Consider the following 1,153,433-nt stretch of genomic DNA (forward strand, 5'->3'; position numbering starts at 1 on the left):
GAACAGGTTAGGACTTTATTCCTTGGAGAGTAGCAGAATGCAGGGAGATTTGGTAGAGGTATATAAAATTATAGATAGTGTAGATGCAAGCAGACCTTCTCCACTGAGCTTGGGTGAGACTAGAAATTGAGGTCATGGGTTAGGGGTGAACACTTCAAGGGGAACATGAGGGGAAATTTGGTAGAGGTATACAAAATTATGAGGGGTATAGAAGTTGGGTGAGACTAGAACGGGAGGTCATAGGTTAAGGGTGAGAGGTGAAATATCTAAAGAGAACGTAAGGGGGAGCTTCTTCACTCTGAGGGTAGTGAAACAAGCTGCCAGTAAAAGAGCGGTTTGGATAAATAACTGGATGGGAAAGGTGTGGGTCAATGGAACAAGGCAGTATTACAGATCAGCATGGGCTGGGTGGGTTGAATAGCCTGCTTCTGTGTCTAGTGCTCCATGAGTCGAGGGGCTATTTACTGATGTCTTTGGGATGCAGAAAGAATCTGGAGCACGGAAAACAAAAACCCAAATGGTCACAGGAAGAATATGAAAGTCAGGACTGAGCCCAGTTCACAGGAGGTCTGACAAAGTTGCACTGTTACCAATTTGATATATCACAAACGCAATTAGCAAAACTTCTAAAATGAATAATTTCTGTAGTGAGAAGAACAGAATTAATTATATACAGTAAACACAGGAGATTCTTGAGTCTAGATGGTGAAAATCCAGAGCAATGCACAAAATGCTGGAGCAACACAGCAGTTCAGGCAGCATCTATGAAGAGGAAGTTGATGATTCAAGCTGAAAACTTTCATCAGGACTGGAACGGAAGGGGGCAGAAGCCAGAATTAGAAGGTGGGGGAAGAGAAGAGTTGAAGACCAGCAGATACCACAGAGGGGAGAGTCCTGAGTGAGGGGTCATTAAACTCCCATGATAGGTGAGCCCGGTTGAGTGGGGGAGGTGAGGTGAAATAAAAAGCTGGAAAAGGTAAAGGGCTGAAGAAGATGAAAGAATCTGATAGGAAAGGAAAAGAGGAAGGGCACCAGAAGATGGTAGTTAAGCAGAAGAGAAGGGGTAAGAGGGTAGCCAGAATAAGGAATGTTCATGCCATCAGGTTGGAGATGGCATGAACATCGACTTCTCTAACTTCCGCTAATGCCCCACCTCCCCCTCGTACCCCATCCGTTATTTATTTTTATACACACATTCTTTCTCTCACTCTCCTTTTTCTCCCTCTGTCCCTCTGAATATACCACTTGCCCATCCTCTGGGTCCCCCCCCCCTTGTCTTTCTTCCCGGACCTCCTGTCCCATGATCCTCTTGTATCCCCTTTTGCCTATCACCTGTCCAGCTCTTGGCTCCATCCCTCTCCCTCCTGTCTTCTCCTATCATTTTGGATCTCCCCCTCCCCCTCCAACTTTCTAATCCCTTACTCACTCTTCCTTCAGTTAGTCCTGACGAAGGTTCTCGGCCTGAAACGTCGACTGCACCTCTTCCTAGAGATGCTGCCTGGCCTGCTGCGCTCACCAGCAACTTTTATGTGTGTTGCTTGAATTTCCAGCATCTGCGGAATTCCTGTTGTCTGCCATCTTCATCAGGGATGATGCCTGGGTATTTCTATTCTGTTAGTATTTATACTCCTGTAGTCTATCCCAGGGGTCCCAAACTTTTTTCGCACTTCGGACCGGTTTCATATTGACAATATTCTAGCGGACCGGCCAACTGGGGGGGGGGGGTTGCCAACGGACAAGAGTAGCAGTCAAATACTCTGGGTTTACCCCAAGAAAGACTACAATGACCATGAAGCCTTGCGCAGGCACCAGTGCGCATGCATGTACGATTTTTTTCCACAAGTCATTTTTGGCGATTCTTTTCGGGGGCGGGGGTGTTAGTCACGACCAGAATACAGATGATAATTAGCTAATACACTGAATTTCGTTTCTAAAAGGGTTTATCTAATGAATTTAATATTAAACACACAGCGCATATTTTCCTCGCATGAATATAGTGATAAGTCAATTATCAGGGGAGGACAGGGGAGCTTGAAGTAAATGTTGAACGAACTTCCAGTAGAAGTGGTACAGGCAGGTTCGATATTATCATTTAATGAAAAATTGGATAGGTATATGGACAGGAAAGGAATGGAGAGTTATGGGCTGCGTGCAGGTCAGTGGGACTAGGTGAGAGTAGCGTTCAGCACGAACTAGAAGGGCAGAGATGGCCTGTTTCCGTGCTGTAATTGTTATATAGTTATATAAGTCAATAGCATCATAACATTTTAAGTATCGTTTGGATATTAAAGACACAGCACATATTTTCCCCATATGAACATATAAAATCATTGCAACACACCAATATCGCTGAAACAGTGGGAGCCCTGGGATTGTTTTCCTGCAACAAGACGGTCCTATCGAAAGGTGACGAGAGACAGCGATACTCGAACGGGGTTCCTTATGTCCAGTTTATTCTGCAATTTAGTTTTCGTTGCATTCATTGCAGAGATATGTTGGAAATGGAAGCAATGTTTTCAGTGCTTTCGTGGCTATCTCAGGATATTGAGCCTTGACTTTGATCCGGAATGCCAGCAGAGATGTTATGTCAAACATACTTTTCAGCCCACCGTCATTTGCAAGCTCGAGGAGTTGATCTTCTTCCCGCGCTGAAATGGATGATGCGCGGGTAATGACCTCACATGAGTAATGGTTCAACAGTGGGCGTGACAGGGAATGATGTGCAGCTGACTCCTATCACCAAATCATATTGTTTCCTCGTGGCCCGGTAGCACATGCTCTGCAGTCCGGTACCCGTTCGCGGCCCGGTGGTTGGGGACCATTGGTCTATCCCTCCTGATTGGTTAGTCCTCATCCAATCAGGTTTCTGCTCTCCCACCTTGTTTACAATTGAATTCCAGTTCTTACTTGGAGCAAGACCTTCATCTTTGTTAAAATTCTTTTCCTGTAGTTTTATTTCAACAGATTCCTTTACCAGGTGGTCCCAAAAGCCTTTGGCACAGCACAGTATTTTTATGCCTTTGAAGTTAATCTTATGGCCATTGCAAATGCAGTGTTCTGCTACCGCCGACTTCTCAGGGTAACCCAAATGGATACACCTCCTGTGCTCTGTGATGTGGTTTTCCACCATGCATCCCACCTCACTGATATATGCTGCTCTGCATTCCCAGGGAATCCCATAAACGCCAGCCAACTTGAGTCCCAGGTCATCTTTGACCCACATTATCTATGATTTGAGCTTCCTTACGGGTTTGTGGATGGTATTAATCCAGAATTTCTTCAGAATCCTGGTGAACCTTCCAGAAACCATGGAAATATAGGGAAAACAGGCAGTAGTGATGGGTTCCAAAATAGTTTTCGTACAGTTAATCAAAGTAGAAAGAACCACTCTATGTTGGGAGGCATGATGGCGGACATGCAAAAACTTTTTCGGATCTGGAGAGTCCCCCATGGAAATAAGATGATTAAACATGACGTTCCAACAGAATGGCTACATGGTGAAGGAAATCAATCGATCCCTTAAAAAGGTCAAAGGGAAAACCAGGAAACCTAACAATGAGGAGGAACTCACTGCTACTGTCTGTCGCTATGGATTAGAAATGCCCAGGCATTATCCCTGATGAGTATGCAGAGTTTATCATTGAAACAGCGGTTATAATCAATACCAGTACCCCGACTAGAAACCTGAGAATAATTTATTCGTCATATACGATGGGAAAGCATTAGATCCTTTTTCACAATTATGATTATCACATATACAGCATTGAACTATGTGATCTTTTCAGTTGTCCATCAAAATCCGATGACGACGTCCACTCCTTTAACGGTGAGATCGCTGATGACTATACAGTCCTATCCTGGACCCACAAGCTCTATTGCAGGTGGGACACGTACATGCTGTACTGGTGGCAACCATGGCTGCTTTTCTCCTGGCTCTCTTCTGCTGTCTTCTGGTTGTTCTTTCCATCTCCAGAATATGAACCCCGTCCCTACACAGCTGTCGCCAAGTGGTACGGTCAGCAGCAACCTCCTCCAGGTCCTCGGGTCTGATCTTGCACTTCCTTAAAGCATTCTTCATCTGATCCTTATAGCGCTTCTTCGGCCCTCCAGCTGAGCGTGGACCATGATGTAGCTGGCCGTATAACACTCTGCGGGGTAGCCGACATGGGGGCATCCTTATCATGTGCCCCAGCCACTGCAGCTGACGCTGGGTGATCATGGCCTCAATACTTCTGCAGTTGATCTTTACAAGTATTTCAGTGTGAGGCACCCGCTCACACCAGGTAATTCCCAGGATGAGCTGGAGGCAGCTTATGTGGAAGCGCTCCAAGGACTTGATGTGATGGCTGTAGCTTACCCAAGCTTCACAGCTATAAGGGAGGGTGGTGACACAGACCGCTTGGTATATGGCGACGTTTGTGGAGGGACGAAGGCTCCTGTTCTGAAAGACTCTACGCCGAAGTCTCCCAAAGGCAGCTGATGCCTGTTTAATACGGCTCTGGATGTCGTTGTCAATTCTGCTATCCTCAGAGAGATGCTCCCCAGATATTTGAAAGATGGCACTACTGACACCAACAGTGAAGGCAGGTAGAGTGGGTGGGACACTGGTACTCCACTGGCAAACCACTTCTGTCTTGGTGGTATTGACAATCAGCCCCATCCTGCTGTACGCTCTCATCACCACAGCAAGGACAGTCTGAAGATCTTCTGGAGTATGGGCCACAAGAGCACAGTCGTCTGCATACTGCAGCTCCAGGACCCGCTCTTACTATGTGATAGTAAGCAATAAAAACCATAAAAGAGATATAATAAATTAAATAACGAGAATTAAATGAGTTCTGCAGGTTCGTAATGTGAAATAAATTACCCTATAGCATTGACAAATTATTGTTTACACTGTAACTCCATAAGATAAATGGCATGAATCACCAAATGCATCAATCTGTGATCAAATTTAACAGAGTCTTCTCTCATCCCTTAGGGATATTTAAACATTTCTATTGAGAAGAAAAATCAATAAGGGGATGAATAATTAATATTATTCATTAACCCAGCAAGTGGAGAAGTCAAATGTAATACTTAGCTTTCATTCAGCAAAGGTGACTGCATAAAATGACTTGGGAGGAATGACAAGTCATTCTCATGGGAGTTTTGGCTGAAGTGAAGCAAATGACAATCCTCATTCCTTTTTGAAGCCACTGACCTAACGGTAAACTAAGGAAGTTAAATTATGGTCCAGATTAACAGTCAAAGCATGTATGATTCTGAATATCTTCTAATCAAAAATTATGGCCTGCCTACTAGGTTTTCCTTTTCTTTAATTCATTTTGCGATCTAGTTATTACGAGCAAGCCAGCAGTTACTGCATGCTGCAAATACGTGAAAGATCATAGAACATAGAAAATTACAGTACACCACAGGCCATTTGGTCCACATATTTGTGTCAGCCTTTTAACCCACTCAAAAATCAATCTAATCCTTACATCCTACATAACCCTCCATGGGTACCCCAGTAGCATAGCTGTTGGCACATAGCTATTACAATTTGGTGCATTCCGGTGTTTGGAGTTCAATTCCAGCACCGTTCTATAAGGAGTGTCCAAATGTCGCCCCCCATGGAATACATGAGTTTTCTCTAGGTCCTCCTGTCTCGCCCACAGCTCAAAGACATACTGGTTAGTTAATTGGTCCTTGTACAGTAAATTGTTCCATGGTTAGGTTAGCGTCAATCAGGTTTGTCAGGGGTTGCTTGGCAGCATGGATCGAAGGGCCAGAAAGGCCTATTCTGTGCTGTATCATTAAATAAATAAAAAGACTATTTTCTTCCATCCATGTGCCAATCTAAAAGGCTCTTAACTGCCCCTAATGTATCTGTCTCCACCACCACCCTGGGCAGGGAGTACCACACATCCACCACTCTGTGTAAAACAAACAACCCCTGACATCCCCTCTCTACCTTCCTCCAATCACTTTCAACTTATGCCCGCGTGTATTAGCATTTCTGCCCTGGGAAAAAAATCTCTGGATGTCCACTCATTCTATGCCTCATTATCTTGAACACCTCACTATCCTTCACTCCTGAGAATAGTCCCAGCTTGCTTAACCTGTCCTCATCCGACATGGTCTCTAATCCATACAGCATCAAACTAAATCTCCTCTCCACCCTCTCTAAAGCTTCCACATCCTTCCTATAATGAAGCAACCAGAACTGAACTCAATACACCAAGGGTGGTCTAATCAAAGTTTTATAGAGCTGAAACATCACCTCTCAGCTTTGGAATTCAATCAATCACCCGACTAATGAAGGCCAACACACCATACACCTTCTTAACCACCTTATCCACTTGTGCCGTCTTTACTCATAGTCCCCGTGATCTTTATGTTCCTCCACACTGCTAGAAATCCACCATTAACCCTGTATTCTGTCTGCAAGTTTGACCTTCTAAAGTGCATCACTTCACAATTTTCTGGATTGTACTCCATCTATCGCTTCTCAGCCCAGCCCTGCATCCTATCAATGTCATTTTCTAATCTATGAAAATTGTCTACACTACCTACAACACCAGCAGCTTTCATGTCATCTGCAAACTTACTAACCTACCCTTGTACTTCCTCATCCACATCACTTAATAAAAATCTCTGAGAGCAGGAGTCCCAGAACTGATCCCTTTGGAAGACCACAGGTCACCAACCTCCAAGCAGAATATTCTCCATCTACAACCACCTTCTGCTTTCTATAAGCAACCCAATTCTGAATCCACACAGCCTAGTTTCCCTGGATCCCATGCCGCCTGACGTTCTGAATGAGACAACCTTGTCAAACGTCTTATTAAAATCCGTATGCCCCACGTCCACTGCTCTGCTTTCATCGATTTGTTTTGTCACTTCCTGAGGGAGTACCATCAGGCCGATGAGCCCCGAGCTGCCATTCATAAAGCCATGCTGACTATCCCTCATCAAACAGTGCTTTTCCAAATCCTAAGAATCCTCCCCAATAGTTTGCCCACCAGTTACGTAAAACTCACTGGACAATTATACTCAGGATTATCCCTATTTACACTTGTTGAACAAAGGAATGACATTCACAACCCTCTAATCTTCTGCTGCTGCTCCTGTTGCCAGTGAAGATACCTTTATAGATGCATATATACTATTCAGTCAAAGAAAACAATCCAGATAGACTACTTTTGCACATACACTAGGTACACCTGTATACCTGGTTATTATATAAATATCCAATCAGCCAATCATATAGCAGCAACTCAATGCATAAGGGCAAGCCAACATGGTCAGGACACTCAGCTGTTTATCAGAACAAACATCAGAATGGCAGAAGAAATGTGATCTGAATAACTTTGCTCTTGAGATGATTGTTGGTGCCAGAAAAGGTGGTTAGAGTATCTCATAAACTGCTGATCTTCTGCAATTGTCATGAACAACAGTCTCTAAAGTTTACAGAAAATGGTGTGAAAAACAAATAAAAAACATCCAGTGAGTGGCAGTTCTGTGGGTGAAAATGTCTTCTTAATGAGAGAGATCAGAGGAGAATGGCCTGGCTGGTTCAAGCTGACAGAAAGGCAACAGTAACTCAAATAACCACACATTACAACCATGGTGTGCAGAAGAGCATCTCTGAACACACAACATGTCAAAACTTGAAGAGGATGAGCTACAGCAGTAGAAGACCACAAACATACACCCAGTAGCCACTTTATTAGGTACAGGGTGTGCCTAATTGTAATGTATGGATCTACTTCTTTCAGAGCAATGATTCCCCTTAGCACTACACGTGGACTGTTGTCTACACATGCGTATTGATCCGTTGTCTGCACATGCGCTTTGCTCTCTTTCTGTCCCGCTGCAATGTGAATACACCAATTAAAGCCATCTGCCGCATGCGTGCTTTTATACCATTGATATCTAGCTGCACATACACAATAAATTAGTGATGACTACAAGCATGAACATCAGAAAATCTCACGTACTGCACCGACAGTTACAGGATGAAGCAGCGAGAGGAAAGAGTTAAACAATACGGAGTGGGTCACCATGGACGTATGAGTACAACACAGTAAGCAGTGAAAGTGCTGAATTTAAAGTGAAAATAACATGGCAATGGCTTCAGTCGGGAAAGTAGATGAATTTGATAGCACTAATGAAGGCTGGGAGTCATATATTGAGAGGGTTGAACTGTATTGTAATGCGAACAATGTGGTTGAGCAAAAGGAAGTTCACACACTTCTTAGCTAAATGGGTGTAAGAACGTATAGTCTATTTACGTAATTTAGCAACCTCTGAAAAGCCAGCAAGCAAGATATTCAGTGAAATTGTAACTATTTTACAAAATCACTTGAGCCCTAAACTGCTGGTAATAGCTGAGGGATTTTGATTTTACAAAAGAAATCAGTTAAAGGATGAAAACATTTCCGAATACATTACAGAACTGCGCAAACTTTCCCAGTGCTGTGACATTAGAGCTGGACTTTCTGATGCATAGAAACATAGAAACATAGAAAACCTACAACACAATGCAGGTTCTTTGGACCACAAAGCTGTGCTGAACATGTCCTACCTAGGCTTACCCATAGCCCTCTATTTCTCGAAGCTCCATGTATCCATTCAGGAGTCTCTTAAAAGACCCTATCATTTGCGCCTCCACCTTTGCCGCCGGCAGCCCATTCCATGCACTCCACACTCTGTGCGTAAAAAACTTACCCCTGACATCTCCTCTGTACCTACTTCCAAGCACCTTAAAACTATGCCTTCTCGTGCTAGCCATTTCAGCCCTGGGAAAAAACCTCTGACTATCCTCACGATTAATGGCATCAGTCAATGCATTAAGGGATAGGCTTGTATGTGGCATGCATACTCAAAGCACTCAAACTAAGCTACTGGCAGAAAGAGGCCTAACCTTATAATGGGTATTTAACATTGAAATATCATTAGAGACTGCAGCAAAGGATGCAGCAGAACAACAGGAAAAGGGTTTCGAATGTGAAAGGCAGAAAATATCCCTGAATGGTACAAAAAGCCAAAAATGTTATCGATGTGGCAAATCCTCCCATGTTGCAAATGACTTTTGGATCAAAGGAAAAGTTTGCAGCAAGTGGCTCAGACAAGGTCACATAGAGACAATGTGCAAGGCAGCCAAAAAGCTCTAGCAAAGAGACAGACCACACTGAGTGAAAAGCCTCACACAAAGATAAGCAAATGCACAATGTAACCAAATGTGAATCAGACAACACAGAGTCTGACAAAGTTGAACTGACATGTCCAGAACTGTATAGTATCGCTGAAACAGATCAGAAAATCATATGGACCATAATAGATGAGTCTGGCGTAAAACTGAAAATGGAGCCTGATGCAGGCTCAGCTGCCTCCATAATTCCAGAGGGTGATTACAACAGACTGTTTTCTAAGATACCATTAGAGAAAACCTCACTGATACTAAAGACCTACGCAGGTGAAAAGTGTCTCCCAAAGGCAAACTGAAAGTGAATGTGATGTATGGAGGCCAAACACAGCAGTAGGCGCTTTAGCCGCTGAAAAGTGGAGGGCCAGCACTTTTGGGATGTGAGTGGTTGAGAAAAATCCAACTAGACTGGCACTCAATCAAAGCTCTCAGTGTGGCATCAACAAGCAACTGCAGCCCAAATGGTAGCACTAACAAGAGACTGTCACAGCTGTTTAATGCTACTGTTTGAGAAGGGTATTGGTAAACTCAAAGACATGAAGGTGAGAGTTGAACTGGATAAAGCAACAGCGCCAATATTCCATAAATCACGTCCAGTGCCTTACTCACTATGTCCTAAAGTTGATGCTGAACTTCTGAGTTTGTAGACATTTCATAGATTAGAAAAACTACAGCACAATACAGGCCCTTCGGCCCACGATGCTGTGCCCAACATGTACTTACTTTAGAAATTACCTAAGGTTACCCATAGCCCTCTATTTTTCTAAGGTCTAAGTACCTATCCAGAAGTCCCTAAAAGACTCTATCATATCCACTTCCACCACCATCACCGGCAGCCCATTCCACGCATTCGCCACTCTGTGCGTAAAAAACTTACCCCTGACATCATCTACTTCCAAGCACCTTAAAACTATGCCCTCTCTTGATAGCCATTTCAGCCCTGGGAAAAAGCCTCAGTCTATCCACACAATCAATGCATCTCATCATCTTTTTCACTGCTAACAGGTCACCTCTTATCCTTCGTCGCTCCAAGGAGAAAACGCCAAGTTCACTCAACCTATTCTCATAAGGCATGCTCCCCAATCCAGGCAACATCCTTGTAAATCTCCTCTGCACCCTTTCTATAGTTTCCACATCCTTCTTGTACTGAGGTCACCAGAACTGAGCACAGTACTCGAAGTGGGATCTGACCAGGGTCCTATATAGCTGTAACATTACCTCTTGACTCTTAAACTCAATCTCATGGTTGATGAAGGCTAATGCACCGTATGCCTTCTTAACCACAGAGTCAACCTACACAGCAGCTTTGAGTGACCTATGGACTCGGAGCCCAAGATCCCTCTGATCCTCCACACTTCCAAGTGTCTTACCATTAATACTATATTCTGCCATCATATTTGACCTACCAGAATGAACCACTTCACACTTATCTGGGTTGAACTCTATCTGCCACTTCTCAGCGCAGTTTTGCATTCTACCAATGTTCTTAGGGAAATGTATGGCAGAAATATGGCAAATGTTCAGGGGATATTTGCGTGGCATTCTGCATAGGTACATTCCAATGAGACAGGGAAAGGATGGTAGGCTACAGGAACCATGGTGTACAAAGGCTGTTGAAAATCTAGTCAAGAAGAAAAGAAAAGCTTATGATAGGTTCAAAAAACTAGGTAATGATAGAGATCTAGAAGATTATAAGGCTAGCATGAAGGAGCTTAAGAATGTAATTAGGAGAGCCAAAAGGGACCATAAGAAGGCCTTGGCGAGCAGGATTACTTATTGTTAAGGAGGACAGCCACAGGGTACTCTCTAGTATCTGACCCTTGTCCTTCCCTCTCCTGACTGTTACCCACTTATCTGGCTCTTGAGGCCCCAGTGTGACTACTTGCCTGTAGCTCCTCTCTGTCACCTCCTCACTTTTCCTGACCAGACGAAGGTCATCGAGATGCATCTCCAGTTCCCTAACATAGTCCCTAAGGAGCTGCAGCTCGACGCACCTGGTACAGATATCGCCATTCGGGAGGCCGGGAGGCTGGGAGTCTCCCACACTTCCCACGTCTCAGTACAGAACACCAACCTCACAGACGTACTTCCTGTTTCTATTCCTCACGGCTAACCTACCTCGCCTTGACCCGTTATTGCTGAAGCCCGAATGAGCCAAAACCCTACCACTCTGCCTCAGATCACCCCGTCGATGACTGCTCCTTTGATGACTGCTCTGCTCGGCAGTGTCTGCATTTTATGCCTGAACCTTCCCTGCTATCTAACTTACGATTGGTGCTCCGGTTATAGCTGCTGATAGGCCACGTACAATGGACAAACGCTCTTGGAGCTCCTTTTTTAAATAACCGCCACCGACCTGCAAGAAATCGTTCTTGGTAAAATTAGAATTCTCTCCAAGGTTGAGTGGAGAAATTGTGATATACCTGTTGTACCAGTGATCAAGAACGGGAAGGCCAGAGCCATTTGCATGTGTGGGGATTTCAAAGTGAGCTTCAACCAGGTGTTGACATTTTTGCATCTTTGGCAGACAGGGAGAGGTTTTCAAACATTAACTTGTGAGAAGCCTATCTGCAAATGGAGATTGAGGAGTCAAGCTGGAAATTCCTCACAATCAACACTCAGGAGGGACTGTTCCATTATAATTGTTTTGTCTTTGGTGTCGCATCAGCTCCAGCAATTTGGCAAAGAGCCAAAGACCAGGTGCTCCAAGATATCCCAGAAACACAATTTTACCTTGATGACATCATCGTGACTGGCAAAAATGATGAAGACCACCTCCAGAGCCTTGGCAAGTGCATGCCAGGCTGAGTCAGTATAGACTGTGCGAAAAGAGAGAGAAATGTCAGTTTTTCAAGAACGGAATCTCATATTGTGGACATGTCATCGACAAGCATGGCTCACATAAGTCACAGGAGAAGACTCAAGCTGTGCTGCGGGCACCCAGACTGGAAAATGTGTCACAACTCAGGTCAGTCTTGGGCCTTGTAAACTACCACCACTGATTTCTCCCTAACATTGCTACAGTGCTCAATCTATTGAATACACTATTGCAAACAGGGACCAAGTGGGAATAGTCAGAAGAAGGTAAAGAGCATTCAAGGAAACAGAGAGTAATAATATCAGATGAACTGCTCACCCATTGTGGCCCGTCGCCGCCCATCAGGCTATTGTATGATGCTTCCCCTTATAACATTGATGCTGTTTTGTCACATATTATGAAAGATGGACTCTGAACTTCCAATTGCATTTGCTTCAAGCTCACTGACGAGTGCAGAAGGCAACTGTGCACAGATCAGTCGAAAGGCCCTTACTCTAGTATGGGGAACAAGGAAGTTCCACCACTACCTCTGTAGACAAAAGTTTATGCCAGTGATAGATCACCAGCCCCATGTGTCCATTTTCAAGCCCAGGAAGGGAATTCCAATGCTGACTGCTATCCGGTTACAATATTGGGCACTGTTCCTAGGAGCCCACTCTTATGACATGGAGTTAAAGGGTACCAAACAATATAGCAATGCTGTCTTCATACTGTAACCCCAGCAGAGGTGTTCCCTAATGCATGGACCAGTTGCCTGTAACAAATTCTAAAATACAAAGAGAAACAAGGAATGACCCAACATTGTCAAAAGTCTATGAAGTCAACACGCAAGGATGGCCAGCTCATGGTAACCCGAAGTTTCCAGAGATCTCAGTGAGAAGAGATCAACTGTTGGTATTTCAAAGAAAACTGATGTGTGGATCTCGTATTGTGATTCCCTCTAAACTGCGCACCAGAGTGTCAGAGAATCTGCATGAAGGACACCTAGGTACAGTCAAGAAGAAGAGTCTTGCCCTGGCTGAGGATAGATAAACAGATGAAGACTTGGCCAAAAGCAGTTCGGGATGCCAAAATGTTCAATGTGCACTCCCACAGCCACCATTACACTCTTGAGAATTGCTGTCGTCACCATAGCATATTGACTTTGCTAGGCCATTCATGGACTTCATGTTTCTGATTGCATTGACTGCTCATTCAAAGTGGTTGAAGGTTATACCAATGAAGTCAGCCATAAATGTTATTTGTCATATACATTAATGATCTGGATGATGGGGTGGTAAATTGGATTAGTAAGTATGCAGATGATACTAAGATAGGTGGAGTTGTGGATAATGAAGTAGGTTTTCAAAGCTTGCAGAGAGATTTAGGCCAGTTAGAAGAGTGGGCTGAAAGATGGCAGATGGAGTTTAATGCTGATAAATGTGAGGTGCTACATTTTGGTAAGACTAACCAAAATAGGACATACATGGTAAATGGTAGGGCATTGAAGAATGCAGTAGAACAGAGGGTTCTAAGAATAATGGTGCATAGTTTCCTGAAGATGGAATCTCATGCGGATAGGGTGGTGAAGAAAGCTTTTGGTATGCTGGCCTTTATAGATCAGAGCACTGAGTATAGAAGTTGGGATGTAATGTTGAAATTGTACAAGGCATTGGTGAGGCCAAATTTGGAGTATTGTGTACAGTTTTGGTCACCAAATTATAGGAAAGATGGCAACAAAATAGAGAGAGTACAGAGAAGGTTTACTAGAATGTTACCTGGGTTTTATCACCCAAGTTACAGAGAACGGTTGAACAAGTTGGGTCTTTATTTTTTGGAACGTAGAAGGTTGAGGGGGAACTTGACAGAGGTATTTAAGATTATGAGAGGGATAGATAGAGTTGACGTGGATAGGCTTTTTCCATTGAGAGTGGGGGAGATTCAAACAAGAGGACACGAGTTGAGAGTTAAAGGGCAAAAGTTTAGGGTAACATGAGGGGGAACTTCTTTACTCAGAGAATGGTAGCCGTGTGGAACGAGCATCCAGCAGAAATGGTTAAGGCAGGTTCGATGTTGTCGTTTAAAATTAAACTGGACAGCTATATGGACAGGAAAGGAATGGAGGGTTATGGGCTGAGTGCAGGTTGGTGGGACTAGGTGAGAGTAAGAGTTCGGCACGGACTAGAAGGGTTGAGATGGCCTGTTTCCATGCTGTAATTGTTACGTGGTTATATAGTTCTATCAGCAAAGACTGTCTCCGTTTTGAGGACTATCTTCACAAAAAATGGCTTACCAGAACAAATGGTGAGCGACAGCAGACCAAAATATACACCAGAAGAATCCTGTTCATAAGGAAAAATGGCATCAGACATTTCAAGTCAGCTCCTCACCACCCAGCAACGAATGGGTTAGCTGAAACGTTTATCCAAACCTTCAGGAAGTCCATTAAACCTATGGACAAGAAAAACATTTCCCTACAGCACAAGGTGGAAAATTTTCTTTTTGTGTATCAGAAACCCTGTTCATGTGATGACAAATCAAACACCTGCAATGTTGTTCATGAGCAGGAATCTGAGATTTCACTCGGACCTCCTGAAATCAGATCTATGGAGGAAAATGCAGAATAGACAGTTCAGACAGTTCAGCCAGTTGCCAAGTGAATCAACAAGGAGATCTAAAGTTGGACAGGAAGTCCTAGTGCGTGATTACCAAGAAGGTAAGTGGACATCGGGTAGCATAGCTACATAAACTGCACCACTGATGTACACAGGAGATGTTGGAGATCATACATGGAGATGTCATGTGGACCAGATACTGGATTCTCAACTGAAGAACACACATGAGTCGATTTCATCCAGTAAGATGGACACATTACAGCCACTGGACTTAGCTCTCAGTGATGATCATGTCACGAACAGCAACGTGACATGGAAAATCGAAAACATTGTCTTAGACAAGACACCTACCGAACCTGATGCCATTCCACAGGCCCAGAGGTTCTATCCTGAAAGAAACAGAGTGCCACTAGAAAGGCTGAAACTTTCGTATAGTGAAGTTAGTTATGGACTATCATTATGAAAGCACGTTTATTTGGAATATGGGTTATGAAAGGGAAATTGAATATTTTGAACATTCCAATTTTATGTTGCATTAAGTGTAAGTGGGAGAAAGTGTAATGTATGGATCTATTACTTTTAGGGCATTGTCATTTCATGGGGAAAGGGAATGGTAACTGGTTATTCTTGAAAGATTCCTTTGAATTTATACTTTGGGCAAAAGTTGCTGATGGTAGCAGAGGGCAGTTTTTACATTCACAGGGCATATAATCATTTGTAACAGAGTTTTGATTTAAATAAATTGAATATCTTCACAGGTAAATTCTGACTATGATTTCAGTCTGCACAGAAACCCTGCATTTTCAGCTTTGGCAGGGTAAGGATTCTTTTTGTTCAGTTTTTAAAATAGTAAAGGTGTTTTTGAGTTGAATGTCACTTTGCTGACAAGGAGAAAGAGGATGTTTGGTTTCTTCAAGTTTCAAGCAACCTTACATCACCTTCAATGGAGCAACCTTGAAAACACAGATTTCTGCATCACAGATCCAAGTGCAGAATTCTACAGGAAAAATTTCAAAGAAAAGTTGTCGGACAAACATGGGAAATAATGGATTGCACTTTTTGTGGATTTTTCACTCATTTTCTTTATGTAATGCCTTGGTTCATATTTTTTTCTCTGTTATGCTGTTCTGCTCTGTGGAAGCTGCTTCTCTGGGTTACTGTTGAAGATAAGAGATAGGAGAATTGTGTGTCTTCCAATTAGGATGGCCGGATTAAGAGGCGGTTTCTCTGGTGAGGGTCACTAAGGGTGGGCTTGGGGCTTTTGCTGGGGAAGAAGAGAGAAGACACTGGAGAGGAGAGGTTGTAGGAGTCGACCTGGAGTGGGGCCATGATTTGACATAGACCAGGGTGAGATCGAAGGAGGATCAGCAAAGGGAAACCATGAGCTCCAACTTGTGAACATTAGACTGTCGGCTGAGTAAGTCTAGGGGAGACAATCTCCGGCCCGGCAAACGTGCGAAATTGAAGCACAAGCCCCCAAATCACCCCGTTTGTGTGGATGCTGCGTGATCTGTTACCCTGTTACAAATCAGTACCACAAAACAACAGACAGTACACCACAAACAAATAAAAGATTTAGCTTTATAATTCTTAATTTGACTAAAGGGTTAGTAAAGAAAAAGCAAGTAAGAAAAAGGCCATTTTAAAGAAATAGTCTAATGTTCACACTGCTTTGATGAATTCCCCCTCTGAGTATGGCTTCGACACAGCAGCTATTTTGCTGGCAATAATATAGCTGGCCTTGATGGCTCCATCATGAGTCTCTCGATTTTTGGTGAACACTGATCGCTGTTTTTTCAGAGCTGCTTCAAGCTCGATTACCTTTTGCGTTCTGAGTCATCCTGCGTACTTGTCATATTTTTCTCCGTGTGACGTCTCATAGTGTTGTTTGATATTGTACTCTTTTGCCACAGCCACTTGTTGTCAGCATATCAGACACACAGGTTTGCCGTTGACCTCACAGAAGTAAAAACCATCTTTCCAATTATCGTTGAATATCCGACCCTCAATATCAACTTTTCTTTTCTTGGAAAGCATATTGAACCACAGCAGTAAACAGTCTCAGCCTTGCTACAGGTGTTACTTACCTGAGAACTCTGTGTGTTTATACTGTGTCTGACGACGTAGGTGGGGCCCTAGTGGTCTTCAGTGCAGGGTGGTAGGTGCTTGAGCACAGCGGGTGGTTAACTGCCACCTATTGTTTTCTAAGTACACACAACAAGCTGCCGGCACAGTAGGCAGTACAGACAGCGGTGGGACAGAGCGCGGCTGCCGTACAGATACAGAATAAATGGTTGTGAATATACTTTTTTTTCTCCAAATCATCCCACGGGCTGGATTGGACCCCTTCCGGGGCCGGTAGTTTGACATCCCTGGACTAAACCATACACCTTTGCATCGTGGGAGAAAACAAAAACACCAGAGGAGGCCCAAACTGCTCACAGACTGTGGAGAAATTGAACACAGGTTGCTAGCATTGTAAGTGTTACCGAGCCAAATCATTTTTGTATCTCAAGTCTCATTTTAAGACCGTAAGACCATAAGACATGGGAGCAGAATTAGGCCATTTGGCCCATTGAGTTTGCACCGCCATTCAATCATGGCTTATCCTTTTATCCCCTCCTCAACCTCGCTCCACCAGCCTTCTCTCCGTAACTTTTGAAGCCATGTCCAACCAAGAATGCATCAAGCTCCGCCTTAAATACACACAACAACCTGGCCTCCACTGCTGCCTGTGGTAATAAATTCCACAAATTCACACCCTCTGGCTAAAGACATTTCTCCACATCTCTGTTTTAAATGGACGCCCCTCTATCCTGAGGCTGTGCCCTTTTGTCCTTGACTCCTTCACCATGGAAAATATCCTTTCCACATCTACTCTGTTTAGGTCTTTCAATAATCGAAAGGCTTCAATGAGATCTCCTCTCATCCTTCTAAATTCCAGCGAGCACAGACACAAAGCCATCAAACCCTTTCATTCCCAGAATCATCCTTGTGAACCTCCTCTGACCCCTCTCCAATGCCAGCACAGCTTTTCTTAGATGGGAAGCCCAAAACAGATCACAATACTCAAGGTGAGGCTGCAGCAGTTCTTTATAAAGCCTCTGAATTACATCCTTGCTCTTGTATTCTAGACCTCGTGAAATGAATGCCAACATTGCATTTGCCTTCCTCACTACTTGCGAGTTAACTTTTAGGATGTTCTGCACGAGGTCTTTCAAGTTCCTTTGCATCTCATATTTTTGGATTTTCTCACCGTCTATAAACTGATCTGCACATTTATTTACACCTCCAAAGTGCATGTCCATGCATTTTCCAACATTGTATTTCATTTGCCACTTTCTTGCCCACTTTCCTAATCTGTCTGAGTCCTTCTGCAGCCTACCTGTTTCTTCAACCCTACATGCCTCTCCACCAATCTTCATATCATCTACAAACTTGGCAACAAAACCATCTATTTCATCATTTAATTCATTGATATACAGCATAAAAAGAAGCAGACCCACACCAACCCCTGCAGAACACCACTAGTCACTGGCAGCCAACAAGAAAAGGATCCTTTTATTCCCACTCACTGCATCCTACCAATCCACTAATGTTCTAACCATGCCAGTAACTTTCCTGTAATACCATGAGCTCTTAACTTGTTAAGCAGTCTCATGTGTGGCACCTTCTGAATGCCCAAATACACAACATCCACTGCATTCCCTTTATTTATCCTATTTGTAATCTCCTCAAAGAATTCCAACAGGCTCATCAGGCAAGATTTTCACTTTAGGAAACTATGCTGACTTTGTCCTATCTTGTCCTTTGTCACCAAGTACTCCATAACCTTATCTTTAATAACTGACTCCAACATATTCCCAGCCACTGAGGTCAGACTAACTGGTCTATAATTTCCTTTCTGCTGCCTTCCTTCTTTCTTAAAGAGTGGAGTGACATTTCTACTTCTCAATCTATTTTGTCCATCATACATTTATCTGTTCGTGTTGTTCCGTGTCGTACGACATGGGCCATCATGGTCTTTACATGACCATGATTGTTCTTGGAAATTTTTTCTACAGAAGTAGTTTGGCATTGCCTTCTTCTGGGCAGTGTCTTTACAAGACAGGTGACCCCAGCCATTATCAATATCTTCCGAGGTTACCTGCCTGGCATCAGTGGTCGGCCAGGATTTGTGAAATGCACCAGCTGCTCATAAGACCATCCACCATGACTTCATGTGATTCTGACTGGGGGCTAAGCAGGCACTTCACCTTGCCCAAGGCTGGCCTTCAGGCTAGGGGAATGAAGAAATGCCTTATACCTCCTTTGGCAGAGAGGTATCACCACCATGCCACTCCGAAGCGGGATATATACATAGAACATAGAACATAAAATACTACCGCACAGTACAGGCCCTTCGGCCCACAATGTTGTGCTGACCCTCAAACCCTGCCTCCCATATAAGCCCACTCCTTAAATTCTTCCATATACCTGTCTAGTAGTCTCTTAAACTTCACTAGTGTATCTGTCTCCACCATTGACTCATTCCACGCACCAACCACTCTCTGAGTAAAAAGCCTTCCTCTAATATCCCCCTTGAGCTTCACACCCCTTACCTTAAAGCCATGTCCTCTTGTATTGAGCAGTGGTGCCCTGGGGAAGAGGCGCTGGCTATCCACTCTATCTGTTCCACTTATTATCTTGTACACCTCTATCATGTCTCCTCTCATCCTCCTTCTCTCCAAAGAGTAAAGCCCTAGCTCCCTTATACTGTATATATGTTTTAAATTCATAATGGTGAGAAGGGCAAAAGGTAACAAAAGAGAAGATTTGTTCTCCTTGAAGGGTGGCATGGCAGTTTAGTGGTTAACGTGACACTTTACAATGCTAGCAATTTGAAGCTGGGGGTTCAATTCCCATCACTGTCTATATGGAGTATGTAGTTCTCCCTATGACTAGGTGAGTTTCCTCCAGAAGCTCCCACATTCCAAAAGACATACAAGTTAGGGTTAGTAAGTTGTGGGTATGCTATGTTGCTGCCAGAAGTGAGGCAACATTTGCCAGCTGCCCCCAGCTGATCTCAGATTGTATTAGTCGTTGACATAAACAATTGATTTCACAGCCTGTTTCAATGTACATGTGACAAGTAAAGTTAATCCTTATAAAAAATTCTGGAGACACTGGAAGTTTTGTTTCAATGTTAATTTTTACATCAAGCAGTGCGCACCATTTAGAGATCCAGAAATATAATGCATCATGGGATCATAGCAAGAGGATTCGAGTACAGAAGCAGGGAGGTACTACTGCAGTTGTACAAGGCCTTGGTGAGACCAAACCTGGAGTATTGTGTGCAGTTTTGGTCCCCTAATCTGAGGAAAGACATCCTTGCCATAGAGGGAGTACAAAGAAGGTTCACCAGATTGATTTCTGGGATGGCAGGAATTTCATATGATGAAAGACTGGATCGACTAGGCTTATACTCGTTGGAATTTAGAAGATTGAGGGGGGATCTTATTGAAACATATAAAATCCTAAAGGGATTGAACAGGCTAGATGCAAGAAGATTGTTCCCGATGTTGGAGAAGTCCAGAACGAGGGGTCACAGTCTGAGGATAAAGGGGAAGCCTTTTAGGACCAAGATTAGGAAAAACTTCTTCACACAGCGAGTGGTGAATCTGTGGAATTCTCTGCCACAGGAAACAGTTGAGGCCAGTTCATTGGCTATATTTAAGAGGGAGTTAGATATGGCCCTTGTGGCTAAAGGGATCAGGGGGTATGGAGGGAAGGCTGGTACAGGGTTCTGAGTTGGATGATCAGCCATGATCATACTGAATGGCGGTGCAGGCTCGAAGGGCCAAATGGCCTACTCCTGCACCTATTTTCTATGTTTCTATATAATTTAATTTATTGTCACAGGTAATCTTTAATGTAGTTAGATGTGTCTATTTGCTGAGTCTAACACCTAGTTATCTCCCTTACTTAATACATGCAGCGAATTCTTCAAAAGATTAATTGCTCCCTGCAATATGGAAAATAAAAGGGATTATTGATGAATGACAAAAGGATTATGGGCTCTTTGAGTCAATTGTCCTATCATAATACAGTAATGCAGAAACATTTTTTATAAATGCTTAATAATTAAGTAAATTGTTTTACTTATGCTTCAATATACATCAAATTCAAGAAATGGACAGACATGTACTGTTCTTCAATTCAAAATTCCCTAAATTTTAGAGTCTGATTTATTTGGCCCAGCAAAGCTAGCACCTTGCTCTCTGCCACATCATTAAATTGCAGTCAGCAGTCTGAAATGAATGAATCTGGGAAGATAATTAAGTCCAAGCACATTTAAAATTATGTAAAGTGATCAATACAAAGAATTAGCCCCTCTGGTACAGTAGATTAACTATTCTGAGCATGGAGTCACTTTCTCAATGTTTCTTCTTGTTACAGATATTCAAAATATCTAGTATACATTGTAATATGATTTCGATCTCTTTGTATTCATCTTTTGATCCTGATTTTCTTTCTCTCTACTTGATTTAGCAATCTCCTTTATATTTTCTTCTTAATCATCGTTTTGTTTATTTCATAAACTTCAAAATGACTGGTTGAGGAGATAGACTCTAGCTTTAATTCTTCACCCAGTCACGATGCCTGACTTTCAATGAAACTGCAAAAAGTTTTGAAGGTTAAATCTGCCCAAGACAAGACAAGAGAAAGTGATGGAAACAGTCTAGACCATCAAAGGTAAAAGCCTCCCCACCATTGAACACATTTACAAGAAAGCAGCATCCATCATCAAGGACTCCAACCATCTAGGACATGATCTCTTCTCATTTCAATTGGGCAGGAGGTACCCAAACCACTTGGTTCAGAAATAGTTATTACCCTGCAACCATCAGGCTCCTGAACCAACATTGATAACCTCTCAGCTCACCTCCGAGCTGATTCCACAACCTACAGACTCACTTCCAAAGACTCTGCAACTCACGTTAATAGTATTATTTATTTTTTATTTGCACAATTTGTCTTCTTTTGCACATTGGTTGTTTGTCAGTCATTGTGTATTATTTTTCATAAATTCTATTGTATTGTTGTACTGTGAATGCCTGCAAGAAAATTAACCTCGGGGTGCTATGTGGCGACATACATGTACTTTGATATTTACTTTGGACCTTGAACATGTAACTTTGATTTAATCCAAAGGTCAAATTTGACCCTCAAGAGTTAAAGAAAACATAGACTCACAAGCAGACAGAAAAGGATGAGCAGAGAGATCGAAAAGAGTTCCTGGCATGAAAAAAGAGGCAGAGACAGTGAGGGGCAATGCATCTCATATTGATAATGGCATCACATAGCGACATTAATTCATCGTGACAAGCACACCAGCTGAAGAGGTTAAAGAGTGACCTCACAAAGCAGGCTTCACCTTCACGATGCAAATTCTAGTCGGATCTAACATCAGAATCAGATTTACTGTATTGTCACTGACGTAAGTCGTGAAATTGGTTGTTTTCTGGCAGCAGTACAGTGCAGGCGTAACAGATTACTATAAGTTGCAATATTTAAAAAAATATAAACAAACAGTTCAAGAAAGGGGTAATGAGTTAGTGTTCATGAGTTCATGGACCATTTAGAAATCTTAATCACAAGAAATACTGCAGATGGTGGAAATCTGCAGATCGGAGATAACTTAATTAAATGGAGCAGTAATCTCTGGGTTATCGCCTGTGCCACGCAGCAGTGAGAGTAAGAATAGGATGACTTGACAGGCGAATGCAACAAACACAGAATGCTGGAGGAACTCAGCAGGTCAGGCCGCATCTATGGAAATGAATAAATAGTTGACATTTCAGGTCAAGAACCTTCTTTAGAACTAACTCAGTCCTGCCATCAGATTTCTGAATCAGTCTGAACTGATTCAGAAATCTGACAACAGAAAGGAAGAACCTGTTCCTAAAACATTGAATGTGTGTCTTCGGGCTCCTGTAGCTCCTCTCTGATGGCAGGAATAAGGAGAGGGCATGTCCTGAATAGTGAGGGTCCTTCATGATGGATACCATCTTCTTGAGGCATCCCCTCTTTAAGATATCCACAATGACGGGGAGACTTTTCCCTGTGATGGAGCTGGCTGAAAGTGTAACCCCCTCCAACCTTCTTCAATACTGTGCATTGGAGCCTCCATACCAGACAGTAATGCAACCAGTCAGAATGCTCTCCATGGTCCGTCTGTAGAAATTTGTAAGTCTTTGGAGACCTTAAATCTTATATGCCTTCACAACAGGACTGAAAATCTGGGAAGTTAGGTGGAAGTTCGGTTATAATTTAAGTTTAAAAGAAGGAAGATTGAACTCTACAGACCATGAATAACTGGCTGATCTGATTGACAGTATAGTGGTTGAGTAGAAAATCTGACTAGATTTACTTTATGAAAAGTATATAAATAATAGAAGTATAGGCAAATGGATTATATGGAAGATTGGAGACGTTAAAAGCTTTGTTATATTTAATAGAAAAAGCCTAAAAAGCAAAATTAAATTTTTAGAGGCAGAGTAGTCTCAGTACAGAGCATTCTGACACATGAATCTGCCATTATCAGATGACTATAATGACATTGCTTTTCGGTCAAGGAGCTGATCTGCCCACTGATCTGCACTTCTTTACTGATTTCGCTCGGTATTTGCTGGTAATTCTTGAAGTGGTTGCTTTGTACCTTATGTCATGAATATACATATCTGCTTAACATTGTTGTTTGATCTCCCGTGGTATTGAATGGGGTAATTTTAAAGATGGATGACGGCTGCGTGTACATTGTCGCACTCTGAAATCTGAAGCTGACATTTAATCCCTGGTTGAATCACGTTTGATAGGAATGATTCATATTCCATGCCCCTCTCCGAAGTGCTTGAAGGAGAAACTTTGTCAGAGATGAGAAAATAGAGTTGATAATAGATCGGAGATAATTTAATTAAATGGAGCAGTAATCTCTGGGTTATCGCCTGTGCCACGCAGCAGTGAGAGGAAGAATAGGACGACTTGACAGGCGAATGTATGACTGAGGAGCTGATATAGGGGCAGAGTTTCAGATTTCTGTATCATTGGGATCTTTTCTGGAGAAGGTATGACATCTGTACTTGAGGGAGACCAATAATCTTACAGGCAGGTTTGCAGGAGCTATTCAGGAGGGTTTAAACTAATTTGGCAGGCGAACACGAGGGGAAACTTCTTCACTCAGAGGGCCATGAGAGCGTGGAATGAGCTGCCAGCACAAGTGGTGCATGTGAGCTTGATTTCAATGTTTAAGAGCAGTTTGGATAGGTACATGGATAGAAGCGGTATGGAGGGCTATGGTGCTGGTTCAGGGCAATGGGAGAAGGCAGTTTGAATAGTTATGGCATGGACTAGATGGGCAAAAGGGCTGTACTCTATGACTCTGTGACTGTCAATGGGAATCGGAGTGAAAGGGCTGAGGATGGGGCAGTTGGTATGCAGTGTGGAGATGGACTGTGAGCAAGGACGGGCAGATGATAGGGCAAAATTGCAGGCAGTGGGTTGACAAGGGGCCAAAATCAAAAAGGGTGATGAATACTGGACTGAAGGTGTTACATTTAAATGTAGATGACCTTGTAGTTAATTTAGAGATTGACAGGTATGATGCTGTGGGCATCTCTGAGTTGTGGGCTGAAAGAAGATAGTAGCTGGGAGCTTAACATCCAAGGATACGCATTGTATCAAAAGGATAGGCGGGTCAGCAGAGACAGTGGGGTGGTTCTTTAGGTAAAAAATGAAATTAAATACTTGGAAAGAGGTGACATAGGATCAGAAGATGTAGAATCATTGTGGGTAGAGTTAAGAAACTGCAAGGATAAAGAGACCCTGATGGGAGTTTTACAGACCCCTGAACAGTAGCCACTACGTGGACTACAAGGTACAACAACAGATAGAAAAGGCATGCCAGAATCGCCATGGGGGATTTCAATATACAGGTAAATTGGGAAAATCAGGTTGGCGTTGCATCCCACGAGAGGGAATCTTTTGAATGCCTTAACGATGGATTTTTAGAACAGCTTGTGGTTAAGCCCACTAATGTAAAGGTAATTCTGGATTGGATGTCATATAGTGACCTAGATTTCATCAGGGAGCTTAAGGAATGAACTGTTAGGAAACAGTGATCATATTATGACAGCTTTCAGACTGTAGTTTGAGAGGGAGATGACAAAGTCAGGTGTATTACAGCGGAGTGAAGGGAATTACAGAGGCAAGAGAGAGAAGTGGCACTTCACCCTCCTCATTCTCAACATCCTTTATTCCTGACAGATTTACAAACTCGCTCACCACTTCACATTGACAACTGCAGTACTGTGCAAAAGTCTTAGGCACCCTAGCTATGTATAGTGTCAACACTGTGTCAGCCACTTCTTTTTTCAGGTTTTTCTTTCATCCATCTAGAACGTGGAACATAGAGCACTACAACACAATAGAGGCCCTTTGGCTCACCAAGCACACTTAGAGCATTCGAACCTTCCCCCCGCCTGCAACAGAGCCCTCCAATTTTCTTTCATTCATTTGCCTTTATAAGAGCCTCTTAAATGTTCCTGATGTATCTGCCTCTACCACCACCCATGGCAGTGTGTTGCAATCTGTGTGTGGAAAACCTGCTTCTGAGGTGCTCCCTATATTTTCACCCAAATATCTTAAAGTTATTCCCCTTTGAGTTAGTCAGTTTCGACCGGGGAAAAAGTCTCTGGTTGTTCACTCTATCGATGCCACTTATCATCTTGTACACTTCTATCAAGTTATCCTCCTGTCTCCAAAGAGAAAAAGCCTAATCTCTCTCAACCTATCCTGAATGTGGATAGCCAAGAACCTTTTCAACTACCTGATATACCTTTAGACTGAGATTCCCAGTCAGGGGAACCCTTGCTTTAAGTGATTGAGCCAAACTGACATCATAAAACCAGCCTCATTTTGTTACTTTTCGTGTCATAATGAGATCAGGTGTCATAATCGTGTAATAAACTGATTAAATTTGCGGGAGGAGATCAGTTGAGCTAAAGCTGGAGACAGCACTGCACTGACTGGTTCACTGGTTACCCTGTCTAGGTACAGTATTGTGGTCAGGCAGTGAAAAATTGAACTGAATAACATTTTGGAAGAAGCTGAAATAATGGAAACATCAGCCTGTAGCTGAGGTGGAAGTCTGCAGATACTGGAAGGTTCCTCTCGGTATTTTGTCTCATATCATTATTTGTTAAGGTCTTAGAGAATAAGGAATACTGTAGCAGATCCACAGTATTGTTGCTAGGTTGGTCAAATAGCTGAATTTGTCATCACTAGTTCACCTTCCTTGACTATGGGTGTAGGCTAGAACGAGAGGCTGGACAAAACTTGGGTTTTCTCTGGAACATCGGAAGCTGAGGGGAGATCTGATACAGTAAAGGTTTATACAATTATGAGAGGTATAGACAGAGTAAACAGGTGGTATCTTTTTCTCAGGGTTGAAATGTCTAATATCAGAGGTATGCACTTAAGGTGAGAGGGAGGGGTAAGTTCAAAGGAGATGTGAGGGCAAGCTTTTACAGAGCAGTGGGCACCTAGAATGTGCTACCTAGCATGGTGGTAGAGGCAGATACATGTGGGACCTTTTGGAGGTATTTAGCTTGTCACCTGAATGTGAGAGAAATGGCAAGTTATGGACATTTTGTAGACAAAAGGGATTAGTTTAGTTGGCCATTTGATTGCTAATTTAATTGGTTTGGCACAACATTGCGGGTCGAAGGATTGTTCCTGTGCTGTACTGTTCTATCACCTTGCTTGGGAGCAGCGTGAGGCCTGAGGCCTGGTAACTGAGCCATACACCTGGGTGTCATATTGGGTCCCTCTTATGTCAGGCACTGCCAATAATATCCCTTCCTCAGGTCAGAGTGGTCTGGAATTGGAGTGGCAGAGGAGGTTGTGGGGATGTTTCATTTGTAGCTGTGATTACAGCTTGTTGCAAGTCGGAGAAAAATAAATATCAAATATTGTGCCCTTTTATAATCAATAACTAGAAATTAAAACCTGTTGATAAATTGTTCATAATCGTGTTTTAAACAGAACCCTATCACAGTCCAGGGGAAAGCTGAGCTTGAACATAGAAGTTAAATGAGAACAGCAAAGACTCGGGTAAAATGAAGACCAACAAGACAGACGCAGGTATCTGAGGTCCCAAAATCAACAGAATCTATTTTGCATTTTGTAACTTGCACAGAAAATGCAAACCGCAATGCCGCAGCCACAATGTTGCTCATTTTCAAAACTCATTCCTGCTGCTGTCTGTAAGGAGAACATAAGAAATAGGAGCAGGAGTAGACCACCTGGCCCATCGAGCCTGCTCTGCCATTCAATAAGATCATGGCTGATCTGGCCATGGACTCATCTCCACCTACCTGCCTTTTCCGCACAACCCTTAATTCCCCTACTATGCAAAAATCTATCCAACCTTGTCTTAAATATATTTACTGAGATAGCCTCCACTGCTGAGTTTGTACATTCTCCTCATGAAATTGTGGGTTTCCTCTGGGTGCTCTGGCTTCTGCCCACGTTCCAAGGACGTACTGTTTGGTCATTGTAAATTGGCTGGGATTATATTGGGTGTTGCTGTACTGGAAAGGCCTATTGCATGTTGTATCTCAATAGATAAATGTTTTTCATTTCCTTGGAGAACTGAATACAAGAGTTGATAAAGTCCTGAACTACCAAGGACAACATTCAGTGCAGACTCAGGAAAGCTAGAAACATCTTCAGATTAATGAGAAACACATGGAGATCGAACAAGTACAGTGTCCACACCAAGGTGAAACTGTACCAGAGCTGAGCTCTGTCCACACTCATGCACAGGTCAGAGTAGGCCACACACACCCTACTCCTTTAGTGTTGCCAAGAGGACATGGCCACAATCATCACGAGGAAACACTGGAGATGGACTGGGCACGTGATGAGAAGAGAGGCCAACTCCATCATCAAGTCAGCACTTCATTGGACCCCTGAAGAGTGGATGAAACACAGGAGACCAAAGACAACTTGGCACCATATCATAGAGGCAGAAATTAGGATCCTGAACCATACCTGGGGCACAATAGAGAAGATGGCCAAGGACAGACCATCATGGAGGCCAGTGGCACAATGGGCATTTGACTGAAAATCCCAAACCAGCAGTGAAGAAGTCTTGCAGAAAGAGCATTATCAGATTCAGAGCTGGAAATGTGTAACTGATAAAGAAAAAGAAAAGAATTGAAGATGAAAAGAAAATTGAGAGAGCTCAGCGAGTGAAATGAGGAAAAAAAGTCTTTGCAAGTTGAAGACTCTCATGGATTAGTTGTTCCAAAAAGGAACCATTCCATTTCATCGGCACAAAAGATTCTGCAAATACTGGAAATCCAGAGTTACACACATAAAATGCCGGAGGAACTCAGCAGATAAGATACATCTGTGGAGGAAATTAACTGTCAACATATTAAGCCAAGACCCTTCATCAGGATTGGAAAGGAAAGGAAAGGAAAGAAGGTGGGGGGAGGGGAAGGAGTTCGAACTAGCAGGTGATAGGTGAAGCCTAGTGAGGGGAGAAGTAGGTGAGTGGGAAAGAAGGGATGAAGAGAGAAGCTGGGAGGTGATAAGCCAAAGACGTAAAGGGCTGAAGAGGAAGGAATCTGATAAGAGAGGAGAGTGGACCATAGGAGAAAGAGAGGAAGTAGGTTGTCAGAAGAAGGTGATGGGCAGCCGAGGAGACGAGAAGAAATAAGAGGGGAGCCAGAATGGTGGACAGTGGCGGCGCCAGAGATATTTTCTTGCTGGTGCTACAGTAGGGCTGAATTATTCAGTGATGGTGCTGAGGGATGTATCTTATGGTAATATGTATTCGCAAGGCCAGACGTTCAAAAGTCAGTTTCAAGCATTATGTGCCTACTATAAATACCTCTGTTGATTCACAAGCAACAGTAATTGATAAATATAATATAGAAGTGAACTGTGAGTGTTAACAGCATCGGAGACAACCTGGGCTACACAGAGCATAAACGAACAAACCAACAGAGCATCCGACCCACAGCGCACAACACGAATCATGCACCAATCCCGCAATCAGCATCAAATGCGTGTTTTTCAACTGAAAAGCACAACACTAACCCACAATTTCCACTGCTATTTACATTACATAGACAGAAAATGCCAAAAGATACACCATTATTAAAGTCAAATAAGACAAACAACAGATGCAAGGCTTTACCAGGAGTTGGACAAATCGTACTCTGACCATGCAATACCTCAATTAATTCGGCTACTGAATTTAAAACAAAAATCAACAGAATCACCGCTTGGAAGTCTAAGCAAAACTAGTAGGCTTAATAGCAGTAAATGTAATAGTATAGGATTTGCAGGAAACATAAGGACTATGGGGTATCCACCACAAAATGATAATAATAATCAGCATTAGTCTTGGTCCAAATTTAAAAAAAAATCAACTGCACTCACCATTGATGTTTTCAGAGAAGCACAATCCGTCTCTTGTTGTGGTTGGTGGTGAAAGCATCAATGATTTTCTGGATGTCAAGTGCCTTGGTCCTCCGACTGTTTATGGCCAACAGGGCCAAGTTGCTGTTCCGAGCATCGCCGCTGCTATTCCTCAGGTAGTTTTTGAGGCGTCTGAGGCAAGAGAAACTCCGTTCGCATGAGGCAGATGTCACAGGTAGAGTCAGTGATATGCAGATTAGTTTGTATAAATCTATAAATGCATCGCGGTAGGGTCTCATTGGAGATGGAAATTCCACTGTGTCATTCACTGTTTGTCCTTGCCAGAGACTCAACCACAGCTCTCATATACTCACGATTTTCTTGGACAACCTTTGCATGTCCTTTGTCAAGCATGTTTCCCAATCTTGAACTGTCTTGTTTTCTCAATCTGAATTCGGCCCATGCCTCCATAGCAAACTTATGAGCTGCACTTACATGGTGGGTTTTGAAAGCTGTTGTAGCTTTCCGCCAGTTGCAGTAACCAGTGACAATGAATGTAGACTCAGAATGGAACCCATGTCCTCCACACAGGAAATGCCTGCATGCGAAGCAGAATGTAGTATCTTTCGTGATCGAATATTCCAGTCAGTCAAACCAGCCACGAATAAAACTCCTTTGCTGATTGCCAAACTTGTTGCTAGCAGCGAAGGGTACATTTTCAATGCTGGCCGACGAGGTCCTTCCTCAGGCTGCTGGCTAACATCGCTAACAGTATTCCCACTAGCACGAGGAGCAGCTTCATTCACGTTCTCTTCCGAATCCCGCTCCATTTCTTATTCCTCTACTTTACCCTCACACTCCTTCAATGAACTGCTGTCGTCCTCATCCCCACTTACTTCTTTCTGCAGTCACTTTTAAATAGAAAAATCTCAGGCTGAGACGCCACTGATTCCTATGGATGAGGTTGTTTTCTCACTAAAAATCATTTATGCCACCAAAATAATGCATGTGCCAGGCCCACACTAGCTTGTAAAAGCACAATGTGTGTGTGGCATCCGTTAGTCTTGCGAGACCATGGATCTGCGCCTGGATGTATACTATCAATCTCTCGCATGAGTGAGAGTGAGTGACATCACCACTTCAAGTAATCTTAGATCAGCTTAACTGATCAGAGGACAGAAACGGCAAGATATTGACAACGAACGAATAAGCAGAAGTGTAGAGTGGATCTGACAGAGTTTATAACTTTATTGCTGCATGGGTGCTATGGTAATTGGGGGTGCTGTTTCACTAGATCAACTGGAGAAACAAGCTGTATTCAAAACTATACAGAGAAAGCAAAGCAGCTGCAATTTGTATGTGAAATTTCAGTTAATTTCTTGGTGGTGCTGCGCTGGTACTATTGCAATTTCTGCTGGGGCTATAGCACCAGCTAGCACCACCTTAGCGCCGCCCCTGATGGTGGAATGAAAAAAGAGAGAAGCAGGAGGGGAGAGAAATTACCGGAAGTTAGAGAAATCAATGATCATGCTGTCAGGTTGGATACTACCCAGACAGAATATGAGGTGTTGCTCCTCCAATCCAAGAGAGGCTTTACTGTGGCCATGGACCAACATATCAGAATGTCAATAGAAAGTAAAATTAAAACGGGTGGTCACCAAGAACATCCAACTTGTGGCTGACAGAGCAAAGATGCTTGAGGAAGCAATCCCCCAATCTACGTCAGTTCTCACCAGTGAAGAGGAAGCCGCACTCAGAGCATTACATATGGTAGATAACCCCGATAGACTCGCAGGTGAAGTGGTGAAGTGTCGCCTCACCTGGCAGTTTGTGGCTCTGAATGGAGGTGGGAGAGGAGGTGTAGGGCCAGGTTTAGCACTAGGCCTACTTTCAGGGATAAATGCCAGGAGGGAGATCAGCGGGGAGGAAGCGGTAGACAATGGAGTCATGGAGGGAGCAATCTCTGTGGAAAATGGAGAGTTGGGGAGGGAGAAGATGCAACTTGCTGGCAATATTTGGAATATATACAGTACTGTGCAAAAGCCATAGGTACCTTTGATATTTTATATGGTTTCAGATGGTATGGCCTCCACTGAGCCCTGGTCTCAACATCATCGAGCTGCCTGGGGTTACCTGGAGAGACAGAAGCAAATGAGACAGCCAAAGTTTGCAGAAGACCTGTGGCAAGTTCTCCAAGATGCTTGGAACAACCTACCAGCTGATTTTAGTGTACCTAAGAAAATTGATACAGTTTTAAAGGTCACACCAAATATTGATTTGATTTAGTTTTTTTACTGTTTATTGCTCTCTACAGTAATTTTTCAGATACTTAGGAACTTTACATTTCAATATTTTTGAAAACATCTTCACTTTACAGAATTTTTTTACATGAGAGTGAAAGTGTGGAATGAACTGCCAATGAAAATGGTCAATGTGAGCTCAATTTGAATGTTTAAGGAAAGTTTGAATAGGTACATAGATGGTATGGAGGGCTATCACCCCGGATCAGTGCCAGTCAATGGGAGTAGGTAGTTTAAATGTCTCTGCACAGAGTACATGGGCCAAAAGGCCTGTTCCTGTGCTTTAATTTTCTATGAATCAGTCATTCTCTGTGCCTGAGACTTCTGCACAGTACTGTAGATAAAGTATTTTAGAAGTTACGAGGAGAGTGGTGCTTGAAGCAGTCTGTATTAGTGAACTTACAACAAATGAAACAAGTGCATGAATTTTGTACCCAGAAGTTTACCTGGCAGAGAGGAAGTTTCAAGACTGAACTCAAGGTTTCCTTAAAGGATGTCAGCACATCTACTGTCACTGGGAATGTCATGACTGCTCAAAGTGAAGAAGAAGTACTCAGGATAGTCTTGAAAACCTCTGCCATGGAAAGGGAGCACATTAAGGCCTTAATTCTTGACGAAGCAGTGGAAAGAGAGCATTACTTCATTATACCCTGGCACATCTTACCCCATCTGCAGAAGAATCTTCAAATGGCTTCCATCCCAACTGTTAAACCCACAAAAACAGAAGGCAAGCAAGTTGGCATTGAATTGAAGGACTGCTGATGAAGAGGAAGGAAGTTGCCATTGAACCAGAAGAGTAAAGTGCATGCATTTGTACATTAAACACAAATAGAACATAGAACAACGCTGCACATACAGAGGCCCTTTGGCCGACGATGGCTGTGGTAAACACAATGCCACCTTAAAATCAATCTCTCTGCTTGCGCATGATTCAAATCCCTCCAGACCCTACATTGTCATGTGTCTATCGAAAAGGCACTATCACATCTGTTCCGATCACCATCCCTGGCAGCTATTTAAGGCACTGACCACTCTCAGTGTAAAAAGGCTTGCCCCTCACACCACCTTTAAACTTTCTTCTCTTCACCTTAAGCATGTGTCCTCCAGCACCTGGGCATTTCTTACCTTTGAAGAAGAAGCTGACTGTCAACTTCATCGAATTGAATTGAATTGACTTCATTTCTTACATCTTTCACATACATGAGGAATAAAAATCTTTATGTTACGTCTCCGTCTAAATGTGCCATGTGCAATCATAGTAATTGATCATAATTTATAATAGAACAGTCAATGCGTGAGTTAATCAGTCTGACGGCCTGGTGGAAGAAGCTGTCCCAGAGCCTGTTGGACCTGGCTTTTATGCTGCGGTACCGTTTCCTAAGTGGTAGCAGCTGGAGTAGATTGTAGTGGGGATGGCTTGGGTCCCCAATGACCCTACAGGACCTTTTTACACACCCATCTTTGTAAATGTCCTGAATCATGGGAAGTTCACAACTACAGATGTGCTGGGCTGTCCGCACCACTCTCTGCAGAGCCCTACAATTAAGGGAGGTACAGTTCCCATACCAGGCAGTGATGCAGCCAGTCAGAATGCTCTCAATTGTGCCCCTGTAGAAAGTACTTAGGATTTGGGGGCCTATACCAAACTTCCTCAACCGTCTGAGGTGAAAGAGGCGCTGTTGTGCCTTTTTCACCACACAGCTGGTGTGTACAGATCATGTAAGGTCCTTGGTGATGCGGATGTCAAGGAACTTGAAGCTGTCTACCCTCTCAACCCCAGATCCATTAATGTCAATGGGGGTTAGCCCGTCTCCATTCCTCCTGTAATCCACAACTAGCTCCTTTGTTTTTGCAATATTGAGGGAAAGGATGTTTTCTTGACACCACTGAGTGAGAGAAATGACTTCTTCCCTGTAGGCCACCTCATTATTGTTTGAGATAAGGCCAATTAATGTAGTGTCGTCGGCAAATTTAATTAGCAGATTGGAGCTGTGGGTGGCGACACAGTCATGAGTATACAGGGAGTAAAGGAGGGCCCTGAGGGGCTTCTGTATTGAGAGTCAGACGGTTGGAGGTGAGGGAGCCCACTCTTACAAGTTGCTGGCAATCTGGCAGGTGGTACAGGATCCAGCTGCACAAGGCAGGGTCAAGGCCAAGGTCTCTGAGCTGCTTGTCGAGCCTGGATGAAACTATGGAAATACTTAGAAACTTCTATCAGCCTCTGCCCCTCCAATAACAACAACCCAAGTTTCTCCAACCTCTCCTTTTAGTTTATATGCTCTAATCCAGGTTGCATCCTGGCAAACTAATTCTATAGGAAATTGCCTTTTAAACTCACAAGCATAGGCCAACAACTTCTTGCTATTGATGTTTCTGTAGCAGGCAATTTCTTTTTTTACAAGGTTGAGTTGCTAACTCAATGCTCAACCCAGCATGGATGGAAAGCGTGCCTAGGGAGACGACTGGGTTCGAACTTGGGAGCCTTCGCTCTGAAGTCCAGCGCTGATGCCACTACACCACCAGCCGGCCAAACTAATTCTATATTCGTCCACATTCTTCCTGTAATGGGATGACCAGAAATGTACATTATACTCTAAAACAAGGGTTCCAAACCTTTTTTTATGCCATGGATCAATACCATTAAGCAAGGACTCTGTGGACCCCAGGTTGGGAACCGCTTGTAGAAAGTGCGGTGTAACCAAAGTTTTATATAGTGGCAATCTGACCTCGCCCTGACCAATGAAGGCAAGTATGACAAATGCCTTCTTTACTTCCTTAACTACTTGCATGGCAATATTGTGATGCTCTTCTGCACAATACTGGCAGGTTGAACCAGTCTGACCATTCTCCTCTGACCTCTCTCATTTACAAGGTGTTTTCACCCACTGAGCTGCTGCTCACTGGATGCTTTTTTTTTGCTTTTCGCACACATTCTCTGTAAACTCTAGAGACTACTGTGTGTGAAAATCCCAGGAGATCAGCAGTTTCCAAGATACTCAAACCACCCTGTCTGACACTAATTCCATGGTCAAAGTCACTTAGATCGCATTCCTTCACCACTCTGATGTCTGGTCTGAACAGCAACCAAACCTCTAGACCATGTCTGAATGCTTTACTCCACTGAGTAGCGGCCATGTGATTGGCTGATTAGATATTTGCATCAATGAGCAGTTGCACCTAATAAAACGGCCAATGAGTGTATATGTTAAGATGGCAGCACGCAGAGAGGCAGTGACTACTCTGGCTCCTAATGGTGTTAGCTTTAAATTCGTAGATAGTATTTCAAAGTTTCTAGTTAGGAATTTCAGTCAGCTAAAACTGAACTTTTAGACAAAATTACATTTAATTCGTCAGCTGCAGAGTTAATAGTGGTGCTCAGTGGACAAGGGTTTCCATGGATACCAAGCCTGGCGACTGTGACCAAGCCTAGGCAGTTCAGCTGAGGAAGCAACAGGTGCAGGAAGTGCAAACAGAAGCAGAAACAGGACAGAAAGCTGGAGCACTGGCGAGGCTGAGAGCTAACCCGATCAGACTGGCAAGTAGCATCAGTTTTCCTGACCAACACCCACTTGCTAGATATAAAACGTATTTACTGGGACTGAGAATGAACACAGAAAGAGATGAGAAACTGCTACATTCTGGTTTGCACTGAAACGTGGCTAAACAATAATATGCCTGACTCAATATTTCAACTTGACAGATGAATCTGTTCCACGCAAACAGGAACTCCCTGTCGGGGAAATCCAAACAAGGTGGAATCTATATGTACATTAACAAAGGCTGGTGCACAAACTGATTTTAGTTAGCAGTCACTGTCCTGGGGAAATTGATTAAATGCCGGCCGCATTACGTGTTCAGGGAGCTTAATGTTGTGTTCATCACTGTTGCCTTTTTTTCTGCATACCCCCCCCCCACTCCCCGAGCATGAACATCAAGGAGGCACTGGGAGAGCTTTATAAAATCATCATCTCCCTACAAAATCAGCATCCAGATTTTCCCTTCATATTTGCAGGTGATTTCCATCATGTTAACCTGCAGGACGTTTACCCAAATTCCACTAACACATCACCGTGGCCACCAGAGGAATAAGTAGACTCGACCATATTTATGCAAACAGACATGGTAGTTACAAAGCCTTCCCACGCCCTCATCTTGGCCTCTCTGCCCACATAATCTCAATGCCAGCATACCAACCACTGCTGAAAAGAGAAGCCAGTAAAGAGGACCATCACTGTATAGTGTAATGAGGCAATCTCTATGCTTTAGGTTTATGTTGAACGGATTAACAGGCAGATGTTCAATGAGAACGTCACAAACAGAGAAGACACAGACTTCAAGGAATATGTAGCCATCTATATCAGTACATGCGTAGACGATGTTGGTACCTCAAGAACAGTCCTATCATGGCCCAACCAGAAGCCCTGGCTGAATGCAGAAGTGCACTCCCTACTAAAAGCCTGGGACCCTGCCTTCAAGCCTGGTGACAGAACAGCTCTCAGAACAGCCAGGAGAAACCTCATCTCAGGCAACAAGAGGGCAAAGGCTGCCTACGCACAAGAACTTCAGGAACACCTGTCCGATATGAGCCCTGACATATGAGGTGGGGCATCAAAGGCATGACTGACTGCTCAAGGAAAAACAGCATCGACTATACCAGTGACGCCTCCCTCTCTGAGGCTCTGAACAACTTTTATGCATGTTTCAAGGCATGCAACACAATGCCAGGCATGAAAGTTTATCCTCTCTCAGGTGAGCAGCCACTCTCTGTCACAATAGTAGACCGGTAAGGCGGCTGGGCCAGACAACATCCTAGGCTGGGTACTCAGCGAGTGTGCACAGCAGCTCAATATGCTTCCCGACAGAATCACTCTTTAACAGATGTCTTAGCATCAGTCATGCACCTGGCCCTGACACACCTAGAAAACAAAGGTACTTAAGTCAAGTGCTGTTTCTAGATTTCAGTTCGGCATTCAACACTATTGCCACACAGAACCTGGTGAACAGACTGCTGTTCTAATTACACCACTGTGCAACTGGGTGTTGGACTTCTACTTTTGGGGTAGTGGAGGTATAATTTGTCCATCTGTGCTGATCACCCCATTCTTGACTAAGCTGTTCCACCGTGAACATGATCTGTTATGAGTCAACATGATGCTTTCAGATCAGATCATGCATAGCACATACCTCCACCACACTGCTCAGGTGTGTTTCTGGGGTACAGGGGCTGGCGACCCTTGTGCCTGTTCTATCGCTGAGCAGCAGTGAACCACCTGATCGGCCTATCAGAGTTCTCTTTGGGAACTAGTTGACTTGATCAGCATTTCTGATCTGGCTATTGTTCACAATTGCACTTAATAAAACAAGAAGAACAGACTTCAGATAGTCAGGATGTACAACCGCTTCTCTCTCCACATCATCCTCAACATGGTTGCCCCCCAGGGCTGTGTCCTGAGCCCATTGCTGTGCACTCTGCTCATACATGACTGCACAGCTAAACACCTGAGCAATCATATAAACGCAGACACGAGGAAATCTGCAGATGCTGGAAATTCAAGCAACACACACAAAATGCTGGTGAACGCAGCAGGCCAGGAAGCATCCAAAGGAAGAGGTACAGTCAATGTTTCGGGCCGAGACTCTTAGTCAGGACTAACTGAAAGAAGAGATAGTAAGAGATTTGAAAGTGGGAGGGGGAGGGGGAGATCTGAAATGATAGGAGAAGACAGGAGGGGGAGGGATGAAACTAAGAGCTGGAAAGTTGATTGGCAAAAGGGATACGAGGCTGAAGAAGGGAGAGGATCATGGGACGGGAGGACTAGGGAGAAAGAAAGGGGGAGGGGAGCCCAGATATGGGCAAGGAGTTATAGTGAGAGGGACAGAGGGAGAAAAAAGAGAGAGAAAGTAAGAGGAAAAAATAAAAATAAAAAAAATAAATAAGGGATGGGGTAAGAAGGGGAGGAGACCCCAAGCTGTTCCCCCACTGGGCCTCCACTACGTTTCCCAACACCTGTCTGATCAGCTGAACAGCTGAGGGAGGGGCTAATCCTCCTGGCACTGCAAGCAATTTAGCTCCCCCCCCCCAGCCAGAGAAGATACACTGAAAGCTTTTCCCCAATCTTCTGACACTTGTATGGAAAGCCCCCCAGGCACTGCATTTTACTTCCAGTTGAACCAGACACATTTTCCCCCGCTTTCAGATAACTGGCAGCTGTCACTATGGGGTAATTGACCATGACAGTTCTAACACCGTCACTAGCCCGCCTACTCAAACTTTCAAACAATCCCTGTCACTCTCCCTCAACCGAGCACTGCCACTCATCTAACAAAAGAGAGATCCATTTTGCCCACGTCTCATACACCTCCAGCCATTTAGGGGTGGACATATCCCAAAAACCAGGCGGAGCCTGCCATAGCTGAAACATTTATTCACAGACACTACCTCCAAATCAGACCACTCTTTCCCCTCTCTCCTAACAATATGGACAGTCCATGGTCCCGCCTCACCTGGGGCACCAATAGACACTGGCAGTCTCACCAGCACTTTGTCAGCTCTGGTCTGAACTCGAACAAAGACCTCCAGGGTACCAACAGCCAGCCCACCCAACACACATGTAGTAACAACCAGCAATTCCACAGAGGCACACCAGCTTTCTGTCCCCGCAGCATGCATAATTTAAAGAGGGCGATCACACAGCTTCCTACAAAAATCCATATCCCGGGTGAGCCCCCACAATGTAGCCCCCTGGGAAGCCTCAGGCTCGCTCAGCTCGCTTCTGTCTAGAGGGAGTAGCCTTCAGCCCCGCCAAACTGGGTAATCAAGTTTGTGTAGATGCTGTGTGATTTAACCCACCACGCCAAATAACAGACAATACACCATATGTGATTAAATGATTACACTTTATAGATCTTACTGGAACTATGTAATTAATAGAGATAAAATATAAAACAAAAGTAAAAGGCACCAAACTTATCAAAGTTCAACCACTTTGTGCACAACCGTTGGAGCTCAATTAACGGGGTTCTCTTTCCACCATTCGATCCCCTCTGACCTCCTCAACCCGCCACCTGGGACCAACTACGGTGGTCGACCAGACACTCCACACGAGTCTGCCCTCGTCTCCTCTCCTCGCCGAAGACCCTGGGCCTCGGATTCCCGCTCGGGGTCCATCTCGTTGGCCAGCTTACAGCATCGCGTCTCCTCTCTCTGTCCCCAACGCTCCTTCTGCCCCAAAGCCCACGAGAAACAATAGCTTACAGACACACAAGAAAGAATAACATCTACCCAATTGGTTAGCAAATGAATACAATTCTTGTTATCAGTAATTATAACCCAAAACAAGCTGCTATAGAGAACCACTGTCTCAGCAGTTAACAGTACAGAGAAGCCATTTTATTTATAACATAATAAAGAAGCTATTTTATTAGCCTTAGCAATAACATAAAAGAAGAAACCCCTTACACTTAATACTAACAGACAGACCAATATGGTTCTGGTCAGATGGTAGCAGGCTCAGATGCAGCAACCTTTCTGGGTCCAAAAGGTCCATTTGTTTGTCTTCTAAGTCTTTTTTACAATCGCAAGTCACTGCTGGATACTAAGAACATTAAGTACTGCAGGGCTATCCCATCATTGATAGCAATGGACCTGGACTTACTGTGTAGCATTGTTGTGTTGTCACCTGGACTTGGTGTGTATCTTTGTGCTGAGACAGTGCACAAACCAACAAACCGAGTGAATGATTGTCCAGGATATTTTTATTTGGATCTTTAGACCCTGTTGGTCATTAGTAACGTAGAATACAGCAAGTCCAGCTTATTGGTTTAATTGGTGAGATCGACAGCATTGCTTTGGTTGTGGCAAGAACTAAGCCTAGTCCACGGGGTCTCCTGAGACACAGCAGCCTATTGCAATTGTCCAGAGGAAGAGAGCCAAGCCAGTGCGGGAGAGAGCAGGGGCCTCTACTGAGTGCTCTCAAGTCTGTGCTGTGTTAGCGGCTGCCCCCTACCCCGTCAGTGCTGCTCTCCAGTGTTCACTCGGCATTGCCCTCCAGGGTTCCCTTTACTCTGACCCCAGTGTTCGCTTGGTACTGTTCCCCGGTGTTCACTCAATGTTCACTCGATACTGCTCTCCAGTGTTCACTCAGTGGAAAACAAACCGGACCAGAACAACCTACAGTCATGCCACTCAGGGACTTGGGCTATGCTATTATTTTTTCTTCGTGACTATATGTTTTTCTGAAATTGTAACCACGCGTTCTATTTCTGCTCTGTGTAGTGTGCTGTGTGCTGCTTTGCAGCTTGACTCCAGAGGAACGCTCTTTCGGCTATTTTCATTTATGGTTGAAAGAGAAGTTAAATTGAACTTGAACTTAGTTCTATTCCTAAAACTGTTGGATCCTGATACTTTTATGATCCAAAGATTTTTCAGAAGTCAAGAGAGAGGCATAAAGATTACTACTTACAATTATTTTATTTAGTGTTTCAAGAGCAGAAAATAAGAAGAAAGAGAAGCTGGGAGAACCAAGACAAAGGAAGAAAGCAGTCATGGTCTTCTTCTCTTACTCAGACTAGAGATTACACAATTCCAGTGATAACAACGGATAAAATAGTCAGGTTCAAGGGCCATAACACTGGTACTGAAAACTAAGACATTTCCAGTAAAATCCAGAAGCAACTAATGGAAATTTACTGAAAAAAATTACTTGTATAAAGGTGGTTATATAAAAATACAAGAAAATATTGGAAACTTAAATTACAAGAAAAATACAAGGAAAATAACTTTGATGGATTGTGGTTGCTATTCTAATAACAACTCCAATCTGTCAGAGCACTACAGCACAGAACTGTTATTCTGCCTTGTCCCATCAATCTACACCTGGACCATAGTTCTCCATACCTCTCCTGTCCATGTACTTAGCCAAACCGCTCTTAAGTATTGCAGTCAAGACTGCATCCACCGCTTCCACTGGTGACTCGTGAGTACAAAAGTTCTACCTAGCTTATTACCAGGAGTTCCAGGGGTAAATAGTTACAGTACCATAAAAATGTCTTAGGTACATATACTGGGTGTCTAACGCACATATAGGGTGTCTAACATTTTTGCCAATGTGGATCGGAGATCAAGTTTGTAAATCTGGCGGGAGCAAAGGATGTTGGTAATGGCGAGGGTGGAACAGCACAGGAGGGGTGTGGGACAGGTGGCAGAGAAGGAGTGATGGGGTGGGGTGAGTGCAGACTTACCCAGCCCTGAGACACCAGGCAAGGTCATTTGATTCTAAAAAGTTGGTTTATTGATCATTACAGAATGTCTCTCTGATGCTTTCCGCTCCCTCCCCTCTCAGTTCTCTTTTTCCCAACCATGATTCCCCTTTCCCTGTCCCCTTCCCACTCTCAATCCACAATAGAAATCCATATCAGAATCAGGTTTATCACCACTCCCGTGAAATATGTTTATGTCATGAAATGTGTTATGTTTTATTGTGGCAGCAGTACTTTGCAATATATAAAATTGCTACAGGTTTCCCCTGCCATCCAAAGGTAGAGCGTTCCTATGAAACGGTTCGTAAACTGAAGTGTCGTAAAGCGAAGAAGCAATTACCATTTATTTATATGGGAAAAATTTGTGAGCGTTCGCAGACCCAAAAATAACCTACCAAATCATGCCAAATAACTCATAAAACCTAAAATAAGAGTAACATATAGTAAAAGCAGGAATGATATGATAAATACACAGCCTATATAAAGTAGAAATACTTTTCCACAATCATTACTGCACTGTTCTCCGTAGCGAAAATCTCACGCAAACGCCGTCAGCAGAAAATCTCACGCAAGGGCTGTTGGCAAAAACACAGCGCAAGCGCTCTCCAGTATCCTTTAAGTGATGAAGCTGCCAAATCATACCAAATAACACATAAAAATACGCAGCCTATATAAAGTAGAAATAATGTATGTACAGTGTAGTATCACTTACCGGATTTGGTTCAGCGCCGAGCACACTGATGATAGTGTGTTAGACTGAGTCGTCGCAGGTTGGGGTGGTGCAGTGGCCCCCACCCTCCAGGCCGCCGACAGATACCGAACCGCGAAGCATGCAGGGGTGCAGTGGTAGCCGGGAGGCATCTAGCACATCTTTAAGAAAAAAGCCGAAATAAACATGCTAATTAATTACATGTCAGGCGGCACCTAATTAATTAGCATGTTTATTTCAGCTTTTTTCTTAAAGATGTGCTGTGTGCCTCCCGGCTACCGCTGCATTCTCCGCGAATTGCGGGGTTTTGGGACACTGGGGTGTCATCTCATCGTCTGTTTCCATTAGGGCAGGCAGCTCATCTTCTCCTATGACTGCCTGCCTCGATGTCGAAGGTCGAGGTTCATCGTCTGCTGTGGCTGATGCGGAAGGCTTGCTTGACTGCTGAGCATCGCACATTTTTCTATCATACAGTTCTTTGTGAGGACTCAAACCATCCTGCAAATATCCCCTAAACCTACGTACCCTTTCAAAATTCAAGTCGTACTTTATCATTGCAGCGAAAATCTCATGCAGTTGCCTCACGTTCAGTTCCTGGATGACTTTACTTTCAGTCCATTCGCTACTGTATTCAGTTTCAATTGTTATCTTTTCCTCTTCCAATTGCGTCAGCTCTTCATCTATCGGTTCTTGGTCATGGGATGCCAAAACCTCTTCAACATCATGTTCGTCAGTTTCCATGAGCCAAACTCACTTAGTCCTTACTTCGTTCACCACAATCGAAACGTTTAATTATGTCTAGTTTTATGCTATGTGTGACACCCTTATGAGTTCTTTTAGGCTTTTCCAATAACTTAGAACTCATCTTGCAAATGGCTGCTCACAGGAACGTGTTTAAGCAATGCCGGCGAGAATGCAGTTCTGAATCCAGGGGAGAGTGGCTGCTTGGGGCGCGCGCTGCCTTTTATCGCGCGCTGATTTTCCCCGCGCGCTGCTTTTTTTTCGTAACAGTGAAAACACCTTCTGAAAGCAAAAACAGGGTACTAATGTAGGTCTTTCGTAACAGTGAGGTTTCGTAAAGCAAACGTTCGAAAAGCGGGGGACACCTGTACTGTGCAAAAGTCTTAGGCTCCCTAGCTATATCTATGTGTCTAAGCCATTTGCATAGTACTGTATAATCAGTGAATACATATATTATTGGGAAGCCAGCAATATTTTCAAATCCCAACTGCTCCTCACTGAAACCCAACTAAACAAATCTATCATGAATGCAGAACTTGGCAAGTATGAACAGTAGAAAGGAGGTCTGGCAAAGGTCCAACAACAGCCACTTGGGACAATCCTGTGGTAAATCAAAATTGTGATCCAATTTTACCTTGACCTCCACAGAGGGCGTAGTACAGGCACAATACTGATGACTGCCTTGGAAAACCTTAGCCTGTGAAAGTTTCATCTACTTTACAGATCATATCCTGGTTTTAGTTCTTTGAGTAACAGAGCATCTAATGGCCCTTTTAAAGAACATGACCAGATGCCAAAACCACTTTCATCTCCTTTTCCTCCTTTGGACAACTGGTTTTCTGTGTACTTCTTTATCCATTAATGCCATGATGAGACCAAACACAAGTCGGAGGAGCAGCACCCCATATTCCTGCAAGATTGTGCTGGTGAACAATGGTGATGTTCTGTGCGCTATGGACAATACTTCCAAATATACCTCTTTCAGATTACTCCTTCTGGGTAGTCTCCAACCTGATGGCATAAGCATTGATTTTTCTAACTTCTGATAACCACTCCTCTTTGTTTTATTCGCCTCATTGTTTTCCCCCATTCTGATGGTCCTTTCACCTGTTCTCTTCCCTTCCCCTACCCTCACGACCCATCCATCTCCTCCCTTTGGCTCCCCACCACCTTCCTTTGATTCCATGGTCCACTTTCCTCTACTATCAGGTTCTTTCTTCAGCTCTTTACTTCTTCTACCTACCACCTCCCAGTTTTTCATGTCACTCCCTGTCACAACAACTCTACCACTTCCCCCCCTCACCCCCTCACCTGGTCTCACCTATCACCTGCCAGCTTGAATTCCTCCCTCTCTCCCCATCTTCTTATCCTGGTTTCTATCATCTTCCTCACCAGTCCTGATGAAGGGTCTTAGTCTGAAATACCCGACCTGCATTTTGTGTGTGTTTCTCAAGATTTCTAGCATCTCCAAAATCTCCTGTGTCCCTGTGAAGACTGTGCCTAGCACAAACGTCCATATAGGACGTGGTTCCTCGGAGATTTCTGGGATCACTGTCTTCACTGATGGGGACCCTAAGATCACTTGCTCATACTGACTGACCTGATACACATAGATGACGGCATGTTCAGTTGTAGAGGCCTCTGCGGGTCAAAACAAAGGTGTAATTGTTCATCCTTTGTGTCTATAGTGCAATTGCAAGACTGCTAGATATTGAGGAAATCAAAAGTTGCAGGTTTGTCCCTCTGGTGAGTCGCTCAGTGGTGGTGGAGCTGGACCTGTTGCGAACCATGTTGTCCAACTCATCTGCCACCCAAGATGGAAGGTGTTAGAGGCAGTTTATGGTTCAACAAATGCTGCAAATAATTGTCTTGGATGTCTTTTCTGGTGATTTCTGAACCCCGTTGGACATTGGTCATGTAGAATACTGCAAGTCCAGTTTGCTGCTTCATTGGCGAGGCAAACAGCAGGGGAACTGCATGGCCTCGGTTGTTGTGCGGATCTGGCACTCTTGCTGCAGCCGCCCAGGGTGGGAGGTGCCGGAGCCTGTATAGGAGAGACCTGCTGGCCTGGGGACCAGCCAGTCCTGTTGGTGCTGCCCTCCAGTGGTCGCTCAGTGGCAGATGAGTTGGATTGCATTCATTTGTGGCTGAACTATGCAGGCTATAACACTCAGGACATGGGATATATGTATTGTTTGTGACTGTATGATTCTCTACTATCATAACTGTATGTGCTATGTGCTGTTTGTGACTATTGGTAATGTATTTTTCACCTTGGCCCCAGAGGGATGCCATTTTGTTTGGCTGTATTGATGTGTATGTTTGAATGACAATTAAGCTTAAATTTGAACTTGGTCTTCTTCATACAGACTAAATTATTACACAGTGCATTTAGGTAGAACAACAACAATGCACAATAGAGTGTAAAAGTACAGTGCATGTAAACAATAAGATGCAAGATCATAACAAGGTAGATTGTGAGAACCATAAAGCAACAGCAGCTCCGATGGATAGGTCATGTCATCCAGATGCCCAATTCACATCTCCCCAAACAGATCCTTTACTCCCAGACGAAGAAAAGTCAGTGAACCCCTGGTAGGCAAAAGAAATGCTTCAAAGATAACATCAAAATCAGCCCAAAGAGAGCAAAGGAAATGCTTCAAAGACAACATCAAAATCAGCCTGAAGAGATTCAACATCATGTCTCAGTATCTGCTCTAGAGGGAGCTGTTCTCCATGAGCACAATCTTTGTTGTGCCACAGAGAGCAAGTGAGAGCTGTGAAAGGAGAGAGTGAACAGTCAAAGGACCCAAACACTAACCGCAGCCACCACTTACTTGAGCCTACTCTGCACCAGAATATATGGATCCTGGATTGGCCTCTACAGCCACCTGAGAACCCATCAATAGACAATCCTTCAGAAACCATCATACTTAACCCATGTCATCGCACCACTACTTGGTTGTGAGGTCAAGAGTCAATCTAATTGTACAAGAGCTCCATTCAGTCAAGTGTCTGATAGCAATGGGATAGATGTCCTTGAGCCTGTTGGTATATATTTTCAGACTTTTGTATCTTCTATCCAATGGGAGAGGGAAGAAGAGAGAATGCCGAGGCTGGGTGGGTTGTTTGATTATGCTCTCTGCTTTACTGAAATGGTGAAAAGTATAGACAGAGTCCATAGAGGGGGGGGCTGGTTTTGGTGATGTGCTGAGCTGTGCCCATAACCCTGTGAAGTTTCCAGCTGTCACGTGCAGAGCAATTGCCATACCAAGCCTTCGTGCATCCAGACAGAATGATTCCAGTGGCACATATGTAAAAATTGGCAAGGTTCAATGGGAAGATGCCAAATGTCTTTAGTCTCCTGAGAAAGTGAAGGCTTTCTTCACCATGGCATCAATGCGGTTTGACCAGGACAGGCTATTGGTGATGGTTACTCCTAGGAACTTGAAGCTCTCAATCTGCTAAACCTCAACACTGTTGATGTAGACAATTTCACGTGCACCACCCCACTTCCTGAGTTGTGTGCCTGGGGTTGGAGGAGCCTTGGGCCAACTAATGTGAACAGTGCCCAGTCCAAAAAATGAACTGTGAGCCAGTTGCTAAGTTATAATGTTCACCTTTTTGAACCAGTTTCTAAACTATAATGTTCATCTTTTTAAAGCCTCAAGTCATTTCAGAATCAGAATCCCCACGTTTTCTTTATTGAATTGTTAATTTAGGGTTTTATTTGAAGTGTGTTTTTTCACCTCTGCTATGTTCTCACATGGTTTAAGTTAGGATTAAGAATCTATATGTTATGATGGACAAGCAAGAATTGACCGGACCCCATCCCACTACACAGTGTCCCAATACACAATAACATGATCTTCATCAACCCACCGTACATAAGATAAAATTTATTTATTTATTTATTGAGATACTGTACGAAATAGGCCCTTCCAGTCCTTTGAGCTGCGCCGCCCAGCAACCCTCCAATTTTAATCCTAGCGTAATCACAGGACAATTTACAATGACCAATTCACCAACCAACTGGTACATCTTTAGACTGTGGGAGGAAACCGGAGCACCCGGAGGAAACCCTTGCGGTCACAAGGTGAACATGCAAACTCCTTAAAGGCAGCAGCAGGAACATCAAGATTGACTATGTTAGCTAATCTCAACAGAACACATTCACAACTATATTAGCTGCATTTTATGGCTTTTTTCCATTCCTTCTTATATTTGCTACATAAATCTCCCCTACTTTCCTAAAATCATGGTGGAAGATTGATTGATAATGGTGGACAGCAGGGGTTACAGGTAAAGGCAGGAGGATGGAGACAGAACATAGAACCACACATGAATGGCCCTTCAGCCCACAATACTGTGCTGAACCAAATACAATGTATATATCCTCCATTTACCTATCTAAATGGCTCTTAAAATCCCTAATGTATCTACCTCTACCACTACCCCAGGCAATGCATTCCAGGCACCCAATACTCTGTAAAAATCTTGCCTCTCACATCTCCTTTAACATTATCCCTTCTCAGCTCTGGTAACCCTGGGAAAAAGATACCATCTGTCTACCCTATCTAAGTGACTCATAATCTTATAAATCTCTATAAGATCTCCCCTCAGCCTCCCCTGCTCCAGAAATAAGAATCCAATTTTGTCCAATCTCTCTTTATAGCACATGCCTTATAATCCAGGCAGCATCCTGATAAACCTCATCCACATCCTCTTCAAAGCCTCAACATCTTTCCCGTAATGTGGTGACCAGAACTGTATGCAATACTCCTGGTGTGGCCTAACTAGAGTTTTATAAAGCTGCAACATAATTTCCTGACTTTTGAACTCATTGCCTCAACTAATAAAGACAAGCATGGCACATGCCTTCTTAACCAGCCTATCAACCTGTGTAGCTACTTTCAGCTATGAACTATGAGCTTGAACCCCAAGATCCCTCTGCTTATCAGCACTGTTAAGGGTCTTGCACTTAACAGTGTACTGTCTCTTTACATTTGACCTAACAAGGTGCAACCCTTCACATTTGGCCAGATAAACTACATCTGCCATTTCCCCACCCATATCTGCAAATGATCTACAAAGAACTGTATTCTCCGCCAGTTTTCTATGCTATTCACAACATTGCCAATCTTCATATTATTAAAAATCAGCCACAATTGAATGGCAGATGAGATTCAATGGGTAAGATGGCCAAATTTTGCTCCTGTATCTTATGGTCTTAAGGTCTAATAGAATTTTACTGATGATAGTTGCCCTCTGCTAAGTTGGCTTTTATGATCCGTTTAATTCTCTTTTGTTATTCAGCAGCAAAGAAGAATCAGCAATTTCAAATGAGATCTGAACTGGGGATGTTCACAAAATGCCACACCTGAGAGCTGAAAACCTGAAATATAACATATTCGTGAGGAGGGAAAAGGCAAATGAATGGCCTTGAAATAGTTCAGTGCAAAAATTAACAGAGGAGTATCATACACGTGGATAAACTTTAATTAAATTAAAATGGCAGTCAAGCATAAACTAATTTAAGAGAAGTAAATTTAATTAAACTACTGAGCTAAATCTGTTGACTTATTGACAAGGGAGATGAATTATTATTTATTTACATTTCCAATTACCAATCCACAAGCTTCATAATAAATAGAATGACACAGCGAAATAGGAGAGCATCTGATTCCATTTCTAATTTCAGCTGGAATTACTTTTTTTTGCTCTTAAAATAACCTTCAATAGGTCATAGTTGGATTTATTGTACAGTTCTGGATCACTGGTACAGACCTAGCCCTCAGCAGACGACAAATCTCTTGGTTCATCCATGGCTTTTGGCTTGGGTATGTCCACTATGTTCTTGAAGACACACAGTTATCCACACAGGTCAAAGATTAATCTCCGAATATTGTCCAGTCCACAGACTCAGAGTAGTCCTGGAAGCGCTCTACCACCTCCCCTGACCACTGGTGCTGTGGTCTTTAGTCTCTACCTGTAGGCCGGGAGTAAAAGTACAACCAGGTGATCGGACTTTCCAAAGGGAAGGCACAGGAAGCATTCTAGTTGGTGGTATAACAGTGGTCAAGTGTGTCGGTGCCTCTGGTTCCACAGGTGATATGTTGGTGGTAGTTATTCAGAGACTTCTTCAAACTGGCCTGGTTGAAATACCCACAATGATAAGGAAGGCATCAGGATGCGCTGTTTTGTGACTGCTGATCAGGGTGTTCAGTTTCCCTAGTCCCTGTCTGACATTGACCCAATGTGGAATATACACCACTACCAGAATGATAGCAGAAAGCTCCCTTAACAGATAAAACGATGATACTTTGCCACCAGATGTTCCAGGTCAGGTGAGCAGGATTGAGATAGAAACGCTACATCTGTACACTATGATAGGTTACTGGTAAAGCATACTCCACCTCCTCAATCTTTAAAAGATTCAGATGTCCTGTCTTTGTGGTGAATGGTGAAACCCTTGAGTTGCAATACTGTTTCCAAAATGGCAAGGTGAGCCACGTATCTCTGAAGCAAAGAACGCAGCAATCCCTTATGTCGTTCTGGTACTGCAATCTTGCTCTGAGATCTTCAATTTTATTTTCCAGGGATTGCAAATTCATTACCACAATTTGTTCGCGGCAATATTACTTTACATGCTGTGTGTGAGTTATATGTACTGCCTTGTGCACCTTAAGGCTGACTTATACTTGTGCGTCAAATGTACGCCATAGGTACGGCGTAGCTGCGAACCCTACGCTGTATCTACACTGAACCCTACACCGTAGCCTAACGCTCACCTCTCCAAAAGTGTAACTACGTGTCGCGGCGTTGAAGATTGCAACAACTGTGATTGGTCTGCTTGGTAGCATCACATTTCCTCCTACGCTGCAATAGCTTGCCATTGGGCAACTGAAGGGCAGGGAAGGAACTCTGGCTGCAATGCTTTCCATAAAGCTTTACAGACCTCCGAAATTATGGAGGACCCTGTGCTTGACGTCAGTTTGTAGCTAGCTGTTACAGCCTGTTGACTTCCACCTGAAGCTAAAACTCGAATGGTGATTGCCAGTCTCTGAGTATACTATGAGTACACTGATGTGAAATAAATGGTTGGAGACGATGAACCAAATCGTCAAATCTACCTGCTGACATCCGAAAATATTTGAAGTGCATTTCCTCGTCCATGTCTCTCAGTGGCCGGACAAGCACAGAAAATTCACCCTCCTTCAGTTTCAGTCGCCATTGTTTGAAGTTTGAGTTTCAACACAAAGAAACTCAACACAGTGGCATAGAAACCCTACCGCCAACTAGCGTTTTGGCAGTGAATTGCAGAGCGATGCAGACACACCAATGCACAAGTATAAATGCTCACAATGGCGTAGGCCTCTTGCGTAGGCTACGGCGTAAACTAATACGCACAAGTATAAATCAGCCTTAACTGTTCAGCATGGACTAGATGGGCCGAGTGGCCAGTCTGAAGGTGGTGCAGCTTGATCTGGAGAACGCTGTTTCATTTGATGGTATACATGTATACAGTTAAGTGACAATAAACTTCAACTTCAATTAGCGGACTCTTTGACATGCACGCCTAGAGAGTCACCAGCTCTTGTGCCCTCTGCTCGCATAGGCATATGATCCAAGAACCCACTGCCCTGGGGACACTCACTGACAAGATGGGCCACCAGCCCTTAACCTTGTTGATCGTCATCCACTGTGCTTGCTTTCACAACATGCATGGAATTCTTTGTCCTACATCTACATCACTGACACCAAGACAGGGGATGTAGTAGACAGCGAGAAAGCCTATGATGGCTTGCAGTAGGATCTGGACCAGCTGGAAAAGTAACATGACTAACTCTTGCCCTCGAAGGATAAAGTTCCTCAAAGTAGTTTTGTATCTTTGACACTCTTATTATTCATTATGTTTGTGCAGTAGAAAGTTTGCACTGTCTTAAGTTATTTCCTACTCCTAGATGAGTGATGCAGTATCCATGACAACTGGCTGGGCCCACAAGCTGCACCTTCAGTATAATCAGGATTCTGCCAGTGAATGAGCTGGCAAATGCACTGAGTATAATGTTTGCAGATCTCAGAATAGAGGAGCTGTGCTACAAGAAAATAAACTGACAAGAGAAGAAGTGATAAAACACTAGGCTCTTCTCTAATCTCTGCACTAAAATTGATGAGATCAAATCTGTTGATCTTGCTGAAACACTGCCCCATCACCCAGAAGCAGGCTGGCAATGCATGTTAATTTTCCAGTCAAGATGACGTCAAACTGTGGGTTCCATCGAGGTCATAGCTCAGATTTAGTTATTTCTGTAAATCGACAGGGATGAGTTTTTGACCGAGAAGAGGGTTAGCGGTCATGTTAGGATATAGGGACTGCGATATGGGGGAGTTAGAGATCAGAGCAGAGTTTAGGAACAGGGATGTGAAGGAGTTATAGGCATTTGCTCAGCAATCCATGTACCAAGGTTTATGATGTAGACATTGACGAAGGACATCTGAAGTCTAGGCCTCCACTCTGGGCTCGAAGGCTAGTGATGTGGACACAGAACAAAGGACATCTGGAGTCCATCAAGTCCACTCCGCCATTTCATCATGGCTGATTTTGGATCCCATTCAACCCCATACACCTACCCTCTCACCATATCCCTTGTTGCCCCGACCAATCAAAAATCTATTAACTTCCGCTTTAAATATGCCCATAGACTTGGCCTCTACCACAGTCTGTGCAGAGCATTCCACATATTCACCAGTGTTTGGCTAAAGCAATTCCTCCTTACCTCTGTTCTAAAACGTCACCCCTCAACTTTGAGCCTGAGCCCTCCAGTTCTGGATACCCCCACTAGAGGAAACATCCTCTCCATATGCACCTTATCAAGTCCTTCCAACATTCGATAGGTTTCAATGAGATCCCCAAGCATTCTTCTGTATTCCAAAGCTGCCAAACGCTCATCATATGTTAACCCCTTCATTCTTGGAATTATCCTCGTGAACCTCCTCTGGACTCTCTCCAATGACAATACATCCTTTCTGAAATAAGGGGCCCAAAACTGTTGATAATTCTCCAAGTGCAGCTTGACTAGTGTCTTACAAAGGCTCAGCTTCATCTCCTTGTTTTTATATTCTATTCCCCTCGAAATAAATGCCAAAATTGCATTTGCCTTCTTTACCACAGATTCACCCTGAAAATTAACCTCCTGGGAGTCATGTACAAGGACTCCTAAGTCCCTCTGCACCTCTGATGTTTGAATTTACTCCCCATTTAGATAATAGTCTGCACTATTGTTCCTTTACCAAAATGCGTTATCATACATATCCCAACACTGTATTCCATCTGCCACATTTTTGCCCAATCGTTCAATTTGTCTAAGTCCTGCTGTAATCACTTTGCTTCCTTAGCGCTACCTACCCCTCCACTTATCTTCATATCATCCACAAACTTTGCCACGAAGCCATCAATTCCACTATTTGAATCATTGACAAACAATGTGATAAGTAGCCGTCCATGTCTTATGGTCCAAGATGTCCAATCAAACATTATCTTCTGAGTTCAATAGAAAAGCCATTTCTGAAATCTAGATATGAATGGTGTGCCTTTGTGAGTGAAGATTCCGATGTCCTTCAGACTTCACCCACTAATTCATAGAAACATAGAAACATAGAAAATAGGTGCAGGAGTAGGCCATTCGGCCCTTCGAGCCTGCACCGCCATTTATTATGATCATGGCTGATCATCCGTGCTTTGAATTTGGCTGGCCTGTTGTAACTCAGTCCGCTCTGTCACACTTTGTAAACACTGACACTACTTCAGCAGCTTCCAGTCCTCCGGCACCACACCTCTAGCAGAGGAGGACGGAAGTATAATCAGCAGACTCTCTGCTATTCCAACCCCCTTGTGTCTGAACAGCTCAGGCTTGTTTGCAGATCTGTCGACTTATTGGTTTGCAAAGATGCTGATAAGTTACTCTCATCCACTCCACCTGTTCCTTCTGTTCCTATTCAGTTCCCACCTCTCCCCAACCCCCCGTTCCTGCTGCACCATTCCACAATGTGACAGATGGTCTCTCCCTGAGCACCACTTTCCTGCACTAGTCTCAGATGCATGAACACTAAAAGAGTAACCGGAGACAATTGATTTCATCCTTGTTCATATTCAGCCACTGAACTTCAGCAATGCCTGCTAAAAATAATAAATATCAAGATTAACCACATCATAATTAAAATTACACAATTTCCTTCTCATCTTGCTCCTAGATGCCCAAACCTCATCAGGACTGTGACTCTTGGTGATAGAATCCTCAATCGGGGGCAGGGCAGGGAGTGGGGAACATCCAGCATCCAGCCATTTTGTCATAACTCTTCTAATTTTGCATGTCTCCATTGCATCTTAACTTAGGTGTCCTCATAGGAGTTGTCCCCTTCCACAGCCAAGCTGCCATACCAATAACCAGTTCAGTCAGTGTGGAGAACTCACTCGGGTAGAGATATGCTTCCTGAAGTACTTTGACCGGACCTGAACACAATACTCAATGCTTGGTCAAGCCAGTGCCTGCTATAATCCCAGTGAGACCTTTCTGCCTCTGTACTCCAGCTATCCTATATCGCAGCACAAAATACTGTTTGCCCCTCTAATTGCTTGCGGTATCTGCATGTTAATTCGCAGTGATTTGTTTAAAAAGACACCCTGGTCCCTCTGAACATTTCAGTCTGCCCTCATGTAAAATGTGCTCTTCTTTTCTATTTTTCTTTTTAGGACATTTTCCCACATTCTCTGCCATCTGTCACATCCTCATTCATTCAATTACCCTGTCTACATCCTGTCTAAATGTTCTCTACCAACCTTCACACCACTGACACTGCCATCCAGCTCTGTAACACCAACAGGTTTAGAGTCACAGGGTAATGCAGCATGACTGCCTTCTGTGGTAAAGAAGGCAAATACAATGTTGACATTTGCTTCAAGGGGAATAGAATATAAGAACAAGGAAATAATGCTGAAACTTTATAAGATACTAGTCAGGCCGCATTGGAGTATTGACAACAGCTTTGGGCCCTTTATCTCAGAAAGGATGTATTGTCATTGGAGAGAGTCCAGAGGAGTTTGTGACGATGATTCCAGGAAAGAAGGGGTTAACATATGAGGAGCGTTTGGCAGCTTTGGGCCTGTACTCACTGGAATTTAGAAGAATGCTTGGGGATCTCATTGAAACCTACCGAATGTTGAAAGGGCTTGATAAGGTGGATGTTTCCTCTGATGGGGTATACAGAACCAGAGGGCACAGCCTCAAAATTGAGGGTGATCTTTTAGAACAGAAGTAAGGAGGAATTGATTTCGCCAACGAGTGGTGAATCTGTGGAATGCTTTGCCACAGACTGCGATGGAGGCCAAGTCCGTGAATATATGTAAAGTGGAAGTTGATAGATTTCTGATCGGTCGAGGCATCAAGGGATATGGTGAGAGGGCGGGTGTATGGGGTTGAATGGGATCCAGGATCAGCCACGAAGAAATGGCAAAGTAGACTCAATGAGCAGAATGGCCTAATTCTGCTCCTATGTCTTATGGTCCTATGGAATGTAGGCCGGCCAGGGATGTGGGCATATGATTAAGGACGTAAACACGAGGAATTCTGCAGATGCTGGAAATTCAAGCAACACACATCAAAGTTGCTGGTGAACGCAGCAGGTCAGGCAGCATCTCTAGGAAGAGGTACAGTCGACATTTCGGGCCGAGACCCTTCATCAGGACTAACTGAAAGAAGAGCTAGTAAGAGATTTGAAAGTGGGAGGGGGAGGGGGAGATCCGAAATGATAGGAGATGTCCCCCTTCGCCCACACCTCAGCGAGTTCCGCGTTCGCCATGATGCGGAAGTCTTCTTCCGCCGTCTCCGTCTCCGAGCCTACTTCTTCGGCAAGGACTCTTCCACCCCCACCGATGACCCCTTCTCCCGTCTTCATCCCTCCTCTTCTTCATGGACACCCCACTCTGGTCTTCTGCCTGCTCTGGATCTCTTTATTGCTAACTGCCGACGGGACATCATCCGTCTCAACTTCACCGCACCTTGTTCCCATTCCAACCTTATCCTTCTGAACACTGCTCTCCACTCCCTCCGCACTAATCCCCCCTCCTGTCTTCTCCTATCATTTCGGATCTCCCCCTCCCCCTCCCACTTTCAAATCTCTTAGTATCTCTTCTTTCAGTTAGTCCTGACAAAGGGTCTTGGCCCGAAACGTCAACTGTACCTCTTCCTAGAGATGCTGCCTGGCGTGCTGCATTCACCAGCAACTTTAATGTGTGTTATGTGATTAAGGACATATGGAGTCTGTGCTGGCATTCTGGGCAGGGAGCTTAGCAACGTGGACACAGGACGAAGGACATCTGGAGTCTGTGCCGGCTCTCTGGGCTCAAAGGCCAGTGATGCGGATATAGGACAAAGAATTCCATGCATGTCGGGAAGGTAAGCACAGTGGACAACGATCAGCAAGGATGAGGGCTGGTGGCTCATTGTGTCAGTGAGTCTCCCCAGGGCAGTGGGTCCTGGGATCATATGCCCATGCGAGCAGAGGGCACGAGAGCTGGTGATCCTCTAGGGGCGCATGTCAACAAGTCCACTAATTCTAGTTGAAGCTTATTGTCACTTAACCACTCACATGTATACCATCAAATGAAACAACATCCTCCAGACCAAGGTGCACTACCTCGGGACCAAGGTACACGACGCAGTACATATAACTCACACACAACACATAAAGTAATATTACCACAAATAAATTGTGACAATGAACTTACAGTCTCTGGAAAATAAAACTGAAGAGTTCAAATCAACATTGCAGTACCACAGGGATATAAGGGATTGCTGTGTACTTTGTTTCAGAGATATGTGGCTCACCCTGCCATTTCTTGGGTATGGTAGACAGAGAGAAAGCCGATGATTGCTTGCAGTGGGATCCGGACCAGCTGGAAAAGTGAGCTGAGAAATGACAGATGGAATTTAATGCAGACAAGTGCAGGGTTTTGCATTTTGGTAGTCCAAACCAGGGTAGGTCTTACATAGTCAACGGTAGGGCACTGAGGAGTGTGGTAGAACAAAGAGACCTGGGAGTAGAGGTCCTAATTTGTTGAAAGTGGCGTCACAGGTAGATAGAGTCTTAATGAAAGCATTGGCCTTCATAAATCAATGTATTTGGCACAGGAGATGAGATGTTATGTTGAAGTTGTATAAGACATTGGTGAAGCTTAATTTGGATATTGTGTGCAGTTTTGGTCTCCTACCTACAGGAAAACGTCAACTCAGACCATGAGAGGCCTGCATTGGGCATTTTCATGCCTTACAAGGCGCAGATTGGAAGTCTGTGGGGCGCCACTCCTCGCACAGACTAGAGCAATGTGTGATTAAGTGGCTTGCTCAAGGGCACAAACACGCTGCCACAGCTGAGGCTCGAACTAGTGACCTTGAGGTAACTAGACGAACGCCTTAACCACTTGGCCATGTGCCCAACACAGGAAAGATGTAAATAAAGTTGAAACAGTACAGAAAGAATTTACAAGGATGTTGCTGGAACTGGAGGAACTGAGTTATAAGGAAATATTGAATAGGTTAGGACTTCATTCCTTGGAACATAAAAGGTTGAGAAGAGATTTGATGGAGGTATGGAAAATTATGAGGGGTATAGATAGGGTAAATGCAAGCAGGCTTTTTCCACTGAGGTTGGGTGGGACGACAACCAGTGGTCATGGCTTAAGGATGAAAGGTGAAAAGTTTAAGAGGAACTTGGGGAGAAACTTCTTCACTCAGAAGGTCATGAGAGTATGGAACAATCTGCCAGCGCAAGTGGTGCATGCCAGCTCAATCTTAATGTTTAACAGAAGTTTGGATAGGTGCATGGATGGTAGGGGTTTGGAGGACTGTGGACCCAGTGCAAGTCGATGGGAGTAAGCTGTTTAAAAGGTTTTGGTATGGACAAGATAGGCCAAAGGTCCTACCTCTTTTAGTCCCCAGTTCTAAACTGCCCAGAACAAAGAAGGAATACGTAAGTAATTCCTTAACTTTTACCATGCCCTCATTCACTTGACCAGCTACTATTCTCCACATAGTAAATTCACAACGCACAATACAATGCAGGTAGAGAACAGATGCATGGCTCCTACACTAACAATTATCACTACATACAGTACATCGAGCATACAGTATCTCTGACAAAACAGTAAGTGTTTATATAAAATAGATTCCAAATAAAACTTTTATAATAGTTACAAGTTTCTTTACTGTCACACTCAAAAATATAAGTCTGGCATGCCTTGAGCTGGGGTATGTAATAACGCTAATGGAAATGTCAGAATTCGGACTTGTTCACAGCAGCCAGCTTAAACAAAAGGGTATGCTGAAGCTAAAAAGATGCAGCTAATGGACAGGGTAAATGCCAAGTTTTTGTACTTGATCACCTCAAAACTCATTGACAGAGCAATGTTCCTGGATCACCTTTCACCTTTCACTCTTAACCCATGATCTCTGTTGTACTCCCATCCCACTTCAGTGGAAAAAAACAGGCTTGCATTTACTCTATCTATACCCCTCATCTCACTGGCCTATAAGTGGACTTAATTATTTTTCAGAAATAAGCCACTGGCTAAGTGGGCAGCAAAAACTGAAGAGAACACACACATGCAAAAGTTGTTTTTATAATGATCCATATCTTATTTTTGAACAGTATTGGCTCCATAATGAGCAAAACTAATATTTTTCAGCATTTTGGCAGAGTCCAGAAAACGATAAAATTCAAACTGTCACGAAGGAATATCCAATTCCCAAGGCCTACTATGCTTTGCAACTGGATCATGGGCAATCTGTACCTCACTTTCATTAGCTTTGTTTTTTATAGTTCAAGTTTAATTGTCGTTCAACCATACATGAATACCCATGAATACAGCCAAACAAAACAGTGTTACTCTGGGGCCAAGGCGCAAAACACTGTGCCAACATTCACAAGCCGAACAAGCCACATATAGCACACATAAGGTAGCAAGCACTTATAAGATTTCAGTAAAATACATCACAAAAAAAATACTGAACAAGACCCTGAGTCCATGAATGTTGCAACAGTCTGCAATCGAACACAACATGGCTTGCCTACGACGAGCAAACATTGGGTCAACACCTACTCCAGAGATTGTGGGGAGGGTGGTAGGGATCCTCAACAATTCTTTGGGCCCTTCATCAGCAACGGTCCTGGTAAATGTCACAAATAGGAGGGAGCGAGAGTCCAATCATCCTCTGGACAGTTCTTACTCTAGGATCTTGAAGTCCGATGCCTTCCAACTTCTGTACCACACAATGATGCAACCTGACGGGACACTCTCGATGGCGCTCCTGTAGAAAATTGTTAGCATGGGGGTGGCAGTCCTTGCATGCCTCAGTCTCCTCAGAAGGGTTAGATGTTGCTGTGCCTTCCTGCCTGGTGAGGAGATGTTGTGTGTCCTGGTTAGATTGTGCACTATGTGCACACCGAGGAACCTTGTGCACTTCGCACTCTCTACGGCAGAACCATTGATGTTTAATAGAGAATGGTTAACCTGTGCCTTCTTGAAGTCCACAATCATCTTCTTTTGTCTTGACCACATTGAGATTTAGGTTGTTAAAAAACTACCTCTGAACATCCCCCTATCTTTTCTCCAAACACCTGGGTATATCTAATTGTAGCTCTTTACAAATTTTAACTCAAATATAATTCATTGGGTGAGACTGCACCTAGAGGTCATGGATTAAGGGTGAAAGATGAAATGCTTAAGGGGAATATGAGGGGGAACTTCTTCACTTGCAGCATGGAACAAGCAGCCAGCTACAAATGTGACGATTTTCATTTCTACGTTGAAGAGAAGTTTGGATAGGTACATGGATTGGAGGGATATGGAGGACTATGGTTAGGTGCAGGTCCACGGGATGAGGCAGATTAATGGTTCAGCATGGACTAGATGGACTGATTGGCCTGTTTCTGTGCTGGAGTGTTCTATGATTCAGTAACTTATTTCAGAGGTGTAGTTCTGGACTAGCCTCAGGGGGTGGTGGGGATATCAACATGCTGCTGGTTATCCACTACTGGTTAATTCCAACTCTGCTTGATCACTGACTTTGCACAATTGGGCAAAATCACCTGCCTGTGTAATACTGCAAAAGAGCAATAATTCATGTTTCACACTAAATAGGCTAACAGTTACTCAATGTTTCAGACCCCAGTTTGTACTAGCATCCACTTGAGGTGATTGGATGAAAATTTAGTGGCAATGTCAGCAGAAGGTTTTGTTTAACACAGAGAGTGGGTGGGTGCCTAGAACACACTGTCAATCTGATACAGTAGGGACTATTGTGTCTGGGCAGCTACATATCAATTAGATAAAAGCATATATGCCGGGGGGGGGGTGCAGGTGAGGTCTGGGCCTGATGTCCCGCTCACCCAGGGAAAGTGAGCACGCAATACATCGCCTCTCCTTTCCCGGTGTAGTGACCACCATGTGGTCACCGTCTGGCCTGCTAGGCAGGAGGCCACTGCAAATGGCCTCTCCTATATTACTGTGTCCGTAGCAACACCTTCTCGCCGGTGCCTCCCGTTTCCACCGAGCTTGCTACGTCATGGCACGACCGAGTGTCTGGCGGTATAACTGGATGGGTAGGCTGGGCTCGTTAGTCTTGGTTGGCAGCCAGCCTAAGAGAAGGGCAACTCTGAATCCAAACCCGGGCAAGTGGGGCTCGTTAGCCTTGTCAGGCCATCCACCTCGGAGAAGGACACTCCGACGTAAATCCTACGACCCGAGGACCTCGCTGTCACCGTCCCAGCTTGCTAGGCTCTGGCAGATGAACCCCGGGTGTAAAGGGTGGGGCCAGTACCGCGCACACTGCACTCCACCTAAAATACCATTACGCAGGCCAAAGGACGTGCCACGTCTACGACCATCCTCCCCGACCATTCATCAAGCCCTGCAGCGACGGGAAAGGGGCGAAAACGGCAGGTGGAAGGTGACACTGGAAGCCGCAGTTGCGATCCTGCATGCAGGCAGTTCGGGTGTATGGGTCGTCTGACGTTGACCCCAGAGACAACGATATCATTCGGCAGCACTCTGAACGACCAGGCAGCCTTCTCTACGGACAGCGCTGCTTGCTCCACATGGAGAGGGTCCTGGAAAAGGTGGCCTAACCAAAGCTCGTTTTCATTTCCCCCAGTTGGCTAGTTCCCCGCGGTCAACGGGCCTCTTCAAATGCGGTCGAACAACAACTAAAAAGAAAAGGTGCATACCTGTCTCACAAGGAGTGTAAGGACTAAAGCTCGCATGCTGGAACATCAGAACCATGCTCGATACAGCTGACAGTGGTCGCCCAGAACGACACTCCGCTCTAGTTGCGCATGAACTTTCAAGACTGAATGTCGACATCGCTGCTATCAGTGAAGTCTGCTTCCCAGAGGAAGGCAACCTTCAAGAACATGGCGCCGGCTACACCCTCTACTGGTCAGGCAAGCCAGAGACTGAGAGACGCTTTTCTGGCATTGGCTTTATGGTCAGGAACTCCATTGCCTCCAAACTTGAAAATTTGCCAACGGGTCACTCCGACCGCATCATCTCCATGCACCTCCCACTTCGAACCAAGCAGCATGCCACACTCTTCAGCGTGTACGCCCCCACTCTTCAAGCGGATCCTGCAGAAAAGGACAAGTTTTACACTGATCGGAAAAAAGTCAGTGGTTGACAACCCAAACTGGCATTTAGCAGGGTTAATAATCAACCCGTGCTGGCTTAAGTACTCAAAGCATGCAGAGATGAGATATGTGTTTGGATCTGGATGCACTAACGACAGGTATGTCATCCAGGTAAACAAAAAGAAAATCTAAGTCTTTTAGTACCGAGCCCGTCAGCTGTGGAAAGTCTGCGCTGCATTTTTCAGTTCATGCATGCAAACTCAATAAGCCAAACGGGGTTAACACAGCTGTTTCTAGAATATCCTCCGAGCACACAAGCAGCTGATAGTAGCCCCCAACTAGATAATTTTGGAAAAAAATTAACTTTGCAGCTAAACGTGCCAAGAAATCTTGGATCTGTGGGATTGGGTAACGATCAGGGATGGTGGCCTTGTTAAAGTGTCGGTAATCACCACATGGGCAGAAACCGCTATCGGACTTAGGGACCACATGGTGCGGTGAAGCCCAGGGGCTAGTCAAACGACGTACAGTGCAGAGTCTTTCCCTGTCGGCAAAACCAGCCTTCGCGGTTGCCAGCTTTTCTGGATCCAGTCTACGCACGCGGGCATGGACTGGTGGGCCAGTGGTGGGCATGTTGTGCCCGACCCCGTGTTTTGTGACTGTAGTGGAGAATGTGGGATTGGTGAGGTCTGGGAATTCACCCAGCAGTCGAGTAAACTGACACGTGGTGGTGCGTCTGCTTGACAGGTTCCCTGTGTGCCCAAGAACTGTCGATCTTGAGAACTGCCGGCTTGTGAATGTCAAGAATTTTGGCTCATTACCCTGCTCCCCCAGTAATTTCCTCCATGTCCGTGTGCGTAGACTGGATCCAGTAAAGCTGGCAACCGCGAAGGCTAAGTTTGCCGACAGGGAAGCACTCTGCACTGTACGTCATTCGAATAGCCCCTGTGTGGCGCACTCAGACTCCGATAGTCCAAAAGTCAGTAAAAGGTGAGTTTTCAGTGATCAGTATTTATCTTGTTCAGATGGGTGTTCAAACAGACTCACCACTCTTGCAGCTGCGGAACTGCTGAGCGACGCTACCACATCGTAGGATTTTGCGTTATCGGCGGTGATTTCTCGCAGAGTGAACTGGGCCTCAGCTTGTACAAGCCAAACAACGGCATTTTGCTCCCAAAACTCCACCAGTTTCAAAGTGATTCCATTGGCCGACATGTTCAATAGCTCTGGAATTATCCGAGAGCATCAGGGTCACCAGTGTAGGTTTTCACAAATAAAACAAAGTGAGGCATTTTATGTTTAGTGAAACCCATAACACATTATATTGAACTTCAAAACCTAAACACAAAAGCATGCTCAAAATCCTTACATAACAACATCATCACATCAGACCTATCTATTAAAGCAAAACCACAACTCAATGTCAGTGGTTATGAATTATGTACATTTCTCCTAATTACTTTACCCTACAAACCTACTAACCTAAATGTCTTTTGAATGTGAGAGGCAACGTGAGTCATCGAGAGGAAACTCATGTGCTTTACTACTCTGTGTTCTATGTGCTAATATATGAGAGCATATATTCCAATGCTGGATCCCCAATGTCAACTTCAGTCACCTCTTTATACTTATAGCAATGCAAAGGGAAGCCATCTCGGATCTTCTGTGGTTTACCGTTAGATTCAAAGGTTCAAAAGTACATTTATTATCAAAGTATGTATGCAGAATAGAACCCTTCCAACAGATAGTCACAAAACAAAGAAAACCATAGAACTGACCCATTCAAAGAAAAACATCGAACCTTCTCCCTCCATGTGCAAATAAAAAATTGCACACAATTGGAACCAAAAAAAAGGGCAAAAACATAGAATATAAAACAGAATTTCAAAAGGCTTATTTCAGTACAGTTCAGCTCAATATTCAGTATCTACTGGGCACGCCAATACAAAAATCACCCAAAAGTTGTAGCAAAAAAGGGTGACCAGAAATAGAAATAGAAAATAGAATACATCATAAACCTGAATTGGAGTCTAAATCTACAATCTGTGTTGATTAAATCTTGCCCCAAGACCATCTGCCAACAGCATTGAGGGAGAAAGAGATCACTCAAATCCGATGACCTTCCCTCAGGAGCAGTGAGTGAGAGATGACCATCGGCAGACGCCTTGTCCGGCAGCAGCGAGTGAGGGAGAGTGTGAGAGGTGATCATAGGCAGACACCTTGTCCAACAGCAGTGAGTGTGAGGCTGGGAGACGGCACTGAACACTCGTTTGCCTTTGCACCCGCTTCAATGATTTCAATCTACCTCGGCGCTTTAAACAGAGAGAGGTGAAGTCACTCATGGGCTCACGCCCCATCTCCTGCTTCCTGGCCTACATGCCACATACTTCAGTCACATTCTCGGAGATAGCTAAGTGCCAGATCACCCAATCGGCCCAAAATCACGCCGCCAGAATGTAGATTACAGGCTCTAACAGTAGCAGCCATATTGGAAATAAGAAGATGTAAAAAAAGTGAAAAGAATTGCTTTGTGGCCTGTCCTGAGGATATTGCCTTTGGTAGCGTTGTTCACTGCTGCCATCTTCTCCCAGTTTGCTCGACATCTTTTTGAAATTAAGAATAGTTTCGGTTTAAGTCTTTATGTTGAAGCTATGCCAAATGTTACGTGAATCTCCACAGTACCTCAGCTGCTCTTGGCAGCCATTTATTAATTTTATATCACACTTCATTCTGTGAAGAAACAGAAGCTGTGCCTCTCCTTGGCTTCCTACTTTGAAGGCCAAATATATATTCAGTTGATTTGCACTGCTCAACAAATGCTCATGTATTACAAGAGGGCCCACTTTATCCTCCCTGGGAAATTGTGTTACTATCAATGTCAGCTTTTATTACCATCTCTAATTGCCTCTGAGAAGGTAATAGTGAACCACTTTTACTTACATATTAATGGGATGAAGGTGTTGTTAAAATTGTGAATCTTGACAGTTTGGCTCTGTAGAGTGCTTTTCTGTTCAGATTCAGATGTCTTTCTCATATGTGCGTAGAAACAGGCAGTGAAATATGTCACTTGTGTCAACAGCCAATGCCGAGGGGACAGCCCACTAGTGTCGCCACACATTTCAGAGTCAACGTAGCACACCCACAAAGCTTGGCAGAACAACACAGAACGCAACAAGCAATGAAACAAAGACAGAAAGACAAACCACTTTTCTACTTCCCACACACACACAGGCAGTTCTCCAACTCCAGGACAGGCTTCTGGGCCTCCGGGATTCGGCCATTGGCCTTCAACTTCCAGATGTTTGATCAACCTTCAGGCCTCCATTTTCGGTACTGGCCACTGGACTAGCTGATAACGGGTCCGCAAATGCCAAGCTCAAACTCTCATGCATCCTGCTTGCAAGGACATCTGATTCCGGGACACTGAGCCACAGGCCTTCGAGCATGGAGCAGAGACCTGGGCTGCATATATCCTTTATCTCTTTGAATATGAAGCAGGGTCCTAGACTGCACATCCCTGTCCCTAAACTCTGTTTAGTGCTGTTGAAATTGGGAATCTCGGCAGTTTGGTTCTGCAGAGTACCTTACTAGGGGTTTTCTGAGGCAGATAAGTGCCTACCACAATTTTGTTAGGTCAGAACCACCAATCAGATGGACTAGAGAAACATCACATACCTTTACATACATTCAGTGGCCACTTAATTAGGTAATAAAGTTCCACTGCATATATGTTTGTCATCTTCTACTGCTGTAGTCCTTTCAATTCAAGGTGCAACATTTTGTGCATTCAGAGATGCTTATCTGCACACCACTGCTGTAACACACTGTTATGTGAGTTACCATCGCATTCCTGTCAGCTTGAACCAGTCTGACCATTCTCCTCTGACCTCTCTCATTAACATTTTTACCCACAGACCTGCTGCCCACCGGATTTTTTTTTGTTTCTCGCACCACTCTGCAAACTCCAGAGACTGTTGTGTGTGAAAATCCCAGGAGATTTAACTAGAGTTTAAACTAGAATTTTTGGGGGTGAGAACCGAACTGAAGAGTCTAGACAAGAGGCGGTTGGCTCACAAATGGAGCAGGCTTGGAGACAGTGTGTGAGGGAGGATAGGCAGGTGATAGAGAAGGGATGTGCTCAGACTGACGGTTTGAGATGTGTCTATTTTAATGCAAGGAGAATTGTGAACAAAGCAAATGAGCTTAGAGCATGGATCAGTACTTGGAGCTATGATGTGGTGACCATTACAGAGACTTGGATGGCTCTGGGACAGGAATGGTTACTTCAAGTGCCAGGTTTTAGATATTTCAGAAAGGACAGGGAGGGAGGAAAAGAGGTGGGGGTGTGGCACTGTTGATAAGAGGTAGTCATAGTCATAGTCATACTTTATTGATCCCGGGGGAAATTGGTTTTCGTTACAGTTGCACCATAAATAATAAATAGTAATAGAACCATAAATAGTTAAATAGTAATATGTAAATTATGCCAGTAAATTATGAAATAAGTCCAGGACCAGCCTATTGGCTCAGGGTGTCTGACCTTCCAAGGGAGGAGTTGTAAAGTTTGATGGCCACAGGCAGGAATGACTTCCTATGATGCTCTGTGCTGCATCTCGGTGGAATGAGTCTCTGGCTGAATGTACTCCTGTGCCCACCCATACATTATGTAGTGGGTGAGACATCAAAATGGCATGCAACTTAGACAGCATCCTCTTTTCAGACACCACCGTCAGAGAGTCCAGTTCCATCCCCACAATATCACTGGTCTTATGAATGAGTTTGTTGATTCTGTTGGTGTCTGCTACCCTCAGCCTGCTGCCCCAGCACACAACAGCAAACATGATCGCACTGGCCACCACAGACTCGTAGAACATCCTCAGCATCGTCTGGCAGATGTTAAAGGACCTCAGTCTCCTCAGGAAATAGAGACGGCTCTGACCCTTCTTGTAGACAGCCTCAGTGTTCTTTGATCAGTCCGGTTTATTGTCAATTCGTATCCCCAGGTATTTGTAATCGTCCATCATGTCCACACTGACCCCCTGGATGGAAACAGGGGTCACCGGTACCTTAGCTCTCCTCAGGTCTACCACTAACTCCTTAGTCTTTTTCACATTAAGCTGCAGATAATTCTGCTCACACCATGTGACCAAGTTTTCTACCGTAGCCCTGTACTCAGCCTCATCTCCCTTGCTGATGCAATAGTGTCACGGCTACAGAAAAGGTGGACATCATGGAGCAATTGTCTACTCTGTGGGTGGAGGTTAGGAACAGGAAGGGGTCAATAACTCGACTAGGTGTTTTTTATAGGCCACAAAATAGTAACAGGGATATTGAGGAGCAGATAGGGAAAGAGATCCTGGAAAGGTGTAATAATAAGAGTTCTCATGGTGGGAGATACTAATTTCCCAAATATTGATTGGCATCTCCCTAGAGTAAGAGGTTTAGATGAGGTGGAGTTTGTTATGTGTGTTCAGGAAGGTTTCTTGACACAATATGTAGATAAGCCTACAAGAGGAGAGACTGTACTTGATTTGGTATTGGGAAATGAACCTGATCAGGTGTCAGATCTCTCAGTGGGAGAGCATTTTTGAGATACTTATACTTTATTGTCGCCAAACAATTGGTACTAGAACGTACGATCATCACAGCGATATTTGATTCTGCGCTTCACACTCCCTGGATTACAAATATTAAATAATAAAAATATTTAAAATAGTTAAAATTAGTAAATATTAAAAATTTAAATTATAAATCATAAATAGAAAATGGAAAAATGGGAAGTAAGGTAGTGCAAAATTATGATAGTGATCATAATTCTATCTCCTTTACAATAGCATTGGAGAGAGGTAGGAACAGACAAATTAGAAAAGTGTTTAATTGGAGTAAGGGGAATTATGAGGCTATCAGGCAGGAAATTGGAAGCTTAAATTGGGAACAGATGTTCTCAGGGAAAAGTACGGAAGAAATGTAGCAAGTGTTCAGGGGATATTTGTGTGGAGTTCTGCATAAGTACATTCCAATGAGACAGGGAAGTTATGGTAGGGTACAGGAACCGTGGTGTACAAAGGCCGTATTAAATCTAGCCAAGAAGAAAAGAAAAGCTTACAAAAAGTTCAGAGAGCTCGGTAATTTTAGAGATCTAGAAGATTATAAGACTAACAGGTGGAGCTTATGAGTGAAATTAGGAGAGCCAGAAGTTATCACGAGTTACTGTTGTGCAACACATTGTAAAAGCAAACCAATCACCGTCGGTGGCGGGAATCGAAACAGGATCAATGATCGCTGATCGATTGCACAAACTATGCCAGTGTTACACTGCTAAGCCATTCCTATGTTACCTACAGGAGTGTGTTCCACTGAATCTCAGGACGTGTGTGGGGCAAGGGGCAGAGGAGTGCCGGGGCAGGGGTGGCCTGGGTGCAGACACACCCAGCTGGAGACACCAGGCAACTCCAAACAATTCGTCATTACAGAATGTCTCTTTGGTGTATCCCGCTCTCTCTCCCAACCATGATCCCCGTCTCCCTGCCCCCTTCCCACTTTCAATCCACAGTAGAGACCCATATCAGAAACAGGTTGATCATCACTCATGTGTCATGAAATTTATTTTATTTTGCGGCAGAGGTACTGTGCAATGTATAAAATGACTACAGTACTGTTCAGAGGTCTAAGGCACCCTGTATATATATTTACACAGTACTACACATAAGCTACAAGATACTGTATGTATTTGGGTTTGTAACAGCAGTAGGTGTATGATGGTGTGACAAAGCACACAAAAGCTAAATAGCAGTTTGTGGCTGATAGAGTTCACATATAAGGTGAATGTCAGGAATGTGTAGACCAGTGTGTTTGACTCCACTGATGGGTTGCTGAAGTGTGGGATTTCTTTGATGACCATGTTCCAAGAAGTGAAGTTGTCAGATTACTTCTGGAGCTGTAGTCATGTTTTTGATGCTTTGTTCCTTGTGTTCACCTCCCACTGTTGACACTTCTTCACTCCCCAGGAGGGATTGCTGGGCCCTCTGTGCTTATCAAACCACTCTCTTGATCAGTTTGCACCAACCAGCAAATCAGAAATTCAGGTTGAGTGCTAAATCTCTATCCTATTCTGTCATGGTGGGGTAGAACTAGTTTTTTTTTTATCAACAGGTCTCTGGTTCAAATCCAAGTGCCTTCTACCATGGATGGTTCTGTCTGTTTACGTGTTGGAGGCCAATGGTCCAGGTACAGTTCAATAGGAATGAGCAACTACTAGATGGCTGAAAGTCCTGTTTTGACACTGTAGTGCTTGATTTTATGCTTTATGCTTTGGCTCTTGGTAGGGTAACCCATGCCAAACAGTTCAGAGGGTAGAGTCCAGATGAGGAGTGGTCCACCAGTCCTCCAGGTTCAGAAGTTCAGCTCCGGACTGGCAACCCTGACGGGTAAAACAAACTTGTTACAGAAACAGCAATGAAGAATCCTTCTACACCTGAGTGCAATGGTATTCTCGAGTTTTCACCTGGGACTTGCATGACTGACAGTAGTGAAAAGAGAGAGGAAGCTACTGATACGATGAAGGAAGCCCTGAACACCACCAGCCATCGAGGACCTTCACTGTGGCCCTGAAACTCAATGGCGTAATGGCCAGTAACGCACACACTTGTTGAGATTTTTATAGGGGGGGCATGGCAGCATAGCGGTTAGCATAATGCTAGTACAACAGCAGCAACCGGGATTCAGAATCAAGTTTAATATCACCAGCATTTGCCGTGAAATTCATTGTTTTTGAGGTGGTAAGTAGATATAATAGTTGAATTTTAAGAAGTAGTGAGGTCGTGTTGATGGGATTAATTTCCATTCAGTAATCTGATGGCAGAGAGGAAGAAGCGGTTCCTGAATCATTGAGTGTGTGCCTTCAGGCTGCTGTACCTCCTTCCTGATGGTAGCAATGAGAAGAGGGCAAGTTCTGGGTGATGGGGCTTGTTAATGATGGATGCCACCTTTGTGATGCATTACTCCTTGCAGATGTCTTGGATACTATAGAGGCCAGTGCTCATGATGGAGCTGACTGAACTCAATTTTCTGCAGCTTCTCTCGATCCTGTGCTGTCACACCCACACCCTCACCCTCCCATCTCCATATCAGACAATGATACAGCCAGTCAGAATGCTCTCCACAGTACATCTGTGGAAATTCTGAATTCCCACCATGACTGTAAGGAGGCTATATATTCTCTCTGTGATCACGTGGATTTTCTCCGAGTGCTCCGGTTTCCTCCCACATTCCAAAGACGTACAGGTTTGTCCTTTAATTGGTCATATGGGTTTAACTGAACAGCATGAGCTCCCCAGGCCAGAAGGACCTGTACTTCCAAACAAAGCTTTCCAAACCTGTGGAATATTTCCCATTAGCATTCGGAAGCAACAAGCTCCCTTCTTTTAGGAAGAATAAGCATGGCAGTAATGAGCTAACATTCACATCGGCAAACAATAAACTGTGCAACTGAGGCTGCCTGGATGCTACAATCATGACGATCATGTGGGAGTACCTGCTTTATGAGAAATCTTTACCAGAACAAATTGGATTGTGTTTATCACTCATATTTCCAGCACTTCCCTGTTTCTCTTCTTTTTGTTGGTTATTTCACTCTTCATTCACATCATTTGACCTGGATTAGCAAATCCACAAATTTGCTAATCCAGTTACCAGTCTCCAATCTGAGAGGCAACCATCTACTACAACTCTCTGTCCTCTTACCCTCACACTACGAGTGGGTGTGGCAGGAATAATTTAGCTCTCTGCAATCCAATTATTATCAGAGAGTATCTGCCGAGTATATTTGACCATTTCTCCCTAAAAGTGAGAATTCACAGTCTGCTGGTGCATCAAATATTTTCCATATTTCTTTACAATGTAGGAGGAAGCCAAGAAAATCTAACTGCAGGAGGACCTAATGAGGGTGAACAGTATCTGTGAAGAAAAAGAGACCGTCAATATTTTGGGTCTAGATGCTGTATCAGGATGGATACTATACGTGGGCATTGGTAATGATAAATACAGTTCTGACCAATCTGGCAGACATCATGGCACTGAGGTGCTCAATACAGGGAATAGGAAACGTGTGAACTGGCCATGGAACAGCAGAGTCTGCAGGGGAAAATATATTCCCATGGGGGCACCTTAGTTCATATCTGTTTGCTGATTTGCTGCAAGATTTACTCTTTACCTTGTGCTTACTGAGGGCAGTTCATAGCTTGCTCCTGAGCACACCAACTTAGTTCGGTAACTATGGAGATCATTCCTGTATGTACAATGACATCTTTAGGTATGCAACTGACATAAGACAAATATCAGCTGTGCTAAAGGAAAGCATGCATGTCCATTTTTACTGTGCATGCAATGTGCTCTGGAAATGAATTGAAGGTCGTGGAATCAGGAATCAGGCACAACACGATTTCTACTGCTATGCTGTGAGGTATTTTATTTCAGCTGTTTTCTGTAAAAGCAGTGTCTTGCTGGTAAGAGTGTTTTGGCTTTGGCTAGAGATAAGGAGCCATGTTGTCCAACTTAGGAATGTTGTGTCAGCTGATCAAGATTTCTGGAAGAGCTTTCTGAAGGACAGTGGTCTGGTTTAGGATCTTTTGGTGGGAGCTGTGGAGCGGGGCACAAGGGAAGATGCCGCAAAATGCCGTTCGAAGCAGAGTCCCCATCGTAGGAAGTGCTTTGTGCAGATGAATAGATCCATGGAGGAAGCGCCAATACTCCTGAGAGAGCCAGTTCATCAAGATGATCTTTGAGGGAAGTTCAGGCTGAAGTTGGTGCTTTCACTCAGACCGTGGGTCCAGCGCGTGAGTAAAGCAATACACCTCCAACTTCTCCCAAAATGAGCTCCAATGTTTATGTGCACATTGGAGTGGTTTAACTGTAATGGACCCTTTTGCGTTTCTTTCTGTAACAGTAAATTTGGTAAATATATTTCTTTATAATTTTATGCTGGTGTACAATCAGTTAATTTTCTGGGGAATGATAACTTTGCATGGAGCAATATTTACATAGCATTCTGTACAATTAATGTTCCTTAATCAGAACATCCCAACATTCCTGTTTGGTTGAACCCCAAATCATACCATAAGACCATAAGATTTAGGAGCAGAAGGCGGCTATTTGGGCCATCGAGTCTGCTCCACCATTCAATCATGGGCTGATCCACTTCATCCAGTTATCCCCACTCTCCTGCTTTCACCCCATACCCTTTCACGCCCTGGCTAATCAAGAACCTATCTATCTCTGCCTTAAATACACCCAATGACTTGGCCTCCACAGCCACTCATGGCAACAAATTCCACAGATTTACCACCCTCTGACTAAAGTAATTTCTCCGCATCTCAGTTCTAAAAGGACGTCCTTCAATCCTGAAGTTGTGCCCTCTTGTTCTAGAATCCCCTACCATGGGAAATAACTTCGCCATATCTAATCTGTTCAGGCCTTTTAACATTTGGAATGTTTCTATGAGATCCCCCCTCATTCTCCTGAACTCCAGGGAATACAGCCCAAGAGCTGCCAGACGTTCCTCATATGGTAACCCTCTCATTCCTGGAATCATTCTCGTGAATCTTCTCTGAACCCTCTCCAATGTCAGTATATCCTTTCTAAAATAAGGAGCACAAAACAACAATTATTGTTTATGAAAGGTGGCCTTCCCACCGCTGAGTCACAGTGGTGTTCACAGAGTTAGCTAACCAGCCCAGTGAGACGTCACACACACAGTATTACTAAAGGATACAAGGAAGTCTCGATCACTGGGTAACACTTTGTTATAGAATGTCTCTGTTCCTTATGCTAGTATTATTGATGCTTTTTAATATAATGTTTATGATGATGAGATTCCACAAATCTAAAGTGAACACACTTCATGTACATGGTTCATCTCTGGAATCCCACTGAAAATTGTGACGTTTAACCCTTCTACATGAACCGAGTACAAATATGACCACAGTATCAGATTTGCTCTGGAAGTTGGTGCACACAAGCACACATGAGTCTTCCAACAAGTGTCTAAAATACAGTTAAATGGTATGCAAGCAGTAACATTTGCATCTCTGGGCAATCTAAATATTTCAGAGAAACTTGAATAGGTATGCTGGATTGGACTATATAATATTAACTTTCTTATTCTTATTTGTGTGTATATATATATTACTGTACAAATTTTTAGGCATATATATGGAGCTAGGGTGCCTAAAACTTTTGCACAGTACTGTAGTAATTTTGTGCATTGCACTGTACTGCTACCACAAAAAAAATACAAATTTCATGACATATATGAGTCATGATAAACCTCAATCTGATATGGGTCTCTATTGAGGACTGACAATGGGAAAGTGACAAGGAGAGAGGAATTCTGTTTGGGAAAAGGGGAAGGGAGAAATGAGGGACCAGGAAGCACCAGAGAGCCATTCTGTAATGGTCAATGAACCAATTGTTTGGAGTCAAATAACCTTGCCTGGTGTCTCAGAACTGGGTGTGACCGTAGCTACGCCGTGACACCGCCACCCCCCCCCCCCCCACTCCTGGCTCTCCTTCTCTGTTACCTGTGCCACACCTCTCTCATGGCACTCCACCCTCACTATTCCCAACGTCCTTTGCTCCTGCCAGATTTACTAACTCATTCTGTGCTCCACATGGATATATTCAGTACTGTGTAAAAGTCTTAGGCACCCTAGCTATATACAGTGTTTGTAAAAAGTATTCATGCCTCCTTGAAAATTCTCATGTTTTATTATTTTATGACGTTGAATCTCAGCGGATCTGATTCCGCTTTCTTGACACTAATCAACAGAAAAGACTTTTTCATGTCAAAGTGAAAACAAATTTCTACAAATTGGTCTAAATGTATTATAATTATTAAACTCAAAATAATTGATTGCATAATTACTCACCGCATTCGAGTCAGTATTTAGTAGATGCACCTTTGGCAGCAATTACAGCCTTGAGCCTGTGTGGATAGGTCTCTATCAGCTCTGCACATCTGGGCACTGCAATTTTTCCCCATTCTTCTTTAAAATACTGCACAATCTCTATCAGATTGCATGGGGATCATGAGCGAACAGCTCTTCTCAAGTCCAGCCACAAATTCTCAATTGGATTGAGGTCTGGACTCTGATTTGGCTACTCCAGGACATTAACTTTGTTGTTTTTAAGTCATTTCTGTGTAGTTTTGACTTTATGCTGGGGTCATTGTCTTGTTGGAAAATAAATCTTCTCCCAAGTAGCAGTTCTCTCCCGCAGGATGATGCTGCCACCACCACCATGCTTCATGGTAGGGATATTGTGTTTTTGATGATGTGCGGTGTTTGGCTTATGGCAAATATTATGTTTAGTCTGACGACCAAGAAGTTCAGTTTTGATTTCATCAGACCATAGAACCTTCTTTCAGCTGACTCCCACATGACTTCTGGCAAACTCTAGTTGAGATTTCATGTGAGGTTTTTTCAACAGTGGCTTTCTCTTTGCCACTCTCCCATAAAGCTGCAACTGGTGAAGCACCCGGGCAACAGTTGTTGTATACGCAGTCTCTCCCATCTCAGCCACTGAAGCTCACCCAGCTCACGTACATCTAGGGGAAAACAGCCTTTGGTCCTGCTAAACTGAGAAATCATGTTTGTGTGGATGCTGTGTAATGTACCGCCCGTTTACAAACCCACAACACAAAGTATCAGACAGTACACCATATGCAATTAAATGATTGAACTTTATGAATCTTAATCTGAATATAGTGTTAGTAATGAAACTAAAAGGAGCCCAATTCTAGGAAAAGTCAAAAGTGCATGTTGGAGCTCACTCATTCGCCATTCTTCCACCATCAATCTCCTCCGAGTGTCGCCGACCTTCGGGCCCTCAGATCCCAGTCCACTCCGTCTCGTAGTCTACCAGCTCTTTCCACACGCGTCTTCCCTCTTCATCTCTCCTCGACAAAGACCGCGAGAAAACTTCCTTCCAGATTCACAAGACAGAGCATCAATCTCTGATTGGCTAACATGCATACCACAGTCCTGTTATCTCCAGCCATAACCCAAACATTGCTGCTACAGAGAAACCGTTACCTCAACAGTGAACATTACAGAGAAGCCATTACATTAGTAGTGAATCCTTACAGCGTGTTACACTTGGCACTCCTCCAGAGTTGTCAAAGGTTTCTTGGTGGCCTCCCTCACTTGCACAGTCACTCAGTTTTTGAGGCCTGTTCTAGGCAAATTTATAGCTCTTTCCATATCTTGATAATTGACTTAACTGTACTCCAAAGGATGATCAGTGACTTGGAAATTTTCTTGTATCCATCTCCTGACTTGTGCTTTTCAATAACCTTTTCGTGGAGTTGCTTGGAGTGTTCTTTTTTGCTTCATGGTGTAGTTTTGTCAGGATACTGACTCACTAATAGTTGGAACTTCCAGATACAGGTGTATTTTTACCACAATCAATTGAAACACCTTGACTGCAGACAATAATTTCCATTTAACTAATTATGTGACTTCTAAAGCTACCTGGCTGCACCAGTGATGGTGTGTCATATTAAGGGGGTGAATGCTTATGCAATCTATTATTTTGTGCTTTATATCTGTAATTGACTTGTATCACTTCGTGGAGTTCTGTTTTCACTTTGACACGAAAGGGTCTTTTTCTGTTGATCAGTGTCAAAAAAGCCAATTTAAATTCACTGTGATTCAATGTTGCAAAACAAGAAAACATGAAAACTTCCAAGAGTGGTGAATACTTTTTATAGGCACTGAATGTGTGCTAAGATTATGCACAGCACTGTAATTACGTATGTAATTGTTCAGCAAGCTTTTTAGTGATCACAGTTGCTTTTGTACCTTCTTGGCTTCAGTGCAAGTATTGAATTACTTGAATGGGGGCTATTTTATAGATTAATTGAAGCAAATTGGTGTAAGGCCCAACCACGCCGGTTCGCTCTTTGTCTTTTTTCTCTTTCTGCTTTCCCCTTCTCCTCACTACTAGCCTCTGCTTTTGCTATTCCCTTTCCTCATTCCTCGGATCTTTTAGTACTTAATAAACACAGCCATGAGCAACAAATTTTATGCTCATCCTTGACTTCCGACGAACCTCGGATCAAAAACATCAGGATATAACAGGTACGTGGATGGGAGGGTTGCGGATGGCTACAGTCAGGGTGCAGTTAAATGGTACTAGGCAGATATAATAGATCAGCTTGAACTAGATGGGCTGAATGGCCTGTTTCTGTGCTGTCCTATGCTGTAACGCTAAAAATTGTACTGTATATGCACTTTGATCCCAAAAAGAGTCAGAATAGAAGAGATCACAGTGGCATCAGGAAAAAAAACATATATGCTGTGAAGTGTTGTGCTTTGAGTAAGCTGGTGACACAGCAATTTCTTTACTGCATTGATATTCCTGGGTTCAAATCCCACTGTGGCAGCTGTGGATTAGAAATTATGTTATTAATCCGGAGGCGGAGTTAAGATGGCGCTGAACGGCGGCTCCTTTGTTTGCACCTTCGGAAACAGCTCTATTTCCACCTTTAATATCTTTATTTTTCCCTTTCAGGGTTCTTTTGAAGACCCTGACCTGGAGTTACTCGTAGACTTTGGTTCTTTGCTGGAATGGGACCCGTTCTTGGGGTTTCATAAACAGCCGTTATTGTTCGGCATGCCAAGGGTTCGGCCTGAGAGCCCGGTTCAAATTTGAAAGCCTAAGACCTCGGGGCTCTGGAGGCGGGTGGGTTGTGTGTCAGTGTCACGGTAGGAGACTCGTGTGTCATCGGGGAGTCCAGAAAATCTTTCACTCTGGGCCAGAAGACCTGAGATCTTTGTGACCTTCAGGCGCAGAGGTCGTAAAAAGTGACAAAACGGACTTTTTAACATTGTAAACCAGGCAGTTGTTGTTATGTCTCCCACTCGCTGTGAAAATGGGGGCACCTCCCTCTCTATTAGGGAGAGAGAGAACCTGTGGTTTGTCGAATGCTGAATGAAATGAGATAGTCTTTGGGGTAACTGCAAGGTCTGTGTCTTTGCTATCGCCTAGCTCACACTTGTGCTCGGTAGCGAGTGTGTTTTTGGGGGATTGTTGCTTCCTGCCGCTTGTGCGCAGGAGGGGGGAGCTGGGGGGGGACTTTGGGGTTCTCATGTTTAACTGTTGTTCATTCTTTGGGGCACTTCTCTATTTCCGTGGATATTTGTGAAGAAAAAGCATTTCAGAATGTATATTGTATACATTTCTCTGACACTAAATTGGACCTTTGAGTAAATGAAAATATTGCCGTTATTAATGGTGAAGGGAGAGCTGTCAGACCGCGGCTAGAAACCCATCTGCTTCACTAATATTTTCAGGGTAAGCAGTCTGCTCTTCTTACCTGATCTGAATTATATGTAACCCCATACACCATTCTTAAGTGGCCAAGAAAACCATTCAATTTAAGGAGAATTGGGATAAGCAATAATGACAGGCCTTGCCAATGACGCCCAGGGCTCTGGAAAGCTTGCTTTTCCTTTTAATAATGGTAACTTTCTGAATCAATGCCATTCCTTAATTTAGAAGATATAGTTAATACAAACTTCTGAAGTTCATAGACTAGCTGAAAGTCAAAAGCTATTCTTGCTGAGTGCTGTTTCCAAAATCGATCTCTCGAGGAGTAGAAATCTGTCTTGGTTATTTACAGCAGAATGAATCCCACTGCGCAGCACAGAATTAGTGTATTCGGCTGTATTCAGCTTAATTGATCATTTTGAAAAGACTTGACTGATAACAAAATAGTTGATCAGCCTTTGCAAAATTGATCTGAGTATTTCCTTTCAATAAACTGCTTGGCAGGTTCGGAATTCTTCCACTGCAAGTGATGGTTTACGATCAATAGATTTCAATTAAATTTCTGTTGAAGCCAAGTTGTCTGCTTTGTGTATTTTAAGCATCAATTTTTCCTGTATGGTCTTCTATTGTTACACTTTGGATTAGACTTCCACTGCTTGCTGCATTTGATTGTGCCAAAAAAATTGCAACTTAGGCTATTTTCAATAAAGTTAAATGCAATGTAGCAGAAAGAGATTTTTTTAAGATGTATTGAGATGTAGCGCAGAGTAGGTCCTGTCAAACCCTCGAGCCATGCCACTCAGCAACTCCCAATTTAACCCTAACCTAATCACATGACCACTTCCACTGACCAATTAACCTACCCACCAGTACATCTTTGGACTGTGGGAGGAAACTGGAGCACCTAGAGGAAACTCATGCAGAAAGACAAACTCCTTACAGACAGCAGTGGGAATTGAACCCAGGCCAATGCAAATGTAAAGCATAGTTTAATGCGGCTCTGGATGTCGTTGTCAATGCCACTATCCTCAGAGAAAATGCTCCCCAGATATTTGAAAGATGGCACTACTGACAGCTTTTCATCACCAACAGTGAAGGCAGGTAGAGTGGGTGGGATACTGGTACTCCATTGGCAAACCACTTCTGTCTTGGTTGTATTGTCAGTCAGCCCCATCCTGCTGTACGCTCTCACCGCCACAGCAAGGACAGTCTGAAGATCCTCCGGAGTATGGGCCACAGAGCATACTGCAGCTCCAGGACCTACTCTCTATGGAGATTGGTAGTTGCGTGGAGCCTCCTGATGTCAAAGAGGTTGCCATCTAATCTGACGTCCAGTGCCACACTGCTGCTGTCTTCAATCTCGTTGTGGACAAGCTTGGTAACACACAAGAGGAAGACGTTAAGGAGCACTGGAACTAGCACACACACCTGCTTCACCCCTGAACAGGCATTAAACAGGCACCAGCTGTCTTTGGGAGACTTCGGCATAGAGTCTTTCAGAACAGGAGCCTTCATCCCTCCACAAAGGTCACCGTACACCAAGCAGTCTGTGTCATCACCCTCCTTTATAGCTGTGAAGCTTGGGTAACCTACAGCCGTCACATCAAGTCCTTGGAGCGCTTCCACATAAGCTGCCTCCAGTGCATCCTGGGAATTACCTGGTGTGAGTGGTTGCCTCACACTGAAATACTTGTAAAGACCAACTGCAGGAGTATTGAGGCCATGATCACCCAGCGTCAGCTGCAGTGGCTGGGGCATGTGATAAGGATACCCCCATGTCGGCTACCCCGCAGAGTGTTATACAGCCAGCTACATCATGGTCGATGCTCAGCTGGAGGGCCGAAGAAGTGCTATGAGGATCAGATGAAGAATGCTTTAAGGAAGTGCAGGATCAGACCCGAGGACCTGGAGGAGGTTGCTGCTGAGCGTACCACTTGGTTACAGCTGTATAGGGATGGGTTTTGTATTCTGGAGGTGGAAAGAACAACCAGAAGACGGCAGAAGAGAGCCAGGAGAAATGCAGCCATGGTTGCCACCACTACCACATATACATGTCCCACCTGCAATAGAGCTTGTGGGTCCAGGATAGGACTGTATAGTCATCAAAGATCTCACCGTTAAAGGAGTGGACGCTGTCATCTGATTTTGTTGGACAACAGAAGAGCGAGAGGGAGAAAGCATAGTGCTAACCACTACATTATCATTCTTCTCAATGGTGATTCTTAACTCACAATTTATTCTAAATTATTTACTTAATCCATTACTTTAAATTACTAATATTTTTATATTAATAGCATACACAGGCAAATGATGCAAAACCATTAACACAAGTGGTGTATTGAGGAAGCTAATCAATCTTCTGCCTGATTTATCACCTGATCATCAGCAAATGCCCTGAAGACCTTTAAAGTTATTAAACGAATGCAGCATGCACAAAATGCTGGAGGAACTCAGCAGGTCACAGGGGATCAAAAAGAGGAATAAAAAGTCAAGGATTCGGGCTAAGACCCTTCATGAGTGCAGTGATAGGTGTTGAGTGCCAGGTTAGGTTTCAGGGACAGGGATGTGGGGGAATTAGTGGAGAGGTTGTGTCTGTTCATCTGCTCCGTGTTTGAAGGCCAGCGGTGAGGGTGTGGTTGGATGTCGGCCGGCAACTGGTGAGTTCGTTCAGGGTCCCTTCATCAGCGAGAATTCAGTTTGAGGCGTGGAGTTTGAGGTTCTCCTTCATCATCGTCTGCGAGCCCTTGGTCAATACCAAAGATTGACGGCTGATTGGAGGTCCAAATCAAACCCCAAAAGTTGATCAGTGACCTGGATTGAAGTCCAAAATTTGATTGCAGGTCCAGATCGAAAGGTGAAGATTGATTAAAAGTCCAGAAGTCAAGGCCCCATTTCAGAGCCCAATTCTGTAAATTACCGCGCATCTGCTGTGGAAGTTGGGGCCCAGTGTCTGCAAATCCATGAATCCACTGGAGACTGAAGATGGCCTGTCCTAGCATTAGAGCACTGTGTACGCAAACAGTTTGGTAGGTGGGAGGGAGGGACGAAAGGGGTTGTTTTAGCTGGCGATGCTTTGTTGTTTGTTGTGTTCTGCGTTGTTCTGCAGAGCATTCTGAATATGCTATGGTGACACTGAAATGGGTGGAGACATTTGCAGGCTGACCCCAGCACAGCCTTGGTTGTGTTGGTTGTTAACACAAATGATGCATTTCACTGTATGTTTCAATGCGCAAATTCTAGACTTTTAAAAACTGTTAACATTTAGATGTTATTCAGAATGAGAATCAAGTTTAACATCGCTGACATATTTGTGAAATGTGTTGTTTTGCGACAGCAGTTTAGTGCAATACAAAAAATATTCTGATCATGTACAGTGGTCCCTCCATACAAGACAGTATTGTAACCAGGTAGAATGCTCTTCACTTAACTATTTAAATTTACAACTCTGACTTCCAGCTTAAAATTTTAACTTACGAATATTGCTGATTTTCTGAGTATGTATGGTATTCCTGGATTTTCCACACTGAGTTATTTACCCTTGAACTCCAGGCTTCCTTCTGCCTCCTCTCATTCCAAAAACTTTTCTCCACAATCTACTTATTTACATGTTTGCACAAAATGAAACTGCGCACAAATGAAGAACAATATTGTTACATGTTCTGTGATTCCTTCTGTCCTTTTGATTATTTTCTGTCAAACATTTCACCTATGGAGCCTATAAAAAGTATTCACCACCCTTGGAAGTTTTCATGTTTTATTGTTTTACAACATTGAATCGTTGTGGATTTAATTTGGATTTTTTGACATTGATCAACAGAAAAAGACTTTTGTGTCAAAGTGAAAATGGATCTCTACAAAGTGATCAAAATAATTACAAATATAAAACACAACTTGATTGAAAATGTATTCACCCCTTTAATATGACACACCAAATCATTACTTGTGCAGCCAATTGGTTTTGGAAGTCATATGATTAGTTAAATGGACATCACCTGCGTGCAGTCAAGGTGTTTCAATTGATTGTAGTAAAAATACAAATGTATCTGGAAGGTCCAACTGCTCGTGAATCAGTGTCCTGGCAAAAACTACACCATGAAGACAAACGAACACTCCAAGCAACTCTGGGGAAAGGATATTGAAAAGTACAAGTCAGGAGATGGAACAAAGAAGTTTTCCAAGTCACAGAGTATCCCTTGGAGTACAGTTAGGTCAATCATCAAGGAATGGAAGAATATGGCACAGCTGTAAATCTTTCTAGAGCAGGCCGTCCTTCTGCTCTAGAAAGATTTACAGCTGTGCCATATTCTTCCATTCCTTGATGATTGACCTAACTGTACTCCAAGGGATATTCTGTGACTTGGAAAATTCTGTACTCCAAGGGATATTCTGTGACTTGGACCATGCAAGAAGGGGACCTATGACACCTGTAGAGGAGTTATAAGCTTCAGTGGCTGAGATGGGAGAGACTTGTGCATACAACAAGTTTTGTCTGGATGCTTCACCAGTCACAGTTTATGGGAGAGTGGCAAAGAGAAAGCCACTGTTTTGAAAAAAAAAGAGTGAGCCAGAAGGCAAGTGGGAGACTCTTGAGTCACCTGGAAGAAGATTCTTTTGTCTGATGAAACCAAAATTGAGCTTTTTGGCCGTCAGACTAAACACTGTTTGGCTTAAGCCAAACACCGCACATCATCAGAAACATACCATCCCTACCATGAAACATGGTGGAGGCTGCATCATGCAGTGGGGATGTTTCACTGCAGCTTCACTGGAAGGCTTGTGAAGATGGAAGGTAAAATGAATGCAACAAAATGCAGGGAAATCCTGGAGGAAAGCCTGATGCAGTCTGCAAGAGAACTGTGACTTGGGAGAAGATTTGTTTTCCAGCAAGACAATGACCCCAAGCATAAAACCAAAGCTACACAGGAATGGCTTCTCAGCAACAAAGTTAATGTCCTGGAGTGGCCATGTCAGAGTCCAGACCTCAATCCAACTGAGAATTTGTGGCTGGACCTGAAAAGGGCTGTTCACTCACAATTCCCATGCAATCTGACAGAGCTTGAGCAGTTTTGTAAAGAAGAATGCAGAAAAATTGTGGTGTCCAGATGTGCAAAGCTGATAGAGACCGATCCACACAGACTCAACGCTGTTTGTAATGGCCACTGAGTGTATAATGCAGGAGATGATGAAAAATTTGATTAATTTACAATTAATGTCAATTAAGTTGTTAGCTATTTCTGTGCAATACTATAGAAACATCTTAAGCACATATACTCTATATATTAAAAGCTAGGGTGCATAAGAATTTGCATAGCACTATATTTGTCAATGTGAAGCAGAGAGCAAGTTTGTAAATCTGACAGGGGCAAAGGATTTTGGGAATGGCAAGGGTGGAGCACCACAGGAGTGGTGTGGGACAGGTAGCAAAGGAGTGTCAGGGGTGAGGGATGGTGCGGGTGCAGTCACACCCAGCCCTGAGACACCAGGCAAGGTCATTTGATTCCAAATAATTGTTTATTGATCATTACAGAATGTCTTTCTAGTGTTTCTACCCTTCCCCTCTCCCTGCCCCCTTCCCACTCTCAATCCTCAATCGAGACCCGTATCAGAATCAGGATTATTTTCACTCACATATGTCATGAAATTTGTTTTTTTTTGCAGTGGAAGTACAGTGCAATACATAAAATTTCTACAGTACTGAGTAAAAGTCTTGGGCTACGCGCGCACACACGCATGCACACACATCCTGGCTGTCTACATATATGCAATCTAGTGTGTAAGCTAGGGCATTACATTTATAGAGAGAAAGCTGTTGCCAATGTAGCAAGCTCCCCCTCTCCACACAATTCATGAATCTAAAGGAACAGCAGAGAACAATACAATTTGGCACCAGTGGTGTTGCAGGAGCTGGTGAGCTGTTAGTCAGCATTGATCTCAACGTAGGACTCCCTTAGGGACTCCAGCTCTGATTTTTTTCCTTATGGATTACTCCTGAAGGTTTCCCTATGAGTGTCTATAGCCATAAGGCAACGGTGGTTTGAGATTAGAGTTTTCCTTCTCTTAGATGAGATGCCAACCACAGCCAACGAGCCCCATCAAACCGAAGTGACTGATTTTAAAGTACCAGTAACCAGCTTTGCCCCTTCTCCTGTTAGTAAAGACAATTCAACTGAGCCTAGTAGCTAAGCCACATATGAAGGCCAGGAGCTGGACTTGGTTGTCAGAAGCTACTTGAGAAGCACGCCTTTGGGAGTGTTTAGTGGATAGTGGAGCTCATCCCCACTAAACCCACTCCCGGCTATATGACAACATTAAGGAAATAGATCCTCAGCAGAATTAAATATAACACCAAAAAAGCTTTCTTTCAAAGGGAAGTATCTTCCTCAACTCAAAACCTATAGATGTTACAAATAAAAAAAATATTGTTTGCCGGACCCTTCAACCTTGTTATCTCAATTTTACTTTCCGTAGGGACTGTTTGAAGTCCCAAATTTTTCCGACATTTTCTGTTTTAAATTGGTTTATTACTGCCACATGAACCGAGGTACAGTGAAAAATTTTGTTTTGCATGCCATCCCTATAGATCATTTCATTACAACCGTGCATTGTGGTAGCACAAGTTAAAACAATAACAGAGTGCAGAATGAAGTGCTACAGTACAGAGGAAGTGCAGTGCAGGTAGACACTAAGATGCAAGGTTGTAACGAGGTAGACTGAGAGATCAAGAATCCACCTTGTCACACGAGGGAAGCATTCGGTAGTCTGATAACAGTGCGGTAGAAGCTGCCCTTGCACCTGGTGGTACCGGCCCTCGGGAAGGTGAGTGGTTATTCAGCACCGCTCTCCCTCTCCCTGCTGCCAGAGGAATGTGCAGGAGACGTCGGTTCCACGCTGCAATATTTGATTGACACTGCTCGCGGCTGTGGACTCCACCAGCCATGTTACATGGTTTTTTGGTTTCTGGTTACACCTTTTTTTTTGCTATTCTGCGCAATTGGGATGCTTTGGTGTGGACTGCTTCTGTGGCCTGCAGTCAATGAACGACACAATGCTGGTCTGAAATAAACACTCTTAGAACATTGTGAGGACTCTGCCACTCGGTGTGTAATATTCTGTGTATTATACACTCACTTTTTGCCGTTTGCGTGACTTGTTCTTTTTCTTGCGCATGGGGAGTTCGGTGTTTTCTTTAAATGGGTTCTGTTGTGTTTTTCCTTGTCTTGTGACTGCCTGCAGGAGGACAAATTTCAGGGTTGTATGCTATATATGTACTTTGTACCTTTCTGTCTGATGGTAGTGGGAATAAGAGGGAACCGTCCAGGTGGATCTTTGATTACTTTGGCTGCTTTACCGAGGCAGGAAGAAGTGTAGACAGTCCATGAATGGAGGGTGGTTTCAGTGATGTGCTGAATTGTGTCCACAACTTTCTGCAGTTTCTTGCAGTCATAAGCACAGGGGTTGTTTTTCTTGACCTCAGCATTGTTACTATAAACAGGACACGTGCACAGCGTACCCTATACCTCCCCCCCCACCCTCCATTTACTGAAGATATTGACCACCTCTTTGTTTTTCTGACCTTGAGAGAAAGGTGGTTGCTGTGACACCATGCTACTAGGCTCCCTATCTCCTTGCTGTACTCTGACTCATCATTGTTTGAGATACAGCCCATTACGATGGTATTATCTGCAAACCCATAGATCAGGTGCACAGAATCTTTGCTTAATAGTATTGGTCCTTGGCGTAAGAAAGGTTGGGAACCCTGCTGGAGATGGAATTTGAGCAGAGACTGGCCATGCGATTATGAACATATGGGAAAGAGGAGGCTGATGTCCCAGCCTCTCAGTGTACCAGTGTTGAGGATAAATCGAGGCAAAGGCTTTTCTCCCTATCCTCATCCATTACAGTTTGGCCAGGAAGTGAGGGATCCACTTGCAAAGAGAGGTGTTGATTCCCAGGTCTGGGAATTTGGTGATAAGTTTTCTGAAGATTATAATATTGAAGGTGGAGCTGTAGTCAATAAACATAGGTGGCTTTCCTGTCCAGATGCTTCAGAGGTAAATGTGTGGCCAGGGAGATGGCGTCTGCCATGGAACTGTTACGGCAGTAGGTGAATGACAGTGAATCGGGGTTGTCTGGCAGGCTGGAGATGACATGAATGGCCCTTGTCAGAACCATCGGGTGATAGCTATGAAGATGTGTACAGTGCCTTTATTTTCTTAGGTACCAGAATGATAGCGGCGTAAAACCAGGGCAGAAACCACAGATTGAAGGAGGAGATTAAAAATGACTGCAAGTACTGACGCCAGCTGATCTGCTTGGGCACGTCTTCTAACTTACCCCTTGTAAAGGACTCCACTCCAGATCAGCAGACCACTGTCTCCTGCAACATCTCTAACTTCATCAAATCTGGAGAGCTCCCATCCAATGCCACCAAACTCATTGTCCCCTCTGCTTATGACTGCTTGCTTCTACCACCTACCCAAGATCCACAAACTGATTATCCACGTAGGCCCACTGTCTCTGCCTGCTCCTGCCCCACTGAAGTTGTGTCAGCATACCCCAACTCCATTCTGTACCTTCCCACCTTCACCCCTGGTTCAATCCCTTCCACCTACATCCTCAACACTTCACACTCTCTCAATCTCAACAAATTTCGATCACCTGGTCCTAATCATCTCATTTCCACCATGGATGCCCAGTCCCTATACACTTCTATACCCCATCAAGAAGGCCTTAAGGCTCTTTCTCGACAAAAGACCCAACCTGTTTCCCTTTCCACCCACCTCTACCTGGTAGAACTGGTCCTCACCCTCAACAATTTCTCTTTCACCTCCTCTCACTTTCTGCAAACTCAATGGGTAGACATGGGCACCCACGTGGGCCCCAGCTATGTCTGTCTTTTTGTTGACTACGTAGAACAGTCAATGCTCCAGGCCTTCCCTGGTAATGCTTTCCACTCTTTCTGTGCTACGTTGATGACTGGATTGGTGCTACGTCATGCACCCATACCGAGCACCTCAATTTCATCAATTTTGCTTCCAACTTCCTCTCTGCTATATTCACTTTGTGCATTTCTGACTCTTCTCTTTTATTTCTTGATCATCTCTGGAAACAAACTGTCCACTGAAATCTTTCATAAACCTATCAATTTCCACAGCTATCTTGACTATACCTCTTCTCATTCTATCTCCTGTAAAAATGCTATTCCCTTTTCTCAATTCTTTTGCTGTGCCAAATCTGTTCCCAAGTAAGGCTTTCCTTTCCAGGACATTAGAGATGCAATTTTTCTTCACCCAATGAGTGTCCATTCCTGCCCACATCAGCATCTCCTCCATTGCTCAGGCATCTGTGCTCACCCAATATTCCTGCCACCTTAACAGGGATAGAGTTCCCCTTGTCCTCACCTACCATCCCATGAGCCTCTGCATCCAGTACATCATTCTCATCAATTTCCACCATCTTCAACAGGACTCTACCACCAAACATATGTTTATCTCTCCCCCACTCTGTTTTCTGCAGAGATCACACCATCCGTGGTCCCCCTGTCCATCCGTCCATCCCTCCCCACTAATCCCTGTAAGCGACAGAATGCTACACCTGCCAATTTACCTCCTCCCTCACCTCCATTCAGTGCCCAAAACTGTCTTGTATGCGAGGCAACACTTCACCTGTGAATCTGCTGGGGTCATCTGTTGTATCCGGTGCTCCTGGTGTGGCTTTCTCTACATTGGTAAGTTGCGACAGAAACTGGGGTACTGCTTTGTTGAGCACCTTCAATCCGTCTACCAAAAGCAGAATTTTCCAGTGGCCAACCATTTAATTCCTATCCCCATTCTCATTCTTACTAGTCGGTCCATGGCCTCCTCTTCTGCCATGATGAGGCCACTTTCAGGGTGGAGGAGCAACACCTCATATTCGGTCTAGGTAGCCTCCAATCTGATGGCATGAACATTGATTCCCCTTTCCAGAAATGTTTTTCTCTTCTGCTTTCCCCTGCACCTTCCCTTTTCTTCTGATTCCTATTCAAGCCTCTTGCATATTCTCCTCACCACCTGCTCATGCCCTCCTCCTTTCTCCTGGGGCTGGTTCTCCTCTCCTATCAGATTCCTTCTTTCCAGTCTTTTATCTTTCCCACCCACCTGCCTTCACCTATCACCTTCTAGCTAGTCCTCCTTCCCCTCCCACAAAATCTTTTTATTCTGTTTTTTCTCCCCCTTTCTTTCCAGTCCTGATGAAGGTTCTTGGCCTGAACCATTTCCATAGATGCTGCCTGACCTGCAGAGTTTCTCCAGCAGTTTGTGTGTGTTGCTCTGCTTTGGATCTAGGGACACAGCTGGGCCAGAGGACTTTGCTTCAGATTTCCAGCATCTTTTTATTTAAAATTTTCATTCATTAGTAAAGTCACATCAGCATTTCTCCTCTTATTAAAAAGTCACACCTTTTCAAAGCAACTATGATGATCATCCTAAAGGGATAAATTAAGAGCTGGTGCCTTATTTATTAGGCCTTCCTGGCCCAATGAACCCACGCTACCCAATTACACACATTTTACGTACAAACCGGCGTATCTTTGGAATGTGTGAGGTTGATGTCTAGAGAATGTTGATATTAAGGGAGAGGAGGCATTAGAGTTGTTAAAATACATTACGGTGGATAACTGCCTGGGGCCTGGCAGAATATTCTACAGGCTGCTCCACGAGATGAGGGAAAAGATTGCTGAGCCTCTGGCAAGGATCTTTATGTCCCCGTTGTCCACGGGAATGGTACCGGTGGATTGGAGGGAGGCAAATGTTGTCCCCTTGTTCAAAAAAGGTAGTAGGGATAGTCCAGGTAATTATAGACCAGTGAGCCTTACATCTGTGGTGAGAAAGCTGTTGGAAAAGATTCTTAGAGATAGGATCTATAGGCATTTAGAGAATCATGGTCTGATCAGGGACAGTCAGCATGGCTTTGTGAAGGGCAGATCGTGTCTAACAAGCCTGATAGAGTTCTTAGAGGAGGTGACCAGGCATATAGATGAGGGTAGTGCAGTGGATGTGATCTATATGGATTTTAGTAAGGCATTTGACAAGGTTCCACATGGTAGGCTTATTCAGAAAGTCAGAAGGCATGCGATCCAGGGAAGTTTAGCCAGGTGGATTCAGAATTGGCTTGCTTGCAGGTCATGGTGGAGGGAGTACATTCAGATTGGAGGATTGTGACATGGTGTCCCACAAGGATCTGTTCTGGGACCTCTACTTTTCGTGATTTTTATTAACAACCTGGATGTGGGGGTAGAAGGATGGGTTGGCAAGTTTGCAGACGACGCAAGTTTGCAGACGACACAAAGATTGGTGGTGTTGTAGATAGTGTAGAGGATTGTGGAAGATTGCAGAGAGACATTGATAGGATGCAGAAGTGGGCTGAGAAGTGGAAGATGGAGTTCAACCCAGAGAAATATGAGGTGGTACACTTTGGAAGGACAAACTCCAAGGCAGAGTACAAAGTAAATGGCAGGATACTTGGTAGTTGTGGAGGAGCAAAGGGATCTGAGGGTACATGTGCACAGATCCCGGAAAGTTGCCTCACAGGTAGATAGGGTAGTTAAGAAAGCTTATGGATGTTAGCTTTCATAAGTCGAGGGATAGAGTTTGAGTGTCGTGATGTAATGATGCAGCTCTATAAAACTCTGGTTAGACCACATTTGGAGTACTGTGTCCAGTTCTGGTCACCTCACTATAGGAAGGATGTGGAAGCATTGGAAAGGATACGAGAAGATTTACCAGGATGCTGCCTGGTTTAGAGAGTATGCATTATTATCAGAGATTAAGGGAGCTAGGGGCTTTACTTTTTGGAGAGAAGGAGGATAAGAGGAGACATGATAGAGGTGCACAAGATAATAAGAGGAATAGATAGAGTGAATAGCTAGCGCCTCTTCCCCAGGGCACCACTGCTCAATACAAGAGGACATGGCTTTAAGGTAAGGGGTGGGAAGTTCAAGGGGGATATTAGAGGAAGGTTTTTTACTCAGAGAGTGGTTGGTGTGTGGAATGCACTACCTGAGTCAGTGGTGGAGGCAGATACACTCGTGAAGTTTAAGAGACTACTAGACAGGTACATGGAGAAATTTATGGTGGGGGCTTATATGGGAGGCAGGGTTTGAGGGTCGGCACAACATTGTGGCCGAAGGGCCTGTAATGTGCTGTACTATTCTATGTTCTATGAAACTGGAGCACCCAGAGGAATCCCAGCCTGTCATGTACACTACTGCACCACCCATACGTCATGATTCGATTACCATTCTCGATTCAAGTGCTCTGTGGCTTTAAACATGATAGTGGGTTTGACGTTTGCAATCCTTCAGATTAACATGCAAACAGTATTCATTTCAATAAGGAAAACACATCTTAAATAAATGCTTTGCTTCAGCACAAATTCATGTTATTATCAACATATTAGCTGAGCAATTGAGGTGTACAAGATAATAAGAAGCATAGATTGTGTGGACAGCCAGAGACATTGCCGCTGGGCAGAAGTGGCTATAATGAGGTTGTCATTTTAGGGAGTTTTTTTTATTACACAGAGCAGCAGGTGTGTGTAATGTGTTCTGAGGGGGCCATTGTAGAGGGAAATACATTAGGAATATGTACAAAACTTTTAGATATGCATATGGATGATAGAAAAATGGAGAATTATGTAGGAGGGAAGAGTTAGACTGATCTTAGAGTAAGTTAAAAGATCAGCATAACATTGTGGGATGAAGAGACTGTATTGTAGTGCTCTGTATTTCAATTCCTGTCAGATGAGCAATATGGCAATTATCATTCTACTGCTGACATAGAATTAATACTTGGATAATTGATGTGGTGATTAAATGCACAGAAAACAAACTCGCTGAATTGCAGTGGGGCTATACTGATTTCCCCCTTAAGGAGGAAGTAAATGTTAGAAAACTGAATTATTCATTTAAAAAGATTTTTGTTTAAACAATCTTTCCGAGAGTTTGGAGATTGATTCAATCTATTAGCTCTCCACTTGCCAAAAAAAGATCACAAGCAAGGTAAATTAAGTAATAATTTTTAACATCTCAATAGAGAAGCAGCTGCAAACATGAAGCTCCTTTGATGAAGTCAGAGGTACTCAGCACTGCAGAACCAAAACTGGCCACTCGGCCCATCTAGTCCATGTTGAACAGTTAAGGCTATTTACACTTGTGCATACTAGCTTATGCCGTTGTGAGCATTAATACCTGTGCGTTGGTGTGTCTGTGTCACTCTGCAATTCACCACCAAAATGCTAGTTGGCGCTGGGGTTTCTATGCCACTGGGTTGAGTTTCTTCGTGATGAAACTCAACATGAAGAAACTCAAACTTCAAACAATGGCGACTGAAACTGAAGGAGGGTGAATTTTCTGTGCTTGTCCGGCCACTGAGAGACATGGACGAGGAAATGCATTTCAAGTATTTTTGGATGTCGGCAGGTAGATTTGACAATTTGGTTCATCGTCTCCAACCACTTATTTTGCATCAGTGTAAGCACAGTATACTCAGAGACTGGCGATCACCAGTCGAGTTTTAGCTTCAGGTGGAAGTCAACAGGCTGTAGCAGCTAGCTACAGACTTTCGTCAAGCACGGGGTCCTCCATAATTTCGGAGGTCTGTAAAGCTTTATGGAAAGCATTGCAGCCAGAGTTCCTTCCCTGCCCTTCAGTCGCCCAATGGGAAGCTACTGCAGCGTAGGAGGAAATGCGATGCTACCAAGCAGACCAATCACAGTTGTTGATGTCTGCGACGCCGCAACGCGTAGTTAAATTTTGGGAGAGGTGCGCGTTAGGCTATGGCATTGGGTTCAACGTAGATACAGCGTAGGGTTTGCAGCTACGCCATGTCTACGGCATACATTTGACGCACAAGTATAAATCAGGCTTTATTCTACCTAGTCTCATTGATGCACACATGGACTATAGCCCTCTCATCCATGTACTTATCCAAATTTATCTTAAATATTGAAATGAAACACACATCCAACACTTCCCCCTGGGGGCTTATTGTGCGCTGGCTCCACCCTCTGTGACGTCGTCCCCCCTTAAATATTTCCCCTTTCACCCTTAACTCTAGTTCTCGTCTCACCTAATTGGAAAAGCCTGATTGCATTTACCCTACCTATAACCTTCAAAATTTTGTAAAAGTACTCTGCAGATGCTGGGGTCAAAGCAACTCATACAACACGCTGGAGGAACTCAGCAGGTCGGGCAGCATCCGTGGAATCGATCAGTCAACATTTCTTGCTGGAACCCTTCGTCAGGACTGTAGAGGGAAGAGGCAGAGGCCCTATAAGGAAGGTGGGGGGAGGCTGGGAAAGAGAAGGCTGGTAGGTTCCCGGTGAAAAACCAGTAAGGGGAAGAAAGATCAAGGGGTGGGGAGGGGAAGCAGGGAGGTGATAGGCAGGAAAGGTGAAGAAGGAATGGGGAAAACACACTGAGTAGTAGAAGGAGGCAGAACCATGAGGGAGGTGGTAGGCAGCTGGGGGAGGGGCAGAGTGAAATAGGGATAGGGGAAGGATGGGGGAGGGAATTACTGGAAGTTGAAGAATTCTATGTTCATACCAAGGGGCTGGAGACTACCTAGACGGTATATGAGGTGTTGCTCCTCCAACCTGAGTTTAGCCTCATCACGGCAGTAGAGGAGGCCATGTATGCACATATCTGAATGGGAATGTGAATAAGAGCTGAAGTGAGTGGCAACTGGGAGATTCTGTCTGTTGTGGTGGATGGAGTGGAGGTGCTCGACGAAGCGGTCCCCCAATCTGCGTCGGGTTTCACCGATGTAGAGGAGGCCGCATCGGGAGCACCAGATGCAATAGATGACCCCAACAGACTCACAAGTGAAGTGTTGCCTCACCTGGAAGGACTGTTTGGGGCCCTGAATGGTGGCAAGAGAGGAGGTGTAGGGACAGGTGTAGCACTTACACTTACAGGGATAAGTGCCGGATGGGAGATCCATGGGGAGGGACATGTGGATCAGGGAGTCGCGGAAGGACAGATCCCGGCGGAAAGCGGAGAGGGGTGGAGAGGGAAAGATGTGTTTAGTGGTGGGGTCCTGTTGAAGGTGGCGGGGTCCTGTTGAAGGTGGCAGAAGTTGCGGAGGATAATGTGCTGGATTCGGAGGCTGGTGGGGTGGTAGGTGAGGACAAGGAGAACTCTGTCCCTATTGTGGTGACGGGAGGATGGGATGAGGGCCGAAGTGCGGGAAATGGAGGAGATGCGGGTAAGGACATCATTGATGACGACAGAAGGGAAACTACGATCCTTAAAGAAAGAGGACATTTGAGATGTCCTGGATTGGAAAGCCTCATCTTGGGAGCAGATACGGCAGAGACGGAGGAACTGGGAATAGGTAATGGCATTTTTGCATGTGGCGGTGTGGGAAGAGGTATAGTCGAGGTAGTTATGAGAGTCAGTGGGCTTGTAGAAGATGTCAGTGGACAGTCTGTCTCCAGAGATGGAGACCGAGAGATCGAGAAAGGGGAGAGAAGTGTCCAAGATAGACCAAGTGAATTTGAGCGCTGGGTGGAAGTTTGAAGTAAGGTCGATGAAATTGACGAGCTCAGCATGGGTGCAGGAAGCTGCACCAATGTAGTTGTCAATGTAGCGAAGGAATATTTGGGGAGCAGTACCAGAATAGGGCACCAGCCCCCGGCAGGCCATGGACTCACTCACCTCCGACTCGGACCTCAGTTTTGGGGCCCTGAAGTCTACAGGCTCTGCCACCCCCAGCTCCAGATCCAGCTCGGACCGAATCCTGACCCTCTCCAAACTGGGACCCCTCTTACTGCCGCTGGGTCCTACCTCCTGTCTTATTCCCCCACTACCCTCTTTCCTCCCCACGACACCCAACCTTCCCCCTACCCCTCATCACCTCTCCATTCCTCTGATCCCTCATCCACCCCTAACCCCGCTCTCCCTGAATATCCCAACCCCCCCCCGAGACCTCCCACTCTTTACCCTCCTCTGACCCCAGCCCCAACCCTTGCCGTGTCTTCACCATCTCCTCTGACCTTCCCCTTTGAGGCAGAAAGTTCTGTCCTTAGCAAGGTCCTCACTGTTCTCCCCCTCCATCCACACCTCAGTGAGTTCCATTCCCGCCATGACGCTGAACTCTTCTTTCATCGCCTACATCTCCAAGCCTACTTCTTGGGCAAGGATTCCCCTCCCCCTACTGATGACCCCTTCTCCTGTCTTCAACTCTCCTCCTCCTGGACACCCCGCCCGGGCCTTCTACCTGCACTCCATCTTTTCATCTCCAATTGTTGCCGAGACATCAACCGTCTCAACTTCACCACTCCTCTCTCCTGTTCTAACCCCACTCCCTCTGAACGCACTGCCCTCCACTCTCTCTGCACTAATCCCAACCTGACCATCAAACCCGCTGACAAAGGTGGTGCCGTAGTAGTCTGGCGGACGGACCTCTACCTCACTGAGGCCAAACTGCAGCTCTCTGACACCTCCTCTTACTTACTCCTAGAACAGGACCCCACCAAAAAACATCAAACCGTTGTCTCCTGTACCATCACAGCCCTTAACAACTCTGGAGACCTTCCGTCCTCAGCTGCTAAACTCATTATTCCCACACCCCGTACCGCTCGGTTTTACCTCCTCTCCAAAATCCACAAGCCTGACTGTCCCAGTAGATCCATTGTTTCTGCCTGCCCCTGTCCCACCGAACTTGTATCTGCCTACCTGGACTCCATTTTGTCACCCATAATTCAGTCCCTCCCCACCTACATCCAGGATATATCCCATGACCTCCACCTCTTCAATAACTTCCAGATCCCTGGTCCTGACCGCTTCATTTTCACTATGGATGTCCAATCCTTATACACCTCCATTCCCCATCAAGGCCTCAAAGCCCTCCGCTACTTTCTGGATAATAGACCTCACCAGTTCCCCACCACCACTGCCCTCCTTCGGTTGGCGGAACAGATACTCACACTTAATAACCTCTTTTGGCTCTTCCCACTTTCTTCAGACCAAGGGTGTAGCTATGGGAACTCGCATGGGCCCCAGCTATGCCTGTCTCTTCTTTGGTTATGTGGAACAGTCTGTGCTCCAAACCTATTCTGGTACTGCTCCCCAACTTTTCCTTCACTACACTGATGACTACATTGGTGCTGCTTCCTGCACCCATGCTGAGCTCGTCAATTTCATCGACTTTACTTCAAAATTCCACCCAGCCCTCAAATTCACTTGGTCTATCTCGGACACTTCTCTCCCCTTTCTCGATCTCTCGGTCTCCATCTCTGGAGACAGACTGTCCACTGACATCTTCTACAAGCCCACTGACTTTCATAACTACCTCGACTACACCTCTTCCCACTCTGCCACATGCAAAAATGCCATTACCTATTCCCAGTTCCTCCGTCTCTGCCGCATCTGCTCCGAGGATGAGGCTTTCCATTCCAGGACATCTCAAATGTCCTCTTTCTTTAAGGATCGTGGTTTCCCTTCTACTGTCATCAATGATGCCCTCACCCGCATCTCCTCCATTTCCCGCACTTCGGCCCTCACCCCATCCTCCTGCCACCACAACAGGGACGGAGTTCCTCTTGTCCTCACCTACCACCCCACCAGCCTCCGGATCCAGCGCATTATCCTCCGTAACCTCCGCCACCTTCAACAGGACCCCACCACTAAACACATCTTTCCCTCTCCACCCCTCTCCGCTTTCCCCCAGGATCTGTCCCTCCGCGACTCCCTGATCCACACATCCCTCCCCACAGATCTCCCACCCGGCACTTATCCCTGTAAGCGCATGTGCTACACTTGTCCCTACACTTCCTCTCTTGCCACCATTCAGGGCCCCAGACAGTCCTTCCGGGTGAGGCATCGCCTCTGATCTGGGCCGACAATTACGTGTCAGCGGCACCTAGTTAATTAGCATGTTTATTTTGGCTTTTTTCTTAATGATGTGCTGTGTGCCTCCTGGCTACCGTTGCATTCTCCGCGAATCGGTATCTGTCCGCGGCCTGGGGGTTGAGGTGGTGGGACATTGGGGTGTCATCTCGTCGTCTGTTTCCATTAGAGCAGGCAGCTCATCTTCTTCTATGACTGCCCGCCTCGATGTCAAAGGTTGAGGTTCGTCGTCTGCTGTGGCTGATGTGGAAGGCTTGCTTGACTGCTGAGCCTCGTGCATTTTTCTATCATACAGTTCTTTGTAAGTACTCAAACCATCCTGCAAATATCTCCTAAACCAACGTACCCTTTCAAAATTAAAGTCGTACTTCATCATTACTCATTCGGTTTCGATTGTTATCCTTTTTTCTTCCAATTGCATCAGCTCTTCATCTGTCAGTTCTTGGTCATGGGATGCCAAAACTTCTTCAACATCATCTTCGTCAGCTTCCAAAAGCCAAACTCATGTTGTCCTTACTTCGTTCACCACGATCGAAACGCTTAGTTATGTCTAGTTTTACGCTAAGTGTAACACCCTTACGAGCTCTTTCAGGGTTTTCCGATACCTTAGAACTCATCTTGCTAACGGCTGCTCATAGGCTCATATTTAAGCAATGCCGGCGAGAATCCGGGGAAGAGCGGCTGCTCGGGGCACGCGCTGCCATTCATCACACACTGATTTTTTATGGTGCGCTGCTTTTTTTTTCGTAACAGTGAAAACACCTTCTGAAAGCGAAAACAGGGTACTAATGTAGGTCTTTTGTAACAGTGAGGTTTCGTAAAGCAAACTTTTGAAAAGCGGGGGACACCTGTATTACAATGGGATAAGCGTCCTTTATTTAAGATTAACCGAGATTGGGAAAAGGTACTCAATTTGACTTTTATGACGGACGATTGGACACAGATTCTGAAGCTGGTTAACTCTTCTTCGATCTGTGCTAATCATTCACTGATTCAACTTAAAATTGTACATCATTACCATTTGACGAAGGAGAGATTGTCTAAAATATCTCCTAATGTTGAAAGTTATTGTGATAGATGTAAAACTGAGACAGCTACACTGACATGTTTTGGTCTTGTTCTATACTGGAACAGTTCTGGAAGTCAGTTTTTTTTGACAATTTCTAAAGCACTTAAAATTAATTTACAACCTAACAAATTAACTGCTTTTTGGAATAATTCCTCAAAATATCTGTGGTATCTCTGTCTGACCAACATGTTACTGCATTTGTTACATTGATAGCTAGGAGGGCCATTTTGTTGAAGTGGAAGGATACGTCAGCTCCCAATTTGTCACAATGGTTCTCTCAAGTGATGCTATGTCTTAGTTTGGAGAAAATTAGAAGTCGAACCTTCAAACCTATATTTGATTTTGAGAATAGATAGGGTTCATTTGTTATCATCATTTCAGCTAATCGATGGATTCTCCACGATCTAATTGTAAATTTTTGATATTTTTTTTTCTTGCTGGCGGTTTGATGTTTATTTTTAGAAGCTTTTTGTATGACGCATGGCTCCGGGGTTGAACACCTAATGGGGTTTTTTCCGCCCTCACTTTTTCTTGCTTAGTAGGGTTTTTTCCCCCCATTATCACCAAAACTGTTTCAATCTTTTAAATAATTTTTTTTTTCTTGAGACATTGTAATGTTGCTTACTTCACTGTACTCGTTAATTTTGGATAATAATAATAATAAAAATATCGGAAAAGAAAGGAACTTGTCTAATTGGCTGGCACAGGAAACGTAGTAATTAGGCCCATAGAATTGGTGTTATGTTGTTGTTTGTCTAGCAACACAAATCGACAAATGTTTTAATTCAAGCAACGTAGTTTGCAGATTCAAATTCAATGAATAAATAAATATTGGAAAGCTATTAATTTAGCAAATGAAAGAATGAAGCCATCAGCCTTGTGAGAATCGTGCTGGCTTCCTTTGAAAATGAACACACAGTCTGACCTATGTATTCCTTTCAACCCATTGCATTTCATTAATTATATCTGCTGAAAATGCCTAGAATATAGATGTATAACAGTGCTACAAGTAAAAAGCATTAGGAATAAAACCAGAGCATCTCCTTAATTTTGATCTAGACATTCAATTTGGATACAAGTTCCTTTCACCCTGTAAAGTCATCGTCACTAACAAATGCAGATGTGTGTTAAGTTTCAGAGACTTGGCCAATAATAGCTGGATTCTTGGTGAAGGGGCCCATTATTGAAGCAGGTGAGAGGCATCATCACCATCATTATATGCCATATCGTATGATGTGGGCAATCATGGTCTCATGACTGATTGTTCTTGGAAAATGTTTTCTACGGAAGTGGTTTGCCATTGCATTCACCTTAACCTGATGGGTGACCCCAGCCGTTATTAATACTCTTCAAAGATTATATGCCTGGCATCAGTGATGGCACGGTAGTGTAGTAGTTAAAATAACACTTTACTATACAAACAACATGGGTTCAGTTCCCGTCACTCGCTATAGGAAGTTTGTACATTCTCCCTGTCACTGAATGGGTTTCCTCTGGGTGCTCTGATTTACCCTCTCATTCCAAAGATGTACCAGTTGGTAGGTTACTTGGTCATTGTAAATTGTCCCATGATTAGGCTACAATTAAATAAACCAGGGGATTGCTGAGAGGTGTGGCTCTAAGGCCAGAAGGACATATTCCATGCTCTATCTCAACAAATAATGAAGACTTATGATATGCATCAGCTGCTCATACGACCATCAAGCTCCTGCTCCCATGGCTTCACATGACCCTGATCTGGGGAGGGGGCTGAGCAGGTGCTACACCTTGCCTAGGGCGACCTGCAGGCTAGCGGAGGGAATGCTTTACAACTCTTCTAGTAGAGACGTATCTCCACCCTGCTACACACAGCTGACAAGCAAAGTGGTTACATGGCAGCATATCTGTAACATGGGAATGGAATAGCTCTGCCTTGAATCAGAATCAGGTTTATTATCGCTGAAAGACTGTATGATGTGACTTGCCTATCCAGGTAGGTCCACTGTTTCTACCTGCTTCTGTCCCATTGGACTCGTCTCTGTATAGCTCGACTCCGTTTGATCCCACTTCTGTTTGTCCCTTCCCACAAACATCCACAACACTTCACATGCTCTCAATCTCTTTAACAATTTTGTTCCCTGGGTCTGATTGCCTTACTTTCATCATGGACATCCAGTCCCTATACACTTCTATCCCCCTTCAACAAGACCTTAAAGATCTGTTTTTCTCTTGATAAAAGCCCTTCCTCCACCACCCTCTTCCATCTGGCAGAACTTGTCCCAACCCTCATCAATTTCTCCTTCGGCCCCTCCCACTTTCTCCAAACTCAAAGTGTAGCCATGGTTACCTGCATGGACTCCAGCTATGCTTGCCTTTTCATAGGCGACGCAGAACAGTCCAACTTTCAACTGTTCCCTGGTAACTCTTCCCAACTCTTTCTGCACTACATTGGTTCTGCTTCATGCACCCATGCTGAGCTCATCAAGTTTGCCTTGAGCTTCCACCCTGCCCTTAAATTCACTTGGTCCATTTCTGACACTCTTCTCTGGTAACAAACTGTCTACCAACATCTTTTATAAACCTACTGGCTCTCACAGCTACTTTGACTATACTTCTACTCATCCTGTCAGCTGTAAAAATGACATTCCCTTTTCTCAATTCATTTACCTCTGCTACATCTGTTCCCAGGATGCAGCTTTCCTTTCCAGGAAAACAGAGATATCCTCCGTCTTCAAAGAATGGGGTTTCCCTACTCCATTATTGATGCTACCCTCACCTGCATCTCCTCCATTTTCCAGACTTTTCCCTCAACCCATCTTCCCCCCACCTTAATAGGGATAGCAGCCCTCTTGTCCTTAGCTACCACTGCATGTGCCTCCACATCCAGCACATCATTCTCTACAACTTCCGCCATTTTCAACCTGATCCTACTCTCAAATATGTCCTCTCCACTTTCCACAGGGATCAATGTGTGATTCCCTTGTCAGTTCATACCTCCTCACTAATCTCCCCTCTGGCACTTACCCTGCAAGCTACACATCCCCTTTCACCTCCTCCCACACCTCCATTCAGGACTCCAAACAGTGCTTCCAGGTAGGGCAGCACTTCACCGGCAAATCTTTAGTATTTTGTATCTGGTGCTTCCACTATGGCCTCCTCCACATTGGTGAGACCCAATGAAGATTGGAGGATTGCTTTGTCAAGCACCTTCACCCATCTGCAGCAAGGAAGATTTTTAATTCCAATTCCCATTCCCGTTCCGACATGTAGCCCCCACCTAGATGTTCTTATTCAAGCTTCTTCACCCTTCCTTTCCAGTCCAAATGAAAGATCTAGGCCCAAATCATCAACATTTTATTCCTTTCCATATATGCTGCTGGTCCTGCTGAGTTCCTCCAGCATCTTATATATGTTATGAAATGTGTTATTTTGTGGCAGGAGTACAATAGACATTTTTAAAAATCACTACAATTTATACATAAATGGATAATGCAAAAGAGGAATTCTGAGGCAGTGATCATGGGTTCATGGACCGTTCAGAAATCTATTGGAAGAGAGGAAGAAGTTGTTCCAAAAATATTGAGTGTAGGTATTTAGGTTCCTGTAGCTCCTCCTTGATGGTAGTAATGAAAAGATGGCACGTCCCGGGTGGCAAAACCATATCAGAATCAGGTTTATCGTCACTCACATATGTCAAAGAAATTGATTTTTTTGTGGCAGCAGTACAGTGCAATAAATAAAATTACTACAGTACTGTGGAAAAGTCCTAGCCAGCTATATATATGCACCCAAGACCTTTGCACAGTATATTAAAACTGTACAACCCTGCCACATCCTGTCATTAAAGTTGGTGAGCAATCAATTACAAGTAAGAGGCAAGAACAATTGATGAATATGTCTGTCCTCTGTGATGATGGCACCCAGCACGCGAGAACTTGGCCGGTAGGAATGAATGCTTTCTGGTTCACTCCTTTCAAGGAAGTGATAACCATTACTACGTTACTAAATAAATCTGAACTGACGTGATGTGGCATGTGGATGACTTCCTTAACTTGAAGCACTGGCTTAAAATGAGTTGGGAATAAATATGTAGTCAAAAATAGCAGTAACAAGCAAGGCTGACTCTTAGCTGGATGCTCTCTGCAGTCAAATCCCCCAAGTTAAATATCAGGATTTTGTAAAAAGTATTTATTTCATCTACACATTATACATTTTCCAATACATGAAGGGAGTAGGAATGGCAATGAATGCAAATTTGTTTTGCATTTATTGCAATGGCTCAGATGTTGCTTACTTTTAAATTTAAGACATTTCTAATACTTTGCCTTAATGATGCCATTATTTTGTATTCGGTCACTAAATTCCAGATGTAAAATAGTCTTAGAGTAAATAAGTCTTTCCTTACACCACTTCTCTTACCTTACTTACTGCCCATTGTGCCTCTGGCATTTAGGGCAGCAATGAAGGTCCTCCATTTATGTTTGTCCTTGGCCATTTTCTCAGGTGTGGAGCGCAATAACTTCTCTCATCTTGTCATGGCCAGAATATTAAATTTTTGTCATGGGGTGGGGGAGGGGGGGGAAGAGAGAAGAGAAGTATTGGTGGTGGACCCAGATGCAAGATACAGACACTGAAGTACTAGGAACAGGACTTGATTAGAGAGCTGGGACAAGAACACAGACTTGGACTAGGACATTGGCTTGGCAAGTGGGACCAGGACAAGGAACTAGGAACTAGGAGCCTGGGCTTGGACTCCGAGCCAGAGACTGGACAAGGACCCAGAACCTGGGTCTTGACTCAGGCTCAGACCCCAGAACTAGGCAAGGATATGACATGGCTACAGGATAGAACGAGAGACTCCTGGGCAAGACGAGGCACATGGTCAAGGGAGAAAAGGAACACAGGAGCCTTGGCCAAGGGAGAACAGGAACGCAGGAGCCTTGGCCAAGGGAGAACAGGATTCATGGAACACCAAGCCAGGACGCCTCCTTGGGAACAGGATGTAGGGCCAGGACTCATACACAGAATGATGAACACAAAGAGACAGTTCCCAACACTAGGTAGCAGCAAACAGCTGGACCTATCTAGCAAAGGCATGGACACAGAGACAAGTTCCCAACACAAGGTAGCAGCAAACAGCCAGACCTACCTAGTGAAGGCATGGACACAAAGACAGTTCCAAACAATGAAAAACAGTTCCTTATCTAGACACAGCAAAGCTCCAGTCTTGCTCCAGCAGTAGAACTTGACAGCAATACAGGCATGGACACAGGCAAGTCTTCAGGCCAAGGCAGAAGGTGAAGGGAAGGGCACAGTCCAGCAACTGAAGCTGTCTGTCTGTATCTTGTTTTACGGCGGTTGGCATCCAGCTTAATGGTGCATTATCGCCACCCTCTGCTCCAGAATGTGCACGAGACATACATTCTAAATCCCTTCACCCAATCGCGCATGCACACACTATATATACACAAACCTACACTTCACCCTTCCATCTTTGACCATCCTAGTATCCTATTCCTGTTTATTCGTCATATTCTATAAACCCCTGTATCCTTTAAAAACGCTAAAAATACCTGGATTTGTACTCTCTCACCCATGCCCAGCAACCCTTTTAATGTGAATTCCTGCATCCCCAACTCCCTTAATTTATTTCTCATCATCTCTCTCTGTATGCCATACTTCCTGCAACTCAGAACTACATGTTCTACTGACTCCTCTTCCTGACATTCCTCACACAATCCTGTCTGGTGTTTCCCTATCATTTTCAATGTTTTGTTTAATGCACAATGCCCCAGCCTTAACCTAGTCCACACAATTTCCTCTCTTCTGTTTCCATTACCTACCCTAGTACCTGCAACACTCTTTTGTATTTGATATAAATGCCTCCCTTTCCCCTCCCTGTCCCATCTTTCTTGCCACATTCGGTTGACTTTTTCCCAGATTACACACTTAACCTCTGCTTTACTGATACTAATGTGCATTTCCACATTTTCTTTCTTTAACGCCCTCTTTGCCAACTCATCCACCCTCTCATTCCCCTTCACCCCTACATGTGCTGGAACCCATAGAAATTTTACCTGACCTCCCTGATTTGCAATTCTTGTAACTAACTGAAGGACTTCATAAAGTACATCTTGCCGACTGTTTGTGTGAAAAGACCTTAAACTTGCTAGAACTGAGGATGAATCTGAACATATCAATGCTTTGGCTTGTCTGGCTTTCTGCACCCATTGCAACGCAACCAACACCGCCAGCATCTCCACTGTAAACACCCCTAACTTATTAGATGTTCTTCTGCTGATTCCAATTTCTTTTGCTGGTATTACCACCCCAAACCCTGTCACTCCTGTTTCGGGTTCCTTCGCACCATCCGTATAAATGTGAGTATAATCACTATACTTTTCCATCACATAACAGTTAAATACATTTACCAAATCTGTTTTATATCTTTCTTTCCTTTTTACCTCTAACAAATGCCAGTCTATGTCAGGCCATACAAGCTTCCATGGAGCTACAACCGGATAAACTACTGAAGGACTTATCCTCAGATCAAATACTCCACATTCTTTCGCAATATCATTCCCTACCCGACTAAAGGTATCCCTCTGAAACCTCCCATTTTCCCAGCACTCCTGCAACACTCCTTTAGTAGGGTGAGAATCATTGTGCCCCTGCAAGTTAGCCCAGTAGTTTGCCATCAGTTGCATCCTTCTTAGTTCCAAAGGCATTATTCCCATTTCTACCTGTAGGGCTGACACTGGTGACGTTTTAAAAGCCCCACTGCACACTCTCAAGGCGTGAGCCTGAATCACATCCAGTTTCCTTATAAGAGACTTAGCTGCTGATCCATATACTATATTTCCATAATCCAATACAGATCTCACTAAAGCCACATACATTCTCTTCAAAGCTGAAGAACTTGCTCCCCATTCCCTACCAGTCAAACATCTCATCACATTTATTACTTTTTTACATTTCTCCTCAATTTTCCTGATATGGTCTGCCCATGTTAATAGTGAATCAAATGTAACTCCCAGAAATTTAAATGATGCAACCCTTTCTAATTCAACCCCATACATTCTTAACTTCTTCCCTACCTCAACCCTTTTCCTAGTGAAAAATACAGTTTGAGTTTTATCTACTGAAAATCTACATCCCCAATCAAAACCCCACTCCACCACTTCATCAATTGCTGCTTGTAGTTTCCTGATTATATGGTCCATGTTCCTCCCTCTTTTCCACAAGGCCCCATCATCCGCAAACCGTGACCTACCTATATCCACTGGTACCTTTGTGAAGACATCATTGATCATAATGATGAAAAGTAACAGGCTAATCACACTACTTTGAGGTGTGCCATTTTCCACTATGTACTGTTTTGATAATTCTGATCCAATCCGAACTTGAATTTTTCTACCAAACAAAAAATCTTTAATCCAATGAAAAACTCTCCCACCAACTCCCATCTTGTGCAGTTTAATTAATAATCCTTTCTTCCACTCATATCATAGGCTTTTTCAATGTCAAAGAACACTGCCACTACTGACTCTCTATTTGCCTGGGCCTTCCTTATTTCAGTCTCTTAACATAATCACTGAGTCCATGGAATTCCATCCCTTTCTAAAACCACTCTGACAACTTGCCAGCATTCCCCTTTTCTCAAGCTCATATGATAACCTTTCTGTTATCATCCTTTCCATTATCTTACATATACTTGATGTTAATGCAATTGGTCTGTAGCTAGTGGGTTTTGACAGATCCTTGCCAGGCTTCCTTATTGGAATTACTACTGCTTCTTTCCATGCACTTGGTAATCTTCCCTCCTCCCACACTCTGTTATAAAAATGCAGCAACTTCAAGAGCGCTCCTTCTCCTAGATTTTTTAGCATCACAGAGCATATCAGATCTTTCCCTGGGGAGGTTGGTCTCGATCTCTTTATTGCTCTCACCATTTCTGCTAATGTAAATGGATCATCAACTATATCATCTGTTCCTTCCCTCCTGCTTAACACACCTGGGTATTGGCTCAGTATTCTTTCCCTTCTTCAGACAAATTTTCTGAACTGTGTATCAGTACAAATGACTTGGCCATGACCTCAGCCTTATCTCTACTGGAGACTGCAGTTTCCTCCTCAGATATCATTACTAGATATTCCCATTCCCTTCTATCTCCTCCCATCCTCTTAACCATTCCCCATATCTCTCCCACAGGTGTTGTTCTTCCTACCTTGACGCAAAAACTCCTCCAACTTGCCCTTTTAGCTTGACATAAGCAACTGAAGCTGACCCCAGGAGCTGTTTATGTAGCCAGCCCAAAATCAGAATCATGTGCCTCAATTAAGGCACACAACAGGACAAAGGAAAACCGGAAAACCTGGAATACGGATCAATGGACCGGACCGTGAACTGGAATGTGGACTTCACGGACCGGACCATGACAAAATTTGTATTCCTCTGGTCATTGAATCTTTCATTGGAGGCAAATATTTTTCTCTGATTACCCTATCTAAACCAGGGATGATATTGTTTATCTCTACGGATCTGCTCATATTGATCTTTGCTTCACTGATAACAACCCCAGTTTCTCCAGCCCAACCTTACAGGAAAAAAGCTAAGCACTGACACTCCCCAAGTCTGTGTGTTCTGCCTGCTGCTGTTCACACTGTTGATGCATGACTGTGTCGCAGGATCCAGCTCAAACTGTGTCATCAAGTTTGCAGATGACACAAAAGTGGCTGCCCTCGGTGATGACGAGATGGAATACAGAGAGGAAGTGGAGCGGCTGGTGGATTGGCATAAGAAACCAACCTAAGCCTGAACGTGGAAAAGACTGAGGAAGTCATTGTGGACTTCAGGAAGTTGGACATGAACTGTCCCTCTCTGTGAATGTACGGCTCCTCTGTAGAGAGAGTTAAGTTCCTGGGAGTTCACATCATAAATGACCTTACCTGGTTCCTTAATATTACCTTCCTGAACAAGGAGACACAGCAGCATCTTCACTTCCTAAGAAGATTGAGGAAAGCAAGCCCCTTCCCCCTCCCCCATTTAATGACTGATGAAGTCCAGACGAAGGGTCCCAGCCCGAAACGTCGACTGTACCTCTTCCTAGAGATGCTACCTGGCCTACTGCGTTCACCAGCAACTTTGATGTGTGTTGCTTGAATTTCCAGCATCTGCAGAATTCCTCGTGTTTACTCTTCTTAGCATCTTCTTTTCCATCTCATTCTTTATTATTGTTTCCATTATCTTACGTACAATACTTACTGGTCTATAGTTACCAAGTTCAGTGCAGTCACCCTTCATACAGTATATACTAGGACAATGGTAGCCCATTTCCAGTCTGTAGGGATTTCCCCAGTCTTCACTGACTTTTGAAAACTACATGTAAGGGGTTTGTACATCTCATCACAGAGCTTGTTAAGTTCCCTTGGATATATGTTCTCTGGCCCTGGAGATTTGTTAACTTTCATTATCTGAAGCAGGACTTAATTTTCTAAGATTTATAAGTCACTTAAAACAACCTTATTTTTCTCTACACTTACTGGCATATTGCTAACAACTTCACAGGTGAATACTTTAGCAAAATATGAGTTAAGAGTATCCTTTGAGTCCTTCTCTGTATTATGTATAACCCCACTATTATTCCAAATATACTTAACTTCCTCCTTGAGTTTTTGTTTACTACTAAAGTATTGTTAAAAAAATCTCTTGGGGTCAAACCTAGCATAATTAGTAATATCCTTCTCAGCTTGCCTTTTGGCATTCTGAAATTCCCTATAGCTCTCATACTTTCATATGCCCTATGGTTAATGTCACTACTATTTTTTCTGAATTTCTTATATAGCTGTATAATGCATAATCGTCTTTATTCATTCAAATAGTTGATATATTGTTTTTATTGTTTCTCCCAGCCTTGAGTATGAACATTTCCTGCATTGCGTGTATTACCTCTTTAAATTGACCCCCATTGTTCCACAACTGACTCAACATCAAACAGTTCCTTCCAGATTAACTTCTGAAGTTTCTGCTGCATCTACACATACTTTGCCTTTCTGAAATTTACTTTAATGGCTTTGGTTTTTACTGATAAACTCCTCCAAAAAAACTTTGAGACTTTACATTCTAGAGCAGAGTCCTTCTCATCTTGCAGTTGTACAAGGCCTTGGTGAGACCACACCTGGAGTATTGTGTGCAGTTTTGGTCCCCTAATCTGAGGAAAGACATCCTTGCCATAGAGGGAGTACAAAGAAGGTTCACCAGATTGATTCCTGGGATGGCAGGACTTTCATATGAAGAAAGACTGGATGAACTGGGCTTGTACTCGTTGGAATTTAGAAGATTGAGGGGGGATCTGATTGAAACGTATAAGATCCTAAAGGGATTGGACAGGCTAGATGCAGGAAGATTGTTCCCGATGTTGGGGAAGTCCAGAACGAGGGGTCACAGTTTGAGGATAGAGGGGAAGCCTTTTAGGACCGAGATTAGGAAAAACTTCTTTACACAGAGAGTGGTGAATCTGTGGAATTCTCTGCCACAGGAAACTGTTGAGGCCAGTTCATTGGCTATGTTTAAGAGGGAGTTAGATATGGCCCTTGTGGCTACGGGGGGTCAGGGGGTATGGAGGGAAGGCTGGGGCGGGGTTCTGAGTTGGATGATCAGCCATGATCATAATAAATGGCGGTGCAGGCTCGAAGGGCCGAATGGCCTACTCCTGCACCTATTTTATACGTTTCTATGTTTCTATCTCCATAGATACTAGGGTTCAGCTCAAGTTTTGATATGACCCTGTAATTTCCTGGTCAAGAATTTTGCCACTATGCTGTGAGGTATTTCATTTTCGTAGTTTCTGTAAAAGCAGTGTGTCCTGCTGGGAACACACATAAAAGTTGCAGGTGAACGCAGCAGGCCAGGCAACATCTCTAGGAAGAGGTACAGTCGATATTTCGGGCCCTTCGTCAGGTCTCGGCCCAAAACGTCGACTGTACCTCTTCCTAGAGATACTGCCTGGCAACTTTTATGTGTGTTGCTTGAAATTCCAGCATCTGCAGATTTCCTTGTGTTTATGTCCTGCTGGGATAATGTTTTGGTTTCGGCTAGAGATAAGGGGCCACGTTGTTCAACTTTGGAATGTTGTGTCTGCCAATCAGGATGATGGGATCAGGAGAAGTTTCTAGTGAGAGCTGGGTGGAGAGAGATTTGTGACAGCCAGTGGTCAGGTTCGTGGTCTTTTGGCAGGAATTGTGGAGAAGAGAAGATCAGTTAGACGCCTATAAGATTCGACCCGACAGGAAGACACTATTACAAGGAGTGCTTTGCAAGATGAAGGAGTCCAAGATGGGAAGTTCTACCGATGATTGGTGTTGAGACTTTAGTGTCGTAACTGTTATATCCAGCGTTTGGAAAAGATGAGCTCCAACGTTCATGTGCACATTTAGACTGGTATAACTGTAATGGGTCCTATTATTTTTTTTACTTCCTTTAATTTCTATTAGTAACTGTTTGATAAAACTGAAATTGGTAAATATACTTGCTTTATAATTTTATGTTGGTGTATGATTTGTCATTTTTAGCGACCAGTACCTCTGTATTGGCAGTATTTACACAGCATTCACTCAAATCGAGCTTCTGTTAATGGGAACATCCCAAATTACCTGTTTGGTTGAACCCCAAATCATACCAGCCCTAGACATATATTGTTATAAAGGTAGCTTTCTCATCGCCAAGTCACGTGGCTGCTAGTCAAATTGGCTATCAAGCCAAGTTTGTATACGAGTCTGGTGAGGGGGTAACAATCTTTATTTGTGTTTCAAAAACACAGAGAACTTTGGCAGCAACAGGGGCAGAATCTCCACCAATAATGGAATTGACAGTTCTAATGAAGTACTTTGGAGATGGAGTCACAAAGCACCACAGCACAAAAACAAGACCTTTGGCCCATCTAGTCCATGCATCCATTGACACCCACCTGGACTGTAGCCCTCCACAGCCTTCCCATCTACAGTGCTGTGCAAGTCTTTGGCACATATATATACTGTGCCTAAGACTTCTGCACAGTACTGTATTTGACAATGTGGAACACTAAGCGATTTTGAAAATCTGGCAGGAGCAAAGCATGTTGGGAATGGTGAAGGTGGAGTGTGGGACAGGCGGCAGAGGACTGTCGAGTTGGGATGGCATGGGTGCAGACACACCCAGCCCTGAGACACCAGGAATGGTCATTTGATTCCAAACAACTGGTTTATTGATCATTACAGAACGTCTCTCTGGTGCTTTGCACTCCCGCCCCTCTGCGTTCTCTTTTCCACAACCATGATTCGCCTCTCCCTGCCCCCTTCCCACTCTCAGTCCACAACAGTGACTCATGTCAGAATCACGTTTATCATCACTCACTTATGTTTTTTTTTCATGAGAGCAGTACAGTGCAATACATAAAATTATTACAATACTGAGCAAAAGTCTTAGACACCTTAGCTATATATGTGCCTAAGACTTCTGTATAGTGATGTATGTATCTATCCAAACTACTCTTTAGTATTGCAGTTGAAGCCGTATTCATCATTTCTGCTGGCAGATGGTTCAACACTCTGAGTGAAGAAATTCCCTTTCAATTTTTCCTTAAATATTTCATCTTTCACCCTTAACCTGTGACCTCCAGCTCTTGTCTAACCCAACTTCAAATGACAGAGCCTGCTTGCATTTACCCTGATAACTTTGTGTACCTCTATCGTATCTCCTCTCATTCCGTTATGCTCCAGAGAGAAAATAAAACATGCTTACCTCTTCAAACTTACCGTTTAATTCAGGTCCTCATGTCCTGTCAACAGCCTTGTAAATTTTCTCTGTACTTCCATGTACGTGTGTATAATGTATTTATATATTTAGTGATATAGCGCAGAGTAACCCCTTTCAGCCCCTTTGAGCCACGCTGCTCCAGCAACCACCAATACCCCTAATTAACCCTAACCTAATCACAGGCATTTTACAATGACCAAATAATCTACCCAGTACAACTTCAGAGTGTGGGAGGATACTAGAACACCCAGAGAAAACCCATGCTTTCCACAGGGAGTACTTACAGAGACTCCTTACAGAACAGTGCCGGAATTGAACTCTGAACTCCATATCGCCCCGAGCTGTAATAGTATCCTGCTAACCACGATGCTACCATTGTGCTACTTTCAGTCTTTTTTGCTAGACCATAATAAATAATATTTATTTTGATATTCTGACCTCTGCAAAGGACTGGCAGCTGTTGGTGGACCTCGAAGGGCAGCTGAAGTTCCCCAACCATATCGCAGCCACCACCCTGCGACCAGACATTGTCCTAGTGTCTGAGTCTACTAAGCAAGTGGTGCTGCTGGAGCTGACAGTCCCATGGGAAGATAGCTTGGAGGAGGCCTTTGAAAGGAAGCTCTCCAAGGACGCAGGACTGGTCAGCAACTGTCAGCAGGCTGGATGGAGAGCGAGGTGTCTCCCAGTGGAGGTTGGTTGTAGGAGATTCATAGCTCGTTCTTTAGTTAGAGCCTTCAGCATTTTGGGCATCAAGGGAGAGAGGAAGAGGAGAGCCATCCGCAGTACCACCGATGCGGCAGAGAGGGCCTCAAGATGGCTGTGGCTCAAAAGAGGGGAGCCATGGAGTCATAAGTAGCTAGCCATCTGGACACAAGCTGGGGTCTGATCAGCCCCGGCTGGGTCACCTGTATGATGTTGAAAGCCCCGAAACACCCGATGATTCCAGGAACATCACTGAAGATGTGTCCAGAAGCATCAATAAATGTATGTACACAGCATAAGAAGCAAGGAAGTTTAAATGCAGTCCTTAAATGATACCTGGAGTTTCTGGCAGATTTTGTATAGCCCAGCACAATACAGAATATTGTAAATACTGTAAATCTCTTCTGTTTAATTACAGTTTGTGTAAGAACATAACTTAAAAGGGAGGGAATGGGATCCTCAATTCTACACTGCCATTCGAAAAGAACATGGCTGAACTTACCATTCAGTGGTTATTTTCCATCTCAACTTTGTTGATTACTTGAAAATTAAGGAAATAAACTTAGTTACTGAATTTCCTATGCCCTTTAGTGTAGAGAATTTGAAGAATTCATCACTTCTGAGCGGAGAGGTTTCAGACCCTTATTTCAATTCTAAATGGCTGTCTTATTCTGAGACTGACTTCCAGATCACCTTTCGTTCATATCTCAACATGTCCAATGCAGCTATTAACACAAGACTAAGAATAGGATGAGTTCAGCTCCCTAAATTCTGGTCGCTTCATTTTAGGAAGGATGTAGAAGCTTTACAGAGAGTACAGAGGAGATTTACCAGGATGCTGCCTGGATTACAAAGCATGTTTGATAGGAATAGTTCAAAGTTGAAAGTACATTTATTACTAAAATATGTATATTATATACAGCCTTGAGATTCATCTCCCTACAGACAGCCACAAAATAAAGAAACACGAAATAACCTGTTTAAAAAAGACTGATGAACACCCAATGTGCAGGGAAATAAACACGTACCATGCAAGCAATATGAGTAAGCGAAAAGCATTCTGAACTGAAGTTCACAAAAGTGAGTTCACAGCCATGAAGCCAGTCATCCCTACTGCTGAACCACGACACAGCCTCAGTGCAGTGCAGTGACGAGTAAACCTTGTGAGCAGTGAGCTGAAGATTGGCCCATCCCTCTCCTCCATCTCCAACACCCTGACCTTTTCAATCTGGTCCGGAGCTTAAATCGGTCAAACTTGGGGTTGTTCCTCGCTCTTGGATGCAGGCCCTGCCGCTTGGTTGGGTAAGCTAGGGCTTTTCTCTTTGAAGCGAAGAACGATGAGAGGTGAATTAATAGAGTAGTATAAGATAATAAGAGACATGGAGACAGTGAACAGAGACCTTTTCCCAGTGTGGAAATGAGGTACAATTTTATGGTGATTGGAGGAAAGTATAGGGGGGATGCCAGGGGTTGTTTTACAACAGTATGTGGCTAGTACATGTGGTGGGTGGAGGTGTAAGGTGCTCCTTCTCTCCACTGGCCTGCAGGTCATCCTTGGGCAAGGTGTAGCATCTGCTTAGCCACCCCTTCCCCACCCCCCCCACCCCTCGCCGATCAGGGTTATGCAAAGCAATGGGAGCAGGTGGTTGATGGTCAAGTGAGCAGTTGATGCCTTTCACAAGTCCTGGTGATGTGACCACTGATGCCAGGCAGACAATCTCTGAAGAGTATTGATATTGGCTGGGGTCACCCGTCTTGTAAAGGCACTGCCCAGAAGAGGGCAATGGCAAACCACTTTCGTAGAACAAATTGGCAAGAGCAATCATAGACATAAGACCATGATCGCCTACGACATATGACACGGCACATGATGATGATGATGATAGGGCTATGTGGAACACTCTGCCAGAGGTGGCAGTAAAGGCATTAGAGATATTTAAGAGGCTCCAAGTCAGGCACATTAATGAGATAAAATGATGGGCAATGTGGGGAGGGAAGCATAAAGTAGGTTCAAAGGTCGGCACCAATTCATGGACAATAGGGCCTGTGTTGTATTGTGCTGGTCTGTGTTCTAATTTCTGTTTTTTTTTCCATGGGTGCTGTCTGATCATCTGAAAACACAGTAATACTGGAAATCTTCAGCAGGTTGGGTAGTATCAGGTGAAATTGGCACAACATTGTGGGCTGAAGAGCCTGTACTGTACTATAATATTCTGTCAAATTATGAGATCTTTCATCTGAAACACTGATTTTGCTTCTCTCTACACTGATTTACAGTGTTGGATAGTGCTAAAAGTTTGCCCAGATCCTCTCATCTCTTGAAATGGATTTAAGTTTCCACTAAAAACACACACAAAATGCTGGAAGAACTGAGCAGGCCAGGCGGAATCTACGGAAAAGAGAACATTCGACATTTTGCGCCCTGATGTTTCAGATTTCCAGATTCTGCAGATTTTCTCTTGTTTAAATTCCATACCCCCGTGTCCAGAGGTGGGGTCCAATCTTGCTGTGCTTTCCAGAACCCCATTGATTTTAATAGAGATTCTGGTTCAGGTGACAAAGAGGAAATTTGTATCACTTTAAAAATAAATATAACTTTTCCTTCAGTTTAATGTGGTTAATACTTTTTTTAAGTATTGTTGCTTATTTTCCGATAATCCTTTTTAACTTTCTTCAGTTTTAATTGCTTTTGAATGCCTGGAAAGTCAGAGACATTGGAGAATCATTAGAGACAGTGAAAAAATTCCACCATCCTCTGTGAAGGACATTTTGGGGCAGGTTTCCAGTACTATGCCAGTTAAAACTCAGTCCTACACTAACCACACGTTCTGGCCTCTGGGCTGCAAAGACCAGTGATAAAAATTGCTCTACAACTAAGGTTTGAGAACAATGAGATTGGAGGCAGGAATTCAACGGGGGCTGTGGCCTCCTCTGGCTGCAGTGATGCCTGCCTTCCTGCCTTCTGTAAAACTTTAGTTCTGAATGCCATTTGCTTACTTTTATTGCTTGCACTTTTGTTTAGTTTTCTCTCTGTGGATTGGATGTTTGACAGTCTCCTTTTCCCCCTATTTTAATGGGTTCTTTTGTTTTTTTTTGTGTGTTGTGGCTGCCTGTAAGGAGACAAATCTCAAGGCTGTATAATGTATAGTTACTGCTTGTTACATAGCAGGCGTTTAGGGTGGGAATTAAGGTCCTCCACCTCTGTCTGTTCATGGCCATCTTCTCTGTTGTGTGCCAGGTATGGTTCATGGTCGAATCCTGGTGGCGTCTCAGAGATACTGTCGCAAATAGATAAAAGATTCTTCAAGCAACACGCATCAAAGTTGCTGGTGAATGCAGCAGGCCAGGCAGCATCTCTAGGAAGAGGTACAGTTGACGTTTCAGGCCGAGACCCTTCGTCAGGACTAACTGAAGGAAGAGTTAGTAAGAGATTTGAAAGATTCTTCATCTCTGTTTCCATAACAATTTTGTTTTCACCAGTCAGGCTGTTAGCACTGAGTTGAACTCGTGAATTGGGAGGATTAGTAGACCACTCTTAGTCTGGCCTCTCCCCTTGTGCTTTGGCTCTCGGCCCTGACCCTCATCAACATAACAGACATCCCACCCAGCAAAAACTCATTTCAGGGAGGTAGCATCATCAATTTGCAGGGGACTTCCAGGAGAGGTGGGATGTCTGCAATAGAGTAGCTCCTTAGCAGCTAACCAGCTAGTTTAAATAATGTTAGCTATGCTAATGAACGAATGACACCTGTTAAACTCACCTCAGCATGTCTTTTACAGTCTTAACCCACCATGGGCAATAGAAAAGTCACTGTTGCAAACAGTGCAGCGAGTAACACTGTCATTATTTTGACCCCTATTTGGCAAGAGTACACTTTAGTGTAGTCTGGGGTGACGTATGTTTTATATATTTTTTTGGAACATTCTGCCATGGCGCGCTCTCTCTCTCTCTCGTGGTCGCTCGCGCACTCTCGCTTGCTTTCTCTCTCGCTCGCTTGCTCTCACTCTCTCTCGCACTCGCTCTCTCTCATGGTCGCTCTCGCGCTCTTGCTTTCTCTCGCTCGCTCTCAAAAACATTGATTTCCGTGATATTGTATATAATTTGTGGGCATCAGGGAGCCACTACTCATATGCGGGAGACTCCCGGAACTTCCGGGAGAGGTGGGATGTCTGACATAATTCTCTGGGTCATTGAAGCATGCAAGCTTCCAAACCCAACCACAAAAGGTTGTGGTCCTCTTGTTGGATAATATATACATACTTTGATAATAAATGTACTTTGAACTTTGAAACTAGAAAGTATTGTTATTCAAACACGAGACAATCTACAGATGCTGGAAATCTAAAGCAACACACACAAAATGCCGGAGGAACTCAGCAGGCCAGGCAGCATCTATGGAAAAGAGTAAACAGTCGACGTTTCAGGCCGAGACCCTTCATCAGGACTCTTCATCAAGTATCTTATTTTGACTTTACTTCAGATCACACACACCTGCGGTATTATATTTACGTACATTTTGTGTATATTAAAGAATATGATGATTAAGTGAATAAAAGTACTGACAAATGCATTCAATTCACCATTTTGCCTTTATAAAATTGAAAACATTGACATTATCAAAATGAATGATTATTGCACAGCACATAAATGTTTGTTTAATGTAATCAATAAAAGTACATTATGCATTACTTGAAATTCATATGGTGTCAAGGATATGTTACAAACATAATGTAAATAATTTCTTCCACAAAATCCTGAATTGATTGCATGTACTTTGAATTCATGCTGATCCTCTTTTGGCAAAAGAACAAGTTATAAATCAAAGCAGTGCATTTACAATCCTATTTCATTTTAATTCATTTTTGCAAATGCCATTTTTAAAATTGCACATAAATGAATGTGTTTTGGTGTTAAAACAGTGTGCTTTCTCTGTGCCCACAAAATTGCTTCCATCACCAGTAGCAAGACTTGTGACCACTCTGTTATCCTGATGTGTTTATGCAAGTTAGTCTCCAGTCAGAACCTTACTCCAGAAAATAACTTCTGCATTACTCTTGAAGTTCCTTTTTTTCTCTCTCTCAAATTCAAGAGAGTTCAACTGGGTCACTATTCAGATAGTTCATAATGGATGGGAAAACATAATACAAGAGATCCTACTGATGCTGGAAATCCAGATGAACACACACAAAATGCTGGAGGAAGCCAGCAGGCCAGGCAGCATCAACAGAAGGGAATAAAGAGTTGACATTTCAGGTGGAGACCATTCTTCAGGACTCATCATCAAGAACCTCGGCTGGTAACGTGGACTCGTTATTCCTTTCTATAGATGCTGCCTGGTCTGCTAAGTGCCCCAAGCATTTTGTGTTACTCTGGATTTCTAGCATCTGCAAAATTTCTTGTGCTTTTGACTCTCCATTAGAAGCTTGATTTAGCAGAAAACTATCTGAATATGTTTGACACATAGGCCAATATGTTAATACTTGATAAAAAGTCAATTATCTTAAATATTACTTGATCCCCTGAAGGTTCCTACATTTTCTGTTGTTTTATTTCTGATTTCTAGCACTTTGCATTGCTTTTGTCCTTTACCTAAAATCCTGTTCACATCACTGTTCAGTACACACAAAATCTGCAGCGGGCGGCCTAACTTTAACACGCACAGTTTGAGTGTTGAACAGAAGACTTACGGAAATCCGTAAGGTGGTATTGTGGTAAGATCTGAAAGAGTAAATAATCTATAAAAGTCTATTTTTATTAATTGTTTTATTTAATAAGATTTTGCATTTATTTTCATCAGCAGACAAAATATACTAAGACTTATGTGCTGCCCAGCGACACATTCATAGGGAAGGTAAGGCAAGCTGTTTATTGGGGGAGCACCATCATTCAATAGCACCACGTTGCAATTAGATAACTAAAACCGTATACCCTGAAGACTAGAACTGTCAACTGCTAACAGTCAGTCACAACAGTAGCTATTAAAGAAATAATTTATCAAAATGAGGCATGCACCGTTGAACATAAAAGAGCAATGTAAAAGAGTTCAAGATTGCCCCTGAATATTTGTGCACCTTATTTATAAAGAATATTTTTATATGGAGTCATAGGAAAATACAGAACAGAAACAGGCCCTTCAGTCCATCTAGTTCATGCTGAACCATTTAAGCAAACTACTCCCATAAACCTGCACAGGGACCACAGCCCTCCATACCTCCTACCATCCATGTATGTATCCAAACTTCTCTTAAAAGTTGAAAGCAAGCTTGCATGCACACTTGTGCTGGCAGCTCATTCCACACACTCTCACCACCCTCTGAGTGCTGAATGCATGATTTATTTCTTCAACTTTTGCTGCAGTGCTTTCCCTGTAACATACGAGGGGTGATTGATGTCCGTGGCCTAAGGTAGAAGGAGCCAATTTTAGAAAACCTAGCACATTTATTTTTCCTACATTTACACACTTAGTCCAGCGGTCGTGGAGCATACGGATCCCTTCCTTGTAGAAGTTGGTGTCTCGGACCTCCAGAGGTGGTCCACAGCAGGGGTGATTGATAGGTTTGTGGACTAAGGTAGAAGGAGATGAGTTATTAACTGCATGTAACAAGAGCTGTATAACTCATCTCCTTCTACCCAAGGCCACAAACTTATCAATCACCCCTGCTGTGGACCACCTGGAGGTCCAAGATGCTCTTGTTACATGCACGTGCAGTTCAACTCTTTGAGTGATAATGCAGGAAGTTTGAAGTTAATAACTCGTCTCCTTCTATCTTAAGCCATGAACGTATCAATCAACCCTGCTGTGGACCACTTCTACAAAGAATGGATCCGTATGCTCCATGACGGCTGGACTAAGTGTGTAAGTGTAGGAGGGGACTGTGTTGAAAAATAAATGTGCTAGGTTTTCTAACTCTGACTCCTTCTGCCTTAGGCCACGAACTTATCAATCACCCCTCATATGTTACAGGAGAGATTTTCTGCTTTCAGTCACTCATTTGCAGAAACATCTTTCATTTTCAAGCAAGAATTAGACCAAGAGGGCTGGATGGTCTGTTCTTGCAGTGGGCAATTGCAGCATTCTTAATATGTGCTAATTTTAATTTCCTTGTTTCCCAACATAGAACACAGGCAAAACAAAGGAAGTAGGAGCAGCTATATAGAGCAGTACTGTGATCTTCAAGCAGTAAACATACGAACATAATTGTTTTTATATTAAAATGAGTAATTACATAATTTTCATTAACAATATAATGATGCTTCAAAGTTGGTTGACTTTTCAATTGAACACTACTGAAGGGATTCCTCAAACAGAGCTGTCATATTGATTTTGTACCATTAGTGTAAATAATTTTTAGTTATTTAATCTAATAGTTAATTAATGGGGTGTATGGGTTGTCCAGGGAAGGGTAGCACCTCTGGTGAAAGGGCTTGTCATGTCCAATCTGGAGCAGCTCACTCAACTTTGGGCCACCAGACACTCAGCTCTCAACTGTGGCTCCAAGTGGCCATTTGCATGCATCAGTGGCCACACCCCAGTACACCACTTTGATGTGCAGGCTAAACCGGGTGACCTCATACTCCAGAAAGTTACGGACATACGTGTACCAGCATGGGAAGTCGGCTCCAGTGGATGGGGTGGATGAAATTGACAGAGAGACCCAAAGGCCAGGAAGACGATTTTGCAACGCTTCGTGGCGTGGAGAGCGAAGAGCATGACAAGGCACAGAAGATGTCATGGTCATCCACTGCAACCAAGGAAGAACCCAGTTTGTGACAGTTGTTCGTACCACCGGACCTGGACTTCTAAGGTCGAGAGGATGGAACTGCCCCAGAAAAATGGCTTTTCCATTTTAAAAACTCTCCCGTACTGGTCTCCTGTCATTGTCAGCATGACAAACAACCACCATATTAATTAATATCATTCAGATGAGGGTCACTGCTCTGAAATATTAGCAAACAACAGGAATTCTGCAGATGCTGGAAATTCAAGCAACACACATCAAAGTTGCTGGTGAACGCAGCAGGCTAGGCAGCAACTGTAGGAAGAGGTGCAGTCGACGTTTCAGGCCGACACCCTTCGTCAGGACTAACTGAAGGAAGAGTGAGTAAGGGATTTGAAAGTTGGAGGGGGAGGGGGAGATCCAAAATGATAGGAGAAGACAGGAGGGGGAGGGATAGAGCCAAGAGCTGGACAGGTGATAGGTGAAATATTAGCACTTTGTTTCACTCTCCTCACGTATTTACTCATCTGCTGAGCAATTCCAGCACTTACCACTTCTATTTTGTAAGACATAGGAGCAGAATAAGGCCATTCAACCCATTGATTCTGTTCCGCATTCTATCATGGCTGATTTATTTTCCCTCTGACTTCATCCTGTATTTTATGTTTTATAATCTATATTCCATATTTTACCAGCTGTCCTGCCGGATTTCTAAGCATGGGATACAAGAGATTTTGCAGATGCTGGAAATCTTCAGCAACATACAAAAGGAAATGGGGGAACTCAGTGTGTCAGGCCGCTGCCCTCTATGGAGGGGAATAAACAGTTGATGTTTCAGGTCCAGACTCTTCATCAGGACTAGAATGGAAGAGGACAGACACCAGAAAAAGAAGGTGTGAAGAGGAAAAGGAGGACAAGCTGTTAGGTGGTAGGTGAGACTGGGTGAGAGGGAAGGTGGGTGGATAGGTAGGGGAGGGCGGATGGATTAAGCAGCTGGTAGGCGATAGGTGGAAAGGATAAAGGATTGAAGAAGGAGGAATCTGATAGAAGAGTGGGCCGTGGAGAAAGGGAAGGAGGAGGGGCTGCAGAGGAAGGTGATGGGAAGGTGAGGAGAAGAGAAAGGGTGAGCGAGGAGCCCAATGGGAAATGGAAAAAGAGGAAAGTGAAGGGAGAGAAATTACTGGAAGTATATCTTCCTCACTGAAGAAAATATGAGAAGCAGTATTTTGTTTTATAAAGAAGTTTTTTTTAAAATACACATTATCTTTCATGAGCTGTTCCACATCTTAGCATGAACCTATACTTCTTCCCAGATAACAGTGATTATCCTGAAATACTTTGTGTTGTATTTCAGGGAGATGATAATGTGTTATACAACATTAATCCTGCTAATTCAAAATAAGTCAAAAAATAGCTGAACAGGAAATATTCTGATTGAATTTCTAAGTATTTTGCCATTGTAAAATTACAGTTGGCTCATTGTGTTCAGGAATCCCAGGGTATAAGGAAAGTGGCAGCAGTCAGCCTTTCAGTACATGAATGATATTCTCCAGTTATCTTCTGTCACTTTAATATGCATATCTGTGTAATCATAACCTCAGTATCTATTCACAAATTCAATTGAAGAGATGTTTCTTTTTAAACAGTAATTATACTTCTGTACTTTAACTCATTTTGTACAACTGTAGCTTCTCACTATGTTTAAGTGATTTTTGCTGTTTGTATGGTTAATAATTGATTTCATTAATCAAACAAGCCAAATATTAATTATAACCCCTGTATCAGTAACAGCTCAGCACCCCAATTTAAAATGTACATTCACTGGCCACTTAATTAGGTACAGCTGTACACCTACTCATTAATGCAAATATCTAATCAGTCAATCAAGTGGTAGCAACTCAATGTATAAAAGCACTCTGACATCTTCAAGAGGTTCAGTTGTTGTTCAGCCCAAACATCAGTATGGGAAAGGAATGTGATCTAAGTGAGTTTGATCATTTGATGATTGGTGCCAGACGGGGTGGTTTGAGTATCTCAGAAATTGTTGATGTCTTTGGATTTTCATGCAAAAGAGTCTTTAGAGTTTGCAGAGAATGGTGCGAAAAACAAAAAAACATCAAGTGAGTGGCAGTTCTGTGGGTGGAAATTTTTGTTAATGAGGGAGATTAGAAGAGAACGGTCAGACTGGTTCAGGCAGACAGGAAGGTGACAGTAACTCGAATAACCGTGTGTTACAATAGTGCTGTGTAGAAGAGTATCTCTGAATGCACAACACATTGAACCTTGAAGTGGATGGGCACAGCAGCAGAAGACCACTCCTGGTTCCACTCGTGTACCAAATAAAGTGGTAACTGAGTGTACTTTGTGCAACCTTAACTTCTCACTGTGTTGAAGTGATCTTTGCTGTTCTAAAGATTAAAAATAGAATTCATTAATTACAACAGCAAACAAGCCAAATACTAGTCCTACCTTTTACTTCTAACCCCTGATCATACATACGTTTGCATTGGCAACACTTGAGCAGCCCAATTTAAAATGTATTTTAATCAAACACAACAGCTGAAGATGAAATTCCAGAGGAAAGGTTGGGACTCCCACATCTCTTGATATCAATGTAACTACTTTAGGGAGCTGAATCGTCGATATTGACTCAGAAAAAGGTTGAATTTATATCTTAATTTAGCAACAGCAAGACATTGCTGTATATAAATCCAAGAAAGGCTTATTAGGGAAAATGAAGGACAGCTGGGAATATATTTTTTTATTAAGTACAGTGGTATTGATACTTATTTTCCAGTGTCCTGGTTTTAAGGTTGAAAAGGTAAGCAAGTGAAACTAAAAAAATACCTTTTGCTCTTGTTGATAATTTTGTAATTAAGAGAGAGGAATCTGGTAAGCATGAGTGTAAGGAGTGGAGTTTTCGATGAAATTAACTAACTGAACTCTCAATGATTAACAGCTGACAAAGTAATGTGCAATCAGACTGCTTTTGAGCACCTGCGAAGCAAAATCGATATACTAATTTCTTTTTGTCAACCAAGCATTGAAAGATTTTAAAAGCATCCTGGCAATGCCAACAGAAGCATTCAAAAACCTCGTTTACAGAAGTCCGTTCCTTGTATTTGAAGTGTAAAAGCAAAACAGTCTTTCACGAGCCCGATGAGGCCCCTTGGCTAGGGCCCCGTGCGATTCCCTTTCTTCTAACTGTGGCATTCAATTTTAGGCAGGTTCGACAGCACTGGATTTTGATCGCCATCATGAAGCATCGGCCCAGTTTCTTCAAGGTGAGACAAAATTTTTCTGACATTCTGTCCTTCGTACAGATGTTGCCTGAAAGACAATGTTAACAGTGTTATTTAAACATCTGCAGCAACGACACCACCATCAAGTATCACCCCCTCCCTCCATCAGGTTTGGTTTGTACATCAGCAGAAGAATCACGTCCCAGCTTCTCACTTCACTTACCTTCCTCCTCCACCCACCATCTCTTCACCTGGTCTCACTTATCCCCTGCTAGCTGTACTCGTATCCCTCCCCATGCCATCTTATTCTGGCTTCTTCCCCCTTCCATTCCAGTCCTGGTGAAGGACCTCAGCCCAAAACATCAACTGTTTATTCTTCTCCATAGATGCTGCCTGACTTGCTGATTTCCTCCGGTATTTTGTGGGTGTTGCTCTGGATTTCCAGCATCTGCAGAGGCTCTTGTGCACCAGTCTTTGGCTTGTTGTGATATAAACATATGCATGACACATGGCTGTTTGACCCAGCCATGTGAAATGCATATTAATTGAGCCTGGTCTTCCAATTAATGTGATCATGGCTGACGGTCAACCACAGTTAATTTGCATTAGCTTCAGTCTACATTACAACTTGTCACACCGGTAATGCAATGTTGATGCAAATCTTTGATTCAGTTCAGCCACTGTGAGCACTGGGACTTTTGGATCACACTGATTAGAAGTTGTGACATATCCATCATCAAAGACCCCCATCATCCAGGCTCTCTTCTCGTTATTATCATTAGGAAGGAGGTACGAGGGCCTTAGGTCCACCAGGTTCAGGAACAGCTCAACCATCAGACTCCCAAACCAGCATGGAAAACTTCACTCACATCAACACTAAATTAACTCCACGACCTATGGACTCACTGTCAACTCGTGTCCTCAGTAATATTTAATTTTCATTTGTACGCTTTGTCTTCTTTTGCACTTGATTGTTTGTGAGTCTTTGTTCATGCATAATTTTTTATGAATTCTACTGTTTTTCTGTGTTTTCTTGTAAATGCCTGCAAGAAATGAATCCCAGGGTAGCATATGATGACGTACAGTACTTTGAACTTCTGACACTGAGGGTAAGCCTCCAGAAGTCCTGACTAAACAGAAGAACGCAAGGAAATGAAGCTGAAGGAGGATATTTGGCCTTCTGTGACTGCTCAACCATTCATTATCGCTGATTTACCTTAGACCACACGACATAGGAGCAGAATTAGTTCATTCAGACCATTGAGTCTGCTCTGCTATTCCATCGTGTTTGATTTCTTTTCCCTCTCAACACCATTCTCCTGCCTTCTCTCAGTAAACTTTGACACCCTTAAAAATTAAGTAATTATTAGCCTTCACTTTGAATGTACCCAATGACTTGACCTCTACAGCTGCCCATGGCAATGAATTCCACTGATTCACTACTCTCTGGCTAAAAAAAATTCCTCCTCATCTCTGTTCTAAAGGGACGTCCTTCTGGTCTGAGACTGAGTGCTCTGTTTCTGGACCCTTCTAACGATAGGAAACATCCTCTCCACGTCCACACTATCTAGTCCTTTCAATATTCAATAGGTTTCAATGAGATCCCCCCCCCCACCCACCCCCATTCTTCCAAACTCCAGTGAATCCAGTGAATACAAGCCCAGAGCCATCAAACACATACCGAGTTGTTAACCTTTTTGTTCCCGGGATCATTCTTAGCAACACTCTTCTGCATCAACCCCATTTCCTTTAATCTCTCAAGTAGAAAAAATAGATCAAACGCTGTCTTGAATAAGAGAAAGTAAATAGACATGAGGCGTGAGTTGGCTGTGCCAGATTGGAAAACCAAATTAACAGGTATAATGGTGAAGCAGCAATTGTTAACGTGGAAAAAAAGCAGATCCAATAGAACAGTGCATCTCGGTGGAATGAGTCTCTGGCTGAATGTACTCCTGTGCCCACCCAGTACATTATGTAGTGGATGGGAGACATTGGCCAAGATGGCATGCAACTTAGACAGCATCCTCTTTTCAGACAGAAAAGAGTCCAGTTCCATCCCCACAACATCACTGGCCTTACAAATGAGTTTGTTGATTCTGTTGGTGTCTGCTACCTTCAGCCTGCTGCCCCAGCACACAACAGCAAACATGATAGCACTGGCCACCACAGACTTGTAGAACATCCTCAGCATCGTCCGGCAGATGTTAAAGGACCTCAGTCTCCTCAGGAAATAGAGACGGCTCTGACCCTTCTTGTAGACAGCCTCAGTGTTCTTTGACCAGTCCAGTTTATTGTCAATTCATATCCCCAGGTATTTGTAATCCTCCACTAAATCAGCAGGATGACACTATTAATGGTTGGAAATTCTACCCGTCAGCTGTTTCACATAAAATTGGTTCAGATTACAGAGAGGCATAGGGAAGGTGACAACAGATAGAATGTCTGTGATAGGGTCCAGAATTTAAAATAATTGGTACCTTGGCAACCAATCCGTCTGCTGCCTCTTACAAAAGTGTTCCTCTGTATTTGCCACTCCAACCCTCTCTGTACCTAGAAACAGGCTTTTCTTGAAAGGCTACAGGACAGACAGGTTAATTATCTATCTCTTCATGCAAGCTGATGGACCTGGTGAATGTTGGTAGCATTTTCTGCTTGTTTCAGATTTCTAGCATTTCCACTCTTTATTCAGATGTTGCAGAAAATTTCAGATAGTTTTAATCATCTTAATTATGTTTCAGAATTTCCTTAGGCAATACAAGAGAAATGTAGTGAATAGCATAAAATTCAAGTAAGACCCACCCAGTTCCCCTCCACCACCACCCTCATCTGTCTGGCAGGACTGGTCCTCACCCTCAACAATTTCTCCTTCTACTCCTTCCACTTCAAGAGGTCGTCATGGTTCCCACATGGGCCCCAACTATGCCTGTGTTTTGGTTAACTGCATGGAACAGTCCGTATTCCAAGACTTCCCTCGTAATGGTCCTCAACTCCTTCCGTACTACATTGATGGCTGCAAAGGTGCTGTTTCATGCACCCATACTGAGCACCTCAATTTCCTCAACTTTGCCTCCAACTTCCTCCCTGCCCTTAAATACACTTGGTCCATTTTTGACACCTCTCTCCCCTTTCAAGTTCAAGTTTAATTGTCACTCAACCATACATGAATACAGCCAAACAAAACAGTGTTCCTTCAGGGCCAAGGTACAAAACATTCACACACAGTGGAAGGCACATATAAGATAGCAAGCACATATATCAGTAAAATACAGTCACACAAAAAATATAGTCCATGACCGTGAGTCCTTGAGTGTTGCAGCGGTTTGCAGTCAAACACAATACAGCCTGTCTTCTGCCAGGTGAACACTGGGGGGCAGCACCAACTCCAGCTTGCACCCCGTGCCGGTGGAGTGCATAACTCTCCCGGGCAGCTGTAAAAAGGTGACACTGTGGCTTGAGGCCTAGTCCTGAGGCCACACAGCTCCACCACCGTGCCCCTCTCTGTCTCCATCTCTGCAGACAAACTTCTATCAACATCATTTATCAACCTACCGATTCCCACCCTATCTTCTGTAAAAATAATATTCCCTTTTCCCGGTTCATAGTCTCCACTGCATCTACTCCCAGGATGAAGCTTTCTTTCCAGGACATCAGAGATGTCCTCCTCCTTCAAAGAACGGGGATTCCCTTCCTCCACCACTGATGCTGCCCTCACCCACACTCCTCCATTTCTTGGACATTTGTGCTCACCTTAAGAGGGATAGAGTTCCTCTTGTCCTCACCTACCACCCCATGAGGCTCCATATCCAACACAACGTTCACAACTTCCACCATCTTCAAAGAGATCTTACCACCAAACACATCTTTACCTCCCCCTGTCCACTCTCTGCTTTCTGCAGGGGGCATTGTCTCTGTGATTCCCTTGTCCATTCGTCCCTCCCAAGTAATCCCTGCAAACGAGAGAAATTCTACACCTGCCCATTCACCTCCTCCATCCCAGCAAGGCAACACTTCATCTGAGAATCTGTTGGGGTGTCCTATTTTATCCTGTGCTCCCGTGCAATGGTGAGACGCAACGTAAACTGGAGGACAACTTTGTTGAGAACCTCTGCTCCAACTGTCTGAAGTGGCATTTCCCAGTGGCCAATTATTTTAATTCCTATCCCCACTCTTGTTCTGACATGTTGGTTCATTGTCTCCTCATCTGCCGTGATGAGGGCACACTCAGTTTAGAGGAGCAACACCTCACATCCCATCTAGGTAGCCTCTAAGCTGATGGCATGAGCATCGATTGCTCCTTCCTGTACTTTTTTTCTCTTTTTTTCTGCTACACCTTTTCTCTTCTTCTATTCCAACTCTAGCCTCTTACCTCTTCTCCTCACCTGCTTATCACCTCCCCTGGTGACCCTTCTTCTTCCCGTTCTCCTTGGTCCACTCTCCTCTCCTATCAGATTCCTTTTTTTCCTAACTTTGCCTTTCCCACCCTACCTGGTTTCACCTGTCACCTTCTAGCTTGTCCTCCTTCTCCTTCTCCCCACCTTTTTATTTTGGCATCTTCCACCTTCCTTTCCAGTACTGATGAAGAGTCTCAGCCTGAAACATCAACTGTTTATTGATTTCCATAGTTGCTGCCTAACCTGCTGAGTTCCTTCAGCATTTTGTGCGTTGCTCTGGATTTCCATTGTCTGCAGAATCTCGTGTTTTTGAATAACATAAAAGTAGACTACTAAACCTTCCACAGAGATGTAAAATGGAAAAGTTAAGCAAAAGTGATCGTACTTTTAAAAATCTGAATTTCTCCCAAACTTGCTCCAATTGATCTTTAGACTCTCGGGCAACAAACTTGGATAAATCATGACATCTAATTTACAATTACAATGTAATAAAAAAATCAAAATATTCACTATTTTTCCCAGGTACTATGAGAAGTAGGTCAGCTGGCGGTGCTGGCTCGAAGGGCCAAATGGCCTACTCCTGCACCTATTGTCTATTGTTTATTGTCTATGAGAACTCACACAGCCCTCCTCAGAGCTCCTGAACTTGGAAATATACTCATAGGCCACTTCATTAGTTACACCTGTACACCTGCTCGTAAATGTAAATATCTAATCAGCCAATCATGTGGCAGCAACTCTAAGCACAAAAGCGTACAGATATGGTCAAGGGGGTCAGTTGTACAGACCAAACATCAGAATGGGGGAGAAATGTAATTGACATGGTGCCAGATGGGGTGGTTTGAGTATCTCAGAAAATGCTGAACTCTTGGAATATTCACACATAACAGTCTCTGTAGATTAAAGACAACTGTGTGAAAAATAAAATACATTCAGTGAGCAGCAGTTCTGTGGGTAAAAATGGTTGTTAAAGAGAGAGGTCAGATGAGAATAGCCAGACTGGTTCAAGCTGACAGAAAGGAGAATGATAGCCACATGTTACAATAGTGGTGTGCAGATGAGCTATACATTGAACCTTGAAGGAGACAGGCTACAGCAGCGGAAGACCATGAACATGCATGCAGTGGCCACGTTATTAGTTACAGCAGTTACTAGTAAATTGGGCACAGAGTGTACTAATAAATTTATTTTCTAAAGTAGGATCAATCAAGAAAATATATATCTGGAGCAGCTTTAATTTCCCAGTTATTTGAATATTACAGCAAAAAGATCTGCTGAAATAAATATTCATATAAATTGCTAATTTAAATAAAGATCCTGAGGGTTACGTTCTCTCGGATTTTCCATGTTATGCACAGTAAATTTAGCAGAAATTAACAAAACTTTAATTATTCTAATCTCTTTTAGATGAGCTGGAAAGAAAATTGCATAGCTCATGCTGTTTTGTGACACCAGCACTGTATGATTGAGGGCCTTGTTCTTTGTGTTATTAAACTGAACATATTTCCAAAACGTCACCAACTGTAAGTACAAAGAATAATATAACAAATATGTTCTCCAGGAAGCACTGAAATATTTACCTATTGTAAACGGTGTTGTAATGAATAATGAGTGCAATTAGTACAGTTCCATTAAAGTGTGCTCAGATAGCAGAGCTTGAATTCAATGTTGTGCTGTGGCTTGACTCTTAAATCATTTTGGTCTTTAGCAGGTAAGCAATTCTATGGAGTAATCCTATTAGTGGCAAGTAATTGCTCATGGACCCTCCATTGTAATATAGACACTTACCCATATAGTTCTTTTGAATATATTCACCAAGCGATTGAACAAAATATTGAGTACAGGTAAACAAGAGGAATTCTGCAGATGCTGGAAATTCAAGCAACACACATCAAAGTTGCTGGTGGACGCAGCAGGCCAGGCAGCATCTCTAGGAAGAGGTACAGGCAATGTTTCAGGCCGAGACCCTTCGTCAGGACTAACTGAAGGAAGAGTTAGTAAGAGATTTGAAAGTGGGAGTGGGAGATCCAAAATGATAGGAGAAGACAGGAAGGGGAGGGATGGAGCTAAGAGCTGGACAGGTGATTGGCAAAGGGGATATGAGAGGATCATGGGACAGGAGGCCCAGGGAGAAGGAAAAGGGGGGGAACCCAGAGGATGGGCAAGGGGTATAGTCAGAGGGACAGAGGGAGAAAAGGCAGAGAGAGAGAAAAAATGTGTGTATAAAAATAAATAATGGATGGGGTACAAGGGGGAGGTGGGGCATTAGCGGAAGTTGTACAGGTGTTGCGATGTTATGATGAAGTTGTATAAGATGTTGGTGAGGACTAGTTTGGGGTATTGTGTGCGGTTCTGGTCACGTATCTACAGGAAAGTATTCAGAAAGATTCAAAGAGTCCAGAGAAAATATACAAGGATATTGCCAGGACCTGAGAACTTGAGTTATAGGGAAGGGTTAAATAGGTTAGAACTTTATTAGGGAGTAGGAGAATGAGAGGTGATTTGATAGAGGTATACAAAAGTTATGGGTGGTACAGATAGGGTAAGTTTTTTTCCACGAAGATTGGGTGAGTTTAGAACTAGTCATCGTCATAGTCATACTTTATTGATCCGGGAGAAATTGGTTTTCCTTACAGTTGCACCATAAATAATAAATAGTAATAGAATCATAAATAGTTAAATAGTAATATGTAAATTATGCCAGTAAATTACGAAATAAGTCCAGGACCAGCCTATTGGCTCAGGGTGTCTGACCCTCCAAGGGAGGAGTTGTAAAGTTTGATGGCCACAGGCAGGAATGACTTCCTATGACGCTCTGTGCTGCATCTCGGAGGAATGAGTCTCTGGCTGAATGTACTCCTGTGCCCACCCAGTACATTATGTAGTGGATGGGAGACATTGACCAAGATGGCATGCAACTTAGACAGCATCCTCTTTTCAGACACCACCGTGAGAGAGTCCAGTTCCATCCCCACAACATCACTGGCCTTACGAATGAGTTTGTTGATTCTATTGGTGTCTGCTACCCTCAGCCTGCTGCCCCAGCACACAACAGCAAACATGGTCGCACTGGCCACCACAGACTCGTAGAACATCCTCAGCATCGTCCGGCAGATGTTAAAGGACCTCAGTCTCCTCAGAAAATAGAGACGGCTCTGACCCTTCTCATAGACAGCCTCAGTGTTCTTTGACCAGTCCAGTTTATTGTCAATTCGTATCCCAGAGGTCACGGGCGAAAAGTGAAATGTTTAAGGGATATATGAGGGGGAACTTCTTCACTCAGAGGGTGATGAGTGTGTGGAATGAACTGCCAGCCAGTGGTGGATACAGTTTTGATTTTAACATTTAAGAGATTTGCATAGGTGTATGAAGGGGAGGAGAATGCAGAACTGCAGACATTGGAAAACCAAAGCAACACACACAAACTGCTGGAGAAACTCAGCAGGTCAAGCAGCGTCTATGGAAATGAATATACAGTCAATGTTTCAGTACTTCCTGAAGAAGGGTCTCAGCCAAAATGTTGACTGTTTATTCATTTCCATTGATGCTGCCTGACCTGCTGCATTCCTCCAGCATTTTGTGTGTGTTGTAGAACCACGGTCCCGGTGCAGGTTGATGAGACGAGGCAGATCAATAGTTCAGCACAGAATAGCTGGTCTGAAGGGTTTGTTTCCATGCTGTAGTGTTCTATGACGCTAAATCTACCACTGATGTGGCTGTTGTGTTTCCTTTACAAGCTCTGTGGCGCCTCAGGCTGCAACCTTGCCATTTCTTTACCATTTTTGTCTGATTTTTACGAGGCTGAGTTGCTAGCTCGATGCTCAACCAATCACGGATGGAAAGTGTGTAAAGAGCCGGCCAGATTCAAACCCAGGACTTCTTGCCTGGAAGTCCGGTGAGGGTGCCACTACACCACCAGCCAGCTCATTGGTGCTGTTAGCGAGAGGTAAAGCAAGGGTCAAATTTTACCATTTGACCAGGTAGGGTGAATGCGGTAAAATTTAACACTCGACCTGCCATTTCTATGCGATCCACAGAGCAGTTTCGTCAGGCTGGAATTAAAGATCACAGAAATCAGAATCAGAAACAGGTTCATTATCACTGCCAAATGTTGTGAAATGCGCTGTTCAGAGACAACAGTACAGTGCAGTACATAAAAATTACAGTAAATGAGTAAACACCAGGAATTCTGCAGATGCTGGAAATTCAAGCAACACACATCAAAGTTGCTGGTGAACACAGCAGGCCAGGCAGCATCTCTAGGAAGAGGTACAGTCGATGTTTCGGGCCGAGACCCTTCGTCAGGACTAACAGAGAGAAGAGATAGTAAGAGATTTGAAAGTGGGAGGGGGAGGGGGAGATCCAAAATGATAGGAGAAGACAGGAGAGGGAGGGATGGATGGAGCCAAGAGCTGGACAGTTGATTGGCAAAAGGAATATGAGAGGATCATGGGACGGGAGGCCCAGGGAGAAGGAAAAGGGGGGGGGAGCCCAAAGGATGGGCAGGGGGTATAGTGAGAGGGACAGAGGGGGAAAAAGGAGAGAGAGAGAAAGAATGTGTGTATATAAATAAATAATGGATGGGGTACGAGGGGCAGGTGGGGCATTAGCGGAAGTTTGAGAAGTCAATGTTCATGCCATCAGGTTGGAGGCTACCCAGACGGAATATAAGGTGTTGTTCCTCCAACCTGAGTGTGGCTTCATCTTGACAGTAGAGGAAGCCGTGGATAGACATATCAAAATGGGAATGGGACGTGGAATTAACGTGTGGCCACTGAGTAAATGAGTAAGTAGGGCAGAAGAGGAATAGTGAGGTAATATTCATGAATTCCGGGACGGTACAGAAATCTGATGGCAGAGGGAAGAAATTGTTCCTGAAACATTAAGCGTGGGTCTTCAGGCTCCTGTACCTCCCCCCTCATGGTAATAATGAGAAGAGGCCATGTCACAGATGGTAAGGGTCTGGATGGGCACAGTAGTGTAGTGGATAGTGTAACACTGGCTTTAAGATCGGGGTTTCATTCCCATACTGCCTGTAAGGAGTTTGTACATTCTCCCCGTGAATGCATGGGTTCTGTCTGGGTGCTCTCACATTCTGAAAAAGATATACTGGCTAGGATTAGTGAGCTAGGGCGGCACAGGAGCACAGTGGTTAGCACAATGCTTTACAGTACCAGCGAGCCTGGGTTCAATTCCCGCTGCTGCCTATAAGGAATTTGCACGTTTTCCCTCTGTGGGTTTCCTCTGGGTGCTCTAGTTTCCTCCCACATTCCAAAGACATGGTAGGTTGGAAGGTTATTCGGTCATTGTAAATTGTCCCATGATTAGGCTAGGGTTAAATCGCGGGTTGCTGGGTGGCGTGGCTTTAAGGGCTGGAAGGGCCTATTCCATGATGTATCGTAATAAATAAATAAAACAATAAATAAAAGTTGTGGGCATGCTATGTTGGTGCTGGAAGCCTGGCAATACTTGTGGGCTGCTCCAAACACAATCCTCCAACTCTACTGGCCATTGATGCAAACATTTCACTAGAAGTTATAATGTACGTCTGGCCTCTCATCTTTAATGACGTCCTTGATGACAGGGAAGGCTGCAGCCCTTTTATAACCAATATCTACATGCCTTGATGCGATTCAAACCCTACTTTACCCAGAGCAGCTGCCGGTCATGAAACAACAAGTTCCTGCTGATATTGATTGCCGGAAGGTAAGTTTCAATGTTTTGCACCCAGATTGTTGTAGCTCAGGCATCCATGGACAAACAAATCCAGTGTTTACCTTAACCTGCAGTAGGTACAAGACCATTGTAGTTGTTGCTCCAAGTCTGTCTCTGTTGCCACAACAAAATTAAGGTTCGTCCATCGTCATCGATGAAGACCTCGATGCTCAACCCGGCATGGATGGAAGGCGTGCCCAGGAGCGGCCCAACTGGATTCGAACTCAGGAACCTTCGCTCCCGGAGTCCGGCGCTGATATCACTGCGCCACCAGCCGGGATATGATGGTGCCGAGACTAGCACTTGATTTGGATTTAAGTGAGGGAGAGTTGCGCAGTGTCAGCCTCACTCTCTCTTCCCAAATCCCATCTGGATCCAGTGGCAAGAAAAGAGTTGAGACGGCTGGAGGTGGGACTAGGTGTAGTGGATGACCAGGACATCTTCTGTGTCTTGTCCTGCTCTACGCGTTCCGTGACACTTGCACAGACTGCCTTCTTGACCGTTGGACCTTCCATTGGTCTCGTCCGCTCAATCCACTGGAGTCTGTCTTCACATGCTGGGATAGACAACTCCCTGTCTCACCGAGGGTTTGAGACCCGTCGGCTACCCTCACCTGGTTTAGCTGGCTTGTCAAAGCCGTTGCCCGGGGTGTGGCCACTGTCGCATGTAAACAACTACGGGGTGAGAGCTGAGTGCCAGGTGGGGTCCAAAGGTGGACAAACCGCCCTGAAAGGGACGCGACATGTTCCCCCACCAGAGGTGTTTATCCCTCCCTGACACCCCATACATTCCCACAACAAAATATTACATTAAGGACAACTATTATATATCTCTGTTATCTACCTTGCTCTTTTTCCTTTGCACTTTTAATTTCTTTTTGAAACGACAACAAATTTCACAACATATGTCAGACATGATAAACCCGATTCCGATCATAATTTCTTTACCGAAAGGAAAATAACAAGATAACACGAACCTCTGGCATCAGATTGCTGAACAGCGCAATAACACATGAACAATACCTTGCTATTCCTCATTTGCACACTCTATATATCTACTTATTGTTAATTATAATCATTTTTTTGACCAGCACTGTATTTGTGTCACAAAACCACAAATTTGATGACATATGTCAGTGATAATAAAACTGATTCTAGTTATGATTCTGCTTATCTTTCCAGATGTCCTGTTTTCAGCATAGAACTGCATAACCTAAGTTCAGATGGAAACTTCTGCTTACTTGGTGACCTCGAGTCCGACTCTGATGGTGTTTCTGATCCCCATTTTAAATCGTCACATCATAAGGGGACACCGGTAGGTTTGAGTTTTGAATTAACTCAAATGGTGGAATGGTATCATAGTGGTTGGCACAACACATTATAATACCAGTGACCCAGGCTCAATTCCCGATGTTGTCTGTAAAGAGTTTGCACATTCTCCCCGTGACCGAGTCGGTTTCCTCTGGGTGCTCTAGTTTCCTCCCACAGTCCAAAGATGTACCATTTGGTTGGTTAATTGGTCATTGTAAATTGTCCCATGACCTGACTACAGTTAAATCTAGGGTTGCTGGGCAGCACAACAAGATGGGCTGGAAGGGACTATTCTGCGCTGTAGCTTAATAAATAAATAAATTACACGTATTCATTTATGCTTTTTGCTTGCGCTTTCACACAAGATTATACATTCAGACTTTTGTTAGTGGGCCTACAAGAATCTTCAAACCATACTTCACTTCAGAGTTGGCACAGAACATCCATTTCCAAATTTTGTTAACGTTGATACTGGGTCATACATTCAAACCCTGAATCTAATGTAGTGGGGTCTGCTTGTGAAAAATCATCAGCAATGCGTCCAAGTGTACATCAAAGGCATGACTAAAATTTGGAATATTATCTCCATCTTACAGTCATAACAATAGAAATCAGTGCTTAAATGCGTAGAGCAGAATATTAAAGCAAAAAACAGATTACAGGAGCAATTCAGCAGGTCAAGTAGCTTCTCTAAAGGGAAATGGACAGTTGACATTTTGAGTCAAGACCATTTATTTGGACGGTCAGATAAGGGTCCTGACCTGAAAATCAGATTGTCCATTTCCCTCTGTAGATGACATATGTTCCTGATAAATGTTTTTTTTTTGCTTAAAATGTATGATCTCCCCTTTCTTTAAGTATATATAGAGTTATAGAGCACTATAACGCAGAAAGAATCCCTACAGCCCATATAGTCTGCTGAACTGTTATTCTACCTAGTCCCACCTACCCACACCTGCACCACCGCCCATCACACTCCTCCTGTCCATATACATGTCCAAACTGCTCTTAAAATGTTACAACTAAATCGGTACCCACCACTTCTGCTGGCAGCTCATTCTACGCCCCCAGCTGAAGTGATGGATGTGCGTTCAATTTCCACATTTGGATTAGGACATAGATGGGACGTGCGGCTCAATGGAGCTAGGCAGAATACTTGTTAGGTATCCTCTGAATGGGCTTCTGCAGTCTATGGGCAAGCGAGTCCATGGCTATGCTAAAGGTCAGGGAGTTATGGTTACTATCTCCAAACGTTCACCCATGGAATTATGTCTCCTGACCACAGGTCGGACAAATTTAGGTTGTTTTCTCTGGAGTGACAGAGAAGGAGGAAGAGGGAAAGAGAATGGGGTAGAGAGGGATAATAAATCAGCCATTATCAAATGGTGGAGCAGACTCGAAAGGCAGAATAGAAGAGGTTTTTTTCTCTTGTCTTCGTAACTTTCAGCACGTCGCACAAAGTAAGGTTTGTCTTTCTAGGATCCATCATAAACAAATTCATACTTCCTCATGTTCTAATTCCACTTCCTCCAGCTCTGCCTACTCAATGAATCTATCAATGTCCTGCAGTATCATTCTGCTTTCATCTGTATTCTGACATACCTCAACAATAGATTAGTGTTAAATAGGGGGTTGCTGGGCAGCACAGCTCGAAGGGCCAGAAGAGCCTATTCCATGCTGTACTTCTATAAATAATCAATAAATATGTATAAATAATTGAAACAGATCAGATATTGACAGTGTAAGTTGTAGAATAGAGTTTGTAATCACTAACTGTATTTGCATACCAACCAACCTGTCTGTTAATGAGTTCTGTATTGTAGTACCAATTACCTATTTTTTGTCAGTAGAGATAATTCAGATTGCTTCCACATCACAGAAATAAGAGCACAGACAATATAGCAATGTTTCCTGATTGCATTAGCATACACATAAACATGAATCCTATGATTTGGAGTTTATATTGCTGTAATAGCCTATATTTAAACGGATCCTTGTTAAGGCAGTTGTTCTTGTTTGTCCTGAAGATAGTGTATCATGGCAGCGTAAGGCAAGGTGATTGGAGGAACGTATGGGGTGGGATGTCAAAGGTAATAGGTGGCGGAGTGGAGGTATGTCTCTCCCAAAGGAAGAGTAAGGCTCTCGTTCCCACTGCTAGCCTGCAGGTCACCCTTGGGCAAGGTTTAGCACCTGATTAGCCCCCTGATTAGAGTCACGTGAAACCATGGTGACAGGTGGTGGTAAATGCAGGTTCTTTTTTAACATTTAAGAATAAATTGGACAGATACATGGATGGGAGGTGTATGGAGGGATATGGTCCGTGTGCAGGTCAGTGGGACGAGGCAGTAAATGGTTCGGCACAGCCAAGAAGGGCCAAAAGGCCTGTTTCTGTGCTGTAGTTTCTATGGTTTCTATGGTTCTATGGATGGTTGTATGAGATGCTGGTGCATATCACAAGTCCTGGATATGCGACCACTGACGCCAGGCAGACAATCTCTGAAGAGTATCGATAATGTCTGGGGTGGGTGTGTAGGATACGCTGCCAGAGGTGGCGGTAGAGGCAGATAAGCTAGGGACATTGGATAGGTATATGGATGGTAGAAAAAGTGAGAGCAATGTATGAGGGAAGAGTTAATCTTAGAGTAGATTAAAAGGTCAGTACAGCTTTGTTGGCCAAAAGGCCTGCACTGCGCTGTAGTTCTATGTTCTATTATATCTAGCATCAGCGGCTGCCCAACCCCTTTTCACACTCTTCAAATTATTGAGTACTGGTGGTTTATGAGTTTACCAGAGATAAATCTTGTCCTTACTTACAATCTCTCACACATTTGGACATTTGCTGAATAGCATTCAAAGCCCTCAAGCCCTACCTCAGTTCCCACTCTTCCTGACCCTAACAGCATGGAAGGTACTTGAGTCAGGGGAAATACCCTCCCCATCATCGAGGACAGCTTTCAAGGGCAGAGCCGTAAGAAGTTGGCATTCATAGTTAAGGACTCTCACCATCCAGGACATGCCCTCTCCTCGTTACTACCACCAGGGAGAAGGTACCGAAATCTGAAGATGATCATTCCAATATTTCCGGAACAACTTTTACCCTCTGCACTCAGAATTCTGAATGGTCCATGAACCCAGGAACATTATCTTACTATTCCTCATACACTTTTTATTTATTTATTATTTATAAGACAAAGGAGCAGATTTAGGCTATTCAACCCATCAAGTCTGCTTCTCCATTTGATCATGGCTGATTTATCTTCCCTAACAACTTCATTCTCCTGTCTCTTCCCTGAAACCTTTGATATCCTTACTAATCAAGAACCTATCAACCTCTGCTTTAAATATACCCAATGACTTGGCCTCCACATTGTAACTTATGGTAATTTTTATGTCGACGTTGCAGACTGAAACATTGAAACAGTGAGCTGTTGGTTTCCCCTTTGCTGTGGAAGGAGTGATAGCTCTGTCTTCCTCGTTAATGTGAGAGAGAGAGAGAGAAAGAGAGAGTGAGACTGAGGGATGTTGCACTGTTGGGAAGAACAGTGTTTGTTGATAGACTCTAGATCATGGTCTCTTTGGAGTCTTTGCTATTGGTTGCGAGTTGGGCGGTGGGGTGGGGGCTGATGCCTGTGCTGGAACAAGTGGGGGAGGGTTGATGCTTTGCTGCTGCTTGTGCGTGCAAGGGGGGTTTGGGGTTCAAACACTTTTCTGTCATTCGGTCTTTGAGGTTTTCTGTTTCGTGGATGTCTACGAGAGTAAGAGAGAGCATATCAGGTTGTATCCAAACCATTAGTGAAAAGGACAAAGAGCAGGGGTTCCAGAACAGATCCCTGTGGAACACCACAGGTCACTGACCTCCAAGCAAAATATGCTCCATCTACGACTACATTCTGCCATCTGTGGGCAAGCCAGTCCTTGGCTATGCTAAAGGTCAGGAGTTCTGGTTACTATCTCCACAATGCTCCACCATGGAATCCTGTCTCCTGACCACAGGGAGGACAAATTTAGGTTGTTTTCTCTGGAGCAGCAGAGACTGGGGAAGAGTGCAGGAGATTGAATCCTGAGAGTCATTTTCTTGTGGGCATACTCAATAAATCCATAATAGAATATTAACCATAATAGAATCAATGAAAGACTGCAACAACTTGGGCATTCAACCCGTGTGCAAAAGACACGAACTGTGCAAATGCATGAAGGAAAGAAATAATAATAATAAATAAACAATAAATAATTGACAGCATGCGATGAAAAATCCTTGAAAATGAGTCCATAGGCTGTGGGAACATTTCAAAGACGGGGCAAGTAAAGTTGAGTGAAGTTATCCTCTTTGGTTCAAGAGCCTAATCATTGAGGGGTTCCTGAACCTGATGGTGTGAGTCCTGAGACTCTTGTACATTCTTCCTGATGATAGCAGCGAGAAGAGAGCATGACCTGGGTGGTGCGGGTCCCTGAAGATGGAACCTGCTTTCCTGCAACAACTTTCTGTGTGGAGGAGTTGAATGGTGGGGAGGGCCTTATCTGTGACGAACTGGACCACATCCACTACTTTTCGTAGGATTTTCCAATCAAGGGCATCAGTGCTTTCATACCAGGGTGTGATAAAACCAGCCAATATACTTTCTACCACACATCTATAGGAGTTTGTCAAAGTTTTAGATGTCATGCTGAACCTTCACGAACTTTTGAGGAAGTTGAGGTGCTGTCGTGCTTCCTTCGTAATTACACGTAGGTGCTGGACCCAGGCTGAGATGTGGAAATCTAAACCCGGCATTTATAGCCCATCCCCACTGCCACACGGATTATACCCCATTACAGACTCCAGACCCCCACATCCTCGACTTTACACACTTCTCTTCTTTCCTGTTCAGTTGTGATGAAGTGCCTTCAACCTGAAACATTGCCTGACTCCATCCACACAGGTAGAACTTGATACAATGGGGTCACAGAGCACAACAGCACAGAGACAAGCCATTTCTGTGAAACAAGAGGATGCTAAATTATTATTATTATTCTGCTTAGCTCCAGTGACCTGCACCTTAACCATAGCTCTCCGTACCCCTCCCACCATGTACTCATCCAAATTTCTCTTAAGTGGTGCAATCGAACCAGCAACCACCACTTCCGTTGACAGCTCGTTCCACAATCTCACCGCCCTCTGAGGAAGAAGATCCCCCTCCTGCTTTCCCCTTTTCACCTTTTACCCTTAACACATGACCTCTAGTTCTAATCTCATCCAACCTCAGCGGGAAAAAACATGCTTGTATTTACCCTATCTAAACCCCTCATATGTTCTGTTGAATATTTCCAAAGTTTCTGTTTAGTTTTGTTTTAGATTTCCCGCGCCTGCAGTTGTTTCGATTTTATTTGTTTGTGTCTTAGGTTGAGATACAGTGTGGAACAGGCCCTTCTGGGTCAACGAGCCGCGCTGCCCAGGAAACCATCTGTTTAACCCTAGCCTAACCACGGGACAATTTACAATGATCAATTAACCTACTAACTGGTATGTCTTTGGACTGTGGGAGGAATGGGAGCATCTGAAGGAAACCCACACGTTCCTGGGGAGAATGTATAAACTCCTTACAGACGGTGTCAGAATTGAACACTGAACTCTGACGCCTCCAGATGTAATAACATCACATTAACCACTGTGCTGCCATGGCAACCAATTTTCATTTTATTTGACACCTTATCCTACCTGCTCCATACATGGTAACAAAAGTGAGTGAATGGTAGACTAGGATAAGCAATAGGAAATAATTTACAGCTTAACAGAAACATACAAAGCAGAAAGTTGTACTCAAAGGTGATAGCACATGCTTGGCAAGCTTGCAGCATTTGTGAGAGTTCAACAAATCAGTCTCTGAATTACTACACTCAAAGGTTTTTCAAGCTATTTCTCCCTTGACCGTTTACTGACAAAACAGTGAACTCTATTTTAACGAGCAGGTGGATATGATAATTACACAGCAATAATTTCAATGTAGGATAGGTGTAAGTCACTGCAGGGCAAACTAGTTAACATTTTGGAATCATAATACATTTAAGATAGATCATACTAGGTTGCAGAGGAGATTTCATGTGAGCTTCGTGAGAGCCGATGCTTAAAGAGCCATTTCCTCAAGCCCATGTAAATGACATGGAAACAAGAAGGAAATGATCAGCAGTTCAGTTTTGCTGATGGAAGAGAATGCCACAGAAGCAAACTATGGTATTTGATTTGGTACATGAATGAATAAACACATGCTGAGTAAGCATAATTTTTCCAAAATTAAAAATAATACACTTCGGAAGAACTTCCCGGCAGATGCCAGACTGAGATGCCAAACAAAATAGCAGAAACAAAACGTAACTAAATCTTAGAGCAAGAAGATTAAGGAGATATTTTCTTTGAGGTTTCCTTCATCTTCTACTTCAGAGAAATGCAGTGGAACTGCCAAGCAAGTGCTTTGAATATCCATTCTTAGCTATTCACAGTTACTCAAGGGATTCTGATGATCTAGGCCAACAAACAGTGCAAACATCAACCAGAGTGGAGAATGTCCTTTAGCGATGACCTCTTGTAGATATTTGCTCTTATGCGAGGCTTCATTGATGGTTAATTTATTGTCAAATTATATATATTATGTACAGCATATATAGTCTTCTAGGTTTGGAGGTTCAGCTCAGGGCTAACTACCCTGAGTGGTAAAAACAATTTTTTAACGGAAACAACAATGAAGAATCCTTCTACATCTGTGTGAGATGGTACTCCTGAGTCTCCACCCAGAACTTGCAGGACTGACAGTAATGAAAACCAAAAGGAAGCTGCTAACATGATGAAGTAAACCCTCTACACCACCAGAAACTGAGGACCTTTATTGCTGCCCTAAATGCCAGCGGTGTAACGGGCAGTAAGTACGTGTGTGTGTGTGTGTATATATATAAAATTTCTGGATTTATTGGCTTATAGAGAAAGATAAATTGACTCGTCGTCTCAGAAACAACCTTGTATTCAATGTCAGCAAGATCAAGAAACTGATTATGGACCTCAGGAATTCGAATTCAGGAGAATGCACAGCAGTCCTTAGTGAGGGGTTAACAGTGAAAAGAGTGAGCAGATTTAAATTCACGGGTGCCAACATCTCAAAAGATCTATCCTGTGCCTAATACATTGATGTAATCACACCAGGTGTCTACTTCAATAGTTGAAGGAGATTTGTTATGTTACCAAAGACTTGCAAATTTGTACATATGTACAGTGGAGAGGATTCTGACTGGTTGCAGAGCTGGGCTGAGAAGTGGCAGATGGTGTTCAACACAGAAAGGTGTGAGGCCATTCATTTTGGAAGGTCAAACTTGAAGGCAGAATACAAGGATAACGAAAGGATTCTTGGCAGTGTGTAGGAACAGAGAAATCTTGGGTTTCATGTCCAAAAGTCCCTCGAAATTGCCATGCAAGTTGATAAGGTCACTAAGGATGCATATGATATGTTGGCCTTCATTTGTCAGGGATTGAGTTCAAGAACTGCAAAGAAATGTTGCAACTCTATAAAGCCCAAGTTAGCCACACTTGGAATACTGTATTCAGTTCTGGTTGCCTCATTTTAGGGAGGATGCAGAAGCTTTAGAGAGGATGCAGAGGTGATTTATCAGCATGTTGTCAGGACTAGAGGACATGTTTATAAAAATAGTTTGAGCAAGCTAGGGTTTCTCTCTTCAGAGCATAGGAGAATGAGAGATTACTTGATAGAGGTGTACAAGATGATAAGAGGCATAGATAGAGTGTATAGCCAGAGACTTTTTCCCAGAGTGGAATTGGTTAATACCAGCGGGTCTAATTTTAAGGCTTTTGATATGTCCACTTGGAATTTGTTTCTGTCATTAAATTTCAATCAATTTAGCTATACATTATCAAACAATGGACCTGTTTATTAAAAATTGGATCCAACAAACACTTGGCCACAATTTAGATTCAAAAGCTTTTGACAAAATGCAATCAACAGTGGGATAGGAAGGGGAGGAGATTTCATGAACCAATTATCACCTGTTGGCAATGGTTTATACATGATAGAGATCAGAAAAATAGTTGAAATACAAATAACTAGCACGAGAAAGATGATAACGTGTGTATTTTTCTAATTGTTTGCTTCTTATTAATTGACTGAGGGTAGATGTGGAGAGGATGATTCCACTGGTGTGAGAATCTAGAACCAGAGGACAGAGCCTCAGAATAGAGAGATTTCCCTTTAGAACAGAGATGAAGAGAAATTTGTTTAGCCAGAGGGTGGCAAATTTGTGAAATTCATTGCAAGCAAAGTCATTGGGTATGTTTAACGCAGAGGTTGGTAGTTTCTTGATTGATAAGGGTATCATGGGGATAAGGCAGGAGAAGGGGGTGGAGAGGGAAATATAAATCAGAGATAATTAAATGATAGAGCAGACTCGATGGGCCAAATGGCCTAATTCTGCTCTTATATCTTTTGGTCTTATAGTCCTGTGAATTAATTACTTCTTCAGAATTAAGATGTTTGTTCAAATGTATGTTCGAATAATATGATATTTAATGACTGTTCTGCAATAAATGCAAATGTCATTTAGATTTGCAAATATTGGGTCCATGAACAAATATTCCAATATCTCTGATAAAATCTAAGTAAATACATGCTGAATCCAATTGAGATTTCTTTCTTTGAACTATTATAGTTGTGTGAGCTTCTTATTGACCCATACCCATCAGTAATTGTCAGGTTCAATTCTGATGTGTAACATTACAGCTAAAGCCATTAAAATAATGCATGCTCACTTACTAACACATCAAACATCAAGTAACACACATCAAAGTTGCTGGTGAACGCAGCAGGCCAGGCAGCATCTCTAGGAAGAGGTACAGTTGATGTTTCAGGCCGAGACCCTTCGTCAGGACTAACTGAAGGAAGAGTTATCTCTCACTGCTCCCCATCTGTAATTTCTTCGGCTCTTCAACTTTTCAACCACATTTTGACTCAGACTCGCTATCACAGCCATATATCCTTTCTTGGAACGTGAAATCTCTTACTAACTCTTCCTTCAGTTAGTCCTGACGAAGGGTCTCGGCCTGAAACGTCAACTGTACCTCCTCCTAGCGATGCTGCCTGGCCTGCTGCGTTCACCAGCAACTTTGATGTGTTGCTTGAATTTCCAGCATCTGCAGAATTCCTGTTGCTTACATCAAACATCAGTTCTCTGACACAGTGGTGTCAAGTAAACAACCTCTCCTTCAGTGTCGCAAAAACAAAGGGGCTGGTTGTAGATTGTTGGAGGAATGGAGAGGGACTAACCCCCATTGATGTTAATGGATCTGGGGTTGAGAGGGTAAACAGCTTCAAGTTCCTCGGTATCCACATGAACGCGGACCTCACGTGGTCTGTACACGGCAGATGTGTGGTGAAAAAGTCACAACAGCGCCTCTTTCACCTCAGACAGTTGAGGAAGTTTGGTGTGGGCCCACAAATCTTAAAAAACTTTCTACAGGAGCACAATTGAGAGAATCTTGACTGGCTGCATCACTTGCCTAGTATAGGAACTGTATCTCCCGTTATCACAGAACTCTAGAGAGTGGTACAGACAGCCCAGCACATCTGTAGATGTGAACTTCCCATGATTCAGGACATTTACAAGGACAGGTGTGTAAAAACGGCCCATAGGATTATTGGGGGCCCAAGTCATCCCAACCACAACCTATTCCAGCTGCTACCATCCGGGAAATGGTACCGCAGCATAAAAGCCAGGACCAACAGGATCCGGGACAGCTTCTTCCAGCAGGCCATCAGACTGTTGAATTTACACTAATTTGAGTGTACTCCATATTACATTGACTGTTCTATTTACTATAAATTACTCTGATTGCACATGGCACATTTAGATGGAGACGTAACATAAAGATTGTTACTCCTCATGTTTGTGGAGGCTGTAAGAGATAAAGTCAATTCAATTCAAAACAGGCAGCTGTTTGTGAGAAGTGAGGCAAATCTGCACATTGACGGAAAAGACTGGGAGGCAAAACAGATAAGGATTGGTTAGACTGAGTGGCTTTTTTTCCTTTTAAAACATTGTTGTGTATTTAATATTTCAGTAATATTTGAGTAATATTGTAAATCTATTTTTGAGTAAGATTTCATCATTTGTTTAAATAATTCATTATGGGAAATTAATTATGTGAATTGTATACCACATCACATCACATCAGATATGGGTGCCTCATTTAAAGTAAAAACAAACTGAAACACTATTCCCAGCTCCGGGTTTTTGCTTTCAATTAATTTTATGTTTTGGAGTTACAAAAAATAACAAATATAATCCTTGAATGTAAGGTTCTTGACTAGTCGGGACATCAAAGGTTATGGGGAAAGGGGAAAGGCGGGAGAATGGGGTTGAGATGGATGATAAATTAGCCATGACGAAATGGCGAAGCAAACTCAAAGTTCAAAATAAATGTTATTATCAAAGTACATATACGTCACCATATACTACATGAAGATTCATTTTCCTATGGACATACTCAGCAAATCTACAGAACAGTAACTATAACAGAACCAATGAAAGATCAATCAAAGTGCAGAAGACAACAAACTGTGCAAATGCAAATATAAATAAATAACGAGAACATGAGCTAGTGAGATAGAGTTCTTAAAGTGACACCATTGGTTGTAAGTACACCTAAATGATAGAGCAAACGAGTGTAGTTTTATTCAAGAGCCTGATGTTTGAGAGGTAGTAACTGTTTTTGAATCTGGTGGTGCAAGTCCTGAGTTTCTTGTACCTTCTAACTGATAGCAGCAACGGGAAGGCAGCATGGCCTGGGTGATGGGGATCACTGATGATACTCGGCCAAGATGCAGCTACTCAATACACTCTCCACTACACAACTACAGAAGTTTGTCACAGTTTTAGATGTCACGTTGAATCTTCATAGACTCCAAAGGAAGTAGAGGCATTCCCAGGCTTTCTTTGTAATTGAACTTACATGCTGGGCCCAGCACAGGTCCTCTGAAATGGTAATAACCAGGAATTTTTAAGTTGTTAACCCTCTCCACCTCTAATTCTCCAATGAGGGCAGGCTCGTGGACCTCTGGTTTCCTTTTCCTGAAGTCTATAATCAGTTGCTGACATTGAGTGAGTGGTTGTTGTTACGACACCACTCAGCCAGATTTTCAGTCTCCCTCCTGTGGGTTGATTCATCACCACTCTTGATTCCGCCACAACAGTGGTGCCATCAGCAAACTTGGATATGGTATTGGAGCTGTACATAGCCACACAGTCATGGGCGTAAAGCAAGCAGAGCAGGGGCAAAGCCCATGGACCTGTAGTGGAGCTGTTTTGATGAAGATCGTAGGGGAGATTCTGTTGGCAATCCGACCATGAACTCAGACCCAGAGGCCACTTTATTAGGTACAGGAGATCCCCAGTAAAGTGGTCACTGAGTGAATGATTGATTTAATCATAATAATTAATTAAAACATATGCACACACAAAATGCAGGAGGAAACAGGTTAGACAGCATTTATACAGGGAGATGCATTTAGTTCAGAATCAGGTTTATTATCACTGACATTAAAGGCATCTTGCGAGATCATGGATCTGCGCCTGGAAAGTCTTCACTCTCCAGGGCGCAGGCCTGGGCAAGGTTGAATGGAAGACCAGCAGTTGCCCATGCTGCAAGTCTCCCCTCTCCACGACACCAATGTTGTCCATGGGAAGGGCATTAGGACCCATACAGCTTGGCATCAGTGTCGTCGCAGAGCAATGTGTGATTAAGTGCCTTGCTCAAGGACACAACACGTTGCCTCAGCTGGGGCTCGAACTCATGACCTTCAGGTCGCAAGTCCAATGCCTTAACCAAATAGCCACGTGCCCACACATCACTGACATATGTCATGAATTTTAAACATGAGAAATTCTGAAAGTGCTGGAAATCCAAAGTAATACACACAAAATGCTGGTGAAACTCAGCAGGTCAGGCAGCATCTGTGGAAATGAATAAACAGTCAACATTTGGGCTGAGACCCTTCTCCAGGACTGGAAAGGAAGGGAGAAGACGGCAGAATAAAAAGGTGGGGGAGGGGAAAGAAGATTGCTGGAAGGTGATAGGTGAAGCCTGGTGGGTAGGAAAGATAAAGGGCTGGAGAGGAAGGAATCTGATAGGAGAGGGGAGTGGACTATAGGAGAAAGGGAAGGAGGAGGAGGGGAGGTGATTGACAGGTGAGAAGAATTAAGGGACCAGAGTTTGGAATACAAGAAGAGGGGAGAGGGAGGGAGTTTTTTTTTAACCAGAAGGATAAACCAATATTCATGCCATCAAGTTGGAGGCTACCTAGAATTGTGTTGCTTTGTCGTGTCTTGTGACAGTATATTCTTCTGATTGTATATAGTCTCTTCAGTTCAAAGTACATTTATTATCAAAGTATGTATACATTATACAACCTTGAGATTCGCCTCATTACATGCAGCCTAAAAATTAAGAAACCCATAAGACCCCATTAAAAAACGAAGACTGTCAAACACCCAATATGCAGAGAAAAAAAAGCAATTTTGCTTTCAAGTTGAAACATATACTTTTATATTTTATACCTCTTGTAGTATAAACCAACCATTAATTGGCCTTCCTAATGACTTGCTGAACCTTTTTGTGTTTCAAGATAAAGACTCCTAGGTACTTTAGTATCACATAATTCAATGTCTCACCTCCTTTAAATTATCACTTGCTTTTTCATTTGTCCTTTCAATGGAGATAATTACTTCTCAACATTATGCTCCATCTGATAATTTCTTCCCCACACAGTTAATCTATTTATATCCCTTTGTGTCTACATCACATCCTGTGAGCATCTTTGTACCATTTACACAGAAAGGCGGGATGACTGGAGGTGGGAGTTAGGGCCAAGGCAGCAGAAGGGCTTGCCACTAATCACAGAGCAATGAAAATCAGGCATGCCCAAGAGGTTCGAACTGCTGCCTCCAGGAATATCAGATCATTGCAGAACTGAAAGAGGTTTAAAGGGCAAGGTGGACCTGGTTGCCAATGAGCTCAGAATTATTTGTTAAATGCAGCATCCATCATCAGAGATGCTCACCACCCAGGCCATGCTCTTTTCTCGCTGCTGCCATCCCCAGGTAGAAAGTATAAGAGCCTCTGGACTTGCACCACCAGGTTTAAGAACAGTTACTACCCCTCAACCACCAGGCTCTTGAACAAAAGTGGATAACTTTACTCACTTGCCCATCCATTGAGATGTTTTCACAACCAATGGTCTCACTTTAAGACTCTTTATCTTATTTCATGTTCTTGCTATTTATTGCTATTATTTATATTTGCATTTGCACAGTTTGTTGTCTTCTGAACATCTCACTGATCCTGTTATAGTCACTATTCTATAGAATTGCTGTGTATGCCCACAGGAAAATAAATCTCAGGTTTTTACGTGGTGACACATATGTATTCTGATAATATTTTGAACTGCAACATGATGCAAACTAAAATATAGGTGGTTGAATTTTGGATGCACTTTTACAGAGTCATAGTCACAGAGCAATACAGCGCGGAGCAGACCACAGCGTTCACCCAGCTACTCTCAATTTCCTGAATTCATCCGGTATCCCTCTACAACCCTCCATGTACCCATCCTAGTGCTTCTTAAACGATACTATTGTACCTACCTCAAGCACGTCCTCTGGCAGCTCATTTCATATACTCACCACCCTCTCAAAGAATTGTCCCTCATCTTTCCCTTCTCACCCTAAATCTAGGCCCCCTAGTTTTCGGCTCCTCTGCCCTGGGGAAAAGACGGTTACCTTACCTGTGCTTCTCATAAATTTAAATATTTCCAAAAGGTCATCCCTCATTCTCCGACGTTCCAGGCAATAGAAACATAGCCTAGCCAATCTCTCTCTATAGCTCAGGCCCTCTATCCTCGGCAACATTTAAACATTTTCTGCATTCTATGCAGTTTACCCACATCTTTTCCACAACAAGGTGACCAAAACGGTAGACAATACTCAAAATGCAGCCTTACCAGTGATTTACACCCCTGCAACATAATATCTTAACCCCTGTACTCCATACTCTAACATTGGTTCAGTGTGGGCAAGAGCAAGTGATGTCTATGGTTAGTGGTCAGGTCATTTGATTGTCCAGTCTCTCCTTTCGCAGCTGCTGTTTGTTCTCTGTGGCAGAGTCGAGGTCGTTCTCATCTACCACAGTTCCTTCTTGAATAAATTTTCTGCAGATTTATTTATTGAGTGCAATGTCTTTCCAATTTTTAGATGTTATTTTGAATTTCTTCATCCTGATGTCGATGTTATCTTTGAAGCATTTCCTTTGCCCAACAGGGGTTCGCTCACCTTCCTTCAACTGGGAGTAAAGGATCCGTCTGGGGAGACGTGAGTTAGGCATCAGAATGACATGACCTATACATCGGAGCTGGTGTTGCTCAATCCTGGTGGAGATGCTGCTCATTTTGGCCTCCTCCAGTATGCTGGTGTTGGTATGTCTGTCCTTCCAGCTGATCCTCAAAGTCTTTTGTAAGGTTTTTTGGTGTTAATGTTCCAGGGACTTTAGTTGTCTCCTGTGGGTGGTCCATAATTCAGCTCCATACAGTAATGTAGGAAGAATGACTGCCCTACAGACCAAAGGTTTTGGTTGGACCTGCAAGACACAGTCTTCACGGGCTCTTTTCCTTAGTCTTGCATAGACTCCACATGCACTACTCTGGCGATGGTTGATCTCTGAGTCGATGTCTGCTTTTGAGGAGAGAATGCCGCCAAAGTAGGGAGAGTGGGCTACATTTTCAAGAGTGATATTATCATCTTTTACGGAAGGCTGGATAAATGGCTGGTTGGACAGTGGCTGATCAGTCACCTGGCATGTACCCCACCATGCTGCTATCTTTGAGCCTGGTGGTATGTACTGGGTGCAGAAGTTATGAGGCTAGTGAGCATTCAACTACTACGGCAAGATAGATTTATCACCCCACACTCTGCTTCCTGGTGACCGTGCACCTGGTTGCCCAACTGCACTGCAGTTTCTCTGTACCGGCAGCAACTTACCAGCAACTCTGATACTGTTTTCCTTTGCGTTACCTCAATGCACTGACGCGATGAAATGATCTGTATGGATGGCAGGCAAGGCAAAATGTTTCACTCCACCACAGTTTTCGTGACAATAATAAGTCAATTTATCAATCTACCAATATTCCTTGTTCTAAAATTCAATGCCTGGTTCTGGGTATACTAAATTCTAAAAAAATTGTTCAATTCTCGGTACTCGGGACTTTGAGACTTTTTTTTTACTGTGCCTATGGTCTGTTCTTTATCAAATTTTGGTATTGCTTTGCACTGCTGTAACTATATGTTATAATTATGTGGTTCTGTCAGTGTTAGTCTTTGGTCTGTCTTGTTTTCTGTGATATCACTCCAGAGAAACATTATATCATTTCTTAATGTATGTATGCATTTCTAAATGACAATAGAAGAGGATTGAGTGTTCTCATAATCTAAAAAAAATTGTAAACTGTGTTCCAAGAAGATTACACCACATTTATCTCACGGTAACTGATATAAAAGATATTAAAATTGACCATGAGAATGAGAGCATTTTAAGCTGGAAGGTAATTTCTGACATTTAGTTGAATTCCGAGAAAATGGAGATATTCAGGAGGGAAGGGAAACACATAGTGCAGAGCACCAGCAACACAGACAGGACGCTGAAAACTCAAGAGCAGAGAGCTTCTGAAATGTTGCTATATTTTCAAAGCGTTTAGAAGAGAAGTGAGCCTGAGGCAGTCAGAATGGATGTATAAAATATGACATTTATATAGGTAGATTGACATTAATAGCGACATCATGCCATACATCTTCCTGATACTATTTCTTCTTTTCCCTGTAAATACCCTCATGAAAATGAATCTCAATGCAACACACAGTGGTAAGCAAAAGTTTGGGCACCCCAGTCAAAATTTCTGTTACTGTGAATAGTTAAGTGAGTAGAAGATTGTAAGGGATAAAATTGGTCCTCTTGAAGATCAGAGTGGTCGGCTATGTGCGGAACCAAAGGAAATGGGGGAGATCTTAAATAGGTTTTTTGCATCTGTATTTACTAAGGAAACTGGCATGAAGTCTATGGAATTAAGGGAAACAAGTAGTGAGATCGTGGAAACTGTACAGATTGAAAAGGAGGAGGTGCTTGCTGTCTTGAGGAAAATTAAAGTGGATAAATCCCCGGGACCTGACAGAGTGTTCCCTCGGACCTTGAAGGAGACTAGTGTTGAAATTGCAGGGGCCCTGGCAGAAATATTTAAAATGTCACTGTCTACAGGTGAGGTGCCTGAGGACTGGAGAGTGGCTCATGTTGTTCCGTTGTTTAAAAAAGGATCGAAAGGTAATCCGGGAAATTATAGGCCAGTAAGTTTAACGTCGGTAGTAGGTAAGTTATTGGAGGGAGTACTAAGAGACAGAATCTACAAGCATTTGGATAGCCAGGGACTTATTAGGGAGAGTCAACATGGCTTTGTGCGTGGTAAGTCATGTTTGACCAATCTGTTGGAGTTTTTCGAGGAGGTTACCAGGAAAGTGGATGAAGGGAAGGCAGTGGATATTGTCTACATGGATGTCAGTAAGGCCTTTGACAAGGTCCCGCATGGGAGGTTAGTTAGGAAAATTCAGTCGTTAGGTGTACATGGAGAGGTGGTAAATTGGATTAGACATTGGCTCGATGGAAGAAGCCAAAGAGTGGTAGTAGAGAATTGCTTCTCTGAGTGGAGGCCTGTGACTAGTGGTGTGCCACAGGGATCAGTGCTAGGTCCATAGTTATTTGTCATCTATATCAATGATCTGGATGATAATGTGGTAAATTAGATCAGCAAATTTGCTGATGATACAAAGATTGGAGGTGTAGTAGACAGTGAGGAAGGTTTTCAGAGCCTGCAGAGGGACTTGGACCAGCTGGAAAAATGGGCTGAAAAATGGCAGATGGAGTTTAATACAGACAAGTGTGAGGTATTGCATGTTGGAAGGACAAACCAACGTAGAACATACAGGGTTAATGGTAAGGCACTGAGGAGTGCAGTGGAACAGAGGGATACAGATACAAAATTCCCTAAAAGTGGCGTCACAGGTAGATAGGGTCGTAAAGAGAGCTTTTGGTACATTGGCCTTTATTAATCAAAGTATTGAGTATAAGAGCTGGAATGTTATGATGAGGTTGTATAAGGCATTGGAGAGGCCGAATCTGGAGTATTGTGTTCAGTTTTGGTCACCAAATTACAGGAAGGATATAAATAAGGTTGAAAGAGTGCACAGAAGGTTTACAAGGATGTTGCCGGGACTTGCGAAACTCAGTTACAGAGAAAGGTTGAATAGGTTAGGACTTTATTCCCTGGAGCGTAGAAGAATGAGGGGAGATTTGATAGAGGTATATAAAATTATGATGGGGATAGAGTGAATGCAAGCAGGCTTTTTCCACTGAGGCAAGGAGAGAAAAAAACCAGAGGACATGGGTTAAGGGTGAGGGGGAAAAGTTTAAAGGGAACATTAGGGGGGGCTTCTTCACACAGAGAGTGGTGGGAGTGTGGAATGAGCTGCCAGACGAGGTGGTAAATGCGGGTTCTTTTTTAACATTTAACAATAAATTGGACAGATACATGGATGGGAGGTATATGTAGGGATATGGTCCGTGTGCAGGTCAGCGGGACTAGGCAGAAAATGGTTCGGCACAGCCAAGAAGGCCCAAAAGGCCTGTTTCTGTGCTGTAGTCTTTCTATTGTTTCTAAGATGAACTGATCTCCAAAAGTCATAAAGTTAAAGATGAAACGTTCTTTTCAACATTTTAAGCAAGATTAGTGTATTATTTTTGTTTTGTACAATTTTAGAGTGAAAAAAAGGAAAGGAGCACCATGCAAAAGTGTGGGCACCCCAAGATATTTCAGCTCTCAGATAACTTTTACCAAGGTCTCAGAGCTTAATTAGCTTGTTAGGGCTATGGCCTGTTCACAGTCATCGTTAGGAAAGGCCAGGTGATGCAAATTTCAAAGCTTTATAAATACCCTGACTCTTCAAACCTTGTCCCAACAATCAGCAGCCATGGGCTCCTCTAAGCAGCTGCCTAGCACTCTGAAAATTAAAATAAAAGATGCCCACAAAGCAGGAGAAGGCTATAAGAAGATAGCAAAGTGTTTTCAGGTAGCCGTTTCCTCAGTTTGTAATGTAATTAAGAAATGGCAGTTAACAGGAATGGTGGAGGTCAAGCTGAGGTCTGGAAGACCAAGAAAACTTTCCAAGAGAACTGCTCATAGGATTGCTAGAAAGGCAAATCAAATTTGACTGCAAAAGACCTTCAGGAAGATTTAGCAGACTCTGGAGTGGTGGTGCACTGTGCTACTGTGCAGCGACACCTGCACCAATATGACCTTCATGGAAGAGTCATCAGAAGAAAACCTTTCCTGCGTCCTCACCACAAAATTCAGCGTCAGAAGTTTGCAAAGGAACCAATGAAGTTAAAATAGAACTTTTTGGCCGCAATGAGCAAGGGTATGTTTGGAGAAAAAAAGGGTGCAGAATTTCAAGAAAAGAACACCTCTCCAACTGTTAAGCACAGGGGTGGATCGATCATACTTTGGGCCTGTGTTGCAGCCAGTGGCACGGGGAACATTTCACTGGTAGAGGGAAGAATGAATTCAATTAAATACCAGCAAATCCTGGAAGCAAACATCACACCGTCTGCAAAAAAGCTGAAGATGAAAAGAGGATGGCTTCTACAACAGAATAATGATCCTAAACACACCTCAAAATCCACAATGGACTACCTCAAGAGTCGTAAGCTGAAGGTTTTGCCATGGCCCTCACAGTCCCCCGACCTAAACATCATCGAAAATCTGTACATAGGCCTCAAAAGAGCAGTGCATACAAGATGGCCCAAGAATCTCACAGAACTAGAAGCCTTTTGCAAGGAAGAATGAACGAAAATCCCCCAAACAAGAATTGAAAGACTCTTAGCTGGCTACAGAAAGCGTTTACAAGCTGTGATACTTGCCAAAGGGGATGTTACTAAGTACTGACCATGCAGGGTGCCCAAACTTTTGCTTCAGGACCTTTTCCTGTCTTTTTATTTTGAAACTGTAAAAGATGGAAATAAGAAAGTAATCTTGCTTAAGATATTAAGGAAATGTGTCATCTTTAACTCCATGCTTTTTGGAAATCAGGTCATCTTTTACTCACTTAGCTACTCACAGTAACAGAAATTTTGACCAGGGGTGCTGAAACTTTTGCATGCCACTGTATATGTACTTTGATGATAAACTTAACTTGAGCTTCAGTATCATTTCTATTTATTGATAATGTTGATTTTAATTCATCATTAGCTTTGCTGCTGCACTGATACATGACTTTCTCAGGTAACAAATGAGTAAATAGAACGATAGGACAATTTGGTTCATGGCATAAAGCAGCTGATGTAAATAGCTTTGTTTTTGATAAAACTAATTATCAAAGTATTTTGGGTAAATTGCATAAGGTTATTTCTGTTATGCATATAGGTTTTCACAGGGATCAGCAAAAAGTGTTCATTTAGACCATAGGACAGAATAGGCCATTTGGCCCATTGAGTCTGCTTCACCATTCCGTTTAGTCATACAATAGAGTTACAGAACACTACTTTTCCCTTTTTCTATCATTATAATCCTTTCGACTTTTTAAACTATTCAGTTTTGTTATTCATTTGATTATGGTATATGGATACTGTATTGGAAATATAGGGTGGCTTCACATGCCATGGCATAACATTTTGTGCAGTATGTAATGGGAAACAGTCAGAAGACAAGGAATTTACAGCTCAGTTTGTTGCTGAGTTCGCTATGTTAGTTTCTGATGGAAATTTTAAGTCCCGAGCAGGTCCGCTATGCAGACAAGACCACCTATATTGGCATTGTACTCCAAGGCAAACACTGACTACAGAGGATATATAATCACACACAGGTTCTAAAGCATCAAAAGATCATGTCACCGTGTTGGGCTGATCTAACGCTGCAGGAGCCCCCAGGCGCAAGTTGTTAGTCATTGTCAAAATTTACCTCTCAGAGCTTTCAAAGGTATGAAGCAGCTTCCAGTAATTTGCCAGTAAAGATGGATTACAACAGGCATTACAATGTAATGGTTTGAACATTACTTTGTTCCAGAAGTGAGAGCTCATTGTGACTCTGTTGGTCCGGACAAAAATTGTAAGATAATACTGATTTTAGATAACTGCTCTGCGCATCTAAAAGCAGAACACTTGATAAAGAATAATCTTTACGGTATCTGCCTGACACCTAACTGTATGTCATTAATTTAACCCCTGGATAATCGCACATCACGCTCTTTGAAAGCTAAATATCACTCCTTGTTTATGAAGCGGCTACTGAGTGCAAATGAGTCTGGCAGACCAGTACAGGAATTTGTGAAAGAATTTGCCATTTCTTTTTCCTTTTTTGTGCAAGGGTGAGGTGAATCATCAAGCGGGTTAGAGGTGTTTATTTATTTAATCCTAACCTAAACACCTGTGATTCAGCAAAGTCACTAATCCGGCACTGCACAGGTCCCAATCATTCCGGTTTTGTGGTAGTCACCCTGCACTAGTATTTATTCTCCATTTTTCAGTTTTCCAGACATGCAACAAGACATGAAAGAGTCATACAATACCATGCAAATGTCTTAGGCACGCTAGGTTTTTAATTTGTATGGTCTGAGATGGTATGGTCTGCACAAAGCCCTCATCTCAAAAACATCAGGGTCGTCTGGGATTATCTGGTGAGACGGAAGCAAGTGAGATAGCCAAAGTCTGCAGAAAAAAATCAGGGTTGTATTATGGGGATCTGCAGCATGTGCACTTTGATAATAAACTTAATTTGAATTTTAGGCTCTTGTTCTGGTCTCACCCAACTTGAAGAGAAAAAGTGGGCAAGCATTCACCCTATCAATATGTCTGATATACTCAGCAGCCACTTTATTAGATATATCTGTACACCTACTCATTAATACAAATATCTAATCAGCCAATCATGTGGCAGCAACTCAATGTATAAAAGCTTGCAGACATGTGTAATGTACTGTAAGGTTTCACTACTAATGTAATGGCCTCTGTAATGCTTCACTGCCAATGTAATGGTTTCTCTGTAGCAGCAGTGTTTGGGTTGTGACTAGAGATAACGGGGCTTTTGGAATGTGCACTATTCAATGAGAGGCGTGTTGTTTCTTTCTTGTGTGTCTGAGAGAAGGTATTGGCGGTCTTTTGTCGGCGAGAGAGAGGAAGAGAGAAGCTGCGAGTGGAGAGAGAGTTGGTAGATCGCAGGACGGAGTGGACTTGGAGTGAGGGTCCAGGGGTCGACGACGTTCGGAGGAGGTCGATGGGGAATGAATGGATGGAAAATCATGAGCTCTAACATGCACTTTAGACCGTTTCATTAAAATGAGCCCTTTTCTTTTGTTTTCTTTACTAACCCTATAGTCAAATTAAGAATTATAAAGCTCTATCCTTTAATTGCATATGGTGTACTGTCTGATATTTTGTGGTACGGACTTGTAACCGGGCAACACATCACACAGCATCCACGCCAACAAGATTTCTCAAGTTTGGCTGGGTGGAGGCTGTCTTCCCCTAGACTAACGCGAGCTAGCCGAACTTGAGGGTTACACATGGTCAAGAGGTTTAGTTGTCGTTCAGACCAAACATCAGAATGGGAAAGAAATATGATATCAGTGACATTGACAGTGGAATGATTGTTGGTGCCTGACAGGGTGCTTTGAGTATCTCAGAAACTACTGATCCCAAGGATTTTCACACACCACAGGTTCTGGAGTTTACTTATAATGGTGTGATAAACATAAAACATCCTGAGAGCAGCTGTTCTGTGGGCAAAAATGCCTCGTTACTGAGAGATATCAGAGGACATTGGGCAGACTGATTCAAGCTGACAGTAACTCAAATAATCATGTTATGACAGTGGCAGAAGAGCATGTCACATCAACCTCTGAAGTGGATGGGCTATATAATGGCAGAAGGCCATGAACATTTACTCAGACGACACTTTATTAGGTACAAATGGTATCAAATGAAGTGGCCACTGAGTTAACTTCTAGCAACATAGAAACCTAGAAAACCTACAGCACAATACAGGCCCTTTGGCCCACAATGCTGTGCTGAACATGTACTTATTTTAGAAATTGCCTAGGGTTACCCATAGCCCTCTATTTTTCTAAACTCCATATACCTATCCAAGAGTCTCTTAAAAGACCCTATTGTATCCGCCTCCACTACCGTTGCCACTCTCTTAAACTTACCCCTGACATCTCCTCTGTACCTACTTCCAAGCGCCTTAAAACTGTGCCGTCTCATGCAAGCCATTTTAGCCCTGGGAAAAAGCCTCTGACTATCCACATCATCAATGCCTCTCATCATCTTTTAAACTTCTGTACACTTCTGTAACACCTGCCCTCTTTCTCCTGTGCTCCGGGGAGTAAAGCCCTAACCTATTCGACCTTTCCCTATAACTCAGGTCCCCGAGTCCCATAAGGTCCTTGTAAATTTTTCCTGTACTCTTTCAAGCTTATTGATTTCTTCTTGTAGGTGGGAGATCAGGACTGCACACAATGCAGCAAATCTGGTATCACCAGCATCTTAAACAACTTCAACATCACACTCCAAGCCCTGTGCTCAGTGCCCTGATTTCTGAAAATCCAAGCGCCAAAAGCTGTCTTTATGACCTTCTCTATCTATGATGTCACTTTCAACGAACTATGGATCTGTATTTCTTTTTATTCTGGCATTTTTCCCCCTTCCTTGCCAGTCCTGAAGAAGGGTCTCAGCCCGAAACATCGGCTGTCTATTCATTTCCATTGATGCTACCTGTCTAGCTGAGATCCTCCAGCATTTTGTGTGTGTTGTTCTGTGCCCCCAGGTCTGTTCGTTCTACTGCACGTCTCAGTGCGCTATCATTAACTGTGTAAGTCCTGCCCTGGTGTGTCTTCTCCAGGTGCAACACCTCACACTTGTCTACATTAAATTCCACCCACTATTTTTGAGACCATTTTCCCAGCTGGTCCCAATCCCACTGTAAACTTTCATATAATTCCTCACTGTCCACCACACCCCAAATCTTTGTGTCACCCACAAATTTGCTGATCCAGTTTACTACATTATCATCCTAATTTTTAACATAGATGACAAACAGAAATGAATCCAACACTGATCCCTAATCTGATCTAATATAATCTCATCTCCAAGGAATACAGACCAAGCTGTCTAGACTTAATTAATCAAACCAGGGATGGTTGTTTTTCCTCTCCGCATCTTGTAGCGCATCGGGCAGCAACCTTGCTGTTTCTTTGGCATTTTTTGTCTGATTTCTTTTACGAATCTGAGTTGCTAACTCAACACCCAACCCAGCATGAATGGAAAGTGTGCAAGGAGGCAGCCTAATTCGAACTCGAGATGACTTGCCTCGAAGTCCGGTGCTAATGATACTACAGCACCGGTCGGCATCCCAAGGATAGGCTTATTGAATCTACTTTTATTTATTCCTCATCATTCATATAATGGAAGCGTGGACGTACTTTATATGCTTCTTATTCACCTACTTGACCAGTGGACTGAATGATAAGGAGAGCCTGAGGGGACTGGTGACCCACTCATACTCCTGTTCCTTGTGCTCTTCTGTCGATGATCCTAAACCATAAGGCCATACAACGTAGGAGCAGAAATAAAACATTTAGTCCACTGTATCTGCTCCACCATTCCATCATGGCCGATTTATTATCCCTCTCAACCACATTCCCCTGCCTTCTCCTTTGACACCCTGACTAATCAAGAACCTATCAACTTCTATTTTAAATGTACCTAATGGCCTGGCCTCCACAGCCGTCTGTGGCAATGAATTCCACAGATTCACCAGCTGAAGAAATTCCTCCTCATCACTGTTATAAAGGGACATCCTTCTAATCTGTGTACTCTGGTTCTACACCCCCCCCACTTAAAGCAACATCCTCTTTACATCCACACTAACAAGGCCTTTCAATGTTCGATAGGTTTCAATGAGATCCCTCCCTCATCATTGTAAACTCCAGTGAATACAGTCCCAGAGCCATCGAACAGGTCCTCATACGTTAAACCTTTCATTACCAGAATCATTCTTGTGAACATCCTCTGGACTCTCACCAATGTCAATACATTCTTTCTTAAATGAGGAGCCCAAATCCGCTCACAATACTCCAAGTGCAGTCTGACCAACGTTTTATAAAGCCTCAGCATTACATCCCTGCTTTTATATTCTAGTCTTCTTGAGAAGAATGCTAATATTGCATTTCCCTTCCTTACCACCAAATCAATCTGCAAGTTAGCCTTCAGAGAATCCTGTACGAGGACTCCTAAGTCCCTTTGCACCTCAGTTTTGGATTTCCTTCCTGTTTAGAAAATTATCTATGCCTGTATTCCTTCTACCAAAATACATGACCATACACTTCCCTACACTATATTGCATCTGACATTTCTTTGCCCATTCTCCCAATCTGTCCAAGTCCTATTTCAGACTCCCTGCTTCCTCAACATTATTTGCTCTTCCACCTAAAACTTGGCTACAAAGCCGTCAATTCCATCATCAAAATCATTCACATATAATGTGAAAAGAAGAGGTCCCAGTACCAAGCACTGTGGAACAACATTAGTTACTGCCAGCCAACCAGAAAAGGTCCCCTTTATTTCCACTCTTTGCCTCCTGGCAGTCAGCCATTCTATCCAAACTAGTATATTTCCTGCAATATGTTGGGCTTTTTACTTGTTAAGCAGCCTCACATGTGGCACTTTGCCAAAGGTCTTCTGAAAATTCAAGTATACAGCATCCACTGATTCTCCTTTGTGTATCCTGCTTGTTATTTCCTCAAGCAGTTCAAATAGATTTGTCAGGTAAGATTGCCTTAAAGAAACAATTCTGACTTTGACCTGTTTTATCACGTGCCTCCAACTACCTGGAAACCTCATCCCTAATAATAGATTCCAACATCTTTCCAACCACTGAAGTCAGATTAACTGGCCTATAACTTACTTTCTTCTGCCTCCCTTCCTTCTTAGGGTGGAGTGACATTTGCAATTTTCCAGTCCCCCAGAACCAGGCCAGAATCTAGAGATTCTTGAAAAATAATTACAAATCCCTCCACAATCACTTCAGCCACCTCTTTCAGGACCCTGGGGTGTAGTCCACCTGGTCCAGGTGACTTATCTACTTCTAGACCTTTCAACTTCCAAGCACCTTCTCCTTAGTCACAGCAATGACACTCACTTCTGTCCCCTGACACTCTAAAAATTCTGGCATACTTCTTGTGTCTTCCACAGTGAAGACTGGCTGCAAAATACTTAAGAAGTTTGATCGCCACTTCTTTCTCCTTCGTTGCTACCACTCCAGTATCACTTTCCAGGGGTATGATGTCCACTCTGGTCTCCCTTCTACTTTTTAAATAGCCAAATAAAGCTGTATTTTAAAATCCTATATCTTAACTTGTGGAGAAATGTTACATTATCACCCCCATGCACATTGTCATGTTCAGAATTTCTATGCAATCAAATAGCTCAATGCTGTTGCACACTTCTTATCTGAATTCCTCACAATTTGATTAATTTAGCTCTATGAAAAACCGTGAGCATTAGTATGAAGTATTTAATCTTGCTGTAATAATTAACAAAAATTACCTGAAAAGCATCCCAAATGAACAGTTCATCAGAAGAAATAAAGTACTTGTAACAAATAGGAGTTAAAAATGTAAGAGATTTGACAAACATTGAACAAGAGAACTAAACAGCAGTATAATGATATGGATTTTATATGTCCTTATCACAAAACTGTTAATTAATTCGAATACAGCAGCATGTGTAATTATTCAACTTCACTCCTTTTTGTAAGAGATTTTGTTCTGAATTTTAATTTACTTATTTTCAGGAATGATGAGTCAAAACTGAAATCACTACTTTCACAAACTAGGTCAGCAACTGCATTCATTTAAATATAATTATTTATACATGCATATATTTTATATTTGACTCTTGTCAGCTTTTGGATTACTACTGGTAACTTGGCTCCCATTTCATTTTATTTTTGTCAATAATTAATATCATAGATTTTCTTTGTTTTATTTCCTTTCATTGTAGGAGAATGATATATGAAGATATGTCATGGATTCATGGAGACAGTCGTAGATTCTATCGATAAGACCACAGATATAGCAGTAGAATTAGGCCCTTCGGACCACAATTCTGCTCTGCCATTCCATCATGGCTGACTTATTATCCCTCTTCACCACATTTTCTTGCTTTCTCCTTGTCACCTTTGACACCTTTCCTAATCTGGAACCTATCAAACTGGACAAAGAGCACACCAATCTCCTGCTGCATACAAAAATCTGGTGGCTTAGGAGAGGAAGAGTTCTCAACAGGGTGCTTGAGTTGAAAGGTGAATTGCAGGAGTACTTCCAAGAAAATCGTAGGCCAGATTTTGCTGAGTACTTTGAAGATGAAGAATGAAGAAACTAGCCTACTTAGCAGACATTTTTTATCATATGAACCAGCTGAACAAGTTTCTGCAAGGCCCTGGGAAAAAAACTGTTTTGACTTCAAGTGACAAAATTCTTGGATTTAAAAGGAAACTGAATCTTTGGAAAAATCATGTTGCAAAAGGAAATCCTGAAACATTTCCACTGCTCCTTGGGCTTGAGATTGAGGAAGGATCAGAAAGTCTCCAGTCTTATTAGTGTAATGGCTTCTTTGTAATGTTTCACTGCTAATGCTAATGTAATGGCTTCTCTGTAATGTTCACTGCTAAGGTAATGGTTTCTCTGTAGCAGCAATGTTTGGGTTATGGCTAGGAGATAACAGGGTTTGGTATGCAGGGGTAACCAATGGGGAAATGTTGTTCTTTCTAGTGTGTCTAGGAGCTGGGTTTTCGCGGTCTTTTGTCGAGGAGAGATGAAGAGGGAAGACGCGTGTGGAGAAAGCTAGTAGAACACCGGATGGAGTGGACTGGGATCTGAGGGTCCGAAGGTCGGCGACGATCAGAGAAGATCGATGGTGCAAGGATGACTACTGAGTGAGCTCGAACTGGGACTTTGACTTTGACCTGGGCCCTTTTTTTTGTTTTGTTTATTTTCATTACTAACCCTATATTCAGATCCAGATTCATAAAGATTCATAAAGTTAATTGCATATGGTGTACTGTCTGATATTTCGCGTTGCGGGTTTGTAACTGGGTGGTACATTACACAGCATCTACACAAACGTGACTACCCAGTTTGGTGGGGCCGAAGGCTGATTCCCCTAGAGGCACGCGAGCTGGGCGAGCCTGAGGGTTGCATTGAAAATGACCAGGAAGAACTGCAGAATGAAATTGAACAGTATTTTGTCACCCTTTCAATGCAAGTGTATGATTGGGAGAGGGACCCTTTCTCTGAATCTTCTGCTCTGCCTGAGAACTTGACTTTGGAGAAGAGGAAGAACTTTGTAAGCTGTAGCTGATCATGCACTCAAGATGAAAATTATTGACTTGTCCTTGAGCAAGTTCTGGAAAGAAAAGTATCCTGCCATTCATAGGAAAGCAATGAACATTTTGTTGCAGTTTTCAACTTCTTACATGGGCGACCAAGCTTTTTCTTGTTAACAAGCATCAAAAACAAGGATAGAGATCATCTTACTTCAATTTGAAGGTGAAATCCGTGTGTGCTTATCTCACATTCTATCCAGAATTGAGTATTTGTGCAGCAAAAAACAAGCAGAGGATTCACATGCTAGGTCTATATTTGAGCCTGATCATGTCACATAGTAAGAAAATGTTTTTTCAAAGTCTTGTATAAAATTGTGTGTAACAGTCTTTGCCCCCCTGACTCCCATTGCCTAGGGTGAATAGCTGTCAACCCCGCTAAACAGTACAAATGCGTTGGTGTGGATAAGGTGTGAGTCGCCCAATGATCAGTCACGATACAAGTATGAAACAATATACAAAGTGTGAGTGAAGAATTATACTTTATAGCAAATTTTTGGTGATGGGTTAGTAGCAACAACTAAAAGAAAAGGCGCCACATAAGTAACTTATCAGTCTTGTGCACATAATATTTTAATATGTTGGAGCTCATGCCTCCGATTCCATCTTGTTATATTTTCATTGATGTTGCTTTGGCTTATAGTTTTTAGTAACTTTACTATTCAACATTGTCAATAAATTTTCATGATGTAAATTGCATTAATTAAAATCAATTTACAACATTTATTTAAATTAAATCTACTGAATCTATCTCGAGAAAAATTAAATCCCATTTTGGCTTAAGCCAGTTATTTAACAAAAATTTATCATGTTTGCCTTAGGAGTTTTTAAAATTTATGAAAGGAAAAGAAAGAGATTAATTTCAAGAAAGGTGAGCTAAGATTAACTAACTCTTTTTTTCAAGAAAGGTTGGCTAAAAATTCATTCTCTACTCAAAAGAGCAATGACAATTATTTTTGGATTATGATATCTACAACTTCTTGACCAGGCTAATGTACTGTGAGCTGTAGATATAATAATTTTTACACAGGAGTTCCCTGAGATTTGAAAACTATTTCAAGGGCTCCTCCAGGGTGATACGGTTGAGAAAAGCTGTTCTAGACCATGCGCTCTTCACACTACTACTATAGGGTGGACAGCACAGAAACCTTAGGTCCCACACCAACTGGTTTAGAAACTGTTACTATCCTACAAACATCAAGCCTCTGAACCTTTGTGGATAATGTCATTCACCATTACTCTGACCTGATTCTACGCTTTGCATACTCAATTCCAAGGACTCTTCTGGTAAGATGGTAAAAAAACTCCAGGTAAGATGGTGGCGCATTTGAACACAGCGACCTCTTGGGGGCCAACCAAAGGAGCACTTTTCTTTTTAAAATGTGTTTTTTATGATTGTAAGACTATACTAGACTCCAAGAACAATGAGGACCGCATCAGTAGTTGTTCTGAGCTGCCAGCCGGGGTGTTGATGGAGCTGGCGGACGAGTCGGAGAAGGAGAAGCTGGCGTTCAGCTCGGAGAAGGGGAAACTGGCAGATGGCCAGAAGAAGGGGAAGCCAGTGCTCGACCAGGTGAAGGAGAAATCTGCGCTCGGCTGGGAGAAGGAGAAGCTGGCGGATGGCTGGAAGAAGGGGAAGCCAGCGGAGGTTTGGAGGAGCTGATCTGGGTGTAGATCGTGCTGCTGCTACTTGAAGACATCAGAGTTGGTGCGCGGAAGAAGCATGCGCTTAACCATGAGTGACTGTCTTGGAGGTTTTGCTTGCAATCGCAAGACCCTGTTGGTCTCTGACAATCTGAGATGCTGCAGGCCTGTTTCCCTTGTTTGGTGACAATACAGGCAATGAGGCAGCAACGTGGTCTCGGTTGTAGTGAGAACTAGGTCTTAAGCGGGCTTGCCTGCCGCTGCAGTCCAGATGAGATATTACTGGAGGTGGTGTCACATGGAGTCTGTGCGTTGTTGGGAACTGGCCTCTCCCATCAGTGCTGCCCTCTAGTGTTTGACTGGTGGAAGGGCAGGCTGGACTGCCAGGAGCTGTACCATCAATTTGCATGTCGCTCAGCGACTTGGACTACACGTGTTTTCTTGCATAACAATGCGTGTGTTTTTTTTCTCTCTCTCTCGCTGGCTTGAATGTTTGTTATACACCTAGGCCCCAGAGGAATGATGTCTCATTTGTCTGCATCCATGTATGGTCTGAATGATAATTAAACTTGATTTGACATGATTTGATTTACAACTCAAGTTTTCAGTAATATTCTTATTTGCACTGCCTGTCTTCTATTTCACTTTGGTGTTTGTCAATCTTAGTCTGCTCACATATAGCTTTTTAAAAATTCATTTTTTTTCTTTTTTCCTGTAAATGCCTACTGGAAATGAATCTTGAAGTGGTATAATTAATAATTAATTATATTTAAGTTTCTGAGTAATCTGACTCTAATAATCTAGTATATTTTTCAGTACCTATCTCCTTACACCCCTAATCATAATCTTAGATCCACGAAACACACACAAAATGCTGGAGGAGCTCAACAGGCCAGGCAGCACCTACGGAAAAGAGTCCAGTCAATGGTTCAGGCCAAGACCCTTCAGCAGTACTGCAGAAAAAAAAATCTGTGAATACTGGTTTGCTTGGTGTTCCAAGAGCCAAGCACATAAGAACTGTAGGCAGCAGGCAGTTTAAATGGTTTGGCATGACTTGAAGGGCAAATGGGTCTATTTATGTGTTGTACTTTTCTATGACTCTATAACTCTAACTGCTGATGCAGCCTTTTGCTCTCAGGCAGCAAAAATCTGGAATACTCTACCAACTGAATTATGTCAGACTAGTAGTGTGGAATATTTAAAAACATTTCTAAAATCCTACTTCTTTAAATTGGCCTACTTATAGGACTACTTAATGCTTGTTAATGTTAATTATATTTATATAATTTGATATATTCAATTACATTTTATTCTACCTAATGTTTGTCTTTAATTATGATGTTTAATTTTGTCTCGTATTTTTAGGATGGTGTTGATTTAACATTGCAACCTATTTAAAGCACATTGAACCTGCATCTTAATGTTTGAAAGATGCTATTTAAATAAAGTTATTATTATAATTATATATGGTAACATGTAAGCATATATATGCTTTGACAATAAATTTACTTCAAACTTTTATAATGAGAAGAGCAGAGTATATGTCGAACATCAAAGGAAACCAGCACTTTGTAGGGTTACAATACGACCCCTCTTGTTTACTGTATGCATAAAATGTTCTGAGCTTAACTTGTGTAATGTGATCTTCCCTTAATAATTTTTATGTAACATGCAACTGTAAAGTATATTACAAATTTGCATTTATTAAGTTCATAATATTCAGCAAGATCTGTACCTCATGTTTGCAGTCTATTTTCTTGGAGCTAATAGATGCCATCTATTAACCCACCATAGTTGTGCCAAAGGCCTAATTTGAAATTCTGAAATCATTCTGAATTACATATGCATGCTAATTCAAGTACTAAATCTATAAATATGAGAGCTCATGCATACATTTACACAAATCATTTACAAAGACTCCCTAGAAAAAGTGATGTTAATCCTTTTACAAGATTATCTTATTTTGAGACTTAGTCTTTTGAAACTCTTCCTAGCCTACATAGAAACATAGAAAACCTACAGCACAATACAGGCCCTTCGGCCCACAATGCTGTGCTGAACATGTACTTACATAGAAATTACCTAAGGTTACCCATAGCCCTCTATTTTTCCAAGCTCCATGTACGTGACATGCTTTGACTGTTTCTGAAACATGGGCTCAATTTTATTGCAAAATTTCCCCACTATACCAAACTTTCAGTTTATTTCATAAACAATTATTTGTGGTCTTCTGCTGCTGTGGTCTATTCACTTCAAAGTTCAACATACAGAGATGCTCTTCTGCACACCACTGTTGTAACACATGGCTAATTGAGTTACTGTTGCCTTCCTGTTAACTTGAACCAGTTTGGTCATTCTTCTCTGAATTCTCTTAGTAACAAGGCATTTTCATCCATAGAACTGCCACTCACTGGATGTTATTTGATCCACCATCCCATCTGCCATCAACAATCAATCCAGTCAAAGCCACTTAGATCACATTTCTTCCCCATTTTGATGTTTGGTCTGAACAACAACTGAACCTCTTGACCATGTCGGCATGCTTTTATGCATTGAGCTGCTGCCACATGATTGCCTGATTAGATCATTGTATTCATGAGCAGGTCTGTCAAAACTTTGAGAAACATCAATATATGTTTGATGGACAGTATATTGACTGGTTGAATCATGGCCTGGTATGGAAACACCAATGCCCTTGAATGATAATGCCTACAAAAAGTATTGGATGCAGCCCAGTCTATCACTCATTGTGATCTTGGTGAGGAGGTAAAGCCCTCCCCACCATTAAGCACATCTACATGCAGTGTAGTCACAAGAAAGCAGCATCCATCATCAAAGGTCCCCACCATCCCGGCCATGCTCTCTTCTCCCTGCTGTCATCAGGAAGAAGGTGTAAGAGCCTGAGGACACACACCACCAGGTTTAGGAACAGTTACTACCCCTCAACCATCAGGATCCTGGACCGGATGGGATAACTTCATTCAATTTCACTCGCCCCATCACTGAGCTGTTCCCACAACCTATAGACACACTTTCAAGGACTCTTCATCTCATGTTCCCTATGTTTGTTGCTTAATTATAATAATAATTATTATTATTTCTTTGTTCCTTTCTGTTTGTATTGGTACAGTTCATTTTTTTTTTTGCACATTGGTTTTTGTCTGTCCTGTTATAGAACATAGAACAGTACAGCCCAGGAACTGGCCAATTGACCCACAGTGTTGTGGCGAACCAGCTAGAAAGCAAATCCAAAACACCTAAGCACTAATCCCTCCTACCTACACAATGTCCATACCTCTCCATCTTCCTTGCATCCATATGCCTATCCAAACATCTCTTAAAAGCCTCTGAGGTATTTACCTCTACCACAGTACTAGGCAGTGCATTCCAGACATTTACAGTAAAAACACTTACCCCTCACATCCGCTTTAAATCTACACCCCTCTCACCCATGCATGCCCTCTGGTATAAGACATTTCAACCCTGAGAAGCAGATACTCTCTATCTATGCCTCTCAAAATCTTGTAAACCTCTAGCAGATGTCTCCTCAGCCTCCAATGCTCCGAGAAAACAACCCAAGTTTATCCTGCCTTTTGTGATAGCACATGCCCTTTAAATCGGGTAGCATCCTGGTAGACCTCTTCTACACCCTCTCCAAAGGTTGGCATACTTTCTATAGACGGGTGACCAGAATTGTACACATTACTCCAGATCTGGCCTAACCAAAGTTTTATAAAGTCACAACACAACTTCTGGACTAACAAAAGCAAGCATTCTATAAGTCTTCTTAACCAACGTATCATAGAAACATAGAAAATAGGTGCAGGAGTAGGCCATTTGGCCCTTCGAGCCTGCTCCGCCATTCAGTATGATCATGGCTGATCATTCAACTCAGAACCCTGTACCAGCCTTCCCTCCATACCCCCTGATCCCTTTAGCCACAAGGGCCATATCTAACACCCTCTTAAATATAGCCAATGAACTGGCCTCAACTGTTTCCTGTGGCAGAAAATTCCACAGATTCACCACTCTCTGTGTTAAGGAGTTTTTCCTAATCTCGGTCCTAAAAGGCTTCCCCTTTATCCTCAAACTGTGACCCCTCGTTCTGGACTTCCCCAACATCGGGAACAATCTTCCTGCATCTAGCCTGTCTAATCCCTTTAGGATTTTACACGTTTCAATAAGATCCCCACTCAATCTTCTAAATTCCAACGAGTATAAGCCTAGTCGATCCAGTCTTTCATCATATGAAAGTCCTGCCATCCCAGGAATCAATCTGGTGAACATTCTTTGTACTCCCTCTATGGCAAGGATGTCTTTCCTCAGATTAGGGGACCAAAACTGCACACAATACTCCAGGTGTGGTCTCACCAAGGCCTTGTACAACTGCAGTAGTACCTCCCTGCTCCTGTACTCCACTCCTCTTGCTATGAATGCCAGCATACCATTCACCTTTTTCAACACCTGCTGTACCTGCATGCCCACTTTCAATGACTGGTGTATAATGACACCCAGGTCTCGTTGCACCTCTCCTTTTCCTAATCAGCCAGCATTCAGATAATAATCTGTTTTCCTGTTTTTGCCACCAAAGTGGATAACCTCACATTTATCCACATTAACTTGCATCTGCCATGAATTTGCCCACTCACCTAACCTATCCAAGTCACACTGCATCCTCTTAGCATCCTCCTTACAGCTAACACTGCCGTCCAGCTTCGTGTCATCCGCAAACTTGGAGATGCTGCATTTAATTCCCTCATCTAAGTCATTAATATATACTGTAAACAACTGGGGTCCCAGCACTGAGCCTTGCGGTACCCCACTAGTCACTGCCTGCCATTCTGTAAAGGTCCCGTTTATTCCCACTCTTTGCTTCCTGTCTGCTAACCAATTCTCTATCCACATCAATACCTTACCCCAAACACCGTGTGTTTTAAGTTTGCACACTAATCTCCTGTGTGGGACCTTGTCAAAAGCCTTTTGAAAATCCAAATATACCACATCCACTGGTTCTCCCCTATCCACTCTACTAGCTACATCCTCAAAAAATTCTATGAGATTCGTCAGACATGATTTTCCTTTCACAAATCCATGCTGACTTTGTCCGATGATTTCACCGCTTTCCAAATGTGCTGTTATCACATCTTTGATAACTGACTCTAGCATTTTCCCCACCGCCGATGTTAGGCTAACCGGTCTATAATTCCCCGGTTTCTCTCTCCCTCCTTCTTTAAAAAGTGGGGTTACATTAGCTACCCTCCAATCCTCAGGAACTAGTCCAGAATCTAAAGAGTTTTGAAAAATTATCACTAATGCATCCACTATTTCTTGGGCTACTTCCTTAAGCACTCTGGGATGCAGACCATCTGGCCCTGGGGATTTATCTGCCTTTAATCCCTTCAATTTACCTAACACCACTCCCTACTAACATGTATTTCTCTCAGTTCCTCCATCTCACTGGACCCTCTGTCCCCTACTATTTCCAGGAGATTATTTATGTCCTCCTTAGTGAAGACAGAACCAAAGTAGTTATTCAATTGGTCTGCCATGTCCTTGCTCCCCATAATCAATTCACCTGTTTCTGTCTGTAGGGGACCTACATTTGTCTTAACCAATCTTTTTCTTTTCACATATCTATAAAAGCTTTTACAGTCAGTTTTTATGTTCCCTGCCAGTTTTCTCTCATAATCTTTTTTCCCTTTCTGAATTAAGCCCTTTGTCCTCCTCTGCTGAACTCTGAATTTCTCCCAGTCCTCAGGTGAGCCACTTTCTCTGGCTAATTTGTATGCTTCTTCTTTGGAATTGATACTATCAACCTGTGCAGCCACTTGGTTGGATGTGTTTTTGCATTGTTTCTATTGTGTTCCCTGCATTTACTGCGATTGCATGTAAGAAAGTGAATATTTGATAATATATACTTATATATATGTATATACTTGTTTATACTTGACTTTGATATATATACTTCGACTCCCAGGTGCCAGGGTCCGGGTTGTTTCAGATCACGTCTAAGGTATCCTGCAGTGGGAGGGAGAACAGCCAGAGGTCGTGGTACATATTGGTACCAATGACATAGGTAGGAAAAGGGAAGAGGTCCTGAAAAAAGACTACAGGGAGTCAGGAAGGAAATTGAGAAGCAGGACCGCAAAGGTAGTAATCTCAGGATTACTGCCTGTGCCACACGACAGTGAGTATAGGAATAGAATGAGGTGGAGGAGAAATGCGTGGCTGAGGGATTGGAGCAGGGGGCAGGGATTCAGATTTCTGGATCATTGGGACCTCTTTTGGGGTAGGTGTGACCTGTACAAAGAGGACAGGTTGCACTTGTATTCCAGGGGGACCAATATCCTGGTAGGGAGGTTTGCTAAGTTTACTGGGAAGAGTTTAAACTCGAATTGTTGGGGGGTGGGAACCGAACTGAAGAGACTGGGGAAGAGGAGGTTAGCTCAGAAATAGAGAAAGATTGTAGACAGTGCGAGAGGGAGGATATGCAGGTGATAGAGAAGGGACGTGCTCAGACCTAAGGTTTAAGATGCGTCTATTTTAACGCAAGGAGCGTTGTGAACAAAGTGGATGAGCTTAGAGCATGGATCAGTACTTAGAGATATGATGTGGTGACCATTACAGAGACCTGGATGGCTCAGGGGCAGGAATGCTAACTTCAAGTTCCGGGTTTTAGATGTTTCAGAAAGGACAGGGAGGGAGGCAAATGAGGTGGGGGTGTGGCACTGTTGATCAGAGATAGTGTCACGGCTGCAGGAAAGGTGGATGTCATGGAGGGATTGTCTATGGAGTCTCTGTGGGTGGAGGTTAGGAACAGGAAGGGGTCAATAACTTTACTGGGTGATTTTAATAGGCTGCCGAACAGCAACAGGGATATCGAGGAACAGATAGGGGAACAGATCTTGGAAAGGTGTAATAATAAGAGTTGTCGTGATGGGAGATTTTAATTTCCCAAATATTAATTGGCATCTTCCGAGAGCAAGGGGTTCAGATGGGATGGAGTTTGTTAGGTGTGTTCAGGAAGGTTTCTTGACACAATATGTAGATAATCCTACAAGAGGAGAGACTGTACTTGATTTGGTATTGGGAAATTAACCTGGTCAGGTGTCAGATCTCTCAGTGGGAGAGCATTTTGGAGATAGTGATCATAATTCTATCTCCTTTATAATAGCATTGGAGAGAGATAGGAACAGACAAGTTAGAAAAGCGTTTAATTGGAGTAAAAGGAATTACGAGGTTATCAGGCAGGAAATTGGAAGCTTAAATTGGGAACAGCTGTTCTCAGGCAAAAGAAGGGAAAAGTAAATATGGCAAATGTTCAGGGGATATTTGTGTGGAGTTCTGCATAGGTACGTTCCAATGAGACAGCGCAGTTATGGTAGGGTACAGGAACTGCGGTATACAAAGGCTATAATAAAGCTAGTCAAGAAGAAAAGAAAAGCTTACAATGGTTTGGAAAGCTAAGTAATGTTAGAGATGTAGAAGATTATAAGGCTAATAGGAAGGAGCTTAAGAAGGAAATTAGGACAGCCAGAAGGGGCCATGAGAAGGCCTTGGCGGGCAGGATTAAGGAAAACCCCAAGGGATTCTATGTGAAGAGCAAGAGGATAAGACATGAAAGAACAGGACCTATCAAGTGTGACAGTGGGAAAGTATGTATGGAACCGAAGGAGATGGCAGAGGTACTTAATGAATACTTCACTTCAGCATTCGCTGTGGAAAAGGATCTTGGTGATTGTAGTGATGACTTGAAGCAGACTGAAAAGCTTGAACATGAAGATATTAAGAAAGAGGATGTGCTGGAGCTTTTGGAAAGCAACAAGTTGGATAAGTCACTGGGACTGGATGAGATGTACCCCAGGCGACTGTGGGAAGCGAGGGAGGAGATTGCTGAGCCTCTGGCGATAATCTTTGCATCATCAATAGGGACGGGAGAGGTTATGGAGGATTGGAGGGTTGCGGATGTTGTTCCTTTATTCAAGATAGGGAGTAGTGATAGCTCAGGAAATTATAGACCAGTGAGTCTTACCTCAGTGGTTGGTAAGTTGATGGAGAAGATCCTCAGAGACAGGACTTATGAACATTTGGAGAGGCATAATATGATTAGGAATTGTCAGCATGGCTTTGTCAAGGGCAGGTCGTGCCTTACGAGACTGATTGAACTTTTTGAGGATGTGACTAAACACATTGATGAAGGAAGAGCAGTAGATGTAGTGTATGTGGATCTCAGCAAGGCATTTGATAAGGTACCCCATGCAAGGCTTATTAAGAAAGTAGGAGGCATGGGATCCAAGAGGACATTGCTTTGTGGATCCAGAACTGGCTTGCCCACAGAAGGCAAAGAGTGGTTGTAGACGGGTCATATTCTGCATGGAGGTCGGTCACCAGTGGAGTGCCTCAGGGATCTGCTCTGGGACCCTTACTCTTTGTGATTTTTATAAATGATCTGGATGAGGAAGTGGAGGAATGGGTTAGTAAATTTGCTGATGACACAAAGGTTGGGGGTGTTGTGGATAGTGTGGAGGGCTGTCAGAGGTTACAGCAGGACATTGTTAGGAAGCAAAACTGGGCTGAGAAGTGGCAGATGGAGTTCAACCCGATAAATGTGAAGTGGTTCATTTTCGTAGGTCAAATATGATGGCAGAATATAGTATTAATGGTAAGACTCTTGGCAGTGTGGAGGATCAGAGGGATCTTGGGGTCCGAGTCCATAGGACACTCAAAGCTGCTGCACAGGTTGACTAGGTGGTTAAGAAGGCGTACGGTGTATTGGCCTTCATCAATCGTAGGATTGAGTTCAGGAGCCGAGAGGTAATGTTGCAGCTATGTAGGAGACTGGTCAGACCCCACTTGGAGTGCTGTGCTCAGTTCTGGTCATTTCACTACAGGAAGGACGTGGAAGCCGTAGAAAGGGTGCACAGGAGATTTACAAGGATGTTACCTGGATTGGGGAGCATGCCTTATGAGAATAGGTTGAGTGAACTCGGCCTTTTCTCCTTGGAGCAACGGAGGATGAGAGGTGACTTGATAGAGGTGTATAAGATGATGAGAGGCACTGATCGTGTGGATAGCAGAGGCTTTTTCCCAGCCTGAAATTGTTGCCACAAGAGGACACAGGTTTAAGGTGCTGGGGAGTAGGTACAGAGGAGATGTCAGGGGTAAGTTTTTTACTGGGAGAGTGGTGAGTGTGTGGAATGGGCTGCCGGCAACAGTGGTGGAGGTGGATACGAAAGGGGCTTTTAAGAGACTTTTGGATAGGTACATAGAGCTTAGAAAAATAGAGGGCTATAGGTAAGCCTTGTAATTTCTAAGGTAGGGACATGTTTGGCACAACTTTGTGGGCCGAAGGGCATGTATTGTGCTGTAGGTTATCTATGTTTCTATAAAATTACTTTGAAGTTTTGAACCTGGGTGTACAGGTGTAGTTAATAAATTGCCAACACGCGCTCAAGCCTCCCCACTGTCATACTTATTAATTCTTTGCCTACTTTCTCCATCCTTTGCACTTAAGTGTTCTTAGCCTCTTCCTAGTTACAATCTTGTTTTAAAGGTAAAATGCCTTGGAATTCTATTTAATCTTGCTTGTCACAGTAATTTCAGGGCTTTATTTTAAAGCTTCCTGATTCCCTGTTTTCTTATATATTCATCAAGGGCCCTTTCCAACATCAGCTTTCTAAACCTTACATTTACTTCTCCTTCTTTTTGACCAAAGTTGTAACACGTCTCATGATCCAAGGTTTCCAATCCCTGTTTTTCTCCCTCACAGGATTATGCTAATTCTGAATTCCAACCTGCTTGTCCTTGAATGGTCCCCCATGCCTGATTTGGACTTGTCCATTAACAGATGCTCTCTGCAGCTCCTACCAACTGCTGTTATAATTAGCTTTTTTCCAAATTAACGTTTTCCCCAAGGACCCTTATCCATTAACTATTTGAAAACTTATAAAAGTATTATCAATGTTACCAACTTGCTCCCACTGAAAGCTCTAGACATCTGGCGAGACTCAGTTCCCAACAGAAGGGAACATTCTACATATACTGCATCAATAACCCCTCCTGTGGCATCTATTTGGCGAAATTCTGCCCTATGTTAGCCTATGGCACCAAGGGAGTCCGAGTCAATATTGGGGAAATGGAAGTCATAAACTATATACAATATCTCATTGCTTTTGCATCTGTCTATGATGCAAGAACGTTGAGAAGGTTGTTAGATTGTAGAATGAGCTGCCAGCACAACTGGTGCATGTGAGCTTGCTTTTGACTAAGTTTACGAGAAGTTTGGACAGGTACGAGGATAGTAGGGGTATGGAGGGCCATGGTCCTGGTACAGGTCTATGGGAGTAGGCAGTTTAAATAGTGTTCTGCAGAGACTAGATAGACTGAAGGGCCTATTTCTGTGCTGAACTTTTTCCATAATCTTAATGGTTTAATAAATTCCAATAGTTTACATGCTTCTTCTCGTTAGAAGCATCCACAAGTATTTTACGATCTTAACAATTATTTTACCTTGTTTATTTAAAGGATTTAGTTCACTAACAAAGATTCTATTCAGTAATTTTGCAGATGGAGTTAATTTATTCCTTATTTCGAGATACAGCATGGTAACAGGGCCTTCCAGCCAATGCGTCCACACCATCCAATTACATTCATGTGACAAATTAACCTACTGACCCATACGCCTTTGGAATAAGAGAGGAAACCAGAGCATCCACAGTCACAAACGCCTTACAGACTGCAGCAGAACTGAACCTGGGTTGGTGGCACTGCAATAATGTTACACTGACCACTACGCTGATCTCCCACCCTGACGAAGTTTGTTTTTTCTCTTTTTCCTCCAGCCCTCTCCCCCTTAAAAGTCCTAACTTTAGAAATCATAATGCACCTTTTCAAATAATTTCTAACTTGTATCTTCTGGTGGTGAATTTCAGATTTATTATTCTCAATTATTTGTGAACAAATAGTTCCCAATCTTCAGCTTTATTTGATTAAAGTGCAATGAGGGGACAGAATATTAACTCTAACTGAAATGCAAAATTTATGCATCAACATAGCCTTGGGAATTTATTATTTCCTCGGGAAAGGTGTGAAGAAGTGATTGGTTAATGATACATCCTGCGTTTTGTAACTGTAAGAACCACTAGTGTTTTAACTCTGCTAATTATCTTCTCACATGCATTATGAACCATACACTATTCTACGTCTGAACATAAAGCAGAAGCAAAATTTGGATTTGAATAACATTACATCTATTATGCATGAATACACAGAAAATATTCACTTTATAGTAGTCTTCATCTTCATGAATAGAATATTCTGACCTACTTTGTACCACACCCATTAATGCTATAGCCATGTACATTAATTCATAGTCATTGTTTGATCTCCATAAACTTATTTAAATTTCCAATCTGTTAAAAGAATTCATGTTTTGACTACAAGGAGTTTTCAGTATTACATTTTGTAAAACAAATAAACTGGTTGGTATCCATTTTAGAGATGCATTTATATCTAAAATACGTCCCCAACATGTGACTGAAAGCCGTACTGGTGAGGTTATTAGGCCCACAGGAAGTATGGGTAGATCTTGGATTCACCAGGATGCTCCCTGGGTTAGAGATCATGTCTTAGGAAGAAAGGTTGAGTGAGCTGGGGCTTTTCTCTTTAGAGCGAAGGAGGATGAGAGGTGGAGGTGTACAAGAAGATAACAGCCATAAATTGTGTGGATAGCCAGCATCTTTTTTCTTGGGCAGCAATGACTTCCCCTTCAGATGATTGGAGGAAAGTACAGGGCGAGATGTCAGAGACAGGATATCTTACACAGAGAGTGGTGGGTGCATGGAATGCACTGCGTGGGCTGGAGGTAGACGACGATGCATACAATATATATACAAAATTACTCCAATATTATTGACATATCAAGTACACAAGGATTACATTTGGTAATAAATTTACGTTGAGCTTTGAACATTTACCTTGCAGTAGGTTAAAAGGTCAGCACAACATTGTGGGCCAAAGGACCTGCACTTGCTTGCTATGTTAGCATTCACTTTGTGGTGAAAAATCAACAACTATTCTTCAACTTCTATTTGAAGACTAGACTCTACTTGAATAGGGTTGGGGTTTGCGTTCATTCCATCATTTCCCACTATGGGTAGTTAAATCTGATATTCAGGTATCTCTAGTTCATTAGACCAGATCTCTGGTAATTAACTTGGAGTCATCCTTTAGACTTATCTATTTATTTTTTCCATACATTTACATCTCCTAATTGAACTCTCCAGCATGACTTTTACACTTTTTCCATATTAATGTGCCATGGTTCATTAAGCTGCTTTCTTGCTTTTGAAGATTTATGTATGTGAAGTTCTAAGTATTTCATTTATACAATACTGCCTGCGGGTTATTCCATGTTAATGGGCTTAAACTTCACTCCTTCACATGAGCTTTTATCTAGTTTTCATCAAGCTATAGTTCCCCTTTCATGTCGGCATCAGAAAATTAAAAATCCAGTCATGTCAGTATTTTCAGAAGGACTTGTGTCAGACAGAAAATGCGCTGCGATGAACCAAAGCTTGTTTGAATTTTTTTTGAAATCTGAGTTTTTACTATAAATAGTTCTTACAATGTGATGAGAGTTCAAAGTAACTTAATCATGCTTCGTGTATGGATTCAGATCTGACTACTGGACTAACTACTGTAGATAGACGTGGGAGGACTGTGACTCATGTATGGTTATGGAAATGAATCTGGTAGTGCAGCAACATTACTCAACGGGCAGTAGGCAGTAAGAGGTCCTTTAAGTCACAGTTCAGAGGTCTATTCTACTGGGAAAGTTTAGAAGAGGGATAACTGGAATGATAAGCTTCAAAGTGGCAGTGTTTATGTCAGCACTGAACATGGAACATACACTCAGTGGCCACTTTATTAGGTACACCTGCCTGTTAATGCAAATATTTAATACGCTAATCATGTGACAGCAATTCAATGCCTGCTGACATAGTCGAGGGATTCAGTTGTTGATCAGTCCAATGTCGGAATGGGGAAACAAATGTGATCTAAGTGACTTCGACTGTGGAATAATCATTGGTGTCAGAAGGGGTGGTTTGATTATCTCAGAAACTGCTGATCTCCTGGGATTTTCAGATACAACGGCCTCTAGTGTTTACAGAGAATGGTGCAGAAAACAAAAAAAAAAATTCAGTGAGTGACAGTTCTGTGGGCAAAAGTGCCTTGCTGATGAGAGAGGTCAGAGGAGAATGGCCAGGCTGGTTCAAGCTGACAGGAAGGCGACAGTATCTCACATGACCACATGTGTTACAACAGTGGTGTGCAGAACAGCAACTCTGAATGCACAACACGTTGAATCTCGAAGTTGATAGGCTGTACAGTTGCCCTTAGAATAGTACAGCAACTCAGACAGCAAGTCAAATGATAATGTTTAATTCATGCCTATCTCAGACAAATTATTTTTAGCAAGTAATTTAACTATCAGTGAGATCAATTCTTCAAATAGAATTTGAGGAATATTTGTTGACCTTTCACCAAGAAGTGAATGCAGTTCTCATTTGTAATCGGCTACAATAGAAAACATAAAATCGGAATGAGCTGCTTCTCCACATTTGATAGCTAAGCTTGTTTAACTCAAAAATCATGCTCCATCAATCTCTTTCTGAACCAGAGGGAATAACTTCACTCGCCCCATCACTGAACTGTTACCACTACCTATAGATTTGCTTTCACTTCATGGTATCTGTATTTATTGACAGCATGTTTATTATCAATGTTTGTATTTCTTTCTGTATTTGCACCATTTGTTGTCTTTGCACACTGGTTGCCCACCCTGTTGGCGCAGTCTTTCATTGATTCTACTATGGTTATTGGAATTATTGAGTATGCTCGCAAGAAAATGACTCTCAAGATGGTATATGGTGACATATAGTATATTCACATTGATAACGTATTTACTTTGATGTGTATAAAGTATAAATGATAAGCTGTTTTTGCAGTACAGAATGTAATTAAATCATGCATTCATATTCTACCGAAATGATAAACAATCATGGGTTTCTTCAATCTAGCTTTCAGGTTTAATCCAGGATATTCCACATTGATAAATAAGCATTTCCTTACAGAATATTTGACCGATTTTCCTCCTTTCTCACAGATTCCACTATGAATTACTTCAAAAATTTCATAATAACCCCTCCTTTCAAACATTCTTCCTAATCTGCATGCACCACCGTTGTCAGGAACGATTGTCATGGTGGGCTGTGACACAGTTACAGATCATGCAATTTGAAGAATTACGACTGCAAGCAGGTAACTTATCTGCCAGTTTTTTTCTTGACATATTCTCACAGGGTAGAAAAAAGTTATCTTTCCTACCTACCTGGCTTCACCTATCACCTTCTGGCTTGTCCTCCTTCCCCTCCCCACACCTTTTTATTCTGGAGTCTCCCCCCGCTTCCTTTCCAGTCCTGAAGAAGGACCTCATCTTGAAATGTTAACTCTTAATTCATTTCCATAGATGCTGTCCAACCTGCTGAGTTCCACCAGCATTTTGTGTGTGTTGCTTTGGATTTCCAGCATCTGCAGTCTTTCTTGTATTTAAAAGTTATATATTTCTAATAATGTTACATTAAAAAATTGTGTGCTATGGAACAGGCAGGTGTTAATTTTCATTAAGCAATTCTTGCCTGCCAGTTTATAGCTAAATTCATTGGTCTGGATCACTGATGCCATGATAATATTGGTGGGCAGTAATACGTAAAAACAATTCTCTGCAGATTGCATGCTGTTTATCTAAGTGAAACATTTTGAATGGAAGCATGTAAATTTCTCAGCCAGACATAGAATTAATTTAATCTATTTAATATAGTACTCTAAATGTTGCTATTCATTAAAATTCTTAATCAAGATTCAAGATTCAAGATTCAAAAAACTTCATTGTCATTTTAACCGTACATCAGCTCTGCAGGGCAGAATGAGGCAGCGTTTCCCAGGAGCAGTGCAATCATAACATAACAAACGCAACACTAAATAATAAACATAACAATAAATAGTAAAACACAACAGCCACATGTCAGTTAAAATCAGTTATAAGTGTCCAGTGCAAGTTAAAAGTGTCCAAAGCAGAGTCAGGTGGAGCAGCTATTTAGCAGTCTGACTGCCTGTGGGAGGAAGCTGTTTAGTAGCCTTGTGGTTTTAGTTTTGATGCTCCTGTAACGTTTGCCTGATGGCAGAAGAAACAAACTGTTCATGGAGAAGGTGTGAGGGGTCTTTAATGATGTACCGTGTCTTCTGGAGGCATCAACTCTGAAAGAAGTCTTGGACAGAAGGTAGGGAGACCCCAGTAACCTTCTCTGCTCCCCTAACATCCCTCTGCAAGGCTTTTTTGTCGACAGCACTGCAGCTGGAGTACCAGGTTGTGATGCGAAAGGTCAGCACACTCTCAACCACGCCTCTGTAGAATGTTGTTAAGATGTTAGTGGGGAGTGATGCTTGTTTAAGCTTCCTCAGAAAGTGCAATCTCTGCTGGGCCCATTTCACAATCCCAGTAGTGTTCCTGGACCAGGTGAGATTGTCTGAGATCTGCACCCCAAGGAACTTGATGTTTTCCACTCTCTCCACTGTGGAGCCGCTGATGCTGAGGGGTGTGTGCTCAGGCTGAGACCGTCTGAAATCGACGATCACCTCCTTGGTTTTGGTGACATTAAGCATCAAGTTGTTATTACTGCACCAGCTCTCAAGGTGTTTGACCTCCTCCCTGTACATTGTTTCATCATTTTTGCTGATGAGCCCCACCAATCTTTCCATCTTCAATATATTGTCATATGACTTATCTCTTCTCTGCTAAATAAGCTAAAATTCTGCATTTCTATTATATCACAAGACTTCTTACATTGGCATTAGGCCCTATGTTTGATTGCCAGTGCTAATATGGCTCCAGTATTTTACTACACAAAAGAAGAACACAAGAAGCTCAATGAACTGGCTGGCCTCAGTTTTTTGGTGCAGCTTTTTAAAATAATTATTCATAATTTGTAATACAGCTTTCATCTTCTCTAGGAAGCTGTCCAAAGGGAACAGAACTTGAGCAGAATGAGCTTCATGTCTTTTACTGGAGACTTTGATAAATCCTTTTGGAATCAACTTTCTTTACTGGGTAAGATAAATCTACACAGAAACTCCTGGGAGCTGCTTCACATCACAGTGGAATTCTCTGATGGTTAAGTGAGAAACTAAGTTTAATAAAGAAGTGATAAAGGGTATACTAAGTCAAATCAAGTCAAGTCACTTTTTATTGTCATTTCGACCATAATTGCTGGTACAGTACACAGTAAAAACGAAACAACGTTTTTCAGGACCATGGTGCTACATGAAACAATACAAAAACTACACTGAACTATGTAAAACGACACAAAAACTACACTAGACTACAGACCTACCCAGGACTGCATAAAGTGCACAAAACAGTGCAGGCATTACAATAAATAATAAACAAGACAATAGGCACAGTAGAGGGCAGTAGGTTGGTGTCAGTCCGGGCTCTGGGTATTGAGGAGTCTGATGGCTTGGGGAAAGAAACTGTTACATAGTCTGGTCGTGAGAGCCTGAATGCTTCAGTGCCTTTTGCCAGATGGCAGGAGGGAGAAGAGTTTGTATGAGGGGTGTGTGGGGTCCTTCATAATGCTATTTGCTTTATGGATGCAGCATGTAGTGTAAATGTCTGTAATGGTGGGAGGAGAGACCCCAATGATCTTTTCAGCTGACCTCACTGTCTGCTGTAGGGTCTTGCGATCCGAGATGGTGCAATTTCCGAACCAGGCAGTGATGCAGCTGCTCAGGATGCTCTCAATACAACCTCTGTAGAATGTGGTGAGGATGGGGGAGGGGGGCGGTGAAAGATGGACTTTTCTCAGCCTTCACAGAAAGTAGAGACGCTGCTGGGCTTTCTTTACTATGGAGCTGGTGTTGAGGGACCAGGAGAGATTCTCTGCCAGGAGAACACCAAGAAATTTGGTGTTCTTAACGATCTCAACGGAGGAGCTGTCAATATCAGTGGAGAATGGTCGCTCTGTGCTCTCCTTAAGTCAACAACCATCTCTTTTTGCTTTGTTCACATTCAGAGACAGGTTGTTGGCTCTGCACCAGTCTGTTACCCGCTGCACCTCCTCTCTGTATGCTGACTCGTCGTTCTTGCTGATGAGACCCACATCAGCAATTGGCGAACTTGATGATGTGATTTGAGCTGTGTATTGCAGTACAGTAGTGGGTCAGCGGAGTGAACAGCAGTGGACTGAGCACACAGCCCTCGGGGCCTCCGTGCTCAGTGTGATGGTGTTGGAGATGCTGCTTCTAATCCGGACTGACTGAGGTCTCCCAGTCAGGAAGTCTAGGATCCAGCTGCAGAGGGAGGTGTTCAGGCCCAGTAGGCTCAGCTATCCAACCAGTTTCTGAGGAATGATTATGTTGAATACTGAACTGATGTCTATAAACAATATTCGAACGTACGTGTCTTTTTTGTCCAGGTGGGTTAGGGGCAGGTGGAGGGTGATGGCAATGGCGTCGTCTGTTGAATGGTTGGGACGGTACGCGAACTGCAGGGGGTTCAGTGAGGGGGCAACAGGGTCCTGATGTGCCTCATGAAGAGCCTCTCGAAACTCTTCATGATGATGGATGTGAGTGCAATGGGATGGTAGTCGTTGAGGCAGGACAATGAACACTTCTTCGGCACGGGGACGATGGTGGTGGCCTTGAAGCACGTAGGAACGACGTCGCTGCTCAGGGAGATGTTGAAGATGTCAGTGAGAATCTCTGCTAGCTGGTCTGCACATCCTGTAAGCACTCTGCCAGGAATATTGTCTGGTCCAGCAGCCTTCCGTGGGTTGACCCTGCACAGGGTTCTCCTCACATCGGCCATGATAAGACACAGCACCTGATCATTTGGAGGAGGGTGGTCTTCCTCGCCGTCATGTCATTTTCTGCCTCAAAATGAGCGTAGAAATTGTTCAACACATCTGGGAGGGAGGCATCACCAGCACAGGCAGATGATGTTGTCTTGTAGTTGGTGATGTCTTGAATGCCCTTCCACATGCGCCGCGTGTCGCCGCTGTGGATTCACTGGGTGTGTGCACGCTTTGCCTCTCTGATGGCCCGGGACAGTTTGGCCCTCGCTGTTGTTAGGGATGCCTTGTCGCCTGCTCTGAAGGCAGAGTCCTGCGTCCTCAGCAGTGCACGCACCTCCGCGGTCATCCATGGCTTCTGATTAGCGCGTGTAGTGATGGTCCTGGCCACAGTGACGTCATCAATGCACTTGCTGGTGTAGCTAGTCACTGATGCCGTGTACTCCTCTAAGCTGGTAGAGTCGCCATCGGTTGCAGCCTCCCTGAACATGTGCCAGTCAGTGTGCTCAAAGCAGTCTTGAAGAGCAGAGATGGCTCCTGCTGGCCAGGTTTTCACCTGCTTCTGAACTGGTCTGGAGCGCCTGACGAGCGGACTGTATGCTAGGATTAGCATATCAGAGATGTGGTCTGAGTAACCGAGGTGGGGGTGGGGCTCCACCTGGTACGCATCAGGAATGTTTGTGTAAACAAGGTCCAATGCATTCTCCTCTCTCGTTGCAAAGTCCACGTTCTGATGGAATCTGGGGAGCACTGACTTAAGGTTCGCATGGTTAAAATCTCCGGCGACAATAAACAGTCCATCAGGGTGTGCGTTCTGCATTGTTATAGCTGGAGGTGATAATATGGATAAGCTCCCACTACCTATCAATTGATCCTAGTGGCATGCGCCTCAAATAGCCTCTGACAAGCAAGACCAGCTCCTGGCCTTCATGTGGCTTAGCTATTAAGCCAGGTGGAACCATCTCTACTGACAGGAGAAGGGCAAAGGCATGCTACTGGCACCTTAAAACCAGTCACTTTGGGCAGATGGGCCTCATCAGTGGTGGTTAGCAGCTCATCCAGGAGCAGGAAAACTGATCTCAAACCTCTGCTGACTTGCGCCTATACCCACTCATGGGGAAGGCTTTGAGAGTAAACCCCAAGGGAACAATCTGGAGCTGCAGTCCCACTTTTAGTTCAACGAGGACAAGCAACCCCTGGACACTGCTGGTGTCAAACTGTATCGGTCTCTGCCATCCCTTTGGGTTCAACAGTTGCATGGAGAAGGGGTGTTGGCTACACGGGCAACAGTTTGTTCTCCATGTTGTCCTGCCCTGACTTGCATATTTTGACAGCTAGGATGCCACCTCCATGGTCGACCCTGACCAACAGAGTCATTATCATTAAATACAATCTAGTGTAATGGAGAATAAACAACAATTTCTTCCCTATGGCTATCAGGATCACTTCTTTAACAGACTTGTCCCATTGGCGCTGATCTTATCTAATCCAATCTGATCTAATATAATCTGATCTGATCTGGTCTAAACTAATCCGATCTGATCTAATCTACTCAAATCTAATCTGATCTAGTCTGATCTAATCGAAAATTTAACCAAACCTAAAAGATACAGTTTAGCTTTATTTGTCACATGTACATCAAAACATACAGTGGAATGTGTCACTTGCTTCAATAACCGACACGATCCAAGGATGTGCTGGCGGGACAGTCTGCAACTGTCGTCATGATCTTAGTGCCAATTTACTAACCCTAACCTATAGCTTTTAGAACGGAGATGAGGAGGAATTTGTTTATCCAGAGAGTGGTGAATCTGTGGAACTCTTTGCCACAGGCAGCTGTGGAGATCCAGTCTCGATGTATATTTAAGGCAGAGGTTGATAAATTCTTGATTCTTGATTGGTCAGGGAATAAGGGAACATAAGGAGAAGGCAGGAGGTTGGGGCTGAGAGGAAAACTGGATCAGCTATGATAAAATGGTGGAGCAGACTCAATGGCCTAATTCTGCCCCTATACCTTATGGCCTTATGTTTTTGTGGTATGGGGGTAGTAAACTGGAGCACCCAGGGAAGCCCACGTGGTCACAAGGAGAACGTATAAACTCCTTACAGACAGCGGCTGAATGGAACCCAGGTTGCTGGCACTGTATGGTGTTCCACTAACTGCTACACCATCGTGCAGCCTCAACCTAACCTAATCAATACATTAAAACCTTAAACAAATTGATGAAAAATATCATCACGTGACAAGACATGGAGTTTTAACCTGTAGTTTGAATTTTCAAGGCACACATCATAGCACCATACCAGAGGGTTTAGTTGACAGAAAACGTTTTGTGCATGTCTTGCATTTCACCCTCCTCACTTCATTCCCATGAGCTGCTTGATGTTATTTTTAGTCCTCTTCACTGGTATGAAGCACACAGCTCTTGTTCCCTTAAGGTACAGTTCAAATGCTTATACTTGTCCTGATTTTTAACTTCCACATTCCTTGTTTACATACTTCCCACAAAGACTTGGATGATACCCGGAGAATGGATTCCTCCTTTTCCGATGTCAGTGGCAGTCAGGTATCACTATAAAGGAAATCCCTGGTGATGAACATCAACGATTTCATCAAACTACAGCCTCCAAATCAACTTATTCATTGCCGCTGGGAAAGGCAGCTCTGTGGCACACCATTCTCACTGTATCGGCATATGTCAGTGATAAAAAACCTGATTCTTATTCTGACAGATGTTACCTTCTTGATGCATTACCTCAATCACTCCGGTCTTTGCATTTTAAGGTTGGAAAAATACCGGCATTTCAATAAGAAGTTTAATAATACTTCTCATTAGCGAACCTGAAAGTGCCAAAGGTCCCTACTTGTGAGTTTATTACACGATGAACAGTTCCCAAGTACTAGAACTGCTGCAATGGATCAATTTAATATCAGAGAATGTACACAGTATACAACCTGAAATTTTACTATTTGCAGCCATCCACGAAACAGAAGACCCCCAAAGAATGATGACAGAAAATGTTAGAACCCCAACCCTCCCACCACAAGGAACAGCAGAAGCATCAACCCTCCCCCCACTTGCTCCAGCAAAAGCATCAACCCCCCCCTCCCTTCCACCCCCCCCCCCGGCCACTCACCATGCAAGCAACAGCAAATCCTTGATTTCTGATTTTTTTTGTTTTATGTGATATCTGAACCTCACTGGTAAGGCAAATATTTAGCTCCCATTCCTAACAGTCTCTGATCTGTGAGACTTGTTGCTTACTGTCAGAGAGCAGATAAGATCTTTACTTCTGTGGGTCTGGAGAAAAAGAGGCGCAAACAGTAAAATGTCCTTTCCCTGAAGGTGGTACCTGAGAGTATACCAATGACTAAAAACATTTAATTATGCTTATTTTTGAGTCTTCACATAGAGTTAAAGATACACTTGGATTTAACTGTCCTGTGCTATCACCATTGGGATCATCAATTGATCTGCCACCTGTCTTCAGGAATTTTGGCCCACTTTTGATCAAGACTCCCTCGAGGTGGTGGGCCAGCAGTGCTAAAGCACCACCTCCCACTGGTGAGCTTAAAAACTTGGCATCTGCCTCTATCAGAGTTGTTGGTCACTTCCATCCAACAGATAGTCTGCTCTTCAGGTGTCTATGCAACTGCTGAAGGGTTTGCAAGATATGTATACACTGTCTGACTATCTGCCCCTCTGGACATACTTGGTCCACACCCATGCTGATCCTTTCTCTGCTGCCTACAGCCCTGCAGGTTGATTTGATCTCTAGTGGCCATTCACAGTATACCAATGACTAAAAACATTTAATTACGCTTATTTTTGAGTTTTCACATATAAGCATCATAAATTAAAAGAATTGTTGTAAGATTAGTGAAAGTAGGTGGTTGGTGTTAGGTGGAAACTCAGAGAACTGCAGGGTCTATTTCTGTGAGATATCTCTCCATCATTTTTTGATTCTAACGTACAGAACCTACATGAACGGTTGCAAATGGTGACACCCGCGTTTAAGATTTCAACCAAAAACATGCACTGTAATGTTAGCTCAGATCTCTGTACTCAGATGTCAGATGATGACCTTGAACTTCCAACCATCCAACTCAGGAAGGAAGATTGTTACCAACTAGGCTGTAACTGGCACAAGATAAGGTCAGCTTCCAAACCAAAGTATCTTAAGTTTGTATTGAAGGCCACAAAAACTCAATTGCCACATTCATTCAGAAACAGAAAATCTAAATATAGAAACGTAAGATGCTGCCATTCTGAAATAATCATCATCATTACCTGCTGTACAGTTTGACATAGGCAATCACTGTCTTTCCATGACTATGATTGTTCTTGGCAAACATTTCTACAGAAGTGGTTTCCCGTTGCCTTCTTCTGGACAGTGTCTTTACAAGATGGGTGACCCCAGCCATTATCAATACACTTCAGAGATTGTCTGCCTGGCGTCAGTGGTCGCATAACCAGGACGTGTGATGTGCACCAGCTGCTCATACGACCATCCACCAACTGCTCCCATGGCTTTACGTGACCCTGATCGGGGGCTAAGCAAGTGCTATAACTTGCTCAACGGTGACCTGCAGGCTAGCAGAGGGAAGAAGCGCCTTACACCTTGTTTGGTAGAGATGTTTTTCCATCCTGCCACTTAAGTGAAATGAAAACAGAAAAATACTGGAGATACACATCAGAGCATCTTTTAATAAAAGGTCATCAACCCGAAACATTAATTGTTTCTCTCCCCAAAGCTGCTGCCTGACTTGTTGAGTATTTCTAATGTTTTTTTTGTCCTGTTGAAGATTTTTGACCTGAAACATTGATTGTTTATTCCTCTCCATTGATGCTGCCCAATTTGCTGAGAACCTCCAGTATTGTGGATGTGTTGCTCAAAGCTTCCAGGTTTACAGAATCTCTGTGTTATAATTATTTATGTTTTTACTTCAGATGCAATATTTTATTTTTCCATAAGGATATAAGCAGCACTGAATTCTGTAACAATTTTAGACAAGACAAATCAAATTACCTCTTAGACAAGAAGTGATCAAAACAGATTAACAACAAACAGCATTCTACACCATAATTGCCTCCAATCTTGACAGGAAGCTCAGAGATCTCGGCCTGCAACCCGCCTTGTGCAGCTGTATCCTGGACTTCCTATCGGATCACCGACAGGTCGTAAGGATGCATTCCCTCACCTTTGCCCCTCTGACCCTCAACACAGGTGCCCCCCAGGGTTGCATCCTGAATCCCTTTCTCTACTCCCTTTACACCCATGACTGCTGCCACACACAGCTCCAATCTGCTGATAAAATTTGCAGATGATATGACTTTATTCCTAAAGACGGCGAGACAGCCTATAGAGGAGAGGTTGACACCCTGACATAGTGGCGCCAAGATAACAACCTCTCCCTCAATGTCCAAAAAACAAAAGAGCTGATCATGGATTGCAGGAGGAATGGTGACAGGCTCACCCTGATCAACATCAATGGGTCTGCAGTTCTCTTCCACCTCAGGTGATTGAAGAAGTTCCTCAAGGTCCTATCCTCAAGACCTTCTACAGGGGCACTATTGAGAGCATCCTGACTGGCACTGTACCACCTTGATCGCTGGGCACTGCAGAGAGTGGTACGGACAGCCCAGCACATCTACGGGTGTGAACTTCCATTCACTGAGGATATTTACAGCAACAGGTGCATAAAAAAGGCCTGGAAGATCATCAGGGATAAACTGTGAACTGTTTCAGCTGTTTCCATCTGGCAAACGGTATGGCAGTATTAAAGGATAACATCTTTCTACAAGCCATTAGACTTATAAATTCACGTCTGTACATTTCGATGGAGTCATGATGTGAAATTTTTTACTCTCTCATGATGTGGGATGGATGTAAGATTTAAATAAATAAATCAACAGACAGGAACTCCTTGTTGGGAAACCCAAAGGAGGTGGACTCTCTGTGTACATTAACAAATGTCGGTGCACAAACTCATCTGCAGATAGCAGTCGCTGCTGTGGGCACTTACAACTAAACGTCAGCCACATTACCTGTTCAGGGAGTTAACTGTTGTGCTCATCACTGCTGTCTACATCCCCCACCCCAACCCCCAAGCTCAAATACCAAGGAGGGACAGGGAGAGCTTTACAGTCTCATCAGCTCTCTAGAAAACCAGTGTCCAGACGGTCCCAGGATGCTGCCTTCAAGTCTGGTGACAGGACAGACTTCAGGGCAGCCATGTGAAACCTCATCTTCTCATCTTAGGCATTGACTATGACTGCCTATGCTCAAAAAAAAATTCAGCAATGATGATCTTTGGTATATGAGGCTGGCCATCAATGGCATTACTAACTACACAAGGAAAAATAGTGATCAGGAAGTCGTTTTCTCAGAATGGACGGCCCAGTCCCCACTTTTCCCCCTTTTTTTCTTATAGTGTAGTGGGTTTTTTTCTTCTCATTTTAAAAATTTGAAGTTTTTTTTCTCTCTACGAATTGATAGCAGGAGAATTAGTTGTCCTTTTTTATTATATAATACATATTTGCTTAATGCTATGCATGATTTTGATAATGTCTACTTCACTTTCTGTTTGTATCGTTATTGATATATATACTTGAAATAATTCTCCTCTTATTTGTATATATGCTCTTTCTAAATCAATAAAAAGATTAATAAATAAAGGAAAAATAGCATCAACACCTCCCTCCTTGATGTGCTAAGCAACTTTTGTGCATGCAACACAATGCCCGTCATGAAAGCGACTGCCTCTCCCAGGTGCACAGCCATTGTCTGTAACAGTAGCAGGGATAAGAAGGACTCTGTAGAGGGTCAAACCCCCATAAGGCAGCCAAGCCAGACAATATCCCAGGCTAAGTACTTACGGAGTGAACATCTTTATGGACATCTTCGACACATCACTCATCTAAGATGCTGTCCCCAGATGCTTCCAAATCAGCCACCATCATCCCTGCACCACAGAACTCTACAAAGGTTGTTGCTGCAACACCACTCAACCAGCTGGTATATCTTGCTCCTGTATGCCCTCTCGTCACCATCTGATATTCTGTCAGCAAATGTATAGATGGTGTTTGAGCTGTGCCTTTAGTAGTGGGCTAAACACACATCCTTGAGATGCATCAGTCTGGACTGTCAGTAGCAACACAGATAAATTAGAAAATCTTACTATTGTATCATTTAGTGTTAGAGGATTAAACTCTCCCTACAAGTGTTCAAAGGTTTTAGATTTCTTACGCAGAAAGAAAATAGGTATCGCGCTGTTACAGGAAATGCATCTTAAACCTAATGACATTCCCAGGGTTCAAAACCACTTTTATAAACCCGCTGTGGCATCAGCTGATGGTACTCATACGAAAGGAGTTATGATATTAATGAGACATAGTATTAATGCATCAATTGAAAGGACTGTCTCCGACAATGAAGGACGTCTAACTTTTTGCTGTACATCTATTCAGGGTAAAAAAGTTGCATTCATTAGCCTATATGCCCCAACTATATTCGAGGTTGAATTTTTTCCCTCAATTACCTCACAATTACTGAAGTTAAGTGACTACCGACTATATGTTGGTTTGGACATGAATGCTTTGGCAAACATTAACCTCGATAAATCTTCCTCAACTATATCAAGCTCTCAAGAATCTACTTCCAAAGCACTTAACCTTTTTCTAACGGATTTAAATTTAACTGATGTGTGAAAGGTGGATAATCCATCTGCTAAAGACCATACCTTCTTCTCCACAAGACATAAAACTTTCTCTCGGATAGATTACATTCTTATATCCTCCGGTTTGCTGCCTTTGGTACACTCAATAGAATTTTTGCCCAGACATCTATCTGATCACAACCCAGTCATATCTATTTTTAATTATGGCAAAATTAAAAATAAGGCTACTAGGAAGAGGTTTAACTCCACCCTTCTAAAAAAAAATGACAAATTTCTAACACAACTGAGAACAAAACTGAGGGAATTTATAAATTTAAATAAAAATAGTGTCTCGGATGTGACAGTGATTTGGGCCTCCATCAAGGGTTTTTTACGAAATAACGCTATACGGTTCAGTTCTCACTTACATAAAAGCCGGCTTCAAAAGATTTCCACCCTAGAAGAAGAATGTAAGGTTTTGGAGAATGATCTCAAAAGGAGATACACCATAACAAAAGAAAACGAGCTCAAAACAAAACAAGCAGAATTAAAAGATTTATTAAGAAGCAGGGCAGAATATATGATCCATATAACCAAACATACGTATTATGCAGAAGGCAGAGACCGAGCCATCTTTTGGCACTAACACTCAAACAACAGAAAGCTGAAAGCTCTATACCAGCGATTAGATGTGCTAAATGTGGAGTAGCATCTTCAACAGAGGAAATAAAGGAGATATTCAATGATTACTTTAAAGAACTGTATACAAGTGGCTCAGTTCCTTCTGAGAATAACTTCACCGATTTTTTTTAGTGAATTAGACCTCACTACTTTGTCAGTAGAGGACACCAAAACTCTAGACTCTCCTATTACACTGGACGAGCTACTCAGAGCAGTCAAAGCTACAAATAAGGGCCGTTCGCCAGGTATAGATGGCAAACCTGTGGAACTTTACCTAGCATTTTGGGATATTCTTGGACCAGTATGGTTAGAAACATTAAATTATGCTATTGGAAATAGCGCTTTCCATAGAGATCTAAACACAGCCCTGATCACAGTTATACTTAAGCCTGGTAAGGACCCCTTGGAGTGTGCCAATTACTGTCCAATCTCCTTGATAAATGCCGACCTCAAGATATTTTCCAAAGTCTTAGCCAGTAGACTTGAGACAGTTGTTGGGAAAATAATTAGCCCAGATCAAACGGGCTTTATCAGGGGGCGTCTCGCATCTGATAATATTTGCCGGCTCTTACACATACTGAGTGCAACACATAAAATCCTGCCTGCCTGTGGCCTGCTATTTCTAGATGCTGAAAAAGTGTTCGATCGTCTTGAATGGCCATATCTCTGGAGCGTTCTAAAAGAATTTAAGTTCGGCGATAAATTTATCAGTATGATTCAAACACTGTATGCTAATCCTTCAGCCCGGGTATGTGTAGGAGGAGGTTTCTCAGAGTTATTTGAAATAGGAAGGGGCAGATGACAAAGGGACCCTTTGTCTCCTTTAATTTTTACTATATCTATTGAACCGCTTGCACATTTAATTAGAAACTCTCCTCAGATCTCACCTATCACAATGGTGCAACATCACATTCGATATCACTTTACGCGGACGACACATTAGTTTATATGGCTAATGTTCAACAAACTCTCCCCTACGTTTTAAAAACACTGGAGCAATTTGGATTTCTTTCAGGATACAAAGTTAATTTGTCAAAATCAGCACTGATGCTGATTAATACAGATAAAAGTAAGAAGTCTCTCCCTCCCCAGATTAATGTTACAAATGAGGTCCTCTACTTGGGTGTTAAACTTAATACTTCCCTATCGACTATGACTAAAACAAATTACTCCTTAATTTTGAAAAAAATATAAGAAGATATTAATAGATGGAGACACCTGCCAGCATCAGTCCCAGCCCGTATATCGGTCATTAAAATGAACATCTTACCCCGCATTAATTTTATCATCTCAATGATCCCACTTGCACCTCCAGCAGGATATTGGCAAAACTGGACTCCTTACTACGATGCTATGTTTGGAACGGTAAACAGCCCAATATAAAGTGGTCAGCTCCACAATTCAAAAAGTCAGATGGGGGATTAGCATGTCCAAATTTTAAATTGTGATCACTGGGCATTTGTATTAAAAAGTCCTAGCTATTGGCTGGAGAAGGATAAAGTTTCATCATGGAAAAATATAGAACAAGAGCTAATAGCACCAATAAGGTTGAAGGACTTTCTCCTTATAGGTATGTCTACCAAAAAATGTGATTTGTATTATGGTCCAATTTTAACCCATATGTTACAAGTGTTTAGAGCAGCAGAAAAATTCCTAAAATTTAAAAGCCAATGGTGCAAATCATCTCCATTATGGAACAATAATTGTTTTCTATCTGGGGGGAAATCATTCACTAACAGAACTTGGGAGGATAAAGGTATTACTACTCTTCAAGATATTAATGGGGTAAGTACTAACCTTAGCTTTCAAGAACTGATATCTCTTTATAATATTGATAAACACTCTCTTTTCTTCTACTTTAGAGTAAGATCAGCTTGTAAAGCCTACAGCGTTCCCTGGGGGTCAGGTTTAAAGGACCATCCCATTTTAAGTTGGATACAAAGTGCTTCAGGACAGGTAGTGTCATATATCTATGATAAATTAAACTCCCAGAAATATATGCCCACATCAGGAATGAAAGCCTGGGATAGGGACATATCTGAACTGGGACAAGACTTAGACTGGGATGCAATTTGGGATAATATTGTTGGTGCTTCGAAAAACCCAAATCATTGGTATATACAATTGAAATTTTGTCATAGAGCATATTTAACACCGAGAATTAGACATCAAATGGGACTGGTTCTTGACCCATATTGCTCATTTTGCCCCCACGGAACCCTTGGCTCTTTTATACATGTTGTATGGGAATGCCCAGGGTTTTTGGTTTGTCGGGGAAGGTTATCAGTACTCTTACAGAACTAACAGGGGTACAATTACCAATGGACCCCGCTGTACATCTTCTAATTGATAGACTCACACCTTTCCCTTATGGAAAAAACACGCAAATCTGGCTGACAGGCCTGACTGCAGCTAAGAAGATTGTAGTCCAGCGTTGGAAACTTCCCCATGATATTTCAAATACTCACTGACTTCAGAGCTTTTTGGACATTTCTTACCTGGAACTTTCATCAGCGAGAATAAATGATGCACGACCAAACACAATCTTAATGTGGACAAATTTGATATCTAACTTAAAAGATCTTTTGTAAAATAGGAATGCCTTGTCTGTGTCGTCAGTTGGTTGGTGGAGGGGAGAGGGATGGGGGGGGGAGAGAGGGGTGGAGGGGTGATGGTGATGAAGGTTGGGGAGTGGCTGGGTTAAACAGTCAAAATATAATTGGCAGTTGGTTGTATTGAATGTAATTTGTTGGTATTGCAGTAAAAAATTAGTAAAAATAAATAAAATAAAATTCTACTGTATATCCATCCAGTCCTGGAGCCTTAGCTGATTGGACAGAGGATATAGCCCTTGCTATTTCCTCTTGTTTAATAGGTGCATCTAATGTATTCATATCTTGAATAGAGATTTTAGGTATATTCAATTTTTGCAAAAAACTATTCATAAACGTAATATTATCTGAAAATTCAGACTCATAAAGATTAGAGTAGAAATCCATAAATATCTTACTAATTTCATAAGGATCTACCGTTTCAGTTCTATCAGGTCTTCATATTTTCAGGATCTGTCTTCTAGCCATATGTGCTTTTAACTGACCAGCTAATAATTTGCCTGACTTGTCTCCATGTATATAAAATTGGCTTTTGGATTTAAGAAGTTGCTGTTCAATGGGAAAAGCCAAAAGCAAATCATGTTGTGTTTGGAGTTCAACCCTTTCCTTAAAGAGACCTTCACTAGGCATTACTAAATAAATATCATCTATTTTTTTAATCCTATTAGTAATCAGTAAAATTTCCACCTTAGTTTTCCTTCTTGAACCCACCGAATAGGAAATTATCTGTCCTCTAAGAAAAGATTTCATTGCATCCCAAATAACCAAAGTTGACATTCCCTGAGTTGTATTTAATTCAAAAAAGAGAAATTTGCTCTTTAATAAAATTTACAAAAGTTGAATCTTGTAACAATGAAATATTAAATCTCCACTGAGGTATGTGAATACTCTCAGAGAGCTCCAAAGTTAGCTTCATAGGTGCATGATCTGACAACGCAGTCACATCATGTGCACATTCAACAACAGAGGGCACCAATCGCGTATCCAACAAAAAATAATCAATTCTTAAATATTTATGGTATACATGTGAAAAAAGAAAAATCTTTTTCTTTAGGATGTTTAAATCTCCAAATATCCACCAAACCGTATTCTTAAAAAAGAATTAATACAAGTCGCAGCTTTATTAGGAAGCAACGGATTGGTGGACGATCTGTCAATCGACGGATTGATACAGCAGTTAAAGTCACTGCCCATAATCAACTTATATTCATTTAAATTCGGCAATACAGAAAATAGTTTCTTAAAAAATTCAGGGCTATCTATATTAGGTGCACATACACACACCAAAGTCACCTTTTGACCACATAACAGACCAGTGACAATCAAATATCTTCCAATTAAATCAGTAACAGTATTAAAATGAACAAAGGGGATTTTAGAATTAATAAAAATAGATGCCCCTCTTATTTTATTTACTGATAAAGAATGAAATAAGGGTCCCTTCCAAAATTTGAAAAAGCGATTTTCATCCTGACTGCGGACATGAGTCTCCTGCACAAAAATAATATCTGCATGAAGTGTTTTTAATTTCTTAAAAATCTTTCTGTGCTTAATAGGTTGGTTCATACCATTTAAATTCTATGTTATATTAATTCTATTAAGATCCATATTTAAAGTTTAATTTAAAAATTTTATGAAGTAATCTAATGCGCAGGCGCAGCCTAAATTGGAAGAAAGGGCGAAGCATGACTCGATCAGAAAGAAAAGCAAAATGATTGACAGAGAAAAACCCCTCAGGATTGCCCAGTCGAAAATAAACTAACCTAATTGCCCTACTTAAAGAAAATGATTGACAACCAAAATTTCATTTTGAAATTGTTCTATCAGGGACCAGGCTCTGTGTTTTAGGGACAATCATCGAGGTAGCTAGAAAAAGCATTTTTGTTTTTTTGTGTGTGAAAAGTCTGAACTAGTCAATGCAGCCAGCAATCCTAGCCATTGGACTCTCCACCAATTACTATAAGCTTTGTGAATCCGTGAGGCCATATGACTGTTAGACATAGGGGCAGAATTTAGCCATACGGCTCATCGAGTCTGCTCTGCCACTCCATATAGCTGATTTATTATGCCTCTGAACTCCACTCTCCTGCCTTCTCCCTGTAACCTTTGACACTCAAGAACATACCAACTTCTGCATTAAATATACCTAATGATTTGGCCTCCATAGCCATTTCTGGCAATGAATTCCACAGATTCACCACCCTCTGGATAAAGAAATTCCTCCTCATTTCTATTCTAAAGAGAATAAAAATGATAGAATACGTCTTGTATTCTAAGGCAGAGCTCTCTGGTCCTAGATACTCTCAATTTATTTTCCTCATCCACACATATTTGGTCGATTTCAATGACATTTCCCCCCCCCACCATACTTCTAAACTCCACCAAGTGCAGGCCCAGAGCCATAAAATTTTCCTCATACGTTAACATTTTCATTCCCATGATCTTCCTCTGGACACTATCCAAAGCCAGCACATCCCTTCTTAGATAAGGGACCAAAATTGCTCACGATACTCCAGTGCGAATCAGTCACAGCTTCCTTTTACTTCCTCCCAACAGCATGCTTCAAAGCGGCGACTTTGCATCAGGAAACAAGTTATTAAGTCATGGGTAGCAATGCGCGAAACAGGCCTTTTGACCCATCTCATCCAAGCCTACCAAGATGCTATCAAGGCTAGTCCCATTTCCCTGTAAACCCGGACTCTCCAAGTTCTTATCTAAATGTCTCAAGTGTTATGGCATCGGCCTCAACCACTTCCTCTGGCAGCCTGGTCCTTATACGCACTACTCTCTGCATGAAGATGTTGTCCCTCAAGTATTGTTCAAACCTATTCCTCTCACCTTAAACTCATACCCTCATGAGAGGCATGAGTTTAAGGTGAGAGGGATAGGTTTGAACAGTACTTGAGGGGCAACATCTTCATTCAGAGGGTAATTTGATTCTCTTTTAATGGAAAAATGACCATGTTGTTACCTTGTACTTCACCTGTGAGTCTGTTGGGGTCATCTACTGCATCTGATGCTCCCGGTGTGGCCTCCTGTATATCAGTGAGACCCAATGTAGACCACTTCGCTGAGCACCTACGCTCCGTCTGCCAGAAAAAGTGGGATCTCCCAGTGGCCACCCATTTTAATTCCACTTTCCATTCTCATTCCTACATATCCATCCATTGCCTCCTCTACTGCCAAAATGAGGCCACAGTCAGGGTGGAGGAGCAATACATATTCCATCTGAGTAGCCTCCAAGCTGATGGCCTGACATCAATTTCTTGAACTTCTGGTATTGTACTCCCCCCACCACTTCTCTATTCCCCATCCCCTTTCCCTCTCTTACCTGATTTCCATGCCTGCCCATCGCCTCCCTCTGCTGCTCCTCCCCCCTTTTCCTTCTTCCACAGCCTTCTGTCCTCTCCTATTAGATTCCCCCTTCTCCAGCCCTGTATCCCTTTCACTAATCAACTTCCCGGCTCTTTACTTCACCACTCCCTCTTCCGAGTTTCACCTATCACCTTGTGTTTCTCCCTCCCCACCGCCCCCCCCACCTTCTAACTCTGACTCCTCATCCTTTTTTCTTCAGTCCTGCTGAAGGATCTCAGCCCAAAACGTTGACTGTACTCTTTTCCATAGATGCTGCCTGGCCTGCTGAGTTCCTCCAGCATTTTGTATGTGTTTCATGTTCTCATCTTATCTATGCCCCTCATGGTTTTATACATCTCTGTAGGGTGACTCAAGTCTCCTATGATTCAAGGAATAACAGAGTATTCCTTATTCACTGGATTTCAGAAGAATGAGGGGTGACCAAATTGAAACCTATCGAATGTGGAAAGGCCTCACAGACTGCATGTGGAGAAGATATTTCCTATCGTGGGAGAATCGAAGACCAGAGGGCACAGCCTCAGCATAGAGGGGTGTTCTTTTAGATCAGAGATGAGTCCTCCCTCTTTTACGGATCGCGCTTTTCAAACTTGGAAGACTAAGGGTATTTTACGGTTTTTGGATTTATTTTTAGATGGTTCCCTTATGTCTTTTGAACAATTATCTAATAAATATAACCTATCAAGAATACATTTTTTTAGATATTTACAAGTTAGAAATTTTCTAAGTACTATACTTCCTTCCTTTCCAATGCTTCCTCCTATATATATTTTAGATTCGATAATTAACCTTAATCCATGTCAGAAAGGTGCATCGGCTATGATTTATAATATTATTATGAAACTCAGGAAAGCTCCATTTGATAAGATTAGGGTAGATTGGGAACAGGAATTGGGGCTTACCATTTCTGTGGATGATTGGGGGCAGATTTTACAATTAGTTAATACTTCCTCTATTTGTGCTAAACATTCCCTAATTCAATTTAAAGTGGTGCATAGAGCACATATGTCCAAAGATAAGTTAGCGCGTTTTTACTCGCATATTAATCCTTTCTGTGATAGATGTTCGGGGCAGATAGCCTCTTTAACTCATATGTTTTGGTCTTGCCCTACTTTGGAAACTTTTTGGAGAGATATTTTCAATATTATTTCTAAGGTATTAAATATAGATATCTCTCCTCACCCTATTACTGCTATCTTTGGACTACCTAAAATTTCTAGTAATCTTTCCCCTTCAGCCCGTAGAATGATTGCATTTCTTACTTTAATGGCGAAAAGATGTATTTTACAACATTGGAAAGAGCTTAATGCTCCAACTACCTTTTTTTGGTTTTCTCAGACGATTTTATGTTTGAATCTGGAGAAAATTAGAAGTAACCTTTATGATTCTTCATTTAAATTTGAACAGATTTGGGGACCTTTTATTCGATATTTTCATTTAATGTAATATTTACCCTTCTTGTTTTTTTTTTCACTGTTTTAATGGAGGTCGGGATTGAGGACGTGATTTTAAGTTTAACTCTGTTTGGTTTCAAGTTAGCCCATTGCTTTGCTTTGCTTTTAGTTAGTTGCACGGTGGGTTTTTTTTGGGGTTTTTTTTTTTCTTTTTTTCCATTGATATATATAAAATCTAGTATACTATTATGTTATCTTGGTTTTTTATGCTTAAATTACATTGTTTGTAGTATTTTCTTTTTGGTATTGTTATCTTTTGGAATTTTATTATACTTTAACATTGTATTAATGTTTATATGGCTTACCTTTTTTGTATACTTACTCAATAAAAAGATTTAAAAAGAAAGAAAGAAAAGATCAGAGATGAGGAGGAATTTCTTTAGCCACAGAGTGGTAAATCTGTGGAATTTATTGCCACAAGCAGCTGTGGAGGTCGTCTTTATTTATATTTAAGACAGGGATTGATAGATTCTTGATTGTTCAGGGCATGAAGGATTGGGACTGAGGGAGAAAATGATCAGCCATGATGAAATGGCGGAGCAGACTTGATGTTCCAAATGGCCTAATTCTTTTCCTTTATCTTATGGTCTTATGGAATACAGGTCTGCCCAACCTCTCCCCATAACTTAGGTCTTTGAGTCCTTGCAATATTCTCGTAAATACATACACAAGAATTTCTGTAGATGCTGGGAATCCTGAGCAACATACACACACACAAATCTGGTGGAACTCAGCAGGGCAGGAAGCTGCTTCATGGAAAGAAATAAACAGTGAATCTTTCATCATTCCATTTGGTTACCTCTCAAACAAACTCCAGAAGATATGTTGTCATGATTTCCTACACTGAAACCCATACGGAATATCCTATCCAACCCTTGTCTATCTAAATACATGTAGATCCTGTCCCTCAGAATCCTCTCCAGTAAATTACCAACCACTGATATCAACGTAGCTTGCATTTGAATCTCTGGCTTGTCATTGAGAGTACTACATTAGTCACCCTCCAATGTTCTTCCTGGGTTTTCTGCAAGGTCTGATGAAGATCAGGCTCTGGTGATTTATCCACCTTAAAGTGCTTTAAAACCAATTGTACCTCATGGGTGATGGGCAGGAGATATGTCTCCACCAAAGGAAAAAAGTGTGTGCGACGCAAGGAGGCCTACAAACCTGACTCAGTTACACCAGTTCTGTCTGGAGGAATGGAACAAAGTTCCAGCAACTTATTGTGAGAAGCTTGTGGAAGGCTACTCAAAACATTTAACCCAAGTTAAACAATTTAAAGGCAATGCTACCAAATACTAAGAAAGTGTATGGAAACTTCAGACCCACTGGGAAAGTGATGAAAGAAATAAAAGCTGAAATAAATCATTCTCTCTACTATTATTCTGACATTTCACATTCTTAAAAAAAAGTAGTGTTCCTAACTGACCTAAGACAAGGAATGTTTTCTAGGATTAAGTGTCAGGAATTGTGAAAAACTGAGTTTAAATGTATTTGGCTAAGGTGTATGTAAACTTCTGACTTCAACTGTTGAAAAATACAGAATGGTACAGGCCTCTCAACCTATGATGGTGTGCCTTTGAACCTACTCAGAGATCAAGCTAACCTAGCCCCTCATTTTTCTTTCATTCATGTGTCTTTCTGAAAGTCTCTTAAACTTTCCTGATGAACAGTCTTGGCCTGAAATGTCTACTATTTATTCCCTTCCACAGATGCTGCCTGACCCGCTGAGTTCCTCCAGCATTCTGTGTGTGTTGCTCTGGATTCCAGCATCTGCAGAAGCTCAGCAGGCCAGGCTGCATATCTGGAGAGGTAAATAGGGTTAAGCTTTAACATCTGGAAATCTTTGTTTCCCCTATCAGTTAGTCAAGTGGTTGCAGTGGCTGCTGTTATTACAATCATGATAGATTTTTTATATCTTCACCCACCCACTGCAACACCGAGGCAAAATTCAGACGTAACCTATCTGCCTGCACCAGGTAGTCTGGGCTGCTGGACCTATCACTGTAATCATCAGCAACATGGGAGTTTCACACCAAAAGCCCTATTTACCACCAAACCTGCTGGAAAAGGTTTGCAGGACATACAGTAGCAGGTTTGCCAGAGAAAACCATGAAAAATATTTGTAGTATTTATCTGAGCTAATGTTGTGGAGTGAGAGGAGTAAACGTACTATGTCACCACATTAGGTGAGTACTTAGATACTATTTTCACAGCTTCCATCATCTACCTTTTTATTATCCTGTTCTCACCTCTGCCTTGTCTTCCCCACTTCCACCTCCCAAACAAAGCATCAAGCCAGAAATTGTCTCTGGAATGGAGCAACATTTGGCTCTCTCCATATCCTTGCCACCTTCCACAAGCAATGACAATATTCTCACCAACTTTGGTTGGGAGATGTTTCATGTCTGTTCATGAAGCACCATGGGCCTTATGCTGCATTTTATTATGGGGGTTTAACTCACGCCAGCAGATCACGTTGAACACATTCTAGTTACATTACATTAGATGCCTTTGTCTTCTTGGGCATTAGCTTGTAACTGGATCACAGAGAAGAAGAACAGTTGGAACACGAGTGTGTATGTGTCTGTGCACAATCATTACCCTGTTTCAGTGATAAATAAAATATGAAGACAAAGAGTCACAGCACATAAAAGGCCCTTCAGCCTACCATTCCATGCTATCGGTAGCCAAAAAGGAAAATTGCACAGATTTCACTCTTTTTCTGCAGGGCATTAATACATTAATACATCGAAGAGACCAGTGATTCACAGTGTGATCCAACAGTGCTACCTGCACAGACAGTAATTTTAGAATTCTTCTTCAGGCCTACATAACATCCGGATGCCATAGACAAGATTGTGCAGGTATAAATCTTGTGAAGTTTGTTTCAGAAGAAGTGACTTGCAGGTCACCCCATGGAAGTCCATTTTAGATAAGCTGCCTATCCATCTTTCACATGGGCTTCTCCTCTACACGTCTACTACCACAGCTTGCAAACCTCAGCAGATCCCAGACATGATTGCTTCTGAACACAGAACCCTTATCCTTCTAATGCCAGCCCAACCTGCACGCAACATGTCTCTTCAATCTTGGCCTAATCCGATCCTGACCAGACCCCTAACATTCCAATCATGGACTCATTTCTATAGTTCTGACCCCTGATTCTCTCCCAGTCTTCCCCTCATGCCCAAACTTCTCTTCCATTTGACCCCTCTCTGACCCATGTTTAGAATTCTCTGCCGGTGTGTAGAATTTCTGAAGAGAAGTCCAATCCCGAAGCAAAGCCCAACAACAGCTTCTCAAGTGGAGCAGTTATTGGTTTGATGCTTTGCTATTATTTAATGCACATAAAAGGGCACTAAATCAACTTCTGGGCAAATACATTTAATTGAACATTTGATAGATGTATGCTATTGCTAGAGCTAAAGATTATATTATGCATAATTGGGTGTCATTATACACCAGTCATTGAAAGTGGGCATGCAGGTACAGCAGGCGGTGAAAAAGGCGAATGGTATGCTGGCATTTATAGCGAGAGGATTCGAGTACAGGAGTAGGGAGGTACTACTGCAGTTGTACAAGGCCTTGGTGAGACCACACCTGGAGTATTGTGTGCAGTTTTGGTCCCCTAATCTGAGGAAAGACATCCTTGCCATAGAGGGAGTACAAAGAAGGTTCACCAGATTGATTCCTGGGATGGCAGGACTTTCATATGAAGAAAGACTGGATGAATTGGGCTTGTACTCGTTGGAATTTAGAAGATTGAGGGGGGATCTGATTGAAACGTATAAGATCCTAAAGGGATTGGACAGGCTAGATGCAGGAAGATTGTTCCCGATGTTGGGGAAGTCCAGAACGAGGGGTCACAGTTTGAGGATAGAGGGGAAGCCTTTTAGGACCGAGATTAGGAAAAACTTCTTCACACAGAGAGTGGTGAATCTGTGGAATTCTCTGCCACAGGAAACAGTTGAGGCCAGTTCATTGGCTATATTTAAGAGGGTGTTAGATATGGCCCTTGTGGCTACGGGGGTCAGGGGGTATGGTGGGAAGGCTGAGGTGGGGTTCTGAGTTGAATGATCAGCCATGATCATAATAAATAGCGGTGCAGGCTCGAAGGGCCGAATGGCCTACTCCTGCACCTATTTTCTATGTTTCTATAATGCATAACAAATGCACTGTATTAAATACCTGTTTGATATTCTTGTACCCTTGGCATTCTACAAAGCATAGAACATATGCCATATTTAAGTTTGCTAATGACACCATTGTTGTGGGCTGAATCAAAGGTGGTGATGAATCATATATAGAAGGGAGATTGAGAATCTGGCTGAACGGTGCCACAATGACAACCACTAATTCAATATCAGCAAGACCACAGAGCTGATTATTGACTACAGGAGGAGGTCCATGAGCCGGTCCTCATCAGGATATCAGAGGTGGAGAGGATATCCCTATAGCTTGAAAGAAAACCGGTGCTGCCCATGGATCACAGCACCATAACTTACGTGCTTGTACATTGCAAAGCAACACGCACTGAAGATGTATTCCCAGTAGGTCCAGCACCAGTCCCAGGATTTCTGAGCTGCGGTGTGAGACGCACTTTATATCTGGCCGTCAGAAGCTTCACCTTGCAAAGCTGGTCCAATGAGAAAGCAGCCTAGGTGCAGATTCGACCTGAAACATCAGCAATTCCTTTCACTCCACAAAAATCTGCTCCACCCGCTGAGTTCCTCCAGCAGATTGTTTCTTGCTCCATATTACAGAGTGACTGCTGACCACTCTGTCTCAAAATGAAATTCAAAGTAACTTCAAAATAAATATTTTATGAAGGTACATCGATTACACCATTTACTCTCTTGAGGTTCATTTTCTGGCAGGATTCACAGTAGAACAAAGAAATCAGAATCAGAATTATGTTTAACATCACCGGCATACGTCATAAAATTTGTTGTTCTCTGCAGCAGTACATATTAATAAAAACTATAAATTACAGTAAGAGTACACATTAAGAAATAAATAGGTAGTGCAAATACTGAGGAAGTGTTCATGGGTTCATTCTCCATTCAGTGATCTGATGGTGGAGGGAAAGAAGCTGTTCCTGATGCGTTGAGCGTGTGTCCTCAGGTTCCTGTACCTCCTTCCTGATGGTAGCATTGAGAACAGGGCATGTGCTGGGTGATGGGGGTCCTTAATGATGGATGTCGTCTTTTTGAGGCATCGCCTTCTGAAGGTGACCTAGATGAGGAGGAGGCTAGTCCATGATGGAGCCGGCTAAGTTTACGACTTTCTGCAGCTTTTTCTGCCCCTCCATACCAGAATACAATGCAGAATCAGAATCAGGATTAATATCACCCATATATGTCGTGAAATTTGTTAACTGAGTGGCAGCACGGCAATACGATACGTGATAATATAGATAATATACAGTATAGGTAGATATATGGATATTAAATAGTTAAATTAAAAACAGTGCAATAACAGAAATAATAATAAAAGTGAGGTAGTGTTCAATGTCCATTTAGGAATCAGATGGGAGATGGGAAGAAGCTGTTCCTGTATCGCTGAGTGTGTGCCTTCAGGCTTCTGTACCTCCTTCCTGATGGTAACAGTGAGAAGAGGGCATGTTCTGGGTGCTGCTGCCTTTCTAAGACACTGCTCCCTGAAGATGTCTTGGATACTACAGAGGCTAGTACCCATGAGGGAGCCGACTAATTTCAGAACTTTCTGTAGCTTCTTTCGATCCTGTGCAGTAGCCACCCCGCCCCCAACCCCCAATACCAGACTGGGAAGCAGCCTGTCAGATTGTTTTTGAGTGTTTTAGGTGACAATCCAAGTCTACTCAAGCTCCTAAAGAAATATAGCCACTGTCTTGCCTTCTTTATAGCTGTATGAAGGTATTGGGACCAGGTTAGATCCTCAGAGATCTTGACACCCAGGAACTTGAAACTGCTCACTTTCCCTTCTGATCCCTCTGTGAGGATTGGTATGTGTTCCGTCGTCTTACCCTTCCTGATGTCCACAATCAGCCTCTTTTGTCTTGCTGACGTTGAGTGTAAGGTTGTTGCTGCATGCACCACTCCACTAGTTGGCATATCTCACTCCTGCATGCCCTCTTGTCACCACCTGAGATTCTACCAACAATGGTTGTATTGTCAGCAAATTCGTAAATGGTATTTGAGCTATGCCTAGCTACACAGTCATGGGTATATAGAGAGTAAAGCAGTGGGATCTACTGGTGCACTAGAGATTCTGCAGATGCTGGAAATCCAGAGCAACACACACAAAATACTGGTGGAACTCAGTAGGTCAGGCAGCATCTATGGAGAGGAATAAACAGTTGATCTCTCAGGCTTGGATCCTTCATCAGGACTGGAATGGAAGGGAGAAGAAGCCAGAATTAGACGCTACGGGGAGGGCTAGCTGCATCGATATGTTGGAATCAGGTTAGGTCCTCATAGATCTTGACACCCAGGAACTTGAAATTGCTCACTCTCTCCACTTCTGATCCCTCTATGACGATTTGTTCGTGCTCCCTCATCTTATCCTTTCTGAAGTCCACAGTCAGCTCTTTGGTCGTACTGATTTTGAGTGCAAGGTTGTTGCTGTGAGACCACTCAACTAGCTGGTATATCTTGCTCCTGTACGCCCTCTCGTCTCTACCTGAAACTCTAACAGTAATTGTATGTTGGCAAACTTATGGATGGTATTTGAGCTGTGTCTAGCCACACAGTCGTGGGTGTGGGGAGAATGGGCTAAGTAAGGTGCCCCAACGAAGAGTATCAGACAGGAGGAGATGTTATTTCTGACCCGCCCAGACTGTGGTCTCCATTGAGGAAGTCAAGGATCGAGTTGCAGAGGGAGGTACAGAGGCCCAAGTTTTGGAGCTTGTTAATTAGACTGGCGGGTATAATTGCATTGAACATTGAGCTGTAGTCAATAAACAGCAACCTGATGTAAGAATTACTTTTGTCTAGTCATCCAAGGCCAAGAAGAGAGCCAGTGAGATTGCATCCACTGTAGACCAATTGCAGTGATTGGCAAATTGTACTGGGTCCACGTCCTCGCTTATGCAGGAGTTAAGTCTATCCATGACCCAACTAATCAAAGCACTTCATCACCATAGTCATTGTAAAACTATACGCACACAAAGACTGACAAACAGCCAATGTGTAAAAGAACACAACCTTTGCAAATAATAACAATAATAGATAGATAAATAAATTAATAAATTGACAGATAATAGTCTGATAAACAGACAATAGGTAAATAGACAGACAGATAATAACTACTGAGAATATGAATTGTAGAGTCCTTGAAAGTTAGTCCATAGGTCATGGAATCAGTTCAGAGTTGAGGTGTGTGAAATTATTCACACTGGTTCAGGAGTGATGGTTGAAGGGTTGAAGAATTGATTGTTAATGTGGGTGGAGCAGATTGCTAATTTATTTAATATCTTATATTTTAATCAATATTTATCAAATATCAAATATAATATATTGATATGCATCTGATATTTAACCGATATTTATGTTAGTATGTTAAAGTAACATCGAAAATTTCTTTATTCATTTACATCCTGAACATGCCTTTTATTTGATCATTATTTTTGTGTTAAATAATTATTAATTTCTGTGTATTCAACAGTTTTTGAACATCTCTAATTGAAAAGGCCTTTCCCATGACCTGCCCAAAGACCATCAAAGCAGCTCAGGTTGGCGGGCTCTCAGGATCACTTACCAGACTCAGATACCAACTGCCGATTATTATTTTGCATAGGTCAGCCACAGGTTCAAAGATCAAAGTTAAAGTTATTAGTAAAGTCTACTATACACTACCTCAAAATTCAATTTCATGCAGGCACTTGCGTGAAAAAGTAATACCACAGAGTTCATGAAAAATTATACATAAACAGACCAAGACTGACAAACAACCAATGTGCAAAAGAAGACGAACTGTCGACAGATGCAAAAAGGTAATATAACCTTAAGAATGTAAGATGTAAATCAGGTCAAACATGAACTGACCCAATCCATAAGCTTAGAATGTGTTAAAGTAAATATAGCTTTAGAATGGTTTTAACCAGGAACTTCAAAGACTTCATCAAAATCACAATAAAAATGAATAATTGTTGATGAGAGTGTGGAAATATTATACAGGTCTCCTGGGGAAAATATTTGTTGTCCTACTGTTGTCTTGTAAATACAGTCTGTGGGCACGTGGCCAAGTGGTTAAGGTATTGGACTAGTAACCTGAAGTTCTTGAGTTCAAGCCCCAGCCGAGGGAACGTGTTGTGTCCTTGAGCAAGGCACTTAATCACACATTGCTCTGCGACGACACTGGTGCCAAGCTGTATGGGTCCTAATGCCCTTCCCTTAGACAACATCGGTGTCGTAGAGAGGGGAGACTTGCAGCATGGGCAACTGCCGGTCTTCCATACAACCTTGCCCAGGCCTGCGCCCTGGAGAGTGAAGACTTTCCAGGTGCAGATCCATGGTCTCGCAAGACTAATGGATGCCTTAAAACAATCTTTTAACAGAGTTTCCCCTGTTTTGGGAATCCCCTAAGACAAGGGGTTCCAATCTGGGGTCCACGTACCCCTCGGTTAGTGGTAAGACATAAAAAAGATTGGTCTAAAAGGTTCAATTACAATCATTCACATACCATTGCACTTCAAAAGCACTTTGTTATAAAATATAACCTGAAAGATAATGTATAAATTATTTTGTTCTATTACTCTGCATTATTGTGCCTCACTATTTGATCTATTTGCATGTTCAGTCTCTAGGTACTCGAGTAGAATAGCTACAGCTAGTGATTTAGGGACATCTTCAAGCTGGTTAATGGCAGTTTTCTTAGCTGTTGGGAGTAACGGAGGGATTTTGAGATCCCTCAAAGTTGCTGTGCAAGTTGATAATGAGGTTAAAAGGCGTTTGGTGTGTTGGCTTTCATTAGTTGGGGGACTGATGAAGCATAACACACCATGTGCCCTCTTAACCATCCTATCTAGTTGCACAGGAATGTTGAGCTCTATAAAATCCTGGTTAGACTAAACTTGGAGTATTGTGTTTAGTGTTACGGCTAACATGAGAGGGCACAGTTTTAAGGTGCTTGGAAGTAGGTGCAGAGGAGATGTCAGGGGTACGTTTTTACACAGAGAGTGGTGAGGGTGTGGAGTGGACTGCCATCGACGGTGGTGGAGGCGGATATAGTCATAATTATAGTCATAGTCATACTTTATTGATCTCGAGGGAAATTGGTTTTCGTTACAGTTCCACCATAAATAATTAAATAGTAATAAATCCATAAGTAGTTAAATAGTAATATGTAAATTATGCCAGGAAATGTCCAGGACCAGCCTATTGGCTCAGGGTGTCTGACCCTCCAAGGGAGGAGTTGTAAAGTTTGATGGTCACAGGCAGGAATGACTTCCTATGACGCTCAGTGTTGCATCTCAGTGGAATGAGTCTCTGGCTGAACGTACTCCTGTGCCCAACCAGTACATTATGTAGTGGATGGGAGACATTGACCAAGATGGCATGCAAGTTAGACCGCATCCTCTTTTCAGACACCACCGTGAGAGAGTCCAGTTCCATCCCCACATCACTGGCCTTACGAATGAGTTTGTTGATTCTGTTGGTGTCTGCTACCCTCAGCCTGCTGCCCCAGCACACAACAGCAAACATGATAGCACTGGCCACCACAGACTCGTAGAACATCCTCAGCATCGTCCGACAGATGTTAAAGGACCTCAGTCTCCTCAGGAAATAGAGACGGCTCTGACCCTTCTTGTAGACAGCCTCAGTGTTCTTTGACCAGTCCAGTTTATTGTCAATTCGCATCCCCAGGTATTTGTAATCCTCCACTATGTCCACACTGACCCCCTGGATGGAAACAGGGGTCACCGGTACCTTAGCTCTCCTCAGGTCTACCACCAGCTCCTTAGTCTTTTTCACATTAAGCTGCAGATAATTCTGCTCACACCATGTGACAAAGTTTCCTACCGTAGCCCTGTACTCAGCCTCATCTCCCTTGCTGATGCATCCAACTATGGCAGAGTCATCAGAAAACTTCTGAAGATGACAAGACTCTGACTCCTGGATAGGTAAATGGAGCTTAGAAAAATAGAGAGCCATGGTAACCCTCAGTAATTTCTAAAGTAAGTACGTGTTCGGCACAGCAGTGTGGGCCGAAAGGCCTGTATTGTGCTGTAGGTTTTCTATGTTTCTAAGTCTCATTACCAGAAGGATGTGGAAACTTTAGAATGGGTGTCAAGGAGATTTACCAGGATGCTGCCTGGACTGAAGAACATATCTTATGTGGTAAAGTTGAGAGAGCTAGGGCTTTACTCTTTGGAGGGAAGGGGGATGAGAGGTGAATTGATATAGGCATACAAGGTCTTAAAAGGCATAGATCGTGTAGACAGCCAGAGACTTCTTCCCAGGGCAGAAATGACTAACACGAGGAGGCATAATTTTAAGGTGATTGGAAGGAAGTATAGAGGGATATCAGAGATAGTTTTTGTTTACACTGGTGGCTGCGTAGAACTCGCTGCCAGGGGGGTGGTAGAGACAGATACATTCGGGACATTTAAGAGTCTTTGGTAGGCACACAAATGGAAGTAAAATAGCGGGTTATGTAGGAGATAAGGGTTAGATTCTTCCTAGGTTGGTACATCGTACTGAGCTATAATGTTCTACGTTTTAAGGGATATGGTGTTAAGACAAGAAACTTTTTTAGAGGTTGGAGTTCTGGTCTGAAGAGCTGAATGTCTACTTTTCTCTTTCTATCCTTCGGTTTGTCTCAGATTTCACTCTCCTATTAAGGCGAGACTCGATTCAAATGTCAAACTAAGGGTGGTGAATCTGTGGAATTCATTGCCACAGATAGTTGTGGAAGCCAAGTCATTGGGTATATTTAAAGCTGAGGTTGACAGGTTCTGGATTAGTCAGGCTGCCAAAAGTTAGAGGGAGAAGGCAGGAGAATGGAGATCAGAGGGAAAATAAATCAGCCATGAACAAATGGCAGAGCAGACTTGATGGGCTGAATGGCCTATTAGTGCTCCAGTGTCTTAAGGTCTAAAATGTTAGGGACGTATGTGCTTGAGCTTGCACCAATCCCTGCACAGGTTTACTGTTTCGTTGTGAGGAGAGCTGACAGCATTTCCTGTAAGCTACAACACAAAACATTCAACTTCACTGACAGAAACGCTGCCTTACCCTTTTTATTGCCGCACTTTTGTTGGTTGCACACCTGTACTGCTGTGGGTGGTGGTTTCAGCTGACAGGTGCTGTTGTCTTCCTGTATCTCACTAGTTTCCATGTTCATACACCTCACCGTCCGGTGCTGTGACCCTCCTCCGCAGGATGCAGAGCACTGCAGTATTGAAACGAGTATCTATATAAGTAATACTGATACAACAAATCATAAACACAATGCTGGAAATTCAGAGTAACATAGACACAAAATGTTGGAGGAACTCAGCAGGTCAGGGGGCATCAATGGAAATGAATAAACAGTCGATGTAGCGGGTGAAGACCCTTCATCGGAATTGGAAAGTAAGGGGGAAGAAGGGTGAGGTAGGGAGGGGAAGGAGTACAAACTGGTAGGTGATAGTCAGATTAGGTGAGGGGGAAGATGAGTAGATGGGCCTCTTCTCCCTTCCCTTCCAGTCCTGATGAGGGGTCTCGGCCTGAAATGTCAACTGCTTATTCCCTCCATAGATGCTGCCTGATCTGCTGAGATGCTCCAGCATTTTGTGTGTGTGTCACACTGATACAATAAAGCCTCCTCTCTTCACTCACATGAATGAAGTATTCCATTTGTCCTGGTGATAGAAGCACATTCATAACAAGAAATAAAAATGGAGACACAGCCAACGGCAGATGTCGAAATCTGAAACAAAAACAAACTGCTGGAAGAGCTCGGTGAGGCAAGCTGCATCTGTGAAGAAGAAAAGGAAGGTTACTGTTTCAGCTCTAATTCAGGCAGAGTTAGGAAGAATGAGAGATGAAAAGGTTTTAAAATGAAGAAAAGTACAGAGAGGAAAATAGAATGATAAAATAAGCAGAAGGAGCATTGGAGAATGTTAGAGAGGTGTATAAAATCCTGAGGGGTATAGAGAGCGTGCATGAGCACAGTCATTTTCCCCAAGGTTGGGGAATCTGGAACCGACTGTGGAAATAATATTCACCATTTGTTCTAATTAGACCCACTAATTTTCTGTCTAATTTCTTTACAATGTAACAGATGGTTTCTCATTAGATAATGTTATCTAATTAGAACAAATGGTGAATATTATTTCCACAGTCTGGTCCTGATGAGTCTGTGTTTAGTAGCTGCATGATCTGCCAGGTTCAGCAATGTATTTCAGTGATGGAAAATCCGCTGTCCTTATCTGGCCCGTCTTGTACGTGATCTCAGTTGTTGGCCCTGAAATGTTGACTAGTTCCTCTTCCCACAATGATGCTGACGTTCTGGGTTCCACCAGTGTTTCTGTTTTGATTTTAGATTCCAGCATCTGTAGACTTCCAAGTAAATCATTATGTTTGAAGCGGGGATGAACAACCAATGTTGGGCATTTTGACCCCAGCAAGAATGAAGGTAAATACCTAACTGTTCAAATCTCTCTCACCTAGAGTCAGAATGTGTACAAAATGTTTGAGGACATACTGGAGACCTAAAGAGACCATGACGTTATTGTAGTAGTATGAGGAGGGCCTCCGTCGGTCAGGGATGACCATGGACATTTCATCCTATCTGTGCAGATACGCAAGCCTGGGCAGTATGATATGGAGAGCGAGCTGTTGCCCATGAAACAAGCTCCCCCTCACCCTGCATGTGATGAACCCAAAGGAAGAGCAGAGAACCAGAATCAGGTTTATTACCACCGGCATGTGATGTGAAATTTGTTAACTTAGTAGCAGCAGTTCAATGCAGTACGTTATAGAAAAAAAATAATAAATAAATAAATCAATCACTCAATCAATTACAGTATCTGTATATTGAATAGATTAAAAGAACGTGCAAAAAACAGAAATACCGTATATTAAAAAAAGTGAGGTAGTGTCCAAGGGTTCAATGCCCATTTAGGAATCAGATGGCAGAAGGGAAGAATCTGTTCCTGAATCACTGAGTGTGTGCCTTCAAGTTTCTGTACCTCCTGCCTGATGTTAACAGTGAGAAGAGGGCATGCCCTGAGTGTTGGAGGTCTTTAATAATGGACACTGCCTTCCTGAAGACGTCCTGGGAACTTTGTAGGCTAGTACCAAAGATGGAGCTGAGTAAATTTACGACCCTCTGCAGCTTTTTTCGGTCCTGTGCAGTAGCCCCCTCCCCCCCATACCAGACAATGATGCAGCCTGTCAGAATGCTCTCCACTGTACATCTATAGAAGTTTTTGAGTGTATTTGTTGACATGCCAAATCTCTTCAAACTCCTAATGAAGTATAGCCCCTGTCTTGCCTTCTTTATAACTACATCGATATGTTGGGACTAGGTTAGGTCCTCAGAGATCATGACACTCTCTCCACTTTTGATCCCTCTATATGGACTGGTATGTGTTCCTTCGTCTTACCCTTCCTAAAGTCCACAATCAGTCCTTTCGTCTTACTGATGTTGAGTGACAGGTTGTTGCTGTGGCACCACTCCACAAGTTGGCATATCTCACTCCTGTACACACTCTCGTCACCACCTGAGATTCTGCCAACAATGGTTGTATCATCAGTGAATTTATAGATGGTATTTGAGCCACATAGTCATCTGTATATAGAGCACAGAGCAGTGGACTAAGCAGTTTGGTACCTGCAGTGTCGTAGCATTGAACTCAATGTAAGACTGCCTTAAGGACTCTCTCCGATTTTTCCCTCGGAGTTTACTCCCAAAAGCCTTCCCCATGAGTGGGTATAGCCACAAGGCAGCGGAGCTTTGAGATCAGAGTAGTGGTAAATCATTAGACATTTTCCATTGATCAGGATGATGCCTGAGAAATTCAGAAGTAGCACAATTTGGTGGACTCTCTTGTATGTAACTGCATACTGTAAATTGGTAAAGACAAGAGATTCTGCAGATGTTGGAAAGTAATACATATAAAATGTTGGAGGAACTCAGCAAGTCAGGCCTCAAGGATTCTACACCTTCCAATTCAATGTTACCGCTTTCTAAGGGTTTAATTTTATTTTTTTACCAAGAGCCATGCCACCCCCCTCTGCCTACCTGCCTGTTCTTTCATTACAATTTGTATCCTTGGATGTTAAGCTCCCAACTATAATCTTCTTTCAGCCATGGCTGACAACTATAATCTTCTTTCATCCACAGCCACGATGATTAACACAACACACAAAATCCAGAAATTTTGTGTGTTATATGAGAAGTTCAAATATGAAGCAACGATGGGCCAAATAATAACCTTCACATCTTGAATTGCTTCAAGCATGTATTATCCCAATCACTGCCCTAAAGTCACAGAAAGTTAAGTGGCAAGCACTGAATGTTTCACCCACCTTGCTCCAGCTGCCAGCCACCCACTCAACACATGGCTGAATATTGCAGGCTGCGGTTGTCTCAGGTTGAGCTTTAAGATGGCATTGCTTGTGTTCCGCACAATAAACTGACCGTTGTTGGATCCCAGTGCCACATGTCTTCGAACACTGGAGCAAATGCATGTAAGAAAAAATTATATTTATTTTATCCATTTCAAAAATCGATTTCCATAGTATGATCAGAATAGAACAACTGATTCAGTCACCTCACTCCACGCAGAAACGTTCCATTCACTGCAGGCCTTTACATTACAGTTGAGACTTGTGATTGGTTTGGCTCCTAGCAACTGGCAGTGGAAAGGTCGCAGGAGTCTTTTGTCTCGAGTGTCCAGACACTGAAGATCACGGGTTTTGATTCCACCTCCACAGTTCTCTGAGCACTGCAATGTACCAGTCAAAGAACAACAAATAAAAAAGGTTGATTAATAAGCTTGAAAGAATGCAGAGGAAACTTACGTAGATGTAGCCAGGACTAGAGTTATGGAGAAGGTTGCAATGGAATAGGACTTTCTTCCCTGGAGCACGGGACAATGAGGGGAGATCTTATAGAGGTATACAAAATAAAGAGGGTTATAGATAGGGTAAATACAATGCAGTATTTTCCACTCAGATTGGGTGAGACTAAAACTAGAGGTCATGGGTTAAGGGTAAATGGATGTTAAGAGGAATCTGAGGGGGGTCCTCTTCACTCAGAGGGTAGTACAAGTGTGGAACAAGCTGCTCGTGGAAATAGTAGAGGTGAATTAATTTGTAATACTTAAGAAAAATTAGTATCAAAGTCAAATTGAAAGTGCATTCATTATTAAAATATGTGTACAGTATACGTCACCATCAATATTCCCTTTAATTTTTTTTACCTTGCTCTGAGCAGGAAACTTTACATGGCCTGAAAACCGCACAGCATTTCAAATGTTTTTTTTTTGTAATATGCATACTATGAAGACTTAAAATAAAAATTTAAATCACATGGTTTTGAAATTATTTATTAATTGAAGGGTGTAATGAAATACAGTACAACAAAGAACATCTTTCATGTTTTGTAAACTTCATTGTGTCTGTCTTTATAACAAGTCCATTGTCTATAAACACAATCCAGATTAGTTTTGCATCCAGATGAAAAATATGTCTTGACCCTTTTGAGATCATGCAAATGTTCCACTTCTAGTCTGCTTCTGGATTTACAGTTGATTGAATTTGTAAGACTGAATCCATGTTCGCAGTCAGCACTAGAAGCTTGAAGTGGTCCAACAATGTCACCAACAATGTCAACAAGAATTGACAGTTCTTCAAACTGTTCGTTTCTAAGGGCATTATAGCAGCCACTTAAAGAAACCAACACTGTTTAGAGACTACTGACGGGGGAGTGGTGGGGGGGTGGGGAATGGGAGTTAATCCTGTATGACACGCCTTCCATCCAATGCAATAACAACAAGGCTCCAAAGTTGAAGAATATATTCGAGTTTTTATTAAGCAACTAGCAAAACAATATTGACGTGCTAAAAATAATGGAACTAAAACTAGCGATGAACAAAACAAATATCTTAGTTTATTAAATGTGCTTAAGCTTTTGTCAATGTAATTAAGCTAACTAAACTAGTTTTAATGTAATTAAGTGATATTTAAGTGGTCAACAAAGAAGATATCGCCCCGACTTACTCCCTTAGCTCTCGACTAAACTTCCAAAGACAAACACATGAATATGTAACTAAAACTCTTCACTTTTTCCACACCCCCACCCACGTGACTAACTACCATAATAAACATGCAACACAAAATTCAATGCAGATAGAAAATAGATACATGGCTACTACAAACATAATTCAACATATCAATGAACATCGTAAATGAACCAGTTTTAACTTTCTCAGAAAGGACAAATTTCAAATCAGAATCAGAATCAGGTTTAATACACGTTGTGAAATTTGTTAACTTGACAGCATCAGTACAATGCAATACATGATACATATAGATAAAAAACTGAATTACAGTAAGTATATACATATGTACCGAGAGGAGGTCCTGAAGAAAGATTACTGGGAGCTAGGAAGAAAATTGAAAAGCCGGACCTCCAGAGTAATAATATCGGGATTGCTGCCTGAGCTGCATGCTAATGATGGTAAGAATAGCAGAATTAAGCAGATGAATGTGTGGCTAAGTAACTGGTGCAGGGGGCAGGGCTTCAAATTCTTGAATCATTGGGATCTATTTTGGGGAAGGTATGACTTATACAAAAAAGATGGATTACACCTGAACCCAAAAGGTACTAATATCCTGGCAGGATTGTTTAATATAGCTGTTAGGGAGGGTTTAAACTAAGTTGGCAAGGGGAAGGAAACCAAGGTGTTAGGGTCAAGGAAGAGGAAAATAGAAATAAGTCAAAAATACTGTGCAGCAAAGATGGCAAGAAGGACAGGCCGAAGAATATGCAGGATAATTTGCTGCAAAATAGAAATATAGCAAAATCAGCAACAGATACTGATCTAAATGTACTGTACTTAAATGCACGCAGCATTAGAAATAAAGTGGATGACCTTGCTGCACAGCTGCAGGTTAAAAGATATGACACTGTGGCCATCACCGAGTCATGGCTAAATGATAGATGTGATTGGGAGCTGAATATCCAAGGATACACAGTGTATAGGAAAGATAGGAAGGTAGGTAAAGGGGGTGGCGTGGCCCTGATGGTAAGTAACGATATCAAATCAATAGAAAGAAGGGACATAGGATCAGAAGAGGTAGAATCCTTATGGGTAGAATTAAGAAATGGCAAGGGTAAAAAGACACTAATAGCAGTTATATACAGGCCTCCAAACAGCAGCCGGGATGTAAACTACAAATTGCAGCTGGAAATAGAAAAAGAGTGTCAGAAGGAAAATGTCAAGATAATTATGGGGGATTTTAATATGAAAGTGGATTGGGAAAGTCAGGAAGGTACTGGATCTCAGGAGAGGGAGTTTGTAGAATGCCTACGGGATGGCTTTTTGGAGCAGCTTGTCCAGAAGCCCGCCAGGGGACCGGCTGTTTTGGATTGGGTGCTGTGTAACGAACCTGAGGCGATTAGGGAGCTGGAGGTAAAGGAATCTCTTGGAAGTAGTGATTATAATATGATTGAGTTCAGTTTCAAATTTGAAAAGGAGAAGCTGGTATCAGGTGTATCGATATTTCAGTGGAACAGGGGAAATTACAGTGGTATGAGAGAGGAACTGGCCCAAGTCGATTGGAAAAGTAAGCTAAATGGAGGGACGGCAGAGCAGAATTGGATGAAATTCCTGCAAGAAATAAGGAAAATGCGGGAAAAATATATTCCAAGAAAAAAGAAAATCATGAATGGAAAAATGGCACAAATGTGGCTAACGAGAGAGGTTAAGGCAAAAATAAAAGCAAAAGAAACGGCGTGCAAGGAAGCAAAAATTAGTGGGAAAAATGAGGACTAGAAGACTTTTAAAAACTTACAGAAGGAAACTAAGAAAGTCATTAGGAAAGAAAAGATGAATTATGAAAGGAAGTTGGCGATTAACATAAAAAAGGATACTAACGAGTTTTTTTAAATATATGAAGAGTAAAAGACTGACAAGGGTAGATACGGGACCGATTGAAAATGATGCTGGAGTAATTATAATAGATAACAAAGAGATGGTGGAGGAACTGAATGAGTATTTTGCATCAGTCTTCACAGTGGAAGACATGAGCAATATACCTGATAGCCAGAGGTATCAGGGAATAGAATTAGGTACAGTCAAGATTACTAGAGAGAAAGTGCTTGGGAAGCTAAGTGGACTAAGAATAGATAAGTCTCCCGGTCCGGATGAGGTGCACCCAAGGGTTCTGAAAGAGGTGGTTTTGGAGATTGTGGAAGCATTGGAAACGATCTTCCAGGAATCAATAGACTCTGGCATGGTTCTGGAGGACTGGAAGGTCGCAAATGTAGTTCCGTTTTTTAAGAAAGGAGGGAGGCAGCCAAAAGAAAATTACAGACCTATTAGTCCGACGTCGGTAGTTGGAAAGATATTGGAGTCAATCCTCAAGGACGAGGTTATGAAATACCTCGAGGTGCATGACAAGATAGACCGAAGCCAGCATGGTTTCATGAAGGGAAGATCCTGTCTCACCAACCTATTGGAATTTTTTGAGGTAATCTCGAATAAGATTGACAAGGGAGAGGCTGTGGATGTTGTGTATTTGGATTTTCAAAAGGCCTTCGATAAGGTGCCGCATATGAGGCTGCTTAATAAGATGAGAGCCCATGGAATTATAGGAAAGATATTGAAATGAGTGGAGCATTGGCTGATAGGCAGAAAGCAAAGGGTGGGAATAAAGGGATCTTATTCTGCTTGGTTGCCGGTTACTAGTGCTGTTCCGCAGGGGTTGGTGTTGGGGCCGCTTCTTTTTACGATGTATATCGATGACTTGGATTATAGATTAAATGGTTCTGTGGCTAAATTTGCGGATGGCACCAAGATAGGTGGAGGAACAGGAAATGTTGAAGAAATGGAAAGGCTGCAGAGAGACTTAGTCAGTTTAGGAGAGTGGGCAAAGAAATGGCAGATGAGATACAACGTTGACAAATGTACGGTTGTACATTTCGGAAGAAGAAATAATAGGGCAGATTATTATTTAGATGGGGAGAAAATTCAAAAATCGGAAGTGCAAAGGGACTTGGGGGTCCTCGTGCAGGATACCCTAAAGGTTAACCACCAAGTTGGATCGGCGGTAAGGAAAGCGAATGCTATGTTGGCATTCATTTCAAGAGGAATAGTGTATAAGAGTAAGGAGGTGTTGATGAGGCTCTATGGGGCATTAGTGAGACCTCATTTGGAATACTGTGTGCAGTTTTGGGCCCCCTATCTTAGAAAGGATGTACTGATGTTGGAGAGAGTTCAGAGAAGATTTACGAGGATGATTCCTGGAATGCAGGGGCTAACATATGAGGAGCGTTTGTCAGCTCTTGGATTGTATTCATTAGAGTACAGAAGAATGAGAGGGGATCGCATAGAAACATTTCGAATGTTGAAAGGGTTGGACAGAGTAGATGTGGAAAGGTTGTTTCCCTTGGTGGGTGAGTCCAGGACAGGAGGCCATAGTCTTAGAATTAGAGGGTACCCAGTTAAAACAGAGATGAGGAGAAATTTTTTTAGCCAGAGGGTCGTGGATTTGTGGAATTCGTTGCCACATACAGCTCTGGAGGCCCGATCATTGAGGGTGTTTAAGGAGGAGATTGACAGATATCTAATTAGTCAGGGTATCAAGGGATATGGGGAAAAAGCCGGAAATTGGAACTAGATGGGTGAATAGTTTAGCTCATGGGGGAGCTGCGGAGCAGACTTGATGGGCCAAATGGCCTACTTCTGCTCCTTTGTCTTGTGATCTTGTGATGTATATAAAATAGTTAAATTAACTATTTTATATACATATAAAACAGAAATTGAAAAAAGTGTGATGTGGTGTTCATGGGTTCACTGTCCATTCAGAAATTGGATGGCAGAGGGGAAAAAGCTATTCCTGAATCGTTGAGTGTGTGCTTTATGGCTTCTTGATAGTAACAATGAGAACAATGCATGTCCTGGATATTGGGGGTCCTTAATGATGGACTTTCTGATGCACTGTTCCTTGAAGATCTCTTGGACACAATGGAAGCTCGTATCCATGATGGAGCTGACTAGTTTTACAACTCTCAAATATCGACATAGAAAAGAAAATGCCATCTGTGCAGTGATGAAGGCTATGTGCTTGGGAGCATTTCAGTTACTGTGCAGCTGCACGTGGTCATGATCTACAACCTTGAGATTAATTTTCTTGCAGGCATTGATAGGAAAATAAAGAAATGCAATAGAATTTATGAAAACCTACTCAGAAACAAGGACTGACAAGCAACCAATGTGCAAAAGAAGACAAATTGTGCATTAAAAATAAATAGATAGATGGGAAGATAGATGTAAAATAATAATAAATAAATAGATAGATAAATATATAGATTATATACATAAATAAATAGACAAATATGTAAACACGAGAAAGTCTGCAGAGGCTGGAAATCCAAAGCAATGCACACAAAATGCTGGAGGAACTCAGTAGATCAGGCGTTATCTGTAGAAATGAACAGATAGCTGAAGTTCAGGCCAAGACCCTTCTTCAGGACTGGAAAGGAAGGGGGAGATGCTAGAATAAAAAGATGAGGGGAGGGGGATTGATTTTTTTTTAACCAGAAGGAGAAATTGATATTCATGCTTTCAAGTTGAAGCCTACCCAGATGAAATGTAAGGTGTTGCTCTTCCAGCCTGAAGGTGGCCTCACCTGGGCACAAGAGGAGGCCATGGACCAACATGGTGGAATGGGAATGGGAACTGAAATCTTCAACCACTGGGAAGTTTCACTTTTGGGGGATGGAGAGAAGGAGCTCGATGATAAATAGGTACATGAATGGCAGATATTTGGAGTTCAGGTAGATGGGACTTGGCAGAAGAACAGGTCAGCATAAACAAGATGGCATGAAGGGCCTGTTTTTGTGATGTAGTACTCCGTGACTCTATGATTGCTTAAATGGATTTCAATGTCCTCTGGATAATGGGACAAACTGGGTCAGGTTGTGGGTGATGGTGGTGGAGCAGATGTTAACAGAAAAGCCTTGTTCTCTTTGCAATTTCCCCTGGCTCACCTTGCTCCAGTTACCTATTTTCCACATAGCGCATGGACGCACGAAGCATCTCCGAGCAGGGACCGGCTTCTTTGTCTCTTCACAGTCGGATTCTTCATTAGTACTGCACTCCACCTGCCTCCACACAGCCCCAACTCCACACGTGGTAGAGCACTGCACACAAAGTAGTAGAGAAATGAAGCATGCAAAACCATGGCAACAGAAAATGGGCACAGCAGTTTGCTAAATGTTCAAGTACCATAAATATACTGTAAAAATTGGTCTTACATAATGAATCTGCAGTTGCAGCAGGAATGAATGTTCTACATCTGTGTATCAGGCACATTCTAAAGGTGTGTCTCACATAACCAAGCAATTCCACTACAAAACATCTGAGGATAGAAGCATACAGTTCCGTGGTATATGCACTTCAGCTTTGTCCTATGGTACAGAAATATTGTTCCATAATGCTACCTCCTGGGCAAACTGCTTCTTCCAAAAGCTCCCTTCTGGAAGAGCAAAAGTGCTATTAAAATAAAAACTGGAACCCGTCTTAAAAGTTTCTTCCTCCAGGCAGTCAACCTGATCAACTACTCTGTTTAGACCCCAATGCCACCCCGACCTGTTACACCAGTCACAGCACTGTAAACACTTTAAACCACTTTTCATAATGCATTGTAAATACATGCTGATATTTATGCATTTATACACATTTTATTCCCTATCCATACCTTATTTTTGTATAACTGTAATTTTATATTTTAGACAGTTTTTTATAATTATTGATTGTTGCTGTTTTTTGTTACATGTTGTGCCAACACAGCACAGCAAATTCCTAATACATGGAAATGGCAAATAAAGTTAATCCTTGATCCTTATGATCTCTGTATCTTTCAAATCAGGTTTTCTTTTGACAATCTGTATAGAATTTTTAAATGTTTGCTGCTCAGTGGTTGCAACAGTACCCCACTCAATTTTCCCTATGCTACTAGTAGACTCCAGACAATTTGTGTTGATCATCACGAAGGGTAAAATGATGTGTACTGTATATATCCCACTTGTATTTTCATCATCGTCGTTATGTGCCACATCATATCACCTGGGCAAACATGGTCTCATAACCATAATCGTTCTTGGCAATTTTTTCTACACAAGTAGTTTGCCATTGCCTTCTTCTGGGCAGTGTCTTTACATGACAGGTGACCCCAGCCATTATCAATACTCTTTAGAGATTGTCTGCCTGGAGTCAGTGGTCACATAACTATGACGTGATGTGCACCAGCTGCTCATACAACCACCCACCTCCTACTCCCATGGCTTCACATGACCCTGATTGGGTGGGGTGGGGGGCTACACATTGCCCACAGATGACCTGCAGACTAGTGGAGGAAAGGAGCACCTTACACCTCCTTTGGAAGAGATGTATCTCCATCCTGCCACCTGAAATTGTATTTTACTCCCTTCAAAACCTACAAAGGTGACACTGATTGCAAACATTATTTGAAGTAGAGTGTGACCCCCCCCCCAGAAGATTTAGTTGCAAGTACATTCAGTTGCCACTTTATTAGGTACATTAGGTATTTCTGTATGCTCATGCTCTTCTGCTGCCCATCCAATTCAAGATTCAAAAAGTTCTGCATTCAAAGATGCTCTTCTGCACACCGCTGTTGTAACACGTGGTTATTTGAGTTTCTATTGCCTTCCTGCCAGTTTGAACCAGCCTGGAAATTCTCTTCTGGCCTCTCTCATTAACAAGATATTTTTGTCCACAAAATCCTACACAGGGTTTTTTTTGTTTTTGTTTTTCGCACCATTCTCTGTAAACTCTGGAGACTGTTGTGTGTTAAAATACCAGGGGGTCAAAAGCCTCTGAGATACTCAAACCATCCCATCTGGCACCAACAAACATTCCACAGCCAAAGCCACTTAGATCACATTTCTTCCCCATTCTGATGTTTGGTCTGAACAACAACTGAACCTCTTGACCATGTCTGCATGCTTTTATGCATTGAGTTGCTGTCACGTAACTGGCTGATAAGGTAACTGCATTAACAAGCAGCTGTACAGATGTACTTAATAAAGTGGCCATTGAGTATATAAATAAAGCTAACGAATTATTTGTCCTTGGGATTGATTAGCTTTTGCTTTGGCTGTTGAGCACTTCAACCAAACTCGCCCCACCTCCCAATCGGCAATGTGTTCAATGTGTTTAATGGTGGCTTCCATAGGGAAGTTTCCAGAGCTGCCTTCAGCCACAGTCCTTTATTATAAAGGAGGAAGTGAAAGGTATTCTCACTCTCTGCTCATGGAAACTTCCTTGCCTTCTTATCTAATACAGGGAGAAAGTTATTGACCTAAATTTCTGGTTGCCTCACTACAGGAAGGATGTGGAAGCCATAGAAAGAGTGCAGAGGAGATTTACAAGAATGTTGCCTGGATTGGGGAGCATGCTTTATGAGATCAGGTTGAGTGAACTTGGCCTTTTCTCCTTGGAGTGACGGAGGATGAGAGGTGACCTGATAGAGGTGTATAAGATAATGAGAGGCATTGATCGTGTGGATAGCCAGAGGCTTTTTCCCAGGGCTGAAATGGTTGCCACAAGAGGACACAGGTTTAAGGTGCTGGGGAATAGATACAGAGGAGATGTCAGGGGTAAGTTTTTTTTTATCAGAGAGTGGTGAGTGCATGGAATGGGCTGTCGGCAACAGTGGTGGAGGTGGATACAATAGGGTCTTTTAAGAGACTTTTAGATAGGTACATGGAGCTTAGTAAAATAGAGGGCTATAGGTAAGCCTACTAATTTCTAAGGTAAGGACATGTTCGGCACAACTCTGTGGGCCGAAGGGCCTGTATTGTGCTGTAGGTTTTCTATGTTTCTATGTAAATTACAGATCAACAGTGAATAAAAAGATCATCCTCCCTATGATCTTCATTCCCAGAATTCACTAATCACATATATTTAATATTTTTATCTTTTATTTTTATTCTAAATATTCATATATTTAACATGGTATTATTAAAACCATTATATTTAGCTAGCATGAATTCAGCCTGATTAGGTTCATTTACACTTACAGTGCTCTTTGACAGAGTTATATTTATTTCACTTCCAAGATGGCTTAGTGTTAATTTGACTCGACAGCCACACATCCAGGGATTAATTTAATGTTAGAATTTAGTTTATCACTTGTATTACAAAAATATTCTGCCTAATACAGTTTACAGTAGATGTAATTCCTCAGATTGAAATGTTTCTTTGCTACAAGGAAAAGTCTATTACAGCTTTTGACTGCTAGTCTGTACTGCCCATTTAGAAGACGGTAATGGAAAGGCCGTTCATGATGCAAATTTCTTTTAATAATTACACTATAGAGAAATTTATCTGTCATAGTTGGAAGAACATCATGGGGAAATTCTGGATGTGAGGTTAAGAGTTGAGGATCAGTGATCCAGAAACTTCAGTTTTAATCTTATGACAAGAAATGCTTGAAATCTGGATCAATGCACGTGAAATGCTGGAGGAACTCAACAGGCCAGGCAGCATCAATGGAAGCGAGTGCAGTCGACATTTTGGGCCAAAACCTCTCAGCCCCAAACGTCGACTGTACTCTTTTCCATAGATGCTGCCTGGCCTGCTGAGTTCCTCTAGTATTTTGTGTGTGTTATTTGGATTTCCAGCATCTTGTTTGTCGTACATTAAACACATCATTTGCATCAAATCAAACTAGCCTGGATTGTGCTGAGCAGTGTGCAAGTGTTGCTACACCTCCAGTGCCAACACCGCGTGCCCACAAATCACTAATCCTAATTCGTATATCTTGGGAATGTGGGAGGAAACTGGATAGGAAATCTGGAGGTGGCAGCGGCAAGGATGAGAGTTTCAGGAAGCAGGAAGCCAGCAGTATTACAGAGGTAAGAGTAGCTTGCATCCCCATTGATCCAAATTATTACAGAAAGAATCCTGTTCCCCTTCACGCAGCCCAGGAGACAAATGAGATCTGCTTATGGTTGTGACAAAGTTTTCAGAATTTTCCTTCTCTCTTTGTTTAGCTGGTGTGAACGAGTTGAGAGAGCGAAAGTAAACTGGAAAGGCCCAGATAGGGTGGACATGGAGAGGATGTTTCCAGTAGTAGAAGAGTCCAGTACCAGAGGGCAGAACCTTGGAATACAAGGACAACCCTTTAGAACAGATGGGGAGGAACTTCTTTAGCCAGAGGGTGGTGAATCGGTGGAATTCATAGCCACAGGCAGCTGTGGAGGCCAAGTCACTGGGTATACTGAAAGTGGAGGTTGATAGGTTCTTAGTTCGTCAGGGTGTCAATGGCTACGGGAAAAAGGCAGGAGAACGGAGCTGAGAGGGATAATAAATCAGCTGTGAGGGAATGGTGAAGCAGATTTGATGGGTGGATGGCCTAAATCTGCCCCTATGCCTTATGGTCTTAAAAGTTCATTCAGATAGTTCAGGGAAGAAAATCTGGTGCCTTTGCCACAGCCTGTCTTGTTCTTGTTCTTATTCTGGACCCTTGACTGTCTTCTGACATCATCAGCGAATTCAAAGGGTAATAAATGATAGATGGTAAATGCTGGACTCTCCAGTCATGAGCTCATCCCAAAACCAAATAAATCAGAAGATATATAAGACTTTCAAAAGTATTAAAACTTGATGTATCCATAAACTATAATAGATTTATTTATATGAAGACCTACCTCACTCCAGTTCCCAACTTTCCAGAAAACAATGCCTGTCCTAGTTAGGTTCTCAAAATCATCGTTATCTATTGTAACATTAGTCGATATTGTTGCAGGCACAATATTCTTCAAGGGTGCTCTAGTGGTTGACTCCGCTGTGGAGAACAGAAATGTATTTCCAAATGGTTTTGAGAGATTTACCCAAGATGAAGGTGTGGTACCAGCTACATTAGAAGTTGTAAGCTCAAAGGTGACCTGCGGCCCATTGTCACCAGGAAGAGCTGGGTTATCAGTAGCACTGGAAAAGTGATTGGCATTCAGCATCTTCAGTAGTTTCAGTTTAAGTCGGTCAATAGTTGCTTTGACTTCTGGATCTACTTTAAATTTTGAAAGATTTATTTTTCTATGATTAAAACCTGGAGAAGCTACTGTTGCATTTGGCTTGACGGCGTGTGTCCTACTGGGTGTTACTGTAGTCATAAGTGTTTCCTGTGTAGCACTGAGCAATGTAGATTTATCACCATACATAGAGGCTGTTGGTGCTTTTGCAATTGTATCATCAGATCCATCTGTTACAAGAGAAAGCTCAGGACCTTCTGTAAATGAGGGCAGGTAAGCAATCTCTTCAGTGGTGAATTGATCATCTGTAGAGATACCAACGTTTTCATCTGCGGTGTTTTGTGTAGCATTCACAGTTTGAGTTGTATGTGTGATCTTTCCGGGTTCAGGAAATCTCTTTCCAATGTTAGTATTACCCTTCCTGGTTAGATTCTGATGGCTGGGATTAAAGTCATTGTCATAGTGTTCATTGTACAACACTGTGTTGCTTTCCCCATTGGGCTCGAGCTTGTTTTCCAAATTCATCTGATTTCTTGTTGCGGTAGATGTAGAAGTCGCAGGATCCGTGTCAATGGGTGGCTGCATAGTGATGTTGAAGAGAAGTGGTTGTTCGGTTGTGATAAGCATCTGTTCGTAGTTAGGTTGAACTTTACCATCTGAGTGATTTAGACCATATTTAGGCCACAGTTTATTAGGGAAGCCTTTGTTAAAAATCTTGCCGCCTTTGGGCTTCCATGGAGGAAGGAGATTTTTCTTATTGACAGGACAGCTCCTTAAACCACATAAGCCTTTAGTATTTGGCCTTTTGGATATATTACAGAGCTCCTTATTAATCAAGGTGCATATTACCGTCCGTGTGCGGAATCCACCTCCACATGTAGCTGAACACTGAAAAATAAATAGCAAAAATCAGAAGAGGCCTTCTAAATATATGGAAAACAGACTGAAATAAAAACACAGCCAAAAATTAGCCCTTTTTGAACATTATTGTCATATAGATTAAAATTATTAACGAAATAATACTCCTCTATGTCTGATTTCAATCACTTGTGTACCACTTAGCTTTGTGTAGGCCTCTCTTTATTATCTATCTCTCTAGGTATATATGTATATATCTATGTATTTATATTTTGAGATCATCAAGAACCTCTCAACCTCGACTTTGAGCCGCTTCACCCAGCAATTCCTGGGATTTAATCCAAGACTAATCACGGGACAAATTAAAATGACCAAATAACTTATCAAATGGGTCATCTTTGGTCTGTGGGAGGAAACCCATGCAATCACGGGGAGAACGTACAAACGCCTTAGAGGCAGCCGTCTATTAACATTTCTAAGAATTTCTGAAATTATTCCCAAATACTTCCTTGATTTGTAAGGACATCAAAAGTTATGGGGAGAAAGCAGGAAAATTAGGCTAGGATTACATTGGGGGATTGTTGGGCAGCATGACTTGAAGTATTTGATTTTATCTCAATAAAATAAAATGAAAAAATAATGGGTTTGACAGGGATAATAATAATTCAGCCATGATGGAATGGCTGATTCATTGGGCCAAGTGGCTGAATTTTGTTCCTTTGCCTTTGTGTTGGGCACGTGGCCAAGTGGTTAAGGCGTTCGTCTGGTTATCTCAAGGTCGCTAGTTCGAGCCTCAGCTGTGGCAGCATGTTTGTGCCCTTGAGCAAGGTGCTTAATCACACATTGTGCGAGGAGTGGCGCCCCACACAGATTTCCAATCTGCGACTTGTAAGGCATGAAAATGCCTGACACAGGCCTCTCATGGTCTGAGTCGACGTTCCCTCCCCTCCCTCCTTATGGTCTAATAACAGAATATTAAACAAGCATTTAATTCTGCATGAACTGTTGGCACATCTATAGTTTTGCTCAGTATGATTTACAGCAGTGCTTAGAATACACCTCACTGTCTCACTTAACAAGAAAGAAATCCCTATTTATTTCTGGTGCATTCGAGCAAAAAATGGATAAATGACTGTGGCGAACAAATGAAGGAGCAATGATCAGTACAGCTGACTCACATTAATATCATGAATTAACATTTCTAAATCAGTATTCAGTATCTCCAAGCCAATGAAATCCACAGACAACATGCAGCCAGAACGTTCACTTCGTTGAGCTTTTATAAGCCATGAGTCAACCTCACACAGAGTATTGTGAGCAGTTTTAGGCCCCTTATCTAAGAAAGGATGTACTGGCATTGGAGAGGAGCCAGAAGTGTTCACGAAAGGCCTGGACAGAATGGACATGGAGAGGATGTTTCCTATAGTGGGGGAATCTAGGACCAGAGGGCGCAGCCACAGAATAGAAGGATGTCCATTTGGAACAGAGATGAGGAAGAATTTCTTTAGCCAGAGTGCAGTGAATCTGAGGAACTTATTGCCACAGAGGGCTATGGAGGCTAAGTCGTTGGGTATACTTAAAGCAGAGATTGATAGATTCTTAATTAGCAAGGCTGTCAAAGGTTACAGGGAGAAGGCAGGAGAATGGGGTTGAGAGGGATAATAAATCAGCCACGATGGAATGGCGGAGTAGACTCAATGGGCCCAATGGCCTAATACTACTCCTGTATCTTATGGTTTTATAGTCTAATGTTAGAGATACACTATGTTCTTTTATATCATTTAATTAATAATATATACTTACAATTTATTTGAAATAACTTTGAATGATGATAAGCATGAATTTTGTCAAGCAGCTTTCAAATCAGTTGAATGGGATTGAAATGATGAAAAGATAAAAGTCATTAAAACAATCATTACCAAAGAATAGAGTTATTAGAACACATTTAGCTTGTATTTAACTGGGAGGAGGAAGGATGCAGCTCACAGAACTGCTGCCTAGCAGCACGGGAGATCCAGGTTCAGACCTTAGATGCTATTTGGGGGGATTTGATGCCCTCTATCTGACCACATGAGTTTCCTCTTACCACATCCCAAAAACATGCTTCTCAACTCTCTCCAATGTCAGCATATCCTTTCTAAAATAAGGAGCGCAAAACTGCACACAATACTCCAAGTGTGGTCTCATGAGTGCCTTATAGAGCCTCAACATCACATCCCTGCTCCTATATTCTATATTTCTAGAAATGAATGCCAACATTGCATTCCCTTTCTTCACAATTGACTCAACCTGGTGGGTATCTTGCACAAGGACTCCCAAATCCCTTTGCATCTCTGCATTTTGAATTCTCTCCCCATCTAAATAATAGTCTGCCCATTTATTTCTTCCACCGAAGTGCATGACCATACACTTTCCAACATCGTATTTCATTTGCCACTTCTTTGTCCATTCCCCTAACCCCTAAACTATCTAAGTCTCTCTGCAGGCTCTCTGTTCCCTCAACACTACCCACTCCTCCAGCTATCTTTGTATCATCAGCAAATTTAGCCACAAATCCATTAATACCATAAGTCCAAATCATTGACATACATCATAAAAAGCTGCTCTATAAAGCCATCTCGTAGACATTCAACAAATTCTCTCTCTTGTGATATGACACCATCCTGATTTTCCCAATCCCCTTGCATATTGAAGTTCCTCATGACAATTGTGGCATAACCGTACAGCTTGGCTACTATTTGGAGGCTTTTATATGATTTCCATAATGTGTCTTACCTTTGTACTTTCTTAACTCCACCCACAGAGACTCAACATTCCCTAACCCTATGTCATCTCTTTCTGATGTAATTGCATCCCTTACCAACAGAGCCACGCCACTGCCTATGCTTCCTACCTGTCCTTTCGATACAAAGTATATCCTTTGATGTTGAGCTCCCAACTATGACCTTCTTTCAGCCATGACTCAGTGATGCCCACAACGTCATACTGACCAATTTCTAATTGCGCTATGAGTTTGTCCACCTTATACCAAATGCTACATGCATTTAAATACAGCACTTTCAGTCCTGCATTCTTTGCCCTTTTGAATTTTGCCTCTGTGGTACAATTTAACTCTGCTCTATCTGCATTTGTTCCAAACATTAGCTTGTCCTTCCTTACATTCATGTAACACCCATCGTCTATTTGTAAACCTGCTGGCTCATACTCAGCTCTATCATACTGGTTCCCATCCCCTTGCCATATTAAATTAGACCACTCCCAAGGGCTCTATTAAAACCTGCCCACAAGAATATAGGTTGCCCCCGCTCAGATTCAAGTGCAACCGTCCCTTTTGTACAGGTCACACCTGCCCCAGAAGAGGTCCCAATTATCCAAGAAATCTGAATCCCTGCCCCCTGCTCCAATTCTTCAGCCACACATTTATCGTCTACCTCATTCTATTCCCACCCTCACTGTTGTGTGGCACAGGCAGCAATCCGGAGATTACTACCCTTCTGGTCCTGCTTCTCAGCTTCCTTCCTAACTCCCTGAATTCTGTTTTCAGGACCTCCTCCCTTTTTCTACCTATGTCATGGTACCAATATGTAGCACGACTCTGGCTGCTCACCCTCCATTTTCAGAATATGGTGGACACATTCAGACAAATCGCAGGCCTGGCACCTGGGAGGCAAACTACTGTCCAAGTTTCTTTTTTGCGTCCACAGAATCGTCTATCTGCCCCCTGACTATAGAGTCCCCTATTACTGCTGCCATCCTCTTCAGTTCCCTACCTTTTTGAGCCACAGGGCCAGACTCAGTGCCAGAGATTCCCCCAGGTATGTTGTCCTCCCCAACAGTACTCAAAATGGAGTACTTATTGTTGAGGGGGACGGTCACAGCATTGCTCTCCACTATCTGACATTCTCCCTTCCCTCTCTTGACAGCCACCATTTATCTGTCTCTGGTATCCTCCTGTAGCTCCAGTCTATCACCCCTTCACTTTCCCTGACAAGCCAAAGGTCATCAAGCTGCACCGAGCAATGCTAGCACTCATTCCGAGAGGATTAGAATATCAGATCAAGGATGTAGTGCGAGGTTTATAAGACGTTGGTCAGATAACACTTGGAGTATTGTGAGCAATTTTAGGCCCTTCATCTAAGAAAAGATGTGCTGGCAATGGAGTGGATCCAGAGGACATTCACCAGAATGGCCTGGAAATGAAAAGGTGAACATATGAGAAGTGTTGATGGCTCTGAGCCTGTACTTGCTGGAGCCAGAGGATGGTGAACCTGTTCAATTCATCGCTGCAGATAGCTGTAGAGGTCAAGTTGTTGGCTATATTTAAAGTTGAGGTCAAGTCATTGAGGCCAAGTCATTGAGGTTGAGTTACAGAGATCAAATCAATGAGGTCAAGTCATTGAGGCCAAATCATTGAGGCCAGGGTATGGTGAACCTGTGCAATTCATCAGTGCAGACAGCTGCAGAAGTCATTGAGTATATTTAAAATGGAGGCTGATAAGGAAGTGTGTTAAAGGTTACTAGGAGTAGGCAAGAGGATTGGGTTAAAAGGGAAAATAAATTATCCATGATCAAATGGCTGAGCAGACTCGGGCCAAATGGTCTAATTCTGCTGTGTTGTTTTATGTTCTTATGGGTTTACATGAATGCAAGGCACAATTCTGCCAATGGGGAGACCTGTAGAAGTGAAAAGTGCTAGCAAAGACCCAGATGGGGAACATAAAGAGAAAACAATGTGAGAGGCAATGAAACCAACACAATATTTTCTAAAGATACTAAGAGATCCCACCACACCACCAGGTTCAGGAACAGTTACCATCAGGGTCTTGAACCAAAGGGGTAACTTCACTTGCCCTATTATTGAAATATTCTCACAACCTGTGGACTTACTTTCAGGCACTCTTATCTCATTTTCCTGATATTTATTGCTTATTTATTTATTATTATTATCTCTTTCTTTTTTGTATTTGCACATTTCATTGTCTGGTTATATTAGCCCACTGGTTGAACACCAAAAATGGTGCGTTCTTTCATTGATTCTGTTATGGTTATTATTCTATAGATTTATTGAGTAAGCCTGTAAGAAAATGAATCTCAGAGTTGTACATGGTGACATATATGTACTTTGAGAATAAATTTATTTAGAACTTCAGAAGGAGTAAGAAGTGGGAAATTGGGCCCATTCTGGATATATTCATTCATGACCACCATGCAAGTACAAAGCAAATTTGATTATATTTGTACTTTATACCCATTTTCATGTTATGGAAGGTTAAATCAATTATTAACCTGTTGAAAATAATACATCATGAAGAATATCCAAGACCCAGTGGTTTCCATTCTGGAGTATGAAAAGAATTAAGAGAATGAGCTACAGGTGTGTAATGATGTCCTAATTATACAGAAAATGTTCTGAAATTTGCCAATGCTATTCCATTATTGAAGGTTGAGAGATAATGAATCAAATCAGTGTATCATTCCAGTGTGACATCACTTTTGTCACATTCAATGATGCTTCATTCAGTGGAGTATGACATTATACGAAGTGAACATCATTCCTACAGTGGTATTTATAGAAGCCGTATCCAGGAACAAACCTTACCTATTAAAGTTAAAGATTTCCCTTTGTTTAGCTATGAATCAATTATCCAAAATTGGGTTAAAAATGAAAAAACGGTAAATAACGAAGAATCAATTTCATTGTTAGGATGGTTTGAAGTTAAAGCTAATTCTAACAGGATATGACTGGATAATAAATTGTTAGAAAGTCTCATGCAATTTGATGCTGGAAGATCAGACCTTTAAAGCCAGAATCTAAAAAAGCATTTTCAGAAAATATTAAAAGGAAATACGGAAATTGAGTTATAATGGATATTTCTTATTTCTTGGGACTGTAATAATGCTCAATCCTAAACTTTTATGCGTATGCCTAGATTGACGGTGAAATCTCAGATGCCACAGGCATAAAACACACTGGCATCATATGAATGCTAGTGTAAAAATAAGTAAATCAGCCATGATTGAATGGCAGAGCAAGCTCGATGGACCAAATGGCCTATGTCTTATAGTCTTCTGGTCTACTACACTGGTTAAAGCTGACACAGCTGCTTTGAGAGGCAGTAGCAATTATACACCCAGTGGCCATTTTATGAGGTGCCTCATCAAAGTTGCTGGTGAACGCAGCAGGCCAGGCAGCATCTCTAGGAAGAGGTACAGTCGACGTTTCAGGCCGAGACCCTTCGAGTCCTTTCGGGTCTTGGCCTGAAACGTCGACTGTACCTCTTCCTAGAGATGCTGCCTGGCCTGCTGCGTTCACCAGCAACTTTGATGTGTGTTGCTTGAATTTCCAGCATCTGCAGATCTCCTGTTGTTTATGAGGTGCCTCCTGTCCCTAAAAAAGTGGCCGCTGAGTGCACGTTTGTGGTCCTCTGTAGCCCATCCACTTCAAGGATCAACACATTGTGCTTACAGAGATGCTCTTCTGCACACCAATGTTGTGATACGTGGTTATCTGAGCTACTGTCACCTCCCTGTCAGCTTGAACTAGCCTGGCCATTTTCCTCTGATCTCTCGTCCACAGACTTGCCACTCACTGCATGCTTTTTGTTTTTTGCACCATTCTCTGTAAAATCTAGAGACTGCTGTGTGTGAAAATCCCAGGAGATCTGCAGTTTCTGAGATACACAAACCTCCCCATCTGGCATCAACAATCATTCCAAAGTCAAAGTCACTTATATCACATTTCTTCCCCCATTGTGATAAGAGCTCAGCAGGTCAGGAAGCACATATGAATTGGAATAAACAGTCAACGTTTTGGGTTGGGACCCTCTTGGGCCGAGATGTTGACTGATTACCTCCCATCCATAGATGCTGCCTGACCTGCTGAGCTCCTCCAGCACTTTGTGTGCATTGCTCTAGACATCCAGCATCTACAGTAGCTGTTGTGTCTTCCCCTATTCTGATGTTTAATCTGAACAACCATTGAACCTCTTAACTATGTCTGCATGCTTTTATGCCTTGAGCTGTTGCCATATGATTGGCTGATCAGATATTTGCATTAATGAGCAGGTGTACAGGTTGTTACGTACCCCGTAACTGGGTTGCCAAACCAACAGAAATGGATCACTCAGTTGGAGTCTGGAGTACTAGAACTAAGAAAGTTTTATTAAAGAAACAAGCAACACAGTAATCGAAAGGATAATAAATGCAACAGTTCAGCGATGATAAACACACATGTGCACAGAATTAAGATAACAGCATCAATCAAGCTCTATCGTTGTCTAGGGCTAAATGACCAAATTTCAAAGTGACTCAAAGTTTAGTCCAGTTTAGTAGTTCAGTTCGCAGTAATTGTTGCCATGGCGATGGACAACGTGGGGGAAGAGAGAGATAGAACAGGAACAACTGATCATTCAGAACGGCTTCACTCACAGACCGGCAAGATGGCTCACAAGCAACTTTTGGGCGGGTCCTTGGTGATGTCACCTGAGGTCACCGACTGTGACCCCTCCTCCAGATGCGGTCGATCCTCTGCAGTGAACCTGGCACCCAGGCAAGGGCGGACACACACCGGGTTCCCGCTGATCGTACCTTTCCACCCTGGCCGTTGTCCGATACTTCTCACCCACTCGTGAGAGGCGCACCGCTTCTGGGATCTCGTTACCTCGGGTGGCGTGTGTGTGTCTTGCCTTAGCGAACCTGTCCCTTTTTATCCCCCTGCTGGGGTATCGCCTGTCCATCACTTCAAACAGTTCAGGGTTCAAAGGGGGAGCCGCTCCAGACAGCTCTCTCTCTCCCACGTCCCTTCATTACACATCTCCAGACGCTGCTCCATTGTTCCTTATCTCTCCTTCCCCTGAGGGCAGGTGGCAGACCACTTGCTGATGTCACTGATGCTAACCCAGGCCAGCAAACATCTTAATTTTATGTGTATTCTCGTCACAAGGTGTACCTAATAAAGTGGCCACTGGGTGTGCATCACTACCTCCATTAGTGTGGCTCTCCACAGGCAGATTTTAGATGTTGTAAATAAAATCAATGGGCATTCTTTTATTGTTCAATTAATATTTTTGTAAATAATCACTGGAGAATATACTGATCTAAAAAAGTTGTATTCAAATACATTTATTCATTACATTTTGAAGCCTCTGCTAACAATCCATATTTCAATACAAACATTTGGAATGTATATGGTTTTTTTTGGGACTCCTGAAGCATTTTGGTGGCTCTGACAAATCTAAGGAAAATAATAACATCCCTTTGATACATCATACACCACTGATGATGTTTTGAGTAGGAGGCCACAGATTCTTGCGGAATTAAAACTAAAATTAGATGCTATTCCGAAGGGCCACTTATGTTCTTTTTCCTGCTGAATAGGCTTTAAGACCGGTGGTTAAGCAGACTTGTAATTTGATGTGAAGCAATTTGACTGTAAATGCATTCTATTTGGAAGAATGACATAAGCCTTTCTTATTGATGAGAAAAACAAGTTATATATAATTACTGTTAGACCTGCTTCATAATTAGCTCACAAAAAGGATTCGGAAGTTCAAAATTCTGAATCCTGAAGTAGTTAGTCTCCTATAATTTGAATGAATGATGTACAGTGTAATCTCACCACAGCCTTGGCTGAATACTGCATATCAGCCCAATCAAGTTGTAGTTGATTTTTGTTCCTTACCAATGTATGGCAATTGCCAAATAAATGCAATTATTTAAAGCAGTTAAGATTTACAATATTAAATTAGGGTTATTTACTTTTTATCCTTTGACAGGTGATTATATGAAGCTTTTAATGGTAAGTGTAATTTACCCACACCCTTAATTTTGTGGATTAACTTTATTTGTTGAACTGATTAAAACAAGATATAATCTGCCAAATATACAATAAGGTTTGTACATGTGAAATAAATAATCCTTTTTATTTCTAGCTCCTTGCATTCCCTTCAAGCTCTTATGATTAAACAAGTTCTCCACTCAGTTCCCATCATATAATCTTTCCCTTGTGCATTTTTGATACAAGATAATATGGAGCTATTGGACTAGGCAGAGTAACAGGTCGATATGGAATAGATGGGCTGAATGGCCTGTTTCAGTGCTATAGTGCTCTATGACTATGACTGTATTAAGATAGCAATATAAAGGCACATGGTCATGCAATCTTGCACTGATTGATACTAAATTAGGGGATCTTGATGACCAGATAGAGCTGAAACTGGAGACGGTTTAAAGGAGGAACACGAAAATTATTCCAGGATTGAATGGCATCTGAACAGAGTTTGATGGCTCTAGACCTGTATTCATTGGAATTCAGAAGAATGAGGGGTGACCCTATTGAATGGTGGAAGGCCTTGATAGAGTGTATGTGGAGAGAATATTTCCTATGGTGGGAGAGTGTAAGACCAGAGGATACAGGGCATTCTTTTAGAATGGATATGAAGAGGTACTTCTTTAGCCAGAGAGTGATGAATCTGTGGAATTTGTTGCCATGAGCAGCTGTGGAGGCCAAATTTTTATGGATATTTAAGGCAGAGATTGATAAATTCTTGATTGACCAGGGCATGAAGAGATATGGGGAGAAGGCAGGAGATTGAGGCTAGCTGGAAAATTGGATCAGCCTTGGCTTAATTCTGCTCCTACAGTATACCTATGGTCTTATGAAGCAGGTTACAATGAATTACAAAGGGATCTCCATCAGTTATGGAGAAAGGCCGAGGAATGGCAAATGGATTTCAACTGGGTAAGTGTAGTGAAGCATGTTGAGCATTCAAACCAGAGTGGCGAGGTGGAGATACACCTCTACCAAAGGAGGTGTAAGGCACTCCATCCCTCCTTTAGCCTGCAGGTCACCCTTAGGCAAGGTATAACACCTGCTTAGCTCCCCAATCAGGGTCATGTGAAGCCATGGGAGCAGGTGGCGGATGGTCGGATGAGCAGCTGGTGCAGATCACAAGTCCTAGTTTTGCGACCACTGACGCCAGGCAGACAATCTCTGAAGAGTATGGATAATGGCTGGTGTTAGCCGTTTTGTAAAGACGCTGCCCAGAAGAAAGGAATGACAAACCACTTCTGTAGAAAAATTTGCCAAGAACAATCTTGGTCATGGAAAGACCATGATGCCCACGTCATACGATACCACACATCATGATGATGATGACATGTACAGTGAATGGGAGAGCACTGATAAGTATTATGGAACAGAGGGATCTGCGAGTACAAGTGCATAGTTCACTGCAAGTGGCTGCAAAATTAGACAGAGTGGTGAAGAAGGTGTTTAGCATGCTGGCCTTCATGAGTCAGGGCATCAAGTTTAGGAGCAGGGCCATTATGTTGCAGTTGTAGAAGTTATTGATGAGACGGCACTTGGAGTATTGTGTACAGTTTTAGTCACCCAGAACATTTGGTGCAATTCTACTCTGCCATTATAGAGAGCATTCTCACATTAACCATTACTGTCTAGTTTGGTGCAGCGTTCTCTCAGCATATACAAATACTGTCAGGTCAGCAGAGAAGGTTATTGGCTGCAGTCTACCATCACTGCAGGACTTGTATGGGTTCAGGTCAAAGAAGTGGGCAGGAAAAAATCATTGCAGACACTTCCCACCTTGTAAATTGCCTTTTCCAAAAGCTCCCCTCCAGAAAGCACTAAAACAAAACTTCACACCACCTTAAAAGTTTCTTCCCCCAGCAGTTAACTGAATCAGCTATTCCAGTAGCTCCCTACCCCTTATATCTATTACTTCAGTCATGGCACTGCACTGAAAACAGTTTAAACCACTTTTATAATGTTCTTTCTCCCTTCCATCCGCTGAGGACATTTATTAGGAGAGCTGCATTCTCTTTAACTTTCTACCATCATGCAGGAGACTGATGCAGAAAAACAAAAACGGTCAAGATGGGAAATAGTTTCTTCCCCAGGCTTTTGGGCTTCTGAACTCCCTGCTGCATCATATTTGGCATCATTGATTAATCCATTCTGTACCTTACAGTATTTAATTTATACACTTTAGTTCATTATTTATGCACGATGCATCTGCAGATTTTACGCTTACCATCATGTTATTGTATGTTATGTGTCTTATGTGTAATATTCTGCTTTACACTCTGGTTCAGAGAAATATTGTCTCCTTTCTATATACAGTCAATTATATGATTATATACATTAATAAACATATATATAGTTAAATGATGATAAGCTTGACTTGACTTATACTGTACATACGTATGATTCCTAAATGGACATGGAACCCGTGAACACCAACTCACTTTTTTTTTAATATACTGTATATTACTTCTGTGTTTGCACTATTTTTAATCTATTCAATATACATGACCCGGCTGGTGGCGTAGCGGCATCAGTGCCGGACTTCGGGACGAAAGGTCACAAGTTCGAATCCAGCCGGCTCCCCTGCACGCTTTCCATCCGTGCTGGGTTACGAACTGGTAATCTCTTTGGAAACTCACCCGGCAGAAGGCAATGGCAAACCACTGTGGTAACTTGCCTCGTACGCGATTCCCCACTGCGTCAGAGAGGCATGGAGGGAAATTGTCTGCTAACCGGAGAAACTCCAGATGCGATGTATCTTTCCTTTTAATATACATACATTTATACTTACTGTAATTGATCTATTTATTTATTTAATTTCTATATTATCATGTATTGCATTGAACTGCTGCTGCTAAGTTAACAAATTTCGCGACACATGCTGGTGATAATAAACCTGATTCTGATTCTGACTCTGACAGTATCCCAACCGTTGAAACATTGGTGAGACATTTTCCTATCATAAATACTCCGGAAAATACAATTACTTTATTACAATGAGTACACACAATATGCAATGCGTGTAGAGCTTGCACATTCACATGATCGCAAACTGATATACATGTAACTGCAATGCATGAAATGGTTTGTGTGTGATGCTTTTATAGCTGTTCTAAAACCTGGACAAACAAGATAGAAAACTTTTCAGCTTACGTTGCAGGCAACATTATTAATTGACTTGAATTATGAATTGAAATAATAAATATAAGTGATTATAAAATAATGGTGTGAGAGAAGGAAATTTCATGGTGATTTTCATGATCAACAGCCTAAAATCCATAAGATACACCCAAAAATATTCAGGAAGCAAAATTTTTATTGTTATTGAACCATACATGAATATCCATAAATACAGCCAAACGAGACAGTGTTACTGTAAGGTCAAGGTTCAAAGCACAGTACCAACCGTCACACACAACACAAAGCACACATAACACACACAAGATAGCAAATACATGTAAGATACCAGTAAAATAGAGCCACACAAAATAATATCCAGATCCTGAGCCCATGAATACTGCAGAAACCTGCAGTCGACCACATACAGCTTGTCTTCTGCCAAGCGAGCACTGGCGGGGGCGGGGGGGGGGGGGCAGCAGCACTGACTCCGACAACTCTTTCTTGGCAGCTGTAAGCAGGCAACACCACGGCTTGAGTCCTAGTCCTCACGACAACCAAGGCCATGTAGCTCCCCCACCATCCACCCTTGCTGTCCACCAGTGTCAGCAAATCAGATTTGCAGCATTCCACATTAACAATATCCAAAAGGATCTTGAGATCACAAGAAAAGCGACTCAGACTGTTGTTCGCTATTAGACCGCATGCCTCCTTCTCGCACTGACTCCTCTGAAGTCTCTCTGATGCAAGCAGCAACACGATCTGCACCGTCCAGCTCCTTTAGGTTCTCCTCCAATTAGCAACTTGCTGATGGGGTAGAACTCCAGCACTTCAAGTTCTTAATGTCTAGCTGGATCTTGCGGTCATAAAAATATGCTTAAAAAGGACAGCAACACCTTTTGTTGATCATGTAGGAGCTGCTGTGATCAAATGTGCTGCCATCTTATGAAAAGCCAGAAAACTAAGCTATGTGGCATTAGCCACTGATGTCGAACCTCCACTGCAGCGTAAACCGAAACCACCGCATATCCTGACTAAGGATTCAGAGGCTTGGAGATCTGCCCGTGCAAGCTGTGATTGGAGCCATCACATTCCTGATTTATTTCATTCCTTTCTGGCTTTTCTCGACACCATGGTACATTTGCTTGTCTATTTGCTCCGGACTGTGGGTGCTGTGGCAGCATAGTGACTGGTGTAATGCCTTACAGCACCAGAGACTGTGGTTCAATTCCCACCTCCGTCTGTGAGGGGTCTGTACATTCTCTCTGTGATCGCATGGGTTTCCTCCCGGTTTTCCGGATTCCTCCAGATTCTAAAGACGTATGGATTAGTGTGAGTTTGTAAACTGTGGCTATACTACATTGGCACAGGAAGCGTGCCCCAAGCCCCCCGGCACATCTTCGCAATGTGTTAGTCATTATTGCAAACAGCAAATTTACAGTATGTTTCAGAGTACTAATTAGAAAATAAAGCCAATCTTAATCCAATACTAATTAAAATTAATAGCCATAAGATCAAGATTTTTCTTTTCTCTCCCTTCACACTGTCTACCTGATTTACCATCTTCCGTTTTCTTAGTTTTATTTCAGATTTGCAGAACCAACCCATCTTGGATATCCTCACTTCTCCCCTCTTCCACTGGGCAGAAGATACAAAAGCCTGAAAGTACATACCGTTAGGCTCAAGGACAGTTTCTACCCCACAGTTCGAAGAATATTATAGGGTTCCCTGGTACAATAAAAACCCTCTTGACCTCTTGCGTGGCTAACCTTCCTATATTCTTGCACTAAATTTTCTCTGTAGCTGTTAGACTATTCTGCATTGTTGTAGTTTCACCATGTTCTACAACAATGCACAGCGGAATGCTTTGCTTTGGATGAACAGTGTGAAAGGAAAGCTTTCACTGTTATCTTAGTATACATGACAGGAATAAATCAGATCCAAATCCATTTCCCAAAATTCCACAATATTTGCATTTGTAAGTCTGCTCTCAGAATTACACTGAACCTGCTTCAGACTTGAGAGGAAGTTGGGATTGACATCTTTTGGTTACACAACCTGTGGCTTCCTAATCAAAACAGAGTCAGTGGTGTATATTACACCAAAAGGATGTTATTTTCCCTGGATATGTCAAAGGACCACTGAAATGCTTCGGGAGCCTCGAGTAATGAATATATAAGACCCGAAAAAAAGCAACAGAGTCAGGCCATTTGGCCCACCATTCTGCTCCACCATTTCATTATGGCTGGTCCATTTTTCCTCCCCAAACTCCTTCCTTTTCTACGTACCCCTTCATGTCCACAAGACCATAAGACATAGGAGCAGAATTAGGCAAGTCAGCGCATTGAATCTGTTCTGTTATTCCATCATGGCTGATCCTGGATCCCACTCAACCCCATACATCTGCCTTCCCGCCATATCTTTGATGCCCTGACCAATCAGGAAATTATCAACTTCTGCTTAAGTATTTCCACGGACTTGACCTCCATAGGATCATCGAGGAAGTCAAGAAGAATAACCTACCAGCCGTGCTTACTTACATCGATTTTTGCAAAGCTTTTGACTCCATTCACCGAGGTAAAATGCTGAAGATCCTGAAAGCTTATGGAGTGCCAGACCATCTACTGAGAGCAATAGAGTCCAGCTATACCAAAACCATAGCGAAAGTTGTATCACCAGACAGAGAAACAGCAGTGTTCGAGCTCCTAGCTGGTGTGCTGCAAGGAGACACTCTGGCATCCTACATCTTTATAATCGTCCTTGATTACGCTCTGCGTCAAGCTACCAAAGATCATGACAAGCTTGGTTTGACCATAAAACCAAGGCAAACCAAAAGGGTCAGACCAGTTACACTCACAGATCACGATTTTGCAGATGACATAGTCCTGCTCTCTGACCAGATGGAGGAAACACAGCAGCTACTGACAAAAGTGGAAATTGAATGCAATAAAGTTGGACTTCAGCTAAACGCTAAAAAGACAGAGTACATGGCGTTTAACTGCGACGAAGGTACTCTCAAGACTGTAGAGAATGATACCATTAAGAAAGTCTTTGACTACAAGTACCTTGGGTCAAGAATGATGAGTTCGGAGAAGGACATAAAGATATGGAAGGCGCTGGCGTGGAGGGCTATGAACGACATGAAGGAAATCTGGAAGTCGAACCTGATCAGAGGGCTTAAAAAGAGATTTTCATAGCAGTCATAGAGTCCATTCTCACGTACGGATGCGAGGCGTGGACACTCACCAAGATGATGCGAAAGTCTCTGGATGGTTACTATACACGAATGCTCCGGATGGCTCTTGATGTGAGTTGGCAACAGCACATGACGAACCTCGAGCTCGATAACCTACCGATACTCACCACTAAAATCGAGGCGAGAAGATGCAACTAGCGGGGCACTGTCTATGCCACCCTGAGCTACCTGCCAGCCTAGTCATCATATGGGAGCCAAGCATGGGAGGATGAACCCTGGACGCCCTCCCAAGACTATGGTCAACATGCTCCTAGAAGACAGCAGCACGGCTAATGTAGATGAACTGAACACACTGATGAGGGAGAGGGAGAAGTGGAGCCCGACACCGGCCCCCTAGGCCTGAGTCGACGTAGGAGTAGTAGTAGACCTCCAGCACAGTCTGTGGCAGAGCATTCCACAGATTCACTACACTGTGGATAAATAAACTTCCTCCTTACCTTAGTTCAAAGGTTGCCCCACGATTTTGAGGCTGTGCCCTTTAGTTCTGGATGACCCACCCACCCCGTCCATCACCACCATAGGAAACATCCTCTCCACATCCCCCTAATCTAGTTCTTTCAACATGCAATAGGTTTCTATGCGATTCCCCCTGCATTCTTATAAATTCCAGTGAGTATGAGCCCAAAGCTGCCAAACACGCCTCATATGTTAACCCCTTCATTCCCGGAATCATCCTCGTGAATCTCCTCTGGAGTTTCTCCAATGGCAACACTTCCTTCCTGAGATCTGGAGCTCAAAACAGTTACCAATCCTCCAAGCGCGGCCTGACTAGTGTCTTATAAAGACTCGGCAATATCTCCTTGGTTTTATATTCTATTCCCCTTGAAATAAAAGCCAACATCGCATTTGACTTCTTTACCACAGAGTCAACCTGTAAACTAACCTTCTGGGAGTCTTGCATGAGAAATCCTAAGTCCTTCTGCACCTCTAATGTTTGAATTTTCTCCCCTTTTAGATAATAGTCTGTCTATTGTTCCTTCCATCAAAATGCGTTATCCTGTATTTTCCTACACTGTATTCCATCTGCCACTATTTTACCCATTCTTCCAATTTGTCTAAGTCCTGCTGCAATCACATTGCTTCCTCAGCACTACCTACCCCTCCAGCCATCTTCATGTCATCCGCAAACTTTGCCGAGACCCCGAAACGTCGACTGTACCTCTTCCTAGAGATGCTGCCTGGCCTGCTGCTTTCACCAGCAACTTTTATGTGTGTTGCTTGAAATTCCAGCATCTAGATCATTGACAAACAATGTGAAAAGTAGCGGTCCTAATATTGATGCCTAAGGAACACCAACAGTGTTGTAAGTTTATTCAGCAGATCACTCTTGATCCAAAAATCTTTTTGAAACTGACTGAACCGACGATGTGCAGTTATATCACTCTGAAGATACCATAGAAACCATAGAAACTACAGCACAGAAACAGGCCTCTTGGCCCTTCTTGGCTGTGCCAAACCATTTTCTGCCTAGTCCCACTGACCTGCACACGGACCATATCCCTCCATACACCTCCCATCCATGTATCTGTCCAATTTATTCTTAAATGTTAAAAAAGAACCCGCATTTACCACCTCGTCTGGCAGCTCATTCCATACTCCCACCACTCTCTATGTGAAGAAGCCCCCACTAATGTTCCCTTTAAACTTTTCCCCCCTCACCCTTAACCCATGTCCTCTGGTTTTTTTCTCCCCTTGCCTCAGTGGAAAAAGCCTGCTTGTATTCACTCTGTCTATACCCATCATAATTTTATATACCTCTATCAAATCTCCCCTCATTCTTCTACGCTCCCGGGAATAAAGTCCTAACTTACTCAACCTTTCTCTGTAACTGAGTTTCTCAAGTCCCGGCAACATCCTTGTAAACCTTCTCTGCACTCTTTCAACCTTATTTATATCCTTCCTGTAATTTGGTGACCAAAACTGAACACAATACTCCAGATTCGGCCTCACCAATACCTTATACAACCCCATCATAACATTCCAGCTCTTATACTCAATACTTTGATTAATAAAGGCCAATGTACCAAAAGCTCTCTTTACAACCCTATCTACCTGTGACGACACTTTTAGGGAATTTTGTATCTGTATTCCCAGATCCCTCTGTTCTACTGCACTCCTCAGTGCCTTACCATTAACCCTGTATGTTGTACGTTGGTTTGTCCTTCCAACATGCAATACCTCACACTTGTCAGTATTAAACTCCACCTGCCATTTTTCAGCCCATTTTTCCAGATGGTCCAAGTCCCTCTGCAGGCTCTGAAAACCTTCCTCACTGTCTACTACACCTCCAATCTTTGTATCATCAGCAAACTTGCTGATCCAATTTACCACATTATCATCCAGATCATTGATATAGATGACAAATAACAATGGACCCAGCACTGATCCCTGCGGCACACCACTAGTCACAGGCCTCCACTCAGAGAAGCAATTCTCTACCACCACTCTCTGGCTTCTTCCATCGAGCCAATGTCTAATCCAATTTACCACCTCTCCATGTATACCTAGCGACTGAATTTTCCTAACTAACCTCCCATGCGGGTCCTTGTCAAAGGCCTTACTGAAGTCCATGTAGACAATATCCACTGCCTTCCCTTCATCCACTTTCCTGGTAACCTCCTCGAAAAACTCCAACACATTGGTCAAACATGACCTACCACGCACAAAGCCATGTTGACTCTCCCTAATAAGCTCCTGTCTATCCAAATGCTTGTAGATTCTGCCTCTTAGTACTCCCTCCAATAACTTACCTACTACTGACATTAAACTCACCGGCCTATAATTTCCTGGATTACTTTTCGACCCTTTTTTAAACAACGGAACAACATGAGCCACTCTCCAATCCTCCGGCACCTCACCCGTAGACAGCGACATTTTAAATATTTCTGCCAGGGCCCCCGCAATTTCAACACTAGTCTCCTTCAAGGTCCGAGGGAACACTCTGTCAGGTCCCGGGGATTTATCCACTTTAACTTTCCTCAAGACAGCAAACACCTCTTCCTTTTCAATCTGTACAGTTTCCATGGTCTCAATACTTGATTCCCTCAATTCCATAGATTTCATGCCAGCTTCCTTAGTAAATACAGATGCAAAACACCTATTTAAGATCTCCCCCAATTCCTTTGGTCCTGCACATAGCCGAACACTGTGATCTTCAAGAGGACCAATTTTATCCCTTACAATCCTTTTGCTCTTAATGTACTTGTAAAAGCTCTTTGGATTATCCTTCACTTTGACTGCCAAGGCAACCTCATGTCTTCTTTTAGCCCTCCTGATTTCTTTCTTAAGTATTTTCTTGCACTTCTTATACTCCTCAAGCACCTGATTTACCCCCTGTTTCCTATACATTTCATACAACTCCCTCTTCTTCTTTATCAGAGTTGCAATATCCCTTGAGAACCAAGGTTCCTTATTTCTATTCAATTTGCCTTTAATCCTGATAGGAACATACAAACTCTGCACTCTCAAAATTTCCCCTTTGAAGGCTTCCCACCTACCAATCACATCTTTGCCAGAGAACAACCTGTCCCAATCCACGCTTTTTAGATCCTTTCTCATTTCTTCAAATTTGGCCTTCTTCCAGTTCAGAACCTCAACCCTAGGACCAGATCTATCCTTGTCCATGATCAAATTGAAACTAATGGTGTTATGATCACTGGAACCAAAGTGCTCCCCTACACAGACTTCTGTCACTTGCCCTAATTCGTTTCCTAACAGGAGATCCAATATTGCATACCCTCTAGTTGGTCCCTCTATATATTGATTTAGAAAACTTTCCTGAACACATTTTACAAACTCTAAACCATCTAGACCCCTAACAGTATGGGAGTCCCAATCAATGTATGGAAAATGAAAACCCCCTACCACCACAACTTTATGTTTCCTGCAGTTGCCTGCTATCTCTCTGCAGATTTGCTCTTCCAAGTCTCGTTGACTATTGGGTGGTCTGTAATACAATCCCACTAATGTGGCCATACCTTTCCTGTTTCTCAGCTCCACCCGTAAGGACTCAGTAGACAAGCCCTCTAATCAATCAAACTCTCTTGAATTTCTGCCTCAACTTGGGTAGGTTGTACTTCAAATGGATTCAAATTCCAATCCCGGATACCGAGGTTTAACAGGTCATTAAATCTTTCTTGCATATCCTTGTGTACCTGCTTAAAATGTTTCACAAAAATGGTAAGGTCATCGTCCTTCAGTGCCTCTGCAATCATCTGCAGGTTTGGAAATTGTAAAAATTCCCGACGTCCCATACTGTGGCAATAGACTTCGAGTATCTTAAGGAAAGAAACAATGGCTTCCTTACAATCTACGAGGTTACAGTTTTTGCCCTGTAAAGTCTTGTTTAACAAATTAAGTTTCTGAAAGATATCTGCCAGATAAAATATGTCTGCCTCAGCATCAATGAGTCTTTCTCCATGCTCTTTATCAGACATGAAGGAAACTGTGGTGCCCAGAGTGTAACAGAACGTTGAAGACAGTTTCCCTTGGAAAGCCACCTCACCTTGGTATGCAGCAACAGCGTCCAGAAGTCTTCATCATTTTCTTCACACAGCTGCCGGAAAAGACGATCCTGAAGGGCATGGGATTTGATGAAGTTTACAGCCTTTATGACAACTGAAAGCGAAAGATAGAGATGTCCTCCTAAGTTTTTAGCTACTAGGTGATCCCTGTGAATGATGCAATGCATACTAAAGACAGAAGGTATAACTCCTTTTAGATGGGCGATGAATCCTCTGTATCGACCAACCATAGAAGTGGCACCATCAGTTGCACAAGCAATTATATTCTCCATTGGAATATTGTTCTCGCTTGAGTAACTTCTGACTTCTTCAAAAATAGACAGTCCCTTAGTATCCGTTTTAATCCTCTTGGCAAACATCAGTTTGTTTCCATTCCAGAACCTCACATAAGCCATGAGAAGAGCATCGTTATCTTGTAAAGTAGTTTCATCTAATTTTAAAGAGAATTTCTTGCCATCTCATCAATCCTTCTGGCAACAGTAGAATTACTCAAAAGAATTGCCTGAATTGTTTCTTTGGCACTCAAATTCATGACATCAGATATTATTATGGACACTGAGGACCAGATAAGTGACTCACCAACGTTCTGAGCATTTCCAGTTTTAGCAATCAGTTTACTGAATACAGCTGACACTTTTTTTTCACCAAGGAACTCATGGGTAGAATTATTTCTGAGAATAATAAGTGCGCGTTTAGCCCCCGCTGGCCACCCTCAGGGTCGCTTGGCTCGCTGTCGTCTAGGGAAACAGCCTCGGCCCCGGCAAACTGGATAATTCGTTTGTGTGGATGCTGTGTGAGGTACCCCACCCCGCCCAAATAACAGACAATACACCAGATACAATTAAATGATTTACAGTTTGTAGATATTACTGGAACTATATAATTAAGAGAGAATAAAATATAAAAAGAAAATAAAAGGCGCCACACTTAACAAAGTTCAATCTCTTCGTGCACAAAAACCATTGGAGCTCAAGGACCTTCTTCTTCACCCTGCGACCCCCTCGGACCACCTCGACCGGCCGCCTGGGATCAACAACGGTGGTCAACCAGGGACGCTCCACACGAGTCCGTCTCCGTTTCCTCTCCTCGCCGAACGTCCCGCTCAGGGCCCGACCCAGTTAGCGGACTCACAGCACCTGGTCCATCCTCTGTCTCGCTCTCCCGCCTTCTGCCCCAAAACCCCGCGCATACAGTATCTTCAAACACACCAAAACCATAACAACTATCCCAATTGGTTAAAAGCACTCTCTTATCACACTCTAAAGGAAAAACAAATTGCTAGCGCAAACTTTCTCAGCGTTTAACACAACATAGCCGCATTCCCCAGATTAACATAACAAAGACGCCATTTTAATTAGCCTCCGCAGTAACATAAAAGTCGAAACCCCCTTACACGCGAAATACAGATACATTACTGACAAAAAATGCTGTCACCCGGAGCCAGGGATTTTTTTTTCGGTGACTTCATATGCAGTAATAAACACTTTTCACAACTTACCTTAATGTATAATATATCCAAACACATATACTTTAAAGTTACTAGGCTAAAAAAGGCATAGCAAGACACACTGATCTTCGGAGAATGAAGTATGGCGATTATGGATGCGAGAACCCTTGATTGAATACGTTGACCTGGTGCAGTCTGATTGGCGACTGGCTCTGAAGTGAGGCTGTGTGGGAGAAGCTTAAGCAATGAATTTACCCAGTGCATCAAATTCAAACGGTGTGTTGGAAAGACATTATAAATAGGAGGGAAAGTATTGACTCCAATGAACGTTGCTGCTTGGGTATTTCATCGGTTCAGTTACCAGGGCCCCCATAAACCCTTGGGGCTCCCCTTCTCACAGTTTTCAGTCGATGGTCCCCTTCAAATGTGCCAGGGCCCCCAAGGGGGCCATATGGCCCCTATTGAGAATGGCTGCTGTACACGATCCACAACACCCCCAACCTTTGTGTCATCAGCAAACTTACTAACCCATTTCTCTACTTCCTCATCCAGGTCATTTATAAAAATCACGAAGAGTAAGAGTCCCAGAACAGATCTCTGAGGCAGACCACTGGTCACTGACCTCCATGCACTGACCTCCTGTCTACAACCACTCTTTGCCTTCTGTGGGCAAGCTAGTTCTGGATGCACAAAGTAATGTCCCCTTGGATCCCATGCCTCCTTACTTTCTCAATAAGCTTTGCATGGGGTTCCTTATCAAATGCCTTGCTGAAATCCATATAGACTACATCTACTGCTCCTGCTTCATGAATGTGTTTAGTCACATCCTCAAAAAATTCAATCAGGCTCGTAAGGCATGACCTGCCCTTGACAAAGCCATGCTGACTATTCCTAATCATATTATACCTCTCCAAATGTTCATAAATCCTGCCTCTCAGGATCTTCTCCATCAACTTACCAACCACTGAAATAAGACTCACTGGTCTATAATTTCCTGGGCCATCTCTACTCCCTTTCTTGAATAAGGGAACAACAACCACAACCCTCCAATCCTCTGGAACCTCTCCCGTCCTCATTGATAATGTAAAGATCATTGCCAGAGGCTCAGAAATCTCCTCCCTTGCCTCCGACAGTAGCCTGGGGTACGTCTCATCCGGTCCCGGCAACTTATCCAACTTGATGCTTTCCAAAAGCTCCAGCACATCCTCTTCCTTAATGTCTACATGCTCAAGCTTTTCAGTCTGCTGCAAGACATCACTACAATCACCAAGATCCTTTTCCATAGTGAATACTGAAGTAAAGTATTTATTAAATACCTCTGCTATTTCCTCCGGTTCCATACTGATGCACTATCAATTACTCCAGAAGACTGGAGGTACAGTAAATACTAAAAGGCTTTTACTAACAATGAAATGGATCCATGCCCATGCTGTATGTCTGTCCTGGACTGTGGGAGGAGCAGTAACACAATTGTCTTTATTCAGGGGTCTGTGGGAGGAGCCACAGGATCAGTCAGCAGAGGGGCGTGTCCAGGCATGTCCAGACAGGTAACCCAGTTACAACCTATATATATATGGTTTACCACACATACACACTTTCCCACTGTCACACTTGATAAGTCCTATTCTTTCACGTCTTATCCTCTTGCTCTTCAGATACTTGTAGAATGCCTTGGGGTTTTCCTTAATCCTGCCCATCAAGGCCTTCTCATGGCCCTTTCTGGCTCTCCTAATTTCCTTCTTAAGCTCCTTCCTGTTAGCCTTATAATCTTCTAGATCTCTAACATTACCTAGCTCTCTGAACCTTTCGTAAGCTTTTCTTTTCTTCTTGACTGGATTTACTACAGCCTTTGTACACCATGGTTCCTGTACCCTACCATAACTTCCCTATTTCATTGGAACGTACCTATGCAGAACTCCACACAAATATCCCCTTAACATTTGCCACATTTCTTCTGTACCTTTCCCTGAGAACATCTGTTCCCAATTTAAGCTTCCAAGTTCCTGCCTGATAGCCTCATAATTCCCCTTACTCCAACTAAACGCTTTTCTAACTTGTCTGTTCCCATCTCTCTCCAAAGCTATTGTAAAGGAGATAGAATTATGATCACTATCTCCAAAATGCTCTCCCACTGAGAGATCTGACACCTGTTCAGGTTCATTTCCGAATACCAATTCAAGTACAGTCTCTCCTCTTGTAGGCTTATCTACATATTGTGTCAAGAAACCTTCCTGAACACACCGAACAAACTTCACCCCATCTAAACCCCTTGCTCTAGGGAGATGCCAATTGGTATTAGGAAAATTAAAATCTCCCACCACGACAACTCTGTTACTATTACATCTTTCCAGGATCTGTTTCCCTCTCTGCTCCTCGATATCCCTGTTACTATTGGGCGGCCTATAAAAAACACCCAGTAGAGTTACTGACCCCTTCCTGTTTCTAACTTCCACACACAGAGACTCTGTAGATAACTGAAAAAAAAAATTTGGTATTCTACTTTATAATATTGGCTAGTCTGTCCTCATATTTCATCTTTTCCCTTCTTACACATTTCTACTTGCCTTTTCTTGAATTTTAAAAGCTTCCCTATCATCCATCTTCCCACTCCCTTTTGCTACCTTATATGCCCTTTCCTTGGCTTTTATGTAGTTCTTAACTTCTCTTCTCAGCCACGGTTGCCAACTCCTGCTATTTGAGAACAATTTCTTCTGTGGGACATATTTATCTTACACCTTGAGAATTATCCCCAGTAATTTCAGCCCCCTCTGTTCTACCGTCATCCCTGCCAGTATCCCCCACCAATCCACCGGTGCAAGCTCCTCTCTCATGCCTCTGTAATTCCCTTTATTCCATTGCGATACTGTACATTTGACTTATGCTTCTCCCTCTCAAATTGCAGTATGAATTTAATCATATTATGATCACTGCCTCCTAAGGGTTCCTTTACGTTCAACTCCTTAATAAGATCTGGGTTATCACACAACACCCAATCCAAGGTAGCCTTTCTTCTAGTCGGATCAAGCACAAGCTGCTCTTTAAAACCCACTTGGTAGGCATTCAGCAAATTCCCTCTCTTGCGATCCAACACCAAGCTGATTTAAATTCCCTCTCTTGCGATCCAACACCAAGCTGATTTAAATTCCCTCTCTTGCGATCCAACACCAAGCTGATTTTCCAAGTCCCCTTGCATATTGAAGTAATGTGGAATTACCTTTATTACATGCCTTTTCCAGCTCCCTTTACAATCTCAATGCTATATCTTGGCTACTATTTGGAGGTCAATTTATGATTCCCATAATGGTTTCTTTACCCTTGTTGTTTCTAACACCATTCACAAAGATTCAACATTTTCTGTCCCTATATCACCTCTTCTAAAGATGTAACTTGTCTCTGAGCAACAGAGCCACACCACTGCCTATGCCTTCCTACCTGTCATTTTATTAGAAAGTGTATTCTTTGATGTTAACCTCCCAATTCTGGCCTTCTTTCAGCCACAACTCAGTGATGCCCACAACATCATGAATGAATTGAATAAACGAATGGATTGATTTTATTACTTACATCCTTCACATATATGAGGAGTAAAAATCTTCTCGTTACGTCTCCGTCTAAATGTGAAATGTGCAATCATAGTAATTTATAATAATTTATAATAAATAGAACAATCAATATAACACATAATACACTCAAATCAGCATGAGTTAATCAGTCTGATGGCCTGGTGGAAGAAGCTGTCCCGGAGCCTGTTGGTCTTGGTTTTTATGCTGCGGTACCGTTTCCCGGATGGTAGCAGCTGGAATAGATTGTGGCTGGGGTGACTCAGGTTCCTAATGATCCTTCGGGGCCTTTTTACATACCTGTCTTTGTAAATGTCCTGAATCATGGGAAGTTCACAACTACAGGTGTGCTGGGCTGTCTGCACCACTCTCTGCAGAATCCCGCGTTTAAGGGAGGTACAGTTCCCATACCAGGCAGTGATGCAGCCAGTCAGGATGCTCTCAATTTTGCCCCTGTAGAAAGTTCTTAGGATTTGGGGGCCCATACCAAACTTCCTCAACCAAGGTGAAAGAGACCATTAGTTTGTCCACTATATTCCAAATGCTATGCATATTTAAATACAGCACCTTCAGTCCTGCATTCTTTGCCCTTTTGAACTTTGCCTCTGTGGTACAATTTAACTCTTTGCCCTGTTAGCAATTGTAGCCAATCATTGTCTTGTTCTTCCTTACTTTCATGTTACACCCATCATCTACTTGTAAACCTGCTGGCTCATTCTCAGCTCTGTCATAATGATTCCCATCCCACTGCCATATTAGTTTAAGCTACTCCCAACCGTTCTAGTAAACTTGCCCCTAAGAATATTGTTCTCCTTTGGATTCAAGTGCAACCTGTCTCTTTTGTACAGGTCCCACCTTCCCCAGAAGAGGTACCAATTATCCAGAAATCTGAATCCCTGCCCCCTGCTCCAAATCTTCAGCCACACATTTATCTGCCACCTTCTCTTTTCAGGATATTCTGGATGTGTTCAGAAACATCACGGACCCTAGCACCTGGGAGGCTAACTACCATTCGCGATTCTTTTTTGTATCCACAGAATAGCCTATCCGTCCCCCTGGCTATAGAGTCCCCTATTACTGCCACCAGCCTCTTCAGCTCCTGACCCTCCTGAGCCACAGGGCCAGACTCAGCACCAAAGGCATGACCTCGCTTGCTTTCCCCAGGTAGGTCGTCTCCCCCAACATAACTCAAAATGGCCACAGAAGTGCTCTCCTCTAGCTGACGTTCTCCCTTCCATCGGCTGGCAGTCACCCATTTTTCTGTCTCCTGTAGCCTTGGGGTGACTACCTCCCTGTAGCTCCAGTCTATCACATCTTCACTTTCTCTAACAAGCCGAAGGTCATTGGGCTGCATCTTCAGTTCCCTAACATGGTCTCTAAGGAGCCCCATCTCAATGCACCTGGTGTAGATGTGGCCATCAGGGAGACTGGTAGTCTCCCGGAAACCCTACATCTCAACAGAACACTGGCCCAGTAGAAAACCCTCTATTCTCTCAAGATAAGGAAAAAGAAATAAGAAATTAGGAATGAACTTACCTACTTTGCCTCCGCCTGTTCTGGCCGAAGTCTTGTCGAACCAAAGCCTTACCACTCTGAATCAGACCACTCCCACAATTACCACTCTGCTCATCGTGTCCTGACCAATCAAGAACCTATCAATCTCTGCCTTAAATATACATAAAGACTTAGCCTCCATAGCCGCCTGTGGCAAAGAATTCCACAGATTCACCACTCTCTGGCTAAAGAAATTCCTCTTCATCTCTGTTCTAAAAGGATGCCCCTCTATTGTGAGACTGTGTCCTCTGGTTTTAGACACTCATGTCATAGGAAATACCCTCTCCACATCCACTCTATCAAGGCCTTTCACCATTTGATAGGATTTAACAAAGTCACCCCTCATTCTTCTGAAATTTGGCGAATAGAGGCTCAGAGCTATCAAGCGCTCTTCATATGACAAGCCATTCAATCCCGGAATCATTTTCATGTTAATATCCATTCCAAATGTTTGTAACAAAATATATATTGCTAACGGATGCTTCAAAATGTAATGAATAAATGTAACTGAATATAGTTTTTTGCTTCAGTATATTCCCCAGTGATTATTTATACAAAAATGAATGATAAAGGAGTAATCGTTGATGTTATTTAGAACACCTAAATCCCACCAGTGAAGAGAAGCCACTGACATATAATTGCTACCACCTCCCAAAGCAGCAATATTAACCTTAGCCAGTGCAGTAGACCTCGAGAGTAATTGACATAGGAGAAAATTACGTCATATGGGCCCATTAAGTCTGTTTCGCCATTCAATCATGGCTGATTTATTTTCCCTCTTGATCTGTGTCAGATTCATCATAGGAATGGTGTAAATGTGCATGCAGCTGATTGACTGTGGGCCCTCCTACGTGCGGTGTGCTCTCTTTTTTGGCACTGGCTTTCAGGTACACGTTATTTTTATCTCAGCAGGCCTGGTTCGGCACTCCCACGCTGCAAGTTGCTCAGCTTGTACCGTTACTAATGTGGCTCAGTCATAATGTTTAATTTTACTACTCTGTTGTCATTCTTGCTCCGTGCCTACATAACACATCTCAACCCTGTTCTCCTGTCTTTTTCCTGTGACGATTGACGTCCTTACAACCAACTCACTGTTTACAGCAGTCAATCCCCACGGTAAATGCTCTCAGTACAACTGCTGAGAAAACTTCAGTGAATTCACAGCTTTGATGTTTTGTTGTTTTACTTATGAGAAATGCTTTCTCAAAAAGCAGCAACTCAAAAATCAAACTAAAAGTAACCTGTAGTATTCAAAGTGACCCTTCCTGATTCAAAGACGCAGTTTTATAAATCTCTAGTTAAGCTGCACCTGGAGTATTGCATATAGATCTGGTCACCCCACTGTAGGAAGATATTGAGGCTTTGGAGAGGGTGCAGAAGAGGTTTACCAGGATGTTGCTTGGATTAGAGGGCACGTGCTATAATGAGAGGTTGGAAAAACACGGGTTGTTTTCTCTGGAGCAGCAGGGGCTGAGCAGAGATCTGATAGAGGTTTAAAAGATTATGAGAGGCATCATGTCTTTTCCCAAGAGTTGAACTATCTAATACCAGAGGGCGTGCATTTAAGGTGAGAGGGAGGAATTTTAAAGGAGATGTGAGGGGCAAGTTTTTTTTTTACACAGAGAGTGTAGGGTGCCTAGAAAGTACTGCCTGGGGTGGTGGTAGAGGCAGGTACATTATGGACTTAAAAGAGACACTTAGAGAGACACATGAATGTCAGGAAAATGGAAGGATATGGACATTGTGTTGGCAGAGGGGATTAGTTTAGTTGGCCATTCGATTACTAATTTAATTGGTTCGGCACAACATTGTAGGCCGAAGGACCTGTTCCTGTGCTGTACTGTTCTATAATCCAACTGTATTGGAATTGGAAATACTGTAAGATAAAGTAACTCATTTCTATAATCCAACTGTATTGGTATTGGAAATACTGTAAGATAAAGTAACTCATTTCCTGATTGATCAGAGATCGTCCATCCAAAACCCACCTCATTAGAGTTGAGGTTAAAAGTTAAATCAAAAGTATGGCTAATTGATGCAACAATTAGTGCATCAAAACATCCCAACTTTCTGAATTCATTATGAGGAAATGGTTGAATCAAAGCTTCACTAACGTGTATAACTTACTCTGTGGATACTATCGACCGTGTTAAATTACGCATGAATTTACATTGTATTGCACATGAATTCACATTAAATTATGCATGAATTTACATTAAATTGCACATGAATTTCATCTCAATCTTTTGTGCTACATACCTAATGTAGACAGCTCAGTAATTAAAGCACTTAAAGCCATTTTTACTAATGCTTTTCGATAAATTTATCCAAAATTGTATAAAAATAGGTAATGTCCTTTAGAGATACAGTATGATATCCGGCCCAACAAGCTTCTGCTACGTAATTACATCTCTATGACAGGCAGCACGGTAATGTAATGGTTAGAACAACATTTTTACAGTTCCAGGGACCCAGGTTCAGTTCCTGCCATTGCCTGTAAGGAGCTTGTACATTCTCCCTGTGATTGCGAGGGCTTCCTCCAGGTGTTCTGGTTTCTCCCACAGTCCAAAGACCTACCAGTTGGTAGGTTAATTGATTATTGTAAATTGCCCTGTAATTAGGCTGGGATTAAAATAGGGGATTGCAGGTCGGTGAAGGGCAGGAAGGACCTATTTCTTGCTGTATCTCACTTAAAATTTTTTTTGAAAACTACTAACCTATTTGGAATCTGGGAGGTAACCCGGGTGTCTGGAGAAAACCCATATGGTCATGGGAAGGATGTATAAACTCCTTATACACAGTAGCATACAACTCCATATAGACTTACAGATAACCTGGGTCAGTGGCGCGGTACACTGTGACGCTAACTGTGACGTCCTATGTATTATAATACACTTCACTTTTAATTTAGAAAGGATACATAAATGAAAGCATGAACATATTGTACTTGAGAAAAATTGTGCCTTACTTCACTCCAGTTGCCCACGGTCCAGTTTGAAGGGCACGAGATGTCTCTGTTGCACGGCATTTGAGTCCTTGGCTTTAGAAGTTGCTTGCACTCTGAATTGGGGAGAGCTTGCTCCTCTGTCCCCACGGTGCGAGTACAGAGAACTGTGCGTTTCTTGATACCAGCGTTTCCACATGACGCTGAGCATTCCTGCCATTCACCAGTCCACCATCTGCACAGAATGAGGAGACAGATGCAAGAGATGTCACAGGTCCAAGATGGACTTCATCAGTTTAAAAGAAGGTTCAGTCTGAAATAATTTTGTGTATGACCTTCATTTTTTTTTTATAAAGTCAGGATTTTACTGTAACTTTTTTAAGATGTGGCATTGGAGTGGCTGTTTGCTTAAAACTCCAGCCCAAATACAATTGGAATTTATTTATCTACTTTTATTTAGAGATACTGCATGGAAGAGGCCTTTCCAGTCCAACAAACTGCACCGCCCAGCTTCCACTGGCGTTTAGGGCAGCAATGAAGGTCCTCCATCTCTGGTGATGTTCAGAGCTTCCCTCATCATGTCAGTAGCTTCCTCTCAGTTTTCACTGCTGTCAGTCATGTGTCCTAGGTGGAGACTCAGGAATACCGTCACACTCAGATATAGAAGGATTTTCCGTTGCCATTTCTGTAACTATTTTGTTTTACCAGTCAAAGTTGTTGGCCCTGAGCTGAACCCCTGAACCTAGAGGACTGGTGGACCACTCCTAGTCGGGACATTCTACCCTTCAACCTGTTTGACATGGGTGACCCTACCAAGCGCCAAAGCATAAAGCCATATTCCAGCTGACATAGCTCTCCAGGTCATTGAAATCATCTAAACCCAATGACAATTTGTGGTCCTCTTGTGGTCCCATCTATTTAACACTAGCCTAATCTCAGGACAACCCACAATGACCAATTAACCTACTATTTGGTACGACTTTGGAATGTGGGAGGAAACCGCAGTGGTCATGGGGAGAATGTAGAAGCTCCTTGTCGACAGCAATGGAATGGAGTCCAGACTCTAGACTGCCCTGAACTGTAATGGCAACGCACTAATTGCAACTCTACCGTGGCGCCCAAAAGTGGATGTTGTAATAGACCTGAGCAGCCAAGGGGAAATCAATGTGGTTGTAAACACAACATACAGACAACCTCCGAGTTCAGGTCTCTGCCACTGTGAAACAACGGCTCCATATTTTAACTAAATATCACTGGATTTTCTGAGAATCCATAGTCACGGACTGGGAGAATCAGGAATTGTTAATTTCTCCAGTATTTGGCTGCATTTTCTGCTTGTCTGTGAAAAAGCATCAATTTCATCATAACCTTGTTGATGCACTAAGAAATATAACCATGGTGGTGACTAGAGATGTATTTGACCATAAGGCTGTCATAGCCTGGGATGGTAATGGGGACAAGCTCCCACTACCTATTAAATGCTCCCAATGGTGTGCGTCCCAAATAGCCTCTGAGAACAAAGTCCAGCTCCTGGACTTCATGTGTGGCTTAGCTACTAAGCCCAGCAAGACCATTTCTAATCTCAGAAGGAACAAATGCAAGTTACTGGTGCCTTGAAACCAACTGCTTATGAGAGATGGGGCTCATCAGTCACAACTGGCAGCTCACCTAGAGGGAAAACTCTGATCTCAAACCTCCACTAACCTGCAGCTGTACCCACTCATGGGGAAGGCTTCAAGTGTAAGCTCCAATGAAAAATCCAGAGTTGGAGTCCCTATGTTGAGTACAACACTGACCGGCAGCTCCTGCAATGCCGCCGGTGCCAAACTGTATCAGCCTTTGCCTTTGGTTTAGATTCATCAGCTGCATGGAGACGTCAATGGCTGTATGGTCAACAGCTTGCTCTCCATGTTGCACTGCCCTGGCGTGCGTAGCACACAGACAGCTAGGACACAACATCCATGGTCGACCCCCATGAAGCACCTCAGTATTTGACCAGACAAGTTACAAGATCCGTGCCCATTTTTGAGGAGGCACTTCTGACATTCAGTGCCAGTGTTGCTGAAAGGTGGAAGTGGTGGATACAGCCTAGTCCATTACAGGCAAAGCCTTCTCCACCACTGAGCATATCTTCAAGAAACGCTGCCACAAGAAAGCAGCAACCATTATCCAGGCCATGCTCTCTTCACGCTACTACCGTCGGACAGGAGGTAGAGAAGCCTTAGGTCCCACATCAGCAGGTTCAAGAGCAGTTATTAGCAGTGTGGATAATTTCAGTCACCACAACTGTGAACTGATTCTACAACCCACAGACTCTTTCAAGGACTCTTTACAATTCATGTTCTCAGTATTTTTTTCTTATTTGTACAATCTTTCTTCTTTTACACATGGATCAGTCTTTTTTATGGATAGTTTTTCATAAATTCTATTGTATTTCTTTATTTTCCTGTAAATAACTGCTAGGAGAATACATTTCAAGGTAGTATATGTGACAGATGCATATGTACTTTGCTAATTAAACTTAGAACTCTAAAATCATCACAGAAAGAGCACTCATTTAGTGGAAACAGCCACAGGTGAATGTATATAAAAGTTGCTGGTGAACGCAGCAGGCCAGGCAGCATCTCTAGGAAGAGGTGCAGTCGACGTTTCAGGCCGAGACCTGACGAAGGGTCTCGGCCTGAAACGTCGACTGCACCTCTTCCTAGAGATGCTGCCTGGCCTGCTGCGTTCACCAGCAACTTGTATGTGTGTTGCTTGAATTTCCAGCATCTGCAGAATTCCTGTTGTTTACAGCTGAATGTACCCTTGTTTAATGGAACTAGCTCTACCTTCGAACATAGAATATAGAAATCTACAGCACATTACAGGCCCTTTGGCCCACAATGTTGTGCCAACCATGTTACCTGCCACCAATTCAGTGATTTATAGTGGAGAGTATATGCAATGCTGTTTTGAATACCTTATGGTGAGGTGGAGGTACATTTCTAGCGAATGAAGTGCAAGATAATCCTTCCCTCTTCTATCCCTCAGGTCGCCCTAGGGCAAGGTGTAGCACCCACTTAAGGCTGATTTATACTTGTGCATATTAGCCTACGCCGCAGCCTACGTAAGTGGGCTACGCCATTGTGAGCATTTATACTTGTGTGTTGGTGTGTCTGCGTCGCTCTGCAATTCACCGCCAAAACGCTCGTTGGCAGTGGGGTTTCTATGCCACTGTGTTGAATTTCTTTATGTTGAAACTCAACATGAAGAAACTCAAACTTCAAACAATGGTGACTGAAACTGAAGCAGGGTGAATTTTCTGTGCTCGTCCGGCCACTGAGAGACATGGACGAGGAAATGCATTTCAAATATTTTTGGATGTCGGCAGGTAGATTTGACGATTTGGTTCATCGTCTCCAACCATTTATTTCGCATCAGTGTACGCACGGTACACTCAGAGACTGGCAATCACCATTCGAGTTTTAGCTTCAGGTGGAAGTCAACAGGCTGTAGCAGCTAGCTACAAAACGTCGTCAAGCACAGGGTCCTCCATAATTTTGGAGGTCTCTAAAGCTTTATGGAAAGCATTGCAGCCAGAGTTCCTTCCCTGCCCTTCAGTCCCCCAATGGGAAGCTATTGCAGCGTAGGAGGAAATGCGATGCTACCAAGCAGACCAATCACAGTTGTTGCGGTCTGCGTCACCACAACGTGTAGTTACATTTTTGGGGAGGTACTCGTCAGGCTACGGTGTAGAGTATGGCATAGGGTACGCAGCTACGCCGTACCTACAACATCGATTTGACGCACAAGTATAAATTGGCCTTTATCCCCCGATCAGAATCACCGGCTTAGCCCCCTTATCAGGATCACGGGAGCAGCTGGTGGATATTTGTACCAGCAGCTGGTGGATAGTCGTATCAGCAGCTGGTGGATGTCCCGAGTCCTGGTTACGCGATCACTGACACCAAGGGGACAATCTCTGAAGAGTGTTTTACAATGGTCTGGGTCACCAACTTGTAAAGACACTGCCCAGGACAAGGCAATGGCAAACCACTTCTGTGGAACAATTTGTCAAGCACAATCATGATCATGGATAAGATCACGACAATACAACACAGCACATAATGTTGATGGTGATACTTTATAAATACAAGTGTAATTGCACACAGCTTAGGTTCCACATATTCAGGTAATAATGTAGACTCTAAGCTATGGGAGCACAATTAGGCCATTTAGCCCAGTAGGTCTACTTCACGCTATAGGCAATAATAATACATGTTAAACTATTATGTCATATATCTTATATCACATGATATCCTATCACATATAAATTAATAATACATAATGCAATAAATATACAATAAGGGGCTTGGGAGTCCTTATGCAGGATTCCCTAAAGGTTGACTTGCAGGTTGAGTCAGTGGTATGGAAGACAAATGCAATGTTAACACTCATGTTCAGCATGGGTGTAATGCTGAGGCTTTAAAGGGCATTTCTCATACTTTATTTGGAGTATTGTGAACAGTTTTGGGCAGCTTTTCAAAGAAAGGATATGCTAGCTTTGGAGAGGATCTAGAAGAGATTCACAAGAATGATTTTGGGAATGAAAGGTCAATGTATGAGAGCATTTGATGGCTCTGGGATTGTACTAGACAGTACTTAGAAGAATGTGGGGGGGGGATCTCATTAAAACTTATTAAATACTGAATGGTCTATATAGAGTGGAGGTGGAGAGATTGTTTCTTATAGTGGTGAAGTCTATGAGCACAGTCTAGGACTAGAGGACCACAGCCTCAGAACAAAAAGGATGTCCCTTTAGAACGGATATGAGGAAGATTTCTTCAGCCAGAAGGTGGTGAAATCTGTGAAATTCATTGCCACAGATGGCTGTGGAGGCCAAGTCATTCGGTATACTTAAGGCAGCAGTTGATAAGTTCTTGATTATTCAGGACATCAAAGGTTACAGGGAGAAGGCAGGTGAATGGGGTTGAGAGGAATAATAAATTAGCCAGGATGGAATGGTGCAGAAGACTCGATGGGCTGAATGGCTTAATTCTGCTCCTATGTCATATGGTCTTATAATGTACAATTTATTACCTGGCAGGGCAATCCATTTTGTTGCATTTTCGTTGTCTGTCATCAGGGCGAGTCCTTGGATTGCAGAACCTGTCTTCCACAACTCTGGGTGTCTTTTCCACACATCGAACAATTTGGCGCTGAACTCCTGATATAACAATAAGTATATTGCATTAATTTATATCTTTATAAATGTCAGAGTCGCGCCCAACTCCAAGGACTTACAGAACAAGCAACACTGACATTTTGCAGTTTTGCTGTCAACTAACCAATCTTACATGAAGTAATGTCATAAGAAAACTGGTTTCGCTGTAGCGTTTTGAAGTTTCCCAGTGTTCTAACTCTCCATCTTTATTTGCTATTGTTCACATTATGTGCTGGCAGTGGAGAGGCTGGTGACAGAAGAGTATTGATGTAGCATCTAGAGGAGCATAGAAATCAGAACGTTTTTGTTGTTTTTTTCTAGCAAGCTGAGACAGGAGCCTGTTAAAATTCTGAGCGCCCAGGCAGCAGGATAATCAGGCAAAATATATTGGAATAATTGGAATTGGAATTGGTTTATTCCTGTCACATTTACTGGGTGGTGAAGTGGCGATACATCTCTACCAAAGGAAGTGTAAGGCGCTCCTTCCCTCCTCTAGCCTGTAGTCACCCTTGGGCACCTGCTTAGTGACCCTCCCCCCATCAGAATCACGTGAAGCCATGGGAACAAGTGGTGGATGGTCGTACGAGCAGCTGGAGCATATCACAAGCCCCAGTTATGTGACCACTGAAGCCAGGCAGACAATCTCTGAAGTGTATTGATAACGGCTGGGGTCACCGGTCTTGTAAAGACACTGCCCAGAAAAAGGCAATGGTAAACTTCTTCTGTAGAAAAATTTGCCAAGAACAATCATGGTCATGAGACCATGACTGCCCAAGTCAAAAGGCACGGCACATAATGATGATGATGATGATATTGACTGAGGTAACAGTGAAAAGCTCGTCTTCCCTATTGTTCATACAGATCAAATCATTACACAGTGCACTGAAATAGTACAAAGTAAAACAATTAAAAAGGCATACAAGAACAAACATTTGTCCTGACAATGGATGTTAACCATTGTTGCTCGAAGCTTGTGCACAATAAACATGGGGTGCGTGCTTAGTCCGCTGCTCAGCTCTCTACACTCATAACTGTGTGACTAGGCACAACACAAATGACATCTAAACACAAAATATTCTGTGGATGCTAGGGTCAAAGCAACATGCACAAAATGCTGGAGGAACTCAGCAGGTCAGGCAGCATCCGTGGAAACGAACAGTCAACGTTTCGGGTCAAGATGTTGACTGTTCGTTTCTACAGATGCTGCCCGACCTGCTGAGTTCCTCCGGCGTTTTGTGTGTGTTACAAATGACATCTATAAATGTGCCAATACCTCTTCTGTTGTTGGCAGGATCTCACATGGTGAGCAGGAGGCATACAGGATTAAGTTAGATCATTGCAACAACAATCTTGCACCCAACATCAGTAAGACCAATGATTTGCTTGTAGACTTTGGGAAAGGGAAATGGAGGGAAGCCACACCAGTCCTCATCGAGGGATCAGCAGTGGAAAGGGTGAGTAGCTTTAATTTTGTGGAGCCAACATCTTCCAAGACCTATCCTGGACCCAATATATTGAAGCAATTACGAAGACAGCAGACAAGCGGCTATATTTCAATAAGTAGAGTTCATGAGTTCATTGTCCATTCAGAAATCCGATGGTGAAGGGAGAGAAGCTGTTCCCACAATGTTGAGTGTTCGTCTTCAGACTCCTGTACCACTTCTCTCTCCGCATGGACAGAGTGGATCTGGCAAAGTTGTTTCCCATGATGGGGGAGTCTAGTACGAGAGGGCATGACTTCAGGATTGCAGGGCGCCCTTTCAGAACAGAAATGCGAAGAAATTTTTTTAGTCAGAGGGTGGTGAATCTATGGAATTCGTTGCCACGGGCAGCAGTGGAGGCCAAGTCATTGGGTGTATTTAAGGCAGAGATTGATAGGTATCTGAGTAGCCAGGGCATCAAAGGTTATGGTGAGAAGGCGGGGCAGTGGGACTAAATAGGATAAAATGGATCAGCTCATGATAAAATGGCGGAGCAGACTCGATGGGCCGAATGGCCTACTTCTGCTCCTTTGTCTTATGGTCTTATGTACCACTTCTCTGATGGCAGTAATGAGAAGATGGCATGTCCTGTGTGGTGTTCCCTCGACCTCCCCTTCCTGAAGTTTACAAGCAATTTCTTGGTCCTACTGATGTTGAGTGCAAGATTGTTGTTGCAATGATCTAGCTTAATCCTGCATGCCTCCTGCTCATCAGGTGAGATTCTGCCAACAACAGCACTGTTATTGGCGATTTTATAGATGTCGTTTGCACTGCGCCTAGGAAAATTGGTATGGCATCAAAGACTCTTGTAAATTTCCTAAAGAGGTACCGTGGAGAGAATTCTGACTGTGTTGTATCACCATCTGGTATGCAGAGGTTCGGAAAATGCTGCAGAGGGTAGTAAACTCAGCCAGCTCCCATAATGGACAATAGCCTCCCCACCATTATGGACATCTTCAAAAGGTGATGTCTCAAAAAGGCAGCATTCATCATTAAGGATCCCAACTACCTAGGATATGCCCTCTTCTCATTACTGCCATCAGAGAGGAGGTACAGGAGCCTGAAGACAAACGTTCAACAGTTTTGGAACAGCTTCTTCCCCTCCATCATCAGATTCCTGAATGGACGATGAACCCATGAACACTACTTCACTATTATGCTTTTATAGGGTGGTGAATTTGTGGAATTTGTTGCCACATGCAGCTGTGGAGGCCAGGTCACTGGGTGTATTTAAGGCAGAGATTGTTAGGTCCTTGATTGGACATGGCATCAAAGGTTACGGGAAGAAGGTTGGGAACTGGGGTTGAGGAGGAGATAAAAAAAAGAATCAGCCACGATTGTATGGTGGAGCAGACTTGATGGGCCAGACGGCCTAATTCTGCTCCTATGTCTTATGGTCTCATTTCATACTGTAAGTTATGGAATACTTTATGTATTGCTGCCACAATACAACAAATTTTATGACATATATCAGTCTTAATAAACCTGATTCTGACTGTGAAATCATACAGGTTTGCTCGTTTATTGTCCAAGCTTTCTGATAAAGATAACTCCAAAGTGCAAGTTATTAATTTGCATTACCATTGAATAAAACTAAATTTTCTTTTCTGGAAATGCTAATTTCTGATTATTTTCTGATAAAACATTCTGACAAAATATTCAAAGGCTAACACAGCTAGAAAACAGGCTGTCTCCTAAACATTACCCATTCTGTCATCCGTGAGTCAGACAGTCTTGAATGAATTACATTGTGATAGATGTGGGTTTAGACCCAAAGGCTTCCTGAAGGAAGCATTCAGACTTTTCTTCTGTCAAGTTTTATAATGAATATTTGTATTATCGTAGTGTTCACAGCCAAAGCACATAAAGGAGTGCCAGTGTAGTCACAGCCAAGTTCTTCAAAGCCAGAAATCGCTGTCAATGGGTCTAGTACAAAAGGAACCTTTACAGAAATGAAGTGTGTAATATGATTTCTTGAACAACAGGAATTCTGCAGATGCTGGAAATTCAAGCAACACACATCAAAGTTGCTGGTGAACGATAAAAACGGCGATTGCATGTGTGTATCTCTTACTAACTCTTCCTTCAGTTAGTCCTGACGAAGGGTCTCGGCCTGAAACGTCGACTGCACCTCTTCCTAGAGATGCTGCTTGGCCTGCTGCGTTCACCAGCAACTTTAAAATATGATTTCTTGAACAGCTTTGCATCTCCTTGGCTAAGCTTCATAAAGAGGTCTCTTCTCTCTCTCCCCTCACCTTTTTCTCTCTCTCTCTATCCTTTTATTTCTCGACCTCTATCTCTCCTCTGTCGCTCTCTCCACCCTCACCTTTCTCTTTCTCTCTGCCCTTTCACTTTTCTTTTCCTCTCTCTCATTCTCCCTCACCTTTTTCTTTCCCTCTCTGCCTCTCACCTTTCTCTGTCTGTCTCTCTCTCTCTCTCTCTCTCTTTCTCCTCACTTTTGTCTCTCAACCCTCACCCTTTTCTTTCTCTCTCTCTCTCTCTCCATCTTATGAGGAACGTTTAACAGTGGATGACAAAATTTGCAGTCACTGCGCTCTACATCATACAGTACAAACTTTTAACAGTTTTTATTATAAATGCAATCAACTAAATCGTAAAACCTATTTAAAACTAGAGTGACACACTCTAAATTCTGGAGGAACTCAGTAGGATGGGCAGCATCTATGGAAATGATTAAATAGTTAATGTTTTGGGCCGAGACCATTCTTCAGGACTGGAGAGGAAGAGGAAAGATGCCAGAATAAGTAAGGGGGGGAGAGGGGTAGGAGGACAAGCTAGGAGGTGATTGATGAAGCCAGATGCATGGGAGAGGGTAGATGAAGTAAGAAGATGGGAGGTAATAAGTGGAAAAAGAAAGGGCTGGAGAAGAAGGAAACTAAAAGGGAAGGAGAGTGGACCATGGGAGAAAGGAAAGAGGAGGAGCACAGGAGGAGATGATAGGCAGATGAGGAGAAGAGGTAAGAGACCAGGGTGGGGAAATGAAAAAGGGGAATGGGGTAGGGAAAGAAAAAAATTACAGGTTGGAGAAACTGATGCTCATGCTATCAGGTTGGAGGCTACCCAGATAGAATATTAAGCGTTGCTCTTCCAACATGGGAGTGGCCTCACCATGGTAGAAGAGGGGACTATGGACTGACATGTCAGAAGTGGAATGGGGATAAGAATTCAAATGGGTGGCCACTGGGAAATTCAGCTTTTTGCAGATGGAGGTGAGGTGCTCAACTAAGCTGTCCCCCAATTTACGATGGGTCTCACCAATGTAAAGGAGGCTGCACTGGGAGAACTGGAGACAGTAGATGACCCTAACAGATTTGCAGGTGAAGTGTTGCCTCACCTGAAAGGACTGTTTGAGGCCTGAATAACAAAAGAGCAAAAATTCATTTAAAGAGAAGTGTGATGCAAGGGGGAATTAGTCGATGTCAATTAGTCAATGTTTCATAAAACAGAAAATATTGCGGTGTTACATCTGCCAGTTTAATTTTATCTAGCCTATACACTCATTCGAGCCAGCCGGTGGTGTAGTGGCCTCTGCTTTGGACTTCAAGAAGGAATGGTCCTGAGTTTGAATCTGGCTGACTCTTTCCACGCTTTCCATCTGTGCTGAGTTGCACGTCGAGCTAACAACTCGTCTTTGTAAAAAAAAGTCAGATGCTACAGAAATGGCAAAGATGCCACCTAATGCGCCACATGGCTTGAAAAGGGACAACAACAAAACACCCAGTGGCCATTTTATTAGGTACTCTTTTATGTCAATGTAAGTATCTAATCAGCCAATCATGTGATACCAACTCAATGCATGAAAGCATACAGTTGTTCAGACCAAACATCACAATGGGGAAGAAATGTGATCTAAGTGATTTTGACTGTGGAATAATTGTTGGTACCAGATGGGGTGGTTTGGATATCTGAGAAACTGCTGAACTCCTGGGATTCTCTCACACAACAGTCACTAAAGTTTACAGAGAACGGCATGAAAAATAAAAGACATCCACTGGGCAGCAGTTCTGTGGACAAAAGTGCCTTGTTAAATGAGAGAGGTCAGAGGAGAATGGCCAGACTTGTTCAAGCTGACAGGAAGGTGACAGTAACTCAGATAACCGGGCATTACAACAGTGGTGTGCAGAAGAGCATCTCCGAATGCACAAATGTTCAAACCTTGAAGTGGATGGGCTACAGCCGCAGAGGACCGTGAACATACACTCAGAAGCCACTTTATTAGATACCTCCTGTACATATCTCATATTTTTACTGAGAAGCAATGTGATATGTATGTGTTGGTCAATATGCTAGTTTAATAGATTAATATTGATAACTGCCAATTTCACCTCACACTGAAAACATACTGCTTTCATTATTAATCAAAAATCAATAGATTCATCATTTCAATCTTTTACATTTGAGTAAACAGAATTTGTTGCAAATGTTTTTCTTTCAAATATAACACACCAACAAAATGAACATCATTTAAAACAAAAATTATATTATATATTGACTCATATTTACTTCTAATATTTTGATAAGTAAATATATAATGCTCTATCATTTTATGTAAATGCTGCCTATACATATCTAAGTTTTGCTTCAAATACAAATCTATAAAAATGAAAATAAATCTTGACAACTAAGGGTCAATAAAATCCATTGAAATGATTAAAAATATAAAATTTGAATGATTCCAAACACAGTTATGTAACGAAAGTTACAGAGGGACTTTGACAAACTAAGCAGAGATAGCTATGGACATATTTCTTCGGGGGAAATTTGAAATTATTCACTTTGATTCTGAAAAAAGACATGATATATTTTTACTGCTTTGAGGACAGGAGGTGCAGAGGAGAAATGGATTACATATTCTTGTATGGAAATCACTAAAAGCACTTGCTCATCCATAAAGAATTACAAGGAAATCCAATAGAATGACTTTTCTTTCAAGAATCGAAATCAAATGTGTACAAATAACCTGTTATTCCTGAAAAATTTGTTCAGATCCCAGTGTAGCAGTGCTTGGAGGTGAGATTTTACAGAATTATTTGAAGCATATCATATTTAAAGGATTAAATCATGAGTTAGGTCATAGAAATTGATTTGACTTCCCTTCAATTCAAAAAGATTAAAGGGGTAAAACAAAATAAAGGTGTTAAAATGATTTGCTGAAGCAAGTTACGATGGATGCTGAAAATATAGGTAAGATATACAATGTTGAAAATACACAGCAGGTCAGGCAACACCAGTGAAGAAGGGGGAGTTAAAATTTCAGAGCAATCACCTGTCACCATGGATGCTGCTGAAGTGATTTGATTGAGTCATTGGAAATTATATCAAGCAGTGGGGGAATACAGAACAAGAGGGTATCGTGCTGATTGAGTCGGGGCAATGAAATAATCGGATATCATTAACACCAGAGATTCTGAAGATGCTGGAAATCCAGAGCAACACTCACAAAATACTGGAGGAACTCAGCAGGTCAGGCAGCATCTACAGAGAGGAGTAAACAGCTGACGTTTTGGGCTGAGACTCTTCATCAGAATTGGAAAGGAAGGAGGGAGAAGCCAGAATAAGAAGGTGGGGGAAGGGGAAGGAGTACAAGCTGCAAGTGATAGGTAAAACCAGCTGAAGGGAAGGTGGATGTGGATATCTTTCACTCACATGGATATCTAGAAAATGCCTCTCCGAATATAGGAGGATTTGCAAGACTGAGAACAATAGATTTTTCTTGGCATCAATAGTCACAGAACAAAGATTGATAAATGAAGCTACAGGTCACATTAGCCCCGAATGATGGAATGGCATTGTGGGTTTCTATAGTTATTTCCGCCCATAAGATCCTACGCTGTTTTGTCAACGTAGTCACACGATACTGATATGAAGTAATTTCCTGTATTTAGACCCAGTGAGAATTAATGATAATATCACATTTCAATCACTATTTTAACTGCACTCAAAACATGCTTACAGAACCATTTGATGGAATTATTCACTGATCTGTAATATATAAAATAATAATAAAAATTGATTCATAGTAATCCAAGGCTATGAAGGGGAAGAACTTCTTCTCTCAGAGGACTCTGGATAATAAAACAATACACTTAAGGTTGGGGTAGACTCCAGGGGCTTCAAACGTGGAGGGATTGGACAGGAAAATTGAGCTAATGTGAAAGATCAAATCATTATATTATTGTATACTGGAGCAGACATGGGTTGGGGCACATGGCCGGTTCCTTTCTTGTTTTGTCGGTTCTTAATAACAGGATGCTCCAAACTGACAAGTCTGGGATACAGATAAAGTTCAAAGTTCAGAGTGAATTTTATTATCAAGGTACATACACGTCACCAAGTTTGCTGATGACATCACCATCGTGGGCCGAATTAAAGTGATAAAAGTGAAAGTTTTGTTTTAGGTTCTCTGAGACACTGGATGTGTAATGGATGAAACTTTGTCTCAAAAATTTGTAGAGTGACAATTCCCAGCTCCGTACCCCCCCCCCCACACCTACTGGCACAGGATAAATCACCCAGGCACTGCATTGTTAGATATACACTCAGTGGCCGTTTCCCTCCCAGATAGTCCTCCATTTTTCTTTCATTAATGTGCCTATCTAAGAGTTTCTTGAATATCCCTAAAGTATCTGCCTTTACTGCCACCCCGGCAGGTGTTACACATACCCACTACTTTCTGTGAAAAAACCTACCTCTGATATCCCCCCTATACTTTCCACCAATCACCAAAATTATGCTCCTCGTACTTGTCAGTGTTTTACCTTGTCCACAAGGGGCGCTGCATGCTGTCCAAGCTCCATATTTCCAGAAGAACTCTGGCTGACTAATGGTGTTCTCTTCCTCTGTATGTTTCTTGATAGTGTACTCATATCGGACTCCAGGGTTCGTTTCTTGGAACAGTAGCTACAATTTACCATTTTAGTGTTAGTGATAAGTTGCAATGAAAAACCAAACATCCTCTTTGTAATGCAAACAACAGGAATTCTGCAGATGCTGAAAATTCAAGCAACATACATCAAAGTTGCTGGTGAACGCAGCAACTTTGATGTATGTTGCTTGATCCACTTTGTAATATCCTGCACACTTGGAACAGTACTTTGCAAAAGTTTTGGGCTCATATATATAGCCAGGGTGCCCAAGACTTCTGCTCAGTACTGTATTAGTCAATGTGGAGCGGACAGTGAGATTATAAATCTGGCTGGAGCAAAGTATGTTAGGAATGGTGAGTGTAGAGAACTGTGGGTGGTGTGTGTGTCAGGTGGCAGAGAAGGAGTGCCGGGGGGTGGGGGAAGGGGATGTCACAGGTGCAGACGCACCCAGCGCTGAGATACCAGGTAAGGTTATTTGATTCCAAACAATTGGCTTGTTGATCTTTACAGAATGTCTCTCTGGTGCTTCCTGCTTCCTCCTTTCCCAACCATGATTCCCCTCTTCCTGCCCCCTTCCCACTCTCAGTCCACAACAGAGACCCATATCAGAATCAAGTTTGTCATCACTCACGTATGTCATGAAATTCGTTTTGTTTTTTGCGACAGCAGCACATAAAGTGTAATACATAAATGTGTGGGGGGCAGGGAGAGAGAGAGAGAGAGAGAGAGAATGAACAGAAACAGGCCCATCAGCCCATAAAGTCCATTCCAAAACCATTTACATTCCTCCTCTCATTGACCAACACCATAGCCCTCATGCCCCTACCATCCAAACTTCTCTGAAATGCTGAAATCGAGCTCACATGCACCACTTGTGCTGGCAGCTCATTCCACACGCTCACAACTCTCTGAGTGAAGAAGTTTGCCTCATGTTCCCCTTAAACTTCATACCTTTCACCCTAAACCCATGACCTTTGGTTGCAGTATCACCCAAACTCAATGAAAAAAACGCAAACACGAGGAAATCTGCAGATGCTGGAAATTCAAGCAACACACACAAAGTGCTGGTGGAACGCAGCAGGCCAGGCAGCATCTATAGGAAGAGGTACAGTCTTGACAACTAAGGGTTGTACGAAGACCTGATGAAGGGTCTCAGACCGAAATGTCGACTGTGACGCCACTTGAAACAAATTGTGTACAGTACCTGTATACCCAGATCTCTTTGTCCTACCACATTCCTCAGTGCCCTACTGTTCATTGCATAAGACCTACCTTAGATGGTCCTACCGAAGTGTAAAACCTTGCACATGTCTGCACTAAATTCCATCTGCCATTTTCAGCCCATTTTTTCAGCTGATCTGCAAGCCATGGTAGCCTTCCTCACTGTCCACTCCACCGCCCCCGCCCCATTTTAATGTCACCCGCAAATTTGCTGATCCAGTTAATCACATTATCATCCAGATCACAGATATAGATAACAGACAACAATGGACCTAACATTGATCCCTGAAGCACACCACCAGTCACAGGTCTCCAATCGGAGAGGCAATCCTCTACTAATACTCTCTGGCTTCTCCCACAAAGCCAATGTCTAATCCAATTTACTATCTCATTTGGATTGCAGGCAACTAAACCTTCTTGACCAGCCTCCCATGCAGGACCCTGCCTTTCCTAAGACTTTTGCTCAGACCTGTATGTAAGAGTCTCTAAATGTCCCTAATGTATCTGCCTCTCCAACCATGCCTGGCAGCAGGTTCCATGCACTCATTACTCTTTATGTGAAGATCTTATCTCTGAGAACCATCCAATACTTTTCTCCAAGTCACCTTAAAAATTATGCCCCCTCTAAAGATAAGGAGCGCAAGTATTTGAGAGAAGCCTTGAAAGCTTGCGGCTACCCTGACTGGGCCTTCAACAAGACAGCAAACAATAACCAGCAGGGACATCAGCCCAACAGACAGAGGTAAGGAGCAAAGCAGACAGAAAAACACAGTCATCCCAGACGTAGCTGGAGTTTCCGAGAAGCTCAGAAGGATTTCCAACAAACACCAAATTCCTGTGATTTTCAAACCTATAAACACACTCAGACAGAAACTCATCCACCCCAAGGATCCTACACCCGAACATAAACAGAGCATAATTTATATGCTGTCCAATGCAATGAGAACCCACAGATCTGTATATCGGTGAGACAAAACAACCACTTCACAAACGGATGGCCCAACATAGGAGGGCTAACACCTCAGGTCAAGACTCGGCTGTATATCTACACCTAGAGGACAGGGGACACTCCTTTGATGATAACATTGTGCACATTTTGGACAGGGAAGACAAGTGGTTTGAAAGAGGGATTAAAGAAGCCAAATTCATCAAACTGGAAAACCCGTCCCTGAACAGAGTGGGTGAGGTACACCACCAGCTATCAGCTACTTACAATGCAGACCTAACATCTCTACCCTGGCGTCTCCACAACAGTTCACACCTTCATTCATGTAAAGGTAGGATTAATGATCCTCTCATTACCTCTATGACTCTTAACAACCCTCATGCGATCGCTATACAGTACCTTTAGACAACTCACTGAGTTTATAAGCCGGAAGACTACCCACCATGGATCAGAACTGAAGAAGCCAATGAGTGGCGAAACATCTTCTAGACAACACAACAAGCCCAGTTGCCTTGATTTACTACTGCTTGATAGACAATGACCTGGATGACTGAGAACCTTCATAGACATAGGCCCCCTTATATTAGCAATTTTACACCCTGAGAAAAGGTATTTGGTTGTCCACTCGAATTATGCCCCTTATCATCCTGTACACTTCTATCAAGTCACCTCTCATCCTCCTTCTCTCTAAAGAGAAAAGCCCTAGCTCACTCAACCTATCCTCTTTGGACATGATCTCTAATCCAGCCAGCATTTTGGTAAATCTCTGCACCCTCTCTAAAACTTACACATCCTTCCTATAATGAGGCAACCAGAACTGAATACAATATTCTCATTGTGGTCTAACCATGGCTTTTTAAAGCTGTAACATTACCTTGTGGCTCTTAAACTCAATCGCCCGACTAATAAAGGACAACACACCATATGCCTTCTAACAATTATATCAACGTGAAGTTGATGCTAAGTAAAGGAAAGACAAAGATGGAAGGGAACAGCTTGATCATTTTGTTGGTGATGGTATACACTTTTCTGCAAATGTCTATCTGATAAGCAGCTTTCTACTTTGTGTATCGGAGAGTTTCACTTTTTATATAATCAATTTTAGATGTTCAATAGTTGTTTTAATCTCACATCATAAGCCTTTTTCTTAAATATTTCAAACAGAAAATTGCTTCTGACAAAACAATGATGACTCATCTCATTCACCTCATCTCTTATACTTCAGGAGATCTGAAGGTTCTGAAAGTGACTTCAGAATCTCCTTTTTCAAACAATTAAATGCTAAATTGTTTGCAGCTATGGCTGTAATTTAAAAACCTGTCAGAATTTTGCACATAACTGGATATATACCGGAGCAACAAATGATCTATTGGAGGAACCCAGTGGATCATGCGACATCTGTGACAGGAAACATCAGGTTGGCTCAGTGGACCTCACCAAGCCAGGGGACAGTTGGAAAAGGAAAAGAGCTGAAGAAGAAAGAATGTAATTGGTGAGGACAGTGGATCATGGAAGAAAGGCAAGGAGGAGGAGAACCAGAGGGAGAAGATGGGCAGGTGAGGAATGAAAAAAGAGAGGAGGCAAATGGCTGTCCATCACTTCCTTCCGGCTCCCCACCAGCTTCCCATTATTTCATGGTTCACTCTCCTCTCCTATCAGATTGCTTCTTCTTCTCCAGTCCTTCTCCTCTTCCACCTATCCCCTCCAGCTTCATACTTCATTCCCCTCCTCCATCACCCATCCACCTTCTCTCTCATGTTCCCCTTCAACTGGTCTCACTACCAGCTCAAACTCCTCCCTCTCTCCCCCACCTTCCTATTCTGGCTTCCGACCCCTTCCTTTCCAGTCCTGATGAAGGGTCTCAGCACAAAACTTCCATTGTTTATTCCCCCCTGTAGATGTTGCCTTAACTACTGGATTCCTCCAGCATACTGTAAATACAGGATTCTGCAGATGCTGGAAATCCAGAGCAACACACACACAGCAGGTTAGGCAGCATCTATGGATGGGAATAAACAGTTGACGTTTTAGCCATGACCCTTCATCAGGACTTGTCTCTTGAACATCAGTACAATATACAGTAAATGCTGTAAAACTAAGATTATCTTGAATTAGCATTGGAAATTTACCAGTTTTGCCAGTTTGATTACTTTACAGCTTTTGCTCAAGCATGAATTACCTGTATCCAGACAGGTTCTTTTGTGGGTCCTGGTGCAGTTAGATTTTCAAGATTACCATTTCTTTCATATTTAAATATTGTCCCTGCTGCATTGTAGTCTCCATTCCACTGAATTATAAACCCTCCGTTGAGGAAATATTTCTCTGGATCTTCACTTCTCAAGGCTAAGAAATTGCCTGCTTCAGCTATCTCTTCCACCCGAATATCCCTCGCTCCCTCCGGAATCAGAGCCACGTCGACGTAACCTGTAATGAGAACAGAATGAGACTCCGGAGAATTTTGTTGAATCTTAAAAGCTGAATCTGCTTCTCCTTCTGCATAAATTATACTTACACTGTATTAAGCTTCTGTTATTAGGGAAAGATATCACCGTGATGCAGTTAATTACTATTCTTCCTCACGGTACCAGAGACCTGCGTTCAATCCTGACCTCTGACATTGTCTAGGAAGAGGTACAGTCAATGTTTCGGGCCGAGACCCTTCGTCAGGAAGGGTCTCGGCCCAAAACGTCGACTGTACCTCTTCCTAGAGATGCTGCCTGGCCTGCGGCGTTCACCAGCAACTTTGATGTGTGTTGCTTGAATTTCCAGCATCTGCAGAATTCCTCGTGTTTACCTCTGACATTGTCTGTGTATCTGGTTGAGGTGGCATGGTTGTGTAATGCTATTACAGCACCAGCAGCCCGTTCAATTCCTGCTGCTGTCTGTAAGGAGTTTGCATGTTCGCTCTGTGACTGCATGGGTTTCCTCCGGGTGCTCTGGTTTCCATCTACATTTGAAGGTAGGTTAACTGGTCACATGGGTGTAATTGGGCATCACTGGACTGAAAGTGCCTGTTACCGTGCTGTATCCGTAAATAAATATCTTTATTTTGTAAAAGATGTAATGTAGCTTCATTAAACTTGATTTTTTTTGTGCGTGGGGAGGGTTGATGTTTTCCTTAAATGGGTTCCATGGTTTTCTTGGTTTTGTGGTTGTCTGTGGAGAGGGTGATTCTCAAGGTTCTATACTGCATACATACTTCAATGATAAAAGTACTTTGAACTTTGAACACTAAAGGCAGCTGTTGAACCATGAAGGTCGGCTTACTCTTACTGGAAATTAAAATAATGTGAGGTAATGTTGCAGCTCTATAATCCCCGCTTGGACAACACTTGGAATATTGTGTTCAGTTCTGATCAATTCATTATAGGGAGGATGTGGAGGAGATTTACTAGGATGCTGCCTAGATTAGAGAGCATGACTTATGAGGATAGGCTGAGCGAGCTAGGACATTTCCCTTTGGTGTGAAGGAGGATGACAGGCAATTTGATATGTGTACAAGAAGATAAGGACATAGATTGAATGGACTTTCTGAGGACAGCAATGGCTAATACCAGAGGACATAACTCTGAAGTGATTGGAGGAAGGTATTTGGGGGGGGGAGGGGATGTCAGAGGTAGGTTTTACATTTTTTTTCGCCCTTAACTCCCAGTGGAGTCATCAGAACGCCGTCACGATGGCATAGAGAGTGGTAAATGCTCTCTACATTCAAACATCAGTGGGACTTAGGAGGCCTGGTTCAAGACTCTCAGAAGGTTAATTGACAGATTACATCTGTGGTAAAGAAGGCAAATGCAATGTTGGCATTTATTTCAAGGGGGAGAGAATATAAAAACAAGGAGATAATGTTGTGGCTTTATAAGACACTAGTCAGGCTGCACTTAGGGTATTGTCCACAGTTTTGGGCCCTATATCTCAGAAAGGATGTGTCGTCATTGGAGAAAGTCCAGAGGAGGTTCATGAGGATGGTTTTGGGAATGAAGGGGTTAACATTTGAGGAACATTTGGCAGCTTTGGGCCTGTACTCACTGGAACTTAAAAGAATGTGGTGGGATCTCATGGAAACCTACCGAAAGTTGAAAGGACTAGATCGGGTGGATGAGGAGAGGGTATTTCCTGTAGTGGGGGTATCCAGAACTAGAGGGCACAGCCTCAAAATAGAGGGGCAACTCTTTAGAACAGAGGCAAGGAGGTTATTTTTTAGCCTGAGAGTAGTAAATCTGTGGAATGCTCTGCCAGAGACTGTGGTGGAGGCCAAGTCCACGCGTATATTTAACATGGAATTTGGCCTTTTCCTGATCGGTCAGGGCATCAAAGGATGTGGCGAGAAGGCAGGTGTTGAGTGGGATCTGGAATCAGCCATGATGGAATGGTGGAGCAGACTCGATGGGCTGAATGGCCTGATTCTGCTCCTATGCCTTATTATTTTATGGTCTTATGCCTGGAACACACTATCAGGGTGGTGATAAGAGACAGATACAGTCGGGACATTTAACAGACTGTTAGATAAGCATATTGATGAAACAATAATGGAGGGCTATGTGGGAGGGATGGGTTAGACTGATCTTAGAGTAGTTTATAATGTTAGCACAACCTCACAAACCAAAAGGCCTCTTCTGTGCTTTAATGTTCTATGCTCTGTTCATTTCCTTTGCAAAAATTTCAGCTTTTTTGTTGTTTCTTGTTAGATATTTTACATTACTTGTAACATTTTACATGATGTCACAGCAAGTGTTACTTAGTTTCAATAAACATATAAAAAGAGTTCTGTTATATTAGTCATGAGTTGGGACAACTCAACAGTATTGTGGTTAGTGCAATTGCTTTACAGCACCAACAAGCACTGATAAGGGTTTGAATCCTACCACTGTCTGTTAAAGTTTATACGTTCTCCCTGTGTTTGTACGGGTTTCCAACAGATGCCCTGGTTTGCTCCCACATTCCACAGGCAAACTCCAGTGAGTACAGGCCCAGAGTCATCAAACCCTCCTCATTCCCAGACTTCACTCATCCTGGCAAACCTTTCCTACATCCTCTGAATGCCAGTACAACCTTTCTTAGCTAAGGGGTCCAAAATTGTTCTCAATACTCCAAGTGCAGTTTGACCAATTCCATAACTACCCTCAGCATTACATCTTCGCTGTTATATTCCAGTCCTCTCAAAATGAATGCCAGGATTTGCATATGCTTTCCTCACCACCAACTCAACCTTTAAGTCTAACTTTAGGGTATCCTGCTCAAGAACTCCCAATTCTGTTTGCACCTCTGATTTCTGAACTTGCTCCCCAATTTGAAAGTAGTCGACTCCTTTATTCATTCTCCCAAAATGTAAGACCAAACACGTCCCTACACTGCTATTTCTTCACCCATTCTCCTAATCTGCCTAAGTCCTTCTGCAACACTATCCCTGCTTCCTCAACATTACCTGTCCCTCTACCTATCTTTGAGTTGTCTTTAAACTTGGCTACACAGCCATCAGCCCCAAAATATTGGAGAAGATTTGAATTTTTAAAGGAAACATAAAATGTAAAAGCGAAAGAATGACATGTAAAAGGAAATGATTCACAGCTGCCAGAAAACAGCAGAAGCACGTAAAGCTTCAGGACAGAATGTCATATTTACAAGATTGATGAATAAATTGGCAGAGATTAAATAGGAAAGGGAAACAGGGAAGGGAAAGACTGACAAAGGCATTGCACAAGAGAGATGGAATAATAGAAACACTCATCAAAAGATGATTACTGATTAAATAGAGTGATTGCAATGGAGTGGCAGGCCTGTTAGGACGAGAATGCAGAGGATTTTATCATAATTGTTTGAACTGTACTGTTCATAATCCTGAGCCACAAATAAGGAGAGAAACTTCTAAGACTTATTTAAAGATCAGACGGACCATGACAGTATGTAGAAATAGAGTTAATTGGATAACTTCTTCAGGGGGAGTAAGCACTGTCACATCCCGGTGAATAAGTTTGCAAGATGAATTGAAGTTTTTCTACTATGCTAATGTTACGTACCCCGTAACTGGGTTGCCAAACCAGCAGAAATGGATCACTCAGTTGGAGTCTGGATTACTAGAACTAAGAAAGTTTTATTAAAGAAACAAGCAACACAGTACTCTAATCAAAAGGATAATAAATGCAACAGTTCAGCTATGATAAACACACATGTACACAGAATTAGGATAACAGGATCAATCAAGCTCTATCGTCATCTAGGGGTAAATGACCAGTTTCAAAGTGATGCAAAGTTCAGTTCAATTGAGTTCAGTTCAGTTCACCGGAATCACTGCCGTGGGAGATGGACAGTGGGGGGGAGGAGAGAGAGAGCAAAAATGAATGAATATTCAAACGGCTTCCACACAGACCTTTGACATTCTTCGCAGTCAGCTTTCGGGCGAGCCCTTTGTGATGTCTTCTGAGGTCACCGACCGTGACCCCTCCGTTTCCAGATACGATCGTTTCTCTGCGGTGAACCTGGCACCCAGGCAAGGGCGGACACACACCAGGTTCCCGCCGATCGTGCCTTTCCACCCTGTGCGTCTATGACTTGGTCCCGCGACCAGCCCTCCAAAATTTCCCACCGACTTGTGGGAGACGCACCGCTTCCAGGGTCTCGTTACCTCGGGGTGTCGTGTGTGTCTTGCCTTAGCGAACCTGTCCCTTCTTATCCCCCTGCTGGGGTATTGCCTGTCCATCACTTCAAACAGTTCAGGGTTCAAAGGGGGAGCCGATCTTGACAGCTCTCCTTCTGTTAAACTCTCCCATCCCTTCATTAACATCTCCAAATGCTGCTCCATTGTTTTCCTTATCTCTCTTTCTCCTGAAGACAGGTGGCAGACCAACTGCTGATCCCACTGGTGCCAGCACAAGACAGCTAACATCTTAATCTATGTGTATTCTCGTCACACCTCCCACCTTTAAGGATTTTTACCGGGGTAAAAATTACAAACATGAATACATTATTTGGTACACACAAATATACACCTTTATCAGCTAATTGGCTAATACAGTGAATTTGAAGTTGTCAACACCTGACAGACAGTCAGCCATCACATTTTCTGTTCCTTTTATATGTGTTATTAATAATCCCTTAGACCAGGCTCCAATTTAGCAAACTTCATAGTGGCCAAAAACACTGATGAATTGCGATCAATGTAACCTCTCACTGGGTTTCGTCCCGGACCACAATAACAAGGGTCGTCCCATTCCGACTTAGTTTTCTCTCGCAAGGGCTTAGTAGGAGGGGGAGGGGTAGTAACCGCAGAGTTATTGCAAAACCTCCTACAGTACCCCACCATCTCCAAGAGCCTTCTGAGGGCCCTCTTGTCTGTCGGGGTTGGGATGTCAGAGATAGCCTGCACTGTAGCTTGCATCGCTGCCAGCTGCCCCTGTGTCACCACAATTCCCAGATAAGTGACCTTCGTGTGGCCGAACTCATTTTTTTCAAGGTTCACTATCAAGCTGGCTTCAGACAGCCGTATTACATCGCCAATACGCACCTCTGTGGTCGTCAGCCCTTTCGTCACTGAATTACTCATTCTATAGGGATGTTGCTCACTAGGCTGGCCTAGTATAACAAACACCACCCAACGTCCCAGTTCTTTGCATCGCCTCAGGACAATCAAACACACGTGTGCGAGTCGTTTAATTACTTCTCCTAAAGAGTCGCTTTGTTCGGGGATTAAGGGAGAGACCTTATCAGCAGAGCTGGCCAAAACAATAGCCTTCTCCCATCTGGTCGGTACCATACTCATCTTTTCAAAATGGTTTCTTTCTCTTATCAGGGGGACCCTAGCTTCATTGATTTCCGCACTAACACCGACTAAGTTTGTTAGCATATCAAAAGCCTGTGACCGTCTCAGTTCGCGTCTGCCATAATCAATAACATCCTTCCTCCTGTGCAGCCGGTAAACCTCTTTCATGATTCCACCAACTGTTTCCTCCAGCACCGCAAAATGTCCACCGAGGGGTACCTTGTAGGCCAAGTTAAAATTCTCATCCCCATAACTCTTTTGCACCATCCCCCATTCCTCAAATGAGGGTACGGTACTTGGTCTCCCTTTCTTCCTTAGCACTTCCTCCTCCACACAATAGCCTACTAGTTCCCTTGTTAATTCTGTGTCAGCGAGAGCTGTCCCTGCCAAAACCATCAGCCCCTCGTCTCGCTCCTGCGTCTGCACAAATTCTTTCCTGGCTAATGCTAAGTCTGTCTCAGCTCCCTCACTACCTCTTGTTTCACTACACTCCTTCTTTTCACTTTCTACCCCCTTCTCGTACAAGGCTGGCAGAAACGTCTCAGCTAAATTTACTTCGGCAGTCCCGTGATGAACCTGTGAGTCCATGGGCGGGGCCTCAATGCTGGCAGGCTGACCTGTCAATCTCACGGCTGGGAACACGATTCCCCCGGCGAGGTCATTACCGAGCAAGACTTCCACGCCTTTCATCGGTAATTCGGACCTCACTCCGATCGTGACTAGTCCAGAGACCAAGTTGCTTTGTAGGTGTACCTGGTGCAAAGGGACTGCCTCTGTCCCTTCTCCAATACCTTTGACCTTGACCTCCCCAGTCTGGGTCTCTGAGCTAAACTCTAATACACTCTTCAATATCAATGACTGACACGCTCCCGTGTCTCTCCAGATCCGCACTGGAACTGGTTTTAATCCCTCCTTCACTGACACCAATCTGGCCAAGATAAACCTCTCGCGCCCTTCCTGAACTTTGGCAGACCTTTCCTCTCCTAGCGGTTTGTTTACCAGCTCGATACAGTCAGTCAAAATCGCCGTTTTTCCTTTTCCCATCTCCTTCTTTGGGGCAAAGCACCTGGATGCAAAGTGTCCGACTTTCCCACAATTATAACAGACAACCCTAGAAGACTTCCTACCAGACTGCTCCCGGTCTACCTTATCCTTCTCACTAGTCCCCGGCTTACTTTCTGACTTTTCTGGCGGACTCTCCCCGCCGTCCTGACTACCCTTCTGGTAGCCTTTACTCGGGACAAACTTCATTTTATGTGTCAACACATACTCATCCGCTAACTTAGCAGTTGCGGCTAACGTGGCTGCTTCTTTCTCATCTAGGTAGGGTCTCATACCCGCAGGTACACAACCTTTAAACTGCTCAATCAGGATCAGCTGTAGCAGTCTGTCATAATCCCCCTCTACCCCCTTCGAGGCACACCAACGCTCACAATATGTCTGCATCTCACGGGCAAACTCTAAATACGTGCGGTCCCACTGCTTCCTCGCATTCCGGAACCTCTGCCGGTATGTCTCCGGGACCAACTCATAAATCCTGAGGATTGCCTCTTTCACCACCTCATACCTCTGGGCATCTTCCACGGACAAAGCTGAGTAAGCTTGTTGGGCTTTCCCTTTCAGTACACTCTGAAGCAAAACATCCCACTTATCCCTCGGCCAGTCCTGACTTGTAGCAACTTTTTCAAAATGGAGAAAGTACCGATCCATGTCGGTATCATCAAATGGGAGAACCAGCCTAACCTGCTGGGGCGCCCGGAACCCTTCACCTTGGTTCGGCATGGGCCCCTGCTCTGCCCTTATCTTTAACTTCTCCAGCTCAAATTCCCTTTCCCTCTGCCTCTCTCTCTTTCTCGCTCCCATTGCCTCTCTTTCTCTTCTCTCTCCAACTGTTTGTCCCTCTCTTTCTCTTCTCACTCCATCTCTCTTTCTCTTCTCTCTCCAACTGTCTCTCTCTCTCCTGCCTTTCTAACTGTTTCTCTTTCTCCCGCCTTTCTAACTGCTTCTCTTCGTGTTCTAACTGCCGTACCTGGAACTCGTGCTCGAGTCTCAGTTTTTCAAGCTGCACCTGTACCACGTCTCCAGCAGGTTTTTCAATAGACACCACCTCCAGCTCCCCTTGGAGAAACACATCTTTAGATATATAGTGCTCTACGATAGCTCTGTGTATCTCCTCTCTCCTCATTGTCGACTTCTCCTTAACAAGATTCAATCATTTGGCCACAGCTGCCAATTCCGCTTTCCTGGCATCCTCTAATGCCTCCAAGGTCAGCGCCTTTATAAATTCCTCAACCTCCATTTCTGCTGTTTGTCTTTTCTTTCTTTCGGGAATTTTAACCCAATCAATTTACTCCGTCCCAAATTTAGCATTCAAAATCCCAGACGAGAACCCCACTTATGTTACGTACCCCGTAACTGGGTTGCCAAACCAGCAGAAATGGATCACTCAGTTGGAGTCTGGCTTACTAGAACTAAGAAAGTTTTATTAAAGAAACAAGCAACACAGTACTCTAATCAAAAGGATAATAAATGCAACAGTTCAACAATGATAAACACACATGTACACAGAATTAGGATAACAGGATCAATCAAGCTCTATCATCGTCTAGGGGTAAATGACCAGTTTCAAAGTGATGCAAAGTTCAGTTCAATTGAGTTCAGTTCAGTTCACCGGAATCACTGCCGTGGGAGATGGACAGTGGGGGGGAGGAGAGAGAGAGCAAAAACGAATGAATATTCAAACAGCTTCCACACAGACCTTTGATATTCTTCGCAGTCAGCTTTCGGGCGAGCCCTTTGTGATGTCTTCTGAGGTCACTGACCGTGACCCCTCTTTTTCCAGATACGATCGTTTCTCTGCGGTGAACCTGGCACCCAGGCAAGGGCGGACACACACCAGGTTCCCGCCGATCGTACCTTTCCACCCTGTGTGTCTATAGCTTGGTCCCGCGACCAGCCCTCCAAAATTTCCCACCGACTTGTGGGAGACGCACCGCTTCCAGGGTCTCGTTACCTCGGGGTGTCGTGTGTGTCTTGCCTTAGCGAACCTGTCCCTTTTTATCCCCCTGCTGGGGTATCGCCTGTCCATCACTTCAAACAGTTCAGGGTTCAAAGGGGGAGCCGATCTTGACAGCTCTCCTTCCGTTAAACTCTCCCGTCCCTTCATTAACATCTCCAAATACTGCTCCATTGTTTTCCTTATCTCTCTTTCTCCTGAAGACAGGTGGCAGACCAACTGCTGATCCCACTGGTGCCAGCACAAGACAGCTAACATCTTAATCTATGTGTATTCTCGTCACACTAATTACATAAAATTGGAGACATTTCCAGGATGAGGAGAGCCAAAATCTATCAAATCAGATCATTTAAGGCACTTTACTGGGAAAAGTAATGCAGGTACCATTGAGGATATTAAATAGTGAAGAAAAGTAGTAAAATATAATCCTCAAATTTAGGGATCATTGAACATACAAACAGAATGAGAGACTAAGGGATGGATTGGTTGAAGACCATGGCCTGCTCTAGCTGCTCCAGGCTTCGTGTCTACAAGCTCAGCAATGGTTTTCTCCAGTCTCCGTTGCATTGAGGCTGAGACTGTGGCTAGGGCCTGCTCAGACTGCTCTGGGCTTCATGTCTATGGACTCGCTCTTGTTCTGAATGCTGTTGCTTGCTTTTATTGTCTGGATGATTTGTGTTCTTCTTTCCCTCTCTGCACACTGGGTGTTTTTTTGTCTTTTTTAAATGGGTTGTTTCAGGCTTTTTCTTTTGTGGCATCCTGTAAGGAGGTGAGTCTCAAGGTTGTATAATGTATACATACTTGGATAATAAATGTTCTTTGAGCTCTGAACTTTGGAAGTACCTTGCATCCAATGGGATACTCAAGAGTTAACGGTTTGTATCTATCGTCCTTCCTACACATAGAAACAGCATTGGCTATTCTTCAGCCCGCTGTGAATAATGAGGATACAAAGATCTCGGATCTAAAGTGTTTTAAATGATTCCTGGATGTTTTGTTGCCTCCCGAGTGCGAGGGTCAGAGATATCTCAGATTTAGTCCACAGCATTCTTAACTGGGGCGGTGAGCATCCAGAGGTCATGGTCCTTGTCGGTACCGATGACGTGGGTAGGATGGGTGACAAGATCCAGCAAAGTGAGTTCAGGGAGTTAGGTGCCACGTTAAAGGACAGGACCTCCGGGGTTGTGCTCTCAGGATCGCTATTCACGCCACGTGCTAGTGAAGCCAGAACTAGGAAGATCATACAGTTTAACATGTGACTAAGGAGTTGGTGCAGGAAAGACAGCTTCAGATGTTTGGATCATTTGACTCTCTTCCAGGGAATGTAGGTTGTGTACAGAAGGGTCAGTTTGCACCTGAACTGGATGAGGACTAGTATCGTACAGGGAGGGCTTTCTAGTGCTGAATGGGGGGATTTAAACGGGAGCTGCAGAGGATGGAAATCAGAGCACCTGAACAGGCAGTGGAGTGGTTGTGTAGGTTATTAAGCCTACATACAAGTTCAGGAATCAAAATGTTGAACATGCTGGGACTGAGGTTCTCAGCTGCGTATATTTCAATGGAAGGAGTATTGTCGAAAAGGCGTATGAACTTAGGGCATGGATCAGCATGGAATTAAGACATTGTAGCCATTAATGGGAGACTTGGTTGCAGGAGGGGCAGGACTGGTAGCTCAATGTTCGGGGGTTCCATTGTTTTTGGTCTGACAGAGTCTTGCGAGACCATGGACCATGGGTCTGCGCCTGGAAAGTCTTCACTCTCCAGGGCGCAGGCCTGGGCAAGGTTGTATGGAAGACCAGCAGTTGCACATGCTGCAAGTCTCCCCTCTCCATGACACCAATGTTGTCCAAGGAAAGGGCATTAGGACCCATACAGCTTGGCACCAGTGTCGTCACAGAGCAATGTGTGATTAAGTGCCTTGCTCAAGGACACAACACATTCCCTCGGCTGGGGCTCAAACTCACGACCTTCAGGTCGCTAGTCCAATGCCTTAATCACTTGGCCACGTGTCGACGTCTGATAGAGTAGGAGTGATTAAAGGGGAGGGGTGGCATTACAAGTCAGGGAAAATGTCACGGCAGTGCTCAGTCAGGATCGACTGGAGAGCTCATCTCGTGAGGCTTTATAGGTACAACTGAGGAATAAGAAAGGTACAAACACGCAAATGGGATTTTAATCCCACTACATAAACTACCTACTATTCCTCAGGGTTTAGAGGAGCAAATTTGTAGGGAGCTCACAGACTGTTGCAAGAAACATAAGGCTGTGATAGTAGGTGATTTTAACTTTCTATATATTGAGTGGGACTTACATACTGTAAAAAGTCTGGATGGGAAAGAGTTTGTCAAATGTGTCCAGGATAGTTTCCTTAATCAGTACGTAGAAGTCCCAAAGAGAGAGATTATGACACTATCTCCTATTAGGGAATGAGACAGGACAGATTACAAAAGTTTGTGAGGGGGAACTCTGCATCTAGTGATCGTTATGCCATTAGCTTCAAGGTAGTTATGGAAAAGAACAGGTCTGGGCATTGGGTAGAGGTTCTATATTGGAGAAAGGCCAATTATGATGCTATCAGACAGGATCTGGGCAAGTGTGGATTGGGATAGGTTATTTTCTGGCAAAGGTATGCTTGGTAAGTGGGAGACCTTCAAAAGAGGTTTGCTGTCTTGGGGCAGGTTAGGGTGGGTAAATCCCCAGGAACTGACAAGGTGTTCCCTTGGACCCTGTGGTTCAAAGGTTCATTTATTTGGGCGTAGTGGACAGCGAGGAATACTATCAAGGCTTGCAGCGGGCTCTGGGCCTGCTGGAAAATGGCAGATGGAATTTAATGCAGACAAGTGTGAGGTGTTGCTCTTCAGGAGGACCAACCAGGGCATTGAGAGTGTGCTGGAACAGAGGGCTCTGAGAATAGTCCAGTCAGTTGATCAGTACAGGTCTTTAGTACTCAGCCCGCTACCCCGTCTGGACAGTGTGGTTTACGTGTGTTCACTCTCCTGAAGAATGCTCTCAGATCAGCCTCAGAAACTGAAATCATGGGGCCACAGGGGGCTGTGGGAGTTCATGAAAGTGCCTCCGTGTTTTGACAGTCAAAGCAAACTTAAAAGGCATTGAGCTTATCTGGGAGTGAAAGCTTATTGTCACCTGTGTTGCTTGGTTTCACTTTGCTGGAGGTGACAACATTCAAGCCCTGCTACAGCTGTTGAGCATCCTTCAGTGATTCACGTTTGGTCAAGGAATGTCACTTTGTAAGTGAGATGGCTTTCCAAAGATCAAACCCGTACCTCTTGCATTTTAATTGATCACCAGACCCGAATCCATTGATCCTCAGCAGATTGTGATATCATGGTTCATCCAGGACTTCTGGTTGGGGAAGACGCTGAATGATTTTGTGGGGACACACTCGTCTACAACTGGTTTATAAAATCCGTGGTGTATTTGTTTAGATCCTCTGATGAGTCCTTGAGCATGGCCTAGTCCACCTACTCGAAGCAATCCCATAGCGGCTCCCCTGTCTCCCATGACCACGTTTTTGTTACCCTTATCTCTGGAGCCTTGCTATTTAGCCTCTGCCTGTATAGAAGTAGGAGGAGGGCAGCCAAGTGTTCACATTTCCCAAAATGTGGTCTACGTTTCCAATGATAGGCAATCCTTTCGGTAGTATAGCAGTGGTTAAGTGTGTTGGGACCCTTGGTGCAGAAGGCGATATGTTGATCTTAATTGGCCAGATAGTTCTTCAAACAAGCTTGATTGACGTCTCCGACAATGACCTGAAAGGCTTTGCGGTAGACTCTTCGTTGTTTGCTGATGGCAGCACTCAGTACCTGCAGCGGCTGCTTAACATCAGTCTTTGAGTGGTAAACTGCAGTCAGGAACACGTGGCAGAACTCTCCTGATAAGCCGAATTGTCAGCACTTAATCATTAGATGTTCCAGGTCAGGGGAACCAGAGTGTGACAAGACTGCTGCATCTGAGCGTGACAGAGTTTGTCATGAAACACAGACCCCAACCTTTTGCCTTCTTTGAAGCAGCAGTCCAGTCTATTCTACGTATCTGAGTTCCAAATCCGGCGTGAACCATGTCTCCATGAAACACAGACCGCAGCAATTCCTCATTTCCCACTGATACAGAAATCTTGCCTTCCTGTTTTTAAAAAACTACCTCTAACATCTCCCCTCAACTTTCCTCCAGTCACCTTAAACAGATACCCTCCTCTGGTATATCCTCCATCTGGAAAAGGGTGCTGGCAATCCATAATATCTTATATACTTCTATCAGGTCACCTTTCATCCATTCCCTTGAACTTTCCAGATGAACCAAAGCTTGATAACATTCACAGAGCAGATCATCACTGGGGGGAGATCGTCGACTCAGACCATGAGAGGCCTGCGTTGGATATTTTCATGCCTTACAAGGCGCAGATTGGAAGTCCGTGTGGGGCGCCACTCCTCGCACAGACTAGAGCAATGTGTGATTAACTGCCTTGCTTAAGGGCACAAACATGCTGCCTCAGCTGAGGCTCAAACTAGAAACCTTGAGGTAACTAGACGAACGCCTTAACCACTTGGCCACGTGCCCAACACTCTCTCATCACAGAACTCTTTCTGTATCTTTATTGGAGCTATGTTATGTAATGTAAGATAAGACAAAGTGGGGCAGGATGGTAGTGTAATGGTTAGCACAATGATTTACGGCCCCAGCAACATGGATTCAGTTCCTGCCACTGCCTGTAAGGAGTTTGTACATTCTCCTCATGACCTACAGGTTTATTCCCGGTGCTCTGGTTCCCACCCACATTCCAAAAAAAACTGTACGGGTTAGTATGTTGTGAGCATGCTATGTTCGCACTGGAAGAAAAATAGAGAGTTACGGAGTAGTGTGGGTTTAGTACTTTTTTTTAGTAATATATGGATCGGCACTACATCGAGGGCCAAAGGGCCTGTACTGTGCTGTAGAATTCTAGTGTCTAGAAGAGTGGCGACACATGTGGGCTTCCCCAGCACAATCCTCAGACTGTGTTAGTCATTGACAACAATGGCATATTCCACTGTATATTTCAATGTGCATGTGACAAATAAAGCTCATCTTTAATAATATACAATTTAACAAATTACAAGAAAATATAACATATAATATGTATAGCTTTGTAATAGGTGTCTCAGATAGTTTGAATATTCCCAGGCCAGAAGGTCCTCAAAGTATTGATGATATTACAATTTTTCAAGGGGACTTTGAGAACATCTTTGAAGTAATTTCTTTTTCTATGATGGAGCTCAGGAAGGTGCCAGAAAAGGGCCAGCAACATCATGAAGGATCCCATCTATCATGTTCACGGACTGTTTGTCCCACTCCCATCAAGGAGGAGGCTATGTAGCGTTCACACCAGGACGACCAGACTCAACAACAGTTTCTTTCCTTAAGTAGTAAGACTGATCTACAGCTCCACCCACTAACCCACCCCACCACACCCCCACCACTACTTTACATTTCCTGTCGGAGTCACCTAATGTGCGTCACCCTATGGATATACAATCTATATATACAAACTATCATTTGTGTGTGTATATATATATATATATATATATATATATATACACACGTATATATGTAAGGGGTTTCTTCTTTTGTGTTACTGCTAAGGTGAATAAAATGGCTTCTTTGTTATGTTAAAATAAAATGGCTTCTCTGTGATGTTAACTGCTGAGACAGTGGTTCTCTCTCTAGCAGCTTGTTTGGGTTATATTACTGATAAGAAAATTGTATTCATTTGCTAACCAATTGGGATAGATGTTATTCTTTCTTGTGTGTCTGTAAGCTATTGTTTTCGGGGGCTTTGGGTCAGAAGGCGCGATGGGGACAGAGAGAGGAGACGCGATGCTGTAAGCTGGCTGATGGGACGGACTCCGAGCGGGAGTCCGAGGCCTAGGGTCTTCGGCGAGGAGAGGAGACGAGGACAGACTTGTGTGGAGCATCTGGTTGGTCCCAGGCGGCAGGTCGAGGTGGTCGGAGGGGATCGAATGGTGGAAAGAGAACCCCGTTAATTGAGCTCCAACTGTTGTGCACGAAGTGGTTGAACTTTGATAAGTTTGGCGCCTTTTACTTTCCTTGAATATTGTATCTCTATTAATTACAGAGTTCCAGTAAGATCTATAAAGTGTAATTAATTAATCGTATATGGTGTATTGTCTGTTACTTGGCGGGGTGGGGTACATCACACAGCATCTACACAAACTTATTCACCCAGTTTGGCGGGGCTGAAGGCTGCTCCTCCTAGACGGAAGCGAGTTGAGCGAGCCTGAGGCTTACCAGGGGGCTACATATATATACATATATATATATATATATATATGTAGCCCCCTGGTAAGCCTCAGGCTCGCTCAACTCGCTTCCGTCTAGGAGGAGCATATATTTATTTATTTATTTATTTATTGTGTTCTTTATCTTCTTGTTTTTTTGTGATACATCAGAATCAGAAGCAGGTTTAATATCACCGGCATATACTGTGAATTCTGTTAATATACTGGCAGAAGTACAATGCAATATGTGACAAATATAGAGAAAAACTAAATAAATGAATTACAGTAAGCATATTCAGATCAGATCCGGAGTAACAACTAATTTGCTCTTCTTTAGACTTAACGTACTGGAAATGGCAGTAATCAATCTCGAAATCTTGAATAGAAAGTGCCAGTTTCAGAAATTTTGTGCCAGGTAAGTGAACATTGTGGCCAACCAGTTAGAGATGGCTAAGAGCAATTTGAAGTTCAGTGGCTGGGATGCTGGACTTGAGAGAATGCAGGCAAATCTGCAGAGGATTTGGAGAATTTGAAAGTAAAGAACCCTGCTCAAAAGAAGAAAAATGAGTCCACATCAGGGGCTCTGAACCTGGGGTCCACAGCCTCCTCAGTTAATGATCGAGGTCCATAGCGTAAAAAAGGTTAGGAACCCCTGATCTAGATGCATTTTTTAAATTTATTCATTTACAGGATTTGGGTATTGTCAGCTAAGCCAGCATTTATTGCCCATCCCTAGTTGCCCTTGGGAAGGTGGTGATGAGCTGCCTTCTTGAACTGCTGCAGTCCCTGAGGTGTAGGTACACCCACAGTGCTGTCAGGGAGGGAATTCCATGATTTTGACCCAGCGACAATGAAGGAATGACAATAAGTGATCGGAGGGTGGAGCTTAGTCAAGATGGTGCTAAACAGCGACTCCTTTGTTTGCATATTCGGAAAGAGCTCTATTTCCACTTTTAATATCTCTGCTTTTCCATTTCAGGGTTCTTTTGAAGACCCTGACCTGGAGTTACACGCTGACTTCGGTTCTTTGCAGGAATGGGACCCCCTCTCAGGGTCTCACAACCGGCTGTTATCCGACACGCCAAGGGCACCCCCTAAGTTCAGCTCGCCTTTGGAGGCCTAGGATCTCTGGACTTGAGACGGGCAGATCGAAGGTCGGTGTCCGGGACCAGTGTGCTGTGGGAGCTGGAAGATCTTTGGCTGTGTGCCCAGAGACCTGAGATATTTGGGCACAGAGCTCGGAAAAAGCGACGCAACAGACTTTTAACATTGTAAACCAGCAAGTTGTTTGTTATGTCTCCCCTCTCGCAGTGAAATAGAGACATCCCTTTCTCCCATATTAGGGAGTGAGAGAACCCGTGGTATGCTGAGTACTGGGTGAACGCAAAGGCTTTGGAGTACTGCAAGTCTGTCTTTGCTGTTGCTTTTGCTTCACGCTTGAGTGCTCGGTGGCGGGTGCTGATGCTTCTTTTTGCCGGTGGGGGGGAAGAGGGGGTTGCTACTTGCTGCCGCTTATGCACGGGAGGGAGAGGAGCTGGGGTTCTAACGTTTAACAGTCATTCATTCTTTGGGGCACTCCTCTGTTTCATGGATGGTTGCGAAGGAAAAGCATTTGCAAAGTAAAAGCATTTCAGGATGTATATTGTATACACTTCTCTGACATTAAATGTGCCTTTGAAACCTTTGATGGAGGGATTGGATGCTTGTGGAAGGGGTACCAATCAAGTGGACTGCCTTGTACTGGATGGTGTTGAGCTTCTCGAGTGTTGATGGAGCTGCACTCATTCAGGTGAGTGGCGAGTATTCCTTTACACTCCTGAACTGAGCCTTGTAGGTGGTGTTCAGGCTTTGGGGAGGTGAGTTACTCGCTGCAGGATTCCTAGCCTTTGACCTGCTCTAGTAGCCAAGGGGCTTATATGGCTAGAAGTAATTAAATAGAGGGAACTCATTGCTTAGTAATGTGAATAGGAAAAGAAATAAAGAATTTAAGTATAAAAAGCTGCAATTTAATATTCTTTCAAATTCTGCATTTCAGTATGACTTGCTGACTCATAATATTTAACTTCTACTTTGTTATACTGTGTTTAATGAAGCTAACAGACATAACTTTACATGGGTTCATCCACTAGGTGGCAGTTAGGAGCAGTTCCTTTGATTACTTGATTCAGAACCAGATAACCAGATCAATGAGAACCAGGTTCCGATTTGTATGGCAAGTACCATGAAATTTATTGTTTTCTGGCACCAGTACAGGGCAAAGGCATAAAAATCTGTAAATTACAGAAATAAACAAAATAAATAAAGGAATAACGAGGTTGTGTTCATGGATTCATGGTCCATTCAGAAATCAATTGGTGTGAGGGTAGAAGCTGTTCCTAAAATGTTGAATGTGGGTCTTCAGGCTCTTGTACCTCCTCCTTGATGGAAGTAATGAGAAAAGGGCATGTCCTGGATGATTAATAATGGATGCTACCTTCTTGAGGCAATGACTTTTGAGATGTTTGAGTTAGTGCCTTTGATGGGGCTGGTCGAGTCAACAACTTCCTGTAACTGCTTTCAGTCCTGTGACTTGGCATCTCCACACCAGGCCATGACACAGCCCACCCGGCAGAATCCTCTCCAAAGCACATCTGTAGAAACTTGCTACAGTCTTGGATGATATGCCAAATCTCCTCAAATTCCTAGTTAAGTAGAACCTCCAACACATTTGTGACGCAGACTACGCATTTCACTGGCTGTTTTGAAACTTTGATATACATGTGACAAATAAAGCTGTATCTTTATCTTAATAATAGCGTCCTAGCTTCTGAATTCTCTGCCCTGATCAGTGAAGGAAAACGTGCCATATACCTTCTTCACCACCTTGCTTGTCCGGGCATCACGACTGGTTTGGGTTTGGGTCTTTGCGTACTTTGAACGGGACACAACCACGGACACAGCAGAGAAAGAAAGAGCAGTTCTGTATTTGCAGTTCAGTCATATTGGAAATATTTGGATCGGAATGGAGGTAGCGAGGCATTTAATATAATGCCCGTGACCCAGGTTCAATTCCACCACTCTCTGTAAGCATTTCTTATGTTCCCCCCCCCCCCGGTGATACTGTGGATTTCTTATGTCCCCACCCCGGTGACACTGTGGGTTTCTTATGTCCCCACCCCGGTGACACTGTGGGTTTCTTATGTCCCCCACCCCGGTGACACTGTGGGTTCTTATGGGCGCTCCGGTTTCTTCCCACAGCACGCTAGTTTGGCACAGCCCTAGCACAATCCTAGGAACTTGTTGTTCGTTGACACAAATAAAGCATTTCACTATATGCTTGACCTACATATGACAAAAGAAGTTAATCTTACACCTTGAAAATAACCCTTTTTTTTATTTAGAGATACAACACAGTAACAGGCCCTGCTGGCCCAAGTAGATTAGATTAGGTTCAACTTTATTGTCATTGTGCCGAGTACAGATACAAAGCCAGTTAGCATCTGACCAGAAATGCAAAGAATAGTGTTATTTACAAAATAACTGCAAATAAAAAGTAAGTGTTCACAACACGCTGGAGGAACTCAGCAGGTCGGGCAGCATCCGTGGAAAAGATCGGTCGACGTTTTGGGCCGACCACGGATTTCCACGGATGCTGCCCAACCTGCTGCGTTCCTCCAGCGTGTTGTGAGTGTTGCTTCACCCCCAGCATCTGCAGATTATTTTGAGTTTAAAAAGTAAGCGCTAGAGCACACAAATATAAAAGTACTGAGACAGTACAATGTGGGTGTAATACTGCGCTGCGCTGCCCAATTACACACATGTGACAAGTGAACCTACTAACCTATACACTTTGAAATGTGGAACAAAACCAGAGCAACTGGATGAAATCGACATATCACCAGGAGAACGTACAAGCTCCATACAGAATGCAGTGGAATTGAACATAAGTTGCTCATTTCTGTAACAGTGCTAAAGGAATTGTTATACTAACTGCGACACTACGTGCCACCCCTAAATCCGCCTGCGTGTATATACAGAACAACTTGTGTGTACACTTGGCGGTCAAGATGAGGGCAAGAGGTACAGTACTGTGCAAATGTCTTAGACACATTTGTACAGACAGGGTGACCAAGACTTTTGCACGGTACTTGTATTTGTCATCATGGAGTGGACAGCAAGTTTGTGAATCTGGCGGGAGCAAAGAATATTGGGAATGGTGAGGTGTGGGACAGGTGGCAGAGAGGGAGTGCCCGGACTGTGGTGGCATGGGTCCAAACACGCCCAGTCATGAGACACCGGGCAAAGTTATTCAATTCCAAGCAATTAGTTCATTGATCATTACAGAATGTCTCTCTGGTGCCTCCCACTCCCTCCCCTCTCCCTTCCCCCTTTTCCCAACCACAATCTCCCTGCTCCTTTCCCACTCTCAGTCCACAATAGAGACCCATATCAGAATCAGGTTTATCATCACTCACATACGTCATGAATCTTGTTTTTATTTGCGGCAGCAGTACAGTGCAATATATAAAATTACTACAGTACTGTGCAAAAGTCTTAGGCACCCTTGCAATATATATGTGACTTTTGCACAGCACTGTATGTCTTACGGTCTAATGAAAGGATCCAAGCCAAACAAATTGAAAGACAGAGATAAATGTGAATAAGTACAGTAATTCAACATTATTCTCTGTGTACGGTAGCACAAAATTTGAGCAATGAGATGAGATACTGATGAGCTGCTAGTTTCTGTAGACTAATATTCTATAAATATCATTAAGGAAAAAGTATTCACACTTATGCACTTCTTGACCCTAAATGTCTAACAATAATACAAAGCCAATTAAACACCTTTTGAGTTATAGGCAACAGTTAAATCGAAACTGGACTCCAAATTGCACCTAGCTAGATCTTACAAACAGTACAGTGCAATACATAAAATTACTACAGTAATATGCAACAGTATAGGCATCCTTGCTATATATATATGTGCAGGAAAATTTTACACAGTACTGTGCTTAATTTCTCATGACTACAGAGCTAAACTGCACATACAGTACTTCTAAAAGTGGTTGCTTTTCACATTGGATCTTTGTCAAATAAAAAGCATTGCAATCAAAGAAGGCTTTTAGACTGAAATGCAGATTATTATTTCAATGGCCATAACCTTCCACTGGGACTCTACATAATATGCTGGTGCTTCTTCTTCCCTTTGCTCCCATGCAAGCTCCAAGAATAAGATGAAGGACAATCTCACTAAATTCCTAATGGGCTCAATGTAGAAAACCGATCAGTTTCAAAAAAACTGGTTTTGAATAGCTTCGCCTTTCCTCGGAAAAAATGAAGGAAAGGAAATTGAAGATAAATGTCAAAGAAGGGCTTAAAAGAAAACATGACGGACACAGAGGAGCTTAGAAATTCACTAGCAAGCAAGGAGGATGAGAGGGGAAGCTGGAAACTGTACAGTGTGCGTACATGGAAATTCAGACTTAAAGGCAGAAAACCGCATGAAAGCCTTACCTACTGACAGAAGATCAAACAGAGTACACAAGGAATAACTTCAGAGGCTGATGGATAGAAACATGGCTAGTGATGCGCACTGTGTAAAGGGGAATTTTTCATGGGAGTCTCAGATCCGTTATGCATCCCAATCAATTAGATTACTGTTAAAATCCCACTGCTGCTGATTTATAATGTACAGTATATACAGAACTGTGCAAAAGACATAATCATATATGTCATTCTCTTGATGAACACCCAAGTTGAGCAGTTTTTAATTGATTCTATTATAGTTATTATTCTGCAAGACAATAAATCTTCGGGTTGTTTATGGCGTACTTTGTACTTTGCTAATAAATTTACTTTGATGTAGCGAAGGTGCCTTAGACATTTGCACAGTACTGTATTTGCCAGCATGGAGTGGACAGTGAGTTGGCAAATCTAGCAGGAGTAAAGGATGTTGGGAATGATGAGGGTGGAGCACCACTGGAGGGCTGTGAGACCGGAGGCAGACAAGGAGTGCCAGGGCGGGGTGATGGGCTTGTTGTTGGCATGGGTGCAGATTCACCCAGCCCTGACACACCCGGAAAGGTAACTTGATAACAAACAATTGTTTCATTGATTATTACCGAATATCTGTCTGGTGCTTCCCAATCCCACCCTTTTCCCTTCCCCTTTTCCCAACCATGATTCCTCTCCCCCTGCCGCCTTCCCACTCTCAGTCCACAATACAGACCCACATCAGAATCAGGTTTATCCTCACTCACATATGTCATGAAATTCATTTCTTTTTTGAGGCAGCAATGCAGTATAATACGTAAAATTACTATGGTATCATGCAGAAGTCTTAAGCACCTTAGCTATATATATGTGCTTAAGATTTTGATGGAATTATGATGTAGTGGCCATTACAGAGACTTGGCTGGCACCAGGGCAGGAATGGATTCTCATTATTCCTGGATTTCAGTGCTTTAAAAGGGATAGAGAGGGCTGAAAAAGGGGTGGAGGGGTGGCATTACTGGTCAGGGATACTATTACAGCTACAGAAAGGGTGGGTAATGTAGCAGGATCCTCTTTTGAGTCAATATGGGTGGAAGTCAGGAACAGGAAGGGAGCAGCTACTCTACTGGGGGTATTCTATAGGCCCCCTGGTAGCAGCAGAGATACAGAGGAGTAGATTGGGAGGCAGATTTTGGAAAGGTGCAAAAATAACAGGGTTGTTATCATGGGTGACTTTAACTTCCCTAATATTGATTGGCACCTGATTAGTTCCAAGGGTTTAGATGGGGCAGAATTTGTTAAGTGTGTCCAGGATGGATTCCTGTCACAGTATGTAGACAGGCCGACCAGGGGGAATGCCATACTAGATCTAGTACTAGGTAATGAACCGGGTCGGGTCACAGATCTCTCAGTGCGTGAGCATCTGGGGGACAGTGACCACCGCTCCCTAGCCTTTATAATTATCATGGAAAAGGATAGAATCAAAGAGGACAGGAAAATTTTTAATTGGGGAAAGGCAAATTATGAAGCTATAAGGCTAGAACTTGCGGGTGTGAATTGGGATGACGTTTTTGCAAGGAAATGTACTATGGAAATGTGGTCGATGTTTAGAGATCTCTTGCAGGATGTAAGGGATAAATTTGTCCCGGTGAAGAAGATAAAGAATGGTAGGGTGGAGGAACCATGGGTGACAAGTGAGGTGGAAAATCTAGTCAGGAGGAAGAAGGCAGCATACATGAGATTTAGGAAGCAAGGATCAGATGGGTCTATTGAGGAATATAGGGAAGCAAGAAAGGAGCTTAAGAAGGGGCTGAGAAGAGCAAGCAGGGGGCATGAGAAGGCCTTGGCGAGTAGGGTAAAGGAAAACCCCAAGGCATTCTTCAATTATGTGAAGAAAAAAAGGATGACAGGAGTGAAGGTAGGACCGATTAGAGATAAAGGTGGAAAGATGTGCCTGGAGGCTGTGGAAGTGAGCGAGACCTCAATGAATACTTCTCTTTGGTATTCACCAATGAGAGGGAACTTGATGATGGTGAGGACAATATGAGTGAGGTTGATGTTCTGGAGCATGCTGATATTAAGGGAGAGGAGGTGTTGGAGTTGTTAAAATACATTAGGACAGATAAGTCCCCGGGTCCTGACGGAATATTCCCCAGGCTGCTCCACGAGGCGAGAGAAGAGATTGCTGAGCCTCTGGCTAGGATCTTTATGTCCTCGTTGTCCATGGGAAAGGTACCGGAGGATTGGAGGGAGGCGAATGTTGTTCCCTTGTTCAAAAAAGGTAGTAGGGATAGTCCGGGTAATTATAGACCAGTGAGCCTTACGTCTGTGGTGGGAAAGCTGTTGGAAAAGATTCTTAGAGATAGGAGCTATAGGCATTTAGAGAATCATGGTCTGATCAGGGACAATCAGCATGGCTTTGTGAAGGGCAGATCGTGTCTAACAAGCCTGATAGAGTTCTTTGAGGAGGTGACCAGGCATATAGATGAGGGTAGTGCAGTGGATGTGATCTATATGGATTTTAGTAAGGCATTTGACAAGGTTCGACACTGTAGGCTTATTCAGAAAGTTAGAAGGCATGGGATCCAGGGAAGTTTAGCCAGGTGGATTCAGAATTGGCTTGCCTGCAGAAGGCAGAGGGTGGTGGTGGAGGGAGTACATTCAGATTGGTGGATTGTGACTAGTGGTGTCCCACAAGGATCTGTTCTGGGACCTCTACTTTTCATGATTTTTATTAACGACCTGGATGTGGGGGTAGGAGGGTGGGTTGGCAAGTTTGCAGACGACACAAAGGTTGGTGGTGTTGTAGATAGTGTAGAGGATTGTCAAAGATTGCAGAGAGACATTGATAGGATGCAGAAGTGGGCTGAGAAGTGGCAGATGGAGTTCAACCCAGAGAAGTGTGAGGTGGTACACTTTGGAAGGACAAACTCCAAGGCAGAGTATAAAGTAAATGGCAGGATACTTGGTAGTGTGGAGGAGCAGAGGGATCTCGGGGTACATGTCCACAGATCCCTGAAAGTTGCCTCATAGGTGGATAGGGTAGTTAAGAAAGCTTATGGGATGTTAGCTTTCATAAGTCGAGGGATAGAGTTTAAGAGTCGCGATGCAATGATGCAGCTCTATAAAACTCTGGTTAGGCCACACTTGGAGTATTGTGTCCAGTTCTGCTCACCTCACTATAGGAAGGATGTGGAAGCATTGGAAAGGGTACAGAGGAGGTTTACCAGGATGCTGCCTGGTTTAGAAAGTATGCCTTATGATCAGAGATTAAGTGAGCTCAGGCTTTATTCCTTGGAGAGAAGGAGGATGAGAGGAGACATGATAGAGGGATACAAGATAATAAGAGGAATAGATATAGATAACCAGCGCCTCTTCCCCAGGGCACCACTGCTCAATACAAGAAGACATGGCTTTAAGGTAAGGGGTGGGAAGTTTAAGGGGAATATTAGAGGAAGGTTTTTTACTCAGTGTTTGGTGCGTGGAATGTACTGCCTGAGTCAGTGGTGGAGGCAGATACACTAGTGAAGTTTAAGAGACTACTAGACAGGTATATGGAGGAATCTAAGGTGGGGTCTTATATGGGAGGCAGGGTTTGAGGGTCGGCACAACATTGTGGGCCGAAGGGCCTGTACTGTGCTGTACTATCCTATGTTCTATGTTCTATTTTTGCATGGTATTGTACTTGATATGACTAGAAATCTAAGTTCAGCATGATGGCTTCAGTAGGAAGCATGGTTTCCTCCTCCTGAAGTCAATAATCAGCCCCTTAGTCTTGCTGGCACAGAGTGAGTGGTTGTTACTGTGGCACCACTCAGCCTGATTTTCAGTCTCCCTCCTAGATGCTAATTAATCCCCACCTTTGACTCGGCCTATGACACAGTGGTGTCTTCAGCCAAGTGGAATATGGCACTGGAGCTGTGTAAGTAGAGCAGGGGGCTAAGCACTCAGCCTTGTGCTGCACCTGTGCTGATGCAGATTGTGGAGGAGATGTTGTCAATCTGTACTGACTGGGGTCTGCAAATGAGGAAATCAAGAATTTAATCGTACAAAGAGGTATTGAGGCCAAGGACTTGAAGCTTATTGGTTGGTTTTGAAGGGATGATAATATTGAATACCGAGCTGTAGTTGATGGAGATCATTCTGATGCATGCATCCTTACTGTCCAGTGTTCCAGGATTGAGTAAAGAACCAATGAGATGGCATCTGCTGTGGACCTGTTGAGCTGGCAGGCAAATCTGAGAGGATTCAAGTCATTTCTCAGGCAGAAGCTGATATGTTTCATCACTAACCTCTCAAAGCACTTAATCACTGTGGATGTAAGTTCTACTGGACAATCGCCCGAGCTGTAATAATGTCATCCTAACAGCTACGGTACCGTGGTTTATCCATGTGGTATAACGCCCTCCCTCCCCCGTCCTCCTGACGCTGATCAGACAAAGGTTGTTTCCTGCCTGGAACTAGGCAGAATAACTAGCAGATGAGCTTGTGACAGGATGCACTGTTTGATCCAATCAATTCATTAGAGAGAAAGTGTGGCAAACAATTGCATTGATTCTCAACAGCGCTGTAGGGCTATTAAAACAAAAATTTCACACCATCTTAAAAGTTTATTCCCCAGGCAGTTAATCTGGATCAACCATTCAGTTAGCTTTCTCCACTCCTCTGTATTACCTCAGTCACTGCACTGTAAACACTTTCAACTACTTTTTATAATGCTGTTTACATTCTAAGTACATACTGGTATTCATGCACATTTTATTCCATATCCACACTTCAAACTTATATAATTCCCGCCGCTGCCCATAAGGAGTTCTCCCCGTAAACATGTGGGTTTCCTCCGGGTGCTCCAGTTTCCTCCCATAGTCCAAAGACATACTGGTTGGTAGGTTAATTAATCATTGTAAATTGTCCCATTATTAAAGTAGAATTAAACGGGGGATCGCTGGGCAGCGTGGCTTCTAGTGCCTAAAGAGCCTGTTCCACGCGATATCTCAGTAAGTAAGTAAGTAAATAAATAAATAAATAAATAAATAGAGCTTTATTCTTTACAGTTGTTGACTGGTTTTTTTTGTTGCATTTCAGGCCAACACAGCATAGCAAATTCTTAATGAATGTAAATGTATACGGTGTATAAAGTTGATCCGTGATTCAATAACATCTCAGACACAGATACAGAAAATTATTCAGATATAAATAGGCTGAGATGCCATCTATTTAAAGTGTTAATTACTCGGGCCTTACTGATGACTTAAACTGATAAGAATGAAGGAGAATGCTAAGCGTTAAGGTGTTTGCCGCATTTCTGCCCTTAACAGTACCAAAGTTCAAAGTACATTTATTATCAAAGTATGCATATGTCAGCATGTACTATCCTGAGATACATTTTCTTCCAGAAATTCACAGTGGACTATAGAAATACAATAGAATAAATGAAAAACTACACAGGAAGACTAATGAGCAACAAATATGCAAAAGAAGTCAAACTGTGAAAATACAAAAAAAATGATAACAATCAATCAATCTAAGAGCACAACTTGTGGAGTCCTTGAAAGTGAGTTCCCAGGTTGTGTTCTGTAATCAGCTGAATGTTGAGGAGAGTGAAATTATCTGCACTGGTTCAGGAGCCTGATTGTTGATGGGCAATAACTGTTCCTGAACCTGGTGGTGTGGGGCCTAAGGCTCCTGTACAACCTTCCTAACTGTAGCAGCGACAGTGAGCTTGGCCTGGATAGAGGGATTCTTTGATAATGGATGCTGCTTTCATGTGGCAGAATTCTTTCTTGATGTGCTCTGTGGTGGAGAGGGCTTTTGCTGTGATGCACTGGGCTGTAACCACCACTTTTTTAATGTTTTTCATTAATAGGCACAGGTGTTTCTTTACCAGACCGTGATGTAATTAATAAGGATACTCTCCACTGTGCATCTATAGAAGTTTGTCAATATTTTAGATAACAATAGACAATAGACAATAGGTGCAGGAGTAGGCCATTCAGCCCTTCAAGCCAGCACCGCCATTCACTGTGATCATGGCTGATCATCCACAATTAGTACCCTGTTCCTATCTTCTCTCCATATCCCTTGATTCCGCTATCTTTAAGAGCTCTGTCTAACTCTTTCTTGAAAGAATCCAGAGAATTTGCCTCCACTGCCTTCTGAGGCAGAGCATTCCACAGAACCACAACCCTCTGGGTGAAAAAGTTTTTCCTCAACTCCGTTCTAAATGGTCTACCCGTTATTCTTAAACTGTGGCCTCGGGTTCTGGACTCCGCCAACGTCGGGAACATGTTTCCTGCCTCTAGCGTAACATAACATACCAAATCTGCACAAATTTCCCTGAAAGCAGAAGCACTGTTCTGCGTTCTTTGAAATAGCAGTTACGTGCTGGCCCCAGGGCTGCTCCTCTGATACGGTAACACCCAGGAATTTAAAGTTACTGACCATCACCAGCAAAAATTGTGTCCTTAACTGTGAGAATCTAGGTCAAATCCATTTACAATGAGGTGTAATTTTCATCAACATAGCGAGGAATGTTAGTTCAAGGACATTTACCTTGAAGTGTTGGTATCTCACACCACTACAGGAGTTTACCGGCACAACTTTTGACAACAGCTGAAAGTGTGAGCAGATTCAGGGACTAAAAAGTCTCAGCTGTGGGTAATAAGCTTATGAGCTAAAATGTCAGTCTTGCCTGTGTTTATGCAAAAAGCACATCTTATACAAGAAATTGCCTTTTATAAGGAACAGCCTGTCAGAAGCATTACTAGAATTGTCATGTAAGCTGCCTTCTGGGGCTTATAATGGAAGCAAGCTGCTGGATAAAACTTATGAGATTTCTAATTGTGACTAGCTGATTGGAAGCTTGCTGAGAATTCTCCATTTAACATAGTGTTAATTTCATTTGAAGCCAATGACACATTTTACTGTATGTTCCGAGGTACTTGTGACAAATAAAGCTAATCTTCAAATCGTTAAGCAAAATCTTCAATATCTCTCTGGGGATCTTCCCAAACAGACACTCAGTTGTCACATTAGTTAGTTTCTATGTTTAAGAATTACACTGCAGTTTTTAAGTGAACACATGGACGGGAAATACAGGGAATATTCCAGTGGTTAGATAGCACTACTGACGACAGGAACAGAATTATGGAACGTTCATCAGTAACAATGATAATTTTGACCAACGATTAATAATCAGAAGTTCTATCTTTTTTTAAATATCAATTGTATGTCTCTAAGAATCACTAATAATGTTCTTTTACCTGCACGACACTTCCTTTGTAGCAGTTGAACATTATTCTGCATTCTGCACTATTCAGCTCAATGCACCGTGTGATGATTTGATCTCTATGAAGAGGTTGCAAAGATAGGTATTTCACTGTACCTTGGTTTGTAGAACATAAAACATACAGTAAGTACAGGCTCTTCTGCCCATGATGTTACGTCGACCCTTTAACCTACTCCAAAATCAGTCTAACCCTTCCTGCAAACATAGTGCTCCAGTTTTCTTTCAGCCATGGGCGTATCTAACTGTCTTTTAAGTTCCCCAAATGCATCTGCTTCTACAACCATGCCTAGCAGGTCATTCCACACACCCACCAATCTGTGTAAAATACCCACCACCGGCATCACCTCTTTACTTTCCTTCAACTACCTTAAAATTCTGTCCTTTTGTGTTAGCTGTATCTACCCTGGGAGAAAGTCGCTGGCTGTCTATGCCTCTTGTCATCTGAGTGATCTCTATCAAGTCACCTACTTTGCTCCAAAGAGAAAAACCCAAGCTCCCTCAATCTATCCTCATAAAACAAGCTCTCTAATTCAGGCAGCATCCTGCTAAATCTCTTCTGCAGCCTAACACTTCCACATCTTTTCTATAATGAGGTGACCAGAAATGAGCACAATACTCCAAGTGTTGACTAACCAGGGTTTTATAGAGCTGCAACATTACCTAATGGCTCTTGAACTCAATCCTCCTACTAATGAAGACCAGCACAGCAAATACATTCTTAACCACTCTTATCAACTTGTGCAGCAATTTTGAGCGATCTATGGATGTGGACCCAAAGATACCTCTGTTCATCCACACTGCTAAGAAACCTTTCTGCCTTCAAGTTCAACCTTCCAAGTGCATCACTCCACACTTTCCTCACACTACGTTTTGATTATGTGACAAATAAAGCTAATCTTATTCTTCTCTTCTTTACTCGCCTTTACCCATCACCAACAAATTCCTCTCGCTGGTTCCCCTTCACACCCCTAACCTTTATTCCATGGTCTACTGTCCTCAACTATCAGATTAGATCTTCTTTAGCCCTTTGTCACCTTCACCTATCACTTCTCAGCTTCGTAACTCATTCCCAGTAACCTAGGCGCAGCCTGCAAGTGTCACCATGCTTCTGGCACCAACATAGCATGACTACAACTCACTAACCCTAACTCTATGTCTTTAGAATGTGGGAGGAAACTGAAGCACGTGGAGGAAACCCCCATAGTCATGAAGAGAATGTACAGCAGTGGCAGGAATTGAACGCTGATCAGTCATCAGGGGCACTGTAAAGCGATGCAATAATTGCTGCATTTATAGTGAACAGTTATTACCCTACAACCACCAGGCTCCTGAACCACTGTGAAGAACTTCATTCACCTCAACAATGACATGATTCCATGACCTACAGACTCACTTTCAATGACTCTGCAACTCAGTGTTATTTATTTACTGCTGTTTATTACTTGCATGGTTTGCCTTCTTCTGCTCAGTGTCAGTCTTTGCTATTTATAGATTTTCATAAATTCTAATGCATTGCTTTATTTTTCCTGTGAATGCATACTAGAAAATGAAATTGGGCTTTCAGAAGTTTGAGAGGTGGGGTTTCACTCAGGCCCACTGTCAGTATCAGATCATGGCAGTGTAATTGAACTCTGACCGGAGACCAATCTGCATTTGGGATTGATTAGCAAAAGCAAATTGAAGGAAGGCAAGAGCAAGCGCAGTGGCCATCATCAGAGTGGTGATCTTGAAGGTTTAGCTATTCAAGGCTTCAGTCAGAGAAAACAAAGAAAAGAGAAGCTCTAGGTTAAGTGTTTTTTCCTACTCTTGTTTATATCTGCTCAGCTAGGACAGTAGAGATGCCAGGCAGGATAGTTAAATGCTCCTCATTCAGGAAGTGGGAAGGCAGAGAGACCCACAGTGTCTGACGACTACAACTGTGAGAAGTGCATCCAGTTGCAGCTTCTAAAAATTCACGTTAATAAGTTGGAGCTGGAACTGGATGAATTCCAGATCAATCGGCAGGCTAAGGAGTGATAGATAGGACATCTAGAGAAGTAGTTACACCCAAGGTGCAGGAATCTGGGTGACAGTCAGGAAAGGAAAGGGGTTAAGGAGTCGGTGCAGAGTATCCCTCAACATCACCTTCAACAGCAGATATATCCCTTTGGATACTGTTGGGGGTTTAAACTAACAGAGGAAAGTCTCAGTGGTCAGGTCTCTGGCACTGAGTATGACTCTGTGACTAAGAAGGGAAAGGGGGAGAAGAGGCACATGGTGCTGATATGGGGTTCGTTAGTTAGGGGAAAGGACAAGACATTTTGCCACATCCAGCCATGAATGGTGGTGGACAATCAAACAACTCCCTTGAGGAGGAGGCTCCACAAATATCCCCATCCTCAATGACAGAGGAGCCTAGCACACCTGTGCAAAGATAAGGCTGGGACATTTGCAACAATCTTCAGTCAGAAGTGGCAAGTAGATGATCCAGCTTGGCCTCCACCAGAAGTCTCCAGCATCCTAGATGTTGGTCCGCTGCCAATCTGATTCACTCCACGTGACATCAAGAAATGGCTGAAAGCACTGGATACTGTGAAGACTATGGGCCCAGGCAAAATTCCGGCAAAAGTCCTGAAGACTCGTACTCCAGAACTTGCTGCTCCACTCGCCAAGCTGTTCCAGCACAGCTACAACACCAGCATCTACCCGGCAATGTGGAAAATTAGTCAGGTATGTCCTGCACAAAAGAAACAGGACAGGTCCAACCCAGCAAATTACCGCCCTATCAGCCTACTCTCAATCATCAGTGAAGTAATGGAAGGGGTCACCAACAGTGCTATCATGCAGCATCTGCTCGGCAATAACCTGCTTACGGATGCCCAGTTTGTGTTCCATCAAGGTCACTCAGCTCCTGAACTTCAACATCTCCTTCATCCAAACATGGACCAAAGAGCTAAATACCAAAGGTGAGGTGAGAGTGATAGCCCTCGACATCGAGACAGCATTTGACCAAGTATGGCAGCAAGGTGCCCTAGATAAAACGGAGTTGATGGGAATTAGTGGGGAAACTCTCCACTGTTTGGAATCATACCTGACAGAAAAGGAGATAGTTGTGCTGGTTGGAGGCCAGTCATCTCATCCTCAGGACATCACTGCAGGAGTTCCTCAGGGAAGTGTCCTAGGACCAACCATCTTCAGCTGCTTCATCAATGACCTTTCTTCCATCATAAGGTCAGAAGCGGGGATATTCACAGACCATCGCACAATGTTCTGCACCATTCGTGACTCCTCAGATAGTGAAGCAGTTCATACCCAAATGCAGCAGGACCTGGACAATATCCAGGCTTGGGCCGACAAGTGGCATTTAACATCCAAGCTACGCAAGTGTCAAGCAATGACCATCTCCATCATCCCTTGCCATTTAGTGGCATCACCATCATTGAATCCCCTACTATCAACATCTTGGAGGTTACCATTGACAGGAAACTGAACTGGTCTAGCCATATTTATATTGTGGCTACCAGAGCAGGTCAAAAGCTAGGAATCCTGCAGTGTGTAACTCACCTCCTGACTCCCCAAAGCCTATTCACTATCTACAAGGCTCAGTTCAGGAGTGTAATGGAATACTTGCCACTCACCTGAATGAGTGCAGCACCATCAACACTCAGGAAGCTTCACACTATCCAGTACAAGACAGCCCTCTAGATTGGTGACACTTCCACAAGTAATCCAATCCCTCCACCACTGACGAACAGTTGCAGCAGTGTGTACTATCTACAAGATGTACTGCAACAACACACCAATATTCCTAAGACAGCACCTTCCAGACCCATGACCACTGCCATCTAGAAGGACGAGAACAGCAGATACCTGGGAACACCACCATTTGGAAACCCCCCTCCAAATCACTCACCATCCTGACTCGGAAACATATCGCCATTCCTTCATTGTTGCTGGGTCAAAATCATGGGATTCCCTCCCTAACAGCACTGTGGGTGTACCTACACCTCAGGGACTGCAGCGGTTCAAGAGGGCAGCTGATCACTACCTTCTCAAGGGTAACTAAGGGATGGGCAATAAATGCTGGTTTAGCTGGCGATGCCCACATCCTGTAAATGAATAAATAAATAAAAACCTGTGTGCAAGAACGAGATTCTCAGATGGAAAGTTGCCTGGGTCAAGGGTCCAGGACATCTTGGATCGAATCCTCGACATTTTTAAGTGGCAGGGTGAACAGCCGGAGGTCGTGGTCCATGTAGGCATCAAAGACATGGGCAGGATGAGTGGTGAGGTTTTGCATAGAGAGTTCTGGGAGTTAGGTGCTAAGTTAATGGGTGGCCACTGGGAAGTTCCGGTGCATCTAGGACTTTCAATTTTCAATAAGTTCCTTTGAGATCTCCTCTTATTCTTCTGAATCTGGAGAGCACAAGACCAGAGCCATATCAGGTCTGACAAATGCCTTATAAAGCATTAGCAGTATGTCCATACTCACTACTGACTCAACCTGCAAGTTAACCTTTAGAGACTCCTGCACTAGGACTCCCAGGTCCATTTGCAATAACATATAAAACCATTTTTATTTTCCATGTTCATTGTAACCTCTCATTCTAAAACTTGGATTAGGGTCTGAAAGAAATCTCATTTAGTGGTAACCATGATGCATAAGTCTAGTTTGATTGCATATTTATTTATTTCCGTTAACAGAATTTTTTGTCATTGAATGCAACAAGCTCAATTATGGACTGAAAGGAACCGGAACTTTGTAGGAACGCAGAAGAAAACTGAATAAGGTTAAATCTTCTATATTATCAGCAAAGGGAATCTATGACTTTGTCCTATGCTTGACTCAAATTCACATCTGCTTTCTATTTGGAGAAAATGATGAATCTGCAAAAGTGACTCACACAAACTCCGATGTCACTTGGCACTTTAATGTGTCTTTTAGAGTGCAGTCCCTTTTGCAATTTAAGAAACACATTAGCGAAATTGCTCGCACCGTGTTCTCGCAGGAACCAATTTGATAATGACCGGGTAATCTGCTTTAGAATTCTCATTGAAGAATTAATATTGGCCAGGACACTGCAGAAAATTCCCTGCTCATTTTCAAGTGGATCCACGGGATCTTTGACATCTCCTTGAGAGAAGTGTTGGGCTACAGTTCAGAATCAGAATCAGAATCAGAATCAGGTTTAAAATCACCAGCATAAGTTGTGAAATTTGATAACTTAGCAGCAGCAGTACAATGCAATACATGACAATATAGAAAAAAAGGGAATTACATTAAGTATATGTACGTATGTTATAGAGTTAAATTTAAAGTAGTACAGAAACAGAAATAGTGATTTAAAAAAAAGTGAGGTAGCGTTCATGGGTTCAATGCCCATTTAGAAATCAGATGGCAGAGGGAAGAAACTGTTCCTGAATATGTAGCATGTATCTGGTAGAAAATGTGGTCGACAGAGCAACATTCACTACAGTGTAACTCTGACATCTTACTTCCTTAGAAAGTCATTGAGTCATAGAGCACAACAGCACAGAAACAATCCCCTTGGCCCATCTAGTTTTTGCTAAACCGTTATTCTGCCTAGTGTCATTGAACTGCACATGGACCATAACCATCCATGTCCCCCACCACCTCCGTAAGTTTGTACTTATCCAAACTTCTCTTTGAAGTTCCAATTGAACTTGAGTAAAATTGAATTAAATATTTCACCTCTCGCTCTTAACCAATGACCTCTAGTTGTAGTCTCACCCAACCTCAATGGAAAAAGCCTGTATGCATTTACCCCATTTACACTTCTCATAAGGGAATAAAGTCCAAACCGATTCAACCTTTTTCTGTAATTCAGGTTCTTAAGCCCTAGCAACATCCTTGTAAATTTTCTCTGTACTCTTTCAATATTATTGATCTCTGTTCTGCAGGTAGGTGACCAAAACTGCATAGGATACTCCAAATTAAGCCTCATCAACATCTTATATAACTTCAACTCCTATACTTAATATTTTGACACCTTTCAAGGAACTATGGATCTATATCCCTAGATCCCTCTTTTTTTTACCGCACTCCTTAGGGCTCTACCGTTCGCTGTGTAAGTACTACCCTGGTATGACCTCCCTAGGTACAACACCTCCCACTTGTCTGTATTAAATTCCATCAGTAACTTTTCAACTGACTTTTCCAGCTGGTAGATCCAGTTACAATCTTTGATAGTCTTCCTCGCTGTCCAAAGTCCTTCAGATAGCAGGTTGATTTTTACTCTGATTTTATTTGTTTGTGATTAATGTTGGCTACTTAACAGATAGAGCAGGAGGTACCTGCTGGAACAGGGGGTAGAATACCATGTAAAGATCACAGATAAATACTGCCTTTATTTGTCACGTGTGCATCGAAACATCAAAACACACAGTGAAATATGTCATTTACTTCAATCTGACTAAGTTCTGGGCCAGCCCACAAGCGTCACCAGGCTTCTGGTGCCAACACAGCAAGCCCACAACTTACTAACCCTAACGCGTATGTCTTTGGAATTTGGGAGGTAACAGGAGCGTGTGGAGGAACCGACACGGTCATGGGAGGAACATACATAAAATTGAACTTCAATTGCAGATGTCAGGTGGACTACTGCTGCATATGTAACGCCTCAATGTGCTAATGATACATAACCTTAAGGTCCTTGATTTCATCTGCATTGTCCTTCTCCACTCTGAGGGACAGGGATTTCCAGGAGTTGGTGGGGATGCTGTATCCCTGGAAGAAGGCTTTGAATACACTCTGTAATATTTTCCTCTCTCATCCTAGTAATCTCTTTCCATCACAGAGACGAGAAAGCAGTGTGACAGCTTCAAAAGTCTAGCACATTGAGCTTGCCAATGGTATGGGCTCAGTAGTATATTTCTTTTAAAGATTAGCTTTATTTGTCACATGTATATCACAACATCGAGTGAAAGGTGTTGCTTTTGCACCAATGACCAACAGAACTCAAATATGTGTTGGGGGCAGTCCGCAGAAGTCGCCATGCCTCTGGCACCAGCAGATTATGCCTATAACTTACTAACCCTAATTTCTACATCTTTGGAATGTGGGAGAAAAGTGGAGCACCTGGAAGAAACCCATGCAGTCACAGGAAAAACGTACAAACTCCTTACAGAACTGAACCTCAATCTTACAGCTGCCACTACCATGCCATCAAATATCAATAGAAAGGATGCTGTCTAAATAGCTTTCTTCTGTACTTAGTAATTTAATACTATGATTGGCATGGAAGAGGTCAGGGACCCTCTTTCCAAAGAACTTGGAAGGCTTCCAGGTGACAACATTGCTGGCAGTTTTCAGAGAGACCTTGAGATACCTTCTGAAGAAAGTCTACCTTTAAAAAAAAGTGTCGGAGTCACAGAGTGACCAAATGGGCCCTTTTGCCCACTACTAGTGTGCTGACCACAAAGTACCTATCCAGATTAAACTGTTTTTCCAAACCTCAATGAGTATTTTTCAATGGCATTTCAAGTGGTCATCAAAAGATTCCTAAACCTTGTATCTGCCTCCATGTTACATGGAGCTTAGAAAAATAGAGGGTTATGCATTAGGGAAATTCTAGGCAGTCTCTAGAGTAGCTTACATGGTCGGCACAACATTGGTGGGCCGAAGGGCCTGTAATGTGCTGTAAATTTCTATGTTCTATGTCTCCCTCAGGCAGTGCATTGGTTGCTCAGCAGAAGACAAGCCATATTGTATTCAACTACAGACTGCTGCAACATTTATGGACACGGTGACTGGGACTATTTTTTTTCTTGTGTGACTTTGTACTTATATGTGCCTTGTACTGTGTATGACTGTTGTTATTGTGTTTTATACCTTGGCCCCAGAGGAACACGGTTTCGGGTGTCTGTATTTAAATATGGTTGAATGACATACCTGAACTTGAACTTGAACTTCAGCCTGCAATCACTCTTTAGAGTTAATTTTTCTTTCTATTAACTTACATGGCCGTTCACCTGTCATTACAAACTAAAACTACATGTAGTTACTGGTTACTACTTATTAAGTTTTAGGCCAATGCTGACTCACTTTGAAATCCTTGTCCCTAGTCGGACCAGTCTCCTGTTTCTGGAAATAATTCTCCCTCATTTAATTAAACTGCTTGTGTTCATTGCTCTCCTAACTTGGAGAATTGGCAAGGCTACAGCAGTGTTAAATGAGTACAGATGTATTGCTAATCTATGTAATAGCTATTCACCTTCTAAAGTAATTAATTTGTAAACTGCTTTTATTTCAAGGTCAGGCGATGGCTTGTAAATTCAAGTTTAGTTATTCATAACTATAGAACATTTCTGCTTTCTGTCAAGCAAGAACAAATGTTCCTGTTGTTGAAATATTCATTCTGGTTCATTGGTAGAACATAGAAAATTACAGCACCACGCTTTGGCCCACAATATTGTGCTGCCTTGTAACCAACTCTGAGATCAATCTAATACTTCTCTCCTACACAGCGCTCCATTTTTCTTTCATCTGTATGTCTGAGAGTCTCTTAAATATCCCTAATGCATCTGCTTCCACCACTGCCCCTAATAATGCGTTCCAGGCATCTACCATTCTTTGGAAAGATCATACCTCTGACATTCCTCTATACTTCCCTCCAATCACCTTAATATTTTGACCCCTTGTATTAAACATTTCCATCTTGACAAAAAAAGTCTCTGCTGTCAATTCAATCTGTGTCTTTTATCATCTTGTACTCCTCTATCAAGTCTTTCAGTCATAGTGATAGAAAAATACAGCACAGAAACAGACCCTTCAGCCCATCTAGATCATGCCGAACCATTAATCTGCTTAATCCCATCAACCTGCGCCCAGACTGTAGCCCTCCATAACGCTCCCATCCATTTCTCTACCCAAATTTCTCTTAAATGTTGAAGTTGGCCCCGCATTCACCACTAACGCTGGCAGCTTGTTCCACACTCTCACCACCTTCTGAGTGAAGAAGCTTCCCCTCAAAGTTCCTTTAACATTTCACCTTTCATCCTTAACCCATCACCTTTAGTTTTAGTCTCAACCAACCTCAATGGAGAAAAAGCCTGCTTGCGTTTACGTATATATACTCCTAATAATTCTGTATACCTCTATCAAATCTCCCCACAATCTCCTACACTAGGGAATAAAGTCCCCCACCTATTTACCCTTTCCCTGTAACTCGGGTACTCAATTTCTGGGAAAATCCTTGAAATTTTCTCTGCACTTTTTTCAATCTTCATTACATAGTGGCAAAAACTGGACACAATACTCCAAATCATGCCTCACCAACACCTTAGACAATCTCCACAATCCATCCCAACACTTGTACTCATGAAACAACAGGAATTCTGCAGATGCTGGAAATTCAAGCAACATACATCAAAGTTGCTGGTGAACGCAGCAGGCCAAGCAGCATCTATAGGAAGAGGCGCAGTCGACGTTTCAGGCCGAAACCCTTCGTCAGGACTAACTGAAGGAAGAGTGAGTAAGGGATTTGAAAGCTGGAGGGGGAGGGGGAGATGCAAAATGATAGGAGAAGACAGGAGGGGGAGGGATAGAGCCGAGAGCTGGACAGGTGATTGGCAAAGGGGATACGAGAGGATCATGGGACAGGAGGCCTAGGGAGAAAGACGGGGGGGGGGTGACCCAGAGGATGGGCAAGAGGTATATTTAGAGGGACAGAGGGAGAAAAAGGAGAGTGAGAGAAAGAATGTGTGCATAAAAATGAGTAACAGCTGGGGTACGAGGGGGAGGTGGGGCCTAGCGGAAGTTAGAGAAGTCAATGTTCATGCCATCAGGTTGGAGGCTACCCAGACGGAATATAAGGTGTTGTTCCTCCAACCTGAGTGTGGCTTCATCTTTACAGTAGAGGAGGCCGTGGATAGACATGTCAGAATGGGAATAGGATGTGGAATTAAAATGTGTGGCCACTGGGAGATCCTGCTTTCTCTGGCGGACAGAGCGTAGATGTTCAGCAAAGCGGTCTCCCAGTCTGCGTCGGGTCTCACCAATATATAAAAGGCCACATCGGGAGCACCGGACGCAGTATATCACCCCAGTCGACTCACAGGTGAAGTGATGCCTCACCTGGAAGGACTGTTTGGGGCCCTGAATGGTGGTAAGGGAGGAAGTGTAAGGGCATGTGTAGCACTTGTTCCGCTTACACGGATAAGTGCCAGGAGGGAGATCAGTGGGGAGGGATGGGGGGGACGAATGGACAAGGGAGTTGTGTAGGGAGCGATCCCTGCGGAATGCAGAGTTGTACTCATGACATTGATTTATGAAGGCCAATGTGCCAAAGGAAGTCACCTCTCATCATCCTTCACTCCAAATTGAAATGCCCTAGTTCACTCACCCTATCCTCATAAGACATAAATCAGAATCAGAATCAGGATTAATATCACTGGCAGATGCTGTGAAATTTGTTGTTTTGCAGCAGCAGTACATAGTAATAATAATGAAAAAAAATTCTAAGTTACAATATGCAGCTCATATAAAAATATTATATTAAATAAGTAGTGCAAAAAGAAAGCAAAAAACCGTGAGGTGGTGTTCATGGGTTGGAGGGGAAGAAGCTGTTCCTGAAATGTTGAGTGTGTGTCTTCAGGCGCCTGTAACTCCTCCTTGATGGTAGCAAAGAGAAGATGGCATGTCCTGGGTGAGCGAGTCATTAATGATGGATGCTGCCCTTTTGAGGTATCATCTTTTTCTGATCCTGTGCAGTGGCCCCACCGTACCTCTCACAATGATGCAACCAATCAGAATGCTCTCCACGGTACATCCGTAGAAATTTAGCACAGTCTTCGGTGACTTAGCCGTACACCTCCGAGTAAACATCTGAAATTCTGCCAGCAACGGTTGTGTCATCAGCAAATTTATAGATGGTGTTTGCCTAGCCGCATGGTCGTGGGTGTAGAGCAGGGGTCCCCAACCTTTTATGGTTTATTATTGACAATACTCTTGCGGACCGGCCGACCTGCGGGGGGGGGGGGGTGGGGGGGGGGTTGCCAACAGACAAGAGTAACCGTCAAATACGTTGTGTTTACCCCAAGACTACCATGACTATGAAACCTTGCGTGGGCACCAGTGCGCATGCGTGTACGTGCCGATTTTTTTCCTACATATCGTCTTTGGCGATTCTGTTCGGGGGGTGGTGTGAATCACAACCGGAATACAGGCGATAAGTGGCTAATAGACTCAATTTCGTTTCTAAAAGGTTTTATCAAACAAATTTATTATTAAACACACAGCGCATATTTTCCCCGTATGAAGATATAAAATCATTGCAACACACCAATATTGCTGAATCAGTGGGAGCCCTGGGCTTGTTTCCCTGCAACAAGACGGTGCCATCGAAGGGTGACGGGAGACAGCGATACTCGAAGGTGATTCCTTATGTCCAGTCTATTCCGCAATTTAGTTTTCGTTGCATTCATTGCAGAGGTATGTTGGAAATGGAAGCAATGTTTTCAGTGCTTTCGTGGCTATCTCAGGATATTCAGCCTTGACTTTGATCCGGAATGCCGGCAGAGATGTTATGTCAAACATACTTTTCAGCCTGCCGTCATTTGCAAGCTCGAGGAGTTGATCTCCTTCCCGCGCTGACATAGATGATGCGCGGGTAATGACCTCGCGTGCGTTCAAGCTCAACAGTGTGTGACAGGGAATGAGGAAAGGTGCCACTGACTCATATCGCCAAATCATATCATTTCCTCACGGCCCGGTACCGGTCCATGGCCAGGTGGATAGCGCCCGCTGGTGTAGAGAGTGTAGAGCAGTGGGCAAAGCACACATCCTTGAGGTGCGCCAGTGTTGATTGTCAGCTAGGAGGGGATGTTATTACCAATCCAGACAGACTGTGGTCTCCCGGTGAGGAAGTCAAGGATCTAGTTGCAGAGGGCAGTACAGAGGTCCAAGTTTTGAAGCTTATTGTTTAGAATTGAGGGTATGATGATGTTGAATGCTGAGTTGTAATCAACAAACAGCATTCTGATGTAAGTGTTGCCTAGTCCAGGTGATCCAAGGCCAAGTAGAGAGCCATTGAGAATGCATCTGCTGTAGACCTTTTGTGGTGATCGGCAAAATGCAGCAAGTCTAGGTCCTACTGAGGCTGGAGTTGATTCTGGTCATGACTAGCCTGTGGAATGACAGTGATTTAGTGTGTTGGTTCCTCTGGTTCCACAGGTGATGCAAGTATGTGTTGGTGGTAGATGCTCAGATACTTCTTGAAGCTGGCCTGGTTGAAATCCCTGCAATGATATGGAAGGCATCAGGATGTGCTGTTTGTGACTGCTGATCGTGGTGCTCAGCTCCTCTAGTGCTTGCCTGATGTTGGTCAGAGGTAGAATGTACAGCACTACCAGGATATGGCAGAAAACGCCTCGACAGATAAGACGGACAACACTTGGCTGTTTTGTGTTCCAGGCTGCGTGAGTTGGATTGAGGAAGAACTGGCACATCTGTGCACCACGATGAGTTAATCATAAAGCACACTCCACTTCATCTACCTTTAAAAGAATGAGCTGTCCTGTCTGCAGAGAATGGTGAAGCCATCGGACTGAAGTGCAGCACCTGAAATGGTAGCAGTGAGCCATGTTTTCGTGAAGCAAAGTACACAACAGTCCTTAATGTCCCTCTAGTTCAGCAACCTTGCTCTTGGGTCTTCAGTTTTATTTTCCAGAGACTGTGCGTTCAGCAGCAGGATTGTCGGAAGTGTGGGTCTAAGCCTCTGCATTTCAGTTTACCTACGGACTGACTCGTCCTTTGCACTTCCATTTTCTTAAAGGGGTACTGCACTCGTGACCTGACTCTGTAGTCCAGGATTCACCACTTCTGAGTAGCAAAAGATTTTTTAAACATCTTAAAATGAAGTCCTGCCGAAGGCTTTCGGCTCGAAACATCGACTGTACTCTTTTCCATAGATGCTACCTGTCCTGCTGAGTTCCTCCAGCATTTTGTGTGTGTTGATCTTAAAATGATTACTGAAGTACCCAAGGCTATGATCGTGGATTTCAGCTGTAGTAGTACTAACTGGATTCTCTAATCCGGACCATCCTGATGAATCTCTGTTCCACCTCTTAAGCTTCCAAATCCTTTATAGTTAGTTCTGAACAATGTTAATTTTCAGCTTGGATGCATATAAGGTCATCCAGTTTACTCAGAGTACCAAGTTCTTACCAGTTCACATAAATTCAAAGTTCAAAGTTCAAAGTAAATTTATTATAAAAGTACAAATACGTCACCATGTACAACACTGTGATTAATTTTCTAGTGGGTATTCTCAATAAATCCATTATAGAATTATAACCATAATAGAGTCAGTGAAAGACCGCATCAACTTGTGTGTTTAACCAGTGTGCAAAAGACAACAAACTGTGCAAATAAAAAAGAAAAAAAAATGATAACAGATAAATAAGCAATAAATATTGGCAACATGAGATGAGGAGGCTTTATAAGTGAGTCGATAGGTTGTGACAACATTTCAATATTGGGGCAAGTGAAGGTGAGTGAAATTACCTCCTCTGATTCAAGAGTTACCCCCCTTTGGTTATAGCAACACACATCAAAGTTGCTGGTGAACGCAGCAGGCCAGGCAGCATCTCTAGGAAGAGGTACAGTCGACATTTCGGGCCGAGACCCTTCGTCAGGACCCGTCCTGATGAAGGATCTCGGCCTGAAACGTGTCCTGACGAAGGGTCTCGGCCTGAAACGTCGACTGTACCTCTTCCTAGAGGTGCTGCCTGGCCTGCTGCGTTCACCAGCAACTTTGTTGTGTGTTGCTTGAATTTCCAGCATCTGCAGAATTCCTGTTGTTTCCCCTCTGGTTATATTCTGCTTTTCTACTAAAGTGGATCTCTTTAAACCTGTCTGCATTATATTCCATCTGCCACATTTCTACACTCTTATCTGAAAATGGCCTAGAAGTACATCCGCAGCTGATGACACAAAATGCTTTCATATGTAATCACATTCATGCAGAATACTCTGCCCCCAAACCTCAAAGGTTTGACCTACATACAAATCCACCATCTCCCTGATTAACACTTTCCTCTCACTGATGCAGCTCTACTTCGGAGTCTCACAGCTATTCACAGAAACATAGAAAAATCTGCGGCATACTACAGGCCCTTCGGCCCACAAAGCTGTGCCAAACATGTCCTTACCCTAGAAATTACCTAGGGTTACCCGTAGCCCTCTATTTTTCTGAGCTCCATGTCCCTGTCCAGGAGTCTCTTAAAAGACCTTTTATTTTCAAACACCAAATTGACAACCAGAGATAAAATATTAGGCATTTAACTTCTTGCAGCCTCCTTTCCATTCACTGAATAGATTACTTTCCCAACTAGCCTTAATTCATCCAAAACATTGTATACAGTATGCTTTATCCACTCATCAAAATCATTGATATTTACAATAAAGAGCTGATGCCCAAGATGCATTCCCTTTGGAACACAATATTAAATAGGTCACAGCACATAAACTTGAAGTTACCAGTCTGAAAATTCTTTTGGTCATACAGTTAATTTCTGTATGCTGCAAGATTAATCAGAGTGCAGTTTAGAGAGTAATCCAGAGACTGCTTTTTGTGAGCCTCTACATACTATCATACCAGTACAACGAGATCTAGGTGTCCTTGTTCATCAGTCACTGAAAGTAAGCATGCAGGTACAGCAGGCAGTGAAGAAAGCAAATGGCATGTTGGCCTTCATTACAAGAGGAGTTGAGTATAGGAGCAAACAGGTCCTTCTGCAGTTGTACAGGGCCCTGGTGAGACCACACCTGGAATATCGTGTACAGTTTTGGTCTCCAAATTTGAGGAAAGACATTCTAGCTATTGAGGGAGTGCAGCGTAGGTTCATGAGGTTAATTCCCGGGATGGCGGGACTGTCATATGTTGAAAGATTAGAGCGACTGGGCTTGTATACACTGGAATTTAGAAGGATGAGAGGGGATTTGATTGAAACATATAAGATTATTAAGAGATTAGACACGCTAGAGGCAGGAAACATGTTCCCGATGTTGGGGGAGTCCAGAACCAGAGGCCATAGTTTAAGAATAAGGGGTAGACCATTTAGAATGGAGTTGAGGAAAAACTTTTTCACACAGAGGGTTGTGGTTCTGTGGAATGCTCTGCCTCAGAAGGCAGTGGAGGCCAATTCTCTGGATTCTTGCAAGAAAGAGTTAGATAGAGCTCTTAAAGATAGCGGAGTGAAGGGATATGGGGAGAAGGCAGGAAAAGGGTACTGACTGTGGATGATCAGCCATGATCATAGTGAATGGTGGTGCTGGCTCGAAGGGCTGAATGGCCTACTCCTGCACCTATTGTCTATTGTCTATTTTCAACTATAACCCAGCAGAACCTCCAAGAGGACCAGAACCTTGTTGTGGCTTGGAGGCTTGGGTGCCTCATTGATCCAGAGAGCAATGCTGGCTGGAGTTGGGGTTTTATGCTTTGGCTCTTGGTAGGATCACCCATGCCAAACCTGTCAAAGGGTAGAGGACAGATTAAGAGTGGTCCACTGGTCCTCCAGATTCAGGGGTTCAGCTCAGGACTAACAACCATGACTGGCAAAACAAAACATTTATGGAAACAGCAATGAAGAATCCTTCCACATCTGAGTGCAATCATATTCCTGAGTCTCCACCCAGGACCTGCATGACTAACATTCGTGAAAATCGAGAGAAGCTACTGACCATGATGAAGGAAGCCCTGAACACCGCCAGAGATGGAGGACCTTCATTGCTGCCCTAAACACCAATGGTGTAACAGGCAGTACGTGTAATTCAGCAGAACTGCAAGCTCATCAGAAGCCACTCCCGAGATGTACACCTGGATGAGCAATGTCAACCAGATGCTATGGATCTATACATGGACGATGATAATTGATGCTATGAAATGATCCTTATGGATGGCATGTAAGGCAAAGTTTTTTTATTCTATCTCAGTGCATGTTACAATAATGAATGAATTTACCAATTGATCCTCCCCAGGCCACCCCAATGTTTTCAATGGTGAGGGAACTTCCTCAACCTCAGCATTAGACAGGCAACATAACTGTTGGAAGTTACATTTGTGGCTACAGTGAAAAACACCTATAACCTTATTAAATTTTCCTTTACACTGACCATATTCATTTCCTCTCAGATTGTTTGAGTAGAATAGAATTTATCGTCATTGCTCAGGACAAGATTGCGGTGCTGCTCCAGTCCATGCAAAACACGTATTTACACTGCATGCGGTACGGTGTAATTAAGTACGATAGGATGAGAAGCTGGGCTGAGAAGAGGCAGATGAGGTTCAACCCAGAAAAGTTTGAAATAATTCACTTTGGAAGGTCAAACTTGAAGGCAGTATACAGGGTTAGTGGCAGGATTCCTAGCAGTGTGGAGGAACAGAGGGATCGTAAGGTCCAGATCCATATATCCCTCAAAGTTGCCATGCTAATTAATAGGAACATAAGAAGGCCGGTGGTCTGGTGGTTTTCTATAGACCAGGGGTCCCCAACCTTTTTTGCACCACGGACCAGTTTAACATTGACAATATTCTTGCGGACTGGCCGGCCAACCGCGGGGGGGGGGGGGCGGTGTGGGGGGGTGGGATAGAGTTGCCAACTTTTTCACTGTGTTTGCTCCCGAGAAAGACTACCATGACCATGAAGCCTTGCGCGGGCACCTGTGTGCGCATGCGTGACGTGCGCATACATGACATGCGCATCGGTGTACGTGCCGATTTTTTTTCTACAAATCGTTTTTGGCAATTCTGTTCAGTGAAACTACACTGTACATACATTATTTCTACTTTATATAAGCTGTGTATTTATCATATCATTCCTGCTTTTACTATATGTTAGTGTTATTTTAGGTTTCATGTGTTATTTGGTGTGATTTGGCAGGTTATTTTTTGGGTCTGGGAACGCTCAAAAATTTTTTCCATATAAATTAATGGTAGTTGCTTTTTTGCTTTATGCCATTTCAGCACGAAAGGTTTCATAGGAACGCTCTACCTTAGCGGGGGAAATACGGGACAAGGGCGGTCCCGTATGGGACAAACCAATTTAGCCTAATATATGGGATGACCCGTCTAATACGGGACAGTTGGCAGCCCTAGTGGGGAGGTGAGGGTTGTTAATCACGACCGGAATATAGGTGATAAATCAACTATAAGTCACTTAAAAGTGGCTAATACACTCAATTTCATTTCTAAAAGGGTTTATCTAACAAATTTAATATTAAACACACAGCACATATTTTCCTCACATGAATATAGTGATAAGTCAATTATAAGTCACTTATAAGTCAATAGCATCATAACATTTTAAGTAACATTTAGATATTAAACACACAGCGCATATTTTCCTCGTATGAACATATAAAATCATTGCAACACACCAATATGGCTGAATCAGTGGGAGCCCTGGGCTTGTTTCCTGCAACAAGACGGTCCCATCGAGGGGTGATGGGAGACAACGATACTCGAAGGGGGTTCCTTATGTCCAGTTTATTCCGCAATTTCGTTTTCATTGCACTCATTGCAGAAAACTCCGCTTCGCAGAGATATAATTGGAAATTGAAGCAACGTTTTCAGTGCTTTCGTGGCTATCTCAGGATATTTAGCCTTGATTTTGATCCAGAATGTCGGCGGAGATGTTATGTCAAACAAACTTTTCAGCCCGTCGTCATTTGCAAGCTCGAGGAGTTCATCTTCGTCCCGCGCTGACGTGGATGACTTTGCGTGCGTTATGACCTCGTGTGCTTTCAAGTTCAACAGTGGGCGTGACAGGGAATAAGGAAAGGTGCAGCTGACTCATATCGTTTCATATCACCAAATCATATCGTTTTCTCGCGGCCCGGTAGCACATGCTTTGTGGCCCGGTACCAGTCCACGGCCTGGTGGTTGGGGAACACTGCTATAGTCGATGGATTAAGTTCAAGAGCCAGGAAGTATTGTTGGAGCTGGTTAGATCATCCTTGAAGTATTGTGTTCAGTTCTGGTCACCACATAATAAGAAAGATGTGGAAGCTTTGGAGAGGGGTGCAGAGGAGGCTTACCAGGGTTCTGACTGGATTAGAGAGAATTTCTTAGGAAGAGAATTTGAGCGAGCTAGAGCTTTTTTCTTTGATTTGATAGAGGTGTATAAGATGCTGAGGGGTACAGGAAGAATAGATCGCCAGACATTTCCCCCCAAGATGGAAACAACTAATATGATGTGCATATTTTTAAGGTTATTGGAGGAAAGCATGGGGGGGGGTTGTATTTCAGAGGTAGTTTTTTGAACACCAGAAGTGCTGGGCATGTGGAACACACTGCCAAGAATGGCGTTGCAGGCAGATACATTAGGGACATTTAGGAGACTCCTAGATAGACACATGGATGAAGGAGCAATAGAGGGCTATGATGGAGGGAGGGGTAAGATTGATTCTGGAGTAGGACCTGAACTGTGCTACAGCTGTTCCATGATGTATGCTTCAGAGACTCCTAGACGACAGTGTTTGATGATTTTCCCATCTTCACACAGGATATCAGAACATCCCACCTGCTGGACATGGGCTAAGCCCGAAACTCCTCCAGAAATCCATCTGACTGACCCTCAGTACCCTGACTATAAATCCAGCAGGTGCCACTTCCTCTGGGAACAACGAATTCAGGTAAATCTTTCCTTCTGACATTACGACAGCTGGAGCTAAGTGGATGCAAGAGGCTGCAAATGGATAAATAGCTACCAGTTTCACATCTGGTTGTCAGGCTAATGATTGAAGGCGATTGTGAGTGTCATGGGAGAGTTAGATAGCGTGAAGATGTTCAACAACTCAAAGCTGGATTTTTCTGAAATATTGCAATTGCAATTGTCATTGTGGAATCACACTTCCCTCCATAAATTCTGCTCATCACCATCAATTCCTTCCTTGCTTGATAAGGAATGGCACGGCACAGTGAGGATGGAAGGCAGAGTAGCATAGCAGTTTACAGCACCAGCGACTGAGTGGTCAGGGTTCAATTCCCACTGCGGTCAGTATGTACGTTCTCCCCATAACAGTGCGGTTTCTTCCGGGTGCTCTGGTTTCACCTCACATTTCAATAAGAAAAAAGAAATACAGGTGAGGGTTAGTAAGCTGTGACCATGCTACATTGGCACAGGAAGAATGGCACCCAGCATATCCTCAGACTTGACACAAATGACGCAGTTGACTGTACGTTTTGATGTAAATGTGACAAATAAAACTAATCTTTTTAAAAATTTGTTTAACCATAGGATGCAAGTGATAATAATAAACTAATCCCAAATCCAATTCTAATGCTTTTAACTAATGTTCGTATATTTAATTGTGTAGGTTTTCACTTTTACTTTTCAAATCTATTTTCAATGATTACATGTCATTTAATACTGCTGCCTTCTTGTGACATTGCCATGTAGGCTTGTGTCAATAAGCTTAGTAGTTTTTGCAGGCTGACAGTTCTGAATACCTATTGTCTGTCAGAAGCTGCAGGAAGCTCATAACACCCAGGCTCAGGATTTGAATTGACTCCATCTAAATCTGTTGCAGAAATACTTATGATCCCCTGCTTGCTTCGTCAAGGTGATGACTACAGTATTGAGATATACATTATATACATGTATGTAGTTAAATGACAATAAACCACTTGACTTGACACTTGATCTTGTTAGTGCCAAGACCCAATTAAGTGCCAAGGTGACTGATCATACAAGGTTAAAATCAGATGAACCAAACAGAGACTAAGTTATTGGTTTGTGGATCACCTGAGTTCAGTCCATAGGAGTGACTTTATCCACTTACCTCCATCCTGCTCCCACATTGTTCGATCTGTCTGAAGCCTCCAGCATTATCACAACAAGTCCCAATGCAAACTGGAGAAACAAAACCTCATCTCCTACCTAGGTATGCCACAGCATTCCAGACTCGATATCAAATTCTCCAACTTTAGGTAACTCATCCTTGCTTTCTATATCGCAACTGGCCTTGCTGCAAGTCATCTAACCTGTTGTTTTGGCTCAGATTTCCTCTCTCCATTGGATAGTCTTTAGGGCACATCCCACATCCCTGCTATTGCACATAACACGAAGAAGTATAACTTGATTCAAAGTTCAAAGTAAAGTTAATATGGTATGTCACCTTATACTACCTTGAACCATAGACTCATAATAGAGCACAGAAACAAGTCCTTCGGTCCATTTAGTCCGTGCCAAACCACTTACCTGCTTAATCTCATTGACCTGCTCCAGGACCATACCCTGCCATCCATGTATCTATCCAAACTTCTCTGAAATGTTGAAATTAGGAGGAGAAGGAGGAGAAGATGGTGGCACGACACAGTTTGCGTGGCCACTCCAGTGAATGATATCTGTAATCTGTCAAGTAGGGTGCCGTGCACAATCCTGATTTGATGGAGACAGATGTGAGAGAATGGAGTAACATCTGGAGAAACTTCTGAAATGCCTTTTTCGCTGTTACTGTGTGATCCTGAATCTCCGGAGGGGAAGGCCCCAAATCCTCGGCTTTGCTTGTTGCTCGGCGGCCGGGGCGGGGTCGAAGCGCTCGGCAGAGATGGTGCTCGGTGCTCGGTGTCGGAGGGCTGGTTGGAGGCTCGAAGTTTTCAGACGGACTCAGAGTTGGCTGGGGTCGGGTGCTTCCAATGAATCGACAGTTGTTGGTGCCTGGAGGTTTATGGCAGAGAGAGTTTCTCCCTTCTGCTGCCTGCTATCGGGGACTATCGGGAGTTGATCGGAAGTTTGAGACTTTTTTTTACCGTTCCCATGGTCTGTTCTTTATCAAATTATGGTATTGCTTTGCACTGCTGTAACTATATGTTATAATTATGTGGTCTTGTCAGTGTTAGTCTTTGGTTTGTTCTGTTTTTTTTGTGACATAACTCTGGAGGAACATTGTATCATTTCTTAATGCATGCATGCATTTCTAAGTGACAATAAATGAGGACCGAGTGTCCTCATAATCTAATCTAATCGAGTTTGCACACACCACGTGCCTGCAGTTCATTTCACATAAGGCCCCTTTGCTTGCAGGCATTTATAGGAAAAAAATGGAATACAATAGAATTTACGAAAATCTATAGAAACAACTAGTGTGCATAATGAAGACAAATTGTACAAATAATCAAAAATAGAAATAAATAATACTGAGTTATGGAGTCCTTAAAGTGTGCCTATAGATTGTGGATTCAGTTCAGTGTTGAGGGGAGTGAAGGTATCCACACAGGTTCAAGAGCCTGATGGTTGTAGGGTAATAAGTACAACATTATCTTATTTTGTCCCACCCTAACAGAGATTTTCCCTTTGTTCTACCCATCCTTCACCTCCTTCTGTGCTAACCAATATCAAGCTGCAGTCTCTTTAGCCTAGTTGTAATGAAGTGTCTTGAAGCTGAAAAGTTAACACAGTTTCCCTCTCAATAGGTGTTTCCAACCCACCAAATCTCTTACTATCTCTTCTTTCATTTAGACCTGACAAAGAGTCTTGGCCCGAAATGTCGACTGTACCTCTTCTTATAGATGCTGCCTGGCCTGCTGCATTCACCAGCAACTGTTATGTGTGTTGCTTTCCAACCCGCCAGTTGCATCTCAACATTTTCTGTTCTCATTACTGATAAGGACACTATCTCTTCTGCTAAACTTCTCATGTGTATTTGAATGTGTTTCTGAAAATGACTGACCCAGGTCACCTCTCCCTGTCATCTTGTGGACCCTCGTTACCAGCAAAAAATATCGCTGGAACAACAATGTGAGAGAAACAAAACCATGCTGTGTTGAAGCAAATGAAGCTATCTACTCTCAGCCAGAGAAACAACAACAGAGTTTTTTTCAGTAGCTCAGTAACCTACAGTGCTGTGCAAAAAAGAGCAAAATTTTCAGCCCATTTTTACAGTTCATCCAAATCCCGCTGCAAGCTCTTTAGTCTTCCTCGCTGTCCACTAAACCCCCAATCTTGGAATTATCTGCAAAATTGCTGATGCAGTTAGCTACATTATCATCCAGATCATTGATACAGACGACAAACAACAATGGACCCAGCACACCACTAGTCACAGGCCCCCAGTCTGAGAGGCAACCGTCTACTACCACTCTCTGGCTTCTCCCACAAAGCCAACGTCTAATCTAATTTATTACCTCATCCTGAATATTGGTAAATCCGTCAGGATGACAGTTGGATCAACACAGTAGGACCTGGGGGGCATCACGTAATGACGTGGGATTGAGACGTGTAAATCCAGCTCTCCCGTAAAAAATTAGCAAAGTACCGTTTAAACAAAACAAAGTTAATACTTTCCGAAAACTATTTATAAACTTTGCAAGACTACTCTACGATATGCCTCCTAAACCGCAACAGAAGAAGTCTGTTGTTGCGAAGCCGCCGCGAGTTGGGAAGAAAAAAGGGCCTACTGCAGCGATGGAGCCTCAGACTCAGGTTGGATCTCCTTTGGAGGAGGTGCATTCTATCCCTGCCGTAGAACAGGGAGCAATGGCGGCGGTAGCGGTCTCTCGGAAGAAGATGCCGGAAATGCGCATGCACAAAGAAGAACACATGCGCAAAGTGACACAACTCAAACTACAAGAACCGACAGCCACTGAAAGTGACTCAGAGTCAGAATCAGATACCGCAGAGAATACAGATGAAGAAGAGGAGGAAGAACTGGAAGAGATTGGAACTAAAGGAGATGATGGAGACATAAGAGAGGCTTTATTGCAATTAACGGCTGAACTAAGAAAAGTAAGAGCAGAGCTTAGAGACATGAAGATGTGCTATAATAAAGCTATGAAAAGACAGGATAAAATGGATAAGAAGCTTCAGAAGATGGAAAGAAAAATGGAGCATATTAATGATAGAGTGGAAAAAACAGAAAATGATCTGCTTGTCTGGAACACGGAAAGAAATCGACTCTTGGAGAAAATGGATATGTTGGAAAATTTTAGTAGACGTAATAATATTAAAATTGTTGATCTTAAAGAAGGTATAGAGGGAGGAAATCCAATAAAATTTTTTCAAAGATGGATCCCGGAAGTTTTGCAAATGAAAGAGGAAGACCGATCAATTGAAATTGAGCGGGTACATAGAGCTCTAAGACCAAAACCACAAGATGACCAATATCCACGAGCAATTTTAATAAAATTCTTAAGATTTCAAGACAAGGAAAGGATTCTACAGGCAGCTGCCCAAGCTGCCAAGAATAGAAAAGGGCCATTGATGATTCAAGGGAACAAAATTTTTTTCTACCCTGACATAAGTTATGAACTTTTGAAGAGAAGGAAGAAATTTAATCCAGTGAAAAAAATCCTATGGGATCACGGTTATCAGTTTATATTGCGTTATCCTGCAACCTTGAAGATTTTTTTGGCTGGTGGAGAAAAAAGATTTTTTGATGATTACCGGAAAGAGGAGCAGTTTGTGCAAGACTCTCTGAATATTCACCAGATACAAGAACAAAACCAGGGGAGCGAGATAGATTGAAGAAGAAGACTGGGTCAAAGAATGGACTTGTTGGATTTTTGAAGGCAGATGAATATATAAATATATTACTAATTATATGAGGGAGGGGAAGTAAGGTTAAAATTTGAGGAATACTAGTTGGGAATAGTAACATTAATTTTTTTTATATATATATAATTTTTTTTGTTGCGGGCGACCCGCAAAATGGAGGGGGGTAGTGTTGTGTATCTTTTCATTCACAACATTAGTGGGGGGGTATTTTGTTTTTTTCTTTTTTTTATATCTCATCTATCTTTTTTTTTCTTTTTGCCTGGATGATTGGGAGGGAAACACATAGCAACATGGTGAAGTTCAAAGAGATTCCCCAAGGAACTATGAGTGTTGAGAAGCTAAGTAATGTTTTAGATTGGAGTAACTTTGTTAAAAATAATGACTAATTTATTGAATTTTTTGAGTTTTAATGTTAATGGGCTTAATGGACCAGTGAAAAGAAAAAGAATCTTAACACATATTAAGAAAATGAAGATAGATTTAGCCTTTTTACAGGAAACGCATTTAACAGAAACAGAACATCAGAAATTAAAGAGAGATTGGGTGGGTAGTGTTGTTGCAGCTTCATTTAATTCAAAAGCGAGGGGAGTAGCAATTGTTAAGTCAAAACAAAAATAGGAAACAGATCTGAATATTAATATTGATGAAACAAATTGATCAGGACTGTGCCTTGACAGTATGACAAATACAATAAATGTTCGACATAGATTAGTACAATATAACTTGTTACACCAATTATATATTACACCACAAAAAATAAATAGATTAAATTCAAACCTATCCGATAAATGCTTTCGGTGTAATCAAGAAATTGGTACTTTTTTACATTCTACTTGATCTTGTTTTAAAATTCAACCCTTTTGAATAAATTTAAGAGTCCTGTTGGAACAAATTACTGGAACTCAACTTCCACATAACCCTGTATTATTTCTACTAGGTGATATTGAAGGGATAAAGCCAAAACTTAAATTGAATAAGTATCAGAAAGAATTTATAAAAATTGCATTGGCAGTAGCTAAGAAGACTATAGCTGTTACTTGGAAATCTGATTCGTATTTAAGTATGAATCGTTGGAACAATGAAATGGCTAGTTCTATTCCACTCGAAAAAATTACTTAAAATTTAAGAGATAAATATGAAACATTTTTGAATATCTGGCGCCCTTATTTACAAAAGATAGGATGGCATATTTAATTGCTCCGATAAAGATCTTGGTCCCTTGGGGAAACTAACGAATAAGTATACTAAATTTATTTTGAATCCCATGGAGCATGTGGAAACTTTCCAATACCCAGGCGGTTCTTCTTCTTTTTTTTCTTTTTTTTCTTTTTAGGTAGGACTACATATGGGGGGGGGGGAGGGTAGATATTATCTTTCTATGTATTCATTTTGAAAATTTAATAAAAATTATATTAAAACACAGTAGGACCTGAATTACTTTGTAGAAGAAGTCAGTCATAAATATTCACCAAAAAGAATCAGTTGAATGAACAAAGTATTTGTACAGAGAACAAAAGATAACTCCAAGCTGATAAACCAAGCAGGAGTCACAACAGGATTGGGCTGAAAGTGGGCCTCCAACTTGGCCATAGACCAGGCAGTGAGCTCCCTGCAATTGAGAGATTTCTTCAGCAACCCATGCCTGGGATGACTAGGCCTCGGCTCTACACATTTCCAATGATGGGGGACAGCAAGTGCAAGGGACAGTCATGACATGGTCCAGGCAGGGGTATGCAACCACGAGAACGAAAGGTGGTTATCGAAGGTGGTGGAGTTGGAGGTCACAGTGCGCCTGGGTGAAATAGTATCTTGCCAAGCGCAAGATCACTTGGGCAGAGCTTGAGAGACTGGAGCCCTTCCATATTTCTTTCCTCCTGCACTCCATGTATGATGCTTAAAGAAGAGGAAGTACTGGCACTTTTAAGGAATATAAAAGTGGATAAGTCTCCGGGTCATGACAGGATATTCCCTAGGACCTTGAGGGAAGTTAGTGTAGAAATAGCAGGGGCTCTGACAGAAATATTTCAAATGTCATTAGATCGGGGATGGTGCTGGAGGATTGGCGAATTACTCATGTTGTTCCATTGTTTAAAAAGGGTTCTAAGAGTAAACCTAGCAATTATCGGCCTGTGAGTTTGACGTCAGTGGTGGGTAAATTGAAGGAAAGTATTCTTAGAGATGGTATATATAATTAGCTGGATAGACAGGATCTGATTAGGAACAGTCAACATGGATTTGTGCGTGGAAGGTCATGTTTGACAAATCTTACTGAATTTTTTGAAGAGGTTACTAGGAAAGTTGATGAGGGTAAAGCGGTGGATGTTGTCTATATGGACTTCAGTAAGGTCTTGAACAAGGTTCCACACGGAAGGTTAGTTAGGAAGGTTCAATCATTAGGTATTAATATTGAAGTAGTAAAATGGATTCAGCAGTGGCTGGATGGGAGACGCCAGAGAGTAGTGGTGGATAACTGTTTGTCAGATTGGAGGCCGGTGACTAGTGGTGTGCCTCAGGGATCTGTACTGAGTCCAATGTTGTTTGTCATATACATTAATGATCTGGATGATGGGGTGGTAAATTAGATTAGTAAGTATGCAGATGATACTAAGATCAGTAGAGTTGTGGATAATGAAGTAGGTTTTCGAAGCTTGCAGAGAGATTTAGGCCAGTTAGAAGAGTGGGCTGAAAGATGGCAGATGAAGTTTAATGCTGATAAATGTGAGGTGCTACATTTTGGTAGGACTAACCAAAATAGGACATACATGGTAAATGGTAGGGAATTGAAGAATGCTGTAGAACAGAGGGATCTAGGAATAATGGTGCATAGTTCCCTGAAGGTGAAATCTCATGTGGATAGGCTGGTGAAGAAATCTTTTGATATGTTGGTCTTTATAAATCAGAGCATTGAGTATAGGAGTTGGGATGTAATGTTGAAATTGTACAAGGCATTGGTAAGGCCAAATTTGGAGTATTGTGTACAGTTCTGGTCACCGAATTATAGGAAAGGTATCAACAAAATTGAGAGTACAGAGAAGATTTACTAGAATGTTACCTGGGTTTCATCTCCTAAGTTACAGAGAAAAGTTGAACAAGTTGGGTCTTTATTCTTTGGAGTGTAGAAGGTTGAGAGGGGACTTGATAGAGGTATTTAAAATTATGAGGGGGATAGATAGAGTTGACGTGGATAGGCATTTTCCATTGAGAGTGGGGGAGATTCAAACAAGAGGACATGAGTTGAGAGTTAAAGGGCAAAAGTTTAGGGGTAACATGAGGGGGAACTTCCTTACTCAGAGAGTGGTAGCTGTGTGGAACGAGCTTCCAGCAGAAGTGGTTGAGGCAGGTTTGATGTTGTCATTTAAAGTTAAATTGGATAGCTACATGGACAGGACAGGAATGGAGGATTATGGGCTGAGTGCAGGTCGGTGGGACTAAGTGAGAGTAAGAGTTCGGCACGGACTAGAAGGGCTGAGATGGCCTGTTTCCGTGCTGTAATTGTTATATGGTTATATAACTAGGACGTGATATGTACCATCTGCTCATATGACCATCCACCATCAGCTCCAATGGCTTCATGTGACCCTGATTGAGGGGTTAAGCAGGGGCTACACCCTGCCCAAGGGTAAACTGCAAGCCAGCGGAGGGAAGGAGCGCCTTATACCTCCTTTGGTAGAGACATATCTCCACCCCATCATCCAATTTACTACCTCATCTTGAATACCAAGCCACTGAACTTTCCAGATCAACCATCCATGCAGGACCATATCAAATGTCTTGCTAAAGTCCATGTACACAACATCCACTGCCTTGTCTTCATCAACTTTCCTGGAAATTTCCTTGAAAAATTCTGTAAGATTGGTTTGTCGTGATCTATCACACACAAAGCTCTGCTGACTGATTCCTAATCAATCCCTGTCTAAACAAATATTCATTGTCCGGACACATAGAATATCTTCCAATAACTTTCCCACAATCAATGTCAAACTCAGCAGCCTATGAGTTCCTGGTTTACTTTTAGAGCCTTTCTCAAGCAGCTGTAAAAATAAACCAGGAAACTATAGGTTTACAGGAATTGTAGCTGAGTTTTGGAAATCCTTTGTCCTTTCTGTTTTAGAAGTGGTTTAAGATAGAAATCCTTAGTGTGTTTTATGAAAGATGTGTGGATTTAAATGTGTATCCTTGAAAATAAACAAACTGTGTTTTTAACTACTTTGTTAGCTGTAAATCTTCTTGGTAAGGAGGAGGGACTCACTGTTCAAATAGTGGGTATTGGCAGCTAAATTCGTTGTGGAGAATAAACAGGGAAGTGAACTAGTGTTTGAAGATTGGGTAGTTACAGTATAATCTTCCTTTAGTGAGAGTACTCATGGCTATTTAATCTGATCGGGATTAAAGTATTTACTTGTGTTTATAATTTAGCGGTCAGCAAATCCAATACCATCACAAAGCACATTATTTTTCTGCAATGAAGCTACTTCTCAAAGATCACACAGTGATAAAAAGTAAGCACAAATATAAATTTATATATCATTTATTTAATCATTTAGAGACACAGCATGGTGTCAGGACCTTCTGCACAATTACACACATGTGACCAATTAACATACCAATCCATAAGACCATAAGATATAGAAGCAGAATTAGGCCATTTGGCTCTATAGAGTTTGCTCCACCATTTTATCATGGCTGATCCTTTTTCCCTCTCAGCCCCGATCTCCTGCCTTCTCCCCGTATCCCTTCATGCCCTGATGCATCAAGAATCAACCTCTGCCTTAAATATATCCAATGACTTGGCCTCCACAGCTGCCTGTGGCAATGAATTCCGCAGCTTCACTGCTCTCTGACTAAAGAAATTCCTCCTTATCTCCACTCTAAAAGGACGCCTCTCTATTCTGAGGTTGAGTCCTCTGCTATGTCTTTGGAATGTAGGAGGAAGCCAGAGAACCTGGTGGAGACCCATATGGTCACAGGGAGAACATACAAATTCATGGATCTCAGGCCCTGGGTACTGTAATAGCATTACACTAACCACTATGCTACCATGCTGCCTGCAGATCGTGGGGCTACATTAATCTTCTATCAGTACTACAACAAAAACTAGTAGAAATCCTGAACTTTTCTGTATCTTGTCTCAATTTTTCCAATCTAATCGACAAATAAGTCTGCAGCCAGATGTGATAATGCATTGAGATACAATTGTTTAATTTCCACCACTGCCTGTAAGGATTTTGTACATTCTCCCCATGACCACGGGGTTTCCTGGGTCGAAGGGCAGGTTCAAATCAAATCAAGTTTAATTGTCATTCAAACCATAAATGGATACAGCCAAACGAGACAGCATTTTTGAGGGGCCAAGGTACAAAGACATATATGCGCAATCAGAATAACGAGAAAGGGGCAAAAAAGAACACAGTTGTGTACATTTTTAGACCAAGGTACAGAGGAGATGTCAGGGGTAAGTTTTTTTACGCAGAGAGTGGTGACTGCGTGGAATGGGCTGCCAGCAACGGTGGGGGAATCGGATATGATAAGGTCTTTTAAGAGACTGCTGGATAGGTACACGGAGCTTAGAAAAATAGAGGGCTATGGGTAACCCTAGGTAATTTCTAAAGTAAGGACATGCTCAGCACAGCTTTGTGAGCCGAAGGGCCTGTATTGTGCTGCAGGCTTTCTATGTTCTATGTTCTAAGCTCCTGAGCAACATCCCGCAAATTGGCGGATGGATCCTGGCAGTCCAGCCTGTAATTCCATCCAGCCGCCACTGGAAGGCTCCATGCTCAGGAGAGGCCACCACCCCCTACCGAGCCTAGACGCCACCCTACAATGCAAGCCCGAGGACTGAGGCCTAGTCCTAGTTACAACTGCAGCGACACTACCTCCTTACTACTTGCGCACCTCCACAGCACCATTCCTATACTGTGCTATTCTACATCCTAATCACAAAGAAGGCAAGCCGGCAGCTCTGCTTCATTAGTAGTTTGAGAAGATTTGTTATGTCACCAAAGACTCTAGGAAATCTCTACAGATGTACAGTGGAAAACATTCTGACTGATATGGAAGCTCCAATGCACAGGTCCTACCCTGCTTTAACCTACTAAAGTCTAACCTCACATTTGTCCAACTAAGATTCCATGTGTTATTTTTTGGTCCATTTACTTAATGTAATCTCTTCGCTTTGCCCATGATGCCACCAATTTTGGTGTCACTGAAATGCGGCCCAGATGTGCTACGGACGAAGAATCCAAGACAGGTGTGAAAAAGCTGGTTGGGGTTCAGGACTGCGGGCCAGATGTGCAGCAGGATATGGGAGCTGGAAATGTGAGCCAGGCATGCGTTGGGATTGAAAGTTAGGAACGTGGGCCTGATCAGCAGCCAGAGTTGAGGGCTGGGAAAGGGGGCTGGAAAATCAGCCAGAACTGGGTTTTGGAATGTGGGCTGGAAGTGAAGCAAGAGTAGGGGTCACCAGCAGGTTATCACTGATGGAAGAGAGGCAGGAGCCTGAGGATCTGAACTCAGGGATTTAGGAACAGCTCATTCCTCTCTGCCATACATTTCCAAATGGTCCATGAACCCATGAGTTGTACCTCATGATTCTATCACTTTTGCACCATTAACTTTGTAATGTTATGCCTTTGCACTGCACTGCTGCTGCAAAACAAGAGATTTCACACTGGATACACTCAGTGGCCATTTTATTACCTTCCTGTACCTAGCTACTGAGTGCATTTTTATTATCTTCTGCTGTGGTAGGACATCCACTTTAAGGTTTGAAGTGCAGTGCATTCAGAGATGCTCTTCCGCACATGGTCATTTGAGATACTGTAAACAACAGGAATTCTGCAGATGCTGGAAATTCAAGCAACACACATCAAAGTTGCTGGTGAACGCAGCAGGCCAAGCAGCATCTGTAGGAAGAGGCGCAGTCGACGTTTCAGGCCGAGACCCTTCGTCAGGACTAACTGAAGGAAGAGTGAGTAAGGGATTTGAAAGTTGGAGGGGGAGGGGGAGATGCAAAATGATAGGAGAAGACAGGAGGGGGAGGGATGGAGCCGAGAGCTGGACAGGTGATAGGCAGAAGGGGATACGAGAGGATCATGGGACAGGAGGTCCGGGAAGAAAGATGGGGGGGGGTGACCCAGAGGATGGGCAAGAGGTATATTCAGAGGGACAGAGGGAGAAAAAGGAGAGTGAGAGAAAGAATGTGTGCATAAAAAAGAGTAACAGATGGGGTACGAGGGGGAGGTGGGGCCTAGCGGAAGTTAGAGAAGTCAATGTTCATGCCATCAGGTTGGAGGCTACCCATACGGAATATAAGGTGTTGTTCCTCCAACCTGAGTGTGGCTTCATCTTTACAGTAGAGGAAGCCGTGGATAGACATGTCAGAATGGGAATGGGATGTGGAATTAAAATGTGTGGCCACTGGGAGATCCTGCTTTCTCTGGCGGACAGAGCGTAGATGTTCAGCAAAGCGGTCTCCCAGTCTGCGTCGGGTCTCACCAATATATAAAAGGTCACATCGGGAGCACCGGACGCAGTATATCACCCCAGTCGACTCACAGGTGAAGTGATGCCTCACCTGGAAGGACTGTTTGGGGCCCTGAATGGTGGTAAGGGAGGAAGTGTAAGGGCATGTGTAGCACTTGTTCCGCTTACACGGATAAGTGCCAGGAGGGAGATCAGTGGGGAGGGATGGGGGGACGAATGGACGAATGGACAAGGGAGTTGTGTAGGGAGCGATCCCTTGTCCATTCGTCCCCCCCATCCCACCCCACTGATCTCCCTCCGGGCACTTATCCGTGTAAGCGGAACAAGTGCTACACATGCCCTTACACTTCCTCCCTTACCACCATTCAGGGCCCCAAACAGTCCTTCCAGGTGAGGCATCACTTCACCTGTGAGTCGACTGGGGTGATATACTGCGTCCGGTGCTCCCGATGTGGCCTTTTATATATTGGTGAGACCCGACGCAGACTGGGAGACCGCTTTGCTGAACATCTACGCTCTGTCCGCCAGAGAAAGCAGGATCTCCCAGTGGCCACACATTTTAATTCCACATCCCATTCCCATTCTGACATGTCTATCCACGGCCTCCTCTACTGTAAAGATGAAGCCACACTCAGGTTGGAGGAACAACACCTTATATTCCGTATGGGTAGCCTCCAACCTGATGGCATGAACATTGACTTCTCTAACTTCCGCTAGGCCCCACCTCCCCCTCGTACCCCATCTGTTACTCTTTTTTATGCACACATTCTTTCTCTCACTCTCCTTTTTCTCCCTCTGTCCCTCTGAATATACCTCTTGCCTATCCTCTGGGTCACCCCCCCCCCCGTCTTTCTTCCTGGACCTCCTGTCCCATGATCCTCTCGTATCCCCTTCTGCCTATCACCTGTCCAGCTCTCGGCTCCATCCCTCCCCCTCCTGTCTTCTCCTATCATTTTGCATCTCCCCCTCCCCCTCCAGCTTTCAAATCCCTTACTCACTCTTCCTTCAGTTAGTCCTGACGAAGGGTCTCGGCCTGAAACGTCGACTGCGCCTCTTCCTACAGATGCTGCTTGGCCTGCTGCGTTCACCAGCAACTTTGATTTGAGATACTGTCACTTTCCTGTCAGCTTGTACCTGTCCGACCATTCTCCACTTACCTTTCTCACTAACAAGCTATTTTCAACCACAGAACTACCACTCACTGGATTTCTTTTTGTGTTTTTCGCACCATTCTCTGTAAACTCTAGAGAATATTGTGTGTGAAAATACTAGGAGATCAAAAGTCTCTGAGATACTCAAACCACCCCGTCTGGCACCAACAATCATTCCACAGTCAAAGTCACTTAGATCACATTTCTTCCTTATTCTGATATTTGGTTTGACAACTGAATCTCTTGAATTTGTCTGCATGCTTTTATGAATTGAGTTGCTGCCACATGATAGGATGATTAGGTATTTGCATTAACAAGCAGGAGTACAGGTGTACCTAATAATGTGTCCACTGAGTGTACCAATTATAACACATCTGATTCTGATTCTGAACGTGGAGCAAATATGCATTTGGTTGGAAATGTGGACCAGGTGTGTAAATGGAACCTGGGGTCAAATATGTGACCTCCAACCTGAAGGCAGGAACATTGGTTTCTCCACCTCCCCCTTCTCTGTTTTTCCATTTCCCATTCTGGCTTCCTCATACCTTTCTTCTCACCTGCCCATCACCTCCCTCAGGTGCTCCTCCTCCTTCCCTTTCTCCCATGGTCCTCTCCTGTCAGATTCCTTCTTCTTCAGCTCCTTACCTTGTTAATCTACCTTCCCCCAGCTCCTTACTTCAAACCCCTTCCCCCAGTCACCTACCTTCACCCTTACCTGGTTTCATCTATCGCCTGCTAGTTTGTACTCCTCCCCCTCCTCGACCTTCATATTTTGGCTTCTTCCCACTTCCTTTCCGGTGCTGGTGAAGGGTCTCAGCCTGAAATATCACCTGTTTATTCCTCTCCATAGATTATTCCAGAACCACTGGGTTCCTCCAGCATCTCATGAGTGTTGCCAGGGTTGTGAACTAGTTTTGTGGTGGGTGACGAGGATGGGAACCAGGTGTGTGGTCTGAGTCAAGGTCGGGAACAGATGTGTGGCTGGGACCATGGATCAGCGCCTGGAAAGTCTTCACTCTCCAGGGCGCAGGCCTGGGCAAGGTTGTATGGAAGACCAGTAGTTGCCCATGCTGCAAGTCTCCGCTCTCCACAACACCAATGTTGTCCAAGGGAAGGGCATTAGGACCCATACAGCTTGGCATCAGTGTCGTCGCTGGGGCTCAAACTCACGACCTTCAGCTCACTAGTCCAATGCCTTAACCACTTGGTCACGTGCCCACACTAGGCGTTCGTCTAGTGATCTGAAGGTCGCTAGTTCGAGCCTCAGCTGTGGCAGTGTGTTTGTGCCCTTGAGCAAGGCACTTAACCACACATTGCTCTAGTCTGTGCGAGGAGTGGCGCCCCACACAGACTTCCAATCCGCGCCTTGTAAGGCGTAAAAATGCCCGACGCAGGCCTCTCATGGTCTGAGTCGACGTTCCCTCCCTCCCACTATTTATACCCCTCATAATTTTGTATAACTCTATCAAATCCCCTCTCATTCTCCTATGCTTTAAGGAATAAAGCCATAACCTATCTAAACTTTCCCTATAACTCAGGTCCTCTTGTCCTGGCAACACAGAGTCATAGAAAGGTACAGCACAAAAAAAGGCCCTTTGACCCATCTAGTGCTGAACCATTTATACATCCTTAAAAATATTCTCTGTACATTTACACCTGTAGGTAGGTGATCAGAACTGCACACAATACTCCAAATTAGGCCTCACCAATGTCTTACACAACCTTAACAGAGCATCCCGGCTCCTGGAATCAATAAGCCTGTTTATGTAGGCCAACATGCCGAAAGCTCTCTTTATGGCCCCATCTACCTGTGACTCCACATTCAAGGAGTTATGGATCTTTATTCTCAGGGAGACAAACACAGGCAGCTCGAACAGCCTCAGGTTTACAGAGAGGAGAATGGAAAAGGGTAACCATTGTGATGATTGTCTCCAGGGTGGCGCGATAGCACAGCAGTTGGCACAGCACTTTACAGCGCCAGCTGTAATCTTGGGGGTCAATTCATCTCACGGTCTTTAAGAAGTTTGTCCTTTCTCCTCATGACCAGCCGGAATTCCCCCGTTTGCTCCAGTTTCCTCCCATATTCCAAAGACGTACCAGCCAGGCCTGGCACATCCTCGCTGATTTGATATTCAGCCAGTATAAACCAGACTTACAGTAGGAGCTGGTGGTGCTGGAAACCTGGGCTACATATTCACCAGTAACAAGTACCAGCAGAAAAGAATCTCTCAAGCCAATGTGAGAGTCAAATGGAAATATTCACAGAGCACAAAGTGCACAGGAAACTGTCCACATTCTCTTAAATATTAGCAATTGAACAGTCAAGAGATAAAATTGTTGATCAAATTTTTACCTAATCCTTCACTCTCTTCAAAGGTCTTCTTTACTGTCTGACAAGAAGAGCCATTCCCATGGCACACCCCACATTGATCTTCAACTGCATTCGATTCTATTTCATAGTCACAGCCGACAGTCTGGAATAAACAGACATAAGTGATTTAATATATATTCAACATCACATCATAGATCTGTAAAGTCATTCAGCATTGAAGCAAGCCACTGGAGACACGCAGCTGGCAGTATAAAAGTCTTTATTCGGCACACACAAGCTGACAGCATTTGGAGTCCCTCTGGAAAGAGGCTCCCTAACCCAACGTTACCACATTTTTATCTGCTAAAGATCAAAGGTAAAAGCAGGACAATTCTATATTTACAATGCATTCCATTGCGCTTCCTTTGAGTTACATATAATTTTCAAACACCCAGATCTTCACACCAGCACATCTAAAATGTATGTTAATCACCGCTGTCTCTGAGCTGCATTCATGCATATTCAGATATCTCAGGTCCATGGGGTGTTTCCTGGTCTGCAATCAACCCCAGTCTTCAGCTTGAGATAGACCATTGTTTTAAGCTGCATTTTAAATTCATTGTACTATCCACATTCACATCTGCTATTTGCTATTTTCTATGACCCCAAAATACGTCCTAACACAGCCCATCGACATTGGCCATTACACGCATCATCATGCCCACTGGTTCTCTGGGTTAGATCAGTAACCATACTTCCCATTCAGATTCATTTACTTATCAGAACATACGGTGAAGTGCATTGTTCGTGTTACAACCAGTCAGCGTCTGCTGGGGGAAGCCCATGAATGTCGCCACACATTCCAGTGCCCACATACCATATCCACAATGCTTGGCAGAATGGCACAGAATACAACAAACAGCAAAACAACGCGCACACAAACTGCTGGAGGAACTCATTGGGCCAGGCAGCTTCTATGGAAAGGACTAAACACCTGACGTCTCAGGCCAACAAAACATGCCCACATGCTACTGTGTTGCTTTGGATTTCCAGCATCAGCAGATTTGCTTGTGTATGTGGAACAGTAAATCAAGCTCCCACCCACCCACACACGTGGACAGCCCTACAACTCAGCCTCCATCCAGGCTTCAGCCATTAACTGGTGACTGTCTTTGAAAAACTTAAGTTCACAGAATTTCAGGAATATTTTCTTTCCTTTAGTTTTGTTAGCCGGTTTCATACTTATAAATTGATTGAAGCTCTTTTTCTCCTTTAGCTGTGTCAAGGGTTCTGACATGAAAATTATTTTGAAGTGATCACATCCTTATGGAAGCAATCACAAAACTGCCGAAAATTCCAAACAATTGTGACTAAATTGCTCAAGGAACTGTAAGATCGAGTTTAGTGGAGGTTACATGCATCACTAAGCCTTTTAGAGTGTGCTCCTGAGGTTAAAATGTGCTGTTGGAGCTAAGTAATTGATTACTGCTCTATATTGGAAGCAGGCATTTCTCTTATTGTGACTGAACGAAGGAAATGAAATCTAGTTCATTCTTTAACACCTTATTGTGAAAAAGAATGACTATAAATTAATTAATATTTTTTTCAAAATCTGCCTCCATTGGTGATTTTCTGGGGTCTTGCTATAAAACAATGTGATGGCAGGAGTTAATACTCAATCTTTATAAAACGCTGCTTACGGCACACTTGGAATATTGTGTTCTGTTCTGGTCACTTCATTACAGGAAGGGTTTGACAGCTTTAGAGAGAGTGCAGAGGAGATTTACCAGGATGCTGCCTGGATTGGAGACGATGTCTTATGAGGATAATCTGAGTGAGCTAGGGCTTTTCTCTTTGGAGCAAAGGAGGATAAGAAATTTCTTCCGGTTTACGATGGCACTGGTGAGACACTGTGATGCCTTACTGGCAACAAACAAGTCTACTAACTACTCTATTAATCAAACGATTTCTGAACAATGATTACTGCAATCAATAGCCTGTAACTTCCATTTCAGAGTTGAGCTTTTGCAACTCCTTTATGACCTGACATTTTCATGGTGTGAACTGAAGTCTCAGAGGTACAGGAAGGTTGTAGCGGGGCATATAAATCAAAGCAGTGGAGCCCAGGCCCGAGAGCAAGAAACGAGCCAATGTGTGGCCACGGTTGGAGTGAGGCAAGGTGAGCTGAGGTGAGGCAGAGGTGAGGCGGCAGGGTTTGGGCCAAGAGAGAGGAACAAGCCGATATTTGACCAATTTAAGCACCAGGCCAGATTGGAATGGTCGGGTTTGGGACGAAGCGAGGGGGAAGGGTCCATACTAGAGAGCGAGTAATGAGTCAATGTTTGGCTGAATTAAGCTGTGAACTCACTTTCATGAAGTTTAGTTCTGAATGTTCGCAAAATTTGTTCTTTTTTGCATATTAGGTGTTTGACAGTGTTCGTTTTTAAAGGGTTCTATTGGATTGCTCTCTTTTGAGGCTGCCTGTAAGGAGATGAATATCAAGGTTGTTTATAGTATGTATACTTAAATTAATAAATGTACTTTGAAATTTGGAGGTGACTTGAATATGGTGTACAAGATGATAAGGGGTATAGATCGAACCAGAGACTCTTTTCCAGGGTAGAAATGGCCAATATGAGGTGGCATGATTTTAAAGTGATTAGAGGAAAGTATATGGGGGTTGTCAGAGGTACGGCTGTTTCTAACACAAAGAGTGGTGGGTGCATGCAACACCCGGCCACAGGCAGTGATAAAGGCAGGTATATTAGGGACAGTTAAGAAATTCTTAGATAGGCATATAAATGAAGGAAAATGGAGGGCTGTGTGGGAGGGAAGGAGGGGTTAGATTGAATTTGAACTAGGTTAAAAGGTTGACACAACATTACTGTCCAAAGCTTATGCTGTCTTCTTACTGCTGCCATCAGGAAGAAGGTACAGGAGCTTCAGGGCTCACACCATCAGGTATTACCCCAGAACCATCAGGATAATACCATAAAACCATGAGACATAGGAACAGAATTAGGCCATTCAGCCCATCGAGTCTGTTCTGCCATTCCATCATGGCTGATCCCAGATCCCACTCAACCCCATACACCTGCCTTCTCGCCACATCCTTTGATGCCCTGGCCGATCAGGAAACTATCAAGTTCCTCCTTAAATATACCCATGGCTTGGCCACAGATTCACTACTCTCTGGCTAAAAAAATTTCGCCTTACCTCTGTACTAAATGGTTGCCACTCAATTTTGTGGCTGTGCTCTCTACTTCTAGATACCCCCTACCAGAGGAAAAGTCCTCTCCACATCCACCCTATCTAGTCCTAACATGCAGTAGGTTTCAATGAGATCCCCCCACATTCTTCTAAATTCCAGAGAGTACAGGCCCTAAACTGCCAAAGGCTTCTCATATGTCAACCTCTTCATTCTCAGAATCATCCTCGTGAACCTCTTCTGGGCTCTCTCCAATGACAACACTTCCTTTCTGAGATAAGGGGCCCAAAGATCCTGAACCAGAGAGGATAACTTCATTCAACTTCATCTCCCCATCACTGAAATGTTTGCTCAACCCATCGACTCACTTTGAAGGACACTTCATCTCATGTTCTCAATATTTGCTGCTTATTTATTGTTACTCTTTCCTTGTTTCGATATTTGCAGTTTGTTGTCTTCTGCACTCTGGATGAATGCAAAGTTGGACAGTCTTTCATTGATTCTGTTATGGTTATCATTCTATAGATTTATTGAGCATTCCCACAAGAAAATGAATATCGGGATTGAATAGGGTGACATATATGTACTTTGATAATACATTGACTTTGAACTTTTGAACCATACTGTGCTGTGGTGTTCTATGTTCTACGAAGCAGGTCTGTTAAGGAAGCATTGAGTAGTCTCAGGTCGATAAATGGGAGATCTCCGTAGCAGACTGGATAGTACTGCTGTCACACTGTTCCACCAAACTAATTTTGACCTAATCCAGTGTGTTGTCCATACGCAATTTGTACTTTAACTACATGGGTTTCCCCCCACGTTACCAATCTCTTGTTCCTTGAAATGCTCATGGTTCTTCAGCCCACTCAGTCTCCACTAATCATGAACCAACCAGTCACCCAAACCACGTATTGATCACATCTTTATTTCACCACATTTTTATTGAATGCCACCCCCCCCCCCAGATTTTACCACTCTCCTGCAATAGAGTGATTTACTGCGGTCAGTTAACCTATCAGCCTGCAGGTCATTGGGATGTGGGAGGGAACTGGCACAGAATCAGAGTCAGGTTTATTCTCACCAGCATGTGCTGTGGAATTTGTTAACAGCAGCAGTACAATGCAATACATGATAATATAGAAAGAAAAGAATAAATAAGTAGATCAATTACACTAAGTATAAAGGCATCCGTTAGTCTTGCGAGACCATGGATCTGCACCTGGAAAGTCTTCACTCTCCAGGGCGCAGGCCTGGGCAAGGTTGTATGGAAGACCAGCAGTTGCCCATGCTACAAGTCTCCCCTCTCCACGACACCAATGTTGTCCAAGGGAAGGGCATTAAGACCCATACAGCTTGGCACCAGTGTCGTCGTAGAGCAATGTGTGATTAAGTGCCTTGCTCAAGGACACAACACGTTCCCTCAGCTGGGGCTCGAACTCATGACCTTCAGGTAGCTAGTCCAATGCCTTAACCACTTGGCCACGTGCCAAGTATATATATATGTGTTTATTAAATAGTTAGATTAAAAATAGTGCAAACAGAAATAATATATCAAAAATCAGGGAGAAATCCGCGTGCTCAGAGTGATAACATGCTAAAACCACACAAAGAGAACCCTCAATCAGGAACTGAATCTTGGTCTCTGTATCTGCAGGGTATAAAGCCGTATGAGCCTGGAAACAGCTGATCTCATCCAATCTCAGGGTGACGTAGGCTCAGGCATTGTGAGTGCTTGCATGGGAGCCCTCCTGGGGATGGGCTTTTCAGGTGACACAATTGCATCATGGCTCAATGATTTACAGCACCAGCGATCAGTGTTCAATTCCCACAGCAGCCTGTGACGAGCTTCTACATTCTCACTGTGACTACATGCGCTTCCCCGGGTGCCCTGGAGTTCTCCCACATTCCAAAGCCGTACAGTACCGTGCTAAAGTCTGAGGCACATATATACAGTATATAGCTGGGGTGCCTATTGACTCCAATGGATCTGGGGTTGAGAGGGTGAACAGCTTTAAGTTCCTTGGTATACACACTACCAAGGTCTCACTTGGTCTCTACATACTGGCTGAAATAAAAGTGCCTCTTTCACCTCAGATGGTTAAAGAGGTTCGGCATAAGTCCCCAAATCCTAAGGACTTTCTACAGGGGCTCAATTGAGAGTATCCTGACTGGCTGCATCACAGCCTGGTATGAGAACTGTACTTACCTCAGTCAGAGAGTGGTGTGGACACCCAGTGTATCTGTAGATGCGAACTTCCCACTATGCAGGACCTTTACAAAGAGAGGGGTGTAAAAAAGACCCAAAGGATCATTGGGGACCCAAGTCACCCCAACCACAAACTGTTCCAGCTGTTACCATTCGGGAAATGGTACCGCAGCATTAAAGCCAGGACCAACACGATCCAGAACAGCTTCTTCCACCAGGCTATCAGACTGATTAATTCACACCGATACAATTGCATTTCTATGTTATATTGACTGTCCTGTTGTACAAACTATTTATTAGAAATTACTAAAACTTGTACATTGCCCATTCAGACGGAGGCATAATGTAAAGATTTTTACTCCTCACGTATGTGAAGGATGTAAGAAATAAAGTCAATTCAATTCAATACTGTATTTGTCAATGTGGAGTGGAGAGCCAGTTTGTAAATCTGGCAGAAGCAAAGGATGTTGGGAATGGTGAGGGTGGAGTGCCGCAGCAGGGGTGTGGGACGGGTGCAGATACACCCAGTCCTGAGACAAAAGTACAAGTCATTTGATTCCAAACAGGTGGTTTATTGATCATTACAGAATGTCTCTCTGGTGCTTCCCACTCCCTTCCAAACCATGATTCCCCTCCCTCTGCTCCCCTCCCCTTCACAACAGAGACACATATCAGAGTCAGGTTTATCATCACTCACATGTCATGAAATTATCTTCTTTGCCACAGCAGTACAGTGCAATACAGAAAATTATTACAGGGCTATGCAGAAGTTTAAGTCACCCGAGCAATATACTGTGCCTAAGACTTTTGCACGGTTATTGTGTGCCTTGTGATCTTAGGTTCATTAATTAAAATAGATTGCAGGGAATTAATGACTATATAGTTCATGCTATCCCTTCCTTTTTAAGCAGTAACATTTGCAAAACTTGAAACACATCCAGCTCTCATTTCAACAATTGCTTCAATCTTGCCTGTTGCCAAAGATAATATCGTAATTCAATTATTGCCAACTGTGCAATAAAAAGTTGCGAGCATGTAACCAGTTATGGAGTATGTTGCTCATGTCCTCTGACTTTCTGTCACATCTGTAACTTGTTTAGCCTATGCATTTGGATCAAATCTAAACTCATAATTCATTTAATCAAATCTCTGCAGTTTTATCCTTTATCGGATTGAAAGGAGCCATTTCACAAGCCTGTCACTTCTCGCTCCAAGTTCAGTGAAAGCCATATTAAAACTTTTCCAGTGTCTTCTCAGCACACAGGACTTGATATGCTTAAATTGCCAAAATCTCAAAACGATTTCTGCAGGAGTTCACCAAAAAACAATCAACATGCTAAACCACTGACCTTATGACATCCACTACGACATGGATGGGAGCCAGCAGAAGAAGGGATTAGCTGATGCAAGATAGGGAAATATGCATAGCTGATAGGGTGGTTCTGGGAATCTGCACAGGCTCAATGCACTAAAATCCCTCCTTATTCAGTACTAAAAATGAGATCTTAAACTCAACATGAGAGAAAAGCTGAAATATGCTCCATTCACGAGTTTCCAATTGGGAAGTGCTTTCGAATGGGTGATTACAATCATCCTTTTTTCTGAGCTGCAGGCTCTCGTTAACCATAAATTGAAAATGGATCATGCACAATAAATCCCAATTGTTACTGCTGGACCACTGGTAATGGAAAGCTAAGTGTAAAGTTATTCCTTTAAATAAGCAATTGAGATATCAGTAATTCATTTCATTTCACTTCAAATTTTCATTCATTCGTTCAGTGAATCAATAAATTATTTCACAATTCAAGATTGTTTAATACCATTTCCAGTATACAGCTATAAAGGAGAACAAAATGATTATTGTTCGGGATCTGTTGCAGCACAAAAACACAGTAAGATAAAGAACACAACAAAAGAAATATAAATACTTGAAATAGCTTATATAGATTGATCGTATGTCCATAAAGAAATGCTCGGCACAGGAGTGTCTGTATATGAGGTGACCAACAAGAAATGATAAAGTAGTTGTGGTTGGGGGTGTGGTGGGGTGGTTTAGTGAGTGGAGGTGTTGATCAGCCTTACTGCTTGGGAAAGTAACTGTATTTCATTATTTACTTATTCATCCATTCAGTAGCCATGAACTAAATTAACTTAGCAATTGGTCCAACAGGTGAAAGAAAGGCAGATGATAAAATTAAACAGAGGTCATCTGCAATGTCTAGGTACTAAAAAATCTGCACATTACCGAGATTTGACTAGAAATAAAGGATCGCTATTGGGTTCTGACAGTGTTAGTAGAATCTGGTATTGGAACATCTAAGAATTGAAGAAATATATGGTAGACAATTGTTCTTGCAAAAGCAAAGTAAGTTTCAGAATTGCTGGGAAAGAAGTAGTGTTGAAACATTCTTCTTGGCAGAGTGGAATTTTAGATACTTATTTGAATCTCTCTTTATCCCAACAATTTATTCTTAGTTCCCATTATATTTTACCATGTGATAGTGTCATATTCTGATGCTTTTTCATCAAAAGGTCATTTGGAAATTAAGAATGAGGTGCAAAACACGTTGCTTTTGAAATTTTATTAAAAGTTACAAGATTAAAGAAGATGAAGAGAAAGGAATGTGGTAGGAGAATTAAGAAAGAGAAAGAATAAAGGGGAAAAGAGAGTGAATAGAACTGGTCCGGTCTTCTTACACCAGACCACAGATAACAGAAGATTCTTAAGGTTGTTATAGCTGCGAGGGGGTAGTGGAGATAGACTCCCACTGCCCATTAAATGCTCCCAATGGTCTGTGTCTCAAATAGTTTTGGACAACCAACTCCAGCTCCTGGCTTCCTTGTGTGGCTTTGCTTCTAAGCCTGACAGAATTGCTTCTACTGACAGGAGAAGGGACAAACGTGGATCGCTGAGGCCTTAAAACCAGTCGTCCCAGGCAGATGGTACTTGTCAGCTGTGTTTGGGAGCTCATTTAGCAGAACGAAAACTGATCTCAAACCTCCACTGCCTTATGCCTATACCCACTCACGGGAAAGGCTTTGGAAATAAATCCCAAGGAAAAATTTGGATCAGGGATCCCTGAGGCAGTCCTATATTGAGCACAATGCTGACTGGCAACTCTGCGACACCACTGGTGCATGTATCGGGCTCTGTACTTCATCAGCTGCTTGGAGAGGGGGAGCCTGCTACACGGGCAACAGCCCTTGTTCTTCATACTGTACTGCCCTGGCTTGCATATCAACTATGTAGTTTGCTAGGACACACATCCATGGTTGACCTCAACCAACAGGGGGCCTTCTTAAATAACAGTAAATTCCATTGAAATTCCCACAGATTAAATCACCAGATTCAAGTAATGTCATATTGGCCACTTAAAGCAAGAAGTTTCCAAAAAACTACAAGGGCAACTTATAATGGGCTGGATTAATCAGACCCTATATTTTGAGTGTCCAGGAGATGAGGTAATAAGCGTACAAGCATAGCAAAGTAACTTAAGCCTAATTTATTATCGTAAAATAGAAAGCATGAATAAGCCACACAAAATACTAAGTAGCAAGTCAAAAAGATTTCCACAGATATTTCAGACCTCGTGATTCGTAGTCACCACTTGCTTGTCGTTGCTGTCACGAAACTCTGAATTCTGATCCACTTGTGAAACCACCGCTGGGTCCTAGGCACTGACTGCGATTACTGGCCCTTGGTTGAAGTCCAACGAAAACCAGAAAGGCACCCCCATAAATATGAGTTTCACAAGCAGAAGGAGATCCAGAGACACACAAACTCTTTCATCTTTTGTTCACAACAGCCTGTCTTTTTTCAAACACATCCTGTGTCTATTAACACAGTGCTCATAAATGATCTGATGTTGTAATAATCACTCCTTGCATTATAATAGCAAACAACACTCCTTTGCTCTTACAGAAGTCCATGAATGTCTACACATATGCAATAAGCTCGAATGCAGACACTAAGAAAGAATCCTTCAACCTAGTTCTCAAAAGTGACAACAGACATTACCAGAGCTACAGTTTTTACCTTGTACGGTCACTTCATAAACATGACACACTAACAGACCCATGTGCTACAAGATCAGAAAGAGTTAAATTGTTATTTGACCTTCCAGACATTCAAAGTTTTACAAAATTTAATATAACTTTAAACGCTAGAAAACTCACTGAACAGTCCTATGCATATAGTTGATTATATAAGAGCATGTACAACACAGGGATGTTAAACTACAAGAAAAATAACAATTCTAAACAGCCTCCTACAAAAATAGTCTGTAACACTACCTAGTTGAGAGTGCCAAAGTAAATACAAATATTGTGTGGGACATCAGTATAATACCAGAGTCTAAAAGGAAATCTTAGTTCAGATTCAGCTAGGGAAAAGTTGCAAGAAAATTTTAACAATGGAGTTACACTTTATTGTCACCAAACAATTGATACTAGAATGTACAATCATCATAGCGATTTTTGATATATTCTACACGATAGCGAGAGAAAAGGATAATAAAGGATATTGCGAGTCTGCCAGGGAAGTCAAAGGCTCAATGTAAGCAAAGCCATTGTTATTGTCTTGATTTGCTCTGTGTTACTGTTTGTATTGTTCTGTGTCATGTATTATGTTACAATGCAGCTCTGCTAAGCATTCTGGGCATCCTGTGTTGGTGCCGAAATTTGTGCCATCACTCATAAGGCTGCCCCCAGCACATGACTGGGTATTGGGATTGTTAATGCAAATGATACATTTCACTGCATGTTTCCATGTACAGGTGATGAGTAAATCTAATTCTGAATCTAAATAAACAGTGAATATAATTCTTTGGAAGGCAGACTTCGTAAAACTGACTTCCAAGAAGGTTACAATGTTTGTGCGAGTATGAGGTCTGATTGCCAATGACATTACATAGAACATAGAATAGTACAGCACAGTACAGGCCCTACGGCCCACAATGTTGTGCCGACCATCAAACCCTGCCTCCCATATAACCCCCCACCTTAAATTCCTCCATATACCTGTCTAGTAGTCTCTTAAATTTCAGTAGTGTATCTGCCTCCACCACTGACTCAGGCAGTGCATTCCATGCACCAACCACTCTCTGAGTAAAAAACCTTCCTCTAATATCCCCCTTGAACTTCCCACCCCTTACCTGAAAGCCATGTTCTCTTGTACTGAGCAGTGGTGCCCTGGGGAAGAGGTGCTGGCTGTCCACTCTATCTATTCCTCTTATTATCTTGTATACCTCTAATATGTCTTCTCTCCAAAGAGTAAAGCCCTAGCTCCCTTAATCTCTGATCATAATGCATACTCTCTAAACCAGGCAGCATCCTGGTAAATCTCCTCTGTACCCTTTCCAATGCTTCCACATCCTTCCTATAGTGAGAGGACCAGAAATGGACACAGTACTCCAAATGTGGCCTAACCAGAGTTTTATAGAGCTGCATCATTACCTCGCGACTCTTAAACTCTATCCCTCGACTTATGAAAGCTAACACCCCATAAGATTTCTTAACTACCCTATCCACCTGTGAGGCAACTTTCAGGGATCTGTGGACATGTACCCCCAGATCCCTCTGCTCCTCCACACTACCAAGTATCCTGCCATTTACTTTGTACTCTGCCTTGGAGTTTCTCCTTCCAAAGTGTACCACCTCACACTTCTCCGGGTTGAACTCCATCTGCCACTTCTCAGCCCAGTTCTGCATCCTATCAATGTCTCTCTGCAATCTTCGATGATCCTCTACACTATCTACACCACCACCAACCTTTGTGTCGCTTACAAACTTGCCAACCCACCCTTCTATCCCCACATCCAGGTCCTTAATAAAAATCACAAAAAAACCTTGTGGGGCACCACGAGTCACAACCCTCCAATCCGAATGTACTTCCTCCACCACGACCTTCTGCCTTCTGCAGGCAAGCCAATTCTGAATCTACCTGGCCAAACTGCTCTGGATCCCATGCCTTCTGACTTTCTGAATAAGCCTACCGTGTGGATCCTTGTAAAATGCCTTACTAAAATGCATATAGATCACATCCACTGCACTACCCTCATCTATATGCCTGATCACCTCCTCAAAGAACTCTATCAGGCTTGTTAGACATGATCTGCCCTTCACAAAGCCATGCTGACTGTTCCTGATCAGACCATAATTCTCTAAATGCCCATAGATCCTATCTCTAAGAATCTTTTCCAACAGTTTTCCCACCACAGACATAAGGCTCACTGGCCTATAATTACACAAACTATCCCTACTAACTTTTTTGAACAAAGGAACAACATTCACCTCCCTCCAATCCTCCAGTACCATTCCCGTAGACAACGAGGACATAAAGATCCTAGCCAGAGGCTCAGCAATCTCTTCCCTCACCTCATGGAGCAGCCTGGGGAATATTCCGTCAGGCCCCGGGGACTTATCCGTCCTAATGTATTTTAACAACTCCAATACCTCCTCTCCCTTAATATCAGTTAATGCTCCAGAACATCAACCTCATTCATATTGTCCTCACCGTCATCGTTCCCTCTCATTGGTGAATACCAAAAAGAAGTATTTATTGAGGACCTCACTCACTTCCACAGCCTCCAGCACATCTTCCCATCTTTATCTCTAATCGGTCCTATCTTCACTCCTGTCATCTTTTTGTTCTTCACATAATTGAAGAATGCCTTGGGGTTTTCCTTTGCCCTACTCACCAAGGCCTTCTCATGCCCCCTTCTTGCTCTCCTCAGCCCCTTCTTAAGCTCCATTCCTGCTACCCTATATTCCTCAATAGACCCATCTGATCCTTACTTTCTAAACCTCATGTATGCTGCCTTCTTCCACCTCATTTGTCACCCATGGTTCCTTCACCCTACCATTCTTTATCTTCCTCACCAGGACAAATTTATCCCCAACATCCTGAAAGAGATCCCTAAACATTGACCACATGTCCGTTGTACATTTCCCTGTAAAAACATCATCCCAATTCACACCCGCAATTTCTAGCCTTATAGCCTCATAATCTGCCCTTCCTCAATTAAAAATTTTCCTGTCCTCTGTGATTCTATCCTTTTCCATGATAATGCTAAAGGCCAGGGAGCGGCAGTCATTGTCCCCCAGATGCTCACCCACTGAGAGATCTGTGACCTGACCCGGTTCATTACCTAGTACTAGATCTAGTATGTCATTCCCCCTGGTCGGCCTGTCCGCGTACTGTGACAGGAATCCGTCCTGGACACACTTAACAAATTCTGCCCCATCTAAACCCTTGGAACTAATCAGGTGCCAATCAATATTAGGGAAGTTAAAGTCACCCTTGATAACAACCCTGTTATTTTTGCACCTTTCCAAAATTTGCCTCCCAATCTGCTCCTCGGTATCTCTGCTGCTACCAGGGGGCCTATAGAATACCCCCAATAGAGTAACTGCTCCCTTCCTGTTCCTGACTTCCACCCATATTGACTCAAAAAAAGCATCCTGCTACATTACCTACCCTTTCTGTAGCTGTAATAGTATCCCTGACCAGTAATGCTACCCCTCCTCTCCTTTTTCCGCCCTCTCTATCTCTTTTAAAGCACTGAAATCCAGGAATATTGAGCATCCATTCCTGCCCTGGTGCCAGCCAAGTCTCTGTAATTCCATGTGTGTATCCAAGCTCTCAGTTCATCACCTTTGTTCCTGATGCTTCTTGCATTGAAGTACATGAACTTTAGCTCTTCTACCTTACTACCTTTATTCTGCTTCTCTTTCCTCAAAGCCTCTCTATATGTTAAATCTGGCTTTACTCCATGCACTTCTTCCACTGCTCTATTGCTCCGGTTCCCATCCCCCTTGCAAATTAGTTTAAACCCTCTCGAACCACGCTAGCAAACCTACCTGCAAGGATATTGCTCCCCCTCGAGTTCAGGTGCAACCCATCCAATCTGTACAGGTCCCACCTTCCCTAGAATAGATCCCAATGGTCCAAAAATCTAAAACCCTGCCCCCTGCACCAACTCCTCAGTCATGCATTCAACTGCCGTCTCCTCTAATTCTTATCACTATCACGTAGCATTCTGGATTTTCAAACAATTTTGTCAAGATTTGACAAGTGAGATGATAGATTTGTTCACATCTAGCAAGATTGGCAGGTGCAACTTTAGCTGAATTTGTAATAAGTTAGATTCTCACAGATAGGTGGCACAGTAGCGTACAGTGAGCACAACACTTGACAGTACAGGTAACTTGGATTCAATTCCCACCGCTACCTGTTTGTATCTTCTCTCAGTGAGCTTGAGGGTTTCCTCCGGGTGCTCCAGTTTCCTCCCACAGTCTAAAGACATATCAGTTGGTAGATTAATTGGTCATTGTGAATTGTCCTGTAATTAGACTGGGACTGAATTAGAAGGATGCTGGACGGCACAGCTCGTAGGGCCAGAAGGGCCTGTTCTGTGCTGTATCCCAATAAAGATCAATATAATACAAACAAATATAGATGGAGGAGGTCATAATATTAGTGGCTGAGCATAGTGATTGATTATTGTTGAAGTCCTGCAGGAATTGAGGCCATTGTGTTTTGAGGTCTTGGCACTTTAAGCATAACAAGTGCAGTCTGCAAAGAAGACCCTGGAAAAGATTTAATGGGTGTTCACTAAACTTGGAGCTCTGAGTGACAGGCTTAATGAGGTATCTCCTTTCAATCTGATAAATGATATAACTGCAGAGGTTTGATTAAAACAATTAGGAGATTAAATTCAATCCAAATGCATCGGCTAAACAAGTTACAGATGTGACAGGAAGTCAGAGGACATGCACAACATACTCCATAACTGGTTACATGCCAGCAACTTTTTTATTGCATAGTTGGCAATAATTGAATTACATTATCGTCTTTGGCAGCAGGCAAGATTGAAGCAATTGTTGAAATGGGAGCTGGATGTGTTTCAAGTTTTGCTAATGTAGTTGTTTAAAAAGGGAGGGGTAGCAATGGACCATACAGACATTAATTCTCCACAGCCTGTTTTATTCAATGACCATAAGACCACAAGATATACAGTACTTTGCAAAAGTCTTAAGCACGTGTATACAACTGGGATGCCTAAGACTTTTGTACAGTACTGTAGTAATTTTATGTATTGCACTGTACTGCTGCCACAAGAAAACAAATTGCATGACATATGTGAGTGAAGATAAACTTAATTTAGATTCTAATGTGGACTGAGAGTGGAAAGGGGGTAGGGAGGGGGGAATCACAGTTGGGAAAAGAGGAACAGAGAGGGGAGGGAGCAGGGAGCACCAGAGAGACATCTAATAAATCAGTTGTTTGGAATCAAATGACCTTGCCTGGAGTCTCAAGGCTGGATATGATGGTAACCGCCCCACCCCTGGGACTCCTCTGCCACCTGTCCCAAACCCTCCGGCAGCATTCCACTTTTACCATTCCCAAATCCTTTGATCCTGCCAGATTTATAAACTCGTTCTCCACTCCACATTGACAACTACAGCACAAACTTATACTATATTACGCACACAAAATATATATGTGCTGAAACCTTTGACCAATACTGGAGGAGCAGAATTAGGTGATTTAGCCTGTCGAGTCTGTTTCGGCGTTCCATCATGACTGATTTATTCTCCCTTTCAGCTCCATTCTCCTGCCTTCTCCCTGTAACTCTTTTTTGCCCTGACTAACCAAGAACCTATCAAACTCTGCTTTAAATATACCCAATGATGTGGCATTTACAGCCATCCATGCCAATGAATTCCAGAGAATCACCGACCACTGGCTAAAGACGTGCCTCTATTCTGTGGCTGTGCCCCGTGGTTCCAGACTCCTCCACAAAAGGAATCATCCTCTCCACATCCACTCTATCAAGGTCTTCCACCATTCGATGTCTTTCAATTAGCTCACCCCTCATTCTTCTGAATTCTTGTTAATACAGGCCCAGAGCCATCAAACACTCTTCATATGACAAGCCATTCAATCCTGGAAACATTTTTGTGAACCTCCTTTGAACCCTCTCCAGTTTCAGCACATCCTTTCTAAGATAAGGGGGCCAAACCTGCGCACAATACTCCAAGTCAGGCCTCATCAGTGTTTTATAAAGTCTCAACATTACATCCATGCTTTTATATTCTAGTCCTCTTGAAATGAATGCTAACATCACACTTACGTTCCTCACCACAGACTCAACTTGTGTTAAATTAACCTTTAGGGAATCCTGTGCAAGGACTCCTAAGTCTCTTTACGTCGCAGTATTTTTTATTTTCTCTCCATTTAGAAAACAGTCAACCATTTCACTTTTCTCAATGAAAGAGCATGATCATACATTTCCCGACACTGCATTCTGTCTGCCATTAGTTTGCCCATTCTCCTAATCTGTCTGTCCTTCTGTAGTCTCTCTACTTCCTCAAAACTACCTGTGTCTCCACATATCTTCATATCATCTGTAAACTTTGCGACAATGCCATTAATTCCATCATTCAAATCATTGACATATAACATAAAAAGAAGTGGTCCCAACACAGAGCCCTGTGAACACCACTAGTCACTGGCAGCCATCCAGAAAATGCTCCCTTTATTCCCACTCTTTACGCCCTACCAATCAGCAACTGTTTATTCATGCTATAATCTTCTCTGTAACACCACGGGCTCATAGCTTAAGCAGCCTCATGTGTGGCACCTTGTCAAAGGCCTTCTGAAAATCTAAGTACACAACATTAACCAATTCTCCTTTGCATATCCTGCTTGTGATTTATTAAAAAGAATTCCAACAGATATGTCAGGCAAGATTTTCCCTTGAAGAAACCATACTGAATAATGTTTAAATGGAAATTTATTATGAAAGTACATACACATCACTACATACAACCTTGAGATTCTTTCTCTGAGGGTATACTTAGCAAATCTCTAGAACAGTAACTGTAAACAGGATCGGTAAACCGTAAACAAACTGCAAATAGAGATAAATAAATAGAAATATAAACAAGATAATAAAGTGTAGTTATCCCCTTTTGTTCAGGAGCCTGACGGTTGCGGGGTATTAACTGTTCTTGAACCTGGTGGTGCAAGTCCTGAGGCTCTTGTACCTTCTAAATCAAGTCAAGTCACTATTTATTCTCATTTTGACCATAACTGCTGCTACAGTACACAGTAAAAATGAGACATTTTTCAGGACCATGGTGCTACATGAACAATACAAAAACTACACTGAACTACATAAAACAACACAAAACTACACTAGACTACAGACCTACCCAGGACGGCATAAAGTGTACAAAACAGTGCAGGGATAACAATAAATAATAGACAATAGACAATAGGTGCAGGAGCAGGCCATTCAGCCCTTCAAGCCTGCACCACCATTCACTGTGATCATGGCTGATCATCCACAATCAGTACCCTGTTCCTGCCTTATCCCCATACCCCTTCACTCTGCTATCTTTAAGAGCTCTATCTAACTCTTTCTTGAAAGAATCCAGAGAATTGGCCTCCACTGCCTTCTGAGGCAGAGCATTCCACAGATCCACAACCCTCTGTGTGAAAAAGTTTTTCCTCAACTCCGTTCTAAATGGTCTACCCCTTATTCTTAAACTGTGGCCTCTGGTTCTGGACTCCCCCAACATTGGGAACATGTTTCCTGCCTCTAGCGTGCCCAATCCCTTAATAATTTTATATGTTTCAATCAGATCCCCTCTCATCCTTCTAAATTACAGTGTATACAAGCCTAGTTGCTCCAGTCTTTCAACATTTGACATTCCCGCCATCCCTGGAATTAACCCAGTGAACCTACGCTGCACTCCCTCCATAGCAAGAATGTCCTTCCTCAAATTTGGAGACCAAAACTGCACACAATACTCCAGATGGGGTCTCACCAGGGCCCTGTACAACTGCAGAAGGACCTCTTTGCTCTTATACTCAACTCCCCTTGTTATGAAGGCCAACATGCCATTAGCTATCTTCACTGCCTGCTGTACCTGTATGCTTACTTTCAGTGACTGATGAACAAGGACACCCAGATCTCGTTGTACTTCCCCTTTTCCCAGCTTGACACAATTCAGATAGTAATCTGCCTTCCTGTTCTTGCCACCAAAGTGGATAACCTCACATTTATCCACACTAAACTGCATCTGCCCACTCACCCAACCTGTCCAAGTCACCCTGTATTCTCATAACATCCTCCTCACATTTCACACTACCCAGCTTTCTGTCATCTGCAAATTTGCTAATGTTACTTTTAATCCCTTCATCTAAATCATTAATGTATATTGTAAATAACTGCGGTCCCAGCACTGAGCTTTGCAGTACCCCTCTACTCACTGCCTGCCATTCTGAAAAGGACCCATTAATCCCTACTCTTTGTTTCCTGTCTGCCAACCAATTTTCTATCCATGTCAGTACCCTACCCCTAATAACATGTGCTCTAATTTTGCCCACGAACCTCCAATGTGGGACCTTATCAAAGGCTTTCTGAAAGTCCAGGTACACTATATCCACTGGCTTTCCCATGTCCAATTTCATAGTTACACCCTCAAAAAATTCCAGAAGATTAGTCAAGCATGATTTCCGCTTCGTAAATCCATGCTGACTCGGACCTATCCTGCTAATGCTATCCAAATATGCCGCTATTTCATCTTTTATAATTGACTCCAGCATCTTCCCCAGCACTGATGTCAGACTAACTGGTCCATAATTGCCTGCTTTCTCTCTCCCTCCTTTCTTAAAAAGTGGGATAACATTAGCTACACTCCAATCCGCAGGAACAGATCCTGAATCTATAGCACATTAGAAAATGATTACTAATGCATCCACGATTTCTAGAGCCACCCCCTTAAGTACCCTGGGATGCAGACCATCAGGCCCTGGGGATTTATCACCCTTCAGTCCCATCAGTTTACCCAACACCATTTTCTGCCTGATGTGAATCTCATTCAGTTCCTCCATTACCCTACGTCCTCGGGCCACTATTACATCTGGGAGATTGTTTGTGTCTTCCCTGGTGAAGACAGATCCAAAGTACCTGTTCAGCTCATCTGCTATTTCCTTGTTCCCCATAATAATTTCACCTGTTTCTGTCTTCAAGGGTCCAACTTTGGTCTTAACTAATTTTTTCCTCTTCACATACCTAAAGAAGCTTTTACTTTCCTCCTTTATATTCTTGGCTAGCTTATCTTCATACCTCATCTTTTCACCCCGTATTGCCTTTTTAGTTATCTTCTGTTGCTCTTTAAAAGTCTTCCAGTCCTCTGGCTTCCATCTCATCCTTGCTATGTTATACTTCCTCTCTTTTATTTTTATACTGTCCTTGATTTCCCTTGTCATCCATAGTCGCCCCTTAAAATCTTTCTTCCTCTTTTGAATGAACTGATCCTGCAGCTTCTGTATTATTCCCAGAAATACCTGCCATTCTCATAATAAACAAGACAATAGCACAGTAGAGGGCAGTAGGTTGGTGTCAGTCCAGGCTCTGGGTATTGAGGAGTCTGATGGCTTGGGGGAAGAAACTGTTACATAGTCTGGTCGTGAGAGCCCGAATACTTCGGTGCCTTTTGCCAGATGGCAGGAGGGAGAAGAGTTTGTATGAGGGGTGTGTGGGGTCCTTCATAATGCTGTTTGCTTTACGGATGCGGCGTGTGGTGTAAATGTCTGTAATGGCGGGAAGAGAGACTCCAATGATCTTCTCAGTTGACCTCACTATCCGCTGTAGGGTCTTGCGATCCGAGATGGTGCAATTTTCGAACCAGGCAGTGATGCAGCTGCTCAGGATGCTCTCAATGCAACCTCTGTAGAATGTGGTGAGGATGGGGGGTGGGAGATGGACTTTTCTCAGCCTTCGCAGAAAGTAGAGATGCTGCTGGGCTTTCTTTGCTATGGAGCTGGTGTTGAGGGACCACGGGAGATTCTCTGCCAGGAGAACACCAAGAAATTTGGTGCTCTTAACGATCTCAACGGAGGAGTCGTCAATGTTGAGTGGAGAGTGGTCGCTCTGTGCTCTCCTGAAGTCAACAACCATCTCTTTTTGTTTTGTTCACATTCAGAGACAGGTTGTTGGTTCTGCACCAGTCCGTTAGCCGCTGCACCTCCTCTCTGTATGCTGACTCGTCGTTCTTGCTGATGAGACCCACATCAGCAATTGGCGAACTTGATGATGTGATTTGAGCTGTGTATTGCAGTACAGTCGTGGGTCAGCAGAGTGAACAGCAGTGGACCGAGCACACAGCCCTGGGGGCCTCCGTGCTCAGTGTGATGGTGTTGGAGATGCTGCTTCTAATCCGGACTGACTGAGGTCTCCCAGTCAGGAAGTCTAGGATCCAGCTGCAGAGGGAGGTGTTCAGGCCCAGTAGGCTCAGCTTTCCAATCAGTTTCTGAGGAATGATACTGAACTGATGTCTATAAACAGTATTCGAACGTACGTGTCTTTTTTGTCCAGGTGGGTTAGGGGCAGGTGGAGGGTGATGGCAATGGCGTCGTCTGTTGAATGGTTGGGACGGTACGCGAACTGCAGGGGGTTCATTGAGGGGGCAACAGGGTCCTGATGTGCCTCATGACGAGCCTCTCGAAACTCTTCATGATGATGGATGTGAGTGCAATGGGATGGTAGTCGTTGAGGCAGGACAATGAACACTTCTTCGGCACAGGGACGATGGTGGCAGCCTTGAAGCATGTAAGAACGATGGCGGAGATGTTGAAGATGCCAGTGAGAATCTCAGCTAGCTGGTCTGCACATCCTGTAAGCACTCTGCCAGGAACATTTTCTGGTCCAGCAGCCTTCCGTCGGTTGACCCGGCACAGGGTTCTCCTCACATCGGCCATGGTAAGACACAGTACCTGATCATTTGGAGGATGAGTTGTCTTCCTCGCCGTGACGTCATTATCCACCTCAAAACGAGCATAGAAGTTACTCAATGCATCTGGGAGGGAGGCATCATCAGCACAGGCAGGTGATGTTGTCTCGTAGTTGGTGATGTCCTGAATGCCCTTCCACATGCGCCGCGTGTCGCTGCTGTCCTGGAAATGGCTGTGGATTCGCTGGGCATGTGCACGCTTTGCCTCTCTGATGGCCCGGGACAGTTTGGCCCTCGCTGTTGTTAGGGCTGCCTTGTCACCTGCTCTGAAGGCGGAGTCACGGGTCCTCAGCAGCGCACGCACCTCCGCGGTCATCCATGGCTTCTGGTTAGCGCGTGTAGTGATAGTCTTGGCCGCAGTGACGTCATCAATGCACTTGCTGATGTAGCTAGTCACTGATACTGTGTACTCCTCTAAGTTGGTAGAGTTGCCATCGGCTGCAGCCTCCCTGAACATGTGCCAGTCAGTGTGCTCAAAGCAGTCTCGAAGAGCAGAGATGGCTCCTGCTGGCCAGGTTTTCACCTGCTTCTGAACTGGTCTAGAGCGCTTGACGAGCGTCTGTATGCTGGGATTAGCAAATCAGAGATGTGGTCTGAGTAACCGAGGTGGGGGCGGGGCTCTGCCTGGTACGCATCGGGAATGCTTGTGTAAACAAGGCCCAACATGTTCTCCCCTCTCGCTGTAAAGTCTGTATACTGATGGAATTTGGGAAGCACTGACTTAAGGTTCGCTGGTTAAAATCTCCGGCGACAATAAACAATCCATCAGGGTGTGCGTTCTGCAGTTTGCTAATAGCCCCATACAGTTCAGTTCACAGAGCGTCTCCTTAGCATTAGTGCTGGGGGGAATGTAGACACCGACTATAAGGACAGTGGTGAATTCCCGTGGCAAATAAAATGGTCTGCATCTAGCAGTCACAAACTCCACTAGCGATGAGCGGTATCTTGTAACCAGCACATAGTTCTTGCACCATTCCGTATTGATGTAAACACACAAGCCACCACCACGCTGGCAACAGTGAGAAAAGAGCATGGCCTGGGTGGTGAGGATCTTTGATGATGGATGCTGCTTTTCTGCAGTAACATTCATGTAGATGTGCTCAACGGTTGGGAGGGTTTTACCTGTAATGTACTGGGCTCAGATCCACTACCTTCTGTCGGATTTTCCACGCAAAGGCATCGGTTGCCATACCAGGCCGTAATGCAGCCAGTCAGCCCACTTTCCACCACACATCTGTAGAAGTTTGCCACGGTTTTTGATGACATGCCAAATCTAAGGAAGTAAAGGCCCTGATGTGCTTTCTTCGCAATTTTATTTCTGATAGGTCCAGTTCAGCTCCTCTGAGATTGCGGCACCCAGGAATTTAAAGCTACTGACCCTCTCCACCTCTTATCCTCCGATGATTACTTCCTCATGGACCTCTGGTTTCCTCTCCTGAAGTCTACAATCAGTTCCTTGGTTTTATTGGCACTGAGTCAGAGGTTGCTGTTATTACACCAATCAGCCAAATTTTCAATCTCCCTCCTGTATGCTGATTCATCACCACCTTTCATATAGCTCTCAACAGATGTGTCATCAGCAAATCTGTATAATGTGTTGGAGCTGTATTTAGCCACACAATCATAGGCCTTATGTGACTGGAGCAGGGGGCAAGTACACAACCCTGCAGTACTTCTTGCTGATGGAGATTGTCGAGATGTTTTTGCAAATTCAAACAGACTGGGGACTGCAAATGAGGAAATCTAGGATTCAATTGCAAAAGGGGGTTTTGAGGCCCAGGTCTTGGAGTTTACTGATTAGTTTAGAAGGGATGAGAGCATTAAATGCCAAGTTGTAATCAATAAAGACCATCCTGATGTATGCATCCTTGCTGTCCAGATGTTCCAGGGCTGCATGAAGAGCCAATGAGACAGCATCTGCTGTAGACTTGTTGCTGTGGTAGGTGAATTGGAGCCAATCCAAGTCGCCACTCAGACAGGAGCTGATTTGCTTCAACACTAGCCTCTCAAGACACTTCATCACGGTGGATGTAAGTGGCACTGGACGGTAGTCATTTATCTAGCTTACCACACTCCTCTGGCACACCAGTACTACTATGTCCTATTTTATCACGTCTCCAGGTACCCCGAGACCTCATCCTTAGTAACTGACTCCAACATCTTCCCAACCACTAAGGTCAGACTAACTGGCCTAGTATCTTTTCTTCTGCCTTTCTTGCTTCCTGAAGAGCGGAGTGATATTTGCAATTTTCCAGTCTTCCGGAACCATTCCACAATCAAATGATTCTTGAAAGATCATTTCTAATGCCTCCGTAAACTCTTCAGCCCCCTCTTTCAGAACCCTGGGGTGTACACCATCTGGTCCAGGTGACTTATCTACCTTTTGACTTTTCAATTTCCTAAGAATTTTCTCTCTAGTTATGATAACTTCACACACTTCATGCCCCCTGACAACTGGAACTTCAACTATACTGCCAGTGTCTTCCACAGTGAAGGTGGATGCAAAATACTTATTCAGTTTGTCCGGCATTTCATTGTCCCCCACTACTCTCCAGCATCGTTTTCCAGCGGTCCAATATCTACCCTCGCCTCTCTTTTACACTTTACGTATCTGAAAAAACTTCTGGTATCCTCTTTAATATTATTGGCTAGCTTACTTTTGTATTCCATCTTTACTTTATTAATGACTTTTTTAGTTGCCTTCAGCTGGTTTTTAAAAACTTCCCAATCTTTTACTGTTGTTTGCTTTTAACTTCCCACTAGTTTTTGCTCAATTATATGCCCTCTCTCTCGCTTTTATGTTGGCTTTGACTTCTAATTAGCCACAGTTGTGTCATCTTGCCTTAAGAATACTTCCTTCTCTTTGGGATACATATTTTTCCCATGCCTTTCAAATTGCTTCGAGAAATTCCAGCTATTGCTACTCTGCCATCATACCTGCCAGTGTTCTTTTCCAATCAGTTCCGGCCAGCTCCTCTCTTATGCTTCTGTAATTCTCTTTACGTCACTGTAGTACTGATCCATCTGACATTAGCTTCACCTTCTCAAATTTAAGGGTGAATTTGATCATATTACGATCACTCGCCCCTAAGAGTTCTTTTACCTTAAGCTCTCTCATCAGTTCTGGTTCATTGCACAACACCAAATCCATAATAGCTGATTTCACCCCTCCCTGCCTTGTGGGTTCAACTACAAGCTGCTCTAAATAGCCATCTTGTAGGTATTCTAGAAAAGCCCCCTCTTGGAATCGTGTACCAACCTGATTTTCCCAATTTACCTGCATATTGAAATCCCCTGTGATTATTCTAACATTGCTCTTTTGGCATGCACCTTTCCATCGCTCATTGTAATTTGTAGCCTACATCTTTACTACTGTTTCGGAGTCAGTATACAACTCTATACTAGTCAGTATACAATACGAAACGAGGCATGACAACCTGCCTCAGAGTACTGAAATGTTACGTTTATCCAGATATGTTATATGGCTCAGAATGTTGGACAATATATAGAAACATGAGGAAACGAATTGTAGCAGCAGAGATGTGGTTTTTGAGGAGGATGTAAAGAATATCATGGACGAAAGGAATATCTAACAAGGATGTCATGAAATGTATGAGATCATGAAAAGGCAACGTAACTTCATTGGACATGTGATTAGGAAAGAGGAGTTAGAACGCACGGTAATTATGGGAAAGATTGAAGGGAAGAAAGCAAGAGGAAGGCAAAGACAAATGGTGATGGAGACAGCAGTCAGAGAACTAGAAATGAATACCAATCAATGAGTTGATCCACTCGACCCGGAACAGGAGTGTGTGGGCCATGGCAGTCAAAGCTCAAACTGGGCACGGCACCTGATGATGATGAGGATGATACAACTCCCCTCAGGGACTTTTTATCCTTGCAGTTTCTTAGCTTTATCCACAATAATTCAACACCTTCTGACCCTATGTCACCTCTTTCTCACGATTTGATTTCAATTTTTACCAACAGAGCAATGCCACCCCCTCTGCCTTCCTTCCTGTCCTTTCAATACAATGTATCCTCGGACATTTAGCTCCCAGCTATAATTTTCTTTCAGCCGTGATTCAGTAATGCCTACATCATACATGCCAATTCTGCAATTGTGTTACAAGTTCACCTACCTTATTTCATATGCTGCACGCATTCTAATGTAACACCTTCAGTCCTATATTCACTCTTTTCAATTCTGCCTACCTTTTATGTTGCAACTCATCCTGTTGACTGCAGTTTTGCCCTATCAACAGCCTCCCCTCACTACACGTTGCATCTGTTTGTAAACCAGCTACCTCATCTTCAGCACTATCATCCGCCTTTCCTATGATACTTTGTACATTGAAATATACACAGCTCAGAACATTAGTCGCACTGTGCTCAATCTTTTGATTCATAACTTTGTCCGAGGTCTTACCAACATCTGCCTCCACAATCTCTCCACTCATTGTTCTAGCACCCAGGTTCCCATCTCCCTGCAACTCTAGTTTAAACCCCATCATAACAACACGTATTTTTTTTTATAAGGGACCCAAATCTGCTCACAATATTCCAAGTGTGGTTTGACCAATGCTTTATAAAGCCTCGGTGTTACATCCTTCCTTTTTTTTATTCTCGAAATGAATGATAACATTCCATTTGCTTTCCGTAACAAGCACTCCATTTGCAAGTTAACCTTTTGGAAATCCAACACAAGGACTCCCAAGTACCTTTGCATCTCCAATTTTTGAATTTTCTCCTCATTTAGAGAATAGTCTTTATCGCTTCTTCACCATACACTTCCCTGCACTTTATTCCATCTGCCACTTCTTTGCCAATCTGTTTAAGTCCTTCTGCAGACATCCTGCTTCCTCAACACTAATTAGCCCTTCACCCACATATCTTCATATCGTCCACAAACCTCGCCACAATCCCTTCATCCAAATAGTTCAAAGTTCAAAGTAAACAAGAGGAATTCTGCAGATGCTGGAAATTCAAGCAACATGTTTTTCCATGTTCCTCCTGTCCCTAGCCCATGTCATGTCCATGCCTGGTTCTGGGGTCTGAGCCCGAGGCAAGACCCAGGTACTGGGTCCTTGCCCAGTCTCTGGCTTGGAGTCCATACCGTAGCCTCTTCATGTCGCCGCTAGCTCTGGGATCCAATTCCGAGTCCTAGCCCAGATCCCTAGTCCCAGCCTAGTCGTAGTCCTGAGTCCTCGTCCAGTTCGCTATTCCTGCTTCTGCTTTGTTCTCCTGGTATCAAAAAATAAACTCAATTTACTTAACCTCACAAGATGTGTCTGGCATTTGGGTCCACCCTTGCTCCTAGTGCCCCCCCCCCCACTGTGACAAAAACAACAAACTGTGAAAATGCAAATATAAATAAATGGTAATATATAATTACATGAAACAACAAGAAAAAGAGTCATTAAAGTGATATCATTAGTTATAGGAGCGTCTCAATGGATGGACAAATGAGTGTAGTTTTCGCCTTTGTTCAAGAGTCCAAAGGTTGTTGGGTAGTGACTGTTCTTGAACCTGGTGGTGCAAGTCCTGAGGCACTGGTGCCTTTTACCTGATGGCAACAGCAAGAGAAAGAGCACAGCCTGGGTGCTGAGGATCTCTGATGTAAGATACTGCTTTCCTACAACAGCGTTTCATGTCGATGTGCTCAATGGTTGGGAGGGCTTTACTCATGATGTAATGAGCCAAATCCACTACCTTTTGTAGGATTTCCTGTTCAATGGTTTTGGGGTTTCCAAACCAGGCCATGATGCCACCAGTCAATACATTCTCCAACACACATCTGTAGAAGTTTGTCATAATTTTTGATGCCATACCGAATCTATGCAGACTCCTAAGCAAGGAAAGTTGCTACTGTGCTTTCTTCACAATTACATTTACGTGCTGGGTTCTGGACAGGTCCTCTGGCATAGTAACACCCAGGAATTTAAAGTTGCTAACCCTCTCCTTCTCTGATCCTCTGATGAGGACTAGCTCATGGACCTCTGGTTTCTCTCTCTTGAAGTCTACAATCAGTTCCTTGGTCTTATTGACATTGAGGGAGAGGTTGTTATTATGACACCACTCAGCCTTATTTTCAACCCCCCTCCTGTATGAACCACATTTGATTGGGTCCACATCAGTCACCTCTCAGGCAGGAGCCGATATATTTCATCACCAGCCTCTCAAAACATTTCATCACTGTGGATGTAAGTGCAACTGGATGACAGTCACTGAGGCAGGTCATTACACTCTTCTTGAGCACCGGTATGATTGAAACATGCTTGAAGTAAGGTTCAAAGATTAAAAGATTCAAAGACACATTTATCATCAATGTATGCAGTATCCAACCCTGAGATTCATCTTCCTGCTGGTACTGACGGAAAAAAGAAGCACCATGGAACCTGTTCAAAAAAAAGGTCAAACACCCAACGAATAAACTGCACAAATGGCAAAAAGTAAGCAATATTACACATGAAACGGCAGAGTCCTTGAAATGATCTAGGATTCTTCAGTTTCGCGCTGTGTATTTCACTGATTCAGGCCACAGAGCCAGTCCACGCTGAAACACTATGATCAAATCATACAATATACCAAAAAAAGAGTAATCAGAAGTCAGATACGCATGTAACATGAATCGCAGAGTCCTCCAGAAATCAGTCCACAGCCGTGAACTGTGCAGATTAAGTTTTGCAGCCTGGCACCCAAAACTCCTGCATTAGCAAATGAGAGGGCAAGGAAGATCAGTCACCTGCAGGCAGACGGTGCTAAAAAACCGCTTGCCTTCCCCTCTAGTCCTTGTCGACTTCATTCCTGCTCGATGCCTTAATTAGTCAGGAGTAATGGAGCCTATCATGGGTTTGTGCTCCGCTTTTAGACTGCACACTCTGCTCTCAACCTTGCCAAATTCCCCCGGAGACAGCAGAAGTGTCAGATTGCTCAGTCAACCCAAAAACATATCATCAAAATGTAAATTACAGGCTCCAATTGTACACAGTTTAGTAGTAGAAGCATATTTAAAAGAAGAAGAAGAAGAAGTAGTTGTGTTGTGAACTGTCTGCAGTAGCTAACATTGGTTGCTGGCACCATCTTGTCTCATTGACTTATAACGTGAAAAAAGTGGTTCCAAAACTGACCCCTATGGAACAACACTAGTCACCTGAAGCCAACCAGAAAAGACCCCTCTTATTCACACTCTTTGCCTCCTGTCAGTCAACCAATCTTCTATCCATGCTAGCATCCTTGCTGTAATACCATGGGCCCTTAGCTTGTTAAGCAGGCTCCTGTGCAGCACCTTGTCAAATGCTTTCTGAAAATCCAAATAAACAACATCCACTCACTCATCTTTATCTATCCTGTTTGTTATTTCCTCAAAGAATTACAACAGATTTGTCAGACAAGATTTCTCCTGAAGGAAACCATGCTGACATTGGCTTATTTTATCATGTATCTCCAAGTACCCTGAAAGCTCATCATTGATGATAGACTCCAACATCTTTCAAAACACACAGCCAGGCTAACCGGCTTAAAATTTTGTTTCTTCTGCCTCCCTCCCTTCTTAAAAGAGTGGTGTGACCTTTGCAATTTCCAGTCCTCTGGAACCATTCCAGAATCTAGTGATTCTTAAAAGATCATTACTAATGCCTCCACAATCTGTTCAGCTACCTCTTTCAGATCCTTGGGGTGTAGACCATCTGCTCAAGGTAATTTAATTACCTTTTGACTCTTCAGCCTTGTAAGCACCTTCTCCTTAGTAATAGTAATGGCACTCATCTCTCCCCACCCCAACACTCTCTCATTTCTGACATTCTGCTGGTGCCTTCCTCAGCGAAGATATTAGAAAAGATTTTAGAAAGTCTCTTCTTCGTCAAATGATAACGATGTACAATTTTAAATTCAATCAATGAATGGCTAGCACAAATTGAAGAAGAGTTAACCAACTTCAAAATCCACATCCAATCCTCCGTCATAAAAGTCAAATTGAGTTCCTTTTCCCAATCCTGTTTAGATAAAGGACGCTTATTCCATTGTAATAACAAATTATAAATTAAAATTAATCTACAATCTAATAAATTAACTGTGCTTTTTGGAATAATTCCTCAAAATATTCAAGGTATTTCTGTATCTGACCAACATGTTATTGTACTTGTTACATTGATAGCTAGGAGGGCCATTTTGTTGAAGTGGAAGGATACATCAGCTCCCACTTTGTCACAATGGTTCTCTCAAGTGATGCTATGTCTTAGTTTGGAGAAAATTAGAAGTCGAACCTTTGAACCTTTATTTGATTTTGAGAAAAGATGCTCATTATTATCATTTGAGCTAATTGCTAGATTTTTTCCAGGATCTAATTGTAAATTTTTTGGTATATTTTCTTTTGTTGCTGGCGGTTTGATGTTTATTTTTAGAAGCTTTTTGTATGACGCACGGCTCCAGGGTTGTACACCTAATGGGTTCTTTTTTTCCCCCTCACTTTTCTGCTTAGTAGGTTTTTTTTGTTATCACAATTTATTTTTCAATCTTTAAGATAATGTCTTTTTCGAGACATTGTAAGCATTGTTACTTCAATGTACTCGTGTTATATCTTTTGTATAATATAACAATAAAAAGATTTGAAAAGAAGGAAAGAAATTCACATAGATCACATTTCTTCCCCATTCTGATGTTTTTTTTTAAACAACAGCTGAACCTCTTGACCATGCCTGCATGCTTTTATGCACTGAGTTACTGTCATATGATTGGCTGAGTAGATACTTGCATTAACAAGCAGAGGTACAGGTATACCTAATAAAATAGCCACTGAGTACTTGCGTGCCATCTGAGAAAATATATCGCCGTTGTTCAAGAAGGTGACTCACCTCCACATTTTTTAGAGAAATTAGTGAGACAGGGTGAGAGAGGGAAACAGGAATGGGGAATAGTGAAGGGGGACATTACTGGAAGTTTGAGAAATTGATGTTCATGCCATCAGCTTGGAGACTACCCAACTGCCCAGGTCTTTACTTCACCCCCTCCCCCTCCCAGTTATACCTATCAACTATCACCTTGCACTGTTTCCTCCCCCTCCCCACCTTCTAACTCTGATCTCTCATCCCTTTTTCTTCCCAGTCCCCATGAAGGGTTTTGGCCTGAAACATTGAGTGCTTACTCTTTTCCACTGATGCTGCCTGACCTGCTGAGTTCCTCCAGCATTTTGTACGTGTTGCTTTAGATGTCCAGCACCCCAGATTTTCTCGTATTTCTGATTAAGGGCCATTACCTTTCAGGACACGCCCTCTTTTTGTTACTGTCATTAAAAAGGAGGTACAGGAGCCTGAAGACCTACATTCAATGTTTCAGGAACAGCTTCTTCCCCTCTGCCATCAAATCTCTGAATGGTCCATGAATCTAAGATTAGTGCCTCGATATTCCTCTTTTACACTATTTATTTCTTTCAATTTAGAACAATTTTTATGTCATGAACAACAACAAACTTCACAACACACTTGAGTGCTAACAAACCTGATTCTGATTCATAACAGGGGTGAACTGAATTCTGTGATTGAGCACTGACATTGAACTGAATAACCTATATGTGGGCGTTCAGCCAGTGTTGAGATGCCTGAGTTGGGTACAGAGAGACAAATGATGGAAGAGGGTTTCTGCTACCTCAGAGATGATATAATCTGAATATTAGCTGATATAACCAGGCAGATAGGGCACAATAGCTGGTGGTTGGCAGCTCATCTAGGAAAGGGGAATCTCTGACCTCAAACCTCTGCAGCCTTGCAGGCATACCCACTCATGGGGAAGGCTTCAGGTGTAAACCCTGAGGAAAAATTCAGAGCGGGGGTCCCCAAGGCAGTCCTACATTGAGTTCGATGCTGAATGACAGCTCCTGCGATGACGCTGCTGCCAAAATGCAACGGTCTCTGCAGTTCGTTTGGATTCATCAGCTGTATGGAGGGGGGAGTCTGCTACACGGGCAACAGCTTGCTCTGCGTATCACACTGCCCTGATTTGTGTATCTTTGTGCCTTTCTTCAAATGATTGTTGCTCCAGACTCTTTTGTACAGCCTGCCGAATGCGTTGTTTGCCTTTGCCAGTCTGCTGTCAATCTCTTTGTCAATCTTGGCATCTGACGAGATGGTGCACTGGTGGACTGTCCTCAGCTCTACCTCACCAATGGTGATGCAGGGAGGGTGGTAATCCTCCTGGGGTGCGGGCTGATGGAGAACTTCTGTCTTCTTCAAGCTGGCTTCCAGTCCGAAGAGTTCGACAGCCTCTGCGAAGCAGGATGTTATACGCTGCAGGGCTGTCTCTGTGTGGACAAGGGCAGCATTGTCTGCACGCAGCAGCATGTACAGAGCCGTGGTACTGACCACCCTCCTGTACAGCTCCGAGTCGTGGGTCACCTACTGTCACTACCTATGACTCCTTGAGCGTTTCCACCAGCACTGCCTCCGCACCATCCTCAACATCCACTGGAGTGACTTCGTCACCAACATCGCAGTCCTCGAACGGGCGGAGGTCACCAGCATTGAGGTCATGCTGTTGAAGACACAGCTGCGCTGGGCAGGGCACGTCTCCAGGATGGAGGATCATCGCCTGCCCGGGATTGTGCTGTATGGCGAACTCTTCACTGGCCACCGTGACAGAGGGGCACTGAAGAAGAGGTATAAGGACTCTCTGAAGAAGTCCCTTGGCGCCTGTCACATTGACATTAATCTAGTCTCTGATCGCGAGGCCTGGTGACACACCATTCACCAGTCTGTCTCCTCCTTCGAGAACGCATGCAGGGCTGGCATTGAGGGCAAGAGGATTGCTGGGTCCCACAGCCAAAAGGGCCAGAAAGGCCTGCACTTCGCTGTCTCTCAGTAAATAATAGAGAAACAAACAAATAGTGCAAAAAGGAGAGCGAAAAAAACCCATAGTGTTCATGATTCATGGATGTTCAGAAATCCGACGACAGAGGGGAAGAAATTGTGAAAATGTGAGTGTGGGTCTTCATGCTCCTGTACCTCCTCCCAGACAATGGTAATGAGAAGAGGGCTTGAACTGGATGCCGAGGGCCCTTAATGATGAATGATAACTTGTTGAGGCACCACCTTCCGAGAGCTCCTCGCTCGTGCCCAAGATGGAGAGGCTAATCACTGTAGCCTCTTTCAATCCTCTACACCGGAGTCTCCACAGCGACAACCAGAATCAGGTTTAATATCACCGGCATTTGTCATGACATCTGTTGTGTGCAGCAACACATTGCAATACATAATAATAAAAAATCTGTGAGTGTGTGTGTGTGTGTGTGTGTGTGTAAGAATATATATTTTTAAAGTTAAATTAAATAAATGGTGCATTAAGCAGAAAAAAAGTAGTGAGGTAGTGTTCATGGGTTCAGTGTCCATTCAGAAAGTTGATGGCGGAGGGGAAGAAGCTGTTCCTGAATCACTGAGTGTTTGAATTCAGGCTCCTGTACCTCCTCCCTGATGATAGTGATGAGTAGAGGACATTTCCTGGATGCTGGGGAGGCCAGTGCCCATGATGGAGCTGACAAGAGTTCACAACTTTCTGTAGTTTATTTTGGCCTGTGCAGTGCCTCTCTCCCGCCCCAAATACTACACGGTGATGCAGCCAACTAGAATGCTCTCCACAGTACATCTGCAGAAATTTGAGAGTGTGTTTGGTGACGTACTTAATCACCTCAAACTCCAAATGAAATATAGCCGTTGACGTGCCTTTTTTGCAACTGTGTCAATATTCTGGGCCCAGGATAGATCCCCCAGAGATGTTGACACCAGGAGTCAGTCAGAATCCTCCCCATGATACTCCCCATCTGTGGAAATTAATGAGAGTCTTTGGTAACATGTGAAATCTTCTCAAAGTCCTAATGAAGTATAGCCACGAGTCTGCATCAATATGTTAGCCCCAGGACAAGACCTCTGAGGTATTAGAGAGATCCAGGTTTGAAGCTTATTGATCAGTGTGGTGGTGTTGATCCCTGGGCTGTAATCAATGAACAGCAGCCTGTCGTAGGTATTGTTGTTGTCCATGTTGTTCAAGGTCCAGGGGAGAGTCACTGAGGTTGCAATCATTGCAGACTGGCTGTGGTGGTTTTCAAATTGCAGTGGGTCTAGCTCTTTGTTCAGGCAGGAGTCAATTCTAATCGTGACTAAACTCTCAAAGCACTTCATCACAGTAGATATGAGTGCTACCTTCAAACCATTTATTTCCCTTTTATGCCTTCTCCTCCACCACCTAATTAGCTTATGTCCATCTGCTTAATACCATGAGGATGTTACAGCACTCATTAACATAATCCTCATTACTGTACATCCATCAGCTATCGCCTACAGTGCTCATACTGAATTGTGATGGTTCTCTCATTATGCTTAATGGAGCATGGACATTGTTAGTCTTAAATAAATGTATTCTCTCCATTAGCTGCCATTTGAAAAATCAGTTAAATAGATTTGAGAAATTAATTACTCGAGGCTCTATGTCAGAGTGCTACAGAAACACCACAGCTTACATTGCTAAGTGCCCTGAAGATCCCCACTTACTCAGAAAAGTGGAAGAGTCAAATAATAGGTGTTTCAATCTCTCCTGCCCTGGCTGTGGATCATGGGACATAAAATTCTATCCACCTGCCAAAAGCGGAAATTCTCGGTGGTCAAGTGTTTCTAGGCGGCCATTTTGATTTGCATTCCCATCCATGGCCTCCTCTTGTGTCACAATGAGGCCAACTTCACAGTGGAGAAACAACACTTTATATTCCGTCTTATCCTCCAACCTGATGGGCTGAGTATCGATTTCTCCCTCTGTTTTATCTATTCCTTTGTGACTAAACACATGGATGAAGGAACAGCAGTAGATGTAGTGTACATGGATTTCAGCAAGGCATTTGCTAAGATACCCCATGCATGGCTTATTGAGAAAGTAAGGAGGCACAGGATCCAAGGGCACAATACTTTGTGGATCCAGAATTGGCTTGCCCGCAGAAGGCAAAGAGTGGATGTAGTCGGGTCATATTCTGCATAGAGGCCGGTGACCAGTGGTGTGCCTCAGGGATCTGTTCTGGGACCCTTACTTTTTGTGATTTTTATAAATGACCTGGATAAGGAAGTGGAGGGATGGGTTAGTAAGTTTGCTGATGACACAAAGGTTGGAGGTGTGGATAATGTGAAGGGCTGTCAGAGCTTAGAGTGGGACATTGACAGGATGCAAAACTGGGCTGAGAAGTGGCAGATGGAGTTCAACCCAGATAAGTGTGAAGTGGTTCATTTTGGTAGGTCAAATATGATGGCAAAATATAGTATTAATGGTAAGACTCTTGGCAGTGTGGTGGATCAGAGGGATCTTGGGGGCTGAGTCCATTGGACACTCAAAGCAGCTGCGCTGGTTGACTGTGTGGTTAAGAAGGCATATGATGTATCGGCTTTCATTAATCGTGGAATTGAATTTGGGAGCCAAGAGGTAATGTTGCAGCTATATAGGATCCTGGTCAGACCACACTTGGAGTACTGTGCTTAGTTCTGGTCGCCTCACTACAGGAAGGATGTGGAAACTATAGAAATGATGCAGAGGAGATTTACAAGGATGTCGCCTGGATTGGGGAGCATGCCTTATGAAAACAGGTTGAGTGAACTCAGCCTTTTCTCCTTGGGGTGACAGAGGATGACAGGTGACCTGATAGAGGTGTATAAGATGATGAGAGGCATTGATCAGGTGGATAGTCAGAGGCTTTTTCCCAGGGCTGAAATGGTTGCCACAAGAGGACACAGATTTACGGTTCTGGGGAGTAGGTACAGAGGAGATGTCAGGGATAAGGTTTTTATGCAGAGAGTGGTGAGTGTGCGGAATGGGCTGCCGGCAACAGTGGTGGAGGCGGATACGATAGGGTCTTTTAAGAGACTTCTGGATAGGTACATGGAGCTTAGAAAAATAGAGGGCTATGGGTAAGCCTAGTAATTTCTAAGGTTGGGACATGTTCAGCACAACTTTGTGGGCTGAAGGGCCTGTGGTGTGCTGTAGATTTTCTATGTTTCTATGTTCTATTCCTCACTCTGACCTTTTATCTTTCTCACCTGCCTATCACTCTCCCCCTGGATACCTTTCTTCTTCCCTTTCTCCTATGGTCCATTTTGCTCTCCTATCAGATTCCTTCCTCTTCAGCTCTTCATGTTTCCTACCCAACTGGCTTCGGCTATCACTTCTAGCTTCCCTACTTCCCCACTCCCTCCCCCAGTCTCCCAGTCTTCCCCTGTCCCTTCCTGCCCAGTCCTGAAGAAATATCGTCTGTTTATTCTTTTCCATAGATACTGCCCGACATGTGGAGTCCCTCCAGCATTTTGCGTGTTATATTACTACACAGTAAAGGCCCTTCAGCCCACAATGCTGTGCCAACCTGTTAACCTACTCGAAGATTAATCTAATCCTTCCCTCCTACATAACCCTCCATTTTTCTATAAGCTATGTGTCTATCTAAGAGTCTTTTAAATGTCCCTAATGCAACTGCCCTCCCACTACTGCTAGCAGGGAATTCTACACACGCATTACCAACTGTGTAAAAAAACCTGTCTTTGATATCTCCTCTATACTTTCCTCTAATCACCTTAAAATTAAGCCCTCTAGTATTTCCATCTTGGGGAAAAAAATCTCTAGCTATCCGCTCGATCCATGTCTCTTATCTTTTTTAATTTAGTGATAGAGAGCGGTCTAGGCCGCACTGGCCCTTTGAGACACGCCACCCCAGCAAACCCACAACCAGATTAACCCTAACCAAATCATGAGACAATTTACCATGGCCAATTAACCAACCTGGTACATCTTTGGACTTTGGAAGGAAACCAGAGGACCAGGGTAAAACCCATCAGATTCCATGGGGAAGAGTTATGGAGACTCCTTACAGAATGGTGCTGGATTCGAACTCTGAAATGCCCTGAGCTGCAATAGCATCGCACTCACTGCTAAGTTACAGCTCCATCAAGTCACCTGCAACTTCCTTTGCTCCAAAGAGATCAGTCTTAGCTCGTTCAACTTATCTACACAAGACATGTCCTCTGGTCTAAGCATCATCCTGGTAGATCTCCGATGCACCCTCTCTAAAGCTTCCACATCACTTGAGAGGAGGACTTCGGGCGCAAGCAGACACAGGTTTACCCACTTTAACTTTTCTTTTTGTTATGACAGGAAGGGAGTTGCGTATTTCGATATAGATCATCTAAGCCTCAAGATTCATATCTACTCCATCTCCTGTCAGTTTCAGGGCCAGAAAGCTGAAATTTTTCTAGGTTTTTTTGGGTGATTTTGCCCCTTTGCATATTCAGCAGAATTCCAAGCAGCGAGAGTGTTTAAAAACTTCTGCCAAACTGCAACCACTTGTTGCAATGTAGGTCACTCTACTCTGTTAGACAAGCAGGCAATTCTTCATACATCCAGATTCCACAACAGTAATTGGTGGCTTCCCAAAGTTTTATGTTCATATTAAGGAAATAAATAAGAATCAGAAAACAAAGTTGTATTATCAGTATGAAATTAGCATTTGTACCATGTTGACTAAGTTGAAACATTAAAAATCAAGACAGCCATGAGCAAAGGTCATTAAAATATTTTTGAGAGCAATAATTAGCATTCCAACTGGTTACATTACCATCTGGTACGAAGGCATCAATGCACAGGATCGAAAAATGCTGCAGAGGGTTGAAAATTCAGCCAGCTCCAACATGGACACTAGCCTCTCCAGCATCAAGAACATCTTCATAAGGCAGCATCCATCATTAAGGACCCCCACAACCCAGAACATGCTGTCTTCTTATTACTACCATCAGGGAAGAGGTACAGGAGCTTGAAGACACATACTCAACGTTTTAAAAGCAGCTTTATCCCCTCCATCATCAGATATTTGAACAGACAATGAACCCATAAACATTACCTCATTATTTTTGCTCTTGTTTTGCACAATCTCATTAATTTTGCTACTTATTTGTTTTAATATATATTTAGTATTGCAATTTATAGTAATTTTTATGTACTGTACTGCTGCTGCAAAGCAGCAAATTTCACAATTGACAGTGATAAAAAACATGATTCTGATTCTAATTCTGACTCTCGGTATCATGTAGCATAAGGTGAAACATTAAGAATCAGGTAGGCTTTGAGGCCTGATTTCAAGCATCATTAAAATGGTGGATGAACTGAATAAGTATTTTGCATCAGTCTTCATTGTGGAAGACCCTAGTAGCATGCCAGAAGTTTGAGAGTGTTAGGTGGCAGAAGTGTATGAAATTGACATTACAAGGGTGAAGGTTCTTTGGAAACTGAAAGGTTTGAAGGTAAATAAATCACCTGGACCAGATGGACTACATGGCAGGGTTCTGAAAGAGGTGGGTGAAGATATTATGGCGACATTAGTAATAATCTTTCAAGAATCAATTGATTCAGGCATCGTTCCGGAAGACTGGATAATTGCAAATGTCACTCCATTCTTCAAGAAGGAAGAGATGCCAGTTAGTCAGGCCTCAGTGGTTGGGAAGTTGATTGTTTCAGGTGTCATTTTGGGGTACTTGGAGGCACATGATCAAATGGGCCTTAGTCAGCATAGTTTCCTCAAAAGAAAATCTTGCCTGACAGATCTGTTGGAATTCTTTGAAGAAATAACAAGCAGGTCAGACAAAGGAGAATTGGTGGATGTAGTGTGTTTGTATTTTCAAAAAGGCCTTTGACAAGGTGTCACACATGAGGCACCTCTTATAACAAGATAAGAGCTAGTGGTATTACAGGCGAGATTCTAGCATGGACAAAGCAGTGGTTGACTGGCAGGAGGCAAATAGTGGGAATAAAGGAAGCTTTTTCTAGTTGGCTGTCAATGACTGCCAGTGTTCCACTGGGGTCTGTGTTCGGACCACTTCATTTTACGTTGTGGCCAGGTTTGTAGACAATATGAAGATAGGTGGAGGGGCAGTTAGTTTTGAGGAAGTAGAGAGACTATAGAAGGACTTAAACAGATTAGGAGAATAGGAAAAAAATGTGGCGGATCGAATAAAGTGATGGGAAGCATATGGTCATGCACTGTGGTGAAAAATAAGAGTAGACTATTTTCTAAATGGAGAGAAAACTCAAAAATCTGAGGTGCAAACGGACTATGGAGTCCTCATGGAGGATTCCCAAACTGTTAATTTTCAGGTTGAGTCAGTGGCATGGGAGGCAAATGCAATGTTAGCATTCATTTCAAGAGGACTACAATATAAAAGTGAGGATGTAATTTTGAGGCTTTATAAAGCACTGGTGAGGCCTCACTTGAAGTATTGTCACCAGTTTTTGGCCTCCTATCTGATAATGGATGTGTTGACATTGGAGAGGGTTCAAAGGAAATTCACAAAAATCATTCTGGGATTGAAAGGCTTATTTTAAGAGGAGCATTTGATGACTTTGAGCCTGTGCTCACTGGAATTCAGAAGAATGAGGGGAGGATCTAATTGAAATATGTCAAATGGTGAAAGGCCTCAATAGAATGGATGCAGAGAGGGTGCTTCCTATAGTGGGACAGTCGAGGACCAGAGGCCACAGCCTCGGAACAGAAGGATGTCCCTTTAGAACACAGATAACAAATTTCTTTAGTCAGAGAGTGGTAAATCTGTGGAATTTGTTGCCACAAGCAGCTGTTAAGCCCAAGCCATTGGGTATATTTAAGGCAGAGGGAGATATATTCTTGATTAGTCAGGATATAGAGGGGTATGGGGAGAAGGCAAGAGATTGAGGTGGAGAGGGGAAATGGACCAGCCATGACGAAATGGCAGAGCAAGCCTAATTCTGCTCCCATATCTTATAGCCTTAATGTCTTATTAACCCTGTTTTCTGCCTTCAGTATTGACCTTCAAAAATGATTCACTTCCCACACTCTTGAAATCTGCACTTATCTTTGTATCATCACTGAACCTTTTGATTGTCTCCCACATCCATATCCAAGTTGTAAGACAATAACACCATAAGACATAGGGACATAATAAGGCCAAGAGGTCTGCTTCACCATGCACTTATGGCTGATTTATTTTCCCTCATAACCCCATTCTCCTGCCTTCACCCTATAACCTTTGATGCCCTTACCAATCAAGAACCTATCAACCTCCATTTTAAATTTACCCAATGACTTGGCTTTAGTAAGCCAAGCCATTGGCTGTCTGTGGCAATTAATTCCACCAATTCAGCACCCTCTGGCTAAAGAAATTCCTTTTCATCTCTGTTCTAAAGGGATGTTCATCTTTAGGAATCCTCATTATCTAGCTCATACACTCTTCCAATTACTACCATCAGGGAGTACATTACAAAATTATACAAACGTTTGTATATGTATGTAACATTAGTCCCAAGCCAATCCTTGTTGGTCACCACTAATTGCAAGCATCTAAGTGCAAAAACAGCCCTCTACCATCACCCTCCTTCCCCTAATTCCACCAATTTTGGACCCAGTTTACCAACTCATACAAGATTCCAAGGGCTCTAACCTTTTGAACCAGTCTTCCATGTGGGACCTTGCCTTACAAATGCCTCACCTCTCTCTTACGTGCTGCAACAATTGAACAACCTTGGTTAGAGCCCCAGCTAATCCTTCCTTTGCCTCCTCGAGCAGCCTGGGATAAATCTCATCCAGTTCTAGGAACTTATCAGCTCTAAGACTGTTAAGGCATTGAGTACCTGTTCTTTATTTATGGAAATCTGCATGGGACTTTCACCTACTCCTGTAATGAATTCTCGATCCAAAAGCATAGTAAAACAGTCGGGAAACAGGATCATCAGCCCATGATGTATGCACTGACCATGCCAACTTTAACCAATCTCACTTGCCTACACATGGTCCACATCTCTCTATTCCCTTCCTGTTTGTGTGCCTGTCTAACTGTCTTGTGAATGTTACCATCTTATCTGCTTCCATCACAACTGTGGCAGTACCCTCCAGACACCCACCATTCCCTCTGTAAGAGGAACTTGCTTCATAAATCCTCCTTAAACTTTCCTCCTCTCACCATACAGTTATGCCCTCTAGTATTTGAAATCTGCACCCTGGGAATAAGACCATCTACCCTATCCATGCCTGTCATCATTTTGATTCAGTTTGCTCCTTAGCCTCCGAAGCTCCAAAGGAAATCTAATGTTTGTCCCTCTGCCCCTTATAGCTGATGCTCTCCCATCCAGGCAACATACTGGTGAATGTTTCCTGCTCTAATTGAGGTAACATAGAGGTGAATCTTTCCTGCTCTGATCCAAGCAACAGACAGGTGAACTTTTCCTGCTGTAGTCCAGACAACATACTGGTGAATCTTTCCTGCACTGTTTCCAAAGCCTCTACTTCCTTCCTGTAATGCAGAAACCAGAAATGCACACAATGGTCTAACTGGGGCCTAACCACAGTTTTATACAGTTGGAACATGACTTCCTGACTTTTATACTCAATACCCGAATTATTGAAAGCAAGCAAGCCATACACATTCTTTACCACCCTTACTAATATCTGTTTCCTTTTCCAAATCTGATGAAATGTTTAATTAGAAGCTCCCTTATCATTTCTGGCTCCATGCACAGATCACCTGTGTAGCCTCTAATGGGTTCTACATTTCACCTGGTCATCCTTTTGCATTTAAAATCCTTATGGAATGTCTTCAGATTTACTTTAATCCCATCTGCCAGTGATATTTTATAACCCCTCTTGGTCTTCCTAATTTTCTTTTTAAATACTCCAGCACCCTGGAGATTTTTTACTCAGAGAGTGGTTGGTGTGTGGAATGCACTGCCTGAGTCAGTGGCGGAGGCAAATACACTCGTGAAGTTTAAGAGACTACCAGATAGGTATATGGAGAAATCTAAGGTGGGGGGGGGGGGTTATATGGAAGGCAGGGTTTGAGGGTCAGCACAACATTGTGGGCCGAAGGGCCTGTAATGTGCTATACTATTCTATGTTCTATGTTCATCCTGTCCCAACACTCTTCACCATCATTAGTTTTCCCTACCCGTTATAAGCTTTATTTTTTTCTCTTTGTCCAGTCCTTAATATCTCTCAAGATCCAGGTTTCACGATTCTTACTGGAATACTGTGTAAAAGTCTTAGTTCATAAGACCATATGATATAGGAGCAGAATTACGCCATTTGACCCATCAAGTCTGCTCCACCATTTCATCATGGCTGATGCATTTTGCTTCTCAGCCCCAATCCCCTGCCTTCTTCCCATAGCCCTTCATGACCTGACTCAATCAAGAACCTATCAACCTCTGTCTTAAATATACCCACTGACGGCCTCCATATATATATCTATATCTCTTAGGCATATATATATAGGCTGACAACAGGAATTCTGCAGATGCTGGAAATTCAAGCAACACACATAAAAGTTGCTGGTGAATGCAGCAGGCCAGGCAGCATCTATAGGAAGAGGCGCAGTCGACGTTTCAGGCCGAGACCCTTCGTCAGGACTAACTGAAGGAAGCCCTCAAGTTTACCTGGTCCATTTCCGACACCTCCCTCCCCTTCCTAGATCTTTCTGTCTCTGTCTCTGGAGACAGCTTATCCACTGATGTCTACTATAAGCCTATTGACTCTCACAGCTATCTGGACTATTCCTCTTCTCACCCTGTCTCTTGCAAAAACGCCATCCCCTTCTCGCAATTCCTCCGTCTCCGCTGCATCTGCTCTCAGGATGAGGCTTTTCATTCTAGGACGAGGGAGATGTCTTCATTTTTTAAAGAAAGGGGCTTCCCTTCCTCCACTATCAACTCTGCTCTTAAACGCATCTCCCCCATTTCACGTACATCTGCTCTCACTCCATCCTCCCACCACCCAACTGGGAATAGGGTTCCCCTGGTCCTCACCTACCACCCCACCAGCCTCCGGGTCCAACATATTATTCTCCGTAACTTCCGCCACCTCCAACGGGATCCCACCACTAAGCACATCTTTCCCTCCCCCCCTCTTTCTGCATTCCGCAGGGATCGCTCCCTACACAACTCCCTTGTCCATTCGTCCCCCCCATCCCTCCCCACTGATCTCCCTCCTGGCACTTATCCGTGTTAGCGGAACAAGTGCTACACATGCCCTTACACTTCCTCCCTTACCACCATTCAGGGCCCCAAACAATCCTTCCAGGTGAGGCATCACTTCACCTGTGAGTCAACTGGGGTGATATACTGCGTCCGGTGCTCCCGATGTGGCCTTTTATATATTGGTGAGACCCGACGCAGACTGGGAGACCGCTTTGCTGAACATCTACGCTCTGTCCGCCAGAGAAAGCAGGATCTCCCAGTGGCCACACATTTTAATTCCACATCCCATTCCCATTCTGACATGTCTATCCACGGCCTCCTCTACTGTAAAGATGAAGCCACACTCAGGTTGGAGGAACAACACCTTATATTCCGTATGGGTAGCCTCCAACTTGATGGCATGAACATTGACTTCTCTAACTTCCGCTAGGCCCCACCTCCCCCTCGTACCCCATCTGTTACTCATTTTTATGCACACATTCTTTCTCTCACTCTCCTTTTTCTCCCTCTGTCCCTCTGAATATACCTCTTGCCCATCCTCTGGGTCACCCCCCCGCCTTGTCTTTCTTCCCGGACCTCCTGTCCCATGATCCTCTCGTATCCCCTTTTGCCTATCACCTGTCCAGCTCTTGGCTCTATCCCTCCCCCTCCTGTCTTCTCCTATCATTTTGCATCTCCCCCTCCCCCTCCAGCTTTCAAATCCCTTACTCACTCTTCCTTCAGTTAGTCCTGACGAAGGGTCTCGGCCTGAAACGTCGACTGCGCCTCTTCCTATAGATGCTGCTTGGCCTGCTGCGTTCACCAGCAACTTTGATGTGTGTTGCTTGAATTTCCAGCATCTGCAGAATTCCTGTTGTTTAAGGGATTTGAAAGTTGGAGGGAGAGGGGGAGATCCAAAATGATAGGAGAAGACAGGAAGGGGAGGGATGGAGCCAAGAGCTGGACAGGTGATAGGCAAAAGGGATATGAGAGGATCATGGGACAGGAGGTCCGGGAAGAAAGACAAGGGGGGGGGGGACCCAGAGGATGGGCAACGGGTATATTCAGAGGGACAGAGGGAGAAAAAGGAGAGTGAGAGAAAGAATGTGTGTATAAAAATAACTAACAGATGGGGTACGAGGGGGAGGTGGGGTATTAGCGGAAGTTAGAGAAGTCGATGTTTTAGAGAAGCAGTGCCTCAAAAAGTTGGCATCCATCGTTAAGGACCCCCATCACCCAGGACATGCCCTCTTCTCATTGTTACCATCAGGGAGGAGGTACAGAGGCCTGAAGGTACACACTCAGTGACTCAGGGACAGCTTCTTCCCCTCTGCCATCTGATTTCTGAATGGACATTGAACTCATGGGCACTACTTCACTTCTTTTTTTAGTTTTCTATTTTTGGCACTGCTTACTTAATCTTAACTATTTAATGTATTTACTTATTTAGTTAGTTAGTTTAGCTATATATGTATATTTACTGTAGTTCACAGTTTTTTCTCTATTATCCCGTATTGAATTGCATTGTTGCTGCAAAGATAACAAATTTCATGACATACTGTACGTTGGTGGTAGTAAACCTGATTCTGAACTGCACTTTTTATGTAACTCAAACAGTTTATTCTACATTCTGCCATTAGTTTTCCTTTGTACTTCCTCCATACATGAATGTTGCAAAAAACAAAGGAGCTCATTGTTGATTATAGGAGGAATGGAGACAGGCTAACTCCTATTGACATCAATGGATCTGGGGTTGAGAGGGTGAACAGCTTTAAGTTCCTCGCCATACACATCACCAAGGATCTCACGCTGTCTGTACATACTGGCTGTGTGGTGAAAAAAATCATAACAGTGCCTCATTCACCTCAGATGGTTGAGGAAGTTTGGTATGGGCCCCCAAATCCAAACAGCTTTCTACAGGGGCACACTTGAGAGCATTCTGACTGGCTGGTATGGGAATTGTACTTCCCTCAGTCGCAGGACTCTGCAGAGAGTGGTGCGGACAGCCCAGCGTACCTGTAGTTGTGAATTTCCCATGATTCAGGACACTTACAGAGACAGGTGTGCAAAATGGGCCCAAAGGATCATTGGGGACCTGAGTCACTCCAACCATACACTGTTCCAGCCGCTACCATCCGGGAAACGGTACCTCAGCACAAAAGCCAGGACCAGGGAAGGCCATCAGACTGATTAATTCATGGTGATACAATTGTATTTCAATGCCATATTGACTGTCCTGTTTTACATACTATTTATTACAAATGACTATAAATTGCACATTGCACACTTAGACAGAGATGTAACATAAAGATTTTTACCCCTCATGTATGTGAAGGATGTAAGAAATAAAATCAACTCAATTCAATGTGCTAAAACCATCTGTATGGATGGCATGCAACATAAAGTTCATCACTGCAACTTGCTATAATAAACCATTTTACAATTTACAACTCTGGTTTAGTGAAGTTTGCCCTGAGATGGTATCAATTTCCTCCAGGTGCCACAGTTATAGAGTCATAGAGCACTACATCACTGAACCAGGCCTTCACCTCATTTGGTCCAAGACAAACTATTAATCTGTCTAGTTCCATCGACTTGCACCTGAAATATAGCCCGCCATTCCCCTCCCATCCACACACTTAGCCAAATGCTCTTAAATGTTGAAATTGAACCCACGTCCGCCACTTGCACTGGCACTTCATTCCACACTCTTACCACTCTCTGAGTGAAGATGTTTCCTCTTCATGTTCCCCTTAAAGATTTCACCTTTCATCCTTAATCTATGACCTTGAATTCTAGTCTCACCCAACCCCAGTGGAAAAAGCCCACTTCTATTTATCCTTGTATACCTGTCCTAAGTTTGTATATCTCTGTCAAATCTCCTCTCATTGTTCTAGGGAATAAAGTTCTAACCAATTCAATCTTTCCTTATAACACAGGTCCTCCAATCCTGGAAACATCCCTGTAAATTTTCTCTATACTCTTTCAATCTTATTTACATCTTTCTGCAGGTAGGTGACTGAACTGCACACAATTGTCTAAATTTGGCCTGACCAACATCTTATACAATTTTAGCATAACATTCCAATTCCTGTACTGAGTACTTTGATTTATGAAGGCCAAAATGCCAGCAGCTCTCTTTATGACCCTATTGATCTGTGATGTGAATTTCAAGGAATTATACACCTGTACCCCAGATCCTTCAGTTCTGCCACATTCCTTAGTGCCCTAAACTCACCATATAACACCTACACTAGTTTGCCTTTCCAAAGTGCAACACTTCACACTTGTCTGCATTAAACTTCGTCTGCTATTTTCAAACCATTTTTCCATCTGGTCCAGATCCTGCTGCAAGCTTCAATAGCTTTCCTCACTGTCCACTTCTCCCAATCTTGGTGTCATCCGCAAATTTGCTGATCCAGTTAACCACAGTATCATCCAGATCATTGATATAAATGACAAACAACGATGAACCCAGTACCAATCGCTGCAGCACACCACCAGTCATAAGCCTCCAGTGAAAGAGGCAACAATCAACTAACACTCTCTGGCTTCTCCCTCGAAGCCTACAGTACGTATAATCTAATTCACTATCTCATCAGATGGCAGATGGAGTTCAATCAGGATAAATGTTAGGTGATGCATTTTGGAAGGACAAACCAGAAGGCTGAGTACAGGGTTAATGGTCGGTTACTTAAGAGTGTGGATGAACAGAGGGCCCTTGGGTTTCAAATCCATACATCCCTCGAGGTCGCTGCACAGGTTGATAGGATAGTTAAGAAATGCCTATGGGATGCTCGGCTTCATCAATAGGGGGATTGAGTTCAAGAGTAGAGAGGTCATGTTGCAACTCTACAAATCTCTAGTGAGACCACACTTAGAGTATTGTCTTCAGTTCTGGTCACCTCACTATAGGATGGATGTGGAAGCTATGGAGAGGGTGCAGAGGAGATTTACCAGGATGTTGCCTGGATTGGAAAACAAGTCTTATGAGGCGAGCTTAGCAGAGCTGGGACTTTTCTCTTTGAAGCATAGAAGGATGAGAGGGGACTTGATAGAGATCTACAAGATTATGAGAGGCATAGATAGGGTGGATAGCCAGTACCTGTTTCCCAGGGCACGAATAGTAAACACCAGAGGGCATATGTACAAAGTTAAGGGAGGAAAGTTTATAGGGGAGACATCAGGGGTAAGTTTTTTACATAGAGGGTTGTGGGTGCCTGGAATGACTTGCCAGGGATGGTGGTGGAGGCTAAAACATGAGAGGTATTTAAGAGCCTCTTGGACAGGCACATGGATGAAAGAAAAATAAAGGGTAACAGGGTGGTGTGGGTTTAGTACGTTTTTTTTAAGGAATATATGGGTTGGCACGACATCGAGGGCCGAAGCCCCTGTACTGTGCTGTAGTATTCTAGTGTCTGGTGTCATCCTGAATACTAAGCAACCGAACATTCATGATCAACCTCCTCTGCAGGACCTTGTCAAAGGTCTTGCTAAAATCCAGATAAACAACATTCACTGGCTTGCATTCATCAACCTTCTTGGTAGCTTCCTTGAAAAACTCCAAAAGATTGGTTAGACATGACCTACTAAGAAGTTGAGTATCCCTAATCAGTCCATGTCTATCCAAATACTTACATAAATGGTCTCTAACAATAATTTCCAGTAATTTACCCACTACTAGTGTCAGGCTCACCGGCCTATCATTTCCTGGCTTATTCTTAGAGCCTTTCTTAAGCAATAGAGCTATTCTTCAATCCTCTGGCAGCTCACACATGGCTAAGGATGTTTTAAACATCTCTGCTAAGGCCCCTGCAATAGGTTTCGATCCACATCGCAAAGAAGTGTGGGTTGAGAGGATAATTAGCCATTGTAACATGCCCCTTTGTGTAAGTGAGTAGCAGAATCTGGGGGAGTTGACGGGCATGAGGGGAAAATCAGACGGGATTACTGTATGATGAGTGTTTGATGATCAGCGAGTCGCTGGGCTGAAATGCCTGTGTATGTGCCTGGCAAATCAGAATCTATCACAGCTATAGCTTGACCAGGGGCACCAGAAAAATAATCTCATCAAGCCAGCTGTGAAATTAAAATATATGCAATCAACACATCTGGATAAAACTCTCACATCAATGATTATTATTTCTTTCTTTTTGCATTTGCATAGTTCTGCACTCTGGTTGAATACCCCAGTTGGGCAGTCTTTCATTGATTCTGTTATGAAACCACAGAAAAACTACAGCACAGAAACAGGCCTTTTGGCCCTTCTTGGCTGTGCCGAACTATTTTCTGTCTAGTCCCACTGAGCTGCACACGGACCATATCCATCCTTACACCTCACATCCATGTATCTGTCCAATTTATTCTTCAATGTTAAAAAAGAACCCGCATTTATCACCTCGTCTGGCAACTCATTCCATACTCCCACCACTCTCTGTGTGAAGAAGCCTCCCTTAATGTTCCCTTTAAATTTTTCCCCCTTCACCCTTAACCCACATCCTCTGGTTTTTTTCTCCCCTTGCCTCAGTGGAAAAAGCCTGCTTGCATTCACTCGATCTATACCCATCATAATTTTATATACCTCTATCAAATCTCCCCTCATTCTTCTACGCTCCAGGGAATAAAGTCCTAACCTATTCAAACTTTCTCTGTAACTGAGTTTCTCAAGTCCCGGCAACATCCTTGTAAACCTTCTCTGCACTCTTTCAACCTTATTAATATCCTTCCTGTAATTTGGTGACCAAAACTGAACACAATATTCCAGATTTGGCCTCACCAATGCCTTATACAACCTCATCATAACATTCCAGCTCTTATACTCAATACTTTGATTAATAAAGGCCAATGTACCAAAAGCTCTCTTCACGACCCTATCTACCTGTGATGCTACTTTTAGGGAATTCTGTATCTGTATTCCCAGATCCCTCTGTTCTACTGCACTCCTTAGTGCCTTACCATTTACCCTGTATGTTCTAATTTGGTTTGTCCTTCCAAAGTGCAATACCTCACACTTGTCTGTATTAAACTCCATGTGCCAATTTTCAGCCCATTTTTCCAGCTGGTCCAAGTCTCTCTGCAGGCTCTGAAAACCTTCCTCACTATCCACTACACTTCCAATCTTTGTATCATCAGCAAATTTGCTGATCCAATTTACCACATTATCATCCAGATCATTGATATAGATGACAAATAACAATGGACCCAGCACTGATCCCTGTGGCAGACCACTAGTCACAGGGCTCCACTCTGAGAAGCAATTCTCTAACACCACTCTCTGGCTTCTTCCATTGAGCCAATGTCTAATCCAATTTACCACCTCTCCATGTATACCTAGTGTGACGCCAAACCAAGCTACCGGACGATTGATGCTAATGAGAGAGATAAGAGAGACACTGGAGAAACATTCAAAATGCTAATAAGAGAGGAGAGAGGGATTAACGGAAGAGAAACACAATTCAGAATATTGACAGATCGGTTGCTTTGAACCTGAACTGTTTGAAGTTTGATGGACAGGTGATACCCCAGCAGGGGGATAAAAAGAGCAGGTTCGCTAAGGCACGGGACACCACGAGACAACGAGACCCTGGAAAGAGCGGTGTGCCCCCACAAGTGGTGGGAATTTGGAGGTCCGGTTCGCGGGAACCGACCATAGGCTCACAAGGCGTAAATATATGATTGGTGGGAACCTGGTGTGTGTGTCCGCCCTTGCCTGGGAGCCGGGTTCACCGCAGAAGAACGATCGTATCCGGAACGGAGGGATCACAGTCGGTGACCACAGCGGGATAGAAGACATCAAAGGTCTGCCTGAACCAAATTGCATCCCCCCTCCAACAGTATAATAGCGATAACTGTGAACTGCACTAAGCTGAAATGAACTCTGTGTCACTGTAGGACTGATCATTTTACCCCTAGACTGCGATAGAGCTTGGTTGATTCCTATTACCCTAGTTCTGGGTATAGGTGTGTATTATCATTGCTAACCTGTTACATTTATATCCTTACGATTAGAGTACTGTATTATTTGTTTCTTTAATAAAACTTTATTAGTTCCTAGTAATCCAGTCTCCAACGAGTGTTCCATTTCTGCTGGTTTGGCAACCCAGTTACGGGGTACGTAACACTAGCGGCTGAATTTTCCTAACTAACCTCCCATGCGGGACCTTGTCAAAGGCCTTACTGAAGTCCATGTAGACAACATCCACTGCCTTCCCTTCATCCACTTCCCTGGTAACTTCCTTGAAAAACTCCAATAGATTGGTCAAACATGACCTACCACGCACAAAGCCATGTTGACTCTCCCTAACAAGTCCCTGTCTATCCAAATGCTTGTAGATTCTGTCTCTTAGTACTCCCTCCAATAACTTACCCACTACCGACGTCAAACTTACCGGCCTATAATTTCCCAGATTACTTTTCGATCCTTTTTTAAACAACAGAACAACATGAGCCACTCTCCAATCCTCCGGCACCTCAAGGGTAGACACTGACATTTTAATTATATCTGCCAGGGCCCTTGCAATTTCAACACTAGTCTCCTTCAAGGTCTGAGGGAATACCCTGTCAGGTCCTGGGGATTTATCTACTTTAATTTGCCTCAAGATAGCAAGCACCTCCTCCTTTTCAATCTGTACAGTTTCCATGATCTTACTACTTGTTTCCTTTAATTCCATAGACTTCATGCCAGTTTCCTTAGTAAATATAGACGCAAAAAGCCCATTTAAGATCTCCCCCATTTCTCTTGGTTCCGTACATAGCCGACCACTCTGATCTTCAAGAGGACCAATTTTATCCCTTACAATCCTTTTACTCCTAATATACCTGTAAAAGCTCTTTAGATTATCCTTCACTTTGACTTCCAAGGCAACCTCACATCTTCTTTTAGCCCTCCCGATTTCTTTCTTAAGTATTTTCTTGCACTTCTTATACTCCTCAAGCACCCCCTTTCCTATACATATCATATAACTCTCTCTTCTTCTTTATCAGAGTTGCAATATCCCTTGAGAACCAAGGTTCCTTATTCCTATTCACTTTGCCTTTAATCCTGACAGGAACATACAAGTTCTGCACTCTCAAAATTTCTCCTTTGAAGGCTTCCCACTTACCGATCACATCCTTGCCAGAGAACAACCTGTCCCAATCCACGCTTTTTAGATCCTTTCTCATTTCTTCAAATTTGGCCTTCTTCCAGTTCAGAACCTCAACCCTAGGACCAGATCTATCCTTCTCCATGATCAAGTTGAAACTAATGGTGTTTAGATCACTGGAACCAAAGTGCTCCCCTACACACATTTCCTTCACTTGTCCTAACTCGTTTTCTAACAGGAGATCCAATATTACATCCCCTCTAGTTGGTACCTCTATATATTGATTTAGAAAACTTTTCTGAATACATTTTACAAACTCTAAACCATCTAGACTATGAAAGGAAGTTAGCAAATAATATCAAAGAGGATACTAAAAGCTCTTTCAAGTATATAAAGAGTAAAAGACAGATGAGAGTAGATATACGACCAATAGAAAATGATGCTGGAGAAATTGTAATGGGAGATAAGGAGATGGCAGAGGAACTGAACGAGTATTTTGCATCAGTCTTCACTGAGGAAGACATCAGCAGTATACCGGACACTCAAGGGTGGCGGGGAAGAGAAGTGTGTGCAGTCACAATTACGACAGAGGAAGTACTCAGGAAGCTGAATAGTCTAAAGGTAAGATAAATCACCCAGACCAGATGGAATGCACCCGCGTGTTCTGAAGGAAGTGGAGATTGCGGAGGCATTAGCAGTGATCTTTCAAAAGTCGATAGATTCTGGTATGGTTCCGGAGGACTGGAAGATTGCAAATGTCACTCCGCTATTTAAGAAGGGGGCAAGGAAGCAAAAAGGAAATTATAGACCTGTTAGCTTGACACTGGTGGTTGGGAAGTTGTTGGAGTCAATTGTCAAGGATGAGGTTACGGAGTACCTGGACGCATCTGACAAGATAGGCAGAACTCAGCATGGTTTCCTTAAAGGAAAATCCTGCCTGGCAAACCTATTGCAATTTTTTGAGGAAATTACAAGTAGGCTAGACAAGGGAGATGCAGTGGATGTTGTATATTTGGATTTTCAGAAGGCCTTTGACAAGGTGCCACACATGAGGCTACTTAACAAGATAAGAGCCCATGGAACTACGGAGAAGTTACATACGTGGATAGAGCGTTGGCTGATTGGCAGGGAACAGAGAGTGGGAATAAAGGGATCCTATTCTGGTTGGCTGCCGGTTACCAGTGGTGTTCCACAGAGGTCCGTGTTGGGGCCGCTTCTTTTTACATTGTACATCAATGATTTGGATTATGGAATAGATGGCTTTGTGGCCAAGTTTGCTGATGATACGAAGATAGGTGGAGGAGCCGGTAGTGCTGAGGAAATGGAGAGTCTGCAGAGAGACTTGGATAGATTGGAAGAATGGGCAAAGAAGTGGCAAATGAAGTACAATGTTGGAAAGTGTATGGTTATGCACTTTGGCAGAAGTAATAAACGGGCAGACTATTATTTAAATGGGGAAAGAATTCAAAGTTCTGAGATGCAACGGGACTTGGGAGTCCTTGTACAGGATACCCTTAAGATTAACCTCCAGGTTGAGTTGGTAGTGAAGAAAGCGAATAGAGTATAGGAGCAGGGATGTGATGTTGATGCTCTATAAGGCGCTGGTGAGACCTCACTTGGAGTACTGTGGGCAGTTTTGGTCTCCTTATTTAAGAAAGGATGTGCTGATGTTGGAGAGGGTACAGAGAAGATTCACTAGAATGAGTCCAGGAATGAGAGGGTTAACATGAGGAACGTTTGTCCGCTCTTGGACTGTATTCCTTAGAGTTTCAAAGAATGAGGGGAGACTTTATAGAAACATTTCGAATGTTGAAAGGCATGAACCGAGTGGATGTGGCAAACTTGTTTCCCATGATGGGGGAGTCTAGTACAAGAGGGCATGAATTAAGGATTGAAGGGCACCCATTCAGAACAGAAATGCGAAGGAATTTTTTTAGTCAGAGGGTGGTGAATCTATGGACTTTGTTGCCACGGGCAGCAGTAGAGGCCAAATCATTGGGTGTATTTAAGGCAGAGATTGATAGGTATCTGAGTAGCCAGGGCATCAAAGGTTATGGTGAAAAGGTGGGGGAGTGGGACTAAATGGGAGAATGGATCAGACTCGATGGGCCGAATGGCCGACTTCTGCTCCTTTGTCTTATGGTCTTAGACCCCTAACAGTATGGGAGTCCCAATTAATATATGGAAAATTAAAATCCCCTACCACCACAACTTTATGTTTCCTGCAGTTGCCTGCTATCTCTCTGCAGATTTGCTCCTCCAATTCTTGCTGACTATTGGGTGGTCTATAATACAACCCTACTAATATGGCCATACCTTTCCTGTTTCTCAGCTCCACCCATAATGACTCAGTAGACAAGCCCTCTAATCTGTCCTGCCTGAGCACTGCTGTAACATTTTCCCTGACAAGCAATGCTACCACCCCCGCCCCCCCACCTTTCATTCCTCTGCCTCTATCACATCTGAAACATCGGAACCCTGGAATATTAAGCTGCCAGTCCTGCCCATCCTGTAACCAAGTTTCACTAATTGCTATAATGTCATAATTCCACGTGTCAATCACGCCCTCAACTCGTCTGCCTTCCCCGCAATACTCCTAGCATTGAAATATATACACCTCAGAAGATTTTTACCACCACTCACAACCTTTCTATTTGTGGCTTTGCTTGAACTTTTAACATCATTTATTTTCACCCCAGCCACACTGTCAGCTCTGGCACTCTGGTTCCCATCCCCCTGCAAATCTAGTTTAAAGCCTCCCCAACAGCACTAACAAACCTCCCTGAAAGGATATTGGTCCCCCTGTAGTTCTAGTGTAACCCGTCTCTCTTGTATAGGTCCCACCTGCCCCAGAAGAGGTCCCAATGATCCTGAAATCTAAAACCCTGCCCCCTACACCAGTTCCTCAGCCACTTGTTCATCCTCCAGAGCATCCTATTCCTACCCTCACTGGCACCTAGCACAGGTAGCAATCCTGAGATTACCACCCTCGAGGTCCTGCTTTTCAACTTCCTACCAAGCTCTCTATACTCACTCTCCAGGACCTCCTCACTCTTCCTTGCTATGTCATTGGTACCGATGTGCACCACGACATCTGGCTGATCACCCTCCCACTTCAGAATGTCATGCAAGTGATCAGAGACATCCTTGACCCTGGCACCTGGGAGGCAACAAACCATCTGGATTCTCTGTCACGACCACAGAACCTCCTATCTGCACCTCTAACTATCAAGTCCCCTATCACTACCGCTCTCCTCTTTTTCCACCCTCCCTTCTGCACTGCAGAGCCAGACTCAGTGCCAGAGATCTGGCTGCTGCAGCTTGTCCCAGGTAAGTCATCCCCCCCCCAACAGTTTCCAATGCGGTATACTCGTTGTTGAGGGGAATTGCCACAGGGGAACCCTGCTCTGCCTGCCCTTTCCTCTTCTCTCGCCTGACAGTGGCCCAATTTCCTGTGCTCTGCTCTTTTGGCGTAACTACCTCCCTGTAGCTACTATCTATAATGTCCTCATTCTCCCAAATGATCCAGAGGTCATCCTGCTCCTGTTCCAGTTCCCTAACGCAGTTTGTTAGGAGCTGCAGTTGGATTCACTTCTTGCAGGTGTCGTTGTCAGGGACACCGGAGGGCTCCCTGACTTCCCACATCCTGCAAGAGGAGCATTCCAACATCCTGCCTGGCATTCTCTCTACTCTAAACAATTGGGACAAAAAACTTACCGGAACCTACCCTGGCCTCTGCCTGTTCTCGCCGAAGCCTGTTGAGCCAAAGCTCTGACTCAGTCCACTCTGAGGATGGCTGCTACAACGATGGCCGCTGTATATGGTGGTCTGTTTTTACACCTTGGCGCGCTACGTCACGCGCCTGCGCAGTGCAGACCCTTCTCCCTGAGCAGAGTTTAAAAAAAACTTTTTCTACCTGATTTCTTCACACCCTTCTTCTCAGCTGCTTGCTTCGACTGGTTATTATTCTGTAGTTTTATTAAATATGCTCGCAGAAAATGAAATGGTTGTAAATGATGACATGTAAATACTTTGATAATAAACTTTACTTTGAACTTCGATCATGATTGTTATGAAATTCCATCCACTAAGTTAATGACCTTCAGGGAAGTAAATCTGCCACCCTTGTATGGTCAGGCCTATCAATGTCTCCACACCCGCCGATGTGATTAACTTAAAATAACCCAACAAACATTTCATTTTGGTGGTGGGGGGGAGATTATGAATGCATAATAACTGCCCTCCTTGTCAGTAATGGCAACATTCCTGGAAATGAGCATTAAAAACAAATCAAGGTTTAGGACATCATGTCAGGGCCCTGAGGCAACAGACAGCCATGGAATATTTCATCTGCAGTTCCCTGTGTTGCTGGAAGCAGCACTCGGGCTTGTCAGAGAGGGAACAATGCAGATAGGAGAAGAAAAACATAGAACAGCACAAGAACAAGCCATTCAGCCCACAATGTCTGCGCCAAATACAATGCCAAATTAAACTAAATCTCCTCTACCTGTTACATGAGAAATGACAGTGATCTTGAACCTAAATGGTCCAGGGATCTGCTGTGACACTCTACTGGCCTGTCAGTCATAAGATTCTTTCTGAAACAAAACCATAAGCCCATATGACATAGGAGGAGAATTAGGCTGTTCTGCTCCTTTCAACCGTGGCTGACTTTATTTGCTCTCTCAGGCCCTTTCTCCTGCCATTGCACTACTCCCTGTTACTATTGATGCTGAGGACGTGGATGTGGTGAGGACCCATAAGTACCTGAGGGTGCACCTGGACAACAGACTTGAGTGGAGCACAAACACAGAGGCTGTGTACAAGAAGGGCCAGAGTTATCTCTACTTCCTGAGGAGACTGAGGTCCTTGGAAGTATGCAGGCCTCTCCTTCACATGTTCCACCAGTCTGTTTTCACCAGTAGAACCTTCTACGTGGTGGTGTGCTGGGGCAATGGCATCAACGCGGATGATGCCAACAGGCTCAATAAACTGATTAGAAAGGCTGGCTCTGTATAGGAGTCAAACAGGACACACCGGAGGCTGGGGTAGAGCAAAAGACCCTATGGAAAGTCCTGGCAATTCTGGACAATGTTTCTCATCCTCTGCGTAGCTGTACAAAGGCGCACTTTTAATAATAGACTAAGACAACTGCGCTTCTTCTAGGATTGCTCTACGAGGTCGTTCTTACCCTCGGCCATTAGACTCTATAATGAGTCAACCTATAGCCAGGGAAGAGATGACCCCCTCCTGATAGACTATTTGAAGTAACTTTTCTTTTATTCTTTCTTGCTCCTCTTCTAATATTTGCATATTTGTATACCTGTGCACCAGTAATGCTACTGTGACACTGTAATTTCCTTTGGGATCTATCTCTCTATCTATCTAATCTTGACCTGACTAATCAAGATCTCATCAACTTCTGCTTTAAACGTACCCAATGATTTGACCTCCACAGCTGTCTGTGGCAATGAATTCCATAGAATCATCACCCTCTAGCTGAAGAAATTCCTCTTCATCTCTGTTCTAAAGGGATGCCCTTCCTTTCTGAGACTCCTCCATGATTGGAAACATCTTCTTCACGTCCACTTTATCCAGCCCTTTCAATATTTTGATCCTCCAGGACCTGGATTAACATTTTGACATCGGCTACAGGCTTGCATGCTTCAAGGACACAATCAAGCAATGTCAGCTCAGGGCAATCCAGGTTGTGGCTGTGGACAAGAGGCCAGACAAAGACTGATCCAACCCTGGCTCCCAAATGGACAAACTCGTGTCTGCCCCTCCCGGCCCAGACGTTATCATGCCATACCAAACAACAAATACTCTGTTCATATTTGAATGTGCATAGGCTATGGAATAAGATAGATGAACTTGTAGCACATTTGCAGATTGGCATGTATGACGTTGTAGGCACCAGTGAACTAAGGATGAAATAAAATTATAGTGCGGAGCTTAATGTTGAAGAATCACTAGATTCTGGAATGGTTCCAGAAGACTGGAAAATTGCAAATATCATCTACTCCATGACGGAAAAGAGGCAGAAGCAAGGAAATTGTAGGCCAGTTAGTCTGACTTCAGTGGTTGTGAAGATGTTGGACTCGATTGTTGAGGATGTGGTTTCAGGGTACTTGGAGGCACTTGATAAACTATGCAGTAGTCACCATGGTTTCCCCAAGGTAAAATCTGTTGTAATTCTTTGAAGAAAACAACAAGCAGGATAGACAAAGGAGGATCAGTTGATGCTGTTATTTAGATTTTCAGAAGCCTTTCACAAGATGCTACACATGAGGTTGGTTCACAAGCTACGAGCTCATGGTACGACAGGGAAGATTCTAGCGTAGATAAAGCAGTGGCTGGCTGGCAGGAAGCAAATAGTGGGAATCAAAGGAGCCAATGCTTGTTGGCTGCCAGTGACTAGTGGTGTTCCACAGGGGTCTGTGTTGGAACTGATTCTTTTTATGTTATATATTAATGATTTGGATGATGGAATTGATGTTTTTGTTGCCAAATTTGGAAATTATACAAAGATAGGTGGAGGAGCAGGTAGTTTTGAAGAAGTCGAGAGGCTACAAAAAGACTTAGACAGATTAGGAGAATGGGCAAAGAAGTAATTGATGGAATACAGTGTCGGGAAATATATGGTTATAGTCATAGTCATAGTCATACTTTATTGATCCCGAGGGAAACTGGTTTTCGTTACAGTTGCCCAACCAAGAATAGAGTATAAATATAGCAATATAAAACCATAAATAATTAAATACTAATATGTAAATTATGCCAGGAAATAAGTCCAGGACCAGCCTATTGGCTCAGGGTGTCTGACCCTCCAAGGGAGGAGTTGTAAAGTTTGATAGCCACAGGCAGGAATGACTTCCTATGACGCTTAATGTTGCATCTCGGTGGAATGAGTCTCTGGCTGAATGTACTCCTGTGCCCACCCAGTACATTATGTAGTGGATGGGAGACATTGTCCAAGGTGGCATGCAACTTGGACAGCATCCTCTTTTCAGACACCACCGTCAGAGAGTCCAGTTCCATCCCCACAACATCACTGGCCTTGCGAATGAGTTTGTTGATTCTGTTGGTGTCTGCTACCCTCAGCCTGCTGCCCCAGCACACAACAGCAAACATGATCGCACTGGCCACCACAGACTCACCACAGTTATGCACTTTGGTAAAAGAAATGAAATGGTTGACTATTTTCTAAATGGAGAGGAAATATAAAAAAAAAACTGAGACACAAAGGGACTGGGGAGTCCTTGTGCAGGATTCCCTTCATGTTAATTTGCAGGTTGAGTCTATGGTGAGGAAAGCAAATGTGATGTCAGCATTCATTTCAAGAGGATTAGATTATAGAAGCAAAGATGTAATGTTGAGACTTGATAAAGAACTGGTGTGGCCTCACAGAGTACTGTGATACCATTGGTGTGAAACTGTATTGGTCTCTGCTCTTCATTTGTCTTTATCAGCTGCATGGAGAGGGAGAGCCTGCTGCATAGGCTTGCTCTCCGTATTGTACTGTCCTAACCTGCATATCACATAGACAGCGGGGACACAACATCTATGGTCAACCCCAGCCAACGGAGGGTCTTTCTCAAAGGCTCACTGAGCAAATACTGATGCAGATAACTCTTATTAAGCACATATTTCAAATACCTGTGCTAGAAAAGCTCATGCAAATATGTCAGTAAAGAACAAAGCTGCAGCTAATGAAATAGTTTGGTTCTGATTCAATTTGGGTTGTGACAATACTTGCAGATGCAAGTCATCAAATAAAGTTTTCATGATCGTTTTGCTGTAGATGGTGAGGTCATCTTTTTAAGCTTTTAAGACTATAAGACACTGTAAATCAGGCCATTTGGCCCATCAAGTGTGCTCCGCCATTCGATCATGACTGATTTATTATCCCTCTCAAGCCAAATCTCCTGCCTTCTCCCTTATAATCTTTGATGCCCTTACTAATCAAGAACCTATCAAGTTCAAAAAGTTCAAAGTTTAAACTAAATTTATTATCGAAGTACATATATGTTACCATATACAACCTTGAGATTAATTTTCTTGTGGGCATACTCCATAAACCCAATAAGCAGAATGGAATCAATGAAAGACCACACCAACAGGGCAGACAACCAGTGTGCAAAAGATTAAACCTATTAAACTCTGCTTTAAATATACCTGACTTGGTCTCCATAAAGGAAATCCACGTAGTCACAAGGAGAATGTACAATCATTACAAACAGCGGCAGGAATCAAACCCCAATTAGTGACTGTTGTCGCTGTAATGCATAACTGCTATACTACCATGTACCAGAGAGTATAAGAGGTGAGAGGGGAGACTGCAAAGGGGATTTATGAAGCAAGTTCTTTTTATAGGAGGAGGTGGGTGCCTGGAATACACTGCCATGGAAGTAATGGAGGAAGATACAATTTTAACATTAGACAGGCAAAGGAACAGTCTACGGCGATGATTTCCACAGATTCACCAACCTATTGATTCTATGAACACCTCCATGAGTGAAAGAGATTGAAAAATTATTAAAGCATTCTCAGCTATTAGATTTCTCCTGCTTCTGGATGTTTTGATTTCATTCATCCTCTAAGAAGGCAAAGTTAATCAAGAGGCAAATTATACATGGCGTATGGTCCAAGCAGGTCTTACTGCTTGCCTTGGATTTAACAAAGTACTTGACAATGATATTTGCATTCATCTCAAATCAGAAAACATCTTTATCAAGCTGAGTGAGGTTTAACAAGTCATCATATGTGAAAGCAGACATTTAGTATTTAACCTTTTACATCACAGCCATCAAGTTTAATCAAATTTAAACTATTAATCTAATCTTTCAGTTATTGGAGTTTTGCTCTGTATTTTTATGAGGCTGATATAATTTATTCTTGGAGATTGTCTGTATCCCTTACGGCTGGTTATGTGACAATATATTTAATCTTAATATAGCAATTGAATAAGGCTGGATCACAGATTCACAGTGCCAGAACAACATCCATAGATCATTACTTCATATGAGATAAACTTTTCAGTGTTTTGTAGATGTGAATCACTTCGCAACCATTTGCTGAAGACAGCAGGAATGACATAATGATGGTGCAGATTCATTACAAAAGATCAATAAAAAGAACAATAATATAAAAATAATTAAGCCAGACTCATTCATTCGTTATTGTGTCATGTTGTGCGACATAGGCGATCACGGTCTTTCCATCACCATGACTGTTCTTGGCAAATTACAGAAGTGATTTACCATTGCCTTCTTCAGGGCAGTGTCCTTACAAGATAGGTGACCCAACCCCTTACCAATATTCTTCTGAGATTCTCTGCCTGGCATCAGTGGTCACATAACCAGGATTTGTGATATGCAGCAGCTGCTCATATGACCATCCACCACCTGCTCTCATGGCTTCATGTGACCTTGATCAGGGGCCTAAGCTAGTGCTATACCTAGCCCAAGGGTGACCTGCTGGCCAGGGAGAGAAGGAGCACCTTAACTTTCTTTGGTAGAGACGTATCTCCACCCTGCCACCCTTATCCCATTACTAACCCGGGTCACCCAACCACAATCTATTCCGGTTGCTACCATCTGGGAAATGGTACTGCAGCATAAAAGCCAGGACCAACAGGCTCCGGGACAGCTTCTTCCACCAGGCCATCAGACTGATTAACTCACGCTGATTTGAGTGTATTTCTATGTTACATTAGCTGTTCTATTTATTATAAATTATTATGAATTACTATGAATGCACAGTTCACATTTAGAGACGTAATGTAAAGATTTTTACTCCTTATGTATGTGAAGGATGTAAGAAATGAAGTCAATTCAATTCAAGTCAATATCTTTAAAGATGATAATGGGGAGAAGGCAGGAAAATGGGTTTGGAAGGGAAAATAAATCAGCCATGATGGAATGGCAGAGGAGAATCGATGGCTGAATATTCTAATCCTGTTCCTTGAACTTATGACATTCTGTCATAAAACAATCAATGCAAAAAAAATATACACACACACACACACACACACACACACATATATATACAGGGCTGATCGTACATTTTAATTGGTAAAAGTATCAAGAACAAGCAAATAAAAAAAACTGTAGTTAGTAATAATCACAGAAGTTGTTGAGACCTAATTTAGAGTAATGTGTGTGGTTCTGGTCACCTATCTACAGCAAAGATATCAATAAAATTGAAAAAGTACAGAGAAAATTTAGCTTTTATTTATTTAGTAATACAGCACGGAGGAGGCCCTTCCAACCCTTTGAGCAGCACCACCTGGGTAACCCAATTTAATCCTAAACTCTATCCTAATCACTGGACAATTTGCTATGACCAATTAACCTGCTAACTGGCACATCTTTGGACTGTGGGAGGAAACTGGAGCGCATGGGGAATGCCCTCGCATTCCATCAGGAGGATATAAAGAGACGTCTTTGTAAGGAGAGGATGCTGGGATTGAACTCTGAACTCCAATGCCTGAACTGTAGGAGCATTGAGCTAAACATGACGTTACCATGGTGCACAATTTACAAGAATGTTGGCGATAATTGAGGACCTGAGTTATGGGAAAAGGTTGAATGTATTAAGGTTAGGACTTTATTCCTTGGAGTGTAGGAGACTGAGGGGTGATTTGATAGAGGTATGCAAAATTATGCAGGAATATTGAAGAGAAATTTGGATCAGTACGTAGATGAAAGGGGTGTGGAGGACTATGGTCTGGGTGCCAGTAAATGGGACTAGGCGGATTAATAGTTCAGCATGGACGTTATGAGCTTTAGACCCTTTTTCTGTGACTCCATGACTCTTTGACTCTATGTACACACATATATATATGCAGTACTGTGCAAAAGTCTTAGGCACATATATATAGCTAGGGTTTCTAAGTCTTTTGCACTGTACTGTACTTGTCAATGTGGAGTGGATAGCAAGTTTGTAAACCTGGCGAGAGCAAATGATATTGGGAATGGTGAGGGTGGAGCGCTGTGGGAGGGGTGTGGAACAGGTGACAGAGAAGGAGTGCTGGGGTGGGGGGTGGTGCGGGTGCAGATACACCAAGCCCTGAGACACCAGGCAAGGTCATTGGGTTCCAAATAATTGGTTTATTGATCATTTTAGAATGTCTCTCTGGCGCTTTCCACTCCCTCCCCTCTCCCTTCCCCTTTTCCCAACCATGATTCCCCCCCTCCCCGCCCCCTTCCCACTCTCAGTCCACAACAGAGACCCATTTCAAATTCAGGTTTATCATCACTCACGTATGTCATGAAATTTGTTTCTTTTTGCAGTAGCAGTACAGTGTAATACATAAAATTACTACAGTACTGCAGTATTGTGCATAAGTCTCAGGCATCCTAGGTGTGTGTGTGTGTATATATATATATATATATATATATATATATATATATACACACACCTTTTACACTACACTACTTTTGCACACTACTGTACATACATGCAGGGGAAATAATACATTTTAAATAATAACATGCATCACGGACTTGCAAATAGAAGAAAAAACACCTGTAGGTAGTAGTAATCACAAATATAAACTGAAAATCAATTCTGGAAATACTCAGCAGGCAGGCTTCCAAGTATGGAAGGATAACCAGAGCTAATATTTCAGGTCAAAGACGCTTTGCCACACTGGGAAGAGACACAAGAAGGTGGGAGAGTGAAGTTGGGGATGGTACAAACAGTATAACCAAGGGTATAAGCTATAATATGTGTGACCATGGGCATCGGCTGTGAATAAGCTAAGAACAGGAGCAATCAGAGAGTGAGAACATACACAAATGAACACAGAACAAAAGAAATGCAAAGTGCAGAGGAGGAAGCCATGCTTGGCAGGTTAGACTGGGCATGTTCTCCACTCCCACAGGGAAAGGTAAGAGTAAAAAAAGACAAAGTAGCTGAGCCAATATCACAAGTAGATGACTGATACAGACAGTGAAATAACGAGGAGTCATGGCGAACTGCAGAGGCAACACACAGAACACTGGAGGAACTCAGCATCTGTGGAAGGAAATGGACAATCAGCGATTTGGGTCAGGACCCTTCATTTGGAGGGTGTAGAGTTCAATGGGGATGGATTGGATGGGGCATTGTAGTCGGCATAGACCCTTTGGGCTGATGGACATGTTTCCTTGGTGTGGAACTCTCTATGTCTCTGTAGCTCAGTGGATCAAGCTGCGTCTGAGGAATCACAGGAGTAGTCAATTTTTACAGGTCAAGACCTTGCAACAGGACTGAGAGACTAGACGGAAGATAGACAGTACATAGAATTGAGAGGGAGGGGTGACACCAAAGGCTGGTAGGTGACTGGTGGAACCAGACTGGAGGGTTAGATGATGGAGGGACGGGAGGAGGTGGGGATGGTGGAAGAAGTGAGCTGAGGCAGAAGCTGATGGTGGCAGAACAAGAAAAGAAGTTGAGCAATGGAGCTGTGGGGGAGAGAGGTGAACTGCAGGTATAGGTAACAGATTGATTAAAGAAGAATTGTGGCAATTCAAGTCAGTCTTTCACCAGTATCTTCCATTCTCTGTGCAAGACTTTTCCATTCTGCAAAACCTTTATACATGAAGAACATTTTATTCACGCTGGTGTCTGGAAGTATACACTCAGTAGTCACTTTATTAGGTACACCAGCTTGTCAATGCAAATATCTCATCAGCCAATCATGTGGCAAGAACTCAATACATAAATGCTCACAGACATGGTCTGGAGCTTCAGTTGTTGTTCAGACCAAACATCAGAATGGAGAAGAAATGTGATCTAAGTGGCCTTGACCGTGGAATGATTGTTGGTGCCAGACAGGGTGGTTTGAGTATCTCATGTGGGAGAATCTAGGACCAGAGGACATTGCTTCAGAATAATAGGGCGTTCTTTGAGAACAGAGATGAGGAGGAACTTCTTTGGCCAGATAGTGGTGAGTCTGTCGAATTCATTGCTGTGGAGGCCAAGTCTTAACGTATATTTAAGATAGAGGTTGATAGATTCTTGCTTCGTCAGTGCACAAAGGGATACGAGGAGAAGGCAAGAGATTAGCACTGAGAGGGAAAATAGGATCAGCCATGATGAAATGGCATAGCAGACAATGGACCAAATGGCCTAATTCTGCTCCTGTATCTTATAGTCTTACGGAAACTGCTGATCTCCTGGGATTTTCATGCACAACAGTCTCTACAGTTTACAGAGAATGTGCAATAAACAAAAAACGTCCAGTAGGCGTAAGCGATAAAACCTTGTTAATGAGAGAGCTCAGAAGAGAATGGCCAGGCTGGTTCAAGCTGACAGGAAGGTAACAGTAACTCAAATGACCATGGATTACATGAACCATGGTGTACAGGAGTGAGATATGCCAACTAGTGGAATGGTGCCACAGCAACAACCTGGCACTCAACGTCAGTAAGGTGAAAGAGCTGATTGTGGACTTCAGGAAGGGTAAGACGAAGGAGCACATACCAATCTTCATAGAGGGATTAGAAGTGGAGAGAGTGAGCGGCTTCAAGTTCCTCGGTGTCAAGATCTCTGAGGATCTAAACTGGTCCCAACATATCGATGTAGTTATAAAGAAGGCCAGATAGTTGCTATACTTTATTAGGAGTTTGAAGAGATTTGGTATGTCAACAAATACACTCAAAAACGTCTATTGTTGTACCGTGGAGAGCATTCTGACAGGCCATACCACTGTCTGGTATGGAGGGGCTACTGCACAGGACTGAAAGAAGCTGCAGAGGGTTGTGTATCTAGTCAGTTCCATCTTGGATATTAGCCTACAAAGTACCCAGGACATCTTTAGGGAGTGGTGTCTCAGAAAGGCAACATCCATCATTATAAACGGCTGCACCCAGGGCATGCCTTTTTCTCACTGTTACCATCAGTTAGGAGGTGCAGAAGCCTGAAGGCACACACTCAGCGATTCAGGAACGGTTTCTTCCCCTCTGCCATCCGATTCCTAAATGGACATTGAAGCTTTGGACACTACCTCACCTTTTTTTTAATATACAGTATTTCTGTTTTTCGCACATTTTTAAAAATCTATTCAATATACATCATTAATTGACTTGTTAATTATTATGCTTTTATTTTATTGATTATTATTTTTTTCTCTCTCTCTGCTAGATTATGTATTGTATTGAACGGCTGCTGCTAAGTTAACAAATTTCACGTCACATGCCGGTGATAATAAACCTGATTCTGATTCTGATTACAATAGTAGTGTGTGGAAGATTACCTCTGAATGTAGAACCTCATGGTCATTTGAATGTAGAACACGTAGAACCTTGAAATGGATGAAGTGGAAGAGGCAGAAGATGAAGAACATACATGCATAGGCCACTATATTAGGCATAGGAGGTACTTTATAACGTAGCTACTGAGTGTATATTTGCAATATGAACTTGAAATATTTGTGGAAATGGACAACATTACTGAATTAGTGTCAGTGTCAGAAGGCAGTGCAACAGTAGCACAGCGGTTACCGTGACACTATTACAGGTTTCTACATCCTGTCCCAATTTAGTGGCTTATTGTCCCATATACTGCAGGTGAAGGGAATCCCAGCTATTTTCTTGATTTGTTTTTGATCTTTGTGAGTTGTCCTACTGATTTAATCTTACTGATTTAATCAATGACATTTATGAGACTGGAATAATACCAGAAGAGATGAAAAAAATCAATATTTATCACTCTTCCTAAGAAACCTGGAGCAATAGAATGTGAATTACATAGGACCATAAGTTTAATGAGTCATATCACCAAGATACTTCTAAGAATTTTGATGACAAGAGCTAAAAGTAAGATACGAGCTGAAATAGGTAAAGAACAATGTGGTTTTGTGAAAGACAAAGGAACAAGAAAGGCAATATTGATGTTATCAGAACGAGCTATTCAAGTGCAAAAAGATTTGTTTGTTTGTTTTATCGACTACACAAAAGCATTTGATAAAGTGAAGCACAATAAGTTATTTGAAATATTACAGAAAACTCTAGATCTAGATTCAAAAGACCTCCGCCTAATCAGAAATCTGTACTGGGAACAAATTACCGCTGTAAGAACAGACGGAGAATTGAATTGAATTCAACTCAATTGAATGATCTTTATTGTCATTATACATAGGTACAATGAAACTCTGTTTGGTTTCCTCTCAGGCAATTAAATAAAGCGGTAGATAAAAACAAGACAGTAGTAGAAAAACAGTATTAAATAGATAAGTAGCGGAAAATAAGTTGCAGCAACACCAGAATATCACAGTAATGCACAAAGTGCCGTTAGTGCAAGTATTTGAGTCCTTGTGTATGCATGTGTGTGCTCACAGTTTCAGTCATTGTTCTGTGGGAGTGGTGTGATGGAGGCCACAGAAGTGTGTCAGTTTACGAAAACCAAGAGAGGTGTTAGACAAGGGTGTGTTTTCTCCCCTGATTTGTTTAATGTGTACTGTGAAACAATATTACAAAAAATAAGGGACATCTTGGGAATCAAAGTTGGCGGTGAAAACATCAGTAATTTCAGATATGCCGATGGCACTGTGTTAATTGCAAGTACGGAGGAAGAACTACAAAACTTAATTGATATAGTTGTTGAAGAAAGTGCAAAAATGGGTCTATCTATCAACTGCAAAAAGACAGAATGTATGGTGATATCCAAAAAGAGGAGAATCCTATCTGCAGGCTGAGAATAAACAGGGAAGACATAAAACAAGTACAGAACTTTTGCTACTTAGGAAGCTGGGTGACATCAGATGGCAGGTGCGACACAGACATCTAAAGAAGAATAGGGATGGCAAAAGACACCTTTATGAGAATGAATAGTATACTGACCAACACTAAACTAGGCATGACAACCCGCCTCAGAGTACTGAAATGTTACGTTTATCCAGTTATGTTATATGGCTTAGAATGTTGGACAATATCTAGAAACATGAGGAAAAGAACTGCAGCAGCAGAGACGTGGTTTTTGAGGAGGATGCAAAGAATATCATGGACGAAACGAATATCTAACAAGGATGTCATGAACAGAGCAAACACAAAAAGAGGAATAATGTAAGAGATCATGAAAAGGCAACGTAACTTCATTGGACATGTGATTAGGAAAGAGGAGTTAGACTGCACGGTAATTATGGGAAAAATTGAAGGGAAGAAAGCAAGAGGAAGAGAAAGACAAATGATGATGGAGACAGCAGCCAGAGAACTGGAAATGAATACCAATGAAGTGATCCACTTGACCCGAAACAGGAGTGTGTGGGCCATGGTGGTCAAAGCTCAAACCGGGCATGGCACCTGATGATGATGATAATGAGTTGTCCTAAATAAGTGGCTGCCCCGATTAACCAATAACCCAATTAACTGGAATCCACTGTATATTTCTTGGATAATATTGTCACAATGTTTTGGGGAATGCAACATATTGTTTTATCAAACTAGAACATCATACAAACTGACTCAAATTCAAACTAATCTAGCTTCTCATATAGTGAGAAAACAAGCCCAAACTTTATCTAATGAGATATTCAGGCCTGTTCAGGGCACCAGAGAGTGCTGAGCTCTGAGATCTTTAGAGCATCTGTATAGGTTAATTGTTGTTTAATAAGAGTCACAAATCGAGTTCCTTATGTTTTTTTCTCGAGCAACTCATTCCTTGTAATGAGGTCTCCCTGATGCTTTCTGGATAAGCTTGTTAAATTTATTTTGACACACTTGGAGATTCCATGTTAATTGTATTACTTAAGTGGACACCCAACTAGCGGGTCTTGGCCTGAAACGTCGACTGTACCTCTTCCTAGAGATGCTGCCTGGCCTGCTGCATTCACCAGCAACTTTGATGTGTGTTGCACTAATCACGGGGACCTAGTTTTGAGAATACTACTTCTCACAAAGTTGCTTGGCTGATCCACCAATGTTCTGTTGGAATTATTATGAATAAACTTCTCATCGCTGTCTCTCCTCTGCACTTGGGTTCTGATATTGGCAGTGCACATCATGACACATAGGCAAAGGATTCATACCGGGGGAAAGAACAAGTTTGACTCCCAGTGATGATTGCCCCTTAAAGCAGTCTTAAATTATTTAGTTTTTATTACATTAACACTTGGAGAGTATGGAGTTTGTACAAAAAATACTTACAATATTGATTAAAACCATAAACAGATTATACTATTTCTTATTTTTTATGAAGTATTTTTCAGAGACAGGCTCACTGATGTCAACAGGCCATCATTATTATTTCATAACAAACTAACGGATGGTCTTGGTGATTTCCGCTCAAACTTCTTCAGAAATAAAACATTTATTTCAGAGTTTGCCATGTGAAAATATTTAGCTGCACCTTCATTTTTACTTCAAAAGGCATACACAAATATCTCTTACAACAATTTTTTTTTAATAAAACACGTGGAATTCTAAAAAAAATGCTTGTGATATGGCTTGAAGGATAACTTTGCACACTTTGCACTTTTCAGAATCAGAATCAGGTTTATTATCACTGGCATATGAGATGATATTTGTTAACTTAGCAGCAGCAACTCAATACAATACATAATCTAGCAAAGGGAGAAAAAAAACAATAAATAATCAAGTAAATCAATTACCTATATAGAATAGATTATTTAAAAATGTGCAAAAACAGAAATACTCTTCATTTAGGAATCGGATGGCAGAGAGGAAGAAGCTGTTCCTGAATCGCTGAGTGTGTGCCTTCAGGCTTCTGTACCTCCTCCCTGATGGTAACAGTGAGAAAAGGGCATGCCGTGGGTTCTGGAGGTCTTTAATAATGGATGCTGCCTTCCTGAGACACCGCTCCCTAAAGATGTCCTGGGTACTTTGTAGTCTAGTGCCCAAGATGGAGCTGACTAGACTTTCAACCTTCTGTAGCTTCTTTCGGTCCTGTGCAGTAGCCCTGCTGAGTCAAAAAGACGACAAGCTAGAAAATGTTCATGCTACTCTTTTTTTTTGGTGTCAAAATGATGCTGTGAGTTACCCTTTTCTGTTCAGGAAAGTAGCATTAAAAGTGTAAGGTACAGCTGTGAGATTTATTGAACAATTCTTGAGTGGTGCTGTGCCAAAAATGGCACGGCATTAATTGTAATGCTAGATGTGTTACTAATAAGCACTGCTCTCAACATGTAGCACTGCTGGGGAAGTCTGTGCAGGCAGCTTTTGAAAGGGAGATGCCACAATGTTAGGAACAGCCTACAAGCTACAATAAAGCTCTGCTACTGAATGAGTGGATGAAGGAGAGTGGGAGAGTAGTCTGAGGGATCAGAAAAACCTGACAATTGCTTATAAACTGATAGGGAGAATGCTCTGTGTTCAAAGGGGCAGCGGAGACTCCAAGTTTCCAACCAGACACTCCTGGCAAGGAATTGCAAGGGAAGTTCCTAAAGTGGAGTGCTGTTTATGAAAGCTTGCACCTTGGGGAAGCCTGAAATGCAGGGAAATCCCCATGCTTGCAGGCTGAAGAGGATGCAGAGGAAATCTGGAAGCTGGGGGAGAGAGGGATAGAGAGAAAGAGGGAGAGAGAGATGGAGAGTCAGAGAAACAGAGGAATAGTGAGACAGAGGGTCAGATGTATAGAGGGTGCCAAATGCTTGACAATGATGGTAGGTCATAGGATGCAGAGGGAAAGCTGCAGGGAGAAGCAGTGAATGAATTGTGCACACAGGTGCTTCTGGCTGGAACCATAGACGGAGTTCTCTTGGGACAAAATAGCAACAGGCAGGAGTACCGAGGAAGTAAATGTGCAGTACTGAAGATCCCTTCTGAAAGAGCAAAACAGAATAAACAACAGAAGGAGATTAGTGAGAGAGGGACACACTGAACACCCAAAAAGAGGAGGGGCTGCCATCAAAAAGTGAGGAGGAGAACTTCTTCAAAGTCAGCTTGCCTTGAAAGGAATTGATAGCAGAGTCATAAAATGGAGACTCAAGAGATGATGGATGTTGGAATATGCGGCAAAGAGACATCTGCTGGGAGAACTCAGTGGGTCGGCGGTCAGTGTTACCAACCTTGGTTTTTGTATTTTCTGTTTTAAGCTTATTTGTCTCTGCTCCTCTTACCTCAAGACAGCTTCTTAAATGAATTCTCAGAGCCGGATTTGGGAGTCCTCATGCAGGATTCCCTAAAGGCTAATTTGCAGGTTGAATCGGTGGTGGGGAAGACAAATGCGATGGTCGCATCCAATTCGAGAGGACTAGAATATAAAAGCAAGGATGTAATGCTGAGGCTGTATAAGGCACTGGTGTCTTCACCTGGAGTATTGTGAGCAGCTTTGGGCCCCTTATTTCAGAAAGGATTTGCTGACATTGGAGATGGTTCAGGGGAGGTTCACGAGAATTATTCCAGGAATGAGAGGGTTATCACATGACCAGTGATTGCAGGCTTTGGGCCTGTACTCGCTGGAATTTAGAAGAATGTGGGGAGGTCTCATTGAAATCGAATGTTGAAAAGCCTAGGGAGAGTGGATATGAAGAGGATGTTTCGTTTGGTGGGAGAGTCCAGGGCCAGAGAGCACAGCCTTAAAATAGAGGGATGCTCATTTAAAGTAGAGATGAAGGGGAATTTCTTTTTTAACTGGAGGATGGTGAATCTGTAGAATTCGTTGTAACAGGCAGCTATGGAGGCCAGGTCACTGGGTGCTTTAAAAGTGGAGGTTGATAGGTTCTTAATTAATCAGAGCACCAAAGGTTATCGAGAGAAGACAGGGTTGAGAGGGAAATGGATCAGTCATGATGAAATGACGGAGCAGACTCAATCGTCCAAGTGGCGTAACTCTGCTCCTATCTCTGATGGTCAGCTCACTGTTCAGGCATTGTTATCAATTCAACTCCCTTTAAGCATGTCAAGCTAGAGCTTTTCTCTTGGGAGAGGAGGATGTGAGACGTCTTCATAGGTATTTATAAGATGATATGAAGCACAGACTTACAGCCAGCGACTTCTTCCCAGTGCAGAATTGATAAATGCGAGGGGGCACAATTTTAAGGTATACGGGGGGGGGGGAGGCGGGGGGAGGAATGTCAGAGGTAAGTTTTTTTTACACAGAGTGGAGGGTGTGTGAAACTCCCTGTCACAGATGGTGGTAAAGGCAGATATATTAGGTGCATACAAATAACTCTTAGATAAGCGCATGGATAATTGAAAAATAAAAGGCTGTGTGGGAGAAAATGGTTAGATTTATTTATTTATTGGGATACAGTGTGCGGTAAGCCCTTCCAGCCCTTTGAACTGTACCGCCCAGCAACCCCTGATTTAACCCTAGGCTAACCATAAGACAATTTTCAATGACCAATTAACCTACCAACCAGTACGTCTTTGGACTGTGGGAAGAAACCAGAGCACCCAGAGGAAACCCACGCGGTTGTGGGGAGAACATAGGATCTCCTTACAGGTAGTGGTGGGAATTGAACTCGGGTCACTGGTACTGTAAAGTATTGTGCTGACCACTACGCCACCGTGCTGCCCCAGTTGATTGGCCCCAATTTTGCCTATTTTGGGTGTGTTAGTGGGAAAATTGAACATCATAGGCCAAAGCTCATGTACTGTACTGTAGTGTTGTATGTTCTATATCCTTCTATATAATGGTCTATGGCAATTCCTTTATAAAACTGTCTTTGTATGTCTTGCTTGGCTTCAAAGCTGAGCATTGTTGAAAAGGTTTGCCACTGGAAAAGCAGCCAGTACACACCACTAAAAGTGATGCGACACAGACTGCTGCGTCTTCCTTTACTCACTCTGTTGTGCTGCATTCCAGCTTCTGAGCTTAACACTGGAGGACATTTTCTAACCTGTTTCTCTCAAGCATTTTCTTTTCATCTCTGCTACTTTGGCAAGACGTTGACTTATTTCACAACCACTGTTGCTTTCTGAGTGCATTTTCACTATCAGAATGTTGAATGCATATTATCCAGCATTTTGTGCTTGTTCCTCATCATTTTGCCTATGTGAGATGCTATTTGTGTTTGTGTAACATCCTTCTGCAACTCATTTAATGGGCTGTCATTGTTGATTTAATCATAGAATGGTATTGCACTATATAGGCTCTTTGGCTCATGATGTTGTATCAACCTACAGTACTGTCCAAAGGTCTTAGGCACATGGACAGTATGTGCTTTAGGGTACCTAAGACATTTGCACAGTACTGCAGTTGCTAATATGGAGAAGAGAGCAAGTTTGTAATTCTGGAGGGAGCTAAAGATGTTGGGAATCGTGAGGGTGCAGTGCCACAGGAGGGATGTGGGGCAAGTGGCAGAGAACGAGTGCCAAGGACAGGGGGTGACCCAGGTGCAGACACACCCAGCCCTGAGACACCAGCCAAGGCCATGTGATTCCAAACAATTGGTTTATTGATCATTACACAATGTGTCTCTGGTGCTTCCCACTCCTTCCTCTCTCCCTGCCCCTTTTCCCAACCATGATCCCCTTCTCTCTGCCCCCTTCCCACTCTCTCTCTACAAACGAGATCCACAGCAGAATCAGGTTTATCATCACTTAAGTGCAGTATGTCATGAAAATTGTCCCTTTCCTCCTATCGGGGTGTATTCTGGAGATATGCAATATAGCAAATATTAATTTCAACAGCAACCAGTCTTCAGATCCGAATATGGATTGTGGGTTGAATTTAAAATGCAGCCAGGAGCAATGGTCTTCTTGGAACTGCATTTTAGAGTAAATTGGAGAGCAGGAAATATCCAATTGTCCTGAGATGTCTGCATATGCATGAATGCAATCAAGACCCCATTGCACAAATACACCTCAGAGACCACAGTAATTTGGGTGTGTTAGTGGGAAGATTGAGGTATTTCAAAAACTATATGTAACTTAAAAGAAGCATTATGAGGGCATTGTAACTATAGAAATTGTCCTATGACCTTTGTTCTATAACATATAAAAATGTGCAAAAATGTTGGGTCAAGTAGCCTCTCTCTCTCTCAAATGACTCCAAAGACTGTTAACTTATGTGTAGCCTGAATAATGATTTTTTTATCTACCCGCTGCATCTCTGGTGGCTTCGTTCAGTCAAAACATCTCCCACACACCCCATAATCCTCCATTTTTCTGGCATCCAATTGTATATTTAAAAGTCCCTTAAATGTTCTTAATGCATCAGCAGTGAATTTCTGCCGACCTAAGAGTCTCCTGCACTCTGAGATTCTAAACGGCCAGAGGGCATAGCCTCAGAGCCCAGGTCCCATTAGAACAGAAATAAGGAGGAATCTCTTTAGTGAATGGATGAAAAACTGTGGAATTCATTCCCACAGATGGCTGAGGAGGCCAAGTCATTGGGTATATTTAAAGCAGAGATTGAGAGATTCTTGATTAGGACGGACATCAAAGAAGATCTGGGTGTTAGAGGTGGGATTTCCAGGAGACTTCCAGTCTCACCAATAGCCACAATAGCACCAGCTGCATCGAGATGCAGCTCCTACAAGACTGGGTTAGGGAACTGGAGCTGCAGCTCAATGATGTTCGGCTTGTTAGGAAAGCGAAGCAGCGATGGACAGGAGCTACAGAGGGGTAGTCACCCCAAGGCTACTGGAGACAGATAAATAGGTGACTGTGAGGAGAGGGAAGGGAGAGCATCAGATATTCACTTTTGCTTCAGTTTCCACTACGGAAAAAATTTGCTTCAGCATTTACCATGGAAAAGTTTTGCTTCAGTATTCACTACGGAAAAGCTTTGCTTCAGTATTCACTACAGAAAAGGATCTTGCCAATTGTAGGGATGACTTGCAGTGGACTGAAAAGCTTCAGAATGTAGACATTAAGAAAGAGGATGCGCTGGAGCTTTTGGAAAGCATCAAGTTGGATAAGTCACCAGAACCAGACAGGATGTACCCAGGCTACTGTGGGAAGCGAGGGAGGAAATTGCTGAGCCTCTGGCAATGAACTTGATTCATCAATGAGGACGGGAGAGGTTCCGGAGGATTGAAGGGTTGTGGATGTTGTTCCCTTATTCAAGAAAGGGATAGCCCAGGAAATTATAGACCAGTGAGTCTTACTTCAGTGGTTGGTAAGTTGATGGAGAAGATCCTGAGAGGCAGGATTTATGAACACTTGGAGAGGCATAATATGATTAGGAATAGTCAGCATGGCTTTGTCAAAAGCAAGTCGTGCCTTACGAGCCTGACTGAATTTTTTGAGGATGTGACTAAGCTCATTGATGAAGGCAGAGCCGAAGATGTAGTGTATATGGATTTTAGGAAGGCATTTGATAAGGTACCCCATGCAAGGCTTATTGAGAAAATAAAGAGGCATGGGATCCAAGGGGATATTGCTTTGTGGATCTAGAACTGACTTGCCCACAGAAGACAAAGAGCGGTTGTAGACTGGTCATATTCTGCATGGAGGCCAGTGACCAGTGATGTGCTTCAGAGATCTGTTCTGGAACCCCTACTCTTTGTGATTTTTATAAATGACCTGGATGAGGAAGTGGAGGGAGGGGTTAGTAAATTTGCTGATGACACAAAGGTTGGGGGTGTTGTGGATAGTGTGGAGGGCTGCCAGATGTTACAACGGGACATTGATAGGATGCAAAACTGGGCTGAGAAGTGGCAGATGGAGTTCAACCCAGATAAGTGTCAGCTAGTTCATTTTGGTAGGTCAAATATGATGGCAGAATATAGCATTAATGGTAAGACTCTTGGCAGTGTGGAGGATCAGAGGGCTCTTGGGGTCCAAGTCCATAGGACACTCAAGGCTGCTACACAGGTTGACTCTGTAGTTAAAAAGGCATACAGTGCATTGGCCTTCATCAATTGTGGGATTGAAATTAAGAGCCAAGAGGTAATGTTGCTTTTATATAGGACCCCGGTCAAACTCCACTTGGAGTACTGTGCTCAGTTCTGGTCAACTCACTGCAGGAAGGATGTGGAAAACATAGAAGGGGTGCGGAGGAGATTTACAAGGATGTTGCCTGGATTGGGGAACATGCCTAATGAAAATAGGTTCAGTGAACTCGGCCTTTTCTCCTTGGAGCGACGAAGGATGAGAGGTGACCTGATAGAGGTGTACAAGATAATGAAAGGCATTGATTGTGTGGATAGTCAGAGGCTTTTCCACAGGGCTGAAATGGCTAGCACGAGAGGGCATAGTTTTAAGTTGCTTGGAAGTAGGTACAGAGGAGATGTCAGGGGTAAGTTTTTTACGCAGAGAGTGGTGAGTGCGTGGAATGGGCTGCCGACAGTGGCGTTGGAGGCGGAATCGATAGGGTCTTTTAAGAGACTCCTGGATGGCTACATGCTTAGAAAAATAGAGAGCTATGGGTAAAGCCTAGGTAGTTCTAAGGTAGGGACATGTTCAGCACAGCTTTGTGGGCCGAAGGGCCTGTATTGTGCTCTATGTTTTCTATGTTTCTATAGTGGCTAGCACCCCTGTGGTCATTCCCCTCAGCAATAAGTACTCCATTTTCAGTACTGTTCGGGGGGGAGGGGGTGGGTGGAAACAACCTGTCTGTGGGAAGCAACAGTGGCTGTGCTTCTGGTACAGAGTCTATCAGAGTCTATCCCTGTGGCTCAGAAGGGTAGGGAACAGAAGAGGATGGCAGCAGTAATAGGGGACTCTGTAGTCAGGGGACAGATAGGTGATTCTGTGGATGCAAAAAGGTAACATGGATGGATGTTTGCAGCCCCGGTGCCAGGGTCCGCAGTATCCTGAAAAGGAAAAGTGAGCAGCCAGAAGTCGTGGTACATATTGGTACCGACATAGGCAGAAAAAGGAAGGAGTTCCTGAAAAAATATATGGAGTTAGGAAGGAAGCTGAGAAGTAGGACCTGAAGGTTAGAAATCTTGGGATTACTGCCTGTGCCACACAACAGTGAGGATAGGAATAGAACGAGGTAGCAAATAAATGTGTGGCTGAAGAATTGGGGCTGGGGGCAGGGATCCAGATTTCTGGATAATTGTGATCTTTTCCGGGCAGGTGGGACCTGTACAAAATGGATGGTTGCCCTTATCCGAGGGGGACCAATATCCTTGTGGGCAGGTTTTACGAGAGCTCTTGGGAATGGTCTAAATTAATATGGCAAGGGGATAGGAGCCAGTATGATAGAGCTGAGTATGAGCCAGCAGATTTACAAGTAGATGATAGGTGTTACATGAATGTCAGGAAGGACAACCCAATGATTGGGTACAAATGCAGACAGAGCAAAGAGTTAAATTGTACTACAGAGGCAAAATTCAAAAGGGCAAAGAATGCAGTATTTATTTCATGAAGGTGCTGTATTTATTTCATGTAGCATTCAGAATAATGTGGACGAACTCATGGCCCAAGTAGTGATTGGTCGGCAATCACTGTTACAGGTATCACTGAGTCACAGCTGAAAGCAGGTCATAGTTGGGAGTTCAACATCAAAGGTTATACTTTATATTGAAAGGACGGACAGGAAGGCATAGGCGGTGGTGTGGCTCTGTTGGTAAGGGATGGTATTATATCTTTAGAAAGAGGTGACATAGGGTCAGAGAATATTGAATCGATGTGGGTGTAGTTAGGAAACTACGAGGGTAGAAAAACATTATGGGAATCATATATAGGCTCCAAATAGTAGCCAAGATGTGGGGTTGAGTTTGCAAAGGGAGCTGGAAAAGGCTTGTAATAAGGCTAATGACACAATTGTAATGGGGGACTTCAATATACAAAGGGTGGCAAATCAGATTGCAAGAAAGGGAATTTATTGAATGCTCATAAGATGGCTTTTTAGAGCAGGTTGTGCTTGAGCCTACTCAGGGAAGAGCCATCTTAGATTGTTGCATAACAACATAGATCTTATCATGTAAAGGAACACTTACGAGTCAGTGATCATGATATGATTAAACTCATACTGCAGTTTGAGAGGGAGAAGCATAAGTCACAAGTATCAGTATCGGAATGGAATAGAATAAAGGGAATTACAGCGGAATGAGAGAGGAGCTGCCCAGGTGGTTTGGAGGAGGATACCGGCGGGGATGACAGCAGGACAGAGATGGCTGAAGTTTCTGGAAATAGTTCACAAGGCGCAGGATAGATATGTCGCACAGAAACAGTAGTTCTCAAAAGGCAGAAGGAGGCAACCATGGCTGAAAATGGAAGTTAAGTACTGCAGAAACGACAAGGAAAGGGCATATTAGGTAGTAAAAGTGATTGAGAAGTTGGATGATTGGGAAGCTTTTAAAATCCAACAAAAGGCAACTAAAATGGTATAAGAATGGAAAAGATGAAATATGAGGGCAGGCTAGTCAATAATATAAAGCATGATACCAGAAGTTTTTTCAGTTATATAAAGAGTAAATGGGAGATGAGAGTTGATATTGGACCACTGAGAAATGACGCTGGTGAAGTAGTAATGGGTGACGAAGATATGGCAGGTAAACTTACTTTGCATCAATCTTCACTGTGGAAGACACGAGCAGTATGCCAGAGGTCTGGGAGTGTCAGGGAGCGGGAGTGAGTGCCGTTGCTATTAAAGGAAGAAGTACTAGGCAAACTCAAAGTTCTTAAGGTGGATAAGTCACTTGGACCACATGGACTACATCCCAGAGTCCTGAGAGAGGTTGCTGAAGAGATAACAGATGCATTAGTCCATTAGTCAAGGACTGGAAAATTGCAAATGTCACTCTACTCTTTAAGAAGAAAAAAAAGAAAGTTATAGGCTAGTTAGCCTAACCTCAATGGTTAGGAAAGTGTTGGAGTCTATCATTAAGGATGAGGTTTCAGGGTATTTGGAGATTAATGATAAAATCAGTCAAAGTCAGCATGGATTCTGTAAAGGGTAATTTTCCCTGACAAATCTGTTAGAGTTCTTTGAGGAAGTAACAAGCAGGGTGGATAAAGGCGAGGCAGTGGATGTCATTTATTGGATTTTCAGAAGGCATTTGATAAAGTGCTACACATGAAGCTGCTTAACAAGATAAAATCCAATAGCGATACAGGAAAGATACTGGCATGAATAGAGGAATGGCTGGCAAGCAGGAGGCAGTGAGTGGGAATAAAAGGGGCCTTTCTGGTTGGTGCCCTGTGGCTAGTGGTGATCCTCAGGGACCACTACTTTTCAGATTGTTTGTCAATTATTTGGATAATGAAATTGATGGTTTTGTGGCAAAGTTTACAGATGACTTGAAGATAGGTAGAGAAGTAGGTAGTACGGTGGAAGCAATGCAATTGTAGCAGGACTTAGACAAATTGGAAGAATGGGCAAAGAAGTGGCAGATAGAATACAGTGTTGGGAAACGTATGATAATGCATTTTAGTAAAAAGAACAACAGTGCGGACTATTATCTAAATGGGGAGAAGGTTCAAATGACAGAGGTGCAAGACTCCCAGAAGACTAATTTACAAGTTGAATCTATGGTAAAGAAGGAAAATGCAATACTGGCATTTTTTTTCAAGGGGAATAGAATATGAAGGCAAGGAGATAATGATGAGCCTTTATAGGACACTAGTCAGGCTGCACTTGGAGTATTGTCAACAGTTTTGGGCCCCATATCGCAGAAAGGATGTGTTGTCATTGGTGAGAGTCCAGAAGAGGTTCACAAGGATGCTTCAAGGAATGAAGGGGTTAACATATGGGGAGCATTTGGCAGCTTTGGGCCTTGTATTCACAGTAATTTAGAAGAATGTGTGGGGATCTCATTGAACCGTACTGAATGTTGAAAGGACGAAATAGGGTGGATGTGGAGAGGATGTTTCCTGTGGTAGGAGTATCCAGAACTGGAGGGCACAGCCTCAAAATTGAGGGGCAACCTTTAAGAATGGAGGTAAGCAGGAATTTTTGTTAGCCAGAGAGTAGTAATTCTGTGGAATGCTCTGTCACAGACTGCGGTAGAGGCTAAGTCCATGGCGGAAGTTGATTGTTTCCTGATTGGTAAGGACATCAAAGGATGTAGCGAGAAGGCAGGTGTTTAGGGTTGAGTGGAATCTGGGAGCAGCCATGATGGAACAGCGCAGCAGACTCGATGAGCTGAATGGCCTAATTCTGCTCCTATGTCTTATGCTCTCATGTTCTAAGACAGGAGAATAGGGTTGAGGCGGATAATATATCAGCCATGCTCAAATTATGCAGCAGGCTTGATGGGCTGAATGGCGTAATTTTGGTCCTATATATTGTGGTCAATTGGTCTTGTCAGAAGTGTAGTGCAAGCAATCATCAACAGTACTCTCAAAGGTACTTTTGACAATAATCTGCTCATCAACCAGATCCCCCTCTGGACTCCTCTCGCTGCCTCTGTAGAGCAGCCAACGTAATCAAAGACCCCACCCAACCAGGACATTTTCTCTTCTCCCATCAGACAAAAGATACAAAAGCTTGAAAGCACATTACCAACAAGCTCAAGTATAGGTTCTACCCCACCATTATCAGACTCTTCCATCGACCTCTTGTAGGATCAGATTCCTTCTCATCTCTGTTCTAAATGGGTGTCCCTCTATTCTGAGGCTGTGCCCTCTGGTCCTAGACTCACCCACTACAGGAAACATCCTCCCCACCTCTACTCTACCTAGGTCACTCAATATTTGATAGGCTTCAATGGGATCTCCCCTCATTCTTCTAAACTCCAGTGAGTACAGCCCCAGAGCCATCAAATGCTCCTTACAACTTAACCCTTTCATTTCATAATCAATCTCGTGGACCTCTCTGGACCCTCTCCAATGCCAGCACATTTTTTCTTTTATGTAATAGGCCCAATACCTGCTCACAATACTCCCAGAGTCTGACCAATGCTCAGCATGACATCCTTGCTCTTATATTATAATCAACTCAAAATGAATGCTAGAACCCTGTACGAGGGCTCCTGAGTCCCTTAGCACTTCTGCTTTTGGAATGTTCTCCCCACTTAGAAAATAGTCTACACTTTATTCCTTCGTCAAAGGCGCTTGGCCATACACTTTCCTACACTAGATTCCTATCTGCCACTTCTTTACCCATTCCTACATGGGCACTAACCTCCCCACCATCAACAGGGAACTCTTCAAGAAGATGGCATGATCATTGAGATTCCTCACTCACCAGGACATGCCCTCTTCTTATTACTACCATAAGGGAGGAGGTTCAGGAGCCTTGGGACACACACTTTAGGAATAGCTTCTTCTCCTCCACTATCAGATTTTTGAACAGTCCATGAACCCATGAAAACTATCTCATTATTTTGCTGTTTTTGCGTGGTTAATTTATTTTTTACATCTCTTCCTGTAATTTAGAATTTTTAATGTATTACACTGTACTGCTGCTGCAAAACAGCAAATTTTACAAGATACGTCAATGATACGTCTGATTCCAAATCTGACAAACTATACCTCGTACCAGGGAAGCTTGATGTAGATTTTAATGAAAAACGTATGCATCATGTAGGTTTTAAAAGTCCACCAATCTTCTTCAGCAGAGAATTCATGCAGAGTTCAAAACCAAAAACTTTGCCAAGCTATTTTTTCAGACAAGTACTGTAATTGGTTTCCTGGGGAATATTAAACATTTCTTCTCATTGTGTCTTGCAGACTATATTAATATATTCTGTAAAGAAAATAAGTATGCTTTGAAATTCTTTGCCATAACACATCATTAATTATAAGTTTTCATAAGAGCAAGATGACTTCTTGGATTGAGATGGTACCATTTTCTATAAAGAAAATAGGGATGTCAAGGTGAAGATCAAAGTCTAAGCAAAGAGTGTTTCCTAAATTTGTAAAGAAGGAATGAGATATGATATACAAAGGAGTAGACATTGCAGCCAACCCTAAAGATACTGAAGACTGAAGAAAGTTAAAATGGAGGAAGAAAGCCATTCCACAAAAGAAATCAAAAAATAAGATGAAGATTATCTTTATGTGTCACTTGTACATCTAAACATACAGTGAACTAGATCATTTTCATCAGATCAACTCAGCAAGGATTGTGCTGGGAGTCTGCAAGTGTCATCACACTTCCTGTGCCAGCATAGCACGCCCACAACTTACCAACCACATCTGCATGTCTTTGGAATGTGGGAGAAAACTGCAGCAGGGAGGAAATGTATGCAGTCACAGGGTGTGCCTGGAGAGCACGGACAGTAGCGGGATTTGTACCCTGACCTTACAGCTGACACTGTAAAGCAATTGTGCTAACTGCTACACTGCTGTGCCAATGTATTTCCATCCAATGATCAGCCAGCCGGCAGGGAAGACTAGCAGTCTTGGCAAAGGTCCACAGTAGTGAGGATGGGAGAACCGAATTATTACTGATTGGTATATAGAGAGATCGGTTGCTGGTATCAGAGGAACTGAGGAGACTGACCTTGGAGAGGAAACAAAATTAGTGCACCAAATGAAAATTTAAAAACTGGGTTAAAAGAGTGCAAATATTAGCACATAAAGAGTTGACTATATTGTAAAGAACCTCTAGCAAGATTCCAATTAGTTTGGTGTCTTACTTTTCCTTCACTTCAGGTAGGTGGGACTAGGTGTGAGTAAGAGTTCGGCACAGACTAGAAGGGCCGAGATGGCCTGTTTCCGTGCTGTAATTGTTACATGGTTATACGGTTATGAGTGTAGCAAATAGCATAATGCTATTACAGCACCAGCAATGAGGGTTCAATTCCTGTCACTGTCTGTAGGGAGTTGGTACATTCACTTGGGCTTCCTCCCGGTGCTCCAGTTTCCTTTCACGTTCTAAGGACGTATGGGCTGTGGTTCGCAAGTTCTGGGCACAGGAAGCATGGCAACACTTGTGGGCTGCCCCCAGAACATCCCAAATGTGTCGGTCATTAACACAAATGATGCATTTCAGTGTACGTTTCGATGTTTCACTGTAGGTGTGACAAATAAAGCTCATCTTTGTCTTTGCTTTCCTATATAAACACTAGAACATAAGAAATAGGAGCAGGAGTAGGCCATCCGGCCCATCGAGCCTGCCCTGCCATTCAATAAGATCATGGCTGATCTGTCTGTAAACTCAGCTCCATCTACCTGCCTTTTCCCCATAACCCTTAATTTCCTTACTATGTAAAAACCTATCTGTTTCTTAAATATACTTAGTGAGGAAGCCTCAACTGCTTCCCTGGGCAGAGAATTCCACAGATTCACCACTCTCTGGGAAAAAGTTTCGCATCATCTCCGCCCTAAATCTTCTCCCCTGAATCTTGAGGCAATGTCCCCTAGTTCTAGTCTCACCTACCAATGGAAACAACTTTTCTACTTCTATCTTATCTATCCCTTTCAAAATTTTGTATGTTTCTATAAAAGTAAGTCCCTCTCATTCTTCTGAATTCCAGAGAGTATAGTCCCAGGCGACTCAATCTCCTCATAGGGTAAACCCTTCATCCCTGGAATCAACCTGGTGAACCTCCTCTGCACTGCCTCCAAAGCCAGTATATCCTTCTTCAAGTATGGAGACCAGAACTGCACACAGTACTCCAGGTGTGGCCTCTCCAGTACCCTGTATAGTTGCAGCATGACCTCCCTGCTCTTGCATTCAATCCCTCTGGCAATGAAGGCCAATATTCCGTTTGCCTTCTTAATAACCTGTTGCACCTGCAAGCCAGTTTTTTGCAATTCATGCACAAGCACTCCCAAGTCCCTCTGCACAACAGCATGCTGCAATCTTTCACCATTTAAATAATAATCTGCTCTTCTAGTATTCCTTCCAAAGTGGATGATCTCGCATTTACCAATGTTGTATTCCATCTGCCAGACCTTGGCCCACTCACTTAACCTCTCTATATCCCTCTGCAGACTCTCCACATCCTCCGTACAATTTGTTTTTTCACTCAGTTTAGTGTCATCAGCAAATTTTGCTACGCTACACTCAGTCCCCTCTTCCAAATCATCAATGTAAATGGTAAACAGCTGCGGGCCCAGCATCGACCCCTGCGGCACCCCACTCACCACTGACTGCCAACCGGAGAAACACCCATTTATACCAACTCTCTGTCTTCTATCAGTTAACCAATCCACTATCCATGCCAATACACTTCCTCCGACTCCACGCATCCGAATCTTATTTATAAGTCTCTTGTGCGGCACCTTATCGAAATCCAAGTATACAACATTCAGCTGTTCCTCTCTATCCTCTGCACTCATTATGTCCTCAAAGAACTCCAGTAGTTTGTCAAACAGGACCTGCCCTTTCTGAATCCATGCTGCGTCTGACTAATGGAACCACTCCTTTCTAAATGTTTCGCTATTTCTTCCTTAATGACAGCTTCAAGCATTTTCCCGACTACAGACGTTAAGCTAACTGGCCTATGGTTGCCTGTCTTTTGCCTCCATCCTTTTTTAAAACGTGGCGTGACATTTGCTGTCTTCTAATCCACCAGGACCTGCCCAGAGTCTAGAGTGTTCTGATAAGTAGTTACCAATGCGTCTACTATAACCTCCGCTAATTCCCTCAGCACCCTGGGATGGATCCCATCAGGACCATAGAACCATAGAACCATAGAAACTACAGCACAGAAACAGGCCCTTTGGCCCTTCTTGGCTGTGCCGAACCATTTTCTGCCTAGTCCCACTGACCTGCACACGGACCATATCCTTCCATACACCTCCCATCCATGTATCTGTCCAATTTATTCTTAAATGTTAAAAAAGAACCCGCATTTACCACCTCGTCTGGCAGCTCATTCCATACTCCCACCACTCTCTGTGTGAAGAAGCCCCCCCTAATGTTCCCTTTAAACTTTTCCCCCCTCACCCTTAACCCATGTCCTCTGGTTTTTTTTCTCCCCTTGCCTCAGTGGAAAAAGCCTGCTTGCATTCACTCTATCTATACCCATCATAATTTTATATACCTCTATCAAATCTCCCCTCATTCTTCTACGCTCCAGGGAATAAAGTCCTAACCCTATTCAACCTTTCTCTGTAACTGAGTTTCTCAAGTCCCGGCAACATCCTTGTAAACCTTCTCTGCACTCTTTCAACCTTATTTATATCCTTCCTGTAATTTGGTGACCAAAACTGAACACAATACTCCAGATTCGGCCTCACCAATGCCTTATACAACCTCATCATAACATACCAGCTCTTATACTCAATACTTCGATTAATAAAGGCCAATGTACCAAAAGCTCTCTTTACGACCCTATCTACCTGTGACGACACTTTTAGGGAATTTTGTATCTGTATTCCCAGATCCCTCTGTTCCACTGCACTCCTCAGTGCCTTACCATTAACCCTGTATGTTCTACCTTGGTTTGTCCTTCCAACGTGCAATACCTCACACTTGTCAGTATTAAACTCCATTTGCCATTTTTCAGCCCATTTTTCCAGATGGTCCAAGTCCCTCTGCAGGCTCTGAAAACCTTCCTCACTGTCTACTACACCTCCAATCTTTGTATCATCAGCAAACTTGCTGATCCAATTTACCACATTATCATCCAGATCATTGATACAGATGACAAATAACAATGGACCCAGCATTGATCCCTGTGGCACACCACTAGTCACAGGCCTCCACTCAGAGAAGCAATTCTCTACCACCACTCTCTGGCTTCTTCCGTCGAGCCAATGTCTAATCCTGGGGACTTATCTACCTTTGTTCATCACTATCTCTTTAGTGACAGTGATTTTATCGAGGTCCTCACCTCCCATTTCGTCCATAACATCCTTGTTCGGCACATTAGACATGTTGTCCACGGTGAATACCGACGCAAAATAGTCGTTCAATGTCTCAGACATTTCCTTATCACCCAATATCAATTTCCCCTTATCATCTTCCAAGGGACCTACATTGACTTTAGCCACCCTATTCCGCTTTATATATTTATAAAAACTTCTGCTGTCTGCTTTTATATTTTGTGCTAAACTACTTTCATACTCATCTTCCCTTTCCTAATTTCTTGTTTAGTTGTTCAATAAGCACAGAATTTTCATCTTTTTCACAAATGGATCCAATTCCTCATTGAGAATATAGATACTACTAGAAGAAAATAAATTGAAGTTATCCATTCATAATAAGATCCCATTAGATATGAAATAAACTGTATTCTCACAACTAACTATGTACCACTGTAAACGAGAAATGGTTTTGCATTGTATTACCATTTTTCCAGGACTGACAGCACTGTGCAAAAGTCTTAGGCACCATAGATTTTCTTTTATATGGTTTCAGATGGTATAGCCTCCACACAGCCTTGATCTCAATGTCATCGAGACTGTCTGGATTACCTGGAGAGACAGAAGTAAGCGAGACAGGCAAACTCTGCAGAAGAACTACAGCAAGATCACCATGATTCTTGGAACAAACTACCATCCGATTTGCTTATAAAACTGCACGACAGTGTAACTAACAGAATTGAATCAGTTTTAAAGGAAAAGGGTGGTCACACCAAATATTGATTAGATTTTGTTCTTTTTACTGTTTACTGCTCTTTGTAGTATATTTTTTGATATTTGAAAACTTTTTAATTGATTATTTCTGAAAGCATCTTTGCTTTACAGATATTTTTATATATGCCTAAGACATTTGCACAGTACCGTGTGTGTAAAAATGGATCATCTGTGAATTTCAGTGAGATGTTCTCTAATGACCAGTGACGAAGAAGATACGTGTAGACAGCAATGACCTGTTTAGGATCCTGATCATTCAGGCAGGCCTGACACAGATTCGATCAGATTGTACCCAGCAAATGAATGAGAGAGAAAAAACAATACAGTGAGCATGAAAACAATTGAAAGGAATGTTCTGGTAATTTAACTTCAATCTGTGATAACTCACAGATCATTTTAATTCCAATTCTCATTCCCATTCAAATGTGTCAATCTATAGCTCCTCTTATGCCAAGATGAGGTCATCCTCAGGGTGAAGTAACAACAGCTTATATTCCGTATGATTACCCTCCATCCTGATGGTATGAATGTCAACTTCTCCTTCTAGTGAACAAAATTTCCCCCCTCCTTACCTTTATTCTCCACTCTGACGTTTTATGTCTTTGCACCTCCCTATTACTTCCCCCTGGATCCCCTCCTCCTTCCCTTTCTCCTACTGTCCTCTCTCTTCTCCTCTCAGATTCTTTCTTCTCCAGCCCGATCTTTCCCACCCACCTGGCTTCACCAATCACCTTCCAACCAGCCTCCTTCCCCTCCCTCCATCATTTAATTCAAGCATCTTCCCCCTTCACTCTCAGTCCTGAAGAAGGGTCTCTGCCCAAAACGTCGACTGTTTACTCATTTCCATAGATGGTGCCTGTCTGGTTGAGTTTGTTCAGCGTTTTGTGTGTGTTGATTTGAATGTTAAGGATGACTAGGAGTTAAAATTTTACCACATTGTTTGTCACGTCACAGAGCTGAGGAAAAGTTTACATAAAGGAAACACACCCAACTATACCTTACATATGCCATTGATGCAGATATCCCTGCTGTTTATGGCTTCAGTGCATGATGTCCCATCAATCACTGTGTCAAGCATTTTCTCAGAGAACTGTTGATCAACGGGCCGACAATGCAGTTCACAGGGATTAGCTTAAAGAATGAGAAGATGTTGTTTATAAATCAGCTAGAAGAGTGGTTAGAGCTGTACGAGCAAAAACTGATGAAGTGATAAATAATTTATTGAGGTTGTTTGTTTCCCTCTCCTGTCATTCCTCTTTCAACAATATTTGTTTTTCTGTAATTTTGGCGCCTGATCAACAAAGCATATCATTCCCTGGGAAACCAAAAAGATAATGGAAAAATAAACACAAAGAGATTCTGCAGATGCTGGAAATCCAGAGTAACACAAACAAAATACTGGAGAAATTCAGCAGGACGGGCCCAAACTGTCAGCTCTTAATTCCTCTTCAGATAAACATGAAACACTTTAGTATTAGTTTGTATAAAGCCAATTAAAGTTAATATAGACAATTATTTAACAAACACGGCATCTGCAGAATTTATTGTGGTTATCAATTACTTATTGCATTCACTATAGTCAATGTCCAAATATAATATACAGTATCTCTTAACTGTGGTGTTACTACCATTGGGGAGGAGGTACAGGAGCTTAAAGACTCACACTCCACTATCAGATTTCTAAATGGACCATGAATTCATGAATACTTCCTCATTATTCCTTTTTATTTTACTAGATATTTTGTAATTTATTGTTACGTATAGTACTATGTATGTATATACATAGCTGAGCCGAACATGTCCTTACCTGAGAAATTACCTAGGGTAATTAACCATAGCTCTCTATTTTTCTAAACCCCATGTACCTATCCAAAAGTCCCTCAAAAGACCCTATCGTATCCGCCTCCACAACCATTGCGGGCAGCCCATTCCACGCACTCACCACACTCTGCGTAAAAAAACTTACCCCTGACATCTCCTCTGTACCTACTTCCAAGCACCTTAAAACTGTGCCCTCTCGTGCTAGCCATTTCAGCCCTGGGAAAAAGCCTCTGACTATCCACATGATCAATGCTTCTCATCATCTTATATACCTCTATCATGTCACCTGTCATCCTTCATCGCTCCAAGGAGAAAAGGCCAAGTTCACTCAACCTATTCTCATAAGGCATGCTCCCCAATCCAGGCAACATCCTTGTAAATCTCCTCTGCACCCTTTCTATGGTTTCCACATCCTTCCTGTAGTGAGATGACCAGAACTGAGCACAGTACTCCAACTGGGGTCTGACCAGGATCCTATATAGCTGCAACATTACCTCTCGGCTCTTAAACTCAATCCCACGGTTGATGAAGGCCAATGCACCGTATGCCTTCCTAACCACAGAGTTAACCTGCGCAGCTGCTTTGAGTGTCCTATGGACTCGGACCCCAAGATCCCTCTGATCCACCACACTGCTAAGAGTCTTACCATTAATACTATATTCTGCCATCATATTTGACCTACCATACCACTTCACACTTATCTGGGTTGAACTCCATCTGCCACTTCTCAGCCCAGTTTTGCACATCAATATCCCGCTGTAACCTCTGACAGCCCTCCACACTTTCCACAATACCCCCAACTTTTGTGTCGTCAGCAAATTTACTAACCCATCCCTCCACTTCCTCATCCAGGTCATTTATAAAAATCACGAAGAGTAGGGGTCCCAGAACAGATTCCTGAGGCACACCACTGGTCACCGACCTCTATTGTGGACAGACAGTGGGAAGCAGGTAGGAAGAGGGGAATCATGGTTGAGGAAAGGAAAAGGGAAAGGGTAGGGAGCAGGAAGTATCAGATGGATATTCTGTAATAATCAATAAACCAGTTGTTTAGAATCACATGATCTTGCCTGGTGTCTCAGGGCTGTGTGTGTGTGCACCCACACCACCCCCGAACCCTGGCACCCCTTCTCTGCCACCCTCTCGCTGTGCTCCACCCTCCCCATACTGAACATCCTTTGGTCCCGACTGATTTACAAACTCACTCTCCGCTCCACATTGAAAAATACAGTATTGTGCAAAAATCATAGGCAGTCTAACGATATATATATGCGCCCAAGATTTTTGCATAGTACTGTATGTCATTGCACTGTACTGCTGCTACAAAATGGCAAATTACACACCAGATAAGACAGTGATAAGAAACCTGATTCTGATTACATAGAACAATACAGCACAGCAACAGATACTCGGGCCCACAATGTTGTGCCAAACCAGATTAAATTAATAAATTAGTAATCGAATGTTCAACTAAACTTACCTCTTTTGCCTATACAATCGCCATTCTGACATTGTTCAGTATGTCTGAAATTATTAAGTGGCGTGTCATATGATTGTTTTTGGCAAATTTTTCTACAGAAGTGGTTTGCCACTACCTTCTGGGCAGTGTCTTTACAAGACGGGTGACCCCAGCCATTACCAATACTCTTCAGGGACTGTCAGCCTGCTGTCAGTGGTCGCATAACCGCGACTTGTGATATGCACCAGCGGTTCAACCAACCATCCACCACCTGCTTCCATGGCTTCACATGACCCTGATCAGGGGTATAAGCAGGTGCTACACCTTGCCCAAGGGTGAGCTGAAGGCTAGTGGTGGGCAGGAGTGACTTACACCTCCTTTGAGAGAGACCCTAATGTCTGGAATACAACATTGGAAAGAGTCCAACTTTAAATATCTTCCAATAAAAATATAGTTGAAGAATATAAATTAAGAAAGAAATAACAACTTCATAAATAATTACATTCATTGTGGATTTCACAAAGGGGAAGTTAGTCATACACACTCCAGTCCTCATTGAGAGGTTGGTGGAAAGTGTAAGCAGGTTCAAGTTCCTAGGTGTTAACATCTCAGAGGATCGATTCTGGGCACAACATATTGCTACAGTCACCAAGAATGCCACAAGCAGCTCTACTTCATTAGGAATTTGAGGACATTTGGTAGTTTAAGAAGGACGCTTACAAATTTCTACAGAGGTACTATGTAGGACATTCTGACTGGTCATTTCACAGCCTAACGTGGAGGCTCCAATGCACATGACTGGTCGTCTCGCAGCCTAACGTGGAGGCTCCAATGCACATGACTGCTCATCTCGCAGCCTAATGTGGAGGCTCCAACGCACATGACTGCTTGTCTCGCAGTCTAACATGGAGGCTCCAATGCACACGTCTGCAAGAGGCTGCACAGGGCTGTTGACTCAGCCATCTCCATCATGGGAACAAAGCTCTTCACCATCAAGGACATTTCTAGAGGAGATGCCCCAAGAAAGCATATCCAATACAAAGGACCCTTAACAACTGGGACATGCCCTCTTCTCATTACTACCATTTAGGAGGATATACAGGAGCCCGAAAACACACATTCAATGATTCAAAGAAACCTTCTTTCTCTCCACCATCAGATTTCTGAATGGCACATGAACCCTTAAAGCTATCTCATTATTCTTTTTTTGCACTACTTATTTTTGTTATTTATAGTAATTTTAAGACTTCATACTATACTGCTGCCACAAAATACAATAATCCTCTTCCTTCCCTTTCTTCCATTGTCTTCTCCTATCAGATTCCCCTTTCTCCAGCCCTTTATCTCTTTCACCAATCAGCTTCCTAGCGCTTTACTTCACCCCTCCCCTCCCGGTTTCACCAATCACCTGCTACATTGTACTTCATCCACCCCTCCCCAACCTTCTTACTCATCTTTTTTCTTCAGTCCCGATGAAGTGTCTCAGCCCAAAACATCAACTGCTTACGCTTTTCCATAGATGTTACCCGGCCTGCTAAGTTCTTCCAACAGTTTGTGTGTGTTGCTTTAGATTTCCAGCATCTGCAGATTTTCTTATGTTTACAATATATCAATCATAATTTGAGCAAACAATCATCAGAACTGTAAAGACCTGTCTTAGGGTCAGTCTTAAAATATATTCAGTGGCCACATTGTTAGGTACACCTTTACAACAGCTCATTAATGTAAATATCTAATCAGCCAATCATGTGGCAACAACTGGTTTAATGTGGCAGTTTAAATGGTTTAGCATGGACTAGATGGGCTGAAGGGACTGTTACTGTACTGTACTTTCCTATGGCTCTAACTCAGTGCATTAAAGCATGCAGATGTGGTTCAGATGTTCAGACCAAAGATCAGAATGTGGAGGAAGCATGATCTTAATGACTTTGACCATGAAATGATTGTTGGTGCCAGATGAGGTGGTTTGAGTATCTCAGAAACTGCTGATCTCCTGCAATTTTCACACACAACAGTCTCTAGAGTTTACAGAGCAAGGTGTGAAAGACAAAAAAAAAATCCAGTGAGTGGCAGTTCCATGGGCAAAAATGTCTTGTCAATGGGAGAGCTCAAAGTAAATTTATTGTCACTGTACATACAGTATCTGTCATAACATACAAACCTGAGATTTGTTTTCTTGCTGGCATACACAGCAAGTCCAAAATAATAGGCATCCGTTAGTCTCAAGAGACCATGGATTTGCGCCTTGGAAGGTTTCCAGGATGCAGGCCTGGGCAAGGTTGTATGGAAGACCGGCAGTTGCCCATGCTGCAAATCTCCCCTCTCCACGCCACTGACGTTGTCCAAGGGAAGGGCATTAGGACCCATACAGCTTGGCACCGGTGTCATCGCAGAGCAATGTGTGGTTAAGTGCCTTGCTCAAGGGCACACACGCTGCCTCAGCCAAGGCTCGAACTAGTGACCTCAAATCACTCAGCGAACGCCTTAACCACTTGGCCACGCGCCAACCGCAGTGGAATCAATGAAAGACCGCACCCAACACACGGACGATTACAGGTGACCAATGTGCAAAAGAAACAAACTGAACAAATACAAAATTAAAAAATAATAATAATAATAAATAAATAACCAATAAGATGCCAGAGGAGAATGGCCAGACTGGTTCAAGGTGACAGGAAGACAATAGTAACTCGAATAACCACATGCTACAAGAGTGATGTGCAGAAAAGCGTCTCTGAACATATCAAACCTTGAAGTGGATGGGCTACAGCAGCAGAAAACCACAAACATACACTCAGTGGCCAATTTATTAGTTACAGGGGGTACCTAATAAAGTGGCCACTGAATGCATGTACATCACACATGGCTTTAGCTGAACAACTAATGACAGTATAGATATAACAAGTTGAATGGCCTCATTTGTGCTATGGTTGCTTCTTTTCTAATTTCTATTATCACCCAATGGCATATCTTGGAGTAGGAGGCCTATGTGGGTGGGTGGGAAATAGGCCTGTTTGTCTGCCATTCTCTTGGTTTGTTGTTGGTGCTGCCTGTGCCATTCTGCTGAACATTACGGGCATGCTATGATTGCACTGGAATATCTGACAGAACTATGTTGTGACTGTCAATGAAAGTCAGAAGTCACTGGAGACACGCAGCTAGCAGTACAGAAGTCTTTACTCTGCACACACAAGCTGACAGCATTTGGAGTCACTCAGGAGAGAGGCTCCCTGACCCAACATTATATCACATTTTTATATGCTAAAGATCAAAGGTAACGGTAGGACAATTCTATATGTACATAGCATTCATAATGCTTCATTTGAGTAACATATAATTTTCAAACACCTAGATCTTCACACCAGTGCTCAAGACACCCTAAATTAATGTTAACACCGCTGTCTCTGAGCTGTATTCATTCAAGTGCAGACATCTCAGGTCAATGGAGTATTTCCTGGTCTGCAATGAACTCCAGTCTGCAGCTCCAGAAAGACTAATGCTTGAAACTGCATTTTAAATTCAATCTGCAATCAACATTCACATCTGAAGACTGGTTGCTGTTGAAATTAATGTTTGCTATCTTCCACAACTCCAGAATATGCCCTGGCAGCTGCCCCCAGCACATCCTTGGATCGTTAACGCAAAGTCACATTTTAAATTAGGTTTCCATGTCCACGTGAAAAATAAATCAAAGCTGAGCAACAGCAATGGATAACAGTAATGAGGTCAAAGTGCTTTAGTTGCCACACTAGTTTATCTGTGCTTCAGTACATATCGATATGTTATACACGCTCAGTAATGTTCAAAAATATTTTACAAATATCCACAGATGATATCCTTCAAAAGCTATGATAGTGGCTATACAGCCTTGATCTGTGTGAATAATTTAGACAGGAATGGAGATATAATTATTCAAATTACTCAAGGAAAGAACAACCAGAGCGCCCTTTGTAGCGTTTAAACACGCAAAGGGAAAGCTTTCTTGTAAATCTGATATTCCTCCCTCCACCTCCCAAAAGCAGAACTTCCCAGTGGCAAGCACTTTAATTATCTTTCCTATTCCCGTTCCGACATGTTGGTGCCATGATGAGGCCACCCTCAGGGTGGAGGGGCAACTCCTTATATTCCATCTGGGTAGCCTCCAACCTGATGGCATGAATATCGTTTTCACTTTTCACCTCCCCTCTCCCTTCTTCTACTCCCCCTCTGGCTTTTTACCGCTTCTCACCTGCCTAACACCTCCCCCTGGTTCTCCTCCTCCTTCCTTTTTCCCTCTCCTATCAGATTCCTTCCTCTCCAGCTCTTTACCTTTCTGACCATTCTGGCGTCACCTACCACCTTGTACCTATTCCTCCCCTTCCCACACCTTTTTATTCTGTTGCCTTCCCCCTTCCTTTCCAGTCCTGAAAAGAGGTCTCCGTAAGACACAGGAGCAGAATCGGGCCATTCAGCCCATCGAGTCTGCTCCGCCATTCCATCATGGTTGATCCCCGATCCCACTCAACCCCATACACTTACCTCCTCGCCATATCCTTTGATGCCCTTGCCAATCAGGAAAAGATCAACATCCACCTTAAATATACCCTGGGACAGTCTTCACTGCAGTCTGTAGAGGAGAATTCTACAGATTTACTACAGACTAAAAAAATTCCTCCTTACCTCTGTTCTAAAAGAACGCTCCTCAATTTTGAGGCTGTGCCCTCTAGTTCTGGATACCCCCCCACAGGAAACATCCTCTCTGCATCCACCCTATCTAGTCATTTCAACATTTGGTAAGTTTCAGTGAGATCCTCTAATTTCCAATGCCTATCGCTCCTCACGTGTTGACTCCTTCATTCCCAAAACCATCCTCATGAACCTCCTCTGGACTCTCTCCAATGACAACACATCCATTCTGAGATATGGGGCACAAAACTATTAACAAGACTCCAAGTGTGGCCTCACTAGTGTCTTATAAAGCCTCAGCATTATCTCCTTGTTTTTGTATTCTTTTTCCCTTGAAATAAATGCCAACATTGCATTTGCCTTCTTTACCACAGACTCAACCTGTAAATTAACCTTCTGAGAGTCTTGCACGAGGACGCCTAAGGTCCTCTGCACCTCTGATGTTTGGAACTTCTCCCCACTTAGATAACAGTCCATACTCTTGTTCCTTTTACCAAAATGCATCATCATACATTTCCCAACACTGTATTTCATCTGCCACTTTTTTACCCATTCTTCCAATCTGTCAAAGTCCTGCTGCAAGCACATTGCTTCCTCAGCACTACCTACCCCTCCACCTATCTTTGTATCATCCACAAACTTTGCCACAAAGCCATCAATTCCATTAAACAAACCATTGACAAACAATGTGAAAAGCAGCATTCCCAATACTGACCCCTGAGGAACATCACTAGTCATTGGCAGCCAACTGGAAAAGGGCCCTTTTATTCCCATTCACCTTTCCCTGCCAATATCTTTCATGTAAAGCCAAGGGAGTTTAATCTTGTTAAACAGCCTCACGTGTGGCACCTTATCAAATGCCTTCTGAAAAGCTAAGTAAATGACATCCACTGCCTCTTCTTTATCCACCCTTCTTGTTACTTCCTCGAAAAACTCTAACAGATTTGTCAGGCAAGATTTCCCTTCCCTTTATGTCTCGGCCTGAAACATCGAATGTTTATTCATTTCCATAGATGTTGCCTGACCTGCTGAGTTCCTCCAGTGGTTTGTGTGTGTTTTTTTTTATTTAAGTTATACTAATATTATTATGGAAGATCATGTTGCATCAGTCCCACTGGCAAGGACTGCGATCTGTGGTCCACACTTGCCCACACTTGGGTATGTCAGCACCTAACTCTTTGGTCCTCAAAATCCAAAATTCCACAGCAAGCTGCAAGTCCAGACAGCGACCAGGCAACAACCCTTTTTTCATGGAGAAATCCAGCCCACAGAACACTTTGAATAGAAGGCAAAGATTGGGATAGAGTTTTGTCTTCCAAGAAATTATATTAAGTGTTTTTAATGCTCTTAACATACTGAAGCATTTAATAAATAAAATTAAAGTTCTTTCTTAAAGATAAAGATTAGCTTTATTTGTCACATGTATATTAAAACATCAATTGAAATGTGCTGTTTGTGTTAAATCAAATCAGCAAGGATTGTACTGAGGGCAGCCGGCATGTGTACAAAATGGCTTTCAAGGATCTTCAAGGGTCAGCGGAGGTGAAATAATCAAAGCTTATTCTTCAGTCAAGTCTTTTCCTCTTTTTGATTTAAATTCCTACTGCTTCCAAGACGGATTTTTTTTAATCATTAGTAAATCGTGGACGTGGGAACGTAGCATGCCCACAATTTTCTAACCCTAACTGTACGTCTTTGGAAAGTGGGAAGAAACCATAGCACCTGGGGGAAACCCAGGCGGTCAGGGGCAGAATGTCCAAACTCCTCACAGACAGCAGCGGGAATCAAACCCCGAGGAGTGAAAATAACAATTGTAAGAAAATGTAATTCGGAGAATACGTTTATCATGTTGCAAAATGTGTTGCTTTGTGACGGCAGCACAGTGAAAAATACCAAACTTTATGTTCATGGGAATTTGACGACGGAGGGGACGAAGCTGTTCCTAAAATGTTGACTTCTGTACCTCCTCTCCAGTGACAGTATTGAGAAGGGGGCATGTCACAGATGGTGAGGGTCCTTAATGATGGATGCCTTCTCTTGAGGTACTGCCATTTGATAATGTCCTCAATGACAGAGAGGGTTGTGCTGACTAACTACAATCTCTTGCAGTTCTGTGCATTGAAGCCTCCATACTAAACTGTGATGCAAATAGACAGAAAGCTCTCCACGGTGCATCTGTAGAAATTTGCTAGAGTCTTTGCTGACATACCAAATTTCCTCAAACTCCTAATGAAATACAGCTGCTGGTATGCCTTTATATAATTATTAGTCCGTGCGTTCAGTAAGGAACTACAGGCAGATCTATCTGGCCCCTGTGGTTGAGCAAACACACACAGAGGTAGCGAATGCAGTATCACAACAGAACAAACAATTATTTTCAGAGATTTGATTGTTTTACTACATTGTAGCTATTGATTTTCTCCAAGTGGACCACAACCTTGTCATAGTTTGGAGGCTTGTGTGTCTCAGTGACCTGGAGAGCTACGCTGGCTGGAGTCAGGGCTTTATGCTTTAGTATGGTCATCTGGTCGATTGGTCCTCCTGGTTCTGGGGTTCAGCTCAGGGCTAACAACCCTGAAGGCTAAAACAAAACTGTTACGGAAACAGCAATGAAGAATCCTTCTACATCTGAGTGCGATGGTATTCCTGAGTCTCTAACTGGGACTTGCATGACTGACAATAGTGAATACCGAGAGGAAGTTACGATCATGATGAAGGAAGCCCGAAACACTGCCAGAGATGGAGGAACTTCATTGCTGCCCTAAACACCAGCGGTGTAGTGGACAGTAAAGTAGAGATAGAGAACTGTTGATTTCAAAACTTTTAGCTGTGGAACAACTTACTTTAGAATTTTAATTTGATATCAAATTTTATTTTCTAATATCTGCTAATCTTCTAGTAATACCAAATTAAAAGAACATCTTTACCTCTGCTGCTCTGGTTACATATTACTTTTGCTAATTAATCTTTAGGATACAGATCTTTAGATAGCTAACTGGAGCAGTTTTGATGGGTTGAATGGCCTAATTCTGCTCCTACAGTACTGTGCAGAAGTGTATAGCCTAAGACTTTTGCACAGTACTGTATTTGTCAACATGAAATAGAGAGTGAGTTTGTAAATCTTGTGGAAGCAAAGGATGTTGGAAATGGTGAGGGTGGAGCACCACGGAAGGGGTGTAGGACAGGTGGCAGAGAAGGTGTGTCGGGGCACAGGGGTGATGCAGTTGCAAACACACCCAGCCCTGAGACACCAGGTAAGGTCATTTAGTTCCAAACAATTGTTTTATGGATTATTAACAGAATGTTTCACTGGTGCTTTCCGCTCCCTCCCCCCTTCCCTTTTTTCCAACCATGATTCCCCTCTCCCGGCTCCTTTCCCACTGCCAGTCCACAATAGAGACCCATATCAGAATTCCGTTTATCATCACTCATGTATGTCATGAAATTTGTTTTTTTTTGCAGCACTACAATGCAATACATAAAATTGGTAGAGTACTGTTCAAAAGTCTAAGGCACCCCAGCTATATATATGTGACTAAGATTTTTGCACAGCACTGTATGTCTTATGGCCCAATGAAAGGATTCTAGCCAAACAAATTGAAAGAGAGAGATGAAGAAAAATAAGCACAATAATTCAACATTATTCTCTGTATACAATAACACAAAATGAGATACTGATGAAATGCTACCTTCTGTAGAATCATATTCTATAAATATCATTAAGGAAAAAGTATTTACATTTTTGTACTTCTTGACTCTGAATGTCTTACAATGATTCAAAGCCAATTAAACATCTTTTGAGTTATAGGCAATAGTTACATCGAAATTGGTCTCCAAATTGCACCTCGCAAGGTCTTACAGACAGTAATGAGATAAAAATTTCTCAGAGGTTAATAGCAAAGGCAGCACTACACATAATTAATGAATCTTAATGTGCAGTCAGCAAAACTGTATTTCAGAAGGGAAACAGAGTTCCCTCCTCCAGGAAAAAGACCATAAGACAGGGGCTCCCAAACCCCTTGCTTAATGGTATTGGTCTGTGGCATAAAACAAAGGTTGGGAACCCCTGCCATAAGACGTAGGGCAGAATTAGCCATTCAGCCCATCAAGCCTGCTCCACAATTCCATCATGGCTGATTAATTATTCCTCCCAACCCCATTCTCCTACCTTTTACCTGTAACTCTTGAGACCCTGACTAATCAAGAACCTATCAACAACCTCTTTATAAATACCCAATGACTTGGCTTCCACAGCCATCTGTGGCAATGAATTTCACAGATTCAACACCCTCTAACTAAAGAAATTCCTCCTCAAATCTGTTCTAAGGGGATGTCCTCCTATTCTGAGGCTGTGCCCTGTGGTCCTAGATCCTCCCCAATACAGGAAACATCCTCTCCATGTCCAATCTATCTGGGCTTTCCAATATTCACTGAATTTCAATGAGATGCCCCTCTTTCCTCTAAATTCCAGTAAGCACAGGCCTAGAACGATCAAACACTCCATCAAAAAGTCTCTAACTGTCTTGTCTATGCCCCTCAAATTTTATAAACCTGAATACAGTCACCCTATATTCAAGTGAGAATAAAATGCAATGGAAATTCCAGAAGAACAGTAAAGTGGAAAGAAAAAGGTGGAAAACAAAACTTAAGTTTCATCATAGAGGAAAACATTTTTGATTAGTTTTAAAGCTACACATCAGATACCCAAGGCACCTTTGTATATTATTCTCCAAATTCCAAAACTAATTTTGAATTGGATGCAGACTTTTAGCTGTTTTGTAATCTTTCATTCAGCGCTAGATAAAGATATGTACAGACCTTACAGTAGAATATTAAATTGGAGCAGGGAAGACTGCAGAGTTTTAGGCAGGAACTAGAGAGAGTTAACTACAACCTACTATTTTGGGTAAGTCCACACCTGACATGTGGAAGGTGATTAAAGAGCAACTACATTGGAGTACACAACAAGTATGTTCCGGTAAGAAGGATGGATGAGGTAAGGCAACCTTGAATATTGAGAGAGGCAGTGAGTTTAGTCAAGAAAGAAAAAGAAACATTTGTAAAGTTTAGGAAAAGAAAATCAAACAGATCTCTTGAGGATTATAAAGAATCTAGAGAAGAAGATATACTGTTATATATGAAAGATACATGTTTCATGAATGATACTAATGTTTTTGATAACATAAGACATGAAGAGCTTATGTCCTTCAGCAGTTGGACATTGATAGGAACGAGGGTGACACGGTAGTGTAGTTGTTAGCACAATGCTTTACAATACCAGTGACCCGAGTTCAATTCCCGCGGCTGCCTGTAAGGATTTTGTACGTTCTACTTGTGACCGTGTGGGTTTCCTCCCACAGTCGAAAGACCTACTGGTTGGTAAATTAATTGGTCATTTGTAAATTGTCCTGCGAATAGACTCCGGTTAGACTGGGTATTGCTGGGCGGCATGGCTCGAAATGCCGTTAGGGCCTTGGCTGCGTAGTATCTCAATGAAATAAATAAATGAATATTCAGAATCATCAGAAACATGTATTGGGAACAAAAAGCAGGGAAAGAGTTGAAATTGTGACTGAGTGATTTTGTCCAGATTAAGAGGGGAGTCAGTCATGATTGTGTTTTCTCGCCCGACCCATTCAAGAGAAAAGAGGAGATTCCAAGAGAAATTAACAGTATTGCAGGCATCATGATTGAGGGATACAATCTGAACCTATGATACACAGACAACACAGTGCTGATAGCTACTTCTAAGGAGAATTCCAAGAAATACTAGATAAAGTTGTTGAAGAAAAGTGTAAAGAGAGGATTGACCACCAACTGCAAGAACACCAAATGTAAGGTTGTCACAAAAAAGGAAGAAATACAGAAATGTGAAGTGAAAGTGGCCAACAAAACAATTAAACAAACATGGAAGTTCAATTACTTAGGGAGCACGATAACATCTGACCGTAGGGCTCATGTTGAAATTAGAAATATTGGCATTGCTAAATGTACATTCAAGCATTTGAGCAGATACAGGTCTCCCCCGCTTTTCGAACGTTCACTTTATGAAACCTTGCTGTTACGAAAGACCTACATTAGTTACCTGTTTTCGCTAACAGAAGGTGTTTTCACTGTTACAAAAAAAGCAGCGCGCAAGAAATGCAAAAGATGAAAAGTGCATGCCCCAAGCAGCCAAGCTCCTCCCCCAGAACTGCATTCTAGTCGGCATTGCTTAAACATGTGCCTGTGAGCAGCCGTTAGCAAGATGAGTTCTAAGGTATCGGAAAAGCCTAAAAGAGCTCGTAAGTGTGTTACACTTAGCGTAAAACTAGACATAACTAAGCTTTCGATCGTGGTGAACGAAGTAAGGACAAAGTGAGTTTGGCTTGTGGAAGTTGACGAAGATGATGTTGAAGAGGTTTTCGCATCCCATGACCAAGAATTGATAGATGAAGAGCTGATGCAATTGGAAGAGGAAAGGATAACAATCGAAACCGAATACAGTAGCGAATTGCCGATTGCATCGCCTCTGATCTGGGCCGATCTGGCACCTAATTAATTAGCTTGTTTATTTCGGCTTTTTTCTTAAAGATGTGCTGGGTGCGTCCCGGCTACCACTGCATCCCTGCATGCTTTGTGGCAATGTATCGGTCGGCGGCCTGGAGGGTGGGGACCACTGCACCACCCCACCACCCCAGCCTCCAACGACTCGGCCTAACACACCATCATCACTGTGCTCGGCACTGTCTTCCAGATTCTGGTAAGTGATACTACACTGTACATACATTATTTCTACCTCACATAGGCTGTGTATTTTTGTGTTATTTGGTATGATTTGGCAACTTCATAGCTTAAAGATTACTGGAGAGAGTGTTTCTGCCAAGAGCGCCTGCGTGAGATTTTCGCTACGGAGAACAGTGTGGCAATGATTGTAGAAAAGTGTTTCTACTTTATATAGGCTGTGTATTTATCATATCATTCCTGCTTTTACTATATGTTACTGTTATTTTAGGTTTATGTATTATTTGGCATGATTTGGTAGGTTATTTTTTGGGTCTGCGAACGCTCACAAATTTTTCCCATATAAAATAAATGGTAATTGCTTCTTCACTTTACGACATTCCGGCTTACGAACCATTTCCTAGAAATGCTCTACCTTCGGATGGCAGGTGAAACCTGTACTAAGGAATAACATAATCTCAATGGGTATGAAACTCAAGAGTGTTGCGGTGCTGCGTTCATTCCACACTAACATATGGAAGCAAATCTTGGGCAGTATCAAAGCAAAATGAGGGAAGAGCTAAAGTTGCAGAAATGTGGTTTTTGAGAAGAATGATGAAAATATTATAAAACGACAGAGTAACAAATGAGGTAGGGTTGCGAAAGGTCAGAATATGAAGGGAGCTGATATCATCAATCAGGAAACAGCAGCTGGAATTTCTGGGACACGTGCTGAGGAAAGAGAAACTCGAATATTTTGCAGTGACAGAAAAAATTAATGGAATACAAGTCACAGGCAACAGCGCATGACATTCATGAGTTGCATTATGGGATGGACAGGCAAAAATTTTGAATAACTTATTAGAACTTCTCAGATTAAAGACAGATGAAACACTATGATCACCCATATCATATGATGGGCACATAATAATGATGATGAGAGAAGAAAAGAAGAGAATTAAGCAAGCCAGGAACGTCCATGCAAAGGTCTTGGCAAGTAGGAATAAAGAGAATCCTAAGGCATCAAGGACATGAGAGTAACTAAGGAGAGAGGAGGACGATTCAAGGACATGCCATTGGAGGCACAATGTAGTTGAGGTATTAAATGAGTAAATTGCATCAGAACTTTCCAAGGGGAAGGATATAGAGGATGTTGAGTTCAGTAAAAAGCATGTTAATATGCTGTGCCTTTTGAGATAAAGAGATCATAAAACCATCAGTTACAAGAGCAGAATTTGGCCATTCAGCCCATCAAGGTGACTCCACCATTCCATCATGGCCGATTTATTATCCCTCTCAACTTGAATCTTCTGCCTTTTCCCTGTAACGTCTGACAACTTTACTAATCAAGAACCTATCAACCTCCACCTTAAATATACCCATTGACTTGGCATCCACAGTCATCTGTGGCAATGAATTCCACAGATTCACCACTCTCCGGTTAAAGAAATTCCTTCTCATTTCTGTTCTAAAGGATGCCCTTCTATTCTGAGATTGAGCCTTTGGTCCTAGACACCACCACGATAGGAAACATCCTTTCCACATCCACTCTAACTAGGATTTTCAATATTAGATAGGTTTCAATAAGATCCCACCTCATTCTTCTAAACTCCAGTGAATACAAACTCAGAATTATCAAACACTCCTCATATATTACAGTGAAAAGTTTTTGTTTGCAAGACATTCAGTCGTATTATGCCACATACAAGCACATAGAGGAAGTTAAAAGAAAAAAAAATAACAATGCAGAATATATTTCCAGTAAGATGGTGATACGCTCAGATGCAGTGACCATTCCAGGTGCAATCAATTTGTTCCTTTGTTCATTTTGCACATCTTACTTTCGATCACAAGTCACTGCTGGACACTAAGAACATTGAGTACGGCAGGACTATCCCATCAGCGAGTTGCTCTGAGTTGGGGCTGGATTTATTGTGTACAGTTGTTGAGTTGTCACTTGGATTTGTCGCGTAGCGTTGTGCCGAGATGGTGCGAAGTCCAACAAACAGAGCAGTGATTGTCTTGGACATTTTTATTGTTTTATGTTCTGTGTTCTGTAGCTAAATGCCCACATGGCTGTATGATCTACGATACATGCAGAAAACTTTGGATGTGAAGTTAAGCTGCAGTTGGCCAAGATTTCAATGTCACATGCTGGTGACACTCACTGTCAGAATCCTATCTGGGACGATGTCAGCTTAGACACAGTGGCCCCTCTGGGTCCAACCAAAGGTCCTTTACATCTTCTTCACAATCACAAGGCACTACTGGATATTAAGAACACCACGTACTGCAGATCTACCCCACTAGGGAGTTGCTGGATAGCAGTGGATCTGGACTTGTTGCATACCATGTTGCAGTTGCTTCAACTACCCAGGGAAATGTCACTCCACCTTTTAAGAAAGAAGGAAAGCAGCAGAAAGGCAAGTATAAACCAGTTTGCCTGATCTCAGTGGTTGGGAAGATGTTGGAGTTAATTGTTAAGGATGAAGTTATGGAGCACTTTGTGACACAGGAGATGATAGGACAAAGTCAGCATGGTTTCCTCAAGGGAAAAATCTTAACTGATGAACCTGTTGGAATTCTTTGAGGAGATTATAAGTAGGATGGATAAAGGGGATACAGTGGATGTTGTATACTTGGACTTTCAGAAGGCCTTTGACAAGGTGCCATGCATGAGGCTGCTTACCAACTTAAGAGCCCATGGTATTATAAGAAAGATACTAGCATGGTTAGAGCATGGGCTGATTGGTAGGGGGCAGCGAGTGGGAATAAAAGGATCCATTTCTGGTTGGCTGCCAGTGATGTTCCACAGGGGTCGATGTTGGGACTGGTTCTTTTTTAAGGGGTATATAAATGATTTAGACGATGGAATAGATGGCTTTGTCGCCAATTTTGCAGATGACATGAAGATTGTTGGAGCAGCAGGTAGTGTTGAGAAACAGGAAGGCTGCAAAAGGACTTAAACAGATTAGGAGAATGGGCAAGCAAGTGGCAAATGAAACACAATGCTGCAAAACGCATGGTCATGCACTTTGTTAGAAGAAATAAATGTGCAGACTATTTCCTAAATGGGGAGAAAATCTTAAAATCCGTGATGCAAAGGAACTTGGAAGTCCTTGTGCAGAACAACCTAAAGGTTAACTTGCAGGTAGAGTCGGTGGTGAGGAAGGCAAATGCAATATAGCATTCATTTCAAGAGGTCTAGAATACAAGAGCAGGGATGTGATGCTGAGGCTTCATAAGGCACTGGTGAACCTTCACCTTGAGTACGGTGAACAATTTTGGGCTCCTTATCTAAGAAAAGATATGTTGGCATTGGAGAGGGTTCAGAGGAGGTTCACAAGGATGATTCCAGCAATATAAGGTTTATCATATGAGGAACGTTTGATGGCTCTGGGCCTGTACTCGCTGGAATTCAGAAGGATTGGAGGGGCGGGCCTCACTGAAACCTTTCAAATGTTGAAAGCCTTCACAGATGTGGAAAGGAAGTTTCCCACGGTGGGGGAGTCTAGGACAAGAGGGCACAGCCTCAGCATAGAGGGGTTCCCTTTCAAAACAGAGATGCAGAGAAATTTCTTTAGCCAGAGGGTGGTGAATTTGTAGTATTTGTTACCATGGGCTGCTGTGGAGGCCAGGTCATTGGGTGTATTTAAGGCGGAGATTGATAACTTTTTGATTGGCCACTGCTTCAGAGGTCATGGGGAGAAGGCTGGGGAGTGGGGCTGAGGCAAGGGAAAACGGAAACAGCCATGATTGAATGGCAGAGCAGACTTGATGGGCCAAATGGCCTAATTCTGCTCCTATGTTTTGTGGTCTTATAGGAAGAAGGCGTCAGAGGTGGTGCACTATCCAATGGATTGTGTGGAACGTTTCTGATGTGATCGCAAGACCCTGCTGGCTACTGGTTAATCAAGAATACTAGGCCCTCACTCATGCCTCACGGTCACCTGTTGTGCCCGCGGAGGAAGAAGGCAGCAGAGCTGGCTGTGTACTGCTGGGTTGGTGGCTGGCCCCTCCCATCTGTGCTGCTCTCAAGCATTCACTCGGTGGGAGACAAGCTGGATTGTATTCACCTGCAGCTGCTCTGTGTGATATGAGGAACTGCTGTGTGTTTGTTCTTGCAGAAACATGGCTCCAGGACAACATCCATACACCATCAATCTACAAGCCATGAAACGCAGAGACTTGGGCTTCATTATTTTACCTTTTAAATATTTATTTTGTAACTCTATGTTTTATTGCTATCATAATTTTATTTGCCATATGTGCTGTGTGTGACAGTGTTCTGCGGTTTGCGCCTTGGTCCCAGATTAACGCCCTTTCATTCTTGTGTAAGGCTGAGTGACAGTTGAACTTGCACTTCAACTTTCCTCGGATGGTTGTTATGGCAAAAGATAATACAAAGGTCCAAGTCACCACCTTCAGTGATTTGTGTTCAACATGTTTGTCACTAAAACTGAAAAAGAGCTTCTTCTGAGACAGCTGACAACGTTAGCTCTTGAAGGATCGGAAAAGGCTGCAGAAAGTTGTAAACTCAGCCAGCTCCACCGTGGACACGAGCCCCGCCCCAGCATCTGGGACATCTTCAAAAGGTGGTGCATCAAAAAGGCAGCATCCATCATTAGGGACCACCATCACCCAGGACAGGCCCTCCTCTCACTGCTACCCTCAAGGAGCAGGTCCAGAAGCCTGAAGACACACACTCAATGTTTCAGGAACAGCTTCATCTCCTCCACCATCAGGTATCTAAATGGACAATGAACCAATGAACATTTCCTCTGATATTTTCCCCCTCTCTTTTTCCACTATTTATTTAAGTTACTTATTGTAACTTATTTTTTTTTTATTACTACGTATTGCAATCTACTGCTGCCGCAAAACTGTGCAGTATGCTGGGTGCCCACCTCCCAACGCCCCCCAATCAGCATTAGCTGGTGATATTAAACCCGATTCTGAAAGTACCATACATATTTCTAGACAAAGTGCTACAATTACATTGAGGGACTGCTTTCACATTCCTTGAATTACGACAGGCTCGAGATAAATTTTGAGTTCGCCCTATGGAGTAATGCTGAAGGGAAAATGAGTTTCAAAATCATCTGTCTATAGCAGCTCAAAACATTCATGAACACGATGCACAATTTCCTCAAATGAAAGTGGGTCCTTGAAGGCTAAAATAAAATATACCCACATAGCTAACAGCGTCTGTCTGCTGTGAAAGCAAACAGAATCCTTCGAACTCTCTCTGGAAGCAGGGCTCACTGCCCATTGTAATCAGGGGCAATGTTGAAATAGAACAGAGAACAGCATGGAAGAATCATTTTAATGTCAGGTATTAAAACTCTTATATTTAAAATACAGTGCATTTTTGTTCTCGAGAGTCCAATTTTAACAGATCAAGGCAAAGTGACCAACAGTTTTCAGACCATGCGATATAGGAGCAGTATTAGGCCATTTGACCTATCATGCATGCTCCATCATTCATCATGACTCATCCATTTCTTTCTCAGCCCCAATCTCCTGCCTTCTCTCCGTATTCCTTCATGCCCTGACTAATCAAGAATCTATCAATCTCTGCCTTAAATATACCCAATGGCCTGGCCTCCAGAGCTACCTGTGGCAACGAATTCCACAGATTCACCACTCTTTGGCTAAGGAAAGTCCTCCACATCTCCGTTCTAAAGGGATGCCCCAATATTCTAAGGCTGTGTTCTCTAGTCTTAGAGTCCTCCACCATAGGAATTATCCTCTCCACATCCTTTGATTCGAGGCCTTTGCTTCAGAGTTCAAAACTTCAAAGTAAATCTCTTATTGAGGTATGTATATGCCACCATATACAACCCTGAAATTCATTTCCTTGCAGACATTCACAGTAGAACAAAGGAATACAATAGAATCAATGAAAAACTACACACAAAGACAGACAATCAACCATTGCTCCAAAGATTCAGAATCAGGTTTAATATCACCGACATATGTTGTGAAATTTGCTAACTTTGCGGCAGCAGTACAAAGCTAAACATACACGCTAAATATAGTCAGAATGCCTTCCATAGTACATTTGTAGAAGCTTTTGAGTGTTTTAAGTCACAAACCCAATATCCTCAAACTTCTAATGCAATATAGCTGCTGCCTAGCCTTCTTTATAGCTGAATCAATACAAACACCAATCTCGATTTACAGCTGGACAATACAAACACCTATGTTAGGCTGCTGTTCATTGACTATAGCTCAGTGTTTAACACCCTCATTCCTATAGTCCTGAATGATAAGCTACAGAATCCAGGCCTCTGTACCTCCCCCTGCAATTGGATTCTCGACTCCTAATTGGAAAACCACAATCTGTGCGGATTGGTAAAAATATCTCCTCTTCGCTGACAATCAACACTGGTACACCTCAGCGTTCTGCACTTAGCCCACTGTTCTACTCTTTCTATGCTCGTGACTGTGTGGCTCAGCACAGGTCAAATGGCATCTCTAAATTTGCTGCTGATATTGTTGGCAGAATCTCGGATGGAGACAAGGGGGTGTACAGGAGTGAGATATACCAGCTGGTTGAGTCATGTTACAGCAACAACCTTGGACTCAACATCAGTAAGATCAAAGAGCTGATTGTGGACTTCATAAAGGGTAGGACAAGGGAACATGAACCAATCCTCATAGAGGGATCAGAAGTGCAGAGAGTGAGCAATTTCACATTCCTGGGTGTCAAGATCTCTGAGGATCTAACTTGGTCCCAATAATTTGATGCAGTTATAAAGAAGGTAAGACAGCAGCTATATTACATGTGAGTTATGCTTCTACCTCTCAAATTACAATATGAATTTAATCATATCATGATCACTGCCTCCTAAGTGTTCCTTTACATGAAGCTCCCAAATAACATCTGGGTTATTACACAACACCTGATCTAAGAGCCTTTCTCCAAGTAGACTCAAGCACAAGCTGCTCTAAAAAGGCCATCTATCAGGCACTCAACAAATTCCCTGTCTTGTGATCTGATACCAATCTGATTTTCCCAATCCCTCTGTGTATTGAAGTCCCCCATTACAATTGTGTCATTACCCTTATTGCATGCCTTTTCCAGCTCCCTTTAGAATCTCAACTTCACATCTTGGCTACTATTTGGATGCCTTTTTACAATTCCCATAATGTCTCTTTTTTGTCTGTCAAGGTACCATATCCGATGCGGACGTTGGTGACCATGGTTTTCCATATAGATCTATCCCTCGTTCTTTGGATGACTTCTATTTCCTCGATGTGTAGCCACTTGGCTAGACTTCTGATGTACATAACCCGAGGTCTTCCTCTAGGTTTGCTCCCCACGATCTTTCCAGAGAGTATGAGTTTTTCTAGTTCATCTTTCCGCATGATGTGTCCTAGGAATCTGAGTTGTCTTTCTCTCATTGTTGGTATGAGTGATCGAACTGCTTGGGCTCTTCTGAGAACTTCTTCATTTGATGTGTGTGTGGTCCATGATATTTTTAACATTCTCCTGTAGAACCATAATTCAGTTGCTTCTAGTCTCTTTTCCATTGCTGGGGAAATGGTCCAGTATTCACTTCCATAAGTCAGGATAGAATAAATGTAGCACTGCAGTATTCTGTTTTTAGTGTACGTGCTCATCTTTCTGTCTGTTAATATGGTCTTCATTTTTTGGAAAGCTTCTTTCGCCATTGCTATTCTGTATTTGATATCTGTGTCACACTTGTCATTACTTGTTATTAGGCTGCCAAGAAGTTTGAATTTGTTGACTTGTTTGATGTTTGCATTTCCGATCTTGATCACACATTGTGGGATGTTTGTCTTTCTGGAGATGACCATGCTTTCTGTCTTCTTGGTGTTGATTGGGAGGCCTCTGCAATTACTTTCTGCTGCCACTATAGTGAGTAATTCTTGAAGTTTTGTTTCTGAGTCAGCTATTAGTACGATGACTCCTGGGTATGAGGATAAACTACCCAACTTTCTATATGTATTTCAATCGGTTCCAATTTTTATCCCAAAATCTTTTTTCAATAATGTTGATTCAAAAATTTCCTTTTATATATGGCAGAACAAAAATCCTAGGTTAGGTAAAAGGTATTTACAGAAATCTAAAAAGGAGGGGGGGCTTGCCCTCCCGAATTTTAGATTCTATTATTGGGCAATTAATATCCGATATTTAAAATTTTGGCTACAACATTGGGTTAATCTTGAATGTAATTCATTACAAGGGTTTTCTTTGGGTTCGGTTTTAGGAACTTCGCTTCCTTTTACCTCTTCTAAATTGTATAAACAAATGAATAATCCAATAGTTAAGAATACTTTACGTATATGGTTTCAATTTCGAAGATTTTTTGGGTTTAATCAATTTATTTTAGCAAGTCCTATTATATCTAATTTCCTTTTTCAACCTTCCACTATGGATCAAGCTTACTTTGATTGGAAAACCAAAGGTATAGTACGTTTCCATGATTTATTTTTGGATAATTGTTTCATGTCTTTTGATCAACTTTCTAATAAATATAACTTACCCAGATCTCATTTTTTTTAGATATCTACAGATTAGAAACTTCTTAATTACTGTTTCTCCTAATTTTCCACACTCATATCCAATGGACACTTTGGAAAAAATTTTAGATCTAAATCTCTCTCAGAAAAGTATTGTAGCAATTATATATAATTATGAATTTATGTCCTGATGTTTCCAATAAAATTAAAGCTGATTGGGAAAGAGAACTTAAAAAAATGGGAAAAAATTCTTCAATTGGTTAATTTATCTTCTATATGTGCTAAACATGTGTTGAAACAAAAGAACATCTCTATCATCCAAGTATATGCACCCACAATGGAAAGCTCAGGGGAAGAAACTGATGCCTTCTACCACTTCCTAGACAAAGCACGAGAAGAATGCAAATCACAAGAAGCCATCATAGTCATGGGCGACTTCAATGCAAAAGTTGGTGAGGGAGGAAAAGACCATATTGTTGGAGACCAGGGACTGGGAGAAAGAAATGAAAGAGGAGAAAAGCTTATATCATGGTTTTTTTTTACCCTTGCAGTTTCTTAACTGCACACACAAAGATTCATCATTCTCTGACCCTATGTCAACTCTTTCTAAAGATGTAATTCCATCTATTACCAATAGAGCCACACCTCCACCTATGCCTTTCTGCCTGACCTTTCAATACAAAGTATGACCTTTGATGTTAAGCTCCCAACTACGGCCTTCTTTCAGCCACGACTCAGTGATGCCCACAACATCATACTGACCAATCTCTAATTATGCCATGAGTTTGTACACGTTATTCAGAATGCTACATGTATTTGAATATAGCACCTTCAGTCCTGAATTATTCACCCTTTTGATTTTGCTTCTGTGGTACAATTTAATACTTTGCTCTGTCTGCATTTGTACCCAATCATTGGCTTGTCCTTCCTGACATTCATATTACATACCACCTCATTCTATTCCTACCCTCTCTGTCACATTATGGCACAGGCAGCAATCACGAGATTACTACCCTAAAATATCTTTTAGATTACTGCCTAAGACATCTTCCAGGAGCAGTGCCTCAGAAAGGTAGGGTCCATTATTAAGGACTCCCATCACCCAGAACATGCCCTCTTTTCATTGTTAGCATCAGGAAGGAGGTACAGAATCCTGAAGGCACACACTCAGCAATTCAGGAATATCTTCTTCCCCTCTTACATCAGATTTCTGAATGAACAATGAACCCATGAACACTACCTTTTTTATGATTTCTGTTCTTGCATTATTTTAAATTTAACTATTTAATGTACAAATATATATACTAACAGTAATTATTTACTTATTTTTTCTATATTTATCATTGTACTACTGCGCTAAGTTAATAAGTTTCACAACATACGTCAGGCGTATTAAACTTGATTCTAATTCTGTTCAATATTGCGACCAGGTTAGGTCCTCGGAATCTGAGGTCCTTGAAAGTGAGTCCATAGGCTGTGGAATCAGCTCAGTGCTGAGCTGAGTGAAGCTACCCACAATGATTCAGGAGCCTGTTGGTTGAAGGGTAATAACTGTTCCTGAACATGGTGGTGTGGGACCCCAGGCTCCTGTACCTCCTTCCCAATGGCAGCAGTGAGAAAAGAGCATGGCCTGAATGGTGGGGGTCCTTGATAATGGAAACATCACCATCAAAGATCCTCACTACCCAAGCCACGTTCTTTTCTCATTCCTGCCAGGTTGAAGATACAAGAGCCTCAGAACTCGCACCACCAGGTTTGAGAACTGTTACTACCCCTCAACCATCAGGGTCTTTTACAAAAGAGGGTAATTGCACACACCTATTAAGTTGCTCCCACAACCACTGATCTTTATCTTGCTGCTTCATGCTTTCGTTATTTATTGCTGTTTATTTACAGTTACATTTGCACAGTTTGTTGACTTCTATGCTCTTGCTCTTTCGTTGATCCTCTTTACAGTTACTATTCTATAGATCTGCAGAGTATGCCTGCAGGAAGAAGAATCTCAGGGTTGTGTGTGGTGACATGTATGCACTCTGATAATAAATATTACTTTGACTTCGATGATGATGGAACTAGGGATGGCAATTAAACGCCGGCTCAGTCTGTGAAGCCAACAGCACTTTTCTATTTTCCCTTTTCTATTTTCTATTTATGATTTATAATTTAAATTTTTTAATATTTACTATTGATTTGTACTCCAGGCAGCGCGAAGCGCAGAATCAAATATCGCTGTGATGATTGTACGCTCTAGTATCAATTGTTTGGCAACAGTAAAGTATAAAGTAGAAGTATATGAAGTATAAAGTAAATGTGAACAGAAAGTAGAAATTCTGAAGTACGAAAGAATTTAACTTCTCAGATGGCAACAAATCTATTAGATATTGACTGAAAAGGTTGACACAGGAGGTTTTTCTCAACTTGTGAATATAATGGAAGTGCACTCTGTAGGAATTTTCATCTGCCAGTGTGAATGGGTACAGCACAGCACTGACTTTTTCATTATATGATCAGCCGTGACAAGAGGGGAGCTCTGTACGAGTCAGTGGTGGCTCCGCAGCTCTTCACTTTATACATTAGATATCTGCATGAAGGAGTTGAAGGCACTGTGACCAAGCTTGCAGATGACACTGACTGGGTGGAAGAACAGCTATTGTCCGACAGACAGGGTGTCCACAGCTTCAAACGGTGGTAGAGGGAGTATAGCATAGGGCAGTATGGGTTAGATACTTTGGAAGGAAGAATAAAGATGTAGGCTGTTTTTAAGTGGGGTGAAAATTAAAGATACATAGGTAAAAAGATTATTTTTATTTGTCGCATATATATCGAAATGTATAGTGAAACGTATCATTTGCAACAACGACCAACACAGATTGAGGATGTGTTTGGAGCAGCCACGGTTTCGGTACCAAAATAATCTTAACTTGTATATCTTCGGAACGTGTGAGGAAACTGGAGCATCCAAAGGAAACCCACACAGTCACGGGGAAAATGTACAATATCCTTACAGGTAACAGCAGGAATTGAGCCCCAATTGCTGATCGCAGGTGCTGTAAAATAGCGTGCTATCCTCCATGTTACCATACCACTCATAATTCTGTAAGATTCAAGATTTTGAGGTGCAAAGGGACTTGGGAGACTTGGTTCAGGATTCCCTCAGGTCGAGTCGGTAGTAAAGAAGGAAAACACAATGTTAGCATTCAATCTGAGAGGACTAGAAAATAAAAGCGAGGATGTAGGTCGCACCACATTTGGAATATAGTGAACAATTTTGGGCCCCATATCTAAGCAAGGATTTGCTGGCTTTGGAGAGGGTCCAGAAGCGGTTCACAGCAATAATCTTGGGATTGAAAGGTGTTACATATTACATGCATTTTGCAGTGTGTCTCTGGACCTGTACTCAGAGATCAAAAGAACGGGCAGAGGGGAGGGGGAAAAATCGCATTGAAACCTACCGGACACTGAAAGGCCTTGATAGAGTGGACGTGGACAGGATGCTTCCCATAGTGGGGAGTCTAGGATCAGAGGGCACAGCCTCAGAATAAAGAGGAATCCCTTTAAAACAGAGATGAAGAGGAGTTTCTTTAGCCAGAAGGTGGTAAATCTGAGGAATTCATTACCACAGACAGTTGTGGAGGTCAAGTCACTGGGTTTATTTAAGGCAGGGATTGATAGACTCTTGCAACATACATCAAAGTTGCTGGTGAACGCAGCAGGCCAAGCAGCATCTATAGGAAGAGGCGCAGTCGACGTTTCAGGCCGAGACCCTTCGTCAGGACTAACTGAAGGAAGAGTGAGTAAGGGATTTGAAAGCTGGAGGGGGAGGGGGAGATGCAAAATGATAGGAGAAGACAGGAGGGGGAGGGATAGAGCCGAGAGCTGGACAGGTGATAGGCAAAAGGGGATACGAGAGGATCATGGGACAGGAGGCCTAGGGAGAAAGACGGGGGGAGGGTGACCCAGAGGATGGGCAAGAGGTATATTCAGAGGGACAGAGGGAGAAAAAGGAGAGTGAGAGAAAGAATGTGTGCATAAAAATGAGTAACAGCTGGGGTACGAGGGGGAGGTGGGGCCTAGCGGAAGTTAGAGAAGTCAATGTTCATGCCATCAGGTTGGAGGCTACCCAGACGGAATATAAGGTGTTGTTCCTCCAACCTGAGTGTGGCTTCATCTTTACAGTAGAGGAGGCCGTGGATAGACATGTCAGAATGGGAATGGGATGTGGAATTAAAATGTGTGGCCACTGGGAGATCCTGCTTTCTCTGGCGGACAGAGCGTAGATGTTCAGCAAAGCGGTCTCCCAGTCTGCGTCGGGTCTCACCAATATATAAAAGGCCACATCGGGAGCACCGGACGCAGTATATCACCCCAGTCGACTCACAGGTGAAGTGATGCCTCACCTGGAAGGACTGTTTGGGGCCCTGAATGGTGGTAAGGGAGGAAGTGTAAGGGCATGTGTAGCACTTGTTCCGCTTACACGGATAAGTGCCAGGAGGGAGATCAGTGGGGAGGGATGGGGGGGACGAATGGACAAGGGAGTTGTGTAGGGAGCGATCCCTGCGGAATGCAGAGAGAGGGGGGGAGGGAAAGATGTGCTTAGTGGTGGGATCCCGTTGGAGGTGGTGTCTTGATTGGTCAGAGGATTAAGGGTTATGCGAAGAAGACAACAATAAGAGTGGTAGGGTAGCATAGTGATAAGTACAATCAATTTACAGCGCCAGCTGTAAGTTCGGGGTTCGATATCTAGCACTGTCTGCAGGGATTTTTCATGTATCCCCGTGATGACACGGGTTTCCTCCAGATGCTCCAGTTTCCTCTCACATTCCAGTGATGTACAGGTTAAGGTTAGGGTCGGTGAGTTGTGGCCATGTTACGTGAGCACCAGACACATATGATACTTGTGGGCTGTCCAGCACAATTCTTGCTGATTTGATATGACGTAAACAATGCATTTCACTGTATGTTTCGACGTACATGTGACAAATAAAGCTAATCTGTCAATATATCTTTCAAACAAGGTTTTTTAAAAAAATCAGCCCTGATTGAATGGTAATGCATGCACAATGGGTCAAATAGGATACATTTCAGTCCTTAAGATCGTAAGATATAGGAGTGCAAACAGGCCATTTGGCCCATCCAGTCTGCTCCACCACTTCATCATGGCTGATCCATTTCCTTCTCAGTCCCAATCTCCCACCTTCACCCCATATCCCTTCATGTCTTCATGCATGCACTTTGGATGAAATCCATATAAAATACATACCAGGATTAAGGACTGGGATCCATGTGTAGAGTTCATTTTTGTAAAGAACTGTGTCAAACTCGCTGCACTGCATCTGACGGAACGTGGGTGTTTCGTGCTGACACGGAGTGACGTTACAGATACGGTATCGTTTGCGCTTTCCAGTACAGTACTTCCCTCCAAACTTTGGACTGAATGAAATAAAAATAACTTAGAAAGACAATAATGGTGTAGAACAGAACAGTAATGCCCACAATGTTGTGCTGAACCAATTAAATTAGTAATTAAATGGTAACTAAACTAATCTGCCTACCCAAGGTTGATAACTTTCCATTTTCCTCACTTTCTTGCGTGTACCTAAACATCTCTTAAAAGTCCCTCAAGTTATCTGTTTCTACCATCACCCCAGGAATTGCAATCCAGACATTCACCACTCACTGTGCAAAAAGACCTGCCCTCACATCTTGTTTAAAATTACCCCCTCTCACCTTAACTACATCTACTTTGGTACGCAACATTTCAGCCCTGGGAAGAGATACTCCCTGTCTACTCTGCCTTGCCTCTCATAATCTTATAAACCTTTATCACATCTCCTCTCAGACTCCACCACACCAGAGAAAACAACCCAAGTTTGTCCAACCTCTCGTTATAGCACGTGCTCTCCAATCCAGCCAGCATCCAGGTAAACCTTTTCTGCACCCACTCCAAAATCTCATCCTTCCTATAGTGGGGTGACCAGAACTTTATGTGATACTCTAGAGTTAATTCTCTCAATTCTACACTTCGTTAACACTATCCTGGAGTACTTGTAGGAAGTTCTCCCCAACAAAAGCGTTTTCAAAGCTCAATGGTCAAAGCAAATATATTATCAAATTATGTATATGTCACCAGATACTATCCCTGGAATTCAGTTCTTGTGGGCATTCACAGTAGAACAAAGAAGTGCAACAGAATCAATGAAAAACTACACAGAAATACTGACAAACAACCAATCAAAGACAGACAAGCATCCTTTGCAATGAACAGTGAGAAATCTAAGCACACAATATTCGCATTAATGTGACACCCCCTCATTCTCACAACATTTAAGGTGCATCAGGGCTGATTGATCTCCAAGAGGACCACAAACCTGTCGTTGGGTTTCGAGGCTTGTGCGCCTCATAGACCCGGACGGCTATGCTGACTGGAGTCACGGTCTTGAGTTTTAGCTCTTGGTTTGGTCATCCATGTCAAACAAGTCAAGGGGTAGAGGCCAGACTAAGAAATGGTCCACCAGTCCTCCAGGTTTGGGGATATAGCTCATGGCTAACCACCCTGAATGGTCAATGAAGATTGTTACGGACCCAGTAATGAAGAATCCTTCTACATCTGAGTGCGAGGGTATGGAGAGGCAGAGATTGTGGCCCCAAACACCAGCAGCGTAACCGGTACTGAACAGGCTGATTACAGTTTCAGAGGAAGCAACAGAGTAATGAGATTCCACAAAATGCAATGACAAAAAATAATCAATGGCATGAATGACAGATTATCTACTTTGCTAATGCTGGATAAGAGATAAATACAGGCACTTGTGCTGGCCACTTTAGAGGAGCACATTAATCAGATATATTGTAAGCACCAATGCACACAGTCTTAATGTGGTTAAAGGGCCATTTCACTGCTAATCTCCACAGTTTATTCTCTGACCTGCACCTTCCCTGTGGTAATTTTCCATCAATTTTCCAGGAAGGTCCAAAATTACCACAGAACAGAATTGAGGAGGAATTTCGCGAGCCAGAGGGTGGTGAATCTGTGGAATTCATTACCGCAGACAGCCATAGGGGTTAAACCATTGAGTAGATTTAAAGCAGAGGTTGACAGGTTCTTGATTAATAAGGGCATCAAAGGTTATGGGGAGAAGGCAGAAGAATGGGGTTGAGAGAGAAAATAAATCAGCTTTGATCAAATGGTGGAGCAGACTTGATGAGAGGAAAGGCCTAATTCTGCTCCTTTGTCTTTTGGTCGTATGTCAGTACATCTGCCATAATAAACTAATATCAATACCCAATCCATCATTTCACAACCCCAGACTTTCTCATGACATTTTACAAGCCTTTCTGATGAAAAGGCATCAACTTGAATCTTTGAACACCTGTTCTCTCTCAGCACATGCTGCCTGACTTGGTGATTTAAGTTTTTGCTTTGCAGCCAAAATATTTTTCCAGTAGGCAGAGAAGACTGGAGAAAAAAAGAAAGGAAGCAATAAAGAGGGTCAGAAAGGAGGAAAGAAGAAAAAGAGGAAGAAATATGCATGAACTACTAATCCTGTCTTTCACTCCCTCCCACTGTGATCACCAAATCAGAAGATTCATGACTACGTCTTTGATCCTAATGAATGCTATTTGCATCCACAATCCAAGAAGATTTACTCATGACTTTACTATGCTTTCTTCCGAAAAGTTTATCCATCTAATTACTTTCTTCGTATCTACATTTAGAAAAGCACAATTACTGACTAAACCATAGTGACACTAGTTTATAAAGTAATGGATAAGCTTAAGCCACACAAATCCAGTCTTATGTCCTAAGCATTCATTTGTGAATCTTCATAAAACAATCTCATAAATTTTCATAATCCTTTCTCCTGTCTCATGGTCACTGAAGGTGTAATTCCACTAATCCGATGGAACAATGCATAATAATTGTAAATATAAGAATTTATAAAAATGTCTGAAATGCCACTTACAAAGCACAACCTGCTTTGCATCATAACGCATTCTGTTTTATCCTGAGTATTGTCCAAAGCACAATCAGCACCAGCAGATGACACCATTACAGTCAAATTGTATTGTGTTCACAGGGAACTACAGGTGGATTATATTTAACATTATATTTCAATCTAACGTTATATTTCATTTGACACTTTCTTGCCCATTCCAGTGCACAGGTTCAGAGGCATTGGTGGCAACGGAAGGCAGGTGGAGCACCACCAAACACAGTGAGTTCTTTCTCCAGTGTGGGGTATTTCTTATCTTTTATTTAAACCATAAAGGAGAGATAGGGTCTAGCGGAGCAGCCATCATCAGAGTGTAGGCTAGAGTCAGAGAAGGAACTTAGAGGCTTCGACGAGAAGAGGCTACCAAAGAAACAGGTAAGAAGGTTAGGTTTTCCCTTTCATTATTGCTGATTTGGTCTTGGTTGCCCATCGTACTTTGCAGGCAGGATGGCAGATATGGCAGTGGAATGCTCCTCCTGTAGGATGTGGGATTTCATGGAACCTGATGGTCTTCCTGACGACTACACCTGAAGGAAGTGCAGCCAGCTCCAGCCTCTGAAAGACCGCATTAAGGAGTTGGAGCTGGAGCTGGATGAACTTAGGATCATCCTGGAGGCAGAGCAATTGATAGATAAGACTTTTGAGCAGGTGGTTACGAGTGCAGAATTCAAGCAGTAGATGAGTAAAGGGAGAAAGTGCAGGGTCCTCCTGTAGCCAGTATCTTCAGCAACTGGTATACCCCTTTGAATACAGACAAGGGGGATGACCTATCTGGACAAGGCAGCAGCAGCCAGACCAATAGCATTATGGTCAGCTCTGAGCTTCAGAAGGGTATGGTGAAGTCTGGTGAAACAATACTCATAGGGGATGCATCAGTTAGAGAGACAGATAGGAGATTCTGTGGCAGCAAAAAGAGACGCTAGGGAAGTGTGTTGCCTCCTGGGTGCTAGGGTCCAGGACGTCTCTGAGTGGTTGCAGAATATTCTTGAAGAGGAGGGTGAGCAGCCAGGTGCCACGGTACATATTGGTACCAATGACATAGGTAGGAAGGGTAGAGGTCCTGCACAATAAGTTTAAGGAGTTATGAAGAGCAGGACCTCCAAGGAGGTCATCTCCAAATTACTCCAGCGCAACAAGTTAGGGAAGGTCAGCACAGAAAGATCGATGAATGAGTGGCTGAGAAGATGGAGCAGGGGGTGTGTTGCAGGGGAGGAGTGTGCTGGGCTTCAGATGTTTCAAAAAGGACAGGGAGGGAGGCAAAAGAGGTGGGGGGGTGTGGCATTGTTAATCAAGGATAGTATCACAGCAGCAGAAAAGGAGGAAGTCATAGAGGCATTGTCTAGAGTCAGTGTGGGTGGAAATCAGAAACAGGATGGAGTTAATAACTCTACTGAGTATTTTTTATAGGCCCCCCAATACTAACAGAGACACCAAGAAATAGACAGAGAGGCTGATTCTGGAACAGTGCAATAATAATAGGGTTGTTGTGATGGTGACTTTAACTTTTCTAATATTCACTGGTATCTCCTTAGAGGAAGGTGCTTGGATGGGGTGGAGTTTGTTAGGTGTGTTCAGGAAAGTTTCCTGAAGGTTTATGTAGCTAAGCCTACAAGAGGGGAGGCTGTACTTGATCTGATATAGGGAAATGAACGTGGTCAGGTGTCAGATCGCTTAGTGGGAGAGCATTTTGGAGGTAGTGATCGCAACTCTATCTCCTTTACAATAGCGCAGACAATTTGGAAAAACATTTAATTAGGGTGGGGGAAATATGATGCTATTAGACAGAAACTTGGGAGCATAAACTGGGAGCAGATTTTTAAAAATTTATTCATTTATGGGATGTGGATGTCGCAAGCTAACCCAGCATTTATTGCCTGTCCCTAGTTGCCCTTGAGATGTTCTCGGGGAAGTGCATGGCAGAAATGTGGCAAATGTTCAGGGAACATCTGCATGGTGTTCTGCAGAGGCATGTTCCATTGAGGAAGGAAAGAACAGTAGGATAAAAAATCCATGGTGTACAAAGGATGTAGGAATCTAGTTAAGAAGTAAAGAAAACGAGTCTACGAATTCTACGAGTCTGTGGTGGCCAGTGCTATCATGTTTGCTGTTGTGTGCTGGGGCAGCAGGCTGAGGGTAGCAGACACCAACAGAATCAACAAACTCATTCATAAGGCCAGTGATGTTGTGGGGATGGAACTGGACTCTCTCACGGTGGTGTCTGAAAAGAGGATGTTGTCTAAGTTGCATGCCATCTTGATGTCTCACCCACTACATAATGCACTGGGTGGGCACAGGAGTATATTCAGCCAGAGTCTCATTCCTCCGAGATGCAGCACTGAGCGTCATAGGAAGTCATTCCTGCCTGTGGCCATCAAACTTTACAACTCCTCCTTTGGAGGGTCAGACACCCTGAGCCAATAGGCTGGTCCTGGTCTTATTTCATAATTTACTGGCATAATTTACATATTACTATTTAACTATTTATGGTTCTATTACTATTTATTATTTATGGTGCAACTGTAACGAAAACCAATTTCCCCCGGGATCAATTAAGTATGACTATGACTATGACTAAAAGCTTATGAAATGTTCAAGAAACTCGGTACTGGTAGAGCTCAAGAAAACTACAAGGTTACCTCAAAACTGCTGCACAGGTTTACAGTGTTGTTAGGAAGGCGTATGGTGTGATGTAAGAATAGATGGAGAAGTGAGTCAGTTTAAGAAAATCAAGAGACGCATTAGACAAGGGTGTGTTTTCTCCTCTGATTTGTTTAATGTGTACAGTGAAACAATATTACAAAAAATAAGAGACATCTTGAGAATCAAAGTTGGCGGTGAAAACATCAATAATTTTAGATATGCAGATGACACTGTGTTAATTGCAAGTACGGAGGAAGAACTACAAAACTTAATTGATATAGTTGTTGAAGAAAGTGCAAAAATGGGTCTATCTATCAATTGCAAAAAGACAGAATGTATGGTGATATCCAAAAAGAAGGAGAATCCTATCTGCAGGCTGAGAATAAATGGGGAAGACATAAAACAAATACAGAACTCTTGCTACTTAGGAAGCTGGGTGATATCAGATGGTAGGTGTGATATGGACATCAAAAGAAGAATAGGGATGGCAAAAGACACCCTTACTAGAATGAAGAGTATACTGACCGACACTAAACTAGGCATGACAACCCACCTCAGAGCACTGAAATGTTACGTTTATCCAGTTATGTTATATGGCTCAGAATGTTGGACAATATCTAGTAACATGAGGAAACGAATTGAAGCAGCAGAGATGAGGAATTCTGCAGATGTTGGAAGTTCAAGCAACACACACAAAAATGCTGGTAAACGCAGCAGGCCAGGAAGCATCTATAGGAAGAAGTACAGTCGACGTTTCAGGCTGTGTGTGAAGCAGCAGAGATGTGGTTTTTGAGGAGGATGCAAAGAATATCATGGACGAAACGAATATCTAATGAGGATGTCATGAACAGAGCAAGCACAAAAAGAGGAATAATGTAAGAGATCATAAAAAGGCAACGTAACTTCATTGGACGTGACTAGGAAAGAGGAGTTAGAATGCACGGTAATTATGGGAAAAACTGAAGGGAAGAAAGCAAGAGGAAGACAAAGACAAATGATGATGGAGACAGCAGCCAGAGAACTGGAAATGAATACCACTGAATTGATCCACTTGACCCAAAACAGGAGTGTGTGGGCCATGGTGGTCAAAGCTCAAACCGGGCATGGCCCCTGATGATGATGGTGTGATGACCTTCATTAACCGTAGGATTGAGTTCAAGAGCCATGAAGTAATGTTACAGCTATATAAAAACTTACTTCAGAATCAGAATCATAATCAGGTTTATTATCATCAGCATGTGTTGTGAAATTTTAGCAGCAGCAGTTCAATGCAATACATAATAAAAAAGAAGAATAATAAATAAGTAAATCAATCACAGTATACGTATACTGAATACATTAAAATTGTGTAAAAACAGAAATAATATACATTAAAAAATTGAGGTACGGATCACGTTCAATGTCCATTTAGGAATCGGATGGCAGAGGGGAAGAAGCTGTTCCTGAATCACTGAGTGTGTGCCTTCAGGCTTCTGTACCTCCTACCTGATGGTATCAATGAGAAAAGGGCATGCCCTGGTTGTTGGGCGTCTTTAATAATGGACGCTGCCTTTCTGAGACACTACTCCTTGAAGATGTCCTGGGTACTTTGTAGCCTAGTACCCAAGACAGAGCTGACTAAATTTATGACCCTCTGCAGCTTCTTTTGGTCCTGTGCAGTAGCCCACCGCCCCCGCCCCAATACCAGACAGTGATGCAGCCTGTCAGAATACTCTCTGCGGTAAATCTATAGAAGTGTTTGAGTGTTTTTGTTGACATACCTAATCTCTTCAAACTCCTAATTAAGTATAATCATTGTCTTGCCTTCTTTATAGCTGCACCAATATGTTGGGACCGGGTTAGGTCCTCAGAGATCTTGACACCCAGGAACTTGAAACTGCTCACTCTCTCCACTTCTGATCCCTGGATGAGGATCAGACCCCACTTGGGAGTACTGTGCTCAGTACTGATCACCTAATTACAGGAAGGATGTGGAAACTATAGAAAGGTTATGAGCACAGGTTGAGTGAACTTGGCCTTTTCTCCTTGGAGTGACGGAGGATGAGAGGTGACCTGATAAAGGGGTATAAGATGATGAGAGGCATTGATCATATGGATAGCCAGAGTCCTTTTCCCAGGGCCGAAATGGCTAACATGATTGGACATAGTTTTCAGGTGCCCGGAAGTAGGTGCAGGGGGGTATGTCAGGGTAAGTTTTTCCACACAGAGAGTGGTGAGTGCATAGAATGCATTGCCAATGATGGAGGTGGAGGTGAACACAATAGAGTCTTTTAAGAGACTCTTAGATAGGTACATGTATGGAGCTGTGAAAAATAGGGAGCTATGTGGTAGGGAAATTCTAGGCAGCTTCTAGAGTAGGTTACATGGTCAGCACAACATGGTGGGCCAAAAGGCCTGAATATGCTGGAGATTTCTATGTTCGATGTTTTATATTCTTCTAATCTGTCCAAGACCTTCTGCAGTCTACCTGTTTCCTCAACACGACCTGCTCCTCCACCAATCTTCATATCATCTGCAAACTGGGCAACACAGCTATCAACTGCACTGATCATTGAGCTACAGCATAAAAAGAAGTGGTCCCAACCGTGACACCTGCGGAACATCACCAGACACTGGCAGCCAAGCAGAAAAGGATCCTTTTATTTCCACCCACTACCTCTTAACAATCAGCCAATGTCCTAATCATGCCAATAACTCTCCAGTAATACAATGGGCTCTTAACTAATTTCTGCTTTGTTGTACGACATGGCCTTTGGTTTTTCATTAGCTTTGACTTCCCTTGTCAGCTACAGTTGTAGTATTTGTGGGGAGCCTAGGTGCGACTCAACTAGCAGCAGTACTGTCAATGGATACGATTAAATATTCCCGTTTCAGCCTGTTACAGCTAAAAAGTACAACTGTTTCCAAGGTCAGTACAGTCAACAAAGATGTCTCAAAGAACTATTGCTGCTTAAAACCGACGGAAACAACACAGTTCATGGTCGGAAGGGCCCACGGAGTAAACCTCAGAGAAACCATGGGCGAAGATCAGGATTACAACTGCATTTAAGGAAATGGGGTTTTAAACTCCCTACACTGACGATCTTGCTGGCGAACGTGCAGTCTCTGATGAATAAAATAGATGATCTCAGAGCCAGAGTGCTGAATCAGAGGGACATTAGAACCGCGTGTATCCTTTGTTTCACAGAATCCTGGTTAACCCCTTCCATACCAGACGCAGCGATTTAGATCAACGGGTTTACTATACACCGTCAGGAAAGATCTACAGAGTCTCACAAAAGCAGAGGTGGAGGTGTATGCCTCATGGTCAACTCTTCTTGGTGCACAAATGTATCAGTACTGTCCCAATTCTGCTCACCAGACCTGGAATATCTAGCAGTAAAGTGTCGTCCTTTTTACTTACCACGAGAGTTCTCTGGGGTCATATTGGTAGCAGTTTACATTCCACCTCAGGCCAATGTCAATCAGGCTTTAGATAATCTGAGCAATGGGATCAACATGCACGAAACAGCGCACCCTAACGCCTTCACCATCGTTTTGAGAGATTTTAACAAGGCCAGTCTGAAAAAATCACGAACCAATTACCATCAACAGAGAACTTGCATTACCAGACGAAACAACACACTGGACCATTGCTACACCACCATCAAGAATGCCTACTGTGCTATTCCACGCCCTCACTTTGGGAAGTCTGATCACCTGGCTGTACTTCTACTCCCTGAGTATAGGCAGAGACTGAAGATCGCAGCACCAGTAGTGAGTACCAAGAAGGTATGGACAAGGGAAGCACAGGAGCGCCTACAGGACTGCTTTGAATCAGTGGACTGGACTGTATTCAGGGATTCATTTTTGAACCTGGATGAGTACGCTGCTGTTGTTACCGACTTCATTAAAACCTGTGTGGATAAGGGTGTGCCTACAAAGACTTACTGTACATTCCCAAACCAAAAGCCGTGGATGAAACCAGGAGGTACGTCGCCTGCTGAAGGCTAGATCTGTGGCATTCAAGTCTGGCAACCCAGGCCTGTACCAGAAAACCAGGTATCATCTGCGGAGGGCTATTTCCAGGGCGAAGGGACAATTTCAGACGAGGTTGGAGGCAATATCAGATGCACGGCAACTCTGGCAGGGACTGCAAGACATTACTTCCTACAAAGCAAAACCCAATAGTATGATTGGCAGCGATGCTTCACTACCAGATGAAATCATAGAACATAGAACATAGAATAGTACAGCACAGTACAGGCCCTTCGGCCCACAATGTTGTGCCGACCCTCAAACCCTGCCTCCCATATAAGCCCCCACCTTAGATTCTTCCATATACCTGTCTAGTAGTCTCTTAAACTTCACTAGTGTATCTGCCTCCACCACTGACTCAGCAGTGCATTCCACGCACCAACCACTCTCTGAGTAAAAAACCTTCCTCTAATATCCCCCTTGAACTTCCCACCCCTTACCTTAAAACCATGTCCTCTTGTATTGAGCAGTGGTGCCCTGGGGAAGAGGCGCAGGCTATCCACTCTATCTATTCCTCTTATTAACTTGTAAACCTCTATCGTGACTTCTCTCATCCTCCGTCTCTCCAAAGAGTAAAGCCCTAGCTCCCTTAATCTCTGATCATAATGCATACTTTCTAAACCAGGCAGCATCCTGATAAATTTCCTCTGTACCCTTTCCAATGCTTCCACATCCTCCCTATAGTGAGGTGAGCAGAACTGGACACAATACTCCAAGTGTGGCCTAACCAGAGTTTTATAGAGCTGCATCATTGCATCACGACTCTTAAACTCTATCCCTCGACTTATGAAAGCTAACACCCCATAAGCTTTCCTAACTACCCTATCCACCTGTGAGGCAACTTTCAGGGATCTGTGGACATGTACCCCCAGATCCCTCTGCTCCTCCACACTACCAAGTATCCTGCCATTTACTTTGTACTCTGCCTTGGAGTTTGTCCTTCCAAAGTGTACCACCCCCCACTTCTCTGGGTTGAACTCCATCTGCCACTTCTCAGCCCCCTTCTGCATCCTATCAATGTCTCTCTGCAATCTTTGACAATCCTCTACACTATCTACAACACCACGAACCTTTGTGTCGTCTGCAAACTTGCCAACCCACCCTTCTACCCCCACATCCAGGTCGTTACTAAAAATCACGAAAAGTAGAGGTCCCAGAACAGATCCTTGTGGGACACCACTAGTCACAATCCTCCAATCTGAATGTACTCCCTCCACCACCACCCTCTGCCTTCTGCAGGCAAGCCAATTCTGAATCCACCTGGCCAAACTTCCCTGGATCCCATGCCATCTAACTTTCTGAATAAGCCTACCGTGTGGAACCTTGTCAAATGCCTTACCAAAATCCATTAAGATCACATCCACTGCACTACCCTCATCTATATGCCTGGTCACCTCCTCAAAGAACTCTATCAGGCTTGTTTGACACGATCTGCCCTTCACAAAGCCATGCTGATTGTCCCTGATCAGACCATGATTCTCTAAATGCCTATAGATCCTATCTCTAAGAATCTTTTCCAACAGCTTTCCCACCACAGACGTAAGGCTCACTGGTCTATAATTACCCGGACTGTCCCTACTACCTTTTTTGAACAAGGAGACAACATTCACCTCCCTCCAATCCTCCGGTACCATTCCCGTGGACAACGAGGACATAAAGATCCTAGCCAGAGGCTCAGCAATCACTTCTCTCGCCTCGTGGAGCAGCCTGGGGAATATTCCGTCAGGCCCTGGGGACTTATCCGTCCTAATGTATTTTAACAATTCCAACACCTCCTCTCCCTTAATATCAGCATGCTCCAGAACATCAACCTCACTCATATTGTCCTCACCATCATCAAATTTCCTCTCATTGGTGAATACCGAAGAGAAGTATTCATTGAGGACTTCGCTCACTTCTACTGCCTCCAGGCACATCTTCCCACCTTTATCTCTAATCGGTCCTACCTTCACTCCTGTCATCCTTTTTTTCTTCACATAATTGAAGAATGCCTTGGGGTTTTCCTTTACCCTACTCGCCAAGGCCTTTTCATGCCCCCTTCTTGCTTTTCCCAGCCCCTTCTTAAGCTCCTTTCTTGCTTCCCTATATTCCTCAATAGACCCATCTGATCCTTGCTTCCTAAACCTCATGTATGCTGCCTTCTTCTTCCTGACTAGATTTTCCACCTCACGTCACCCATGGTTCCTTCACCCTACCATTCTTTATCTTCCTCACGGGGACAAATTTATCCCTTACATCCCGCAAGAGATCTCTAAACATCGACCGCATGTCCATAGTACATTTCCCTACAAAAACATCATCCCAATTCACACCTGCAAGTTCTAGCCTTATAGCCTCATAATTTGCCTTTCCCCAATTAAAAATTTTCCTGTCCTCTTTGATTCTATCCTTTTCCATGATAATTATAAAGGCCAGGGAGCGGTGGTCACTGTCCCCCAGATGCTCACCCACTGAGAGATCTGTGACCTGACCCGGTTTATTACCTAGTACTGGATCTAGTATGGCATTCCCCCTGGTCGGCCTGTCCACATACTGTGACAGGAATCCATCCTGGACACACTTAACAAATTCTGCCCCATCTAAACCGTTGGAACTAATCAGGCGCCAATCAATATCAGGGAAGTTAAAGCCACCCATGATAACAACCCTGTTATTTTTGCACCTTTCCAAAATCTCCCTCCCAATCTGCTCCTCTGTATCTCTGCTACTACCAGGGGGCCTATAGAATACCCCCAATGGAGTAGCTGCTCCCTTCCTGTTCCTGACTTCCACCCATATTGACTCAAAAGAGGATCCTGCTACATCACCCACCCTTTCTGTAGCTGTAATAGTATCCTTGACCAGTAATGCCACCCCTCCTCCCCTTTTTCCGCCCTCTCTATCCCTTTTAAAGCACTGAAATCCAGGAATATTGAGAATCCATTCCTGCCCTGGTGCCAGCCAAGTCTCTGTAATGGCCACTGCATCATAATTCCATGTATGTATCCAAGCTCTCAGTTCATCACCTTTGTTCCTGATGCTTCTTGCATTGAGGTACACACATTTCAGCCCTTCTACCTTACTGTCTTTACACCGTTTATTCTGCTTCTCTTTCCTCAAAGCCTCTCTTAGATCTGGCTTTACTCCATGCACTTCTTTCACTACTCTATCGCTCTGGGTCCCATTCCCCTCGCTAATTAGTTTAAACCCTCCCGAACCATGCTAGCAAACCTACCTGCAAGGATATTGCTCCCCCTCGAGTTCAGGTGCAACCCATCCAATCTGTACAGGTCCCACCTTCCCCAGAAGAGATCCCAATGATCTAAAAATCTAAAACCCTGCTGCCTGCACCAACTCCTCAGCCAGGCATTCAACTGCCATCTCCTCCAATTCTTACCATCACTGTCACGTAGCACTGGCAGCAATCCAGAGAACATCACCCTTGAAGTCCTGTTCTTCAGCCTTCTGCCTAATTCCCGAAACTCAACACCTTCTATGCACTCTTTGAAAGGGAGAACACAACTACAGCTGAGAAGATCCCTGCTACACCTGATGACACTGTGATCTCTGTCTCAGAGGCCGATGGTAGACTGTCTTTAAAAAGAGTGAACCTTCGCAAGGCAGGAGGTCCCAATGGAGTATCTGGTAAGGCTCAGAAAACCTGTGCCAACCGACTAGCAGGAGTATTCAAGGACATTTTCAACCTCTCACTGCTACGGCAGAAGTTCCCACTTGCTTCAAAAAGGCAACAATTATATCAGTGCCAAAGAAGAATAACGTGAGCTACCTTAATGACTATCACCCGGTAGCACTCACATCTACAGTGATGAAATGCTTTGAGAGGTTGGTTATGACTAGACTGAACTCCTGCCTCAGTGAGGACCTGAACCCATTGCAATTTGCCTATCGTCACAATAGGTCAACGGCAGACGCAATCTCCATGGCTCTTCATACAGCTTTAGATCACCTAGACAACACAAACGTCTACGTCAGGATACTTTTCATCAACTATCATTTTTTAGGCATCCGTTAGTCTCATGAGACCATGGATTTGCGCCTTGGAAGGTTTCTAGGGCGCAGGCCTGGGCAAGGTTGTATGGAAGACCAGCAGTTGCCCATGCTGCAAGTCTCCCCTCTCCACGCCACCGATGTTGTCCAAGGGAAGGGCACGAGAGCTGATACAGCTTGGCACTGGTGTCGTCGCAGAGCAATGTGTGGTTAGTGCCTTGCTCAAGGACACAACACGCTGCCTCAGATGAGGCTCGAACTAGGGACCTTCAGATCACTAGACCGACGCCTTAACCACTTGGCCACACGCCAACACTCATCGACTGTAGCTCAGCATTTAATACCATCATTCCCACAATCCTGATAGAGAAGTTGCAGAACCTGGGCTTCTGTACCTCCCTCTGTAATTGGATCCTCAACTTCTTAACCGGAAGACCACAGTCTGTGTGGATTGTTGATAACATATCCTCCTCGCTGACAATCAACACTGACGCATCTCAGGGATGTGTACTTAGCCCACTGCTCTACTCACTGTATACACATGACTGTGTGACTAGGCATAGCTCAAATACCATCTACAAATGTACTGACGATACAACCATTGTTGGTAGAATCTCAGGTGGTGATGAAATGGCGTACAGGAGTGAGATATGCCAACTAGCAGAATAGTGCCGCAGCAACAACCTGGCACTCAACATCAGTAAGGCGAAAGAGCTGATTGTGGATTTCAGAAAGGGTAAGACGAAGAACACATACCAAACCTCATAGAGGGGTCAGAAGTGGAGAGAGTGAGCAGTTTCAAGTTCCTGGGTGTCAAGATCTCTGAGGATCTAACCTGGTCCCAACACATTGATGTAGTCATAAAGAAGGCAAGACAGTGGCTATAGTTTATTCGGAGTTTGAAGCAATTTGACATGTCAACAAATACGCTCAAAAACTTCCATTGTTGTACCGCGGAGAGCATTCTGACAGGCTGCATCACTGTCTGGTATGGAGGGGCTACTGCACAAGAATGAAAGAAGCTGCAGAGGGTTGTAAATCTAGTCAGCTCCATCCTGGGCACTAGACTACAAAGTACCCAGCACATCTTTAGGGAGCGGTGTCTCAGAAAGGCAGTGTCCATTATTAAGGACCTCCAGCACCCAGGGCATGCCCTTTTCAGGTAGGAGATACAGAATCCTGAAGGCACACACTCAGCGACTCAGGAACAGCTTCTTCCCTTCTGCCATCTGATTCCTGAATAGACTTTGAAGCTTTGGACACTACCTCACTTTTTTTAATATACAGTATTTCTGTTTTTGCACATTTTTTAATAATCGATTCAATATACGTAATTGATTTACTTGTTTATTTATTTGAAGTATGTCGCTTCCAGAATTATTTCCAGTTAGCAGACGATTTCCTTCCACGCTTCTCTGACGTACTGGGAAATCGTGTATGAGGCAAGTTACAGCAATGGTTTGCGACTGCCTTCTGCCGGGTGAGTTTTTTTAAACAGATCACCATCTCTTACTGGAAGCCACTGGATTCGAACTCGGAACCTTTCAACCCGAAGTCCAGCACTGATGCCACTACACCATCAGCCGGCCTGTTTATTTATTATTATGTTTTATTTTATTTATCATTATTATTATTTTTTCTCTCTCTGCTAGATTATGTATTGTATTGAACTGCTGCTGCTAAGACAACAAATTTCACGTCACATGCCGGTGATAATAAACCTGATTCTGATTTTGACATTTGAGTATTTCATCACTTTTGGAATACATCTATCCTGCAATATCCTCACTTTTTCCAGTAACTCACACCATTGCTGCTCTGCTGTCATCCCTGCCTTCATATCCTTCCAATTTACTTTGGCCATCTCCTTTCTCATACCACTGTAATTTCCTTTACTCCACTGAAATAGTGCTATGTCAGACTTTACTTTCTCTCTATCAACTATCAAGTTAACTCAATCATATTGTGATCACTGGTTCCCAAGAGTTCTTTTGCCTTACGCTCCCTAATCAATTCCAGTTCATTACATAACACGCAATCCACTATAGCTGATACCCTCGCAGGCTCAACGACAAACTGCTCTAAAAAGCCATCTCTTAGGCGTTCAGCAAACTCACTCTCTTAAGATCCATTACCAATCTGATTTTCCCAATTGACCCATATGTTAAAATCTCCCATGACTACCATACCATTGCCCTTTTGACTCACCTTTTCTATTTCCTGTTGTAATCTGTGGTCCACATCCCAGTCACCGATGGAGGGCCTGTACATAACTGCCATTGAGGGTCCTTTTACCCCTGCAGTTTCTTAACTCAACCCACAAGGATTCAACATCTTCTGATCCTGTGTCACATCTTTCTACCTATTTGATGCCATTCTTTACCAGTAGAGCCACGCCACCCCCTCTGCCTACCTTCCTATCCCTCCAATACAACATGGACATTCAGCTCCCAACTACAACCATCCTTCAGCAACGATTCAGTGATGGCCACAACATCATACCTGACAATCTGTAATAGTGCAACAAGGTCATCCACCTTATTTCTTATACTCCACGCACTGAGATACAACACCTTAAGTACCGTATTTTCTACCCTTCTTGATTCTGTAACCTTGTTAGCTGCAACTATATCCCATCACCTGCCTGTCCTTCCTGACAGTCTGACTGCGCACTAACTTTGCTTTCTTACCATCTGTCCTATCCTGAGTCCCTTCACACCAGTTACCAATCCCCTGCCAAGTTAGTGTAAACCCTCCCCAACAGCTCTAACAATCCTGCCCACGAGATTATTGGTCTCCCTCGGGTTCAGGTGCAACCAGTCACTTTTGAACAGGTCATACCTCCCCCAGAAGAGATCCCAATGATCCAAGAACCTGAAGCCCTGCCTCCTGCTTCAGTTTCTCAGCCAAGCATTATTCTGCCAAATCATCCTGTTTCTACCCTCACTAGCACGTGGCACAAAGTAGCAATCCAGAGATTACTTACTCCCATGGAGTTCCTGCTTCTCAGCTTTCTAACTAGCTCGCTAAATTCTCTTTTCAGGACCTGTTTGCTCTTCCTTCCTGTGTCATTGGTACCAATATGTAACGAACAGAAGTTAATGAAAATCAGAAAAACCCTACATAAAGAGAAAAATGAAGATCTCAACATGTATTGTTAGAGTGGATTCATCAGCATTGGAGGAACATATGCCACTTAATATTATGCTGATCATGAAACAAGCAAAAATCTGTCATGATAAATTGAAAATTGAAGGTTATTGTGAATCTTTAGCAGGCTGGTTGCAGAAATTTAAGAAAAGGCACAGCATTCAATTTTTAAAGCATCTGCTGATCACAAAGCAGCAGAGAAGTTCATTGGTGAGTCTGCCGAGATCATCACTGTTGAAAACCTAACACCAGAACAAGCCTACAATGCTGATTGTTTTTCTCCCTTACATAAGTAAGATTCAGATACAGTGTACTGTAACCTTCTAATCTAAGACGGCATCGTAGGTGCAGACTGAAAGCCTGCCATTGTTTATTGTTGTTCAATAGCTGATTCAGGTATTCTCCAATGCTGTTGTGCTGTTTTGGTTAGCCTGTACACATTATATTTTCATTATATTAATGGAATGTAATGGTTTTTGCTGTTAAGTACATATGAGTGATGAACAAGTGTAAGTCCAAGACTGCTTACTGGTAGCACGTAAATTCAGAGTCGGAAAAGATGCCAATCCCAAGCTCTCTCATTATGTTTTCCAAAATCCAAAACTTTAAGCACTTCTGGCCCCTGGCTTTTCAGAAAAGGGGTATTCAACCTGTATTAGGCCCTCTGAATGTTCATGTAATTTGTCATTAGATTGAAAGCAGAGGGGCTTTGTTAGGAATGAACCGTCCTTTCAGCCGGACAGTATCATGATAATCCAAAAATCAATTTCATTCGTTTATCACAGAGTTTCTGGAGTTTTTAACTCCAGACAATCACCTGTCTCTCTATCTTCCACCATCGAGTTTATGGTGCATCAGAACTAGGAGCACAAGTAGGCCCTCTGGCCCATTGAGCTTGCTCTGCCAATCAAGAAGATTGTAAGTCTATAAGACATAGGAGCAGATTTGGCCATTCTGCCCATCAAGACTGGTCAACCGTTCCATCACAATCAGTCAGATCACAGCTGATCTGGCCGTGATGGGAAAGGTGGCCTAACTCCGTTCCTGTGTCTTTTGCTCTAATAGTCGTTTTCTTTTTGCACATTGGTTGTTTGTCAGTATTTGTTTGTGTGTAGTTGTTCATTGATTCTATTGTATTTCTTTGTTTTACTGTGAATTCCTGAAAGAAAATGAATCTCAAGGTAGTATAATGCTGACATACACATACTTTTCTTCTAAATTTACTTTGAACTTTGAACTAATTTTCATCTTCACATTCTTTATAATCTTGTGAAATTATTCAGGAAATAGAGTCATAGAAAACAACAGCATAGAAACAGACCCTTCGGTCCTTCTAGTCCATTAACATTTAAACTGCCTTCTCCATCCACCTTCCCCCGACCCCTCCATACCCCTTCCATCCATGTATCGATCTAAACTCCTGTTAAATGTTAAACACAAAATCGCACCGACCACTTCCACTGGCCACTCGTTCCACACTCTCACCACTCTCTGAGAGAAGAAGTTTCCCCTTAAACATTTCGGCTTTCACCCTTAACTCATGACCTCTGGTTGCAGTCTCACCCAACCTCAGTGGAAAAAGCCTGCTTGTATTTACCCAATCGATAACCCTCATGATGTTGTATGCTTCTATCAAATCTCCACTTAACCTTCCACATTCTAGGGAATAAAGTTCTAACCTATTCAATCTTTCCTTGTAACTCGGGTCCTCCCATCTCAGCAAAAGCCTTGTAAATTTGCTTGGAACGCACCACTGGGGGCGGTGGCTGAGAACAAATCAAGAGAGATATTTATAAGACTCTTAGATTGGCACATGGATATAAGAAAAATGGAGGATTGTTGGATGTGTAGGAGGGAAAGGTTAGATTGATCATGGTGTAGGTTAAAAGATTGACACAACATTGTGGCCCATCCTGTCCTGTACTGTTCTATGTTCTATGAAATCATATGTGAAGCTATTAATAACAAAAAGAGAAACTGGTGCAAAATTTGGTCATAGATACAAGAGATTCCACAGATCATAAACACGAGATAGTCTGCAGATGCCAGAAATCCAGAATAACATGCACCAGATGCTGGAGGAACTGTCCGACCTGCAGCATTTAGCAGGAGTAGGTCAATCGGCCTCTGTCCCACGTTTCTGTTTGTTTTCACCCTACTCTCTCACTCTGTTACTGTTCAAACGTCTGTCAATAACTTCCTTGAGAACATTCAATGACTCATCATTAAAAGTTGGAGAATTACCATAAAGCGTGACACAGAGAAGGAATTCCTCAAAGGACTGTAATAAATTTGTCAACCATTTCCGTCATAAAATCATGCTGAATATTTGTCGCATGATTGTTTTTAAATGCCCATTCATTATTAACTCCTTAATAATGGATGTCAGCTTTTCCCTCAAAGACATATATTGAGCTAATTGACATATAATTTCAAGCTTTCTGTTACATTAGACTGAGTACTTGTGTTGAATCAGCAGTTAATCTTTTGGGAGCTCTGCAACATCTGCCATCAGATTCCTAAATAGATATGAACCCGTGAACATTACCTCACTTTTTAAATATATATCATTTCTGTTTTTGCATGATTTTTAATCTATTCAATATACATATACTGTAATTTATTTATTTATTTATTTTTCTTCTAAATTATGAATTGCATTGAACTGCTGCTGCTAAGTTAACAAATTTCATGACACATACAGGTGATATTAAACCTGATACTGATTCTTTGGACAACAAGCAACACACATCAAAGTTGCTGGTGAACGCAGCAGACCAGGTAGCATCTCTAGGAAGAGGTACAGTCGACGTTTCAGGCCGAGACCCTTCGTCCGTCCCGACAAAGGGTCTCGGCCTGAAACGTCAACTGTACCTCTTCCTAGAGATGCTGCCTGGCCTGCTGCGTTCACCAGCAACTTTGATGTGAGTTGCTTGAATTTCCAGCATCTGTAGAATTCCTGTTGTTTGCGTTTCTGATTCTTTGGCCCTGATAAGCCGGCATACTCACACAGGATTGCTGCAATGTCTCTCTGCTGCTTGAACACCTGCTCCACAACTGCGTGTGCAATGTGACCAGGAGCCCCAGGACCCCCATCCTCCATCGACAGCCTCTGGCCGGTTTCCAACAGCCACACACTCACTGTTAAAGCACCACTGAAAGAGAAAACGATTGACCTTAAAATAAACTGAATTGCAAAGACCTTGTAATTCATGCCTTGAAAAGTAGGTTGCTCATTGTATTAATTGAACTAGAATTTTACATTCTGCAGTTTTTATCTTCACCTGTTTGTGCTTTGTGGCTAATTCCCCTCATTAATTTACCAGCTAGAAAACTTCATCAATAGTTTATTCCAGTAGAAATCCTGACTTTATCTTTTGATCTATCCATCCGTTCTCCATCAATTCTGCAATATACAATTAACTTTTTCCAGATCTTAAGACATAGGAGTAGGATTAGGCCATTCGGTCCATCGAATCTGCTTCACCATTCCTTCATGGCTGATTTATAATCCCTCTCAATCCCATTCTCCTGCCTTCTCCCTGTAACCTTTGACACCCTGACCAATCAAGAACCTACCAATCTCATCAGAATCAGGTTTAAGATCACTGGTGTACATTGTGAAATTTGTTGTTATGTGGCAGCAGTAGCATAATACATAATAAAGCAATATATAATAAAAACTGTAAGTTACAGTAAGTACATATACAGTATATATATTAAATAGTTAAATTAAATAAGTAGTGCAAAAAAAGTACTGAGCTAGTGTTCATGGTAGCGATATCCATTCCGAAATACACCCAATGACTGGGCGTCTTTAGGCGACGTTGGCAGTGAAATCCACAGATTCATCATCATCTGGCTAAGGAAATTCCCCTTCATCTTTGCCAAAAGCAGGGGTCCATGGCCCTCTTGCTTAATGGCATTGGTCAATGGCATAAAAAAGGTTGAGTATCCCTGTTCCAAAGGGATGTTCTTCATTAAGGACCCTCACCATAATAAATCAGCCGTTATAGAATGGCGGAGGATACTTGATAGGCTGGATGGGCTAATTCTGCTCCTGTCTTATTGTCTCACACTAGTGGGAAGCATTTTCCTTCTCCTCCTCAGTAGTCAACCAGCGCAGTCCGGTCAAGCCAACTGAGTTACCTGCGGTAAAGGAGCTACACAATTGCTTGGCAATCTTAATGGAGTACAACGGCAGCCTGAAGAAATTGTGTTCTGATGCTGGTGTATTATCTTTATGTAAGGGAGATGAAAATATATTTCAATATTGGTTTCTGAAAATTACCTTTAAGCTGATGCAGTCAGCCAGCAATGGTGCCCCTCCTCCTCCCCTTTTTCCCATAGTTCACAATCCTCTCCTATTAGATTCCTTCTTCTTCAGCCCCTTACCTCTTCCACATATCACCACTCAGGTTCTTAATTCACCCCCATCGCCCTTCTCCCTCACATGGTTTCACCTATCACCTGCTACCTTGCAGCCTTCCCCTCCCTCCACCTTCCTAATCTGGCTTCTGTCTCCTTCCTTTCCAGTCCTGAAGAAGGGTCTCAGCTCAAGACGTCAACTGTTTACTCCCCTCCACAGATGCTGCTTGACATGCTGAGTTTCTCCAGTACTTCTTTTGTGTGTTGCTGAACATAGAACATAGAATAGTACAGCACAGTACAGGCCCTTCGGCCCACAATGTTGTGCCGACCCTCAAACCCTGCCTCCCATATAACCCCCCACCTTATATTCCTCCATATACCTGTCTAGTAGTCTCTTAAACTTCACCAGTGTATCTGCCTCCACCACTGACTCAGGCAGTGCATTCCACGCACCAACCGCTCTCTGAGTAAAAAACCTTCCTCTAATATCCCCCTTGAACTTCCCACCCCTTACCTTAAAGCCATGTCCTCTTGTATTGAGCAGTGGTGCCCTGGGGAAGAGGCGCTGGCTATCCACTATATCTATTTCTCTTAATATCTTGTACACCTCTATCATGTCTCCTCTCATCCTCCTTCTCTCCAAAGAGTAAAGCCCTAGCTCGCTTAATCTCTGATCATAATGCATACTTTCTAAACCAGGCAGCATCCCGGTAAATCTCCTCTGAACCCTTTCCAGTGCTTCCACATCCTTCCTATAATGAGGCGACCAGAACTGGACACAGTACTCCAAGTGTGGCCTAACCAGAGTTTTATGGAGCTGCATCTTTACATCGCAACTCTTGAACTCTATCCCTCGACTTATGAAAGCTAACACCTCATAAGCTTTCTTAACTACCCTATCCACCTGTGAGGCAACTTTCAAGGATCTGTGGACATGTACCCCCAGATCCCTCTGCTCCTCCACACTGCCAAGTATCCTGCCATTTACTTTGTACTCTGCCTTGGAGTTTGTCCTTCCAAAGTGTACCACCTCACACTTCTCCGGGTTGAACTCCATCTGCCACTTCTCAGCCCACTTCTGCATCCTATCAATGTCTCTCTGCAACCTTTGACAGTCTTCTACACTGTCTACAACTCCACCAACCTTTGTGTCGTCTACAAACTTGCCAACCCACCCTTCTACCCCCACATCCAGGTCATTAATAAAAATCACGAAAAGTAGAGGTCCCAGAACAGATCCTTGTGGGACACCACTAGTCACAATCCTCCAATCTGCATGTACTCCCTCCACCACGACCCTCTGCCTTCTGCAGGCAAGCCAATTCTGAATCCATCTGGCCAAACTTCCCTGGATCCCATGTCTTCTAATTTTCTTACTTTTTGGAACCTTGTCAAATGCCTTACTAAAATCCATATAGATCACATCCACTGCACTACTGTCGTCTATATGCCTGGTCACCTCCTCAAAGAACTCTATCAGGCTTGTTAGACACGATCTGCCCTCCACAAAGCCATGCTGACTGTCCCTGATCAGACCACGATTCTCTAAATGCCCAGAGATCCTATCTCGAAGAATCTTTCCCAACAGCTTTCTCACCACAGACGTAAGGCTCACTGGTCTATAATTACCCAGACTATCCCTACTACCCTTTTTGAACAAGGAGACAACATTCGCCTCCCTCCAATCCTCCGGTACCATTCCCGTGGACAATGAGGACATAAAGGTCCTAGCCAGAGGCTCAGCAATCTCTTCCCTCACCTCATGGAGCAGCCTGGGGAATATTCTGCCAGGCCCCGGGGACTTATCCGTCCTAATGTATTTTAACAACTCTAACACCTCCTCTTCCTTAATATCAACATGCTCCAGAACATCAACCTCACTCATATTGTCCTCACCGTCATCAAGTTCCCTCTCATTGGTGAATACGGAAGAGAAGTATTCATTGAGGACCTCGCTCACTTCCACAGCCTCCAGGCACATCTTCCCACCTTTATCTCTAATCGGTCCTACTTCACTCCTGTCATCCTTTATTTCTGCACATAATTGAAGAATGCCTTGGGGTTTTCCTTTACCCTACTCGCCAAGGCCTTCTCATGCTGCCTTCTTGCTCTTCTCAGCCCCTTCTTAAGCTCCTTTCTTGCTTCCCTATATTCCTCAATAGACCCATCTGATCCTTGCTTCCTAAACCTCATGTATGCTGCCTTCTTCCACCTGACTAGATTTTCCACCTCACTTGTCACCCATGGTTCCTTCACCCTACCATTCTTTATCTTCCTCACCGGGACAAATTTATTCCTAACATCCTGCAAGAGATCCCTAAACATCGACCACATGTCCATAGTACATTTCCCTGCAAAAACATCATCCCAATTCACACCTGCAAGTTCTAGCCTTATAGCCTCATAATTTGCCCTTCCCCAATTAAAAATTTTCCTGTCCTCTCTGATTCTATCCTTTTCCATGATAATGCTAAAGGCCAGGGAGCGGTGGTCACTGTCCCCCAGATGCTCACCCACTGAGAGATCTGTGACCTGACCCGGTTCATTACCAAGTACTAGATTTCCATCATCTGCAGAAGCTCTTATAATTAGGTTTTGAGTGTTGGATGATCGGTCAATTTTGTTAATTCATTTGATTTTAATTTATTTAATTCATTTTATTGAAAATTTTAATTCATTTAATGGAGGTCACTGTCTGGGCTAGCATAGGGATTTGAAGCCAAAAGAAACAGAAATGGAATTATCTATTTGACATCTTGTACCTGCTTAATCATTCAATTAGATCATTTTAATCTTTTATTTCAGCACCATATTATTTTACTAACCCCATTTTCCTGATTTTATTAGTATCAACCGATTAGATTCTCTCGACAGAACTTCCACACCACTTTGGGAGGGAGACTTCCAAAGATTTACTCATATCACAGTGAGGAAATTTCTTTGCATTCTAGTCTTGAATAGATGGTCCTTTATTAAGAATCAATGGCCTCTGTTCTAGACATTTCATTCATTGTGTATATGTCAGTGATTATAAACCATGATAAAATACATAAAACAGATAATATTTGTCCTGTGCCCAGCCGGGGGAGGGTGGTCTGTGGCTTCACAATCCCCATTCTCCCCGACATTTTACAGACGAAGTTTATCTACTCTGGCGCCTGCTAATGAGATACAGCTGGAGCATGTACTACGGGTGATATCCATTCACGGCCGTGATACAGGAAGAGGTGAGAAACATCCTTGGTATAGAGTCAAAGCTGCATACACAGAGTCCAGTCCAAAAAGTTGCCTGCTGTGCGGGAATCCACCAGAGCCTAATGTGTGCGTAGAGCCATCAGAGTGTGAAGGAGGGCAAAGAGAGAGATTTGGGCTACGGTGCTGGAATGAGAGGGCAGGGCGAGCTTACCAGATAAAAGGCCCCTCCTCTCTACCTGGTGGTGCTGTTGTCCCAGACACAGTGGGCGTTTGGAGCTTCGCTGACTGGCGGCTCTGTAATAAGCGTATAAGTTGTTTCTCCACTGATGCTCACACTACTGGGGAGTTAAGGAAGCTCTACCTAACTGCCTGAGTTCCGGAGATGTCTGTGAGGAGGGTCCTGCAGGCTGAAATGGTCCTGGGAATGGAACTGGGGTTCTGGTTGATGATCTTGAGTAACACTGTTTCGTTTAGTTGTATTCATGGGTACTCATGTATGGTTGAATGACAATTGAACTTGACTGAGCTGAACTGAAATTTGCTGTTTGGCGGTTGCATTACAGTGCAATACTAAAAAGCCCTGCAAATTACAACAAGAAATTGGTATTAACATAGAACATAGAAATCTACAGCATATTACAGGCCCTTCAGCCCACAATATTGTGCTGACTACGTAACCGACTCTAGAAACTGCCTAAAATTTCCCAACTGCATAGTCCTCTATTTTGCTAAACTCCATGTAGGGTCTTAAACGACCCTACTGTATCTGCCTTTACCACTGTCACTGGCAGTGCATTCCACACACCCACCACTCTCGGTGTGAAAAACTTAACCCTGACATCCCATTATACCTTCTTCCAAGCACCTTAAAACTATGCCCCCTTGTGTTAGACATTTCAGCCCTGGGAAAAAAGCCTCTGGCTATCAACATGATCAATTCTTCTCATCATCTTATACACCCCCATCAGGTCACTTCTCACCCTTTGGCACTTCAAGGAGAAAAGGCCAAGTTCACTCAATCTATTCTCATAAAGCTTGCTCTTCAATCCGGCAAAACCCTTGTACATCTCCTTGAACTTGGCCTTTTTCCCTTGGAGCGACGGAGGATGAGGGGTGACCTGATAGAGGTGTACAAGACGATGAGAGGCATTGATCGTGTGGATAGTCAGAGGCTTTCTCCCAGGGCTGAAAAAGCTAAACACAAGAGGGCACAGTTTTAAGGTGCTTGAAAGTAGGTACAGAGGAGATGTCGGGGTAAGTTTTTTAAGCAGAGAGTGGTAAGTGCGTGGAATGGGCTGCCGGCAACGGTGGTGGAGGCAGATACGATAGGGTCTTTTAAGAGGCTCCTGGATAGGTACATGGAGCTTAGAAAAATAGAGGGCAATAGATAACCCTAAAGTAAGTAATTTCTCAAGTAAGTATATGCTTAGCACAGCATTGTGGGCCGAAGGGCCTGTTTTATGTTGTAGGTTTTCCACGTTTCAATGTCTCTATGTTATATGCTGTCGTCAACTTTGACCCGCCAAAATGAACCACTTCACACTTATTTGGGTGCAACTCTGTCTGCTACTTCTCAGCCAGATGGTTTGAGATATGTCTATTTTAATGCAAGGAGTATCAGTAAAAACACAGATGAACGTGGACCATGGAGCAATACATGGAACTATAATGTTGTGGCCATTACAAAGACTTGGGTGTCTCAGAGGCAGGAATGGCTGCTGAGTGTGCCGGGCTTCAGATGTTTCAAAAAAGACAGGGAGGGGGGCAACAGAGTTGGGGGAGTGACATTGCTAATCAAGAATAGTATCACGGCTGCAGAAAAAAGGAAGTCATGGAGGGATTGTCTACTGAGTGACTGTGGGTGAAAATCAGAAACAGGAAGGGGGCATTAACCCCAATGGGTGTTTTTTACAGACCCGCAATAGTAACAGAGACATCAAGGTACAGATAGGGAGGCAGATTCTGGAACAATGCAATAATAATATTTTTGTCGTGATAGGTGATTTTAACTTTCCTAATATTGACTGATATCTCCTTAGAGCAAGGGGTTCAGAAGGGTTTGTTAGGTGTGCTCAGGAAGGTTTCTTGACACAATATGTAGATAAGCTGGCTAGAGGAGAGGCTGTACTTGATCTGCTATTGGGAAATGAACCTGGTCACTGGTCAGAACTCTCGGTGTGAGAGCATTTTGGAGGTAGTGATCACAACTCTATCTCCTTCACCATAGCGCTGGAGAGGGATAGGAGCAGACAATTTAAATGGGGTAGGGGAAATATGATGCTATTTGGCAGGAACTTGGGAACATAAATTGGTATTTAAAAAAATAATTACTTAAGTAGTGAAAAAGAGAAGTCATGTTCCCAAGTGAATAGTGAGCTGGTGTTCATTGTCCATTCAGAAACCTGATGGCAGAGGGGTAGGAGCTGTTCCTGGAATGTAACTGATAAATCAAATAATGTACATTGAGATACTGATGAAAAGAAAATGTTTACAATCCATGTTTTGAATAGGACAGCCTTTAATCCATACAATTTATTTTTTATATTTATACTGTTTAGTTGCATCTAATTCTAATTTATTAGTCTGAGACGTTTAATGGACTCTGACATTACTGGGAATTGTTACAGAATTAAGCACTCTGAGCATCATTTTAGCACGATTTCCTGGCTTTGAACTTCAAAACTAACGAAGCTTGTTATAAACCTAATTTCCTGTATGCGTCTTTGGGCCATTGAGCTAAAAACTACTAAATGAACTGATGGTTAACCTGTGTTTACATCAGTAACTCTCAAATACTGTACACCATTGGGACGGTGGTACATTTAAAAGTGAATTGGTGAGATACCATGCAGTGTGAAGGATGGTAGTGGTGAGTAAAACCTTCTGAACAGAGATTGGGGAGAACATCAGTGACCGTTTTTGTTCCTCTGCAGGCACTGTGGTGTACACAGTTGCTAATGCTGCTACCTCACAGTTCAAGGGACCACCAGTTCAATCCCAACCTTGTGTGCTACGTCGTGGAGCACTCCTCTGTAACTATGATGACTGGAATAAACACTGTAAATCATAAACACAGGAGATTCTGCAGATGCTGGAAATCCACAGCACTACACACAAGATACTGGAGTAACTCAGCAGGTCAGGCAGCATCTATTGAGGGGAATAAGCAGTCGACATTTTGAGCAGAGACCTGACCTCCTACTGTCAGGCAGAAGGTACCGCAGCATAAGAACCAGAACCCTCAGGCTGGGTAACAGCTTCTTACCCCAGCCTGTAGGACTTCTTAACACCCTGTTTCCACCACCCCCAAACTCCACAACTCACAGACACACCCTCATCTTGCACTGGTCAGTTTTCATCCGTTATTGCTGCTGTTTCACATATTTTTATGACTGTTTGTTTTATTATAATAGTGTCAGTAACATTACACTGGCTTACAGAAACATGGACCTCACACTTTAGGTCAACCTGTCGATCTCTGGGCCGTGCCACTCAGGGACTTGTGCTAATATTATTTGTGACTGTGTGTAATGGATCGTAACTACGTGTGCTGTGTGTGACTACATGCACTGTGTTTGCACAATGGCCCCAGATGTTTTGTTTAGCTGTATTCCGTACATGTGTACAGGTGGATAACAATAAACTTGAACCAAACTTGATGAAGAGACCTGATGACCGGTCTTGGCCCAAAACATCGACTAGTTATTTCCCACCATTGATGCTACCTGGCTTGTTGGGTTTCATCAGCATTTGGTGAGGTGCCATACATTGCTACTTGGATAGGATAATGGCAAAAACTACGTGTAAGAAGAGTTGATGAACATGTGATGGAGAATACAACGTAGGGTTACAGGTAAATAAAGAGGGGTAAATGGACTAATGAGAGTGTTCTGTTAGCAGCTAGCATGCTACAATTAAGCTAAATAGTCTTCTTCAGTTTCACAATACGTATGTAGTTGTATTAAATCCTATCAAATCAGCTGTTAAGTTGTCTTAATATCTTACAATGAAAAATTTCTAATTATTTATCTGGCTCTTACAGAACTTCTTTAGTTCCTTAAGGTTATTTTAGTTGGGAATGCCTGTGGGGATAGGCTATTAAATCTTCTCAATGGCATGTGTCTCAAATAGCCTCTGACAATCAAGTCCACCTCCTGGCCTTCAAGTGTGGCTTAGCTACTAAGCTCAGCATTCTACTGATAGGAGAGAGAGGTGAAGCCGGGTTACTGACACGTTAAAACCAATTGCTTTTGGCAGATGGGCCTCATTAGCCATGGTCAGAAGCTCATCAAGGAGAGGGAAAATTCTGATCTCAAACCTCCAATGCCTGTGTCTATACCCACTCATGGGGAAGGCTTCGAGAGTAAATCCCATGGAAGAATCTGGAGCTGGAGTTCAACATTGACTGGAAACTCCTGCGACACTGCTGGTGCCAAATTGCATCGGTCTCTACCGTTCCTTTCGACTCATCAGCTGCGTGGAGACAGGAGCAGCTGCATAGACAACAGCTTGCTGTCCATATCCTACTGCCCTGGCTTGCATACTGACTTGTGTTTACAGCTGGGACGTAACTTCCATGGCGACCTTTTAGGGAACCGATTTTGACAGATGTGACGGATATTGATGTAAAAATTTTAAGTGTTGTAATTCAATTTGATGGCAGAGGAAAATGTAAATAACATGTATGATAGTCTGAGTGGTGAGTTGGTTATGGTAAATTGTGAAATTATATTAAAATGTACAGTATGCTCTAAGCAATGGGTAATGTTTAGAGAGTTAATACATAGTTAACAGAAATCATGTACAGAAGCCTCAGGACATGTACCAGATTCAGGAAGAATCACTACATCTCAGCCATCAGGCTCTTGAACCAAAGGGGTTCAACTCCACTTGCCTCATCACTGAAATGTTCCCAAAACCTACAGACTCACTTTCAAATTCTCTGTTTCACAGGTACTCGATATTTAACGCTGATTTTTTTTATTAGTATTTCTTTTTCCTTTCCTCATGTATTTGCACAGTTTGTTGTCTTTTGCACACTGGTTGTCTTTCACAGATTCTATTGGATTTACTGAGCAGGCCCACAATAACATGAATGTCAGTGTTGAATATGGTGACATACTGTATATGGACTTTGATAATAGATTTACTTTGAACTTCGATAGCCGACAAAACACAATGGGGAAGAAATGCAGTTATGATTAATGAGAAAAGCTGAAGACAGCATGAGATCAAACGAAAAGCCTTATGACATTGCATTGACTAATAAATGGAAAGATTGAAACAATAGAAGATCAAGAAATTGGTAAGGAAGGGAAATGAGAATACTAGTTTAATCTATCAAGAAGCACAAATAGAATATAAAAGCTTCTACAGATGTGTAAAAAGGAAAAAAAAGCAGTAAATGTCAATCAACACACACAAAATGCTGGTGGAACAGGCCAGGCAGTATCTATAGAAAGAAGTACAGTCGACTTTTCGGGCCGAGACCCTTGCAGACGCCACTGAAAAATAATTATTTTGGAAATGAAGAAATTCCACGGAAATTAAACATGTCTTGCTCTCTGTCATGGTGTAAACTTTCGGAAAGCAGTTGTGATCAGCTGAACCGGGGTGTAAGAAGAGGTGAAAGAAATTGGCATTGAAAATAAATTAGTGTTGGGGAAATTAATGAGGCTGAAAACTGATACGTTATTAAACCAAAGAAAAGTGCGTGGTTTGAGGGGTATATATAGGTGTAGATTATGTATCAGTTAACAGACAGAAACCAGAGAGTAGGAATAAATGGAATATATTTGGGTTGGCAGACCATGACTAGTGGGTGTTGCAGGATATGTAGAAAAACACATAGTCATCACTTTAGTTGAAAAGAACACAGAACATTACAGCATAGTACAGGCCCTTCAGCCCACAATATGTGCCAACCTTTTAAACTACTCCAAATCCTTCCCTCTTACATCATCCTCCATTTTTCTTTCATCCATGTGTGTATCTAAGAGTCTCTTAAACACCACTAATATATCTGCTTTTATCACCACCCCTTGCATGTCATTCCATGCATCCACTACTCCGTATGTCATTACATACCTCTGACTTATTTCTTAAAAACCCTTATACTTACCTCCAATCAACTTAAATTTATGCCCCTCATATTAGCTATTTTTGCCCTGGGGGGAAAGTCTCTGGTTATTTACTCTATCTATGCCTCTTATTATCCTGTACTCCTCCATCAAGTCACCTCTCTTCCTCCTTCATTCCAAAGATTAAAGCCCTAGCTCGCCCATCTTCGTGAGACATGCCCTCACTCCAGGCAGCATCCTGGTAAATCTCTATGTCCTCTCTAAAGCTTACACATCCTTCCTATGTTGAAGAACAGAACAAAATACTCCAAGTGCAATCTACCTCAATTTTACCTCATGGCCCTTGAACTCAGTCCCTCAACTAACGAAGAGTTACACACTATATGTTGTTATCAACTTGATCAAGTAGAAAGGCAAGAGTATTTTCTTTTAAATTATGAGAGAGTTGTCATTCAGGGGAACCTGGATGTCTTTGCACATGCATCACTGAAAACCAGTGTGTGGGAACAAAAATCAATGAGGAATGTAACCATGATGTTCACCTTTATTTGAGCACAGGAGACAGCTTGCACGAAGTAAACAGGGACATACTGAGTCCATATCTGGAGTAGTATTCATCGGCCTATTTCCCCTCCGATGGAAGAATATGTCTTTGAAGTTCCCTGGATTCTGAGATCAAAAATCACCCTACATGTAGTGATTCAGCAGATTGATGCACTGTATGTTCTTGAATTTTGAAACATGTGAGGTGGTGGGAATAAACAAAATTCCTAAGGGGATTGCCAAGTTAAATGCAGGGATGTTTCCCTTGCTGAAGGCATAAAGAACCAGCTATTTTAAGTATCAAATTAAGCCATCATTCATTTATAACTGAGACATGTAGAAATGTCTTCACACACAGGGTAATGAATGCTTGGAATTTTCTGTCCAATAGTTCTGTTGATGCTCAGTTACTGAGTATATTCAAGAAAGTGACAAAGGAATTATTGGACATTAAAGGAATCCAGAGATGTGGCATCATGAAGGAATATATATAACTGAAGTTAAAGACAAGCCACAATATTATTGCTAAATGATCTCTCTCCTGTTCCTAACATTCTTACCCTCTAGAACAAGGGTTCCCAACCTGGGGTCCATGGCCCCCTTGTTTAATGGCAAGGCCCAATGACATTAAAAAAAAGGTTGTGGATCCCTGCTCTAGAAAGTGAAATGCTTCATAGCTCTGGGCAAGCAAGAGTTTAGATCAGAGCATGAAACAAAAGATGAAAGATACAAGAGACTGCAAGTGCTGGAATCTGGTGCAGGAAATAAACAACTGGCAGAAAGTAGGTGGAACAGCAACTGTGGAGACAAAGTTTTGGTTAATGCTTTGAGTCAAGATGCTGTATCTGGATTAACAAAAAATGTAACTATATCAAAATAATCAGTTATCATACGAATATGAGCAGAAATCTCAGGTGGAATACAATGCATAGATTATTGAGTAAGGGTAATACTCCAGAAAAAATATCCCAACTAATTTGCAGTTCTCTATCGGACATGATGATGCACTGGGTTCTGGGACATATTCAGTTTCAAGAGGAGTCAGGTTAATTCAGATCACACAGAAACTTTGCTTTCTCTATCCCTTATTAATTTTAATGGATGGGAGACCACAGGGCATCTACCTACATTTGCACAGCTGAGAATATAAACACCAAAAGTAACTCACACTGCAGTGACTGTGATAATCTTAACAGAGATATATTCTGTAATGTGCCCATTGCAAGGTGTAAACTTGAAGTTCATGTCCGCTGGAAAGAAATGGGTAAACAACCAGAGCCGCTCATTTCTTTGTAATTATGAGTTAATTTCAATGCCCATTTTATCCTATGAGAATATTAAAGTTCAAACTATATTTACTATCAAAGTAAGTATACTAACTATAGTACTGTGCAAAAGTCTGAATAAACAACCTTGAAATTTGTCTTCTTACGGGAAAACACAAAAAAACAAGAAACCTAATAGAACCCATTAGAAAAATCTGTCAAATGCTGAATGTGTGGAAAAAAAAGAACTAATCATGCAAGCAATAACTCAGAACTAGTTTGTGAAAGTGAGTCCACAGCCACAAAGTCAGTTCATTGCCGAAGATGGTCCAGGAGCCCTTTAGTTGCAGGCCACAGCTTCAGTTCAGTGCAGAGACAAGAAAATGTTACTGCGCAGCAAATGAACACTGGCACGTCTCTCACCTCCAGACCCAACATCACGGCCTTTTCAATCTGGCCCTGTGCTTAAACTGGCCAAATATTGGCTCCTGGCTCGCTCTTGGGCCTGGGCCCTGCCGCTTCGATTCAGCCCCAAGTCCACTCCCGCAATAGTAAAACATCAGCTCGTTCTTCATTCTTGGCCCTGTTGCTTCAATTCGGTCTGTACCCGCTGCAGTGCCGAAACCGTTCTTTACCTTTGAGAGTCCAGTTCACCGAATCCCCCAGGACACCACAAAATGGAAAACCACTGGCTATTATTGCAGCGATCATTGTGCACAAAATGTGTGATTAATAGAGTAGTTAGTAGTTTTGTCTGCTGCCATTAAAGCGCTGATTTGTCTCACCAGCGCCATCTTAATATGCACTTGTATGAAATGAAATGTAGTGAACCTGACTTGTAGGAGAGATGGACTGGGTGACATCACAGAGAAATTTAGGCCAGGTCTTGAACTTCTGGCAATTAATCTACACTCCCATTTCTCCCATTTTGACTCCCTTCTTAGCCTTTCTCATCTCCTCATCATCAGCCTATCACCTCCCCCCCCGGTACCCTTCTTCCTTCCCCTTCTCCCATGGTCCACGTTCTATCCTTTCAAATTCCTTCTTCTTTAGTCCTTTACTTTTCCCACCTACCACCTCCCAACTTCTCACCTCGTTCTCCCTCCCTCACCCACCTACCTTTCAGATTGTACTCCTTCCCTTCACCCTTCCTTCCACCTTCCTGTCCAGACATAATGAAGGTCTCAGTACAAAATGTTGACCATACTGTATATTCATTTCCATAGATGCTGCCTGACCTGGTGAGTTCCTCCAGTATTTTGTGTGTCACTTTAACTATTCCATGGAAGTCTGCTCGACTGTGATATTAAACACCAGTCTGAACACATTCCAAGCATCCCTAAACACGAGAGATCCCGTAGACGCTGGAAATCTTGAGCGACACACAGAAAATGCAGCAGGACCTCAAGAAGTTAGGGCTTCACCTATGGAGGGAAAAAAAGCGTAGACATTCCTTCCTGCTGACGGGTCTCAGCCCAAAATGTCAACTATTCATTTACCTTAATAAATACAACCTGACCTGATGAGTCCTAACAGTCTGTGTTACAACTACATCACGTGGGTGACGAGGTCAATAAGGTACTCCTTCCCTCCGCTAGCCTGCAGGTCACCCTTGGGCAAGGCAGTGCCTGCTTAGTCCCCTGATCAGAGTCACGTGAAGCCATGGGAGTGAGTGGCGGATGGCCGTATGAGCAGCTGGTGCTTATCACGAGTCCTGGTTATGTGACCACTGATGCCAGGCAGGCAGTCTCTGAAGAGTAGCTATAATGGCTGGGGTCACCTGTCTTGTAAAGACACTGCCCAGAAGAAGGCAATGGCAAACCACTTCTGTAGAAAAATTGCCATGAACAATTATGGTCATGGAATGGCCAAGATTGCCCACATCAAACGACAAGGCACGCACTGAACAAGCATACTGTGAAGGCAAATCTGCAACAGAGATGGAAGATCAAGACAACCTGAAGGCACCTGTGTATCGCCACATCTGATATTTCATTTTGAGTGGAGTTTTGATACCAACATGCCATATGCAGCACTCATACACAGTGACCAATTTATTAGGAACCTTCTTCACCTAATAAAGTGGCCACTGAGTGCTCATCTGTGGTCTTCAGCTGCTGTAGCCCATCCACTTCAAAGTTCAACATGTTGTGCATTCAGAGATGCTTTACTGCACACCACTGTTGCAACATATGGTTATTTGAGTTACTGTCACGTTCCTGTCAGCTTGAAGTAATCTGCCCATTGTCCTCTGACCAAGGCATTAACAAGGCATTTTCACCTACAGAACTGCCACTCACTGGATTTTCTTTTGTTTATCACACCATTCTCTGTAAACTCTAGAGATTGCTGTGCGTGAAAATCCCAAAAGTTTCTGAAATACTCCAATCAGCCTGTCTGATGCCAACAAACAATCCACAGTAAAAGTCACTTTGATCATACTTCTTCCCCATTCTGATGTTTGGTTTGAACAACAACTGAACCTCTTGACCATGTCTGCATGTTTTAAGCATTGAGTTGCTGTCACATAATTAGCTGATTAGATATTTGCATTAATAAGCAGGTGTAGAGCTCTACCTAATAAAGTGGCCACCGAGTGTATCACAAACAAGCAACCGCAAACAGGAGAGATTTCCTTCCCCGTAAGATATCCGGAACAGATGGCTTTTGATTGGCACTCAGCAGGTCCAGTTTTATGAGGGTTGTGAATACACCCATATTGCATATTCAAACACACATTTCCAATGTCCTGCACCAACAATGGGAGTCTGTAACCTCCCTGCACATGCCCCCACCAAGCCCCGATGTTCACACTAACTTTTCATGTCAATCATTTGAATTTACATTCCACACCACGACAGTGCGATTTAAAATCATCTTCAGGTTGAATGCCTGGTCTTGTGGCTGCTAATTTCAAATGCAAACCACAACCCTAAAAGAGCCTGTGGATTTCCCTAAAGTGTTTTAAATTGTAAAAGTTGAAAAGGTGCCAGTGGCAGATACCAAAGGACTTTATTCTGAACCAAGGGAGCTGTACAAACCTGTTGTTACATGACAGCAATGTATAGTTGCCTCACTATTGCAGAATACAAAAACTAAGAGGACCAAAGACTCTCTCTCTTCAAGTCTTTACATCAGCTGCTGCTGAATGAGATTCCTATCTAATCCTTGGAGAAGGAAAAATGTGTTTTCATAATGAGTAACACCTTCAAACTACTGCCAGAACTCAGCAGGTCAGGCAGCACCCATGCTTCAATGTCCCACAACAGTTAACATTTCGGGCCGAGACCCTTCCTGATTCTGCATGGTCTTGGACCAAATGTCGACAGTTTACTCCTCTCCACAGATGATGCCTGTCCTGCTGAGTTCCTCCTGCATTTTGTGTATATTACTCTGGATTTCAAGCATCTACAGAATTTTATAAACACAAGAAACTCTGCAGATGCTGGAAATTGCGAGGAACACCCACACAATGCTGGAGGAACACAGCACGTCAGGCAAAGCAGGGCTGGGTGAGGACATGGTCAAAGAGTCCGAGAGCAGTGGAGATCACAGAGAGAGAGCAGTGAGATAGGATCCCGCTGAACTCCCATTGGAGGCAGACGTCACAGAGGGGGAGCAGTGAGAGAGGGTCCAATGACCTGCCAAAAGCAGAGATCACAAAGGGAGGGGGGAACCACACAGATCATATGGCCTGAACTGCTGAGTTTGTGTGTGTCAATCCACAGAATTTCTCATGTTTGTATTTTCATAAATTCAGGTTAACTGACATTTGCCAATACACTGGTATTCCACAACACCAGTTTTTGATCTTGAGCCTAAATACTGTTAAGAACTTAACCTTTCTTACACTTAAAAAAAAATAAGCTGGTTCCTGAATTTGTTAACATAGAAACATCCCCAGCGTGGGGAAGACTGCACAGGTTAGCAGGGAAACTATCTGGATGCATAACAACTTGGTACAGTAAGTGCTCTGCACGACTACAGGAACTGCAGAGTATGGACACAGCTTCGCACATCAGCTGAACCTGCCTCCCCTCTATGGACTATCTATATTTGTCACTGTGCCAGTAAAGCAGCCAGCATGAGCAAAGATCCCAGCCATCCTGGACATTCTTTCTCACACCTTTCCCATTAGCTGGGAGATACAAGAACATGAAAGCATGAACCACCAGGCTCAAGGACAGTTTCTATCACATTGTTATCAGGCATTTAAACAGAACTCCTGTACAATAAGATAGACTCTTGGCTTCATAATCTACCTTGTTATGATCTTGCACTTAATTATTTACCTGCACTACATTTTTCCAGTAGCTTTTACACTTTATTCTCTGTTATTATTGTTTTACCTTATTTTAGCTCAATGCACTGAGTAATGATTCGATTTATGTAAACAGTATGCAAGACAAGTTTTTCACTGTATCTTGGTACATGTAAGATGCACCTATGGGTGTACGCAAGCTTCTTGCAGTAAGAACCAGTAACAACACTAAATACCAATGACAGAGAGGGGAATACCATCTTTTATCACATCCAAAAGGAAACCTATGCTCATTTTCCCACCCACTAACATAGTCCTCAGCCCTGTACTTCAGTTTCAAGCAGACACCCTATGTGTGTACTGGATTTCTTGCAGTAAGGGTCATCATATATCCCCTTAATACTTTGCTGGATTTGCATATTATTTTTCAGTGATCCATGGGTAAAAACATACCTAGTCTCTGTCAACTGCAGCAATCTTTAATCTCTTACAATTTACAAAAAAAGTTGTGTCTCTCCATTCTTCCAAAGACCTCACATTTTTTAATACTCATTTTGCAATATTTTTAACCGTTCATTTTGTCTCCATTACTTGATCTCTCTCCATCCTCCAGGCAGCCTGCACTGCCATTTAGCTTTGTTTATGCCCAAAGCTTGGATCTATTAAACTTGATGTTGGCAGGTGGAGGAACTTTTCTACCAAAGGAGGTATAAGGTGCTCCTTCCCTCCGCTGGCCTGCAGGTCACCCTCAAGCAAGGTGTACCACCTGCTCAGCCACCGATCAGGGTCATGAGAAGCCATGGGAACAGGTGGTGGATGGTTGTATGAGCAGCTGGTGCAGATCACAAGTCCTAGTTATGCGATCACTGATGCCAGGCAAAGAATCTCTGAAGGATATTGGTCTTGGCTGGAATCACCCTGCTTTTAAAGGCACTGCCCAGAAAAAGGCAATTCTGAAGAAAAACTTGCCAAGAACAATCATGGTCATGGAAAGGCCATGATCGGCTATGTCATACAACACAGCACATAAAGAACAAATGAACAATTAAATACTTCATTCAGCCCTCTGCAACAGGCTTCACCCATGTCCTCACCGGACTGCAGGCATTATTGTCTCGTCCTCACTAGGCTGCTGGATGCGAGCTTGCCAGCGAGTGTTGATTGCAGGGTGATCTTTCTCTCCTAAGATTGTGTATCAGCTGTAAGACAGGCACATTCTATAAAGTGTACCATTTGTGTTTGCCAGTCCTTATAAATCAAATATTCTCACTACTTTTGTGCACTTTCTGTGGTCTATTCAACTTCGTTAATAAAGCATTTTCGTTATGTTTGTATAATGAATCAATGTCTTCTAGAATTGTAGACTGCAATAAAATGTGTATGCAGTTATTATATGGAACCCCAGAATACTCTATTGCAAATTAAAAACCCTTGAGATTATTTTTTTTATTGAGGAGCCATGGACTGGGCCAAAATAATAATTAAAAAATGAAAGTGACTCATTTTATGGAATAATTGATGGCAACTGGTCTTATGACATTATGTTCTTGAATGTTATGGTTTATCTGCACTGCACTTTCTCTCTTACTGCAACACTTTATTCTGGATTCTGTTATTGTTTGCCTTCCTCCACCTCAATGCATTATGTAAAGATTAGATCTGAAGGAACACTATGCAAGAAAAGTTTAGCACTGTATCTCAGTACATGTGACAGTAATGAACTAATTTGATTCCAAAATACACCAGTGGCCACTTTGTTAGGTATACCTGCTCATTAAGACCATAAGACTATAAGATACAGGAGCAGAATTGGGCCATTTGGCCCATCAAATTTGCTCCACCATTTCATCATGGCTGATCCATTTTTCCACTCAACCCCAATCTCCTTTCTTCTCCCTGTATCCCTTCATGACTGGAACAATCAAGAATCTATCAACCTCTGCCTTAAAAACACATACAATCTTGGCCACCACAGCTGCCTAGGGCATAGAATTCCACAGATTTGCTGTTCTCTGGCTGAAGATATTCCTGTGCATCTCCATTCCAGAAGGATACTCCTTCATTCTGCGGTTGTGCTCTCTGATCCTAGCCTTTCCCACCATAGGAAACATCCTCTCCACATCAAGGCTTTCACCATTCGATAGATTTCAATTCAGCCACCCCTCATTCTTCTCAGTTCTACAGAATTCAGACACAGAGTCATCAAATACTCTTAGTATGACAAGTCATTCAATTCTGCATCGTTTTCATGAACCTCCTTTGAACACTGTCCAGTTTCAGCTCATCCTTCCTAAGATAAGGGGCCCAAAACTGCTCACAATACACCAAGTGAGGCCTCACCAGTGCTTTATAAAGTCTCAACATTACCTTCTTGCTTTTATATTCTAGCCCTCTTGAAATGCAAATTAATCAGAATCAAAATCAGGTTTATTATCACCAGTAGGTGTCGTGAATTTGGTTAACTTAGTGGCAGCAATTCAATGCAATACATAATATAGAAGAAAAAAAATAAAATAATAATAAATCAATCAATCAATCAATTACAGTATACATATATTGAATAGATTAAAAATTGTGCAAAAAACAGAAATAATATTAAAAAGTGAGGTATTAATGCAAATCATGTGGTAGCAACTCAATGTATAAAAGCATGCAGACGTGGTTAAGAGTTTCAATTGTTGTTCAGACCAAATGTAAGAATGGAGAGGTAATGTGACTTTAACCATGGAATGATTGTTGGTTCCAGACAGGGTGGTTTGAGTATCTCAGAAACTGCTGATCTCCTGGATTTTCATGCACTACAGTATCGAGGGTTTACAGATAAACAGAAGAACATTCAGAGTGTGCCAGTTCTATGGGCAAAGTCGTAGGCAGCTGTCGATCACAGGGGATCATGGGTTTGCACCTCTGGTGGACTGTGCCCTCTCCAGGGCGCAAGCCTGGGTGGGAAGGGTTAAAGAACTGGCTGTTGCCCATGCAGCGGGTTTCCCCCCTCCACGTCACTGATGTAGTCCAAGCACCGATACAGCTTGGCACCAGTGTCAGAGGTTGCCAGAGTGAAGTTGTAAACAACATCAAACTGCCTTAGGGACCCCAGCTCCGGATTTCTTCCTTGGGGTTTATTCCCAAAGCCTTTCCTATGTGTGGGTATGGCCGCAGGACAGCGGAGGTCTAATAAGGAGTTTTCCTTATTAAGCGCCTTAGAAATGAGAGAGGTCAGTGGAGAATGGCCAAACTGGTTCAAGCTGACAGGAAGGCGACAGTAACTCAATTAACCACATGTTGCAATGGTGGTGTGCAGTGGAATAGCTCTGCATGCACAACACATCATACCTTGAAGCAGAAGACTTAAAAGTGGCCACTGAGTGTATACGACAGGTTTGTGTGATCCAGCAACCCATCAAGCAGACTGGCAAAAGAAACCTCTACCCTTTTGAGCTTTGAAGTTGATCATAAAGGAGTCATAGATTTATAAAGAGATTTTAAAAAGAAGGCTTGTATTTAATCCATGTCTTTCAGTATATCAAATAGCACATCTCAGTCCATGGAAATGTTTTTGATGTGAAGTCACAGCTGCAATGTAGGAAGGAATAATAAGGTGTCAAGAGATGCTTTGAATAAAGGGAGAAAAGTTTCTCAATTATAACCCCAATCAGTCACCCCACAGCACAGCGTCTTTCCACAGGATCACATCTAAATCACAGTCCAGAGCAGCATAATATTTAAGTTTTGATTTTTCTCAGCTGAGTTGGCAGAAAAGCTTCAGGTCTACCAGGAGAAAATTCGGTAAGGTTTGCTGCCACCTGCTAATTGTTATCTAATGATGCTTGTTGAACATGTTTGTATGCAAACTTTGAGAAAGCTTGGAGTTGGTTTGGTATGACTTGCAGGTTCAGGTACGGTTGATATCCTTCAAGCATCAGGCTCCTCAACCAGAGTGGAGAACTTCACTCACCTCAACAGTAAACTGATTCCACAACCTATGGACTCTAGAACTCATGTTCTGAGTATTATTTATCATTATTGTTGTATTTTTATTTGTTTTCAGCTTAAGCTGGTAAAACCTGAGGTATGGGCATAGCCAAACACACTCATTTCTCAATTGCTAGGAACTTTCAGACTATTCTAGAGTTGTTTAGTAACATAGCTTTCTGGAGATTTACATAAACATTGCTGTGTAGGCCAAATTGTTTAATGTGATTTGTGATGATACCAGTTTTAGATATTGCCATTGGGACAATATGTACCCTACTTATATCCCTTGGTCTTTTAATTTCCTCTTTTAATTCAGCATATCTCTGGCATTTTTTAGTTATTGATTTTTTAGTTACTGATTTGACATGTTTGGAATGGCTATATCTATTAAGCAAGTTGTCCTTGCTTATTTATCCTGTAGTATTCTATCTGGACAGTTATTATGGACTAATGGATCAGTTGTAATATAGTTTGTAGGACTCCAATTCTAAAACTGGATCAGGCTTGTATTTATAGTAAGGTATGGCATCTCTTATGAGTTTGTATTTTAAAATGAGATTTTGGTGAATACCTGTGTAAGAAATCAGACTGAATTAAACTGCTGCAGGATCCAGTAATGGGTTGAATTGTTTCTGGTTTCTCTTGGCATTTTCTGCATTGATCGTCTTGAACTTGTTGGCCTTTTATTATGTATTTTTGATTTTTTGTGTGTTAATGACAAGGAACCCTCTGTTTCTGGGAAGAGATCTCTAACTCTGAGCCAGGCATTCAATGCTCCCTTGTCTATATCTAATCTACTTTGATCGTTGGCATGTCTTCCATGGAAGGTTTATTCTATTGGTTAACTTTTTCTTCTGTAGTGATAATTTCTTTTTTCTGGCTTATGTTTCATTTGAGTTTAGAGGTGTACACTTCTTATCAGAATTGCATATGCTCATGTGGAGTGCTGAATCCTGTTTTCTTTGATGAAAATTTATTCTTAGAAGTTTTATCTGACTGTTACATTACTTCTTTATGCCTCTTCCTCCTTCTGTCCTAGATAGAGTTAATCTAAGTGAGTTCAAGTCAAAGGTTAAGGGTGAAAGGTGAAATATTTAAGGGTAACATGAGGGGAGAAGGTGCTGAGAGTCGGGAACATGCTGCCAGTGGACGTGGTGGTTGCAAGTTCGATTGCAAAATTTTAGAGAAATTTAGGTAAGTACACAGATGGAAGGGTTATGGAGGGTTGTGGTCTATGTGCAGGTCGAAGGGATTAGACAGAATGGTTTAGTTCAGCATGGACCAGATGGAACAAAAATCCTGTTTCTGGAATGTAAACTTCAGTGACTTTATTTTCCATTCATTGTCCTTTTAGCAATGTGACATTGGATCACTGATAACACCCTTGCCTCAGAATTAAAATAGACAATAGACAACAGGTGCAGGAGTAGGCCATTTGGCCCTTTGAGCCAGCACCGCCATTCACTGTGATCATGGTTGATCATCCACTATCAGTACCCCGTTCCCACCTTCTCCCCATATCCCTCGACTCCACTATCTTTAAGAGCTCTAACTCTTTCTTGAAAGTATTCAGAGGATTGGCCTCCACTGCGTTCTGAGACAGAGCATTCCACAGATCCACAACACTCTGGGTGAAAAAGTTTTTCCTCAACTCTGTTCTAAATGGCCTATCCCTTATTCCTAAACTGTGGCCTCTGGTTCTGCACACCCCCAACATCGGGAACATGTTTCCTGCCTCTAGTATGTCCAATCCCTTAATAATCTTATATGTTTCAATCAGATCCCCTCTCATCCTTCTAAGTTACAGTGTATACAAGCCCAGTCGCTCCAATCTTTCAAAATATGACAGTCCCGCCATCCCAGGAATTAACCTTGTGAACCTATGCTGCACTTCCTCAAATTTGGAGAACAAAACTGCACACAATACTCCAGGTGTGATCTCACCAGCGCCCTGTACAACTGCAGAAGGACCTCTTTGCTCCTATTCTCAACTCCCCTTGTTATGAAGGCCAACATGCCATCAGCTTTCTTCACTGCCTGCTGTACCTGCATGCTTACTTGCAGTGACTGATGAACAAGGACACCAAGATCTCGTTGTACTTCCCCTTTTCCTAACTTGACACCATTCAGATAGTAAACTGCCTTCCTGTACTTGCCACCAAAGTGGATAAACTGCATCTGTCATGCTTCTGCCCATCCACCCAACCTGTCCAAGTCACCCTGCATTCTCATAACATCCTCCTCACATTTCACACTGCCATCCAGCTTTGTGTCATCTGCAAATTTGCTAATGTTACTTTTAATCCCTTTATCTAAATCATGAATGTATATTGTAAATATACATTATATGTATTGTAAATATACAGTCAGTCAGCTAGCGCACTATAAAAGAAGTTTCGTCTAGCAAGGCGGCTATTGTCAGAACTGAGAAGGAGAGGAATCGTGGGCTTTTTCAGTTTTTTTTAAATGGCCAACTAATTGGGAGCGGAGGAGCTGAAGACAGTCGGTCAGCGAGCACACTATAAAAGAAGTTACGTCGAGCCAAGCAGCCATCGTCGGAGTGGACTGAGTCAGAGTGGGATGGCTTTGGCTCAAGAGGCTTCGGCGTAAACAGGCAGAGGCGAGGGTAGGTTCCAGATTTCAGTCCTGGGTATGACTCTAAACTGCAACCGGTGATGAGGCTCTGACTGGGGACTTTCAGAGCTTTGGGGAAAGTGGAGTTACACCTTAGTCATTCATTGCTCCCAGGGCTGCTCTGACCCGGAATGTTAGCACCTGCAAGGGTTCCTGGTCAGGATATGAGCGAAGGCCAAAGGCAGATCCGGCAGGTTCAGTAACTGAACTTAGGACAGAGAAGGCAGATGAGCTATGACCTCAAATGTCAATGGCTATAGTATAGGCGGATGAAAACTTGGGATGCTCCTTGTTAGATTCAGAGGAAAACCATTTGATTTAGCAATTATACAGGTATATGCACCAACAACAGATGGAACAAATGCAGATATAGGTAAATTCAATGAAGAGCTTGAACAAGCAAAGAATGGATGCAAATCTCAAGATATTCTTATTGTCACGGGAGACCTAAACGGTAAAGTAGCACAAGGTGCTGAGGGAAATACAATAGGAAAAATTGGACAAGTGGAAAGAAATAAAAGAGGTGAGAAATGGGTAGAATGGTGCAAGGTGAATAATCAGGTCGTTATGCATACCTACTTTAAAACCATCCATGACGCTTGAGGAACTGGAAAAGTCCAGTTGATAACACTAGAAATAAATTGACTTTATTACTATAACCCGAAGATTTCTGAAGAATGTGGTACCTGTACAGATTGGATGGGTTGCAGCTGAACTCGAGGGGGAGCAATATCCCAGCAGGTAGGTTTGCTAGCATGGTTCGGGAGGGTTTAAACTGATTTGCAAGGGGATGGGACCCAGAGTGATAGAGCAGTGAAAGAAGTGCATGGAGTAAAGCCAGATCTAACATATAGAGAGGCTTTGAGGAAAGAGAAACAGAATAAACGGTGTAAAGACAGTAAGGTAGAAGGGCTAAAGTGCGTGTACTTCAATGCAAGAATCATCAGGGTCAAAGGTGATGAACTGAGAGCTTGGATACATACATGGAATTATGATATAGTGGCCATTACAGAGACTTGGCTGGCACCAGGGCAGGAATGGATTCTCAATATTCCTGGATTTCAGTGCTTTAAAAGGGATAGAGAGGGGGAAAAAGGGGAGGAGGGGTGGCATTACTGGTCAGGGATACTATTACAGCTACAGAAAGGGTGGGTAATGTAGCAGGATCCTCTTTTGAGTCAGTATGGGTGGAAGTCAGGAACAGGAAGGGAGCAGTTACTCTACTGGGAGTATTCTATGGGCCCCCTGGTAGCAGCAGAGATACAGAGGAGCAGATTGGGAGGCAGATTTTGGAAAGGTGCAAAAATAACAGGGTTGTTATCATGGGTGACTTTAACTTCCCCAATATTGATTGGCACCCGATTAGTTCCAAGGTTTTGGACGGGGCAGAGTTTGTTAAGTGTGTCCAGGACGGATTCCTGTCACAGTATGTTGACAGACCGACTAGGGGAATGCCGTACTAGATCTAGTGTTACGCAACGAACCAGGTCAGGTCACAGATCTCTCAGTGGGTGAGCATCTGGGGGACAGTGACCACCGCTCCCTGGCCTTTAGCATTATCATGGAAAAGGATAGAATCAGAGAGGACAAGAAAATTTTTAATTGGGGAAGGGCAAATTCTGAGGCTATGAGGCTAGAACTTGTGGGTGTGAATTGGGATGATGTTTTTGCAGGGAAATGTACTATGAACATGTGGTCGATGTTCAGGGATCTCTTGCAGGATGTTAGGGATAAACATGTCCCGGTGAGGAAGATAAAGAATGGTAGGGTAAAGGAACCATGGGTGACATGTGAGGTAGAAAATCTAGTCAGGGGGAAGAAGGCAGCATACATGAGGTTTAGGAAGCAAGGATCAGATGGGTCTATTGAGGAATATAGGGTCGCAAGAAAGGAGCTAAAGAAGGGGCTGAGAAGAGCAATAAGGGGGCATGAGAAGGCCTTAGCAAGTACGGTAAAGGAAAACACCAAAGTATTCTTCAATTACGTGAAGAACAAAAGGATGACAGGAGTAAAAGTAGGACCGATTAGAGATAAAGGTGGGAAGATGTGCCTGGAGGCTGTGGAAGAGAGCGAGGTCCTCAATGAAAACTTCTCTTCGGTATTCACCAATGAGAGGGAACTTGATGACGGCGAGGACGATATGAGGGAGATTGATGTTCTGGAGCAGGCTGATATTAAGGGAGAGGAGGTGTTGGAGTTGTTAAAATACATTAGAACAGATAAGTCCCCAGGGCCTGATGGAATATTCCCCAGGCTGCTCCACGAGGCGAGAGAAGAGATTGCTGAGCCTCTGGCTAGGATCTTTATGTCCTCATTGTCTACGGGAATGGTACCAGAGGATTAGAGGGAGGCGAATGTCGTCCCCTTGTTAAAAAAAGGTAGTAGAGATAGTCCGGGTAATTATAGACCAGTGAGCCTTACGTCTATGGTGAGAAAGCTGTTGGAATAGATTCTTAGAGATAGGATCTATAGGCATTTAGAGAATCATGGTCTGATCAGGGACAGTCAGCATGGCTTTGTCAAGGGCAGATCGTGTCTGACAAGCCTGATAGAGCTCTTTGAGGAGGTGACCAGGCATATAGATGAGGGTAGTCCAGTGGATGTGATCTATATGGATTTTAGTAAGGCATTTGACAAGGTTCCACACGGTAGGCTTATTCAGGAAGTCAGAAGGCATGGGATTCAAGGAAGTTTGGCCAGGTGGATTCAGAATTGGCTTGCCTGCAGAAGGCAGATGGTCGTTATGGAGAGAGTACATTCAGATTGGAGGATTGTGACCAGTGGTGTCCCTCAAGGATAGGTTCTGGGACCTCTATTTTTCGTAATTTTTATTAACGACCTGGATGTGGGGGTAAAAGGGTGGGTTAGCAAGTTTGCAAATGGCACAAAGGTTAGTGGTGTTGTAGATAGTGTAGAGGATTGTCGAAGATTGCAGAGAGACATTGATAGGATGCAGAAGTGGGCTGAGAAGTGGCAGATGGAGTTCAACCTGGAAAAGTGTGAGGTGGTACACTTTGGAAGGACAAACTCCAAGTCAGAGTAGAAAGTAAATGGCAGGATACTTGGTAGTGTGGAGGAGAACAGGGATCTGGGGGTACATGTCCGCAGATCCCTGGAATTGCCTCACAGGTAGATAGGGTAGGTAAGAAAGCTTATGGAGTATTAGCTTACGTAAGTCAAGGGATAGAGTTTAAATGTCGCGAGGTAATGATGCAGCTCTATGAAACTCTGGTTAGGCCACACTTGGAGTACTGTGTCCAGTTCTGGTCGCCTCACTAGAGGAAGGATGTGGAAGCACTGGATAGGGTACAGAGGAGACTTAGAACATAGAACATAGAATAGTACAGCACAGTACAGGCCCTTCGGCCCACAATGTTGTGCCGACCCTCAAACCCTGCCTCCCATATAAGCCCCCACCTTAGGTTCCTCCATATACCTGTCTAGTAGTCTCCTAAACTTCACTAGTGTATCTGCCTCCACCACTGACTCAGGCAGTGCATTCAATGCACCAACCACTCTCTGAGTGAAAAACCTTCCTCTAATATCCCCCTTGAACTTCCCACCCCTTACCTTAAAGCCATGTCCTCTTGGATTGAGCAGTGGTGCCCTGGGGAAGAGGCGCTGGCTATCCACTCTATCTATTCCTCTTATTATCTTGTACATCTGTATCATGTCTCCTCTCATCCTCCTTCTCTCCAAAGAGTAAAGCCCTAGCTCCCTTAATCTCTGATCATAACGCATACTTTCTAAACCAGGCAGTATCCTGGTAAATCTCCACTGTACCCTTTCCAATGCTTCCACATCCTTCCTATAGTGAGGTGACCAGAACTGGACACAGTATTCTAAGTGTGGCCTAACCAGAGTTTTATGGAGCTGCATCTTTACATCGCGACTCTTAAACTCTATCCCTCGACTTATGAAAGCTAACACCCCATAAGATTTCTTAACTACCCTATCCACCTGTGAGGCAACTTTCAGGGATCTGTAGACATGTACCCCCAGATCCCTCTGCTCCTCCACACTACCAAGTATCCTGCCATTTACTTTGTACTCTGACTTGGAGTTTGTCCTTCCAAAGTGTACCACCTCACACTTCTCCGGGTTGAACTCCATCTGCCACTTCTCAGCCCACTTCTGCATCCTATCAATGTCTCTCTGCAATCTTTGACAATCCTCTACACTATCTACAACACCACCAACCCATGTGTCGTCTGCAAACTTGCCAACCCACCCTTCTACCCCCACATCCAGGTCGTTAATAAAAATTACGAAAAGTAGAGGTCCCAGAACAGATCCTTGTGGGACACCACTAGTCACAATCCTCCAATCTGAATGTACTCCCTCCACCACCACCCTCTGCCTTCTGCAGCCAAGCCAATTCTGAATCCACCTGGCCAAACTTACCTGGATCCCATGCCTTCTAACTTTCTGAATAAGCCTACTGTGCAGAACCTTGTCAAATGCCTTACTAAAATCCATATAGATCACATCCACTGCACTACCCTCATCTATATGCCTGGTCACCTCCTCAAAGAACTCTATCAGGCTTGTTAGACACGATCTGCCCTTCACAAAGCCATGCTGACTGTCCCTGATCAGACCATGATTCTCTAAATGCCTATAGATCCTATTTCTAAGAATCTTTTCCAACAGCTTTCCCACCACAGACATAAGGCTCACTGGTCTATAATTACCCAGACTATCCCTACTATCTTTTTTGAGTAAGGGAACAACATTCGCCTCCCTCCAATCCTCCAGTACCATTCCCGTGGACAACGAGGACATAAAAATCCTAGCCAGAGGCTCAGCAATCTCTTCTCTCGCCTCGTGGAGCAGCCTGGGGAATATTCCGTCAGGACCCGGGGACTTATCTGTCCTAATGTATTTTAACAACTCCAACACCTCTCTCCCTTAATATCAACATGCTCCAGAACATCAACCTCACTCATATTGTCCCCACCATCATCAAGTTCCCTCTCATTGGTGAATACCGAAGAGAAGTATTCATTGAGGACCTCGGTCACTTCCACAGCCTCCAGGCACATCTTCCCACCTTTATCTCTAATCGGTCCTTCCTTCACTCCTGTCATCCTTTTTTTCTTCACATAATTGAAGAATGCCTTGGGGTTTTCCTTTACCCTACTCGCCAAGGCCTTCTCATGCCCCCTTCTTGCTCTTCTCAACCCCTTCTTAAGCTCCTTTCTTGCTTCCCTATATTCCTCAATAGACCCATCTGATCCTTGCTTCCTAAATCTCATGTATGCTGCCTTCTTCCACCTGACTAGATTTTCCACCTCACTTGTCACCCGTGGTTCCTTCACCCTACCATTCTTTATCTTCCTCACCGGGACAAATTTATCCCTTACATCCCGCAAGAGATCTCTAAACATCGACCACATGTTCATAGTACATTTCCCTGCAAAAACATCATCCCAATTCACACCCGGACTTACCAGGATGCAGCCTGGTTTAGAGAGTATGCATTGTGAGAGTATGCATTATGATTAGAGATTAAGGGAGCTAGGGTTTTACTCTTCGGAGAGAAGGAGGATGAGAGGAGACATGATAGAGGTATATAAGATATTAAGAGGAATAGATAGAGTGGATAGCCTGCGCCTCTTCCCCAGGGCATCAGGGCACAGTGGTGGAGGCAGGTACACTAGTTAAATTTGAGAAACTACTAGACAGGTATATGGAAGGATTTAAGGTCGGGTGTTATATGGGATGCTGGGTTTGAGGGTTGGCACAACATTGTGGGTTGAAGGGCCTGTACTGTACTGTACTATTCTATGTTCTATCTTCTATGTTCCAGAAACTGAGTGACTCAATGCAAAACATATCCAGGTGTAGAGGTAATAGTGACCATAACCCAGTAAAATGTCATGTAAAAGTAAAACTTAAAAAACTAAAGAAGCAAAAACCTAAACAATCCCTTGACTACTTGCAATTAGTTAAAGAAGAAAACTTAAGACAAAAATTTACAATTGAAGTAAGGAAGAGATTTCAAAGTCTAGAAATAGAATCTGTTGAAGATGATAGTAATCATGTAGAAATTAAATTTAACTCTCTGAAGGATGCCTTGGTAAAATTAGCAAAGTCAGTGATTCCTAAAAAAGAAAAAAACACAAAGAATAAATGGATGACAGATGAAATCAAAAATCTAATGGAAGAAATGAGACAGAAGAAAGCAAATCCTATAGAGTATAAGTCCTTAGATAAAAAAGTTAAAAGCTTATGTCAAGAAGCCAAAGAAGAACGGTTAAACCAGGAATGTGAGCAATTAGAAAGAATCCCTATTACTGATCCAAAAAGGTTACATCAACAAATCAAGAATATCACTGGTAAAAAGCTCCTCTGTTCTTCAGGTGGATGTTTGAAAGCAAAGGACAGTACCATTATCATGGAAAAAGATGAGATTATGAACAGATGGACTGAGTATATTCAGGAATTGTTTGAAGACGATCAAGGCGGAAAACCAGAAATTAAGAAAAACATTGAAGGTCCAAATATTTTAAAATCTGAAGTTCGTAATGCAATAAGTAAGATGAAGAAAGGAAAGGCAGCAGGTCCTGATGAATTAGTAAGAGAACAAATTATTGCCCTTGAAGATTATGGAATTGAAAAACTTACTGATTTAATCAATGACATTTATGAGACTAGAATAATATCAGAAGAGATGAAAAAATCAATATTTATCACTCTTCCTAAGAAAGCTGTAGCAATAGAATGTGAATTACATAGGGCAAGCTTAATGAGTCATATCACCAAGACACTTCTAAGAATTTTGATGACAGGAGCTAAAAGTAAGATACAAGCTGAAATAGGCAAAGAACAATGTTGGTTTTGTGAAAGACAAAGGAACAAGAAACGCAATATTGATGTTATCAGAACGAGCTATTCAAGTGCAAAAAGATGTGTTCGTTTGTTTTATCGACTACACAAAAGCATTTGATAAAGTGAAGCACAATAAGTTATTTGAAATATTACAGAAAACTCTAGATCTAGATTCAAAAGACCTCCACCTAATCAGAAATCTGTACTGGGAACAAACTGCCGCTGTAAGATAGAGAAGTGAGTCAGTTTACGAAAATCAAGAGACGCGTTAGACAAGGATGTGTTTTCTCCTCTGATTTATTTAATGTGTACAGTGAAACAATATTACAAAAAAATAAAAGACATCTTGGGAATTAAAGTTGGCGGTGAAAACATCAATGATTTCAGATATGCAGATGACACTGTGTTAACTGCAAGTACAGAGGAAGAACTGCAAAACCTAATTGATATAATTGTTGAAGAAAGTGCAAAAATGGGACTATCAATCAATTGCAAAAAGACAGAATGTATGGTGATATTCAAAAAGAAGGAGAACCCTATCTGCATGCTGATAATAAATGGGGAAGACATAAAACTAGTAAAGAACTCTTGCTACTTAGGAAGCTGAGTGATATCAGGTGGCAGGTGCAACATGGACATCAAAAGAAGAATAGGGAAGGCAAAAGACACCTTTAGGAGAATGAAGAGTATACTGACCAATACTAAACCAGGCATGACAACCCACCTCAGAGTACTGAAATGTTACATTTATCTAGTTATGTTATATGGCTCAGAATGTTGGACAATATCTAGTGACATGAGGAAATGAATTGTAGCAGCAGAGATGTGGTTTTTGAGGAGGATGCAAAGATTATCATGGACGAAATGAATATCTAATGAGGATGTCATGAACAGCGCAAACACAAAAAGAGAAATAACGTATGAGATCATGAAAAGGCAACGTAACTTCATTGGACATGTGATTAGGAAGGAGGAGTTAGAATGCATGATAATTATGGGAAAGATTGAAGTATTAAAGATTGAATTATGGGAAAGCAAGAGGAAGACAAAGTCAAATGATAATGGAGACAGCATCCAGAGAACTGGAAATAAGTACCAATGAACTGATCCACTTGACCCAAAACAGGAGTGTGTGGGCCGTGGCAGTCAAAGCTCAAACTGGGCATGGCACCTGATGATGATGATATTGTAAATAGCTGCAGTCCCAGCACCGAGCTTTGCGGTACACCACTAGTCACTGCCTGCCATTCTGAAAGGGACCTGTTAATCCCTACTCTTTGTTTCCTGTCTGCCAACCAATTTTCTATCCATGTCAGTACCCTACCCCCCATACCATGTGCTCCAATTTTGCCCACTAATCTCCTATGTGAGACCTTATCAAAGGCTTTCTGAAAGTCCAGGTACACAACATCCACTGGCTTTCCCTTGTCCATTTTCATAGTTACATCCTCAAAAAATTCCAGAAGATTAGTCAAGCATGATTTCCCCTTCGTAAATCCATGCTGACTCGGACCGATCCTGTTACTGCTATCCAGATGTGCCGCTATTTCATCTTTTATAATTGACTCCAGCATCTTCCCCACCACTGATGTCAGGCTAACTGGTCTATAATTCCCTGTTTTCTCTCTCCCTCCTTTCGTAAAAAGTGGGATAACATTAGCTACCCTCCAATCCACAGGAACTGATCCTGAATCTATAGAACATTGGAAAATGATTACCGATGCGTCCACGATTTCCAGAGCCACCTCCTTAAGTACCCTGGAATGCAGACCATCAGGCCCTGGTGATTTATCAGTCTTCAGTCCCATCAGTCTACCCAACACCATTTTCTACCTAATGTGAATTTCTTTCAGTTGCTTCATTACCCTCAGTCCTCTGGCCACTATTACATCTGGGAGATTGTTTGTGTCTTCCCTAGTGAAGACAGATCCAAAGTACCCGTTCAACTCGTCTGCCATTTCTTTGCTCCCCATAATAAATTCACCCGTTTCTGTCTTTAAGGGTCCTACTTTAGTCTTAACTAATTTTTTCCTCTGCACATACCTAAAGAAGCTTTTACTATCCTCCTTTATATTCTTGGCTAGCTTACCTTCGTACCTCATCTTTTCTCCCTGTATTGCCTTTTTAGTTGTCTTCTGTTGCTCTTAAAATTTTCCCAGTCCTCTGGCTTCCCGCTCATTTTTACTATGTTATACTTCCTCTCTTTTATTTTTATACTGTCCTTGACTGCCCTTGTCAGCCACGGTCGCCCCTTACTCCCCTTAGAATATTTCTTCCTCTCTGGAAAGAACTGTTCCTGCACCTTCTGTATGATTCCCAGAAATACCTGCCATTGTTGTTCCACTGTCATCCCTGCTAGGGTATCTTTCCAGTCAACTTTGGCCAGCTCCTCCCTCATGGCCCCATAGTCCCCTTTGTTCAACTGTAATTCTGACACTTCTGATTTTCCCTTCTCCCTCTCAAATTGTAGATTAAAACTTATCATATTATAGTCACTACCTCCTAATGGCTCCTTTACCTCGAGTTCCCTTATCAAATCTGGTTCATTACACAATACTAGATCCAGAATTGCCTTCTCCCTGGCAGGCTCCAGTGTTAGCTGCTCTAAGAATCCATCTTGGAGGCACTCCACAAACTCCCTTTCTTGGGGTCCAGTACCAACCTGATTTTCCCAGTCTACCTGCATGTTGAAATCCCCCATAACAACCATAGCATTACCTTTGCTACATGCCAATTTTAACTCTTGATTCAACTTGCACCCTATATCCAGGCTATTGTTCAGTGGCCTGTAGATAACTCCCATTACGGTCTTTTTGCCCTTACAATTTCTCAGTTCTATCCATACTGACTCTACATCTCCTGATTCTATGTCACCCCTCGCAAGGGACTGAATTTCATTCCTCACCAACAAAGCCAATCCGCCCCCTCTGCCCACCTGCCTGTCCTTTCGATAGGATGTGTACCCTTGAATATTCATTTCCCAGCCCTGGTCCTCTTGCAGCCATGTCTCTGTTATTCCTACAACATCATACTTGCCAATTTCCAACTGAGCCTCAAGCTCATCCTTATTTATTTCTTATACTTCATGCATTCATATATAATACTCTTAATCCATTACTCCCCTCACCTTTCACATCAATTCCTATTGCACTTGGCCATACTCTCAGATCCCTTCCTGAGCTTTCTGCCCTATTAATTCTATTGTCTTTAACTTTTCTTATTCTCTCCTTCCCTTTAACTCCATCCTTATATTTCCAGTTTGTCTGCTCCCCCGCATTACTTAGTTTAAACACACCCGTGAAGCAGTGGCAAACCTGCCTGCCAGAATGCTGGTCCCCCGCCTGTTAAGATGCAACCCGTCCCTTTTGTACAATTCATCCTTATCCCAAAACAGATACCAGTGGTTTAAGAATCTAAACCTCTGCTCCCCGCACCAGCTCCTTAGCCACACATTCAGATCCCCTATCAAGCAACACACATCAAAGTTGCTGGTGAATGCAGCAGGCCAGGCAGCATCTCTAGGAAGAGGTACAGTCGACATTGAGTCCTGACGAAGGGTCTCGGCCTGAAACGTCGACTGTACCTCTTCCTAGAGATGCTGCCTGGCCTGCTGCATTCACCAGCAACTTTGATGTGTGTTGCTTGAATTTCCAGCATCTGTAGAATTCCTGTTGCTTGCAGATCCCCTATCTCCCTGTTCCTGCCCTCACCAGCATGACGAACTGGAAGCAAACTGGAGATAACCACCTTGGAGGTCCTGCCTTTCATCCTTCTTCCGAGTTCTCTGAAGTCACGCTGCAGAATTTCTTTCCTCTTCTTCCTGACGTCATTTGTGCCGAAATGCACTACCACTTCCGGCTGTTCACCTTCACCCTTGAGGATGCCCTGCAATCGGTCCATGACGTCCTGGATCCTGGCACCAGGGAGGCAACACACCATCCTTAAATCCCGCCTATTGCCACAGAAACCCCTTTCTGTACCTCTCACTATGGAGTCCCCTACTACTACGGCTCTGCCTGACGTCTGTCTCCTCGGCTTTGCTTCAGCGCCAATTTTTGACTTGCAGACCTGTCTGCCTCTCAGACTGGCATCATCTTCTGTCCCAACAGCTTCCAAGAGGGTGAACCTGTTGATGAGAGGCGCATCCCCCGGGGTCTCCTGTACTTCAAGCATCCTTCCCTTCCTCATCGTCGCCCCCCCTTCTCTCTTCCGGTATCTTCGGTGTAACGATCTCGCTGTAGGTCCTGTCCAGAAAACTCTCATTTTCCCAGATGAATCGGAGGTCATCCAGTTGCTTCTCCAGTGCCCCAACACGGTCCTTCAGGAGCTGAACCTGGACACACTTTCCACAGTTGTAGCACCATCAGCGTCCTTGACCTCCCACATCATGGAAGCATCACACTGAATCAGTTGACCTGTCATTTCTTCACCACTTCTCACCCCTCCAACTGTGGCGTGGTCTCCTTCCTCAGCCTCCTCACCAAAGACTCTCGAACCAAAGACTCTTGGTTCCCGCTAAATCCAGAATTAAGCATTGATTAATCTCATGACTCCACTACAGTGTTAAAGCCGTACACTGCTGAGGTTTTAAAAGCGGAAAAGAGCCTTTTCCCATGCCAGTAAATGAAGAAAAAAGTAAATTTCTCAGTTTCCAGGGCAGCAGTCATTCTTCAACCAAATACACCAAAACATAAGCAGCACACATAAACTGCTTGAGGAACTCAGTCATGCACAAACCTACAGCAACACTGAGGACAGTAGTACTCTGCAGACCTAAAGAACAAATTGAGCTACGCGACAAACCCAGAGTGATCGACAAAATACAACGCGAGGACTGCAGCAAACATTACGTCGGCCAAACTGGGAGAAAACTATCCACAAGGATCCAAAAACATCAACTGGTTGTCAAACGGCATGCCCAACTCTCCCTTGTCTCTACCTGTGAAGATCGAGAGGGGCACAAATTCGACTGGGCATCAGTGAAAGTTATTGCGCAAGTGAACACGCAGCATGGATGAAAATTCATAGAAGCATGGTTTTCCACAAACAATTTTATAAAGAGACATGTAGAAATCGATCCTATTTATAAGCCATTGTGGGCAAATTTCCAGAAATCGCACAGTGTTCACCACACAACCAATCAATGACAAGACCCCGCTCCCTAGGTCACAACTGAGTTTCTATAAGGATGACCAATCAACTGTAGATAAGTATATAAAGCCAAGCATTTGGAAGATACACCACAAACGAACAATGCATTGATGATGTCTCCTTATGTGGTGATGAAGTGTTTGCAAATGGATTGCCAAGACCGCAGAGCAACTGAACCCAACTATGGAATTTTCTGTTTTCAGTGGTCTGGCATGAGAAGACCACAGATACTTTTAGTCTTTGGCTCTTTACTTTGTCTCTCTCAAGGCCTCTTCTTCTTTTCTTCTTTGCTCTGATAATACTAAATCAAATAACCATAAGCAACAAGTTTTATGCATCGTTCTTGACTTCTGAAGAACCTTTAGATCGCAAAAGCATCAGGATTCAACAGTTGTAAGTTTAAAACCTAGTCCAGATCTACAATGCCATTGTTGATCACTGCTTTTACTATTTATCTCTCATGTACTTGTGTGGGTGGACATTAAACAGCCAGTAAGTATACTCGATGGAATGAAAAGCTCCAACATTCCTTCCACAATATGTACAAATAAAATTCACTAAGAATTCCATTCTCTGGAACATAAATTTATGTATTTAAATTTAGTCCAAAACTCAATTCAGTCAGCAAAGAGTACCTTCACTGCTCACACCAGCATTGGTTCTTCAACTTATACCATCCAATTATTCCCCAACTTGTACTTCAACTTGTTTATTTATTATTATTTTTGTATTTGCACATGTTGTCTTCTTTTGCACATCGGTTGTTTGTTAGTCTCTGTGTGTAATTTCTCACTGATCTGTTGCATTTCTTGAGGTAATCAGTTTCATGAACAATTATTACCCTTCATCCATCAAGCCCTTGAACAAAAGGGAATAACTTTACTCAACTTCACTTGTCCCATCATTGAACTGTTCCCACAAGCTTTGGACTGACATTAAAGGAATCTTCATCTCAGGTTCTCAATTATTGCTTATTTTGTGTTATTACTAATTCTTTCTTTCTGTCTTTGCACAGATTTTTGTCTTTTGCACGGTGGTTGAACGCCCAATTGGTGTGGTCTTTCATTGATTGGTTATTATTCTAATGTGGACTTGTTGAGTATGCCCGCTAGCAAGTGAATCTTAGGGTTGTTAATGGTGGCATATATGTACTTTGACAATAAATTTATTTTGAACTTTAAACTTTTGATTTCTTTGTTTTACTGCGAATGCCTTGCAAGAAAATAGATCTTAAGGTAGTATATGGTGACATAAATGTACTTTGATAATAAATCTACTTCAATTAAAAAATTAAGCCGACATTGTATTCTGTGTTGGAAACTGATGCTATTTCAACAATTTGCTGATGTATGTACAATAAAGGGGGCAGTATATTTCTCTGATCATAAATGCAAGATATAAATTACATGATCATTTCTTTTATTAAACATTAAATTCTAACATTATTTACACTGTTCAATCCAAATTCTAAGAAATTTAAATTTCTCAGTGAAAAATCTAGTTTGATTTATTGTGAGAAATCTGCATTTCTTTATTTTATTCCTTTTTCTTACATGTGTCTCTAACATAGCTCTACAATTCTCGTTTCATCTTGCTGTTCCAATGCTGGTGTCCCTGTTCACTATTCCATGCAATTCCTCCTTAAGTGAACAACAGATGGACAAGGACAAATGTGGCATCCCACAGGCAGATGCAAAGGTTTAAATGTGGGAGGGGAGGAATGTATGTGCTTAGAATGACCCTGAACAGTTCCTGGAATGAACAATACCCCAGTGATTACTCAAAGTCAGAGTTAAAGCTAAACATTGGTAAAAGGAAATTGAACAATTCCGGGCTGATGCAAAGTGATGAAGATTTTACAACAGGTTATTTCACACAAGTTTCTTACACTATTGAGTTGCACAGACTAGGATGGTCAAGGTCAATGTTGCACTTTTTTTAAAATACATTTTCTTATTATTTTCTCTTTTCTGGGTTCCTTAAGGTTGTCATAGCTTGGAATGGTAGTAGGGATAAGCTCGACACAGCAGTTATATTGTTATATTTCATTAGGATCTTGAGAATATTTGGTATGTCTCCAAAGTTTCTACAGATGTACTGTGGAGAGCATTCTAACTGGCTGCATTGCCTTCTGGCTGCAGCGGGGGGGGGGGGGGTGGCTACTGCACAGGATCGAAGTAAGCTGCAGAGAGCTATAAACTTAGTCAGTTCCATCACAGACACCAGCCTCCGTAGGTTCCAGGATATCTTCAAGGAGTGATGTCTCAAAAGGCAGTGTCCATCATTAAGGGCCCCCTCCAACCAGGATATGCCCCCTTCTCATTGCTCCAAACAGAAAGGAGGTATCGGAGCCTGAAGGAACACACTCAACAATTCAGGATCAGCTCGTTCTCCTCTGCCATCCTGTTTCTGAACGGACATTGAACCCATGAACATTACCTCACTACTTTTTTTATTTTTGTTTTTTGCACTACTTACTTAACTGTTTTATATATATATAGTGACGACCATTTGGTCCATAATGACAGACGAGGAAGCTCTTCAACTCAACAACCGTTTTATTGTGATAGACACAAAACAGACTGGGCTCCATTACCCGGAGAGTGAACCCCCACCAGTCTCACACACAGGCAGGGAAGGTGACCATCACACACCCTGGTTACAGATAGGGTGACCCACAAATTCACAAGAAATAACTGTATAACCCGAGCTAAAATGTAACAGTAAACAAACTGGAACTTCCCACCATAATCCCACAAAAGCATTTTAACACAACAATAAACAGTACTGGTCATTAGAAATGCAGGGGCGGGCTGTCAACCACACCCCACCTCAGAATGTCACAATATTACAGTTGGCCCTCTGTATCCACGGGGGTTTGGTTCCGGGACTCCCTGCGGATACCAAATTCCGCGGATGGTCAAGTCCCGTATATAAAATGGTGTAGTGTATGCATATAACCTACGCACATCCTCCCGTATACAGGTTTCCCCCGCCATCCGAAGGTAGAGCGTTCCTATGAAAGCCGAAATGTCGTAAAGCGAAGAAGCAATTACCATTCATTAATATGGGAAAATTTTGTGACCATTCGCAGTCCCAAAAATAACCTACCAAATCATGCCAAATAACACATAAAACCTAAAATAACAGTAACATATAGTAAAAGCAGGAATGATATGATAAATACACAGCCTATATAAAGTAGAAATACTTTTCCACAATCATTACTGAGCTGTTCTCCATAGTGAAAATCTCACGCAAGCGCCGTTGGCAGAAAATCTCACGTAAGCGCTGTTGGCAAAAACACTCTCTACAGTAACCTTTAAGCTATGAAGCTGCCAAATCATACCAAATAACACGTAAAAATACACAGCCGATATAAAGTAGAAATAATGTATGTACAGTGTAGTATCACTTACTGGAATCGGGACAGCGCCAAGCACACTGATGATGGTGTGTTAGACTGAGTCGTCGCAGGTTGGGTGGTGCAGTGGCCCCACCCTCCAGGCCGCCGACCAATACATTGCCGTGAAGCATGCAGGAATGCAGCGGTAGTCGGGAGGTACACAGCACATCTTTAAGAAAATAGCCGAAATAAACAGGCTAATTAATTAGGTGCCGCCTGACATGTAATTGTTGGCCCAGATCAGTTCCGATTTCCGACTGCGTCGTCTCTGATCTGGGCCAACATTTACGTCTCGGCGCCACCTAATTAATTAGCATGTTTATTTCGGCTTTTTCTTAAAGATGTGCTGTATGCCTCCCAGCTACCGTTGCATTCTCCGCGAATCGGTATCTGTCCGTGGCCTGGGGGTTGAGGTGGTGGGACACTGGGGTGTCATCTCGTCGTCTGTTTCCATTAGGGCAGGCAGCTCATCTTCTCCTATGACTGCCTGCCTCGATGTCGAAGGTTGAGGTTCGTCGTCTGCTGTGGCTGATGTGGAAGGCTTGCTTGACTGCTGAGCCTCGCGCATTTTTCTATCACACAGTTCTTTATAAGGACTCAAACCATCCTGCAAATATCCCCTAAACCGACATACCCTTTCAAAATTAAAGTCGTACTTTATCATTACTCATTCAGTTTCGATTGTTATCCTTTTTTCTTACAATTTCATCAGCTCTTCATCTGTCAATTCCCCTGGTCACGGGATGCCAAAACCTCTTCAACATCATGTTCGTCAGCTTCCACAAGCCAAACTCACTTTGTCCTTACTTCATTCACCGCGATCGAAACGCTTAATTATGTCTAGTTTTACGCTAAGTGTAACACCCTTACAAGCTCTTTCAGGCTTTTCCGATACCTTAGAACTCATCTTGCAAACGGCTGCTCACAGGCTCATGTTTAAGCAATGCCGGCGAGAATCCGGGGGAGAGCGGCTGCTCGGAGCGCTGCCTTTTATCGCGCACTGATTTTTTATCCCGCGCTGCTTTTTTTTCATAACAGTGAAAACACCTTCTGAAAGCGAAAACAGGATATTAATGTAGGTTTTCGTAACAGTGAGGTTTCATAAAGCGAACGTTCGAAAAGCGGGGGACACCTATACTTTAAATCATCTCTAGATTACTTGTAATACCTAATACAATGTAAATGCTATGTAAATAGTTATTATACTGTATTGTTTAGGGAATAATGACAAGAAAAAAAGCCTGTACATGTTCAGTACAGACACAACCATCGTTGCTCTTCCGTGAACCCCAACCAGCGAGAGTGGCGAAAAGCAAATAGCGTTCAGGGACGAGGGAGATGTCCTCCTTTTTTAAAGAAAGGGGCTTCCCTTCCTCCACCATCAACTCTGCTCTCAAATGCATCTCCCCCATTTCACACACATCTGCTCTCACTCCATCCTCCCGCCACCCCACTAGGAATAGGGTTCCCCTGGTCCTCACCTCCCACCCCACCAGCCTCCGGGTCCAACATATTATTCTCCGTAACTTCTGCCACCTCCAACGGGGTCCCACCACTAAGCACATCTTTCCCTCACCCACCCTTTCTGCTTTCCGCTGAGATCACTCCCTATGCAACTCCCTTGTCCATTCGCCCCCCCACCCCATCCCTCCCCACCGCTACACATGCCCTTACACTTCCTCCCTTACCACCATTCAGGGCCCCAGACAGTCCTTCCAGGTGAGGCGACACTTCACCTATGAATCGGCTGGGATGATATACTGTGTCCGGTGCTCCCGATGTGGCCTTCCATATATTGGCAAGACCCGTCGCAGACTGGGAGATCGTTTCGCTGAACACCTACGCTCTGTCTGCCAGAGGAAGCAGGATCTCCCAGTGGCCACACAATTTTAATTCCACATCCCATTCCCATTCTGACATGTCTATCCACAGCCTCCTCTACTGTAAAGATGAAGCCACACTCAGGTTGGAGGAACAACACCTTATAATCCGTCTGGGTGGCCTCCAACCTGATGGCATGAACATTGACTTCTCTAACTTGCGCTAATGCCCCACCTCCCCCTTGTACCCCATCCGTTATTTATTTATATACACACATCCTTTTTCTCTCTCTCTCCTTTTTCTCCCTCTGTCCCCCTCACTATACCCCTTGTCCATCCTCTGGGCTTCCCCCCCCCCTTTTATTTCTCCCTAGGCCTCCTGTCCCATGATCCTCTCATATTGCTTTTGCCAATCAACTGTCCAGCTCTTGGCTCCATCCCTCCCCCTCCTGTCTTCTCCTATCATTTTGGATCTCCCACTCCCCCTCCCACTTTCAAATCTCTTACCAGCTCTTCTTTCAGTGAGACCTGACGAAGGGTCTCGGCCCGAAACGTCGACTGTACCTCTTCCTAGAGATGCTGCCTGGCCTGCTGCGTTCACCAGCAACTTTTTTGTGTATTGCTTGAAATTCCATCATCTGCAGATTTCCTCGTGTTAAAGTTTTTATTCCCTTAGTTTTGCATGTTAAAAAAGGCCTTATCTAAAACTGATGGTTTAAAAAAGTAGTTAAAATGGATATTACTGGAAAGAACAAAGTTATTTAAGTCAAAAGATCTGCGAAACTGATGTAAGTCTAACAGTGGGACTAAGATCTTGTCTACCAATCTTAGAAAACAAAAAGGGAAGAGGAGCTCCCAGTAAAGAAGCCAAAGAGAACGCCTTTACCAAGTTCTCCTCCAAGTCCAACCATGGAGGAGAGCTCTACATATTTATACGGTGAATCCAAAACGTAATATAACGAATATTAATTGCCCAGTAATAGAGTCTAAAGTTTGGTAAGGCCAAGTCACCATCTTTTATAATTTTTGCAGTAAAGGTTTACTCACTCTAGAGCTTTTATTATTCCAGACATATGACAAGCTCATAGAATCTATTCTATCAAAAGACGTTTTCGGGACAAAGGATGGAACAGCTTGAAACGTGTATAAAAATATAGCATTTATTCGACCAATTATCAACATCATCATAGGCGACCATTTGAAAAGCATGTGTTGTGTATATTCAATTAAAGGAAAAAAATTATATTTATATAATCTTGAAAATTTTTAGTAATTTTAATACCAAGATAGGTAAAATAATTTGAGCAATATTAAAAGGTATTTGATCATATTGATCTGAATAATTATTAATGGGAAATAATGCATTTTATGTAAATTTAATTTATATCCAGAGAAAGTACTAAATTCAGTAAATATGGATAACATAGAAGGAATAGATTTCCTAGGGTCTGAAATGTAAACTAATAAATCATCTGCGTACAACGAAACCTTATGTACTTTATCCTCTCCTTAGTACCCTGAACAGAGTTGGAATCCCTAAGAGTGATAGCAAGTGGTTCTAAAGCCAAATTAAATAATAAAGGACTAAGAGGATAACCCTGATGGGCTCCTCAAAATAGCCTTAAATAAGGAGATTTTTGATTGTTAGTTATAACCGCAGCCATCAGGGCTTGATCAGTTTGATTCAGGAGATAAATCCCAGACCAAAATTAAATCTCTCCAAAACCTGAAATAAATAAGGCCATTCCACCCCATCAAAGGCTTTCTCTGCATCAAGAGAGACAATACATTCAGATTCTTTAACTGAGGGAGAATAAATATTATTTAACAATCTTTGAATATTAAAATGTGAATACTTATTTTTAATAAATCCAGTTTGATCATTTGAAATAACAGTATACAAAATATTCTCAAGCCTATTAGCCAGAATCTTAGAGAGAATTTTAAAGTCCACATTCAATAAGGAAATTGGTCTATAGGAGGCACATTCAGATAGATCTTTTCCTTTTTTAGGAATCAATGAGATTGATGCCCCATAAAAAGTTTTCGGAAGATTCCCAGAGGATATAGAATCAGTGAAAATTTGACATAGATGTGATGTAAGTATTTCCGTAGAAGTCTTATAAAATTCCACTGTATATCCATCTGGTCCCAGAGCTTTCCCTAGTTGCATAGAGGATATAGCCCTAGCTATTTCCTCTTGTTTAATAGGTGCATCTAATGTGTTAATAGCTTGAATAGAAATTTTAGGTATATTTAATTTTCGCAAAAATCTATTCATAAAGATAGTATTATCAGAAAATTCAGATTTATAAAGATTAGAATAGAAATCCATAAATATCTTATTAATTTCATGAGGATCAAATGTTTCAGTTCTATCCGATCTACATATTTTCAATATCTGTCTTCTGACCATATTTGCCTTCAACTGACCAGCCAGCAACTTACCTGATTTATCACCATGTATATAAAATTGACTTTTGGATTTAAAAAGTTGCTGCTCAGTGGGGAAGGTCAAAAGCAGATCATGCTGTGTTTGGAGTTCAACCCTTTCCTTATATAGATCTTCACAAGGTCTTACTGAATATGCTTTATCTATCTCTTTAATTTTATTAGTAATCACTAGAACTTCCGCTTTGGTTTTCCTTCTTAAACCTGCTGAATATGAAATTATCTGTCCCCTAAGGAAGGATTTCATCGCATCCCATATAACCAATTTTGACATACCTTCAGTTGTATTAAGTTCAGAAAATAAAGAAATTTATTCCTTGATAAAACTAACAAAAGTTGGATCTTGTAACAATATGGGATTCAGTCTCCACTGTGACATTTTCAAAACATTATCAGAAAGCCTCAAAGTTAATTTCATAGGTGCATGATCCGACAACACAATGACATCATACGCACAATTGGCAATAGAATACGGCAATCGTATATCGAAAAAAAGTAATCAATTCTTGAATATTTATAATGCACATGTGAAAAAAAAGAAAAATTTTATCATTAGGGTGCTTGTATCTCCAAATATCAACCAAACCATATTCTAATAGAAAAGAATTAATACAAGTCGCCACATTATTAGGAAGCAACGGATTGCTTGATGACCTGTCAATCGACGGGTTAAGACAGCAGTTAAAGTCACTGCCCATAATCAACTAATATTCATTTAGATTCGGAAGTGTGGAAAATAGTTTCTTTAAAAATTCAGGACTTTCTAGATTAGGTGCATAAACACACATCAAAGCTACCTTTTGACCACATAGCAAACCGGTGACAATTAAATATCTTCCAATCAAATCAGTAACAGTATTAAAATGTACAAAATGTATTTTAGAGTTAACAAAAATAGATACCCCTCTAATTTTATTTATTGATAAAGAATGATATAAAGGTCCCTTCCAGAATTTAAAAAAGCGATTTTCATCCTGTCTCCGTACGAGTTTCTTGCGCGAAAATAATATCCGCATGAAGTGTTTTTAATTTCTTAAAAATCTTTTTACGCTAAATAGGATGATTCATGCCATTCAAATTCCAAGAAATTATATTAATTTTATTAGCATCTATGTTTAAGATTTAATTTAAAATTTTATAAAGAAAGCTATTGCGCAAGCACAAACTAGATCCAAAGGAAAAAAACAGCACTGACTTGACCAGAAGTGACAACATGATTGATACAAGATATAACCTCTCAGAACTGCCTAACTGAGAAAAAAACTACTCTAATAGCCCCCCCTCCCCCAAAGACTAAGAAGCCATCGAATAGAAGGATGGCATGCTAACCTATGACCCTAACCCCAATCTCCATTTTGCAGCTATATTAACAAAGTTATATGTTTACACCACCAATTGTAGACATAATAAAAGAGATGAACAAATTTCAAATATTGTAATTGTTATGTCCAACAATAGCTAAAACGTAGTTGGCAACGGCCATCTTAAATTCATCTAATGTATATTAATCATCTATTCCGAAAAGGATAAATCCAAGCAAATAATATATTCCAACTGAAATTTTTTTAAAAACTTACAAATCATTAAAAAGTAAGTAAGTATATCAAACCTAGAGCTATATTAATATTAAGGCAAGCAAGAACAAAAAATTAAATCAGCCAGGTCCTGTGCGAAGATCCATAAAACGTAGAATAAACTTTCCTCAAGGCATCTATAAACATCTCCCAGCTCGGGACTGCCTATTCAAGTTGCATTCAACTTAGACTTAAACCCCTTAATAAATTCCCAACTTTCATCTGGAGAGTTAATCTTTTGTGGCTGAGAGTCAGGCGGGGAAATTATCAAACGTGCCGGATAACGGGAGCGACGGGCAACATTTTATTTTATATAATTCAACCATCAGTTCCCAGTATTTCCTTCTTTCGGCAAAAACCGCCAGAGCAAAGTGCTCCACTATACGAACTTCTGTTGCATTGTAGATTAGCTTACCCATTTTTCTTGCACCTCGAAGTATAGCTTCTTTGGTTGTAAAGTAGTGCAAGCAAAGTATCAGTGTCCGTGGACGTAGTTCGGGTGAGGGCTTAGATCGTGGGATTCGATGAGCTGTATCAAGTACAGGGTTTGCTTCAAGAATCTCGTTAAAAAGTGAATATAGCATATCTGAAAAGAACTTTAACAGGTCACTGGTTTCAGTATTTTCAGGCAAGCCCAATATACGTAAATTCCTCCTGCGCATTCTGCCATCTAATTCAATCGTCTTTTTCTTCGTTCTTGATAATTCCAAAGTAACTTCATTAATTTTCTTTTCCATAGATGACATCTTCAATTCTTGCTCGTTAGTAGTTTGCCTGAATAACTCCTGTTCCCTCTCAATTCGATGAGTAGTCTGTTTGAGCGTCTGAAATTGAAAATCCAAATTCTTCAAAGGTTCTTGAACAGTAGAGATGGATTTTTCAAGCTTTCCGTTAGCATCCATCAGTTTATCAGTCCTAGTGTTAAGCCAACCAAATTCAAGTTTCATATTTTGTATTGAAGAGAGTATTCTTTCTAAAGTAGAAAGTTCCTCCGATTTCTTTGTTTGTTCTGTTTTGGGAAGGGTCTTGTCGCCTCTCAATTCAATACCGGATCGACTTCCTGCCGTCGTAGTTCAGTAATAAATCCTTCAACAAAAGTAGTGAATCTTCAAACTTAAAACGGATCTATCAGTGGGATGTAAGATATAAAAATTAGAGCCGCGATGAAAACACGTCTCACTCCATTCGCTGCAAAATGGAGTCTGGATTCTATTTCTGATGCTCCCAATTGCATGCATCTCAAATAGCCTCTGACAACCAAGTCCGGCTCCTGGCCTTCACATGTGATTTAGCTACTGAGCCTGGCAGAACCGTTTCTACTGACAGGAGAAGGAGCAAAGGCTGGATACAGGCACGTTAAAACCAGTCGCTTCAGGCAGACGGGGCTCGTCAGCTGTGGTTGGCAGCTCATGTAGGAGAAAGAAAACTCTGATCTCGAACCTCTGCTGCCTTGCAGCTGTACCCACTCATGGGGAAGGCTTTGGGAGTAAACTTCAAGAAAAAATCTGGAGCTGGAGTCCTTAAGATGGACATATGTTGAGTTCAAAGCTGTGTGCCAGCTCCTGCAATGCCACTGGTGCCCAACTGTATCGGTCTCTACTGTTCCTTTGGATTCAGCAGCTGCGTGGAAAGGTGGAGCCTGCTGCCTGGGCAACAGCTTGTTCTGCGTAGCGCACTCCCTTGGGTTGCTAACTGGCTTGCGTATCACATAGCAGCTGGGACGCAACATCCATGGTCAATCCTGACAAATGGAGGGCCTCCTCTCTTACCCAGTCCCTAATGTCTGATTACTTACCAGGACACAGATTCATATTTGCTGATCCACTTGGCATACTTTGCCTAAATTGCAATTTTCCTCGAACAATCTGCACAGTACAGACTCTTTGGTCCATGATGTTGTGCCAAACTTCGAACCTACCCTAAGATCAATCTAGCCCTTCCATACCACATAGCCTTCCATTTTCTTTCATCCATGTGCTTCATTTTAGTTTAGATTAGATTAGATTATGAGGACACTCGGTCCTCATTTATTGTCATTTAGAAATGCATACACTAAAAAATGATACAACATTTCTCCAGAATGATATCACAAGAAAACACAGGACAAACCAAGACTAAAACTGACAAAACCACATAATTATAACATATAGTTACAACAGTGCAAAGCAATACCATAATTTGATAAAGAGCAGACCATGGGCACAGTAAAAAAAAAGTCTCAAAGTCCTGATAGACTCATCATCTCAGGCAGGCGGCAGAAGGGAGGAACTCTCCCTGCCATGAACCTCCAAGCACTGCCAACTTGCCGATGCAGCACCATTGGAAGCACCCAACCGCAGCGCACTCTGAGTCTGTCTGAAAACTTCCAGCCTCCGACCAGCCGCTTCTACACAGCCTCTCCAAGCACCATCCTCTGCCGAGCGCTTCTTTGAGAGTTTCTTAAATGCCCCTAACTTAACTAAATCTACCACTACCCCGTTAGCACATTCTACACAACCATGACTCTCAGTATAAAAAAAATTTACCTTTGACATCACCCTGATACTTTCCTCTAATCATTTTAAAACTATGCTCACTTGTATAAGCCACTTCAGTGCTGGGAAATGTGCTGGCTATCCAATCCATGCTCTTGTCATTGTTGACACCTCTATCAAGATACCTCTCATCTTCTTTGCTTAAAAATGAAAAGCCCTAGCTTGCTCAATCTGTCCTCACAAGACACGCTCTCTAATCCAAGCAGCATCCTGGTAAAACTCCTCTGGACCCTCTCTAAAGTTTCCACATTCGTCCTGTAATGGCGTGACCAGAACTGAACACAAGATTCCAAGTGTGGTCTAACCAAGGTTTTATATAGTTGTAATATCACAAGGTACAGCATCTGGCTCACCAGATAATGTTTCTTGACTACAGAAGGAGAAACCAAAGATCCATGAGCCAGCCCTCAATAGGGAATTGCAGGTGCAGAGGGTTAGTTACTTTAAATTCCGTGACATTATCATATCAGAGAATCTGTCCTGGGACCAACGCACAAGCCATCACAAAGAAGGCACAACAGTGCTGCCCCTTTTGTAGAAGTTTGTACAGCTTCGGCATGTCATCTAAAACTTTAACAAACTTCTATAGATGCACAGTGGAGACTGCCCTGACAGTTTGCATCATGGCCTGGTACACAACCACGAATAAATGGTGACACATTTGTACTTTGATAATAAATTTACTTTGAACACTTTTCATACCTTTTTCTCTCCACAGCTAGTCCCGTCTGCTGCAGCGTCCAGTTTAGAACGACAACTGCCATTCACCGAGCACCAGAGCGTCTGACAAATGTTCTGTCAATGCAAACAAAAGGAGTGTTATGATTGAAGTGTTAGTTTCTGAGATTTATCTGCTCCGAATCAAAGATGAACTTTATCCATGCCAGATGAATTATAAAACACGGAGAGTGCGCGCGCTGCTGGAGGAAGAAAGCCTCGATCTCGATCTTCCACTCCCTCATTCTCTCTCGATGGGGCGGGGGCGGTAGTGAGGCAACACGACAGATTGCAAGCTTTTGGTCCCTCTGTCGCTCATCTGTTGCAGGAGTGACCTCTCTCGTCCTTGCTAGTAAGAGAGAGCCTGTCTGAGATACCGAAGTGTTGGGGCATAGACTGTCATTTTCAGATGGACTCCAGCTCGAGGTCTCTTTGGGGGCTTTGCTATTGCCTGCATGGTGGGTGGTGGTGGTGGGGTGGGGGGTTGGTGCTTTTGCTGGAGCAAGGGGGGGGGAGGGTTGATTCTTTTGCTGCTGCTTGTGCATGGGAGGGGGAGGAAGGCTTTGGGATTCTGACGTTTCTGTCATTTGGCTTTTTTTCTGTTTCATGAATGTCTGCGAAGAGCAAGAATTTCAGGTTGTATACTGCATAGATTCACTGATATTAAGTTGAACCATTGAACACTGGTTAGATCATTGCTGGACTGTCATGCTCAATTCTGGTCATCACATTTTAGGAAACACATTCAAGAGTCCAAAAAAGTAAACTCCAGTCATATGTCAGGACTGTTAGCATTCATTTCCAGAGGACTAGAATATAGAAGACAGGATCTAGGGCTTTGTAATGTATTGGTCAGATGGCACGGAGTATTGCCAGCAGTTTGGGCACCTTATCTAGGAAAGGATGTGCTGGCATTGGAACTGGTCCAGAAGAAGTTCGTGAGAATGATCCCAGTATCGAGGTGGGGAAGGGTGAATGGCAGATGGAGATGGTGTGAATAGTACCGGAAGAAATTGGTGATAGTTGGAACTGACAAAAGGCTAAAGGTGACTGAATCTGACAAGATGACAGAGGAGGCAACTACTGTGAAAGGACATTAGTAAACAGTTTCCCTTCCATTCTCTTCAATCTAAGATGGAATTACCACAGAAATGATTCAACCAAGTACCAAATTTCAAGACTGAAGAAGATAGATATGTATTAAATGTTTGCTGTCTAAAAGAAAATATAAACATTGATCTTGCAATTGCAAATACTTAGGAATATTATTGCTGAGCACTAGTTCAACAATGGATTGTCAACACAGATGTCAATTATCTCTCCACTAAGTCTCACAAAAACATAATATCAACAGAGTGGAACTTCATCATGCACCTTTATTACTTGCAAGGGAGAAGTTGACCTCCACTCCCACTAGGGGTGGTAAGAGACCTCCAACACCATTTACAAAGTGTTCTTTTTACACGTAAGAATGAGATGAGGTTACTATTTCCAGCAAGCTCAATCCTTCCGATACAGTTGTTGTACTCTACCATCTGTGGTTTACTCATCTCTGCTGCTTATTTCTACAGTATATTGGGTGCTGCCAATGACGTATTCCTTTGGTAAGCAAACTTCTTGTGGCCAAGTACATGTGAAGCAACATATTAGTTTAGCATTCTGGGATTTGTACAATTCCGTTTTGCTATATCAAATGATTACAAAAAACACAAAATTCAATACTGGAGATATTTCATCACAGACCAGGTATTATTCTCAACCAAAATTGTTCCAGACAGCCAAAAAAAGATGGCAGAGAAGCTCTACTTGCAAATTCATGCTATATTTCTTCATATCCATACTAATTTACTCTGTCCCTTCACTTAATGCATGTCACCACAGGTCAATCTTATTATCAGTTGCCTCCACAACAAACTGCAGAGACACAAGAGAATGTAGAAGCTGAGACTGGCAGCAGTGCAGAAGCTGATAGAGGAGCTCAGCAGGGCAGGTAGCATCAATGGTGGGAAATGAAGAGTCGACGTTTCAGGCCAAGACCCTTTATCAGGTCTGGGAAGGAAGAGGGCAGGTTTTTTAAACCACAAGGTTCATGCCACATGATTGTGAGCTTGAGGACTGTTCAATCTACTCCATCAAAGAAGGAAAACAATGGAAATGAAGGAATGATGATCTGTTGGTTATGATTAATCAAAGCAATTACCACTACTCCCACTGCTTTTAATATTTCGTAATGCATCCAGCAGGATACCCCAGAAAAAAATGCTTTCTTTTATAACTGTATGCTTTGTCAAACTTGAAAGGAATCCTTTGTGTAGGTGTATATATTGTTCATTCTGAACAGTCAAAAGGAATCACAGATTCTGGGGCCTGGACAGCTCTGATAATGCTCAGAAATTTTCGGAAGTAAAAGCCACAGTGTTGTTTCATGCATCTGAACCTCAATTAATTTTGCTTACAGAAGCAAACCCAATTCCTTTTATAAATTACTTGTTCTCTCTGCTTCGAAGAACATTCCGAGTTACTTTATATATCATTTATGGATGCAAAGATTCTGCGTGGTTGGCCTTTTCCTTCCAAATATGCATCCCTGGATACTTCAGCTTTCAAGAGAAGAATTTTTTTTCATGGATTCTGACAAATCCTTTAAGAACCTGGAATAACTCAACTGCATAACATCAGATTATTATTTTACAAACCAAGACGGTCGCTTTCTTCAGTTCTATATATGAAAGATAAAATTCATAACAAAGCTTAGCTCCCATCAAGCACAAAGATTTACCTTGCATTTTCAAAACAGAATTGCTTCGGATTAATTTTGCTTCATTGCTAGCTAGTTACCCATCATGATCAAATCTACAGAATGATTTTGCATAACTTGATAATAAGAATCATTAGATTATATTGTAAACATGAGAAAGTCTGCAGATGCTGGAAATCCACAGCAACGCACACAAAATGAGGCATTTCACTGTATGTTTTGATGTACGTGGCAAATAAAATTAATCTAATATAATCTAACACACACTTCAATGCGTTTATACATTGTGTAGCTGATTGTATGAATGGCTGATGAGATATTTGCATTAAAGTGGCTATTGAGTGTATTTCCCATATCCAAAATCAGAGCATGAACAAGGAATAAAAACGTGGTTCTGGATCTCATCCTGTATTTGAGTTTAGCAAGCACATTAAAATGATATGAAGGGGGAACACGCCAACATTTACAGGAAGATGAGCATGATCGAGAAATAGAGTGGAGGTTGAAGCTGCAAATGGCAGGTAGGAAAGTAAGCTGGATATCCACACTGCCCGTAACTCAGAGATCCTGTAAAAAATTACTGGAAGGAAATCTGACGCATTTGTTTCTTCTCTCCACGGCAGGCGGTGGGGATAGCTTGCTGACAAGCTGTCAGGCAGCAGGGAGAAGAGACACGCAGGTTAAGGTATTTTTCTAAATCAAAAGCAGATTTTATTATCCCTGACAAACGTCATGAAATTTGTTGTTCTGTGGCAGCGGTAACATGCAAGATACAAAAATTACCGTATGTTACAACAAACAAATTGATTTACTACAAAGCCAGAGTCTTTTCCCAAGTACTGTAACTATATGTTATAATTACGTGGTCTTGTCAGTGTTAGTCTTTGGTTTGTCCTGTTTTTTTTGTGATATCACTCCGGAGGAACATTGTATCATTTCTTAATGCATGCATGCATTTCTAAATGACAACATACGAGGATTGAGTGTCCTCATAATCTAAAAAAAATCTAAAAGGTGGAGATGGCTAATGCGAGGGGTATAATTTTAAGCTGCATGGAGGTAATGGGGGGGGGGGATGTCAGAGGTAAGTTATTTTTTCAGAGTGTTGACTGCATAGAACATGCTGCCAGGGTTGGTAGTAAGAGGCAGATACATTAGGGACATTTAAGAGACACTTAGATAAGCACAGGGATGAAAGAAAAATGGAGGGCTAGGTGGGAAGGAAGGTTTTGATGAAAGATCTAAAGATACAAAGTACATTTATTATCAAAGTATGGATGCAGTATAGAAACCTGAGATTTGTCTTCCTGCAGACACCCACGAAACGAAGAAACACCACGGAACCCGTTCAAGGAAAACATCAAAGACCCTACATGCAAAAAAAGAACAAACCATGCAAACAGCAAAAGCTATATTGACTGTTCTGTTGTATATCTTACTGTACATACTATTTATTTCAAATTACTATAATTGCACATTGCACATTCAGACGGAGACGTAATGTAAAGATCTTTACTCCTCATGCGCGTGAAGGATGTAAGAAATGAAGTCAATTCAATGAGCGAATAACACACAGAATATTAAACATCAAAGCATAGAGTCCTGGAAACAGTTCAGGAATATTCAGCTTGGTTCAGTTCACTTCAGTTCAGCTCTGTGTTGTTCATTGACTGTGGACAGCAGAGCCAGTCTGCCCCGATCAAAATCGCACAAAATAGCAATGAAAAAAAAATATGGACAACCAGAAACCAGAAACCAGAAACACATATAATATGAACTGCAGAATCCTCTACAAACCATGCCGATCAAACGTTGCCCACAGCCCAAGACCCTTGTACCTTCCCCCAGCAGCAGCAAACAAGAGGGAGAGGGTACTCGGTCAAATGCAGGCAGACAGTGCAGAGCACCCGCTCGCCTTCCGCTCTTGTCCTCGTTGATTAATCAGCATGATCGGCAAGAAGTGGGGTCGATCATGAGCTCATGCTGTGTCTCCAGACTACATACTCCGTTCCAAACCTCACTGAGCTCTCTTAGAGACAGCAAAGCACCAGATGGCTGAATTGGCCCGAAAAATGTAAATCACAGATTCCAATTGTGTGCAGTTTAGTAGTAGAAACATATTTGAAAGAAAAAGTAATTTCATTAACTGTCTGAAGGGTGTCGCCATTGGTCGAATTGCTCGCTGGCGCCACCTCTTAGAGTAGATTCAAGGATCAACACAACATTATGGACCAAAGGGCCTGTACTGTGCTGTACTGTTCTATGTTTTATGGTCTAAATAGTGCAAAAAAGGAAGAGTGAGGTAGTGTTCATGGGTTCACAGTCTGTTTAGAAATCTGATGGCAGAGGGGAAGAAGCTGTTCCAAAATTATTGAGTGTGGATTATAAGGCTCTTGTATCTGCTCCCTGACGGTAGTAAAGAGAAAAGGGAATGTCCCAGGCGGTGAGCAACCTTAATGATGGATGTCACCTTCTTAAGACTGCCTCTTGATGATGCCTGCAAAGGCAGGGAGGCTTGTGTCCATGATAGAACTGGCAGAGTCTACAACCCTGTGCAGTCTCTTTGATCCTGCATATTGGAGACCCCATACCCAGGCAGTGATTAGATTAGATTAGGTTCAACTTTATTGTCATTGCGCCGAGTACAGATACAAAGCCAATGAAATGCATCTAGCATCCGACCAGAAATGCAAAGAATAGTGTTATTTACAAAATAACTGCGAATAAAAAAGTGCTACAGCACACAAATATACAAGTACTGAGACAGTACAATACAGATGTAATACTGCTTAGCGCTGTGATGTAACCAGTCAGAATGCTCTCCATATGGTACATCTATAGATGATGTACCAATTCTCCTCAAACTCCAAATGAAGTATAGTTGCTGGCACGCCTTCTTTCTGATGTATCAGTATGTTGGCCCCAGGATAGATCCTTTGAGATGGTGACAGGCAGAAACTCAAAGCTGCTCACACCTTGGTGAGGACTTGTAGGTGTTCTTCTGACTTCCCCTTCCTGAAGTCCACAATCGATGTCGTGTGCAAGGTTGCGGCTGTGACACCACTCAGCCAGCTGATCTATCTCATTGATGGGTTGTGGGAGGCTTCTGATCAGTCATGGGAGATCCAGATCATTGGATCAAGTGGGGTTTGAAACACAGAGGCAAAAAGACCTTCAGATTTTGGGAAGGTAAGCCAATTGCTTAAGAGGTGGCAGGAAATCATGTTTGATTCCTGCCTATAATCAGCTCTGGAAAGTCATTTATCAACAGGATATGCCCAAACCCGAAATATCATTTGGAAGTTGTTAAATCTCAAAGCTCATTACAAATTAAATAAGTAAGCATAAGTGGCCATCAGTGAGATATGTAAATAAGTCTGCAGATGATATGGTGGTGGTGGTGGGGCTGAGAAAGTTGCATTTGGGAGTCAGACTTTCGATTTTGAGACTTTAACTTATTGTCTTGTTGAGATCAACCTCCAGTCTGAGATGACAAGCTCCAACATGATCAATAAAGCAATTTATATGGAAAATTGAGGTATTAACTGCAAACAATTTCAGTGGCAGTAAGGATATCATTATCTTTGGATAGTAGTTAAGGCAGAGTTGGGAGCAGACATAACTGGAAAGTATTCTGACTGTGGAACACAGACAATAAGAGAGTTTTACGGCAGGAAAAATGATCGAAATAAACATAGCTAATGCAGATGTGTCATTTGGAAACTCAAAGGTTAGAAGTTGAGTTCAGTATGTTTCTACTACTCTGCTCAATACTACCTACCCATTTTATGCCTTGTCTCTAAGAAAAGAGCATCTGTGACATTTACCTACCTTCTTGTGTTCACAAAGCATTATAAATTTTTTGGGTTTTGCTACCTTGGTTGGTATTTAAGAAAGGGACACGGGAAAATCTTGGAAACTATAGACCAGTGAGTCTCATGTCAGTTGTAGGAAAATTGCTGGAGAAAATTCTAAGAGATAGGCTATATGAGCATTTGGAAACCCACAAGCTAATTAGGGAGAACCAGCATGGCTTTGTGCAGGGCAAGTCAACTGAGTTTTTGACAAGGTAATGAGGGAGATTGATGTAAGAAGAACAGTGGATGTCGTCTACATCGATTTTAGAAAAGCATTTGACGAAGTCCCTCATGGGAGGCAAATTCAGAAAACTAGGATGCACGAGGTCTGTGGCAAATTGGCTGTTCGGATTCAGAACTGGTTTGCAGAGAAGACAGATGGTAAAGGTTGAAGGGGCTTATTTGAGCTGGAAGTCTCTAATTAGTAGCATTCCACAGGGATCTGTGTGGGACCTCAGCTGTTTGTGATGTATATAAATAACTTGGATGAAAATGCAGATGGTTGGGTGAGTAAGTTTGCAAATGATACAAAGATTGGTGGAGTTGTGGACAACGCTCCCTCTAATTTGTAATGACCAGTGTGTGCAAAAATCTTGCGCTGTGCAATTTTTTGCCCAGTGACAACAGCATGTGCGCACTGAATAATTTCTTTAATAAAGATAGTATAAATAAGCCATTATAAAATCTATGGAAAAACCATCCCAAACTCCACGTTGTCAACACTACGCATATCTGAAATCGGAAAAGGAAATGCAATTGCGTACAATCGTGAAATATACTTAATGAGATAGGTGACAAATTTTTGTGCACAGTTTAAGCAACACACACACTAAATGCTTGAGGGACTCATCAGGCCAGGCGGCATTTATGAAAAAAAGTACTGTCGGCGTTTTGGGCCAAGACCCTTCGGCAGGACTGGAGAAAAAAAGCTGAGGAGTAGATTTAAAAGTGGGGGGGGGAGAAGAGGGAAGGGAGAACCACCAGGTGATAGGTGAACACTGGAGGAGGAGGGATGAAGTAAAGAGCTGGATAGTTGATTGATGAAAGTGACAGAAGGCCATGGAAGAAAGAAAAAGGGAGGAGGAGCACCAGAGAGAGGTGATGGGTGGGCAAGGAGATAAGGTGAGAGAGGGAAAATGGGATGGGAAATGGTGAGGTGGCAGGGGTGGGAATTAGTGGAAGTTTCACAAGTTAATATTCATGCTATCAGATTGGAGGCTACCCAAAAGTAATATAAAGTGTTGTTTCTCCAACCTAAGTGTGGCCTTATCATGACAATGGGGGAGGCCATGGATGGACATATCGGAATAGGAATGGGAACAGGAATTATAATGGGTGGCCACTGGGAGATCCCGCTTGTTCTGGCAGATGGAGCACAGATGCTCAGCGAAGCCATCTCCCAATCTACGTCATAGATGCTGCCTGGCCTGCTGAGTTCCTCCAGCATTTTGTGTGTGTTACTCAGATTTCCAGCATCCGCAGATTTTCTCTTGTTTGTGCGCAGTTTCAAGTTCCATTGCGCGTTAGTGACAAAAGATGTGTGTGTGTGAACACACACACACACACACACACACACACAACCTTAGGGGGAACATTGGTTGTGAATAGTGTGTAGAAGATGGCAAAGAATACAACACAATATGGATCAGTTGCAGATGTGGACAAAGAAATATCAAATGGAGTTTAACCCCAGATACCTGTAAATATCAGCCTCTATCTAGCTCAACCCAGTGAACGTGCAATGCTCTACCTTGCTATGACATGGTAACCACTGAGTGGATGAGCTTCCCAGCTTTACGACAGGCACTATTGCTCTGTTTCGATGCTGACTGAATGATCTCGTTCCCTGAATGACAGCAAGGAAGTATCCTCTGGTATGTCTCTCAGGTCTTACTGTATTTTTTTTCCTCAGTGCACTGACAAGGCTGTGAAAATCAGCTGCTGTAATACTTCAATTGCATTGCATGGAGCAACTAAATATTGCAATTTGTATGGCAATGCCAGGTTCAGCTCTTCAAACAACTAACCATTCCTTAGTCCTTCGATCCACTGTAAGTATATTCCAAAGTACACATTTAACAATAGAGATCAATTTCAAAACTTAATTTTACTGGAGTTAGAAAGACATAATCATAGAACACTAAAGCATAGAACCAGGCTTTTCTGCCCATCTACTCCATGTCGAACTACTCTGCAGCCTAGTCCCATTGACCTGGACCCAAACCATAGCCCTCCATATGCCTCCAATTCATGTACAGTACTGTGTAAAAGCCTTAAGCACATATGTAGAGATAACGTACCCATGTCTTTTCCACAGTACTGTAGTAATTTTATGTATTGCACTGTACTGATGCTGCAAAGGAAAAACAAATTTAATGACGTACGTGAGTGATGATAAACCTGATTCTGATATGGGTCTCTATTGTGGACTGAGAGTGGGAAGGGGGCAGGGAGAGGGGAATCATGTTTGGGAAAAGGGGAAGGGAAAGGGGAGGGAGCAGGAAGCACCAGAGAGACATTCTGTAATGATCAATAAACCAATTGTTTGGAATCTAATGACCTTGCCTTGTGTCTCAGGGCTGGGTGTGTCAGCCCACGTACCACTCTAGTCCGCTCCGGCACTCCTCTGCCACCTGTCCCACACACTTCTGCAGTGCTCCACCTTTGCCATTCACAATATCCTTTTCTCCCGCTGGATTTACAATCTCGCTTTCTGCTCTACGCTGAGAAGTATAGTACTGTGCAAAAGTCGTAATCACCCTAGCTATCGATATGTGCCTAAGATGTTTGCACAGTACTGTATCTATCCAAATTTCTCTTAAATATTGAAATTGATCCCACACCCACCACTTCCACTGGCGGCTCATTCTACACTCTCACTCCCCTCTGAGTGAAGAAGTTCTTCCTCATATTCACCTTAAACATTTCACCTTTGACACTTAGCCCATGACTTCTACTTTTAGTCTCACCCAAACTCAGTGGAAAAAGCCTGTTCTATTACTGCTAATAATCGTGTATGACTCTACATAGAACATTACAGCTCAGTACAGGCCTTTTAGCTCACGATGATATGCTGACCTTTTAACCTATTTTCAGTTCAATCTAACCATTCACTCCTACGTAGCCCTCCATTATTCTATCATTCATTATTACATCACCTAACTATAAATGTCTTAAATATCCCTAACATATCTGCTTATACAACCACACCTGGCAGGGCATCTGATGCACCCAGCATTCTCTGTGCAAAAAAACCCGTCTCTGACATCCTCCCTATACTTTCCTCCAATCACCTTAAAATTATGCCCTTTCATATACTCGCTGCAATTTGCCTAATACCACAATAGGTCTACAGCGGACGCGATCTCATTGGCTCCCCATGTGGCCTTGAATCACCTGGACGATACAAATACCCTATGTCAGGATGCTATTTATTGACTACAGCTCAGCGTTCAACAGCAGCATTCCTACAGCTCTTATCAAAAAGCTACAGAACCTGGGCCTCTGTACCTCCCTCTGCAACTGGATCCTCGACTTCCGAAGCGTAAGACCACAATCTGTGTGGATTGGAAATAACATTTCCACCTTGCTGACGATCAACACTGGCGCACCTCAGGGATATGTGTATAGCCTACGGCTCTACTCTCTCCACACACATTACCGTGTGGCTAGGCATAAATCAAACGCCATCCGTAATCTGCTGACGATACAGTCATTGTGGGCAGAATCTCAGATAGTGATGAGAGGGCATACAGGAGCAAGATATACCAGCTAGTTGAGTGGCGTCATAGCAACAAGCTTGCACTCAACATCATTAAGACCAAGGAACTGACTGTAGACTTCAGAAAGGGTAAGATGAAGGTACACAAACTAATCCTCACAGAAGATCAGAAGAGGAGACAGCGAGCAATTTCAAGTTCCTGGGTGTCAATATCTTTGAGAATCTAATCTGGACTCAACACAACCCCTTCAAGTCAGTATTTAGTAGCTGCTCCTTTGGCAGCAATTACAACCTTGAGTCCGTGTGGCTAGGTCTCTATCAGCTTTGCATATCTGGACAATTTCCCTCCACGCCTCTCTGACATAGTGGGGAACCGTGTACGAGGCAAGTTACAGCAGTGGTTTGCCATTGCCTTCTGCCGGGTGAGTTTCCAAAGAGATCACCAGCTCGTGACCCAGCACAGATTGAAAGCGCGCAGGGGAGCCGGCTGGACTTGAACTCGGGACCTTTCGTCCCGAGGTCCAACGCTGATGCCACTATGCCACCAGCCGGGTCTGTAAAACAATAAAACATAAAAATTTCCAAGGGAGGGTGAATAATTTTTATAGGCACTGTATGTTTATAGGCACTGTATGAATTACATATACATACTGTAATTCACAGCTTTTTTCCTCTGTATTATTATGAATTGCATTGTACTGCTGTCACAAAGTTAAAAAATTTCATGACATCTGCTGGTGATATTAAACCTAATTCTGATTCTGATTAGCCAACACCACCCTTGAGTTTCAATTTAACCACATTTCAACTTATCCTATAATAACAACAGCTTTATATTTTACCAACTACACTGAAACTGAAACATTGTTACTTATGAGTAAAATTATTTGTGTTAGGATCTTTTGGCCAACTCTATCATCACTTGAACAATTGTATCGTTCCCATTCTTCTAAATACACGCATTACACAGGTTACATAACTGGGAACTGTCTGTGATTTGATTCTTCGTAACCTCAGGAGTGAACAATTTCAAAGAAGGTTGATTAACATGAATATTTACTTATTGTTTTCCCGATGAGCTGTTCTGTTCTTGAACCAACCAGCAGTCATGACTATAGTTCAGAAACTTTATTACGACTCTGATAATGTTTCACTAAAATGGACTGTTCCTGTTCTAATTGCTTTTTCTGTGTAAAAATTGTTTATAATCGACATTTACTTTGTTTTGTGTGCATGATGTTATGACCTTGTAACACTGCTACAAATGAGCTTTTCAATGCACTAGTGCATATGTGTACTTGTGCATAAGATAATGAAAATAAACTTGAAATTGAATTGTGTAGTCACAATGGCATAGGATTAAAATGTCCGAAATCTAATGGGCTTGTTTTAATGGACTCAGGTTATCAATGGATGTTTTATTGATTGAAGTATTTTACAAGCAAAAATGAAAGACATTGCTTTGATAGTTTACAAAGCAATTCTCTTAACCAGCCCCACAATGTGACTGTCAACATATCTTTGAAAAGGCAATTTAAATTCTATGGAAAGGTTACATGTAAACACTTTTAAATCTATTAGCTGCTACCTCTTTTCCATTACTTCTGAAGGTGTTTGTATTTGCATAACTATTTTACAATCATTTTAAGTTTTGCATAAACTCAGATTTCCATAAGTCATGTTTTCTGTAACATGGGAAGCCTCTATATATTCTTGTCTGGTGTGTAACTTGTTTTGATAACTTACCCCTTCACCCATCACAATTTTTTCCAAGGAATCGATCACCTTTATTTTTAGAAATACCTTACACTTAGAAGTAACACTGGGCAATTTTTAAGAAAAGTGAAAGATCTCGGTGTCTGAACTGAGCTATAGTCTTATCCACTTCCATCTGCCACTCACATTCTTAGCAACACATAAAATAGGCTGTAACTTACATCCATTTCCTCACAGAAAGTAGAGTTGGGTCCGTACTGGAGTTGACATTGATGATGGACGTCATACAGCACTCCTGGAGCAATGGTGGGAACGACTAACGCCGGTTTAGTTGGTCGATCACTGAGACAGAAACCCCAGCCCCGACTGTGGGTATAAAAACAAAGAGAGGTCATGGTGGAATACTTAATGAGCAGGAGCGCCGACAGGCAAAGGCGGTAATGACTAATTTACATTCTCTGCCAACCAACCCCTATGAGTGAAAATTAGCAGAATTTTCCATATAATTGTTAGCGACTTCTCCTGAGGCACCTTCAGGATAAGAACTCCTATCTCTTCCAAGGATCACCTGCACTCTTGCAGAATCAGAATCAGGTTTAATATCACCGGCATATGTCGGAAAATTTATGAACTTTACAGCAGCAGTACAATGTAATACACGATAAATTAAGTATGTACACGTACATTAAGTATGCACAAGTAGTGCAAAAAAAGCAGAAAAAAATAGTGAAATAATGTACGAGTTCAATGTCCATTCAGAAATCAGATGGCAGAGGGGAAGAAGCTATTCCTGAATCATTGAGTGTGTGCCTTCAGGCTTCTGTACTTCATTCTAGACTGTATCAATGAGAAGAGGGTGTGTCCTGGGAGGTGGGGATCCTTATTGATAGATGCTGCCCTCCTAAGGCACCGCTGTTTGAAGATGCCGTGGACACCACAGAGTTTAGTACCCATGACGGAGCTGACTAATTTGCAAGCTTCAGCAACTTACTTCAATATTGTGCAGTAGCTCCCACCCCACCCCCATACTAGACAGTGATACATCCCGTCAGAACGTTCTCCACGGTACAGTTGTAGAAGTTTTCAGATGTTTTAGTTGACAATCCAAATCTTCTCAAGCATCCAATGAAATATAGCCTCTGTCTTGGCTTCTTTATAACTGCATCAATATGTTGCATCCAGGTTAAGTAGTTAGAGAAATTCATACTCAGGAACTTGAAATTGTGCCCTCTCTCCACTTCTGACCCCTCTATAAGCATTGGTTTGTGTTCCTTGTCTTATCCTTTCTGAAGTCTACAATCAGTACTTGGTCTTGCTGACATTGAGTGCAGGGTTGTTGCTGTGACACCACTCCACTAGCTGGTATATCTCGCTCCTGTACACTCCTTCGTCATCATCTGAAATTCTGCCAAAAGTGGTTGAATCATCAACATATTGATAGATGGCATTTGAGCCATGCCTTGCCACAGTCATGGGTGTAGAGCGGGTAGAGCAGTGAGCTAAGCAGTGCCAGTGTTGATTATCAGCAAGGAGGAGATGTTATTTCCAATCTGCACAGACTGTGGTCTTCCAGTTAGGAAGCTGAAGATCCAGTTGCAGAGAGAGTCTTAGCACTCACACTGAAGTGAAGCATGCAAAGTCAGTTCCCTCTGCATTAGTACACAGAGAACCTTCCAACATAGTTACAGGCCCTTCAGCCCACAATGTGGCCCTGACCTTTTAACCCACTCCAAGATCAATCTAACACTTCCCTCTAACATAGCCCTCCATTTTTCCATCATCCATGTTCCTCAGACTAGAAAAGCAGAGAAAATGGGAGAGCAAACAAGATTCCCGCAAGCTGTCTTGAGCTACCAACGAGGTTCCAAGGCTGGAGGAAACTTGCTGCGTTCATAGAAGCAACAATATTCCCAGGACTGACTGCCCCATCAGATGGACTCCAGTGAGGTTACGGGTGAAGTCCTCCATACCCTGAGCTCATTGCCTAGAAATAACATCTCCTCCTCGTTGACAATCAACACTGGTGCACCTCGGGGATGTGTGATTAATCCATTGCTTTACTCTCTCTACACCCATCACTGTGTGGCTAGGCACAGTTCAAATGCCATCTACAAGTTTGCTGATGATACAACCATCAGAATCTCAGATGGTGACAGGAGGGTGTACCAAGCTGTAACCTAAGGCATCAATGGTATGATCTCTGCTCTCTGCGGCAGACCTCAGAAATAAGCTTCTTCCTGGCCAACTGATCGCTCTTCACTCCCACCTAGTTGAACCTGCTCCACTCGAAAAAGATAATATCTGCATTGATTCAATCTAGACTGTGGCTGAACGCCATTTAGTTTTGCATCATCGTGGCCTTGCTGTCCCTTTCACTCACAGAGCCTAATTGTGTTCCCTTGTTCCAGACTTTCCCACTAGCAAAAAGCAACAGAAAATCTGCAGATGCTGGAAATCCAAGGGATAGCAGGACTTCCATATGATGAAAAACTGGATCGGCTAGGCTTATACTCTCTGGAATTTAGAAGATTGAGGGGGGATCTGATTGAAACGTATAAAATCCTAAAGGGATTGGGCAGGCCAGATGCAAGAAGATTGTCCCCGATATTGGGGAAGTCCAGAACGAGGGGTCACAGTTTGAGGATAAAGGGGAAGCCGTTTAGGACCGAGATCAGGAAAAACTTCTTCACACAGAGAGTGGTGAATCTGTGAAATTCTCTGCCACAGGAAACAGTTGAGGCCAGTTCATTGGCTATATTTAAGAGGGAGTTAGATATGGCCCTTGTGGCTACGGGGATCAGGGGGTATGGAGAGAAGGCAGGTACAGGGTTCTGAGTTGGATGATCAGCCATGATCATACTGAATGGCGGTGCAGGCTCGAAGGGCTGAATGGCCTACTCCTGCACCTATTTTCTATGTTTCTATGCAACGCACACAAAATTCTGGAGTAACTCAGCAGGCCAGGCAGCATCTCTGGAAAAAAGTACAGTCAACCTTTTGGGCCGAAACTCTTTGGCAGGACTCAAACATCTATCTTGGTAAGTATCTTCCTGATGAACCATCTCAGACCGAAACATTGACTGTTCATTCCCCCTCTGTAGAGGCGGTGGGGGGGAGGGGGGAGGGAGGGGGGAGAGAGAGACTCGGCTGAATAATAGCTCAGCTCAGACTATATTGGCCAAGCAGCCTGTTTCTGTGCTGAGCAACAGACAACAAAATGCTGGAGGAACTCAGCAGGCCAGGCAGCAACCATGGAAAAGGATACAGTCAACATTTCGTGCCAAAACTCTTTGAATTTCCAGCATCTGCAGATATTCTCATTTGTGTCTGTGTAGTAGTGCTTTATGACTTTATGGTTCTATGACCTTCAAGACTGAACCACTAAGCACAGCACAGCCACCACTTCCTCTTGCCCACACGGAATATGTCGATCCCGATCAGCCTGCACAGCCACCCGAGGACCCACCAGTAGACAACCCCTTCGGAGAACATCATACTCAACTAGAGTTGATCACGTTACTACTACGAACCGACAAGAAGCCTAGTGTGGCCTAACCAGAGTTTTGTACAGCTGCATTATTACCTGGCAGCTCTTGAACTCAATCTCCCAACTAATGCAGTGTCTGAAGGGGTACTCCAGAGCTGGCATGAAAAATTTGTGTAAGATGCACAAAAGTTCCTTAAAAACTGAGCTCCAGCTGCAATATCCTTCTGCATCGGAATACTTGTCTGCCTGTGTGCTTACTCCTTTATTTCAGCATACTCTCTGTAAAGAAGTGTGTGTACTTGTGAGAACCTCTGATGTTTTAAGGACATGCACAGCAAGGGTATGCAGTCTGTAGGCTGTGCGAAATAGTGAAGACAATATTGGATCTGTTATTCTTCCCTCTTGCAAAAAAAAAGTAATTGGAGTGATTTTCTTTCGATTTGCAAGAAGAATATCAGAGAATAGCTAGTCAACCAGTGACAGATAAAATACACCGAGGACTGAAAATTCTAAAAAGAGCTCATCTCTTTGATGAGAGTTGTAGAAGATAATAAGAGGCAAAGGCAAAGATTGAGTGAAGAGTCAGAGATTTTTTCCCCAGGGTGGAAATGACTAATATTAAGGGACATATTTTTAAGTTGATTGGAGGAGAGTATAGGGGAGGATGTCAGAGGTTTTCTTTTACCCACATGGAACATCCTGCCAGGGGAGGTGGCAGATGCTGATACATTCGGGACATTTAAGAGTATCTGAAATAGGCACCTAGGCAATAGAAAAAAACAAGCAGTGTTATTGTGGCAAAATCACACAAGACTATATGGCCTCTCAGAAATATTACCAGTCACACACTACCAGACATTGGACATCCCTATATCAACATGGACAATCACTAATTTCAGTAATTTGTAATTTAGTCTGCAGGGGGTATTTCTGGACACCAAAACAATAAATACAAAACAAAATATTTTTCAATGGATATATATCTAATGGTGTGGCATTTGGCTACAGGGAACATTCATGTTATGTCTCTATGATGTGTTGCCGCAGAATATTACAATATTGTGGGTCGTAGGGGCATTACCGAGCTGTAGCGTCCCATGTTCTACATAGGTTCCATGCTGGAATTAAACAGCATCTTTGCATCTTTGGTAAGAAGATGATCTTTCATCTGGACTGAAGAAGAATAGAGATTAAATGCATTTAAGGCAGTATCACAACCAGAGCAGAGTAAATTAAAATGCCTGCACGAAAATAGATCTCAAGGAAGTATATGGTGACATGGTGTATCAGCACTTCGATAATATATTTACTTTGAACTGCTATGAATCAATGCGTATTCTATGTGGTAAGAAAAGGCTGGAAGAAAATGGTGTCAGCAAACAACGTGACCGGGGACGACATTCTCCAGACGAGTCAAGAACCAACTACCTTCACATCCTTTTCATTCAAAAGTGATTCTACTACTGTAGAAGCTTGTGATCCACAGCTTGGTGGAGTGTTTTCGGGCCTATTGAGCGATTTGACACTTTGCTGTTTCCGAGGGTGGCGTGTGGCCTCAAGGCCAGGAGACCTGCAGACTCATGATCTCTCGCTGATGAAAGTGTTGAGGAAGAGTGAAATCATCAGCGTGGGTGCTGAAAGCAAGCATGTGTTCGGTGTCATCTACCAGCCTCTTGCTCCCTGCTGCCGGAGAAAGGTGTTTGCATGTGATGGTCTCTCTCTCCTTGCTCGACGCTGCAGGAGTCCTGGGTCTTAGACACGGTTTAATCGATGCGGTTCCAGATTGGACTCTGTAGTTCACGTTATGATGTGTTTTTTTTTGCCATTTGCATGATTTGTTTTTTTTATTTTTGCACATGGGGGTGGGCGGGAAGGTTTGATGCTTTTCATTGAACAGGTTCCATGGGTTTTCTTTGTTTTTCGAGGAGGTTACCAGGAAAGTGGATGAAGGGAAGGCAGTGGATATTGTCTACATGGACTTCAGTAAGGCCTTTGACAAGGACCCGCATGGGAGGTTAGTTAGGAAAATTCAGTCGCTAGGTATACATGGAGAGGTGGTAAATTGGATTAGACATTGGCTCGATGGAAGAAGCCAGAGAGTGGTGGTAGAGAATTGCTTCTCTGAGTGGAGGCCTGTGACTAGTGGTGTGCCACAGGGATCAGTGCTTGGTCCATTGTTATTTGTCATCTATATCAATGATCTGGATGATAATATGGTAAATTGGATCAGCAAGTTTGCTGATGATACAAAGATTGGAGGTGTAGTAGATAGTGAGGAAGGTTTTCAGAGCCTGCAGAGGGACTTGGACCAGCTGGAAAAATGGGCTGAAAAACGGCAGATGGAGTTTAATACTGACAAGTGTGAGGTATTGCACGTTGGAAGGACAAACCAACGTAGAACATACAGGGTTAATGGTAAGGCACTGAGGAGTGCAGTGGAACAGAGGGATCTGGGAATACAGATACAAAGTTCCCCAAAATTGTCGTCACAGGTAGATAGGGTCGTAAAGAGAGCTTTTGGTACACTGGCCTTTATTAATCGAAGTATTGAATATAAGAGCTGGAATGTTATGATGAGGTTGTATAAGGCATTGGTGAGGCCGAATCTGGAGTATTGTGTTCAGTTTTGGTCACCAAATTACAGGAAGGATATAAATAAGGTTGAAAGAGTGCAGAGAAGGTTTACAAGGATGTTGCCGGGACTTGAGAAACTCAGTTACAGAGAAAGGTTGAATAGGTTAGGACTTTATTCCCTGGAGCGTAGAAGAATGAGGGGAGATTTGATAGAGGTATATAAAATTATGATGGGTATAGATAGAGTGAATGCAAGCAGGCTTTTTCCACTGAGGCAAGGGGAGAAAAAAACCAGAGGACATGGGTTAAGGGTGAGGGGGGAAAAGTTTAAAGGGAACATTAGGGGGGGCTTCTTCACACAGAGAGTGGTGGGAGTATGGAATGAACTGCCAGACGAGGTGGTAAATGCGGGTTCTTTTTTAACACTTAAGAATAAATTGGACAGATACATGGATGGGAGGTGTATGGAGGGATATGGTCCGTGTGCAGGTCAGTGGGACTAGGCAGAAAATGGTTCGGCACAGCCAAGAAGGGCCAAAGGGCCTGTTTCTGTGCTGTAGTTTCTATGGTTCTATAGTTCTATAGTAGTCTGTAGGAAGACGAAACTCAGGGTTGTATACTGCATACATACTTTGATAATCAGTGTACCATGAGCTTTGAAATGATCGACGTGATCATTTCATCTTTATCCCACATACAATGAATATTGCTGGTTACAGCTGGAATGATAGCGAATAGCAGCATGTGTAGGACATCAGTATCACACACAGTCCAAACAGTGAAATCCAATCAACCAGCAGAAGGAGAAAGCTGTGTTAATTAAAATGACTCAGTGCAGAAAGATGAAGAATAAAAAGTCGTGTGTTCAGCTTCAAAGTGAAAAGCCAAGGAACATGCAGAACATGCAGAGCATTTAGAGCAATGTAAAATGGATGAGGCAAAGGAGAAATAACAGTAAATGAAAAACTGTCATTGCTACAGTTTGGAGTCTCAGTGGACACAAAGTCAAGTGAAGCTGGCTGTGACTTATAAATCTCAAAAGCATCAAGCTCTCATCAAATATGTACAGATATTAACTTTCATTTGCAGTTTTCCATTTACCAAATGCTATCATTGGATGTTTAAAAAGATTAGCTTTATTTGTCACATGTATACTGAAACACACAGTGAAATGCACTGTTGGTGTCAAATCAAATCACCAACAAGCAGGGTGGGGGCAACCCGCACATGTCGCCAAGTTTGCAGAGCGAATGTACCATGCCCACAACTTGCTAATCCTAACCGGTATGTCTTTGGAATGTGGGAGGAAACTGGAGCACCAGGAGGAAATCAATGAGTTCACGTGGAGACAGAGGTAGGAATTGAGCATGATCTTACATCTGCACTGTAATAGTTTTACTTTAACCTTGGATCACCTGGACAAAAGCAGTATCTACACGTCAGCCTACTGTTTATTGATTACATCTCAGTGTTCAACACAATCACACTCGCAGTTCGAATTAACGAGCTCCAAAGCCTGGGGCTCTGTTTCTTCCTCTGCAAATGGATCCTTGACCTCCTGACTGAGAGAACATAGTCAGTGCAGATTAGAAATAACATCTCCTCTTCACTGACGGTCAATACTGGCACACTTCACGGATGCATGCTTAGCTCACTGCTCTATTCTCTCTACACCCATGACTGTGTGGTTAAGCACAGCTCAATCACCGCTATAAATCTAACCATGATACATCTATTGTTGGCAGAATTTCAGATGGTGGCAAGGAGGCATACAGGAGTGAGACAGATCAGCTGGCTGAGTGCTGTGGTAACAATAACCTTGCAGTAAACGTTATTAACACCAAGAAATTGACTATGAACTTCAGGAAGGGGAAGTTGATGAGACAAACACTAGTCCTCATCAAGGGATCTGCAGTGGAAAGGGTGAGCAGTTTCAAGTTCCTGAGTGTCAAGATCTCTGAAAATCTGTCCTGAACCCAACATATTACAAAGATGGTACATCAGCTAAACTTCATTAGCAGTTTGAGGAGACTTGGTATGTCATGAAAGACTCTCGCAAATTTCTGTAGACGTACCATGGAGGTCATTCTAACTGGTTGCATCAGAGCCTGGAATGGAGGGAGCACTGCACAGAATCAGAAAAAACTACAGGAAGTTGTAAACTCAGCCAGTTCCGTCACAGACACTAGCCTCCCCAGCATTAAGGACACCTTCGAAAGGCAATGCCTTAAAAAAACAGCATCCATCATGAATGACCCCCATCACCCAGGACGTGCCCTCTTTTCATTGCTAAAATCAAGGAGGAGACACAGGAGCCTGAAGACACACACTCAATGTTTCAGAAACAGCTTCTCCCCTCTGCCATCAGATTTCTGGATGCACAATGAACCCATGAAAACTACCTCACCCTTTTCCTTTTTTTTCGCTCTCTTTTTTATTTCTTAATTTACAATGGTGCTAATAAGTTTATGAAACTTGTAGAATTTTCTGTTTCTGTATAAATATGACCTAAAATGTGATCAGATCTTCACATAAGTCTAAGAACTAAATAAAGAGAACCCAATTTAAAAAAAACACAAAAAACATTATACTTGTTTCATTATTTATTGAGATAAATGATCTAATATCACATGTATTTGTTGGAAAAAGTAAGTGAACCTTTGCTTTCGGTAATGTGTGTGATCCCCCTTGTACAACAATAACTTCGACCAAATGTTTCCAGTAACTGCTGATCAGTCCTGCACATTGGCTTGGAGGAATTTTAGGCCATTCCTCCTAACAAAACTGCTTTACCTCTGGGATGTTGGTGGGCTTCCTTGCATGAACTGCTTGCATGTTGTCCTTCCACAACATTCCTATAGGATAAAGGTTAGACTTGGCCGTTCCAAAACCCAAATTTTCTTCTCTTTAAACCATTCTGTTCTTGATTTACTCTCGTCTTTTGGATCATTGTCTTGTTGCATTACAAAACTTTTATTAAGCTTCAGGTGATGGACTGCTACACTGACATTCTCCTGTAAAGTATCTTGATATAATTTTGAATTAATTGTTCTCTCAAAGATTCCAAGCTGTCCGGGCCCTGAGGTAGCAAAGCAGCCCCAAACCACGATGCTCCTTCCACCCATGCTTCACAGTTGGGATAAGGTTTTGGTGTTGGTGTGCAGTGCACTTTTTCCTCCAAACACAGCAAAGTGCATTTCTGCAAAAAAGTTCCAATTTTTGACTCATCTATCCATAGAATATTGTCCCAGAAGCATTGTAGAATATCCAGATGGTCTTCTGCAAACTTGAAACATGCAGCAATGTTTTTTTTTTGGAGTGGTTTACTCCATGGCATCCTTTCATGAACACCATTCTTGTCCGTGTTTTTCTTACAGTGGACACGTGAAGAGAGACTTCAGTAAGTTCCAGAGATTTCTGCATGGCCTTTCACCGTTACCCTTGGGTTCTTTTTCACCTTCAGCATTGCATGTTGTACTCTTGGTGTGATCTTTGCAGGATGCTCACTCCTAGGAAGAGTAGCAACAGGACTGAATTTCCTTCATTTGCAGACCATTTCTCTTACAGTGGACTGATGAACACACAAATGTTAAGAAACGCTTTTGAAGCCTTTTCCAGCTTCATGTATCTCTACAATTCTTCTTTTAAGGTCCTCTGAAATTTGTTTTGTTCGAGGCATGGTGCACATAAACAGGTCTTTCTTCAGAAGAGCAGGCTCTGTCAGTAATCTAACTTTGTGTGTCTTTTTTTCCATAGGGCAGGGCATCTCTACAACCCACACCTCCAATCAATCTCATCTCCTTGAATGGAACACCTGACTCCAAATAGCTTTTGTAGAAGGCATTACCCCCAAGGTTCACATACTTTTTCCAACAAATACATGTAATATTGGATATTTTTTTCTCAATAAATAAATGAACAAGTGTAATTTTTTGTCTCTTTATCTAGTTTTACAATTTATGTGAAGATCTGATCAGATTTTAGGTGATATGCAGAAATAGAGAAGATTCTACAGGGTTCACAAACTTTCTAGAACCACTGTATTTTTATATATGTTTCTTATTATATATATTTTTCTATTATTGCAATGTACTACTGCTGCAAAACAACACATTTCATGACATATGCCAGTGATATTAAACCTGATTTGGAATCAGATTCTAACCGATATGTTACTGTGCTGCCCCATAAAGAACACAATCATATCAGATTCAACACACACACAAAATGCTGAAGGAACTTAGCAGGTCGGGCAGCATCTATGGAAATGAATAAACAGCTGACATTTCAGGCTGAGACACTTCTTCAGGACTGAAAGGGAAGGAGGAAGACGCCAGAATAAAAAGGTGGAAGGAGGGCTAGCTAGAAGGTGATAGGTGAAGCCAGATGGGTGGAGAAGGTAAGGGGCCGAGAAGAAGGGATCAGATAGGGCAGGAGCGTAGACCAGGTGAGAAGAAACTAGCAGGGGCACCTCAGGGAGGTGATAAGCCAGTAATGAGAAGAGGTAAGAGGTCCAACTGGGGAATAGAAGAAGAGGGAATGGGGACAAAGAAAATGACCAGAAGGAGAAATTGATGTACATGCCTTTAGGTTGGAGGCTACTTATATGGAATACAAGGTGTTGCTCTCCATCCTGAGATTGGCCTCACTGAGGCAAAAAGAGAGGCCATGGACTGTTATATAAGAATGGGAATGGTGAAAAGAATTAAAATGGTTGGCCACTGGGAATTTCCTCTTTTAACAGATAGAGCTCGACAAAGCGGTCCCTTATTTTACACCGGGTCTCACCAATGAGACCGCATTGGGGGCAACGGATACAATAATCGGCCACACAGATTTACAGGTAAAGAGTTGCCTCACCTGGAAGGACTGTAAAGGAGGAGGTAAATAGGCAGGTGGCGCATTTCTGTCACCCGCAGGGATATGTGACAGGGGGGAGATTAGTGTAAGGGGACAAATGGACAAGAGAATCACAGAGCAGGGACCCCTATGAAAAACAGAGGTGGGGGGGGGGGAGAGAAGAGGGAGGTACAGATATGTTTGGTGATATCAAGCACCTATCACATCAGGTTTCCATTCCTTCCCTGGCTGTAATTTTACTTTGTTTAAGGCTGTTTCACATTTTATGTCCTCTCTGCTTCACTCCCACTCATTACTTGTAAGGAAAAGTGTCAGCCTGACGAGAAAACCTATTATTATATTACTGCAAACAGAAGGGTTTCAGCACGAAATATCGACTGTACTTTTTTTTTTCCCCATAGATGCTGTTTTTCATAGAGTTCCTCCAGCACTTTGAATGTGTCACTTGCATTATATTACTGCACATGCTGTCACCCATACAATTTTATTACATGCAACTCAGAAGTGCAGTGTTTTGATACTCCAACCACCATTATGAAGGCATAGCTTTCTTCACTGCTCAATAGTTTCCGACTTCAAAGTTCAAAGTACATTTATTATCACTCTAGTTCATTTTTTGCAGGCATTCACAGAAACAAAGTATGATAGAACTAATGAAGAACTACAAAAACCGATAAACAACCAATGTAGGAATGCAGAACTGTGCAAACACAAATAAAAACAAAAAAGCTGATAGGGATGGATAGATAAATAACGTATCAAATCTCTACATGGGAAGGTTACCAGTGGTGATCAACCATGACTGCTGTTATATCAGATAGCGAAAGCCCTGCAGCCTCACAGAATGAAGTTGCAAATTAGTGCTGAATCTGGGACAACTCATGAGATAAAAAGATTTAAACCCACTGCACCATTCCATACTACATCTACCCTTTACTCATGTAAAATTTAAACAAGCTAACAAATATGCAAAGCAGTCCCTGCACTTCAATTCTCAAATGTTAAATTCAATCCGTCAGATCCAAAATCCTTTGTAAGAAATAAAAGGCGTTTGATTTGCAGAAAGCCATTAGGAATTACTTCAGTTATCTCTTCAAACATCCTAATTATTCAATATAAGCCAATCATTTTATGATCAGCTTGATTATTTTGAAGAGCAAATGCAGTGTTAGAAGTACCCGACCACTCGGACCGAGGAGTGATTGACAAATGGACTGACTGAGAGGTTCGTAGATAAAAGGAAAACAGAAGGCTATGTGGGAGGAAAGTTAGACTGAACTTTGAGCAGGTTAAAAGGTCTGGGCTGAAGGCTCTGGACTGTGCTGTAGTCTTCTGTGCCCTTAAAGGTCAGCATTAGCTGTCACATGTACAATGAAACCTCGGAACATGCAGTGAAATGAATCTTTTGTGCCGGTTTATGAGACCACAAGACATAGGAGCAACATTAGGCCATTTGGCCCATCTAGTGTGCACTGCCCTTCCAACATAGGTGATATATTATCACTCTCCTGCCTTCTCCTGGTAACTTTTGACACCCTGATGAATCAACAACCTATTAATCTCCACTTTAAATGTATCCACAGACTTGGCCTCCACAGCTGTCGTTGGCAGTGAATTCCACAGATTCACTACCTTTTGGTTAAAGAAATTCCACCCCCCCCCCCCCCGCCGCCATCTCTGTTCTAAAGGGACATCCTTCTATTATGAGATCAGGGAGATCTGAGATTTATGTTCTGAGATCAGCCCACAAATGTCGTCATGCTTCTGGCTCCAACATAGCATGCCCACAACTCACCAACTCTAACCATACGTCTTTGGAATGTAAAGCCATGTGGTGACGGGAGAATGGATAAACTTTTTACAGACTGCGGCAGGAATTGAAACCCCGATGGCAATCCCTCCCACTGTAAAGCGCCATTCCGCACACACTGTCTCTCTCAGCAATGTACGATGGTCTCTGTTCTGGACAGGAAACAGGAAGTATGAACTGAAGGGCCACCTTACTGCAGCAGCACAGAGACCCCAGCTTGAACTCCTTATCCGAGGAAGGAGGTTCTTGCCATGGAGGGAGTGCCCAAAGAATTACAAAGGGAACTGAATAGAGGAGATGTGACCTTCTCTGTCAGTCATTAATGAGGCTGTGCTTCGAGTATTGTGTACAATTTTGGTGACTATGTTTAGGAACAGCTTCTTCCCCTCCAGCATCAGATTTCCGAACGGTCCATGAACCCATGAACACTAAGTCACTATTTTACTCTCATTTTGCATTTTTTAAATATACATTTCTTATTCCAACTTCTTTTTTTAAAAAAGGCATCCGTTAGTCTTGCGAGACCATGGATCTGCACTCTCCACTCTCCGAGGTGAAAGTCTTCACTCTCCAAGGCGCAGGCCTGGGCAAGGTTATATGGAAGACCAGAAGTTGCCCGTGCTGCAAGTCTCCCCTCTCCACGACACCAATGTTGTCCAAGGGAAGGGCATTACGACCCATACAGCTTGGCACCAGTGTCGTCGCAGAGCAATGTGTGATTAAGTGCCTTGCTCAAAGACACAACACGTTCCCTCGGCTGGGGCTCGATCTCACAACCTTCAGGTAGCTAGTCCAATGCCTTAACCACTTGGCCACATTCTCACACAATATTCCAACTTAGAGTATAATTTTTCTACATTACACAGGACTGCTGCTGCGAGAACACAATTTTCATGACTTCTTTCAATGATGATAAACCTGATTCTTCTGATTCTGACCTTGTAATAGGAAAGGTGGTTAAATTAGAAAGTGTGCCGGAAAGATTGACGGGGACGTTGCCAGGACTAGAAGATCTGAGCTCAGGGTAGAGCTGTAGATATACCGTATATGGATTTCAGCAAGGCATTTGATAAGGTACCCCATACAAGGCTTATTGAGAAAGTAAGGAGGCATGGGATCCAAGGTGGTATTGCTTTGTGGATCCAAAATTGGCTTGCTCACAGAAGGCATAGAGTAGTTGTAGATGGGTCATATTCTGCATGGAGGTTGGTGACCAGTGGTGTGCCTCAAGGATCTGTTCTGGGACCCTTACTCTTCGTGATTTTTATAATGACCTGGATGAGGAAGTGGAGGGATAGGTTAGTAAATTTGCTGATGACACAAAGGTTGGGGGTGTTTGTGGATAGCGTGGAGGGCTGTCAGAGGTTACAGCGGGACATCCATAGGATGCAAAACTGGGCTGAGAAGAGGCAAATGGAGTTCAACCCAGATAAGTGTGAGGTGGTTCATTTTGGTAGGTCAAATATGATGGCAGAATATAGTCTGAATGGTAAGACTCTTGGCAGTGTGCAGGATCAGAGGGATCTTGGTTAGGACACTCAAAGCTGCTGCACAGGTTGACTGTGTGGATAAGAAGGCATACGGTGTATTGGCCTTCATCAACCATGGGTTTGAGTTCAAGAGCCGAGAGGTAATGTTGCAGCTATATAGGACCCTGGTCAGACCCCATTGGAATACTGTGCTCAGTTCTGATAACCTTACTACAGGAACGATGTGTAAACTATAGAAAGGGTGCAGAAGAGATTTACAAGGATGTTGCCTGGATTGGGGAGCATGCCTTATGAGAATAGGTTGAGTGAAGTTGGCATTTTCTCCTTGGAGTGACGGAGGATGAGAGGTGACCTGATAGAGGTGTATAAGATGATGTGAGGCATTGATCGTGTGGATAGTCAGAGGCTTTTTCCCAGGGCTGAAATGGCTAACACAAGAGGGCACAGTTTTAAGGTGCTTGGAAGTAGGTGCAGAGGAGATGTCAAGGGCAAGTTGTTGTTTTTTTTTAAACACAGAGAGATGGTGAGTGCATGGAATGGGCTGCCGGTGACGGTGGTGGAGGCGGATATGATAGGGTCTTTTAAGAGCCTCCTGGATAGATACATGGAGCTTAGAAAAATAGAGGGTTATGGGTAACCTTAGATTATTTCTAAAGTACATGCTCAGCACAGCATTGTGGGCTGAAGGGCCTGTATTGTGCTGTAGGTTTTCTATGTTTCTGTGTTTCTATACTTCTAACAGAATGCAGAAGATAACAAACTGTGCAAATACAAAGAGAAGAAACAATCAAAATAAATAAATAAGCGATAAATATCGAGCACCTTTTAAATCTACACCTCATCTTTTTTTTCTCCAGTCCTGCCAAAGGGTCTCAGCCCAAAACATCGACTGCACTTTTTTCCATAGTTGTTGCCTGGCCTTCTGAGTTTCTCCAGCATTTGGTGTGCACTGCTCGGATTTCCAGCATCTGCAAATCTTCTCTTGATTTGTTATGAATATCAAGAACATGAGATGAAGAGTCTTTAAAAGTGAATCCATTGGCTGTGAGAACATTTCAATGATGGAGCAAGTGAAGTTCGGTGAAGTTATCCTCATAGGTTCAAGAGCCTGATAACTAGTCATTAGGTCTAGTTATTAAGCTTAGTTTTGACCATCTGAAGAGTGGGTTTTAATTTTCGACCAAGTTCTTAGGTTTCATATCAAAGAAGACATGTCTTCCCTACTTTGTGTAGGTCAATACAGATAAAATGCTGGAGGAACTCAGCAGGTCAGGCAGCATTACCCTCAAAGAAATTGCTCATATCTGACAGACGAAAAAAGATCAATTTACAGACACTTCTCTGGAAAAGAATATTTACATAACCCAGGGAGTGCCCACATTTCTTCTTAAAATTGTACAGACCACAAGGTGAATTGGGGATGACATCGGATCTAGCTTCTAGGTCAAATCATTGGGAAGTTTGAGGTGATTATGACATAATTCCTAATAATTTTCTCAATTCAAATGTCTTCTTTCAGAAACAACAGTAAGAAATTTGTTTGAATTCTACAACTAATCCTTTGAAAAGTATGAAAGTGCTGGGACTGCAATGGGTATTTAATAGTAGGTCTGAATATTTCACTCATAAAAATGTAGAGTAGATGTGGAATGAAATGATGTCACAGGTAAAATTCCAAGAGGATGAGACAGGTCAGATCTTCCCAACCAGAACGGGCACTTACAGCCGCAAACACGAGGAAATCTGCAGATGCTGGAAATTCAAGCCACAAACATCAAAGTTGCTGGTGAACGCAGCAGGCCAGGCAGCATCTCTAGGAAGAGGTACAGTCGACGTTTTGGGCCGAGACCCTTCATCCTGACGGCCCCAAATGTCGACTGTACCTCTTCCTAGAGGTGCTGCTTAGCCTGCTGCGTTCACCAGCAACTTTTATGTGTGTTGCAGGCACTTATAGCCTTGGGATGCTGGGTATGTCAATTAAAATCAGGAGAAACTTCTTCAACCAGTGGTGGGGGAATTCTCTATTGCAGAAGGTGATAGGGAGTAGGTCATGAAACATATTTATATAGGAGGTAAATATATCTCTTAATGCCAAAGGTATCCTGTAACATGGGGAGAAGGTGAAAATGGGAAGGAGGAACTCATTAATTTGTTTATTGTCCCAAATTCCAGTATCTGCTGGCTAATAGAAGGGGGCATAAATTCAAGCCGATTGGAGGAAAGTATAGGAGGGATGTTAGAGAGATGTGGGTGTACGGACGCTCCACCAGGGGAAGTGGAAGAAGCAGATACATCAAGGGCATTTAAGAAGCTCTTAAGATAGGCACATGAATGACAGAAAAATGGAGGGCTCTGGGAATAGATTAAAAGATCAGCACAACATCGTAGGTCAAAGGGCCTGCACTGAGCTGTGATGTTCTTTGTTCAAACTTCAGCCTTGTGTGTCTCTGAAGCTGGGGAAAAGCTTACGGAATTGGAATAGGTTTATTAAGTAGATGATCAGAATCGGGTTTAATATCACCAGAGTATTTCGTGAAATTTGTTGTATTTGCGGCAACAGCACAATGCAATACATGATAATAAAAATGTGAATTACAGCAATTATATATACTTGATATATAAGTTAAATTAAATAAGTAGTGCAAAATAGTAGTGAGGTAGTGTTCATGGTTTCAGAAATCTGATGACAGAGGGGAAGGAGCTGTTCCTGAATCGTTGAGTGTGTGCCTTCGGTAATGTGCCGAATGGCGGTGCAGGCCAGAGAGGCTGAATGGTCCTCTGCCATGCCTATTTCTTATCCCTCTCATTTATACTTTCCTTTCTCTTGGTTTTGTGAACGTTGCCACTGCCACCACTATTGAATATACTGAATCTCACCAGGTTCTTCCTTCAATTTTTCCAGGATTTGATCTTACAACCCTGGCATTCTACAAATAATTCACTGCCTCCAATACATGTCCTGATCTTTCACGTATTATGAATAACCAACCATGTTTGGCAATTGGTGCAGCAGTCACCCACAACGGCAGCTGCAGAAATGTCATTTGACAGATCTGTTATTTCCTCATTTCACAATTTACTCTGATATTTCTGCCCCAGCTTATCTCTGAAAGTCTGAGTCAATCTCTAATGCAATGTACTTTAATACCCCTGCAGGCTCTCCAACGTTTCTCGCTTCTGACATTCTATAGATTATCCTTCAGAGTTTTGCTCAAATCCTCCCCTTTGCTGGTTTTAATCTGCAGCTATATGATTCAATGAAGAGTAATCTTCTCTAATAACCTTTCAAAAAAATATGGTCATTTAGTTTACTTTAAACATTTCCACTGCAATTTGAGAGTTCAGGACACAAGTATATAGAGGCTTAAACTTCACAGAACAAGGGTCAATGTGTTCATTAGGTTCTGGAACATTCATCTGAATGGAAAGGAAAAGCTAAACTTGTCAATACACTGGGACTTCACAAACCACTTTACAGCCTGTGAAATAGTTTGCTTCATAGGAAGTGAACCAAATAGATTGCAGACAGCCAGGTGATACTGGCAGCAATATGATCACGACCGAATAATATGCTTCAAGTAATTGAAGACAGGGATACCAAATCATCCTCAACAAAACAAAAGCTACTGGGCTGCAACAGCAATCAGGCTTGACTTCACAACTCAAGCCCATCAGTGAGAGAGATGCAACACACACAAAATGCAGCAGGAACTCAGCAGGTCAGACAGCAATGCCAGGTAGAGTCGCATTAGGGACAGGCTTGTATGTGGCGTGAATAGTCAAAGCACTCAAAACAGGCTACTGTCCGAAAGGGACCTAATCTTAAAACAGGCATTGACCATCGCTATATCGGTTGAGGCTGCAGCAAAGGAGGCAGCAGCACTACAGAAAAGGAGGTTAGACAGTGAGCAACACACACAAAATGCTGGAGGAACTCAGCAGGCCAGGCAGCATCTATGGAAAAAAAGTACAGTCAATGTTTCGGGCCAAAACCCTTCGGTACGAGATGCCATGCTTCCACTCAAGGTGTGACAGAGTAGGCATTTAGTGTTATGAGTCTTCAATTTCTCTACCCGTTCCAGTGCAGCGGAGCTCTGCAGTACTTAGAGATCAATGGTGCGCTGCCAAAACTCATCTTCTGTCAGGAACTGTACAGGAGGTTTGACCCAAAGGTAAAGCAGCAGAGATAATTTAGTAGTAAACGATATCTTACTAATAAACTGCAATACCTGCAGGGAGCTCAGGATAGAAATAGGCTGTAAAAATGTATAAACTCAGTCATCTCCATCACCCGAACCAGACTTCAAGGAGCGATGTTTCAAAAAAGGCAGCATCCCAGAACATGAGCTCTTCTCATTGTTACGATCAAGGAGGTGGTACAGGAGCTTGAAGGCACACACTCACTAATTCAGTTCTGCCCCTCTTCCCATCTGCTATCCTATTTCTGAATGGACATTGAACCCATGAACTCTCCCTCACTACTTTTATTTCTTTTTTTTTGCATCATTGATTTAATTTAACTTTCTAAATATTATACATACCCGCTAAGGCAACAGCTATGGCTCAAGTGGGTTCTTCAGAGCATAACCCCGTGCTAGTGAAGTTGGATGTTCCAGTTTACCGTACAAGAGGAAAGTTTGGTGTTATGACAAAGCCAACTTTTGGGATCTGCGTGATCATCCTTCATCAACTGACTGGTCTAGCATTCTGAAAGACAAGGACGCTGAGAAGGCTTGCACCAAGCTTACAGAAGTTATATGTGAAGCCACGGACATTCACATTCCCAGCAAAATTGCTACTAAGAAGACTGGCGATAAAGTATGGTTTGATGACAAGTGCAGACGAGCAGCAAAGAAGTAATGTTGTCTCTACCGCCATCTAAAGAAATGTAACACAACTGCTAATAAGGAGAAGTTTGCACAGGCTAGGCAGTCATACAATCGAGCAGAGAAACAGGCCAGAAGAAACCATAACATCAAACTCAAAAATGACTTAACCAGTGGTAAGCTTAACAGTAAGAAGTGGTGGAATGCTGTGAACTCCCTCTCTGGAAGAACAAGCCACTCTGACATCCTTGTCATTGAGCACAATGGGTCTGTACATGCAACAGCAAAGGATAAGGCCAATGTTTTCTGTCGGGCTTTTGTAGATAAATGTCGGCTCACAAATGCTAACGACCAGCCACCAGATGTCAAGCACCTTGCTACCACCTCGCTGAACAAAATCATCTTCAAACCTAAGGACATCAGCAAAATTATGTAACAGCTTCAGCCTGATAAAGCATCTGGCCCTGACCAGATTCCAACTAGAGTCTTAAAGGAATGCAGTGCAGAACTTGCAAGTCCTCTCTGCCGCCTCTTCCTGCTATGCTTCGCGAGTGGTGTGTTCCCAGAACAACGGAAAATAGCATCAGTAACACCAGTACACAAGCAGGATTCCAGAGCTGATCCTACAAATTACCACCCCATATCCTTACTCAGTGTCATCAGCAAGGTAATGGAAGCAGCAGTCCACAAACAAGTTCAGAACTACCTAATCGGTAACAACTTAATTTCAAGTAGGCAGTATGGATTTAGACCTGATCACAGTACAGCCGATCTCCCCACCACCTTATCTCAAACGTGGAACACCTTCTTAAACAAAGGTGGAGAAGTGTGTGTCATAGCCCTGGATATCAAAGGAGCATTTGACAAGGTCTGGCATAATGGACTCTGTGTTAAGCTGAGATCCAAAGGAATATCTGGAAAGCTGCTTAGATGGCTGCAGAGCTATCTTCACGAACGGACCATCAAAGTTGTTATCTCTGGTCAAGCCTCTGATTCTTCAACCATCAATGCACCTGTACCACAGGGTTCAATACTTGGTCCACCTGTTTTCTATCTTTATTGACGACTTGGTTGATGCATGCAGTAACGAGCTATACCTGTACGGTGACTCCACACTATTTGCTCCAATTAGTGCAGGAGAGAGTAATACAGTGGCAGCAAGCCTGAATAGGGATCTTGACAGGATGAAAGCCTGGGCAGACGACTGGAATGTCACCTTTGAGCCTACTAAGTGCAAGGTGATGGTGATGTCTAGGAAGAGGAATCCATCTAACCCCAACCTGTATTTTGGGAACTGCAAACTGGATTTAAAGAAGGAGCTGGTAATCCTTGGTGTTAATATTGACAGCAAGTTGGTGTGGGATAAACACCTTTCCACTATTTCAAATAAGGCTCAACAAAGGCTTGCAGCTCTGCAGAAAGTAGCATCCAAACTAGACAAAGAGGGCAGAGCCACAGTTTACAAAGCCCAGGTACGAAGCATCGTGGAGTATGCCTGCTTATCATGGATGAATGCCTCACAGAGTGTCCTCAGCCAGTTTGATTCCATTCGAAGAAAGGCTCTCAGGATTATAGGTGTAGATGAAGCCTCAGCTCTTGAGAAGCTAGCCATCAGTAGCTTACACCACAGACGACAGGTTGCTGCAGCTACTGTGCTATACAATATACAAAATGCACACCAGCCACAGCCCTGCAGACCTTCGTGACACGCTGCCTTCATCTTATGAGAGACGGCGCACCACACGATCAAGTTTATCTATGCCTGGTCATGCTGTTTCTATGCCTGATACGAGAACCTACACACTGGATAGAAGCTTCCTTCACTGTGCTGTCAGAATTTGGAACAGCCTTCCAGATGCTGTGGTTGGAAACATCTGCGACAATGGGGTCCAAGCCTTCAAGAGTCGAGTGCACAAACACCTATCATCTCTGGGAGGGAAGTCACATGTTTCTTCATAAGCTATCATGAAGGGGACCAGGATGGCAATGCTTGGTTGTTAGCAGGTAGGGTTAATACCGACTTTCAAGAGCACTTGTGAGTTATGTTCCGGCTAGACTTAGTCCTTAAACTGCTGGAGAACAGTGCAGAAAGAACAGGTGCTGTTTTCTCCCGGTAGGGATTAGTTTTTAGTTCCAAGTGCTCCTGCCACATTTCGTCACCCTGCAACCTTATCCTTCAATCTCTTTGAATTATGGAGGACAGTATGTGTATAAATGTCTCTGTCCAGCAGACTTCATCATGATCATGACTCTAGTATTTCTACTATTCTTTAATATTTCTTAATTGTACACATGATTTTTTTGTGTTCTATCGCTGAGCAGCAGTGAACCATCTGATTGGCCTATCAGAGTTCTCTTTGGGAACTAGTTGACTTGATCAGCATTTCTGATCTGGCTATTGTTCATGATTGCACTTAATTAAAAAAATACAGTGAAGGTCATTTGACAGATCTGTTATTTCCTCTTTTTTCAATTTACTCTGATATTTTTGCCCCAGTATATATAATAGATACACACACATCTCACTCTAATTATTTACAGTTTTTATTATACTGTAATAATAACAGTATAACAATGTATTGATGCCACATAACAACAAATTTCACGATGTATGCCATTGATATTTAATTTGCTCCTGAAATAACAAGCTGTAAGGGACCACAAGATAAGAGAGAACCAATACTGAACTCGACAGGGCAATAAGTAACTGAGGCTGGCAAGAATATTTAAGACCAAAACACATAGGAATAGAATTAGCCATCTGGTCTATCGAGTCTGTCCCGAGTCTTCTTCCCATAGCCTTTGATACCATGGCCAAATCAGGAACCTATCAAGCTCTGTCTTAAATATACCCAATGACCTGTCCTCCACAGCTGCCCATGGTAACAAATTCTACACACTCTGGCTAAAGAAATTGCTCCACTGTTTTAAATGGACGCTCCTCTATCCTGAGGCTATGGCTTCTTGTCCTAGACTCTCCCACCATGGGAAACATTCTTTCCACATCTACTCTGTCTAGGACTTTCAACATTTGAAAGGTTTCAATGAGATCCCCCTCATCCTTCTAAATTCCTCGTAAGTTCCTCGTATGATAACCCTCTCATTTCCAGAATCATCACTGTGAGCCTCCTCTGAGTCCTCTCCAATGCCTGCACATCTTTTCATCGATAAGAAACCCAAAACTGTTCACAATACTCAAGGTGAGGCCTCACCAGTGCCTTATAAAGACTCAGCATCACAGTCCTGCTCTTGTATTCGAGACCTCTTGAAATGAATGCTGACATTGCATTTGCCTTCCATACCACCAACTCTACCTGCAAGTTAACCTTTAGGGTGTTCTGCATAAGGGCTCCCAAGTCTCTCTGCATTTCAGATCTTTGGATTTTCTACCCATTTGGAAAATAGTCTGCATATTTATTTCTTCTACCAAAGTGCATGGCCATGCATTTTCCAACATTTTATTTCATTTGCCACTTTTTTGCCCCATTCTCCTGATCTGTCAAAGTCCTTCTGCGGCCTTCCTGTTTGCTCAACACTACCGGCCCCTCCACCAATCTTCGTATCATCTGCAAACTTGGCAACAAAGCCATCTATCCCATCACCTAAATCATTGACGTACAGCATAAAAAGAAGCGGTCCCAATCCGGACCCTTGCCAAATGGGCTGCCGGAATGACACCAAACACCCGCAAAGCTCGGCTTTTAAATGAGCGCCACCACCACCAACCTGCAAGAAATCTCGTCACTGTGCGCTGCTCCCACCGCTGACTGGGCTGCTGCCAGCATTGTAAAGCGTTGTGCTAACCACTACGCTACGGTGGCTGGCCAAACAGGAGGGAAAGCAAGAGGAAGAAAGGAGGGAGAAGGAAAAGACTGAGGAAGAGGAAGGAGGAAGACAACACAGTCTCAGGTCAGTCCATGTCTGAACAACATACAATATCAATGCCAACAGACACAACGTTAATTATTAGTTACTTTGTTTTCTTTATTTATGTCAGTGACCTTCACAGTTCACAAGGCCATTACGCCAAAATAAAATGCAGTACATACAGACATATGAAAACATGCCATATAATGCAGAAGTCTCCACTAGTCGATGCCTTTTCTTAATGTCAGTCTTCCAGCTGCCTTTTAAGGCTCTGTTCCAACATGGTGCTATTTCGGAGGTCTATGGAACACTGTGTATACTAATATCAAGAGGCAATGTTTGGTCTTAAAATCTTATGCAAGGTTCACAAAGATTCTTTGCTCCTGTATGCTCACTGACGTATCACTGACGTAGGTCATGGATTTGTTGTTCTGTGGCAGCAGTTCAGCGCAATACTTAAAGACTTGTGCAAAATAATGATGTAGAGTTCATGGATTGCAGAGAAATCCGATGGTGGAAGAAAGGAGCTGCTCCTAAAATGCTGAGTGTGCACCCACAGGCTCCTCTACCTCCTCCCTGATGGTAGTGATGAGAAGGGAGAGCATCTTCTGGATGGTGAGAGTCCTTCGTGATGGATGCAGCCTTCTGGAGGCATTGCCTTTTGTCAACACTCTCCATAAGACCATAAGACAAAGGAGCAGAAGTAGGCCATTCAGCCCATCAAGTCTGCTCCACCATTTTATTATGAGCTGATCCATTTTATCCTATTTAGTCCCACTGCCCCGCCTTCTCACCATAACCTTTGATGCCCTGGTTACTCAGATACCTATCAATCTCTGCCTTAAATACACCCAATGACTTGGCCTCCACTGCTGCCCGTGGCAACAAATTCCATAGATTCACCACCCTCTGACTAAAAAAATTTTTTCGCATTTCTGTTCTGATGGAGGAGAGCTTAGTGTTCATGATGGAGCTAGCTCAGTGTACAACCCTATACAGTTTTCTCCAGCCTTGTGCATTTGTACCTCCAACCAGTTTGAATGCGCTCCATGGTACATCTGTAGAAATCTGCTGTAGTCTTTGGTGACGCGCCATATCTCCTCAAACTCCTAACGACGTATAGCGTCTGGTGTGCCCTCTTCGAGACTGCATCAATCTTCTCTGAGGATGGGCACCTTATCCTGGCAGATGCTTGTGAGTCCGAGATCCTGACAGCGATACTATCTGAAGCTTAGCTCCTCGTAGTAAGAGTGATCCATGCAAGACCCCAACATTGGAGCTGGTGGAAGATGACGACACATCACAATGGCAGGGAAGGCTGCAGCCGTGAAGGGCCCCCAGTCGTCTTAGATACCATGCCACTGGACCCTGACCCCAATTTGCCAAGGATCGTGTGGTGGCTGCCCATGCATCAGCCTTCCCATGTTAAAGCCATGCACAGGCATTCTCCATGAAGGGAATAACCCCTTGGGAGAATGTCATACTTGACTCGAGTGTTTATGTTGGGTCCAGGATAGATTTTCAGAGACGCTGACACCAGGGAACTTGAAACAAAATGCTCAAATATATAATGCAATTCATGCTGCGTTCCCATCAAACTCGTTTTGTAAGCCATCGTACCAAACTCAAAATCCGAATCCTCCCCTGAAAAATGTGTGAGCTGGTACTCACCCCATCCTTTCCTTCTGCCCCAAGTGCAGGCTGGTCACAGCTTATCGTGAGTGGATACTACCAATAAACTAACTTCAAAATCATGCACAGCAACTGTTTCCACAAAGTAAAATATCTTTTAACATTTAATACTCTTTTTTAATGTATTGATCACAAAAATGCTGCTTATTGATTGAGCTTTGAAGTAGAATTTTAAAGCTACCTCTGATTTTCATTTTTGTTCTTTTTTGAGATACCAGACATTGCAGACTACATACTGTTCAGCAGCCCAACTGTCAAAATCCTAACAAAATTTCAGGAGGTATTACAGATAGTGGGTTCTGATCTTATCATTTTAGAATCCACCAAAGAAAATCTGAAAAGAATTTCAAGATACTCTGCAGCTTTGCAATTTTTCATTTGCAATCGTTCCTCCCAGTTACTTCTGCTCCATAAAATTGTCTCCCACCATGTCACAGCAGAACAATTTTCTCCATGAAAAATGAGGCAAGTTGTAGGCAAAACCAAAAAAAAATTGAGGACTATCAAACTATAAAAATGTCAGGTATAAATTAATGACTCACTCCAGGAACCGTGTGATGTAATCTTTGCTGCAAGGTGACCAAATAAGAGGAGACTGATCATACTGCAGTTGTCGTGACATAATGAAATGCTGAGAGTCCACGGGTTCACAGTCATTACCCTGACCATCATGCTGGATTCCAAAACTGCAAAGATAACAGCAGGAATTTCATAAGCTACATCAAGAAAGCTGTATACATTCTTTCAGGAAGTTTTCAAATTATATTCTGTTTTCTTATTGCAAATACTTTTTATTTATTTCTAAGGAAAATAAATGACAACATTAATTAGTTGGAGAAGCAACACTTCATATTCTATCTGGGTAGCTTTCAATCTGATGGCATGAGCATGAATTTCAAAGTTCAAAGTAAATTTATCATCAAAGTACCATATGTCACCATATATAAACCTGACATTCATTTTCTTGTGGGCATTCACAGTAAATACAATAAGCACAATAGAATCAATGAAAGACTGCACATAACAAGACAATCAATGTGCAAAAAACAATAAATTGTGAAAATACAAAAAGAAATAATAATAATAATAATAATAAATAAATATTGAGAACATGAGATGAAGTGTCCCTGAAAGTCAATCTATATATAGGTTGTGGGGAATGGTTCAGTGATGGGACGAGTGAAGTTGAGTGAAGCTATCTCCTCTGGTTCAGAGCCTGATGGTTGAGAGCCTGATGGTTGAGGAGTAATAACTGTCCCTGAACCTGGTGTTGTAGGTCCAGAGGCTTCTAATGGCAGCAGCAAGAAGAGAGCTTGGCCTAGATGATGGGGGGCTTTGATGATGGGTGCCACTTTCCTGCGACAGCACTCCATATAGACCTACTCAGTGATGGGGAGGGATTCACTAGTAATGGACTAGGCCATACACACTGCCTTTTGTAGGATGCTCTGACCAAGGGCATTGGCATTTCCATACCAGGCCACGATGCAACCAGTCAATATACTCTCCACCAGATATCTGTAGAAGTTCTCTAACTTCTGGTAAATTTTCCACCTCCTCCTTCCATTCCCCTCTCTGGTTCCCCCCCTTATTTCTTTCTTCCTCTCACCTGCCCATCACCCTCCCCTGATGTTTCTCCACCTTCCCTTTCTCCCATCGTCCACTCTTAACTCCTATTAGTTTCCCTTTTCTTCAGCTCTTTAACTTTTCCACCTATCACCTCCCAGCTTCTCACTTCATCTCCCCCCCACCTTCACCAACCATCCCCCTCACCTGGCTTCACCTATCGCCTTCTGGCTTGTACTCTTTCCCCTCCCCCACCTTCTTATCCTGGCTTCTTAGGCTTTTCCTTCCAACCCTGATGAATGGTCCTGGCCAAAAATGTCAACTATACATTCCCCTCTACAGATGCTGCTTAATATTCTGAGTTGCTCTAGCATTTTCTATGTGTTGCTCTGAATTTCCAGGATCTGCACAATCTCGTGTTTTTTGATATATTTTCAATTGCTTTCATTTCCCTCCTCATCGGATGTTCATTAGTCTTTTTTTAAACGGGTTCCTTTTCTTGTTTTCTGGCTACCTGTAAGGAAAATAATCTCACAGTTGTATAATTTATACATACTTTGATAATAAATATACTTTGAACTTTGAATTATCCTCATAATATTTTAGAACATACCATGACCGTACACTCCCATATCATAATGGCTTTGAGTTACAGAGTCATAGAGCACTACAGCAGAGAATTAATTACTTGTGGCCCATCTAGTCCAAGCCAAATTATTATTCTGTCTATTCTCATCAACTTGCACCTGGACCATAGCCTTCTACACCCCTTCAATCGATGTACTTAGCCAAATATCTTTTAAAATCTTGAATTCAAACCTGCGTCTACCACTTCTACTGGCAGCTCGTTCCACATTCTCACCAACATTTGAGTGAAGAAGCCTCCCCTCATGTTCCCCTTAAATATTTCACCATTTACCCATGACCTGTAGTTCTAGTCTCACGCAAGCTCTGCTAGCATTTACCCTATCTACATCCCTCACTATTTTGTATAACTATATCAAAGCTGCTCACTGCAAGACTTGTAGAGAATGTGGCCGAAACAAAAAATCAGGCAGAGAAAAAACATTGCCGACACTAACAACCCGACAAACTGCCTTTTCCAAAAGATCCTATCTGGGAAGCAGTACAGGGCTATTAAAATAAAAACTTCACACCATCTTAAAAGCTTCTTTACCCAGGTAGTAAATCTGATCAATCATTCCAACCACACACCCCTCTATCTACTACTGCCATCACTGCACTACTTCAAACCACTCTTTATAATGCTGTTTGCATTGTAAATACATGACGCACATGCATGCACAATTTCATCTCTACAGATTATTTTTAGATAATTTTTTATTCTTATAATTGTTGACTGTTGTTGTTTTAGTTGCATGTCACATCAACACGGCACAGCAAATTCATAGTACATTTAAATGTATTTGGTGAATAAAGTTGATTCTTGATCTTCTATTGCACCCTCTGATTCTTTTTCTTTATTTATTCATTGAGATACAGCGAGGAATAGACCCTTCCAGCCCTTCGAACCACTCTGGCCAGCAATCCCCCAATTTAACACAACCACCAATTTAACACAACCACCAATAAACCTGACAACTAGTACACCTTGCACCGTGGGAGGAAACTGGATCACCTGGAGAAAACCCACGTGGTCATAGGAAGAACGTACAAACCCCTTCCCCTTAGAGGCAGCTTTGTGATACAGTTAACTGCCAGCACACCAAGGTGTGACTACTTATGTTGGTTCAACTTTTTGCTCTCCTAATGTCACGGCACAGTGCTTGATACTGGCTAACAACCAGTGATGAAAATGCAAGGTAATTTTAATCTTCAGCAGCTGCAGTACAGTGGAGAGGCTCTCGATGGAGAGAAGCTTATTCAAATAATTCTAGCTAATTCTGTAGTGGCAAATCTACATAGCTGAAATGAAATCTGTACATAATTACACACACTGCTTTATAAGAGAAGAGATACCTGTGGCCAATCTCATGTGCGATGGTGAATGCGACTGGCAAGCCAGAATCCTCATTAATATTACAGCTTCGATGTGGTTGGCACATTCCTGAGACATGAGACAGCCCTAACGTTTCACAAGGACGATTCATCCCAGCACAGAGATCCTTCCTACAAACAAAAGGTAGTTAGCTCATTTAAAAATCAGCCAACTTGTCCTCAGATGCTATGACTTGAAACGCACAAGTACTTCTGTAGATTTTTATGCCACTATATGCTGCCAATTTTATCAACATTAACTGGAATGTAACCGTGTAAACAAAACACATACCATATTTCTTCTATTAACTTTACTTTTTTCAACAGAATAATTCAAAATCATCTTATGCATCAAGCAGAAATAGTTAGGAAAATATTTTTTTTCAATTTTTAATGTAACACATTGTTATATTAAAAGCGCTCAGAGACATAATACAAACATTTTACACTCAGTAGCCACTTTATTTGGTAAAACTGCACACCAGCTAGTTAACGCAAATTTCTAATCAGCCAATCATATGGCAGCAACTCAAGTCAGGCCATGTCAAGTTTGTCATTTAACTATATATATGTGTATACTATCAAGCAAGACATTTCCTCTGAACCAGGGTGTAAAACACATAACACACAACTACTTATACAAGTAAGGATAAAATCTACAGATGAAAAAACAAACTAAAGCACAGAGATTAAATATTGTAAGGCACAGATTAACCAGTGACACTTCGAATGTAATGCGGCAGGGAGTTCAGAAGCTCCAGGTAAGAAACTGTTTCCCATCCTGACCATTCTTGTTCTTGTGCATTGGAATTTCCCATCTGATGGTAGAAAAGTCTAAGAAACTGCTGAATGTCCAAACCTCTAGACCATGTCTGGATAAAAGCTTGCAGCCAGTGTCAAGAGGTTCAGTTGTTTTTCAGACCAAACACCAGAACAGGGAAGAAGGGCGATTAAGTGATTTTGACCTTAGAATGATTGTTGGTACCAGATGGGATCAAAATCAGGTTTAATATCACTGGAATATGTTGTGAATTTTTCTGTTATGTGGCAGCAGTACAGTGCAATACAAAGTAAAACTGTAAATTACTGCTGTATATACAGTGCCTATGAAAAATATTCATCTTCCTTGGAAGATTCCATATTTTATTGTTTTATAACATTGAATTACAGTGGATTTAATTTGGCTTTTTTGACACGGACCAACAGAAAACGACTCATGTCAAAGTGATAACAAACTTCTACTAATTGGTCTAAATTAATTACAATTCTTCAACACAAAATAATTGATTGCATAATTACTCACCCCTGTAAGTTAGTATTTAGTAGATGCACCTTTGGCAGCAATTACAGCCTTGAGTCTGTGTGATAGGTCTCTATCAGCTTTGCACAGCACATCTGGACAATGCAAATTTTCCCCATTCTTCTTTACAAAACTGCTCAAGTCCTGTCAGATTGCATGGGGATAATGAGAGAACAGCCCTTTTTATGTCCAGTCATAAATTCCAATCCGATTGAGGTCTAGACTTTGACTTGGCCACTCCAGGACATTAACTTTATTGTCATTAAGCCATTCCTGTGTAGTTATGGCTTTATGCCTAGGGTCATTGTCTTGATGTGAAAAAAATCCTCCTAAGTTATGGTTCTCTTGCAGACTGCATTAGGTTTTCCTGCAGGGTTTTCCTGTAGAATGCTGCATTCATTTTACCCTCTACCTTCATAAGCCTTCCAGGGCCTGCTGCAGTGAAGCATCCCCACAGCATGATGCAGCCACCACCATGCTTCACAATAGAGATGGTGTGTTTTTGACTGTGTGGTGCTTGGCTTATGCCAAACATAGCGTTTAGACTGATGGCCAAAAAGCAAAATTTTGGTGGTTTCATCAGAATCTTCTTCCAGCTGACTTCACAGTCTCCCACATGCCTTCCGGCAAACTCTGGCCAAGATTTCATGTCAGCTTTTTTTTTCAACAATTGCTTTCTCTTTGCCACTCTCCCATAAAGCTGTGACTGGTGAAGCACCCGGGCAACAGTCGTTGTATACGCAGTCTTTCCCATCTACTCCTCCAGCGTTATCATAGGTCTGTTGGGGGCTTCCCTCACTAGTTCCCTTCTTGCACGGTCACTCAGTTTTTGAGGATGGTCTGCTTTAGGCAGATTTAAAGCTGTGCCATATCCTTTCAATTTCTCGATGATTCACTTAACTGTACTCCAAGGGATATTCAGTGACTTGGAAATTTTCTTGTATCCACCTCCTGACTTGGGCTTTTCGATAACCTTTTCCGCAGGGGTGCTTGGAGAGCTCTTTTGTCTTTACCATGTAGTAGTCACCAGGGTACTGATTCACTGTGGTTGGACCTTCCAGATACAGGTGTATTTTTACTACAATCAGTTGAAACACCTTAACTGCACACAGGTGATCTCCATTTAACCAATAACGTGACCTCTAAATTGGTTGAACCAATTGGCGTGTCTGATTTGAAGGAGTGAATACATATGCAATCATGTATTTTTTTTTTGTTTTATATTAATAATTAATTTAGATCACTTTGTAGAAATTATTTCACTTTGACACGAAAGAGCCTTTTTCTGTTGATCAGTGTAAAGAAAAGCCAACTGTGATTCAGTGTTGTAAAACTCTGTGGTTAAGACGGTGTATTGGCCTTCATCAATCGTGGAATTGAATTTAGGAGCCGAGAGGTAATGTTGCAGCTATATAGGACCCTGGTCAGACCCCACTTGGAGTACTGTGGTGCAGAGGAGATTTACGAGGATGTTGCCTGGATTGGGGAACATGCCTTATGAAAACAGGTTGAGTGAACAAGGCCTTTTCTTCTTGGGGCGACGGAGGATGAGAGGTAACTTGATACAGGTTTATAAGATGATGAGAGGCATTGATCATGTGGATAGTCAGAGGCTTTATCCCAGGGCTGAAATGGCTGCCACAAGAGGGTACGGGTTTAAGGTGCTTGGAAGTAGGTACAGAGGAAATGTCGGGATAAGTTTTATACGTAGAGAGTGGGGAGTGCGTGGAATAGGCTGCCGGCGGCAGTGGTGGAGGCAGAAACGATAGGATCTTTTAAGAAACTCCTGGATAGCAACATGGGGCTTAGAAAAATATAGAGGGATATGGGTAAAGCCTAGGTAGTTCTAAGGTAAGGACATAGAAACATAGAGAACCTACAACACAATACAGGCCCTTTGGCCCACAAAGTTGTGCCAAACATGTCCCTACTTTAGAAGTTACTAGGCTTACCAATAGCCCATTTTTCTGAGCTCCATGTACCTATCCAAAAGTCTCTTAAAAGACACTAACATATCCGCCTATCGCATGCACTGGCTGCCTGCCTTTTGATCACTCAGCTGGGGAGAGAGGAAAGCGTGCCACGATGCCTGGAGAATATTACCCAGGTTTTCTGCATTTTGGATGTGGACTTGGATTACAGACTTTTTTTCAGTCTTATAGTTTTTAACATTCTGTGTTTTTTGCCCAATCTTTCTCAATTTTTTTGCACGGGAGGAGGGATCTGCGGGTCGGTGTTTGTTCCATTTTTGTTCTTCTTTTGTGTGGCAGGAGGGATTTGAGGGTTGACGTGCCTGTCCATTTTGGTCTTGTTTTTGTGTGGGAGGAGGGATTTGAGAATTGATGTGCTGGTTCCATTTTGTTCTTGTTTTTGTGTGGGAGGAGGGATTTGAGAATTGATGTGCTGGTTCCATTTTGTTCTTGTTTTTGTGCAGGGAGGTGGGATTTGAGGGTTGATCATCGTGCTGCCTTTCTTTTCATTTTTGGTTTCATGGCTACTCGGAGAAGAGGTATTTCAGAGTTGTATATTTTGATAATAAAAAAAAAATAAATAAAATGATCCTTAACTTCTTGCTTCTCCATCCCTGTTTAAAAATTATTTCACTCACTGGACAGTGATACATTGCTTGAAACAACAGAAATCCTTGTGATATTCAAGCAGTACGCACGTACCACATGGAGAAATGCACTCTGCACTGCCATGGACCTAACATGGGGAAACAGTTGAAATCTTAAGTCAATGTACCTATAGTATAAACTTAATGGGCATGATGGCCTCTTCCCACACCATTAATTTCCATGATTCTATCATTTGTTTGTTCACTACGTACCTTGTTGTATGACATAGGTAATCACGGTCTTTCCATGACCATGATAGTTCTTGGCAAATTTTTCTACAGAAGTGGTTTGCTTCTGGGCAGTGCCTTTACAAGATGGATGACCCCAGCCATTATCAATATCCTTCAGAGATTGTCTGCCCAGCGTCACTGGTTACGTAACCAGGACTTCTGATGTGCTCATACGACCATCCACCACCAGCTCCCATGGTTCACGTGACCCTGATCGGGAGGCTAAGCAGGTGCTACACCTTGTTCAAGGGTGGCCTGCAGGCTAACAGAGGGAAGGAGTGCCTTACACCTCCCTTGGTAGAGACGTATCTCCACCCCACCACCCACACAATTCTATACCTCATTCAGCTCTACCTAGCAGGAGTATTTAACTTGTACTGTCTTTGTAGTAATCTAAAAAGGTGACAAAACAAATTGATGAAGGTAAAGCAGTGGATGTGGTTACTTACGGCGTTTTGGCAAGGGCTGTTCTATTCTATGTTCTATAGTATGTAATGTACGCCACTTTTCAGCTACTTAAAATTCATCTGCAGAACATCAGCAAAACTAGGACTTCTGGGCACCACGGTTGGGAGCAAACCAAAGTCCTCCTCCCACTCTTTCAGTGGATAGTGTGTTGGTGCATGTGCATGCATGAAGGAGGTGGAGTACTGGAGGTAGTTTAGATCTGGACATGAATAAGCTTGCAGGAGAAGGATAATATATGAGCATCCTTTGTTTTTAGATACCGGAATCATGCAAGTTTACCTGCTGACAGTGAACCTGGAATTTGCATTGGTCCAGCAGGAAAATATGGAAGTGCCCCCCCCCCCCCCAAGCAACCTGCCTGTATGAAGGCAAGCTGTAGGGCCCCATCCTTTACACCAGAGGTTCTCAACCTTTTTTATGCCATGGACCGGTACTATTAACCCAGGGGTCTGTGAACCTCAGGTTGGGAACTCCTGCACTGCACTATTACCCTTGCTGGTTGTGATACCAATAATACACAAAGCAATTTTCTCTTTAAAAAATCCAGCCCTTTGTGCTATCCAATGCTTTCGTCTACTGAGTTTGATTTTCTATTATAATTTATTTGAAAAAAAACTAACCGAGTCAACAACACGGCCACATCATGATGATTTGGGCTGGAGTCACTTTTAGGATTGATGTTCTTTTGCCACTTGCAGAAACTGGAAAGCGTATGGTCAGCGTGATGAATGATTTTTAGCTCCTTCTGTAAAGGATTGCAACAAAGTTATTCAAACAAAACACGACTAGAAGCAGCAATTTAATGAATATAATTTATGTAAATGAACACAACAAGCTGTTTTGTAGAACTTCTCGAAAATATTTTATTTAGTATTTATTTAGAGATACAGTGCAGAACAAGTCCTCTGGCCCAATGAGCCAAGTCACCCTGCAATCCAACTATTTAACCCTAGCCTAATCACAGGACAAATTACAAAGACCAATAAACCTACTAACTGGTTCATTCTGGACTGTGGGAGGAAACTGGAGTACCTGCAAAATATCTACGCAGTCATGGGGAGAGCGTACAAACTCCTGTTGGAGTATTATCAACAGTTTTGGGCCCCATATCTCAGAAAGGAAGTGTTATCCTTGGAGAGAGTCTCGAGGAGGTTCACAAGGATGATTCCAGAATTGAAGGGGTTAACATACGAGGAGCATTTGGCAGCCTTTGGACCTGTACTCAGGGGAATTTAGAAGAACGCAGGGGATCTTTTTGAAACCTATCAAAGTTGAAAGAAATTGATAGGGTGGATGTGGAGAGAATGTTTCCCTTGGTGGCGGTATCCAGAATTAGAGGGCACAGCCTCAAAACTGATGGGTGTCTTTTTAGAACAGAGGTAAGGAGGAATTTTTTTAGCCAGAGAGAAGTGAATCTGTGGAATACTCCACCACAGACTGTGATGGAGGCTAAGTCCATGGGTATATTTAAGGCGGAAGTTGATTGTTTCCTGATTGGTCAGGGCATCAAGGGATATTGCGAGAAGACAGGAGTATGGGGTTGAGTGGGATCCAGGATCAGTCATAATGGAATGGCGGAGCAGGCTAAATGGGCTGAATGGCATAATTCTGCTCCTGTGACTTATGGTCTTATGGTCTAACCCAGGTCAGGCCTTTCAATGTTCGGCAGATTTGAATGAGACGCCCATCGCTCCTCATACATTAACCCTTTCATTCCCAGAATCAATCTCATATATCTTATCCGAAATGTCTCCACATCCTACCTTAGATAGAGGCCCAAAACTGCTCACAGTACTCCAAAGGTGGGCTGAGCAATGTCTTGTAAAACCTCAGCATTACATCTTTGCTCCTGTGTTCCAGTCCTCTCGAAATGAATGTTAACATTCCATTATTAATGGTTAACCTTTAGTGAATTCCACACGAGGGCTCTCATGTCCCTTTGCAGCTCTGATTTCTGAATTCTATCCACATTTAGAAAATAGTCTATGCCTTTATTCCTTCTACTAAAGTGCATGACCATACACTTCCCTATATCGTATTTCACCTGCCACTTCTTTGCCCAGTCTCCCAACCTATCCAAATCCTTCTGCAAACTCCCTGCTTCCTCAACACTACCTGCCCCTCCACCTATCCTTACATTATCTGTGAACTCAACACCACCCACTGCGGAACACCACTAGCCACCAGAAGCCAACTGGAAAAGACCTCCTTTATTCCTACTCTTTGCCTCCTGCCAGCCAATCTTATATCTATGCTAGTATCTTTCTTGTAATATCAACTTCACATGTGGCACCTTATCAAAAGCCTTCAGAACTTTGAAAAATGAAAACTTTAAGGGGAACGTGAGGGGAAACTTCTACACTCAGAGAGTGGTGTGAGTGTGAAATGAGCTGCCAGCACAAGTGGTGGATGCTATTGTGATTTCAACATTCAAGAGAAGTTTAGATAGGTACATGGATGGGAGGGTAAGGAGGGCTATGGTCCAGGTGTAGGTGGACGGGGCTGGGCAGTTTAAATGTGCAACACAGACTGGATGGGCCAAAGGGCCTACTGTAGTTTTCTGTGACCCTATGGCTCTAACCACCAACAAACAACATCCACTGACTTACTTTTATCAATCCTGTGTGTTACTTCCTCAAACAATGGCATCAGACTTGATAGGCAAATTCTCCCTTTAAGGAAGCCATGCTGACTTCGGCCTATTTTATTGTATGCCTCCAAGTGCCTCAAACTTTATCCTTAATAATGGACTTTAAAATCTTGCTGAACACTAGAGTAAGGCATCCTGGCCTATAATTTTCTCTCTTTTGCCTTCCTCTTAAAGAGTGGTGTGACATTTATAATTTTCCAGCCCTGAGCTGGAGTCCATCTGGTCAACGGGACTTATCCACTTTCGGACCTTTCAGCTTCCCAACCACTTCTTTTCGTTAGTAATCGCAACTACAATCACTTCTGCCCCAGACATGCTCAAATTTCTGGCATACTGCTGATATCTTCCATAGTGAAGACTAATGCAAATTATTAATTCAGTTCATTCACCATTTCTTTGTTTCCATTACTACCACACCAGTGTCATTTCCAGCTATCCAAAGTCAATTTTTGCCTCTATTTATATAACTGAAAAATCCCTTCAATATCCTCTTCTATATAATTGGCTAGTTGCATTTATATTTCATCTTTTCTCTCCTTAGTGGATTTTAACCGCCTTCTGTTAGTTTTTTATAAGCTTTCCAATCCTCCAGGTTCCCACTGTTTTTTTTTGCAGTATTGTATTCCCATCTTTTGCTTTTATGCTGTTTTTGACTTCCCTTGTCAGCCACAGTTGCCTCATCCTTCTTCATTGGGGTTAGATAATTCGGTGTCCCGTGAAGTACTCCCACAAACTCCAGCCACTGCTACTCTACCATCATCTCTGCTAGAGTCCCCTTCCAGTCAACCTTGGCCAGCTCCTCGCTCATTCCTCTGAAGGTACCTTTACACAATGACCTTTACTTCAATGTATTTTAGTTTTATTTGGATAAGCAATACAATTTTACAAAGAATAATTCCCACCACAACCATGGGAAAATGTCAATTGCTAATACTGAGGTAAAGTGTCAAAGTAAAGATGTTAGGTATGGTACGCTATCAAAGGACAAGTTTGCCTTCTGGTCAGGAATAGAGGATTTTTCTTGCAACAAATAAGTAAGTACACTCAAACATCAAAGGTTTCCACAGTCTACATTTATGCTCAAAGCATGATTTTCTTTAAATCTCTAACACCTCAAATATTTTCCATTATAGAAACATACCTCTTGCTTCATTTCTCTTGTATTATACCTTCACTACAATGAACCTTTGAATCCGAGTAGCTGATCTGGACTGAGTACACTTATTCTGTACTTGGAAAGGCGGTCTTACCTTCAGCCTGATTTAGTCCTTTCATAGTGAATATATATTTCAATAAATCGCTCTGATTCTGCATTACATTTTGTAAAGACATTTAATTTCCATTGGCGTGTCTAGGAATAGGGTTTCACTTCCCTTTGGCCTTCCAAACATGTGTTTCACATGGTCCACTTTGATCTCCAAAAAGAAATTACTGAAAAAAATTACTGAACTGAGCAAAATACATCACAGATAATTCTGTGGCATTTTGAACACTGCACTAAACCAGGACATCTTACAGCTGATGCCTGAACGCCTGCTTTTGAGGCAATCAGACCTTAAAAGTATCTCTCTCCATGGCACCCAATGACCAACTGCAGAAAAGTTTGCCTTGGAGTTAAGGGAAACCATAGGGAGAGATGGATGTAGCATTCTCCAGCATCTGCAATTACCTCATACATATTGTAATGCACCTTAGGAACCTTATTTCCTAAGTGACCTCACGCAGTGATAGCTACAAAGAGTTCAATCTGTCAGACATCAAAGCATCTGGTGCTGGCCTGCATAACATAAAGCTTTGTGATCTATTGAGAGAACACAGAGCGATGCTTATACAGAAGAATCAAGGCTTTAAAGAGGGTAGAAAAGTGAAATATCGTAGCCCAATGGGAACTGATTTAGTTGTGTCTCTGCTTAACTGTTGAGGGGTACTCCTTGTTTTCAGTGGCTAATAAATAAAAGTTGTAAAGTGCATCTAAAAGCACCAATTTATTTTGGTGATTGTGGAAATGGTCACTGCACAGGCAGTAACATCTTCAGCAAAAAAACTAACTGCATGAAGAGCACCACGCACAAAATGCTGGAGGAACTCAGAAGGTCAGGCAGCACCTATTGAGGGGAACAAACAGTCAATGATTCGGACCGAGATCCTTCACCAGGACTTAGCCCGAAACATTGACTCTTCATTCTTTCCCAACGATGTTGCTGGCATTTTTGTGTGCTTCTCTGGAATTTCAGTGTCTACAGGTCTTTTGTGTTTATGATTTGCTGGAAAAGCATAAACGATTGATTAGGATCTTTGGGGGACAGGAATTGCTAATGGCCTGCATCTCGAATATAGACCCATAATTCCTTGAAGTGCCCTCACAAGTAGATACAGTAGTAAAGTGAGCTTTTGGCATATTGGCCTTCATAAATCAGAATATTGAGTACAGGAGTTAGATGCTATGTTGAAGTTGTTTCAGCTGTTGACAGAGAAAACTTACAAGGATGTTGTCTGGACTCAAAGACCTGAGTTATAGGGGAAGGGTGAATAGGTTAAGACTTCAGTTCCTGGAGCGTAGGAGAAAAGGGGGAGTTTTGATAGAGGTAGAGAAAATCACGAGGAGTTAATACATTCAGGAATTTTCCACCGAGGTCAGGTGAAGCGAGAAGCAGAGATCATAGGTTAAAGGAGAAATACGCAAGGGGAACCTGAGGAGGAACTTCTTCACGCAGAGAGTGGGTGGATAGAGAGTGAAATAAGTTGTCAGAGGAAGTTCGAATGCAACATGAGTGTGAAGTATGGATGGGAGGGGTATGGAGATTTATCTTCTGGGTGCAGGTCAATGGGACTAGGCAGGATAACAGTTCACCACAGAATAGAGAGGCTGAAGGGCTTGTTTCTGTGCTGCAGTGCCGTATGACTCTTTCAGAACTGAGGGTAGAGGGGGAAGATAGACAGTCAAAAGAGGAGACGGAGAGACGCGGAGCAGTGGGACAGGTGCTAGTAGGTGAGTAGGGCTGAGGGTAGCGGACAGAGATAGCCAGGTGGATTTGTGGAGTGCTAGAGCTTGAGTACAGAAGCGGGTGGGTGATAGATGGAATAAACAAGTAGAAGGGCAGACAGAGCCACGGCCAGGGAGACAGGGGCATGAAGGTGGAGGTGGAGGTGGAAGGGTGGTAAGTGGGGACGCAAAGCCTACCAATATTGGAATCTGATAAGTAGAGGAGATGATCATGACAACTATTAGAGGAGAGGTGAAGGGCAGTTAGAACCACAGGGGAGAGGGGAAACAGTGGGTGAAGTGTATGGGTAGTAGTTCGATAGAACCACGAGGGAAAGGGGGATGAAAATGGGTGATGAAGACTACAGGGGAAGGGCGAGGCAATGGAAGATTGAGCAAAAACAGGAGCAGGAGGATCTGGAGGTTCTGTCTTTCAGGAGCACACCTAAAGTGCTGGAGAAACTCAGCAGGTCAGGCAGCAGTAAGGAGAGAAAGAAACAGTCAATGCTTGCAAAGGTAAGTGACTGGAGAGAGATCAGTAGGGAGGGATGAGAAAACAAAGGAATCATGTAAAGACCATTTATCCTTGCAAGTGGGTCAAACCTCCTCCCTCCCCTCCATCGCATAAAGACCATCTATCCCTGCAAGTGGGACAAGCCTCCTCCCTCACCTCGACTCAGAGGACCAAACAATCATTCCAGGTGAGCCAACACTTCACCTGTGAGACACCATGTAGAGTGGGGAACTATTTCATTGAGCACCTTCACTCTGTGCACACAAAAGGCAGGATTTCGCAGTAGGCATCCATTTCAATTTGACGTCCCATTCCGACACGTTGGTCCATAGCCTCCTCTACTGTCACAATGAGGCCAAACTCAGGTTAGAGGAGCAAAACCACATCTTCTGTCTGGATATCCTCCAACTCATGGCATGAACATCGATTTCTCTAACTAGTGGAAATTTCTCCCTCCTCTCACTCCTCTTTGTTTTCCATTTCCCATTCTGGTTGCCCTCTTACCCGTTCTCTTCTCCTCACCTGCCAATCACCCCCTTCTGGTGCACTACCACCCTTCCTTTTCTCCAGTGGTCCAACATCCTCTCATATCAGGTTCCTTCCTCCTGAGCCCTTTGCCTTTTCCACCTATCACCTCCACGCTTCTCACTTCATCCTCTCTAAACCACCATCCTCCTCACCTGGTTTCACCTATCACCTTCAGTTTGTTCTCTTCCCCTTCCCCTCACCATCTTACTCTGGCTTCAGCTCCTTCCTTTCCAGTCCTAATGAATGGTCTAGGCCAGGAATATTGACTCTTTATTCCTCTCCATAGATCAGGGGCTCCCAACTTTTTATATGCCATGAACCAATAACATTAAGCCCTGTGGAGCCCAGGTTGGGAACCCCTGGTATAGATGCTTCCAGACCTGCTGAGTTCATCCAGCATTTTGTGTATGTTGTTCAAGATCTCCAGCACCTGCAGAATTTCCTGCATTTAGGATCTCTCCTTCAGCTCTCCATGAAAGTTTTCTATGATCACCTTCTACATATCAGATTCCAGCACTTGTAGACATTGTATCCGTACTTATTGCCCTCCAACAGTTCACCCCAAATTCACACTCACCTCCCTCATCTCCATTTTCGTTTCTTGTCCTTGTCTGTTTCAAAGGATCCCCTGCATGCCTCCATCTTCCAGCTCCACCTCTCCACTGCCCCAGTTTGGCCTCACCCGCCATTCAATTCTCACTCCTCGGTGCACCGTGTCAGGCTACTCTTCCTCTTCTCTTTAAACCAGCTACCCTCCCTCTGAACTCCTAGTCTTGCTCAAGGTCTTCCTCTCCTCCACCGATGCTGCTGAATTCACTGAGCTCCCTCCAGCAGTTTGCTTCTTCCTCTACATTCTGGTACCTGCAGTGTCTTGGGCCTCCTGGTACATAATCACCAGTACAACTGACACTGGGCAAGCATTACCTGTGCAAAAGGGAATTGGGTTTAGAAATAGCTGAGTCTATTTTGCCAGCATGATCTAACCCACCAAGAACTGCATTCACGCTCAGTTTAATTATCACTGAATAGCAAGAGAGTGTAGAGGTTGGTACCGTGGTTTGCATAATGCTTTACAGCTCCAACTTTAAGATGAGAGTTCGATCCCCATCGCAATCTAAAAGGAGTCGTATGTTCTCCCCGTGACCATATGTTTTTCTTCCAGGTGCTCCGGTTTCCTCCCAGATTCCAAATATGTACAGATTAAGGTTAATAAATTCTGGTCATGCTACGTTATTGCCAGAATCTATAACGACACTTGTGGGCTGCCCTCAGCTCATCCTTGGATTGTGGTGATCGTCGAAGCAAAATTACACATTTCACTGTGTGTGTGTGTGTGTGTGTGTGTGTGTGTGTGTGTGTGTGTGTGTGTGTCGATGTGCCTAATGCGCCTGTGACAATTAAAGCCCACCTTTAATCTTTAACAAACCACAACTGGACTTCCGGTCAAGATGGCAATGGTTTAGCCACTAAAAGCTATCGCTCTGTTCTACTTCTAATCTCCGCACTCCTTCTCTCCCTACTTTTTTAACTCTGAACTGTTAAACTTTTTATTCTCCTCCTGCCTGTGAACATGCCTGTTTTACAATGGCTTCAAAGACTACCAAATCGGGGACAAAAGAAGTTCCAGTGGCCGGTTTCTCGGGCAAAATCATTATCTTGATACTAGAACAGCATCAACAGGATATAATTACTGAATTTAAGTCTTCTTTCAGTTCGTTGGAATTGAAATTGGATCAGATTAAATCCAAAGTGGAGGATCATGCCCAACGTTTATCACATCACAAGTTTGCCATGGATGATTTAGACCGCCATTTTAAAGGGTTGGAAAACGTTTGTTCCAGCTTGAGCGATCATAACAGCAAGCTTGTGTCCAAAGTTACCAACCTAGAAAGTCGGAGCAGATGTCAAAAGCTACGTATTCTCGGCTTGCCAGAGTCTATCGAAAGTGGATCCCCCGCTGAATTTTTCTCCACTTTGCTATGTGAGATTTTTGGGAACAATATACTTTCGACCCCGCCCGAGATAGACAGAGCTCATCGTACCTCAGCACCTAAGCCGGAGCCGGGGCACAGGCCAGCCCCTGTAGTTATTTGTTTTCATGGCTACCAGATTAAAGATCTCTTGGTTAAAGAAGCCCGTCGGAGAGGGAAGTTGGAATACAAGGGTCAATTAATTCGTGTTGTCGAGGACTATGCTCGCCAAGTCCTGAGTCTGTGAGCCGAGTATAAAGGAGTCGTGGAAGAACTATATAATCGTGGATTCAGGCCTTCCTTTCGATTTCCAGCTCGCCTCCAAATATCTCTTACTAGTGGAGGCAAAAAGTGGTTGAACTCGGTTACAGAAGCTCAGAAATTTATCGATAGCCTTCCTGTTACTTCAAGTCCCTCAGATTCAGTTTGATTACTTATACTGGTGGAGAAGTACTATTTTTTGCTGATCTTTCTTTCTGAAGTCAGTAAATCTTTTTTCATAGTTTCTCGCAGGTAGGTCACTAGGTAAAGTCTGGCTACTTGTTTTCATATTTTTTTCTTAAATACTAGTTCACATTTTTTTTGGTTTATTACCTTGAGTTAAGCTTAACAAATTATGGTTTTTCTTTTCACTATGTATAACTTTACTTTGTAGTGCTAAAAGTTTTCTGTTTTTTAATTGATAAAAGATGGAGCTGATGACAATGTTAAGAGACAAGAGGTTGGATTATGGGGTAACTTTTTTTTAAGAGCTTGCTGCTGCTTTTCAGTAGCTCTCTTGTTATGGGGTGTGAGGGGGGGAGGGAACTCTAATGCCAATATTATTCATAGAACCTTTAGATATTTGTATTATTCAGGACATATTTCTGTCCTGCTTTTCTTGTCTGATACTTTTGCCCCAGAGCTGTTACTCAAATTTCTGATAATGCTTTTGCCTAATATCCTCTACCATTTTTTTAAAGGACAATGGTTAGTCCGTTGAATTTTGTAAGCTGGAATGTTAAGAGATTGAACCATCCCGTTAAAAGAAGGAAGGTGTTCTCACATCTTAAACAGCTTAATACATCAATGCTTTTTTGCAAGAAACATACATCTGCAGTTCTGATAACTCTCGCCTCATGTCAAGATGGGTGGGGCAACACTTCCATTCTACTTTTCAGGATAAAGTCGGGTGGGGGGAGGTCTCAATTCTCATAAATCAAGATGTTCCCTTTGAGCTTTATAACAAAGTATCTGATACAAATGGTCATTTTATTATTGTCTCGGGGAAATTATACAACACATCAGCAGTCTTGGCTAACTTACACGCTCCCAATTCAGATGATGTGGAGTTTTTTGATCATTTTTTCTCTTTATTGCCTGAGCTGAGTTCATATTCTCTCATATTGGGCGGTGATTTTAATTGTTTTAATCCAGTTTTGGATCGATCGTCCTCTATTCCTAGACTACCAAAATAAATCTGCTTTATCAATTCAGTCTTTCCTTTCCAATTATGTCATCTCCGATGTATGGCATTTTCTCCATTCAAATGAGAGAGATTACTCTTTTTTTTCACATGTCCATCACACTCTTACTAGAATTGATTATTTTTTAATTGATAATCAGCTGATTCCATCTGTTCGCTCCTGTGACAATCAGAGTATATTGATGTCAGATCACGCCCCAGTCACCCTGCCAAAAATTCTTCCTGGTTTCCCCCAAATGAATAATCATTGGCGTTTTAATCCGACCCCGTTGTCGGATAATGATTTTGTAAAATTTATGGAGGACCAGATAACTTTTTTCTTTAAATACTAACACGTCATCTGGAACCTCAAGACAGGTTGTTTGGGACGCTATGAAAGCATATCTAAGAGGTCAAATAATTTCATATACTGTGAATTTGAAAAGAAAGATCCATAAAGAGCAATTAGATCTGGTCAATCAAATTAAAGCAACAGACCAACTATATGCCCAGACCAAAAATCAGGAGTTGTATAAGAAACGAGTGGAACTTCAAACTAAATTTAACCTTATTTCCATTCACCTAATTGAATGCCAACCTTTGGAAAGTAAGAGCCGGTTTTATATCCACGGTGATAAATCTGGTAAATTTTTAGTTAACCAAGTAAGACGCTCTAAAGTTAAACAACATATTACAAAAATTCGAATGGGAAATGGGAACATTACCTTGAATTATTCTGAAATTAATGACACGTTCAAGAATTACTATTCTCGACTCTATACTTCTGAAACTTTAAATGATAATATTTCTGTTGAGCATTTTTTAAATAGTTTAAACATTCCTATGCTTTCTCCTTATCTCAAAGCAAAACTGAATGAGCCATTATCCTTAGAGAAAATATCCTCAGCTATTTCTGTACTGCAGTCTGGTAAATCTCCTGGACCTAACTGCTTTCCTCACTGCTTTCGCCTCAACTAATTTTAGTTTTATCCAACTCATTTAAACAAGGTAAGTTGCCAGCATCATTTAATGAGGCATGTATCATTCCTTTAGCAAAATAAGGCAAAGATCCATCAGAGTGTTCTTCTTACAGGCCGATTTCTTTGCTAAATGTTGATGTTAAAATTTTGGCTAAAGTTTTGGCCCGTAGATTGGAGAACATTCTACCCTTAATTATTTCTGAAGACCAAACTGGTTTTATTAAAAATCATCTCCCTTTTTTTAATATACAGCGCCTATTTAATATGTTATACTCACCTTCAGCTGGGATTCCTGAATGTGTTATTTCTCTTGACGTGGAGAAAGCAGTTGATCGTGTGGAGTGGTATTATCTTTTTAGGGTTTTAGAAAAATTTGATTTTGGACAAAGTTTTATTACATGGATTAAATTGTTATATTCACACCCCACTGCTTCTGTCTTGACCAACTCTCAGCAATCCCAACCTTTCAACCTTAAACGTGGCACCCGGCAAGGGTGCCATTTAAGTGTCTTACTTTTTGATCTGGCCATAGAGCCAGTGGCGATTGCATTTCATAGCTGTGCTGAATTGACGGGGATTTGGAGGGGGGGGGGGGGGTGTTGAGCACAAAGTCTCTCTTTATGCTGATGATCTTTTACTTTTTATATCAAATCCGACTACCTCCTTATCCCCAATGTTTTCACTTCTTAACTAATTTAGCCAGCTTTCCAGATACAAGCTTAATTTACATAAGAGTGAACTCTTTCCAATAAACAGAGAAGCACAAATATTAGAATTTCATAACCTCCCTTTTAAAGTAGTAAATAATCAATTTACTTACCTTGGCATTACAGTAACAAGGAATTATAAGCAACATACATCAAAGTTGCTGGTGAACGCAGCAGGCCAGGCAGCATCTATAGGAAGAGGCGCAGTCGACGTTTCAGGCCGAGACCCTTCGTCAGGACTAACTGAAGGAAGAGTGAGTAAGGGATTTGAAAGCTGGAGGGGGAGGGGGAGATGCAAAATGATAGGAGAAGACAGGAGGGGGAGGGATGGAGCCGAGAGCTGGACAGGTGATAGGCAGAAGGGGATACGAGAGGATCATGGGACAGGAGGTCCGGGAAGAAAGACGGGGGGGGGTGACCCAGAGGATGGGCAAGAGGTATATTCAGAGGGACAGAGGGAGAAAAAGGAGAGTGAGAGAAAGAATGTGTGCATTAAAAAGAGTAACAGATGGGGTACGAGGGGGAGGTGGGGCCTAGCGGAAGTTAGAGAAGTCAATGTTCATGCCATCAGGTTGGAGGCTACCCAGACGGAATATAAGGTGTTGTTCCTCCAACCTGAGTGTGGCTTCATCTTTACAGTAGAGGAGGCCGTGGATAGACATGTCAGAATGGGAATGGGATGTGGAATTAAAATGTGTGGCCACTGGGAGATCCTGCTTTCACCAGCAACTTTGATGTATGTTGCTTGAATTTCCAGCATCTGCAGAATTCCTGTTGTTTAAGGAATTATAAGCGTCTTTTTGAAGAAAATTTCACTAATCTTTTAAACCATACAAAACAGAGTCCAGTACAGTGGTCACCCCTGTCTTATGTCTATGATAGGTCGAATTAATGTTGTTAAAATGTATATCCTTCCTAAATTTATATACTTATTTCAATCTTTACCGATTTTTATTTCTAAAGCTTTTTTTGACTCATTAGATTCTATTATTCTGTCCTATCTATGGAAGGGCAAACATCCCAGACTAAATAAAGCTCACCTTCAAAAACCTAAAAGGGTAGGTGGTATGGCTTTGCCCAATTTTCGTTTATACTACTGGGCAGCCAACATACGTTGTCTTATCTTTTGGTCTTACTTTTATAATCAGTCTAACTGCCCAATATGGGTGGCAATGGAGTTGAACTCTTATAAGAATCTCACCATTCCTGCACTTCTTGGAGCCGCACTTCCTTGCCATCTGCCTAAATCAGTTGTCAATCCTGTCATCAGACACACTCTGAGAATATGGGCTCAGTTCAGAAAATATAATGGTCTTCACGGTTTCTCTCTCTCTCTCTAGTCCTATTCTACATATCATCTTTTTCGGTCTTCTATGCAGGATTTCACATTTCGAGACTGGCACAGAAAGGGCATTGCGTGCTTTGAAGATCTTTTCACAGGCAATTGTTTTGCAACTTTTGAACAACTGTCTGCAAAGTTCAACCTATCCAACACTCATTTCTTCAGATATCCCCAAATTAGACATTTTATCAACCGTTTAATACCAAACTTTCCTGAGGTATCCGATAAAAATGTTGTGGACTTGTTTCTTCGTATAAACCCACTGGGTAAAGGTTTAATATCCACTATTCGAAATATGTTAGCGATTTTGAGGCGAGCCCCCTTTGACAAAATTAAAACTGCCTGGGAGCATGATTTAAATTTTCCTCTGTCCGACAAGGTTTGGGATTCAATTCTCAAGTCAGTTAATTCAACTTCTTTAAGTGCTCGCCGCTGCCTTTTACAGTTCAAGGCTGTACACAGGACTCATATGTCTAAATTATCGCGGTTCTATCCTGATATTCGTCCCTGTTGCGACGAGTGTAAAGGGGGCGAGGCTTCCCTTATTCATTTGTACTGGGCTTGTCCTAGCTTGGAGAAATTCTGGAGAGATGTCCTTTTAACTTTATCCCATATACTCAATTGCTGTTTGGAACCTAACCCTCTGATTACTCTTTTTGGCACCTCGGGAGAAGTTGACACGCACCTGAGTCCAGCTAAACGTCCTACATTGTCTTTTGCCTCTCTTTTGGCCAGAAGTGTAGTCCTTCTTAAATGGAGAGATGTTGCCCCACTCACTCATGCTCAATGGCTCAGAGACATTATGTCCTCCGTGAGAGTACGGAGGAACAGCTGGAGAAACTTCTCAAATGCCTGTTTCGCTGCTGCTGCTGCTACTGTGTGATCCAGAATCTCCAGAGGGGAATGCCCTGAGTCCTCGGCTTTGTTTGTTGCTCGGCGGCCAGGGCAGAGCGCTCGGCAGAGATGGTGCTCCATGCTCGGTGTCAGAGGGCTGGTCGGAGGCGCAAAGTTTTCGGACGGACTCGGAGTCGGCTGTGGTCGGGTGCTTCCAGGATGCTGCATCGGCAAGTTTGCGGCGCTGGAGGATCATGGCAGGGAGAGTTTCTCTCTTCTACCGTTTGGGTGAGATGTTGGGGCTATCAGGACTTTGAGACTTTTTGTTTACTGTGCCCATGGTCTGTTCTTTATCAAATTACGGTATTGCTTTGCACTGTTGTAACTATATGTTATAATTATGTGTTTTTTGCCAGTTTTAGTCTTGGTCTGTCCTGTGTTTCTGTGATATCATACTAAAGGAACATTGTATCATTTTTAATGCATGCATTTCTAAATGACAATAAACGAGGACTGAGTGTCCTCATAATCTAATCTAATCTAATCTTTTTAAGGTGAATGGAGGAAGGTTTAGGAGGAGTGTCAGAGGCAGGTTTTTACATAGAGGGTGGTTGGAGTATGAAACACACTGTCAGGTGTGGTGGTAGAGGCAAATGCTTTACTGACATGTAAAGGACTCTTAAATAGGCAAATGGATGAAAGTAAAATGGAAGATTATGTGCTTAGTAGGAGGAAAGTGTTGGATTAATTATGCAGTAGGTTTATATAGGTCAGTACAGCATCTCAGACTGCACTGTTCTATGTTCTAGTAAAACCACAGCGAGAAGAAACATTAATTCAACATTAGCTTAAGTGGTGACTAATTAGATATTATTTTATTATCACTGCCTTTATACCATTCCTGAAGTTCCAATTAAAGCTGGGATTCTTCCCATTCAGCTTCCACTCACTCCCAGAATTAATCCCATAAGGGATTGACATTTAAGCAGCTGGAAACTAACTTAATGATTTGTTTGATTACACTCCAGTTCTAACCATGGAAACACATTGAGGTATAAATGTAATGTACTGCCCATGATGACTAGAACGTGTGTTTTCAGATTTGGCTAAGGGTAGTTTGTTGCACAGACCATTTCGTGCATTGCACAAATGGAAATTTTATAGATAGATTTCTTCAGATTTCTCACTACTGTAAAATTATGAAATTGACCATTGCTTTTAGAAAGTGCATAAAACTTGCTGCATTGTAGACTGGTTGATTTGTTATAAATATATGCTTAATTTATTTCAAGTTAATGAAAATATTTATAACAATTTGTTTCATACACAGCCTCAGAATAGAAGGGCATCCACTTAGAACAGAGTGATAGTTGGAGAGTCTGGGGCACAGCCTCAAAATACAAGGGCATCCCTTTAGAACAGCGATTAGGAGGAATTTCTTTAGCCAGAGAACGGTGAATCTGTGAAATTCATTCACAGCTGACTGTGGATGCCAAGTCATTGGGTATACTTAAGGCAGACTTTGATAGATGCTTGATTAGTCAGGGCACAATGGAATATGGGGAGAGGCAGGAGATTGGGGCAGAGAGGGAAATAGATCAGCCATGATGAAGTGGTGGAACAGACTTGATGGGCCAAATGGCCTAATCCTGTTCCTATATCTTCTGGTCCTATGGTCATGTTCTTCAAATATTATTCTGATTTCCTGTTTTGCTTATCATATACCGTATGACAGCTGGCAAGCCTTCCATGTGTTTTTGACCATAGCATTCAGAAACAAGCAAAATATCAAGGTCATCCAATCACAAACAAAAGAAAATCTGCAAATGTTGGAAATCCAAGCAACGTACACAAAATACCAGAGGAACTCAGCAGGCCCAGCAGTATCTAGGAAAAAAGTACAGTCGACATTTCAGGCCCAAACCCTTCAGCAGGACATATCAGGGGCACATTAGATATAGATTCCTTGGAGTAGCATTATTGAGAAGAAAATGATTTTTAATTAACAATAGAGTGGCAGTACAATTAAGTAGTGGTGAGTGTAATGCTATTACAGCACTAAAGAACCAGCTTCAATTCCACCACCATATGTAAAAAGTTTTTGTACGTCCTCCCTGTGACCACGTGGGCTTTCTCCAGGTGCTCCACTCTCCTCCCACATTCCAAAGACATAGAACATAGAACAGTATAGCACATGAGCAGGCCATTCAGCCCATAATGTTGTGCTGAACCAGCTAAAAAGCAAATCAATAATACCCAAATACGAATCCCTCCTACCTACACCATGTCCATATCCCTCTATCTTTCTTATATCCAAGTGCCTATCCAAACATCTCTTTAGAGCTTCTAATAGATTTGCCTCTACCACCATACCAGGCAGCACACTCCAGGCATCTATGACTATCTGAGTAAAACTTGACCCTCACGTCCCCCTTGATGTACGGATGGGTGGGTTAATTGGTCACATGGATGTAACTGGGCAACACCAGCTCATTGGCCCCAAAAGGCTGTATCTTTAAATTTTAAAAAACCTGTATCTCTAAAATATAAAAAACATAATAATTCAGAACTGAGAAAAACATATTTAGAAATACAATCCTCAATAAAATGTCAAGGCCTACAGCATCCAAAAGAGATTACATTAAAAAAAAGACAGATAATTAATAATCATTCCTTTGAGTTTAACTCAAACATAAATAAATCATTGATTTAAAGTTATTTTTAAAAACTACACACATTTATTTAAAAACCTAATTTGATTAAATAAATAGTTGAAATGAACAAAAATTTAAGTAAGAATACAAGTACCTCTTCTTCTTCCAGTAAAATGAGTCTCACCAACACGATGTGGATTGCATTGCCAATACTGGGATCATGGAACAAGCTTGCAACCTGTGGCAATGTCATGAGAGAGAAATTAATTGGTTCTTCAGTGCAGAAGCCTAACACAGATTGAAGTACATTTCACTTTAGGGAATTGTTATTCAGTCACTGCTTCCTCACCTTAACCTTAATTAATGAATGACTGGCATTCTATTTCTTGCATGAGTTCCATGGCATTGTTTTGCCTTTCACATCTTATTACAAATACAATATAGTATAACAGTAGATTGAGCCCTTCACGAGCATCAACCTATAAGAATACAAATCAAGAACAGAAAGTATTAGTCCATATTTGACGGGCATGCATATGAGGAGACAAATGCCTCCTCTGCTGTTGGATTTTGTCATTTCAAACTTCTACCATCACCACCCCCTGATGACATCACCAATGTCAGCAAGACCAAGGAACTGTTTATAGACTTCAGCATAGGGAAACCAGAGATCCAGGAGACAGTCCTCATTGGAGGATCAGATGTGGAGAGGGTTAACAACCCTAAATTCCTGGGCGTTACAATTTCAGAGGGCCTGTTCTGGACCCAGTACATAAGTGCAATTGCAAAGAAGGTCACTACTTCCTTAGGAATCTGCAGAGATTTGGCATGACACCCAATACTTTGACAAACTTCTACATATGTGCAGTGGAGAGTATATTGGCTGGCTGCATCACAGCCGGGTAGGGAAACAGCAATGCTTTTGAATGGAAAATCCTTGAAAAGGTAGTGGATTCAAGCCAGTGCATCATGGGTAAAGCCCTTCCAATCTCTGAGCACATCTACATGAAACGCTAGTCACAGGAAAGCAGCATCCGTCGTCAGAGATCCCCACCACCCAAGTCATGCTCTGTTCTCACTGCTGCTATCAGGGAGAAGGTCCAAGAGCCTCAAGACTTGCTCCAGAGGTTTAAGAATAGTTACTACCCCTCAACCATCAGGTTCTTGAATAAAAGGGGATAACTACACTCACTTGCCCCTCATTGAAATATTGTCACAACCAATGATCTCACTTTAAGGACTCTTTATCTCATTATTTTGTTTTCTCATTTTTTGTTGTTATTTATTTATATTTGCATTTGCACCGTTTGTGGTCTTCTACACACTGGCTGATCTTTTATTGATCCTGCTATAGTTACTATTCTATAAATTAACCTAGTATGCTCACAGGAAAGTGAATTTCAGGATTGTATTTGGTGACAGAAATGTATTTAGATAATTAAATTTACTTTGAACTTTGAAAAGCTGATGCTTCAAAAAGGCAACATCCATCTTTCAGGACCTCCAGCAGCCAGGGCATGCCCTCTTCTCATTGCTGCCATCAGGAATGAGGCACAGGAGCCTTAGAAAACACAACATTTAAAGAACTACTTCCTCCTCTCTGCCGTCAGATTTCTGAACAGTTTATGAACCCACGAGCTCTACCCTCACTAGTTTGCTCTCTTTCTGCATAAGTTATTATATTTATATATTTCTTATTGTAACCTATACTCATTTTTTTATATACTGCATGTTATTGTTGGCACAAAACCACAAATTTCGCAGCATATGTCAGTGATAATAAACTTTACTTTGATTGTGAATCTTCCAGCAAAAACACACATTTGCACCTTCAAATATAGTAAAATAACATTCTAGTCACTTTTTAGGTGTTTAATCAAACAAAATCTGACACTTAACACATACAGAGATATCAAGAATGATGTTCAATAACTGTTGTAAGAACTTAATTATAAAGCAGCTCACAGTAAGAAAGAGAAATGCAGAGATGGAGGGTTTCCTGATCTTTCTTGTCCTTTAAGAATAGACATCAATAATGAAAGAATCAATATCTGTGATGCTTAACAGCCTATCTCTTGCAAAAAGAACATCAAGCATAAAATATCTAATAGACAGCATAAAACATCCATCAGGTGGCTCATTAGCACAATGCTTTACAACAGCGGTCCGCAAACACCGGGCCGCGGACCGGTATCGGGCCACAGAGCATGCGCTACTGGGCCGCGAGGAAGCGATATGATTTGGCGATATGAGTCAGCTGAACTTTCCTCATTCCGTGTCACGGCCACTGATCAGTCAAACCGCATGCGAGGTCGTGACCCGCACGTCATCCGTGTCAGAGTGGGAAGGAGATCAACTCCTCGAGCTTGCAGATGACGACGGGCTGAAAAGTATGTTTGACATAACATCTCTGCCGGCATTTTGGATCAAAGTCAAGGCTAAATATCCTGAGATAGCTACGAAAGCACTGAATACGTTGCTCCCATTTCCAACATTTTTCTGCGAAGTGGAGTTTTCTGCAATGACTGCAACGAAAACTAAACTGCGGAATAGACTGGACATAAGGAACCCCCTTTGAGTATCGCTGTCTCCCATCACCCCTCGATAGGACCGTGTTGTTGCAGGGAAACAAGCCCAGGGCTCCCACTGATTCAGCGATATGGGTGTGTTGCAATGATTTTATATGTTCATACGGGGGAAATATGTGTTGTGTGTTTAATATCCAAATATTACTTAAAATGTTATGATGCTATTGACTTATAAGTGACCCTATAACAATTACAGCACGGAAACAGGCCATCTAGTCCGTGCCGCACGCTACTCTCACCTAGTCCCGCCGACCTGCACACAGCCAATAACCTTCCATTCCTTTCCTGTCCATATACCTATCCCATTTTTTTAAAATGATAATATCGAACCTGCCTCTACCACTTCTACTGGAAGTTCGTTCAACACTTACTTCAAGCTCCCCTGTCCTCCCCTGATAATTGACTTATCACTGTATTCATGCGAGGAAAATATGTGCTGTGTGTTTAATATTAAATTCATTAGATAAACCCTTTTAGAAACAAAATTGAGTATATTACCCACTTAACGCCTATATTCCAGTAGTGATTAACACCCCCCACCCCGAACAGAATCGCCAAAAAGGATTTGCTGGGGGCGGGCGGGGCGGGAATCAGCAGGTCACGACACGCATGTACACTGGTGCCCGCGCAAGGCTTCATGGCCATTGTAGTCTTTCTGGGTAAATAACGCATTTGACTGCTACTCTTGTCCGCTGGCAACCCTACCGCGCCCCCCCCCCCCCGCCAGGGTCAGCCAGTCCGCAAGAATATTATCAATATTAAACCGGTCCGCAATGCAAAGAAGGTTGGGGACCCCTGCCTTACAATACCAGCGACCCAGGTTCAATTCTTGCTGCTGTCTATAAGAAGCTTGTACACTCTCCCCATGACCACGTGAGATTCCTCCGGGAGCTCTGGTTTCCTCCCACCATCAAAAACATAACCGTTCGGTAGGTTAATTGGTACATTGTCCCATGATTAAGCTAGGATTAAATTAGGGATTGCTGGGCAGCATGCCTTGAAGGGCCATAAGGGCCTATTCTACGCTGCATCTCTATAAAAAAAATAAACAACAGTACAGGCAGTACAAGCCCTTCAGCGCATGATGTTGTGCTTACTTTTTAACCTACTCTAAGATCAATCTAACCCCTCCTTCCCACACAACCCTCTACTTTTCTATCATCCATGTGCCAATCAAAAACTTTCTTAAATATCCCTAATGTACTTGCTTCTACCACAACTCCTCGTAGTGTGTTCCACATACTCTCAATGTCCATGTTAAAAAAAAACCACTGACACCTCCCCGATACTTTCCTCCAATCACCTTAAAGATATGGCCCCTGATGTTAGTCATTTCCACCCTAGGAAACGAGGAAAAAGTCTCTGGCTGTCCATTCAATCTACACCATTTATCATCTTGTACATCTCTGTCAACTCATGCCTCATCCACCTTCGCTCCAAAGAGAAATGCCAAACAGCCGAGCAGACACGTTTCCATTTTACCATGGAATGTGGATGTTACTGGCATACCAGGCTTAATTACAAATTGAGTAGCTTGCTGGGTCATTTTGGAAACCAGTTAGGATTTAACTACACTGTTTATAGACACACATAGGACAGAGCTGGTGCACATGCATCTGAGAAAATGGTTGATTAGGGATAGGCAGCATGGCTCAGTTCATGGGAGATCATGTATTGTGGGCCAGACTGAGTCTTTTGATGATGTGGCGAAGGAAGTCAGTAAGGAAAATGCAAGCAGGCTTTCTCCACCAAGATTGGGTGGGACAACAACCAGAGGTCATGGGTTAAGGGTGAAGGGTGAAAATTTTAAGGGGAACATGAGGGGAAACCTCTTCACTCAGAGGATTGTGAGAGTGGGTAACGAGCTGCCAGCATAAGTGGCACCTATAAGCATGATGTCAAAATTTATGAGGAGTTGGGATAGGTACATGGATGGTAGGGGTATGGAGGGCTATGGTCCCAGTGCAAGTCGATGACAGTAGGCAGTTTTGCATGGACTAGATGGTCTGAAACACCTATTTCTATGCTGTACTTTTCTATGACTATGACAGGACAGTAGTTGTGGTCTCTAGATTCCAGTGAGACCTTTGGTCAAGTTTCAATGTTTGCTGATCTGGAAGATTGGCTTGATGGTGAAAACGGAGACTAGAGGCTCGTGACTAGAGGTGTACTTCATGGGTAGGTGCAGGGGCCAGTGCTGTCTGTCATTCATATCAGCCACCTAAATAAGGATGTGGAAGGCATGATAAAAGATTTTCTATCTTGGATGAGGAACAGGAATGAGCAGACCCAAGAACAGCTTTTCCCCTGTGGCTATCAGACTTCTAAACCAATCACCTCCTTCACATCCCCTTCCTGGTGGTGTTGCCAAATTATACGACCCTCTTGGTTATTCTGAGATTGTCAAGTCAGTGTTTCTGTTTTGCAATACTTCAGACTGCACTGCCATCGTTAAACCATTCTGTTGTGTTGTGTTTATTGTTCAATTCATCATTGCCAGGTCAACTCTGTACTCTAAGTGTCTCACACGAGCAATGAATTTCATTGCTCCCTGGAGTATATGACGATGAACTAGGCTGAATTGGAATAAGCTACTATAATTAATGCATTTTATGACTTCTATTAAAACTGAGCTCTTTCCACTCCGGTGGATGTACATCACCACATTAGTTGACATCCCTAAGGCCTGAATTGGTGCGCTGCATATTAAACATGTAATATAGTAGCACATAAAAGATTATGAAGTAAGATCACAATGTTAATGAGGAATGCATCCAACATTATCTGCATCCCTCAGTAGTGTACATTCTCGTCACATGCAGTTCAACTCTCTGAGTGAGCTCAGAACTTGTAACAAGCAGTAGGATACGTGGATTCTTGTTCAAAGGTTCAATGGTTCATTTTTTATCGATATACAACTCTGAGATTCTTCTTCCCCAGATAGCCACAAAACAAAGAAAAATCACGGAAGTAAATTCAAAGAGAAACAGCAAACCCACCCCCCCCCATTTCCCTGCACAAAACACGAAAAGAACATCAGCAACCAAACCACCCCCCGCATGAAACTTAACAAGAACACCAGCCCCCAAATTCACCTCCCTCGCATAAAAAACGCAACAAGAACATCAATCCCCCCCCACCCCGCAATCACCCTACCCTGTACAAAAACACAATAAGAACATCAGTCCCTGTGTATGTGAATCATCATTCACATACACAGGTACATGCTGGCCAATTATGACACTACGACTATTAGGCCATTAATAATACGGATTTCCCTCATGAAGAAAAGCGGCTTCAGGAGGATGGCAACGTCCTTGTAGAGCAGCGTAATCAAAAATCTCACCCACCCTGGACTCTTTTCTCCCTCTTTCATTGGACAGGAGAAAGCACATAGCACTAGGCTCTAGGACAGCTTTTTGAGGGGGGCTCAGTAGTGTAACAGTTAGCATAACGCTTTAAGCACCAGCGAACTAGGTTCAATACTGCCACTGTCAGTAAGGAGTCACCCATGACTGTATGAGTTTCCTCCAAGTGCTCTGGTTTCCTCCACATCCCACAGACAAATGGGCTGGTAGGGAGGGAGAGAATGCCCAAAAGACCAGATCAAACGTCCAACCGGACCAATCAGCAGGCTGATGACCAGGGCTAGATTGAAATGATTATACCTCAAGAAGCAAAAAATACAATGTTATTGTCGATGCAATGAAGGGCAAGGAAGTAATGTCAGTTAATGAGGCAAAAACGGGATGTTATACCGTCATACAGCACAAAATCAGGCCCTTCTACCCACTCTGTATGTGTTGACCGCCAAACACACAGTCAAAGTTCAAAGTAAATTTATTATCAAAGTACATGTATCTCACTGCACACCCTGAGATTCACTTTCTTGCGGGCATTCTCAGTAAGTCCAAGAACATAACAGAATCAATGAAAAACCACCACCCAACAGGTTGGACAAACAACCAATGGGCAGTATACATTGTATTTATACATTTAAAACAAATTGTATTAAAATGAGCAAATATGAAAGAAAAAAAGAAAAAGTAGACAGATAGATAGATAGATAGATAGAAAGAAAATTTGAGAACATGAGATGAAGAGCCCCAGAAGAGCTGTGTTCTGAATGGAAAATCCTTCGAAAGGTAGTTTGTCCATGCCATATGTTGTGGGAACAGTTCAGTGATGGGGCAATTGAAATTATCCCCTCTAGTTCACAAGCCTGATGAGTGAGAGGTAATAACTGTTCCTGAACCTAGTGATGTAAGTCCTGAGGCTCCTGTACCTATTTCCTGATGGCAGCACTGAGAAGAGAGCATGACCTGTGTTGTTAGAGTCCTTGATTATGGATGATGCTTTCCTATGACAGTACTCCGTATCGACGTGCTCAGTGGTGGCGAGGGCTTTACTGTAATGGACTGGGCTGACCCACCATCTTTTACAGGATCTTATTTTTTGTAAGATCAATAAGTGACATAACCTGGGTCCCTGTACCTCCCTCTGCAATTGGACCCACAAACTGTGCGGATTGGTGATAATATCTCCTCGTCGCTGATAATTAACAATGGCGCACCTCAGGGGTGTGTGCCTGGCCCATTGCTCTACTCACTCTATACCCATGACTGTGTGGCTAGGCATAGCTCAAATACCATCTACAAGTTTGCTGATGATACAACCATTGTTGGTAGAATCTCAGATGGAGATGAGAGGGTGTACCAGCTAGTTGAGTGGTGTCGAAGCAACAACCTTGCACTCGATGTCAGTAAGACAAAAGAGCTGATTGTGGACTTCCAGAAAGGTAAGATGAGGAAACATGAACCAATCCTCATAGAGGGATGAGAAGTAGAGAGAATGAGCAATTTCAATATCCTGGGTGTCAAGATCTTTGAGGATCTAACCCGATCCTAACATATCGATGCAGCTATAAAGAATGCAAGAGAGAGGCTATATTTCATTATGAGTTTGAAGAGATTTGGTTTGTCACTTAAATTAATTGCAAATTTCTATCGATGTACCGTGGAGAGCAATCTAACTGGCTGCACCACTGTCTAGTACGGAGGGGCTACTGCACAAGATCGGAAAAAGCTACAGAAGTTGTAAAAGTAGGCAGCTTGATCTTAGGTACTAGCCTCTGCTCAAGGAGCAGTGCCCCAGAAAGGCGACGTCCGTTGTTAAGGACCACCATCACCCAGGACGTGTCCTCTTCTCATTGCAACCATTAGGAAGGAGGTACAGAAGCCTGAAGACACACACTCAGCAATTCAGGAACAGCTTCTTCCCCTCTGGCATATGATTGCTAAATGGACACTGAACCCATGAACACTACCTCATTTTTTTAATATATCATTTCTGTTTTTGCACTATTTTAAATCTATTTAATATATATGTATATACTTACTATAATTGATTTACTTATATTTTCTTTCTATTTTGTCACGTATTGCATTGAACTGCTGCTGCTAAGTTAACAAATTTCACAACACATGCCGGTGATAATACAATTTGAATCTGAATTTATCTGAACATATTTAAATCTTACATCTGTCCCACGATGTGAGGAAGAAAAAATCTTTGTGTTATGACTCTGGCACAATGTATAGAGAAGAATTTAAAAGTCTAATGGTTTGTAGAAAGAAGCTGTCCCATAGCCTGTTGATCCTGGCTTTAATGCTGCGGTAGCGTTTGCCAGACAGAAGCAGCTGAAATAGTTTATAGTTGGAGGTGACTGGTGTCCCTGATGATCTTCCAGGTCTTCTTTCTGCACCTGCTGTTGTAGCTGACCTCAATGGAGGGACGTTCACATCCACAGATGTGCTGGACTGTCTATACCACTCTCTGCAGCGCCCAGCGATCAAGGCTGGTGCAGTTCCCATACCAGGCAGTGATATAGCCAGTCAGGATGCTCTCAATGGTGCCCTTGTAGAATATCTTGAGGATTTGGGGGCCCATGCTAAACTTCTCCAATTACCTGAGGTGGAAGAGACACTATTGTGCTTTTTTTGCCACACAGCCAGTGCGTACTGTCCAGGTGAGATCTTCAGTGATGTGTATACCAAGGAACTTGAAACTACTCACCCTCTCATCTGCAGTCCCATTGATGCTGATTAGGGCAAGCCTGTCTCCATTCCTGCCGTAATCCACAATCAGCTCTCTTGCTTTTTAGACATTGAGGGAGAGGTTGTTATCTTGGCAACACTGTATCAGGGCGTCAACCTCTCCTCTGTAGGCAGTGTCATCACTGCTAGAAATAAGGCCGATCTATGTCATGCCATCTGCAAATCTGATCGGCATATTGGAGCTGTGTGTGGCAGCACAGTCGTGGACGTAAAGGGAGTAGAGGAGGGGACTCAAGACACAACCTTGGGTCAGAGGGGCAGAGGTGAGGGAGCCCATCCTTACCACCTGTCGGTGATCCGATCAGAAGTCTAGAATCCAGCTGCACAAGGCGGGACGCAGACCGAGCTTTCTGAGCTTCCTGTCAAGTCCGGAGGGAATTATAGTGTTGAAGTCCAGGAACAGCATTATGATTCTGGTTCTAATTCTGATTTTCTGTTCAGGGGCATTGGTGTTTCCATCTCAAGCTGTGATGCAACCAGTCAATATACTCTCCATCACACATCAACAGATGAAAGTTTGTCAAAGTTTTAGATTTTATGCCAAATTTTCATAGGCTTCTAAGGAAGCCCCTAGGGGCTATGGTTAAGACTAGGTAGTTCTAAGGTAAGGACGTGTTCAGCAATGAAGTAAAGGTGCAGTGGTGTCTTCTTTGCAATTGCACCTGTATGCTAGGCCCAGGACAAATCCTCTGAAATGACAACACCGAGGAACTTAAAGCAGTTGACCCTCTCCACCTCTCGTATGCCAATGAGAACTGGCTCATGGACCTCCAGTTTCCTCCTCCTGAAGTCAACGATCAGGTCCCTGGTCTGGCTGACATTGATTGAAAGGTTGTTGTTGAGGGACCACTCAGCCACAATGCTGATTCAACACCACCTTTGATTCAGCCAACGATAATGGTGTCATCAGGAAACTTAAAAACTGCACTGAAGCTGTGCTTGGCCTCAGTCTTAAGTATAAAGCGAGTAGAGCAGGGGGCTAAGCAGACAGGCTCATGGTGGACCTGTGCTGATGGAGATTGTTCTTGCCAATCCAAACTGACTGCAAGTGAGGAAATCATTGAGGTATTGAGGCCAAGGTCTTGAAGCTTATTGATTAATTTTTAAGGAGTTAACAGTATTGAATGCTGAGCTGTAATCGATAAACAGCATCCTGATGTGTGCATCTTTGCTGTCCAGATGCTCCAGGATTAAGTGAAGAGCCAATGAATCTGCTATTGACCTGTTGTGCCGGTAGGCAAACTGCAACAGATCCAAGTCATTTCTCAAGCAGGAGTTGATATGTTTCATCACCAGCCTCTGAAAGTACCTCATCAGTGTAGATGTAAGTGCTACTGGATGATAGTCATTGAAGCAGACAAATCCTTCACTAATCTCATGTTATTCTCCTTCAACTTTGCACTGTAATCTATGATTATGGGTTCATAGGAGGTTCAGGAGAATGATCCTGGTAATGAATGGGTTAATAAATGAGGAGCATTTGATGGCCTTGGGTCTTGAGCTAGAATTTAGAAGAATGAAAGGGATCTCACTGAACCCTATTGAAAAATGAAGGGCTTAGATAGATTGGACATGAAGTGGATGCTTCCAATAGTTGGAGAGGGTAGGACAAAAGGACACAGCCTCAGAATAAAAGGACATCCCTTTGGAACAGAAATTAGGAGGAATATCTTCAGTCAAAGGGTGATGAATCTGCGGAATTCAATGCCACAGACAGTTGTGGAATCCAAGACATTGGGTACATTTAAATCAGAGGTTGACAGGTCCTTGATTAGTAAGGATGTCAAAGCTTATGGGGTGAAGACAGGAGAGTGGGGTAGAGAGGAATAATAAATCAGTTATGACTGGATGGCAGAGCAGATTCGATGGATAAAATGGTCTAAATCTGCTCCTAGGCCTTATAGAATTATCTACATAATAGATGCAATTAACATTTGCCAACCCATCTGTGCAGCTTTTGGTGATGAGACTGCCTGAGGAAATCAACACAGTCACAGGGGGAAAAACTGATAAGACAATACCAGAGGACAAGAGGTCAGGGAATCTGTAAAACTGCGCTGTGCCTTTTGTACACATGGGAAAGAAGTGGCCACGAGAAAAGTCACTGCGTTACTGTAAGCAAAAATGTTGGAACGTGAATCAAGGAAAATAGATTTCGGCTGGAGGCTCACAGCTGGAGTCAGTGAAGTTCACAGTCAGAAACAGCATGGGTACATTCTAACTGTGTTCACTTGATAGTAATCAGACTGTTTTCCTCACCTTCGGTCATGCTATGAAAAATATTTGCAACACCTTTGTCAACACCTTGCTGACATCAATTAATTGTCTGAGGTCAAAAGGATTCAGAGCTTCAAGTTCCTCAGAGTGAACATTGACAACAGCCTGAGCTGGTCCAACCACATACTTACCACAGCCAAGAAAGCTCACTAGTGCCTCTACTTCCTTAGGAGGTTAAAGAAATATAGCATGTCACCTTTGACTTTCATTGTTATTCATGGATCCCGTTTACAGTTACTATTCTATAGATTGGCTAAATTTGCCTCAAGGAAAAAGAATCTCACGGTTGTATGTGGTGATATGCATGTACTCCAATAATAAATTTTACTTTGACCTTTGACATTCACTAATTTTCATCAATGCACCACAGAAAGCATTCTATCTGGATGCATCAATGGTCTGATTTGGCAGCTGTTCTGCATGTGACCACAAGAAACTGCAGAGAGTTGTGGTCACAGCTCAGCAAATTGCGGAAAAGTAGCCAATATAATTAAGACCATAAGACCATAAGACAAAGGAGCAGAAGTCGGCCAGTGGGCCCATCGAGTCTGCTCTGCCATTTTATCATGAGCTGATCCATTCTTCCATTTAGTCCCACTCCCCCACTTTCTCACCATAACCTTTGATGCCCTGGCTACTCAGATACCTATCAATCTCTGCCTTAAATACACCCAATGACTTGGCCTCCACTGCCACCTGTGGCAACAAATTCCATAGATTCACCACCCTCTGGCTAAAAAAATCTCTTCGCATCTCTGTTCTGAATGGGCGCCCTTCAATCCTTAAGTCATGCCCTCTCGTACTAGACTCCCCCACCATTGGAAACAACTTTGCTACATCCACTCTGTCCATGCCTTTCAATATTCAAAATGTTTCTATAAGGTCCCCCTTCATTCTTCTAAACTCCAAGGAATACAGTCCAAGAGTGGGCAAACTTTCCTCATATGTTAACCCTCTCATTCCCAGAATCATTCTAGTGAATCTTCTCTGAACCCTCTCCAACGTCAGCACATTCTTTCTTAAATAAGGAGACCAAAACTGCCCCCAGTACTCCAAGTGAGGTCTTACCAGTGGATTATAGAGCCTCAACATTACATCCCTGTTCCTATACTCTATTCCTCTAGAAATGAATGCCAACATTGCATTCGCCTTCTTCACTACTGACTCAACCTGGAGGTTAACTTTAAGGGTATCCTGTACGAGGACTCCCAAGTCCCGTTACATCTCAGAACTTTGCGTTCTCTCCCCATTTAAATAATAGTCTGCCCGTTTATTTTTTCTGCCAAAGTGCATAACCATACGTAAGGGGTTTCTTCTTTTCTGCGTAGTCTAATTAAAATGGCTTCTTTGTTATATTTTAATTGAAATAGCTTCTTTGTTATGTTAACTGCTGAGAAAGTCCTCCTGATAGCAGTTTGTTTGGATTATGTTACAGATAAGAGGATGAACAAACCAATTGGGATGGATGTTATTCTTTCTGTGTGTCTGTAAGTTTTTCTGATGCACGGGATTTTGGCAGAAGGTGGGAGAGAGAGACAGAGGATGGACAAGGTGATGTGAGTCCGCTAACGAGGTTGGACCCCAAGCAAGAGTCCGAGGTCCAGGGTGTTCAGCGAGGAGAGGAGACGGAGATGCACTCGTGTGGAGTGTCTGGTCAACCACCATTGTTGGTCCCAGGTGGCAGGTCGAGGTGGTCCGAGGGGATCACAGAGTGAAGAAAGAGGGTCCTAAGCTCCAACTGTTTGTGCATGAAGAGATTGAACTTTGATAAGTGTGGCGCCTTTTAGCTTCCTTTTATATTTTATTCCCTATTAATTATATAGTTCCAGTAACATCTATAAACTGTAAATCATTTAATCGTATCTGGTGTATTGTCTGTTATTTGGGCGGGGTGGGATACATCACACAGCATCCACACAAACTGTTACCCAGTTTGGCGGGGCTAAGGGCTGTTTCCTAGACGACGGTGAGCTGAGCGACCCTGAGGCTGGCCGGGGGGGCTACACATACATTTTCCAACATTGTATTTCATTTGCCACTTCTTTGCCCATTCTCCCAATCTATCCAAGTCTCTCTGCAGACTATTTCCTCAGCACTACCGGCCCCTCCACCTATCTTTGTATCATCAGCAAACTTAGCCACAAAGCCATCTATTCCGTAATCCAAATCATTGATGTACAATGTAAAAAGAAGCGGCCCCAACACGGACCCCTGTGGAACACCACTGGTAACCGGCAGCCAACCAGAATAGGATCCCTTTATTCCCACTCTCTGTTTCCTGCCAATCAGCCAACGCTCTATCCACGTATGTAACATTCCCATAATTCCATGGGCTCTTATCTTGTTAATTAGCCTCATGTGTGGCACCTTGTCAAAGGCCTTCTGAAAATCCAAATATACAACATCCACTGCATCTCCCTTGTCTAGCCTACTTGTAATTTCCTCAAAAAATTGTAATAGGTTTGCCAGGCAGGATTTTCCTTTAAGGAAACCATGCTGAGTTCTGCCTATCTTGTCAGATGCCTCCAGGTACTCTGTAACCTCATCCTTGACAATCGACTCCAACAACTTCCCAACCACCGATGTCAAGCTAACAGGTCTATAATTTCCTTTTTGCTTCCTTGCCCCCTTCTTAAATAGCAGAGTGACATTTGCAATCTCCCAGTCCTCTGGAACCATGTCAGAATCTATTGACTTTTGAAAGATTATTGCTAATGCCTCTGCAATCTCCACAGCTACTTCCTTCAGAACACGAGGGTGCATTCCGTCTGGTCCAGGAGATTTATCTACCTTCAGCCTATTCAGCTTCCTGAGTACTTTCTCTGTTGTAATTGTGACTGTGCACACCTCTCTTCCCTGACACCCTTGAGTGTCCAGTATACTGCTGATGCCTTCCTTAGTGAAGACAGATGCAAAATACTCATTCAGTTCCTCTGCTATCTCCTTATCTCCCATTACAATTTCTCCAGCATCATTTTCTATTGGTCCTATATCTACTCTCACCTGTCTTTTACTCTTCATATATTTGAAAATGCTTTTAGTATCCTCTTTGATATTATTTGCTAGCTTCCTTTCATAGTTAATCTTTTCCCTCTTAATGACCTTCTTAGTTTCCTTTTGTAAGCTTTTAAAAAGTTCCCAATCCTCTGTCTTCCCACTAATTTTTGCTTCCTTGTATGCCCTCTCCTTTGCTTTAACTTTGGCTTTGACTTCTCTTGTCAGCCACGGTTTCATCCTTTCATTGTTTCACTCATTCTGGACATTCTCTCTTCTTCCCCCTTCATCAGGCAGAAGATACAAGAGACTGAAAGCACGTACCAACAGGCTGAAGGGCAGCTTACATCCCGCCATAAGAAGAATATTGAATGGTTCCCTAGTAGAACAAGATGGACTCTTGACCTCACAAATTTCTCTCAGTGTGACTTGGCACCTTACTGTCTACCTGTACTGCACTTTATCTGTACTGTAGATACTTCATTTTGCACTGTTCCACCATTTCATCATGGCTGATCCATTTCCCTCTCAACCCGATTCTCCTGCCTTCTCACCGTAGCCTTTCACGCCATGGCTAATCAAGAACTTATCAACAGCCGCCTTAAATGGACCAAATGACCTGGCCTCCACAGCCACCTGTGGCAATGAATTCCACAGATTCACCACCCTCTGACTAAAGAAATTACTCCTCATCTCCATTCTAAAAGAAAAGAACTTTTTTACTGTGACCATGGCCTGTTCTTCATCAAGTTATGGTATTGTTGCACTGTTGTAACTATATGTTATAATTATGTGGTTTTTGTTAGTATTTCAGTCTTGGTCTGTCCTGTGTTTCTGTGATATCACACCGGAGGAATAATGTGTCATTTCTTAATGCCTGCATTACTAAATGACAATAAAAGAGGACTGCGTGTCCTCATAATCTAATATCCCTTATTAAGTGGGTGTGCCCACTGGTCCTAGACTCCCCCACCAAAGGAAGCATCCTCTTCACATCCACTCAACCTAAGCCTTTGACCATTCGATAAGTTTCAATGAGATTCCCCCCCCACCCCCGTTCTTCTAAATTCCAATGAATACAGGTGCAGAGCCATCAAAACACTCCTCATATGATAACCCTTCCACTTCTGGAATCATCCTTGTTAACATCCTCTGAGCCCCCTATAATGTCAGCATATTTCCAAAGTCAATTACTTAACTTATGTGCTCTGCTCAACCCAATTTCTACTCCCTTCCATTTTTTTGGGAATACCATTCTTCTTCATTTCAAACTGGGTTTTATGCAAGGCAGGGATGGAACCGATAGAAACAGATGTGGACAAAATTTTCCTTTATCTCTGATATCATGAATGATCCTGATTGGTACTGGCTTATCCAGAAAATTCAGAGCTTTAATCCACCGTAAGGATCCAGTGAGTTACAGGGCCTGGCTTGGGACTAAGTTGAAGAAATGCCACACTCTGGGCAAATTAGTTAACATGACGCATGGGGAAGAACAACGAGATGAAAGCGATTTCATTTAGCTTTCTTATGAAATTTGACAGTCGTCAGAACTAGGGAGGCTAACACCTGGAGTTGAATGAACCTAATAAAAGTTCTTCAATCCAAGCGTTGGCTCTGTTCCCCTCTCAGGAGATACTTTCCGATTTGCTGAATATTTTCAGCATTTATTGTGTTATACTGTTTTCAATTTCTACAAATGTACTGTGGAGAACTTTCCAACTGGTTGCATTACTGCCTGGAATGCAGAGTGTTATAATAGGCTGTGGATGGATGTAAACTCATCCAGCTCCATCATGGGCTCAACTCTCTCCACCAGGGATGACATCTTCAAAGGTCAGTGCCTCAAGATGGCAACATGCGTCATTAAGGATCCTCGCTATCCAGAGCATGCCCTCTTCTCATTACTACCATCAGGGAGGAGATAAAGAAACCTGAACACCCACACTCAAAATTCTATGAACAGCTTCTGCTCCTGTGCCATCAGAATAGTCCATAAAGCCATGAACACGACTTCACTATATCGCTTTTGCACTACCTGTTTATTTTATATCTTATTGGGGTTTCTTGTTTTGTGGATGACTGTGAAGAGTAAGAATTACAGGTTGTATATTGTATATATTCTCTGATATTAAGTTGAACCATTTGACCCAATTAAATTAGAACTTACAGCATTTTTTAATGTATTGCACTGTACTGTTGCTACAAAGCAAAAAATTCACAACACGTCAGTGATAATAAAACCTGATTCTGTAAAAGATTAGAAAATGTTAAAAATTTCTTTCTCAAAACAGGGCAAATTAAAATCTCTCAGTAAACTATCCTTTCATCAGTTATTTTGCAATATTTAAGAAAAGTTTTGAAAACTGGCAAGACAGGAGGCCATATGGCCTATTGCAGGGGTCCCCAACCTTTTTCGTACTGCGGACTGGATTCATATTGACAATATTCTTGCAGACCGGCCGACCGGGGGGGGGGGGGGTAGGGTTGCCAACGTACAAGAGAGCAGTCAAATACGTTGGGTTTACCCCGAGAAAGACTACAATGACCATGAAGCCTTGCGCGGGCACCAGTGCGCATGCGTAACTTGCAGATGCGTTTGTGTGCCCATTTCTTAAAAATTGTTTTCGCCGATTCTGTTGGCGGCGGGGCGGGAGGGGGGGTGTTAATCACGACCGGAATATAGGTGATAAGTGGCTAATACACTCAATTTTGTTTCTAAAAGGGTTTATCTAACGAATTTAATACTAAACACACAGCGCATATTTTCCTCGCATGAATATAGCGATAAGACAATTATCAGGGGAGGACAGGGGAGCTTGAAGTGTTGAACGAACTTCCAGTAGTAGTGGTAGAGGCAGGTTCGATATTATCATTTAAAGAAAAATTGGATGGGCATGGGGACAGGAAAGGAATGGAGGGTTATGGGCTGAGTGCAGTTCGGTGGAACTAGCGTTCGGCATGGACTAGGAGGGGCAAGATCGCCTGTTTCCATGCCGTAATTGTTACGTGGTTATATAAGTCACTTATAATAGCATCATAACATTTTAAGTGACGTTTGGATATCAAACACACAGCACATATTTTCCCCGTATGAACATATAAAATCATTGCAACGCACCAATATCACTGAATCAGTGGGAGTCCTGGGCTTGTTTTCCTGCAACAAGTCGGTCCCATCGAGGGGTGATGGGAGACAGCGATACTCGAAGGGGGTTCCTTATGTCCAGTCTATTCCACAATTTAGTTCTCGTTGCATTCATTGCAGAGATATGTTGGAAATGGAAGCAACGTTCTCAGTGCTTTCCTGACTATCTCAGGATATTTAGCCTTGACTTTGATCCAGAATGCCGGCAGAGATGTTATGTCAAACATACTTTTCAGCCCCTCCTGTCTTCTCCTATCATTTTGGATCTCCCCCTCCCTCTCCCACTTTCAAATCTCTTACTAACTCTTCCTTCAGTTAGTCCTGACGAAGGGTCTCGGCCTGAAACGTCGACTGTACCTCTTCCTAGAGATGCTGCCTGGCCTGCTGCATTCACCAGTAACTTTGATGTGTGTTACTTTTCAGCCGGCCGTCATTTGCAAGCTCGAGGAGTTGACCTCCTTCCCGCGCTGACATGGATGACGCGCGGGTAATGACCTCGCTTGCGTTCAAGCTCAACAGTGGGCGTGACAGGGAATGAGGAAAGGTGCAGCTGACTCATATTGTTTCATATCGCGAAATCATATCGTTTCCTCGCGGCCCGGTGGTTGGGGACCACTGGCCTATTGTGATCCTTCTAGTCCAAATAAAGCCACACAATCTAATCACAGTTTAGGCCTGTAGGTCACTTCACCTAGGTATACATCCAGGTACTTTCTTTGGGTCAAAGACTCGAAGAATGGAGTTCCTCATTCAGGGCAAAGACGAGAAGACAGGACTTCTCTTCACCCAGAGTTATGAATCTTTGAAACTCACTACCCAAGAGATTATGGAGACTCAGCTACAGAGTACATTTAAGGCAGAGATCAATAAATATTTCAATATTAATGGAATCAAAGAATATCAAGCTAATATGGGTGAACATACAGCTATAAACATCAACACGAGATTCTGCAGATGATGGAAATCTTGAGCAACACACACAAAAATGCTGGAAGAACTCAACATGCCAGTTTCCAACCTTGGAGAGGAATAAACTTCAGGATATCGTGGATGGAATGTTTCTGATCGCGTCCACAATATCCTTAAATGGGAAGGAGAACAGACAGAGGCCGTGGTACATATTGGTACCAATGACATAGTAGGAAAAGGGGGGACGTCCTAAAAGCAGACTACAAGGAGTTAGGAAGTAAGTTGAAAAGCAGGACCATAAATGTAATCTCGGGATTACTGCTTGTGCCATATGATAGTGAGTACAGGAATACAGTGAGGTGGAGGATAAATACGTGGCTGAGGGATTGAAGCAGGGGGCAGGGATTCAAATTTCTGGATCACTGGGACCTCTTTTGGGGCAGGAGTAACCTGTACAAAAAGGACAGAATGCACTTGAATCCCAGGGGGACCAATATCCCAGCAGGGAGGTTTGCTAAGGCTATTGGGAAGAGTTTAAACTAGGATTGCTGGGGGGTGGGAACCAAATTGAAGAGACGGAGGAAGAGGCGGTTGGCTCAAAAACAGAGAAAGTTTGGAAAGAGTGTGAGAGGGAGGATAGGCAGGTGATAGAGTAGAGACGAGCTCAGACCGATGGCTTGAGATGTGTCTATTTTAATGCAAGGAGTATTATGAAAAAAAGCAGATGAGCTTAGAGCTTGGAGATATGATGTTGTAGCCATTACAGAGGCTTGGATGGCTCAGAGGCAGGAATGGTTACTTCGAGTGCCAGGCATTAGATGCTTCAGGAAGGACAGGGAGGGAGGCAAAAGAGGTGGGGGCATGGCACTGTTGATCAGAGATAACATCATGGTTGCAGGAAAAGAGGAAGACATGGAAAGATTGTCTACAGAGTCTCTGTGGGTGGAAGTTAGAAACATGAAGGGGCCAATAACTCTACTGGGTGTTTTTTATAGACCACCCAACAGTAACAGGGATATCGAGGAGCAGATAGGGAGACAGATTCTGGAAAGGTGTAATAATAACAGGGTTGTCTCTGGAGGGAGACTTTAATTTCCCAAATATCAATTGGCATGTCCCTAGAGCAAGGGGTTTAGATGGGGTGGAGTTTGTTAGGTGTGTTCAAGAAGGTTTCTTGACATAATATGTAGATAAGCCTACAAGAGGAGAGGCTGTACTTGATCTGGTATTGGGAAATGAACCTTGTCAAGTGTCAGATCTCTCAGTGGGAGAGCATTTTGGAGATAGTGGTCACAATGCTATCTCCTTTACCATAGCATTGGAGAGGAATAGGAACAGACAAGTTAAGAAAGTGTTTAATTGGAGTAAGGGCAAATATGATGCTATCAGGCAGGAACTTGGAAGTAGACATTGGGAACAGATGTTTTCAGGGAAATGCACGGAAGAAATGTGGCAAATGTTCAGGGGATATTTACGTGGAGTTCTGCATAGGTACGTTCCAATGAGACAGGGAAAGGATGGTAGGGTACAGGAACCATGGTGTACAAAGGCTGTTGTAAATCTAGACAAGAAGAAGTGCTTATGAAAGGTTCAAAAAACTAGGTAATGATTGAGATCTAGAAGATTATAAGGCTAGCAGGAAGGAGCTTAAGAAAGAAATTAGGAGAGCCAGAAGGGGCCATGAGAAGGCCTTGGTAGACAGGTTTCAGGAAAACCCCAACGCATTCTACAAATATGTGAACAGCAAGAGGATAAGACATGAGAGATTAGGACCAATCAAGTGTGACAGTGGAAAAGTATGTATGGAACCGAAGGAGATAGCAGAGGTACTTAATGAGTATGTTGTTTCAGTATTCACTACAGAAAAGGATCTTGGCAATTGTAGGGATGACTTACAGCGGACTAAAAATTTTGAGCATATAGATATTAAGAAAGAAGATGTGCTGGTGCTTTTGGAAAGCATCAAGTTGGATAAGTCACCGGGACCAGAGGAGAAGTACGCCAGGCTACCATGGGAGGTGAGGGAGGAAATTGCTGAGACTCTGGCGATGATCTTTGCATCATCAATGAGGACGGGAGGGGTTCTGGAGGATTGGAGGGCTGCGGATGTTGTTCCATTATTCAAGAAAGGAAATAGGGATAGCCCAGGAAATTACAGAACAGTGAGTCTTACTTCAGTGGTTAGTATGTTGATGGAGAAGATCCTGAGATCTTCAGGATTTATGAACATTTGGAGATGCATAATATGATTAGGAATAGTCAGCATGGATTTGTCAAAGGCAGTTCCTGCCTTATGAGCCTGACTGAATTGTTTGAGGATGTGACTAAACACATTGACGAAGGTGGGGCACTAGATGTAGTGTATATGGATTTCAGTAAGGCATTTGACAAGGTACCCCATGCAAGGTTTATTGAAAAAGTAAGGAGGCATGGGATCCAAGGGGACACTGCCTTGTGGATCCAGAACTGGGTTGCCCACAGAAGGCAAAGAGTGGTTGTAGATGGGTCATATTCTGCATGGAGGTCAGTGACCAGTGGGGTGCCTCAGGGATCTGTTCTGGGACCCCTACTCTTCATGATTTTTATAAATGACCTGGATGAGGAAGTGGAGGGATGGATTAATAAATTTGCTGATGACACAAAAGTTGGGGCTGTTGTGGATAGTGTGGAGGGCTGTCAGAGGTTACAACAGGATATTGATAGGATGCAAAAATGGGCTGAGAAGTGGCAGATGGAGTTCAACCCAGATAAGTGTGAGGTGGTTCATTTTGGTAGGTCAAATATGATTGCAGAATATAGTATTAATAATAAGACCCTTGGCAGTGTGGAGGATCAGAGGGATCTTGGGGTCCGAGTCCAGAGGACACTCAAAGCTGCTGCACAGGTTGACTCTGTGGTTAAGAAAATATACGATGCATTGGCCTTCATCAATCATGGGATTATGTTTAGGAGCCAAGAGGTAATGTTGCAGCTATATAGGACCTTGGTCAGACCCCACTTGGAGGACTGTGCTCAGTTCTGGTCTCCTCACTACAGGAAGGATGTGGAAACCTTAGAAAGGGTCCAGAGGAGATTTACGAGGATGTTGCCTGGACTGGGCAGCATGCCTGATGAGAATAGGTTGAGTGAACGCAGCCTTCTTTCCTTGAAGTGACGGAGAATGAGAGGTGACCTGATAGAGGTGTATAGGATGATGAGAGGCGTTGATCATGTGGCTATTCAGAGGCTTCTTCCCAAAACTGAAATGGCTAACACGAGGGAGCACAGTTTTAAGGTGCTTGGAAGTAGGTGCAGAGGAGGTGTCAGGGGTAAGTTTTTTACGCAGAGAGTGATGAGTGTGTGGAATGGGCTGCCGGCGACAGTGGTGGAGGCGGATATGATAGGGTCTTTTAAGAGTCTCCTGGACAGGTACATGGAGCTCAAAAAAATAGAGGGCTATGGGTAACCCTTGGTCATTTCTAAGGTAAGGACATGTTCAGCACAGCTCTGTGGGCCGAAGGGCCTGTATTGTGCTGTAGGTTTTCTATGTTTCTATGTTTCTAAACAGTCAACGCTTTGGGCCGAGACCCATCCTCGGTACGGGAGGTCCTGACGAAGGGTCTCAGCCCAAAATGTCAACTGTTTCTTCCCATCCATAGTTGCTGCCTTGGTAGGCTTGATGTGCAGAATCACATATGTTGACTCTATTTCTAGGAAATTACAAGCGCAGAAAATTCATTTAACCTTACCATATTTACTATAGTAAAGATGTATGACTGCACATTTTCACTGCCATGGTATTCTATCATTTCAGTGTCAGCAACCACTAATGTTTCGACCCATCGTTCTTTGCTGATTGATCGCTGGGAGATTCTGCGTCCTTTCCTATGAACCTCCTCCCAACTCTCTCTCTGTCTCTCTGGCTTCAGGATATTATTGAAAGAATCTGTTAACAGAGAGAAAAAAAACGCATATTAGCAATACACACCTCAGATTTTATTTTTTTCAAGATACAGCATGGTAACATGCCCAATGAACCTGCGCTGCCCTATTACACCCTTGTCACCAATTAATCTACTAACCAGTACGTCTTTGGAACGTGGGAGAAAACTGGACCACTCGGAGGATACCCACACACATACAAACTCCTTACAGACAACGCTGGCAATTGAAGCTGGGTCACTGACATCTAGTAGCATTATGTTAACGGCTCTGCTACTGCTGCACTCCAGCAATTCTGCGGAATCCATTGTGTCAATGTTTACGGTTGATCTTTTACCATATTAGCCCAATATTCACTGATTCCATTGATATCTACAGATATATTGATCTCTGACTTCAATATACTCCATCGATATGTATTCACAGACTTCTGGGTTGTATGTTTCAAAGATTTGTAACTCTGGGCAACAAAAAAGTTGACTTCAAGTGATCAGTCTGTTCTTCTCCTCACAGGTGCTGCCTGGTCTGAAGAGATTTCAGAAAATTTCCAGTTTTATACCATTGTATTCACACTTCAAAACCTCCAACTTCACTCCTGACCCAAGTCTCTCTCCCACTGAGAATGAAACCATTCTTTAACGAGTCCCAAAGCAGACTCAGCGGTCACTTTACTAGGTACCATCTTTACCTAATAAGGTGGCCAGTGAGGGTCTATCTGTGGTCACCTGCTGCTGTAGGTCATCCACTCCAACATGCATTCAAAGATACCCTTTTGCACACCACTGTTATAACGTGTGATTATGTGAGTTACTGTCACCTTCCTGTCAGCTTGAGCCAGTCTGGTCATTTTCCTCTGACCTCTCTCATTAACAGAACTGCCACTCACCGGAATTTTTCATTTTTTTACACCATTCTCTATAAGCGCTTAGAGACTGTTGTCTGTGAAAATCCCAGGAGGTCAGTATTTTCTAAGATACTGAAACCACCCCAAATGGCATCAACAATCACTCCACGGTCAAGATCACTTAGATCGCATCTCTTCTCCATTCTGATGTTTGGTCTGAACAACAACTGAATCTCTTTACCATGTCTGCATGCTTTCATGCATTAAGTTGCTGCCATATAATGTTTTTGATTAGATATTTGCACTGACAAGCAAGTGTACTGATAAACAAGGAAGTCAGTATATATACCTTAAATGCCAAATGGATAGCTTATCTTATCAGCCACAATAAAATGGCAGAGCAGACTCAATGGGCCAAATAGCCTAATTGTGCTTCTACATCTTATGGTTTTATAGTCTTCCAATTATCTCCAACCAATCCAAAAGCTAATTTGACTATATATTGTTTCACACCGATAGCCTTTGCCCTCAATGAGTCTCATGATATTTTTCAATAAACCTACACCCATGTCCTGTATTTTATCTTTATATTTCTTCCACTTTTCTTTGACCTGTGTCTACCCAACTTCCCACATTTCTGTCAGAAGGATGAGAGTGCATCTAACACAACTTGGCAGGCAGGGAAGATGCACCCACAGTTGAATAATCGACAACCAGGGTCGATATTCGCTGAATAAGAGGTAGACTGTTTAGGATTAGAATGAGGAGAAACTTATTCATTCCAGAGGTGGTGAATCTTTGACATTTTCTGTCCCGGAGAACTGTGGAGACTCAGATGCTCAATTTATGCCAGAGTGAGATGGAGAGATTTGTGGATATCGTCAGTTAAGAGATATAGGGGTAGGACAAGGCTACCGTGTTGAAATGGATCAGAAAAAATCTCAGTGAACAGTAATGCAGGCTCAAAGGACCGGATGGTCAACCCCTGCTGCTATTTCTTTTATCTTTATGGCCTTTGCTCAGTGTAGATGGCCAAATCAGTGCTTTTTCTCCTCTTTACTGATGCTGAATCTAAACTGATTGAAATCTTTTCAGGCATGGAATTATAGGATGAACTATTTTACTAAAGCATAAATTTAGATCAAATACATGAGACATACTTTCAACTGAAATGTTAGAATAGATTTGGTGATTCAACGCACTCAGTAGGGAGCCATGTTCAAATCTTGAAATGGAATGCTTCTCCTTATCTTTGCTTACTGATGAGAACATTGAATTGGGAAATTTACTTTTTTAATGAAAAAGAGTTTAATATTAATGACGGGGAGGCTGAATATCTACTACCTCCAGTCAGCAAACATTAGAAGGACCTTTTAAATGGAGATTTAGTGGCAAGCACTAGGGCAAAGATGTAGAGACCCCCGGTGAAACCCTATCTGGAGTTCTGTACACATTTAATAGTGAAATCAGGGAGTTATCTGCTGATAATCTAGGTTATGTTGATACCAAGAAGGATGAGATGCTGAGGTGCTTGAAGAATATTAGGGTGGATAAGTCCCCTGGGTCAGATAGGATATATCCTTGGTTTTTGAGAGAGGCAAGACAGAAGACTGCTGGGTCCTTGGGACTGGCGTCTTTGTATCCTCACTAGCAACAGGTGTAAACAGTAACAACAGCAACTCTAGCCCAGGAAACTGGAGATTAGACAATGTTATTCACCTGTTTAGGGTGGGTAAAAGAGACAAACCAGGAAATTATAGGCCAATGACTCGTATATTAATGGTAGGGAAGTTACTGAAGAATCATAGCAAAAGGATCTACTCAATCTGGTAAAATACAAATATATCACTGAGTGTCATAGGAAGACATTCCTGCCTGTGGCCATCAAACTTTATAACTCCTCCCTTGGAGGGTCAGACAGCCTGAGCCAATAGGCTGGTCCTGGACTTATTTCATAATTTACTGGTGTAATTTACATATTACTATTTAATTATTTATGGTGCAATTGTAACGAAAACCAATTTCCCTCGGGATCAATAAAGTATGACTATGACTATTCGGGATAGTCTACATGGCTTTGTTTGGGGAAGGACTTGTCTTACAAAGTTTATTGCTTTTACTGAGGAGGCGATGATGATGATTGATGAGGGTAAGGTAGTGAATTTTCTATACAAAGACATTGGTAAAGCTTTCGACAAGGTCTCACGGTGCGATAATCTGGAAGATAAAGACACATGACATCAATGGAGACTTGCTAAAGTAGATGCAGAATTGGCTTGGTCTTAGAAGATGGAGGGCAAGTAGTGAGGGGGTATTACTCTCTTTGGAGGTCTGTGACCAAGAGTGTTTCACAAGGAACTCTACTGTTTGCGACATAGATGAATTATTTGAATAATATTGTTTGTTGTCTGAACTGTAAATTTCCAGCTGGCACAAAAGTTGTAAGAGTGTGTAGACTGAGAAAGGTTGTCCAAGGATTCAGCAATATAGACAATAAGAAATGTGAACAGAGAAATGGCAGACAAGTATGACTTTTTGCATTTTTGTTAGTCAAATGTAAGAGGAAAGTATACAGTAAATGGTAGGATTTTTAGGAGTACCTGTGTACTCATATTGGGGCACAAGCCCATTGTTCAGCGTGGACTAAATGAGTCAAAGGGCCCATTTCTCTGCTGTAGTACTCTATGACTCTCTGAAAGAAACAACACAAGTAAATAGAGTAGAGAAAATATACGGCAGGCTTGTCTTTGACAGTTGATATATTGAGTTTAAAAATCATCACTATCTTCATTATGTGCCGTGTCATATGACATGAGCGATTGTCATCTCATGACCATAAGTGTTCATGTCAAATTTTTCTACAGAAGTGGTTTGCCTTTGCCACCTTCTGGGCAGTGCCTTTACAAGATGGATGACCCCAGCAATTATCAACACTCTTCAGAGACTGTCAGCCTAGTGCCAGTTGTCACATAACTAGGATTGTGATATGCACTAGCTGGCTCATATGACCATCCACCACCTGCTCCCATGGCTTCAAGTGACCCTGATCAGGGAGGAAGGGGCTAAGCAGGCGCTACACCATACCCTAGGGGGACCTGCAGGCTAGCGGAGGGAAGGAGCACCTTACGCCTCCTTTGGTAGAGACTTACCTCCCACCAGCCACCCAAGAGTATAAGATTAAGGAAGCATATTAACTTTGGTTGGTCAGGTCACATTGAGAGGACAGTGTGCAATTTTGATTACTACGTGCAGAAAGGATGTGGAGGTTTTGGAACAGTTGCAGAAACAGTTCATTGGGACACTGCCTGGATTTGAAGTATCACCTATAAAGAGAGCATAAACAACTTTCGATTGTTTTAGACCGTAAGACATTGGAGTAGAATTAGGCCAATTGGTCCGATCATGGCAGATTTATTATTACTCTCAACCCCATTCTCCTACCTTCATCTCAGTTCTAAGGGGTTGCCTCTGAGGATTAGTCCTCTGGTGCTAGACTCATTCACTGTTCAAGAGGTTCTTAGATAGAGATATGAATGTAGAGGAAAGGGAAGGATTGGTCATTGAGTAGGCAGGAGAAATTACCCTTTGATTACTAATTGAAGTATTTTGACTCAACATAGTGGGCTGAAGTTCCTCTGCTGTTCTGTTCTACGCTCTAACCTCAGCTGGAGTTCCACTAACAGTGTGAACAACCTGGCCCTTGCACACAAATCCTTTTGCAATAAAGACAAATATAGTGTACCACTGTAATTACAGAGTCCTTGCTTTCAACAATTGAGAGGCATGGTTGAGGTTAAAGTGGATTGGCCATGTTAAAAAAAGAGAGCACTTCAAACATTTCCTTAAATGTACATTCAGGTTTCCAATTTGTGCTTCTGAGATGGACACTCACATATTAGGCTGGGATAGTTATGAAATTTGATGCTTGGCACCTTTTACTTCTGCCACTCCAACACTGCGTCCCCGCCATGAGAGGTGGAAATGGGCAAGGCCGGCCAACAGGGCTCTGCTGAAGCTGTGTGGGACAATCCCCTGTAGTGTGGATGCTATGGATTTCAAAACGCATTGATGAACTCCAACCATACTATCGATTTCAGAGGCTGATGGATAGTAGGAGGAGGAGGCGCTTGCGGCCTTACAGCAAATAAGGATAGATAAATCCCTCAGGCCTGACATGATATTTCCTTGGACCTTGAGAGAGACTAGTGTAGAAATTGCAGGAGCCCTGGCAGAAATACTTAAAATTTTTATAACCAAGGTGTGCGGTGCCAGAGGATTGGAGGGTAGCTCATGTTGTTCCACTTTTTAAAAAAGGCTCCAGAAGTAAACCAGGGAATTACAGGCCGGTGAGCCTGACATCAGTAGTAGGTAAATCAATGGAAGGTGTTCTGAGAGATCGGATATACATGTATTTGGACAGCCAAGGGCTGATTAAGGATAGTCAGCATGGCTCTGTGCGTGGTAGATCATGTTTAACAAATCTTGTAGAGTTTTTTGAGGAGGTTACCAGGAAAGTAGATGAAGGAAAGGCTGTGGATGTTGTCTACATGGACTTTAGTAAGGCCTTTGACGAGGTCCCACAGGAGGTTCAGAAGGTTCAGACATTAGGTGTCCATGGAGAGGTTGTAAACTGGATTCGAAATTGGCTGTGTGGGAGAAGACAGAAAGTGGTAGTGGATGATTGCTTCTCAGAGTGGAGGCCTGTGACTAGTGGTGTGTCTCAGGGATCTGTGCTGAGACCATTGTTGTTTGTTGTCTATATCAATGATCCAGATGATAATATCGTAAATTGGATCAGCAAGTTTGCTGATGACACTAAGATTAGAGGTGTTGTGGACAACGAGGAAGACTTTCAAAGCTAGCAGAGGGATCTGGACCAACTGGAAAAATGGGGCAGAAAATGGCAGATGGAACTTAATGCAGACAAGTGTGAGGTGTTGCATTTTGGAAGGACAAATCAAGGTAGGACATACACAGTAAATGTTAGGACACTGAGGAGTGCTGAAGAATAAAGGGATCTGGGAGTTCAGATACATAATTCCCTGAAAGTGGCGTCACAGGTAGACAGGGTTACAAAGAAGGCTTTTGGCATCCTGGCATTCATAAATCAAAGTACTGAGTATAGGAGTTGGGATGTTATGGTGAGGTTGTGTAAGACATTGATGAGGCCAAATTTGGAGTATTGTGTGCAGTTCTGGTCATCTAACTATAGGAAGGATATCAGTAAGATTGCACAGAAGATTTACTAGGATGTTGCCGGGGCTTCAGGAGTTGAGTTACAGGGAAAGACTGAACAGGTTAGGACTTTATTCCTTGGAGCATAGAAGAATGAGGGGGGATTTGATAGAGGTTTACAAAATTATGAGGGGTATAGACAGAGTAAATGCGAGTAGGCTCTTTCCACTTAGATTAGGAGAGATAAATATGAGAGGATCTGGCTTTCACCCTTTCACCCTAGTGAAAGGGGAAAGGTTTAGGGAGAACATTAGGGGGAACTTCTTCACTCAGAGAGTGGTGGGAGTGTGGAATGAGCTGCCATCTGACGTGGCAAATGCGGGCTCACTCTTAAGTTTTAAGAATAAATTGGATAGGTACATGGATGGGAGAGGTCTGGAGGGTTATGGACTGGGTGCAGGTCAATGGGACTAGTGGAATAAAGTTTCGGCACAGACTAGAAGGGCCGAATGGCCTGTTTTCTATGCTGTCATGTTCTATGGTTCTATGGGAGGTCATTGATGATCTATGCTCCACTTAAGAGCTAAGATCCTAATGCAACTCAACCTTTTACTTCTGACACTGCCGGGAGCAGCTTGAACTACTCAGATAGAGCACAGCTTCCTGCCTTTGTTATCAATTTCATACAGCGCAGAGAAAAACACTTAGGTCCAACAATTCCAGGTAAGGTTGTTCAGCAGAGCACGAATTTGTACCGCAAAGTTTCTACGTCCCATAGGGGACAACCACTTACTGAATCCATCAAGCATCAACTTTATTCACTATATAATTTACATGTATTGGGAATTGGCTTTGATGTGTTGGCATGCTATAGAGCAAAAAAGCAACAACATCAAAAATTAAAAACAGGTGGATGCCTGGAATGCACTGCCTGGTCTGGTGGTAGAGACAAATACATTGGAGGCTTTTGAGAGACGTTTAGATGGGCACATGGATATGAGGAAGATGGAGGGATATGGGCATTGAGTAGGGAAGAGAGATTAGTTTTGGGGCATACTTTTAATTTACATTTTAGCTGGTTTGGCAGAACATTGTGGACTGAATGCCTGTTCCTGTGTCTATGTTCTATGTGATCATGGTCACAGGAAGACAACGGTCACACGTCATGTGACACAGCACATAATGAAATTTCTGCTGCCTCCCACCCTTCTTAAATAGCAGAGTAACATTTGCAATTTTCCAGTCATCCGGTACATTGCCAGAGTCAATCGATTCTTGAAAGATCATTGTTAATGCCTCCGCAATCTCTCCAGCTACTTCCTTCAGAACCCAAGGGTGCATCTCTCTAAGCAACAGGTCTGAGGTATTTGAGAGGGTGGAAGTAACAGATTTTAAAGTTCAAAGTAAATTTATAATCAAAATACATTATATATCTCTATATACTACCCTGAGATTTGATTTCTTGCAGACATTCACAGCAGAACAGAGAAATACAAAAGAATCAATGAAAAATTACACACACAAAGACTAACAAACAACCAATGTGCAAAAGAAAACAAACTATTGCAAACACACATAAATAGACAGACAGACAGATAAACGAATAAATGCATGCATACATTGCGTAAGTCTATACATAACGCTGAGAATGTGAGTTGGAGAGACCACAGACTGTGGAATCAGTTTAGTGTTGAGGTGAATGAGGTTAACCATGCTGATTCAAGAGCCTGATTTGCTTAAATGAACACTAGTGAGGTCAGTTGCAAACGCTACCCAATTTGTTCCCAAAAATTGTAGCTGGGTGTCAGTAAGCCAGGCATCCCACCTCTCCCGGAAGTTCTGGGAGTCTCCCGCATATCGATAGTGGTTCCCTGACACCCGGAAATTATATACAATATCCTGGAAATAGATTTTTTTGAGAGGGCGAGAAAGAGCGAGCAACCTGATTGGTCTCTCTTCGTGCTAAGAGTGGTCCCCAACCACCGGGCCGCGAGGAAACAATATGATTTGGCGATATAAAACGATATGAGTCAGCTGCACCTTTCCTCATTCCCCGTCACGCACTGTTAAATTTTAATGCACGCGAGGTCATCAGTGACCCAGGACGTGCAAAGGAATGGGTCCGTGACCCATTTGTGAATGTCCCCGGTGAATCACCCAGGTCAGTGCGGGAAAAAAAATCAACTCCTCGAGCTTGCAAATGACGGTGGGCTGAAAAGTACGTTTGACATAACATCTCTGCTGGCATTCTGGATCAAAGTCAAGGCTGAATATCCTGAGATAGCCATGAAAGCACTGAAAACGTTGCTTCCATTTCCAACATATTTCTGCAAAGCGGAGTTTTCTGCAATGAATGCAACGAAAACTAAATTGCGGAATAGACTGGACATAAGGAACCCCCCTTGAGTATTGCTGTCTCCCATCACCCCTCGATAGGACCGTGTTGTTGCAGGAAAACAAGCCTAGGGCTCCCACTGATTCAGCGATATTGGTGTGTTGCAATGATTTTATATGTTCATACAAGCTTTCACCCTCAACCTATGACCTCTAGTTCTCATCTCACCCATCCTTACGGGGAAAAAAAATCTGCTTGCATTTACACCAAATGTTGAGTTCCTACAGCATTTAGTGTGTGTTGCTTTGGATTTTCAACATTTGCTGGCATATGCCCTATTTATAAACCTCACAGTCAAAGATGATATTTTCCACTTAATAAATTTACAAAAATTCCTTGTTATCAAACTCAATCAGATGCTACCAGCATGTCAAGAGCCAGCATTCATACCTCCTTTCTGAACACTCCAATCTTTTTCTACTTCTGGACCAACATTGCTGTCAGGTTTGGAGCTACATAGTCCAAGAGGTATTCCAGCCAGACCCAGAGTGCAGATTATTGGTGAGCAGCTTCTACCAGTTGACAATGTGATTCATCATTTGATTAAGATTGACAATAGGCCGAATGGAATTGAAATTCGGGAATATAAGGACAATTTCTTGTGCTGCTGGTAGCTGCACATTTCATAAAAACATTTTGAAACTTGACTCAGCTTTTGTGGGACATTACAGACAGATAGTTGTTGACAACAATTGCTTTCATTTGTTTCCTGATGTGAAAGGAATTGCCGAAAGTTTAGACCTTAAGATGATAAAACATAGGAGCAGAATCAGTTCATCCGGCCCTTCGAGCCAACTACACCATTCCGTCGTGTTTGGTCTATTTTCCCTCTCAACCCCATTCTCTGCCTTCTCTCTGTAACCTTTGACACCTGTACTAGTCAAGAATCTATGAACTTCTGCTTTAAATATACTCTATGACTTGGCCTCAACAGCTGCCTGTGGCAATGAATTCCACAGAATCTCCACCCTCTGGTTAAAAGGATGTTCTTCTATTCCAAGGCTGTGCCCTCTGGTCCTGGACTCCCCCACAACAGATAACATCCACTCCACGTCCACTCTGTCTAGGCTTTTCAATATTCGATAGGTTTCAATGAGAACATCCCTCATTCTTCTAAGCTCGGGTAAGTGCATGCCCAGAGCCATTAAATACTCCTCATACATCAACTCATTCATTCCTAAGATCATTCTTGTGAATCTGCTCTAGACCCTCTCCAATGCTAGCACATCCTTTCTGAGATAAGAGACCCAAAACTGCTCACCATATTCCAAATGCAGCCTGACAAATATCTTATAAAGCTTCAGCTTTACCATCTCACTGAGTGATGGTTATTACATCAGGATGAGATACCCACTTGGCAATTCTGCTATAGATGCTTGAAAACACGATAATGTTGATGGAACTTCATCAATGAAGCAGGGTTTTCTCATTATCTATCCTCCCCGTTACTTAACAAATCAAAAGTGAAACAACAGAGTTTTGCTCTATGCTTATAGAATTGTTAAACACCGTCTATAGCATGTAAAGGATTTAAACATCCTGCTTTTGATGGCTGTCACCCATAGCAATCATTTGCTAGAAAACATACAAAGGATATATATTAGGGGCCAGCATAGTCAGTTCAGTTGCACTCCACTGTCATATATGTTAAACACTTCTGCTAATTAGCTGCATAAAATTGTATGTTCTAGCTCCACCAAATTAAATTTAACATATCAGAAAACAAACTGCTGCAGGAACTTAGTGTGTCAGGCACCATCTGCAAAGGGAAATAGACAGTCGACGTGTCGGTGAAGACCTTTCAATGTTCAACATTCAAAGTAAATTTATTATCAAAATACATATATATCACCATATACAACCCTGATACTGATTTTCTTGCAGACATTCACAGCAAATGCAAAGGAATCAATGAAAAACTACACAAAACTATGAGGGACAAACAACCAACATGCAAAAGACAACACATGGTGCAAATGCAAAAAAATTTAAAAAGACTATAATAATAATAAATATATATTATTCAATATATATGAGTTGTAGAGTTCTTCAAAGTGTGATTATGGAATCAGTTAAGTATTGGGGTGGGTGAAGTTATCTCCTCTGGCTCAAAAGTCTGATGGTTGAGGCTAATAACTGTCCCCGAACCTGGTGGTGTGGGACCTGAGGCTCCTGTACCTCCTTTCTGGTGGCAAGAGCGAGAAGAAAGCATGGCAAAGGGAGGCTGATGAACACTTAAAAATGTCAGCTAGTCTATCAGGAGGATTGCAGAGAGAGGGAGAGTATTGAATATAGGACAGAAACTATACCATCTAGAACTGTGAAATAGAGAGCAAATTAGTGAGGTACACAGAGATACACTGCAATCAGCATGGTTTCCTTCCTGGAAAATCTTGCCTGACAAATCTATTGGAATTCTTTAAGGAAATAACAGGCAGGATAGATGAAAGAGAGTTAATGGACTTGGTCTATTGGATTTCAGAAGATCTTTAACAAGTTGCCGCACATGAGGTTGCTTAACAAGAACCCAGACAAGAGAAAATCTGCAGATGCTAGAAATCTAAACAACACACACAAGATACTGAAGGAACTCAGGAGGCCAGGCAGTAACTATGGAAAAAAGTACAGTCGGCATTTCGGGCCGACCCATGGCATTACAGGAAAGGCACTCACAAGGATAGAAGATCAGCTGACTAGCAGGAGGTGAAAAGTGTTAACAAAGGGGGCCTTGACTCATTGGCTGCCAGTGACTAGTGGTGTTCTGCAGAGGTTGTTGTTAAGACCAATTCTTTTCACGTTATTTGTCAATGCTCTGTATGGAATTGATGGCTTTGCGGCCAGTTTACAAAGGATACAAAGATAGGTGGGGGTGCAGGTAATGCTGAGGAATCAGGGAGTCTGCAGAAGGATTTGGACAGATTAAGAGAATGGGCAAAGAAGCTGCAGATGGAATCCAGGGTCGGGAACTGTATGGTCATGTACTTTGGTAGAAGAAATAAAGGTGTAGACTATTTTCTAAATGTCAAGTAAATTCAGAAATCAGAGATACAAATGGACTTGGGAGTCTCAACCTGGGGTCCACGAACCCCTTACTTAATGGTATTGGTCCAATGTATAACAAAGTCCGGGAAGCCCTGCCCTAAAGGTTAACTTACAGGTTTAGTTGCTGGTGAGGAAGGCAAATGCAACATTAGCATTCATTTTGAGAAAAGTAGAATATTGAAGTAAGGATATAATGCTGAGGCTTTATAAAATATTGTTTAGACCACACTTGGGGTATTGTGAGCAGCTTTGAGCCCTTTATCTGAGAAACGATGTGCTGGCATTGGAGAGGATCCAGATGATATTCATGAGAATGCTGCCAGGAGTTAAAGGGTTAACGTATGAGAAGCATTTGATGACTGGGGGCATGTTTTCACTGGAGTTTACAAGAACGGAAGGCTGGGAGGGGGGTGGGAAACAGGGGATCACATTGAAACCTATTGAATATGGAAATTCTACAACCAGAGAGTACAGCCTCAGAATACATGGGCATCCTATTGCAACAGAGATGGGAAGGAGCCAGCGGTGGTGAATCTGTAGAATTCATTGCCGCAGACAGCTGTGCAGGCCAAGTTATTGGGAATATTTAAAGTACAGTTTGACAGGTTCTTGATTATTCAGGGTGTCAATGGTTATACACAGAAGGCAGGAGAATGTGGTTAAGAAGGATATTAAGTCCCCCTTGATGGAATGGCAACTCTGCCACAGATAGAGCTGTGAGAGGAAGAGAAAACAAGAGAAAATCTACAGGTAACACAAATAAAAGTTGCTGGTGAAATTCCAGCATCTGCAGATTTCCTCGTGTTTGCGTTTGAAAGTCTACAGGTGCTGGAAATCCAAGCAACACACACAAAATGCTGGAGGAATTCAGTAGGCCAGGCAGCACCTATGGAAAAGAGTTGACGTTTCACGCCGAGACCTTTGGGCATAGGGCTAGCAAGCCCATCCTGGAAAAGCCCAGTGCTACAGAAATGCCAACAGATGCTCCAAAGACCTCATGCCTGGGAGGGGACGGATCTTCAAAGATGGATGACATCAGGGGTTAAGTTAAAAGACAGGCCCATGAGAGAGGAGTCTGCCGAGCTTCTGTCGACAGGGGTGATGGGCTGAAAAGATGTAATGGCAGAACGATTCAATGGGCTGAAAGACCGAATTCTACCCCTATGTCTTATGGTCTTATATGTCCTAGCTCCAACTAAATGAATACTTGGGCATCAAAAAACAAACTGCTGGAAGAGCGCAGAGTCTCACGCAGAATCTGTGGAGGGAAACGAACAGCTGATGTGTCAGTGAAGACCCTTCATCTGTTATTGGCAAAGAGATGCCACTGAAGCCTTATAAATGCCAGCTATTGTGTCAGGAGGTGTAGAGAGAGGGAGAGTGTTGAATAAAGGAGAGAAACAAAAACGTCTGGATTGTGAGATACAGAGCAGATACTGTTAATCTTAAATAAAGTAGAATGCTGGAAAAACACAACAGGTCATTTAAAAGGAGGAAAAATAGGCTTTGAACACATGCTTTTAATAGATACTGTATACCACTGACTACAGGAGAGCTGGGATGTACTGTATTTGTATAAGACGCTGGAAAGCTGACATTGGAATGTTGTGTGCAGTTGTGTTCACCTACTTACAGGAAAGCTATCAATAAGTTTGTAAGACTGCAGCAAAAATTTACAAGTATATATGTGCTGGGACTTGAGGACCTGAGTAATAGGGAAAGATTGAATAGGTTAAGACTTTATTCCCTGGAGTGAAGGAGAAGGAGGGGAGATTTGACAGAGGCATACAAAATTATGAGGGGTACAGATAGGGTAAATGCAAGCAGGCGTCTCCACATAAGGTTGGGTGAGACTAGAACTAGTGGTCGTAAGTTTCAGGTGAAATGGGAAATATTTAATGGGAACCTGAGGGGGAGATTCTTCACGCAGAGGGTGCTGTGATTGTGCCATGAGCTGCCAGCAAAGTGCTGCATGTGGATTCAGTTGCAATATTTAAAGGAGATTTAGATGAGAGAAGTATGGAAAGTTCTGGTCCAGGACAGGGAAGATGAGACTAGGCAAAAAAAACAGGTCACCATGGATTAGATGGGCCAAAGGGCCTGTTTCTACATTGAAGTGCTCTACTGCTACATTTATACATTGATTATTCTAATAAGGAGACCAATTCTATATATTCTGTACTGTGCAAAGGTCTTTAGTACTAATATATACCTAGGGAGGCTAAGACTTTTGCACAGTACAGTAGTTACGTATTGCACTGTACTGCTGCTGTAAATAAAGACAGATTGCATAAGTTAGTCCTGACGAAGGGTCTCGGCCTCAAACGTCGACTGTACCTCTTCCTAGAGATGCTGCCTGGCCTACTGCGTTCACCAGCAACTTTGATGTGTGTTGCTGGAATTTCCAGCATCTGCAGAATTCCTGTTGTTTGCATAACATATGTCAGTGATGATAAACCTTATTCTGATATGGGTCTCTATGGTGGACTCAGAGTGCAAAGGTGACAGAGAGAGGGGAATTATGGTTGGGTAAAGGGGAAAAGAGAAGTGAGGGAGTGGGAGGCACCAGAGAGACATTCTGTAATGATCAATAGACCAATTGCTTGGAATTAAATGACCTTGCCTGGTATCTCAGGGCTGAGCGTTTTTGTACCTGTGCCACCCTCCACCCCGGCACTCGGTCTCTGCCGCCTGTGCCACACCCCTCCTGTGGTGTTCTGCCCTCACCATTCCCAACATCCTTTGCTCCTGCCAGATTTACAAACTCACCCTCCGCTCCACATTGACAAACACATTACTGTAATAGGCCTGGTATGGTCTTACAAATGCCCTGAGTACCTAAAACATAATTTCTTATTTTTATCTAATTTCATCATCAATGAACAATAGGAAAGGTACGTCACATCCGCAGTTTCCCCGGTTAGCAGACGATTTCCCTCCACGCCTCTCTGACATAGTGGGGAACCACGTACGAGGCAAGTTACAGCAGAGGTTTGCCATTGCCTTCTACCGGGCGAGTTTCCAAAGAGATCACCAGCTGGTAACCCAGCACGGATGGAAAGCGTGCAGGGGAGCCAGCTGGACTGAACTCGGGACCTTTCGTCCCGAAGTCCGGCACTGATGCCACTACGCCACCAGCTGGGTCATCTCAATAAGCAATATATTATGTTAATATGTGTAATTACCTGCAAATCTTGGACATCAGACTTTTGCAAAACTGCTACCGAGACACCCAGACCACTCTGCACTTTCACTATTTAGAAATTTTTTTTATTTCTCCTATCAAAATAAGTTTGAGATTGGCATGATAGTGTAGTGGTTAGCGTAGTGTTAGCAGAGGGCCAGCAACCCAGATTCAATTCCTCTGCTGTCTGTAAGGAGTTTGTACGTTCTTTCCATGACTGCGTGGGTTTCTACTATTTTGTTAAGCCATTCAACTTTAAATAACGTTCTTTTGCGCTTCACGCCCTTCGCTTCTTTTGAATTCGACATAGTGAATCAATATTTATCCCAATAAAAACTTTGTAAGCTATCTACAGGATTTGAAATAGATCTTTGTAAACTTTATGATATGAACACTGTCCATCAAACATGGCTGCCACCGTGATGCAGCTGTACAAACCGGAACAGGATAGGTGAGGTGACATAAATTAGTGATGTGCATTGTGGTATTTGAAAAACCTACTAACTAGTTAACAGAAACAGTTAGCTAAAAGATTATTTTCAATAAGTATAATTATTAACTACTACATTATTTTAGGTAACTAACGTTTTGTGCGCTGGTTGAAAAAGGTGTGTGCGCGCACACGCGCACAACTTAGAGGGAACTATGCATATGGGTGAGTAGAATAATTGGTCACATGGGTGCAACTGGGTGTTGTGGGTTCGTTGGGTTGGAAGGACCTATTACTGTGTTATTTCACTAAATAAAATAAATTTTAAAAAATGGGAACTTTGACATTTTCCTGCATTTCACTATATTTGCCAGATTTTTTCCACTTAACCTGTTACTGCAATTTGCAATTGTGTGGGCTGGCATAGCACCATGGCTTGTCACTCAATTTTAAATGACAATTAGAGGCAACCACCTTAATATCACATCTCAGAGAAGCCAATCTCCTTCCTTCAAGGACATTGGGAGACCAGATGGATTTTTTATGACTAAATGGTATTTTCATGATCATCATCACTGCTACTTGCTCTTTAATTTCAGATTCATTTAATTGACTGCATTTAAGTTGTCCAGCTGCCAAGGTGGGATTGGAATTTATGTTTTCTGGATCATTAGCCCAGGACTTTTAGATTACTCATCAACACCCATATTCCTTGAGTAGAATGAGGTCATAATCCATTAAATGTATTCATTCTGCAATGATGTTGGTAGAGAAACTTCTCTTTGGAGAATAGCAAAATATAAGTTTGAATCCACAATCCTTATATAAGTTAATTTGTTATGTGTCATGTTATATGACCATGATTGTTTTTGGCAATTTTTTTTTAATAGAAGTGCTTTACCATTGCTTTCTTCTCGGCACTGCCTTTACAAAACAAGTGACCCCAGCCATAATCAGTACTCTTCAGAGACTAACTGGCATCAGTGGTCACTTAACCAGGACTTGTGATATGCACCAGCTGCTCATACAACCATGCACAACCTGCTCCCATGGGTTCATGTGACCCTGATCGGGGGCTAAACAGGTGCTACACCTTGCCCAAGGGCAACCTGCAGGTTAGCGGAGGGAAGGAGCACTTATACCTCCTTATACCACCAACCTAATCATACTACATTTATTATAAAACAATACGTTAAACAGATAAATTTCCATTAGTTCAGTGGTTTGGTTATCACTGCAATAAATATTTATTTTTACTTTATTTAGAGATTCAGCATGCTAACAGGCCTTTCCAATCAACCTTCTAACCCGTATGTTTTTCATCTGTGGGAAGAAACCAGAGCACCCAAAGGAAACCCACGCCGTCATTGGTGAGTACGTACAGACTCCTTAGAGACAGCGGTAGGATTTGAACCCAGGTTGCTGGCTCTGTAATAGCGTTATGTTAACCTCGATGCTACTTTATATTTTATACTTCATTGTCGCCAAACAATTGATACTAGAACGTACAATCATCACAGCGATATTTGATCCTGCGCTTCCCACTCCCTGGATTACAAATCGATAGTAAATATTAATAATTTAAATTATAAATCATAAATAGAAAATTTTAAAAATGGAAAGTAAGGCAGTGCAAAAAAAAAAAAGAATATTTGGAGGGTACGGCCCAGATCCGGGTCAGGATCCATTCAGTAGTCTTATCACAGTTGGAAAGAAGCTGTTCCCAAATCTGGCCGTACAAGTCTTCAAGCTCCTGAGCCTTCTCCCGGAGGGAAGAGGGACAAAAAGTGTGTTGGCTGGGTGGGTTGTGTCCTTGATTATCCTGGCAGCACTGCTCCGACAGCGTGCAGCATAAAATGAGTCCAAGGACGGAAGATTGGTTTGTGTGATGTGCTGTGCCATGTTCACAATCTTCTGCAGCTTCTTCCGGTCTTGGACAGGACAACTTCCATACCAGGTTGTGATGTGCTCTAGAAGAATGCTTTCTACGGTGCATCTATAAAAATTAGTGAAGGTTTTAGGGGACAGGGCAAATTCCTTTTGTTTTCTCAGGAAGTAAAGGCGCTGGTGGGCCTTCTTGGCAGTGAACTCTGCTTGGTTGAACCAAGTCAGGTCATTTGTGATATTGACCCCGAGGAACCTACTGCGCTGCAAGACAATGTAATTTTAATGCATTTTGTTGGAGAAGGAGCTTAGAAGAAACAATGGCACCTAACAGTGCAAACAACAGGAATTCTGCAGATGCTGGAAATTCAAGTAACACACATCAAAGTTGCTGGTGAACGCAGCAGGCCAGGCAGCATCTCTAGGAAGAGGTACAGTCGATGTTTCAGGCCGAGACCCTTCGTCAGTACTAACTGAAGGAAGAGCTAGTAAGAGATTTGAAAGTTGGAGGGGGAGGGGGAGATCCAAAATGATAGGAGAAGATAGGAGGGGGAGGGATGGAGCCAAGAGCTGGACAGGTGATTGGCAAAAGGGATACAAGAGGATCATGGGACAGGAGGTCCGGGAAGAAAGACAAGGTGGGGGGAACCCAGAGGATGGGCAAGGGGTATATTCAGAGGGACAGAGGGAGAAAAAGGAGAGTGAGAGAAAGAATGTGTGTATAAAAATAAATAACAGATGGGGTACGAGGGGGAGGTGGGGCATTAGCGGAAGTTAGAGAAGTCGATGTCCATGCCATCAGGTTGGAGGCTACCCAGACGGAATATAAGGTGTTCCTCTAAACTAAAGGTGTAGCTATCTCTATTTTTCCCTTTCAGGGTTCTTTTGAAGACCGTGACCTGCAGTTACACGTTGATGATACAAGAGGATTCTTTGCAGGAATGCGACCCGCTCTCGGGGTTTCACGACGGGCCATTATTCGATATGCTAAGGATGCGGCCTCGGAAATTAGCTCCCCTTTGGAGTTCTGGGATCTCGTGGCTCTGGAGACGGGCGGACCGAGGTCGGTGCCTCTGCAGGAATTCGGTGTGTTGTGGGAGTACATGGAAGATCAAAAGCAGCGAGCTGGCTGCTGGCTGTGTGCCCAGAGATTCGAGTTCTTTGGGCAGTGAGCTTGGAAAAAGCAACACAACAGACTTCCAACATCATAAATCAGCAAGTTGTTTGTTATGTCTCCCCTCTCACTGTGAAACGGGGACACCCCTTTCTCCCTTATTAGGGAGAGAGAGCCTGTGGTATGTCGAATATCGGGTGAACGAGTAGTCCTTGGGGTACTGCAAGTCTGTGTCTTTGCTGAAGCTTTGCTGCACACTTCAGTGCTCGGTGGTGAGTGCCAATGCTTCTATTTTGTTGGTGGGGGAGAGGGGATTGTAGCTTTGCTGCTGCTTACGCAAGGGAGGGGGGAGCTGGGGGATGGGCTTTGCTGTTCTCACATTTTAATGTCATTCATTCTGTGGGGCACTTCTCTGTTTTTTTGGATGGTTGCGAAGAAAATGTATTTCAGGATGTATATTGTATACATTTCTCTGACATTAAATGTACCTTTGAAACCTTTGTTGTTTCGTATGGCATTCATGCTTCTAATTGAAGTGTGGTCAGGGAGGGGCAGACATGAGTCTATCCGTTCCGGAGTCGGGGTTGGATCGATTTTCATCTGGCATCTTGGCCACAGCCTCTCCAAAATGAGTGGCCCTAAGTTGGCATTGCCTGATAGAGTCCTTGAAGTACGCAAGCCTCCAGACAATGTCAACGTGTGTTGATCCAGGTCGTGGAGGATATTGTTAGTAAACAGCCTACAGACTTAATAATTCTTATATTACAAATAAAAATAATAGGTTACTGCAAAAATGTGGGAATAGGAAAGGGTCCTTCAGGCCTAGGACACCTGAGATATACTCCTGCTATAGGAAATATATCATCCCCTGAATATTGGTTTAATGAGCCATCACTTGTATTTCCTCCATTTCTTGGACTTCTGCTCTTACTACCCAACCCTCTCCACCCAGACACCACAGAGAAAGATTCCTTTGGTCGTCACCATTCACCCCACCAGGCTTCACATCTTCTACATCATACTTTGTCATTCCCATTAGCTGTAATGAGGGGTCCCACCAGCAGTCACATATTCCCATCTCTGCCTGATTCAGATTTCCGCAGGGTGATTTCCTGGCCAACCTGCACCCACCCCCCTCTTCTCTGACTGTATGAGGAACAACACTGGTTCCTACACCTCCTTCCTCAACGCCTTCCAAGAACAAACAGCCCTTCCGTGTCAGACAAAGATTCACATGCAGCCTCCAACCTCATTTACTGCATTCAGGACTCTTGACTTAGCACACGAACACGGATGCAATGAAGAACATCCTTGCAGCAGCCTCACCAGCCCATAGCATTAGATGCACAACAATCACAAGAAAATCAGAGATAAAAATTATAGAGGAAACAATAACATTTGAACAAACAAAAATCTATTGAGGTGTAAACAAAATATTCCTAGAGTTGCTATAGTGATTAAAATGGGCATGCATGTGACAGACAATAGGTTAGAGCAGAGCTTCCCAACCCTTTTTATGCCATGAACCCCTACCATTAACTGACCCCAGGTTGGGAAGCCCTGGGTTAGAGAGAAAAGACAGGGAAATGGGATTCATGGGATTGCTCAGAGATGGACCAAAAGGTTTCCTTCTACACCATAAGAAAATATGAAAAATATTTGAATTATCTCCCTTTCCTGGGTTTCTTCCATATTTGGAGGCACACACAGCAATGAATTCTTCTCTAAAATCTAACACCATTCTCCATCCACCTCATCATACTTTATGCCCCATTAAATTCTTCTTTGTTTTCAATTTAGAAAATTCAACCATTCTGATTTTTCCTCAACCACACTCGTATGAATTTATATTTCTCCAATTCTTTCTTGTCATCCACAAACATTAAAAACCAGTAAACACAATATATTTTTCTCCTACTTGTCATTTCCTGCACAGTTACCAAGGATATTTGACAGTTTTTTTAAATAGTCGACAGAACAAAATAATCTTGGTAACAACTTATATGCAGCAATTCATGTTGAGAGAAGCAAAGTGGTGACTTTTTTTTGATTGACGGAACCCATTATAACTGATTTCACTGGACAACAAAGATTTTGCTCCCTGAATACCTTTAGGTGTATCTTATGAGTTTTGGGCTACTGATCATGAAAATCACCTTGAAATCTCCCTATCACACACCATTTCTTAATAAACTTATATTTATTATTTCAATTCATAACTCAAGTCAATTAAAATGTTGCCTACAACATAAGCTGGAAAGTTTCCTATCTTGTCCAGGAATGCTTGGGCACGCTTAGGCGGTGCAGCTGCTGCATGGCAGGACAGGTTTTAGTAATAATTATTGGGTTCAGGACCGTAAGGATGGAATTTGCTATCACTAGGCACAAAAATTTCTATGAAGGGTTTTGACATTTCAGACAGATGTTTCCCAGAATAACTGATGCCAAGATCAAGGAAAGCATTTTTGATGGTCCGCAAATCAATCAGGTCATCAATGACAGGCAATTTGAAGAATTCCTAGTGGGACTTGAAAAAATCACATGGAAGACATTCAAGGAAGTTGTTGAAATTTTTCTCGGCATCTACAGAGCACCAAACTATATGCAGCTGACTGAAAGCATGCTTCAAGCATCTAAAACTATGAAATGCAACATGTCGCTAAAGATTCATTTTCTGCATTCCCATTTAGACTTCTTCCCTGCAAATCTTGGTGCTGTTAGTGACGAGCATGGTGAAAGGTTTCACCAGGACATTGCAGTCATGGAGAAAAGATACCAGGACAACTGGAATCCATCAATACTGGCGAATTGTTGTCGGACACTCAGACACTGAGTACAAATGAAAATCATTAACAAAATATTTTTAACTTAGCTGAACTATTGCAAAGCATCAGCACCATTACGCAATTAAACATATTATATTTAATAGAAACAAACAACAGGAATTCTGCAGATGCTGGAAATTCAAGCAACATACATCAAAGTTGCTGGTGAACGCGGCAGGCCAAGCAGCATCTATAGAAAGAGGTGCAGTCGACGTTACTCCCTTACTCACTCTTCCTTCAGTCAGTCCTGACGAAGGGTCTCGACCTGAAACGTCGACTGCACCTCTTTCTATAGATGCTGCTTGGCCTGCCGCGTTCACCAGCAACTTTGATGTATATTTAATAGAAGTTAATTTGTTGTTTCTCCAAATTTCTACGTGATACAATTAGGCTGAAATTATATTCGTGTTCATCTTCAAGCAGTCTATCAGAAACCAAAAAAAATTCTGAGGAAGCAACACGTTTGAAAAAATTTGTTGTCCAGTGTTTATTTTGTAGTTCAGAAACAACATGACTTATTGCTAACAGTGGGAAATTATTCTCAACTGAATGAAATTGTTACAACTGCACGCTCCGATGAGCCAAAAGCATCTATTCCATTATTCAGAGTATGCAAGAGTATACATGTGTGTGGATGTAATAATCTCTTATATAACCATATAACCATATAACAATTACACCACGGAAACAGGCTATCTCAGCCCTTCTAGTCCGTGCCGAACTCTTACTCTCTCCTATTCCCACCGACCTGCACTCAGCCCATAAACCTCCATTCCTTTCCTGTCCATATATCTATCCAACTTAACTTTAAATGACAACATCGAACCTGCTTCAACCACTTCAGCTGGAAGCTCGTTCCACACAGCTACCACTCTCTGAGTAAAGGAGTTCCCCCTCATGTTACCCCTAAACTTTTGCCCTTTAACTCTCAACTCATGTCCTCTTGTTTGAATCTCCCCCACTCTCAATGGAAAAAGCCTATCCACGTCAACTCTATCTATCCCACTCTTAATTTCAAATACTTCTATCAAGTTCCCCCCTCAACCTTCTACGCTCCAAAGAATAAAGACCCAACCTGTTCGACCTTTCTCTGTAACTTAGGAGATGAAACCTAGGCAACATTTTAGTAAATCTCCTCTGTATTCTCTCAATTTTATTGACCTCTTTCCTATAATTCGGTGACCAGAACAGTACTGTAAATGTAAAATATATATATAAATATTTTAAAAATACAGAACTGTAAATATAAAGACAATAGACATGACCAATCAGTCATCTCCATCAACAACTAGACAATGTCCATTTCTCCTAATCTGCTATCTGTATGAAAAAAAAACCTCTAACTGAGGGGTTCCAACCTTTTTTTATGCTATGGACTGAGGGGTCCATGGACCCCAGGTTGGGAGCCCCTGCTCTAATTGTTCATTTTAAAGCCAGCAACAAAGTCCCTTCACTGCTAATTCTACATGAACAAGCAGCTGCTTTCCTGGTATCCTGCAGCTCCTAAGAGATGAATGGAAAGCTTCATGTAGGAGCTTCCTCGGAATTATTACACTAGAGCTGCAATCTTGCTGGCAAAATTCTTTGATGAATACATTCTGTCCCCAGGGTAAACACTGCTAGTATAGTTAAGTTTCATGGGGAGAGATTCCAGGGCTTAGCTGTTTATACCAAACTAACCAAAACAGAACTTCTGGCATCTTCTCAAATAGTCAAGCTGAGGGAAGAATTGGCTTCTGGTAACTGTAAGTATTAGAAATCATCAGTCTGGTGTGGAGCGCAAATACATAGGATTGGAAAAATCTGCAGAGGATTGTACTACTTCCTTCAGAGTTTGTGTAGATTCGGCATGATATCGAAAACTTTGACAAACTTCTATAGTAGTTCAGAATATACTGACAGGCTGCATCACAGCCTGGAACGGAAACAGCAATGTTCCAGAATGGAAAATCCTACAAAAAGTATGGATACAGCCCTGTCCATCACTGATAAAACCCACCTAACCATTGAGCACATCTACATGAAACACTGATTCACAGGAAAGCAGCATCAATCATAACACCTTAAGACAAAGGAGCAGAATTCGGCCATTTGGCCCATCGAGTCTGCTCCACCATTTTATCATAAGCTGATCTATTCTCCCATTTAGTCCTACTTCCCCGCCTTCTCACCATAACCTTTGATGCCCTGGCTACTCAGATATCTATCAATCTCTGCCTTAAATACACCTAATGACTTGGCCTCCACTGCCGCCCATGGCAACAAATTCCATAGATTCACCACCCTCTGGCTAAAAAACATTTCTTCACATCTCTGTTCTGAATGGGCGCCCTTCAATCCTTAAGTCATGCCCTCTCGTACTAGCCTCCCCCACCATGGGAAACAATTTTGCCACATCCACTCTGTCCATGCCTTTCAACATTCGAAATGTTTCTATGAGGTCTCCCTTCATTCTTCTAAACTCCAAGGAATACAGTCAAAGAGCGGACAAACGTTCCTCATATGTTAACCCTCTCATTCCCAGAATCATTCTAGTGAATCTTCTCTGTACCCTCTCCAACGTCAGCACATCCTTTCTTAAATAAGGAGACCAAAACTGCCAACAGTACTCCAAGTGAGGTCTCACCATCACCTTACAGAGCCTCAACATCACATCCCTGCTCCTATACTCTATTCCTCTAGAAATGAATGCCAACATACCATTTGGCTTCCTCACCACCGACTCAACCTGGAGGTTAACCTTAAGGCAGGGGACCCCAACCTTTTTTGCACTGCGGACCGGTTTAATATAGACAATATTCTTGCAGACCTGACGACCGGCAGTGGGGTAGGGTTGCCAACAGACAAGAGTAGCAGTCAAATACGTTGTGTTTACCTGGAGAAAGATTACACTGACCATGAAGCCTTGTGCGGACACGTGTGCACATGCGTGTATGTGTCGATTTTTTTTCTACAACTCATTTTTTGGCGATTCTGTTCGGGGGGGGGTGGTGTTAATCACGACCAGAATATAGGTAATAAGTGGCTAATACACTCAATTTTGTTTCTAAAAGGATTTATCTACCGAATTTGATATTAAGCACACAGCGCATATTTTCCTCGCATGAATATAGTGATAAGTCAATTATCAGGGGAGGACATTGGATAGGTATATGAACAGGAAAGGAATGGAGGGTTATGGGCTGAGTGCAGGTCAGTGGGTCGAGCTGCGAGTAAACGTTCGGCACAGACTAGAAGGGCCGAGATGGCCTGCTTCCGTGCTGTAATTGTTATATGGTTATATAAGTCACTTATAAGTCAATAGCATCATAACAATTTTAAGTAATGTTTGGATATTAAACACACAGCACATATTTTCCCCGACTGAACATGTAAAATCACTGCAACACACCAGTATCACTGAATCACTGGGAGCCTTGGGCTTGTTTCCCTGCAACAAGACGGTGCCATCGAGGGGTGATGGGAGACATCGATACTCGAAGGGGGTTCCTTATGTCCAGTCTGTTTCGCAATTTAGTTTTCATTGCATTCATTGCAGAGATATGTTGGAAATGGAAGCAATGTTTTCAGTGCTTTCGTGGCTATCTCAGGATACTCAGCCTTGGCTTTGATCCGGAATGCCGGCAGAGATGTTATGTGAAACATACTTTTCAGCCCACCGTCATTTTCAAGCTCGAGAAGTTGATCTCCTTCCCGCGCTGACATGGATGACGCACAGGTAATGACCTCACATGCATTCAAGCTCAACAGTGCGTGACAGGGAATGAGGAAAGGTGCAGCTGACTCATATCGACAAATCATATTGTTTCCTTGCAGCCCGGTAGCACATGCTTTGCAGTCTGGTACCGGTCCGCGGCCCAGTGGTTGGGGACCACTGCCTTAGGGGTATCCTGCACGAGGACTCCCAAGTCCCGTTGCATCTCAGAACTTTGAATTCTCTCCCTATTTAAATAATAGTCTGCCCATTTATTTCTTCTGCCAAAGTGCATAACCATACACTTTCCAACATTGTACTTCATTTGCCACTTCTCTGCCCATTCTTCCAATCTATCCAAGTCTCTTTGCAGATTCTCTATTTCCTCAGCACTACCGGCCCCTCCACCTATCTTTGCATCATCAGCAAACTTAGCCTCAAAGTCATCTATTCCGTAATCCAAATCGTTGATGTACAATGTAAAAAGAAGCGGCTCCAACCCGGACCTCTGTGGAACACCACTGGTAACCGGCAGCCAACCAGAATAGGATCCCTTTATTCCCACTCTCTGTTTCCTGCCAATCAGCCAACGCTCTATACACGTATGTAACTTTCCCGTAATTCCATGGGCTCCTATCTTGTTAAGTAGCCTCATGTGTGGCACCTTGTCAAAGGCCTTCTGAAAATCCAAATACACAACATCTACTGCATCTCCCTTGTCTAGCCTACTTGTAATTTCCTCAAAAAATTGTAATAGGTTTGTCAGGCAGGATTTTCCTTTAAGGAATCCATGCTGAGTTCTACCTATCTCGTCATATGCCTCCAGGTACTCTGTAACCTCATCCTTGACAATTGACTCCAACAACTTCCCAACCACCGATGTCAAGCTAACAGGTCTATAATTTCCTTTTCGCTTCCTTGCCCCCTTCTTAAATAGCATAGTGACATTTGCAATCTTCCAGTCCTCCGGAACCATGCCAGAATCTATCGACTTTTGAAAGATCATCACTATTGACTCCGCAATCTCCACAGCTACTTCCTTCAGAACACGAGGGTGCATTCCATCTGGTCCGGGAGATTTATCTACCTGTAGACTATTCAGCTTCCTGAGTACTTTCTCTGTCGTAATTGTGACTGTGCACATTTCTCTTCCCTGCCACCCTTGAGTGTCCGGTATACTGCTGATGTCTTCCTCAGTGAAGACTGATGCAAAATACTCATTCAGTTCCTCCACCATCTCCTTATCTCCCATTACAATTTCTCCAGCATCATTTTCTATCGGTCCTATATCTACTCTCACCTGTCTTTTACTGTTTATATACTTGAAAAAGCTTTTAGTATCCTCTTTGATATTACTTGCTAGCTTCCTTTCATAGTTCATCTTTTCCCTCTTAATGACCTTCTTAGTTTCCTTTTGTAAGCTTTTAAAAACTTCCCAATCCTCTGTCTTCCCACTAATTTTTGCTTCCTTGTATGCCCTCTCCTTTGCTTTAACTTTGGCTTTGACTTCTCTCGTCAGCCACGGTTGCATCCTTTTTCCATTCAAAAATTTCTTCTTTTTTTGGAATATCCCTGTCTTGCACCTTCCTCACTTCTCGCATAAACTCCAGCCACTGCTGTTCTGCCGTCCTTCCTGCGAGTGTCCCTTTCCAGTCAATTTTGGCCAGTTCCTCTCTCATGCCACTATAATTTCCTTTACTCCACTGAAATACTGACGCATCAGATTTCAGCTTCTCTTTTGCAAATTTCATAGTGAACTCAATCATGTTATGGTCACTGCCTCCTCAGAGTTCCTTCAGATCAACCTCTCTGATCACCTCCGGTTCATTACACAATACCCAATCCAGTACAGCCGATCCCCTAGTGGGCTCAACAACAAGCTGTTCTAAAAAGCCATCTCGCAGACATTCTACAAATTCTCTCTCTTTAGATCCAGTGCCGACCTGATTTTCCCAATCCACTCGCATGTTAAAATCGCCCACAATTATCATAATACTGCCCTTCTGACAAGCCTTTTCTATTCTCTGTTGTAATTTGTAGTTCACATCACTACAGCTGTTTGGCGGTCTGTATATAACTGCCATCAGGGTCCTTTTACCCCTGTGATTTCTTAGCTCAACCCATAAAGATTCTGCACCCTCCGATCCTATGTCACCTCTTTCTAATGATGTGGTATCATTTCTTACCAATAAAGCCTCGCCTCCCCCTCTGCCTACCTTCCTATCCTTCCGATACACCGTGTATCCTTGGGCATTCAGCTCCCAGAGACATGCATCCTTTAGCCACATCTCAGTGATGGCCACAACAGCATACCTGCCAATCTGTAGCTGTACGACAAGATCATCCGCCTTATTCCTTATGCTGCGTGCACTTAAGTAGAACACCCTAAGACCAGTATTTGGTACTTTTGGTTTTGATTGCACTGCAACTCATCCCAATGGCTACAAATTTGCCCCATCACCTGCCTGTCTTTCCTGACATCTTTACTGCTCACTATCTTAGATTTATTTCTGTTTTCCCCTTCCTCCGCTCTATCATTCCAGTTCCCATCACCCTGCCAAATTAGTTTAAACCCTCCCTAATAGCTCTATTAAACCTTCCCACCAGGATACTGGTCCTTTTCGGGTTCAGGTGTAACCTGTCCATTTTGAACAGGTTATACTTCCCCCAGAAGAGATCCTAATGATCCAAGAATCTGAAGCCCTGCCCCCTGCACCAGTCTCTCATCCACACATTCATCTGCCTGATCCGACTATTCTTGCCCTCGCTAGCACGTGGCACAGGTAGCAATCCCGAGATTACTACCCTGGAGGTCCAGCTTCTCAGTTTCCTTCCTAACTCCCGGAAATTATCAGGGACCTCTACCACCCAGGAATGTTCTCTTCTCACTGCTGCCATCAGGAAGAAGGTACAAGAGCCTCAGGACTCACACCACAAGATTCAGGAACAGTTACTACCCCTCAACCATCAGACTCTTGAACCAAAGGGGATAACTTTACTCAACTTCACTCGACCCATCATTGAAATGGTCCCACAACCAATGGACTCACTTTCAAGGACTATTCATCTCGGGTGCTTGATATTTATTGATTATTATTGTTTCTTCTTTTCCTATTTATGCAGTTTGTTGTCTTCTGCACTCTGGCTGAACACCCTAGTTGGATGGTCTTTCGTTGTTTCTATTATACTTATTATGCTATAGATTTGATGAGTATCCCCACAAGACAATAAATCTCAGGGTATGATGACATACATGTACTTTGATAATAAATTTACTTTGAACTGTACTCATCCAGCTCCATCATGGGCACTAGCTTTCCCAAAATCGAGGACACCATCAAAAGGTGATGGATGTTCCAAGATGGTACCAACCATCACGAAGGACCTTCGTAAGTTGCGCAAGTGCATGGCTGCGTGGTAACTGAAATGTCGCCGCGCACTTAGCCTCTGTTGCTGCACAGCTGGAATTTCCTTTTGTATAAGGTGTCGCGCAGTTTTCAGGTTGTGTAAAAAAAAAATTCTGCTCAGAGCTATAGATGGTCTGTGCATTTGGAAAAATAAATTAGAGGGAACGTTCACCCTCACTATCCTGGACATGCACTCCTCCTATCACTACCATCAGGGAGATGGTACAGCAGCCTGAAGACACACATACACCATTTTAGGGGCAGCTGCTTTCTCTCCACCATCAGATTTAAAAAATGATGCTCATTTTCCTATCTTGTTGTACTATTTATTTATTTTTTATATGTTCTTTCATAACTTACTGTAACTTTTATGTATTTTACTGTATTGCTGCCGATAAACAACAAATGTCACAAACTATGCCAGTGATAATAAACCTGATTCTGATTTTGATTCTGAGAATGAATTGCATCTTCTCCAATAGTCTCACAGTGGAAATAGTTGGCTTCTGGTGACTAAATGTGGAAATCATCAACTACCCATATGACATAATCTTCAAAGATCAAAATTCAAAGTAAATTTATTATCAAAGTACATGTACAGTATATTACCATATACAAACTTGAGATTAGTGCTCCTGCAGGCATTTACAGTGGAACAAAGAAACACAATGGAATCTATGAAAAACCATACATGAGCAAAGCCTGATGAAAAACCAACATGCAAAAGAAGACAAGTTGTGTAAATAAGAAAAGAACGATACTCAGAACACGAGTTGTAAAAGGATCCTTGAAGCTCGGTCTGTAGATCACAGCATCAGTTCAGAGTTGAGGTAAATGAAATTATCCAGGCTGGTTCAAGAGCTTGGAGGGTAAACATGGAGGGTAAACATGGAGGGTAATAATGGTTCATGAACTAGTTGGTGTGGGACTTGAGGTTTCTGTATCTCCTGCCCAATGATAGCAGCGAGAAGACAGCATGGCCTGAATGGTGGAGATCTTTGATGTTGGATGCTGCTGTCTTGTGGCAGTGCTCTGTCAACATAACTTCCAGCATAATAACCCTTCTCTGGTGCTCCCTCCTTCACCTGACCAAGGTACCCCTTTACGTCAGTGATGTTCCATACAAGGACTTGTGAGGTGGTTTGTCCCTGGGAGAGGTAATTCAAAGTTCAAAGTAAATTTATTACCAAAGTACATATATATCACCATATACAACCCTGAGATTATTTTTTTGTGGGTATACTCGATAAGTCCATAATAGAATAACCCTAACAGAATCAGTGAAAGACAGCCCCAACTTGAGCATTCAGTCAGAGTGCAAAAGACAACAAACTGTATACAATTAGAAAAAGAAAGAAATAATAATAATAAGTAAACAAGCAATAAATATCGAGAACATGAGATGAAGAGTCTTTGAAAGTGAGTCCGCAGATTATGGGAACATTTCCACAAAGGAGAAAGTGGAGTTGGGTGAAGTTATCCCCTCTGGTTCAAGAGCCTGATAGCTGAGGGGTAATAACTGTTTCTAAACATGGTGGTGTGAGGCCTGAGGCTCCTGTACCTTTTTCCTGATGGCAGCAGCAAGAAGAGAGCATGACCTGCAGTGGTGGGAGTCCCTGATGATGGATGCTGCTTTCCTGCGACAACATTTAGTGCAGATGTGCTCAATCGTAAGGGTGAGGTCGCATCTTCTTGTCAATTTGTCTGCTTTGATAAGATTCTAGGAATTTTATTGAGGTTTATTCCGTAACATTGGAGATATAATCTTTGAAGTATTAAGAATGGCACTGTTCAATCTGATATTCAATATCAGAGGAATTATATTGTTAAAAGAATACATCATTTTAAGTTTAGATTAGATTATGAGGATACACAGTCCTCTTTTATTGTCATTTAGTAATGCATGTATTAAGAAATGATACAATGTTCCTCCAGAATGATATCACAGGAACACAAGACAAATCAAGACTGAAAAACCGACAAAAACCACATAATTATAACATATAGTTACAGCAGTGCAAAGCAATACCGTAATTTGATCAAGAACAGACCATGGGCACGGTAAAAAAATGTCTCAAAGTCTCTCAAAAGTCCCATCATCTCATGCAGACGGTAGAAGGAAGAAAAAAATACTCTCCCTGCCATGAACCTCCAGCACTGCAAACTTGCCGATGCAGCATCCTGGAAGCACCCGACCACAGCCGACTCTTGAGTCCGTCCGAAAACTTCGAGCCTCCGACCAGCCCTCAGACACCAAGCACCGAGCACCATCTCTGCCGAGCTCTTTGACCCCGGCCCCGGCAATAGGCAATAGGCAAAGCAGAGGATTTGGGGCCCCAGTTATTTGAATTCTGTAAGGCTGATATTTATTCCACATCAGTCTAGGCTAGTTATTTGCAGACAACCAGTGTCAAATAAATCTTGCCAAAAAATGGTTGCATCATGGCCTGGCATGGAAATTCCAATACCAAAAAGTGGAAAAGCCTACAAGAATTAGTAAACACATCCCAGTCCATCATAGGTAAAATTGCCCCACCATTGAGCACATCTACCAGGAGTGCTGTCACAAGAAAGCAACATCCATCATCAAGGACCCCCGCCATCCAGGCCCTGCTCTCTTCTCGCTACTACCATTAGGAGGGAGGTACAGAGACCTTAAGTCCCACACCAGCAGGGTCAGGAACAGTTATTACCCATCAACCATCAGACTCCTGAACCAGGATGGATAACTTCCCTCACCTCAACACTGAACTGATTGCACACCCTATGGATCAACTTCAAGGACTCTACAACTCATGTTCTCAGTATTATTTATTACTTATTTATTTGTTATTGTTGTTTTTTTGTAAGTGAACAGTTTGTCTTCTTTTGTACATTGGTTGTTTGTCAGTCATTGATTCTATAGTATTTCTTTGCATCCATTGTGAATGCCTGGAAGAAAATCAATCTCAAGGTAGTATAGACAGATAGATAGATAGATAGATAGATATACTTTATTGATCCCGAGGGAAATTGGGTTTCGTTACAGCCGTACCAACCAAGAATAGAGCGTAAATATAGCAATACAAAAACCACAAACAATCAAACAACAAAATGCAAACTACGCCAGATGGAAAATAAGTCCAGGACCAGTCTAATGGCTCAGGGTGTCTGACCCTCCATGGGAGGAGCTGCAAGTTTGATGGCCACAGGCAGGAACGACCTCCCGTGCCGCCCAGTGTTGTATCACGGTGGAGCGTGGCCGAAGTCCAACAGTAAAAAGTTCAATATCTGGTCTACAAACACATTCCCCGATCATAATATGACCCGGATTACACCATCCGTTGTTAGCCCGAACAGTAAGCACCCAACTCCTTTACGCTTACCACTCTCAGTGCACTTCCAGTCAGCTGGAACGGTCTGGAAGCCGTCCATGGAGAAGTTTTGATCGGATGTCCTCGTGCAGCCCCATTCCAGTGAAACACATAACACTGCACTGTGTTATGTGTTTCACTGGAATATATACATGTCACCATACACATAACACTGTGTATGGTGACGTACTTTAATAATAAATTTACTTTGAACATTGAATTTTGAAAAGGAGCTGCCTTTTTGCATGGATATAAGGGTTTCTAATGCTGATGAGTCATGTGATTCAGAAGGCAGCAGGTACCGGCTAAATGGTGTTGTTTGATGAGCTGATCAGTGAACTTTGCTGTCACACACTATGATACACCTTCGTTTTCATTTTTATGACTTCTGCGATACCTCTGATACCATTGTGAAGACACTAACACTATTATTTACTTTTACTTCATTTAGAAAAACTGCATGATAACAAGCCCTTTTGGCCCAATGACCCACACCACCCAATTACTCCCACGTGACTAATTAACCAACTAACCAGCATGTCTTTGGAATATCAGAGGAAACCAGGGCAGCCACAGAAGACTCACAGGGCCACAGGAATAATGTACAAACATCTTACAGACAGCGACGTCTTAATCATCAGAGATCCCCACCACCATCCATGTCATGCTCTCTTCTCCCTGCTGCCATCAGGTAGAAGGTACAAGAGCCTCAGGACTCGCACCACCAGGTTCAAGAACAATTACTACCCTCAACCATTGAATAAAAGGAGTTAACTACATTCAACTTCACTTGCCCCACTATTGAAATGTTCCCACAACCAATGATCTCACTGTCAAAGACTCTTTATCTCACTGTCTCATGTTCTTGCTATTTATTGCTATTTATTTATATTTCTATTTGCACAGTTTGTTGTTCTCTGCACTCTGGTTGATCTTTCATTGATCCTGTTATAGTTACTATTCTACAAATTTGCAGAGTACGCCCACAAGAAGATGAATCTCACAGTTGTATATGGTGCCTCTGCATTTCAGTGGTTTCGCTCCCTCGATGCTGTTGGAACGTATTACCGAATCTGCGATTTATGGATAGGACTGTGGACAGTAGTACACATTGCATTCTTTCAGTTTTCTGTTTTTATATTCTGTGTTTTCGGCCATTCTTTCTTCTTGTTGTTTGTGTGATTCATTAGTTTTTTTGTGTGCGGGGGTTGGGGTTTGATGTTCTTATAATTCTCACTATTTTTTTTGCATGGGGGTTTCATATTCTTGTTGTTTACGCAATTTTTTTGTGCCTGATGGGGGTGATGTTTTTTTAGATTTTTTTTTAAGATTATGAGGACACTCAGTCCTCATTTATTGTCATTTCGAACAGTGCAAAGCAATACCATAATTTGATAAGAATAGACCATGGGCACCCATCATCTCACACAGACGCAGAAGGGAGAAGCCATGATCCTCCAAGCGCCACAATCTTGCCGATGCATTGGAAGCACCTGACCGCAGCGGACTCTGAGTCCGTCCGAAAAGTTTGAGCCTCCGACCAGCCCTCCGACACCGAGCACCGAGCATCATCCTCTGCCAAGCGCTTCGACCCCGCCCCGGCCGCTGAGCAACAAAGCCGAGGACTCGGGGCCTTCCCCTCTGGAGATTCTGGACCACACAGTAGCAGCAGCAGCGAAACAGGCATTTCAGATGTTTCACCAGATGTTCCTCCGTGCTCTCACGTCTGTCTCCATCAAATCAGGATTGTTCACGGCACCCCACTTGACAGATAACAGACATCACCACCAGAGTGGCCGCTGCGAGCTGCATCACGCCGCCATCTTCTCCTCCCGCTCCTTTCTTCAAAAGGCTTCCACGGTTTACTTTGTTTCGTGGCTATATGGCGAAGACAAATCTCAGAGATGTATACTGCATAAACACTTTAATAATAAATGGACATTTGAACCTTTGAACAAATATGTACTTTGATAATAAAATTTACTTCCAACTTCATTAATGTCTTCAAAGACACTAATGGATAATTGAAAATTCCACAGCTCAGGTGGATTTTACTGTAGTCAAGGGACATTTGAAAAAAAGCAACCTAGAGGGAGGTCAATCCTGTTAAGTAAGATAACTAAACACATTGTAGTTTAATGCTGCCCACACGATATTACCCATGTAATTATTTGAAAGCAAGTTCCACGCCTTCAGTGAGATTCCACCGTTAGAGTTGGGCTCATTTTCCTTACTAACCCCCACCCCCACTCCCACCAAACTTTTTACAATCTGAAGGGAGTGGGCAACACAGTATACTCAATTTCCTATTTCTTATGTTCTTATGTTCTAGTAGCATAGTGCTTAGTGTAAAGCTATTTCAGCACCAGTGACCTGTGTTCGGGGTTCAATTCCTGCCAGTCCGTACATACTCACCAGGTTCATGTGGGTTTCCCCGGTTCCTCTGGTTTCCTCCCACATTCCGAAGACGTACCAGTTAGGGATAGAGAATCGTGTGCATGCTACGTTGGCACTATGGGGACACTTGCGGATGCCCCCTAGCACATATTTGTATTGACGCAAATGATGCATTTCACAGTTTTGATATGCAAACACGAGGAAAGCTGCAGATGCTGGAAATTCAAGCAACACACACAAAAAATGCTGGTGAACGCAGCAAGCCAGGCAGCATCTATAGGAAGAAGTACAGTCGATGTTTTGGGCCGAGACCCTTCATCAGGACTAACTGAATGAAGAGCTAGTAGGAGATTTGAAAGTGGGAGGGGGAGGGGGAGATCAGAAATGGTAGGAGAAGACAGGAGGGGGAGGGATGAGGCTAAGAGTTGGAAAATTGATTGGCAAAAGGGATACGAGGCGTGAGAAGGGAGAGGATCATGGGACTGGAGGCCTAGGGAGAAAGAAAGGGAGAGGGGAGTCCAGAGGATGGGCAAGGAGTTATAGTGAGAGGGACAGAGAAAAAAGAGAGAATAAATAAATAAATAAATAAATAAGGGGTGGGGTAGGAAGGGGAGGTGGGGCATTAACGGAAGTTAGAGAAGTCAATGTTCATGCCATCAGGTTAGAGGCTACCCAGACAGAATATAAGGTGCTGTTCCTCCAATCTGAGCGTGGTTTCATCTTGACAGTAGAGGAGGCCGTGGATAGACATATCAGAATGGGAATGGGACGTGGAATTAAAATGTGTGGCCACTGGGAGATCCTGCTTTCTCTGGCGGACAGAGCGTAGGTAGGTGTTCAGCGAAACAGTCTCCCAGCCCGCGTTGGGTCTCTCCAATACATAGAAGGCTGCATCGGGAGCACCGGACGCAGTATATCACCCCAGCCAATATACATCTGACAAATAAAGCTAATCTAATCCGCAAATCCTATCTTTCATCTCCACCTACCACTCCCTTTCACGCCACACTTTCCCATTCAATCTCAGGAAACACAACACTAATCCTCCCTTTCTGCTAAATACTTCTCTTTCTACCCTGAGTGCCACAGTAGCACAGCAGTTAGTGCAACAGAGTGTCGGAGTTTAGAGTTCTAGCACCTTCTGTAAAGACTTTGTACTTCCTCCCCATGGACCATGTCGGTTTCCTATGCGTACTCCAGTTTCCTCCCACAGTCCAAAAATGTGCAGGTTTGTAGGTTAGTTGTTCACTGTAAGTTTTCCTGTGATTAGGTTAGCGTTAAATATGTGTGTTGCTGGGTGTTGTGGCTCATTGGGCCAGAAGGACCTGTTCTGTACTGTATCTCAAAATAATAAGAAACCAGGAACCCAAACAACCCTTCACATGCCAAAGTCATTCACCTATAATTCTTCCACTCTGGTGTACAGCATACAGTGTTCATGATGTCTTCTCTTACATGGTGTAGATGCCACGTACCGAGTATATAGTTTGTAAAGCATCTGCATTCTGTCTGTAGGCCCAACACTGAGCTTCCAATTACCAACAGTTTAATTGTCCACCTCACTACCTACCACATCTTGCTGAGAGAGGACTCCTGCATGGTTCAAACTAAGCCCACCGGAGGCAAGAGAAGGAGCAGCTCATCTACAGCAGGCCACATTCCTTGGTTCAGGATTCAGAAATAAAAAACTAATAACTTCAGGTGACTAGCTTTCTCTGTTTGCATCAAGATTAGCCAAATCTGCTGTAATTAATTTGTGTGAGCTTAGATCAGATCTTTGCTCTTCAATTGCACTACCTAATATGGTAAGCAGAGCTCACAGCTCGGACTTACATTGCCTTCTCTCCCTCCTCTCTCTCTCCCCTTCTTCACACTTCTCTCTCTCCTCTCCCCACCTCTCTCTCTCTCCTCTCTGTTCTTTCTCCTTTCCATTCTCTTTCTCTCTCTCTCTCTCTCCTCTCTGTTCTTTCTCCTTTCCATTCTCTTTCTCTCTCTCTCCTCTCTTCTTTCCCTCCTCTCTCTTTCCCTCGTCTCTCTCTCCCCTCTTCATTCCCTCCTCTCTCTCCTTCTTTCCTGTCTCTCTCTTCCCTGTCTCTCTTTCTCCTTTTCCTCTTACTCTTTCTCTTTTCCCACTTTCTCGCCTCTCTCCCTCTCTCTCTTTCTCCTTTTCTTACTCTTTCTCTCTCTCTTTTCCCACTTTCTCTCCTCTCTCCCTCTGTCTCTCTCTATTGAACTGCTCTCATTATCAACCAAATGTCTTTATAACAAGAGCTCATCCTGATGGCAACTATGTCCTCATCCTATCAGAGAAATGACATTTTTTTTCCATTCATCTGTAACGCACTGTAAGGTTTCACTGCTAATGTAGTGGATTCTCTGTAGCAGCAATGTTTGGGTTATGACTAGAGATAATGGGGGCATTGGAATGTGCGCTATCCAATGGGAGGCATGTCGTTCTTTATTGTGGACCTGAGAGAAGGGATTTTGCGGTCTTTTGTCGGCGAGAGAAGACACGAATGGAGAGAGTTGGTAGACCGCTGGACGAAGTGGATTTGGAGCAAGGATTCAAAGGTCAGCGATGCTCGGAAGTCGATGGGGAAGGAATGGACGAATCCAAGAGCTCCAACGTGCACATCAGACCTAACCCTATAGTCAGATTAAGATTTATAAAGTTCAGTCGTTTAATTGCATACGGTGTACTGTCTGATATTTTGCAGTTCGGATTTGTAACCAGGCAACACATCACGCAGCATCCATACAAACAAGATTTCTCAGTTTGGCCGGGCCAGAGGCTGTCTTCCCCTAGACAAACACATGCTGGCCGAACCCGAGGGTTACACGTTGATACTTGTGTCCCACACCTCCAGGTCCAGGCCATTGGCATATGTCACAAACAGGAGTGTCCCTGTACAGATCCCTGCAAAACAGACTTTGAGCCTGAAGACCTCCAAGCACAGTCCTCAACTAGATACTAATGCCACTACTGCTTTTGGATATTTTATCAAAATATCCAAGACCACCTGCCCCAATACAGGAAGGCCATGTGCTCACAAGCTACAAGATTTTTGTCATTCCTGCTTCCCAGTTTAAGGAACAGTTACAGTTTTTCAGCACCACGTGATCAATTCTAAACTCCATGTGTACAAAACGGCAAAGCAACCACCTCAGCACAATAGTCACAACTATTTCTCTTTGCATGTGTACCAGTATCAACTGCTATTGAACTCTATGTAAACACTCAACACAGCAGTCATCACAGACATCCCACCTCCCCTGGAAGTTCCGGGAGTCTCCCGCATATGAATAGTGGCTCTCTGATGCCCACAAATTATATACAATATCACGGAAATCAATTTTTTTGAGAGCGAGAGAGAGAGAGTGACAGCAAGCAAGAGCGCGCGAGCGAGAGACAGAGCGCAAGCAAGCGAGAGCGACCACGAGAGAGCGCGCGCGAGAGAGAGAGAGAGCGCGCGCCATGGCAGAGTGTTCCAAAAAAAGAAAATATAAAATGTACATCACCCCAGACCACCCTAAAGTGTACCCCTGCCTAATAGGGGTCAAAAATAATGACAGTGTTGCTCGCTGCACTGTTTGCAACAATGACTTTTCTATTGCCCATGGTGGGTTAAGACTGGAAAAGACATGTTGAGGTGAGTTTAACAGGTGTCATTCGTTCATTAGCATAGCTAACGTTATTTAAACTAGCTGGCCAGCTGCTAAGGAGCTACTCTATTGCAGACATCCCACCTCTCCCGGAAGTCTCCCACAGGTTGATGGTGCTACCTCCCTGAAATGAGTTTTTGCAGGGTGGGATGTCTGTCATCAGAAGGCACAAAAATCAATTGGAAGTGTCAGGACAATCAAATGCCCCCAGCTGACAGCATCAAAACCAAATCATCGACTCAAAGTGGTTCCATTTTGCAAAGAATAAAGCAATCATTACAAATCCATTAAACACCACACACAAAACGCTGGAGCAACTCAGCTGATCAGGAACCATCCATAGGATGAATAAACAGTCCATGTTGCAAATATGTTGTGGCCCTGGTCGTTATCTGCGGGCTGCTCTAACTCAAGATCGCCCAAAATAGCAACAAAAATAAAAGGAGCTACCAGAATCCAGAAACACATCATAGCATAAACTCAGAGTCCCATCCACAAACAGTGTTGATTAAAACCTGCCCCAAGTCCAGAAGTCTGGCACCATTGTCCAACAGCATCAAGGGACCATTCAAAGACAGAGAGCAACAAGTGAGAGGGAGAGAGACCGTCACACGCCGGCATCTTCCACCAGCAGCAATGAGCAAGAGGCTGGTAGATGGTGCTTGCCTTCTACACCTGCCTCAATGATTTCAATCTTCCTTGGTTCCTTCATCACCGAGATCGATGATAAATGGAGTTGGTCACAGCCACATGCCCCGTCTCCAGGCTTCTTGGCCTTGAGACCGCATGCTTTACCCTAAACCTCAGGTGAGCACACTCAGCAACTACAAAGTGCCAGATCGCTCAATCAGCCTGAAAACACCCCACCACCCCAAAATCTAGATCACAAGCCACAACAGTAGTGGAACCACATCTGACATAAAAGAAGTGAAAGAAGAAGTTTTGTGAACCATCTGAAGGATGTCACCCTTGGTCGTGTTGTTCGCTGGTGCCATTTTCTTCTGGACACTGGCATTCTTGCACACATCCCAACAATGGGCCATTACACCACACATCTTACATATTGCCCTACAACCATCAGACTCCTAACCGATGTGGATAATGTCACTTAATACAACTCAGAACAGATTCTATCACCTGCAGTATCACCTCATTTTCAAGGCCTCCTTCCAACTCACCTTCTCAGTATTATTTTTTATTTACACTGTTTGTCTTCTTTTACACATTGGTTGTTTGTCTGTCTTTGTCCCTTTATGAATAGTTTTTTTTCATATGTTCCATTGTGCTTACTTGTTTTCAAAGTAGTATATGGTAACATTTATGCACATTGATAATAAGCTTACTTTGAGCTTTAAACTCAGAACAACCTTCACACACAAAATGCTGGAGGAACTCAGCAGGTCAGACAGCACTTATGGAAATGAATAAACAGTCAACGTTTTGGGCCAAGACCCTTCATCAGGTTTGGAAAGGAAAACGCCAGAATTAAAAAGTGGGGGAAGGGAAGGAGGCTACCTAGAAGGTGATAGGTGAAGCCAGGTGGGGAAGAAAGGTAAAGGTCTGGAGAGGAAGGAATCTGATAGGAGAGGAGAGTGGACCATGGGAGAAAGGAGGAAGAAGCAGACGCAGGGGGAAGTGATAGACAATTGAAAAGCTGGAAGAGTTCAGTGTGGAAATAGAAGAAGAGGGGAGGAGGAGGGAAAAAAAATCTTACTGGAAGAAGAAATCAATATTCATGCCATCAGGTTGGAGGCTACTCAGACAGAACATAAGATGTTACTCCTCCACCCTGAGGATGGCCTCATCTTGGCACAATGGAAGGCCATGGACTAACATATCGGAATGGGAATCGGAATTAAACTGTTTGGCCACTGGGAAGTCCTGCTTGTGGCGAATGGTGCAGAGGTGCTCGATGAAGCAATCCCCCAAATTTCCAACGGGTTTGGGTTTCACCAATGTACAGGAGGCCACATCAGGAGCACCAGATACAATGGATGGCCCCAGCAGATTCACAGGTGAAGTGTTGCTTCAACTGGTAGGACAGTTTGGGGCCTGAATGGAGGTGAAAGGGCATGTGGAGCACTTAGGCTGGTTGCAGGGATAAGTGCTGGGAGGGAGATTAGTGAGTAGGGAGAAATGGACTGGGGAAAACAAATTTCTCTTCTGTCTTCCCCAATTCTGACCTGAACTTGCATGAAATGTAGTGTCTTTCCATCGACTGCAAACCACCTGCTGCATGTTTCCACCATATTCTGCTTTTAATTCAGATCTGCAGCATCTGCAGTCTCTTTAATTTTCCTATCCTCAGGCAGACCTGCTGCATGCAAGTCTGGATTGCTTCAGTGTCTGAGCAATTGCAAAAAGGTTTGAACAGCGTTCAATCGTCACCCAACAGTTTCACTTCCACCTTATGATGCAGGGAAGCTCAATGATACATCAGCTGAAGGTGTTTGGGCCTGCCACATTGACCACAGGATTTGATGGTTAGTCTTCAACAGCCATCTCCATCTTCATTAGTGTTAGATATGAGTCCAGTGATTGATCCCCATTTATGTCTTTTCTATTTGGACTCCTTCGTGACATTCTGCCAAATGGTGTCTGAACTTCAAGGGCAATCACTTTCACAGGACCTTGGGGATTCTGCTGGCATCAAGGCGATAATAATTTCTGGAGCTGAGGAATCTTAGCAGAATCCAAACTGAGTTCCAATCTCCAATCCTGAAATGGTGATTACCACTCTTGCTATCATTGAGCTAATTACCAGGAGATTGAGAGCACAATAAATGATAGGTACAGTGAATCACCACTGGCACTAACAAACAACACAAACTGCTCGTAAGGAGACAAATCTCAAAGCTGTATAATGAATACATGCTTTGGTAATAAATGTACTGCGAACTATGAACAACCTAAAATTGTGAATGTCTGTTGCCACATATTCTGGTGTCAATGCTCAGCAGAACAACACAGATCACAGTCAAAGTCAAAGTACATTTATTATCAAAGTATGTGCACAATATACAACCTTGAGATTTGTCTCCTTACAGGCAGCCACAAAGCAAAGAAACCCAACAGAGTCCATTACAAAACAGACTTTCAAACACCCAATGTGCAGATAAAAAACAAGTCATGTAAACAGCAAAAGCAAACAACAGAAGTTCATGAAACTGAGGCTGCGAAGCCAGTCATCTTTGCTGCTGATTCAGGAAGTCCATTAGTTGCAGGCCTCAGCCTCAGCTCTACAAGTCTCTACAAGTAAATGTTGCAGCACACGGCAAGTGACAAAACAACAGCAGCAAAATGAGCCCCTTTCCTCCCTCTCATCCACCTACCCACACATACACACAGCCCTTCAACCTCAGGACAAGCCACCTTTGGCCTCCAGCGGACCTGAGGATGTGCAGACGCCCGGCTTTGGCTTACATAGAAACATAGAAAATCTACAGCACAATACAGGCCCTTCAGCCTACAAAGCTGTGCCGAACATGTCCCTATCTTAGAACTACCTAGGCTTTACCCATAGCCCTCTATTTTTCTAAGGTCCATGTAGCCATCCAGGAGTCCCTTAAAAGACCCTATTGTTTCTGTCTCCACCACCACCGCCAGCAGCCCATTCCACATACTCACCAATCTCTGCGTAAAAAACTTACGCCTGATATCTCCTCTGTACCTACTTCCAAGCACCTTCAAACTACGCCCTCTCGTGCTAGCCATTTCAGCCCTGGGGAAAACACCTCTGACTATCCACACGATCAATGCCTCTCATCATCTTATACACCTCTATCAGGTCACCTCTCATCCTCCATTGCTTCAAGGAGAAAAGGTCGAGTTCACTCAACTTATTCTCATAAGGCATGCTCCCCAATCCAGGCAACATCCTTGTAAATCTCCTCTGCACCCTTTCTATGGTTTTCACATCCTTCCTATAGTGAGGCGACCAGAAATGAGCACAGTACTCCAAGTGGGGTCTGACCAGGGTCCTACATAGCTACAACATTACCTCTCGGCTCTTAAACTCAGTCCCACGATTGATGAAGGCCAATGTACCGTATGCCTTCTTAACCACAGAGTCAACCTGCGTAGCAGCTTTGAGTGTCCTATGGACTCAGACACCAAGATCCCTCTGATCCTCCACACTGCCAAGAGTCTTACCATTAATGCTATATTCTGCCATCGTATTTGACCTACCAAAATGAACCACCTCACACTTATCTGGGTTGAACTCCATCTGCCACTTCTCAGCCCAGTTTTGTATCCTATTACTATCCCGTTGCAACCTCTGACAGCCCTCCACACTATCCACAACACCCCCAACCTTTGTGTCATCTGCAAATTTATTAACCCATCCCTCCACTTCCTCATCCAGGTCATTTATAAAAACCACAAAGAATAGGGGTCCCAGAACAGATCTCTGAGGCACACCACTGGTCACCGGCCTCCATGCAGAATATGACCAGTCTACAACCACTCTTTGCCTTCTGTGAGCAAGCCAGTTCTAGATCCACAAAGCAAGGTCCCCTTGGATCCCACGCCTCTTTACTTTCTCAATAAGCCTTGCATGGGGTACCTTTACCTTCATCAATGTGTTTAGTCACATCCTCAAAAATTCAATCAGGCTCATAAGGCAGGAGCTGCCTTTGACAAAGCCATGCTGACTATTCCTAATCATATTCTGCCTCTCCAAATGTTCATAAATCCTGCCTCTCAAGATCTTCTCCATCAATTTACCAACCACTGAAGTAAGATTCACTGGCCTATAATTTCCTGGGCTATCCATACTCCCTTTCTTGAATAAGGGAACAACATCCGCAACCCTCTAATCCTTCAGAACCTCTCCCGTCCTCATTGATGATGCAAAGATCATTGCCAGAGCCTCAGCAATCTCCTCCCTCGCCTCCCACAGTAGCCTGGGGTACATCTCGTCCAGTCCCGGTGATTTATCTAACTTGATGCTTTCCAAAAGCTCCAGCACATCCTCTTCCTTAATATCTACATTCTCAAGTTTTTCAGTCCACTGTAAGTCATCCCTACAATCGCCAAGATCCTTTTCCGTAGTGAATACTGAAGCGAAGTATTCATTAAGTACCTCTGCTATTTCCTCCGGTTCCATACACACTTTTCCATTGTCACACTTGATTGGTCCTATTCTCTCATGTCTTATCCTCTTGCTCTTCACATACTTGTAGAATGCCTTGGGGTTTTCCTTAATTCTGTCCACCAAGGCCTTCTCATGGCCCCTTCTGGCTCTCCTAATTTCATTCATAAGCTCTTTCCTGTTAGCCTTATAATCTTCTAGATTCATCTCATTACCTAGTTTTTTGAACCTTTCATAAACTCTTCTTTTCTTCATGATTAGATTTACGACAGCCTTCGTACACCACAGATCTTGTACCCTACCATCTTTTCCATGTCTCATTAAAATGAACCTACTCAGAACCCCACACAAATATCCCCTGAACATTTGCCACATTTCTTCCGTACGTTTCCCTGGAAACATCTGTTTCCAATTTATGCTTCCAAGTTCCTGCTTGATAGCCTCGTATTTCCCCTTATTCCAATTAACACGTTGAAGCTGCACCCTCTCTAACATGCTGATGAAGAGAGTTTTATTTGGGTTTTTAGCGCTGGAAATAGTTACATTCCGACAAGTCTCATTAGCGGGGCAGAAGCATGGTCGCATTGTTTATTCCAGGGACCAGCTGATTGAGCTTATGCCAGCCAGTTTAGCGAGCAGAGCGGCAGACACCCCTGCTGAAATCTGGAGGAAAACACACAGAGGATGCAGAGGGGGATCACAAGGGCGAGGAAAGAGGACCGGGTCGAGACAACAGAGACTTATGGAGAACAGCAGTTCGGTGGGTCATAAAATGGACGAGTTGACGGCGCTAGCCAGGCATCAGAGAACATTTCGGGAGTGCAGTGTTATGTGCTTTACTGGAACTGGGCTGCATGAGGACATACCCGATCAAATCTTTTCCATGGACGGCTTCCAGACGGTTCGGGCTGACTGGAAGTGCACTGAGAGTGGTAAGTGTAAAAGAGTTGGGTGCCTACTGTTCTGGTTAACAACAGATGGTGCAATCTGGGTCATATTACGATCAAGGAACGTGTTTGTAGACCGGATATTGAACTTTTTTGCTGTTGGACCCCGGCCATATTCCACCGAGATACAACACTGGGCATCACGGGAGGTTGCTCCTGCCTGTGGCCATCGAACTTCGCAGCTCCTCCCGTGGAGGGTCAGACACCCTGAGCCAATAGGTTGTTCTTGGACTTATTTCCATCTGGCATAGTTTGCATTTTGTTGTTTGAATGTTTGTGGTTTTTGTATTGCTATATTTATGCTCTATCCTTGGTTGGTGCGGCTGTAACGAAACCCAATTTCCCTCGGGATCAATAAAGTATATCCATCTATCTATCTATCTATCTTTAAACGTTTCCCTAACTTGTCTGTTCCTATCCCTCTCCAATGCTATGGTAAAGGAGACAGAATTGTGATCACTATCTCCACAATGCTCTCCACTGAGAGACCTGACACCTGACCAGGTTCATTTCCCAATACCAGATCAAGTACAGCCTCTCTTCTTGTAGGCTTATCTACATATTGGGTCAAGAAACCTTCCTGAACACACCTAACAAACTCTACCCCATCTGAACCCCTCACTATTGGGAGATGCCAATCAATATTTGGGAAATTAAAATCTCCCACCACTACAACCCAGTTATTATTACTCCTTTCCAGAATCTGTCTCCCTATCTGCTCCTCGATGTCCCTGTTACTATTGGGTGGTCTATAAAAAACACCCAGTAGAGTTATAGACCCCTTCATATTCCTAACTTCCACCCACAGAGACTCCATAGACAACCCCTCCATGACGTCCTCCTTTTCTGCAGCCATGACACTATCTCTGATTAACAGTGCCATGCCCCCACCTCTTTTGCCTCCCACTCTACCCTTTCTGAAACATCTAAAGCCTGGCATCTGAAGTAGCCATTCCTGCCCTTGCACCATCCAAGTCTCTGTAATCGCCACAACATCAGAGCTCCAAGTGCTGACCCACACTCTAAGCTCATCCGCTTTATTCCTGATACTCCTCACATTAAAATAGACACATCTCAAACCATCGGACTGAGCGTGTCCCTTCTCTATCACCTGCCTGTTCTCCCTCTCACGCTGTCTCCAAGCTTTCTCTATTTGTGAGCCAACCTCCCTTTCCTCCATCACTTCAATTCAGTTCCCACCCCCCAGCAATTCTAGTTTAAACTCTCCCCGACAGCCTTAGCAAACTTTCCCGCCAGGATATTGGTCCCTCTCGGATTCAAGTGCAACCCAACACTTTCAGTACGCTGGATGAACTCAGCAGGTCGGGCAGCATCAGTCAGAAACAATGAGTCGACATTTTGGGCCGGAACCCTTCTTCAGGACTGAAGAATGAAAGATGGGGAAGGATTTGAAGAATGCTTGTAACGTCAGTTGATAGACCAGTAATTTGAAAGACAAAGGGGTGGGGAAGTGGAAGCATATATGGCCCTTGTGGCTACGGGGATCAGGGGGTATGGAGGGAAGGCTGGGGCGGGGTTCTGAGTTGGATGATCAGCCATGATCATAATAAAAGGCGGTGCAGGCTCGAAAGGCCGAATGGCCTACTCCTGCACCTATTTTCTATGTTTCTATGTTTCTATATGAGGAGCATTTGGTGGCCTGAGTCTGTACTCACTGGAATTCAGAAGAATGGGGGCAGGGGGGAAGGGAATCTTATTCAAACCTATCGAATGTTGAAAGGCCTCAAAAGAGTGGATGTGGAGAGGATGTTTCCTATGGTGGAGGGGGAGCCTAAGGCCAGAAGACATAGCCTCAGAATAGAGGGACAGCCATTTAGAACGGAGATGAGGAGTAATTTCTTTGGCCAGAAAGTGGTAAATCTGTGGAATTCGTTGTCAAAGGTGGCTGTGCAGCCATTGGGTATACTTAAGCTAGAGGTTGATAGTTTCTTGATTTGTCAGGGCACGAAGGAATAGGGGGTTGAGGGGGGATCCGATTGAAACGTATAAAATCCTAAAGGGATTGGACAGGCTAGATGCAGGAAGATTGTTCCCGATGTTGGGGAAGTCCAGAATGAGGGGTCACAGTTTGAGGATAAAGGGGAAGCCTTTTAGGACCGAGATTAGGAAAAACTTCTTCACACAGAGAGTGGTGAATCTGTGGAATTCTCTGCTACAGGAAACAGTTGAGGCCAGTTCATTGGCTATATTTAAGAGGGAGTTAGATATGGCCCTTGTGGCTACGGGGGTCAGGGGGTATGGAGGGAAGGCTGAGGCGGGGTTCTGAGTTGAATGATCAGCCATGATCATAATAAATGGCGGTGCAGGCTCGAAGGGCCAAATGGCCTACTCCTGCACCTATTTTCTATGTTTCTATATGTATTAACGCCATAGTCCTGAAAACAATGGGTGGTAGAAGAAGGAGGCGGAACCATGAGGGAGCTGGGGGAGGGGGTATGGACGTATCTGAATGAGAATGGGAAGCAGAGTTGAAGTGGGTTTCAGATATGTCCATACATGGCCTCCTCTACTGCCATGATGAGGCTAAACTCTGGTTGGAGGAGCAACACCTCATATACCATCCAGGTAGTCTCCAGCCCCTTGATATGAACATAGAATTCTCCAACTTCCGGTAATTCCCTCCCCCTCCCTTCCTCTATCCCTATTTCACTCTGCCCCCTCCCCCCGCTCCCTCATGGTTCCGCCTCCTTCTTCATTGTTTTCAGGGCTATGACGTTAATGCTTCCACTCCCCCACCCCTTTGTCTTTCAAATTACTGGTCTATCAACTGATGTTACAAGCATTCTTCAAATCCTTCCCCATCTTTCATTCTTCAGTCCTGAAGAAGGGTTCCGGCCCGAAACGTCAACTCATCGTTTCTGACCGATGCTGCCCAACCTGCTAAATTCATTCAGCGTACTGAAAGTGTTGCTTTGATCTTTTACAGCGTCTGCAGATTATTTTGTGTTTTCAAGTGCAACCCGTCCTTTTTGTACAGGTCACACCTGCTCCAGAAGAGGTCCCAATGATCCAGAAACCTGAACTCCTGCCCCCTGCTCCAATCCCTCAGCCACGCATTTATCTTCCATCTCATTCTATTCCTATACTCACTGTCACGTGGCACAGGCAGTAATCCCGAGATTACTACCTTTGAGGTCCTGCTTCTCAACTTCTTTCCTTCCTCCCTGTAGTGTTTTTTCAGGACCTCCTCCCTTTTACTACCTATATTGTTGGTACCAATATGTACCACAACCTCTGGCTGTTCTCCTTCCCACTTCAAGATATCGTGGATGCGATCAGAAACATCCCGGACCCTGGCACCTGGGAGGCAAACTACCATCTGCGTTTCTTTCCTGCGTCCACAGAATCGCCTATCTGACCCCCTAATTATAGAGACCCCTATCACTGCTACCATCCTCTTCCTTTCCCTACCCATCTGAGCCACAGGGCCAGACTCTGTGGCAGAGGCATGATCACTGTTGCTTCCCCCAGGTAGGCCGTCCACTCTAACAGTACTCAAGCAGGAATACTTATTGTTAAGGGGGACAGCCAATGGGGTACTTTCTAGTACCTGCTTCTTGCCCTTCCCTCTCCTGACTGTTAAGGACTTCTCCATCTCCTGTGGTCCCAGTGTGACTACCTGCCTATAGCTCCTGTCACCTCCTCTCTCTCGCTGACCAGACGAAGGTCATCGAGCTGCAGCTCCAGTTCCTAACATGTTCGCTAAGGAACTGCAGCTCAACTCACCTGATGCAAATGTGGTTGTCTGGGAGTCTCCAGGACCTCCCACATCTGACACCGAGTACAGAAAGCTGGCCTCAGACACATACTTTGTCTTTATTTTAAACAGATAACCTACCTGGCCTCGACCCTTTATCACCGAAGCCTTCCTATTCTGTTTCCCTCTACTCCGACCCCCGCTGCTCAGACGCCCGCTCTGTAAAGCTGCCTTCCTTTTAAACTCTTCCCGCCGTTCTCACTGGCCGACCACCACGTGCTTGCGCAGTCGTGCTCTGTTCAAACCACTGAAGAAATAACTGTCACCTTTTCAACCCTGCCCGCTTTTAAACTCTTGCCGCCCGTTCTCACCGGCCGACCTCCACGCGCTTCCCAGCAGACTCGCAGAGACCTGCACATCCAGGCTGCTGCAGAATTCCCAACTCTGATCGACCATTGGGCTTCGATCTTCTGTACTGACCCCAGCACTCACTGAGGACTCTGGATGAGGACCTCAAACACTAGGCCTCAAACATCAGATTTGCTGATGACAGGACACCGAACACTAGGCCTCAGATTCACGAGTCTATGGGATCACCAATCCTCATGTCTCCTGCCTGAATGGAATTCCGGGAACCCACCAAAGACTTGCTGATTGGTGTGGGGGTTGATGGAAAAAGATAGGAGCACTTGCTGACAAAATATCTCTGAGCAAAATTTTCCACATTGTTGGGAATATTCCATTGGTGCAGCTAGAGTGGAACAGGTGATGAAGCGACACTTCTTTGTAAGTCTGTTGGGGCCACCTACTGTATCTGGGTAGCCTCCAACCTAACTTCTAGTAATCTCTACCCCCCTCCCTTCTCTCTCTTTCCATTCCTATTCTGGCTCCCCACTACACTAACAAGAGAAAATCTACAGATGCTGGAAATCCAAGCAACACACACAAAATTCTGGAGGAACTCAGCAGGCCAGGCAGCATCTAGGGAAAAAAGTACAGTTGGAAAAAAGAAGGGTTTCAAGCAAGACCTGAAATGTCGACTGTACTTTTTTCCATAGATGCTGCCTGGCCTGCTGAGTTCCTCCAGCATTTTGTGTGTCTGGCTCCCCAATTACCCTTTCTTTCTCTTCTCTGCACCTGCCTATCACCTCCGTCTGGTTCGCTTCTCCCTTAGACAATTGTCCTCTCCCATCAGATTATTTCCTTTTCAGCCCTTTATCTCTTCCACCTATCACCTCCCAACTTCTCATTTCATCCCCCCTCCTCCATCCATCCACCCTCCCCCTGACCTGGCTTTACCTATCACCCTACCAGCTCGAACTCCTTCCCCTCAGCACCCACCCCGCCTTTTCATTCGGACTTCTCCCCCCTTTCTTTTCAGCTTGATGAAGGGGGTCAGCCCAAAATGTTGACTCTATTCCTCTTCATCGATGCTATCTGACTGCTGAGTTCCACCATGGATCAGTTTGGTTATATCTGCACTGTTGCCAAGGTATTGTTAAGGCCTACTGTTGTTTTATCCTTGTACTCAGCCACCACCTGGTGACCTGAGGACAAATGCTGCTGTGACACAAGCCGGGGCCTGATTACAAGCCGGGGTCTGGGTGAGGGTATCCGATGTTCAAAGACCCAAAACATCTGAGCACCCCATTACATCACTGATGATGTGCCCAAGCTCATCCTAGGATATATCTCGGTATCTTAAATACATGTATACTATATAAGTTCATCTTACATATTTATATTTATTGTGTTCTTCATGCTTATTGTGTCTTTCATGCCACATCGGATCTGGAGTAACAATTATTTTGCTCTCCCTTACAGTTGTTTACTGACGACTAATGAAAATGCCCGTGAAGGAGGGCGGAGTGTAGGATGATGGCACCTAAGGGCGACTCCTTGCATCTTCAGAAAGAGTTCTATTTTTATCTTTGATATCTCTTTTTTCCCCTTTCAAGGTTCTTCTGAAGACCCTGACCTGGATCCGCACGCTGACTTCAGTTCTTTGTGGAAATGGGACCCGCTCTCAGGGCCTCACGACCGGCTGCTTTTCGATATGCCAAGGACACGGCCCGGGAGACAAGCGCCCCTTTGGATGCTGGATTTTCGTGGCTCTGGAGGCGGGTGGATTGGAGGTCGGTGCCACTGTCACCTGATGGGTGGTGGGAGTACACGGAAGATCGAGAGCAGCAAGCTGGCTGCTGGCTGTGTGCCCAGAGACCCGAGTTCAGAGAGCTCGGAAAAAGCGATGCAATAGACTTTTAACACCATAAATCAGCGAATTGTTTGTTATGTCTCCCTCTCCGCTGTGAAATGGGGACGCCTCTTTTCCCTTATTACAGAGAGAGAGAGAGAGAGAGAAAGAGCCTGTGGTTTGTCGAATTACCAGGTAAACAAGTCGGCTTTGGGGTACTGCTAATCTGAGTCTTTACTGATGCTTTGCTGCAAACTTGAGTGCTCGGTGGAGGTTGCAGATGCTTTTTTGCTGGTGAGGGAGGGGGGTTGTTGCTTTGCTGCTTCTTGTGCATGGGAGGGGGGAGCTGGGGGGGCTTTGGGGTTCTAACATTTAACTGTCATTCATTCTTTGGGGCACTCCTCTGTTTTCGTGGACGTTTGTGAAGAAGAAGAATTTCAGGATGTATATTGTATACATTTCTCTGACATTAATGTACCTACTGAATACCTATTGAAAGTCATCTTGAATGTGAAATTGGTGCAAAAGCAGGTCTTTTTACCCTTCAGACCTCCGCCACTATTCACCAAGCTCGTGGCTGATCATTCTCCACGATGAAGTTTTCCAGCACAGCCACTAGACCTGCTGCATGCTGTCGGAGCAGTGCTGCCAGGATAATCAAGGACACGACCCACCCAGCCAACACACTTTTCGTCCCTCTTCTCTCTGGGAGAAGGCTCAGGAGCTTGAAGACTCGTACGGCCAGATGTGGGAACAGCTTCTTTCCAACTGTGATAAGACTGCTGAACGGATCCTGACCCGGATCTGGGCCACACCCTCCAAATATCTGGACCTGCCTCTAGGTTTTTTTGCACTACCTTACTTTCCATTTTTCTATTTTCTATTTATGATTTATAATTTAATTTTTTAATATTTACTAAATTTTAATATTTAATATTTGTAATCCAGGGAGCGAGAAGCGCAGAATCAAATATATCTGTGATGATTGTACATTCTAGTATCAATTGTTTGGCGACAATAAAGTAAAGTAGTTCACTTATTATCGAAAAGTCTATTTGATCCCTCTTTCAAACTAACTGAAAGACGGGGTTCCTCTGTCCTCAAGATTAAAAACTACTAAGGTTCAGCACCCTCTGAAGGAGAAAATATTTCCTCATTACAGTCTTGAACAGCATTCACTTTATTTTCAAACTGTGACCTTGGGACCCTCAATCAGAGGATATCCAGTTGATGTCCAGGATATCCAGAACATTACAAGCCCTTTAGCCCACGATGTTGTGCCAACATTATAACCTACTCTAAGGTCAATCTAATCCTTCCTTCCTCCATTGCCCTCATTTTTCAGTAAAATAGCACTTTAATAAATAAAACGGAAGGCAGCTAGTGTGCTGCCAGTGTTATTTTATTTTTATTTTTATTTCGAAATACAGCAGGGACCAGGCCCTTCCGGTCCAACGAGCCATGCTACCCAGCAACCCACAATCCTAATCACAGCACAATTTGTAATGACCTATTAACCTACCTACCATTACATCTCTGGACTGTGGGAGGAAACCAACGCAGTTCATGAGGAGAACATAGAAACTCCTCACAAACAGTCCCGTAATTGAACTCTGAACTCAGGAAGGCGCCTGAGCTGTAAAAACATTATGCTTGCCATTGTACCACCATTGTGCCAGGAACGTTCCACAGATCATAGGGAATGGGGAGAGAGAGCCTGCTGGGATACCAAAGGGCTGGCTGATGGACTGTAGTTTTGATGGACTCAGAATCGAGGTCTGTTTGAGGGGCTCCGCTGTCGCCTGCATGGTGGGAAGTGGGGGGGGGGGTCGGTACTTCTACTGCCATGAATGGGGGGGGGGGGTCGGTACTTTTGCCACTGCTTGTGTGAAGGGTGAGGAGGGGGCTTCAGGGTGTCAATGTTTCTATCACTAATTCTATGGGATTTTTCTTTTGTGGATGCCTGTGAAGAGTACTTATTTCAGATTGTGTACTGTATACATTCTCTGATAGTAAATTAATCTTTGAACCTTTGATCTGTTCTATAACCTCAGGCATATAAACCAATTAATTACGATGGATAAAAACAGATAATGTTTAATACAGTTGTTGGGATCACTCCAGAGGAAAAAATTCAAATAAACCAACAAGTTTCAAATAAAGTTTCTTTATCTACAAATATCTTGCGGTCTATCACTTCAGTCACTTCATGGACTTGTTTGAGCTTACAAACAAAATCCCAGCAGAGAACAGCTTTGCAAACACTTTAACACAATGCAACAAAAGAGACAAAACACACCTTCCAAATATTGAAAGAAACAACAGTAGGTAGTGGTGCCAAATAATCTGCTTCTATTTGGCTGTAAATGGAATATATTCAGACAGTAACCTTGCTTTGAAAAGCCTATTCATCCAGCATGAAGCATCACTAGAAATCTGCCAACAGAGTGGCAGATGTAGCCTTTTCCATGGAGATCCCTCTTCCCTCTTACTGAGCCAGAACCACTTCATGGCCTCATGCATTAAACAGAGAAAAAAAATTCAAGACCAATAGTTAAAGCCTTTCAAAGCACCACTTTGATAAAGAAAAGCAGGAAGGATTTCCCAGAGGAAAGAAATGTGCCAAGAGAACATTGCCAAGTGAAATTAAAGCACCAGTATTCAATTTCATTTCATGAAATATTGTGCACATTAAAGTTAATTTTGATCCCTTGAGCTCTCCAAACTACACACAGTGGCCTTCATGGTCTTCTGCTGCTGCAGCCCATCCATTTCGAGGTTCGATGTGTTGTGCATTCAGTGAAGCTCTTCTGTTATAATGTGTGGTTATTTGAGTTACTATCACCTTCCCCTCGGCTTGAACCAGTCTGGTCATTCTGCTCTCATCTCTCTCATTAACAAAGATGCTTTCACCCAGAGAATGCCACTCATTGGCTGTTCCTTTTTTGTTTGTTTTTTTACACAATCCCCTGTAACTCTAAAGACTGCTGTGCGTCAAATTTCCAGAAGATCAGCGATTACTGAGATACTCAAACCACTCTATCTGGCACCGACTGTCAAAGTCATTTAGATCACATTTCTGATGTATGGTCTGAACAACAGCTGAATCCCTTGGCCATGTCTGCATGCTTCAATGCATTGAGTTGCTGCCACATGATTGAATGATTAGATATTTGCATTAACGAGCCAGTGTACAGGTGTACACTGAGTGTATTTTCTGCATTCGTATTGACCTTTTAATCCAGTGTATTCTGTTTTCACTCTGGCACAAAGTAGACAGTGGTAGGAAAGATAAATCAATCTATCCAACTCCTTCCATCCAGAGGCGATCAGGAAATACCCAATTGAAAATCTAATCACCCACGTTGACCCTTCACTATCCTGCCACGAATGGCATTCTACAAGTGAATATCCTTAATGTGAGGAATATTATTTTGAGGTAAATTTCTTCACGGTATCAGTCCTCAAGGCAGGGTCAAATTAAACTTAATCTAAGGAACTGTGAAAACTCTTAGGGCCGCAAAAAGGAGAAAGTAACAAAGCAATTGTGGGCGCATTATTTGAACCAATCCTCAAAAACAAATCATGTCACAGTTTGAACCAAATGCAATTCCTGAGGTGGGGAGCAGTTAAAATTAAGAAAAATTAGAGATCCTCTTTAATTTTGATCTTCGGCTGCTGTTATTTTGCAATAGAACCATGATTGAAAATAAAGTTTCCTTGATGTTTATTCTCTCTGAAAAATTCAATACATTTAACAAGTAATTGAAATAACTTACCTTTCAGATTTCAGTTTTTAGGAGGAGAATTAGACCTTTCAGCTGCTCTACCATGTGGTCATGACTAATTCATTTTCCCTCTGAACCACATTCTCCTGCCTTCTTCCCTTAACATTTAACACCTTTATTAATCAAGAATCTATTAACCTCTGCTTTAAATATACCCAGTAGCTTGGCCTCTACAGCCTTCCATGCAAAGAATTCCATAAATTCACCACCCTGTGGCTAAAGTAACTCCTTCTCATTTCTGTTAGACCATAAGGCATAGGAAAGAAATAGGCCATTTGGCCCATTGAGTCTGCTCTGTTATTTCATCATGGCTGATACATTTTCCCTCTCAATGCCATTCTACTGCCTACTCCCAGTAACCTTTCACACCCTTATAAGTAAGAATGTATCAACCTCCACCGTAAATACGCTCAATAACATGGACTCCACAGTGGCCTATGGCAAAGAATTCTATATTTTCATCACCCTCTAGCTAAAGAAATTTCTACTCATCTCAGTTCTAAATAGTTGTCCCTCTATTTTGAGGCTGTGCCTTCTGGTCCTAGACTCCCCCACCACAGGAAACATCCTCTCCACATCTACTCTATCGAAGCCTTCCAAAATTTAATCAGGTACCTCCTCATTCTTCTGAATTCCATGAATAAAGGCCCATGACCATCACATGTTACCCATATGATAAGCCTTTCATTCATGTGAACCGCCTCTGAACTCTCCAATGTCAGCACATCCTTTTTTAGATAAGGGATCCAAAACTTCTCACAACACTCCAAGTGAGGCCTCAACAATGCTTTATAATGTCTCAGTATTACATCCTTGCATTTATAGTCTAGTCCTCTCGAAATGAATGCCAACATTGCATTTACCTTCTTTACCCCCAACTCAACCTGAAAGTTAATCTTCAGGGATTCCTGCACGAGGACTCTCGGGTCCCTATGCACTTCAGGTTTCTTAATTTTCTCCCCATTTAGAAAATAATCTATGCTTTTAATTTCTTCTACCAAAGTGAATGACCATACAGTTCTCAACACCGTGTTCCATCTGCCACTTCTTTGCCCGGTCTCTTAATCTGTCTGTCCTTCTGCAATCTCCCCGCTTCCTCATCACTACCTGCCCCTCCACCTATCTTCATATCATCTGCAAACGAGGCCACAAAGCTATCAATTATATCATCCGAATCATTGACATATAGCACAAAAAGAATCGATCCTAACACTGACTACTGCAGAATTCCACTAGTCACTGGCATCCAACCAGAAAGGGCTCCCTTTACTCCCACTATTTGCCTCCTGCCAATCAGCCAATGCTCTATCCATGCTTGTATCTTTCTTGTAGTAGCTTGGGCTCTTATCCTCCTTAGCAATCTCATGTGTAGCACCTGATAAAGGCCTCCAGATAATCAAACATTTGCCAATCCTCTTTTGTCTATCCTGCTTATTATTTCCCCAAAGAATTCCAACAGCCTCGTCAGGCAAGATTTTCCCTTAAGGGAACCATGCTGACTCTGGCCTATTATTATCTATTCCAAGTACCCTGAGACCTCATCCTTAACAATTGACTCCAATGTCTTCACAACCACTGAGATCAGGTTAACTGGCCTATAATTTTCTTTCTTCTGCCCCCCTCCCTTCTTGAAGAGTAAGGTGACATTTGCAATTCTTCAGTCCTCTGGAAACATGCCAGAATCTAGTGATTCTTGAAAGATCATTACTAATACCTGCACAATCTCTTCAGCTACCTGGAGTGCAGTCCATCCAATCCAGGTGACATACATCTTCAGACCTTTCAGCTACCCAAGCACCTTCTCCCGAGTAACAGCAACTGCAGTCACTTGTACATCCTTGACACAACCCTGACACTCCTGTACATCCAGCATACTGACAGTGCCTTCCATAGTGAAGACTGATGCAAAAAATACTCATTCAGTCTGTCTGTCATTTTCTTGCTCTTTATTACTACCTCTCCAGCTTCATTTTCCAGTGGTCCAATATGTACTTTCACCTCTCTTTTACTCTTTATCCGATTTATTTCATTTATCTGAAAAAACTTCCAGCATCCTCTTTGATACTATTGGCTAGCTCACCTTCAATATTTCATCTTTTTCCCCCGTATGGCTTTTTTACTTGCCTTCTGTTGTTTTCCCAATCCTGTAAGTTCCCACTATTTTTCCCACGGTTTCCAACATTTAACAGAAATTTGGAGGTATATGGATGGGAGCAAGTTGTGAGGGGGGGGGGCAATGGTCCAGGTGCAGGTTGATGGGACTTGACAGATGGGCCAAAGGGCCTGTTTCTATGCTGTAGTATAGTATGGCTCTATGAATAGTTCTTATACTAATCCTTCACCTGGCAAGAAAACTACCAGCGTCCATCACTTCAGAGTTTCAAACAAGTTGAAGCTTTTGCAAACATGTTCAGCTACAGGTGTCCTTTGAAAGATCCATCTCGGTTCCCTCAGAGAAGCTTGGCTTTCATTGACTTAAACCACTCTAAACAAAGTCAATGAATGGCTTAAAACTGGATAAAAAGGACCAAAGAACATCTAAGTTGTAGTACTGAAGAGTGGTACTGAAAGGCTAGTTGTGTTTTGTGTTACATATACAAAATTCTGGAGGAACTCAGCAGGTCAGGCAGCATCTACTGAAAGGAGTAAACAGTCAAGCTGAGACCCTTCACTGAAAAGGAAAGGTGAAGCAACCACAATACGAAGGTGAGGGGAGGGGAAGGACACAACCTGGAAGGTGATAGGTGAAACTGGGTGGGTGCGGGAGTGGGATGAAGTGAGAAGCTGGGAGGTGATAGGATCAAAACTTAAAGAGCTGAAGAAGAAAAAAATCTGATAGGAGAGGAATGTGAAAGGGAAGGAGTAGGGGATCCAGGGGGAGGTGATATGCAGGTGAGGAGAAGAGAGAAGTTAAGAGGGAAACTAGAGTGGGGAATGGAAGAAGAGGGTCGATGCCATCAGATTGGAGGTCCCCAGTGTCCCCAGATATCATGGATATCTTGTGACTGTCTTATGACCGTGATGTAATTGAGCAACTTATGAGCATGAGGTAATGGTCACGGGATGGTGAGGTAATGGTCACGGGATGGTGGGGTGATGTGATTTTCCCGCCAGTGTGAGGTCACGTGATGACAGGTTCTCACCAGGTATATAAAGGGAGACCCCAGGTGTGACGCAGTTAGTTTTTCCAGTTGCATTTTAAGTTTAGTTCATTATTTAATTCGTCAGATACTCCGCTATGCTGTGTATTCGTCTTATGACGCAGTTTCATTTTAAAGTGGAGTTCTACTTTCTACTGTAAGTAGTACTGGAGAGTGAAGACCTTACCAAAGTACAGGAATTCGCCAAGTCGAGTAAAGCTGATATCGTTTGGCTGTTTTGGAGAGGATTGACCTTTATCGAATCTTCGTTCAAGAAATAGTGACCTGCATTTTGAGATATCCTCTGCTAAAGCAGGAAGGATTGCACAGTGTCTATTCTCCAGAGGAAAAGGTCAGTTCCTTTAAGCCATTCTATTTCCGTTGTCGTGAATCCTGCGGACAAGGCAGGTTCCGGCTGGGATCAGCAATAACATCATGACTTCGAGGAATTCTTTACTTCAGGAAAGTCTCTCCTAATTGACTGTATAAATCTCTTGGACTTTCGAATTTACCATTCTAAGAACTGTGTTCAAATTTACCACTGTAAGAACTGTTTTCGCATTTACCCTTTTAAGAAATGTTCCAGAGTTGCCGTATAGCAGTTAACTTCCGGTTAAGTTAGTCGTTTAAATACATTTTGCTATTTTTGAGCAGAGTTTAATAAACGTTTGTTTGTTTTTATAAAACCTGACTCAATTCTATATTCATTGTTGCTGGTCACGTGACACCAGACAGAATATAAGGTGTCGCTCCTTCAACCCAAGAGTGGCATCATTAGGGTAATAGAGTAGGCTGTGAACAGATATGTCAAAATGTGTGTGGAGATTGGAATTAAAATGAATGTGTGTTGTGGATGGAGTGAAGGTGCTTGACAAAGCATTGTTTTCTGTGGTTCTTTGAAATAGTTCAGTTACGACACTGACACATTCATTAGACCATGGAAAATAGTCCAAGTGTATTTTGTCCACGAAATGTCAGACAAATTGAATCAGGTGTCTGCTGTCCAAATAGTCTGCTCTCAATCACAGACTAATTGGTAGTGTAATAGAAAGTGTCATTCACAATGTATCAAACAGCACACTGACTGCCCAATAAAGGCAGCACATCGAGTACTGGTTAGCGTAATGCTATTACAGTGCCAGAGACCGAAGTTCAATTCCAATGCTGTAAAGAGTTTACATGTTGTCCCTGTGACTATGTGGGTTTCCTCTGGATGCTCCAGTTTCCTCCAACATTCCAAAGACGTACGGGTTAGTAGGTTATCTGATAACATGGATTTGATTGGCCTGCACAGGATTGTTAAGTTGCTGGGGTGTGTTACCATGCTGTATATCTTAAAATAAGTCATTTTTGTCAGTATCACTCAATTCCAGTTCTTACCCCAAAATATAGATTCTGAATTTGACACATGGAGGGGCGGGGAATGCAGTTCAAGTTCAGTTTATTGTCATTCAACTGTATGTAAGTATTCTGCAAATGAAACAATGTTCCTCCAGATCAAGGTGCACAACACAGTACATATGACTCACACACACAACACAAGAGATAATATTATCGCAAGTAAATTAACTGAGACTTTAGACCAAGTAGGTAAAAACAAAATTAATGGGCTTTGAAGAAAAAACATTCCAAAGCCTGCAGTCACAGTTTGCTGAAAGAAGATGAATTGTGGTTGCAGAGAACTAAATATCTCAAGCTTGGTGTAGTGTCAAGAGCCCAATCATGTCCACCCACTTCATTAGTGTTTCCCTTCCAGCATAAACTCAGAAGTGGAAGTGATCAATGGGAATTGTACAGTATTTCATTACAACTGCAACTTCCCAGCTAATAATGCATTTCATGCAGGCATACATAAGCTTCTAGATAACATTCAGCTCCAAGCTGATAAGTGACAAGGAAGATTCAAGCTAAATAAGCAATAACCTTCCTCAATGAGAAAGTCTAACCACAACTGCAGAAGGGGGCACACTTGCCAACCCCATCACGAACACAAGCCCCCTACCAATAAGGACAACTACAAAAAGCCAGTGTCTCAAGAAAGTGGTGTCACCAATAAGAACAACACGATTGTTGGCAGAATTTCAAATGGCAAAGAGGGGGCATAGAGGAGCAACTTAGATCAGCTGGTTGAGTGGCGTCACAGCAACAACCTTGCACTCAATATTAGTAAGACTAAAGAAATGCTTGTGGACTCCAGGAAGGGGGAGTCAAGGGAACACACCAGCTTTCGTCGAGGGGTCAGAAGTGGAAAGGTTGAGTAGTTTCAAGTTCCTGGGTGTCAACATCTCTGAGGATCTTTCCTGGGTCCAACATATTGATGCAATTACAAAGAAGACATGACAGCAGCTATATTTAATCTGGAGTTTAAAAAGAATTGGTTTGTTTCCAAAGACACTTGCAAATTTCTACAGATCTACCATGGAGGGCATTCTAACTTGTTACATCATCACCTGGCATGGAGGAGCCACGTCACAGGTTCGTAAAAAGCTGTAGAAAGTTGTAAACTTTGCCAGCTCGATCATGCCACCAGCCTCCTCAGCATCCAAGACATCTTCAAAAGGGAATGCCTCAAAACATGGCACCATTATTAAGAACCTCGTTACCCAGGACATACCCTCTTCTCATTGCTACCCTCAAGGAGCAGGAACAGGAGCCTGAAGACATACACTCAATGTCCTGGAACAGCTTTTTCCTCTCCACCATCTGATTTGTGAATGGAGAATGAAGCCATAAACACTACCTCAATATTTTTCCTCTCATTTTGCACTACTTATTCAATTTAATTTATACATACTTCTAATTGTAATTTATAGGTTTATTACTACATATTGCAGGGTACTGCTGCCGCACAACAACAAATTTCACATCATATCCCAGTGATATTAAACCTGATTCTGATTCTGATTCTGATTCTAGGTGTTGTTCTCATTGCTACCATCAGGGAGGAAGTACAGGAGCCTGAAGACCCACACTCAATGTTTTAGGAACAGTTTCTTCCCCTCCACTATCATATTTATAAACGGTCCACAAACCTATGAATGCTACCTTCATTACCCTCTTTTGCACTATTCATATATTTATCTAATAATTTGGTAACTTATAAACACACGACATTCTACAGATGCTGGAAATCCAGAGTAACACACACTAAGTGCAGGAGGAACTCAAGAGGTCAGGCAGCACCTATGGAGAGGAATAAAGTGCCAACATTTCTGGCCAAGACCCTTCATTGTGATTTGGTAACTTATGGTCATTTCTACGTCTTGTGCTGTGCTACTACCACAAAGCAAAAAATTTCATGATATATGTCAGTCATAATTCATCTGATTCTGATACTCAATGGTATTCCACTGACAAGATCTATCATCACTTTGTTTTATGGGAAGGACGTTATGAGAAATGGAGGTCATTTAAAGGTGAAATTTTGAGAGTACAGAATCTTTATGTTCCTGTTAGGTTGAAATGAAAGTTTAAAAGTTTGAAAGAGCCATGGTTTTCAAGGGATATTGGAAACTCGGTTCGGAAAAAGAGAGATATATACAATAAATATAGGCAGCATGGAGTAAATGAGGTGCTCGAGGAATATAAAGAATGTAAAAAGAATCTTAAGAAAGAAATTAGAAAAGCTAAAAGAAGCTACCAGGTTGCTTTGGCAAGTAAGGTGAAAATAAATCCAAAGAGTTTCTACAGTTATATTAATAGCACAAGGATATTGAGGGATAAAATTGGTCCTTTACAGCAGCGGTCCCCAACCACCGGGCCGCAGAGCATTTGCTACCGGGCCTCAAGGAAACGATATGATTTGGCGATATGAGTCAGCTGCACCTTTCCTCATTCCCTGTCACGCCCACTCTTGAGCTTGAACACAGGCGAGGTCATTACCCGCGCGTCATCCATTTCAGCGCAGGAAGAAGATCAACTCCTCGAGCTTGCAAATGACGGCAGGCTGAAAAGTATGTTTGACATAACATCTCTGCCGGCATTCTGGATCAAAGTCAAGGCTAAATGTCCCGAGATAGCCACGAAAGAACTGAAAACGTTGCTTCCATTTCCAACATATCTCTGCAATGAATGCGACGAAAACTAAATAGACTGGACATAAGGAACCTCCTTCGAGTATCGCTGTCTCCCATCACCCCTCGATAGGACGGTGTTGTTGCAGGGAAACAAGCCCGGGGCTCCCACTGATTCAGCGATACTGGTGTGTTGCAATGATTTTATATGTTCAGTCGGGGAAAATATGTGCTGTGTGTTTAATATCCGAATGTTACTTAAAATGTTATGATGCTAATGACTGATAAGTGACTTATATAACCATATAACAATTACAGCACGGAAATAGGCGATCTCGGCCCTTCTAGTCCGTGCCGAACGCTACTCTCACCTAGTCCCGCCAACCTGTACTCAGCCCATACCCCTCCATTCCTTTCCTGTCCATATACCTATCCAATTTTTCTTTAAATAATATCGAACCTGCCTCTACCACTTCTACTAGAAGTTCTTTCAACACTTCAAGCTCCCCATCCTCCCCTGATGATTGACTTATCACTATATTCATGCGAGGAAAATATGCGCTGTGTTTAATATTAAATTCGTTAGATAAACCCTTTTAGAAACGAAATTGAGTGTATTAGCCCCTTATTATCAATATTCCGGTCGTGATGAACACCCCCCCCCCCAACAGAATCACCAAAAACGCTTTGCAGAGAATAATATCGGCAGGTACACGCATGCGCAGGTCACACATGCGCACTGGTGCCTGCGGAAGGCTTTACGGCTATTGTAGTCTTTCTTCAACTGCTATTCTTGTCCGTTGGCAACCCTCCCCACCCCCCCGCGGGTCGGCCGGTCCGCAAGAATATTGTCAATATTAAACCAGTCCGCAGCGCAAAAAAGGTTGGGGACCCCTGCCTTAGAGAATCAAAGTGGACGGCTACGTGTGGAGCCAAAAGAGATGAGGGAGATTTTGAACAATTTCTTTTCTTCGTTATTCACTAAGGAGAAGGATATTGAATTGTGTAAGATAAGGGAAACAGATAGAGAAGTTATGGAAACTATGATGATTAAAGAAGAGCAAGTACTGGCGCTTTTAAGGAATATAAAAGTGGATAAGTCTCTGGGTCCTGACAGGATATTCCCTGGGACCTTGAGGGAAGTTAGTGTGGAAATAGCAGGAGCTCTGACAGAAATATTTCAAATGTCATTAGAAATGCCGATGGTGCCAGAGGATTGGTGTATTGCTCATGTTGTTCCATTGTTTAAAAAGGGTTCTAAGAGAAAACCTAGCAATTATCGGCCTGTGAGTTTGACGTCAGTGGTGGGTAAATTGATGGAAAGTATTCTTAGAGATGGTATATATAATTATCTGAATAGACAGGGTCTGATTAGGAACAGTCAACATGGATTTGTGTGTGGAAAGTCATGTTTGACAAATCTTATTGAATTTTTTGAAGAGGTTACTAAGAAAGTTGACGAGGGTAAAGCAGTGGATGTTGTCTATACGGACTTCAGTAAGGCCTTTGACAAGGTTCCACATGGAAAGTTAGTTAGGAAGGTTCAATCATTAGGTATTAATACTGAAGTAGTAAAATGGATTCAGCAGTGGCTGGACGGGAGACGCCAGAGAGTAGTGGTGGATAACTGTTTGTCAGATTGGAGGCCAGTGACGAGTGGTGTGCCTCAAGGATCTGTACTGGGTCCAATGTTGTTTGTCATATACATTAATGATCTGGATGATGGTGTCACAATGGGAACGGACCCAAATGCAAGACACAGACACTGAAGTACAAGGAACAGGACTTGACAGGATACAGTCAAGGAGCAGGGACAAGAACAAAGACTTCGGCTTGGACTCCGAGCCAGGGACTGGACAAGAACCCAGAACCTGGGTCTTGCCTCGGGCTCGGGCCCCAGAACCAAGCAAGGACATGACATGACTGCAGGACTGGAGGCGGGTCTTGAGGCGTGAGCCTTGGAGGTAGGCTTGGGGTCTTGAGGCTTGGGTATGGACTCTGAGCCAGAGACTGGGCAAGAACCCAGAGCCTGGGACTTGACTCAGGCTCGGACTCCAGAACTAGGCAAGGACAAGACGAGGCTGCAGGACTGGACATGGCTTGGGTGAAGAACTCCTGGGTTAGGTGGGATGCAAGGACAAGTAAAGGCACATGGACAGGACTCGGATAGGACTGGACTAGGCACGGACTGGACGAGGGCCTACAGGAGCACAGAGCCTTGGACTAGAAGAGATGGGAGCACGCAGCCTTGGACTAGAAGAAACAGGAGCACAGAACACAGAGTCGGGAAACCTCCTCGGGAACAGGACTTAGGGCCGGGACTCATACACATAACACAGAGCCAGGACCCCTCCTTGGGAACAGGACGTAGGGCCGGGACTCATACACAGAACGCTGAATATGAAGAGACGGATCCCAACACAAGGAGGCGGCAAACGGCCGGACCCACCTAGCGAAGGCGAGGACACAGAGACAGTTCCCAACACTAGGTAGCGGCAAATGGCCAGACCTACCTAGTGCAGGCATGGACACAGAGAGACAATTCCACACTACGAAAGACAGTTCCTTATCTAGACCTAACAAGGCTCTGGTCTTGGTCCGGCAGTAAAACTTCAGCGTTACTGGCAGGGTATCCAGGCTAGGTGAGCAGGCAGAGAGTCAGGTGAGGTATCCAGGCAGAGAGTCAGGCGAGGGGCTAAAGACAAGGAGGGGAACAGGACAGTCCAGCAGGGAATCACTGCTTTGCAGAGGTATTTATATCTCAGCCCCAAAACGAGAATCATGTGCCTACAACAGACACTGGGGAAAGCCAGAAACCCTGGAACAAGGAACCACGGACCGGACCGTGAACCGGAACACGGACCGGACCATGACAGATGAGGTGGTAAATTGGATTAGTAAGTATGCAGATGATACTAAGATAGGTGGAGATGTGGATAATGAAGTAACTTTTCAAAGCTTGCAGAGAGATTTAGGCCAATTAGAAGAGTGGTCTGAAAGATGGCAGATGGAGTTTAATGCTGATAAATGTGAGGTGCTACATTTTGGTAGGACTAATCAAAGTAGGACATACATGGTAAATGATAGGGCATTAAAGGATACAGTAGAACAAGGGGATCTAGGAATAATGGTGTATAGCTCCCTGAAGGTGGAATCTCATGTGGATAGGGTGGTGAAGAAAGGTTTTGGTATGTTGACCTTTATATATCACAGCATTGAGTATAGGAGTTGGGATGTAATGTTAAAATTGTACAAGACATTGGTAAGGCCAAATTTTGTGTATTGTGTCACCGAATTATAGGAAAGATGTCAACAAAATAGAGAGAGTACAGAGAAGATTTACTAGAATGTTACCTGGGTTTTAGCACCTAAGTTACAGAGAAAGGTTGAAGAAGTTGGGTCTTTATTCTTTGGAGCGTAGAAGGTTGAGAGGGAACTTGATAGAGGTATTTAAAATTATGAGGTGGGTAGATAGAGTTGACGTGTATAGGCTTTTCCATTGAGAGTAAGGGAGATTCAAACAAGAGGTGTTACGTACCCCGTAACTGGGTTGCCAAACCAGCAGAAATGGATCACTCAGTTGGAGTCTGGAGTACTAGAACTAAGAAAGTTTTATTAAAGAAACAAGCAACACAGTAATCGAAAGGATAATAAATGCAACAATTCAACAATGATAACCACACATGTGCACAGAATTAAGATAACAGCATCAATCAAGCTCTATCGTTGTCTAGGGGTAAATGACCAATTTCAAAATGACTCAAAGTTCAGTTCGCAGTAATCGTTGCCATGGCGATGGACAAGGTGGGGGAAGAGAGACAGAGAGAACAACTCATCATTCAGCACAGCTTCACTCACAGACCAGCGAGATTGCTCACGAGCAACTTTTGGGCGGGTCCTTGGTGATGTCACCTGAGGTCACCGACTGTGACCCCTCCTCCAGATGCGGTCGATCCTCTGCAGTGAACCCGGCACCCAGGCAAGGGCGGACACACACCGGGTTCCCGCTGATCGTACCTTTCCACCCTGTGCGTTGTCCGGTACTTCTCACCACTCGTGAGAGGCGCACCGCTTCCAGGGTCTCGTTACCTCGGGTGGCGTGTGTCCGTCTTAGCGAACCTGTCCCTTTTTATCCCCCTGCTGGGGTATCGCCTGTCCATCACTTCAAACAGTTCAGGGTTCAAAGGGGGGAGCCGCTCCAGACAGCTCTTCCTCCCACATCCCTTCATTACACATCTCCAGACGCTGCTCCATTGTTCCTTATCTCTCCTTCCCCTGAGGGCAGGTGGCAGACCAACTGCTGATGCCACTGATGCTAGCCCAGGCCAGCAAACATCTTAATTTTATGTGTATTCTCGTAACAGAGGACATGAGTTGAGAATTAAAGGGCAAAGGTTTAGGGGTAACATGAGGGGGAACTTCTTTACTCAGAGAGTGGTAGCTGTGTGGAATGAGCTTCCAGCAGAAGTGGTTGAGGCAGGTTCGATATTGTCATTTAAAGTTAAACTAGATAGGTATATGGACAGGAAAGGAATGGAAGGTTATGGGCTGAGTGCAGGTCAGTGGGACTAGGTGAGAGTAAGCGTTCGGCACAGACTAGAAGGGCTGAGATGGTCTGTTTCTATGCTGTAATTTTTATATGGTTATGTGGTTATATCATTATCCTGAAGACCATCAATGATGGGAAGCTCACAGGACCAGTCGTATAAAATTACTGCAGCTCCAAGGGCAGTTCAGAAGCTGATTAACCAGTGACAAGTTGCTCACTTCCTGAGCCTCAGACCCTTTCCACTGAGAAGAACAAGGGTAGTAGGTGCAGAGAAACAGTACCATCAGCAGATATTTCTTGAAGTTACACACCATTCGGACCTGCTTACCTATCACTCTTCCACGAGGACCACAACCTCGTCGTTGAGTTTGGAGCATGCCTCAACGATCAGGAGAGCTACATTGGCCATAGTCAAGACCTTGTGCTTTGGACCCTGATAGGGTCTTCCATGCCAAACAGGTCAAAGGGTAGAGGCCAGACTAACAGTGGTCCACCGGTCCTCCAGGTTCAGTGGTTCAGCTCAGGGCTAACAACCCTCACTAGTCAAAAAAATATTGTTACGGAAACATAACTGAAAGAAGCCTTAACTGCTGCCCTAAACAGCAGCGGTATAAAAGCCAGTAATACTTATCACTGATCTTTCATTATCGGTGGTTTAAAACGCTAGAACGTGCCTTACTTAGCATGGTAATGTATCCTCCCCAAAAGGGCTGCAAGGAGGCAGCCCCTCCCTTCTTTCTGAAGTAACCAAAGGGCAATAAAATATTGCCAGCAATATCCATGCCTCAAAAAGTAAATTATTAAAAATAGCATTTGCAGCACTATTTGCATACAAAATAAATTATAATTTATAAAATCTTTCTTGACAAAACTCAAGCCAAATGCAGGCACACATTCCCATTTCTTTTTAAAGTACCTAGAAGTCATTAAAATTGACAATAAATTAATGCAATGCATCTGTGCATTGCCCAGAGCCATCTGCTTAATGGGTGAACGAAGGTTAAAATGTTAATAATATGATGTAGGTCGAGCACTGTAGAAATTAATTCACACCTAAGATTGCTGCATCCTTCGACAGGAAAAGCCATAATGTTTAATGAAATGGAAAGAAACGTTTGAATAAGTAAAGACGTTTTTCCTCAGATTCCCCTTAAACATTTCACCTTTAGCCCTAAACCTATGACCTCTAGTTCTAATTCACCCATACTGAGGAGGAAAAGACTGTAACGAGCGATCAACAGCTATTCAGTGGGGTTGCTTAAGTCAAGAACATATGTTTGTACTAGATCTTACACATTTGCCTATTTAGAAGTTAGTGCATGACGTGTATATACACACATATATAAAAACGGATTTAAAGGTTATCAAATCTCCTGAGCCAAACGGTGCAAATCCAGCAGTCCTGACAGAGACAACGATGGACATGCACGGAACACTGTCAGTAATGAGTACATCATTTAGCACTAAAGATATTCTGGAGGAATGAAAGTCTATAAACCTTCACATTTAGAATCAAAATCAGGATTAATATCACTGGCGTATGTCGTGAAATTAGTTGTCTTTGCAGCAACAGTACATTGCAATACATAATAATAGAGAAAAAACTGAATTACAGTAAATATATATATAAATTAAATAAGTAGTGCAACAATAGAAATGAAGAAATAGAGTAGTAGAGCTCATGGGTTCAATGCCCATTCAGAAATCGAATGGCAAGCGGGAAGAAGCTGGTCCTGAATCGTTGAGTGTGTGGCTTCAGGCTTCTGTACCTCCTTCTTCATGGTAACAATGAGAACAAGGCAAAACCTAAGTGATGGGGGTCCTTAATGATGGATGCCACCTTACTGAGGCATTGCTCCTTGAAGAGGTCCTGGATAGTACGGAGGCTAGTGCCCATGATGGAGCTGACTAAGTCTATACCTCTCTGCAGCTTAATTCAATCCTGTGCAGTAGCCCCCCTGCCATATCAGTCAGTGATGCAGCCAGCTCTCCATGATAATCTGTACAAATTTTCGAGTGTGTTTGGAGAAATACCAAATCCTCTCAAACTTCTAATGAAATATGGTTGCTGTCATGCCTTCTTTGTAGCCGCATCGATATGTGGGTCCAGGTTAGATCCGCAGAAATACTGACACCCAGGATCTTGAAATTTCTCACCTTTTCTACTTCTGATCCCTCTATGAGGATTTGTGTGTGTTCCCTCATACCCTTTCTGAAGTCCAGAACTATCAGCTAGTTGAGTGGTGTTGTAGCAACCTTGCGCTCATTATAAACTGATAAAAACATGACTCAGACATTTACAAATGTAGTCCAATAACACAGGTTAAAATATTAAAGTATAGCTAGAAAAATGAGATGCTCAAAACTAGTTTGATTTGATATGTTTTGAGGGGAAAGACCAGTTAAAAGAGAAGGTGGGTAATGATTTGGTTAAAAAAAATGTGAGAAAGACCAGATCAAAGTTGCTGGTGAACGCAGCAGGCCAGGCAGCATCTCTAGGAAGAGGTACAGCCGACGTTTCAGGCCGAGACCCTTCATCAGGACCAGATGAGGGTTATCCTGGAAAATGATCTGCCTCCAAGTTCCGAACTCCTAATGATTCATATCTCTGTGCAAATGTAAACGTTTGAACTATTTTATATGCCAACATGATTAATAGAAAGCGAAGTCAAAGAGAGGCTTAGTATAAACACAAGGGATTCTGCAGATGCTGGAGATCATGAGCAACATGCACAAAATGTTGGAGTGGACCATGGAAGAAAGGGAAGGAAGATGGGAAGGACAAGTGAGGAGAACAGAAGAAGTATGAGAATAACCAGAATGGGGAATGGAAAGGGTGGGGGGAGAAGAAATTACCGGAAAAATTTTTGCAGATATACCATGGAGAGCTGGCTGCATCACTGTCTGGAGGAATCAATATTCTTGCATCAATAATGTATTAACTCATTTTAGGTCAACAATGATTAACAACTAATCAAAATTATTCCAGCAGATCATAACACTTCTGAATGGGACTTTAAAAATGAGGGTGCAAGATGCGTAATGTGGAACAGAAACACTGAGGATACAGATGCTTAAACAAAACTAATCAGAACTAAGACAGTTCTGGTCACCACACTAGAGATTTGGTGTGACAGCAGTGAAGAGAACAGATTCTCCAGGACACCATCTGGGATGGAACAGTTTAGTTATGAGGAGAGACTGGAAAAGCTAGTTTCTGTCGTGTGAGAGTCTAGGACCAGAGGACACAGCCCCAGAATAGAGGGATGTCCCTTTAGAAGAGATGAGGAGGAACTTCTTCCACCATAAGATGGTGAATTTGTGAACTTCATTGCCACAGATAGTTGTGGAAGCCAAGACATTGTTAAAGTGGTGGTTGATAGGTTCTTTATTCGTAAAGGTGGTAAAAGTCACAGGAAGAAGACAGGAGAAGGGGGTTGAGAGAGATAATAAATCAGCCACAATCCAATGGCAGACCAGACTCAATAGGCCAAATGCCCTAATCCTGCTCCTACGTCTTATGCTTCTGACTTCTAGTCATCAACACCTGCAGCTGATGAATCCAAAGAAACGGCAGAGACCAATAGAGTTTGGCACCAGCGGCATCGCAGGAGTTTTCCTTCTGCTACATGAGCTGCCAACCATGGCTGAAAAGCCTCGTCTGCCCAAGGCAAATGGTTTTAAAGCACCAGTTACCTGCCTTTGCCCCTTTTCCTGTCAGTAGAAATGGTTCCTCCAGGCTTCGTAGATAATGCGCACATGAAGGCCAGGAGTTGGACATAGTTGACAGATGCTATTTGAGATGCACACTATTGGGAGCACTTAATACGTACTGGGAGCTTATCTCCATTACCACCCCCTCCCCCCGACCCCAGCTATAACAATCTAAAGGAACCAAGTGAGTCCATTGATGGAACATAATAGTTACAAGGTTGTGATCTTCTAACCCAAGGGTTCCCAACCTTTTTTTATGCCGTGGATCAATAACGTTAAGCAAAAGGTCAATGGACCTCAGGATGGGAACCCCTGTTCTAAACCTTGCCCTATGAAGTAAATTCAATGCAAGGTTTGAACAGAATATTGGAAGGCCTGGATAAAGTGGACATGGAGAAGATGTTTCGAATAGTGGAGGAGTCTCGGAATGGAAGGGCGTCCCTTTAGAACAGAGATGAAGAGGAATTTCTTCAGCCAGAGGCTGGTGAATCTGTGGAATTCATTGCCACAGGTGTTTGTGGAGGCCAAATCAATGGGTATATTTGAAGTAGAGGTTATAAGTTCTCAATTAGTAAGGGCATCAAAGATTATGGGGAGAAAACAGGAGAATGGGATTGAGAGAGAAAATAAATCAGCCATGATTGAATGGTGGAGCAGACTCAATGGGCTGAATGGCCTAATTCTCCTCTTATACCTTATGGTCTTTTCTCCTTGGAGTGGATAAGGTTAAGAGGAAACCTGATGGAGGTTAAGAGAGGACATAGGTTGAGGTATGGGGATAACTGATTTAAAGGGGATTTGACGGGGACTTTTTTTTTACCCAGAGTAATGAAAAGAGTGCGGATGCCAAGTTAACATGGCAGTTATCGCAATGCTCTTACAGCGTGTGGAGTTCCAGAGTTCGGAGTTCAATTCCAGCGCCATTCTGTAAGGAGTCTCTGTACGTTCTCCCTGTGAAATACATGGGTTTCCTCCGGGTGCTCCGGTTTCCTCCCACAGTCCAAAGACGTACCAGTTAAGTTAACTGGTCATTGTACATCGATTCGGTTAGAGTTAATCGGGGTTGTGGGGCTGCTGGAGTGTCGCGGCTCGAGGGAATGGAAGGGCTTACTCCGTGCTGCATCACTGAATGAATAAATGCATACATACAAGAGTGAACAACAGCATTATTAGATTAGATTATTAGAAGTCTAGATGGGAACTTCAATTGTCTAGGCATAGAGAGCTCTGGGCAAGCCGCTGGATGATGCTGGGGAGAATAACATGGAGAAATGATAAAGGGGATAGAGTACTAACGAGGAGTGGCACGGACCAAAATCTGCTGTTCATCAACTGCATGGTAATCATATCTAAGATTCCATATTGATGTAATGGATGACATACAGAGCATCTCTCTGGCCAGAGTGTGAGACATCACCAAGTTTCTGACAAAGTAGCTTCAGAAAAATATTGGTCGTTGCACTAAAATTTTAAAACAAAGATTTGAAAGGTTAGCTCCATTTGTCATATATACATTTAAACACACAGTGAAATGCATCAACAGCAAATACAGTGGGCAAGTGTCACCACACTTCCAGCACCAACAACTTACTAACTCTAACCACAGCCAAAGGGAGAACATGCAGACTCCACAAAGGCAGCAGCAGAAATCAAACCCTGATCAGTGAGCACTGACACTGTAAAATGACTGACCTGTCTGCTCTATTATACTAATATTGGTAATTACCAGGGGAAGCCAGCACACTTTGAATGCTATTTGTGTTGGCTCTGGTTTATGTTTGGCACATGTACCAAGATACAAAGACAAATTTTAGCTTGCATGCCATCCTGGCAGATCGTGCCATACACAAAAACAAATAAACGAGAGAGCAAACAGAAAACAAAATGCAGACTGGAAATCCTATTTCCACTCTCTGGCTTAGTCTTTGATAGAAAAGCGCAATAGCTTAAATTCATTTTATGCTTCCCAAGAGACATGATTTGGAAAGCCAAATTTTCCTGCAAACATGAATCCTCACAATTCTTCCTTTGTTAATTGCAGAATTAGTATTAGTATCAGTTCTTCTTTCATCAAAACCAGTTTCCCAATAGATTTGAGTTCTCCACAAATCCCTGCTCTGCTGCTGCTGAATACACTGAATCACATAATCATTGAGTTCTATTTACATGCTTTTTGTGACATTTACAATGCCAAATCCCAGCAGATACAGATAGATACCCAGAGAATATTTTACAAAATGTTTAAGCATAATATGAAGGAAGTATGTTGGATCAGGGTTTGAATTATAGCTATTCTTTATGCTCAGGCTTTAGAAGCCACTGGTCACACTGCACATGAAGTCTTGTGATCCTTTATTAGACCATAGATCACAAGAAATAGGAGCAGTGTTAGGCCATTTGATCCACCAAATCTGCTCCAACATTTCATCATGGCTGATCCATTTTCCCTCTCAGCCCCAATCTCCTGCCTTCTCCACATGTCCCTTCATGTACTGACTAATCAAGAATCTATCAACCTTTGCCTTAAATATACCTGAAGACTTGGTCCCCACAGCCATCAGTGACAACGAATTTCACAGATTCACCACTCTCTGGCTAAAGAAATTCTTCCTCATCTCCATTCTAAAAAAATGATATAGGATGCCCCCCTGCCTTATACTCTCCCATCTTTTCGAACATCCTCTCCAAATCCACTCTATCGAGGTTTTACAACATTCAATAGGCTTCAATAACATCACCTCTCATTTGTCTGAATTCCAGTGAGTACAGGCCCAGAGCTATCAAACGCTCTTCATATAACAAACCTTTCAATCCCAAAATCATTTTTGCGAACCTCAGTTGAACCCTCTCCAATGTTAGCACATGCTTTGTTATATAAGGGACCCAAAACAGCTCACGATACTCCAAATGAGGCATCACTAATGCCTTATAAAGTCCCAGCATCACAACCTTGCTTTATTATAAGAAAGAATGTGATGGCCGTGGAGAGGATCCAGAGGAAATTCACAAGAATGAGCCTAGGGCCTGTACTTGCTGGAGTTTAGAAAAATGAGGAGTGATCTCCTTGAAACTTATCAAAAGGCATAGATAAACTGGATGTGGAGAGGATGTTTCCTATCATGGGACAGTCCAGGACCAGACAGCACAGCCTCAGAATAGAAGGACATCCCTTTATAACAGAAATGAGAAGGATTCATTTTAGCTAGAGGGTGGTGAGTCTGTGGAATTAGTTGTCACAGGTGCCATGGCAGCTAACTCATTGGATTGATTTAAAGAAGAGGGTAGGTTCTGGTTCAGTTAAGGGCATTGAAGGTTATGGAGAGAAAGCAGGAGAATGGGGTTGGGAGGGTTCAACCATGGTGGAATGGCAGAGCAGACTCAACGGGCCAAATGGTCCGATTCTACTCCCATGTCTTCTGCCACTTGCAGGTTCAGTTTATGTTTTAATGAAAAACGATCACAGCTGAACATTGCATTTTCTGATACAGAGTCTGTGACTCAACTTGTTTTATATCTGATTTTTTTTCCACTGATGGTGCTTGAACTGCTTGGTGCTTCCAGCACTTTCTGTTTTGCACTGCCTGGTTGGAACATGAAGTCTTAGGTCGCAAAAGATTTCTTTCTACTTAGGTAGAGTAAAGAGACTTTAGTATAGAAGTCTTGCAGAGCCTTTCAATGGTCGCACAACAACGACATTATCTTTCAGCCACAGGACCGCTGAAGAAAACTTCAGTTCCAACCACCAGCCAATGTGTCAGACACTGTTCTTTGTCTAAAAAGATTAAAATATTAACTTTATCTGTTACAACAACATCTAAGCATTGAAATATACACTGAATTGTGCCTTTAAGCACCAATGACCAACACACCTGAAGATCCGCAGGGGGCAGCCCACAAGGGTTGCCACACTTCTGGCCCCAGCAAAGTATTCCCATAGCTAAAAACCCTAACCCAGACACTTTTGGAATTCGGGAAGAAACCAGAGCACCTGGAGGGAACCTATGTGTGGAAAGCACAAACTCCTTACCAACAGTAGCAGGTGTTGAATCTGGGTCTTCTGGTCACTGGCACAGTAAAGCACTACACTAACCGCAATGCTACTGAGTTGCCACTCTGAGGTACATTATCCTCTGCAGTGGACATAGAAACATTTTGAGTTTGCAATGAGGATGTCAGTGCTGGGCATGGGGGTAGGGGAAAGTACAGGGGCCATTTGGATCTCCCCCTCCCCCTCCCACTTTCAAATCTCTTACTAGCTCTTCTTTCAGTTAGTCCTGACGAAGGGTCTTGGCCCGAAACGTCAACTGTACTTCTTCCTATAGATGCTGCCTGGCCTGCTGCGTTCAGCAGCAACTTTAATGTGTGTTGCCTGAGTTAATTGCTGTTTGTTTTAAGATGTAGCAAAAAATGCTCGACACTAATTAATAATTTTTAACAGCATGATAGAATCTGTCCTTGAGAATGGTGGTTCATTGTTTCAGGCTTTTGTACATTCTGCCTAATGGGAGAGGAAAGAAGAGAGAATGTCTGGGGCGGCTAGGGTCTTTGATTATCCTGGCTGCTTTACCAAGCAGCAAGAAGTATAGACAGAGTTGTGATGTACTGAGCTGTGTCCACAATTCTCTGCAATTCCCTGCAGTCATGGACAGAGCGATTCCCATACCAGCCCATTACACATACAGATAAGATGCTTTCTATGATGCATCAATAAAAATGGTGACGCTCAAAGGGAACATGCCAATCTCAGACAACTCAACCAATTTTGCCTTTTAGTCTTATCTTCTTATATTTTAGAACCTAATACATATAAGCATAATAAGCTTTGATTTACTGAAGGTTAAGAGGCCGTCATTACTATTTAATTCTGTGTGACCGACATCAATTGGTTTATTAATGGTAAATTAATCGGTTTATTACTGTACTAAGGTTCAGTAAAAAATTTGTCTTGCATGTCATCCACAAAGATCAATTCATTACACAGTGTATTGAGGTATGTAAGATAAAACAATAACAGAATAAAGTATTACAGTTACAAAGAAAGTGCAGGTAGACAGTTTCATTACATGATGTCTTCATTTTTTAAAGAAAGGGGCTTCCCTTCCTCCACTATCAACTCTGCTCTTAAACGCATCTCCCCCATTTCACGTACATCTGCTCTCACTCCATCCTCCCACCACCCCACTAGGAATAGGGTTCCCCTGGTCCTCACCTACCACCCCACCAGCCTCCGGGTCCAACATATTATTCTCCGTAACTTGCGCCACCTCCAACGGGATCCCACCACTAAGCATATCTTTCCCTCCCCCCCTCTCTCTGTATTCCGCAGGGATCGCTCCCTACACAACTCCCTTGTCCATTCGTCCCCCCCATCCCTCCCCACTGATCTCCCTCCTGGCACTTATCCGTGTAAGCGGAACAAGTGCTACACATGCCCTTACACTTCCTCCCTTACCACCATTCAGGGCCCCAAACAGTCCTTCCAGGTGAGGCATCACTTCACCTGTGAGTCGACTGGGGTGATATACTGCGTCCGGTGCTCCCGATGTGGCCTTTTATATATTGGTGAGACCCGACGCAGACTGGGAGACCGCTTTGCTGAACATCTACGCTCTGTCCGCCAGAGAAAGCAGGATCTCCCAGTGGCCACACATTTTAATTCCACATCCCATTCCCATTCTGACATGTCTATCCACGGCCTCCTCTACTGTAAAGATGAAGCCACACTCAGGTTGGAGGAACAACACCTTATATTCCGTATGGGTAGCCTCCAACCTGATGGCATGAACATTGACTTCTCTAACTTCCGCTAGGCCCCACCTCCCCCTCGTACCCCATCTGTTACTCTTTTTTATGCACACATTCTTTCTCTCACTCTCCTTTTTCTCCCTCTGTCCCTCTGAATATACCTCTTGCCCATCCTCTGGGTCACCCCACCCCCCCCCGTCTTTCTTCCCGGACCTCCTGTCCCATGATCCTCTCGTATCCCCTTCTGCCTATCACCTGTCCAGCTCTCGGCTCCATCCCTCCCCCTCCGGTCTTCTCCTATCATTTTGCATCTCCCCCTCCCCCTCCAGCTTTCAAATCCCTTACTCACTCTTCCTTCAGTTAGTCCTGACGAAGGGTCTCGGCCTGAAACGTCGACTGCACCTCTTCCTATAGATGCTGCTTGGCCTGCTGCGTTCACCAGCAACTTTGATGTGTGTTGCTTGAATTTCCAGCATCTGCAGAATTCCTGTTGTTTGAGTTTCATTACAAATTCATTTTTCTGTTCTACTGCGAATGCTTGCAAGAAGATAAATCTCAGTGAACTTGGACTTTGACATCAGGATTTACTTTGAACTTTCTCTCTCTTTCTCTCTCTCTCTCTCTCTCTCACACACACACACACACACACACACACACAGCTTTCTCTAATTTGCCTCATTAATCGATTAACCACACAACTATGTAGATTAGGCAAGTATATCGTGACATAGCCTCAGTGGCCACTTTATGTCTGTGGTCTTCTGCTGCTGTAGCCCATCCACTTCAAGGATCAACGAGTTGTGTGTTCAGAGATGACCTTCTGCTCACCACTGTTGTAATGTATTGTTATTTGAGTTACTGTCGCCTTCCTGTCAGCTTGAACCATCTTGATCATGTTCCTCAGACATTTTCATCAACAAGGTATTTTCACTCACAGAACTGCCACTTACTGGATTTCTTTTTTTGTTTTTCACACCATTCTCTGTAAACTCTCAAGAATGTTGTGTGTTGAAATCCCAGGATATCGGCAGTTTCTGAGATTCTCAACCACCCCGTCTGCCACAACAATTGTCAAAGTCACTAAGAACACATTCCTTCCCCATTCTGATATCTGGTCTGAACAACAACTGAACCTTATGACCATGTCTGTCTGCTTTTATGCATTGAATTGCTGCCACATGATTGGCTGGTTAGATATTTGCATTGACAATCAGGTGTACAAGTGGAACTAATAAAGTGTCCACTGAACGTATATATGGTGGTTGTTCGTCCATCGATGACATCGATGAGGACCTCGACACCATTATGATGGTGTCGAGACTAGCGCGTGATTTGGATTTAAGTGAGGGAGAGTTGCGCAGCGTCAGCCTCACTCTCTCTTCCCAATTCCCATCTGGATCCAGTGGCAAGACAGAGTCTAGACGGCTGGAGATGGGACTAGGCGCAGTGGATGACCAGGACATCTTCTGTGTCTTGTCCTGCTCTACACGTTCCACAACGCTTGCAGAGACCGCCTTCTTGACCGTTGGACCTTCCATAGGTCTCGTCCGCTCAATCCGCCGGAGTCTGTCTTCACATGCTGGGATAGACAAATCCCTATCCCACCGAGGGTTTGAGACCCGTCGGCTACCCTCACCTGGTTTAGCCGGCTTGACGAAGCCGTTGCCCGGGGTGTGGCCGCTGTCGCATGCAAACAGCTACGGGGAGCCACAGGTGAGAGCTGAGTGCCAGGTGGGGACCAAAGGTGGACTAACCGCCCTGAAAAGGACGCGACATGTTCCCCACCAGAGGTGCTACCCCTCCCTGACACCCCATACGTATATATACTTCAATAATAAATTTACCCTGAAGTTTGATAATGTGAGGTAAGAAATCAGAGAGAAATCAGAAATCAGAAATCTCTCTTTGATAAAACATCTCTTTCCCAGTTCTAATGGTTTTTGATTGGAAGCATCAACTCTTTCTTTTCCATATCTGCTGCCTGGCCTGCTGAACACCTCCAGAGTTTTCTGCTTTTATTTGAGGGAAGTGAAGACCTGGCAATGATATTAACTTTGACAATCTAGAGTCCAGGTAATAGTTATATACTGCCTTGATTCGATTACTTTCTTACAATTATTCTCAGATACCCATTGGTATAATAAGTAAAGCACACCTAATCATGTTAAATAGATCATCTGAATTTTGAGATTAGATTTGAAACTTGTACTTACCACCTGCTCTCTGCTGTTACTTATTGTTTTCATTTTTACACAGTGGCCCCATTTCATTTGATTTGTTCGCCGATTCTGTTGTCAACTGACTCTCTGACAGTGGTGTCTGAAAAGAGGATGCTGTCCAAGTTGCATGCCATCTTGGACAATGTCTCCCATCCACTACATAATGTACTGGGTGGGCACAGGAGTACATTCAGCCAGAGACTCATTCCACCGAGATGCAGCACAGAGCGTCATAGGAAGTCATTCCTGCCTGTGGCCATCAAACTTTACAACTCCTCCCTTGGACGGACAGACACCCTGAGCCAATAGGCTGGTCCTGGACTTAATTCGTAATTTACATATTACTATTTAACAATTTATGGTTTTATTACTATTTAATCATTTATGGTGCAACTGTAACAAAAACCAATTTCCCCCAGGATCAATAAAGTACGACTATGACTACTATAACTGCTGTCAGTATAAATGGAGCAATACAATGAAGTGCTGGAGTAACTTGGTGGTGGAGGCAAAGGGATGGTCAGTGTTTCAGGTCAACACCCTGCATCGGGTCTGAAAGTGCAGACGGAAGGTCGCCAGAATTTAGAAATGAGAGAGGGAGTGTGACAGAGTCAGGGAGGTGACAGGTGGAAGCAGAAAGTGAGGGAGGGGAATAATGGATCCAGGTGGAGGTAAAATGGTCACCTTTTTGGGATAGGAGAGTCTAAAAGAAGAGTTTAAGGTGAAAGTGGAAAGATCTGAAGGGAACCTGAGGGGTAAGTTTTTCACCCAGAGGTTGGTAGAGAGATGGAACAATCTGCCACAGGAAGTGGAGAGATGGCTACATTTACAACGTTTCAAAGGCATTTGGACAGGTACACAGATAGGTTGAGAGAGATATTGGCTGGATATCAGCCCCACAGACAAATGAGACTAACTCAGATTGGCAGCTTTGTTAGCATGGACAACTTGGGCCATAAGGTCTGATTCTGTGCTGAGTTCTAAAGTGACATGCAGGTCAGTGTTTTTTTTACACAGATTGTGCTGGGCACGTGGGGTGTGCTACCAGGAGTGGTGGTGGAGAAGGCAATTACTATACAGACTCTCAGATGAGCAGAAAGAGATTCAGGTTTAATATCACTGGCATACATCATGAATTTTGTTTTTTAGCAGCACCAGCACTTTGCAATTCATAATAATAAAAACTATAAATTACAGTTAGAAGTACAGTGTGTATATATATACACTGAGAAAGCATTCATGGGTTCCTTGTCTGTTCAGAAATCTGATTACGGACAGGAAGAAACTGTTCCTGAATCATTGAGTGTGTGTCTTCAGGTTCCTGTGTCTCCTCCTTGATGATAGCAGTGAGAAGAGGGCACGTCTGGGTGATAGCATCCTTGATGGATGCTGCCTTTTTGAGGCATTTCCATTTGATGGAGTCCTGGATGCTGGGGAGGCAAGTGCCCATGATGGAGTTGGCTAAGGTTACAACTTCCTGCATTCTGTGCAGTGGCCCCTCCACAGCAGATGGTGGTGCAACTGGTTAGAATGTTCCCCACGGTACATCGGTAGAAATTTGCAAATGTCATTAGTAACAGACCAATTCTCCTCAAATTCCTTATGAAATCTCAGCGCTGTCATGCTTTTTTTTTTGTAGTTGCATCAATATGTTGCTGCAAAAGCACTCAACCAGCTAATCTATCTCACTCCCTTACGCCTCTTCATTACCATCTGGCAAATTTATAGATGGTGTTTGAGCTGTGCCTAGCCACACGGTCATGGGTGTAGAGACAGTAAAGCACATAAATATGCAGAGAATGGAAAGATGTAGACCTTGTGTAGGCAGCTAGGCTTAGTTTAGTTAGGCATTTAGTTACTGGTCTAACCAGTCTGGCACAACATTGTGGGCAGAAGGGCCTGTGCCTGTGTTGTCTCATTTTCTCTCGAAATTTATGACCATGTCTCTATAATAAACAGAATACATCTTGTAAAATAATGCAACAATTCCAAATACTTGTACTTGTACAAATCATTCCTGTTGTTTCATCAACAGAACTGTAAAGACTTGGCTAAAAATCTGTTCTTCACAGACCTGACCACAGTGGCGTGTATTATTCTGGACAGTGGCATGCTTTATCCTAAGAAGATTTACTGCTATCTGATACACAGGCTAAACCTATTCCTCTATTCCTCAAATCAGCTTTTCAACATCTAACAGGAATATCTTCATTAATGTCTTGAATCTTGGCGGTAAAAGCAGATTTTATGTGGCGTGTGCAAGTCACAAGAGATTCTGCAGACGGTAGATGTCTTGAGCAACACACACAAAATGCTGGAGGAACTCAGCAAGTCAGACTGCATTGGGTTTTATCTGGAGAGGATGGATGCAGGTTCCTAATAAATCTAGTCATATGGCAGTATCATTTTGAAGTATTCAATAACTATTTAAAAATATAAAGATATGAACTATTACAGATGATTTATTGAAGAATAAATAAAATATAACTGCCAATAATCACAAAACATTCAAACAATTTTAGGCCCTCGCTGGGTTACAAATGCATTACTCCTTCCCTCCACTAGACTGCAGGTGTAGCACCTATTTAGCAACCACCATCTGCCCTGCAGCCCGCACTCCCGATAAAGGTTCACAAGACCATAAGACATAGGAGCAGAATTAAGCCATTCAGCCCATTGAGTCTGCTCCGCCATTCCATCATGGCTGATCCCAGATCCCACTCAACCCCATACACCTGCCTCCTCACCATAACCTTTGATGCCCTGACTGATCCTGAAACTATCAAACTTCACTTTAGATACACCCACGGTCTTGGTCTCCACAGCTGTCTGTGACAGATTTACTACTCTCTGGCTAAAAAAATTTCTCCTTACCCCTGTCCTAAAGGGTCACCCTCCATTCTGAGGCTGTGCCCTCTAGTTCTTGACACCCTCTCCAGATCTGGCTATCTGGACTCTTCAATATCTGGTAGGTTTCAATGAGATCTCCCCCTATTCTTCTAAATTCCGAGAGTACCAAATGTTCCTCACGTTAACCCCTTCATTCCCAAAATCATCCTTGTGAACCTCCGCTGGACTCTCTCCAATGACAAAACATCCTTTTTGAGATATGGGGCCAAAACTGTTGACAATACTCCGTGCAGCCTGACGAGTGTCTAGATAACCCTCAGCGTTATCTGTTTGCTTTTATATTCTATTCTCCTTGAAACATCTCTCTTCTTTACCACAGACTCAATCTGGGAGTCTTGCACGAGGACTCCCAAGTCCATTTGAAACTCTGATGTTTGAATTTTCTCCCCATTTAGATACTAGTCTGCACCTTTGCTCCTTTTCCCAAAATGCATTATCATACATTTCTCAACACTGTATTCCAACGGCCACTTTTTAGCCCATTCTTCCAATTTTTCTGAGTCCTCCTGTAATCACATTGCTTCCTCAGCACTACCTACCCCCCCACCTATCTTCGGATCATTTGCAAACTTTGCCACAAAGCCATCAATTCCATTACCTAAGTCATTGACAAACAATGTGAAAAGTAGCAGTACCAATACTGACCCCTGAGGAACACCACTCATCACTGGCCAACCAGAAAAGGTTTCTTTTATTCTCCCTCCTGCCTGTCAGCCATTCCACTATCCATGCCAGTATCTTCCCTGTAACGCCATAGGATTTTATCTTGTTGAGCAGCCTCATGTGTGGCACCTTATCAAATGCCTTCTGAAAATCCAAGTGACATCCATAGCCTCTCCTTTGTCCACCCTAGTTGTTACCTCCTCAAAAAACTTTTCTTGTCAGTAAAGATTTCCCTTTACAGAAACCATGCTGACTTTGATTTATTTTATCATTAGTCTCCAAGTACCCCGAAACTTCATCCTTAATAACAAGACTCCATTACTTTCCCAACCACTGATGTTAGGCTAACTGGCCAATAATTTCCTTTCTTTTGCCTTTCTCCTTTCTTCAACAGTGGAGTGACATCTGCAATTTTCCAGTCCTCCAGAACCATGCCAGAATCAAGTGATTCTTGAAAGATCATAACCAATGCATCTGCTATCTCTTCAGCAACCTCTTTCAGAACTCCTCAATGTAGTTGTAGTCCATCTGGTCCAGATGACTTATCCACCTTAAGACTTTTGAGTTTGCCTAGCACTTTTTCCTTTGTAATTCCAATGACACTCACTCCTTCCTGACACTCATGGACCTCTGGCACACTGCTAGTGTCTTCCACAATGAAGATTGATACAACGCACTTATTAAGTAAATCTGCTATTTCTTTGTCCACCATTACTACCTCACCAGCATCATTTTCCAGTGGTCCAATACCAACTCTCACCTCCCTTTTACCCTTTATATAACTGCTTTTTATTATTGGCTAGTTTGCCCTCATATTTAATCTTTTCCCTTTGTCTGTAAGGAGTTTCTACGTTCTCCCCATGACCGTATGTGTTTCCTCCAGGTGTTCCAGTCTCCTCCCACATGCCAAAGACATAGGGTTACCGTTAATGAGTTGTGGGCAAGCTACGTTGGTGCTGGAGATTTGGCGGCACTTTCTGATTTGATCTGATGCAAATGATGCATTTCACTGTGACTTTTGATGCACATATGACAAATAAAGCTAATTTTTAATATTTAGTCATGGTTACTCTAACAAATGATTTTCTGTACTTCCCAATTTGTAGACAAAATCAGCATAGGGATATCTGTAAAAAGAAAATTGGTTCATATCCAGGGGATTACTGGTAGCAGCATTTAAGCAAATTGTTGTGAGTGGTCATTGTAGTGGGCATCGAATTGTGACTCTATGACTAAATACAAGTAATTGAAAAACCTAACATGCTTTGTACAGTTTGGCAGCACAGCCACTCTCATCAGTTCAAATGAATGGGTTCACAGATCTTCAGACCATGGCAAGCAGTTTCCCCAGTGTAAATACTGGTGAATCCAACAAAGTCCTTTCTTCACTGTTTAATTCCATTGAAAACAGCAGCAGGGCAGAGCTGGGTAATCGCTCTCAAGGGTTAGACAGCTGAATCGGGATTTCCCTGTTCATCTGGAATTCGTGAGCTCGATGACATATTCAGGACTGAAGTGCCAGCAGCTTTTCACAGAAGGAAAAGGTTTCTCTTGAATTACATTGAAAACTTTGTTTACGTGTAAGTTCTTCACTGATTCTACTGTATTGTGAATGCCTACAAAAAATAAATGTCAACGTAGTAAATCACAAAAACAAGAAAATCTGCAGATGCTGGAAATCCAAGACAATGCATACAAAATGCTGGAGGAACTCAGCACGTCAGGCAGCATCTATGAAAAAGCGTAAACAGTCGATGTTTTGGGCTGAGATGTTTCTTCTGGACTGGGCCCAAAATGTCATCTGTTTACATTTCTCTATTGATTCTGCATGACTTGCATTTTGTGAATGTCAGGCTAGTAGATGGTGACATACTGTACACATTTGACAAGAAATTTACTTTGAAATTTCAGCCGTCTTCCAGTCGAATCTATCTAACTCAAACAATATGCCAGTCAGCATGAGATCGCATAGTTTACCTTTGAAAGCTTCAAAGTGTACTAAGTCACTTTTTTCTCTACAGAATGGAATCACGGAATAATGTTTACAAGCACGGATATCCAGGTACAACACCAAGTGCTTTTGTTGCCATGAGAACATTTATCTTGCCTCTGGGTAAATCTTTTGTAAATGTTTTGCTGATTTGTTCGACAATAAAGTTACTTTGCACATTGAACTGAAGAAGTGCTATAGTTTTTGGGATTCAACAGAAAAATTGCCCTACAACCAAAAGAACCCATGCCATAATCAACACGGCAGCTGAACAATGCTTTCCTTCACATTAAAAACAAATGCAGCATTTCCAAGTTTCCAAGCGGAACTGATGTGAATTCTGACCAATTATTTTTCTCACACTCACGAGCCAGGCTAAATGCCACTTTTATAACCATTTCAATTAAAGTTAGGCCAGATGAGATTTCCACACTCGGCTTGTTTCTGATGATTTGTCAAATTATGAACCTGTCAGGAGTTATTAAAATCAGTGATTGTTTTACAAGGAAGGGGAAGAGATGAAGCAAATTACAGCAAGACCAGAACAATATAAAAAAGTTGCACCTCCCTCATTATTTCTCCCAACAGTGAAAAACGCTTATTGTCTTACAGCCACACAAAGGTCTATTTATAATCAACTACTCCTTGATTTGTCATTGAGTGATACAGCATGGTAAAGACCCTTTGGCCATCTGACCATATTTAGCCCATTGTTCTCTTAACCGCTCCTATCAATGTACTTGTATAGTTGGCTTTTAAATGTTTCTAATATGTGACATTGCATGGCAGAGTGGGAATAAGTCTCTGCCAAAGGTGCTCCTTCCCTCCGCTAGCCTGCAGGTAACCCTTGGGGAAGGTGTAGCACCTGCTTAGCCCACTCGATCAGGGTCACGTGAAACCATGGGAGCAGGTGGTGGATGGTCGTATGAGTAGCTGGTGCAGATCACAGTTCCTGGTTATGTGGCCACGGACCTGAGAGGTGTATCAAGAGAAGCATAGAATAGATGAGAGCAGATCATCTTTGTTCCCAGGGATGTATTATGGTTTAAGATCAGAGGCAAGAGATTTAAAAGGGACATTAGTGACAATTTCTTCACACAAAGGATGGTGCGCATTTGGAATAGTATCTGAGGTGGGGACATTCATCGTCAAGACATGCGCCGTGTCTTTCCATGACCGTGATTGTTCTTGGCGAATTTTTCTACAGAAGTAGTTTGCCATTGCCTTTTTCTGGGCAGTGTCTTTGCAAGATGGGTGACCCCAGCCATACTCTTCATAGACTGTCTGTCTGGTGTTAGTGGTTGCATAAGCTGGACGTGATTTGCACCAGCTGCTCATACGACCATGGGTGACCTGTAAGTAAGCAGCAGGAAGAAGCTGCTTAAACCTTTTTTGGTGGAGACATATATCCACCCTGCCACCCAACCATTGGCAGGAGGCACAGACACCTCAGGTCCCACACCACCAGGTTTAGGAACAGTTATTCCCTCAAGTCATCAGACACCTGAACCATTGTAGATGACTTAATTCACTACTCGTCTGTACTGCTTCTAGAATCTAAAGAGATTTTTGTTTTTACAGAGTTTTGAATGTCTCAGGGGGAGGAATGGCTGCTGAGTGTGCCAGGCCTTAGATGTGTCAAAAAGGACAGGGAGGAAGGCAAAAGAGGTGGGGGCATGGCATGACTAATCAGGAATAGTGTAACGGCTACAGAAAAGCCGGGATTATCCAAGGAGTCAGAAACAGGAAGAAGGCAGTAACTCCACTGGGTGTTGTTTATAGACCCCCAGTAGTAACAGTGACATCAAGAAGCAGATAGGAAGGCAAATAATGGTGCAATAATAATAGGGTTGTTACGATGGGGGATTTTAACTTTCTAATATTGACTGGCATCTCCTAACAGCAAGGGGTTTAGATGAGGTGGAGTTTGTTAGGTGTGCTCAGGAAGGTTTCCTGATGCAATAAGTAGATAAGCCAACTAGAGGAGAGGCTGTAGTTGATCTGGTATTGGGAAATGAACCTGGTTAGGTGACAGATCTCTTGGTGGGAGAACATTTTGGAGGTAGGGATCACAACTCTATCTCCTTCACCATAGCGCTGGAGAGGGATAGGAGCAGAAAATTTGGGAAAACATTTAATTGGGGCAGGGGGAAATAAGATGCTAATATGGCAGAATATAGTATGAATGGTAGGACGTTTGGCAGTGTGGAGGATCAGAGGGATCTTCCGGTCTGTGTCCATAGGACACTTAAAGCTGCTGCACAGATTGACAGTGTTGTTAATAAGGCATATGGTGTGTTGGCATTCATCAACCATGGGATTGAGTTCAAGAGCCATGAGGTAATGTTACAACTACATAAAACCACTTGGTGTACTGTGTTCGGTTCTGGTCACCTTATTACAGGAAGAACGTGGATACTATAGAAAGAATACAGAGGAGACTTACAAGGACGTTGCCTGGATTGGACAGCGTATCATGAGAATAGGTTGAGTAAACTTGGCCATTTCTCCTTGGAGCAACAGAGGATGAGAGGTGACCTGAGAGTGGTGTATAAGATGATGAGAGGCATTGATTATGTGGATAGTCAGAGGTTTTTTTCCCAGGGCTGAAATAGCTCACATGAGGGGCAGAGTTTTAAGGTGCTTGGAAGAAGGTACAGAGAGGATGTCAGGGGTAGGTTTTTCACACAGAGAGTGGTGGGTGCATTGAATGCACTGCAGGCAGCGGTGGTGGACGCGAATAGGGTCATTTAAGAGACACTTAGCTCTCTATTTTTCTAAGCTCCATGTACCTATCTATGTTGTAGGGAAATTCTAGGCAGTTTCTAGAGTAGGTTGCATGGTCAGCACAACATTGTGGGACGAAGAGTCTGTAATGTGCTATCATGTTTGCTGTTGTGTGCAGGGGCAGAAGGCTGAGGGTAGCGGACACCAACAGAATCAACAAGCTCATTCCTAAGGCCAGTGATGTTGTGGGGATGGAACTGGACTCTCTCACGGTGGCGTCTGAAAAGAGGATGCTGTCTAAGTTGCATGCCATCTTGGACAATGTCTCCCATCCACTACATAATGTACTGGGTGGGCACAGGAGTACATTCAGCCAGAGACTCATTCCACCGAGATGCAGCACAGAGTGTCATAGGAAGTCATTCCTGCCTGTGGCCATCAAACTTTACAACTCCTCCCTTGAAGGGTCAGACACCCTGAGCCAATAGACTGGTCCTGGACATTTCATAATTTATTGGCATAATTTACATATTACTATTTAACTATTTATGGTTTTATTACTATTTATTATTTATGGTGCAATTGTAACGAAAACCAATTTCCCCCAAGATCAATAAAGTATGACTATGACTATGACTAATGTGCTGTATATTTCGACATTCTATGTTCTAAAGAATCACTTTCAAGGACTCTTTGCAACTCACGTTCTCAGTATTGTTTTTGTTTGCACAATTTATCTTCTTTTGCACATTGGTGTTTGTCACTCTTGGCTCATGTATAGTTTTTTTCTAAAATTATATTGTATTCCTTATCTTTCAGTCACTGTGTGCAAAAAAACTGAATATCGAGACAGTATACGGTGACATATACTGTACCTACTCTGATAATAAATTTACCTTGAGCCTTGAAATTTGAATAATGAAGCGGTATTCATAGGTTTACAAAGCATTCGGAAATCAGATAGTGGAAGGAAAAACACTGGTCAGATATCAGTGTGTGAGTCTTCAGGCTATGTACGTCCTTCCTAATGGTAGGACTAAGAAGACAGCATGTACTGGATCAGAGGCAGAATCAGGTTTATTGTCACCGGCATGGGTCGTGAAATTTGTTACCTTAGCACCAGCAGTTCAATGCAATACATGATAATATAGAAAGAAAAATAATAAGTATATCAATTACAGTAAGTATACATATGGACATTAAATAGTTAAATTAAAAATAGTGCAAAACAGAAATAATATATGTAAAAAAGTGAGGTAGTGTTGATGGGTTCAAGGTCCATTTAGGAATTTTATAGCAGAGGGGAAAAAGCTGTTCCTGAATTGCTGAGGGTGTCCCTACATTCTAACAGTAGCCATGTGAAGATGGTACATCCTGAGTTATGGGGGTCTTAATAATGGACACAGCCTTTCCTAGACACCAGTCCTTGAAGATGTCCTGGATACTACGGAGGCTAGTGCAGCTTCTCTTTGTGTAGTAGCCACCCTCACCACTCCCCCACCCCTGTAGCAGACGGTGACGCAGCCTGTCAGAACGCTCTCCATGGTACATCTATAGAAGTTTTGTGTTAGTTGGCAAACCAAATCTCTTCAAACTCCCTATGAAATGGAAGGTAGATTCTCCAGATTAAGGGTCATCAAAATTAGTTAAAAAGTGATTTGTTATCTCAGAAGTTCAGAATCTTTAGAATTCTCTTTACTTGAAACCTGTACATGGAGCTTTTGGATAAATTCAAGACCAAGATAGATCTTTGGACAATCAGGAGAAGTGGTAAATGGACAGCAGAGAGGAGATGAGCCCAAAAATCAGATTAGTTTATTACTGGAGTTTCGAAGAATGGAGGGAGATCTCACAGAAACCCATCGAATATTGCAAGACCTAGATAGAGTGAATGTGCAGTGGATGTTTCCGATAGAGGATAAGTCTTGGACCAGAAGGCAAAGTCCCAGAATATGGGGACATCGTTTTAGAAAAGAGACAAGGAGGAATTTCCTCAGCTAGAGGTTGCTGAATTTGTGAAATTCATACAACAGGTGGTTGTGGAGGCCAAGTCATTGGGTATATTTAAAGCAGCGTTTGATAGGTTCTTGATTAGTAAGGGTGTCAAAGTTATGTGGAGAAGGCAGAAGAATGGGGTTGAGAGCGATAATAAATCAGCCATGGTAGAATGACACAGACTTGATAGGTTAAATGGCCTAATTCTGCTCCTATATCTTATAGCCTTATAATCTTATGGTCCAATCTGATCTTACTGAGATATTCAGTGAAGAATAATCCTTTTAAGTATAATTTTAATATTGTCTCCAATATTATGATGGAGGATCAATAGAGAACATCCTAGATAGGATACAGCAAACTGAACCAGCCGTGCATTTCTATGGCATATACTAATAAACAGTGGTTCAGAGCAGACAAGCACAGCAGCATTCCTGACTTTCTCCTGCAGATACAGAGATGTTCTCAAACTCCCAAGGTTGTAGGCTAATTGACTGCTGTAACTTGAGCCCATGGTTGGCAGGGTGGAGATGCGTCTCTACCAAAGGAGGTGTAAGGCACTCATTCCTTCCGCTAGCCTCCAAGTCACCCTTGGACAAAGTGAAGCACCTGATTAGCCCCCATACAGGATCATACGAAGCTATGGAACCAAGTGGTGGATGGTCGTATGAGCAGCTGATGCATATCACAAGTCTTGTTTTTGCAAACACTGATGCCAGGCAGACAAATTCTGAAGAGTATTGATAATGGCTAGAGTCACCCATCTTGTAAAGACACTGCCCAGAAGAAGGCAATGCAAGACCCTTAAACCCTGCCTCCCATATAACCCCCCACCTTAAATTCCACCGTATACCTGTCTAGTAGTCTCTTAAATTTCACTTATGTATCTGCCTCCATCACTGACCCAGGCAGTGTATTCCACGCACCAACCACTCTCTGAGTGAAAAACCTTCCTCTAATATCTCCCTTGAACTTCCCACCTTAAAGCCATGTCCTCTTGCATTGAGCAGTGGTGTCTTGGGGAAGAGGCACTGGCTGTCCACTCTATCTATTCCTCTTAATACCTTGTATACCCCTATCATGTCTCCTCTCATCCTCCTTCTCTCCAAAGAGTAGAGCCCTAGCTCCCTTAATCTCTGATCATAATGCATACTCTCTAAACCAGGCAACATCCTGGTAAATCTCCTCTGTACCCTTTCCAATGCTTCCACATCCTTCCTATAGTGAGGCAACCAGAACTGGACACAGTACTTCAAGTGAGGCCTAACCAGAATTTTATAGAGCTGCATTATTACCCCGCGACTCTTAGGGCACGTCCACACTATGCCAGATAATTTTGAAAACGAAGCTTTTTCTCTTCGTTCTGACCTTCTGTCCACACTGAAACGGCGTTTTCATCCCCCGAAAATGGAGATTTTCAGAAACGATCTCCTTAGTGAATAAATCTGAAAACACCTAATGTCCGTTGTAGTGTGTTCGGGGTAACCGGAGAGATTTAAAAATGCCGTCATGACAACACCACAACAGCAATGCTTTTTCTGCTTCTGTTTGGCACTGCGCAAGCTCTTATAACACACAGTCGGTGTGAACGGCGTGAGAGTTAAATTGTAAAGTGAGCTTTTTTGACTGTATAAAAACGCTGTCATGACGTGCCGGAACAGATAGCCCCAGCGCGGCATTTCGTTGTTTTCTTGAACGCAACCACCTAACTATTTCAGAACAGACGGCAACGAGACTGAAGCCAGAAGGGTTAGAAATGTACTCACCAAATACTTTGACCCATAGCTTACTGAATAATTAAGTATACTCACTTTGCCCTGTTTTCTGTCCTTGCTTGTATGAAGGTGGTTTACCTATTTATGCAAGTGCTTCTCTGACAATGGATGTGTAACAGCCTAATGTATGGAAATACAAGATAACACTGATGCAGACATGCTTTATACATTTAACAAGGTGCTTTATTAATGCAACAGAGTTAGTCAGTTTTTCAACGTTCGCCGTCAGCCAGGTCATACTGTCCGTGAACTCCCTGTCAGTTGCCTCCATACGCTCCAGTACTTGTTTTTTTTTAGTTTTAAGTCCTCCTGCGCGAGAGCCAAGAGCAAGTCCTTTTAAGTTTTTCTACTCTGTAACTGGACAAGTGTGCACCAAGTATACCGTTTCCTCTTCGCTTGTTTTCTGTGTGTCCTGCGCGTGCTCAGTAGGAGGAGATTCGCCCAAATATCCATCCAATGTGGACGGAGATATTTTGAAAAACGCTTACTGTGGACACCTGTCGTTTTTACTCAAAACCGGCATTTTCAAAATTATCCGGCGTAGTGTGGACGTAGCCTTAAACTCTATCCCTCGCCTTATGAAAGCTAACGCCCCATTAGCTTTCTTAACTACCCTATCTACCTGTGAGGCAACTTTCAGGGATCTGTGGACACGTACCCCCATGTCATACAACATGGCACTTGATTTGATGGTGACGATGCTACAGTGTCTGAGACATAGAATCTTCAACGAGTTTGCTATCACTGATAACTGCTCAATTTCAGATTTTATTTATTTACAGACACAGAATGGTAACAGGCCCTTCTACCCAAATACGCCCATGTGAACAAAGAACCTACTAACCCATACGTCTTTGAAATGTTCTGGAAACCGAAGCACCCGGAGGAAGCCCACACAATCACATGGATTACGTACAAACTCCTTATAGACAGCAGCGGAACTGAATCCAGTTACTGGCTCTGAGATAGTGTTTACTAACCACTACCCACTGAGCCACTTCTGTCAATTGTTAACATGCATCAAATGTCCCCTCACTGTTATTTCTGGAACATTCCATTTAGTATGGAAGCTATTGTTATTTTATAACAAGGCAGTGTTATAATCCTAATGGGCCGAACACTCTCGAGTTACAGAAGGAACGTAACATATGAAATTGGAGAAGGAGTAGGCTATGTCAATGGTCCCCAACCTCCGGGTCACGAATCATGCAGGGGTGCAGCAGTAGCTGGAGTACCCAGCACATCTTTAAGAAAAAAGCCAAAATAAACAAGGTAATTAATTAGGTGCCGCCCGGCACATAAATGTCGGCCCAGATCAGAGGCGATTGCCGATTTCACTTGGTCTATGCGATGTTAACTCCTCTTTCCAGGGCGCTGGAGCCTTTAGCTGTTCCATTGGGGGGCCCCAGAACTGTTCCATTGCTTGATCAATTTAAATGCCAGCCCAGACAGGCTGAAAAGACAGGGCTGTCAGGATCGAGGCGACATGTTGATTCTACACAAACTTCTAATAAAGTATAGGCGCTGCCGTGCTTTCTTTGTAATGACAGTTACGTGCTGGTCCCAGGACAGAACCTCTGACACTTCTCAGAGAGAGAAATGTTGATCCTTAATGCCGAAGAATTTAAAGTTACTGACCCTCTCCACCTCAGTTCCTCTAATAAAGACTGGCTTCTGGGCAGCACCTAATTAATTAGCTTGTTTATTTCGGCTTTTTTCTTAAAGATGTGCTGGATGCGCTCCAGCTACCGCTGCACCCCTGCATGCCTCGCGACCTGGTATCAGTGGCCCCCTTTAATCCCACTTTTTACCTCTTGCCAGTCAGCCTATCTTCTCTACATGCTAGTATCTTTCTTGTAATACCATGGACTCTGATCATGTTAAGCAGCTTCATGTGTGGTATCTTGTCTAAGTTCTTCTGAAAATCCAAATAAACAATATCCACTGACTCTCCTTTGTCTATCCTGCCTACTATTTCCTTAAAGAATTTCAATAGATTTATGAATCAAGATTTCCCTTCAAAGAAACCATGCTGACTTTTGCCTACGTAAGGGATTTCTTCTTTATGTTAAAATTAAAATGACGTCTTTGTTATGTTAATCTTTTAAACTGCTGCGTATGTGAATTAAAATGGCTTCAATGTTATGTTAAATACTGAGAAAGTCTCTAGCTAGCAATTTGCTTGGGTTACAACAGATAGCAGATGTACTATCAGCCAATGGGTGTCCATGTTATTCTTTCTTGGGGGTAGAAGTGATAATGGGGTGATACGCTGTCTCATATGGCTGGGAACCAGGGGGTTTTGGCGGGGAGTTGGAGGAGAGACCATGAGGACGACAGACGTGCAGGGAGTGCTCAGGTTGATCACTCCGGGTGGTCGCGAGCTGCGAGTCGACGGGGTCAGAGTGGTCCCGAAGAGGTCCCCGAGCTCCAACGTGTGCACAAAGAAACTGAACTTTGAAAAGTCTGGCGCCTTTTCCATTCCTTTTTTTGTATTGAACTTCTATTAATCTCATAGATTTAGTAATATCTATAAAGTGTAATTGGTAAAATGGACATTGTGTGCTGGCTGATGATTGATGTTTGAAGCTGAATCCGGTAGCAGTTGTACAGCAACCGACATAACCGGGAGACCAGGTGAGCGGCAGACGGGGTTTCCCCGAGATAAATATGAGCCAATATAGCTGAGCGTTACACCTATTTTATCAAGTGCTTCCAGGTACCCCGAATCTCAACCTTAATAATGGACTCCAACATCTCCCCAACCTCTGATATCAGGCTAACTAGCCTATAAATTCCTGCCTTTCGCCTGCCTCCCTCCCTTCATAAAGAGTGGAGTGACATCTGCAATTATTCAGTCTTCCGCAACTACTCCAGAAACTAGTGATTTTTGAAACATCGTTACTAATGCCTCCTCTTTCAGAACTCTAGGCTGTAGTCCGTTTGGTCCATGCAGCTTAGCTACCTTCAGACCTTTCAGCTTCCCAAGCATCTTCTCCTTAGAAATAGCAACAACACTCACTTCTACCCCCAACACTCTCGAATTTCTGGAATGCTACTGTTTTTTTCCCCACCGTGAATAATTATACAGTTTATCTGCCTATCACCCCCCATTTACCCCCAATATTCAGTAGGTTTCGATGAGATCCACCTTCATTTTTATAAAAATTCAGTGAGAACAGACCCAGAGCCATCAACGCTCCTCATACATTAACCCTTTCAATCCTGGGATCATTCTCATTAACCTCCTCTTGCCCTTTACAATCCATTTTAGGTATGGAGCCCACAACTGCTCACAATACTCCAAATGTGGTCAGCATTACTTCCTTGTACTTGTATTCTAGCCCTCTCAAAATGAATTGATCTAACTAAAGAAAGTCATAAACAGCTCAATTATGTTTTTTTTTGCACTAATCATTATTGGCACAGATCTGGATGGTAAATAAGATTTTTTTCTCTCTCTCACAGGGTACCCAAGATTTGTAACACTCCATCTGAATCAAAGAAGTTGACTTACAGGAGGAGACCTTTCGGCCCATTGTGTCTACACTGGCTGGAATCAGAGTGGATTGATTGTAGCTTTTGGTCTCTAGCCGCGATTGATAATGGCATATCAAATCCCCACTTAAGCAAATAACATCTGATCATTTACAATAAGCCGCTAAATGTACAGTTAGCTTATTTTTATCAAAATATGCGTTTGTTTTTTTTTCTAAGCAGACAGTTCATTGCAGCACCATGTGGCTTATTTCAGCATTATTCTTGTTGGATAGGTACTTCCTGTGGTTTAGATCCAGTGACAGAAATGACTGTGATTCAAATGCACTCAGTGCTCACTTTATTAGGTATTACCTGTACAACTGCTTGTGAATACAAATATCTGATCAGCCAAACATGTGGCAGCAACTCAATGTATAAAAGCTTGCAGACATGGTCAAGATGTTCAGACCAAACGCCAAAATGGGGAAGAAATGTGACCTCAGTGACTTTGTCCATGGAATGGTTGTTGGTTTCGGACTGACTGGTTTGAGAATCTGAGAAATTACTGATCTCCTGGGATTTTCACACACACCAGTCTCTAGAGTTTATAGAGAACATTGTGAGAACAAAAAAAACCATCCAGTGAGGTTCAGTTCTGTGGGCGAAAATGCCTTGTCAATGAGAGAGCTCAAAGGGGAATGGCCTGACTCATTCAAGCTGACAGGAATGTGAAAGTAACTCAAATAACCATGTATTACAACTGTGGAGCCCAAAGAGCATTTCTGAACACACATGTTGAATTTGGAAGTGGGTGAGCTGCAGCAGCAGAAGGCCATGATTATGTATTCACTGGCCACTTTTTAAGTACTGGAGTGTAAATCGGGGTTCAATTCCCACCACTGTCTGTAAGGAGTGGGTACATTCTCCCTTTGACCATGTTGAATTCCTCCAGGTGCTCCAATTTCCTCCCACATTTCAAAAACATGCAGGTTAGGGTTAGTGAGTTGTGGGCATTATATGTTGGCGTTTGGGGCATAGCAACTCTTCCAGCCTGACCCCACACATATTCGGATTGTGTTAGTCATTGATGCAAATGACACATTTCACTAAAAGTTTTGATCTTTAATCCATTTAATTTATTTAGAGATACAGCAGGGAATAAGCCTTTCTGACCCTTCAAGCCTCAGCAACCAGTGACAACACTGATTTGACACGAACAATCACAGGGCAATTTACAATGACCAATTAACTTACCCAAAACAACTTTGGAATGTGGGAGGTAACCAGAGCACCAGGGAAAACCCACGTATTCCATGGGGAGAATGTACCAGAGATTCCTAGCAGAGGACACTGGGATTGACCTCTGAACCCCAATATCACCAGCTGCAATAGAGTCACACTAACCAGTATGCTACCATGGCACCCAATTTGATTTACATATGACAAAGGAAACTAATATATATCTTCATCCTTAAATGCAGTAATGGGTTCAGCCTTCCCCAAGCTTCCAGGCAGTGAGCTCCACATCCCCTACACATATTCAGTAGAACAACATTTTGCTCAAAAGTCATTAGATCCTTTAGCTAGTTAAACCTATACCACTAAATTGATTCCTAAATACTTTCAATTCTCTATCAAGGAGCCAGTCTGGCCTCAAGAGACTCAACTCTACCTGTAAAAAAGTATTCACCCTCCCCGCCAGAAGTTTTAATGTTTTACTGTTTTACAACAGTGAATCACGGTGGATTTAATGTGGCTTTTTTAATGCTGATCAACTAAAAAAGACACTTTCATGTCAAAGCAAAAACAAACCTCTACAAAGTGATCTAAATTAATTACAAATGTAATACACAAAATAATTGATTGCATAAGTATTCACTCCTTTTAATGTGACACATCAAGTCATCACTGGTGCAACTAACTGGTTTTAGAAGTCACATAATTAGTTAAATGGAGATCACCGTGTGCAATCAAGGTGCTTCAATTGATTGTAGTAAAAATAGACCAGTATCTGAAGCTCTAACTGCAGCTGAGTCTGTATCCTGGCAAAAACTACACCATGAAGACATAAGTACACTCCAAGCAACTTTATGAAAAGGTTATTGGAAAGCACAAGTCAGGAAATGGATACAAGAAAATTTCCAAGTCACTGAATATCCCTCGGAGTACCGTTAAGTCAATCATCAAGGGATGGAAAGAATATGGCACAGCTGTAAATCTGTCTAGAGCAGATCATCCTCAAAACCTTGAGTGACCGTGCAAGAAGGGGTCTAGTGAGGGAGGCCACCAAGAGACCTATGACAACACTGGAGGAGTTACAAGCCTCAGTGGCTGAGATGGGAGAGACTGCGTATCACAACTGCTGCCTGGGTGCTTCACCAGTTGCAGCTTTATGGGAAGGTAACAAAGAGAAAGCCACTGTTGAAAAAAACTCACATAAATCTCAGCTAAAGTTTGCCAGAAGGTATGTGGGAGAATATGAAGTCAGCTGGAAAAAGGCTCTATGATCTGATTTAACTAAAACTGAGCTTTTTGGCCATCAGACTAAAAGCTATGTTTGACGTAAACCGAACATCACAGATCATCAAAAACACACCATTCCTACCATGAAGCATGGTGGTAGCTGCATCATGCTGTGGGGATGCTTCACTGCAGCAGGCCTTGGAAGGCTTGTAAAGGTAGAGGGTAAAATGAATAAACATAGAACTATACAGCACAGTACAGGCCTTTCAGTCCACTATGTTGTGCTCACCATTTAACTATCTTCAAGATCCACCTTCCCTCCCAGGGAGCCCTTCTTCTTTCTTTCACCCATGTGCCTATCAACGAGTCTCTTAAATGTCCCTAACGTGTTTGCATCTACCACCATCCCTCACAGTGCATTCCATGCACCCAACACTCCCTACGTAAAAAAACTACCTCTGATATCCCCCTCTACTATCCCCTCAACCTCAAAGTTATGTCAAGATCTTTCTGACTAGACACTTGTGCCTACTGCCAAAGAAACATAGAAAAACTACAGCATAATACAAGCCCTTCGGCCCACAATGCTGTGCCAAACACATACTGACTTTAGAGATTAAATAGGGTTACCCATAACCCATTACTTTTCTCAGCTCCAAGTACCTGTCCAGGAGTCTCTTAAAAGATGCTACTGTATCTGTTGTAGTGTGAGCATTATTAAAAGTAAGTTAATACTAATTAGGATAATGGGGGTTTTTACTTCCGGTGTGTTTTGTATATAGTGCTCCTGCCATACCGTACGAGTTGTGAAAGCCTCTGTAGATAAATATCGGTTTTGACGTTCGAGATAAAGTCGTTCTTTTGGGCATGAAATTGTCGCGTGGTCCTTTTTCAAAGGAGAAGTTACCACACATTTTTGGCGACGAAGTGAACTGGTTTTGTGGACGTGTTGGCACGTTTCGAGCGGGAGCAGCAGCGCCGATAAGGAGCTTCACGTTCAGATGGCTACGTTGGGGACTATCAGTAAATTTGTGCAGTTAACGGAGGACTGGCTGAAGTATGAGGAAAGGTTGGGACACTTCTTCTGTGCTAATGGTATTACTGAGGAGGCTAAGAAGCGCTCTATTCTCCTGAGTGTGTGTGGGGCAAAGACTTACAAGCTAATAAGGAATTTAGGCACACAGCGGAAACCGGGGGACATTCCCTATGATGAACTGGTCAAGCTTGTGGGGAACCACTGCAATCCAAAACCTTCTGTGATGATCCAACGGTGTAAGTTTCACAGCCGTTTTAGGAAGCCAGGTCAGTCTGTGGCCAATTTTGTGGCCAAGCTTTGGCAGCTGTCGGAGCATTGTGATTTCGGAGCGGTGTTGGATGACATGCTCCAGGATAGATGGGTACGCAGCATTAATAATGACGGCATACAACGTTGCCTGTTAGGGGAAACCCTACCGTTGACTCTCAAGAAAGCCTTAGAGATTGCCCAAGGCATGGAGATGGCTGCTAATAATGTCAAGGATATCCAGAAAGGACATTGGGTGGGGGGGGGCGGTTTGCAGTCAGTGGCAGTGCACCAAGTCAGGAGGGAGACTGGTAAACAGGCAAAGCGGGTGGAATGTTTCCGGTGTGGAGGGACACACTATGCACATGATTGAAAATTCAAAGACACTGTCAGCCATGCTTGTAGCAAAAAGGGACATTTTGCTAAAAAGTGCAGAAGTTCAAAGGGTAAGATTAAGCCTGGGCAGGGGAGAGCTCAACAGGCTCAGGCAGCCACACACCATCTAGAAGAAGCAGATGAAGAGGCAGCGTGTGCCTACAACATGTTTGCAGTGGAAACAGATGAGGAACCACCTGAACCATTTAATGCCACAGTCACTGTCAGGGGAAAGGACATTAAGTTTGAGACTGATTCAGGGGCTACTGCATCGGTCATTAGTGAGGAGACCTACAAGAGGACATGGGGGTCCAACCTGCCTCCCATTAGACCATCAAAGCTCAAACTCAGGACCAATACGGGGCAGCCTGTACCTCATTTAGGGGTGTTATATGTGGACATTTCAACCAGGGGTCAGAAGGCTGAAGCCAGGCTGGTGATAGCTAAGGGCAGGGGGCCCAGTCTTTAGGGTCGCGATTGGCTTCGCAAAATCCGGCTAAACCGGCATGAAATTAAGCACGCACACACAACAGAGGACCTTCTGCAGCGGTATAGTGATGTTTTCAGAGACGAGCTAGGAACACTGAAGGGCATGACAGTGAAACTCCATGTTGACCCTGAGGCTACACCACGTTTCTTTAAGCCAGGTCGGTGCCCTATGCCATGAAAGGCAAAGTCGAGGAGGAGCTGGAACGTTTACAGAGGCTGGGCACTATTGAGCCCATCCAGTTTTCAAGGTGGGCCGTTCCCATTGTTCCAGTTTTGAAGGCAGACAAACGGTGAGGATATGTGGGGATTTTAAGCTTACGGTGAATCAGGTCTCTAAACTGGAGGAGTACCCATTGCCATGGGTGGGTGACCTGTTTGCGACCCTGTCAGGGGGTAAGCTGTTCACAAAGCTGGGCATGAGCCGCGCCTACCAACATCTGCTGCTCGACGAGGATTCAAAAGAATACGTCACAATTAATATGCACAAGTGATTATTCAAGGACAATCGCCTGGTGTTTGGAGTGGCGTCCAGCCCTACCATTTTCCAAAGGTCAATGGACAGTTTGCTGCAGGGGATTCCACACGTAGCAGTGTAGCTTGATGATATTTTGATCACAGGGGCTACGGAGGTGGAGCATCTGGCTAATTTAGAACGGGTGCTGAAGAGGCTCTCAGTCGCAGGGCTGCGGTTGAAACGCGGAAAATGTGTGTTCCTGGCATAGAGTGTGACTTACCTGGGACACAAGATCACAGCTGAGGGGCTTTGCCCTGTGGAGGACAAAGTGAGAGCTATTAAGGAGGCCCCAAGCCCTAAGACCGTCACTTTTAGGCATGGTGAATTATTATGGCAAGTTTCTTCCTGACCTCTCAAGGGTTTTGACCCCACTGTATAAGCTGCTTCACAATGACACTGAGTGGCAGTGGTGTGAAGAGCAGGAGAAAGCTTTCAAGGAAGTGAAAGAACTCCTCCACTCAGCAAAGCTGCTTGTTCACTATGACCCAGACAAGGAGATCACCCTTGTATGCGATGCCTCGCCCTGTGGAGTCGGGGCAGTTCTCTCACATATAATGGAGGACCGTTCAGAGAAGCCTATTGGTTTTGCTTCATGTACCCTGACAGCTGCTGAGAAGGGATATTCACAGCTAGACAAAGAACGTCTGGCCATTGTTTTTGCAGTCAAACGCTTTCATCAGTACCTTCATGGACGTGTATTTACAATTTATACGGACCATAAATCACTGTTCAGTGAGACTAGATGCATCCCACTGCTAGCCTCAGCCAGGATACAGCATTGGGCTCTTACATTGCCAGCCCACCAGTATACTAGTGTACAGAGCGGGTGGGGATAATGCAAATGCCGATGCCCTGAGTCGACTACCTTTACCTGAGACACCTGTTACTAAATATGTGCCTCCAGAGACTGTGTTTTCATTGGAGAGGCTGTCAGAGACACCTGTAAAGGCGACCCAGATCAAGCACTGGACGGAGAGGGACCCAGTCCTGTCCCAAGTGAAGACTTTTCTTTTACAAGGTTGGCCCGGAGTCATGAAAGGAGAGGAATCGAAGCCTTATGCCAAACACAAGACAGAACTCAGTCTGCAGGATGGCTGCATTTTCTAGGGGGCGAGGGTCATTGTGCCTCCCCCTGGCCGTTCACAGATTGCGGAGGAAATTCATGAGGCTCACCCAGGAGTGTTTCCGATGAAAAGCCTTGCAAGATCCTACGTTTGATGGCCAAGAATGGATCAGGATCTGGAGAACAAGGTAAAATCATGCACACAATGTCAGACTAATCAGAATATGTCACCATCAGCTCCTTTGCACCCATGGGAGTGACCAGACCACCCCTGGTCTGGGCTACATTTGGACTTTGCTGGCCCTTTTATGGGGCAGATGTTTCTTGCAATGATAGATGCACATTCTAAATGGATCGAAGCTCAGATCATGAGCAACATCACAGCCCCCTCAACCACAGACAAACTCAGGCAAGTGTTTGCAGTTCACGGGTTGCCTGACACTCTGGACACTGACGACGGCCCGACATTCACCAGTGAGCTGTTCAGTGAGTTCATGCAGCAGAATGGCATTCATCACATTCGGACGGTCTCTTTCCACCCAGCCTCCAATGGTTTGGCTGAGCGGGCTGTTCAGACAGTGAAGGAAGGCCTGAAGCAGATGACAGGGGACTCTCTCAGCATTCGGCTTTCACGTTTCCTGTTTAAATACCGCCTCACGCCACAGAGATGCTGATGGGTCGTAGGCCCAAGTCAAGATTGGACCAGCTGCGTCCGGACATGAAGGCAAAAGTGAAGAGAAAGCAGGAAAAGCAGGATGAGGGACATGATCAACATGTGCGAGAGAGACAGTTAAAACCGGATGACAATGTCTATGTGAGAAACAATCAGCAATGGCTGCCTGGGGTTATTCTTAAGCAGAGTGGTCCCGTCTCCTATGTTGTTAAGCTGACTGATGGGCGTGTTTTCCGCAGACATCAGGACCATGTGCGCCTGCGTCATGATACCGGCTTAGAGGCAGACAGTTCCATGGAGTTTCCATTTGTGAGACAGACTACGGTGGAAGCACGTCCACCAGTGACTTTGCCAGAGGGCGAGTCACTGGCAGAGGGGTCGGGGTCCCCTGAGGAGGATGGGCATTCTCACGCAGACACAGAGATCCCTCTCATGCCCCCAAAACCAGATCCACCCAAAACACCATCACCAGCAGTGCTTGCTGGGTCACCGGGGTAGTGCGCAGATCACAGCGCACGCGTAAACCTCCCGACAGACTGAATCTTTGACAAGACAGTTTTTTGTTGTTGTTGTTAGATTGAATGTTGAATCTGTCACGCCTTCCAGATGTTTTCTATCAGTAAACTGTTGCTGAGATACTAGTACAAGTTTTCAGTGGTTTTGCAAGTTAATAACACCAGTTATTATTTTCTAGTTTTTTACATTTGGGAAATGTTGGATTTTAAAGGGGGAGAAATGTTGTAGTGTGAGCAATATTAAAGGTAAGTTAATACTATGTACGATAATGGGGGTTTTACTTCCATACTTTTTACTTCCGGTGTGTTTTGTATATAGTGTTCCTGCCATGTCGTATGGGTTGTGAAAGCCTCTGTATATAAAGATCAGTTTTGACGTTTGACATAAAGTCGTTCCTTTGGGCATGAAATTGTCGAGTGGTCCTTTTTCAAATTACAAGATACCACAGTATCCAGCTCTACCACTGTCACCAGCAGCCCATTCCACACACTCACCATCCTCTGCATAAAAAATTTGCCCCTGACATATCTTCTGTTCCTAACTCCAAGCACCTTAAAACTGGGCCCTCTTCTGTTAGCCACTTCAGCCCTGGAAAAAAGCCTCTGACTATCCACGTGATCAATGCCTCTCATCATCTTATACACCTCTATCAGGTCACCTCTCATCCTCCGTTGCTCCAAGGAGAAAAGGCCAAGTTCACTCAACCTATACTCATAAGGCATGCTCCCCAATCCAGGCAACATCCTTGTAAATCTCCTCTGCACCCTTTCTATAGTTTCCACATCCGTCCTGTAGTGAGGTGACCAGAACTGAGCACAGTACTCCAAGTGGGGTCTGACCAGGGTCCAAGATAGCGGCAACATTACCTCTTGGCTCTTAAATTCAATCCCATGGTTGTTGAAGGCCAATACACCATATGCCTTCTTAACCACACAGTCAACCTGCACACTTGCTTTGAGCATCCTATGGATTTGGACCCCAAGATCCCGCTGATCCTCCACTCTGCCAAAAGCCTTACCATTCATACTATATTCTGCCATCATATTTGACCTACTAAAATGAACTACCTCACACTTATCTGGGTTGAACTCCATCTGCCACTCCTCAGCCCAGTTTTGCATCCTATCAACATCCCGCTGTAACCTCTGACAGCCCCCCACACTATCCACAACACCCCCAACCTTTGTGTCATCAGCAAATTTACTAACCCATCCCTGCCCTTCCTCATTGATTAGACAATCAAGATTTGAATAGCTCAGACTCAGCAGAAAGCAGCTGATTGGGTAATTGAGGTCAGGTGACCAAGCATTTTGAAAAGCTGAAACAAATAGATAGAGTAGTCGCCCTGTTTTTGCAGGGAAATGTACTATGGACATGTGGTCCATGTTTAGAGATCTCTTGCAGGTTATAGGGATAAATTTGTCCCGGTAAGGAAGATAAAGAATGGTAGGGTGAAAGAACTATGGGTGACAAGTGAGGTGGAAAATCTAGTCAGGTAGAAGAAGGCAGCATACATGAGGTTAAGGAAGCAAGGATCAGATGGGTCTATTGAGGAATATAGGGAAGCAAGAAAGGAGCTTAAGAAGGGGCTGAGAAGAGCAAGAAGGGGGCATGAGAAGGCCTTAGCGAGTAGGGTAAAGGAAAACCCCAAAGCATTCTTCAATTATGTGAAGAAAAAAAAGGATGACAGGAGTGAAGGTAGGACCGATTAGAGATAAAGGTGGGAAGATGTGCCTGGAGGCTGTGGAAGTCAGCGAGGTTCTCCATGAATACTTCTCTTCGGTATTCACCAATGAGAGGGATCTTGATGATGGTGAGGACAATATAAGTGAGGTTGATGTTCTGGAGCATGCTGATATTAAGGGAGAGGAGGTGTTGGAGTTACTAAAATACATTGGGACAGATAAGTCCCCGGGGCCTGACGGAATATTCCCCAGGCTGTTCCACGAGGCGAGGGAAGAGATTGCCGAGCCTCTGGCTAGGATCTTTATGTCCTCGTTGTCCACAGGAATGGTACCGGAGGATTAGAGGGAGGCTAATGTTGTCCCCTTGTTCAAAAAAGGTAGTAGGGATAGTCCGGGTAATTATAGACCAGTGAGCCATACGTCTGTGGTGGGAAAGCTGTTGGAAAAGATTCTTAATAGGATCTATGGGCATTTAGAGAATCATGGTCTGATCAGGGACAGTCAGCATGGCTTTGTGAAGGGCAGATCGTGTCTAACAAGCCTGATAAAGTTCCTTGAGGAGGTGACCAGGCATATAGATGAGGGTAGTGCAGTGGATGTGATCTATATGGATTTTAGTAAGGCATTTGACAAGGTTCCACATGGTCGGCTTATTCAGAAAGTCAGAAGGAATGGGATCCAGGAAAGTTTGGCCAGGTGGTTTCAGAATTGGCTTGCCTGCAGAAGGCAGAGGGTCGTGGTGGAGGGAGTACATTCCAATTGGAGGATTGTGACTAGTGGTGTCCCACAAGGATCTGTTCTGGGGCCTCTACTTTTCGTGATTTTTATTAACGACCTGGATGTGGGGGTAGAGGGGTGGGTTGGCAAGTTTGCAGATGACACAAAGGTTGGTGGTGTTGTAGATAGTGTAGAGGATTGTCAAAGATTGCAGAGAGACATTGATAGGATGCAGAAGTGGGCTGTAGGTGACAGATGGAGTTCAACCCAGAGAAGTGTGAGGTGGTACGCTTTGGAAGGACAAACTCCAAGGCAGAGTACAAAGTAAATGGCAGGATACTTGGTAGTGTGGAGGAGTAGAGGGATCTGGGGGCACATGTCCCCAGATCCCTGAAAGTTGCCTCACAGGTAGATAGGGTAGTTAAGAAAGTATATGGGGTGTTAGCTTTCATAAGTCGAGGGATAGAGTTTAAGAGTCGTGATGTAATGATGCAGCTCTATAAAACACTGGTTAGGCCACACTTGGAGTACTGTGTCCAGTTCTGGTCGCCTCACTATAGGAAGGATGTGGAAGCATTGAAACGTGTGCAGAGGAGATTTACCAGGATGCTGCCTGGTTTAGAGAGTATGCATTATGATCAGAGATTAAGGGAGCTAGGGCTTTACTCTTTGGAGAGAAGGAGGATGAGAGGAAACATGATAGAGGTGTACAAGATATTAAGAGGAATAGATAGAGTGGATAGCCAGCGCCTCTTCCCCAGGGCACCACTGATTAGTACAAGAGGACATGGGTTTAAGGTGGGAAGTTCAAGGGGGATATTAGTGGAAGGTTTTTTACTCAGAGTGGTTGGTGCGTGGAATGCACTGCCTGAGTCGGTGGTGGTGGCAGATACACTCGTGAAGTTTAAGAGACTACTAGACAGGTATATGGAGGAATTTAAGGTGGGGGGTTATATGGGAGGCAGGGTTTGAGGGTCAGCACAATATTGTGGGCCGAAGGGCCTGTAATGTGCTGTACTATTCTATGTTCTATGTTCATCCAGGTCATTTATAAAAATCACAAGAGAAAGGGTCCCAGAACAGATCCCTGAGGCACACCACTGGTTACCAGCCTCCATGCAGAATATGACCCATCTACAACCACTCTTTGCCTTCCGTGGGCAAGGCAATTCTGGATTGACAAAGCAAGGTCCCCTTGGACCCCATGCCTCCTTGCTTTCTCAGTAAGCCTTGCAGGAGGTACCTTATCAAATGCCTTGCTGAAATCCATAAACACTACATCTACTGCTCTACCTTCATCAATGTGTTTAGTCACATCCTCAAAAAATTCAGTCAGGCTTGTAAGACACAACCTGCCTTTGACAAAGCCATTCTGATTATTCCTAATCATATTGTGCCTCACCGAACATTCATAAATCCTGACTCTCAGGATCTTCTCCATCAATTTAAGAACCACTGAAGGAACACTCACTGGTCTATGGTTTCCTGGGCTATCTCTACTCCTTTTCTTGAATAAGGGAACAACATCTGCAACCCTCCAATCTTCCGGAACCTCATTGATGATGCAAAGATCATTGCCAGAGGATCAGCAATCTCCTCCCTCACCTCCCACGGTAGCCTGGGGTATATCTTGTCCGGTCCCGTTGACTTATCCAACTTGATGCTTTCCAAAAGCTCCAGCACATCCTCTTCCTCAATATCTATGTCAGTCCGTTGTAAGTCATCCCTACAACTACCAAGGTCCTTTTCCATAGTGAATACTGCAGCAAAGTATGCATTAAGTACCTCCGCTATCTCCTCTGGTTCCATACACACTTTTCCACTGTCACGCATGATTGGTCCTATCATCTCACGTCTTATCCTCTTGCTCTTCATATACGTAGAATGTCTTGGGGTTTTCCTTAATCCCGCTTGCCAAGGCCTTCTCATTGTGTCTAACAAGCCTGATAGAGTTCTTTGAGGAGGTGATAAGGCATATAGATGAGGGTAGTGCAGTGGATGTGATCTATATGGATTTTAGAAAGGCATTTGACAAGGTTCCACACAGCAGGCTTATTCAGAATGTTACAAGGCACGGGATTCAGGGAAGTTTGGCCAAGTGGATTCAGAATTGGCTTGCCTGCAGAAAGCAGAGGGTCATGGTGGAGGGAGTGCATTCGTATTGGAGGGTTGTGACTGGTGGTGTCCCACAAGGACTGGTTCTGGGACCTCTACTTTTCGTGATTTTTATTAATAACCTGGATGTGGGGGTAGAAGGGTGGGTAGGCAAGTTTGCAGACGACACAATGGTGGGTGGAGTTGTAGATAGTGTAGAGGATCGTCGAAAATTTCAGGGAGACATTGATAGGATGCAGAAGTGGGCTGAGAAGTGGCAGATGGAGTTCAACCCAGAGAAGTGTGAGGTGGTACACTTTGGAAGGACAAACTCCAAGGCAGAGTACAAAGTAAATGGCAGGATACTTGGTAGTGTGGAGGAGCAGAGGGATCTGCGGGTACATGTCCACAGATCCCTGGAAGTTGCCTCACAGGTAGATGGGGTAGTTAAGAAAGATTATGGGGTGTTAGCTTTCATAAGTCGAGGGACAGAGTTTAAGAGTCGCCAGGTAATGATGCAGCTCTATAAAACTCTGGTTAGGCCACACTTGGAGTACTGTGTCCAGTTCTGGTCATCTCACTATAGGAAGGATGTGGAAGCATTGGAAAGGGTACAGAGGAGATTTACCAGGATGCTGCCTGGTTTAGAAAGTATGCATTATGATCAGGGATTTAGGGCTTTACTCTTTGGAGAGAAGGAGGATGAGAGGAGACAGGATAGAGATATACAAGATATTTAGAGAAATAGATATAGTGGATAGCCAGCACCTCTTCCCCAGGGCACCACTGTGCAATACTAGAGGACATGGCCTTAAGGTAAGGGGTGAGAAGCTCAAGGGGGATATTACAGGAAGGTTTTTTTACTCAGAGAATGGTTGGTGCGTGGAATGCACTGCCTGAGTCAGTGGTGGAGACAGATACACTAGGGAAATTTAAGAAACTGCTAGACAGGTATATGGAGGAATTTAAGGTGGGGGGTTATACGGGATGCAGGGTTTAAGGGTCGGCACAACATTGTGGGCCAAAGGGCCTGTACTGTGCTGTAATATTCTATGTTCTATCCCCTGAACATTTGCCACATTTCTGCCGTACATTTCCCTGAGAACATCTGTTCCCAATTTATACTTCCAAGTTGCTGCCTGATAGCTTCTGTTCTCCCTTACTCTAATTAAACACTTTACTAGTTTGTCTGTTCCTGTCCCTCTCCAATGCTATGGTAAAGGAGATAGAATTGTGATCAGTATCTCCAAAATGCTCTCCCACTGAGAGACCCGACTCCTGATCAGGTTCATTTCCCAATATCAGATCAAGTACAGCCTCTCCTCTTGTCGGCTTATCTACATATTGTGTCAGGAAACCTTCCTAAACACACGTAAAAAACTCCACCCCATCTAAACCCCTTGTTCAAGGAGATGCCAATCAATATGTGGGAAATTAAAATCTCCTAACATGAAGACCCTGTTATTATTACACCTTTCCAGAATCTGTCTCCCTATCTGGTCCTTGATGTCCCTGTTACTATTAGGTGGTCTATAAAAATCACCCAGTAGTTATTGACCCTTTCCCGTTCCTAACTTCCACCCACAGAGACTGAGTAGACAATTCCTACATGACTTCCTCCCTCTCTGCAGCCATGTCACTATTTCTGATCAACAGTGCCACACCCCCAACTCTTTTGCCTCCCTCCCTGTCCATTCTGAAACATCTAAAGCCTGGCACTCTAAGTAATCATTCCTGCCCTAGAGCCATCCAAGTCTTTGTAATGGCCACAACATCATAGCTCCAGGTATTGATCCACACTCTAAGCTCATCTGCTTTGTTCATGATGCTTCTTGCATTAAAATAGACACATCTCAAACCATCAGTCTGAGGGCATCCCTTCTCTATCACCTGCCTATCCTCCCTCTCACACTGTCTCCAAGCTTTCTCTATTTGTGAGCCATCCTCCCTTGCCTCCATCTCTTCAGTTCATTTGCCATTCCCCAGCAATTTCAAGTTTAAACTTTCCCCAATAGCCTTAGCAAATCTCCCTGCCAGGATATTGGTCCCCCTCAGATTCAAGTACAACCCGTCCTTTTTGTGACCCTAAGAGAGGTCCCAATGATCGAGAGATCTGAATCCCTGCCCCCTGCTCCAATCCCTCAGCCTCGCATTTATCCTCCACCTCACTCTGTTCCTATACTCACTGTCGCGTGGCACAGGCAGTAATCTTGAGGTTACTACCTTTGAGGGCCTGCTCCTCAACTTCCTTCCTAACTCCCTGTAGTCTGTTTTCAGGACCTCCTCCCTTTTCCTACCTATGTCGTTGGTACCACGAGCTCTGGATGTTTACCTTCCCACTTCAGGATATCGTGGGCGTGATCAGAAACATCCCAGAACCTGGCACCTGGGAGAGAAACTACCAACCGTGTTTCTTTCCTGCGTCCACAGAATCGCCTGTCTGACTCCCTAACTACAGAGTCCCCTGTCACTGCTACCATCCTCTTCCTTTCCCTTTCTTTCTGAGCCACAGGGCCAGACTCTGTGCAGAGGCTCGGCCACTGTTGCTTCCCCCAAGTAGGTCATCTCCCCCAACAGTACTCAAGCAGGAGTACTTATTGTTAAGGGGCACAGCCACAGGGGTACTCTCTAATATCTGACTCTGCCCTTTCCTCTCCTGACTTACCCGCTTATCCGTCTCCCGAGGCCCCGATGTGACTACCTGCCTAGAACTCCACTCTGTCATCTCCTCACTTTCCCTGACCAGACGAAGATCATCAAGCTGCATCTCCAGTTCCCCAACCCAGTCCCTAAGGAGCTGCAGCTCGATGCACGTGGCGCAGATGTGGCCGTCCGGGAGGCTGGGACTCTCCCAGACTTCCCACATCTGACACCCAGTACAGAACACCAATTTACAGACATACTTCCTCCGTATGCTGGACTTGAAAAGTGCTGTTTGCTCACGATCCCCAGGCAATCTGACAGAGCTTGATCAGTTTTGTAAAGAAGAATGGATAAAATTTGCACTGTCTAGATGTACAAAGCTGATAGAAACCTATCCACACAGACTTCAGGCTGTAATTGCTGCCAAAGGTGCAACTAATAAACACTGACTGAAAGGGGTGAGTAATTGTGCAATCAATTATTTTGTAGAACCATAGAACATTACAGCACAGAAAACAGGCCATTCGGCCCTTCTAGTCTGTGCTGAAACTTTGTGTTGAATAATTGTAATAAATTCAGGCTACAAACAAATGATTGTAGAAATTTATTTTCACTTTGACACGAAAGAGTCTTTTCTATTGATCACTGTCAAAAAAGCCAAATTAAATCCAATATGATTCAATATCGTAAAACGATAAAACATGAAAACTTCTTTGATTCCAGTGAACAGGTACATAACAGCAAATTTTACGACATATACCAGTGATATTAAACCTTATTCTAATGGAAACGTCATGCATACTTGATCAATGCTATAATCCAAGTCCTTCTCCAAATTGCCACTTCTCTATTCATGACCTATTCAAACTTTGAATATTCTTTCTTACATCATCTTGTAATCTTGCACATAATTGCCATAGTTTGCAGAAATTATTTTTTCTTTCATTTGAAAATATCTGTTACCAAATCTTGTCATTTCTCTGTCGGTAGCCCCTCAGGGTTATGGATGACAAGGTTCCTACTGCGGTAAAAACTGGAAGATGCCTGTCTGTGATTTCCTTTCGATAGCAGTGACCGTTGCAAATGACATAAATCATTATAGACTAACTCAACAGAGAATCTCCAGTGACCAGTGACTATGTTTTTCTCCTGTAAAGCATAGAAGTATGTTGGATTTCATTTGTACTGATGTTGAAAGTCATATTCAGTATGATATGAACAGCAGCTCAGTAGGGAGAAATCCAGTTAGTTATAATCACACAAACATTCCGAACATATTCACTATTGAAACCAGTAGGAAGTCATTAATCTAATGTTAAGGAGCATAAAATACATGAACAAAGGAAAAGCTTATCAACGTCTCATTAACTGGAGAATTTCATTAGGTGCTTCAAAACACTTCTAAAAACCTACTTTTTTGCTTGACCTACTTATAGAATTACATAAACCTTTGTAAAAAGTAGCACTTTATATTCCATCTAGGTAGCCTCCAACTTGATGACATGTATATCGATTTCTCCTTCTATGAAAAAACATTTTCTCTCAACCTCCCCTCTTCTTCTGTACCCCTCTCTGGGCTCTTACCTCTTCTCACCTGCCTCTCACCTCACCCTGGTGCCCCTACTTTCTCCTGCAGTCCACTCTCCTCTCCAGCCCTTTACCTTTCCCACCCACCTGGCTTCACCTATCACCTTCTAGCATTCCTCCTTCCCTGCCCCATCCTTTTTATTCTGGCATCTCGCCCTTCCTTTCCAGACCTGAAGAAGTGTCTTAGCTTGAAACATCAACTGTTTATTTATTTCCATAGATGTTGTCTGACTTGTTGAGTTCCTCCAGCATTTTGTGTGTGTGTTACTTTAGATTTCCAGCATCTGCAAACTTTCTTGTGTTTAGTATTACCTAATGCCTATTACAGCCCGGCGATAAACGTGCCTGCCGACTGTCCACACTACCTATGCTTCCCATCATCTTATCCCCCTCCAAAAGTCTACAAGTCTATCTACAAGTCCATCACCACCAGGACTACATGTCATTCCGAAGCTTCTTTCCTGTAGCTATCCAGCTTCTCCACAAAATTCACTCAGGTGTAATATCCTAACTGTCCCTGCACAATATCCGTTAAATGGTCTTTCCTGCTCTCCTTGTTCTGTTGATAATTAGAGAGTCTGTTGATATGTCAGAATCAGAATCAGGTTTATTATCATCGACATGTATCGTGAAATTTGTTAACTTAGCAGCAGCAGTTTAATGCGAAACATGGTAATATAGAAAGAAGAAAAAATTAAGTATATATATACATACACACACACAGTGGCATGCAAAGTTTTGGGCACCCCTGGTCAAAATTTCTGTTACTGTGAATAGCTAAGTGAGTAAAAGATGAACTAATTTCCAAAAGGCATGAAGTTAAAGATGGCACATTTCATAAGCAAGAAAACTTCTTTATTTCCATCTTTTACAGTTTCAAAATAACAAAAAAAGAAAATGGCCTGAAGCAAAGATTTGGGCACCCTGCATGGCAGTACTTAGTAACCCCCCCTTTGGCAAAAATCACAGCTTATAAACACTTTTTGTAGCCAGCTAAGAGTCTTTCAATTCTTGTTTGGGGGATTTTCGCAGAAATTTTGACCAGGGGTGCCCAAACTTTTTCATGCCACTACATATCTATACACACACACATATATATGTGTGTGTGTGTGTGTATATATATATATATATATATATATATATAAGATCTCATCGTTAAAGGAGTGGACGTCGTCATCGGGTTTCAATGGACAACCGAAGAAGAGATATTGAATAAATTTAAAACAATGCAAAAACAGAAACATTATATATTAAAAAAGTGAGTTTCTGTTCATGAGTTCAATGTCCATTTAGGAATTGTATGGCAGAGGGGAAGAAGCTGTTCCTGAATCGCTGACTGTGTGCCTTCAGGCTTCTGTATCTCCTTTCTCGTGGTAGCAGTGAGAAGGAGGCTAGCCCTGAGTGAAGGGGGCCTTAATAATGGACACCACCTTTCTGAGGCACCGCTCCTTGAAGATGCCTTGGGTACTACGGAGACTAGTACCCAAGATGGAGCTGACTAATTTTATGGCTTTCTGTAGCTTCTTTCAGTCCTGTGCAGTAGCCTCCCCCTAGCCGGACAGTGATGCAGCCGGCTCACATTTCTTTAAGTTTGATTATTGGAGTTTGCGCACGACACTGTTCTGCTAATTGTTGATTGCTCATGACTGTTTGCAGTATTGTCTTGTAAAATGTATTTTACTATGGTGTTGTCTGATATGGTATTCCTGATATGTCCTGTGTTTTACGCGTGGCACTGAACTACAGTCGATTCTGGTATATTTCACACACTGGCAAGAAAGTGATTCTGTTTGTGATTCTCCTTCAAGTCACCTCTTATCCTCAAAGGAATGTCCCAGTTTGAAGATGAAGCATTTACGACCACATGGGTCTGCAATGGGAGCAAGACCTAGACTCACAGGCTAGCAAAAGTAAGTATTGTATGAAACAGCACTGCCACAAGAAAGCAGCATCCGTCATCAAAGACCCCGAACATCCAGACCAAGCTCTATTCTCACTAATATTGGGCAGGAGGCACAGGGGCCTTAGGTCCCACTCCACCAGGTTTAAGAACGGTTATTACCCATCTACCATCAGGTTCCTGAACCAGTATGGATAACTTCACTCACAAAAACTTTGAACTGATTCCACAACCTATACTCATGTATATCGGTGAGACCCGACGTAGATTGGAAGACCGCTTCGCCAAGCATCTAGGCTCCTTCCGCCAGAAAAAGCAGGGTCTCCGAGTGGCCACCCATTTTAATTCCACTTCCCATTCCCATTCCAATATGTCCATCCATGTTCTCCTCCACTGTCAGGATAAGGCCACTCTCAGGGTGGAGGAACAACAGCTTATAATCCTTTTGGGTAGCCTCCAACCTGACGGCATGAACATCAATTTCTCAAACATCCCCCTTTACCATTTCCCAATCCCTTTTCCCTCTCTCATGTTATCTCCTTGCCCGCCCATCACCTCCCTCTGGTGCTCCTCCCCACACCCCCCATATTTTTATTTCTTCCATGGCCTTCTGTCTCTTTCACCAATCAACTTCCTGGCTCTTTGCTTCATCCCTCCCCACTCCAAGTTTCACCTATCGCCTGGTGTTTCTCTCTCCTCTCCCCCACCTTTCAAATCTACTCTTCAGCTTTTTTTCTCCAGTCCTGCTGAAGGGTTTCAGCCAGAAACATCAACTGTGCTCTTATCCACTGATGCTGCCCGGCCTGCTAAGTTCCTCCAGCCCACAACCTATGGACTCACTTTCAAGTACCCTACAACTCATGATTTCAGTATTATTTATTTATTTTTATTGGCTCAATTTGTATTCTTTTGCACATTAGTTGTCTGTCAGTCTTAGTCTCTGTATTTCCTTACTTTTTTGTAAATGCCTGCAAGAAAATGAATCTTAAGATGTATGTCACCGTCATCATTATGTACCGTATCATATGACATGTGCAATCATGGTCTTCCATCTCTCTTTAACGTCTCTCTGGGGAAGAAACCCTTCACGTTGCTTGTCTAATTTTTTTTCTCTATCCATGACCATGATTGTTCTTAGCAAAATTTTTCTACAGAAGTGGTTTACCATTGCCTTCTTCTGGGCAGTGCTTTACAAGACAGGTGACACAAGCCATTATCAATATAGAAACATAGAAAATCTACAGGACAATACAGGCCCTTCAGCCTTCAATGCTGTGCCAAACATGTACTTACTTTAGAAATTACCTAGGGTTACCCATAGCCCTCTATTTTTCTAAGCTCCATGTACCTATCCAGGAGTCTCTTAAAAGACCCTACCGTATCCGGCTCCACGACCATCGTCGGCAGCCCATTCCACACACTCACTACTCTCTTCATAAAAAACTTACCCCTCACATCTCCTCTGTACCTACTTCCAAGCACTTTAAAAATGTGCCCTCTCACGCTAGCCATTTCAGCCCTGGGAAATAGCCTCTGACTATCCACACAATCAATGCCTCTCATTGGCTTATACATCTCTATCAGGTCACCTCTCATCCTCTGTCGCTCTAAGGATAAAAGGCCGAGTTCACTCAACCTATTCTGATAAGGCATGCTCCCCAATCCAGGCAACATCCTTGTTTCCACATCCTTCCTGTAGTGAGGTGACCAGAACTGAGCACAGTACTCCAAGTGGTGTCTGACCAGGGTCCTATATAGCTGCAACATTACCTCTCGGCTCTTAAACTCAATCCCACGGTTGATGAAGGCCAGTGCTCTGTACGCCTTCAGACAGAGTTTGTCTGCCTTGTGTCGGTGGTCGCATAGCCAGGATTTGTGCACCAACTGCTCATATGACCATCCACCACTTACTCCCATGGCTTCACATGACCCAGATAAGGGGGTGGGAGGAGTTGCTAAGCTTTGTCCAAGGGTGACCTACGGGCTAGCAGCGGGAAAAACAGATGCGAAAACAAAACATATACATACTTTGATAATAAATTTTATTTTGACTTTTGACTTTGGAAATGAGCAGCTGACTGACCTGATTGTTTCTCTACCCTCATAGATTACTTAGGAACAGGAAATACAAGATTGATATAGGTGCAGTTGTATGGCAGGTGGAAAATGACTGCCATTTTACATAAGCAAAGTACAGTGTCTTGCAATGAAGGCCCGGGTGATTTTCTCGGGCCAGCAGGGAAGACCTGAGGCTGATACACTAAAAATAAAACGCTGAGTAATTTGGTCCGAAAGCAATTAGGGTGACACTATTAAATGTCTACGAAGTTTCTGAATCATCCAGGTCATTGTATATCAAGTCAGAACAATTGGACTTACTGTGTTGTCCAGATGACATCTTGCCACTCACCCGAGAGGCTTCTTCTGTTCTGGTCCACAGAGGGTATTTTTCTGGTTTATAAACCTGATGGTCATTAAGAGTCATAGAGGTAATGAGAGGGTCTTATCTTTACATGAATGGAGGTGAGGGTGGAGACGCCGGGGTAGAGATGTTAGGACTGCACTGTGAGTAGCTGATAGGCAGTGTTGTACAGAAACTCATCCACCCCAAGGATCCTACACCCAAACATAAACAGAGCAATATTGTATATGGCATGCTATCCAGAGCAATGAGAACCGCACAGATCTGTATATCGGTGAGATAAAACAACCACTTCACAAACGGATGGCCCAACATGGGAGGGCTAACACCTCAGGTCAAGACTCGGCTGTATATCTACACCAAAAGGGCAAGGGACACTCCTTTGATGATAACATTATGCACATTTTGGACAGGGAAGACAAGTAGTTTGAAAGAGGGATTAAAGAAGCCAAATTCATCAAACTGGAAAACCATCCCTGAACAGAGGGGGTGGGGTATGACACCACCTGTCAGCTACTTACAATACAGTCCTAACATCTCTACCCCAGCGTCTCCACAACAGTTCACACCTTCATTCATGCAAAGATAAGATTAATGACTCTCTTATAACCTCTATGACTCTTAATGACCCTGAGATGATTGCTATACCTTTCAACAACTCACAGAGTTTATAAACCAGAGAACGACTCACCATGGATCAGGACTGGAGAAGACTTTCGGATGAGTGGCGAAACATCTTCTAAACAACACAGCAAGTCCAGTTCCCTTAATTGACTGCTTCTTGGTAACACTATGAATGCACCAGCAACCCAAGTTCAATTCTGCCACTATCTGTAGAGAACATAGAATATTAAAGCACAATATAGGCCTTTCAGCCCACTATGTTGTGCTAACTTTTTAAACTATTCAAGATCAATCTAATGCTTCCCTCCTACGTAGCTCTCCATTTTTCTATCATCCATGTGCCTATGTAAGAGTTTCTGAAATGCCCTTGATGTACTTGCCTCTACCGTCACCCATGGTCTTCCATCCATTCAGCACTCCCCTTGTAAAGTACAATGTCTGACATCCTCCTGTACTCTCCTCCAATCACCTTAAAATTAGCTCCCCTTGAATTAGCCATGTCTGCCCTGAGGAAAAAGTCTCTGGCTATCCATTTGACCTGTGCCTCTTATCATCTCATACATTTTGTACAAAGGAGTTTGTACGTTCTCTGTGACTGTGTTTGTTCATTCTCCAGGTTTCCTCCCACATTCCAAAGTCGCTCAGGTTAGCGTTGGTCACATGGACACAACTGGCCTCTTTGGGCTAGGAGGGCATGTTATCATGCTATATTTCAAAATAAGCAAAATAAATAAATAGAGCTTCCACAGGACAGGAAATCAATAGGGGGCAACTTCAATATATTCCGCAATACAAACTGGGTAAAAATTTCTAACTACACAACCTACAAGAGCAGAATGTTAATATTTCACATGCATTTTTGCATTGCTTTAGAAGGATTCCAGCCTCATCTCCAAACACCAGGCCAAGCATCACTCATCACACGGGATGAAACCATCGGAACATTTCACATCAAGTAAGCACTAATCCATCAAATTAGCAACAGCATGAATGCTAACATGTCAGGACACTGCATACTCATATTTCAAATGTTTTCTTCCCTCCCAAAAGAAGCCTCCCAGTTGCTTTTAACTTCAGTCAGCTCTCCTAGCTCAACTAAATGGCAAGCTTCAAAATAATTACCAAAAGTATTACTAGGATTTATTGTTCCATTTTTTTTAATTTATGTAACTATGCACATCCTCATGCAATTTATCACGCAAATTTACTTAACCCTTACTGCTGATGTTACTGTCAACTGCTTCATTACACTATATTGTAGAATGATTATAAAAAGCCAATTACGTAATGTTGCAAGACTTTTTAATATATTGCAATACATTTAAAAGTATTGCAAAATTGTGTGGGGCAGTAAATTATGTCTGCTTTTCAATTACCTGGATGTTGAATAATTTACAATATAAGAATGAAAACAATTTGGAAAGAAAAAAACCTTTCATCATGTTTTAGTAATTAATCTTAGTTACTGCCCTTCAGTTTACCAAATACAATCTGATTGAGGAATAAACATTAGCAAAGAACTAATAAACTTCATCAAAGTGTCTACTGAAATGTCTAAGGAGAGAGCAGAAGAGATCTCACTTTAACATCTTACCCATTGGTACACCTTTGCCTCAATATGACACAATCATCAATCTATAGTTACAACTGGAACACGAATCCTATGACTCAGAGCTATCCAGAGATTGAGTCGTATGAATAACTTCGACACTAAGCATACTCTAATCTATACCACAAGTAACTTGCAAATTAGAAGACCTATTTTGGTGACGAGATGGAGATACATCTCTACCAAAGGAGGATTAAGGTGCTCCTTCCCTCTGCTAACTTGCAGGTCACCCTTGGGCAAGGGTGTTACACCTGCTCTGCCCCCCGATCGGGGTCATGTGAAGCTATGGGAGCAGGTAGTGGATGGTCATATAAGCAGCCGGTGCATATCGCAAGTCTTGGTTATGCGACCACTGACGCCAGGCAGACAATCTCTGACAGTATTGATAATGGCTGGAGTCAGCCGTCTTTTAACGGCAAAGGCAATGGCAAACCACTTCTGTAGAAAAATTTGCCAAGAACTATCATGGTCAAAGACTGTGATTACCCACGTCATTCAACACGGCACAGAATGACAATGATGATGATACTGGTGATGCAGGCACATGGAAAACAAACACTGAAATAATGGACAAAGATGATAAGTTCCATTTTGCTGAGAATCTGACATGATTCAGTTTTTAAGCACATAAAATTCTGCAGATGCTGAAAAACTTGAGCAACACGCTCAAAATGCTGGAGGAACTCAACACTCCTGATGAACATAAAGCATAGAACACAGAACAGTACAGCACAGAAACTGGCACTTTGGCCCACAATGTTTTGCCAAACCAATTAAATTTACAATCAAGTGGCCAACTAAACAAATCCCTTGTGCCTACACAAAGTTCCTATCCTTCTGTTTTCCTCATATTCATGCATCCTTCTAAATGTCTCTTTAAAGTTCCTAATGTATCTGCCTCTACCACCACCCCAGACAGCGCATTCCAGGCACCCACCACACGTAGTGTAAAAAAAAATCCCCCACACATCTCACTTGAAACTCTCCCCTCTCACCTTAAATGAATGCCCGCTGATATTAGACATTTCAACGCGGGAAAAAAGATATTGTCTGTCTACTTGATCTATGCCTCTCATAATCTTACCAACCTCCAGCAGATCTCCCCCCAGCCTCCACCACTCCAAAGAAAACAACCCAAGTTTGTCTAACTTCTTGTTATAGCACATGCCCTCTAATCCAAGCAACATCCTGGACCCTCACCAAAACTTCACATCCTTTCTATAAAGGAGCGACCGCAACTATAAGCAAATTTCCAGATGCAGCCTAACTGAAGTTTTATAAAGCTGCAATGCAACTTCCTGACTTTTGAACTTAATGGCTTGACTAATATAGGCACGTATACAATATGCCTTCTTAACCACATTATCAACCTGTCCTGACGAAGGGTCTCGGCCTGAAACGTCGACTGTGCCTCTTCCTAGAGATGCTGCCTGGCCTGCTGCGTTCACCAGCAACTTTGATGTGTGTTGCATCAACCTGTGAAGCCACTTTCGGGTAACTATGAATTTGGACACCAAGATCCCTCAGCTGATCGACACTGTTAAAGGTCTTGCCCTCTCAAGGTGCAACACCTCACATTTGATCAGGTAAAACTTCATCCACCATTTCTCCACCCAAATCTGCAACTGATCCATATTCCACTGTATTGTTTGTCAGTCTCCTACGCTATAAATAACACCACCAATCTTTGTATCAACTGCAAAGTTACGAACCTACCCGTCTATATTTTCATCCAAGTCATTTATATACATCACAAATTCCCTTCGATCAATGTCCTCTGTCTTCTATGAGCAAGCCAGTTCTGAATCCAAACAGCCAATTTTAATTGACCATGGATCCTATGCATCTTAACCTTCTGGATGAGACTCCCATGAGGTCCCTTTCCAAACACCTTATCAAAATCCACGTAGACAACATCCATGACTCTGCCTGCATCGATTACCCTCAGCAACTCATCAAAAATTCAATCAAGTTAGTAAGGCATGACTTGCCCCACAAAGTTATGCTGGCTCTCCCTACTTAGGCCACGGCTTTCCAAATGCTCATAAATCCTATCCCTAAGAATTCTCTCGAGTAACTTTTCTACCACTGATGTGAGTCTCACTGGGCTATAGTTTCCAGAATTAATCCTGGTTCCCTTCTTGAATAACGGAGCAAAGTTAGCAACTAGCTAGTCCTCCGGGACTTCACCTACGGCTAGAGTGGACATGAAGATATTGATCAGGTCTCCAGCAATCTCATCTCTTGCCTCGCTCAGTAACATGTGCACATCCCATCAAGCCCTGGGGACATCCACATTAATGCTCTTTAAGTGACTCAACATTACCTCCTCCCCTTACCTCAAAATGCCCTGGCATATAAATATGCTCGCCACTGATTTCTCTATCCTCCAAGTCCTTCTCCAGATGTAAGATACTCATTAAGGGCTTCAGTCACATCCTCTGCATCCAGTCAAATGTTCCTCCCATTATCTTTGAGTGGTCCCACCTTCTCCTCAGTTATCCTCTTGCTCCTGATCTATGTACAGGATGCCTTGGGATTCTCTTTAATCCTACTTGCCAAGGAATTTTCATGGCCCCTCCAAGCTTTCCTAATTCCCTTCTTGAGTTCTTTTCTGGCTTCATTATAATCCTCAAGGACTCTGTTTGATTCTAGCTTTCTAAACTCTGCATACTTTTTTTTCTTCTCAACTATATACATCACCTCTCTCTACATCAAAGGTTCTCTTACCTTGCCGTCCTTGTCCTTCCTTCTGACTGGTACATACCTGTCCTGTACTCTGTGCAGTTGGACGTTAAACATCCTCCACACTTCGGATGTGGACTTGCCCAAAAACAGGCATTCCCAATTAGCTCTCCCTAGTTCCTGCCTGAAGCTTTCAGAAATTACCCTGTTCCAATGTAATACTCCCCTGCAAACTCCATACTTATCCTTATCTAAACCTATCGTAAAACTTAAGGAGTTGTGGTCACTGATCCCTAATTGCCCACCCACTGAAAGGTCAATCTGGCCAGGCTCATTACCCAACACCAGAACCAGAAACAGCCCCTCCCTTAGTTGGACTATCGACATATTAATTTAAGAAACCTTCCTGGATACACCTTACAAATTCTGTTCCATCCAAACCTCTTGCACTCAGGAGGCAGCAGTTAATTTTAGGGAAGTAGAAGACCCCAGTGACAACAACCCGACTGTTTTTACACCTTTCCTTAATCTGCCTGGATATCTGTTCTTCAATGTCCCAGAGGTCTGAAGTAAAATCCCATCAGAGTGATTGCATCCTTCATATTTTTGAGTTCTACCCTAAACTCAGTGGACAAGCCTTCCATTATGCCCCTCTGAGCGGAGCTGTGATATTGTCACTGATTAGTAGTGCAACTCCCCCCTCTGCACTTCTAACTTCTTTTCTTTCATTTCCAAAACATCAAGACCCTGGGACATTAAGCACCCATTCCTGTCCCTCTCTCAGCCAAGTGTCTGTAATGGACACAACATTGTAGTTCCATGTTCTGATCCATACTCTAAGTTCATCATATATACCCATGATATTCCTGGCATTAAATTACACACACTTCAAACTATCCATTCCATCATTTCTATTACTTTTTGCTTCTGCCTGTTTTTATTGGCCCTGACATCTACTTTCCTCTCCATCCCTCCACTTTCAGACGAGGCGCTCTGGTTCCTATCCCCCTGCCAAACTAGTTTAAACCCTCCTGAGTAACACTAGCGACCATTCTGGCCAGGATATTAGTTCCCCTCCCATTTAGTGCAACCGTCCCTCTTGTACAGGTCAACTCCTGCCCCAAAAGAGGCTTCAAACATCCAACAATCTGAAACGCTGCCCCCTGTTCCAGTTCCTCAGCAATTCATTCATCTGCACAGTCATCCTATTCCTGCCCTGACTAGCACATGACACTGAGAATAATCCAGAGATTGCGGCCTTGGAGGTCCTGCTGTTCAGCCTTTCCCCTAACTCCCTATACTCACTGTGCAGGACCTCTTCCCCCTTCCTACCTATGTCACTGGTGTCATTATGTCATGAAGGTGTCAGCCTGAAACACCAAGGGAGGTGAGGAGAAGAAACAGGATAAGAGGGTAACTAGAATGGGGAACGGAAAAAGAGAGAAGGGGAAAGGTGTAGATATGATCAATGTTCATGCCATAAAGTTGGAGGCTACGCAGACGGACTATAAAGTGTTGCTCCTCCAACCTGGGTGTGGCCTCATTGTGGCAGTACAGAAAGCCACACAGCGCCATGTTGGAATGGGGCTGGAAAGGCAAGCTGAAATGGGTGGCCACCAGGAAATGCCGCCTTTGAGGCAAACGGAGTGAAGGTGCCAATACATTTCTTGACTTTTGAGGTTTGAGCTGCTAGCCGCATCCAACAGATTTCAGTAACCTTCTCTTTACCAAAGCTCAGAATCTCAGATACGGACAGACACAAAGCAGGTCAGAGGCTTGTTCATGGAATGCTCTTGGCTGATACCACCCATTGCTGAGAGATCTTTTGCCATCCCTCCTCATATCACCTTACCCGCTTAGGCCACTCCGCGTGACTGGTATTTATCCAAACACAGAAGGCAGGGCTGACTAGTACGCACTTGTCTCTGAGCAACTGTTTTCTATAGAGCTTGAAATGAATGAAGGGCAATCCACAAGCTGCAACAATGGTCTCTGTAAACATCTGAAACTTGAAGTAACTAAGAAAAACATTGGAAACTTGATGATGTATATCAACTGGTATCTATGATGAATATAGCTGAGCACCAAGGGTTCTTCCTTGTGCTATATATTATGTTGAGCTGTGCGCAGTTAAGAGTTGGTTCACTTGAAGCAAGTTTCTTCAAAACAGTAGCTTAATTAGTGAGACAGACTGACTGACATAATTATCTCCCTGCTCATCATTACTTCTGGTGAACCTTAGGTGTGTAACCTTTAACCCCTTTCTCAACAGCGCACATGGCCAGTGCCCTGATATGCAACTACTTTTGTGAACATGAACCCTAATGAAAGGGATCTGCTCTAACTGATCAAGGGTCTCGGCCCAAAATGCCAACTGTACTTTTTTCCATAGATGCTGCCTGACCTGCTGAGTTCCTCCAGCATTTTGTGCGTGTTGCTTGGATTTCCAGTATCTGCGGGTTTTCTCTTGCTTGTGATGTTCATTCTGTTGAACTGTGTTACCATCTGTTGAGTTTGAAAAGGTTATAATTGCATGAATATTAATCGGGATGCTCTTTGCTTCCTGAATAGGTTTGTTTGTTTATTTATTTATTGGGATACAGCACGGAACAGGCCCTTCTAGCCCTTCATTCCCTGCCACCCAGCTAACCCTAGCCTAATCACAGGACAACTTACAATGACTAATTAACCTACCAATCGATACATATTTGGACTGCGAGAGGATACCAGAGCACCTGCAGGAAACCCCGAGGTCGAGGGGAAAACATTCAAACTCCTTACAGACAGTGGCGGGAAATGAACCCAGGTCGCTGGTACTGTAAATCGTCTACCCAATCTATTGAATATTTACATTTACATCTGGCACAGATGTCTTCCCTAGTCTTCTTGAATATCTGTCCAATGTAATATTTCTGGGCCAGGCACCTTGTTCTCCTTTAACTCAGGTAGAATCCTTTTCCTTCCTGCCTTCACACATTCATGGATGCAACAGTTCATGCCCCCAATATTGTTTACTCCTAGTTTTTTTGCAATTGCACTATGTGTCTTCTTTTGCACATTAGTTGTTTCTGTGTAGTTTTTCATTGATTCACGTGTTTCCTTTTATCTATCGAAAAAGTCCGCCAAAGAAAATGAATCCCAGGCTAGCATATGGTAACATATACAGTGTCTATTAAAAGTATTCACCCCCCTTGGAAATTTGCATGTTTTATTGTTTTACAACACTGAATCACAGTGGATTTAATTTGTCTTTTTTGACACTGATCAACAGAAAAAGACTCTTTTGTGTCAAAGTGAAAAGTGATCTAAATTACAAAGTGATCTAAATTAATTACAAATATAAGACACAAGATAATAGACTGCAGAAGTATTCACGCCCCCCCCCCTTTAATATGACACACTAAATCATCACTGGTGCAGCCAACTGGTTTAGAAGTCACATAATTAGTTAAATGGAGATCACCATGTGTAGTCAGGTGTTTCAATTAATTGTAGTAAAATTAATCCTGTAGCTGGAAGGTCCAATTGCTTCAGCTTCAAGGAAGCAGTGCAATTTCATCAGCATTGATCACAAATGAATATTTAAATAATAAATAGGGATCTTATCTGAAGATTTTTACTGATGGCTCAGTGGACCCAGAGAGCAGTAGGGCAGGATTTGGGATGTATGTGTCTCAACTTGGAGTTAAGGTTGGTCACCGGGTTTCAGATGGTGTTTCTGTCTTTGCAACAGAATTATTGGCAATCCTCTGGGCCTTATGGTAGATGGAAGACTCTTGACCACGTAGGGTTATCATCTGTTCCGATTCTGCTGCTGCCTTAGAGTCTATAAAAGGGAGTAAATCAAAAGCTCATCCTGACATAGTTATTGAGATTCTCTTAGTGTTGTTTAGAGTAGGGAAGATGGGTTGTGCAGTTAGGTTTTCATGGATACCTGGGCATGCTGGGGTGGAGGGAAATGAAATTGTGGATGGCATTGCAAAGTCTTCCTTACAGAGCAGGTAAGTAGAAATTAGAGTTCCCCTAGGCAGAGCAGAATTCAGAAGTAGGATTAAGAAAGGTATAGTGAAGAAATGACAGGAGGATTAGAAGAATGAATTAAGGGGCAGGCATTATTTTTCTAGTCACCCACTAGTTAAAAAGGTCTCAGACTGTTTCCTTTTAAGTCGTAGAGATATGGTGAAATTTACAAGACTTAGGTTGGGGCATTGCGGGCTAAACTATTATTTAAAGATAATAGGAAAACATCCTACTGGATTATATGACTGTGGTAGTCCAGAGACAGTCCAGCATGTTTTGCTGAGCTGTAATCGATACAAAATTGAAAGAAGCATGCTGTTCAAGAGGCTATCTGGCTTAAATATATTTTGGTTTTCTATTCAATCTTTGGTCATCGAGAGAAACAACATCTGACTGAAGAGTCTATCATTCAGTTTATACGTGAGACTAGGTTGTATTCGAGAATTTGAGTTCCTTGAAGTTCTATAATTAATTATATATCCTGCGGAGAGCTGTAATACGCCTAGATGCATCTAAACAGCCGGAAATAGAAGAAGAAGAAGAAGGTCCAATTGCTGGTGAGTCAGTATCCTGGCAAAAACTACACCATGAAGACAAAATTACGCTCGAAACAACTCTGCAAAAAAGTTATTGAAAAGCACAAGTCGGAGATGGATACAAGAAAATTTCCAAGTCACTGAATATCCCTTGGAGTACAGTTATGTCAATCATCAAGAAATGTAAAGAATATGGCACAGCTGTAAATCTGCCTACACCAGGCCATCCTCAAAAACTGAGTGGCAGTGCAAGAAGGGGACTAGTGAGAGAGGCCACCAAGAGACCTATGACAACTCCGGAGGAGTTGCAAGCTTCAGCGGCTGAGATGGGAGAGACTGCACATACAACAACTGTTGCCCGGGTGTTTCACCAGTCGCAGCTTTATGGGAAAGTGGCAAAGAGAAAGCCACTGTTGAAAAAACCTACATGAAATCTCAGCCAGAGTTGCCAGAAGGCATACAGGAGACTCTGAGATCAGCTGAAAGAAGGCTCTATAGTCTGATTAAACCAAAATTGAGCTTTTTGGCCATCGGACTAAAGGCAAGGTTTGGTGTAAGCCAACATCACACATCATCAAAAACACACCATGAAGCATGGCGGTGGCTGCATCAGGCTGTGGGGATGCTTCACTGCAGCAGGCCCTGGAAGGCTTGTGAAGGTAGAATATAAAATAAATGAATGCAGCAAAATGCAGGGAAATCCTGGAGGAAAACCTGATGCAGTCTGCAAGACAAATGCGACTTGGGAGAAGATTTGTTTTCCAGCAAAACAATGACCCCAAGCAAAGCCAAAGCTACATAGGAATAGGTTAAAAACAACGGTTAATGTCCTGGCGTGGCCAAGTCAGAGTCCAGACCTCAATCCAATTGAGAATTTGTGACTACACTTGAAAAGGGCTGTTCACTCACAATCTCCATGCAATCTGTGTTACGTACCCCGTAACTGGGTTGCCAAACCAGCAGAAATGGATCACTCAGTTGGAGTCTGGATTACTAGAACTAAGAAAATTTTATTAAAGAAACAAGCAACACAGTACTCTAATCAAAAGGATAATAAATGCAACAGTTCAGCAATGATAAACACACATGTACACAGAATTAAGATAACAGGATCAATCAAGCTCTATTGTTGTCTAGGGGTAAATGACCAGTTTCAAAGTGACGCAAAGTTCAGTTCAATTTAGTTCAGTTCAGTTCAGTTCGCAGATAGTGGGGGGAAGGAGAGAGAGAGCAAAACGAATGAATATTCAAACGGCTTCCACACACAGACCTTCGCAGTCAGCTTTCGTGCGAGCCCTTTGTGATGTCATCTGCGGTCACCGACCGTGACCTCTCCATTTCCAGATACGATCGTTTCTCTGCGGTGAACCCGGCATCCAGGCAAGGGTGGACACACACCAGGTTCCCGCCGATTGTGCCTTTCCACCCTGTGTGTCTATGGATTGTCCCGCGACCAGCCGTCCAAAAACTTCCCACCGACTTGTGGGAGACGCACCGCTTCCAGGGTCTCGTTACCTTGGGGTGTCGTGTGTGTCTTACCTTAGCGGACCTGTCCCTTTTTATCCCCCTGCTGGGGTATCGCCTGTCCATCACTTCAAACAGTTCAGGGTTCAAAGGGGCAGCCGATCTTGACAGCTCTCCTTCCGTTAGACTCTCCCGTCCCTTCATTAACATCTCCAAATGCTGCTCCATTGTTTTCCTTATCTCTCGCTCTCCTGAGGACAGGTGGCAGACCAACTGCTGATCCCACTGGTGCCAGCCCAGGCCAGCTAACATCTTAATTTATGTGTATTCTTGTCACACTTCCCCCCTTTAAGGATTTTTACTGGGGTAAAAATTACAAACATGAACACATTATTTGATACACACAAATACACGTCTTTATCAGCTATTTGGCTAATACAGTGAATTTGAAGTTGTCAACACCTGACAGACAGTCAGCCATCACATTTTCTGTTCCTTTTATATGTGTTATTAATAATCCCTTAGACCAGGCTCCAACTTAGCAAACTTCATAGTGGCCAAAAACACTGATGAATTGCGATCAATGTAACCTCTCATTGGGTTTCGTCCCGGTCCACAATAACAAGGGTCATCCCATTCCGACTTAGTTTTCTCTCGCAAGGGCTTAGTAGGAGGGGGAGGGGTAGTAACCGCAGAGTTACTGCAAAACTTCCTACAGTACCCCTCCATCTCCAAGAGCCTTCTGAGGGCCCTCTTGTCTGTCGGGGTTGGGATGTCAGAGATAGCCCGCACTTTAGCTTGCATCGCTGCCAGCTGCCCCTGTGTCACCACAATTCCCAGGTAAGTGACCTTCGTGTAGCCGAACTCATTTTTTTCAAGGTTCACTATCAAGCTGGCTTCAGACAGCCGTATTACATCGCCAATACACACCTCTGTGTTCATCAGCCCTTTCATCACTGGATTACCCATTCTATAGGGCTGTGGTTCGCTACGCTAGCCTAGTGTAACAAACACCGCCCAACGTCCCAGTTCTTTGCATCGCCTCGGGACAATCAAACACACGTGTGCGAGTCGTTTAATTACTTCTCCTAAAGAGTCGCTTTGTTCGGGGATTAAGGGAGAGACCTTATCAGCAGAGCTCGCCAAAACAATAGCCTTCTCCCATCTGGTCGATACCATACTCATCTTTTCAAAATGTTTTTTTTGTCTTATCAGGGGGACCCTAGCTTCATTGATTTCAGCGCTAACACCGACTAGGTTTGTTAGCATATCAAAAGCCTGTGACCGTCTCAGTTCACGTCAGCCATAATCAATAACATCCTTCCTCCGGTGCAGCCGGTAAACCTCTTTCATGATTCCACCAACTGTTTCCTCCAGCACCTCAAAATGTCCACCGAGGGGTACCTTGTGGGCCAGGTTAAAAATCTCATCCCCATAACTCTTTTGCACCACCCCCCATTCCTCATCTGAGGGTACGGTACTTGGTTTCCCTTTCTTCCTTAGCACTTCCTCCTCCACACAATAGCCTACTAGTTCCTTTGTTAATTCTGCATCAGAGAGAGCTGTCTCCGCCAAAACCATCAGCCCCTCGTCTCGCTCCTGCGCCTGCACAAATTCTTTCCTGGCTAATGCTACGTCTGTCCCAGCTCCCTCACTACCTCTTGTTTCACTACACTCCTTCTTTTCACTTTCTACCCCCTTCTCATACAAGGCTGGCAGAAACGTCTCAGCTAAATTTACTTCGGCAGTCCCGGGATGAACCTGTGAGTCCATGGGCGGGGCCTCACTGCTGGCAGGCTGACCTGTCAATCTCACTGCTGGGAACACGATCCCCCCGGCGAGGTCATTACCGAGCAAGACTTCCACGCCTTTCATCGGTAATTCGGGCCTCACCCCGATCGTGACTAGTCCAGAGACCAGGTTGCTTTGTAAGTGTATCTGGTGCAAAGGGACTGCCTCTGTCCCTTCCCCAATACCTTTGACCTTGACCTCCCCAGTCTGGGTCTCTGAGCTAAACTCTAATACACTCTTCAGTATCAGTGACTGACACGCTCCTGTGTCTCTCCAGATCCGCACTGGAACTGGTTTTAACCCCCCTCCTTCACTAACACCAATCCGGCCGAGATAAACTTCTCACGCCCTTCCTGAACTTTGGCAGACCTGTACTCTCCTAGTGGTTCGTTTACCAGCTCGATACAGCCAGTCAAAATCGCCGTTTTTCCTTTTCCCGTCTCCTTCTTTGGGGCAAAGCACCTGGACGCAAAGTGTCTGACTTTCCCGCAATTATAACAGACGACCCCAGGAGACTTCCTACCAGACTGCTCCCGGTCTACCTTATCCTTCTCACTAGTCCCCGGCTTACTTTCTGACTTTTCTGGCGGACTCTCCCCGCCGTCCTGACTACCCTTCTGGTAGCCTTTACTCGGGGCAAACTTCATTTTATGCGTCAACGCATACTCATCCGCTAACTTAGCAGTTGCAGCTAACGTGGCTGCCTCTTTCTCATCGAGGTAGGGTCTCATACCCTCAGGGACACAACCTTTAAACTGCTCAATCAGGATCAGCTGTAGCAGTCTGTCATAATCCCCCTCTACCCCCTTCGAGGCACACCAACGCTCACAATATGCCTGCATCTCACGGGCAAACTCTAAATACGTGCGGTCCCACTGCTTCCTCGCATTCCGGAACCTCTGCCGGTATGCCTCCAGGACCAACTCATAAATCCTGAGGATTGCCTCTTTCACCACCTCATACTTCTGGGCATCTTCCATGGACAAAGCTGAGTAAGCTTGTTGGGCTTTCCCTTTCAGTACACTCCGAAGCAAAACAGCCCACTTATCCCTCGGCCAGTCCTGACTTGTAGCAACTTTTTCGAAATGGAGAAAGTACCGATCCACGTCGGTATCATCAAATGAGGGAACCAGCCTAACCTCCTGGGTCACCCGGAACCCTCCACCTCGGTTCGGCACAGGCCCCTGCTCTGCCCTTATCTTTAACTTCTCCAGCTCGAATTCCCTTTCCCTCTGTTTCTCCTCTCGCTCCAACTGTCTGTCTCTCTCTCTTTCTCTCCTGCCTTTCTAACTCTCTCTCTTGCCTTTCTAACTCTCTCTCTTGCCTTTCTAACTCTCTCTCCTTCTCTTCTCGCTCCAACTGCCGTACCCGGAATTTGTGTTCGAGTCTCAGTTTTTCAAGCTGCACCTGTACCGCGTCTCCAGCAGGTTTTTCAATAGACACCACCTCCAGCTCCCCTTGGGGAAACACACCTTTACATACATAGTGCTCTACAATAGCTCTGTGTATCTCCTCTCTCCTCATTGTCGACTTCCCCTTTGCAAGATTCAACCGTTTGGCCACAGCTACCAATTCCGATTTCCTGGCATCCTCTAATGCCTCCAAGGTCGGCGCCTTTATAAATTCCTCAGCCTCCATTTCTGCTGTTTGTCTTTTCTTTCTTTCAGGAATTTTAACCCAATCAATTTACTCCGTCCCAAATTTAGCGTTCAAAATCGCGGACGAGAACCCCACTTACGTTACGTACCCCGTAACTGGGTTGCCAAACCAGCAGAAATGGATCACTCAGTTGGAGTCTGGATTACTAGAACTAATGAAGTTTTATTAAAGAAACAAGCAACACAGTACTCTAATCAAAAGGATAATAAATGCAACAGTTCAGCAATGATAAACATACATGCACACAGAATTAAGATAACAGGATCAATCAAGCTCTATCGTTGTCTAGGGGTAAATGACCAGTTTCAAAGTGACGCAAAGTTCAGATCAATTTAGTTCAGTTCAGTTCGCAGACAGTGGGGGGAAGGAGAGAGAGAGCAAAACGAATGAATATTCAAACGGCTTCCACACACAGACCTTCGCAGTCAGCTTTCGTGCGAGCCCTTTGTGATGTCATCTGCGGTCACCGACCATGACCCCTCTGTTTCCAGATACAATCGTTTCTCTGCGGTGAACCCGGCACCCAGGCAAGGGTGGACACACACCAGGTTCCCACCGATTGTGCCTTTCCACCCTGTGCGTCTATGGATTGTCCCACGATCAGCCGTCCAAAAACTTCCCACCGACTTGTGGGAGACGCACCGCTTCCAGGGTCTCGTTACCTCAGGGTGTCGTGTGTGTCTTGCCTTAGCGAACCTGTCCCTTTTTATCCCCCTGCTGGGGTATCGCCTGTCCATCACTTCAAACAGTTCAGGGTTCAAAGGGGGAGCCGATCTTGACAGCTCTCCTTCCGTTAGACTCTCCCGTCCCTTCATTAACATCTCCAAATGCTGCTCCATTGTTTTCCTTATCTCTCTCTCTCCTGAGGACAGGTGGCAGACCAACTGCTGATCCCACTGGTGCCAGCCCAGGACAGCTAACATCTTAATTTATGTGTATTCTCGTCACAGTGACTACACTTGAAAAGGGCTGTTCACTCACAATCTCCATGCAATCTGACAGAGCTTGAGCAGTTTTGTAAAGAATGGGGAAAAATTGCAGTGTCCAGTTGTACAAAGCTGATAAAGAGCTATCCACACAGACTCAAAGCTGTAATTGCCTCCAATGGTGCATCTACTGAATACAGACTTGAAGGGGGTGAATACTTATGCTATCAATTATTTTGTGCTTTATATTAGTAATTAACTTAGATCACTTTGTAGAGATCTGTTTTCACATTGATGTGAAAGAGTTATTTTCTGTTGATCAGTGTCAAAAAAAAACAAATTAAATCCTCTGTGATTCAATGCTGTCGGACAGTAAAATATGAAAACTTCTAAGAGGTCTGAACACTTTTTATCAGCACTGTACAAGCTTTGATAATGAATGTATTTTGAACTTTGAAATTTAACAATGGAAAATCTAGTAAATGCTTTTTCATTCTTTTGTTTTAAATTCACTGCAACTGGTGTTTGAAAATTTTACCAACGTTCTCCAATTTGCCTCTACTGCTGCTGGGATCAATAATACTCCACAGGAATAATCAGTCCCATGCTGTATACCTACTGGAGCTGAATGAATCACCTCCATGAACAGTTCAAATGCTCTTCAGACATGCTAAAACAAAGCTGTTATATATTCTGCCAAGAAGCTGATAAAAAAGATAGAATATCAATTGATATGAAGAGCAAAATGTAATCATCACCACCCCATGTATTTAGAGATAACGTGACTAAACTCCTTGCCTGTGCTGCTGCTGTGCTAAAAGGCAACTACACACACTGCAGTTACCAGAATATATGGTTGATATTATTGCTGGATTACGAAATGTGCTAAAGAAACCTCAGAGGCCATAACTAAAACAGCAGGCCTTAAAGAGAGGATAAAATCACTTTCATGAGTAACTTGAAGGGCCAATAAAGATAAAGATTGGCTTTATTTGCACATGTGCATTGAACTGTTGAATCATTCAGTGAAATGCATCCTTTGGCATCAACGGCCAACACGGTCTAAGGATGTGCTGGGGGCAACCAGCATGCTTCTGCTACTGATATAGCATGCCCCCACCTTACCAACCATAACCCGTTTATCGTTGGAATGTGGGAGGAAACCGGAGCGCTAGGAGGAAACGCATGTGGTCATGGAGAAAACGTACAAACTCCTTACCACAGTACCGTATGAAACAGGAGTAGAATGAGGCCATTTGGCCCATCGAGTCTGCACTGTCAGTTCGTCATGGCCGATCCAGTTTCCCTCACAGCCCTAATCTCCTGTCGTCTCCTCACATGCCTTTCATGCCCTGACCAATCAAAAACTTAACAATCTCTGTCTTAAATATACCCAATGACTTGGCCTCCAGAGCCACCTGTGGCAACAAATTCACAGATTCCACAGGCTTACAGGTGGCACTGGGAATTGAAACCCGATCACATTCAGTGTGCTGTAAAGTGTTATGCTAACTGCTGCACTGCTGCACTGCTGCTGTGTTGCTCTTTACACTACCTTGCTGCCCTTACACTAGAGTGTTGCTATGGATACCCAGCTGCTCTCAGGGTGCCATTAAACATGGAAGGGTATCACTTGGGCCAGTTGGACCAGATTGGCTTTCTCTGAAGTGAACCCATTCACTTCCCACTCTTACCCTCAATTCTGCCACTTTATTTCCCTCAAGAGCCCATATAAATTCCTTCTGAAGTCGTTATTCATGTCCACCTCCGTCGTGACGGCAGGAAACACATTCCAGGTCACCGTCACTCACTCGGCAGAAATGCCCAGACTTTAAATTTGTGTTCCCTAGTCTGAGGATACTCAGCTGAGAGGAACAAATTTTCTTTGCTTTCTGTATCAAAACCTGTCAAAATGTTGTGTGGTCTCTTTAAATCTTTCCACCACCTCCTTTGCTGGAAGGAGAATACTCCTTGCTTCTCCACAAACTGTAGCCAAGTTCCCTCAGACTGTAGCCAAGCTGTTTCAAATGATAACCTTCCATGTTGTAATGACTCCCCGAAAGCAGTCTGGGTACCCATAGCAACAGACACAAAACATTTGGGGAAGTCAGCAGGAAAAGCTGCATCTATAGAGAAGAATAAACAGTGGCTATTTCAGGTCAAGACCCTTTAACAGGACTGAAAAGGACAGAGGCAGAAGCCAGAATAAGAAGCTGGGTGGAGGGGTGGTTGTACAAGTTGGCAGGTGTTAGGCGAGACCAGGTGAGGGCAAAGGTGGGTGGAATAAACAGTTGACGTTTTAGGCCGAGATCCATCATCAGACCTGAAACGGTAACTGTTTATTCCTCCTTCTACTACCCATTGTGCTTTCCCCTATTCCTTCTTCACCTTTCCTGCCTATCTCCCTCCCTGCTTCCCCTCCCCCACCCCTTCATCTTTCCCCTTACTGGTTTTTCACCTGGCACCTACCAGCCTTCTCCTTCCCACCCTCCCCCCACCTTCCTTATAGGGCCTCTGCCCCTTCCCTCTTCAATCCCGAGGAAGGGTTCCGGCCCAAAATGTTGACTGATCGTTTCCACAGATGCTGCCCGACCTGCTGAGTTCCTCCAGCGTGTTGTGAGTGTTGCTTTGACCCCAGCATCTGCAGAGCATTTTGTGTTAACTGTTTATCCCTCACTATAGAGGTTGCCTAACCTACTGAGTGCCTTCAGCAATATGTGTATGTGTTGCTCAAGATTTCAAAGTGCATTTATTGTCAAAGATTTCCAGCATCTACATAATCTGTGATTATCCACAGACCCTTGACTCTCTCATGAATAGAATTTTGTCCTCCATTTAGGGCCTGCTGTTTCAGTGATGGAAGCTACTGACACAATGAAAGAAGCCATGAACACCACCAGAAATGGAGGACCATCATTGCCACCCTAAATGCCAGCAGCGTACAGGGCAAAAGAGAGAATGCTAATGAAGAAATATAAGAGCCTAGTGGTATGGCACCCAGACAACAATGTCAGCAAAACAGGTGATCACTCTCCTGCTTACAGCAACAGTGCTGAGGTTGAAAGGGAGTGAAAGTTTCAAGTCCTTCGGAGTCAACATCACCAATAGTCCATCCTGATCACAGTCAAGATGCCAGGCCCATGAAAGCTCAGCAATGCTTCTCCTTCCACAGGAGGCTAAAGAAATTCAGCATGTCCCTGTCAGCTCTCATTAATATCCATAGGTGCACCAGAGAAAGTATCACAGCTTGGTATGGCAACAGCTCTGCCCATGGCTGTAAAAAACTGCAGAGCGGTGTGGACACAGATCAGATCATCACGAAAACCAGCCTTTCCTCTATGGATACTGTCCAGGCTTCTTATTGTCTTGGTAAAGCAGCCAGCATAAAGACCCACCCACCCCAGATATTCTCTCTTCTCCGTCCTCCCCTCAAGCATAAGTTACAGACGTCTGAAAACACCTACCACCAAGCTCAAGACAGCCTCTGTCAATTGTCTAAGGCTACTAAATAATGGACCTGTTGGATGATAAGAAGGACTTGTGGTCTCGTCATGGCCTTGACCTTATCCTCAGCCTGCACCGCACTTTATCTGAAAAACTTTATTCTGCATTTTGTTATCACTTTTCAGTTGTACTCTTCCAAGAGGACACAACCTTGTCACTGGGTTTGGAGGCATGCGTGCTTCAATGACCTGGACAGCTATGCTGGCTGGAGTCACGCCGTTATGTTTTGGCTCTTGGTCGGGTCACCCATGCCAAACAGATCAAAGGGCAGAGGACAGACTAAGAGTGGTCCACCGATCCTTCAGGTTCAGGGATTCAGATCAGGGCTAACAACCCTGACTGTTAAAACAAACTTGCTATAGAAACAAGAATGAAGAACCCTTCTACATCTGAGTGCGATGGTATTCCTGAGTCTCCACCCGGGACTTGCGTGGCTGACAGTAGTGAAAACCGAGAAGAAGCTCCTGATATGATGAAGGAAGCCCTGAAAACCATCAGAGATGGGAGACCTCCATTGCTGCCCTAAATGCCAGTGACATAACAGGCAGTAAGTCTTCCCTTTGTACTACCTCCAGGTACTGATATGATGCAATGATCTACGGATGGCAGGCCATGACGTTTTACACTGCGTCCTGATACATGTGACAATAATACAACAGAGAGATAGACAGGAGAAGGTGGAGCAGCCATTGAGGTAATGTAATTGCAGCAGAGAAACATACATATTCATGATGAAAACCGATTGAGGAAGAATTCAAACTTGAATCTCGTCATGGAAGAAAGCCAAAGAGATAAGAAGTGAAAAGATAGGGGGATACCAAGGCTATACCAAACATGAGCTTTTCACTGCATCTCAGTGATAATAATAATTTATCAATTTACCAATTTCTAAACCCTTGTTTGTTCCAAAGCAAAGTATATACAGGTTATCGTTAATCTGTATAAAATTAGACCAAAGGAATTTGTTGCAGAGGTCAAGTCATTGGGTATATTTAAGGCAAAGGTTGATAGGTTCTTGATTGGGTCAGTTCATGAAGGCAGGAGATTGGGGCTGAGAGGAAAATTGGATCAGCTTTGATGAAATGGCAAAACAGACTCAATGGACCATATGGCCTAATTTTGACCCTATATCTTATGGTCTTAAGACATAGGAGCAGATTTAGGCCATCCCGCCCATCAAGCTCTGCTATTCCATCACGGCTGATTCGTTATCCCTCTCAACCCCACTCTCATGTCTTCATAAAATTAGCTTTCAAAAAATTTAGATTTTTTAAAAATCAAGGGCCATGATCATTTCCAATTCTTCATCCACATGTGATTTATTACCTCAGAAGAAGGAAGGCCACCACTAATTGCTCAGCAATTAATACTGGCCAGCTGACATGAAACACTGGTAATTTTGCCGAACAATTCTAGTCTCCACATAAGCTACTCATTTAACCAGAGAATAGAATCAGGCTCACCAACATGTAGAAATTACTGGAAACACCTCAGCAGGTCAGGCAGCATCTGCAGAAAGAGAAATGGTTAACTCCTCCGATCTGAACCATGCTCCCTGATCTGCTGAGTTTTTCTAGCATTTTCTGTTTATAGCGTCATAGAAAATGACAGCACAGAAGTGGGATCTTCAGCTTATCTAGTCCGTGCCGAACCATTTAAACGCCTAGACCCATCGACCTGCACCCAGACCATAGCCATCCACATGCCTATCCAAATTTCTCTTAAACGTTGAAATTGATCTTGCATGTCCCAGTGGCACTGGCAGCTCGTTCCACACTCTCACAACCCTCCGAGTGAAGAACTTTCCCCTCACGTTCTCCTTTATATTTCAGAATATCTGAAATATCCGACGTTTCTTTGATTTTCCTAGAGAAAATGCAACTTTAATTTTGAATGTGTTATTTATGTAAAACATGGTGCTGCTTGATTTGGAAGCTTTTTAAGGCGAGGTCTTCTCTAGCAACTCATGCTTATATACTTAAATCTCGTATATTCCTTGCCACTTTCTAAGCCCAACATGGAAGGATTTATGAAGACTAATCTGGGTGATCAGTTTCATTAACCTTATTACATAATCTTCTCTGATATTTTTTTGTTTGATGTGCAGCAAAAACTAGAGAAAAAAAGTTAGGCTGTAAATTTAAGACTTTGCTGGAACATAGTACGTTGAGCAGAGAGTTGGACAACTAGAGCAATGTTTGAAATTTCTGTTAATTACCTCAAAGTCTGCTTCTTCTCTTTGCTACCCCTGGAGGGAAAGTACAGGGATTCAGGGATTCTGATTACGAATAAGTTTACTGGGCCTGATCTGACTATGTATGCAGAATGGGTGCCTACAAGCAGACAGGAGCCTCAAGCTAATGTAAGGAAGAATAACCCAACCCAGTCTGCTGCAATATATCCCAAGACAGGACTGTTATTTTTTAATCTGCTTAATTTCTTTGAAGAACAAGTACAGTTCAATTTGTACAAAATCTGTTACGTAAATATAAAATACAATTAAATAATATCCCGTCAGCACTAATACTAAGCACAGACACAGGTGTGCAATCAAATTAACCTGTTTTAATATACATTTGTGCTTGACTTCATCCAATAATGAAAGCAAACACGGTGATAGATAAAAACAATAATCTAAGAAGTATCCATTCTGCACAACTTTCTCCCACTGGGCTGCTCAAATTTCATAGGCTCTCTAGAGAGTTTCTAGTCAGTCAGGGTTAATCTTTAGAGGCAATAAAGAGAGGCTAGAATCTTCCCACAGGAAATGCAAGAGACTGCAGACGCTGGAAACCTGGAGTAACACACAAAGGTCTCGAGGAACTCAGGGGCCAGGCAGCATCCATGGAGGGAAATGTACACACATCCATGGAGGGGGTTGACTTTTTGAGCCAAGATCCTTCATCAGGGCTGGAACAGGGAAGATAGCCAATATTAAAAGGTGGGAATAAAGGGTGGAACAAGAGCTGGTGGGTGTGGGTGGATGCAGATGAGGGGGTTGATAGGCAGGCAAGGGAGCGAAGAGAGTGGGAATGATGTCGGAAGCTGGAAGGTGATAGGCGGAAGTGACAAAGGGCTGAATAAGATGGAATCTGATAGGACATTGGATCATAAAATAAAAGGAAGGAGGTAGGGAGGGGAATCAGTGGGAAGAATGTAAGAATGGTGGGTAGATGGAGAGGAGGAGGAGGGGAGAAAGATAGGGTGATGGGGACCAGTCAAGTCCATGTAATTCCATCAAAATAACTTTTGAACCTCAGCTGTACACATCGTCTCCTCCATAAAGCAGCTCCTTTCTCTTACCACTCACAAATACGGACAAGCAGCACTTTCTACTCTGGTAATAATCTTGTATTTTCCTTTCTCTAATTATTCCTCACCTCATGAGATTGTGTAGGTCAACTGTAGGCTTACCTCGTATTCCACAGGCCCCTGTGCTCCCAGAAGGGAGTCCATGGTGCTTTCTCTGAGAGTGTGGAGAAACTTGTCTCTTGTAAATAACATGTGGCTGCTGTTTCTCGCTGCTTTGTGGGTGGCTGTGTATTGGTTCAATAAAATAGTCTTCACTGTGTAGACGGAAGAAACCATGCTGCAGAAAAAAAAACAGAATTAAAGTTCAGTTCAAATATTACAGCATTGCTTTAACTTAACAAAAAAAAACTTCCTTTCAGCAAGTGGAAGAGTTTAATGATAAAGACAACTGCCAGTGAAATGAAAAAGTCTGTGTGCATTTACCCTATCTATAACCCTTCTGGATAAATAGAAAACAACGAGGGTTATAGGTGGGGTAAATGCAAGTAGGCTTTTTCCATTGAGGTTGGGTGAGACTACAACTGGAGGTCATAGGTTAAGGGTGAAAGGTGAAATATTTAAAGAGAAGCTGAGGAGGAACTTCTTCACTCAGAAGGTAGTGGGAATGTGGAATGAGGTGCCAGCAGAAGTGGTGGATGCAGGTCCAATTTCAACACTTTAAGAAATGGATGGGAGGGATATGGAGTGCTATGACCCAGCTTCAAGTCGATGGGACTAGGCAGATTAACAGTTCGGCATGGACTAGATGGGCCAGAGGGTCTGTTTCTGTGCTGCAGGGTCTTATGACGATGAGTCTAGTGTAGCATACAGGAAGCATAGGCCCTGTGAAAAGTCATATGGATCAGGAAGTCAGTGCCAAAATGTACACATTTAAACAGCAGTGATTCTTCCTGAGGTTTACCACAGTTATCTGATCGATATGTGTACATAATTGATTTGACAGTTTGAAAAAATGTCTCTGATGCCTGATGTAAGTTTCAAAAGCAGATTAAAAAAAAGCATCAGGCTCAGATTTCAGCTCAGTTCTGATGCCCTGTGGCTAGGTTGGCAGCAAACATGTCAGGATTCAATCCATCTTTTCCTTTCCTGTGTAGCCCCCTGGTAAGCCTCAGGCTCGCTCAGCTCGCTTCCGTCTCGGGGGAGCAGCCTTCAGCCCCGCCAAACTGGGTAATCAAGTTGTTGTAGATGCTGTGTGATGTACCCCACCACGCCAAATAACAGACAGTACACCATATGCGATTTACCGAATACAATTTATAGATCTTACTGGAACTATGTAATTAATAGAGATACAATACAAAAGGAAAAGTAAAAGGCACCAAACTTATCAGAGTTCAACCATTTTGTGCACAACAGTTGGAGCTCAATTATCGGGGTCTCTTTCCACCATTCGATCTCCTCCAACCCCCTCGACCCGCCACCTGGGACCAACCACGGTGGACGACCAGACGCTCCACACGAGTCTGTCCTCGTCTCCTCTCCTCGCCAAAGACCCTGGGCCTCAGACTCCCGCTCGGGGTCCGTTCCGTCGCCCAGCTTACAGCATCGCGTCTCCTCTCTCTGTCCCCATCATGCCTTCTGCCCCAAAGCCCCCGAAAAACAATAGCTTACAGACACACAAGAAAGGATAACATCTATCCCAATTGGTTAGCAAATGAATACAATTCTCATTATCAGTAATTATAACCCAAAACAAGCTGCTAGAGAGAGAGAACCACTGTCTCAGCAGTTAACATCACAGAGAAGCCATTTTATTTTAACATAACAAAGAACTCATTTTATTCACCTTAGCAGTGACATAAAAGAAGAAACCCCTTACAGCTGTATTTCACGAGAAAAAAAATCACGAGCAATTTCATTAGAACATTGAAACTGAGCCAGTCAAATCAACAAAGATCTGCTATAAAAGATTTCAACTTAATGTGTTCTCCCAGCACACCTCGATCTTTTTTCATGTTGTTGATGTTTAGAAGGTAACAAATTTAATAGAAAGGTACAACATATGATTAGGAAGACAAATGCCGATCGGTGGGTCCCGGGATCAAATATTAGATTAGATTAGATTCAACTTTATTGTCATTGTGCCAAGTACAGATACAAAGCCAATGAAATGCCGTTAGCATCTAACCAGAAATGCAAAGAATAGAGTTATTTACAAAATAACTGCGAATAAAAAGTAAGTGCTACAGCACACAAATATAAAAGTACTGAGACAGTACAATATGGGTGCAATACTGCTTAGCGCTGTGATGAGAGGTTCAGCAGTGTCACAGCCTCAGGGAAGAAGCTCTTCCTGTGCCTGCTAGTGCGGGAGTGGAGGCTCCTGTAGCGCCGACCGGATGGAAGGAGAGTAAAAAGTCAATGGTTAGGGTGAGATGCATCCTTGATAATGCTTTTCGCCCTGCCCAGGCAGCATTTATGGTCGATGTTCTCAATGCTGGGCAGTTTTCACCACACGCTGGAGTGCTTTGCAGTCCGATACGGAACAATTGCCATACCACACTGAGATGCAGTTGGTGAGTATGCTCTCAATGGTACAGCGGTAGAAGTCCGTCAACATCCTGGGACAGAGGTGAGCTTTCTTGATACTCTGCAGGAAATAAAGGCGCTGTTACGCTTTTTGATCAGGATGGAGGAGTTCAGGGACCAGGTATATCCATGTGAATACCTGAATATCCATGTGAACAGGAGGCATGGAAGTCGATGAGTCGACAAGTCTGGAGTTTGAGGCCTGGAGGTTGACACTGAAAATCAAAGCCTGTAAGTCGATCAGAGGGCCAGAGGTTGAAGCCTGGAGGCTGAAGACTGAAGACTTCTCCTGGGATTGGAGAACTGTGTGCTGTTTGTGTGTGTAAAAGGGCTAGTTTTGCTGCTCACAACAGGAATTCTGCAGATGCTGGAAATTCAAGCAACACACATCAGAGCTGCTGGTGAACGCAGCGGGCCAGGCAGCATCTCTAGGAAGAGGTACAATCGATGGTTCAGGCCAAGACCCTTTGTCCTGACACGTCAACTGTACCTCTTCCTAGAGATGCTGCCTGGCCTGCTGCGTTCACCAGCAACTTTGATGTGTGTAGTTTTGCTGCTGTTGTTTTGATTATCATTCTGTTCTAAGCACCCAGGAAGAACATACAAACTCTTTACAGACTGCAGTGGCAATTGAACTCAGGTCACTGGCACTGTATGTGTTATGTTAACCATTACACTACCTGCCACTCCCAGCCAGACATTCACTCCCAAGAGGACAGTGTGGGTTCAATAGCTGAGCACATGCAGAACAAAATCAATAGATCTGAAGATATTAAAGAAATTAATCCAAATAGGGTTCGTGCAGGCAATGGTGCTGAAATAAAAAAGTGGGATAGAAAAGATATTAACTTTCACTTTGATAAATGGAATATAGATTTCAATATTTTAGAATTTATTGTGGTATAATACATAAGATAGCTTGTTGCTTTCTCATAATGTGGACCACAATGTGCAGTTCTGTTCAATCACATCGAGGAAGGCACAATTTAAATGACAAGCACCATGAAAAAGACTGGTGGTGTTTCAGACCAGTCCTCAAATTAAGGCCACGGGATACTTTTGTGATCAGGATTAATAGCTAGTAGGAGGGACAAAGTATAGTTTGTTACAGGTGTGACTTCTCTCTCCCTCGCTAGTGAGCGAGAGCCTGTCTGAGATTCCGAAGTGTTGGGATGGGCTGTAGTTTCTTGATGGACTCTAGATCATGGTCTCTTTGGGGGCTTTGCTATTACTTGCACGGGAGGGGGCGAGTTCGGTGCTTTTGCTAGAGCAAGTGGGGGGGGGAGGGTTGATACTTTTGTTTCTGCTTGTGCATGAGAGGGGGAAGGGGGTACTTTGGGGTTCCCATGTTTCTGTCATTTATTCTTTTGGGTTCTTTTCTGTTTTGTGGATGTCTGTGAAGAGTAAGAATATTGAGTTGTATATTGTATACATTGTCCAATATTAATTTCAACCACTGAACCATGGAACTGCATGAAATATATCCCAACAATGCTTCTTTACTGAAATGAGAGATTTATTCATTCTTTCTTTAAACAATAAATGCATTGCATATCATTCAGATCTGTGTTTACTTTTGTCTTCTTGATGTCACAAACAAGGAGAGATTAGGCAAACTTTGTATTTATCCACAGCGTCAGAGGCTGAGGGGAGACACAAGAAAAATTTATAAAATTATGAGCGGCAATGGATAGAGTAGACAGCCAGAATCTTTTTGCCAGGGTGGAAATGTCAGGTACTAGAGGACAAACATTTAAAATAGAGGGGGGGAAGTTTAAAGAAAACGTGTAGAGCAGGACTTCTTTTTTTCAAACACAGACGGCGTATAAACACTAGAAATTCTACAGATGCTAGAAATCCAAAGCAACACACACAAAATTATGGAGGAACTCAGCAGGTCAGGCAGCATCGATGGAAATTAATAGATAGTCAACGTTTCAGGTCAAGACCCTTCATCAGGACTACGAGGGAAATGCCTGTTACCGTGCTGTATCTCAAAATAAATAAAAGTATATGGACAAATGTTTGAAGGAGAATACCCTTTCTGGTAAGATAGCAGCATGCTCGGACACAGCGACCTCTCTGGGTCCAAGCAAAGGTGTAATGGATTGTCCTTAATGTCTTCTTTACAGTTGCTGCATATTAAGGACCTCAAATGCTGCAGTTCTACCCCACGAGCGAGCTGCTCGACAGCGCTGGAGCTGGACTTGTTGCGTACCGTGTTGCCGCTTGCTACAGGAAGGCATTGGAGGCGGAGCGTAAGTCTTACAAGTGGTGCAAATTATTGTCTCAGATGTTTTTCTTGTGATCACAAGATCCTGCTGGACATGGGTCATGTAGAATATTGCAGGTCCAGCTGACTAGTTTACTGGTGAGAGCGACGGTGGGGGAGCTGCGTGGCCTCAGTTGTTGTGGGGACCATGCCCCCATGCCGTGGGGCTTTTTGCCTGTCTAGGAGGGGAGGTGCCAGAGGTGGTGTGGTGTAGTGGCCGTACCTGCTGGCCGCTTCTCTCAGTGCTGTTCTGCAGTGTTCGCTCAGTGGAAGACAAGCTGCATTGTGTCCCCCTTTGGCTGAACTAGCACATGATCAGCAACTGCTGCATTCTTGTTCTTGCGTAAACGTGGCTCCAGGACAACACCCCATGCACCATCAATCTTCAGGGCATGACACCTAGGGACTTGGGCAACATTATTTTTGTATGTTTATTGCTATCATAATTTTATTTACTTATTTACTAAAATAGGCCCTTCCAGCCCCTCGAGCTGCGCCTCCCAGCAATCCCCAATTTAGCCCCAGCCTAATTACTTGACAATTCAGAATGACCAATTAACCTACCAACTGGTACATCATTGGAATATGAAAGGGAACTGGAGCACCTAGAGGAAGCCCACACAGTCACAGGGAGAACATACAAACTGCTTACAGGCAGCAGTAGGAATTGAGCCCAGGTTGCTAGTACTAAAAGCGTTGTGCTAACCACTATGCTAGTGTGCATAATTATATGCTGTACATGTGCCTTGTGCTCTGTGTGTCTGTGGGTACTGTGCTTTGCACCTTGGACCCAGAGGAACGGTGTTTTGCTTGGCTATACTCATTGGTAGTGATGTATGGTTGAAAGGCATACATGAATACCAATTAAAAGGGAATTTCAAAACTGAAAAAGTGTAATACTGATTTCTCTTTTCATTGTCACCATTGGGAAGGAGGTACAGGAAACCCGAACTCAATGACTCAGGAACAGCTTCTTTCCCTCTGCCATCTGATTCCTAAATGGACATTGAGCTCATTAACTTTTTTATAAATTTCTGTTTTTTACACTACTTATCTGAATTTAACCATTTAATATATATATAGACTTACAGTCATCCAGTTTTTTGTTTATTTATCATATATTGTATTGTACTGCTGCCACTAAGTTAACAAATTTTACGACATATGCCAGTGATATTAAACCTGATTCTGATGAATCCCTTTTAATAATAAGTTTTCCTATGGTTCCATAAAATGCACTGAAGTTACTTATTTGAACTGCTTCAGCAGCATCTTCCAAACCATCGCTTCCACCAGGAAGTCGAAGAATACCACCAGCTGCATGTTTCCCTTCCGACCTACAGCTTGTCTTGGAAACATACCACCGAATCTTCACTCTCACTGGAACAGACACGTGCAGGTCCCCACCCAACAGCACTTGCCCCAGAAGGATGGAGGTTGTTCAAGATGATAATTCAGCTCCACCTTCTCAATGGCATCTGGAGGAGCAATTCAAAACTGGCCTTGCCAGTATCACTAAGATCCAAATATAAAACAAAAAGGTGCCGGGTCCTTTACACAAGAGATTCTGCAGATGCTGGAAATCCGGTACAAGACACACAAAATGACAGAGAAACCCAGCATGTCAGGCAGCGTCTATGGAGAGGAGCAAAGCAGAGACCCTTCAACAGGGCTGGACAGGAAGGGGGTAGATGCCAAAATTCGAAGAGGGGGCAGAAGAAGAAGTCCAAACTGGCAGGTTATATTGGATAATGCAAACAACAGGAATTCTGCAGATGCTGGAAATTCAAGCAACACATATCAAAGTTGTTGGTGAACGCAGCAGGCCAGGCAGCATCTCTAGGAAGAGGTACAGTCGACGTTTCGGGCCGAGACCCTTCGTCAGGACTAACTGAAGGAAGAGCTAGTAAGAGATTTGAAAGTGGGAGGGGGAGGGGGAGATCCAAAATGATAGGAGAAGACAGGAGGGGGAGGGATGGAGCCAAGAGCTGGACAGGTGATTGGCAAAAGGGATATGAGAGAATCATGGGACAGGAGGTCCAGGGAGAAAGATAAGGGGGAGGGGGGGAACCCAGAGGATGGGCAAGGGATATAGTCAGAGGGACAGAGGGAGAAAAAGGAGAGTGAGAGAAAGAATGTGTGTATAAAAATAAATAACGGATGGGGTACGAGGGGGAGGTGGGGGCATTCGCGGAAGTTAGAGAAGTCGATGTTCATGCCATCAGGTTGGAGGCTACCCAGACGGAATATAAGGTGTTGTTCCTCCAACCTGAGTGTGGCTTCATCTTTACAGTAGAGGAGGCCGTGGATAGACATGTCAGAATGGGAATGGGATGTGGAATTAAAATGTGTGGCCACTGGGAGATCCTGCTTTCTCTGGCGGACAGAGCGTAGGTGTTCAGCAAAGCGGTCTCCCAGTCTGCGTCAAAATAATGCTGGTGTGTGTATTGACAAACAACTATAACATCATTAAATACATCCAGAAAATAGGTTTCACAATATTCTTCATTCCTAATAATACCAAACACCATTTTAAATGTTTAATTTCAATTACAGAAGGAATACTGCATACAATATCAGGGCAACTTCATACCCTTCAGAAAATATCATAAGATCGTTATCATCCACCTTCTTCAGATCTGATGTATAACCATGGTTAACCATCTAAAGAATGGCATCGCTTAGCAACGCATCACTGACTTACTAGTGCTCTACCGAGACTTTATCTCACGTTCTGCGGTTCCTCTCTTATCTGAAGTCATCTATCACAGATCAGATAAGCATCTACACCTGATAATCAGAGCACTGCACTGCCATCTTTCTGACAGAAAGAAATTGAAGTGATGCAGTAGATTATTAACACACCATCAAATTGCTGTTTACAATGGCTAACTTAAAAAGAAAAAAAATGACAGCCAACCTATGCAAAATGTGATAGAGTCAAATGGCATCTCCACAAAGCTTTGAGCCATCAAGATAATGCATTGCTAAGAGAATTCAATGCCTACAAGGTACCTATAGATTAGCTTTAGTTGTCACATTTACATCAAAATATACAGTCCCGTGTAAAAATCTTAGGCACATATCTATAACTAGGGTGCCTATTACTTTTGCACAGTACTGTATTTGTTAATGTGGACTGTAGAGTGAGTTTGTAAATCTGGTGTGAGCAAAGGATGTTGGGAATGGTGAGGGTGGAGTGCTGCGGGAGGGGTGTGGGACAGGTGGCAGAGAAAGAGTGCCGGGGCAGTAGGTGAAGACACACCCAGCCCTGAGACACCAGGCAATATAATTCCAACTAATTGGTTTATTACAAAATGACTCTCTGTTGATTCCTACTCTCTCCCTTCTCCTTTACCCCTTTTCCCAAACATGATTCCCCTCTCCCTGCCCCCTTCCCACTCTCAGTCCACAATAGAGACCCATATCAGAATCAGGTCACTCAATCACTTGAGTCATGAAATTTGTTTTTTTTGTTGTGGCTGCAGTACAGCATAATACATAAAATTACTACAGTACTGTGCAAAAGTCTTAGGCACCCCAGCTATATATATGCGCCTAAGACTTTGCAAAGTACGATACAGTACACATCATTTGTGTCAACAACCGACACAGTCCAAGGGTTATCCTGGGGGCAGCCCCCAAATGTTTCCAGGCTTCTGGCACCAACATAGCATGCCCACAATTTAATAAGCATACATCGTTAGATGGAACGTAGGAGAATGAGGGGCGATTTTACAAAAATGTCTAAACTTACAAGATACAGTAACAGTCTATTCCTCTGGGCAGGGAAATCTAAAACTAGGGAGCACAGGTTTAGGAGATGGGAAAGATTTAAAAGAGACCTGAGGGGCAACTCTTTCACACAGAGGGTGGTGAGTGTATCAAATGAGCTGCCCAAAGAGGCAGCTGAGGCAGTTACAATACTATAATTTAATAAGCACTTTGTAAATGGGCGGGTAGGGCTTAGGGGATATGGGCCGAGCACAGGAAACTGGCACTGTCAGGGTGGGCACTATTGGGGTGAGCACTGTCGAGGTGAGCACTGTCAGGGTGGGCACTATTGGGGTGAGCACTGTCGAGGTGAGCACTGTCAGGGTGGGCACTATCAGGGTGGGCCCTGTCAGGGTGGGCCCTGTGGTCAGCATCGACTCATTGAGTTGAAGAGACTGTATCAATGTTATATTGCTCTATGATTGTATAACTGTCCTGTACACTATGGCATTCGCCACAGCCAAGCACTTGGCCCATAAGAATGTCTAATTTACTATTTCTCTTTTTCGTGTTTCTTATTAAATGTCACTGTTTTCAGTCTATTGTTTATTTAAACTAATACAATTTTTTAATCCCTTCTAATTTACATCTGTTAACTTGGCCACATTTACATTCCCAAATGCAGACTTGAAAATGATACATTCCATTTCTTGATAATATAAATCGATATTGGGCAGAAAGGCAGTGTAGTGGCTTGAGTAATGTTTTACAATGCCAGCGGTTGCGATTCAATTCCCGCTGCTGAATGCGTAACTTTGTATGTTCTCCCAATGAACATCTCTGGGTGCTCCGCTTTCCTCCCATGTTCCAAAGACATTCAGGTTAGTCAGGGTTAGTGAGCTGTTCGGACAATTGAAATATTGACCCAGGTAGACTGGGGGCTCCTCTCTCTGCGACACTCAAGCTGTGAGACTGCCCCGGCTGCTGTCCCTTGTGGAACTTCGTGGCAATTTGCCCTGCTAATATAATGAACTGGAAACCGAGGCTTTGGGCCTGCTCCTGGGATTTGGATCTAAGGACTAAATTTGGTTCAGAATGCTGTTGCTCGCTTCTATTGTTTGCATGATTTGAGTTTTTTCCTCTTTCTCTCTGTGTATTGGGGGTGTTTCTTTATTTTTTAAAATTGCATTCTTTTGCATTTCTTGCTTTGCAGCTGCCTTGAAGCAAACAAATCTCAACATTATATAATTTATACATTCTTTGAAAATAAGTGTACTTTGAATCTTTGAACTCAGTCCCCTGGCCTATGTTTATACTTCAACTATGCCCTGTTTTGTTGACCAAACAACAATGATCACATTTTCATAAGAGAATTGTTGGTTGGATGGAAGTGGTTTAGGAGATTTAAGAACATGATAAATTAAATTAAGAAAAAAGTACTTCCATTTAAAAGATAACACAAAGACAAGCACAGGAAACCTTCCAAGAAAACCTTGATAGAGTTTTTGAGAAGCGTATAAGGTGTTGACTTTCAAGAGTCGAGGGACTGAGCTCAAAAAACATGATATATTATTATAGATCTACAAAGCCTTGGTTATTCTACACTTGAAGTATTGTATTCAGTTCTGGTCCCTTGAGAGTTTAAGACAGCATGCAGAGATTTAGCAGGATGTGGCCTGGATAACAGAGAATGTCTTATTTCAATAAATTGAGCAAGATTGGGCTTTCTCTTTGGAGTGGAGGAGGATGAGAAGTGACTTGATAGAAGTGTATAAGATGCATAAATCATGTGGATAGCCAAAGACTTTTTCCATGGCAGGATTACAAGGGGGCAGAATTTTAAGTTGATTGGAGGGAAATAAAGAGGGGGGTGATGTTTTATTTTACACAGTGAGTGGTGGGCACATGGAATGCCCTGCCAGGGGCAGTGGTAGAGGCAGATACATTATGGGGCATTTAAGAAATTCTTAGACAGGCACATGGATAAAAGAAAAATGGAGGACTATGTGGGCAGGAAGGATTAGAGTAGAGTAGACTAAAAGTGGGCACAACATGGTGGGCCTGAACTGTGCTGCAGTGATTTATGTTCTATTTATTTATTTGGAGATACAGCACATTAACAAGCCCTTCCAGGCCAATGAGCCCACGCCACCCAGTTACATCCATGTGACCAATTTACCGACTAACCTATCCATCCTTGGAAGGTGAGAGGAAACCCACACAGTCACAGAGAGAATATACAAACTCCTTACAGACAGCAGCCTTTCTTAAGCTTCCATATCCTTCCTCTACTAAGAGGACCAGAACAGAATACAATACTCCAAGTCTGGTCTAACCAAACTTTTACAGATCTGTAACATTGGCTCATGTTTTTTTCAGCTCAATCCCTCGACCAATGAGGCCAACGCAACACATGTCTTCTTAAAAACTCTATCAAAGTTTTCTTGGAAGATTTTCTACCCTTGCCTTTGTTCTATCGTTTAAATAAAAGTACTTTTTCTTAATTTAACTTATCGTGCAAAATGTCCTAAACTACTTCCATCCAACCAACAATTCTACTATGAAATGTGATTATTGTCATTTGGTCAACTGCCCACAATTAAACCCAGGTTGCTGGTGTTGTAATCACATTATGCTAACTGCTACTCTACCATGCTGCCCCCACCCAACGTAGTAAAAAAGTTTGCAATGAAAAGTGAGAGTGGATGTGGAAGGCATGAGACTGCAGTTAGATCTTTATTCCCCATTACTGAACTCCCAATGCCAATTAAATGACAAGCTTCTTTCCTCATTCTCTAATTAAGCATCTTAATGACCCATGTAATCATTCACTTTCTCACTGCACAGCAACCAGATGGCAGAGTCCACAGATTATAAGTGATAACAAAACTACATAAAGGTGCCAATTATAGAATTTAATATCAAATGGGTATTAGAAAACAAATCCTCTTACTATTGGAAGACAGCTCCTGGCCCTGTTGCAGACCTGATTTATGGTAATATTTAGGATTTTGAATCCAATGGGAACCTCTTTCTAAACTATATATTCAGACTCCACACGAAAAATGCATTTCATTTTAATTCCCCAAGAACTCCGAGAGAAAATGGCTATCCTCCTCAGTTGAAGTACCTTTGCTGTCAACTACCCATTATTCTGGGTCCCCTCTTAGCACTACAAATGACTAACAGAAGGTAAAAGAGCTTTTTAATGAGTGCATATTTAAAGGCGCACATGCTAAATTAAATTGGTGAATAAATAAATCAGTTTTAATTAAGGCAAGGTATTTTGTGATAAGTGGAACATCTCCTGATTTTTCAAAGTTTCGTCGTCTGCAAAAATAAGTTCTGGAATACCCACAATACAGACAATGATTTTCAACTGAATCAGTGGTAACATTACTATATGTTTGATGGGTGCTTTTAAACATTGATGTTAGAATGCTCTCCATAGTACATCTGTAGAAATTCTTTGGTGACACACCAAACCTCCTCAAACCCCTAATGACATATAGCTGCTGATGTACAGTCTCAATGGTTGAATCAGCGTATTGGTTTATCATGTGCCGGTGTACACTGAAAAACTTTATTGACAGTGCCATCCACACAGATCTTTTTTGTCGCATCTATTATGCATTGAGGTAGTACAAGAGACAGCAATAACAGAATGAAGAATAAAGTGTTACAGTTACAGAGAAAGTACATACAGTATACGTCACCATATACAACCTGAGGTTCATTTTCTTGCGGGCATACTCAATAAATCTATAGGATAATAAATAAATCAGAATCAATGAAAGCCCTCACCAACTTGAGCATTCACCAAGTGTACAAAGGACAACAAACTATGCAAATACTAAAAGGAAGAAATAATAATAATCTCTGGCTATCCATCCCATAGGATGATGATGGTTCCTTACGGTCAGTTAGTGGGGTGGTACCCCACTCCTCAGAAAGGAACAGCGTGTGTGTGAGTGGATTTTAGGTGAGTAGGGGATTGCACAGGTCCAGACCCACCCTCTCAACATCCCTTCCCGGATCCAGCAGCATGGTGGGGTCCAAGACGGCCGGGGGAAGTTCTGATGCAGTGAATGGCCACACCACGCTTCAATTCAAGGGATGCCCTTTCCGCGCTTCGTGGCACGTGTTTGCTAGATGGCCGTTGACCCTACGAGAGGGTTCATCCGCCCTTTGACAGGTCTTGTTTTTCATCTTGCAGGGTGTCTAGCCACCCTCCTCACCAGACAAGCCTGGTGGGGGAGCCAGTTTAGTTGACGACCACCCGACCATGTGACAGGTAGTACTGGGTTACATGGTACCAGTAGCACTCAGAGGAGTGACCTGACATCCAATAATATAAATAATCCAATAATAATAAATAAATAAACAATAAATATCGAGAACATGAGATAAAGAGACCTTGAAAGTGAGTGCAGGCAAACAATAAGGTAATTTGTCAACATTTAAAAAAGGCAACAAAAAAGGAAGAAGGGATTAAGTAGACAGTAGATGTTGGTTACGATTGTGGACTTCAGGAATAGGAATTAACCATCAGTGGTTATTGATGGTCAGCAGTAGAACGCACGAACAGGTTTAAGTTCCTGGGCATCAATTTCTCAAAGGATGTACCACTGGCCCATCACACTGATGCAATCTTGAAGAAGGCATACTAGCAGTTCTACTTCATTTGGAGATTGAGGAGATTTGGTATGTCACCAACAATTGGCAAATTTCTATGGATGCAATATGGAGAACATTCTGACTGGTTACACAGAAAAAGGCTGTATAGGATTGTTGACTCAGCCAGCTCCATCACATGCACAACACTGTGACCATCGAGGATATCTTCAAACAGTGGTGCTATTCCTCTTTCACACTATTTATTTATTTATCTATTTATTTATTGTAACTTGGAGCGATTTTTATGTCTTGCACTGTAGTCAGGTACACAAGACAACAAATTTCACAAATATTTGTCGGTGATTAAAAAAACCTGCTACTGAATTACTACCGACACAAATCTTCAGCGCATTTCTTCAGCAGGATAAGCACTCCTACACTCCCAGGTTTAATACTATAAGAAGTAATTAGCTGCTTGCCACAAAAGAACAAAATTATCTATGGCACCTCTTAGGAAGGGTGGAGGGGAGGAGGGGGAAGGGAACGTCTCAGACCATGAGAGGCCTGCGACAGGCATTTTCATGCCTTACAAGGCACAGATTGGAAGTCTGTGTGGGGCACCACTCCTCGCACAGACACTAGAGCAATGTGTGGTTAAGTGCCTTGCTCAAGGACACAAACACGCTGCCACAGCTGAGGCTCGAACTAGCAACCTTCAGATCACTAGACGAACACCTTAACCACTTGGCCACATGCCCAACTAACTTGAAATATTGACTGTTTTTCTTTCAGACATTCTGCTTGACTGGTTTGAGTTCTTCTAGCATTTCTGCTTTCATCCCAAGTTTCAGAATCTACAGTTTTATCTGTTTTCCATCAATGAGACTTTGTCAACCATATACACTCAGTGGCCACTTTATTAAGTACACCTGTACACCAGCTTGTTAATGCAAATGTCTGATCAGCTAATCATATGACAGCAACTCAATGCATAAAAGCACGCAGACATGATCAAGAGGTTAAGTAGTTGCCCAGACCAGACATCAGAATGGGAAAGAAATGTAATCTAGGTGACTTTGACCATGCAGTGACTGTTGGTGCCAGATAGGGTGGTTTGAGTATCTCAGAAACTGCTGATCTGGGATTTTCACACACAACCATCTCTAGAGCAGGGGATCCCAACTTCTTTTATGCTAATTGTAGGACCCCCTGCTCTAGAGTTTACAGAGAACGGTGCGAGAAACAAAAAAACATCCAATGAGCGGACGTAAAAGCCTTGCTAACGAGTGACGTCAAGAGGAGAACGACCAGACTGGTTCAAGCTGACAGTAACTCAGAAAGCCACGCATTACAACAGCAGTGTGCAGAAGAGCATCTCTGAACATACAACACGTAGAACCTTGAAGTGGATAGGCTACAGCAGCAGAAGGCTACACTGGGTTCCAAGTCTGTACTTGATAAAGTGGCCACTTAGTGTACATTCTTCAATTAAAGCACTGGTGCATCTCGCTGTTTCTATTTTGTAGTGAATCGGTTCAGTTAATGTGTGAAAAGAACACAACAACCTGGCAGAAGGTTTGAATTATATTATCAAAAAAACTAAAGAAAATAGCTGGCAAATATAAGTAGAAAAGTTTCCCTTGATTTTCTAGGGAAATAATTCCCTTGATACCATTCCCCTACCTGATTCACCATCTCTATTCCAGATTAGCTTCCCTTTGGGACATGGATCTTTAAACTTCATCACATTAATAATTCAGAATGAGAATTGTAAACCTGTCTTTCTCCATTATGCTGCTCATAAGTGTGGGGGAAAACAAAGACCTTTCCAGCAAAGTGATTTATATCCCAATTATCTTACAAGGCTGATGTCAACAGCAGGTTTGATGTTGATGCCCCTGCTGCAAAATAAACGAGACAGATCTGGATGCTGGGACCTTGAGTTCTCAAGCAGTCAGGCTTTCTCCAAATTTCTACAAAAGCAGTGACACACTGGAAAACTATTAGAATTGCAGAAGATTTTTCTGCCTGTCACACACACAAAATGCTGGAGAAGCTCAGTAGGACAGGTAGCATCTATGGAGAGGGATAAACTGTCGGAATTTCGGGCCAAGACCTGCTTACTCCCCTCCACAGATGCTGTCTGACTTGCTCCAGCACCTTATGTGTGTTGTTCAAGATTTCCTGCATCTGTAGAATCTCGGGTCTTTAAAATGATGCAGACTAGGCACATGGTCTCTTCTCATTGCTGCCATCAGGAAGATGGTACAAGAGCCTCAGGACTCACACAACCAGGTTCAGGAACAGTTACTATCCTTCAACCAGCAGGCTCTCGAACTAAAGGGGTAACTTCACTTAACTTCACTTGCCTCATTATTGAAATGTTCCCAAAATGTTCTGTGGAATGCTCTGCCTCAGAAGGCAGTGGAGGCCAATTCTCTGGATGCTTTCAAGAAAGAGTTAGATAGAGCTCTTAATGATATCGGAGTCAAGGGATGTGGGGAGAAGGCAGGAACGGGGTACTGATAGTGGATGATCAGCCATGACCACAGTGAGTGGCGGTGCTGGCTCGAAGGGCCGAATGGCCTACTCCTGCACCTATTGTCTGTTGTCTATTAAAACCAATGGACTCACTTTCAAGTTCTTTTCATCTCTTATTTATTGCTTATTTATTATTGTTGTTTCTTCTTTTTGTCTTCGCCTCTACAGATGCTGCCTGACCTGCTGAGCTCCTCCAGAAGTTTGTGTGTGCCGCTCTGGATTTCCAACATTCTGCTGAATTTCTTGTGTTTATGGTTCTCTGCTTGTCACCAAGCTGATTGCTCGTGCAGGCTGGTAATGTATTCTCTCCACTGCTGGCGTGTATGAATCTTTCCCAGCCACGGCAGCAGGCCTTTGAAGTCCCGAAAGAGGTTGTAAACTGAAACAAATCCACAGGCATGGCTGCACAAGCTTGGATATCAACTGGTAAAAAAAATACAAACACCCCGACTGTCCAATTGGCTTAACAGCAGAAATTTCAGCTCTTGAAGCAATGAGTTAAAAATAATTTTTGAATTTAGATCCTAATATGAGTAACCCATCCTGGATATTATTTCGTGCTGCATCATGTTTTCTGTGCACCTTGTAAAAGGATTTAATCAACACCATTCAGGTCATGCAACTGACTTGAGTTTGTTCCAGAGATGACACACCTGGGCCAACAGCACAACAATTTCTGTGAAGAAGTCCAAAACATGTAAAATAAATGTGATCACCAAGATGGTTGCTTATATGCCACTTCAGGGAAACCAGCCTTTTAGAACATCCAACACAGAACATTAGAGGTCAGTACAGGCCCTTTGGTCCACAATGTTATGCCATCCTTTTAACCTACTCTAAGATCAATCTAACCCTTCCCTCCTTCACAACTCTCCACTTTTCTATCATCCATGTGTCTATCTAAGAGTTTCTTAAATGTCCCTAATTTAACTACCTCTACCACTACTACTGGCAGCATGTTCCACGCACTCACGACTCTTTGTGTAAAAAAACGTACAACGAACATTCACTCCTATACTTTCCTCCAAACACCTGAAAATTATGCCCCTCATACCAGCTATTTATGACCTGGGAAAAAGTTTCCATCTATCCATTCAGTCTCTTATCCACTTAGGCCTCTTATCATCTTGTACACCTCTATGAAGTCACTTCTCGTTCTCCTTCTCTCCAAAAGAAAAAGCCCTCGCTCATTCAATCTATTCTCATAAGGTGTGCTCTCCAGTCCAGTCAGCACCTGGCACATCTCCTCTGCACCATCTCTAAAGCTTCCACATCCTTCCTTCCTATATATAAGGCAGCCAGAACTGAACACAACATTCAAAGTGTAGTTAGCCGAGGTTTTAGAGAGCTGCAACATTCCCTTTCTGCTCTTCAACTCAATCCCCTGACTAATGACTCCTAAAGCACATACATACACTTTCTTAACTACCCTACTAAATTGCATGGCAACTTTGAGGGATCTATGGATGTGGACCCTAAGACCCCCCGTTCCCCCACACTGATAACAACCCTTCTATCAACCTGCCATTCTGCCTTTAAATTTTACCTTCCAAAGTGAATGACAACTTTTCTAGCCAACAACTGTCAAGATCAACATCTATACCCTCTGGCAATTAAGGCACCACCACAAGTGGGTTTTGCAGTTGATGATATTTGTTTGCCTGCCAATGGACCCTTGCCTGAATATCTCCCTGACTAGCAACTTCCCACCCTCCCAGAGCCCCCACTCACCCATTTCAATTGCCTTAATGTGAAGTAATGAACTCCTGCCAATAGCCAAACTCAATTCTTTTAGACATGACTCATATGCCACTCAACCAATGCTGTGATTCGTTGTTCAAAATCCCAATGGGGGCGGTATCACTATTACAGTGCCAGTGACATGGGTTCAATTCCACCCCTGTCTGTAAGGGGTCTGTACATTCTCCCCACAAATGCACAGGTTTCCTCCAGGTGCTTCGGTATCCTCGTACTTTCCAAGGACATATGGGTTAGAGTTAGTAACCAGTGGATATACTAATGTTGGCATCAGTAGCATGACAACACTTATGAGCTGTCCCCAAATGCATCCTTGGACTGTGTTGGCCATTTGCGCATATGAAGCATTCCATTGTATGTTTCAATGTACATGTGACAAATAAACCCATTTAGAATGGAGATGAGCAGGAATTTCTTTAGATAGAAAGTGGTGAGTCTGTGGAATTTGTTGCCACAGGCAACCGTGAAGGCCGAGTCACTGGGTACATTTAAGGCAGAGATTGATAGATTCTTGATTGGTCAGGGCACGAAGGGATACCAGGTGAAGGCAAGAGATTGGGACTGAGAGGGAAATGGATCAGCCGTGATGAAATGGTGGAGCAGACTCGATGGGCCAAATGGCCTAATTCTGCTCCTATATTTATGGTCTTGTGGTCTAATCTTAGCTCCCTAATCTTCCCTCATCCGCCTGCCCATTCAACAATATTGATCGGCATGCTTTAAGTCATTGACCTCTGCTACAAACATGACACATGAGAGGCCTCGAGTGCCAGAAGGTATTGTTTAAGAAAGAATGGTCCAATATACTAAATCACCATAAGCATCCTGCACGATGCCAGTACAATGCACCTATAAGACATCAAAGAATTCTATTGTACTTATGTAGTGCATTTCTGTAGTCCAGGAACCTCTGAGGGCCTTGAATATATTCAGCACTATGATGTCCCATGTTATACCTCCAAGCATTAGTTTTTATATGTAATTTCTCTTGTTATGGAAGTAAATACAAATGGCAAGCTTACACAATACTGTGTCCCTTAAACAAGAAGTATAACTGCAAGCCAAATGCTGTAGCTGGGCTTCCTTTAATGGTGCCATAGGATATACAATCAAACAAGAATCAAATCTGAGATTTTATTAGAAAGACCATGTCTCCTAGAACAGGGGTCCCCAACCTTTTTTGCACCGCGGACCGGTTTAATATTGACAATATTCTTGCAGACCAGCCGACCCGGGGGAGTGGGGGGGAGTAGGGTTGCCAACGGACAAGAGTAGCAGTCAAATACGTTGTGTTTACCCCGAGAAAGACTACAATGACCATGAAGCCTTGCGTGGGCACCAGTGCACATGTGTGACCTGCGCATGCACCTGCGATTTTTTTCCTGTAAATCATTTTTGGCAATTCTGTTTGGGGAGCGGGGGGCGGTGGTGATGTTAATCATGACCGGAATATTGGTGATCAGTGGCTAATACACTCAGTTTCGTTTCTAAAAGGGTTTATCTAACGAATTTAATATTAAACACACAGCACATATTTTCCTCGCATGAATATAGTGATAAGTCAACTATTAGGGGAGGACATGGGAGCTTGACGTAAGTGTTGAACGAACTTACAGTAGAAGTGGTAGAGGCAGGTTCAATATTATCATTTAAAGAAAAATTCGATAGGTATATGGACAGGAAAGGAATGGAGGGTTATGGGCTGAGTGCAGGTCGGTGGGACTAGGTGAGAGTAGCGTTCGGCACGGACTAGAAGGGCCGAGATGGCCTGTTTCCGTGTTGTAATTGTTATATGGTTATATAAGTAAGTCAATAGTATCATAACATTTTAAGTAATGTTTGGATATTAAACACACAGCACATATTTTCCCGTATGAACGTATAAAATCATTGCAACACACCAATATCGCTGAATCAGTGGGAGCCCTGGGCTTGTTTTCCTGCAACAAGACGGTCCCGTCGAGGGGTGATGGGAGACAGCAATACTGTACTCGAAGGGGGTTCCTCATGTCCAGTCTATTCCGCATTTAGTTTTCGTTGCATTCATTGCAGGAAACTCCGCTTCATGGAAATATGTTGTAAGCAACGTTTTCAGTGCTTTTGTGCCTACATCAGGATATTCAGCCTTGACTTTGATCCGGAATGCCGGCAGAGATGTTATATCAAACATACTTTTCAGCCCGCCGTCATTTGCAAGCTCGAGGAGTTGATCTTCTTCCCGCGCTGACATGGATGACATGTGCGTAATGACCTCGCGTGCGTTCAAGCTCAACAGTGGCCGTGACAGGGAATGAGGAAAGGTGCAGCTGACTCATATCACCAAATCATATCGTTTCCTGATATGGAGGAACTACAATGGTGTTTTACCCATAGCATTCTAACCTCAAAGCAAGTTCTATTATCTTATGATCCATATTCTATTATCCATGATCTTACTGAATGGCGAGGCAGGCTCAATGGGCCAGATGGCCTACTCCTGCTCCTATTTCTTATGTTCTCATGTTCTATTACTTAGCTAAGCTAACCCTCAAAATGGAGGTGTAATCATTCATTACCACAGACGACTATAGAAGACAATTCACTAGGTATATTTAAAGCGGAGGCACCTTTATGACTCCTGCAACCCCCAATGACCCTATGATATCCGTCCCTGAGGACGATGTGAGAGCATCTTCAGGAGGGTGAAGCCACAGAAAGCATCTGGCTTACAAGGTACCTAGCCAAGTACTGAAGACTTGTGCTGATCAACTGACTGGAGTGCTCACTGATGTCATCAACCTCTTGCTTCGGCGGTTTGAGGTACTCACCAGTTTCAAGCAAGCTTCAATAATACCAGTGCCCAAAAAGAACGTGGCGGCCTGCCTTAATGACTATCATCTGGTAGCACTCACATCCACGGTGATAAAGTGCTTTGAGATGTTGGTGATGAAACATTTTAACTCCTGCCTGCGAAGCAACTTGAATCCACTCGAATTGCCTACAGGTCAACAGCAGGTGCCATCTTACTGGCTCTTCATTCAACCCTGGAACATCTGGAAGTGAAGATGCATACATCAGGATGCTCTTCATTTGATACACCCCAGCATTCAATACTATCATCCCTTCAAAACTGATCAATAAGCTTCAATGCCTCCTTGAGCAACTGGACCCTCAATTTCCTCACTTGCAGACCCCAGTCAGTTCAGATTGGCAAAAACATCTCCTCTGCAATCTCCATCAGCACAGGTGCACCACAAGGTCAGTGCTTAGCTCCCGGCTCTACTCGCTTTACACTTACGACTGTAAGGCTAAGCACAGCTCCACTGCCATGTTCAAGTTTGCCAAGGACACCACTGTGACTGGCTAAATGGAAGCAGTGATGCAAACAACACATTTCACTGAATGTTTTGATGTACATGGGACAGATAAAAATAATCTTTACATCATTAATCTTTCTGAAGACAGATTTTGTTGGACAGGCATAATATAATCTTATTCTCCATGTGTGAGCCCAAAGAAAGTATAAACGGATGATTCAATATCTACAGGCATTGACGTCTACTCTATAAATTTGCTGATGACACAACTGATGTGTCAGAATCTCCAATAGTGATGACAGAGCGTACAGGAGCTGATGGAGTGGTGTGGCAGCAACAACCTTGCACTCAACGTCAGCAAGACCAGAGAACTGATTGTGGACTTCAGAAAGGGTAAGATGAGGGAACACATACCAGTCCTCACAGAGGGATCAGTAGTGGAAATAGTGAGCAATTTCAAGTTTCTGGGTGTCAACGTTTCTGAGGATCAATCCTGAGCCCAAAATGTTGATACAGCTACAAAGACAGTGGGTAATATTTTTTTTCTCTGTTATTAAGTATTGCAGTATTCTGCTGCTGCAAAGACAACAAACTTCACCACATACGCCAGTGGTATGCCTGGAGGAAACCCACACAGTTACAGGAAGAATGTACATAATCCTTACAGACAGAGGCAGGAATTGAACCCTAATCAGTGACTACCAGCACTGGAAAGTGTTGCGTGAGCCGCTACTCAGCTGTGCCACCCAATTGATTAACAAAACTGAAAGCATTTGGTGTTAAAGCATTACAGCTACCACCACCATAATAATAGCACAGAAAGCTGCAATGTAATTCATACTTCATAAACAGAAATGGTAGCAGTGTTCCAGATGGCTCAGTCTTATCTAGGGTTTACAGCTGATATAAAACAGTCATACCCTTCAACAAATTCTCAATGGTTAACATGCTCACTGATGACAGTTTCAGATTGGTATCTGTGGGTTGCAACTTTGTTATTAAGATTTAATCAAAAAATACAAAGGTGTGGAAGTTATTTTACAGAAGACTGCATCTTGCATTCACTTCTGTGTTAAAAGCATTGTGTACAGTACGAGTCGCTACTGGAGGGTGTACCCCACAGATACACCAATGGAATTCCACAACCAAAGTGCTTCAGTCTTGAGTGCACTATGAAGATTGGTCTCTCTTTTTACTAGTCAGGGTTGTTAGACCTGAGGCAAATGCCTGAACCTGGAGGACTGGTGGACCACTCTTAAGTCTGGTCTCTATCCTTTGACCTGCTTGGCATGGATGACCCTATCAACAGCCAAAGCATAAAGCCCTGACTCCAGCCAACATAGCTCTCCGGGTCACTGAGGCACGCAAGCCTCCAAACCAAGATAAGGTTGAGGTTCTCTTGGAGGATTAGCAAAGAAGCTGCAATGTAATTCATATTTCATAAACAGTAATAGTAGCAGTGTTCCAGACAGCTCAGTCTTATCTAGGTTTACAGCTAATGTAAATAAATTCTTCAACTAATTCTCAAAGGTTAACATGCTCACTGATGGCAGTTTCAGATTGGAATCTGTAGGTTGCAACTTTGTTATCAAGATTTAATCAAAAATATTAAGTTGAGTAAGTTATTTTACAGAAGAGTGCAGCCTGCATTCACTTCCGACGGTATTAGAGGGAGTGCCTCACAGATCACTAATAGGATTCCACAACCAAAATGCTTTAGTTATGAGTACAGTACAAAGATTGGTCTAGTATTCTCTTGGATGTTTTAAGTAGGTTGTTTAAGATGATTATGAGAGAAACTATTTAGTGTAATGGAAGAACAGAACCAGTATAGCCTTAAAACAAGAGTTTAAGAAGCTGCAATTCCTCCTTCGGCTCCACTCACTTCCTTCAAACCAAATGTGTAGCCATGGGCACTCACATGGGTCCCAGATATGCCTGCCTTTTTGTCAGCATATGGAACAGTCTGCATTCCAAGCCTACACCGGCATCGCTCGCCATCTCAGTCTAGTCTTTCTCCCCAATTCTTCCGACGCTACATCAATGACTGCACTGTTGCTGCTTCCTGCACCCATGCTGAGTTCATCATTTTCATCAGCTTTGCCTCCAACTCCTACTCTGCCCTTAAATTTACTTGGTCCATTTCTGATGCCTCTCTCCCCTTTCTCAATCTCTCTGTCCCCCACTCTGGAGACCGTCTATCTACTGATATCTTTTATAAACCTACTGACTCTCACAGCTATCTGGACTAAACCTCTTTCCACTCTGCCACTTGTAAAAATACCACTCCCTTCTCTCAGTTCCTCTGTCTCTGCCACATCTGCTCTCAGAATGCGACTTTTCATTCAGAACAATGGAGATGTCCTATTTATTCAAAGAAAGGGGCTTCCTTTCCTCTAACATCAACACTGGATTTCCAGCATCGGCAGAATTTTCAAGCCCTTTGAGCTGCACTCCACAACAACCCCCAATTTAACCCAAGCATAATCATGGCAGTTTATAATGACCAATTAACCTACCAACAGGTACTTCATTGGACTGTGGGAGGAAACCGGAGCACCTGGAGGAAACCTACGTGGTCACGGGGAGAACGTAAAACTCCTTTACAGGCAGTAGCGGGAAATGAACCCAGGTCGCCGGTACTCTAAGGCATTGTGCTAACCACTAAGCCACCCTACCTTGCCATGGTTAATTAAAAATAAGGCACACTCATCCCAAAAAAAACGATGAAGATGTTACAACAGAGACTGACTGACTTTTGTAAGTCAGGTGTCAAAGGTTATGGAGCCAAGGCAAGTAAAAGGATATTAAATAAAAATTAGCCAGGATCTAACAACCAACACAATATGCGTAAGGGACTAAATATCCTGGAATGTCTGGAAATACACAGAACATTACAGTAAGACTCCTGTGTTGTATCAGACGTATAACCTACTCTAAGATCCATCTAACTTTCCCTCCAACATAACCCTCCATTTCTTTTTCATCCATGTGCCCACCTAAGAACTTCTTAAATGTCCCTAATGTATCAGTCTCTACCACCACTCCTGACAGGGCATTCCACACCCCTACCACTCTGTGTAAAAAATTTACCCCTGATGTCCCTTATACTTTCCTCCAATTATCTTCAAATTATGCCTCCTTGTATTAGCCATTTCCATTATGGGGAAAAGACTCTGGCCATCCATTCTGTCAATGCTTCTTATCATTTTGTACACCTCTATTCAGTCTCCTCTCATTCTCCTTCACTCCAAAGTTAAAAGCCCTAACTCGCTCAACTTATCCTCATAAAATATATTCTCAAATCCAAGTAGCTTCCTGGTAGAACTTGTCTGCAACTACTTTTTACATTCGTTGATGCATGTTTGTTAAAAGCCCGTTGTACTTTGGTTGAGTGTTAAAGACCAAACAAATAGCTTGTTGGCTGCTCACATCAAAAGTGATCAATCAATTTGATATCATAAGATTACCTGGAACTAACTCTATTTTAAACAAAAACAGAAACATCTTTTTCAACAAAATCCAGTACAATGATATTCACGTAAGAGATGGTACAGAAGCTGAAAATCCCCAGCAACACAAACAAAACGCTAACACAAGGAAATCTGCAGATGCTGGAATTTCAAGTAACACACATAAAAATTGCTGATGAACACAGCAGGCCAAGCAGCATCTCTAGGAAGAGTTACAGTCGACGTTTTGGGCCAAGACCCTTCGTCGGGAGTCACTGAAAGAAGAGATAGCAAGAGAGCAGGTCGATGGAGGGGAATAAAAAGTTGACGTTTCAGACTGAAACCCTTCATCTGTCCTGAAGAAGGGTCTGGGGCTACAGCATTAACTGCTTATTCCTCTCATTGATGCTGCCTGACTTGCTGAGTTCCTCCAGCATTCTGAGTGTGTTCCTCAGAAAATATTACATTTCTACTTGCATCTGCTGAAAATAAACAAAGTAATTTTATATTAAAGCAAAATTGTCTCAAAGATCACACACAAAATGCAAGAGGAACACAGCAGGTCAGGCAGCATCTATGGAAATGAATAAGCAGTCAATGTTACAGGCTGAAACCCTCCTTTAGGATCAAAACCTGGTACATAGGACACAGAGCTACAGGTATAAGCATCAAAGCAGATGTACATATGAATAAGTACTATTTTATTATACTTCATTTAAACTTTGCCTGGATTATGACTCAACTTATGAAGTACAAAACAAATCCCTTAAATATTTTCAGTTAATTTTTACTTGACTTACATGAGGACACACACTGCTTTAAATAACTGTTCCAGAATTAAAGTGAAGAACATTTGCAATACACGAGGACTGAGTGGGTGGATTTTATAATTTAACTGATGACTTAAGGGTTGATCACTTTTCAAAATGGTTTAATTTTCAGGCTTTAACTACTTTCTATCATGATCATCAAAGTATGTTGAATTTTACTTTTCAGCATAAAATTCTAAATTTTAAGCTCAACAGCTGTAGGCTCAATAGGGAACCTAGTAAACACAGGAGGTCAGTGAACATTCATTTATAGACACTTTGGCACTTTAGCAGTTATTGATGAGTTGCATTTCCCTGAGTTTCCATTTTGCTATCACAAATACTCATGAAATTATAATTACTTTATTATAACAAGTACACACAATATGCTATGCACATCAACGTGATCGTAAACCGAAGTACAGTACCTATAAAAAGTATTCACCTCCACTGGAAGTTTTCATGTTTTATTCTTTTACAACACTACAGGAAGGATGTGGAAACCACAGAAAGGGTGCAGAGGAAATTTACAAGGATGTTGCCTGGATTGGGGAGCATGCCTTATGAGAATAGGTTGAATGAACTCAGCCTTTTCTCCTTGGAGCAATGGAGTATGAGAGGTGACCTGATAGAGGTGTATAAGATGACAAGAGGCATTGATTGTGTGGTTGGCCTGAGGCTGAAATGGCTAACACGAGGGGATATAGTTTAAGGTGCTTGGAAGCTTATACAAGGGGGATGGCAGAGTTAAGCTTTTCACACACAGAGTGGTGTGTGTGTGGAATGGGCTGCCAGCGATGGTAGTGGAGGCAGGTACAATAAGGTCTTTTAAGAGACTCCCGGATAGGTACATGGAGCTTAGAAAAATAGAGGGCTATGGGTAACCCTTGGTAATTTATAAGTTATGGACATGTTCGGCACAGCTTTGTGGGCTGAAGGGCCTGTATTGTGCTGTAGGTTTTCTATGTTTCTATGTTTGTTTTAACATTGAATCACAGTGGATTTAATTTGGCCGTTTTTGACACTGATCAACAGAAAAAGACTCTTTCATATAAAAGTGAAAACAGTTCTCTACAGAGTGATCTAAATTTATTACAAATATAAAACACAAAATAATTGATTGCCTAAGTATTCACCCACTTCAAATCAGTATTTAGTAGATGCACCTTTGGCAGCATTACAGCCTTGAGTCTGTGTGGACAGGTCTCTGTAATGCTTTGCACATTTGGATTCTGCAAATTTTTCCCCAATCTTCATTACAAAACTGCTCAAGCTGTGTCAGATTGCATGGGGACCATGAGTGAACAGCCCTCTTCAAGTCCGTCCACAAATTCTCCATTAGATTGAGGTCTGGCCACTCCAGGACATTATCTTTGCTGTTTTTAAGCCATCTTGTGTAGATCTGGCTTTTATGCTTGGGGTCATTGTCTTGCTGAGAAACAGATCTTCTCCCAAGTTGCAGTTCTCTTGCAGACTGCATCAGGTTTTCCTCCAGGATTTCCCTGTATATTTTGCTGCATTCATTTTACCCTCTACCTTTACAAGCTTTCCAGGGCCAGCTGCAGTGAAGCATCCCCACAGCAGGATGCTTCACAGTAAGGATGCTGTGTTTCTGATTATGTGCAATGTTTGGCTTACACCAAACATAGCAATTTAGTCTGATGGCCAAAAAGTTCAATTTTGGCTTCATCAAACCACAGAAAATTCTTCCAGCTGAATTCAGAGTCTCCCACGTGCCTTTCTGGCAAACTCCAGCTGAGATGTCATTTGAGTTTTTTGCCATTCCCCTTTAAAGCTGTGACTGGTGAAGCACCCGGGCAACAGTTATTGTATGCACAGTCTCTCCAATCTCAGCCACTGAAGCTTGTAACTCCTCCAGAGTTGTCATTAGGTGTCTTGGTGGCCTCCCACACTAATCCCCTTCTTGCACAGTCATTCAGTTTTTGAGGACAGCCTGCTGTAGGAAGATCTACAGCTGTGTCATAATCTTTCCATTTCTTGATGACTGACTTATCTGTACTCCAAGGGATATTCAGTGATTTGGAAATTTTCTTGTATTCATCTCCTGACTTGTGCTTTTCAATAACCTTTTTGTCTTTTGGAGTGTTCGTTTGTCTTTATGGTGTAGTTTTTGCCAAGATACTGACTCATCAACAAATGGACTTCTTCATCTTCTTCTAACTTCTAATAATGGTTGACAGTCCAATAATGCATTACTGCCACCAATTGGACTGAAGTGTGATTTAGCAAGTTAGGAAATAAAACCCCTACCAGTTCTTTATCAACTGAAAACTAAATTACCCCAAAGAGCCTCAGAGATTTTAAATAACGAAAGACAAATTTGTGAATTAAAGTCACTTCGATAACTTAGTAAAATTAGCAAATGAATACTGTCTACCCCCAAAGCTAGCAGTGCAACCTGCATTTGCTTTCTTTCAACCTTGTATGTTTTACATTGTAAAATAATGTGTTCAACTGTTTCATAATGATAACAACTTCTACACATCCCACAGTGATGTTTTCCAATAACATATAAGGAATAACTAAGCACAGTATGCCCATTTCTAAGTTGAATCAATATAAACCCTTTCCTTCTTGTCTTACCCCCTTCTCCCATCAATCCAACAGTTTAATGCATTCTGTAAAGATGTCTCCCTTATGCCCATTATCCAACAAGTGTTGCCATAATCCCCTAATTCTTAGCCCCACCAACCCCTTAGCTTCTGATTTGCTAAGTGGAAGGTTTATATCCACAGGTGAACTTTTAACAGCATTTTTGGCCAAACAATCAACCCGCTCATTGTCCTCAACACCTCTACATACAGGAACCCATAAGAAGAGGACATGTGGACCAATACTTCGAATATGAAATAAAGTTTCAAAGCAATTGGACTTCCCAGATCCAGGTGTATTTTTACTACAATCAGTTGAAACACCTGGACTGTACACAAGTGATCTCCATTTAACTAATTATATAAATTCTAAGTAAAGGACAGAGCTTAGTTAAGAGTGGTTGTGGAAAGAGAGAGTCGAGTTGTGACTGGAAAATGGCAGAGAGAGAGAAAATCAAGGAAAGAGCCAAGTTGCTGAAGGAAGTTTTTGGCGAGAGTGGAAGTGAACTAGAGATGGAGGTCGGCGGGGAAGAGGAACGGAATGGAAAGAGGAAGAAAAGAAAGCAGAGGTACGGAATATCAAACTCTGAGGAGTCAGCGGACGATCAAAGCAGGACCGCAAAACAATGGAAAGAAGATGAGATTAAAACAATTATAAAACTAAGCGAAGTCATTTGGTGATTGGAACCCGATTCGTTTGACGAAGATGCTGAACAAAATTCTAGGCGAGATTAAAGGAGCAAAGATTTTACGAAATGGATCGCTATTAGTGATTTGTCGGGTTAGTGCTCGGCAAGGTAAAGTGATAAGATTATGTAAAATAGATGGCAAAGAAGTACAGTGCTCAATACCCAACAATAGAAAGTGGACAAGGGGAGTTATTTCAGGGATACCAACAAAAGTTACTATGGATGAGATTAAGCAGAACATAAAAGGAGCAAAAATTATTTTGGCCAAACGTTTGGAAGTTACAAGAAACAGGAAAAAGTGTGATAGTTTATCAGTAATGATTAACTTTGATGAAGCGAGATCACCAACTAACGTTTACTTGGGGTATATGTGTTTTGCAGTTAGAATATATATACCACCGCCTTTAAGATGCTATAAATGTCAGAAATTCGGGCACATTGAGGCGGGCTACAGAGGAAAACAAAGATGTGGGAGATGCGCTGGAGTACATGAACATGGGAAATGTGAAGCGGGAGCTAGGCTGAAATGCTGCAATTGTGGCGAGGAACACAGCGCAGCTTATCGAGGGTGCATTTATAGCAAGAAGGCGGCTGAGATACAATATATAAAAGTAACTCAAGGAATCAGTTATGCAGAGGCCGTGAAAGAATTTGATGGAAAAAAGGCTGTCAAGAAAACAAATACAGGGAATAATAAACTGGTGAATTGTGAGAGCTGTAATATGAAAAATAAGGATACACTATTAATGAGTAGAAAGGATTTCGTACTTTTTATGGTGGATGCAATTAATTGTTCAGCGCAAACAAGCAAAAGAACTGAGAAAATTAAAATTATCGTCAAGTCTGCAGAAAAGTATCTTGGTATTAAAGGAATTAGGTTGGAAGAAGTCAAAGAAACGCTGAATGGAGGATCCAACAGTTCACAGGCAGGAGAGATGGAACCTTAATGGCAGTATATTTATCGCAAATGGTCAAGAATTTAAGAAATGTTTCGGAATTTAAGGAAAATCCTCAGATTTTATGGTTGAAGCTCAGGGTAAATGCGCAGAACTCCAACAACAAAGAAGTACCCAACAAGAACAATGGTGAGTTGGAAAGAGATTGGAAAATGGAGGAAATTATTACAAGGATACAAAAGGAAAAGGAATTTGTTGCAAAGTGAATTATCTACATTCAGATTATAAAATGAAAATATGGAAGCAAATGAAGAACTCCAAGGTCTCAGTAAACAACTGCAGGCGACGATCCAAGAAAAGGAAAACATGAAAAGCAGATAGACTTGGAAAAACAACAATTTTTAAAGCATAACGTGCGATAATTACTATTCTTTAACAAGATAATTTTAGTCTTACAAGTGATGTAGCTGAAATCAATGTAACTGAGGTGATGCAACTATGCAAAAACATGTGACAAAATTAGGGAAGAATAGCAGTTTGCAGCATTATCTAATGAGCACATTAAGCATTCACAAGGAATTACAACTACAGAGTGATGCTAATAGAGAACTGCAGGCTGAACTAGATGGTCTAAAGTAGAGAACTCCAGGACATATTTGGTTGGAACACCACAAGTCTAGCAGGTGGCGGTAATGCACTGAAAACTGGTTGCCAACCGCCATAAAACAAAAAAAGAAGAAGAGCTTAGTTAAGTAGAAGGCAGATCTTAGTCATCATGGCACTATATGGCAACTCCTTTGTTTGCATCTTCGGAAACAGCTCTATTTCCATCTTTAGTATCCCTATTTTTCCCTTTCAGGGTTCTGTTGAAGACCCTGACCTGGAGTTACACGCTGACTTCAGTTCCTTGCGGGAACGGGACCCATTCTCAGGGTTTCAGAATTGGCCGTTATTTGACATGCTAAGGACGTGGCCTAAGAACTTAGCTCGCCTTCAGAAGTCCAAGATCTCGTGGCTCTGGAGACGGGCAGATCGAAGGTCGGTTTCCTGGCAGGAGATTGGTGTGTCGCGGGAGTCGGAAGGTCTCTGGCTGTGTGCCCAGAGACCTGAGTTCTTTGGGCACAGAGCTTGTAAAGAGCGATGCGACAGACTTTTAACATCATAAACCAGTGAGTTGTTTGTTATGTCTCCCCTCTCGCTGTGAAACAGAGACATCTCTTTCTCCCTTATTAGGGAGAGAGAGAGCCTGTGGTATGTCGAATACTGAGTGAACAAGTAATCTTTGGGGTACTGCAAGTCGGTGTCTTTGCTGTTGCTTTGCTGCACACTTGAGTGCTCAGTGGTGGGTGCCGGCCGATACTTTTTTTTTGTTGGTGGGGGAGGGGGGATTGTTGCTTGCTGCTGCTTACGTGTGGGAGGGAGAGCTGGGGGGACTATGGGGTTATAACATTTAACTGTCACTCATTCTTTGGGGGTACTCTGTTTTCGTGGATGGTTGTGAAGAAAAGACATTTCAGGATGTATATTGTATACATTTCTCTGACATTAAATGTACCTTAGAAACCTTTGAAACCAATTGGCTGCACCAGTGATGAACTAGTGTGTCATACTAAAGGGGTGAATGTTTATGTAATCCATTATTTTGCGTTTATATTTGTAAATTATTTAGTTCACTTTGTAGAGATTAGTTTTCACTTTGACACGAAAGAGTCTTTTTCTGTTGATTAGTGTCAAAAAAGGCCAAGTTAAATCCACTGTGATTCAATGTTGTAAAATCATAAAACATGAAAACTTCTAAGGGGAGGGGTGAATATTTTTATAGGTACTGTAGCTGTAAACACATTACATTTTTATAGCCTTACAAATACCTGTCCTGCCATGCAGCATCCACGCCGCCGAAGTACGCTTAGTAATATTTTTTGGCTTCCGTTGTGGGCAACATTTAACTGACAGGAATATTGAATTGAAATAACAAATATAGGCAATTTCAAAATAAAAATAGTGTGTGATAGGGAAATTTCATGATAATTTTCATGTTCAGCAGCCCATAATCCATACAATACACCCAAAAGTATTCAGAAAGCATAATCTTTATAGCCTAGTGTAGTCAATAGTTCTGACTGCAAGGTGTTTATGACATCTTGAACAGTGTTGGAATTGGGAATAGAATTGGATTATTATTGTCACATGTACCAGGGTAAGCGGAATGAAATAGAAATGGTACGACACTTCAATAAAAGTATCAGAGCACCACCTTTGAAAACACTGAATCAAAAACTGACTGCAGAAGCTACAAATGTAATCCCTTCTCTGTATGCAGGATGAATAATTGCTTGTATGCTTCTGAACAAAATGACTTAACATGAAGCAAAAGTGAATCAGCCAGTGTATTCCTACACTGGAATGGAGACTACTGAGAGGCTCTGAGGAGTGCAGTAGAACATAGGGAACTGGGAATCCAAACCCATAATTCTTTCAAAGTGGCATCACAGATAGATAGGGTCATAAAGAAAGCTTTTGACACATTGTCCTTCATTAATCCAATTATTAAGTACAAGCAACCTGTTATGTTGATGTTGTGTAAAATGTTGGTGAGGCCAAGCCTAGAGTGCAGTTCTGGTCACCATCTACAAGAAGGACATCAATAAGCTTGAAAGAATGCCAAGAAAATTTACAAGGATGTTGCCAGGACTTAAGGGTCTAAGTTATAGGTAAAGGTTGAATAGGTTAGGAGTTTGTTCGCTGCAGGGCAGAGCAGGAGAATTAGGGGAGATTGTATACAGTTAAGCAAAATTATGAGGGGTAGGGTAGAATGAATACTTTTAACCCTCAGGTTGAGTGAAACTGGAACTAGCGATCATTAGTTTAGGATGAAAATTGAAATATTTCAGGAGAACCTGAGGGAAAAGTTCTTCACCCAAAAGGTGGTATGAGTGTGGAATGAATTGCCGTCAAATTTCTGAATGGTTCATGAACACTACCTCACTGCTCAGCTTAATTTATTTCCATTATACCACTGTCACAAAACAACAAATTTCACAAACTACTCTCAATGGCCACTTTATTAGGTATATCTGTACACTTGCTCACTTATACAAATATCTAATCAGCCAATCCTATGGCAGCAACTCAATGCATACCAGCATGCAGACTGGGTCAAGAGTTGTTCAGAGCAAACATCAGAAAGGGGAAGAAATGTGATCTAAGTGTCTTGGACCATGGAATGATTGCTGATGCCAGATAGGGTGGTTTGAATATCTCAGAATCTGCTGATCTCCTGGGAAGCGAATGGGCTACAGCAGCAGAAGATCATGAATAGATACTCAGTGGTCACTTTATTAAGGTGCCTACTGAGTGTATGTCGGCAATAATAAACCTGATGGAGTGAGTCCAGAGGAGGTTCACGAGAATGAATTGTCAAGAGTGGACTGGGACAGGCCGTTTCTGGCAAAGGGTGTGCTTAGTAAGTGGGAGGCCAAAAAGTGAAATTTTGAGAGGACAAACCTTGTATGTGCCTGTCACAATAAAAGGTAAAGATAGCATGTTCAGGGAACCTTAGTTATTAAGAGATATTGAGGCCCTGGTTAAGAAAAAAAAAGGGATGTGTATAGCAGGTATAAATAGATCAGATCAAATGAGGTACTTATGGAGTACAAGAAATGAAAGAGAACACTTAAAGGAATCAGGAGGGCTAAAAGGAGGCATAATGTTGCTCTAACAGACAAGGTGAAGGAGAGTTCTAAGGATTCTACAAATATATTAAGTGCAAAAGGATTGTAAGGGACAAAACTGGTCCTCTGGAAGATCAGAATGGTAATCTAGGCACGGAGCCAAAAGAGATGTGGGAGATCTTAAATGGATTTTTTTACATCTGTATTTACTTGGCAAATTGACACAGAGTCTATAGAAGTGAGGCAAAGCAGCAGCGAGGTCATGGACCCTGTACAGATTACAGAGGAGGAGGTGTTTGCTACCCTGAGGCAAATTGGGTAGATAAATCCCCAGGGCCTGACAAGGTGTTTCCTCAGATCCTACAGGAGCCGAGTGCAGAAATTGCCAGGGCTGTAGCAGAGATATTAAAATCATATTTAGTGACAGGTGAGGTACCAGAGGACTGGAGGATAGCCAATGTTATTCTGCTGTTTAGGAAAGGCTCTAAAAATAAAACAGAATTTATAGGCTGGTGGGCCAATAAGTTATTATAGGTATGCGAAGGGACCAGATATATAAGTATTTGTATAGACATGGACTGATTATGGATAGTCAGCATAGCTTCATGCATGGTAGGATGTGTTGAACCAATCTTATAGTTTTTCGAGGAAGTTACCAGGAAAGTGGATGAAGGCAAGGCAGTGGATGTTGTCTACATAGACTTCAATAATACATTTGACACGGTTCTGCATGGGAGATTGGTCAAGAAGGTTCAGTCGCTTGTCATTGAAAATGAGGTAGTAAATTGGATTAGACATTGACTTTGTGGGAGAAGCTAGAGAGTGGTAGTAGAGGGTTGCCTCTCTGACTGGAGGCTGACTAGTGGTGTGCCGTAGGGATCGGTGCTGGGTCTTTTGTTGTTGGTCATCTATATCAATGATCTGGATGATAATGTGGTTAACTGGATCAGCAAATTTGCGGATGACAATAAGATTGGGGGTGTAATGGACAGCAAGGAAGAGTATCAGAGCTTACATCAGGATCTGGATCAGCTGGAAAAATGGCAGGTGGAATTTAATGCAGCCAAGTGAGAGGTGCTGCACTTGGGTAGAACCAGCAAGGGTAGGTCTTACACAGTGAACGGTTGGGCACTGCTCTGGAGACCTATTTGCAGAAAAGATGTAAATAAGGATGAAACGGTACAGAGAAAGTTTACAAGAAATTTGCTGGTTCTGTAGGACCTGACTTATAAGGAAAGATTGAATAGGTTAGGACCTTATTCTTCGGAACACAGAAGATTCAGGGGAAATTTGATAGAGGTATACACAATTATGAGGAGTGTCAAAAGGGTAAATGCAAGCAGGATTTTCCATTGAGGTTAGGTGGGACTGCAACTCGATGTCATGGCTTAAGAATGAAAGGTAAAAATTTTAAGGGGACAGAAGGAAAAACTTCTTCACTCAGAGGATTGTGAGAGTGTGGAACTTGGTTGTTGCATGCAAGCTTGATTGATGATATAATGATTCTGGGAATGAAACGGTTAATGCACGACAAGTGTTTTGTGACTCACTCAAAAGAATGCAGGGGAATCTCACAGAAACCTATTGTTTATTGGCAGGCCCAGATAAAATGGATGTGGAGAGTATGTTTACAATAGTGGGGGAGTCTAGCACCAGAGGGCACAACCTCAAACAGAGAGACATCCACTTAGAACTGAGATAAGGAGGATTTTCTTCTGCCAGAGGGTGGTGAATCTGTGGAATTCATTGCCACAAGCAGCTGCGGAGGCCAAGTCATTGGGTATATTTAGTCATAGTCATACTTTACTGATCCCGAGGGAAAAAGATTTTCATTACAGTTGCGCCAACCAAGAATAGAGTATAAATATAGCAATATAAAACAATAAATAATTAAATAGTAATATGTAAATTATAAATTATGCCAGGAAATAAGTCCAGGACCAGCCTATTCGCTCAGGGTGTCTGACCCTCCAAGGGAGGAGTTGTAAAGTTTGATGGACACAGGCAGGAATGACTTCCTATGACGCTCTGTGCCGCATCTCGGTGGAATGAGTCTCTGGCTGGATGTACTCCTGTGCCTAACCAGTACATTATGTAGTGGATGGGAGACATTGTCCAAGATGGCATGCAACGTGGACAGCATCCTCTTTTCAGACACCACTGTCAGAGAGTCCAGTTCCATCCCCACAACATCACTGGCCTTACGAATGAGTTTGTTGATTCTGTTGGTGTCTGCTACCCTCGGCCTGCTGCCCCAGCACACAACAGCAAACATGATCGCACTCGCAACCACAGACGAAAGTGGAGGTTGATAGATTCTTAATTAGCTAGGGTATCAAAGTTAAGAGGGAGAAGGCTGGAGAATTGGGTTGAAAGGGACAATAAATCAGCTGCAGAAGAAAGGCAGAGCAGGCACAATGGGCCAAATGGTTACATTGATGAGAAGTGAAGCACTGTCTTTCAACAGACTGCAAAACAGTGGGGCATAGTCAGAGGGGAAGAATGAGTCCTTCTGTGGACTGTTTCAAAAACGTGGCCTGGTAAAATCTTCTATTTATCCAGAATCAGCATGTGTATAACTTGAAGTCATTAGTGAAGACCTTACTAGAATATAACTTGACTGACCTTGCTGAGTTTGAACAAACTCAGTAGACTAAGATGGGATGATTTGTTTGAAAGAAATAATATTTGGCAGGAGGAGGCTATATTAATTATTCCAGCTAAATGCCCTTCTGCATAATCAGTAATCAGATGCGAACAGCTCGGATGTCTCTCGCGTTTAAGATAAATACTGTTTTTGTACATGTGATGACGACTTTCAGGAAAGATGCATAGGAGCCAGAAGCAGGTTATGGGGAGAAGGCAGGAGAATGGGGTTAAGAGGGATAATCCAGCCATAATGGAATTCAGGATTAAACTCAATGGGCCAAATGACTTAATTCTGGCCCCAAGTCAAAGTTCAAAGTAAATTGATTATCAAAGTATATATTTGTGATCATATACAACACTGAGGTTAATTTCCTTGTGGCATATGTAAATCAATTGGATTTCAATAACAATCTGATCATTTATGGTCACTAACACTGGTGCCAGCTGAAAAATCCCATCATTTATGAAATTACTAAATTTAAATTACCCTGTTGCCAATGGATTTGAATTCATATCTTTGGATTACTAGTAATTTCAGAATTAGTCTCAGAATCAAGTTTATTATCACTGACATTTGTCATGAAATTTGTTCTTTTATGGCAGCAATACAGTGCAATACATAATATATACTACAAGTTATAATAAGAAATATTTTTAAAAGGTAGTGCAAAATGAGAGCAGAAGTAGTGAGATAGTGTTCATGGGGTTAACGGACAATTCCATTCGTGGTCACGTGGTGTGGTGAAAGAACACAATATAGCCTCCTTCACCTCAGATGGATGAAGAAGCTTGGTATGGGCCACCAGGTCCTAAGAACTTTCCACGGGGGGCACAAGTGAGAGCATCCCAACTGGCTGCATCACTGCCTGGTATAGGAACCGTACTTCCCACAATTGTAGGACTCTGCAGAGAGTGGTGCAGACAGCCCAGCGCATCGGTAGATGTGAACTTCCCATGATTCAGGACATTTACAAAGACAGGTGTGTAAAAAGGGCCTAAAGGATCATTGGGGACCCGAGTCACCCCAACCACAAACTGTGCCAGCTGCTACAACAGTACTGCAGCGCAAAAGCCAGAACCACTTCTTCCACCAGGCCATCAGACTGATTAACTCATGCTGATACAATTGAATTTCTATGTTATATTGACTGTCCTGTTATACATACCATTTATTATAAGTAACTATAAATTGCACATTCAGACGGAGATTTAACATAAAGATTTTTACTCCTCGTGTATATGAAGGATGTAAGTAATAAAGTCAATTTAATTCAATTTCAGAAATCTGATGGTAAAGGGTGTTGCTGAAATGTTGAGTGTGTGTCTTTAGGGTCCTGTCCCTCCTCTCTGATGGAAGTACTGGGAGGAGGGCATGTCCTGCGTGGTGGGGATCCTGAATGAAGGATGTCGCCTTTTTGACAATCTCCTTGACGCTGGGGAGGCCGGTGCCCATAAGAAAGCTGGCTGAGTTTACAACACTGTGCAGCCTTTTCTAATTCTGTTCACTGGAGTCTCTATACCAGACAATTACAATGCTCTCCACGGTACATCTGTGGAGATCTGCTAGAGTCTTTGATGACATAACAAATCTCATCAAACCTTCTTTCTTTGTAACTGCCTCAATATGTTCGATCTTATCCATTATGGCATCAACACCAATATTTCCACACTGTCATTTTGTATTAACGTAAAGACAATGGATATAAAAGACCTGCTACCAACATACACTGTACCAACATCTGTTGTCAATGTCGATATTCTAACGGAACGAAGAATAGACATGGAAATGAATCTAAAGGATGAGGAACACAACAGTACAATGAATGTTGAACTAATTTGGAGAATAGCTGCTATGCAGGGTCAGCGACAGAAAACTATCTGCAGAGTAGAATGGAATTATTTGACTTCTGCCAGTGAACGAAGAGATAATTTGAAAATTTCTCAGCTTACAGAGAAGCCTCCAACTTTATAGAAATAGAAATACTTCCACTCCAAGTACTTGAACGAAAATTGTCGCTTGTGGTCAGCCTCTTCATGTCTTAAAAATCGCAAATTGTTTGTTAAGCAAAAGGTTTACGTGAAAAGCTACAAATTAATCCTTTCCAAAGAACTGGAGGAACTCAGCAGGTCAGGCAGCATCTATGGAAATGAATAAACAGTCGATGTTTCGTGCCGAGACCCTTCTTCAGGACTAGAAAAGGGGGAAGACGCCAGAATAAAAAGGTGGGGGGTGGGATGGAGGCATGAGAGAAGGTGATAGGCGAAGCCAGGTGGGTGGGAAAGGTCAAGGGCTGGAGAAAAAGGAATCTGATTGGAGAAGAGAGTAGACAAAAGGAGAAAGGTAAGGAAGAGGGGACTGGGGGGAAGTGATAGGTAAGTGAAAAGAGGTAAAAAGTCAGAGAGGGGAATAGAGGAAGAGGGGAGATGGGGGGGAATTGTTTCACTGGAAGGAGAAATCGATATTCATGCCGTCAGGTTCCTTTCATTTTTATTTCTGAAATCATAGAGAGTCTACCCCTTTGAAAACACCCAGGCCCTGGAAAATTAGACAAGCTACACCAAGCAAATCCCATCTCATCAATCACTTTTCTAATTGAATGTGCTTTTGAAACACATTATTGTGCTCTTTCACATCACTATAATTAATTCCCTGTCTAACTGAACCACAGCACGAAAGGACCTCCACAACATTTGGATAGTATCCATCATTTCAATCATGGTACAGACAGGGGAATTTCATGACACTATCAGATATCAGCACATTGAAGAGACCCGCTTTGTCACTGAATATGTCTAAGAGCTGGAATCAGTTATCACACTGTCAAATTTTACCAACCCCTTTCATTCATTCACACTGAAACAAATTACAATAGAAAAGCATTTAATGTCTCTTTCAATCTGCTCTGAAAATAGAAAGGCTCACTTTTTTAATAAGACCCTATCACAATCTCAAATCATCTCAAAGAACTTCACTGTCAATAAGGTAATTAGGAAGAGACTCCAATGTTACAGTGCAAAGGGACAGTCAGCTTGCACTGAAGAAGCTCACACAAGTGCCAATGTGATTACTTCAAGACAGAGTTAGACTCAGGGATAAATGTTGTACACGATAAAGAAAGAACTCGCACATCGCTTAGGGAATGGGAAATAGTCGATGGACAGCGTGGTAACGTTGAGATTAGCGTAACGCCTTACAGAGCAGCAAACTTTCCATCGCAATTGGGGCCACTGTCTTTGAGGAATTTGTACATTCTCCCTGCAACCGCAGATGTTTTCTCCCACATTTGAAAGAAGTACGGGTTGGATTAGCATGTTGTGAGCATGGTAACACATCCTCCGACTGTGCTGGGCCTTGTCACTTACGACACATTTTTGATGTTTTGATGTATGTGTGACAAATAAAGCTAATCTTTCTTCCTTTATTTCTAAATCTATTCACCCCACAGCCACCACTTTGAAACAGCACCATTTTATGCCAACCTAGGGTTCAGTGTCTGACCTAGAAACTAAAATCTTTGACAGGTCAGCATTCCCTCAGTAAGGAACGGAGATTTAGCCTAGCTGTCTGTACTCAAATCTTTGGCAATAGATAATCTGTTGTAATAGCTGGGGGGTGGGTGGTAGTGGGGATAAACTCCCATTGCCTATTAAATGCTCCCAATGGCATGCGCCTCAAATAGCCTCTGACAACCGAGTCTAGCTCCAGACCTTCACGTGCGGCTTAGCTACTAGGCCCAACAGAACCGTTTCTACTGACAAGAGAAGGGGCAAAGGCAGGCGACTGGCACCTTAAAACCAGTCACTTTGGGCAGATGGGGTTTGTCAGCTGTGGTTGGCAGCTCACCTAGGAGAGAGAAAACTCTGATCTCAAACCTCCGCATCACGCATGGGGAAGACTTCAGGGGTAGATTTCAAGACTTTTGGTATGCTGGCCTTTATTAATCAGAGCATTGAGTATAGGAGTTGGGATGTGATGTTAAATTTGTATAAGGCATTGGTAAGGCCAAATTTGGAGGATTGTGTACAGTTCTGGTCACCGAATTATAGGAAAGATGTCAATAAAATTGAGAGAGTACAGACGAGGTTTACTAAAATGTTGGCTGGGTTTTATCTCCTAAGTTACAGAGAAAGGTTGAACAAGTTAGGTCTTTATTCTTTGGAGCGTAGAAGGCTGAGAGGGGACTTGATAGAGGTATTTAAAATTATGAGGGGGATTGATAGAGTTGACGTGGTTAGACTTTTTCCATTGAGAGTGAGGAAGATTCAAACAAGAGGACATGGGTTGAGAATTAGAGGACAAAAGTTTAGGGGTAACATGAGGGGGAACTTCTTTACTCAGAGAGTGGTAGCTGTGTGGAATGAGCTTCCAGCAGAAGTGGTTGAGACAGGTTCTATGTTGTCGTTTAAAGTTAAATTGGATAGATATATGGACAGGACAGGAATGGAGGGTTATGGGCTGAATGCAGGTCGGTGGGACTAGGATAGGGTAAGAGTTCGACACGGACTAGAAGGGTCGAGATGGCCTGTTTCCGTGCTGTAATTGTTATATGGTTATATGGGCAAACCCTGAGGGAAAAAATCCAGAGCTGGAGTCCCTAAGGCAGTCCTACATTGAGTTCAAAGCTGATTGGCAACACCTGCAACACTGCTGGTGCCAAACTGTATCAGCCTCTGCCGTTCCTTTGGACTCACTCCTTGTGTGGAGAGGAGGACCCTGCTACATGGGCAACAGCTTGCTCTTATACTGTACTGCCCAGGCTTGCGTATCTAGATAGCCAGGTTGCAATAGCCATGGTCAACTCTGACCAACTGAAGCCTCACCTCACTTCTCAAACAGAGCATCAATTTTCTAATTTAAATACAGATTATGAAATGCAGCTTCAAGTGACGTTGACATCAATACTAGAAAAAACTGTAAGAGATACCATCCCAGAGCTGCCAAGGTAGGTCCAAATACCTTCTTCTCATTACTAACATCAGGAAGGAGGTACAGGAGCCTGAAGACCCACACTTAACATTTCTGGAAGTTCTTCTTCCCATCTGCCACCAGATTTCTCAACAGACAACGAACACTATCTCACTACCTTTGCAAACACAAGGAAATCTGCAGATGCTGGAAATTCAAGCCACACACATCAAGGTTGCTGGTGAACGCAGCAGGCCAGGCAGCATCTCTAGGAAGAGGTACAGTCGACGTTTCAGGACAAAGGGTCTCGGCCCGAAACGTCGACTGTACCTCTTCCAAGAGATGCTGCCTGGCCTGCTGCATTCACCAGCAACTTTGATGTGTGTGGCTCACTATCTTTGTTCTCTTTTTGCCTTACTTATTTAATTTAGGTACCTACCTCCTGTACATAATAAACTGCCCATCCTCTTCAAAGTAGACATGGTGCAAGCTTAAAGATGCTCTTCTGCACACGTGTGGTTGTAAACCTGTTTAACTGATTTTATTTTATAGCATTTGAGCTCTTAATTATGCACTGTCATTCCACATTCCTACTATTGATATATACATGCTAGCAGTGCTTAGCGCATCGCTTCACTGCGCCCGCCAGCAAACGCATAGTTCTAACACATGGTTATTTGAGTTACTGTCTCCTTCCTGTCAGCTTGAACAGTCTGGCCATTCTCCTCTGACCTCTGTCATTGACAAGGTGTTTTCACCCACAGAACTGTCACTGACTAGATGCTTTTTTTTTGCACCACTCTCTGCAAACTTCACAGACAGTTGTGTGAAAATCCCGGGAGATCAGCAGTTTCTGAGATACTCAAACCACACTGTCTGGCACCAAGAATCATTCCACGTTCACAGTCACTTAGATTATATTCCTCCCCATTCTAAGATTTAGTCTGAACAACAAATGAACCTCTTGATCGTGTCTGCATGGTTTATGCATTCAGTTGCTGCCACATGATTGGTTGCATTAACAAGCAGATGTGAGGTGTACCTAATAAAGTGGCCACTGAATGTATCAGCAGACAGTATAAAGTCTGTAAACAGTAATTTCTCAGTATTCTACTGTATTGCTGCCACAAAATACATTCCCACTACCAATGATCTCACTTTAAGGACTCTTTATCTCATTATCTCATGCTCTCATTATTGATTGCTGTATTTAGATTAGAATGAAAATATTCAGTCCTCGTTTATTGTCATTTAGAAATGCATACATGCATTAAGAAATGATACAATGTTCCTCCAGGGTGATATCACAGAAAAACAGGACAAACCAAAGACTAACACTGACAGAACCACATAATTATAACATATAGTTACAGCAGTGCAAAGCAATACCATAATTTGATAAAGAACAGACCTTGGGCATGGTAAAAAAAAAGTCTCAAGTCCCAATCGACTCCCGAGTCCCCGATAGCAGGCAGCAAAAGGGAGAAACTCCCTGCCATAAACCTCCAGGCACCGACAACTGCCGATGCCTTGGAAGCAGCCGACCACAGCCGACACTGAGTCCATCCATCCGAAAACTTTGAGCCTCCGACCAGGCCCTCCGATACAGCCTCCCAAGTGTCATCCTCTGCCAAGCGCCTTCGACCTCATCCTGGCCACCGAAACAAGCAAAGCCGAGGATTCGGGGCCTTCTCCTCCGGAGATTCCGGACCACACAGTAACAGTGGCAGCGAAGCGGGCATTTCAGAAGTTTCTCCAGATGTTCCTCTGCACTCTCACGTCTGTCTCCATCAAATCAGAATTGTGCATGGTACCCTACTTGGCAGATTACAGATACCATTCACCGGAGAGGCCGTGTGTGCTGCGTTGCTCTGTCTTCTCCTCCTCCTCCTTATATTTGCATTTGCACAGTTTGTCTTCTGCATTCTAGTTGATCTTTCATTGATCCTGTTATAGTTACTATTCTATAGATGTGCTGAGCATGCGTGCAGGAAAACGATTTTCAGTGTTGTACATGGTGACATAGATGTACTTTGATAATAAAATTTATTTTGAACTTTGAATAGCTGTGAACATCATGCAAGAGACAAACATAAGCTGATCACGGCAGTGGTCAGCAAAGTGACAGAGCTGCTGCCCGACAGCTCCAGGGCGCCAGGCTTAACCCTGGACTCTGGTACCATCTGTGTGATATTTGTACATTGCCATTCCGCTAGTGACCCAGTGGGTTCCCCAGGTGTTTGGGTGTTTACAGTGGCTCCTGATCTTTGAGCGTGGTTTTAACAGAGGAGGCTAATTGAAAGTACACGCTGCACATCTGACAAATGAAGTCAGGAATTAGTCTGCTTGTGAAAGATATTTATTAGTCCTATTGTGGGCAATTAAACACTGTATAGTGTCTGTGGGAACCAAAGATGCAAAGTTAGTGTAGCAGTTAGCATATGATGCTCTTATAGCTCGGGGCATTCTGGAATTCAGAGTTCAAATCCGGTGCCATTCTGCAAGGAGTTTGTACATTCTACCCATGGAATGCATAGGTTTTCCCCGGGTGCTCCATCTCCTCTCACTGTCCAAAAAGATACCACGTAGATTACTGGTCATTTTAAATTGTCCTAGCATTAGGTTAGGGATGATCAAGTTTGTCAGGGATTCCTGGGACAATGTGGTTCAAAAGGCTGAAAGGGCTTGCTCTGCACTGTTCTGCTAAAATAAAATAAATAAAAATTGAAATTGATCTCTTTCCTTTCCTGGTCATACACCACATTGTCAGATAGCAGGATTAAAATTGGGAATGGCTTCAAGTGCCCATGTGGCAAGGTAGATCCACTTCGCTGGAAGAGATGGAACATACCATCATAAGCCGTAGGAGCAGAATTAGGCCATTCGGCCCATCCAGTTTGTTGTATCATTTTATCATGGCTGATATATTTTCCCTCTCAACCCCATTCTCCAGCTTTCTCCCTGTAACCTTTGACGTCCTTACTAACCAAGAATCTATGAAACTCCACTTTGAATATACCCAATGATTTGGCCTCCACAGCCGTCTGTGGTGATGAATTCCACAGATTCGCCACCCTCCTCATCTCTGTTCTAGAGATGTTCATCCATTCCGAGGCTGTGCCTTCTGGTCCTAGACTCTCCCACTATTGGAAACATCCTCTCCATGTCCACTCTGTCCAGGCCTTTCAACATGATACTTTTTGTCAGTTTCTGAAATTGTGCTACACTAGCTCTCTATTCCTCCAGAATTCAGTCAGTTTAACCCATTTTAGTTTTTGGCAGCTGAGCACTTAATTATGCATTGTTATTTCACATTGCTACTACTCATATAGTAGGGCATCGCTTTACAGCGTCTGTGATCAGCAGTTCAATTCCCGCTGCTGCCTCTAAGGAGTTTGGACGTGACTGTGTGGGTTTCCTCTGGGTGCTCCGGTTTCCTCCCACATTCCACAGACCTAAAGGTTAGGGTCAGCGAGTTGTAGGCATGCTACGTTGGTGCCAGAAGTGTGACGACACTTGCGTTCTGCCCAGCACAAACCTCGCTGATTTGATTTGACTCAAGTGACACATTTCATTGCGTTTTGATGTACATGTGAAAAATAGAGCTTTGATCTTATGTGTGAAAAATATTCTCTTGAAAAGTGAGTCTCAGTAGGAAGAGAACAAGACGGCTTAATAACTGGGGAGGGAAAGGAAGAAAAGTAAATTTTATGTCAGGATGAGTGGTTGCAACACTCTTTTACCATCAGATCTCGCATGAACAGAAGTGGAGGACGGTATAGAAAGCTGTCCAAGAGGTCAAAGGTGCAGAATAGTTGGAGGAGAAACTGTTTGGAATTGCTGATGTCGAGCTAAAAGGAAGCTTTGTTGTTTGAAAGAAATCAAAGTATAATGCTGGAGGCATACTGGGAGTAGTTCATGCAGATGGCTCACAGGGGTCAAAGGTCAGTCATCCAGGACTGGAAGTAACCAGTAACAGGGTATTATTGGGCCCTGGTCAACCTCAAAGAAAGTTTAAAAATATTACCTAACACTGGTGGATAAATTTATCAAATAAAAGCAACTGTCACAAATATACTAGTCAAAAGTGTTCAGTCAGTAACAATGTTCCTACTAGTTTGTAGTGACCAGTGTGCGCAAAAAATCTTGGGCAATTTTTTGCCCATTGACAACAATATGTGTGCACTGAATTTTATATATGGAGGTATTTATTTTAACAGCTAGCAAAACATTGTCAATAAGAACATTGATCTCCTCTGGGTTTGATTGTTTTCACTCTTGTTCATCTGCACTCTCACAGAACAGGCCTGTAGTGGGTAATGAAGGACTTTCTTGCCAGAGCTTTTGCAGACTGACCGAATGTGATTGGCTTGCTAAACGATACTTTAAAAAGTCAGGTTTCCAAATATCACTCCACTTCTTCCCACTTGCAAATTCTCCAGTAACTTTTACATCGCAACAGTACATGCAGGCAACACCAGTTTCTGTACAGTACATTAATATTTCTCATAGCTACATGTTCCTGAACTCATGAGCTTTCGGTGTAGCAGTTTCTACCGTTTCATTAAGCATTCTGTATTAAATGGACTAGCAGTTCTTCTGTGTTTCACGTCCTTTGTTTCTTTGGAATTCAACATACTGAATCAATAATTTCTTCAATAAAAACAATATAAATAAGCCAGTTCTAAAATCTGCAGACAAATCATCACAAATTCCACATTGTCAACACCGTCCATATCAGAAACCGGAACAAGAAATTGTGAAATATACGTAACATGTCAAAGAGGTAGAGGGTGACAACCTTTTGTGCGCAGTTTAAATTCCTCTGTGCCCTAGTAGCTAAAGATGTGTGTGTGCACATGTGAGCACACCTTTGAGGGAAGACTGGTCAGTAATTGTGCCATGAACTGATAGACAACTAAAAGTCCAAAGGATGGTTTCGCCAGCCCAAGATAAGCAAGTCAGTGCACAATGATATAACCTGGGTTATACCCTCAAGAGCTGCTGTCTCAAGAAAGCGACATCCATCAATCAACAAAGACCAAAAGTCAGTGATCCAGGAGCAGCCTCTTTCCCTCCATATCAGATTTCTGTACAGTTTTATGAACCCATGGGCACTACCTTATTATTTTTCTTTGATGCACGATCGATTTATTTTGAAAGTTTTAGGAATTTTATGTTTTTGCACTGTGCTGCTTACAACATATTTCACACAGGAAAGCAGCATTCATCATCTGGGACCCCGACCACCCAGGACAGCCTCTCTTCTCATTGCTACCATCAGGAAGAACATATGGGGCCTCAGTAATCACACCACCAGGTTCAAGAACAGTTATTGTCTCATCAGGGCTCTTGAACAGAGAGGATAACTTCACTTGCCCCATCACTGAACAGGTCACACAAACTGTCGACTCTCTTTCAAGGACTCTTCACCTCATGTCCTTGATATTTATTGTTTATTCATTATCATTATTATTAATAATGTTTTTATTTCTATGTTTTTACTGTGATTGCTCGCAAGAAAATAAATCTCAGGGTTGTGTATAGTGGCATTCTATATATGCACTTTGATAATGAATTTACTTTGAAGTTTGAAAGTGAGCTCATAGTTTGTGGAATCAGTTCAGAGTTGAGGTGAGTGAAGTTGTCCACTCCGGTTCAGGAGACTGATGGTTGTAGGGTAATGACTGTTCCTGAACCTGGTGCTGAGGGAACTAAGGCTCCTGTACCCCCAGCCCAACGAAAGCAGTGAGAAGAGAGTTTAGTAAGATTGTTTAATCAGGTGGAATGTAATTCAAAGTTATGTCTTTATTGCAATAGCTGACACAGATACCAGACAAGAAAAGGGGGAAAAGAACATAAATACAGTTTGTTCAGGCCAGAAGGGAAGAAGTGTTAGATCAAAGCAGAATCTGCATATTCTTTTCGGTTTATGATGGTTCAAAGTTCAATGTAAATTTATTATCCCATATACTACCCTGAGATTCATTTTCTTGTGGGCATACTCAATAAATCCATAATAGTCTCAATGAAAGACCGCACCAACTTGGGCATTCAACCAGTGCACAAACTGTGCAAGTAAAAAAAGGAAAAAAATCATAATAATAAGTAAATAAGCAACGAATATTGAGAACATGAGATGAGGACTGCTTGAATATAAGTCCATGGTGAAGTTTAACCTCCCAGCCACCAAGGGCAATGGTTGATTTGCTCAGTCAGTGAATGTCAACACTTACTGTGTCACGGTCCAGTCCGTGAAGTTAGCATTCAGGTTCAAGGTCCGGTCCATCATTTCTCATTCCAGGTTTTCCGGTTTTCTCTTGTTCTGTTGGGTGCTCTAATTGAGGCACCTGATTCTCATTTTGGGCTGGCTACATAAATAGCTCCTGGGTTTAGCTTCATCTGCTGGACTGTTCCCTTCCCTTCCCCTCTCCTTCCTCCTGAAGCCTTTGGCTGCAACCTTGCCTGCATTGCTGTCAAGTTCTACCACCGGAGCAAGACTGGAGGCTTGCTGTGTCTCGATAAGGAACTGTCTATTGTTGTTTGGAACTGTCTCTGTGCCCATGCCTTTGCTTGGTATGTCTGGCTGTCTGCTGCTACCTTGTGTTGGGAACCGTCTCTGTGTCCACGCCTTTGCTAGGTAGGTCTGGCTGTTTGCCGCTACCTTGTGTTGGGATCCGTCTCTGTGTCCACGCCTTTGCTAGGTAGGTCCAGCTGTTGTGTTGGGTACTGTCTCGTTGTGTTCAGCATTCTGTGTATGAGTCCCAGCCCTACATCCTGTTCCCAAAGAGGGGTCCCAGCTCTGTGTTCCATGTTCCTGTCTCTCAAGTCCAATGCTCTGTGTTCCCATGCTCTAGACCAAGGTTCCGAGTGTCCAGTCCTCGTCCAAGGCTCGAGGTTCCTGTGCTGCCAAGACCAAGTCTCTGAGTTCCTGTTCTCCCAAGACCAAGTCAAGGCTTCGTGTTCTCGCCTAGCCCAGGAGTACCTCATCCTGCCCAGGGAAGCCTCGTCCAGTCCTGTAGTCACGTCATGTCTTCGCCTAGTTCTGAAGTCCAATCCCGAGTCAAGACCCAGGTTCTGGGTCCTAGCCCAGTCTCTGGCTCGGAGTCCAAACCCAAGCCTCGAAGAACCCAAGCCACGTCCAGTCCTGTAGCCACGTCATGTCCTTGCCTAGTTCTGGGGTCTGAGCCCGAGTCAAGACCCAGGTTCAGGGTCCTTGTCCAGTCTGGCTCGGAGTCCAAGCCCAGACTCCTAGTTCCCAGTTCCTTGTCCTGGTCCCGCTTTCCTAGTCAAGTTCTAGCCCAGGCCCTGTCTCCTAGTCTCGTCCAGGCCTGTGTCAATGTCCAGCGTAGTTTCTTCCCGTCTTCCATTGCTTTCTTGACAAACCAGTCCTGTTCCTTGTACTGTGTCTTGCATTTGGGTCCAACACCAACGCCCCTCCTTTATGATACACTGTGGATTGACCACCAGAATGAGGTGTAACGAGGATACTGGTCTAATCTCTCAAACCCCAGCATGATAGATAGATAGATATATTTTTAAAGGAGCTTCACCAGAGAATTAGGAAGTCTCCATTCTGATTTGTCATTTACCGGAAGTCGCTTGTCAGGGCATCTGCAGATTCTGAAATAATACTGCAAACATGGTGGGCTTGCTATGCTGGCGCCGGAATGTGTGGTGACGCCTGCAGACTGTCCCCACACATCTTCGGTTGTTAACAAACGATACATTTCTGTTATGTGATAAATAAATGGGTCTGAATCTGCTGGAGATGACGGAGACACTGGCTCTACAGCGCTCTCATGTTCCATGTTACCTGGATCTCTTACACTGCCCTTCAACTCTTACTGGCAGAACTGAAGAAGTCCCACATAACAAATTCACCAGCCCAACCTCTATTTAAATTCCATCGCATCGCCAATTAAAATAAACAATGTGATCACATGCTACCTCTGCCCTTTTCTGATGGCTTATGATCAGCAGTCAATTAAGATTATCCTTTTCACATTAAACTCCAATAAGCAGCATTCTAATACCACAAGGACGGTTTTTCAATTTCTCTGGTATCCCTAATGTCTAAGGCTACGCCAACTCCTTTCATACTTACTTACCTCCTGTTAAACCACGGGTGTTTAGGGCAGCAGTGAAAGTCCTCCATCTCTGGCTTCCTTCATCGTGTCAGAAGCTTCCTCTCGGTTTTCACTACTGTCAGTCACGCAAGTCCCAGGTGCAGGTGGAGACTCAGGAATACCATCACACTCAGATTTACAAGTATTCTTCATTGCTGTTTCCACAATTTTGTTTGACCAGCCAGGGTTGTTAGATCTGAGCTGAACCCCCGAACCTGGAGGGTCAGTGGACTACTCTTAGTCGCATCTCTACCCTTTAACCTGTTTGGCATAAGTGATCCTTCCACAAGCCAAAGCATAAAGCCTTGACTCCGGCCAGCATAGCTCTCCAGGTCACTGATGTATGCAACACCTCCAACCACAACAAGGCTGAGGTCCTCAGAGGAATCTAGCCACTGCACGTTCGTAAACGGAAGAACTTCTGTAGAAACTGGAAATCCAAAGCAATGCACTCAAAATGCTGCAGGAACTCAACAGGTCAGGCAGCATCTAAGGAAATGAATAAAGAGTCAGTGTTTCAGACTGAAACCTTTCATCAGGACTGGAAAGGAAGGATGCAGAACACTACCATGTTGTTGTAGCTCCTATCATTTCATTCATCACGTCAATGTTATTTTTGTACCAGCTGCAATATTTTGCACTTTCTAGTTCTCTGTAGACTTCAATTTAACTGCCATTGGCGTCAGTATGCTTCAGTGCACTTCACAAAATTGTGCTTTTAACTAGAATAGGCCCATAATCTATCAAGAGGCTGTGAAAATAACTAGTCAAAAGAAACACTAATTATTTTTCTTATATTTGTCGAATCATGGGTCCTAAAGTTTCTAGCAAAAGATTCTCTCTGAATCTCTCTACTGATTACAAGGCAATGTTATTCATGTAGCTACACACATTTTGACCTGTTCCCAAGTTGAAGGCTTCTGGTCACTTCATCTCCTTTGTGTTGGCTTCAAACTAGACGTAAAAGAAAATCCACAACAAAGCAGCTTCCTTTAAAAATAATGACTCTGAAACACCTTGACTTTTAAACTTTCCTTCCTGCTTTCTAACCCTTTCATTAATTCATTCCTTCCTTCCTCCTTTTATCTGTAATCTCCTCAGGCCTGCCTGTCCTCAAAGATTCTAGCACCAATTATGACAACAACTTTAGTTGGTCTGTGTGTGTGTGTGTGTGTGTGTGTGTGTGTGTGTGTGTGTGTGTGTGTGTGTAGGAAGAGAGAGGATGAGGTGAACATCAGGTGCCATTAAAAGTCCCATTGTCTGGCATTCATCAGGCAATCAGCATCTATGGACAGGAACAAACAGTCAATGTTTCAGGACTTTCAAATTCGTTCTTCAGCCCTTTACCTTTTCCACCTCTCATCTCCCAGCGTATTACTTCACACCTCCCCCACCACCTGGTCTCACCTACCCCTTTCTAGCCTGAACTCCTTCTCTTCCCCCACCTCCTTCTTCTGAATTCTTTCCCTTTCTTTTCAATCCTGATAAAGGGTTTCCACCAGAAACGCTGACTCTTCATTCCTCTCCACAGATGTTGCCTGGCCTGCTGAGTTCCTCCAGCGTTGTGAATGTGTTGCTCAAGATCTCCAGCAACTGTTGTGTTATGGCAGTCTCCTAGAACTATTTATCTCTATTTTCTCTCTTAATACACTCACTAAAGCGCATTAACAGACAAAGATTTAGTCACCCACTTGGAAAACGTTTTGGGCAAGTGTCACTTTTTGTTTGATAACGCATCTCAGGGTGTTTTACTGAGTGAAATATTTGAAGGGAAACCTGAGGGGGAACTTGTTCACTCAAAGGGCGGTGCAAAGTATGGAACGAGCTGCCATTTGTGTTCTTGACTGCAACATTTAAGAGAAGTTTGGATAAGTGCATGCATGAAAGGTGTATGGAAGACCATGGCCCAGGTGTAGGTCAATGGGACCAAGCACTTTACCAGTTTGACATGGACTAGATGGGCAAAAGCTCCTGTTTCTGTGCTGAATGACTCTAAAAGTGCAGAGATAGTATTTGTTGCTATTGCTGTTCTGGATTTACATGTTGAACATTTTGAACGAATTTCGACTATTCCTTGATGTGGTCATCTTAGTCACTTTCCTTGTCATCTCAAGACCCTGTTGGTCATTGTTCATGTGGAATGCTGCAAGTCCGACTCACTGATTTATTGGCGGACAGCGGGGGAGCTGTGTGGCACAGGTAGCACCGGGGACTAGGTCCCAAGCCACGGTGTCGCCTGTTTACCGCTGCCCAGGAGAGAGGCGTCAGAGTTAGTGCACTCCATGGGAGGCAGTGTGGTGCAGTGTCCAAGCTGGAGTCAGTGCTAACCCTGAGTGGTCGCTTGGTAGAAGAGAAGCTATATGTGGTCGACTGTAGATTTCTGCAACATTCATGGACTCAGTTTTGAATTATATTTTCTTGTGTGACTGTATTTTACTGATATCCTATATGTGCTTGCTGTCTTACATGTGCTAGGTGTGCCTTGTGTTGTGCGTGACTGTTGATTCTGTGTTTTTGCACCTTGGCCCTGGAGTAACACTGTTTCGTTTGGCTGTATTCATGTATGGTTGAATGACAATTGAACTTGGTCTTCAACTCACACAGAACTGTCTGGAGCCGCAAATCAGATGTCTGGCCTGCAGACCAGCAAGGACGAGGCTTCCCTGCAGGCAGAAGGTACGAGGGTCAGTGATCCACTAGGTAGAAACATAGAAACCCTACAGCACAATACAGGCCCTTCGGCCCACAAAACTGTGCCGAACATGTCCTTACCTTAGAACTACCCAGGTTTATCCATAGCCCTCTAGGTACACAAATTAGTAGGACCAAGGGTGAGACCTAGTGTTTGGATCCTGTCATCGGTGAGTCCGGCACTCTCAGCCTGGCATTCAAGTCCACAAGTTCAAGTTTATTATCATATGGCTGTGCATGTATACAAGCAAACTGAACGATGTTCCTTCAGGCCATGATGCTCCCAAACATATATCACACACAGCACACAAAACAAAATATTAAGATGAATAAGTTAATAAAATACAATTAAAATGCAAGTAGAATGCACAGGTAAACAGTAAACAGCACCCTGCCCTAGTGACGAGATCTCAGTGGTGGCAAGGTGTCATTAGTCTTGCAACCTGAGGCAAGAAACTGATACCCAAGGTCATCAGTGAGTCCTGAGTCAATACCGAAGTTGAGCCCAAAGGTTAATCAGAAGTCCAGATGAAAGCCTGAAGGTCAGATAGAAGTCCAGAAGTCAAGGCCCGAGACGGCAAATCTCTACAAGTCTGCTGGTGAAGCACATGTCCCAATGTCTGCAAATCCACGAGTCCACTGTAAACTGAAGATGACCAGTCCCAGGATTAGCGGGCTGAGTTTGTGTAATTTTATGAACATCCCGATGGCTGCTGCATGGGTGGGTGGAAGGAATGGGGCTTGTTTTCCCGTTATTGCTTTGTCACTTGGTATATTTTGTTTTACTGTGTTCTGTGTTGTTCTGCCGAGCATAGTGGGCATGGTATTTTGGGGCTGGAATGCGTGGCTTCACTTGCAGGCCGCCCCCAGCACATCCTTGGGTGAGCTGGCTGTTAGCACAAATTACACATTTCACTGTACATGGCAAAACTAAATCTGAATCTTGAATCTTGATCTAGTCATATTGTCGTGCACCTTCCAATTTTAGTGGAGCATTAAGGAATGTTAGAAATGACCATATTTTTGTTGTCTTTGTTGCAAGAACTGGCTCCAGAACATGGGAGGCTAGGCAACAGTTTCTAAGACAGTAATGAACTCTGCACAGTTGGAGCTTCCAAAGGAACAGAATTATGTGCTTAGTTCAGTCTGCAAGACGAACTTTGGTGGACCTCGGCAAGAAACTTAGCAGTTGGAAACTGATGAGCTGAACTCTATGCACACATCCCCATGTGTAAAATGAAGCAGTTCTTTTCCGAAGACATGCCTTGACATAATGGCTCAATAATGAATGTGAATAGTGATGAGGGATGGTACGTGTGAGGCTTTAGCAGTTATCTGAGCACAACAAATTATTGTATCCAACTGTACTAAAAGACCATAAGAAACAGAAGCAGAATTAGGCCACTCGGCCCATACAGTCTGCCCTACCATTCGATTATGGTTGATTTATTATCTCTCTCAACCAATCATTTGGCCTCAACAGCCATCTGTGGCAAGGAATTCCACAGATTTACTACCCTCTGGCTAAAGAAATTCCTCCTCATCTCTGTTACAAATGTATGTTCTTCTATTCTGCAGCTGTGCGCTCTGACCCTAGACTCCCCAACTCTAGGAATCACCTCTCCACGTCCACTCCATCTAGGCCTTTCAGTATTGAACAGGTTTCAATAAAATTCCCCACTCCCCCAACATTTTTCTAACCTCCAGCGAGTACAGGCCCAGAATGATCAAATGCTCCTCATACATTAACCCTTTCATTCCCAGGCTCATTCTCGTGAACCTCCAAGTGAGGTCTGACCAATACCTTACAAAACCTCAGCTGTATGTAAGTAAACATGCTAATGGTTTCCCATTAGTCACCACCTCCCACTTAAAAAAAATATATCACTTGTATCTGGTGAGTTCCACTTATGACTTTTTAATCACCTCTATGTTTTATTAAATAAAGAAAAGCAGCTCAAAAGAGAGTGATTATATGAATTTGCACTTGCAGACCCCACAGTCTGACAAGGCCAATTAAAAAAGCATTATGTCTTTGGTTTTCTTCTCCATTGCACACGATAATACTGCTAAGAGATTAAATTCAGGCAGATGTCTGACTTAATGTACTTTGACATTTCAGAAGCACAAGTATTGTAAGTTATGTAAATGTATTTCAATATTTCTGGTATGTTTTACAATTTGGCAAACATTCAAAAGTAATTTTAAGTTTACTTAACCATCTGTCGTTTGTTCTGACTACCATAAGTAAAACAAATTTCTGATTCAGATTCATTTACTTATCATATGTACTTCAAAATTACAGCCAATACATCCAAGGATGTGCTGCACACAGCCCACAGGATTTCCCATATATTCCAGGTCAACAAAGAATGCCTGCAATGTTTATCAGAACAAAACAATCCCCTTCGCACCCACCCATCCACTCACACAGGCAGCCTCCCCGCCTGGACTCACAGACTCACAGACCTCCACCCTCCGGACACTTTGGTCTCGACCTCACAACTTGCCAACTTCGGTCAACAACCTTCAGGATTCCGACCATTAATCCTTGGCCCAGACGGTCAGGCCTGCAGAGATCGGGCCTCCCCACTTTAGTCCTCTGCAGACTCACAGACCTCCAGACTTACCAACTTCAGTCTTTGCCCTGCAGGCTTCTACCTCTAGACTCGCAGATCCCTTAACTTCAACCTCCACCTCTGACCTCTGGGTATCAACCCCAGGTTTTGGTATTCTTAAAGCACTTTCAGCACAGCAAGGCATTCTAAAGTAATTACAGGACTGTTCCCAAACTAATTTGATGCTATTATGACAACAATGGCTTTTACTCTTCCTTCGCAATTCAAACACAAGGATATACAAAAATTTGCTCAAGACTTCCTTTTCCCCTTATAGAAGTTATTTTCAAAGCCAACATTTTACCACATTATTATCTTTACATTTTAATATTCTGATTTGATATTATTCTCAAATTTTATTAACATATGAAAGGAAGCCATTCAAGGACCCAATCTTCTCCAATGCACAAGGGAATGAGAAAACTCTGTTTCAGCTCCAATAATTTCAAACTGGCAAATTCAAAATGAAGTACAGTACTTAGACATATACATCCCTAGGGTGCTTAAGACTTTTGCACTGCACTGCTGCCGCAAAAAAAAAGAATTTCATGACATATGTGAGTGATGATAAACATGATTCTGATATGAGTCCCTATTGTGGACTGAGAGTGGGAAGGGGGCCGGGAGAGGGGAATCATTGTTGGGTAAAGGAGAGGGGAGGGAGCAGGAAGCACGAGACAGACATTCTGCAATGATCAATAAACCAACTGCTTGAATTCAAATGACCTTGCCTGTGTCTCAGGCCTGGGTGTATCTGCAGCCGTGCCACACCCCCCTCACCCCCACCGAGCTCAGGCACCCCTTCTCTGTCACCTATCTCAGACCCCTCCTGCAGCACTCCACCCTTGCCATTCCCAACACACAGCAAATGCCAAAGGAACTCGGCAAGTTAGGCAGTATCTATGGTAATGAATAAACAGATTTTCAAACTCTCTCTGCTCCACGTTGACAAATACAAAGGTCTTGGGCATCCTAGCTGTATATATGTGCCTAAGACTTTTGTGCAGTACTATAAGTATGTGCCTTGGTGAAAGAGATAAAGGGCTGGAGAAGAGGGAATCTGATAGGAGAGGACAGAAGGCCATGTAAGTTACCTGCCCATCACCTCCCTCAAGTGCTCCTCACCCTTCCCTTTCTTCCATGACCTTCTGTCCTCTCCCATAAGATTCCCTCTTCTCCAGCCCTTCCTAACTAACTTCCCAACCAATCGACTTTCCCACTCTTTACTTCACCCCCGCCCCTGGCCCGGTTTCACCTATCACCTACTACCTTAAATTTCTTCCTCCCCTCCCCCCACCTTCCTACTCTGACTTCCCATCTTTTCTCCAGTTCTGATGAAGGGTCTCAGCCCGAAACGTCGACTGTTTACTCTTCACTATAAGTATGTGATTTACGATGTGAGCACAGTACATAGCGTAGTGGTTTGCACAGTTGTTTGACAGCGTCAGCGATCACCCATCAGGGTTCCCACCACTGTCTGTGAGGAGTTTGTATGTTCTCCCCATTATCATGTGGGTTTCCTCTGGGTTCTCCAGTTTCCTCCAACATTCCAAAGATGTATGGATTAGGGTTAGTAGGTGCCAGAAGGCGGAAGCATGGTCACAATTGTGGCTTGGACATCCTGGTCATCGATGCAAACGGCATATTTCATCAGTCCTGATAAAGTGTCTCGGCCAAAATGTCAACTATCTATTCATTTCCATAGATGCAATCCTACCTGCTGTGTCCTTACAGCATTGTGAGTGTGTGTGTGTTGCTTTGGATTTTCAGCAACTGCAGACTTTCTTGTGTTCATGACACATTTCAAGTCAAGTCTAGACATCATAATATATTTATTATCAATGGATACTTTACACATCGGGTAGATGAAGCTCGTCAGCCTGGGAAGGCAGTCCATCTAAAAGAGGGAAAACTCTGATTTCAAACAGCTGCTGCCTTGCGGCCATACCTACTCATCGGAGAGGCTTCGGGAGTAAACCCTGAGGACAAATCCGGAGCTGGAGTCCCTAAGGCAGTCCGACGTTGCCTTCAACCTTGTTCTGGCAACTCCTGCAACGACACTGGTGCCAAGCTATGTCGGCCTTTCCCCTTCCCTTGGACAACAATGGCGTTGTGGAGAGGGGAGACTTGCAGCATGGGCAACTGCCGGACTTCCATACAACCTTGCCCAGGCCTGCGCCCTGGAGGGACAATTGCAAGACTTTCCAGGCGCAGAGACTAACGGATGTCACCATACTTTACACAACTTTGAGATTTGTCTACTCACAGGCAGCTACAAAACAATGAAACCCAACAGAACCCATTAAAAATTGCCAAACACCCAACGTGCAGAGAAAATAGAGAACAACACACCAGGTAAACGATAGAAGTAAGCAAACAGCATTCAGAACCGAAGTTCACAAAAGTGAGGTCACACTGTGATCGTTGCAGGCCACAGCCACATTTCAGTGCAGAGGTGAGTAAACCTCAGAGAGTAACGAGTTGAAGTTCAGCACGGAGACGAGGAAAGCTTGCAGAGCAGCGATTTGAAACGGCCTGTGCCTCGCCTCCAGCTCTGACACCCTGCCTTTTTCAATCTAGCCTGCCTCTTAAACCGCTCAGACCTTGCTCTCAGACCCAGCTCCTGCCACTCTGATATGCTCTTGGGCTGGTGCCCACCAGCCCGTACCCAATTTTCCCAATTCCCTTCAGCGTTTAAATCAATCACACCTCGGATCCTTCCTTGCTCTCAGGACCAGTTCCGCGCCCTCCCCCTCAACCCCGCATTGACTCTGCTCATCTCACCACAGTTCTGCCGAATCAAATTGCCTCCCAGTTCATCCAGGAAAGGCCAAACATTGGCTCATTTGCCTCTCTCCAGTTCGGACCCAACACCTCGATTCAGAACATACACACTACACCACAGCCATCCTGCACCTTCGAGACTTCAGTTCCCACTGCAAAAATGTCGGGACGTACAGCTGGTTCCAAAGCTCAATTCTGACAACAAAGTTAGAGTCTATTGTAATTTGCTGTGATTGCTTAGCATAATAAAAGTGTAACTAATGAAGTATTTAGTAGTTTTAGTTGTTTTATTTGTCAGCAGTAGGCAGACGCTGAGCTTCACCAGTGCCATCTTAAGCAGGAACTGTATGTTCCTAAGTACATATGACAACTAAAGCTAATCTATCTTATCAGCTTTTCCCAGGTGGGTGTCAAAAGTTCCAATGATTTCATTTTGATTAAGAGTGTGGGAGTTGCATTTAATGTCATAGAAAGCATTTATCCTTCAGTAACATCACATCTTTTTGTCAAAAGGTTTTACAGTTGAAGTCAGAAGTTTACATACAACTTAGCCAAATACATTTAAGCTCAGTTTTTCACAATTCCCGACATTTAATCCTAGAAAACATTCCCTGTTTTAGGTCAGTTAGGATCACTACTATATTTTAAGAATGTGAAATGTCAGAATAATACCAGAGAGAATGATTTATTTCAGCTTTGATTTCTTTCATCGTTTTCCCAATGGGTCAGAAGTTTACATACACTTTATTAGTATTTGATAGAATTGCCTTTAAATTGTTTAACTTGGGTCAAACGTTGCTAGAATTTTATTCCATTCCTCCAGACAGAACTGGTGTAACTGAAACACGAGAAAATCTGCAGATGCTGGAAATTCAAGCAACACACATCAAAGTTGCTGGTGAACACAGCAGGCCAGGCAGCATCTCTAGGAAGAGGTACAGTTGACATTTCGGGCTGAGACCCTTCGTCAGGACGAACTGAAAGAAGAGATAGTAAGAGATTTGAAAGTAGGAGCAGGAGGGGGAGATCCGAAATGATAGGAGAAGACAGGAGAGGGAGGGATGAAGCTAAGAGCTGGTAAGTTGATTGGCAAAAGGGATACAGATCTGGAGAAGGGAGAGGATCATGCGACGGGAGGCCGAGGGAGAAAGAAATGGGGGAGGGGAGCCCAGGGGAAGATGGAGAGCAGGCAAGGAGTTTTTGTGAGGACAGAGAGAGAAAATGAGGGGGTGGGGGGGAATAAATAAATAAATAAGGGATGGGGTAAGAAGGGGAGGAGGGGCATTAGCAGAAGTTAGAGAAATCAATGTTCATGCCATCAGGTTGGAGGCTAGACAGGTTTGTAGGTCTCCTTGTTCACACACGCTTTTTCAGTTCTGCCCACAAATTTTCTATCGGATTGAGGTCAGGGCTTTGTGATGGCCACTCCAATACCTTGACTTTGTTGTCCTTAAGCAATTTTGTCACAACTTTGGAGGTATGCTTGGGGTCATTGTCCATTTGGAAGACCCATTTGCGACCATGCTTTAACTTCCTGGCTGATGTTTTGAGATGTTGCTTCAATATATCCACATAATTTTCCTTCCTCATGATGCCATTTATTTTGTGAAGTGCACCAGTCCCTCCTGCAGCAAAGCACCCCCACAACACGATGCTGCCACCCCCATGCTTCACGGTTGGGATGGTGTTCTTCGGCTTGCAAGCCTCGCCCTTTTTCCTCCAAACATAACGATGGTCATTATGGCCAAACAGTTCAATTTTTGTTTCATCAGCCCAGAGGACATTTCTCCAAAAAGTAAGATCTTTGTCCCCATGTGCACTTACAAACTATAGTCTGGCTTTTTTATAGCGGTTTTGGAGCAGTGGCTTCTTCCTTGCTGAGCAGCCTTTCAGGTTACGTTGATATAGGACTTGCTTTACTGTGGATATAGATACTTGTCTACCTGTTTCCTCCAGCATCTTTACAGGGTCCTTTGCTGTTCTTCTGGGATTGATTGGCACTTTTCGCGCCAAAGTACGATCATCTCTAAGAGACAGATTGCGTCTCCTTCCTGAGCGGTATGAAGGCTGCGCGATCACATGGTGTTTATACTTGCGTACTATAGTTTGTACAGATGAACGTGGTACCTTCAGGAGTTTGGAAATTGCTCCCAAGGATGAACCAGACTTGACATCATTTTCTGACCTCAATGCGATAGAAGATTTGCGGGCAGAACTGAAAAAGAGTGTGCGAACAAAGAGGCCTACAAACCTGACTCAGTTACACCAGTTCTGTCTGGAGGAATGGAACAAAATTTCAGCAACTTACTGTGAGAAGCTTGTGGAAGGCCACCCAACACGTTTGACCCAAATTAAACAATTTAAAGGCAATGCTACCAAATACTAACAAAGTGTATGTAAACTTCTGACCCACTGGGAAAGTGATGAAAGAAATCAAAGCTGAAATAAATCATTCTCTCTACTATTATTCTGACATTTCACATTCTTAAAATAAAGTAGTGATCCTAACTGACCTAAGACAAGGAATGTTTTCTAGGATTAAATGTCAGGAATTGTGAAAAACTGAGTTTAAATGTATTTGGCTAAGGTGTATGTGAAGTTCTGACTTCAACTGTATCTGGGTGATAATAATCCTGATTCTGATTCTGATTTTGCATTGCATTCTGGCATGGAGGGGCCACTGCACAGGATCAGAAAAAGCTGCAGAAAGTCGTAAACTTAGCCGGCTCCATCATGGACTAGCCTCCTCCTCATCTAGGACACCTTCAGAAGGCGATGCCTCAAAAAGACGACATCCATCATTAAGGACCCCCATCACCCAGCACATGCCCTGTTCTCAATGCTACCATCAGGAAGGAGGTACAGGAACCTGAGGACACACACTCAACGCATCAGGAACAGCTTCTTTCCCTCCACCATCAGATCACTGAATGGAGAATGAACCCATGAACACTTCCTCAGTATTTGCACTACCTATTTATTTCTTAATGTGTACTCTTACTGTAATTTATAGTTTTTATTAATATGTATTGCAAAGTACTGCTGCGGAGAACAACAAATTTTATGACATATGCCGGTGATGTTAAACATAATTCTGACTCTGATTTCAAAGTTGCTGGTGAACGCAGCAGGCCAAGCAGCATCTCTAGGAAGAGGTGCAGTCGACGTTTCAGGCCGAGACCCTTCGTCAGGACTAACTGAAGGAAGAGTGAGTAAGGGATTTGAAAGTTGGAGGGGGAGGGGGAGATGCAAAATGATAGGAGAAGACAGGAGGGGGAGGGATGGAGCCAAGAGCTGGACAGGTGATAGGCAAAAGGGATACGAGATCATGGGACAGGAGGTCCGGGAAGAAAGACAAGGCGGGGGGGAACCCAGAGGATGGGCAAGGGGTATATTCAGAGGGACAGAGGGAGAAAAAGGAGAGTGAGAGAAAGAATGTGTGTATAAAAGTAAGTAACAGATGGGGTACGAGGGGGAGGTGGGGCATTAGCGGAAGTTAGAGAAGTCGATGTTCATGCCATCAGGTTGGAGGCTACCCAGACGGAATATAAGGTGTTGTTCCTCCAACCTGAGTGTGGCTTCATCTTTACAGTAGAGGAGGCCGTGGATAGACATGTCAGAATGGGAATGGGATGTGGAATTAAAATGTGTGGCCACTGGGAGATCCTGCTTTCTCTGGCGGACACAGCGTAGATGTTCAGCAAAGCGGTCTCCCAGTCTGCATCGGGTCTCACCAATATATAAAAGGCCACATCGGGAGCTGCTCTGGATCTCTTTATCGCTAACTGCCGACGGGACATCAACCGTCTCGACTACATCACACCTTGTCCCCATTCCAACCTCACTCCTTCGGAACGCTCTGCTCTCCACTCCTTCCACACTAATCCTAACCTTATTATTAAACCCGCCGATAAGGGGGGTGCTGTTGTAGCCTGGTGTACTGACCTCTACCTTGCCAAGGCACAGCAACAACTCGCGGATACCTCCTCTTATTTACCCCTCGATCGTAACCCCACTATGGAGCACCAGGCCATTGTCTCCCACACCATCACCGACTTTATCCGCTCAGGGGATCTCCCATCCACTGCTACCAAACTTATAGTTCCCATACCTCGCACTTCCCGTTTCTACCTCCTACCCAAGATCCACAAACCTGCCTGTCCTGGCCGACCTATTGTCTCAGCCTGCTCCTGCCCCACCGAACTCATTTCTGCATACCTCGACACGGTTTTATCCCCCCTTGTTCAATCCCTTCCTACCTATGTTCGTGACACTTCTCACACTCTTAAACTTTTCGATGATTTTAAGTTCCTTGGCCCCCACCGCTTTATTTTCACCATGGATGTCCAGTCCTTATATACTTCCATCCCCCATCAGGAAGGTCTCAAAGCTCTACGCTTCTTTTTGGATTCCAGACCTAATCAGTTCCCCTCTACCACCACTCTGCTCCGTCTAGCGGAATTAGTCCTTACTCTTAATAATTTCTCCTTTGGCTCCCCCCACTTCCTCCAAACTAAAGGTGTAGCCATGGACACCCGTATGGGTCCTAGCTATGCCTGCCTTTTTGTTGGCTTTGTGGAACAATCTATGTTCCGTGCCTATTCTGGTATCTGTCCCCCACTTTTCCTTCGCTACATCGACGACTGCATTGGCGCTGCTTCCTGCACGCATGCAGAACTCGTTGACTTTATTAACTTTGCCTCCAACTTTCACCCTGCCCTCAAGTTTACCTGGTCCATTTCCAACACCTCCCTCCCCTTTCTAGATCTTTCTGTCTCTGTCTCTGGAGACAGCTTATCCACTGATGTCTACTATAAGCCTACTGACTCTCACAGCTATCTGGACTATTCCTCTTCTCACCCTGTCTCTTGCAAAAACGCCATCCCCTTCTCACAATTCCTCCGTCTCCACCGCATCTGCTCTCAGGATGAGGCTTTTCATTCTAGGACGAGGGAGATGTCTTCCTTTTTTAAAGAAAGGGGCTTCCCTTCCTCCACTATCAACTCTGCTCTTAAACGCAACTCCCCCATTTCACGTACATCTGCTCTCACTCCATCCTCCCGCCACCCCACTAGGAATAGGGTTCCCCTGGTCCTCACCTATCACCCCACCAGCCTCCGGGTCCAACATATTATTCTCCGTAATTTCCGCTACCTCCAACAGGATCCCACCACTAAGCACATCTTTCCCTCCCCCTCTCTTTCTGCTTTCCGCAGGGATCGCTCCCTACGCGACTCCCTTGTCCATTCGTCCCCCCCATCCCTCCCCACTGATCTCCCTCCTGGCACTTATCCGTGTAAGCGGAACAAGTGTTACACATGCCCTTACACTTCCTCCCTCACCACCATTCAGGGCCCCAAACAGTCCTTCCAGGTGAGGCGACACTTCACCTGTTAGTCGGCTGGGGTGATATACTGCGTCCGGTGCTCCCGATGTGGCCTTTTATATATTGGTGAGACCTGACGCAGACTGGGAGACCGCTTTGCTGAACACCTATGCTCTGTCCGCCAGAGAAAGCAGGATCTCCCAGTGGCCACACATTTTAATTCCACATCCCACTCCCATTCTGACATGTCTATCCACGGCCTCCTCTACTGTAAAGATGAAGCCACACTCAGGTTGGAGGAACAACACCTTATATTCCATCTGGGTAGCCTCCAACCTGAAGGCATGAACATCGACTTCTCTAACTTCCGCTAATGCCCCACCTCCCCCTCGTACCCCATCTGTTACTTACTTTTATACACACATTCTTTCTCTCACTCTCCTTTTTCTCCCTCTGTCCCTCTGAATATACCGCTTGCCCATCCTCTGGGTTCCCCCCCCCACTGTCTTTCTTCCCGGACCTCCTGTCCCATGATCCTCTCGTATCCCTTTTGCCAATCACCTGTCCAGCTCTTGGCTCCATCCCTCCCCCTCCTGTCTTCTCCTATCATTTTGGATCTCCCCCTCCGCCTCCAACTTTCAAATCTCTTACTCACTCTTCCTTCAGTTAGTCCTGACGAAGGGTCTCGGCCTGAAACGTCGACTGCACCTCTTCCTACAGATGCTGCTTGGCCTGCTGCGTTCACCAGCAACTTTGATGTATGTTGCTTGAATTTCCAGCATCTGCAGAATTCCTGGTGTCTGACTCTGATTTCTTTGCTCTACTGCGAATCCTGCAAGAAAATGAATCTCAAGAGAGTAAATGGTGTAATCTATGTCCTTTTATAAAACATTTATTTTGAAGTTACTGACAGAGTGGTCAGCAGATGCTGTAATATGGAGCAAGAAACAATCTGCTGGATGAACTCAGTGGGTCGAGCAGAATTTTGTGGAGTGAAAGGAATTGCTGATGTTTCAGGTTGAATCTGCACCTAGGCTGCATTCTCATTGGACCAGCTTTGCAAAATGAAGCTTCTGATGGCCAGATATGAAGTGCTTCTCGCACCGCAGCTCAGAAATCCTGGGACTGGTGCTGGACTTACTGGGAATACATCTTCAGTGCGTGTTGCTTTGCAATGTACAAGCATGTAAGATAATATTTCACAATCTTAATATAGTGATCCTAACTGACCTAAGACAGGGAATGTTTTCCAGGATGAAATGTCAGGATTGTGAAAAACTGAGTTTAAATGTATTTGGCCAAGGTGTATGTAAACTTCTGACTTTAACTGTATAGCCCTGCTGGCTCAACGAACCGCACTCCCCAGCAAACCTATTTAACACGAGCCTAACCACAGGACAATTTACAATGACCAATTAACCTGCTAACCAGTATGTCTCTGTACTGTGAGAGGAGATTGGAGCACCTGGAGGAATCCCACTCGGTCACAGGGAGAACGTACAAACTTGTTGCAGGCCGTGGCAGAAACTAAACCTGGGTCATCTGTGCTCTAAAGTGTTGTGCTAACCACTGCACTACCATGCTGCCCTGATGGTGCCAACACCTTATATTTCATCTGGGTAGCCTCTAAACTTTGGCATGAGTAGCGATTTCTCCTTCCAGTTAAAACATTTATTTCCCTGCCCCCCTCCACCTTCCTTTATTCCCCACTCTGGTCTAATACTTTTTCTCACCTGCCTATCACTTCCCCGGGTCCCCTCCTCCTTCCCTTTCTCCAATGGTCCTCACCACTCCTATCAAATTCCTTCCTCTCCAGCCCGTTACCTATCCCACCCAGCAGGCTTCACCTATCACCTTCTAATTATCTTCCTTCCTCCCCCCCACCTTTTTATTCTGGCATCTTTCCTCTTCCTTTCCAATCCTGAAGCTCAGCCCGAAACATCGACTGTTTATTCATTTCCACAGATGCTGCCTGACCTGCTGAGTTCCTCCAGCATTTTGTGTGTGTGTTGCCCTGATTATCTGTCACTACTTTCCTAAGGTCATTACTGCATTTCCATTTTTCATTCTAGGATTTTCAATCATACTAAGGCCAACTTCCATTACACTACCAAACCACTAAACAGTGGTAATTAATGGTGCAAACACGAGGAAATCTGCAGATGCTGGAATTTCAAGCAACATACATAAAAATTGCTGGTGAATGCAGCAGGCCAGGCAGCATCTATAGAAAGGGGTACAGTCGACGTTTCGGGCCGAGACCCTTACTCCTGACAAAGGGTCTCGGCCCGAAACGTCAACTGTACCTCTTCCTATAGATGCTGCCTGGCCTGCTGCGTTCACCAGCAATTTTTATGGTAATTAATGGTATATTTTTCTTTCTTGGGATCTTGTTGTGTACCAAATGAGTTGTTGCTTTTGCCTGTGTAATGTTATCAGCTGAAGCCAGTAATTCATTTAATCGATGTGAAGTATTCAGAATAACCTAAAATATGCAAGTCACTAGATAAACCTGATTCTTTCTTTCTTTCTTTGAAGTGCAATAGAAATAGCAATTAGACGAAGATAAAGAGGACAAGCCTTTCCCAATTTAAGCATTTTAAGCAAGTCAGGGCAGCTTTAGGCAAATCTGGTAGACGAAACTTGTGTTCTTAATTTGTCCAAAATAATAATATTACTGTACACAAAAAGAGGGGCAGGAAAGTGCAAACCACTGTTTCTGCATTTTTAAGCTTGTAGCAAAAATAACGCGCCAGGGAAAACAACTTGAATGAAATTGGTCTGGTCTACTGTAAAATGTCAATCAGCTCGGTCTGGTAATTCAGTCCTAATGCACAGTTTCAAGCCCAGTTGTCAATAATTCCTTTCCCACGATGGATGATGCTCAACCCACTGAATTCCTCCCGCAGAGAGTTCTTTGCTTCTGACTCCAGGATCTGCAGCCTCGTGTCTTCTGATCAGAATTGATTAGCCACAACTCGCACAAGCTGTTCTGGGATAATGATGAGATTATCTAACTTGTGATTGAAGCATGGATGAAAATCACCAAGTTCTTTTTCAACGTTATACTGTGGGATCTTCAACTCCTGCCTGTATGTGCTATCACTTACCTCACAGAGTAACATAGCCTTGATTTAAAGATTTTTTAAAGATCAGCTTTATTTGTGACATGTACATCGAAAAATACTGCGAAATGTGTCGCTTGCATCAGTGAACAACACAGTCTGATGATGTGCTGGGGCAGTCACAAGTGTCGCCACACCTCCAGTGTCAAAATACCATACCTACAATTTACTAATCCTAATCTGTAATGTACATCTAATAGAATTTAATAGATTTAATATTTTATCCAAAGGCACATTGCTCCTTTATTGCTATAATGATACTGCAGTCTAGCTATCTTTGCTAATAGAATTAGATCTCAATACAGATCAGAAGCAAGCCCTTTATCCCAACTTGTCAATGATGACGAAGGTGCCGCTCTGAGGATTGCCACCTTGTCATGGTGGGAGAGGCTTGTGAGTTCCTGAGATCCTAAGAGCAATGCCGTCTGGAGTTTAGCCATCTGCCACTTCATTCCTGGTAGGGTCACCCTGGCGGTAGGCAATGTGGAGGATCCAGACAAAGAGTGATCCAACCAAGATCTCAATGGTGGAGCTGGTGGAAGACGATGACACATCACCATGACAGGAAAGGCAGAGGAAGACTGCGGCAGTGGGAGGTCTCCAGTTGTCTTGCACCCCAGGCCACTGGATCCTGACCCTTATTTGTCAAGGACCGTGTCTACATATCAGCCTCCCCGCATTCTCCATTAAGTGAATCCACCCTAACATTCCTGTTATGTGGGTCCCAGAATGGCCTCTACAGGCACCTGAGGACCCACCAATAGACTGCCCCTTTAGAAAACATCTCACTCGACTCGAGTGGTCACCAAAGCTACTCCCTTTTGCCTTTATTCGGCATTTAGCCCTCTAAACCAGGGGTCCATGGACACTTTGATTAATGATACTGGTGCTTGGCCTTTAAAAGGTAGGGAACCCTGCTCTAAACCTTACCTGTCAAAATGTCTTTTATTCTGCCTCTATCACTTCCTCTGACAGGTTGTTCTTCATACAGACCAGTCTCCATGTGGTGAACTTACTCCTCAGGTCTGTTTTAAACCTTTAGCTTCACACCTTAAGCCTCCACCCTTTAGCTTTATTTATTGAGATACAGTGTGGAATGACCGTGACCACCGACCTTACCTATGCTGCACAAGGTTTTGTAAAGTCAGCCGTAAGCCTCCTTTGCTCCAGAAAAACAGACCCAGTCTATTCTGTCCCTCGTTATCACCCAAGCCCTCCTGTCCCAGTGATATTCTTGTGAATCTTTTCCGCATCCTCTCAAGCTTATTCATGATATTAATTTTGCTTAGCAATCAGAACTTCATGCAACAATCCACGTGGAGAACATACAAACTCCTGTAACTGACTGCATGTGTTTACTCCAGGCATTCCCTTTAGAACAGAATAAGGAGCAATTTTTTTAGCCAGAGAGTAGTGAATCTGTGGAATGCTCTGCCACAGACTGCAGTGGAGTTCAAGACTGTGAGTATATTTAAAGCAAAAAAAAAAGATAGTTTCCTGATTGGTCAGGGCATCAAAGGTTATGGTGAGAAGGCAGGTGTATGGGGTTGAGTGGGATCCGGGATCAGCCATGATAGAACGGTGAAGCAGACTCGACGTGCTGAATGGCCTGATTCTGCTCCTATGTCTTACTCGCTAACCTCCCTACCTGCGTCACCAATTTCTAAAGAGATAAAGATTATTTTTATTTGTTACATGCACATCGAAGCATTGAAACATACAGTGAAATGCGTCGTTTATGTCAACAACAAACAAGCCAGAGGATGTGCTGGGGGCAGCCTGCAAGTGTTGCCAAGTTCTTGGCGCCAACATACCATGCCGGAAACTGATTTGGAATGTGGGAGGAAAGTGTATCACCCAGAGGAAACCTATGCAGCCACAGGGAGAAAATATAAACTCCTTTCAGTCACCGGCAGGAATTGAACCCAGATTGCTGTAGTGTATTACCCTAACTGCTACGCAAATGTACCCCTAGGTCTGCAACACCCCACAAGACCCTCCCATTCATTGTGTAGGTCCTACCTGCTTTAACTTTGCAAAATTTGTGGGATTGAGTTTAGGAGCCAAGAGGTAATGTTGCAGCTATATAGGACCCTGGTCAGACCCCACTTGGAGTACTATGCTCAGTTCTGATCACCTCACTACAGGAAGGATGTGGAAACCATAGAAAAGGTGCAGAGGAGATTTACAAGGATGTTGCCTGGATTAGGGTGCATGCCTTATGAGAATAGGTTGACTGAACTCAGCCTTTTTCCCTTGGAGCAACGGAGGATGAGAAGTGACCTGATAGAGGTGTATAAAATGATGAGAAGCATTGATCGTGTGGATAGTCTGAGGCTTTTTTCCCAGGGCTGAAATGGCTAGCATGAGAGGGCACAGTTTTAAGGTGCTTGGAAGTAGGTACACAGGAGATGTCAGGGGTAAGTTTTTTTACGCAGAGAGTGGTGAGTGCATGGAATGGGCTGCCAGCAACAGTGGTGGAGGTGGATAAGATAGGGTCTTTTAAGAGACTCCTGGACAGGCACATGGAGCTCAGAAAAATAGAGGGCTATGGGTAACCCTGGGTAATTTCTAAGGTAAGGACATGTTTGGCACAGCTTTGTGGGCCGAAGGGCCTGTATTGTGCTGTAGGTTTTCTATGTTTCTGTGTTTCTAAAATGCATTACACTTGTCTGAGTTAAATTCCATTGCCATTTCTTCAGTCTTCAGAAACCATAATTTTTTTTCCAATTCAAACACAATGTCAGCTTCATCACGGGCACTAGCCTTCCCAGCATCCAAACCCCACCTTCAAGGAGCGATGCCTCAAGAAGGTGGCATCCATCATTAACGACCCCCATCACACAGGATATGCCCTCTTCTCATTGTTACCATCAGGAAGAACATACAGAAGCCCAAAGGCACACACTCAACGACTCAGGAAGAGCTTCTTTCCCTCTGTCCTCAGATTTCTGAAAGGACGTTGAACTCATGAAAACTAGCTCACAACATTTTATTTCTCTTTTTGCACGATTTAAGTTTACTTTTTTTAATATATATACTTACTGTAATCTACAGTTTTTATTTTGTAATTGCAATGTACCGTTGCCGCATAACAACAAATTTCATGCCATATGCCAATGTTAATTAATCTGATTCTGAATCGTGACTGATTCTGAATAATTACCTCATTTTCAATACTCAGAAAATTTACAAACATTATTTAACAGAAATAAGTATAAAGTGTAACAGTTTTATGAATTGAAGTGTCTTATTTAACATTTGTTGCTGCATTTTCACTGGATGCTTGAAGCAAGAGCTGTAGACTTTCTACTTCGACTTGTAAAACTTGCCTCGGGGATGTTTAATAAGCAATGTCGAAGAAAGTAATTCTCATCTATAAAAGATGATTGTTTTCATAACATGCTGCTATAAATGGATGCCTCTCATTGAATTCCTATCAGTAAAATAAGAAACTTCAGAACCTGTGGTGCATTAAACACTCATACTTGAAAGAAATGCGGCTGAGAATCCACACAGTGGTCCATCTGCCAGTTTCACAAAAACATTCAGGTGAAAAGGTGAAACAGCTTATCAGTGAAAAAACTTCTGTTCTTTATAGGTCAACCAATGCTTTGTACTACGTTACATAATGATACGCTATTCTCTGTTCTTGCTGCTACCGCCATTGAGCAGGAGGTGCAGGAGACTTACAAACAATTATTATCCGTGTATTATTTGACGTGAACTGAGGGTCAGAGTTGACCACGGATAACGCATCCTCGCTGTCTAGATAGGCAAGCCAGCGCAGTACGATATGAAGAGCAAGCTGCTGCCCATGTAGCAAGCTCCCCTCTCCATGCATCTGATGAACCCAAAGGAACTGCAGAGACCGATATGGTTTGGTACCAGGAACTTTCCCTCAGGATTTACTCCCAAAGCCTTCCCCATGAGTGGGTACAGCCGCAAGGCAGCAGAGGTTTGAGATCAGAGTTCTCCTTCTCCTAGATGAACTGCCAACCTCAGTTAACAAGCCCCATCTGCCCAAAGGACTGGTTTAAGGCACCAGTACCCCGCCTTTGCCCCTTCTCCTGTCAGGAGAAACGGATCCACCGGGCTTAGTAGCTAAGCCACACGTGAAGGCCAGGAGCTAGACTTGATTGTCAGAAGTTATTTGATACACATGCCATTGGAAGCATTTAAAAGGTAGTGGGAGCTTGTCCCTGTTACCACCCTGGCTGTAAAAACCTTCAGTATTATTTACTTATTTATTAATATAGTAAAATGGAACAGTAATTTAGTGGATGACACCAAGATTGACATGTAATTGACAATGAGAAAGGCTATCAAAGCTTGCAGTGGGATCTGGATCAGCTGTAAAAATGGGATAAAAAATGGCACATGGAATTTAATGCAGGCAAGTGTGAGGTGTTGCACTTTGGGAGGATCAACCAGGGTAGGACTAAGCAGTAGGGCATCCAGGAGTGCAGGAGAACAGAGGAATCCGGCAATATAGATCCATAGTTCCTTGAAAGTGGCATCACAGATAGATAGGATTGTAAAGAGAGCTTTTGGCATATTAATCTTCATAAATCAAAGTACTGAGTACAGGAGTTGGGTTTTTATGTTGAAGTTGTATAAGAAGTTGGTGAGGCCAAATTTAGAGTACTGTGTGTAGTTCTGGTCACCTATCTAAAGGCAAGATATCAACAAGATTAAAAGAGTATAGAGAAAATTTACAAGGATATTGCTGGGATTCGAGGACTTGAGATATAGGGAAAGGCTGAACCAGTTAGGACTCTATTCCCTGAGACACAGGAGAATGAAGTTCAAATTAGTTCAAATTCATTTTCAAAGTATGCATACATTTGCAAAACAAGGAACCACAGTAGAATTATCTTTTCTGCTGACCCGATAGCAGTTACTGCTTACATTTCATATCATCGAGGGATAGAGTCGGAATCATAATCATAAAACAGGCCCCTCAGCCCATCTAGTCTGTGTTGAACTGTTGCCTAACTCCATCAACCCACACCTCCATCGTTGTTTTATGTCTTCAGAAGGGTCCTGGTGTAGTGTCTCAGCCTGAAACATTGACTGTTAGTTTCCCTCCATAGATGTTGCCTGACCTCCAGCAATTGTCTGTGTTGCTATGGAAACTTTACAGTTTGTTCTCTCAGCCAAGTTGTTGACAAAGGCTAGGAACAGCTGAGAGGGCCAATCTTCTTAGTTATTTCCTCAAAACACTCATTCAAAATTTGTTAAGTTATGAATTTGCCTCTGTCAGAAGCAATCATTTTGTTTGGTTCTTTGATCTTCCACCTCAAATTCAAAATTTCCTATCTTTTTTTTCTCTTAGAGTTTAAAGTTCAAAGTACATTTATCATCAAAGTATATATACTACATACAACCTTGAGATTCACATCTTTCAGAGTAATTTCTGCCCTTCTGTGAATTTGGATTCTTTTGCACTTGTGGCCACAGGTAAATAACATTGTGTGTTTGAAAATGCTACTTCCAGTTTCGGTGGCTGTGAACAGCAGATGTGTAGCAAGAAGGCAAAATCTTAGGAAGTTCAGCTGGCATAATTTGATGCGGTGACATATCTTAAAACCACTATCAGTAACGTATGCACCCAGCATCATGTAAAATGTAATTGAGAAGGGAAGCTGAAGGAGAAACATGACTTCTAATCCTTTGCATATGATTCAGTGATACTGGTAGTCGTAAGAACCAGAAACTGTTAATCCTCCAGTATCCTGTCACAATCTTATCAAACCTCTATCATAAGAACTACCAGAAACTTTTCTGTGCAGGCCAGCCTTGGCAATGATCAGCATGTACAAATTTGATAACACGGTCAGCATTTTCAGTACCTACCAAAGACCCATTCAAAATGTGTCAACAAGCTTTGCTGAAGAGGAGAAGCATTTCACAGAAGACAAAGCCAATCTTATATCAAAACATACAGTGAAAGGTTAACAATCTGGATCCAGAACTGGCTTGTCCACAGAAGGCAAAGAGTGGATGTAGACGGGTCATTTTCTGCATGGAGGTCGGTGACCAGTGGAGTGCCTCAGGGATCTGTTCTGGGACCCTTTCTCTTCGTGATTTTTATAAATGACCTGGATGAGAAAGTGGAGGGATGGGTTAGTAAATTTGCTGATGACACAAAGGTTGGGGGTATTGTGGATAGTGTGGAGGGCTGTCAGAGGTTACAGCGGGACAGTGATAGGATGCAAAACTGGGCTGAGAAGTGGCAGATGGAGTTCAACCCAGATAAGTGTGAAGTAGTTCATTTTGGTAGGTTAAATATGATGGCAGAATATAGTGTTAATGTTAAGACTTTTGGCAGTGTGGAGGATCAGAGGGATCTTGGGGTCTGAGTCCATAAGACACTTGAAGCTGCTGTGCAGGTTGACTCTGTGGTTAAGAAAGCATTCGGTGCATTGGCCTTCATCAACCTTGGGATTGAGTTTAGGAGCCAAGAGGTAATGTTGCAGCTGTATAGGACTCTGGTCAGAACCCACTTAAGAGTACTGTGCTCAGTTCTGGTCACCTCACTACAGGAAGGATGTAGAAACCATAGAAAGGGTGCAGAGGAGATTTACAAGAACGTTGCCTGGATTGGGGAGCACGCCTTGTGAGAATATCTTGAGTGAACTTGACCTTTTCTCCTTGGAGCGACGGAGGATGAGAGGTGACCTGATAGAGGTGTATAAGATGATGAGAGGCATTGACCATGTGGATAGTCAGAGGCTTTTTCCCAGGGCTGAAATGGCTAGCACGAGAGGGCACAGTTCTAAGGTGCTTGGAAGTAGGTACAGAGGAGATGTCAGTGGTAAGTTTTTTTTTTACACAGAGAGTGGTGAGCGCGTGCAATGGGCTGCCGGTGACGGTGGTGGACGCGGATACAACAGGGTCTTTTAAGAGACTCCTGGACATGCTCATGGAACTCAGAAAAATAGAAGGCTATGTGTAAGCCTAGGTAATTTCTAAGATAAGGACATGTTTGGCACAGCTTTGTGGACTGAAGGGCCTGCATTGTGTTGTAGGTTTTCTGTGTTTCTATGTTTCTAACCAATACACCCGAGTGTGTGTGGGGACAGCCCGCAAGTGTCGCCACACATTCGACAACAACATAGCATACCCACAATGCTTTGCAGAACACAAGACACAACAAAACAGCACAAGCAACAAAACAACAACAGCAAAGCAAGCTCCGTACCTCACAACCCACCCCCAAACACACATACACAGACCTCTAACCCCAAGACAGTCCATATGCTTCATCCTTCCGCCTCCTGCGGGCTAGAATTCAGATTTGAATTTAAATGGGGACACCAAGACATTAGGCCTTCCACTACCCCAGCGGACTTGCAGATTTGTAGATCCGGGTTTCAAACAAATAGGCCTCGACTTCCAGACATCTGATTCTACCCTCAGGCCTTAATCTTCAGCATCGACCAAACGTTCCATCTCGAACTAGGGACCTGCCAGTGACCGGACCCTGAAGACTGAGACTTGGAACTCTGGTCTCACTAATTTATGAACCTATGGAGTCATCAGACATCGATCCCCCTGCCTGCTTGGGACTCCAGAATCTGCTGTCACTTTGCCACTCCTGGGGAGCCACCGGCCTTCGTCCGTACTGGTCTGTCGTCCGGACAACCTGGCCTGGTCCATGGATGTCCCACATCCTTTGTTGTTGTGTCATTGTCCTTTGAACTTGCAGCGGAGACTTAAGACTCCGGCCTATCCTCCAGTTACCCCACATCCTTGTTCCTAAAACCTTACCCTGAACCCCGACTCCCCTCTCTGTCTGCAAAACCATTTCCAAGAATGCAAGAGAGATTGCAGCTCAGCAGCATCTTGAGCATTTCTTCATTTCAGAATATAAAACTACAAGTGTTGCCTAAATACGAGATGAGAACTGCATTTACTTGGGTTATGCAGAGAGTACCTTCTCAGCTATCACAGGATCAAGAGGTTGAAATAACTAAAATATTGTTATGGAGACAGTGTTTTAAAGGCAAATGATGGGAAAAAGGAGAACTGATCATTAAATCAATGGTCAAAGGTGCAGTGTATTAGTAAAAGTACTGATTTATTATTGTCACATGTGGCAAGATCCAATGAAAAGCTTGTCTCGCATACTGTTCATACAGATCAGATCATTACACAGTGCATTGAGCTAGAATAAGGTAACACAATAACAATGCAGAATGAAGTGTAAAAGCTACAAAAAAGGGCAGTGCAGGTCAACATTAAAGTGCAACATCATAATAAGGTGGTTCCATAAGGTTGCTTTAGCCAGGGATGGTCATGGGAATCAGCTCCCCCCACCTATTAAATGCTCTCAATGTCCTGCATCGCAAATAGCCTCTGACAACCAAGTCCACTCCCAGCATTCATGTTTGGCTTAGCTACTAAGCCCAATAGAACCGTTTCTACTGATAGGGGTAGAGGCAAATATAGTATTCTAGCACCTTAAAACCTGTTGCTTTGGGCAGATGCGACTAGTCAGCCGTGGCTGGCAGCTCATCTAGGAGAAGGAAAACTCTGATCTCAAACGTCTGCTGCCTTGAAGTTATACTCATGGGGAAAGCTTGGAGAGTAAACCCCGAGGAAGAATCCAGAGCTGGAGTCCCTAAGGCAACTCCTGCTGGTGCCAAACTGCTATTCCTTTGGACTCATCACCTGCATGGAGAGGGGCAGACTGTTGCATGGGCTTGCTCTCTATATTGTACTTCCCTGACTTTTTTACTGGCTTGCATACACAGCTGGGAAGCAACAGCCATGGTCAACCCTGACCAACGAAAGGTAGATTGTGATGCCAAGACTCCATCCGAAGGTACAAGAGGCCCACTCAAAAATCTGATGACAATGAGATTTTTCTTCCCATTCCCCAGTGGTGTGAATAACCTACTTTGTTTGATCTCTTGAGAAAGTGACACCTCAGCCTCTGATAAACTTAGATTACTTCAGCCATGAGTTTGACTGTCTCATAGCTAAAATGAAAGCAAGTGTTTAAAAAGGTCAGAAAGATACATACATTGTTCAGATAATGCTATTTTTAGAAGTTTTATTTTATGCTATTTTATTATTAAAGATGCAGGCTACTTGAAAGATTCAAACAAACTCTGTATGTATTTGTATCAGTAGTCATTTTTTGTAATGTGTGGTCATTTAATTATTTCAGCTTGACACAAAATTACACAGTTATTTAAAGTCAAACACAGTGATATATCCAGCCAGCCGCTGGTGTAGTGGCATCCACACCGGACTTCGAGGCAAGTGGGCCCAGGTTCACATCCAGCCAGCTCCTTGCACACTTTCTAACTGTGCTGGGTTGAGCGTTGAGTTAGCAACTCGGCCTCGTAAAAAAACAGACAAATCTAAAGGAACAGCAAGGTTGCCACCCAATGCACTGAGAGGAACAGCAACAACTGTGATATATCTTCCATCACTAAAGTAGAATGTATGAATTTTTTAGATTCTTTATACATGACACAATCTTTCAAGAGGACCACAACCTTGTCATAGGGTTTGGAGGCTTGTGTGCCTCAATGACCTGGAAAACTATGCTGGCTGGAGTCAGGGCTTCACGCTTTGGCTCCTGGTAGGGTCACCCATGCCAAACAGGTCAAAGAGTAGAGGACAGACTAGGAGTGGTCCACCGGTCCTCCAGGTTCAGGAGTTCAGCTCAGGACTAGCAACCCTGACTGGTTAAACAAAACTGTTACAGAAACAGCAATGAAGATTCCTTCTACATCGAAGTCCAACGGGATTCCTGAGTCTCCACCCAGGACTTGCATGATTGACAGTAGTGAAAATCAAGAAGAAGCTACTGACATGATGAAGGAAGCCCTCAACACCATCAGATATGAAGGACATTCACTGCTGCCCTAAACTACTACTACTACTACGTCGACTCAGGCCTAGGGGGCCGGTGTCGGGTACGATAATGGACTTCTGCCTCTCCCTCATCAGTGTGTTCAGTTCATCTACATTAGCCACGCTGCTGTCTTCTAGGAGCGTGTTGAAAGGTAGCTCGGGGTGGCGTAGACAGTGCCCCACTAGTTGCAGTCTTTTGGCCTTAATTTTAGTGGTGAGCATCAGTAGGGCGTTATAGAGCTTGACTTTCGTCGTGTGCTGTTGCCAGCTCACGTCAAGAGCCATCCGGAGCATTCGTGTATAGCAACCATCTGGAGACTTTCGCATAGTCTTGGTGAGTGTCCACGTCTCGCATCCGTATGTGAGAATGGACTCTATGGCTGCTATGAAAATCCTCTTTTTAAGCCCTCTGGTCAGGTTCGACTTCCAGATTTCCTTCATGTTGTTCATAGCCTCCACGCCAGCGCCTTCTGTATCTTTATGTCCTTCGCTGAACTCATCATTCTTGACCCGAGGTACTTGTAGTCAAAGACTTACTTAATGGTATCATTCTTTACGGTCTTGAGAGTACCTTTGTCACAGTTAAACGCCATGTACTGTGTCTTTTTAGCATTTAGGTGAAGTCCAACTTTATTGCACTCAATTTCCACTCTTATCAGTAGCTGCTGTGCTTCCTCCAGCTGGTCAGACAGCAGGACTATGTCATCTGCAAAATCGAGATTTGTAAGCGTAACTGGTCTGACCCTTTTGGTTCATCCTGGTTTTATGGTAAAACCAAGCTTGTCATGATCTTTGGTAGCTTGACGCAGAGCGTAATCAAGGACGATTATAAAGATGTAGGGTGCCAGGGTGTCTCCTTGCAGCACACCTGCTAGGAGCTCGAACACTGCTGTTTCTCCGTCTGGTGATACAACTTTCGCCATGGTCTTGGTATAGCTGGACTCTATTGCTCCCAGTAGATGGTCTGGCCCTAAACACCAGCAGCATAACGGGCAATAAGCAAGTAATCATGGCACAATACATAAGACTTACTGAATAGACATCAACCATCAGGCTCCTGAACCAGTGTGGAAAACTTCACTCACCTCAACGCTGAAATTATTCCACAACCTATTGACTCACTTTCAAGGACTCTACAACTCATGTTCTCAGTATTATTTATTTATTTTTGTATTTGCACAGTTTGCCTTCTTTTGCATATTTGTTGATTGTGTGTAGTTTTTCATTGATTCTGTTGTATTTCTTTGTTCTATTGTGAATGCCTGCAAGAAAATAATTCTCAGGTGCCATATATGTACTTTGATAATAGATTTAATTTGAACTCTAAATATATATTAATGTACTGAGAAGGGGAGTGGTAGAGTGGGAGGGAATAGCCTTTGTGTCCATGACTCCAAGAATTCCTAATGGAAGTCACACACACAAAATGCTGGAGGAACTCAGCAGGCCAGGTGAATCTACAGACATGTATTTATTTAACAGTACAGCACAGAGTAGGCCCTTCTGACCCTTTGAACCACACCACCTCCATTATCCCGAACCTAATCACAGGGCACTTTACAATGACCAATTAACCTACCCAGTATGACTTTAGACTGTGGGAGGAAATCAGAGCACCAGGGGTGGACTGTTACAGACGAGACTCCTTACAGAACGGAAACAACAGGAATTCTGCAGATGCTGGAAATTCAAGCAACACACATCAAAGTTGCTGGTGAACGCAGCAGGGTCTCGGCCTGAAACGTCGACTGCACCTCTTCCTAGAGATGCTGCCTGGCCTGCTGCGTTCACCAGCAACTTTGATGTGTGTTCCTTACAGAACAGCACTGGAATTGGGCCTGCACTCTGAAATGCTAACCACTACAATACGGGGCAAACAGTCAAGCATTCTGTATGTGTTATTTTGGTTTTCCAGCATTTGTGGAATCTCTAGTTTTTTTTCCAATTCTTATCAGAACTTGCACTGAATTTAATCCATTGCTCCTATACCCAAAAGGACACCTTCCCATCTTGTTCTCAACTGCAGCAATTGGAAATCTCCTCATGGAAGGAAGGAAGTTGAACCACAATGTCACCGTGGATCTTCATTACATCTGCCAGGTGGAATATCAGCACCAAATAATCAGATGGGTGATCTCAGCAGGTCGAGCAGCATCGATGGGGGAAAGCAACTGCCGATGCTTCAAATCAAATCACCAGGAGTGCCTTGCTTCCCGAGATACCGAAGCAGTAATTCCAAAGAGAAGCATCACTTGAAAGAGCTCCTGCTGTTCTAATTTATTTTTCATTACAGATAGGCGATAACATCTCCTCACTGATAATCAACACCAGCGGATGCACTCTAAGCCCACTGCTTGCTTCTGTCTACACTCATGACTGTGTGGCTAGGTGCAGCTCAAAGGCCATCTATAAAATTCACTAAATGACACCGCTGTCTTTTGCAGAACCTCAGATGGCGACAAGAAGCAAAACCGATCGGTTGCTCAAGCGGAGTCAGAACAACCACCTTGCACCCAATGGACTGTGAACTTCAGGAGGTGGAAGTTAGAACAACACACACCAATCCTCATGGTGCGGGGGGGGTGCGGGATGGTCAGCAGTGGAAAGAGTGAGCAGTTTCTAGTTCCTGGGAGTCACTGTCTCACAGGGTCGATCCTAGGCCCAACATATTGATGCAATTAAATTCTAAGTTAATTTATTATCAACGTACATACAGAATATGTCACTTATATATAAAGGAACGCCAGCAGCTATACTGCATTAGGAACTTGAAGAGACTGGGTATGTAACCAAGGACTCAAGCAAATTTCTACAGACGTACTGAGGACAGCACTCCCACCGGTTGCATCAATGTCTGGTGTGGAGACCTCAACAAACAGGATTGAAAGCTGCAGAGTGCTGGAAACTCTGACAGCTCCATCACGGGCACAGCCTCCATCAAAAGGACCCTCACCATCTGGGACATGCCCTCTTCTCATCAGGAGGGGGTACAAGAGCCTAATGATATGGACTCAACATTTTAGGAAGAGTTTCTTTCCTTCTGCCATCAGACCTCTGAATGTTCCATGAATGCATAAAGGCCATATTGCTATTCCTCTTTTGCAATATTTATTTATTTGTTATTTTTATGGCTCCTCTCCACACTTTGTGCTGCATCAGGCTGCAACCTTGCCCTTTCTTTGGCATTTGTTTTTTCACAAAGCTGAGTTGCTAGCTCGATGCTCAACCCAGCAGTGAGTGTCCAAAGCCATCAATTGGTCCTCATGAACCTCCTCTGAGCTCTAACAACAACACATCCTTTCTTATATAAGGGGCCCAGAACTGCTCACAATACTCCAAGTGAGGCCTCACCAGTGCCTTATAAAGCCTCAACCTTGCTTTTATATTCTAGTCCTCTTGATACGAGTGTTAACATTGCATTTGCCTTCCTCACCACTGACTGAACCTGCAAACTAACCTTTAGGGAATCCTAAACAAGAACTCCCAAGTCCCTTTCCACCTTGGATTTTTGAATCTTCGTTCCATTTAGAAAATAGTCTACGCATTTATTTCTTCTATCAAAGTGCAAGACCATACACTTCCCGACACTGTATTCCATCTGCCATTTCTTTGCCTGAACATGGTAATCATGTCCTGACAAAGGGTCTCGGCCTGAAACGTTGACTGGACCTCTTCCAATAGATGCTGCCTGGCCCGCTGGGTTCACCAGCAATTTTTATGTGTGTTGATGGTAATCATTTCTATTTATTTGAAATTTAACAGAAATGCGAAGAAATTTTTTTAGTCAGCGGGTGGTGAATCTATGGAATTTGTTGCCACGGGCAGCAGTGGAGGCCAAGTCATTGGGTGTATTTAAGGCAGAGATTAATAAGTATCTGAGTAGCCAGGGCATCAAAGGTTATGGTGAGAAGGCGGGGGAGTGGGACTAAATGGGAGAATGGATCAGCTCATGATAAAATGGCGGAGCAGACTCGATGGGCCGAATGGCCGACTTCTGCTGCTTTGGCTTATGGTTCTTATGGTTATTTGTCACTTTGAACTTTAAGGAAGCCTTCATATATAAATTATATGACAGCAATTTTGTTTTTACTTATTTTTGACTTTCCTCTCACTTGCTTCATCATTTCAGGGCACTTGACAATCTCAGGCCTTTCATTCATGTAACTGTATAACTTGCCTTTACTTTTGGTCATTTTTAAGAGAGTAATATACTGAGAAACATCCAGCTTTTTTTTAAAACTCTTTCACAACACCTTCACTATCTTTGAACCATTGCAGTTCTTGGCAAGAATGATTTAGGATTTCAAGATCAAGGTCAAAGTCAAAATAATATTTATTATCCAAGTATGCATATGTCACCATCTACTACCTTGACATTAATTTTCTGTCAGGCCTTTAAATGAAAATAAACAAATGTAATAGAATTTATGAAGAACTATACACAAGCAAAGACTGACAACCAATGCAAAAAAAGACAAATTGTGCAATTAAAAAGTAGCTAAGTAACACTGAGAACATGAGTTGTAGAGTCCATGAAAGTGAGTCCAGTTGTTGTGGAGTCATTTCAGCGTTGAGGTGAGGGAAGTTATCCAAGCTGGTTCAGGATTCTGATGGGTGAAGGGTAATAACTGTTCCTGAACCTGGTGGTGTGGATGGTCCCAAGTGTGGGTGCCTCCTTCCTACTGGCAGCTCTGAAAGGAGAGCATGGCATGGATCTCCTTGATGACGGATACTGCTGTTTTCTGGCAGCACTCCTTGTAGATGTGCTCGATGGTGGCGAGGGTTTTGCCTGCGATGGACTGGGCTATGTCCACCACTTTGTGTAGGCTGCAAAAAATGCAGAGGAGTCTGGAGCTGAGCAGCCCCGTAGACTGCAACTGGAGCTTATAGGATATTGGTAAGGGCCACTTGAAAAAAGGTTCAGTGAAACTTTCCATGACCATGCTAATGGAAGTGGGCTGATAGGATGATAATTTTCTTGTTTTTAATGGAATACCTGTTTCCTGCCTTACTGATCTCTGGTTGACAAAGGTATGTGTTTGCCCAAAGGTAGTCTTAAAGGTGCTGCTCTTACGTTAACAGTGAAATTGCTTTCTCTGTCCAAGAACTTGAAAGGGCAACACTGTTACACATCTGGTAGAACTGCTGCCTCACAGCCAAAATTACCCAAGTTCAATTGTGATCTCCAGTGCTGTCTGTGTGGAGTTTGCACGTCATCACTGTGCTCAATGAGTTCCTCAAGATCCTACATAACCATATAACAATTACAGCACGGAAACAGGCCATCTCTGCCCTTCTAGTCCGTGCCAAACTCTTACCCTATCCTAGTCCCACCGACCTGCACTCAGCCCATAACCCTCCATTCCTTTCCTGTCCATATATCTATCCAATTTAACTTTAAACGACAACATCAAACCTGCCTCAACCACTTCTGCTGGAAGCTCGTTCCACACAGCTACCACTCTCTGAGTAAAGAAGTTCCCCCTCATGTTACCCCTAAACTTTTGCCCTTTAACTCTCAACTCATGTCCTCTTGTTTGAATTTCCCCTACTCTCAATGGAAAAAGCCTATCCATGTCAACTCTATCTATCCCTCTCATAATTTTAAATACCTCTATCAAGTCCCCCCTCAACCTTCTACACTCCAAAGAATAAAGACCCAACTTGTTCAACCTTTCTCTGTAACTTAGGAGATGAAACCCAGGCAACATTTTAGTAAACCTTCTCTGTACTCTCTCAATTTTACTGACATCTTTCCTATAATTCAGTTACCAGAACTGTACACAATACTCCAAATTTGGCCTTACCAATGCCTTAGACAATTTCAACATTACATCCCAACTCCTATACTCAATGGTCTGATTAATAAAGGCCAGCATACCAGAACCTTTCTTCACCACCCTATCTACATGAGATTCCACCTTCAGGGAACTATGCACCGTTATTCCTAGATCCCTCTGTTCTACTGCATTCTTCAATGCCCTACCATTTACCATGTATGTCTTATTTTGATTAGTCCTACCAAAATGTAGCACCTCACATTTTTCAGCATGAAACTCCATCTGCCATCTTTCAGACCACTCTTCTAACTGGCCTAAATTTCCCTGCAAGCTTTGAAAACCTACTTCATTATCCACAACGCCACCTAACTTAGTATCATCTGCATACTTACTAATCCAAATTACCACCCCATCACCCAGATCATTAATATATATGACAAACAACATTGGACCCAGTACAGATTCCTGAGGCACCGTCCTCCAAAATGACACACAGTTATCCACCACTACTCTCTGGCGTCTCCCATCTAGCAATTGCCGAATCCATTTTACTACTTCAATATCAATGCCTAACAATTGAACCTTCCTAACTAACCTTCCGTGTGGAACCTTGTCAAAGGCCTTACTGAAGTCCATGTACACAACATCCACCGCTTTACCCTCGTCAACTTTTCTAGTAACCTCATCAAAAAATTCAATAAGATTTGTCAAACATGACCTTCCACGCACAAATCCATGTTGACTATTCCTAATCAGACCCTGTCTATACCATCTCTAAGAATACTTTCCATCAATTTACCCACCACTGACGTCAAACTCACAGGTTGACAATTGCTAGGTTTACTCTTAGAACCCTTTTAAAACAATGGAACAACATGAGCAATATGCCAATCCTCCGGTACCATCCCAGTTTCTAGTGACATTTGAAATATTTCTGTCAGAGCCCCTGCTATTTCCACACTAACTTCCCTCAAGGTCCTAGGGAATATCTTGTCCGGACCCGGAGACTTATCCACTTTTATATTCCTTAAAAGCGCCAGTACTTCCTCTTTTTTAATCGTCATACTTTCCATAACTACCTTTCTTGTTTCCTTTACTTTACACAATTCAATATCCTTCTCCTTAGTGAATACCAAAGAAAAGAAATTGTTCAAAATCTCCCCCCTCTCTTTTGGCTCCGCACAAAGCCGTCCACTCTGATTTTCTAAGGGACCAATTTTATCCCTCATATCCTTTTGCTATTAACATAACTGTAGAAACACTTTGGATTTATTTTCACCTTACTTGCCAAAGCAGCCTCGTATCTTCTTTTAGCTTTTCTAATTTATTTCTTAACATTCTTTTTACATTCTTTATATTCCTCGAGCACCTCATTAACTCCAAGCTGCCTATATTTATTGAAGATCCCTCTCTTTTTCCGAACCAAGTTTCCAATATCCCTTGAAAACCATGGCTCTCTCAAACTTTCAACCTCCCCTTTCAACCTAACAGGAACATGAAGATCCTGCACCCTCAAAATTTCACCTCTAAATGACCTCCATTTCTCTATTACATCCTTCCCATAAAACAAATTGTCCAATCCACTCCTAAATCCTTTCGCATCTCCTCAAAGTTAGCCTTTCTCCAATCAAAAATCTCAACCCTAGGTTCAGCCCTATCCTTCTTCATAATTATATTGAAACTAATGGTATTGTGATCACTGGACCCGAAGTGCTCCCCAACACATTCCTGCCCTATCTCATTCCCTAACAGGAGATCCAACACTGCCCCTTCTCTCATTGGTACCTTTATGTATTGCTGAAAAAAACTATCCTGCACACATTTGACAAACTCCAAACTATCCAGCCCTTTTACAGAATGGGCTTCCCAGTCTATGTGTGGAAAATTAAAATCTCCCACAATCACAACCTTGTGCTTACTACAAATATCTGCTATCTCCTTACAAATTTGCTCCTCCAGTTCTCGGTCTCCATTAGGTGGTCTATAATACACCCCTATAAGTGTCACAACACCTTTCCTATTCCTCAATTCCACCCAAATAGCCTCCCTAGACGAGTCCACTAATCTATCCTGCCAGAGCTCTAGTTTCTTCTCATGTTCCATTGATATACAAATTGGTAGGATAATTGGCCACCATCAATTGCCCTTGGTAACCCCCATCTGCTATTTTAGTGGGCAGCAAGGTAGCGTAACAATATTAACATAACCAGCTACCTGGCTTCAATTCTCCCACTGTCTGAGGAGTTTGGACATTCTCCCCACGACCCTGTGGGTTTCCTCCAGGATGCTGCAGTTTCTTCCCATATTCCAAAGATACACAGCTCATTGGTCATATGACCATAACTGTGCAGCTCGGGGTCGTTGAGCCGAAAAGGCCTGCTTAAGGTCTGTATCTCTAAGTAAAAATAGATAAAAGTTGGAGGAATTTGGGGAGGGAGCTGATGGGAATGGAGGGAAGATAGAACAAGATGAGTGTAAAAGTACACTTGGTGATTGACGCAGATTACGCTTGTTTCCATGCTGTTTGACCCCCTGAAAGGGAAAGAGAGCAGTGATAGGGCATGGGACAATTCTGCATCATCAATTCCCTTTAACAAATTTTAGCAGTCATGAATAATGCTGGTATTATTAGCTCTAATTTCTGTTAAATAAGGGAAAAAAAGTCTCATGTCTGTAAAAAAGAACAAGGCTACCTGCAAAAAAAGCCCACCTACATATAAACCATAACTGTAAGATCCAGGGTAGTTTACCAAGGCTGCAGCTTGGAAAGTGACTTTACACATAAGAGGGTATACTTGAAGACTGCACTTCGCTGACCTTCATGAAGTTTATGTAGTTTGAATATGATATCCATTCTTGTAATGACATGAAGAGTGTTGATGTGCCTTACATTCCAAAGAGTGCAAAAAATGATCACTGTGGTAAACACCTGCCTGCAATTCCTCCCCCAGAAAACTGACTCACACAGCAATCTGACTTCAGTCTCCAATGGCATAACTTACCTGGTCCTAAACCCTGTAAACTCCTACCTGACAGAACTCTGGGTGCATCGTCACCACGGGGGACCCCAATAGCTCAAGGAATGGGCTCTCCGTCAGCTCTTTACTCCTCTCCATGAATGCCCAGTTCCTCCAACATTTTGTGTGCATTGCTCAGGCCTTCCAGCATCTCAGAAACATAAAAACATAGAAAACCTACAGCACAATACAGACCCTTCAGCCCACAATGCTGTGCTGAACATGTACTTACTTAGAAATTACCTAAGGTTACCCATAGCCCTCTATTTTTCTAAGCTCCACATACCTATCCAGGAGTCTCTTAAAAGACCTTATCGTATCCACCTCCACCACTGTTGCCGGCAGCTTATTCCATGCACCCACCACTCTCTGCATTAAAAACTTACCCCTGACATCACCTCCGTACCTACTTCCAAGCACCTTAAAACTCTGCCCTCTCCTGATAGCTATTTCAGCCCTGGGATAAAGCTTCTGACTATCCACACGATCATTGCCTCTCGTCATCTTGTACACCTCTATAAGGTCACCTCTCATCCTCTGTTGCTCCAAGGAGAAAAGGCAGAGTTCACTCAACCTATTCTCATAAGGCATGCTCTCCAATCCAGGCAACATCCTTGAAATTCACCTCTGCACCCTTTCTATAGTTTCCACATGCTTCCTGTAGTGTGGTGACCAGAAATGAGCACAGTACTCCAAGTGGGGCCTGACCAGGGTCCTTTATAGCTGTAACATTACCTCTCGGCTCATAAACTCGTTCCCATGGTTGACGAAGGCCAATACACTGTATGCCTTCTTTATTGTGTGCAGTTCTGGTCACCTAACTATAGGAAGGATATCAGTAAGATTGAAAGAGTGCAGAGAAGACTTACTAGGATATTGCCGGGTCTTCAGGAGTTGAGTTACAGGGAAAGATTGAACAGGTTTGGACTTTATTCCTTGCAGCGTAGAAGAATGAGGGAGGATTTGATAGAGGTTTACAAAATTATGAGGGGTATAGACAGAGTAAATGCGAGTAGGCTCTTTCCACTTAGATTAGGAGAGATAAATAAGAGAGGACATGACTTTAGGGTGAAAAGGAAAAGGTTTAAGAGAAAATTCTGGGGAACTTCTTCACTCAGGGAGTGGTGGGAGTGTGAAACAAGCTGCCATCTGACTTGGTAAATGCGGGATCACGCTTAAGTTTTAAGAATAAATTGGATAGGTACATGGATGGGAGAGGTCTGGAGGGTTATGGACTGGGTGCAGGTCAATGGGACTAGCAGAATAAAGTTTCGGCACAGACTAGAAGGGCCGAATGGCCTGTTTTCTGTGCTGTAGTGTTCTATGGTTCTAACTACAGAGTCAACCTGTGCAGCAGCTTTGAATGTCCTATGGACTCGGACCCCAAGATCCCTCTGATCCTCCACAATGTTAAGAGTCTAACCATTAATGCTGTATTCTGCCGTCACATTTGACCTACCAAAATGAACCACCTCACACTTACCTGGGCTGAACTCCATCTGCCACTTCTTAGTCCAGCTTTGCATCCTATCGATGTCCATGTTGCATACCAAATGGTTGCCATGGTAATGTGCTATGAGAGGGGAATGATGGTCGGGTAACATGACCATGAACGAATGCTCATAATGCAAAGATCGTTTCATGGTTATATTACAAGAATTGAAGTCGGAGTTCTAAATCACTGATCTGGATACATGAGCTTAAATCACACCAGGGCAGCTGGAGAGCTTAAATTCAAGAAACTGATTAAATACACTGTCTTTAAATGTTAAACATAAAATTTTGAATTTTTTATTGCTTTATTATTGTGACATGTACTGAGATCCAGTGGAAACCTTGATCATACAGATTACACACATCAAAGTTGCGTTTTTAAAATTCATACAGATTAGATCATTACACAGCACATTGAGCTACAACAAGGTAAAACAATCACAATGCAAAATAAAGTCTAAAAGCTACTGAAAAAGTGTAAAAAGGGGAAAAGATCATAGCGAGGTAGATTGTGAGGTCAAGAGTCCAACTGGGAAACTATTTAATAATCTTAAAGGAGTGGGGATGAGGCTCTCCGGTGGTACATACTTCCAGGCTCCCTTAAGCTTTTTAGAGATACAGCCTTTCTGACCGAACGAGCCCACATTGCCCAATTACACCCATGTGACCAATTAACCTATTAACCTGCACGTCTTTAGAATATGAGAGGAAACCGAAGCACCCGGAGGAAAATCACACAGTCACGGGGGGATCATACAAACTCCTTATAGACAGTAGAATTGAACCCTGGCCACTGGCGCTGTATCCACTATGCACTGTTCCAACGCATCATCTGTCCGATTAGTGCAAAAATAATGATATTATTTTCCTTAAAGTTGTCATAACCAGAGGAGGTATTGGGGATAAGCTCTCAATGACACACATGGCAAAAAGCTTCTGACAACCTAGTCCAACTCGCAGCATTCATGTGTGGTTTAGTTACTAAGCCCGGTGGAAGCATTGCTATCACATGAGAAGGGGCAGAGGAGAGCTACTGGTGCCTTAAAACCAGTTGCTTCATCTTGTTAGCCATGATTGGTGGCTCATGTTGGAGATGGAAAACTGATCTTAAACCTCCGCTGCCTTGGGGCTATATCCATCCATGGGGAACGCTTCGGGAATAAACCCCAAGAAAAAATACAGAACGGGAGCCCCTAAAGCAGACCTATGTTAAATTCAATGCTGACTGACAGCTCCTGTGATGCCATTGGTGCCAAACTGTATCAGTCTCTGCTGTTCTTTTGGGTTCATCGGATGCGTGGAGAGGGGCAGCCTATTTCATAGGCAACAGTTCGCTCTCCATATCATACTGCCCAGGTTTGCAGATCAGACGCAGCATCTATGGTCGCCTCCGACCAATGGATCATTCAGATGCACAGCTGTCTTACAACCTTTGCTGTACTTGAATTCCATACGCAAAGTTAATGGAACAGGAACCTCTATGAGAGTGTGTTCATAGACAATGGCCTGGGGTGCTGCAAATTAGTAATGCTGACAAAACTCAGGTGAAACAAAGTGATAGAGTCACAGAGCACTAAAACACAGAATCAGGCCCTTCAGCCCATCTAGTCCATGCCATTCCCATCAATCTGAACCTGGACCACAGACCTCCAAACCCCACTCTAAATTTCTCTTAAATGATGAAATCGACCTCGCATCCACCACTTCCACTGGCAGCTTGTTCCACCACCCTCTGAGTGAAGAAGTTGCCCCCAGTATTCCCCTTAAACATGTCAACTTTGACCCTATCAACATCCTGGGAGTTACCATCGACAGGAAACTGAACTGGTCTAGTGATATAAACACCATGGCTGCTGAAGCAGGTCAAGGTCTAGGAATCCTGTGGTACGTAACTCACCTCCTGACTCCCCAAAGCCTGTCCACCATTTACAAGGCTCAGGTCAGGTGTGTAATGGAATACTCGCCACTCTCCTGGATGAGTGCAGCTCCATCAACACTCAAGAAACTCGACAGCATCCAGTACAAGGCAACCCACTTGATTGGTTCCCTGCCCACAAGCATCCAGTCCCTCCACCATCAATGAACAGTTGCAGCAGTGTGTACTATCTACAAGATGCACTGCAACAACACCCCAAAGTTCCCAAGGCAGCACCTTGCTTACCCACAACCACCACCATCTAGAAAGACAAGAACAGGACCTGGGAACACCACCATTTGGAAACCCCCCTTCAAGTCACTCACCATCTTGACTTGGAAACATATCATCATTCCTTCATTGTCACTGGATCAAAATCATGGAATTCCCTCCCTAACAGCACTGTGGGCGTACCTACACATCTGCATCTCAGGAACTGCAGCGGTTCAAAAAGGCAGCTCATCACCACCTTCTCAAGGGCAACTAGCGATGGGCAATAAATGCTGGCTTAGCTGACAGTACCCGCATCCCGTAAATGAATAAATTAAAAAAAACATAATCTGTATTTTTGGTCTCACCCAATCTCAGTGGAAAAAGCCTGCTTGCATTTACTCTATATATACCCCTCATGATTTTGTATACAAGATTTAATAGACACAGGCTTTTAAGATTTGTGAGTGTGTGAAGATAAGGGCACATTAAACTGAATCAGGGACAACCTATTTGGATTCCCATGGCTGCTCCGCTATTCAATAATATAAAGGCTGATCTGTTATCTCTATGCCACTTTTCTGCACTAATTCCATGTCCTTAAATCCCTTAATATCTAAAAATCAATACTCAGTGACAGAACTACATCTGCACTCTTGGGCAGCAAATTCCAAAGATTAACCACCTCTGGGTGAAAAGAACTTTCTTCTCATTCTTGTCCCGAGTTGCCAATGCCTTGATCTGAAAATGTGCTGGAGGACATACAGCTACGATGGCTCAGTGCAAGTCTGGGCAGCTGTCTGAACCCACCCTCATTCTGCCCAGTGTTCTTTTCTTTGCAAAATCTTTGTCAACATTTAAGAAAAATGCTTCACCACCTGTGATACTAATTAGCTTGTTTTGAGTAATTTGTGCAATGGAATTTCTGATCTAATAAAAAGTTCCCGAGGCAAGGGAGATTTAAAGCAGCACTCTCGGCTTTTATCTAAACGTAGTAGTAGTCTTCTTCTTCATCTCCCCCTCCCTACTAGAGCATAGACCACTGACCACAGCGCGCCAGAGTCCAAAAGGTTAACTGGCACTGTGGCTTCCGCTTTCACCTCATGACTTCTAGGCGAAGATCCTTCCACTCCAAGGAATGAGGTCTTCGGAGCTTCTGTTGGTGTTTCTGTGGCTCTGGGTTTTTACGGAATGCGGTTGCTAGCCCAATGCCCGTCCCTCCTCCTTTCACAGCTGGGCTGGGGACAGTCCAACACAGTGATCTTTAACAAATCTGTCCCCAGCATTGAGGTAGCTGCCAAATATATCTGCTCTGTGAGAGGGATCTCATTCAACTCAGGTTTCCAGAGCAACAGGAAGTTCAAAGTTAGATCTTTGAGGGTTAATAGTACATTGTACCATTGGCCAATAACCCCCATGTCATCTTATCACAGGACCCACAGAGAAAACAATTCATCTTAGAATATAGAATATTACAACACAGTATAGGCCCTTCCCTCCCACAGAGCCATCCATTGTTCTATCAACGTGTCTATCTAAAAGTCCCTGAAGTATCTGCCTCTACCCTCACCCTTGGCAGTGCATTCCATGCACTCACCACTCTGTGTAAAAAACCCATCTCCTAAATATTCCCTACATCCTTCTCCAATCACTTTAAAATAATACCCCCTTATATTAGCCGTTTTTCACCCAGGTTAAAAAGTCTCTGACTGACCACTCAATCTATACTTCTTATTATCCAGTATACCTCTATCAATTCACCTCCCAACAACCTTCATTCCAAGGAGGAACACCCAAGCTCACTCAACCATTCCTCATAAGACATGCTCTCTAACCCAGGCAGCATCCTGGTAAATCTCCTCGGCACCCTCTCTAAAGCTTCCACGTTCTTCCTTTAATGAGGCAACCAGAACAATACTCCAGGTGTGTTCTAACCAGAGTTTTTTTAGATTGAGTTCACGGTTCTTGAACTCGACCTTCCAACTAATGAAGATCAACACTCTATACAACTTGTTAACCACCCAATCAACTTGCACGGCAACTTTGAGGGATTTATGGACTTGAGCAGACGTGGCAGATGACAGAAGGAGATTTAGGACACTTTTCACAGCTGTTTGAAGAATAAAGTTTAATTCATAAAATTTTGACAAGTTAAAACACAACTTGAGGGGGTGGGGGAGGAGGGGATACAGGTGCATAGCTGGTAAAACTGCTACCTCAGCGTGCTAGAGACTGGAATTTAATGCTGACTTCGGATACTGTCTGTGAGGAGTCTGCATGTTCTCCTTGTGACTGCATTGATTTCTGCAGCGCGCTCCAAATTTCATCCCAAAGGTGTGTACCTGGGTTGCCCCAAGCACACAGGTGAGTCATAGGTTCTGGGGAAAGTTGAGCGGAAGGTAGAAAGAAGAATGAAATGGAATTAGTATAGGATTCCCAGGGTTGAAATGTCTAATTCCACAGGACATGCATTGAAAGTGAGAGGGTTGGTAAGTTTGAAGGAGGCATGCAGGCCTAGTTTTTCTTTTATACAGGTAATGCTGCATATCTGGAATGTAGTTGCCTGGGATAGAGGTGGAGAAGTCCAATATGATAGACCTGTTCAAGAGTCTCAAAGATAGCTATGTGAATGTTGAGGAAATAGAAGGATATGGATGTTGTGTAGGCGGAAGTGGTCAGTTTAGTTGAGCATTTGATCAGTAATGTAATTTGTTCAGCACAACATCATTGTCCACAGAGCCTGTTCCTGTGCAATGCTGTTCTATGTTCTCCGATCAGAGTATTTAAGTGGTTGGTGGTTAGTGCAGACTCTGTGGGACAAAAAGTCTATTTTAGTTCTGTATGACTCTAATTCTACAACCCATTATTTCATTCCCCAAAAACAGCAAAAAATTCCAATAAACAGAACCAGGTTCATTATCACTGTCATATGTTTTCTATCGTTTTCGATGAGAGCTGTCAGACCATCTGGTATGGGGGCGGGGGCACTACTGCATAAGATCAAAATAAGTTGTGGAAACTTGTAAAATTAGTCAGCTCCATCATGTGTACTAGCCTCCAAAGAATCCAAGACATCTTCAAGGTGATGCCCATCATTAAGGGCCCCTACCACCCTGGAAATGCCCTCTTCACACTGTTAGGATTGGGAAGGTGGTACAGAAGCCTGAAAGCACACACTCAGTGATACAGGAACAGCTTCTTCCCCTCTGTTATCTGATATATAAATGGACACTGAACCAATGAACACTTCCTCACTCCTTTTTTTTATTCCAGTTATTTTGCACTATTCATTTTAACTTAGCTATTTAAAAGATATATACAAAACAAAATACTGTAAGTTACAAAATAAATAGCACAAAAGACAAATAGAGATAGACTTCACAGGCCATTCAGATATCTAACAGCGAAGGGGAAGGCGCTATTCTTAAAACATTAAGTGTGGATCTTCAGGCTCTAGTATGTTCAACTATATGATGCTGATAATGTGCAGCATCCTTTAACTTTTAGAGGCATTGAACTATCATTCATTGGTGGCGGGGTGGAGATACGCCTCTATCAAAGGAGGTGTAAGGCGCTCCTTCCCTCTGCTAGCCTGCAGGTCACCCTTGGGCAAGGTGCAGCACCTGCTCAGCCCCCAACAGGGTCATGTGAAGCCACGGGAGCAGGTGGTGGATGGATCGTATGAGCAGCCGGTGCAGCTGGGTTCCAAAGGAGCGGGTAGTGTTGAGGAAACGGAGCCTGCAGAGAGACTTGGATGATTAAGGGGAATGGCAAAGAAGTGGCAAATGAAATACAATGCTGGAAAGTGAATGGTCATGCACCTTGGTGGAAGAAATAAACGGGCAGTCTGTTATTTACATGGGGAGAGAATTCAAAATGCAGAGATGCAAAGGGACTTGGGAGTCCTTGTGCAGGATATCCTAAAGGTTAACCTCCAGGTCAACCTACAGGTTGAGTCGGTTGTGAAGCATTCATGTTGGCATTTATTTCTAGAAGAATAGAATATAAGAGCACGGATGTGATGTTGAGGCTCTATAAGGCACTCATGAGACCACACTTGGAGTATTATGTGCAGTTTTAGGCTCCTTATTTTAGAAAGGATATACTGACATTGGAGAGGGTTCAGAGAAGATTCATGAGAATGATTCCAGGAATGAAAGGGTTACCGTATGAGGAACCTCTGGCAGCTCTTGGGCTGTATTCCCTGGAGTTCAGGAGAATGAGGGGAATCTCAGAAAAACATTCTGAATGTTAAAAGGCTTGAACAGATTAGATATGGCGAAGTTATTTCCCATGGTAGGGGAGTCTAGGACAAGAGGGCAGGACTTCAGGATTGAAGGGCATCCTTTTCAAACTGAGATGCGGAAAAATTACGTTAGTCAGAGGGTGGTAAATCTGTGGAATTTGCTGCCATGAGCGGCTGTGGAGGCCAAGTCATTGGTTGTATTTAAGGCAGAGATAGATAGGTTCTTGATTAGCCAGGGCATCAAAGGGTCTGGAGTGAAAGCAGGGGAGTGGGAATGACTGGAAGAATTGGATGAGCCCACGATGAAAGGTGAAGCAGACTCAATGGGCTGAGTGGCCTACTTCTGCTCCTATATCTTATGGCCTTATGGACAAGGCACAGAAGACATCAGGGTTACCCACTGCAACCAAAGAAGACCCCAGTTTGTGACGTTTGTTCGTACCACTGGACCTGGACTTCTGAGGACAAGAGAGTGGAATTGCCCCAGTGCAACGGCTTTTCCACTTTAAAAATTCTCCTGAACAGGTTTCCTATCATTGTCAGATACAATGGACAGCCACTATTACTCATGAATATGTAAATACTGTAATCACAAGACCATAAGACATAGGATCAGAAGTTGGCCATTCTGCCCATCAAATCTGCTCCACTATTCCATCATGACTGATTTTTCTCTCTCACCCTGTTCTCCTTAATTCTCCCCATCCATTGACAAACTAATTATGAAACCATCAACCCCCACTTTAAATATACCCAATGACTTGACTTCCAAAGCCGCCAGTAGCAGTGAATTCCACTGATTCACTACACTCTGGCTGAATAAATTCCCCCTCATCTCTGTTCTAAACGGGCATCTTTCTAGTTTGATACTGTGCCCTCTGGTTCTAGACTCACCCACTATAGGAAACATCCAGACCTGTCAATATTTGATAGGTTTCAAGGAGAACCCCCCCCCCCACCGCCCAAAAGTGAGGTTGATGTTCTGGAGCATGCTGATATTAAGGGAGAAGAGGTGTTGGAGTTATTAAAATACATTAGGACGGATAAGTCCCCGGGGCCTGACGGAATATTCCCCAGGTGCTCCACGACGCGAGAGAAGAGATTGCTGAGCCTCTGGCTAGGATCTTTATGTCCTCGTTGTCTACGGGAATGGTACCGGAAGATTGGAAGGAGGTGAATGTTGTCCCCTTGTTCAGAAAAGGTAGTAGGGATAGTCCGGGTAATTATAGACCAGTGAGCCTTACGTCTGTCGTGGGAAAGCTGTTGGAATAGATTCTTAGAGATAGGATCAATGGGCATTTAGAGAAACATGGTCTGATCAGGGACAGTCAGCACGGCTTTGTGAAAGGCAGATCATGTCTAACAAGCCTGATAGAGTTCTTTGAGGAGGTCACCAGGCATATAGATGAGGGTAGTGCAATGGATGTGATCTATATGGATTTTAGTAAGGTATTTGACAAGGTTCCACATGGTAGGCTTATTCAGAAAGTCAGAAGGCATGGGATCCAGGGAAGTTTGGCCAGGTGGATTCAGAGTTGGCTTGCCTGCAGAAGGCAGAGGGTCATGGTGGAGGGAGTACGTTCAGATTGGAGGGTTGTGACTAGTGGTGTCCCACAAAGATTGGTTCTGGGACCTCTACTTTTCATGACTTTAATAACGACCTGGATGTGGGGGTAGAAGGGTGGCTTGGCAAATTTGCAGACGACACAAAGGATGGTGGTGTTGTATATAGTGTAGAGAATTGTCAAAGATTGCAGAGAGACATTGATAGGATGCAGAAGTGGGCTGAGAAGTGGCAGATGGAGTTCAACCCGGAGAAGTATGAGGTGATACACTTCGGAAGGACAAACTCCAAGGCAGAGTACAAAGTAAATGGCAGGATATTTGTTAGTGTGGAGGAGCAGAGGGATCTGGGGATACATGTCCCCAGATCCCTGAAAGTTGCCTCACAGGTAGTTAGGGTAGTTAAGAAAGCTTATGGAGTGTTAGCTTTCATAAGTCGAGGGATAGAGTTTAAGTGTCGCGAGGCAATGATGCAGCTCTATAAAACTCTGGTTAGGCCACACTTGGAGTACTGTGTCCAGTTCTGGTCACCTCACTATAGGAAGGATGTGGAAGCATTGGAAAGGGTACAGAGGAGATTTACCAGGATGCTGTCTGGTTTAGAGAGTATGCATTATGATCAGAGATTAAGGGAGCTAGGGCTTTACTCTTTGGAGAGAAGGAGGATGAGAGGAGACATGATAGAGGTGTACAAGATATTAAGAGGAATAGATAGAGTGGATAGCCAGCACCTCTTCGCCAGGGTACCACTGCTCAATACAAGGGGACATGGCTTTAAGGTAAGGGGTGGGAAGTTCAAAGGGGATATTAGAGGAAGGTTTTTTTACTCCTAGAGTGGTTGGTGCGTGGAATGCACTGCCTGAGTCAGTGGTGGAGGCAGATACACTAGTGAAGTTTAAGAGACTACTAGACAGGTATATGGAGGAATTTAAGGTGGGGGGTTATATGGGAGGGTTTGAGGTTTGAGGGTCGGCACAACAATATGGGCCAAAGGGCCTGTACTGTGCTGTACTATTCTATGTTCTATGTTCCATTTTGTGTGGAGGGATGGGGGAGGGGGTTTTGGGGTTGAAGATCGGGATGCCATTCTCTTATGTACAGGGGAAGTGGGTTTGATGTTTCTCTCTGAACAACTTTCATGTTCTTTGCTTGTTTCATGGCTATCTGGAGAAAACAAATTTCGAAGTTGTATATGGATACATGCTTTGATATAAATCAACCTTTGAATAGACCTTTCCGGCACTTCAAACCACACTGTTCAGCAATCCCCTGAATGTAATCCTAGCCTAATCACAGGACATTTTACAATGACCAATTAAACTACCAAACGGGAATCCTTCGGACTGAGGGTGGAAACTGGAGCACCTCGAGGAAACCCATGCGGACACAGGGAGAACGTACAAACTCCTTACAGGCAGCAGTGGGAATTGAACCCAGGTCACTAATACTGTAAAGTGTTGGGCGAACCACTACACTTCCGTACAGTGTGTTTCTTGTTTTTACTGTGAATACCCGCAGGAAGATGAATCTCAAGATTGTATAGGGTGACATATATGTACTTTGATAATCAATTTATTTTGAGCTTTGAACTTTGGCAATCTAAACACCCTACAAACTACTAAAAGTATTTCACCACTTTTGGGGAAGCCTGAGATCATGAAAAGCAATGCAAGAATTCAATATTTTCTGTCTCTTCTCAGTCTCCTGCATGCCCCAAGTTAAAATTAAAACAATATTTATTATGAATAGAATGTGTGGGCAAGAAATCAATCAAAAATTCAACAATTCCTGAGCCTCTTCTGGAACTAGTATGATAATCCTCTTAACTCAGTACTCAATAGGACGGGCACTCAGAAACAATAATGAAACCACACATTAGAATTGTGTGTTAAATTAGATCACAAGCCCTAATGGTATGAATAAATGCAAGAGGTTCCAAGTTTGCTGGAAGTCCAGAGCAACAAACACAAACTGCTGTAGGAACTCAGAGGGAAGAGAGAAGACAGAAGAAGCCAGGGTAAGAAGATGGGGAGGGGGAAGGAGAACAAGCAGGCTGATGATAAGTGCGACCATGTGTGTGGGGGAGGGGTGAATGAAGTAAGAAGCTGAAAGGTAATTGGTGGAAGAGGTAAAGAAGAAGGACAGAAGAGCTTTGACCAGTGGACATCCAGACATAGGAAGTTTTGAGAGGAGGGGATTTCAATCAGGTCCACTCCTGAGAACTAAAAAGGCAGCAGTAGGTTGCTACAATGAAGAAGAGCTTTGATCAGTGACAAATCAGCATTTAAAATTGATTAGCAAGAGCAAATTAAAGGAAGGCAGGGGCAAACGCAGTGGCTGTCATCTCAGTGGACAGAGTCAGAGTGATGATCTTAAGGCTTCAGCAAAGAGAGGCTTCAATCAGAGAAAGAAAACGAAAGAAAAACTCGTGTTTTTTTCCTTCCCTTCTTTATACCTGCTCGGCTAGGACAGCACAGATGCCAGAGAGGATACCAGAATGCTCATCTTATGGGGCATAGGAAGGCAGGGAGACCCCCAGTGTCCCTGATGACCACAACTGCAAGAAGTGCATCCAGCTGCAGCTTCTAACACTTCGCATTAAGGACTTGGGGCTGGAACTGGATAAACTCCAGATCATTCGAGACACTATGCAGGGGTGATAGATAGGCATATAGCGAGGCGAACTGAAACCCATTTAAGAAGATAGAATAGTACAGCACAGTACAGGCCCTTTGGCCCACAATGTTGTGCCGACCCTCAAACCTCAAACCCTCCCATATAACCCCCCACCTTAAATTCCTCCATATACCTGTCTAGTAGTCTCTTAAACTTCACTAGTGTATCTGCCTCCACCACTGACTCAGGCAGTGCATCCCACACACCAACCACTCTAGGAGTAAAAAAACCTTCCTCCAATATCCCCCTTGAACTTCCCACCCCTTACCTTAAAGCCATGTCCTCTTGTATTGAGCAGTGGTGCCCTGGGGAAGAGGTGCTGGCTATCCACTATATCTATTCCTCTTATTATCTTGTACACCTCTATCATGTCTCCTCTCATCCTCCTTCTCTCCAAAGAGTAAAGCCCTAGCTCCCTTAATTTCTGATCATAATGCATACTCTCTAAACCAGGCAGCATCCTGGTAAATTTCCTCCATACCCTTTCCAATGCTTCCACATCCTTCCTATAGTGAGGTGACCAGAACTGGACACAGTACTCCAAGTGTGGCCTAACCAGAGTTTATAGAGCTGCATCATTACCTCGCGACTCTTAAACTTTATCCCTCGACTTACGAAAGTTAACATCCCATAAGCTTTCTTAACCACCCTATCCACGTAAAGCTGCCCGACACCACAACAACCACTCATCTCTCGGAGCAAACACACCTGCCACTGTTGGTGAGTACTGTACACCCTAGTATGTTAACTTTCTATTATCTATTACATTGAATATTACCTTAAATTGACTAAATATAATACAAATGTTGCTTTGTAGTACTGCTTTTGTGTTGTATTGGTATGAAAATGTAAATAAATTACAGATAAAACATAATTAGGAAGCCCTCTGGAACGCATCCCTATTTTCTCTATTTAAATAATTATTCACAGTATGCGACTTCACATTACGCGTCGACTGCGAGGAACGTATCCCCTGCATATAACGAGGATACGGTGTATAATATTATTGTGTAAAGTTCAAGATACCCCTTCTCTCTGCCTCAATAATTTTGCTTCAGAGTTCCGGGAGGGTGCAAAGTGTATTGAAGCTGAGCAGTCTAAGTGTGAGGGAACAGAGGGATATGGGGGGGAGGGTCCAAGTCCATAAATTCCTCAAAGTTGCCACACAAATTGATAGAGTGGTTAAGAAATAGTGTGATGCGTTGTCCTTTGCTAGTTCAGAGTCGGAGCTCAAGAGCCTTGAGTTAATGTTACACCTCTATAAAATTCTGGTTGTGTTCAGTTGCTGGTTGTCTCTTTATAGGAAGAATGTGGAAGGTTTAGAGAGAGTGCAGAGGAGATCTGCCAGGATGCTGCCTTGATTAAAGAACATGTCTTACGAGGAAACGTTGAGTGAGCTAGGGCTTTTCTCTTTGGAGTGAAAGAAATGACAGGAGACCTGATACAAGACATAAGGGAGAAGAATAAGGTCATCTGGCCCATCATCTGCTCTGCCATGTCATCACGGTTGATCCATTCTCCTTCTTAGCCCCCATCTCCTGCTTTCTCCCTGTATCCCTTCATGGCCTGACTAATCAAGAACCTATCAACCTCTGCCTCAAATATAGCCACAGCCTCCGCAGCCACCTGTAACAATGAATTCCACAGATACACCACACTCTGGCTAAAGAAATTCCTCTACATCATTCTAAAAGGGCGCCCCTTGATTCTGAGGCTGTGTCCTCTAGTCTTAGACTCCCCCACCATAGGAACGATCCTTACCACATTCACTCTACCAAGGCCTTTGAACATTCTATAGCTTTCAGTAAGGTCACCCCTCATTCTTCTGAATTCCAGTGAATGCAGGCTCAGAGCCAATAAACATTCCTCGTAACTGTACAAGATGATCAGATGCATTGATATCGGAAGACCAGCACATTTTTCCGACGGCAGCAATGGCTAATACAGAGGATATACTTTTAAGGTGACTAAATAAAGGCATCCATTAGTCTTGCAAGACCATGGATCTGCGCCTGGAAAGTCTTCACTCTCCAGGGTGCAGGCCTAGGCAAAGTTGTACGGAAGACCGGCAGTTGCAAGTCTCCCCTCTCCACGACACCGATGTTGTCCAAGGGAAGGGCAAGGGCCAATATAGCTTGGCACCAGTGTCATCGCAGAGCACTGTGTGGTTAAGTACCTTGCTCAAGGACACAACACGCTGCCTCGGCTGGGGCTCGAACTCACGACCTTCAGATCACTAGTCGAATGCCTTAACCCCTTGGCCACCTGCCCACACAAGGTGACTGGAGGAGAGAATAAGGGGAACGTTATGGTTTCTAGAAGAGGTACAGGGGAAAGGTCAGAGGAAGGTATTTTACACAGAACAAACTCATAAAAAACTCTTAGTTAGGTACATGGAATAAAGAAAAATGGAGGGCTTTGTGGGAGGGAAAGGTTGGATTGATCTTAGAGCCATTAAAAGCTTGAAACAACAGCACTCTAGTGTTCTCTTCTATGCCTCATGTTCTTTTTCAATATTTTTATTGATATTAAATAAATTACATGAATACAAATATAAAATTCATAAGGATACAAGCAAATAATAAGACATTACATTTAAACCACAGTAACATGATCACAGTATCGCATATTCCAAATCAATCATGAATAAGAAAAGATTGAATTATGAAATGAAATAGCATAAAATAATTGTATTTTCTTAAAAGGAAAATCTACCCCCACTACCAAAATGAGCTGGTTGGTTAAAAAAAAGAAAAAAGAAAAATACCTTACCATATGATATTATAATAATAATGGCTCAGATCCATACTTTAATAACAGTTCAAAGATTGTGAAAATAATTCAGAAAGGGTCCCTATAACATTAGAAAATCATGTTTAGAATCAGAAATTGAACAACAAATCTTCCCTGGATCAAAGCACAACATAACATCAGATAGTCATTGAGCATGAGTGGGCGGGGTGGCCTCCTTCCATTTCAGCAAGATCGCCCGCCTGGCCATAAGAGAAATAAAGGCTAATACCTGCAAGTTAGATGGCTTCAGTTTTGTAGCACTAACCTCAACAATACCAAACAAGGCAGTCAAAGGATTGGGCTTAAAGGTAACATTGAAAAGTGTAGAAAAAGTTTGAAATACATCTTTCCAGAATTTTTCAAGGCTCGGACATGTCCAAAACATATGAATTAGTGTAACCACTCCATTAGTACATCTATCACAGTAAGGAGAAATACCTGCGTAGAAACAGGAAAGCTTTTCTTTAGACATATGAACTCTATGTACCACTTTGAATTGTAATAAAGAATGACGAGCACATAATGATGAAAAATTAATCAATTTTAAAATAATCTTCCAGCTCTCATCAGATATGAAAATCTGTAAATCCTTTCCCCAAACTCCTTTAATTTTATCTAAAGAGGCCTTTTTCAGTCCCAACAGTAGACCATAAATGTAATATGCCCCATGTTCTAATATTCCTCCCAAGATTTGTCCAGTATTTATTCTGAGTCTCTTGTAAATAAACATAAATGTAAGTGTTTACTGCAAGTAAACCAATATATTTCTTGTTCTGGAAGCAATTAATAAATCAATGGATTGTGCCTTGTAAGCAAAGAACATCAATTTGTTAAGATCACCATTAAACAGCTGCAGCAATATTTTGATCAACACTGGTGAGAGATTTTCCACATCCTCGATGCTAAATCAGACCAAGTGTTAACTCTAGTAACAAAACGAAAGCTTGATAGATAAGGATGCTAAATCAGACCAAGTGTTAACTCTAGTAACAAAACGAAAGCTTGATAGATAAGGAATGACTGTTATGGTCTCCTTCAGCATCTGTGACCCTTGGCAGATCAGATGTTCCATCTGCTTCCATTTACGCCCTGTAACACTGTGTCCTTTGGTGCGATCCAGGGTTATTCGTCACATTTTCTGGCTTGCCGGCAGGAGTACATGTCAGATGTCAGGGCTATCCCAACATCAGCCAGGAAAGAGGAGGGGATAAAACCCGGGACACCTGCCAAAATCCCTGAATGCAGTATCTCATAGCCAAAATGGAAGTGTTCATTGAACAAGACCACTAGCAACGATGAACAACAATAATTAGCCCTGAGTGACAGTGTCATGAAGCACGAGATGTCTGGCACTACCCACACTGCCTTGGTACACCTGCATAAAGTGGACATCACACATTCACGCGAGGCAAATAAGTTAATTATTTAACACTGATGTTAGTGAGTAAGAGGTTTCAATTGCTTTCTAAAACAGTAATACTTGCTCTTCTATAGGTTCTTGATTATTAAATCCTACGGGGAGAAGACAGGAGAATGGGGTTGAAAGGGATAATAAAGCAGCCAAAACTGAATGGTGGAGCAGACTCCATGGACCAAATGGCCTGATTATACTCCATATGGCTTACTGTTTCATCATCTTATACTAATATTAACAATAACAGTAATCACAAAGTTCAGGGAAATTTATTATCAAAGTACATATGCGTCACCATAAACAACCCTGAGATCCATTTTCATGAAGGCATACTCAATAAACCCATTACACAGTAATAATCATAACATAATCAATGAAAGACCGCATCAACTTGGGTGTTTAACCAGAGTGCAAAAGACAACAAACTATGCAAGTTCAGACAGCAAGTAATGAGAATAATTAAAAAATAAGCAATAAATATCGAGATCATGCGAAGATTCTTTGAAAGTGAGTCCGTAAGTTGTGAGAACTTTTCAATGGTGGGCAAGGGAAGTTAAGTGAAGTTATCCCACACCCTTCTGCAAATTATGAACATTTCAGAGGCGTAAGTAATTCCACATCAATGTATTTTTACACATTGGTCCAGCAAGTATTTTCTGGCTTGCTGACAGGAGAACACATCAGGTGTAGGGCTATCCCAATGTCAGCCAGCAAAGTGAAGGAGTTATACTAAAGCCCAGCACATCGGCCATAATCCCCGAGTGTTTAGCCCAGACAATGAGTAAAAATTTTCCTCATGGCTAACACTAACAGATCAATATAGGAGGGGTGGATACAATGGTTACAAAACATTTAAATTAGGCATTCACCGAATACAGGGGTTCCCAGCCTTTTTTTTTTGCCATTGACCCCTATCATTAATTGAGGGGTACATGGACCCCAGGCTGGGAACCCTTGGTTTAAGAGGAGTATTTTGAACAGAAGAAACTCCCATAGATTTTTTTTACCTTATTCAAAGACCTAGTGCAGTTACACACTTCATGGCTACAGCAACTTGTACTTTGAGATGCTCATTTCTTCAAGCATGAACTCACTAACTACAAGCTATGCACACACAAAATGCTGGAAGAAATCAGCAGGTCAGGCTGCATCTATGGAGAGGAATAAATCTTCATCAGGACTGGAAAGGAAGGTTTACAGTTCTCTCCTGTGAGATTTCTTCTTCAACCCTTTGTCTCTTCCACCTATCCCCTCTCAGCTTCTCACTTCCTCCCCCCCCTCCGCTACCCACCGTCCCCCTCACTTGACTTCACCTATCACCTGCCAGCTTGTACTCCTTCCCTTCCCCCATCTTCATATTCCAGCTCCTTGCCCTTCCATTTCACTCCCGAAATGTCGACTGTTTATTCCTCTCCAGAGATGCTGCCTGACCTGCTGAGTTCCACCAGCATTTAGTATATGTTGGTCTGGATTTCCAGCATCTCTTTGTGTTTATAACTAGAAGTTACCTTTATCAGCTTGTTAAAAGATATTGTTGATTATTATGAATAAAAAGCTGACAGACATCCCATATTCACTGGGAAAACTAATAATGATTTATGGAAGATCTGACTTCAGCAGGAAATCAGCTCAGAATATCGACACTACTGCTATGTTGACTCAGACCTAGGGGGCCGGCGTCGGGCACGATGATGGACTCTCCACTTCTCCCTCTCCCTCATCAGTGTGTTCAGTTCATCTACATTAGCCGTGCCGCTGTCTTCTAGGAGCGTGTTGACCATAGTCTTGGGAGGGCGCCCAGGGTTCATCCTCCCGTGCTTGGGCTCCCATATGATGACTAGGCTGGCAGGTAGCTCAGGGTGGCGTAGACAGTGCCCCAGTAGTTGCAGTCTCCTCGCCTCGATTTTAGTGGAGACAATCAGTAGGTTGTTATAGAGCTCAACATTCGTCATGTGCTGTTGCCAACTCACATCAAGAGCCATCCGGAGCATTCGTGTATAGCAACCATCTAGAGACTTCCGCCTCGTCTTGGTGAGTGTCCATGTTTCGCATCCGTACATGAGAATAGACTCTATGACTGCTATGAGAATCACACAGATGAATACTAAACCGAGGCTCACCAGAGACAAAGATCCCAGTACCACTATTTAAGCAGTGCAGCTAGTGCGACGTCATTGCAGCTTGGGGTGTTAGAATTCAGAGTTCAAATCTGGCATCCTCTGAAAGGAGTTTGTACATCCTCCCTACGGAATGCTGGGTTTCCAGCCACCGTCCAAAGACATACCAGGTAGGTTAAATGTAAATTGCACCGTGATTGGGTTAGGGTAAAATCAGGGTTGTTGTGGCTTGCTGGTGGGCATGGTGCAAAGTGCCTGGACAGCCTATTCTGCACCGTATCTCTAAATACATAAAATACATAAAAGACATCTTCTGCTGGTTATGATATAAACTGTCACTTGTTGTTAATGACTGATCAGTGAGTTTCTAACTGTTAGTATTTGCTTTCTTGGTACAGAAAACTTTCATCAAGAGTGAACAGGAGGAAGAAGCAGTAATGTTTAATATGTAAATCAATTGCAGGTTACACTCCAAATATATTTTTATGGACACTCAGCGGCCACTTCATTAGGCACGCCTGTACACCTGTTCATTAATGCAAACATCTAATTGGTTTATCAACTGGCAGCAACTCAAGGCATAAAGGCATGCAGACATGGTCAAGAGGTCCAGACCAAACATCAGAATGGGGAAGAAATGTGATCTGCCATAGAATGACTGCTGGTGCGGTTTGAGTATCTCAGAAACTGCTGATTTCCTGGGATTTTTATGAACAACATTCTCTAGAGGTTATAGGGAATGGAGCGAAAAACCAAAAAAAAATCCAATGAGCAGCAGTTCTGTGGGTGAAAATGCCTTGTTGATGAGAGAGGTCAGAGGAGAATGGCCAGACTAGTTCAAACTGACAGGAAGGCGACAGTAACTCAAATAACCACACGTTACAACAGTAGTGTGCAGAAGAGCATCTCTGAATGTACAACACGTCAAACCTTGAAATGGATGGAAACAGAAGTAGAAGACTGCAAACATACACTCAGTGGCCATTTTATTAGGTTCAGGAGATACCTTGAAAAAAATTTCCCACTGAGTGTATATGATCTTTATCTGCAATTGATAAAACATATACAGGTGTCCCCGGCTTTTCAAACGTTCGCTTTACGAAAACCTCACTGTTACAAAAGACCAACATTAGTACCCTGTTTTCGCTTTCAGAAGGTATTTTCACTGTTACGAAAAAAAATAAAGTGCGCAATAAAAGGGAGCGCGCCCCAAGCAGCCGCTCTCCCCCGGATTGGGAACTGCTTTGCTTTAGAGCCTGTGAGCAGCCGTTTGCAAGATGAGTTCTATGGTATCGGAAAAGCCTGAAAGAGCTTGTAAGGGTGTTACACTTACGGTAAAACTAGACATAATTAAGCGTTTTGATCGTAGTGAACGAAGTAAGGACAACGTGAGTTTGGCTTGTGGAAGCTGACGGACATGATGTTGAAGAGGTTTTGGCATCCCATGACCAAGAACTGACAGATGAAGAGCTGATGCAATTGGAAGAAAAAAGGATAACAATTGAAACCGAATGAGTAAAGATAAAGTACGACTTTAATTCTGAAAGGGTACGTCAGTTTAGGGGATATTTGCAGGATGGTTTGAGTCCTTATTAAAGAACTGTGTGATAGAAAAATGCGCGAGGCTCAGCAGTCAAGCAAGTCTTCCACATCAGCCACAGCAGACAACAAACCTCAACCTTCGACATCGAGGCGGGCAGAGATAGAAGAAGATGAGCTGCCTGCTTTAATGGAAAGAGACGACAAGATGACACCCCAGTGTCCCACCACACCAACCCCCAGGCCACGGACAGATACCAACTCGCAGAGAATGCAACGGTAGCCGGGATGCACACAGCACATCTTTAAGAAAAAGCCTAAATAAACATGCTAATTAATTAGGTGCCGCCGACACGTAATTGTCGGCCCAGATTAGAGACGACACAGTCGGAAATCGGAACTGATCTGGGCGGACAATTACGTGTCAGGCGGCACCTAATTAATTAGCCTGTTTACTTCGGCTTTTTTCTTAAAGATATGCTGTGTGCCTCCCGGCTACCGCTGTACCCCTGCATGCTTCGCGGCAATGTATCGCTCGGCGGCCTGGAGGGTGGGGGCCACTGCACTACCCAAACTCCGACTCAGCCTAACACACCATCATCCATGTGCTCGGTAAGCTATCTTCCCGATTCCCATAAGTGATACTACACTGTACATGCATTATTTCTACTTTATATAGGCTGTGTATTTTTACATGTTATTTGGTATGATTTGGCAGCTTCATAGCTTAAAGGTTACTGGAGAGAGTGTTCTTGCCAACAGCGCTTGCATGAGATTTTCTGCCAACAGTGCTTGCGTGAGATTTACTGCCTACGGCGTTTGCGCGAGATTTTCGCTACGGAGAACAGTGCAGTAATGATTGTGGAAAAGTATTTCCACTTTATATAGGCTGTGTATTTATCATATTGTTCCTGCTTTTACTATATGTTACTGTTATTTTAGGGTTTATGTGTTATTTGGCATGATTTGGTAGGTTATTTTTGGATCTGCGAACGCTCACAAATTTTTCCCATATAAATAAATGGTAATTGCTTCTTCACTTTACGACATTTCGGCTTACGAACCGTTTCATAGGAATGCTCTACCTTCAGATGGCGGGGGAAACCTGTATATGCAGCTGTCGTAGTACAATCACTCAAGTGGAGAATGATGTTCTCCTTAGGGGTTGTCTACTGGTGGGTCACAAGATCACAAGACAAAGGAGCAGAAGTAGGCCATTCGGCCCATCAGGTCTACTCCACCACTCCACCACGAGCTAAACTATTCTCCCATCTAGTTCCAATTTCCAGCTTTTACCCCATATCCCTAGATGCCTTGACTAATTAGATACCTATCAATCTCCTCCTTAAACACCCTCAAGCATCGGGCCTCCAAAGCTGTATGTGGCAACGAATTCCGTAAATCCACAGACCCTCTGGGTCCTCATGTGGCTGTAGAGGCTGATCCAGGATCCACATATTCTGGTGCAGTGTGGGCACAAGTAAGTGGTGGCTGTGGTTAGCGTTTAGGTCTTTTGGTTGCTCAGTCTCTCCTTTCACAGCTGCCGCTTCTTCTCTGTGGCACAGCGGAGATCATTCTCATGTAGTGAAGCTCCCTCTTGAACAGATTTCTTCTGGCTGCACCTATAGAGTGCAGCCTTCTCAGTTTTTAAATGTATTGTTGAATTCCTTCAGCCTGATGTTGATGTTATCTTTGAAGCATTTCATTTGCCCATGAGGGGCTCGATGACCTTCTTTCAACTGGGAGTAAAGGATATATTTAGGGAGACGTGAGTTAGGCATCTGAATGATATGACCTATCCATTGGAGTTGGTGTTGCTTTATCATGGTGGGGATACTGATGTTAGCGCGTCTGTCCTTCCAGCTGATCCTCAAAATATTGAGAATCGTTGGTGGTATTGTGCCAGGGCTTTCAGGCACCTGATAGCTACATCTCAAGCTCTTGGCTCCACTGTTTTTCTTCACCAAAACATTGCAGTATTTAATAAATGGCTGCATACTGTCAATAAACTCACAGCACTTAACATAGTCTCAACAATTTGCATTAAAAGCTCTATTTTGCCTAAAACCTGCTAGCCTGGAAATGGTAGCACACCATTAGGGCACACTAAGAATTTGTTGCCCAGTGCGCCAATAATCACTGTGATTCCCAACAGGGGCACTTACATGTCCTAAGGGGGCATTAGGGGAAATAGAAATAATTGGGGGGGGTTCAAAATTCTTGGGGGAGGGGGCAGTAAGCAGCACTCTAATTTAAGGCATGAGACCTGACCGACTGTTAGTAGAGCAGGCACTTCCAAAAAAAAGGCTGAGGCACTGGAAAACAGGGAGAACCATTGCTCTGCGGGCGGTGAGCACACGTCGTCACAATACATCTGAATCTCAGCAATCTCATCCAACTTTACCAACCAAACAGACATTACTGGGGATGCATCAATTAGCAACCAGGGTGCCCAACAATTCCCCCTCAATCACAGCACGGAACGAGTTCATGCAATTTAATAGTTGGTAAGTCAAGTACACCCTCTTAACTTCCTCTACAGATCTACAGAAAGCAGATCATGCAACGATACAGTGCTGGCCAGAACCAAATGGTGAAATAGAACCAATCAGTGAACCTGCCAAATCCAGATTCCTCTTGAGCTGTTAAAAGCGACATTGGCTTCATACGTGTAGACAAGAACTATCTTTGGAGATTATGAGACCTTATGTGATTGGTCAATCATGCTAAATGTAATAGTATAAAGGTAACTTGCCGAACACCAGCTCTATTCTGACTAACATTCGGATTCCAATCTGAATCCTTGTCAACGTAACTTTCGCTGTTCTGATCATCTTCATCTTTGCCTCGCTGTTCCTTTGCGTGCCACTACCATTGTTCCATCCGTGTCAACTCGCTGCCGGTGTCAACATCCACTATGGTTCCCATTTTGCGTTCATGCTTTATTTTAATTTAGCCCCGTATGGCACAATCTCTGCGTCTGAAGGCGGCGAAGCCTTGAATTCTAATCCTGCTAAGAAACAGAAGTTACAGAAAGGGCATCAATATGAAGTTACATCCCTGGAGTATGGTTTTATTCCGTTCTCTTCAGATCAGCGACGCCTTATTTGTCTTATTTGTAAGATGAAAGAAGCATTTGAAAAGCATTGCACACTTGTGTCATTTGCTCAGAAAGCTAAAAATAATCTTGATAGTGGCCTCATTGCTTCTTATAACATTTCCAAAATGATAGCAAAGTATGGAAAATCTCACACAATTGGTGAAAGATTAATAATGTCTGCTGTATCAGAAGTGTTCACCATTGTTCTCAAGATAGATAGCTGTGCGAGGCATTGTTAATGGTATATATATGATTTATCGAAAATAATATGGAGAGATTCTCTTCTGCAAAAAGTTAAAAGCAAATATCAACAGAGAATCAATTTACAATGAGCTCAAAATGTATATTGATGGTAAAAGTATCCCAATTAGGAACATGATTTCTTGTGCACCATATATGATAGGTCACCATGCTGGTTTATTGGCATTTATGAAAAAAGAAATTCCAAGTCTGTTTGCCATTCATTGTGTAATTCATCGTCAACCTCTCAGCCAAAAACCTCAGCCACTGACCATTTTCAAGCATGACTGTTGTACTATCTGCTATCGACAAAATTAAAGTTCATCCATTAAGTAGCAGAATATTTCATCAGTTATGCTAAGATAATGATGGAGAGTTTGAATGCTTGCTTCCTCACACCGAAGTGCGCTAGCCATCAAAAGGATGTTGTTTAAAATATTCCTTTGATCTCTTTGACGCTGTGGTTAAATTGTTGCTCAAAGTCAAAAAGAGCTTGGGAAACAAGATTGAACAAGATTGTAGCTCATCGTATTGACAAAATGAGTAAAGGCATTGAGTATCAACTATGCACAAAGCTACAAAAAAATAGAATTTGGGATTTAACTGGATGAGTCAACTGCGAGACAAGACATTGCTAATGGCATATGCATAATTTATCAAAAATGGAAAAGTTTATGAAAAGATTCTCTTGTGTAAAAGGTTTTTAAAGAATCAACAGAGATTCAATTTACGACAAGCTCAAAATGTATATTGAGGATAAAAGTACTGTATTCCAATTAGAAACATGATTTCATGCGCAATATATGGAGCACCAATATATGATAGGCCACCATGCTCTTTTCGTGGCACTTATGAAAATAGAAATTCTAAGTCTGATTGCAATCCATTGTATAACACATCATCAACTTCTTGCAGCCAAAAACCTCAGCCAGCAATTTTATCAAGAATGATTCTTGTAATAGCTGTTATCAATAAAATTAAAGTTCATCCATTAAATTGCAGACTATTTTGCCAGTTATGCCAAGGTAACGATAAAGACTTTGAATGCTTGCTTCTTCACATTGAAGTGTTATGGATGTCAAAATGCTGCTGCTTACAACGTTTGTTCTTTTTAACACTGGCTGAGTAAATTTTTGCTCAAGGCCGACAAGAGCATGGGCAACAAGATTGAACTTCTACGTGCAAATGTGGCATATCTAGCCGATCTGTATGACAAAAAGAAAATTCTAAATATTAAACTGCAGGGTGAGAAATTCAATTCAATCCAGGCAAAGAGTGCAGTGTCCAATTTTATCAGAAAGTTGGAAATACATAAGCAAAACATTGGGAGAAGGATGTTCTCACAGTTTCCCTGCATAGAAATTACGGCATTCTCTTTCACAGATGGCGCTTTGCAAGAGTACTGCTTACACCTGTAGTCACTAAATAAGGATTTTCAGAATCAATTCAAGGATTTGAATGATCCTGAAATTCCAAACAGAGTATTTAACCCATTTCTTTGCAAGGTGGAAGAACAGGAAGAGAGCTTGCAACAAGAAATTATCGAAATTCAGAATGATGAAGAAGCAAAAAGGCTGTTAAAAAATGTCAGCTTTTGTGGTATGTGGCTATACTGTCATATGAAGTTTCCTGGCCTTTGGAGAAAAGCCAAACTGCACTTCATTGCATTTCCATCCTCCTACCTTGTTGAACGAGGCTTCAGTGCAGTGAACCACATACTCACAATAAAACGGAAACCGCTTGGACATTGTTATGCTTGGGGACTTACGGCTTTTGCTGTCATAACTTGAACCAGATATTTCAATTCTTGCTAAAAAAACCATCAAGCTCAAGGGTCACATTGATATCGAAGCTGCAGTACAGCACACAGGTAATGTATAAGCTAGGTTTAAAGACAAATAAAAAATTAAAGTAGAATCATTTTTTCGTATGTTAGACATGTTTTTACACTATGGGGTCACCAGAAAGTATATTGTGCCTAATAAGAGTGTTGGGAAGCATGAAGGTGCTTTGGGGGGTGTTGAGCCAAAACGGGTTAGGAAACACCGACTTAGGTCATAAACTCACCAGTGCTGCAGCAAAGCTCTGTACTAACTGAGGCCCAGGCTTCAGATTCTGACGAATTGCCACCCAGGCCAAGTAAGTTCCTGGGCAGACCTTAAGACACAGGAGCAGAATTAAACCATTCTACCTATTGATTCTGCTCTGCCATTCGAGGCTGATTTATTAACCCTCTCAAACCCATACTCCTCACCTCTGATGGAGGTGTTGATCAGCCTGACAGCGTGAGGGAAGTCACTTTTTTTTGAGTAGAATGGAAGCTGAATCTGAGTATAGGCTGAGGGACTGCAATACATCTCAAGAGGCGTCTGCTGACCTGTCAGGTATTTCAGGCATTTTCTACTTTCATTTCAGATTTCCAGCATCTCTTTTACCATACTGAAGTTACCTGTACGGCGCACCTTTGCCTGTGGCGTGAAAAATAAACGCGGAGCTGAGACGCAAACCACGCCGTGGAACGGTGCAGACACAGCTGGCTTTATCGTTGAAACGTGGCATACATCAAAATGAATGTTTGTTTACCAAATCAGAAAATGTTGGATGCACTTGGCATGTGCTGAAGGGGACTGACCAGTTTCCCTGACCAAGTACTAAGTTCATAATGTGTGATCCCGGGATTTGGTTTCGAATCTCCTTCTTTTCGACACTTTCTGTGCGAATAATTATAATTTATAAGGAAAAACCCTGAAGCATCTGATTATTTCTGGTGATTGGTGTGACTTGGCAGTTTCAGAGCTGAGAACTATTAATGCATACTTGTTTCAAATGGTTTTGAAGAGAACGGGTAACTGTCCCGCCTCTAAAGAAATTCGTCATTTCACTCGCAGAGAGTTTGAACCATACGAGTTAACCCACGCCTTGCCACTTACCAGTCCTTTGCAGGTGCTCACGGCAGCAGCGCCGCTCCCCAGTTTTGGATGCTGCACTCTGCCCGTGAAATGGCACGTGTTCACCGTGGGGCCATGAATCACGGCACCAGTTATGTTCCCGTACCTTTTCTCAAGGACGAATCCCGGCGAAAGAAAGGGTTGATTCACGGTCAGGTTAAAAAACAGTTTTTGCCCTCGGAGAACAATTTGGTAAAAGACGTGGTCGCCCCGCTTTCTGAGGTCCCGCCTTCCAACGTGATTGACATAGTGACTGACGTCCTGCGAGAGAAAAGTTCCACTTTCGTCCACTTTGACGGGATGAACTATTTCATAATTCTGCAAAGTCTTAATAAACTTTTCTGAAAAGAAGAAAAAAAAACAGCGGGTAATTATGAGGATCTCCAAGCTCCAGTGACGGGACCAGCGAAGCGTTTACTTGCACTGACGTTACAATGCCATTAATAATGGTATGGGTGTAAACTGAGGATCGGGATATTTTAGAAAATTCACAAACCTTGTTTTTCGCCTGCAAAATGCAAACTGTCCGGCGGAACGCCGCCGTGACTTGTTGCTGGTAAACCAAGGAGCTTAAAAATAAAAAGAATGGATATGATGAAGCGCTCTCCCGCACGGAGCATGATTCAGTTAAAAGTTGCATCTATCTAGAGAAGGTCCTGCAGAGAGATTGTGAGCGTGTGGAATTGATGCACAGGCCCCATCTCGGGTCGGCAACGAGGAATGAAGATAGGCGAGAGTGACTGGACCCAAGATTTAAAAAAAACACGATCGCTAGGGGAGGAGAGATATAAACTTTTATTTTTTTTCTCTCTTGGAAGAAGAGGGAGGGTTCGATAACTGCCCATGGCAGTTCCAAGGAAAAAAAAAATCCCTCTGCATTAACTCCTGCTTATATGAACGTGTTTGCAGTTTTGCGCAAGTTAACGCACGCAGTGCAGTTCTACACGCGCCGTAACACAAACCATTTCGCACTCTTCCCCTCCCCCGCCCGCTGCTCTCTTTTAAGACGTCTCCTTTTTTGGCTCTGTGCATTTGAAACGCAAGGTTCACACGTTCAAATGTCTCAAAGTAAATTTATTATCATATAGAACCCTGAGATTCATTTTCTTGCTGGCATTCACAGTAAATACAAAGAAACATGATGGAATCGATGAAAAACCACGCACAAAAGAGATGGACGAACAGCCAATCTGCGAAAGCCAACTAACTGCAAATACAAAAGCAAAAAATGATAAATAAACAATAAATAGCGAAAACATGAGATAAAGAGTCCTTGAAAGTGAGTCTATCGGTTGTGGGAACATTTCAGTAATGGGCAGTGAAGGCATCCTCGCTGATTCAAGAGCCTGATGATTGAGGGGTAATAACTGTTCCTGAACCTAGTGGTTTGGAACTTGCGGCTCCTACAACTCCTTCCTGATGGTAGCAGCGAGAAGAAAACTTGGATGGTGAGGGTGTTTGATGATGGATGCTGCTTTCCTGTTACAGCGCTCCACATAGATGTGTTATTTCGTGTTTGTAAGAAGAGGAAAATCAAATTGCAAACGTTTGAAGGGTGCAAACTTAACCGGTTGCTGTCATCACAGGAGAAACATCTACAGATTTCTGGAGACAGCTATATTTTTTGCCTTTAGCGATGGGCTTTAAATTACATCTCTCCTTTTTCTTTCTCTCCTCTCTCTCTAACTTCAATTACAATCTTCTTGCATCAAATGTGATTGATGCTGACTATCTTCTCTGTTAAACAGCAGCACAAGTCGTGGCCACAAAGGGTTTTCCCTAGCGTCTGAACGTGGGCAAGTGTTCCACGACAGATTTTATTTAGTCAGGGATCTGACCTCCAAATCCCACGCTAAACAGAAGAGAAATGATGTTTACTTTATCAAATCAATCTTAGTTACATGGTTACATCAGCACCATCCTGTAAGAGTCACTATTTTTTCAGGAAGTGTAGCCTGTCCGGGTTAGAACGGAGACCCAGCTAAGGTCCCCTTCACCAGCACTCTCAGTCCACTGGCTGAACTTGTCCTTATATTGGACTTTTTTTTAAACATGTAGTTACTTTCTCCAGACCAAAGATGTAGATATTTTGTGACGGATTCAGATTTATCACCTATACAGAACTGTTCAAAAGTGATTGGGAAAAGGGGGAAGGAGAGGGAAGCACCAGAGAGATTTTCGGTAATGATCATAAACCAACTACTTGCAATCAAGTGACATAGAACATAGAATAGTACAGCACAGGCCCTTCGGCCCACAATGTTGTGCCAACCCTCAAACCTTGCCTCCCATATAACCCCCCACCTTAAATTCCTCCATATACCTGTCTAGTAGTCTCTTAAACTTCACTAGTGTATCTGCCTCCACCACTGACTCAGGCAGTGCATTCCACACACCAACCACTCTCTGAGTAACAAAACCTTCCTCTAATATCCCCCTTGAACTTCCCACCCCTTACCTTAAAGCCATGTCCTCTTGTATTGAGCAGTGGTGCCCTGGGGAAGAGGTGCTGTCTATCCACTCTATCTATTCCTCTTATTATCTTGTACACCTCTATCATGTCTCCTCTCATCCTCCTTCTCTCCAAAGAGTAAAGCCCTAGCTCCCTTAGTCTCTGATCATAAACCCTAGCTCCCTTAATCTCTGACCTTGCCTGATGTCTCAGGGCTGGGTGTGTCTGCACCCATGCCACCCACCAACTCCCCCCCCCACCTTGGCACTCCTTCTCTGCCACCTGTCCCACTCCCATCCTGCTGCACGCCACCCTCACCATTCCCAACATCCTTTGCTCCCACCAGACCTACAACTCACTCTCCACATCACATTGACAAATACAGTGCTGTGCAAAAGTCTTAGGCACTCTAGCTATATATATATATATATATATATTGTATTGCACTCTACTACTGCTACAAAATAAAAACAAAATTCATGACGTGTGTTGTGACAGATAAACCTGATTCTGTATATACTTGAATGTCCTCATATCTATTTCAGGAACAGACATTCAATACAAACCCAGGAGTTCTCAAAGCTAAAACACGAGGAAATCTGCAGATGCTGGAATTTCACGCAACACACACAAAAGTTGCTGGTGAATGCAGCAGGCCAGGCAGCACCCATAAGAAGAGGTACAGTCGACGTTTCGGGCCGAGACCCCTCGTCAGGACTCTCTAAGCTAATCTCAATTGTGCTTCCGTTCACCTTCTTGCTTGTACTGATTCCATGTCATTTTCCCATTTTCCAGTGCATTTCCCCCACACAGTTATGTCTGAGATGTTGTCCTTGCTGAATCATGACTACTTCTCTGCTATGATTTTCAGAGCCCTTGATTATATTTCAATTATTGTCCACACCTCTGTTCCACTCGGACAGAGCAAGGACGGAGATTCCTCTGTCCTCACTTTCACCACCCCAGTCTCTGTTGTTTTGTATTCTCATTCTCAAACTGTCTTCACTGCGTAGTTGTTCTTCATTCATTCCTTCTTGTGCGTGCGCACACTCACACACAGGCACTGTTCCCATTAATGCATCAATCAGATGACTTCTACAACCCATTCCCATGGCAACACTCACACCATCCCTCTCCCACCCTCTTTGCAAAATAAAACTAAATTGCCATCTCCTTTTACCCACTCATGACAAAGCTTTTTAACTGGAAACGTATAAGTCTTCTTGTCTTTCCACAGATGGGCCTGGCCTGCTAAGAGTTTGCGACATTTTCTGATCTTATTCTGTACTTATACTATAAGATCATACATAAAAGAATCTTATGTGTATATTGCCACACTCAAAGTTATTTGCACATTGTGTTTTATAGGATTGCCTTTATATTTATTCTGTTTGTTGTGTATTTTTCTGCTGCATTGGATCTGGAGTGACAATTATTTTGCTCTCCTGTACACTTGTGTACTGAAGAACGACCCGCCAAGAGGACCGCAACCTTGTCATTGGGTTTGGAGGCTTGTGTGCCTCAATGATCCAGAGAGCTATATGCTTTGGCTCGTGATAGGGTCACCTATGCCAAACAGGTCAAAGGGTAGAGGCCAGAATAAGAATGGTCCACTGGTCTTCCAGGTTCCAGGGTTCAGCTCAGGGTTAACGAACCTGACTGGTTAAATAAAACTGTTAATGGAAACAACAATGAAGAATCCTTCTACAGCTGAAGGCAATGATATTCTTGAGTCTCCACTCAGGAATTGCATGACTGACAGTAGTGAAAACTGAGAGGAAGCTGCTGACGTGGTGGAGGATCCCTGAGCACCGCCAGAGAGGGAGGACCTTCATTGCCGCCCTAAATGCCAGCGGCGTGACGGGCAAAGCACACTGAAGAACAACAAAAAACAATCTTGAATCCTGAACTACTTTGATGCTCTGAGTATCGAACTGATCAATATGAATAGTATGAAAGACAAATTTTTCACCGTACATGTAACAACAATAAACCAAACCATCTATGGATACAAACTAATCTTATATATATACACAGCAACATTCGAATAGTTATTTGTACTTTGTTTTTATAGGGTTGCTTTTATATTTATAATTGATCTGTTCTTGATGCTTATTGTGCTCGAATGCTGTGTCAGATCCAGAGTAACAAGCGTTTTGTTCTCATTTACACTCGTGCACTGAAGAATGGCAATAAACAATCTAACTATCTAATTATTAACTAACCCTGTAGATATAATTTGCAATATTGTTGTTTGACAACCTGAAACTATGATTTAAATAGTAAAAAAGTTATGAAACATTCTCTCTCTTCACTTCTGCATGTTCCCTAGTCTTGTTGAAGGTTCAGATTACAAGGGTTTAAAAGCTTATTTTCACGAATGTGTAGCATTGTGTAGCTCTGCCCTTGAACAGACACAAGCACAATAGACCAAGTACTCTCTTTTCGTATAATATGTTTCTATACAGCCAGAATAGCCAGTTCAATTGACTTCCTGACCACCTTGTTGTGCATACAGAATAGGCGCAGCCTTAAGAGAGTTAAAGTTCACCTTGCCGTCTTAATGCTGTAAAATTGAAAGGCTATGGGGGCTCTGGATAGAGGTAGTACCTTTGATGTCTGGCATGCTGCTCCCTACTAGACAGGGTGGACGGGCATCACTGGTCCTCATCCATCTCCTAAATCTCTCGCGTGTTGGCTCCAAGCGCCATACCCTGGTAAACCGCTTCAGCTGGTGGGCTAAACCACATGAAGGGTTGGTGTTAACACAACACCACTAGGAGAAAGACTTCCATGATGAAGTCGCCGGCCGGGACGGAAAGGTTCTCAGATGAACTATAACGGCCACGTGTTCACGACCAAGGCAAGCCACCTAGTTGGAGGAAATCGGCTGTGGCCAAACCTGGAGAGGTATGGGCTCCGCCAGGTTTCAGGTGCTCAAGACACGTCACATATGAGCACTCCAAAAAACTGGTGCAAAGCTTGTCATGACAGCACCCTGACAACTCCACCTGGAGTTGAGGGCACAAGAAGAAGTCATAGGTGCAGAATTAGTCTATTCCCCCAGACCCGGCGACATGCTTGTAAATTTTATCTGCATTCTTTCAACCTTATTTACATCTTTTCTGTAGGTGGGTGACCAAATCTGCACACAATACTCCAAATTAGGCCTCACCAATCTCTTATACAACTTCAATGTAATATCCCATCTCTCATCTTCTTTATTTCAAAGAGAAGAGCCCTAGCTCTCCTTGGAAACTGTAAAAAGTATAAAAGTACTCTCTAAAACAATTCGAATAAACCAGAAGCAGAACTGCATCAATGAAGTGTCCTTTCTCGAATAGATTTAGTGGAAAATTGAAATATGTCTTGTCTATTACACGTCAGGCTAAGGAATCTTTTAGCTCCGTTGTTATGTGAACAGATATCAGTCATGAGAGTCCCCTGGAGGCGGATGTGAGGAAGACGCTTAACTGGTGCAAAAAAATCACAGTTGGTGGCTTCCTTGGAAAGGCACCAGTCCAGGATTAGAATTTATTAGTTGTGGTGAGTCGCATTACTGATTTAAAACAAAACAACAATGGAAAGTTTTGATTATTCTGTGATTGATTGAACTTCTCTCATCCTCCCTGTCAGGGTCACTCGCGAACTCAAGTGCAGGAATCATAGAAACTTCTGCAATTCAAACAAAACAAAAGATTTACTGCAGAAATAAACCAGCAAATCTAACAAGAACCTAGGCAAACTGTACAGACTCTTGAAGAACTCAAATCACTCATGATATAGAGAAGAACTTGGTCAGAGTTTCACCAGATAAGGATCCACAATGACCCAGCAAAGAGGGGTTGGCAAACCTCCCTGAAATACACTCTGGAGCACAGAGGAATTCAGCACCAATCAGACAGCCCCAGTGTCCAGACGAAACAATAACCCCCACAGACAACAGCTCCAATGCAAGACATTGAAAATCCCAAGCTAATCTGATAATACGTCATTAGGAGTATACTCCAATACTTCATTAGGAGTTTGAAGAGATTTGGTATGTCAACAAATACACTCAAAAACTTCTATAGATACTGTGGAGAGCATTCTGACAGGCTGCAGCACTGTCTGGTATGGGGGCGGGCTATTGCACAGGACCGAAAGAAGCTGCAGAGGATTGTAAATTTAGTTGGCACCATCTTGGGTACTAGCCTACAAAAGTACCCAGGACATCTTCAAGGAGTGGTGTCTAAGAAAGGCAGTGTCCATTATTAAGGATCTCCAGCACCCAGGGCATGCCCTTTTCTCACTGTTACCATCAGGGAGGAGGTACAGAAGCCTGAAGGCACACACTCAGCGATTCAGGAACAGCTTCTTCCCCTCTGCAATCTGATTCCCAAATGGACTTTGAACCTGTGAACACTACCTCACTTTTTAATATATATTATTTCTGGGTTTATTTTTAATCTGTTCAATATACGCATTCTGTAAAAGATTTACTTATTTATTTATTTATGATTTTTTTTTTTCTCTCTTCTATATTATGTATTGCATTGAACTGCTGCTGCTAAGTTAATAAATTTCGCGACACATGCCGGAGATAGTAAATCTGATTCTGATTCTGACTTACCAAAATTACATAAAAGTGATAAATACAAAGAGAGCTTAACAATCCTCAAATGAGACACCCGCAAAACAAACTGAAAACCAAGAGCTAGTCCAAAGACAAACAATTCAACATAAAAGGTAAGCAACCCAAGGAACACTGCATACCCATGAGGAGACAACAAAAAAATACAATTCCCCCACTAATGAAAAAGCTTTTTTAAAAATGATCCCTGGGTGGAACAGAACACCGCCCCCCCCCACCCCACCCCCACACACACTCTAAAGCCGACTTCTGGAAGCTTAGGACCATTGAGATGAAATCAATGAAAATCAGTAATCAGGTCAGGATCCACAATACCCTGAATCAGAACCCATCCCCTCTCCCCCAGGCAATACCCCCCCCCAAATCGATTAAATACTGGAACAGCACCTTAACTTGCCTGGATTCAAGCAATCTGTGGACAGTGTAAACAGGTTCTCCATCTGTGATTCTAGGAGGGGGGAGGCTTAGGAGTAGGACTAAAGGGCTACAGAGTACAGGTTTAAGTTTAGTGAAGTGAAAAGTGGGATGGATTCAGAGAGACCTGTAAATTACAGGATTGATCTCTTAACAATGTTACTGGGCGAGGAGCTAATTTCTGGGTTTCTACTTTCAGGGAAGGTCTTAGGTAGAGAGCTAAACTCACTGACCCACATAAAAAGAAGGACTCAGTCATCTCCTCCTGTTGGCATCGAATTGCTGCCTCACTGAAGTAAGGTCCAAAGTCCTTTCAGATTTAAGCTGTTGCTACTTACAGCACTCAACAAACTGTTTCGCAGATGGAACACCGATTTCCACATCCTGCTTAAGAAAGAGAGGAGGCTTAAACCCAAATTGACGTTCGAATGGGGACATGTTAAGTGAAGAATGGTGAAGGGTTTAAAGAGCTATCTCTGCCCAAATTAAATGGTCGCTGCAAGAGGATTGGTTACCAGAAACAAGGCAACAAAGAGTGCATTCCTAATCTTGGTTAGTCCTCTTAGTCTGACCACTCGTCTCTGGGTGAAAACTGGAGGAAAGGTTGGAAGGAGCTCCAATAAGTTTACAAAATGCTTGTCAAAGCAGGGAAGTAAATTGTGGGTCCCAGTCAGAGATAATATTGGAAGGAAATCTATGTATACTGAACATCTACTACAATGAAAGGTCTACAGTTTCACTAACTATGGGCAATTTAGTAAGGGGAAAAATTTACAAGCCTTGGAAAATCAATCAACAACAACTAAAATAACAGTAAAGGAGAGTGAAGGAGGCAAACTAGTTAAAAAATCCAGAGATTGATGGGTCCAGGGGCAGGAGGGGCAGGAGGGGATGGGGAGGGGATGGAGACGACCCTGAGGAGGAGAATTTGAAACTTAGAATCGGCACAAATGTCACAGGCTTGGACAAATGACTTGATGTCCCAATTAATACCAGGCCACCAATAAAGTTGTTTTATAAATTAGGGTGCATGAAATCCGAGGGTGGGCTGTTATCTTGGATGTGTGCCCCCATTAGAGGTCCTCCAACCAATGTTTTGGGTGACACAAAATGGTGACGAAGGGGAACATTACTGGGAACTAGATTATTCCCCTTGAGTGCCTGTCTGACATGAGAATCAATATCCCAAATGACAGGAGCCAAACATTTATTCTCTGAAAGTATCAACTCCACCTATCTATCAAACTGGGGGATCAAATTGCCTAGATAGACTGTCGGGCTTTAGGTTCTTAGAACCCGGACGATAAGTAATGACAAAGTTAAAATGGTTAAAAAACAATGCCCAACGGGCTTGTGGTGAGTTAGGTCTCTCAGCATTCTGGCTATAAGCTAAATTCCTGTGATCCGTCCATACAACAAACGATGCTCAGCTCCTTCCAACTAATTCCACCACTCTTCTAACAGCCAACAACTCCCAGTTACCTGTATCATAATTAGACTCGGCTGGTGACGACCATTTTGAAAAGTGAGCACAGGGATGCAATTTTTGTCATCCATGGTGGACCGTTGGGACAAAACTGCTCCTACTCTGATGTTGGAAGTGCAAATATCCTACCTCTCGAGTCTCCCGCATGTTAATAGTGGCTCCCTGATGCCCGCAAACTATAGACAATATCATGGAAATCAATTTTTTTGAGAGAGAGCACGCGAGAGACCGAGCGCAAGAGCGAGAAAGCAAGCGCGAGTGAGAGCGACCACGAGAGAGAGCGAGAGCAAGAGCGAGAAAGCAAGTGTGAGAGAGAGAGCGAGAGCAAGAGCAAGAGCGAGAGAGTTCCAAAAAAAGTCAGAGTGGCAGAGTGTTCCAAAAAAAGAAAATATAAAACGTACGTCACCCCAGACTACACTAAAGTGTACCCCTGCCTAATAGGGGTCAAAAATAATGACAGTGTTGCTCGCTGCACTGTTTGCAACAGTGACTTTTCTATTGCCCATGGTGGGTTAAGACTGTAAAAGACATGTTGAGGTGAGTTTAACAGGTGTCATTCGTTCATTAGCATAGCTAACATTATTTAAACTAGCTGGCTGGCTGCTAAGGAGCTACTCTATTGCAGACATCCCACCTCTCCTGGAAGTCTCCCGCAAATTGATGGTGCTACCTCCCTGAAATGAGTTTTTGCAGGGTGGGATGTCTGGAAGTGTCTACCTCAACAACAAAGGGCAGATCAGGGTAGGGTGGACGCAATATAGGAGCAGTGGCAAAACAATTCCTAAGGCCATTAAAGGCTGTGTCAGCCTCTGCTATCAACTGAAGTGACCCAACCTTTTCTCAGTAAGATTAATCAGGGGAGCAGCCACGGAACTACAGTTCTTAATAAATCTCCTATAAAGGTTAGCAAACCCCAAGAGTCTTTGAATCTGCTTGACAGAATTGGGAGTGGGCCAGTCCCAAACAGCATGAGGTCTATCCGGATCCATTAATAAGTATTGTGTTCAGCAACCGAGGGGCGTGTCTTTCCCAACTGCATGGGTTCCACAGCACCTGGCGAGTAGGCTGGCGAAGGGTCTGTAGGAAGAAATTGTTTATTTGGTGGAGGGCGAGGGTAGGTAGGATAGAAGCTGGGATATCATCTGGAAAAACATTGTATCATTTCTTAATGCATGCATTACTAAATGACAATAAAAGAGGACTGCATGTCCTCATAATCTAATCTAATCTAATCCTTGCACCACTCTGTTCTGACAGAAGGATGTCTAGATAAATTGCTAAACTGATTAGCCAATAAGGTCCGGTAAAGGATCGCAAGCCGCCAGTTCACCTTTAAGATTGTTGTTGAGCCCTTCTAAAACATGGCCACTCCACTGTTCCATCTGCTCTCTAGATTGAAGTTCTGAATTTGATTGAATAGTCAGCCACTCTCCTTGACCCCTTTCTTATGTCAAGAAGTCTCTCAGCCGGTTGCTGCCCACCGATGGGGTGATTAAACACTTTCTTTAGGGTGCTGATAAATGGACCAATAAAGAAGCACTCAGAGACCTCTATCCCCCATTTAATTGTTGCTCATTCCAGCGCTTTACCAGAGAGCAGGGAAATAATGTAAGCCACTTTACTTCGGTTGGTAAGAAACTTGTGCGGCATTTTTACAGTTCGTTGTCTTCTGCACTCTGATTGAAAGTCTAGTTTGGCAGTCTTTCATTGATCTTGTTATACATTCTACAGACTTGCTGAGTATGCCCACAAGAAAGTGGATCTCAGGGTTGTATATGTGAAACGATAACACAAATAAATCACCAATAAATATCGAGAACATGAGAGGAAGTGTCCTTGAAAGTGAGTCCATTGGTTATGGGAACATTTTAATGCAGTGAAGTTATCCCCTTTGTTCAAGAGTCTGATAGTTGAGTGGTGGTGTGAGTCTTACCTTCTTCCTGATGGCAACAGCAAGAAAAGAGCATGTCCTGGGTGGTGGGAGTACTTGATGATGGATGCTGCTTTCGTGTGTGTGTGTGTGCGTGTGTGTGTGTGTGTGTGTGCGCGTGCGCCCCTAATTCTAGGTAGAGTCGTCATGACAAGGTTTTTTTTTGGTGTGCTCATCGTATGGCGTGTCTTGGGCATCTGAAACTTGGTGGACCCCAAAAACTCTCCAGGTTTTTTTTCAACCCAGGCACGGACGGAGAGTGTGCAAGGGAGCTGGGCATTTTCAAACTCGGGACCTCTCTCGCCCCACTATGCCACCAGCCGGCTGCTTTCCTGTGACAGCATGTTATGTAGATGTAGCGTTAATCTGTTTGACTCTGAGTGTAAATGGTCCTGTCATAGTCGGGATGTAAGCTAGTGAATTTATGTTCTCTTTCTTCTCCCAGAGGGGCAACACTAGCAGAAACCATGGCATCTGGGTGAGCACAGGGAAACGAAGAATTTCACCGCATGAGCCAGTGATGAAACCATGAGTGATCAGTCCACAATACAAGCCCGAGACAGCAGATCCCAACTGCAATCAAAGCTATGGTCCTCAGGTCAGTCCCTCTGTATCCCATCCATCTCTCAGTGACAGAGACTACCATTCCCCTCCAGGGTCGACTGAATGTGATCACTCAGGTTCACTGAGGTTGGAAACCTCCTCTCACCAATCAGGACCTGTTCTATCCCATCCATCCCAAGGTCTGAGGGTCACCTGTCCATCCCAGGGTCTGAGGGTTCATCTGTCCATCCTGGGGTCTGAGGATTCACCTGTCCATCCCGGGGTCTGAGGGTTCACCTGTCCATCCTGGGGTTCTGAGGGTTCACCTGTCCGTCCCAAGGTCTGAGGGTCATCTGTCCATCCCGGGGTCTGAGGGTCACCTGTCTATCCCAAGGTCTGAGGGTCACCTGTCCATCCCGGGGTCTGAGGGTTCACCTGTCCATCTCGGGATCTGAGGGTTCACCTGTCCATCCTGGGGTCTGAGGGTTCACCTGTCCATCCCGGGATCTGAGGGGGTCACCTGTCCATCCCAGGGTCTGAGGGTTCACCTGTCCATCCTGGGATCTGAGGGTTCACCTGTCCATCCTGGGGTCTGAGGGTTCACCTTTCCACCTCTAAATTTGTTTCTACTTTGATTTATTTCTAATTTTACAAGTAGCCATTAATGTGTGTCCATGGGTTTTTGTCATCCTGACCAGTTCTGCCTGTATTTGTTTGTTCCGATTGTTTCTCAGTGAAATTTGATGAGTTCTCCACATCTCTGTTTTGGCATCAGGAACCGACCCTGCTCCAGCTCCAGGCTCAGCTCAGCCTCGCTTGGAGTTACCACGCTGACACTGGAGAGGGCCCAGTCCGCGCAGAGTGGGAGGGGCAGGTTAAAGCCGCTCGCCGACCAGGCCCTTCTCCCCGAGGCTACACCGCCGGGTAAACCTCAGTACTCACTGGTATCAAGACCTCCCGAATAGAGGAAAGGCCCTTGTCTGGTGCCATCTGGCTCTGTGGAGCCTCTACTCACTGGTACCAGGATCAGGTTGGTTCCCCCAAGCCCAGACAGCTACTGTTGGTGTCTCCTTCACCAGGGGCACACATCATGCCCTCTGGTGGCACCAATCCAGCCCCAGGACCTTGTTCTCTGGTTGGTGACAGCTCATTTGGGGAACAATCCTCTTTGACTCACCCCACTGGGGGCGCCCGGTTTGTGGATGGGTTAATCTGTGAGCAGGCAGTCACAGGGCTCTTTATGCGACTGCCCCCTCCCCAATGTGGAAAGCACCCAGAGCCGCTCTCTATCCGGGGGGGGCATCTGGGTTCCTCGGGCTGGCACACCCAGGGAGGGTATGTGGGCCCCAGAGGCCCCTTCCCTGAGCGGCAGGGGCTCAGACAAGGGCTGAGCTCCTTCGGCCCCGGTATTCGTGAGCTCGGAGCTGGATAGCCGCCTTCATTCCTGCTCCCAGGGATTCTCTTTCAGCTCTCCCCCACTGCTGGTTCACCCAAAGGAAGCTTCCCGATGGCCCCTCGTCTTCAGGAGCCCAGCAGGAGTCTGGGTGTCACGACCTCCCGTTGTTTCGGCTAATGTACTGAACACAAGGGTGATCTGAGTCTGGAACTGAGGGTCCGGAAATCCCTCCGTTCTCCCGCACCCCCCCCCCCAAATGTCTCCTCCCAATCCACACGCTCCTGCAGCTCAGGTTTTGCAGATAAGTTGACATGGCAACTGCTGCCAGAGTGAGGAGCACCTTCTGACAGCACCCACTGTGGCAACCTCGGTGAAAGAGCAAGGGCTCTCATCCTACCCGCCTGATGTCTCCAATTTGTCTGCCCTTCCGCCTTGGACATCTCCCAGGTCCTTTCTTTTCTTTCTTTTTAAATCTTTTTATTGAGTAAGTATACAAAAAAGGTAAGCCATATAAACATTAATACAATGTTAAAGTATAATAAAATTCCAAAAGATAACAATACCAAAAAGAAAATACTACAAACAATGTAATTTAAGCATAAGAAACCAAGATAACATAATAGTATACTAGATTTTATATATATCAATGGAAAAAAAGAAAAAAAAAACCCCAAAAAAAACCCACCGTGCAACTAACTAAAAGCAAAGCAAAGCAATGGGCTAACTTGAAACCAAACAGAGTTAAACTTAAAATCACGTCCTCAATCCCGACCTCCATTAAAACAGTGAAAAAAAACAAGAAGGGTAAATATTACATTAAATGAAAATATCGAATAAAAGGTCCCCAAATCTGTTCAAATTTAAATGAAGAATCATAAAGGTTACTTCTAATTTTCTCCAGATTCAAACATAAAATCGTCTGAGAAAACCAAAAAAAGGTAGTTGGAGCATTAAGCTCTTTCCAATGTTGTAAAATACATCTTTTCGCCATTAAAGTAAGAAATGCAATCATTCTACGGGCTGAAGGGGAAAGATTACTAGAAATTTTAGGTAGTCCAAAGATAGCAGTAATAGGGTGAGGAGAGATATCTATATTTAATACCTTAGAAATAATATTGAAAATATCTCTCCAAAAAGTTTCCAAAGTAGGGCAAGACCAAAACATATGAGTTAAAGAGGCTATCTGCCCCGAACATCTATCACAGAAAGGATTAATATGCGAGTAAAAACGCGCTAACTTATCTTTGGACATATGTGCTCTATGCACCACTTTAAATTGAATTAGGGAATGTTTAGCACAAATAGAGGAAGTATTAACTAATTGTAAAATCTGCCCCCAATCATCCACAGAAATGGTAAGCCCCAATTCCTGTTCCCAATCTACCCTAATCTTATCAAATGGAGCTTTCCTAAGTTTCATAATAATATTATAAATCATAGCCGATGCACCTTTCTGACATGGATTAAGGTTAATTATCGAATCTAAAATATATATAGGAGGAAGCATTGGAAAGGAAGAAAGTATAGTACTTAGGAAATTTCTAACTTGTAAATATCTAAAAAAATGTATTCTTGATAAGTTATATTTATTAGATAATTGTTCAAAAGACATAAGGGAACCATCTAAAAATAAATCCAAAAACCGTAAAATACCCTTAGTCTTCCAAGTTTGAAAAGCGCGATCCGTAAAAGAGGGAGGAAAAAATATGTTACCTAAAATAGGAATCGCTAACCCGAATTGATTAAGATCAAAAAATTTTCTGAATTGAAACCAAATACGCAAAGTATATTTAACGATCGGGTTAGAGACCTGCTTAAGGCGTTTCGAATCAAAAGGAAGAGATGAACCTAAAATAGAACCAAGTGTATAACCCTGAACAGATTGTAATTCCAATGCTACCCATTTAGGAATAGATAGTATATCCCGGTCAAGTAACCAAAATTTCATATGTCGAATATTAATAGCCCAATAATAAAATCTAAAGTTAGGTAATGCTAAACCTCCATCTCTCTTAGCTTTCTGTAAATGTATTTTACCCAGTCTCGGATTCTTATTCTGCCAAATAAATGAAGAAATTTTAGAGTCGACTTTATCAAAAAAAGATTTAGGAACGAAAATTGGTAATGCCTGAAACACATATAAAAATTTTGGCAAAAAAAACATCTTAACTGCATTAATACGACCAATCAAAGTTAAATATAAGGGAAACCATTTAGATGAAAGTTGAGTAATATGGTCTATTAATGGTAAAAAGTTAGTCTTAAATAAATCTTTATGTTTACAAGTAATTTTAATCCCAAGATATGAAAGGTAATTATTAATCAATTTAAATGGAAATTTATAATATAAGGGAAGATGTTTATTAATCGGAAAAAGTTCACTCTTACTAAGATTTAATTTATAACCTGAGAAAAGACCAAATTGTGCTAATAACTCTAAAACAACAGGAATAGATCTCTCAGGATTAGAAATATATAAAAGTAAATCATCAGCATAGAGTGATAATTTATGGGACTTTAATCCCCGAGTTATCCCAGTAATATTTGAAGATTCTCGAATAGCAATTGCAAGAGGTTCTAATGCAATATCAAATAATAGGGGACTAAGAGGACAGCCTTGTCGAGTACCACGAAAGAGAGGAAAAAAAGGTGAGTTTAAAGAGTTAGTATGAACCGAGGCTACAGGGGAGTGATATAACAGTTTAATCCAGGATATAAATTTCAAGCTAAAATTAAACATTTCAAGCACCTTAAATAAATAAGGCCATTCTACTCTATCAAAAGCTTTCTCGGCATCTAAAGAAATAACACACTCAGGAACATTTTGTGAGGGAGTATAAACGATATTTAACAATGTACGAATATTATAAAAAGAGTAACGACCTTTAATAAAACCCGTTTGGTCTTCCGAAATAATAGAAGGAAGTACTTTTTCTAGTCTATTTGCTAATAACTTAGAAAAAACTTTAGAATCAACATTTAATAAAGATATTGGTCTATAAGATGCACATTGAGCAGGGTCTTTATCCTTCTTTAGTATTAAAGAAATTGATGCTCTATTAAAAGATTCCGGAAGTTTACCAAGTTTCAAAGAAGCCTCAAAAACCTTATAGAGCCAAGGAATCAATAAAGAAGCAAAACATTTATAAAATTCAACGGTAAACCCATCAGGGCCAGGAGCTTTCCCCAGATTCATAGAAAAAATAACATTCTTAATCTCATCCATTGTAATGGAAGTATCTAATAAAGAAGACATATCCTGTGAAATCTGAGGAAAGTCTAACTTATCTAAAAAATCATTCATATATTTAGAATCTCGAGGAGACTCTGATTGATATAAAGAAGAATAAAAATCACAAAAGGTTTGATTAATCCCCACATGATCCAATATCAATCGATCATTTTGGTTATAAATCTGATTGATTTGAGATTTAACATAATTAGATTTCAATTGATTAGCCAGCAGCTTGCCAATTTTATCACTGTGAACATAAAAATCACTTCTTGTTTTCTTTAATTGGTTTACAATCGAGGACGAGAGTAGTAAACTGTGTTCCATTTGAAGTTCAGTTCTTTGTTTGTATAGCTCCTCAGAAGGAGCCATAACATATTTCTTATCAATTTCTTTAATCTTGTCCACAATTGCCATCTCCTCCTGCTTCTGTTTCTTCCTCAAAGCAACGGAATACGAAATAATCTGACCCCGAATATAGGCTTTAAAAGTGTCCCAAAGAGTGTTAACCGAAATATCTTCTATATGGTTAATTGTAAAAAAAAGCTCAATCTGTTCATTCATAAAATTAACAAAGTCCGAGTCCTGAAGCAACAGCGAATTAAAACGCCATTGTCTATTGTTTGGTATATTGGCCATAATTTTAATAGAAAGCTTAAGTGGAGCATGATCCGAAATGGTTATAGAATCATAATCACATTTAATCACTGAAGGAATGAGACGAGAATCAATAAAAAAATAATCAATTCTTGAATAGGAATGATGAACATGTGAAAAAAAGGAAAAATCTTTTTCCTGAGGATGCAGAAAACGCCAAATGTCCGTCGACCCAGAATCAGAAAGGAAAAAATTAATCAAATTTGCAGATTTATTAGGTAAAGTCCGTAAAGGAGCCGAACGGTCCAAAGCTGGAGATAAACAGGTATTAAGATCTCCGCCCCAAATCAATGAAAACTCGTTCAAATTCGGAAACTGATCAAACAATGATTTATAAAATTCCGGACAATCCATATTAGGAGCATAAACATTAACCAAAACTACTTTTTTATTAAATAGTAAACCACTAACCAATAAAAATCTACCATTCGGATCAGAGATAATATCCTGTTATATAAAAGTAACTGAGGAATCTATAAAAATAGAGACGCCTCGAATCTTAGCATTGGAGTTCGAATGAAATTGTTGTCCCTTCCAGAATTTGAAAAAACGTAGTCTGTCCCCCCTCCGTACATGGGTCTCTTGTAAAAATAAAATTTGTGCTTTAAGTCTCCGGAACACTTTAAAAACTTTTTTTCTTTTAATAGGATGATTAAGACCATTAGTATTCCAGGAGACAAAATTAATAATAGACTCCATAAATCCTAAAGTCAACCCACAACAAGGAGGATTGACAATAGGCGCGACCCACAAACCCGGAGAGGAAACAGAACATACAAAAGATACCGGGGAAAAGGACGCAACCAGAACTTCAATAATGTATATAGCCCAAAGAAAAACAAACTAAAACGTGAAGCCCCTCCCGCCACCCCCCAGCCCAAGACCCCAAGGCAAAATCTAAAGCAGACCCGCCAGAAAGAAGCAAGCGCTAAAACTACCCCCATGACTTCCGGTATACGCTCCCTAAAAAAAAGGTATAAATATGAAAAGGATCAGCTAATTGTAAAACAGTAAAAAAATAAGTAAAAAAAAAGTTAGCTCAATTAGAATACACACAGAACAGAACAAAAGCCGGAAAATATATATTAAAAAAAACCCACAATAAACCTCAAACTCATGAATAGACACAGCAACAAAAAAAAATAGGATTATTAACATAAAGTGATTATAAAAAGCAAAACAGAATAAAATTTAAACAAAAACTACAAAATTTAAGGCCGCACAGGAAATACGTAAGATGACAAAAGGGAAGTAACCACCCAGAATCCCCTGGGAAAAGAAAGAAATGACGCAGTTAAAAAGAAAGTTTAGCAGCCATATTAAGAAATCGAAAGTAAACTTTTCTGCCCAAATAGGGCACAGAAAAGTTAAAACCAACCAATTCACAGCCTCCGATCAACGGAGAAAATTAAAAAGAAGGCAATTAAGATGTTGGAGATGAAAGTTGATCCAGATAACTCTGGGCATCCGATGGAGAATCAAAAAAACGAAGGGCTCCATCTGACATGCGAATCCTTAGACGTGCAGGGTACAGCAGCGCTGGTCTTAAATCCATCTTATAGAATTCCGACATCACGGATCTGTAACGGACCCGTTGGTCCCAGATTGGTTTACTGAAATCTTCCACGAATCGGAACTTAAGATCCGAAAAATCAATGAAACCTTTAGATCGAGCGAATTGAAACAGTCTCTCCTTGTCTTGAAAGTAATGAAAACGTAAGATAACATGCCTAGGTCTATCTGACCTAGACGAGTATGATGGGATTCTGTGAACACGATCCAGTAGCGGTGGTTGGTCAGGAAATACAGTAGGGAATGCATCTTTTAAAAGTTGGGAGAAGTATTTCATGGGGTTGTTAGCTTCAACGGCTTCCCTCACGCCAATCATTCATAAATTCTGCCGTCGCATTCTAGATTCCAAGTCAGAGTTTTTAAAAGTCAAAAAGTCAAGTTTCTTCTTCATTACATTAATTGTTTCTTCGATTTTCCCCATCTTAAGCTCACTTTGTTGCGCGAATTTTTGAAGATCAGATATAGCCGACTGATGTTCCGCAATAAATGTTTGCATCTTATCAATTAAATCGGCAATTTTCTGGAAATTAGTTGAGATTTCCGTATGAATCAGGTCTTTAACAAAGCCTGCAATTTCCGTACGAATCATCTCCCTAACAGAGGTTGAAATTTCCCTCTGAATTAACTCCGATATCGCTTTCAAAGTCACCGGTGATTCAGTCGGAGGGAGATCCGTAGCTTTCGGTTTAGCCGGAGGTTTACCATCCTTGCCGTCTTTCCCGTTCTTAGACATAGCAGATCTAAGTATCATCCAATTGTCAGAGAATTCAGTTTAATTCAAAGTATTGTAAAAATTGATGCCTTAATGGTTAATTAAAGTATAGCTGACCATAGAGAAAAAAAACTCAGAGGTAATGGAGCGAGTCAAGAACGCGACTTCACTCCATGAGCGCTACCGGAAGTCCCCCGACATCTCCCAGGTCCTGTGCTAAGGCAGCAGAACCTTCAGGAGATCCCTCACTGGCACTCAAGGATTGGGGACTTGGCTCTTTAATTGCTTTGGACTTCATCCTTGACCCGTCCACCAGCCTCTCCAAGTCTGTGCCTGAACTCAATGTCCTTTGTGCTACGCAGACCCTTCATTCTGGATTAGGAATGAGGGACCAGCTTCTGCAACTAGTCACCTCTGAGACCATTCCATCTCCATCTTCCCAAGCACTGATCCTGCCTCGGTCACCCAGCACTGAGCTGGTGGAGTGAGCCACTGTCAGTGACCTCAAGGGGAATCACCAGGGTGGCTCTGTCCAGTGCTTAGCTCCAGGAGACCCAGGGTACTGAGAACCTTCTGCTTTCATGCCCTTTGACCCCCCATGTTGCTCACAATGTGGGTTGGTCTGACCCTAAGTGGGCCCACAGGCAGGTGATGTGATGGCCTGCAACCATCCACACCCAGGGAGAGTCATCCTGAGGCCTTAGAATGGCCCTCTCTCCACTGGGAATGTCTTCACAGATCTCCTGTGTCACAACATCTGATTGAGCTGGTGTCCCAGAGGTGCTCAGCTTTCACAGGGCTCGATGCTGTGGCCCTCACGTCCTTCAGATGCTTCGCACCTGTGTGGGGTGGGGGCACATTCAGGACCCATCGGTGTCTGGGCCGCTGGGCGTGGATATGTTCACCTGGTGTTTCCACAGGCTTGGAGAGTGAAGGGTCCAGTTCCAGACTCAGGGTGGGGTTAAGTCAGTGTGTCTCCAGATAGACAGAATGTCCAGAGTCCGGGCTCTGCAGCTGGACTGGGACCCCTCCTGGGTCTGTCTCGGCGACACACTGCTTCCCATTTGTGCCTGAGCAATGGGTCACACCTTGGCCACATCTGCCAGGGTTGGACAATCCAACAGCTGGCTCCTTCAACTGCTCTCAGCTCCACCCTCATGATCCACACAGAGGCAGTCCAGGTCCCCTCTGCACTCAGGAGGGGTTAGCAGGCTGAGCGAGCTCCTCGTATCCCCGGACAATCACCATTCTACTCGGACCTCGGGCCCCGCGTCCGAGATGCTTCTCCCGCTTCTGATGCTCAGGGGTGTCCGATCTCCAGGATGCTACCGGAAGGTGCAGCAGCTGGTGGTCCTGGTTAACCCTTTCCTGGCCTCACTAACAGTCCCCATACACCCTTGTGTTTCACTACTCCCAGGCTGGCTCTGGAGCCCCAGGAGAATGCCAACTTGAGCATTAAAGACAAGCATACCTTCTACAGGGAATATCTTCAATCCAACATACTCCACACACTGCTGGACACTGCCCAACTGTACCTCAGAGTGAGGAGGATGGACTCTGTGAGGGAATGGGTTCTGGCTCCAGGGACAAATTGTGGGTTATCCTGGAACACCATGGCCAGACCCAAACAGGAGCTGAATGATCAGTAAGTGGACCTCGACCTTTCAGTTTCTGACTGATGCTCTGGCTGTTTTAAGATGGAATGTCCACTAGCTTCTGGGATCCCAGCCATGTGGTGTTCATGGGGAGCACTCACTTTGATCATAACTGTCCAGGACACTTCAAGCCTCTCTTCCCAGCCAGGCCCCTCCTCCCTCCTCTTCCCCTGGGCTATTTGGTTAGCCACCAGCAGTGTGTGGAGAATGCCCGGGGTGAAGATTAGCTCCCTTGTCAGCTGGTCCTTTGTTCGCTGTTACCTCGTATGCTCCTCTTCATCTCTTCATTCTTCAGGTGACGTGGCATTCTCCACTCCCCCCCCCCCCCAAGTTGTCCATTTGGGTTTTGTGGGGAGTGATGAGTCTGTTTGTTCCTCTTTCTGGGTTATCTTTGGGTGTCAACAAGCTGAGTTTTGGAGTGTACTCGCAGTTCCACCAGCATGGGAGCCAAGAATGGAGGGGAAAAGTACCAGGGTGTGGCCTCTATAGGAAGATTATCCAAAACACGTCTTCACACAGAGATCACACCTGAAGATATTTTCCCCAAACTGTACCGATGCTTCCCTTCACCCACCATCCCACCTACCAATCACTGGGAGCAAATGCTTCACCCAATCACTGCTGGTCTGGAGCTCTGGTCCAATCAGCACACCTTGCGGTAAAGGAATGGTATCAGCCCTCAGCCAATCAGCAGCTGTCACCATTGGCACTGTAGGACAGAATGCAGGAGAGTTTCGAACCATTGATGGATGTTGGAGTTCAGTCTGGCTGTTGTTCAAGGGATAGGATGGGAGACTATTAAGACCAGACACTGAGCTCAGAGGCATTGAGAGAATATTACCCACAATATTGTTTCAATGATTTACTGTCATTTAAAAATTAAGTGTAATTGACCATCTCTGGAGTGTTTCATGATTTGAGCCCAGAGTGATGGGAGACAGTAGAGTAACACACATAGAAAACACAGATACACACAGACACACACATGAGTTGAGAGTTAAGGGGAAAAAGTTTAGGGGTAACACAAGGGGGAACTTCTTTACTCAGAGAGTGGTAGCTGTGTGAAACGAGCTTCCAGAAGAAGTGGTAGAGGCAGGTTCGATTTTGTCATTTTTTTAAAAATTGGATAGGACAGGAAAGGAATGGAGGGTTATGGGCTGAGTGCAGGTAGATGGGACAAGGTGAGAGTAAGCATTCGACACAGACTAGAAGGGTTGAGATGGCCTGTTTCTGTGCTATAATTGTTATATGGTTATACGGTTATATAAACACACAAAACACAGGCACACACACACACACACACACACACACACACACACACAGATCTCACATACATATATATATATATATATACATAGCACACACCAAACAGAAAAATATTGATACTGGTTTATTACTGATACACTGATACATGTACAGGGACAATTTTGTCTTGCATACTGTACATCCAGATCAAATCATTACACAGTGCATTGAGTTAGAATAAGGTAAAACAATAACAATGCAGCATAAAGTGTAGCAGCTACAGAGAAAGAGCAGTGAAGATAGATAATAAAGTGCAAGAACATACTGAGGCAGAGTTTGAGGCCAGGATTCCTTTTATTTTACAAGCAGTTCATTCAAGAGTCTGATAACAGTGGGGTAGAAGCTGTCCTTGAGACAGGTGGTATGTGCTTTCAGGCTTTTGTAACTTTTGCCCGATATGAGAGGGGAGAAGAGAGAAAAGTGAGGTGGGTGGGGGGTCTTTCACTGAGGCAGCAGGAAGTGTAGACTGAGTCCGTAGAGGAGATACTGGTTTCCATGATGTGCTGAGCTACGTCCACAACACTCTGCAGTTTGTTTGTGGGGAGTGGGTATCAAGCGCATTTTATTCCAACCACAAGAGGCCCAAATGCTCTTGCCCCCTTGGGTCCACCATGAGGAAGCCACACACTGAAACAGAAGCAAAACTGTCAGGGGTGTAGATTGGGTAAATGCAAGCAGGCTTTTTTCCACAGAGATTGGGTGAGACTAGACCTAGAAGTCAAGGTTTAAGGGTGAAAGGTGAAAGGTTTAAGGAGAACATGAGGGCTCAGAGGGTGGTTAGACTGTGGAATGAGCTGCCAGCGGAACTAGTAGATGCGGGTTCAGTTTTAACGTTTAGAACATAGAACAGTACAGCACAGAAACAGGCACTTTGGCCCACAGTGTTGTGCTGAACCAACTAACTGTGTAATCAAATGGCCAACTGAACAAATTTCCTTATGCCTACACAATGTCCATAACCCATCATTTTCCTTATATTCATGTGCCTATCTAAATCCCTAATGTGTCTGCCTCTACCACCACAGCGGGCAGAGTATTCCTTGCACCCACCACTCTCTGCATTAAAATCCTGCCTCTCTCATCTCCTTTCAAATTACTCCCCCTTACCTTAAAAGCACGGCCTCCGGTATTAGACATTTCGACCTTTGGGAAAAGATACTGTCTGTCAACTCTGACTATGCCTCTCATAATCTTATAAACCTCTATCAGATCTCCCCTCAGCCTCCACCTCTCTGGAGAAAACATCCCAAGTTTGTCCATCCTCTTGTTGTAATCCAGGCAACATTCTGATAAATCTCTCCAAAGCCTCGACATCTTCCTATGATGGGGTGACCAGAATTGCATGCAATACTCCTGATGCGGCCTAACTAAAGTTTTATAAAGCTGCAACATAATTTCCTGATTTTTGAACTCAGTGCCTCAATGAATAAAGGTAAGCATGCTACATGCCTTCTTAACCACCCTGTCAACTTGCCCAGCCACCTTCAGGGAGCTATGAACCCCAAGATCCCTCTGCGCGTCAATGTGGTTAAGGGTCTTGCATTTAACAGTGAATTGTCTTTGTACTTTTGACCTGCCAAGGTTCAATACTTCACACTTGGCTGGATTGAGCTCCAATTTAAGAGAAATTAGATAGGTACATGGATGGAGGGGTGTGGAGGATGATGGTTCAGGTGCAGATCAATGGGACGAGGCAGCATAATAGGGCAACACAGTCCAGATGGGCTGAAGGGCCTGTCTCCATGTGTCCTGTGACTCTAAGCGTGACTGATTATGATAATCATGGCAGAAGAAGCAATCCTGCGAGTAACAGAGGAAGGCACATCATCAACAACAAGGTAATGATTGGGAAGAGAGTTGAAAGAAACTTCGCTTTTCAGAGTCAGGAAAGAATTGGGAAAGCTGATTTTCTTGCAGAACCTATCTGATTGCACAAAGATTTTTATTTTAACACTTGAAATATGCTTCCACATGTCTCACATCTTCAATCAACAGGGAAAAGTGCCACAACCTCCCTACTTAGGTTTCAGTTAAATTGCCAGAGAAGAGTTTTATAGAAGAGATGTGCCTTTGATAGTGGAGTGTGCTGAAAAGGAAGATGGCCAGATCCAGATAGAATATCACCAAAAAAGATAATCAGTTTTAACTACAGGTAGAGATACTATTCAGGAAGATATTATCTGTAAATCAATGAATCATAGACATTTCCAAAATTTCTACAAATGCTTAAATATATAATTAATAACTAAAGCAAATGTAATATATCAGAGTAAATAGTTTCCTTTCTATCTACACTAAATCTCACTCAATGTTTTTGGAACAGATTCTACCCCTCTGCCATCAGATTTCTGAAAGGACATTGAACCAACTCACGGACAATACCTCACTAATGTAGCTGTCTTTTTTTAATTTTTAAAATTTTCAATTTTATTTTATTGAGATACAGTGTGGAATAAGCCCTTCCAGCCCTTCAAGCCGCACCACAAAGCACTCCCCTGATTTAACCCTAATCTAATCACAGGACAATATACAATGACCAATTAACTTGCCATCTGACACATCTTTGGACTGTGAGAGGAAACATATGCAGTCATGGAGAGAATGTATAAACTCCTTACAGGCAGTGGCAGGAATTAAACCTGGGTCGCCTGTACTGTAAAGCACTGTGCTAACCACTACACTACCATGCACACAGTATCATTGTTATGTATAATTTTTTTTACTATTGTATTTCTGATTCCTAAATGGACATTGTAGCTTTGGACACTACCTCACTTTTTAATATACAGTATTTCTGTTTTTGCATATTAAAAAAAACAATATACATAATTGATTTATTTGTTTTATTTATTATCATGTTTTATTTTATTTATTATTACTATTTTTTCCCTCTCTGCTAGATTATGTATTGCATTGAACTGCTGCTGCTAAGTTAACAAATTTCATGTCACATGCCAGTGATAATAAACCTGATTCTGATTCTGTGTAACAACAATTTTCACAACCTATGTCAGTAATATTAAACCTGATACTGATTTTGATTCTTAAAATTTGGAGGACCTGCCCAGTACAAAACCCTGCCACAGATTCCTACAGCCTCCAGTTTATTCCTGGGAGCTCGTTAAAGCAACCGATTAAAAACAGCAAGAAAACTAATAAAAGATGGGGTCCATAACTTCCACAAAACCATCTACTGTGTATTCTTAATAAAATTGAAGTGGTTTCTGATAACCCCCGTGTCTTCCGTTATTTGAATAGAAATTGAACTCCCCTCGGATCAATAATGTTTCGTGGAAAAAGATCCTTCCTATTCAGTAGCAGAACTGAGCTCCAAAGCAGTTTCCTAGTGCTGGACCTTGTTTTTCAGTGATCTTTGACTTTTTTCAACCCTTGTCCCATGGCTCCTTGTCATTTATCAGATCATTATCCCTCCCATGTAACCAGTACAATAATATGATTGACCCAGCATGTTCCAGGCAGCCAAGCTCCCTGTAAGTGATGCATGGTACAAGTGAGGTGCAAGTGGGGGGGTAGACTGGGAGGGGAAGCACCTCACTAAGTCCTCATTATAACATCCCACAGTGCTTCTGAAAACAAAACACCATTTTCGCTCCAAGGACACTTCTATTAACATTATCAACAAGTGGGTCGTTGGGGCGGCTAGAAAATCTTTCGCTGTGGGTGTAAAGACCCGAGATCTTTGCAATCTTCTGGCAGAAAGCTCGTAAAAAGTGATGAAACTGACTTTTTAACATTGTAAACCAGCAGGTTGTTGTTATGTCTCCCGCTCACTGCGAAAATGGGGGACACCTCCCTCTCTCTTATTAGGGAGAGAGAGAACCTGTGGTTTGTCTGAAGCACCTTCAGTAACTCCAAAAGACTGAAGTAGGGTAAATACTGAAAGGCTTTTATTTGCTGTACAATACGACTTCCATGCTGAGTGTCTGCCCCCCGACTGAGGGGGAGGGGCAAGGCGAAATCACCTTTATTCAGGGTTTTGTGGGAGGAGCCACAGGGGCAGTCAGCAGAGGGGCGTGTCCAGGCAGTTAACCCAGTTACAACATATATATGGTTTACCACATTGTCAAATGCCGGATGAAATGCGATAGTCTTTGGGCTAACTGCAAGGCTGTGTCTTTGCTATCGCCTAGCTCACACTTGTGCTCAGTAACAGGTGCCCTTTATTGCCTGGGGGGTGGTTTCACTGCCTTGCTGCTGCTTATGTGCGGGAGAGGGAGCTGGGGAGAGTTTGGGGTTCTCAAGTTTAACTGTCATTCATTCTTTGGGTCTCTTCTCTGTTTTTGTGGATGTTTTGCGAAGAAAAAGCATTTCAGGATGTATATTGTGTACATTTCTCTAACATTACATTGAACCTTTGAGAAACTGCAAGGGGTTGCGGACACAGCTCAGTGCATCACAGAAACCAATAAATCTGTGTCCATTTCCCCCTGCCTCAGTAAAGCAGCCGGTATAATCAAAGACTCCACCCACTCCAGACAATCTCTCTTCTCCCTTTTATCTCACCAACAACACCCGAAAATTTCTGCAGTTGTACCATGGAGAGCACACTAACTGGCTGCATCTCTGTCTAGTCTGCAGGGCAGGCTACTGTTCAGGACTGAAGTAAGCTGTAGAGAGTTGAAAACTCAGTCAGCTCCATCATGAGCACTTAGCCTCTGTAGTATCCAGAACATCTTCAAGGAGCGATGCCTTAAAAAGGCAGCGTCCATCATTAAGGACCCCCATCACCCAGGTCGTGCCTTGTTCTCGTTGCTACCATCAGGAAGGAGGTACAGGAGCCTGCAGGCACATACTCAATGATTCAGGAACAGCTTCTTCCCCTCTGAATTGACATTGAACCCATGAACACTACCTCACTACTTTGTTTATTTCTATTTTTTGTGCTATTTATTTAATCTAACTATTATATATACATTTTTACTGTAATTCATAGCTTTTTCTTTATTATTATATATTGTACTGCTACCACAAAGTCAACAAATTTCACAACATATGGGGGTGATATTAAATCTGATTCTGATTCTGATTTTACATACAAAAGTCTAAAAGCACGTACCACCACTCTCAAGGACAGCGTCTACCCTGTTATTTTGTAAAGACGATTGAATAATTCCCAATTTGATAAGTTGGAACTTCTGACCTCACAATCTCCCCAACCACTAACCACGGCCACCACTTACTCATCTCCACACTTCACCAGAACATGTGGATCCCAGATCGGCCTCCACAGACGCCTGAGGACCCATCAGTAGACAACCCCTTAGCAGAACTGGAGTGAGTGCACTGCTACCTTGTTATGACCTTGTACATTGATGTCTACTTGCACTCACCTTCTCTGTGGCTGTTACACTCTCTTCTGTGTTCTGTTATTAGAGCATAGAAAAGTGACCAGTACAGCACAGGTACAGGCCCTCTGGCCCTCAATGTTATGCCAAACCAGCTTAAAAAGTAAATCAAAAAAAACCCAAAAAACAATCACTCCTACCTACACAATGTCCATATCCCTCCATCTTCCTCATATTCATGTGTCTATCTAAATGTCTCTTTAAAGCCTCTAATGTAGTTGCCTCCACCACCATAGCAGGCAGTGCATTCCTGGCATCCACAACTCAAGTCAAGTCAAGTCAAGTTTATTGTCATTTTGACCATAAGCTGCTGGTTCAGTACACAGTAAAAATGAAACAACGTTTCTCCAGGACCCTGGTGCTACATGAAACAACACAAAATGACACTAGACTATGTGAGACAGCACAAGGCTACACTAGACTTACGTAAAACAACATAAAAACTGCACTCGACTACAGACCTACACAGGACTATATAAAGTGCACAAAATAGTGCAGGACAGTACAATAATTAATAAACAAGACAATAGGCACAGTAGAGGACAAATTACAGTATAATAATAAATGATGTAGATGTCAGTCTAGACTCTGAGTATTGAGGAGTCTGATGGCTTGGGGGAAGAAACTGTTGCACAGTCTGGTGGTGAGAGCCCGAATGCTTCAGTACCTTTTGCCAGATGGCAGCAGGGAGAAGAACTCTCTTGCTCCTCACAACTACTTTGAAATTACTCCCTCTCACCTTAAATGCATGGCCTCTGGTATTAGACGTTTCAACACTGGGAAGAAGATACTGTCTTGCCTGCTCTATCTATGCCTCTCATAATCTTATCAGATCTCCCCTCAGCCTCCGTCGCTCCAGAAAAACCAACACAAGTTTGTCCAGCCTCTCATGATACCACATGGCCTCTCCACTAGGCAGCGTCCTGGTAACCTCCTTCTGCACCATCTCCAACGCCTTTACCTTGTACTACCTCAATGCACTGTGTAATGATTTGATCTAAAGGAGCAGCATGCAAGACAAGCTTTTCACTGTACCTCATTGTGAAAACAATGAACCAATTCCAATTCAGAACAGATTCAGGAGCTCAAAACTGGGTTGCTGTGCATTACTGTGATCATTGGTGTCAGTAGAAATGCACTCCTCCATGATCTATAACCCTGTGCTCTAGCAAATTCTTCGCTCTATTATTACCATCCAGCCAGGAAGTCAATCCTGGGTTCATGAGAATTGCAGACAGGCGCTCTGTTGGAAACGCCAGCAAAGAACAGATGTAATGGTCAGAGCTAAGCAACCTCACAACCAATAGCATTACACGTTGAAGGTCACTGGAGGAACCCAGCGGGTCAGGCAGCATCTACGGAACTGAACATGCAGTCAACTTTTCAGGTCGAGACCCTTCCTGAGGACTGAGAAGGATGATGCCAGAATAAGAAAAGTAGTTGGAGGGGAAAGATGCTAGCTGGAAGGTGATAGGTGAAGCCTGTTCTGTGGGAAAGGTCAAGGGCTGGAGAAGAATAAACCTGATTGGAGAGGAGAGTGGACAATAGGAGAAAAGGAAGGATGAGGGGACCCAGGGGAAGTAATAGGCGAGTGAGAAGGTGGTATGTCAGAGTGGGGAATGGGGGGGGGGGGGCAGGAGAAATCAATATTCATACCATCAGTTTGGAGGGTACCCAAACGGAATATAAGGTGTTGCTTCTGTACCCTGATGGTGGCCTCATCCTGACATAAGAAGAGGTCATGGATTGACACCTCAGAATGGGAATTGAACTGTTTGGCCACTGGGAAGTCCTGCTTGTGATGGATGGTGTGGAGGTGCTCAACGAAGAGGTCCCCCAATCTATGACAGGTCTCCCCAGTGTAGAGGGGGCTACATCGGGAGTGCCAGACCCAATAGATGACCCTAGCAGATTCACAGGTGAAGCATTGCCTCGCCTGGAAGGTCGGGTTGGGGCCCTGAATAGAGTTGAGGGAGGAGGTCTATGGGCAGGTGTAGCATCTAGGCACAAAAGATCAGTTCAAAGTTCTGCCATCCAAATACATCTAGTGATGAATGGCGGATAATTAATCAGCTAACAGATGGGTGAGGCTCTGAGAATAACTCAATAATGGTCGAGTACAGCATGTCAGTGGGAAAGAAAGGAATGAAGCATTCACCGCTATGTTCAGCCAGAATAAATGAACCATTTTGGCTTCTTCCTGCAGCCCCCATCTACACAAGACCAGACAACACACCAGTGTTAATGCCGGAGATATGAACTCCAGAATTACACAATGCCATCTACCTATCAATGTTGAAACTTGTTCAGATATGTCCAGTTCAAAAAAAAGGCAGGACAAATCCAACACACATAGCTGCCGCCAAATCAGTCTGCCGTCGATCATAGGAAAATGGAGGGAAGCTGTCCTCGACAGATGCTATCAAGCAGCACTAGCTCTCCAATGCCTGCTCATTTGTGTCCAGTTTGATCATTGCCAAGATCATTCAGCTCCAAGTCTTATCACTCCCTGATCCAAACATGCCAGTTTCTGGGAGAGAGAAGTACAAAGCGCACCCCCTCAAGCCAACAACCTGACTTTCCGAAGGCCAACACCAAGGGCATAAGCAGACGGATAATACCCCAACCTCTCTGGTCCAAGGTCTGGTCACAAGACAACACGGACACTTGTGCTGTGCCCATGCCGACAACTCAATAGATTCTCATCAGCAGTGAGCAGACCCAGATCCATTAGATCGAGTAACAACCACCAGACCCATAAAAAATGTTTAATTTCAAGTGGTTTAAAAAAGGGGAATGACAATCGCTAGTGAGGGAGAGAGCCTGTCTGAGATGTTGAAGTGATAGGATGGACAGTAGTTTTTGATGGACTCCAGATCGTGGTTTCTGGGGGGTTTGCTATCACTTGAATGGAGGGTGGTGGGGGTTGATGCATTTTGCTGGAGCAAGATGGGGAGGGGAGGGGACGGGAGTGGGTGATGATTTTGCTGCTGCTTGTGCATGGGAAGGGGTGGGGGGGGGTTTGGGGTTCTAACATTTTCTGTCATCATTCTTTGGAGTTTTTCTGTTTCATGAATGTCTGGAAAGAGTAAGGATTTCAGGTTGAATACTGTATACATAGAACATAGAATAGCACAGCACATTACAGGCCCTTCGGCCCACAATGTTGTGCTGACCCTTAAACCCCACCTCCCATATAACCCCCCCCACCTTAAATTCCTCCATATACCTGTCTAGTAGTCTCTTAAATTTCGCTAGTTTGTAATTTCACTACATTCTCTGATATTACATTGAACCACTAATGTGCGGGACCCCAAAATTCAGAGATGGACCCTTTCCTATTGGTCACACATGCCTTTTAACCACACCTCAGAAGCATCAGCGGACTGCTGTGGACTGAGTTTTTCCCATCAATGCACATATGCGGAGATGATACTTCAACCGAGTCAGAAGAGATTCTGCAGATACTGAACATCTTGAGAAGCGTTGCACAAAAACACTGGAGGAGCTCAGCAGGTCGGGAGAGAAATAAACAGTTGATGTTTCCGGCCTAAACCCTTCATCAAGTGCTTGCTTATTATGTGGTGTGATGGATGGCAAAGCAGTGGAAGCTTGTGCTTATTTTGTCTGACAGTCAATTATGGAAAATATTTGTAGTTTCCATTATAAAGCTTTCCAGACTTGTTCATATTGAAGATTACTGTCACTCAACCATATAGATGCATTCAGCTAAACAAAACAACATTAATTGTTTCTGAAACCCTGAAGTAAATTGTGGTAAGCTATCACCACAAACAATGAAGAGGCAAGCAAATTCAAGGGATGAGCCATGCAGGTGCATTGCAAAGTCGACACAGTTGGAGTGAGCGATTGGGAGAGGAGGAGTCGAGGCGGAGGAGATTCGATGCCCATCCGACTAACTGGGGTGTGAGGTTGGGTTGCTCTAAGCGCTAAGCTGATTTGGGGAGATCATGACTGGCTTCTGGCCGGGTGGTGAGGTCTAGGCCCCAAGCATTTCGCTGTGGTGGGGCTCAATTCCTAATGCAAGGCACGATCTGCTGTTTGGACAATTTAAACACCGACCCAATTAGACCTGAAAGGCAGGGTGTCAGGATCAGAGGCAAGAATCGAGCTGATTTTGCTCGACCTCCTGCAATGTTCACTCCTCTCACCACGACGCTGAGCCTATGCGTCTGCCTGGATGCTGTGCTTTGCAGCAATTAGCTCCACTAATATGATGAACTGAGACTGAGTCTTTGGGCCGACTCTGGGCTACTCTGGGGATTCGATCTAAGGACTCAATTTGATTCGGAATGCTGTTGGTTGCTTCTAGTGTTTACATGACTTTGTATTTTATTTTTCTCTTTCTCTACACATTTAGTGTTGGTCTTTGACTCTTTCTTTTAATTAGATTCTTCTGGATTTCTTGCTTTGTGGCTGTAAGCAGACAAATCTCAAGATCTTGTGCAATTTGTACATTCTTTGATAACAAATGTACCTTAAATCTTTGAAAGTGCAATGCACAGTGCATATATCACATACAGAAAAAAATTATATAAACAGATAATAAATGTGTAAATGGACATAAAGTGCATATACACCATATAGTTAAACATACAACAGTATAGTGCTACGGGTGCTGTCAGAAGTAATGTGTACTGAGTATTAGCTAGGTGTTCAGAAGTCCCACAGCCTGGGCAAAGAAGCTGTTACCCAGCTGAACAGTTATTATTATACTGCGATCCCTTTTGCCTGACGGTAGAAGGTCAAAGAGATGCGGGGCGTATGTGTAAGCGTAACTCTTCAGGAGTGCTCTAAGTCACAGTTTATTACACAGAACTATTAGTAAAGATGATTAAAAGATTGATTAAAGAGTTCAGTTATGCTGTAATCCTGCCGCAGATCAGTATCCCGACGGGACAACATTGCCCCCTAGCTTTCAAACCTGGCACAGTTTTATGGCGTTTACTGGGTGGGAGATCCTCCCGCCATACACTTAACATTACTTGTTTCTTTTTTACTTAATTCTTTCCTTTAACTTTAGTCTAACATTTTAATAACTTCTTTTCTGAACTGTTGGTTCTTTCAATTTTGTTTCATGCTTGCTATCCCTTGTTTTAATTCGTCTCTGTGAAAGGGTTGCCCTCCTCAGCACGCCGCGCTTTAGCTCAGTATTCATTTTAAATCGCAGTCTGTGTCCGCAGTGAATCAGTAAACCGATAATAAATCAGCCACTTCCCTGCGCGAGCCTTTGATAAATGAATCGAGTCACAAAGTGGTCCTCTTTTGAAGCAGAAATCCTCATTGACATGAAACGCTGATCCTACAAAAAAACAAACCTATAAAATATTGAAATAACTAGTTATTTTAATAGAAATACTGAAAAGTTATTTTTATTCAGATTTCGAAATCCGCAGGGTTTTGCTTATGAAAAAAGAACATGAAAGCTGACAACTTGAAACGAACGCATAATCCAGTTTGCTGTAAATTACTCACGCCCCAGTCGCGGTTTGCGGGCTGGGCTGACTCTCGCAGGGCAGAATTCGAATAGAGCCGTGTGCCGTCTTTGGGAGCGGCGTAAACGGCACTTTAAGAGTTAAAGAAATTTTGCGAAGTGATCGAGACCAACATTTGTTCTTAAACCAGTTTTTACACTCCTTAAAATGGATTAAACAATTAGAAAGCAGAGGGGGCAGGCGGGAGAGAAGGGTGTACGAATGTGACAGGGATACAGAGACCAGCTGCGTTGTCAGCAAAAGAGAATGCCTGGTCTCCTTGAGCCGAACGACCTCCTTCTCCCACTGACGGTGTGGAAAGTAAAGTATTTCAGTGAACCACCAAAAGAGTGTCTGAATTATGAGTTCATTTTCGGGGTTTTGTTTTATTTTGACCAGTTGCAATGTCTAAACTTTATTAGGAGTTTGAGGAGATTTGGTATTCAACGAATACACTCAAAAACTTTTATAGATGTACCAAACTTCTATAGATGTACCGTGGAGAGCATTCTGACAGGCTGCATCACAGTCTGGTATGGGGGGTGGGGTGCATAAAGAAATACCTCAGTGTTACCTTCCTGCATTAACCTTGGAGTGTTTATTCCCTTTGAAGTCCAAAAATATATTTATCCACTGTACGTCTGAAGTATACTCACTCCCTGAACCCCCAGAGCTCTCCTGCATAGGGAGTTCCAAAAATTCAGTACCCTCTGTGTGAAGAAATCTCAGCATTTAGTGGTTAACCCATACTTTCAGACTGACTCGTGGTCCTAAGCACTCCCACAAGCGTCTCATCATCCCTGCTCTACTCAGTCAAGCCCCGTGAGAATATTTTTTGCTTCAGTGAGATCACCTCTCATTCTTATAGACTGCATACCTGATTAATTCGTCCTCAGAGAACAGTTGCCCATCCCAGCCACCACTAACTAATCTGATTTGATCTGACCTAAATGGCACATTTCACTGTATGTTTCGATGTATGTACATGTAACAAATAAAATTAATCCTAATCTCAATCTTTGGTAAACCATTGTTACACTTTCCTTATTGCATTTATATCCTTCTTTAGGTAGGAAGACTGGAATTGTATGAAATATTCTGGGTGTGGTCTCATCGTCAGGTAAGACACCTTTGCTATTCTAATCAAATCTTTTTGTCAAAAAGGTTTTATTTATTGATAAATAGAGTGTGGAACAACCCCTTCCGGCTCAACGAACCACACCACCCAGCAAACCTATTTAACACCAGCCTAATTGCAGGACAATTTACAATGACCAGTTAACCTACCAGCCGATATGTCTTTGGACTTTGGGAGGAAACTGGAGCAAGTGGAGGAAGCCCACACAATTCATGGGGAGATTGTACAAGCTCCTTACAGACGGTGGAATTGAACTCTGAACTCAAGCTATAATACCATTATGCTTGGTGTGTCATAGAGTCATAGAAAAGTACAGCACAGAAACAGGCCCTTCAGCCCATCTAGTCCATGCCGCCCATCTAGTCCATGCCAAACAATTTAAACTGCCTACTCACATTGGCCTGCACCAGGACCATATTCCTCCATGATTCATGTACCTATCCATGTCATTGGCCTTTTGAATTACTTGCAGTATCTAAATGATCCCTTGTGGTGAATCATGTACAAGAACTCCCAAGTCCATTGATCTTTTAAGAGGCTCCTGGATAGGTACAGGGAGCTTAGAAAAATAGAGGGCTATGGGTAACCCTAGGTAATTTCTAAAGTAAGTACATGTTCAACACAGCGTTGTGGGCTGAAAGGCTTGTATTGTGCTGTAGGTTTTTCAATGTTTCTATGTTTCTAACGTCACCTTTTTATTTCTCACTATTTAGAAAATACTCAATATCCTTAAACTTTTGAACAAAGCAGACAACTTTTATTTTGAAATGTGTCCCATTTTCTGTGCCCAGCCCAATTGATATAATCTGTCTAAATTGTACTGGAACCTAATGCATCCTCCTCACAACCCAGGTTGCTATCTAGTTTTAACTCATCAATTGTCTTGAGTATCACAGATAGTCAAGATAATTGACATGGACTGTGAACAGCTGGAATCCCAAGTAGATCCTAAGCCACCCGACTAATTACCTTCTTCTAATCTATAAATGGGTCTTTTGTTCTTAATCTTTGTATTCTCCTGGAAACTTGGTCTCCAGTCCATGACAATATATTCCCTCAATCCTGTATATTCTGTTTACGGACCACCCATGTGGCCTTTTGAATGCCCAAATATCAAAATATGTAATGTCACCACCTGTCGATTCATTTTCATGCAATTTTACCAGGGAAATGTGGGAATACTATAGACTTTATTAAAGCTATGTATAAACGAGGACTGACAAGCAAAAAATGTGCAAAAGAAGACAATTTGTACAAATAATAAATAAATTAATAGATAAATAGACAGACAGATAGATAAATAAATAAATAAATATTAATGAGAACATGAGTCGTGGAGTCCTTGAAAGTGATTGTGTAGGCTATGGGATCAGTTCAGTGTTCATGTGAGCGAAGTTACCCCTGCTGTTTCAGGAGTTTGACGGTTAAGGGGTAATAATAACTGTTCCTGAACCTGGTGGAGTGGGACCTAAGGCCCCTGGACCTCCTGCCCAGTGTTGGTGAGCATGGCCTGGATGGTGGGGGTCCTCGCTGGTGGATGCTGCTTTCTTGTGGCTCAGTGGTGGGGAAGGCTTTGCCTGTGATGGACTGGTTTGTATCCGCCACTTTCTGGAAACATTTTCCTCCACATTCATTAGTTCCCCATTACTTATTCTGCCAGTTACAACGTCAGAAGCTCTAACAACTATTATTCCCCTTTTATGAATCCAGTCTGCTCAACTCTGTTTCTATGTGCTGCATAACAACTTCCATAATTACAGTACAGATTTTAGTATTGTTCTGCCACCTCGTCAGTCTGAAAACTTTACCAACTTCTTATCTGCAGAAAGTTTGGTACATTCTTTGGAATCTTGGAGGATGTCAATCAATACGTGCACTCTCTGCAAAGACTCCGCGTTCACGGTCACCAGCTAGGAAGGATCTATCGCCGTTCACGCTTATAAATTCTATTTTGTTGATGGCTGAATGGAAGTGGGATGTCAGTGTATAATAACATAAGCCAGGAAAATAGATCATAAAATATTACAGCACGGTACAGGCCCTTCGGTCCACGATATTGTGCCTACATTTAAAGCGGTGATTGATGGGTTCTCACATCGGTCAGGGCGTCAAGGGTTACGAGGAGAAAACGGGGGAATGGGGTTGAGAGGGATAATAAATCAGCCCTGATGGAATGGCGGAGCAGACTCGATGGATCGAATGGCCTAATTCTGCTCCTACGTCTTATGGTCTTAAACAGAGGGATAAAACGAAGTACGTTTTGCCCCCTGGAACATGACAGAAAACCTAAGGCGTTTAAACTTTGTGCGTGGGAAGGTGTCAAACAACGAAACGAAGCCACACACATAAAAACGCTGGAGGAACTCAGCAGGCCAGGCAGCATCTATGGAAAAAAGTACAGTCGACGGTTCGGGCCGAAACTCCGGCAGGACTGGGGCAAAAAAGCTGAGGAGCAGATTTGAAGGGTGGGAGAGAGGAGAGAGCAACGCCAGGCGATAAGTGAAACTCTGAGAGGGAGGGATGAAAAGAAACAAGCTAAGACTGACAAGCACAAGACTGCCGGTGGTGGGAATCGGGAAAGTAAGAAAATACTGGGTATATTTAGTAGACTAGGCACGACTATGGCTAAGGAAACGGAGTTACCGTCGACGGCTGTTATCACAACAGCAGCGCAAACATACATCCCATTCCATAATCGATTATATCAATTCCAGGGGGTGCATAACCCTTCATGTACACGAGGCAGCGCCGAGTCCAGTATCGATGTGTTATTTTTTTAAAAAGAGGTCTTGGCATCGAGACGTTTTAACACAGATAATTGTCATTTCACATATGAAGAAGGATGTTTGCAATTACAATATTTCAAATATATTAATTACGAACCCATGCTATGCATTAGTGACTTATTCGCTCCAAGTTACCAAATAACCTCACAGTGCAGGCAGGGTTTCAAAGTGATGCTTCAGTTTTAAAAGGATCGCGGCTGCAGCAGGTTCGCACATTTACTCTTTCGAACTCACTACACCGCACACCCGGCTGAATGTTTATCCGTCGCAAAGTAAAGCTGACGACGCAGTGTCATTTGGAAAGGAAGGCTTGAGTTCGGAGGAGGAATTGATCTTTCTGTGCATGTAATACCGCGCAGCTCTTAAGGAGTGAAACGTTTTAGCATCCCAGAGATGGAGAGCATGCGCGGGACCCAGATTCCTACTTGCTGGCGTCATTTGACGGAGGGCGAGGAGCGAGATATAAGGATGTGTCCTCCTGGCTTGGTGAGTACTTTCCGACTGGAGTCCGTCTCAAGGAAAATAAAAGCGACCAGCCCCGCGAGTCCCGGCGAATTAGAAATGGGATGGACGCCAATTTCATCCCAAGCAATCAATCCTCCGCTCTGGAGGGAGTATTGATAGACAGGGACAAAAAGGAGATGCTTCCTAATTACTTCCTTGAGAAACTTCTGGTGTTCGACAAAAACAACCAGTCTCTACACGAGCTGCTGAAGTATTTTGACGGGGACGAGCAAGGCATCATTGGGAGTGGTTCTCCCGCCATGCGGATCACCATCTCCATTGTTTACTCGATGGTGTGCGCCTTGGGGCTGGTGGGCAACGTGCTCGTGCTGTACCTGATGAAGAGCAGGCAGGAATGGAAGAAGTCCTCCATCAACCTCTTCGTGACAAGCTTGGCAGTGACGGATTTCCAGTTCGTCTTGACCCTACCTTTCTGGGCAGTGGACACCGCCTTAGACTTCAGCTGGCCCTTTGGGAAGATCATGTGCAAAATCGTCACCTCAGTCACCACCATGAACATGTACGCCAGCGTGTTCTTCCTGACCGCTATGAGCATTGCGAGATACTGGTCAGTGGCGTCGGCACTGAAGCCCAGGAGGAGATTTTCCGGATGCTCCGCTAAGTGGATCAGTGTCCTGATCTGGATCTCGGCGATCTTAGCTATCACCCCTCAAGCCGTATTTTCCACAACCAAAACGTTCTTTAATGAAGAGTTTTGCTTGCTTAAGTTTCCAGAACATAACGGCTCCACTCAGTTCTGGCTGGGCGTGTACCACATTCAAAAGATCTTGCTGGGGTTCGTGGTCCCGTTCATCGTTATCACCGTCTGCTACCTGCTCCTTCTACGTTACGTAACCAAGAAGAACATCGGCAGCTCCAGCACCAAAAGGTCAAAAGTGACCAAATCGGTCAAAATCGTTGTCCTTTCCTTCTTCATTTGCTGGCTTCCCAATCAAGCCTTGACATTCTGGGGTGTCCTGATCAAGCTCAACGTCCTTCACTTCAGCAACGAATACTATAACACGCATTCCTACATCTTCCCCATCACCATCTGCCTGGCCCACACTAACAGCTGCCTGAACCCCGTTTTGTACTGCCTCATGAGAAGGGAGTTCAGGAAGGCCTTGAAGGGAATGTTCTGGAGGGTGACCTCCCCGACCATTATAAACATGCGCCCCTTCACGGCCACCGCCAAGCCAGAGCAGGAAGATCAGAAGCACGCCATAATTCCGATAAACTCCGTGCCGCCTGACATTTCCTACTACCCGCCAGGGGTTGTAATGCACAATAGTCAATATGACATCTTGCCAGCCAGCTCTGCGGAGCGCCGTTATTAGAAGTGTTAGTGACACGGTTACATTGCTCTGTTTTCCAAACGAACTATTTCTTGTGCTTTTTTTTTGAATGATTGTAAATGGATCCGGTGGTGTAAGTCTGTCTCCGTTTTATTTACATGTTATCTCACAAACGCCAGTTATTACTGTAATGCGATGCTAGTCCATCGATGGGGAGCAGCTTCACGCGCGTGTTCAAACTGCAGCGGTTCCCATTAATAATATAGAATTTACTCTTTTTTTCGGGATAAGGTGCCCTTTCCCAAAGAGCCGTTTGTCGCCTATATTAAGGTAGCCGGACAGCGACCTAGCTAGTCGTAAAACCGGCATCGAAATATTACCAAACCAACGCAGAAGTCTCTCGCGAATTGTTGTGAAATCCGATTAGAAACCGGATCGAAGTCACTATGCAACATCAAAACCCAATATCTTGGGGGAATCTGATTGGTATTTTAGAAGCATTGATTTAAATTTCCCCAAAATGGTTCATAAGCAGCGAAATACAACAAATATAAAAACATGACTCGGGCAAACTCGAATAAAGTATGATCCTTTAAACAAATTGAACAGATTTATACACTAAGTAGACACTTTATTAGGTATGAAGTGTATGCTCATGGTTTCTGCTGCTTCACTTATCCACTGCAAGCCTCGACCTGCTGTGTGTTCAGAGACGCTCTTCTGCACGCCAGTGTTGTAGCGTGTGGTCATTTGAGTTACTGTCGTCTTGTCAGCTTGAATCATTCTGGCCATTCTCCTTAGACCTCTCTCATTAACAAGGCGTTTTTGCCCGCAGACTACCGCTCAATTGACTTTTTTTTTTGCCCCGTTCTCTGTAAAATGTAGAGGCTGTTGTGCGTGAAAATCCCGGACGATCAGCAGTTTCCGAGATACTCAAACCAACTGGCACCAACAATCATTCTACGGTTAAAGTCATTTAATGACATTTCTCCCCATTTCTGAAGTTTGGCCTGAGCAACAAATGAACTTCTTAATCATGTCTGAATGCTATTATGCATTGAGTTGCTGCTATATGATTGGCTGATGAGATGTTTGCATTAACGAGCAGGTGTGCAAGTTTACCAAATAAAGTGGCCACTGAGTATAACCGAATAAATAATTGCACGATAAAAATCTACAGTGTGATTGGTTGTTATGAATCTGTACAGGCGCCCATGTGCAAAATCGTGTCAATCTGGGATTCAAATTACGACCAATGTTATTGGAAACTGTAGATTGGCTTGGTCCCTTTTCAATGTGAGATCTTTTGTACTTTTCCATAATAATCCTCATTGTGAACATTTGTCTAGGCCTCCCAGATCATAAACCTTCGGTAGTGACTTCAAATTTTAATAATAAAATTAATAATGATAATTATCAATAGAATCGATATATACAGTAAATGACATGTAGTCTGTAAAAACTTGAGGGTGGCATGTTTGATAGAATATGACTTTGGTATATCTGCCCACTATAATGTTTTTAATTGTTTAATCTTTTTACCCATCTTTAGTTTAATTTTTGCTGGTACTGAGATTTCCAATATATGGATGCAGTTATTATTGTATAGCAATATTGCACCTTTCATTTTTGGACCTATGTGAAATCTAAAGTTTCTGGCCACCATTTACACAATGCTGTCTTCATACTGTCACTCATTTGTTAAAATTAGAGATAAGACAATCATATTGATCACCTTACTTCATGGGTGTTTTAAAAGAATAGGTTAATTTAACCGTTTACTACCATTTACATGGTTTTTTAAATTTACAAATACAGAGCAGAATAGACACTTTTGGCCCAGCAAGCTGCGCCTCCCAACAACCCCTTAGCCTAATCACAGGAGAATTGTTCACTAACCTACTAACCCAAAACACTACTAACCCAAACACCTTTGGACTGTGGGAGGAAACTGGAGCTCCGGGGGGGGGGGGGGGGAAACCAGGGTGAATGTACAAACTCCTTACAGACCGCACCAAATTGAACTCTGAACTCTGATGCCCCAAACTGTAATGGTACCTCGCTAAGCATGGTGCCTGCCCCCACTACCCCCAACCACCCCTCCCCACACCCCCCCCCCCAATTTCAGGCTTTCATTGACAAGTTTGATAACACCACTCAGGAGTCAGAGTGAGGTTGCTAATGTAACAATAAGGTAGTAAATTCTCCAGAGTATATCCTAACACACTTTGTGTATTACATGCTACAGAACAGCAGTCAGAAATTACAATTAATTAAAAAATCAAACCTATCAGAATTAGGTTTGCTATCACTGGCATATGTTGTGAAATTTGTTGGTATACAGCAGCAGTACATTGTAATAAATAATAAAACTGTAAATTACAGTAAGAAGTACATATATATTTATTTTTTAAACAAGTTAAATTAAAAGTAGTGCAAAAAGAGAAACAGAAGGTAGTGAGGTGGTGTTCATGGATTCAATATCCTTTCAGAAATCTGATGGCAGAGGGGACAAAGCTATTCCTGAATGGTTGAGTGTGTGCCTTCAGGCTCCAATACCTCCTCCCTGAAGGTAGTAGCGATGATAAGAGGGCATGTCATGGGTGATGGATCGTTAATGGGGGTCCTTATTGATGCATTGCCTTTGAAGATGTCCAGGATGCTGGGGAGCCTAGTGCTCATGATGGAGCTGAGTTTTCAACTTTGATGGAGTGGATGTGGAGAGAATGTTTTCTATGGTGGGAGAGTCAAAGACCAGAGGACACAGCCTCAGAATAGAGGGGCGTCCTTTTAGAAAGGAGATGCGGACTAATTTCTTTTGCCAGAGTAGGGATTCTATGGAATTCTTTTGCCATATCTGCTCTTAAAGCCAAGTCTTTATGTATATTTAAGGATAGATTCTTGATTCATCAGGGCATGAAGGGATACGGGAGAAGGCAGGAGACTGGGGCTGAGAGGGAAAATGGATCAGCCATGATGAAATGGTGGAGCAGACTAAATGGGCCAAATGGGTTAATTCTGCTCCTATATCTTGTGGTCTTTCCACAACTTATTTCGATACTGTGCAGTGCCCCCTCCCCATACCAGACGGTGATGCAGCAGATTAAAATGCTCTTGCAGAGAAGTAATTTTTTTATTTCTTTTGCAGCATCTAATGCCCAATCCCTAAATGCCCTTGAGAAGGTAGATTAGAGACATTCTTTCTTCAATCACCCCATTTTGCCAGGTAAATAGTGGGCATATTTATAAGAGGATCTGGTTATTGGTGGTGCTGTTCGGAAGGGCAGTCAAAGGAATCCTATCTAGTTGTAACTGTGCATGTTGAAGAAAGTGCACACTGTAACCTTGGGGATCTAATATCAAGGAACTGCACACTAAGTTTGTGTAAAGTATGAGAATCACACTTGTTATTATGTCCTGAATGTGAAGTGTTCTATAGTAGAATCGATGGGCTGAATGGCCTAATTCTACTCCTATGTCTTTATGATCTTAGTTGCTGACTGCACCCATTCAGCCAATTGAATGGTATTCCACCATAGTCCTGACTTGATCCTGTGGATGGTGCACAAGTCTTTGAGAAGTCAGAAGTCACTCACTGCAAAATTACCAACTTGTTCTCAAAACCATCATGTTATGGCCAAGGGATAAACAGTTAATGTTCCGGGCTAAGACCCTTCTTCAGGGTCTTGATAAGGGGTCTTGGCCCTAAACGCCAACTGTTCATTCCTTTCTATAGATGCTGCCTGACCAGCTGAGTTCCTCCAGCATTTTCTGTGCGTTACTCTGGATATCCAGTATCTGCAGAATCTCTTGTGCTTACGTTATGGCCAACCTTGCTGAATTTGTGGTCAGTGTTAATGTTAGATTTTATGAACATAATAAATGTCAAGGAGAGTGATAAAATACCCTTTTGTTGAAGATGATATGCAATATATGATAATGTTGAATGTGCAGGAGAATATTAGGCTAACATAAATGTGCTCAGGTATACCATCCTTCCGGAATATAAAATCTGTCATATTTACTGTCTTCATTACCATGTAACGACTTGCTTGATTCATCAATGAGTATGGTAAGAATCATTAACTTCAAGAAATAAGAAAAGAGTGAATGAAACAGAAGTTATTTTAACATGCTTTGTGTCAGCTTTAGCTTAATTGTTTCATCAGGGAATTCAGAGGATCAAAAATTGAGCTGGTTTTCCAGCCCATTCACATTTTGTTAATGTGAATAGAGTGTAATATACAATGAGATATAAAAGTGGTTTGATCACTCAGTAGACATTAACTGTACCAAAAATATTAATTATGAGGGGTATAAATAGCATTAATACTAGAAGGCTTTTTCTACTGAGTTTGGATGCGACTAGGACTAGAGTTCATGGTTTAAGGATGAAAGGTGTAAAATTTGAGGTGAATCTGAGGGGGAATTTCTTCACTCAGAGGGTGATGTGAGTGTGGAACAAGCTGCCAGTAGAAGTGGTGGATGCAGGTTTGATTGCAAAACTTAATAACAGTTTATACAAGGACGTGGATGGGAGGGATTTAGAGGGAAATGGTGTAGGTTCAGGTGGATGGCATAAGGCAGATTATCAGGTTGGCATGGGCTAGATGGGCCGCAGTTTGGATAAGTATTTGGATTGGAGGGATATGGATGGGCTATGGTTCAGGTGCGAGTCGATGGGACTAGGCAAAACAGTAGTTCAGCACTGACTAGAAGGTAGGAGATTGGGACTGAGAAGGAAAATGGATCAGCGATGATGAAATGGTGGAGCAGACTTGATGGGACAAATGGCCTAATTCTGCTCCTATATCTTCTGGTTTTATAGATGGGCCAAAGGGCCTGTTTCTGTGTTGTAGTGCTCTATGACTATCATAAACAAAAACATGAAATAATATTGGTATCAACACAGCATACATAAATATGTCTGAAGATCTACACTATGAGCTTGTGCAAAGCAATGATTAGCATTGTTTTTATTACTGTTTGTATTGATAAATCAATATACTAAGAAAATAAATCTTCCAGTCAGTGAGCTCTGTAAACCACTTGAATGGAAAGAATTGGTAGAGCTATATAGAGGGGGTGAAGAAATGGGTTCAACTGAGGTGTTCTTACATCGAATGGTCTCAGTGGGCTGAATAGTTTTCTTGCCTGCTGTAGCATCTTGCAATTTCCTCTGAACAAATTATTGCGTTTGTATTTTAATGTGGTAGTTCTCAGATTTATTATTAAGGGAGTTTTGATCTTTATTTTAAATAATACGATTGAATTTCTCTGCCTGGACTTTACTAGAGTGTACCACCTGGTAGTGTTTAAAAAAAAATTCCTTCTTTCACAGACCTTATCAGGTTCAAGGCACAAGTGATCTTGAACATAGTATGGCCTGGTTTGTTTTCATCTCTTCATGCTAGTAGTTTGTTGATGGACTTTCTCAACAAGCAAGAAGCCCCATATCTGTATGTAGAGACCAAAATTGAAATGGCCACCACAACTCTGGAGGTGATGTGTATTCATATCCAGATTATCCATATGAGACTACACTTGACCACAAAAGAAAACATATCTATGATTTACACCATCTCCTTATTGGTTAAGTGTTAAATGTATTTACAGTTTAGATTCTGGAATAATAACAGTCCCGATGAAGGGTCTCAGCTCGAAACATCAACTGTTTATTCCTGACCAGCATTTCGTGGGTGGGTGTGTTACTCTGGATTTTCAGCATCTACAGAATCTCTTGTATTAGAGTCTGCAATACACCACCAGACTATTAATGGTGTTCAAATGAAACCTCTATAAATAGCTAAAAGGAAAGAATTTTCAGAGCTACATGCATGGTGTGGATAAATGGGACTAGCTGGTTTGTTCTTATACTGAGGTCATGAGCACTTAATCAGCTAAACTGCTTTAACAGACACGAAATGCTGAGGAACACAGCAGGTCAGGCAGTAGCTATGGAAAGGAATGAAGAGTCAACATTTCAGCAGTTTTTTTGTAATTCTCTTGTAACAAAGAATGTATCTACTTAACGCGAAATACTGGAGGAACTCTGCAGGTCAGGGCAAAATCAATAGAAGTGAACAAACAGTTGATGTTTTGGGCTGAGACCCTTACTGATGACTGAAGTGGAGGGGGAAAGGCACCGGGATAAAAAAAAGTGGGGGGAGGGGAAGAAGGCTGGCTAGATGGCGATAGGTGAAGCTTGGTGGGCAGAAAAGGTAAAGGGCTGGAGAAGAAGAAATCTGATGGGAGAGGAGAGTGTATCAGAGGAGAAAGGCAAGGAGGAGAGGACCCGGGGAGAGCTGGCCCTCTATTTAATTGAGAAAGGTATTTTGATCTTTATTTTCAAAAATCAAATCAAATTCCTTGCTTCGGTTTTACTGGAACGTGCCACTTGTTATCCAATCTGCCTCCTATTGGATGGATTTTTTCATTCATATATATAAGTTTTAATAAATTTACTCCAGACAGCTGCTGGAAATGTGAGCTGATAATAAGTCAGCAGGAACAGTAGGGCAGTTGAAACCATGGTGAACAGCCAGAAAGCATTTAATTTAATGAATGAGACTTAGCGTTGAGAAAGAAACACAAGACTGAAGCAGAAGGTTATTAATGTGTCTTTAGTCAATGTTAGATCAAATACAGAAGGGGAATTAAAAGCAAAAAAGCAATTACATTGGAAGAAAAAGATAGAGTTTACTTCCTATAAGAATGTTGTCAACAGAGACGATTGATAATTTCAAAAATAATTGGTTAGATACCAGGGTGGGGGTGGGGAGGAGAATAAACATGAGTTCAAGTTCAAATGTATATTCAGTCAACCATACACATGTATACAGCTAAACAAAGTATTGTTCCTCTGGGGCCAAAGTGCAAACTCAGTACATATAGTCACACACAGCACATATAGTTATGTGTTGGATCATTAGGTTCTAATGATAGAGCAGGGAAATAAAGTTTACTGTGATGTGTAGAATTAGCATGGGTTTGTTGATTTGAATGGCACCCTTCCGTACCACACTCACTTTATCACTAAGAAAATAATAATTGTCATGTAATTTTTAAAATAAATCTTAAAACGATTCACATCCTGTGGGAATGAGAGGTCAAAGTCAATTCCTCATTCTTGGAAAATGAAAATTAAATAGAATATAATTGTTCATTGGCTTAACACTGATGAAATGATGGAGCAGACTTGATGGGCTGAATGGCCTCATTCTGCTCCTATGTCTTATGGACTAAATTGACTTTCTGTGACTAGTTTAATGGATAATGAATGAAATGTAGCTACTTCAGAAAAATTGTAGCCTTATTCTGGCTTTCTTTCCAGTCCTGATGGAGGGTCTCGTCTTGAAACATCAATTGTTCGTTCCCCTCCATAGATACTGCTTGACCTGCTGAGTTCCTCTAGCAGTTTGTGTGTGTTACTTTGGATTTCCAGCATCTGCAGAATTTCTTGTTTTTTAAAAATCATAGAAATGCTGTTTTCTAGAAACTAGTAAGGAACGGTGTAAGTACGTTAGCAGTTGAAGATAATTTCCACAGGATGCCTTACTAGCTTATTTGCATAATTTTAAAAATCAAATGTTGTTACATATCATTATTATTTAATACGAAAATCTGGACTCAAATTTATGCATCAAAGTGTTTGAGTTATCTCATCCCCACTTGGATGTAGGTCAACCTTTGAAAATAACACATTATCCTCTAGCAGTGTGAAGTGCTGTATCCAGTTACAGCTTAAAATTACTGTATATTCTCTGCAGGTTTGTTTAAAAACTCTGGTATAGTTTGGTGTTGAACTATTGTACGTCATCCCTGTTGCCATATGTAAAAGAAAGACTATAGGTAAAGTAGATCTTGGAGAAGCTTGATAAAATCCTGACTGTACAAAAGCAATTTTGTATTGTATTCCGATGAAGGGTCGCAGCCCGAAAGATCAACTCTTTATTCCTTTCCGTGGATGCTGCCTGACCTGCAGGGTTCCTACAGCATTTTGTATGCGTTAGTACCTCTTATAGACTATCTTCATTATTGCATAAATTATTTTCTATACGTATATCAAATATTTTCCTTTGTTAAGTAATGGGTACTGAGTATGGTTTTGGGGTGACATCCGAGTAAGGAAGGCTTGGTCCTGATCCACATTAGGATTTGACCACTGACTGAGGGAACACAATGGTATTGTATGGTTGATGGGGTAACTCATCCTTTGACTGATAGACTGTGGAAGGTGCTCTTTGCCCTTTTAAATGGACATTAATTATCCCACGTTACCATGCAAAAAGCAAAGAAGTATCTGCAGAAAACTAGTCAATATTTATTCCTCCATCAATATTACCAAACCAGATTTATTATGAGTTGTATGTTCTTCATGTTTGTGAAACTTGCCTGAACAAAAATTCAGATTCTGATTTCATATTCATATTTATTTATTTAACATACAGAGAAAGACGTCATTCATGTTAAAAACTGACACACCTAGGGATGATCTGGGGGCATCCTGCGAGTGTTGTTACACATTCTGGTGCCAACTCAGCTGCTTCAGTCACCCAGAGCAACAATGACTCACAAAATTGCTCTGTGAATTGGAGAATATTAGCAATGTGATGTAAGCAGAAATACCCACTCTTTTGTCTTATCAGGTTTTAAGAAAATTGAGAATGAACTTCTTTGATTTGTATAGTCACAGTTGCAGCAAGAGTAATTCAGGCAAGTGGATTGCAAGGATGAATTAATAGAACAGTGATTGCTAATTAATCCCTTGTTCTGCATGTATATTAAAATAGTGCCTGTCTTTGAAGTATATGCCAAAAATATTTGCTTCAGTGTATTAAGAGTGAATAAATTGCAGTAGTTTTAGACAGTTATGTTTCATGTGTGATGTTATTCATCATCAAATAAACCGAAAGTGCATCAGAAAGCTCCATATAAATTCCAGTTCCTAACTCTTCATGATCAATTATAATCATGATTTTTATTATGCATTTATATGATACATATTCTATCATGTTATGCAGCAGAGAAAATTGATCAATGATAGTACTGGAGAAGTCACAAAGGGTGAGGCCAGTCATAAATTGGGGGACCGCTTCGTCAAGTACCTCCACTCCATCTGCCAGAAGCAGAACTTCTTGATGGTGAACCATTTTAATTTAAATTCCTATTCCTATCCAACATGTCGATCCATGGGTTCCTCTTGTGCAAAGATAAGGCCACACTCAGTGTGGAGGAGCAACGCCTTGTATTCCGCCTTGGTAGCCTCCAACCTGATGGCATGAATATCGATTTCTCCTTCCAGTAAAAACATTTCTTGCCTCCCCCTCCTCTGTTCTTCTATCCCCCACTCTGGCTTTTTACCTCTTCTCACCTGCCTATTACTTCCCCCTGAATTCCCTCCTCCTTCCCTTTCTCCTACTGTCCACTCTCCTCTCCTATCAGCTTCCACCTGGCTTCACCCATCACCTTCTAGCTGTCCTCCTTCCCCTCCTTGATTGAGGCCAGGATTATACTTGGTAAGATTTCAGTGAGAAAGCTTTGGTTCAATTAAAGTAGTAAATAATAGATATTGAATTCCAAAGTCCTGTGATGTCCCATTAACTCTGCGTTCTGAATAGAGTATTCTTGAAGTCATTGTCAATGAAGTAGCCCAGTCCGTCACAGACAAAGCCCTCCTCACCATTGAGCACATAGAGTCATTGAAAAGTACAGCAGAGAAACAGCCCCCTCAGTCCACCTAGTGCAATGGTCCCCAACCTCCAGGCCGCGAAGCATGCAGGGGTGCAGCGGTAGCCAGAGCGCACCCAGCACATCTTTAAGAAAAAAGCCGAAATAAACAAGCTAATTAATTAGGTGCCACCCAGAAGCCAGTCTTTATTAGAGGAACTGAGGTGGAGAGGGTCAATAATTTTAAATGCTTCGGCATTAAGGATCGACGTTTCTCTCTCTGAAAAGTGTCAGAGGATCTGTCCTGGGACCAGCACGTAACTGTCATTACAAAGAAAGCACGGCAGCGCCTATACCTAATTAGAAGTTTGTGTAGATTCAACATGTCACTTCGATCCTGACAGCCCTGTCTTTTCAGCCTGTCTGGGCTGGCAATTAAATTGATCAAGCAATGGAACAGCTAAAGGCTCCAGCGCCCTGGAAAGAGGAGTGAACATCATGTAGAGCAAGTGAAATCAGCAATCGCCTCTGATCTGGGCCGACATTTATGTGCTGGGCAGCACCTAATTAATTAGCTTGTTCATTTTGGCTTTTTTCCTAAAGATGTGCTGGGTGCACTCCGGCTACCACTGTACCCTTGCATGATTTGCAGCCCGGTATCAGTCCGCGGCCCGGAGGTTGGGGACCACTGATCTAGTCAATGCCAACACACTTAAACTGCCTACTCCCATCGACTTGCACAGGGACCACAGCTCTTCCCACTCCTACCTATCCAAACTTCTGATGAACGTTGAAATTGAGCTCACATGCACCACCTGCTCTGGCAGCTCATTCCATACTCTCCTGACCCTCTGAGTGAAGAGATTTCCCCTCATGCTCCCCTTAAACTTTTCACATTTCACCCTTAACCCATGACCTCTAGTTGTAGTCCCACCCAACCTCAGTAGAAAAAGCCTGTTACATTTACCCTATCTATATCCCTCATAGACTTGTATACCTCCATCAAATCCCCTCTCAATTGTCTACATTCCAAGGAATAAAGCCCTAACCTATTCAATCTTTCCTCATAGCACATTTACAAGAAAGTAGCATCCATCATCAGGTGACCCCCATCATCCAGACAATGCTATCTTATCGCTGCTGTCATTGGGAAGGAGGTACCGGAGCCTTACGTCCCATGCAACCAGCTTCAGAAACAATTATTATGCTTCAACTATCAGGCTCCTGAACCAATATGGATAACTCCGCTCACCTCAGCACTGAACTGATTCCATAAACTATGGACTTACTTTCAAGGACTACAACTCATGTTCTCCGGTTTTTATTTATTTACTTTTTTGGCTGGTTTGACTTCTTTTGTATACTGGTTGTCAATCTATGTATTGTTTTTCATTGATTCTATTGTATGTCTTTGTTTTACTGTGAATGCCTGCAAGAAAATTAACCTCAAGGCAGTAGGTGGTAACATATACATATTTTGATTTTTAAAAAATTGAATGCTGCACTTTGAACTTTAACATTGAACGGACAACGGATTAATAAGTAGTCAGTTGCCACAGTAACTCATACAAAATGCTGAAGGAACTCAGCAGGCCATTCAGCAGGTATGGAATGAAATAAACTGCTGATCTTTTGGGCTGGGACACTTCATCAGGACCTCAGGTTGTCGGGATTTCAGTTCTTGGCCATGATGTTAACTGTTGATTCATTTCCATAGATACTGCCTGACCTACTGAGCTCCTCAAGCATTTTGTGTGTGTTACTCTGGATTTCCAGCATTGGGAGAATCCCTTGGGTTTATAGTTACTTGCCAGTTTTTGGTATATGTTTTAAAAATGTGGATGCATGATGCATATTATCTTATATATTTTCTGATAAAACTGTGAAGTCTTCAGTTCAATTCTGCAAATGAAATTAGTTATTTCTGACAGTCCAATTCTCAGCAGTGTGACTGTCAGCTTGACTGTCAGGACTGTCAGCCTGACTTTTGCGCTTAAATTCCTAGTCAGACCCACAATCTGATTCTGAGCCAAGGGTGCTGAAAGAGTTATAACAATCTGCAGCATGCTTGAGATGAGGGAGGAATTTTATCTAAAGAGAGTGGAGTTTGAGTTCAATCATGTGAAGGGCAGGGTTAAGTTCATGAATCCTTTAAATGCATCTGAAAGGTGAATCCAATTAACCTTTCAATGTTAGCTGCAAGGAGATCGATCCACGATCCAATGGAGTATTGCAGAGATTTACTCATGCACAGTGAACCGACTTTAACATTTTAAAAATTGCACGCCAAAGTGTAAATATTTAATTTGTCCCCCCCCCAACACCATCGCCCCTTGGGGCAGCTTGGTGACTGTCTGCAGAGTCCAGGAACCTAATGAAGGTTCTATTTAGAATCCCACATATTGGCCTTCAACCAATCGATCACTGTGTTGCCACAGTGACAGGATAACTGCATCCCCTGGGGTGTCTCCATGGCAGTGAAGGTAGGTCATCCATACCCAGCTAAGGTGTTAACAAGCAGCTCTGCAAAATACATGTGAATTATAAAGGTACTGTACCTCAAAAAATATATATATACGGTTTTGCAAAACGAAATTGTCATTTAAGTTCAATAGGTACATTTAATGTCAGAAAAATGTATACAATATACATCCTGAAATTCTTTTTCTTTGCAAAAATCCACAAAAACAGAGGAGTGCCCCAAAGAATGAATGACAGTTAATGACTGTTAGAACCCCAGTTACCCCCAACTTCCCCTCCCACACACAAGCAACAGCAAGGCAATGACCCCCCCTCCCCTCACCAGCAAAAAAAAGCATTGGTCCCTCCACTGAGCACTCAAGTGTGCAGCAAAGCGTCAATAAAGACACAGACTTGCAGTACCCCAAAGACTACTCATTCACCCGGTAATTCGACATACCACAGGCTCTCTCTCTCTCTCCCTAATAAGGGAAAAAGAGGTGTCTCTGTTTCACAGTGAGAGGGGAGACATAACAAACAACTTGCTGATTTATGATGTTAAAAGCTTTTTACCGAGTTCTGCGCCCAGAGAATTGGCCCCGAAGCTCAGGTCTCTGGACACACAGCTGGCAGCTAACCCACTGCTCCCGATGTTCTGTGTTCTCCCACGACACCACAGTCAGGGGCACCAGCCTTGAATCAGCCCGCCTCCAGAGCCACGAAAATCTGGCATCCTGAAGGTGTGCTAGTCTTCCAGGCCGCGTCTTTGGGATTTCAAAAACCGGCCGGTCGTGAGGCCCCGAGAACAGGTCCCATTCCCACAAAGAACCAAAGTTAGAATGTAATTCCAGGTCAGGGTCTTCAAAAGAATCTTGAAAGGGGAAATAAGAGATATCCAGGGGTGCAGTGCTGCTGGAGCTCACTGGAGCACCGCTCCGGCACCTCGGTAAAAAAAAGTCAAAATAAACAAGCGGGGAATTTAACAGCAGCCGCGTATTAAATAGAGGGAATTTTACGGAAGCAGGGGTTGGGAAGAGGGGGTGGTGGTTGGTGGGGAAAATACCACTAATAATATTAGGATATTTGATCATTTTTGGTGAAATCCTGGAGCTGTGACTGTTTTGTGAAATTCCTCCTCGCTCGACCCGTTATACCAGCATACCCTGCTGTAGCCTCCCGCCATTTCACAGATCCTCAGTCTCTCTCCAGCACTCGTTGTTTGAGCATTGTTCTCCGCGAAAATAAAAACCTTAGATTTTTTGAAAAGTAGCATGTCGCTTGCCGAAGTGAGTCATAAGGTCGATAAGAACGAATCGAGCATTCGCACAATAAAGCAGAAAGAAGCTGAAGTTTGTGGAAGTGTTAGTGCTACCCCTACAGTGTCAAAAATGGTCTCTCTGATTCATGATAAAGTGCTTGCAAAGACTGAGAAAGCATTAAGTGTGTGGCTAGAGGACATGTCACAGAAGCATATCCCTGTTGATGGCAAAATTATGCGTGAAAAGCACTTAGCCTCTATGAGCACTACTGTGATGCGGTTGAGGAGAGCGAGAGGAAGGAGTTTAAAAAAATATTGATCACAAACTATCAAAAGCTCACACTGCTGCTCTAAGTGTTGAAAATATAGCCAGTGAAGATGCTCTTGGAAAATTATGTGACACCATTAATGCTTCGCATCTAAAGGCAACTTGTTCAATTTTTTGTTCTGCATATTATTTAGCTCTGAATGACAGACCATACTCTGATTACTTTGGCTTATTGGAACTTCAAAAAAAAATGGTATTGACATTGGAATTGGACTGCATTCCTGCACTAGTGCTACAGATATTAATGGTGATCAACCCGATATAGTGAAACAAGTACCACAGTTTTCCACCTTTTCCACCTTTATTAGTAGTGAGCTACGAGAGAGAACCCTCCTTCTGCACTCTCACAGAGTCAGCCACGGAAGTCTCTCTGTGGAAGCACGGAGATACCATCTTTATCACGTAGGCAGAAAACAATTTCTAGTTAACTCCCACAGTCACATTTTCAGCAACAGTGATAGTCCAAGACAAAGACCACTTAATCACCTCAGACAAAATAGATACTCCTTTCAAGTAAGTGGATTATTGATACAAAAGGACAATCAGTTTGATAGACACTCCAGCCACTTTAATTAAGAAAGGAATGCCCTACCTGGTTTGTTGGAGTCAAAATTTAATTACAAAGATAAGAACATCCACTAACTTTTATGCAAACAAGAGGAAAGCTGCAGATGCTGGGATTTCAAGCAACACACATGAAAGTTACTGGTGAACGCAGCAGGCCAGGCAGCATCCCTAGGAAGAGGTACAGTTGACGTTTTGGGCCTTCGTCAGGACTAACTGAAAGAAGAGATAGTAAGAGATTTGAAAGTGGGAGGGGGAGGGGGAGATCGGAAATGATAGGTCTGTCTGTCTGTCTGTCTGTGTCTTGTTTTACGGTGGTTGGCATCCAGCTTAATGGTGCATTACCGCCACCTTCTGCTCCAGAATGTGCACTAGACATACATTCTAAATCCCTTCACCCAATCTCACGCGCACGCACACACACACACACAAAACTAACCTACACGTTACCCTCCCATCTTTGACCAACCTAGTACTCTATTCCTGTTTATCCGTCATATCCTATAAAAAACCCCTGTACCCCTTAAGAATGCTAAAAATACCCTAACCTGTGCTCTCTCACCCATGCCCAGCAACCCTTTTAATCTGATCTCACTCCAAAGAGCAGCTGCTCAAACACGCTGCAGCTATTCTCAAACCAGAATACACAGACTCAACCTTAACTATTATGTACAGGAATCTGAGAATCTCCTTAAGAATTTATCACAGAGATAATTAATCAAATAGCTATTAATATGAAAAAGAAAATTTCCCAGCATATCAAGCAGATAAATGACAAATTTTCTGTTCTCATTGATGAATCAACAAGCCTGAGCATTAAGACTAGTAGTTTATTTGAAATATAAAAGTGATAAGGAAGGAGATCCCCATTTTATGTTTTTAGATCTGATTGAACTGCCTGATCAGAAAGCTCCAACTATTGCAAAGCATCTATTGAACTGTCTCAGTAACCATGGGTTTGATGACTCTTACTTGAAACACAACCTTGTAGCATTTGCTAGTGATGGGGCGAGCGTAATGCTTGGTGTCAAATCTGGTGTTGCTACAATTCTCAAGGAACATTACCCTGATGTGATAATTTGGCTCTGTCTTAATCACAGATTAAAACTTGCAGTAGGTGATTCGGTGAGAGAAGTTCATGGAATAAATTATTTTCAATCATTTATGGACAAATTGTACTCTGTTTACAGTAGATCACCTCTAAATCAAAAGGAACTGTCTGAATGTGCCTCTCAACTAGAACAACAAATTTGCAAAATAGGCCGTGTTCTGGGCACCAGGTGTGTAGCTAGCTCATTTCGAACAGTTTCAGCAGTGTGGCAAAATTATGAAGCACTGTGTTTTCATTTTGAAAAAGCAATGAGGGATGAAACAAGATCTGGAGTGACAGAAAAACCTGTTAAGGTCTGTTGAAAAGACTCTCTTCAGAACAGTTTCTATTGGACCTAGCTCTAATGTATGACACATTGCATGAACTTGGTTTACTGTCAGAGTGTTTACAGAAACGCACTGCTACGATTGTTTATGCAGACAAACTGATCCAATGGAGCATAAGATCACTGAAAGAGCAACCTGGTACAAAAACTCTAGAAGCTCGAGAGGCAGTTGAAAAGGGGAAGTTTGGAGAAATTACCAAAACAAGCACCAACAAAATTGTCTCCATCATTTATCTACAGTTTCTTACTAGTCTTATGAACAACTTGCAGCACCGTATGTTCACGGCAACATCCTTGAAAGGCTCTCAAACTTCTAAACCTCAAAGTATGTATAAATCCCTGCTAAATAAAACGTGTGTCCTTGATAAAGATAACTGGCCTGCTGAAATACCACCTAATTATGGAGAAGCTGCAATATCATCTCTCTGTAAGAGGTTTAAGCTTTCTTCTTCCTCTGTAATAAATGCCTTTAGAGATTATGTGGAGGATCGTGGATGCCGCCTCCCCCCAGATTTACGCCCATTACTGAGCTGTTCACAAGTTATTCCTATTAGTACTGCTGAGTGTGAGAGAGCATTCAGTCACATGAACTTGATAACAACAACAACATGCTCAAGAATTCTCATAAATCATGTATCAGTGCTTATGTTTGTTAAACTACACGGACCTCCTCTAGTTCAGCGGAATCCTGAGCCGTATGTCACATCATGGCTGCGGTACCACAGATCAGCAGATGACACCATGACAAGAGTTGCTTCAGACCCCCCAACACATATTATGCCTGACCCTTTGTGGAAATTATTGTGAAACTTCTCACTGGTGGCATTTGGTAAATAGATAATTACTTTTAAATTGGTAAAATACATGATTACCGTCTTTTTCTTTACTTGCTTGATAATTATATTTTATGATAATTAGTGAGTGCAACCGTACAATACTTTGTCATATTATTAAATTATTATATGTTTTATTGTACCAGTTATACACTGAAATGTAGTGATAGGCTATAATCTTGTTAATGTCTTCACTATCACTATATTTCTGTGGAGCTCCGGAATTCATATATTTCTTTCATCTTGGTTTAGTGCTTGACGTTATAAGAAGCCCTATTCATATATATATGTCACACCCAATTTGTGTATCTGCTCATCACATGAATGGGGCAAGGAAGTTGCCCAGTACACGAAATGAGCAGATACACAAATTGGGTGTGACATGAATATAGAGAGGATATAGGAAATTGCAAGCATTTTGTCAGCTCTGGCACCTAAAAAATTAGCACTGCACCCCTGGAGATATCAAAGATAGAAATAGAGCTGTTTCCGAAGATACAAGCAAAGGAGTTGTCATTTATTCTCCTTTGTATAGCTTTTTATTTGCTTTCAATACTTACCACTTCAACGTTTTTGAATTCCAAACTTTGTATCAACCTTAAGTCTGAAAATGTTTTTACACAGAGCCCATCTCTTATGTATCCAGTGTGGTCTTTCCACTTAGAGCTATTCAGTGGCTCCATCAGGATTTAATGCTTCCCTCAGTGCTAAATGTGGAAATGTGCTAGTCTGCAATATGCAGTTGTGGAGGTTGGGTGGACTACAACTAGAGGTCATAGGTTAAGGGTGAAAGGTGAAAAGTTTAAGAGGAACATGAGAGACAACTACTTCACTCTGAGGGTCGTGAGAGTGTGGAACGAGCTGCCAACACAGATGAAGTGAAGTTTGGATAGGTACATGGATGTGTGCTCGTCCATCGTCGTTGATGAAGACCTCGACACCATTAGTCAAATGATGATGGTGTCAAGACTAGCGCGTGATTTGGATTTAAGTGAGGGAGAGTTGCGCAGTGTCAGCCTCACTCTCTCCTCCCAATTCCCATCTGGATCCAGTGGCAAGACAAGAGTCGAGATGGCTGGAGATGGGACTAGGCGCAGTGGATGACCAGGACATCTTCTGTGTCTTGTCATGCTCTACATGTTCTGCGACGCTTGCAGAGACCACCTTCTTGACCGTTGGTCTCGTCCGCTCAATCCGCCGGAGTCTGTCTTCACATGCTGGAATAGACAACTCCCTATCTCACCGAGGGTTTGAGACCCGTCGGCTACTCTCATCTGGTGCTTGTCGAAGCCATTGCATGGGGTGTGGCCGCTGTCGCATGCAGACAGTTATGGGGAGCCACAGGTGAGAGCTGAGTGCCAGGTGGGGATCAAAGGTGGACAAACTGCCTTGAAAAGGATAATAGACAATAGACAATAGGTGCAGGAGTAGGCCATTCGGCCCTTTGAGCCAGCACTGCCATTCACTGTGATCATGGCTGATCATCCACAATCAGTATACAGTTCCTGCCTTATCCCCATAACCTTTGATTCCACTATCTTTAAGAACTCTATCCATCCCTTTCTTGAAAACATCCAGAGACTTGGCCTCCACTGCCTTCTGGGCAGAGCATTCCACATATCTACCACTCTCTGGGTGAAAAAGATTTTCCTCAACTCCGTTCTAAATGGCCAAACCCTTATTCTTAAACTGTGGCATCTGGTTCTGGACTCACCCATCAGTGGGAACATGCTTCCTGCCTCCAGCCTATCCAATCCCTTAATAATCTTATATGTTTCAATCAGATCCCCTCTCATCCTTCTAAATTCCAGTGTATACAAGCCCAGTTGCTGCAATCTTTCAACATATGACAGTCCCGCCATCCCGCCATCCCGGGAATTAACCTTGTGAACCTACACTGCACTCCCTCAATAGCAAGAATGTCCTTCCTCAAATTTGGAGACCAAAACTGCACACAGTACTCCAGGTGTGGTCTCACCAGGGCCCTGTAAAGCTGCAGAAGGACCTCTTTGCTCCTATGCTCAATTCCCCTTGTTATAAAGGCCAGCATGCCATTAGCTTTCTTCGCCTGCTGCTGTACCTGCAGGCTTGCTTTTAGTGACATGGATGCGACATGTTCCTCCACCAGAGGTGCTACCCCTCCCTGACACCCCATACACCCTGGTACATGGATGGTTGGGATATGGAGGGCTATGGACCCGGTGTAGGTCAATGGTAGTAGGCAGTTTAAATGCTTCAGCATGGACAAGATGGGCCGATAGGCCTATTTCTGTGCTGTACTTTTCTATGACTCTGCGACTCCAAAGTATAATATTTTAGCAGGGGTCAATGTTTATCAATGGAGGGGGACAGTAATTTTAAATTCCTTGATATTAGCATTTCAGAGCATCTGTCCTTCTGTCCTGGGTCCAGCAAGTATGAGTGACATGTAGATTCGGCATGTTATCTAAAACTTTGACGGACTTCTATAGATGTGTGGTGGGGAGTATCCGAGCTGGTTGCATCACGGCTTTGCATGGGAACTCCAATGCCCTTGAATGGAAAAGTCTACAAAGGTAATAGATACAGCCCAGTCCATCACGGGAAAAGCCCTTCCCACCATTGTGTACATCTCGAGGGAGCACAGCTATAAGAAAGCAAGATCAAGCATCAAAGACCTCCACCAGCCAAACCATGCTCTTTTCCAGCTGCTGTCATTGGGAAAGAGGTACAGGAGTCTTAGGTACCACACCACCGACTTCAGATACAAATATTACCATACAACCATCAGGTTCCTGGACCAGCATGGATAACTTCATTCGGCTCGACACTGAACTGATTCAAGACCCTATGTATTCACTGTCAAGGACTCTATACTCATGTTCTAAAGGATGTATGTACGCATTTACTTACAGTACTGTGCAAAGTCGTAGGCACATATATATAGTTAAACTGCCTCAGACTTTTCCACATACTGTAGTATTTTATGTATTGCACTGTACTGCTGCTGCAGAAACAGCCAAATTTCAAGACATATGTGAGTGATGATAAACCTAATTCTGATATGGGTCTCTATTGTGGACTGAGAGTGGGAAGGGGGCAGGGAGAGGGGGGAATCATGGTTGGGAATGTGAAAGGGAGGGGGAAGCACCAGAGAAGCATTCTGTAATGATCAATAAACCAATTGTTTGGAATCAAACAATCTTGTCTGGTGTCTCAGCATCTGCACCCGTGCCACCCCCTACACCTGGCACTCTTCCTCTGCTACTAGTCCCACACCGTGCCTGCGGCACTCCACCCTCACCATTCCCAACGCCCATTGGTCTTGCCAGATTTACAAACTCGCTCTCTGTTCCACATTGACAAATACAGTACTGTGTAAAAGCCTTAAACACCCGAACTACGTATATATGTGCCTAAGACTCTTGCAAAGTACCGTATGAATTTATTATTTCCTTTTTGTATTTGCATTATTTGTCTTCTTATGAACATTGACTGTCAGTCTTTGTCTGTAGGTTTACATTGATTCTATTGTATTTCTTTTTCTACTGTGAATGCCTGCAAGAAAATGAATCTCAGTAGTATATGGTGATATATACTTACTTAATGCGTAATAAATTTACTTTTCGGACCCTGATACTTTGTTTTGCACCATGCTGGACACAATTACACAGAACACATTAAAGTTATGGAGAAATCGGGGAGAGGTTCTGAAATGGTTGGGGACCAGGAACGATTGATCAACATAAGTCTGAGAGGGTGGAAAAGGCTATTTTCAATAACAATGTTTGAAATAGATGGCTGCAACAGATTAATATTTGAAATACTAGGCTGTAATGAGCCTGTTTGGAAGATTTGATGCTGCTCAACAAACTTGCATTGAGTGTTATTGGAACAATGTAGGAGGCCAAGGACTGAGTGGGAGCAAGATGATAATTAAAGTGATAGGCAACTGGGAAACTCAGCATCCTCACTCTTAGGATCAATATTATCAATATTATTGGTGCGAAGCTGCCCTCGATCCAGGACTTGTATGCATCTAGAGTCAGGAAGCGAGCAAGCAGCATCATTGTAGACCCATCACACCCTGGACATCACCTGTTCCAACTCCTTCCTTCTGGAAGGCACTTTAGATCATTGCATGCCAGGACAAATAGGTACAAGAACAGTTTCTTTCCGTATGCCATCAGTCTTATGAACCCTTGAATTTTAGTCTATTATAAACCAAGTCCACCTGTACATACACAGGTACACCTCATTGTATATAGTTCACGATTATTTGCACTACTGTTTTGTTGCTTTTTGATTCTGTACAGTGAGAGCTCGGGGAAACCGGCATCAAATTCCCTGTTTGCATCCACATACTTGGCGATAATAAAGGATTCTGATTCTGATCAATATCCTTAACGGTGGTAACAGTAAGTGACTTAATTCAGTTTCAATAGTTACAATGACATGGTTTACTTTTATACTTGGGTTGACAATGCTTCCTCTGAATTGCATATATACAGTGGGAGACACCTCTGAAAGTTCAAATACCTTGGCTGGAACACCTTTCTGAACTTACATAATGGTGCAAATTTCTTAAACCCATAGTTGGTGCAGGGCAATTGACACAACCTCATTGTCTTTACGATTGGCTGATGCATATGCAATTTATTTGTCTGTGGAACAGCCTGTGTTAGTAACATTAATCTACTGTTTGCAATTTACAATTAAAAATTGAAGACTAATTGCAAGTTTCCTGAGCTTATTTACATTTACAATAAGAAGTGAAGTCTGGTTCTGTTTAAATGAATACCCATGTTCACACATACCCCAGGAGAGAGGCAGATCAGAGTCGATGCATTCCACAGGAGGGTGTGTGGTGCGGTGTCCAAGCTGGAATCAGTGCTGCCCCTAGTGTTCACTTGGCAGAAGACAAGCTGTATAGTGTTCGACTGCAGACTGCTGCAACGTTCATGTACTCAGGATCTTGGACTATATATTTTGTGTGACTCTATTTTACTGATATTTTAAATGTACTTGCTATCTTATATGTGCTATATATGCTCGTGCTTTGTACGAATGTTGGTACTGTGATTTGCACCTAGGCCCCAGAGTAACGCTGTTTCGTTTGGTTGTATTCATGAGTATTCATGGATGGTTGCATGACAATTAAACTTGAACTTGATAACTCCGAAATGCTCCCTAACAGACATTACTGTTATATTGACTTTATGAAATAAATTGGAATTTTTTTTATTGACACATGTACCAAGGTACAGTGGAAAACTTGCTTTGCCCACTGTCCACAGAGATAATTTCTTTACAACAGTGCATTGAGGTAGTTGAAGATAAAACAAGAACAGAATGCAAAATAAATTACAGAGAGAATTCAAGGTAGGTAAGCAGTAAGGAGCAAGGTCACAAGGTGGATTGTGGGGTCAAGAGTCTATCTTATTGCACTAGGGAACCAATCAGTAGTGTTATCACAGAGAGAGAAGCTGCCTTGTATCTGTTGGTATCTGCTTTCTGGCCTTTGTCATTTTAATACTTTATACTTTATTGTCACCAAACAATTGATACTAGAACGTACAATCATCATAGCGATATTTGATTCTGGGCTTCCTGCTCCCTGGATTACAAATCGATACTAAATACTAAAAATTTAAATTATAAATCATAAATAGAAAATAGAAAAATGGAAAGTAAGGTAGTGCAAAAAAAAACAAGAGGCAGGTCCAGATATTTGGAGGGTACGGCCCAGATCCGGGTCAGGATCCGTTCAGCAGTCTTATCACAGTTGGAAAGAAGCTGTTTCCAAATCTGGCCGTACGAGACTTCAAGCTCCTGAGCCTTCTCCCGGAGGCTTTTGTCTGCCTTTGGGGTATATGGGGTGTCAGGGAGGGGTAGCACCTCTAGTAGGGGAACATGTCGTGTACTTTTCAAAGTGGTTTGTCCACCTTTGGTCCCCACCTGGCACTCAGCTCTTACCTGTGGCTCCCCGTAGCTGTTTGCATGCGACAGCGGCCACACCCCAGGCAATGGCTTTGACAAGCTGGCTAAACCAGGTGAGGGTAGCCAACAGGTCTTAAACCCTCTGTGAGATAGGGAGTTGTCTATCACAGCATGTGAAGACGGACTCCGGCAGATTGAGCAGACGAGACCAATGGAAGGACCAACGGTCAAGAAGGCAGTCTCTGGAAACGTCGTGGAACGCATAGAGCAGGACAAGATATAGAAGATGTCCTGGTCATCCACTACGCCTAGTCCCATCTCCAGCCGTCTCGACTCTGTCTTGCCACTGGATCCAGATGGGAATTGGGAAGAAAGAGTGAGGCTGACGCTGCGCAACTCTCCCTCACTTAAATCCAAATCAAGCGCTAGTCTCGACACCATCATAATGGTGTTGAGGTCCTCATCGATGTCGACGATGGACGAACACATCTGCTTTCTGGTGTTTGTATCTTCTGCCCAGTGGGACAAGGCAGAAGCAAGACTATCTGAGGTGGGGAGTTTCTTTGATTAAACTGACAGCTTTTCTGAGCATAGACAGATCCACAACTGTCAGCTGTTTCTTGCGAATATGGCAGAGCAGTTGCCATATTAAGTCATGATATATCAGGAATTCCTTTCCAAGAATTAGAGATGCCCTTGTACTCCACCACTGATGCTGCTCTCACCCATATCTCCTCCATTTCCTGGCCAACCCCATCTTCTCGGCACCTTAACAAGGATAGATTTCTTCTTGTCCTCACCCACCACCCCATGAACCTTTGCAATCAACACACCATTCTCCGCAACTTTCGCCATCTTCAATTGGATTCTACCACCAAGCACGTTTACCTCACCCCCTCACTCTCTGCTTTCCACAGGGATCGCTCCCTCCATGTTTTGCTTGTCCATTTGTTCCACCCTCACTAATCTCCCTGCCAGCTCAAACCTCTGCAAACAACTGAAATGCTGCACCTGCCCACTTACCTCCTCCTTCACCTCCAATCAGGGCCCCACACAGTCCTTCAGGTGAGGCAACACGTCACCTGCGAATCTGATGGGGTCGTCTATAGTATCCAGTGCTCCCGATGTGTCATCCTGTACATCGGTGGGGTCTAATGTAAATTGAGGGAACGCTATGTCGAGCACCTCCATTCTATCCGTCAAGAGCAGAATCTCCTGGTGGCCAAACATTTCAATTCCTTTCTCCATTCCTATTCTGACACGTCGGTCCATGGCTTTTTCTTTTACGACAACGATATCAATCTCAGGGTGGGGGAGCAACACCTCATATTCTGTCTGGGTAGCCTTCAACCTGATAGCATGAACACTGATTTCTCTGGTAATTTTCCCCCTCCCTCTTCACTCTTCTATTCTCCACTCTGATCTCTTACGTCTTCTCCTCACCTGCCTCTCACCTCCCCCTGGTGCCCCTCCTTTTTCCCTCTCTCCTAAGGTCCACTGCCCTCTCACTTCAGATTCCTTCTTCTCCAGCCCTTTATCTTTCCTTCCTACCTGGCTTCACCTATCATCTTCTATTTAGTCTTCCTTCCTCTACACCCACCTTTTTATTCTGACGTCTTCCACCATCCTTTATGGTTCTGAAGAAGGGTCGCGTTCTGAAACATCGACTGTTTATTCATTTTCATAGATGCTACCCGACCTGCTGAGTCTGAGTGTGTATTGTTCTGGATTTCCATCATCTGCAGAATCCCTTATGGAACATAGAACATAGAAATGTTCTATGTTCCATAAAACATAGCACATTACAGGTCCTTCAGCCCACAGCGTTGTGCCGACCATGTAACCTACTCTAGAAACTGCCTAGAATTTCCCTAGCGCATAGCCCTCCATTTTTCTAAGCTCCATGTACCTAAGTAAGAGGTTCTTAAAAGACCCTATTGTATCCGCTTCTACACCCACCGCCAGCAGTGTATTCCACGCACCCACCACTCTCTGTGTGAAAAACTTACCCCTGACATCCCCTTGGTACCTACTTCCAAGCACCTTAAAACTATGCTCCTTCATGTTAGCCATTTCAGCCCTGGGAAAAAGGCCACTGGCTATTCACATGATCAATGCACAAATACTTCTCCGTGGATTGTCACCTTGTCATGGTGGAGAAGCTTGTGTGGTCCTGAGATCCCGAGAGCGATGGAGTCTGGAGCTATGCTCCTGGTAGGGTCACCCATGGCGGTAAGGTCGAGGATGAGGTCCCTGACAAAGAACAATCCAACCAAGACCTCAATGGTGGAACAGGTGGACGAAGTTACTTTGAACTCAACAGCTGTGGAGGTGGATGAAGGCTGCAACAAATCTATCAGCTCCAATCGTCGTGGTTTTCATGCCATTGGAATCAGTTGGTTGATTTGTGAAGTATCGTGTGCTTCTTGGAGTGCAGCATCAAGTACACGTTAAACAAATACACGCACAGGCATCTTTGTTCTGTGGGCCACTTCTTCAAGTCTTTCAGCTATCGGGGCAGGGCGACAGGAGTAGGCAATGTGTAAGATTGGACTTATAAGCCACCTGAGAGCCCATAAGTATATTAACAGAATGAAGACCATCATCCTCAACCTCGAGGGATAGCCACGACGGCGGCACAAATCTTAAACTCCTCTATCAGGTCACCTCTCATCCTCCAAGGAGAAAAGGCCAAGTTCACTCAACCTTTAATCATAAGGTATGCTCTCCAATCCAGGCAACATCCTTGTAAATCTCCTCTGCACTCTCTATAGTATCCACATCCTTCCTGTAGTGAGGTGACCAGAACTGAACACAGTACTCCAAATGGGCTCTGACCAAGGTCTTATGTTTATATATCAAGAGAGGATGCTTTGTATGAAGCATTAATAAAAACCTGAGGAAGTAGAGCACTAGGTGAGTTTTCCTGGCCATGACAACTATGTGGTAGGACTAAGCCTGGCTATTGGTGATTTTCTCTCTTTGGAACTTAAAGCTCTCAACTGTTGAGGTAAGCAGGAGTATGAACACCACCTGCTTCCTAAATTCAATGACCAGCTCTTTTGTTTTGCAAATACTGAGAGAAAGATTTTTGACATGACACCATGTCACTAGGCTCTTTAGCTCCTTCATGTACTGACTCATCATTATTTGAGATACGGTCCACTATGGTGGTATCGTATGCAAACTTGTTAGAGCAGCATCTGGCCGCACAGTCATGAACGTATAAGGAATAGAGTAGGGCGTTGTCTATCCTTACTGACTGTGGTCTGCTGTTCAGAAAGTCAATGATCCAGTTGCAAAGGGAGATGCTGAGTCCCATGTTGAGGAATTTGGAGATGAGATTGTGTAGAATAAACCAATAAACAGAAGTCTAAAGTAAACCAGCCTCTCCTCCACGGACATGAGAACGGGAGGGGGGAGAAGATGGCGGCGCAAGGGCAGTGCACGCGGCCTCTCCAGTGAATGATACCTGTTATCTGTCAAGTAGGGGACCGTGCACAATTCTGATTTGATGGAGACAGATGTGAGAGTACGGAGGAACATCTGGAAAACTTCTGAAATGCCCGCTTCGCTGCCACTTCTACTGTGTGGTAACTGGAATCTCCGGAGCAGAAAGCCCCGAAATCCTTGGCTTTGCGTGTTTCAGTGGCCGGGGCGAGGTCCAAGGCACTCGGCAGAGGATGGCGCTCGGGAAGTTGTATCGGAGATGCTGGTCGGAAGCTCAGAGTTTTCGGACGGATGAACTCAGTGTCGGCTGTGGTCGGCTGCTTCCAAGATATCGGCAAGTTGACGGTGCCTGGAGGTTTATTACAGGGAGTTTCTTCCTTTTGCCACCTGCTATCGGGGACTCGGGAGTCGATCGACTCGGGACTTTGAGACTTTTTTTTACTGTGCCCATGGTTTGTTCTTCATCAAATCTCTGCTGTAACTATATGTTATAATTATGTGGTTCTATCAGTGTTAGTCTTTGGTCTGTCCTGTTTTCTGTGATATCACTCTGGAGAAACATTGTATCATTTCTTAATGCATGTATGCATTTCTAAATGACAATAAAAGAGGACTGAGTGTTCTCATAATCTAAAATGCTGGAAATCCAAAGCAATGCACACAAAATGCTGGAGGAAATTGGCAGGTCAGGCAGCATCTATGGAAATGAATAGACAGTTGACATTTTGGGCTGAGACTCTTCTTCAGGACTTCTCCTCCATAGGCACTCTCTACACTTTTCACTACCTCAGTAAAACAGGCAACAGAATCAATGACCCCACCCGACTATTCTCTGTTCTCTTCTCTCCTATTGGGCAGAAGAAACACAAGACTGAACGGAAGCACCAACAGGCTCAAGGACAGCTTCTGTTCCACAGTTAAAAATCTACTAAATGGACCTAAGATGGACTTCACAATCTGCCTCGTTGTGACCATAAGACCATAAGACAAAGGAGCAGAAGTAGGCCATTCGGCCCATCAAGTCTGCTCCACCATTTTATCATGAGCTGATCCATTTTCTCCTATTTAGTCCCACTCCCCCGCCTTCTCACCATAACCTTTGATGCCCTGGCTACTCAGATACCTATCAATCTCTGCCTTAAATACACCTAATGACTTGGCCTCCACTGCTGCCCATGGCAACAAATTCCATAGATTCACCACCCTCTGACTAAAAAAATTTCTTCGCATTTCTGTTCTGAATGGGTGCCCTTCAATCCTCAAGTCATGCCCTCTCGTACTAGACTCCCCCATCATGGGAAACAACTTTGCCACATCCACTCTGTCCATGCCTTTCAACATTCAAAATGTTTCTATGAGGTCTCCCCTCATTCTTCTAAACTCCAAGGAATACAGTCCAAGAGCAGACAAAGGTTCCTCATATGTTAACCCTCTCATTCCCAGAATCATTCTAGTGAATCTTCTCTGTACCCTCTCCAACGTCAGCACATCCTTTCTTAAATAAGGAGACCAAAACTGCCCACAGTACTCCAAGTGAGGTCTCACTAGCACCTTATAGAGCCTCAACATCACATCCCTGCTCCTATACTCTATTCCTCTAGAAATGAATGTCAACATTGCATTCGCCTTCTTCACTACTGACTCAACCTGGAGGTTAACTTTAAGGGTATCCTGTACGAGGACTCCCAAGTCCCATTGCATCTCAGAACTTTGAATTCTTTCCCCATTTAAATAATAGTCTGCCCGTTTATTTTTTCTGCCAAGGTGCATAACCATACACTTTCCAACATTGTACTTCATTTGCCACTTCTCTGCCCATTCTTCCAATCTATCCAAGTCTCTCTGCAGACTCTGCATTTCCTCAGCACTACCGGCCCCTGCACCTATCTTCGTATGGTCAGCAAACTTAGCCACAAAGCCATCTATTCCATAATCCAAATCGTTGATGTACAATGTAAAAAGAAGCGGCCCCAACACTGACCCCTGTGGAACACCACTGGTAACCGGCAGCCAACCTGAATAGGATCCCTTTATTCCCACTCTCTGTTTCCTGCCAATCAGCCAACGCTCCATCCACGTATGTAACCTTCCCATAATTCCATGGGCTCTTATCTTGTTAAGTAGCCTCATGTGCGGCACCTTGTCAAAGGCCTTCTGAAAATCTAAATACACAACATCCACTGCATCTCCCTTGTCTAGCCTACTTGTAATTTCCTCAAAAAATTGTAATAGGTTTGTCAGGCAGGATTTTCCTTTAAGGAATCCATGCTGAGTTCTGCCTATCTTGTCATATGCCTCCAGGTACTCTGTAACCTCATCCTTGACAATCGACTCCAACCTTACCACCTACCTGCACTACTCCTTCTCTGTAACTGTTACACTTTATTTGGCACTCTTTTATTGTTTTCTCTTGTACAGTAATATGTTTTGTCATGAGATGTTTTTCAACTGTACACAAAGTTTACAAAGTTTATCTACTGTACCTCAGTACATGTGACAATAAACCAATTTACCAATTTGGTGGCAGGGTGGAGATACATCTCTACCGAAGGAGGAGTAAGACGGTCCTTCTCTCCACCAGCCTTCAGGTCACCCTTGGGCAAGGTGTAACACCTGCTCAGCAATCCACCCCACTCCCCAATCAGGGTCATGTGAAGCCATGGGAGCAGATGTTGGATGGTCGTATGAACAGCTGGTGCATATCATAAGTCCTGGTTATGCGATCATTGATACCAGAGAGACAATCTCTGAAGAGTATTGAGAATGGCTGGGGTCACCTGTCTTTTAAAGACACTGCCCAGAAGAAGGCAGTGGCAAACCACATCTGTAGAAAAATTTGCCAAGAGCAATCATCATGATGGGATAATGCTTACCCACGTCATATGAGACAGTACATAATGATGATGATGACCAGTTTGGTTCCTGATCACATCTAGTGGCTTGGGTGCTTCAGGCACAGAAGATCCTCTCTCTAATTCCCTTCTCACCACTGGCGTTTTGGGCAGCAATGAAGGTCCTCCATCTTTGGTAGTACTCCGGGCTTCCTTTATCACGTCAGTAGCTCGGTTTTCACTGCTGTCAGTCATGCAAGTTCCATGTGGAGACTCAGGAACACCATCACACTCATGTGTAGAAGGATTCTTCATTGCTGTTTCCGTAACACACAGCTTTGTTTTACCAGTCAGGGTTGTTAGCCCTGAGCTGAACCTCCGAATCTGAAGGATCGGTGGACCACTTTTAGTACGGTCTCTGCCCTTTGACCTGTTTCGCATGGGTGACCCTACCAAGAGCCAAAGCATAAAGCCCCGACTCCATACAACATACAATAGCTCTCTGGGTTACTCTGGCACTCAAGCCTCCAAACCACAACAAGGTTGTAGTCCTCCTGGAGGACAGAAGACCCAAGCACATGATAATAGCATTGCATAGGATCGGTCTGCACTCTGAACATGTTTGGCAGTGATGCTGTGTCGTTACTACTCTTCCTAATTCTAATATAATTCCACAGAGAAATACACTAATCTGTTTCTCACAGCAAACCCCTGAGTGTTTGAATACTGCGGGTCCTGCATGTCTTCACTCAGTACTACAGGTATTCCTTGTATAGACATCAGGCTTCTCGCTAGCAGATGGAATGGGGCTTTTATTTTAATGACAGAACCAATATTCTCAAATTGAATTTGTTCCTGGCAAATGTTATTAGGGATTACACTCGATCAAATTAAACCTTTCTGACACTATTTTCTGTTGGAAAATAAACCTAGCAAAGATAGATTTTCTCATTTACAGCTCACAATCTTCCATGCTCTATTCATGAATTAACTCTTTTCCAGTAATACACTCACTCACTCTATGAGATACACCAGCTCGTTAATGCAAATATCTAATCAGCCAATCATGTGGCGGCAACAAGGCATAGAAGCATGCAGACATGGCCGAGAGATTCAGTTGTTGTTCAGACTGAACATCAGAATAGGGGAAAAATGTGACCTAAGTGACTTTCCACAGTGGAATGATTGTTGATGCCTGGCGAGGTGATTTGAATACCCCAGAAAGCTGCTAACTTCCTGGGAATTTCACGCATAACAACCTCTAGGATTTACAGAGAATGGTGCAAGAAACAGAAAACATCCGGTGAGCGACGATTCTGTGAATGAAAATGCCTTGTTAATGAGACAGATCAGAGGAAATTGGCCAGACTGGTTCAAGGTGACAGTAAATCAAGTAACCACGCGTTACAACAGTGGTGTGAAGAAGAGCATATCTGAATGTGCAACATATTGCTAGGCAGCCTAGTAAAAGTTAATAATCAAAAGGACACACAGCAGCAGATTTTCTTTTGCACATTATTCATATTAGACCCAGGAGAAAATACAAAAATAAAACCTTATCTTTTATTATATAGCCAGAAGAACTTTTTAAAATTAGATATCTCATCTTAGAGAATGCCGTTTCAGGTATTTTCTTGAGCTATTGATTAATACAAGAGAACATTAAGATTACTTAATTCAAAAACCATATATTCAGCTGTATGAAATACAAAATGAAAAAGCTTTATTTTAGCTGAGGCAGATAATGCTTTGGTACAAAGGGTTTGTCTTTAATAAAAGAAACACAAACTGCTTGCTTTATAAAATATGATTTTGTGTGTAATGTAAAAATTGTCAAAAACTATGAAAGGATTGGACATTGCAGATAAAGGCAAGTTTTGTGAAGTCAAATCTAAAAAATAATGTAAGAGGATTGGAACTGGGATATCAGTCATTTCTTTACATCCAGAACTTCCAGTGTTAGAAGAACTATATCACCTCAGGTTATATAATGCATTAGGGACATTCTGATTAAGGCCATTTACTCAAAGAGTAAACATTGATTGGATTACTTAATCTATTTTGTAAATTATACAAAGTTCAAAGTACATTTATTTTCAAAGTATGTATAAATTACACAATCTTGAAATTCATCTCCTTACAGGCAGCCACAAAACAAGAAACCTGAAAGAACCCATTAAAAAAAAGACTAACAAACACCCAATGCACAGAGGGAGGAAAGAAAACCAGACATTGTGCAAATAATGAAAGCAAGCAACAGTATTCAGAACTAAAGTGGCTCCAATAGACACGAAGCCCGGAGCAGGCCCAGCCACAGCCTCATCACCATGGAGAGTGGAGCAAATGTCGTGGAGCAGCGAGCAGAAATGGCTTGACCCTCGCCTCTGGTCCTGACACTCAGCCAGACCGGCATTTAAATTGTCCAAACAACGGGCTGTCGCTCATTCTAGGAATTACATGTTCTACACACCCACCATTCTCCGGCATTCCCTCTATACATTCCTCCAAACACCTTAAAATTATGTCCCCACCTATTAGAGATTTAGCGGTACATATGAAGGACTGGACAACTCTCTATAATTTTGCATTATTTTAAAGTGTCTATCAGTCATATGCACTGGCAAAATGAAAGTCACATTTCTGGTTTCTTTTTAAAGGATTACAACTTGGCAAGAACAGTGCGAAGTGAGGTTAATGGAAAATCTGAAGAGATGTATTGTGGACTGCAGAACCATTTTCCCAAATTTAACATGACCATACAACGCCAAAAATCTACGTGTTTCAAAATAAAATTTCATTAAAAATGAGCAAGATTTTCCCATGGCATTGTATTTTTTTTACAATCACAATTTATTCCTGATGAAGGGTCTTGACCTGAAAATTCCTTTCCTTACATGCTGCCTGACCTGTTGAGTTTCTCCAGCATTTTCTGTGTGTTGCTCTGGATTTCCAGCATCTGCAGAACCTCTGGTGTTTATTGTTTTTTTTTAACATTTCTTTTCTCCATTGTACACAAAGGTTTGCCTCACTGACTTCTCCAGGGTGAATTAATCAATACTGATTATTTTCCCAATTAGGAATTGGTGGAATGGCAGAGATGGTTAGAGAGCACTAATCCGGAAATCAGGAGATCAGAGACTCCCATTAATTTAATAAAGTAAGTTATAAATATCTTAATTGTACAACCTCATGATTTTCTTATTAGCTTTCAATTTAGGTAATCAGCACAAGTAAATGAGAGACACGATTTGATGAAACAATTTTCAGCAGGCCTTTCTGGATCAATCAGCAACATTCTGTGAAGTATTGTTGCTTCAACAATCTAAGACAAACAGGTGAATCTCAAACTGGGAATTAAAATGGCTGGCTCTCAATCTGGATAGCTTAATTTTTTTTTATCAGATTTAAGGCCAGTATGTCTGTTGATCAGAATTTTTTTCCCATTGAAGCTCACATCAGCTAAAAAACATAAGACGTAGGAGCAGAGATATGCCACTTGGCCCTTCGAGTTTGCACCGCCTTCTCTTATTTCTGATTTATTCTCCCTCTCAACCTCATTCTCCTACTTTCTCCCCATAACCTTTGACGCCCTTACTAATCAAGAATCTATCAAGCTCTGTTTTAAATGTACCCAGTGACTTGGCCTGTACTGCATGCTGTGGCAATGGAATTGAATTTAGGAGCTGAGAGATAATGTTGCAGCTATATAGGACCCTGGTCAGACCCCACTTGGAGTACTGTGCTCAGTTCTGGTTGCCTCACTACAGGAAGGATGTGGAAGCCATAGAAAGGGTGCAGAGGAGATTTACAAGGATGTAGCCTGGATTGGGGAGCATGCCTTATGAAAACAGGTTGAGTGAACTCGGCCTTTTCTCCTTGGAGCGACGGAGTATGAGAGGTGATCTGATAGAGGTGTATAAGATGATGAGAGGCATTGATCGTGTGGATGGTCTGAGGCTTTTTCCCAGGGCTGAAATGGCTGCCATGAGAGGTCACAGGTTTAAGGTGCTTAGGAGTAGGTACAGAGGAGATGTCAGGGGTAAGTTTTTTACACAGAAAGTGGTGAGTGCGTGGAATGGGCTGCCGGCAACGGTGGTGGAGGCGGATACAGTAGGGTCTTTTAAGAGACTTTTAGATAGGTACATGGAGCTTAGTAAAATAGAGGGCTATGGGTAATCCTAGTAATTTCTAAGGTAGGGACATGTTCGGCAAAGCTTTGTAGGCCGAAGAGCCTGTATTGTGCTGTAGGTTTTCTATGTTTTCTATGAATTCCCCAGATTCACCACTTTCTGGGTAAAGAAATTTCTCCTCATCTCTGTTCTAAAAGGCTGTTCCTCTATTCTGAGTTGTGCCCTCTGATTCTCGATTCTCTCACAATGGTAATCATCCTCCGCACATCCACTTTATCCAGGTCTTTCAATATTCCAAAGGTATTCAATGAGATCCCCCTCATTTTTCCAAACTCCAGTGAGTACAGGCTCAGAGCCATCAAATGCTCCCCATACGTTAACCCTTTCATTTCTAGAATCATTCTCATGAACCTCCTCTGGACCCTCTCCACTGTCAGCACATCTTCCCTTCGATAAATGTCCCAAAACTGCTCACAATACTCCAATGCCTTATAAAGCCTCAGCATTACATCCTTGCTTTTATACTATAGTCCTCTTGAAATGAATACTAACATGACATTTGCCTTCCTTACCATTGACTCAATCTGAAAGTTAACCTTTAGGGAATCCTATACAAGCACTTCTGAATTTTGAATTTGCTCCTCATTTATAAAATAGTCTACACTGTTATTCCTTTTGCCAAAGTGCATGATTATACATATCCCTACACTGTATTCCATCTGCCACTTCTTTGCCCTGCCTCCCAATCTGTCTAAGTCCTTCTGCAGACTCCATGTTTCCTCAACAGTACCTGTCTCTTCACCTATCTTTGTACCGTACACAAACTGGACTACAAAGCCATCAATTCTGTCACCCAGATCATTAACAAAAAAAAAGAAGCAGTCCCATCACCCTCCTCTGTGGAACACCAGTACTCACTGGCAGCCAATCAGAAAAGGCTCCCTTTATTCCAAATCTTTGCTTCCTGCCAGTCAATCAATCTTCTATTCATGTTTGTATTTTCTTGTAATATGTGGATTTTAATCTTGTTTATCAGCCTCATGTGTGGTAACTTGTCAAAAGCCTTATGAAAATCCAAGTGAACAACACTCACTAACTTTGTATCCTGCCTGTTATTTCCTCAAAGAATTCCAACAGATTTGGCAGGCAAGATTTCCCCTTAAGAAACCATCCTGACTAGTCTATTTTATCGTGTACCCAAGTATCCCAAGAAAACATCCTTAATAATGGGCTCCAACATCTTGCTGACCACTGAAGTCAGACTAACTGGCCTAGAATTTCCTGTATTGTGTTTCCCTCCCTTCTTGGAGTGCAGTGACATTTGCAATTTTCCTGTCTTCTGGAACTACTCCAGCATCTAGCCTCCACAATCTCTTCAATTACCTCCTTCAAAACCCTGGGGTGTAGTCCACCCGGACTTTCCGACCTTCACACTTTCCATTTTCCTAAGCATCTTCTTCTCAGTGAAAGCATCAACACTCACTTCTGCCGCCTGATAGTCTCGAACTTCTGGTATACTGCTAGTGTCTTCCACAGTGAAAACTGATGTAAAATACTTACTAAGTTCATCTGCCATTTCTTTGCCCCAATACCTGTTCAGTGTCATTTTCAAGCAGTCCAATATCTTCTCTCACCTCTCTTTTACTCTTTATATATTGGAAAAAACTTTTGGCATCCTTTTATATTATTGGCTAGCTTACCTTTGTATTTCTTCTTTTCTCTCTTTATGGTTTCTGTTGGTTTCCTCAGGACTCACATCACCAGGTTCAAGAACAGTTACTACCCTCTGCAATCAGGCTCTTCCACAGAGACAACTACACTCATTTGCCCATCGTTGAAATATTCCTACAACCAATGATATCACTTTAAGAGCACTTTATCTCATTATTTCATGTTCTCATCATTTGTTGCAATTTACTTATATTTGTATTTGCACAGTTTCTGGTCTTTTGCACTCTGGTTGATCTTTTATTGATCCTGTTACAGTTATTATTCTATAGATTTGCTGAGTATGCCCACAGGAAAATGAATCTCAGGGTTGTATGTGATAACTTATATGTACTTTGCTAATAAATTTACTTCGAACTTTGACTTTGAAAAGTTTCCCAATCCTCTAACTTCCCACTAATTTTTACTATATTATATGCTCTCTCTTTTGCTCTTATGCTGTCTATGACTTCCTTTGTCACCCACAGTTGACACATTCTCCCTTCTGAATATTTCTTCCTGCACATTCAAAATTGCAGGACATTAAATTTATATATTGAATATCCTGCATTGTGCAGTATTCCCATCCTCATCCCTATCACCAGTTCCCAACCCCCTGACAAATTAGTTTAAACCCTCCTCAACAGCTCTAGCAAACCTGCCTGCAAGGATATTTATCCCTCTTGAGTTCAGATGTAACCTGTCCTTTTTGTACAGGCCATACCTTCCCCAGGTAAGATCCCAATGATCCATAAATCTGAATGCTAGCCCCAGTTCATCAGCCACCCATTCACCTGCCAAATCATTCTATTCTTACCCTCACTGGAGCCTGACACGGGCAGCAATCCAGTTATTACTATTCTTGAGATTCTGATTTTCAGCTTCCTACCTAGCTCCCAATACTCTCTCTTCAGGACCTCATCCCTTTTCCTATCTATGTCTTTGGTACCAATATGTAGCACGACCTCTGGCTGTTCACTTTCAGAATGCAGTGGACCGACCAAAGAAATCTCAGACCCTGGTACCTGGAAGGCAACATACTGTACCATCCAGGTGTCTCTCACATCCACAGAATCTCCTGTCTGCTATGGAATCTCCTATCATTATTTCAATTCTCGTCTCCCCACTTCCCTATTAAGCTACAGAGCCCGACTCAGTGCCAGAGACCTGGTCGCTGTGGCTCTCCACTGTGGTAGTTTGTCCCCTCCAACAGTATCCAAAGCAGCACACGTTATTGAGGGGAACATCTACAGGGGTACTCTGCACTGGCTGCCTATTCCCTCTCTTGACAGTCACCCAGATAGTTGCTTCCTGCAACTTAGGGGTTACTACCTCCCTGTAGCTCCTATCTATCACTTCCTCATTCTCCCATAAGAGCAGAAGATCACTGAGTTGCAGCTCCAGTTCCTTTACGTGGTCCCTGAGGAGCTTCAGCATGATGCACTTCATGCCAATGTAGTTATCAGGGAGACTGGAGGACTCCTAGAGTTCCCACATTTCACACAAAGAACATAACACTAACCCTGGACCCACTGGCTATGTACTAACAGACAAGAAAAAAGAAACAAAAACTTATAAGAAATTTACTTAAAGCTTTTGCCACTTCTTGGCCAAGCCTCTTGAGCCAAAGCTTAACTGCTCTAACACTGGCCCACTCACACTATGGCTGCTCAGTTTACATTTGTTTTATTTTTGGCCTTTGCTAAGTGTCTAATAGATTGAAGCCTGAAGAAATACAGCGAAAGTCCCTGATCACTTGTTATATCTTGCGCTGTCTTTCCTCAAGTGAGTGCTTGCAGCCCGACAATATCCTATAGAAGAGATCCTATTGAGATCCTATTAAGATCCAAGAAAAGCAAGCAGTCCCTCTTCCCTCCGGGAGAAGGCTCAGGAGCTTGAAGACTCGTACAGCCAGATTTGGGAACAGCTTCTTTCCAACTGTGATAAGACTGCTGAACGGAGCCTGACCCGGATCTGGGCCGTACCCTCCAAATATCCGGACCTGCCTCTCGGAATTTTGCACTACCTTACTTTCCATTTTCTATTTATGACTTATAATTTTAAAATTTTAATATTTACTAATTTTTTTTACTATTTTTAATATTTTTAATATTTAATATTTTAAATCCAGCGAGCGGGAAGCGCAGAATCAAATATCGCTGTGATGATTGTACCTAGTATCAATTGTTTGGCGGCAACAAAATATAAAGATCTAGTTAGGATCATTTGTCATACTGTGCCTGAATCAAGGCAACACTGGAGTCACTGGGGAAGGCACAGGTAATAATTTGGAGCATTTAATGAAATTGAGAAAACAAAATTATCACAGTTTTGCATTCCTTCGGCTCATCTCAGTCAACGTAGTGAACAAATACTGAAACAAAGCAACAACCCAAAAAGGAGATGGCTGACGAAGTGATCATCACAACTTTCACAGTGCCAGCCAGGTTTACCAGAGCTCCGACTCCTGCTCCGACTAAGATTTGTGCTAACTGTACCATGGAGGTCAGGGCAGCGCAGTCAATACCTTTACCCCTACTTTCGTTCAAAGCTGCCCCGTCATTTTTTCTTTCAATCTGAAAACAGAAAAAGACCACATCAATGTGCAATGCTATACAATTTTATGGACACATCTTTCCAATTTCAAGGACAAGCCCTGTAAGAACACAAGAATATAAGAAACAAAAGAGTGGGTGTTTATTTGAAAAGCATTAAATGTGTTGGCGCGTGGCCAAGTGGTTAAGGCGTTCGTCAAGTGATCTGAAGGTCGCTAGTTCGAGACTTGGCCAAGGCAGCATGTTGTGTCCTTGAGCAAGGCATTTAACCACACATTGCTCTGCGACGACACCGGTGCCAAGCTGTGTGGGTCCTAGTGCCCTTCCCTTGGACAACATCAGTGGCGTGGAGAGGGGAGACTTGCAGCATGGGCAACTGCTGGTCTTCCATACAACCTTGCCCAGGCCTGCGCCCTGGAAACCTTCCAAGGCACAAATCTATGGTCTCACAAGACTAACGGATGCCTATAAGTAAAAATGTTTAATCCTCCCCATAGATGCTGCTCGACCTTCTGAGTTCCTCCAGCATCTTGTGAGATTAACACACACAAAATGCTGGAGGAACTCAGCAGGACAGGCAGCGTTAATGGAGAGGAATAAACAGGCAACATTTCAGGCTGAGACCCTTCCTCAGTCCTGAATGGGATGCACTGCTGTGGGTGGTGGTAGGGGCAGCTACATTAGGGAGGTTTAACAGACTCCTAGGTGGGCACAGGGATGAAAGGAGAATGGAGGACTACGTGGGAGGAAAGAGATTAATTTTCAAGCAACACACATCAAAGTTGCTGGTGAACGCAGCAGGCCAGGCAGCATCTCCAGGAAGAGGTACAGTCAACGTTTCAGGCCGAGACCCTTCGTCAGGACTAACTGAAGGAAGAGTGAGTAAGAGATTTGAAAGTGGGAGGGGGAGGGAGAGATCGAAAATGATAGGAGAAGACAGGAGGGGGAGGGATGGAGCCAAGAGCTGGACAGGTGATTGGCAAAGGGGATATGAGAGGATCATGGGACAGGAGGTCCGGGGAGATAGACAAGGGGGGGAGGAACTCCCCCTCCCCCTCCCACTTTCAAATCTCTTACTAACTCTTCCTTCAGTTAGTCCTGACGAAGGGTCTCGGCCTGAAACGTCGACTGTACCTCTTCCTAGAGATGCTGCCTGGCCTGCTGCGTTCACCAGCAACTTTGATGTGTGTTGCTTGAATTTACAGCATCTGCAGAATTCCTGTTGTTTGCAAGATTAATTTTCAATTAAGTTAAAAAGGTTGGCACAAGATTGGGATCCAAAGGGCTTATATTGTTTTATGTTCTAAGAATGAGATATACTGGTTCACCATTATTAACTTCACAACCTGAAAAAAGTCAGCAGATCCTTTCATAAAGTCCATTCTAAGTCTGCTTAACTCTATTATTCTCATTTAAACAGTGGGCTAACAGTTCCCTGATTGCTTTAATCCCCCTTTTGTAAAAACTTAGGTTACATTTGCAGCCCTCCAGTGAAAGGAATAATTCCAGAATCTAGAAAGTTCTAGAAGCTGAAAAAAATAATTCAATTACTAAAATATGCTTTTCTTCCAGGAGAGCCAACATAGGCCTGGGTAATTTTTACCATGTCAATGACACTAATTAAGAACACATTCTGTGAAAAACACACCTTTTTGGTGATGCTCTGATAAATTATGATTAGACAAGGGATGACTTATACTAAACGGGCTAGAACTGAGAGCAAAAATCTCAAAGAAAGCTACCAAATTACGAGGAATTTCATTACACAAATATGGTAGCAGCACGTTTCCCTGAGTTCACCAGTAAGATCTGCTTCATACTACAGAGCCCCAGTGTACAGACAGGTAACATCAGTCACTTGCAAAGATGGTCATGCCCATTTTGACTCTTTTAAATATGGAATTCTAAACTGCTGAAATTGAGCAAAAAATTATAGTTGATCTTCTAAAGAACTTAGGCATAGAAACATAGAAACATGGAAAACCTACAGCCCAATACAGGCCCTTTGGCCCACAAAGCTGTGCCAAACATGTCCTTACCTGAGAAATTACCTGGGGTTACCCATAGCCCTCTATTTTTCTGAGCCCCATATACCTGTCCAGGAGTCTCTTAAAAGACCCTATCGTAACCACCTCCACCACTGTCACTGGCAGCTCATTCCACACACTCACCACTCTCTACGTGAAAAACTTACCCCTGACATCTCCTCTGTACCTACTTCCAAGCACCTTAAAACTCTCATGCTAGGCATTTCAGCCCTGGGGAAAAGCCTCTGACTATCCACATGATCAATGCTTCTCATCATCTTATACACCTCTATCAGGTCACCTCTCATCCTCTGTCGCTCCAAGGAAAAAAGGCCGAGTTCACTCAACCTATTCTCATAGGCATGCTCCCCAATCCAGGCAACATCCTTGTAAATCTCCTCTGCACCCTTTCTATGGTTTCCACATCCTTCCTGTAGTGAGGCGACCAGAACTGAACACAGTACTGTAAGTGGGGTCTGACCAGGGTCCTATATAGCTGCAACAATACCTCTTGGCTCCTAAACTCAATTCCATGATTGATGAAGGCCAATGCACCGTATGCTTTCTTAACCACAGAGTCAACCTGCGCAGCAGCTTTGAGTGTCCTATAGACTCAGACCCCAAGATCCCTCTGATCCTCCACACTGCCAAGAGGCTTAACGTTAATACTATATTCTGCCATTATATTTGACCTACTAAAATGAACCACCTCACACTTATCTGGGTTGAACTCCATCTGCCACTTCTCAGTCCAGTTTTGCATCGTATCAATGTCCTGCTGTAACCTCTGACAGCCCTCCACACTATCCACAAAACCCCCAACCTTTGTGTCATCAGCAAATTTACTAACCCAGCCCTCCACTTCTTCATCCAGGTCATTTCTAAAAATCATGAAGAGTAGGAGTCCCAGAATAGATCCCTGAGGCACCCCACTGGTCACCGACATCCATGCAGAATATGACCCGTCTACAACTACTCTTTGCCTTCTGTTGGCAAGCCAGTTCTGGATCCACAAAGCAATTTCCCCTTGGATCCCATGCCTCTTTACTTTCTCAATAAGCCTTCCATGGGGTACCTTGTCAAATGCCTTGTTGAAATCCACATACCACTACATCTACTACTCTACCTTCATCAATGTGTTTAGTCACATCCTCAAAAAAATTTAATCAGGCTTGTAAGGCATGACCTGCCTTTGACAAAGCCATGCTGACTATTCCTAATCATATTATGCCTCTCCAAATATTCATAAATCCTACCTCTCAGGATCTTCTCCATCCACTTCCCGACCACTGAAGTAAGACTCACTGGTCTATAATTTCCTGGGCTATCTCTACTCCCTTTCTTGAATAATAGAACAGCATCTGCAACCCTCCAATTTTCCGGAACCTCACCTGTCCTCATTGATGATGCAAAGATCATCGCCAGAGGCTCCATACAATCGCCAAGACCCTTTTCCGTAGTGAATACTCAAGGAAAGTACCCATTAAGCACCTCTGCTATCTCCTTTGGTTCCATACACACTTTTCCATTGTCACACTTGATTGGTCCTATTCTCTCACGTCTTATCCTCTTGCTCTTCACATACTTGTAGAATGCCTTGGGGTTTTCCTGAATCCCGTCCGCCAAGGCCTTCTCATGGTCCCTTCTGGCTCTCCTAATTTCTTTCTTAAGCTCCTTCCTGCTAGCCTTATAATCTTTTAGATCTCTATCATTATCTAGCATTTTGAACCTTTTGTAAGCTCTCCTTTTCTTCTTGACTAGATTTACAACAGCCTTTGTACACTACAGTTCTTGTACCCTACCGTCCTTTCCCTGTCTCATTGGAATGTACCTGTGCAGAACTCCATGCAAATATCCCCTGAACATTTGCCACATTTCTTCCGTACTTTTCCCTGAGAACATCTTCCCAATTTATGCTACCAAGCTCCTGCCTGATAGCCTCATATTTCCCCTTACTCCAATTAAACATTTTCCTAACTTGTCTGTTCCTATCCCTCTCCAATGCTATGGTGATCACTATCTCCAAAATGCTCTCCTACTGAGATATCTGACACCTGACCAGGTTCATTTCCCAATACCAAATCAAGTACAGCCTCTCGTCTTGTAGGCTTATCTACCTGTTGTGTCAAGAAACCTTCTTGAACACACCTAACAAACTTCACCCCACCTAAACCCCTTGCTCTAGGGACATCCCAATGAATATTTGGGAAATTAAAATTTCCCACTGCAACAACCCTGTTATTATTACCCCTTTCCAGAATCTGTCTCCCTATCTGCTCCTCGATGTCGCTGTTACTGTTGGGTGGTCTATAAAAAACACAGACTGAGTAGACAACCCTTCCATAACTTCTTCCTTTTCTGCAGCCGTGACACTATCTCTGATCAACGGTGCTACGTCCACACCTTTGTTGCCTCCCTCCTTGTCCTTTCTGAAATATCTAAAGCCTAGCACTCAAAGTAACTGTTCCTGACCCTGAGCCATCCAAGTCTCTGTAATGGCCACCACATCATAGCTCCAAGTACTGAGCCATGCTCTGAGCTCATCTGCTTTGTTCACAATACTCCTTGCATTAAAATAGACACATCTCAAACCATTGGTCTGAGCACATCCCTTCTCTATCACCTGCCCATCCTCCCCTCTCACAGTGTCTACAAGTTTTCTCTAGTTGTGAGCCAACTGCCCCTTCCTTTGTCTCTTCAGTTTGGTTCCCACCCCCCAGCAAACCAAGTTTAAACTCTCCACAATAGCCTTAGCAAACCTCCCCACCAGGATATTGGTCCCCCTGGGATTCAAGTGCAACCCGTCCTTCTTGTACAGGTTACACCTGCCCTAAAAGAGGTCCCAATGATTCAGAATCCCTGCCCCCTGCTCCAATCCTTCAGCCACAGATTTATCCTCCACTTCACTCTATTCCTATACTCACTGTCATGTGGCACAGGCAGTAATACTGAGATTACTACCTTTGAGTCCTGCTTCTCAACTTCCTTCCTGGCTCCCTGTAGTCTGTTTTCAGGACCTCTTCCCTTTTCCTACCTATATCGTTGGTACCAATATGCACCACAACCTCTGCCTGTTCTCCTTCCCACTTAAGGATATCATGGACGTGATCAGAAACATCCCGGACGCTGGCACCTGGGAGGCAAACTACCACCCGTGCCTCTATCCTGCATCTACAGAATCACTTGTCTGACCCCCTAACTATAGAGTCCCCTATTACTGCTGTCATCCTCTTCTGTTCCCTACCGTTCTGAGCCCACAGGGCCAGACTCTGTGCCAGAGGTGCAGCCACTGTTGCTTCCCCCAAGTAGATTGTTCCTCCCCCAACAGTACTCAAGCAGTATCTGCCAGTTAACAACACCTCAGGTGAATTAACCACTTTGAAGACAATATTTACTTTAACATGTTTATACTTTAACAAAGGAACAAATTACCTTGAATCTGATTTTATGGAAAAATATGTATGCCAAAGCAAAGCTTGTATTCTGATTTCATTAAAGAGTTATGCCAAGGCAAGTTTCTACCAAAGCATGGTTCTACAAGGCAAGGTTAACTGGAGGTGCAAGGCCTGGGACTGGAGACCCACCCTGGAGTTGGAGGACTGTCTGCGTGTTGAGGGCGGTGGGAGGAAAGAGGCTTGCTTGTTGTGTTCTGTGTTGTTATGCCAAGCATTGTGGGCATGCTGTGTTGGCACCAGAATGTGTGGTGACAGTTGTGGGCTGCCCCTCCAGCACGTATATTTAGGCATGTTGGTTTTTAACACAAACAGCACGTTTCACTATGTTTCCATGTACATGTGATAAATAAATCTGAAAAAAAAATCTGAATCTGAAGATGCACACTTAATGGCCAGTAGCCACTTTCTTAGCCTGTACACCTGCTCGTTCATGCAAATATCTAATCAGCCCATCATGTGGCAGCAACTCAATGCATAAAGGCATATAGACAGAGTTAAGAGGTTCAGTTGTTGTTCAGACCAAACATCAGAATGGAGAAGAAATGTGGCTGAAGTGACTTTAACTGCTGGATGATTATTGGAGTCAGATGTGGTCAGAAAATGCTTAGCTATTGGGATTTTTGTGCACAACAGTCTCTAGAGTTTATAGAGGATGAAGCAAAAAACAAAAAACATCCAGTGAGTACCAGTTCTGTGGATGAAAATGCCTTGTTAATGAGAGGGGGCAGAGGAGAATGGTCAGACTGGTTCAAGCTGACAGGAAGGCAAATGTATCTCAAATAATCACCTGTTATAGCAGTGATGTGCAGAAGAGCATCTCTGAATGCAAAACACATCACACCTTGCAGTGGATGGGTACAGCAGCTGAAAACCAGAAGCATACACTCAGTGACAACTTCATTAGGTACAGGAGTTATCTAAAGCGGCACAGTAGTGAAGTGGTTAGCACAACGCTCTACAGTACAAGCGACCCAGGTTCAATCCCTGGAAGGAGTTCGCACGCTCTCCCCATGACAACAGGGTGCTCCAGTTTCCTTCCACAGTCCAAAGATGCACCGGTTGGTAGGTTAATTGGTTCTTGTAAATGTCCTGTGATAAGGCTCAGATTAAATCAGTGCTTGCTGGGTGGCGTGGCTCAGAGGGCCGGGAGGGCCTATTCCACGGTGTAGCTCAATAAATAAATAAATAAACAAACTAACTAACAAATAAAGTGGCCACTGAGTGTATTTTGTCTTTATTCCCACTTGCACAGCTACGGATAACTTTAAATCTTCTAAATTCTTAGGATTGTTGACAGGGAGCACAGGTTCCCATTGAGTAGAAGTAGATTTAATTTGCGTTCTCAGAACAAAACAAAATGATTTTGATTCATTACAATTTCCACCCTTTCTCTTACGTTTCATTTCTTACCTTCTCTTTTTTGTGGTACTCAGCTATCAAGTTAAAGGGAATGGTGTAAAGTGTACTTGACATTGCTCCAAATATTGCAGAAAGGATCAGGGTGGAGAGAACATTAGGAAAGAATGCAATCAATCCAGTTCCAATGCCAAACAGGACATAGCCCAAAAAGTACAGTACTTTCAATCCAATTAGAGGAATAAGGATCTTCTGTGTATCTGGAAGTATGAAGAAAGACACAATTAAAACCATAAGGCTATAAAATATAGGAACAGTACACCTCACATGCTGGAGGAGCTGGGCAGGTCAGGCAGCATCTATGGATGGGAATAAACTATCACCGTTCTGGGATAAGACCTTTCATCAGGACTGGAAAGGAAGAGGGAAGAAGACTTCCATCCAGAGATACTGCCTGGCCTGCTGAGCTCCTCCAGCACATTGTGTGTATTGCTCTAGATTTCCAGCATCTGGAAAACCTCTTGTGTCTAAGATACATCAGCAAAATAAGGCCATTCAGCCCATTGGGGCTACTCCACTATTCTATCATGGATGATTTATTATCCCTCTCCACCCCATTCTCCCACCTATTCCCCATAACCTTTGACACCCTTACTAATCAAGGATCTATTAACCTCTGCTGTAAATATACCCAATGACTGCCATATCTGGCAATTAATTGCACTGATTCACTACCCTCGGGCTTAAGAAATTCCTCTTCATCTCTTTTCTATTGGGATATCCATGTATTCAGTGGCCACTGGATGATGCAATACCAGTCATTTGAAATTATCACAGAAAATATTAAACAAATATTAGTGACAGTTATGGAAATGAAAAATGGTTCACATTTTGTTACGATAATCTATTAAAATTCATCAGAATATGAGATCTAATTATGTGCTATATTTAATCTGCTGACCCAACTGACAGCCCTGACATTTCAATGGACTGGATTATGTTGGGACAACCCTGGTGCTTTGGTCAGATGGGACTCGTCAGCCGTGGCTGGCATAACAGCAAGGTGAAGGAAAACTCAAATCTCAAACCTTTGCAGACATGCAGCTTTACCTACTCATGGGGAAGCCTTTGGAATTAAACCCCAAGGAAAAATCCAGAGCTGGAATCTCTAAGGCAGTCGGTTGTTGAGTTCAATGTTGATTGGCAACTTCTGTGATGGTGCTGGTACCAAACTGTATCAGTCTCTTCTGTTCCTATGGATTCATCAGCTATGTGGAGAGGGGGAGCCTGCTGCCTGGGCAACAGCTTGCTCTCCGTTTCGTTCTGCCCTGGCTTGCATGTTGACTACGTAGACAGCTAGAACGCAATATCCATGCTTGATCCTGACCAAAGGCCTCAACCAGGTGCTCAGAGTCGTCCATAAGACTATAAGACATAGGAGCCGGATAAGGCCATTTGGCTATTTCAGTCTGCTCCGCCATTCCATCATGGCTGATTTATTAACCCTCTCAACACTATTCTCCTGCCTTCTCCCCATAACGTGTCACCCACAGCCCATGCACTTGCCTGGTCTTGATGCAGGAGCCCCCATCTCACTGGCCTTCATCTGTATAACTCTGTTAGGCTGAAATGGTCTCATTGGTCTCAGTTGGCACGGTTCAGAGGCCGTCGCATTTGAAAAATTACTATTAGACTTTAACAATATCCCAAGGGGTGAAGCTTTGCCATTTGTCAAAACAATCTAAGATTTTAACTGCTCTTAAATCTCCTGACATTGAAAACACATAAAACACTTAGAAACAAACAATAGCACTTTACAAATAGTTTTAAAAATGCATACCTTCCCTCTAGAATTTTAATTTTTAAGCTTAAATCTTTTGTGAACTCCTACATAACAAAACAATGCGCTGATTTATGGTCTGTCACACCACTTTTTTTCTGAGTTCTCCTACTGGAGAATCAGCAACAAACTCTCCTCCGCCAACGAGAGAGAGAGAGCAATTTGCCAAGTACTTGGAACTTTGAAGACCACGAAAGGAGTATTGTGAGCAGGTTTAGGCCTGTTATCTAAAAAGGGATGTGCTAGCATTGGAGAGGTTCCAGAGGTGGTTCAGGAGAATGATTCCAGGTATGAAAAGGTTCATGAATGAAGAGCATCTGATGGCTCTGGGACTTCATTCACCTGAATTTAGAAGAATAAGAGGGGATCTCATTGAAACCTATCGAATATTGAAAGGCTTGGACAGAGTCAACATGGAGAGGATATTTCCTACAGTGCGGGGTACTAGGCCCAGAGGGCACAGCATCAGAATAGAACAACGTCCCTTAAGAACAGAGATGAGGAGGAATTTCTTTTAATAGTGGGCGCTGAATTTGTGGTGTTCATTGCCCCAGATGACTGTGGAGGCCAAGTCATTGGGTATATTTAAAGTCAAGGTTGATAGGTTCTTGATTATAAGGGTGTCAAAGATTACAGGGAGAAAGCAGGGGAATGGGGTCATGAGGGATAAATAAGGCAGCCATGATGGAATGGCGGTGAAGACACGAATGGGCTGAGAAGCCCAATTCTGCACCTCTGTCTTAAGGTCTTAACTATTCCAGTCACGCATGCTAGAATGGAAGCCCCACTGTCACCAGGTTCCTGCTGCCAAGAACACTCAGCACAAACTTTACAATGTTAAGTGTCTCTGCCACTCAGATACATCAAAAAACTATGAAAGATATTGTGTACAGAATCTAGATTGACATGGTTATAAGTTCCCAGATATCCCACCTCTCCTGGAAGTTCCGGGAGTCTCCCGCATATGAATAGTGGCTCCTTGATGCCCGCAAGTTACATACAATATCACGGAAATCAATTTTTTTGAGAGCGAACGAGCGAGAGAAAGCAAGCGAGAGAGTGTGAGAGAGTGAGAGAGAGCGTGAGAGAGAAAGCAAGCAAGAGAGAGCGTGCGAGAGAGAGCGAGAGAGAGCAAGACAGAGAGCGCAAGAGAGAGCGAGTGAGAGCACGAGAGAGAGCGCATGCCATGGCAGAGTGTTCCAAAAAAATATAAAATGTACATCACCCCAGACTACACTAAAGTGTACCCCTGCCTAATAGGGGTCAAAAATAATGACAGTGTTGCTCGCTGCACTGTTTGCAACAGTGACTTTTCTATTGCCCATGGTGGGTTAAGACTGTAAAAGACATGTTGAGGTGAGTCTAACAGGTGTCATTCGTTCATTAGCATAGCTAACGTTATTTCAACTAGCTGGCTGACTGTTAAGGAGCTACTCTATTGCAGATATCCCACCTCTCCCGGAAGTCTCCCGCAAACTGATGGTGTTACCTCTCTGAAATGAGTTTTTGCAGGGTGGGATGTCTGAGTTCCCCGGTGACGTGCTCGGTCGATTGTAAGGTTGTGCCTGCACATTTGCCTGAACGCAGAACATTATTTTCAGGAATCAAGAATTTTAATATAAATGTGATACTAACCATGGGCACAGCAAATTAACATAAAATTCACAAGTTAACAGAACTGAATTATGTCTATCTTACGTTAAGAGAGAAGACTTGGTAGTCATTGACAAAAATAATGTTGAAATTTGGAATCAAGATGACTATATTCAATAGGAAAATAAAATACATCTGATTTTATACAATATTACAGCACATACAGGCCTTTCGGCCCACCATGTTGTGCTGACCAAATCTACTCCAAGATCAATTTAATCCTTCATTCCTATATAGGCCTCCTTATTTCTATCATCCTAAGAGTTTCTTAAATGTCCTTAATGTGCCTGCACCTTCACCACCCCCGACTCTCTGAGTAAACAACTCACCTGTCACAATCCCCCTATACTTTCCTCCAATCACCTTATACTAGCCATAGTTACCAGGAGAGGTTGGATAGGCTGGGACTGTTCTCCAGAATGTAGAAGGTTGAAATGTGACTATATAGAGGTTTATAAAGCTATGAAGGGCATTTAAGGTGTCACGATTACAGCTCAGGTCCTGACACTATTACAGCTTAAGGCATTCCAGGATTCAGGGTTCAATTCCCGTGTGGTCTGTAAGGAGTTTGTATAAACCACATGGCTTTTCTGCAGATGCTCCAGTTTCTTCTGACAAGCCAAAAAATGTACCAGTTAGCAAGTTACTTGGTCATTGTAAATTGCCCTGTGATTAGTCTAGTGTTATACAGGTGGGTTGCTGGGCAGCGTGGCTCATTGGGCCAGAAAGGCCTGTTCCACACTAAATGTATAAAAATAAATAAATAAATATCGTAGGTAATCCCAGGGTAGGGAAGTCTACAATTCGAAGGTATAGGTAAAGGAGAAAAACTCATTAAAGGTGATCTGAGGGGCAAAGAGGGTTATGGGTATATGGAATGAGCTGCCACAGGTGGTAGTGGGTGGTGGGGACTGTATAATAAAAACATTTAAAAACTGCTTGGATAGGTACATAGAAGGAAAGGTTAATAGGGACATTGGCAAAGCTTGTTAAACTGTAAACGGGCATCTTGGTTAACATGCATGCGCAAGGCTGAAGGGCCTGGTTTTATTTTGCATAATTCTGTGAATCTGTAAGTCTCTTGGTGAAATTTAAAGATACCTAATTAATAGTCCACATGCTGAAAAAAAATACAGTGGATTCCAGTTAATTGGGTCACTGAGAGATCAGTATATTTTGGCCCAATTTAGCAGCTGCCCCAATTAGCCGAAGTTTCATGGAAATAATCAGAAACGTATAAAAAAGACAAACTATCATTTAACTGAGTAACAAACTATGTATTTAAATGAAAGGCAGAACAAATTAGAACACTGCTAATACTACTGCAGTACTATAAAACAGTGTACCAGTTCTTATTAGTTACTGATGGAAGGATTAATCCAGTGTACACTTCTTGATTGACTGTAAATGAACGCAGACATCTAGTGTAGATAAGGAGTACCTTCATATAATCCTTTCAGTGATTGTATCCTCCAAATCTTCATTTTTATTGTGATATTCAAGATAATTGACAATACCTTCAAATTCTTCATAGTTCCTAACTTGCTGAAGGAGCAAAATCATTTCATTTTCACTCCCCACTGTTTCTGGCATCTCCAAGCTTGAATACTTGAAACCACTGCGAGCAAAACAGTTCTGAATTGTTTTACTGCTTATTTATTGCCATCTATCAGTGACAAATATCAGTACTTTTTGAACCCAAATGCACACAACTGACACTATTTAAAAACTTCTCGCTGTCAGCACAATGTAGTGTTTAATGGCCTCACAAGTTTCACGCATCTGATGCGAGTTAGAAACTTACTTGGCAATAGTCTGCTACCCCAATTAAGCAGCATTTTGCCCCAAATAAACAAAAGGAATCCCAGCTACTTTCTCGATTAGTTTTTGTTCTTTAAGAGTTGGCCCAAATGAGCGACTGTCCCGATTGACCAAAGGTCCAATTAACTGGAATCCACCGTATGTGATACAAACTCCATGAATGCTGTTGAAATAGCTGAGGGTGAAACAAAGGTCTGCTCTGAACAAACACATCAAATGCAATGTGGTCATCAACATTGCCAAAGAAACCTTGAAACCCTTGGCCAAATTGGTAGGGTGCTTTTCAGAAGAGAGCAAAAACTGAAAGGTTGACAAAAAATGATTGCTCTCTCTCTGCAGATTGTGTCTGACCTGTTGAGTAGTTCCAAGTTTTCAGTTTTTATTTCACAGTTCAGAGGAAGCTGTAACCAATGCTTATAATTCCAGAGACTTAGCTAATAGGTCCTGACGAAGGGTCTCGGCCTGAAACGTCGACTGTACCTCTTCCTAGAGATGCTGCCTGGCCTGCTGCGTTCACCAGCAACTTTGATGTCTGTTGCCTAATACCTGAGGCATAGTGTTAAACTAAGAAGGGAGTTTAGACAAATTTGAACTTCTTAACTTTGTTCAAGAATTTTTTTAACAAGTTCTAAATATACTCAGTACCTACTTTATTCGGCACCTCCTGTATCCAATAAATTGGCCACTGAGGGTATGTTCATGATCTTCTGCTACTGTAGCCCATCCACTTCAAGGCTTGACATGTTGTGCATTCAGAGATCCCCTTCTGCACACCACCGTTGTAAAGCATAGTTGTCACCTTCCTGTCATCTTAATCCTGTCTGCCTGTTCTCCTCTGATCTCTATCATTGACAAGGTATTTTCGCCCACAGAACTGCTGCTTACTGGATGTTTTTGTAGTTCTCACACCATTCTCTATAAATTTTAGAGACTGTTGTGCATAAAAATCCCAGATGATCAGCAGTTTCTGAAATACTCAAACCACCCCGTCTGCCGTCAACAATCATTCCACGGTCAAAGTTACGTAGACCACATTCCTTCTCCTTTCTGATGTTTGGCATGAACAACAGAACCTCTTGACAAAGTCTGCGTGCTTTTATGAATTCAATTGCTTTTACGTGATTAGCTGATTAGATGTTTGCTTTAATGAGCAGGTATACAGGTGTACCTAATAAACTGGCCATTGAGTGTGGGCTTATAATATTGTTGTGTTAATGCCCAGAGAACAAGGATAAATTAGAATGGCTAATTTTTGAAGTAATATAAGGAAAGTCAGAATACAAATGGCCATTAATTTATGGAGCCTAAATTCAGGAATAATTTATTAGTTAAAATAAAGATAATTGGATGGAAGAATTAACACAGTTAACTATTTCTCTGCATGTTGGAATTAAAAAGAGTTGAATTGAAAAGTACTGAATCTATGGAATTCATTGCCACTGAAGATTGTGGAGGCCAAGTCATTGGGTATATTTAAAGTGGAGGTGTCAAACATTACGGGGAGAAGGCAAGAGAATGGAGTTGAGAAGGGTTAATAAATCATGATGGAATAGCAGAGCAAATTCAATAGGCTTGAATGTCTTAATTTTACAGTCTTATGGAATATCTTCCTTCATGAATATGTTATAACTTGACAAGATGACTCTGAATCTCTAGCTCATGCATTTTGCATGTAGTATTCTACCTGTGTGAGAACACAGTTGCTTCTTAGGGCTTTTAAAAAGACTGGATGTTACAGCAAAACCTTGTTTCAATTCCAACACAGGACAGGCTTTTAAGTGCTCTGATCAACAATGTGTTATAAATTCCAGTGGTAATCTAGCATGACCATTTCTCTGCAACCTACATTTCTGCCAATTTCATAACTTGATTTGAAAAGCTACTTCAGCTCAATGAATGTGTAGTTCACATTCAGCACTTCTTTATCCAGAAATACGGAAGCATCAGACGCTAATCTGCCGAACAATTTCCTGTAGTTGGAGAAAATTGTTGCGGTTTACGTGGAAAGTACATAGAACCACAGAAAACAGGCCATTTGGCCCTTCTAGTCTGTGCCGAAACATTATTCCGCTAGTCCCATTGACCTGCATCCAGTCCATAACCCTCCAGACCTCTCCCATCCATGTATCTATCCAATTTATTCTTAAGAGTGAGCCCGCATTTACCACATCAGATGGCAGCTCATTCCACACTCCCACCACTCTCTGAGTGAAGAAGTTCCCCCTAATGTTCGCCCTAAACCTTTCCCCTTTCACCATAAAGCCATGTCCTCTCGTATTTAAAAACGCAACAACAGGAATTCTGCAGATGCTGGAAATTCAAGCAACACACATAAAAGTTGCTGGTGAACGCAGCAGGCCAGGCAGCATCTCTAGGAAGAGGTGCAGTCGACGTTTCAGGCTGAGACCCTTCGTCAGGACTAACTGAAGGACGAGTGAGTAAGGGATTTGAAAGTTGGAGGGGGAGGGGGAGATGCAAAATGACAGGAGAAGACAGGAGGGGGAGGGATGGAGCCAAGAGCTGGACAGGTGATAGGCAAAAGGGGATACGAGAGGATCATGGGACAGGAGGTCTGGGAAGAAAGACAAGGAGGGTGGGGGGGACCCAGAGGATGGGCAAGGGGTATATTCAGAGGGATAGAGGGAGAAAAAGGAGAGTGAGAGAAAGAATGTGTGTATAAAAATAAGTAACAGATGGGGTACGAGGGGGAGGTGGGGCATTAGCTCTTGGCTCCATCCCTCCCCCTGCTGTCTTCTCCTATCATTTTGGATCTCCCCCTCCCCCTCCAACTTTCAAATCCCTTACTCACTCTTCCTTCAGTTAGTCCTGACGAAGGGTCTCGGCCTGAAACGTCGACTGCACCTCTTCCTAGAGATGCTGCCTGGCCTGCTGCGTTCACCAGCAACTTTTATGTGTGTTCCTCTCGTATTTATCTCTCCTAATCTAAGTGGAAAGAGCCTGTTCACATTTATTCTGTCTATACCCCTCATCATTTTGTAAACGTCTATCAAATCTCCCCTCATTCTTCTACGCGCCAAGGAATAAAGTCCTAACCTGTTCAATCTTTCCCTGTAACTCAACTCCTGAAGACCCGGCAACATCCTAACAAATCTTCTCTGCACTCTTTCAATCTTACTGATATCCTTCCTATAGATAGGCGACCAGAACTGTACACAATACTCCAGATTTGGCTTCACTAATGTCTTATGGGAAGGTTGTATAACATCCCAACTCCTATCCTCAATACTTTGATTTATGAATGCCAGGATGCCGAAAGCCTTCTTTACAACCCTGTCTACCTGTGATGCCACTTTCAGGGAATTATATATCTGAACTCCCAGATCTCTTTGTTCTTCCACACTCCTCAGTGCCCTACCATTTACTGTGTATGTCCTACCTTGATTTGTCCTTCCAAAATGCAACACTTCACACTTGTCTGCATTAAATTCCATTTGCCATTTTCTGGCCCATTTATCCAGTTGGTCCAGATCCCTCTGCTAGCTTTGAAAGCCTTCTTCGCTGTCTACAACATCTCCAATATAGTCCAATATACTCTAATAACGCCTACAGTATAGTCCATTCTCACTATAAATACATTTTCCGAAGTTTCACTTGGAGTCATGGTCAGAGAGCACCTCAGCACAGAAACAGGACCTTCAGCCCATCTAGTCCATGCCAAACTATAATTATATGACTAATTCCATTAACCTGCCCTCCATACCCCTCTCATCCATGTATGTATCCAATTTACTCTTAAATGTTGAAATCGAGCTTGCATCCACTATTTGTGTTGGCAGCCTGTTCAACAATCTCACCACCCTCTGAGTGAAGAAGTTCCCCTCATGTTCCCCTTAAACATTTCACCTTTCATACTTAATCTATGACCTCTAGTTCTTGTCTCACCCGCCCTCAGTGGAAAAAGCCTACTTCCATTTACCCGATCTATACCACTCATATTTTATATACAGTACCTCTGTCAAAGCTCCCCTCATTCTCCTATGCTCCAAGGAATAAAGTCCTGACCTATTCAACCTTTCCCTATAACTCAGAACCTCAAGACTTGGCAACATCCTTATAAATCTTTTTCTGTAGTTTTTCAATCTTATTGATAAATTTCCTCTAGGTAGGTGATCAAAACTGGACACAATACTCCACATCTCTAGGTAGGTGATCAAAACTGGACACAATACTCCACATTAGGCCTCACCAATGTCAGAAACTACTTCAATATAACATCTCATCTCCTGTACTCAGTATTGTGATTTATGAAGACCAATGTGCTGATAGTTGTCTTTACAACTCTACCTGTGATTGCACTTACAAGGAATTAAGTATTCCCAGATCCCTCTGTTCTACCACACTCCTCAGTGCCCTACCGCTCACTGTGTTAGTCCTACCCTGGTTTGTCTCCCAAAGTGCAACACCTCACACTTGTCTGCATTAAATTCCATCTGCCATTTTTCCAGCTGGTCAACTTCTGCTAAGTTGTATCAGGTAAATACCATAAAGTGCTAATGGTAACGCTTCTTCTCACCAAGCTCAACCGATCAACTGTTCGAAGTTAACAATCACTGTATTCATTATATTTTAAACAAGAGAGAATCTGCAGATGCTGGAAATCCAAGCAACACACACAGGGTGCTGGAGGAACTCAGCAGGTTGGGCAAGATCTACGGAAAAGAGTACAGTCGACATTTTGGGCCGAGACCCTGTAGCAGGAATTAGGAAATAAGAGGTCATCAAGTTAATACCAGCTGCCGTACCTATTCTATTTACCTGCTTCGTTCCTAGTCATCAACTGATGATCCCCCCCTCCTGACCAGACATGTACACTAATCTCTCACCCCGCCACTGGGGTCAACACCAAGGTCATGCTCTCTTCTTGCTGCTGCCATCAGGAAGAATGTACAGGAGCCTCAGGACTCACACCACCAGGTTCAGGAACAGTTACCACCCGTCACCATTAGGCTCTTGAACCAAAAGGGGATAACTTCACTCAACTTCACTTGCCCCATCATTGAAATTTTCCCACAACCAAAGGACTCCCTTTCAACAATTCTTTACTTCATGTTCTCAATATTTGTTTCTTATTTATTTATTATTATGATTTATTTTTTGTATTTGCTGTCTTTTTGCACATTGGTTGAAGACCAAAGTTGGTGTGGTCTTACATTAATTCTATTATGGTTATTACTCTACTAAGGATTATGTTGCGTATGCTCACAAGAAAATCAATCTCAGGGTTCTTTAGGTGATATATATACACACTTTAATAATAAATTTACTTTGAACTTTGAATTTACAGCAGCTAATTCACCTACCAACTAGGACATTTTTTTTTGTTTTTTTTTTCGGGAGGAAGCCCGAAAGGGTCATGGGGGAGAACATGCAAACTGCACAGAGAAAGCAGTGGAAATCAGAATTGAATCCTGGCCACTGTAGAGCTATGAAGTAGATACAATACCTGCAGTGCTGCTGGAAAAAAAGTTAATCCATCTTTAACTCATGCTCCTGTGGTGCATTTCCATCGGGAAGGCACAACAGAGACTGTATTACCCGAGGTGCTTAAGGAGAGCTAATCTGCCTCAAAAAAATGCAGGCCAGCATTTATCAATGTGTGGTAGAGAGCACACTGACATATTGATTGACAGTGTGGTACTCTAGCTGTAGCAAGACAGATCACAAAGCACTCCAACGGGCGATTGGGATGGCTCAGCACACCACTGAGACTCAACTACCGGACCTGGAGATAATCTACAAATCTCAATGCCTATGGTATGCTCATAACATCATTAAAGACCCATCCCATCCCGGACACTGTCTGCTCAATCTCCTGCCATCTGGTAGTAGATACAAGAATCTTAGCCAAGATAGTAATGCTGAAAAGCTTTGCTGTTTTTCAGTATCCTGAGGGCTGATGCGCAGCTGAATAATGCTACAGCCCGGCTTGCCAATACCTTTGAGTGTTATGGACTATCAAAGTCACTTGCTGCACGAAAATATGGAATTTTTTTTTTAATTAAGCCGTACTGCATGCATTGTAAATATCTGTTATGCATGGACTGGAGTGGCACTGCAATCTTCTTGTCTTGAGCAATGACAGTAAAGTTCTATTCTGTTCAAAGGCAATCGCCTAAATGCAGCATCTCTGTCAACGTAGAACAAGAAGCTTTTAAGGTGCAGCATCTGTTAGCTCCTAGAGGACGGGAGACTGCTGATGAGGGACACTCGTGTCCAATGTGAGCCACACCGTACTCACAAGTAGCTTTCTGTTACTAAGTAAGAACATCCTGAGGCCATGATACCGTTCCTTTGACAGGAACATGCATCTCCCATGTGACAGAGACTGGAAGACACAAGTTGTTTTCTGGCCTCTCTCTGTGCCTCCAGTAGGTATTGATATTGGAGTTGGTTCATTGTTGTCACATGTATCATGACACAGTGTAAAGCTTGGCTTGCATACTGGTCAAGTCCTTCCCAGTGAGTTGAGGTGGAACATAGTGAAATGGGAACAAGGAACTAGGTAAGTCACCAACATTTTCTGTGTGTTGTGTGTTGCTCTAGATCTCTTGCATCTGTGGAATCTCTTGTGTTTAAAATAATAGCAATGTAGAATAAAGGGTAAAAGCTACAGAGAAAGTGCAGTGCAGGTAAACAATGCAGTGAAAAATCATGAGGTAAATATTGAGGTCAAAAGTCCATCTCGCCATCCAGGAGGTCCTTTCAAAGGTTGAAATGTCAGACCCTTGAGAGTGAACGTGCCAGAATTATTGCTGATTGCAACAAAGAGGAGTGTGGGACCTCCAGACTAGAACAGAGAGTCTTCTGGGCCCAATCTCTTCCATTGCACCCATTAACACAATCAGCACTTTCACTCGTGGTCCCCTCCCTCCAATGACCCCCTCCTTCCCTGCCCAGCCTTCCCTCTTTTTGCCCTCCTCTGCAGAGACAAAGCAGGTGACAGTTGTACTTTGGAACGGATACGCCTTTTGAGTGTTGCTTGTGCACAGATAGTAGTGAAGGCACTTACTGTTGGCCAGATCAAACAGGATGCAGTAAGGGCCAGCGAGGTAGGGTAGGTGTTAGCACAACGCTTTACAGTGCCAGTGACTAGTGTTCAATTCCTGTCGCTGTCTGTAAGGAGTTTGTACGTTTTCCCCATGACTTTGTGTGTTTACTCTGGTTGCTCCGGTTCCCTTCCACATCCCAAAGACATACGGGTTAGGGGTTAGTAAATTGTGGTGCCAGAAGCATGGCAACACTTGCGGGCTGCCCTCAGCACACACCCACACACCCGGCGCTGGTGACGCCTTTCACTGTATGTTTTGATGTACATGTGACATACAACAAAAAAAACTAATCTTGATCTTATCTTTAATGATTGAAATCTACACATTGTAAATAGCAATTGTGCCTGATGTGATTTGGGACTCAGTGGCTCCTTCGTATATGATGGTCTCTCTGCCACTGATGGACACTGTATATACAAACATCCTGCACTTGATCCCATGTGGATAGCCTCTCTCATCCTTTCCTGTTTTTACCTAAGTAGAGGCGATGAAAGGCACTGAGTTAGACTGTGTAAAATGTGTTGCCCCTTTCCTTCCCCCTGCATCCCCTCTCTCCTCCATGGCAACCACAGTGTGTGTTGTGTTTTCATGGCTGCCCTGGGGGGTGCGCTGTTCACGGATGATGCTCTTCTGTACCTGATATGCTGCAGTGTCTGACACCATGTGCTCCTGTTGGGAATGGCGCAGGACCCATTCTAGTATTACTGTAATGCTGCTCTAAATCTCTTTCTGGCTAATCTCACATTTTTGTCTGTGGGAGATCCAATACATTAGTAAGAAACATGGCTCTTTATGACATCAAAGGAAAGTAACATCCCATTTCTGCTCCTGCTTGGTCTGTTTTTGTAGTAGATGACATTCTTCATTTATCCCTGGTGAATTTTGCTACCCAGCAATCTGAGATAGATTTTCATGTATTCAGTACTAGGGAAATCCACGTTATTGTTGGGGTTTTCTGCACTATTTATTTATTTGGAATTTATAAAAATTTCATGTCTTTGCATTGTACTGCAGCTGCAAAATTGATTTCACAATGTATTAAGACAGCAAAGATAAACTTGATTCTGACTATGATTCAGTTTTCATATATTTTTGATGGAATATTGAGAAAATGAAATATGTGGTGCATTATTGCCTCTTTAAGTGCTTATCTGATCATTGGAGTCATTATCAGTTGTGCTGTGGCAGCAATAGAACTTGAACAGAACAGCACAGGAACAGACCCATTAATCAATGAAATTAGTAATCAAGTGGCCTACTAAACTGATCTCTTCTGCCTACAAAATATTCATTTCTTCCATTTTAAGAGAAGTTTGAATAGGTACATGGATGGTAGGGGTATGGAGGGCTATGGTCTCGGGAATGGGAAGAGGTAGTTTAATTGATTTGGTACAGGCAAGATGGGCTGAAGGGTCTGTTTCTGTGCTGTAATTTTCTATGATTCTATATTAAAAAAAAAGTGATCTGCCATTGCTTTCATCTAGGCAGTGTTACCCCAGCCATTATCAATACTCTTCAGAGATTGCCTGCCTGTTATCAGTGGTCACATAACCAGGACTTGTGATCTGCACCAGCTGCTCGTACGACCTTCCACCACCCGCTCCCATGGCTTCACTTGACCCTGATCGGGAGCTAAACAGATGCAAAACCTTGCCCAATGGTGACCTGTACGTTAGCAGAGGGAAAGAGCACCTTGTCCCTCCTTTGGTAGAGTCATATCTCCAACCCTCCACCTATAAACATGCTTATCTAAACAGCTATTATAAGTCTCTAATTTATCTGCCTTTACCACCAACCTAGGCAGTACATTCCAGGCATCTACTACTCTCTATGTAAAAAACTTGCTCCTCACATCTCCTTTGAAATTACCCCTCTCACCTTAAATGCATTCCCCTCTGGTATTAGACATTTCAACCCAGGGAAAAGGATACTGTCTGTTTACTCCTATTGATGCCTCTCATAATCTTATAAACCTCAATCAGATCTCCCCTCAGCCTCCACCGCTCCAGAGAAAACAATCCAAGTTTGTTTGACCTCTCATGATAGCACATGCCCTCTAACCAGGCAGCATCCTGCTTCTGCGTCCTCTCCAAAGCCTCGACATCCTTCCTATACATGAATCACGAAGAAAAAGCTATCTTTGTAGAAGAATTGTGGTATTTGAAAAGATAAAAGTAATGCAGTTTGGATTTGAAGAATGCAGAAGCCATATGATTAAACAATTAAAAGCATACCAGCACAAAAATATTGTGTTAGATATGCTTTCTTGAAAAATTAAATTTACTAATTGATTATTATGCAGCTGAAAATATATATTACCCATTAATGATTTAAATGCGAGAATCAGAAATGTTTATCAGACTGGACTTGATTTTTATGATCACAATACTTTAAATTTTCTAACGGTATTTAAGATGAACAATTCATATGTCTGCAACATTAGTGAAAACAATGACACTTAGCAAGTAAAATTTACATTAAAAGATACAATTTTTTTAAGACTTACATGAATAAACTGCTGAGAATATTGCATTAATGCACAAGCCCCAGCATCCTACTTCAACACCGCGCTCATAGATAATGTATGCGGTAGTATTGTGCTCAGCATGTGGATCACCATCATACACAACCTAAAAGAGTTAAGTAAGGAGATACAGAGAAGATGTTATTATAAAAGCACAAACCTACTGTCAGAATCAGAATCAGGTTTATTATTACTAATATATGTTTTGAAACTTGTTTAGCAGCAGCCTCTTGACTCTTCTGGTCAAGATGGCACCTGTGTATAACACTCCTTTGGTCAACATCTGTCTAGATCATGAAGCCATCTTTTTCACTTCTCTTATGTCTTTTATATTTGTTTCTTGTCTTGGATGTGATCCTGGAACTGCTGGAGACTGATTTGCTCTTTGGTGATCATTTGGGTGCTTCAGCGCTCTACAGTCTCTGAGATACCAGGAGGCAGAGGCAGCGTGAGTGAACCTTATGGTGAGAAGGCTGCAGGATAGTGTGTGAGACAGATATAGCTTCCATTGTTCACTGATTAAAGTGACGAGGACGAGTGAAACATCAAGACAAGTGTGGAAGTCTGGAGATCGTTTGGGTGTTCTCGTGCTCTGCAGTCTCTGAGAGGATTCCAAGAGGCAGAGGCAACGTGTATGAACCTCATAGTGGGCAGGCTGCAGGATAGGGCGCAAGTCAATTTTTGGCTCCATTTTGATGATTAAATCTTCCATTGTTCGTTGATTAAGGTAACAAAAGAGATTGAAAGATCAAAGCAAGTATAAAGGGTAAGCCTTTTGATCAGCTGCTCTGTACTGCAGAGGGAACAGTCTGCTGCTGCACCTGGAGAATGTTGCCCAGGTTGTATTCTGCGTTTTGGATGTGGACTTGGACTATAGACTCTTTTTCCAGCCTTATAGTTTTTATATTCTGTGTTTTCTCAGTCAATCTTCTCAGTTTTTGCTTTGTGCAAGAGATGGGATTTGGGGTTTGATGTGCCAGTTCCATTTTTTTTTCTTCTTTTTGTGGAGAGGTGAGATTTTGAGGATGATCATGCTGCCTTTCTTTCTTTGGTTTCATGGCGACCCTGAGAACTGAAGAATTTCAGAGTTGTACACCTTGATAATAAATGAACCTCTAAGCCTTAGAGCAGTACAGTGCAATAGATAAAATATACTATAAGTCACATGAAGAAATTATACAAAATAAATGAGTAGCGCAAAAAGAGAGAGAAAAATACTGAGGTAATGTTCATGGACAGTTTAGAAATTTGATAGCAGAGGGGAACAAAGTTGTAACTAAAATGTTGCATGTGTCACTTCAGATCCTATACCCCCTCCAGGATCAGAAGAGAGCATGGGCTAGGTGGTGGTGGGGGGTCCTTATGATTATTTATTTATTTAGAGATGCAGTGTAGAACAGGCCCTTTGGGCCCAATGAGTTGCACAATGACCAGCAACCCACCTACTCCTTAGACAATTTACAATGATCAATTAAACCTATTACTCTGTGTGTCTTTGGACTGTGGGAGGAAGCTGGAGGAAACACACGTAGTTCACAAGCAGAAAGTACAAACTCCTTACAAACAATGCTGGAAATGAACTCCATTGAATTCCAATACTTGGAATTATTTCAAAATGCCCCCCATGGTAATAGCATCGCTCTAACCACTATGGTAACATTGCAGCAATGCTGATGTATACTCGGACAAAATTGTTATCCACATAGAATGTGAAATAAATAAAAAAAGTCTTTTTCTTTTCATTAAATAATGAATAGCTCCAGATAGGACTAACGCTGAGATAACTCAGAATGTAGAATTATACCAAGAATGGTAAGGGAGAAAACTTGCAATTTGAAAACTTACGGTAACCTGAAATTCTTCTTCAGTTTATTTTCTATTAATTTCTAGATCAACCTTAGAATGTACAGATATGTAAAACATGTGCTAAGACCATAAAACCATAAGTCATCAGAGCAGAACTAGACCACTCAGCCCATCAAGTTTCTGCACCATTCCATCATTGCTGATTCATTATCCCTCTCAATCTCAGTCTCCTGCCTTCTCTCTGTAACCTTTGATGCCCTGACAAACCAATAGCCTATCAATCTCTGCTCTAAATATACCCAGTGCTTTAGCCTCTACAGTCGTCAGTGGCAATAAATTCAACAGATTCACCACCCTCTGGCTAAAGAAATTTCTCCTCATCTCTGTTCGTCTCCAAGGACTGCACATGCACTGTAAGCAACTTTGAAATGTCTTTTATACAATCCTGTTGTGCCTTTGCAATCTTACAATCAACATACTGTGTGTTTGTTGGGTAGACAATTCAATCAGCAACCAATAATGAGAAATAAAAACACAAATGCTGGAAACGCATGACAAGCCAAGCAGCATCCGTGAGAAGCGAACCAAGTTTTCAGGTGAAAGATTCTTTATCAGAACAGGAAAAGTGAAAAAGACAGATTTGTTTGAAGTTGCAGAGGAGGTGCTAGAACATAGAATAGTGCAGACCCTTCGACCTACAATGTTGTGCTGACATTTTAACCTACTCCAAGATCAATCTGACCCTTCTCTCCCCCATAGCCCTTCATTTTCCTATCGTCCATGCGCCTGTCTGAGAGTCTCTTAAATGTTCCTAATGTAATTGCCTCTACCACCACCCTGGTAGCACACCCACCACTTCGTGTAAAAAACCTACCTCTGACATCCCCCCCCCCCCATACTTTCCTCTGTAAAATTGGGCCCCCTTGTGTTAGCCATCTCTCCCCTGGGAAAAAGTCTCTGGCTGTCTACTCTATCAATGCTTTTTATCAACTTGTACACCTCCACCAAGTCACATCTCATTTTCCTTCGAAACATTCAGCGAAATGTGTCGTTTTGTGTAATCCACCAACACAGTCTAAGGATGTGCTGTGGGCAGCCCAAAAGTGTCACCACATTTCTGGTGCTAAAATACATATACCTACAGAATCAGAATCAGAATCAGGTTTATTATCACCGGCATTTGACGTGAAATTTGTTAACTTAGCAACAGCAGTTCAATGTAACACATAATATAGAAGAAAAAAATAATAAGTAAGTCTTATTCAGTATACTTTATACAGTATACGTATATTGAATAAATTAAAAATCGTGCAAAAAACATAAATACTAGAAACTTAAAAAAAAGTGAGGTAGTGTCCAAGGGTTCAATGTCCATTCAGGAATTAGACGGCAGAGGGGAAGAAGCTGTTCCTGAATCGCTGAGTGTGTGCCTTCAGGCTTCTGTACCTCCTATCTGATGGTAACAGTGAGGAAAGGGCATGCCCTGGCTGCTGGAGGTCCTTAATAATGGACGCTGCCTTTCTGAGACACCACTCCCTGAAGATGTCCTGGGTACTTTGTAGGCTAATACCCAAGATGCAGCCGACTACAACTTACTAACCCTGTACATCTTTGGAATGTGGGAGGAAACCAGAGCACCCAAAGGAAACCCACACAGTCATGGAGAGAGCACACCAACTTCTTACTGACAGCAGTGGGAATTGAACCTCCGATCACTGGCACAGTAAAGCATTATGCTAACCGCTACATTAGCATGCTACCCTTTTGCTACTTTGCTTATGTTCTCTTCTAGCATCTCCTATTTCTTATCTCATTCTTCTCTGCATTTTTTAAAATTTGGTTTATTTCCTGCTATATTACAAACATGGTATTTCAGAAATTTCAACTGGAGGGCACTGGGATTTAAAACTAACCAAACTCTATGAGAAGAAAGCATATTGCCAGGCTGATGTAAATGCTGCAGTGAGGATACATGAGGCACCTGAGCTGAAACTTAAATCTAACTTCTGTCTCTCTGTTTTTGTCTCCGTCTCTTTCTCTCTCTCTCTACTTATCCTAGTTCTGATTAAGGGTCTTTGATTCAAACTGTATAAATTTTCTGCTGAGTGATTTCAACACATCTCTTGTTACCTGTTTCCTTTCCCCATTCTGGCTTGCCTTTTGCTCCTCTTCCTCCTCACCTGTCCATCATCTCCCACGAGTGCTCCTCCTTCCCTTTCTCCCATGGTCCACTCTCCTCTTCAATCAGATTCTTCTTTCTTCAGGTCTTTCCCTCTTCCATCTATCAGCCCCTAACTTCTTAACTCAACCCCTCCCCCACTCACCCACCTTCCCCCTCACCTGGTTTCACCTATCACCTGCCAGCTTGTACTCCTTCCCCTCCTCCACCTTCTTATTCTGGCTTCTTTCACTTCTTCCTTTCCAGTCCTGATAAAGAGTCTCAACCAGAAATGTCAACTGTTTATTCCTCTTCATAGACGCTGCCATGCCTTTCTTCAGCATCTTGTGTGTGTTGTTTTGGATTTCCAGCATCTACAGAATCTCTTGAAGTCATTATTTCAACATATTATGTTTTTGTTTTAGATTTCCAGAATCTGCAGTTTCTTTGATCTTCATTTATGAAAGAAAAGTTCCTCCTATTTGCTGTTTCTAGTAAAATCAACATTCACATTACTACTTTGTTACATAATCTCCTTATTGGTTGAGTTGGTAACTCTCAGTTAAGATGATAAAAAGGAACTTAAATCTCATTTGAAGCCTTTGATCATTGAATCTAACCAGTAACTTCAGTATCATACTCCGAAGACTTGGATGGATGCTCTGTACTTTGGGTGAAATATTACGCCATTTCTATGTTGCCATTTGAAGAACAGCGATGAGTTATTCTGTTCTGGTCAACATCTTACCGTCAACCAATAGGAACTTCCCCTGTACCTGGTTTTGAAGGTGACACAGAGGAGGTTCACCGGTTTTATTCCGGAGGTGAGGGGGTTAGCCGGTCATGAGCCCTGCAGGCCTCTGCAGCGAGCTGTAGAGCATTGGGCTTCTCATCTTCTCAAGCACCTGTATTTGTTAATTGTTGTCTTAACTAGAGTTATTAAGACCTTGTGCTTTCTGCTTAATCTTGTCAAGTTAATTGTGACTGGCATGGGTTTTCTTCTTCTTTTTTTGTTTTATGGCGGTTGGCAACCAGTTTTCAGTGCATTACCACCACCTGCTAGATTTGTGGTATTCCAAGCAAATATGTCCTGAAATTCTCTACTTTAGACCATCTAGTTCAGCCTGCAGTTCTCTATTAGCATCACTCTGTAGTTGCAATTCCTCGTGAATGCTTAATGCGCTCATTAGATAATGCTGCAAACTGCTATTCTTCCCTAATTTTGTCACGTGTTTTCATGTAGTTGCATTACCTCAATTACACTGATTTCATCTACATCACTTGTAAGACTAAAATCGTCTTGGTAAAGAATAGTAATTATCTCATGTTATACTTTAAAAATTGTTGTTTTTCCAAGTCTATCTGCTTTTCATGTTTTCCTTTTCTTGGATCGTAGCCTGCAGTTGTTTACTGAGACCTTGGAGTTCTTCATTTGCTTCCATGTTTTCACTTTATAATCTGAATGTAGATAATTCACTTTGCAACAAATTCCTTTTCCTTTTGTATCCTTGTAATAATTTCCTCCATTTTCCAATCTCTTTCCAACTTACAGTTGTTCTTGTTGGGTACTTCTTTGTTGTTGGAGTTCTGCGCATTTACCCTGAGCTTCAACCATAAAATCTGAGGATTTTCCTTAAATTCTGAAACATTTCTTAAATTCTTGACCATTTGCGATAAATATACTGCCATTAAGATTCCATCTCCCCTGCCTGTGAACTGTTGGATCCTCCATTCAGCGTTTCTTTGACTTCTTCCAACCTAATTCCTTTAATACCAAGATACTTTTCTGCAGACTTGACGATAATTTTAATTTTCTCAGTTCTTTTGCTTGTTTGCACTGAACAATTAATTGCATCCACCACAAAAAGTACGAAATCCTTTCTACTCATTAATAGTGTATCCTTATTTTTCATATTACAGCCCTCACAATTTACCAGTTTATTATTCCCTGTATTTGTTTGCTTGACAGCCTTTTTTCCATCAAATTCTTTCACTGCCTCTGCATAACTGATTCCTTGAGTTACTTTTACATATTGTATCTCAGCCGCCTTCTTGCTATAAATGCACCCTCGATAAGCTGCGTTGTGTTCCTTGCCACAATTGCAGCATTTTAGCCTAGCTCCCGCTTCACATTTCCCATGTTCATGTACTCCAGCGCATCTCCCACATCTTTGTTTTCCTCTGTAGCCCGCCTCAATGTGCCCGAATTTCTGACATTTATAGCATCTTAACGGCAGTGGTATATATATCTTAACCGCATAACACATATACCCTAAGTAAACTCTTCCTCAAAGTTAAACATTACAGATAAACTATCACACTTTTTCCTGTTTCCTGTAACTTTCAAATGTTTGGCCTCAATAATTTTTGCTCCTTTTATGTTCTGCTTAATCTCATCCATAGTAATTTTTGTTGGTATCCCCGAAATAACTGCTCTAGTCCACTTTCTGTGGTTGGGTATTGAGCACTGTACTCCTTTGCCGTCTATTTTACTTAATCTTATCACTTTGCCTTGCTGAGCACTATCCTGACAAACCAGTAATAGTGATCCATTTCGTAAAATCTTTGCTCTTTTAATCTCGCCTATAACTTCGTTGAGCATCTGTCAAACGAATCGGGTTCCAATCACCAAAAGACTTCGTTTAGTTTTATAATTGTTTTAATCTCATCTTCTTTCCATTGTTTTGCTGTCCTGCTTTGATCATCCGCTGACTCCTCAGAGTTTGATATCCCGTACCACTGCTTTCTTTTCTTCCTCTTTCCATTCCGTTCCTCTTTCCCGCCAACCTCCATCTCTAGTTCACTTCCACTCTCGCCAAAATCTTCCTTCAACAGCTTGGCTCCTTCCTTGACGTTCTCTCTCTCCGCCATTTTTCAGTCAGCCGGCTTGACCCACTGCTTCCAACACACACTCCCCGGCATGGGTTTTCTGCATGATGTGATTATTTGAAACAGACTCCTGATTAGTGTTCATTGTGGAGTTCTCGTGTAAAGAACAATTTGTCTTGCAGTGTTGCTCAGCCATGCCATTGATGTTCAGTTGGTATTCCTATCTATGTATAAACTTTCATTTCTGTCTCTACATGGGAGTCACCATTCCTCCGCATGAGTTCAATTGTTGCCAGCACTCACCATGGCATTGGCCAATGAGGAGAGATTGAGTAACCTGGGACTATACTCATCAAAATTCAGAAGAATGAGAGGGGATTTTATAGAGCAATATAAAATTGTGAGAGGGATAGATAAGATAGAGACAGGAAAATTGTTTCCATCGGAAAGAGAGGCTAGAACTAGGGGACATTGCCTCAAGATTTGAGGAAATAGATTTAGGCGAGAGAGAAGGAGAAACTATTTTTCCCCAGGGAGCAGTGAATCTGTGGAATTCTCTGCCCAGGGAAGCAACAGCGGCTACCTCATTAAATACATTTAAGACACAGTTGGATATTCCTTTGGCATAGCAGGAGAATTAACGGTTATAGGGAAAAGGCAGGAAGGTAGAGCTGAGTCTATGGCCTGATCAGCAGATGGCAGAGCAGACTCGATGGGCCAAGATGGCTGACTTTTGTTCCTATTTCTTATGTTCTTAAAACTGTTTAAAACGATAGCTAAGTCCATGGAACCTTGCTACTTACAACTAAAATTCATTGCTAAGGAAAATTCTGGTGTGTCATACATACCAAATAAATACATGTAAGTACGCAAACACTGGAGAAATTAGTGTACACGTTACTGTGATTTATGAGTTTAGCTATTTTAATGTGTCCTATTAAAGAAACTTGTTTATAAGTGTCAAAGATAATCAGACATTCAAAATCAGCATTAGCTGATGCTGCATTTTATTTTACCTGTCCCATGAAGTCAGTGAAGAAAAGCATAGTGGAGAGAAATGCTGTCCATCCTATGAGGTGACTAATACACAAGCAGCGATATTGAGAAGGCATATTGAGCAACGTCTTCATCAAGGATTTTAGAGTCATACGTCCTTGTACCTGGAAAAAAAAAACACCAAATTTGAGAAGCTGGTTACTCTTGGGTTATTTTCTTGGGACCGGCAGAGGCTAAGGAGAGATTCAATCAAGATTTATAAGATTATGAGATGCATAGATGGAATAGAGAGGGAATATCTCTTTCTCAGGGTTGAAATGTCTAATACCAGAGGGTAGATTCAAAGGAGATCTGAGGGATATGTTTTTAACTCAGAGTGGTGGATGCCTGGAATGTTTTAAAACACTGTTCAATCCACTTTCAGAAATCACCTCAAAAATATTACTCACATATTGTGAAGAGTTAGAACACAGAATACAGAAAAACTATATCACATTACAGGCTCTTTGGCCCACAATGTTGTGCCAACCATGTAACCTACTCTAGAAGCTGCCTAGAATTTTCCTACTACATAGCCCTCTATTTTTCTAAGCTCCATGTACCTATCTAAGAACATCTTAAAAGACACTCTTAAAAGGCCTCTACCGAGACTTCCGGTAGCGCTCATGGAGTGAAGTCGCGTTCTTGACTCGCTCCATTACCTCTGAGTTTTTTCTCTCTATGGTCAGCTATACTTTAATTAACTATTAAGGCATCAATTTTTACAATACTTTGAATTAAACTGAATTCTCTGACAATTGGATGATACTGAGATCGGCTATGTCTAAGAACGGGAAAGACGGCAAGGATGGTAAACCTCCGGTTAAACCGAAAGCTACGGATCTCCCTCCGACTGAATCACCGGTGACTTTGAAAGCGATATCGGAGTTAATTCAGAGGGAAATTTCAACCTCTGTTAGGGAGATGATTCGTACAGAAATTATGGGCTTTGTTAAAGACCTGATTCATACGGAAATCTCAACTAAGTTCCAGAAAATTGCCGATTTAATTGATAAGATGCAAACATGTATTGCGGAACATCAGTCGGCTATATCTGATCTTCAAAAATCCGCGCAACAAAGTGAGCTTAAGATGGGGAAAGTCGAAGAAACAATTAATGTAATGAAGAAGAAACTTGACTTTTTGACTTTTAAAAACTCTGACTTGGAATCTAGAATGCGACGGCAGAATTTATGAATGATTGGCGTCAGGGAAGCCGTGGAAGCTAACAACCCTATGAAATATTTCTCCCAACTTTTAAAAGATGCATTCCCTACTGTATTTCCTGACCAACCACCGTTACTGGATCGTGTTCACAGAATCCCATCATACTCGTCTAGGTCAGATAGACCGAGGCATGTTATCTTACGTTTTCATTACTTTCAAGACAAGGAGAGACTGTTTCGATTCGCTCGATCTAAAGGTTTCATTGATTTTTCGGATCTTAGGTTCCGATTCGTGGAAGATTTCAGTAAACCAATCTGGGACCAACGGGTCCGTTACAGATCCGTGATGTCGGAATTCTATAAGATGGATTTAAGACCAGCGCTGCTGTACCCTGCACGTCTAAGGATTCGCATGTTAGATGGAGCCCTTCGTTTTTTTGATTCTCCATCGGATGCCCAGAGTTATCTGGATCAACTTTCATCTTCAACATCTTAATTGTCTTTTTTTTTAATTTTCTCCGTTGATCGGAGGCTGTGAATTGGTTGGTTTTAACTTTTCTGTGCCCTATTTGGGCAGAAAAGTTTACTTTCGATTTCTTAATATGGCTGCTAAACTTTCTTTTTAACTGCGTCATTTCTTTCTTTTCCCAGGGGATTCTGAGTGGTTACTTCCCTTTTGTCATCTTACGTATTTCCTGTGCGGCCTTAAATTTTGTAGTTTTTTTTAAATTTTATTCTGTTTTGCTTTTTATAATCATTTTATGTTAATAATCCTATTTTTTTTTGTTGCTGTGTCTATTCATGAGTTTGAGGTTTATTGTGGTTTTTTTTTTAATATATACTTTCCGGCTTTTGTTCTGTTCTGTGTGTATTTTAATTGAGCTAACTTTTTTTTACTTATTTTTTTACTGTTTTACAATTAGCTGACCCTTTTCATATTTATACCTTTTTTTTAGGGAGCGTATACCGGAAGTCATGGGGGTAGTTTTAGCGCTTGCTTCTTTCTGGCGGGTCTGCTTTAGATTTCGCCTTGGGGTCTTGGGCTGGGGGGTGGTGGGAGGGGCTTCACGTTTTAGTTTGTTTCTCTTTGGGCTATATACATTATTGAAGTATTGGTTGCATCCTTTTCCCCGGTATCTTTTGTATGTTCTGTTTCCTCTCCGGGTTTGTGGGTCGCGCCTATTGTCAATCCTCCTTGTTATGGGTTGACTTTAGGATTTATGGAGTCTATTATTAATTTTGTCTCCTGGAATACTAATGGTCTTAATCATCCTATTAAAAGGAAAAAAGTTTTTAAAGTGTTCCGGAGACTTAAAGCACAAATTTTATTTTTACAAGAGACCCATGTACGGAGGGGGGACAGACTACGTTTTTTCAAATTCTGGAAGGGACAACAATTTCATTCGAACTCCAATGCTAAGATTCGAGGCGTCTCTATTTTTATAGACTCCTCAGTTACTTTTATACAACAGGATATTATCTCTGATCCGAATGGTAGATTTTTACTGGTTAGTGGTTTACTATTTAATAAAAAAGTAGTTTTGGTTAATGTTTATGCTCCTAATATGGATTGTCCGGAATTTTATAAATCATTGTTTGATCAGTTTCCGAATTTGAACGAGTTTTCATTGATTTGGGGCGGAGATCTTAATACCTGTTTATCTCCAGCTTTGGACCGTTCGGCTCCTTTACGGACTTTACCTAATAAATCTGCAAATTTGATTAATTTTTTCCTTTCTGATTCTGGGTCGACGGACATTTGGCGTTTTCTGCATCCTCAGGAAAAAGATTTTTCCTTCTTTTCACATGTTCATCATTCCTATTCAAGAATTGATTATTTTTTCATTGATTCTCGTCTCATTCCTTCAGTGATTAAATGTGATTATGATTCTATAACCATTTCGGATCATGCTCCACTTAAGCTTTCTATTAAAATTATGGCCAATATACCAAACAATAGACAATGGCGTTTTAATTCGCTGTTGCTTCAGGACTCGGACTTTGTTAATTTTATGAATGAACAGATTGAGTTTTTTTTTACAATTAACCATACAGAAGATATTTCGGTTAACACTCTTTGGGACACTTTTAAAGCCTATATTCGGGGTCAGATTATTTCGTATTCCGTTGCTTTGAGGAAGAAACAGAAGCAGGAGGAGATGGCAATTGTGGACAAGATTAAAGAAATTGATAAGAAATATGTTATGGCTCCTTCTGAGGAGCTATACAAACAAAGAACTGAACTTCAAATGGAACACAGTTTACTACTCTCGTCCTCGATTGTAAACCAATTAAAGAAAACAAGAAGTGATTTTTATGTTCACAGTGATAAAATTGGCAAGCTGCTGGCTAATCAATTGAAATCTAATTATGTTAAATCTCAAATCAATCAGATTTATAACCAAAATGATCGATTGATATTGGATCATGTGGGGATTAATCAAACCTTTTGTGATTTTTATTCTTCTTTATATCAATCAGAGTCTCCTCGAGATTCTAAATATATGAATGATTTTTTAGATAAGTTAGACTTCCCTCAGATTTCACAGGATATGTCTTCTTTATTAGATACTTCCATTACAATGGATGAGATTAAGAATGTTATTTTTTCTATGAATCTGGGGAAAGCTCCTGGCCCTGATGGGTTTACCGTTGAATTTTATAAATGTTTTGCTTCTTTATTGATTCCTTGGCTCTATAAGGTTTTTGAGGCTTCTTTGAAACTTGGTAAACTTCCGGAATCTTTTAATAGAGCATCAATTTCTTTAATACTAAAGAAGGATAAAGACCCTGCTCAATGTGCATCTTATAGACCAATATCTTTATTAAATGTTGATTCTAAAGTTTTTTCTAAGTTATTAGCAAATAGACTAGAAAAAGTACTTCCTTCTATTATTTCGGAAGACCAAACGGGTTTTATTAAAGGTCGTTACTCTTTTTATAATATTCGTACATTGTTAAATATCGTTTATACTCCCTCACAAAATGTTCCTGAGTGTGTTATTTCTTTAGATGCCGAGAAAGCTTTTGATAGAGTAGAATGGCCTTATTTATTTAAGGTGCTTGAAATGTTTAATTTTAGCTTGAAATTTATATCCTGGATTAAACTGTTATATCACTCCCCTGTAGCCTCGGTTCGTACTAACTCCTTAAACTCACCTTTTTTTCCTCTCTTTCGTGGTACTCGACAAGGCTGTCCTCTTAGTCCCCTATTATTTGATATTGCATTAGAACCTCTTGCAATTGCTATTCGAGAATCTTCAAATATTACTGGGATAACTCGGGGATTAAAGTCCCATAAATTATCACTCTATGCTGATGATTTACTTTTATATATTTCTAATCCTGAGAGATCCATTCCTGCTGTTTTAGAGTTATTAGCACAATTTGGTCTTTTCTCAGGTTATAAATTAAATCTTAGTAAGAGTGAACTTTTTCCGATTAATAAACATCTTCCCTTATATTATAAATTTCCATTTAAATTGATTAATAATTACTTTTCATATCTTGGGATTAAAATTACTTGTAAACATAAAGATTTATTTAAGACTAACTTTTTACCATTAATAGACCATATTACTCAACTTTCATCTAAATGGTTTCCCTTATATTTAACTTTGATTGGTCGTATTAATGCAGTTAAGATGTTTTTTTTGCCAAAATTTTTATATGTGTTTCAGGCATTACCAATTTTCGTTCCTAAATCTTTTTTTGATAAAGTTGACTCTAAAATTTCTTCATTTACCTGGCAGAATAAGAATCCGAGACTGGGTAAAATACATTTACAGAAAGCTAAGAGAGATGGAGGTTTAGCATTACCTAACTTTAGATTTTATTATTGGGCTATTAATATTCGACATATGAAATTTTGGTTACTTGACCGGGACATACTATCTATTCCTAAATGGGTAGCATTGGAATTACAATCTGTTCAGGGTTATACACTTGGTTCTATTTTAGGTTCCTCTCTTCCTTTTGATTCGAAACGCCTTAAGCAGGTCTCTAACCCGATAGTTAAATATGCTTTGCGCATTTGGTTTCAATTCAGAAAATTTTTTGATCTTAATCAATTCGGGTTAGCGATTCCTATTTTAGGCAACATATTTTTTCCTCCCTCTTTTACGGATCGCGCTTTTCAAACTTGGAAGACTAAGGGTATTTTACGGTTTTTGGATTTATTTTTAGATGGTTCCCTTATGTCTTTTGAACAATTATCTAATAAATATAACTTATCAAGAATACATTTTTTTAGATATTTACAAGTTAGAAATTTCCTAAGTACTATACTTTCTTCCTTTCCAATGCTTCCTCCTATATATATTTTAGATTCGATAATTAACCTTAATCCATGTCAGAAAGGTGCATCGGCTATGATTTATAATATTATTATGAAACTTAGGAAAGCTCCATTTGATAAGATTAGGGTAGATTGGGAACAGGAATTGGGGCTTACCATTTCTGTGGATGATTGGGGGCAGATTTTACAATTAGTTAATACTTCCTCTATTTGTGCTAAACATTCCCTAATTCAATTTAAAGTGGTTCATAGAGCACATATGTCCAAAGATAAGTTAGCGCGTTTTTACTCGCATATTAATCCTTTCTGTGATAGATGTTCGGGGCAGATAGCCTCTTTAACTCATATGTTTTGGTCTTGCCCTACTTTGGAAACTTTTTGGAGAGATATTTTCAATATTATTTCTAAGGTATTAAATATAGATATCTCTCCTCACCCTATTACTGCTATCTTTGGACTACCTAAAATTTCTAGTAATCTTTCCCCTTCAGCCCGTAGAATGATTGCATTTCTTACTTTAATGGCGAAAAGATGTATTTTACAACATTGGAAAGAGCTTAATGCTCCAACTACCTTTTTTTGGTTTTCTCAGACGATTTTATGTTTGAATCTGGAGAAAATTAGAAGTAACCTTTATGATTCTTCATTTAAATTTGAACAGATTTGGGGACCTTTTATTCGATATTTTCATTTAATGTAATATTTACCCTTCTTGTTTTTTTTTCACTGTTTTAATGGAGGTCGGGATTGAGGACGTGATTTTAAGTTTAACTCTGTTTGGTTTCAAGTTAGCCCATTGCTTTGCTTTGCTTTTAGGTAGGTGCACGGTGGGTTTTTTTTTGGGGGGTTTTTTTTTCTTTTTTTTCCATTGATATATATAAAATCTAGTATACTATTATGTTATCTTGGTTTCTTATGCTTAAATTACATTGTTTGTAGTATTTTCTTTTTGGTATTGTTATCTTTTGGAATTTTATTGTACTTTAACATTGTATTAATGTTTATATGGCTTACCTTTTTTGTATACTTACTCAATAAAAAGATTTAAAAAGAAAGAAAAAGGCCTCTACCACCTTCGCTGGCATTCCACAAACCCACCACTGTGCGAAAAACTTACCTCTGACATCTCCCTTGTACTTACTTCCAAGTACCTTAAAACTATGCCCCCTCATGTGAGCCACTTCTGCCCTGTGAAAAAGCCTCTGGTTATCCACACGATCAATGCCTCTCATCATCTTATACACCTCTATCAGGTCATCTCTCATCCTCTGTTGCTCCAAGGAAAAAAGGCCAAGTTCACTCAACCTATTCTCATAAGGCACGCTCTCCAATCCAGGCAACATCCTTGTAAATCTTTTCTGCACTCCTACAATATCCACATCTTTCCTGTAATAAGGTGACTAGAACTGAACGCAGTCCTCCAAGTGGGGTCTATCTAAGGTCTTACATAGCTGTAACATTATCCCATGGCTCCCGAACTCAATCCCACTGTTGATAAAGGTCAACACACCACACACCTTCTTAACAACACTGTCAAACTGTGCAGCAGCTTTGAGTGTCCTATGGACATGGATCCCAAGATTTCACTAATCCTCCATACTGCCAAGAGTCTTACCATTAATATTATATTCTGTCTTCAAACTTGACCTCCTGAATTGAACCACTTCACACTTATCTGGGTTGAACTCCATCTGCCACTTCTCAGCCCAGTTCTGCATCCTATTGATGTCCTGCCGTATCCTTTGAAAACCCTCCAGACTATCCACAACTCCCCCAACTTTTGTATCCTACCATCCTTTCCCTGCCTCAATGGAACATACCTATGCAGAACGTCATGCAAATGTTCCCTGAACATTTGCCGCATTTCTGCCGTGCATTTCCCTGAGAAAATCTGCTCCCAAGTTCCTGCCTATTAGCATCATATTTCCCCCTACCCCAATTAAATGTTTACCCTTATCCCTCTCCAGTGCTATGGTAAAGGAGATAGAGTGGTGATCACTACCTCCAAAATGCTCTCTCACCGAGAGATCTGCAACCTGACCAGGTTCATTTCCCTATACCAGACCAAGTACAGCCTCTTCTCTAGCTAGCTTATTTGGATATTGCATCAGGAAACCTTCCTGAACACACCCAACAGACTGCACCCCATCCAAACCCCTTGCTCTAAGGAGTTGACAGTCAAGATCAGGAAAGATAAAATTACCCTTTACAACAATTCTATTGTTATTGCACCATTCCAGAATCTGCTTCCTTATCTGCTCCTTGACGTCTCTGTTACCATTTGGGGGGACCATAAAACACACAGTAGAGTTATTGCCCCTTTCCTGTTTCTGACTTCCACCCACAATGACTCAGTAGAAAATCCTTCCATGACTTCCTCCTTTTCTGCAGTCATGATACTATCCCTGATTAGCAGTGCCATGCCCCTACCTCTTTTGCCTCCCTCCCTGTTCTTTTTGAAACGTCTAAAGCCTGGCACACTCAGCACGGCATTCCTGCCCCTAATGACCACAACATTATATTTCCATGTACTGATCTGCGCTCTAAGTTCATCTCCCTTACTCATGATCCCCCTTGCATTAAAATAGACACATCTCAAACCATCTGGCTGAGTGCTTCTTTGCTCTATCATCTCTAGTCAAGAAGAAGAGCTTACGAAAGGTTCAAAAAACTAGGTAATGATAGAGATTTAGAAGATTATAAGGCTAGCAGGAAGGAGTTTAAGAATGAAATTAGGAGAGCCAGAAGGGGCCATGAGAAGGCCTTGGCAGACAGGATTAAGAAAAACCCCAAGGCATTCTATAAGTATGTGAAGAGCAAGAGGATAAGATGTGAGAGAATAGGACCTATCAAGTGTGACAGTGGAAAAGTGTGCATGGAACTGGACGAGATAGCAAAGGTACTTAATGAATACTTTGTTTCAGTATTCACTACAGAAAAGGATCCTGGCGATTATAGGGATGACTTGCAGCGGACTGAAAAGCTTGAGCATGTAGATATTAAGGAAGAGGATGTGCTGGAGCTTTTGGAAAGCATCAAGTTAGATAAGTCACTGGGACCAAACGAGCTATTCCCCAGGCTACTCTGGGAAGTGAGGAAAGAGATTGCTGAGCCTCTGACAATGATCTTTGCATCATCAATGAGGACGGGAGAGCTTCCAGAGGATTGGAGGGTTGTAGATGTTGTTCCCTTATTCAAGAAAGGGAGTAGGGATAGCCCAGAAAATTATATTTTATAATTTATATTTTATTGTCGCCAAACAATTAATACTAGAACGTACAATCATCACAGCGATACTTGATACTGCGCTTCGCACTCCCTGGAGTACAAATCGATAGTAAATATTAAAAATTTAAATTATAAATCATAAATAGAAAATAGAAAAGGGATTATAGACCAGTGAGTCTTACTTCAGTGGTTGGTAAGATGATGGAGAAGATCCTGAGAGGCAGGATTTATGAACATTTGGAGAGGTATAATATGATTAAGAATAGTCAGCATGGCTTTGTCAAAGGCAGGTCGTGCCTCACGAGCCTAATTGTATTTTTTGAGGATGTGACTAAACACATTGATGAAGGTAGAGCCATAGATGTAGTGTATATGGATTTTAGCAAGGCACTTGATAAGTACCCTATGCAAGGCTTATTGAGAAAGTAAGGAGGCATGGGATCCAAGGGGACATTGCTTTGTGGATCCAGAACTGGATTGCCCATAGAAGGCAAAGAGTAGTTGTAGACGGCTCATATTCTGCATGGAAGCCGGTGACCAGTGGTGTGCCTCAGGGATCTGTTCTGGGACCCCTACTCTTTGTAATTTTTATAAATGACCTGGGTGAGGAAGTGGAGGGATTGGTTAGTAAATTTGGTAATGACACAAAGATTGGAGGTGTTGTGGATAGTGTGGAGGGCTGTCAGAGGTTATAGTGGGACATTGATAGGATGCAAAACTGGGCTGAGAAGTGGCAGATGGAGTTCAACCCAGATAAGTGTGAGGTGGTTCAGTTTGGTAGGTCAAATATGATGGCAGAATATAGAATTAATAGCAAGACTGTTGGCAGTATGGAGGATCAGGGTGATCTTGGGGTCCAAGTCCATAGGATTCTCAAAGCTGCTATGCAGGTTGACTCTGTGGTTAAGAAGGCATATGGTGTATTGGCCTTCATCAATCATGGGATTAAGTTTAAGAGCCGAGAGGTAATGTTGTAGCTATTTTGGACCCTGGTCAGACCCCACTTGGAGTACTGTGCTCAATTCTGGTCGCCTCACTACAGGAAGGATGTGGAAACCATAGAAAGGGTGCAGAGAATATCTACAAGGATGATGCCTGGACTGGGGAGCATGCCTTATGAGAATAGGTTGGGTGAACTCGGCCTTTTCTATTTGGAGCGACGAAGGATGGGAGGTGACCTGATAGAGGAGTACAAGATAATGAGAGGCATTGATTATATGGATAGTCAGAGGCTCTTTCCCAGGGCTGAAATGGCTGGCATGAGAGGGCATAGTTTTAAGGTGCTTGGAAGTAGGTACAGAGGAGATGTCAGGGTAAGTTTTTTTACGCAGAGAGTGGTGAGTGCGTGGAATGGGCTGCCTGAGACGGTGGTAGAGGCGATAGCGATGGGGTCTTTTAAGAGACTCCTGGATAGATCCATGGAGCTTAGAAAAATAGAGGGCTATGAGTGAGACTAGGAAGTTCAAAGGTAAGGACATGTTCGGCACAGCTTTGTGGGTCGAAGGGCCTGTATTGTGCTGTAGGTTTTCTATATTTCTATGTTTCTAACTGCCTCATATACTCCCTACAAACTGTCACTACTTATGCGCCAACTGCCCCATCCTCTCCCTCTTCACTTCGGTTCCCATCCACACCTTCCTCCCCAGAAAATCTCATTTAAAACCTCCCCAATAGCGTTAGCAAACCTTCCTCTCAGGATATTCGTTCCCCTCCAGTTCAGGTGCAACCTGTCCCACTTGTTCATGTCACACCTTCCCCAGAAAAGGTTCCAGTGATCCAAGAACTTGAAACTCTGCCCCCTGCACCATCTCCTCAGTTACTCATTCATCTGTGCTATCTTCCTGTTCTGACCTTGGCACTGGAAATAATCCGGAGATTACCACCTTCCCAACTCCCTAAATTTATGGTGCAGCACCTCTATTCCTCTCCTGCCTTTGTCATTGGCACGAACATGCACCACGACCTCCGGTTGCTCACCCTCCCCTTCGAGAATATTCTGCAACTGCTCAGGGACATCCTGGATCCTAGCATCCAGGAGGCAACACACTATCTTGGTGTGTCTTTCGCTGCTGCAGAATCTCCTGTCTGTTCCCCGCCCCACTGAGTCGCTTATGACTATTGCTCCGCCTGACTTCATCCTTCCTTCTGAGGCTCAGGGCCGACCGCAATGTTATTGATATGGCTGCTGCTGCAGATAGGTCATCCTCCTCGGCAGTATCTAAAGGAATATACCTGTTGCTGAGGGAAGGGCCACAGGAGTACCCCGCACTGACTTCCTTTTCCCTTTATCTCTCTCGGTGTTCATCCATCTACTCCCCGTATTCTGCCCTCTGGGTGTAACCACCTGCTCAGAAGCCTTATCTATCAAATGCTCTTCCTCCCGGATGATCCTAATTTCATCCAGCTCCAGCTCCTTAATGCAGTCTTTAATGAGATGTTGGTTGCATTTCCCGCAGGTGTAGTCATCAGGGAGACTATCAGGTTCCATGAATTCCCACTTTCTGCAGAAGGAGCATTCCACTGCCATATCTGCCATCCTGCCTGCACTGTACAATGGGCAAATCCTCTAACCTGTTTCTTTAGCCTCAGCTTCTTCTCGTTGAAGCCTCTTGAGTCAAAGCCTAACACTCCCACTCTCACCGCTGGCCCACTCCCAACAATGGCCACCCCACTTGCCCCTTCTGTACTTTGATCTAATTCACAGTGCTCTGCTCCCGAAGCCGATTGGACCTCTGGAATGTACGAACACCTGTGAAACTCTCTTTTTATACTGGCTTCGCCGACCCGCAAGTAATATCTTAGAAATGCTCTGCTCCCGACGTTGATTGGACCTAATAAATCTATTTATATGCAGAAATAGTTTGTGGAGTTGGAAGCCATGTGTGTAAATCAATAGAGTCATAGAGTACTACAGCACGTAGACAGCCCATTTGGTCCAAATAGTCTGTGCAGGTTGGTTTTCTGCCTAGTTCCTCGAGCTACACCCAGACCTTAGCCCTCCATATTCCTCTCATCCATGCAGCTCACTTCCCCTACTAGATCTGCAGCATTTCACAAAAAAAGCCTGGATAAATTACAGCCAGAACTCTTAAATAACTGATCAGAAACAGAGAGTTTGTTATTGGCTTTTAAAACATAGATTTAATTGGTTATTAATATTTGAAATATGCATTATTATTGGTACTTAACAACCAATCATAATGCATGTTTCAGGTATTAATAATCAATTAACTCTGCATGTTAAAGGCCAATAATACTTGAAAATTAATAAAATAACAGTTCAATAGTGAGTATTGCCTTAGAATCCTTTGTTTGTATCTTGATTTTGTCATGGTAGGCTCGGTGACCTTCGTTCCCAGGCTTGAACAGAAAGTCTGTGCAAGAGTTAGGCCTTCAAGGGCTGAGAGAGTGCACCATCCCAGTTTATCATCTGATATTTGCCTTTGGGAACTTCACCACATAGAAAGGCTGTACAACGTGTCTGCGCTCTGTACAGTTAGCACATATTTTAACCCTTGCTGAAGATGACTGGAGTTAATTTTAAGTATATCACTTCAAGAGGCTACACTGCAGTTAGTCCAGTTTTCTGTAAAGTCAGCAGAAAGCTTATATGTCTTCTCTAATAAGCTGTGTTTGCTCTGCCTCTTAAATAGTCTCCGTTTTCTGAGTAAATAAACTTTGTAAGCAGCGTCATTTGTCCTGATCCATCTCCAACAAATTGCCGTCAAAAGGCAGTCCAAACCAAAGCAAATGCAAATACTCTGTAGATCAGGCAGCATATGTGGAGTATGAAAAAGATTTAATTTTTCAGATGGATGATCTCTTAACAGGTCTTGGAAAAGAAGCAAGACAGAAAGTAAAAAGAATATTTTTCTTCTTATCTTCACACAGGTACTCTGCTTTGAGTTTATTGTGTAACTGCGTTGAAACAATTGTGCAAAGTCAAAATTTCTGGAGTTAAAATAACATTCTGAATCTATTTTTGAGTTTGCCATTATATTTAAGAAGAATTATCAGAATTCTTGCTAATTCCTAAATTAAATTATAGAGCGAAATCTCCATCAAATATACACTAGTAAAGGCACCCGTTAGCCTTGCGAGACCATGGATCTGCGCCTGGAAAGTCTTTACTCTCCAGGGCGCAGGTCTGGGCAAGGTTGTATGGAAGACCAGCAGTTGCCCATACTGCACGTTTCCCCTCTCCACGACACCAATGTTGTCCAAGGGAAGGGCATTAGGACCAATACAGCTTGGCACCAGTGTCGTCGCAGAGCAATGTGTGATTAAGTGCCTTGCTCAAGGACACAACACGTTCCCTTGGCTGGAACTCATGACCTTCAGGTGCCTTAACCACTTGGCCACGTACCCACAAAATAAAAATATACACTACTACAAATAGAATTGGGCTGGTTTGCCTATAATTGGGTGATTGATTGCATGAAAAAAATGACAATATACAGATAACACTCTCCTGATGAAGGGTCTCGGCCCAAGATGATGGCTTTTTAATCCTCTCCATAGATGCTGACTGACCTGCTGAGTTCCTGCAGCATTTTGTGTGTTCTTCTGGATTTCCAGCATCTGTAGGGTCAGTTGTGCTTACAGTCATCGTCATCATTAGGTGCCGTGCCACATGATGTGGGCAATCATGGCCCCTTCTACAAAACTGGTTTGCCATTGTCTTCTTCTGGACAGCGTCTTTAGAAGACGGGTGACCCCAGCTATTATCAATACTCTTCAGAGATTGTCTGCCTGGTGTCAGTGGTTGTATAATCAGGACTTGTGATATGCACCAAGGATAAAGATATCCCTGCATGAATTAGATACACAATTTTGCATGGATAAACTACCTTAAAACTCATTTTCTCTCCTATCAATAGAAGTAATATTTAAATTTATTGTAGAAGTTGGAGAAACATTATTACCTTGTCATCTTGTGGTTTATTGCAGGCGATAAGTGAACCATTTTCTAATTTTTTCACCGGTGACAAAGGTTTCAGATTATCGACACACGGATCATGAAGATCGTCTTTATGACTTCCAATAGTTCCATAGACTGTGGTATTATCTCCTAGCAAATATGATTCCTTAGCATCTTCTTCCTCACCTAAAGGAACTTCTGGTATGCTGCACAGATGTATGGTCAGAAATGTAATGAAAGTTACTGCTGCAAAAACATAAATAACTTGATATTCGGATCCTAAAACACGTCCCAGAGGAGTACTCTTCCATTCTATAGCACCCACTATGTAGCCCATAGCACCTCCAATACCTGAAAAAAAGCAACATAAAATTACTGAAATTTATAAAAATGGAGTAATAAACATCTCTTTTTCTCTTAAGTAGCAAAAACTGTGATTATGAGGAAGTTAGATTGGAAGGTCCAATTTAACTGAACGCAATAGCACAATAAAGGGTAAGGTAATAATACTACGCGAACACGAGGAAATCTGCAGATGCTGGAATTTCAAGCAACACACATAAAAGTTGCTGGTGAACGCAGCAGGCCAGGCAGCATCTCTAGGAAGAGGTACAGTCGACGTTTTGGGCCAAGACCCTTCGTCAGGACTAACTGAAGGAACAGCTAGTAAGAGATTTGAAAGTTGGAGGGGGAGGGGGAGATCCAAAATGATAGGAGAAGACAGGAGGGGGAGGGATGGAGCCAAGAGCTGGACAGGTGATTGGCAAAGGGGATATGAGAGGATCATGGGACCGAAGGCCTAGGGAGAAAGAAAGGGGGAGGAGGGAAGCCCAGAGGATGGGCAAGGGGTATAGTGGGAGGGACAGAGGGAGAAAAAGGAGAGTGAGAGAAAGAATGTGTGCATAAAAATGAGTAACAGATGGGGTACGAGGGGGAGGTGGGGCCTTAGCGGAAGTTAGAGAAGTCGATGTTCATGCCATCAGGTTGGAGGCTACCCAGACGGAATATAAGGTGTTGTTCCTCCAACCTGAGTGTGGCTTCATCTTGACAGTAGAGGGGGCCGTGGACAGACATATCAGAATGGGAATGGGACGTGGAATTAAGATGTGTGGCCACTGGGAGATCCTGCTTTCTCTGGCGGACAGAGCGTAATAATACTATATTCCTTAAGGTTGTCATAGCTGGGGTGGTAATGGGGTCAAGCTCCCACTACCTATCAAATGACCACCCCCTCCGACCATGATGTGTGTCTCAAATGGCCTCTGACAACTAAGTCCAGCTCATGGCCTTCACATGTGGCTTAGCTACTAACCCGACGGAATCATTTCTGCTGACAGGAGAAGGGGCAAATGCGAGTTACTGGCACCTTAAAACCAGTCGCTTCCTGCAGATGGTGCTCATCAGCCGCGGTTGGCAGTTCACCTAAGAGAAAGACATCTCTGGTTTCAAACCTCCACTGTATTGCGGCTATATCCGCTCAAAGAGAAGACTTCGTGAGTAAACCCTGAGGAAAAATCCAGAAATGGAGTCCCTAAGACAGTCCAACATTGGCAACTCCTGCAATGCTGCTGATGCCAATCTGCATCAACTCTCCACTGTTCCTCCCGATTCATCACCTACATGGAGAGGGGGAGCCTACTACACGGGCAATAGCTTGCTTTCCATATCGTACTGCCCTGGCTTGTGTGTGCAACACCATGGTCAACCCTGGCCAACAGAAGGGCCCTCTCTCTCTGTCTCTCTCTCTTCCTCTGTAAATGATGTCAATTAACAGATGGACCTTCATGTTCAAGTCATTGTTTCCTGATAGTGGCAGCACAGGTAGACAGGTGGTGAAGAAGACAAATGGTGTGCTTATGTTCTATGGACATAGAAAATAAAAGTTGGAGCATTACATAAGACCATAGGACCACAAGACATAGGAGCAGAATTAGGCCATTTGACCCATCAAGTCTGCTCCACCATTTCATCATGGCTGATTCCTTTTCCCTCTCAGCCCCAGTCTCCTGCCTTCTCCACATATCCCTGGGAGACCTGACTAATCAGGAATCTATCAACCTCTGCCTTAAATATAATCAATGACTTGACCTCGAAAGCCACCTGTGGCAATGAATTCCGCAGATTCACCACTCTCTGGTTAAAGAAATCCCTCCTTATCTCCATTCTAAAAGGACGTCCCTCTGGTCTGAGGCTATGTCCTCTGGTCTTAGACTCTCCCACCATCGAAAAATTCCTCTCCACATCCACTTTATTGAGGCCTTTCAATATTTGATAGGTTTCAATGGGAGTCACCCCTCACTCTTCTAAATTCCAACGAGTACAGGCCCAAAGCCATCAAATGCTCTTCATATGACAAGCCTTTCTATCGCAGAATCATTATTGTGAACCTCCTTTGAATCCCCTCCAGTTTCAGCATATCCTTTCTAAGATAAGGGGCCCCAAACTGTTTGCAATACTCCAAGTGAGGCCTTGTCAGTGCTTTATAAGGTCTCAACATTACATCCTTTTATATTTTAGTTTTGAATTCTTGCTTTTATATTTTTACATTGCAACTTCTTTGCGATTTCATTAGCTAGACTGCACTTGAAGAACTGTGTGTGGTTCTGGTTGCCACATGTCAACGAAAATGAGCTTTAATAAGAAGGACAAACAAGAGAAAATATGCAGATGCTGGAAATCCGAGCAACACACAAAATGCTGGAGGAACCCAGAAGGCCAGGCAGTATCAATGGAAAAAAGTACAGTCGATATTTCGAGCCGAGACCCTTCAGCAGGACTGGAGAGGAAAAGCTGAGGAGTAGATTTGGAAGGTTGGTGGAGGGGAGAGAGAATTGCCAGGTGATAGGTGAAACTTGGAGATGGAGGGTTGAAGCAAAGAGTTAGGAAGTTGATTGGTGAAAGAGACAGAAGGCCATGGAAGAAAGAAGAAGGGGAGGGGGAGGATCACCAGAGGGAAGCGGGGGGGGGGGAGGAGATAAAATGAGAGAGGGAAAAGGGGACGGAAAATGGTGAAGGGGGGCATTACTGGAAGTTTGAGAAATTGATGTTTATGCCATCAGGTTGGAGGCTACCCAAACAGAATAGAAGGTGTTATTCCTCCAACCTAAGTGTGGCCTTATCCCAACAGTGGAGGTGGCCATGGATGGACATATTGGAATGGGAATGGGAAGTGGAATTAAAATGGGTAGCCACTGAGAGATCCACTTGTTCTTGGCGAAGCAATTTCCCAATCTACGTTGGGTCTCACCAATATACAAGAGGCCATATCGGGAGCCCGGAAAACAGTATTTGACCCCAACAGACTCACAGGTGAAGTGTCACCTCACCTGGAAAGACAGTAGTGAGGGAGGAAGTGTAGGGGCAGGTGAAGCACTTGTTCCACTTTCAAGGATAAGTGCCAGGAGGGAGATCAGTGGGAGGGACGAATGGACAAGGGAGTGGCGTAGGGAGCGATCCCTTCCCGCCACGCTGCCGGGTAGAGGGTTCCTCTGTCCTCACCTACCACCCCACCAGCCTCCACGTCCAGCAAATAATTCCCCGAAACTTCCACCACCTCCAACTGGATCCCACCACCAAACACATCTTTTCATTCCCCCCGCCACCACTTTCTGCTTTCCGCAGGGATTCACCTTCTCTGCTAGATATGCATGTCTGCATGTCTTTTAGCCCATCTAATTTCCTTTTTATGTGATCTCTTGCATTTTCTTTACTCCTCAAGTACGTCATTTGTTCCTGTCAGCCTATACCTGCTATGCACCTCTTTCTTTTTCTTAACCAGGGCCTCAATAGCTCTCAAAACCCAAGACTCCCTATACCTGTTATCCTTTCCTTTTATTCCAACAGGATGTCCCAATCCACTCCATCCTTTCTGATACAATCAAAAATGGCCTTTCTCCAATTTAGAATCTCAACCAGAGGGCCAGACCAATCCTTTTCCATAATTACCTTAAAACGAATAGCATTATAAGACCATAAGACAAAGGAGCAGAAGTTGGCCATTCGGCCCATCGAGTCTGCTCCGCCATTTTATCATGAGCTGATCCATTCTCCCATTTAGTCCCACTCCCCCGCCTTCTCACCATAACCTTTGATGCCCTGGCTATTCAGATACCTATCAATCTCTGCCTTAAATACACCCAATGACTTGGCCTCCACTGCTGCCCATGGCAACAAATTCCATAGATTTACCACCTCTGACTAAAAAAATTTCTTCACATTTCTGTTCTGAATGGGTGCCCTTCAATCCTTAAGTCATGCCCTCTTGTACTAGACTCCCCCATCATTGGATGGTCTACAATGTAAGCCCATTAACATGGTCATACCTTTCTTATTCATTAGTTCTACCCATAAAGCCTCACTAGATGAGCTCTCCAGTCTGTCCTGAGCGTGCAATGTCATGTCATTTTCCCTGACCAGTACTGCCACCTTTCCCCCTTTAATCCCTCCCACTTTATCACATCTAAAACAATGGAACCCTGGAAGATCAAGCTGCCAGTCCTGCCACTCCTGCAATTAAGTCTCAGTAATGGATAAGAGTCATATTTCCACATGCCAATCCATGTCCTAGGCTCACCTGCCTTTCCTACAATACTCCTTGTATTGAAATATATGTAGCTCAGAACATTAGTCACTCCAAGCTCGACTTTACAATTCCTCAAATTTTATGTAGACTTAAAAAAGTCTTTCTCTACAACTGCTCCACTATCTGTTCTGGTGCTCTGGTTCCCATCCCTCTGTAACTATTTTATGATTATGAGACTAAGCACAGCTCCAATGCCATATGTAAGTTTACAAATGACACCATTGTCATTGGTCAGATCAAAGGTGGTGATGAATTTACTTCAACTTCAGAGATATTAGCTGAAGTACAATAATGGTAGTGTTTTAAAATGGAGATATGGGCAGAGGTGCTATAGTAATGATAATTTAAGGAGACATGGGCAGTGGTTCCTTAAGGTTTTTATAGCCAGGGGTGGTAATGGGGATAAGCTCCCAGCACCTATTAAATGCTCCCAATGGCGTGCACCTCAAATAGCCTCTGACAACCAAGTCCAGCTCCTGACCTTCACATATGGCTGAGCTACTAAGCCCGGAGGAACTGTTTCTACTGACAGGAGAAGAGGCAAAGGCAGGTTACTGGGGCTTTAAACCAGTCGCTTTGGGCAGATGGGGCTCATCAGCCCATAGTTGGCAGCTGGTGCAGGAGAAGGAAAACTCTGATCTCAAACCTCCGCTGCCTTGCGGCTATACCCACTCATGGGGAAGGCTTCGGGAGTAAACCCCGAGGGAAAAGTCCAGAGTTGGAGTCCTCAAGGCGGTCCTATGTTGAGTTCAATGCTGACTGGCAACTCCTGTGTCACTGCTGGTGCCAAACTGTATCTGTCTCTGCCGTTCCGTTGGGTTTGTCAGCAGGGTGGAGAGGGGGAGCTTGCTACATGGCCAACAGCTTGCTCTCCATATTGTTCTGCCCTGGCTTGCGTAGCTGGACAGTTAGGATACAACATCCATTGCCGACCCTGACCGACAGAGGCTTCAGCAGCTCAGCCTGTATGGGCAGAGGTACTACACTATAATGATGGAAATTAACACAAGGATCTAAATCATTTCTGTAAACCCAACCATTCCATTATCTCGACATTCCTGGAGATAACATGTAATTAATTTGATAACAGTAATTTCAGAAATAATACAAGGAATGCGCTCCGTTCCGTTTGAAAGTGAGCATCTGAATTTTCTTTTGCCCTCTGGTCGGCAAGATCACGAGTTAAGTTCTGCTGAAGTCGAGAAACTCGTGACAATTACACAGGGCCAGCTGAGAGGATTACATCAAACGGGACTCACCAGTCAGCAGTGCATGCAACTGTAAGCCCCTCTCTTTGTCCTGATGCGAGCAAACATCAAATAGATAAGCTTTGATGGGGCCGTCGATGAAATCTGCGGAAAAGTCGAAGATGACCACGCCAAGAACAGTTATCAGTATACTCCAAAGTTTTCCTTGTCTCCTGTGTTTAATGACGGCTAAAATAACATTCCAATCAGTTAGTTAACGTCAGATTTAATTTCTATTTCGCACAATTTTAACACATTAGATTTGTAGTTTAACAATACTTAAGAGTATTACGTCCGCACCTTAAACTAGTTATTACACAGTTAAAGACCAATTCAGGCATGTAAAACAAGAAGATTCCAACGTACAAAACAAAACACTAATATTGTCGTTAAATATTTAAAGATTCTGTAAGAATAACTAAGTCATAGCTGCAGTTCGGCAACTTTTTGTCTCGTTCAAATTCGCACGAATATGTATTTTAAAAGTTTTACTGATACTCGCCTGTTACCAAGGCTTCTCCGTTAAGAAACAGAGTCATCCCCACCACCAGCAGGATCCCGACGGCCAAAATGTAGGGTCTCCTCCTGCCCCACCTGGACCGGCAGTAGTCGCTGGCTGAGCCGAAGATGGGCTGGAGAATAAAGCCCAGAATGGGACTGACGAGCCACACGATGCTGTAAAGACTATTAGGCAGTCCCACACTCAGTAGCACCGGGGTCACGAAAGCCGCCTCAGCGGCGTAGCAGAACTCCCTCCCGAACATCGCCGCGCTGTGCATGAGGAGCCTCACGGTGGATCTCTTCGGGGGCTCCGCGGAGTCGAGCGGGGCCGCTTTCAATCGGCCGCATGTCTGCACCTGAGATGGGAATAACTGGGACAACTCGCCCCGGGTGGTTAAGCAGGTCATAGTTCCTCTTTCCCTTCCCCGTGTTCTCCCGCGTCGACGGCAGAAATATGTACGATTCTGGTACCCACTAATGACGCGCGTCTTCCCAGAAACCTGAAGCGATGGGGAGGAGGGATTGAGGGTGGGGATAGTGGTTGGGTCAGTCTAAGGATTTTTTTTTTGACCTATCACACGTGTAAATACTTTTATAAATACGAGGAAGTCTGCAGATGCTGGAAATCCAGAGCAACAGATAAAAAAAACGCTGGGAGAACTCAGCAGGTCAGGCAGCATCTATGGGAATGAATAGATAGTCGACGTTTGGAGCAGAGACCCTTCTTCATAACTTTCATGTGTGTATAAAACTCTAGCACTCTGCAACTATTTCATAGTTTCTTGAATACTCACCTAATGAAAACTTTAAGCGTTTGCTGCGTGGGGTTTATGATCTGCTCTACAATGATAAATTGATATTATCAAATTCATTTTTCGAGATCTGAGCGACATTGATTCACTGACAGAGATGCAAAGCCGATTTGTGGCCGTCAGTGTGTGTGCGTCCTTGACAAACGTTTGTTCTCAACTTTTAATACGTGTCTCTGGAACGACCATCTCAAAATGCTGCGGTAAGGAATTCACTTTAGTTTTTATTTAGATGAGATTAGATAAACTTTCTCCCATGTAGATCGGAACATCAATACGTACACTGAAATGCGTCGTTTGCGTCAAAGCCAACACAGTCCGAAGATGTGCTGGAGACAGCCCGCAAGTGTGGCCACGCTTCCGACGCCCCCGGTTTTACTGATACTAACCCGCCCATCTTTGGAACATGAAAGGAAAGAGGAGCACCCGGGAAAAAACCCACAAGGTCACGGAGAGAACGTACAGACAGCAGCGGGAAGTAAACCCTGATATTCCGATCCTTGCTGCTGTAAAGCATTACACTAACTCCTACGCTACCGTGCCGACCTTTTTGAAACAGATAGATATTGTAAGATAGATACATGAAGAAATACACCACCTTATACGACTCTGATATACTGTACCCAGACACTGCTCGAGGTTTACACCTTTCAATGGACATGGGATCCACAGTGACTGATCCTTTGGATTCAGAATTGGTTGGGCCACTGAAGACAAGGGGTAGTAGTCCATGAGTTCTGGTTGGAGGTCCATGTTCTGCAGGGATCCAGGCAGGATATACTCTCATTCTGCTGAAATAAATATTTCAGACAGGGTGAAATCAGGATTACTGTGGGGATGATTTGCAGAATTTATGCCAGCAGCCTTTCTTTCTGGATACTGTCCAGGACCGGATCCTGACTGCCAGACTAGGTAAAAGCATCTTCCCTAACCTTGTGAGAATGAATACCCTGCCACCACTGAAAACAAGTCCCAACATATTGATGTGGTTATGAAGAAGGCAAGACAGTGGCTATACTTTAATAGGAGTTTGAAGAGATTTGGCATGTCAACAAATACACTCAAAAACTTCTATAGATGTACCGTGGAGAGCATTCTGACAGGCTGCATCACTGTCTAGTATGGAGGGGCCACTTCACGGGACTGAAAGAAGCTGCAGAGGGTTGTAAATCTAGTCAGCTCCATCTTGGCACTAGCCTACAAAGTACCCAGGACATCTTTAGGGAGCAGTGTCTCAGGAAGGCAGCGTCCATTATTAAGGACCTCCAGCACCCAGGGCATGCCCTTTTCTCACTGTTACCATCAGGTAGGAGGTACAGAAGCCTGAAGGCACACACTCAGTGATTCAGGAACAGCTTCTTCCTCTCTGCCATCCGATTCCTGAACGGACATTGAATCTTCGGACACGACCTTACTTTTTTTTAATATACAGTATTTCTGTTTTTTAAACAGAAATCTATTCAGTATACATAATTGATTTACTTGTTTTATTTATTATTATTATATTTATTATTTTTAATGTTATTTATTACTATTATTTTTTCTCTGCTAAATTATGTATTGCATTGAACTGCTGCTGCTAAGTTAACAAATTTCACGTCACATGCTGACGATAATAAACCTGAATCTGATTCTCAAGTGTTATCACAAGGACAGCGAGCTGTTTACTGTTTACTGTACCGTTTATCTATGCTGCACTTTACTACATGAATTTTGAAGTATATTTTATTAATTTATAGTATAATACTTTGATTACGCATTGTGAGATATATATGTTTTGTGGGTGCTCCCTGTTCTAGAGGCAAGTTGTTTCGTTTGGTTTTATATATAGTATGTACAGTCAGATGACAATAAATTTGAACTGTTCCTTTGCACTTTTATCTGTGACATTTTGAACTCGTCGCCATTTTGACAGGTTCTACTTTTCCAAATCAAACTTGCACTGTAGATCTGGACATATATAAGCAAAAATCAGAATTTGCACAAAATTCAGGAGCACAAAGCATGGCAGTGCCTTTACTTCATTAGGAGTTTGCAAAGATTGGACATGACACCTAAAACTTTGACAAACTCCTATAGATGTGTAATGGAGAGAATACTGATTGGATGCTTCACAGCCTGGCATCGAAAGAGCAATGTCCTTGAATCGAAACTCCTACAAAAAGTAGTGGATATTGCCTAGTCCATCACAAGTAAAGTCCTCCCCTTCATTGAGCATGTTTACACGAAACGCAGTCGCAGGAAGGCAGCATCCTCAACAGGCACCCCCGCCACCCAGGACGTGCTCTCTTCTCACTGCTGCCATCAGGAAAAGGGTACAGGAGTATCAGGACTCACAGCACCAGGTTCAGGAACAGTTATTACCCCCCTATCATCAGACTCTTGAAACAAAGGGATAACTTCACTCAACTTCACTTGCCCCATCATTGAATTGTTTCAACAACCAATGGACTCACTGTCAAGGATCCTTCATCTCATGCTCTCAATATCTATTGCTTATTTATATAATATTATATTTCCTTTTTCTTTTTGTGCAGTTTGTTATCTTTTGCACATTGGTTGAATGACTAAGTTGGTGCAGTTCTTCACTGATTCTGTTATGATTATTATTCTATGGATTTATTGAATAATCATGCAAGCCAATGAATCCCAGGGTTGTAAATATATGTACTTTGATAATAAGTTTACTTTGAACTTCAAAATTTCTTTTTCTTAGATATGAAGAATAGTTTCAATTCTATTTGGGTCTTTTCCTTTAATTCACTTATCAGTACATCCTTCGTCTTCTCCATGGATTGTCACCTTGTCGTGGTGGAGAAGCTTGTGTGGTCCTGTGATCCCGAGAGCAATGCCATCTGGAGCTATGCTCCTGGTAGGGTCACCCATGGTGGTAAGGTTGAGGCTGTGGTCCCTGACAAAGAACAATCCAACCAAGACCTCATGGTGGAACAGGCGGATGAAGTTACGTCGAACTCAAAGGCTGCAACAAATCCATCAGCTCCAATCGTCATGGTTTCCATGCCATTGGAATCAGTTGGTTGATTTGTGAAGTATCGTGTGCTTCTTGGAGTGCAACATCAAGTACACGTTAAACAAATACATGCACAGGCGTCTTCGCTCTGTGGGCCACTTCTTCAGAACGAAGACCATCATCCTCGACCTCAAGGGATAGCCATGACGACGACATCCTTCGTACTGCCGCATCAGTTTTACAGACAATTTCTGCTGTGCTCCAGCTCCACTTGCTACCTTTGACCCTTTTCCTCCCTTTTTCTTCTCTTTATGGACCTCTCTATTTATATCTCAGAAGACAGTTGTTGAGTTCCTCTCCACACCTCGTGGCGCATTGGGTGTCTTGCTATTTCTTTAGCACTTGTCTGTTTTTTAATGAGGCTGAGTTTCCAGTTCGATGCTCAACTCAGCATGGATGGAAAGTGTGCAAGGAGCTGGCTGGATTCGAACCACTACCCGCCTCACTCAGAAGATAGACAAGTGCAGGAAACATAAAGTTGTGGTGGTAGGGGATTTTAATTTTCCATACATTGATTGGGACTCCCATACTGTTAGGGGTCTAGATGGTTAAGAGTTTGTAAAATATGTTCAGGAAAGTTTTCTAAATCAATATATAGAGGGACCAACTAGAGGGGATGCAATATTGGATCTCCTGTTAGGTAACGAATTAGGGCAAGTGACAGAAGTCTGTGTAGGGGAGCAATTTGGTTCCAGTGATCATAACACCATTAGTTTCAATTTGATCATGGACAAGGATAGATCTGGTCCTAGGGTTGAGGTTCTGAACTGGAAGAAGGCCAAATTTGAAGAAATGAGAAAGGATCTAAAAAGCGTGGATTGGGACAGGTTGTTCTCTGGCAAAGATGTGATTGGTAGGTGGGAAGCCTTCAAAGGGGAAATTTTGAAAGTGCAGAGTTTGTATGTTCCTGTCAGGATTAAAGGCAAATTGAATAGGAATAAGGAACCTTGGTTCTCAAGGGATATTGCAACTCTGATAAAGAAGAAGAGGGAGTTGTATGAAATGTATAGGAAACAGGGGGTAAATCAGGTGCTTGAGGAGTATAAGTGCAAGAAAATACTTAAGAAAGAAATCAGGAGGGCTAAAAGAAGACATGAGGTTGCCTTGGCAGTCAAAGTGAAGGATAATCCAAAGAGCTTTTACAAGTATATTAAGAGCAAAAGGATTGTAAGGGATAAAATTGGTCCTCTTGAAGATCAGAGTGGTCGGCTTTGTGCAGAGCCAAAGGAAATGGGGGAAATCTTAAATAGGTTTTTTGCATCTGTATTTACTAAGGAAGCTGGCATGAAATCTATGGAATTGAGGGAATCAAGTAGTGAGACCATGGAAACTGTACAGATTAAAAAGGAGGAGGTGCTTGCTGTCTTGAGGAAAATTAAAGTGGATAAATCCCCGGGACCTGACAGAGTGTTCCCTCGGACCTTGAAGGAGACTAGTGTTGAAATTGCGGGGGCCCTGGCAGAAATATTTAAAATGTCACTGTCTACGGGTGAAGTGCCAGAGGATTGGAGAGTGGCTCATGTTGTTCCGTTGTTTAAAAAAGGATCGAAAAGTAATCCGGGAAATTATAGGCTGGTGAGTTTAACGTCAGTAGTAGGTAAGTTATTGGAGGGAGTACTAAGAGACAGAATCTACAAGCATTTGGATAGACGGGCTTATTAGGGAGAGTCAACATGGCTTTGTGCGTGGTAGGTCATGTTTGACCAATGTGTTGGAGTTTTTTGAGGAGGTTACCAGGAAAGTGGATGAAGGGAAGGCAGTGGATATTGTCTACATGGACTTCAGTAAGGCCTTTGACAAGGTCCTGCATGGGAGGTTAGTTAGGAAAATTCAGTCGCTAGGTATACAGGGAGAGGTGGTAAATTGGATTAGACATTGGCTCAATGGAAGAAGCCAGAGAGTGGTGGTAGAAAATTGCTTCTCTGAGTGGAGGCCTGTGACTAGTGGTGTGCCACAGGGATCAGTGCTGGGTCCATTGTTATTTGTCATCTATATCAATGATCTGGATGACAATGTGGTAAACTGAATCAGCAAGTTTGCTGATGATACAAAGATTGGAGGTGTAGTAGACAGTGAGGAAGGTTTTCAGAGCCTGCAGAGGGACTTGGACCAGCTGGAAAAATGGGCTGAAAAATGGCAGGTGGAGATTAATACTGACAAGTGTGAGGTATTGCACGTTGGAAGGACAAACCAACGTAGAACATACAGGGTTAATGGTAAGGCACTGAGGAGTGCAGTGGAACAGAGGGATCTGGGAATACAGATACAAAATTCCCTAAAAGTGTCGTCACAGGTAGATAGGGTCGTAAAGAGAGCTTCTGGTACATTGGCCTTTATTAATCGAAGTATTGAGTATAAGAGCTGGAATGTTATGATGAGGTGGTATAAGGTAATGGTGAGGCCAAATCTGGAGTATTGTATTCAGTTTTGGTCACCAAATTACAGGAAGGATATAAATAAGGTTGAAAGAGTGCAGAGAAGGTTTACAAGGATGTTGCCAGGACTTGAGAAACTCAGTTACAGAGAAAGGTTGAATAGGTTAGGACTTTATTCCCTGGAGCGTAGAAGAATGAGGGGAGATTTGATAGAGGTATATAAAATTATGATAGGTATAGATAGAGTGAATGCAAGCAGGCTTTTTCCACTGAGGCAAGGGGAGAAAAAAACCAGAGGACATGGGTTAAGGGTGAGGGGGGAAAAGTTTAAAGGGAACATTAGGAGGCGCTTCTTCACACAGAGAGTGGTGGGAGTATGGAATGAGCTGCCAGTCGAGGTGGTAAATGCGGGTTCTTTTGTAACATTTAAGAATAAATTGGACAGGTACATGGCTGGGAGGTGTATGGAGGGATATGGTCCGTGTGCAGGTCAGTGGGACTAGGCAGAAAATGGTTCGGCACAGCCAAGAAAGGCCAATGGGCCTGTTTCTGTGCTGTAGTTTCTATGGTTTCTATGGTAAGTCATGAACCTTGGCGTGTAATGGCGGGGCAGTGATTAGTATTCCACTCTTACAGTGTCAGTGACTTGGTTTCAATTCCATGCTGCCTGCAAGGAGCTTGTACCCTCTTTTTGTGACTGCATGAGTTTCCTCCCATATTCCAAAGATGTATGGATTAGTAGGTTAATTGGTCACATGAATGTAATTGGACAGCATGAGCTCACTGGGCCAGAGGGGCCTGTAACCATGCTGTATCTCTAAATCTAAACCAAATCTATTACAGGCCTATGGTTGGTAAGGTGACAGATTACAGACACAGGGCATTTAAAAATGTGTGAGGGCTAATAAGGCAAATCTAAAAAAATGATATGTCATTGGGGAGTATTAAGGAACAAATGGACTGCAGTGTACGAGGATTCCTGAAGAAATACATGAAGTGATGCAGAAGGCCTACACAAATATTGTCTTCCTTAGCCAACTTTAACCGGTGCACCAATAGTGAGTTGCAGGGCTACAAGAGAGGAGGCAGCGCACAGGTCCGGGAGCGAAGTTCAAAAGGGGAAAGCTTCGCAGGAACTCGGCTATAACCAGTGCACTTATCATGTGTTGGAGAACAGGGAAGGTTCAGGAATAAAAGGAAGGCACTGCATAGTGGAGCGGTCATCGATGGAGTGGTCTGAGTCAGAGTGGTAGGGCTTTGGCTCATTCGGGCTTCGGCGAGGCAAGTGGGTAAGTGGACTTCATTTCTTCCTTGCATTTTTTGAGGAATAGAGAGCATGTCTGTAGTGTTAGCGCCTTGCTCTGGGTGTCAGATGCGGGATTCCTGGGAATCTTCCAGTCTCCCAGATGGCCACATCTGCACCAGGTGCACGGAGATGCAGCTCCTGAGAGACTGTGTTAGGGATCTGGAGCTGCGGCTTGATGACCTACAGCTTATGAGGGAAAGTGAGCAGGAGATAGATAGGAGCTACCAGGAGTTAGTCACCCCGAGGCTGCAGGAGTTAGATAAGTGGGTGACTGTCAAGGAAGGGAAGGGAAGAGCTCAGATAGTAGAGGGCACCCCTGTGGCCATCCCCCTCAGTAATCGTTATCTCATTTTGGATGCTGTTGAGGGGGGTGTCTTGGCAGAGGATGACCACAGCGATCCGGTTTCTGGCACTGAGCCTAATTCCGTGGTGCAGAAGGGAGAGAAGAAGATGAGGAAGGCGGTGGTCATAGGGGATTCCATAGTCAGGGGAACAGACAGGAGGTTCTGTCAACCTGATAGAGATACCAGCATGATGTGTTGCCTCCCAGGAGCCAGGGTACAGGATGTCTCAGATCAGGTGCAGAGTATTCTGAAGGGAGAGAGTGAACAGCTGGAAGTCATAGTACATGTTAGCACCAATTACATTGGCAGAAAAAGGGAGGAAGTCCTAAAGAGAGAATTCAGGGAGTTGGGTAGGAAGCTGAAAAGCAGGGCCATCAGGGTAGTAATCTCGGGATTCCTGCCTGTGCCACGTGCTAACGAGCGCAAGAATAGAATGATCAGGCATATTAATGCGTGGCTGAGAGACTGGTGCAGGGGGCAGGGCTTCGGGTTCCAGGATCATTGGATCCTCTTCTGCGGGAGGTACGACCTGTATAAAAAAAACGGGTTACACCTAAACCCAAAGTGGTCCAATATCCTAGCAGGCAGGTTTAATAGAGCTGTTAGGTAGGGTTTAAACTAATTTGGCAGGGCAATGGGAACTGGAGTGATAGGGCTGAGGAAGAGGGAAACAGAAAAAAAAATCACAGATAGCGTGCAACAGAGATGATAGAAATGGAAAGTAAAAGATGAGGCATAATCACAGCCAGTGGGATGACTTACAGGGCAATAGACGCATGGTGCAGTAAGCAACAAATACTGGACTGGAAGTGTTATATTTGAATGCTCACAGCATAAGAAATAAAATAGATGATCTTGAAATTCAGCTACAGATTAGTAAATATGACATTGTGGCCATCTCTGAAAGTTGGCTACAGGATGGCTGCCAACGGGAGCTGAATGTCCAAGAATATATGGTGTATCAGAAAGATAGGTGAGTAGGCAGAGGGACTGGTGTGGGCCTGTGTATAAGAAATAATATTAAATCACGAGAAGGGAATGACATAGGATCAGAAGGTGTAGAGTCTCTATAGGTTGAGTTAAGAAGTGGCAAGGGTAAAAGGACCCTAATGGCAGTTGTATACAGGACTCCAAACAGCAGCTGGGGTGTGGATTACAAATTACAGCAGGAGATAGAAAAGGCATGTCAGAAGAGCAATGTCATGATAATCGTTCAAGGGGGTGTTCAAGTAGGGTTAAACTCACCTCAACATGTCTTTTACAGCTAGGGTTGCCAACTTTCTCACTCCCAAATAAGGGACAAAAGTAGCAGTCAAGTACAGGACACTTGGGTTTACCCCAAGAAAGACTACAATGACCATGAAGCCTTGCGCAGGCACCTCTGTGTGCATGCGCATACATGACGATTTTTTTCCACAAATCGGTTTTGGCTTAATCTTCCCGACTATACTGTACATACATTACTTCTACTTTATATAGGCTGTGTATTTATCATATCATTTCTGCTTTTACTATATGTTACTGTTATTTTAGGTTTTATATACTATTTGGTATGATTTGGTAGGTTATTTTTTGGGTCTGGGAACGCTCAAGAATTTTTCCCATATAAATTAATGGTAATTGCTTCTTCGTTTTATGCCATTTCGGCTTAAGAAAGGTTTCGGAATTACAATCTGTTCAGGGTTTTACACTTGGCTCTATTTTAGGTTCCTCTCTTCCTTTTGATTGGAAACGCCTTAAACAGGTGTCTAACCCGATAGTTAAATATACCTTGCGTATTTGGTTTCAATTCAGAAAATTTTTGACCTTAATCAATTTGGGTTAGCGATTCCTATTTTAGGTAACATATGTTTTTCTCCCTCTTTTACGGATCGTGCTTTTCAAACTTGGAAGACTAATGGTATTTCACGGTTTTTGGATTTATTTTTAGATGGTTCCCTTATGTCTTTTGAACAATTATCTAATAAATATAACTTATCAAGAATACATCTTTTTAGATATCTACAAGTTAGAAATTTCCTAAGTACTATACTTTCTTCCTTTCCAATGCTTCCTCCTACATACATTTTAGATACTATAATCAACCTTAATCCATGTCAGAAAGGTGCATCGGCTATGATTTATAATATTATTATGAAACTTATTGGCTCATGCACCAATCCTGCAGCCTTCTCGCCATGAGGTTCGCTCACGCTGTCTCTGCCTCCTGGAATCTTGGAGACCACAGAGTGCTGAAGCACCCAAACGATCTCCAAGCTGCAAAACACGGGCTCCGACAGTTCCAGAGTCACATTCAAGGTGAGAAACAAATGTAAAAGACATAAAAGAAGTGAAAAAATGGTTTCCTGATCTATCCAGAAGATGCCAACCAAAGGAATCTTGTACGCAGGTGCCATCTTGACATGAAGTCCTGTCCATACCCATATCCATGTCTATATCCCTCCATTTCTTTACATCCATGTGCCTATACAAATGTCTCTTAAAAGCCCCTAATGTATTTGCCTTTACCACCAGACCAGGCAGCACGTTCCAAGTATCCACTTAACCCTGGCATCCCCCTTGAACCTAACCTTTCTCACCTTCACTGTATTCCCTCTGGTATCAGACATTAGGTAGTCTCTGCCCACTTTATCTATGCCTCTTTGTAAACCTCTATCAGGTCTCCCCTCAGCCTCCGGTACTACAGAGCAGTCAACCCATGTGATAGCACAAACCCTCTAAACCAGGCAGCATGCTGGTAAACCTCTTCTGCACCCTCTCCAAAGCCTCAACATCCTTCCTAGAGTGAGGTGATGAGAACTGTACGCAATACTCCAGATATGGCCTAACTAGAGTTTTATAAAGTTGCAACGTAATCTCCTGACTTTTGAACTCAGTACCTTGACTAATAAAAGTGAGCATTCCATATGCAGCTAATTAGATTAGCTTTCCTCGAAAAGAAACACAACCTTGTCATGGTTTGGAGGCTTACATGCTTCACTGATCTGGGGAGTTATGTTGGCTGGAGTCAGGGCTTTATGCTTTGGCTCTTAATAGGGTCACCCATGCCAAACAGGTCAAAGGGGAGAGGCCAGACTAAGAGTGATCATCCAGTCTTCCGGGTTTGGGGATTTAGCTCAGGGCTAACAACCCTGACTGGTCAAACAAAATTGTTATGAAACAGCAATGAAGCCTCCTTCTACATCTGAGTGTGATGGTATTCCTGAGTCTCCACCTGGGACTTGCATGATTGACAGCAACAGCATAACGGGCAGTAAGTAAGACCTATGTTATCCAAAGCTAAGCTAATGCCCTCTTTCCCCCTGCATTTCCAAAAACCTCTTACTCAGTGGTTCAGAACTGCAGATGCTGGAAATCTGAAATAAAAACAGAAATTTTTCAAAACTCTCAACAAATCAGGCAGTATCAATATAGCTAATTCAGGGCTGTTGTTTCAGACAAAGGGTCTTTGATCTGAAATGCTAATTCTGTTTCTCTTTCCTGAGAGACTCCCTGACTTGTCCAATGTTTTATTTTGTTTTGTTTTTACTCCAGTGGATCACCCAGTTTTATTCTCACCCCAGGTCACTAATGCTGAAAACACTCACATGTGCCTCTTGTTACCTGCAGGCCACAGTATTTGCAAGCCCTCACCATTCATTTCTCACTTTGCACATTCCGTGAACTCAACATCATGATGAATCCTTCTGCCAATATCCCAACTTGTCCCAAACCCATTACTCCATACTCCTTAACTTAAAATGGTCCCTACTCTAGCAACAGGTCACTTTGAAATAAATTCATCTTTCTTTTCAAATTATTTCTGACCTGAGACCTCACTCTCTGTCACCTACCCCAACTCTACAATCCTTTGACATTTCAGAACTCCTCCAGTTTTGATGTCTTATGCACCTCGAATTTTAATTACCTTCGACGGTTGTCCAACATTCTGAATTCACACTAAAACTATTCACTTGCTATCTTGTCTCTCCTTTCAAATCATTCCTTAAAACCCACATGTTTGACAAGTTCGTGATCATCTATTCTAAGTCTGTTTTATCCTCTTTACAGAAAGAAAAATACATTGTATTACAAAACAGATAAAGAAAATTTTAATTTGAATAATGTGAATATTACAAATCATCACATTCTCTAATTGTGACCAGAAATGCATCATAGAACACAGAACACCGAACGGTACAACACAGTACAGACCCACGATGTTGTGCTGATCCTTTAACAAGTTCCAAGATCAATCTAACCCTTCCTTCCCACATAACCCTCCATTTTTCTTTCATCTATGCCTAAGAGTCTCTTAAATGGCCCTAAAGTGTCTGCCTCCACTACCCCTGACAGTGCATTACAAGCAGCCACCATTCTCTGTGTTAAAAAAAACTGCCTCTGTCATCCCCAGCAAACTTTCCTCCCAACACTTTAAAGTTATGGCCCCTTAGCCATTTCCACTCAGGGTAAAAGTCCACATGATCTGTATGCACAAGAAATTCTGCAGATGCTTGAAATTTAGAGTACACGTTTCCCCCGCCATCCAAAGGTAGAGCGTTCCTATGAAACGGTTCGTAAGCCGAAATGTCGTAAAACGAAGAAGCAATTACCATTTATTTATATGGGAAAATTTTGTGAGCGTTCGCAGACCCAAAAATAACCTACCAAATCATGCCAAATGACACACAAAACCTAAAATAACAGTAACATATAGTAAAAGCAGGAATGATATGATAAATACACAGCCTATATAAAGTAGAAATACTTTCCCACAATCATTACTGAACTGTTCTCCGGAGCGAAAATCTCACGCAAGCGCCGTCGGCAGAAAATCTCACGCAAGCGCTCTCGGTAAAAATAAGGCGCAAGCACTCTCCAGTAACCTTTAAGCTATGAAGCTGCCAAATCATACCAAATAACACGTAAAAATACACAGCCGATATAAAGTAGAAATAATGTATGTACAGTGTAGTATCACTTACCGGAATTGGAACAGCACTGAGCACACTGATGATGGTGTGTTAGGCTGAGTCGGAGTTTGGGTGGTGCAGTGGCCCCCACCCTCCAGGCCACTGACCCGATACATTGTGGCGAAGCATGCAGGGGTCCAGTGGTAGCCGGGAGGCACACAGCACATCTTTAAGAAAAAAGCCGAAATAAACATGCTAATTAATTAGGTGCCGCCCGACATGTAATTGTCGGCCCAGATCAGTGCCGATCGCCGATTGCATCGCCTCTGATCTGGGCCGACATTTACGTGTCAGCGGCACCTAATTAATTAGCATGTTTATTTCGGCTTTTTTCTTAAAGATGTGCTGTGTGCCTCCCGGCTACCGTTGAATTCTCCGCAAATCGGTATCTGTCCGTGGCCTGGGGGTTGGGGTGGTGGGACACTGGGGTGTCATCTCGTCGTTTGTTTCCATCAGGGCAGGCAGCTCATCTTCTATCTCTGCCCGCCTCGATGTCGAAGGTCGAGGTTCGTCGTCTGCTGTGGCTGATGTGGAAGGCTTGCTTGACTGCTGAGCCTCGCGCATTTTTCTATCACACAGTTGTTTGTAAGGACTCAAACCATCCTGCAAATATCTCCTAAACTGACGTACCCTTTCAAAATTAAAGTCGTACTTTATCATTACTGATTCGGTTTCGATTGTTATCCTTTTTTCTTCCAATTGCATCAGCTCCTCATCTGTCAGTTCTTGGTGATGGGATGCCAAAACTTCTTCAACATCATGTTCGTCAACTTCCACAAGCCAAACTCACTTAGTCCTTACTTCATTCACCACGATCGAAACGTTTAATTATGTCTAGTTTTACGCTAAGTGTGACACCCTTACGAGCTCTTTTAGGCTTTTTCGATACCTTAGAACTCATCTTGCAAACAGCTGCTCACAGGCTCATGTTTAAGCAATGCCGGCGAGAATGCTGTTCCGAATCCGGGGGAGAGCGGCTGCTCGGGGCGCGCGCTGCCTTTTATTGCGCGCTGATTTTCCCCGCGCGCTGCTTTTTTTTCGTAACAGTGAAAACACCTTCTGAAAGCGAAAACAGGGTACTAATGTAGGTCTTTCGTAACAGTGAGGTTTCGTAGAGCAAACGTTCAAAAAGCGGGGGACACCTGTAACACCTACAAAACACTGGAGTAACTCAGCAGGTCAGGCAGCATCTATGGAAAAAAATAAAGAGTTAACGTTTCGGACTGAGACACTGGTCTCTTACACGTAATCTGTGCCTCCTATCAGAATCAGAATCAGGTTTATTATCACCGGCAGGTGACGTGAAGTTTGTTAAGTTAGCAGCAGTAGTTCAATGCAATACATAATCTAGCAGAAAAAATATAATAATAATAATAAAGTATAAAAGTAAATCAATTATGCTATACGTATAATGAAGATTTTAAAAAAGTACAAAAAACAGAAATACTGCATATTTAAAAAAAAGTGAGGTAGTGTCCAAAGACTCAATGTCCATTTAGGAATCGGATGGCAGAGGGGAAGAAGCTGTTCCTGAATCACTGAGTGTGTGTCTTCAGGCTTCTGTACCTCCTTCCTGATGGTAACAGTGAGAAAAGGGCATGCACTGGGTGCTGGAGATCCTTAATAATGGACACTGCCTTTCTGAGACACCGCTCCTTGAAAATGTCCTGGGTACCTTGTAGGCTAGTACCCAAGATGGAGCTGACTAAATTTACAACCATCTGTAGCTTCTTTTGGTCCTGTGCAGTAACCCCCCCCCCGCCCCCATACCAGACAGTGATTCAGCCTATCAGAATGCTCTCCACAGTACATCTATAGAAATTTTTGAGTGTATTTGTTGATATGTATGGGCACATGGCCAAGTGGTTAAGGCATTGGACTAGCTACCTGAAGGTCATGAGTTCGAGCCCCAGCCGAGGGAACGAGTTGTGTCCTTGAGCAAGGCAGTTAATCACACATCGCTCTGTGACGACACTGGTGCCAAGCTGTATGGGTCCGAATGCCCTTCCCTTGGACAACATCGGTGTCGTGGAGAGGGGAGACTTGCAGCATGGGCAACTGCTGGTCTTCCATACAACCTTGCCCAGGCCTGTGCCCTGGAGAGTGAAGACTTTCCAGGTGCAGATCCATGGTCTTGCAAGACTAATGCATGCCTTTACTTTACTTTACTTGTTGATATACCAAATCTCTTCAAACTCCTAATGAAGTAAAGCCATTGTCTTGCCTTCTTCATAATGGCATCGATATGTTGCGACCAGTTTAGGTCCTCAGAGATCTTGACACCCAGGAACTTGAAACTGCTCACTCTCTCCACTTCTGATCCCCCTATGAGGATTGGTAGGAGTTCTTTCGTCTTACCTTCCTGAAGTCCACAATCAGCACTTTCGTCTTGTTGACGTTGGAGAGGTGTATCATCTCCTACACCACTATCAAGTATCGTATTTAAAATCATTCATAAACCATAGAACAGAAAATATATTTGCCAATAATAGTACAATATTTCACACAGTCTTATCCTAGTTCTTAAGTTATTTGCAGAATGGGGATGGGAGTATGAGGGTGAGGATTATTGCATGTCTGTGTGTGAACTGCACCAGAAGATAACTACCCACCAAAATATTACTATAGGAGGAATTGCAGTAACTTTGCAGAAAATCAGTGAGGAATTAAACACAAAGTGGGACAATAATGGTTGGTGTTGTTGAACAGGAAGCAGATTTAGCCACTGATGGTACTGACTCATAGCAAAATAACATTGGAGACTGTTAAATCAGGAGATGCATGGTGAGCTTATACTTCAGATTGGAGGATGGTATGATCATGTCGAATGAAATGCATTTTGCACTGTAATCTGCTGTTCAGCATGTGACAATACCATACACATTTCCAGTAGCAACTTCAGTTACTCTACGTAAACCCTGCTGCCTCACTCGAGCTCTGCCACAAGAATGTTGCATTGTAAAGAGACTGTTGCTGGAATTTTGAACTTTACAATGAGGTGATTTTCAGTTTGCTGCTTGTCGTATAACTTTGCTTATTTTCCTTCAATATCAGGCAGCTGTGGAATGGATGACGAGTTCATTTTTATCCATTATATATTCCTGCAAACGTCAATCATTCTCACCTAATTCCCTTTATAAGAACTGTCCTAATCAGAGTCAAAACATGCTATATAGGACCCTGGTCAGACCCCACTTGGAGTACTGTGCTCAGATCTGGTCGCCTCACTACAGGAAGATGTGGAAACCATAGAAAGGGTGCAGAGGAGATTTACAAGGATGTTGCCTGGATTGGGGAGCATGCCTTATGAGAACAGGTTGAGTGAACTTGGCCTTTTCTCCTTGGGGTGACAGAGAAAGAGAGGTGACCTAATAGAGGTGTATAAGATGATGAGAGGCATTGATCGCGTGGATAGTCAGAATCTTTTTCTCAGGGCTGAAATGGCTAACATGAGAGGGCATGGTTTTAAGGTGCTTGGAAGTAGGTACAGAGGAGATGTCAGAGGTAGGTTTTTTACACAGAGAGTGGTGAGTGCGTGGAATGGGCTGCTGGCAACACTGTTGGAGGCGGATACAATAGGGTGTTTTAAGAGCGCCTGGATAGGTACATGGATCTTAGAAAAATAGAGGGCTATGGGTAACGCAAGGTAATTTCTAAAGTAAGTACATGTTTGGCACAGTGTCGTGGGCCAAAAAGCCTGTATTGTGCTGTAGGTTTTCTATGTTTCTATGTAAAATCTGGTTTATTATCACTGAAATACATTGGGAAATTATTATTTTGCAGCAGTAGGACTGTGCAATACATAAAAATTACTGTATACAGTGTGTATATGTAGTACATTCATTTAGTTGCCACTTTATTAGGTATATCTATGCACTTGAGTTTAATGGAAATATTTAATCAACCAATCATGTGGCAGCAACTCAATGCATAAAAGCATGCAGACATGGTCAAGAGGCTCAGTTGTTGTTCAGTCCAAACACCAGAAAGGGGAGGAATGTGATCTAAGTGACTTTGCTTGAGCAGTGATTGTTGGTGCCAGGCGGGGTGGTTTGAGTCTTCCAGAAACTGCTGATCTCCTGGGATTTTCATGAACAGTCTCTGGAGTTTACAGAGAATGGTGCAAGAAACAAAAAAAAAAGCAGCAAGTGAGCATCATTTCTGTAGGAAAAAATGTCTTGTTAATGAGAGAGACCAGAGAATAGCCAGGCTGGTTCAAGCTGACAAGAAAGTGACCGTAACTCAAATAATCATGCATTACAACACTGGTGTGCAGACGAACATCTTTGAGTGTACAGTAGTCTATGTCGAATCTTGAAGTGGATGGGCTACAGCAGCAGACGACCATGAAAATACACTCATAGCCACTCTATTTGGTACTGCATGTATGTTTGTGGTCTTCTGCTGCCTTAATCCATCCACTTCAAGGTTTCATATGTGCAATCTCAAGAGCGACGCCGTCTGGAGTTTAGCCATCTGGAGCCTAGCTCCTGGTAGGGTCACCCATGGCGGTAAGGTCAGGGGGAAGTTCCACGTAAAGAGCCATCCAACCCAAACCTCAATGATGGAAATAGACAAAGGTGATGACGCATCACAATGGCATTGAAGATGGAGGAAGGATGCAACAGTGAGGGGTCCATAGTCTTCTTGCAATCAATGCCACTGGACTCTGACCCTGACTTGTCAAGGACCATGTGGTGACTGCCTGTGCGTCAGCCTCCCCACGTTAAGCAAAGTCACGCACAGGCATTCTCCATTAAGGGAATCTACCCTAAGTATGTGGATCCCAGACTGGCTTCTACAGCCACCTGAAGACCAACCAATAGACGACTTGAATGATCGCATTACTCAGTTCAAGTTCAGTTTATTGACATGCAACCACACATGGAAACTGCCAAACGATACAACATTCCTCTAGACCACAGCGCACAACACAGTTCATATAACTCACACACACGGCACTTAAAGTATCACCACAAATAAATTAACAGATAATAAGGTGCATTGACAACACAAGTTTAAAAGTGGATAGTATAACGCTGCTGGCACTTCATACGTGATGAGGCCTGGGTGGTGGCAGGGAATTCGGTAGTGTTATGGCCTGGGGGAAGAAGTTGTTTCCCTTCCTAACAGTTCTTGTGCTAATGCTGTGGTACCTCCTGCCTGATGGTAGGGGTACAAAGAAATTGTTGGACGGATGGGAGAGATCATTGACAATGCTAAGAGCCTGTGTACACAGTGGTCTGGATACGTACCTCAGCTGGCTGGACTCTATTACGAAAATACAGGCAAATTTCTCTTCACATCCAAGACAAGTAATCTCCTTCAGTTAAAATCAATATAAGATGAACAATCAGTTGAGTGAAAGGTTAGTAGAGTTGCTGCTGTGAGAAGAGAAAGCAGTGAATAAGAATTCAGTGCAATTCCATGTGGTACAATAAACAGAAAAGCACCAATATAATTGACGAACCAAGATGTGATCAAGATGGCGCCAGTGTACAACACTCCCTTGGTCAACATCTTCCAGATGGTAAACAAAAATAGTCTTTTACTTTTTTTTATGTCTGTTTTTCACCTTAAAAGTGTTTCTGGGACTGTTAGAGACTGTGATTTACAGCTTGGAGATTGTCTGAGTGATCCAGCTCTTTAATTCCAGGAAGCGAGCGTATACTCAGACAGCCTCGATGAGAAGAAACTTCAAGATAGGGGACGAGCCGACGTTCGACTCGATTTTGCATTTAAAGTGTCTATTAATTGCCGATTAAAGCGTTGACGAAGGCTGGGACATCGAGGCAAATGCAGAAGGCAAGTGAGACCTTCAGCACCAAGAGAAGGAGTCTGTGGTTGGCCTATTGCTTTGTGACGTGCTGTGGCAGACAGGTAGGTTCCTCTGTCTCATGTGGTAATCGCCTCTTTCCATGAATGTCAGTGATATCATAGGATGGTATCGTGGTTCTGTGTTTTGGATTGGACTATTGCATTTATGGACTGTGGACTTTTTCAGACTCATGGTTTTTATATTCTGTGCTTGTTATCGCCCGTTCCTTTTCCGTTTTGTGGTGCGAGGGAAGGTTGCTTGGGGTTGATGTTCTGTTAGTTTTTTATGTAGGGGAAGGGTTGCTTTATGGGGTCGATGTTCCTGTTCCATTTTGTGTGAGGAGAGGGGAGGTTGGGATGTTTGATGACTGTTTTTTATATTGGGGGGTGGGTTTGATGTTTCTCTCTGAATTACTTTCATGTTCATTCATTGTTTCGTGGCTATCTGGAGAAGATGAATTTCAGAGTTGTATGTGGATACATACTTTGATAATAAATGAACCTTTGAATCTTTGAACCCTTGAACCTAGTATTTCACATAATTAGGGGATATTGAAATGGAAACCTTAACACTATGAGATATTTTACATTGGATCGTAGACACTGAGAGATGATCTTATAACGATGGATAAAATCATGACAGATATAGACAAGATGAATCCACATAGGGTTGGGGAATTGAGAACTAGAGGGCATAGGTTTAGATATGAGGGGCAAGATCTAATAGCAACTGGAAGACCAAATTTTTTACACAGAGAGTGATACAGTATATGGAATGCACAAGAGAAGAGTTGGTAAAAATAGAATGTGAACAAATGCTTCTTAGTAAAGTGACTTAAGACCACAAGACATAAGAACAGACTTAGGCCATTCGTCCCATCAGATTGACTCTACTTCACCATTCCTTCATGACTGATTTATTATTTTCCTAACTTTTCCCTGGAACCTTTGACACCCTGACATCTGCTTTAAATATACCCAATGACTTGCCCTCCACAGCTGTCCTGGTAATGAATTCCACAGATTCACCACCCTCTGGCTAAAGATCTGATAACTAAAAAGAGAGATCCAGTGGGGACAAAACGAGATTTCTGGCACTGTATGTTTCATTAAGGGCGAATAGAAATTATGGCAACATTAGAGAATCTTGGATGAACAAGGATTTTGAAGGTTTGATCAGGAAAAATGGGAAAGCATGTGGCCAGTATAGTCAATCTAGGGACGTCTGGTAAGACAGCAGTGTGTGCGAAGGCAGTGGCCTCTCGAGAGCCAACCAAAGGTGCTTTCATCTTTGTAAAATTTGTTTTTACGATCCAAAGACTCCAGGAACTTCAGCTACTGCAGGGCTACTCCATCAGTGCGCTGCTTGTTGATCGGAGTAACTGGACTGGTGTCGGCAGCAGAGCAGCCTGGATGTTGGAGAAGATGCTGGCCGGGGTGTCAAAAGGGCTGGCTGAGATGTCGGAGAAGGAGTCGGTCGGGTTATCGGTAAAGGAGAAGGTCAGGATATCGGAGGAGAACATCGCGATATCGTGAAAGGTGTCGGACGGGATACTGGAGGATCCTGCTGGGAGGTTACCAGTCTGGGTGTGGAACAACTGAGCTGGCTGCAGACCGTGTTGCTGCCTGCTATTCAAAATCATCAAAGTTGGTGCAGTATAACTGTGGGAGATTGTCTCGGACATTACACTTGTGTTCGCAAGACTCTGTTGGACAGTGATCATGTGAGTTGCCGCAGGCCTGTTACCCTTGTCTGCTAAAGGGACAGATGTTGGGACCTGTGTAGCCTTGGTTGTAGTGAGGACTAGGCCTCAAGCCTCGGGACTTGCCTGCTGCAGCTGACCAGGTGAGAAGAAGTGGAAGTGCTACAGCATATTGTCCGGGCTTAGCTGTGGGTTGGCCTCTTCTGTCAGTGCTGCCGTCCCCTCTCCGAGCGGTGGAATGACAGACTGGATTGTGTGAGTCTGCACACTGCTGGGAGACTGCTGGACATTGTCACTCAGGGTCTTGGACTAAATATATCTGTTATTTTTTGAGTGAAATGCTTCTTTGCTCACTATTTTGAATGTTTTACACCCTGGCCCTGAAGGAACACTGTCTCATTTAGCTGTATCTAGATATGGTTTGAATGGGAATTAAATTAATTTGAATTCCTTCAGAAATATAGAGGATATTGAAAACTGCTCTTCTCCCATTTAAGACCTTGTGGACTAAACTTCCTAATAAATTGGTCGGTCAATTGGTAAAGTGGTGAATCAATTTACCGATTTACCAATTTAAGGTTGGAAGATTGAGAGAGAAAACAAAATATATGGACCAAGGTAGCATTAGGGTTTATCAGGGCAGTTCAAGGACATGATGATAGTGGGGGAGAAGTTGTTGTTGAACCTCGTGGACAGGTGGCTTCATTTGTTACCAGTTCTCCATATCTTCCCTTCATCATGTATTGGTTTGCTTTGTTGCACATTTCCTAAATAAATTACACCTTATTTTCATTTGCCATTTTTAGAGTCATAGAAAAGCACAGCACATGGACCTTTCTATCCAGCCTTTGGGTCGCTGGTGGAATTAGATAGGTGCAATTGGCTAACACTATCATGATCTGTTAGCAAAGGGAGACGATAGTAGAACTGGTTTCAGGTACACTGCCCCCTAGTCCTTGGGAAGGCCAATGGATATCTGGGCTTCTTACACTCCAAAATCTCTAGCTGGTGGATACAGCAGAGGAAGAGAGAAAGAAAATAGATGACGTTAAATGGCATGCTTATAGAAAATAATAGTTCTTTGTCTACAGTACATCTACCTGATAACAATAAAGATAGTAATTAGGCAACAAAAACAGAAAATACTCAGCTTGAAATTTGAACCTCATTTCCCATTCCTCAGATGCTGGCAGACCTGTTAACTAGGATTAGTCAGCATTTCTGGCTTATTTTTTCGAGTTCCAGCATTTGCAGGTTTGTTTTGATTTTTCAAAGGGAAAAATGTTGCGAGCTTACAGGAGGGGAAAGAAGTCACTGATATAGTAAGGCACCTGAGAATCATATGGAAAGAAAGCCCGCAGTGCTTTGTTGTAATTCAGTTCAGATAGACAGTCTAGTGACTGAAAACCAGGAGGTAAGATACACTGACACAAAGACAGATCCAATTTTAATTATAGCATGATCTAAAGGTTTATAGATGAGGCTTATTTGTCACATGTACAGTGTCACACATGGCCTGATGGATAACACATATGAGATTAGATATAGATTTATGGTATTAGATTAGATTTAACTTTATTGTCATTGTGCCGAGTATAGATGCAAAGCCAATGAAATGCAATTAACATCTGACCAGAAGTGCAAAAGAATAGTATTATTTACAAAATAACTGCGAATAAAAAGTAACTGCTACAGCACACAAATATAAAGGGACTGAGACAGTACAATATGGGTGCAATACTACTTAGCGCTGTGATGTGAGGTCCAGTGGGGTCACAGCCTCAGGGAAGAAGCTCTTCCTGAGCCTGCCGGTGCGGGAGTGGAGGCTCCTGTAGCACCTACTGGATGGGAGGAGAGTAAAATGTCCATAGTTAGGGTGAGATGCACCCTTGATAATGCTTTTCACCCTGCCCAGGCAGCATTTATGGAAGATGTTCTCAATGGTGGGCAACTGGGTGCCGATAATCCGTAGGGCAGTTTTCAGCACCTGCTGGGATGCTTTGCGGTCCGATACGGGACAATTGCCATACCACACTGAGATGCAGTTGGTGAATATACTCTCAATGGTACAGCGGTAAAAGTCCATCAGTATCCTGGGACAGAGGTGAGCTGTCTTGATGTTCCGCAGGAAATAAAGGCACTGTTGCGCCTTTTTGATCAGGATGGAGGAGTTCAGGGGCCAGGTGAGATCCTTGAAAATGTGGACACCAAGGAATTTGAAGCTTGATACATGCTCCTCTACAGCTCCATTGATGTAGCTGGGGACATGAGTGTGGTTCCCAGCATGCCTGAAGTCCACAATAATCTCCTTGGTCTTCTGGGTGTTAAGGGACAGGTTGTTATCGGCACACCACACGGCCAGGTGCTGGACCTTGTCTCCGTAGGCCGTCTCGTCATCCCCTCTGATCAGGCCAACCACAGTGGTGTCATCTGTGTACTTGATTATGGAAGTTAGAACCGTGTATAGGAACGGAGTCATTGGTAAAAAGGGAGTACAGAAGAGGGCTCAGCACACAGCCTTGAGGCACGCCGGTATTTAGGGTGAGAATGGAAGAGAAGAGGTTGTCTAACTTAACAGATTGGGGTCTGTTAAGTTAACTCAGAGGACGTGAGAGCAATGAACCAACACCAATAGCAATACCAATCAGAGGGGAGAAATGAACCTGGGCTAAGGGTTTGGGGCATCATGGTAGTTTAGTGGTTGGTATAAAACCAATATAGCATCAGTGACCCGGGATCAATTCCACTATTGTCTGTAAGCAGTTTGTATGTCCGCCTCTTGATTATGTGGATTTTCTCTGGATGCTCCAGTGTCCTCCCACGTTGCAAAGAAGTATGGATTGGTAGGTTAATTGTAATATTGGTGTATTTGGGCAGTGTGGGCTCACTGGGGTGGCAGGGCCTGTATCTCTAAAATAAAAAAAAAATAAAATCTGGCAATTGAATGAGAGACCTCCAGGGAGGAATTAGTCAATAGTTTGATACAGGTTGGTTACACACCTAGAAAATTAAAAACAGCCTTCTGACAATAAATCAAAGAATTTGATGCAGAAACAAATGAGTAAATGGGAGCCTTAAAGTAAAAATTGAAATCGCTAACCATGGATATACAGTACTGTGCAAAAGTCTTGGATACATATGTATAGCTATGGTGCCTAAGACTTTTGCACAGTACTGTAATTGTCAATGTGAAGAGGAGAGCAAGTTTGTGAATCTGGCGGGACCAAAGGATGTTGGAAATGGCAAGGGTGAAGCATTGCGGGTGGGGTGTGGGACAGGTGGCAAAGAAGGAGTGCTGGGGTGGGGGTGGTGCAGGTGCAGACACACCCAGCCCTGAGACACCAGGCAAGGCTATTGATTCCAAACAACTGATTTATTGATCATTACAGAATGTGTCTCTGGTGCTTCCCACTTCCTCCCGTCTCCCTTCCCCTTTTCCCAACCATGATTCCCCTCTCCCTGCTCCTTTCCCACTCTCAGTCCACAATGGAGACCCATAGCAGTGCAATACCCATAAAATTGCTATCGTGCTATGTGGAAGTCTCAGACACCCTAGCTATATCTGTACATCTAGTGATACAGAAGGCACAATGAGGGCCTTCACTGAGAGTCATGGGGTGCAGTGCTTAATGTTCAGATGAATCAGTAAAAGCTGTCAAGATGTGATGGATACAGCCCAGTTCATCATGGGAAAAGCCCTCGTCACCATTGGGTACCTCCACAAAGAGTGCGGCCACAAGAAAGCAGCATCCATCATCAAGGACGGCACTATCCAGGCCATGCTCTCTTCTCGCTACTGCCATCAGATAGGAGGTACAGGACCCACACCATCATTTCCAGGACCAGTTATTACCCTTCAGCCATCAGCCTCCTGAACCATCCTCTGAACTGTTAACCGCACACAACCTATCGGCTCACATTCAAGGACTCTACAACTCATGTTCTCAGTGTTATTTATTCATTATTATTATTTGTTTCTTTTTGTATTTGCCCAGTTCATCAGCCTTTGTGTGTAGTTTTTCACTGATTCTATTGTACTTCGTTATTGTACTGTGAATGCCTACAAGGAAATGAATCTCGGTGTAGTATGTGGTGACATATATGTACTTTGATAAAAAATTTACTTTGAACTTTGACACGGGAGACTGAAGACGCACCCACAAGGTTCAACAACAGCTTCTTCACCACGGCCATCATGTGTCCATTCTCCTGTGTCTCTGTGGATATACTTCTGACCAATTTTACTGAATCATTTGAACTGTCATTGTTAGAGAGACCAGGGGGGATGAGGAAAACCTTTCTTCCATCCAGTGGATGGGTAGGGGATTGGGACACCCCTGTCTGAAAAGGTGGAAAAGGCAGACAACCTCACTACATTTGAGTATAGATTGAAGTGCCATGTCCTGCAGGATTATGGACCCAATACCGGAAGATCAGATTAGAATTGATAATCTGATGGGCTGAACAATCTCCTGTATTGGAAGTTATCAATCATTTTATGGCTTCTACCCGTGTCCTTGTTACCTCAAAATCTGAATTTCTAGTGTATTCCTTACTCACCTTTCTCAATTTATCCTCTGTAATTTTGAGATAATCTCGCACCCTTTCAAGAACATCTGAATTGCCCCTCAGTCCTGTACACCAGTCACCTGCCGACCCACAGTGGCTGACACTTAAATGATTAAAAATCTCTGGTTCGTGTTTCAGAGACCTGTGCGGGCAGGGGGCACAAGGGCAGGTGACCCCCTGCGTACACGGGTCGGCAAGACTGGAGTTCGAGGCCTCGTGTTCAAAGTTCCATCACGGGCGAGTCTGCCCAGAAGAAGACTATGGTAAACCCCTTCTGTAGAAAAATTTGCCAAGAACAATCATTGATAAGAAAAGAGAAAAGAATATGACCAGTAGTACGAAAGGGGTCTTCCCACAGGCAAAGAGCAGATTAAAGACAGCTGGATGTCCATTATTTCCCACGTCATACGACATGGCACATAATGATGACGGTGATGATATCTATGAACATCAGGATGTTATTACAAGTCAGCTCACCAATACTTGGAAGATATTTGATTGACAGGGTGGATGCTAATATGAAGTATTCATGGATTTTAGTATAATAGACTTTATGCTGTGCTTCCATTTAGGACATAGCCCACCGTTGGCCTTCACTGCCTAGCATTTTTAAATCTTATATAACTTCTGCAAATTTAATACAAAATGCCATCAGACAGTGTAGAAGCAGCTTCACAAATGGGTGCTTGTAAGTCCTCAGATCAAAGTGTCTGTATGATGTACTTTAACCAAGACGTTAAACTGTACGGAAAACCATAACAGATGCTTAATTAAGCATAGAGATCACACGTAAGTTCTTCCTTTTTATTACCATGCACGTTATTGTGTCATGAAGGAGATTTGGGAGAAAGCTTTTAAAAAGCTAGGTCGTGGAAGAACTGATTATTGAGTTTTGTTACAGTCACACCACCAGAGGCAACACAAAGTTCTGTGGTATAAAATGACGTAAGTGGTACATTTTTGTGATAACTGGCAGAAATGGACTATTATTCTGTTAATGAAAGGCATCCGCTCACCATTTTGGTTTTCTTTAATAATACTGGGAATTATAATTGCATATATGAGCCATGAAATCACTGAGTGTTTTGATTGTATTCGCAAGAGAAATTTATTGGGCCGTTAAGTATTCCTTTGATGGTTGTGCTTTTTCTCAGAGAAATGCAAGCTCCTGGAGGAACATAGTTTTCTAGGTACTTGAATGGAACAAAGCAAGGAATCTTGCCTAATGATCAAGGTAGGGGTGGAATTTAACAGTTGGCAGGAGGTAGAGGAGCAGGTATGTTGACAATACATAGAGAGGTGAAAGAAAACACAAGAAGTTCTGCAGATGCTGGAAATCCAGAGCAGCACACACACACACAAAATACTGGAAAGGAAGGGCCAGGAAGGCAGAATAAGAAAGTGTTGGAAGGGGAAGAAGACAAGCTGGCAGGCATAAGGCAAAACTAGGTGAGGGGGAAAGTGAAATGGCGACTGAAATGAGCCTGAAATGGCGACTGTTTATGAACGATCATTGTTAATGCTTCCAGCATTTGTGAGGTGTAAGAAAATTTGTGTTATAGTAGTAGGAGAAATCAACTTCCCCTCACCCCTTCCCCCATTAACTGAGATCATCTTAGTCAGAAAGGAGATAGCTATTCTAGAGAAGGGAAAAACAGGGATAAACTTAAGGAACACCAGAAGTGTGTGGAGGGCCTTTGGTTATGCTGTCTGCTTTAAGACCATAAGACCATGAGATTTAGGAGCAGAAGTAGCCATCAAGTCTGCTCTGCCGTTCAGTCATGGCTGGTCCAATTCTACCAGTCATCCCAACTCCCCTGCATTCTCCCTGGCCAATCAAGAACCTATCTATCTCTGCCTTAAATGTACCCAATGACTTGCCCTCCATAGCTGCTCGTGGCAACAAATTCCACAGATTTACCACCCTCTGACTAAAGTAATTTCTCCGCATCTCTGTTCTAAATGGACGTCCTTTAATTCCGAAGTCATGCCCTCTTGTCCTAAAATCCCCTACCATGGGAAATAACTTTGCCATATCTCATCTGTTCAGGCCCTTTAACATTCGGAATGTTTCTATGAGAACCCCCCTCATTCTCCTGAACTCCAGGGAATACAGCCCAAGAGCTGCCAGATGTTCCTCATACGCTAATCTTTCCATTCCTGGAATCATTCTCGTGAATCTTCTCTGAACTCTCTCCAATGTCAGTATATTCCAACAAATTCCATAGATTCACCACCTCTCTAAAGAAATTTTTTTAGCCAGAGGGTGGTGAATCTATGGAATTTGTTGTCACAGGCGGCAGTGGAGGCCAAGTCATTGGGTGTATTTAAGGCAGAGATTGATAGGTATCTGAGTAGCCAGGGCATCAAAGGTTATGGTGAGAAGGCGGGGGAGTGGGACTAAATGGGAGAATAGATCAGCTCATGATAAAATGGCGGAGCAGACTCAATGGACCGAATGGCCGACTTCTGCTCCTTTGTCTTATGGTCTTATGTCCTCTCTAAAATAAGGACCCCAAAACTGCACACAATGCTCCAAGTGTGGTCTCATGTGTGCCTTATAGAGCCCCAACATCGCATCCCTGCTTTTATATTCTATACCTCCAGAATTGAATGCCAATATTGCATTTGCCTTCTTCACCACCAACTCAACCTGGAGGTTAACCTTCAGGGTATCCTGCACAAGGACTCCCAAGTCCCTTTGCATCTCTGCATTTTGAATTCTCTGTTCATCTAAATAATAGCCTGCCCGTTTATTTTTTCCACCAAAGTGCATGACCATACACTTTCCAACATTGTATTTCATTTGCCACTTTTTTGCCCGTCCCCCTAACCCCTAAACTATCCAAGTCTCTCTGCAGGCTCTCTTGTTTTCACAACACTACCAGCTTCTCCACCTACCTTTGTATCATCGGCAAATTTATCCACAAATCCATTAATCCCATAGTCCAAAACATTGACATACAACGTAAAAAGCAGTGGTCCCAACACTGACCCTTGTGGAAATCCACTGGTAACCGGCAGCCAGCTAATATAGGATCCCTTTATTCCCACTCTCTGCTTTCTGCCAACCAGCCAATGCTCCACCCATGCTAGTAACTTCCATGTAATTCTATGGGCTCTTATCTTGCTGAGTAGCCTCCTGTGTGGCACCTTGTCAAAGGCCTTTTGAAAATCCAAGTACACCACATCCACTGCATCTCCTTTGTCTACCCTGCTTGTAATTTCCTCAAAAAATTGCAGTAGGTTGGTCAGGCAGGATTTTCCTTTCAGGAAACCATGCTGGCTTTGGCCTATCTTGTCATGTGCCTCCAGGTACTCCGTAATCTCATCCCGAACAATCGATTCCAATAACTTCCCAACCACTGATGTCAGGCTAACAGGTCTATAGTTTCCTTTCTGCTGTCTCCCACCCTTCTTAAATAGCAGAGTAACATTTGTAATTTTACAATCAGCCCGTACTTGAAAGATCATTGTTAATGTCTCTGCAATCTCACCAGCTACTTCCTTAAGAACCAAAGGGTGCATTCCATCAGGTCCAGAAGATTTATCCACCCTCAGACCATTAAGCTTCCTGAGCACCTTCTCAGTCATAATTTTCACTGCACATACTTCACTTCCCTGATACTCTTGAATGTCTGGTATACTGCAGACGTCTTCCGCTGTGAACACTGATGCAAAATGCGCATTCAGTTTCTCTGCTGTCTCCGCATCTCTCACTACAATATCTTCAGTGTTATTTTCTATTGGTCCTATATCTACCCTCAACTCTCTTTTACCCTTTATAAACTTAAAAAAGCTTTTAGTATCTTCTTTGATATTAGTCGCCAGCCTGCTTTCATAATCCATCTTCTTCCTAATGACCTTCTTAGTTTGCTTCTACAAGTTTTTAAAAGCTTCCCAATCCTCTATCTAGCCTCTAGCTTTGGCTTCTTTGTATGCTCTCTTTTGCTTTTACTTTGGCTTTCACTTGTCAGCCAAGGTAGTGTCTATCCCAGCATGTGAAGACAGACTGCGGCGGATTGAGCGGACGAGACCAATGGAAGGTCCAATGGTCAAGAAGGCGGTCTCTGCAAGCGTCGTGGAACGTGTAGAGCAGGACAAGACACAGAAGATGTCCTGGTCATCCACTGCACCTAGTCCCATCTCCAGCCGCCTAGACTCTGTCATCTGTCTGGACCCAGATGGGAATTGGGAAGAGAGAGTGAGGCTGACGCTGCGCAACTCTCCCTCACTTAAATCCAAATCACGAGCTCGTCTCGACACCATCATTATGGTGTCGAGGTCCTCATCGACGTCAACGATGGACGAACAACAACAGTGTCCTTCTTCCATTCGAAAATTTCTTCTTATTTGGAATTGTCTTGCACTTCCTTCATTTTTCGCAGAAACTCCAGCCATTGCTGCTCTGCTGTCCGTCCTGCGAGTGTCCCATTCCAGTCAATTTAGGGGGTTCCCCTCTCCTTTATTCCACTGAAATACCAACACATTGGAATTAGCTTCTCCTTCTCAAATTTCAAAGTGAACTCAATCATATTGTGATCACTGTTCCCTAAGGGTTCTTTAACCTTAAACTCTCTTATCACCTCTGGATCATTGCACAATACCCAATCTAGCACAGCCGATCCCCTAGGCCTAGTGGGCTCAACAGCAAGCTGTTCTAAAATGCCATCCCTTAGACATTCTACAAATTCTCTCTGTTGAGGTTCAGTACTGGCCTGGTTTTCCCAATCCAACTTTCATGTTAAAATTCCCAGTGATTATCATGACATTGCCTTTCTGACATTCCTTTTCTATCTCCTGGTGTAATTCGTAATCCACATCCTGGCTGCTGTTTGGAGGCCTTTATACAACTGCCATTAGGGTCCTTTTACCCCTGCTATTTCTTAACTCAACCCATAGAGACTCTACACCTTCCAATCCTATGTCATCCCTTTCTAACGATTTAATATTATTTCTTATGCACAGGACCACACCATCCCCTCTGCCTACTAACCTATCTTTCTGCAGCAATAACCTATTTACTGCGGCGGCGAGATATGTAGACAGGGTATTGAGGAACTGAAGCCACAGTGTATAAGTTCAAGGATCGTTGTTGGAGGCAGCAGAGGTGGATAGGGTGATGAAGAAGGCATTCAGGATAATAGCTTTCATTAGTCAATTCAGAGTAGGAACCCATCATCCAGGGCAAGCCTTGTTTTCATTGCTACCATTAGGAAGAAGATTAAGAAGCGTGAAGGCATACGCTCATCGATTCAGGAACAGCTTCTTCCCCGCTGCCATTCAATGAACACTGAACCCATGAACTACCTCACCAGCAAGAGAACATCTGCAGATGTAGGAAATCTGCCCAGCACTAAAGAAGGGTCTCCACCTGAAATGTTGACTGCTTACTCTTTTCCATAAATGCTGCATGACCTGCTGAGTTCCCCCATCATTTTGTGTGTATAACACTACCTCACTACTTTTTAAATTCTATTTTTGCACTACTTATTTATTATAACTCTTTAAGATACATAGTGCCTATAAAAAGTATTCACCCCCTTGAAAGTTTTCATGTTTCACCTTTTTACATGTTTGAATCAGTGGAATTAATTTGACTTTCCTTGACACTGATCAACAGAAAAAGACTCCTTCATGTTAAAGTGAAAACAGATCTCTACAAAGTAATCTAAATTGATCAAAAGAATAAAACATGAAAACTTCCAAGGCTGGGGGGGGGGCGGCGGTGTGAATAAGCACTGGTAATAGGCACTGTAATAGGTGTGAATATGTTACTATAATGCATGCTTTTCCCTATTATTATGTACAAATGTTTGTATTACATTGTACTGCTGCTGCAAAGTCAACAAATCTCACAACATATGCTGGTGACTTAAACCTGATTCGGAAACATTGGTTATCCTACTAACAGTGTGTGTAGTTCATGTTGTCACATTATAGAAAAGATGTGGTGCACAGCAGAGCAACCAGAGGATATTCACCAGGATTTTGCTTCTGAATAAAACACATGATGTTGAAGGGTTCTGACCAAGGGCTGGCATATGGGAAGAGTAGAGATGGATATTTGAAGACTAGTTCTACATGGTGGGACAAAGAATCTGTTTCTGCATTGCATAATTCCACAACTCTATAACTATGAGGACAACGATCACTTTTTAAAAAATTTAAGTGCAATCATGAACAATAGCCAGATCAGAAATGTTGATCAAGTCAACTAGTTCTCAAAAAGGGCTCTGATAGGCCAATCAGATGGTTCACTGCTGCTCAGCAATAGAACACAAAAAAAATCATATGTACAATTATGAAACATTAAAGAATAGTAGGAATACTGGAGTCATGATGATCATGATGAAGTCTGCTGGAGAGAGACATTTATACACATGCTGTCCTCCATAATTCAAAGAGATTGAAGGATAAAGTTGCAGGGTGACAAAACGTGGCAGGAGCACTTGGAACTAAAAACTAATTGCTACTGGGAGAAAACAGCACCTGTTCTTTCCGCACCGTTCTCCAGCAGTTTAAGGACTAAGTCCAGCTGGAACATAACTCACAAGTGCTCTTGAAAGTCAGGTATTAACCCTAACCTGCCAACAACCAAGCATTGCCATCCTGGTCCCCTTCATGATAGCTTATGAAGAAACATGTGACTTCCCTCCCAGAGATGATAGGTGTTTGTGCACTCGACTCTTGAAGGCTTGGACCCCATCATCGCAGATGTTTCCAACCACAGCATCTGGAAGGCTGTTCCAAATTCTGACAGCACAGTGAAGGAAGCTTCTATCCAGTGTGTAGGTTCTCGCATCAGGCATAGAAACAGCATGAGCAGGTATAGATAAACTTGATCGTGTGGTGCGCCGTGTCTCATAAGATGAAGGCAGCATGGTGAGAAGGTCTGCAGGGCTGTGGCTGGTATGCATTTTGTATAGCACAGTAGCTGCAGCAACCTGTCGTCTGTGGTGTGAGCTACTGATGGCTAGCTTCTCACCAGCTGTGACTTCATCTACACCTGTAATCCTGAGAGCCTTTCTTTGAATGGAATCAAGCTGGCTGAGGACACTCTGTGAGGCATTCATTCATGATAAGCAGGGCAGTTTGCTGTTCTCGGTGTCGTATGTGGGAGGCCCTGGAGTCTCCAAGCCTCCCGGACGTCTACATCTGCGCCAAGTGCATCGAGATGCAGCTCCTAAGGGACCGCGTTACGGAACTGGAGCTGCAGCTCGATGACCTTCGTCTGGTCAGGGAGAATGAGGAGGTGATAGAGAGGAGTGGAAGGCAGGTGGTCACGCCGGGGCCACGGGAGGCAGACAACTGGGTCACGGTTAGGAGGGGGAAGGGGAAAAGTCAGGTGATGGGGAGTACCCCGGTGGCTGTGCCCCTTAACAACAGGTACTCCTGTTTGAGTACTGTTGGGGGGGACAGCTTACCCGGGGGAAGCGACAGTGGCCGTGCCTCCGGCACAGAGTCTGGCCCTGTAGCTCAGAAGGGTAGGGCAAGGAAGAGGAGGGCAGTTGTGATAGGGGACTCGATAGTAAGGGGGTCAGATAGGCGATTCTGTGGACGCAGTCCAGAGACCCGGATGGTAGTTTGCCTCCCTGGTGCCAGGGTCCGGGATATTTCTGATCGTGTCCAAGATATCCTGAAGTGGGAGGGTGAGGAGCCAGAGGTCGTGGTACATATAGGTACCAATGACATAGGTAGGAAAAGGGATGAGGTCCTGAAAGGAGAATATAGGGAGCTAGGAAGGGAGTTGAGAAAAAGGACCGCAAAGGTAGTAATCTCGGGATTACTGCCTGTGCCACGCGACAGTGAGAGTAGGAATGCGATGAGGTGGAGGATAAATGCATGGCTGAGGGATTGGAGCAGGGGGCAGGGATTCAAGTTTTTGGATCATTGGGACCTCTTTTGGCGCAGGCGTGACCTGTACGAAAAGGACGGGTTACACTTGAATCCTAGGGGGACCAATATCCTGGCAGGGAGATTAGTGGGGGCTACTGAGGTGACTTTAAACTAGAATGGTTGGGGGGTGGGAATCAAATTAAAGAGGCTAGGCATGAGGAGGTTAGTTCACAACAGAGGGATGGGAACCAGTGCAGAGAGACAGAGGGGTGTAAAGTGAGGGTAGAAGCAAAAAGTACAAAGGAGAAAAGTAAAAGTGGCAGGCCGACAAATCCAGGGCAAGCATTAAAAAGGGCCACTTTTCAACATAATTGTATAAGGGCTAAGAGAGTTGTAAAAGAGCGCCTGAAGGCTTTATGTGTCAATGCAAGGAGCATTCGTAATAAGGTGGATGAATTGAAAGTGCAGATTGTTATTAATAATTATGATATAGTTGGGATCACAGAGACATGGCTCCAGGGTGACCAAGGATGGGAGCTCAACGTTCAGGGATATTCAATATTCAGGAGGGATAGACATGAAGGAAGGGGAGGTGGGGTGGCGTTGCTGGTTACAGAAGAGATTAACGCAAGAGAAAGGAAGGACATAAGCCGGGAAGATGTGGAATCGATATGGGTAGAGCTGTGTAACACTAAGGGGCAGAAGACGCTGGTGGGAGTTGTGTACAGGCCACCTAACAGTAGTAGTGAGGTGGAAGATAGTATTAAACAGGAAATTAGAAATGTGTGCAATAAAGGAACAGCAGTTATAATGGGTGACTTCAATCTACATGTAGACTGGGTGAACCAATTTGGTAAAGGTGCTGAGGAAGAGGATTTCTTGGAATGTATGCGGGATGGTTTTTTGAACCAACATGTCGAGGAACCAACTAGAGAGCAGGCTATTCTGGACTGGGTTTTGAGCAATGAGGAAGGGTTAATTAGCGATCTTGTCGTGAGAGGCCCCTTGGGTAAGAGTGACCATAATATGGTGGAATTCTTCATTAAGATGGAGAGTGACATAGTTAATTCAGAAACAAAGGTTCTGAACTTAAAGAGGGGTAACTTTGAAGGTATGAGACGTGAATTAGCTAAGATAGACTGGCAAATGACACTTAAAGGATTGACGGTGGATATGCAATGGCAAGCATTTAAAGGTTGCATGGATGAACTACAACAATTGTTCATCCCAGTTTGGCAAAAGAATAAATCAAGGAAGGTAGTGTACCCGTGGCTGACAAGAGAAATTAGGGATAGTATCAATTCCAAAGAAGAAGCATACAAATTAGCCAGAGAAAGTGGCTCACCTGAGGACTGGGAGAAATTCAGAGTTCAGCAGAGGAGGACAAAGGGCTTAATTAGGAAGGGGAAAAAAGATTATAAGAGAAAACTGGCAGGGAACATAAAAACGGACTGTAAAAGCTTTTATAGATATGTAAAAAGGAAAAGACTGGTAAAGACAAATGTAGGTCCCCTGCAGACAGAAACAGGTGAATTGATTATGGGGAGCAAGGACATGGCAGACCAATTGAATAGTTACTTTGGTTCTGTCTTCACTAAGGAGGACATAAATAATCTTCCAGAAATAGTAAGGGACAGAGGGTCCAGTGGGATGGAGGAACTGAGCGAAATACATGTTAGTAGGGAAGTGGTGTTAGGTAAATTGAAGGGATTGAAGGCAGATAAATCCCCAGGGCCAGATGGTCTGCATCCTAGAGTGCTTAAAGAAGTAGCCCAAGAAACAGTGGATGCATTAGTGATAATTTTTCAAAACTCGTTAGATTCTGGACTAGTTCCTGAGGATTGGAGGGTGGCTAATGTAACCCCACTTTTTAAAAAAGGAGGGAGAGAGAAACCGGGGAATTATAGACCGGTTAGCCTAACATCGGTGGTGGGGAAACTGCTGGAGTCAGTTATCAAGGATGTGATAACAGCACATTTGGAAAGCAGTGAAATGATCGGACAAAGTCAGCATGGATTTGTGAAAGGAAAATCATGTCTGACGAATCTCATAGAATTTTTTGAGGATGTAACTAGTAGAGTGGATAGGGGAGAACCAGTGGATGTGGTATATTTGGATTTTCAAAAGGCTTTTGACCAGGTCACACACAGGAGATTAGTGTGCAAACTTAAAGCACACGGTATTGGGGGTAAGGTATTGGTGTGGGTGGAGAATTGGTTAGCAGACAGGAATCAAAGAGTGGGAATAAACGGGACCCTTTCAGAATGGCAGGCGGTGACTAGTGGGGTACCGCAAGGCTCAGTGCTGGGACCCCAGTTGTTTACAATATATATTAATGACTTGGATGAGGGAATTAAATGCAGTATCTCCAAGTTTGCGGATGACACGAAGCTGGGTGGCAGTGTTAGCAGTGAGGAGGATGCTAAGAGGATGCAGGGTGACTTGGATAGGTTGGGTGAGTGGGCAAATTCATGGCAGATGCAATTTAATGTGGATAAATGTGAAGTTATCTACTTTGGTGGCAAAAATAGGAAAACAGATTATTATCTGAATGGTGGCCGATTAGGAAAAGGGGAGGTGCAACGAGACCTGGGTGTCATTATACACCAGTCATTGAAAGTGGGCATGCAGGTACAGCAGGCGGTGAAAAAGGCGAATGGTATGCTGGCATTTATAGCGAGAGGAGTCGAGTACAGGAGCAGGGAGGTACTACTACAGTTGTACAAGGCCTTGGTGAGACCACACCTGGAGTATTGTGTGCAGTTTTGGTCCCCTAATCTGAGGAAAGACATCTTTGCCATAGAGGGAGTACAAAGAAGGTTCACCAGATTGATTCCTGGGATGGCGGGACTTTCATATGAAGAAAGACTGGATGAATTGGGCTTGTACTCGTTGGAATTTAGAAGATTGAAGGGGGATCTGATTGAAACGTATAAGATCCTAAAGGGATTGGACAGGCTAGATGCAGGAAGATTGTTCCCGATGTTGGGGAAGTCCAGAACGAGGGGTCACGGTTTGAGGATAGAGGGGAAGCCTTTTAGGACCGAGATTAGGAAAAACTTCATCACACAGAGAGTGGTGAATCTGTGGAATTCTCTGCCACAGGAAACAGTTGAGGCCAGTTCATTGGCTATATTTAAGAGGGAGTTAGATATGGCCCTTGTGGCTACGGGGTCAGGGGGTATGGAGGGAAGGCTGGGGCGGGGTTCTGAGTTGGATGATCAGCCATGATCATAATAAATGGCGGTGCAGGCTCGAAGGGCCGAATGGCCTACTCCTGCACCTATTTTCTATGTTTCTATGTTTCTATACTCCATGATACTTCGTACCTGGGCTTTGTAAACCGTGGCTCTGCCCTCTTTGTCTAGTTTGGATGCTATTTTCCACAGAGCTCCAAGCCTTTGTCCAGCCTTGTTTGAAATAGTGGAAAGGTGTTTATCCCACACCAACTTGCCGTCAATATTAACACTAAGGATTACTAGTTCCATCTTTAAATCCAGCTTGCAGTTCCCAAAATACAGGTCGGGGTTAGATGGATTCCTCTTCCTAGATATCACCATCACCTTGCACTTAGTAGGCTCAAAGGTGACATTCCAGTCGTCTGCCCAGGCTTTCATCCTGTCAAGGTCCCTATTCAGGCTTGCTGCCACTGTATTACTCTCTCCTGCTCTAGTTGGTGCAAATAGTGTGGAGTCAGCGTACAGGTATAGCTCGTTACTGCATGCATCAACCAAGTCGTCAATAAAGATGGAAAACAGAAGTGGCCCAAGTATTGAACCCTGTGGTACAGATGCATTGATGGTTGAAGAATCAGAGGCTTGACCAGAGATAACAACTTTGATGGTCCGTCCATGAAGATAGCTCTGCAGCCATCTAAGCAGCTTTCCAGATATTCCTTTGGATCTCAGCTTAACACAGAGTCCATTATGCCAGACCTTGTCAGATGCTCCTTTGATATCCAGGGTTATGACACACACTTCTCCACCTTTGTGTAAGAGGGTGTTCCACGTTTGAGATAAGGTGGTGAGGAGATCGGCTGTACTGTGATCAGGTCTAAATCCATACTGCCTACTTGAAATTAAGTTGTTACCAATTAGGTAGTTCTGAACTTGTTTGTGGACTGCTGCTTCCATTACCTTGCTGATGACACTGAGTAAGGATATGGGGTGGTAATTTGTAGGATCAGCTCTGGAATCCCGCTTGTGTACTGGTGTTACTGATGCTATTTTTCATTGTTCTGGGAATACACCACTCGAGAAGCATAGCTGGAAGAGGTGGCAGAGAGGACTTGCAAGTTCTGCACTGCATTCCTTTAAGACCCTAGTTGGAATCTGGTCAGGGCCAATTGCTTTATCAGGCTGAAGCTGTTGCATAATTTTCCTGATGTCTTTAGGTTTGCTATATCATTTGTCTTTGATAATTAAACATTGATCCTATTCATCTGACAGTTGGAGGATATGTAGTTAAAACACCCTGAATGAATTTCTCCTGGAAGTATCAGAATCCTACATTGCAGACTTTTGACCATACTTAAATCTTACTGGAGTCAGACCAGGATTTGAGAAACCTGCCTCTACTTCGGTTACATCCCAAGTGATAGAACATAAAACCTCGCTGTTAGCAACATAAGGTTTTAAGATAAGTATCTGAATTCTTGGTTAGGAGGGGTTTAAATTAAATTAAGGTAGTGACAAGATGAACTCCCTCAGAATATCAGGGTAATGTTTTAGGTATCCATTGGGAGCTTAGCGTGATTTTCATCATAGGGTGACTCAGAAACAGAAAAAGACCCTTACTCTTGCATACATCTTTGGAAAATGGAAAGAAACTAGAGCACCCAGAGGAAACCTACACGTTCATGGGAAAAACATACAAACTCCTTACAGACAGCAGCGTGAATTGAATGCCAATCGCTTGCACTGTAATGCGTAACGCTAAGTACAATTATGAAGAGTGGCTGGTAGCGCCTCTACTTCCTTAGAAGTTTGCGAAGATTTGGCATGACATCTATAACTTTGACAAACTATAGAAGTGTAGTGAAGAGGATATTGACACATCGCATCACAGCCTGGTATGGTAATACCAATGGCTTGAATGGAAAATCCTAGTGAAGGTAGAGGATGCAGCTCAGTCCTTGATGGGTAATGCCCACTCCACCATTGAGCACATCCACTTAAAACACTGTTGCAGGAAAGTAGCAGCCATTATCAGGGACCCCCACCACCCAGGATGTGCTCTGTTCTTGCTGCTGCCATGAGGATGAAGGTACAGGAGCCTCTATACATAACACCACCGCCAGGTTCAGGAACAGTTATTACCCCTCAAACACCAGGCTCTTGAACCAGAGGGGAAACCTTACTCAGCATCACTTTCTCTGTCATTGAACTGTTCCCACAACCAGTGGACTCACTTTCAAGGACTCTTCATCTCATGTTCTCGATATTTATTGTTTGTTTATTTATTATTATCATTTCTTTCTGTATTTACACAGTTTATTGTCTTCTGCACACAGGTTGAACGCCCAAGTTCGTGCAGTCTTTTATTGCAGACAAGAGAAAACCTGCAGTTGCTGGAAATCCAAGCAATACACACCAAATGCTGGTGGATCTCAGCAGGCCAGGCAGCATCTATGGAAAGGAGTACAAGCCGGAAGGTTCGACCTGAAACATTGACTGTATTCTTTTCCATACACGCCGCCTGGCCTGCTACGATCCTCTAGCATTTTGTGTGTGTCACAGTCTTTTATTGATTCTGTTATAGTTATTAATCATAAACATAACATTTATTGAGTATGCCCACAAGAAAATGAATCTCAGAGTTCTATATAGTGACATATATGTACTTTGATAAATTACTTTGAAATTACTTTGAATATGGTCTGCCCTTAGCGCATATTTGGACTGATTTTCATTGATGCAAATAATGCATTTCACTGTATGTTTTGATGTAACAGGATAAATAAAGCAAATCTTTCGATCCTTAATCTTTGATCTTTGCTACCATCAGACTCCTGGTTTTGGATTTATTTAAGGCTAATTTTTTACCTTTAATTGATCAGATTAAACTTTTGTTTACTAAATGGTCACCAATGTCTCTATCATTGATAGGTCGGATTAATGCTATCAAGATGATTATTTTACCTAAATTTTTATATTTATTTCAAGCAGTGCCAGTTTTTATTCCGAAATCCTTTTTTGACAAGGTTATTTCTAAAATCTCTACATATACATGGCAGAATAAAAATCCCAGGATAGGTAAAAGATACTTAAAGACATTTAAAAAGGAGCGGGGTCTGGCATTGCTGAATTTTAGATTTTTATTATTGGGCAATTAATATTCGATATTTAAAATTTTGGCCATGGGACTTGGACAGAACTTTAAGTCCACATTGGGTAAATCTTGAATGTAAATCTTTACAAGGGTTTTCATTGGGTTCTGCTTTAGGGACCTCGCTTCCCTTTTCTCTTTTTAAATTGCATAAACAAATGGTTAACCCAATAGTAAAACATACTTTACGAATATGGTTTCAATTTTGAAATTTTTTGGGGTTGAATCAATTTATTCTTGCAAGTCCTATTATATCTAATTTGTTTTTTCAGCCCTCTATCATGGATCAAGCCTATTTAGCTTGGAAAACTAAAGGTATATCAAGATTTTGTGATCTATTTTTGGATCATTGTTTCATGTCTTTTGAACAGTTATCTAACAAATACAATTTGCCTAGATCCCATTTCTTTAGATATTTACAGATTAGAAATGTTTTAAATACTATTCTTCCCACCTTTCTGAATTTATATTCATCGGATATTTGGGAAAAATTTTAGGTTTAAATCCTTTTCAGAAAGGTGTAATAGCAAACATATATAATAAGATTATGAAACTACGTCCAGACGTATCTGATAAAGTTAAGACCGATTGGGAAAGGGAACTGTAGACTACTTTACCTATTGAAAAATGGGAAAAAATTCTTCAGTTAGTTAACTCATCCTCTATATGTGCCAAACACGCGTTGATACAGTTTAAAGTAGTGCATCGGGATCACATGCCCAAGGATAAATTAGCTCGTTATTACTCTCATATAAATCCTACATGTGATAGATGTCATTCCGAGATATCTTCTTTAACTCATATGTTTTGGTCATGTCCTCTTTTAAAAAAATACTGGAAAGATATCTTTGATATTATTTCAACTGTTTTGAGTATTGATTTACAACCCCACCCTATTACTGCAATGTTTGGTTTACCAATGATAGAACCAAATCTTTTAACATCTTCAGCTTGTTGGATGATTGCATTTCTTACACTAATGGCCAGAAGATCCATTTTGCTGAATTGGAAAGAGATCAATCCCCCTACCGCATGATTGGCTGATTAGATATTTGAATTAATGAGCAGGTGTAAGATGTGGCCATTAGGTGTACATTTCACCGTGAAGATGTTATGTGATTTGGAGAGAAACCTGAAGACGTTGGTTTTCCTATCTCCTCATTGCCCTTTGTCATTCTTGATGATAAGAGCTTGAGGTTTGCCAGGTGCTGCTGGGTGAGATGTGTCTATCCATCCCATCACACTTTCTAAGCCACACCTCCCTGATATAGAGCTGAGCATGCAATCTCCCCTAATTCCAATGAGTCCGTATACTGATCATGTTGTTTGTAAGCACTGATTACTGCTCCGCCTGTTTGCTGACATTCCAGTAGGGGACATCCATTCAACCAGAGGCACTAGAGGCTACCCACAGATGCATGTTTAAAGCGTTCCACTCCGAACACATTTTGAACATGGAGGGATTGGAGTGTCATCAACTGTCTCCAATACACACCTTAATGACATTAACAATGCAGACGTCTTATCAGTTTTCAGGAGCGTGAACCCACAGAAATCATCTGGTCTGGATGGTCATGTGCTTAGATTCTGTGTAGGTCAGTTGGCAGGAGTATTTGCAGATATTTTTTAACCTCTGTCCACTTCAGTCTGAAATTCCCACCTGCTTTAAGATGACCACTATCACCCCGGTATTTAAGAAAAAGATAATTTGACTACTGCTTGATGGCTCTGACACCGATTGTCATGAAAGAAGCTGGTCATGGCATGCATCAGCTCCAGTCTCCCAGACACCCTCGACCGACGGCTATTCATCTCTTCCCAAAACAGACCCATGATGAAAGCCATCTCCTTTGCCCTGAACCCATCTCTGGAGCACCTGAGCAGTAAAGACACCTACATTACACTATTGTTTATTGACTCCAACTCCACCTTCAATAGTCACATCTGGAATGGTGCCTTTAAATCACTGCACTCCTGAAACAACAGACTATTTCCTTCCCATTCATTATCAACTTCCTGCTGTCATTTACTGTGTTAATGATGTCACTCCGATTCCCATACTGCCAAATTACTGCTCGTTTTCCATCCTTTTTTAGCCCCGTTTACTTGCACATAATTAATAAGCCTTTGTATTATGGTAACTGTTTCCTCAAGACTTTTTCTTTTATTCAGCTCAGGTAAAAGATGGTAGCCTTATCAGCAATGTTCATATTGCTAGAAGAATAACTTAAATACAATCTTCAAAATTAGTGGGGAGGTGGGATTCATTTTACAACCTCTTACAGGCAGCACAGACACAATGCATCTTGCAGCATAGACAATGCTATGAAATATGAGAATAATAAAAATGTTCTCTGAAAAAAATAGGTTAAATGTTAATGGCAGGATTCTTAGCAGTGTGGAGAAATAGAGGGATTTTGGCCACACAAATCGATAAGCTGGTTAAGAAGGCGTATAGTGTGTTGGCCTTCATTAGTCGGGAAACTGATTTCAAGAGCCTGAAAGCTATGTTATAGCTCTATAAAACACTGGTTAGACCACACTTGGAGTATTGTGTTCAGTTCTGGTCGATCCATTATTGGAAGGTTGTCGAAGCTTTAGAGAGGGTGGAGAGGATATTTGTCAGTAAATTGTCTGGATTAGAGAATATGTCTTATGAGGAAAATCAGAATCTGGTTTAATGTGTTACGTACCCCGTAACTGGGTTGCCAAACCAGCAGAAATGGACCACTTAGTTGGAGTCTGGATTACTGGAACTAAGAAAGTTTTATTAAAGAAATAAGTAACACAGTACTCTAATCATAAGGATATAAATGCAACAGGTTAGCAATGATAAAACACACATGTACACAGAACTAGGATAATAGGAGTCAATCAAGCTCTATCGCAGTCTAGGGGTAAAGTGATTAGTCTCAAGTAACGCAGAGTTCAGTTCAGCTGAGTACAGTTCGCAGTAATCGCTGTTGTGCCATTGGAGAGAGAGAGTGAATGCAAATTTTGATTCAACAGACCTTTGATGTTCCCCGCAGTTAGCTTTCAGGCGAGCCCTTTTACTGTCTTCGGAGGTCACCAACTGTGACCCCTCCATTCCGGATACGATCGTTCTTCTGCAGTGAACCTGGCACCCAAGCAAGGGCGGACACACACACCAGGTTCCCGCCCGACCGTATCTTTCCACCCTGTGCGTCTATGGTCAGTCCCACGACCAGACCTCCAAACTCCAACCAACTTGTGGGGGCACACCGCTTTTCCAGGGTCTCGTTATCTCGTGATCTCGTGGTGTCTGTCGTGCCTTAGCGCACCTGTTCCTTTCATCCCCCTGCTGGGGTATCGCCTGTCCATCAAACTTCAAACAGTTCAGGTTCAAAGCAACCGGTCTGTCAATACTCGGAACTGTGTCTCTTTTCGTTAATCTCTCTCCTCTCTCATTAACATTTTGAACGCTTCTCCCTTTGTCTCTCTTATCAGCATCAATCTTCTGATAACTTGGTTTTTCGTCACACCCCTACCCTTCAAAGGATTTTTACGAGGGTAAAAATTATAGGCATGAATACATTATTAGGTACACACTAATATACAGGGTCATCAGCTATTCGGCTAATACAGAGAACTTTAAGTTGTCAACACCTTGACAGACAGTCAGCAATCACATTTTCTGTTCCTTTTATATGTTTTATTTTAATAATCCTTTAAGACCAGGCTCCAACTCAGCAAACTTCATAGTGGCCAAAAACACTAATGGGTTGTGATCAGTGTAAATTCTCAATGGTTTCTGTCCCGGACAAATATAACAAGGGTCGTCCCGCACAAACTTTGCATTCTTTTGCAGGAGCTTAGTAAGAGGGAGGGTAATATCCGCAAAGTTTTTGCAAAACTTCCGATAGTACCCCACCATCCCCAAGAACCTTCTCAGGGCTCTCTTGTCCATCGGGGTGGGGACTTCAGAGATAGACCGCACCTTAGCCTGCATCGGTGCCAGCTGCCCCTGTCTTACCACAAATCCCAGATAAGTGATCTTTCCATGGCTGAATTCATTTTTTGCGAGGTTCACTGTCAGGCTGGCTTCAAACAGCTTTTTAAACAGCTCCTCCCAAGTGTCACTCCAGACCACTAAATCGCCAATATACGCTTCTGCGTTCTTTAGCCCTTTTGTCACTGAATTAATCATCCTATAGGGGTGTTGCTCACTAGGCTGACCTGATGTGACAACAACACCATGTCCTGGCTCTTTGCATTGCCTCGGGACATCCGGACATACGTGTGCGTGTCATTTAATTAGCTTTATCAGCATCTCGCTTTGTTCGGGGGTTAAATGAGAGAACTCATCAGCAAAGTTGGCCAAAACAATAGAGTTCTCCCACCTGGTCGGCACCATACTTATCCTTTCGAAATGGGTTTTCCCCTTATCAGGTGGCACCCTAGCCTCATTAATTTTCGTGATAACCCCGACTAGGTTTGTTCGCCTATCGTGGCAAGCTGTTAGCATATCAAAAGCCTGTAACTGTGTTAGCTCACATCTACAATAGTCAATAGCATCCTTCCTCCTGTGCGGCCAGTAAAACTCTTTCATGATTTCGCCGACTGTTTTCCTCCCCCCAAAATGTCCACCAAGGGGTATCTTGTGGGCCAGGTTAAGAATCTCATCCCCATAAATTTTTGGCACCACCCCCCATTCCTCATCTGCGGGCACGGTACTTGGTCTCCATTTCCTCCTTAGTACTCCCTCCTTCACATAATAGCCCACTGGCTCCCTTTTTAATTCTGCTTCGGAGAGAGCTGTCTCCGTCAAAACCATCAGCTCCTCGTCTCGCCCCTGTGCCTGTATAAATTCCTTCCTTGCTAATGATAAATCTACCTTAACTTCCGTTTCACTACACTGCTTCTCACTTTCTAACCCCTCCTGGTACAAGGCTGGTAAAAATGTCTCCGCTAAATCTACATTCGCTTCGGCAGCCTTTCTGGACATGCGCCGAGTCACTGTGCAAACGAGATAAACCTATGAATCCATGGGCGGGTCCTCATGGGCAGGCTTGCTTGACAATCTTACTGCTGGGTACACCTCTCCGCCGGTGAGGTCATTACCGAGTAAGACCTCCACGTCTTCCATTGGTAGTTCGGGCCTCAGCCTGATCATGACGGGTCCGGACACCAAGTCACTTTTTAGGTGTACCTGGTGCAAAGGTACTGCATCAGTCCCTTTCCCAATGCCTGTTATCACCCTGACCTCCCCAGTCTGGGTCTCTGAACTAAAGTCTAACACACTCTTTAATATCAATGACTGACAAGATCCAGTGTCTCTCCAGATCCGTACTGGAACTGGGTTTAACCCCTCCTTCACCGACACCAATCCGGCCGAGATAAACCTCTCGCGCCCTTCCTGAACTTTATCAGACCTCTTCTCCCCTAGCGGTTTGTTTACCAGCTCAATACAGCCAGTCAGAACCGTCATTTTCCCTTTTCCCATCTCCCTCTTTCGACTGGCTTTCCCACAATTATAGCATACAACCCCAGGAGACTTCCTACCAAACTGCTCCTGGTCTACCTTATCCTTCTCACTAGTCCCCGGCTTACTTTCTGACTTTTCTGGTGGAATCTCCCTGCCCTCCTGACTACCCTTCTGGTAGCCTTTACTCAGGGTAAATTTCACTTTGTGCGTTAACGCATATTCATCCGCTAACTTAGCAGTTGCGGCTAAAGTGTCTGCCTCTTTCTCATCTAGGTAGGGTCTCATACTTTCAGGGACACAATCTTTAAACTGCTCAATCAGGATTAGCTGTAGCAGTCTGTCATAATCCCCATTGACCCCTTTCGAGGCGCACCAATGCTCACAATATATCTGCATCTCACGGGCAAACTCTAAATACGTGCGGCCCCACTGCTTCCTCGCATTCCGGAACTTCTGCCGGTATGCCTCCAGGACCAACTCACAAATCCTGAGTATGGCCTCTTTCACCACATCATACCTCTGGGCATCTTCTGCGGACAAGGCCGAGTAAGCTTGTTGGGCTTTTCCTTTAAGTACACTCTGAAGCAAAACAGCCCACTTATCCCTCGGCCAGTCCTGACTTGCAGCAACTTTTTCAAAATGGAGAAAGTACCGATCAACATCGGCCTCCTCAAATGGGGGAACCAGCCTAACCTCCTGGGTTGCCCTGAACCCTCCACCTTGGTTCTGCATGGGCTCCTGCGCTAGCGTCATCTTTAACTTCTCCAGCTCAAATTCCCTTTCCCTCTGTTTCTCTCTCGCTTCTCGCTCTAACTGCCCGTCCCGGAACTCGTGCTCGAGTCTCAATTTTTCAATCTGCAGCTGTACTGCTTCTCCACCAGGTTTTCCCATGGATACCACCTCCAGCTCCCCGTGGGGAAACACACCTTTAGATACATAATGCTCAATGATAGCTCTGTGCATCTCCGCTCTCCTCATTGTCGGCTTCCCCTTAAAAAGATTCAACCGTTTGGCCACAGTTGCCAATTCTGATTTCCTGGCATCCTCTAATGCCTCCAAGGTTGGCGCCTTTAGAAATTCCTCAATCTCCATTTCTGCTGTTTGCCCTTTCTTTCTTTCGGGAATTTTAACCCAATCAATTTATCCAGTCCCAAATTTGGCTTTCAAAATTGCGGACGAGAACCCCACTTATGTTACGTACCCCGTAACTGGGTTGCCAAACCAGCAGAAATGGACCACTTAGTTGGAGTCTGGATTACTGGAACTAAGAAAGTTTTATTAAAGAAATAAGTAACACAGTACTCTAATCATAAGGATATAAATGCAACAGGTTAGCAATGATAAAACACACATGTACACAGATCTAGAATAATAGGAATCAATCAAGCTCTATCGCAGTCTAGGGGTAAAATGATTAGTCTCAAGTGACGCAGAGTTCAGTTCAGCTGAGTACAGTTCACAGTAATCGCTGTTGTGCCGTTGCAGAGAGAGAGCGAATGCAAATTTTGATTCAACAGACCTTTGATGTTCCCCGCAGTTAGCTTTCGGGCGAGCCCTTTTACTGTCTTCGGAGGTCACCGACTGTGACCCCTCCGTTCCGGATACGATCGTTCTTCTGCAGTGAACCCGGCACCCAAGCAAGGGCGGACACACACACCAGGTTCCCGCCCGACCGTATCTTTCCACCCTGTGCGTCTATGGTCAGTCCCACGACCAGACCTCCAAACTCCAACCAACTTGTGGGGGCACACCGCTTTTCCAGGGTCTCGTTATCTCGTGATCTCGTGGTGTCTGTCGTGCCTTAGCGAACCTGTTCCTTTTATCCCCCTGCTGGGGTATCGCCTGTCCATCAAACTTCAAATAGTTCAGGTTCAAAGCAACCGGTCTGTCAATACTCGGAACTGTGTCTCTTTTCGTTAATCTCTCTCCTCTCTCATTAACATTTTGAACGCTTCTCCCTTTGTCTCTCTTATCTCTCTCATCAGCATCAATCTACTGATAACTTGGTTTTTCGTCACAAACGTTACTGGCTACATCATGGAATTTGTTGTTTTGTGGCAGCCGTACATTGCAATACATAATAATAATAATAAATGCTTATAAATTATAGTAAGCATACAATGAAAAAAATCAAAATTAACTAAGTCGTGCAAAAAGAGAATTAAATAAAGTGAGATTGTGTTCATGGGTTCATTGTCCATTCAGAAATCTGATGGCAGAAGGGAAAAAGCTGTTCCACAGATGTTGAGTGTGTGTCGTCAGGTTCTTAAACCTCCTCCCTGATGGTAGCAATGAGGAGAGAATACGTCCTGTATGGTGAGGGTCCTTAGTGATGGATGCTGCCTTTTTTAGGCATCATCTTCCTAAGTCGTTCTGGATGCTGAGAGGCTAGTGCCCAGAATGGAGCTGGCTGAGTTTACAACTTTTTGCAGCTTTTTCTGATCCATGCAGTAGTCTCTTCATATCAGTGATGCACCCAGTTCGAATGCTCTCCACGGTAGATCTGTAAAAATTTGCGTGTCTTTGGTGACATATCAAGGGTCCTCAAACTCCTAATGAAATACAGCCACTGTCTTGGCTTTTTTGTAACTGTATCAATATGTTGGGCCCAAGATTGAACTTCAGAGATGTTGACACCCAGGAACTTGAAACTGTTCACCCTTTCCACTGATCTCTCAGTGAGAACTGGTATGTGTTCCCTCAATTTACCTTCCTGAAGTTCACAATCAGTTCCTTGGTCTTACTGATGTTTAGTGCAAGCTTGCAGTTGCGACACCACTCAACCAGCTGATCTATTTTGCCCTTGTATGCCCCCTCTTCATCACCTGAAATCATGCCAATAATAGTTGTGTCATCTGCAAATTTATAGAATGGGATTTGGGCTGTGCCTAGCCACACAGTTGTGGGTGTAGAGAGAATAGAGCAATGGGCTAAGCACACATTCTTCAGCTACGCCAGTGTTGAATGTCAGCGAGGTACATAGGCCAAAGTTTTGATTGAGCTAGGGTTTTTCTCCTTGGAGTGAAGGATGATGTGAGGAGACTTGGTAGAGGTGTACATGATAAGAGGCATTGATAGAATGTACATCCAAAAACTTCTTCTCTGGGTGGAAAAATTGATGTGAGAGGATATACTTTTAAGTGACTGGAGGAAATTATAGGTAGGATTTGAGAGGTAGGTTTTGTGCACAGACAGTTGTGGGTGTGTGGAACACACTGCCGGGGTGCCGTAGAGGTAGATACGTTAGGGACATTTGACAGACTTTTAGATAGGCACATGGATGATAGAAAAATGGAGAACTATGTGGAAGGAAAGGGTTCAATTGATCTTAAAGTAGGTTGGAAGGTTGGCACAGCATCATGGGTAGATTGGTCTGTCCTATCTTCTAGATTTTCATCAGGGAAACAAGAATTTTAGCAGACTTTGCTAACAAGGCGAAGTTTGGCTTTACTGAGTAATTATTGAAGAAATTCATGGCTAATATGAAGTGTTGCCAGAGCTGAATTAAGACAGTAATAATTGAGGATTTTGCAACATTGATAACTGCAGAAAACATAATAGTGTAAAAAATGAGTTTCTTTATCAAAGGTATTCATGCAGATATAAATCCCTGCAACCTAAAACAAATATAATTCCAGTAACGTCACCTCAAAATTTATTTCTAGGTTGACCAAGTCTGGAAGGAGCAGTGACTGGCAAGGGGAAACACCAGTGACTGAGGGTTAAGTTGACAACAGCCTAGTACATTTTCAGATCAACACACATAAAAGTTCACTGACACTTTCAGATCGATAGATTTTGCATTTGTATTACGTTTGTCCAAATCCGAATAAACAGTTAGGCTGCGTGTTCATTTGATTTGCCATGAGTTCAGCTCAGGCAGCAGTAGTGGACCCTGTCACCACCTGGGTTTCCTAATTGCAAATAAAGCAATTGAAATTACTGCTTGTAATGTCCATGTTTTCAGCCCTTAAATATTGAAAGCTTACGAAGTACAAATATACTCCATGGCCGTTTTAATAGGTATACACAGCACCTGCTTATTAATGCAACTATCTAATTTGTAGAAGTTCTTAAGGTTGTCATAGCCAGTGGCAGGATAGGGGTGGGGGGTAGTGGGGATCAGCTTCCACTACCTATCAAATGCTCCTAATGGCGTGCATTTCAACTAGCCTCTGACAACGAAGTCCAGGTCCTGGCCTTCACATGTGGATTAGCTACTAAGCCTGGCAGAACCATTTTTACTGACAGGAGAAGAGGAAATCCAGTTACTTTGGGCAGATATGGCTCATCAGCTGTGGTTGGTACCTCACGTAGAAAGAAAACTCTGGTCGCAAACCTTCACCAGCTTGTGGCTATACCCATGCATGGGGAAAATCTTGGGAATAAAACCCAAGAAAAAGTCTGGAGCTGAAACCCTTAAGGCAGCCCTACGTTGAGTTCAACGCTGACTGGCAATTCCTGCGAAGCTGCTGGTGCCAAACTGTATTGGTCCCTGCTGTTCTTTTGGATTTATTAGCTGCTTGAAGAAGGGAGCTTGCTGCATCGGCAATTGCTTGGTCTTCATTCGTGCAGCCCTGGTTTGTGTATTACATGGACAGATACGACGCACCATCCAAGGTCGACCACGACCGCTGGAGGGCTTCTCTAATCAGCCAATCATGTGGCAGCAACTCGATGCATAAAAGCACTCAGACATGGTCAAGTGGTTCAGCTGTTGTTCAGACCAAACATCAGAATGGGGAAGAAATGTGATCCAAGAGACTTTGACCATGAAATGATTTTTGATGGCAGATGGAATGGTTTGAGAATCTCAGAACCTGCTGATTTCCTGGGATTTTCACACACAAGTCTCGAGAGTTAAGAGAATGGTGCAAGAAACGAAAAAAAACATCCAGTGAGCAGCATTTCTGTGTGCAAAAATGCCTTGTTAACGAGGGAGGTCAGAGGAGCATAGCCAGACTAGTTCAACCTGACAGGAAGGTGACAGTAATTCAAATAACCACGTGTTCTCTGATCTCTGATCGCACAACATATTGAATCTTGAAGTGAATGGTTGCATTGGCAGTTCCACTCCTTTACCTAATAAAAGTGATCACTGAATGTATAACACTGCAAGCAAAGCGCTTTGTGTTTCAGAATGAAAATTTGCCAACATTTTGTAAAGTTAATATGAAATGTTTATTTTTGAAAGCATGTTAATTTGATTATTTATTTACATTAGGTAACATTTGATACAACCGTGTTAATTTGGTTACATTAATAACATTGCGGAATTCCTTCATTATATCAATGTCCTAATTTTTATTGGCTAGGCAAACTCAAAGGTTTTAAGGTGGATAAGTCATCTGGACCAAATGGACTACATCCCAGAGTCCTGAGAGAGGTTGCTGAAAAGATAACAGATACATTGGTCATAATCTTTCAATAATCACTTGATTCTGGCATAGTACTAGTTGACTGGAAAATTACAAATGTCACTCCACTCTTAAAGGGAGGAAGACAAAAGAGAGGAAATTATCGGCCAGTTAACCTAACCTCAGTGGCTGGGAAAGTGTTGGAGTCCATTAAGGACGAGCCTTCGGGGTACTTGGAAACTAATGATAAAGTAATTCAAAGTCAGCATGGTTTCTGTAAAGGGAAATCTTGTTTGACAAATCTATTAGAGGAAGTAACAAGTAGGGTGGACAAAGGAGAGGCAGTGGACATCATTTACTTGGAAGTTCATAAGGCATTTGATAAGGTGCCTCACATGAGGCTACTTAACAAGATAAAATCCTATGGTGTTACAGAAAATATATTGAAATGCATAGAAGAATAGCTGACAGGCAGGAAGCAATGAGTGGGAATAAATGGGGCCTTTTCTGGTTAGCTGCCAGTGACTAATAGTGTTCCTCAGGGGTCAGTATTGTGACCACTACTTTTCATATTGTTTGTCAATGATTTAGATAGTGGAATCGATGCCTTTGTGACAATGTTTGTGGATGATATGAAGATAGGTGGAGCGGTAGGTAGTGCTGAGGAAGTAATGTAATTGCAGCAAAACTTAGACGAATTGGAAGAATGGACAAAAAAGTAATAGATGGAATACAGTGTCTGGAACTGTATGATATAAGCATTTTTGGTAAAGGAAGAAAAGTGCAGACTGTTATCTAAATGGGAAGAAAATTCAAACATTAGTGGTGCAAAGGGACTTAGGAGTCCTCATGCAAGGCTCCCTGAAGGTTAATTTACAGGTTGAGTCTGTGGTAAAGAAAGCAAATGCAGTATTGGCATTTATTTCAAGAGGAATAGAATATAAAAACAAGGAGATAATGCAGAAACTTTATAAGCTACTAGTCAGGCTGCACTTGGAACATTGTCAACAGTATTGGGTTCCTTATCTTAGAAAGGATGTATTGTCATTGGAGAGTCCAGAAGAGGTTTATGAGGATGATTCCAGGAATGAAGGGGTTAACATGAGGAGCATCTGCCAGTTTTCCACTTGTACTCACTGGAATTTAGAAGGATGCATGGGGATCTCAATGAAACCTATTGATGATGAAAGGATTAGATAAGGTGGATGTGGAAAGGATGCTTCCTTTGGTGGGGGTATCCAGAACTAGAGGACACAGCCTCAAAATTGTGGGGCAACCTTTTAGAACAGAAGAGGATTATTTTTTTTTAGCCAAAGAGTGGTGAATCAATGGAATGCTCTGCCACAGACTGTGGCGGAGGCCATGTCCGTGGGTATATTTAAAATGGAAATTAATAGATTCCTAATTCGTCAGGGAATCAAGGGATATGGTGACAGGGCAGGTGTATGGGGTTGAATGGGATCTGGGATCAGCCATGATCGAATGGCAGAGCAAATAGAATTTGTTCTGTTCTATATCTTATGGTCTAATATAATTAAATGACAAATATAAAATCATTACAAATTAGATTTTGATCTTCTACATTCAATAACTCCAGCAGACAGCAGCATATTTATCTGTTCTTTGGTGAAACCATATTCAGTTAATACAAGTTGTGTGTGTTCTCCCACTTCTGGGTTTCTTCCCAGATTGACAGTGGCTGGGGTCCGGGAAAGGACAGGGGCTGGTCGGGGGCTGACTTGCCCATTTTCATCGGTGACAAAAGATCCCCTTTCTTGGTTATGTGGATGATTAGGAGCTTCTTCAAATGACAAAACAGGAGTCACACATGCATCAGTCCCATCAAAGATCTTACACCACTGCTCTTGACTTTTTGTGGCAAAGGCTTCTGCAAAAATTCTCTTCATCTCTGGCCAGTCAGACTGGCTCATCTGAGGAGCAAGTTTGGCAGAATCCAAGCCAAGACCTATAATGATAAATAAGACCAAATTAATCTCAGAATTTGTAGAACATATATTGTAAAATCTGCATGGAAAATAAGGATTAAAGATCAATGATCAATCATATACATTTACATGTACAGTCGATTCCGGTTAATACATCCAGACCAGTACATTTTGGCCCAATTAAGCGGCTGCCCCACTTAGCTGAAATTTCATGGAAATAGTTAAAAAGATATATAAAGCACAAACTATTGTTTAACTGAGTAACAAATTATGTATTTAAATGAAATGCAGAGCAAATTAGAACACTACCAATACTACTACAGTACTATAAAATTGTGTATTAGTTCCTAATAGCTGTGGATGGAGGAATTCATCCATAGAGACTTCCAGGGGCAACACGTTAACCAGAGCCATGATTGCACCCTCCAAATCTTCATTTCATTGTAACATTCAAGATAATCGTCAATAGCTTCAAATTCATCATTGTTCCTAACTTGCTGAGGGAGTGAAATCTTTTCATTTTCACTCTTAGCTGTTTCTGGCATCTCCAAGTCTTAGTGCTTGAAACCACAGTGAACAAAACGGTTCAGAATTATTTTACTGCTTACTTCTCACCAGTAGACAAAAAAAATCACTGCTTTTTGAATACAAACACACACAGCTGACGCCATTTTAAAAACTGCCGAAGGGTTTTGGACTGAAACATCGACTGTACTCTTTTCCTAAATGCTGCCTGGCCTGCTGAGTTCCCCCAGCATTGTGCGTGTGTTGCTCGGATTTCCAGCATCTGCAGATTTTCTCGTTTGCTTTTTAAAAACTGTTCACTCTAAGCATGGTGTAGAGTCTAACCGGCACACAAGTGCATGCGACTGGCACTAGTTAGAAAATAATTTTATTCTCCTGCCCTGCTTAAGCAGCATTGTGTCCCAATGAAACGAAAGGAATCCCAGATATTTTCTTGATTAGTATTTGTTCTTTAGGAGTTGTCCCAAATAAACGGCTGCCCCAATTAAAGTGAATCCACTGTGTTAGGAATGTACTGCGGTGTATTTGTCAGGGTGCAATACGCAATGAAAAACAGCATTCTACAATTACAAATCATCACACAAATTAAGTTAGAGGTTAAAGCACAATTATGGAATAAAATGTTTATAAATACCAGGATGTAAAAGAGAATCTAGTGCTTTCCTAGTGTATATGACAAAAAATTCTTATCGAGCTTCTAGCTGGGTACAGGTATCAATTTTAACTGATGTTTTGATGACAAACTGCCATCTTCATCAGGGATGATGTCCTTGTCCCAACATCTCTGAAGGAATGTTAAAGAACAAAGAAGCCTCACCTTCTCTTTACGCAATGATTCAAAGCATCATCCCTGATGAAGATGGCAGAGTTTGCCATCAAAACGTCGGTTATATTGATTATCAATATCTGTACCTGGCTGGAAGCCCGAGCAGCGTTTATTCGTTACCAGCGTGTGATTACAATGTAAACAGCATTATAAAAAGTGGAGTCCTGATAAAGGATCTCAATTCAAAACATCAACACTTTACTCCTCTTCATAGATACTGCCTGACCTGCTGAATTCCTCCAGCACTTTGTGTGCATTGCTCTGGATTTCCAGCATCTACAGAATCTCTTGCGTTTATAAAAAGTGGTTTAAAGTGTTTACATTGCATTGCAGTGACTGAAGTAATATATAGAGGGAGGAGCTATTATGATTAGTTGACCAGATTAACACTCTGGGGGAAGAAAATTATAAGATGGCATGTTTTTTTTTTGTTTTAATAGTCCTATAGTACTTTCCAAAAGGGAGCTCTTGGAAAAGGCAGTTTGCAGGATGGGTGTCTGCAATGCTTTTTCCTGCCCACTTCTTTGTCCTGGACACATTGATAAACAATCATTGTTACCTAATTCATTTTTCCTTATGACACAGGAGAAACCACTTAGTCTGCAAGTGTGGGCCAGCTTCCAGAGCAGTTCTATTTCCTCCTTTAATTCCCTTTAACCCACAAGACCATTAACTCCAGCCAGTGACCTTGCCACCTGTCTGCACCGGAAGTAATATAAACTGGCCAATAAACCAAGGTATCATTGTGATGTACTGTAGGAAGAAACCAGGAGTAACACATACAATAATTCTCTGGAAAAAACATGTAATCCCCACACAGCCAAGGATTAGGAACATAAGCACCTTGATATATTTCTAAATAATCCAATATTAACATTTGATAGAATGGCAAGGCCTGAAGACTGACAGGTTAACACAAAGTGCGAAGTGTCAGTTTACCTAAGATTAGTGCTCATCTGCTGGGATCAGTATCAACTGCACCAGTTTTAGGAGGCACAATGTATACTGTCCTGACCTGTCACAAAAATAGATGGGGCAGACATTTTCCTCAGTGATCAATATCTTTTTCTGTAACCTGCATGTTATAGCAATACAGAATGGAAAGGCAAACAACAAGCAAGAATGTACAATTCAAAGGACATTATTTTGTATTTTGTTATGGACGAAAAATATTGGCAAGTGTCAAACTAATGTTGTTTTAATTTTAAGTCACTAATTTTTCACGTTCATCTTCATGAAGGATTCATGAATGTGTTATAATCACTTCAAATTCACATGATTATTAACTTATTAATATTCCTGTTATATAATAAAGATTTGTACTCATTGAATGGATAGAGATCATAATGATACTTCAAATTTTAATTTATTTCCCAGTGCTCTCTTTTATCATAAAACATGTAACATCTTATCTGTATAAAAGAATGTTTCAGTATTATTTTAAGAATAGGAATGATGTGCATTAATACACCATCCAGTGCTGAGACCAACATTAACTTTTTAACCTAAAGGAATGTAAAATATGCTAACATTTGCAACCAGGAAGAACCTCATTTGGTGTAATTTTTAAGAATCAGAATCAGGTTTATTATCACTGGCATGTCATGAAAGTTATTTGTGGCAGCAGTACAGAGCAATGCATAAAAAATTACTATATTAAAAATAAGTAATGCAAAAAGAGAGCAAAGAGTGAGGTAGTGATCATGGGTTTATGGTCTGTTCAGAAATCAGATGGCAGAGGGAGAGAAGCTGTTCCCAAAATGTTGAGTGTGTCTCTTAAGACTCCTGTACCTCCTCCCTGATGGTGGAAATAAAAAGAAAGCATGTCCTAGATGGTGAGGATCCTTAATGATGGATGGCACCTTCTCGAGGCATTGTCCATTGAAGATGTCCTTGGTGGGGAGGCTAGTGCCCATGACGATTTTTATTAAGGGAAGTTAGATTTAAAAAAACATGACAGAGAAAGATAAGATTAGTAGGATTAGTTTCTCCTTTGGTCATTGACAGGGGCTCTGTGCACTGTCAAGAACTGATCTTGAAGTTTTTAAATACCGTACTGTCCTCAGATTTCCCTCTCTAGTTTGATTGAAAACACTAAAGGATTCTATGGGTATATTGCGTCATTTTATAGAAAATAGAATATTGAACATTGTAGCACAGTACAGACCCTATGGCACACAATTTTGTGCCAAGCTTTTAACCTACTCTAAAATCAATCTAACATATCCTACATAACCCTCCATTTTCTATCATAGTCATACTTTATTGATCCCGAGGGAAGCTGGTTTTCGTTACAGTTGCCCAACCAAGAATAGAGTATAAATATAGCAATATAAAACCATAAATAATTAAATACTAATATGTAAATTATGCCAGGAAATAAGTCCAGGACCAGCCTATTGGCTCAGGGTGTCTGACCCTCCAAGGGAGGAGTTGTAAAGTTTGACGGCCACAGGCAGGAATGACTTCCTATGACGCTTAGTGTTGCATCTTGGTGGAATGAGTCTCTGGCTGAATGTACTCCTGTGCCCACCCAGTACATTATGTAGTGGATGGGAACATTGTCCAAGATGGCATGCAACTTGGACAGCACCCTCTTTTCAGACACCACCGTCAGAGAGTCCAGTTACATCCCCACAACATCACTGGCCTTACGAATGAGTTTGTCTACTTAAGTGTTTCTTAAATATCCTAAATGTATCTGCCTCTATTACCATCCCTGATGGGGCATTCCACACACCCATCAATCTCTGTATAAAGAACCTGCCTCTGACATCCCCCTACACTTTCCTCCAATCACCTTAAAATTTTGCCCCTGGTATTAGCCATTTCCACCCTAGGAAAAAAAGTCTCTGGCTCTCTACGTGATCTATGCCTCTTGCCATTTTGTACACTTCTATCAAGCCACTTCTCATCCTCCTTCATTCCAAAGGGAAAAGCTCTATATTGCTCAACTATCTTCATGACACATACTCCCCAACGCAGGAGGAACCCCGGTAGATCTCATCTGCAGCCTCTATTAAGCTTCCATATCTTTCCTATAATGAGACGACCAGAACTGAATACAATATTCCAGTGTAATATAACCAATGTTTTATAAAGCTGTAACATTACCTCATGGCTCAAATTCAATCCCCGATTAATGAAGCCGCCACCAAAATAATGCAGGATGAAGTGTAACAGCCACAAAGGAAGTGCAATTTGGGTAACAAAGAAGCTAACAAAATTTATTTATTGAGATACAATATGGAGTAGGTCCCTGTGGCCCTTTGAGCCATGCAACCCAGCAATCCCCAATTTAATCCTCATCTGTGGCACCTTGTCAAAGGCTTTCTGAAAGTCCAAATATAGAACATCCACTGCATCCCCTCCCACCAATCAGCCAATGCTATAACCATGCCAGTAACTTTCCCATTGTACCATGGGCTCTTAACTTGGTAGCAGCCTCGTGTGGCACCTTGTCAAAGGCCTTCTGAAAGTCCAAATATACAACATCCACTGCATCCCCTTTATCTATCCTGTTTGTAATCTTCTCAAAGAATTCCAACAGGCTTGTCAGGCAGGAATTTTCCTGAAGGAAACCATGCTGGCCTCGTACTATCTTGTCCTGTGTCACCAAGTACTCCATTATCTCATCCTTAACAATTGACTCCAACATCTTCCCAACCACTGAGGTCCAACTAACTGGTCTTTAATCTCCTTTCTGATGCCTTCCTCCTTTCTTAAAGAGTGGAGTAACATTTGCAATTTTCCCGTCCTCCGGCACCATGTCAGGGTCCAATGATTCTTGAAAGATCATTTCTAATACCACCACAATCTCTAGTGCTACCTCTTTTAGAACTGTAGGCTGCAGTTCCTCTGGTCCAGGTGACTTATGTAATTTTAGGTCTTCCAGCTTTTTGAGCACCTTCTCTCGTAACAGTAATTGCACCCTCTTCTCTTCCTTCACACACTGCAACATCAGGCATGTTGCTCGTGTCTTCCACAGTGAAGAATGATGCAAAATACTCATTTAGTTCACCAGCCATCTTCTTGTCCCCCGTTATTATTTCTCCTGCCTCATTTTCTAGCGGTCCTATATCCACTCTCATTTCCCTTTTATTTTTAACATACTCGAAAAAACTTTTACTATCCACTTTGATATTATTTGCTAGCTTGCTTTCATATTTCATCTTTTCCCTTCTAATGATTGTTTTAGTTGCTCTCTGCAGGTTTTTAAAAACTTCCCAATCCTCTACCTTCCCACAAATTTTTGCTTTGTTGTATGTCCTTTCTTTTGCTTTTATAATAGCTTTGATTTCCCTTGTCAGCCACGGTTGTACTATTTTACTATTTGAGTATTTCTTCATTTTTGGAAAACACGTCTTGCACCTCCCTCACTTTTCCCAGAAACGCACACGCCATTGCTGCTCTGCTGACATTCCTGCCAGCAGCTCCTTCCAATTTATTTTGGCCAACTCCTCTCTCATACCACTGTAATTTCTCTTACTCCACTGAAATACTGCTGCATCAGACTTGACTTTCTCCCTATCAAATTTCAAGCTGAACACAATCATATTGTGATGACTGGTTCCTATGGGTTCTTTTACCTTAAGCTCCCTAATCGCCTCCGGTTCATTACATACCACCCAACCCAGTATAGCTGATCTCCTAGCAGGCTCAACGATACCTGCTCTAAAAAGCCATCTCATAGACACTCAACAAACTCACTCTCTTGAGATCCATTACCAACCTGATTTTCCCAATCGACCTGCATGTTAAAATCTCTGATGACTACCATAACATTGCCCTTTTGACTCGCCTTTGTTATTTCCTGTTGTAACCTATGGTCCACCTCCCAGTCATGTGGAGAGGCCTGTATACAACTGCCATCAACGTCCTTTTACCCTTGCAGTTCTTAACTCAACTCACAAGGATTCAACATCTTCCGATCCTATGTCACATCTTTTTACTGATTTGATGCCATTCTTTACCAGTAGAGCCACACCACCCCCGCCTACCTTTTATCCCTCTGATATGACGTGTAACTTTGGACCATAGGACCATAAGATATAGGAGCAGAAGTAGGCCATTCAGCCTATGGAGTCTGCTCCACCATTTAATCATGGGCTGATCCAATTCTTCCAGTCATCCCCACTCCCCTGCCTTCACCCCATACCCTTTGATACCCTGGTTAATCAAGAACCTATCTGTCTCTGCCTTAAATACACCCAATGACTTGGCCTCCACAGCTGCATGCGGCAACAAATTCCACAGATTTATCACCCTCAGACTAAAGTAATTTCTCTGCATCTCCGTTCTAAAAGGACGCCCTTCAATCCTGAAGTCGTGCCCTCTCATCTTAGAATCCCCTACCATGGGAGATAACTTTGCCATATCTAATCTGTTCAGGCCTTTTAACATTCAAAATGCTTCTATGAGATCCACCCTCATTCTCCTGAACTCCAGGAAAAACAGCCCAAGAGCTGCCAGACATTCCTCATATGGTAACTCTTTCATTCCTGGAATCATTCTTGTGAATCTTCTCTGAACCTTTTCCAATGTCAGTGTATCTTTTCTAAAATAAGGAACCCAAAACTGCACACAATATTCCAAGTGTGGTCTCATGAGTGCCTTATAGAGCTTCAACATCATATCCCTGCTCTTATATTCTATACCTCTAGAAATGAATGCCAACATTGCATTCACCTTCTTCACAACTGACTCACCTGAAGGTTAAACTTTATGGTATCTTGCACAAGGATTCCCAAGTCCCTTTGCATCACCGCACTTTAAATTCTCTCCCCAACTAAATAATAGTCTGCCCGTCTATTTCTTCCACCAAAGTGCATGACCATACATTTTCCAACATTGTATTTCATTTGCCACTTCTTTGCGCGTTCTCCTAAACTATCTAAGTCTCTCTGGAGGCTTTCCGTTTCCTCAACACTACCCGTTCCTCCATATATCTTTGTATCATTGGCAAATTTAGCCACAAATCCCTTAATACCATAGTCTAAATCATTGACATACATCGTAAAAAGCAGTGGTCCCAACATTGACCCCATGGAACTCCACTGGTAACCGGCAGCCAGCCAGAGTAGTATCCCTTTATTCCAACTCTGTTTTCTGCCGACCAGCCAATGCTTTAGCCATGTTAATAACTTCCTTGTAATTTTATGGGCTCTTATCTTGCTAAGCAGCCTCAAATGCGCCTCCTTGTCAAAGGCCTTCTGAAAATCCAAGCACACCACATCTACTGCATCACCTTTGTCTACCCTGCTTGGGAACTGACATTCAGTTCCCAACTACAACCATCCTTCAGCCATGATTCAGTGATGGCCACAACATCACACCTGGCAATCTGCAATATTACAACAAAATCATCCACCTTATTTCTTATACTATGCGCATTTAGGTACAACACCTTGAGAACCGTATTTGCTGTCCTTTCTGACTTTGCATCCCTAATGATTTGATACTCAGCCTGTTGGCTGCAACTAAATCCCATCAGCTGCCTGCCCTTCCTGACAAACTGACTGCATGCTATCTTTACTGCTAGCATCTGCAGAATCTCTTGTGTTTATCTGTTTGTACTGGGGCTGGCTAGTTCTGATATATGCCAATCTTCTATAAAGTGACTTAATTCTTATTTTGCTTTTCTGAACAGTGCCAGGTATACAAATGAGGAGAGAAGAAAGAGTTAAGTAGAAGAACAGGAAACAACAGAAGAGATTTGGTCAGCATGGGGCAGAAAGGCCTATGTGATTATGTGGGGGAATTCAGTCACTTTGACATTTGGACACCTGGTTAATGTGAGGGTAGGAATATAATTGCAGCAATTTCCAGCTGAAGGCAGCTGCATCACACTGTGTACATCACTGCTCCAACCCAACTCACATGATCCCTGACACTGAGACACATGTGTATTTGAGATACTGTGGGCTGGGGAGAGAAGGCCAATACTCATAGTTGTGAACCAAATGATTAAGGTGATTCAGAAAGCAAGCAAGCATTAAGAACCAAAGAAACAAGCAATGCCTTAAAGAAAATAAAACTTCAGCAAGGCCTTTGACAAAGTCCTGCTCAGAAGGTTGGTTAAGAAGGATCAGTCACTTGGCATTCAAAATGAGGTGAAATTGGATTCAATGTTGGCTTAGTGGGAGAAGCTAGAGTTATTTCTCTGACTGGAGATCTGTGATTAGTGGTGTGGTGCAGGGATCTGTGTTGGGTCCCTTGTTGTTTGCCATCTATATCAATAATCTGGATGATAATCTGGAAAATTGGATCAGCAAATTTGCAGATGACGCCAAGATTGGGAGATTAGGGGTATAGTGCACAGCAAGGGCGACTATCAAAGCTTGAGACAGAATCTGGACCAGCCGGAAAAAATGGGCTAAAAATGGCATATGGAATCTAATGCAGAAAAGTGCGAGGTATTGCATTTTGGGAGGACAAACCCAGATAGGACTTGCACCATGAATTGTAGGGCACTGAGGAGTGTGGTAGATCAGAGGGATTTGGGAATACAGATCCATAATTCCTTGAAAGTGGCATCACAGGTAGATAGGGTCGTAAAGAAAGATTATGACATATTGGCTTTGATAAGTCAGAGTATGGAGTACTGGAGTTTGGATGTTATGTTGAAGTTGCATAAGATATTAGTGAGACTAAATTTGGAGTATTGTGTGCAGTTCTGGTCACCTACTGAGAGGAAAGATATCAGTAATATTAAAAGAGTATAGATAGAGAAAATTTACAAAGATTTTGCTGGGACTGGAGAACCTGAGTCATTAAGAATGGTTGAATAGGTTAGGACTCTATTCCTTGGAGTGTAAGAGAACTGGGGAGGGGGATTTAATAGAGGTGTACAAAATTATGAAGGCTTTTTCCAATGGTGGGTGAAACTAGAACTAGAACTAGAGGTCATAGGTTAAAGGCAAAAGGATAAATATGTATGGGAAACTTCTTCACTGAGAGTGGTGCGAGTACAGAACAAGCTGCCATTGTCAGTGGTGGGTGTGGGTTTCGATTGTAACATTTAAGAGATGTTTGGATAAGTACATGGATGGGAGGAGTAAGAGGTTTATGGTCCAGGTGCGGGTCTATGGAATGAGGCAGAATAACAGTTCAGCATGGACTAGATGGGCTGAAGGGCCCATTTCTGTGCTGTGGTGCTCTACGACTAAATACGTATATAGAAAAGGAGTCGACATTGCCTTATAATTGGCAGGAAAATCAAAGCATTGTCTGGAAAGTGTATACAGAAATGTATACAAAGGTGGGCAAAGAGATGACCAAGAGACCAGTCATTCCAGAAATCCTCAAGTCTCTGACTGGGAGAATTTGCCAGAGCCAGGTTCATTTAGTGTGGGTAAAATATAAATAAAATTAACATTATCTTTGAAGTTGTGAAATTAACGAAAAGAATTGTGAAATACTGTATTGATTCCACAACCTATAGACTCACTTTCAAGGTCACTACAACATATATCCTTGATATTATTTATTTGTATTTGCACAGTTCAATGCAAATTTATTATCAAAATATATACCAACCCTGAGATTCATTTTCTTATGGGCATTCATAGTAAATCCAAGAAATGCAATAGATTTAATTGAAAGGTCACAAAACAAAAATGCTTCTATACCTCCTGCTCGATGGTAACTTTAGTACAAACATTTGTAGATTTGTACCCTAAAGCAGGGCATTCTGATTTTAGGCAGTTTTTCCATAGGTTTTATCCTGTGAATCACTGTAAACAAAGCACCCTCAAACTGGTATTGACTGGCTCTTATCACGGCCACAGCTGTATCATGGGTGAGTTTTGAGCTGGCCCTACTCCACATATTCCCTATCCTAAAGCCATGAATGAATCCAGAAATGTTTCCAGGTTTTTGCAGAATGCAAGCACGATTATGGAAATATGCAAGGACAGGTTAAAGCTGTAGGGCCTGACCCCAGTCCCGAGACACCATGCAGCTTTCCAATAGAAGCAGAACCTAAGGATGCTGAAGTAATCCATAGGTTATTCTAATGAGGCATTCTTCCAGGGACTCAACCACCTGGCCTGTCTGTAAACCAGATGGACCCTGGGTATGTAACCATAGTTTATTACCAGCTTAGTTAAGTCACTCCTACTGTTTCTACAATCCCTGCAACTGTGATCAGACTAAGTTCTCAGACTAGCTATTTTACTATTCCGGACACTAGTAATGGTCTTAGATCTTTACACAGATAGAGATGGAGGACCTTCACAGCTGCCCTAAATGCCAGCGGCGCAACAGACATTAAGTTGGGTTTTCACCACTTAGTCAATCAGCTTTTAATTTCCAGGTTCAGCAAAATACCTAAACTTGTTTACCACAACTCTTCCTCCATTTTTCCACCAACATTTTGCTAAGGGACTGCAATCTTCTTGTCCCAAGTGCCTGTTTCAGTATGCAGATGACATACTACTACAAACCGATAAATGAAGAGGAACTTTTTCATCTTGGTCAGTGAACTGTTACTGCATTCCTCAGGATTTATAATTTAACCCCCAAAATGGCTCAAATTATGAAAACACAGGTTTCGTATTTGGGGATTACTGTCATGAAAAAGAAACATGAAATTTAACAGAAATGTGGGACTTTTTGTTAAATTAACCATATTGATGTTTCTTCCCTCTACACATTTTTGGGGTTAATGGATATTGATGAAACTATAGAACACTACTGCACAGTAGAGGCCCTTTGGGCCACAATGTTGTGCTGACTTTTTAACCTTCTCTACTATTTACTTTCCCTCCTACACAACTTTCTATTTTTCATTTCTATCATCCATTTTTCTATCATATCATTCTATCTAAGAGGTTCTTAAATATCCCCAGTATATCTGCCTCTACCACCGTTCCTGGCAGGGTTGGCCATGCACCCACCACTGTAGAAAATATCCTACATTTGACATTCCCCATATACTTCCCTCCAATCACCATAAAATTATATTCCTTCATATCAGCCATTTCTGCTCTGCGGGGTGTGACGAGAATACACATAAAAATTAAGATGTTTGCTGGCCTGGGTTAGCATCAGTGACATCAGCAAGTGGTCTGCCACCTGCCCTCAGGGGAAGGAGAGATAAGGAACAATGGAGCAGCGTCTGGAGATGTGTAATGAAGGGACGTGGGAGAGAGAGAGCTGTCTGGAGCGGCTCCCCCCTTTGAACCTTGAACTGTTTGAAGTGATGGACAGGCGATGCCCCAGCAGGGGGATAAAAAGGGACAGGTTCGCTAAGGCGGGACACACACGCCACCCGAGGTAACGAGACCCTGGAAGCAGTGCGCCTCTCACGAGTGGGTGAGAAGTACCAGTCAACGGCCAGGGTGGAAAGGTACGATCAGCGGGAACCCGGTGTGTGTCCGCCCTTGCCTGGGTGCCGGGTTCACTGCAGAGGATCGACCGCATCTGGAGGAGGGGTCACAGTCGGTGACCTCAGGTGACATCACCAAGGACCCGCCCAAAAGTTGTTTGTGAGCCATATCGCCGGTCTGTGAGTGAAGCTGTGCTGAATTATCAGTTGTTCCTGTTCTATCTCTCTCTTCCCCCACGTTGTCCATCGCCATGGCAACGATTACTGCGAACTGAACTACTAAACTGGACTGAACTTTGAGTCACTTTGAAATTTGGTTATTTACCCCTAGACAACGATAGAGCTTGATTGATGCTGTTATCTTAATTCTGTGCACATGTGTGTTTATCATCGCTGAACTGTTGCATTTATTATCCTTTCGATTACTGTGTTGCTTATTTCTTTAATAAAACTTTCTTAGTTCTAGTACTCCAGACTCCAACCGAGTGATCCATTTCTGCTGGTTTGGCAACCCAGTTACGGGGTACGTAACAGGGGAAAAAAGTCTCTGGCTATCCATTCAATCTATGCCTCTGATCATCTTGCACACCTCTATCAAGTCACCTCTCATCCTCCTTTGCTCTAAAGAGAAAAAGCTCTAGATTGCTTAACCTATATTGACAAGACGTGCTCTATAACCCAGGCAGTATCCTGGTAAATCTCCTCTGTAGCCTTTCTAAAGCTTCCACTATAATGAGGTGACCAGAACTGAATGCAATATTCCAAGTGGTCTAACCAGTTTTATAGACATTGCCTTGCAACTCTTGAACTCAATTCACTGAGTAATGAAGGGCAACACACCAAGCGCTTTCTTAACAACCCCATCAACTTGTGAGGGAATTTTGAGGGATCTATGATGAAGACCCTAGGATCTCTCCATTCCTCCACACTGCTAGGAATACCGTACTGCTTTTGCTGATGGTTTTGGTATAAAAGCAGCACTCTTTGCGTTACTTAAAAAAAAAAGCCTGGCTGTTGACCATCTATCACACCAACACCTTGGTTGCTGACCGTAAATGTGTTCTGGCGTTTTTTGGGGCCACAACAGCCTTTTGCCACGGAAGTAGCGATAGCAGATCATATGGTGTGCGCTCATCTAAATAACTTGTGTGATCTATTAACCGTAGGAGAAAGTTAAGTAGAACTGGAAACAACAATAAACAGTGTGAAACAGAGGGACTGTGTGAAGTGGGGATCGCACTGGCATTTGAAGCCCAAGTTCATATTAGTTAGACAATGTAATTGCAGTACTTTTCCAGCTGAGACAGCCTTACTGCACAGTGAACACAACCAACCTCACCCCCCCAACAACACTGTGAAATACACAAAATACTACGTATCAGGAAAGTCTGATAAACTATACAAGTTTAAATTCTGATAACTATGGGGTATCAGGTGGGTAAGGTGATTATACACCCCAGTAGTACTTTGAGAGAGAAAAAAACAAGCACATATATGGAAAAGAAGTTGACTTATAGACATATAATTGGCAATAAAGTCCAAGCAATGTCTGGAAAATTTACAAGCAGATGTACAAAACGATTGGCAGCAGGAACTCGAGAGACCAACGACTGGTGAAGACCCGAATTCTCTGACTCAAGACTCCGAATGGGAGAAGCAGTCGTGGCATCGAACCATGGCCAGGTTCAGCTGCAGAGGATAAGACCCAAACAGAATTAGTGAGTTTTGGAAATTGTGAAACAAACTAAAAGCGTTGAAGAATTATTGAGTTTTAGGTAATGAATCTTTGAATTGTTTTAACTAACCATGATTAATACACTTCACAGACAAAGTAATTGGCGAGGTATGTCTTGTGTTGCATTTAATTGACAACAATCTGTACCCCGAATAACGAAAACATTATCAGCTGCCACAGATACTGCCCATTTTTCTAACACTGCTGGTGGAAGGAAATCCTCATTCATACCTGGGGTGACTCCAGATCCAAACAAATGTGGTTAGCTATTAAATGCACTCCACGATATGATTGACTTCATGGCTGTGAACTCACTTCTGTGAACTTCAGCTCTGAATATTATTTGCTCACTTCTATTGTTTGAACAAATTTTCTCCTGCATACTGCGTGTCGATGGTCTTTTTTTGAATGTGTTCTATTGAGTTTGGAGTCATAGAAAAGTACAGCACAGAAACAGGCCCTTCAGCCCATCTTCTCCATGCTGAACAATTCAAACTCCCCTCTCCCATCAACCTGCAGCAGGACTCCTATATACCCCTATCAACCATGTACCTATCAAAACTTCTCCTAAATGTTGAAATTAAGCTTGCATGTACTGCTTGCACTGGCAGCTCATTCCATACACTCTCGACGCTCTGAGTGAAGATATTTCTCCTCATGTTCAACCTTAAACTGTTCAGCTTTCACTCCTAACCCATGACCTCTAGCTGAAGTCCCACCCAACCTCATTGCAAAAAAATCTGCTTCCATTTACTCTATCTATACCTTCATTATTTGGATACCTTTAACAAATCTCCTCTCAATCTTCTACATTGCAAGGAATAAAGTCTTAATCTATGGAATCTTCCCATATAACGCAGGTCCTCCAGACCCAGTAACACCCTTGAAAATTTTCTCTGTACTCTTTCAACCTTATTTACATCTTTCTTGCAAGTAAGTGACCAAAACTGCACACAATTCTCCAAATTAGGCCTCACTAATGTTTTATACAACTTCAACATAACATCCTATCTTCTGTACTCAATACTTTGATTTATGAAGGCCAATGTGCCAAAAGATTTCGTATTGACTTTATCAACCTGTGACACCACTTTCAATGAATTATGGACTTGTATTCCCACATTCTTTTGTTCTACTACACTCCTCAGTGCACTGAGTAAGACCAACCCTGGTTGGTCCTACCGAAGTGCAACAGCTCACACTTGTCTGCATTAAATTCCATCTGCCTTTTTTCAGTCTATTTTTCCAGCTGGTCCAGATTCCGCTGCAAGCTCTGATAGTCTTCTTCACTGTCCACTACACCCCCAGTCTTGGTGATACTCGCAAATTTGCTGATCCAGTTAACCACATCATCATCCAGATTGTTGATAGAGATGACAAACAACAATGGACCCAGCACCAATCCCTGGTACTCCACTAGTCACAGGCCTCCAGTCAGAGAGTTAACCATCTACTATCACTCTCTGGCTTCTACCTCAAAGCCAATGTTCCATCCAATACATTGCCTCAGTATGAATGCTGAGCAACTGAATGTACTTGACCAACCTCTCATGCGGGACCTTGTTAAATATCTTTTTAAAGCCCATATTGACAACATCCACTGCCTTGCCTTTATCAATTTCCTCGAAAATCTCTGAAGATAAGTTAGACACAATTTACCATGTATGAAGCCATAGTGACTCTCCTTAGTTAGTCCATGTCTTTGCAAATACTCATAAATCCGGGTTCCTCAGAAAACCTTCCAATAACTTTCCCACACATAAAATGCTGGAGGAACTCAGCAGGCCAGGCAGCATCTAAGGAAAAGAGTAATCGACATTTCAAGCCAAGAACCTTCCGCAGAACTGGAAAAAAAAGAGCTGAATAGATTTAAAAGGTGGGGGAGAGAGAAGCACAAGGTGATAAGCACGTGGTGAAGAGTCAGCTGGCCGTAGAGATCACAGAGGGGGAGCTATGAGAGAGGGTTTCTTTGTGTTTCTCTCCCCTCCCCCCACCTTTCAAAAATGCATTTCTTTTTAATCTACAGCTTTTTTTCTCCAATCTGCTGAAGGGTCTTGGCCTGAAACGACGACTGTACTCTTTTCCACAGATGCTGCCTGCCCTGCTAAATTCCTCCAACATTTTGTGTGTTGCTTGGATTTCCAGCATCTGCAGATTTTCTCTTCTTTGTGATTGGATTACTACACTGCAAAGTCTCTTCTAGGAATGCTACCCTGAAGAAGTTTAAACCTTCCCTTCGAGAAGAGTTCACTGAAACCCTCTCTCACTGCTCCCCCTCTGTGATCTCTGCAGCCCTCTGACTCTTTGACCATATGCTTATCACCTTGTGTTTCTCTCTACCTATACCCACATTTTAAATCTACTCCTCAGCTTTTTTTCTTCAGTCTTGCTGAATGGTCTCAGCCCAAAACGTTGACCGTACTCTTTCCACAGATGCTGCCTGGCCTGCTGAGTTCCTCCAGCATTTCCTGTGTGTTGCTTGGATTTCAGCATCTGCAGATTTTCTCTTTAGTGACTGAATAACTTTCCCACTACTGATTTCAGGGTCACCAGCCAGTAACTTCCTGGTTTATTTTTAATGCATTTATTAAACAGCAGAACAATATTGGCTAACTTCAATCCTCTGGTACCTCACCTGCTGCCAAGGATGATTTAGGTATCCCCGACAATTTCTGCACTTGCCTCCTGTAGGGTCTGAGGGAACATCGTCAAACCCACGGCAGTTATCCACCCTAGCTTGCGTAAAGACAGCAAACACCTCCTCCTCTATAATCTGTACAGGGTCCATGAAGTTGATGCTGTTTTGCCTCATTTCCTTAGACTTGGCGTCCATCTCCTCATTCAATATGGTTGCAAAAAATCCATTTAAGATGTCTCCCATCTTATTTGGCTCCACACATGATCTTCCAGAGGACCAATTTTGTTCCCAGCAATCCTTTTGCTCTTAACATATCTGTAGAATTCTTTAGGATTCTTCTTTACCTTGTCTGCTAAGGCAATGTTATGACTTAATTTAGCCCTCCTGATTTCTTTCTTAAGTGTTCACTTGCATTTCTTATATTTCACAAGCACCTCATTTGTTCCTATTTGCCTATACCTGCTATGCACCTCCTTTTCTCTTTTAACCAGGACCTCGATATCGCTTGAAAACCAAGGTTCCCTACACCTGTTATACGATACAAGAAATAGGAGCAGAATTAGGCCATTTGGCCCATCAAGTCTGCTCCACCATTTCATCATGGCTGATCCTATTTTCCTCTCAGCCCCAGTCTCCTGCCTTCTCCCTGTATCCCTTCATGCCCTGACCAATCAAGAATCTATCGACCTTTACCTTAAATACAAATAAAGATGGCCTCCACAGCTGCCTGTGCGAAGAATTCCACAGACTCACCACCCTCTGGCTAAAGAAATTCCTCATCTCCATTCTAAAAGGACGCCCCACTATTCCAAGACTGTACCTTCTGGTCTTAGGCTCTCCACCATAGGAAGCATCCTCTCCACATTCAAGCCCTTTCACCATTTGCTAAGTTTCAATGAGGTCACCCCTGGTTCTTCTGAATTCTAGTGACTACAGACCCAGAGCCGTAAGACACTCTTCATATGACAAGCCATTCAGTCCTGGAATCATTTGAGAGGGTCCTTTGAACCCTCTCCAGTTTCAGCGCATCCTTCTAAGATAAGTGGCCCAAACCTGCTCACAATACTCCATCTGAGACCTCGCCAGTGCTTTATAAAGTCTCAACATTATATCTTTGCTTTTAGATAGATAGATAGATATACTTTATTAATCCCAAGGGAAATTTGGTTTTGTTACAGCCGCACCAACCAAGAATAGAGTGTAAATATAGCAATACAAAAAAACCCCAACAATCAAACACCAAAATGCAAACTATGCCAGATGGAAAATAAGTCCAGGACCAGTCTATTGGCTCAGGGTGTCTGACTCTCCACGGGAGGAGCTGCACGTTCGATGGCCACAGGCAGAAACGACCTCCCGTGCCGCCAAGTGTTGTATCACGATGGAATGTGGCCAAAGTTCAACAGTAAAAAGTTCAGTATCCAGTCTGCAAACACGTTCCTCGATTGTAATATACTCCAGATTGCACCATCCGTTGTTAGCCAGAACAGTAAGCACCCTATTCCTTTACGCTTACCGCTCTCAATGCATCTCCAGTCAGCCGGAACGGTATTACCCACTGAACTCCTCTTCTCCAAAGGTCTCTGTTGTCTCGACCCAGTCCTCTTTCCTTGACTTTGTGATCCCCCTCTGTGTGTTTTCCTCCGGATTTCAGCAGGGGTGTCCACCACTCTGTTCGCTAAGCCGGCCGGTCTTTGCTGGTCCGTGGAATACACAATGCGACCTTGCTTCTGACCCGCGTGTCGGGATGTAACCATTTCCAGCGCTAAAGAAAACCCAAATAAAACTCTCTCTACCAGCATGTTAGAGAGGGTGCAGCTTCGACGTGTTACCGTGAGAAAAAAAATACAAAAAAGTAACGTAAATTAAAAAGTAAGAAGAAAGAAAGAATAGATCGGAACGGCTGTACCAGGCTGCATGCACGACCGGCGCATGCGCACTTCTAAGTCCTCCTATATTCTAGTCCTCTTGAAATGAATGCTAACATTGCATTTGCCTTCCTCACCATAGACACAAGTTGCAAATTAACCTTTGGGAATCCTGCAAAAGGACTCCCAAGTCCCTTTGAACCTCAGTTTTTTAAATTTTCTCTCCATTTAGAAAACAGTCAACTCTTTCATTTTTTTCTACTAAAGTGCATGACCATACACTTTTTGACACTGTATTCCATCCTCCTCTTCTTTGCCTGTTCTCTGAATATGTCTAAGTCCTTCTGTAGCCTACTTCCTCAAAACTAACAGCCCCTATAGCTATTTTCATATCGTCTGCAAACTTTGCAACAAAGTCATCATTCCATCATCCAAATCATTGACATATAACGTAAAAGGAATTGATGCCAATACAGATCCCTGTGGAACACCACTAGTCATCAGCAGCCAGTCAGAAATGGCTCCCTTTATTCCTACTCTTTGTCTCCTGCCAATCAGCCGCTGCTTTATCCATGCTAGAATCTTTCCTGTAATACCATGGGCTCGTAGCTTGTTAAGCAGCCTTGTGTGGCACCTTGAAAATCCAAGTATACAACATCACCCGATTCTCCTTTGTCGATCCTGCTTGTTACTTCTTCAAAGAATTCCAACAGATTTGTCAGGCAAGATTTTTCCTTGAGGAGACCATGCTGACTACGGCTATTTTATCATGTGCCTTTAAGTACCCTGACACCTCATCCTCAATAATTGACTCCAACATCTTCCCTACCGCTGAGGTCAGACTAACCGGCCAATAGTCTCCTTTCTTCCGCCTCTTTCCCTTATTGAAGAGTGGAGTGACATTTGCAATTTTCCAGTCTTGCGGAACCATTCCAGAATCTAGTGATACTTGAAAGATCATTACTAAAGCTTTCACAATCTTTTCAGCCACCTCTTTCAGAACTCTAGGGTGTACACCATTTGGTCCAGGTGACTTATCTACCCGCAGACCTTTCAGTTTCTCAAGAACCTTCTCTCGTTTTATGGTAAATTCACACACCTCATGCCCCCTGGCACCTGGATAGAGCTTGGCACTGGTGTCGTTGCAGAGCAATGTGTGGTTAAGTGCCTTGCTCAAGGACACAACACGCTGCCTTAGTTGAGGCTCGAACTAGTGACCTTCAGATCACTAGACTGATGCCTTAACCACCTGGCCACGCGCCAACTAAAGTACCCCATGACCACTGAAACATTGCCCTTTTGGCATGCATTTTCTATCTCCTGTTGTAATTTCCAGGCCACATCCTTACTACTGTTTTGGGGTCTGTATACGACTCCTATCAGTGTTTTTTTATCCTTGCAGTTCCTTAGCTCTATGCACAATGATTCAACATCTATCCCACCCCTTTTGAATGATTTGATTTGGAGGAATGGCCACAGGGGTACTCACACTATCTGTTTAACCCCTTTCCCCATCTTGACTGTCACCTTGTTTGTGTCCTGCACCTTGAGTGCAACTACCTCTCTATATGTCCTATCCATCATCCCCTCAGCCACCCAATTGATCCAGAGCTCACCCAGTTCCAACTCCAACTCCTTAATGTGAAGTGTTAGAAGCTGCAACTGGCTGCACTTCTCGCAGATGTAGTCGTTGGGGACACTGGAGATCTCCCTGCCTTCCCACTTCCTGTAAGAGGAGCCTTCTTTGCTATGTGGCTGCCTGTAAGGAAACAAACCTCAAGGTTGTGTATAGTGTACATACTTTGATAATTAAGGTACTTTGAATGAGATCATCTGTGAATTATCACAGTTTAAGACCAGTTATGGAAGGACAATAAACACTGGTGTGCTGGCAATGCTTGCGTCCCACAAATTAATAAGATTTTGCAGCAAAATTTCCTGCAAATTACTACTTGTCTGCAGGTCTGTCTTTGTAATCGTAAACTTTCTGCTCAGGATCTCCCTAATATGACAACCCTGCAGCTTGTCAACAGGGCTGCTTGTGGGTAGTTCACAATAAGAAGCTGCACAACTTTAAGAAATAGATTCCATCTGATTTCTCTGACTCCAGGTGTAGTTCCAGAGACCTTGAATTCAAAAGCCATGAGGTAATGTCGCAGCTCTATAAGACTCTGGTTACCACACTTGGAGTATCGTGTTTAATTCTGGTCACCTCAATATAGAGATGATGTGGAACCTTCAGAGAAGGTGCAGAGGAGATTTACCAGGATGCTGCCTGAATTAGAGAGCATGTCTTATGAAGAAATGTTGAGCAAGTTTTTCTCTCTGGAGCGAAGAAGGATGAGGTGACTTGAGAGAGGTCTACTAGATAATAGGAGGCATAGACAGAGTGGACAGCCAGACACTCTCCAAGACAAGGGGACTTAACTTTATAGTGTTGGGAGGAGAGTACATAGGGGATGTCATAGGTAGCCTTTTTTAAACACACAGAGAGTGGTGGGTATGTGGAATACCCTGCCAGGGGTGGTGCTAGAATAGAGGCAGATACATTAGGAACATTTAAGAGAATCTTGGGTAGGCACATGGGTGAAAGAAAGATGGAGGACAATGTGGGAGGGGAGGGGTTAAATGATCTTGGAGTAGGTTTAAAAGGTCAACACAACATCATGGGCCAAAAGGCCCATACTGTACTGTATTGTTCTGTATTCTAGTTAGACTACGATTTCTTATTTGGAGTTTGCTTTTCACGATGAAATTACAAGGAATTTTTAAAAAATACTGAATTCACCTGTATCAACTCTCCATGTCTGCATAAGCCAGTATATTGATGGCACATTGGCCTTCATAAATCAATGTATTAAGTACAGAAGGTGGGATATTATGTTGAGTTGTATAGCACATTGGTGAGACCTAATTTGGAGTATTATGTGCAAAATTATGAGGGGTATAGATAGGGTAAATGCAAGCAGGCTTTTTCCACTGAAGTTGGGTGGGACTACAACCAGAGGTCATGGCTTAAGGGTGAAAGGTGAAAATTTTAAGGGGAACATGAGGAGAAAGTTCTTCACTCAGAGGGTCATGAGAGTGTGGAATTAGCTGCCAGCACAAGTGGTTTATGCAAGCTCAATTTCAACATTTAAAAGAAGTTGGGATGGGTACAGTTGCAAGAAAAATTTTGTGAACCCTTTGCAATTACTCATACAATGTGGTCTGATCTTCATCTAAGTCACAATAATAGACAAATACAATCTGCCTAAACAAATAACACACAAACAATTCTACTTCTTGTCAATACTGAGTACACCATTTAAACAGTCACATTCTAGATTCAAAAAAGTATATGAACCTCTGGGGTACTGCCTCTACAAAAGCTATTTGGAGTCAGGTGTTCCAATCAATGAGATGAGATTGGGGGTTGGGTTGTAGAGGTGCCCTGCCGTAATAAAGAGACACACAAAGTCAGGTTACTGACAGAGCCTGCTCTTCTCTAAAGACCTGTAATGAGCACAATACCTCAATCAAAAAGGCTTTCAGAGGACCTCAGAAGAAGAGCTGTAGAAATGCATGAAGCTGGAAAAGGCTACAAAAGCATTTCTAAACACCTGAGTGTTCATCAGTCCACAGTAAGAGAAATTGTCTACAAATAGAGAAAACTCTGTACTGTTGCAACTCTCCCTCGGAGTGGATATCCTGCAAAGATCACACCAAGAGCACAATGTACAATGCTGAAGGAGTTGAAAAAAAAACCAAGGGTAACAGCAAGAGACCTGCAGAAACTTCTAGATCTTGCTAAAGTCTCTGTTCGTGGGTCCACAATAAGAAAAACACTGAACAAGAATGGTTTTCATGGAAGGACATGATGTAAACCACTGCTTTCCAAAACAAAACATTGCAGCACATCTCAAGTTTGCAAAATACAAACCTGGATGTTCCATAACGCTCCTGCATCAATGTTCAGTGGACAGATGAGACAAAAGTTTAACTTTCTGGCAGAAATGCACACTGCTATGTTTGGAGGAAAAAAGGCACCACACACCAACACCAAAACTTCATTCCTACTGAGAAGCATGATGGAAGGAGCATCATGGTTTGGGGCTGCTTTGCTGTCTCAGGGCCTGGACAGCTTGCAATGATTGAGTGAGTAATGAATTCAATATTGTATTATTTTGCAGGAGATTGTCAGGGTATCGGTCTATCATCTGAAGCTTAATGGAAGTTGAATGATGCAACAAGAGAATGATCTGAAACAGAAGAATAAATGAATAACAGAATGGTTTAAACAGGAGAAAATTTGTGTTTTGGAATGTCCAAGTCAGAGTCCAGACCTTAACCCAATTGAGATGCTGTGGCATGACCTGAAGAGGGCTGTTTATGCAAGGTATTCCAGAGATATTGATGAACTGAAGAAGTTTTATATGGAGGAATGGTCAACAATTCCTCCTCACCCGTTGTGCAAATCTAATCAGCAGTTACAAGAAACTTTTGGTGGAGGTTATTGTTGCCAAAGTAGATTCTACCAGTTATGAAATACAAGGGTTCACATACTTTATCCAGCTTGGAGTGTGAATGATTAAATAATGTGTTCAATAAAGACATGAAAAGTACAATTGTTTGTGTTTTAATAGTTTAGGCAGATTGTGTTTGTGACTTAGATGAAGATCATACCACATTTTATGAGTATGAATGCAGAAAACTAGGTAATTGCAAAGGGTTCACAAACTTTTTCTTGAAACTGTACTTGAACAGTAGGGATATAGAGGGCTATGGTCCAGGTGCAGGTCATTGGGCTTAGGTAATTTTAATGGTTTCGACATGGACTGGATGAGACAAAGAGCCAGTTTCTGTGCTGTACTTCTCTATGACTATAATCAGCTTCACATTCACAGAAAAATAGTATTATTTATATGTTGACACACATCTTTCATGAGTGGTATAGACAGGGTAAATGCAAACAGGTTTTTTCCACTGGGATTGACTGAGATTAGAACTAAAGGTTATGGGTTAAGGGTGAAAGGTGAAATGTTTAAGGGGAAAGATGAGAGGGAATTTCTTCACACAGAGGGTGGTGAGCGTGTGGAATGAGCTGCCAGTGGAAGAGGTAGATTTGGGTTTGAATTCAACATTTAAGAGAAATTTGGATGTTTATGTAGATGGGAGAGGTTTGAAGGGTGCAGGTTCACAGGACTAGGCAGATTAATAGTTTAGCAAGGGGCCTGCTGTAGTGTTCTTTGTGGGTGGTGGAGTGGAGATACGTCTCTACCAAAGGAGGTGTAAGGCTCCCCTTTCCTCCCCTAGCCTGCAGGTCACCCTTGGGTGAGGTGTAGCACCCACCCCGATCAGAGTCATGGGAAGCCGTGGGAACAGGTGGTGGATGGTCGTATGAGCAGCTGGTGCCTATCAGAAGTCCTGGTTATCCAACCACTGACACCAGGCAGGAAACCTCTGAAGAGTATTGATAATGACTGGGGTCACCCGTCTTGCAATAGCAAACCACTTCTGTAGAAAAATTTGTTATGAACAATTATTGTCATGAGAACATGATTGCCCATGTCATACGACATGGCACATAATCTTGATGATGATGAATGTTCTCCAACTCTATGACTACAAATTAGGATGTGGTTGTGAATGCGTTCTTCCAATACTACAAATGCAAAACGAATAATCCAAATGTGTGTGATATTCCTCTATACAGTCAAACCAAGAATCACAATGATTAAGTTCAAGAGACATGTAAATAGGCAATGCATGGAAGGAAATGGTCCAAATACAAGCAGATGGGATTGGTGTAGATGGGCAAAAAGAGCATTGTGGACATTGTGGGTGAAAGATCCATTTTTGTGCTGTATGAATCTATGGCTCCATGAAAACCAGTCACCCATATTAAGTACCTAGCCAGGCACAAGTTACTCAGGATCATTTGAGAATAAAATCAGTTGAATATGACCTGAGGTGAGTTGCCAGATCATGTGGTTAGCTGCTGAGAAACCATATACCCACGCACATATTAGTAAGGGAGAAATCATGAAAAGCACAATAGTATCTGCATTGCTTCAGAATCTTTGCCATCAGTTCCAAAAGAAAACAAGAAACTTAAAAGCAACGCATACAAAAAATGCTGGTGAACGCAGCAGGCCAGGCAGCATCTATAGGAAGAGGTACAGTCGATGTACAGACGAAGGGTCTCGGCCCGAAACATCGACTGTACCTCTTCCTATAGATGCTGCCTGGCCTGCTGTGTTCACCAGCACTTTTTGTGCGTGTTGCTTGAATTTCCAGCATCTGCAGACTTCCTCGTGTTTGCGTTTTTTAAAATTTGTTTTTAAATTTAAATCTAAAACTCCAACAATCCACTTCCTAATATTTTCCCCAACATTGTGATAGATCAGCATCTTCCTGTGCTACCTTTAAACTCACCAGGGCTCACATTATTTCTCTCCCTTTAAACTCACCAGAGCCCCGTTCCCTTGCTCCCTTTAAACTCGCCAAGGCCCCTATTCCCTCGCTCCCTTTAAATTTGCCAGGGCTCCCATTACTTCGCTCCCTTTAAACTCGCCAGGGCCCCTGCTTCCTTGCTCCCTTTAAACTCACAAAAGGCCCCCATCCATGCTCTCCCTTTAAATTCACCAGGGTTCCTATTCCCTCGCTCCCTTTAAACTCGCCAGGGCTTCCATTCCCTCATTCCCTTTAAACTTGCCAGGGCCCCAGTTCCCTTGCTCCCTTTAAACTCACCAGGGCCCCCGCACCCTCACTCCCCTTAAACTCACAAGAGGTCCCCATCCCTGCTCTCCCTTTGAACTCACCAGGGCCCCAGTTCCCTCGCTCCCTTTAAACTCGCCAGGGCTCCCGTTCCCTTGCTCCCTCTAAACTCGCGAAAGGCCCCCATCCCTGCTCTCCCTTTAAATTCACTAGGGTCCCCATTCCCTCGCTCTCTTTAAGCAGACCAGCGCCCATGTTCCACACTCCATTTAAACTCACGAGGGCCCTTTTGCTATCTGTGCACTTGTAAAAGCTTAATTCGATCTTTTTCCGAAACTCACTAACATATTAGAACCTTGTTTCCTGTACTTCCTTTGAAATAACCTGGTTCAGTGGAAGATCCCTTAAACTACTGTGTAATGTCCAAAAAGAAAGTGAATTGAATCTCAATCTCTCTCTCTCTCCCTCTCATGCTGCATCTCCTGCTACTTTGCACTATAGCTACACTAGAGCAGTGCACCCTTAACAATAGTTGAAAAGTGTGAACTGACACACATTGGCAAGTTAAGGTTGAGCAGAGCATTCACAGTGAATGACCCTTAGAATGTGTTTAACAGGAGCATGGGGCAAAAATCGTCTGTTGAATGTGACAACATGGTTACAACTTCCCTCCCACAAGATAGGGAGGAAGGCACAGATGAGCACCTGATGATAAAGGCTGTGTAAGCTTGCAGTTTAATTTACAAGTTAACAAAGTCATCTTCGTCTTGACTGATTACTGAGCAATGTGCTGTTTCTCAAAAGGCTTATTGATGCTTTTAGTTTTAATTTTATTTGGTCTTCCAAATATTTCCAATAAAGTGAATGGTCTCAGTGCCAAGTATGTATACGTCACCATAAACTACCCTGAGATTCATGTTCTTGCAGGCATTCACAGAAAAACAAAGAAGTACAATAGAATAAACAAAGACTACACACAAAGACTAAAAACCATTGTGCAAAATATTATGGACTGTGCAAATGCAAAAGAAACTTAGTAATACTGAGAACATGAGTTGTAGAGTCCTTGAAAATGAGTCTATAGGTTGCAAAGTCAGTTCAGTGATGAGGCGACTGAAGTTATCCATATTGGTTGTCTCAGCAAGTCAATGTTTTGGGTGAAGACCCCTCATCAGGATGTAAGTGAATGATTACCGAGGGACTTAAATATGATCAAAAACTTGAATGTTACTGACTACATCATAAGCACCTAACTCATCCCATGACCATTGGGAGAAGATGGAGGCAATCTCCCCATCTATCTACAAAATCCTCCCACATTTCCAAGTCTCTCTGGCCATCCCTCCAGTACCTCACCCTCTCCCATCCCCACTTGTAAACATATAACTTCTGCACCCCAGTGGCCATTCCTCTCAACACACACAAATTGCACCTATGGAAAGGAATCAACAGCTGATGTTTCTGCCTGACCTGATGAGCTCCTCCAGCATTTTGTATGCGTTACGTTTGATTTTCAGGATCTGCAAAATCTTGTGTTTATTATTTCTACTATCTTCTCCATTTTGGCCTCTGCTTTCCAATATAGTGAGATGTTTTCTTTAAAAACAAGTTGTGGGCATCTTTGACATGCCAACATTTATTGTTCATTTCTAAAAGCTTGTAAAGAGAAAAGCTTTTATTTTGTTGTGCAGTTTTTGCTGCTTTTCCACTCCAACTGCACTCAATCATTGTGCTCTATTTATACTCCTCCTGACTTTTGATCAATGAACAATTTCTCTCCATCAGAAGACAGAAAGAGAATTTATGTACAGAAGTAGGGACGATCTTTGATTTCATCCATTCTCACACATCCCCTTTGTTCCTTCCGCTGTCCTCCCTCAGCAACTTAAGCCATGTTGCTTTTCTTAGTTCTCCTGTTCTGGTTTTGTCGACCTAAAACTCCATTTTTCTCCCACGACAATTGCCTTCTATCCTGTCGAGTATCTCCATCATACTGCAGATTTATTTCAGAGTTCCAGCATTTGTAGTTTTTGTTTTCAATTAGCAGAATCTAGACTGCAACCTTGTGGCACATAGTTTATGTTTATGGAAGTGCAGTGAAAATGCAGCACTCAATCAGGCCAGTTGTCTCCTCCGCTCCATTTTCTCAAATGCTCACCATCAATGTCCCCCTATAACAGGGGTTCCCAACCTTTTTTATGCCACAGACCCTTATAATTAACCAAGGGATCTGTGGACCCCTGGTTGAGACCACCAGCAGTCTGTTCCTTTCTTCCTGTGCTACATCAATCTAAAATTCACCTGAATTAATTATCTGCAATCATCCATCAGGGAAGAGACTCATTGTCACCAGTCTCCAGAATTCATTTTTCAATGTGTTGGCCACTCTTACAGACGTTAAAGTCAGAGTCATTGAGTCAAAGAGCTTTAGAGCAGAGAAACAGACCCTTTGACCCATCTATTCTGTGCCGAACTATTATTCTGCTTAGTCCTATCGAGCTGGACCTGGTCCATAGCTCTCCATAACCCTCCCATCTATGTATCTAACCAAATTTCTCTTAAATGTTGAAATCAAACCCGCACCCACCACTTCAGCTGGCAGATCATTCCTCACTCTCACCACCCTCTAAGTGAATAGGTTGTCCCTTATGTTCCCCTCCAGAGGCCCAGTCAGCGGCGGGACGCGGTTTCTCGCAGGTTGGCGGCGTTTGTTTAAAAGGAGAGCTTCACAGGTGTTCGGATATTCTGGAGGCCAAGTCAACAGCAGGAGCAGAGCACAGCAAATTAAATAAAAGTACAAGTGGGGCGGCCATTGTTAGAAGTAGGCGAGTGGTAAGAGTAGGCGTGTCAGGCTTTGGCCCTGGGTACATTTCTGTTAAGGTTAATTTTTTTTCCCTCTCTCTTGCAGTACTTAGTGTAGTAAATGGGCATTATGTGTTCTTCATGCCAGATGTTGAGGTCCTGAGAGATTCAGTCTCCCAGGGAACTAGATCTGTGTGAAGTGCATCCAGCTGCAGCTCCTTGAAGACCTTGTTAGGGATCTGGAGAAACAGCTGGATGACCTTTGGCTTATACGAGAAACAGAGAGAGAGGAGACAATCGATCAGAGTTACAGGGAAGTAGTCACCCCGAAGTTGCAGGAAGTGAGTAGCTAGGTGACTGTCAGGAGAAATGGAAATGTGAATAGGCAGTTAGCGCAGAACACCCCTGTGGCCATTCTCCTCAAAAATAAGTATACAGTTTTGGAGCAACACACACAAAACACTAGAGGAACTCAGCAGGCCAGGCAGCATCTATGGAAAAAGCAGTCAGCATTGCAGGCCAAAACCCCTCAGCGGGACTGCAGAAAAAAAAGCTAAGGAGGAGATTTGAAAGGTGGAGGGAGGGGAGAGAGAAACACCAGGCGATAGGTGAAATTTGGAGGGGGAGGGATGAAGCGAAGAGCTAGGAAGGTGATTGTGTGTGTTGCTCGGATTTCTAGCATCTGCAAATTTTCTCTTGTTTATACAGTTTTGGAGACTGTTGTGGGGGATGACCTCCCAGGGGAATTTTGTGGAGACTGCTTACTGGCATTGAGCATTAGTCTGTGGTGAAGAAGGGAAAGAGGGAGAAGAGAAGAGATGGTGATAGGGGACTCAATAGTCAGGGGAACAGATAGGAGATTTTGTGGACTTGAAGGGGACACCTGGACGGTATGTTGCCTCCCAGGTGCCAGGGTCAAGGACATCTCGGACCGCGTTCACAGCATTTTAGAGAGGGAGGGATAGCAGCCAGATGTCTTGGTATGTACTAGTACCAATGACATAGGAAAGAAAAGCAAAGAGATCCCACAGAAAGAACCTAGAGAGGTAGGCAGAAAGCTGAGAAGCAGGACCTCCGGGATAGTAACTTCTGGATTGCTACATGTCCCACGTACTAGTGAGGGTAGAAACAGGATAATTTGGCAGATTAATGCATGGCTGAGAAGCTGGTGCAGGGGGCAGGGCTTCAGGTTCTTGGATCATTGGGATCTATTCTGGGGGAAGCATGACCAGTTCAAAAGGGACAGGTTGCATTTGAACCCAAGAGGAACCAATATTCTTATGGGTAGGTTTGTTAGAGTTGTAGGGGAGAGTTTAAACTAAAATGGCAGGTTGGTGGGAACCAGAGTGAAGGGACTCAGGATAAGACAGATAGTAAAAAAGCAGATAGCATGCAGACAGACTTTCAGGCAGGGCAGGCATATCACAGGACAAAATTGCAGCCAGCAGGGTCAGTATCAGTCCACGTGATGCAAAATCAAAACGTACTCGAAGTATTATATCTCAATGCACGGAGTGTAAGAAATAAGGTGGATGATCTTGTTGCACTATTACAGATGGCCAGGTGTGATGTTGTGGCCATCAGTGAATCGTGGCTGAAGGATGAATGTAGTTGGGAGCTAAATGTCCGAGGTTACAAATTGTATCGGAGGGATAGGAAGGTAAGCAGAGGGGGTGGCGTGGCTCTGCTGGTAAAGAATGGCATCAAACCAGGAGAAAGATGTGACACAGGATCGGATGATGTTGAATCCTTGTGGGTTGAGTTAAGAAACTGCAAGGGTAAAAGGACCCTGACGGCAGTTATATACAGGCCTTTAAACGGTAACTGGGATGTGATCTACAGATTACAAGAGGAAATAGAAAAGGCGTATCAAAAGGGCAATTTTTTGGTAGTCATGGGAGATTTCAGCATGCTGATCGATTGGGAAAATCAGGTTGGTAATGGATCTCAAGAGAGTTATTTAGTTCAATGCCTAAGAGATAGCTTTTCAGAGCAGTTTACCATTGAGCCTAGTAGGCTCAGCTATACTGGATTGGGTGTTAGGTAATGAACTGGTGGTGATTCAGGAGCTTAAGGTAAAAGGACCCTTAAGAACCAGTGATCACAATATGATTGGGTTCAATTTGAAATTTGATAGGGAGAAAGTAAAGGTGACGTAGCAGTATTTCAGTGGAGTAAAGGAAATTACAGTGACATGAGAAAGGTGTTGGCTAAAGTAAATTGAAAGGAACTGCTGGCAGGAATGACAGCAGAGCAGCAATGGCACGAGTTTCTGGGAATATGAGGAAGGTGCAGGATAAATGTTTTCCAAAAATGAAGAAATACTCAAATGGCAAAATAGTACAACCATGGCTGACAAGGGAAGCCAAAGCTAATATAAAAACAAAAGAGGGCATAAAGTAAAGCAAAAAATAGTGGTAAGATTGAGGACTGGGAAACTTTTAAGAATCTACAGAGAGCAACTAAAGGAATCATTAGAAGGGAAAAGATGAAATATGAAAGCAAGCTAGCAAATGATATCAAAGTGGATAGTAAAAGCTTTTTCAAGCATGTAAAAAATAAAAGAGATGAGAGTGGATATAGGATTGCTAGAAAATGAGACCAGAGAAATAATAATAGGGGACGAGGAGATGGCAGATGAACTAAATGAGTATTTTCCATCAGTCTTCACCGTGAAAAACACCAGCGATGTGCCAGATGTTGTAGTATGTAAAGGAAGAGAAGTGAGTGCACTCACTATTACAAGGGAGAAGGTGCTCAAAAAGCTGAAAGACCTTAGGGTACATAAGTCACCCGGACCAGATGAACTGCACCCTAGGGATCTGAAAGAGGTAGCGTTAAGAGATTGTGGAGGCATTAGCAAAGATCTTTCAAAAATCATTGGACTCTGGCATGGTCCCAGAGGACTAAAACATTGCAAATGTCACTCCACTCATTAAGAAAGGAGGAAGGAGCAGAAAGGAAATTATAGACCAGTTAGCTTGACCTCAGTGTTGGAATCAATTGTTAAGTATGAAGTTATGGAGTACTTGGTGACACAGGACAAAATAGGACAAAGTCAGCATGGTTTCCGTAAGGGAAAATCTTACCTGACAAGCCTGTTGGAATTCTTTGAAGAGATTACAAGTAGGATAGATACAGGGGACGCAGTGGATGTTGTATATTTCGATTTTCAGAAGGCCTTTGACAAGGTGTCACACATCAGGCTGCTACTAAGTTAAGAGCCTATGGTATAACAGGAAAGTTACTGGCATGGTTAGAGCATTGGCTGATCGGTAGGAGGCAGCGAATGGGAATAAAAGGATTCTTTTCTGGTTGGCTGCCAGTGGCTAGTGGTGTTCCGCAGGGGTCGGTGTTAGGACTGCGTCTTTTTATGCCGTAGATCAATGATTTAGATGATGGCATTGATGGCTTTGTTGCCAAGTTTACAGATGATACAAAGATTGGTGGAGGGGCAGGTAGTGTTGAGGAAACAGGTATGGTGCAGAAAGACTTAGGGACAGTTTAGGAGAATGGGGAAGAAAGTGGCAAAGAAATACAATGTTGGAAAATGCATGGTCATGCATGTTGGTAGTAGAAATAAATGTGCAGACTATTTTCTAAAAGGGGAAAAAATCTAAAAATCTGAGATGCAGAGGGACTTGGGAGTCCTTGTGCACAACACCCTAAAGGTTATCTTGCAGGTAGAGTCTGTGGTGAGGAAGGCAAATGCAATGTTAGCATTCATTTCAAGAACATTTGAATACAAGAGCAGGGATGTGATGCTGAGGCTTTATAAGGCACTGGTAAGGCCTCACCTTGAGTATTGTGAACAGTTTTGGGTTCCTCATTGAAGAAAAAATGTACAGGCATTGCAAATGGTTCAGAGGCGGTCGACAAGGATGCTTCTGGGTATGAAAGGGCTATCATATGAGTAACGTTTGATGGCTCTGGGTCTGTACTTGCTGGAATTTAAAAGGATGAGGGGCGGATCTCATTGAAAACTTTGAATGTTGAAAGGCCTAGACAGAGTAGATGTGGAACGGATGTTTCCCAGGGTGGGGGAGTCTACGACAAGAGGGCACAGCCTCAGGATAGAAGGGCGCCCATTTAAAACAGAGAAGTGGAGAAATTTCTTTAGCCAGAGGGTGGTGAATTTGTGGAATTTGTTGCCACATGCAGCTGTGGAGGCCAGGTCGTTGGGTGTATTTAAAGCAGGTTCTTGACTGGACGCAGCATCAGCCATGATTGAATAGCAGAGCAGACTAGATGGGCCAAATGGCCTAATTTTGCTCTCATGTCTTATGGTTGTTCCAATATCTTATGGTCTTATGGCCTAAATACTTCACCTTTCACATTTAACCCACGACCTCTAGTTCCGGTCTTACCCAACCTCAGTAATCTATCCATACCGCTCATATTATTCAAAGATTCAAATGATTCAAAGTACATTTTTTTCAAAGAATGTATAAATTATACAACCTTAAGATTTGTTTGCTCACAGGTAGCCACAAAGCAAGAAACCCAAAAGAACTCAATTAAAGAAAAAAAAGAAAAAAAGAAAAGACCAACACCCGACATGCAAGAGAAAGAAAACAAAACACAAACTCATGCAAACAATTGAAGCCAACAACACACTCTGAACCAGAATTGAGGCTTCAGATCGGAACACTGGAGTAGGCCCTGAGTGATCTCATAAGTATACTGGCAATAAAGATCACCCTCACAAACAACTTTCCTACAATAGGCTGTGGCTGTTGCAAAATAAAAACTGCTAAATAATACAGGCTAAACCTGAGGGTAATTACACTGATCATTTTAGTGTTGAACTGACTTAAGTTATCCACACTAGTTCAGGAGCCTGATGGCTGAAGGGTTATTAACTATTCCTGAACCTGGTGGTGTAGGACCCAAGGCTCCTGTACCTCCTTCCCAATGGCAGCAGCGAGAACAGTGCGTGGCCTGAACTGTGCAATAGTTTTTTGAACACTATCACTTTTTCTTTGATTTCTACTGATTAAAATTTAATGCGGATATTGTAAGTTGCAAGCATTTTGACTATCACAAATTGAGGAAGAGAAGAGCAGACCATTTGAGAAGTGATGTGTTGCAACTCTGTTCAATGAGATTGTGCTACCTTACCTCCTTTCTGATGGCAGCAGCAAGAAGAGAGCATTGCCTGGATGATGGGGGTCCTTGATGATGGATGCTGCTTTCTTTGGCAGCAGTCTTTGTAGATGTGCTCAATGGTGGGGAGGGCTTTTCCTGTGATGGACAGGACTCTATCCAACACTCAGGTAGGTTTTTCCATTCTTGGGCATTGGTGTTTCAATACCAGGCAGGTCATGTTGCAACCAGTCAATATACTCTCCATTGTGCATCTACAGGCGGGAGGAGAAGATGGTGACGCGACGCAGCACGCGCAGCTCTCCGGTGAAATGATATCGTATTTGTAAGTAGGATGCCGTGCACAATTCTGATTTGATGGAGACAGACATGAGAAGCACAGAGGAACATCTGGAGAAATTTCTGAAATGCCCGGTTCGTTGCCGCTGCTGTGCGATCGAGAATCTCCGGAGGGAAGGCCCCAAGATCCCTGGCTTTGCCTGCTGCTGGTGACCGAGGCTGGGGTCGAAGCGTTCGGCAGAGATGGTGCTCGGTACTCGGTGTCAGGGGGCTGATCGGAGCTTGAAGTTTTCGGATGACTCAGAGTCAGACTGTGGTCGGGCATGGCAGGGAGAGTTTTCTTCCTTCTCCCATCTGTGTGATATGTGGGACTTTTTGAACTTTTTTACTGTGACCATGGCCTGTTCTTCATCAAGTTATGGTATTGTTGCACTGTTGTAACTATATGTCATAATTATGTGGTTTTTGTTAGTTTTTCAGTCTTGGTCTGTCCTGCGTTTCTGTGATATCACACCGGAGGAATATTGTATCATTTCTTAATGCATGCATTACTAAATGACAATAAAAGAGGACTGCGCGTCCTCATAATCTAATCTAATCTAATCTAACAGAGGTTTGTCCAAGTTTTAGATGACATGCCAAATCTGTAGAAACCTCTAAGAAAGTACAGGAGCTGCTGTCGTTTTTGAAATGGCACTATATTCTAGTCCCAGGACGGATCCCAAGGAATGATAACACTAAGGAATTTAAATTTACTGACCCTCTCGACTTCAGATCCCCTAGTGACAACTGGTTCATGGACCTCAGTTTTCTTCCTACTGTAGTTAAATTTCAGATCTTTGGTATTGCTGATGTTGAGTGACAGGTTTTTGTTTTGGCACCAACCAGATTTTCAATGTCCCTCCGATTTGTCACCACCTTTGATTCCACATCCTACTCATCATGAGCTTGCCCATTCATTGAACCTTTCTATGTTATCATTAAGTCTCTCTACGTCCTTCTTGCACTTCATACTACCACCATTGCATCTCATCTCCTTCTTCACATCATCATCATGATAGCTTGTCACACCAAACAGTCAGCCGCTCTAGTGTGGTTGATGTTGAGCAGGTCAGTGTCAGCTAAATCAGGTGAGAGTGGGCAGTTGCGCAGAACGTGTTCAGTGTTCTGCACCCTTTCGCCACACTCACAGGATTGGCTGGTCTTTAAACCCCACTTCACCATATTGTCTCCCGTCCAACAAACTCCCGCTCTCGCTCTGTTGAGAGTGCACCACTTCCGTCTGTCAAGCAGTGTCCTGTCTGGCAACATTTCTGTGGGGTCTTGCACTGTATTGTTTGGTGGGGTTCTGGCTTCTGTTTGTTGCCAGAGGTCAATCCTGTATGTTTGGGGAGATTTTCCGTGCGGTAGTTCCTCCACTGGACCAAAGCTTTTCCTCGATTTTAGGCGGCTGGAAACTGGAGCATGATGATGTAGTGGTTACCGTGGATCCGAGTTCTGTTTACCTTTTTCAATTTTTGTTGTAGTGTGTCTTCGGATCTCTGGGGCAGCAATGCCTGCAAGTCTGTAAATGATGTTAGTGGGTGTGGGGCGCAGTGTGCCCGTGATTATTCGGCAGGCTTCTTTAAGCAACGGGTCTATTTTCTTTGCATGGACTGATCTGCCCCACACAGGTGCACAGTATTCTGCAGGTGCATAGCAGAGTGCAAGGGCAGTTGATCTAAGTGTGTGAGCATTAGCTCCCCATTTCGTGCCTGCTAATTTTTTCCTGACGAAGGGTTCCAGGGGTTCCAGCCCGAAACATCGACCGATCTTTTCCACGGATGCTGCCCGACCTGCCGAGTTCCTTCAGCGTGTTGCGAGTGTTGCTTTGACCCCAGCATCTGCAGATTATTTTGTGCTTTTTTCAAGAGAGAACTGTGAAAGCCAACTTTCCCTCGGAGTTTTTGGATGTGGGTGGCAAATGAGAGCGTCCTATCTAGTGTCACGCCCAGGTAAATTGGCATCGGATGGTGTTCGAGCTCCTTCCCACACCAGAAGATCTTGAGTTTCTGAGCTGCTTCTCGATTCCTCAGGTGGAATGCACACACTTGAGTTTTTGATGGATTTGGGATCAGAGACCATTTTTCGTAATACTGTTTCATTGCTTCAAGAACTGCTGTAAGTCGTACTTCAACTTCTTGGAAGGAGTTAGCTTGTGTTGCTATGCATAGGTCGTCTGCACAGATAAACCTGCGTGTGTTAGGAAAGGTTGGATGGTCATTTGTGTAAACATTAAATAGTAGAGGTGCCAGGACGGATCCCTGTGGTAGTCCGTTCTTTTGTGAATGCCACCTACCCTTAATTACATTCATTTCTACATAAAATCTGTGATTTTCTAGGAGGTTTCTTATTACTTTGACTGTGTTTCATTCTTTAACATTTTAGATAATTTCAGTCGAAGGCTGTGATTCACAGTGTCGTATGCAGGGCTGGATTAAGCTAGTGCGGGGCCTGTAGCATATGTTATAAAGGGGCCCTAAATTTTAAAAATGCACATAAGTATTAAAACATAATTTACTTGCATAGTAAAGTAATTCAATTTTTTCATTTGCTATACAGCAAGATAATACAACAAATGTCTGACACTTCAGTAATAGTATTACTTACATGTAGGTATCAATTTCAAATGTCAAAAGTAACAAAACTACAATTTAAAAGCAAACAACAGGAATTCTGCAGATGCTGGAAATTCAAGCAACATACATCAAAGTTGCTGGTGAACGCAGCAGGCCAAGCAGCATCTGTAGGAAGAGGTGCAGTCGACGTTTCAGGCCGAGACCCTTCGTCAGGACTAACTGAAGGAAGAGTGAGTAAGGGATTTGAAAGTTGGAGAGGGAGGGGGAGATCCAAAATGATAGGAGAAGACAGGAGGGGGAGGGATAGAGCCGAGAGCTGGACAGGTGATAGGCAAAAGGGGATACGAGAGGATCATGGGACAGGAGGTCCGGGAAGAAAGACAAGGGGGGGGGGTGACCCAGAGGATGGGCAAGAGGTATATTCAGAGGGACAGAGGGAGAAAAAGGAGAGTGAGAGAAAGAATGTGTGCATAAAAATGAGTAACAGATGGGGTACGAAGGGGAGGTGGGGCCTTAGCAGAAGTTAGAGAAGTCGATGTTCATGCCATCAGGTTGGAGACTACCCAGACGGAATATAAGGTGTTGTTCCTCCAACCTGAGTGTGGCTCCATCCTTACAGTAGAGAAGGCCGTGGATAGACATGTCAGAATGGGAATGGGATGTGGAATTATCCACGGCCTCCTCTACTGTAAGGATGAAGCCACACTCAGGTTGGAGGAACAACACCTTATATTCCGTCTGGGTAGTCTCCAACCTGATGGCATGAACATCGACTTCTCTAACTTCCGCTAAGGCCCCACCTCCCCCTCGTACCCCATCTGTTACTCATTTTTATGCACACATTCTTTCTCTCACTCTCCTTTGCTCCCTCTGTCCCTCTGAATATACCTCTTGCCCATCCTCTGGGTCACCCCCCCCCCCGTCTTTCTTCCCGGACCTCCTGTCCCATGATCCTCTCGTATCCCCTTTTGCCTATCATCTGTCCAGCTCTCGGCTCTATCCCTCCCCCTCCTGTCTTCTCCTATCATTTTGGATCTCCCCCTCCCCCTCCAACTTTCAAATCCCTTACTCACTCTTCCTTCAGTTAGTCCTGACGAAGGGTCTCGGCCTGAAACGTCGACTGCACCTCTTCCTACAGATGCTGCTTGGCCTGCTGCGTTCACCAGCAACTTTGATGTATGTTGCTACAATTTAAAAGTTACATTTTCTGGATTCAGCATCAGCAAATTTGTCGATGATACTGGAAATATCTATTTCACGCAGAAGTTCATGGTCAATGCTCATTAGAGTGAGATTGTTCAATCTGTTTTGACCCATGGTGCTCCTTAGTTCATTTTTAATGCTTTTCAGTTTTGATAATGAGCATTCTCCACTGCAGTTGGTAACCATGAGTGACAAATAGATGTGCAAGGCATTTTCTACATTTGGAAAACATGACTCCAAAGAATTTTCAGTTATCAAACGGTACAACTGTAACACTACTAGGTCTTGTTTGGCGCCCATGTGAGAAGCAAGATCAGTTTTCAACAGTTCAGTAAACTGCACAAATTCTTCATCAAGGCTTTTTTCCAGATCTTCCAGATATGATTTATTAAGATTTGATGACCTCTTTACGATCTCTTCAGGTGTAAACGACTGTAACTGATGAAGGAATCCAAAAACACCATTCACCTTTAGATAAGCTTTCTGCCTTTTTGACAGGGCAGAAAGCAAGCTGTCAATAATGGCAAGAAATGTTCGGCTTTTAAACTTCTGAGAAGGCGTTTGAGATTCATCAAGTGGATCAAGAGTGCTAGAACCACTGAAATCAGCATACACGCAATTTTGCTTGTGTTTTCTTCAAGTTTGCTGTTGATAATCTTCACACTTAGTCAGATCCTTGGCTTTTTGCTCAATGTCTGAAAAAGCAGACCGCATAGCTTGAATATATCCATGCAAGGATTCACAGAATGCACAAGCTATGTTCAGGTCTTGGCCAGAAGACTGCAAAGAAGCACTGGTCATTTGAAAACACTGTAATACTTGATCCCACATTATGACCATTATTCCTGTTTCCAACTTCATCATGGTTGAAAGGAGTCGACGAGCCTGTTGTCGACACTCTGCCTTCTCATTATTGTTATTTGAAATGTCATCCAAGACTTGTTTTATTGCAGAAAAGCTGTGTAAAAGTGCTTTTGTTGCATCTGCACGAGCTGACCACCTGGTATCTGACAGTCTTTTCACAATGGGCAAATGAGCACCACCATCAGATAATGCAGTAGAAAGGAGATCCCACCGATAAGTAGAAGCAGAGAAAAATGCGTACAGGCTTTCTACAAATTGAAAGAAAATTAATGCTTCTTGACAACATTCAGCAGCACATTTTCCAACCAAATTTAGTGAATGTGCAAAACATGGAATGTAATCCGCAAATTTATTCAGCTCTTTAATTCGTGCTTGTAAGCCACTATACTTGCCACTCATATTGCTGGCATTGTCATAACCCTGACCACGGCAGTCTTTTATATCAATGTCATTTTCCTTTAAAAAGTCAAGTAAACTTTGAGTGAGGTGTTCAGCACTATGACCTTCCATATCCAAAAACTTCACAAATCTTTCAACTGGTCCAGACGGCAAAACATAGCACACAGTCAAAGTCAGTAGCGCACCCTCCAGCGGCGTAACAGCGCACCCTACAGTGGCTTGGGAGTGTGGGAGATAGCACAAAGATCACCACGACACAGCAAGGAGCCAACACACGCCTGCGCGCACATACCATGCAGCATGCAGCTCCCCCAACATGAAAACAACAGCATTGCCAGATCGTCGTGAGACAGTGAGATGCCGATTTCACCAGACTGCAGCTTGCAAGCATTTAGTGTAGGGCCTGTAGCATATGCTACTTTTGCTACTAGGTTAATCTGGCACTGGTCGTATGCTGCTGTTAAATCAACGAATACTGCCCCTGTAATTTGTTGTATTTCAAAGCCATCCTCAATATACTGGGTTAAATTCAGGATTTGACCGCATTATTTGTATAGACTGAACACGTGGCCCCAGCACCAATATCTACAAGACACACAGCCCAGTAACCTCTTTATTCCTACTGTTTTCTGTTCATTACCTAAATCTTAACCCATGCTTGTAAATTAGCTCCATTATTGTACAATTCATCTTAATGATCTTTGCTGTGGTATTACATCAAAAACCTTTTTGACGGTCTAATTATAGCTTCATGTGTCCAACATGAATATCCTTTCAAAAATTCACAGCAGCTCTGCCCAACTCAATTATTTTCAAAGTGCCATGTTATCACATCCTTAACATTAGATTCCTGCATTTTCCATGTTATTAAAGTCACACCTAATTAGTCAGTGTTACTTTGCAGCCTTTCTCCCTTTCTTCCATCGATTATAGATTACAAAAATCATATTTTTGCAAAAGAATAAAGCCACATTTACGTGAATGAGAAGAACCTTTGCCCTCAGATTGCAGCATCATTGCAAAGAAGCATTATCTTTAAAATTAATGCACGCTCATTCAAGGGTGCTGTCAAGAAATACGTGCAAAACTGCCCAGCAACATCTGTGCCGTGGTCTCTACTTAACAAGGGAACAACTCCAATGTTTTTACTGTACTTCACCACATTTTCATTTCAATTTTTTTCCAAGATCTTAAATAATTTGGTATATGTATTTACAAGTAGCGGTATTTCTCATTCCACACACCACAAATAAATGGTTTCAATCTTCAGTTACTACAGTACAATATAACTTATCCTCAGACACTGCAGCAACATCACAAGAAATCAACAGTTCAGAATCAAACTTTCAACTTTGAATGCAAACAAAGGTGAAAGAGTATCACATACTAACACACTCAAAATGCTGGAGGAACACAGCAGGTCAAGCAGCATTTACCGAAAGTAATAAAGAACTGATGTTTTGGGTTGAGAACCAAAAATTCCCTATCCTGCACATCACCCGACTCCAACCCTTCTCCTCTTTTTGGACACCTCTGGTCTTCTGAATATATAGATAGAGTCCTGATGAAGGGTCTCGGCCTGAAACACTGACTCTTTATACCTCTCCATAGATGCTGCCTGACCTGCTGAGTTCCTCCAGCACTTTGTGTTATTCTGGATTTCCAGCATCTGCCGAAGCTCTTGTGCTAAAGGTATTACATTTCAACTTACAAAGCAAACTTGCCTTTTAAAAACTGTTCATAGAAATGAGGCTCGATTGCACCAACAGCCATATACTTTCCATCAGATGTCTTGTAAGTCTCATAGAATGGTGCACCAGAATCCAGTAGGTTTTCACCTCTTTGCTGATCCCAAATTCCTATGTGCTGTGATTTCCAAAGCCAGGAGCAACAGTAAGCTGCTCCTTCAACCTGTTGAACATTACAGTCAGAGCTGAAATATGATAATGCAGAACATTTGGAGACAGCACTATAACACTCAACAAATTTGCATCAATTGACTGTAAGGTCATAAGACAATGGACAGAATTAGGCTATTCAGCCTATCGAGTCTGCTCTGTCATTCCATCATGGCTGATTTATTATCCCTCTCAAACCCATACTCCTGCCTTCTCCCTGTAACCTTTGACACTTGCTAAAAGCTCTGCTTTAAACATACCCAATGACTTGGACTCAATAACTGTCTGTGGCAATGAATTCCACAGTGATAAAGACTATTCAATGGTCCCCTTAGTACCTTAAGTTGGATTCTTGACCTCACAACCTGCCTCGTTATGGCTTTGCACCTTACTATTTGCCTGCAATACCCTAACTCTAACACTTTATTCTGCACTGTTATTGTTTTCTCTTGTACTATCTCAGTGCACTGATGTGATGAAATAATCTGTACAGATGGCATGTAAAAGAACATTTTTCATTGTGTGCTTTGGAAGTTGTGAAAATAATTACTGAATTTACTAACTTACCATTTCTGTAACCGATCGACATTCTACTGTATCATTTCACAGCCCTTTACACTGCCCACCACCCCACCAAACTTAATGCCAACTGCAAACTTACTAAGCTACCCATTATTTTCATTGAAGCCATTTATATCACAAAGAACAGAGCTTCCAACACCAATTCCTGCAGAACACCACAGGTCACAGACTTCCAAGCAGAATAATACTTTCCATCATTACCCTGTTTTCTACATTATTAAGATTGTTAATAAGTTATCACCTTCACAAAAAAAAAATCAATTGGGTTTGTAAGAGATTACCTGCCCTGCACAAAACAAAACTGATTATCCTCAATCAGGCCAAGTTTTTCCCAATGTGCGTCAATCCTATCCTTTAAAATCCTCTTCAATTGCTTCCTTTCCCATTATTGCGAGGCTCATAGGCCTACAATTTGCTGGATCATCCCCATTTCCTTTCTTGAACAAAGGAACAACATTAGCTACAGTCCTCTGGGACTTTGCCTTTACTAGTAAGGTTACAGAGATCTTCCCCAGAACAGCAATTTCCTGACTTGCCCCTTTCAATGACCTAGCAAACATCAGATCAAGCCCTGGGGACTTATACACCTTGATGCTCTTTGAAAGACGCAACCATATTAACATGTCCCATATTGCTGGAACTATCCTTTATCTTTCTCCTTCATGAATATTAGGGCTTAGGGCTTCCAGTAAGATGGTGGCTCACTCTCTGGGCCCAAAGGAATAATTGTTTGTTCTTTATGTCTTTATGATCACAAGACACCACAGGATATTAAAAACATCAAGCATGGCATGTCTACCCCATTGGCAAGTTGCTCGATAGCGGTGGAGCCATACGCTGCGTACCATGATGCAGAGTTCTTCAGTTACCCAGGGAAGAAGACATCAGAGGCGGTGTGCAGAGGCAGTGTGCGATCTAACAAACTGTGCTTGTGGTTGTCTTGAACTCTTTTCTTGTGATCGCAAGGCCCCGTTGGACATTGGTAACGTAGAATACTGTAAGTTCGGTTCACTGGTTCAGTGGAGAGACGAATGGCGGGGGAGCTGTGTGGTCTCGGTTGTGCTGGGTTGGGGACTGTCTTCTCCTGTTGGTGCTGTCTTGGTGGAAGATAAGCCAGATTGCATTTGTTTGCAGCTGCACTTTTTTGGAGTGTGTAATGATCTGACTGCTCCGGCTTGTTCCTGCTGACAACACTCCATAAACCATCAATCTACACTTCATGACACTCAGGGACTTGGGTTATATTATTAATTTTTTTTGTGTGAATATGCTCACTGCTATCTTATATATGCTACATATGCCTTGTGCTGAATATGACTGTTTTGCATCTTCGCCCCAGAGGAATGCTGTTTTGTTTGGCTGTATCCATAAGTATTCATGCATGTTTGAATGACAACTGAACTTTTTAATACTGAGCTTTCTCCATGGTGTTTTCTGTATTATAGCACTCTATATTACAAGTAGCCTTTCCCTGGATTTTAATACTGAGTTTCTCCTGAATTACAAGTTTCAGTTTTATGCTTCCTGAATTTCTTGTTGGATTATAAAATTAATAAAAGTACATCAATAAACTGAAATAACAGAAATTACTCATTAAGTATCTCACCCACATCCTTTGACTGCAAGTATAAATTTCCTCTTTTATCCCCAAATGGTCCTACCCATTGCCTAGTTATCCTCTTGTTTATAATGCAAGCTTGTCTTTAAACAACTCCTGCTAGTCAGATGTGGAGTTGCTCAGGAACAGCTGCTTCCAATTAACTCCTTCATCATTATGTGCCATGTTGTATGAAAATGGGTGATCATGGTTTTCACAATCATGATGGTTCATAGCAAATTTTCCTACAGAAGTAGCTTTCCACTGCCTTCTTCTGGGCAGTGTCTTTACAAGACAGGTGACTCCAGCCACTATCAAAACCCTTCAGAGATTGCTCACCTGGTGTCAGTGCTCACATAACCAGGACTTGTGATCTGTACCAGCTGCTCATACAACCATCCACCACCCGCTCCCATGGCTTCACATGACCCAGTCAGGGGTCTAAGCAGGTGCTACACCTTGCCCAAGGGTGACTTGTAGGCTAGCAGAGTGAAAGAACACCTTACACCTACTTTGGTAGAGACACATCTCCACCCCACTATCCAAAGCTTAATGTCATAATTTGCCCTTCCCTAATTTAGCATTTTCCCAGAAGGTTCACTCTTACCATAATTATCTTAAAACTTAAGGAGCTATGATCACTGCTGTCAAAATGCTCTTCCATTCTAAGTCATCTGCCCAGACTTATTCCAAACCAGTTTCAAGAAACCCTCTTGAATGCACTGAAGACACACAAGCACACACACTGACTTCTGCTGTTGTTGTGCTGAGTGTCTTCACTGCAATGTCTTCCCCAGTGTATTCTCATAATGGGCCCTAAACCAAGCTGCTGTGCTCGGGTTGGCTTTATGGTGTCTTTGCTGCCATACATGGTGGAATATTCCATTACTTTAGCATTGGGAATGTGTAAATGTGTACATTTTGTTTGTATACTGTAACTAATGTAGATATTTCTGTTTGTTTTACACTAAGATTGTAACCATATTTTGGGGTGCATCATATTCTAATTCATGTGTTAAGTTAACTTTGTTGGTAATTAAAGGTGGCATTTTCCTTGCACCAAATAAAAAAGTTCATCGCCCTCAGGCCTGCCAAGAGTTCACACTGGATAAAAATAGTATGTAGTTACTTTTGTGTTTTCTGGTATATACCTTTTGTAAATATTGCCAGATTTTCACTATTTTTGCTACCTCGTGTAAGTTTGTTTTTGGCACACCTGATACACCCTCGCACTGAAGTGCTAAGCGACTCCAGCCATTTTTTTCCTTTGACATTAACCCACTGCTTTCATGCTGCATCTCCGTAAGGACCTCAATCAAAATTGAATGATTGCCATTAAGACAGACAATGTCTCAAGGTACCCAACCTTTGGTAGAATCTATGTAACCAGACTCTAGGATTTTTCAATATTGTGGAAGAGCTTTCTGCAGTTAAACAAATAACCAACTCCCCATAACAAGAAATAATCTACAAGTATCATCTCACCATGCTTGCATCAATGACTTGTCCTTTTCCGGATTGCATTCTTTCATAAAGTGCTAGAATTATACCCATAGCACACATAACCCCACCTCCAGCAAAGTCAGCCACAACATTTAGTGGTGCATAGGGCTTCTCTCCTTTCCGGCCAAACTTCGACAGCAGACCTGTTACAGATATATGTGATTAGTACATCGTTCGACAAAAAAAATCTCAATATATCTTTTCCATTAAGAGAAACTAATTTTATTTTTTTTCCTAATTTGCTTTCTACATTATGAGTCTCACTATAAATAAGCAGTTAATTGCGGTTTTCCTCAAAAAAGGCAGCGATGAAGGTGTTGCATGTCCTTCTGGAAGAGCACCCATAGTAGTTTTGTGTAGCGAATTTCACAAATGCTTCACAGCCTGAGGGACCTATCTCTGATTCCTAGACCTGTGAGGAACATTGAAACTTGCTGCCCAAACCTGTCATATGCACACGTTCACAAGGAAGCAGCAAGAATGAGAATCAGGTTTATTATCCCTGACGTGACATTAAATTTGTTTTTTTGCGGTAGTAGTACAGTGCAAGGCAAAAAAAAAATCACCATGTTGCAATAAGAAATTTAAAAATGCTGAAAAGAGAGCAAAATAGTGAAGTAATGTTTATGATCTTATCAGAAATCTAATGGCAGAGTGGAAGAAGCTTTCTTAAAATGTTTGAGTGTATCTTCAGGGCCCTTCCTCTCCCTCCTGACAGTAGCAATGAGAAAAGGGCATACCCTGGACGGTGAGGGTCCCCAATGATGAATGCTGCCTTTATGAGGGGTCGGGGTCGGCTTCTTGACGATTATCATGATGTCATTCAATACTGCAGCACAGAAGGATCATTGGGACCTCTTCTGGGGCAGGCGTGACCTGTACAAAAAGGACGGGCTGCACTTGAATCAAAGGGGGACCAATATCTTGGCAGGGAGGTTTGCTAAGGCTGTTGGGGAGAGTTTAAACTAGAATTGCTGGAGGGTGGGAACCGAACTGTAGAGACGGAGGAAGGGGCGGTTAGCTCACAAATAGAGAAAATTTGTAGGCAGTGTGAGAGGGAGGATAGGCAGGTGAATAGAAAGGATGTGCTCAGACTTATAGTTTGAGGTGTGTCTATTTTAATGCAAGAAGCATCATGAACAAAGTTGATGAGCTTAGAGCCTGGATCAGTACTTGGAGCTCTGATGTTGAGGCCATTACAGAGACTTGGGTGGCTCAGGGGCAGGAATGGTTACTTCAGAGTGCCAGGCTTTAGATCAGCGGTCCCCAACTACCGGGCCGCAAAGCATGCGCTACCAGGCCGTGAGGAAACAATATGATTTGGCGATGAGTCAGCTGCACCTTTCCTCATTCCCTGTCACACCTACTGTTGAGCTTGAACGCATGTGAGGTCATTACCCACGCGTCATCCATGTCAGCGCAGGAAGGAGATCAACTCCTCGAGCTTGCAAATGACGGCATTTGACATAACATCTCTGCCGCATTCTGGATCAAAGTCAAGGCTAAATATCCTGAGATAGCCACGGAAGCACTGAAAATGTTGCTTCCATTTCCAACACTGTATCTCTGCAATGAATGCAACGAAAACTAAATTGCGGAATAGACTGGACATAAGGAACCCTCTTCGAGTATCGCACTCTCCTGTCACCCCTCGATGGGACGGTGTTGTTGCAGGGAAACAAGCCCAGGGCTCTCACTGATTCAGCGATATTAGTGAGTTGCAATGATTTTATATGTTCATATGGGGAAAATATGTGCTGTGTGTTTAATATCCAAATGTTACTTAAAATGTTATGATACTATTGACTTATATAACCATATAACAATTACGGCACGGAAACAGGCCATCTCTGCCCTTCTAGTCCGTGCCGAACGCTACTCTCATTTAGTCCCACCAACCTGCGCTCAGCCCATAACCCTCCATTCCTTTCCTGTCCATATACCTATCCAATTTTTCTTTAAATGATAATATTGTACCTGCCTCTACCACTTCTACTGGAAGTTCGTTCAGCACTTACTTCAAGCTCCCCTGTCCTCCCCTGATAATAGACTTATCACTATATTTATGCGAGGAAAATATGCGCTGTGTGTTTAATATTACATTTGTTAGATAAACCCTTTTAAAAACGAAATTGAGTGTACTAGCCACGTATCACCTATATTCTGGTTGTGATTAACACCCCCCCCCCGAACAGAATTGCCAAAAACGATTTGTAGGGGAAAAAAAAAAATCGGCATGTACACGCATGCGCAACTGGTGCCCGCACAAGGCTTCATGGTCATTGTAGTCTTTCTCGGGGTAAACTCAACATATTTGACAGCTACTCTTGCCTGTTGGCAACCCTACCCCTGCCCCCACCGGTCGGCCGGTCCGCAAGAATATTGTCAATATTAAACCCGTCCACAGTGCAAAAAAGGTTGGGGACCCCTGCTTTAGATGTTTCAGAAAGGACAGGGAGGGAGGCAAAAGGGGTGGGGTGTGGCACTGCTGATCAGAGATAGTGACACGTCTGCAGAAAATGAGGAGGTCATGGAGGGATTGTCTACTTAGTCTTTGTGGGTGGAAGTTAGAAACAAGAAGGGGTCAATAACTCCACTGGCTGTTTTTTATAGACCATCCAATAGTAACAGGGGCATCGAGAAGCAGATAGGGAGACAGATTCTGGAACGGCGCAGTATTAAAAGGGTTGTCATGATGGGAGATTTTAATTTCCCCAATATTGATTGGCATCTCCCTAGAGGAAGTGGTTTAGATGGGCTGGAATTTGTTATGTGTGTTCAGGAAGGTTTCCTGACACAGTATGTAGAATAGCCGACAAAAGGAGAGACTGTACTTGATCTGGTATTGGGAAATGAACCTGGTCAGGTGTCAGGTCTCTCAGTGGAGAGCATTTCGGAGATAGTGATCATAATTCTATCTCCTTTACCATAGCATTGGAGAGGGATAAGAACAGACAAGTTAGGGAAGTGTTTAATTGGATTAAGGGGAAATATCAGACAGGAACTTGGAAGCATAAATTGGGAACAGATGTTCTCAGGGAAATGTGGCAAACGTTCAGGGGATATCTGCGTGCAGTTCTGCACAGGTACATTCCAATGAGACCGGGAAAGGATGGTAGGGTACAGGAACCGTGGTGTACAAAGGCAGTTGAAAATCTAGTCAAGAAGAAGAGAAAAGCTTATGAAAGGTTCAAAAAACTAGGCAATGATAGAGATTAGATTAGATTAGATTATGAGGACACTCAGTCCTTGTTTATTGTCACTTAGAAATGCACGCATTAAAAAATGATACAACATTCCTCCAGAATGATATCACAAGAAAACACAGGACAAACCAAGACTAAAACTAACAAAACCACATAATTATAAAATATAGTTACAAAAGTGCAAAGCAATACCTTAATTTGATAAAGAGCAGACCAGGGCACGGTTAAAAAAAAAGTCTCAAAGTCCTGACAGACTCATCATCACACGCAGGCGGCAGAAGGGAGGAACTCTCCTTCCCATGAACCTCCAAGCGCCGCCAACTTGCCAATGCAGCACCATTGGAATCTAGGAGATCATAAAGCTAACAGGAAGGAGCTTAAGAATGAGATTAGGAGAGCCAGAAGGGGTCATGAGAAGGCCTTGTTGAGCAGGATTAAGGAAAACCCCAAGGCATTCTCCAAGTATGTAAAGAGCAAGAGGATAAGACATGAGAGAATAGGAAGTGTGACAATGGAAAAGTGTGAATGGAACCGAAGGAGGTAGCCGAGGATATTGTGGGAAGCAAGGAAGGAGATTGCTGAGCCTCTGGCAATGATCTTTGCATCATCAATGGGGATAGGAGAGGTTCTGGAGGATTGGAGGATTGCAGGTGTTGTTCCCTTGCTCATGAAAGGGGGTACAGATAGTTCAGGAAATTATAGACCAGTGAGCCTTCCTTCAGTGGCTGGTAAATTGATGGAGAAGATCCTGACAGGCAGGATTTATGAACATTTGGAGAGGCATAATATGATTAGGAATAGTCAGCATGGCTTTGTCAAAAGCAGGTCATGCCTTACGAGCCTGATTGAATTTTTTGAGGATGTGACTAAGCACATTGATGGAGGTAGAGCAGTAGATGTAGTGTATATGGAATTCAGCAAGGCATTTGATAAGGTATCCCATGCAAGGCTTATTGAGAAAGTAAGGAGACATGGGATCCAAGGGGATATTGCTTTGTGCATCCAGAACTGGCTTGCCCACAGAAGGCAAAGAGTGGTTGTAGACGGGTTATATTCTGCATGGAAGTTGGTGACCAGAGGTGTGCCTCAGGGATCTGTTCTGGGACCCCTTCTCTTCGTGGTTTTTATAAATGACCTGGATGAGGAAGTGGAGGGAGGGGTTAGTAAATTTGCTGATGACACAAAGGTTGGGGGTGTTGTGGATAGTGTGAAGATCGGTCAGAGGTTACAGTGGGACATCCATAGGATGCAAAACTGGGCTGAGAAGTGGCAGACGGAGTTCAACCCAGATAAGTGTGAGGTGGTTCATTTTGGTAGGTCAAATATGATGGCAGAATACAGTATTAATGGTAAGACTCTTGGCAGTATGGAGGATCAGAGAGATCTTGGGGTCTGAGTCCATATGTTACTCAAAGCTGCTGCGCAGGTTGACTGTATGGTTAAGAAGGCATATGGTGTATTGGCCTTCATCAACCATGGGATTGAATTTGAGAACCGAGAGGTAATGTTACAGCTATATAGGAACCTGGTCTGTCCCCACTTGGAGTACTGTGCTCAGTTCTGGTCAACTCACTACAGGAAGGATGTGGAAACCATAGAAAGGGCGCAGAGGAGATTTACAAGGATGTTGCCTGGATTGGGGAACATGCCTTATAGGTTGAGTGAACTTGGCCTTTTCTCCTTGGAGCGACGGAAGATCATTGGTGACCTGATAGAGGTGTATAAGATGATGAGAAGTGTATAAGATGATGAGAGGCATTGATCGTGTGGATAGTCCTGGGTAGTGGGGTCCAATGGATGCTGTTCTTCTGTGACAACGTACCCTGTAGATATGCTCAGCTGAGGGGAGGGCTTTATCGGTAATCGACTGGGCTGTATCCACTACTTTTCAAAGAATTTTCCATTCAAGGGCAATGGTGTTTCCATACCAGGTTGTGATGCAGGCAGTCAATATACTCTCTCCTACATATCTTTAGAAGTTTGTCAAAGTTGTGGAAGTCATGCTGAATCTTTGCAAACACCCAAGGGAGTGGAGGCGCTGAACATGGATTTAAGAACAGAGGCAAGTTCAATGGAGGTGTGTGGACAAGTTTTTTCCCCCCACATACAGAGTGGTAAATGCTTGGAATGCACAGCCTGAGGTGGTATTGGAGTCAAATACAACACAGTTTTTCCAAAAGACTCTTAGACAGGCACATGAATATGCAGGAAATGGAAAGATAAGGACATTGTGTAGGCAGAAGGGATTGACTTCATTGGGCATTTGATTACCAATTGAATTAGTTGAGCATAACATTGTGGGCTGAATGACCTGTTCCTGTGCTGTAATGTTTTATGCTCTAAATGTAAGCTTTGGACCAATCAGAAAAGTGTTTTAATTGAATCTCTGCATCATTTGATGTAAAAACAGATACCTTACAGCAGGAATGAAGTAACGTTGTTTCACTTCTCTTAAATCTACTTATAATAAAATCATTTCAATTACCTGAGAGAGCAATATAGTTGATATCATGCCCAGCAGCTTTGGAAAATGGTCCACTTTGTCCAAACCCAGTCAGTCTGGCATAGATGAGCCTTGGATTTTGTTCACATAAAACTTCAGGTCCAAGACCCAGCCTCTCCATGACACCTGCAAAATAATACAAGCTTGGTTGATTTAGATCAACAAGCAAACCATTGAATTATTATTAACATCACTATTATGTTCTTAAAAGAAAAGCATGAGAGTTTGAAGGAAAATAATCCAAAAGCAAGACGTGCTGCCCAGTAGAAAGCCAATTCATGGCATATTGGTGCAATGGAAACATTTGATTCAGCATTCCAAAATGTGTGCTTAAAACAAAAACAAAATGTGTGCTTAAAACAAAAACAAATTATCGAGCTATAGTGAAGGTGTTGAAGCTTTACCTACTTTATGAAAAGTAGAACTGAATAGCTTCTTTCTGTCTTGTTTAATTATTTGAAGTACTTTTTAAAGCAGATGCTTTGCTTCACAGTTTATGACTTTACATTTTTCGCCCATCACCTCCAGGCTTCTCATGACATCCCCCTACCCCACCCACCCACCTTGTTTCTCCTGTTACCTTCTACCTTGTACTCCTCTCCTTCCCCCACCCTTTTATTCCACCTTATTTCCCCCTTCCTTTCCAGTCCTGATTACTCAAAGTGTTGACTGTATATTCCTCTCCATAGATGCTGCCTGACGTCCTCCAGCACTGTGCTCTGGATTTGCACTACCTTCAGATTCTCTCGTGTTTGTAAGCTTATGACTTCAACTTTTTTTTTGAGCATGAATACAATAGATTTCTATTCTGACTGAACCCACATAGGCTCTACTACCATTAAAAATCACAAAATTGTTACAAGGGAGTCCATTTAGTCTGCACTGGCTGTAGATAAATGCAGAGTAGGTAGTTCTATTCTCCCGATCTCTCCCATAGCCCTGCAAGTTATTTGCTTTCAGATACACAACCAGTTTCCCCTGATAATGCTATAATTGAATCTCCTTCCACTGAAAATTATTTGCAGCATAAATAAAGTTTTCCACAAATCACTTCTGGCTACCACCTCCATTCAATATGCTCAATGAAAGTGCTGCCTTCACAGCTCAGCTACTCAAGTTTGAGTAACCTTTGATCTGGAATAGTCATAATCACCCAGACTTCCTCAGCCTATTGGCCCCAGTTACACTGGGCCAACACAAGACTCCCAAAATTTGTTAGAATGAAGTGTTGGTTAACAGGCAGACAGAAGAGACATCCTAGACCTCTAATAATTAACGTATAATGACTACAGCCATCAATCTTTTGGCAAAGTATTACATCAACCACTGAAATATTTCCCCTTTGATCTCAATTGAAATTCAGTTTTACCACAATGCCATGCCTAGTCAAACGCTCCCTTGATGCCAAAGGTAGGCACATACTGTATGTCTCAATTCTGAAATTCAGAATTTTGGGCCATGTTTGGACCAGGGCTGGAGCACTGTAGCTCGGGCAAACACCAGCTGGACATCATTGGACAGGTTACTGCTAAATAAATGCTATTTGAAACCATTGCTGATTGCATTTCCAGCAGTTCGTTGATGACTTGAGAGTAGACTGATGGGTAGCAATAAACTGGATTGAATTTGCCCTGCTTTAATTTTGTTAACAAGACAAATGGTATCTGGGCCAATTATAATTCACACAGTGCAGCTACAACATAGAGTTCAAAGATTCAAAGTACATTTATTATTAAAGTACATATACCGAATACAAATCTGAGACTTGTCCTCCCACAGGCTGCTACGAAACAAAGAAACATCATCGAACCTGTTCAACCATCAAACACCCGAAGTGCGAGAAAAGAATAAATTGCACAAACAGCAAGATGTGAGCAAACAACACATAGAATATCAAACCAAGAGTCCATGAGTTTTCAGTTTAGTTCAGTGCTGCCAGCTCACTGCAGGCTGCATAGCCAGCCTTCGCAGAGGCGCTCCAGTCTGCATAGATCTCCCAAATCAAGCCACTCAAAAACCACTCAGCTATGTGAGTTGTAGGAAGACCAAAAGCGAACGTGGTCCGGCACTCCTTATGGAAAAAGGATGGGCAAGACTCTTCACACTGTCGCCAAGGAAGCATCACCCCAAGTCATCACAGCTTCTTTTATGCCAACCCACTCCTCAGACACACAGCACAGAAATAGGCTCTTCAACCCATTATGTTCATGCCAACCACCAAGTACCACCTCTGCTACAGCCTATAATTATAGAACACAGAGCATCACAGCACAGTACAGGCCCTTCAGCCCACGGTTGCTCTGACCTTTTAAATCAAGATCCACCTAATCCTCTCCACCTGCATAGCCCACCACTTTTCTATCATCCGTGTGCCTATCTAAAAATTCCTTAAATACTCGTAATGTATCTCTCTGTACCACCACGCTGGCAGGGCATTCCATGCATCCACCACTGTGCGAAAAAAACAGACCCCTGACATCCCTCCAATCACCTTAAGGTTATACCCCTCGTATTAGCCATTTTCGTCTTTGGAAAAAGTTTCTGGCTATTCAATCAGTCCATGACTCTTATCATCTTGTATACCTCTATCAAGTCACCTCTCATCTCTTTCGCTGCAAAGAGAAAAGTTTTAGCTCACTCAAGTGGTTAAGGCGTTTGTCTAGTTATCTCAAGGTCGCTAATTTGAGCCTCAGCGTGGCAGCGTGTTTGTGCCCTTGAACAAGGCACTTAATCACACATTGCTCTAGTCTGTGCGAGGAGTGGCGCCCCACAGACTTCCAATCTGCGCCTTGTAAGGCATGAAAATGCCTGACGCAGGCCTTTCATTGTCTGAGTCGACGTTCCCTCCCCTCTCCTCCCCCCAATCTATCTAACTCTGTTGTCTCTCTACAGTCAATTGAACATCGTTACCTGCTACCAAAGAGTGACAATGCAGGAGTACATGGCTACTTAAGTTTTGTGTATCACAGACATCACAATTTAATTCTGCCTTGCACCTCCTGCTTTTTCAGGTGGGATGTTCTCCAGGCTTCGGAGTTTATTATGTTGTTTTGAAAGATAATTCAAAGAACATTTCCTGAAATGGGAACATTTCCGTCAACCTTGGGAAATTGAATGGTTGTGAATAAAGAAACAGTGTATGAAGTTGCATTTTCATTTAGAGTGAGAGATTGACATATTTCTCCTTCTTATGTGTTCATCTTGGTCTTTCAGCACATTTTTAAGTTGTCTGAAGCTCTCAAATGCATTGGACCTAGATAATGTCATTTCAATTTCCTGACTTATTCAATAAGAAGTCAACCATGAAATTACATGAGATGAATTTCTGCATCAGCAATCTATCTTTCAAGTTTGAAGACATTTTCAGTCCAAAGTCAGTGTCATAGAGCACAGAAACGGGCCCTTCAGCCAAACTGTTTCATGCGGATCAAGATTCCAGTCCATACGCTAGCCCCAGTTGCTCACATTTGACCCACTTCCCTCGAAACCTTTCCTATCCGTGTACCTGTCCAAGTAGCTTTTAAATCTTGTTAATATACCTGCCTCAAACACTTCCTTTGGCAGTGCATTCCATGTATGGGCTATGCTCTTAATGGAAAAGTTGCCCCTTAAGTTGCTATTCAATGTCTCCCCCCTCACTTTAAACCTATGTCCTCTAGTTTTAGATTGCCTAACTTTGGGGTAAAAAGACTGTGTTTATTCACCGTATTTAGACCCCTCACCATTTTGTACAATTCAATAAGATCTAATTCTACTGCACTCATGAAAACAGTCTCAATCTGCACAAGTCAGTCCCTTAGTCCTGGAAATGTCCTCTTAAATCTCCTTTGTATCCTCTATCTAAATGGCATCTTTTTGATAGCAGGGTGACCATATCAGAGTACAATATTTCAAATGGGACCTCAGCATTGTCTTGAACAACACAAACATAATGTCTCAACTTCTACACACGGTGCTCTGACTGATGAAGGCCAGTATCCCAAAAGCCTTCTTCATCACCCTGACTACTACAATGGCACTTTCAGGGAACCATTTGCTTGTGCTCCTATGTTCTTCTGCTCTACCACACTCCCCAGGGCCCTACCATTCATTGTGAAAGTCATACCTTGTGTCTTTCCAAAATGAAACAGCTCACCAAATTAAACCCAATTTGTCATTTCTCAGCCTCCTTTCTCAGCTGATCAAGATTCCTCTGTTAATCCAGATAACCATCTCTGTCAATGATACTGCCTCAATAGATAGATAGATACGTTATTGATCCCAAAGGAAATTAGCGTCACAATAACATTGCAAGTGCACAGATATGCGAATATCCAAAAATAAAATAATCAGCATAATCAAAGACCCACCCATCCTAGATAGTGTCTCTTCTTCCTTCTCCCTTCAGGCAGAACATATAAAAACCCTGAGGGCAAGTCAGTCAGTCAGTCAGTTAGCGGGTGCCATCCTGAATCTGGGGTTGGCAGCCGTGCACCTCCATCTTCTTCGATCTTACGACAGCACCGAGTACAGCCTCTCCTCCAGTTTGTTCTTGCTGGCCGCCTTGGCACTGCCCGCCGCCGAACTCGAGCCCGAGGCCATATTGCCCTCCAGCCGCAGCCGCTTTTTCAAACCCGGCCCCTCCTTGGGCGGTGGCCTTGGGCAGGTCTAGGCACACGGTGCAGCGCCCAAGTTCATCATATCTCTTCTAACTAGGTGCACAGCATACAATTCGTAGATACGTGGTGAGGCTTTAATCTCTTCCACGGAAGATGGCCGTTGGCTCACAAGGAGCTCATCCGCCCTTTGTCAGGTCTTGTTTTTTAAGTCCTGCTGGGTGTCCTCACACCCTCCTCACCAGACTAAGTCTGGTAGGGGAGCCGGCCCAAGTTGCCGACCACTCCACCATGGCCCCCGGCCGAGCACAGAGTGCCCGCACCCGGCCGAATCTCTCCGAGCGTCCAGCGCCGAACTCAAAACCAAGGCAAGTGCCACTAGGCTTAAGGACAGCTTCTGTTCAGCTGTTATAAGACTACTAAACAGTTCCTTAGTACAATAAGATGGAGTCTTGACCTCACAATCTATCTCGATATGATCCTGAATCTAATTGTCTATCTGCACTGCACAATCTGGAGCGGTTAACACCTCCAAAGTTAAAAAGTTCAAAGTAAATTCATTACCAAAGTACATATATGTCACCATATACAACCCTGAGATTCAATTTCTAGTGGTTTATTGAAATTCATAATAGAATCCATGTTCTATTATGGCTGTCAATAAATCCATGATAGGATAATAAATGTAACAGAATCAGTGGAAGACCACAGCAACTTGGGTGTTCAACCAGCATGCAAAAGACAACAAACTGTGCAAATACAAAAAGAAAGAAATAATAATCAAATAAGCAATAAATATTGAAAACATTAAATGAAGAGTCCTTGAAAGTGGGTCAACAGGCTGTGGGAACATTTTACTGATTGGCAAGTGAAGTTATCTCTTTTGGTTGAAGAGCCTGATGGCTGAGGGGTAATAACTGTTCTTGAACCTAGTAGTGTCAGTTCTGAGGCTGAACCTTCTTCCTGATGAAAGCAGTGAGAAGAGAGCTTGTTCTGGGTGTTGGGTGTCCTTTGATGATGGATGTTGCTTTTCTGTGACAGTATATTATGTAGATAAGCTCAATAATGTGAGGGCTTTATCCATGATTGACTGGGCCGTATCCACTACTTTTTGTAGGGTTTTCCAATCAAGGGCATTGGTGTTTCTAAACCAGCCTGTGATGCCGTCAACATATTTTTCACCACATCTACAGAAGGTTGCCAAAGTTTTAGATGTCATGGCCAATCTTTGTAAACTTTTAAAGTAGAGATGCTGCGGTGCTTTTTCCATAAGTGCTGGTCCGAGGACAGGTCATCCAAAATGATAACATCAAAAGGACGTTTTGATGTTATCCTCTCCCCTTCTGATCCTTCAATGAGGACTGGCTCATGGACCTCTGCTTTCCTCCTCTTGAAGTCAATACGCTCCTTGGTCTTGCTGACGTTGAGTGAGAGGTTGTTGTTGTGGCACCACTCAGGCAGATTTTATCCTGCACGTGGTTATTATTTTACTTTATATAATATCAATGTGCTGATGTAAGGAATTAATCTGTAGAAAGTATACGAGACACGTTTTTCACTGTACCTTGGTACACGTGACAATAATAAACCAAGTTAACTGATCAGGCCATGGACATTTACCTACCTTCGAAATTCATGTTTATCGGAATGGAGATGCCAGGGATGGAACTGCTCATTGAGTTACATCTCTGATGGTAACTTCAGAAATATACCAATAATGAGTCCTGCTATACATGCTCAGATTTAGGTAATTTAAAAAAAATGGTTTGTTGGAATTCAATGCCTGAGGATGTTGTTGCAGTAAACCTTAATATAGTGCTTGAAAGAAACCAAAATGTTTTACCAAAAAGCTTGTAATTAGAAAACTGTGAATCACGTCAGTGGGGAAATGTGCAGAGAAAAAAAATAACTACTTTTGATATGTAAGATAATATTGATTTGAAACATCAACTTTGATTCTCTCCCAACAGAAGCTGCCTGATATCCTTGCAAGTTTGTTATCTTCTGAAGTTAACATTTTATTAATAATCTTCTCTCCAAGAGATATCACGGTAGCTATTCAATAAGTTAATTGAGCAAATAATTACCTGCTTCAAATTTCACTTCCCACTGAAACTCAAGTTTTTTTTTAAGGAGTTGGGATGCAGCAGGCCGCGATAGCCACAAGATTCAAATTCTGCACTGCTATTACTACTACTACTACTACTACTACTATGTTGACTCAGGCCTAGGGCTGCTATTCACACACTATATCCTACTGGATTTCAAACTGCCTGTTAAAAGTAAATTGGAACATTTCAATAGCACAACAGCTTTATATCAAGCATATGGACTCTTCTTCACAGAAGTAATCAGTCAGCAGATTTAAGAAAAACTGATTGCAGTAATTTACATTTCTTTTGACCACATTTTCTGTATTTATTAACTGTTAGCGATTACTTATCAGAATGATTACAAATTACTACACATATGCACTTCAATTCATTCTTTGACCTGATTAGTTCACGACCTATTTATCAAGTTCAAGTAAAATTTTCATTTAACCATACGTTAATATAGCCAAATGAAACAGCGTTCCTCCAAAGTGCAAAACTCAGACAACAGTCAGGCACAAGGCACATATAGCCTATAGCAAAACACTGGACCATTGTTACACCATCATCAAGAATGCTTACTGTGCTATTCCACACCTTCACTTTGGGAAGTCTGATCACCTGGCTGTACTTCTACTCCCCAAATATAGGCAACGACTGAAGACTGCAGCAGCAGTAGTGAGGACCAAGAAGGTATGGACAAGGGAAGCACAGGAGCGCCTACAGGACTGCTTTGAATTGGTGGACTGAACTGTATTCAGGGATTCATCTTTGAACCTGGATGAGTATGCTGCAGTTGTTACTAACTTAATTAAAACCTGTGTGGTGAATTTACAATGGCAGGGGCCGCAATTGAAAGTTCATGCCTGCTAGCGTCGGGGCTATTGAAAGTTCATGCCTGCTAGCGTCGGGGCATATTGAAAGTTCATGCCTGCTAGCGTCGGGGCATATTGAAAGTTCATGCCTGCTAGCGTCGGGGCTATTGAAAGTTCATGCCTGCTAGCGTCGGGGCTATTCAAAACCCGGAATCTCGGCGGCTCCAACACCTCAGGACATATTCAAAACCCGGACTCCAGCAACGACCATGGACACATTCACAGCGATTGCGCAACCACCAACTGCGACTCCAGCCTTGAACTCCAGGCCGGGTCTTTATGTGCTGCTGTTGTGACTCCCGTCTCCCCTTCCCCCACCAATACTCTGCAATCCCGTCTCCCTCAGATCCCACCGTCAGCTCCTGGGCCCTCAGAGGCTCCATCTTCCTCTCACCCCAACCCTCCCCTCTCCACTGACACACCCAGCCTCCCCCTCCGCCCCGATCCCAGCTCCCATCCGTGCCGGGTCTTTACCATCCCCTCCGACCTTCAACTGTCGGAGGCAGAAAGCTCTGTTCTCAGTAAGGGCCTCACCTTTGTCCCCCTTCGCCCACACCTCAGTGAGTTCCGTGTTCGCCATGATGCAGAACTTTTCTTCCGCCGTCTCCGTCTCCGAGCCTACTTCTTCGGCAAGGACTCTTCTACCCCCACCGATGACCCCTTCTCCCGTCTTCAACCCTCCTCTTCTTCATGGACACCCCGCTCTGGTCTTCTGCCTGCTCTGGATCTCTTTATTGCCAACTGCCGACGGGACATCAACCGTCTCGACTTCACCGCACCTTGTCCCCATTCCAACCTCACTCCTTCGGAATGCTCTGCTCTCCACTCCCTCCGCACTAATCCTAACCTTATTATTAAACCCGCTGATAAGGGGGGTGCTGTTGTAGTCTGGCGTACTGACCTCTACCTTGCCGAGGCACAGCAACAACTCACGGATACCTCCTCTTATTTACCCCTCGATCGTGACCCCACTAAGGAGCACCAGGCCATTGTCTCCCACACTATCACCGACTTTATCCGCTCAGGGGATCTCCCATCCACTGCTACCAACCTTATAGTTCCCACACCCCGCACTTCCCGTTTCTACCTCCTACCCAAGATCCACAAACCTGCCTGTCCTGGCCGACCTATTGTCTCAGCTTGCTCCGGCCCCACCGAACTCGTTTCTGCATACCTCGACACTGTTTTATCACCCCTTGTTCAATCCCTTCCGACCTATGTTCCTGACACTTCTCACGCTCTTAAACTTTTCGATGATTTTAAGTTCCCTGGCCCCCACTGCTTTATTTTCACCATGGATGTCCAGTCCTTATATACTTCCATCCCCCATCAGGAAGGTCTCAAAGCTCTACGCTTCTTTTTGGATTCCAGACCTAATCAGTTCCCCTCTACCACCACTCTGCTCCGTCTAGCGGAATTAGTCCTTACTCTTAATAATTTCTCCTTTTGCTCCTCCCATTTCCTCCAAACTAAAGGTGTAGTTATGGGCACCCGTATGGGTCCTAGCTATGCCTGCCTTTTTGTTGGGTTTGTGGAACAATCTATGTTCCGTGCCTATTCTGGTATCTGTCCCCCACTTTTCCTTCGCTACATCGACGACTGCATTGGCGCTGCTTCCTGCACGCATGCAGAACTCGTTGACTTTATTAACTTTGCCTCCAACTTTCACCCTGCCCTCAAGTTTACCTGGTCCATTTCCGACACCTCCCTCGCCTTTCTAGATCTTTCTGTCTCTGTCTCTGGAGACAGCTTATCCACTGATGTCTACTATAAGCCTACTGACTCTCACAGCTATCTGGACTATTCCTCTTCTCACCCTGTCTCTTGCAAAAACGCCATCCCCTTCTTGCAATTCCTCCGTCTCCGCCGCATCTGCTCTCAGGATGAGGCTTTTTATTCTAGGACGAGGGAGATGTCTTCATTTTTTAAAGAAAGGGGCTTCCCTTCCTCCACTATCAACTCTGCTCTTAAACGCATCTCCCCCATTTCACGTACATCTGCTCTCACTCCATCCTCCCACCACCCCACTAGGAATAGGGTTCCCCTGGTCCTCACCTACCACCCCACCAGCCTCCGGGTCCAACATATTATTCTCCGTAACTTCCGCCACCTCCAACGGGATCCCACCACTAAGCACATCTTTCCCTCCCCCCCCCTCTGCATTCCGCAGGGATCGCTCCCTACACAACTCCCTTGTCCATTCGTCCCCCCCATCCCTCCCCACTGATCTCCCTCCTGGCACTTATCCGTGTAAGCGGAACAAGTGCTACACATGCCCTTACACTTCCTCCCTTACCACCATTCAGGGCCCCAAACAGTCCTTCCAGGTGAGGCATCACTTCACCTGTGAGTCGACTGGGGTGATATACTGCGTCCGGTGCTCCCGATGTGGCCTTTTATATATTGGTGAGACCCGACTCAGACTGGGAGACCGCTTTGCTGAACGTCTACGCTCTGTCCGCCAGAGAAAGCAGGATCTCCCAGTGGCCACACATTTTAATTCCACATCCCATTCCCATTCTGACATGTCTATCCACGGCCTCCTCTACTGTAAAGATGAAGCCACACTCAGGTTGGAGGAACAACACCTTATATTCCGTCTGGGTAGCCTCCAACCTGATGGCATGAACACTGACTTCTCTAACTTCCGCTAAGGTCCCACCTCCCCCTCGTACCCCATCTGTTACTCAATTTTATGCACACATTCTTTCTCTCACTCTCCTTTTTCTCCCTCTGTCCCTCTGAATATACCTCTTGCCCATCCTCTGGGTCACCGCCCCCCCCTTGTCTTTCTTCCCGGACCTCCTGTCCCATGATCCTCTCGTATCCCCTTTTGCCTATCACCTGTCCAGCTCTCGGCTCTATCCCTCCCCCCTATCATTTTCTCCTATCATTTTGCATCTCCCCCTCCCCCTCCAGCTTTCAAATCCCTTACTCACTCTTCCTTCAGTTAGTCCTGACGAAGGGTCTCGGCCTGAAACGTCGACTGCGCCTCTTCCTATAGATGTTGCTTGGCCTGCTGCATTCACCAGCAACTTTGATGTATGTTGCTAAAACCTGTGTGGATGAGTGTGTGCCTACAAAGACATTGTACATTCCCAAACCAAAAGCTGTGGATGAACCAGGAAGTACGTGGTCTGCTGAAGGCTAGATCTGTGGCATTGAAGTCTGGCAACCCAGGCCTGTACCAGAAAACCAGGTATGATTTGCGGAGGGCTATTTCAAGGGTGAAGAGACAATTTTGAATGAGGTTGGAGGCAACATCGGATGTACAACAACTCTGACAGGGTTTGCAAGACATTACTTCCTACAAATTGAAACCCAATAGCATAAATAGCAGCAGTGTTTCACTACCAGATGAACTCAACGCCTTCAATGCCCGCTTTGAAAGGGAGAAATCAACTACAGCTGTGAAGATCCCTGCTGCACCTGATGACCTTGTGATCTCTGTCTCAGAGGCCGATGTTAGAGTGTCTTTAAAGAGGGTGAACCCCCGCAAGATCCAGATGGAGTACCCGGTAAGGCTCTGAAAACCTGCGCCAACAAACTAGCGGGAGTATTCAAGGACATTTTCAACCTCTCATTGCTACAGATGGAAGTTTCCACTTGCTTCAAAAAGGCAACAATTATACCAGTGCTTAAGAAGAATAATGTGAGCTGCCGTAATGACTATCACCCGGTAGCACTCACAACAGTGATGAAATGCTTTGAGAGGTTGGTCATGACGAGACCGAACTCCTGCCTCAGCAAGGACCTGGACCCACTGCAATTTGCCTATCACCACAATAGGTCAATGGTAGATGCAATCTCAATGGCTCTCCACATGGCTTTAGACCACCTAGACAACACAAACACCTATGTCAGGATGCTGTTCATCGACTACAGCTCAGCATTTAATACCATTATTCCCACAATCCTGATTGATAAATTACAGAACCTAGGCCTCTGTACCTCCCTCTACAATTGGGTCCTCGACTTCCTAACCGGAAGAGCACAATCTGTGCAGATTGATGAAAACATTTCCTCCTCGCTGATTATCAATACTGGTGCACCTCAGGGGTGTGTGCTTAGCCCACTGCTCTAACCTCTATATACCCATGACTACATGGCTAGACAGAGATCAAAAACCATCTATAAATTTGCTGATGATACAACCATCTCAGATGGTGACGAAAGGGCACATAGGAGCGAAATATGCCAACTAGTGGAGTGGTGTCACAGCAACAACCTGGCACTCAACGTCAGTAAGATGAAAGAGCTGATTGTGGACTTCAAGAAGGGTAAGATGAAAGCATACATACCAATCCTCATAGAGGGATAAGAAGTGGAGTGAGTGAGTAGTTTCAAGTTCCTTGGTGTCAAGATCGCTGAGGATCTAACCTGGTCCCAACATATCGATGCAGTTATTATTTTTTTAAAACCTCTAACTTTGAAGACTAAATAAAAATGAAAACATTTTGATGATGCTTTAAACGCCAAGCATTTGTTATTCTTTACAAAGGTGCCAATGACTTGTATTAGATACAGCTTTTACTCAAGGACGGGAACAAACGGGAAATAATTTCAACTTGAATTATGATTTTCAAATTTTGCTAGGCAATGTATACATTCAAAAATAAAGCCAGCTTTCGTACCCAAGAAGGCACAAGTAAATGTGTTAGCATCCTACCTTTACGGAACGGTTCTATGAGAATATCAGATTGATTGCAAAGTCGCTTCAGCACTCCAGCTCCTTCCGGTCTCTTCAGATTCAAAGCAACTGAACGTTTGCCCCTTGCCAATGTGTTAGTAAGTGGAGCGCTCTTTATCTGATCTATATGCACTATCTTGGCTCCAAAATCTGCCAGAATCATTCCACACAATGGTGCTGGTGCCAGGCCAACGAGTTCAATCACATGGATTCCAGCTAGAGCCATTCTGTTTCAGTTCTGAGGCAAAAACAATTCATTATTAGTTTAATAAATGCATGGAAATGTACTTTTCACATATAATATGAAGGGTATGTCTGCAATGGATATGGAGGACCCAAAGCTATTATTTCATTTAATTCATAATGTAGACAAGTAGATCCAAGTATCTTTTGGAGTTAACTATAGCAGTGGATAAAGAAATGTAAAAAGATTTTAGATTGGGGCAAGAGAATGGAGAACCTATGCTGAAGCAGGGTAGAAATAAGTTGTGAGTTACTCCAGTTTGAAAGACAGAGGGGAACAATTGGGGTTTGGAGGGCTCGGTGATAGTTAACAGGAATGAGCCAATAACATGGAGACCAAGCTGTTTCCCTGCACGATAGGAGCAGCATCCCTATTTTGCCTATCATACAAGGAGATCTTAAATGCATCTTTGCATCTATATTTACCCTGGAGATAGATGCATCTACAGTGGGGAAGTACAGGAAAAGTAAGGGAAAACAGTGGAGATTGTAAAAAGATAAAGCAAGTTTACTACTAAACAAATCAGTACAAACGGCTTAGGGACCTCTATTCTTATATGGTAGTTAGGGTCTATTATTCCTGGTCCTCATCAATATTTTGTTCAAACTTTCCCAATTTGCTGCTTGCTTCCAATACTTAACGCCGTATTCACTCAAATATTAGCAAATTTACTAACCTGGAAAATAATAGCGATTCAGTTACTAAGCATCAATTCACAACTTTTCAGTTACATTTTAAAGGCACCTTATTTTGAAGTCATGACTGTCCTAGAGCCGTAACATTATACAGCACAGAAACAGGCCTATTGATTCAACTCACCTGTGCCAGCTGAGATGTCTAAATATCTACCTGAGCTAATCCCATTTGCCTGTGTTTGGTGAATATGCCCTTAAACTGCTTTCATCCATGCACTTGTCCAAGTGTATTTAAAGACTTTGTACCCAGTTCTACCACTTCTTCTGACAACTCATTCCAGATACACAGCACCCTGTGTGTGAAAAAGTTATCCCTAAGTTCCCTTTTAAATCTTTCCTCTCTCATCTTAAACCTATGCCCTTACACTCCTATAAAAAGACATGGCCATCCACCTTATCTGCACCCCCCAGGATTTTATAGCTCCATCACGTCACCATCCAGCTGTCTTAGCCTAACCATCCTCTGGTAACATCCCTGTGCACCTCCCCTGCACCCTTTTCAGCTTATTAACACCCTTCCTTATCTACTTGACCAGAACTGCACACAATATTCCAAGACCAGTCTCACTAATGACTTGTGCATTTGCACGATGATCTCCTATCTCCTCTACTCAGTGACCTGACAAATGAAATCAAGCTGGCTAAACGTCTTCTTCATTGCCCCCTATACCTGGCAGGCAGGCTGACAACAGTACGTGTGCTTGCAACACTGTGTGTCCGACAGAGTGATCAGCAGCACTGGGGCTCCACAGGGGACTGTCTTGTCTCCCTTTCTCTTCACCATTTACACCTCGGACTTCAACTACTGCACAGAGTCTTGTCACCTTCAGAAGTTTTCGGATGACTCTGCCATAGTTGGACGCATCAGCAAGGGAGATGAGGCTGAGTACAGGGCTACGGTAGGAAACTTTGTCACATGGTGTGAGCAGAATTATCTGCAGCTTAATGTGAAAAAGACTAAGGAGCTGGTGGTAGACCTGAGGAGAGCTAAGGTACCGGTGACCCCTGTTTCCATCCAGGGGGTCAGTGTGGACATGGTGGAGGATTACAAATACCTGGGGATACGAATTGACAATAAACTGGACTGGTCAAAGAACACTGAGGCTGTTCTACAAGAAGGATCAGAGCCATCTCTATTTCCTGAGGAGACTGAGGTCCTTTAACATCTGCCAGACGATGCTGAGGATGTTCTACGAGTCTGTGGTGGCCAGTGCATGTTTACTGTTGTGTGCTGGGGCAGCAGGCTGAGGGTGGCAGACATGAACAGAATCAACAAACTCATTCGTAAGGCCAGTGATGTTGTGGGGATGGAACTGGACTCTCTCATGGTGGTGTCTGAAAAGAGGATGCTGTCTAAGTTGCATGCCATCTTGGTCAATGTCTCCCATCCACTACATAATGTACTAGGTGGGCACAGGAGTACATTCAGTCAGAGACTCATTCCACCGAGATGCAGCACTGAGCGTCATAGGAAGTCATCCCTGCCTGTGGCCATCAAACTTTACAACTCCTCCCTTGGAGGGTCAGACACCCTGAGCCAATAGGCTGGTCCTGGACCTATTTCATAATTTACTGGCATAATTTACATATTACTAGTTAACTATTTATGGTTCTATTACTATTTATTATTTATGGAGCAACTGTAACGAAAACCAATTTCCCCCAGGATTAATAAAGTATGACTATGACTATGACCTGTGTCACTACCTGTAGCAAACTAAATACCTGTGTCCCTGTCTCTGTGTTCTACTACACTCTCAGGAACCTACTGTACCATGTGCAAGTTCTAACCTGGTTTAGCCAAAATACAACACTTCACACTTGACGAGTTAAATTCAATCCGCCATTCTTTGGCCCACTTAGATCCTGTTGTAATCATAGGTACCTTCTTCACCATCCACTGCACCAGCACTAGTGTCATCTGCAAATTTACCATCCTTGTTAACATCCTCGGCAGCCAAATCACTAAAAAAAGTTGACAAACAATAGCAGACCCTGCGCTATTTGATCTCTGCAGTAGACCAGTGGTCACCGACCTCCAGTCCAAATAACAACCTCCATGTGGTTTTCTTACACTAAGCCAATTTTATATCCAGTTGGATATAAAATGTGATCTATTCTTCCAAACTAACTTATTAACTAACAAATGCTTTGATAAAGTCATGTGAACTTAATATTAATAATTTCCATTGCAAATAGCAGAATGTTCCCAAATTAAAATCCACTGTCTCCATAATAAAAAAGTACCTCTGACAACTGCTAAATTTTGCCAGATTATTTGTGCAGAAATATATAATCATAATACAAACCCCATTTCCAGAAAAGTTGGGATATTTTCCAAAATGCAATTAAAACAAAAATCTGTGATATGTTAATTCACGTGAACCTTTATTTAACTGACAAAAGTACAAAGAAAAGATTTTCAATAGTTTTACTGACCAACTTAATTGTATTTTGTAAACATACACAAATTTAGAATTTGATGGCTGCAACACACTCAACAAAGGTTGGGACAGAGGCATGTTTACCATTGTGTTACATCATCTTTCCTTTTAATAACACTTTTTAATCATTTTGGAACTGAGGATACTAATTGTAGTAGATTTGCAATTGGAAATTTTGTCCATTCTTGCTTGATATAAGACTTCAGCTGCTCAACAGTAAGTGGTCTCTGTTGTCTGATTCTCCTCTTCATGAAGCGCCATACATTTTCAGTAGGAGATAGATCTGGACTGGCAGCAGGCCAGTCAAGCACACGCACTCTGTGTCTACAAAGCCACGCCGTGCAGAATGTGGTCTGGCATTGTCCTGCTGAAATAAGCATGGACGTCCCAGGAAGAGACATCGCCTTGATGGCAACATATGTCTCTCTAAAATCCTAATATACTCCTCAGAGTCAATGGTACCTTCACATACATGCAACTCACCCATGCCGTGGGCACTGATGCACCCCCATACCATCACAGATGCTGGCTTTTGCACCTTTCGCTGATAACAATCTGGATGGTCGTTTTCACCTTTGACACGGAGAACTCGACGCCCGTTTTTTCTGAAAATTAGCTGAAATGTGGACTCATCTAACCACAGCACATGGTTCCACAGTCTTTCGGTCCATCTGAGATGAGCTCGGGCCCAGAGAACTCGCCGGCGTTTCTGCATAGAGTTGATGTATGGCTTCCTCCTTGCGTAATACAGTTTCAAGTTGCATTTCTGGATGCAGCGACGGACTGTGTTGAGTGACAATGGTTTTCCGAAGTACTCCCGAGCCCAGGTGGCTATAATTGTCACAGTTGCATGACGATTTCTTAGGCAGTGCCGCCTGAGGGGTCGAAGTTCACGCGCATTCAACAGTGGTTTCCGACCTTGCCCTTTACGCACTGATATGTCTCTGAATTCTCTGAATCTTTTCACAATATTATGTACTGTAGATGTTGACAGACCTAAATTCTCTGCAATCTTGGGTTGAGAAATGTTCCTTTTGAACTGACTAACAATTCTTTCACGAATTTTGGCACAAAGGGGTGAGCCACGACCCATCCTTGCTTGCAAAGACTGAGCCTTTGATGGACGCTACTTTTATACCCAGTCATGATACCTCACCTGCTATCAATTAGCCTGCTTAATGTGGAGTCTTCCAAACCGGTGTTTCTTGAATATTCTACGCACTTTTCAATCTTATTTTAACTCTGTCCCAACTTTTGTTGAATGTGTTGCAGCCATCAAATTCTAAATTTGTGTGTATTTACAAAATACAATTAAGTTGGTCAGTAAAACTATTGAAAATTGTTTCTTTGTACTTCTGTCAGTTAAATAAAGGTTCACGTGAATTAACATGACACAGATTTTTGTTTTTATCGCATTTTGGAAAATATCCCAACTTTTCTGGAAATGGGGTTTGTAGATGTATTACTACTATTTCCAACACACACCGAAAATTGATGATCTCTGAATTCTTCATCTGATCAATTTTAACAAGACTATAGTGCTTACAGAACATGTAGTTGACAACAAGACTGGAGGCATGGGGATCAGCAAGGAAGGCTAGCAATGTAATCTGGACAAGCTGAAAAATGGCAGATGGAATTAAATGCAGAACAGTATTGGGTCTTGCACTTAGGCAGGATAAACTTTGGCCATGTGCTCAAAATCTGTGCAGGGCAGTCGGCCGGGGTCTTCACGGACATTTTTAATCTGTCCCTGGCCCAGGCAGTTGTCCCTACAAGCTTCAAGATCACCACCATTGTGCCAGTGCCGAAGCATTCCACTGCCACGGGCCTGAATGACTTCCACCCAGTTGCACTCACCCCCGTCATTGCAAAGTGCTTTGAGAGACTGGTTCTATCACATCTGGAAATCCTGTCTGCCCACTACCCTGGACCCCTATCAATTTGCCTATCGCACCAACAGGTCAACAGAGGGCGCCATCTCCACAGCACTTCACTCTGCCCTGACCCACTTGGACAGCCCCAACTCTTACGTCAGAATGCTGTTCATTGACTTTAGTTCAGCATTCAGTACTGTGATTCCCTCCAAGCTGATCGCCGAACTTCGCCAGCTTCGTATCAGCTCATCCCTCTGCAATTGGACTTCGGACTTTCTGACTAACAGACCCTAATCAGTTAAGATAGACAACCTCTCCTCATCCACTCTCACCCTGAACACCGGCGTGGCTCAAGGCTGTGTGCTGAGCCCTCTCCTGTACTCCCTTTTCACCTATGACTGTGTCTGCGTAGCCTCCAACCTGATGGCATGAACATTGACTTCTCCAACTTCTGTTAATGTCCCACCTCCCCCTCATACCTCACCCATTACTGCCCATCCTCTGGGCTTCCCCCCTCCCCCTTTCTTTCTCCCTAGGCCTCCTGTCTCACAATCCTCTCATATCCCTTTTGCCAATCAACTGTCCAGCTCTTGGCTCCATCCCTCCCCCTCCTGTCTTCTCCTATCATTTTGGATCTCCCCCTCCCCCTCCCACTTTCAAATCTCTTACTAGCTCTCCTTTTAGTTCGTCCTGACGAAGGGTCTCGGCCCGAAACGTCGACTATACCTCTTCCTATAGATGCGGCCTGGCCTGCTGCGTTCACCAGCAACTTTTATGTGTGTTGCTTGAATTTCCAGCATCTGCAGATTTCCTCATGTTTGCATTTCATTGGCTTTGTATCTGTACTGGGCACAATGACAATAAAGTTGAATCTAATCGAATCTAATCCAAACTAGGACAAGACTTACACACTGAATTGGAAGGTACTGAAGTGTGCAGAGATATGAAATATCCAGGAATACAGTTCCATAAGTCTTTGAAAGCGACATTACAGGTTGATAAGGTCATAATGAGAGCTTTTACAACAATAATTTCATAAATCAGGGCACTGAATATAGCAGATATGATGTTGAAGTTGCATAATGCTGGTGAAGCCCAATTTGGAGTACCATGTGCAGTCTTGGTCACCTACCTACAGGAAAGCTGCAAATAAGATTGAAAGAGTACATTGAAAACTTACAAGGATGTTACTGGGATTGAAGCACCTGAGTTATAAGGAAAGCTTGAATAGGTTAGGACTTTATTTCTTGGAACACAGAAGACTGAGGAGAGATTTGATAGAAGTATACAAAATTATGATAGATCATGCATGCTTTTTTTGACTGAGGTTGGGTGAACTACAACAAGAGGTCATAGATTTCGAGTGAAAGGTAAAAATGTTTTAAGGGGAACTTGAGGGGGAGCTTCTTGATGTGCATGGAATGCGTTGTCAGCGGAAGTGGCCAACTTGGGGTCAACTGCAACATTTAAGACAAGTTTGGAAAGGTACATGGATGAGAGCAGTATGGTATGGTCCAAGTGCAGGTAGATGGGACTATACAGAAAAACAGGTCAGCATAGACTCAATGGGCTGAAGGGTCTGTTTCTGTGCCTGCATCATAGTGCTCTAAGTCTCTAAAATAAAACCTGCATTTTGCAGTGACACAACTCAAACCGATAACTTCATTTATTGACAGAAGTACTGTTGTGTGATTATGAAACATTTAAATATAAATGATATAAATGATAGTCCCCAATGAGATGACGTGATTTTTCAGCACAGACTTTGCTTCAAATCAATTGTTATGCCATTAGTCTGCTGAAAGAATGTCAGATGAAATTTAATGGTACCAACATTAAAATCAGTTTCTGGGTTTATGGTTAGTGGCAGGTATGAAATCCAAAAACTACAGATGCTACAAAGCTAAAATAGGAACAGAAACAGAAAATTCTAGGAACACTGAGCAGGTCATACGGCATCTGTGGAAAGAGTTAAACATTTCAGGTTAAAGATCCATTGTCACAAATGTTATTAAGGGAAAACAAGCAGGCTTTAAGTTAGTGAGGCTGGGAAATGAATAAAGAGACTGTGGTAACAGCCATTGATGAAGCCATCTGGTGACCACATTATGTTAACATGAGCAGTTAGAAATAAAATATGTAAACTGTCAAAAGCAACCGCAAGGTGATCACAATTATGCAAGACAAACACTACCCTTTTGCATTTTAGTGTATTTCATACCCAGGCCAGTTCTAATGTGACTCGGTTTTTCATTACCTCCACTGCTGCTGACAGACTATGGGTTTTCTGAGCATTGCCCTTTACTTTACAGTGAAACACCAAGTCATCATGAAAATGCTTCAAGATATTAATATCGATGGAAAAGATCTAAGAATAATCAGGAATCTCTGCTGGCAACGAAGTGCAGCCATACGGATAGACAACGAGATTGGTGAATATCAGCCAATAAAGCGAGGAGTCAGACAGGGTTGTGTTCTATCACCAGACCTGTTCTCCCTGTACAGTGAAAACATCATGAGAACCATACAAGACCTACCTGGAATAAGTATAGGAGGATACAATATCAACAACCCCAGCTATGTGGATGATACAGTACTGATAGCAAACAGTGAAGTAAATTTACAGAAACTAGTATCTGCCATCAACACAGAGAGCAAAAGACTTGGCCTAACCTTAAACAAAAAGAAAACAGAAGTAATGGTAATATCAAAGAAACCTGATATCCCAAACTGTAGGATCGTATTGGGAAATGAAATCCTGAAACAAGTTCACAACTTCACGTACCTTGGATCATGGGTAACATCTGATGGCAAATGTGAAACAGACAGAAAAGCAAGAATAGCAATGGCAAGAACAGCATTTACAGAAATGAGAAACATCCTAACGAACAAGAAAATAGCAATTGACATCCGCCTGCTACATTCTTCCTATGTTGATGTATGGCTGTGAGTCATAGACCATCACAACTGCAATGGAAAAGAGAATCGATGCAGCAGATATGTGGTTCCTCAGAAGAATGCTTTGCATATCATATACGGACAGGATAACCAACCAAGTAGTTCTACAGAGAACAAAAACAAAATGTACATTACTTTTAAAAAAAATCAGAAAACAGCAATCAAAATTCTTTGGACACATCATGTGAAGAGAGACATTAGAACATTTAGTTACAACTGGAAAGCTGGAAGGAAAAAGAAGCAGAGGCAGACAGAGAATGAAAATGATAGATAGATTAACATCATGGTTAGAAACAGGGGAGGCAACAACTACAATTTGGAGGGTCAGGGACCATGATGGATGCAGAGACATGATCGCCCATGCCGAACGGCAAGGCACCTGAATGAATGAATGCCCTTTACTTTAAGAGGACAGCAACTGACTTATTCTATATCACACAGATTCAGCAGCTGACTGTTTTCTTACATCAGTCTTCCCTTTAGGTACACGATCTCTAGGTCTGGGGTTCCCAACCTTTTTTATGCCATTGAGCCTTACCCATTAACACAGGGGATCTGCGCATCCCAGCTTGGCAACCCCTGCTCTAGGAAGATTGGAGGTGCACAAGAATGATTCCAGGAATGAAAGGTAACCTTATGAGGAGTATTTGATGGCTCTGGGCCATATTCACTGGAAATCAGAAGAATGAGGGGAGATTTCATTGAAACCTATTGAATGTTTCAAGGCCTCAATAGATTGGATGTGGAGAGGACGTTTGCTATGGTGGGGAAGTCTAGGACCAGAGGACACAGCCTCAGAATAGAGGGTCATTCATTTAGAACAGAGATGAGGAGGGATTTCTTTAGCCAGAGAGTGCCAAATCTGGAATTCGTTGCCACAGTTATTTGTAGAGGTCAAGTCATTGGGTATTTTTAAGGCAGAGGTTGATAGATCCTTGATTAGTCAGGGTATCAAGGGTTATGAGAAGGAAGGAGATTGGGGTTGAGAAGGAAATAAATCAACCATGTGGAGCAGACTTGATGGGCCAAATGGACTAATTCTGCTCCTATAACTTATAGTCTTATTACTTGCCATTAACAAGCAGCAGCACATCTAGCTGGCATCAATCTGTGTCATGTTTTTCCCTTGATCTCCACAGGTATTTATTTTTCTCCCCTTTTTTCAGCAAATCGAAAACTGCTTCACTGAGGTGGGAACTCTGAAGAAAAGTCATTGACGAAATGTTGACTGTTTTTCTTTCTACTGATGTTGCCTAGATGGCCAGTGCTTTCAGTTTTTACTTCACATGCATAATAGCATTGACTTAGAAATGCTCCAAGACATTACACCATAAAATTATACAGTCATATGTCATGACTCCAACACACCGCTTCTGTGTGAACCATTATGCCTATTTATACGAATCAGACCAGCCTGTATTAATTATGTATGTCTCTACACTCTCCTCATTCAGGTACCTGTCATGATTCTCTGACATGCAGTTACTGTTCCTGCCTCCACCGCTGCCCCTAGAACTCATTTTTGAGTGAAAGTTTTACTTCTCAAATCTCCATTAAACCTCCTCCCTCTCCCTTAAAATTAGAGGGCATCCCAGTTGTCTAAACATAAGCTCTCTAGTTTTAGATACCCCTACCACAGGAAACAGGTAGTGGAAATCTCCCTATCTCAAGCTCCAGTTTATCGTCACTCAGCCACATAGTTAATTCCAGTTAATTGGAACATCAATTAATGGGGACAGCCACTTATTTGGGACAACTCTTTTTCTTTCTTTTTAAATCTTTTTATTGAACTAGTACACAAAAGGTAAACCAAATAGGCACTGATACACTGTTGCAATATAACTTTACAAGAAATATTAATACAGAAAAAGCAGTTAGTACAAACAGTGCAGTTTAGATATAAAATAACAGGGTAATATAATAGTATACTAATTTTCATACATATCGATAAGGAAAAGAAAAAAAAAACCCAAACCCCCCCCCCCAAAAAAACCCACCGTGCAACTAATCTAAAAAGCAAAGCAAAGCAAAGCAATGGGCTAACTAGGTATCAAGTAGAATTAAACAACTTAAAACAATCACGTCCTCAAACCCGACCTCCATTAAAAACAGTTAAAAAGCAAGAAGGGAATATAAATATGGACAAAGAGAGAAAAAAAAGTTACATTAAATGAAAACGTTGAATAAAAGATCTCCAGGTCTGTTCAAATTTAACCGAAGAATCATAAAGATTACTTCTGATTTTCTCCAAATTTAAACATAGTATCATCTGGGAAAACCAAAAGAACGTAGTTGGAGCATTAATCTCCTTCCAATGTTGTAAAATACATCTTTTCGCCATTAAAGTAAGAAATGCAATCAATCTATGGGCTGAAGGGGAAAGATTACTGGAAATTTTAGGTAATCCAAAGATAGCAGTAACAGGATGGGGAGAAATATCTATATTCAATACCTTTGAAATAATATTAAAAATGTCTTTCCAACAAGTTTCCAAAGTAGGACAGGACCAAAATATATGAGTTAAGGAAGCTATCTCCCCATGACATCTGTCACAAAGAGGGTTAATATGAGAATAAAAACGAGCTAATTTATCTTTAGACATATGTGCTCTATGGACAACTTTAAATTGAATTAGGGAGTGTTTAGAACAGATAGAGTAAGTATTGACTAGTTGTAAAATATGCGCCCAGTCATCCGCCGAAATAATAAAGCCCAATTCCTTTTCCCAATCTGACCTAATCTTATCGAATGGAGCTTTCCTAAGTTTCATAATAGTATTATAAATAATAGCCGTTACACCTTTCTGACATGGATTAAGGTTAATTATAGTATCTAAAATATATGTAGGAGGTAGCGTCGGAAAGGAAGAGAGTACAGTACTTAGGAAATTTCTAACTTGGAGATATCTAAAAAAAATGTATTCTTGGTAAGTTATATTTGTTAGATAATTGTTCAAAAGACATAAGGGAACCATCTAAAAATAAATCCAAAACCCGTGAAATACCATTAGTCTTCCAAATTTGAAAGGCATGGTCCGTGGAAGAGGGAGGAAAGAAAATGTTGCCTAAAATAGGAATCGCAAGCCCAAATTGATTAAGATCGAAAAATTTTCGGAATTGAAACCAAATACGTAAGGTATATTTAACTATCGGGTTACAAACCAGTTTGTAGCGTTTCAAATCAAAAGGAAAAGAAGAACCTAAAATGGAGCCAAGTGCATAACCTTGAGCAGATTGTAATTCCAATACTACCCATTTAGGAATGGATAGTGAATCTTGATCAAGTAACCAAAATTTCATGTGACGAATATTAATTGCCCAATAATAGAATCTAAAGTTAGGTAATGCCAAACCTCCATCTCTCTTAGCTTTCTGTAGATGTATTTTACCCAATCTCGGGTTTTTATTTTGCCAAATAAATGAAGAAATTTTAGAGTTAACTTTATCAAAAAAAGATTTTGGAACAAAAATCGGTAGTGCCTGAAATGCATATAAAAATTTTGGCAGAATAAACATCTTAACAGCATTAATACGACCAATCAAAGTTAAATAAAATGGAGACCATTTAAATGAAAGTTGAGTAATGTGATCGATTAAGGGTAGGAAATTAGTCTTAAATAAATCTTTATGTTTACAGGTAATTTTAATCCCAAGATACGAAAAATGATTATTAACCAATTTAAACGGAAGATTCTGATATAAGGGAACTTGCTTATTAATCGGGAAAAGTTCACTCTTACTGAGATTTAACTTATAACCTGAAAAAAGACTAAATTGTGCTAATAAATCTAAAGCAGCAGGGATAGATTTTTGAAGATTAGAAATATATAAAAGTAAGTCATCAGCATACAGTGATACTTTATGGGACTTTAAACCCCGAGTTATCCCAATAATATTTGGAGATTCTCGAATAGCAATTGCAAGAGGTTCTAATGCAATATCACATAATAAAGAACTAAAGGACAACCTTGTCTGGTACCTCGAAAAAGAGGGAAAAAAGATGAGCTTAAAGAGTTAGTACGGACTGAGACCATAGGAGAATGATATAACAATTTGATCCAGGATATAAATTTCAGGCTGAAATTAAACTTTCAAGCACCTTAAGTAAGTAAGGCCATTCGACACTGTCGAAGGCTTTTTCAGCGTCTAAGGAAATGACGCACTCAGGATCATTTTGTGAGGAGATATAAACAATGTTTAACAGTGTGCGAATGTTATAAAAAGAGTAACGACCTTTAATAAAACCCATTTGGTCTTCCGAAATAATATAAGGAAGTGCTTTTTCTAAAGGGACAACTCTTAAAGAACAAAAACTAATTGAGAAAATAGCTGGGATTCCCTTCACTTATCTGGATCACTATGCCATTTAATTGGGATAGACCATAAGACCATAAGACAAAGGAGCAGAAGTAGGCCATTTGGCCCATCGAGTCTGCTCCGCCATTTTATCATGAGCTGATCCATTTTCTCTTATTTAGTCCCACTCCCCTGCCTTCTCACCATAACCTCTGATGCCCTGGCTACTCAGATACCTATCAATCTCTGCCTTAAATACACCCAATGACTTGGCCTCCACTGCTGCCATGGAAACAAATTCCATAGATTCACCACCCTCTGACTAAAAAAATTTCTTCGCATTTCTGTTCTGAAAGGGCGCCCTTCAATCCTTAAGTCATGCCCTCTCATACTAGACTCCCCCATCATGGGAAACAACTTTGTCACATCCACTCTGTCCATGCCTTTTAACATTCGAAATGTTTCTATGAGGTCTCCCCTCATTCTTCTAAACTCCAAGGAATACAGTCCAAGAGCAGACAAACGTTCCTCATATGTTAACCCTCTCATTCCCGGAGTCATTCTAGTGAATCTTCTCTGTACCCTCTCCGTCAGCACATCCTTTCTTAAATAAGGAGACCAAAACTGCCCACAGTACTCCAAGTGAGGTCTCACCAGTGCCTTATAGAGCCTTAACATCACATCCCTGCTCCTATACTATATTCCTCTAGAAATGAATGCCAACATTGCATTCGCCTTCTTCACTACTGACTCAACCTGGAGGTTAACTTTAAGGGTATCCTGTACGAGGACTCCCAAGTCCCGTTGCATCTCAGAACTTTGAATTCTTTTCCCATTTAAATAATAGTCTGCCCGTTTATTTTTTCTGCCAAAGTGCATAACCATACACTTTCCAACATTGTACTTCATTTGCCACTTCTCTGCCCATTCTTCCAATCTATCCAAGTCTCTCTGCAGACTCTCCGTTTCCTCAGCACTACCGGCCCCTCCACCTATTTTCGTATCGTCAGCAAACTTAGCCAAAAAGCCATCTATTCCATAATCTAAATCGTTGATGTACAATGTAAAAAGAAGCGGCCCCAATACTGATCCCTGCGGAACACCACTGGTAACCGGCAGCCAACCAGAATAGGATCCCTTTATTCCCACTCTCTGTTTCCTGCCAATCAGCCGACGCTCTATCCACGTATGTAACTTTCCCGTAATTCCATGGGCTCTTACCTTGTTAAGTAGCCTCATGTGTGGCACCTTGTCAAAGGCCTTCTGAAAATCCAAATATACAACATCCACTGCATCTCCCTTGTCTAGCCTACTGGTAATTTCCTCAAAAAATTGTAATAGGTTTGTCAGGCAGGATTTTCCTTTAAGGAATCCATGCTGAGTTCTGCCTATCTTGTCATATGCCTCCAAGTACTCTGTAACCTCATCCTTGACAATCGACTCCAACAACTTCCCAACCACCGACGTCAAGCTAACTGGTCTATAATTTCCTTTTTGCTTCCTTGCCCCCTTCTTAAATAGCGGAGTGACATTTGCAATCTTCCAGTCCTCCGGAACCATGCCAGAATCTATCAACTTTTGAAAGATCATCGCTAATGCCTCCGCAATCTCCACAGTTACCTCCTTCAGAACACAAGGGTGCATTCCATCTGGTCCAGGAGATTTATCTACCTTTAGCCTATTCAGCTTCCTGATTACTTTCTCTGTCGTAATTGTGACTGTGCACACTTCTCTTCCCTGCCACCCTTGAGTGTCCGGTATACTGCTGTCTTCCTCAGTGAAGACTGATGCAAAATACTTGTTCAGTTCCTCTGCCATCTCCTCATCTCCCATTACAATTTCTCCAGCATCATTTTCTATCTGTCCTATATCTACTCTCACCTGTCTTTTACTCTTTATATACTTGATAAAGCTTTTAGTATCCTCTTCGATATTATTTGCTAGCTTCCTTTCATAGTTAATCTTTTCTCTCTTAATGACCTTCTTGGTTTCCTTTTGTAAGGTTTTAAAAAGTTCCCAATCCTCTCTCTTCCCACTAATTTTTGCTTCCTTGTATGCCCTCTCTTTTGCTTTAACTTTGGCTTTGACTTCTCTTGTCAACCACAGTTATATCCTTTTTCCACTCGAAAATTTCTTCTTTTTTGGAATATACCTGTCTTGCACATTCCTCATTTCTCGCATAAACTCCAGCCACTGCTGCTCTGCTGTCTTTCCCGCCAGTGTCTCTTTCCAGTCAACTTTGGCCAGTTCCTCTCTCATGCCATTGTAATTTCCTTTACTCCACTGAAATACCGACACATCAGATTTCGGCTTCTCTTTTTCTAATTTCACAGTGAACTCAATCATGTTATGATCACTGCCTCCTAAGGGTTCCTTCACCTCAATCTCTCCAATCACCTCCGGTTCATTACACAATACCCAATCCAGTACAGCCGATCCCCTAGTAGGCTCAACAACAAGCTGTTCTAAAAAGCCATCTCGCAGACATTCTACAAATTCTCTCTCTTGAGATCCAGTGCTGACCTGATTTCCCAATCTACTCGCATGTTAAAATCCCCCACAATTATCATAACACTGCCCTTCTGACAAGCCTTTTCTATTTCCAGTTGTAATTTGTAGTCCACATCCCTGCAGCTGTTTGGAGGCCTATAAATAACTGCCATCAGGGTCCTTTTACCCCTGCTATTTCTTAGCTCAACCCATAAAGATTCTGCACCTTCCGATCCTATATCACCTCTTTCTAATGATTTAATATCATTTCTTACCAATAAAGCCACGCCTCCCCCTCTGCCTACCTTCCTATCCTTCTGATACACCGTATATCCTTGGACGTTCAGCTCCCAGAGATATGCATCTTTTAGCCAGGTCTCAGTGATGGCCAGAATATCATACCTGCCAATCTGTAGCTGTACAACAAGATCATCAATAGGAGACTATTGCCAGACAGTTTCCAACTAGAGTTAGTGATGTGTACTTGCATGGCCGTTAGAAAGAACACTGAGCTTCAAGCGAACAGTTTTCAAATAGTGTTAGTTGCAGGTGTTTGTGTTCAAAAATCAGTGATTTCTGACTCTGATGAGAAATAGCAGTAAGACAATTCAGAATGGTTTTCCTCAGTGATTTCAAGCATTCCAGCTTGGACATGCTGAGAAGAGGCGGAGGACAAGCTTGCTTGTGCTTAGCCTTTACAATGCCTCCTGAGATGGTGATGTGCCTCTCATGTGAGATTTGGCAGTCTTGGGGGAACGCCCCTATCCCGCAGAGTCACATCTGCCAGAAATGCATATGGCTGGATGATCTGGAAGACCGTGTAAGGAATTTGGAGCAGCACCTGGATGACCTTCGACTCATAAGGGAGAATGAGGCAGTCATAGATGAGAGCTACAGGCAGGTAGTCACACCTAGGCTGCCAGAAGCAGGTCATTGGGTGACAGTCAGAGCAGGGAAAGTGAAGGTGAGCAGACAGGTAGTGCAGAGCATCCATGTAGCCATTCCCCTGAATAATAAGTTTACCATCCTGGATACTGTTGGTGGGAACGACCAACCAGGTGTGAGCCACGGTGGCAGGGCCTCCGGCACTGAGTCTGACCTGGTGGTGCAGAAGGGTGGGACGGAGAAGAGGAGAGCAGTCGTCATTGCAGATTCTACAGTCAGGGGAGCAGACAGGAGATTTTGTGGACGAGAAGGACACTCGCGTGGTTTGTTGCCTCCCGGGTGCCAGGGTCTGGGATGTCTCTGACCGGGTGCACGACATCCTGGTACGAGAGGGAAAGCAACCAGAAGTCGTGATACATGTAGGGACCAACGACATAGGCAGGAAGAGGAATGAGGTCCTGAAGTATCAGTTTCGGGAACTAGGCAGAAGGCTGAAGAACAGGACCTCAAGGGTGGTGTTCTCAGGATTGCTGCCAGTGCTACGTAACAGTGATGGTAAGAATTGGAGGAGATGGCAGTTGAATGCGTGGTTGAGGAGTTGGTGCAAGGAGCAGGGTTTTAGATTTTTGGATCATTGGGATCTCTTCTGGGGAAGGTGGGACCTGTATAGATTGGATGGGTTGCACCTGAACTCGAGGGGGAGCAATATCCTTGCAGGAAGGTTTGCTAGCATGGTTCGGGAGCGTTTAAACTAATTTGCAAGGGGGATGGGACCCAGAGCGATACAGCAGTGCATGGAATAAAGCCAGATCTAACATACAGAGAGGCTTTGAGGAAAGAGAAGCAGAATAAATGGTGTAAAGACAGTAAGGTAGAAGGGCTGAAGTGTGTGTACCTCAATGCAAGAAGCATCAGGAACAAAGGTGATGAACTGAGAGCTTGGATACATACATGGAATTATGATGTAGTGGCCATTACAGAGACTTGGCTGGCACCAGGGCAGGAATGGATTCTCAATATTCCTGGATTTCAGCGCTTTAAACGGGATAGAGAGGGTGGAAAAAGGGGAGGAGGGGTGGCATTACTGGTCAAGGATACTATTACAGCTACAGAAGGATACTATTACAGCTACAGAAAGGGTGGGTAATGTAGCAGGAACCTCTTTTAAGTCAGTATGGGTGGAAGTCAGGAACAGGAAGGGAGCAGTTACTCTATTGGGGGTATTCTATAGGCCCCCTGGTAGAGATACAGAGGAGCAGATTGGGAGGCAGATTTTGGAAAGGTGCAAAAATAACAGGGTTGTTATCATGGGTGACTTTAACTTCCCTAATATTGATTGGCACCTGATTAGGTCCAAGGGTTCAGATGGGGCAGAGTTTGTTAAGTTGTGTCCAGGACGGATTCCTGTCACAGTATGTGGACAGGCCGACTAGGGGGAATGCCATACTAGATCTAGTACTAGGTTATGAACCGGGTCAGGTCACAGCTCTCTCAGTGGGTGAGCATCTGGGGGACAGTGACCACCGCTCCCTGGCCTTTAGCATTATCATGGAAAAGGATAGAATCAAAGAGGACAGGAAAATTTTTAATTGGGGAAAGGCAAATTTTGAGGCTATAAGGCTAGAACTTGTGGGTGTGAATTGGGATGATGTTTTTGCAGGGAAATGTACTATGGACATGTGGTCGATGTTTAGAGATCTCTTGCAGGATGTTAGGGATAAATTTGTCCCGGTGAGGAAGATAAAGAATGGTAGGGTGAAGGAACCATGGGTGATAAGTGAGGTGGAAAATCTAGTCAGGAGGAAGAAGGCAGCATACATGAGGTTTAGGAAGCAAGGATCAGCTGGGTCTATTGAGGAATATAGGGAAGCAAGAAAGGAGCTTAAGAAGGGGCTGAGAAGAGCAAGAAGGGGGCATGAGAAGGCCTCGGCGAGTAGGGTAAAGGAAAACCCCAAGGCATTCTTCAATTATGTGAAGAAAAAAAGGATGACAGGAGTGAAGGTAGGACCGATTAGAGATAAAGGTGGGAAGATGTGCCTGGAGGCTGTGGAAGTGACCGAGGTCCTCAATGAATACTTCTCTTCGGTATTCACCAATCAGAGGGAACTTGATGATGGTGAGGACAATAGGAGTGAGGTTGATGTTCTGGAGCATGCTGATATTAAGGGAGAGGAGGTGTTGGAGTTGTTAAAATACATTAGGAAGGATAAGTCCCCAGGGCCTGACGGAATATTCCCCAGGGTGCTGCACGAGGCGAGGGAAGAGATTGCTGAGCCTCTGGCTAGGATCTTTATGTCCTCGTTGTCCACGGGAATTGTACCGGAGGATTGGAGGGAGGCGAATCTTGTCCCCTTGTTCGAAAACAGGTAGTAGGGATAGTCCGGGTAACTATAGACCAGAGAGCCTATGTCTGTGGTGGGAAAGCTGTTGGAAAAGATTCTCAGAGATAGGATCTATGAGCATTTAGAGAATCATGGTCTGATCAGGGACAGTCAGCATGGCTCTGTGAAGGGTAGATCGTGTCTAACAAGCCTGATAGAGTTCTTTGAAGAGGTGACCAGGCACATAGATGAAGGTAGTGCAGTGGATGTGATCTACATGGATTTTAGTAAGGCATTTGACAAGGTTCCACACAGTAGGCTTATTCAGAAAGTCAGAAGGCATGGGATTCAGGGAAGTTTGGCCAGGTGGATTCAGAATTGGCTTGCCTGCAGAAGGTAGAGGGTCGTGGTGGAGGGAGTACATTCGGATTGGAGGGTTGTGACTAGTGGTGTCCCACAAGGATCAGTTCTGGGACCTCTACTTTTCATGATTTTTATTAATGACCTGGATGTGGGGGTAGAAGGGTGGGTTGGCAATTTTGCAGATGACACAAAGGTCGGTGGTGTTGTAGATAGTGTAGAGGATTGTCGAAGGTTGCAGAGAGACATTGATAGGATGCAGAAGTGGGCTGAAAAGTGGCAGATAGAATTCAACCCGGTGAAGTCTGAGGTGGTACACTTTGGAAGGACAAACTCCAAGGCAGAGTACAAAGTAAATGGCAGGATACTTGGTAGTGTGGAGGAGCAGAGGGATCTGGGGGTACATGTCCACAAATCCCTGAAAGTTGCCTCACAGGTAGATAGGGTAGGTAAGAAAGCTTATGGGGTGTTAGCTTTCATAAGTTGAGGGATAGAGCTTAAGAGTCGTGAGGTAATGATGCAGCTCTATAAAACTCTGGTTAGGCCACACTTGGAGTACTGTGTCCAGTTCTGGTCGCCTCACTATAGGAAGGATGTGGAAGCATTGGAAAGGGTACAGAGGAGATTTACCAGGATGCTGCCTGGTTTAGAGAGTATGGATTATGATCAGAGATTAAGGGAGCTAGGGCTCTACTCTTTGGAGAGAAGGAGGATGAGAGGAGACATGATAGAGGTATACAAGATATTAAGAGAAATAGATAGAGTGGATAGACAGCGCCTCTTCCCCAGGGCACCACTGCTCAATAGAAGAGGATATGGCTTTAAGGTAAGGGGTGGGAAGTTCAAGGTGGATATTAGAGGAAGGTTTTTTACTCAGAGAGTGGTTGGTACGTGGGATGCACTGCCTGAGTCAGTGGTGGAGGCAGATACAGTAGTGAAATTTAAGAGACTACTAGACAGGTACATGGAGGAATTTATGGTGGGGGTGGATTATATGGGAGGCAGGGTTTGAGGGTTGGCACAACATTGTGGGCCGAAGGGCCTGTACTGTGCTGTACTATTCTATGTCTATGTCTATGTAATTAGACCAGGTAGCACATGTGGAAAATGCTATAACCGCTGAGTGTTTCTGAAATTTTCTCAGATTTCCAGCACCTAAAAAATTTAAAAAATCAGTAAGAAATTTTAAAATTTTAAAAACAGTAAGAAAACACTCATGTTTTCTCATTCTAGCACATTACAACACAGAACCATACAGCACAGAAACATGCTCTTTGGCCCAAAGTACTATATCAAATTGGGCAAATTAATAATTAAATGCATAACTAAACTAACCCCTTGTACTGTACTTGCACAATGTCTAAATCTTTCTATTCCCTACTGTCCAAGAAGTTCTTGAACACTTCTATCACATTTGCCTCCCCCAAACAGGGTAGAAATGCATCTCTACCAAAGGAGGTGTAAAGGTGTTCCTTCCCTTGCTAGCCCTGCAGTCACGCTTGATATGAACTCTCCCCTATAGTGATTACCCTTTATTCTGCATTGTTTTTATCCTAATTCAATGCACTGTTTTTATCCACATAAAAATAGGGGACAAGCTCTCTTCTACAATCACCCTGAGCACCAGTGCCCCAAAAGGCTGTGTACTCAGCCCCTTGCTGTACTCACTGTACACCCATGATTGTGTAGCCAAGTTTCCATCAAACTCAATATACAAGCTTGCTGATGACACCACAATTGTAGGCCGTATCTCAGGTAATGATGAGTTTGAGTACAGAGAGGAAATTAAGAACCTGGTGGCATGGTGCGAAGACAATAACCTATCCCTCAACGTCATCAAGATGAAGGAATTGGTTGTTGACTTCAGGAGGAGTAGTGGACCGCATGACCCAATTTACATTGGTGGTGCACAAGTGGAACAGGTCAAAAGCTTTAAGTTCCTCGGGGTCAATATCACAAATGGCCTGACTTGGTCCAACCAAGCAGAGTCCACTGCCAAGAAGGCCCACCAGCACCTTTACTTCCTGAGAAAGCTAAGGAAATTTGGCCTGTCCCCTAAAACCCTCACTAATTTTTATAGATGCACAGTAAAAAGCATTCTTCTAGGGTGCATCACAACCTGGTATGGAAGTCGTCCTGTCCAAGACCGGAAGAAGCTGCAGAAGATTGTGAACACAGCCCAGCACATCACACAAACCAATCTTCCGTCCATGGACTCACTTTACACCGCACGCTGTCGGAGCAGTGCTGCCAGGGTAATCAACGACATGACCCACCCAGCCAACACACTTTTCGTCCCTCTTCCCTCCAGAAGGCTCAGGAGGTTGAAGACTCGTACAGCCAGATTTGGGAACAGCTTCTTTCCAACTGTGATAAGACTGCTGAACAGATCCTGACCCGGATCTGGGCCGTACCCTCCATATATCTGGACCTGCCTCTCGTTTTTTTTTGCACTACCTTACTTTCCGTTTTCTATTTTCTATTTATGATTTATAATTTAAATTTTTAATATTTACTATCGATTTGTACTCCAGGGAGCGCAAGGCGCTGAATCAAATATCGCTGTGATGATTGTACACTCTAGTATTGTTTGGCGACAATGAAGTATAAAGTACATGAACAGCATGCAAGCTTGGATAGGGACATGGGTGGTAGCGTTATGGCTATGGTTCAGGCACAGATCCATGGGAGTAGACTATTTAAACGGTTTGGCACAGACTAGATGAACCAAAGGTCATGTTTCTCTGCTGCATTTTTCAATAACTCTGACAAGTTTTTCACTGTTTCACTGTTATGTGACAATCATTAACCAATGCCAATATATCAAAGATTTCCTCAAACTTTTGCTAGTTTTTTATTAGCTGCACTGTATTTCCACTGTAGCTGTCACACTTTATTCTGCATTGCTATTATTTTACCATGTTCTATCCCAATGCACTGTGCAATGATCTGTATGAACCATACGCCAGACAAGCTTTTCACTGTATCTTGGTACATGTGACAGTAATAAACCGACACCTATTACCTACTCTACTTTCATTAATTGCCTTGGTGAACAAAACCCCACCATCTGAGGTGAGTAACTTGCAGAAGTGAAGAACTGCCCCCACCGGTCACCACCGCTCACCCCGCCAGGGAGCCGTCTCCACCTGCAGCGGACGGCAACAGATCTCGCAGGGCAATGTCCGATCCCAAACACGGAAGAATCAGAGACGGAACGAGGTGGAGTAAAGACGCTGCTCCTTACCCCAGAACGGAGCCAGCAGGCGGAGCAACAGACACCACACGCCGGCCGTGCAACTATTACTGTCCCGAGTCCCGGGCCTCGCTCCTGGCCTCGCTCCTGGCCCCGCCCCAGGCGCATGCGCACTGACGAAACCCTCTGGTTCAGGCCCGCCCCCGAGTGAACACGTCACTGGTGAGGGAAAGGGAGAGAGGTAACGTCAACTGCTTGGGTTTCTATCGTCGGCAGATTCCCTCTTGTTTGTCAACTGCAATTTTTCAGCTGACGGAGTAAGCAAATCCAAATATTTATATGGCTATCACAAATTTGCAATGGAGAGGATACTTCCTATAATAGGTAGTGTAAGCTCAGCAGGCACAGCCTCAGAATAAGACCTCAAGATATTGGAGCACGATTAGTCCATTTGGCCCGTCGAGTCTGCTCCGCCATTTCATCACGGCTGATCCAATTTTCCTCTCAGCCCCAATTTCCTGCCTACCCCCCCACCCCCATATCCCTTCATACCCTGACCAATTAAGAATATAGTAACAGACATCCCACCCTGCAGAAACTCATTTCAGGGAGGCAGGGGCGGCGCTAAGGTGGTGCTAGGTGGGGCTATAGCCCCAGCAGAAATTGCAATAGCACCACCAAGAAATTAACTGCAGCTGCTTTGCTTTCTCTGTATAGTTTTGAATACAGCTTGTTTCTCCAGTTGATCTAGTGAAACAGCGCCCCCAATTACCATAGCACCCACGCAGCAATAAAGTTATAAACTCTGTCAGATCCACTCTACACTTCTGCTTATTCGTTCGTTGTCAATGTCTTGCCATTGCTGTCCTCAGATCAGTTAAGCTTATCTAAGATCACTTAAGGTGGTGACGTCACTCACTCTCATTCACACGAGAGATTGATAGTATACAACCAGGCGCAGATCCATGGTCTCGCGAGACTAACGGATGCCACACGTGCACATTGTGCTTTTACAAGCGAACGTGGGCCTGGCTCATGCATTATTTTGGCCGGCGTGAAAGATGGATTGATTTTTAGTCAGAAAACGACCTCATCCACAGGAATCAGTGGTGTCTCAGCCTGAGCATGTCTTAATTGAAAGTGACATGAAGAAAGAACTAAGTGGGGATGAGGACGACAGCAGTTCATCAAAGGAGTGTGAGGATGAAGTAGAGAACCAAGAAATGGAGCGGGATTCGGAAGAGAACGTGGATGAAGCTACTCTTAGTGCGAGTGGGAATACTGTTAGCAATGTTAGCCAGCAGCATGAGGAAGGACACCATCGGCCAGCATTGAAAAAGTACCCTTCGCAACAGTTTGGCAATCACAAAGGAGTTTTATTCGTGGCTGGTTTGACCTGTACTCCTGGTTGGAATATTCAATCACAAAAGATGCTACATTCTGCTTCGCATGTAGGCATTTCCTGTGTGGAGGACATGGGTTCCATTCTGAGTCTACCTTCACTGTCACCGGTTACCGCAACTGGTGGAAAGCTACAACAGCTTCCAAAACCCACCATGTAAGTGCAGCTCATAAGTTTGCGATGGAGGCATGGGCCGAATTCAGATTGAGGAAACAAGACGGTTCAAGATTGGGAAATATGCTTGACAAAGGACATGCAAAGATTGTCTAGGAAAGTCGTGAGTATATGAGAGCAGTGGTTGAGACTACGCTATACTGCGTGCCAAAGCATTGCCCAGCGAGGACACCGGGAGGATGATGGATCTGGCAATAGGGGAAACTTTGTTGAGTTGCTCAGTGTAATTGGGAAGTTTGATAAGACTGTAGCTAAAAAAATAGAGGACAATCCTGGAAATGCAAAAATCACCCATCACGGTATCCAAAATGAAATTATGGGTATTATGGCAGATATGGTCAGACGTCAAATAAGTGCAGAAATCAAGAAGGCAGGATATTTTGCCATCATGGTGGATGAAAGTAAAGATTTGAGTAAAAAGGAGCAAATATCAGTGGTGGTGCGGTATTTGAATAACGAAACAGTGCTTGAAGAATTCTTGCACTTCACTCCAGCAGAAGGGTTGGATGCAGAGTCACTTCTTAAAAGCATTGAACAGACACTCGCCCAGTGTGTTATTGATAAGAACGCGTGTATAGGGGCGACAGTGATGTCCGGGTGCAATAACAGGGTACAAGAGAGGTTCAGGAAAGAGGTCCCGCAGGCATTATATATACACTGCCATGCTCACGGACTTAATCGTGTTTTAGTGGATGTTGTGAGCAATGTACCACAAGCAGGTGATTTTTTTGAAACTGTGAGCTGCTTTACAACTTCTTTTCAAACTCTGTTGCCCTCGATCCTTTCATGAAGAAACAGAGAGAACTGGAATCAACCGCACAACCCATGGAGTTGAAGAAATTGTCAGATACATGCTGGGCATGGCAGTATACAGTTTTGTGGGCTATAAGGAAATCACTCCCTGCCATTCTAGCTACACTACAGGATATTATGGGTCAACCAAATGCATGGAGGAAAACGGAGGCCAGAGCTGTAAATGGACTGATTGATGAGCAGTTTGCTTTACTTCTCACTCTGTTTGAGGATTTATTCTGCGTCACCAAGTTCATGTCAGACCAGCTACAATCTCCCAGTTTGGAAATTTCATCCGCTGTGGACTTGGCTCAGTCTGTTATCGATGCACTCTCAGCAAAACGGGGAGAGGAATCATGGAGTGAAATTCAGACGAGAGCTAGGGACCTGTGCGTCAAGGCCGGTATACAGAGCAGACCACATGAAAGGAGACAGGCCCAGCCACCCCGCCGCCTACATGATTTTGTTGTTGAGTCCCAAACTGAACGCACACCTGTTACATCCTCTGATGACCTTCGCAACCACTGTTTCTATCCAGTTATAGACAGACTCCTGACTGAAATGAAAAGACAGTTCTCAGTTGAGACTGGGGGTGTTCTGACTGGAGTCTCAGCACTGAGTCCCAAACACAAGTTCCTCCTAGACAAGAATTGTCTTTGGCCAATGGCCCATTACTATGGAGTGACTGAAGTGAACCTGACTGCAGAGCTACATCAGGTTCGGTGTCTGCTGGAAACAAAACAAAAGCAATGACAGACAGTGAATGAAACAGTGGAATTTCTAGCTCTAATGAGACCCTACCGCGATGCATTTATAGATTTATACAAACTAATCTGCATATCACTGATTCTGCCTGTTACATCTGCCTCATGCGAACAGAGTTTCTCTTGCCTCAGACGCGTCAAAAACTACCTAAGGAATAGCAGCGGTGATGCTCGGAACAGCAAGTTGGCTCTGTTGGCCATAAACAGCCGGAGGACGAAGGCACTTGACATCCAGAAAATCATTGATGCTTTTGCCACCAATCACAACAGCAGACGGATTGTGCTTCTCGGAAAACATTAATGGTGAGTGCAGTTGATTTTTTAAAAAATTTGGGCTAAGACAAATGCTGATTATTGTTATTATTTTGTGGTGGATACCCCATAGTCCTTATGTTTCCTGCAAATCCTAAAATATTACATTTACTGCTGTTAAACCTACTGGTTTTGCTTAGACTTCCAAGCGGTGATTCTGTTGATTTTTGTTTAAATTCAATAGCTGAATTAATTGAGGTATTGCATGGTCAGAGTACGATTTGTCCAACTCTTGGTAAAGCATTGCATCTGTTGTTTGCCTTATTTGACTTTAATAACGGTGTATCTTTTGGCATTGCTGTCTATGTAATGCGAATAGCAGTGGGTTTGTGTTGTGTTTTTCAGTTGAAAAACACTCATTTGATGCTGATTGCGGGATTGGTGCATGATTCACGTTGTCCGCTGTTGCTCGGATGCTCTGTTTGTTTTCTTTGTTTATGCTCCGTGTAGCCCAGGTTGTCTCCGATGCCCTTGACAGTGTAATAGTTCACTTCTATATTAGATCTATCAATTGCTGTTGCTTGTGAATCAGCAGAGGCATTTATAGTAGCACATAATGCTTGAAACTGACTTTTTAACGCCTCGCGTCTGGCCTTGCGAATACATATTACCATACAGTGCATCCCTCAGCACCATCACTGAATCATTTTGCCCCTCCGTAGCACCAGCAAGAAAAAATCTCTGGCGCTGCCACTGCAGCGAGGTAGCACCAACACCCCCATCCTCCACAACCCCATATCCCCCCCCCCGTCGACCTCCAAGGGTGTATGTATACATTTGATTATGAAAGAACACAACAATTTATTTCATCACATATTGAAACTATTCACAAACACACACACACACACATACATATATATATATATTCCTTGTTGAGTATTTTGTTGGCAGTCTACAAATCCAACTGTTACCTTATCCTGTGTTTCATTATAGTACCTGGCTAAAATGGCACATTCCTTTTCACACATGATATCGTTGCTTTCGTCAACCAAAATACTGTATGGCCTTTTTTCTGTCCGGATGAACTTGTACAGATCCTCTGAACATTCAGGTTCCAGTGCCATGTTCAGAATAGCTGCTGTCTTGGTTGATGAGCAGGCATAGTTTTTTGCTATTTCTGAATCAGGAATCGTGTTGGCGCATGGCCAAGTAGTTAAGGCGTCAGTCTAGTGATCTGAAGGTCGCTAGTTTGAGCCTCAGCTGAGGCAGCGTGTTGTGTCCTTGAGTAAGGTACTTAACCACACATTGCTCTGCGACGACACCGGTGCCAAGCTGTATCGGCCCTAGTGCCCTTCCCTTGGACAATATCGGTGGTGTGGAGAGGGGAGACTTACAGCATGGGCAACTGCTGGTCTTCCATACAACCTTGCCCAGGCCTGCACTCTAGAAACCTTCCAAGGCGCAAATCCATGGTCTCACGAGACTAATGGATGCCTATGTATGATGAATCAGGAAAGATTTTCCTGTATAGCTTACATGTGTGCTTACACACCTGGAATGGCAGGTTATGCTCAACGATGAAAGATATAAAGTACACCTCAGCTGCAGTGACCTTCTCTGTCAAGACTTTGGTTTTCTGCTGAAAACACTGTGAAATACTTGAGCAGCCTTCCCTGCGCTTAGCCTCCCTAATATGTTGTGGTCCCTAAATAAAAGCACAAGGTGTATCCTTATTATATTGGTATATGCAGAAAATATGTCATTAAAATATGTACTTATATTATCATGGAGTCATTTTTTTATTCTATTACAACTTTAAGCAAATCTACAGGGAGTTTGGCCTCATCATGTGGGACATCAATAGAGTAGCTCCTTAGCAGCCAGCCAGCTAGTTTAAATAACGTTAGCTGTGCTAATGAACGAATGACACCTGTTAAACTCACCTCAACATGTCTTTTATAGTCATTTAACCCACCATGGGCAATAGAAAAGTGACTTGCAAACAGTGCAGCGAGCAACACTGTCATTACTTTTGACCCCTATTAGGCATGGGTACACTTTAGTGTAGTCTGGGGTGAAGTACGTTTTATATTTTCTTTTTTTGGAACACTCTGCCATGGCGCTGCAGGACACTGAACTGAACTAATGGACAATGAAAGAGAGATAGAGGTCAACTGTAAAGCCCGCCCACAGGGAAACTGATAGGTCTACTTAGCACAAAGAGAGACCAATCAAGATGTTCTCTCTGTCACTCTCTCACTACGCCTGTCACTCTCTCTCCTTCTCTTGCTCTCTCTCTCTCCCCCCCCCCCCGCTTGCTCTAAAAAAAATCGATTTCCGGGATATTGTATATAATTTGTGGGCGTCAGGGAGCCGCTATCAATATGCAGGAGACTCCCAGAACTTCCAGGAGAGGTGATAGTCTGTATTAAACTGTCTCTTAAATATACCTAAAGTCTTGGCTTTCACAACTTCCTGTGGCAAAGAATTCCACAGGTTCATCACTGTCTGGCTAAAGAAATTACTCTTCATCTCCGTTCTAAAGGGACACCCTCCTGTTCTGAGGCTGTGTCCTCTGGTCTTAGACTCTCCCGCCATAGGAAACATCCTCTCCACATCCACTCTGTCAAGGCCTTCCACCTTTTGATAGGTTTCAGAGAGGTCACCCCTCATTCATTCTCCAGTGAGCACAGGCTCAGAGCCATCAAATGCTCATATGTGATAAACCATTCAATCCTGGAATTATTTTTGTGAACCTCCTTTGAACCCTCTCCAGTTTCAGCACATCCTTTCTAAGATAAAGGGCCCAAACCCGCTTATAATACTCCAAATGAGATACTACTAGTGCTTTATAAAGTTTCAACAATATATCCTTACCTTTATATGAAAAGCTTGAAATGAATAACATTGCACTTGCCTTCCTCACTACAGACTCAGCTTGCAAATTAACTGTTAAAGAATCTTGCACGAAGATTCTCAAGTCCCTTTGCAGCTCAGTTTATTTTTGTATTTTCTATCCTTTTAGAAACTAGTCAGCCTTTCATTACTTCTAGCAGAGTACATGAACATACTCTTATAGACTCTGTATTCCATCTGCCATTACTTTGGCCATTTTCCTGAACTGTCTAAGTCCTTCTGTAGCCTCTTCACTTCCTCAAAACTACCTGCACCTCCAGCTTTTCAACAAAGCCATCGATTCCATCATCCGAATCATTGATATATAATGTAAAAAAAAACTCAGTCCCAATACAGACCCCTGTGGAACACCACAAGTCACTGGCAGCCAGTCAGAAAAGGCTCCCTTAACTCCCACATGTTGCCTCCTGCTAATCAGGCACTGCTTCATCCATGGTAGAATCTTCTGTGTAATATCATGGGCTCATAGCTTGTTAAGCAGCCTCATGTGTGGCACTTTGTCAAAGGCCTTCTGAAAATCCAAGTACACAACGTCAACCAATTCTCTTTTGTCTATGCTACTTGTTATTTCTTCAAAGAATTCCAACAGATTTGTCAAGCAAGATTTTCCCTTGAGGAAACCAGGCTGACTATGGCCTATTTTACTATGTGTCTCCAAGTGTCCTGAGAACTCGTCCTTAATAATCGACTCCAACACCTTCCCAACCACAGAGGTCAGACTAACTAGCCCATCTTCTGCCTCTCTCCCTTGAAGAGTGGAGTCACATTTGCAATTTTCTAATCTTCTGGAACCATTCAAAAATCTAGTGATTTTTGAAAGACCATTACTAATGCCTCCACAATCTCTTCAGCCACCTCTTTCAGAACTCTAGGGTGTACATCATCTGGTCCAGGTGACTTAGCTACCTTCAGATCTTATGGTTTCCCAAGAACCTTCTCTTGACTTATGGTAAATTAACACACCTCATGCCCCCTGACACCTGGAATTTCCACCATACTGCTAGTGTCTTTTACAGTGAAGAATGATGCAAAATACTTACTCAGTTCATCCTCTATTTGATTGCCCCCCTTTACTACCTCTTTAGTACTTCTTTCTAGTTTAAATGTAAATTACAGAGTTTGAAACAATACATATATAATCATCAGATGACAGAGCAAAAACATGTAAAATTTCCAACTGAACATCTGGATAAACAATCAGCTATAATATTGTCAGTACCTTACACATGTTTGATTTTTAAGTCATATTCCAGCAATAGAGGTGTCCCCCGCTTTTCGAACGTTCGCTTTACGAAACCTCACTGTTATGAAAGACCTACATTAGTTCCCTGTTTTCGCTAACAGAAGGTGTTTTCACTGTTATGAAAAAAGGCAGCGCGCGAAGAAATCAGCCTGCGATAAAAGGCAGCACGTGCCCCGAGCAGCCACTCTCCCTTGGATTTGGAACGACATTCTTGCCGGCATTGCTTAAACACGTGCCTGTGACCACTCTTCCCATGACTTCCTGGTTCACTCATCCTTTTCCACTCACCCATCTCTCCCTCCCTGACCCACGGTAGTTTGCCTTTCCGAGCATAGGAGATAGAATACTTATACCTATAGCTCCTCATGCACCCTGTTTAGGGACCTAAACAGTCATTCCAGGTGAGGTAAAGATGCATGTGCACCTTTCCAACTTCTGAATGTGACCTATATGATAAGGCCATGTGCAAAACAGGTAAGTGGTCTGCAGAGCATCTGCACTCCGTCCACAATGGCCATTCAGAGCTCCTTGTTATCATGGCATTTTAACTCCACTTTCTGTTCCTCCATAGACCTATCTATTGTCAGCTTTCTCCATTGCCAAGGTGAGGCACAATGCAAACTAGAAGAACAGCTTCTCTTGCTCCTTTTGGGTGGAACTCCCGCATTCCACCCCCCCCGCCCCCCCCAACAATCTCTCCTTCTGATTCAGCTCTGGATTCCCCTTCCTTACCCCACCACCACTCATTTTATCCCCCTTTCCCTCCTAGTTGCGTCCACCCACTATGCATACACTTCACCCACAGGATCTGCTCCTCCCACCTAGTTTCATCTGCCCTTTATCTCTCCTCCGAAGAAGTTCAAAGTTCCAAGTAAAGTTTGTTATCAGAGTACATACATGTCACCACATACAACCCTGAGATTCTTTTTCAGCGGGCAAGTCTATAGAACAGTAACTGTAAACAGGACCAATGGACAACAAGCTGTGCCAGTGCAGTTATAAATAAATAACAAGCATGATATAACAAGATAAAAGAGTCCTTAAATGAGTGTAGCTTCCCATTTTGTTCAACAGCCTGATGGTTGAGGGGCAATAAATATTCTTGGACCTGGTGGTGAGCCTTGAGGCTCTTGTACCTTCTGCCTGATGGCAGCGCGAGAAAAGAGCATGACGTGGGTGGTGAGGACTTTTGATAATGGATGTTGCTTTTCTATGGCAACGTTTCATGTAGAAGCACTCAATGGTTGGAAGGGCTTTACCTGTGATGTACTGGGCTGAATCCACTACCTTTTGTAGGAATTTGTGCTCCTGTGCTGATGGATATTGTGGAGGAGATGTTTTTACCAATCTGAAATGACAGGGGTCTACAAGTGAGGAAATACAGGATCCAATTGCACAAGAGGGTGTTGAGGCCCAGGTCTTGGAGTTTACTGATTAGGTTAGAGGGGATGATGGTGTTAAATGCAGAGCTGTAATTGATAAAAGAGCATCCTGGCATATGCATTTTTGCTGACCAGATATTCCTGGGTTGTGGGAAGAACCAACGAGACAGCATCTGATGTAGACCTGTTCTTTCGGTAGGCAAAATGGAGTGGATCCAAGTTGCCACTCAGACAGCAGCTGATGTGTTTCAACACCAGCCTCTCAAAACACTTCATCACTGTTGATGAAGGTGTCAACTTACATCTTTTGGCTCCCATTCCCATCTTCCTTACCAATGAGATTCCAATACCTGTAGCTGTTTTTGGCCTTGCTTATTGCCCTCATGCCCCTACCTCCTCCACCTTCCTCTTCTCTCCCACTCCCACCCAACCTGGCTATGTTTGCCTTTTTGTTTTCTTTGTTTGCTTCCACTTATCACCCTATCCCCTACTTCACCTGGTCTTTCCCACCTGTTCTGATCCAAGGTCTCAATCTCAAACATCAACTATTGTTTTCCCCCTTCAGATTCTGCTTGATCTATCGTCTCCCAAAGTATTTTTAGAACATAGAACATAGAATAGTACAGCACACTTTTGGCCCACTATGTTGTCCCAGTCTTTTGACCTGCTCTAAAATCAATGTAATCTGGCTTCCCATATAGCCCACCATTTTTCTTTCATCTATGTGCCTAAGAGTCTCTTAAAATGCCCCTAATGTATCTACCTCCACCACCACCCCTGGCTGTGCTTTCCATTCACCCCTCACTCTCTCTGTGAACACCTGCCTCTGACACCCTCTCCAGACTTTCTTCCAATCATCTTAAAATTACGCCCCTTCATTTTAGCCATTTCTGCCTTGGGAAAATGTCTGACTGTCTACTCTATCTATGCCTCCTATCATCTTGTACACTTCCATCAAATCACCTTTCACCCTCCTTTGCTCCAAAGAGAAAAGCCCTCACTAGCTCAACCTATGCTCTCTAATCCAGGTAGCATCCTCCTCTTCACCCTCTCTAAAGCTTCCACATCCTTCCGATTATGAGGTGACGAGAACTGAACTCTTTTTTTTATTGCTCTTTTTCTCCCGTAGCTTCTAAAACATGGAATAACACAGCACTCTCTCTGTTTCCCCGGAGTTAATTTGCAGAATAAGTGATGCTGACATCATTAAGACTTGACAAAATTGAAGATAAACTCTCAATGCGCTTCAGGGGTTCTCTGTGGTTCCAGCAAAAATGAATGCGTAACACCGATTAACGCTGCCAAAATTTAGTGCTTATTCCTTGACAGCTGGTTGGTGTTTGGAGACTCATTACTTGATACGCTTGACACTAAAATGCCTTGAAGGTTATTTAATAACGCTCAGTGACATTTCCAGTGGAAATAAGCTGTTTAGCAATCCTCAGGACAGTTGTTCCTTAATCAAATCCTTTCCCAAGATGCTAGCTTATTTTAAACATTTGCTGTACTGGTGGTACAGCGTAAGATCAGTTTGGCCACCTTGCGTTTTTCTGGCAACAAAACAATTTGAGAAAAAACATCCCTAAGCCCTACTAATGTCTTTCCACTTTAAATATTTAACAGTTTTCTTTTTTTCTAAGTGTGAAGTGAACTTTAAAAAGTAAAAGTTAAGTGGAAAATAATATTAGTGTTACACATATACCAAGCTGAGCCATCTCCAGCAAAAGAGTTTAACCACCCTTCCCTGATATCCAAACATATTACTATTGCTTATTCTCCCACTATCAACATACTGGGGATCATCATTGACAAGAAACCCAGCAGGATCAGCCAGTGTCAGGTTTAATATTGCCGGCATATGTCATGAAATTTGTTAACTTTGCAGCAGCAGTACAATGCAATACACGATAACAGGGAGAGAAAGAAGCTGAATTACAATAAGCATATACAGTATATACATATATATAAATATTATATATTCAATTATAAAATAGTTAAATAAGCATTGCAGAAATTGAACCCATGGACACTACCTCACTATGATTTATTTATTTTCTATGTCCATTCAGAGATCGTAAGGCAGAGGGGAAGAAGCTGTTCCTGAATCACTGAGTGTATGTATTCAGGCTTCTGTACTTCCTTCTTGATGGTAACAATGAGAAGAGGGCATGTCCTAGGTTTCAGAGTTTCAAAGGTACAATTTAATGTCAGAGAAATGTATACGATATATATCCTGAAATGCTTTTTCTTCACAACCATCTATGGAAACAGAGGAATGCCCCAAAGAATGAACGACAGTCAAATGTTAGAACTCTATATTCCACCCCCGCCCAGCTCCCTCCTCCCGCGCGTAAGCGGCAGCAAATAACAATTCCCCCTCCCCCCACTAGCAAAAAAAGCATTGGCACCCACCACTGAGCACTCAAGCATGAGCAAAGCAACAGCAAAGACACAGACTTGCAGTCACCCCAAAGACTTCGCGTTTCACCCGGTATTCGACATACCACGGGTTCTCCATTTTTCCCAGTGAGCAGGGAGACATAACAAACAACTCGCTGGTTTACGATGTTAAAAGTCTGCCATGTCACTTTTTTTGAGCTGTGTGACCAAAAATCTTGGCACACAACCGCAGATATTCCAACTCTCCCGATGACACACGAATCTCCTGTTATGACACTGACCCTCGATCCACCCGTCTCCAGAGCCCCGAGATCTTAGGCTTCCAAATCCAAGCCAGACTCTTAGGTTGAACCCTTGGCATACCAATCAACATGGCCGATTATGAAAACCCAAGAGCATGTCCCATTCCCCAAAAGAACCATAGTCAGCATGTAGCTCCAGGTCAAGGTCTTCAAAAGAACCCTGAAAGGGTAAAATAAAGATACTAAAGATGGAAATAGAGCTGTTTCCATTGGAGGTCCTTAATGATGGACACCACCTTTTTGAGGCTCCATTCCTTAAAACTGACCTGGATACTACAGAGGCGAGTGCCCATGATGGACCTAGCTAATTTCACAACTCTCTGCAGCTTAGTTCAATACTGTACGGTAGCTGCCCCCCTCCCCATACCAGACGGTGATACAGCCAGTTAGAATGCTCTCCATGGTACATCTGTAGAAATTTGCAAGTGTTTTTGGTGACATGCCAAATTTCCTCAAACTCCTAATGAGATATAGCCACTGTCTTGCCTTCTTTGTAGCTGCAGTGATATCTTGGGTTTAGGTTAGGTCCTCAGAGATCTTGACTCCCAGGAATTTGAAATTGCTCAACACTGTAGCTACAAGAGCAAGTCAAATACAGGTTATCCTGCAACAAATGACTCATCTTCTGATACCCCAAACCCATTCTGCCATCAACAAAACCTGTCTAGAATATGCTGCACTTACGAACAGAAGGGCAGCTCCAGCAACACGAAAGAAGCCCAAAAATACCCAATGCATGGTTGCCACATGCTGAGGACACCACAGACCAAGATAAGCATTCATTCTTTCTATAACTGTTGCACCATGCTTGCAATATGTCCAGTCTATAAAGTGCTGGTCAAACAGCACTTCCAAATCCATGACCTCTATCATTATGAAGGACAGGGTAAAAGGAGCAGAGAAGCACCACTATTTGCAGGTTCCACTCTGTTGACTCATCAGCAGAACTGGGTTATGAAGCTCACTATGCAACTCTTAATTAGTCAAAGCTCAAGCTTTATTGTCTCTGCACAAATAATAAATAATTCTGTCGAGCCAAGGCCAACACCTTAGAACATGAATTCTACTGTTCCCTTTGTACAAATACTTACTCAGAACATTTTTCCAATTTATAACACTGAAATAGGGAATCGCTATTAGCCAGGCGATCGATCCTTCTTCATTCAGTCCCTGACATGAGGGTTCATCCTTGCAATGGTAGATCTCTGAAGAGAGTTATCACTATCTCGTATCCAAAAGCTTCTGTTTTTATATTCATTCCTTACCAGTCCAAATGCTGCCTTTCAGTGTTATTGGCTACAGGTCATCTGACCGACCTTTAACACCTTCTTTTATTGGCTACGCTCCAAAAGTGACATCTGGTCATTTATGACTCTTTATTCTTTCAACTCTGACTAATTTAAAACAATCAAACCAAGTGATCCAACAAGATGACTTCTGCAAACCTGCCATTGTACACTATAACAACAGGAATTCTGCAGATGCTGGAAATTCAAGCAACATACATCAAAGTTGCTGGTGAACGCAGCAGGCCAGGCAGCATCTATAGGAAGAGGCGCAGTCGACGTTTCAGGCCGAGACCCTTCGTCAGGACATTGTACACTATACCCAGTTTACCTGAGAATAATCTCAGGTTTAGCAGGTCAACAGAAGAAACTCCCTGTGTCTACATTCAATTGCTCTGATTAGAGTATCCCAGAGCAAGAATCAGTTCTTGAACAATTCACAAGATGGATGCCACAGAGCACCTTCATGAAATTGCAGCCTCCATTCCCTTCAAGCACATAGCAGGAGCAAAGACAATTAATTTGTCTGCTTCAAATCTCTTGACCCATTCGAGTTTGCCGTGTTCTTCCATATTTTAATTCCCCCATGGCCAACACACCTCGCTGCCCCCCTACCCGCGCACTATCCCCCCCCATCTCCACCAACTCACAAACCATGCAGATTTGGAATAACACACACAAACACAAGAGATTCTGCAGATGCTGGAAATCCAGAATGCTGGAGGAATTCAACAGGTCAGACAGCATCTATGTGGATGAATAAATAGTTGATGCTTTGAGCCAAGACCCTTCATCAGATTTGAAATAAATTACCATTACTTCAGCATCACTAGATCTATATCCTGGAATTCCTTATGCAAAGTCACCATTACCTTCACTATGATAATTTCCATAGTTCAAGAAGATAGTTCATCATCCCCTTCTCAAAGCAGTTAGTGATAAACTATGAATATGGGCCTTTCTTATGATGCGCACATCCTGAAAAAGGAATAAATAACAAAAAATGTAATATACCCATCTTTTCATGAAAGCTTCATCATTCAAAGCAAATTCAATTTTTAGTTTAGTATACAAATAAGAGATGGGACCTGTTGGGACCAGAATAGGCTCTTTAGCCTACTCTGCAATTCAATAAAACCGTAGTGTATTTAATCTTGTCTTCACCTCCACTGTCCTACCTTTCCTCTATTATCTCCAACTTCTCCCTTGAGCAAAGAATTGTCGGTCTTGGCTTTGAATAAATCCAGTCCTTACTGTTCAACAAAGGATCACGGTCCTCCAGGAGAGAAAAGAATATCTTCCTCATCACAATCTTAAATGGGTAACCTTGACCCCGAATCTGTGCCTCCAGTTCTCAAATCTACCACAAGGGGAATTCTACCACCCTTTTAATATATTAAACCTCGGATGTTACTCCTCATTCTGTCAAACTCCAAATGGTCCTTTGGCTAATCTGTTCAATCTTCCCTCATAGGAAAATATTTCACTCTCAGGGGTTAAACGAGGGTACCTTTTCAGAATTTCCTACAATACAAATATATTCTAAAATAAGAAGATGATAATGTACACAGCATTCCAGGTGTAGTCCTATCAACGTCCTGTACAACTGTCAGCAAGACTTCCTGCTCCGTTCCTTTTGCAATAAAGGCCAAATGCTAGAGTATTAATGATTTATCTGATTGTGAGTGTTTGGATACTTGGGTGTACAAAGAGAATTCTTAGTTTGGGAGCATATAGAGGAAGGATCCTGGACGTTGTAGGAATTAATTTATTGAGGATAAGGTCAGCATTCTGGGTTAAAGAATTTGATGGGTTAAAGAATTTGACATGTGGAAGTGTTGTCATGAAGGCTATTGTGATATAAGATCAGTAGACATGGGAATAGAATTAAGTCATTAGCCCATGAGCTCCTCTGCCATTCCATCATGGCTGATTATGATCCTTGTCTAACCAATTCTCCTGCCTTTTCCCTTTAACCTTTGAAGCAGTTACTAATGAAGAACCTATCAACCTCTGCCTTAAATATACCCAATGACTTGGCCTCCACAGCCGTCTGTGGCAATGAATTCCGTAGATTCACCACCCTCAGGCTAAATAAATTCCTCCTCATCTCTATTCTAAAGGGATGTCCTTGTGCTCTGTGCTCTCTGGTCCTAGACCTCCCCACTATAGGAAATATCCTCTCAACATCCACTCTATCCAGGCTTTCAATACTTGATGGGTTTCAATGTGATCCCATTTCATTCCAGCAAGTACAGACCAAGAGCCATCAAACACTCTTCAAATGTTAACCCTTTCATACCTGGGATCATTCTTGTGATCAATATATATGAAGCCCTCCTTTCTGCACCAGATCTTTAGGCACGTGATGAACTGTATTACGTAAATATTTCTCACCTCACTGGCATGTGCCCCTGGTAGTAATAAAACCATAAGCCAAAGGAGCAGCTCACGCAGCCCATTGAGTCTGCTCTGCCATTCCATCCCATTGTGGCTGATTTATTTTCCCTCTGCCTTCTCCTCATCAACTTTGACACCCTTACCAATTAAGTATCTATCAACCTCTGCTTTACAGTAAATATAACTAGTGACTTAGCCTCCACAGATGCCTATGACAGTGAATGCCACAGTTTCACCACCCTCAGGCTAAAGACTTACTTCTGACCTAAAAGTATGTCTTTCTATTCTGAGACTGTTCCCTCTAGTCATAGACTCATCCACTTTTGGAAATATTGTGCAGCAGTGGTGGATTTGGAACAGGTATCAGTACAATCTTAATGTTTAGAAGTTATAGGACTGCACAGCTTTATTTAGTGTAACTTGACTAGGGTTCTTTACACAGATCAAATTTTTCTTGATGTACTTTACAATATCTTAAAGTTCTCCACAAACAGCAAATTATTTCTGAACTTCAGGCACGGTTCACTGATGTCACAACCATAGTTGGCAGAATCTCAGATGGTTATGAATCATATAAGTGTTTGATAGGTCGGCTGGTTGAGTGGTGTGGAAACAATGACCTTGCCACCAACGTCAGCAAGATGACGAAATTGATTCTAGACTTCAGCAAGGGGAAGTCACAAGACATGCCCCTGTCCTCTTTGAGGAGTCAGTAGTGGAAAAGTTCCTGGGTGTCACCATCTCAAAGGATTTGTCCTGAGGCCAACATATTGATGTAATCATAAAGAAAGCACAACAGTGACTACACTTCATTAAGAGCTTGAGGAGATTTGCTATTTCACCAAAATACTCCAGCAAATTTGTAGAGAGCAGTCTGATTGGTTACATCAGCATCTGGTATGGAAGCTCTAATGCATAGGATTGAACAAAGCTACAGAGGATTGCAGGCTCAGTCAGCTCCATCACGTGCACTAACCTCCCACCATCAAGGACATCTTCAGGAAGATAGTGTCCATCATCGAAGACCCTCACCATCCCTCTTCTCATTACTACCACCAGGGAACAGGAACAGGAGCATGAAGACTTGCACATAACACTTTAGGAACAGTTACTCTTCCTCCACCATTGGATGGTCTCTGAACCCACTATTCTGCTCTCTTTTTGTACTATTCTTCTTAGTTTTTGTTATTGTAACTTACAGTAATTTATGTTTTGTACTGCACTGCTGCCTCAAAGCAACAGATTTCACAGTATGTCAGTGATGATAAACCTGATTCTGATTCTAAGGTATAGTTCTACACAGGATGTGAAAATGAAATTGTTACTCTCGTTCGTTAGCTCAGCGACATTGGTCACTTTTCATAATTCAGTGGTAGCTGAGTATAGTAGTGGTTAGTGCAATCACTTTACAGCACCAATGATCACTGATTTCCACTCCTGTCTCCCCGTGACCGTATAGGTTTCCTCTGGGTGCTCCAGTTTGCTTTCACATTCCAAAAACATACTGGCTAAGGTTAGTAAGTTGTGGGCACACTACATTGGCACCAGAAGTGTGGTGACACTTGTGGGCTGCTGCAGCGCAAACTGCTTTACTGTATGTTCAACGCATTTTACTGTATGTTTTGATGTACATGTGACAAATAAAGCTAATCTTTAATCAACACACACAAAAAATGCTGGTGGAACGCAGCAGGCCAGGCGGCATCTATAGGAAGAGGTACAGTCGACGTTTTGGGCCGGGACTCTTCGTCAGGACTAACCGAAAGAAGAGATAGTAAGAGATTTGAAAGTGGGAGGGGGAGGGGGAGATCCAAAATGATAGGAGAAGACAGGAGGGGGAGGGATGGAGCTAAGAGCTGGACAGTTAATTGACAAAAGGGAAACCAGACTGGAGAAGGGAGAGGATCATGGGACGGGAAGCCTAGGGAGAGAGAGAAGGGGGGAGGGGAGCCTGGAGGGTCGAGAGCAGGCAAGGAGTTATAGTGAGATGGACAGAGGGAGAAAAAAGAGAGAAAAAAAGGGGGGAAAATATGAAGGGGAGGAGGGGCATTAACAGAAGTTAGAGGTCAATTTTCATGCCATCAGGTTGGAGGCTACCCAGATGGAATATAAGGTGTTGTTCCTCCAACCTGAGTGTGGCTTCATCTTGACAGTAGAGGAGGCTGTGGATAGACATATCAGAATGGGAATGGAACGTGGAATTAAAATGTGTGGCCACTGGGAAATCCTGCTTTCTCTGGCGGACAGAGCGTAGGTGTTCAGCGAAACAGTCTCCCAGCCTGTGTTGGGTCTCTCCAATATATAGAAGGCCGCACCGCGAGCACCGGATGCAGTATAATGCAGTATATCACCCCAGCCGACTCACAGGTGAAGTGTTACCTCTCCTGAAAGGACTGTCTGGGGCCCTGAATGGTGGTGAGTGAGGAAGTGTAAGGGCATGTGTAGCACTTGTTCTGCTTACAAGGATAAGTGCCGAGAGGGAGATCAGTGGGAAGGGAATGGGGGGACGAATGGACAAGGGAGTCGTGTAGGGAGTGATCCCTTCAGGAAGCAGAAAGAGGGGGGGAGGGAAATATGTGCTTGGTGGTGGGCTCCCGTTGGAGGTGGAGGAAGTTACGGAGAATTATATGTTGGACCTGGAGGTTAGTGGGGTGGTAGGTGAGGACAAGGGGAACCCTATTCCTAGTGGAGTGGCGAAAGGATGGGGTGAGAGCAGATGTGTGTGAAATGGGAGAGATGCGTTTGAGAGCAGAGTTGATGGTGGAGGAAGGGAAGCCTCTTTCTTTAAAAAAGGAAGACATCTCCTTTGTTCTAGAATGAAAAGCCTCATCTTTAATCAATATCTTTGAATTCCACGGTATCATTTATAACTATTTGAAAAGGCAGAGATGTTTAATGGAACAAGGTTATTCTAAAGGACCGGATATATAAGTATTTGGATAGACAGTGACTATCAACATGATTTTGTGCAGTGATCCCCAATCACCGGGCCGCAAAGCATGTGCTACTGGGCTGCGAGGAAATTATATGATGTGGCGATATGAAAAGATATGAGTCAGCTGCACCTTTTCTCATTCCCTGTCACGCCCACTGCTGGAGCTTGAACGCACGCGAGGTCATTACGCACGCAAGGTCATTACCCACGCGAGGTCATGACCCACACGTTATCCATGTCAGCGCGGGAAGAAGATCAACCCTTTACATTGGTGTGGAACCTCAGAATGCTAACCTGTTTGAGGATCATTCATGTGAAGGGGAAAGTTTGAAATTTCCTGAGAACCTTGCCACTTTCATTCTGAAACTGCCATGACATTGAATTCTTCATGAAATTCTCCGCTGACACGGAAAATTATCTTCCTTGGAAAATCAGGTGCTAACATTGGACAACATTTACTTGGCAATAGTTCAGCAACTACGTTCTTATCAGTGGATATTTGAAGTGGGTTACAATATGACTTTGTGAGTGCAGGAGACATGAACAGGCATTTGAAATAGACAACTTTGACAGCAGGCAAGTCTTGGGGTATAGCTTAACTGGCTGTCAAAGTTGTTTCAGAGCTTGTTGATGAAGTATCAGGTACAGAGTTAAAGGAAGCAGGCATCAATCTCTGATTGAAGAGAGCAGCAAACATAATCAAGCTCAAAGATGTAATCCAAGAGTGTTTTACATTTGCTGTTCTCTTCAATCAGAGATTGATCTCTGCCACCTTTCATTAGTTTAGTTAATTAGTTAGGTTAGTGGGTTAATTGGTCACATGGGTGTAATTCAGCAGTGCGGACTTGTTGGGCAAGAAAGTGCATTGAGGCACAGGATGTACAGTAGGGAGTAGAGGATGGAACCTTATAGGGCACCAGTGTTTAGAATAATCGTGACACAAGATGTTGCTACCTATCGCTACTGATTGCAGTTTGTTGGTCAGGAAATCAAGCATCCAATTGCAAAGGGAGGCATTAGTTCCCAGGGTCCAAAGTTTGGCGAAGAGTATGTTGGGAGAAAGAGGAAACCCTGTGTATAGAATGGAAAGAGTATACTGTCTTGCAAAGTTTCCACCCATCCACTCCTTCAGGCACCTCTTTCCCTAACTGCATAAGCTTCTCAGTCATAGAGTCATAGAACACTACAGCACAGAAACAGGCCCTTCACCCATCTATTCAGTGGTGAATCATTAATCTGCCTCGCCCCATCGACCTGCACTTGGACCATAGCCTTACATATCCCTCCCATTGATGTAACTATACAAATTTCTTTTAAATGTCGAAATCAACTCTGCATCCACCTCTTATGCTGGCAGCTTGTTCCACACTCTCACCAGTGAAGAAGTTCTCCTCATGTTCCCATAAAACATTTCACCTTTCATCTTTAATCCATGACCTCTATTTCTAGCCTCACCAATTTTACTTCCCATTATCCATTTCCATTCCTATTCTGGCATGTCAGTCCATAGCGTTCTTTACTGCGGCAATGAGGCCACACTCAGGTTGGAGGAGCAACATCTTATATTCCGTCTGGGTAGTCTCCAACCTAATGGCATGAACATTGATTTCTTGAACGCGGTAATTGCCCTGCATCTCTTTCTCCACTCAACTTCCTAGCTTTTTACTTCATCCCCTCTCCCTCTCTTTCCCCATTCCACATTCCTGTTGCCCTCTCACACCTCATCTCACCTCACCTTCCTCTGGTGCTCCTCCCCTTCCCTTTCTTCCATGGTCTTCTGTCCTCTCCTATCAGATTCCTCCTTCTCCAGCCCTTTATATCTTTCACCAATCGACTTCTCAGCTCTTTATTTCACACCCCCTCTCCAGTTTCATCCATCACCTGCCACCTTGTACTTCTTCCTCCCCTCCCTCCACCTTCTTACTCAGACTTCTCCTCTTCCTTTCCAGTTCTGATGAAGGGTCTCTGCCCGAAACATTAACTGTTTACTCTTTTCCCTAGATGCTGCCCGGCCTGCTGAGTTCCTTCAGCATTTTGTGTGTGTTGCTCAGTGGAAAAAAAGTCTGATTGCATTTACCCAATCTATACTCCTCATAATTCTGTATGCATCTGTCAAATCTCATCTCAATCCTTCCACATTCTAGAGAATAAAGTCCTAACCTATTCAACCTTTCCCTATAATTCAGGTCCCCAAGTCCGGGCAACATCCTTGTAAATATCCTCTGCACTCTTTTAATCTTATTTACATCTTTCCTGTCAGTAAATGACCAAAACCGCACTCAAAGCTCCAGATTAAGCCTCACCAACGTTTCTGCATAACATCTCAACGCATGTACTCAATACATCGATTATGAAGGCCTATGTCCTAAAAGCTTTCTTTATGAATATATTTACCTGTGATGCCACTTCCAAAGAATTATGGATCTGTATTCCCAGATCCCTCTATTCTTCAACACTCCTCAGTGCCCCACTGCTCACCATTTAAGACCTACCCTGGTTGGTCCTCCAAAAGTGCAACACCTCACACTTGTCTGCATTAAATTCTATCTGCCACTTTCAGTTCATTTTTCCAGCTGGTCCAGATCCCACTGCAAGCTTTGATAGTCTTCCTCAATGTCTACTACACCCCCAATCTTGGTGTCATCCACAAATTTGCTGATCTAGTTTACTACATTATCATTTAGCTTGTTGAACTAGATGACAATGTACCCAACATTGATCCCTGCAGCACACTACTAGTCACAGGCCTCCAGTCAGAGAGGCCACTATCTACAACCAGTCTCTGACTTTTTCCACAAAGCTAATGTGTAATCCAATTTACTACCTCATCTTGAATAACAAGCAACTAAACCTTCTTGACCAAACTTCCATGTGGGATCTTGTCAAAGGTCTTGCTAAAGTCCATGTAGACAACACCCAATGCCATGCCTTCATCAACCTTCTTGATAACTTCTTTAAAAAACTATAACATTGACTAGACGCTACCTACCATGAACAAAATCAGGGGTCCCCAACCTTTTTTGCACCATGGACCGGTTTGATATTGACAGTATTCTTGCGTACCGGCCGACCGGTTGGGGGGGGGGGGTGGCCTGTTAATCACGACCGGAATATAGGTGATAAGTCAACTAAGTCACTTATAAGTGGCTAATACACTCAATTTCATTTCTAAAAGGGTTTATCTAACGAATTTAATATTAAACAAACAGTGCATATTTTCCCCGTATGAACATATAAAATCATTGCAACATACCAATAATGCTGAAACAGTGGGAGCCCTGAGCTTGTTTCCCTGTAACACGACGGTCCCATAGAGGGTGATAAGAGATAGCGATACTCGAAGGGGGTTCCTTGTGTCCAGTCTATTCTGCAATTTATAAACGTTTGTACTTTCAATTGCATTCATTGCAGAAAAGCCCACTTCGCAGAGATATGTTGGAAATGGATGCAACGTTTTCAGTGCTTTCGTGGCTATGTCAGGATATTCAGCCTTGACTTTGATCCAGAATGCCGGCAGAGATGTTATGTCAAACATACTTTTCAGCCCACCGTCATTTGCAAGCTCGAGGAGTTGATCTTCCCGTGCTGACATGGATGACGCGTGGTTCATGACCTCGCGTGGGTAATGACTTCGCGTGCGTAATGACCTTGCGTGTGTTCAAGTTCCAACAGCGGGCGTGACAGGGAGTGCGGAAAGGTGAAGCTGACTCATATCGTTTCGTATCGCCAAATCATATCGTTTCCTCGCGGCTCGGTAGCACATGCTTTGCGGCCCGGTGGTTGGGGACCACTGCCCAAAATCATATTAATAGTCACTATCTATCCAAATTCTTATATATCCGGTCCTTTAGAATAACTTCCAATAACTTTACCAGTACTGATGTCAGGCTCACTGGCCTATACTTCCCTGGCTTTTCATTAGAGCCTTTCTTAAACAACAGAACAACATTGGCTATCCTCCAATCCTCCGGTACCTTACCTGTTGCTAAGGATGATTGAATATCTAGGGCTCCTACAATTTCTGCACTTGCCTCCCACAGGGTCCAAGGGCACACATTGTCAGGCCCTTGGGATTTATCCAACCAAAATTGCCTCAAGAAAGCAAACACTCCTCCTTCGTAATCTGTGCTGGGACAATCTCCTTGCTGTTGTATTGCTTCATATCTATAGTCTCTGCATCCATGTCCTGAGTAAATACTGATGGAATCTCTCTAGTTAGGACTTCTATGTACTGATGAAGGAAACTCTTCTGAACATGTTTAACAAAATCTTTCCAATCCAGCCTTTTTACTGTATGGGAATCCCACTCAATATGTGGAAAGTTAAAATTTGCTTCCTATCACAACCTTACAGTAGTTTCTTGCATCAGTCTGCAATCTCTCTACAAATTTACTCCTCTAAATCCTGTGGACTGTTGGGTGATCTCTAATATAAGCCCATTTTTGTCGTCACACTTTTCTTATTCCTCAGTTCTATCGCTGCACTAGACAAGCTCTCCAATCTGTCCTGACTGAGCACTGCTGGGATATTTTCCCTGGCTAGTAATGCAACTCTCCCCTTTTAATCCCACCCACTCTATCATGTCTAAAACAATGGGGCTGTCTTGTCCCTCCTGCAACCAAGTCCTGCTGGTAGATACAAAATCATAATACCATGCCTTAAGTTCATCCACCTTTCCTACAATACTCCTTGCATTGTAATATATGCAGCTCAGAACGTTATTCCCACCATGCTTAACCTTTTGATTCCTGACTTGGTATGTAGGTTTAACAATATTTTTCTCCACAGCCACACTAATATCTGTTCTGGTGCTCTGGCTCCCATCCTCTGCACTTCTAATTTAAACCCTCAATTGTAGAACAGTGGCTGCATCAGTCATCACAGAATACACCAAACCCGAGTAGAAGTAGTTCTTGAGAAGAGGAAGAAAATTGAAAATTCAAGAGTTTGGTTGCATTCTTATTCTATATATTGAGCTAGAATTTTCTGAAGTGTCATAGAGTCATAGACTCATAGGGAAGTACAGCAGAGAAACAGGTCTAACCTGTGCCAAGACTATTTAAACTGCCTACTCTCATCGACCTGCACTGGGCCTAAAGCCTTCCATGTACCTATCCTCTCTGTGGATGGCCCTACCATCCATGTACCTATCCAATCTTCTCTTTAACGTTGAAATTGACCCAGAACATAGGAATTATAAGATATTCCTTGCAATTTGCTTCCTTTTGAAGCTGAGTAATTGTACTATTGCACGCCCTTCAGTTACGTATTCTTGACTGCACCATGTCTGGTTAAGTACATGTGTACTTGTCTCGCATCAATAGTTCCTTTCCCAAAGGCAGATGATTCAAAACTATTGAGCTTTCTGTCCTATTGAACACTGAAATTACAAAATCAATTTCAATGCCTAATAAGCTGCTTATGAATTCTGGTGATTGATGACAGTTATAAAAAAAAATTAACCTGTTCCTAACTAAACACTCATACTCAGCAAATGAGTGAAATAAATCCTAAAATTGCCACTTGAAAATAAGCCCTGTCTGTTTTAACAATATATGGGTGTCAATGGAAGTACAATAGTCAGCAGTGATACATTTGTGCCATGATGGCTGAAGAGTGCCTGTGTCTGCCTTGCTGGAAATTGTGTGCAAAATATTAGACATCTAAGCACTCTCCCGGTATTGTTAAGTTACAGCCAATACAACTCTGTGGTGAAGTGATTTTACTTTACAGAGCTGAAGGTAATCATCCATTATACCAGTGTCAGATCTTTGAAAAAGCTATTTTATTTTATCTTAGGTCATAATTCTCTGCATATCCACTTCCATTCCCATTATCCTGGAATGAAGTTTTCTCCCATTACATTTTAATCATACTTTTGAAATCTATTTTACTTCTGTTTTAGCTTCTGCATTCTAAAACATAACAAATATTAATGGTGGCAGTCCTATGATAGGTCTAGGCCTGAAACAGCAACTGTTTATTCCTTTCCATAAATGCTGCCTGACCTGCTGAGTTCCTCCAGAATTTTTTTTTATATTTTACTCTTGATTTCCGGCTTCTGCAGAATGTTGTGTACCTTTCAGCTACTGTAGGTTTTCTAATACACAGTAACAAACTTAACAAATTCAAAATGGATCAAATTATATGCACATTTTATTATTTACTTGCAAGGGAAGTCCATCTCCACATGTTATCATCTGGAAAATAGCCTCAATCTTATAGCTCAAACAAGCCACATATAATTCTACAGAAAACAGCAATTAGGTTTTTCCATTCCATTATAGCATTCCTCCGTTATCTGCAAATGTCTCTGGTTCCTGGCATCTATTCTTCAATCAGTCCATTTGTCTTTAGAGGCTTCTCTCCTCATGACAGCTTTGTCCTGTTTTTTTCCTGTTGCCAAAAGTTTCCTGCCATAAACACAAACTCCTGTCATAAAACACACACAACTTCCTGTAAGCCTCCATTCAATCCAGCAAACCAGCAAAGCACTCCCTGATTTTACAGGTTCCATTTTGTGACATTACATTTCACAGAAGTTACAAATTGAAAAAGACTTCAGGGTTACAGATATATTTCCACAAGAACCTCTTGTGTTCATCAACAGACTGGTCTCATTTCCACCCTAGTTATTTTGTTTTTCATATACAAATTCTCTTACTAATGGAAATTTTGTTTTGCCTACTTGCATATTATTCTGACCATTTCTCTTGGATCATCCCTTGACCTAACCCAGTTCCATCTTCTTCAATTTTATCATTTAACTGAGCTCTGTCATTCCTATTATCCTGATAAACTTCCTCCATATCTGAAAATTGTGGGCATGCTCTGTTGTTGTCAGAAAGTGTGGCAAAACTTGCGGGCTGCTCCCAGTACATCCTTAAGTGTTAGTGTGACGAGAATACACATAAAATTAAGATGTTTGCTGGCCTGGACATCAGCAGTTGGTCTGCCACCTGCCCTCAGGGGAAGGAGAGATAAGGAACAATGGAGCAGCGTCTGGAGATGTGTAATGAAGGGACGTGGGAGAGAGAGAGAGCTGTCTGGAGCGGCTTCCCCTTTGAACCCTGAACTGTTTGAAGTGATGGACAGGCGATACCCCAGCAGGGGGATAAAAAGGGACAGGTTCGCTAAGGCGGACACACACGCCACCCGAGGTAACGAGACCCTGGAAGCGGTGCGCCTCTCACGAGTCGGTGGGAAGTATCAGACAACGGACAGGGTGGAAAGGTACGATCAGCGGGAACCTGGTGTGTGTCCGCCCTTGCCTGGGTGCCGGGTTCACTGCAGAGGATTGACCGCATCTGGAGGAGGGGTCACAGTCGGTGACCTCAGGTGACATCACCAAGGACCTGCCCAAAGCTGTTTGTGAGCCATATTGCCGGTCTGTGAGTGAAGCCGTGTCTGAATGATCAGTTGTTCCTGTTCCCTCTCTCTCTCCCCCCACGTTGTCCATCGCCATGGCAACGATTACTGCGAACTGAACTACTAAACTGGACTGAACTTTGAGTCACTTTGAAATTTGGTCATTTACCCTGAGACAACGATAGAGCTTGATTGATGCTGTTATCTTAATTCTGTGCACATGTGTGTTTATCATCGCTGAACTGTTGCATTTATTATCCTTTCGATTACTTGTTGCTTGTTTCTTTAATAAAACTTTCCTAGTTCTAGTACTCCAGACTCCAACTGAGTGATCCATTTCTGCTGGTTTGGCAACCCAGTTACGGGGTACGTAACATAAGTTGTTAATGCAAATGGCACATTTCACTGTATGTTTCAATGTACACTTGATCAATAACTAACTGATAATCAAGGATATGGGCCAACGGAAATTGCTCAGCTACCTGGTTGGCTGGGACTCAGTGAAGGCTAACGGCCAGCGTGACAGCCAACCAATCAGCACAAGTCGGTCCAATATAAATTTGAGCACTTGGCAGAAACAACACTCAATTGCACACTGATGATTTCACTTGACTAGTAATGAAACACTAGCGACATAACTTCCAGGCTGGGTGAAGAACCCTACAAACAAGCAGCCAGGTTGAGCTACCAGTCTTCACTTTCATTTAAGTGAGCATGAATCTAAATCTGAATCATTTGCTTCCTACAAAGTGAAACTTTATATCATGAATGGCAGTGATAATTCACTACCAGACGAGCTCAATACACTTTACGCTAGCTATGAAAGGGAGCTTCCCCAAGGTTCCCTGGAGGTCACAAATACAAGATAAGAGGTGAAAGATTTAAAAGAGACCTTGGAGGTCTCTCTTCACTCAGTGGGTAGTGAGTACTTGGAATGAGCAGGGAGAGGAAGTGGTCAAGCTGGGTACAAATGCAATAACTGAGAGGCATTTCGATAAGAATATGGATGGATGAGACTTGGTGGAGTAAGGATTGAATGCAGGCAAATTGTCTAGCAGGGTTGGCAAGGACCAGTTGGGCTGAAGGGCCTGTTTCCATGCTATGTTACTCTGTGACTCTAAAACCTCCTGAAGGCCCCGGTTTCCTCCCAGATTCCAAAGACGTGTTGACAAGTAGGTTAAATGGTCACTGTAAATTACGCTTCCTTCTTCTTCTTCTTGCACCCTTAACACCTGGTGGTGTCCTCAGGGCACCGTCCTGACAAGCTTTGCACCAGCTTTTTGGTGTGCTCATCATGCGGCATGTCTTGGGCATCTGAAACCTGGTGGAGCCCATCCAACTAGGTGGCTCGCCTTGGTCCTGAACATGTGGCTATTATAGTTCATCTGAGAACCTTTCTGTCCCGGCTGGTGACTTCGTCATGGAAGTCTTTTGCCCAGTGGTGCTGTGTTAACACCAACCCTTCACGTGGTTTAGCCCACCAGCTGAAGTGGTTTACCAGAGTATGGCGCTTGGAGCCAACACGTGAGAGATTTAGGAGATGGATGAGGACCAATGATGCTGTCCACCTTGTCTAGTAGGGAGCAACATGCCAGACATCAAAGGTGCTACCTCTATCCAGAGCCCCCTATACCTCTATAAGAAATGGGTAATTTCTTCATAGCTAGAATATCACTACTATAGTGTAAATCATTTATAGAAAGCACAACAACATTTCCCAAGCCATCTTCATTCCAAAATCTTTTAACAATAGAATAACAAGGGCAGCAAATGTTATAGATTTTTTCAATATTCAATTAGTCTAAATCTTGGAAATCTTGAGCACCATTATGTTGCCTTGCCACAGTCAGTTGTGGAGGCCAAATCATTGGGAATATTTAAAGTGGCAGGTGATGGATTCTTGATTTATAAGGACATCAAAGGTTAGAGTCATAAGGTCATAGAGAAGTACAGCACAGAAACAGGCCATTTGGCCCATCCAGTCCATGCCAAAATTATTTAAACTGCCTACACCCATCAACCAGCACTGGGACCATAGCTGTCCATATCCCACCTATCCATGTACCTATCTGAACTTCTCTTAAACATTGAAATTGCACTTGCATGCACCAACTGTGTTGGCAGCTAATTCACAAGTCTCTGAGTAAAGACGTTTCTCCTCATGTGCCCCTTAAACAGTTCACCTTTCACCCTTAACCCATGACCTCTGGTTCAAGTCCCACACAAGCTCAGAGGAAAAAATCTGTTTGCATTTACCCTATCTATACTCCTTATAATTTTGTATACCTCTATCAAATCTCCTCTCAATCTGTTATGTTTTAAAGAATACAGTGCTAACCTATTCGATCTTTCCTTATAACTCAGGTCCTCCAGACCTGCCAACATCCTTGTAAGTTTTCTCTGCACTCTTTCAAACCTTACACCTTTCCTGTAGGTAGGTGACCAAAACTGCACACAATACTCTGAATTAGGTCTCACCAAGGTCTTATACAATTTCAACATAACATTCCATCTTCTGCACTCAATAAACTGATTTATGAAGGCCAATGTGCCAAAAGCTTTCTACCTGTGATGGCACTTTCAACAAATTATGTATCTGCATTCCCAGACCCCTTTTTTTGTACACAGTACATACGATCTTTAATTATTACCCACAAAGTCAACTTAAGACTTCACATGAATTAGAATCTGATGCACCCCACAATGTAATTATAATCATATTACAAAATAAACAGAAGTACTGTATCTACCTTAAATCCAGTATACAATGACATGTACACACTTACACATTCCCATTACTAAAGAAACGGAATACTCCATCATGTATGGCGGGAAAGGCACCATAAAGCCAGCCCAAGCACATCAGCTCAATTTAGGACCCATTGATAGAATATAATGGGGAGGAAGACATAATGAGGAGAAGTACATACACTCAGCGCACAATGACAGCAGAATGACAAGACAGTGTTTGTGTGTGTGTGTGTGTGTTTGTGCGTTTACTGAGCGCTCTCTGTCACAGCGTCACCTAAGGGTTTCTCCTTGGCTCACCACTTCTCATTTACAGGGTTCCTCTTGGCAACATCATTCACAAATATGACATCAGTAGATTCTAGTTAAATACCAATAACACCAATTTTTACTTTGCTGCTCTCTCGGGCTCTCTTCTTCCAAAGCTAGTGATTTCTAGTCCAATATCTGAAATCCATACTATCAACAGGTCTACCTTCTTCCTCCTAGATCAATAGGCCATTCAGTTGTCTATGTTCCCTGATTCTGGCTGCATGAATGTCCCTGAGTTAATCAAGACTGTATGGCTGTGTATGCCTTTGGGTGCTGAAGCCCTTTGTTCTGAAATTCCCTCTTTAGACAACCCTGTAACTCTGCTTCTGATGAGTTGACCATGATGAGGAAACCATACTTCTATTACACATTGTGGTCTCCTCATTTACGGAAAGATGCTAAAGTTTTGGAAGCAGTTCAGAAAGTGGTTATTCAATTGAACATTGGAAAGTGCAGTTACCTAACAAGCAACACACAAACATCTGCAGATTTTGTCTTGTTTGTTCCTTACAAGGTTATCTCATCTTTGTTTTCTCCTTCCACCTGTTCTCTGCATCTTATTTTTTCACATCTGAAGAAGAGTCCTTGACCTGAAATTTCAACTCTTTCTCCCTGATGATATTTGCCTCATTGTGCACTTTCCAAGATTGTTAAATGCTATTTCCTGTATACAGTTGTAAAGGAGAATGAAATAATTGTCATTCTGGATCTGATGCAGCACAAAAAAACAAAATAAGGAACACTATAATAAAACCACAGTAAATATAAGTATATGAAAGAGCTTATATACTTAGATTAATTTATGTACATAAAGTTCAAAATAAATTTATTAAAGTACATAAGTTACCATATGAATGGTGACAGTTATCAAAGATGTGATAATAGCACATTTGGAAAGCGGTGAAATCATCGGACAAAGTCAGCATGGATTTGTGAAAGGAAAATCATGTCTGACGAATCTCATAGAATTTTTTGAGGATGTAACTAGTAGAGTGAATAGGGGAGAACCAGTGGATGTGGTATATTTGGATTTTCAAAAGGCTTTTGACAAGGTCCCACACAGGAGATTAGTGTGCAAACTTAAAGCACACAGTATTGGGGGTAAGGTATTGATGTAGATAGAGAATTGGTTGGCAGACAGGAAGGAAAGAGTGGGAATAAACGGGACCTTTTCAGAATGGCAGGCAGTGACTAGTGGGGTACCGCAAGGCTCAGTGCTGGGACCCCAGTTGTTTACAATATATATTAATGACTTAGATGAGGGAATTAAATGCAGCATCTCCAAGTTTGCGGATGACACGGAGCTAGGCGGCAGTGTTAGCTGTGAGGAGGATGCTAAGAGGATGCAGGGTGACTTGGATAGGTTAGGTGAGTGGGCAAATTCATGGCAGATGCAATTTAATGTGGATATATGTGAGGTTATCCACTTTGGTGGCAAGAACAGGAAAACAGATTATTATCTGAATGGTGGCCGATTAGGAAAAGGGGAGGTGCAACGAGACCTGGGTGTCATTATACACCAGTCATTGAAAGTGAGCATGCAGGTACAGCAGGCGGTGAAAAAGGCGAATGGTATGCTGGCATTCATAGCAAGAGGATTCAAGTACAGGAGCAGGGAGGTACTACTGCAGTTGTACAAGGCCTTGGTGAGACCACACCTGGAGTATTGTGTGCAGTTTTGGTCCCCTAATCTGAGGAAAGACATCCTTGCCATAGAGGGAGTACAAAGAAGGTTCACCAGATTGATTTCTGGGATGGCAGGACTTTCATATGATGAAAGACTGGATGGACTAGGCTTATACTCATTGGAATTTAGAAGATTGAGGGGGGATCTTATTGAAACATATTAAATCCTAAAGGGATTGGACAGGCTAGATGCAGGAAGATTGTTCCCGATGTTGGGGAAGTCCAGAATGAGGGGTCACAGTTTGAGGATAAAGGGGAAGCCTTTTAGGGCCGAGATTAGGAAAAACTTCTTCACACAGAGAGTGGTGAATCTGTGGAATTCTCTGCCACAGGAAACTGTTGAGGCCAGTTCATTGGCTATATTTAAGAGGGAGTTAGATGTGGCCCTTGTGGCTAAAGGGATCAGGGGGTATGGGGGAAGGCTGGTACAGGGTTCTGAGTTGAATGATCAGCCATGATCATACTGAATGGCGGTGCAGACTCGAAGGGCTGAATGGACTACTCCTGCACCTATTTTCTATGTTTCTATGTTTCTATGAAACCCTGAGATTCATTTTCTTGTCGGCATACACAGTAGAGCCAAGAAACATAATAGAATCCATGAAAGACCGCACTGAGCAGCACTGACAAACAACCAATGTGCAAAAGACAACAAACTGTGCAAATACTAAATAAGTAAATAAATACATAAATAAATAAGCAATAGATATCGAGAACATGAGATAAAGAGTCCTTGAAAATGAATCCATAGGTTGTGGGAACGGTTCAGTGATGGTGTGAGTGGAGTTATCTCCTGTGGTTCAAGAGCCTGATGATTGAGAGGTAACAACTGTTCATGAACCTGGTGGTATGGGTTTGAAGGCTCCTGTATCTCTTTCCTGATGGCAGCAGCGAGAAGAGACGATGGCCTGGGTGGTACGGGTCCTTGATGATGGATGCTGCTTTCCTGCGAAGGTGCTCCGTGTAAATGTGCTTAATGGTGGAAAGGACTGTACCTGCGATGGACCGGGCCATATCCACTACTCTTTTTAGGATTTTCCATACAAGGGCATACCAGGCCATGATGCAATCAATATTCTCTCCACTACATATCTATAGAGGTTTTTCAAAGTTTTAGATGCTGTGCTCAATCTTTGCAAACTTCTAAGGAACTAAAGTCCTGCTGTGCTTTCTGCATAATGGTATCAACTTGCTGGGCCCAGAACAGATCCTCTGAAATGATAAGATCAAAGGAATTTGAAAGTGAAAGTGAAGTTAGTTATAGTAGTGTCTGTACATAAGGTGACTCTGACAGGAAATGTTAAATTAGTGGTGGACGGGTGGGTTAGTGATTGGAGGTGTTGATTAGCCTTACTGCTTGGGGAAAGTAACTTATTTTTGAATCTGGTGGTCCAGGTATGGATGCTACATAGCCTTTTCCCTGATGAGGGTGGGACAAATAGTCCATAAGCAGGGTGGGTGAGATCCTTCATGACACTACTGGCCTTTTTCCAAGACCTTACTGTGTATGTGTCCTTGGGTGACACCTCTCTGTCAAATTGTCAGGTGAACGATTAGTTTTTGTTGTATGTGGATCATTTTTTTGGGAGGGATTTTGCTATTGCTGGCTTAGTGGGTGGAGGATGCTGATGCTTTTGCTGAAGTAAGTGGGTGAGAGGGAGGGTTGTTGCTTCACTGCTGCTTGTGGTTGGGAGGGGGAGCAGGGAGGGCTTTAGGGTTCTAACACTTTTACTGTCCCTCATTCTTTGGGGTACTCTTCTGGGTTTGTGGATGTCTGTGAAGAACAAGGATTTCAGGGCCTACTCCTGCACCTATTTTCTATGTTTCTATGTTTCTATTCTCTGATAGTAAATGGAACTATTGAGCTATTGATGGTGGGTAGGCTGGTGCTAGTGGTACGTTGGGCAGTTTTGACGACCCATTGTAGAGTGTTCCTCTCTGCAGCAGTGCAGTTTCAGTACCATGAAGTGATGTAGCATGTTGGAATGCTGTCCACTGTGCCTCTGTAGAAGGTCGTGAGTATTGATGTGCATAGTCTGCTCTCTTCAAACTCTTCAGAAAGAAGAGGCATTGGTGAGCTTTCCTGATTGTTAGGATGTGTTATGGAACCATGAGATATTGTATGAGATGTGCCCTCCCAGGAGATTGAAACTGCTCACAGTTTCCATTGCTGTACTGCTGATGTAAAGAGGGGTGTGAATTGGCCGAGTTCTCCTGAAGTCGATAACCATCTCCTTTGTTGCGTTGACATTGAGGAAGAAGTTATTTGCCTGACGCCAGGCCTCAAGCTCTTCCACCTCCTCTCTGCTGGCCATCTCATTGTTGTACCTTTTTTGTTTTGTGTACTACTTAGACTTTTGCTATTCTTTGCTATGTACTATACCTTAAACAACACCTCAGGTTTTGTACTGTTTCAATGCACTGGGTCTGAGTGAGAACTGAAGTAAGAGAAGCGTCAAAAAATCCTATCTGCCTTTTTCAAAAATCAATGAACATCCTTAGTGTAATGTATGGAACCGTTTTTTTCAGAGCAATCACCTCCCCTTAGCACTACATATTGATCTGTTGACTGTCTATGTGCTGTTGTCTATGCGTGTGCATTGTTCACTCCCTCTCTCGCTGCAATGTGAATACACCTTTTAAAGCCAGCTCCCGCATGTGTGCCTTTATTTAGTTGATATGTAGTTGTGCACAGAAACAACAAATTGGCGATGAGTACAAACCTGAATATCAGATTTAAACAGCACAAAAAAGCCGTCACGGACATGAACAAAGGAATGCAAGAGTAACAGTGAAAGATGCAACACACACAAAAGGCTGGAGGAACTCACCAGGCCAGGCAGCAATGATGGAAAAGCAATGATGTTGACAATTCAGTCCGAGACCCTTCAGAGAAAAAAAAGATGAGGAGTCAGAGTTAAAAGGTGGGGGTAGGGGAGGGAGAAACGCAAGGCGATAGGTGAAACCAGAAAGGGTGGATGTGTGAAGTAAAGAGCTGGGAAGTTGATTGGTGAAAGAGATACAGGGCTGAAGAAGGGGAAATCTAATAGGAGAGGCCAGAAGGCCATGGAAGAAAGAGAAGGGGAGGAGCACCAGAGAGAGGCAATGGGCAAGCAAGGAGATAAGGTGAGAGAGGGAAAAGGGGATGGGGAATGGTGAAGTGGAAGGTGACCATTACCAGAAGTTAGAGAAATTGTTGTTCATACCATCAGGTTGGTGGATACCAAGACAGAATATAAGGTGTTACTCCTCCAACTTGAGTGTGGCCTCATCATGGCAGTGGAGGAGGCCATGGATTGACATATCGAAAGAAGCTGCAGAAGATCGTGAACATGGCGCAGCACATCACACAAACCAATCTTCTGTCTGTGGACTCACTTTACACCGCACGCTGTCGGAGCAGTGCTGCCAGGATAATCAAGGACACGACCCACCCAGCCAACACACTTTTCGTCCCTCTTCCCTCTGGGAGAAGGTTCAGGAGCTTGATGACTCATACGGCCAGATTTAGGAACAGCTTCTTTCCAACTGTGATAAGACTGCAGAACGAATCCTGACCCGGATCTGAGCCGTACCCTCCAAATATCCGGACCTGCCTCTCAGTTTTTTTGCACTACCTTACTTTCCATTTTTCTATTTTCTATTTATGATGTATAATTTAAAATTTTAATATTTACTATTTTTTACTATTTTTAATATTTTTAATATTTAATATTTGTAATCCAGGGAGTGGGAAGCGCAGAATCAAATATCGCTGTGATGATTGTACATTCTAGTACCAATTGTTTGGCGACAATAAAGTATAAAATATATTGGAATGGGAATGGGAAGTGGAATTAAAATGAGTGGCCACTGGGAGATCCCACTTTTTCTGGTGGACAGAAAATAGGTGCTCAGCAAAGCGGTCTTCTAATCTACGTTGGGTCTCACTGATATACATGAGGCCACACCAAGACCACTGCAGTTAGTAGATGACCCCAACAAACTAACAGGTGAAGTGTTGCCTCATCTGGAAGGACTGTTTGGGGTCCTGAATGTTAGTGAGGGAGTAGGTGTAGGGGCAGGAAAAGCACTTGTTCCGCTTGCAAGAATAAGTGCCGGGGGAAGATCAGTTTGGGAGTGATGAACAGACAAGGGAATCACGTAGGGAGCATCCATATGGAAAGCAAAAAGTGGGGTGGGATGGTGAATGGAAAGATGTGTTTGGTGATGGCAAGCAAGAAATTTGACAAAATTGTTACAATTTTGCAAAGTCACTTGAGGCCTAAACCACTGGTAATAGCTGGGAGATTTAGATTTTACAAAAGAAACCAGTCAAAAGATGAAAGTATTTCTGAATACATTGCAGAACTCCACAAACTTTCTGAGTACTTTCTGATGCATGAAGGGACAGGTATGTGGCATGTATAGTCAAAGCACTCAAAAGAGACTACTGTCCAAAAGAGACGTAACCTTAGAACAGGCAATGACTATTGCTGTTTCAGTAGACACCGCAGCAAAGGAGGCAGCAGAACTACAGAAAAGGAGGTTAGAATGTGGAATGCACAAAATGTTCGTGAATGGTGCAAAAAGCCAAAAATGTTATCGATGAGGCAAATCCTCTCATGATGCAAATGAATGTTGGTTCAAGGAATAAATGTGCAGAAAGTAACAGAAAAGGTCAAACAGAGAGAGTGTGCAAGTTAGACAAAAAGCACAACCAAAGTGAAAAACCATACCCAGTGAAAAGTTTCACGCACAAAACTAAGCAAATGCATGAAGAGACCGAATGTGAAACAGGCAACACAAAATCTGATGAAAGTGAGCTGTCATTCCCAGAATTGCAGAGTATTATTAAAGCAGATTACAAAATCATATGGATCACAATAGCTGTCTGGTGTAAAACTGAAAATGGAACTTCACACAGTGTCAACTTTGTCTATAATTTCAGAGGCTGACTACAACAGAGTGTTTTCTAAGGTACCATTAGAGAAGACCTCAGTGATGCTAAAGACCCACAGATGTGAAAAAGTGTCACTGATAGCAATGCGACATTGGAAACTGAGAATATTGTCTTCTACAAGACACCTTCCAAACCCCATGCCACTCTACAGGTCCAAAGGTGCTATCCTAAAAGAAACAGAGTGCCACCCAAAAGACTGAAACTTTAGAACTGTGAAGTTAGTTATGGCCAGTACTGTGAAAGCATGTTTATTGGAATATGGGTTTCTGAAGTTGAAATTGAATGGTTTGTACATATACAGTTTTATGTTGCATTAATCTAAAGGAGGAGGAAGTGTAATGCATGGATTTATTTCTTTCAGAGCAACGACTACCCTGTTGTCTACTCATGAGTATTGATCTGTTTCTACTGCACACATGCGTATTGTTCTCTCTCTCACTGCAATGTAAATATACCAATTAAAGCCATCTCCCGCATGTGTGCTTTTATTTAATCAATATATGGCTGTGCACAGAAACAGCACTTAATTTGTTAACAAGTTGGTAGGTGTAAAATGAACATATTTATTTGGCAAGAAGTTGAGGGATGCTGGGAATAGAAGGCAAGCATCAACAAGGTTATACAATGTTGAAATCCATTGACAATTAATTGTACTCTTGTAATCAGTTGCACTCAAGTATGTAGAAACCTGACAAGAAGCAAATATAATTAAGGAGGAGATGTCTTTTTTCTTTTGCTTATATCAATTAATTATAGATTTATGTCAATATCAGTTAATTGCATACCAATTAATTTCTGTTGCACGGAAACAAGATTTTAGTTTTGAAGATAAACAGAGAATAAATGCATAACTTATGAAAATGACACCCTTGCAAGATCTCACACTACTGAGGCCTTCAGATAATAACCTGTAAGTCGCAAACAGATGAGAATGGAATGATGAAGGTTGAAGTTTAGATTAATGTTGCTGAATATTCAGCTGGTGTTTTCTATGAGCATAGAGAGATACTGAAGCTACATCCAGATAACTTTTCTCTGAATGTTCCTCCCAACTCATTTATACCCTCTTCTCAATCAACATCAACCAAATCTTTGGTATTGATTGTGAACAACTAATGTCTCAGTGGCAATCCCTGAAGGCTTAAGGTCATATGGTTGGATGTACGTCCTGTGGTTGGAGGGCTGTGATTGGTGAGTCGTGGGATCAAAGCTCATAGGTTTGTGAGTCTGGAAGTCAAAAACTGGAGACTGAAGCTCAAAGGTTGATGAGTCCAGAGGTCAAAGCCACTAGGTCGGCTGGTCCAGAGATGAGAAGTCCATTAGTTACATGCCTGGGCTGCAGTCTGGAGGACGAAGGTCCAAAGGCAGCTTATTCTAGGGTTGGAGGCCCATCTGAATGTTTGAGTGGATGAGGGAGTGGAAAGGGGTTTAATCTGTTGCTGTTGCCTGTTGTATTTTGGCTTTTTATTCTGCTGAACATTGTTGGCATGCTATGCTGCTGGCGGATGTATGGCAATTCTTTCGGTCTGCCCCCTGAGCATCCGCAGATTGTATTGATTGTTTACATAAATAATGCATTTCACTCTATCTTTGACTGTCCATGTGAATTATAAATCAAGCTACCATCAAGCACATCTTTACTTCCCTCCCTATTCTCCACTTTCTGCAGGGATCACTTCCTTCATGACTCCCTTGTCCATTCATCCCTCTCCACAAATCTCCCTCCTGGTACATATCCCTGCAAGTGAGAGAAATGATACACCTGCCCATCAAAGCACACCCCCCCACCCCCAAACAGATCTTCCAGTTGAGAGAACATTTCACCTGTGAATCTGCTGGGGTTAATTACTGTATGCCAACATCAGTGAACTTGAGACCAGGTATCCGGAGGCTTTGTTCATTACAGCCGGGGACTTTAACCAGGCCAACCTCAGAAAGGCGCTGCCAAAAATATACCAACATGTCTCCTGCCCCACTAGAGGCCCGAATATACTTCACCACTGCTACACAGCAGTCAAGGATGCCTACCGTTCCGTTCCACGACCTCACTTCGGAAAATCGGACTATCAGGCCGTACTCCTCCTCCCGGCTTACAAACAGAAACTGAAGCGGGAGGTCACGGTGTCAAAAGTAGTGTTGCGTTGGATGGAGGAAACAGATGAGGTCCTCCGTGACTGCTTTGAATCGGTGGACTGGTTAGTATTCAAGGACTGGGCAGTTAACCTCGATAAGTATGCTTCAGCTGTCATGGACTTAATTTGGAAATGCACGGAGGATTGTGTGTCTCGCAAGACGATCTGGGTATTCCCTAACCAGAAACCTTGAATGAATTACAAGGTCAAGTCCCTTTTAAAGGCTAGAGCTGCGCTTTTAGGTCCGGGAATACCAGTCGCTACATGGAATCCAGGCGTGAACTCCAGAAAGCCATTAAGGGCGCCAAGAGGCAATATTGAGCCAAGTTGGAAGCCCAGGCTAACCAGAGGGATGCCAGTAGACTATGGCAGGGTCTAAATGAGATCACTGGGCACAAAGAAAAGGCTGGGAATATCAATAACTGTGGCACTTCTCTTCCTAACGAACTTAACGTATCCTACGCAAGATTCAAACAGAAGAGGAGCGTCCCACTCCCACCGGATGAACCAGACCTGGTGGCATCAAGATTCATCGTCACCGAGGAGGACGTTAGAAGGGTCTTCCTGAAGATAAATCCAAGGAAGGCGACAGGCCCAGATGGCGTCCCAGGACGGGTTCTCCAGGCCTGTGCAAGCGAGCTAGCTGGAGTGTTTGCTGACATCTTCAACTGCTCCTTGCTTCAGTCTAAGATCCCCTCGTGTTTTAAGATGGCAACGATAATCCCAGTGCTGAAGAAGAGTAAGGTGGCATGCCTGAATGACTATCAACCTGTGGCTCTGACATCAATTGCTATGAAGTGCTTTAAGAGATTGGTTATGGCACACATCAACCACAGCCTACCAGTCAACCTCGATGCTTTGCAATTCGCCTACCGGAGCAACAGGTCAACGGCACATGCCATCTCTCTGGCCCTACATTCCTCATTAGAACACCTGGAGAATAAAGACGCGTACGTAAGGCTCCTTTTCATTGACTACAGCTCTGCCTTTAATACCATCATTCCGAATAAACTGATTCCTAAGCTCCGGAACCTGGGCCTTAGCACTCAGATCTGCAGCTGGATCTTCAACTTCCTCACAGACCGGACCCAGGCTGTAAAAATAGAGGACAAACTCTCCACTACAATCACTCTGAGCGCCGGTGCCCCACAAGGCTGTGTACTCAGCCCCCTGCTGTACTCACTGTACACCCATGATTGTCTAGCCAAGTTTCTATCAAACTCAATATATAAGTTTGCTGATGACACAACAATTGTAGGCCGTATCTCGGGTAATGATGAGTTTGAGAACAGAGAGAAAATTAAGAACCTGGTGGCATGATGTGAAGACAATAACCTATCCCTCAACGCCAGCAAGACGAAGGAATTGGTTGTTGACTTCAGAAGGAGTAGCGGACCGCACGACCCAATTTACATTGGTGGTGTGCAAGTGGAACAGGTCAAAAGCTTTAAGTTGCTCGGGGTCAATATCACAAATGACCTGACTTGGTCCAACCAAGCAGAGTTCACTGCCAAGAAGGCCCACCAGCGCCTTTACTTCCTGAGAAAACTAAAGAAATTTGGCCTCTCCCCTAAAACCCTCACTAATTTTTATAGATGCACCGTAGAAAGCATTCTTCTAGGGTGCATCACAACCTGGTATGGAAGTTGTCCTGTCCAAGACCGAAAGAAACTGCAGAAGATCGTGAACACGGTGCAGCACATCACACAAACCAATCTTCTGTCGGTGGACACACTTTTCACCGCACGCTGTTGGAGCAGTGCTGCCAGGATAATCAAGGACACGACCCACCCAGCCAACACACTTTTCGTCCCTCTTCCCTCCGGCGGAAGGCTCAGGAGCTTGAAGACTCGTACAGCTAGATTTGGGAACAGCTTCTTTCCAACTGTGATAAGACCGCTGAACGGATCCTGACCCGGATCTGGGCCATACCCTCCAAATATCCGGACCTGTCTCTCATTTTTTTACTTCCCATTTTTCTATTTTCTATTTATGATTATAATTTAATTTTTTAATATTTACTAATTTTAACTATTTTTAGTATTTTTAATATTTGTAATCCAGGGAGTGGGAAGCGCAGAATCAAATCTCGCTGTGATGATTGTACATTCTAGTACCAATTGTTTGGTGACAATAAAGTATAAAGTAAAGTAAAAGTAAACTATTTTGGTGCCCTCAGTGGGGGCCTCCTCAACATTTATGGGACCCAATGTAAACTGTGGGGCCGCTTCATCGAGCACCTCCACTCCATCTGCCAAAAGTGGTATTTCCTGGTGGCCAATCATTTTAATTCCTATCCCCATTCCAATTCTGACGTGTAGGTCCATGTCTCCTCTTTTACCATAATGAGACCTCTCTCAGGATGGAGGAACGACACTTCATATTCCGTTTGGGTAGCCTCCAATCTGATGGCATGAATATCAATTTCTTCTTCTGGTAATTTTTTCTCCTATCCCTGCCTTCTTCTTTTATTCCCCACTCTAGCCTCATACCTCTTCTCCTCATCAGCCTATCTCTTCCCTCTCGTGCCCCTCTTTCTTCCCTTTCTCCCATGGTCCACTCTCCTCTCCTATCACATTTCTTTTTCTCCAGCCTTTTACCTTTCACACCCACCTACCTTCACCTATCATCTTCTTCCTCCTTCCCTTCCCCCACCATTTCATTCTGGCAACTTCCTCCTTCCTTTCCAGTCCTGAAGAAGGGTCTTGGCCTGAAACGTCAACTGTTTATTCATTCCCATAGATTTAAAACTGACCTACTGAGTTCCTCCAGCATTTTGTGTGTGTGGCTCTGAATTTCCAGCATCTACAGAACCTCTTGAGCTTATAATCTACTACTTAAAGTCTATCAGTGCAGAATTATCCTTCTGAGCCCCCTTTTCTATCCATTATCCAGTCCAAAGTCTATGCCAGGTTATTACACTGAGTCAGATGAGCTCTAATTTTGTTTAATAACATCATGGGTAGCACTATTTCAATGGCCTTTGAGTACATCACAGACATCCTAATAAATTAGGCTCATCCTAATTTATTCAATGAATTATAATGTAAAAACAAATCATTCCTCTTTCATCCATTGTTCATTCATTATGTGCCATGTCATATGACACAGGCCATCATGGTATTTCCATGACCATGATTGTTCTTGGTAAATTTTTCTGCATAAGTGGTTTCCCATTGCCGTCTTCTGGCAGTATCTTCACAAGACATGCGACCCCAGTCATTATCAATATTCTTCAGAGATTGACTGCTTGGTGTCAATGGTCGCATAACCAGGAATTGTGATCTGCACCAGCTGCTCATACAACCATCCACTACCTGCTTCCATAGCTTCACATGACCCTGATCAGGGGTCTGAGCAGAGGCTACACCTTGCCCAAGGGTGACCTGCAGGCTAGCGGAGGGAACGAGTGCCTTATACCTCCTTTGGTAAGGATGTATCTCCACCTCACCACCTTCTTTCATACATCCAATGCCCAAACCTCTTGGAATTTTTTTCAGTGCTCTGTTACAACTTCCTCAAAAGAAGCATTTTGCTTATTACTGATGTCAAGCAGTATTGGTCTGTATTTTCTCCATTTTCTCTCCCCTGCCTTTTATTAATGATAGAGTATGGTTGCTACCTAAATTCCATTGCCACCATTCTGGATTCAGTGGAATTTTGGCAGATAACAACCAGTGCCTATCCTATCTCTATAGCCACATTGGAATATACACTCAGTAACCAATTTAGTGGGTACACCTTTACATTTCCCCATTAATGCAAATATCTAATCAGTTAATCATGTGGCAGCAACTCAATGCATAAAAGCATACAGACATAGTTAAAAATAGTTATCTCAGTATTGCTGCCTGTGCCACTCAATAGTGAGGATAGGAATAGAATAATGTGGCAGATAAATACATGGCTGAAGAATTGGGGCAGGGGGCAGGGATTCAGATTTCTGGATAATTGGGACCTCTTCTGGGGCAGGTGGAACCTGTACAAAAGGGATAGGTTGCACTTGAATCTGAGGGGGACCAATATTCTTGCGGGTAGATTTACTAGAGCTGTTGGGAGTGGTTTAAACTAATATGGCAGGGGAATGGGAACCAGTATGCTAGACCTGAGGAAGATCCAGCAGGCTTACAAGTAGATGATGGGTGTAACTTGAATGTAAGGAAGGACAAGCCAATGACTAGTGTGATGGGGTCCTGAATTACCCCTATGAACTGTGCTCAATTACCCCTATGAACTATGCTCAATTATCCCTATGAACTGTGCTTTTGAAAAGAGAGAGATATTTAACACCGATATCTTGTTTTTAAGAGAGAGAGAGAGGGGAAGACTGCTTTGAGATGGTGTTATGAACCCCTAAGGTTCATATTTTCTATGGACTGTCATTTTAAGGCATGAGAAAGAACTGAAACTAACTTTTGGATTTCTGCTGAGTTCGGAGAGAGGGGCACTGAGCAGCTCGTGGGTCGCCATGGTGCCTGAGGGCGGCGTTATTTGACGGACATGATGTTATGGTTTCTCTGCAGCGTTTACTTTTTACGAGGACACTGGTTTCAGCTTCTGTATTCTTACAGAGAGAGAAGGGAGGAACTGTTTGACTGACAGTTGGTATTCAGCACGGGGAGATAAATAGAAGGTCAGATGATAGACCTCAGACACATGATTTTGGACACTGAATGAGCTTTGTTGTGCCCACAGAAAAATTAGGCGGATCGATCAGTGGCTCTCGCAGTGCAAACAGGGTGTGACCAGTGGGGAGTTGTTTGTGTGTCCAACCCTCGCCTGAGTTGATAGCTCCACCACAGAAGAATGGTCCCCTTTTGTTGTGGTCACAGGCAGCGACTTTTAAAGGATTTCGGAGGACAACGGGAAGATTGATGGCGTCAGCTCACCTGAAGACTCAAATCTCTCCCTCTCTCTCTCTCCATCACTACTCAACTCAATACCACAAACTGAACTGAACTTTACTCATCATCGTAGACTGTATCTGTTTACCCCTAGACTTGAAGAAGCTTGGTTTTCATATATTTCCACACTTACTGATATACTTACTTATATACAATCATTGCTAATCTGTTTGATTTATCTGCATTTATATTACTATATTGCAAAGTTACTAATAAATACCATTAGTTAATAGCAATACTGGACTCCAAAGTATTTTCCATTTCTGATTGTTCTTTAACCTGTCACGGGTACGTGACACTGGGTACATATGCAGACAGAGCAAAGAGTTAAGTTGTAGTACAGAAGCAACATTCAAAAGGTCGAAGAACGCAGGACTGAAGGTGTTGTATTTAAATGCATGTAGCATTCGGAATAAGGTGGACGAACTTGTGGGACAATTAGAGATTGGTCAGTATGACATTGTGGGCATCACTGAGTCGTGGCTGAAAGAAAGTCATAGTTGGGAGCTTAATATCAAAGGATATACTTTGTATCGAAAGGATAGATAGGAAGGCATTGGTGGTGGCGTGGCTCTGTTGGTAAGAGATGGAATTACATCTTTAGAAGGAAGTGACGTAGGGTCAGAGAATGTTGAAACTTTGTGGGCGGAGTTAAGAAATTGCAAGGGTCAAAAAACCATTATAGGAATCATATATAGGCCTCCAAATAGTTGCCTAGATGTGGGCTTGAGATTGCAAAGGAAGCTGGAAATGGTATGTAATATGGGTAATGACACAATTGTAATGGGGGACTTCATTAAGCAAAAGTTGGTGTCGGGTCACAAGAGGGAATTTGTTGAATGCCTACGAGATGGCTTTTTAGAGCAGCTTAGGCTTGAGCCTACTTGGGGAAAGGCTATCTTAGATTTTATTAGGAACCTTAACATAGCGGAACCCTAAGGAGATGGTGATTGAATTCATACTGTAATTTAAGAGCGAGAAGCATAACTCACATGTATCTGTATCACAATGGAATGAAGAGAATTACAGAGCCATGAGAGAGGAGCTTGCCCAAGTGGATTGGAGGAAGATACTGGCGGTGATGATGGCAGTGCAGAGATGGCTGAAGTTTCTGGGAATAGTTCACAAGGTGCATAAAAGCCAAGGAAAGGGCATATAAGGTAGCAATAGTGAGTGAGAAGTTGGTTGATTGGGAAGCTTTTAAAATTCAAGAAAGGGCAACTAAAAAGCTATAAGAACGGTAAAGATGAAATATGAAGGCAGGCTAGCCAACAATATAAAGCAGGATACTAAAAGTTTTTCAGTTATATAAAGAGTAAAAGTGAGGTGAGAGCTGATACTGGACCACTGAAAAATGATGCTGGTGAGGTAGAAATGGGGGATCAAGAAGTGGCAGATGAACTTAATGAGTGACATTGCTATTACAGAGTAAAAAGTGCTTGGCAAACTGAAAGGTCTTAAGGGTGAATAAGTCACTTGGGCCAGATGGGCTATTTCCCACAGTCCTCCATGTTGTTGAAGAGATAACGGATGTATTGGTCATAATCTTTGAAGAATCACTTGATCCTGGCATGGTCCCAGAGGACTGGAAAATTCCAAATGTCAATCTACTCTTTAAGAAGGGAGGAAGGCAAAAGAAAGGAAATTATAGGCCAATTAGCCTAAACTTAGTATTTGAGGAAGTGTTGGAGTCTATTATTAAGGATGAGGTTTCAAGGTACTAGAAGACTGATGATAAAATAAGTCAAAGTCAGTATGGTTTCTGTAAAGGGAAACCTTGCTTGACAAATCTGTTAGGAATTCTTCAAGGAAGTAACCAGCAGAGTGGACAAAGGAGAGAGAGTGGATGTCATTTACTTGGATTTTCAGAAGGTGTTTGATAAGGTGCCACACATGAGGCTGCTTAACAAGGTAAAATCCTATGGTGTTACAGGAAAGATACTGGCATGGATAGAGGAATGGCTGACAGGGAGGAGGCAGTGAGTGGGAATAAAAGGGGCCTTTTTCTGCTTGGTTGCCAATGACTAGTGGTGTTCCTCAGGGGTCAGTATTGGGAACACTGCTTTTCGCATTGTCTGTCAATGATTTAAATAAAGAATTGGTGGCTTTGTGGAAAAATTTGCAGATGATAAGAAGATAGGTGGAGGAGTAGGTGGTGCTGAGGAAGCAATGTGATTGCAGCAGGACTTAGGGAAATTGGAAGAGTGGGCAAAAAAGTGGCAGATAGAATACAGTGTTGGGAGATGTATAATAATGCATTTTGGTAAAAGGAACAATAGTGCAGACTATGATCTAAGTGCGGAGAAGTTTCAAACACCAGAGATGCAGAGGGACTGAGGAGTTCTCATGCAAGACTCCCAGAAGGTTAATTTACAGGTTGAGTCTGTGGTGAAGAAGGCAAATGCAACGTTGGCATTTATTTCAAGGGGAATAGAATAAAATGCAAGAGAATAATCCTGAGCCTTTATAAGACATTATTCAGGCCACATTTGGAATATTGTCAACAGTTTTGGGTCCCATATCTCAGAAAAAATGTGTTATCATTGGAGAGAGTCCAGAGGAGGTTCGTAAGGATGATTCTCGAAATGAAGGGGTTAACATATGAGGAGCATTTGGCAGCCTTTGGGACTGTATTCACTGGAATTTAGAAGAATGTTTGGGTATCTCATTGAAACCAACTGAATCTTGAAAGGACTGATAGGATGGATGTTTCCTACGGTCGGGGTATCCAGAACTAGAGGGCACAGCCTCAAAATTGAGGGGTGACCCTCTAGAACAATGGTAATCAAGAATTCTTTTAGCCAGAGAATAGTAAATCTGTGGAATGCTTTGCCACAGGACTGCGGTGGAGGCCAAATCCATGTGTATATTTAAGTTGGAAGTACATCGTTTCCTGATCGGTCAGGGCGTCAAAGGATATGGCAAGAAGGCAGGTGTAAGGGGTTGAATGTATAGGATCTGGGATCAGCCATAATGGAATGGTGGAGCAGACTCAATGGGTAGAATGGCCTAATTCTGCTCCTATGTCTCATGGTCGAAGAGGTTCAGGTGATTTTCAGACTGAACACCAGAATGGGGAAGAAATGTGATCTAGCCGATTTTGACTGTGGAATGACTGTTAGTGCCTGACTGGGTGGTTTGAGTATCTTAGAAACTGCTGATCTCCTGGGATTTTCATGCACAATAGTCTCTAGGGTTTACTGAGATTTGTAAAAAAAGAACAAAATACATCCAGTGAGTGGCAATTCTGTGGATGAAAATGCCTTGTTGATAAGAGAGGTCAGAGGAGGATGGGCAAACTGGTTCAAGCTGACAGGAAAGCGACATTAACGCAGGTACCCATGTGTTACAACAGTGATGTGCAGAAGACCATCACTGAATGCATGAAACATCAAACTTTGAAGTGTATTGGCTACAACAGCAGAATACCATGAACATATGCTCAGTGTTCACTTTATTAAATACAGGAGGTATCTGAGTAGAAAGTAGGCACTGAATATAAATTCTACATTTTGTGGAATTTTTGACAGATGACAGCTAGTATTATCTCTATAGCCACATTGTTATATATGTAAACACAAGGAAATCTGCAGATGCTGGAATTTCAAGCAACACACATAAAAGTTGCTGGTGAATGCAGCAGGCTAGGCAACATCTCTAGGAAGAGGTACAGTCGACGTTTCAGGCCGAGACCCTTCGTCAGGACTAACTGAAAGAAGAGCTAGTAAGAGATTTGAAAGTGGGAGGGGGAGGGGGGGATCCGAAATGATAGGAGAAGACAGGAGGCCTAGGTGGAAAGAAAAAGGGGAGAGGGGAAAACCAGAGGATGGGCAAGGGGTAGAGTCAGAGGGACAGAGAAAGAAAAAGGAGAGGGAGAGAAAAAGAATGTGTGTATATCAATAACGGATGGGGTTCGAGGGGGAGGTGGGGCATTAGCAGAAGTTAGAGAAGTCAATGTTCATGCCATCAGGTTGGAGGCTACTCAGATGGAATATAAGGTGTTGTTCCTACAACCTGAGTATGGCTTCATCTTTACAGTAGAGCAGGCCTGGATAGACATATCAGAATGGGAGTGGGATGTGGAATTAAAATGTGTGGCCACTGGGAGATCCTGCTTTCTCTGGCGGACAGAGCATAGGTGTTCAGCGAAATGATCTCCCAGTCTGCATCAGGTCTCTCCAATATATAGAAGGCCGCATCGGGATCACCGGACGCAGTATATCACCCCAGCCGACTCACAGGTGAAGTGTCGCCTCACCTGGAAGGACAGTCTGGGGCCCTGAATGGTGGTAAGGGAGGAAGTGTAAGGGCATGTGTAGCACTTGTTTCGCTTACAAGGATAAGTGCCAGGAGGGAGATCGGCGGGGAGGGATGGGGAGGACGAATGGACAAGGAAGTCGCGTAGGGAGCGATCCCTGCGGAAAGCCTCCTCTACTGTAAAGATGAAGCCATACTCAGGTTGGAGGAACATCACCTTATATTCCGTCTGGGTAGCCTCCAAACTGATGGCATGAACATTGACTTCTCAAACTTCCGCTAATGCCCCACCTCCCCCTCGCACCCCATCCATTATTTATTTATATACACACATTCTTTTTCTCTCTCTCCTTTTTCTCTCTCTATCCCTCTGACTATACCCCTTACCCATCCTCTGGTTTTCCCCCCTCCCCCTTTTCTTTCTCCCGAGGCCTTCTGTCCCATGATCCTCTCATACTCCTTTTGCCAATCACCTGTCCAGCTCTTGGCTCCATCCCTCCCCTTCCTGTCTTCTCCTATCATTTGGGATCTCCCCCTCCCTCTCCCACTTTCAAATCTCTTACTAACCCTTCTTTCAGTTAGTCCTGACAAAGGGTCTCGGCCCAAAACGTCGACTGTACCTCTTCCTAGAGATGCTGCCTGGCCTGCTGCATTCGCCAGCAACTTCTATGTGGGTTGTTTGCTATATATGTCACCATCTCCTCATGATTTAATCATTCTTAATTGTATTCAGTTTTCAAATAGTTTTACTTATCATCTGTGATTTCTCGCAGCTCCTCATTGATTTCAAGCCTGTTGTCCTTGATGATTTCCCAAATGTCTACAATGTCTTCTTCTGTAAAGATATCAAACAGAGAATACTTGAATAACTCCTCTGCTATTTCTTTATCCCCAATATAATATATTCTATCTCTGTTAACTTCTGCTGATCTTTTCATTCTTATACAACTATGGCAACTTGTATAGTCTAATTTTATGATTCATGTTGGATTACTTCTGAATTATTTCCCTTTTCTTATTAATTTCTTGTTTAATCCTTAAACCTTGTCAATCCTCAATTTGCTGCTCTGTTTAGCAACACTAAGCCTTTTCTTGTACATCTGTAACTTTCCTTGTTACCCACAGATTGCCCACTTTTCCAATTTGTGCCTCAAAGGAATGTTTAGTCATTGTGAACAATGCATTAATTTCTTAATTATTCTCCAATGCTTATTTGCTGCATACCTTTTAAAATGTCTTTCCAATCTCCATAGCCAATTGAGGAGTGGGCGCATGCGTGAATGTGGTTGCGGAACTTGTCGAGGGAAAGAGAGTGGAGGAGGAGCGGGAATTGCTGGGAGGGGTTGCGCGGGTCAGGTAATGGCGGACAAGGCGAGGGGGAGTTGAGGGAAAGAGTGGAGAAGGAGCGGGATAGGGATTTGGGATCAGAGGTAGGCAGTTGGGGAGAAATAAAGGGAATGAGGAGATGGTGAGGAGACGGATGAATGAAAACTGAGACAAAGGAAATAAAAGAATAAGAAATGACAGTGGAGAGAGCTCTGAAAGTGAGGAAGATGAACAAGTTCAGAGAGAAGGCGTTGTCATAATTATGTTTAGTGAGAAGGCTCAAGGAAACATGAAGAAAATTAACCCATTTGTGCTAACAACAACTCTGGCAAATAAGATAGGGGAAATAGTATTTGCAAAAGTCCTTAATGATGGCAACCTATTGGTAAGATGTGCGAGTGAGGAACAACTTGAGAAAGCACTCAAGCTAAAAGAGATAGGAAAATGCAAGGTGGAATACACAGGGAGGGTGGGAGCACTAAATGGCAATGGTTGTAAAGGAGTGATCACGGGGGTACCAATGAGTATAAATATGGAGGAGTTAAAGAGAAATATCAAAGGAGGAAAAGTAATGAATGTTCAAAGACTGAAAACAACAAAGGAGGGAATGAAGAAGGAAAGTGAAACAGTATTAATTGAATTTGAAGAAGAAAGAGTGCCAAGAAAGGTGTTCCTGGGTTTCATGAGTTACCCAGTAAGGGTGTATGTACCAAAGCCATTGAGGTGCTATAATTGTCAAAGGTTTGGACACATAGCTAAAAACTGTAAAAGGCAGGGGAGATGTGTAGATGTGGGGGTGATCATGAATATGGAAAGTGCGGAACAGGAGTGCAACCAAAATGCTGCAATTCTGGTGGAGCTCATAATGTGGCATATATTGGGTGTGAGGTTATGAGACAGGAGAATAAAATTCAAGAAATAAGAATGAAAAGAATGATCACTTATGCAGAAGCTGTAAAAATGTCAAGAGAGCAGAATAATGCTCCTAATGAACAGGGAGCAATAGGGATGCGAGAGTTGCAAAAAAGAACAAATGGCAGGATTTATGTAGACAAAGAGGCTCTAGTAACATTCATTGCAGGAGTGATTAATAGTACGGCTGAGGTAAAGTCAAAAAGTGACAAGATTCAGCTGGTGGTCAAAGCAGCAGTGAAACATTTAAGGTTAGTAGGACTGACATGGGAAGAAGTGATGGAGAACCTCACTAATCAGTCAAGCTAGGAAGTGTCATGGGTTGGTTAATACTGATTCTGGTGATTCTTTTGCAATGGAATGCAAGGAGCTTACTGGCTAATAGCCAGGAATTCAAGCACTTTATTAAAGAAATGGTTGTAAAACCGGATGTAGTGTGTATTCAGGAAACTTGGTTGAAACCAATTTTAGACTTTGTGGTATATGGGTATACAATGATAAGGACAGATAGAAATCTAGGGGGAGGAGAGGGTTGTGCAATGTTAATCAAGCAAGGTATACCTTATAGGGTACTGGAAAAAGGAGATGATCAGGAATACATAGTGGTGGAAGTGCGGGAGAGAGGGGAGGGAGTGGTTATAATTAACAACTACAATCCGTGTAAAAGGTTGGATTTGGACAGCCTATTAAAGATACAAGGACAAAACAGACATAAAGTAGTGTGGTGTGCAGATTTCAATGCTCACACAATATGGGGGGATCCGATTACAGATTCAAATGGAAAGGTAATTGAAGATTTTAGATTATGAGAACACTCAGTCCTCATTTATTGTCATTTAGAAATGCATACGTGCATTAAGAAATGATACAATGTTCCTCCAGAGTGATATCACAGAAAACAGGACAAACCAAGGACTAACACTGACAGAACTGCATAATTATAACATATAGTTACAGCAGTGCAAAACAATACCATAATTTGATAAAGAACAGACCATGGGCACGGTAAAAAAAAAGTCTCAAAATCCCGAGTCGTTGGATTCCCGAGTCCCCAATAGCAGGCGGCAAAGGGAGAAACTCCCTGCCATAAACCTCCAGGCGCCGACAACTGCCAATGCATTGGAAGCAGCTGACCACAGCCAACACTGAGTCCGTCCATCTGAAAACTTCGAGCCTCCGACCAGCCCCTCCGATACAGTCTCCTGAGCGCCATCCTCTGCCAAGCGCCTTCGACCTCGCCCGGCTGCCAAAACAAGCAAAGCCGAGGATTCGGGGCCTTCTCCTCTGGAGATGCCGGACCACACAGTAACAGCGGCAGCAAAGCGGGCATTTCAGAAGTTTCTCCAGATGTTCCTCAGTACTCTCACGTCTGTCTCCATCAAATCAGAATTGACAAAGAACGGACATCACCACCAAGGTGGCCGCACGCACTGCGTCGTGCCGCCATCTCCTCCTCCTCCTCCTCCTCCTGATGGAAGAAAGGGATTTGGTATGTATGAATGATGGTAGAGGAACAAGGATAAACATAACAACAGGAACTGAATCAGTGTTAGATATTACGTTAGTGTCTAACACCTTGGCTGGCGTTAGTAACTGGGGACCTTGGACTGCTTCAGCAGTAGGCAGTGATCACTACCCAGTTTTATGTTCAGTGGGTGAAAGAGTTAAGTAAGACCAGGTGGTGGAATTCCAAAGTGGGTGTTTGGAAAAGCAGATTGGGTTAAGTTCCAGAAGTTGAGTGAAGAGGCATTGACAAAGATTGACATTTCTGGAAATATAGATGAATTAAACAGTCACGTGACTTCAGCAATTATTATGGCAGCAGAAGGATCTATACCCAGGAGTGAAAATAGGATGAATTGGAAACTGGTACCATGGTGGACAAAGGAAAGTTGTCAGGCTATAAAAAACAGAAATAGAGCATTCAGGTTAGTTAAAAGAACCCATAATATGCAGCATTTGACTCAATATGTGTCTGAAAAGAGGATGCTGTCCAAGTTGCATGCCATCTTGGACAATGTCTCCCATCCACTACATAATGTACTGGTTGGCACAGGAGTACATTCAGCCAGAGACTCATTCCACCGAGGTGCAACACTGAACGTCATAAGATGTCATTTCTGCCTGTGGCCATCAAACTTTACAACTCCTCCCTTGGTGGGTCAGACACCCTGAGCCAATAGGCTGGTCCTGGACTTATTTCCATCTGGCATAATTTACATATTATTATTTAATTATTTATGGTTTTATATTGCTATATTTATACTCTATTCTATGACTAATATAAGAAGGCACAGGCAGTGGTGAGAAGAACTATACGTCAAGCTAAAAGGGCAAGTTGGAGGAGTTTTTGCAACAAAATAGGAAGAACAACACCTGTGGGAGAGGTATGGGGAATGATTAAGAGGATGGGAGGAGATAGAAGGGAATGGGAATATCCAGTAATAATATCTAAGGAGGAAACAGCAGTGTCCAGTAGGGATAAGGCTGAGTTCATGGCCAAGTCGTTTCTACAGATACACAGTTCAGAAAATTTGTCTGAAGAAGGGAGAAGGAGAAGGGAAAGAGCAATGAGTCAACACCCAGGTGTGTTAAATAGGAGGGAAGAAACAGATGATATAATTGCTTATCTATTTACGTTCGCAGAAATGGTGAGAGCAATAAAGAGATAGAGACCAACCTCCCCAGGGAAAGAGCTGATATGCTATGTTATGCTAAAAAATCTAGGAGAAGGAGCACTCTTGAAGTTGCTGCATTTTTATAACAGAGTGTGGGAGGAGGGCTGATTACCAAGTGCATGGAAAGAAACAGTAGTAATTCCAATAAGAAAACCTGGCAAGGATCCGTCAAAACCCACTAGCTACAGACCAATTGCATTAACATCAAGTATATGTAAGATAATGGAAAGAATGATAACAGAAAGGTTGTTGTATGAGCTTGAGAAGAGGGGAATGCTGGCAAGTTACCAGAGTGGTTTTAGGAAGGGAAGGAATTCCATGGACTCAGTGATAAGGTTAGAGACTAAAATAAGAAAGGCCCAGGCAAATAAAGAGTCAGTAGTTGCAGTGTTTTTTGACATTGATAAGCCTATGATATGATGTGGAAGGAAGGATTGTTAATTAAACTACACAAGATGGTGGTTGGTGGGAAAGTTTTTAGTTGGATTAAAGATCTTTTGTTTGGTAGAAAAATTCAAGTTTGGATTGGATCAGAATTATCAGAACAGTGCATAGTGGGAAAAGGCACACCTCAAGGTAGTGTGATTAGCACGTTACTTTTCATGATTATGATCAATGATATCTTCACAAAGGTGCCAGTGGATATCGGTAGGTCATTGTTTACAGATGGTGGGGCCTTGTGGAAAAGAGGCAGGAACATGGAGCATGTAGTCAGGAAACTACAAGGAGCAATTAATGAAGTGGTGGCGTGGGGTTATGATTGGAGATGTAGATTTTCAGTAGAAAAAACTCAAACTGTATTTTTCACCAGGAAAAGAATTGAGGTGGGGAAGAAGTTAAGGATGTATGGGATTGAATTAGAAAGGGTTGGATCATTTAAATTTCTGGGAGTTATATTTGATTCATGATTAACATGGGCAGACCATACCAGGAAAGTTGAGGAGAAATGTGAAAAAGTAATAAATGTGATGAGATGTTTGACTGGTAGGGAATGGGGAGCAAGTTGTTCAGTGTTGAAGAGAATGTATGTGGCTTTAGTAAGATCTGTGTTGGACTATGGAAATTTAGTATATAGATCAGCATCTAGGTCTCTTATAAGGAAACTGGATGAGATTCAGGCTCAGGCCTTGAGAGTGTGCAGTGGGGCTTTTAAAACATCACCAGTATTAGCTCTACAGGTAGAAATGGGAGTAATGCCTTTGGAACTAAGAAGGATGCAATCGATGGCAAACTACTGGGCTAATTTGCAGGGGCACAATAATTCTCACCCTGCAAAAGGAGTGTTGCAGGAGTGTTGGGATAATGGGCGGTTTCAGAGGGATAACTTTAGTCAAGTAGGGAATGATATTGCTGAAGAGTGTGGAGTGTTTGATCTAAGGATAAGTCCTTCAGTAGTTTATCCAGTTGTAGCTCCATGGAAGTTTGTATGGCCTGACATAGACTAGCATTTGTTAGAGGTAAAAAGGAAAGGAAAATTTAAAACTGATTTGGTAAGTGCATTTAACTGTCATGTGATAGAAAAGTACAGTGATTATACTCAGATTTATACGGATGGTGCTAAGGAACCTGAAACAGGAGTGATAGGGTTTGGGGTGGCTATACTAGCAAAAGAAATTGGAATCAGCGGAAGAACATCTAATAAGTAAGGGGTGTATACAGTGGAGATGCTGGCAGTGTTGGTTGCATTGCGATGGGTAAGAAAACTAGACAAGTCGAAGTGTTGATATGCTCAGATTCATCCTCAGTTCTAGCAAGTTTAAGGTCTTTTCACTCAAACAGTCGGCAAGATGTACTGTATGAAGTCCTTCAGTCAGTCACAAGCATTGCAAATCAGGGAGGTCAGGTAAAATTTCTATGGGTTGGCAAGGAGGGTGTTAAAGAAAGAAAATATAGAAATGCACATTAGTATCAGTAAAGCAGAGGTTAAGTGTGTAATCTGGGGGAAAAAAATCAACCAAATGTGACAGGAAAGATGGAACAGGGAGGGGAAAGGGAGGCATTTATATCATATACAAAAAAGTGTTGTAGGTACCAGGGTAGGCTGTGGATACAGAAGAGAGGAGACTGTGTGGACTAGGTTAAGGCTGGGGCACTGTGCATTAAACAAAACATTGAAAATGATAGGGAAACACCAGACAGGATTGTGTGAGGAATGTCAGGAAGAGGAGTCAGTAGAACATGTAGTTCTGAGTTGCAGGAAGTATGGCATACAGAGAGAGATGATGAGAATTAATCTAAGGGAATTGGGGGTGCAGGAATTCACATTAAAAGGGTTGCTGGGCATGGTTGCACAGGTCGGGGTATTTTTTAGCTTTCTTAAGGGATACAGGAGTTTTTATAGGATATGACTGATAAGCAGGAATAGGGTACCAGGATGGCCAAAGATGGGAGGATAAAGTGTAGGTTAGGGTGTGTGTGTGTGTTTGTGTGTGAGAGATTGGGAGAAGGGATTTGGAATGTAAGTCTATTGCGCACTCCGGAGCAGAAGGTGGCGGTAATGCACCATTAAGCTGGGTGCCAACCGCTGTAAAACAAGATAGAGAAGAAGTAGAAGAGTCCATAGCCAATTCACGGCTTTGTATTCTGTATATTTAATACCCTAGATTTTTTAATTTCTTAAATATTCTCCAATGTTTATTTGCTGTCATGGCTTTTAAAGCATCTTTTCAATCTCTATTACCAATTTATGCCTCAAATACTTTCACGTTGTAGTCCATAGATTTAAGACCCTTGATTTTGATTGAACTAAATCAACATCAGTCTTAATATAAAATGCTACTATAGAAGGATCACATTTCCTTAAAATTGTCCATGTTTATTTTATTTCTCTTTTAACTAGCACTTCCAAATTTCACATATTATCCTTTCTGATGAAGGGTTTTGACTTAAAAAGTCAACTGTTTATTCCTCAGCACAGTTGCTTCCTGACATGCTGAGTTCCTTCAGCATTTTCTGTATGTTGCTCTGTATTTTCAGCATCTTGCGTTTATATACATATATTATGTATTATATTTACATAAATATACTGTGTCAGGGAGGGGTAGCACCTCTGGTGGGGGAACATGTCGCATCCTATTCAAGGCGGTTAGTCCACCTTTGGTCCCCACCTGGCACTCAGCTCTCACCTGTGGCTCCCTGTAGCTGTTTGCATGCGACAGCGGCCACACCCCGGGCAACGGCTTCGGCAAGCCGGCTAAACCAGGTGAGGGTAGCCGACGGGTCTCAAACCCTCAGTGAGATAGGGAGTTGTCTATCCCAGCATGTGAAGACAGACTCCAGTGGATTGAGCGGACGAGACCAATGGAAGGTCCAACAGTCAAGAAGGCAGTCTCTGCAAGTGTCATGGAAGTGTAGAGCAGGACAAGACACAGAAGGCATCCTGGTCATCCACTGCACCTAGTCCCATCTCCAGCTGTCTCGACTCTGTCTTGCCATTGGTTCCAGATGGGAATTGGGAAGAGAGAGTGAGGCTGACGCTGCGCAACTCTCCCTCACTTAAATCCAAACCACGCACTAGTCTCGACACCATCACAATGGTGTCAAGGTCCTCATCGACATCGACGATGGACGAACATCATATTCCCACAAACTTCAGACATTTCTGCTCTGTTGTCATCCCTGCCAGTATCCTCCTCCGATCCACCTGGGCAAGCTTCTTAAATTCCCTTTATTCTATTGCAATACTGATGCATGTGACTTATGTTTCTCCTTCTCAAATTGCAATATGAATTCAATCATAATATGATAACTACTTCCTAAGTGTTCCTTTGCGTTAAGCTCCATAATAAGATCTGGGTTAGAACACAGCACCCAATCTAAGATAGCCTTTCCCTGAGTAGGCTCAAGTACAAAATTCTCTAAAAAGTTGTCTCATAGGCATTCAATAAATTCTCTTGCTTGCGATCTGACACCAACCTGATTTTCCCAATCCCCTTGCATATTGAAGTCCCCCATTATGACTGTGACGTTACCCTTATCGCATGCCTTTTCCAGCTCCCTATGCAATCTCAACCCCACATTTCAGCTACTATTTGAAGGCCTCTTTATGATTTCCATAATGGTATTTTTACCCCTTTAAGTTTCTTATCTTCACCCACAAAGATTCAACATTCTCTTTCCCCATGTCACTTCTTTCTAAAGATGTAATTCCATCTCATACCAACAGACCCACACCACTGCCTATGCATTCCTACCTATCCTTTCAATACGAAGTATATCCTTTGATGTTAAACTCCCAACTATGGCTTTCTTTCAGCCATGACTCAACGATGCCCACAATGTCATACCGGCCAATCTCTAATTGTGCCGCAAGTTCGTCTACCTTATTCCAAAAGCTACATTCATTTAAATATAGCACCTTCAGTTCAGTATTTTTCGCCCTTTTGAATTTTGCCTCTGTGGTGCAATTTAACTCTTTGCTCTGTCTGCATTTATACCCAATCATTGGCTTTTCTTTCCTTACATTCATGTTACACCCATCATCTACTTGTAAACCTGCTGGCTCATCCTCAACTCCATCAAACTGGTTCCCATCCCCCTGCCATATTAGTTTAAACCCACTTCAAACAGCTCGAGTGAACCTGCCTGCAAGAATATTGGTTCCCCCTCGGATTCAAGTGCAACCCGTCCCTTTTGTACAGGTCACACCTGCCCCAGAAGAGGTCCCAATTATCCAAAAATCTGAATCCCTGCCCCCTGCTCCAATTCTTCAACCACACATTTATCTACCACCTCATTCTATTCCCATCCTCACTGTCATGTGGCACAGGCAGCAATCCGGAGATTACTACCCTTGAGATCCTATTGACCTGATAAGCTATTATTTGATTTAGGAAAGAAATATATACTTCTGTATAAGAATAATATAGCTCTGTCTAATGGTATTGACACTGGATTGTTCAGTAGTTTCAAGAGAAAGTTCTAGTTAATTAAAGTTAAAGTTAATTCAAATTCAGTTCATTGTCATTCAACCATACAATTATATACTGCCAAATGAAACATCGTTCCTCTGGACCAATGTGCACAACACAGTACATATAAGTTACACATAACACATAAAGTCATGTTACCACAAATAAATTAACAAATAATAATCTACATTTACAACACAAGTTAAAAAGTAAACAGTATAACGCTACTGGCACTTCATTAGTGATGAAACCTGGATGGCGGCAGGGAGTTCAGTAATCTTACACCCTGGGGGACGAAGCTATTTCCCATCCGAACGATTCTTGTGCTAATGTTGCGGTACCTCCTGCCTGATGGTAGGG

The 1,153,433-nt window shown here is 42.9% G+C and overlaps 4 protein-coding genes across 12 annotated transcripts; 1 reads left to right on the forward strand and 3 right to left on the reverse strand.

The window, feature by feature from the left end:
• Nucleotides 1-195,293: 195,293 nt before the first annotated feature.
• On the reverse strand, nt 195,294-837,399 carry adamts12 (ADAM metallopeptidase with thrombospondin type 1 motif, 12). The gene is made up of 24 exons (XM_063042019.1): nt 836,900-837,399; nt 836,386-836,744; nt 726,494-726,668; nt 591,577-591,773; nt 569,971-570,054; nt 553,831-553,955; nt 548,577-548,726; nt 545,573-545,716; nt 520,646-520,790; nt 508,358-508,450; nt 460,571-460,716; nt 441,034-441,203; nt 413,631-413,764; nt 329,126-329,246; nt 266,992-267,236; nt 262,538-262,679; nt 254,154-254,280; nt 249,096-249,306; nt 219,807-219,876; nt 218,668-218,804; nt 213,982-214,134; nt 207,536-207,709; nt 207,291-207,437; nt 195,294-195,329 (listed from the first exon to the last, which is right to left on the reverse strand). The coding sequence occupies exons 1-24, from the start codon at nt 837,021-837,023 to the stop codon at nt 195,294-195,296; spliced, it is 3,609 nt and encodes a 1,202-aa protein (XP_062898089.1). The 5' UTR covers nt 837,024-837,399.
• Nucleotides 837,400-873,741: 36,342 nt separating this feature from the next.
• rxfp3 (relaxin family peptide receptor 3) lies at nt 873,742-875,984 on the forward strand. Its single transcript, XM_063042053.1, has one exon. The coding sequence runs from the start codon at nt 873,742-873,744 to the stop codon at nt 875,014-875,016; it is 1,275 nt and encodes a 424-aa protein (XP_062898123.1). The 3' UTR covers nt 875,017-875,984.
• Nucleotides 875,985-905,288: 29,304 nt separating this feature from the next.
• slc45a2 (solute carrier family 45 member 2) lies at nt 905,289-962,037 on the reverse strand. Its single transcript, XM_063042715.1, has 7 exons — nt 961,632-962,037; nt 961,142-961,318; nt 955,305-955,651; nt 941,670-941,813; nt 933,843-933,966; nt 919,007-919,212; nt 905,289-912,135 (listed from the first exon to the last, which is right to left on the reverse strand). Exons 1-7 carry the CDS (start codon nt 962,035-962,037, stop codon nt 911,911-911,913), a joined length of 1,629 nt encoding a protein of 542 aa, XP_062898785.1. The 3' UTR covers nt 905,289-911,910.
• A 49,285-nt stretch (nt 962,038-1,011,322) lies between these two features.
• amacr (alpha-methylacyl-CoA racemase) lies at nt 1,011,323-1,096,798 on the reverse strand. 9 transcript variants are annotated; one of them, XM_063042717.1, is made up of 7 exons: nt 1,096,702-1,096,795; nt 1,080,872-1,080,990; nt 1,074,865-1,075,123; nt 1,062,615-1,062,758; nt 1,056,906-1,057,066; nt 1,053,068-1,053,254; nt 1,011,323-1,013,471 (listed from the first exon to the last, which is right to left on the reverse strand). In XM_063042717.1, the coding sequence occupies exons 3-7, from the start codon at nt 1,075,109-1,075,111 to the stop codon at nt 1,013,062-1,013,064; spliced, it is 1,149 nt and encodes a 382-aa protein (XP_062898787.1). In that variant the 5' UTR covers nt 1,075,112-1,075,123; nt 1,080,872-1,080,990; nt 1,096,702-1,096,795; the 3' UTR covers nt 1,011,323-1,013,061. The 9 variants fall into 9 exon arrangements, with proteins under 9 accessions (XP_062898787.1, XP_062898786.1, XP_062898789.1 ...); XM_063042716.1 differs by having other exon boundaries at nt 1,080,872-1,080,985; nt 1,096,702-1,096,790; XM_063042719.1 differs by having other exon boundaries at nt 1,080,815-1,080,985; nt 1,096,702-1,096,790.
• Between the last annotated feature and the right edge of the window lie 56,635 nt (nt 1,096,799-1,153,433).

The sequence above is a fragment of the Mobula hypostoma genome, chromosome 3, assembly GCF_963921235.1.
Source record: "Mobula hypostoma chromosome 3, sMobHyp1.1, whole genome shotgun sequence".
In the NCBI taxonomy this organism is placed as follows: Eukaryota; Metazoa; Chordata; class Chondrichthyes; order Myliobatiformes; family Myliobatidae; genus Mobula; species Mobula hypostoma.

Bases quoted from the DNA above. Each gene is read 5' to 3' on its own strand.
- adamts12 (XM_063042019.1), bottom strand. From the start codon at position 837,023: ATGCTCCGTGCGGGAGAGCGCTTCATCATATCCATTCTTTTTATTTTT. The intron at 545,717-548,576 runs GTATCTCTTCTC...TTATCTTTGCAG, and splicing joins GCACATGAGATTGGCCACAG to TTTTGGAATCCAGCATGATG. The intron at 207,438-207,535 runs GTGACTGAATCA...CATTTGCTCCAG, and splicing joins ACGTTTCTGCGTGGAGTGAG to TGTTCGAAGACATGTGGCAC.
- rxfp3 (XM_063042053.1), top strand. From the start codon at position 873,742: ATGGACGCCAATTTCATCCCAAGCAATCAATCCTCCGCTCTGGAGGGA.
- slc45a2 (XM_063042715.1), bottom strand. From the start codon at position 962,037: ATGACCTGCTTAACCACCCGGGGCGAGTTGTCCCAGTTATTCCCATCT. The intron at 933,967-941,669 runs GTAAAATAAAAT...TAACTCTTTTAG, and splicing joins TCACTGACTTCATGGGACAG to GTTGTGTATGATGGTGATCC. The intron at 912,136-919,006 runs GTAAGAAATGAA...TTCTGTTTTCAG, and splicing joins AGTACCACAAAAAAGAGAAG to ATTGAAAGAAAAAATGACGG.
- amacr (XM_063042720.1), bottom strand. From the start codon at position 1,075,111: ATGGCTCTAGCTGGAATCCATGTGATTGAACTCGTTGGCCTGGCACCA. The intron at 1,057,067-1,062,614 runs GTAATTGAAATG...TATCTGTAACAG, and splicing joins CAACTATATTGCTCTCTCAG to GTCTGCTGTCGAAGTTTGGC. The intron at 1,013,472-1,053,067 runs GCAAGTTTGCTT...TTATCATTATAG, and splicing joins CTATGAACAGTTTTTAAAAG to GTCTTGGCTTGGATTCTGCC.